This window comes from Ornithorhynchus anatinus, chromosome 20 (genome assembly GCF_004115215.2).
Source record: "Ornithorhynchus anatinus isolate Pmale09 chromosome 20, mOrnAna1.pri.v4, whole genome shotgun sequence".
NCBI lineage: Eukaryota > Metazoa > Chordata > Mammalia > Monotremata > Ornithorhynchidae > Ornithorhynchus > Ornithorhynchus anatinus.
The window spans coordinates 21,806,389-22,959,821 of NC_041747.1; the positions used below are offsets into that span (position 1 = coordinate 21,806,389).

Consider the following 1,153,433-nt stretch of genomic DNA (forward strand, 5'->3'; position numbering starts at 1 on the left):
CTTCTTATGTGCCAGGAACTGTACTAATCACTGGGGTATATACAAGCAAATCAGATTGGACATAGTACTCTTCCAGATGGGGCTCATAGCAGTCTCTCAATCTCCAGTTTACATGTGAGGTAACTGAGGCTCAGAGAAATGAAGTGCCCAAGGTCACACAGCAGCCAAGAGGAGGAGCTGGGATTAGAACCCATGACCTTCTGACTCTCAGGCTCATACTCTACCAACTACACCATGCTGCTTCTCATAACCCCCCGTAGTGGCTTTTTGGAGCCCAGATGGAGATCTTCAAAACTGATGAGAACATATATGAAGCAATGCAGTTTTAAGTAGGCCTCTGTTGTTGGAAATTAGTAACTTTTAAGTGACTACTGGCTACTCTAATTTACCTGAATCCACATAGTAAAAAATCAATTTAGCAGAGGTTCTGATCAGTTTTAGGTAGTATTTATCTTACTTTTATGAGCTCTTTTTAACAAAGATGTTATATAAATCCAAGTTTTTAATAGAACGAATAATTTTTTTGTAGCAACATAATTTTAGGGATAACATAATTCAAAAACGTATGAAGATAATATTGAGAATTAAATGGAAAGTTCATATAAATTGCAAGTTCTACTCATAATGTTTCTGTAGTACAAATAAGCCTGGTACTTGTCCTCATTCAAAATTTTCTAGACTCAGAAGTTGGAATTACTGATTGGCTCCCAAAAAACTCAATCTGTGCATCATAATGTCCTAATACGTACATATTTAGATGCAATAACTAGCTTAAAGTGAAGTATACCTGCCTTTTAGTTGTACAGTTTTCTCAGGTTTATAAAACTCGAGAAACATTTAGCCCAATAGCTGCAAGTTTATATTTAGATCAAGCCGGGTTTACATTATACAGAAAACAACTTTGGAAGAAAGTCATGTGGAATTGTTAGCGACTTGATCAACTGACATCCAAAATCTATTTTATCTTTAGCATATGATTGTATAGAAATTACTTTCCTTGTACATTTTGATATAGATTTCCAACATTGAAGGTGATTGAACAAGTAAAAGTTTACATTCAAGAAGAATTGTCACCTACAGCCCTATGATTAAAAACTGCGATGTATTTCAGTAATGGAGATCATTTAATATGAATTAATATTCCTTCCATTAGATGCTTTATTTTTATTGATGAGAATGATAGTACTCTAATCCTGGCTGCAGGTCATCTAGTTTTCTATAACAGGAACTACTGGATGACAGATTCCATCTTTCACTTTTGTGTATTGCCTCATACTGTGCTCTGCAAACAATAGGGGCTTAATAAATAATGCTGACAATGAACCAGAAATAGAAACCATATGAATAGAAGTTTAAAATATATTCCTTTGTTAGTTATGATGCAACTAAAATGTGTCATACATTACACTCTAAAGATTCTTTTTTATTCCTTATCAAGAATGTGCAGTGTGTTCTTAGACACTTTGGCTGTCCAGAGATACTTGAAAACTAGGAAAAAAGAACTATTTTTTTTTAAATTATAACTACACACACACCCATAAAATGATGAAAGTTAAAGTTCAAATTTTTTCATGTTTATTTTATTACATTGAACATTGCATTCATTTCTGACAACTGACTTGATTTTCTGGTGAGCAAAATACACTCTGGACTTCAAAGCTACTTTGTTGGGAAAGGAACTTAGGGCAGCAAGGTACTATTTAGTTAATTACATCCTGGCCCTGGACTTAAAAAAAAAAAGCTAAATTCACATTCATAGTTGTTTCACATTAAATTTTTACAAGGTAGTTTCTGAGAAGGATCATTTTCATGACATCCCTTTATGACTCTTGAAAGACTCTGTGCAGAAATCTAGGAGATGTGACAATAGCCTGATCTGACTATAATCATCTTGATATACTCTAAACAGTAAGCTCGCTTTGGGCAAGGGGACCTTTCTGTTAATTCTGTTATATTATACTCTTCCAAACGCTTCAGTCCTCTGCATATAGTAAGAGCTCAATAAATACGTTTGGTTGACACCGAAATGGAGAAACGAATAGAGAATAACTGTTATCACTATTTAACTTCTGGGACTAAATCAGGTAGAAGGCCAAAAAAAGTAGATTCGCATATGCATCAATTCCTATGTTTGTGGTGTTCAAAGACCACAAATGAACAAAGCTAAGACTTCCTAGTTTAAAAGCAACTGACTGACTTTCTAATGATTTAAACCTAATAGGAAGATTGTCTATCAATCCATTAGTCAATGTACTGTGTCCAGAGCACTGTGCTAAGCAGTTGGGAGAGTACAATACAAGAGGGAAGCAGTGTGAGAGAGCACAGCCCGGGAGTCAGAAGAACCTGGGATCTAATCCCGGCTCTGCCAATTGCTTCCTGTGTGACCTAGGACAAGTCACTTGATTTTTCTGTGCTTCAGTTTCCGAAACTGTAAAATGGGGGTATTTGTTCTCCATCCTATGGGACAGGGACAGGATCCAACCTAATTAACTTGTAGCTACCCCAGCACTTAGAACAGTGTTTTACACATAAGCACTTAACAATTACCTTAAAAAGGAAATGCCCTTAAGCATTTCAGAGTCATGATCAGAAATCCCCCCTGAATTAAATAGCAAGGATGGTTAGCCCAGAATCTCTGGAAAGAATTTCTAAGAATCCCAATTTTAAAAGTAATTTTGGATTAAAATACACATTAAAATGATTCCGCAGTGAAGAACAGATAGGCAAATACTTGAAACCAAGTTGAATTTGTTTTCAGGAATGTCAGTGACCATGAGCAGTTTTTAAAAAGCTATCAGATCTTGAATCACTGAACTAAAGTTCTTTTTTTTTCAACTCTGGAAACTGTAGGACTCATGGACAAACCATTCAAGGTCTTAAATAGAGCACTATTAATTTCAACAATTATAATCTTACTTGATTTGGATCTCTTTTTCCACATCAATTTACTGCACATTTCATTTCACAACTCTTTTCTGGAGCCTTATAAAAAGCATCAAATCTGAGATCCTTTCTAAAGGTGAACTGTAAATGGAAAGTTCATTTTTTTAATGCTCATCATACATTTCCAAAGCTTGGGAATTATCTCTTTTATCTTTGCTAGAATTAAAACATGGTAGAAGTAAATGAATGCTCACAAACTAGAATCTGATTTCATCTTTTGGTCCAAAGTGTGGGTGCCTTGTTATCACTCAGTGGTGTTTGAGTGCTCACTGTGTGTAGAGCACTGTGCTAAGCAGTTGGCACAGCCAAAGCAGTGTTCCCCTGAGGCAAAAGAAAACAAATTTGGGCAATTACCCAGCAGGTTCACGGCAGTCTGAAATGCTTTTTTGCATAATTACATAAAAGCGATTTGGGGAGTATTAGTAATCAATCATTTGAGGGATAAAAAATTCCTTAGAATATAAGGAACATCTCAATGTATAAGACCATTTAACTATCCAGCTCCTAATTTTCTGTCTGTGGCCAGAAAGCATCTTTATTGAAAAGTGTCTTCATATATACACCCTGTAACAACTCTAACATCATTCATGTAGATAATATTTATCAAGCTACCAAAACTCCTGCATATTCTGTCTGGCATGATTAAATTGTTTTCCTTTATATTACATAACACATGTCCATGAATTTATTTACATCTTTCTTGAACTCGTTAGCCAGGTCATAAATTGGATTGTGGCCTAGTGGATAAAGCCCGGGCTTGGGAGTCAGAGGACCTGGGTTCTAATTCTGCTCTGCCACCTGTCTGCTGTGGGCAAGTCACTTCACTTTGCTGTATTTCAGTAACCTCATTTGTAAAATGGGGATTGAGCCCTATTTGGGGCAGGGACTGTGTCCAACCTAATTAAATTGTATCTATCCCAGAGATTAGAACAGTTCCTGGACCTGGCATATAGTAAGGGTTTTACAAATAACATTAAAAAAAATGGTTCAAGCCATACACCCCTTCCCTTCTTCCTCCCACCCCTCCACCCCCCTTTCTAGGGTAATTTGGAATACTCTGAGAGGGGACTGATTGGCTTTTGGCCAATAGGGTCAGATACTGCACCTGTGGATAGAGCTGATAGAGCTGAGTAGGAGAAGTTTAGCAGTTGGATGAATCTGCAGATCTGACTCCTGTCCCTGAGGCTCAGCTAGAATGATCTGATAAGGTATCACTTTTCTTCTTTTCCAAGGTACATTTGGGATAAAAAAGAAAGTTTGTGTGATTTAACTTGGTCATGAACCTAGTTTGTGGGTTATTTCAGTTTAAACCTGATTTCTCAGAATTCCCCAAATGGCCAAGTTTGGCTCTACTGTGTGGTCTGATAATCAGATTGATTTCTTAGTTGACTGATGGTCTCACTTTTAGAAGCTATAAATAGTTACCTTGAAAACCTCTCCTTCAGTATTCTGGATAGTGGCTTCCTTGTTTGTGTTGTTAATAATGGCCTGATTGCAATCTTGTTTTGCTGTTAGGAACGCTACAGAAACTTCTATTGGGTTGTGGTGGAGGGTCCTAATTACTTAACTTCCTTTGCACTTTTAAATGTAGGATGGCAAATCTTTTGTATACTTTATGGGTAAATAACAAGATGACCCCAAATTCAATCTTAAAAGGTGGAAACTTTCCTGAACTCCAACAGAACCTAATGATATTTTTGGCTTCTGCACCTGAGGTAGTTGATTGCTTATGCTTACCGGCTGCTGTATTCCTTTTCTTGCCTTCTTTTTCTATTGAACCTACTTATCAATGGTATTGAGTGCTTTCTATTTACACAGCACTCTTCTAAACTCTTGGGAAAGGACTACAACAGAATTAGCAGACACATTCCCTACTTCTTCAAGCTATGTTCTCTCTAGTCCTGATAAAATCATAGATAAACCCAATTAGCAGGCAGTTCTCTCCTGGATTCATTAATTAGGTAATCCTTTTATTCCAGTTTTCCAATGCTTATTATAGAGCAACTTCTTTGAGCACTCATTTATATTTTTCTTCACTTTGTTATATGGATATGGTAAGGTTGAATTTTATTTTCAAAATTTTAATTGAATTTCCCAGATACTTAAGCAGCATTCAAATTTTCCCATGTTCCTTTACTACTGAATTTTCTTGAGTTGCTTGTGAACAACTTGCACATTAGAGAATATCATTGCTTGTGAGGCTGTGTTTACTTTTGAGACCTATTCTTAAAATAAAAATTTTGCTCTAAGAAATTCCATTTTGGCAATCTACTCAATGCAAATTTAATCTCAGTTTAAAATAAGCATGGTTGGCATCATGCCTCCAGGACTGCTGACTTTAGCTTGTGACACTGGCATCTAGCACTGTGAAGAGAATGCTGTGATATTAGCCTTACTCCCTGATTGACAGATTACTTCTGGTTACTACCCTCAACCTTTCCGCTGCTGCTCTGAGCAATAAACTGGCCTGGGCTGAGGAAGCCCTAGATTGGTCATTAGTACTTTTTTTTTCCCATCAGCTCTGATCAGGAGAACACCTAGTTTATTAAAGTATCAGCAAGGACACAAAACCGGGGAAAATGCCAGGCATGCAACCTAATGTATTTCAGTCCTTCCGTGCTCAATAGAGACTCTGTATTAGTCGCAGCCCCTCAAACATCACAGCATCCATATCTAGTTCTTCCCCTCAGTTTATAGGTAGGGCTGACATGAAGGATCCCTAGCTGCACAAAGGAGAAGATTCCACACCCTTCTTTTAAGCCATTCTACTTTAGGTGAGAATAATTTAGTAAATGTTTTGCAACTGAAGTCACTCTGGAAAATTTTAACACAGCCTCAACAGGCACATTTTTAACAACCACTTCCCAGAGCTACTTTGTTCTCTCCCCACCCCCCTCCCATGAGATTTCTCTCGTTGCTGATTATAATGACATTCACATGTAACCAGGAGCAGTTGACTATAACCTGACTCAGTCAGTGGAGCTGGCTTGAGGTCACCATTATTTATTAATTGACATGGTACAGACCCTAACTATGAATATTTAAAAAAAAAAATGACAGGAGTGGGTGGCTGACACTTGATTGGAAATTACAATGGTTTGTTTGCACAGAAATATCGGTGACCCACAGGAATGTTTTTATTTGTGATGTGGATGTTTTTGTGTGGTGTTTGTCACCTCTTGCCTCTCACAATTTCTTTAAACACTTGATAATTCACAGAACACTTCTGAAGAAACATCTTGCTTTGTATAAGCAAACTTTCCAGTCTATTTTACTGCAACTAAAATATTATTAAGACAAAGTCTTTGAAAAGCATATTTTTTATTTTTGCATTTTTAATATTTACTTGTTTGTCACATGGAATAAGCAAATGAAGAAAGACATTGTTAGGCCTCTAACATCTGTCACAAACAGCAGTGCTTGCCTGTTTTGGAGGAGTGTTTTAACCCACATTTTTTTTCACAATTTTTCTAAAGCTTCTTGAAAACATTAACTGAGACTTTATTTAAAAAATGCTATTCTGGTAGACAAGTCCCCATGGCATGATATGATAAATTTGCCTGTTACTTTCTGTCTCAATCTTTTTAGCAAGTCTGAAGATAATATTAAGTGATGAGTATAATTTATACTGTCTCCTCTTCTGCAATGTAAGCTCATGGTGGGCAGGGAATGTTTCTGTTATACTGTACACTCTCCCAAGCACTTAGTACAGTGCTGTGCACGCAGTAAGTGCTCAATAAATATGATGACTGACTAATCCTGGTGTGTCATTTTATTGTTTAATTGCACTAATGCACCTTAAGTGGGGAATCGTTGGTTCATGTTGAAACAATTATGCCTAGGTATTGCTTTTTCTCATTTTCCTAGTGAACCTATCTTTAATAACTTATCCTAGCCTGACCTAGACAAACTTATGGTCTTTGCCCTAAAAGTATGATTTTTGTTTTGTTATTTCATGGCCTTTCTAGTTGCAGGGTTTAGTTTAAAAAATGTCTTTGTTAAACTTTAAGTTTTGGGAAAGATTAACACAAATTAAATTAAATTATTTCATGTAATACCTTCCAACTGTGAACATTTTGCATAGACTTATGGAGAAAAATATACTATTCCAAAGTGATGTCTGCTCAGCCAAACAGGTACAAATACATCATTTTAGTTACCCCATATAATTTTGTTCACTATATACTATGAAAATATTAGGCTTGTTTGGAAAGCTGTTTCAACTGTTGCCAACTATTGACTATAAAAACTGCATGCATTCTTATGTTCTTCCTCTTATTACTCTGGTCATTTTAGTCAAATGTGACTTAATATAACATTTGTTTTAATATAACATTTGTTTTAATATAACATTTAATATATTATAAAATATATTATATTAATATAATATATAATTAAATGTTTAATATAAAATTTGGGGCATAATGTACAGAATTGTTTTCCCATTTACCCCTTATATTGTTCTGCAACTCACAGCCAACTCCAAGTTGATGATTGGAGATGGTTGGAGATGATTGGAGATAAGAGGATGATTCTTCTCTGAAGCTTAAATTCAGTCCCCCCTCCACCTGAAATGAACATTTTCCTCTTTCCCTGAAGCCTTTGGAAAAAGGATCCCCCTTATATCCCCACATGCCTTCAGGTTCATAAGAAGGATTATGAAGCCTCTAGACCTTTGCTAGCTGAATTAGTCACCTATTGGGATTCATTCTTGGAACTACTGATTATAGCTGGGAACATAGGAAGGGTTTAGGTTATGTTCTCTTTAAGTTTCCAGGCCATTATAGCTATCTATTTCATTTAGTATTGTTTTCTGCTCCCTCTCATGTCCCTTTATTGGGTTGGGTTTTTCCCCTGTTTTTGTTTTGTTTTTTCTGTCTCCATTTCTTATCTCCCAGTATACCATGCCCTTACCTCTCCTTTTTGGTTTCTCCCCCACTTGATGTTCCTCTCTCTTACCCTGCTTCCTCCACTCCTAGATTCCTAAAAATATGAGAAATCCAATTTCAGTGTAAGACTAGTGGATCATTATTTTGTTACTAACTATGGATTCTCAGAGATCATGTCTATTTAATCTCCTGAGCTTTCCAAGTGCTTCCTACTGTGCTCTGACCCAGAAAGCTCTCACTAAATACCACAGATATACCCTCCTTAACTTCACCTCTATTAAACAATTTTGAACCTCTTCTTCATTAATTTATACCAACCGTTCTTGATTCTTCTGACATTTTCCATCTGCCATAACTTTCCATGGCGATTAACTGGATATGCTCACGGCCTGCAGAGTGAAGGCATATTTTCTTTTGCTATTTTGAACCTATCTTTGACCTTCTATGGACTGCCTCTTGACCTAATATTTAGGATCCAGTGCACCACAGTTCTGTATGCCTTGTCAACATCCTTCATGACTTGCACTTTTTTAATCCCCAATTCTGTCCTTTCCTTTCTAAATTAGAATCCTAAATTCAATATATACTCCTTTGATCCTTGTGGTTTTGCTTGCTCATCTCAGTACTTCAGCTCAGTTACTTCCCAGTTAAGGTGCATTGACCAGAGCTGCATGTTCTTTTCCAGGTGTGGTCATGCTTTGCGGTGTTTTCTTTTTGTTTCATTTTATAAACTTTTGTGAAAGATGCCTGGCATTCTGTTGACCTCTTTGGCTTGCTCCATACATTTATTGGTCCTTTCTGAGTGACTCTCACTTTTCCTTTTGGCCTATCCTCCCCTATTTTATCCCTCTCTCTTTTGCCACCAAACTATTCTACCTCCCCTCCCCTTTTGCCAATTTATTTTCCCCCAGATTTCACCTCTCCCATCACCTCTGTCAGATTTCTCCTTTGTCTATCCCTCTCCCACTGACCTCCTATGTCTTTCATCTCTCACACTTTTCTCTAATCCCTATTCCTCTACATTTTCCTCCCACTTTCTCCTTTCCAACCAAATGAGAGGAGAGGAGTGTCAGGGGCTCAGAGTTATCCATTTCTCACTATAATCAGAGATGACTTTTTGGAAGAGGTGAATTTTGAGCCAGCCAGTCTCCTTTAAACTCAGAATCTCCCTTTCATCTTCCCCTTTACCTCACTCCTTTTCCCTCTCTTTCCCTCAACCCTCCTTGTCTCTACCCATTCTTTCTTCGCCTCTTGGCTTTTGTCCTTGGTTTTTACCTCTCTGCGTGCCATTCTCCTCATCTTGTCCTCCTCCACATCTTCCTTCTCATCTTGGCTTCATACCTCCTAAATGCGCTGATGTCATCATCTCTAGCTGTGTGACCTCTAAATCATGTTTACCAGAGATGACCTCTGGCCTAGAGACAGCCTGGTCCCAAGTTACAGTGATGTAGTCAGGGCCCAGCATACCTCATAAACAGTGGCTTCCACTTCTGTCTTCTCACCAGTGTTTCTTCATAGTTGGCTTCTATGTAGGAAAATGTTGTTCAGCACCACTTTGGGTTTCCAATCAGTCAGTCCAGAAGCCCAGCAGCCTGATAGTACCATTATAATATACAGGGAGCTTCACTGAGTTACCATTGTTTGCACGGTATTGTGTTAAGCACTGGGGAGGTGGGGAGGAAAGCAGATATAGAACAGATGCTCTGACCCTCCTAAAATGAATAATAATAATGGCACTTGTTAAGGGCTTACTATGTCCCAAGCACTGTTCTAACCTCTGGGGTAGATACAAGTTAATCAGGTTGGACACAGTCCTTGTCCCACATTTTATGGTCATGCGTTCTAATCCCGGCCCTGCCACTTGTCTGCTGTGTGGCCTCGGGCAAGTCACTTAACTTCTCTGTGCCTCGGTTACCTCATCTGTCAAATGGATATTGAGACTGGGAGCCCCATGTGGGACAGAGACTGTGTCCAACTTGATTACTTGTATCTACCCCAGTGCTTCAAACAGTGCTTCGCACATAGTAAGCACTTAACAAATACCATTGTTATTTTCAGATGAAGTAACTGAGGCACAGAGAAGTGAAGTGACTTGTCTGAGGTCACAAAGCAGACATGTGGCAGAGCTGGGATTGGAATCCAAGTCCTTCTGACTTCCAGGCCTGTGCTCTATCCACTAAGCCAGGCTGCTTCTGTATGCCAGAAGAACAAATGTGCAGTTGACCGGTGCAGATGTCTGTGTTGGGTAGTTGGAGGCAGAAGCTCAGAGCTACATATTTTTCACTAATTAAGTAGTAATCAGAGATCATTTCCTAGAAAAGCTGAGTTTGGAGCTAATGCATGAGCCAGGCAGGTAAATGTTCTGGTTCGATGCAGAATTGCCTCAAAGTAGCAAGGAACATTTCAGTCTGTTCCAGTAAGGGTTTGCTACTCTGACCCAATTTTCTCTTTTATAGCATAAATTAACAAAAGACCGAAAGGGATTTGCCAAACTAGCAAGGTTAGCAGCAAAGGAGTAGCAATCCAGGAAAATCTCTGTCCCAAGATTGTAACAATTGATGCCATAGATTTGCAGATGCTGTGTATGCCTCAGTTGCAAGGTTTTGAAGAAACAGGTATTTCTGCTCCACTGAATAGTCTACGTGTAAGTAAATGGTGCAGAACGTTTGTTTTCTTATTGTTTAAGATAAAACAAAAGTTGGTGTAAATAATGACTAAAAGTACATTATCAGTTCCGGAACTTGACTTTTATCAGTGATCCCGATCACGCATTTGTAATTGAACCACTGTGATAATTTGAAATGTAAAATGGGGAGATTTTTTTTTCAGTCTTGTAGTAAAAGGAGACTGTAGGACTGTAGAATCGAGTGGTGTATTTCAATTTGAGGTTCACAGAATTACGGATTAGTTTAATATTATGCAAGTAGCCAACTCTAAACAGCAATTGCTTCTAATAAATACCAAGCAAAGCAAATTAACGTTGATACCTGAGAATGCTAAATACAGTAGTCCTGTCACATAATTTGATGTCAGTGAAAATATTTTGAATATTTCCATTGAAAATGCAGAGAAACGTCCTTGCTCAGAAAAAGAAACCAGTGTTATCATGCTTGTGTTCCATTGGGTATTAAATCCTGACAATTCAACCCCTCCAAAAAACCCAGAAAAAAAACCCTCAGCAGTTCAATCTTCAGGTCTTGTGGTACAGCTAATGATGGTGAGATTTTATCCATTATGTGGGTGTGGCTGAAAAGACATGGGTGACTGAAAATCCCTTCTGCCTTCTAAATGTAGAGACTTTCCTTTCTGCTACCTCCATGTAACACTGGATACTAGTGGTTTCAGTTGTTTCAAATCTGGTATTTTTCCCAAATGAATTTTCAGGAGGAAGTTGTTTTAGCCAAGTTTCATGTAGCTGATGCCCAGCAGACATTTTGGCTTTATAATAAGCGCCTATTGTGGGGAGAGCACTGCCCTCAGCATTTGGGAAAATAATAATAATGATAATTGTGGCGATTATGAGACACTCACTGTGTGCCAAAAAAGTACTGTACTGAGTGTTGGAATAGATACAATATAATTAGGTCAAGCAGTCAAAGTAGAAGGGAGAACGACTAATTTAGCCCCATTTTACAGATGAGGAAACTGAGTCACAGAAAAGAGAAATGATTTACATGAGGTTACACGATAGACAAATGGCAGAGCTGGGATTAGAACCCAGGGCCTCTGACCCCTGGGTCCTTATTTTTTCGTGTAGGCTGTGCTGCTTTTCACAGTTTACAATCCCCAAAAAGGCAGTTTGGGGCTATTTAAGTGCAATGGCCCATTGGGGAGCCATGTACCATTAGGACTGGCAGTGTCTGGGAGGTTACTATTCCTGGATTTTCTATTCCTGTGCTGAATTTACAGTGTGGTTGGATTGTGGACTTGTTTGAGAGGGCAGGCTGGGTTGAAGCAGGCTAGAAAGCACCTTGGGAAACCAGCTATCAGTTGTTCATAGTCTTAAATGCATGTCTTAAGATATCTAATTCTTCCAAATGGCAGCCTGAAGAGGAAGTAGAACTTTTTTGCGGGGGTGAGGGGGTATTTCTAAAGCTCTTACTATGTGCCATGCACTATACAGTGGGGATAGGTACAATCTCATCAGTTTGGACATAGGCCGTGTCCCCCTTGAGTCTCACAGCCTTCATACTCATTTTGCAGATGAGATAACTGAGGTACACAGAAGTAAAGTGACTTGCCCAAGGTCACACAGCAGACAAATGGCAGAGATGGGATTAGAACCCAGGTCCTTCTGACTCCCAGGATTGTGTCCTTTCCACTAGGCCACGCTGCTTCTCTCACACATGAGAAGCAGAAGGACAGTGGTGAATAAAACAAAAAACGTAGTTAGAACATGTTCGCCTTCCCGATACCTGATTTCACTAAATTATGGTAAGCCTGGACTGAGGGAGGAAGAGAGGCTTGTGGATTTATATTAATTTTAAAGGGATCAAACAATCCCAGATGGCTTATTCAAAATGATGTTGGGTGGGCATCATAAGATTAAAAATAGGACGGCATATTGGAGTGAAGAGTAATAAGGCACTTGACAGAAATGTTTATAAAAAGCACAATGTTCAAAAGCCTCCCCAAGACACCTATAAATCATTTTTTTTCCTTGAAGTGGTCTGAATCTCTTTGAAATACTGCTGCTGAGTTTGTCTTAGTTTCAAGCTTGTTTTTGATTGAAAATATCAGAGAGTGGCTCAAGGTAAGACATATCTTCCAAGTTGCAGTAATCCTGGTGAAGGCATTTCACCCAGTTGAATATACTGCCGGGACAGCACTTTGGCAACACATTTCTCTTCAAAACAAGATAGGCTACTTGTGCTTCAGTCTCACGCAGGTTGTAACCCAATATACAGACCCATCTGGTTGACTGCCAGTCACACCAATTGAAAGGATGTCACTAATCACTTGGCAATTATGTGGCAGAGATTATACCTCTAATTAGACAAGTACAGTACTTTCAAGATGCCTTTCTGCCCTAGCTGTGAAGGTCCGTGAACAGTCCCAGGAATCGTTGCATGTTTATATTCTAAGGAACACTGTGAACTTAAGCAAAGACACTGACCCTGGGTCAGCTCAGCTCTGGAGGTTGTTACAGTAAAGGCAGTGGGAAAATTAGTGATTTTTACACCATTGCTAAATCATCTTTTAAAAAAAAAGTTTACATGGTAAATAGCAATAGTCACCTCATTTTGGGCAGGGGAAGGGTCTGTTAAACCTTTACTAACTGCTTAGTACAATGCTCTGCATGTAGTAAGTTCTCAATAAATACCATTGATTGATACATGCTAAATATTTCTGTTCCAGGCACTGTTCAAAGTGCTGGGGTAGTTACAAGATACAGTCCTTTTTCCATGTGGAGCTCACTGACTGAGTTAGAGGGAAGAGGTGAGGTCACTGAGGCACAGAGAAGTGAAGCAAATTGCCCAAGATCACTCAGCAGACAAGTGGCAGAGCCAGAATTAGAACTCAGGCCTTCTGACTCCCAGGCCTATGTTCTTTCCACTCTGGGTGGGTGATTATTACAGTGATGACCCACGGCGGCTCTGACTAATGCATGCTGACGGAGACCAGACATCCCTTATTTCACCTCTCGGACGGGTGCCAAGAGATGCAAATATTTTCCAAATGAGGTTCACATTGGTAGTTTTTTGCATAGTTTTGTCCTGAGAATCACAGATGGCTCTGATAACACTGCAATATAAATTTACACTCCTTTCTCGTGAGTCTCTTTTGTAGCTGGAGGAATAAACAGGGCCATAAATGTGTTTCTGAAATGTATTTTTATTGTTGGAAATGTGCAGACATCTTCCAGAAAATAGTGCCCTTGGGAGGAAAAGTGGGGAAGGAACATCTCCATTCTCTCTTCTATCTCAGAACAGAAGAATTCAACTCACACCTACTTTGGGGATATGGAATAATAATAATCATGGTATCTGTTAAGAGCTTATTATGTGTCAAGTGCTGTTCTAAGCACTGGGGTATATACAAGGTAATCGGAGACACAGTCTCTGTCCCTCATGGAGCTCAGTCTTACATGGCATAGTGGATAGAACACAGATCTGGCAGTCAGAAGGTCGTGGGTCCTAATCCCGGCTCCTCCATGTGTCAGCTCTGTGGCCTTGGGCAAGTCACTTAACTTCTCTGTTTCTGTTACCTCATCTATAAAATGGAGAGTAAGACTGTAAACCCCATGGGGGACAGGGACTGTGCCCAATCCAATTTGCTTGTATCCAACCCAGCGCTTAGTACAGTACCTGGCACATAGTAAGTGCTTAACAAATATCCCAACTATTATTAATCCTCATTTTACCGATGAGGTAACTGGCGCAGAGAAGTTAAGTGACTTGCCCAAGGTCACACAGCAGACATGCGGCCTAGTTGGGATTAGAACCCACGTCTTCTGACGCCCAGGTCTTCCCACTAGGCCATGCTGTTGCTATTCCTGCCCCTTTCCACTGTGACTGGTGTGGGTTTCGATAGGGCCGCAGTAGAGAGGCGATGCAAATCACGCTGCTTTTGTAGGGCAGTTAATTCGACCCCCCTGAAGCTTGTGTTTCCTCCTCCCCTACAGTCCTCGGTTCTCACCTGTGTGAGGTACTAGGAGATGTCCTCCCCACTGGATGAATCAGAAAGCAAGCCAGTAACTCATCCTTACCTTCTGCTGTTACCCGCTATTGCCCCAATCTCTTCTCTCAGTTCCACCCAAGCAAACCTTCTAACTCTACCTATCTCTGAACTCTCCCACACCTCTCCTCACTCCTGCTCTTCCCTCAGCTTGGAGCGCCCTCTCTCCCCAAATCCACCGGGCCACGGTTCCTACCACATTCGAAGTCTTCTTAAAATCTCACTGTGTTCTGTGTTATGCCATTGCAAAGCCCTGCTTTTGGCCTAATGGAAAGAGCGCCGTTACATGGCTAGTAGGAGAAGGAGAGTCCGAGTGGCTCTGCATGACCCGCTGTTGACACCACCGGAGTCGGAAGGACATGAATTCTCATCCCGGCTCTGCCACTTGTTTGCTGTGTGGCCTTGGACAAGGCACTTCTCTGGGTCTCAGTTCACTCTCCTATTAAATGGGGATTATGACTGTGAGCCCCATGCGGGACTTGGACTATTTCCAACCTGATTAGCTTGTATCTACCCCAGTGCCTGGCACATAGTAAGCACTTAACAAATACCATTAAAACTACTACTGATATGAATAACGGTAACTACTACCATTATCAATTCCTCTGCGCTGGTTCTCGATCCTGAAGTATCAGGACTGAAGCTTGTCTGGCACCTCCAATGGGATATTTCATCATTAGCATCTGGTGTCTACAGAATCCATCCTGTTTTCATTCTTCCCCTTTGTATCACCATCCTTCTGAAGACTCTGCTCAAAGAGAACCACTCCTCCTTAATAGTTTTGTTCCCAGTACTTTACTTGTATCTGTACTGCGAAGAGATTGTTGTTGACTTGTGGTTTTAAAATCCCAAGCCATCTTCAGCATCCCGTCCAAAAGCGCTTTGGCTAGGGTCTTGCAAGCAACCAGGAGTGTGAGACTGATACTATCCAGTCAGTTATCTTGCCTGTTTCTTAATCACATTTAATACCTTATTTGCATTGACTGTGAGGGTTTGGAGTTCATCAAGTATTGTTAGGCCAGGACTCATTCATTCATTCAATCACATTTACTGAGCACTTACTGGGTGCAGAGCTCTGTACTAAGCGCTTGGGAGAGTACAATAGACACCTTCCTTGCCTACAATGAGCTTACGGTCTAGAGGGAGATTACAGTCTCTGTATCTCGTTTCACTGTTGTAATTTTTGTATCCCTCAGATCATCGTGCCAAGCGATGAAATAATCCATGAGACCTTGAGATGCCACTGTGCAGAATTTATGGCTATTCTTGTCTGTCTTCTTTTGTTGAGCATGTGGAAGATTGCATTGGTAATTACAAGCTGATGTCTGCCCCTCTCACAGCACTGTGATTTTTCCAATCTTGGGCGGTCCCGTGTATTTTCTCCATATTTCAACATCACTGTCAGCTTTATGTTGAAATTCTCTATGGTGAGTAACTTGTCAGACGTTGGATTGACTGCAGTGACTGTCCAGATTCTTGTAGAATCTCTCTCTTCATCTGAATTTGTCACTGGGAAGAAATTGGTGCCAATGATAGGGGTACTTCACATTCATTCATTCATTCGTTCGTTCAGTTGCATTTACTGAGTGCTTACTGTGTGCAAAGCACTGTACTAAGCGCTTGGAAAGTATTAGTCGGCAACGGATAGAGACAATCCTTACCCAACAACGGGCTCACAGTCTAGAAGGGGGAGACAGATGGTACAAGGAGACGGGCATCAATAACATCAAAATAGATAAATAGAATAATAGATATATATATACATCATTAATAAAATAGAGTAATAAATATGTACAAATATACACAAGTGCTGTGGGGCAGCGAAGAGGGTAGAGCAGAGGGAGGGAGTAGGGGCGATGGGAAGGGGAGGAGGAGCAGAGGAAAAGTGGGGCTAAGTCTGGGCTCTCCTGGAGGAGGTGAGCTCTCAGTAGGGCTTTGAAGAGGGAAAGAGGCATAAAATGACTGGAGTGTTATCAATGTCTTTGGAAAGGGGAGGGGAGGAAGTGGGAAAAAGATTAAAAAACTGTGTGCCATTTCTAGAGAAGGAGTTCCTTGTTGGCAGAGTTGTTCTTGGTCTGGACCTAAAAGAGCTGAAATACAGGAGCCCACTGCTTTGTGATGCAATTATTTACAACATTTAGTGAAGCTTTCCTTTGAAGGACAAAACTATGGGTTCAACTCTGTTGATATTTGTGAATATTTGCTGTCAAAATATTCAGCTGTTCAGGTGAGAAACCAATAAAACAGGGAATAGTTTTTGCCAGGAACTATCATTGTATTGGAATATTATTATAAAATTTTAAATTTTGTTTACAGTATTCTTTCAGGCCTGGCTAATTCTTAGTCCAGGGTTCCTGTGTTTACTCTATCTGGCTGGCGGGGAGGTAACCTGAAACTACTCCTAAGGAAAGCTTCACTTCTAGTTCTATTTAACTATTTTCATGAAATTCAACCGGGGGTTTGCCAATTTCAGTGTGAAGCAGGGATATAGAGTCAGCCAGTTTAGCTCCTCAGGTTTGGCTTGCAGGCTAGGGGTGGGGTGGGGAGGAGGGGGAGAGGAAGTGCTGGATAATACAGGGGTTCGGTATTCCTGAGTGATGGGGCACTCTCTATTCGTTCAATTGTATTTATTGAGCGCTTACTGGGTGTAGAGCACTGTATTAAGTGCTTGGGAGAGGACAAAGGAAGGATGGGCAGCCTTTTCATGGTATAGAAGTGTGAAAACACGCAGCTTCATATGTCCCACAAAAAGAAGTAACAACTTACTAAATCTGGGCTTCTATGCCCAGAAAATGCCTCTTGATCTCCTCCCCTGGAAGCTGTATTTAGAGAAACAGCGTAGCCTAATGGAAAGAGCCTGGGCCTGGGAGTCAGAGGACCCGAGTTCTAATCCCGATCAGCTATTTACCTGCTGCATGACCTTGGGCCAGTCACTGCAGTAAGCCTCCATTTCCTCATTTACAAAATGGGGAATAAATGCTCGTCCTTGATCTTCCTTAGCCTGTGAGCCCCATGAGGGCAGTGTCCACGCTGACCTGATCATCGTGCACCTTCCAGAATAAGTGCTTAACACACCACTTAATATTATAATTATTATTTTCATTATTATTATGGCTGACGAAAGAGCTTCAGATTGCACCTGTCGGTGTCCAGGTGCATTCTGTGGGAAGGTGGGGAAGTCATAATGCGTGCTGCTTATGTGTTCCCCACCAGAAATGGAACTCAGTTGTTGTTGCAAATCCCAGACTGCATCAAACTTGTCTGATTCTAGGTGATCCTAGTTCCACAACAGACTCTGCTGAGATGTGAAACTCCCAACGCCCCCCAGGCAGGTCAGACAGGTGAAGGGGAGGTCTCCAGGCTCCTACTGAACACTGTACTGAATGTGTCTGCTTGTTACACTGTACTCTCGTAAGCACTTAGTGAAGTGACCTGCACATAGTCAGTGCTCAATAAATATGATTGAAAGAATGAATGAATGTACCCCAGGCTCCTGGAGTGATCTAGGAGTCCTAACAGTTGGCTGGGAGCATTGTCTAACAAGGCACCCCCCTCCGCTGAGAAGTCTGAGTCAGGTGAGCAGTTCACTGCATGGGTCCGTGTGAGCGTGGGGGTAATCAGTCAGATCAGTCAATCGTCGCTATTTACTGGGTGTTTATTTGTGCTCCTAGCACTCTGCTAGATGCTTTGGGAGAGCTTGGGAGAGAACAATACGGTAAAACTGGTAGACACCTTTCCTGCCCACAAAAAGCTCAGTCAACAGGTTGGAGACAGACTTCAAGATCTAAATCACTTTTTGGGGAATGAGAGTTGAGAGACTGAGTGACTATCAAGTTCTTAAAAGGTTCAGATCCGAATGCACAGGCAACTTAGAAGAGGAGGGAATGGGAGAAATGATGGTCTAGTCAGGGAAGGCCTTTTGGGAGAGGTGTTTTTTTCTGTTTTTTTTTTTTTGAAGAGGAGGGGGACAGTTTGTAGGGTTATGAAGGTGGGGAAAGTGGTGCTGTGTCGGATATGAGGTGGGAGGGAGTTCCAGACCTATTTGAGGATGTGGACAAGGGGTCAGTGGCAAGACAGGCAAGATCCAGGTAACGGCTTCTTGTAGCCAGGGAATGTGTCTGTTGATTGTTATATTGCACTCTCCCAAGTGTTTAGTACAGTGCCTTGCACACGGCGCTCAATAAATATGATTGAATAAATAACAGCGACTAGGTTGACAGAGTAGCAGAGTGTGTGGGTTGTTTTAGTGGGAAAGTAGGAAGGGAAGAGCTGATCGAGTACCTTAAAACCGATGGTAAGGAGTTGGTTGTTTGCAGAGGTGGATGGGCAGCCACTGGGGATTTTTGGAAAACAATCCAGGCAGCAGTGTGAAGTATGGATTAGAGAGGGGAAAGGCAGGAAGGTCAGCAAGGAGGCTGAGGTAGTAATCAAAAAAGGAGAGAAGAGCTTGAATCAGGGCTTCTGGAGATAGCCTAGACTAGGGTGGGCCTTGAGAAGGCAAGGAAGGTTATATTGGTGACTTTGACTCCATGTGGCAGCATCCAGCATCGTTGTTTGAGGCGGCTTCATAGCTTCTGGGCAGAAAATGTCAAACTGTTGTATTCTCCTAAGGGCTGAATACAGTGCTCTGTATGCAGTCAGCTCTCAATAAATACAATTGATTGCTCAGTAGAGTGCTCTTCACAAAGTAAATACTCAATACATGCCACTGATTGACTCAACAAACTTGGTTGTTAACTTTTTATGGAGATCAGAGGCACAGCCAATCTGGAATTTTCTTACGTCAATTCCTGGCCGAGTGTAAATCTCACATTTTAATAAGGCAATTTGGCTTAGAAAACCCCTCTGTTGCTTTGGAAAAGTTTAGCTCTACGACTTGAGCTTCCTTTTGACTTGAGGGGGAGAGTTCAGAGCACAATTCCTTGCTATTTACTTTTTCTTTCCTGACTTGCTCCTATACTAATATGCATTTAGTCTGACATGGAGTAGGTGTATAAATTTGCAAGATTGAGGTCAAATGATCTTTCTGGTCAGCCCCCTGCTCTGTGGCAAAGTTTGTTTTTGCTATTTCTGAGTGGGGTGTGGAAAGTCTAATCTCAGCCTTGACTCTCTCCAAGGCAAAAGAGTAAACAACGTCTCACTCCGGAAACTTATCCATTGCCCAACTTCTTAACCCAATTTTCCACTTTCTAGTTTATGCCACTGTTATTCTTCTCACAGTAACATTATCACGGGTCTGCAGCATTTCTAATCTCACCGGTGATGGTTCTGTCTTCGCTGAAGCGCTAGTCAAGCCTTCCTACCTCATTGGCTGTTTGCCTCACCGTCTGTTCTCCCGGAAAAAGATGAAAGAACCACCCTCTAGTTGAAGCCAAATGAGGCTGAAAGAGAGCAGTATGTAACACTTCAATTGTCCGCTCGTCCCTTCCACTGCCTTTTGCCCCCTCCATGAAAACTTGAACAGAGCAGCTCGTTTTGCAAGGCTCTCAGCAATACACTTGGGAAACGGCTGTCGGCACAAAAATCAATGATTGCTTAATTTTTCTCCGTTGGTAGTAAATCTGGTTTTCTGATGGAATTAGCAAGGTGTGCATGGAAGATCCAGCTAAAGAAATCTTTCTCCAGGGTTGTTTCTCCAATGGTACTCTCTTTAAAAAGGTGTTCAGTACTGATTTGATGCTTCCTTTACCTACCCATTTGTTTAACAAACACCTTGCAAGTTCCTCAAGGGTAGGGATTGCATCTTTCCCTTCTTTAGCATCTTCCACCAGTGCTAAGTATCTTCTTCAAATGCTGTCAAGTCATTTCCGACCTATAGCGACTCCGGGGACATCACCTCTTCAGAATGTCCTATCTTCTGTCATAAAGTCGTTCTGGTACGTGTATCCATATTGCTTAGTATAGTGCTCTGCGTACTGCAGTGTTGTCCCGAGTACTTACTGATACCAACCTGGGAAGCTGCATGGCCTAGTGGAAAGAGCTCGGGCCTGGGAGTCAGAGGACCTGAGTTCAAATCCTGACTCTGCCAATTGCTTGCTGGGTGACCCTGGGCAAGTCACTTAACTTCTCCGTGCCTCACTTGAAAAATGGGGATTCAATAACTATTCTCCCTCCTACTTCAGACTGCGAGCCCCATGTGGTACAGGGACTGTCTGACCTAATTGACTTGTATCTACCCCAGCACTTAGAATGGTGTTTGACACATAGTAAGTGCTTAAGGAATACCATAAACAAACCCATCTTTATTTGAAGATGACTTTTTTTTAAAGTTGATTGCTAAACACTGTAGAGCAGGAGAGCTTCTCCCAGAGCTTTTGTATTCTCCCTTTTCAGTGAGCCATCTTTTACTCCTCGAGAGTTCACCTTTTCACTGACACACTCTATTGTCAGGTGTGCATTCTCCCTCTGTTAACGTTCACGCCACCTAGCATAATCCACCATAGTGTGGGGCTCTACTGACAGCAGCATGGTTCAGTGAGAAGCAGCGTGGCTCAGTGGAAAGAGCATGGGCTTGGGCGTCAGAGGTCGTGGGTTCTAATCCAAGCTCTGCCACCTGTCAGCTGTGTGACTTTGGGTAAGTCGCTTCACTCCTCTGGGCCTCAGTTGCCTCAGCAGTAAAATGGGGATTAAGACTGTGAGCCCCACCTGGGACAACCTGATAATCTCGTATCTACCCCAGTGTTTAGAACAGGGCTGGGCACATAGTAAATGCTTAGCAAATACCATGACTATTATTATACCTTGATTTTTTTTGTTTCTGGAGATAGCATAGCTTCAGTTACAATGAATAAGTGAAAATGTGCATACATACTTTATTTAAAAAATAATTTTAAATTTAGGAAGTACAGTGTAAAAGTACAGCAAAGGTACTGTGAATATTTAGGTAGGTATAACATGCTGATTATTTACAGGTGTGTGTATATCTATATATATACACAAAGTGCAGATAAATATGAAAACATGACAAAATAAACAAAAAACTCAATATGATAATTTAGTGGCGGTAATTTATCTTATATTTTGTATGTTTATCACTAATATGCGGAGAAACGCGTAGGGCTGAAATATAGACTCTAAACATCTCACTTTTATAATAAACTTTAGTACCTCAAAAATAAACTTTATAAATAGGATTCTGCATTGAAAACCCAGTCGTCTTCCCTGCCAAACCATACTCACATTTGCTATGGTCTGTGGATTTCCTCTCAGAATGTAAGAAGCCTTATGAAAGTGTAACAACTGGTATCCAGGGATTACTGTCGATTCCAAGCTAAACACTTGCAGGAAACAGGCTTGGATTTGTCGGAGTTGGTGTGGTGCTCCAAGATTGGGAGAAAGTGTTCTATCGGACACAACCAGCTTCATAACCTATGAAATGCTGCCTCTCACAGGAGAAAATTCACTACCAATCTCTTGACAAGTGGCATGATTAGGATAATACGCATGGACCTGGGCTTTACTCCCAGCTCTGCCTACTTGCCTGCTCGGTGAACTTGGAAAAGTCACATTGACTGTGTGCTTGTTTCATCTGTAAAATGAGGATTAAATGCCTGTCTTCCCTTTCCTCTAAACTTTGAGATAGGGACTGTGTCTGATGCATAGTAAGTGCTTAACAAGAACTGTAATTATGATGATTAAGTACAGAAACAAGTGGAAGCTAACCTGGGTTCTCTTGTAGACTGCAAGCTCTTTGTGGGAAAGGGATCATGTCTACCTACTCTATCGTATTGTACTTTCTCAAGCACTTAATACAGTCCTATACCCTCTGTGAAGGCTCAGGAAAATACTATTGATTTGATTTCCTACCCTGGTGGGGAGATCAGGAGCTGATGCAATTTCAGGATTCTTCAGCTACTGCCCAGAGATTGAAGGGGATTAGGTTTAAGGGCTGAAAGGTAGGAAATAACATGAATTGAAGTCTGGCAGCTTCTTTTGTGCCTCAGTAACTCATCCTAAAAAGAATAAACCAACACAAATCAGTTCTCCCACTTAGGGCTGCTCTGAGAACTCCAGTGAGTGAAAGATTCACCCTGAGAGAAAACTGGCCCATTTCTTTTTAGAGGGTGGAGGAGCCTTAACCCTTGAAATCAGGTTCTGGTGAGGAGGGGAAAGCTGTCTTTACAGATAAACCACAGAGGGAGGACTGTCAACTGCTTGTACTTCTCTGTGCATGGATTGTGTAGAGCAAGCTGGATGAGAAACATTAAGCAGCTTGCTGCCTTTCTGCCCCCTGCTCTGTTGATTCTCCAGTTGATCAGAATCTTTTTTTATGGGGCTTTAATTTGGGTGAAAAATCAAATGGTAGCACTGTGCTCTTTAAATGCTGTAATTAAGAGGTTGGGAAAGGAATCCGGCACTAGTAGAATGAAAATAGTCTTTGAAGGAAAAGAGTATTCCCAGAAAGCTACATTTTGGTTCTTTCTCACTGGATCGCTTGACACAACATTCAAACCACCAACTTTTTCACCAGAGATAGTTTCTGAAAGTGAGATTGTTACTCAGCAATTACAAATCTGTTGTACAGGAAAAGTAAGCAAAATTGCTTCACTGATGGAAGCAGAATTGTGATACTGTGCCTCTAAAGGCTATCACATTTAGGAAAGAATGACCTGAGATATCGTTACAGTTACTTTAGAAAACCATAAGTCTATTGCCATAGTGTGCATTCCTAAATGGGATATATCATGGACATGGTTACAAACACCACTCCACAAAAATCTGAGCACAATTAGAAGCAAATGCTATAGATGCAAACTAAACTGTTGGCTATCTGTTTTAGACCCAGAGCCATTTAAAGATTTAAAAATATTGTCTCAGGAAAAAAAGAACAAAATGAATGGTATGAAATCATGCATTATCATTTTTCTGGGATAGGATATAGCAATGGTTAGAGATTGGGTACTTATTTTTCTGGAAGGCTCCTGAAAGGCAGAAAAAAGAAAACATCATCCAAAAGAAATTTAAGTAAGGTTATGTTCACATCCATTTCATACCTTTAAAATGTGTTCGTCATTTGCTAAACACCAAGTGGCACAAATGACACAGTAACATTCTGACTAAAGTGAGTACAAAGATCAAAGTAAATTTTAGACATTTAGATATCACAGTAAAAAAAAAAAATCCTTCAACCCATTTCTTAGGTTTAGCACATTAAACTTGAAATACATATGAAATAATATAACAGGTATAAACAACACACACGTTCTGTACATGCATGTAGAATTCACAAAACATAAATGACAGTTACCATTGGCTACATAATGGTTATGGTGACAACACTGCAATACAGCTCAAGTGCAGACCATCTTACTATAGTTCCCTTTTGTATGTGCATTGTGAATGTGATTTTTTTTTCCCAAATGATATTAAAATTTAATGTGGAAAGTGGTCCAAAGTAACAGCCATAATTTACCTTGCAATTCCATATTTCCCTAGCACCATGAAACACTCCCTCTCTCCGACACCTGTTTCTAAGAGAAGAAAACTCTCCTCTTTTGTCAAGGGGTGGGGGGAGCCAAGGAACAACGCATAAATCCATGTCATAAAGATAAAACAAGAACAATCAGCAATGCAAAAGAGCTAAAGTTCAAAACTCAGAGGTGAAGCACTTTGTGAAAAAGACTTTTTTAAATTTAGGAATATAGAGAACGCAACAGCTTGTCCATTTGTTTATAATAAAAATAGTATTTGCAACTTCCTTTCCAGTGGTCCTGCCTGATAGCAGAGTCCTTTTCATAAACTACTCCCAAAGCCCAGAGAACCACCACCTCCATGGGACAGTTTGAAATCCTCTTGGATTGAATTTAGATCAAGTGTGAAATTCTATTCCTTCCAAAGTAAAGTGAAAGAGCAAGGTTGCTTGATTCAGCAGTAATGAGACTGCAAATCTGAGTCCTGTTTAGCGAGAGGTTGTTCTGTGAAAGGATTTTAACTTATTCCTAGAAGGCCTACTGGGCTAACCGTGGTGTAGGTTCAGGAGAGAGATTTTTTTTTAATGTTCAATGCAGTATTTTTTAAAAAAGGACTATTACTAACCTTATGATCAGTACATAAGGTGCCAGAAAATGTAGGTGTATCATGCATGGCAAAACCTTTGATTTAGGTATTAGATCTGGTCAGGAGCCCTTAGGGGGAAAAATGTTACCATTGTATTAAAAACATTAACCACATTAAAAGGTGTCAAATTCATATAAGAACTTAGTGTGTTACAGGCAACACTTGCATATGGTGTGCAGATATCACTGTAGTAGGCGACCACGTTTTGTCCGCTTAGTGGCACAAACTCTCACCATTTCTAACTTCATGGCTAATGAGTCTAGAAGAGGACACAGATAATCACAGCTCCAGTGGTTTATCTGGGATAAAGCATTAGCCATCTTTTTCTAAAATATAATGCATCATTTCCAAGATGCTTACTTGTCAGCTCTAAAACTTTGCCCAGTCACTTTTTCTCTTTCTCTAATAGGTTTTTGTCATGGCTGTTCTATTTTTTGGAGCTAATTGGGCTCTGTGGTATAACCCACAGATATATAATATTGAGTTTTCTAGAAAGGTGGTCTTTTATGAAAATAGACTGAAGTTACCAATTTTATCAATTTGAAGTAAGGTATGCCCAGTCTTCCTAAAACACTTTAACAATTTTCAACTTTTTGGAAACTATTGAATTTGGAATGAAATCTACATTCTACTTATAGGAGCCTCTAAGCTGTGATCTAGGTGTGGGCAGGGAACTGTTTTCTACCAACTGTGTTATATTGGACTCTCCCAGTTAGCGCTCAATTAAAGCAACTGATTGAGCCAAGTTAAGAAAAGTTACAACAGGAAATAAAGATAAGAAGGGGGTTTTGTTCTAGTTTAATAAAAATAGAGGGATGTTATAGTTTGATTTAATTAAAAAAGCAACAGAAATTAACTTAATAGTTTTTATATTCATTTTGGGCTAAATTCCTTGCTTTAAGGATTGATTTCTTTAAAGCCCCTTTGTTTTACTTGTAGTAGAAAACCTCAAAAGCAAAAGCTTGACATTCAAAAGGCCTGATAACACTGTAGTATAGGAAATGAACACTATTCTTTTTTTAATTATTATTAACTATTGAACATAAATTTGTCATATTTCAAATAACAAAGGTGCTTGTAATTACACTTTGGATGACTTTTTAAAATTTAGTTACTGGGTAACCTAATTTGGGATCATTTACATACATTACACACATTATTGCATTTGAAATATCGTCACCTGCTTGGACAACAAAAATAAGGAGTAAGGTAACAAAGCTGTGGAAGACAAGTTTTTCTTGAAATGTTATGGACCAATCAACAACATCCTCCTCCCTCAAAATTGTAGGCAAGAATGAAATCTTAGAGAAAATTTTAAGTCCTATGACTTCAATATTCTTAGGGGAGCTCTCTAGAGAGTAATAAATACATTATTCAGTATCCTCCAGAATCACACGAGGAGTGATTCTGTGGCATGTGTTTCTGTGAGGTGATTGAGAGCGTATTAGGGGACATTCTTCCCCATACACACACCTATCTGCATACAACACGATGCGGGGTTGGAAAAAACAGTTCTGAGCAAGTGGCTACTGTGGACACAAAGTGAATTTTCTGTAACGTGAGGTCCTTCTGGAACACAGCCCCTCTCCTCACAGGAGGACCCACAACAGCACTGTTCTGCCCCTACTAATGGCCTAGAATTAATGAAGAATATCATATTTCTGATTTTGTCACTGAAATGTGATGGAGGGAAGGAGCAATTTCTTTAAGCAAGTGATTTGAAATAATTCAGCAACTAAAAAATGAAAACACAACAGTTTTCATTCCTTTTGTTTCAGTTCTATGGCAGCACATCATCCGCTGGTGCAGAACTTGACAAAAGTCTACCGTTTTCATTTAGCTGGCCAATCCCGATATCTGTGTCAGATAAAATCAAGCGCTTATTATTTGTTTCCATGGATACCATGAAGATACTGCCATCCACTAAAATATCATTAGAGGAAGACAACATAATTTTCTGGGACTAGTCCTGTTTTGCCTTCGTAAGTTGCTTTTAACCATCCAGGTTCCACAGATGGGTACACTGCAAAAACCACAAAAACTTGCCATTAGTAAATTAAGTTACCCAGGAACAGGGACAGCTGCAGAGAATGGCCACTTCATTTTCTGGATGAGCGGCAACTGACAAACAGGAATGACATCAGTGCGCTCATATTTCCAAACTTGAATAAATGCAATATGGGAATGAGGCTTACCATTGGAAAAAATTGCTCCCTGGGGAAAGGACAGCTCATGACTGTGTTCAGCTTTGCAGGAGTACATGGCTTTGGCTTGGCTGAAACATCAAAAGGGAAGGTGTCATCAATCAGGGAACAACCAATAAGAGAATAGATTTACATAAGGACTTAAATCTTGACTCATTCAGGGGGTCGGCGGTAGACTGTTGCTTCAGGGCATCGTATGTTTGTGGAGCTCACAACGTTATCATGTTTTGGTATGAATTAAACACTCCTTTTGCTAAACTCTAGCTCTGGGGTCAATACCTAACAAACTAAGAGCTGAATGACCTCTTATTGCAGGATCTGGAGTAAAGGCATCTGCTTGGTTACAAGGCAAGGTCCTCATCTAGATTTTGGCATGAACTCTTGGGGATTAGGCAAGTCTTTTGTTTGGCTGAAGGAGCGGTGGGCGAAGAATGAAGTGTGAGGTGTCCAGAGTGGATGGAGTAAAGGTGCAAATTCTTGGGGAATATTGGGAAAGGATTCTATGGTTAGGCCCAGTTGGCTAGAGAAGAGGAGCAGGAATGGATGGATAAATTGTTCCTAAAGTGAGTTAGGCTACACTAATTTTGACTGTGGGTTTGGAATGGACAGAGAAGTCTTGGGAGAGTTTGACAGAGGAGAGCCTGAAGAGAGGGGTGGAGTCTGAAGGTCTATGAATATTTTGGCCTGGGAGTCAGAAGGACCTGAGTTCTAATCACCGCTCTGCCACTCATCTGCTGTGTGACCTTGGGTAAGTCACGTAACTTGTGTGTCTCAGTTCCCTCATCTGTAAAATGGGGATTAAGACTGTGAGCCCTAATGTAAAGCAGCGACTATGTCCAACCTGATCATCTTGTATCTACCCCAGCTCTTAGAACAGTGCCTGGCACACAGTAAGCACTTAACAAATATCACCATTATTATTATTATTTATTATTGTTTTGGCCATCTTCACTGACCAACACTTTTTTTATGGTACTTGTTAAGCACTTACTGTATGTCAAACACTGTTCTGAGCACTGGGGTAGTTACTAGTTAATTAGAGTGGACACAGTACCTCCACCACATGGGGATCACAGGCTAAGTAGAAGGGCAAATAGAACTGAGGCACAGAGAAGTTGTGACTTGCCTAAGGTCACCCAGCAAGCATTTGGCAAAGCTGGTAACAGAACCCAGGTCCTGACGCCCAGACCCATTCTCTTTCCACTAGGTCATGCTGCTTCTCAAATCCAAAAGATGTTGGACTGTGGCTTCTCCCTGTGATAGAGGGCAAGCTGCAGCTGACGTTGAGTGGAGAAACATCTATTTGTCAGCAAAATCTCCTAGAGAGCTGCTGAGATGTGGATAGTAGGGAAAGGAGACTTGCTGAAGTCTCTGCTTAATATTAGCTTGCAGGTCATGGAATTTCAAGGAATGCAGTCTGAACATGTGAGACTTGGGTAAATACTTAACAATCTCAAGTATCTCTAGGAGTGAGAGAGGCCTAGGCTCACCAATTCCCAGAGTCCAGAATCAAATTGCTTAAGGACATGAAGAGCACGAAAGGGACCTGTATCATTTTTAACAAAAATGTCTCAATTATCCTTAATTTTACCTATTAGATATTTCTAAACATTAGCTTTAACATCAAGTCCATGAGATAAACTCACCTTTAAAATTTACCTTTTTTTCCAATTGTGATACTGTGATTTTTGCTGTAGTTGTGTCTAGACTGTAAGCTCCTTGTGGGCAGGGAACGTGCCTACCAACTCCGTCGTATGTATTCTCCCAAGTGCTCAGTACAGTGCTTTGCGCACAGTAAGTGCTCAACAGATACTACTGATTATCTTAAGCATTAAGTAAAAATCACGGCTGTTACAATGCTTTTGAGTCAATCTGTAAAATAACTTATGAAATTGACCTGGCGAGTTTCCCCCTCCATTTCCCTCCTTGGACTTGTGGATTGTAAATGTCAGGACGGGTTGCGTGGGAGTGTGTACTTTATCTTTGGTCCCACTTTTTTCAGGCTAGGAACAGGCCCAGGATTTGATGTTTATTCCTTTTATTTCCAGAAGAACCCACCACTTTTCCTGCCTTACTTCATTAACCTTTGTGGGTCCTCTGTGAGGGTGATCATCAGCGGTATTTATTGCATGCTACCTGTGTGCAGAGCACTGCGCTAAATGCGTGGGAGAGTACAATATAACAGAGTTAGTAGACATATTTCCTGCCCAGAGTGAGCTTATAGACTAGAGAGCTGCTTCATTCTCTGGGCCTTAGAAGGAATAATCTGGGCCCCTGAAATCCTAGAATAGCTTTGATCTCCCAGGCCATGTTTAACAATGAAAGCAGTATTAAAGGAAGAGGTTCAGAAAATCTTCACTTGGTTCTTGGCATCTGAATATGTTGCAATTAGCTGGAAGGTAGTTTTCCCTTTGGTGGAAATTCTCTAGCCAAATCCTCTCCATTCACTGTTTCATTCCAGTCAAATTGCCAGGGGGGAGGCATTTGCTGAACTGGTAAAGATTTCTTTCTTAACCCTTGCTGCTGTTCAAGTGAAAAACTTGCCAGGCAAGACAAGGGTGAAGTTCCAGAAATGATATAACAGTAACTGAGCTTAGTCGTTTTTTCAGCACAGAATGATGAATTCAATTTTTAAAATCAATTTCCCTCAGCCAAGGCACATATTTTTTTTCCCCCTTCCCTCCCTCCTTCCTCAGGACCTTTCAGTTTTTTCACCTGGGTTATTTACATCTTTTGAGTGCCAGATAAGCAAAAATAGACCCTCCAATTCTCAAATATATACATATAACTCCAAAATATGATCCCAATTTCCTGTGACATTTTCACTTTTTTTTAGTGACTTAGTAAAGCGTAATTTTCTTGTGCTGATATCGTCAGCTTTCAAGTGTTAGCTCTGGAAAAGAGCTTTGATGATTTAATACAGACTTTTATGAAGATGGAAGCTTTTTCTCTCTCCTGGTACTAATGCTTTCTTTCTTTGCTTTCTGTATATTGAAGAGGATGTGAAAATAACACTGTCATGTGGGACTCTTAAGAAGACTTCTAATTTTCTTTTGAGAGAGACAGTGAAAATTCTGCCTCTTACTGCATAGGCAGATAATCACATCCACATCGCCTAAAAATGATTTCTTTACATAACTTATGTGAACGAATTATCTATTGGATAACATACCAGCCTCTCTTTCTAGTCCTAATTTTGAATTTGGTCTAATGAGTAAGTTTGAGCTGATAAGCATCTCAAATTCATCCTAATTTTAACAGGAACTCAATATTCATGGAACCCACCCTCTAAAACACCCCAAGCTTCTGGTTCCTCTTATCATATTGGCATTAATGTGACATCACTGCTCTAGACTGAGTTAAAGTTTTACTAAAGAGCAGTAGTAATGACCCTGTTTTGTTTTGGCTTTGAGATTTAAACCTACCTCAGATGTCACACCCAGCTTCTTGAGCAATTTTCTCAGCATCCTATGATCTAGATTTACCATAAATGGCAACCCAAGATGATTCTTACTGTGGTCAGGGAACATGTCTATCAACTCTGTATTGTACTCTCCCAAGCACTCAGAGTGCTCTCCACACCATAATTGCTCAATAAATACCATCGATGGGTCTCAACAAGGTCTTAAAATCGAATCCACTGACTTAGTGCAACTCCACTAGACTGAACAGGATCTGGGCATGGCATAATACTAATAATAATGATGCTATTTGTTAAGCGCTTACTATGTGCCAAGCACCGTTCTAAGCCCTGGGGTAGATGCAAGTTAAGCAGGTTGTCCCACGTGGGGCTCAATAAATCTGATTGATTGATTGATTGATTAATTGGAGTATGAGGGAGATTGGGGAAATAGTCCTGTTCCCATTGGATGGTAGATGGAACCCTGTAGTAAATGGAATTTGCTTTCCCCACTGCCACCGGTGTTTTGTGGGAATAGAAGTCTCACAGAAAGCTCACTTCTGGATAGATGGTTGGGAAGGTGGCGACAGTGATCACTGAAGGTGCTCACGGCTCCAGTAGAGAGAGAAGTCTGAAGGCCACCTCTCTTCCCCAAAGTAATGTTCACAATTCTCACTGTCATGATTCCTACTACTCTATTTTGGTCCCCCGACACTGTGAACCTCAAGATAAAGTGAAGGGAATCATCCCTTACGACTCTGACCTAAGGAGGAGAAGGGAATATCTGAGTGGTTGACGGCTTCAGTAAGTTCAGACACTATGGGAGTGAAGCCAAGACTGAGATGAGAGTAAGGAAGAAGTTTGGGAGATACGGTGTTTGTTGAGGAGATGGCACGTGGATGAAAGTTTAAGGGTGATGTCTTTCTGTGTGGATCTAGAAAGTGCATTTTTTAAGCCATTTGAAAATAAGCAATACCCTACTGGGTCAGGCCAATATCTTATTCAGCCCAGGGATCCCGTCTCCTACTATGGCAGCACAGAATACCTGGGGAAACATTGAAACAGTTGTTCTCCTCTGGATCCTCATAGTAGTTATGGATGTACTATCCAACAATCCTAACTTCACCTTTTGAAAGCAAACTGTAAATCTGGGGAGTCCACACCTGTTCTACCTCTTCCTTAGATGGTGAGCCCCACTGGGGACAGGGACTGTGTCTAATCTGGTTATCCTCTATCTACCCCAGTGTTTAGTACAGTGTTTGGCACATAGGCACTTAACAAATACTATTTTTATTATTTGGCCAAAGGAGAAACTGTGTCATAATTCAACTAAGTAACTCGTCCGAGGTTGCTCGGCCTGTTCGTTTCCTACATAGATTAAAGAGCCATCAAAAGGAGAGGGAACTTACCGCCCAGAAGTCGTTTGCTTAAGTGAACCGGCACTTTCAAACAGCTGGGCCTTCGCGGCCACCCTAGAAGCAAAAGGAAAGGGCAAATTGAGACCAAGGCTTTGCTGGACAGATACTATGGGGGTCATTACAACGACTTCAGCTTAATGTACCTGATGAGGCTAAGATCACAGGAATTTTAAAAAGGCAATCTGAATTACTGTCATCCGCTTTACAGCTATGACTTTTATTCCTACTAAAGAAAGTTTGGGATCTAGAGGTGGATGTCAAAATTCAGCACGGTTTGCCTTAGTCCTCATGTCCCCTGAATGATACAGGTGTAGGCACAATGGACATTTGATGTCCAGGGGAATAGACAACCTTAGGCAGGGGCTCTGGGGGTATCCTGAAGTGACCTATCTTGGCAGAATGTTTGGGGAACGTGGACCGAAGGGTGGGAATGTCTGAACTGCCCTCTTTCAACACAGTTCCCATGCAGGTCCCAAGGCATGACTAGCAGTTAGTGCTTTCTTCATTTTACTTTATACAGGGCCTCTTTCCTAAGGAACTAAAATCCTTTCAAGTGGATGACTATAAAGCTGCATGGCCCAGTGGATAAAGCATGGGCCTGGGGGTCATGAAGGACCTGGGATCTAATCCTGGCTCTGCCCCTTGTCTGCTGTGTCACCTTGGGCAAGTGACTTAATTTCTTTATGCCTCATTTTCCTCATCTGTAAAATGGGGATTAAGACTATGAGCCCTTTGTGTGACAGGGACTGTGTACCACCTGATTATCTTGCCTACCCCAATGCTTAGAACAGTGCCTGGCACATAGTAAGTACTTAACAAATACTATTCATAATAACAACAATACTATGTGGAGAATAGAAACCTACAGTGGTGAAGTGATTTTTTTTTCCTAAAATCACTCAATAAGCAGTGGACCTGAGACCAGGCCCAATCAACTGTATTTATTAAGCTTACTGTGTGCAGAGCATTGTACTAAGCGTTTGGGAGCGTACAATATAACAGAGTTGGTAGATAAGTTCCCAGCCCAGATTTCCCATTCCCAAATGAGGGCTCTTCTGCCAAACAGCTGCGACTTAGAAAATGCAGAAACCATTAACGAAACAAGAGAAACTGAAATTCTTTATGACTTACACTGACCCAGGTCGTTGATAGCCATTGCTTGATGCTGTGTCTAACCTTAATCGCCTGCACATTTTGGGAGGCAGGTCGGGGTTTGGTGGGGCTTTTGGGGTCTCTTTGGACTCTAGAGAAGACAGGCTTTGAATGGATCCACTGTAACTTCTGTTTCCTAAAAAGAAAATCCCAAGAAGGACTACTCAAGCACTATTTAACTGAAAAAAGCCACTCTCACAGTGTATGGGTATAACAAAAGACGGCATCTTTCTTTGAACCAAAATGGGTAGATACAGAACGTTCTTAGAGAACAGCAGACCATCAGAGATCACAATCTGCTGTAATTTACTGAAGGATATCACCTTTTCAAGATGGAAAGATTTCAGTAAAAAGTAACAGCATAAAGCAGGTTGGAAAAAAAAAAAAGTACACGAACAAAGTCAACAGCTTTACGAGTCCCTTCTCGAGTTAGTCATTTTCCAGCTTAATTACACCAAATAATAGAATATCGCAGTCGGTGAGGTTGTGCTGTAGGATCAGAGTAAGGTGAAAGAACCAGGGCACTTACCGTCTGAGGCCGGGATGGATCGCAGGGAGGAAGCGGCAGATCTCTTCAGACCAGACAGCCCGTAAGGTCCTTTCTTGACCAGGTCTATCGGCGGCGACACATTTCCCGAGCAGGTGACAGATGCTACACTTTGACAGTCCGACTCCACATCTGTCTTTGTGGCGTCTTCCTTGGAGCTGGATTCTGGGCTCGTCGTCCAGAGGCTTGAGCTCTTTTGGCCGTTGGAAGGGGGCGATGAGGCGATCCAGGGAATCCCGGCCGATTTTTCTCTCTGCTGAGACGATGCAGACTTTGTGGTGCTGTTCTGTTCTGAGGAGTGTGAAGATAGAGACTCTATGCTACCCATTGGGGTGCTGTCAGCGCTGCTGCTGTATGAATCACCTGAAGAGAAAAAAATACAGATGATAATGGCTCAGTCAATCGTAGTTATGGAGCGCTTACTGTGTGCAGAGCACTGTACTACGCACTTGGGAGAGTGGTATTTGTTAAACACTTACTGTGTGCCAGGCACTGTACTGAGATTTAGGGTAGTTACAAGGTAATCAGGTTGGGTGCAGTCCCTGTCCCACATGGGGTTTAACAGTCTTAATCCCCATTTGACAGATGAGGTAACTGAAGCACGGAGAAGTGAAGTGACTTTCCCAAGGTCACAGCAGACAGGTGGTGGAGCTGGGATTAGAACCTAGGTCCTTCTGACTCCCGGGCCTGTGCTCTATCCACTAGGCTATGCTGCTTAATACACAACAGACACACTCCTTGCCCGCATCGAGCTTATGGTCTGGAGAGGGGGGTACAGTCTACGGGGGAGACTTTTCTGTTTATTCTAACACCAATCAATGGTATTTATTGTGTACAGAGCACTGTACTGAGCACACGGGAGAGTATGCTACAGTAGAGTTGATAAAATGAGCTCTGCACACAAGGACCTTATAGTCCAGGGAAGAGGCTTACCCTTCCTGATCATATTACACCATCTTTCCAACCACCATCGTGGCCTTCGGCCATTCAGAGTCCCCAAAAGGACAGTCTTTGGTCTGAAAACCAGTCTCACTCAATTCAGGAATAGGAGTTTAAATTATGCATTTTGGTCACATGACCATATTAGTCTATGGAGTGGGCAGATACTTAGTCACATGTTTAATCTTGTCTTGGCAAGGAAAGTTGGGAATGGAAATGGCCCATCTTGACTTGAGGCTACTGGACTAAACTCAGACTAGACTCTGAGGTAGATTCAGCCCCCAGAATAAATGAAACAAAGAGAATTTGAGTTTTGATTTGGTTGGAGCTTAAGAAAGAACCAAAAGATAGATTAAGGACATATACTTGTGTTTGACCATCTGTCCCTTCCTCCCTCCCCATTTTTCTCCCTCCTAATGAAATTCTAGAAGACACTATTGGAAAGCACTGGTCACAATAAGAGTCCTCTTAAATAGAATTCCACATCAATGGCCCTGCTAATAGTTTACAAACTCAAAGCTGCACAACACAGAGACAGGATGGCCATTTTTTATGTTATTGAATGAAAAGTACATAATGGAAGATGAACCAATGACTTTTTAATAACAATGCACTACTGATTTACACAGGATTTCATAGTTAGCATATCCTTCCTTCTACGCAACTTTGCTATAACACTCTTTTTGGGGACATGGATTAAAATGAAGAGCTCTCACTGAAGATTGCTTACCACCTATCATAGGCCAGAGGCTGCCATTTCATATCCCCTTGATACTTGGCTCAGCATCGTAAGTTTGCCACAAGGTATTTCTGAACACTTTACGACCCACAAGAGATACTTTATAGAACATAATGTGAAAAAAGCAAAGGAAAAGACTGCTTCAGTTAGTCTCACTCCTGCTCCAGGACAAAACCTCCTGCAAAGAAGCACCCAGTGTACTTAATCATAGCTGTGGGAGACTAGCTTTGAGAAGGTTTTGCTCCTTGGAAGATATAATGAATTTGGTCTAATTCACCTGTCCAAGCACTTTGATACAACGGACTTAGGGGCTGTAGAAGTGGAGGATGAGAGAGGGGCAAAAGGGAGAGGCACACGAAGAACATTTTCTATTTCTCACTAATTACCATTAGGAGAACTGTGGATGAAAGAATGGGAGGTTAACAGACACACTGAAGTGACTAAAAGTGAAGGTCTACTTACTATCAGGCTCAGCGAGGCATGGGGTATATCTTCCCTTTGGCTTCCGTGAGCCTGTTGAGAGGCAAATTGCTCTAGTGCGTCTGGATCCTGACCGGGACTGAGGCTGAGGAAGAGGAATATTTGGATCTGGGGCAGTGTAGAATATCTACACATGGTGGGGAAAAAAGACGTGGTTTTAATGAAAGTCAAATAACATTGCTGATTTTCTTTTTTAAACAGCAGTTGTGGTCTTACTTTAGCCAAATTTAAGTCAGGCATTTTAACTTAACGTTCATAAGAAAAATATGTATTTGCTATTGTATGCTCCTTGAGGGCCAGGACTATGTTTACTATTTATTGTACTCTTCCAAGTGCTAAATTTAGTGCTCTGCACACTTCATTTATTCATATTCATTGAGCGCTTATCATGTGCAGAGCACTGTGCTAAGCTCTTGGGAGTGTACAGTACAACAGTAAACAGCCACATTCCCTCCCACAACAGCCTTACAGTCTAGAGAAGGCACAAAGTAAATACCACTGATTGATTGTGACCTTTCACGGAAATCTTGAAATGTAAGTGAAGTTGTGGGAGCCAAGATCTCAACCAGTGATTTTTACTGAGAGCTCACCATGTGCAATACACTGTACTAAGAGCTCAGGTGAACAGTTTATTGATGAATCAGAGATAAAGAAAATCAGTGTCCTCTGAAAGCACTGTCTATGAATAACTTCCCCCACTGTAGGGTATTTTGTGGGTAGGGAATGTGTCACTTTAGGCTATAATTTCCCAAGCGCTCTGTATTTTGCACTGCACTGGTCCCTCATTGAATATGACTACCTCTAGTAAGACAATCAGTCACTTGCACTTATTGAGCGCTTACTATGTGCAGAGCTCTGTACTAAAAGCTTGGAAGAGTACAATAGAATGATAAGCAGACACATTCCCCGCCCACAACAAGCTTACAATGTAGAGTCCCTTTCGAGAGCTTGATTACAATAATATAAACTTCAGAGGCAATAAACACATGCACCTTCCTCTTAATAGGACATTTATCAAACCTGGTGCCTTTAGATGTAAACACTGTTACCTTTTCATAGTGCTCTATCAGAATTTCGACGACGATATTCTGAAATTTTATGTTCATCATTGCAGCCACGGTTTCTTCCTGGGCTCTCATCAGAGTTGGACCAAATATCACACCCAGATTGGAGACAGTCATTAGATTTTGTTGGCTGTGCAGTGATACTCTGTAAATAAAGGGTTGGAAAATAAAATAAAATTCTTTCCTCTTTCAACTGATAAGCATTTTATTATTAACAGTAACACTATTTTTATTATTGTATTTTTTAAGCACCTACTATCTACCAAGCACTGTTCTAAGCTCTGAGGTGGATACAAGTTAATCAGGTCACAGTCCCTCAGCACCTCACTGGGCACAGTCTAACTAGAAGGGAGAACAGGAATTGGATCCCCATTTTACTGATGAAGAAACCAAGGCATAGAAAAGTTAGGTGACTTGCTTCAAGATCATACAGCAGGCAAGAGGCTGGGCCAGGATCAGAACCCAGGTCCTTCTTCCCATGACCCGGGCCTCTTCAATTGTCTCAATTGCTTCTAATTATTATTATGGTTGTTGTTAAGGGCTTACTATGTGACAAGCACTGTTCTAAGTGCTGGGGTAGATACAAGCTAATCAGGAGCTAACAGTCTTAATCCCAGTTTTACAGATTAGGTAACTGGGGCACAGAGGAGTTAAGTGGCTTGCCTAAGGTCACACAGCAGACAAGTGATGGAGGCGGGATTAGAACCCATGTCCTCTGACTCCCAAGCCCATACTCTTTCCAGTAAGCCACGATGCTTCTCTAAAAATCAATGACCAGTTTAATTGCCCGGCCTGATCAACCATTTGAAAGGTACTTACTGTACTTGATAAGTTGATAATGAAAGTTTTCCAGGAAACTCTATTTCTGATTGGAATTCCAATTACTAGACAATCTGTTTCCTTTGCATTTCTTTGGGCAATAATGTGTACAAAGAAGGGTTTTGGTAACTAGGGCTGGCTTCTTTCCTTCCTTCTACAGAAGGATAGGGGAAGAAGCCTCTTGGAATAGTTACGTTCTCTGTGCTGATGTTAAGCTAAATGGTAAAATTTCCCCAACTACTGTTTATAACTATATCCCCTCCTGGGTAGTAACTGGGTCTAGGATTCAAACCATCTTGAATTTCTCTCCCCCCCCACTCCAAGACTTGCCCTCCTTTATCTCTTTGGGGATTTTACATATAGTGAACAAGAAGCAGCATGGCCTAGTGGATAGAACCCAGGCCTGGAAGTCTGAAGGACCTGGGTTCTAATCCTGACTCTACCACTTCCTGCTATGTGAACTTGGGTAAATCACTTCACTTCTTTGGGACTCAGTTTCCTCCTCTGTAAAACGGGGATTGAGAATGTGAACCCCATGTAAGACAGGAATGGTGTCCAACCTGATTTGCTCTACCACCCCAGAGCTTAGTACACTGCCTGGAACAAAGTGCTTAAACACCACAATTGTTATTATTATAATAATGTTGGTATTTGTAAGCGCTTACTTTGTGCAAAGTACTGTTCTAAGCGCTGGGGGGATACAAGGTGATCAGGTTGTCCCTCATGGGGCTCACAGTCTTCATCCCCATTTTACAGATGAGGTAACTGAGGCCCAGACAAGTTAAGTGACTTGCCCAAAGTCACACAGCTGACAAGTGGCAGAGCCAGGATTAGAACCCATGACCTCTGACTCCCAAGCCCGTGATCTTTCCACTGAGCCATGCTGCTTCCCTCCTTCTATTATCAAGCCGAGCCCAGCTTTGCCAGTGTAACTGAAGGGAGACATTCCCCAGCACGGGGTTGAGAATCATACCCATTGTGTACCCAAACATATGTGCGGTTTCATAGCTGTTTTTCTGGTATTTTCAAATGGAGTTTTTTTTAACTAATTTAATCATATTCAGCTCTTTTAAACAAAGCATATGTTCCCCAAATAATCCCCCAGCTGGTTGAATGTGTTTTGACAGTAGCTTGAGGTGTTCTTGTTACGAATTCAGCTAATCTAGAGTAAATCAGGTGGAATGAGGAGGCTGATAATTTTACATGAATAAAGGAGCAGAAATTTGGAAATGGGCTCAGAGACTGAGTCTGTTCCCAAGGAAAGAGTTGCTGATCAGACTACTTGTTGCAAAGAACATTTTGATAACCAATTTTCTCTCCACTGAATTCTCCGTCTGCTAGCTTATTGAATAGACACAGACCTCAGCGATCACACATCTAAGGTGGCTGTGGGCCTTATTTATTCATTCGGGTAGTAGACAGTCCCAGAATTGCTTTCCCCTAGAAATCCCTTCCTTTGCTGACCCTTAAAAACAAGACTGTGGTGCTAGGTGACAACCTGCTGGATCGTAAGCTTAGTGGCTCTGAGCACTCGGGAACTCTAGAGTCATGGGTTTCGTTTTAGAGAGGTTTTGATATTCAGTGCAAGCAAGAGAAACTGCAACAGTAGGGCTTTCCTGGTCCTGGATTTGTTTTAGATCTATCTTTTCATGGCATTCGTTAAGCGCTAACTATGTGCCAAGCATTGTACTAAGAGCAGGAGTAAATACAAGATAATCAGTTTGGACACAGTTCATTGACCTACAGGGGCTCACAGTCTTAATCATAAAGACAAGAATCTTAGGCTCTTTAGCGTAGTCAGCATGGACAGTAATTTATTGCAGGGTCTATCTCAGAGTGCTTGTGCTATGGCCTGGGCTGATTTTACAAGGGCAAAAAAAGGAAAAGACTTTTTTTTTTGAAAGCCTGCTCAGACTTCCCTCCACACAATCTAGGAGGTAGAAGAATGTGTCTTTTTTTTTGGCATTTCTTTGTGTCCTTAGTTCTGCCAGAGTACCGGATGCCCTGGCACGGGGTGGCAGTGTGTTCTGACTGATTCTGTTGAGAAAGCTGCAAACATCACAACTTCCCTTCTCAAAAGGTCCCCTTGTCTCCAAAAGGGGCTGGTCATTTATTCATTCAATCATATTGACTGAGCTCATATTGACTGAGTGCTTACTGTGGGAAAGACACTGTACTAGGCGCTTGAGAAGATACAGTATAACAAGAGACCCGAGGCTGCTGGAAACTGCAAGCGGGGGGACCAGAGCAGATTTTGCTTCCAGTAAAAAACAGAGGAAAATAGGACTATGAGTAAGTTGTAGCATCCCAGAGAACTTGGATGGGAAGGAAAAATGTATTGCTTTGCATTGTGAGGAACTGTATTCCTTGCCACTTATTTCTTACATTCAGAACATGCATTCTGTCAAAAGGCACATGAAGCCCAATAGACATTATATTGGTTATTGTTAAAGATTAAGTTCAACTCTTTTAAAAGTGAGCCTGGAAGTAAAATAACAAAATTCTACTTCTTTCACATCTTCAAATTCAGACAAAAAAAGGCTGGTCCAGGTTATATAGCCTACCCCAAACTATTTTCATGAATTTAAGGAGATTTCTTTCTTTTATGGTATTTAAGTGCTTACTATGTGTCAGGCACTGTACTAAGTATTGTGGTAGATACAACCTAATCAGATTGGACACAATCCATGTCCCGCATGGAGCTCAGAGTCCCTTAGACTATAAACTCTTTGTGGGCATGAAATGTGTCTACCAACTGTTATACAGCTCTTAGTATGGTGCTCTGAACACAGTAAGCGCTGACTAAATACCCCCATTTTACAGATGAGGTAACTGAGGCACAGAGAGGTTAAGTGACTTGCCCAAGGTCATACAGCAGTCAAGTGACAGAGTTGTGTTTACCAGGCCAACACTAACATCCAGAAATGACTTTTCACATATACACAACCCCCTAAGCCTTGTGCTGTGATTTTTTAAAAAAGATGTCAGGTTCCTGCTTTGCTTTACACTTTGGCTTTACTCTGCTGTTTTTCTTTGTCACATATGAGGGACAAAAAAGGTAAAGATTATAAATTTTATGCAATAAGGGTTTCATAGCAATCTTGGGCCAGTGTCAAAAATGGTGTGTCATCTGGATTGTGAAAAGTCTAACCATCATGAAAGGATCAGGAAGAGAAAAGACTTACTTGACTAAGTGCTTGATCAGAATGTCCAGCATCTCTCTGTTCTTCTCAGGCAATTTGTGAACCAAAGCATGCACTGCCTCCACCCTGTAGTTTTGGTCATCTGACTCTAAAATATGAAAAATTATTATTAGTAATGATAACTATTGTAACTGTTAAGCCCCTACTATTTGCCAAGCACCCTAAAAAGTGTTGGGGTAGGCACAAGATAACTAAGTTGGATACAGTCCCTATTCCTCCATGGGGCTCACAGTCTAAGTAGGGGGAGAAGGATTTAATCCCCATTTTACTGGGGAGGAAACTGAGGCACCAATGTTAAGTGATTTGCCCTACATCACACAGCAGGACAGTGGTGGAGCTGGGATTAGAATACAGGTCCTCGGTCTCTCAGACCTGTGTTCTTTCCATTAGGTCATACTGATTTCCAAAAGAGAATATGTGGATTGAATGAGACAGATGAGTCGAGGATAATGCCAAGGTCTTGAGACACGGAGGGTAGTGGTGTTTTCTACAGTGATGGGAAAGACATGGGAAAGACAGGGTTTGGGTAGAAGATAAATTCTGTTTTGGACATGTGAAGTTTCAAGTGTCAGTGGGATATCCAAGTAGAGATGTCCTGAAGCCAGGAGGAGATGTGAGACTGCAGAGAAAGAGTGAGGTCAGAGCTGGAGAGGTAGATGTGGAAATCATCTGCACAGAGATGGCAGGTGAAGCCATGGGGGGAAATGAGTTCTATAAGGGAATTGGGTGGAGACAGAGAATAGAAAGGGACCCACAATTAAAGCCTGGGAGAAAGAGGAGGAGCCTGAGAAAGAGATTGAGAGGGAGCGGTCAGAGATAGGAGGAGAAACAGGAGAGGTCAAAAGCCAAGGTGAGATAACATTCAAAGGAAGAGAGGTCCATGGTGTCAAAGACAGCTGAGAGGTTAAGGAGGATTCTTATGGAGTAGAGGCCTTTGGTTTTGGCAAGAAGAAGATCATTTTGTTACAAGACACACACAGGCTGTCAATCAAAGTCCAACAAAGTCCAGCATTTTTCAAGTACATAAAAGATGCACATTTTGAAACGTAGGAAGGAAAATGGTTGCTGCCTTCTTGGCATTTAGACGTGTATGCTGCGTCTGTCAGAGGGATATGGGCTACGGAGAATTCTTAAGCAATAATCATATGAGGCCATTTAGGAAAAAGTTTGTCTAAAATATGTCACAAGAAAGTTTTTCAGCCTTCAAGCTCAGGAAACAGAGTTTTGAAATCGAGGATTATTTTGTTCTTCCTTGGCTTTAACGGTTAACTCTGAAAAAGCCCATCACAGATATTCAACCTGAGTCATCCCAGGGACTCCGTTGTCCCCTGTGGACATAGGTGTTCATGAAAGAACCAGAGGAGGTCGCTAAAATGTCTATGGTATCTATTTTACAATTAAAATGCTCCTACAATGAAATTTGAATTTTCTATTCCCTTCTATAGACCCAAACACTTTGAAATATGACGTTAAGAAGCAGCGTGGCGCAGTGGAAAGAGCACGGGCCTTGGAGTCAGGGCTCATGAGTTCGAATCCCAGCTCTGCCACTTGTCAGCTGTGTGACTGTGGGCAAGTCACTTAACTTCTCTGTGCCTCAGTTCCTTCATCTGTAAAATGGGGATTAAGACTGTGAGCCCCACGTGGGACAACCTGATTCCCCTGTGTCTACCCCAGTGCTTAGAACAGTGCTCTGCACATAGTAAGCACTTAACAAATACCAACATTATTATTTTATTATTATTATCTGATGTTAGTGGAAAGAGCATGGAATTGGGAGTCAGAGGTCGTGGGTTCTAATCCCGGCTCCGCAATTTATCAGCTATGTGACTTTGGGTAAGCCACTTATCAGTGCCTCAGTTATCTCATCTGTAAAATGGGGATTAAGACTGTGAGCCGCACATGGGACCACCTGATTACCTTGCATCCACCCCAGTGCTTAGAACAGTGCTTGGCACATAGTAAGTGCTTAACAAATACCATCATTATTATTACCCCTGTGCTTAGTACAGAGCTTGGCTCAAAAGTATTTAAATACCACAATTATCCTTTATCTTTTAAAAAATATACTTACTGACTGCAACAATGAAATCCTTGTGTAATTTATACGTCATGAGTGGTTCTGTTAGACACCTGTAGGAACAAAGGAAGCATATTTTAGAGTGATTCTTACTTTCCCAAATTTTAATTTGCCATAGTTTTTTCAAAGAACTTTCACCAGGCTATATTGGAGACCAAAGCCAACTCCTCAATGGCGCAATCTCAATGTCCTCAGCGTTTCCAATCCAAATATTTGCAGATAAAGGGGCCAAAAAACCTTTTTAATTTTCCAAAGATGAATAAGATGAAACATGATCTCACCTGAGGTAGTTTTTTAGTCCACTTGTTATAGTCTTATTGTCCCACATTTCTACATCTATATCCATATCAGGAGGAGATTTAGGGGCTGGAAGGGAATGAGACAAGCAACTTAGCTTACTGAATTCAAAATCTCAGACTAGTTTGAAAATACTAGCTTGATAAATCATTTAAAACAACTGGACATTGACTTCTTAGATAAAATTTAGAATAAGCCTTTGAATTAAAAGGGTGTGTTGGCAAAGCAGAGAGTTGAAGGGTGGGAAGATGAATTCCCCCCAAAATAAGAAAACCATCTTATTAATAGGTATAATTCCAGAGAACTAAGGAAAAAAAACCTCCTGCTCTTAAAATGAGTATATTCATTGAGAATAAACAGGGAAAATGGAACAAAACATTATGGAAAGACTTCAAAGAATTTACCAATCATTTTAAATTCAATGCACTGTTTTTTATTAATAATAATATAATAATGGCATTTGTTAAATGCTTACTATGTGCCAAGTACTGTCCTAAGCGCTGGGGTAGATACAAGGTTATTAGGTTTTTCCACATGGGGTTCACAGTCTTAATCCCCATTTTCCAGATGAGGTAACTGAGGCACAGAGAAGTGAAGTGACTTGCCCAAAGTCACACAGCTGACAAGTGGAGGAGCTGGGTTTAGAACCCACGATCTCTGACTCCCAATTCCATGCTCTTTCCACTAAGCCATGCTACTTCTCATATTCTTATAACGATCGTGACCAGAAAAGCACTATGTCATTATGCTTTACAAAAACATACATTTATGGTCCTACCTCATCATACAATTTTAAAGACAAACTGGACTAAAGAATAATTTTATCCCCAAATGGACTTATTTATAAACTTACAAAATGTAGTATTCATGAGCTTCTGAACTTTAGAGTTCACTCCTCCTATCCTGTAGAGGCCCAAGATAGTGATTCCTGATTGGGGAAAGAAAAATCAGAATAAAATGATCTTTTAAAATATTGAATGTGAAAATAACTAAAGCATAGCCCCACACACCAGGTAACAAGAATGTGTCCAATCTTGCTATCTGTCTTCAAGTAAACAGCTCCATAAACTCCACCAGAACTGTCTTTTCAGAAGTGATGTGTTTCTTAAAGACATCCAAAAAACAGAAAATGATTTGCACTTGGTGTCTGCGTACTCATTATTTGTACGCAACAAATACTTTCCCAGTGATTAATACAGTGCTCTGTACACAGTAAGTGCTCAATAAATATGACTGAATGAATGAATTGAATGAATCCTGGTCACTCCTGACATTATCATGCTCTGCTTGAATCCAAGCACAATTTATCATACTAAAAAAGTATCTTCTATTGGTACCCATTTTGAAGAAGAAATACTAATCAAAGTTTTAAATAATGGGGTAAAATAGAGTTATGGTGGATTTTAATCCAAAAAATGACACGATTTTACACAAATCTGGAAGGCAAGCTGTGCCTCAGTTTATACCCAAATAAATGATCTGTTATCACATGCTCACAAATAGTCCTACTGATATTGCTAAGGTAAACTTGAAATAAAGTTCATATAAATTTGGTTTAATCTGGTTCAATAAGAGAAAAGTAATAAAAATGAAAGTACGTTGGAATACCCACCTCTTGTCTCCACGGCATGAATGCATTTCCTCACAAAGTTAAATCCTGCTTCATTTAAATACACTGTAAACAAATGAAAATGAGGTTAAAATTTCATGTGGAATTTGTTTCCTCAGCACACTTGTGAGCTTGCCTCAGTGGCACGGTGATAGGATTTGGCTTATGTCATTTTCATTCATGAGGGTAACTTGTGAAAGAAGACACAGGCATGTATTTAGAGACACAGCCATGACCCAGGATAACCCCACTCCTGCCTGCCCCAGCGATACCACTCACACCAACAGACCAGCATTGGCAATGGCTCTGCGGAAGCCAATTACTTTCGCCCTACGGGTCTTCAGCTGACTACTCCAGCCACAACTTGGGCAGAATAATTTTGGGCTAAATCTGAATTCAGTGGCCTCTCTCCTCCCACCACTTACCCCAGAGTCACTATAGCTAAAGTCAGACTCACACCGACACCCAAATAGAGTCCCTGAAACACACACACAGTGAGAGTGATGCTCTCATCCACTACAGCTAATCAATTACTGAATGGTACTTATCAAGTGCTGCGTGCATGCCACTGAACTAACTGCTTGGGAAAATTCCAGGATGGTAAAGTTGGTAGGCATGCTCTCTGCCCAAAAAGCCAAAGAAAATCACTGGGCGGGGAACTACAGCATGGTGTAGTGGCTAGAGGACCAGCCTGCGAGTCAGAGGTCATAGGTTCTAATCCTAGCTTAACCACTTGTATGCTGTGTGATCTTTTGCAAGTCACTTCACTTCTCTGGGCCTCAGTTACCTCATCTGTTAAAAAAAAATGGGATTAAGAGTGTGAGCCCAATTTGGGACAGGGACTCTGCCCAACCTGAATGACTTGTACCTACCCCAGCGCTTAGAAGATAATAAGCACTTAATAAATACCAGTATTATTATTATTGCCATTCGGCTAGATGGAAAGCCCTTTATTGGCAGGGATTGCATCAACTAAGTTGACTGTACTGTACTTCGCCAAGGGTCTAGTATAGTCCTCCTCACCCAGTAGGTGATCAATAAGTACCATTCATTGATTGACTGAAATAATTTACAAATCTAGTGGGGATGATAGACATTAAAACACATTAAGAGAATGACCAAGACACACCTTCCCACGTACCTGCAAACACACACACAAATTGAGAAGCCCACAACTTGAGAACTGTAGTGGAAACTGCAGGCAGCGTGACTTATCGCTGGCCCTTTATTTCTCCTTACCTTCTTACCTCCTCCCGTCACCCTCTGCTGGTTGCCTAATTCAGGTCAGTTTATCTGGCTGAATCTTAAGACCCACATGGCATCACTGTTTAAACTTTCTAGGGAAAGATAATACCTCCAACATTTAAGAAGTCCCCAAATCCAACACCCCAAAGCCCTCCTGAAAGCTCACCTCCTCCAATAAGCCTTCTCTGATTGATTCCCAGCATTTCAAATCATATAAGCCCATCAGCCGTCTCTGGCACTTACAAAGTTATACTCATCCTTTCATCCATTCGATCATATTTGTTGAGTGCTTCCTGTTTGCTAAGCACTGTACTCAGCTCTTGGGAGAGTACAGTATAACAGACACATTCCCTGCCCAAAACATGCTTACAATATAGTAACTTCAGTAATTGAATGTGCAATTCATAAATGCATAATACATTGACTAATAATGGTGGTGGTTTATTAAGAGATAGATACAAGAAAATAAGATACCCAGATTGGACACAGTCCCTGACCCATAGGGAAGTAACAGTCTACACAGCAGAGAGAATAGTGATAGAATCCCCATTTTACAGATGAGGAAACTAAGGTCCAGATAAATCAAGCGAATAGTGCAAGGTCTCACAGAGGGCAAGTGGTAGAGGGAGGATTGGAACCAAGGTCCTTTTGCTCCCAGGCCCGTGTTCTTTCCACTAGCCCACACTGATTACTCTGAAATACTTTTATGCCTGTCTTCTTCATTAGAGTGTAAGCTCCTTGAAGCAGACTCTTACACCTTCCTCCCCAGGCTTGAGACCCCTCTCTCTTGGTTCTCTGAAGCAGCCAATAGAATGCATGCGCTGCACCTGGTAGGTGTAACCTTCAGGGGCTGAGGAAATGTGCTTGTGGATGTGAACCTGTGGGGTTGGAGGATGAGGCATCAGAGAGACGATGACATATGCCCACTGAGTGTATGGGATGTGGTAGGTGGTATGTCTGCAATATTTGATTAAGATGTCATGATGTGCATAGAGTCTTATGGAGTTTTGTGGGTTTAATAAAACTTTTGCAGGCCTCATTTTTTCCCTCTGATTTGCAATTCTCATAGCGCATCCACATTTATATTATGTTTCTCACTTACCAGGTGCTTTTATAATAACACTCTTCTTTTCCTCCGGCCATGAATGAGGATTATGACAGTTGTATTGACTTTCTACAGTGAGGCTGACCTAGAGAGAGTGGTCTAAGGTGACACACATCTAGTGAGTTGCAGTTCTAGAATGAATTAGAACTCTGTGTGCCTGACATCCAAACCCTCTGTCACAATGCTAGGTCAGGTTGTCTCAGTATTTCAGTAGGAAAACAAATTAGTTGAGAGAGAGAGAGAGAAAGAGAGAGAGAGAGTCAAGAAGAGAGAAAGGGGGTGAAAAAAAGACACCCACCTCCCACAAACTTATTTTTTAGTTTATATCTCAGGAACAACAAAATACCTCTTAAGAGCTGAGCTGTGATCTCCAAAACAAAATATCTTATTTCCTAAAACATACGTTTTTGAGAAAAATAAGCCACTAGCTTTAAGTACCTAAGTGGTTCCTGGAAATAATTTGGACTCTGTCTTCTCAAAGCAAACGCCTCATGTTATTTGAACAAGATGCAATGAAAAGAATGCAAGTACAAATGGGAATTCTGTGGGCATAATTTCCCTATTCTCCAAACTTGGCCTCAACACCCATGCCCCCTGTTTACACTGGACCAGCTCGTGGGTCTCTGGTGACAGAGCCTTTTCAGCGAGTCCCAAGCTCATCACTGGAAGGAGAAAGGCAGCTAGATTCCCCATGGAGGAAGCAGGGTGGCCCAGTGGATGGAGCTCAGGCCCGCGAGTAGGTAGATCTGGGTTCTCATCCCAGCTCTGCTACTTGTCTGCTACGTGACAATGGGCAGATCACTTAACTTCTCTGTGCCTTAGTTATCTCTTCTGTAAAATGAGGATTAAGACTGTGAATCTCAAGTGGGACAAGGGACCGTATATACTTAGCAAATACCATTAAAAACACACACAGTGGAATGTGTGACATATAGTTGCATCTGTCTACCAAAGGTGCCACTACCACGGGGGCAATGGGTCAATTGACCATAGAGCTTTATTGTTGTAGTAGCATCTTGGTAAAGTGCTCTGTACTAGGCATTTGGGAAGTAGAGGATAACCAAGTGAAGCATTCCCTGCCCACAAGAGCTAACACTATACTGGGGGAGGCAAACATTAAAAATATTGACAACAAGAGATGATATATAAATTGGATATATTCTACATTCATCCCAGGTGTCTGCAAGACCTGAGAGTTTCCAGTTAGGGCTAAAAATGATCCAAAACTGTAGCCTTCTGATCCATTAGCTCATTTATATCTGGCTTTCCCTAGTCCCTTGACTTTTTTGGTTCCATCACTCAAAACGAATATTTGACTTGCATGCTGCCTATCTGTCTGAGATTGTGAGTATCTTTTAGAACTGGGACAGGGACTAGGTCTGAACTGTTTAAAGGAGTTAAATAGGGAAGCACCAAGTCCTAGTGGATAGAGCACGAGCCTGGGAGTTAGAAGTACCTGCGTTCTAATCCTAGCTCTGTCACTTGGGCAAGTGACTTCACTTTTATATGCCTCGGTTCTCTAATCTGTAAAATGGGGATTAAGATTGAGAGCCCCATGTGGAACATGAACTGTGTCCAACCTGATTAGCTTGTATTTATCCCAGTGCTTAGTATAGTGTCTGGCACATGATAAGTGCTTAACAAATACATTAAAACAAACAAAAAAGCAAACTCTGGGTACCATAATCTCCTGGTATTTTCTCTCCCTACATTTTAGCTTTTTTCCACCAGATGGAGCTCAGGTTACAGTGAAAGCAGGTAGGTAGTGTTACATACGGCAATTTAGGGGAGTATTTCCTATATTCCTAATTAAATTATAATGGAAACCTTAATTACTACCATAAGTAACATGCTACTTGTTCTGAAGTTTCTTGTGGATAAGTTCCTATTTTCTCTAAACTAAACAGCTTTCAGATTACATTAGTATATATGAATAGGTATCCAATCTCTGTAATTCCGGGTTCTATACAATGCATGAAGGTAGAAATGTAGCTTTATACATTGTAAGCAAACTAGCAAGAGAAATGCATATAAAAATGAGACTCTTATGACTATCCTTTCTCAGCAACAATTTAGGTTAAAATAACATGTCAAAGTTACATTTTAATTATGTCATTAATTCAATTGTTAGCTTCTTTTTCCACCAAGAGTCTAATCAGGGAAACAGAGACAGTAAGAAAGGTGATCTCTGATGGGGGGAAGAGGGCTGCTGGATGGGAAACAGATGGAACTTTGTCTGTGGGAAGGGGAGGTAACCCTCCAGATAGCAAAAATCATGGTTACCAAGGTAACCGAGATTAGATAAGGGGCTTGACCTTGCTGAAAGGCTGAGCTAGCAAACTAGAGGAAGTCTGGGAGGCATTTTCTAAAATAAGGGGGTTGAAATTATTCTGGAGTGGGTTGTTTACTGGGGCAGGAAGTGGACAAGTGGAGAAAGTGGATAATAATAACGGTATTTGTTAAGCACTTACTATGTGCCAGGCACTGTACGAAATGCTGGGGTGGATTGGATTGGACACAGTCCCTGTCCCGTCTGTGGCTCACATTCTCACTCCCCAGTTTACAGATGAGGTAACTGAGGAACAGAGGAGTTGTGAACTCATCTTTTAGACTGTGAACTTGCACGGAGGGAATGTGTCTTTTGTTTTATTGTACTCTCCCAAGTGCTTAGTACAGTGCTTTGCACACAGTAAGCACTCAATAAATACGATTGATTGAATGAAGTGACTTGCTCAAGGACAGAAAGCAGTCAGGTGGTGGAGCCAAGATTAGAACCCATGACCTTCTGACTCTTAGGCCCAAGCTCATTCCACTAATACAAAGGATGGGCCATAGGATGATAAATATAAGGGGAGATGTATGAACGGCTTTGATCTTCCATTCATTCAATCAAAATATAAAGGGAGATGTAATGATTCAACTTAAATTAGTATATTTTGGACACATAATCAGGACCAATTCTCCCTAATGCTAGGAAAAGTTGAGGGAAAACATGGATAAGGCAGACCAACAGCTAGATGGATAGAGACCATTAAAATGATAATGGAAGAACCGTTAGAAAGATTGAGGATTATGGCAGAGGACAGGACGTTCCGGAGAAAGTATATCTATGGAGTTGCTATGAATCAGAAACAGCTCGACGGCACATAATCATCATCATCATCATCATAATAATAATAATAATAATAATAATGATAGATGGCTTTGGTCTTCCATTACTGATGCATGTAGGGATTCAGCTCAGTGGTAAACCTATGTCCCTCAATAATAACCGCAGCTCTGCCACTTTCCTGCTGTACCTTCTCTGTACCTCGGTTTCCTCATTAGTAAAATGCTGATTCTCCCTCCTACTTAAACTGCAAGCCCAATTTGGGACAGGGGCCTGTCTCCATTTGATTAACTTGTACTCTCCCAGGTCCTTACCAACTTATTCGCAGCTTGTCAGTCAGTCAATTGTATTTATTGAGCGTTTACTGTGTGCAAAGCACCGTACTAAGCACTTGGAAGAGTACAATACAACAATAAACAGACTTATTCCCTGACCACAAGGAGCTTACAGTCTAGAAGGGGAAACCAAGTCAACTTTAGAGCTTGAAATATCATCAAATATCTACCACAGTATCCAGAACCCAGGCCGTTATCTTGCTCTGCACACAGTAAGCGCTCAATAAATACAATTGAATGAATGAGTGAAACTAATGATCTCAGTCATCTGTTGTTGTTTTTTTAGAAAGACCTGAGACACTTTTTTGCTGTTCCTTAAGCCAAGAAAGAACCTGTGCAGATATTTAAATCATCCCCTCCTCAGCTAGTAACTAGGTAAGTGAGATGGCATGGAATTTCCCAAAGGATTTTGAAACTGGCTGTTTCAGACTTGGAAAAGGGATTAAAGAGAGATTATGTAATGTGAGAATTAAGATCATAAGCCCTTGGAGAAAGGTTGGCCATGTTGGATATATAAAATGAGTAACATAGTAGGTTCATGTAACATAGTAACATAGTAGTCATACATTCATTAAGGTTTGGAAAAAATGTTAAAACTCAAGTACTTGCCCTAAAATCTTTAAAATCAAAACATTCATAAGGCCTAAACAAAACACGAGTGATAAATTTTGTTCAGCTGTTTATAGAACAGACGTAAACCACTGCATTCTCTATCAACTTGTCTCGATTGGATTATAATCTAAATAATGAAGACTTGCTTATAATTCACAGGATAACTTGGTCTAGGAAGGGGTTTCTTGTAATTTGAAAGAGGAAAAATAATTGATAATAATATCTTAATAATAATAAGAAACATTATTACAGGTAAATGATATGAAACAATACCATTTTGGAAATTTGTATCTATACATTTATACAGGTATTAAAGAGACTTACTTTCTTCTTTCTTGCTAATAATGGCCGGCAGGGTGTAAATCTGAAAGAAGAGTATGTTCATTTAGTATTTTTTCTTAAATAACCAAATGTAGCATATGAAAGAGAAGCCAATACATCCTCTTCTCAATCCTGACATGACACAATTGGGTCTGGTTATAAAATATTCTTACCGGTTCCTTTCCATCCATTGCTTCAAGCCATAGTTTCCTGTTGGCTTCTGAGAAAGCTTGAAGTGTTATGATTCCATGTCTATTAAAACACAGATTGTATTAGAATTTTTTTAAACTTTTCTAAAAATATTTCAATTTTAGCATCTTGAATGACTATGGAAGCATCAACCTCTAGTAATTTCAGGCAAAGGAAACACCCACAGAGTGACAGCATGACCTAGTAGATACAGCACAGGCAGGGAGGCAAAGTATCTATCTCGACTCCACCCCTTGCCTGTGGTGTGTCCTTGGGCAAGTCACTTAACCACTCTATGCCTCAGTTGCCCCATCTGTAAAATGGGAATTAAGAGTAAGAACCCCATGTGGTACACGGACTGGGTCCAACCTGATTAGCTTGCATCTGCCTTAGCGCTTAGAACAGTGCTTGGCACATAGTAAGCGCTTAATAAATACCATTAACTCAAACTATTTTATGGAAAACTGAATTATCCATAAAACAGTTTCTGTGTTAATGGTATCTATTAACTGGATTATCCAACCACTATTGTTGAGGACAAAGTGGGGAAAATACCACTGAGAAGTGTGCAGGTGATAAATCTTCAGATGCTCAGGAAAATTAATCACATGTAACTGACAAGGGGGAGGAGGTCTTTGCTGGACAAGTGAAAGGAATATAATAGCTAGCCAAATGTTTAGGGGGGTTTAGAAATGGTCTTGCCTAAAGGTAGATCATGGAATAATTGATAAAATAACTACCTGTAGGCATATCAGTGTGCTCTGCACAGAGTAAGAGCTCAAAAAATGCCACTGATTGAATATCTATGGGTTAAATTAACTTTAGAGCTCCATCTGGACTCCATTAATCTTTCAGAGTATGTAAGATGAACATATGTAATAAATACAAAGTGTAATGTGGTAAAATATTTAATTTTCTATTGTACCCATTTTCACTTGTAAAAGAGAGATACAGTCAAGTTTCAATCTCACAGTAATGTCTAGATGCTAACTGCTCTCTCTCTATCATTGCTTTTCAGTGACTCCCTCAAAGATTGGGAACGTTAATGGTAAGGAGGTCCATTCTTGTTATTCACTGACAAGATAAAAAATAAAAAAGAGTAAGTGGGAGAGAACATTCAGATTTTAGAACCAAGACTGTAGACTGCAAGCTTGTTTGGGGCAGGAAATGGGTCTGTTATATTGCAATACTGTACTCTCCCAAGCGCTTAGTACTGTTCTCTGCACACAGAGAGTGCTCAATAAATATCATTGACAAGATGAGATTTTTAGAAAATTGGTAGATTTCAATTTTACATTTACTCCCAGTTCCCCATCAGTAGCAAAACCTAAGGAATTATTTCATTCAATTTCTTTCTAAACAAAATGGAATTAAGACCTTGCAAAATATATAAACTCACATGTTTCCTATAACATTACCTTTCGTGGCTCACCAGTTAGGAACAATGTGAAAACATTACTGTACTCCTGCCCCAGGGGAAGCTGAAACCCTTAAAGTGATCATGACCCTTGCCCCGACAAATAATGACGTCACAAGGATGGAACAATGGAAATAAGGTAAAGTTCTTGGATTTGATTGGGTTACCAACTGGGATCAGCAAATAGTGTAGGGGATGGCTTCTACAGATACCCACACCGACTCTTCATCAACACATGGCTTATCATCTTCAAGGAAAATAGGAAAGAGTTAACTGTGCCATTTATGGTAATATTTCATTGGTCTCCAATGCCATCAAGATCTTAACCAGAATTCTCTTCAGCCAGCAAATGAAGAACATAGGAAGTCACAAGCGCCCAGAAGAGCAACATGGATTCAGATTATAATGGGGCAGAACTTCGATCACACCTTGTTTTGTGAAGCCCTTTCATTCTCATTAAGTTCTCTCACAACAATCTCATTTTTATCATCCTGATTTAGTGTGAGTTTCCACTCATTTCTCCTGCCTAGACTAATGCTAATAAATATCCTTGCTTAATCAGAGAAAAACTCATGCATTTAGCAGCATATTACTAGGAAATTGAAGATATTTAGGAAAGTTTATGGATCTCCAAACATAGTCTGTAGTTGGTAGGCTACAATCCTACTAAGTGTATAAAATGTCAATGTATGGTCAACAATTAGGAGAGGAAGTTTTAATGCTATTCACTAAATCTGCCACCTTGAAAAGAACACTGGTGAAGGAAGGCTCATCAAGAGACCCCCTAAGAGAATTGTAGATGAAAGCTTTTTGCCTGGGTTTAGGCAATTACAAAGTGTCTCCCTGCCTTAACCGTTTATCAAGATCTTGAGATGAGTGGAAACAATTGAAGAGGCTCTGTCTGTTTGCCCTCGTTATGGCATGGGGGGGGGGGGGGGGGGGGGCTAGGATTAGGCCCAGTTCTGTTCAACCCATTCTAGGCAGCAAGGAAAACAGAAGGTGGTGGCAAAATAGAATTTCAGTATTTTCAGAAATTCTTCTAATTCAACAGGGGTAAGAGCAGAAAAGATCCTTAAATCAGTCATATTATTCTCCTATTAATGATAATAATAATAATAATGTTGGTATTTGTTAAGCACTTACTACATGCCAAGCACTATTCTAAGCGCTGGGGTAGACACAGGGGAATCAGGTTGTCCCACGGGGGGCTCACAGTCTTAATCCCCATTTTACAGATGAGGTAACTGAGGCACCGAGAAGTGAAATGTCTTGCCCACAATCACACAGCTGACAAGTGGCCGAGCTGGAATTCGAACCCATGACCTCTGGCTCCAAAGCCCATGCTCTTTCCACTGAGCCACGCTGCTTCTCAATCCTTCTCAATTACCCTTCTCAGTCATACCTAGAGGGTTTGATTATTATGAATTGCATTTGTACAATCAAGGCTTAAAAATCAGCTTGAATCAATCCGTAGTATTTTTTGAGCATCTACCGTGAGCACAGCACTGTAATAAATAGCTCCCCCAAATTCTATGTGCCTAGGGGACTCAGAAGTGCTGAACAGACAGTAGGGAAAATACAAGTGGAGGAGATTGGAAATTAATCGGGGAAGGCCTCCTCGAGGAGATGTGACTTCAGGAGGGGTTTGAAAATGGGGAAAGGGGACAATCTCCTCTAGACCATGAGCTCTTTTTGGGCAGGGATTGTCTCTCTTTACTACTGTAACGTACTTTCCCAAGCGCTTAGTACTGTGCTTTGCACACAGTAAGTACTCAATAAATATGACTGGCTGAATGAATGGTGGCATGCCTAATGCGAAAGAGGAGTTCCAGGCAGGAGGGTTGCTGTGATCAAGAGGTCAGTGGGAGGAAAGATGAAAATGAGGCACAATGATTGGCTAAATATTACAGTGAAATGGGAAAGGAAAGACAATAAGTAGGTGGGAGAGAGCTGAACAAGTGCCTTAATGCCAATGGTGAGGCATTTCTAATTGATGCAGAAGCAGATGAGCGGCCACTGGGGACCTTGGAGGAGTGGGGAAATTTGCACAGAATGATGTTTAAGAAGAATGATCCAGGCAGTCTGCGGGGAGACTGGAAGCAAGGAAGGTCAGCAAGGTGATGAAATTTTGTGACAGCCTTCAGGTCTGGGTTGCCCCTGGAAATCTTTTGGATGCTTTACCCAACTGTGATGAGGAATTAGTCCATCCCCGACAAGGCCACACCATCGACCAGGGAGTGATCTCAGAATCTTGATGAGTCCTGTCAAGGCAGGTGCATTTACTTGGAAATTGCCAGTTCCCTGCTCTACTGATATTTTTCAATTTTTGAAAATTAATCCACCTAAGAATGGTTCTTTGCCTAGAAACCGTCTCCAGTGGTAGCATCGCCCCAGCAAGCATTCTTTCTACTTTCAGAGCTAGAACTAGAACCCAGATCACTAATTCCGAGAGCTGTATTATTTCTCCTAGATCAACAACAGGCTTGTGCTCCATACCACAACACTGAGCTGCTTTTAGAAAAACCGTTAAAAAAAAAAATGGTACACCTTAAGCACATACTATGTGCCAGGCACCATACTAAGCACTGGGGTGGAAACATGTTAATCAGGTTGGACACAGCCTCTGTCCCACGTGGGATTCACAGTGTAAGTAGGTAAGGAATACAACTTAATCCCCTTTCTAAAGATGAGGAAAATGAGGAACAGAGAAGTTAATTTACTTGCCCAAGGTCACACAGCAGAGTTGGGATCAGAACCCAGATCCTCTGGCTTCCAGGCCTGTGCTCTTTCCATTAGCCACACTGCTTCCAATTTTGAGCAGATATATCAGCCAAAGAAACACATTTGCACCTTAGAATGTACAGCTCTCTCAAAAGAAGTTGTTTATGAAAACGTATGGTTTAATTAATAATGCAGAATTTTTTTTAAAAAAGATCTCAAACCTCTCAACTACTTCAATGTCAAAGCAGAATCGTTTGTCAATTGAGTCGGTCTTTCTCCGGATACAAGATTTTAACTTAAACATTTCCGGTGAGCTAGTGACAAGGCCATTCTGTAGGAGGGAAAAACAAAACCCACAAAAATATATTAAGGGAAAATATTTTCATTTTCTGTTTGAAGTTACTGCATTAAATTGAGTACAGATATTTTTCTCCTTTCCTCTCGACTGTGAAAATAATGACCTGTTAATACATATTGTCGAAGGTGTACACAGCATTTGCTTCCTTCCAATACCTTCCTATCACAGTACTTTTAACTGAATGAAGAAAATAACATAACAAAATAACTCATGCATTCGTTAAGGATGATTTCTCAAAATAAGTTGTTTGGGCTCCTATCTTTATAATGAAAATTTATAACAGAACCTCAATGTTTAATGGCCAAGTTGTAATCACAAAATGAATTCCTTATTAAAAATAAAATAAGTTTTCTAATGTGGAAGGCACCATAAATCAATTAATCAATTGTATTTTTGAGTGCTTACTATGTGCAGAGCAGACTGGGCAGATTTACTCCCCACCAAAAAGGAGCTTCCAGAATATATGTGAAAGAAACGCTGCCCTCTGGGACACTCTTTCTGCCCTTCATTTCCTCTTATCCTCCCATCTTCTGCATCACCCTGGCACTTGGATTTGCACCTTTCATTCACCTGCCTCTCAGCCCCATAGCACTTACGTACATATCGTAATTTATTATATTAATGTCCATTCCCCCTCTAGACTGTAAGCTTTTGAGGAGGGGATAAGGTGGGAGGGGGTTGCAGGGAGGAAGGGTGTGTGTTTATAAAGAGGAACTCACTGTCCACTCCAGGACATCCACTTCCCCAGAGAGAGTTGGAAACTTTCAATCTCCTTGGAGAGGTTGTTGGGGATTAGAAGCACAGAATTCCTACAATGACTGGTATTTCCACTGATCAAACCCCTTCTCTGATCCTGAAGCCACAGAACGCTGGCTTGTTGCGGTTGCTAAGTGCTCATGCTACCTAGGGTCAGACCGGGGAAAAGGAACTCAATCCTCTCAGGGCAGGGGCCCATTTCCTTCAAATTGGTAGATCTAGGTGACTGCCTCTAGTTCACCAACTCAAAATTGGTCGTTTCCTTGGGTGCTGGATAATGGTGCTTCAAAACGGAAGCACTTCTATGCCTGAGGCAGGACTATATTTCTCTGTGACATCTTTCTTTGCCTTTTTACCCCAGAAAACTGTCTTGATGCCCTACTCATTCCTCACTCTTCCCAGCTTCGTGTGTAGATTCACACCCCCCTACATGTGGGTGCTGAAATTTTTCTGTGTTATCTTCTCCTCCTGCTCTGCTTACCCCTCCCCATTCATCATCCTCTAGCTTTCCTCAAATACAAAAATTTTTTTGTTCATTTAGGCATATATCCACATTCATTTTCACATCTTCACTTGCTCAGTTTTACAGTAACACCAGGAGTATTCCCTACTCGGGGATAATATTTTATATAAATATTCTGCAACGGTTAAGCATATAAATAAGTCTTAGAACTTCGTTGAGGTCACCTCTCCACCTAGAATCCTTTCCTCTGGCAATTCCAGGTCTTTACTCGTAAATTGGAGTCCCTCGCTGTGCCTAATAGTAATTATGGTATTTGTTAAGTGCTTACTATGTGCCAGGCACTATTCTATGCACTGAAATTCTGCCTATGATGTCTGAGTGAATATTTTTTGCTGTTACAGTCAAACAAGGAAAATCCCTTCCTGGGACATTTCTAGAACAATGGGCCAGACTGCGTGAAAGGAGAAGCATACACAGAAATTGTTCTATCTTATTACTTTAACCATCGCAAGTTCATGGCTGAGCCATTAGACCTTAAAAGTCACTCTCCTAACAAACTCCTTCCTCCCAGCCTATATCAGATTCAAGTCTTTAAAACAATCATCAAGTAATTTAATGAAGGAATAAGTTCCAAGCTCAAATATTCAAAGACTTTACTTGATATAGGTATTAAAACCTACAAAAAACTTTTTTTTTTCATTAGTAAGACTGGGGAAAACCCTTTTCCATTTTCCAAAAAAAATCTGGTGCATTTTATTTAAAACAAAAGCCAAACTATTTTAAATGAAGAAAAATATATTTGATTTTTTCCCTCATGTTGAATATATACCCATAAATGATTCATATATTAATGGCCACACAATTTGATTCATAAAGATGACTTTACTCACCACTTTGCCACTGGACTTTGTTTCAGAAACACTCATCGTGAAGGTTTTACTTCCTTTATCGTAAGTACAGTAATGTTTAATCCACGTAAACCCAAGGGGTCCTAAAATCAGGAGACACGTTTCAGAGCCTTCCTTTTTTTGCTTAGACAAAAAGACACCATTAGTGATTTTTTTTCACATGTGAAGACAACAGTGAGATCAGGCCATACATTCTCATGGTCTCTGAAAAAACACCAACATATTGAATTGGAGGCATTTTTGTTTGACTTTTCAGCTCTCCTCTCCCTCCACATCCAGGAAGCGTTTTTGATGTCTTTTTCTCATTCAGAGCCTACTTGTCTAACAGTTTTTCATACTTACTATGGCTCACTATAGATAATAAGAGGATGTTTCCAGAAATGAGTGACTAATTCATTAAAGTTTAAAACTGAAGGAGCTCTACTACTTAATCCTACCCAGTGGCATTTCATTAGCTACAAAGACTTGATAATAGCCAATAATCCCATCTCTAAAAAGTCCGCTCAATCTATCTCTCTACATCTCACTGACGTCATTAACTAAATTTAAAAATGTGCCTTTCCAATTTAAAATGAATACCTGATTCATCCTTTAGTTCAACCTTTTTGTCGGATAGTTAATGAGATTTCACTGGGGATTGTTTTGATAATGTCATTCACTCCCTACAATGGCTTCCAATTGCCTCACATTACTAAATTCACCTCTTAAAATATACATTTAAGGTCTTTGTCTCCTCATTAGCTGACCTCATTTTTCAATTATATCTTAATCCAAGTCTTTACATCAGTCAAGCAAAGTTGCTAACCAGTCCTGATTTATCAGTCTCTTGATTTTGCCTCTGAGGATTTGCACTGGTCACTCTTCCCACAATTAACTCCTTCATCTTTTAATTATGGCATTTCTTGAGTGCCTACTACATGCTAAGTGTTGGGGTAGATATAAGGTTATGAGATAAGAAACAGTTCCCATTCCATATAAGGCTCACAAGCTGATTTATCCTAATTTTACAGATTTGGAAACTGAAGCTCAGAAAGGAGCAGTGTAGCTTAGTTGAAAGGGCCTGGATCCAGAATCACAGGGCCTCAATTCTAATCCAGGTCTACCAGTTACCTGCTTTGGGCCCTTTTTTGTGCCTTAGTTCCCTCAACTGTAAAATAGAGATTGAATACCTGTTCTCCCTCCTCCTTAGACTGTAAGCTCTACATGGGGTAGGGCCTGTGTCTGACCACATATAATCTTGTATCTATCCCAATGCCTTGTACAGTGTTTGGCACATAGTAAGCACATCTCCTCCATGAAGCCATTCCAGAGTATTCTAGGCACACATTCTTTCATTCAACCATATCTATTGAGCGCTTACTGTGTGCAGAGCACTGTACTAAGCATTTGGAAAGTACAATTCAACAATAAATAGAGACAATCCCTGCCCAACAACAGTCTTTTAAGTATTTGTGAATATTACATATTATGCAGGTTGTTATGCAGTGTTTTCATGCTTATGGGGTTTATGCTTGTGTGTGATTTCACTGTTTTTTCCCCTAAAATTTCCAAGCCCCTTAATGATAGGGACTTTCCTCAAACTTCACAGCATCAAGTACAGTTTGGTGATGAAAAAAGCTGCTATTTTCTCTATATCACTTTATAAGTGATTTCTATTAATGTCCAATCCAGATACAGCACACCAGTGTGCATATGAAAATCTTACAAATGAGGAGCAATTATACTGTTTAGCTAGCTAACAATGTTAACACAAAGTGCTTGACACTGTAATAATAATAATTGGGGTATTTGTTAAGCGCTTAGTAGCTCAGACAGTGTACTTAGCAATGGGGTGGATACAAGCAAATAGGGTTGGGCACAGTCTGTACTTTTTTCCAAGACCACAGTTACTCAATTTTTTCATTTTAACCTATTTTGATGTAATGATTGTGGTATGGCCAGTGAAAAGACCATGGGCCTGGGATTGAGAGGACCTGGGCTCTAATCTTAGTTCCATCACTTGGCTGCTGTGTGACCTTGGGCAAGTCACTTAACTTCTCTGGGCCTCAGTTCCCTCATCTGTAAATGGGGATTAAGACTCTGAGCCCTGTGTAGGGCAGGGACTGTGTCCAACCTGATTATCTTCTATCTACCCCAGTGCTTAGTACAGTGCCTGGCACATAGTAAGTGCTTAAATATCATTTAAAAAGCGTAATAATTCATTGTGGGAAGAAAAAGCCAGAATGATGTACAATCTCCCTCATTATCCCTGAGAGGCTGAGGCAAACATTGGGTCAGTTAATTTAAGTCAGTCTCAGTTAAGTCGGTCAACGGTGAGCTTTTTAGCTCCACGAATTTTCTTAAATAGTTAAATATCTTCGGTTTTGAAATTGTGGAGTGTAATGGTCTTGGTAAATGCAAGGAACTTTTACAACATTTTAAACTTAGGCCTTTGTTTTTCATAATTACATACCTCCAAACACTGTTCATAGATAATGATGCTATAAAACAGTCACTTAAATGAAAGATTTTGTTACCTTCAAATAAAAAGCAAGATATGTACTTCCTGTAAATGAAAACACTATTTTAGGATCCAATTTACAGGAGGCCCCTCATCAGTAACTTCTGAATGGAATCGAAAGGTAGTCCGGTTAATACGTGGACTCTATTTATAATGAGATTTATCATTTTATTTCTGTAATAAAACAGGGTCATTCTCCAGTGGAATCCTAAATTCAAGAGACCACCAGGAACATCAAAAATTTATTGAACACTCAGTATTTTCTTTCTGAGTTTTCTGGCAGGGAGGCAAAACTGTAACGTTCCCAGGCCTCTCCAGGCAAACCAAAAAATTATTAATGTCCTAAAAATGGCTGAGATAAAAATGTTATTGTTGCTCCAAAGTTGTAAAATCAAAATGGGAAATTGACTGACTCTGAATATAGATGGTTGTGGAAATGTCTGAGACAATTTCCTGAGAGTACTATTAAATATATTCTCGGAGATATGTGGAATTGGACCATTTCTGCTCAGCTAGTCAGACAGATTCACAGAGGCAAGGTCACTGGGCTGGAGAGGGAGAGCTGAGGTTATTAGGTTCTGGAGATCAGTGACAATATCTGTTTGTCTTCCCCATTAGATTGCAAGCTCCTTGAGGCATAGAACAACTGCCATGCTTCTCAATAGGTTCTCCATAATTGCTTTGAGAAATAGCATAGCCTGGTAGAAAGAGCACAGGCCTAGAAGGAGAACCTGAGTTCTAAATCTGGCTCTGTTGCTTGCATGCTGTATTACCTTGGGTAAGTCACTTCACTTCTCATCTGTAAAATGGGGATTTAATACCTAGTCTCCCTCTTACTTCAACTGAGAACCCCATGTAGGACAGGGACTGTGCCCAACTTGATTTTCTTCTATCTACTCCAGTGCTTGGCACATAGTAAGCACTTAAATACCACAATTACTATTATTATTATTATTGCTTTGGATTAACTTATGATCGTGAGGGATCGAGTTTGGTGGCTAAAAGGGAGAAGTCTGGTAGAGCTATGACTTCATCGGCTACAATCAGCCTGTCAGGCAGTGTTTACTACATGCCCTAGGGATACATATCTCTCTATTCTATTGCTAAATGAATTTTTATTACTTTTTGTATGGAAAAAAAAAACTGTCCACGTGTGAGGCAATTAGAACAATGCTCAATGAGTTCTGATGGCAAAGACTCATTTCCCACCTTCCATTCCAAGTGAAGGTGAAGAGTTCTAACCTGTCATTATATAAATCGCCCATTTTACTCCTAAAAACTAACAGGGCATAGCATTACATTCAATTAAATTGAATGTGTGTAAAACCTGTCAGTTGAACATTTTCTATGCTGGTACAGAATTGGGGATCTCCGCAGTGAATTTTTCACTCCAAAATGAACTTTGAAAATGAAGAATTAACAAACCGTTCCTCATTTCTAATTCCCCCTAAGCCACTGGTACCAATTTCTGTCAATTTCTCACCTACCTATAAGTTCCTTTGGTTTTCTGGAGTAACAATTTACCATTTCACGCTATCTTTATGACACCAACAAAAAGCTCAGTAGGAAAGAGTGATTCTCTCATCCATCCTTTTTGGAACAGGTGTTGTCATCAACTAGGACCAAGATAACTCACTGATAACTCACCAATAGAGAATGTTTTGGGAAAGGTGCTCTGTTTAGCATAGGTCGCAGCATGGCCTAGTGGACAGAGCACAGGCCTGGGAGTCAGAAGGTCATAGGTTCTAATTCTGGTTCCACCACTTATCGGCTGGGTGACCTCGGGCAAGTCACTTCATTTCTGTGTGCCTCAGTTACCTCATCTGTAAAATGGGCATTAAGACTGTGAGCCCCATGTGGGACATGGACTACGGGCAAATGATCGGCTTGAACCTACCCCAGCACTTAGTAGACGGCCTGGCACATGATAGACACTTAACAAATACCATAAAAAAATAGGAAGAGGAAGTGAAGAGCTGAATATCTTCTGAACTCACGTTTTTCTTGGACATAAAGATAACCTTCCATTGTCCACTGGCTTGGAGGTCGGTAGTCCTGGTTGGCAGATTTCATCCTCTGCATCAGTCTCTCCACCTCTTGCCGAGTGCTTTCAAAATTATTCCTCGTCTAAAAACACACAAACAAAAAAACCCCAAGAAATCCATAAACTGTTTAGAATTTAGTCTGATTTATTCAATTCTGTAAAAGTTGTAATATCCAAGTATTTTCCTGAGGATTAAGGAATTGGGCTGGTTTCAATAAGTAATCGCAACAATAACGATGGGTCAGTTAGGAACAGGGCAGTGAATGTTAAAGCAACTTAGGGCAAGGTGATTAGCACTGTGATGCACACTGTGGAATACAATTTGGCAAGTGATGAAAGATAACTCGCCTGCTGATAAGAAAGACGAGGTGTGAAGGCTGAGAATAGAACACAGTAGTATTTTGGCTCCTATGGATTAGGCTAATGGCTACAATAATTTTATGAAAATGGCACATTATTGCTGATTTCTATCACAACAGTAGCTTCTAATATGCTTAACAACTATGCAATATGTAAGAACCCTATCAGAGAAATTAATATGATAGAAGTAATACAAAAATTTTACCAATGCAGAGAATTGAATAATACATGAATGAGCACCTACAAAGCACTGTGCTAGATACTTGTGGAATGTGCAATAAAAGGAAAGCTGTGATCCCCGCCTGCAGTGTGCTTCTAAGGCCATATAAAAAATGTCTCCTGAGATGTGGGGCTCTAGGCCCAGCAGGGTGAATTCCTAGGTCTGTAGTGCTGCCTAGGATACTGAACCTGGAATAGAGACAAAACTTACAGTGGAGCAAAGGAAAGACTGGGGCTTTTTTCAGACCTTCATGGATTTGAGCGAGGAAAACCCTCCCTGCCCACCAGCTTCTATCAGGATCAAGCATGGCATCCTAATTGTAGATCCAGCTTGCTTTCTCTGACAAATTCACAGTGACAACCACCATTTTGATTTCCTTGGAGAAAGCAGGGGCAGGGGCTGCTTCATTCATTCATTTGTATTCATTGAGCACTCACTGTGTACAGAGGACTGTACTAAGTGCTTAGGAAAGTACAATATAACAATAAACGGACACATTCCCTGCCCACAGCAAGCTCAGTCTAGAGATGTGAGTCAATGACTGCCCTTGCTGAATACTCTTCTCATCTTACACTTTGTCTCTTCTCAAATCCTTCTTTCCACATAGGCCCTCTCTCACTGGTAGTCTGTTCTCCAGGGGACTTCTCCAAGATTTTCATCTTTTCTCAAAACCAATTATCTCTCTATAATAATTATTATAATAATTAAGGTATTTGTTAAGCACTTACTATGTGCCAGGCCACTGTTCTAAGCATTGGGATAGGTACTAGATAATCAGGTTGGACATAGTCCCTGCCCCACCTAGGGCTCCCAGTCTTAATCCCCATTTTACAGATGAGGGAACTGAGGCACAGAAGTTAAGTAACTTGCCCAAGGTCATACAGGAGATTTCTTATGCCTTAAACTGGCCCATGGTACAATCAAATTTGGGTGAAAGAAAGATTCTGGGGCAGAGGTCATCCAAAGAGTAAGGCAGTTTGGAAGGAGAGGAACTCTGGAGAAAGAAAGGACCCAGAGAGGAGGAAAAGTCGGGGGGGGGGGGGGGGGTCTAGGAAAAAAAGAAGTCCTGGAAGACAGCAAAGCTAGGTGACGGGTATTTTTGTTGGCCTTTTCTAAATGCTGCCTTTTTTCAAGTAAAGGTCTTTCTAATCAAATAATTGGGAAAGTAATTCTTTCTTAAGAAAAAACTTATCACTGTCAAAAATATATATAAAAGTAAAAAATCCTAAATTAGTAAAAAGCTCAAAAATTCACTCATTTGTGTAAGTTTCACAAAGAGGGAGTAAAAGATCCAGAGGAAATTAAAACAAACAAAAACTGGCAGAAGTAAAAAAAAAAAATATTTCCACAGCCAGAACTCAGGCTTCATGCAGAACTCCAGAGATATATACTCGTGGTATGTTGGGAGAAAATCAAAATGACAGGGATACACAAAGGTGCATTCAATTTTAAGTTTTTAAAACACTTCAATATTTGAATTCATAATAGGAAGCAGCATCCATTATTTCCCCCAGTCTTGATTACCTAAGAAGAAGTCACATATAGATAAACCCAGTCTTACGTTCTGTAGGTTGAACTGCAGCTGCTGCTTGTATGGTGCGAATTCTTGGGCCAGTTCATAGCCCTCATGATAAAAGGTGAACAAGCCCTGGAGAAATGATAGGAGCTGCAAGGACAAAACAAGAGATTATATTAAAATGTCAAAGTCGGTCAAATCCAATGACAAGAAATAAAACACTACATCACTCTTACTCCTTCAGATCAGTACCAAGATGACTGGTCTTACTGATCAACGGCGACTGGGGATGCAGCACTAATAATAATAACAATGTTGGTATTTGTTAAGCGCTTACTATGTGCCGAGCACTGTTCTAAGCGCTGGGGTAGACATAGGGGAATCAGGTTGTCCACGTGGGGTTCACAGTCTTAATCCCCATTTTACAGATGAGGGAACTGAGGCACAGAGAAGTTAAGTGACTTGCCCACACCTGGTACCGACGCGTTGATACGTTCACTAAAATATGTGAAAACTTTCAAACTATATCATAAGATGATCAGATTCCACTGAGTGCTTAGTATCTGTCGATTTGAAAGTAACTATGCACACCTTAAGAACAACTCACCTATTATTTTGAATATATTTTCACCAATATCACCCATGCTAGGTTCAAACCAAGGAGAAGTGGCATTAAAAGCAATTGCCAGAAGATGGCAGCAAAATAAAATATATAAATACATAGCACTAAGGACTGCTTTAAATCCCAGCTAAAATTTAATCTTGCTCTTAAAGCAAGCTATCCGATGCTCCGTTATGGGAATGGTATGGCTCGGATTGGTATTCTGTGGATCCCCACCAACGGCAGAGCCTGCCTCAAAAGATACCCCCAAATCCAAACAAAGAAGGGGTGAAAGGATAATCTTTTGGGCCATGTTGGACTTTGTCCCCATTCATTCCCTTCCCTCATATCCAATTCCAGTTACTCTGAGGATAAGGGGAAGGTACCCACATTAGGTGTCTCAGGATACCTATTTTCGATAAACATAGTGCCCAATGACCATTCAACACGAACAATATCTGTAGTTCCTATCAGAGGAGTATTCTGATCGATAAAGCCCATTGATTCTTTTTAAAAACATTGGATTCAAAATAAAAATCGAGATGAATAGCTGTACAAATTTCTCATTCTTGAAGAAGTCTCACCCATTAACACCTCTAGTCTTTACTCAGAGATGCCACACAAGTTTATGAATTGAGATTTTTGATGCCCCTGGAATCTATTAAAAATAAAAACTCTGGGAACCAAATGGCTGCTTAGAAGCACTATCACTTCAGATTACTTGAAGCAATACTTAAATGATCTAAAACAGATGTTGTTTGTGTGAAAATGTTTAATATTCCACCGTAAAACTGTGTTTTTAATCCAAAATGGCACCTCATATTTAGTTTCATATTTATTTGACAATTTTATGTAGTTGATATATAACCCTCGTTTACCACCATGCTAAGAATATAATAATAATAATAATGTTGGTATTTGTTAAGCGCTTACTATGTGCCGAGCACTGTTCTAAGCACTGGGGGAGATACAGGGTAATCAGGTTGTCCCACGTGAGGCTCACAGTTAATCCCCATTTTACAGATGAAGGAACTGAGGCACAGAGAAGTGAAGTGACTTGCCCACAGTCACACAGCTGACAAGTGGCAGAGCCGGGAATCGAACTCATGACCTCTGACTCCGAAGCCCAGGCTCTTTTCCACTGAGCCACGCTGCTTCCCACACATGCCCCACACACTCCCACACTCCCACAGCATTCTCTTCTGAGTTTGCTTGTGACTTGTTTGGAGCAGATTTTGATCACTTCTAGCAAAACATTTTATTCTGGTGTCAGAATTAGGTCAAGTTGCTCGATTTTTCCAAGAGACTTTAGAACTCTAAATAGGAACTGCATTCTCCTTTGTCAAGTAGAAATATGAATTAGTGAGAAAAAATATGTCTCCTTTTCAGTTTTGAACCTTAAGGACAATTACGAAAAAGCTATTTGTTACTGTCCTCAAATTCACTATCAGAACCTTAATTTGTAGTATTATTAGTACAATTACAGCCCTAATTCTGAGTACCAGTTATACATCTCTCAGTCCTGAATTAGAGATCGCCTAGCCGAGAACAGGGCTAAAGGGGCAGCAGTGGGTTTTTTTGGCGAGACACACTAAAATGAAGGCCCTCAGCCAGGAAAAGATTCTGAACGAAGAAATAATTTATGCAGTAACAATTGCAATGTGAACCATCAGACAGACACTCACTGAAATTCAGGCCTCCCAGTCATAAAACACCCAACAAATTTTCCAACCGCTCCATTCCAAGGGCTTGCCTTGAACACTCCCTCTTCTACCATACTAAATCAGTTCCCAGAGTAGAGGGCCACTGAGAAACAGTAGTGCCTAGGTTTCAATAGTCCACTGGTAGGTAGCCAATAGCCTAGTGGCCCATGGAATTCCAAAAATAAAAAGGTCCACACACACCCCCCCCACCCACCCCGGCCCAACCTATCCCCTAAAATCATGAAAGCATGCATGCCACACTGGCATACAGCTTAATGGGATGACATCATGGGGCACCATTTTGAAGAAGTTCAACTCATTTTGATCCAGAGCAATGTGAATCTAAAGTGCCTCTTTAGGGTATCCTGGCCCTCCTAACTGCTCTGAGGTTTTGGCGTTCCCTTCCTAAGTCTGAATGGCAGGGGACAAACCAGCTGAAATCCAGGCTTTATGACATAACACCGCATTATTATGCCAGACACCCAAGTAAGGAAGATGCCACACAGAGTTGCCATCCAAATCAAACAGACTAGATCAATCCATCAGAATATAGCATTTACGGAGCACTTTATACAGGGTGGTATACTAAGCACTTGGGAGTGTACAATATAATAGAGTTGGTGGACACAATGCCTTCTTTGAAGGTGTTAGAAAGCTAAATGTGGGCTCCTTTTTCTCAAGGGGCTAAATCATTTCCTAGAAGTAATGTTTTGTTGAATGGAGTTTGAAAGAAGTCAGACTCGGGGAGGAGGACAGAGATTCAGAGATCTCATAGCAGATCTTCTGAGGCAAAGAGGTGGGACATCCCGCTAGCAAACTTCCCTAATATGCCCTGAGTTCACAACATTCCAGTGCAAGTTATTGTTCACCCATCCTTTCTGAGTTTATAGTAGTCCAGGGGGTCAATGTTCTGGCTACCACCTCAAAGTCACTCAGATGATTTTCTTGTTGCAGCTGGGTTTAAATCCCTTGAAAAGTATTCCTGTGTGAGGAATAACTGTCTTTCATGTTCAAGGATAATGGCAGGTTCACCTAATTTTCTCGATGAATGCACTGGAGGCTAAAAAAGCCACCTGATCACCAAATTCCTTTCACTGAATCATGTTCATTCATTGCTGTATTTATTGAGCACTTACTCTATGCAAAACACTATATTAAGTGCTTGAGAGAGTACAGTATAACAATAAACAGACAGATCCCTGCCCACAACTGTAAGCTTACAGTCTAGAATGAATTTTACAGTCTAGAAATCTACAGAAATTTATTACATTGAAATACAGTGTCATCTTCAAACATAAAGAACAGCCTCACAAACATCTTATCTCATACACACGACTTCTAATCAGGAGATACAAATTCTATTCTACATTAAGCCACTCATTCATTCTGACACCACAGTCAAATCACTTAACCTTCCTAAATTTTGGTTTCCTCCTTTGTAAGAGGAGGGTATCAATAACTGTCTGTTACCTCACTCATGTGGATACTATAAGAATCAATAAGATAAAATCCATAGAGTGCTCTGAGCAACCTAAGTAGGCATGATATAAATTGTTATATATTTACTTAGACTCTGAGCCTCATGTGGGACTTAGTCCAACATGATTAACTTCTATCTACCTCAGCTCTTAGAAGAGTGCTTGACACATAGTAAGCACTTCAAACATCCAGGCGTATGCAAAAATTGAAATTTGCATTGCTCACACGTGTTCATATAAAGATCTACACACAGAAAATTCCCTACCTCTTTATATGACTTTAAAATACATCTAGCTCAGGCCAGGGGCAATTGTGAAATTGCTCTATGCCAAGTAGTTTGTTTTGTTTTTTTGTCTGAAAAGCTCTGTTGAAGCCAAGAGGGTGAAACCAGATAGAATGTACCAAGATATAATTAACCCAATTACATTTTTAATACTATCTCTAGGCTGAAAGCAAAAAATCTATCTTAATCAACAAGTTCGCTAAACCTAGGGCTTAATTTGAACCAGGACTGGCAGCCCCAGGATTAGCAGTTCATGGCCCCCTCCCTAGTGCTGTCAGTGGTAATAGCGACAACAATATTGCTGCAATAGTGCTGCGCATTCAAAGTCATTACCAATTTAAAGTGAAAAAATGCACACTCCCGTGAGTGTCGGGAACTTTCCACAACAAATTGAGCACTGCTTGCACTTAGGTAGCAGCGGGAGCTAATGGTATTTGGAATCCCCAAAAGCACAGTTCCTTATAGCTAAGCTGGGCAAGTTTCAAAATGAATATTATAATCCAGATCTTTAGACCCCAGTCCCATGCTTTTTCCATTAGACTACGCTGCTTTTCCAAATCTGGTAGGTATCTGGAGACTGGGCTTCCAATGAGAGTAGATTACATAAAAGGCTGCTAGTAAGTAATTTCTAAAAAAAAAAATTGATAAAAATTGAGTGATGGTATTTTTCAAGGGCTTACTGTGTGCCGAGCACTGGGATAAATACAATATAAGCGTCTTGGTTCCATAAGGGGCTCTCACAATTTAAAGGGAAGAAAGTACAGGTACTGAATCCTTGGTGAAGAAACGAAGCCCAGAATAGCTAAGTGACTTTCCAACTTTACAAAGCAGGCAAGTGGCAGAGCCGGAAATAGAACCCAGACCCCTTCCACTTGATCATGCTACTTCCCTTTAATGAGAGTACTTTTTATTGAGAAAGATGTAAGAAATGTGACTGGGGCTGATTTGGAAGGAAGTGAGTCTGTTATACCTTTAAAAATTAAAATGAAATCAAATGCCCTGAAGGCAAGAAATGAGGAAAATGGAAATTGGAGAAAAGTTTCACAGATAGAGGTATACTTTTGAACATCCCTTATTGCCTTTTTACCTATGAATCTAACCTTGCCAATGCAGTGTGATATATTGACATCATAAGGAACGTTTTGCCAAAGATCTTTCCTGCATATAAAGATCTACACACACAAAATTCTCCAACTCTTTATATGACTTTAAAGCACATCTAGCCCAGGCCAGGAGCAATTGGGAAATTGCTCCTGCCACTATGTCACTGCCATCACTTCAACCATCCCTTGACCAAATGATCATGGCCGGCTTGGCTCCAAGACCCCAACTACCATCCTGCTAATAGATTACTTCCTCACTCTTGCCACATTTAGAGAAGGTCAACTGTGTAGCTATTTTGAGAGAGGCTGTGCGATGGCCATTTTAGAGAAGGGCAGGGCACAGCCACCTGTAAGAGAAGACTTGCTGTGCCCATCTTTCAGAAAAAAACAGTAGTCAGTCAATTGTATTTACTGAGCGCTTACTGTGCAGAGCACTGTACTAAACACTTGGGAGAGTATAATACAACAACAGACACATTCCTTGCCCACAACGAGCTTACGGTCTAGAAGGGGAGAAAAATAGGGCCAACCATCCGTGAGAGAAGCCAAGAAGCAGGTATTTTTAAAAAGGACAGGGCATAGCCATCTTTCAGGCAAGCCGCCAAGTGACTATTTTTGAGAAGGGTGAGGCACAGCCCCCTTTGAGAAAGGTCTCTACCTTTAATGCTTGGCTGCCATGGTACATGGTACCCTGAGGCAAATGCTGACTTTGCTTACTCTCTGAAGCCAGTTTAGCATGTTGTCCCCGCGAAAAGATAAATCCCTGATTACAACAGAGTTTTACATTAGGAACTTAGAGGTTGTATTGGCACAAGAGGCAGAAATTGCACTGACACCCGAAGCAAAGTGACTTGATTAAAAAAGTCATACAGATTCCAAACTTGCCTGTTTTTCTCATTGGTAAGACAGATATCTGGCATTCTTCCTAAACCCTGATGAAACTAGCCATTTGGGTGACGTGGCTACCCTTTCAAGATGGAATTTTCTTTAAATGAGACCCACCAGCTATAAACCTTGCAACTTAATGCATATGCTAAACATATTACTTGGGAAAGAAAGAACACTTACAGGTTCAACAAATTCGAACTTCTTTTTTTCCTGCACTTCTTGAATTTTGAAGACATATTCCAGTGATGCTTCATAGAAGTTTTGATGTTCTCGGTCAATCTGGGAATCCGCCTAAAAGAAAAGGGAGTCATAGACAAGCCAAACAATGTACACAGAACAATTACTGGCTATGCAGGAAAGAAATATGGAAATCTATTTTGCATTTGAAACTGCTCACTTGGCAATTATTTTGCCTGGCTAAAATTAGGTTCCCATGATAAGATCATTTTATGAACACTCTTAAAAAGTCACCAGAATTTATTTCCTTGACTCAGATTTTCAAATTCTTATTCAGCTTCTAATATGGCCGTTAGACTTTGTTCAGGTGAGTGACTTTATTTGCCTGGCAGCTTTAAAATTCAGGCACTCTTAGTAGATGTGTTTAAAAAAAAATGAAAGTTGGTCTGTACCCCTAATGTTTGAGCATTCTGCAGCAGCAATTATGAAAAAAAGAATAATTGTGAAACAATTTCAAAATTTTCTTTTGCGGGTGGGCTGATTTTATCAGATAATAATGCTGGTATTTGTTAAGTGCTTACTATGTGCCGAGCACTGTTCTAAGCGCTGGGGTAGACACAGGGGAATCAGGTTGTCCCATGTGGGGCTCACAGTCTTAATCCCCATTTTACATATGAGGGAACTGAGGCACAGAGAAGTTAAGTGACTTGCCCACAGTCACACAGCTGACAGGAGGCAGATCCGGGATTCGAACCCATGATCTCTGACTAGCCCGGGCTCTTTCCACTAAGCCATGTGGACACCTTCATTTCTTTTTAATAGTTAACTTCAAAAGTGACCAATCATAATCATCAGTGGTATTATATTGAGCACTTACTCTGTGCAGAGTACTATACTGATTGGAGAATATAGAGAATTCTACATACATAGAGAATGGGCCCAGAAGTCAGAAGGACATGAGTTCTAATCCTGGCTTCACCACTTGTCTCCTGTGTAATCGTGGAAAAGTCACTTCACTTTTCTGGGTCTCAGTTACCTCATTTGCAAAATGGGGATGGAGACTGTGAGCCCCACGGGGACAAGGGACTGCACCCCACCCAACTTGTTTGTATCCACCCCAGTGCTCAGTACAGTGTCTGGCTCATAGTAAGTAGATAACTATTAGCATTATTATTATTAAGGGGCAGCATAACCTAGTGGATAGAGCACAGACCTTGGAGTTGGAAGGACCTGATTATCTTCTATCCTCTCCAGGCCTTAGTAAAATACCAGTGCTTAAAAAAATACCAGTTATAAATGTCATTATTAATGATAATAAATGTTGCTGATTCATTTCTCTATAGTCCCACTGCTCTCTGCCTTCCCCAAATACTAAAGAACCGTATGACTGAAGATTTTTAGACTGTGAGCCCGTCGTTGAGCAGGGATTGTCTCCATCTGTTGCCGAACTGTACATTCCAAGTGCTTAGTACAGTGCTCTGCACACAGTAAGTGCTCCATAAATACCATTGAATGAATGAATTTAGGAGTCACTTTGAATTGTTACTGCAAGTTGACAAGGGATTGGGTACTACTATGGGACCAGTTGAAAACAAGTAAAAGGAAGTTACCAATTCTGTTCCACTGTACTCTCCCAAGCGCTTAGTACAGTGCTTTGCATACAGTAACCACTCAATAAATATGACTGAATGAATTAATGAGTCAGACATCAGGGCTCAGCACTGTTACAGCATAGTAACATATTATGCCATTTGCAAAATGACTTCTATTTTCTTAATTTCATGAATCGGAGTCCCGTATATTCTTAATAGAAAGAATGGTTCCCTCGCTGGAAGAAATAGCATGCTTAAAAGCATGAAAATTTCATTACAATCTTTCAGGCTCAGTCTTTCTAGTAGGAAATTGGTGGTAAATAGAGTCGGTCACTCTTGATGAGGATTAAATTAAATAAAGAATTTGTTTGGCAAAGTCTCATCATGTGAATTCTAAAACTACCCTTGAAAGTAAAGGCTATAAAGTCTGAACTAAAGTTATACAATTAAAAATACCTTAAGTAGGAACCCAATTAGATAATCCAACTAAAATACATGCTGGCAAGGAGGAAATGTAAATATCACCTTGTTTAAAAGTTTATTTCCCAGGAAGAAATTATTAGCTTCTCCAGCATTATTTATAAAACCAGGAATAGAAACTCCTGCAGAAGCCATTATTTCTTCTGATATAGATGAAAATAACAGTTTCAACAATTCTGTAAAAAAACACCTCTTTCTTGCTCGAGAATAATGCAGAACAGATTTGGATAAGATATGCTCACCTCTTGCAAATGAGACTCCTTTTTCTTTGCTGATAAATTTAAGTGCTTGTCGAGAATAGAATAATATTTCTCACTCTCTTTGTCAAACTTCTTCTTTCCATCCTAGGGAAAATAAATAGAAAGTTTAAAGTAAGCAAAACAGAAATTGCCAAATCCAAGCATAGGCAAAGGTTGTTTTAGCCAACATCCCCCAGAGCTACAAAGCGAAGACAGATTTATCAGTTGGGGTTTGACGGACACAAGGTCACCAGAGGAAGTGGGGTGACCAGAGAAGGGAGGACTGGGGCAAGGAGATGATGGGGAAGAGAAGGTAAAATGTGAGGTTTTCTGGTGATATTTGCCAAAAGGTTTCCTTGCAAGATCGGTACCACTTGCCCCTCTTTGAGACTGTCATTCAAAGGCCAATTACCTTTCTTTCTGTAGCAAAACTGAGAAGAGTTTTGGGGCATTTCATCTTGAAATTTCTAGAATGGAGACTCAACTTTTCAAACTGCCCACACCCCAGGATTCACTGACATATGAATAATAATAATTATGGTATTTGTTAAAGGCTTACTAAGTGCCAAGCACTGAACTAAGTGATGGGGTAGATTACTACGTAGGACTCACAGTCTAAGTAGGAGGGAGAACAGGTATTGAATTGCAACTCTGGGGGGTGAGGGAAGTTAAGTGATTCATCCAAATTGTGGCAGAGCCAGGATTAGAACCCATGTCCTCTGACTCCCAGGCCCATTCTCTTTCCACTAGGCCATGCTGTTTCCCTAATATGAACAGTCGATCTTCCAGATGTCTTTATGTAAACATCACCCAAGCACAACTCAGATTTTACAATAATAATTGTGGCAGTTGTTGAATGCTTACTATGTATCAAGCACAGCGATAAACACTGGGGTAGGACTCGGATGAAGTTAAGGTCACACAGCAGCCAAGTGGTAGAGACAGGATTAGAACCCAAGTCCTCTGACTTCCAGGCCCATGCTCTTTCCACTGAGCAACACTGCTCACTTATAACTAGTAACTCCAAAATTTTTCACCCCAAGTAGAGGAGGGAAATAAGGCCACTGAGAAGGAAGAACACTCAGATGATAATAATGATAGTATTTGTTAAGCGCTTACTGTGTGTCAGGCACTACAGTAAGTGATGGTTGGAGGTATGTTCAATCTGTCTGCAGTTACTGTGGTTAGCAGTTTGGGGAGGGGTTTTTTTGTGTCAAGACATCCAAGAATTTCTGGCACTTCCGGGATAGAATTGAAATCACTGACCTTTCTTTCGCATGACCAGCTCAACAAATATCTTTGTTTTTAAAAGTTCCCAGTGATCTGCCAAAACACACACACACACACACACACACACACACACACACACCTTGAGACAAACTACAAAGCCATTGACTACCAAGGCAGAGAAAAATGAAAAGGTTATAGCACAACAGGTGATTCATTTTCTCTAAGACACCATGGACTTTTGTATATACCAAAGGGATTCCTGTCTCAAACAATATGACTCACAATCTATAAGCAAGGAGGCTTAATCATTCGTATTTATTGAGCACTGGCTATGTGCAGAGCACTCTGCTAAGCGCTGGTGAGAGAACACCACATCAATATAACAGACATTCCCTGCCTACAACAAGCTTACAGTCTAGAGAGACTGTAGCTTTCCTCTTAACTTCACACTTTCCAGTTTCTAAACTACTAGTATATAGTAAGGAAGTCTCTTTCATCATTTGGTTGGGAGAAAGAGGAAACAATCTTTAAATCACCTTTAATCACCAGTGAAGAACACCTCCTTGGCTCCTGCCATTCTTTGACAAAGGTGATATTTGCCCTTAGGAATCAAAAGTTTGGATCACTTTCTGGAGGTTTAACTGAGAAGCTCTAAACCATTCAACTTGGATAGAAGCAGCATGGCCTAGTGGGAAAAAGCCCAGGCCTGGGAGTCAGAGGACCTGGGTTCTAATCCCAGCTCAACCAATTGCTTGCTGTGTGACCTTGGACAAGTGACTTAACTTCTCTGTGTCTGAGTTTCCTCAACTGTAAAATGGGGATTAAATACCTGTTCTCCCTCCTACTTATGCTGGGAGCCCCATGTGAGACTGGAACTCTGTCAGACCTAACTGACTTTCACCTACCCCAGCGTTTAGAACATTGTTTGTTACATAATAAGTGCTTTAAAATTACTACATTATATATTTTTAAAAAAACTTGGCTTGCCAGGAATTTCCCATTTTCCATCAAACATTTTAAACTGCAATGCTTATAAGGGCAGCTTAAATGAAATTATTTTCTATTGCTAACTCTTATAAGGAATGACAGTAAAGATTCAGAAGGAAACTCATTCTGAAAAATTGGGATGGGAATCTCTCCACCACCTGAAATAAGGAAAGCCTAAAAGATTGCCTTTGATAACGTATGTGTTTGTTAAGAAGTAACAGCAGAGAAACAGCGTGCCTAGTAGATAGAGCAGGGGCTTAGGAGAAGGACCTTGTGCCTCAGTTACCTCATCTCTAAAATGGTAATTAAGATTGTGAGTCCCATGAGGGACATGGACTGTGTCCAACCTGATTACCTTGTATCTACCCCAGCGCTTGGTACAGTGTCTGGCACCTAAGCTTCAAAAATACCGCAAAAAAGTAATGATTTTAACTTTTGGAACCCAACAGTCAAAGAAGGTTTGAATTATTCAATAAAACCTACTATTCCACATCTTTTAGGTTGTTGAGCAAAATTTAGGTGGATGTACCATTAAATTTCTATCCACTAGATAATGAGCTCCTTGAGAACAGAGATCACATTTTCTTTCTGTCCTCTCCCAAGCACTTAAATTCAAGTAGGTGCTCAATAAATATTACTGCTTGAGAGCCCCAGCTATTTCCTATTTAGAACTAACTGAAAATCTTAAATACCCTTTTAAACATGAGAAAAGCCACATAAAAATCATCTTTTCAATTCATTCCTCCTGAGATTCAAAACTGTAGACAAAACTAGCCATTGGCCATTAACAAATCTAGTATAAAAATTCTGAATTTCAAATTACATTACTGATTCAGTGGAAAGATACATTTAAGCAAGGGCAGATCTGTCTGAATCTTGATAAGAAAATAATATTCATTCCTAATGCTAATGAAATATTGTAAGACACATCCTGGAGTTAAGTTTCCCCCAATAATAATATAATCTTGAATTTTGAGGCAGAATGATATGAAAATAAATCTCTTCAGCTTTACTTCTCATTCAGGTTTTCCCCAACAGAATAACTCACCCTACAGTTAAAAGTCATTCTAATTTACATTTTTCTCTCTTCCTCAGCTTCAATTAAACTGTACCCTTAGGATTTATTTTAACAGTTTTTAAAATTATGAACCAAGAACATATTTATAACTGTTCTTTAATTTCTGACTTAATTTTCAAGCACCACAAGCTTCCATAGAAAACAATTATTTAAAATGTTGCTTTGGAAACCTACTTAGCTCCTAGGAATGCAAATATCCACCGCACATAATTTAGTTTTGTATAGATGATAATATTAGTGAAATATAGGTACAAACAGGAGAAGTTATTTTCTTCAGAAAGGAACCAATCTATACCCACTAAGTATATCCCAAACGATAACCTAAGGGCCAAAATGAATTGTGAATTAGTCTAAGTTTTTTCTTTCTATAATCTGTGTAACCTCTGTTGGGATATGCATTGGATTGGAATGTTTCTAAAAACAATTTTGCTTTGTGGTAAAGCTGAAAGCAAATTTCTACCTCCCTCACTAATGTTAAAACCACAGTATTATTGGCCTTCTGTGAAGATGCCTCAAACTCTTTTTAACTTGAATCCAGTTAATTCTACCTGAAGAAGTTCGATTTTTGTCCTAAAGCTTTCTATGAGGTGTTTAAACTAAACTTGCCCACTCCACACATTAAAAAATGAGCGAACTTTGCTATCGCCATGCACGTTTAAGCACATTTCTTCAATAAAACAAATCTAAACATTTTGCTTGACGCAAGAGGGCGCCTAAGCCAAGTATCAGACTAAAGATCATTTCCGCCGAAATGTAAATCTGAAGTCAACTACCCCAGCCTCTTTCTTCACGCAGGAACTACATCTATCAGTGCTCAGCGCTTAGAACAGTGCTAAGGCCTAACTCACCTTTAGGCATATGGTTGTTACAGCAGTTGTTTTGGCTCTAACTACATCCGAAACAATGGCTGTAACAACCTCATGCCTAATGGTGAGTTAGGCCTTAAAACAAATAAATAAGAATGTGTGGGGTTTCTTTTGTTTGCTCCTTTAAAAATCCAGTGGCAAGTGACTTATAAATTTAAGTTTTAGAAATGAAAAAGGAGTGATCTGAATCGGCCACCAGAGGAGAGTAACTTCTTGTGGCGGCAGAAATGACAAATGTGATCTCTTACCTGAAATAATGAAGGGGGAGGAAGGGGAGGCGCTCGCTCCCTCCTCATCAAGCAGGAATGAAAAGGGATTCTCCCGCTTCAGCATGCTCTACTGGGGGCAGATACTGGTTACTGTCCTAAATCGCCTCCCTCCTGGACCTGGCCAAACCCGACTGCATATAGGCATGATGGTGTTTAAACAGCCTCTCTCCTCTGTTGCTCGGCCATTGGGCTGGTACGCAAAGAAGAACAGGGCACTAAAGCTATCTGACTTCTGCCCCTGCACAAATACCCCCACAAAGACGGGCTGCTTATGATCAAGGAATACTGAAGAATGTAAGACAATTTAAGGCAGGCCCACAGTTCCTCAAGGCTCAGGAACTGATTAGTGGTTGATCCAGGGTCAGTCTTCCCTGTTTTTGTTCTCTAATAATAATAATAGTAATTATAATAATGATGGAATGTGTTAAGTGCTTATTATGTGCCAGGCACTGTACTAAGTGCTGGGGTGGATACAAGCAAGTCAAGGGGTGAGGGCAACAGGCAAATGTCCAGGAGAAGCAGCATGGCCTGGGGGAATGAAAATGGGCCTGGAAAACAGATGACCCGGCTTCTAGTCCCGGCTCTGCCACTTGTCTGCCGCGTGACCTTGGGCACGTAATCTGACTTATCTGTGCTTCACTTTCTTCATCAGCAAGATGGGGCTTTAATGCCTGTTTTCTCCCCTATTTAGACCGTGAGCCCCATGTGGGACGAGGACTGTGTCAAATCTGATTAACTGGTATCTACCCCAGTACTTAGAACAGTGCTTGGAACACAGTAAGTACGTCACACAATAACAATAATAACAATTACTGTTATAATTATTAGGATGAACCTTCCCAGTCAGACAGGCTAGAATGTCAAGCCAAAAGATTTTGCAAGGGTGAAAGGTGTCAGGGCTTGTTAACTCTCCCCAAGGAAGAGATGAAGCTGGCTCGCTCTCTCTCTCTCTCAGGCATGGGCTAAATGCTGGAACTAGTTCCCATTTTACCGGGGATATCCAAGTTTGCTTTGGGCCAAGAAATGCTTGGCTTCAGCCTGTCCCACACAGCGAATCCTGTTGGGATTCCACAACTGCTGCAGTTCAACCCCTAGGTCTGTATTCCAGGAGGAAGACATTGATATTCTGCTGCTTCCCCTTCCTGTCATATATTTTAACGTCTGTCTCTCCTCCTGGATTGTAAGAACCTTGAGGGCAGGAATAACCTGCTGCGTGATCTTGGGAAAGCTGATTACCTCCTCTGTGCCTCAGTTTCCTCATCTGTAAAATGGAGTCTATTCTCCTTAATAATGACCATTCTGCTATTTGTTTAATGCTTACTATGTGCCAGGCCCTGTACTAAGCAGTGGGTTTGATACAAGCAAATCGGGTTGGATGCAGTCTCAATCCCCATTTTACAAATGAGGTACCTGAGGGACAGAAAAGTCAAGTGACTTGCCCAAGGTCACACAACAGACAAGTGGTGGAGCTCGAATTAGAACCCGTGACCTGCTGACTCCCAGGTCCATGCCTTATCCACTATGCCTTCCTTCCCCCTTAGACTGTGAGTCCTGCATGGGACAGGGACTGTGCCTGACCTGATTACTTTGTATCTACTCCAGGGCTTAGAAGAGTGTTCGACACACAGCAAGCACTTAATACCATAGTTATTATTATTTACAAATATATTTTGGTTTTTAATCCCAATCTATATTTTGGCACTTTCAGAGCTCCCAAAACTGAAATGGTGAGGATGGGCTGGCTATTTCTATTTCAAGTTCATCTGGCCCAGTGCCATGCACTCTCACTAGAAATCTTGGTTTCCATTTACAAATCACCCTCTCTTTTGGTTTGTCTCCACCGGTTTTATGGTGTCATTATTCAAAATCACCTTTCCCTCTGAGTTTGTTAACCCTGGACATTAAGAATGTCTTGTAATCAGGAAGTCCCCAACTATCATATAAACACTGCTCAGTCCACTAGGAGCAAAGGGTGAAATGTGTGGATAACTTGTATAGTCTAGACTCGCTATCTTACCCAGGAAGTTTCCACCCTTCTGGCTCACTCAATTCAATTCTATTTATAAGCACAGTCGACTAAATCAAGTCCCTCAATGTTTAGTAGATACCCTGTGCCAGGATATTTTAGGTCGCCAAAATGTAGTAAGTGAGAATGAACAATTTAGATTCTTAAATCTTACTTTAAAATCCAAGATCAGCACTTTCAAGTAACACTCAATTAATCTTGTAACTATAATTGAAAACTACCAAATATTAGAATTTTTGTTTAAATACTGTGCAAAAGAATAGTTTCCCCCCAAATATTTAAAAATTCTTATCCAGATATAAAAAATCCTAATAAGGAGCAGCATGGCCTAATGGAAAGAGCAAGGGCCTGGGAGTTGTAGGATCTAGCTTCTAATTCTAGTTCCTCCACTTGTCTGTGTGACCTTGGACAAGTCAACTGACTTCTTTGTAACACAGTTCCCTCATCTGCAAAATGGGGACCTAAGCCCTGTTCTCTCACCTAGACAGTGACCCCTTATGGGACCTGATTTTCTTGCATCTGTCCACTGTGAAATACTGTGCTTGACACATTTAAGCTTAACAAATACCCCAATTATTATTATCCCAGCTGAAAATGCAATGAAGGAGATTGAACAGTTATGGAAAGTGCTCATTCCCATATCTTGGAAATATGGTGTACACATTTAATAGACTTTGGATCCTGTTGATACGAGTAATAATTCTGAATTGATGTGAAAATCAGCAACCATCACGGAATTGGAATTGTAGTAGCTGTTCTAATTAGGCTCTGTCCTATAAATCAAAATGGTGCAATTGACCAAATTAGACAATTTCTTTAAATCCTTACTATTTGAACATTTAAATCCCTTTCTAGGAAACATGATTTTTGCCTAGGGTGTTTGGGTAGGGAGAATGAGTTGCCCACAAATGCAGTTTTACACAGGATGATTCTGCCCACCCATTCCTTCGAGAGACACCCAGACAGCATCTACAAGAGGTAAAATAACTCCCCCAAGTTACTTAATGTCACCAAAAGAGAAGTAGAAATCTCATCTTCAATCAGATATTCTTTCGGCCTCTATTTCTTGATTATAATTTTCACGGATCTCTGCCATCTTGTCTGTCTGAAATGCTGAAATCCATTCTTGATGCTTAGAAAAAACAAATTTGTAAATAGAAAAGGAAGGTGCTTAAGTCAGGAATGATGCATGTGGGAGATAGGGAGGGATGAAGAGGAAGGATAGGAGAGTAATGGTAAAGAATGTGTGATTTCAATCTTTCATCAATTCACTCAGGTCAGTCAGAACGTGTGGTTTGACTAAAGGTTGTTGGGGAATTGTCTATCAATGCTAGGTACTGGGCGCTTACTGTGTTCAGGGCCCTGTACTGAGTGCTTGGAAGAGTTCGATAACAACACAGTCGGCTGATTCGCTCATTTCCCTCAAGGAGTTTACGGTCTACTGGAGGAGTTTACTACCAGGGAATGTTCGTCTGACAGTCGGAGCCGGTTTGGATATAGCGTGCTTGAGTTGGAAGGAACAGTTTGTGAGAGTGTGCGGGGCACTGTATAACTGAACTATAACTCGAGCTTTTACATTATATAACAGCTCCGGCATTAGCCAACTGCATTCCTCTCCTACCAAGCTGCCTCCAATTTAACAAGCTCTCACAGTGTACCCATTTTAAGAGCTGTCTAATTTAGAGTACAGCCTGATATGCACCATGTTTTAAACGGAACACTAATAAAAACTACGGGTTTTGTTGGGACTGCGGAAAGTGAAGCACATTAGGTTCATGTGTGTTTGAGGTCTAGCAGTTGTGTTTATCTCCCTCCTGAGGCTTTCGTGAACAGCCGGCATGCAGAGAAGCAGCATGAGAAGTAGTGTTGCTTAGTGGATAGAGCACAGCCTGGGAGTCAGAAGGACCTGGGTTCTAATCCCAGCTCTGCCATTTGTCTGCTTTGTGACGCTGCGCAAGTCGCTTCACTTCTCTGTGCCTCAGTTACCTCAATTGCTTGCTCTGTGACCTTGGCCAAGTCATTCAGCTTCTCTGCACCTTAGTTTCCTCAAATGCAAAATGCAGATTAAGTCCTACTTCTTCCTCCTTAGACTGTGAGCCCCATGCGGGACCCGGACTGTGATCCACCTGACTAGCTTGTATCTACCCCAGCACTTAGTAGAGTGCCTTGTACATAATAAGCACTTAACAAATACCATTTAAAAAAACCTCCACGAGAACCAACCCCATGGTTATCACCATATTATTTCCTCTACGCTGATATTCGGCCCTGAGTGGAGGAAGATACTGGGGCAGATTTTCGGTTGGGGTTTACTCCACTGGCTCACTTCCGGTGTGGTACAGCTATTTAACCTGGAGGTGGTTCGAGGGCAATGACCTGTTGAGTGTGCGCTCTGACTGCAAATGCTGTGTGCCAGCTAAGGAGCTCACATCCCAATGCCTAGCACTGAAAAATGCACACAGGAAGCCCTGTGAAAACAAAATCTGCAAGAACATAACAACAAAAACAAATTCAAACATTCCAAAAAGACCAACCGGGCCAAAGAGTTCACACAATCCAAACAGCCTTTCTAGGCCAAACAGAAACAAGGCCTAGCAACCCCAGGCCTCAGAACATTCAAATTCCCCCAGCATATTCACATGGTAGTGGGAGGCAGGTTTTTTCACTGGACCCGAGATCTGCATCCTCTTCAGGCTGAGGGGGCAGAGAGAGAGGGAGGGAGGAAGATTCGGAATGGTTTAGGGTCACTCTCCGTGGGCTGGAAAGCCTGATATTAGGGAGACTTCAGGACCACACAGTGCAGCTTTTCCTAGCACACCCCTCTCCCAACCCATGGGAATAAGCAGCTTTTCTGGCAGCCCCTCAGGAGACAGTACTTAGAAGGTTAGGCAAGTAAGTATTATTTGTTTGTTTTATGGTTTTCGTTAAGCACCTACTATGTGTTTTAAACATCGGGGTTTCATTAAGCACCTACTATGTGTTTTAAACACCGGGGTAGACACAAGTCCATCAGGTTGAACACAGTCCCTTTCTCACATGGGGCTCACGGTCTAAGAAGGAAGAAGTAGGACTTAATCCTCATTTTGCATTTGAGGAAACTAAGGTGCAGAGAAGCTGAATGACTTGCTCAAGGTCACAGAGCAAGCAATTGATAAAGACAGGGTTAAAACCCACGTCCTGTGACTCCCAGATCTGTGCTCTATCCATTAGGCCATCCCGCTGCTTAAACTGGATTGTTCTGAACCTGTGGAAAAGGTTGCCATTAAGCAGAGACCAAAGACTGGGTTTTGTTTTAGTGGGTTGCTATGACCGAAAAACACTTTGCGCTAACACGCTTGAAAGCTTAAATGTCCCTCCATCAGGGTGATGACCATGGATAACCCTTAAGAGCACCAGACATTGACAAGGGCCTACTCATAAAAACTGTGGCATTTGTTAAGTGTTTACTAGGTACTAGGCTCTGGGGAAGGTATCAGTTAATCAGATCAAGCACAGTCCCTGTCCCACGTGGGGCTCACAGTCTAAGAGGAAAGGAGAACAGGTGTTTTACCCCCATTTTACAGATGAGAAAACACTGGATGTCAAAGGATTTGCCATGGGCACATGCCAGTTTGTGGAAATATGCAGAGTTCGCCCAGAGTTTCTCTGGGGTGATTCTTGACACCCCCCTTTTTGATAGCCTTGGCATCCCCTTCCCAGATAACCAAGAACATGTGCATTGGTTCTGAGTTGCAAAACTCAGAATCCTAGAGCCAAAATGGAGGGAAGCTGGTGCTAAAAATAATATCATCAGACATGAAAGCAACTTCTAGAGGAAAAAGCAGAGGCCTGGTTCTGCCACTTGCCTGGCCCAGTGCCTGGCACATAGTAAGCACTTAAATACCCTAATTATTAACTTATTATTATTGCCTGCTGTGGACCTTGGGTAGGTCACTTTACTTTTCTGGGCCTCCATTACCTCATCTGTAAAATGGGGATAAAATACCTATTCTCCTTCCTTCAACTGTGTCCATCCTGATTATAGTATAACGTTGGGCATAGTAAGGACTTAACAAATACCACAATTATCATTACTACTAACTAGAGAAGCAGCATGGCACAGCGGATAGAGCCCTGGCCTGGGAGTCAGAAAGTCATGGGTTCTAATCCCCGCTCCGCCGCTTGACTGCTGTGTGACCTTGGGCAAATCACTTCATTTCTCTGTGCCTCAATCACTTCATCTGTCAAAATGGGGATTAAGACTGTTAGCCCGAGGTGGGACGGACTGTGTCCAAGCTGATTTGCTTGGATTCCCTCCCAGCGTTTAGTACAGTGCCTGGCAAATATTAAGTATTTAATACCACAATCATCATTATTATTGCAGATGGCAGACAGACCACTGAAAGCCAGATGGTGTGATGGCCACAATAGCCTCCACTAGTGATTCATGGTCCCAGGACCAGGAAAGCAGTCAATCATTTATTGAGCACTTACTGTGTGTAGAGCACTGTATTAAGTGCTCGGGAGAGGACAACAATAAAAAGACATATTCCATGCCCACAATGAGCTTACAGTCTAGATGGGGAAAAAGACATTAATATAAATAAATTATGGATATGTACCTGAGTGCTGTGGGGCTGGATTTAGATTTGCATCCATAGTTCACTCCTTCAGGCCCACAGCACTTTGGTACATATCTGTAATTTATATTAATATCTGTCTCCCGCTCTGGACTGTAAGCTCACTGTGAGCAGGGAACATGTCTACCGACTCTGTTAGATTGTACTCTTCCAAGTGCTTAGTACAGTGCTCTGCACGATCTAAGCATTCAATAAATATGATTGATAGGTGATTGTACACATGAGAAAACAGAAGCACAGAGAAGTTAAATGACTTGAGCAAGGTCACACTGCAGGAAAATAGTGGAGTCAGGATTAGAACACAGGTCCTCTGACTCCCAGGCCCATCCTCTTTCCACTAGGCCATGTTCCTTCTCTTCTGTGAACTTGTTTTCAAAGGAACACAGACCCTTAACCCATAGTAATGTTACAAATTAAAGTGTAAATTCCCCAGAGGCCAAACAAAGGGGAAATAATCCAATTTCCTGGAAAATTCATGAACGGAATTTTAAAAGGGGAAATCCATTTGGCCTTTAAGTTTTCAAACTGCTTCTGTTCTTTCGGATCAACTTGAGTCCATAAGAAAGGTCAATGAAATTCTGAATAAATATTTCTAAATGCTGTAATTTTGAGGGGGAAAACTGCAACACAAAGAGTTTAGCCTCCACAGACAACACATCATACAATGACCTCACCAATGTTACCAGCTGCGGACCAGCAAACCACATTTACCAAATAAGGCAAGTCACCAGATGCCTGAAATCTTTCCTTAGTTAGCTCATCTTACTTTTCATTGGATTTCTCCAATAATTGTAGAGGTCGTCTCTTTAGTTGGAAATCAGTAAATCATCAGGGCTTCTAATGCAAATGTAGGTTCGCATAATCTCTGGAGGGAATTCGATTTTGCTTCATCTTATTACTGAGTGTGCATGGATAGATATGAAATGTACGCAGTAAAAGCAGAAAAGTAAAAAAGACTTTATTAAGAGGGCCGATTAAGTCCTTGAGAACACTGCTGATGTGAATACAAATGATAGGGATTACTGCCTTGTCTATCCTTTTCCATTTCATATCCAAGTGTTATAAAACGAAAAGGAAATTCAAATCTACCCCAGGACTTTGAATAAGCTTTTATAATTTTATAATTTTCAGAGAAAAGGGCGCTTTGAGAAAAAATAATTGGGATTTACTTGGTTGGTTTATGCAGCCTAGGAATGAAGCATAGGATTAGGCACTAAAGTGCTTTCAATTCTATTTTTTCTTCTCTTCCATTATGTTAAGTGGATTTCCCTCTATTCATCAGCTTTTATTTGAGAGAACACATTCATTTCTCATCCTGAACTCATGGTTAGTATTTCTGTCCGCTCATATGATCCGACAGTGTTATACTTTTCAGAAATGAAATGAGGGATTCCCATACAAAACAAGTAAATGCATTGTCAGAAACGGTTACAAAAACTCAGACAGAAAAAATGAGGAGCTAATCAGTCTCAAAACAATTCAAAATGAAGATTTAATATCGTGATTTTCTTAATGGGGTAGACCCAAAGGTAGGCATGGGCGATGTTTGTATACTGACATGCCAATCTAGGAAATGACAACTAGGAGCTATTAAGCATTAATAATTATTAAGCATTTTAAGTCTGTCAAGTTCCCTCTGAAGCTCAGAGGGGTAAAACAAAAGAATGTTGGGTTGAAAGTATCGCTTAGCGGATAGAGCCCGGGCCCGAGAGTCAGAAGGTCATAGCTTCTAATCCCAGCTCCGCCATTTGTCTGCTGTGTGACTTTGGGCAAGTCACTTTTCTTCTCTGTGCCTCACTTACCTCATCTGTAAAATGGGGATTTGAGACCATGAGCCCCATGTGGAACAGGGATTGTGTCCAACCCAATTTGCTTGTATCCACCTCAGGACTTAGTACGGTGCTTGGCACATAGTAAATGCTTAACAAATACCATTATTATCATTACCATTTAAAAAAAGACACACGCTCTCACACACATCTCCTCTTGAACACTTGAATCCTTAAAGAGATTCCTTACAAGCCAGTCAAATCTTTTTGGGATGGGTCTGTTCTAAATTTCACCACCCCAAAGACTATCATGCCAGAAGTGCCGTTCTACGTGCTCCACAAAATGTACCCAAAGCAAAAAAAAAGAGACAGCTTTAATCTCTTGAGAATTTAAGGTTGGGAGGCATCAAATATTTGAAAGTGAAATTTGGATTTAATGGGGCATGACGTCAAATTTACTGCAATAAAAATCATGTTCCCCTGCTCGTTTGATAAAATTAGCAATTCTTTGTTGGCTTTGGCACAAACGATCAGAAATGTCTATTGCTGGTTTTAGATGAAGTTTTCTTTCTCCAGGAGCAAAAATAGTACTTGGATTAAAGTGTGTTGGAACCACAAATAATTCCCTTAATGGACCTAAAGAGAGGTGAGCTTGGCCAGGTTTTACTTTAACTTGGGTTTTTCTCCATTCGTCATTTCTCATCACTTTAACCATGCTGGATGAAAAATGGAGGACAGCTTGACTCTCTAGCAATATAAATGATACCAAAACTCCTTCCTTCTCCTGCTTCTCTTTTTCCTCCTCCAATATTATTCATTTAGTCACCCTTCTCTGTCTGGGGCTCTTCTGGACACTGGACTGTATCAGGGGTGCCAAATTTCATTTCAAGGATAGGGTCAAACTTGGGGTAGACTTCCCTGGGGCCACGGCTGGGAAAACCACAAGAGACGAAAGACTGGGGAGGCTGACCTACATACAGATGTAGAAATGAGGCTGGCGAGAGGGAGGTTGTCACACGAGGCAAAGGAGGGTAGTCTACCGTACATACATGAAGCAGCGTGACCTAGTAGAAAGAGCACAGGTTTGAGGATCAGAGGACCTGGGTTCTAATCCCAGCTCTGCCACATACCTGCTGTGTGATCCTCGGCAAATCACTTAACTTCTCTTTGCCTCAGTTTCCTCATGGGAGAAATGTGGATTCAGTCCTTGATTTCCCTCCTACTTAGCCTAGGAGTCCCATGTGGGACAGGGACTCCATCGGACCGATTATTACACTGTACTCTTCCAAGTGCTTGGTACAGTGCTCTGCACAAAATAAGTGCTCAATAAATTCAATTGAGTGAATGAATGAATGAAATAACTTGTATCTTCCCCAGTGTTTAGAAAGGTGCTTGACACATTGTAAGGGCTTAAAAAATACAGGATTAATGATAATAATAAAAGATCTACATGTATGGTGTTTACCTCAGTGCTTAGTGCTACCCCAGTGCTTAGAACAGTGCTTGACACATAGTAAGGGCTTAATAAATACAATAATAATGATAATAATAATAAAAGATCTACACATATGTTGTTGCTACCAGTTGAGATCTTTGCATTTTGAGTGCAGGGATTTTAGGGGGAAGAGGCTGATCAACTGAACAACTTTGGCTATCTTTTCATCCAGCTTCCACAGGAAATACTATTGAATGAATATCTTTAAGTTGCTGGAGTTGGGCTAGCTTAGCTTCCAGGTGTGTGTGTGTGTGTGTGTGTGTGTGTGTGTGTGAAGAACTAGTTCAGTGTAAATCCCAAATCTACAGGCTCACCACAGGAAGCCTAAAGAAAAAACTAGCAGTCTCAGCCCATGCCCAGGGATTTTCTAGAAGCAACAATGGCAACTGCCTGGACCTTAACAAGGCAGAGTCCTCAGGGAAGATAGCTGCTATAATAATACTACTAATAATGATAATGGCACTTGCTAAGTGCTTACTATGTGCCAAGCACTGTTCTAAGTGCTAGGGTAGATTCAAGTCCCTGTCCCACATAGGGCTCACACTCTTAATCCCCATTTTACAGATGAAAGAACTGAGGCCCAGAGAAGTAAAGCGACTTGCCCAAGGCCACACAGCAGACATGTGGCGGAGCCGGGATTAGACACGGGCATGACCTTCTGACTTTTATCTTCTCCAAGGAGCCTCTTTAAGTGCCAAGTTTGGTATTTCCAAAAATTGAAGGCTAGTAGGTTCACGCCACGTAAAGGGAACACTTCATCACACATTGATTTTCAGTACCGGAAGCAAGTTGGACAATACTTGAACAGTGGGAAGCAGCATTGCCTAGTGGCCAGAGCACATCCTGGGAGGCAGGAGGACCTGGGTTCTAATCCCAGTTCCACCACTTGCCTGCTGTGTGATCTTGGGTAAGTCACTTTACATTTCTGTGCCTCAGTTACCTCGTCTGTAATATGGGGATTAATAGTGTGAGCCCCATGTGGGACAGGACTTTGTCCAACCTGATTACCTTGCATCTACCCCAGCTCTTAGTACAGTGCCTGGCACATAGTAAGTGCTTAACAAATACTACTGATTAATCGATGGGATCAGACACAGTCCCAGTCCCACATAGGGCTCACAGTCTAAGGGGGAGGGAGAACAGGAATTTAATCTCCAGTTTACAGATGAGGAAACTGAGGCATAAAAAAATTACGTGACTTGTCCAAGGTCACCCAGGAGACAAGTGGCAGAACTGAAGAAGAATCTAGGTCTCCTAACATCCAGTCTCGTGCTCTTTCCATAGGTCACACTATTTGACTCGTAAGTGGTTTCAAATAGTAGTGTCTTAATAATACGTTATTGATCAGTTTACAGCTTCCCCTAAGAATTAACAGCATAACAAAATTTCAGTTTTTAAAGTACTTTGTCAACAGCTGGGAACAGCTGCTAAAACGCTGTCCTGGGTGTTGCCATATCTCTAAGAGAACAGCTTTTAAAAACAGTATAAAAGAGCAAAGCACTATTCTCAACTACGACTTCTGTCTTGTAGGTCAACACTTTTGGAAGTGTTTCTTTTCATCGGTCCAACATATGTGGGACTCTTAACTGGATAATGGAAATCAAAGGCATTTTTAGAACTCTAATTACAGCAGCATCCATGGCTCTACTTTCTGACAGTGAAAGTGTAAATAATTAGATTACAAATGCATTGATAAATCAAGGTCAGAAAGCCCCCAAATACTGAGCAGAAAATCAATAAATTAATGGCTTTTATTGAGCACCTTTTGCATGTGGAGTACTGTACTAGCACTGGGAGAGTACAACAGCATTGGTAGACACATTCCTTGCCTACAAGGAGCTTACAGTCTACAATAATCATACAAAGGAAATTAAAAGGCAAAAAAAAGATGTACTGTTTTCCAGTAATCACAGAGGTGGAGTCATAATAAAGGCAGTCAAATTATTTTTATATGCTTAATACCTTACTGTTTACTTTTCTGCTAAAACCAAGAAAAAATGTTCATCTGAATCCTATTATGGTCCTATAATAAATGAAAAACAGGCTTTCTTGTATGAAAATTTTTTTTCCCATGAAAATGAAAAAAATCTTCAATTCCAAGTTCCAAAAGCAAAGCTCTTTCTTCATCTCTCCCTTATCTTTGATGGAACTCTTCTGGAAGTGTTCCTTTTGAAATGACCCTTGGAACCTCTCATCAAGGAGTGAGAGTTAAAAAGGACATAGTTTGGACTCCCCTCTCTCCTCCCACCCCCCAACACACTGCTTAGTGAAATATTTGATTAGCCTAAATGCCACCTGGAAACTTTAACTGAATTTAAAAAAGAAGATCGACATTCTACTACATGCCTTCAGTCTAATTTTGCTTTCATTTGAGAATTTGGATTTAGAAAGCCAGATTTTTTTGAGGGCAAGGGAGTAGTCACCACATCTTCATGGGAAAATTTACATTTGAGTCCTCGTTCTTTAAAAGAAAGAAATGAACCCTGGATCTCAAATTCCATCATGCTCTATTATATATAGGGGAGATAAAGGAAGGGACTGATTAATATTGTACTCTCCACCCACAGATGTAACACTTGGGAGAGAGATAAAGCTTGGTTCAATTCAGATACAAATAACGTATCATAAAATGGTCATTTCCAGGCATCATAAGAATAGTATTTGATGGCATCATTTTATTTTCTGAGGAGAAAGAAGAATGTGTACAGCCTTTTGGGAAATCAAGTTTTGCTTGGAGGTTTTAAGAAATCAATTTGCTGGGTGGTTCAACTAAGCAAGAGAGGGACAGAAGGAACACATACTCTGGTATAGATTGTATTCCTGGACCAAAAAACAATTCCATTCTGTCTTAGGTTTTGCATTATGATGTAGAGTAAAAGTAATTACATTCTTAGCTCAGTGCATTTCTAATCCTTAGACATTTTTCTTCTGGCGACTGCTTCGAGCAATCTCTACCATTTATGTAGCTGTTCATAAGTTTAAATCAAGCTTCCATCCATCTCTCCTCAGGAATCTAATAGACTCATAATCCCTCTTCCCTCCCATCATTGTGACCACATCACTCTACCAAAAGCTGTGCTTGTACATGTGGAAAGTATGGGTATTTCAAAGGCCAAATTCAGGACTGTCATCTCTTTACTGTCTTCTTCCTCTATACTGGAAATTCATCCCTGGCCTGTAAGCTCACTGTGGGCAGGGAATGTGTCTACCAACTCTGTTACCTTGATTCTATTTATCTTGATTCTATTTATTGCTATTGCTTTTGTCTGTCTGTCTCCCCCGTCAAAGGGCAGGGTCTGTCTATCTGTTACTGATTTGTACATTCCAAGCGCTTAGTACAGTGCTCTGCACATAGTAAGTGCTCAATAAATACTATTGAATGAATTAATGAATGAGTATTTCAATATGCTAATTACATGTTTAAAGAAAATAACTGAAATTGATGGAAGCTGATCCTTTCTGCCAGAAATATCTGGGTTGGTTGTCAGGTACTTTAGGAGAGGGGATACGAGGTCATTTTGACTAGGCCTCTTCCACTTTGCTTGACTGGACGTAGCTACCTCATGCTACAGTGAACTAGTATTTTTACCTTTCTATTAATTATCCTGAATATGATTCCATCTAACAAATCTCCATTAAAAAACAAAACAGTAAAACAACGGAGATATGATATCTGAAGAAAAAGAAAAAAAATCGAATGGAAGCCAGAAGGAAAGACCCGTATTTTGAACGCTGGTAGAAACAGTCCCGTTTTACTTAACAGGAACTCATCCTTTCTAGCTTGGTAGTGGAGACAATTCCCTGTGATGGAGTAAAAAATAAACACAATGGAATTACTGGAAAGGGCAGCTCAACTCTGAAAAATATTATCATTTAGTATTGTGCCATATTCCAAGTACTGAAATGCACGAACATCTGGAGAAGGATACATTTTTAGGAAGAAGTTACTTACTTTGGCTGCACCAATTTGTTCTTTACGAAACTTCTCAAGGGGGGCTATTAGCACATCGTTAGCATTTTGAATCTGAAACACAAAATATGCAAATGTTAAAACTTGCAATATTTTCGTGAACACCATTTTGGAAAAATTCTACACTGTACATTTAACCCATTTAAAACGCTCAAGTTAAACATCTTTCTCTCACTTCAGCCAACTAACAATGACGATATAAGGAAAATATTTCCCTGCAGTTGTGTTTTGTGCTTAGTATTCCAAACTTGTATTCTTTGCATTAATAGTTGAAAAAGAGAGAGATGCACACAATTCTCAGTTACCCCAAACAATGAAGGAAATAAATGTAGTGAATTGCAAATACTCCAAAAATACTCCAGTGGTCTTTAATGATGGGTATGTTTGATCAGAAGCAGTACTTATGGAGGGCTTACTCTACGTAGTGCCCTGTATTATACATTTGGGAGAGTACCAGAGAGTTTCAGCCTAAGAGGAAAGGAAAATAAGCAGCCCAAGATACGCAGTGGGTAAAAAAGGATGGAAAATAAACCTGGTGTAAGGATGGAGGGTGGTAGCAGCTAAGCTGAACTATACTAGGCAGGGAGAGGGCTGAGGTTAGGGGCCTGAGGGAAGCAAAGAGCAATCACAGCTTTTTCTTATGGTATTTGTTAAGTGCTTACTATGTGCCAGGAACTGTTCTAAGCACTGGGGTAGTTACAAGCAAGTCGGGTTGGATGTAACCCTTGCCCCACATGGAGCTCACAGTCTTAATCCCCACTTTACTGGTGAGAAGCAGGATGGCCTATTGGATAGAGCATGGGCTCTCATTCTGGCTCTGCCACTTGTCTGCTATGTGACTTTGGGCAAGTCACTTTACTTCTCTGTGCCTCGGTTACCTCCTCTCTAAAATGGGGATTAAAACTGTGAGTCCAGCATGGGACAGGGACTGTGTCCAACCCAATTTGCTTATATTCATTCATTCATTCAATAGTATTTATTGAGCGCTTACTATGTGCAGAGCACTGTACTAAGCGCTTGGGATGAACAGGTCGGCAACAGATAGAGACAGTCCCTGCCGTTTGACGGGCTTACGGTCTAATCGGGGGAGACGGACAGACAAGAACAATGGCACTAAACAGCGTCAAGGGGAAGAACATCTCGTAAAAACAATGGCAACTAAATAGAATCAAGGCGATGTACAATTCATTAACAAAATAAATAGGGTAACGAAAATATATACAGTTGAGCGGACGAGTACAGTGCTGTGGGGATGGGAAGGGAGAGGTGGAGGAGCAGAGGGAAAAGGGGAAAATGAGGCTTTAGCTGCGGAGAGGTAAAGGGGGGATGGCAGAGGGAGTAGAGGGGGAAGAGGAGCTCAGTCTGGGAAGGCCTCTTGGAGGAGGTGATTTTTAAGTAAGGTTTTGAAGAGGGAAAGAGAATCAGTTTGGCGGAGGTGAGGAGGGAGGGCGTTCCAGGACCGCGGGAGGACGTGACCCAGGGGTCGACGGCGGGATAGGCGAGACCGAGGGACGGTGAGGAGGTGGGCGGCAGAGGAGCGGAGCGTGCGGGGTGGGCGGTAGAAAGAGAGAAGGGAGGAGAGGTAGGAAGGGGCAAGGTGATGGAGAGACTTGAAGCCTAGAGTGAGGAGTTTTTGTTTGGAGCGGAGGTCGATAGGCAACCACTGGAGTTGTTTAAGAAGGGGAGTGACATGCCCAGATCGTTTCTGCAGGAAGATGAGCCGGGCAGCGGAGTGAAGAATAGACCGGAGCGGGGCGAGAGAGGAGGAAGGGAGGTCAGAGAGAAGGCTGACACAGTAGTCTAGCCGGGATATAACGAGAGCCCGTAATAGTAAGGTAGCCGTTTGGGTGGAGAGGAAAGGGTGGATCTTGGCGATATTGTAGAGGTGAAACCGGCAGGTCTTGGTAACGGATAGGATGTGTGGGGTGAACGAGAGGGACGAGTCAAGGATGACACCGAGATTGCGGGCCTGCGGGACGGGAAGGATGGTCGTGCCATCCACGGTGATGGAGAAGTCTGGGAGCGGACCGGGCTTGGGAGGGAAGATGAGGAGCTCAATCTTGCTCATGTTGAGTTTTAGGTGGCGGGCCGACATCCAGGTGGAGACGTCCTGGAGGCAGGAGGAGATGCGAGCCTGAAGGGAGGGGGAGAGGACGGGGCGGAGATGTAGATCTGCGTGTCATCTGCGTAGAGATGGTAGTCAAAGCCGTGAGAGCGGATGAGTTCACCGAGGGAGTGAGTGTATTTAGTACAGTGCCTAGTACAGAGTAAGTGCTTAACAAATACCACAGTTATTATTATTATTTGGTAACTCAGGCACAGATAAGTTAAGTGACTTGCCCTAGGTCACACAGTGGACAAGTGATGGAGCCTGGGCCAGGATTTAGAACCCAGGTCCTTCTGACTCCCAGGCCTCTCTCCATTAGACCACACTTCTTATCTAAATTTGGCAACATTAGTGGAGGATTAAATTCACAGGGTGGGAATGTTAATTATTGTTTAATGAGCAATGTAACAGTACATCAGTCCACTTAAATATTAGTTCAATATAAAAGAAATCTCTTAGATTGTGGATCACCTGAAGGAGAGGAAATGTGTCTAATTTCCACCTGAGTATTCTCTCCCAGAATTTAGTACAATGTCTGCAAACAGTAAATACTTAAATACTATTAACTACTCATTAGCTTTTCTTTTTTTAAAGAAGATTCTCCCAACTCTGCAGTTTGGATGGGCGAAGGTAAGAAATGGGGGAGTTGAAAGTTCTCAAGATACATCAGTGTCAGCTGCAAAAACATCATGGAGAATAATTCTGAAGGAATTATTTTCCACCAGGATTTCAGTTTCCATCTTCCATCACCACTGAGAAAAATCTTCTAAAGCCAATAAAAAGTTGAAGAAAAACTTGAGTTGAGAAAATTGCAGGAAGAAGCCAGTATTACTTAATCATGGGAATAATGCGAGAACAGGAAGAAACTTCATATTTTTTCCAGACATTAGGCTACTGGTCTTTTATGTGTCACTGGGTCTTTCATTCTTGATTTAGAACCCTCTGCCATGTTGCTACTTCATTAGGTTTGTTCCTAACATAGATTGTTTGTTCTTGGGATTGTAACTTCATTGCACCTAGGGATGGTTTCTACAGATTATGTTGTATTGTACTCACCCAAGTGCTTAGTACAGTGCTCTGCACACAGTAAATGCTCAATAAATACCACTGATTGATTAATGAGGCTCATCTGGGCTCTCCTAACCACACCTCACTCTCACACCTCCATTACCTTGTTCACACTGTTCTCCTCTGCCTTTCTTTCATAAGCACTCAGGTATTCGTGAGAGTGAAAGAAGATATGGGGGGAAAAGAAAAAGAAAGAAAAGGGGTGAGAAAGAGAGTGAGGCAGTATACATGAGATAGGAAGAGTGTGGGAGGACTGTGAGAAGTGTTTAGAATAGGACAATAGAAAAGAACTCAGAAAAGTTGAAAAAGGTCTACAAAAAGCAGAGAAAAGGAAAAAAGCAAGAGAGGAAAATACCGGGGATAATATGGGGAATAATATTAATAGTAATAATGATGGTATTTGTTAAGTGCTTACTGTGTGCCAGGCACTGTTCTAAGCACTGAGATAGATACAAGTTCATCAGGTTGGACACAGTCCCTGTCCCACATGGGGGTGACAGTCTAATCCCCATTTTACAGATGAAGTAACAGGCACAGAGAAGTTACGTGACTTGCCCAGGGTCACACAGCAGATGCGCTCCCAGGCCCTTGCTTTTATCATTAGGCCATACTGCTTCAAAGAAGGGAAGACCATAATAGGTAGAGTGAAACTAAAGTACCAAAGTGCCTAAAAGGATGGGAATCAATAGGGTCTCCAAAACTCAGCATCCACCAGCAATTCCATGTTCATCTGCTTCTTTGTTGATTGTTAAATTCCTTCCAGAGTCGGGTGGGAAGACCCTGAATATTAAATCATTCACATCTTTTTTCCCAGACTCTGTGACTATCCCGCTACCACCGGCTCTATCCCTTCATGATCTACACCAAGGTTCCCAGTGCCAACTCTTGCTTCGATTATCTAATAACTATATTGGTGCACTAAAATCATGTTGAATCAGACTATAACATAAGTGGCACAGAACTATAGTCTTTCTCGTGATAAGCACTCAATCTGAGTGCGGTCTGAACTCACTTCCTGGGTTCGAGTAAACAGGCCAAAAACTCATGTGGTAGCCGGTCTGACAAACGTAAATCCTGGAATCTCTATCAGGCTGCTGTTTGCAATATGTGAACTCAATTTCAGATCAAAAGGAGGACCACTGCACTCAGGAATCTTGTAAAAATTTATAACTTATGCTCTCTCTGACCCATATTTTAGAATAAAGTCTAACACATGGATTGCTTTCATCCATACACTTATCAGGTCAATACAAATGTTTCCCACTGAAGCAATCCAAATATAAGAAGAGAAATTGCTGATGGGGGGCGGGGGAGGGTGTCATTCTCTCTTCCTCTCTCTCTCTCCAAATCAATCCTCTGGATTGTAAACTTCTTGTGGGAAGACAACAAGTCTACCAATGCTATCGTATTGTACTTTTCCAAGGACTTAGAACAGAGTTCTGCAAGCAGTAAGAGCTCAATAAATAGCATTAAATGAAGCAGATTTGAACACAATGACAGGTGATGCAGAAGGCAAAGGCATAAGTATGACAAACAGTAATAACCACATGCTCGTGGTCTTTTCAGCCACGCCCACCCTCTTTAACAGGACCTAACTCTAAGCAGCATCAACTTCAAATCAGTAAGTCTAACAGAGAAAAGAATGGGAAGACTCCTGCCTTTATGGAACTACTGCTATGTGTGGTTCAAATGCTTCAGTGTCGACTAGACTGTAAGCTCACTGTCGGCAGGGAATGCATCCGTTTACTGTTATACTGTACTTTCCCAAGCACTTAGTACAGTGTTCTTCACACAGTAAGCGCTCAATACAACTGACTGTTGTCTAGTGGAGCAATATGGGATTGGGAGCCAGCTGGACCCTACCCAAATGATCCTGGACAAGTCATGTAACTCCCCTGGACCTCCACTTGCTTATCTGTAAAATGGAGATAAGAGCGATTGTGAGCATCAGGGATCATGTGTGTGTGCATATCTACCCCACCACTCAGCACATAGTAAGTTCTTAATAGATGCCATGTTCATTATTATTTCTGAACCAGTCCATCTTAACTCTGAGCTGCCCACTGGAGGTCTGGCTGTCCAGATAATAATAATAATAATAATGATAATAATAATAATAATAGTATCTGTTAAGCACTTACTATGTGCTGGGCACCATTCTAAGTGCTGGGGTAGATACAAGCAAATCAGGTTGGACACAATTCCTGTCCCACCTGGGGCTCACAGTCTCAATCCCCATTTTACAGATGAGGTAATGGAGGAACAGAGAAGTTAAGTGACTTGCCCAAGGTCACACAGCAGACAAGTGGCAGAGCCAGGATTAGCCCCCATGACCTGATTCCAGGCCTATCCAATACACCATGCCAGCATCTAACCTTTTCCTGATATCTAGGGCATCTTTTTCTGTATTACTTTGGCAAGAAAAATAGCAGTTGTTTTTGCTATCAGTTAAGCTACCTGGTACATAAGACCCCTCCTCAATCATTGTTTGGGATATAGTCAGTTTCCAATCCATATCCAATATTGGAACATAAAGGCAATAAGTTCCCTGGGGGTGGCAGGGGTCCTTTTCTGAATATTAAAACTTGACACCCCCACCACCCCCACCCCATCTAGAGTGTAGGCTCATTGTGGGCAGGGAATGTGTCTAATGTTGCATTGTACTCTCTTAGTACAGTGCTTTGCACACAGCAAACGCACAATAAATACAACTGAATGAATGACAAATATGTTAAGGTAATCCCCTTTATACAGGATAAAGACATATTGGAAACTTATTAGAACATCACTTTAGGATCCATCGTCTGCAAAACAAAATGTAATTATCAATTATAGTAGAAAAATCTTTCTTTTAACCACATGAAAACATTTCCACTATGATTTGAAGGTGATTTATGAACACTCCCTTGTGGCAGTTTATTAGAACCACTTGAAATAGCAAACAAATAGTGACAGGAAACCTAACAGAGTGCCTGGCAAAATGTGTTGGAGTGAAGGGCTAATGCAGAAGTTAGCCCATAGTTAAAAGATTTCTTATCTGCTAAATATTGAATTAAGCTTTATCTCTTTGGTGATACTGCCACCGAGAATAAAAACATAACTAGCTTAGGATGAGTTTTGAATTTAAACAAACCACATGAAAATGCATTACTTGATTCTGGGCTTTAGCAGGTGGTTGGTAGGTATATTTCTAGTACATGAGTTCATTTTAGTCGTTTCTCTACAGGAGAAATATGACCACTTTCACTATGAAGTATTTATATTACCTAAGGAAATCAAATTTGCTTGATCCCAAATGCATTTCTTTTTCCTAGAGTACCTCAGTAAAATCTGAGGGAATGCATTCCTAGACTGGAATGAGACACTGACTCTCCAGGGATTGTTGGCATGAGTCTAAGTACATCATTCAGAAGGAAACAGTAAAAAGTATTTCTAGGTATGGCAGTGGAGAAACCAAAATGACATTCTTATAATATGCTTTTGTCCCCCAACTTGATAATTCTAAGTAGAAGAAAATGCAGGGTTACAGCAAGAGTTGCTGTGATTCAAACATCACACTAATACAATTTTGCTATAATGATCAAATGACAACCATTTTCTTTGAGGCCTAAGTAACCTTGCAAGATTGGGGCCTCTCCCTTGCTCATTACAGAGCATCAGCGCACTGGATCCACTGACAGGAGAGAAGGGATGGCAAAAATGGCTCAAGGATGTGGTACCAAAATAACCTCTCCTGATACACGCTCCCACCATCCTTTTCCTTCCAACCTCTTCCACCTACATAACTGGAGCTAGTGGCATGAAGGAGACTAGTGCTATAAAGTCAAAACAGATATCATAAATCTGTCTCAATTCCAAAGTCTTATGTTGAGGACCATCTCTACTTTAGCTTGATTTACTCTCTCCAAACTGGTGAGTGGGTAGTGTGGATATCCTGACCACCAGCATTTTGGGGGGATTTTATGTATTCTCATTACTCAGTACTGAGGTTTCACTCAGTGTATCTATCTATGTTACTGTGCGGAGTGTGATCCTTCCAAAAGAGGTGAGGACCAAACTCAGTGTTTCTTATGTTAGAGGAAATGTTTCTTTCCATAATAAAAAGAGACCCAACCCTGCTCTTTATTGGCAGAAATAAGGGTGGGTACACAAAAATGAAATGAGATGTCAGCACAAAAGTGTATAGGCACCAAATCAACTCTGACCAACAACTATACAGTGATAGTACTAATAGTATTTATTTAGTACCATCTACATTAAGCACTGGGAAAGAATAAAAAGGTGGGTATTAGACACAGTCCCTGTCCCCAGCAGGGGAGCTCACAAGGTGACATTCTTAAAGTGGAGATTTCTCTCTAGACCTAAGATGATAGCATATTTATCTTAGGCATTTTTTATTCTAGTTTTTGACTTCTAGTTCTTTTTTAAGAACAAATGAAGTACATAATTTTGGGGGAAGAGTTTTAAGTAGATATGATACAGTGGAGTATATCTGGGACTTTGAGCACAACACGCAACATAGCGTTTTGGCTCACATTTGGCTGTCGTGAGCCAATCTTCTATTATGGTTGCTAGGGTTGCATTATTTGGAGAATAAAATGAAGAACCAAAGTAGGTGACTTGATGCATCCAGAGCTTCAAGTCAGGAAAAATACAGACCTAAATTGATTCTGTAAGGGACTCTCTGCTTCAATCCCTAAGTTTGTAGAGTTTCTCAGGAGATTATGGGCAGAATCACAGGATGTGCTGCCCAGAGAGACCTGCTCTGGTTGTTAGAAACTGTTAGACCAAGCCAGTAGTAGCTTCCAATCTGCCCCAGAAAATTGACCCGTGGTCACCCCAACTCTTCAGCACATACTCTGCCTGAGCTGGGAAAATGAGCCTTCAATAGCCAAAGTATTCTCCAGTAGTTAAGGCTGCAGAGAACTGGCTTCAAAGTGAATCATGCATCTGAGCTTTTCCTGGAAAAGTGCTTAATAAGTTCTTACGTGTTAATGAATAAACACCAGAATGAAAAGGAGGAATATGGGAAGAGAGTGACAGAAAGTACTTTTAAACAATTCTGGATAAAGCCTTCAGCTTCATGGTCATTAGTATTCTTCTGAAATACAATTTCTTGACACTGTTGTTCTTTCTCATTGCATTCACTGCTTATGTCGTCTCTGGAGGGGGAAACTAAATATTCATTCCATCTGTTTTAAATTCTGCATTTTTGCATTTGCAGTAAGCTTAACAGTCTTTGTTGGCTTATAAATAAAGAGAAAAAGATCATTAGAGTTAAATTCCCAGGATTGCTATTATTTTACAGTAATTACATTTTAAAGTTTGAATGTTTTAATATTTTTAATCAAAATTGCTGAATACTTCGAAAAAGCCAGGTTGCTAGGGTTGGAAGAATGGTTTTCAATATCACCATGTCCATCTTGCACTTTAAATTATCACAGCTTGCCTCTGGAACAGAGTTCAGCATCTATTAAGATCATTGCCCAAGTACTACAGTATTTGATGAATCAAATGAGCTTTTATGGGAATTTTGATAGGTGGAGTTTAAATTGACCTACTGATATGTAGAATAACTAGGAATACATTACACTAGTCATTAAAGGGCATTGCAAATTAAGGAGATTATGAATTCTGCCTCCATCCAGTGATCAAATTATATCTAACCCCATATATCTTGTGGAATGCTATCGAGGCAATTTATACTCAATCTTAAAAATTTAGTCCATGTAATTCAGTGTACTCTCCTACTCCCATATGGTCAAAGTAGATAGGTCACTGATGCTAAATTACAGCCCCTTTAAGTGTCACAGTGTCATTAAGAAGGGCAAAAGAGAATTCTTATATAAATATTCATGTTCAACAATATGAGATGAAATCAGAGTTAAATTGAAAGCAGCACCGGGTTGGACAAGAATCAAACTGCCTTGAAAGTTCACAGTAATTTTTTTTTATTTTCCAGTATGGGTAAAAAAATAAGGCAGGATTCAGGGCTCCTTTTGTCACTGTTTATGCCACTAGACTTTCAAAAGTTCTTTGATTTGTTTCCAGAAATTTACAGAGAAAAGATGGTTCACAACCCTTTAGTCACTTAAAGGTCAAATGCTATTTTTCCCATGAGTAGAACAGCTGTAGATAAATGCTCCGTTTCTAGTAGTTATAATATTAGCAGCGATAATATGTATTACTGTGCACTGTGTGCAAAGCCCTATATTAAGCACTGGGAATAAATACACATGTGAGAAGGGTCTCTTCTCTAACCCTCAAGGGACTCACCATCTAAAAAGTGTGGACTGGGTAATTTTATCAAGTGTTATCCTGGAAGGACAATATTCAGCTGTTTTGTCTCCCTATACAGAATTCAGTCAGCATCAAAGAGCTTCACGTCTGATAATTTGGCATTAAAAAGTTCAGTCTTCTCTCTCAAATCCTGCACTGCCTGAAATCAGTGTCCCTGTTTATAAAGATCTGGGAGGAGAAATGAAGCACTCAGTACAGTGCTTTGTACTCAGTAAGTGCTCAATAAATATGATCAGTTGAGGGTCTATATGCTGTCATTACATTATACTGGATTCTCTGTGTACTGCACATACCTTAATGTGGGTCTGTTACTTTCAGTGTGGTGAAGCCAAGCCTGGCATTCACACATGCCACCAGTGACCACCCTAGCGACCCTTGCATTTTTAATGCACTTTCATGAGAAAATCTTCAATGTGACTACAAGACCCATCTGTGCCACGCCCATGGTATTTTAGACTTGAGGCAAATGTGAATTTATGTAATTTCAACTGTTTGGCAAAGGAGGATTCTGTTTCCTAGCTATGGTTTCTAATCCTGGCTCCATCCCTTGCCTGCTGTGTGGCCTTAGACAGGTCATTTAACTTCTCTGTGCCTCGGTTTTCTCATCTGAAAAATGGGGGTTAAATACACCTTCTCCCTTCCCTTAGACTGTGAGCCCCATGTGGAAAAGGGGCAGAATTTGAGGGGCAGGTGTTCATCCTGAGTAACTTGTATTTACCCAGCGAGGACAAGCAAAAATGGTACAGACTCTTTGAAGACATAATCTAGTCCAAACCCCCGCAATTTTTAGAGCAGTGGAATCCCAAGAGGTAGCAAGAGGAGGCTGGTCATCAGAAAAAAAAAGTTATTTATCTTGAACTGAAGCTTAAAGAAAAAAGGGATATCAGAAGAGGAGTCAAAGAAAGTGACAGGTGAAGTATGAGCTTGCCCCATATCAATTTGCCTTCCATTTGAACACAGAACCCTCCTGAATGCCAAAACATGCAGTAAGCCGCATACTGTAGAGTACACACTGAAAATATGAAGTATATGTTTACACACCTGCTGCTATGAGCCATTTATAGAGCCTGTGCTCTGAAAGATCCACAATAATTGTGGTATTTGTTAAGCGCTTAGTATGTGCCGAGCTTCCAAAAAATACCACTGCCTGATTGATTGAATTTAACCACCAAATAGGCATTCCAAAACCACAGACAGGGAAATTTGGCAAAGGAATCCCTTCCACTTTGCCTTCAATGGTAACAGCGTGACATTATCAAGTGATTTGATCTCTTTGATTGATTAAATATTCATTCATTCAATAGTATTTATTGAGCGCTTACTATGTGCAGAGCACTGTACTAAGCGCTTGGGATGAACAGGTCGGCAACAGATAGAGACAGTCCCTGCCGTTTGACGGGCTTACGGTCTAATCGGGGGAGACGGACAGACAAGAACAATGGCACTGAACAGCGTCAAGGGGAAGGACATCTCGTAAAAACAATGGCAACTAAATAGAATCAAGGCGATGTACAATTCATTAACAAAATAAATAGGGTAACGAAAATATATACAGTTGAGCGGATGAGTACAGTGCTGTGGCGATGGGAAGGGAGAGGTGGAGGAGCAGAGGGAAAAGGGGAAAATGAGGCTTTAGCTGCGGAGAGGTGAAGGGGGGATGGCAGAGGGAGTAGAGGGGGAAGAGGAGCTCAGTCTGGGAACGCCTCTTGGAGAAGGTGATTTTTAAGTAAGGTTTTGAAGAGGGAAAGAGAATCAGTTTGGCGGAGGTGAGGAGGGAGGGCGTTCCAGGACCGCGGGAGGACGTGACCCAGGGGTCTACGGCGGGATAGGCGAGACCGAGGGACGGTGAGGAAGTGGGCGGCAGAGGAGCGGAGCGTGCGGGGTGGGCGGTAGAAAGAGAGAAGGGAGGAGAGGTAGGAAGGGGCAAGGTGATGGAGAGCCTTGAAGCCTAGAGTGAGGAGTTTTTGTTTGGAGCAGAGGTCGATAGGCAACCACTGGAGTTGTTTAAGAAGGGGAGTGACATGCCCAGATCGTTTCTGCGGGAAGATGAGCCGGGCAGCGGAGTGAAGAATAGACCGGAGCAGGGCGAGAGAGGAGGAAGGGAGGTCAGAGAGAAGGCTGACACAGTAGTCTAGCCGGGATATAACGAGAGCCCGTAATAGTAAGGTAGCCGTTTGGGTGGAGAGGAAAGGGTGGATCTTGGCGATATTGTAGAGGTGAAACCGGCAGGTCTTGGTAACGGATAGGATGTGTGGGGTGAACGAGAGGGACGAGTCAAGGATGACACCGAGATTGCGGGCCTGAGAGACGGGAAGGATGGTCGTGCCATCCACGGTGATAGAGAAGTCTGGGAGAGGACCGGGTTTGGGAGGGAAGATGAGGAGCTCAGTCTCGCTCATGTTGAGTTTTAGGTGGCGGGCCGACATCCAGGTGGAGACGTCCCGGAGGCAGGAGGAGATGCGAGCCTGAAGGGAGGGGGAGAGGACGGGGCGGAGATGTAGATCTGCGTGTCATCTGCGTAGAGATGGTAGTCAAAGCCGTGAGAGCGGATGAGTTCACCGGGGGAGTGAGTGTAAATGGAGAACAGAAGAGGGCCGAGAACTGACCCTTGAGGAACTCCAACAGTTAAAGGATGGGAGGGGGAGGAGGCTCCAGCGTAGGAGACCGAGAATGATCGGCCAGAGAGGTAAGAGGAGAACCAGGAGAGGACAGAGTCCGTGAAGCCAAGGTGAGATAAGGTATGGAGGAGGAGGGGATGGTCGACAGTGTCAAAGGCAGCAGAGAGGTCAAGGAGGATCAGAATGGAGTAGGAGCCATTGGATTTGGCAAGAAGGAGGTCATGGGTCACCTTAGAGAGAGCAGTCTCGGTAGAGTGGAGGGGACGGAAGCCAGATTGGAGGGGGTCTAGGAGAGAATGGGAGTTAAGGAATTCTAGGCATCGATTGTAGACGACTCGTTCTAGGATTTTGGAAAGGAAGGGTAGTAGGGAGATAGGACGATAACTGGAGGGGGAAGTGGGGTCAAGAGCGGGTTTAAATACAGGAACTTGAAATATTCTGAACAAATGAAGAAACTGAAGAAGCAAAATCAGCCCTGAACTAGCATCTTATAGCACCAAGTCTCAAACGGAGGACCCCAAAGTGCCATATTTACATAGCTGTTTATCAATCAAAATTCAAAAGAAAATGAAAGGAATAATTTCAGTGAAGATAGGCCACGGTTTAGAAAATCCTATCCAAGGTTAATATTTCTACTGTTAGTTTTGGAGCCAAAGTAATTTTTCCAGCTCCATTTTGCTTGCCTGTACTGTCAACTGTGAAGATGGGTAATTCAGTCCTAGCTGAAGACAACCTGGTCCAACTGTATGAGACACCTAACCCCTGAATCGGAGAAGCAGCATGGAGAAGCAGCATGGCCTAGTGGATAAAGCACGGGCCTGTGAATCAGAAGGCCCTGCGTTCTAATCCCGGCTCCATCGCTTCTGTGCTGTGTGACCTTGAGTAGTCACTTCAATTCTCTGTGCTTCAGTCCTTCATCTGTAAAATGGGGATTTAAGACTGTGAGCCCCATGTGGAGCAGGGATTGTGTCCAACCCAATTATCTTACATCTACCCCAAAGCTTAGTACAGTGCCAGACATATAGTAAGCACTTAAATACCACAGTCATTATTATTATTATCATCATCAGAGAGGGATCCTGGGGCAGAGGAGAAGGGTGCAAAACATGATCTTGGCAGCCAAATCCACCCTGACATCCTCATGTAAAATTCCCAAGGGAAATGTGGAATTTGGGGAAATTTGGAAAATTCCTCTGCCACCTCAAGGTCACAGGCCCGAGGTTTGTATGCAACATCTCCAATTCCCACCACAGTCTTCCAGCTGAGCTGGAGGGAAAGGAGAGTTTCTCACAGGGGAGAGCCCCACCAGACAGTCATTTCTGCCTGTCTCCGAGATGGCGAATAAATCTCTGGGCTGGAAATCTCTGCTCCCAGAAAGCAGACTGGCAAAAAAAGCTTTCAAGAGACATTTCTGAGGGCTCGGGTTTTACCATTCAGACTTCCTCACCCACACCTGTGCATTCTAGTCTACTTCTGCCCAAGCAAATCTTTCGCCACTGGAGGACGTAGCCTTAATTGCTTAAATAACAAAATGATCAAACTGGGTGGTGATGTACCTTCTCTTTTTCCTTATTAACTGTTGTTGAAATAATGGTGAAGTCATCCTTTTACCCTAAACCTGTGCAAGTTGAATGGCTTAAATCAACATGCTCATTTGTCTCATTGTCATCTTCCCCATCTCCAACCTCTTGCTCATGTCCTACCTTCAGCCTCCAATGCCCTGGCCCTGCCACATCCAGCAGACCACCACTATCCTGTGGGCAGGAAAGGTGTCTGATTATTGTTATACTCTTCCAAGCGCTTAGTACAGGGCTTTGCACACAGTAAGTGCTCAATAAATTTAAGTGCTCAATAAATGCGACTGAATTAATGGATGCATACTCTCCCCATCTTCAAGCCCTTCTGAAATCACACCTTCTCCAGGAGGCCTTCCCAGAATAATCTGTCACCTAACAAAGGCTACTTCAGCAATTCCTTGTCACTTGGACTTGGAGTACTTAGGTATTCATCCTTTTCCCTTCCCACCCCAACAGCAGATTTTAAAACTCTGTGCTTCCCCTACTTAAAAGTTATTTTAGCATCTGTCTTCCCCACTGGAATGTAAACTCCTTAAGGGCAGGGATGATATCTATTGACTCCGTTTTACTTTCCCAAGCCCTCAATACAATGGTCTACATAGAGTAGGTACTCAATAAGTACTACTAGCTGACTTGTATCAGGAAGGGGCAGAATGAAAGTATAGGATACTTTGGCACTAAGCATAACTTACTTTTCCTAGTAAAAATACTCATTTGAGGTGTTTACTTACTATCTTGACAAACTGCCCCATAAACACAGGAAACATCATCTTGGGGGTGAACACAATTCAAATTAAGAAAAATACTATAAGAAGCTAACAAATACATATAATCATTTTTACTATAAATTACTCTCTGGTGTCTTCTTGGACAAGAATTGTTTAAATAAAAAAAAACTCTCTGGGACTAAATAATTCTTAATTGAATAAGTCATCAAATTAGGATGTGGTATAACAGAACATAACATCAGGAAAATGTAATTAACCAGTAGCCTTCAAAGCTTCATTTGGAAAATAAAAACCCATACCAGCATTATCTAAATCCCGTAATTTAGCAAACAAGAGATATGTATTATTTTGCAAAGTATCTCTTTTAAACTTTCCCAGGCGTTTGAGAGTTGGCTTTTTGTCATAACTAAGAATCACCACTAAATAAGTTCCATATGTTCTTGTTCGATCATTCTCTCTTTCTCTTACCCCCCCACCCTCCACCCCATCCCCAAATCCTCCCTTTTCCAAATTCGGATCTGGCCATAAACTTTACAGGCCAGTTTCCACACTAGACAGATGTCAAAAAAAGTTTTACACGATGAAGCAACAGAGCTTTCATAGCTTTCCTGTGGGGTCCTATCAAATGATGGGAAGAATCTGATGTTGACGTCAGAGAAACTGTTTTCTCAATATGTAATGAAATGAAAATTGAAAAAAAAAAACACCATCCACATTCAGTATCGGAGAAAGAATGTCATAAATGATCTTGTAATCACGTTATTTAACATGTAAGCCTACCTAGTACAGTACTTTATACCTTTTGAGTGTTCAGTAAACTTTCATTGTTGTTGATAACATTTAAAGATGCTTCACAATAAACTAAAACATGAGAAGACACTATTTACTGATGTGGTTCTGGCTCCTGTCCAGTAACTACCATGTTTCCTTTGAGGGCAGGAATATGTCCATTTATTATATTGTACTCTCCCAAGAGCTTAGTATAGTGCTTAGCACACAGTAAACAATACATGCAATTGAATGGATGAATGAAATAGGTCTAAAATTTTTCTAACAAATACAGAGCCAAGACATTCTAAGTGATGCCCATCTAAAGCATCCTATTTTTAAGTGAATAATTCAAAGATAAATAGGAGCTGAATTTCAGAAGAGTCAATCAATGGTGTTTATTGAGTGCATACTATGTGCAGAGCACTGAATTAAGCACTTGGGAGAGAACAGTACAACAGAGATGGTAGACAAAATTCTCTGCCCATAGCAGGCTTAAAATCTGGAACAATACGGGCTCTTTCTCCTCTCCAGCTCCTGCTGCAAGTGTCAGAGACATTTGTGATATCTGATTTTCAGATTCAGAGAAGCAGCATTAACTAGTAGAAAGAGCTAGGGCTAAGAGTCGGTGGGCCTGGGTTCTAATCCTGACTGTGCCACTTGTCTTCATAACTTTCATCTATAGAAATACCTGTTTTCCCTTCCCCATAGTCTATGTGACTATGTGGGCCAGAAACTGTGCATGTCCTGATTATTGTTGAAAGATTGTGTGGAACATTCTCGGCTCCAAACCAAGACCTGCTTATTGCCTCAATACATTGCATACAATTACCTGCATTCAGGGCACTGTACACTTGAGAGAAGAAAGAGGCAGGAAGTGCTTAAATAAATTATGTAAATCTATAGGGGTAAAAGGGCAAACTGAGGTTGTGATGTCTAACTACTGAATGGCACCAAAGTCCTGAGAAGATAGTTGGGAGGGTATGATTTTGGAGGGAAAAAAATTAATCTGGGAGAGCCTCCAGGAGGGATGTTGGTCCTGACTGGATATTCCGGGGTTCTGAAAGACGGCTTCTATTTGGCCTGAGCTTTTGTCTTAGCTGCCCTACCTGGGCCTGTGGGAGTAGGAAAACTAGAACTAAACTCACTTCAACCCTGAGCTCAAATCATAGGCACCCCAATCTTTGACCCAGGACAGAGCTCAAGCCATCTGTTAAGGAAATAGCCTGCTACTGTATTTACTTGCGTTAATTTCCCCAGTTATTTACATTATTTTCCAAAGATTAAGAAAGAGAAGGGGCTATTAAGCAGTCCACAAGAATTAAATCGAGGAATGGGAAGGAGAAGAAAAGAAGGAGAAAGAGGGGGTAGGGAGAAGGAGAGGGGACACTTGAATGCCTTATTTTGACTGCACTTTCCCAAGTCTTCTATACAACAGGCCTTGGAAGAATGAACGAACCCACCACCATACCCCTGTGCTATCCTGTTCTCACCCTTCTGCTTCCCATCCTCTCCCACTGCCTTCCCTATTGCTGCTTAAAATGATGTGGTTAAAAAAAATATTTTATTTATGCCTCAAATAATAGTGTGAGGCAATTATGTGGGTAAATTGCAGTATTTACCTCAGTTGTTTTATCTACTGCACCCTTTCCCATAAGACAATCTTTCTGTTTTTTCAGAAAAGATAAGAGACATAGATGGGCAAGATTATTATTACAGTATACTGTAGGAAAAAAAATTCCAGAATAACTGAGGTCACTCACATATCTCCAGCAAGATGGGCCATCACTCACATATCTCCAGCAAGATGGGCCAACAACAATACTCAGGAGTGAGCAATTCCTGAATTGTGAAATTGAATTAGATATTTGCCTTCCATAGTTATTTTTAAATTTATGGCCCTTGGTCTTTTCTGTTAAATTACTTGAAAATATTGATCTAATATGAATGTTACTTGTTAAATACAAAGGAAAGATTCTTTTTAAGTTTCTCAAATGACTAATCTGGCCCTCTTGCCCACTCATTAAAATAAATAAATCACATTGATAAGGCTACCTTTGTAGACACTTAAAACATCAAATATGAATTCAGTTCTCCTAAGGACTTATGCCCATGTCCTTATATTCCTCTCACTTCCTTATCTGTAATTTATTTTAATGCCTCTCTCCTTGGTGCACTGTAAGCTCCTTGAGGGCATTGTACTCACCCAAACATTTATTGTACTGCTCCACACTCAGAATATTCAATAAATACCACTGATTGATTCAAAAAATGGGCAATAGAAGGAATTCAGTTATGGAACCAACTTGACTTATTATTCCCATATATATATACATATATTTCCTATCTGAACCTCTGGCCTAGATGTGCATTGTTTTTCTGATTTCTTCCCCATATTTTATGCCGACATCTTACTTGCTAAAAATAAAATAAAAAATAACGTTTGAGATCTTTATACTGCATTGGAAAATTCAAATACTGAATAACCATGAGGTGAGGAATTAGGTCATCATTATATTTTCCAAACCTGTTCTTTACAGCAAAACCTAATTGTCATATATTTTAGAACAAACTACAAAATAAGCGGAACTTCTATTTTAGAGTGAGGCAGAGAGACAGCGAGAGATGCACTGGGATAATTGTGAAAGATAATGGCTGGGTAGCCCTCCACTTATAAACAGCACTTGCATTATTTAAAGACTGCCATTTACTTCATTTACTTGCCTCTTTGCCTTCTTTTCTACAAGGTAAAATGACCTCAATCCTCTTACAATTTCTGCATTAAAACCCATTTTGAATAACTTTATTCTCCTTTGGGCTTCTTCCGATTTCTCTGTATTCTTCTTATAATGTGGAAACAGAAACTGGACCCAACATTAATAATAATAATGTTGGTATTTGTTAAGCGCTTACTAGGTGCCAAGCACTGTTCTAAGCACTGGGGGAGGTACAGGGTAATCAGGTTGTCCCATGTGGGGCTCACCCACTTTTAATCCCTAATTTACAGATGAGGGAACTGAGGCACAGAGAAGTTAAGTGACTTGCCCACAGTAACACAGCTGACAAGTGGCAGAGCCGGGAGTCAAACTCATGACCTCTGACTCCAAAGCCCGGGCTCTTTCCACTGTATTAAGGCCCTGACCAAAACCAAATGTAGTGGAAAGATTACCTCCTAAGAATTCACATCATCCTCTTCTGAAAATAATCCATGACCACATTAACTTTCTTTAATAATCGCATTACATTGCTGACTCCAAAATCCATTTTTAGTGTATTTCATCCAGCTGGTCTTTTATCTGCTGCTGATTTTTTTTTTTTTTTTTTACCTACCTAGCCCTTGCTCATCTCAACGCATTTAATTTCTTTTTGCTCTCTCTACATGCACCTTGCTCGTTTATACCGAATGTCTTCCAGAATTTTGGGGACTGTTTCTTTAATCTGTCAGAGTCACTTGGAATTTCTATTTCTGCTTTATTAGTTGTTAGGCATCAACTCTGTGAGGTGAAATGTTTTTGCTTTCCCACCCTTTCTTTGACCTTCTTTATGTGTAGTCAAGAGGCAGGTATAAAGAGGAAGGAAAGCAGGATAGAGAAGGGATGGATGATATGAGGAGAGAAAAGGAGAGAAGAAGAATGAAAGAACAAGCTGTGTAAACTCTTTTCCTTTCAATGGGTGAAGATATCCATTATTGGATCACTGGAGTAGAATCTACAAAACCTAAATCACACCCTATTCGTCAACTAGCCACCAGTCAAAGTTAACTCTAGAACCACAGGACTAATAATCCTTAAAATTTTCTTTGTTTCCTGAGAGAACCTGGTTCTTAAGTAATAATAATTATGGTACTTGTTAAGTATTTACTATGTGCCAGGCACTGCACTAAGCACTGGGCTGAGTACAAGCAAATCAGGTTGGGCACAGTCACTGTCCCATGAGGAGCTCACAGTCTCAATCCCCATTTTACAGACGAGTTAACTGAGGCCCAGAGAAGTGAAGTTACTGGCCCAAGGTAACACAGCAGACAAGTGTCAGAGCCAGTATTATAACTCACAGGCCCATGATCTATCCACTACCCCATGCAGCTTAAGTATAACAAGGCAAATATTTTCCTTGTTTCCTTATAAGCACCGGCAACTGACTGAAAACACCATTTTTAAAGGAGCAGAACTGCTGGTGAGAGAAAATGATCGGAGGCAAGGCTATAAATAATAGTAGTATTTAAGGACAGCAACAACAAGAAAACCCACTATCAAGATTTCTCATGAATGAACATGTCCAGGCACAAAGCCAAAGACAGCTTAGCTGTTTGTAATGGTATTAGATCCAGGATCCTTTAGCTCCTGGTTTGGAGGGAAGGGAATATAAGTCTGAGGAGTTCTGGGTGAAGTCGCCATACATATGCCCAAATAGAGTGATAGGTCTTTATGACCTAGGCTCTGGGAGACATCATCAGTAATGCTGCAACAGATTCCAAGAAAAACGCTATGTATTAACTCACCGTGACCTGCTCTTTCACTAAGCTGTACCTTTCAGTTTGACATGATTTATCCAAATTCAGTCATTCACTTGTATTTATTGAGTGCTTACTTTACGGAGAGTACTGACCTAGGCACTTGGGAGAATACAATACAACAATAAACAGACATTCCCTGCCCACAAAGAGCTTAGTCTAGAGGGGGGAGATGGACATTAATATGAATAAAGAAATTACAGATAATGTACCATAAATGTCATGGGGCTGGAGGGGTGCAGGGCAGTAAGAATGAAGTCAGGGAGCAAGTCAGGGCAATGCCCAAGGGAGTGGGAGAAGAGGATATTCACAATAAAACTGATTAAACTGGGCAGAAATATAATGAAAAAAATGAATTGGGTGACACGAAGAACGGGCCTCAAACGTTCAGCTGCTCTAAGGTGGGAAAAAAATGATGGTTCTTGTCTTAGGTTGAGGATATCATATATAGTAGGGCTGATACAATACTGAAAATAATCCAACATTGAGAGAAAGTGTCTACATAGCACCACTCCCTAGGCTTTGTTATCAAGAATTTGATTATTCTCCAAAGAATATCTTTGCAGTACACCCACTGGGCTAATCACTCCTGTCAGCTCGCTGTGGGCAGGGAATGTGTACTGTATCAATCAATTGTATACATTGAGCATTGATTCTGTTCAATCAGTCAATCAATAGTATGAATTGAGTGCTTACCATGTGCAGAACACTCTACTAAGAACTTGGGAGAGTACAACATAGAGTTGGTAGAGACATTGCGTGCCCAAGACAAGCTTCCAGTGTAGACGGGAAGACAGACATTAATATAAATAAATTACAGATATGAATGTCCTCCCTTCTCAACTTTGCCAATCACACTTCCCCCCTTCAAAGCCCCACTGAAGGCTCACCTCCTCCTAGAGGCCTTCCCACACTAAGTCCCTCTCCACGTGGCCGACTCGCTCCCTTTGCTCTACCCCCATCCCTGCCCCACAGCACTTGTGTACATATGTACATATCTATAAATCTATTTATATTAATGCCTGTTAATTGTTTTGAAGTGTATATATCCATAATTCTATTGACTTATATTGATGCCTGTTTACTTGTTTAGATATGTCTCCCTCCCCCTTCTAGACTGTAAGCCCAATGTGGGCAGGGATTGTCTCTGTTTATTGCTGAATTGGACTGTCCAAGCACTTAGTACAGTGTTGTGCGCACAGTAAGCGCTCAATAAATGCAATTGAATGAATGACTGATAGTGCTGTGGGGCTGAGGGAGGGGTGAAAAAAGGGTGCATATTCAAGTGCAAAGCTGTGCAGAGCTTAATTGCCTGACAGTACATTTAAGTAAGCACACATTCCCTGTGTTCAAGGAAGGAGTTTACAATCTCTTACAAGCTAGCTTTAAAATAGCAACAACTCGTGATACACCATGGAATGATCCTCTCCACCCAGTCCATCAAATAAATCCACTTGCTTGCTCCTAAAACATTATTATGACATTTAATTAGCACCAATTATTGTACTATGCTGTAGGACAGATATAAAATCATTAGAACACACACATAGACACACACACACACACACATCCCTGGATGCTTTCATGATAAAAGTACTAAAATGTCTCCTTGTAAAAGTTTCACACCATGAAGACTAAAAATCCTGAAATACATTTAAAATGGCCTTCCTTTTTCTGCAATATGAAATTTAGGATGGAAAATCTCACCAAGAAGAAAATAGTGCTTGTCCAATTGGAAACCCTAGGTATGCAGATCAAAAACTCAGTGAAATATCTGCCAATCCAATGTCCATTATTGTTTCACTTAGCCCACTGTGCAGAGCAGTCTAGCAATGCTAAATATTTCTTTGGAAAGAATTAAGCACAAAAGGCTACGTTTTCAAAAAGAGCTTCCTAAACAGAAGCCACAAAACATATGCACACTGATTTGGAGTTACTTGCCCACACAAGCTGGTGTGCTATAATGAAAGAATGCACAACAGGAGAGGATGAACTGAAATAATCTTTTCCCACCAGCAGCTTTGAGGAGTATGCTAGATCGTAAATGTGCCACAGCCGCATCTGATCCACTGAAGAAATGCTTCTATGGGCAACAAATGTATTATTAGAAAGAGAAAGCTTTAAATTCAAATTTTCATTTCAGCTTTAAGTTAATGTGAACCAGATGCCTAAACTCTCCCCTAAAAAACCCAAGATGTGCTTTAAAAGAACTGGAAAACTGATTTTTCTCTTTCAAACAAAAACTATTTGTTTCTATTGTAAAACAATAGAAGACATTTTTTCCTTTGCTAATAAGGCCTCTTTGCCTGGTATTTCTACTGCTCCCCAATCACCACCTTGGAGGGTGGCATGATTTTGAAATCTTTCAAGATTTCATCATTATTGGAGGGGCAAAGTAAAATTTGCATTCCACTGAGGCTTCAAAAAAGTCATCTCCAGAGTTAAATATCAGAGGCTTCATGCAATTTTCAGTTCTTTGAAAAGTTCTACTTAGGAGGCCAGCACCACTTTTGCAAAGGTGATTTGGGCTCGATGGAGTTGACTGAAAGGAAATGTTTATTATCCTTAGGACTCTCTCTCCTCACCCTTCTTAGGGAATACTGTCTGGCCTTCTCATCTCCCTGTTCTGCACCGATCTCCAAGTTTCCATTAAAACTGACACTTATTATAAAGAAACAGTGGGGGCAGGTGGTTGTTCATGCAGAAAATTCATTCATTCAATCGTATTTATTGAGTACTTACTGTGTGCAGAGCACTGTACTAAGTACTTGGAATGTACAATTAGGCCCCCTTTTCCTCTGCCCTCACCATCGCCCCAACTCGCTCCCTTTGCTCTACCCCCTCCTCATCCCACAGCACTTGTGTACTTATGTACATATTGATAAGTATAATTCTATTTATTTTATTAATGATGTGCATATATCTATAATTCTATTTACTTATAATGATGCTGCTGATGCCGGTTTACTTGTTTTGATGTCTGTCTCCCCCTCTTCTAGACTGTGAACTCGGTGTGGGCAGGGATTATCTGTATTTGTTACATTGATTGGTATTCTGCACATATTTAACACTCAATAAATACTATTGATTTTGTCATCTTTAGATGGCAGCAATGAGAATCCCAGAGAATGCTTAAAAAATCATAGAGAATCATCAATAAAGAAACTGGGGGAAGCTTCAGAGGAGATATATTTTTACCTTGGGAAGTTGACCATTCTTTTGGGGCATAAGCAAATCATTTGCAAATCACTTGAAAATACATGTGTGGTTCTTGCATTTCACCAGTACTCTGAATACCGTTCTCAGGGGGAATTTCTCATAAACTACAGCACTAAGTGCTTGGGAGGGTATTTTAGAGTTGTTAGACATGATTCGTGCTTTCAGTGAGGTTACAGTTCTAGTATGGGGTAGGCAGGGAGGGAAGCTGCCTGGCTTAGAGGGCAGAGCATGGGCCTGGGAGTCAGAAGGTCATGGGTTCTAATTCCGGCTTTGCCACTTGTCTGCTGTGTGACCTTAGGCAAGTCACTTCACTTCTCTGTGCCTCAGTTACCTCATCTGTAAAATGGGAATTGAGGACCCACGTGGGACAGGGTCTGTATCCAACCCAATTTGCTGGTATCTACCCCAGCGCTTAGTACAGTGCCTGGCAAATAGCAAGCGCTTAACGAATTATTATAATTCGAATTATTATCATTTTTATTATCATTACAAAAGTAAACTACAGTTAGGGGGGAGAAAATAAGTTTAAAGATATGTTCTTAAGTGTGTGTAGTTGGGCTTTTAAGTTTTTTTTTTGGTGGTATTTCTTAAGCATTTTACTAAGCACTGTACTAAGCCCTGGGGTAGATGCAAGCTAATCAGGTTGGACATAACCCACATCCCTTGTGGGGTTTACAGTTTTAATCGCCATTTTACAGATGAGGTAACTAAGTCCCAGAGAAGTTAAGTAACTTGCCCAAGGTCACACAGCAGACAAGTGGTAGAGTCTGGATTAGAACCCAGGTCCTTTTGATTCACAGGCCTGTGTTCTATCCACTAGGCCACACGGTTTCTCTGTTGAGGGGGCTGCTTTGTAGTTTGATTATAATCCTTTCTGCTCTAATCCTCAATATTGTGGAAACAATGGAAAACAAATTTTTAATCCCACAGTGGCATTTCTAATAATCAGTATAGCTGCTTGGTTACTAGAAGCCATCAGCCTCTTCAGGAGTAAATTTCTGTGGACTATACTAATTTTGTTAAGATCCAAGATATGCAAAGGAACTACTCCAAGCAACTATTCCCTCCAGCACTGTTTTAATAACAAGGGCGATTGGATAGTTTTAACAATTGTGACACCAGGGCATTTAGAATGCTCAACCAGACACATTGGACTCAATAGCAAAGTTGCTAATGTGCAGCATGCGTTTCCCAGTCCCAGAATATGTAGGAAAGGGAGCCAAGAAAGGCAAAGAAAAATTACCAGGCCACAAAGAAACTTTTTGGACAGGTTTCCAAGGGAGGTTGTGGGATTTTTTTTTCCTGGAGATTCTTAAGAGCAAGATAAGATGGCTATCAATCTTCAATAATTTGGGTGAAATCCAGCCAAGAGAATGGGAGATGGCCTAGATTATGTTGAGGCCTCTTCCAGGACCTGATCTCATGCAAGTTTCACAGAAAAATCAACAAACTCCCAGAAAAAAATCTAGAAGAACTGCATCCCTCCTCACAGAAATAAAAGAACTTGGGCTTAATGCTTACTGTGTGTAGAGCACTGTATTAAGCACTTGATAGATTACATTACAAAAGAGTTGGTAGACAAGTTCCCTGTCCATAACAAATTTTCAGAGAAGTCTTCACAACATTAAAGCACAGGCTACAGAATAGATCAGAGATAAGGCCAGGGTCTTATCTGATTATATTGAATCTAAGGAGTGCTTGGGACACAGTGTTTTACAAATACTACAACTACTTTAATTATTAAAATTCTCGTGCCAAGGAATCAAAAACAGCCAGAACAAAGTGGAACTTTTAAGATGTGATACTTTAAGCCCTCTCTACTCCAGGTTGCTATGTATCCATGAATTTGTAACTAGTTTATTTGCTTTTTTAGGTGTCTTGCTCAATATTAAGAGGCTTTCACACCCATCACAGAAGTCAATCTTATTTTGTTTCTGAGTATTTTCACTTCCTTGGCTGTCAGATTCAAAAATTATGACAGAGACAGAATTCTGGCAAGTAACACAGATTTGGCAGTGAAAAGCAATGACAAAGCATTTCACAACTGAAGGAGTCTCTGGAGGCCTCAAAGTAAAGGAGGCTGATACAGTTTAATCATTTCTTCAGTCACTGAGGGAATTCAAAAGCATGAGTTTCAGGATTAAATCGGGCATATGAATCGATGTCTTTATAAAAAAAAACAATGCAATCCCTTTATAATCATGAAAAACAGGATTTTTCAAATATGCTAGAAAATAGAGAACTAAAATACTGTAAATAAATGACAATAATCTATTAACCTCCCTCCCCCAAAAGATCACCCTCATAATTTGACTGAACGGTTGCCCATTGGTGGGTGGAGCAAACTGTTTCTGAAGAATTAAGGAGCAAAATAATCTCTAAGGAGGTTATCTCAAATTTCTGTGAGGCTATGTCAATTTCTGAGGCTATTGTTTCAAAGACCCTCGAGTTCAAACTCATATTACCTAGAATGATTATAGGTTCGAGTTAACCAGGGTTGTGCAGTTTAAGAAACTCTAAATCTAGTCGAAGGCATAGCTAGCTTAAGATAATTGTGTCCACAACATGATCGAAACTCGCTAGCCAAGGCCCAGTCCTGGTACATAAACTCCACAATTGCATTCCCCATGCATGACTTTATGTCCTGGCTTCACAGGGTTGTTATTCTTCAGAGAACATAGGTGAGTCAGAGACAGAATAACATGCCCTCTGTGATGTGTTCGTGGAGTAATTCCCTGAATCCTTAAAGAGTCATTTTCTTCCAGTGGACAGTAACTGCATCAAAGCAGGTAGTTTACTCACCCTGGATCACTAGAGGATTAAGTCCCTTTGATTAACTAGGTGAACTGGCTTGGATCAAAGAAGAATAAATCTCTCCGTAAAGTCTGAGTACTTTCACAACAATCCATTCTTTTTCTTCCCCTTAAATTCTTGTTTATCTGCTTAACCTTGCAAAGACAATGGGGAAGAGAAGTGAAGGAAGGAAAGAGAGGAAGAATGTAAAGAAGATGTGAGAGGATTATTTTAGACTGTCTCTAAAACAGATTTAAATTCGTCTGTATTTTAGGGAGAGACTTGTTAAACAGACAGCACTCCTACCTCTCCAAACAATGGGATGATTCATTAGCTACTGGAAGCAAACAGGCTGCTTTTTATCTTTTTTTATTGGCTTAATAAACTCTGCAAACTTGATGATCTGGAAAGTCTACTTCATTCTAAAGACAAATAGGGCATTTCAAGATACAGCATAGAAAAGAAATGTTTACAACTTTAACTCTCATTATGCACAAAGGACTGCAATTCAGTAATATTGAATTCATTCGTAGTATTTACTGAGCACTATGTGCCGAGCACTGTACCTAAGGGTTTAATGAATGAAATGAATGTCCTCTCACCCCACCCCCCCAAAAAAAAGACTAACATCAAGCATCAACATGAGCTGTATATGACAGAAGCCCAAGGAGATTACTAAATTCTCAATTTAGAGGTCAGTGAAGTCTCAAAAAGTTTTATATAACCTATCAAGGTAGATATCCAGCCACTCTCCCTTCCCTCATAGAAAATGATTCCTCCAAATGAGGACAGTTATCAGAACAGATGGCTAATTAATCAGTCATATTCACTGATCACCTACTGTGTCCAGACCACTGTACTAAGCACTTAGGAGAAAACAAGAGAGCTAAAAGTTCCTCAAAAGCCTCATGATGAGTTCTGTCAATTCCTGTTAGCAACAAATAATACTGTCTACAAGAGTCTATAAATTGCCCAAAAACCCTCCTTTAAATCCACAGATTTCCTGAACCGTCTAGACATCCAATTGGTTATTTGTTGCAACTGCTCAAGAGCATAGAGAATCATACCCATGGGACTTCCGCTTTGCACATTCAGGTGGTGAATGAAATCACATTTTAGGAATTTGGATCCAGGACTACATACCTGACGTATGTTTCCGATAATGAATTAACAATCGAACAAGGTTGGAAATTCACAATTCACCTTTCACCATTTCTGTTATGCCTGTACTTGTCAATTTATGTACTCTGCTGAGGAAGAGGGTGGCCAGTGGAAAAAGCACAGGCTGGGAGTCAGAGGACATGGGTTCTAATCCCAGCTCCTCCAAGAGCCTGCTGTGAGACCTCAGGCAAGTCACTTAACTTCTCTGCGCCTCAGTTCCTCCAGTGCTTAGAACGGTTTTTGACATATAGTAAGTGCTTAAATACCACAGTTATTTTTACTATTTAAGCACTTATTCACCTACGTTTCCATTCTCTTTCCATTTCTATTTAACCATCTTTTGTCCACCTTCCCAGTTATATTGTAAACTCTTAAAGCTGGGATTATCTTTGATCTTTATTATACTCTCCCAAGCACTTAATGCACTGTGCTGCTGCAATAGATGCTTAATTCATACAACACTCCATTCTGTTCAAACTTAGAGAATAACTGTCCCTCTCTGAGTCATGTTTTATGCTTGCCACAACGGACTAGATTGTGTGTAGGTCAGGGTTTTTTTTATGGTATTTCTTAAGCATATATTATGTCTGCCACTTTTTTGCCTGATCTGATTATCTACATCTAACCCAGTGTTTAGGACAGAGCTCTGACATCAGAAGCAGCTCTACTAGACCGGTGGAAAGAACACCTATTAACCAACCAATAGTTTTCACTGAACACTATACTCTGGGCAAAGCACAATACTAACCATTTGGGAAAGCACATTAGAGTTGGTAAAATTTACAGTCTAGCAGAACGGTTTATAATCCAGAAGGATGCAGGTTCATTCATTCAATCATATATATTGAGCACTTAGTATGTGCAGAGCACTGTACTAAGTGCCTGGGAGAAGACTGTACAACAATAAACAGACACATTCCCTGTCCACAAGGAGCTTACAGTCTAGAGTTGGGGAGACAGACATTAATATAAACAAATCACAGTTATTTAGATAAGTGCTGTGGGGCTGTGAGGGGGGCGATCCAGAAGGGAGTTGGAGAAGAAGAAAAGGGGGGCTTAGTCAAGGAAGGCCTCCTGGAAGAGATGTGCCTTCGATAAGACTTTCCTGGATTTGAGGAGGGAGGTTGTTCCAGGCCAGAGGCAGGATGAGGAGAGGGATTGGCAGATGAGATGGAAGTAGAGTGAGAAGGTTGGCATTAGACGAGTGAAGTATGTGGGCTGGGTTGTAGTAGGAGAGTAGCAAGGTGAGGTAGAAGGGGGCAAGATGATGGAGTGAGTCAGTATGTACAGAAGTACAGGAGAGACTCTGAGTACAATCTAGTCACTTCTCTCTCCAAGTGTGATCCCTTTCTCAAAATGAAAGGCCCCCCACCCCTACTTGGGGGTGCTATGAAAAAAGTGTGTGCTTGCCTGTAATTAAACTTCTTTACAACGGGTTTAAATTTGGTTTTCTCTTTAGTTTCTTACAGTCAATATACAAACACAAAGATAATCATCATCATTAGTGATCTTCATTGAGTGCTAAGTGTGTAGACCACTTCCTAAGCCTTTGGGAGAGTCCATAGTTGTTGCTTGTGCTTTTCTGTAGATGAAATTCAACTCTACAAATATCATGAAGTTACCACAGGACATGACTTTCTTGGAAGACAGCTGTGATGAGCAGGAATGACATTTTATATTTTGTATCTAAAGTTCCATTTCATCTAAGCTTTATGTTTGTAGATGGGTCTTAAAATTTCAGCTTCTAATGCCCTGACCAACATCTAGACTTCCACCCCTGCCTCTCCAAATCACCCCTTATATTCCCAGGACCTGAAAGAAAGCAGTAAAGACTTAAGAGAAATAACATCACCTGAGGGAGGAATTTAACAAACTATCCTTTCCTTTCCATTTCTTTTTTACATAGAGAGCCACGGCAATGATCAGGACAATTCAGGTCAAAATAACCGACAGCCAATGAGAAAAAGAAATGGTCTCCTTAGTTTTCAACTGAAATATTTCCAGTGGCTATTTAAGTGAATAAACGAGTGCTAAGTTTAAGTTTAAGTTTAAGTGCTAAAACGAGGCAGTTGTGTTCTCTGATTCAATAGGAATTAATGGGTTAGGGGATAGATGGTCAGAAAATATTACCATGATTACCATTTCTGGTATAAATTCCTATATTACGTGGCTACTCCGAGGAGCATGATTTGTGTGACTCATTGGTGTTGTACCTTATTAAAAATTCAACCTTCACACTATCGCTCCATCTTTTCCTTGCCATCCAAATTGCTACCACGTTAATCCAAGCACTTATCCTATCCTGGCTTGTTTACTGTATCAGCCTTCTTGCTGACTTCCCTCCCTCCTCTCTCTACTCCAGTCCACACTTCACTCTGTTGCCCAGATCATTTTTCTACAAAAATGCTCAATCCATGTCTCCCCACTCCTCAAGAACCTCCCATGGTTCCCCATTCATCTCCACATCAAACAGAAACTCCTCACCATCAGCTTTAAAGCACTCAATCCTCCCCTACCTACTTCACCTTGCTGCTCTCCAACTACAACCCAGCCTGCACACTTCCCTCCTCTAATGCCAACCTACTCACTGTACAGCGATATATATAGTCTATCTCGCTGCCTCTCGCCCACATCCAGCCTCTGGCCTGGAAAGCCCTCCCTATTCAAATCTGACAGAAAATTACTCTCCTCACCTTCTAAGCCTTATCGAAAGCACAACTCCTCCAAGAGGTCCTCCCTGACTAAGCCCTCATTTCCTCTTCTTCCATTCCCTCCTGCAAGTTGCCCTGATTTACTCCCTTTATTCACCCCTCCCTCAGCCCCAAAGCAGTACATAAATATCGGTAATTCACTTATATTAATGCCAGGCTCCTCTCTAGGCTACAAGCTCACTGTGGGCAGGAAATGTTTACCAACTCTTATTTGTACCCTCCCAAGCATTTAGTACAGTGCTCTGCACACAGTAAGTGCTTAAGAAATATGACTGAATAAATGAATGCTCTGCAAACTGTAAGCACTCAGTAAATACTATCTACCGAATGATCGACAGACATATTCCCTTCCTTAAGAAGTTTACAATCCATTCATTCTTTCAGTCTATTTATTAAGTGCTTACTGTGTGAAGAGCACTGTATTGAGCACTTGGGAAAGTACAATACAGCAGTAAAGAATGACAATCTTTGCCCATAAGGAGCTCACAGTCTTGAGGGCCAGGGACAGACATCAGTACATATAATCAGACATCAATATAAATAAGTAAAATTACAGACAAATACATAAGTGCTGTGGGGTGGGGAGAGAGGAGAAGAGTAAAGGGAGCAAGTCAGGGAGACACAGAAGGGAGTGGGAGATGAGGAAAAGTTTGGCTTAGTCTGGGAAGGCCTCTTGGTGGAGACGGGCCTTCAGTAAGGCTTTGAAGAGGGGGAGAGTCAGTGTCTGGCATGAAGGGCACAACCATTAAAATAAAATACAGACAGGGAAAGAAATGGAATATAAATGTATCGAGCACATCAAATGCTCAATAAACACTATTACTATTACTGCTCTAAGGATATGTGCATGCCTGTTTATTTGTTTTGATGCCTGTCTCCCCCCTCTAGACTGTGAGCCCCTTGTGGGCAGGGACTGACTCTACTTCTTGCTGAACTGTACTTTCCAAGCGCTTAGTACAGGGCTCTGCACACAGAAAGAGCTCAATAAATATGATTGAATGAATTAATATGAGTGCTATGGGGATGGGGTGAGTATCAGAAGTGCCTAGAGGGGTAGCAGTGACCATTTTTCACCAGAATCTGAACGGGAAAAAGCTCATGTTTTCAGAGTAATACCCCACATTCTAGAGGTCTTGGAGTCAGAATAAGGTGTTTCACAGCGAGGGCTCATAAAAACCATTGATTGGCTGACACTGACAACTTTTTCCATTTTCCAGCCTCATTCCCTCACCCTGCTCTTGCTCCTGAGAACTCTGGCAAAAACAAAAAAAAACAAAACAAAGCAAAAAACCCAAAAACAAAAAACCAAAAACCCCCTCACACAACAATAACAAAAACCGCCAAATGCTAACTCTGAAGGGGAGAATTGCAGTTTGTTTACACTTTAATATTATTAAGAGTGCCTGTTGCTTACTTATTAAACCATCTGGAAGGGAGCTGTTTACTAAAGGAAGGGCCTGTTTTCCGAAACTACAGGAGGGCGCCTAAAGACCAGCTTTTTACCAACAGAATTCCCAGGAGATACAAGGTACAATTAGTACATTAGCATAGCAAAAATAGCCGGAGATAAGGGTCTCCCCATCTTTTATCAATGTCACCCTGGCACTCCCAGGTCAATCAACTACCAGGCAATCTCACAGATTCCAAAAACTGGCTTGGAGAACTTTAATTGGATTTCTGTTGATAACCGAAAAAATTGCAACAAAAAAGACTAACTGCACATCTCATTTCATTCGACTGAAAGTGAAGTTATAAACATTTGTGCAGTCAAAAACATGCGGGTTCAGGATCTCTTTCCAATGAATATTGGTTTTGCCCCATGCAGACATGGCCAAAGATGTCAAGATCAACAACAGAAATAAAGCCTCCATCCGAAGCTGATCCTAAAGAAAGCAAACCAATCTTCTGAAATATTTTCAGGTCAACTAAAAGCAACACCCTGTACTCATGCCATCAAGAACACCACCTCCGTCTTTCACACTCAGCATTTCTTTCCTCATCCATCTGAATCCAGTTTGCAAATTATCTTATTTTAGAACTGGAATTCCACTTTAAAGCAAATAAACAAGAACAAAAGAAAGAGATTGCATTTCACATTGTGCTGTTTGGGTGAATTATTCTTATACTTCCCTAAAATACAATTTGCCTTTCTTGACAACAAAAACCTAAATCATTCCAGGATGAGCCATTGTTAGCCCCAAACACACCACCCACAAAACCCCCTAAAAGTGGTGAGAAATCCTGAAAATATAAATTGCAAAAATTAATGCCAAAAGACACGCTCTAAACACTAATGTATTTAATCAGCACAACTGAGCCTGTAAACAAGTTTATTTGAAGTGGATGAAAATATTTATAGCCTTAATGCCTGGGCAAAGCACAATCTCATAAAACATGAAACAAATCTCCTGAGACTGGAAAATGAAAATAATTCCGATTACTATTCTTTACAAGTGATCCACCAAGCTAAACTGTTGCAAATAAAACAATCTGCAACTAGTGACTAGCCACAAAGGATTAAAGGAGACTCATTCTGTCAACTGCTAGACTTTCACCCACCAGCTTCAGTGTCCTTCGGGTAGAGCAGTTTAGAGAGAACACCCAGTTTAACAACAAAATACATCTAGCCTGAAGCAAAGAAGCTGAAAAACTACTTCAGAAAATGAGGAAGTAAGTACCTCCTCCCTCTTCCACAGTGTGATTCAAACACATGATGTGGGCGGGCAAATCACATTTAATGATGCTTGCCTTCGTTTATTATTAGGGCCAAGCCAGAGTACCATCCTTTAGTCAAACAGGCAATAAGAATCAAGAGTATCTTCTACTCTTCAAAGCACTTTTTACTGAAAGACCTCCAAGCATGTTCCTATCCTTGGTGCAGCAGAATGCCCATGACTCGAAATAACACGTGAGAACTGCAGCAAAAATGGAGTGGCCTGTGCCTTTGACTTGGATGAATACTTCGGAGGCTACACTTTTCCAGGAAAGTGGTCAGGCTATTCGGATACCCCAGGTGATGGGCAATCTCCAATGATGTTGTTCTGTTTTCAGTGCAACTCCCAAGGCTTGTCTCTACACAAGTGCAGAGGACAGAGGATAAATTCCACTGCAGTATTTGACCAGGGCTTAATATGGGCCAGCACCTCACCTTACTAAGTGCTGGGGTAGATAAAAAAACAACACAGTCAGATCGGACACATTCAATCATATTTATTGAGCGCTTACTGTATGTACATCACTGTACTAAACGCTTGAGGAAAATAATTCAGCAACAAATACAGACAATCCCTGCCCTACTGGGGGCTCACAGTATTAAGGTGGGAGTCAGTACCTGTTCTTCCTCCCTCTTACAGATGAAGGAACTGAGGCATAGAGGAAGATAATTGTCTTGCCCAAGGTCACTAAACAGGCAAGTGGGAGAGGCAGGATTAGAACCCAGGTCTTCGACTCTCAGTCCTTTGCTCTTTCCACTAGGTGACTCAGAAGGTTGAAGGTAGATCAATTGTATTCACTGAGAGCTTACTTGGGAGATTACAATGCAACAGTATAATTATTGAAACTGGACTCATTTAGGAGCTTCCATAGTCTTAGCCCCTCCCACCCCCCAACCTCTAAAGACAAACATGATGCAGGACCTGCTTCCCTAACAGGTTGAGCATTGGGCAGACCACAACTGCCCTGCCTAGAGGGGAGAAACTTCTAGCCCCCTTAAGATTAGCTACTGTTGCTCTTCATTTTATTTTGCGGATTTTACTTAGTTATTCTTTTCCTCAGTGCCTGACCTAATAATAATATTCTTATTATTATTATACTACTACTAATTATGGTATTTATTGAGCAATAACTACTGGGGTAGATACAATCAGAACAGATTGATTTGATTGGAAGCAGCGTGGCTTTAGTGGAAAGAGCATGGGCTTGGGACTCAGAGGTCGTGGTTCCACAAAGACCTTATGGTCAAACATTTGGGGGTATTTAAGATTACCAAAGAATGAAGGTAAGAAATATTCATATTCACTTGAATTTAGTGTCTTTAAAATGAGGTCACAATTTAGCTGCATACAACAATTCAAATGTCTGCAAATGGATATTATGAAATGACAAGGCAGAGTCAAGTCAAATTATTTGTCTCCAAATGAAAAGAAAATAAACAAAATAATCCAAACTTACCAGTCTTCTCCTTTCTTCCTCCACAGCAATGAGGAGCCTGGCAAATTCTTTCAGGGACTGAGCTTAATAGGAAAAAGAAAATAAAGAGAGAGAGAGTATGAAACCATTTTTGTTTCCTTAAATTCTAGGCTAGATAAAAGCAAAAAGTAATTGCCATTAACAGTATTACAGTTGAGTGTGCTTAAAGATCACAAACACATTGTACACCCACTTCTCCTATAAAGTGGGGGTTGTAATCTTGATGTGGAGGCGGATGGTCAATGGTTAGAGGTTTTGGAGGAGTGGGGAAGATATGGACTGAACAGTTTTTCCAAAAAAAGGATCTCAGCAGCAGAGTGAATTATGGACTGGAGATGGGAGAGACAGGATGCGGGGAGGCAGATGTAGTAGGCAAGACGGGAAATGGTGACTGCTTGGATCACTGGCAAGCTGCCACTTGTCAGCTGTGTGACTGTGGGCAAGTCACTTAACTTCTCTGTGCCTCAGTTACCTCATCTGAAAAATGGGGATTAACTGCGAGCGTCACGTGGGACAACCTGATTACCCTGTATCTACCCCAGCGCTTAGAACAGTGCTCTGCACATAGTAAGCACTTAACAAATACCAACATTATTATTATCACCAGGGTAGCAGTTTAGATGGAGAGGAAAAAGGAGAATTGTGGAGGTGTTATGAAAATAGAACGGTGAATAGTATTTTGTGACTAATTGAATGTGTATGTGGAATGAGAGAGGAGAATTGAGGATGTTTAGGTTAAGTGTTTAGCACAGTGTTCTGCACACAGTAAGCACTGAATAAATATGCTTGAATGAAAGTTTAGGTTGTGAGTTTGAGATGGGTCCTCTCCTTTCTTACTGTCTTGCTTTTCCTTCCTTTCCCCATTCCCCTTCCCGTTTCTTTTCTTCCCTTCTCCATTCTCCTTCCCTTCTCTTCCCTTTCCCACTCACCTTCCCATCTCTTCCCTCCCCTTCTCTTCTAGCTCTACTTCCTGCCCCGCTTCAAGTTCTTAAACTAATGCTCACCTAAGGTGTCGTCATGTGGAAAAACTGAAACACAAGAGTCAGCAGAATTAATCTCACAAGAAAGGAATTTCATATGTTTGCATCCAAGGGATTATCTAGTAATTATCTTCTCTCTTTTGGGAGCAACAGTGCTAACTAAACTCGCTGGAAATGCTATGTCTATATGATCACATCATTTGGGGCTCTGTTCACAATTACCATAGCAGAAATCAAAGGATTAGTTGGAAGAATCAGAGCAATCTGATAAACACATTAATGGTCTAGGAACATGTTATAAATCAGGAGAAATAACATTTCAAAATTTGGGGGCAACTATTTCTCTAGAAAATGATCCAACTCCGGAGATCCCATTTTGGCAAGAGAGGAAAAACATCCATAATGAAGGAACATTTATATCCTGGTCGTGACACCAGCAAGCCTAGAAGCAGACATTTTACACTTTAGAAGGATTGCATGGTGCAAGCAGAGCTTGTAATGTTAATAATAAATTCTCTGTCCTTTTTTTTTTCTTGTTGTGATGGAGAGCCTCTCTTTGCAACTCTCAGCTGATTTATGACCAGAGCTGCTTCAGTAACTGTTAGAGTAATTGTTTACAAGTGCTTGACTAACAGCAGACAACTGTAAAGATAATAAACTTCTGATTCTAAAATATCCCATTTTAGCATTACAAAGCTCAATTTCTATTCTGATAGACAAGGAGTTCAAAATGGACACAGTTTTTAAAAACCCACGCAAATCATCATAGACTTCTTCTAGTTTACAATAGTTTTTGCTCACCCTACCTCACATACCCAACCTTACAAGCCCTTCAAAATATGGAAGGATTGGACCAATGGCTTTAGTTTAGAACATTTTGGAAGGTCCCAAAATTCAGCAAGATATATTTCAAAAATCCATCTGTAAAATGGGAATAAAATACCCATACTCCCTCCCCTTCAAACCGTGAGCCTCATGTGGGACAGGGACTGTGTTTGACCTGATTATCTTGTACCTACCCCAGTGCTTAGAACAGCGTTGGCCCTAAATACTTAAATAGGACAATCGGTATTGTTATTATCATAATAGAAAACTATTTGTGCATGAAAACTGCTTGTCACAAAGATATTGACCATTTACAAGTAGTTCGTGATAATATCTACTTTTCATATTCAGGAAAATGCAAACCATGACTAGGTTTTATTTCCCCTAGACTATAAGCTCATTTTGGGCAGGGAACGTGTCTACTAATTCTCTTGTACTCTCCCAAGTGCTTAGTACAGTGCTCGGCACATAGTAAATACTCAATAAACACTACTGATTGATAGGTCAGGACGTAAAACAACATTAAAACGATTAAGATCATTCAGTACTTCCTGGATTGGGTCTTGTTATCTCATCCAGGACTTTACCACAAATCTTCCTGAGCGATTCGTAAATCTCTTCTCTCTCACACCACCCCACCAGCATGGCTCAGTGGAAAGAGAATGGGCTTGGTAGTCAGAGGTCATGAGTTCGAAACCCAGCTCTGCCACTTGGCAGCTCTGTGACTGTGGGCAAGTCACTTAACTTCTCTGTGCCTCAGTTACCTCATCTGGAAAATGGGGATTAACTGTGAGCCTCACGTGGGACAACCTGATTACCCTGTATCCACCCCAGCACTTAGAACAGTGCTTTGCACATAGTAAGCGCTTAACAAATACCAACATTATTATTATTACCCCACCTCAGCTGGTAGTGTCAGTTTTCAGTTGTGAGTGTCGGGGTTCCGAGGGGGTAGGTTTTTATGGGGTTAGAGGGAAAAGTTCTAGGAAATCAGGAAGCCACCATCTGGGGGCTTGGCAGCCCTGACAGGAAAACCTAAGGTCTTGCATAAAACCTGTGATGAGCAAATCTGGGAGTCCAGCTCACAAAGCTGTGAGGGCCATTATGCCCTAAGATCCCTTGTGGGGGGCGGACCCCCTCTGGAGGCCACCATCTTGTTTACTGCCTGTCCTCACCCTCCATGTTTCCAAAGACATTTGCTCACCTTAACGGACACACACGCACAACTCACAAGATAAGCCGTCCCTTGGGACTCACTTTAATTACAGAACAAATTCATTATGTCATTAGGTTCTTCTAGTGTTCGAACAGCAAACCTGGTTGTAATTGAAAACTTAACCCCGGTGAATTTAATCTAGACTCTAAACTTGTTGTGGGGAGGGAATGTGTCTGTTCATTCTTATATTGTACTTTCCCAAGTTCCTAATACAGAACTCTGCATAGAATAACTGCCCAATAAATACAATTGACTGACTAATGACCTGAAAGACCCCTGGAAGGTATTTGAAAACTTATTTTCAAAGGGTCCTCCTACAGGCTTGGTGTATTGGCATGCTGGGGAAATCTGGCTCAGTGTTATGAAAACACTGGAACATTTTCAGAAATGGCACTAGTGGTCTATTTTAACACTATTTTCGATGATGGGGGGAAAAAATCAGTGCCAACACCAACCAGTGAATAAACTAAATGGCCAAGCAGTTTGATGATAAAAGGCACCATTAACCAAAGCAGCTGAACTGAGTTAGAGATTACCAGAGACCAGTTGAGTCAAGGCATTAATCTGTGGAAGCAGAAGAGATAAGAATGTAGTTTTAACTGAGTACAATAAACAGCTGTAATCATTTAAAAAATACATCATCCTATCATCCTGTTCCATAGGGTTGACACCAACTCTCCCATCCTTTGAAGACAGCCATAAATCCAACAATTCTTACGACAAAGGGAAAGGACTGAAAAGACTGAATTGGAAATTGAGTTTTGGTGGGCTTGGTTTCCATTCTCTCATTAAAACTTCTGTCATGCCCATGTTGCATGTGTAAATTTAAGAGTGAGAGTCCAAACATAGAATTCTGCACTGAAAACAGATATAAAAATTAACTAGAGCAGAAGAATCTATGCTTGAATATTTGAAAACCAAGGGCAAGCAATGTGTCTGTTTATTTTCATATCGTACTCTCCCAGGTGCTTAGTACAGTGCTCTGCACTCAGGAAGTACTCAACATATATGATTGAATGAATGAATGTAAATGACACAAATGACATCATCTTTCAAAACAAAGATTCTTTTCTAACACTTTGAAGGCACAAAAAAGGCAGTTGGGGTGACACAGGACAAGAAAGGACCTGGTCAGCATTCTTTCCTGGTATTCTTCAATAAATAATAACAATAATAATAATAGTCATTTTTATTGGGCACTCCCTATGTCCCTATGCTTGCACATGCTAAGTTCTGGCCTAAATACAAGATCATCAGATTGGACATAGGACCTGTCCCATAATCTAAGAGGGAGGGGGAGGGGGAACAAGTATTTTGTCCCCACCCCATTTTACAGAAAAGGAAACTGAGGGACAGGAAAGTTAAATGACTTGTCCACGGTCAAAAAGCAGGCAAGTGGTAGGGCCAGGATAAGAACTCAGGTTTCCTGACTGCTGGCCTGCGTTTTATCCATGAGGTTATTGATACTGTTTCCAGGGGTCTGAAGGGCAACCTCAAAGTTCCACTGAAGGATCATTATCTTTCAGGACTAGGTTTAGCTCTATGAATCAAGCAAAAACTCCTCACTATTGGCTTCAAAGTTCTCCATTACCTTGCCCCCTCTGACCTCACCTCCCTTCTCTCCTTCTACAGCCCAGCCCGCATACTCCACTCCTCTGGTATTAACCTCCTCACTCTGTCTCATTCTCTCCTGTCCTGCCATCGGACCCCTGGCCCACATCCTACCTCTGACCTGGAATGCCCTCCCACCTCACATCTGCCAAACTAGCTCACTTCCCTCCTCAAAGCCCTACTGAAAGCTTACCTCCTCCAGGAGGCTTTCCCAGACTGAGTCCCCCTTTTCCTCTGCTCCTCCTCCCCTCCCCATCGCCCCGAGTCCCTCCCTCTGCTCTACGACCCTCCCCGCCCCATGGCACTTGTGTATACATGTACATATTTATTATTCTATTTATTTTATTAATGGTGTGTATATATCAATAATTCTATTAATTTATATTGGTGCTGTTGGTGCCCGTTTACTCGGTTTGATGTCTGTCTCCCCCTTCTAGACTGTGAGCTCATTGTTGGGTAGGGACTGTCTCTATTTGTTGCCCAATTGTACTTTCCAAGCACTCAGTACAATGCTTTGCACACAGTAAGCGCTCTATAAATTTGACTGAATGAATGAACTCCCAAAGACCAACTCCCTCTTCACTGTGGGAATGAAACAGCCAGAAGGGAATGCATTTTCAGGCTGGGATGTCGGAGAAAGGTCTTTAACTGAATTGCCCAAGAGTCTCTCTATGGATTAGCTCAACTGGAGTCCTGAAAATAGCTAGTCAACATGGGTGGTGAAGATTGGAGTGGCAGGGAACGTGTCTGCTAATTCTATTGTATTGGACTCTCCCAAGTGCTTAGTACAGTGCTCTGGACTTAGTAAGCACTCAATATACACCATTGATTGACTAATTCAACGGTGGATATCCTGGCAGCCGCCTGCTGATCTCTCCCAAGCACTTAGTACACAGCTCTGCCCACAATAAACGCTCAATAAATACAACTGACTGCTTGATTGATTGATTGGTCTAAGGAGCTAGGCACAGCGGTGACACTTTGATCAATCAACCAAGGTTTCATACAGTGCTCGGCCCATAGTCAGTGCTTAACAAATACCGCAATTATTATTACCTAGAGGACCCCCGAAAAGAAAGAATGGTAAGTAGTGGCAAAACAGTGGATGCCCTTGCATTATCCCTCCTCTCTTGGATACCAGCCCCTACTATTTTTTCCAGATGACACCTCATCACCACTCCAGGGACCTCAACCAATCATCTTTCCAATGCAATAGTAGCATAAAAGCAAACTCCCAGTCACTGACTGGCTTGTGACCACCCCCTTATAATCAATCTGGGGTGATCCTCCTCTAGACTGTAAGTTCCTTGAAGACAGAGAACATGTCTACCCAACTCTGTTATACTGTACTCTCCCAAGCATCTAGTTGTGTTAGTGATCAGTCCTGATGAAATTTATTTAAAAATCCTAGTGGCTTTGAGTTCTTTCCCCCCCCACCCTTTAAGCCAGACTGCCAAGCACAACATGCCTGATCATGATTGAAACCAGGTAATTCTGCTGCAACAATTAATATTGCATAATAAGCCAAGAGCCTTATGATTCTTTGTACTGGCCAAAGCAAGTTTCTCATTTTATTATTTTATTTTCAAATGGGGGGGGGGGAATCCTTGTAGTAAAAATGGCCAGAAGGTATTTCATTAAAAGAAGCATGAGTCCCAATTTATAAGAAATTATTTTATCTGGGCTGTGTAGATTTGGCATTAAAGTAATCCAAGAAGAGAGACTATTCAAAAGGATTAATCTCAGGCACTTACAGCGTCTGGTAAAGGTGATTCACTTAGTAGTTGCTTTGAATCATTCTTAACAAAGCATAGGAAGTTGCACCTTAATCACTCAATCTTGTCTTCCTTCCAAAGTAGTGGTGGGGTGTAGGAGTACTTTCATAGCCTGGTTCTTGTACAAAAGCTATTTTTACCCTTAGTATCTTTCTTATTGTCATGATGGAAATGATGTCTAAGAAGCAAATTTCAACATGCAAACACAATTGTTTTCCTGCTCTATTTGTTTGTGGTCTCCCTCACAATAAAAACAGGTCTCCAGCTGTTCTTCCTGGAACCTACCCAACTCTGGCAACACATTGCTTTTCTTTTTACTCTCTGTCAGTGAAATTACTTGAAAGAAAATATATGGGAAGCTTTGTTAAAATGACCTATTACCCATGGAAATATGCACACTTATGCAAACAGTAAAGAACAAAAAAATCCTACTTTTTAGCCGGCTGAACAAGAAAACTAACACAGACTTTGAGGTGTGTTTTTTTTTTTTACAAAACAGCTGGAGATTTTGAATTGAACTACATCGATAATAATAATTGTGCTATTTGTTAAGCACTTACTGTATTCAACGATGATACAAGCAAATAGGGTTGGACACAGTCCCTGTCCCGGATGGGGCTCATAGTCTTAATGACCATTTTACGGATGAGATAACTGAGGCCAGAGAAGTGAAGTGACTTGCCCAAGGCCACACAGATGACAAGTGGCGGAGCTGGGATTAGAAACCATGAATTGCTGACACCCAGGCCCAGGGTCTATCCACTATGCCATGCTGCTTCCCATGGTTCGATGGTTATTTTATAAAATCAATGGAATAGCTTGTCTTCATTGCATTTTTATATTGGGTGAGTTAGATGCTTTAAAAGTGATATCTACCCAAGCCCTTAGCTTGCACCCTGAACTGATTTATAAAAATGGGGAAAGAAGGCAGGACCCGAAAATACAGTGTTTCGAATTGGGTCTGATCCAGGAAGGCTGGATGAATTCACATCCTTCTCCGGGGCAGACCATGGCCAGGACAATACACTAAAAGGGACACCAAAGATTAAAGTGTAGCAACCATGCAATAACCTAAAGGACTCCACATCCTGCCATCATTTCAAGCCAGAAACTCCCACTAAGATTGCTTTCAATTGACTTGCCATGAAAATGATCCAATCTTTGAAAATTATCTCATAATCCACTCACAAGCAAACTAAAAAAACTGTGATACCTTACAAAAAATTTTTTTTCTAGGATCAGGGTCTTGATTCAGAGTAAATTTGGTATGATTAATAAATATAGACCCTGCATTCCTAAGAGGCCACAAACAATTCACTCACCCAGATATCCCACTTCTATGGCAATGGGTAAGTCAGTCCCCATTGACAAGATATTCTCTATTCTAAAATATTGGTATCAAAGCCCCAAACGCTAGTTCAGGTCATTTTCAGAGAACCACATCATCAAATGAAATACCTCCTCCTCAACCTCACCTCCTCCTCCTCCCTCTTTGTGGCTTCAAACCCCAAAGAAACTTTGTAGAAAAGCCAATAAATTACTTCCTGAACTGACAGAAAAAAATGTCCTGGAACTACTGACATGTGCTGGCAGGTCACTAACTACAGCTGAGCATTGGGAGGCACTCACTAATCTTTCATCTAATATTTCCCAGCCACTAGGAACCTAAAGTCTCACATCAAAAATACGTGGTCATTATTTAACTACCTTTAAAGGTAACACAGCCTGATTCTCCACAAAGCCCTTCTTGTGGTCAGGTTCTTAAAATGTTACAATATAAATCAAAATCAGAGGCTCGCTTAGAAACCAGGTTTGACACACTGGCATTGAGACTCATCTTTCATATCCCGCCAGAACATCACTTTGCAACCTAAATATGCTAGTTTTACCCTGGCATAGCGAAAGAGTATTAAACAGATACAAAATACGGTGTGGAGTGATTTAATCTTACACCATTATTAATAGAGAAGCAGCGTGGCTCAGTGGAAAGAGCACGGGCTTTGGAGTCAGAGGTCATGAGTTCAAAGCCCAGCTCTGCCACTTGTCAGCTGTGTGACTGTGGGCAAGTCACTTCACTTCTCTGTGCCTCAGTTACCTCATCTGTAAAATGGGGATCAAGACTGTGAGCCCCACGTGGGACATCCTGATTCCCCTGTGTCTACTCCAGCGCTTAGAACAGTGCTCGGCACATAGTAAGCACTTAACAAATACCAACATTATTATTATTATAATGCACACAGATTCCTTGGTTTAAGTTTTTTTTCGTGATTTCCTTAATAAGGAAGCGATAAGCAAACAAGCTTGTGGAGTCCAAGAGTTAAAAATGGCCAAATTGGCAGTGCTAGTTTCTCTCTTAGATCCATCACTAATTGGGGATTTGTACAGTAGCTAAATTTTTACAGTCACTTTGTAAAATGGGTACACAGTTTATTTCTGGAATTTTGGAAGGCTGCACAGTTCAACCTCTGAATGCACCAAGGTCCTTGGATAAGAAAAACAGAATATTCCCATATTATGAAATAATGCAAGCCTTTAATTCCGAGTTTTTCTTCTTGGACTATTCTCCCCACAGTGATGAAAGAATTACTTCCTGGAATGCTTATCCTGTCCTAGAGCAGTGTGGTTTTAGATGTGAACAAAAAGACTATACTTATGAACAGCTACAACGGGGCAAAAACAGGGAAGGGCAGTTCCAGAAACAAAGATATACTTTTCATATTCCTTTTACTCAACTTTTACATCCACATTATCCCTGCAGACATTATACTATTTGGGAATTGCATATAGACCATAGAAAGGTATATCTACAATTTAAAATCTATTTTTTCAAATCCACTCAGACATACACACATCAAAAATCAACAACACTGTCTTCAAATTTATAGGACAGTGATAAATTGCATAGCTCTTTTCCACATGATAAGTGACTGGTTTCAAGGGGAACAGAAAATAGTATTGTGATGGCACCAATAGATTCAAAGTCTCAGTTGTACTCTGTTACAGGCTATTTGCTGAGCTTCCACTGAGTTCATGTAATCGTTCATTTAGTCGTATTTATTGAGCGCTTACTGTGCCCTGTAATAAGTGCCTGGGAGAGTACAATAAAATAATAAGCAGACACATTCCCTGCCCATAACGAGTATCAGGGGGATGAGATATATACTCAAGAAAAGATGGCCCCCACTCTTAAACAGCTCTAGAGGAAGAGACCAGGCTTTGAAGGTGGTAGAGTAATTGGACATGAGAGAGAAAGCATTCCAGGCCAGGGCAAGATGTGGGTGAGAAGATGGCCGTGAGATAGATGAGACTGAGGAGCCAAGTGTGTGAGCTGGGTTGTAATAGGAGAGTAGTGAGGTGAAGTGGGAAGGGTCAAAGTAATTGAGTGCTTTAAAGCCAAAGGTAAGGAGCTTCTTTTTGAGGTGCAGGTGGATGAGCAACCACTGAAGGTTCTTAACAAGTGGGGAAACGTGGATTGTTTTTGTAGGAAAAAGATCTGGGCAGCAGAGTGAAGTATGGACTGCAGTGGGGAGAGACAGCAGGCTGAGAATGAGCAGTCAGAGAGATTCGAGGAGAACCAGGAGGACAGCTTCGATGAAGCCCACGTTGGATAATGTTTCCAGGAGAAGGGGATGGTCATCAATATCAAAGGCAGCTGAGGGGTCGAGAAGGATTAGGATGAATTATAGGATTATATGAATAAATATGGTGGTTGTCTATAAACCTCCCAAAATCTATTCAAAAGGTCTAATACTCTAATTCTGTGTTCCACAGCACACGAAGCAGTGTGGTATAGTGGATAGAGCATGGGCCTGGAAGTCAAAAAGACCTGGGTTCTAATCCCTGATTCTGCCATAAACGCCACCGTGGGAGCACCGAGGTCTCTCTTCCTGAGAAGCCTGCTATCGGACTCCACTGACCTGCCTCCGGGGTCACTGTCATCTCCCCCTCCCGGACATCAGCACCTCCTCCTAAGGACACCGAAGCCTGTCCCCAACCCCTACCTCCGCCACAGGCCAAGAAGCCAGTCAGAACCTCGTGTATCTCCCAGATGACCCCCGAGAGTTGCTCTCTCTGCTGACCATCCAACTCCCCTGGACTGGGACCCAGCCCATGATCACTAGAACCACCCCTCGAAGCAACCTTTAATCTGCCCAGGTAGCCAACCAGGGCCCTGGGACACTGTGGGACATCAGCCCCTTTCTGATCTCCCATCCTCCTGTCTCTCCCCACTTCAGTCTATACTTCACTCTGCTTCCCGGCTTATCTTTCTACAGAAACGCTCTGGGCATGTCACTCCCCTCCTCAAAAACCTCCAGTGGTTGCCTATCAACCTTCGCATGAAGCAAAAACTTCTCCCTCTTGGCTTCAAAGCTCTCCATCACCTTGTCCCCTCCTACCTCACCTCCCTTCTCTCCTTCTACAGCCCAGCCCGCACATTCCACTCCGCTGGTGCTAACCCTTTCACTGTCTCGTTCTTGCCTGTCCCGCCGTCGACCCCCGGCCCATGTCCTACTTCTGACCAGGAATGCTCTCCCCGTCGCATCCACCAAACTAACTCTCTTCCCCTCTTCGAAGCCCGACTGAAAGCTCACCTCCTCCAGGAGGCCTTCCCAGACTGAGCCCTGCCTTTCCCTCTGCCCCTCCCCATTGCTCCTGCTCCCTCCCTCTGCTCTACCCCCTTTCACTCCCCACAGCACTTGTGCACATTTGTATATATTATGTATTACTCTATTTTATTAATGATGTGTATATATCTAGGATTCTATTTATCTATTTTGATGGTATTGATGCGTCTACTTGTTTTTGTTTTGCTGTCTGTCTCCCCCTTTTAGACTGTGAGCCCATTGTTGGGCAGGGACTGTCTCTAACTGTTGCCTAATTGCACATTCCAAGTGCTTATTCCAGTGCTCTGCACACAGTCAGCGCTCAAGAAATACAATTGATTGAATGAATCTGCTGTGTGACCTTGGGCAAATCACTTAACTACTCTGTGCTGCAGTTCCCTCATCTGTAAAATGTGAGTCCCACGTAGACCAGGGACTATATCCATCCTGATTAACTTGTGCCTACCACAGACTTAGAACAGTGGTTGCCTAACAACCTCCGCTCCAAACAAAAACTCCTCACTCTAGGCTTCAAGGCTCTCCATCACCTTGCCCCTTCCTACCTCTCCTCCCTTCTCTCTTTCTACCACCCACCCCGCATGCTCTGCTCCTCTGCCGCCCACCTCCTCACCGTCCCTCGGTCTCGCCTATCCCGCCGTCGACCCCTGGGTCACGTCCTCCCGCGGTCCTGGAACGCCCTCCCTCCTCACCTCCGCCAAACTGATTCTCTTTCCCTCTTCAAAACCCTACTTAAAAATCACCTCCTCCAAGAGGCGTTCCCAGACTGAGCTCCTCTTCCCCCTCTACTCCCTCTGCCATCCCCCCTTTACCTCTCCGCAGCTAAACCCTCATTTTCCCTTTTCCCTCTGCTCCTCCACCTCTCCCTTCCCATCCCCACAGCACTGTACTCGTCCGCTCAACTGTATATATTTTCGTTACCCTATTTATTTTGTTAATGAATTGTACATCGCCTTGATTCTATTTAGTTGCCATTGTTTTTACGAGATGTTCTTCCCCTTGACTCTGTTTATTGCCATTGTTCTCGTCTGTCCATCTCCCCCGATTAGACTGCAAGCCCGTCAAATGGCAGGGAATGTCTCTATCTGTTGCCGACTTGTTCATCCCAAGTGCTTAGTACAGTGCTCTGCACATAGTAAGCGCTCAATAAATACTATTGAATGAATGAATGAATGAACAGTGCTTGGCACATAGTAAGCGCTTAACAAGTACCATAATTATTCTTATTACCTAATGTAAAAACATAATGAATGTACTTAACTCCACTATCCGGATATCTGGTGCCCATTACTTGTGAAAGAAACATATTCCATGAAGCCTTGCCCTGTTTTTGACTTCTCCAGGCTTCATTTCCATGGTCTTGTACTGTCTATTTGACCGGATGCAACCCTTTAAAACATCTTCAAAGATACTCAATGACATGGGAAACTGAGCATTTGAACCCACAAATGAAAAACATAGAAGCTTGAAAGTAAAGAGTTAATCAAATCACAATTGTGTTTTTCCAAACCAGCCTTAATATGCTCTGTAAAGGATGAGAAGCACCTGATGGTGTGCCTGAACAACTGAATAATGCTTGAATGGGGGTGGTTTGGGGTGAATTCTTAAATAAAGAGCAGGAAAATAAAATAGTACACATCATTTCAATTGAATGACTGAGGGCTATTAAAAGTAAATATATGCTTCCTGTGCACAGTTCAAAAGAAAATTGGTTTTGAATGAATAACAGAGACTTAAAATTGACTCCCTTTCATACTGTGCTTCTGAATTTGGGAAACGAAAGAGAACTGCAGAATTGTAAACTGGAGTGTAAACTCCTTGAGGTCAGGGAGAATGCAATGCATTGGCAGACAAGATTCCAAGTGTTTAGTATAATGCTCTGTGCAAAGCAAGCACTCAAATACCACTGAAAATCTACTAGACCAAAAGTTCCTTGAGGTCAGTGATCTTGTCTATTAACTCAACTGCAATGTACTTTCCCAACTGTTAAGTACAGTGCTTGGTACAAAGTAAGCCCTCAATCAATAATATTAGCTGACTGACTAACAGAGCTGTGACGCACGCAGGAGTTATGTTGGCATAGGTTTTCTCCTAATTTACTGAGTGAAAATTGAGTTTTGTTTCCTTTAATTCATTCAGATACTTGGCCAAGTCAGATGAACAACTTAAACTTTTTGAACAGCTTCTTGTCTCAGCCTTGGAGTTTAAGGGAGTTAAAACTCCCCTGTGCTGGGCAGCAGTGGCATGGGAGAGACTCGAGGGCAGAGACAAGTTTACTGCACAGAAGGAGGCAATGGTAAACCATTTCCAGATTTTTACCAAGAAAACTCTATGAATACGCTACCAGAACAATTGCAGATGGAGGTGGGGGGGTCTGGGAGAGAGGTGTCCATGGTGACGCTATGGGTCGGAGACGACTCCACAGCTTATGACAAGACAAAAGGGTTCAACCTTGTTTGAGGGCAATGGCTATATCAGCATTCTCTTTCCCTCTAAAAATGCAAATCTTTCCCTCCTGAGAATGGGCCTGAGACTATCTACTCATACCACAAGTTCCTATACTATTAGAAATTGTAAAAACCATTAAATTGCAAGCTCAAGGGTGGATTGCATCTTTCTTACTGCAGGCATCTTACTGCACTGCATTCTTCCAAATGCTTAATGTTGAGCTCAACAAATACCACTGCTTCCTTGATGGAATGTAGGACAATCATGTGGAATCACATGAGTGGTGTATGGGCCTGGGAGTCAGAGGAACTGGGGTCTAATCCCAGCTCCGTCACTTGTCTGCTGTGTGATCTGGGGCAAGTAACTTCACTTCTCTGGGCCTCAGTTCCTTTATCTGAAAAATGGGGATTCAGTACCTGTTCTACCTCCTACTTGGACTGTGAATCCATGTAGGTCTGATTATCTACACTAAATGCAGTACGTGGTACATAATAAGCACTTAACCAATACCACAATTATTATTCTAAGCTAATTTGACCAAGCAGACATGGAGAGCTTCTTTTCCCAACATTAGGTATGAGGGTTTGCAACCACTTTGCAACTAAAAGTGATAGCCGCTAAAACTGTGGAGAAAACAGAAACCATTGAGAACTAATGGAGTGGTTTCAAGCATTCATATCAAAATCTTACTAATTTCATATGACAAAATCAGGTGTGCTGTTTGCTTTGACTTTTGACTATCACTTAAAATTAACTGTCACCATGAAGCTCACTGTACTTCCTAACATTTGCCTTCTTTGACACTGTCACAATAATATTAGTCCTTCTGATGGATAACGATGTCAATTTCATTTGGGACTGGACAACCATGATAATAACAAATATTGTTGCTTTTCCATCAACTAGGACTATGAAATAGAAATCTGCTTTAAGAATTGGAAACATTACTGCTTTTAAAAACTCTTTTCTTCCTCTACCCTCTGTGTTCTTTGCCAGTAATTTAATGGATCACAGTACATTTTGCAATTTTCTACAGTATTTCTGAAAAAAAAAGCCAAGCTCTACAGTAATTTGGCTACTGCCTTTTCGTCTTTCACCCAACAAGACATTGTATAAGAAACATTGTTTCCCAAAACCAGGTTTGAAATGAATAGCCACACTGCAAACACTACTAAGGCGAGGAATATATACCAGCCAGGCCTAATGACTGTTAATCTATACACATGAATAGAGGGAGGGAAGAGTGTGTATGAGAGGAATCGTTTATGGAAATTCATAAACAAATAACTGATGAAATCACCATTAACTGAATTAGGAAAGTTGTGGTGTGATATTTAACTAGCAAAACCAACTCGAATGGCTCTCCCACCAGACATTTTAAAAGGGATTAAGAGACAGGAAAAAACAATTTTATTTTTTTTTAGAAAAATCAATTTATTGGACCCTTGTTGAAAGCTAGAAATAGAAACTAAGGGCTTGATTTCCAAAGGTCAAGAGAGGAGCTCTGAAAACTAGCACCAAAATAAATAGATTTTAAATTACAGTACACACTGTACAATTGGAAGCTGGCAAAAGAAATGTGTTTGGCATATAGGAAGTGATTAACATGGCACAGTTATTAATTATTCTCTATAAAAGTCTTGTACATGCCTACTAAAAGTCTGACGTTACTTGAGATGTGTTGCAAGTCTTTGTACAGAAAGTTAAATTTAGGAAGAGGCTGCATACACATCTACACACGCACACGCCGATAAACAAACCTCTTACCCTGAATCCCTGTTAGACTGGAAGCTGCCAGAGATTAGGAACCAGGTTTTAATATTTCTATTGCATTTTTTTCAGCATAACTTAAGTTGATGTTGAATCCAAACAAAAGCCTTAATTGGCCCTTCTAGGATTGTGAGACAATCATTTTAAATATTTCTTAAAAACTCTCCCCATCATAGTAAATGTTTAAGTTATATTAATGATTTTTTTTTAAAACTGGGAGCATGCAGAAAAAAATATCTACTAGTTCTCAACATTACTTCATTATAATCATTAATTTGCTGCCATCCCAACACACTACGTTTCTTTAAGAATATTCAAAAAAGGTGAAATATGAAAAGATCTATTACAAATTAAATTGTCAAAATAATCTGTTGGATTCCAGTGAACAGTGACTCACTAACAACCTGGTAAATTTTATTCAGATCTTGAGTCGCCACCTGTTAAAAATGTGACTTTATTTTAGTTAGAATAGACATTCCAGCTGATGAATGTAAACACAATCAAGACAGGGGAATCCTGACCATTTCACTCAGTCAGTAAGCACTAGGCCAGTTACAAGATAAGATGACAGGACCCAGTTTTGTCTCACATGAGGCTCACAGTCTAAGATGGAAGAAGAATAGGTATTTAATCATCATTTTATAGTTGGGGAAACTGAGTCACAGAGTAGTTAAATGATTTCCCCAAGGTCACACAGCAGGCAAGAGAGACGTAACCAGGATTAGAATTCAAGTCCCCCTACTCCCAAGCTTGTGTTCCTTCTACTAGGCCTCACTGCTTCCTAATCGATACTACCCAGTCCGAGCTTCCCTAAAATCACTCTCCTCAGCCACTGAGACTTCGTAAACACTACTGGTGTAAGAAAAGAAAGGAGAAGAGAAGAGTGGTGCCTGGGGAATAGAATAAAAAGAGAAAAACAACAACTTCATACTCTAGTTGTTCTTGGCGTTTCTAGTCATTTTGGCCATTGAACTGTCTGTTAGGGCCCTGCCTCCAGTAATACTAACACTGTCTCTCATGGGTGGTCTTCTAAAGCAGCCACATCTTTTATCTAGTTCTCTCCCACAGTCCTTGACCTCTAAATTTGACTTTTTTAGGCATGATATGCAATCGGACATTACCAATTTAGGTAGGGTTGACTCGATCCAGTTAACTGTTTCCTCATTCCTTGTTGTCTCCCCTTTGACCTGTTTGAATATAATCATTTATCTCCATTTCTTACTAAGATTATTCACCCTAAAGACCCAAGGAGACTGCACCTTGGGTAATAAATTATCAGTTCTGAGATATGCCTCAGAGCATAGCCTTTTCAACCATTAACGTGATTAATCTTTTAATGGAGATTGATCTATATTGTTAAGCACTGCTTTCATCCTTTTATTTTTTTAAATAAAAGACTGGCAGAAAATCATATGGAGCTTTTGGAACATTCTCCTTAGCCTTCCAAATAACCAGTGACCCAAAGTGAGCAAAAATTTAGGCGGAATTGGAAGTCAGAAAAAAGTGGATTTTATTTTTTAATTTCATGATTATTACTGTGTTTATTAACACTGTCAAACTGGGATAGATCCAAGTTAATCACACTGGACACAATCCCTGTCCCATAGGGGCCTCACAGTCTGAGTAGGAGGAAGAATAAGAATTTACTCCTCATTTTCCAGATGAGGAGTTAATAGCAGTGTAATGGTGGCTCTCAGAAATCTGCTAACAACTGATATACGGTAGCATGAGTAGTTGAGTTTCTAGGATAATCCAAAAACTCATTTGAGCCAGTAGATGTCATCTTGCACTCTATTAGGAGTTTCATTTCCTGATTAAGTGCAAATGCCTTGTATGATGGTTAAGAGTACATTGGTAGCAGGGGAAGGAGGAGGGAATGAGGAAAGAGAGGGAAAAACAAAGAGTGGCCATTTTATTATTCCCATTTATATCCATTATGGCTCCCCTATGAAACCTGAGACACTGGAAATATGAGTCCTTTCTCCACAGTAACACAAAAAACTACAAAACCTGCTCTAGAGTTAAATTCTTTAAAAATCAGATTCCCTATCTCTTTTTACCCTAGAGGATGTAACCCTTCTCTCCAGCATTTATTTGAAGAATCACCTTTATTACTTTACCAACTGCAAAGAGGACTTTCTTCTGCCAGTTGGACTTAAAATACTTTTTTTGGCTGCTATGACCACTTCAATTTCAATGAAACTAAACCATCTTGAAAAGAGCACCAAGAAAGTCTATTTTTTAATTATTACTACTTCTGAAAATAAAATAGGCACTTACCAATACTAATTTCATCATCAGTTTCAGCATCACCAATGCACTCAAATTGGAAGTCTTGCAGTGACTGTGAAAATTTCTGTACTGCCATGGACAGATCTATGATTAAAAAGAGAACATTCAATTAAGAAAAAAATTATTCAAAATTTTTCTCACTGAACTTTGTATTAGCTTTCAACTTCAAAGTTGTGCTTTTGGACTATATTTTGGAAAAAAGGAAAATATAAAAATATTTTCTCAACACTCAGAAATTCAGAAGTCAGGTCAGCAAGTTACGCAAACTCAAACTTTGGAATAATGGAAGTCTAGAGAATATGAATTATGGTCTTGTACTCTATATTGGCAGGGTACTTATTGACCACTCACTGGGTGCAATGTAATAATAATAATAATAATAATAATAATAATAATAATAATAACAGTGGTATTTGTTTAGCGCTTACTATGTGCCAAGCACTTTTCTAAGCACTGGGGTAGATACAAGGTTATCGGATTGTCCCACGTGTGGCTCACAGTCTTAATCCTTGCCTTGCCCCTTCCTACCTCTCCTCCCTTCTCTCTTTCTACCGCCCACCCCGCACGCTCCGCTCCTCTGCCGCCCACCTCCTCACCGTCCCTCGGTCTCGCCTATCCCGCCGTCGACCCCTGGGTCATGTCCTCCCGCGGTCCTGGAACGCCCTCCCTCCTCACCTCCGCCAAACTGATTCTCTTTCCCTCTTCAAAACCTTACTTAAAAATCACCTCCTCCAAGAGGCCTTCCCAGACTGAGCTCCTCTTCCCCCTCTACTCCCTCTGCCATCCCCCCTTTACCTCTCCGCAGCTAAAGCCTCATTTTCCCCTTTTCCCTCTGCTCCTCCGCCTCTCCCTTCCCATCCCCACAGCACTGTACTCGTCCGCTCAACTGTATATATTTTCGTTACCCTATTTATTTTGTTAATGAATTGTACATCGCCTCGATTCTATTTAGTTGCCATTGTTTTTACGAGATGTTCTTCCCCTTGACGCTGTTTATTGCCATTGTTCTTTTCTGTCCGTCTCCCCCGATTAGACTGTAAGCCCGTCAAACGGCAGGGACTGTCTCTATCTGTTGCCGACTTGTTCATCCCAAGCGCTTAGTACAGTGCTCTGCACATAGTAAGCACTCAATAAATACTATTGAATGAATGAATAATCCCCATTTTACAGATGAGGTCACTGAGAAGTTAAGTGGCTTGCCCGAAGTCACACAGCAGACAAGTGGCAGAACTGGGATTAGGACCCAAAACCTCTGACTCCCAAGATCGTGCTCTTTCCACTCTACGCCACACTGCTTCTCTAGCATGCATATTAACGACCTTGACCTTGGTGCACTATCAATCTCTCTAGTGAGGATGTGGCTGCTGATGGAGTTGCTATCATGGGCATTTTGTCTCTAAGACGGAGTGGATGAAAAAGGCACAGAATGACACACTCCATGTCCTCCTGTACTAAGAGCATTCCCCATATTACTCATAAACAGGTGAAGCCCACAGACCTGAAGGAGAAGGTATGGAGAAATAAAATAACTGGTCATTGGATGTTTTCAAAGTGGCAACAAATTGAAGAAATCTTAAAATTCAACAAAATTCTATTTCTCCCCTTTCTCTTCTGTCATAGAGGAGATGCACTCTCTCCCCTAGACTCACCTCTTCTCCCTCCCCACCCACTTTCTCTCCTATCTCTGTGCCAGAAGAGTGGGTAGAGTCCACCACTGGGAAATAAAATATTTGCAAAAGCACTTCCTCCCTTCCACCTCCCACTCTCCAATGCACACAGTGGCTCCAAAGGGAGGGAGGAGGCCAACGTCGGAAGATCATCAGTAGGGAGGAAAACACGAGGTTTGGGTTAGCTCATTGTCCTCCAGAGTATCTTTGCGTTTTGGATTTTATCTCCCTGCTAAAACTGAGCCTTGACAACCAGGACCAAGGGTCCTGCCACATGTACAGGTGGAACCAAATCGAAAGTGATGTCACCAGCTTGGGGATGCAACTTTTAGTGATGTAGAGAAGCAGCATGGCATAGTGGATAAAGCACGGGCCTGAATGTCAGAAGGCCATGGGTTCTAATCCCCGCTCTGCCTGCTGTGTGACCTCAGGTAAGTCACTTTACTTTTCCGTGCCTCAGTTACCTCATCTGTAAAATAGGGATTGAGACTGTGAGCCCTACAGGGCACAGGGACTGAGTCCAACCCGATTTGCTTGTATCTACCCCAATGCTTAGTACCGTGCCTTACATATAGTAAGCACTTATAAATACCATAGTTATTATTATTGCATTGCTAGTATTTGGGAAATGTTTGTCTGACAACGTAAGACCAGATGGATCTAGTGCAGTACTGTGCCAGAAGAATAATCCATATGCTTGCAGGAAGGTTCTGATATATTGAGTTCCACAGGGAAGGTTCTTCTTAAAGTAACCCTAGTGATGCAAGAGAAGTGGATGTAACTTAAAAAATCACTTTTTAGGAGGTAGAAGCTGCTGTAGAAGCAGCGTGGCCTACTGGAAAGAGCTCAGGTCTGGGAGTCAGAGGACCTGAGTTCTAATTCTGGCTCTGCTGCTTATCTGTTGTATGAAATTGGACAAGTCTAGGCATCTCTGTACCTCAGTTTCCTCATCTGTGAAACGGGGATTAAGACTGTGAGCCCCATGTGGGTCATGGGCTGTATCCAACCTGATTAGCTACATGTACCCCAGTGATTGATACAGTGCCTGGCACATAAAAAGCACAAGTACCATTGAAAAAAACAACAATCAAAAATAAAAACAATGTTGTTGAGGGCTAACCTATGCAGAGCACTGTAACCAAACAGAGTAAGTGGACCTGATTCCTGTTCTCCAGGAACTTACTGTCTAGTGGAATTTATACTCTCGAAGTCGTCCCCACCTATATTATAGGTAAGGTTTATCATCAATGGCATTTATTGAGCACTGACTATATACAGAGCACTGAACTATATTCATCACTAATTGGAAACCTGAATTTATTGCTAATCTTGTCTCCAGCTCTAACTCAATGTGAAATGTTGAACTCTTTCAACATATTTCTCTGACTGCATGTAGTAGTAATAGTATTTACCAAGGGCTTACTACATTATTAAGATATTCTGGCTCCATCTCTTAAGAATAAACAATGGTTCCTAAATCTGGTCTGAGGCTTAGGCAAAACAAGTGGCTCCAAATCAGTTTAAATGTGGATTTTTTTAGACAAATTTATTGAGCACTTAGTATGTGCAGGACACTGTTCTAAGCACGTGGGAGAGTACGATATTACAGGGTTGGTGTTTTACTGCTGTTTGACAATCTTTAACTTTTTTCACTCAATTTTAAAAGCCACAGTGAGTGGTTAGTTCATCATGCAGCACCATTTTTCAAGTTGTCATTTTATTTGAACCAGGAAGACTCATTTCACAGGATAGTGTACAAAGCACTCAATAAATCATCAATCATATTTATTGAGCGCTTACTAGGTACAGAGCACTGTACTCAGTACTTGGGAGTATACACTTTAACAGAGTTGATAGACAAGTTCCCTGTCCACAGGAGCTTACAGTCTAGAGGGAGAGACAGATGTTAGTAAATTATGGATAGGCACTTACATTCTGTGGGGCTGAAGGGGTGAATAAAGGCTACAAACCCAAGTACAAATCATGGAGTTGAAGGATAAAACTGAAGTTGGCAACACGATGTGCTAATTCCACACTTTTCTCCGACAGTCACGTGAGCTTCCAGCGATAACACAATGGTTCCGTGCCGCTCACCACCTCCACGTAATGGAGATCTCGGACATGGCGGAGCAGTCACTGATGAACCCAAGCATGGGAACTCACTCCCTCGCTCTCGGCTGCTCCATTTGGAGGAAAAGCAACCACCAACAAGAAGCTGCCAGCTATAATTACTGATCTCTACATCCACATATTAACTTGTTTCAAACATGCCCAGCTATTCTTTTCTCTTGGCTCCACATTAATACTCTGCCAGGCAGGAAGCGCCACTTTCTAATTTTGTCTAATCTCCAGAAATCCTGAAATGACTCGGGGATTAACACCACTATCACAAAAGGGGAAAGATAACTGAAGATTTATTACCGCTTCAAAATGAAGTCGAACATTAGGAAGAAATTCTTAATGGGGAAATATTTTAGACTACGGAATAGTCACTGAAATGCCTTTCTTCGACTATTTGGACCCAGCTGCAACTCCTTGAGTTCTGATCCAAACATTTTATACTGGAACTTCAACTATGCGACAAAGGAACCTTTAATGACACAAGAAGCTATCTCCTTAACACCCCCTTTTTTCAGCTGTTCTTCACTATCACTGGCCCTGCACTTCGGTTGGACTAGCCTTCCGTCGATGTATGACCTGGTCTATGTAAGAAAATGGTTGCCAGGATCCATTTTGGCCACCATTCAACCAAAGCTGAAGCGGAGCTGCTATTCCTAACTGGTTTGAGGGGGATCCCACCATTCTGAGGCTGGGGTGGGCCCAGGACCTGCAGGAAGAACCCCAGTGCATTCTAAGGGAGGCAGCTACATACGGATGGGGCATCAAAACCAAGATGACTCAGGAAGAGCTGAGAAAGGGAGAGTGAGGCCACAGACACAAAACAGTGAGGAAAGGAAGAAGAGGTTACTAGTGGCCCAAGGCCTATTTAGGGTGGGTGTCCAAGTAAAGGCAGAACAGGGAGCTTTGGAAAGAATGCCTCAGTTTCTTCCGGATTAGAAATCAATCACTCAATAGCATGGATTGAGTGTTACTACGCAGAACACTGAATTTACTGAGTTTCTTACTTCTGGGCAGAGCACTGTAGTAAACACAGGAGACTATAAAACAGTGTGTAGCCATAATCTCTGCCCTCAAGAAATTTACATTCTGGGAGAGGAGACAGACACTAAAATAAATTACTAGTAGGGAATACAACCCAAGCAATGTGGCTATGAATAGATCACGGGCCTGGGATTCAGAAGGACCTGGATTTTAATCCCAACTGCACCACTTGTCTGCTGCGTGACCTTGGGCAAGTCACATGACTTCTCTGTGCCTCATTTACCTCATCTGTAAAATGAGGATTAAGGCTGTGAGCCCCATGTGGGACTTGGACTGTATCCAACTTGATTAAATATCTACCCCAGTGCTCAGTACAGTGCCTGGCACATAGTAAGTGCTTAACAAATGCCATAGAAAAACTATAAAGATATGTATGTGCTGAAGGAGTTGGGGATGGGACAAGTTTCCAAGTGATTGGGGGTGAAGACCAAAGTGCAAGGCTGATGTAGTAGTAATGGAATTAAGATGGAGAAATGAGAGATTTGTCAAAAGTTTCTGAAGGAGAGGTGATATTAGAAAGGGTTTCAACTCTCCATGTTTCCCCCTTAAATGCCACATAAATGTTACATCTTCTTTATCCAAGATGGCTAGAATCATCAGCCTCAGAGACTAGGTGGAGGAAAGGGCCTGGGTTATTTCAAGATGAGTCTGAGGGAAAAGCGAAAATCTTCAGAGAAGCAGGACAGAAGAAACAATATTATGATTTAAAGTGCATCCATTTACTCTGTTGAACTTTCCCAAGTGCTTAGTTCAGTGCTCTGCACCCAATAAGCACTCAACAAATGCCATGATTGATTTCCCCCCGCCTCCCCAAGCCTTAGACAAAGGACATCACTGTTGAAAGCTGGAAGATAATTACCACAAACGGATTAGCCTGGGGACACTGCGATCCAGACGGGAACAGTTCTTTTGGAGCAGAAGCTCTGAGAATATCGTGAGGCCAAAAAAGGAAAGGCAAAAACAGAGGCAGGTGCTCCAAACAGCAAACATAAGAGCCCAAGAAAGGGCAGTTTGTGTATGTGTATAGTGTGGCTGGGATTGTAGGTCCCACACTGGCTTTTTCAACCACATGTGATGCATTAGTAAACCTCTCAGACAGGAGTGTCTTCTCCTTGAATGGAGGACAACTATTTGTATATTTGGCATATCACCTGACCATCTTTGGATACCCACAAATATTAAAAAAAAAAAACCCAAACTGGCCCTCCTGGGCACCTGAGGAAAAGGGTGCCTGCCTAGCTGGAATCAAACAGTGATTCAAAGCAACAGCTAATGATTACAAATCCAAATTTTCTTTAAGTGCCCTTAAAATAATTTTGGGGACATGAATGTCTCCCTTACCCTTTTTTATTTTTAGAAAAGTTTCTCTTTGCTGAATTTTCTGCATAAGATTCTGATGTTTGCCAGCCTGAAAAAGACTGAATTGGAGAGTCTAACAACAAAAAAAGTTACTTGGGGTTTCCCTAACATTCTAAGCAATAGCTACCTCACTGTTTTTATCCAAGGCAACACTATATTACTCATTTTTGAATTCTGTAGGTTTTGCAAGACGTTTTCCCCATGAGTACTGGAGAAGCAGCATGGCCTAGTGGATGGAGCATGGGCTTGAGAATCAGAAGCACCTGAGTTCTAATCTAGCCCCAGCTCTGCTACTTCTCTATTCTCTGTGCCTCATCTGTTACCTCATCTGTAAAACGGGAATTAAGACTGCAAGCACCATGTGGAGGAGAGATTATGTCCAACCTGATTAGTTTGTATCTACATAGTAAAAGCTTAAAAAATACCATCTATTAAAATTTAAAAACAATTTGAAAGCAGGCTCAGCTCATCAGAAAAAGCACTGAAGAAACATGATGATGATGATGGTATTTGTTAAGCGCTTACTATGTGCCAAGCACTATTCTAAGCACTGGGGCAGCTACAAGGTAATCAGGTTGTCCCACTTGGTGCTCACAGTCTTAAACCCCATTTTACAGATGAGGTAACAGGCAGAGAAGTTAAGTGACTTGCCCAAAGTCACACAGCTGACAAGTGGTGGGCCCAGGATTATAACTCATGACCTCTGACTCCCAAGCCCGTGCTCTTTCCACTAAGCCACGCTGCTTCTCTAACATGCATATTAATGACCTTGACCTTGGTGCACTATCAATCTCTCTAGTGAGGATGTGGCTGCTGATGGAGTTGCTATCACAGGTATTTTGTCTCTAAAACGGAGTGGATGAAAAAGGCACAGAATGACACACTCCATGTGCTCCTGTACTCAGAGCATTTCCAATATTATTCATAAGCTCCTTAAAAAAAGGTTCTGACCCATCTTTGAAAACTTCAGAGCTAACAATCCATCAACCATATTCGAGTGCTTCTGTGTGTAGAGTGCTGTATTAAGCATCTGGGAGAGTACAGTATAACAGAGTTGGTAGACACGTTTTCTGCCCACAGGGTGTTTACAGCCCAGAGGGGGACACAGATATTAACATAAATAAATTTTGAGAATGTACAGAGGGGCTAGGAGTGGGGTGAATAAAGGGTGCAAGGGTGATGCAGAAAGGAGTGGGAGAAGAGGAAATGAGGGTTTAGTCAGGGAAGGCCTCTTGGAGATGTGTTTTAATATGGCTTTGAAGATGGGGAGAGAGATGTCTGTCGGACACAATGGGGGAAGGACACAATGGGGGAGGAAGTTCCAGGCCAGAGGCAGGACGTGGGAGAGGGGTCGAAGGTGAGATAGATGATATTGAGGCACAGTGAATACATTGGCATTAGAAGAGTAGAGTAAGCAGGCTGGCTTGTACTAGGAAATAAGACAGTAGTGGGTAACTGGTGATTCAGCGCGGGCGAAAGAAAAACTACCAAGAAAAACTGTGAAATCCCAGTGCCTTAGAATGAGAAAATAGCAACAGTCTAAAACGCTAAATTACTTCCAGATGATAATAATGAGCATGACTATTTCACTGTCTCAATACTTCCTTAAGGACAAAGGGATCTATAATCTATAATCAGTAACCCCCAACCCACAGGTGAGGAAATGAAAAGCCCAAATAATTTAAATTGCTTAAACCCAGTCACCTAGCTTCTAGTACTGTGCCCTCTGTGAGCAGAGATCTGAAGTAATGACAGTAGTAATAATAATCACGATTGTTAAGCACTTACTAGGTGCCAAGTATTATACTTATAAGTGCTAGAGTAGATATGAGATAATAAGGTCTCACTTGGGGCTCACAGTCTTTGTAGGAGGGAGAACAGGTATTTTATCCCCATTGTGCAGAGGAGGGAACTGCGGCACAGAGAAGTTAAGTGACTTACCCTAGGTGACTCAGCAGTTGTGGCAGAGCCAAGAATAGAACCCAGATCCTCTGACAATTAGGTGTCTTAGGAAGCTACAATAGATGTGGAAATTTTGCTTACTGTCACCAAGAATGGGTAAGTCAGAGCCAAGATAATTATCTGCATTATTATTACTTTTTCTGACAAGTAGGTTACTTTGCACTAAGAAGTTGGACAAAAGAGTGGAAATGGGTCTCCTCACTCCTTATTAACCCACACTGAATATTATACTCGATGGCGAGTCAGCAAGTAGGTGTGGACATAGAGGTGATTGCTGCTGAAGTTTCTCTGAGATATTCTGTTCTGTGGCCAAAGGCTGAACTCATTCTCAATGCCCAGGGGAATACAATCCAAGCACCAGGTGGTAGGATATGCCTTTCAATCAATAGTATCTGAGCACCTAAAGGGAGTACAAGAGCTCTCAACTAAGCACTTGGCAGAGTACAGTAGAATTAGCCTAAATTACCAATACCGCAATTATTACATGTATGATCCACAATAATCTTTGTTTAGTTAACTGCAGCCAAGATTCTTCAGTCTTCGTCTTCCCATCTCTCCAAAGACTTAGCTCCATCTAAACCTACAATCAGGGGACTGTAGGTTGGCTGAGTTTCCTTTATAAAGTTGATCACAGCTACAGGAAGAAAGTATTTCACAAAGAAAGCCGAAGGACAAAGTTAGTCTGCTTCGAGGGCATGAAGCCCGTTATAGCCCTCGAAGCAGAGTACATTCTTCAGACAAGGAAAACCACAAAAAAGCAGCAGGATGAATAACCCTTCGAATAAATGCTACTCTTCATTAAGCCTCCCACTTTCTGACCACTTGGGAAAGCTACACAGTTCAGCAGGCTGGCGCAGACACCGAGTTAAAGTCCACTTATGCACAGCAGGAAGGGCTTAGAGATATGTTACATCTGATAAGTGCAGAAAGCACCTTCTATACAGGAAAAACCCCAGATATAATTCTAAACTCGGGTTGATTTTACAAGAACATCCAGAGAAAAACAGTATTGTCTAGCTTTCAGAATCAAACATCAACAGAAAGCTTTCAGAGAATTAAAGGATAGACAAGAAGTTTCAGAGAATCACCCCAAAATAAGTCAAAGGAAACACTTGGTTACTTTTAATAAGTCTTCAAATCATATTGGTTCTTTAATTCGAGGCATTTTCCACCTCACAAGAGAAGTAGAACATGGGATCTTCAAAAAAATCATTATCAACTGTATATTGAACCCTTACCGTGTGCAGAGCACTGTACTAAGCGCTTGGGAGAGCACAATACAATAGAGTTGATAGACATGTTCCCTGCCCAAAAGGAGCTTATTATTTGAGCTATATCACTCCATGGGAGTTGGTTTAGTGGAAAGTGCACAGGACTAAGAGTCAGAAAACCTAGGCTCTAATCCGGCTCCACCACATGCCTGCTTTGTGACCCTGGGCAAATCACTTAACTTCTCTGTCCCTTAATGACGTCATCTGTAAAACAGGGATTCATTACTTATTCTGCCTCCTATTTAGATTGTGAGCCCTCTGTGGGACAGGGGCTATGTCTTTCTTTGTTTTTGTATTTGTTAAACACTTACTATGTGCTAGGCACTATACTAAGTGCTGGGATAGATACAGGCTAATCAGGTTGGACACAGTCCATGTCGCACATGGTGGGGCTCACAGTTTTAATCCCCATTTTACAGATGAAGTAACTGAAGCCCAGAGAAGTGATGTGACTTGCCCAAAATCACACAACAGACAAGAGGAGGAACTCGGATTAGAATCCAGGTCCTACTGATTCCCAGGTCTGTGCTCTATCCACTAGGCCACGCTGCTTCTTATCTCTAAGAGGCCTTCCCTGACAAAGCCCTCCTTTTCTCTTCCCCCACTCGCTTCTGCATGACATCCCGACTTACTCCCTTTACCCAGCCCAGTCCCATGGCACTTATGTCCATTTTTATTTACTTATATTAAGGTCTGTCTCCCCCTCTAGACTATAATTTTGTTGTGGGAAGGCAATGTGTCTATAGCTATATTGTACTTTCCCAAGCACTAGTACAGTGGTCTGCAAACAGTAAGTGCTCAATAAATACAATCGACTGACTGACCACAATTATTGTTATTATCGTTATCATGGGCTCCTTCTAGGCTAATAACCACAGGGAACATCCAAGTTAATCTTGTGTCAGGTACTAGAGACATGGTCAGGATATGGGAACAGTGGTCCCAAATCAGAAGCAGTGCAGTAGTAGCACTGTGGCCACAATTCCTTCAGGGAGCTCAGTTTCCCTCCCTCCCATTTTCTCCAGGATCTTTAACTGCCAATTTCCTATAAATGTCACATTGTTGCAGAAACTGCAGAAAGGGGCTGGAATAGTTCCACCACAAAAGAAGCTGTCTGGATGAGGAAGAGGAACTAATGTTGGCATCTTGCCTAGCTCCTCCATAAAGAGCCAAGGAAAAGGCAAAATAGGGCCACTTTGTGAAATAGGCCACAGCATGCCCTGCCCCCCCACCCCCACGTGAAGAAAAGCCTAAGGATCATTTTTCTATATTTTCTGTGGTTACTTTCAATAAACTCTTTATCCTTCTTAAGATGAAGCTTTCCGTTCTCCTAGACCAGCCTGACAAAGATGGGTGGACCTTGTAGTGTTAGGGTTTATAATCTTTTTTTCCTCTCCATTTCTCTGTTTCTCTTTCATCTCTCATTTTCCTTTTTCTTCCCTTTGGCTTTTTGAATTTTTAATGGCCAATAAGACAGCCTACACATAAAGATATTTTATTTAAGATGCAAGAGGAGGAATACTTATCTCTCTAATTAATGAAACTGTAAGATGATGATCTTTGATGATAAGTATAGTATAATTCCCAGTATTTTTTCATTACTTGAAAAATCACTGGTTTTGCTGGTCACAAGCCACAAGAATCAATCTTTTTATCCCCAAAGTACTACAGCTCATTTACACAAAAGCTCATGTTTGTTTCAAACTGATGCCCCAACCCACAGAGACTCACTCTTCTGATCTGCACAGAATCACTAACAGCCTTCTGCGACATCGTGTATCTGAAGCTTTTGTTTTAGCAACCAGCTCTGAGGAATTCCATCTGTGTTAACTTGTGTAAGTATGTCTGGTTCTGGAGCTTCCCACACTCTCTGGATGGCATTTTGTTTCTAATTATCTTTTTTGCTGCAAATAAAGAGACTTTTCTTTCTAATGATGCAGTTGCATGTCTAGATGAAAGTGTGCCAGAGTTTAATTAGAGTTTACTACAGTGAGTTCAGGGAATAATTAGTGCAGTATGAACCCTCCCCAAATACTTCTCAAAAAATCACCCAGAGTTAAACCATATTCACTTCTATTTGCCCAGTAAGGAACTCTAAGACAAAGCCAAAGGCTAGCACTTCACAGTTTCCTATTTGTCTGGGAATCTGTGTATTGGACACTTTGGTATTACACTTTTTAAAGATCAGAGGTATAAATAACTACATGATGTGGAAATGGAAATTTGATTTGCCAACTGTATTAAAAGTCAACTCCAAATTCCTGATAACAGAGGGAAATCAATTTTTTTTTCTCTTAATGATATTTGTTAAGTGCTTACTATGTGCCAGGCATAATTGGTTTGGACACAGTCCTTGTCCCACATGAGGCTCACAGTCTTAATTCCCCTTTTACAGATGAGATAACAGGCACAGAGAAGTTAAGTGACTTGCCCATTGTCACACAACATCCAAATGGCATAGCTGGGATTAGAATTCAGGTCCTCTGACTCTTGGGTCCATGCTCTTTCTGCTAAAAGAAAGGCGCTTTATTAGGCACTTACTGTGTGCAGGGCACTGTACTAAGCACTTGGGAGAGTGCAATACAACAGAGTTGGTAGACCTGTTCCCTGCCCACAGGGACTTTACAGTCCATAAGATTGTAAGGACCTGGGTTCTAATCCTGACTCAGCCACCTGTCTGTTGTGTGGCCTTGGTCAAGTTGCTTCACTTCTCTGTAGCTCAATTACCTCATCTGTTAAATGGGGATTAAGACTCTGAGCCCTGTGGCGGGCAGGGACTGTGTCCAAACTGATTAAACCAAAGAACTTACAACAGTGCTTGGCACATAGTAAGCACTTAACAAGAACTGTAATTATTATTAATATTAGGAAAAGGAAGTTGGCCATAAACCCTGATGGTAACTTTTAAGCCTTCTCTTTCTGAAGAAATGTACTTGTTTCAAAAGGATTAAGATGTTTGGCTGCAAGAAAGCCAAGTAAACATACTGAAATTATAAATCCTCCCTCCCTCAAGAAGATTTCCCAGATGCAGATCAGTATCTAAACAGCCCCTAATTCTGCAGAGCCCCAGTTATTTGAACTAATTGGGACACAGGCTATTTGAGGCAATTAAAAGTTAGGATAACCAAACAAAATTAAGCTTCACTCTCCTGGGCTGGCACAGATTCAATTTTGTTCAGTTACTCATACTACTTGTGGATTAACAAAACTACCCTTGGTCTGGATGATGGACGAAACAGGGGTCGACGTTTGGATCAATAAATGTCAGGGTCCCCCTCAACATCCGAGAGCTCGAGAGCCGAAGTGTCAAGAAATTCCAAGGGTCGACAATGGAACTGGATGCCTCACTGCCAGATACCCTGACGAATTACAACCAACATCTTGTCAGACAGACTGGCAGAGGATCATCAAAATGCATAAATGATCCGGTAATCCAGTTTCAATGTCAGCCGACCATTTCATTCCCTTCCTTAAGAAAATCGTTTAGCTGCAAGTAAGTGCCAAATTAAACTGGTTTGAGACGCAGCAGGGCCCAGTGGAGAAAGCACAAGGCTGGGAATCCTCTAATCCCAGCTCTTCCACTTGCCTGCTGTGAGATCTTCAGTAAATCACGATCTCACTGTGCTTCAGCTTCTTCATCTGTAAAATGGCGATTCAAGAGCAGTTCTCCCTCTCCCTTATATGGCAGACCCCATATGGGACAGGGATTGTGTCCAACCTAGCACTTTAGAGTTCTTGGTACATAGTAAGTGCTTAACAAATATCACAGTTATTACTATTTCATAGCCTCTGCCCACTCTCCAGCAATAAGACCAGAAAGCAGAGAAATAGCAAAAAACAAAAAAAAAATGGCTGCAGGATGAACGTGAAGTAAAAAATGGCCCGGGCAGCTCACATGGTCAACTCTATGATGGTCAACTCTATGAGAATTTAAAGGGTGGTTAAGTGAAACAAGTTTCTTAAATGTAAACAGGAAATTGAGAGATTAAGCACATTGAATGCAGCCATGAAAGGTCACATAGCAAATTCTACCTGGAGGCTGTTCTAACCAGAAATGATCTATGACAGCAAGAAGTTTGTGGTTCCCCAAAAAACGGGACGGGTGAACAGACTGCTTTGAGTCAGCCTGAAGTTAATCAGTGGTATTCACTGAGCACTTACTGTGTGCAGAGCACTGTACTAACTGCTTGGGAGAGTATATTACAACAGAGTCGGTAGTCACATTCCCTGCCCACGACAAGCTTACAGTCTAGATGGGGAAGGGAGGCAGGAGGAGGACTCGAGCTGGGGAGAACACGGAGGGAGGGATAGTCTTGGAGCGGGATCCCTTCTAGGGACTTTTTCCATCTTTTCAAAATGTCATGGGAGCTCCCAGTTTAAGAAGGAGGAAGAATGGGTATTGAATACCTATGTTACAGATGAGGAAACTGAGGCCCAGAAAACTGAAGTGACTTGCCCAAAGTCTCAGAGCAGACAAGTGGCAGAGGTAGGACATGTTCTTTCCACTAGGACACACTGAAGAATTTCACAGGAGATGATTCCTTTCAGGAAATGTTTCTACCTTACCTTCCTTGTGATGAAGATACAATCATTAAAAGTTGAAAAACTAGGGGACACAATTTGATCCCAGTAAAGGGTGAACACTTTAAGGGAGCTTGGCCTAATAGAAAGAGCATGGGCCTGAGAGTCAGAGGACCTGAGTTCTAATCCCAGTTCCACCACTTGTCTGCTCTATGATTTGGGTATGTCACTTTATCTGTGCCTCAGTTACCTCATCTGTAAAATGGGGATTAAATCCTTCTCCCTCTGACTTAGACTGTGAACTCCATTTGGCATGGAGACTGTGTTGAACTTGATTACTTTGTGCCTACTCAAGCGCTTAGTATGGTGTCTGGCACGTAGTAAGCATTTAGCAAGTACCAAAAAAAAAACCCATCAATAAACAAAAGGTTCATCCCCATGCAAGGGCTTAACATTGTAACTGCTTAACAAATATCAAACATTAATAATAGCTTAATTATAATTAATAAGGTTATTAAGCCTTTACTATGTGCCAGGCATTGTACTGAGCACTGGGGTGGATATAAGCAAATCAGGTTGGACACAGTCCCTGTCCCAAGGGGGGCTCACAGACTTGATCCCCATTTTATAGAGGAGGTAACAGACACAGAGAAGAGAAGTGACTCGCCTAAGGTCACACAGCAGAAAAGTGGCAGAGCTGGAATTAGGACCCAAGACCTTCTGACACCCAGGCCCATGCTCTATCCACTTACACCACGCTGCTTCTCCCTGAGCATCTGACTCCCTTGAAGCAATCACCCTTGCTTCACCAAATTTACTTTACCATGACTACCCAGCTCAGTAGCAACACTAGAACCATTTGTCTATTTACATCGTGATCCCCTCCCACCCCTCATATTTGTCTCTCAGACTGCAATTATCCCACTCAGGTCCTTATTTAGAGTAGGCAATATATTTTAAAATGGAAGGATTTATAGTCCAAGATATTTTTTGCTTCAGATGTTTTCCATCACTGAAAGGATGCAGTGCTGTAAAAAAAATCAGGTTTAGTCATTCAATCCTGTGAAACTCAGATTGATTCTGACCCACATACCAGCAAGGTTGCTGTTTACAGAGATTAGTAAAAGCCTATATTTAAATGCATATTGGGTAAAATACAGTAATTAAAGGCTTTAGGCCTATTAGCTTAAAATTTATGGATATTATTTCAGATTTTTAAATTTTTAAACAAAACTGATTACTCTTGATCTGCTCTGTGGTACACCATAGATGGAAACAAGCAATTTTTAAGTGAATTAGAACAAGGGTTCAGAGGTTGCATACCTGTTAGGGCAATATTCCTAACACGCTTGGCATTTCTTCTTTAATTTAACTAGTACCTTTCTCCCAGCAAGCAAGATAGCCACGCATTATGACCTAACTGAATGTACAATGAAACACAACCTCAAATAATATAGGATGGTTGTACTAGTACTGGAGATGATTGCTATTTATGCAGGTGTGGTGCCAAAAAAAAAAGTTCACAAGACAATAGTCCCTTCTACTCAGTATGCTTGCAAAGGTACTTTTCATGATCTTTAGTAAAAGTTAATACTCCTTTTTACCACTTAACTTTTTTTCTACCACTCCATTTTCCAAAATCTGTTCTTTAAAAAGAGCCTCCTCACTGCTGACCACCAGCAAGATTGGTCTCTTCTCCCTCATTTTCTCCCAGTAGTTTCACAGCTACCTTGTATTGTTTTCACTCAATTCAATCATACCGTCCCCGTGAGGTTTCGCCAAACATTTTGCCAACAACATTGTGAGAACAACTGACAGTGTAAGCTTGTTAGAATTTGGAGCGCTGCAGAGTCAAAGCAAACAATTTGTGCAGACGTGCATAACTGCACGTAGGCAGTGCTGAAACAGGTGAATACTACAGTGCAAGATTTTTTAATGGAGGCCTTAGCAAGAACACAATCCCTATGTCAGAGGAGAACTGAACGTTCACTATTGATAAAATGATGAGCAAACGATCATCATGAAATACAGAAAAATGAAACAAAATTGGTGAAGAGGTCCAAGTTTGTTCTACAAGTACCATTATCAATGGATGGAGCTTCCATGGTTGTTTTCATTAAAGGTATTGGTTAAGCGCTTACTATGTGCCAGGCACTGTTGGGGTAGATACCATTTTACAGATGAGGTAACTGAGGCACAGAGAAGTGAAATGACTTGCTCAAGGTCACACAGCAGACCAGTGGCAGAGTCGGAAAGTACAACAGGTGTGCGGAGGCCTGGGTTCTAATCCTGGCTCCAACACTTAACTGCTGGGAGACCTTGGGCAAGTCACAACTTTTATGGGCCTCTGTGTCCTCATTTGTAAAATGAGGATACCTGTTCTTCCTCCCCTTTAGACTGTGAGTCCTAAGTGGAACATGTATACATCTGAGCGCTTATTATAGTGTTCGGCACAAAGTAAATGCTTAAATACAATGATTAGCACATACCATTATTTGTACCAGAATCTCTGTGATTAGGCCTCAGTTGCCCAATAATTGCAGAGAATTTGCCTTCCAGAATGATTCATAGCACAGCACTCTCATCAACGATTAGTTTGGAACGTCTGTTGGGGTATGATTGGATAATAAGGCATTTTATTGAAGAAAAAACCTGTATCTAAAACCTCTCCCATTATATGGCCTAAAGAAATACTCTCAGAACTTCAGATTTTTGTTTTAATCGTATTGAGTTTTTGTGACATATATGGTAATGGCGAAAACTCTAGCTTATAAAACCTTTTTTTTTTTTAATCATTGACCCTTAGGATTCCAGTAAAAACTCCGAAAGGGTCACCATCGCTCCCAGTTCAAGGCAGTGCAGAGCAACCTGTAACTACTTATGAAGCAGTCTAGTTTAGTTGTTTTTTTCTTAATGGTACTTGTGAAGCGCTTACTGTGTCAATAATTGTTCTAGGCACCGGGGTGGTTAATCAGGCGGGATGGAAGGCGACAGTGGTAAACCTCTTCTGTATTTTTACCGAGAAAACTCCATGGATCCACCACTAGAAAGATTGCAGATGGAGAGTAGGGAGTTCTGGGAGAGATGGGTCCGTGGTGTTGCTATGGGTCGGAAACAACTCAATGGTATAAGATGAGACAAGTCCCTGTTCCACATGGGGCTCACAGTCCAAGTTGGAGAGAGATTAGGTTACACAGTTGAAAGATGACTTGGTCCCTGGACAAAAGCAAGCCCCTTTTTCTTAATGCAAGGCCTACTAAAGAGATCATGGAAGTTACGGAGACAATCTGAAAGCTGAACCAAAATGGAGCTTCTGACCCCCAAAGCCTCTTCTACCTTTTGAAGAAGTCTGCTGAGGACAGTATTTAAAAATGGAGCTACTGAGCCTCAAAAGCCTCACCTCCTCTTCTACCTTTTGAAGAAGTCTGGTGACTTTTCAGTGTTTACTAAGCTCCGCTAAATGCAGAGAGCAAAGATATCCAGGGGTCCTTCACACTGGCTCAGGGGTACTTTGTGAGGAAAAAATAACAGAATCAGTGCAAAGCAAAGATCTTTCTTCATGGCAAAAGGGAAACATAGGCAAATCAGAATGAAGAGGACAAGTATGACTGCAGGTATCCATTATCCCAGCATTTCATTTTTCTTAGGGAAAGCATTCCACAGAGGCTTCCTTTGAAATCTCAGTTGGTTGAAGACAACTATGCTAGGAGCTGGTTAGTCTGGGGGTGAAGATTAAAGGCCCCAGCTGCACTTGGATGCAAAAAAGAAAATCGCAAATATCCTCAATGCTCTTGGATACCAGTCTATGGCATTCCTTCTTTCAGACTCATTTGTCAATGGTCTTGTGTGAAGTAGGGATCTCCAGCAGGAGTGAGAAAGCTCAAGTGAGACTCCGTGTCAGATGGCTGTTGTGTATAGGGGGAGGGGGATGTCAGGAATGAATGTGGTTATCAAGGCATTTCCAAGTAGGGAGCCCTTGGAATGACATTAGAGTGAGGGTCATGGGAAACAGAAGTTTTACTCACCCTTCTTCCTGGCAGCATATTCAGTACACAAGCAGTGAGCAAACTGTGTTTGCAAAAATGGGGAGAGAAATTAAAAATAGCTGAACCAAAAGGAAGAATGTACAGATGCATGTAAACAGAAACTCACACAGCGAATGTGCATTATTTCTTAAAAATTTCCACTCTGGAAACAAACTGGCCGTAAAAGACACACATACAGAGCATAAAATACCTTTCAGTTCTTAGAATGGCCACACATTGGGTTCAGCTAAGTTATTTTGATCACAAATTAGAACACAAAGAAAATATTCACAGGGCCCTCTAGTAAGGACATTAAGTCACTCTTAAAACAGAAAAACACATTTGATTTAATCGTCTGTTTATAGAATCAAGCAGGAAAAACATTTCTGAGGATTAAATCTTATTTTGAGTTCAAACATTCAAATCTAGAACTAACTATTTGTTGTTGAAAATGTTATGTTCCCCCAACTGAACACACAGAGCAGGGTGAACTTACCACATTCCTTTAAGACTTTATTAAATAAAACCTAGCAATACAACAATCCCACATTCACAGAAGTCCTATTACAAAAGACAATTCTTAGGGATTATGAAGATTTGGTAAGGTTCATAATCAAAACCTACTTTTTCCTTAATTTTTCACCACATTTTTCAAATTGATACGAACAACTAAACTCCTCTCACACACACAAAAAAAATTGTATTCTAAAATTTAAATCCCAGAGTATAAACTCAATTTGTAAGTTTATGAATAGGGATTTAAAGGATAGTGCAGAATGAGTTGAAATGGTAGTTCCATATCACATTTCACTACCAACTTCTCTTTCATCACTACCTTATCCTGAGGTCACTGGAAAATTACAAGCACTTCGTAAGAACGGTCATGTTAGGTCTAACTTATGAAACAAAGGTTTCTTAAGATGTTATTTAGTGTACCCTTATTATTTGGTACATCTTACATAAGATACTCAGATTGCCTTGCTTGAGGTTTACTGAATTAAAGAGCTGTACCAAATATCAAGTGCTGACCTTGCTGCATTATTTTCTCTTACGACTTCCATAAAAATGATAGAGTTGAAAGGCAAGACTGTCCATTTGCTGATCCAGTCTCCATCAGCAGACACACTGCAGTGACTCTCTGAACTGTGATAGATGACAGCAGTAGCCCTCTTTAGCCAAATTCACCACTGGTTATCTTTACAATATGTTCGTGTGGTTCGAAGGCATCACCACAGAATCTGTTGAGCCTCTGGTGTATGAGGAACACCGGACTAGTTCTTGAGAACATAAAAGTAAAAGCCTCTGCCCTGCCCCTGAGGATTTTATAATCTACTTGGAGAGATAAATGGACATGGATTGCCAATTATATAATAGGAAAGATATTGTTATTAATAATAATGGTATTTGTTAAGTGCATACTATGTACCAAGCTGTTATAAGCGCTGGGGTAGATACAAGGTAATCAGGTTATCCCACGTGGGACTCTCAGTCTTAATCCCCATTTTACAGATGAGGTAACTGAGGCACCGAGAAGTTAAGGGGCTTGCCCAAGGTCACACAGCAGACAAGCGGCAGAGCCAGGATTAGAACCCATGACCTCTGACTCCTAAGTCTATGCTCTTTGCACTAAGCCACCCTGCTTCTAATGTTTAACAGAATAGATACAAATGATCTTAAAAGGCAATTAACTAGATAACAAATAAACCAGTATATATAAGAGAGCTAAGGAAGCTAATTTTTGGCGGGGGACTCTTACCATGGGGAGGGATTATTATCGGTATTTATCATTATTCTACTTAAGTGCTTACTATGTGTGGAGCACAATTTTAAGCACTGGGGTAGATACAAGTTATCCAGAGCAGAAAAAATCCCTGACCCGCATAACACTCACAGTCTAAATAGGAAGGAGAACAGGTATAGAATCCCCATTTTAAAGGGGAGAAAACTGAGCCAGAGGCATTAAGTGACTTGCCCAGGGTCACAGAGCAGGCGAGTAAGAGAGCTGGATCAGATCCCTATGACTCCCAGGCCCATGTTTTTTCCACTAGGCCATATTGTGGCTTGCAGGTTATTCTGGGGACAAATTTCCAAACCAGGGGAATTGTATAAGCAATGAGTCAGCGAGAGAAGACTCCGGGGGCAAGATTGTTAGATTAGGCCAGCTTTGGAGAAACTATAGAAAGCAGAAGAAGAGAGGGGATAAATGAGGGAGATGCTGGAGAGTCTCAAAACTCCAAAGGATAGAGTTTTTGGTTTATGTGAGGAATCGTTAGAGCCTTGGGGGAGGGGGCAAGGAAGGGAGAACAATGGGCTCCGAATGGAGTTTAAAAAGATGAAACGTGCAGTTGTATGATGGATAGATTGTGGAAGGGAGAGACTTGAGGTGGAGCCAACGGTATGGAGGTTATTACAGTACCCAAGAGTGAGTTTAGCCATGCCTCACCATTCTCCCATAAATCACCAAATGGATGCTATGGTCCATTTAAATATGCTTGTGAATAGCTGTAAACAGCAGCAGCATGAGAAACAGCATGGCTTAGTGGATAGAGCCCGGGCCTGGGAGTCGGGTGGTCATAGGTTCTAATTCTGACTCTGCCACCAGTCTGCTGTGTGACCTCAGGCAAATAACTTTTGTGTTTTTAACACCTGTAAAATGGGGACTAAAACTGTGAGCCCCACGTCGGACAGGGACTGTGTCCAGTGCAAATCTTCTATCTACCCCAGTGCTTAGAACAGTACCTGGCACATAGTAAGTGCTTAACAAATACCATAATTATTATAAACAGCACTACAAACATCGGTTAACATGGAAAAAAAACCCCAGAATTGCCTTTAAATACTCTCCACTATCAAATTGCTACTTCACCACAATCTTTGCTATATTTTTATTATGAGCTCTATTTTTCTTCAAAGGTTTATGACTGAATAGTAGATTGAGCAAAAATGTAAATAGAAATTTGCAAGGGACTATAGGAGTTTGCTTAACCGCTGCAGTTTTGTTTTAGGTTTCCAAATTAGGCACTGATTCAGTGGGTGTTACCTTGTAAACATGAGACAAAATACCACTGTCCTAAAATTAATTCCTGACTACAGAATATTTAGGAATAACTGTTTACCTTAACATGCACAGTTTTGTCTGTTTTAAAGCCAACCACATCTCATGAAATATTGTCATAAATTTGCTCATAAGAACATGTGATAATAATACAGCACAGGGAAAGAATGTGTGGTCTTATATCCTAAACTGGAATTTTAAGTTTCTGCTCATAGTTATGTGTGTAAGATCTAAATGATAAAAACAGCCTCTCTCATTCTACTTCCTAGTATTTGAGGTGAAAATCCAGAAAGCAACTATTTATCCCCAAATCAAACACAGGTCTGGGGGGCAGAGGCTCTGAGTTCTAATTCTGCTCTGCCATTTTTCTGCTGGGTGACTTTGGGCAAGTCACTTAAATTTTCTGTGCCTCAGTTACCTCATCTCTAAAAATGAGGATTAAGACAGTGAGCAATCTATGGGACAGGGACGGTGTCCCATCTGATTATCTTGTAAGCACCCCGGTATAGTAAGCGCTTAACAAATGCCATAAAAAAGTAACAAATTTGCTACCTCCAAATGAAATCCATTCATTCAGTGGTATTTACTGAGCACTTACTTTGAGCCAAGCAATAAACACTAGGGGAAAAATATAATAAATATTCTATGCCTGTCCATCAGAGTGTGTGAGCTAGGGTGAGGGGAGGTGTCCCATGATATTGTATCCTTTATAAACACAGAGCCAAAATGAAATGAAAGAAATGAAAACCTTTAGGTACTAAGTAAATCCTGGCAGTCTTCTTGACTGCTGAGATAACTGGACTTTTTTTTTTAAACACACCTAAGAAGTTCCCTATTGGGATATAAGATTCTCTATGAAAATAATTTCAGTGCACTTGGTCAGCATAGCTTGCAAACTTCTGTCCCTCTGGCAGCAAGGTCATCTCTAGGGTGGGGCAAATGGAAGCAACTTTCCCTGGTTCCTCAACCCAAGGGGACCCCCTCCCCCTCTATCGCCCCTAGATTGGGAACAGATAGCCCATATGCAACATCCAAAATCAATGCTTCCCAGATTCAGACCAGGGGAGTGAGGAAATTCAAAAGGATCATGGAATGGTACATGGCCAAAAATTCCTCACTGGCAAGTAGCTATTAATCTTTCATTCCCCCATCTTATACACCCTCCCTTCTGCATTACCTCCATGTGTTTTGATCTGTACCCCTTAAGCACTTTGATACTCTTCGCCCAATCTGCCATCTCCCCTCTTTGTAATTTATTTTAGTGTCGAGCTTCCCCACTAAACTCAACGCTGCTTCAGGGCAGGACTGTGACTATCAACTCTTTTGTAATGTACTCTCTAAAGGGATCAATACAGTGCTCTGCACACAGAAAACATTCACTCAATGCCTTTAATCAATTGATTAATCAGTTGCTTCAGTCCCTCCTGTCCTAGACAGACTCCATGGCTTAGTGGAAAGAGCACAGACTTGGGAGTCAGCAGGACCTCGGTTCTAACCCTGGCTCCACCACTTATCTGCAGTGTGAACATGGACTTGTCACTTCACTTCTCTATGCCTCAGTTACCACATCTATAGAATGGGGATTAAGACTGTGAGCCCATGTGGGGCGGGGACTGTGCCCAACGTGATAAGCTTGAATCCACCCCAGTGCTCAGTAACAGTGCCTGGCACACAGTAAGCGTTTAAGGAATACCCAAAAAGAAAAAAAAAGAGTATGTATTCAATAAATGCTACTGATTGGTTGAGTGCTTTGGCAAAGCCCATTTTTTTTCTTTAACTGTTAAATGCTTCCTATGTGTAAAACACTGTACTAAGCACTGGGGTAGGAACATATGAATTAATCTTCCAGATGTTAGGAACCCCTACACTTTAGGGAGTCCCAGTTCTCCAATGATTTGTTAACTGCCTATGGGGTTTGCACCAATAAATCTCATTTCTCTAGCTACAGATCACTTATACACGCTCCATTTTGAATCATTATGCATTTCTTAAGTTTTATTGCCATACTGGTGACCAGAGCTTATAGAGTCAAGTTATAGGTCATCTCAACTAATGAAATCAAATTATATTGGGAATTGCAAGTGATTTTTTTACTTTAAGGATTAGGTTTTACTTCCTTGATTTCCTAATGTTTTCTTCCACAATCCAAGCCTTTCAGGAGTGCCTCAGGCAAACTATTGCATGTGCTAATAATTCTCCAGATAATGAATGTAAGTGAAAATGACGCAAAGTAGCTTTGCTATTAGGTTAATTCTTGGCATTTCCTCTGCAAGAATTTGGCAGGCATCTTGAAAAATAAGTCAAGCATAAGAGGGAGATTTCACTTATCTGAGGATAAGATTAAATAGGCAATTAAGATGATCACACCTATTCCTTAATCTTTCTTATAAAGCTCATATAATGGAATTTATATGCAATGTACACAATAAAGTCATCTATAGGGATATTATTTTGGAATGATTGCTCTATGAATCAATAGATATCTCCAACTCAATGACCATATCTTTCCAAAGATCAGCCTCTTGAATTACAAGCATAATGTAACACACATGCAGTTTTTCATCCCATTTCAGGAAACTCTGACCTATTATTCCACAGTTTTCTTTCTCCACATAAATCATTAGAGTGGATAGCACTAGAACGTTTTTCAACTCAAGTTTTTACATTTTTCTTTGCCACATATTTTGTTGTGGAAAAAAAACAACACACGACATGGTCACAGATTCCAATCTCTAGCAAAGCCTCTGCCAAACAGAGCACAAGGTGGTGCCAATTCTCACTTATCTTCAGCAAAAAAATCAATCCGTGATACTTACTGAACACTTAACTGTGTAAAGAATACTGCATTAAGTGTTTGGGTGAGTACAATCCAGCAGAGTTGGTAGACAATTCCTTCCCACCAGGAGCTTAGCGTCAACAGAGGAAGTCAGACATAAAACAGTATTTACAGATATATACATAAGTGCTGTGGTGCGAATATCAAGTGCTTCAAGGGTACTAATCCAAGTGTTAACACAACTTTCCAAGCATGGAAGAAGCTGAAGTGAGCCATATTTGTATGTTCATAAAACTGACTTCTGAAGTAGATTGTAAACACTCTATGGTGTTATCTTATGGAAAAATAAACTGTAAAACTCATTTCCAGAAAACTGAGTAAATAACAACCTAAAATGGCCAGATCATAGTATGAGTGTCCCTGGGCATCATCTGAAAAAAGAATCTCCATTCATTCAGTCATATTTATTGAGAACTTACTGTGTGCAGAGCACTGTACTAAGCGCTTGGGAAATACAATTCAGCAACAAATAGAAACAATCCCTGGCCACAACAGGCTCACAGTCTATGGGGGCGGGTAGAGATCAAAGCAAGGAAACAAGTATCAGTAACATCATAATAAACAGAATTATAGATACATTTAACTCTATATACATACATCCTCTATGTAAATACTAATAATAATAATGGTATTTGTTAGGTAATTACTACATGCCACCTGTTCTCCCTCCCACTTAAAATATGAGCCTCATGTGGGACTGATTATCTTCTATCCCAGCACTTAGAACAATGTGTGGAACACAGTAAGTGCTTAACAAATACCAGTTAGTTAAACACAAGGTCAGACACAGGCTAATCCCATTGGATACAGTCTTAATTCCCATTTTCAGATTAGGTAACCGAGGCCCTGTGAAGTAATGTGACTTGCCCAAGGTCAAGCAGCGGAAACAGAATTAGAACCCAAGTCCTTCTGACTCCCACGCATGTGCTCTGTCAACTAGGCCATGATGGGAAGGGGAGGGGAGTTAATGCATGCACACATACATTAGTTTCCCATAAAAATGTCAGGAAGCTGCTGAAAATTAAAGAAAACTCAATTTCACATTCATGAATATCAGTGTTGGGCTGATAAAATGAACCAAGGTTGGCCTCATTTTAGAACCTAGAAAGGTACACATGACTGATCCTCAGTGACCAGGAAACAAATAAGAAGAATGCTGAAATGCAAAGTTAGAAAATTCTACTTCCTTCTCTCATTTTTCCCTCCCCTCCACCCTCACTCTACACCATCCTGCAGAAGCAGTGTGGCTTAATGGAAAGAGCACAGGCTTCTAATCCTGGCTCTGCCACTGTGTGACTCTGGGCAAGTCACTTCACTTCTCTATGCCTCAGTTCCCTCATCTCTAAAATGGGGATTAAGACTGTGAACCCCACGTGGGACAACCTGATTACCTTGTATCAGTCTCAGAGCAAAGACCAAGGTTCATTCCAACCAGACAGGCGCAACGCAAACACCTCAATCCAACAGTAGCTGCTGTGAACCGACAGACAAAAAAGGCTCTCTTTGAAATACCTTTCCTGTCCAAAGAGATTAACAGAATTAGAGAGTTAAAGTTTTCTGCCCATCATTTTTTGGCATCATTTAGAAGGAAGAACAGCTTCCTTTACCTTTAGTATCACAGCATTCTGGGAATTCCCAAGAGAAGGACAATAAAGACACTTCACCTTCCAACTATATAACCTGTAACTCTTATTGTATTATGAGTCATCAATAGCAATCGGAACCTCATGTGAAAAAAGTATCTAGCCTGGCGAGGTAACTGAGGCACAGAAAAGTAAAGTGATTTGCCCAAGGTCACAAAGCAGACAAGTGGCAGAGCCAGGATTAGAAACCATAATCTACTGACTCCTAGGCCAGGGCTCTATCCACTATGCCATGCGACTGGACCTTGGTCCACCGATGAAGCCTTGGGAATTGATACCGTGCGTGGTATCAGTGCCAGTGGTTTCACAACCTTTTAACCCTGCCAGCCAAGTCCCACCTTTGTGTTGTATGTTCCCAAATGCTTAGTCCAGTGCTCTGAATGCAGCAAGTGCTCAATGAATACCTTTGGACTCTAAGCCCCACTGCACCACTTGTCTGTTGTGTGATCTTGGGCAAATCACTTTGTGTCTTTGTACCTCAGTTTCCTCATCTATAAAATGGGGATGTAGTACTTTTTCTCCCCCCTACTTAGACTATGAGTCCCATGTGGGACAGGGACTGGGTGTGACCTAATTCACTTGAATCTACTCCAGCGCTCAGTACAATGCTTGGCACTTAGTACGCATTTAAATGCCGTAAATATTTTGAGCGTTACTATTAAAGTACGTGAAGCAGAGTGCCGATGCTGAGGGTAGCAACAAAAGCCGGAGGTTGGTTGCCAGGGTCCTTGCTGTCCATATTACGGAGCTATTTTATTTATATAATTTATTTATATTAAGTTCTGCCTCCCCCTCTAGGCTGTAGGCTCCTGTGAGCAGGAAATCTGTCTGTTATATTGTTCTCTCTCAAGCACTCAGTACAGTGCTCTGCACACAGTAAGCGCTCAATAAATACAATTGACTATTTTCCAGCTTCCTGAAGGGCTTGTTCACTACACGACACCCTAGTTTTTCAGTCAGAAATCTTTCCCCCACAACAGCACAGCCCCAACTAGCCTTCCCCTGTCCCTTGCTATTTCATTACCCGCTCCCCACTATAATGAGGGGGGTCACCAATGGGGGGATGGGAAAAGAACAATTTAGAAAGAAGCAGCACATACGAGGTTATAGGATATTTACAGCCCTACCCCTGACTTGCTGGCTAATCAAAATGCTTCAAATCAAGCTAGGAAACTGAAAGGAAAGCTCCTCAGAAAACAAATAATATTTAGCCCATATAAAGTTCTTTTCATCCAAAGCTTTCAAAACACATTAAAGACTTGAATTTGATCCCCCTGCAACCCTGTGACTTCGGGAAGTGTTACAGGGCCTGCTTTACAGACCTAAGAACGGACAACCTGCAGTTAGGAGGTTCCCTCCAGGACCCACGAGTTCAGCAACAGAGCCAGAAAAAGAATTCCACTTGCAGACCCAGGCTGAATAAACATTTAAAATTGATCAGGGCAGAACAAATACCTAAACGAGTCCAGCCCAAGGGTCTGGGAGTCATGGTTCTAATCCCAGCTCCACTGCCTCTGCTGTGGGACCCTGGGCAAGTCATTTCACTGGGCCTCAGTAACCCCATCTGTAAAATGGGGATTGAGACTGATTGCCCACTTGGGATAGGAACTGTGTCCAACTCAATTTGCTTGTATTCACCCTAGCACTTAGTACAGTGTCTGACACATAGTAAACACTTAAATACCACTATTATTAATAAATATGATTGACAAGAGGCTTATCAGGGACCTTCTTTATTTGGTGGAGGTATTGGTTTACATTAAGGCACTATTAAACTCTAATTTTCCTCCACCACTATTCAGATAGACCTCAACTATTGTGTCTTTAAAAACACAAATTCACCAAAACCTGGCTACTGGAAAACCTCCCGATTCCCATGAGGCCTGGTAATTGGCCTTGCCAAGATACAATTTGACAGTCCCCAGCCACTATCAGGCAGGAAATGGAATAATTTTAGTTCAACTTCCACACCATACCGACAGGTGAGTTTTGCATTTCACCTTCAATATCTCATGCTCTAGGGGCCATTCTTGAGTCCCCTCAAAGAAAAAACACCCAGTTCAAATTCAAAACTGAAGGTCCTGCATAGCTGAAGAGCTGATTAATTTTAGTCTCTCACCTACCACATCACACCTGCAGAAGTCCAAGTTTAATATTGGAAAGGCACCCAATCCTTGAATGGATTCGAGCAGACCAACCTGGACCTGTTTAAATTAGCTCTCATTCTCCTGTGGCCCTGAACTCTGATGGGGGAAGACTGGCTCCAATCGAGGAGCTGTGTTGCCTAGTGGATAGAGCACGGGCCTAGGAGTCAAAAGGACCTGGGTTTATTCTTGGAATCGCCACTTGTCTGCTGTGTGACCTTGGACAAGTCACTTCACTTCTCTGTACCTCAGTTACCTCATCTGTAAAATGGGGATTAAGATGGGAGCTCCTTGTGAGACTGTGTCTAACCTGATTATCTTGCATCTACCTAAGCAATTAGTCTAGTGCCTGGCACATAGTAAGCACTTAAATACCATAAAAAAACCAAACAAAAACAAAGAAACCCCCAATCAATCCATGGTAAGAAGGGGAGAGTATAAATCCAACTGCAAGGGTGATGCACAAGGGAATGGGAGAAAAGGAGTTGAGGGTCTAGTCAGGGAAGGTCTCAAACACCATTTGAATACCACTATTATTAGAATCAAGTTAAAATGGGAGGCTTTTTTCCAGTATGAGGATGAGAGGTACGTTCCTCCCTAGTTTAAAAATTCTGTAGCACATCCACGAGGCTGAACGAGGCAACATTTGCTGTGTCCCCTGGGTGCCAGGTGTTCATTCCTGGATCCAGCGCCCAGAATGGAAAATTGAACCAGTTTTCACAGGTTTTCAGTTGCTGCTCCTCAAGAGAAGAGCTGTGCCTCAATCCTGGTGAGAACTGCCACGCAAGAAGCTTCAGAAGCTGAGCTGTCAGCCAAAGGGAACAGGTTTGGGGATGGGAAAGTTTGCTTAGCCAGGAGTTGGGGGGTGTTTCCAAGCAGAAACCATAGAGTCTGGCTGGAAATTCACTATCCTTGCAAGGGAGGGCTGTGTTCTACATACAATAAGCGCTCAATAAACACTACGGATTGACTGCTCTTTTACAGGTACTAGCTCTCTCAGGGAAGTATCCACTCTGACTCCTGACAATGACTCGCCCCACCTTCAAAGCCTTACTGAAGGCACATCTCCTCCAAGAGGCCTTCCTGACTAAACCCTCATTTCCTCTTCTCCCACTCCCTTCTGTTTCACTCTGGTTTGTTTCCTTTATTCATCACCACTCAAGCTCAGCCCCACAGCACTTATGTACATATCCACAATTTATGTTATCACCTGTCTCCTCCTCTAGACTGTAAGCTCATTGTGGACAGGGAATGTGTTACATTTTTGTGTTGTACTCTCCCAAACACTTAGTTCAGTGTCCTGCACTGTCCATTTCCAAACCCTTACTGCAATGATCTATACCTAGTAGGTGCTCAATTAAATACTTTTATTAATGTTCTTCCCTCCCCTCCCCTCCTTCACTTTTCCAGGAGGAAAGGGAAAGCTCCATGTTCAAATGCCCAAAGGAAACTAAATAGGTCCAAAACCTTGAGAGCTTGAGAACATACACATTTTGGAGATATCTGTGTGTCTGGTCACAGAACTTATAGATCTTATGCATCTGAGCACTGATTACACAAAGCTTGGGAAAGGTACTCAAAGTTATTCAAATTGTAAGCTATCTTTTGAAGAATAATCAAGTGGTCAGGTCAAAGTAAATGATGAAAAAGCTGCAGGATGGAACACTTAGAAGTCTCTGCTGGAACCAACCTGGCAGCCTTCACAGAGAAGGATTTCGAGACACTATTGCATCATCCAACCCAATGCTACTGTGCGTGATTTAAATAACAGAGCACATGTGATATCAATACCAGATTACAAAAACATACCTGCTCCGTGATGGCTTCACAGGACTTAAAATGGTCAAAACTCTGCTGTGTATTTCTTTCAGTTGTGAAATTGCAAAAAATTAAATTCACTCAACCCGTAGTAAGTTTGGAGAATGTGATTTATTAAAGCTAACATATAGGTTGCCTCCTCCTTGGCTTGATGGAGCTTATTGATCCTTCCAGTTTTCCCACTATCATTTTCATTTCTAAAATAAGGTAAACCACATATGACAGCTAGAATATCTCCACCAGCACCACTCATGACAGCAAGGTACAAAACCAGATCACTGAAATCCTCCTGCTAGCATCCAATTCTGTTAGCCTGAAAACAGCTCCTGACACACGGGGATAATGGTAGGCAATAGGTTAACAAACAGCTACTGGTTGCAGAGCTGAACCTGGACAACCAAAAACAAGGAGGCCGGATAAATCACACACAATATAGAAAGGAGGGGTTCAAGTAGAGCCTTCAAGAGAGGAGACAAAAGTGAAAGCAGTGCCAAACACTATACAATTAAATCATTATTAAACTGATTTATATTAATGTCTGTCTCCCCCTCTAAATTGTAAGCTCATTGTGGGCAGGAAATGTGTCTCCAAACTCTATTATACTGCACTCCTCCAAGAGCTTAGTACAGGGCTCTGCACATAGTATGAGCTCAATAAATATGATTGATTATATTCATCTGGGCTGAATATTATATTCTCAACGAGAAAGTGAGATGGATGGAATTATTCCATTCTAAACATGAGGAAATTAAGGGCCAGAGAGGAAAAGTAACTTGCCTTAAGTCAAACAGCAATCCACAGCAGTCTCCAGATTGTCAGCCTCATGCTCTTTTATTGCCATTGTTCTTGTCTGTCCATCTCCCCCGATTAGACTGTAAGCCCGTCAAACGACAGGGACTGTCTCTATCTGTTGCCGACTTGTTCATTCCAAGCGCTTAGTACAGTGCTCTGCACATAGTAAGCGCTCAATAAATACTATTGAATGAATGAATGAATGCTCTATCTATAATGCACAGGCATTGGTCTTGATAAGCCTTAATGAAATGATAAGCTTCACCTCTCTTAATACCATACTCCATTTCTAATACTTGAAATATATATATTTTTTTTTGCAAGAGTCCACAAAGTATGCATTCAAAAAACTAATTCACTACAACCATCGTTCCTATTTTCACCTAGTCTCCTTTCACCTTGGTGTTTTTTTTCAATGCCGCCAATTTAACTTATCACCTGTTGAGCAAACCAGGACTAAGGGGCATACAGTAAATGATCAACAGGGATAGGTTTCAACCATGAATTTGGCTTGCATCCTAAAAAAGTAGTCAGTACTGAAGAAAGATCGGCTGATCAATTTAACTGTTATCTGCCATCTTTGCCCCCCCCCCCCCCCACTGTCACTTTAGCACTTACCTGTTACCTAAGCACTTGAGAACTCACAAGTTCGCACCCCTTCCTCTTTCCAGTACATTATATGTATTCTCCATTCCTTCCCCTTTTGTAGTTTTTTTTCAGTGTCTATCTTTCCCCATTTAACTGTAATCCCCTTGAGGGCAGAAATTGTGTCTTCTACCGAACTTTCCTTCATGCTTGATGCAGTGCTTTGCACACATGAAAGAATTAAAATCATTGTATTTATTAAGCCACCTCTCAGGGTTGCACCTGGAGAGTTTCCAGTCCTCTACCAATCTCGACTATGGGAGGGAGTCTCGACTATGGGAGGGAGAGTCAAGCAGAGGCCTACCCATTCCATCCCTAGCTTGGCCGTGGTTAGCGAGTAGAAGACAATCTGCTACAAGTCAAGGTAGCAGCAACATGGGAGAGAGTCGAGGGTGGAGACTCAGGTTTACTGTGTGGAAGGAGGCAGTGGTCAACTACGTCTGTGTTTTTACCAAGAAAACTCTCTGGATACACTACCAGAATGACTGCAGATGGAGGTGCGGTGTTCTGGGAGAGATATGTCCATGGCGTTGCTATGGGTTGGACACATCTCGACAGCATAAGACAACAACAACATCTTATTAGGCACTTATATACGCCACAGCATCGAGCTAAGCACCGGGATGGGTAAAATCAGATTGGACATAAAACCTCTCTCATTATCTAAAGGGGAGGGAGATCAGGAAAAGAATTCCCATTTTACAGATGAGGAAACTGAGGCCCAGAGAGCCCAGGGTCACATAGCCAGCAGGTGGTAGAACTGGAATTAGAACTCGGGTCCTCTGACTCACAGAACCATGCTTTCCACTAGGCTCTGATGCTTTCTACAGCTACGTCAGGAAGCATCAAATATGTACATTACAGACTTCAATCAAAGTAAGGTGGAAGAATGCAGCTCAGCCTGGCAAATGCTTGGAAAGGATGAAAGCCTGTCTGGATCACATGATTGTCTGATGATCATACTTCTACTTGGTGAACCACGGCATTCTGTAAGGGCTTCTTTGCTCCAAATGTGAACACACTGTGGTATGAAAAATATTTTTTGTTATAGACACAGAAACAAACATAAAGAAAAGGATCTGAAATCTAAAACCCAAGGAACATCTTCTCATAAAGTCACTAAAATATTCTTGTGTGTGTATTTTTCTTCAACTTGTATTGCTTTCCCTTCACAGGAAGAGTGATGTCATAATGGCCAATGATTGAGGTTTTTTTCCCAGCTCTCGGCTGTTTCAAATAGTAACCAGACCATAAACTATTACAGATGAAAAAAAGCTACCATATTCACCCTCAGCTATTTGATTTTATAAATTTTTAAAGAATCAGAGATCCTTCTGTCCAAGTATGGTAAATGGGGTCTTCTTTGTCCCCTTTGCACCCGAGTCCTAAAAGGTATCTATGAATGTCTCATTTTTGCTGAAAGAAAATGATTTTTCCACTTAAAAATCTAAGGGAGACAAAACCATTTTGTAGAGAGTAATTACAAAGGGAGTTAGGATTTGTTGATAAAGGAAACTTTATATTGCTAAAACAATTGTTACTGTCTCAAAAAGAAATGCACACAGAGTCAATCCCTATCGTCAAATTTTCCTTTACGATAAAGACTACTTATGACAGAATTGTTTATGGGTAGAGTATATTTATCTTGTATTCATATCAAGTGAAGCACAAATTGGACTAACATACAGCAGACATAATTAAATTCAACCTTTCAAGATGTCATTCTGGCGACAGAGATGTCATTCTAGCGATAGCTTAGGAAGTACTACTTTCAAAATAAAAAATACACTAGGTGGCACAGGATAAAGAAAACTGGCTTTTTTAAGCAGTCTAATTATTTCACGCCTAAATGATCAAACTACATAATCACCAGGTAAGTTGAAACAGATCATGTGTTTAACTTATTTTTGCCATAACATGCGTTTTCCCTAGAACGCTGCTAGAGAATCAGGAAATAGTCTTCCGACAACACAGATTTATCTGGCTACAGCATGACCCAGTGTTGGGTTGCAATAGCTGTTTTGGAACTGTGAGTACTACACTGTGATTTTCTGTAATGCTACGTTTGCATAAACACAACCCTTCCGCTATTCGGCAACTGGATGTACTTGTGGATTTGTATTCATAGTCATTATTTTTGAGCTTTGCAGAGTCACTATATCACTCTCACAACCTAGTGAATGTAAAATATCACGTTGTTTGTATTTAACCAACTGATAGATACGGCCATAAAATAGAATTTTCAGTGTTGCTTACAATAATAACAATTATGCTATTTATTTTCTCTAGGTAGTAAGCACTGTACTGAGCACTGGGATATACAAAAGATAATCTGATCATTTTACCAGCAGTCACAAACTAAGTGGGGAGAAGATACCTACCTGCCATTTTACACACAAGGAAACAGACACTGAGAAATTAAATGACTTGTCCAGGTGTCAGAGCTTGCCAGTAGCGGAACTGGGATTAGAACCTAGGTCTCCCAAATTCATGCTCTTTCAAATAGGCCATACTGTCCACAGTTCTAGACTGTGAGCTCACTTTCTAGAATGTAGGCTCACTCTGGGCAGGGAATGTGTCTATTATTATTATGTTGTACTTTCCTACACACTGAGTACAGTGTTCTGCACACAGTCAAGTGCTCAATACATACAAGTGAATGATTAATTCAGGATTTAATCAAGTTGGACACAGTCCCTGTCTTATAAGGGCCTCAAGTAGTACAGCATTCTGCACACAGTAAGCGCTCAATTAATAGGATTGAATGTATGAAGTGTCTTGCCCGTGGTCACAAGAAGGGTGAGTGGCAGAGTCAGGATTAGAACCTAAGTCCCCTTACTTCCAGACCTGGGTTCTTTCCACCAGGCCCTATTGATTTGAATTTCAATTCTGGATCATGTTAGTGTTTTCACAGAATTCCACTAAGAAGTCAATACCTAATCCTGGATACCCCAAATGTTTTACAGCATCTTCCTCTCTGAAAATGCTTGATATTTATAGTGATACACATAATATGGAGGTCAAGATTTATTGCTACTGCAAGGTCCATGAATTTCACTAGACCATTGCAAACTTCGGCATTCCATTTCTGCAAGCCACACCTCAACATTGAATGTGAGACCTAGTAATGAGTCATTTGATAAAAGTATAACAAGCAGGAAACTATACAAGTGAAAGAGAGCTGAGTCATTATACACATTGGCTCTGTACCTGACTGAACTATCTGAATGATATCTAAATAGCCCTCTTTCCCTTCTGGGGTATTTTCACACTAATTATCCACTTAACTTTACTTTGCCGGGATAAGCAGCCAACCTGACAAATTGATTTTATGCCCATAAGTTGCCACAGTGTGATAGAAAAGCTGCTGTTAAGGATATTTTTATGAAGCCACTGCCTTCAATTTTCCCATCTATTTCAATAAATTCAGTAAGGCAAAGAGGCAGAGGGATTACAAACTAGAGTGCAGGAGTACTATTTACAACAAATGTTCTTGCATACATTAAGTGTCCAATAAATGCCATGAGTTGATTGAAGTGACCAAAATTGAAGGTTACCCGTTATTTTTGATGAGATTCCATCACCTCCCCACAGTTTTATTCATTTTTATTTTTCTAATTTGATTTTACTCTTTTCTAGCTAATAGACTTAGAGTGAATAAAATGAGGAAAGGTAATCTTCTAAGGTAGAAGAAAAGAAAAACAAATCTCACCCAACTGGCCTTTATCAGGCTATTCAAGTGCTCTACAGCCCTGCATATGTACCAGACAAACAAACCCAAGACATATCATGTTGGTGACTCATCAGTCTAACAATGCCAATTGTCACTTTTCAATTATTAAGAAAAAAAAGCCTGTATTACACTTTGGGCTGGGCCTGGCAAATTGGATTTTTGTTTCCTCAGAAAGGAATATGTTATGGTATGTATTTTGCTCACTAATGGATATTATGATTTGCGTGTGAAAATTACCAAAAAAAAAATCCAGTTGGGGAAAAAGTAAGTGTCAGACCCCAAACTGACAAGTGCTGACATTTCTGTGTCAGCCAGTTTTTCCGAAGGTTAGCTGACCGGGCACTCAGGGGAAAACTGAGAGAGACTGATAAAAATCTCTGTAGTCAAAAAAGTGTCAGGCAGTTCCCAAGAACTTTCAGGAATTTACTTTTTTTTTACTCATTCACAAGCAGCTGCAAACATAACAATTGGGTACATCACTTAAAGAACCAACCTGTTATGGTCAGAAATACAGAAGTGACTCCATTGATGTCTGTTGTCAAATGAACTTAAATTCTGCCACAATAAGGATCACTTTACCATTCTCTTATTAATTTCACTTTATCATTTAAATTACATTGTTTCGGTGAGTGACTATTTACGGTAGTTGAATTGTATCTATTTTTGAGTAATCTGGATTTTTACCATGGCTCCCTATATTATCCCCCAATAACTCCACAGTTTTGTGTGTGAATGTGCACGCGCACACACACACTCATTATAAATGTAGTTATACCATAGCACATGCTCACTCTGCACTTTGGCTAGAATGGGATGGCAAAATTAGGAAAATTTCTTCCAACAACATGCATCTATCAGGACACTGAAAGACTCAGTGTCCAAAGCATCGTGTCCTAGTGGAAAGAGCACGGGCCTGGGAGTCAGAGGTTGTGGGTTCTAATCCAAGCTCTGCCACCTGCCTGCTGTGTGACCTTGGGCAAGTCACTTTATTTCTCCGGGCCTCAGTTTCCTTATCTGTAAAATGGGAGTTAGATATCTGGTCTACCTCTTCTTTAGACTGTGACCCCATGAGAGACAGGGACTGTGTCTGATCAGATTATTTTCTATTTACCCCATTGCTAAGTAGAGGCCTCGTCTCACAGTAAGTGCTTAACCAATACCATTACTATTATTACCACCCTTGCTACTAAGAGAAGCAGGGAGGAGTCTAAAAAAAGAGTGAAACGACCTCAGCAATATACAGGCTTTATGAAAAATGGATGAGACATTATGAAGTATGGAGGACCAAAGGTGAGACAATAAGGCCCTTAGCAACAACTTTGCAGTGAGAATGGTAGTCATTCTTCCCACCTCCCCGCCTACTTTTTCATTAAAGAAAAAATGGTATTTTTAAAAATACTTACTATTTCCCAGGGACTGTATTAACCCCTGGGATAGGTACAAGATAATCAGGTTGGACACGGTCTATGAGTCCAAAATGGGGTTTATATCTAATCGCTGGGGGGGATACAAGGAAATCAGGTTGACCCACGTGGGGCTCACTTAATTTTTCACAGTGAGCATCTGAGGCACAGATAAGTTCAGTGATTTGCCTAAGGTCACACAGCAAACAAGTGGCGGAGTCGGCATTAGAACCCACATCCTCTGACTCCCAGGCCCAGGCTCTTTCCACTAAGACACGCTGGTTAGATACAGACATTTCTGTAACACATGAAATGTTACTAAAGGGTCGCAGGAATTGAGCAATTCCACCATCACCAGCCTTAAGAGAAAATCTGAGCTGATTGGCTTCAGAAACTAGCATTGTATCTTTCTGGTTTGCAATCCAATAGAGATGCTGAGCCAAAGTCCTTGTAAATAGACCACTGTGCAAACAGTAAATAACACCACCCACAAAAACTGACTTTATTACAGAAGTTCAGGGAACATTATCAAAACCAGTAGTCATCAAGTTACAGCATGGAATCTGTACAGCATGGAATTCATACAGAGCCAAAGGTTATTCCTCAAGTTGGGTAAAGGTCAGTAGTTACTGGTCTGATCTAGTCTCCAACATCGATAAAATAAAGCAGGGCCTAGTGGAAAAAAAACAACACCAAAAACTAGGTCTGGGACTCAGGAGTCCTGATCTAGATTTATCACTGGCTTCCTCTGTGATCTTGGGTAATTTGTTTCACCCACAAACCTTCGTGTATTCACCTGTAAAATAAAGACACCACCTGCTATTCATTTAAAACTGTGAGCCTCATGTGACTACAGTGTTCATAATGATTACTCTGCAGGCAAGAATGCTTCTTCATGTGGTTATAATGATATTGCCCACTAGCTACACCTAACTTTAAGTAATAACTGTAGTATTTGTTGTGTTGACTATGTCAAGCACTGTGCTAAGCATTGGGGTAGATGATACAATGAAATCAGACAGTTTCTGTTCCACATAAATGCTCACATTCTAAGTCAGAGAGCAAAGAGGAAACTAATGCAGAGAGGATACACAGTAATAATAATAATAATAATAATAATAATAGTGGACTTGTTAAGCACTTACTACTTGCCAAACACTGTTCTAAACGCTGGGGTAGATACTGATTAATCAGGTCAAGCACAGACGCTGTCCCACATTCAGCTCACATTACCTTCATTTTACGGATGAGGTAGTTGAGGCCCAGAGAAGTGAAGTGACTTGCCCACTGTCACCCTGCAGACATGTGGAGGAGCCGGGATTGGAATCCAGGTCCTTCTGACTCCTAGGCCTACGCTCTATCCACTAAACCCCACTGCTTCCAATGTCTTACTCAGGATCACAAAACAGACAAGAGGCAGAGTTGGGATTAGAAACCATGTTTCCTGACTTTCACTCATTTGTTCTCTCCAGTAGGCCACACGGCTTTTCGCAAGTTTTCACAAAGTTATCAAACGGAAGAATTGCTTGTAGCACAACCCCACAATGCAAGTCAGTGATGAATGGAAGCAGGAGGCCCAAGCAGCCACTGCACATGTGGTAAATTGTAGAGATGCAGGCTTTTAAGTGGAGTTACTAGAAGAAATGCTATTAGGGCACCAGACCACAATTTCAGGCTATGAGACACAGTTGTGAAACGCTGGGAAACAGGAGCTGGAGACCAATTGACATGTAGCAGCCAGAGACGGAGTGCTTTCTTTTGATCAAAGTCATCAGGCAGCTTGTGAGGGGAGAGAGGCAATAGGGCAATAGCAACAGGCCCCGCTGATAGCAGCTGCGTCTACAAATCAAAAAGGACAGCCTCGAAGTGTTCAAGTGTGGAAAGTACTTCTTATTCGCACATCTGGCTTTTTAACCACATCCACACCCTCGGATAAAATCACCACCAGCATCTCCGAATAGGAAGGATGACGATACGCGTTAACCCCTTTTTTCTCTTGCACATACAGCCAGTTGGTGGTGCAGGGATTTAAGGATACTGGATTTTTTTTAGGGGCGCCGGTCCAATCTCCTAGCCACCATTATTTCCTATCCCCATTAACCGAGAAATCAAAAAGCAGTGCTGCCCAGCCCAATTCTAATGCACAGTCCCTCCTCCCTTACCCCTCCTCTGCCAAGGGTTTCAAACTGGAATAACTCACATGAGGCCCGCTATTTGTTCGCAAGCACTATTGGGGCACCTCTCCTTTAATCCGGCAAAGATTTTTAATTGTTCCATTTCTCCCCTCTCCCCAGCTGCCAAGAGGCACACCCCCGACCGACCTGCATAAGGCTCAGACGTGCCAAGGGAAATCACTTTTGCGGTCAAAATTATTTTTTTTCTTATTGCTGTCCTTTCTATCCACCCAACCCACTTTAGGCAACACACTTTCTACAAAACAACCCAGCTGCCCACAACTTTCTCCAACTACAAAAGGAGTTGCGTCCCGTCCTGCCCCCCCCCCCCCCCCGCCATGTGTCTTTTCTTATTTGGGGGGTCTCTGCCCCCTTTATTGAAAGTCTCGAGGGGGGTCCACTCAAGACCCCATAACTCAAGACCAGGCCTTTTTGGTTACCAGCAGGGGAGCTCTTCAGCGCCTTCCCCAGCTCCATTCAAACAAAAGAAGTCCCCCTCCCCCCTCCTAATTTGGGGGGGGGTCTCCCCCAGCCCCCCCACGGGACCCTCACTCACTCCTTAGAGCCCCGATGAGCAGGGAGCCGTCCTTGATGAGCTCTTTGATGAACTTGTTGGTGCGTTCCAGCTCAATCTCGTGGCACTGCAGGCGCTCCCTGAAATCCGGGCTGTCCAAATAGGAATCACTGAACTCCAGAGTTGGGAGTCCCATGGTCCCAGGATCCAGCTGGGACCCCCACCCCCTTTCCCTCCCTCCCCCACCCCTACCCCTTTCTCCTCCTCCTCCCTGCAACCGATCGGACGGTAACCGATCCCTTCTCCCCCTTTTTTCAAAAGGCTCGTCCCCGCAAGGAGCTGGAGCCTTGGAGGAGGTCAGGACCGACCAAGCTGCGCTCAGAGGGTTGCATTTTTTTTTTTGGTCGGGGGGCGGGAGGGGGGCTGGAAGAGGGGGCTGGGGCTGCCACAGGAAAGTTGCAGCTGCTGCTCCAACCCTTCCGGCAGCTCCTCTCTCCTGACAACCTCTTTAAAAAAAAAAAAACCTCCCCCTTCCCCCTCCTCTTTTGGCCAGACTGAGCTTTGGAGACCCTCCCCCAGGCGGGCCCAAGCCTCAAGTGTGTGAATGCATGCATGCATGGGTGTGGGGGGGCGGGGAGGGGGAGACGGTGCAGGGACCCTCCCCCCTGTCTCACCAAACCCGCCCCCCTGGCTCCATTTCCTCTCCCCCCTCTCCCGCCCGCGTCTCCAACACACGCCCATTGCCTTAGCTTTCCCTTCCATTCATTCGTTCAGTCGTATTTATGGAGAGCTGACCCTGCGCGAAGCACTGGACTAAGCGCCTGGAAAGAACAAATCACCCAATCGTATTTCATCCATTCATTCAATCGTAGGAATGGGGAAGCAGCGTGGCTCAGTGGAAAGAGCACGGGCTTGGGAGTCAGAGGTCGTGGATTCTAATTCCGCCTCCACCTCTTATCAGGTATGTGATTTAGGGCCAGACACTTCACTTCTCTGGGCCTCAGTGACTTCATCTGTAAAATGGGGATGAAGATTGTGAGCCCCGCGTGGGACAATCTGATGACCTTGTACCTACCCCAGTGCTTAGAACAGTGCTTGACACATAGTAAGCGCTTAACAAATACCATTAGAAGCAGCATGACCTATTGACAAGAACATGGGCTTGGGAGCCAGGGGTCGTGGATTGCAATGTCGACTCCGTCACTTGTTTGCTCAGTGACCTAGAGCAAGTCACTTAACTTCTCTGTGCCTTAGTTATCTCATCTGTAAAATGGGGATTGAGACAGTGAGCCCCACGTGGGCTACCTGATTACCTTGTATTCATTCATTCAGTCGTATTTATTGAGCACTCACTGTGTGCAGAACACTGTACTAAGTGCTTGGAAAGTACAATTCGGCAACAGAGACAATCCCTACCCAACCACGTGCTCACAGTCTACACGGGGGGGGGGGGGAGTCACATTACTGAGTGCTTATTGTGTGTAGAGCACTGAGACAATCCCTGCCCACCATGGGCTTACAGTGTAGAAGGGGGAGAGACAGACATCAGAACAAGAAAACAGGCATCCGTAGCGTCAGTATCAATAAATAGAATTATAGACATATACACATCAAAACAAGTAAACAGACTTTTACTTGTAATAAAGTAATAGTACAAATAATAGAGACGCAGTGTGGCTTAGTGGATAGAGCATGGGCTTGGGAGTCAGAGGTCGTGAGCTTGAATCCAGGCTCCTCCACTTGTCAGCTGTGTGACTTTAGGCAAATTAACTTCTCTGGGCCTCAGTTATCTCATCTGTGAAATGGGGATTAAGACTGTGAGCCCCACATGGGACAACCTGATCACTTTGTGTCTACCCCAGAGCTTACAATAGTGCTTGGCACATAGTAAGCGCTTAACCGACACCATTATTATTATTATAAATAGAACTATAGATATGTACATATATATATATACAGTTGCTGAAGGGTGGGGAGGGGGGTAGAGCAAAGGGAGCGAGTCGGAGCGGTGGGGTGGGGGGGGTATCTGAGGAACAGGGGGCATCCCTTGCAGCTTTAACCCTCTCTCTTTTTTTTAACCAAACTGTAGTCTGCCCAGTTTGAAACCCCACCAGTAGCGCACCCCTTCCCCCCATATCACCTCTAGCCCCTACAGAGACGATCAACACCCCCTATTTCTTTATCTCTCCCTTCCCTCTCCACCCCGTGCAGCTTTAACCCTGTCTTTACCCCAAACTCTAATCGCTGTGGGCAGGGATTGTCACTTTATTGCTGTATTGTACTTTCCCAAGCGCTTAGTACAGTGCTCTGCACACAATAAGCGCTTAATAAATACGAATGAATGAATGCAACTCTAGCCCACCCATTTGGAACCTTCCCCAGCACCGCACCCCCTGCCCCCAAATCACCTCTAGCCCCTAGAGAGAGGGACAATCTGCCCACATCCACTTTATCTCTCATTCATTCAATTCCCCCAACAGAGAGGGACAATCAGCTCACACCCATTTCTTTATCTCTCATTCATTCAATTCAATCACATTTACTGGGAGCTTACTGGGCACAGAGCACCTTACTAAGTGCCTGGGAGAGGACAATACAACAATAAAAGACCCATTCCCTGCCCACCAGGAGCTTACAGCTTACAAGGAGGGGAGACAGACATCAATACAAATAAATAAATGACAGATATATGTATAAATGCTGTGGGGGTGGGAGGGGGGAAGAGCAAAGGGTAAATCAAGGAAATGTAAAGGGAGTGGGAGAAGAGGAAAGGGTGGCTTAGACAGGGAAGGCCTCTGGAGGAGATGGGCCTTCAAGGAGGCCTAGAAGTGGGGAGACAGTGATTGTCGGATTTGAGGAAGGAAGAAATTCCAGGCCAGAGGCAGGACATGGGTGAGGGGTTGGCCCAGTGAAAAGGTGAGCACTAGAGGAGCTAAGCATGAGGGCTGGGTTATAGGAGAGAAGGGAGATGAGGTAGGAGGGGGCAAGGGGATGAATAGCTTTAAAGCCAATGGTGAGGAATTTTTGTTTGATGTGGAGATGGATGGGCAACCACTGGAGTTTTTTGAGGACTGGAAAAACATATCCTGAACCTTTTTGCACCTCTGGCCTGGAATGCCCTGCCTCTTCACATCCACCAAACTAGCTCACTTCTCCCCTTCAAAGCCCTCCTGAAAGCTCACCTTCTCCAGGAGGCTTTCCCAGACTGAGCCCCCCTTGCCTCTGCTCCTCCTCCCCTCCCCATCTCCCCGACTCCCTCTGCTCAACCCCCCTCCCTACCCCACAGCACTTGTGTATATTTGTACATTATTCTATTTATTTTTTCAATGTGTGTATATGTATAATTCTATCTAATTATTTTAATGCTATTGATGCCTGTCTACTTGTTTTGTTTGTTTGTTTTGTTGTCTGTCTCCCCCCTTGTGGACCGTGAGCCTGTTGTTGGGTAGGGATTGTCTCTGTTGCCCAATTGTACTTTCCAAGTACTTAGTATAAACTAGTACAAACTCTAGTGGTTTTGGGCAGGGATTGTCACTCTTTATTGCTGTATTGTACTTTCCCAAGCGCTTAGTTCAGTGCTCCGCACACAGTAAGTCTCAATAAATACGACTGAATGAATGAATGAATGAATGCCAACAGCATAAGTCAAATACAATTCTGCTTTACCTCTCATTATAGGGTTTGTGAAAAAAATACTGCCTTACTTTAAAGGATCTGGTTTCAATTTATATGTTTGCATTGCTTTCTCCATTCAAACCATCTGTTAAGACTGTATTAGTAGTTCATGGGAAAAATTCCATTAAAGTGCTTCAAAATTTTTCCAGTTAAATTAACTTTTGGAACCTTAAAGATTAATTTTGTTGTCAGTGATAAAAATATTAGATAACCTGTGTTCAAATAAGTACACACAAGATAAAATAAATATTAGTTGTTGATCTGACAGATTCACACAGGCATGGCATGAAAATAGACAGTTCACAATCATCTTCCATCCTTGGTTTATCTCATTATTCATAAGCAAATATTACTGTGAGGGAGGCCAGACACCAACAAGAGTCTTGTTAACTTGTGTGTTCTAACTTTTGTGGGGGTTTTTTCAATTAAATTTTTATTATGCTTTCTGTATTTGATTCCTTTGTTCTTTTTTCAGATTTTAGATTATTTCTTTCCCAAATCCAGAGGTGGGATTTTTTTTTTTTTTACCCTAACCAGTGTGAAATCTTATGTGTTCTGTTCCCAGCACTGCCAAACAAGGAAAACTAATCATGTGCCTTTATGCATTATTCAAGTGGCAGCCAAAAAAAGAAATGTGTCAAGTATTCAACCTTTCAGAGATGAAGCAGCATGGAGATATTTAAGGTGTATTCTGTAGTTGAGGATTAGAGATGGGATTTTTTTCCCCCATTTTTTTATGGGAAGAGGGTTAAAAAGGAAAGAATTAATTAAATCACACTTTAGAAACCATTAAAATGTCAAAAGCTCTTCTTGTCTCACAATATTACAATATCACAATATTCAAAAGGCTCCGACCCAAAAGTATTCATTTAATATCCACATCCAGTTTTACGGCAACTTGGCTGGCCTAGAGGAATGAACACAGAACTAGGAAATGAGATGCTGAGGTTCTAGCCCCAGCTCTCCTACTAGCATACTGTGTGATATTGGGCAAATCATTAACCTCTCTGAGCTCACTGCTCATCTGCAAAATGGGGATGAAATAGATTATGAGCCCCTTGCATATGATTCCTGCTCTCATAATCATGTACCTCTCGAGTAAGCTCTTAATAAATTCCATTTTAAAAAGTGCCAATACCCTTATCACTTGCACATATCAAAAAAAAGCATCTGAGGTAAATTTTACCATGTACAAAATAACTGTTTAGGGCTCATATTTTCTGTTTTTATGATTTTTTTTAACAAAAGCCCTGATTTCAGATCGTCCAGTTACTTTCAGGTTAGCAAGAACTAATTTTAATAATTGGTATGTGCAAGGGATCCTTTCTTCAGGATAAGTTGTACATTTAATTTCAAAATATATTTGATTTTCAAATCAGTCAGGGAGATTTCTGATTCCAGCTATTTCAAATAAATGTGATATCTACCCCAATCAGATATGTACCCTACTTAGAAGGTTTTAAAGTGCTATTATATGCTTTAATTTGTAGGTGACTTTTAGGTAAAACGGTTTCAGTAGTTAATTTAATTCATTTACTGGCATCACTGCCCCACTTTTTTGCATAACTTTCAATTCCCAAATGGGAGGGCTATTACACAGGGAATTAAGTCAAACAATAAGGGGTGCAGGAGGGAAAAAGAGGAAGGGTAGGGAATATATCTGTTTATTGTTGTATTGTTCTCTCCAAAGCACTTAGCACAGTGCTCTCCACACAGTAAGCACTCAATAAATACGATCGAATGAATTAATGAAAACTGGAGGCTGTCTGGAAAGAGCCCGGACTTGGGAGTCAGAGAATGCGGGTTCTAATCCCTGCTTTGCCACTTGTCTGCTGTATGACCTTGGGCAAGCCACTCACTTAACTTCTCTGTGCCTCAGTTACCTCACCTGTAAAATGGGGATTACGACCATGAGCCCCGCATGGGACAACCTGATTGCCTTGTATCTTCCCCAGGGCTTAGAACAGTGCTTGGCACATAGTAAGCCCTTAACGGATACCATCATTATTATAGACTGTGAGTGAGCCCTTGGTTGGGCAGGGATTGTCTCCATCTGTTGCCGAATTGTACATTCCAAGCGCCTAGTACAGTGCTCTGCACTTAGTAAGCACTCAAAAAATACGGTTGAGTGAATTATTATTATTCTGTTGCATTCTACCAAATGCTGCATGTATTAAGCCTTCATTTAACTTCCTCCACCCTTACTGTATTGTCTAGTTTTCAACCTCCGCTCCTCCTACCCTAGCCTAGTGGCACTCTTAATGACCTTCACCTGCTGTATGCTTGACCTCGTGGCAACTTTAGTGAATTAATTTCCCCTACCTGCTTTTCCACGTGCTCTTAGGTTCCACCTCCTGCTTTTCCTCTTCCCCCGGGCTACTGCTACCACCATTTACAGTGATCTGCTACAAAAAAGCCAATCTTTTCTTTTCTTCATTCAGAAATTGGGGTGGAATAATTACAAGGTGGAGGTAATTATGCATGTAAATATAATATCCCTGATAGCCTTTCATTTTGGCTTATTCTAGTAATTTTTTAAAAAGCCAACTTGTCTTTAATGTGGATTCTCCATTTCACTTGTTTCCGTGTATAATGTGAAAATATCTACTCGATTTTTTTTTTCAGACAAACCAGAAACTTCTGAACTTTAGTCTTGCAAAGAGCTACTCTGTGGATTGAATAAACGTGGGTGATCGACCAGACCCAAGCAAGCTACAATTTGCACATCTATAGGTAAGAAACAAAAATCAGACAGTACTGCCTCTTGGTTGAATTGGGGATTGGTTTAAAAAAAAAATTGGTATGGTAAGATTGCTTTCTTATTTTAGAGATTGTACTAAACCTTATATTTCACTGTAAGAAAACAAACCATTTTCAGCACGTGAATAAGAGAAACTAGTGTAGTCAGTAGGAAATGCACTTTACTAACCAACAGTGAACTTTTTACTTGTTACTCAAGAACTGAATTAGTTGATAAGGTCTTTTGTTGGAAGCCTCTGACAAATTGCTGCTTTCCACTTCAGAGATTTGCTGAAATTGTTCTGACTTCAAACAGAATCCTTAATTAGCTAATTTAGTGACCTGGGAAAAACAAGGCTAGCTCTGTCAAATAGAGACAATAGTTCTAAGAGAGAGGAAGACCCTTTCCACAGCTTGATGCTTTGGAGGCAAAGCTAATGTCTTTTTTGAGAATAACAGGTAGCTGTATGAATCAATTATTAAGCCTTACTGTGTGCAGAGAGTACAGTATAACAGAGTTGGTAGACAAACACTCTACCCCCAGTAAGTTTACAATTTAACTCTGACCAAAAAGTGTCCCACAGCTATTGGGAACTAACTACCGCAACTCCATTTCTTCAGTTTCCTCACTACAAGCAGCTTAATTTCCTCAACCCAGTTCTGAAACCTGGTTGGAGTTTTGGGAGGGTCTCTGGGACCCCACTGGGTTCTGCAGTTTCTTGTTCTGGTCCAACTTCAGAAGTTCTTTCTACAGCATCTTGTGGGTAGGGGATATGCTTTTTTTGCTTCTGTCATATGCTCCTGTTATAAAGAGATCTTGCAGGCTTCTGTTACATGCCAGTGACATCTCGTAATCTCTCAGCCATCAATAGAAATACCAGCCAGTGCAGTGATTGGCACATAGTAAATGCTTAACAAATACCATAATTTTTATTTTACTACAAAAAAATTACTAATAGAGTGTATGAGGTATGTACAAGTGTTAGGCAGAGAGTGATAAGTACTCAGATGGTTTAGGTGGTGTGGAAGTTGAGGTGTATAAAGTGGGGAGATTAGAAATTAATTCAGTAGGCTATTCCATCTCTATTCAATTTCATTTCACTATCCTGAGGTGATTCCCTTGAAAGCTCTAGCTACATCCACCATTGTTACATATCCAACCCAGTGGAGCCAGGAGCTGACATTTCACTTTAAGATCCTGCACCAGGTGGTCTGCATTATGAGACTATCTCTTTTTTTCCACTATATCCAAATCCCTCTCCTCTCACTACATTTCTATCTATGATCCTTGTTACAGTCCGACAAACCAATTGCCTGCCTCTTAAAATGTGTTTTGCCCTCTTCTCCCTTGAGAATTACAAACGTTCCTCTATTTTTCCATTCTGCTCTATCCAAAATACACTTTAAGGCAAAAGAATATCGATATGTTGTTAAGCACATAAACATTCAATGCATATCATACAGTACATATCATTGATGGCCTTATGGGCTTTGACCCGATTCATCTTTGTTCATTTTAATATTGTCAGTGACATCTGTGGCTGGTAGGTTCTCGGTTTATTTCTATTGCGATTTTACCTATACCCTGCTTTAGACAATTCTATTTGTCTCTTTCTGTATGGCATTTGTGCTCAAATATTACCACTCTCAGATTGCCACTCACTTGCATCATGTAATAATAATAATAATACCTACTAAGCACTTAGGAGCAAAGTGCTAAAGTAGATACAAAGAATTCAGATCAGGTTCTACTGGTTTATTCTAATGCTTCTGCTGGAACCTCATTTCTTCAGGTTGACTTACTGTGTCATTTTTCCTCTTTGGCTGGCTTTTTTATGGTATTTATTAGGCACTTGTTATGTGCCAGGCATGTACTAAGCGCTGGGGTAGATACAAGTTGATCAGGTTGGACACAGTCCCTGTCCCACATGGGGCTCACAGTCTTACCCCCCCATTTTACAGATGAAGGAATCGGGGCACAGAGAAGCTAAGTGGCTTGCCAAAGGTCACATGGCAGATAAGTGGTGGAGTCAGAATTAGAACCCAGCTCCTCTGACTCCCAGTTGCTGACTTGTATGCATTTATTGGGCAGCAGGCATCTGAAAGTGTTTGGGGTAAATAGTCCTGTTTTCTGTACTCTTTTTTCAAAAGTTAAAGCTATCCTCTATAATTTGTTTAACCTAAGAAAACTAGACTGCTGCTTTTTTTTTTCTCTCCGAGATCTGTTTCTGACTGACTAGCTTTATGGGGCTGTTGTCATTAGGCTTCATAAACTAATCAGAGTTTAACAGTTCTTAAGAGTACTCACAAAGGATTCCTTTTAGGATTCTGACCAGATTCCACATTTCTTATTCCTTCTGAATCTTTCATTTGGGGAGGAGTTGCTCCTGAGTCTAGATATTGTAGCAAGACACTTTATATGATAATAGCTGTGGTATTTGTAAAGCATTGTGTGAAGCACTGGAGTAGGTACAACATAATCCAGCCTAAGGGGGAGAACAGAAATTTAATTCCCATTTTACAGAGGAAGAAACTAAAGCAGAGAAGTTAAGTGACTTGCCCAAGGTTACCCAGCCTAAATAAGTGCAGGTTGAGGCAGAAATAGATTAAATAAATAAATAGACTAATCTGTCTATTTATTTAATCTATTTCTGCCTCAACCTGCACTCATTTAAGCTTCAGTAGCCCAGTTCCTTTAGCACTTTCTCACAGAATTTTAAATTATTTCCCAAACTTTAAATTATTTTGGTTGTTGTCTTCTGATCCATCTCCAAGTTTTTCACATTTGCTTCAATTATGGGAACCCACACTAAAGACAGTATTTCCAAAAAGCCCATCAGATTCTGGACTGAGAAATGGGATTATCTTATAGCTTCTAATTGCTATTCTCCTATTTATATATGCTAGCAATATGCTTGGGTTGTTTTTTGTTTTTTTTTTTACTCCATTAGTGACTCATGTAATGTGTCACAGCTATGATCCCCTAAACTTTTTCTGCTGTGCTTGCACAAAGCCCTTTCCTTGCCCAACTCACATCTGTTTTTCTTCCCTACCCCAATCCTGTCTGAAGTTCTTCTGGTTTCTACCTGCCACTTTTCTCTAACTTTTCATGGTCATTTGACAAGCTCCTGGGGGTGACTAGCTGTTCCACCCAATCTGGGGATCTCCAAATGAAATGAGAGTAGTTTCTACCTGATGACCTAAATCAAAAGTTTACACACAGGAGTGAACGTAACAAAGGGAGTGTGGTCAACATGATAGCCATTGCCGAATGACTTTTTGCTGGCATCTTAGGCAAGGCAAGAACTATAGGGAGTCCAGCCAAAAGTGGAGCAGAATCAGGTGGGACAAGCTAAAAGAGAAACTTTTTCAGGCAGCTGTTTTTATTGAGTCCTTACTGTGTGCAGAACACTGTACTAAGCACCTGGGAGAGTTCAATACAACAATATGACACATTCCCTGGCCACAATGAGCTTACAGTCTAGAGGGTGACCTTTCAGTCTAAACTGTAATAATAACAATGTTATTTGCTAAGTGCTTACTACATGCCAGGCACCATACTAAGCGCTGGGGTAGATACAAGGTAATTTGGTTGGACACAGCCTTTGTCCCACACAGGGCTTACATTCTTAATCCCCATTTTACAGATGAGGGAACTGAGGCACAGAGAAGTGAAGTGATTTGCCCAAGGTCACACAGCAGACAAGTGGCAGAACCAGGATTAGAACGTAGGCCCTTGTGACTCCCAGGCCTATGCTTTCTCCACTAGGCCACACTGCTTCTAGAGGCTCCTATAGTCACTGATAACTTCTCAGAGTGGATCCCTCTGACAAGAGAATAGTGAGGAGTGGCTCTCAGTCCCAGAAAAAAGTTCCTCAAGGGCAGGGCTCATGTCTTCCTATTCTTTTGATCTCTTCCAAGTGCTTATTACAATGTTCTACATACAATAGGTTCTCAAAACCTCAGATCTGATTATCTTGTATCTATCCCAGGGCTTAGTACAGTCTTAGTACAGTGCTTGGCCCATTGTTGTTATTATGGTATTTAACTGCTTCCTATGTGACAAACCATTGTTCTAAGCACTGGGATAGGTACAAGAAAATCAGGTAGAACATAATCCCTGACCCATAGGGGGGCTTACAGTCTTGGGAGGGAGAAGAGGCACTGAATACCCATTTTACAGATGTGGAAATTGAGGCATAGAGAAGTTAAATGACTTGTCCAAGATCACACAATAGAGTGCTGGCACAACTGGGATGAGAACCTAGGTCTTCTGACTCCCAGGTACATGCTATTGCCACTATCCCCATGCCACTTATGCTTAACAGATATTATCATTATTGTTATTATCATCATTATGGATTTGTTTGGATAACTCTGAGCAGCAGCAAGAGCTTTGCTCACTTTGTGTGTGTGTGTGTGTGTGTTTGTGTTGGGGCCGGGAGGAGTTGGGGGTGGGGGAGTAAGTATGATAGGGTAGAATTTCAACCAAATTCACATGCTTCAATAAAGATTTCACTGTTAGTATGCATCACCCTGGACTCTGAGCCCCATGTAGGACAGGGACTGTGCTTGATCCAATTGAATTGGATCTAATCCAGTCCTTAGCGCTGTCCTGGGGCCATGATAGTGATTTAACAAATATCAGAGTTATGAATTATTAAGGTAAATTATAGAAACGATCCTCTCTAAGCCTCCAGGTAAATGAAAGTGCCTGATGTTGCTTAATTGAAACAATTTCCCGCAGCCTACCAATGTCAAGGGAGGACATCTCAGCAAAGGTCGTGATACTTCTATACATTTTTCATATTCTCACAGCTCAAACACCGAACTTTTGTCAAATTGAATAGGAAGAGGAAAAAAATAGGGAGAGAGACCCAAATATACAACTCTCTATATAAGCAACCAAAGCAGAACAGAGACTCAGTAGCTTTAGTCATTCCAAATGGGAGAAAATGAGAAGCAGTGTTGCTTAGTGCAAAGAGCCCAGGCTTGGGAGTCAGAGGTTGTGGGTTCTAATCCCGGCTCCACCATTTATGGGCTGTGTGACTTTGGGCAAGTCATTTAACTTATCTGCTCCTCAGTTACCTCATCTGTAAAATGGGGATTAATACTGTAAGTCCCATGTGGGACAACCTCATTACCTTGTATCTACCCCAGTGCTTAGAACAGTGCTTGGCACATAATAAGCGCTTAACAAATATCATCATTATTATTATCCCAGAACATGTCCCAGCAAGTAGGAAGAAGGTAGTCAGCTAAGGTTCCTTCTCTTGAGTTTGAAAGTTTCACCCAACTTTCATTCATTCAATAGTATTTATTGAGTGCTTACTATGTGCAGAGCACTGTACTAAGCACTTGGAATGTACAAATCAGCAACAGATACAGTCCCTGCCCATTGACGGGCAGAGGCTTCTGGGAGACAAAGTTTCCAGGCAAAAGGTGCTACTTTGACCTTGGTTCCACTTCCACTAGAAGCCTGAACATCCTGGCTATAAGAAATGAGTCCTTTTGGCTTCCCACTTACCCAGCCACTGGAAGATTGCCTGATGATAACCTTGGATGGGATCAAAGTTTGTAATGATGCTTCTGAACTAAGAGTTTATTGATGGGAGACCTATTCCTCTCAGAGGGCATGATTTCTTGGCTGGAGACCCTGTGTGCTCTGTTCTTTCTTAAGAAGGAACCCAGGCTTCACAGTCCCCTGCTTGATATCATATGACAGCAGCCTAGGATGGGGCAGGAGCGGGGTTATCGGGAAGGAAACCAAGTCATGTAAACCAACTCCAAATCCAGTGAAAAGAAAACACCACCTCATTATAACTCAACTGGAGTAAAACAAACTAACAGAACTGTTATTCAAATTTGATAAAATAAGCAATTGAAGCAGAACAGAGACTCGACAGCCGTAGTTTAGTCATTCCAAATGGGAGAAAATTAGAAGATGAGATTACAAGCAGCCTTTGCCTATCTTTTACTGTGCATTGAGAAGCACTTACTACGTGCCAGGCTTTGTACTAGACACTGGACTAGATTCAAGTTTGGACACAGTTCCTATCCCACTTGAAGCTCACAGCCTTAACCTCCACTTTACAGATGAGGTAACGAGGCCCAGAGAGGTTAAGTTCCTTGCTCAACGTCACACAGCAGATGATTGGCAGAGCTGAGATTAGAGCCCAGGTCCTCTGTCTCCCAGGCCCATGCTCTTTACATTTGGACACATTGCTTCCCATCTGAAATACAGAACATGCCCAGGAATAGACCCAGTGCTATAGAGAAGAAGGTATTGCAAGGAGTCTTTTGGGTCACTAGCGTAAAATGACTGGTTTTGTACAAGCCACCTGGCACCACTAAGGAATTCTCAGGGACATATTTCTGTCCCTTCCGCAAAAATCAGTCCACACCTGATGAGACAGTGCAGCAGTTGAAATTGGGGGAGGGATTGTTGGGGCAATTATTTCAATGATATAGATCAGTAATTCAATTTATTTGTATTGATGTCAGTCTCCCCCTCCCCCGGCTAGACCGTGAGCTCGCTGTGGGCAAGGAATGTCACTGTTTATTATGTTGTACTTTCCCAAGCGCTTAGTCTAGTGATCTGCACGCAGTAAGAGCTTAATAAATATGGTTGAATGAATGAATGATGATGAAGATTTTTTCCAGCAGAAATGGGACCCTGGGCAAATTACTTAGCTATTCAATGCTTCAGTTTCTTCATCTGTCAATTGGGGACTAAATACCTGTTCTCCCTCTGCCTTAGACTGTGAGCTCCATGTGTGACAAGAACCATGTGTGACCTGATTATCTTTTATCTACCCCAGTGCTTAACACAGTGCTTGGCATACAGTAAGTGTATAACTAGGATTAAAAAAAAAATTGTTTCGCTTGGTAGAAAGACTCAGCAGCAATTCTGAAAAGTAGCTTGCTCACATGGCAATAAAGGTCATAGCGGGAGCCTGCTCGAAGCTGTCTGGCACGGTTTCCTCCTTCTGCTCTGGTGAGGTCGCAAATGTATTTTTTTTTTGTTTTCTGTGTTTTGTTTTCATGGTACTTACTAGGCACTTACTGTGTGCCAGACACTGTTCTAAGCACTGAGGTAGATACAAAGTAATCAGGTTGAACACAATCCATGTCCCATATGGGGGCTCACAGTCTTAATGTCCATTGTACAGATAAGGTAACTGAGGCCCATTGTACAGATAAGGTAACAGGCCCAGAGAAGTCAAGTGACTTGCCCAAGGTCACCCAGAAGACAAAGGGGCGGGGCCAGGATTAGAACCCAGGTCCGTCTGACTCTCAGACCAGTGCTGGAATTTGCAAGTAAAACTCGCATACTCACTTCGTAATGAGGTGTTTTTCTGCACCCCTCCTCACAGCTCACAGTTGGCGGTTCGGGGGGTCCATCCCTATAATCAGGGAGGCCCACTGATTCTCTGTACTGAACTGCACAGGATCTCGATACTTCCTGTCCAAAGCCTTCAGGGAAGGGGGTGGGCAGAAAATATGGCTAGAGGCCTTTAATCATAAACCCAAATGTGAAGGGCGGGATGGGGAGAATGCTGGTGGCATCTGTGTCTTCCTCTACTTTCAGAAGAACTGTTACATAACTCACATATGTTAGGAATAATCACAAACTAGCAAATAGCTATAAGTTTTTAGCTTTCAGTCCCCACATAATAATTTGGATTCCTCAGGGTAGAAGCAGTTATCGTGTTGCATTAATAATGTGGAATTTTTTTTCCGGTGATTTGTCCCTAAAAAGTTTGCTGACAAACCACATAGTCTAACAGTAAATTCATAAACAATTTTTATGGTATTTAAACTCTTTAAGTGATTACTATGTGCCAGGCACTGTTCTAAGCTCTGGGGTAGATAAAATTAATGTACAGGTGCTGTACCATGTGGGACTCACAGTCTAAATAAGGGAGAGAACAGGTATAGATCCCCATTTCACAGCTGAGGAAGCTGAGGTGGAGAGAAATTTAGTGACTTGTTCAAGGTCCCACAACAAACCATTGGCAGATCTGGGATTAGAACCCAGGTCCTCTGACTCCCTACCCCATGAATGCTCTTTCCACCAAGCCATGTTGGTGCCTAATTATTTTGACTCCATGTACCCTAGTCCTTATAGTGATATATGTTTGGTCAAACACAATTAGGACAAAGTTTAGAAAATCTTCAACCTCAGATGAGAGGTGTTTTGTTTGTTTGTTTCCTGTATCGAATGTATCTATGTAGAGGATGTATTCCTTAAAAGAGTTTCAAACTCTTTTTTAAAAAAGACTTTTTTAAAAAAAGTCATGTACCCTATATCAAGGTCAGAAACTGAATCTGGATATCCCCTCTTCAGCCTTGGATTTGGGACAAGAGCCTGACTTAAATCCCACCTTCCCCCACTTCAGTTTGCATTTCTGAGAAGTCAGGGAGCCCCTGGGTCTTCTTTCTAAATCTTGCATGGGCACCCTCAGTCGATCCAAGATTCAGACCCTTCTCTATTCTGAGGCATTTATAGCTTTATTATTTATAGCTTCTCTTTTGCCTGGAACACCTTCTGTTACCCCCTCTAGACTCTAAGCTCCCTGTGGGCAGGGAATGGGTCTACCAACTCTGTTACATTGTACCCTCCCAAGTTCTAAGGCTGTGTTATAATAATGATAATGATGATGGTATTTGTTAAGCACTTACTATGTGCCAAGCACTGTTCTAAGTGCTAGGGTATATTGAAGCTAATCAGGTTGGACACAGTCCCTGTCACACATGGACCTCACAGTCTTCATCCCTATTGTACAGATGAGGGAACTGAGGCCCAGAGAAATTAAGTGACTTGTCCAAGGTCACACAGCAGACAAGTAGCAGAGCTGGGATTAGAACCTAGGTCCTCTTGACTCCCAAGCTTATGTTCTAGCCATTAGGCCACGCTACTTCTCGAACTTGTCTACCAAATTTGATATATTGTACTCTCCCAGGCACATAGTGCAGTTCTCTGCACCGTAAGTGCTCAGTAGATAAAACAGATATATTAGGCATCCAGGGGTATTTCATTTTGGATGTAATCATGTTTCCATGATAAGGATGTCATTAATACGAGGGCTGGGCTAAAAAGATTAATAAGGGACTAAAGTCTTCTACACTACATAAGTAAAGACCATCCTCTGCTATGCTGGCACATCTGCAATTTGCAACGTCTGGTGCCGTTTTCAATTTTGCCTCGTTAATTTCACAATTTTTCCCGATGGCTTCCCTGGAAGAGAACCTCTCCATTCCTGGTTGTTGCAGATCAGAATGGTTGGTCTGCCAGTGGTGTTTCTCAGTGGTCCTCAGCATTCTAATGTTGATGAAGATGGCCCCTGTAAACCAGTCATTAAGGAACTCTGGAAACTGCAAAGATTTTCATAGTAAATTCAAAAATCCAAAGTCAAATTAAAAATTTGTACGTCATAGAATTACTTTTGACTGGACAGATATTTCAAAATCATATTTAACACCCAGAAAATGTCTCCTAATGCAAGCTTTTTTTTGTTTTTTGCTTGAGAAGCCAGATAGTTTATGGAAAACCTGTAAACAAGCCAGAAAGAACTGCAACCATACAGTTTGAGGTAAGAAACTCATGTATCATGTATCTTGAGGTCTAAGGAAAAAATGAGCATAACCTAGAAACATTCCATAGGCAGCAGAAGGATAGTCTAATCATATATTTTAAACTAAGATACTTTAAAAAAAATAGGGTAGAAGCTTAAATAGCATTGTGGCTTTGTACTGTGAAGAAAAAGTTAATGTTTGAGTCATTAAGGGAAATCTAACATGAGAAGAAAATCTGGTGATGAACGTTCTTAAAATAAAGGAACAATTTAATTGTGATTTGGGAAAATTTTACTGACTCTAGGATGTGCAATTTGGACAGTTTCTTACTACGGAATTATTTAAAAACAACTTATCTCCTTATGGGCAGGGATCATGTTTTCCGAATATGTTGTATTCAACTCTCCCAAGTACTTAGTACAGTGCTCTGCACATAGTAAGTGTTCAGTATATACCACTGATTGATATATGGAATTACCAACAGGAGTTCTGGTTACTCTGGAATATTCTGTAATATGTGATTTATTACAACTTATTGCTGTTATAACATGTGACTTTACTATTCCTCTCAACTATTCTCATCTGCCTTTTGCTCTTTCCAAATAAATTTCAGAATTCACATTTAAGAATGTCATGGAAGAGACTGTGTTATCAGTTGAAGTCTTAATTGATTTGTAAATCAAATGTAATTTGAAATAATAGCAGTGATTTTTTAGAAATGGGCACTGTTTTGAGTGTCTCAGTAGGTATTTGGTGCTCTCCTTCATCTGATTTTATACATTTATGGCAATGCACTTTTTATTTACATTATATGTCTTTAAAATGTGGATAGAGATGAGAACTTCCAACTTTACTCCACTCCGTGATTGTGTGACTCTCTTAATTATGTACTTTGTAGACAGGCAGCCATCTAAAAGGCCTAAAAATATGTTACCAAGAATATGCCATCTCCCTCATGTACACATTACATAAAATACATCTCTCCAGAGGTATCCAGTAGTCTTTTTCTTACTTGGTTATTCTCACTTAAACCATGTTCACGTGCTTTGCTATTTAAGAAATAGAAAATTTGAAGTTTAAGATTCAAATTTGGATTCAGTGTTAGGCTTGTTGTCTCTGTATCTGTTCCTCCACTCATGAAAGATGATTGTGTTAACCAAAATACACCCCTTTGTTAGGCTTAGCCACTCAGATGAAAGGTGTTCTAATGCCGCATGACATTATTACTTCTTTATTCATAAGGTCATGGGTTTTAATCCCTACTCCGCCACTTGTCTGCTGTGTGACCTTGGGCAAGTCACTTCACTTCACTTCTCTGGGCCTCAGTTACCTCATCTTTAAAATGGGGATTGCGACTGTGAGCCACATGTGGGACAGGGACTGTGTCCTACCATATTTGCTTGTATCCACCCCCAACACTCAGTACAGAGCGTGGCACATAATAGGCACTTAACAAACACCATGATTATTATTATGTGGATGAGAAGTCGGTGGCGAGAGAAAGGAGATCGAGGTACAGTGAGTAGGTTGGCAATAGAGGAGCGAAATGTGTGGGCTGGGTTGTAGTAGGAGAGCAGTGAAGTGAGGTAGGAGGAGAAAAGGTGATGGAGTGCTTTAAAGCCAAAGGTAAGACATTTCTGTCTGAATAGCAACCACTGGAGGTTCTTGAGGAGTGGGGAAACATGGACTGACTGTTTTCTGTGAAAAATGAACCAGCAACACAGTGAAGTAATAATAATAATAATGATGTTGGTATTTAAGTGCTTACTATGTGCAGAGCACTGTTCTAAGCGCTGGGGTAGATACAGGGTAATGAGGTTGTCCCACGTGAGGCTCACAGTTAATCCCATACGAGATGTTCTTCCCCTTGACTCTATTTATTGCCATTGTTCTTGTCTGTCTCCCCCGATTAGCCTGTAAGCCCGTCAAATGGCAGGGACTGTCTCTATCTGTTGCCGACTTGTTCATTCCAAGCGCTCTGCACATAGTAAGTGCTCAATAAATACTATTGAATGAATGAATTTCTTTGATTAATCAGTAGTTGTGGGAAAATAGGCCATTTATTTTGGGTTCATCTATTTTTTAAAATTATTGTTTTTTCACAATATTGTTTTTAAATCTGCTATTTTTCCGCATTAGACTGTAAAACCCCACTATGGCAAGAACTGTATATTCTCTTTTATTCTCCAAGAACTAAGTATAGTGCTCTGAAGGCACCCTGAAGGGGTTCAGTACTATGAATTCTGGTGCTGTAGTATCAAAGCAGGATCATGTTGTAATATGAAACTCTCCCAAATGTTTAGTAGAATGCTCTGCACACAGTAACTACTCAATAAACTCCATCGATTATTCGTGTTAGCACAAGGTTGATCTAGAAGAGGCTTTTTTCCATGTGGGAACAAATCTTTATTTCTCAAAATTTACTTTCAATTAGTGTTTTGTTAAATGGAAATATATGTTCTTATTAAAGCCTGAAGATATCCTTAAACATCCAGATATGGGGTGATACGTTTCATGACCACTATAGGCAAAGTGGTAGAATAATTCCATGCGATATAAAATAATCAAAAAATATAATTTTAGATCTTCCTGCTGAAAACTACAGTGAAAATAGTCATTTAAGTTGAGAATTTGCTAGTAACAATTGTGGTATTTGTTAAGCAGTTGAGAAGCAGCGTGGCGCAGTGGAAAGAGCACGGGCTTTGGAGTCAGGGCTCATGAGTTCGAATCCCAGCTCTGCCACTTGTCAGCTGTGTGACTGTGGGCAAGTCACTTCACTTCTCTGTGCCTCAGTTCCCTCATCTGTAAAATGGGGATTAAGACTGTGAGCCCCACGTGGGACAACCTGATTCCCCTGTGTTTACCCCAGTGCTTAGAACAGTGCTCTGCACATAGTAAGCGCTTAACAAATACCAATTTTTTTTTTTTTTTTTTTTTTACGTGCCAATCGCTGTACTAAGAACTGGGATAGATACAAGATAATCAAGCCGGACATAGTCCCAGCCTCACATGGGGCTCACAGTCTGTCAGAGGGAGGACAGGTGTTGAATCTCCATTTTACAGATGAGGAAACTGAGGCACAGAGAAGTGAAGTGACTTGCCCAAGGCCACACAGCAGATGAGTGGTGGAGCCGGGATTAGGACCCAGGATAGAATCCATCAGAGTGATTTCCATGTAGCAGAATAATGAAAAGGTTATTGAGAAATCATATAATTGTTGCCAAATCAGAACCTCTACTTCATTGTTATATAGAATTGCTTCATTTAGCTATACTGGAATAGTCACCTCTTTCCACTCTAAATGGGGACTAGATTCCCAGAGACACACTGACCTACGAAACTACAGTTCAAAATTTACAATGTGGGCCTCTCCTCCAACCCAGTTTATGGCTGTCGGAATTTGGGTGGTTGCCGAGAGACTGGCTGTGCTGTGGCTCCAGGGATGTATAAAATGGGAAATCAGTCCACCAATACTCTGCAGTGCACTGTGCTCTTGGGTGAATCATTGCAGTCAATAATAACTAACTCAGTGCTTAGAACAGTAGTAAGTGCTTAACAAATGCTATCATTATTATTATAATAAGAATCCCTACCTTTAAGGAGGTTACAATCTGATCTTATCTAAATGGCACCATCCATTCAGGCCTCAGTAGACTTCAGCCAAGTTCTCTGTGGGACTTTTTGTGTACAAGATGGTGTGGTTATGCACCACACAGCAGTCCTGCCCCAAGCATAAAGGGAGGGGATATTTTCAAGTTTTGCCATTGACCGATGTCCTTTCATTAAAGGCAAGATATTTAAAATCTTACACTGTTGTGGTTACATTCTAGTCTCAGATTTCTGAGACTCAGATCATCTTGCTGAATTACACTGAATGAGAAGCTGGATTAATTGTACTCCTCTTCCCAGAACATTCAGGAGGAATAAAAGAGATAAGAAGTCTGAACAGAACTGAATTGGGATCCCTACAGAGGCCTTAGCGAACATGGCTGAGTAATAGAATTGGATTTATTAAGCGCTCACTGTATGTAGAATACTGAACCGAGTGCTGAGCAATGATTTACAGGAGGGTATTAGCTGAGAGACAGGATGTTTCCCCTAGACAAACTGAAGACTAACAACTAATATTTTAATCAAAGATACAACTGAAAAGAATACAAGAGGAAATGTAGATCAAAACCATGAACCAGATACATGAACCACAAAGCCAGAAAACCAGACCTTTATGCTTGATTAATTTTATCTGCTAGGATTGACCATGTGGTAACCTAGGCTCCAGAGGCAGTTATGCAGTCGTAAAACTTAATCTCAGAGAAGGGATAGAACAGGGAAAATCATAAAACCCCAAAGTAAATCACCAACCATTATTTCTGTGGTCTATTTTCCCACAAGTACAGATTAATCAAAGAAAGAAACTCAACACATTCCCTTAAGCCAAGCTGGGAGCAAAATGCCTGGAGTTACTTTTTCCTCAAGCAAGTCAGAAAAATGGAGCAAACTAGGGGTGAGCTCCTCCCACAAAGTCCCAGTGATTGCTGGGAAATGTAGGCAATCATCTCCTCTGCCTATTTGGAAATGAGAAACAGCATCGCCTAATGGATAGCGCACGGGCCTGGGAGTCAAAAGGACCTAGATTCTAATCTCTGCCACTTATCTGTTGTGTGACCTTGGGCAAGTCACTTAACTTCTCTGTGCCTCAGTTCCTTTATCTGTAAAATGGGGATTAAAGTTATGTCTTATGTGGGACAGGGACTGTGTCCAACCTGATCAACTTGTTTCTAGCCCAGTGCTTAGTAGAGTGCCTGGCACATATTAAGTGCTTAACAAATACCATAAAAAAGTAGTTCCTCTTCCTTCCTTTCAACTCCCTCCCCTACTTTCTTTATTTGGATTTCATGAAATTATGTAGCTCACACCAAAGAATGACTACAGTGTAGATCCTCTAACAAGTGGGCAAACCTGAATATCAGTCTCCCCAATGGCTCTGAATGTAATGGTCGGCAAAGAAAACCATCAGAGTGCCTTCCCATGGAAAAGTAGGTAATGGGGGAAAATGGAGGGAAAACACAAAGAGAAACAAAGGGAAGGAATGGAGATGCTAATATGAGGCTCAAGGCATTGAGCTACAGACTAATTGTCTGGGGGAGCTATTCTTTGAAGTAGAGGATATTATTTTAAGCAGGAGACAGGAAAGAAAGGTCACCCATGACCTCCTTCTTGCCAAATCCAATGGCTCCTACTCCATTCTGATCCTCCTTGACCTCTCTGCTGCCTTTGACACTGTCGACCATCCCCTCCTCCTCCATACCTTATCTCACCTTGGCTTCACGGACTCTGTCCTCTCCTGGTTCTCCTCTTACCTCTCTGGCCGATCATTCTCGGTCTCCTACGCTGGAGCCTCCTCCCCCTCCCATCCTTTAACTGTTGGAGTTCCTCAAGGGTCAGTTCTTGGCCCTCTTCTGTTCTCCATTTACACTCACTCCCTTGGTGAACTCATTTGCTCTCACGGCTTTGACTACCATCCCTACACAGATGACACGCAGATCTACATCTCCGCCCCTGTCCTCTCCCCCTCCCTTCAGGCTCGCATCTCCTCCTGCCTCCGGGACATCTCCACCTGGATGTCGGCCCGCCACCTAAAACTCAACATGAGCAAGACTGAGCTCCTCATCTTCCCTCCCAAGCCCGGTCCTCTCCCAGACTTCCCTATCACCATGGATGACACGACCATCCTTCCCATCTCTCGGGCCCGCAATCTCGGTGTCATCTTTGACTCCTCTCTCTCGTTCACCCCATGCATCCTATCCGTTACCAAGACCTGCCGGTTTCACCTTAACAATATCGCCAAGATCCACCCTTTCCTCTCCACCCAAATGGCTACCTTACTGCTACGGGATCTTGTTATATCCCGGCTAGATTACTGTGTCAGCCTTCTCTCTGATCTCCCTTCCTCCTCTCTCGCCCTGCTCCAGTCTATTCTTCACTCCGCTGCCCGGCTCATCTTCCTGCAGAAACACTCTGGGCATGTCACTCCCCTTCTTAAACACCTCCAATGGTTGCCTATCAACCTCCGCTCCAAACAAAAACTCCTCACTCTAGGCTTCAAGGCTCTCCATCACCTTGCCCCTTCCTACCTCTCCTCCCTTCTCTCTTTGCACTGCCCACCCCGCACGCTCCGCTCCTCCGCCGCCCACCTCCTCACCATACCTCGGTCTCGCCTATCCCGCCGTCGACCCCTGGGCCACATCCTCCCACGGTCATGGAATGCCCTCCCTCCTCACCTCCGCCAAACTAATTCTCTTCCCCTCTTCAAAACCCTACTTAAAACTCACCTCCTCCAAGAGGCGTTCCCAGACTGAGCTCCCCTTCTCCCTTTACTCCCTCTACCGCCCCCTTTTACCTCTCCACAGCTTAACCCTCTTTTCCCCCCATTTCCCTCTGCTCCTCCCCCTCTCCCTTCCCATCCCCTCAGCACTGTACTTGTCCGCTCAGCTGTATATATTTTCATTACCCTATTTATTTTGTTAATGAAATGTACATCGCCTCGATTCTATTTCGTTGCCATTGTTTTTACGAGATGTTCTTCCCCTTGACTCTATTGCCATTGTTCTTGTCTGTCCGTCTCCCCCGATTAGACTGTAAGCCCGTCAAACGGCAGGGACTGTCTCTATCTGTTGCCGACTTGTTCATTCCAAGTGCTTAGTACAGTGCTCTCCACATAGTAAGTGCTCAATAAATACTATTGAATGAATGAAAGAAGGGAATCTAGGTAATGAAGCTGGAGGTGAATGGAAACACATGAAGCTTTCCCAAAAACCTAGGAAAACTGAGGTCCATCTTTGTAGGAAAGAAGTGAAAAAAGAGGGCTAAATTAATCTTGGGGAAAGGGCGATCATGGGGAAAAAAAAAGACAACATAGACAATCAAATGTCTCCAGTAGGCTTTAGAAGAAAACATATCTGTGCACTTCTAGGCCAGCAGTTCTCAAGCAATCTGTGGTTACAAAAAAGTTTAATCAGTCTGCAGTGGGAAAATTGATGATGCACCATAGAATAAACAAACAGCCTTTCAAAGTAGAGGGTCATGTGTCCTGAGAGTTGAACAGCGTAGACAAGACAGCCTCTGGAGAAAAGTCTTGTTGTGAGGAAGGAAGCACACTACCCAAAAGAGAATTAGGTTTTATAGCATTTTAGTAAGTAAATATATTTTTCAAACTCAGCTAATAATAATAACTTGTTGGTTTATGTAGCACCTCTCATCAGAGATTCTTGGAATAGTTTCTATCTACTTGATATGTCTTTGTTTTTCTCCAGGATAGCCTTGCTCAACTATTCCTAACTTCCTGCCTCTTTGACCCTACTCAGTACTTATCCCATCAGCTCCAGAGAGACATCATTCCCCAAGCCCAAATTTTGGAAAGCCATCAGGGATGCCCCCGGAGTCTAAACACTGTCTTCTCATTGATGAGCTCATTGTCCAGAACTGGGACTTGAAAGATGTCAGGATGCCAGCAGCAGTGTGAAGTGTCAAGGTAGAATGACCAAATGGTAATCCTCCTTTAGCTGTAGGTCCAGTGAAGCCTCCAAATCAATTAATAAGCTGGCTTAATGTCAATCACGTGAAAAATAATGGCCCTTGTAAGAAGCTGAATGGCAGTCAGTTGTATTTATTGAGCACTTACCATGTGCAGAGCACTGTTCTAAGAACTTGGGAAAGTACAGTATAATTCAGTTGGTAAACACATTCCCTGGCCACAGGGAGCTAACAAGACAAGCTGCCATCAGACAGTTCCTCCAATGGGCTGGATGGATCACTGCTCTAACAAAGGAATAGTGCTTGGTTATGAGCTCTGACCATCACGGCAGCTCACTTGGATTGTAGCACTCCAGCCAGAAATCCTAACATCATCACTGCCAACGTTGATTTTTGGTTTGGTTATTGTGGTAGAGATTAGCGTTTCTAGACTGTAAGCTCCTTGTGGGCAGGAAACCTGTCACTTCTGTATTTTGTGCCTCCCAAGCCCCTAGTACAGTGCATTGCAAATGGGTGCTCAATAAATACTCACTACTATCTGAAAATATCAGAGAGATAGGGACAAGGGAAGAGGTCCAGAATTTGAGAAGACAGATGTGGGCATAGGGCAGAGTAAAGCTGCAGGAAATCCACCTGGCAGTTGTAAAGCAGAACAAGTCTCTTAGTTCATGTCCTTCTAGACTGTAAGCTCACTGGGGGAAAGGGATGTCTACCAACTCTGTTGCATTGTACTCTCCCAAGTGCTTAGTACAGTGCTCTGAATGCAATAAGCACTCAGTAAATACCACTGATTGATCATGCTTGATTGCACCCAGAGGGAAAGTGTCTAGGGTTAGGGCAGGATTTACAGGGAGGAAGAGGAGAACAAGTGGTATATTCTGTGGCCCAGACTCCTTGGCTGTACCAACCTAACAGTTTCTAAGTCCAATCAATCAGTAATGCTTATTGAGCACTTACTATATGCAGAGCAATGGGCTATGCACTTGAGAGAGTACAATGCAACGGAATTGTTGACTGCCCATAATGAGTTTACAGTCCAGAGGGGGAGATAGACATTAATATCAATAAATGATTTGTAATATATCAATATAGTCTAATGGAAAGGGTACAGATCTGGGAGTCAGGAGACCTGGGCTATAATCCCAGCTCCGCTGCTTGCCTGCAACATAGCTTCTTGTGGGCAGGGTTGGTCTCTATTTGTTGCTGAATTGTACTTTCCAAGCCCTTAGTACAGTGCTCTGCACACAGTAAGCACTCAATAAATACGATTGAGTAAATGAATGAATGAATATTCTTAGGCAAATCACTTAATTTATCCTGGGCCTCATTTTCCTCATCTGTAAAATAAGGATTAAATACCTGTTCTCCCTCTTCAGCCTTTGAGCCCTGAGACCAGCACTATATCTGATCTGATTGTATTATATTTACCCCAGCATTTAGCACAGTGCATGGCACATAGGAAGCACTTATCAGGTAGCACGGATGGGAAACATTGGGGATTTATGAAACAGAATATTTTGAGGGGGAAAATGCAAAAGTCAAGCTTGACTGGGTGTGGAATACAAGGCTTTAAAAAGTGGACTGGGGTGCACTGTTACTTTTTATTGTAGAATAAAATTTACTACGTGCAAGAATAAACTGTAAAATGAGAAATATCTGTACACTGGGCCAGTTTTTACTATATGTGATTGGGTAGAGCACTATTGGGGAATTAAAGGAGTTAAAGGAAAATTCTTTCAAACAACATACATCTGTCTAGGTAGCACATGATGTGATGTTGCATTAGGCAAGGTGTGGGGCTCATGATCCAAATTTCCCCTATCGCGATGTCTGTCAAGAATGTTACAGATGAACTGAAGGCATTTAGAGACTAACAAAACAAGTAACCATATGCTTGGTTTTAAGACTATTTTGTCTACAGACACTTGAATGCTCCTATCTGACTGAATCGCAAGATCAGGAAAGTAGGTGAAGGTAATGCAGTATAATTAAATGGGCACTTGTTCAGAACCAGTACATAATTTACATGGCGCTGATAATGTTTATTGTCATTAAAGGATAAGCCCCTACTTTCCCCCATATAGAAGTAGGGATTTCCAAATGTGATGTCTTTCAGATAATGATTATATACACAGAAGAGCAGTCGGAAATGTGGAGGCTCTGAGATTATATCACCGAGAGGGAAAATTGAAAAAAGTTTCAGGCACTGCAGATAGCAAGTGCACAAGAGAAGCAGGGTACCACCTTTATATGCACATGATATGAAAGGGGTAGCAGAAATGTTTTTTAATTGTGGTGTTTAAGTGCTGGGAGAGAGACATTGTGATCAGATGCAGTCCCTATCCCACATGGGGGGTCACAGTCTCAGAGGGAGGGAGAGCAAGTATTTAATCCATATTTTAAAGAAGTGGGAATTGAAGCATAGAGAGGTAAAGTGACTTCCCCGAGGTCACACAGCAGGCAAGTGGTGGAGCTGGGTCTTCTGACTCCCAGGCTTGTTATCTTTCCACTAGGCCATGCCTCTGCACCCACACTAGCACACACTCTGTGCAGGACATGGTACTAAGTTTTGGGGAGAGAACACTGGAGTTGGTAGACAGGATTCCTGCCCTCAAAATACTTACATGATAAAAGGAGAGATAATCACACTAGTTTCAAGTAGGAGGAAATCATAGAGTTTAAGGACTATAGGTATAAAAGTACATTGAATCGATCCAGGAACTTGAGTAAATGGTAATTAACTGAGCGAAGAGTAGTTTAATGTGATACTACATAGTGATTCTTCAAGTACTTTGGAGAAGTTATTGGTTTCTAGGCAAGAGTTATTGGGTTAATAGACCATGATCACTTCATTCCACTGGATTTTTGTTGGGTTCTGCCCAACCTCAGGGCAAATCCTCAGAGAGAACTAAAAATGCATGGAAAACCCCAGAAAAGTGTGAGCCTGGTAGTAGATATGGGTATGGTTGATTGTGCTTCCCCAGCTCTGTGTCTTGACCTTTGCCCAGCCAGAGCCCAGAGGCTCTTGCACGACTTTTGACTGCAGCCAGCCATCAATTTGGGGGCAAGGAGAGAGAAGGTCATGGATTTCGTATCCTTTTTTTCTTTTATATTTTAAGTTAATTCTCAGATATTTTCCCCAAGGGCTGAGTTTTGTCTTTGGTATTTTCTCTACATGCAAAATTCCAAAGAATGAACTTGGAATTTAGAGGGGAGCAGAAGGAAAATTTCCCCTCCCTCCAAAAAAACTGCAGTTCACCCCATCTGCTACTGCCCAGGGGTGAAGGAGAACAAGTCACTTCTCCCAGACCAACAATTTGTCAGGGTCCTGGTTTGGTTGGTTCAAGCAGGTTATTGTTGTGCTCTAATTCCTGGGACCTCATCCAAAAATGCTTTAAATGCTTTGAAAATATCTAGTACTTCTCTGATAACGGCATGAGAAAACAATATTGCTTGACATAATTTGGCCCTGAGAGCCTTCCAGCAGAAAAATACATGAGAGTTGTGAGGATTCTGGATTATATTAACTATGGGGGGTAGGGTAGATATAGGTAGAGCAGGATTAATTCCACAGATAAGACATCTTAGATGTGGTTTCAACCTGCTCTCAAAGATATCAGTGGTGTGAATTAGTAACTAAAATGACTAATTTGACTTTCACCTCCTCTCCCTTCCCCTCTGGCTAAATGCTAATGGGAGGAGAAGTATGACCATTGAAAGGATTAAGTAAGGAAGAAGTAGGAAGAGAAAAAGGAGGCACAAGGGAAAATATATTTATGCTCTTCATTTATGAAGACTATCTCACTAGACAGTCAGGCTTTGAGTAATCATGAGTTTGCACATATACATTTCTGAGAAGAAAAGAAATACACACAAGACAGCTTTCATTATGTCCTTAAAAAAAATTGACAGCCCATCACAAACAGTTACAAACTTCCAGTCAGTCCCATAGTCGTGGGATGAATATGGCTCTGAAATTTCCAGTGGTATAATGAGCATGCTTTTGGTGATAGATCACTGCAGAAGATGTAATATCTCTGCATTTTAACAGGTCGAATGATTTAGTGTCTAAGGCCAACTAACCGGCAAAATTAATGAGGGCTGTCACGTGAATAGCAGGCTGGCTGGAAGTCTTGAAGATTGCTTACTAATTAGAAGGAGCAATGTATTTGATTGTGGAGGGTTGGTTAACAATGGTGCCTGTGCTGAGCAGTTTTAGCTCTGCCTTCATTTAAAATTTCCACTAATGACCTGAAAGGAAGAATAAACAGGAAGTAATGGAAACTACAGATAATACCAACCCATGGGGGACAATGTTTATTCAAAAGAATCTAGAAAAAATATTGGCACCTAAGAGTGAAGTTTGGCTACTGTGGGATATAGTGCCATTTATTGGTAGTAACTGCAATTGTCTGAGAGTGTAAAAATAACCTCTGCAGTTCACCACTCTGTCACTTTCTCTGAAGTTTTTTCCCCTGGCATCATCTCTGCCTACATAGCTTTCCTTTCTCTGTCTCCCCTCACCACCTTCCTTAGCCACAGACTGTAATGTGTTGGCAGTCAATTTATAAAGATATCTTGGAATCACTAAAAAAGCGGGACTATCGAATTGACGGAATCCAATAACAACAGTCTGAGCCAGTGTGGCCCAGTGGAAAGAGCACAGGTCTGGGACTCGGAGGATCTAGGTTCTAATCCTGGTTCTGCTACTTACTTGCCTGCTCTGTGGTCTTGGGCAAGTCATTTAACTTCTCTGTGCCTCAGTTTCATCATCTATATAATGGAGATTAAATATATATTAATATATTTCCTCTGAGCCCCATGTGAGACGGAAACTGTGTTAAAACTTGATTGCATTGTATCTACCCTGGTGTTCCTTACAGTATTTGGCAAACAGTAAACATTTAACAAATATTATTATCGGTTATAATAGTCCATTAATTCAATAGGCCATTCAGTCCAGGACTTAGGCTCTGATATTGGCAATTGGATAACAATCATAATGATTGTTGTATTTAAGCACAAACTATGTACTAAACTATAAACACAGACGTAGATTCAAGATAATCAGGTTCATTCATTCATTCATTCAATAGTATTTATTGAGCGCTTACTATGTGCAGAGCACTGTACTAAGCGCTTGGGATGAACAAGTCGGCAACAGATAGAGACAGTCCCTGCCGTTTGACGGGCTTACAGTCTAATCGGGGGAGACGGACAGACAAGAACAATGGCACTAAACAGCGTCGAGGGGAAGAACATCTCGTAAAAACAATGGCAACTAAATAGAATCGAGGCGATGTACAATTCATTAACAAAATAAATAGGGTAACGAAAATATATACAGTTGAGCGGACGAGTACAGTGCTGTGGGGATGGGAAGGGAGAGGTGGAGGAGCAGAGGGAAAAGGGGAAAATGAGGCTTTAGCTGCGGAGAGGTAAAGGGGGGATGGCAGAGGGAGTAGAGGGGGAAGAGGAGCTCAGTCTGGGAAGGCCTCTTGGAGGAGGTGATTTTTAAGTAAGGTTTTGAAGAGGGAAAGAGAATCAGTTTGGCGGAGGTGAGGAGGGAGGGCGTTCCGGGACCGCGGGAGGATGTGACCCAGGGGTCGACGGCGGGATAGGCGAGACCGAGGGACGGTGAGGAGGTGGGCGGCAGAGGAGCGGAGCGTGCGGGGTGGGCGGTAGAAAGAGAGAAGGGAGGAGAGGTAGGAAGGGGCAAGGTGATGGAGAGCCTCGAAGCCTAGAGTGAGGAGTTTTTGTTTGGAGCGGAGGTCGATAGGCAACCACTGGAGTTGTTTAAGAAGGGGAGTGACATGCCCAGATCGTTTCTGCGGGAAGATGAGCCGGGCAGCGGAGTGAAGAATAGACCGGAGCGGGGCGAGAGAGGAGGAAGGGAGGTCAGAGAGAAGGCTGACACAGTAGTCTAGCCGGGATATAACGAGAGCCCGTAATAGTAAGGTAGCCGTTTGGGTGGAGAGGAAAGGGCGGATCTTGGCGATATTGTAGAGGTGAAACCGGCAGGTCTTGGTAATGGATAGGATGTGTGGGGTGAACGAGAGGGACGAGTCAAGGATGACACCGAGATTGCGGGCCTGAGAGACAGGAAGGATGGTCGTGCCATCCACGGTGATAGAGAAGTCTGGGAGAGGACCGGGTTTGGGAGGGAAGATGAGGAGCTCAGTCTTGCTCATGTTGAGTTTTAGGTGGCGGGCCGACATCTAGGTGGAGACGTCCCGGAGGCAGGAGGAGATGCGAGCCTGAAGGGAGGGGGAGAGGACAGGGGCGGAGATGTAGATCTGCGTGTCATCTGCGTAGAGATGGTAGTCAAAGCCGCGAGAGCGGATGAGTTCACCGAGGGTTCCACAGAGGGTTCATGGTACTGAATCCCCATTTGGCAGATAAGGAAACTAGGGCACAGAGAAGTTAAGTGAGTTGCCCAAGGTCACACAGCAGACAAATGGAGGAGCAGGGATTAGAATCCAGGTGTTCTGATGCCCAGGCTCTTTCCAGTAGGCTACCCTGCTTCTTGGCTCCATCCATTTTAGTTTTCAGAGATCTTGATATCTACGGGTTTTCCTTTCTAAATCTCTAACTTTTCCTTGTGACAGACAGCTCATTCTTGAATTGGCCAAACTCCTCTTGAACCAACTGATCTGAGATCAAAGACTGATGTACTTCTTAAAAGAAGATTTATATTTGTGAGAAAGATTGACTCTGAAGTGGTCTGGATGAAGATACTAGTTTGCAATATCATTTGGCAAGAAAAGAAAAGGAATGGGCTCATAATATTCATTCATTCATTCACTCATATTTATTGAGCACTTACTGTGTGCAGAGCACTGTCCTAGGCTCCTTGAGGGCATAGGTTTCATCTACAACGACTGCACCTTTGTGCACAGTGTAACAGAGTTGGTAGACACGTTTCCTCTCCACAGCGAGTTTAGGGTCTTTGCTGAATAGTTGGTTCCCCTGCCCACCCTGTTGAGAAACGTTTGCCTGTTGACCGTCCTCATGGCTAACATCCACAGTTTAGACTGATTGAGGGGTGGGTCATTTTCCCTTCCCCATCTCTACACTTCCCAGAGAAGTCAGTCTCTCTGGCACATCTCCAAAAAGGCCTTCCCAGACTAAGCCCCACTTTTTCTCATCTCCCACTCCCTTGAACGTCACCCTGACTTCCTCCCTTTGCTCTTCCCCACCCGTCCTGGAGCCCCACAGCACTTATGTTTATATCTGTCATTTTATTTATTAGTATTGATGTCTGCTTATTTGTACCGATGTCTCTTTCCCCACCCTCTAGACTTTGAGCTCATTATGGGCAGGGATTGTCATGGTTTATTATTGTATTGGACTTTCTCAAGCGCTTAGTACAGTGCTTTGCACAGAGTAGGCACTTATATACGATTGAATGAATGAATGAATTTAGTCAGTGAGGGAAGGGGAAATGATCCTTGGACAAGTTGGATTGTTGGGAAGCATTCGTGGATGCCAATTTTGAGTCGTCTGTGTTCCTTGCGGACAGGGAATGTATCAATGGGCAGGGACTGCCTCTATCTGTTGCCGATTTGTACATTCCAAGAGCTTAGTGCAGTGCTCTGCACATAGTAAGCGCTCAATAAATACTATTGAATCTACCAATTCTCTTACCCAAGCATGTGGTACAGTGCTCAATAAACACTAATTCATCTGTTCTTTAAAGTATCCTTGTTCAGCTTCCTTTCATTGTAGTACATGACATGTACTACAAAGTATATCAGTACTGGTGGTGGTATTTGAATAAGTGCAAGATGCGATGCCTAATGCCTAATAATAATAAAAACACACATAAATGCTGAGGATGATTATAATCACATTAATCAATCAGTGGTATTCACTGACTGCTTAGTGTCTGAGAGCATTGAATGAAGTGATGGGGAGAGTTCAGTACAGTAGAATTGATGTTGGTATTTGTTAAGCGCTTACTATGTGCAGACCACTGTTCTAACTGCTGGGGGAGATACAGGGGAATCAGGTTGCCCCACATGAGGCTCACAGTCTTAATTCCCATTTTACAGATGAGGTAAATGAGCCACAGAGAAGTTAAGTGACTTGCCCACAGTCACACAGCTGACAAGCGGCAGTTCCGGGATTCGAACCCATGACCTCTGACTCCCAAGCCTGGGTTCTTTCCACTGAGCCACGCTGCTGGTAGATGCAATGCAAAGGGATTGCAGTCTAGAGAGGCTTTACAATTTTTTAATAAGTGGCTGTTGCATTAATAGGAATCTGAGGGTTGGAATTGACTGGGAAAGGCCTGCTGGAGAAGTTGGGATTGTAGGGGTGCTTGAAGATAGGCAGAGCAAAGATCTGGTGGATTTGGGGGGGAGATATAAGATTCGGAGAGATCAGATAAGTGCTGAGTACACAGCAAGCCCTCAATAAATAGGATTGAATGAATGAAAATAGATCTCTAGTATCTTGAAAGAGTTAATCTTAATTCCTCAGGGCCGAAATCACTACCGAGAGACTCCACTTCTTATTTATTTTTAGAACTATGGTTCATTAGCACACTAAAGCATGAGTTTAAATTAGTGTAAACAAATTTGCACAAGCCTAGGCAGTTTGTTTACCTTTTGTCCAGCATTGCTTCATAAATGTAATGCATTCTTCATTAGGTAGCTGACAATTGAGCAACCATAAATTTAAGGGTGGTCTCTTTCCCTGGACCACCTATATTTACTCCCTATTCTTGGTTTCCAGTTTCATTTAAATGCATTTTTATTTTTTGGTTTGTTTTTTTCTTGGAGGGTATCAGGATAGAATTTGGAAGATAGATTTTAAGGGGGAAAGAAAACAACACTCTTTCAGCATTTAGGATGCTCATGTTGGGATGACTATGGCTTTAGATTTATTTTGGTAACCCATTCACATGAGAAAAAAAGTTTTCAAAATAGCAACAACAACAACAAAAAAAAGGTGAGGGAGGAAAGGCAAAAATGCACATTGTTTCTGAAGGCAAAAGGTTAGATTTTAATGAGATTATAGGGATACATTTATCTCTTATAAATTAATCCGGCATACCTGTTTGATTATCAGTCAATATCCCTTCTCCCTTCCTTCTAAGGACTGGAAAAAGAGAAATGGCTCTAGGATATTTAAGAAGGAGGGGCCAAGTTGCTCTGGAGTTTGGCTTGAGGTTTCTCACTAGTTCTGCAGCTCGTCTGGGATGATGTTCTCCTTTTCTCTCCCCTCCTCTCCTCTTCCCTTTCCCCCCCTTCCTCCCTCTCCTCTCTCCCCCTCCCCCCCCTTCAATGCCCAATCCATTCTCCATCTTCATCTCATCATCACTTAACTACTTAATTTGGCACTGAGTTAATAAATGTTGTAAAATCTCCAAATGAGATGGAAGTAGCTAATGATTAATTTAACTACCTAAAATCAACTGCTTTCATTTAAACATTTATTGGGATGATCCTTTAAAGAAATATATCCCTCCTTTTGTTATTAATTCAGACTTTATTTCTGTAACTGTATGATCTTATCTTCAAATTTAATCAGTTTGGAGTTTCTTTTTAGACCAAGGATGCAATCACATTTTGATGGTGGCTGTGGAAGCAGTGAGTTTATATTTTATGATGCCTGGTTTATGAATTCCTTTGAACTAATTAAAGAAAAACAACCAAAAAACTGTTTATCCTTTCTTGAAACTGGGGAATGTTTGAAGAAACTTGGAACAAAGTTAGTGTATTTTAGCTTCTGAAGTTATTTATATATGATATGTTTATTGGATAGATAAATAAAATTTGTCATTTTCTTTTTGGTTAGCTAGAGTTTTCCAGATGACCTTTGGGATGCCACAATCACAGCAATTTTTAATGGAGACAAGTTCAACCGTAGAAATAGAGGGTATCATTTTGCTTTCCATCTAAGGAAAAATCTGAGAGACTCCTACTAAAAGATTTCCTTCCACTTGCTGAAGAATCCCTTGGCTTCTCACAATGGCCCAGTCCATTGAGAAACACAATTAACAAGATTTTCCCTGCTCTTCAAAGCAACATAAATATCTCTACATGGCCTTGCTTGAACTACTATAATCCTTTGTTTCTTTCTGCCAAATGGCCCCGTCAGATATTTTCCTGAAGCCTGAATGACAGCCAAAAATGGTATTTCCATAAGCTTCACAGTCTAATAGAGCACAGACCTGGGAGTCAGAAGGACTTGGAGTCATATCCTGGCTCTGCCACTTATCTGTTGTGTGATCTTGGGCAAATCACTTAACCTCTCTGTGCCTCAGTTACCTCATCTGTAAAGTGGGGATTAAGACAGCCCCATGTGGGACAGAGATTGTGTCCAACACAATTTTCAAGTATCCATCCCAGGACTTAGAACAGTGCCTGGCACATAGTAAGTCCTTAACAAATGCGATTATAATTATTATTATTATTATGTGCTCCAAAATGAAGGATGATAACCATTTTACAGATGGGAGAAATGAGGCACAGCAAAGTTAAGTGGCTTCCCGATGGTCACCCAGAAGACAAGAAGCAAAACTGGGTTTAGAACCCAGATCTCCTGACTTCCAGCATCCACACTGCTTCTATTTATCATTTCCTACTTACATATTTCTTGATGGAAAACAATGCTAACTGGGCTGCTAAAGCAGAATTTTCTAGTGGGTCTTCTCTGACTTTTCCATGCATCTAAGACCTATCAGGCACAGTAGAGGCAGTCATTGCTTAGTACTGCATTTGTCTTCTAAGCTTCTTGCCACATGAGTATGAAGTGTGCAGATCCTTAACAAAAGGAAACACTCCTTTTCCTCAGAGAACTTATAACTTTAAGGCAAAACCAGGTGGGCTACCCAGAGTACACACTGCCAGCATTCTTTAACTCTCAGGATGATTCAGGGAGCAGGTGGACTTTCAAAAAGCCATTGAGGGAAGGAAGCTTTTGGCCCATAATGCTTGGGTTGTTGTTTTAGGCACAAGGGCAGCTTGGAAAAGAGCTAGACATTGACAGTGTGCCAGGAGTGAAGGAGAAGGCCCAGGCTGTAAGACGCTGAAGTGTGAGGAGTTAAAGCCATTGCTTGTTCTAAAAAAAAACAAACTTTATACATGCTAGAGACTCTAAACAGAAGCAGATCACCATCATTATCGGGACTTATTGGATGCCGCCTAGGTGCAGAGCATTATATGAAGCCATGGGGAGTGTAAAATAAGTAGAAGACAAGACCCATGCCCTCCAAATACTGCATTTGGGCTAAAAAATTGAACACAGATTCAGCCTAGGATCTGAAACAGCATAGAGACAGAGCAAAATCCTGGTGGTCAGAGCCAATCATAAATTGAATGTAAATCAGCCATTTGAAATATTCCATGATGCTCTGAGAGAGGGGAAGTAAATACCCGAGAACAAAAAAAGTAGTAACCAAATCCAAAGAACTGGAGTCCCACACAGAATCCCAAGGCTCAGGGCAAGGAAACTGCCTCAAGGATCATAAATATAGTGTGAAAGTCAGAAGGGATGCCGAATACCAGGTCCCTGGGCAAGACTCTGGAGCAGGACCCGTGATCGAACAATCACCTGTATTGAGCACTTATTGTGAGCAAAGCACTATACTGAGTGGGAGAGTACATTGTAACAGAGTTGGTGGTAGACATGTTTCCTACCCACAAGGAGCTTACACTATAGAGGAGGAGATTGATATTCATATAAATTACAGATATGAGCATGAGTGCTGTGGGGCTGAAGGCAGGGTGGAAAAAAGGTACAAATCCAAGTTCAAGGGTGACACAGAAGGGAAAGGGAGTAGGGGAAATGAGGGATTAGTTGGGTAAGACCTCTTCCTCATCAGTGATGCTGAGGATAAATCAGAAACCTGGCCCTTTCGTATACTGTGCACCCCACAAGCATTGGATTGGTGCACCAAAAGCCCTGATCTCCAAACCCCTTACCCATAGCATAATAATAATTATGATTATGGTATTTGTTAAGTGTTTACTGTGTGCCGAGCACTGTTCTAAGCGCTGGGGTAGATACAAGGTAATCAGGTTGTCCCACGGGGGGCTCACAGTTTTAATCCCCATTTTACAGATGAAATAACTGAGGTCCAGAGAAATTAAGCAGCTTGCCCAACATCAAACAGCGGACAAGTGTTGGAGCTGGGTTTAGAATCCACATCCTCTGACTCCCAAGCCCATGCTCTTTCCATGTTGTCGATTCCCTGGGTAGCACGTATGCACACCTCTCTCCTGTACGGGACAGCTGGTATGGTAGCAAGATAGCAATTGATTGGTGGTGTCTGATTGGATATGCGGAGGCAGGGTGATTCATCCTTACTCACTTGGTTCATTACTCAAGTTCTTTCAGGCCCTTAGAGTTGAATCCAGCATAGAATTCACATTCACTCCAAGATAAAAAAAATCCCAACTCTCTCCAGGAAAATGAAAATGAAATTTGACTCCTTATAATAAATAATAATAATAATAGTTATGGTATTGGTTAAGCGCTTACTACATACCAGGCAACGTACTAAGCGCTGTGGTGGTTACAAGCAAATCAGGTTGGACGTGATTCCTGTCCTATGCAGGGCTCACAGTCTCAATCCCCATTTAACAGATGGGAACTGAGGCCCAGAGAAGTGAAGTGACTTGCCCAAGCTCACACAGCAGACAAGTGGCAGAGCTGGGATTAGAATCCATGACCTTCTGACTCCCAGACCCGAGGTCTACCCACTATGCCATGCTGCTTAGCATCCTCCATTAATAGTATTTGGCATCTCATTCAGGGAACACATCCTCAGTGGTGAATATTTAGGGGGATTTTCTTTTGGATTTTGCTTTCTGGCATCATTATGAAACTACCTCTCCCTTGGAAAGATTATGTCCTAGGCAATGTCTAGCTATTGGCTCATTATTAAAATAATTGGGAAAACTAGACAAATTTCAAGCGTGGATTTTATTTTTTCAAGGTTTGAACCCAATCTGAATTTGTGGGTTACATATTTAAAACCAAATGTCACTTTAAGACATTCTGTTGAGTTGGAAAAATATAAATCCTTGATTCCAATAAAAAAGCTTTAAAGAATCTGAGTGGAGCAAATTGTACCCCACTGGATAAATACCATTTGTGGGGATACAGATGAATTAGAAATTCAAATTTCTAGAAATTAGAAAACAAATTTCTGGGAAAACACTTGTTGAGCCTCTTGAATTGAAAATAGGAAGTTAAATTTGCAGGATTTTTTTTTATCAGCCCAGAGCACATTTGGATTCCTCATCAAGATTTCCACAATTATGAAATATTTAGTTGATTTTTCACATGAAAACTCCCATTAGTTCAATTTTAAGTCCATGCTTTTTTTCACAAAAGGTATAATGTGGCCTCCAGGGCTATAGAAAAGGTGCATGCTGGGAGATGAAGGGAGAATTGTACTTCCTAAAGTATTTATTCTGTACTGATGAAACATTTGCCATTATAATGATCGTGGTATTTCTAAACATTTACCTTGTGCCAAACACTATATAAAACGCTGGGGTGGGTACAAGATCATTAGCTCTCCCATGGGGTCTCCAGTCTAAGTGGAGGGAGAATGGATATTGAATCTCCATTTTGAAGTTGAGAAAATTGAGGCATAGATAAATGGCTTGCCCAAGGTCACACAGCAGGCAAATGGCAGAGCCGAGATTAAAACCCAGGCCCTCTGACTTCCAGGCTCCTGCTCTTTCCACTAGGCTACACTGTTTCTGGTGCTGCCTTAATCTTCAAAAGAGTTCTGTCCTTAGTTAGAAGCATAGCTTCTGGCCCTCTGCTAGGTAAAAGCTCATCATCTGCAAATTAAAGAGAGCTGGAATTGTTCAAAATCAAGTTCCATTTGAAGGGCAAGAATTCTTCTCAGCACCACCCACATTCCATTCTCTCCTGTCCTTTTTTTTTTTGTCTTCCAAGTTTTTGTTTACTGGTTTAGTCTTGCCCTGACACAGCCCACTGGGGATCCCCATTGGCCACTACTTTGCCAAATATCATTTTGGTTTAAAGATGATTTAAGAGAAAACAGGTTGCTCAGGTTGTTGGAGTTGGGGAAATGCAAATGGCAGTCAGGGGGAAGAGTTCTAAAATGCCAATGTATGTTCTTTTCTAGCTGACGTTTGCTCAGGTTCTCTTTGACCTCTCGTCGATGCAGGCTTTTTTCCCCATCTTGAATTAGGTTCTGCTTGTGTCTTAGAACTCTTCTTTCACTGATTAGACACAAAATGATTTTTTTCAGATCTAATGGAGTAAGGTAGAGACTCAGATTTGGACATGTATGGGCGGGAAAGGTTGGCTCATTATCTGTTTCACCAATGATAGAAGAGGCACATCTTGTTTTGCAGCTCTGAGTGAGGCAAACTCCAAACTAGTTTTCTATGAAGTTGTGGAGAGCCATAAAGGATAACTGACAGATACAACAGTCCTGTATCTCTGGTGATGTGGGTGGGATGAAAGAATAGAGTGGCATTGGGGCTTGGCAAAATATCTCATATTATTTTTCAAATGTTTTAGGCCTGGCAAAAAGCAAAACAGATTTTGACAAATGCTTCCCCCCACCCCACCCCCCTAATTTTGGACCCCATGTGAATTTCAAGGAGAATTTAATCCATATGCTTCTGAGTCACTTAGACTTAAATCATCAAAATATTGTCCTTCTCAAACCACTTGTTGTCCGCGAATGTCTTCTGAACCATTTTTAGAAAGCTTTTTAAAATACTTTTTTTTTCTTTGAACCAGAAAATCATGCTTTGCCAACAATAAAAGGAAGCAGAGCCCAGGAAACCTCATGTTTGTTGTCTCTATTTAGAACCTCTGTGTCTGAGGCTTTTGGCTAATGGGCTTTCATGGGGTTGTTGGCCATTTGATCAGAATGTAGTTGGAGACTAGGAATGGTTACTCAGTTGAAACAGTTCTTGGATAATTCTTAAACTCTTCCTGCTTGGGTCTTAGTTGTGAAACTTAATACAGTGACTGGTTTTGGGGGCCTTATATTTCCATCCCTCCTACCTTGTAAAAAAAATAATCTCCTTTTAGTTATAAAATGACACGAACCATATACAGAGCTAGACAGACTTGAATCAATCCACCTTCTTGAAGGCAGAGCACCTCATTAATAATAAGAATGGTATTTTTAAGCACTATGATGTGCTTAGCACTATTCTAAAATACTGAAGTTGATAAAATAATATCAGATCAAAAAAGTCACCATCCACATGCCCAAAATTCATCAAAGAGTTTAATGTTACTTTACACAACTTGGTTTTTCTCAAGTAGGGAGGGCTGGGACCCCAGAACTTTGTCATGGAAGTAAAGGAATTTCTACTCCTTAACCTTCCAAAACACCCCACTACCTCTCATAAGATAAGTATAGTGCTTATTAAACATCTGTTATACAAAGTGTACTGATCTAGGCTAATAGAATAATAATAAATAATAGAAGTAATAATAATAATGTTGGTATTTGTTAAGTGCCTACTATGTGCAGAGCACTGTTCTAAGCGCTGGGGTAGATACAGGGTAATCAGACTGTTCCCCATGAGGCTCACAGTTTTAATCCCCATTTTACAGATAAGGGAACTGAAGCAGAGAGAAGTTAAGTGACTTGGCCACAGTCACACAGCTGACAAGTGGCAGAGCCGGGATTCGAACCCATGACCCACAAATAAGATAGGTACTGCTATTCAGCATATTAAAATGGTATCTGTTTAGTTCTAACCTTGCGCCAAGTAATGTACTAAGCACTGAGACACAGATACCAGCTAATCAGATCAGACTACAGACCTTGTCCCACACAGGACTCACAGTCTAAATAGGAGGGAGAAGAGGTATTGAACCCCGATTTTACAAATGAGAAAACTGAGAGACAGTGAAGTGACTTGCCCAAGGTCACGCAGCAGGCAAGTGGCAGAGCAGGAATTTGAACCCAAGTCCTCTGATTTCCTAGCCCGGGCTCTTTCTATTAGTCAAGCTTCTTCTCAGTGTCACGGAATCTCTCCTGAGGCAAGTCAAGCACTATGATCAGCTATGCTTTATCATTTGGTACTTAGTGCAAGCATGCTTTGAGTGCATGCATGGTCTTAGTTTGAAGAGGGTTCTAAGGAGATTGCAAATTTCCTTCATCCTCCTGATCCAGCTTCTTCCCTCCCCCTGCTTCCCAAACCACTTTTTACAATTTTACCTTGTTGATGTCTCTTCTCCCTCATATATTATTATTCTAATTATAACAATAATAATAATAATTGAGGAATTCAAGTGCTTACTATGTGCCAAACACTGGGGTGGTCGTTGTTATTGTCTTATGCTGTCGAGTCGTGTCCGACCCATAGCGACACCACAGACACCTCTCTCCCAGAAAGCCCCACTTCCATCTGCAATCATTCTGGTAGTGGATCCACAGAGTTCTTTTGGTAAAAATCCAGAAGTGGTTTACCACTGCCTCCTTCCGTGCAGTAAACCCAAGTCTCCACCCTCGAATCTCTCAGCACAGGGGAGTTTTGACTTGCAACACATCACCTGCCACTTGCTAGCGACTGGCCAAACTAAGAATGGAATGGATATGCCTCTGCTTGACTCTCCCTCCTCTAGTCAAGACTGGTAGAGTACTGGAAACTCTCCAGGTGGAACCCTGCGAGGTGAAGGAAATTTAGGATTATCAGGTGCCACATGGGGCTCACATTTTAAGTAGAAGGAAGAACAGGTATTGAACCCCCATTTTTCAGATGAGGGAACTGAAGCATACAGAACTGAAGTGACTTAACCAAGGTTACACAGTAGACAGGTGGCAGAACTGGAATTCGAACCCAGGCCTTCTGACTCCCAGGCCCATGCTCTTTCCCCTAGGCCACACTCTCACTGTTTGTGTATCACTGGGGGAGTCAGTGGGGGAAATATATAATAATAATAATGATGGTATTTGTTAAGCGCTTACTATATGCCAAGCACTGTTCTAATCGCCGGGGGAGATAAAAGTTTATCAGGTTGTCCCAAGTGGGGCTCACAGTCTTAATCCCCATTTTACAGATGAGGTAACTGAGGCACAGAGAAGTTGTGACTTGCCCAAAGTCACACAGCTGAGAAGTGGCAGAGCCGGGATTAGAGTTTGGTTGCGGCTGGAGGAAGAAGGGGAGAGCAAGCAACCCTCACACCGAGGCGAAAACAAAATTCACAGTGACAGTGTTACGGTCACCCCAGACCAAAGATGCTAAGCTGGTCATGGGACAAGAATGGACCAAATCGAGACACCAGGGCAGCTGCTGAATGGTGAGGCAGGCTAGCTAAAGAATACTTAGAGACCGAGCAGAATGCTGCTGGGGGCAATGGTGTATTTTTAGCCGGGAAATGAAAACAACAGACCGATTGTCCTAGTTAAAGAAATAAGGCATGGTAAGTCTAAATATTATCTTCTCTGAGACAAAGAGGGAAAGAATGAAAGAAAAAGCCAACCCTAAAAACCGTAACCACAGTTATTTTCCCAAGGCATACAAAGCTACCAGTCTTTTGAGGCTGCCTGTACTGAAGAAAATACATTTATAAAGTGTTTACATTTGCAAAACGATTGCAATGAATGAGTTAGGTTAAAATAATTGTGGCCGCACAAGTTTGTGACGGGTTTATAGTCTGGGGAGTGCGATTCAAGGAAAGTTAAGATGGGTGAAGACAGTGATGCCAGAAATTAATTCCTAGTTTAGATTCCCAGAAAGTACAAGTTCCTCTCAGCAGCAGCATCTTCAAACAGCAAAGGTAACTGTGAGCACACTGTCATACTTGATAGTTAATAACACCCTTTTGTTTTAACTTAATCTCACCAGTGTGAGTTTGAAAAGATGCTTGCTTTGAGATGGGGAAAAAAAAAAGCAAGAGACCAGTTAGCAATAACAACGAATAGTGTTTGTACTCTGGGATAAATTATCTTCTGCTTCTTAATGCGGCAGTGAGAAGAGGGTCAGTGCTCTTCTGTCTCTAAACCGCCTTAGATATGGCGACTAGGATCTTGGGTTAAATAAAGATGGTAACTCAACATATTTTTAATGCTCTGCGTAGCATAAATTTAGAGGAAGGTATTTCACAGTTAAGGAGGACTGGATTGAAAGGAACAGCCTCCAGACAGGAAAGATTGCTACCTGCCAATGAAACAATTCAGATTCAGTTGGGGATTGGATCTATTGATTGATTCATTCATTCAATAGTATTTATTGAGCGCTTACTATGTGCAGAGCACTGTACTAAGTGCTTGGAATGTACAAATCAGTAACAGATAGAGACAGTCCCTGCCCTTTGACGGACTTACAGTCTAATCGGGGGAGACAGACACAAAAGAACAATGGCAATAAATACTTGGATCTAGTGGATAGAGCATGGGTCTTGCAGTTAGAGGGACCTGGATTCTAATGCCGGCTCTGCCACTCATCTGCTGTGTGACCTTGAGCAAGTCACTTCACTTCTCTGTGCCTAGTTACCTCATCTGCAAAAAGGGGGTTGAAACTGTGAGCCCCATGAAGGGCAGTTACTGTGTCTAACCCAATTTGCTTGTATAATAATAATAATATAATGATGACCGTAAGCGCTGGGGTAGATACAAGGTATTCAGGTTGTCCCATGTGGGGCTCACAGTCTTAATCCCCATTTTACAGATGAGGTTAAGTGACTGAGAAGTTAAGTGACTTGCCCAGGTCACACAGCTGACAAGTAGCGAAGCCAGGATTAGAATCCACGACCTCTGGCTCCCAAGCCCGTGCTCTTTCCACTAAGCCACGCTTGTATCCACCCCAGGGCTTAGTACAGTTCCTGGCACATAGTAAACACTTAAGAAATACCACAGTTATTTTCTGGACCTCAGTTACCTCATCTGTAAATTGGAGAATAAGGCTGTGAGCTCTATGTGGGACAGGGACTGTGTCCAACCCAATTACCTTGTATCGACCCCAGTATTCAGTACAGCGCCTGGCACATAGTAAGTGCTTAACAAATACCACAATTATTAGTCAAGGCAACATATGTCTCTTTCCATGAGTAATCAACCACCAGAGGCCTCCCACAAAATGCTGAGAATGGGAAGAGGGCACAATCCACATTGCAACTCTACTTTTTTTCTTATTCCCAGCAAAAGGTGCCACCCCCAAGGTGGGCCACAATTCCAAGTAGGACGGGAGGGGAAAGTAAAGAAATCATGTCAGGCTTGGCCAAAAAGCCACGAGGCATTGGTCCAGCTCTGGGTACCATTTGGAGTTATCTCTTAAGCAGCGTGGCCTAATGGATAGAGCATGGACCTAAGAATCAGAAGGACCTGAGTTCTAATCCCAGCTCTGCCACTTATCTGCTTTGTGACCTTGGTAAAGTCACTTCACTTCTCTGTGCCTCAACTATCTCATCTGTAGAATGGGAATTAAGACTCTGAGCCCCATCCGGGACAGGGATTGTGTCCAACCTGATTACCTGAGATGCAGCATGGCTTAGTGGAAAGAGCCCGGGCTTGGGAATCAGAGGTCGTAGGTTCTAATCCCAGCTCTGCCACTTCTCAGCGGTGCGACTTTGTGCAAGTCACTTAATTTCTCTGTGCCTCAGTTCCCTCATGTGTAAAGTGGGGATTAAGACTGTGAGCCCCCTGTGGGACAATCTCCTTACTCTGTATCTACCCCAGGGCTTACAACAGTGCTTGGCACATAGTAAGGGCTTAACAAATACTATTATTGTCAGGCTTGACCAATGCAGGACATCGGCTCTGAAATTTTGGAACGTCCCTTGAGTCTCAATTGAAGCCCCAAAAGAGGCCTCAACAGCCATTGATATTTATTGTGCACTTACTGTGTGCAGAGCACTGTACTAAGTGCTTGGGAGAGAACATTGCAGTAGAGTTGCTAGACAGAATCCCTTCCCAGAAAGAGCTAGTCTCGAACTTGAGGGCTCATCATGGTGAGCACCCAATTTCCCTCATGACTCCATTATGGGGAAAGGAAGTAGTTAGCAGTGCGATAGAGGCCCAGCTAATCCTAAAGATGATAAGATGATTGAATAGACATATGACTTTCCCAGTTCATTCTCCTCGTAATCCAATTCAGACACCACAAAAGTGTCCAGGAAGATGGAGGAAGCTTTGTAGTGGCATGCAGATTATCAGGGTTCATTAGGGCTAGGTCAAAAATAGATGAAATGTAATCTTTAAAACTATTAACAGCATTTGTCTTTTCTTTTTAAAGGAGTTTCTTGCACCTGTTTTTGTGGGGTGATTATCTTTTCTTAACAAAAAGCAAACATATGTAAGAGGAAATTCAAAGAAGAAAACCATTTAGTGGAATTTCAAAATTCAGTTTATTCTCAATAATGCAATTTGGGGGAAATGGAAAACAAAACCATGTAGGTTACTGTTAAAATAATTACAATTACTACATACTATCCTGTTACATTATTAGATGATCAATGAAGCTTAAAATGTGCTTGTTTTATCTCAGTGGGGTCAATAAGACCTATTCTCACACGACCATCCAGATTTCTATTTCTGTTTCTTAGCTGTTCAAGAACTTATTTGCAAATCATGTGAGCTCACTGTGGGCAGGGAATGTGTCTGTTTATTATTATTTTGTGCTCTCCCAAGAGCTTAGTGTACTAAGTGTACTAGTGTACAGCGCACTGCGCACAGTAAGCGCTCAGTAAACACGATTGAATGAATGAATTTGCAGTTGCTATTGCACATATATATTCTATATATTCCGTATATACTTTTGCATGTATATGTGTTGCATGATCTGAATTTTCATTATTTTGCATTTCAGTAGAAAATTTAACATTAATTCCTGCACTGCAGATTGAATTGAACAGACAGCGGGCATATTTTCTAACTTCATTATAAATTATCAAGTAATTTTCAAAGTCTCTTCTCTCAGTAGAGCCCTATGTGGGAAAGGTACTGTGCCCAATCTCATAACCGATATCTACCCCACTGCCTAGCATCTAATAAGCACTTATTAAATGCCACCATTCGTTAAAAAATACTTTTTTGGTGCTAGTACAGCTATGCTCTTTTTTGGTAAAAACCTTGTTTAGCCTGCATAGCTCAATCCCGCATTGCTCTCTGGTGGTTATAGGTGGTACTTGACAAAATAACAGTGGAAATACATTTGTTGCCAAGGTCCTGCTTGCTGTTTACAATGTGGACCAAAATTCTACCCTCTAAATGCAGCCATAACCAAAATCACAAAATACAGACCTACAACTATTAGGGATGGTAAATAAAAGTTTTCCTCTTAAACCTAAGCCTGTTTGCTGAAATTAGCATGTTTTTTTTTTAAATAATATATCTCCCTAGCTGTTTTATTTTTAATCTGTTTGAACAAATGTGTGAGTAGAAAGGCCCACCAAGTACCAGTGAAGATACTGTTTATATATATTTTTCTTCCCATTTATGTGAATTAACTCAATCCAATTATTCTTTATTATTTTAGACAGGGAATGTTTCTGCTAATTTTGTTGGTTTATACTCTCCCAAGTGCATAGCACAGTGCTCTGCACACAGTAAGTGCCCAATAAATACAATTGATTTTCCTGGAACACTGTGATGGAGAGTGACATAAGAAAAATGGTCTAGTGTTCTTAGCATAGGACTGGTAGCCAAAAACTTCCAGTTTACAATGGGATTTTTGATTGTGGTTTCCTCTCTAGCCTAAGGCGTACCTCAGTTTTCCCATCTTTAAGCTAAGCATGATGATCTTTATAGCAAAGGGGCCAGTATAGAAATGCCACTTTTCCACTTTTCAGTGCAGGTAGTAAGCTATATGCAGTTATCAAATAGAATCTTGATTGCTTGAGTTGTCATTTCTGGAACCTTAAATGCTTTTGAGAAAAATACCACAAATACCAAGTGGAAAACTATAATTTCTCAGCGTACCTTGTTTCATATTAATTCCTAGAGGAAATTTTTATGAAAAGGCCGGAAGAAACTTTTGCATTAAACTTCCAGAGTCAACTTATAGAATAATTCTATCAGAAATCCATCGTCTTAACTCTACTGATCTATAATATGGAGGATTCAGAAAGTAGTTGTCTTTCAACAATCTATTGAAAACCTATCCAAAATCCTATGATTTACATATCTGTATATGACATGAATAACCAAATGAGGTATTCTAATTGTACACATGTCAAATCTCAGGGTAGGTGGTATGCACTCAAACTGACTGTAGTTGCTACTTTTTAAAAACAGGATAAGTGGCTTCAGACTAGAATGTGTGGATATATTTAAATTTACGGCAAGGATTTAACTAAATTTTTTCCACAAGATGTCACTATGGTATCAAATTCATATGCTCACAAATGCATCTGTCTGAATTTCTCAAATTGAACTTCTGTATAGGTACCTATTTCCTTAAAAGAAGCCTTCAGACTGTAAATGCTTAGTTTGTTTCGAAAAAGGGACCATTGTCAATTTAGGAGGGTTCATTCATTCAATCGTATTTATTGAGTGCTTACTGTGTGCAGGGTGAGGAGAAACAGCCGGTGCTCTCATTTTGGCTCACCCCACCCACCAGGATAAAACATTCCTTCCTCCCCTAGTTTGAGCTTTTTCCCCAAGCCAGGTTTAATGCTTGAATGAACAGGAGAATCGCTCACTGTTGGCAGGTACTTTTGCATTCTCACAAGTGTGTCCTACACGACTCGTGAAAAACAGTGCCCAGGAGATGGCTACTATTGCATCCTCAAAAAAAGTGATTTACGGCTCCTGCCTAATGCTTGGGGCATCCAAAACCATAGCAACAAGTCAGAAAACAATAACTTTTCTGAAGGCATTATTGTACCTTTGGGTTAAAGATGTCACTATTGACAGTTTTGTTATTTCAAAATGTGTGGTCAGCACTGCTAACTTGCTATGCATATGCCAGTGGAGTTTATTGCCTTAACTGATGGATGAACCTCTGTTCAGGTCCACATAAAGACTAGAACGTGCCTGGAGGAATTGATGATTGCTATAATAGTATATTCATTCATTCACTCAATCATATTTATTAATAATAATAATAATAATGTTGGTATTTGTTAAGCGCTTACTATGTGCAGAGCTGTTGTAAGTGCTGGGGTAGACACAGGGGAATCAGGTTGTCCCACGTGGGGCTCACAGTGTTAATCCCCATTTTACAGATGAGGTAACTGAGGTACAGAGAAGTGAAGTGACTTGCCCATAGTCACACAGCTGACAAGTGGCAGAGCTGGGATTCGAACTCATGACCTCTGACTCCCAAGCCCGGGCTCTTTCCACTGAGCCACACTGCTTCTCTAGCCACACTGCTTCTCTATTAAGCGCTTAATGTGTGCAAAGCACTGTACTAAGCGCATGGGAGAGTACAATATAGCAACAAATAGACACATTCCTCCCACAACGAGCAGTTAGGGCTTGTTCCTACTCGTGCAACAAGTAGGTTGGTGGATAGAGGTTCAGCATACTTCGAAGGGCAAAAATTGTGCATATGAAATCTTGCTGGGTATTCTTGGGCAACTCATTTAACTTCTCTGTGCCTTGGTTACGTCAACTGTGAAATGAGGATAGGGACCGAGTCCTACCCGATCATCTTGTATCTACCCCAGGACTTAGTTCAGTGTGTGACACAAGAAATCTGTTTATTGTTGTATCATCTCTCCCAAGCACTTAATACAGTGCTCTGCACGCGGTAAGTGCTCAATTGAACGAAGGAATTGAATGAATGAACAAGTCAGACAGGGAATATTTCATTGTGAAATAAACAGGAAGTGTAATTTTGGCATGGATCTGGAATAATGAGATATTTTAACACCCACACCACAAACCTGGTGTGGCATGGGAGGAATGAAGGAGTCATGAGGAATCTCAGTAATTAATAATAATAATATTAATGACGGTATTTAAGTGCTTACTATGCATCAAGCACTAATCTAAACTCTGGAGTAGATAGAAGAAAATCAGGTTGGACAGCAGTTCCTGTCCCACATGGGGTTCACAGTCTTAATCTCCATTTTACAGATGAGGTAACTGAGGCACAAAGAAGTGAAGTGACTTGCCCAAGGTAACACAGCATACAAGTGGTGGAGGCAGAATTAGAACCCAGATCCTTCTGACTACCAGGCCAATGCTCTATCCACTAGGCAACACTGTTTCTCCTCTTCTGTGTCCAGTGTACCTTACTGAGTTTCATTTAGTGAAGCCATTTTCCCATTGTGCTATAGGACCTTCTCTAATTTCTCTTTTCCAGCCCATCTCAACCTTGTGATCAGGGAACATGTCTATCTCTGGTGTACTGTCCCAAGTACTCTGTACAGTTCTCTGTGTACAAAAAGTGCTCAGTAAATACCACTGATTGATATAGTTACCCAAAGTGGTCCTGTGGTAACAACTTTGTTACCAGGGAGTTCAAGAAATAGAATGATAGTGAATCATGGCTCTTTGGAGCAATCAAAGCTACTGGAGCAGTAATGGACTATTGGTTTTTGTGTTCACTTAGCGGTGTTTCTCTCTGTCTGTCTCTCTCTCTCTGCACTCCATGACCCAGAAGAAACACTACTGGCAGGAATGAGAGAATGTGAGTGGTGCTACACTTTCCATTTCCTAGTGCTGGGTCTTGATTTCAAAGTCTTCCAATTGGACCAGTGCTTGAATGTCCCTTATTAATGAGGGAGCCCCTTCCTTAATGTTCACAAGACAGGAAAGAAGCAAATAGATTTTATAGCTATGCTACGCATTGGTCTGTAAAAGATTGGATTTATATGGAATTTTAGAATAGTTTTTTTAGGAATTATGAATAATATGGAGCAAAAGTTCTCATCTAAAATTAGAGGAAACTCATTTGAAATGTTCAAATACAGAGAACTCTAGCTGTGTAAGGGAGGAGAACTTATGGCATGAGCCTATTTAAGTCATACTTTTGCCTCAACTTACAACTTGAGGTTGCAGGAAAATAACCCAAAAATAATTTCTGGGGAATATACATTTTTTCATTACTTAGTACCGTTGCACTTTTTATATTATATTTGGAGTTTTCTTTTCTAGTTCTTAGCAGCATCCAGTTTTTATGATTAGAGAGTTTTCTCTGCACATCTTTGGATAATTTGTCATCATAAATATTTCTGAGTTTATTTTTTTTTTCTTCCCCTGATATTTTACCATCGTGATTCTCTAAGGATCAGGTGGGGAAGGAGGATTGGTTTAGCATTTTCAAATGTTGCTGTAATAGAAATAATACAATTCCATTGTCTAGTGATTTTTCCAGAATTTCTAGATTAGGTGTGCGTAATATCAGTAAGTCTTTAACAGGATTGGTTTTCATGAGGAGCATGGTATTTGGTAAGTGCTTACTATGTGACAGGCACTGTAGTAAGCGCTATAGCTGCGTGTAGCTTCCTTGGCACTTTCCATGTTGGTTCTTTGTGGGGGTCATAGTATGATTTTCGTGTGTGTGTGTTTTAATGGTATTTGTTAAGCGCTTACTATGTGCCAGGCACTGTTCTACTGTAGTAGATAGAAGATAATTGGGTTGGACACAATCCCTGTCCCACATGGGGTTCACAGTCAAGTTTTCTCTTTCTTCATTTCTGTGTTAGGTTCTGAAGCCAATCCCCATACTAAAACTCACGTTGCCTTTTGTCCCCTTGGTAATACTTTCTCTCTTGCCCCTGTCTTCATCAATATGCAGCGGAAAAGACTTCTTTAATTGGTATGCCCTGATAGACACAGAGACCATGCCATTTAGCAATCATTCCGATTATCAGAGACTGCCGAGGAAGAATGCATCCTGCTGAGCATTCTTCCCTGTAATTTTACAAACTGATTTTAAAAGGATGCATTGTACTTGGCATTAAATATTTAAGACCATATCAAGGTAAGATGGACTCATTTAGCAGCTATAATGGAGTAGGGAAGCAGCATGAAGTAAACAAAAGGCTTCGCAGTGGGAAGTAGACGCTACCAGGCATCAATCTACACCTGCTAATGACCGTGAATAGGCCTGCAATCTGGCTATTGGAATAAATTGATGTGCAATTAATCTGCCGTTTAAAGTCACTGGAAATACAGTACTGGCTCTGTTCCTTTGCAATTAAGAGAGTGGGCCATGCATCCAGGAGGGGTATTGCTGGAACCCAAGTTGCTCATCAGTATTAACCAGTTGCCAAAAGAGGATCTTGGCCTGTTCTACAAGTCCAGGAATTCATTATGCCTAAAAATGTCTATTTCCTTTATCCCTCAAACTGGGTCAAGGCCAACGGTTTCTTCTGCAGTGTCCATCCTCTCCACGTATAGGAGAAGCAGCTTGGCCTAGTGGACAGAGCACGGGTCTGGGAGTCAGCAGGTCATGGATTCTAATCCTGACTCTGCCACTTGTCTGCTGTGTGACCTCGGGCAAGTCACTTCACATCACTGTGTTTCACTTACCTCATCTGTAAAATGGGGATCAAGACTCTGAGCCCCATGTGGGACATGGACTGTGTCCAACCCATTCATTCAATAGTATTTATTGAGCGCTTACTATGTGCAGAGCGCTTGGAATGAACAAGTCGGCAACAGATAGAGACAGTCCCTGCCGTTTGACGGGCTTACAGTCTAATCGGGGGAGACAGACAGACAAGACCAATGGCAATAAATAGAGTCAAGGGGAAGAACATCTCATAAAAGCAATGGCAACTAAATAGAATTAAGACTAAATAGAATCAAGACTAAATAGAATCAAGAGAACCCAACTATTCTCTATCTACCCCAGCACTTAGAACAGTGTCTGGCACTTAGCAAGTGCTTAACAAATACCATACCAAATACCATAAAAAAAAAGAACGGAAGTGCCAACATTTTAAAAGGCTCACACCTTATGAGATACAGAATTTTCTTTCTTGCTGCTAAAACGTTTGAGCTGGCCTGTTTTTATGAACCCTTTATTGATGGATAAATCAGTCAATAAGGAAGCACTTTAAAAGCACTTAAAAATAGGTAAGATCATGAAGAGTGGTTTGCTGGTTTGAGCTCTTTATTTATCTTACAGTAAAAGTTTTAATGGGTTCACTGGATTTAAGTTACTTTGGAATACATGCCAATCTCCAGGCAGACTCTTTCCCAGTTGACACTTTGGAAGGTTGGAAGTTGTCAGACCCTGTGCTGTTTATTTTAAAGACAACAGAACTTGAAGTAAATCAAGATGGGAAGAAGTGTGGCTTAGTGGGAAGAGAATGGGCCTGGGAGTCAGAGGACCTGAGTTCTAACTCTGTCTGCTGCTTATCCGCTGTGTGATCTTAGGCAAGTCACTTCACTTCTCGGTGCCTCAGTTCCCTCATCTGCAAAATGAAATTCAATACCTGTTCTCTCTTCTACTTAGGTTGTGAGCCCCACATCGGATCTGATTATTGTGTAACTACCCCAGAACTTAGTACCATGCTTGGCACGTAGTAAGTGCTTAACAAATACCACAATTATTATTGTTATTATTGGCAATAATCGAGCTAGGACTGTTCTCTGCATTCAAATGCCGTATAATGAAAAAAAACCCACTCATTTTTCAATAATAAATGATCTTTTCTCAAAGCCTGAGATGCCAAGCAATTAGGTGGACTAGAATTGTTTGGACTTTGTGTCTCGGCTGACTTGATTAAGTGGATTGTATTGAGGCTGTGCTAAAAAGGGCCACTAGAATAGTGTATACATTTTGAACAGTGTTGACTTAGGTTGTTTACCATTATAATCCATTAGTTGTTTGCTCTCCTAATTATCTTGTGTATGGTATTAAACACTGTAATTACCAAGATGGCATACTGTAGCTTGCTGAACATTACTTAATCAATAATGTCTAATGTACTTTAACAGGCTTTATGATTCAGCTGCCTGATGAAAAAAGGCAATTCTGCAGGTAAAAAGCAAATTCCGTCTCTCAAAGTAAGAAATGTGATAGTAATTCTGCTACCTCCAGTTAGAACATGTTCAGTTTCCCCTATGTGGCTGGAATGCAGCTTTCAGAGTTCTCTCGCTTGTCTCTGGCAATTGCAATTCTAAAGCCCATAACTCATCTGTCTGCCCAGCTGTTTCCATTGGATTCTATAAATCTTTCCGTGCTGCCTGTCACTGCTGCAAAAGCTCAACAGGAATTGAGCCTGTGTCATGTTCCTTTGTCTCGTGAAGTGGCGTCTGGAAAAATGAGGCAGCATCCCGGACAAGGTTGGCTGGTGGCAAAAGCTTTGCTGGGCTACTGGATCATAAGCTTTTAGGGACAGATCTGCTCAGTAAATGCCATGGATTGATTGGTTGATTGGAATAATAACTGTGATGTTTGTTAAGTGCTTACTATGTGCCAACTACTGGTGTTGACACAAGATAATCGGGTTGGGGACAGTCCCTGTCTCAGTCTGAGTAGGAGGGAGTAGAGCTATTTGATTCCCATTTTGCAGATGAGGAAGCTGAGGTATAGAGGAGTGAAATGATTTTCCTGGGGACGGAAAGCAGGTGAATGAGGGAGAGGGATTTAGAATCCAGGTCCTCTGGCTCCCAGACCCATGCTCTTTCCACTAGGCCCCACTGTTTCCTAAAGGTTGGGGATTATGAAAAGAATCTCTTCCTTGTGAGGACAAGTCTTTCATCTATGCCCGTGGTAGCTGTAATAAGCAGGGGATTACAGGCCGGGTTTCTTGTAATAACCTCTTATCTTTTTTGATGCTGTGGTTCATGACTTTTTGGTGGAAGGCTTTCTCATCTGGTCCTAATAGGCCATCCAGAATAAGTAAAATAACCCCAGGTAGCCTTATTTTTCAAGGCATTTCTACCGTTTTGAATCCCAAGAGAATAGATTGGGATTCTTGAAATCTGTCAAATCAAGGTATCTCAGTCTGTAATATCTGTTAAATTATAAAATCCTATGTTAGACTGTAAATGCTTTGAGGGCAGGGAATGCGGACTACCCACCCTTTTGTACTCTCCCGAATGCTTAGTACACTGCTCTGGACAGAGTAAACACTCAATAAATACTATTGATTTTGTAGAAAGTTCTTGTTGAATTTCAGAATTGTGATATTGTGACTATTTCACAGTACATTTTAGCTGTGTTAGTGATTTCTTATCTGCTTCTCCTGTCTAGGAAAGCCAAGTAGCTGTCCTAAGGTGAAGTGAGACCGCAACCTCAAATATCTTCCTGGGTTTTTAAACTTCTGTAGATTCAATAAAGCCCAGAGAGCATTTTCTTCTTCTTGGTTTTAAATCTATCTCCATGTTCATAGAAATGAAATCAATAGACATCAGATTAATTTATGCTTAATGAAAATTTTGGTTTAAAGTTGGAGTTCCAGAGAACCATAGGAAGCTTTTTGTAAATCCATTAAAACCTTTATCTTCTTGAGGTGGGGAGTTGTACCCTGCCAACTCAAGGATCTAAAATTTTGACATTGTTTCCCAACTTGAGCCCCAAATATTTTAAGCTTGCTAAATCCATATGGCCAGTCCTATTTTTCTGAATTATAAAATCAGATAGCAGGTGTCTGGCCTAATGGAAAGGACACAGAACTGGGAGTCAGGAGTCCTGGGTTCTAATCCTTGCTCTGCCTCTTGTCTGCTGTGTGTGACCTTGGTAAGGAAGTGACAACTTCTCTGTGCTTGAGTTACTTCCCTTTAAAAATGGAGATTACATTTCATTACATTTCTCTTCTCCCTCCCCCTTAGATTATAAACCCACATGGGATGGGGCTGTTTAATCTGACTGCATTGTTTCTACCTCAGCACCTGTCACCTAATAAGCACTTAAATGCCACTAAGATCAAGTGCTGAAAAATCAGTCACTAAACCTTATCTCTGTATTGCCAGTGAGATTAGATATAACTTTTAATTGGATTATATAGCTCAGTTTAATGTCAAAAGCCCATCATTGGTGTAGCAGAATTGTGATGAGAGGTTTTAGGAATTCAAGTACATTTAGTCCTCCTATGATGCAGAGGTTAGTTCTTGACGAGTCACGGGCTGAGAAAAAGCTGTGTGATAGTGTGATAGTGCCTTAAATGCAGTCAGCATGTGCACAAATGGTTCTTCTGAAAATCTCTGGAGTGCTATTCAGATTGACATGGATTGTCCAGGAACATTCTCTAATTTGCTTAAAGCGGTCTAGCCAAGATGCTTAATGGTAACACGCGTTATAAAAGAACTAAGTGGTTCTAGAAAGATTCTCGGTGTTTAAACGCTCGACTGAATCTCTGAAATCAGTACTTTCTCTGTCACCTCTCATTCACAACATGCCAGGTGAACTCTTACACTATATCATGGAAACCATTTTTGAGTGAAAAGTGATAACTTTGAATGATGCCTTATAGAATGCCCTTTAGAGGAAATGAATCTTCATTCTGCTCACACGGGCTTAATGAAACAGAACTTTTCAAACCTCATATAATTCCGACAAATGAAAAATGTTGGTAGAAATAAGTACTGAAATTCATTACTGAGACTTGCTTCAAAAAAGTAAAAGCGAAGTGAAAGTGACTAGCCATATTCTTCCTTTCATTTCTCAGGCTGTCAGTGGTATTTATTGAGTATGGATTGTGTGCCATCACTCAATGGTATTGAGTACTTACTATAATTATGGTATTTGTTAAGTGCTTACTAAGTGTCAAGCACTAAGTGCTGGGGTAGATACAGGGTTATCAGGTTGTCCTATGTAGGGCTCACAGTCTTAATCCCCATTTTACAGTTGAGGTAACTGAGTCACAGAGAAGAGAAGTGATTGCCCAAGGTCACAAAGCAGACAAGTGGAGGAGCCGGGATTAGAATTTATGTTCTCTGACATAAGTGCCGTTTCTATGTGAGGAGAACTCTACTAGGTGCTTGGAAGAGCACAATACAAGAGAGCTGATAGACACATTCTCTGTCCAGAGGAGCTTACAGTCATTTAAATATACAAATAGTGACTGAGATTGGAATGGTGAGGAAGGGAAGGGAAGAGATTGTACAAGACAGATCCCGCCAAGGTCCGAGATGAGAAACCTGACAGTCATGATAAGCCGAGTGTTATCAGAAACATAGCTGTTGCAAGGAAGGCTCAGTGCACAATTCTTTACATCACGGTGGCATAACCAGTCCTAGAACCTGGGTTTCTGGTCTGCAAACTGTTCTGACTTCCTCTGGCCAGTTCATATGTCATTTCCTCAAATGGAAGCTGCTCCTTTAAATGATAATAAAAGCTACCTTTTTAATTCAAAAATTCAGTAGAGGATAATAATCTGAAAAAATCATCTAGGGTAAAAATAGGAGCGAGGGATATTAAACTGGGCATAGGGTTTCTGAGAAACCCCATGACCTAGTGGAAAGAGGACAGGGAGTTAAGACATGGGTTCTTCCTTCTTTTTGTTTCCTCTGCTGCTGGCTCCCTCTAACTTCCTTTCTTTTTGACTCCCATCACTTCCTTTTCCCTTGTGACCCTCGTCTCTCTTTTCTTTCTTCCCCATCACCCTCCTCATGTCTCTTACTAGGACTGCCCAGGCCAGTGATGAGGCCATTAGAGATGTCCTGCTCTAGTCCATCCATACCCCGACTCTGAGTTGCTGTTGGAATTAGAGGGTCTGTGGAGTATACCACAAAACCACTCTCCCGTTTTATTCTCTCCCGTGGGGCTGGAACACTGAGTTGAGTCCAGGAATACACAACAGGACAAGCAGGGAATGCTCCGAGGCATCTTCCCCGGGATGGAATGGTGTGACACAGAGGCCATGTCTTCCTTCATGAGGCCTGTTTCAGTCCTGTGGTATTTTTTTGGTTGAAAATTCCATGACCCTGACTCCTCCGAATAGTTTGCAGAAAGTTCAAGAGAGGATGTAAGAAAAAGCACCAAAAAGGTTATGGAGGAAGTTCTCTTGTCTGGAGCAGGTATAATCCTGAGCCTTAAAACTCTTAGTTAGGTTTTAACAGTTCATTGATCTCCTACGAGCATTCTGTTGCCATTGTCAGAGTCCAAATCCTGGGCTGGATGGTATGGTCAACTGGCCCAGGATTGGGATGAGAAGCAACATGGCTTAGTGGAAAGAGCCCGGGCTTGGGAGTCAGAAGTTGTGGGTTCTAATCCAGGGTCTGCCACTTAGCAGCTGTGTGACTTTGGGCAAGTCGCTTAACTTCTCTGTGCATCAGTTTCCTCATCTGTAAAATGGGGATTAAGACTGTGAGCCCTCTGTGGGACAACCTGATTACCTTGTATCTACCCCAGTGCTTAGAACAGTGCTTGGCACCTAGTAAGCATCTAACAAATACCATTATTATTTTTATTATGTTCTAACTTCTAGATCAGATAGGGATGGAGTATAGGTTCTAATCCTGGCTGCTGTGTGACCTTGGGCAGGCCACTTAACTTTTTCTGTGTCACAGTTTACCTCATCTGTAAAATGGGGATTAAAACTGTGAGCCCCATGGGGGACAGGTACTGTGTCTGACTTGATGACCCTGAATCTATTCCAGGGCTTAGAATGGTACTTTGCCTATAGTAAGCACTTAACAAACACCACAATTATTATTATTATTGCAGTTATTACCATCAAGGGTGGGATGGGATGTAGCAGTTGACTGGAGTGCCTGGTTGTCTCTGGCTTTAAGGCCTCAGGTTCACCAACACTGGCGAAACCCTCTCTAAGATTTAAATATTGCCTCTTTCTCATTATTATCATTATCATCGTCATCATTTTTATTGTATTTGTTAAGAATTTATTATGTGTCAAGCACCATTCTAAATGCTGGGGTCATATAAGTTAATCAGGTTGGACACAGTCCCTATCCCACATGGGTCTCACAGTCAAAGTAGGAGGGTGAACGGGTATGGAATCCTCATTTTACAGATGAGGTAAACTGAGGAAACTATTGAGGCACAGGAAGTTCAGTGACTCGTCCAAGGTCACATGGCAGGCAAACGGAGGAGCAAGGATTAGAACACGGGTCCCTTGATGCCCAGACCTGTGCTTCTTTGATCTGCTTACTGTAAAAGCCCCTGGGAAAGGCTCTTAGTTCAATGGGTTTAGCAGAATCAGAGTTGAGGCTCTAAAAATGCCAACTCATTGCTTTAAAGGATTGACAGATCAGTTGGCTGTGTCACTGAGAGTAGGAAGAAGGCATTAATAAAAAATGTCAGAAACAAATCGTTCCAGCCCTGAGTTTAGATACAGGTAGAAGATAGGAAAAGCAGTTTTTCAAGAGGGAAAGTCATGGGCTACGAGGGATCTCCTATATGCTCTGAATAGTTTACTCAGTGAACCTGCACGCTCTTGTTCTGCCTTTCTCTCTGTGGAGCCATGACGGACGATCAATCGATTGCATTTATTGAGCACCTCCTATGTGCCGTGCATTGTACTAAGCACTTGAGGGAGTATAAAGCACTCAGTCACCTTGCTCCCTCCTATCTTACATCGCTACTCTCCTACTACAACCCAGCCAGCACATTTCACTCCTTTAATGCCAACCTACTCACTATAACTCTGTCTCCTTTATTTCACCACCGAACTCTCCCCCACATCTTGCCTCTGGCTTGCAAGGTCCTCCCTCTTCATAGCCAACAATGATTCTCCCCACCTACAAAGCTTTCCTCCAACATACGAGACAGTAACCTGTTATGACTGATATATTAAACTTCCATCCAGGCAGCCCCTGGGAGGTATAGAATGACTCTGAAGGGTATGTGATCTTAGAATAAGAACTTCCATCCTCTATCGTGTTCTTTACATCACTGCCCGATTATTAGTCTGTCCCTCTCGGGGCTTGTTTTTCCACAGCTAGACACTGAGGCACTTGTGGAAAAAAGAATGAAAAGGAGAAGCTGGTGCCTTAAAAGAATAAGAACTCCCACTCTCCAATAGCATTGACATGCATTTTCTTTTCCTAGCTCATGTGCACTTTTCTCAAGAATGATATCCATCCTTCTGAAATGGGGAAATGAACCGTATCACTACACCTCACAGTTGTGAGTGAAAAATGACTTAAATGTTCTTTTATTGACTCAACACATAATGCAACATTCAGGAAATTGATGCATGTTGACATTAGTCCAGAACCTCAGCCACAATTCTCTTTGACTCTAGATTCTTGGGTTCCTTTGAATACTTAATTTTCTTTTGCCAAATCTTCATTAAAAAAAACCTCCCAAAACAACAACAAAAACCCTATTCTCTTTGTATGCAGTAGGGTTGAATATTTAGTGTGCTATTTCACAGACTACAAGGAAATTAATCTACAGTACCTTATCAAAAATGATGATGATGATGATTATGGTATTGGTAGAGCACTTACTGTGTGCCAAGCACTGTTCTAAGTGCTGGGGTAGATACGAGGTAATCAGATTGTCCCATGTGGCGCTCACAGTCTTAATCCCCATTTTACAGATGAGATAACTGAGGCACCGAGCAGTTAAGTTGTTTGCCCAAGGTCACACAGCAGACAAGTGGCAGAGCCGGGATTAGAACCCACATCCTCTGACTCCCAAGCCCATGCTCTTGCCACTAGGCCACGCTGCTTCCCCACAAAAAGCTCTTTGTAGACACAATCTGTAGAGAAGACATGGCAGAATCTGCTTGGGTACCATTTTCCATTATTTATAGTTCCATATTTATTTTATGGGGACAATGATTTCTGCTTCCTTTATTCGACCTTAGTGCAGCACTTTTATCTTAATTTACACTACTGAGCTCTGATGCCATTCTCTTGGGGCACTAAGCCAGATAAGCACTATCTTGGCCATCCAGATAAAGTAAACTCAGCAGTATCTTGGATTCTTGTAATCAGAATCCATGAGGTTGCTGAATACTATGGCATCAAACAGGTTGCGGCCGAATGAACTTCAACAGGACTCCTCTCCTAGCAGAGGAAAAGCCTTGCGGCCGAATGAACTTCAACAGGACTCCTCTCCTAGCAGAGGAAAAGCCCTCCTTTGTTTGTTTACTCTGCAAAACTATCACTTATCAAAGTGCCTAGCTACTTCAGGATTTAGCACTAAAACTATAGGTACATAGAAAATTGATCACTATTTTATTTGCTACTTCAAGACATTTTAGGGAAAACATTTTTATTTTGCTTTACCATTGATACTGTTAATTTTTGCCTCCCATTTTTTAATGAACTCGTTTGCAAAAATAACCTGATGCGATTGATAATTTCATCTGCATATTATCTGAAAATGTTATGAAAGCAAACTAGTAATTTAAGTTTAAGCATGTTTAGCTATTGTCAAACTCATTTAAAAAAAACAAAACTCATTTGTTATGCTTATTAGAATGATCCCACATTCCTTTATTACCTAGCAGAAGTCCTTTGCCTGTCAAGCTCTGAGCATAAAATTAAAATTGCATGACACTTTGATCTCATTCTTCATTAATCACTCCAGTTGATTATGCATAGGTGTCAAACCCATGATCTAAAGGCAACTACTTAGTGGTCCACAGTACTCATTCAAGTGCTGAATTCTTGCATGGCTCACTGGGAGACAAAATGGACTTCTTTCCTAAAAACAGAATGTCTACAAAATATGAAGGGTTAGTTCTTCTTGTCTTTTTCTTCCCTTCACTCCCTGCCACCCCGACCCCCCTGCAAAAAATCCTATATGTCCCTGTCAGCTTTAGAACTTTATTACTGAGTATAAAAGCTTACATCCTTTTCTAAAACTCCCTTCCCTTTTTTGTTTTTGATGGTACTTGTTAAATGCATACTATGTGTCAGGCACCATACTAAGTACTAGACTTGATATAAGATAATCAGGGGCTCACAGTCGGTCAGAGGTAGAACAGGTCTTGAATCCCTATTTTGCAGATGAGGGATCTGAGGCACAGAGAAGTTGTGACTTGCCCAAGGTCACACAGCAGGGAAGTGGCAGAACTAGGATTAGAACCCACGTCCTCTGACTCCCAGCTAGTTCTCATTCCACCAAGCCACACTGCTTCCTTCCCTTTAAATGCCCTTCATGTAGTTGGGAGAAGGTATGTTTTGCTCTCTTTGGAGAGTCTCATTTTGGATATTCCTGTTCAGAACACCAACATGAATATTTACTGGGTGTTTGCCATGAGCAGAGCACTGTAGTGGATAATCACAGAGAATACAATTTAAGGGAAGTAACTAAGCAGATCTCAGGATGCAGTTATAGGGGACGTGCCTACCAACTCTATTAGAGTGAACTCTCCCAAGTGCTTAATACAGTTTTCTGCACAGAGTAAACACACTCTAAATATCACTGATTGACTGTTTGATTGATCTGTGTTCACATCTCTCCCCTACTAGGATCTCACGTCTGGTTCAGTTTTCCTTTGGTGGGGCTTCACCAGTGGCCTACAGTGGCAGCAAAGTTTCAGCACCTTCCCAGATCAGTTTTTGAGGGCCTAATTTTTTTCTTTCATTAAATATTCATTTTTCCAGTCCCTTAATATGAAAAAAATAGACCTAATGCTCGTCCATGTGGCACTTATTGCCTCTTTCCATTCTAAAGCATTTCTGCTAACTGGTACTATTCATCTTCATCCTTCACTGTAGTTTGTTATTCACCGAAGCGGTTGAGGATAGAAGGTAGCTGCTGATCTTGCAGGTTTGTTTTTGGACAGTACTGAATCAGAAACGTGTTTGAAGGCTAGGCAAATTAGGACCAAAGCATCTTACAGAGAATCACACATTTATAAATAAACCAGAAAGCATTATGTATTGTTATGTGAAATTAGAACTTTTAAACATATCTTAGCTTCTTTCTGTTGCATTCGATGGATGTGTCTGACAGAGATTTTAGCCACCGCAGCATTATCAATATACAGTTTGTAGTTTTCAAACAGGATCTAAGTTAGGAAAGTGTGTTCTAGTATATTAGCATTTAGGACCACCTTTTGACTTCTGAAGTTTAATGATGCCAACAAGTGTTCCATGACACATCTGGGAGCCTTTGGACTGCCCATAATAATTTGGAATGCTGCCGTATTTGATTTGGCTCTATCCATCTTATTGGCTTTCCTTAATCGCTATTCCCCTAAACACACACTCTGCTTCTTCCAAATCCACCTCCAACCCTTTTCGCCTATTGTCCCCCAGGCCTGGAACCAATCAATCACTGCTATTTATTGAGCACTTGCAGAGCACTGTTCTAAGGGTTGGGAGAGTATAATGCAAGAGAATAAGCAGACACCTTCCCTTGGCCACAAGGAGCTAAAAGTCTAAAGTATTTCCTCTGTCCTCTCCGCCTTCCAAGGCCTCCTAAAATCATACCTCTTCCTACAGACCTTCCTTAATCAGCTCCCTAAGTAACTCAGTCTGTCAACCAGTGGTATTTACTCAACACTTACCGTTTGTAGAGCCTGTCCTAAATGCTTGGGAGAGTACAATAAAACAGAGTTGGTAGACGTGTTCCCAACCCACAAGTAGCTTATGGTTTAGAGGGGAAGAGAGACATTAAAATGAAGAACATAAGTGCTGTAAAGCTGAGGCTTGGAGTGTATATCAGATGCTCTTAAAGTCAAACATCCAAGGGCATAGGGGATGCAAAACGGAGAGTGAGCTGGGGAAAAGAAGACTTAATCAAGGAAGGGCTCTTGAAGGAGATATGACCTTAATGATGCTTTGAAAGGGGAGAGAGTGGGGGTCTGGCACATATGGAGGGGGAGGGAATTCCAGGGTAGGGGGAGGATTTGGAAAAGATGGCGAGATAGACGAGATCAGGGCGCAGTCAGTAAGCTGGTTCTTGAGGAGTGGAGTGTGTGGGTTGTGCAGTAGCAGAAGTCATAGAATTTGAAGGGAAATAGTACAGTAGGAGGGGGAAAGAAGAACTAGCATTACACATCTTGTTTGATAACTGAAGGAGGAAACATTGACGGGTACATATAGCCTTCAGATGCCAACGTGTTTTACTTGAAACACCGGGTGCTTTTTGTTCCATGTCTTGCAGGATAAAGAAATAACTGTTAATGGCACCAATTACAAAATATGAATGTGATATATCTCTCTTTGTTACTTTCCCTGGCACTAATGATGCAACAGGAAAAAACACATACAGCAATCTAAAGACAATTTAGGCTGAAATGCTTCTTTGCAATTTAGGCATTTAATTAAGGGATTTTTAAAGCTTAATTAAAAAGTTAAATCATTTATCTATTTTTGAAAGAAAGTACTATTGTAACCCAGTCAATTATGTAAAATAAAACATAGATGAATTTTCTCATCAAGCAATAGCATCTTCAGCATAGTAGCACCACATAGAAAATTGTTTGCAAGAAGATGGGCTAAAATTGATCAATAGCTCCATGAAATATAGTATGAAAAGCTTTTCTTTTTCACGTCTTTCTCCTTGCAATGATGGAAAGTTTTTCCTTCAAAATGTAAACTCTGGAACTAAAATAACTGCAGAATACCTACAGTCCAATAAAAATACTTCTCAAAATGGAATTGATATATCACATCAGGCCTCTATTCACAATCGGTTTGAGTAACCATGTTTCATAGCAGTTTGAAGAACTTTTAAGTAATTCACCTCTGAGTTTTTACCATATCATCGTTTTCATGGAAAGTTTTAGTGGCTTCTGGAAATAGACTGGACCTGGGAGTCAGGAGTCCCATGTTCTAATCTTGGCTCTGCCCCAGGCTTTTTGAGTGACCTTGAGCAAGTAACTTCTCTAGACCTCAGTTTCCTCATCTGTAAAATGGGAATAAGACACCTGTGTCCCCTACCTCTTGGACTGTGATATTCCCTTTCTCTGATCTGATTATCCTGTTTCTACCCCAGTGCTTAGACCCATAAAAAGTATTCTGTTATTGTTGCTATTTTTAATATTATCACAATCTCTCATTATACTTTACATTGCATAAGCAATGTAGTCAACCAGTCGATGGTATTGAGCACCTGCTATGGGCAGAACACTGTACTGAGCGCATGGGATACAGCACAGCAGAATTAACAGACATTTTCCCTGCCCATAGTGAGTTTACAGTCTAGAAATTTTATTAGGCAAATGTCAGTGTACTAGACAAAATGGACATTACAAGAAAAGTAATAATTCCATAGCTCCTTAAGGGCTCACTAGCAGAGAAAAAGACATCCAGAAGAAATGCCAATTGTTAAACATTTCCTAAACCCTATCTATTACATCTATTATATCTTTTCCACCACATCACACTTCTGCCACCATTCTGTGTGACCTTTGACAAATAATTTAATTTTTCTGAGCCTCAGTTTCTTCCTCTGCAAAATGGGGATCCTATACCCCTTCTCCTTCCTACTTAGATCTGTGAGCCCCATTTGGGACAAGAACTGTATCTGATTGGGCATTTTATCCATTCCAGTTCTTAGTCGCCATCACCAGCTATGTCATCCAGTGATGTTTATAAAGACCCTTTTTCTGAACTTGGTTGTTCTTTGGTAAAGAGGAACAAAATAGATGAAGCATGTGGGGCAAGGGAAGTCCATTTTGGGGAGGAAAAATAGAGTACAACCGGTCAAATCACGAACATCAACCAGCCTTTGGAAATGATGTCCAATAATAATAATAATGTTGGTATTTGTTAAGCGCTTACTATGTGCCGAGCACTGTTCTAAGCACTGGGGTAGACATAGGGGAATCAGGTTGTCCCACGTGGGGCTCACAGTCTTAATCCCCATTTTATAGATGAGGGAACTGAGGCACAGAGAAGTTAAGTGACTTGCCCACAGTCACACAGCCAAGTGGCAGAGCTGGGATTCGAACTCATGAGCCCTGACTCCAAAGCCCATGCTCTTTCCACTGAGCCACGCTGCTTCTCAATGTTAATGTCCAATGTTAAATGAATTTAAACTGAGTCAGTTTAAATTTAAACTCCATTATCGTATTTTGAAGGGTGGCCCCCAGATCACCCCTCCATTTTAATAAAGCGGAAGCTAGCATTTTATAGTGATATGTAGTCATTAGGATATATATTCCTTATTACCTGGAGGATTTGGAGTGCACAAAAAGCTTTGCAGTGCCCTTTTAAACAAAACAAACCGCAACCCCGTCGGCATTCTCCCAGAAGTCGTGTCACTCCGACTGCCAGCTTGAGAAGAGATGATGTTTGGATGGACACTCCAGACTCCCCTCAAGGGCCTCCATGGTGACACACGCACATGGTCTGGGAAAGGACTTCCATTGCTTCTATTTGTGCCAAGATGTATTGTGACTTTCATATGTGCTCCAAAAGGTTCCACAGCATCAAAGCCCAACACTAATTTCCACATGCAACCCAAGTTGGGAGATAAATACAGGTCACTAGGCATAAAAGGCTAATACCACACCATCTGGAGCCCAAATGAGAATTTTTTTTTAATAACTAAAATGGTAATTTGGGCTATGTTACTGATTGATTGTGCTTATGGAAGCTTCCCAACTTTAAATGCCAGAGAAAAATGAGAGTTTCGAGTATTTCTCTGCAGTTATTTTATTTTTTTTAGAGGTTTTTAGTTTTCACTTTTAGAGCCCCAGCTTCTGAAGAGCTGTACTTTGCCCCAAATGTTAAACTGTTTGTAGGCCTTTTATATGCATCTGGCTGCTGACTAAGCTGCACCTGGACATTTTTTCTTTATTTTATATAGCATAAGTTGACTCATCACCTGGATAAACATAACTTTCAACCAGCCCCATTTTGCAAATGAAGCAACAGACGGAGAGAGGTTAAGGTAGTGGAGGAGCCAGCATTATAGTTAATGCCCTTGACTTTCACTTTCTAGTTTGGGGCTGAATCACATTATTTTCTATCGTTGACAACTGTCCTCTCTCTGAAAAAAAAAATGGAAAAACTTTCAAGTAAAAGTATTACTTAAGCGTTTACTACATCCCAAGCATTGTGCTTGAGAGAACAGATACTTAATCTTGATTTACAGATGAGGAAACTGAGGCACAGAGAAGTTAAAGGACTTGGACAAGGTCAGATACAGAAATCAGTGGGATTTATTGTTTACTGTGTGCAGAGCACTGTACTAAGTGCTTGGAAAAGTACAGTACAACAGAGTTTGTAGATATGTTTCCTGCCCACAGCGAGTTTACAGTCTGGAGGGGGCAGTTTATAGTCTAAATGGGGAGACAGACATTAGACTAAATTAGAGATTGGAGAAATGGCAAGTTGATTGAGTTGGGGTTTGCTAAACCAAGTGAACTACCAATGACTTCTAGGGTGATAGTCTTTCTCTCTGTTTTATCCTTCACAACAACCAATGAATGATATTTCAAATCAATTCTGAGAAGTGTCCCCAAATGTGATTTTAGCACTTTTTCCCTAATCCCATATAACAATGTGAAGATTAGCAGTTCGACAGATTCCACTGATAGGATTGTAGTTGGATATTTTCAGGCCAGAAAATATATTTATACAGATTATACTGCAGAAACATAAATCCAAATTTGAAATTTCTAGCACCTTGACATTTTTTTTGAGCTACAGGAAGGTTTCTAGGTTAGTAAAACATTAAATGCTGTAGTACTTTAACATGAGGAAACAACTGAATTCTGACAGCCTTCCTTTAAAATCTCCTAAATTTGGTGTGTGAGTTAATTATAGTTCCTAATACTGACTATTTAAACTTAATTGTGTTAGGTATGCCAAATTAATACAATCAGCAGAAAGAAGTCTAATAGTCTACTTTATTCCGATAATTTCTTCTATTATTAAAGGTTGTCAGACTCTTACTTAACCTACTAGCTTCTCCATTGTTTTATAGCTAATTATTGCTTCAGTGATTCCTGTTGCAGTCAGGACTGTCAGATACACTGAAGAAAGTGTGAATAAGTCTACTTGTTAGAAGAGAATTATTACTTTATATTTCTGAGGGCTGACAACCTTGAATTATTATTAACATCTAAAGGAACAAGTGAGTAATCTAAAGAAAATGGATTTTATTACCGAAGAAATGGAAGCTCTAATTTTCATTCCAATAACTTCACATATGGGTCTCTTAACTGGCACTTTGGATGAGAGTATTTTGTCTTGTGCTTTTTGACTTGGTCAAAAGGATGAGAGAATTTATTGCATATGTGATTCAAGTGAAGACCGGGGTAATTCAGCAGTTCAAAAGTACATGCCCTTTACAGTGTAAAAATAGAAATGTGAGCTAGAAAAAATGGAATCACCTACTTAATTGCATATTGTCAAAATCAAGATTAAAATGTTATTTAAACTATTCTTCTTAACTTTGTGACCTCTTCTAAATGACTGAGGCGATGTTTTTTATACCCCACCCCGCACCCCATTCCTTTCCTTCATTCCAAACAGGTTAATTGTATTCACAGACCCTGATCACATTATTCATTTGGTCGTTCCTGATTATGCATTATACATCAGTATTCATAACTCCCAAGGCCCCTGTTAAGCAAGCTACACATGGGTGAGAAAATATTATTAAAAACTCAAATGCTAAACACAGGCAGGAATCAAATTCTGAAGATATTCTGAATGTGTAATAACCTATGTGAGACCAGGGCAGAGACTGGACTTCCTGTTATACCTGATTAGTTTTGTGGAATTCAAGAACTGGTTTGCCTGGAGTATGTTCCATTTGTTCATTGGATATAACAATTTGGTGGCCTAATGGCATTAATAACAGTATTGAGCAAGGGTAGGTTGTGTGCAGGGTACTATGCTTAGGTAGAGTGTAAGATGATCTCTGCCTCTGAAGAGCTGCCAAACTAATGGTCTAAATATGGTATTTCTTGGATCCACAGGTAGAGGTTAATCTCAATGACATCCAAATGTACTAGTGGGAAATACCAAATGCCATGTAGGAATTTATCCAATTGAAGTGCTGGTTTTCTGGGTGCAAGTGTGTGGAATGGGGAGGCAGGCCAACCCATTTTAAGAGGGCAGATGCGGTCCCTGTCCCATATGGGGCTCCCCGTGTTCATCCCCATGTGACAGAGGAGGTAACGGAGGCACAGAGAAGTTCATTCATTCATTCAATAGTATTTATTGAGCGCTTACTATGTGCAGAGCACTGTACTAAGCGCTTGGGATGAACAAGTCGGCAACAGATAGAGACAGTCCCTGCCGTTTGACGGGCTTACAGTCTAATCGGGGGAGACGGACAGACAAGAACAATGGCACTAAACAGCGTCAAGGGGAAGAACATCTCGTAAAAACAATGGCAACTAAATAGAATCAAGGCGATGTACAATTCATTAACAAAATAAATAGGGTAACGAAAATATATACAGTTGAGCGGACGGGTACGGTGCTGTGGGGATGGGAAGGGAGAGGTGGAGGAGCAGAGGGAAAAGGGGAAAATGAGGCTTTAGCTGCGGAGAGGTAAAGGGGGGATGGCAGAGGGAGTAGAGGGGGAAGAGGAGCTCAGTCTGGGAAGGCCTCTTGGAGGAGGTGATTTTTAAGTAAGGTTTTGAAGAGGGAAAGAGAATCAGTTTGGCGGAGGTGAGGAGGGAGGGCGTTCCAGGACCGCGGGAGGACGTGACCCAGGGGTCGACGGCGGGATAGGCGAGACCGAGGGACGGCGAGGAGGTGGGCGGCAGAGGAGCGGAGCGTGCGGGGTGGGCGGTAGAAAGAGAGAAGGGAGGAGAGGTAGGAAGGGGCAAGGTGATGGAGAGCCTTGAAGCCTAGAGTGAGGAGTTTTTGTTTGGAGCGGAGGTCGATAGGCAACCACTGGAGTTGTTTAAGAAGGGGAGTGACATGCCCAGATCGTTTCTGCAGGAAGATGAGCCGGGCAGCGGAGTGAAGAATAGACCGGAGCGGGGCGAGAGAGGAGGAAGGGAGGTCAGAGAGAAGGCTGACACAGTAGTCTAGCCGGGATATAACGAGAGCCCGTAATAGTAAGGTAGCCGTTTGGGTGGAGAGGAAAGGGCGGATCTTGGCGATATTGTAGAGGTGAAACCGGCAGGTCTTGGTAACGGATAGGATGTGTGGGGTGAACGAGAGGGACGAGTCAAGGATGACACCGAGATTGCGGGCCTGCGGGACGGGAAGGATGGTCGTGCCATCCACGGTGATGGAGACTCACCAGCCCGAGGTCACACAGCAGACAAGTGGCAGAGCCGGGACTGGAATCCATGTCCTTCTGACTTTCAGGCCTGGGCTCTATCTGCTAGGCCACGCTGTCCCAAGGTAGTCGGTTGGACGAGGGGAAATTAGAGACTTCCAGATGGAGTGGATGATTTGGAAGAGCTGATAAGGGCTAAGGGAAGAATGGAGTTTTCACTCAGAAATCCAAGCTGTGAATCTGTAGCGGGAAATGTCGCCCTGAGGTCTGGATTTCTCCCAGCTGCTCACAGTTGCCTGGCCACAGGAGTGGAGGGAGTGGGTTGGAGGTTCAAGAGCTAGGAAGGGATGGGAGGTTAAAGGAGTTGAGTTTAGTGGAGGGGATGGGCCTGCGAGTGTCAACTTTTACATAAGGGAACAAGAGAGGAGTCCCAGGTGAGGTGGCCTTGGGTAGACAGAGTGGGGCTAAACTGTGGACAGTAGGGAGTGGGGCAGACGGTGAGAGGGAAGAGGCAGGGTAGAAGCTAGTGATTAAGAACGTGGTGCCCGAGTTGGTTAATAAATATTCTCTAATGTTGTGGGAGTAGAAATGGTATTTAGAACTGGGGAGCCTGGTAAATTCATTGATATTAATTCAGGAGGCTGCCCTAGAGAGTGTCTCTTCCTTGGTGGGGATGAGAGTTTGGAAGAACAGGAGAAATGGAAACAAGCTAACTTTTACCCAGGTTGGATACATAGGGCTGGTATTCATGTAATAAGTGTAAAGGGTGAATGAGAGGTTTCAGGCTTCTTTAGAAAGGCGGTATATTCATTTTATGTCTATTGCCGTCCCCATTAAACTGGATCAATGACTTGAATCATGTCTTATGCATCTGTCTGCCCTGCTACTGATACCTAGGATCACGCGGTGTACAGGTGTACACAGTCCTCTCTCTAGTGGGAGACCTCTGGGTTACCATAGAGAGGTTCTAGAGACCCCCTGGGATCTCTATGTTCTTCTAGGGCTGGGAAAATCCCCTTGGGTCAACTGGCTCATCAACTTCATTGAATTCTGCTAAATTGCTCCCCTTCCTGGCCTGGAGTGGCTTCTTAGAGTCCTAATCATCTGCTGATCCATACACTTCCCTTGAGTAACAGATCAGGATTCTGAAGGATGAGTTACAGATGCATTTTTATTCACTGAAACCTATTGTAGCCATTTATATCTGTTTCTAAAAATGGAGTATTTTGTCAATATAATAATAATGATGATGGTATTTGTTAAGCGCTTGCTCTGTGAGAAGCACTCTTCTAAAATAATGCACCAGTGCTATTATTTCTGAATCGGGGTTTTGAACGGGGATATATTTTATAAGAATGGGGATCTGTTACATAAGAGTAATTTCTACTAAGACTAACCGAAAACGCAGGATTCACTTGTCTTCATCGTCCATTTGACATTTGCCAAAAGATCTCCAGTAAACACGACTCTCACCCAGTCAGTGCTGTGCTCTCCGAGCTTAGGGCAAGCTCTCAAATGGTTTTTGTTTGCTGTCGGTGATATACTCTGATTAGCCTTTTGTAGGCTCTAAGCTGTAGGGCACACAAGAGGTTAATTTAATTTTAAATTACATTTTCTCTGAGCATTATAACTTTGACTGCCGTGTTAATAAATGCCACTAGTTTAGCCTGCTAAGACTAAGCATTTTTTTCTCACAGCACTTTGCCTCCACATGTAAGAAATCTGTAAGACATTATTTTAATAGACACTTTATATGGCAGGTGGTACAGTATTTTCTTATTTACAAGATGTTGCCTATTATCCCTACCAAGCGCTTAGAGCAGTGTTCCGCAAATGGTCAGCACTCAATAAATCCCATTCGTTGATTATATACAGTTGATTTTAACAAAGCAGAGGTACAAGAGACATAATCAGCCAATCAATCGACAGTATTTATTGAGCACTTGCTATAATAATAATGATGCCATTTGTTAAGTGCTTAATATGTGCAGAGCACTGTTCTAAGCGCTGGGGGGAATACAAGGTGATCAGGTTGTCCCACGTGGGGCTCACAGTCTTAATCCCCATTTTACAGAGAAGGTGACTGTGACACAGAGAAATGAAGTGTCTTGCCCAAAGTCACACAGCTGACAAGCGGCAGAGCCAGGATTAGAACCCATGACTGAGCACTGTACTTGGGAGAGTGCAATACAGAGAATTAGTGGACCCGTTCCCTGCTCACAACAGTCTTACAGTCTAGAGAAATAATAAATGATGTGCCTCGCTGATGGGATGATTCATTTGGGGTTCAGTTTGTTACGAGGCGAACTACGAGGCGAACATCAGTTATTGGAACATTTTAGAATTTTTTCCCCCAATCTTTTTTTCCCCATAGTCATCTATGGAAGACTAATTCTGATCTTCCATAGGTGACTTTATTACCTGGTTCTTGAGCCCAGACAGACATGCTTATCAATCATTTATTGACCTTATTGATTATGATGCCCAATTTAGAGTTGCATAAGTGCTGGGGCTAGGTTCTGGGAAGATGGGTAGGCTTGGTTGTGGACGATCCACCCCAACCCTAATTTCGGGCCTTCTTTGACTTGGGATCATGTCTCCTGGTCAGGTCATTGCTAGGTCATTACCAGGTCAATTTGGAAGTTTGTTGAATTGTACTTCCCAAGTGAGCCCAGTACAGTAAGTGCTCGATAAATATGACTGACAATGAATGAATGAAGTTAGAAGTTCCTGGGTCTTAAATTCCCAGCTTCCTCTGGAAACAGTATTAGGACTTTGCTGAAATACATATTTAGGCTCTTCTGTGGTCTATCTTAAGGTTCTCTCTGTTCTTCTGGAACACACATTTTCACTATGTTTTAACTAAAGTGTTGTTGGAAAATTAGGGAACATTTGGACTACAGCACAAAGCTGTTTGTATACCTTGCAGCATTGAAGCAGTGTATCAAGTGGATAGAGCACAGACCTATGAGTCAAAGGAACTGGGTTGTAATCACAGCCCCACCACTTGTCTGCTGTGTGGCCTTGGGCAAGGCACTTAACTTGTCTGTTTCTCAGTTACCTATCTATAAAGTGAGGATTAAGACTGGGAGCCCCATGCGGCAGAGGGACCGTATCCAATCTGATTAGCTTGTATCTACCCCCAGCGCTCACTAATAATGATAATAATGATGTTGGTATTTGTTAAGCGCTTACTATGTGCCGAGCACTGTTCTAAGTGCTGGGGTAGACACAGGGGAATCAGGTTGTCCCACGTGGGGCTCACAGTCTTAATCCCCATTTTACAGATGAGGTAACTGAGGCACCGAGAAGTTAAGTGACTTGCCCAAAGTCACACAGCTGATAAGTGGCCAAGCCGGGATTCGAACCCATAACCTCTGACTCCAAAGCCCGTGCTCTTTCCACTGAGCCACGCTGCTTCTCTACAGTGGCTGGCACACAGTAAGCTCTTAAAAAATGCCATTTTAAAAAAAAGTCAGTGCATCGAAGAGGGGGAGAGTAATTATCTGTCAGATTTGAGGAGGGAGGGCATTCCAGGCCAGAGGTCTGATGTGGATGAGGGAACGGCGATGAGACGGGTGAGATTGAGGCTCAGTGAGAAGGTTAGCATTAGAGGAGCGAAGTTTGCAGGCTGGGTTGTAATAGGAGGGTATCGAGGTGAGGTAGGAGGGGGCAGGGTGATTGCTTTTCAGTGCACTAAGGACTTTTGCGAGTACAGAGTTGGTAGACCCATTTCTTGCCTATACCAAGCTTACAGTCTAGAAGAGGAGATGGACTGCTAACCAATCAGCCTACTTTTCCGGCCTCCACCTGCTCTTGTTCACTTTAAATTCTTGGGCTCCTCTGTGGGTTGTGCATTGCTCAGTACATGCTCAGTTTTGGTCACTTTAGCATTGTGGAACCAGTGGTGTGGAAAAATAATAATAATACATGTGGTATTTGTTGAGTGCTTTCTATATGCCAGACACTGTACTAAGCCCTAGGGTAGATACAAGGTAATGGGCTTGGATACAGTCCCTGTCCCAGATAGGACTCACAGTCTTAATCCCCATTTTACAGATGAGGGAATTGAGGCACAGAGAAGTGAAATGACTTGTCCAAGGTCACACAGCAGACAAGTGACAGAGCTGAGATTAGAACCCACATCCTTCTACCGGGCCTGTGCTCTGTCCACTAGAGAAGCAGCGTGGCTCAGTGGAAAGAGCATGGGCTTTGGAGTCAGGGCTCATGAGTTCGAATCCCAGCTCTGCCACTTGTCGGCTGTGTGACTGTGGGCAAGTCACTTAACTTCTCTGTGCCTCAGTTCCCTCATCTGTAAAATGGGGATTAAGACTGTGAGCCCCACGTGGGACAACCTGATTCCCCTATGTCTACCCCAGCGCTTAGAACAGTGCTCGGCACATAGTAAGCGCTTAACAAATACCAACATTATTATTATTATTAGGCCACACTGCTTCTCTGGGCATCTCAGAATGCTGAGGGATTTTAACCCCAGTCTTCTCCCCACCCGTCTTTCACAGCTACCAAGAGGGTCACTCTCGTCACCAAGATGGAAGAGAAAGGCATACTAGATTTTCAACAGAATTAATAGAAACAGCCAAAATGTGGGAAAATATCAGGTAGAGTTCTGAAAATGAGAGAGGCAAGATCCTTTGAAACATAGGTAAAAAAAGTATTGGGCTGCTGGTTTGAAAAAAGAGTAATGCCACATTTTAAAATGGGTTAATTAGTATTTTACTGATAGATAAGGATCCACAATGCCACTTTTTTTTTTACCCGAGGAATATCCTGTCAACTGAGAGTTTTAATGTTTTGTTAGTGCAAGGGAAAGCAGACAGTTTAGTCATTCTACAATTATGGAAGTTAGAAAGCTATCAATAAAGACCCCTACTTTCCCCAGCAGTTTTGTAATCCTAATAAGTAAATCTACACATCTGCTAAATAACAGTGAAATCAGTCTAGTAAATTGCATGGAGGAAAACAGATGTCATCTTGGTATAATGTCTTCCCTCTCATGATGAATGCTGTGAGTACTTCACTTCCTGCAGTGATTAATCTATCAAAATACTCTACATCATTTATTCTAGTTTATTCCATTCTGTGTCACAGGAGATCATGCAGATATTTCTGGTTAGAAAGCAGTGAATTAAATTCAAAATAAAGTTTGTTATTTGGTTTAATATATCTGAAGCTTCAAGAATGAGAGAGGTTTTTACAATAGGGAGGTTTTTCAGAATCCTCAATTCTGTCAGTAAGCCTATACTCCAGTAAGAGCATAAGAAATGGGCCTGCTGCAATCCGAGTTCCCTGGAATCTATCCTCCTCTTCCTGGTTGGCGTTCATTCATTCTCCTTAAAGCCAGTCAGTCTCAAAGTCACATCAACATAGTTTCAAACCAGATTCGTTGCTTAATTAATTCCCCAAAGAAGAACCTTAAGCTGAGGATCAATCTCCATTTATGGGCATGGATGTTCAAGAAATAAAAATAAAATCCTCTGCCCACTTATTCTCCTTTTATGTGCCCTTTTTTATACGTGTGTGTGTATCTATCTATCTATCTATCTATCTATCTATCTATCTATCTAGATATATATATGCATTAGGAATTTTGGTCAGTATGTGGGAAAGATAGGGGGCCTGTTATTCTAATAATTAGTGTTTAGAGTGGAATTGTGTAGTGTGTTTAAGAAAGGATGTTTCTAAGTAATCTTACTGTAGATTTAATGAATAATGAATTCTACATTCAATTATTTACTTTACATATATTTTTATATCCATTTCTCATTAAGGGTGTATGCTCCTTGTGGATAGGGCACATTTTTCTTATTGGGGGGTAAGGGAGCCCTCAAGAAATACCATTACTACTACTACCACCTGAAGAGAAAAAATGAGCTAGAAAACTTACCCAGCTTCCAACCTGGTGTTGGGAGAAGTAAAGACAGAAAAACTACTTCAGGGTAGGGATTGTGTTTTCAACTTCTTGAGCCATGAATACAGAAGTGCACAAAAAGGGCATTCAGTGCAGATTGTAAACTCTGACTTTAAGGGCTTCCTTTTTCCTAGGTCATAAAATAGAAAGATGTTCGGGGAGATTTCTCAGTTCCTGACAAGAAAGGTTCTCCGACAGCCTGGCGGAAACCACATCCTATCGAAGTGATTTTTAGCCTGATTTTTAGCCGCTTTCACGCTTGTGGATTCAACAGGAAATAGGCCCACCCTCACCCCCATCCTCTCTTGATCCCAGAGGCTTTCCTGTCACCTCCCCACAACAGCTTTTTTTTCTTTATTTTTAAATAATTTTAAATTTAGCATGGCTGCTGGTCCCTTTGTTCTCCACTCCCCCCACCCCCACCCCTGCAAAACAATGGGAAACATTAACAGATTTTCTTGGATTTTCTCTTCTTTTACTTTTACTTTTCTATCATAGTGGCACTGCTTTTTCTACTCTTGCCATTCCCCTGGGCCAGCTTGCTGGGCCAGACAGTGTCTGACCTAATTACCTTGTATCAACCCCAGTGTTTACTACAGTGTTTGGCACATACATATAGGAAATAATAATATAATAATGTTGGCATTTGTTAAGCGCTTACTGTGTGCAGAGCACTGTTAGAAACACTGGGTGAGATACAGGGTAATCAGGTTGTCCTATGTGAGGCTCACAGTTAATCCCCATTTTACAGATAAGGTAACTGAGGCACTGAGAAGTTAAGTGACTTGCCCGCAGTCACACAGCTGACAAGTGGCAGAGCCGGGATTCAAACCCATGACCTCTGACTCCCAAGCCCGGGCTCTTTCCATTGAGCCACGCTGAAATGGCACTACGGGCTTGGGAGTCAGGGGATCTGGATTCTAATCTTAGTTCTGCCACTTGCCTGCTGGGTGACTTTCGTTAAGTCACTTAGCTTCTCGGGCCTCAGTTTCCTCATCTGTAGAAAATGGGGATAAACCACTCATTCTCCCTTAGACTGGAAATCTCGCGAACCAGGGACTGTGTCCAATCTACTTGAAATGTACCCATCCCAGGGTTTAATACAGTGCTTGGAGCACAGTGAATGCTCAACAAATAACATGGTTATTATGATGATGATGAAACTCATAAAAACTCAATGTTGTGGTGGGGGGTTTTTTTGATTATTGTTATTTTTAAAAAGGGTTCTGCCTGCAACAACTAAACTTTGAGATCTGGGTAAGGCTGGAACTTGAGGGTTTGAATAGACTAAGACAGAGTGAATTTTCTGGAATTATCCTAAAATGACTCCTAGGTTTGCCACATCACTCCAGCCTGTCCCTTTTTCAAGGTTCCTCTTTGGAGAACCGAGAAAATTCTTTAGTTAAAAAAAATACAAACTTGCTGCTGATGACTAAAAAGCAAGAAAAGAAATAGCTTCCTCTTTCCATAGGGACTTGTCTATTGAGATGCTGTGTGGGTTTGTTGTTTTTCAAGCGATTTGTTCAAGTTCACCTTTCCCCCCAACTCTGTAGATTTCAGTCTGTGACTCCTGCAGAGGTTATCTTATGGTAAACGTCAAGCGCTAAAATTAACCTGTTGAGTAGAAGTAGGTCATCGGAGGTGTCTTTTCAAACCCTTTTTTTTTTAGGTGACCAATTTATCTGGTTAACCTCCAGACCACTGACTATGTAGTTCCCCCTTTGACCCCCTTTCTTGTGGGTCTGTCCAATTCTTGTTTGTTAATTAGCTGGGCCATAATGTCCCATCATCATCACTCTTTCATAATACTTAGCCCTGCATAATTGCCAATTATTTCACTCAATTTCAGGAAATTTTTAGCTGTTACAAGCTAATCAAGTGCTTGCATTATCCTGAAAACTCTTTGCAAGTGTGCATTACAGGCCCAGGGGAGGCTGGGCCCTGTCCATTTTCTTTGCATCTTTAGAAATAATAATTTGGCCCCAGACCGACTTTCAAGGAGACCCAGATGGTGGAGAGTGAGTTTTAATAGATCTATTGTTCGTTGTAAAGAACACAAAATCCCGGTTATTAATGAAAGGCAGAAAACTGCTTTGCTGTACTGAAGTACTATCAAAAGACCATTTACTAATTGTGGGAATATTACTTTTTCAATTAAATTTAAATGTAATAGCAAGTGATCCAAAAGGCCCACTGGCTCCTAATCAAAAGGAGTTTGTGTAAACACAAAGGTGAGAGGAAACATGTAAGTGATCAGATTAGTGGTAATTTTTATGAACATGAGACCTCAAGGAGCAATCAGAGAGATCAACTGTGAGTGAATGGTATGACTCTGATTTGGGTGGTTCTTGTAATGTTTCATCTTTGAATTATATTATGGGGGTGGATCATCCAGTGGAGACCCTCATTTTCTAAGAGTAGAGCATCAGAAAGAAGCCATTAGTAATTACCTAGGGGCCCTTCATATGAAGACACAGTGCCTTAAAAAACACTGATTCAAATTAGTTTTTGTTTCTTCCAGTTTCCCCCACTGAAGATGAGCTTCCCTGAAGAATGGAGGATTTGCCGGTAGAAAAAGACCTGACCTTTGTTCCAGCATTTAGAAGAATGATGAAGCTTCCAGACCCGATGGTATGGCTAATGCGACATACAGGTAGGGAGGGGTTTATCTACGTAGCTGCGAAGAGGAGGTTTTCCTCAGCATACAGCATACTGATTCCCAGGATTTTAAAAGTCATTCTCATCATCAGCGTCCCCAAGAACAAAGGCAGAAAGCTGACCGCAGAAACTACTGTGGTATTTTGATGATGTCCAATGTTTTGAAAAAGTCCCTCTGAAACCCATAATTAGCCATACAGTTCAGAACTGCAATGTAGCTGTAGACTTTAACCCAATCTCACCAGGCAGAACAGGTAAGAAAAATGGTGGTAATAATATTTGTTATAGTGATTTATATAAAACAACCGACAAATTGGTGGACGCTCAGAAGCCAGCATTATTGGACAGAACAAGCAGGTATGAAGCAATCAGAAATGGGGTGTCTTACTGAGCGTATAGGATTGCAGGATATCATAATTTAGTAATATCTATGTGGATGACTCCTAAAACAGTTGTTGCTCTGCAATCTTCATAGTATTTAAACTTAAATAATTTAACACTTACATGTATTGTCATCTTAAATCAATTTACATGTGTTTATTCATCTATTTATCCTCCTACACTCTTGGTATTGATAGGCATAGCATGCAAACTCGACCTCTAGACTGTAAGCTCGTGTGGGCAGGGAAAGTGTCTATCAACTCTGTTGTATTGTACTCTCCCAAGCACTTACTGTGTGCCCAGCACTGTACTAAGCATTTGGGAGAGCTCAGTACTTGAAAGAGTTGGTAGACACAATCCCTGCTCGCAAGAAGCTTAGGGTCTAGAAGGGGGGGGGGTGGATATCAAATCAATTATGGATAGGGGAAATGGCAGAAGGTAGGGGGTCTGTATACAAGTGCTGTGAGGCTGAGGGTGGGGTGAATATCAAGTGCTTAAGGGATACAAATCCAAGAGTCTAGGTGACTTAAAAGGGACTGCTTAGATAGGGAAGTGAGGGTAAATAAATCAGTAAATAACATTGATTGCTTAAGTTATGTGCTTTATTCTGGCAGGAAGGGGGAGAGAAGCATATGTGAGGGCATCCTAGGGCCAGAGATCCCTTGGACCCCATGAGACCTATAAGGATAGATATCACCACAGACTGGAATTAACCCCATCTTTTTCCCAACTGCTCTCTCTTGGTGACCCTCCCGGAGCCCAGGAATTGGAGGAAGTGAAAGCAGACAGGTAGGAATGTGGAATTTACATATTTCATTAGGCTTTATTCTGGCAGGAAGGGGGAGAGAAGCATATGTGAGGGCATCCTAGGGCCAGAGATCCCTTGGACCCCATGAGAACTATAAGGATAGATATCACCACAGACTGGAATTAACCCTATCTTTTTCCCAACTGCTCTCTCTTGGTGACCCTCCCGGAGCCCAGGAATTGGAGGAAGTGAAAGCAGACAGGTAGGAATGTGGAATTTACATATTTCATTAGCTTTTTTCCCAGCCTCTGAAATTTTTCTGCTTTTGGAATCCCTGGTCTTCAGTGTTACTGGAAGCTTCCAGAGGTGATTGATGCTTGGGATTTTCGGGAGAAACCATTATTTACTCAGTTGCTTCCAAGATATTTTTTTTTAAGAGTCCATTTGATGAAAGAAGCTCAGACAGACAGTGAGTTTTTCTGGTCTTTCTCTCTTTCTCTTCCCCCCTGCCCCCAACAAAAAAAATAAGACAATAACAGTCGCATTAAGGTGGAAGTAAGGGTACAGATAGTGAATGTATGTTCTGAGAAAAAGTTGGTTACATCTTCTCTCTGGGTTATCTCAGGTTGAAGCACTCCTTTATGGATGGTCCTGCATTTGGAACTGAGTATGTGTTGGGTAGGAACTTGGATTTGGATTTGTTTACACTCTAGCATCTTCAATGTCTTCCATTTTTGCTCTGTAGTTCAAAATCAGTGTTTCTTTTATGTATTATAAGCAGCTCCAGTGTTATTACTGTTTCCGTAGAATATCCTGGGTGGCTCACAGTCTCAATTCCCATTTTACAGATGAAATAACAAGGCTCAGAGAAGTGAACTGACTTGCTCAAGGTCACAAAGCAGACATGTGGTGGAGCTGAGTTTAGAACCCAGGTCCTTCTGACTTCCGGGCCCATGCTGTCTCCACTAAGCCACACTGCTTCTATATGCTGCTTTTTCATCCTGAAAGGGAGCAAAAAAGTTTGTAATTCTTAAACACAGACATGCCCTCCTTCACCCAGCTTCCAAGAGCTAGGGGAAGGCGAAACTGAAATTACCCTCCTTGATATTTACCTGATGAACATAGAACAGAGGCACATTTTTGCCTTGTGACACTCACAGTTGTCAACAGCTCTGTTTATTGTGTCCACGGTAATCATCTGCATTAGTGATCATTAAATTCAGAGGGAATCTCAGTACTGATTTATTTAATGAACCTATAGGTAATTGTGGTTTCATTTACTAATTACATGAGGGAAATGAGACCAGTTAGCATTTAAATGGCTTGTAATGCTCAAGCAAGCCCTTCTAAAGAATTAAATGTCTTAATACCAACCTCTTGCTTCGTGCTACAGATGAAATGTTTTTGTTAGGTTATTTCAGGAGGAAAGATTTTTCCTTTGCCCCTATAAAGCAGTGGACTTTGCCTACCAGGTTTCCAAAACAAAACAAAATATCCTGGACTTGCAAGGAAAATGTTTTTAGAAATGAGAAGCAGCATGATAAAGTGAAAAGAGCATGGGCCTGGGAGTCAGCAGAATGGGGTTTGAATCCCTGCTCTGCCATTTACCTGTTGTATGAACTTATTTTCCCTGTGTCTCAGTTTCCTCATCTAAAGAATAGGGATAAGATACCTGTTCTTTCTCCCTCTTAGACTTTGAGTTCCATGTTTGATAGGCACCATCCCCAGTTTGCTATATTGTATCTACTCAATGTTTAATATGGTGCTTCACACATAGTAAGCACTTAAATACCATATATCTATATATAATGATAATTATAGTAATTGTAGTATTTGTTAAATGCTTACTATGTGCACCATACTAAGCGCTGCGGAGGATACAAGCAAATCAGGTTGGATACAATCTCTGTACCACGAGGGTTTTCAGTCTCAATCCCCATTTTACAGATGAGGTAACAGGCCCAGGGAAGTAAAGTGACTTGCCCAAGGCCACACAGCAGATAAGTGGCAGATATGGGATTAGAACCCATGAACTTCTGACACCCAGGCCCGTGCTCTATCCACTACGTCATGCTGCTTCTCACTATACACTATGCAATATATACATTCGTATGATATTTACAATTCAAAGATATACTGTAGTATATATGATTATATTTTTAAATTAGAAATACATTTTGGAAAAGTGCTAATGTGGTATTTGGGAAATGTCCAAGGAGAAACACTGTGGCCAGTAAGGCCAGTATTGCAATAATAATTATGGTATTTGTAAAGCACTTACTATGTCCCAAACACTGTTCTAAGTGCTGAATGTAGGCCAGTCTTTCTTTTGCCCAGGCTTTGCCGTCCCCCTCCCAGATTTCGGCTCCAAGGATGACCACTGGTAGCACTAAAAAATAATAATGATAGTATCTGTTAAGCACTTACTGTGTGTCAAATCCTAGAGCGGATACAAGCTTATCAGGTTAGACACAGTCCCTGTCCCACTCGAGGCTCATAGTCATAGTCTCCATTTTACAGATGAGGGAACTGAGGCACAAAGAAGTGAAATGACTTGCTTAAAATGACCCAGCAAACAAACGGCAGAGCTGGGATTAGAATCCAGGTCCTTCTGACTCCCAGGCCCGTGCTCTATCCACTACATTACGTTGCTTCTCTAAGGATTTCCTGGATTTCTACTGCCAATCACCCTAGGCTCTGCGGTCTGGTCTTGACTTCTGGGTCTGCCTTCCTTTGAAAAATAAATTTGCCGATGGGAGTGGAGAGGTCCCAGAACACCCCCTTCTCCTGAGGCCCCAGATTGGCAATTTCAGATCAGCCTGCCCAGTGTCTAAACCCGCTTCATTTAATCGGTGATTTTCCAGAGCTGAAATTTATCCTTCCATTTCATTTCACTGGGTCTCTGGAAGACAATTTAATGTTAAAATGGACCCATTATCTAGGCTGGTTTAATTTGAGGCTTTAAGTGACTTCGAAAATAAGTTTTGATTAAAAAGTTGCACCAGTGTAGCATTTTCAGTATCACAAGGCAAAACCTATTTAGAAAAGATATTCCTGCATGCCAGATTGAGCAGAAAGTTTAATTTCTCCCCAATAACTGCATAGGGGAAAATAAATTAAGAGACTAGTGAAAATAAACAGGAATCCATAAAGTTCACAGAAATTTCTTCTCTCTGTCTTGTCTTGTGATCTAATTAGGTAGGAATGAATCAGTGAGTTAAGACTTCCATTCAGATTGGACTTTGAGGAGTTTGGAGATTTAATACACCCCTATTTCTGAACTATTGCCATCCGAGGACTATTTGTTTGAATGATGACTTGAAATTTAGTCATAAAGCAGGTCAAAAACAACTGTGGGTTGAAAGCCAGCTGAGATTGTTAGACAGAAGGCAATCTGATTGAATCCATTTAAATTTTTAGATTGAATTTCCAGACTATTTGTTACCCCCATATGAATGAGTTAATATTTGTGATATTTGTTAAGCACTTACTACTAAGGGCTAGGGCAAGTAAATACATGTTAATCAGGTCAGAGCCAGTCCCTGTCCTTCAGGAGGGTCCCAGTCTAAGTAAGAAGGGGAATAGGAATTGAATCCCCAATCTACAAATGAGGAAACTGAAGACCAGAGAAGTTAAGTGACTTTACAGAGGTCACAGAGCAAATAAGTGGCAGTGCTGAGATTAGAATCCAGGTCCTCTGATTCCCAGGCCTGTGTTCTTTCTACTAAACTATGATGCTTTGTCCTATCACCTCTTCTCTTCATGATGTAACTTCTCCCATAGACAACGGAAAAGAATATTGTTGCTTGCGCTCTCCCTGATGGTCTTTTGGATTCCAGCCATCATCCTAGTAGAGGTAATTAAGTGCTTACCCTAACTAATTGCTTAAATAAGTGCTTACTGAGTGCGGAGCACTATCGTAAGTACTGGAAAAGAGTACCCAGGTGAGATTAGACATGGTTGCTGGCTCTCCAGGGGCTCACAAAGTGAAAATACGGTGGGGAAGAGTTTGGTGACAGACACAGTAGGGAGGATTGAGAAGCAGTGTGGCCTTAAGGCTAGAACACGGGCCTAGCAGTCAGGGGACCTCGTTTGGAATCCCAGTTCCACTACTTCTCTGCTGTGTGACATTGGGCAAATCACTTCTCTGTGCCTCAGTTACCATAATAACACCAGCACCAGTGCACCAGTACCATAATAACCACAGATTCAGCAGGCACTTTTCCTGGCCATAACGAACTAGTGCAAAAGAGCAGTAGGTTTAAGTATACTTCCAGTACTTTATGCATCATTCAATTGTATTTACTGAGTGTTTTCTGTGTGCAGAGCACTGTTCCAAGCACTTGGGAGAGTACAGTACAACAATAATCAGATGCATTCCCTGCCCGCAATGAGCTTACAGTCTAGATATCAATTATTCAACACTAAATAAACAGGTTTTGAGGTGCTTCTGCAGGTTTTTTTTTAAGGGCAATTGAAGACAACTTATTTCTTAGAAATAAAAATGATTTCTTCCAAGTCTTTCAAAAAATTAAAAATTCCTATCAAGGAATCCTAATTGCCACCAGCCTCACTGTACTCACTTTATTTTGATTGAGACTAAGGGCCAAGTTTCTCCAATCAGAAAAAATGCCAGTGGAAAGTAGGAGGCTCAATTACACCAAAAATGTTTTCTTAGAACCGTTTAGATCTTAAAAAGCATGTTCTTACTAATGATGCCGAATGTATATTCTGATCAATCTTGTCACTTCCTACAAGACCATTAAAGCTCTGCAAGGGTTATTCCATTAAACCCAGTGACTACATGGAATGAAAAGGTTATGAAAATGAAATGTCATGCAGCATGATTTTGCCTTAAGTATTCTGGCTTTTGTACGTACAAAGCACCTAAGAAATGTAATATAAAGAGAATTTTTTTTCCTTTAATAGGTTTCATCAAAAAATCAAATTTGCACACTTTATGGGGCCCTTATATATATGGAAATCTCCAAGATTAGGTGATCCAAAGTCTTATGAAATATTTGCAAATTTAGGCACCATTACCACAGACCTGCAGCAAGTCTGGATTGACATTTTATCTGTTACATAAAATAAGCTTGCTTTTAAAAAAAGCCCAATAGGATAATATGAAGAACAGTGAAAATGAATGGCCAATTTTTATTAATAGATACAGATAGTACTTAAGATGCATTGTACATACTGGGTTAAGCTACTTGTGGGCAGAGATTATCTCTCCCAAGGGTTTAGTCCAGTATTATCTAATTTAAAGCACTCAAGTTTGGATATAGTAGTAGTAATTATAATAATAATTATGGTATTTGTTAAGACTGTGAGCCCCACATGGGACAACCTGATTACCTTGTATCTACCTGAGCACTTAGAACAGTGCTTGGCACATAGTAAGTGCTTAACAAATACCATTATTATTATTAATAAGCACTTACTATTTGCCAGGCACTGTACTAAGTGCCGGTGTGGATATAAACAGGTTGGATACAGTCCTTGTCCCCACGTAGGCTTCATGGTCTCAATCCCCATTTTGCAGATGAGGCAACTGAGGCCCAGAGAAGAAAATTGACTTGTCCATGATCACACAGCAAACAAGTGGCACAGCTGGGATTAGAACCCATGACCTTCTGACTCCCAGGCCCGTGCTCTATCCCTTATGCCATTCTGCTTCTCTAATCAAAATGAATAATTGAATATGCACAGATACACAAGTGCAGAGAAGGATGCAAAGTACATATATAAGTGCTAGAGTGACTGTTAAATGAATGTGACTCAAGGTGTTGGATATGAATAAGGAAAGTTTGTGGTAAGTGGTGGATTTTTGGAGCACTTTGAAGATGGGGAGGACCTAAATTTGGTGGATTTAGTCCAGAGAGGGAATTGTCAAGCTGTGGGGCCAGAGTGAGCTAGGGATCAGAGCTGGATGAGATGAGATTGAGCTTGGGAGGGATGAGGAGTGTGAACCAGGGAGTTGGTTGAATCAGCAGATCTAACAGTCCATAGGGAAGAAAAATGGATGAGTCAAATCTGTCAAAATTTACATCATTTATATAAATTAGAATCGGCCAATAGAAGATTGGGGGTTGGGGGGAATGGACAAACTTGAGGTAATGATTGTCTGAGGAAACTGAGTGATTCTATTCATTTTTAGTAAGAAAATCAGGTGGCTCCATGATCAGATTTGATCTGACCTAACCTGCTCCTCAATTCCAGAAAACCAGACGGTGTTGAATAGAGAAGAGCTTCTCTGAAGGCCCATTATGCAAATAGCCACCCCCTCCCTGCAATCACTTGTTTTTCATTCTTGAAGACAGGCACTTCCCATTTAGGCTAAGAGGGTGGTTGATTGGATTTTCTTCATTAAATGGGCAGAGTCAAAACAGGTCTTAGAAACTGCTGTGAGAGATAATTGGTGGAGAATGTAAATTTGCAAGTAGGCTTTCTTCTTAAAATTGATTTTTCATGGTAGTTCGCAGGAAAAATCATGGAGCTAGGGGCGGATTTTTTGGGTGGAAGGATTGTTTTGAGCTTTCGACTGAGATGGGTTAATATGTTCCAGGATCTGGATTGGAGACTAAATTTTGGGGGTGAGGGAGAAGGAAAGCAACAGGCCAGGGAAGAGATGGAGGAAGAGGGAATCTGCTGATCCAGTTTGACAGCTTTCATTGGTTAAATTAACCAACTAATAAGAATTAAGTACTTACTGTGTGTCAAGTACTATATCATACTATGCCAAGCTGTCAGTCACAGCTCCCATCCCACACAGGCCTTATGATGAAACGGGGACTGTGGAGATTAAGTCCTCCCTCCTTAGCCTCTTGTGGGAAAGGAACTGTGTCCAATCTGAATATCCTGTACCTACCCCACTGCTTAGTACAGTGCTTGGTACGTAGCGCATACGCACCATTTACAAATAAGAAAAAAAGAACAGGTTTTGACTCCCCCATTTTATAGATGAGGAATCTGAGGCATAGAGAAAATAACTGAGTTGCTTAAGTGGCTCAGTGGAAAGAGCCTGGGCTTGGGAGTCAGAGGTCATGGGTTCGAATCCCCGCTCTGCCACTTGTCAGCTGTGTGACTGTGGGCAAGTCACTTCACTTCCCTGTGCCTCTATTACCTCTTCTGTAAAATGGGCATTAAGGCTGTGAGCCCCAAGTGGGACAACCTGATTACCCTGTATCTACCCCACTGCGTAGAACAGTGCTCGGCACATAGTAAGCGCTTAATATAAACACCAACATTACTATTTAGGCAACACAGCATGCAAGTGACAGGGCTGGGATTAAAACCCAGGCTCCCTGACTCCCAGGCCCCATCCTCTTTTAAATAGGATGGTCTCTAATGCTTCACTTACTTTCCACTGTGAGCCAATCAATAACTTTGCTTGCTTAAGCGTCTTATTAGTTCTCCTGCCCCTGATGAATAGCAAACTTCTCTGAGAGCAGTGAATTTTTTCCAGTAGAATACTTTAATATGTTAGAGAAACAGGGTGGTTTAGTGGAAAGAGCATAGATCTGGGAGGCAGAGAATCTGGGTTCTACTCTCACTTTCATCACTTGGGACAAGTCACTAAACTTGTCCTTGTCTGCTTCCTCATCTGTAAAATGGGGTTTCAATACCTGTCCTCCATTCTACTTATACTGTGAGTTCCCAGTGAGCTGGGGAGTGTATCCAACCTGATTATCTTGTATCTACCCCAGCGCTTAGCACAGTGCTTGGCTTAGCATTACAAAGTGCAAAAAATACCACTATTAATACTATGAGTACAACTGTTATGATTGAGGATTCCTTCCTCCCAGTAACCCCCTGCCTCTAATGCATCTGCCTTATCACTACAGTCTAAGACAGGTCAGTGGGCACTATCAACAAAACAAAACGTTCTACCTACTTCTCTAGCTGGAAAATTGGGGGAAAAAAAGCACTGCCTTAGTCCTGCTAAATTCACCATGTTGAGTCTGCTGTCTCGATGATGATAATAATAATGATGACACGCATGCCAGAAATGACACACATGCCAGGAAAACCTTTGGTGTGTCAGAAGCGACATGTGTGATGGAAAGGACACATGTGTCGGGGACATGTGCGTATGGAATGGCACACTTGTCAACCATGACACGGGTCAGAACCACGTGCGCTAGAAATGGCATTTGTCAGATAGGACATTTATATTAAATGGCACATTTGTCAGGAACGACGTGTCAGAAGACGCGTGTATCTGTAATGGCGTATTTGTCGGAAACGGCATGTGCCAGATGCACCGTACACACTGCATTAGACCGTCACAAATGGCATGTCAGAAAGCGGCACCTGTGCCAGGAATCGCATTTGTCTCAGAACTTACAAGGGTCCAATATGACACCCATCAGAAATCACAAAAGCATACCCCTGCCCTTTCAGAAATGCAGACCGTCTTCTACGTAACAGCCAGGTGACCTTGATGGTTGAGAAACGCACTGCTTTTTCCACAGAACCGCAAATATAACATTAAGGGCTTTTGTGACACCCCTTCGGGGTCTCGGGGACAATCCTGGAAAAGGAATCGGGCTGGGAGGATGGATGGACGGATGGGGACTTACCTTGAAGGCCTCGTCTGGGAGCCCGGTACAGGGCATCGGTCTGCTGGAAGCGGGGATATCTCTGGGGATCCTCCGCTGGTGCTGCTCCACGCACATGTGAAACCTTGGAAGACACCCCAGGGTTAGTCATCCTGAAAATTGAGTTTTCTCACCCCGCCCTCCTCTACCAACAGCTGAGGATCACATCTCAACATCAAGCCCTGTCTTGAGGACAATCAGTGGTCTCAAAGCTGGAGAGAGAAGAGTAGGGCAGTTGCAGATAAGAGAAGGGTAGGGCAGTTGCAGATAATATTCTCTTTTTTATTTTGCACACTGTTTTTCCCTCCTTCCATACAATAACCCCAACACCAGGAGAGGTGAGGTATACAGACAGACAGTTATACTTAAAGTGAATGCAACATTCTGACCGGTTGACACTTAGCCGCCCCCGCCAATGATTTCCATATCTGTTAGTCCAGTGAGGGGCTTGTGTGCCATGGACTGGAGGTCCAACTTAACTGCCAACTAGACCAAATTCAGTTTTGAGTGCAATGTCTGCCTTCCATGCTCCCTGACTGCATCTGTGACACCTCAATCTCACAATTTCTCCCCCCGCCCACCCCTCTGAAAAGCAGGAAGTAGACCCACTGAGAGTCTTCGTGCCTGACTCCTGACATTAGACTACCTGAAGCCACTACTGGCAGCAGGCCCAGATAGATTCCTTCTCCGCGGGCTGAGTATATGCAGGATGATCCTGCAGACAAGACTGTGGGCACAGGGAGGTTGGATCCGTCTAGAGAATTAAGGGCATTGGGTCTTCTTGGTCCCACAGTCAAGTCAGACAGAGCCATTTCCCCGCACAGAGCCCCAGCCCCCATATTTAAAGAGTGGCGATGTCTGCCTATCCTTCCCCCCAAAGCTAACCCCATTATTTTCTTTCTCTCTCTTTCACATACTAAAGAATATAAAAAAACCCTTCCCTTTGTAATGGCAACATGGTCCTCAGTTCAGTCTCTCAGTGACGGGTAGGTCTGGGATTGACTGTGCCCATAACTGCAACGGGATGGTTCTCAGGCCAGGACAGTGCATTGAGCAGTGTCTATTTGGAGAGAGCCAGTCATATTCCTCCCTTGGTCATCCTACCCTGAACCGTGCATCTCACAAGCTTTCTTTCCACGTCTGAGCCGGCAGAGACTTGGACCCGGCCGGAGAGAGGGAAAAAAACATGGGACTCACCCTCAAGGTCGTCTCCGGGTGCCCGGCAGAGGAGCATCTCTCTGATGCAACAGAGGTGTCACAGGAGGTTCTCCACCGGTTGAGAATCAGTGGTCTCACAGCTGGAGAGTGCAGCATAGGAATTTCAGATAACAATTTTTTTTATTTTTTGGCAAGTACTTAATTCTCCCTCCTCCCACTGATCCCAACACCAGGAGGGGTGAGGTCTGCAGACACAGACAAGCAATCACATTTAACCTGAATGCAACATTATGCCCTACTGATATTCAAACAGCCCTCCAATTTGTTCACCCAGGAGGGGCTTGTACTCCAGGGATTGGAGGACCAACCCAAAATGGACAAAATTCAGTTTTGAATACAATGTCTGCCTTCCACGCTCATTGTCTGCATTGGTGACAACTCAATTTCAGAACGCTGCTTTTCAGAAAGGAATAGAGGAGGCACACTAGGCTACCAGAATCCACTCCTGACAGGGCCAGACTGGTCCCTTTTCCAGGACCTGAGGGTCCATAGGTTTAGCCTGCAGACAGGACTGAAGGTGCAGGGGGATTTAAGCCATCTATAGAATTAAGGGCCCTGAGGGTCTTCTCAGTCCCACAGTAATTTCAGACTTCAATTCAATAGTATTTATTGAGCGTTTACTATGTGCAGAGCACTGTACTAAGCGCTTGGAATTAACAAGTCGGCAACAGATAGAGACAGTCCCTGCCGTTTGACGGGCTTACAGTCTAATCGGGGGAGACAGACAGACAAGAACAATGACAATAAATACAGTCAAGGGGAAGAACAACTCGTAAAAACAATGGCAACTAAATAGAATCAAGGCGATGTACATTTCATTAACAAAATAAATAGGGTAATGAAAATATATACAGTTGAGCAGACGAGTACAGTGCGGATGGGAAGGGAGAGGGGGAGGAGCAGAGGGAAATGGGGGGAAAAGAGGGTTAAGCTGCGGAGAGGTGAAGGGGGGGGTGGTAGAGGGAGAAGAGGAGCTCAGTCTGGGAAGGCCTCTTGGAGGAGGTGAGTTTCAAGTAGGGTTTTGAAGAGGGGAAGAGAATCAATTCCAGATTCAGAATCAGAACCAGACAAAACCAGTTCCCTGCAAAGAGCCCCAGGTCACGCAGACAGTTCAGGGGATTTGTAATATGGACAAGATTTTTGATTCTTGATTCTGCCAGATCTGGTTGATTTTAGTGTGGCCAAAGACCAAAATAAATGTTCCCAAACATTGGCAGTTATCAAAATGGATTTGGGTATGGTGGTTTTATAATTACTTGAAATATGGAATTGATTTGTGGGAAGATTTCCAAGCTTCTATCGTGATGGGAAGTTAGAAAAATCCTGGAGCATGGTTACAACTTTTGGATCCCTGGGCTTTAAAAAAATCATCACTTTTGAGCAGATAAGCAGTGGTGTCATCATAAAACCTGAAAACCATGTTCAGCCAGGCATGTGGTCAAAAGAGCTTAAAGTAAAATAGTGTTTAGTAAAGCACTGACCTAGATAAGCCCTGAAAACTCTCCCTACTTTTTCATTCTTGTTTTTCCTATTGAAGGGAAGCAGATATAATTTCATCCCGGAAACCACAAGGTAGCGAGTTTAGTTAGGGGCAAGTTCTCATTTCAATTTTTATCTTTATAAAAAATTTGTTTGCATCCACTTGGGTATTTTTGCATGAAGAATGCATTATTTTTAAATTATATTTTGGAAAAAACAGACTTCCTCCTGCCCCCACAGCGGCTCCATGATGCATCTCTCCCAGAACCCCCCACTCTCCATCTGCAATTGTTCTGGTAGGGTATCCGTAGAGTTTCCATAGTAAAAATATAGAAGTGGTTTACCATTGCCGCCTTCTGCACAGCCATCTTGAGTCTCCGTCTTCGACTCTCTCCCCTGCCACTGCTGCCCAACACTGGTGAGTTTTGACTTGTAGCAGATCTCCTGCCACTCACTAGCCACTGGCCAAGCTAGGAATGGAAAGGACAGGTTTCTGCTTCACTCTCCCTCTTGTAGTCGAGACTGGTAGAGTACTGGAAACTCTCCAGGTGTGATCCTGAGAGGGCATCAGGAACTAAGGATCCCCTAAGATAATGCATGATTTCTTCTTGGCTGATTTTCAGTCCCAGACAGAGGTTAATATTTAATGTGCCATTCGTGGCCCCAGGGATAAATCATGTACATATTCAGCCTATACCAGCCGTCACCTAGAAAATAGAATCATCTTTGGGAAGTGCCTACATAATACCCTCTACTGCTATTGGACTCTTCTAGTCACCGACACAGTTTGATGCAGCAAGGTGTAGTGGATAGATCACGGGCCTGGGAGTCAGAAGGTCATGGATTCTAATTCTGGTTCCGCCACTTGTCTGCTGTGCGGCCTTGGGTAGGTCACTTCACTTCTCTGTGCCTCAACTACCTCATCTGTAAAGCGGAGATTAAGACTGTTTGAGCCACACATATCCAATCTGATTTGCTTGTATTGGCCTAGTGCTTAGTACAGTGCCTGACACAAAGTAAGCGCTTAACAAATACCACAGTAATTTTATCCAGGTCAGTCAAGACACAACACAACCACTACCCTCATACATTAAGTAGTGCTGATTGACAAAATAAAAACAAAGAAACAGTTAATTTTGTAAACTGATATTGCAATTCAGCTATAAGTTCCCTTAAGCCAAAATGTCTTTAGATCCTGAAATTAAAACCGAGAAACCTTAGGTATACCCCTATCAGCAGGTATTTTAGCAACTCCAAATTCAGTTACAGAAGGATCATGGAAGAATGTTCAAAAGTACCACCTTGTCATATATTCAACCAAAGAAATCTGGGAAGCAGCATGGTCTAGTGAAAGGAGCATGGGCCTGGGAGTCAGATGACCTGAGTTCTAATCCTGGTTTTGCTACTTGTCTGCATTACCTTGGGTATGTCACTTAACTTCTCTATGCCCCAGTTACCTCATCTGTAAAATGGCCATGAAGACTGTGAGCCCCATGTGGACAGGCCCTATGTCCAATCTGATTATTTTGTATATACCCCAAAGTTTGACACATAGCAAGTGCTTAACAAATACTATTTAAAAAACCCAAAAAACAGCTTGTGTCTTTCTTCTTCAGAAAGATGTCATTGAGAAGCTCCCCATTGGCTGATTATTATTTTTTTCTTAGAATGGATTAAGGATAAGGCAAATCAAAGAGGCTCTTCATTTTAACTAGCCAAGAGCCAGAAATCCACCCCTGCATTCAAAATAAAAAACTTCTCTGGATCACATTTTCCTGACCTTATTCCAGTCTGAAGTCCTCAAATAAGTTATAAACACTCATTGCCTCCACTTCACTGCCTCCATCTTCCTCTAGTTTTTTTTTCTCTCTCCCTTCCTTTTAAGTCTGCCCTCTCCGAGGTCACCAGTGATCTCCTCCTCACCAAATCATATGGATTCTGTGCTAATTCCTTATCAACCTCTTAGCCATTTTGACCCTGTTGTCCACTCCCCTCACCTGAAACACTACCTCACCTTTGTTTTACCAGCATAATTCTCTCCTAATTCTCCTTGAATCTCTCTGGCCCATCCTTCTCGGTCCCTTTTTCTGGCTCCTCCTCTGCCTCTTAGTCCCCAACTGTGGTTGTCATTGAGAACTCTGTTCTGTGTCTTCTTCTCATCTCTCTTTATGCTCCCTCTCTTTGATGGTGAGCCCCATTTGGATAATCAGTGTCCACTCTGATTATCTTGTATCTACCACAGGGTTTGGAACCTACTAGGTGCTTAACAAATACTACAGTTATTATTATTATTATTATTATTATCACATTGTTTTAGATTGTGAACCAAGGGGACCAGAAACTGTGTCTAATTCCCCAGTACTGTGCAGGCAGTAGCTTCTTAATAAATAGTATTACTGCTACTATCACCCAGGCTCTCTCCTCTGCAGCATTTATATTTTCTCCTGACTGCAACAGCAGCATTAGTAATAGTGGTCGTGATTTGACGCAGTGCACTTGAATAGGTCCTACAGGCACCTTGAGCTCAGTAGGTCCAAAACTGAGCTCTTCATCTTCCAAATCCTCTCCTCCCCCCAACCTTCTCACCGCAGTTGATCACACCATTCTTCATCTCTTCTCTCAGGCCCACACTGACAACCAACTGACAGGAGAGAAGATAAAAGTCAATAAAAAGAGAATTATTTATTAAAAAGATCTAATAATGTTACAAGAACAGTACACAGAACTATTATTTGACTGTGCCTTCCACATAATCTATACCATTATATATAGTATATTTATATACAGATTGTATACAATATATCTAACAGTTTGCAATGGGCCTGTATAGTACCTTCATTTTGGTCAGCAAACATTCACTTGCACAGAGTTTCAATTTACGATGAGTGAAGTTTCTCAACAACTCATGTGACATCATACAAAAATACAGTCTCTTTAGGGTCTAAGACTGCACTGTTACAATCTCATCTAGGAACAAGTTCTGTACTGCAGCTGAAAAATAATGGACTGTGATAAGGATTAGTCTTGTTTTCTATAAAGGAACAAGTATGTAATACATAAGTACATAAACATTTAAAACATGTTTTATTCATAGGCTTTTAGATGCAAAATACATATCTGTTCATGTTGAATAAAAACACCCCTATTTCTTTTCCCTACAAGAATACAACAAAATCAGAAGCTGCGTGTTCCATATTTGGATAGTATCTATCTGATTCAGATCAGATAGATAGAAATATCACAAAATTTGATATCCATCATGTACTGAATTAGGTTGATTGGGAAGTCTTTTGATTGACCAATGAAAAATAAAGAAAAAGTAATTATGTTCAGCTAATACTAGTGTAGTGCCCTGTGTACAATCATTATAGATTTTTTTTTTGTGATTTCTCTTAAATTTACAATTTGGTCATGCAAGTCCTCTCATAATGGAAAATTTCCTTTTTGCCTGGCAAGCAGAAAGTAGCCTTATGTTGACTTTTCCCATGGGTAATTGGCACTGAAACTAGGTTGCAGTGCACTCTACCCTCCCCTTAGACCACAACAAGTAATCTGGAGTAGTTCAGGAAACTCCTCCAGATATTTTATCCCAAAGAGGCTCCAAGTCAAGGCCGCTATCTGGCTTGACTCCACCTTAACATGTGGAAACATGTTCCTTGAAATTATTGTTTGTTTAAATTTGGGATTGGCTGGAAAATAATCTTTGAGGTCAGCTGGGAGGCAGAGTGGCCTAGTGGGAGAAAAAAAAACTATTAGAAGTAGAAGTGAGGAGAGAGGAGTCTTTCAGCCCTCTTTGTGGCCTGCTGCATAACTGTGGGCAAATCACCTTCAGTGTTGTGACGATTATAACTATTGCCCAGAAAAGGTGGTGTGGCTCGTATCTTAATGAAAAGAACATGGGACTGGGAGGCTTGAGATATGGATAGAAGTCTCAGCTGTGACATCTGGCTAGGGTAAGTCACTTCTTTTCTCTGTGCTTCAGGTTCCTCAGCTATAAAATGGGGATAAGATACCCACTCTCCCCCCTTCTTAGGTGATAAGCACCTTGTGGTACGGGGAGTGTGGCCAAGGTGATCAGCTTGAATCTACCCCAGTGCTTAGCACAGAGTAAAGCACTCATTGAATACCCTGGCTAACTTAGATCAATGATAAGACCTGTCATCGGTAGCTTTTTTGAAACCAATTTTGTGAGACTAAATCCCCGCCAAAAACACTTAGTCTACTCTCAATCCCTTTTCAAATGCTGCCTGTTGGCTCCAGCCCCTTGCATTTTTTTTGATGTTCTTCTAAAGAGGCAAAGACACGGCATTTTTTGAATATGTATAGAAAACAGTGAATACTGATTTCTCTGCTGGACCAGAAAACGTCCCAATGGGTTGTTAAAAATTTAGTCATTGCCAAACCGGCCTGATATATAGACTCAAAATCCCTATCCTGAGGCCAATTGGTCTTTTTTTTTTTTTTTTTTAACAAAGAATGAACCCAGTTCTTCTGGGACCTACAGTTACTCATGCTATTATTAAGGTGCGATTCCATGGCAGCTCGAAAGAGTTATGAAAGGGCCCAGCTTATTCAGAAGGGGAGAATTAGACTCATTACTGGCCTAAAGTCTTTCCTATCTACTCTGGCCCCCGGCCTGGTATAATGCTGTAAAAGCCCCTGTTCTCTTCTACTTGATAAATGTTCATTTTAGTGTGAATTTCTAATGAAGAAAACTCCTTAAGCTCTAAAATGGAGGCAACCCTCTATCCCAGACTGAGAAGGGCAATGTGAATAAGAAGAGATGGGCTTAAGGCTGGAGATGTGCTCTCGCACACTGCAACACAGATTTAACAGAGTGTAGGTTCAGAAGCTCTATTCATTTGCATTTTTGTAAGCACTGGACCAAATGCCCTGTCGAAAACAGCACTGGCCCAAGATATTCCAAATGAAATTGGAGTGCTCACTCTAATATAAAATATATTATATGCATATATATTTGGCAAATTTTATTGCCAGATAAAGGCAAATCTCTGCAAATTATGAGGAAAGAGGGCTAAAAGTCATCATCAGGATTAGCACTGAAATGTGGTAAAACCCCACAAACTTTGCCTTGGTTTTGTTTTGTTTTTGGTTAGCTTCTGGACATTGCAATATCACAAAAGCTATTTTGATAGCAAGTTTTTTTGTGAATATAAACTCTTTTTTTGCTATTAAAATAAACATTTACTTTATTTCCAGCTAAATAGCAATAGTACTTGAAAAAACAATAGCACTTTTTCTTTTGGGTTCATTTTAAAGTCACTTTCAGTTTGCCTTGCACGAACGTAAATGGCTTACTCTTCTCTAATAACTTTTTCTGGGAAGTCTCACAGAATAGTAGATTGACAAATTTTGTTCCTTCAATATGCAATCTTATGTTTTTCCAGAAAATAGTTCTGGAAAACTATTTTGTATTTCTCCTGTAATGGGCAACATAACTGAACAATTTTTCTCCTCTCCCACTGGTTTGTCAATTGGAACAGCCAGCCTTAGGGAAAATAAAATCACTAGATGCAAGTATTTAACAGACTTTTAGCTCTACTACTTTTTTTTTTTCCTGAACAGATGCACTTGACACCACTGCTTTAACAAATTAATGGCACATACTCAGGGTCATCAGTTACAAAACCAAATTTAAACGTACTGTATTAAAAAATTAAAGAGTACAATTTGACAGAAATTACTTTTGCTTAAAAAAGTTCATTACATACAATCTGCATATTTAACTTGGGCCAAGATCTGTCCTCCCCGTGCGTGAACACGCCGTGCGAGAACACTTACAAAAACCGAAGAGAAAACCTGATGAATAATTAACAATTTTCCAACACTCCTAAGTGCACTGTGTGTATTTCTAGGGTTTTTAAGCTTAGCTCAGGGTTCCAGCTCTCTCACTTACATAAAGCTCCATCCACAGATGTTATCAAGCTAAAGCGAAACAACAAAAAAAGACAAAGTTGGCAATCTTCACCAGGAGGTTGAAGGGACTATCAATGCCAAAAGCAGTGTGACAGATGACGAAGAAGGGGAGAAAGTATGAAGGGTGGATTGAGCACTTGTGATTTTCCCACCTGTAAAAACAAAGAGAAAGCCAAAGCTTTTGTTAAGTGAAGGAAACGTTTGTTGCAAGATGCATCCAATTTGCTTTTACCCAGTATGCACTCCTAGGGTCTTGATCACAAATGTTGTATGTAAAAATTTGAGAAGTTTTAGAGTTTGTTCAAGCTGAAAACGGTCCCGGTTGCTGTAGCAGTAAAATCCCTAAACCCTAGAATGACTATACTCTTGCTATTTGAGGGCAATTGATTAGAGAGGGGCAGTGGTTAATCTTTTAGTGTCAAATTGGAGGAGCAAATCAAATTGAGTTCAGTCCCAAATCTGGACTAATTGAATATTTTCATTAATGACTCATGATTTCCAGTACTTTGTGGATGAATTTGCTGATGACACCAAATTGGGAAGTAATTAGAACCTCAGAGAGTTTGCTTAAAATTTGAAATGACCTTGACAAGTCAAAGAAACTGGTAGATTTTAAAAAGGATTACATTCACTAGAGACAAGTGAAGGATCATTTATTTAGGTGGGAAAAACAAATTGCATAAGTACTTGAAGGGGCTGAGACTGGCTTAGTACAAGCGATGGCAGACAATGAGCTGAGTGTCACAGCAGAACCGAGCAAAGTCGTTTGACTGCTGGTCCAGTGGAAAGAGCAGGGCCCTGGGAATCAGGAGAGCTAGAGTCCTGGCTTTATCAATCAATCAGTGGTATTTATTGAACCCTGCCCTCCGCAGAGCACTGTACTAAGTGCTTGGGAGAGTGCAACTGCGATAGAATTAGTAGGCACATCCCCTGTCCACGACAGGTTTATATCAAGGGGTGAAAGTTTTTAACCCAAGAACCACTTTGGGCATTCAGCAAGATGGTTGAGAGATGAAAAAAAGTTGGGTTAATACAGGGGCCAAAGATACAATACTGGCACCAGGCTGCAGTCATTTTGGCAACACAATTGGCAGGGAGGATGCAATCCACTAGCATTATAATCCACTGACGGGCTTTGAAGGTGGCAAAAGTGGTGGTCTGCCCGATATGAAGAGAGAGGGAATTCTACAGCAGAAAGAGAGAGGGAGGGAGGTTGTCCATCTTGAAGACTCGGGACCGAGATTCAGCCAGCATTCTCAATGGGAGATTCCATTGTCGGTGCTGCTGTTTAAGAAGGGAGTACTGTGCAGGAAGGCTGGGGCACTGAGTGTGTGTGTGTGAGGCATGGAGGAGGCAATAAGCAGGAGATCCAGAAGGGCAGGCCTTTGGGATAGATCTAGGTATAGCTGGGAAATCACCAACACTGGGATATAAGGAAAACTTCAAAGTTGGCTAGGGGAGAGTGATAAATGTAAAAAGAATCTGCTTTAAACAAGTATTTTCACGTGCTTGCAAGGGGAGATGCAGGCATATGAAAAGATGGAACATGAGAGGTAATGGAATTGTTGGAATGATAAGTAGCCATTTTCCACTTCCATTTCCTATAGGATACGAAGTTGTTGACTCAATCACAGGTGAAAGGATTGAAGTCAGAGGTGAGCGAGTGAAAGAAACAAATACACAGGGACTCCTTTACTGAGGAAGTTCTGTGCTGTTCATTCATTCAATATTTATTGAGCACTTACTATGTGCAGAGCACTGTACTAAGCTCTTGGCAGAGTACAATACAGCAATAAAAAGACACATTCTGTTTATTAGCTTACAATGAGCTTATGGTATAGCTGTAAGCTATCACTGTCACTATCATTGTCTACCTTGGAAGTTTAGGGTGATAGGTTGAGATAGAGGAATGGACTGGATAATTTAGCTATGTTTCTTCAAACCTTGTAATTTTATGATGCTCTGATGATTTTTCATAATGGTCCTTAGAAAAGAGGTGGGCTCAATACCTGAACCTCTCACTCAAGACTGGGGAGAGCAAGGGGCAGAGACTCCTCTCTTTGTGGGGTCGAGTTTTGCAGCCTCAATCCTTGTGATGTAGTAAAGCAAGGGAGGCAGTGTGGTCTAGTGGAAAGAGCACGGAGCTAATAGTCAGAGGGTGGTGTTCTGGTGCCATCTCTAGCATTGACCTGCCCTGTGGTCTTTGGCAAGTCACTTAACGTCTCCCTCTCTCTCTCTGCTGTGGATCTCCCTCCCAACTTTCTATCTGACAGACCACCACTCTTCCCACCTTCAAAGCCCTAATAAAAACACACCTCTTCCAAAAGGTCTTCCCCGACAAAGGCCTCATTTCCCCTACTCCCTCTCCCTTCTGTGCGCGCGTCTTTCCCCATCTCCTACTACTATTACGGTTAACAAAACAGAGCGAGACAATGAGTGATCATTGGGAGCAAAGCACTGCACTAAATACTAGGGGAAAGGGCGTAGGTAGACTAAGGCCCGGGAGGAGAAATCTGAGGCCCAGAGAGACCAGCCCACATTTGGCACTGATTTGGGGAGCCCTTACTCCAATGGAATGGGAGTGGTGATCAAATCCTGTGACCTGATTTAAAGAGCTACACTATCCCACCAGCCCTAAGCAAACAGGCTTTAATGGAGATTTTAATTACAGAGACAGCGATTTCAATTTCTTTTTGGGTGCAATTCTTCTGCTTAGTCAAGACTGGGAAAATAATTTGTTTTGTAATGTGCTAGAAAGCTGGGAAGTCTAATTGAAATACTTTTTTTTTTTTTTTTTACAGCAGAGGCACTAATAAAGCCTGTTAATCAAAATAATAGAGGTATTGGGCATTAATTTAAACTAGTACAGAGAGTGGAGATACTATAAGAAAGTCAAGGTGACAAAGCTCATTATAGTGATTGCGTGTGGGTGTTTGCAACAAATAAGAATGTGAAAACATCTCTCAGGCTAGGTAGGTCTGGGGCATTATTAGATGAATGTTTAGTTTTAAGAGATTTTTCTTAAGGGATATGTCGACCAGTATATCAATGTAAGTGACCCCTACTTCCCTGATGATTTTTTTCCCTAGTTGTCTCAGCATTTATGCTCCCTCATAGAAGGTGAAATCCACCTTTAAATTTTGTAGCTTTCCTTTACCTGTTATTTGTGTCTATCTCCCCAGCTAAATTGTATGCTTCTTGAGGGCAGGGATCATGTTTATTAATTCTACTGTGCTTAGTACAGTGGTCTGCATTGAGTAAGCATTCAATAAATACTACTGATTGTTTGGAAGGATGGACATTTGGACTGGACTTTGGGAGATCATGGTATAGGTTGGCACTGATATGACTTGACACAGTATAATTGATTGCCCTTAAATTTTGCTGCCCCAGGGCTTCGGCTAGATGGTCTCCAGGGAGTGGTGTCGCTTACCATGGCTAAGGGAGCTACTAATATAAAAGCAGAAAAGGTATCAAATCTTCTCTGAATGCCATCTGAGTACATGCATCCCTCATCCCCTTGCCCTGCCCCTGTGCACAACAAACTCCATCCAAAAAGCTAAATTATTTAAAATCAAACTTTAATTAATCATTGACTGTATCCTGAAAGGGAAAAAAAACACACACACATTCCTCGCTTGCAAGAACTAGTCTGAAGCTATTAATCAAAAAAGATAGTTTTTCCTGGGTCCGAGGACCCAGACCTTACCAGAGTAAGATGGTACTCTGATTTGGGAGCTGGCAGTTCCATCCCCTCCTTCACTGAATGCTCGAACCTCAATGATATAGACTCCAACATCGGGAAGGAGGACCACTGCCTGGTTTTTCTGTGTTTCAATGACTTCGCTGTTGCTTTGGCCTTCATGTCTAAAAGAAACCTATGAAAAAAGAGGGCATACAAAGCTGAGTAATGACTTGAAAGGGCTTATAGTCCTATTTGCTTCTAAACTGGACCCGAAAGTGAATGAGCATTCATTTCCTTTGAAGAAGGCTGCTTCCAATAATAATGTTGGTATTTGTTAAGCGCTTACTATGTGCAGAGCACTGTTCTAAGCACTGGGGTAAACACAGGAGAATCAGGTTGTCCCACGTGGGGCTCACAGTCTTAATCCCCATTTTACAGATGAGGGAACTGAGGCACAGAGAAGTTGTGACTTGCCCACAGTCACACAGCTGACAAGTGGCAGAGCTGGGATTCGAACTCATGAGCCCTGACTCCAAAGCCCATGCTCTTTCCACTGCGCCACGCTGCTTCTCCTATAGACTGCTCTCCAGGGTTTTGGGTTTCAGAGCACTGATTCACTGAAATATAAATCCACCTCCAACAGAAAATGATTGAAATCTTACTCAAGGGAGGATCAAGCCCTTAACAGGACTGATTCCTTGGGTTCTGTTGATGAAATGGTGGCTGTCAACCCCCTGGGCAAATTGCACTTAATAATAATAATAATAATAAAATAATAATAATAATTGTGGTGTTTGTAAAGCACTTACTATGTGCCAGGCACCGGGATGGGTTCTAGGTAATTGGGCTGGACGTAGCCCTGTCCCACATTGGACTCACAGTTATAATCCCCCATTTTACAGATAGGTAATTGAGCCACAGAGAAGTGAAGTGACTTGCCTAAGGTCACACAGCAGAAAAGTAGTGGAGCCAGAATTAGAATCCAGGACCTCCTAACCCCCAGGCCTATGCTTTATTCACGAGGCCATGCTTTAAGCACTTAACCACTGGGGCAGACACAATGTTATGGGATAGGGCACAGTCACTGTCCAAAGGAGGCTCACAGTCCATTCATCCTCATGGTACTTGCCCAAGGTCACACAATTCATGAGTGTCAGGGCTGGAATTAGGGCCTGGGTCTCCCAACTCACAGTCCTGTGCTAGTCTCCACCTTCCCCCTACTCATGGTCTAAGACTGCAACAAAAATGAATCACTTTTCATAAGTGTTCCCCCCCTTAGTAAAGTAGAAACATATCTCTAGTGGATTCAACAGGAGGTGAGGGGAAATAGGATTTCCTCCAAGATTCAGGGGCTGGGAGAGTTTCCAGAGTCCCTCAACATTCAGCCAGGAATCTTTAGAATCAACCTCACAAATATTATTCCTCTTTTTAGCAAAGTTGCTCCAGATACCTGCCATAAGTAATAATAATTAATAATTGTGTTATTTGCTAAGCACTTGCTATGCGCCAAGCACCAAACTAAACTCTGGGGGCATTTTCAAGATAATAGGGTTTCATATGGGGTGCACAATCTAAGTTGGAGGGAGGACAGGTATGGAATCCCCATTTTGCAGGTGAGGGAACTGAGGCACAGAGAAGTTCAGTGACTTGCCAACAGTCACACAGTAGGCAAGTGGTGAAGCGGGGGTAAGGCCCAGGTCCTCTGTGGCACTTTCCACTAGGCTATGCTGCTTCTCTGCACAAATGGTGGGGCGATGGGAGTCCTCACGTCCCTGAGCTCAAGCTACTTGAATGTATTTACTTCCCCACTCCCTGTCTCCTCCCTCCATCACCCTCATCTCTAACCCACAAAAGAAGAAGCAGGGCCCATTTTCAGAAGTGATCCATATACAGAGCTAATAAATGAATGATTTTCAAAATGCCATCGGTAGTCTCATTTCACAATTCTGTCTTAGAAAAGTGAGGTCACGGTAATAATAAGCACTTAGTACAGTGCTCTGCACATAGTAAGCGCTCAATAAATACTATTGAATGAATAATAATAATAATAATAATAACTTTGGCATTTGTTAAGCACTTACTATGTGCCAAGAATGGTGTAAGTGCTGGGTAGATACAAGGGAATTAGGTTGTCCCATGTGGGGCTCAGAGTCTTAATCCCCATTTTACAGATGAGGTAACTGAGGCACAGAGAAGTTAAATGACGCCCAAAGACACACAGCTGATAAGTGGCAGAGCCGGGCGACCTCTGACTCTCAAGCCAGTGCTCTTTCCACTGAGCCACGCTGCTTCTCAAAGTAGACACAAAGACTTGTAATGGAAAGGATAAGAAGAGAGTTGAAGCTGCTGAAAAATAGCCACTGGAAAAAATGCAGGCAGAGGACAATTCTGAAGCAATCTGCATAGTCACATAAGTCATCAATCATCACTACAAGGGACAAATTAGACGGTCTGTGCCCTCAAGGAGCTTACTATAAAAGGAGGCTACAGACTGTGTCTAATTTGGTCCTTGCATTTCTTCCAAACACCTAGATTGGTGTATTATACAAATCAGGTATTCAGGATAAATTATTTATAGTGGTTATGATGGAGTGTATCTGTGTCCAGATCCTTTCAGAATAGTCTCTTGCAAAAACTGCTTTCAGGAAAACTCAAGCTTAGCTTTCCCTGGTTCTGACACTACACACGCGTGCATATTTTATTCTGATAATGTGGAATGATGAGCCTAAATATGCTTATGTTGCCAGAAAAAAATTCCCTAATCCCCGAATAGCATTCCAGTCAAAACACCTAGTGAAAAAACAGGCAATATGGCAGAGTGGAATGCAAAGAAACGATGGGAAAGAATTTATCAGAAAATTCTAAAAGGATTTAGATTCATATTAGATTAGATTAGATTAGATTCAAAAGGTTAATAGATTCATATGAATTATTAGTGACACATTCTTCCAACAGTCACATTCAAGAGGGTTTAAGCATGTATGAATATGTATGAATTTTAGATATAAGATAAGGAAACTTTAGTAATAGTGGATGTACATCACAAATCGTTAGGATGGATGTCCAGAAGCAGCGTGGTCTGGCGGAAAGACCACAGGCCTGGGAGTCAGAGGACCTGGGTTCTAATCCTGGCCCTGCCACTTTCATGTTGTGTGACCACGGGCCAGCCACCTAACCTCTCTGTGCTGCAGTTTCCTCATATGCAAACTGGGGATTCAGTGCCTTTTCTCCCTCCCACTTAGACTGGGAGCTCCATGTGATACAGAAACTGTGAATGACCTGGTTATCCTGTATCTACTCTAGCACTTGGTACAATTCTCGGCACAGAGTAAGCACAAATCAATTATTATTAATAATTATGGTACTGACAATCATCACAATATTCCTCCCAACATCCTTCGATTGAGAAAGACTACTGGGCTGGATGAAAATCCAGAATGAAATTCATGTCCTTAACTTGGATGAGGCATCTCATTTATAAACTCAGTACAGATTGACTGGGATAAATAAGGATGCAGCCACAGATATAGAGTAGGCTGGAAGATCATAAGCAAGATGGAGTTTACAGGTGAAAGGGTATATTTGGTAAAATTCAGATTAACATTTTATTGCATCTTCTGTATCATTAATATGCAATACACTAATAAACTGCAGCTGGTTCTAAATTGGGAGATGTTAAAAACCAGCAAGGACTGAGGCATATTATGAAAAGAATTTAAAGAGGTTGTGAATGTTCATGGTGAATTACCAAATGAAATTGAATATTCAAAAATGTAAGTTATTCATTTAGGGGAAAAAAGGACTTTGAAAAACAGATATTCAATATCTGATTTGGACTCAAATTGGAAGGAAAAGATTGACTCTAAATATTTAAGAATGAAAAAGTTAGGTTTTTCCTATATAAGGAAGCATTAAGTTAATTTTTTCTTTAGAGTTGGTCATCTTCTCCTCTATGTCTGCCTCCATTTTAGGTTGAAAGATGTCACCTATAATTAGAAATCTAAATTCATTACCAAATGAAACCTCTCAGCAATCTCAGTTGTTGAGAGGCTCCTTGAGGATTAGGGTTAGGGACTGAGTTCATTCATTCATTCAATAGCATTTATTGAGCGCTTACTGTGTGCAGAGCACTGTACTAAGCACTTGGAAAGTACAATTCAGCAACAGAGAGAGACAATCCCTACCCAACAACAGGCTCACAGTTCATGCTGGGGTTAAGTTTAGGGTTTTGCTTTAGGGAATGCATTAGGATGAAGGTTAAGGTTAAGAATAGCTTTGATGTCCAATTTTATTTTTGATGAGTGATTTTTAGGCCTTTGTTTTTTGATGCTCTCTTCTTTGCCATTTAAAAATGACTTTATTCCACATGAAAATCAAATGGAAATGAATTGGTATGAAGTCCACAGCTATCCAAGGAGTAATAACCCAATTCTTCTGACTTAATATTCTGCTATTATTCTAGTAAGGATGCCTTGGTGTGGGTAGGAAAGGCAGATGGGGAGAGGATGGAAAAACAAGAAAATAACTGGCCTCATCCACAACTACACTAGCAATATGTGGTCTAAACATGGTTTCCCAACTGCAGAATTATAAAAAGGGCCTATGATCAAATATGAAGATCCTGATTTAACCAATGCTCGAACAAACTTCCCAGATTTGTTCTATCTTCTACAAAAAATTCCATGTGAGTTTAATCTTTGAGATTTTATCCTTTCAAATTTCAACCATTCAAATTGCTGCTATAATATCTAGCACTGAATAAGCCCAAATTGCCAGACTACTTAATTACATTTCAGCTCCATAAAAATATTAATGTCTATAAAGTTTAAGATGATTTATTCTCCAGCATTTTTATAAATTATATTTTAAATGCTATTAAAGTGAAGATACAGTATAGATTTCAATGCCATATGACTTTACTAATGACTAGATGTAATTAATTTAAAATTTCAAATGCTGACCTCTAATAACAAACTTTAGATTTAGCAATATAGGGAGAGTTAGAGAGGTTCAAGAGGACTGTTGGCAATATTTTTCTATCCAGTTGTCTCATCATATTTTGACTCTGAAGAGGAAAACAATTCCTGTGTGGCCAGATGTCACTGAAAGGCCTAGTATATGACCCATGTTTGAGGCTCCAACAGGACGAAATAGGTCTAACAATTAATGGTATTTATGGAGTGTTTCCTGTGTGCAGAGCATTGTACTCAGCACTCGGGACAGAACAATTCAGAAGAGGTAGTAGATAAGTAGATAAAGGATATGTGTGTAAATGCTGTGGGGCTTGGGGTGGGTTGAGAATCAAGTGCCTAGGGGGTACAGATCCAAGTTCAGAGTGGCACAGAAGGGAGCGCTTAGTCAGGGAAGGCTTCTTAGAGGAGGTATAATTTTAGTATTTTAGTATTTAGGTGTGATTTTAGTAAGGCTTTGATAGTGGGACGAAAGGTGGGCTGTCATATGAGTGGGTAGAGAGTTACAGATCAGAGGAATGATATGGGCAAGGGGTAGACGGCAATTATAATAATAACAGTGGTATTTATTAAGCACTTACTATGTGCCAGGCATTGTATTAATCACTGGGGTGGAGACAAGCAAATCGAGTTGGACACAGTCAAGGCAGAAAAGATCAAGCTCAAGTGCGTAGGTTGGCATTAGAGGGTGAAGTGTGGTGGTGGGTGATAGTAGGTAATCAGCAAAATAAGGTAAGAAAGTTTTGTTTGATGCAAAGGATGGTGAGCAGCCACTGGAAATTTTTGAGAAGTGTAAGGAGACACGGACTGAATGACTTTTTTTAGGAAAAAATGATCCAGGTAGCAGAGTGAAGAAGGGAATGGAGAGAGGAGAGACAAAAGGCTGTTGCAGTAGTCAAGGCGAGATATAAAATCTTGGATCAGTGTAGTGGCAGTTTGGATGGAGAGGAAAAGGGCGACTCCAAAGATATAAAGGTAGAACTGACGGGATTGGGTGACACTGAATTATGCAGATTGAATGAGGGAGTTGAGTCAAGGATAACGCCAAGGTGATGGACTTGTGAGAAAGGGAGTACGCTGGTACTTTTTGCAGTGATGAGGAAGTAAGACGGAGGACAGGGCTTGGGTGGGAAGATGAGAAACCTTTTGACAACAAGAGGAACACGACTGGATTATCTCGATATCTTTAAAAGGCAGGGACAGATGGCCATCTCTCCTGGATGATAATTTAGGATCATCTAAATTGTGTGTTAAATTACGAGGTTAGCCCCCTGCAAACAGTAGACATTCAGTAAATGCCTTTGATGATGATATCTAAAGATACAACCCCAACTATTAACTTCTTTTTTTATGGTATTTAAGCACTTATTATGTGCCAGACACCGTATTAAGCGTTGGGATAGATACAAGCTAAGCAGGTTGGACAAATTTCACGTTCTACATGGGACTCACAGTCTTAATCCCCAGGTTACAGATGAAGTAACTGAGGCACAGAGGAATTAAGTGAAGTTGCTCAAGGTCACACAGCAGATAAGTGGTGGAGCCAGGATTAGAACCCAGGTCCTCTGACTCCCAGGCCCTTGCTCTTTCCACTAGGCCAGGCTGCTTCTGTAGTTCTTCCCATACCAAATCTACTTGCTGCAACTTGTGGGTTGTGTTATACCCAGAAGTGAATCTTGAAGCAAGAGTGTTCCCTAATTCTTTCATCACATTAAAAAAGCATGTTCTATACAGCAGAACCAGGAGTAGGCTCAAAAGGAAGTGTAGTCCATTATGCACTTAATACAGTTTACCCTGCACACAGTAAACAGTCACTAAATATCATCGATTGACAGAATGAAAGCAGAGTTCATCTACCAAAATATTACAGGAAAAAGACCAAATATAAGAGAGATGGTTGGAAAAAATGAAAAGCAGGAAAGTAGAGCCATTTACCTTATACCCCATTACTTCCGATTCATTTGCTAACGGTCTGACGGGCTCCCAACCTAGAGAGACCTGAGAACCTTGTTGCTCCCACATGATGTTTTGGGGGGCTTGGCTAGGAGCTGAAAAATTAAAAAAAAATAAATAAAAGTAAAATGACATTGTGAGCTGAACGGTATTTCTTTTTCTTGAAATCTCACTGAGGAATCTAATATTTAATTAGGTTTATGGCGGCTGCCCCCGCAGGCTTCCTTTTGGTTGGAATCCTTAAAGGGGACTTCTGATCTAGGGGTGTCATTTCAAAAGCCACTCCACTGCCTGTATAAACCTGAATTCTTTTACCTCCATCCCATGTCAAAACCACTTGGCCTTGTTTCACAGGAATATAACCTTTGATTGTAGTGAATGTCAATCTTCCTGGGCTAGATTGGGCATTCAGATTTAAGTAATATAGCGACACTTGAAATCAACATTCCAGATGAACCTTATCAAGTAGACTTCAAGCAGTGAAGTCCAGAAATATTAAATACTGTTGCCCTTTCTCCGCAAAAACCTCATAGAATGAAGGTCTCTTACGGGATTTCTTGGTGGCTGCCTGTATTTCAGCGCTGGGGGGTCCATATCCTGCTCCATTGAATGCCCTCACCGTCAGGTGATACAATGTATTTCCTTCTAATCGTGTCAGGAGGACGGATGACTCGTTTCCCCCGGTTTTGACCATTTCTGCTGCTTCTTCTTGATCCATATCTCTCCAGTAACCAACCTGCCAACAAACGATCAAATGATAGATTCATTATCAAGCTTTCCTTTTATTTGTTAAAATCATCTTCGAAGATCACTGAAGTCTCCCTGTGTGGAGAAGTCACTTTTACCCCAAATTAGCAGGCCTCAAGAGACAGGTAAAAATCGTAACCTTAGCTCCTTCTTGGCTGCTATTCTGTCTACGGTGGAGTCAGAATGTCTTCTTATTACTGAGGATGTCATTGAAGTACGTTGCTTTGCAGCCGGCTGGCAAGAGATGCCAGAACCAGTTACAAAGAAGAGCATTGAATAAAAGCTGACAGGAAGTCAAAAGTATTTCGACACCCAAGGATAGCTTACCTTCTACAGGTCATGGGGAACATTTACCATTCAAATCAAAGAAGCTTAAATGAATCATTTGAGGGAAAGCGGCATAAGCAATATTTCCTTGGCGGCTCTTTAAAGTGTGAAGTCAAAAGATCTGGGTCAAAGTAATGAATAAGAACCGACAGAATACCTTAGGACACCTTGTAGTGGGTTAATCTTATAGAAATGGCATAGCTAAGAGAGAGACAGGATGGAAGGCTTTATTTGCAGGCTGGAGCGGTTTTATATCAAACACAATTTGTAGAAACCAACTCACCCTTTGGCTCTTGATATAGATGAAAATGACCTTTCATGATTGTTGGTTCTTGTGCTAAATAAGTTCTCTTTTTGAGACTATATGACTAAATACTGATTAGTGAAGTCTTAGCTTGGTTCAGGCCCTAAAGTTTTACAGCATGAAAGAACGTAAAAAAGAAATTCCCTTTTTCCAGCTGACCTGGCTAGGCATCCAACCCATAATTTGCCAATGAGAATGCCTAATTCATATTTCTTAGTCCTATCCTTTCTCTGAATTGAATTGGCACACAGTTGATTTAACTTAAGCAGTCAGCTCGATCAAGCGTGGACCACCTGAATCTGTTTCACTTTTTGACCCTCAATGCATTTATTTCTGATTTAGTAATTGCAGAAGTAGCTTTCTTTGCTCAACCTGTTAGCAAACGTCTACGGAGAAGCTACGATAGCCACTGATCCACGATTTCAGGATTAACCAAAAAAGCCATTTCACATAAGAGAAACACATTACAGCTTTATGCGATTATTTCCCCTCTCCCCCTCCCACATACCTTCTCCTTTCCCTCTCATTTCATAAGCAGACAGGCTCCCTTTAAAAATGATGAATATCTATTCTAGCTGGATAGAGGATGATTAAATGTAGTAGTCGATGGTTTATGTATTTAGTTGCAAAAAAAGACATTTGCCTTTTAGCTTTTTTAAACACCAAATGTTTAATGTACTGATTAATCAGCACAGATTTAAGCTTCTTAAGTTAAAGAAAAATGTGTTTACTAGTAGCTTGAGAAAAAATAACAACTGCTAAATTAGAAGGCTTTTCTCCCCAAGGGTAAACCCAGGAATGCATACCCCATTTCTTTTAGGTATTTTGTGAAAAGAAAAATGAAGAAGAATAATCACTACCTATTTAAGAATGAATGCTACGGTAAACATTAATAGCAGTATTTATTAAATGCTTACAGTGTGCTGAGTGTTGAACTAAGTGTTGGGAAAGGATACACAGTATTCATAGTTCTGAGGAGGATCTCTTTGAAGACTGTGAGCCCCTTGTGGGACAGGGACTGTTTTTGACTTCGTTGATTTTTATCCATTCTGGCATTCAGAGCAGTGCTTAACACATAGTATGCACTTAACAAATACCAAAATAAAGGCAATTTTAAAAATTGTAGGATGCTAGGTACATTGAACTGCCATGAAATTTGATTTTACTTCAGAGAAAGAGCCAAACATAGTGTTCTTCAGATAAATGCTAATCACTTCTTTACCAGTAAGATAACAGTACAGTGCTCTACGAATAGTAAGCGCTCAATAATATCATTGATTGATTGATTACAAGTGGATTGGGGATACAGGTGTGGAATCATGCAACATATAACCAAGTTAATTGCTGAAGAACTTGTATTCGTCCCAGAAGATGTCACTACAGTCTAAAGGAAAAAAAAACAGCCACAACAAGAACAAAAAACACAAAGCTAGAGATGAATGTGATGGGATGAATTGCTTTTCTTGTAAATTTGTCTTTTTTCTGAATCAAAGTATTTTGGAGGCACCACCCCAGTGTTCATGAGAATATATTTTTTAGGTCTGATGAACTTGAATGTGGGCATGGGGCATTCTATCCTAAAAGATACTTTATACCTGGGAAAAGAGAAAGGCTTTTAACAAGAAACTGGCCACATGTAATATATGCAGAAATGACTCACCCTGAACTTTAAATTAAACTTTCTATTTTAAAGGATGGCTATACAGGAAATGTATCACTATTTATCAGGGTATTACTATCCCCATTATTACATCATAGCATGTTTATTGATAATAAAGTCTTAATAAAAATAATCCAGAATGGAATGCATGTCCTGGGACATGCAATCTTGCTAGGAGTTTCAAATTCATCAGTTAGCATAACCCAGAAAACTTTTTAGAGTCATCAAAGTGTTCAGAGATTTTAATACCCTTTATGGTGGGCATAAGTGTGGAAACGAAGTATTGGTTTATAAAGGACAGAGAATTATACCAGACATTGAAATTAATGGCCCCCAATTTTCCATTAAGGACAGCAAGTTTTTTGGGCTGAAAGCCTCCATTGCCACAGTCTGTCGCTTGCTCAAATGTGCTCTTGCTCTCTTCAGCTCTGGTCATAGACTGGCTGTTGCTGGGAGAGGGTTGTGGAGAGCTAGAAGCCGGAGCCCCTGGGTTCAGTCCTCCTTGACAGTTGATGGGTGAGACACGTTAGTAAAAGTCTTGTTTTATGTATGTCTGTTTGTGCATCTGGAGGCAGGTCGAGGACAAAATCTCATTAATAATCAATGAATAATAAGGGGATTTGGAAATAATGCTTGGCAAGTCAATTTCTGAAAGTCAAGAAAAGATCTTGCTGAGCCTCAGAAATTTTGGAAATATCATACAAGGTAAATCTAAATATATGGAAGAATTAAACAGCTAATAATTTTTATTTCTTTTTCCTAATTTTGATAGAAAACTATATTGCGATTATATGAAACTTTCAGAGTATTAAAGATTATGTAAAATTGGTGTCAGTCATACACCATATAGATAGGAAAATCATGTTTGTTCTAGTGGTAAATGGAGGAGACTACTGTTTTTGTTTTTTCACATGTATGAGATTATCACACACACATATTAAAAGCAAACTGTTTGACAGATTATGGTCATGTAATTGCTGCTCATTTTGTGATTTCTATTGCAGCTAAAGTCAGATAAAATAAAATGAGTACTGTTAGCTTTCCAAGCTGTCCTTCCAAAATCTCCACAACTTTTATATATATATATAAATACATGTATTAATGAATGTATTGATACCAAAAAAACTCACTTGTGTTCTGAGTTTTATATATATATATGTGTATGTATGTGTGTGTACATATATACAATAACGTGTGTGTGTGCATATCTACATCCATATCTCGCTATATACAAATATATATATACGTATGACCTCAGAACACAAATGAGATATTTTGGGTATCAATAAGTGGTCAGGGCTCCAAGTGACAAGGCTAAACCAGAATCAGAACTAACCTGAACTTTGGAGTTATAAATGAGCGGGAGCAAAACTCGTATTAGACTTGCCTTTCATCAGTGAAAATGCTAAATGGAACAAGTTGCTTGGTCTTTCATTAAGCCTCAGTTAAAAAAAAAAACAAAAAATAAAACAACAACAAAAAACCAAAACACAATCATTAATCCACAATTGAAACTGGGACACTGCTGACTTGTCCTTCACTCTGAAAATCCCTTGGCACTTTTTGTTGACATGAGGCTAAAACCATCTAACTAAAAATCTAGTTAATAATAGTGTTACAGAAAGTCCAGAGGATATGAGGACAATATAATTGGTTGTCACTATTCCAGAGGCTGAATACAAATGGTGAAATGAAAAAAGTTAACACCTGGTATTGAATTTTGTTTCCTTCAATTAGATTCATTTTACTGATGTTTCAGCAGAACTGGGGATGTATAGCCTAAGCATTTATAGGGGTAGAACAGCATTTGAGAATAAGAGTGGGTGTAGTCACATAGATTGGTACTATTTTATTTTTACTAGTCTCTAATTCGTTTTAACAGAGAAAAGTAGCAGAAGTTTCTACACACAGACATGCTTAACTGGTTTGGGCAAAGTCCATTAATAAAATTCCTTAGATTTGCCAAGTCAGTATTTTAAATCAGATTCTTCTGGGGTTATCCATGACATCAGTGGGAGTGATGCTTTGAACAGGGTTTTAATCATGTAAAGTTTATTTTATTAGGTATTTCTAAATATTCACAGGTGAATCCAATGGTGCAAAACCTTGCAAAAGGAAACTGCAGCTATGTCATAATGCTTTAGCCAGATCATTTAGTAATGCAATGACCAACATCACCTTCATAGCTGAAGGACAACTCTATTTTATCTGTGTTTGTTTATATAAGTTTGTGTGTGTACATCCCCAAACACTATAAATATCTATAAATATTTCATCTGGGAGGGATAGTTCACCTGGAGGATAGCCCTCCATAAAGATAAAATCTAATGTCAGGCCTTCCACTTGGATCAATAACCAAAATTCCTGAAATCTTGGGAACATGAAGCTTTGAAATTCCAGTGTCATTCCCATAATGCTTTATCTATATGGAAGCTGACAATCTAAGGTGGAAGGTTCCACAATACCTCCAATATCCATTTGGACAATAGCTGAAATTTAAACATGTTTTAAGCAGCTCAGTTTTAATTTGATCTCTCACTATTGGAGTTTAAAATAATAATAATAATAATCATTATGGCATTTGTTAAGCATTTACGATGTGCCAGGAACTGTTCCAGATGCTGGGGTAGATACAAGATAATTGGGTTGGACACAGTCTGTCCCACAGAGGGCTCACAGTCTTCATCCCCATTTTACAGATGTGAGTACTGAGGCCCAGAGAAGTGAAGTGACTTGCCCAAGGTCACATAGCAGACAAGTGGGCAGAGCCGGGATCAGAACCTGTGACCTTCTGACTCCCAGGCCCGTGCTTTATCTGCCATGCCAAAAAATGAGTCCTAATTATGAAGTGGGATATCCAGAGGGAAATGCCAGTGAGCCAAGTTTACTCCTTCTTAACCTCATCTTCCAACTTTCTGCAGAGAACCTTTGGCCAGTGTTTCCAGAGGTGATAATAATGATAAAAATAATGATGATGGCATTTGATAAGTGCTTACTATGTGCCAAGCACTGTTCTAAGCACTGGGGTAGATACAAGGTAATCAGGTTGTCCCATGTGGGGCTCACAGTCTTAATTCCCATTTTACAGATGGAGTAACTGATGCGCAGAGAAGTAAACTGACTGGTCCAAAGTCACACAGCTAATAAATGGCAGAGTGGGATTAGAACCCATGACCTCTGACTCCCAAGCCCATGCTCTTTTCACTAAGCCATGCTGCTTCTCTAATAATATTATATTAATTAGTATTACATTTAATATACTTATATAATTGATAACTTGGATCTAATAAGTTCATAAAACCAAGATTACCATTTGATGTTCTTAAAATAAATCAAGAAATGATAAGTGAGCATTTGGTAGTAAGAGGTGACTCAGATTAATTTTGGAATTTGATTAAAATATATGTGGGCACACCCTCATTAGCAACAAGTAAGATCCTTGTGGGCAGGAATTGTATCTAATAATAATAATAATGTTGGTATTTGTTAAGCGCTTACTATGTGCAGAACACTGTTCTAAGCGCTGCAGTAGACACAGGGGAATCAGGTTGTCCCACGTGGGGCTCACAGTCTTAATCCCCATTTTACAGATGAGGTAACTGAGGCACAGAGAAGTTAAGTGACTTGCCCACAGTCACACAGCTGACAAGTGGCAGAGCCGGGATTCGAACCCACAACCCCTGACTCCAAAGCCCGTGCTCTTTCCACTGAGCCACGCTGCTTCTCATAAATGTTGGTATTTGTTAAGCGCTTACTTCGTGCAGAGCACTGTTCTAAGCGCTGGGGTAGATATGGAGTCACCGGGTTGTCCCACGTGGGGCTCACAGTGTTCATCCCCATTTTATAGATGAGGGAACTGAGGCCCAGAGAAGTGAAGTGACTTGCGCGCAGACACACAGCTGACAAGGGGCAGAGTCGGGTTTCGAACCCCTGACCTCTGACTCCCAAGCCCATGCTCTTTTCACTAAGCCATGCTGCTTCTCTAATAATATTATATTAATTAGTATTACATTTAATATACTTATATAATTGATAACTTGGATCTAATAAGTTCATAAAACCAAGATTACCATTTGATGTTCTTAAATTAAGTCAAGAAATGATAAGTGAGCATTTGGTAGTAAGAGGTGACTCAGATTAACTTTGGAATTTGATTAAAATATATCTGGGCACACCCTCATTAGCAACACGTAAGATCCTTGTGGGCAGGAATTGTATCTACCAACTCTGCTGTGCTGTACTTTCCCAAGCACATATTTCAGTACTCTGCATTCAGTAAGCACTCAGTAAATATCATTAATTGGATTTTTGGCCAGGTTTCCTTACAGCAGAATATGTTTGGTAATGGCATTAGGAATAGGCTCCTTGTGGCAATTTTATAGTTGGGCAAGGTGGAGAAAAGGAAGATAAGTAATGGGGGAAGGGAGAAGGGCAGTGGGAGAGGAATGATTCTATCAAAATGCCCGGAAATTACACAATAATAATGCTGATTATTTTTTGCCTTAAAACAAACACTTCTTAGCTGCTACCACCTTTCCCCCCCCAAGTTACATTTACATCGAATACACTGGAGTTCTACCAGTTACAAACTGTATTTTGTACTTCTGTTAGTTATGCATTCTAGCCCCCAAATTATAATCATTCTTTTTCATTTCCACTCATCGCCATGCCTTTCCTTTGGATACTCTGCCAAAGTGTGATGAATAGACTAAGGAAAGAAACCTGAATTTCAAGCAAGAGTTCTTTACAAGAAAGTCCTATCCAGTGAGAATCTTGATGATAAAGAAACACTAAAGGTTGTGTGCTGAAAAGGAGTGTTAGAATGAAGAAAATATGGTAGAATATTCTTAATCTGGAAACTGGCTGCCTGAGATAGGAATTTTGGAGTATACTATCAGGACAGGATGTATCTTTTCTTATCTTTTTTTTTTTTAATGCTGGGTAGCCCTCTTGCACGTAAACTTCGTGGTTTCCCTTTCCCATTCCTCCTGGCTCACCTGTTTTGCAGTTGTCAGTGTTTACATTGGCTTTATCAGTGGTTCCTAGGAGAAGCCGTCCCTGAACTCAGACCTGAAGAGCAGGTTAGCAATAAGTCAGGCAAGGCAGCATGCTAATCTTTATAGAACTTCTCTGCATCCCAGTTTCCTCATGTGCAAAATGGAGATACTGATACCTGCCTTTCCTACCTACCTTGCAGAACTACTGTGAGGGCAAAAATGAGAAAATTAATGTAGGTACTTTGGGAATTGAAGCTCTCTGAAAAATCAAGGAAGTGTGTATAAATGAGAATAAAATTACAACAAGGGCAGAATCCAATTCCCATCATATTCCTAATCAAGTCTTTCTTTCCTTCTCCATATCCCATTTCAAGAAGAATGAAACTGACAAAAAGTGGTTTGTTGTTAACTTTCACACTTTTGGGGGGTAATGCACAAAAAGAGAAATATTTCAAGCCAAATAATATAGAACAGTTACTAACTGTTTTGTGAAGCCTTGAACAAAGAGTCTAGAGAAACCTTAGAAATTCATTAAGAACATTGCTACCCAGGCACATTCAAGTCTTTTTCTGCCCACCAAACCTCAATACAAAATGCTTTTTACACAGGTACATCTATATTTTTTATATTGGTTCTGCCATAACCATTTGCTGACATTTCTGAATTTTTTTCTTGTCATACTCAAGTAGATATATCCTCAGCAAAATAAGTATCAGTCTGAGAGAGGTCCAACAGAGAAGAATTGCTTTCAAGGAAAATGTCAACATAATACGGAAAAATCCAAGCAGCTGTATTAAACAGATACTGGTTGTAAGTAGACCCAATCAAGAGAGGGGAATTCAATATCGGAAATGAGATTTCCCAGGCAGTCTGAGAAGAAAATTTGCTCTTTCTAAATTTAATTAACCAAAGCGCAGTCCCTACGGCATTTAAACCACTTGCATTAATCAGTATCCTTTTGTATTCACTCATGGTAATGTGGAATAATTTTCAACCCTTCTACTTTTTTAAACAGGGCTTTAGAAACCCTGTTGAGTTTTAAAATAATTTAGAAATAATGAGATATATGGAACAGTATCATTGAAATTTATTGCATTCTTTGTTCTCTTGCAGCTGGTTATATTTTATGAGGAACATAATTTGGTTGATGCTTCACCCACATCACACTTTTACAAAGATGCAGCGCAAGCAAAAATAACAAGCCCTGTTATTATGATAGTCTGTTCATACCTCAAATCCTTGGGGTCTTCCAAGACTCTCTTTAATATGTTTCCATGAAACAAGAATCTCTGAAACAGACACACTTGTAGCCTTGACATCTGTAGGAGCAGTGCTGGGTTCTGTATTAGGAAAAATTGAAATAATAACTTCGACTGTTACAAGTCAAATCTATCAAAAGGCTGTGATGACAACCATCATGTACTTCATTTTATCTTATTACTTGGAATAGAGTGCTTCAGTTGTTATGAAAAACACAAGATAAAGGCGATCTTGAACGTATTTCTAAATTTGGGTCCTGCACTGTCTTATTAAATGACAGAAAAGGAAGCGCCTTCATTTGGCTGTTGGGCCTCTAAACGGTTTTACTTTATCTCTCTATCAGGCCTGCCAAACTATAACCAGCAGAGCTATTGGGCTGTAGGGGAAAGCATTCTTTTGGCTAATTTGGCCTGCAGATATAAACCACTATTTAGCAATTGAAAAGCCACTAGGAGGTGCCTAAATTCCCTAATTGAGGTATACTAATGTCAATATCTGATCCTTTACAACTTCTGTGTCTACCTCTTTACAAATGTGTTGTCATCCATAAAACAAATGAAAAAAGCTCCACTTTTATCTTCCAGTGAACTGGCAAATTAATGTTTGCTAATTTAAACCCTAAGCAATGATTTTTAGGGATTGTATAAAGGGAACAAGAAATCACCCCTGAAGGTTTCAGTGCCATTGCCCAGGGTGAGCACTTCATTTCTTCTAACATTCAGTGACCTTTCTCAATATTTTCACAACAGTAACTGAACTTCTGATTGGCACCTGTCAGTTGGTGCGGCTTGTTCCACATTGTATTAGTGAGTGGGAACACTGCTTTGCTACTTTGGATTCTGCCACCTTGCTTGTAAAATATGTCACAGGCTGGAGCCAACTGAAACATTAGAAACAAAAGGCTGAGTTTTACTCTACAGTTAGGTACACCATCAAATAATGAGAAAGTGGCAATAATCCACCCAGGAAAAATATAGGGGCAAATACAATGTGGTTCCATCAACAAAGATTCAAATTAGACTTGAAACTAAGGTGACCAGAGGGTCCAAACTAATGGAAATCTCCCTTTTTTTTTTTTTTTTTTTCAGGAGGGGTTCTATTCTGCTAGTTGAAAGGACTTTGATGGCCCCCATTAAAGCCCTAATTTTGGGGGAGGGGTAGCAGTGGGCATAGTGATAGTGATGCAGAATAGCAGGGAGGAGGAATGGAGGAGAAGTTGAAAAGAGGAGGCATTAAAAAACATAAACTTGTCATAAAAGACGATGACAAAGTGTGTGTAGAATTGTGTGGACACTTTCGGTGAATTTGATATTCATTTTGTTTTCATTAAGAGCATCGGCTAAGCTAAAGAGAAACATATTTGCTCTCAGACATATGGTGCTTTATGACTGCTTGAAAGTATATGGATGTGAAACTACATTTTTCCCAATTCACATTTCACAAAAAAAACATATATCTTGTGATCCAAAATGCTCCATGTCCCAATAGGGTCATGCATTACATATTATATAGCTAGAGCTGATGATAAATTTGATGGTTCATAAAGTTTTCCCATAATTGTCATCTATTTGAATACCATGTTCCTTCATTAATACTGTAATATTCCTGTATCATTTAGAGGCTGTCTTCCTCTAGTTGAGCCAATGGAAAGAGAAGGGCATTAAAGATTATTACCCAATGAGAGAACTATTCCAACTAAATAATAGGACTGATAAGTGTGTGATTTTAGCAGAATTGCAATTTCATCTCTAATACAACACACATTAATATTATATATTTTGCTAGTTGACCATTCACAGTCTGAGAAGACAGCACTAATTCACCCATGATTACGTCTGTAGTCGAAAAGGACAACACAGTACCCGCAATCTTGGTCCCATTGAGCACACAAAGGACACAATCTCAGGAGGAAAAGAAAATCTAAGCTACTTGCCTTCAAACTCCTTGTTTTGGGCCTTCTGGGATGAAGTTTTACATAAATATTTTTAACTGAACCCCCTCTAATATTACCTGAACTTTTTTTTTTTTTTCATCACTGAGACCTTCACACACTCCCCCATCTTCCACTTTTCCTGCTTGTCTGCAGTCTATTTCCTTCACTCTGATGGTGACTGCACAGCTGGTGTGAATGCCATCTATCTCCAGAGAATTAAAACCTTCTCTGTGGGTCCAGGGGACTATATTAGGGTTACTAATTTCCCTGTTAGTAAAGAATATTTTGAGATTATGTCTCGGCATCCCAGCATTCTCGCTCTTACCTAGTAAACATCAGCATGCATTCAGTTTTGCCACAATATGAGTTAATAATAATAATGTTATTTATTAAGTGCCAAGCACTGTTCTAAGCACTGGAGTAGATACACATTAATCAGGTTGTCCCATATGGGGCTCACAATCCTAATGCCCATTTTAGAGATGAGGTAACTAAGGCACAGAGAAGTTAAGTGGATGGCCAAGGTCACACAGGAGACAAATGGCGGAGCAGGATTAGAACCCACATCCTCTGACTCCCAAGTCCATGCCCTTTTTACTAGGCCATGCTGCTTCTCTATTTTAGCATAAATGTTGCCAGGGAATTAGGATATGCCTGGCCAATGAAGTGATATAGTTTGTAGCCAAAAAACTGTGGGGTTAGAAGAAACAGTTTTGTATGCATCCATGTAGCTTTGGAATTAATGAGTGCAACAGTGAGAATTCCTTAGTGGGGTGTTTTGCAAGAAGGTAACAGCCAGCCACCCTCTAGAACTTGGTGTCTTAGACCAGACCAGTGGATCATTGAGCCACGATTTCCCCCTCTGACAGTGGGCATCAGGATGTTTGGAAGAATGCATGATTGTCCTCCTGGACATCCATTCTTTTCATGATGGACAGGTAACATCCCCATTATAGCCCTTTTCATCTCCATCTTTCTCCTTAGTGAAAATTTTAGTGACCTAGTACACTTTTAGAATTTTTCTTTAAGACTACAATAGAAGGATAGCAAATGAATCACTGAGTACAGAGGAATCTATAGCCTTGCTGGTGAAGATATTGGTGAACTCAGAAATGGCTTCTCTACCCCAGTGGTAGGAATCAAGTGGGAAGGCTGATTGATAGAATTCAGATTCTGTTTGATTAAAAGTTTTGAACAGCATTACCATGTTCATGAATATAAATGATGCATTTGGAACAAGTGACCTAGCAGCTGGAGTTCTCCAAATAATATGGGGGGAGGGGGTGATGTGCTTGCAATATTGATTCCCCATCTGATGTCCCAGAGGGGGGCTAGCAACATTAATCAAAGGAGAGTTTAATAAACTCCTTAGAAGAAGGGTTATGATTTCATTATTTAAAAATGCGGGGAAGACAGCTGTAGTTGAACTTTTATAGGCATTAATCCAGATGGATCATCTGGCGAGGACAGGAAATTATTCCTCGTATTTTACCACTAATACGCCAATTTATTAATTTTCAGGTTCACATAAATCCCACTGAGCTTGCTTTCAACAACGATCTGGTCCAGTGGATGGCACCTCATGAATTTAGCATTTTAATTTGAGCTGTGGAAGCTATATTTACAAGGATGCAATTGCATATCATTTCCCTAAATGAGGAGTGAGGGTTTTAGTTTAAATAAAAGAAAAAAGCAGCACACCCACTGCACAAAGGCAGAAAAGATTAGAGAGAAATAAACACAAGATTTTCCAACCTCTAGCAGCCTTAGTTAATCTAAATCTCTTTGTATTCCACTTCCTTAACAGCTGTGGCCTGATCTTTCATTTCTTGGCTACAGAGAGGACGCTAACACAAGCCTTGAAAGAACTGTACTGTATCACCCATAGTCTGAAAATGAAGAAACGCTTCCCCAGGTAGAAGAAAATATCCCTTTTTTCTTTTTTTTCCTTCTTCCAAAATGGGGAGGAGAAAATGTAGACAACACCAGTCCCAGGACTAAGAAGCATTAGCATACTTTTCCTTCTGGAACTTCAACCCAAAGATCACCTTGCCTCAGAATCCAGGACATTTCCATTCATTCATTCAATCATATATATTGAGCACTTACTGTGTGCAGAGCACTGTACTAAGCACTTGGGAGACTACAATACAACAATAAACAGACACATTCCATACTCACAATGAGCTCACAGGCTGGAGAAGGGGGAGATGATATTAATATAAATAAATAAATTACAGATATCTACATAAGCACTGTGGGGCTGGGAGCAGGGAAGAACAAAGGGAGAAAGGGCAACTCAGAAAGAAGTTGGAGAAGAGGAAAGGGGGCGCTTAGTCAGAGAAGGCTTCCTGGAGGAAATGTGCCTTCAAATGCTTCATGCTCCAGTCTGCCCTCAGCCTCTGTGCCTCTGTGCCACTGAGGGAAGAGCACTCATCTACTTTCTTACACAAATACGAGTATCACCTAGGACATCATTCTATGAGGGCATAAACCAAGTTCATACCTTTCAGAGCTTGTCCTTCGTCTGCTTGTCTACACTTTACCTAACAGTAATATTCTATTAATCAATACTGTGAGACCTAATCTCTCTTTGAATGTTTTTACTCCCATTCACAAGTAGAATTTACTTTGAAATGAGATAAAAGGAGTCTCACAGAGGGATAAGTTTCGAACTCACAGAACTGGGAATCATTTAGAACTGCTGCCTAAGATCACCAGCAGTACTCTGGTTATTGACAACTTTGAAAGTAACACAAATCAGATTATTATTCTACGAGATTGACAAAGTCAATGGGAAAGAAGAATGTAGCATAATCTGATGCTATCATAATATAGAGGTGAACAATATTTTTCACATATTTCACAGTGATGAATAGTTTGATCTAAAGTTTGAAAACATATTGAGCAGGAAGGACACACAATGCAATTTTCATTCCCTCTATAACTGTATCCATGGGAGGTGAGGGAAAGTATTCAATATTTTTAAAAATGTAGCATATTGAGAAATTCAAATGCTTTTGTTACTTCTCACCAGTATAGTACTGAGTTTATAAATACTATGTTGAATGAATGAGATTGAACTTTCGTCCTGAAAAAAATGTCTGCGTTATAATTGATTGGGCAGCACAAGGTTAATTTGCCTAGGACTGTTTTTGCAGTCTACCAAGAACTGATAGAGAAAATCAAGCATGGCAGCAAAATGGGCTGCACAAAGATTCCAGCATCTTCACAGACAGACCTGGAAGATAAATTTCCAAGGCCAAGTCCTTTCAATTTGAAAAGGTGTAGCGTCATAAAATAATACAGCAATGACAAAAAACCTGTTTAAATAATTTCTTTTAAAAGCAAAGATTGTCAAGAGAACTAAGAAAGCTGCACCTCAGAGGCAGCATTGCAGCAATTGAACTATGCTTTTGAAGAGTTCCCCAAATTCATTTAAATGCTCCACTGAGCTATAGAGCAGAGTAAAACCTTGATGAGTAAACAGTATGTACCTTCTAAGGTCTTTGATACTCACCTCACCCCCACAGCACTTAGGTACATAAGCTTCTGCTCTGCTGCTTTTCCCTATCTGTACTGTATTTTCATGTCTATCAATCTATCAATCATATTTATTGAGCTCTTACTATGTCCATCTGTCTCTTCCTTCTTGTGGGAAGGGACTGTATGTATCACCTCTATTGTATTATACTTTCTCAAGTGCTTAGTGCAAGGGTCTGCACACAGTTAAGTGCTCAATAAATAGCACTGAGTGAGTGATTGTTTCAAAGCTACAAAGGGCCCATGTAACTTTGGAAAATATGTATTTTTTAGAAATAATTTTAATTGGGTCTAAATGAAAAATAGTAAATATTTACCTTGTTTTTGTTTGTTTTTGTGATATTTGTTAAGCGCTTACTGTGTTCAAGGGACTGTACTAAGCACTGGGGTAGGTATATGCAAATCAGGTTAGAAACAGTCCCTGTCCCACATAGAGGTCAATTGTTTAAACAATAGTTGGGCAACCAGTATCAATAAACTGGCTTTTGAGTATGGAGGGAATGATATTTCTCATCAGCATTTCTGTCCACAGATAAATGAACGCAGAAGCTAATTTCACAAAGCCATTAAACCTTCAGTCCTTACTCCCAGGATTTGTTATAGAGAGAGAAGAAAGCACCTAGAACCAATCCACTAATATTCATATTTTTACCTTACAGTGAAAATATTGATTCATATTTTCTCTTCCTTCTTCCTGACACTTGTCTTTTTAGCTTCTTTTTTCTAGTGAGGGAACCAACTGGTCACTCACCTCCTTCAGCTGAACAGATGACCACGATATGACTGAATGGTCCATCTCCTTTGTTATTATATACACCAACTTTCACTTCAAAGGGAGTAAGTGGTGGGACACTCTCATCCCTATAGATGAACTTTGAAGCATCTGAAGAAGTGACCATTTTTTCTTTCCAACCACGTGTTCCATTGGGTCTGAATGCCACAATGTAGCCAAATCCTTCTCCATTCTGAAACTCTTCTGATACTGGCTGAAGAATAAAAAGGGGAAATTAATCATCAGAGAAGTTGAATCTGTTTATTTTTTGAAGTTCAATATTGCTCTCAAAACAGAAGAGGCATCTTAGCCTGCTTTGAAGTTCGTTACCAGGAATAATTAGAAGTAACGAGAGTTCAGAATCTTCATAGCTCTCACCTTTTTGGCCATGAGTTTAATTCAGGAGTTCTGTGATGAACACTTCTCTCTAGTGGGGTCTAAAAAATTAAGAGCCTCAAGGAAAATTCTACAAATAAGTTGCTTTCCTCTCTCCTATTTGGAGTACATGTACTTGTTTAAATTGGAAATATGACTTTCCTCCAATTCACTGAGATACAAAATTAACAGTTCCTAGGTACTAATCGCCAAATCAAGATTATTCAAACTCAAATGGCCAGGTGCTATGGTTGATGGAAAACAGTAGTTTCAATGTATCTACCCCAGCATTTAGAACTGTCAGTGCTTGATACACAGTGCTTAACAAATTATAATAATATATAGGTTGAGTCATATTTGTTTTAATTTTAAGAAAAGATGTAATGTCTTTCTCAACTTTATGCCACGTGTTCTCTAGGCTTTGGAAAAAAGTCAACAGGAGAGCTGGAAAAGGATGCAGAGAAAGGGGAAGGATTACTTTGGAAATCCTAATGTAGGCTAAAGACTCAGAACCGTCCCTCACTCATTTCAAGACAAAGCACTTTCCAAGTCTTTAATAGATTTGAAAACTATATTTTGTTGAGGAAAACCTCTGCATAACTACATTAAGAAACTAACATAAAGGCCTAGAAGTGGAAAAAAAAATTCTTACCTCCCAGGCAATCACTAGTTCATGCCGTCTTCCACTTCTACCGCTTACATTAGCGGGAGCTGTCTTAGGAACTGTGAATAAAAAGGGGGGAAATAAATGTCCCAATTATTTATGCCTCGCCACAAAAATAACTGCATGACTCTGTTCTGTCCAAGCTAATCTCAAATGCCACAAATTAAAGTTACTTTAGCAAAACACATTTATTTGAACTTGGGGGAAGGAATTGAAAGAATCCAATAATCACATCCAAAACACAAAACTGCCTGAAATGAACTCCCAGGTCATGATAAATGGGTGTGATTTTTGAAAGATGGAATCTTGGGCCTTATACCTGTTTACAGGAAAACATTTCATCTATATCTAATTTCTTCTGCCTTTAGCCAGTCAGAAAAGCAACCTGCCACTCTCAGATCCCCATAAATGTCAATAAATTACTATGCTGTTGTTTCATATGAACGTCTGTGCTTTTTAAGCAAAGATCATGCCTGTTGTCCCATCCTTAGGTCCAAAGCCACTTTGCAATTCAGGGATTCGCTGAATCCAGCAGAATTCTTGTTAAGATCTTATTAGCAGTACAGAATACAGAGATTCCGTAGTAATTTTCAATCCTTTTTTTTGCATTTTTTTCCTTGAATACACAAGTGATTGGTATCCCTTCATGTTTCTCATGTTGATAAAAACAATTTATGCAGACCCTTGAGCAAAATATGTCCTCACTGCTTGTAGATCTTGGAAATTTTACCATTAGGCTTGACTGTTTTTTTTCTATTTTATTTATAGAACACACAATATATATGTTTCATTCACTTTCTCTTCTGTTTTCTGAGAAAAACATGGACTTTGGCAGAAAAATGATGGAACTTCATTTCTGGGCTCTCTAGTTCATTGTATTATAGACATTTAGTAGAGATTCTGTTGGAAAATACACTGGCTATAAAGCTTTAGTGACTTTTGCTATCGTACTGCTATTTTTCCACATTTTGCCTTTGATGGGGCAAGTAACATACTTAACTAGTGTGCAATCAAGAGTTTCCAAATAAGAACCAGGAGATCCCAGTGGTTGTTCAGTGGTGGCAGGAACAGCAAGGCTAATTTAGAAACACTTCCACCCTTCTTAGGAACTAAGCACAGTGAGCAGGTTAGTTTGAGAAGAATGAAAAGTGTGAGCTGGGGCTTGAGGGGAAAAGAAAATGAGTAAGTAGGAAGGAGAAAGTAGGGGAGTGCCTTAAAGTCGACGGTCAGGATGTTTGCTTGTTACAGAGGGAACTGGATAACCACGTAGTTTTTCATTTATTTTCAAAATTAAAGTAAATACGCCATAAGGAGGTTGCACTGGACCTAATAGCATTCTTTTTCTCCTCTTGTAGGGGCTCACAATTGAGCATGACTGTACTTGCTAGACCCCATAACCAGGCCTAATCATCATCAAATAACTCAATTACACTGCTTCTACCTTCTCCTCATCAAAATCATCACCTGCCAACTTTGCTTTGAGAAAAAATTGGAGAAAAGTATTTTTTATCTGTAATCTGTAGGTTCAATCCTAGTAAATATGATTTTGATGGGCACTTGGCAGTTAGATAACAAGCAATAACAGCATAATCTAAATAAAGGGCATATTTAAGTACCCCTAGTGTGGCTCATGTAAAATTTAATCCGCAAATTTCTCTCCGATGTCATGCTAAATATGATAGAACCCTGTCTGCTCTGCCAGCCGGTGACTGCTTTGAATTCAAGGCCTCCAGGAAGTCTATAAATTAAAACAACTATTCCTGGGTAGCCAGAAAATAATACCAGTGCCTCCATTTTAGAGGAGTCTTAGTAAAAGCCTGACACTAGATGGTAGTCATAGCACTGAGAAGCAGTGAAGCCTAATGAAAAGATCAAGGGCCTGGAAGTCAGAGCACCTGATTACTAATCCTGGTTCTGCCACTTGCCTGCTATGTAACCCTGGGGAAATCACTTAACTTCTCTGCGCCTCAGTTTCCTCAGATGTAAAATGGGGATTCAATATCTCTTCCACCTCCCGCTTAGACTTTGGGCCTCATGTGGGGCAGGGACTGTTTACAACCTGGCCATCTTGTATCTGCCCCAGTGCTTAGTTCAGTGCTTGGCACTTAATAAACACTTAAATCCCACAATTGTTGTTAATCTTTATTAAATGTTTTGTGTTCAGAGCATTCTACTAAGCTTTGGGAAAAATATACAAATAATAATAATGTTGGTATTTAAGTGCTTACTATGTGCACTTGCTTACTGTTATTATATGCTTACTGTTCTAAGTGCTGGGGTAGATACAGGGTAATCAAGTTGTCCTACGTGAGGCTCACAGTCTTAATCCCCATTTTACTGATGAGATAACTGAGGCACAGAGAAGTTAAGTGACTTGCCCACAGTCCCAAGGCTGACCAGTGGCAGAGTTGGAATTTGAACCCATGACCTCTGACTCTGAAGCCCCTGCTTTTTCCACTGAGCTATGCTGCTTCTCTATTGAATGTCAGACATGTTACCTAGTCCTCCAGAGGGGCACAGTCTAAAAATAGGATGCGGTAGAGTTTGACAGCAGCCACAGTAAGAAAAATGAAATGATGTAAATACAAAATAATATAAAAGAGTGGATCATGAACTTAAATAAAATAACCTGTCAAAAAAGTGAATCTCCTCTGCAAATTCTAAAATATAGTCATCTGGTGATTTTTTTTAAATGAATAATCATCAAGAGAATAAATGTGTCAAAGTAATAAATTTCTTTTCCACTGTACCAAACCAAAGAATGTGCAGTTGAGAGAGAACATTTTAAATGGAGAATTATTAAAAGAAGAAAACTATTAAAAACCACTTTCCAGCCTCTGAGTTTCTATTAGTAGTTTTATGGTGCACCATTGCCTTTATGGCAGAGTAAATAATTTTTTAAAAATATTAAAATGCTTAAAAATAGTAGGTTTGCTGTCACATGTAACTCAGTAGGATGAAGAGCAATGAATTATCTGTTCATTCCATACATTTTTCGGTGAATCACAAACAAAGCTGTAGATTTAATTTATGAACTGTTAAAAAGAAGCAATTTTTCCATCATTGGTCTTTATTAAAAGTAGCAGCCCCAATGCCTTTGGTGACAAGAGGCAGATGCAGAAGGATGTAAGACTCCCCAAGTATTGCTTAGGATGTTCTTTCCATCTTGGTGTAACCCAGAGGGAAACTATAATTGACATAATTCTTAGCATTATCCAGCCTGACGACCTGATCTTCTGAATTGGGAACCCCTGAAACTCATCAAAAAGATAAAAATAGTAAATTTTTCAGAAGTCAGTTTGCTTCCTTTGAATTTAAATTGAATTTTTAAAAGTATTGCTTTCTTATTCCTTGGGGATAAATGTAAGTTTTTCTTAAAAAATATTACTTCTGTGTTCCCTTGCCAATTTTATTTTGGGACATATTTTAAGCAGTTTTACACATTTACCTTTTGACCATTTTTGTCTTTTCAGTATCTTGATTAAAAAAACAAAACAAACAACTTTGCAAATAACTTGATGAAAACTTAATGATGCAAACACCAAAGAACTAAAATCATTAGCTTGTTTGGGATATCTCATGCTTCCACATTTTAAAATTACATTTTGCAGCATGACAAAAGTGCAAAAAACCCTTTATATTTGAATGAAAGGTCAACTCATCAGCATTTACCCTTGTGAAGGTGACATTTCACAACTTCACAACTCTCTGCTCCAGAGTAAAATGGGAAAGTGTTTTAATCTGCTGACAGGAGAAAATATACCAGATTCAACTCACCGAAGAGCAATACAGTTAAACCTGAGCCTTGCTTTTTCTTTTTATCAACATATTTCAGTATATTTTAAATGGAACATAAAGAGCATGATGACTCATTCAATCTTACTTATGCATTCATAATTCCCCACCCCTTCAAAAGAACCTATCAGTACATAAAAAATGCAGAACCAAAAATCAGGCAATTGAGAGCTTTTACACAAGTGTGAGAAAAATGTCACACTGAAATCCTTCCTGAATTGTGTTACCTGACTAGAATAGTGGGAGCCTGCAATTTCTAATTCGTAGTTCTCTTAATTTTTCTAAATTAATCCTCTGCACTGTAGCTCTGTTTTTATTGTTGTCCTTGTTTCCATAATTTGTTTTGCTATATTTTCTCATTTTAATCCTTCCTTATGTATCTGTAGCCAGTACCTCACTACCCACTTATTCTCAGATTGTGAGACCCTTGTCTGTCAAGAATTTTGTCTGAATTATCCTGAATGATCTTTGTCTGAATCAGTCCTTTCCTGATTGCTTAGTATAGTGCTTTCCACAAAATAGGAGTTCAAAAAAGGTGAATGACTTAAAAAAAACAAAGTCTGGTGCAATCCATGGGTACTTCAATTATTTCCCACAATATTTAGCACCTACTTTGTTCAGCCTACTATACTGAGTTCAGAGAACACCTACTGGGTGAGACAAGCAAACATAAAGCACTCAAATAGTACAACTGTAAATTCATTGTAGGCAGGGAATGTGTCTGTTTATTATTATTTTGTTCCCTCCCAACTGCTAACTATAGTGCTCTGCTCACAGTAAGCACTTAGTAAATATGACAATGAATGTAAGAGCGTAAATGACAGCTGTGGATGCTTAAGAAATAATGAGGGTATTTATTAAGGGCTTGCTCCTTAATAAGATAGAATTTAGAGCCTTAGGCTGTAGAGCTTGGTGACCTAATCTTTTCTGGACAAAAAACAGCCTTAAGGTCAAAGGGAATGAGGTACTTTTCAACTTTCCTTGAAAGTTTGTCAGAAATTTGTCAGAAGCAAATGGCCTATTGGAATACTCATCTTTTCAAAGCCAGAGCATGTATTTCTAAGTAAGAAGGATTATAGTTTCAAGGAGCAGCTCATCACTGCAGTGGAACTCTGACGATGTCAGGGTCCTCTCTGATTTATGCTGCCTGATGAAACAGAGAAACTGGCAAGAACATTAGAAGCATCAAGCCAATGTGTGGTACCAAAACATGGAAAACATGAGGTTGACAGTAAAAGCTTTTCTCAATTCTCTTTCAAATGAGAGAATTTCATGCATTTTTCATATCATTTCCCCTCTCTCCCATAAGACTGTAATGGAACAAAGTATGCCGAACATAGAACTCAAACTGAAACGGAGAGACAAGCACTATGTGATTGAGGTAAAACCAAGATAGATAACAGGAAGAAGTCTTATAAAATGCAACACTTCTCAGGTATGAATAAAAATCATACAGCCCTAACACAGTTTAATGAGGAACGTAAAAATACTTTTTGCTAAAGTCATAAAAGCGTTCTTTGATATGGGTTGAGATGATAGTATACTAAAACCTAAAAGGATTATCCAACCGAAATGGATTATTTGGTTTATATATGAATATTTATATAGTGAGCCCCCAAATTAAGTAGTAATCTTTGGCTTTTTTGAAATGCAATTAACAATATGCAAAATCAGTCTGTGCTCTTTAGAAAGGATATGAACGTGCTTTAGTAGTATTATTGGCAATCTTTCCAATATCGGCACAGCAAGTAAATAAAATGAGAAATGACTAACCTATTACGCACTTAATTAATGTACACCTGGGCACAATGTGAGCATGGCTGATTTTATGAAAGCATGAAAATCCAACCAGGCAATTAATGTTCAATTTACAATTCATTCAACTGGAAAAAAAAAGTAGGAGAAAAACATGTTGTAGCCAACAAGTCTCAGAAGCCGTGAGGCTGAGTTTACTGTGGATACGAATCTGGAAATATTCAGAATATCTTATCCTTTATTCCTCTTGGAAGCCTGTCGTTTTTAAACACAAATATTTTTGTGTATTTTGTGTTTGCCAAGTCTCCTATTTTTCTACTGCTTGCTTGTTTATCCATCCCTCCTCTACTTACCTAATTTTTTAGGTGGCATTTTGGTTTTTTTTTAATGGTATTTGTTTTATTGTGTGCCAGGCACTGTACTAAATGTTGGGGTGGATACAAGCAAATCGGGTTGGACACAGTCCCCGTCCAAGATGGGACTCACAGTCCTATTCCTCATTTTCCAGATGATGAAACTAGGGCACAGAGAAGCGAAGTGACTTGCCTGTGGTCACACATCAGACCGGGATTAGAAAGGCCCATGCTCTATTCACTACTCCATGCTGCTGCTGGTGCTCCCGAGACCCAAAGAGCAAGAGCCAGGATCATGCGGTAGAGCATGGGTGGTGGCCTGTGGAAAGCAGCAGAGAGTCCCCTTCTATCGGGTTTGAAACCAGCCCGTCCTGTTTTCTCTCTCCCGTTTAGTATACAATTGGCACTGGACCCAATCAGGGAATCAGGGAATTTACTGAGTACTTACCGTGTGCAGAGCACTGTATTAAGCAAAACGAGTACTGATGGTATTTTAATCTTAAGTGTTTGGCTTCCCCCCAGCCTCTGGCCACCGAGTTCTGTCTCTAGAGGCACTCATGGGGGTGGGAGTTGGGGTGGGAAACCTCCTGGAAAACTGTTCTAAGTTTGAGGGGAATGGGTAGTCTACAAAATGTTATGAAGGAGAAGCAGCATAGCCTAGTGGAAAGAGCAAGGGCCTCAGAGGCAGATGACCTAGGTTCTAATCCCGGCTTCACCATTTGTCTGCTGTGTGACCTCGGACAAATCACTTCTCTGTGCCTCGGTTTCCTCATCAGTAAAATGAGGATTAAGACAGTGAACCCCTTGTGGGACACCCTGATTACCCTGTGTCTACTACCTCATGGCTCAGTGGAAAGAGCATGGGCTTTGGAGTCAGGGCTCATGAGTTCGAATCCCAGCTCTGCCACTTGTCGGCTGTGTGACTGTGGGCAAGTCACTTAACTTCTTTGTGCCTCAGTTCCCTCATCTGTAAAATGGGGATTAAGACTGTGAGCCCCACGTGGGACAACCTGATTCCCCTATGTCTACCCCAGCGCTTAGAACAGTGCTTGGCACATAGTAAGCGCTTAACAAATACCAACATTATTATTATTATTACCTCAGTGCTCAGAACAGTGCTTGACACACAGTTAGCGCTTAACAAATGCAATAATTATTTTTATTGTGAAAAGACACAGATGTTTTCATCCTACAGAAAAGCAACAGGAAAGTCTACATATACGTTTTCAAGACCTATAGTAAGGTCGAAGAATGGAGTGAAGTAGGAATTAACTGCTCTAAAATCCATGATGAAATCTGGGATCTGGGGGAAGGGAGGTGATAACATTACAGATTTTGTTGTAATTCCTCAAAATCAAAAGCCATTGGTTCAGGAATATTTGTAGCAAGTTAACCATTCTTTAATGAAATTACACTTTTTGTCCATATTTAGAGATGCAGGTCCTTTTTTTTTTCTTACCTGCTTCATTGGTTCGGATCATTCGGGATGGGGCGCTTGGATCTCCAGTGCCAATTGGATTGGTGGCCACCACCCGAAATTCATACTCCACCCAAGGGTTCAGATCCACTGCCATGGCAGATTCCATATCTCCAGTGATAACATCTGGTACTGCACAGGAGAGGAGAAAAGAAATCAAGTTATCTGGACTTTGTGGAAAATTTACTCATGTGCTTGTATTGAGAGACTATCAAAAGACAAGTGTTCCTTGCAAGTACCAGCAGTCAACTGGTCAACTTCTTGTGGATCTCTTTTTCACGTTTGTGTTCCTCATTAAAGTATAAGTTCCCTGTGGAAAGGGAATATGCTACTTAATTATTCTGTACTTCGCAAGCATCTAGTACAGTACACTGTACTCAGTACTACTCAGTAATAATAATCATAATAACTGTGGTATTTTTTTAAGGGTTTACTATCTTACAAGCACTGTTCTAAGTAAGTACTAGGGTAGACATAAAATAATAAACCAGTGGTATTATCAAGCATTTACTATGTATAGGGCACTGTACTGAGCAATGGGGAGTGTACAATAAAACAGAATTAATCAGGTCACAGACACAGTTCTGCCCACTCTAAGTCAAAGTAGAATGGAGAACAGGCACTCAATCTCCATGTTATGGATGTAAAATATTCTTCCTCTCTCTATGAAACCTGTGTGGGAAAGGGAACGTGTCCTACATGATTATCTTAAACCTACCCTAGCATTTAGTACAACAAAGCAGCAGCATGGCAGAGTGGATAGAGCAAAGGCCTGGGAATCAGAAGGTGATGGGTTCTAATCCTGGCTCTGCTGCTTGTCTGTTGTGCATCAATTTGGCCAAGGCACTTCACTTCTTGGTGCCTCAGCTATCTCTTCTGTAAAATGGGGTTTGAGACTGTGAGCCCCACATGGGATAAGGACTGTGTCCAACCAGATTTGCTTTTATCCACCCCAGCACTTAAATACTTTAATTATCATTATTATTAAAATGCTTGGCCCATGGGAAGTGTTTAGCAAATATCATCATCATCATAATAATAATTGAGGAAATTGAGGCACAAAATAGTGAAGAGACTTGCCCAAGATCACATAGCAGGTAAGTGGCAGTGCCAGCATTAGAACTCAGGTCCCCCGACTTCCAGGCCCATGTTCTTTTCAGCAAGTCATGTTGCATCTTTATTAGTAAAATTACAACATAAACTTCATAAGAGTAATCATTATCTGACCTTTGAATTAATGCTCTAAATATTAAGAAACTATGTTTTGTTCAAATGGCATTTTAAATGAATTGTAAGATACTCATGATTTTTTAAAATGGCTTTAGATATTATTTCTCTAGAATAGAATTAGGTCTGAGATGGCTCCAGGAGTTAAACATTTTTCAGCTTTATCTTCCTACAGGCTGTCAGAAATATTCAAATTGAAAAATACAAAGGGGGGCAGAAATCTCCAGAAACAACATGTGTTTTGTGACAAGTTGTCATTTGCAATTAAAATTAATTGAAATCTGAATCTTGATAGTTTGTCCTCTGAGCTATTCATTTCTTAATGACATTTCAGTCACTCTACTTTTAAAAAATTAAATATTTTAGGTTTTTGCTTCTAATTCTATCCCCTCCTGTTCTATTTATCAATCAATCAAGAGTAAGTATTGAGTTTCAGTTCTGATTTGCAATGACCTGTACTTAAAAACAATATTTGGTCAACTCTGTACTTCATGATTGCTAGTAAATCACTCAAAAGTTGAGCCCCAACCATAACAGAGACTGTGTCAGATCTAATCATTGGGTTCTTACTCCAAAGCTTAGCACTTAAGCATTTGATTTACACCATTATTAAAACAATAAATGGAGAACATTTTAAAAGGGGCGCCTTCCAAATGACAAGATTCGCAAAAATGCATATCCTTGATGTTAATAATCCCTCGTACACCCCTAATTCACACAGGAGGCATGAGAGAAAGATGGGGTGCCAGTGGGGTAGCCTAGGTGGCAAATGCTTTTTCTGCCACCAAGGATGGAAGAGAGGAAGGCCCCCTGTCTTACAGTCTTGGCTGTGCCACTTGTCTGCTGTGTGACCTTGGGCAAGTCACTTCATTTCTCTGTGCCTACCTCATCTGTAAAATGGGGATTAAGACTGAGCCCAGTGTGGTTAGACAAAGTCCATGTCCTACATGGGCTCACAGACATAAAGCCAAAAGATTAGGCAGGCAGTGTCTTCTTGGGAAAGAGGCAGGTTGGGACTCTACCTGAAATCCTCTCCATCTTCAAGTGAGGAGACTGGCCTAAAATGCAAGATTTGGGATGTTTACTCTATTTGCCCGCCCTTAAATATGGCCCTGATTGCTGGATCTTCCTTTGAGACAAGGAATTACATTTGTGAGGAGAAGATTAAAGAGACATAGACTGAGATTACATCCATTTCAACTGGAAAAATAAATCTTGCTCAGATTAGAGAAGCAGAGTGGTCTAAGTGGACATGGCATGGGCTGGGGAGTCAGAAGGACCTGAATTTGAATTCAAGATATGCCACTTGTCTGCTGTTTGACCTTGGGCATGTTATTTAACTGCTCTGTGCCTCAATTCTCTCAGGTATGAAATGGGAATTAAGACTGTGAGCCCTATGGGGGGATATGGACTGTGTCCAGCCCAATTACTTTGCATCTACCCAGTGCTTAGAACAGTGCCTTGTAAATGCCTAATAAATACCATTATCATCATCATTAAAAATAATAATAGTTGTTCTTAATGCTAAGCTCTTACTATGTGCCAAGCACTGTACTAAGTTCTGGGGTATATAATCATGTTGGACATCATCCCTATCCCATATGGGGCTCATAGTTTAAATGAGAGGGAGCTTCTCTGCATAAGCATTATTTTTTTTTTACAGAGACATGCTCTGTGTGGAAAATTCAGGCCTATATGTTAAGGCTATGTTCCCAAGAAAGTATTTTTAATCTATAAGGAACATTTTAATTGTGTGGTTTAGCCCATCCTTAAATAATTGCTAATGCTGGAATCTTTCCGAGCCTTTTGGATTATTACTCTTCTGTGCAGATTTTGGGATCTGCACAGCGGCCTGGCTCAGTGGAAAGAGCACGGGCTTTGGAGTCAGAGGTCATGAGTTCGAATCCCGGCTCTGCCACTCGTCAGCTGTGTGACCGTGGGCAAGTCACTTCACTTCTCTGGGCCTCAGTTACCTCATCTGTAAAATGGGGATTAAGACTGTGAGCCCCACGTGGGACATCCCGATTCCCCTGTGTCTACCCCAGCGCTTAGAACAGTGCTCGGCACATTGTAAGCGCTTAACAAATACCAGCATTATTATTATCTTCAAAGTCAGAGAGGGTCAGGATTTCAATGGAAAGGTGATATAGCACTGACTTATTGGGCAAATCACAGTAAATGATTTAAATGAATGTTGATGAGGATTCCTAATCCCACAGGTACTATGATTGTCAGTAAATACAATTTGTATGATTGGGGTCTGTTGCATGGGTCACTCTGACATTATTCATCTGTTTTTGCGGAAGCATCTCTTACCAGTTTTTACTGTCTGCCAGCCAAGTGAAAAGGGGCTCCGTGCTTGTAAATTGTAAGCTGTAATTGGGCTGTGGTTGTCTGCCCCAGGGCTCCAAGACAAAGTAGCTGTGTTTTCAGTGATCTCCTCAACTATTACTATTCCTGGCGACCCTGGAGGACCTAAAAACAGAAATCAATAGCTGAGCCGATGAAGAACCGATTTTTCACATCATCTTTTAAGAAGTTCTGACAAGAGAAATGGGTTTTCAGTACGGACTACATCAGACTACAAAATAAACTTCTTTAAAAAGCACCATTAATAGCCAGATGGTCAACATGAGGCAAGGGATGCATTTGAGCTTCATGATTTCTGTGATATTAATTACAATTTTGATTGTCTTCATCACTTTGTGCTCCTAGGTAAATATCAATTGATATCACATTTCACAATAAAAGATAAAGACTTGAAAGGAAAATCCACAGACAAATGGCAATGTTACTGAGACCAACTGAGGTAAACTTACAGTTGACAGATTCAGTAATGACTGCTGGAAGACAAAGTCTTTAGAGAAAGAAAATTCCATGCTATTTTAAGAAGCCATCAGTATAGAGAAAAACAAAACAATTACATGTCACTTGAAGAAGCCTTTGCATTAGAGTCTGAATAGACAGAGAACTTTGAAAGATGGATAAAAGTTACTGTCCTGGTAACAAAAATTTTACATATTTTTCTTTAAATATCCTTTAAATATCCTAAAATATAGGAATGTCAGGAGATTTGAAAAAAGCACAAATATTCATTTTTAACATAAAGCAAATATATTTAATCTGACTGATGTCTTTCGGGTAAGTCTAGTCAGGTTACTAATATCCAATGAGGCTGAACACAAAAGCAAAAGGATAAATGCCCAGTGATGAGGATCGATAACATTATTAGTATCTGCTCCACTGAGGAGGAAAATAAGGATAACTTTATGAAAATAACTTCCTTAAAAATTAAGAGTTGAAGTTTTCTTTTGTAACCCCACAGTCCTGTTTATTCTTCCTAGAAAATGTAAACACTGAAAACCTGGACATGTGGATTACTTTATTGATGAAGGGCATAACCAAAGTTTGGGGCAGGATGTTAGGCTGAAATTTAAAGGGATTTCTGGGTCCCAAAAGGTTTTGGGATATATAATATCAGGAAGCAAGCTACATTTCTAGATCCACAAATCCCAGAAGCACTCACAACAGAGGAAGTAATGGTGGTATAAGAGGTGATTTGTAGTCGTGCAGCCTCAGTATAAAATTGGAATCGCACACATTTGTTGATATTCTTATGAGTTTTCCCCTTTCAAGAGGGAGCTGCCTTATCACAGTGGGGAACCTTGTGAAAGTCACCATGAAAAATAAACAAGTCTTAATCACTTGATGTTGGTGGATTAAAACCTGGGCATTTCATTTGTGATTGCCCTGTTTGAATTTGAAGATTTCCCTTATAATTTGTTTTAAGGAAGACAATTTAAAAAATGAATGGTTCGGCCTTCCAACTGAAATAGCCTGAGAGTATTTAGCAGTAGTGATTCAAACTTTAAACAAGACTTGAGCTAATTATGTTCATTATGGTATGTCACTCCAGTGAGATTACACTGATGCTCCAGAAGGCTTTGACGAAGCCAAACTTCTGGTCGCTCATACACATGTGCAGTCATGCGGTCATTCTCTGAAATACTTTTTTACCAGTGGATTTCAAAGTATCTGTGGTATTAGGCTGAACCAATTATCTTCATAATTGAGAATAAAATAAAGTATATTACAGTGTCCTTAGAACCTATAAAAACATAAAGCAGTACCATCAGGGTTGGACCAGTGCTGGACTAATACAATATTTTGCCTTCCAACATGGCAGAAAACAATCTGGGGAGGGACCGAGTGACAACTGTCCTTCCTGACATTCAGCCACATAGTGATAGAGACATCTTCTAACATCCCATCATTTCCTTCAACCAGCATATTATGGTTCCCTCAGCTTAATGCATCATTATTAGAGAAGCAGCATGGCTTAATAGAAAGAGTCTGGGCTTGGGAGTCGGAGGTCATGGGTTCTAATACCCGCTCCTCCACCACTTGTCTGCTGTGTGACTTTGGGCAAGTCACTTAACTTCTCTGTGCCTGAGTTACCTCATCTGTAAAATGGGAATTAAGACTGTGAGCCCCACATGGGACAACCTGATCACCAGGTGCTTAGAACAGTGCTTAACAAATACCATCATTATTATTATTATGCTTTGTTCTCTGTGTAGGTTAAGTATTATGGAACATACACTGTAATAGCGCTTACTGTATGAAATATACAGATATGAATAGAGTGAATTACACACCCACTGGGAGTTGAGACTGATTAAAGAGTATGCATTTAATATTTAATATTTGGGGCATTTATTTGGCTCTATTCTTTTCCAGACAGACTAGATTCAGAAACATACTAAATGGAATTTTAATAACAAACCAGCACCAGTTTAGCATGGCCTATTCAGGAGTTAAAGGACGTACGCGTGTGACTGTGGTAGATATAGGCTAGATTAATAATTGTCATCCTCTTCATCAGTAGTAGTTACTGGAGTGCTATTTTGTGCTGAGCACTTTATTAAGAACCTCAAAGAGGCTAGAGCTGTAATTTTATTCATATATATTAATGTCTATCTCCCCCTCTAGACTGTAAGCTCTTTATGGGCAGGGAATGTGTCTGTTCATATTGTTATAATATACTCTTCCTAGCACTTAATACAGTGCTCTGTACACAGTAAGTGCTCAGTAAAAACAATTAACTGACTGATTATAAACATTAAGACTACTTTATTGCATTATTTTTAGATGCATTATTTCCCATGGTACATTAAATACCTGCTAATAGTTTTTTTTCCTATTATTTTACATGAAACTCTTCCAGAAACAGATTAATCCTAGACAAATGCTTCAGGGATGACAAATGAATGACAGCTAGCCAAGACCTGAGTGCTACGCAGATGTCACTCATTTAGTGGAAATCTCATTAAGTTTTATGCTCAGCTATAGTCATTCATAATTTCAGCTGGGCAGCTAAACTGAGCAGCCACTCTCCCAAGGGTTGCATTATTGTTTAATGTCTCTAAAATGCATTTTTCATTTGACAGTGGACAATTTAGGGAAAAGAGCAGAGTTTGGGCAAATACTCCTCGGTCTGATTCGGACAGCAAATGACCGTCTATAAATGTCCTTCGATACACTTAATCTTGGGGGAGAAGGTTACTTCTGTAGCTTATCCATTACTCGCAATTATTGAATCAGTTACCATCCAGTCAAAGAGCCCCTGGAGAATCGCTTCTGGCAATCTCATCCAGGGGGTTTCATGTTTATTTAGAGATTTTTCTTCTCCCCTTGAAAGCCAATAAACAGCTCTTTGGGAAGCTGTTGCATTTTTATTTATTTGCCAACTTTAAAGATGAATCTACTCATCAACCCATTTTCCTGGTACCACGAAACACTGTTATGAGATATAAAATAGATAAAGTCAAAAAGGTCCCTTGAGTGTACAGTCTGTTGGGTCAAGGACTCCAAGGAAATTAGGTGGGATCTGAGAGAAATGACATTCTGGGAAAAACACCAACAAAATCAGTGGTAGTGCTGAATTTCTTCACGCTACCAATAATGCTCTCTGCCTTAAGACATCCCTTTGTTACGACCCTAGAAAACGTCGTGAATACAGTTTCTGAGAACTGAAGAACTTGTTGGATCTCCTGGATAAGCTTTTATAGGAAGCTATTCGTAGTATTTTAAGAACTGCATGTTTCTAAATAGTTGTAGTAATAGCAGAATTAATGGTAGTATTATTTATTGAGCACCCACTGGGTCTGCGAACCATATTAAAGACTTGTACTTACCCTGGGATTTTAAGGATGAAGCTAGCATGTTAAGCGCTTACATGCACCTGCTTCTCTTAAAGAGATCCAAACATTTAAAAAATCATGTTTGCAAAACATGTGGTATCTGAAAACTAGGAACACATTTATCAATTCCGTATCTGCTTTCCGGGGAACCGATCCAGATTTTTTGGTCTAATATTTCGAGGTCCAAGGTCACCCAGCTTGGTAGAGATGGGACTGGAATCTGGGTTTTCCAATAAACACTGATGATGATGGTGAATTCTATTGTTGCTCCCAAGCCCCAAATTGTCTACTTTCATGTCTCTTGCCCCAGTAGCTGCAGCTATTATGGCTGGAGTCCTTCCAACTTGGCTCCAAAACTGGCAGTTATTGCAGGGAAAGGAAGCGAAATGAAACTCTGGAGCTTTCCAGCAGCTGCAAGAGTAGCAATAGCTCAAAGAAAGGGAAACAGACAGGGATGGAGGAAAAAGAGAGGGGGAGAGAGGGAAAGGAGACAAGGAGGGAGTGAGGAAAGCACAGGGAGGTAAAGGAGAGGAAGAGAAATGAAGAACAGGGGCCGGGGAGGAAGGAAGGAAGAAGCAGGGGAGTCAGGGAGGGAGAAAAAGAAGAGAAGGAAAGAGAGACAACGGAGGGTGTGAGGAAAATCCTGCCTTCCGGGCATACAGCCGTGGCCTAATATTTTTCATATCAGAATAGTGTTTTCTTTTACAGCTGAGTTACAGCCCATGCCAGTTTGCTTCCAGCTAGGATGGGTTGTTTCTTCCTAGTCAAAAATCAAGTATAATTCTCGAATTATCCGGGAAGCTAGCACCTAGGCAGTAACCTTCCAGTGACCTGAAAGCCTATCACTCACCACCCATCCTAGCCATTAGCAGCACTGCTAACTCCTTCGCTCCTGGCAGACACCCTCCTGGCCAAGAGTAGAAGAGTGGGAGGGGAACCCACTTGCATTCCTGCTAAGTACTTACTATGTGCCAATCACTCTATGAAGCACTGTTGTAGATACAAAATAATCAGGACAGACACAGTCCCTTTACCACATGGTACGCACTGTCTGAGTCAGATGGAGAAAAGGTAATTCAATCTCCCTTTTACAGATGAGGAAACTGAGGCACAGAGAAGTTAAGTGATTTATCCAAGGTCACACAACCCTCAAGTGGCGGGATCAGTTAGAGCCCCGGTCTTCTGACTCCGAAGCCCACACTCTTTTCATTCTTTCAGTTGTATTTATTGAGCGCTTACTATGTTCAGAGGACTGTATTAAGCACTTGGGAGACTACAATTTAACAGCAAACAGACACATTTTCACTACGTCACACTACTTGCAAACCCCAACCATTGTCTCCTTCCTCCAGTACAACCTACATTCCAAACCACACCCCTTTCCAGCTTCAAAGTCCTACTCCTCTCCTCCATGCAGTCTTCCCAAGCTAACCCCTACTGCCCTAGTCGTAATATTCACTAATGTTATGTCTCAGGACCTGGGTACCTAGCCATCAATTTACAGAGTGGAAAAGGCATGGGATTACGTATCAGGGGACCCCAGTTATGTTAACCTGATGACCTTGTATCTACCCCAGTGCTTAGAACAGTGTTTGGCACATAGTAAGCACTTAAGTACCATCATTATTAAAATAGTAAAACAATTTTAAAAAATTTAAATGCATCTACCAGAAATAACCCCAGATGCTGCCATGACTCCTGAGATGAATTTCTCAGGTGGATGACGAGAACAGATGTATTAAAAACATCTTCAGAGAAAACACTGTATTGGGGTGTGAAAATATGCCAGGCATGATGCTAATCAAAAGCATCTTGCAGATCTCTTCTAAACACTTTCTTTTGGGTGTGAGAAAATCATTAATTTCTTCAATGCAAATTAGGGTGGAGAGAATAGTATATGGTGACTAAACGAAATGCTAAATTCCTTCAAATACACTTTATGATATAGCAACTGCTCATTCTAAGTTTATTACGTGTTCCTCCAAGCTTCTCTGTGAGGTAGGTTAATACAACTACTATCCCCATTTCATAGATGAAAACAATTAGATACAGAGGAAATATGACACCCTCTGGTCCTAAATGACCCCTTCTGCCTAATCACTTTTGAGTTCTCAAACTGAAGGCCCTATGAAGACCGAATCTGATCTGCTAATATTAAATCTACCCCAATGCTCAGTACAGTGTTTGGCACATAGTAAGCGCTTAACAAATACCACGGTTTCTAGTTGTTTAGCCCCAGCTGCACCAAACTCAAGGCAGGCCCTGCTCCCAAATGCAGGAAAGATAATGCGCCTCCATGAACAACCAAAATCACTACTGCCAAACAGTTGTCCAAGAGAAGAGGGCTATCACTGCGGTTTTCTTTCGGCTGGCTGCCTGTTGCTCTAAAGATTTCTATCACCCAAGAATAGGGTGAAATTTACCATTATGTGCTGGGCCATTAAAACTCAGCACAGACTGAAAGATTACAGCTGTCATTTGGCTGACAGTGGGTTCGGTACAATTCTGAAGACACCATCTAACTCACTTAGAGAAATGGAGACAGTGGTCTACAGTAGCAGCGCTTAAATACAGCAGGCTGAAAGGTTTGGTAATTTGTAACAGATGCACTAGATGATAGATAACAAAGAAGGAGTCTGTGCCTCTCTAGTTCAGTGCTGTGTGATCGATGCCGTTTATTAGTTTGGTTTAACATTCTCTGAGTTAGGTTTGTGAGACGATATATGGGCTTCAATTTCCAGATTAGGCTAAGGTGAAAAGATGCCTTTGGCTGTGGTGATTTTGTATTTCAAGTAAAGTTTACAAATAAGAGTTACATTGCTTGAGTCATACCAGAAATAATGATCTGAACCAATAATGGCTGGTTTTCTAAGATCCTAATGAGTTTTTTTTCGTTGTGACTATCAGGCAACACTCTAGCGGTGGATAACTAAGCAAGTCATCATTCTAAAAAGCAGCTATCTCCTAGCCTTACAGGTATTGCCACTTTTTTACCTGTAGAGAATAAGCAATAGATACAAACATACAATACTTCAACATCCTCAAGAAGCAACTTGTAGATGATAAAAAAAAAATTACACACCAGGATTTTGGTCTCAACAAGAATTGCCATCCTAAATCAGTGATAAGCTGCTGGTAACTTGGTTAGTACAAACTAAGTGTGCCCCCAATTTGACAGTGCGGACCATGAATGGGAAGTTTAAATACCTTCACAACATATAAGAAAGGCAAAGTTAATATTTTGAGACTTTTTTTCTGTCAGTTGTCCCCATTTTAGGCATATAGCTAATATCACCTGGCTAACACAGAATTTAAGGATAAGTGAAAAAGATTCATTTTTCATTAGCTTTGTGGCAAAGCATAATTTACCTGTCTAGAAGGTTTAGTGCATTAATGTTTTAATTTTGAAATTTCAGTTTGACATTTAGCCCCTTAAGGGGCTTAGAAAGGTCCCAGCCCCCAGACTGTTGTTAGTAATTGGGTTTGTTATCATGAAATAATTTCCCATGTAGTCCTTTCAAAGACAAAAAGGTTAAGCAAAAATGACACGTGTATTATGAAACTGGAAGTATAATGCCTAGTACTGATGTCCTCAAAGTCCATGCATTTAATCCCTTTATATGATAATTTATGGTGATCATGTCTTCAGACTGCACTATTAGCATACTCACCCCTAACAAGAAGTTCTGCCTCATCTGACACACTGTCAGCTGTGGTCTGTACCCTGCAGCCATATCTCCCAGCATGCATCAGAAGGATGTTCCTGATCATTAAATCTGCAGAGGATGCTTGCTGAAAGAAGGATAAAGTGCCAGTTTAAAACATTGAAAATCTGCCTGTTCACGGTAGTTTTAGAGGGAACTTTGCACATTTAGTCAAAAGGCCAAGCTTTGACTACAAGCTTTGATTACAACAGTTCAAAATTGAAACACGTCCCAAATACAGAAATACCTGTACATGCAAATTATTTTAAAACAATGATTAACTTGGCATAATCAAAATTTGAAAATTGTTTTTAGAGGACAACTAAAGAAACTCCTTTAAAATACTTAAAAATGCACACACAAATGTAGGTTGTTTTTCAAAATGAGAGGAAAATCTGAGAAAATGAAAACAAAATCCAGTTTGTTTGTTATTACAATTTTTATTCTTGCTAATTAAAATGTTCCATAGGGGATTAACAGTCCTTAGGCAATGACAGATCAACTAGGATAGCCAGAACCATGATATTCCTTGGAACAGTGCTCCCCTTCAATCTCGGCTGAGTTAATACACTAGAACGACTTTAAGCATGGTAAATTCTTATGCAATGGATTTGAACCCATTTCTTCTTGGAATTTGTTTTTTATTAGGAAAAGGTTATTTGAAGTCAGAAAACCAACACATTAAAATAATAACATCGTTAAGCTAAGAATATGGGTGGGGCTCAGTTTTCTTGGAATCACTGGTGAATTTGCAGTTCCAAGGAATGGTCCAAGGCAACTGTTAGTCACTTAATCCTGTCTCTCAGTTGAACCAGGAGGAAAAGAGTAGCCTCTTTATGGTTATGACTAGATAAAAACCTCTCATTTTCAAGAACACTTTGGGCATATTTAAGCAAATAATACAGCAGAATTTTTACATACTGTTAACATTCCATGTTTCAATCCAAAGCAAGTTGTCAAAATGAGAGCAGCAAATACATGCACCATGAACCATACGTCATGGAGTCTCCAGGTGTTCAGTAACCATCAGTAATTTCAACATACAATTTTTTAAAAATAATGTCATAATTTGAAAGCACCATAAATGGATGCGTTGGATGGAAGCTGGATACTTTGGTCACCTCTTTTATCATCTACAGCATGAGGAAGCAGCAAAACTATGGATGGCAAAGCATTTGAACCCAACTGTTGAAATAGGGCTGTGTCCTTCAAACTTAAAAATAATAAGAATTTGTAAACTCAAGACTTCTTTACCCTCCTTTTTGAGATACACTGATTTACACCTTAACGGTGCATTTTTGGGGGAATATTTTTTCATCTTGGCTCTTCAAATGCCTTATTTTTTCTGGGTCAATTCCATGTAAACTTATGCTCTTCTATGCCCCCAAGGAAGAGATTCCTCAGGGAAATACAGAAGAGTTCCATGAATTCAGGAATCCTTCCTTGACTTGTCTCCCCTGATCAATGGTTTGTAACCTTTTGTGATGGGCTGCATCCTTGCCCATCCCGTCTCTGTCAATTCCATGGCCTTGTGCATTACATGTCAAGAATGTTAAGTCTATTTCCATTCTTTATAGCCATCCTACATTTTTGCTTCCTATCTGCTTAATATTGTGAAAATCCTAAATTGAAGGCAGATTAGCAGTGAAAGAGTTGGATCCGGGAAACTAAACCTAAATTACACTCTTAGTAGATTCACTGATGTTTCATGAGAAATAATGAGAAGAATTCCTGTGGGAGCCTATTATATTTAATCTTGGCCCAGAGTGTTCAGTTCCTAAGAGAAAACCTGCACAATTTATGGTACTTTTAATGAAGTGGTTACTTATAACAGATGCGTTCTTTTCTTACTTCTACACCTCATTTTCACTCTCCTCTCCTAGGAGTTATTCTTGGTCATAGTTTTCTGATTTCTTTTGCATTCCCTTTGCCTTCTGCTCTCCTCTGCAGATCTCTCTTGCTCCAAGTTTTTTCTACACCTGGTTTTCACTTTCCCCTATTACAAGTATGACCATCCTGCCACCAGTCATTTAAAGAGAAAAGCAGAGAGTGTGAAACATAGCCCCCCCATCCAGCAACTCTGCAGCTCATGTGTAGCTTGGGCTGCACAATTGCCAGTTCATATAATCCTAATTAGCTGGTGTCACAATCCTTTCTCCTACAGTATATTTCAAGAAGTTCCTTCCAAAAAAAGAAAGGGAGATATTTTCAGCCCTCAGTTCCTGCCATGACCTTGGATCCCTATCTAACTAGAACAATCCCATCATTTCACAGAAACTTAGAGAACAGGTTTCAGTGTCACAAGTTGTGACCCGAAATTAAGGGGGTTTAGGAGCTAAACTCTTTTTGCTCTTCCAATAAGTGATGTTGTTCAGTAAATGAATGATAATAATAATTGTGTTATTGGTTAACTGCTTACTCTGTACCTAGCATTGTACTGTGTGCTGGAGGAGACACAATGCAATCAGCTCAGATGCAGTCCTGATCCATAAGGTTGTGGGAGAACAGGTATTTAAGCTCCATTTTACAGATGCTGAAGCCCTAAGAAGTTGTGACTTCCCCAAGATCCCACAGCAAGCAAGTAGCAAAACTGATATTAGAACCTAGTTATCCTGACTCTCAGTCCTTGATTCTTGAAATGACTCTTTACAGAACCGAAATCTTAAACCGAAATCTTAAAAGCTCCTGTTCATTTTGATGTGTCTTTCACACATAGCAGAAAAATTGTATATATACATATACACATATATTTATATATATACATGCTAAAAATAGGAACAGCATGGCCTAGTGGATAAAGCACTGGCCTGAGAGTCTGAAGGACCTGGGTTCTAATCCTGACTCTGCTGTGTGACCTTGGGCAAGTCATTTAATTTATGTTACCTCATCTGTAAAATGGTCTCTTTGCTTTCTTTTATAATAGGATGATGCAACTTCATTCAGGATGGTTTGGGGGTGGAGAGTGAATGAGATGGTTTACCCAAAGCCATTATAACCTGATGATATTCTTGGTTATTTTAGACAAATCTAAAATAACAAATCAAAATCTCATGATCCCTATTTCCCATTCTTAAAAAGAAACCACTATCATTCCTCTTGTAAAAGAAAGTTGGCTTCACATGGTGATTTTTAGTACTAAACTCTAATGACAGTGAGACATTCCAAAAGACACTGAAAGAAAAAGAAAAAAATAAGCCGTCAGAAAATTAATATTTCAGGGATAACTCATGTCCACTTGCAGCCTTGTGATCAAGTTTAAAAAACTATGGGCCCAGTTATATTTTTGTCAGTCTGCCCTCCCTTCTTCCTAATTTCTTCACGGGGTTTCTAAGTAACCTTCCTTGAACCTGATTCTTCCTTCAATTAATGTGTCTGTCCTAAAGATGAGTAAACTGTGGCACAAAAAAAGGAAGGGAGTTGTCCAAGGTCATGCGGCAGTTATTTCTACCCGCAGGTATGTGACTAAAGTATGACAGATATTGAACAGTGTCTATAACATTGTGTCCATGTGACACTGTCCTTTGCAGCTCTGATTATATTCTGTGCAATGCCTGATGCTTTCCTCGAATTGCTTCTTAAGTGCAAATATGCTTATTATAGACCTCTTAATTTTCATTCATTTATTTTTCAATCCATTCATATAATACTGAAAACAAGTTCACTGGATTTTAGTCCATCTCCTTCTGACTCAAGGCATTGCTAGAGGGAAAGTCATCTATATCTCCTTTGCTCAACAAGATAAACATATCAGTACTACCAGGAAGAAAAATCCAGCAGTCAGGAGGGGTGGTACTCTAGGTTTATTTTCATTTCCTCAAGAAGCGCATGCCATGAAGAACATTTAGAAATGAAAGAATAAGCAGGATGCCCACTCTTTTGGTGCAAAGGAATTATTTTTAATTTTCTAAGGACTATGCTTATTAGCTATGTTAAGTATGACTGATATTATTGACACACAATTCAGATTTTTAATGTGAAGACTGGAATCCTTGAAAGCTTCCTTCTCCCCTTAGAGAACAATTCACATTTAATGTGTGCTCAGATGCCATGAAGAAAAAAAAACCCAAATCTCAGAAAGTGACTTTGCTGGTTCTCATTGTTGCAGAGTTGTTAAAATTCCAGTGTAAATGGATTCATGATTTAACCTGCATAACTAAATAACTGGGTCCATTAGCAGGAAATGAAAGAATTATTGCTAGAAATAGTGGAAACTAGAACCAATTAATAGATCCCTGTGAAACCCTTACGTTTAGTATCACAGAACTAAAGTAAAGCCAGAGTTGTTCACAAGATTAAAAATTAAACTTTTAGTGCTTAATACCAGTTGATGTGTGTTTAGAAATTTAACTTTAATTGCCTCTAATAAAAGAAACTTGAAAATTCAGAGAAATAATAGCCACCGTTCTTACAAAGGTTAGGCCTGTTGATATCAGGGACAGTTCAGGTCAAAGTGAATGCTTTGGTTGGATTTATAACAGGGAAGAACGTTACAAATGTAATTTATGATGAAATTATGCTCCTGCACAAAAAGTGAGCCACTTGTAATGTAGTTGCTAAATAGGCAACAGTTTATTAGTTGATTTTTCCTCTTTTAGTTCCTACACTAATATGCAAATACCAAAAGCAATTCACGTCAGCAAATGAGGAAATTTTTTTAACTTGATTCATTATTATCTTCTAGCATCCACTTGACTAAATGTCTTTGGTTAAAAAACATGGTTCCTCTCCTTAAACTCCTAATTAGACAATATGCTGAAATCCTGTGATAGTCATACATCAGAAAAAAATGTGGATATTAATTAATAAAATCACTTTCTGACAACAAAATTGACCCAATAGGTAATATTTTCATGGGTTTGGATACAAATGAACCAATTGGTGACTAAACACATTTCAGCAAATATTGTTCTGCAGAATATTAAACGAAGGACTTCAAGAGACCCTAACATTGTGGCTACAAGTCAAGTCAGATTAGCTAATTATTGAAAGTCAGCAGAATTATTTTTCCTTCTCTCCCCTTACTGGAGCTCATCCCAGATGTGGGAATTTCCAGAGGGAAGAATTTAGGAACAACTTTTAGAACTTCATCTGAAAATGTTGCTTAAAAGCCCCAACTCGCTCTCGTCAAATCCTGTAGAGCTGTGGCAGGACTGAGTGTATTCATCCACTGATGAAATTACCATGAGCAAATACTAACTCACCAGGTGTTAGTAAGCTTCTTGAAGATAGGGATCAAGTCTAAGAGAAGCAGTGTGGCTTAGTGGAAAGAGCATGAGCTTGGGAGTCAGAGGTCATGGGTTTGAATCCCAGCTCTGCCACTTGTCAACCGTGTGACTTTGGGCAAGTCACTTAACTTCTCTGGGCCTCAGTTACCTCATTTGTAAAATGAGGATTATGACTGTGAGCCCCATATGGGACAACCTGATTACCTTGTACCCACCCCAGTGCTCAGAACAGTGCTTGTCACATATTAAGTGCTTAACAAATACCATCATTATTATTACCAACTCTACTGTACTGTTGGGGTGCCTACTACATGTTCTGCACACAGTAAGCCCTCAGTAAATACCACTGATTGACTGACAAATAGGAAAAGGCAGCTCTGCTTTCTTACTATTGGATTTACTGTATGAGATGGGAAAACTACTGAAAGAATTGGTTACATAATTGGCAAAAAGCCACTTAAGCCTATTATGTCAATAAAAATGTATTCAAGAAGCTGACTGCAGCCAGTAAGATAATGTGCCTACAGCATACCTGAGGCTTTCCCTTTTAGAACCCCCCAAATATTTAGTTTAACTACATTCCTTCACTGCTAATGTCATCTTGTTTACATTAATCTTTACTTGAAAACAGACATCTCCATTTGGTTCTACAGCATTTGCATGAATGAGTGCAAACAGAAAGAATGCTTTCAGGTTATTTTCCAATGCCCTTAGTCAAATGACTATCCCACATTGTACTAGTTTTGGTTGAATAACTTTTATTAATGAGATCCAGCTGGATTCAACTGAAAATTAATTCCAAGAGCATATCCCGCTGCTGATGACATATCTGGTTAGAAATGGATATTTTCATAGCTTCTGTGGTTGGCTGGGGAGGTGGGGGGAAGGTTCTCTTCCAGTGGTCTTGGATACAACTGCAAAAGTTTGCACTAACTGCCTTAGTGTATTTTGCAACCTTGAGGTTTGGTCTTTCTGAATGAAATGCATCAATCTAGGTGGAAAGAAGTACAATTACTGTCCTCAGATATGTGAGGGGAAATCTGAACTGGTATTCATTCATTCATTCAATCATATTTACTGAGTGCTTTCTGTACGCAGAGCACTGTAAACTAAACCCTTGGGAAATTACAACAATAAACCGTGACACTCCCTGTCCCCAACAGGCTTACAGTCTCATTCATTCATTCAATAGTATTTATTGAGCGCTTACTATGTGCAGAGCACTGTACTAAGCGCTGGAATGAACAAGTCGGCAACAGAGACAGTCCCTGCCGTTTGACGGGCTTACAGTCTAATCGGGGGAGACAGACAGACAAGAACAATGGCAATAAATAGAGTCAAGGGGAAGAACACCTCGTAAAAACAATGGCAACTAAATAGAATCAAGGCAATGTACAATTCATTAACAAAATAAATAGGGTAATGGAAATATATACAGTTGAGCGGACAAGTACAGTGCTGTGGGGATGGGAAGGGAGAGGTGGAGGAGCAGAGGGAAAAGGGGAAAAAGAGGGTTTAGCTGCGGAGAGGTAAAAGGGGGGGTGGCAGAGGGAGTAGAGGGAGAAGGGGAGCTCAGTCTGGGAAGGCCTCTTAGAGGAGGTGAGTTGTAAGTAGGGTTTTGAAGAGGGGAAGAGAATTAGTTTGGTGGAGGTGAGGAGGGAGGGCGTTCCAGGACCGCGGGCAGCATGGTCTAATGAAGCATGGTCTAGTGGAGAGAGCATGGGCCTGGGAGTCGGGAGGTCATGGGTTCTAATCCAGCCTCCATCACTTATCTGTTGTGTGGCCTTGGTCAAGTCACTTATCTGTGCCTCATATACCTCATCTGTAAAATGGGGATTAAGACTGTGAGCTCCATGCGAAACAGGGACTGTGTCCCACCCAATTTGATTGTTTCCACCCCGGAGCTTAGTACAGTGTTTGGCACATAGTAAGCACTTAACAAATACCATCATCATCATCACGTAATGCCTTTTTTGAGAAAAAAATATTCAGGACCCAGATGCTTAAGAAACATAAACACATTTCCTTAGGTGAGTCACTACACCTCATTTTACACTGAGTTGATAAAGTCCTCACTTAAATGGGCAAATCCTGATTTGACTACTGCCTAGCACCTCCTCACAGCCCCGCCTTGAGGTCAGGAGGCTTGAGTTCAATCAGGCTTTTGCCACCAATTTCTCCAGAGGAATGAGTTCTGACAGTTTTTCCAGTGAAAGCAGCAAAATCTCTATTGCTCCTCTAATAAAGGTCATTCCATGCATCCCTTTGAGAAACATATGGAAGGTTGCTGTCAATCACTGGGTGCTGATTTTTCATTCAAACCTGGTAGCACCTTGGCCTGAGCAAAGACTCTGGAAGAGGGGCAAAAGAAAGTTGTTTACCCCTCTGCATTTCCTGAGGAGTTACTGCTGCCGGCCCCAAGATTCAATGGGAAAATTAAACTCATTAAATGTGCAAACCATCTTTTTGACCCACAACTAGATCTTGAAACCGAGTAGGTCTGCTTAGTTTTTATGAAGGATTAAGTTGCCCTTTACTTTTTCTTCCTTTTAAAGTAAGCCAAGGGAAGGCTGTAGATTAGAAAGACAAATAGATAATCAAAGGTTGCTATGGAAATGTAAAAATTCACCTTCTTTGAAAAAAAAATAGAGCTGAGGAATATCAGTGGGAAGCAACCTGCTTAGTTATTGTTATTACTAGATTAATAAGATTCAGTGCATTTCTTGATAATATTCCAAGATTATTAGGTGAGAGATACACCACACATATTTTGAAAAGCTAGGTGCATAATAAACTATAGGCGGCTTCCAGCATTCAACATATAATAGTTTCATAGTGATAAGTGACAAAAGAAACTGAAAATAACAAAATGACATTTAGGAGGTCTGCTTGAAAATAACAGCCCTTTTCCCAAAACACTGCCTGAAAAGCACCATGAGGAACAATGGTGATGGTTCACTTCAACACAAAGCTAATATAAAAGTAATTCTCCAAAATATAAAATGGAAGGCGCTCACACAATATTTTTCTTTTTAAAAGTTCAAAAGTGTTAATGTCAAATAAGTTTTTTCTGATTTCAGCATCTCCTATTTGCTGGAGAAACTGGACCTAACCACCATGCTACCACGCCACAACTCTGTTAACATGGACATTTATAAAAGAGTGATTGAATCCCCCAAGCAGATTCTATGGGTCAAGCTGAAGTGAAATTAATTGCATGGATAAAGGTTGGCCAATAAAATTTGGAAGGGCACACTGAATAATGACTCTCTACTGCGGTATGGCTGTTGAATAAGAAAAATTATAATTAATGAGCTGCATATATTGTATATGAGAGAAATATATGGGAGATATATCTGTATATATATATTTGGAGAAATAGAAATAAATATATTTCTTTTTCTCTGTGTATATATAGAGATAAAACACAAAGATAAATTAGAAATGTAGAAAACAAATGGAAAGGTTGCATTCAGTACAGAAAAAGGATGATAAATACATTGAGAAAATTAATTGAAGATACATGTAGCTACCCTGAAGTAGTCAAAACCTGTAAATTGTAATAGTGAAAAAGAAATGACAATAATAACAACTTTCTTACTGCCCCCGCAGCCAGGTTAGACTTTGCGATGGATCTAATGTGAAAAAAAAATAGCATTGCATGATGGGGCAGTCCATCTTTTTAAGGTTCATACTTATACACATCTGGATACTACTTTCATCTTCTGTATTACAGTATCACAAAGAAGATGATACACTGGTGGAATTCCAGAGAGTTTCAAAATGAGGAAATGAATGGATGCATATTCTTAATAGAAGCACATTTTTAGCAAATGGCAAATAGATGATTCATGATTGCAATGCCCATCAATAATCAAAAGGAAGATTTTGCCTAATAGCAAGGATGGCCATGGTAACCAAGTGGCCCTGATGCACCCCTCTGAGCACTTAATTCACTACTAGGGAGTGGTTTAGGCCCCAGTGAACTGGTTTCAGAATTGCACCGAGCCAAAAGAATGGTCAACATTGAAAATGTTTGATGGTAATTATAGCAACTCAGACTCAGGTCATGTCCTGAGATCCATACTGTTCTTTAGTCTGGCTGTCATTCCATGCCAAATTAATGTTCCCGATGGACTAAAGAATTGCTTTTCAAAACCAGCACACTGTTATAATCCATCCTGGAGTACACAGAGGCATAGAATCTTTTAACTCCCCCAAATAAACAGAAAACAGTATTACCAGGCATGTCTATCACAAGCAAAACTGGGAGGGAAACACTTTTGTTCAGAGTTTTGTATTTTGGGTAAATAAAGCACTGCTAATGCAAAGGGTTAGGCTCTATTTCTATTATTTTTCACATACTTAGATGTTTATTTGTTCTGTCCTATATTTCCAAATGAGCCAGATGCTCAGAGACTGAACTTGTATTCTTAGCTCAGATGAAAAAGGCAGTTCAAATTATTTTGCTTTCCCATTGAGTCTTATTAACTTACGAGAAAAGAGAGGAACACTAAGTCTATGCTTCCCTCTAAGACTAAGCCTTGCAAGTGGATGAACAACTTCTTGAATGTCATTTATAATGCTGCTAAGCAATGCCATGAAGATAAAGTGTCTGTCAAAAAAGAATGCCTTTGAAATGATGAAAATAATATCGAACTCTATAAGAGAAAGGAAATGGCACTACCTCAATGAAAAATCTATTTTATAGCATTCTATGTTGGACTAAATTGTCTTTGAAACTTTTCAGTAGACCTGGAAGTGAATAGCTGCCCTGATGAAGTCACAATAGTGACTTTAGTCATATCTAATGAAAGAAAAACAATCAAATTTTTAATCAGCTTCCCTAGTGCCTTTAACAACAGTAAAATAAAACATCCCTTTAAGATGTTTTTAAAACTTCCTGTGTCTCATATAGCCTTATTTTTTTCATATTATTTACATCTCCTGCAAAATCTAAATGAGCATAATAATAATTGGGATATTTGTTAAACGTTTATTACATGGCAAACACTGTCCTAAACACTGGATTAGAGACAGGAAAATCAGGTGGGATGGTGTCCTACATAGGGCCTTCAATCTGTAGGGGAGTGAGAGCAAGCATTTAATCCCCATTTTCCAGATGAGGAAACCAAGGCACAGAGATGTTAGGTGAGGTCACAGGGCAGATGACGGAGTTGCCATGATCCCTCAGGTCCTCTGTTTCCCAGGTCCACACTCCATCCACTAGGAAATGGATGATCTCCCTTTTATGTATTCTGTTCTATTGTAAGCGCCAAATACACAGGGATGAAGGGGACAATGGCCCCGATAGCTTTGGGAACTAGACTCCCATCCTTGCTCACCCCAGGTCTCTGATGAGAACGGACAGTTTCCGGGCATTCCTGAACAGATATCCACAGTGGTCCCACTGAGGAGGAGGAATGGCATGAGAAGTGCAAGGCAGTAGCAGGGACTTGGCTCTGATGTCCGATTGGAGAGGTGCTCTGTATATGGCCTGCCTTCTACATCAGCTGACAAACAAAATTCAATTGCTTCTTGCAGGAATGGATGATTTAGTTTTAAGACAGTGGCTGATCTCCTCAAATCCCTTTGGTATTGCTGAAACTGAAGGGTCCTTGAAGAGTCCTGTAATTCCTAGGGTCAAGTATGATTTGCCAAATCCCGGGTGCTTTTAGAAGTGGCTTAAGTGAAAAGAAACAAGTAATGTGCTGTATTTCCTGGGCCATACAGAAAAATTCACTAGGATTAATTTAGCAGACCTCTGGATCAGACTACTACTTTGGATAGAAATGCACTGTCAATACATTTATCCAACACCAAAATAACTGCCAGAGACCATAGCTTAAACAGGCAATAATAACAGGCATAAGCAGGTGATACTAAATTCAGAGAAAGTCAGGGTATTGAGAGAAGCTCTTGAGACCACCCGCCCAGCCTCTCCTCGAGAAGAGAGAAAAGGAAAACACATTCCCGATCAACTTCTGTTTTTCGGTTTACCTAGAAATTGAGAGCTTTAGGTGTATTAAAGTGGGTGTGATCATTAAATATCATGCCTCGTCTTTTGATAAGTTCCAACACAGTGTATATATTCTTTATAGTTTTGGACTAGAACACAGTTCTAGTCTTCCCAGCTCCACCGCTTGTCAGCTGTGTGACTGTGGGCAAGTCACTTAACTTCTCTGTGCCTCAGTTACCTCATCTGAAAATGGGGATTAAGACTGTGAGCCTCACGTGGGACAACCTGATTACCCTGTATCTACCCCACCTCTGAGAACAGTGCTCTGCTTAACAAATACCACCATTAATTAATTAATTCCCACCACATGAGCTTTCTGGGATTCAGTGGGCAACATTAATGAAAGAAACTGCTGGTTTGTGTGGCACAAGTACACAACCGAGTTTTCTGTAATGTGGGTGTGTTTGGCACATAGTAAGCGCTTAACAAATACCATCATTATTATTACTAATATTGAGGTCTGGAGGCAGCTGGTGAAAGAGCTTCACTCACAGACAACTAACAGCAGGAACAGTCGAGGATTGAAAAGAGGGCTGTTTTGGTTAATCCAGTATTGTTCTAAACATCCCTGGAACTGTTGCTGGCTAGACTTAGGCATCTTGAGGCTTGACAGATCATGAGTAGTTTACCACAGGGTTGCCACTGGGGTCTAACTCTTGGTCACAGGCCAGGAGCAGCCATGCCCTAGAGTACAGAACACAGGCCTGAGAGAAGGAGCTTGGTTCTAATCCCGGCTCTGCCACTTGTCGGCTGGGTGACCTTGGGCAAATCACTTCACTTTCATTCAATAGTATTTATTGAGCGCTTACTATGTGCAGAGCACTGTACTAAGCGCTTGGGATGAACAAGTCGGCAACAGATAGAGACAGTCCCTGCCGTTTGACGGGCTTACAGTCTAATCGGGGGAGACGGACAGACGAGAACAATGGCAATAGAGTCAAGGGGAAGAACATCTCGTAAAAACAATGGCAACTAAATAGGATCAAGGCGATGTACAATTCATTAACAAAATAAATAGGGTAATGGAAATATATACAGTTGAGCGGACAAGTACAGTGCTGTGGGGATGGGAAGAGAGAGGTGGAGGAGCAGAGGGAAAAGGGGAAAAAGAGGGTTTAGCTGCGGAGAGGTAAAAGGGGGGGTGGCAGAGGGAGTAGAGGGAGAAGAGGAGTTCAGTCTGGGAAGGCCTCTTGGAGGAGGTGAGTTTTAAGTAGGGTTTTGAAGAGGGGAAGAGAATCAGTTTGGCGGAGGTGAGGAGGGAAGGCGTTCCAGGACTGCGGGAGGACATGAACCAGGGGTCGACGGCGGGATAGGCATGACCGAGGGACGGTGAGGAGGTGGGCGGCAGAGGAGTGGAGCGTGTGGGGTGGGTGGTAGAAAGAGAGAAGGGAGGAGAGGTAGGAAGGGGCAAGGTGATGTAGAGCCTTGAAGCCTAGAGTGAGGAGTTTTTGTTTGGAGCGGAGGTTGATAGGCAACCACTGGAGTTGTTTAAGAAGGGGAGTGACATGCCCAGATCTCAGTGCCTCAGTTACCTCATCTGTAAAATGGGGATTAAGACTGTGAGCCCTTTGTGGGACAGAGACTGTGTCCAACCCGATAGTTCGTATATACCCTAGTGCTTAGAACAGTGCCTAGTTCATAGTAAGCACTTAACAAATACCATTCAAAAAATATCCATTAAAATGTTATGTGCTTGTGGATGTCAGAGGGTTTCGATCTTTCACAGAGGTCAGGTAGAATTCCCTTTAGGATTCTGGCCAGATTCTACATCTCTTTTATTCTTTTTGACTGCCTTGACTGCCCGAAGGGCTAGTGTTTCTTACTTTAGGAAATTAAGCAAGGTGCCTCCTATCTAGCAGTCTTCTCTGGCTTATGCCAACACCCCTATAGTCTGGATAGCTAAGGAGGGATTTTCTGCCTCTTTCTCAAAGACTCGGACTGCTAAAGCCCCCAGTTCCCTCCTGAGTCCCCCAACTGAAACCTTCACTTCTCCAGCAATTTACTCCTCTGCTAGCCAGCACGCTACAAAGTGTTTGGTGGATAATGATTTTTCATTAACGGATAAACAAACCAGAACCATGCCTTTAGGTGTAATGCTCATTGATCAGTATGTAAGTTAATGCATAAGGTAATTCCTTGAGGCTCTTACCTTAAAGAACATAAATTATCCTTAAATGTATACACAAGGCCCTTGCCTAACCCAACTTTGTTGAGAATGGGCCTGTATCCTTTTTAAGTTTTAAACACATCAACTGTGGCTGAATGGAAAGAGCATGTGCCTGGGAGTCGGAAGTTCTGGGTTCTAATACTGGCTCTGCCACTTGCCTGCAGTATAACCTTGGGTTACTCACTTGACTTCTCTGTGCCTCAGTTCCCTCATATGTAAAATGGGGATTCAATAACTGTTTTTCTTCCTACTTAGTCTGAGAGCCCAGTGTGGGAGAGGGACTGTGTCTAACCTGGTTATCTTGTAATCTACTCAAGTGTTTAGTACAGTGCCTGGCATATACAAAGCATTTCGCAGCCACAATTGTTATTATTATCGTTACTACTGTTAATAACAGGAAACATCTCCTAGACTGTGCTCTTTTAGAGTTCCAGTCTTATCCTCTTCTGCCAGTCTCAACATCTCCTCTCCAGTCCTTTCTCCCAGACCACAGGCACATTGGCATCATAGAATGTCAGGAAGCGGGGCAGGGTCCCTCTTTCATATCTCCCCACCAATGTTGATTACAGAGGTGAGGAGTCCCCTTTCCTGAAAGCCCCCCAAATATCTCTCACTACCCTGTAGGGATGTAGAGGGCTAAACTAGGATGGAGGGGATTGAAACTACTCCTTTAGCCAATTTGCTATGGTGGAGATCAGCACTTCAGTCAATCAGTGGTATTTATTGAGCACTTGCTGTGTGCAGAGCACTGCACTAAGCGCTCGGGAGAGTATGCTGCCATTGAGTTGGTGGACATAATCCCTGCCTTGTGAATTCCTTGTGAAGAAACTAACAGTTTAGAGGAAAAACCATGGTGAGAGGTTACGAAATATGTGGTCATGCCTTGCCTGAATATGTGCTGTAAAAGCTACTGAGAGCTATTCCATCCCTCTCCAGGAGAATGCTGATCTTCTGTACTTTCCTACAGCTAAAGAAGTGGTGTCTGCCTGACGGATGTGGAATCTTTGAATACCCCTTTCAAAGAAGAGGTATCAAAGTCTATTTTAATAACTCCATCCAACTCGCTTCAAGTTTGAGTTTCCTCTGGCCATTTCCCAAGACAATAGGCATTTTGAAAGGGGATACAACAGTATACATGGCAATGGGTGATTGTTTCTCAACCATGAACCTGGTTTAGCAATAGGAAATATTGTGCAAAGCTTTAAATCAAGTAGTTGCATCATATCAAGCGGAGGTTTACTGCTATGTTTGCTTATTGTCATTTAGACAGCTATTATATTAACTGCTCCCAACTACTATAGACTGCAAGAGAACACTTTCTGACACTTGCTATCCAATGGCATCAGTATTTCCATTATGGGAAGCCACTGGGTTTGTGGACTTGCCTAGGATTGGATGCTCCTTGAATAGCGTGCCATAACGGAACTGTGAGTCTACTCACCATTGCCCACTAAGTTTGGTTGCTTGCCATTTAACGGGAAATGAGGAGGAAAATTGCATCTTGGATCTAATATTATAGTATGGTTGAAATTGCCTTACCTCATCTTGACCTCGTCAGGAAAAATTTAAGCATGAGCCAAATGGTAAATTCTTTGCAACTTTTGAGAAATTAGTCAAACTACAAAAATATCCCATTCCTTAAAGAACAGAGATGCAAAGGCCAACCTACAATCATCTCATTTACACATTTTAGCATAACTATCATTATGCACATACAGACCTATCATTAAGCAAGGATAATTGCAATGCAAGACAAATTACTTTGGAAAACGCTCTGAGTTACAGTTCCTGAAAACATGGGTAACCTCAATAAAGCCTCCAATAAAAGATTTGGGCTTGCATTATTATGTATCTCTGCCTTCTCAGTAGGGTCTTAAAATAACTTGGAACAAGTTTTTGTGTTTGAAACAATCCAAATGAACTGAATGTCACACTCCAGTTAACAATGGAATGTTTTCTGAATTTTGTTAATTATTTGAGTTTAATGGATAAGGTAGAGACAAAATCCTCCAAATTCACAATATACGCATATGAAAAAAATTGTGTTCACTTACAGCTCGGATGCTTTCAAAATGTCCACCATCTTTCTCAAAATCAATAGGCTGTCCCTTTAGCGTCCAGTAGAAAGTTACATCCAAACTGGGGTCGTGGATTGCTTTGCAACTGAGGACGATGCTTTCTCCCACTGTTAGCTCAGTTCTCTTAGGAGCAAGTTCTATTCTTGTCGGCTCTTTGGAGAAACAAACACGTCCATTAATCAGTGCAGAACTTCTACGATTCCAAATTCCATTCAGTATTTTTCTGACTTCTACTTCATCTTTAAAGGCGTCATGGGACTGGCATATTGAAAATAGTTTAATGTCTAGGGTTGTAAAGGAGCATTTTTCTCCAGGGCAGCCTGCAGTCCCTATTCTAATGTGAGACCTTAGGTCTCTGTCTCTGTGGGACAAGCACTATGCCTGAAATGATTTTCTTCTTGTACCTGCTCCAGATACAAGTTAGTCTCCTTCTTTATTCACCAATGGAAGCATCTTCCTTTTTCCAGTGGACATTACTGCCTTCACTGACATCTTTTTGGAACTATCTAGGGTATGTTTTTGGAGCATTAGAGAGTTGATGGAGACACAGTGGAGAAGTGGTGACACTCATCAGCCATCCTGAACCCTGCCACCCCTGCAAGTATAGGACAGAGGTGAGTCATCAGGGCCCTATGCTCAAACAGAAGGTAGGTGTCTTCTGTCAACCTCTTGTTTGAGTCTTCCCTCCTGTCTGGAACTCCTTCCCCTCCCTCCCCCACCCGCTGCCACATTCACATTCAGAAACCTACTACTCTCCTCATCTTCAAAGATTTTCTGAAATACCACCTCCTCCAGACAACCTTCCCTGATTAATCTCTCACCTACCCACCCTATTTCACCTCCATTACATCACTTATGCAATGAGTGCTCATGCACTAATCACTTAGGTACTTACCTCCCTGTATCCCCTAAATCACATATGCACATTTCTTTCAACTCTATTACTTACCCTATCTGTAATTTATTTTAGTGCCTGTCTCCTCTGCTAGATTTCAAGCTCCTTGAAGGTAGGGAATGGGTCTACTAACTTTAATCTACTCACCTGAGCACTAGTATAGCATAGTGCTCTACACAGAGTAAGCACCTAATCGGTATTATAGATCAAATTGTGTTGTAAGCCAGTTGCAGGGGGTGGGGGTAGCGGAAACAGACATAACATAGAGTGTTGGCTTCATTATTCTCTTACATGAGTAAAAGGACTTCTGAGAAAGCCAAATGAACATATCGATGCCAGGAAAACACATTGGCGATTAAACATTTTACAAATTTTCTTACCTTTTACAAATACCGAAGCTATGAATTCAGCTGAACCAAAAACATTTTCTCCTTGACAGATATACTTTCCCTCATCATATTTTGAAGCATTTAGGATCCGTAGACTTCCATCGGGAAGAACAGCGGTTCTGAAAATTATGAAAAAAAAAATTCCCCTCTGAATTTCTATGAATAAGTGGTCTAAGTAATAAATAAGGAAACTCAATGAAATCTGAAATCACAGTTATCTGCTTCAGGAAAATGAAAAGATTAAGGTAAAAGTATGAGATGATAGGTAGACTATTTTATCCTTCAAAGACAATCCACAATAAATCCAGCTTATTTCCCTTCTTAGTTCAGAAGAGTTAGACAGTTTTAGATTATCTTTCTTTTGACATTTCCTGACAAGTAATTAGAAAACTTGTGAGGATTAATGTTGGCCTTGGAAATTGTTTAATAAAATTCTTTACTATAATATCACCAAGTGATATTTTAATACTAAGCGTAGCCATTTCACCTCAAACTGAGTGACCTTAGAAATCAAATATGAAGAGAATCAGGGCCAAAAAGGAGAGGAGGACAGGTAGAGAACATAAAATTAATTGTACAAGCCAACAAATGATTTATGGTAGTTGTTCTACAGTGCAAACCATGCTCTAAAGGGATGAAAATGAGATCTGCTGCTTATGTTGCTCACGCTGCAATTTTTCCTTAAAATCTGATGTTCAGAATTTCTGTGTGGTTTTCTTGGGAAGTTTGTTAGCAATGGACCTTGAGTTCTTTATGAAGGTGGATGTTAAAGACTTTTAAAGGTTAGACTAGAGCTTAATATTAGGATCTTTGTGTTCTACTGTGCTAATTTTGCTTTCCAAGAAATAAGAGTAGTATATTTATTCATTGTGGGCCGGGAACATATCTACCACCTCTATTGTATAATGGGGATTGCGACTGTGAGCCCCACATGAGACAGGACTGTATCCAACCCAATTTGTTTTTATCCACTTGAGCGCTTAGTAAGTGCCACAAAGAGACTTGCAAAGAAACAGTAAATAAGAGTTTAACAAACACCACACTTGCTATTATGAATAATGTTCCTTCATGATTGGTATGCCACTAGTGAGAATGAGGTGGTTTCCTATGCACAAAAATTTCACATTCAAAGAGACATATACTTCGAATTCGCCACAAGAACTTTCTACATCTCTATAAAATATATTTCACCAAAGAAGTGTCAAGGTTATTAAATAACTAGTCATAATGCTAAGTAACACTAACTTTGCAGATGAAATTACATGCAATGGACCCCATTCACATAAATTGACCTCCAGTCATGGAATTTGCTTTCTGAAACTTTTCATTAGTTGCAAACTCTGTGAGAATTTTCCCATTCAGTCCATATCTCCCCACTCCTCCAAAATCTCCAGGGGTTGCCCCTCCCTCACCCCCAAAACCTAAGCAGAAACTCCTTACCATCAACTTCACAGCCTTTTACCACCTTGCCACCTCCGACCTTGCCTTGCTGATTTCCCATTATGACCCAGCCCTAAAATTTACTCCTCTAGCATGAATTTATCTCATCTCTATCGTTCCCAACCCCTTGCCCTCTGGCCTGGATATTCTTCCCCTTTGATATCCAGCAGACCACCATCTTCAAAGCCCTACTAAAATCACATCTCCTGTAAAAAAGGCCTTCTTGCATTGAATCCTCATGTCTCCTATTAACCCTCCCTTCTGTGTTGCCTATACATTTGGGTCTGCACGCATTAAACACTTTGATATTCAACCCACCTCCTGCACTACATATCAATCTGCAATTTATTTTAATAACTCTTTTCCCATCTTGTCTGTAAACTCCGCGTGGGCAGGGATTGAGTCTACCCACCCTGGTGCTTCGGACTCTCCCAAGTGCTTAGTAAATTGCTCCGCACAAAGTAAGCACTCTAAAAATATCATCGGTCAACTGATTTTTCAGAATTAATTGATGCAGGATTACTTCTTGCTAATCATCACATAGGCCTCTGGGTGGCCTCTCTCTACACCCAGGGAAAGTTCAAACCTCTTTCTCACTGTGAATTATCTCAACAAATGAACAATACCACTGGCTCCCCTACATTGTTATGAGGGACCCAAGGGCCAACCTCATTCTAACAATCAAAATACTGTTTCTTTGCGGCACTTACTAAGCACCTATTCAGGTGCCATTGTGTACTAAGAGATTAGGAAAGTACACCAGGATTACAAGATTTATATTGTGAGTCCTGTGTGTGATGTGAACTGTTTTATCTAATTATCCTGCACTTACACCAGGGTTAAAGTCAGTGTTCAAGACTTAAGAGTTAAAGACTTATTAAATACTGCATAAAAACTTAATAAAATAACCACTAAATACATACTATACCTTCAACTGGATAATTTTCCAAAATGATATTAGGCTATCATTGCTTTATTTTGAAGGATATGAGGCCTCCTTTTTATAGGTATCAAAGACCCCAATTTTATTCTGCTACAGTCAATTTTCTACATAAAATGAATATCATTTCTCCTATCAAAGTCTTTAAGGGTAGAGTTAACTAAGCCATCCCTTAGCCCCATTCAGAATTGTAGCAGAGAAGAGTCTTTTCTATTTTATTTTTAAAGATCTGTTAGGAAGATCTCTTCAGCTCTCATCAGGAACTGTTTCCACATCTCACAAGTCTTAATTAGGAAGTTTCTCTAGTACCTCTATTATCCAGGTTAGACGTTTGTGAACACGAACCCGTCAGATGTATTGCCCATGGAGGGAAAGAGCTAGCTGGGGCCACCTAAAACAACAGTAAAAAGCCCCTGAAGGCAAAAATTGTGCAGCACAAGCCTCAACTCCTTTTCAGTTCCAGGAAGTGACTACAGATTAATGGATTAAATGAAAGGTCACCGGCTCTCTTATGGCTTTGATCATTAATAAGTAGTTGACCTCTAACTGCAATTCCAGTTTAATTTAAATCCGTATTTCCCAATTTAACTGCCTTTCTGCTTATTCTTTCCTCAGAGGAGATCATCCCTAGGATAAGAATTCAATGTGACCTTCTTCAATTGGAGCAGTGGTCAGAAATCAACAACCTGGAACATGATCGGGCTAAATACAGAGAATAAAGGGTGACTGTGCTCCATCAACACTAAAGGTAAAACAAGAAGAAATGGACTTAACCTGCAGCGTGAAGGATCTGGGTTAGATTTAAGGAGGCCTTTTTGCACCATGACCATTGCTCAGTGTAGGATTAGAGTTTTTTTAAGGTTGACTGAAGGATTTCCTTTTCTAGAGACCTTTAAAAACAAGTTAGAGTCTCAGCAGTTTGGGATGGCTTCGGTAAAGTAATGATAATAACTGTAGCATTTGTTAAGCACTTATTTGGCGCTAGACACTGTACTAATCGCTGGAGTGGATATAAGCAAATTGGGTTGGACACAGTCCCATGGGGGCTCACAGTCTCAATCCCCATTTTACAGGTGAGATAACTGAGGCACAGAGAAGTCAAGTGACTTGCCCAATGTCACACAGCAGATAAGTAGTGGAGCAGCGATTAGAACCCATGTCCTTCTGACTCCCAAGCCTGTGCTCCAGAGAAGTAAAATGACGTGCCCAGGATTACAAAGCAGATAATTGGTGGAGTCAGGACTAGAACCCAGGTCCTTCTGATTTCCTGACACATGCTCTATCTACTAGGCACATTGAGCCCTGTGTGGAACAGGAACTATGCCCGATCTGATTATATCTACTCTGACCTTAGCAAAGTGCTTGGAGCAATGTAAATAATCAGTAAATATCATTACTTAAAGTCTAGGCAAAATCATGTAAGTAGGAACGAAAGACTTGTTGGAATTTTTTTTAATCCGCTTTGGAGTTTTATGGAGTTTTGTTTATAGTAAAAACATTATTTCTTTCCAATAGCTTTGGGGGAATCCTGCAGTTTATTTAATGATGTTTTCTGCCCATTAGTAAAGGTTGGTATCAAATTTATTTTTCATCTCTTCCTACAAAAACTTCACATAGAGCAATTGGGGAATTTACCTTCTGATCTGAGGAAAAAATAAAGCCTTTCTTTTACAATCCAGATAGGTTAGCCATATCTTTGCATGTAAGTCTTTTCCACTCAACTCCTTCCTGAAATCTGAAATATTGGAGTATACCCTGGAGCATAAACTTTTTAGACATAAACTTAGCTTAGGGGAAATTGACTCATTTACCCTGTGGCTTCTCGTGGCTTTTGATACCTGAGCCAGCTGTCATTTCTTATTAGCTTGGATATAAAACCTGTCAGTATTTCTTAATATTAACTCTAAAGGAACAGGGCAATAACTGGTAAAGATCTGAAACCTTACAAGAGTCCTCTTTTTCTCTGTTCTAAACTACCTGCATAAACCTTTAAATCGCCTAAGAAAGTGAGATGAATTATTGCTGGGGTTAAACTTCGAAGGTCACAGCAATAGGCATCAGGGAGAAATGATGAATATTTGATCATCCCTCCATTTGATATTTTTCCACTTAAATAATGCTAACCCAATCAGACACCATGACTAAAGCTGAGGTCTAAAACATTGAATATGTGGATTTTTATTTAGTTTACTTTAAGGAGAATGTCATCTGATGCATATCATTTTTAAGCAAGAGTAGGTAGAGCCTGGTAGGGACAGAATTGAGGTTCCTATTGGAGGAGGAACTGAAGTCAAAGAACTGAAAGGTAAGTAGATATATTGTTGCAGCATTTGCTGCCTGGAAGTTACATTTCTCTCAAGACAGAGGCCTAACCTTTCCCAGAATCCTGAGGGAACGAGAGCCAATCAGCAAACCAGATGAAGCCACAAGTTGGATAAAGTTTTTAATTGAAGAGAGAGAACCCAGTTGACTCACTCTGTTTCTTCATCCCTGCTGGGACACACACTGATAGATTTGCTGTGTTACCTCCTCCATTTCTGCTTGTGAGCATGTATGCTCAGAACATCCTACGTCCGGGGAAGTTTGCTTTACCAGCACTTAGAACAGTGATTGTCATAAGGTAAGTGCTTAACAAATACCATTATTATTATATATTTATAGTAGTTTGTAGTAGTTTGTTAGTCTGTATATCTATGGACGTATAAGCATTGAGTCTGATTTAGGTTGTGTGCTGAATTACACTTCTGTTTGGCAAATGTCTGGAGGGGCCTCCCTCAATATTGTTATATTGTACTCTCCCAAATGCTTAGTACAGTGCTCTGCACACAGTTAGCGCTAGATGAATACAATTGAATGAATGAATGAATGAATATCTGGGGCATGTGTGATGTCAACTAGACAAAGTTAATGGATTCCCCAGATCTCTTAACTGGTGGAAAATGACTGGATGAATGCAGGGGAAGTTTGACAACTAATATGTATTAACCACAATTAAAGATGGAAGAAATGAAGCATGGGCTATGCTCAAGGACGCAGGTGGAATTCACTGTAAAATTTCTTCTCTGTATATGTAAGCCTGGTGTGGGCAGGGATTGTCTCTATTTCTGAATTGTACTTTCCAAGCATTTAATGCAGTGCTCTGCACATAGTAAGCGCTCAATAAGTACAATTGAATGAATGAATATATAACTTTTCTACAGCCAGGGAAACTCTTTTGCCAATGTTCCTACTCTCAAATTACTTTGAGGCCATCCAGAGGTAACAGGATGTCAGATGGAGAAACCTGAACAGCTTAATGTCAATCAAAGTATGTCATCTTTCCCTTCCTTTTAGTTCCCTATTCTTTTCCTTCTCTTCTATCCTCTCCTTGTCTACTTCTCTCACTGTTCATTCTGTCTCTCCCATGCACAACATATCGGCATTTAGACCCTTAGCACCTGGCTTTCCCACTCTAATTATGCCGCTTATCCCCCCTCAAAATTCACTCAAAAGTATTTGAGAACCATGTGCGTGCAGAGCATTGTATTAACCGCTTGAGCGGTTAATGATGAATCATATGAAATTTGTTGATGAATCAAATGAAATTTTGACACTTCTGAGTTTTGTGTTAATTTTTGAACAGATTTCATAAGTTTTTTAGTTATTCAAAATGCGGGGTTTTTTAACCAAAATAAAAAAAAAGGGAAACATTCAACATGTCCTTCGGAAAAAGCCATAGTGAAGGTAAAGTGTTAACCAGGCAGGGAAACATATCTTCTAGGTATCATTATCAAGGCTGTTACATCAGGCACAAAAAACAGCCAGCTACCTTGGAGGACAAACGTTTTGAGGGAGGACCAACAATGACCTCGAGTGACCTCTTTCAAAAACTCGAAAGAGAATAGCAAAATGATTTTCCTGGTTCACAGGGACACTTAATTTTAGTTGAATGAGATCCTTGTAAATTTAGGATGTTTACATGGAAAGCTTTCGAGTGCTTGGGGCAGCAATCATCTAGATATAGAATTATTATTACAAGCGTTGCAATAATGTCCAGTCAGATGGAACCTGCTACTCTTTGTTCCATCCTCTTCAGCAAGCCAGCTAGAATGTTAAATCTGGGTGATGTTTTTACAACAAGTACATAATGTCGAACTATCCTTCCCCCCTATTCGACTGTTTCTTCTTGCTTCTGTTCAAGTCCAGGAATCCATTTTGTAGTTAGACAAGGAAATGAGTAAAAACATTGAATGCAATGTTTCATTCTGTACGAGTGATGAAATGGAACAGGAATCCACTAGCTCCTGGTAACAGGCATTGCCAACTTCCATTAATTTGCAGGGAAATTGGAATAATGTTTGGCCACCTAAAGATCTGGACTGATAGTGATAAAACAGTCAAGGGAATGGCTAGCACTTTTTCTATCTTTCTGGCTCCTGTACCTACTCAAGGAGGAGAACTTCATGGCACTATAGAAGGGAAATTTTTACTGGGTAGCATCAGATGCAGTGATCCTTAATGTGGGTGGATAAATTATTTACTTTGGAAACCTCCTCTAAGACTGTACACACTTTTGCAGTGGTCTAAAAATATTATTGCAACAATACAAGAGGAGAAAAGAGACACTCTAATATGATTCAATTGAAAAGTCTTTAGGAATGGGAAATTGGGCAGAAGAAGAAAAAATGGAGTTAGAGAAACAGCTCTTGTATTCTTTCACAATGACCTGCAAATATAAATGTCAATGGTATGGTTGTTTTGAATTCTAGAGTAGATTGGAAATTTGCAAATGTGGTATCAAGTCACATGAAAGATAGAAAGTACGTTCTCCTCTCGCTGTCCTCTTCAAACAATTTAATACAGTCATCAATCCGGAGCTATTAGTCTACCCTTAATGGTGCTTTTTGTCTATTTTTTGACGTGACTAAAAATTCATACCAGTTGAGGAAAAACAGCTATTGATTCGTTTCACTTCATTATCATTTTACATCAGTGTACCTCCATGGAATATGATTACAAGAGTAACAACAATAAGAAAATTGCCCAGATTACCTGGGGGAGCATAACCTGGGGGTATGTAGAATGCATAAGACAGGATAGAATGCTCTTTTTTTATTTAAGGTTTTTACAGTATAAGAGGACTGGGAACAAGACTGCTCTATTATTGCTCTCCAAACTGTGGGTGCTCAAAAATATCAATTAAAGTATTATTTCCCAAGTCAATTTTTCCATTTTACTGAGTCAACTTTAAATAGAAAGCATCAGAATCCATTATTTGGGCTCAGTGGTAGTGGCAACTAATTTGAAAAAAATATATAACAATCACTGCAGTGCCTTGCCTATATTGTTTAATGCCAGCCAATGATAATTTTTCATTCACCCTTTGAGGGTACTAATCACGCTTTGATTATATATTATAGAGAAGCAGCAATGGAAAGAGCACAGGCCTGGGGGTTAGAGGACCTGAGTTCTAATCCAACTCTGCCAATTCCCTGCTCTGTGACCTTAGATAAGTCACTTAATATCTCTTTGCCTCGTTTCCTCGTTTCCTCATCTGTAAATGGGGATTCAATGCCTGTTCTCCTTCCTTCTTAGACTGTGAGCCCGAAGAGAGGCAGGGACTGTGTCCAACCTAATTAATATGTATCTACCCTGGCACTTAGAACAGTGCTTGACACATAGTAAGCACTTAACAAATGCCATAATATATGTATGCAATGTATGCAATATATTTCTTTTGTGTCATTTTAATAAGGGACGGAATGTTAATTTTAAAATTTCTTCCTTTGTAGGACCAACGGTTTAATTTGAACTAGTGCTTTGGGCTTGGAAAAACAACTTTTCTTTCAAAAAAGCACCTTTTTTGTTATACCCTAGTATAACAAAGGAATGTTCTTAGACCAGAGGAGGTAGTTATGTTATAATGATGATGTATTAATGATACACTCCCATGGCTGACCAGTAAAAATGACCTCATTTAACATTCTAGAAGAGAACTGAGCTGCCTAGTACTATGTCTTGCAAAACAGGATGAGCACCATCTATTTTACAAACCTCATTCAACAAGTAGAAAGAAGCCTAGCAGGAAACATGTGTGATATCCAGAAAACTCATTATTACTAACAGCAAGATTGAAATCAGGCAATTCCTTCCATGGACAGGCAATCTTCTGATGAGCAGAGTTTGAGTCTTAAAAGAGCACACTTATTTGACATACCTTTAAGTCTTCTAATAATTAACAAAACTGTCCCTCTTGAATGTAATTAGTTCAACTAGGGTGAATTACGAGAAGGAATGAAGTCCCCCAGTGAGTTGTACAACTTACAGACAACTATAACATAGGCTTTGTAAGGATGCTATTGGGTACTGGATGGGGTGTTAGGGATTTTAAACATTTGTGAACGTGAGTGCACACACAAACACATATACAGACACACATAAAAAAGTGGGATTATGTACTTTTCTTTCATATATTACAGGACTGTCCATCAGGTATGGTGCCGACCATTAACTAGACCTTCAGGGAAAGAAAATACTACCCAGATGAATTCATCAGTCACACAGTTCGGGGTGCATTTCTCAGAAACATTTTCAGCAATCTGCTTGTTGCCCACATATAAACATAAATGACACTATACTGCAGTGGCCTATCTAAGCCCACCTTTGTCTTTCATTCAGTCATATTTACTGAGTGCTTACTGTGTGCAAAGCACTGTACTAAGTGCTTGGGAGAGTACGATATAAGAACAGACGTTCCTGGTCCATAAGGAACTTGCAGTCTAGAGGGGGAGACAGACATCGATATACATACATAAATAAATTACAGATATATACATATAGGTGCCTCACGGTTAATGCTGGGCCTCCTATATCCTTTACATTTTCCTCTCTAATAATCATCTTGAACCAATTCTTCATGAATCTATAAATCCTTCTTGAATCTTCTAACATCCCTAAAGTTTACCTCTAATGCTCCTAACATGTCCTTCTATTAATAATAATGTTGGTATTTGTTAAGCGCTTACTATGTGCCGAGCACTGTTCTAAGCGCTGGGGTAGACATAGGGGAATCAGGTTGTCCCACGTGGGGCTCACAGTCAATCTCCATTTTACAGATGAGGGAACTGATGCACAGAGAAGTTAAGTGACTTGCCCACAGTCACACAGCCGACAAGTGGAAGAGCTGGGATTCAAACTCATGAGCCCTGACTCCAAAGCCCATGCTCTTTCCACTGAGCCACGCTGCTTCTCCAATTAACCTAGTTCTGCTGCTTCTTCTATTAACCTAGTGAGTATCTAAATCTATTAGTTTATCCAACTGTCCTTGATTCTATTGATATTTTCAGTCGGCGTTAATTTCCATGGTAATGAATCTCATGTGTTTATGACCTCCTTTCTGTGTGATGAAGTGTTTCCTTTCATTTGTCTTTAACATCTCTCATATGAGAGACATGCATACTGCTTACAAACCGATCGAATTGGGAAATACTTAAAAAAACACTGCCCGAAGTGGCTGCTGCCCCCATAACTGCCTCTGTTCCTAGGAGAAGCAGGGATGACTCCTGTCCCCCAAAATCCCTTAGCGGCCAGAGAAGCAGGACCAACACAGTAAGCGCTCAGGAAATATGACTGAACGAGAACAGCCTATCACTTTATACTATGACTACCTGAGAGGCTTCATAAATTTGTTTCTTTATCCTGAAATAGTCAACACTTCACTGTATAAAAAAAACCCAACAGTAACTATTTGGGAAGTTGCAGTAATTCCATTACATTCTCATGGCAGAATACTAATGACTTTTGTCACCACAGTTGCGGCATGATGGAAAAAAAGAAGCGTGGACAGAGGTCAAAAAAAGACATCAATCAATAGGGTGGAATAACCCTAAATTTCCTCTCATATGACTTTAGATGGTAGTGGTGAAGTAGTGGCCTTCAGTTGCAAGTGACGGATATTTAGAGATTCTGAGACTATAATCCGCAAGACTGATTTAGTACAACAACGGTGACAGAAAAGAGTAAGGAACTGTGCAAATGTTCGTCTGTTCATTGCTCTGTCACTGATAACCGGGATTCACATCTAAAAGCTTTTCTCAGTCGAGCTAGAATGAGGTATGTTCATAGCCCGTCTGCCCACATTTTATATTTGTTCAATCAAGAAATCAACTGCTCAAATATGACTTTTGTAAATAAAAAATAGTTTGGTGATATATGATGAACAATTCTAGTCAAAAGGACAATATTTATTATCATCATTATTATGGTGGACTATATTATGTGATTTCTAGGTGTCAAGCACTGGACTAGATACAAGATGCTCAAATCAGATGCAGTTCTTGACCCACAAGAGGCTGACACTCTAAGAGTGTGGGGAGAATTATCTTTCCCCCATTTTACAGATTAGGTAACCAAGGCACAGAGAGCTTAAGTGACATACCTATGTTCACCCAAATACCTGGTCTGGGATTTGAACACAGTTTTCTTGACTACCAACCCCATGCTCTTTCCAACAGGCTGCATGGTATAGACTGAAGCAATGGCATGTGTTTAAATGGTAATAATGATAAGTGTGCGAGGTTTTCTAGGATTGTAAAAATTGTGATTGGATTTGCAACAGAAACTTTATACTGTATTGCACGTTACTGTTCTTATCTGAATGAAAAAAATAAAATAATTTGTTGAAACAAAAAAATCAATATTGCAGTACTGTTTTCATTTTTCAATCACTTATATGCTGCACTATTTTTTTTAAACAAGCCTTTAGAAAATGCAGTCTCTTTTGGTGCCAATTACATATGCATTTTATACCATTGCAGCCTCACAGGCTTATGTAACTGCCAAACATCATTTCCATTATACATGTGAAAAAAAACGATGAAAAGCAAGATTATGTGTATTGCCCAAGGAAATATAGCAAATCAGAAGCAGCACTAAAAGAGTTCATATCTCTTGATTGGCAATCAATGAGTCTACCTGCTTCTGTGATTTTTATAATCTTTGCTTTCCATGTCCGGGCAAACAGTGACTATGAAACCAATTAAAATGTGTTTCACTATTAATCATACAGTCTTGGTGTATCTTTGAAATAAGATCATAAAACTAAAGGTTTTCCATAGACTTGATGGAATCAATATGAAAATTTAAACATGTGACTCCAGTGGAAAAATAGAGGTTTCAAAAAACCTTTGAGAAGATGATAAATATATGTTAAGTGATCTTAAAAGCTGGAGAGAAGGATATTATGACTGAAGCCACAAATATGAAACTCATCATCTGTCAGTGTGAATGAGTAGCTTTTATCACCTTGACTGCAAACTTTCCACCTAATAATATTAAAGCTGGAAGTCTATGAGAATCACCTACATGCACGCACACACACACATATATTCCAAATAATGGCATTATCAATCAATCATATTTATTGAGCGCTTACTGTGTACACAGCACTGTACTAAACACTTGGGCGAGTACAATATAACAGAGTTGATAATAATTATTACCATTATTTTTGAAGCTTTGCTGATCGGAATGTAATTATTCAAAATTCCATTTGGATTGCAGTAGTAGGACACTGGCTTGCTGATTTTGCCCTTTAATATTTTTCATAATTAACTGGGACTTGAAAATTATATTTATTATTTTTAATCTTTTATTTTTTTTTTCAATTTTTACAAAATTCTTTGTGATAGGTCACAAGGATTAATACTGCAGGGTGAACATAGAATGAAGTTGTATTCTCTTTTTCCTGCATGTTTGGTGTAGGAATATTCTCAAGACCAATTCACAGGCACTGAACACGTCAATTAAAAGAAAACCTAGCATTTTGAAAAAATAAAAAGAAAGGTAATGGTAATTATGCTTGTTTCTCTATGGCACAAATGTCACCACCCTGGTTCTGTAGGTAAGGGGAAAATTTTGGGAGGAAATTCAAGTCTACATCGCAGAGTTCAACATTAAGAGCAGGGTACCAAATGGAAAGAGCACAGGACTGAGAGTCATGGGAGTTGGGTTCTAATCCTGGTTCCTCCTCTTGTGTGCTCTGTGACTTTATGAGGCCACTTGACTTCCCCGTGCCCCAGTTTCCTCCTCTGCAAACTGGGAATTAAAAAAAAAAAACCTCCTTCCCCCTTAGACTGTGAGTCTGATGTGGGATAGAGATTGGTTCTGATCTGTGGCTTTGTATGTATCCCAGATTATAGCACAGAGCTTGGCACTTGAGTGAAGGCTGGATGATAAGCTTTCCCATGGGGGGAATAATTACATAATTAATGATAACAACAATAATAATAATGTTGATGGTATTGGTTACACATTTAACAGTGCTAAGTACTGTATAAAGTTCTGGGCTAGATACAGTACTATCAAATCAGACACAGTCCTTATCCCAAATGGGCACAGTATCTAAGGGGGAGGGAGAACAGGTATGTGAGTTAATCATCATTTTATGGATGATGAACTTGAGCCACGTAATTGGTGATTTTGAGCCACTGAATTGTCCAGGGTCAGACTGCAGGCAAGTGGTGGCCAGGATTAGATTCCAGGTCTCCTGACTCCCAAGCCTCTCGGCCATGCTGCTTCTCTTGTTTGAATACAATGAATTACATTCTGAAGACTTGCAAGTCTTCTTTAACTGTAGGTGAAGAAATGATCCTGAAATGTTTTGATGAGAATTGGCAGAAGATATCACTGGTTGAAAGGATGCCAGCGGTCTTAAATAAGGGGGGCTAGGGAAAGAAGTGTTTGCAAATTAGGGACTAATAGTGATTTCTGTAGCCTACTTAACACTGGCACCCCACCTAACACCTAAGATTATGTGTTTTACAAAAGATGATTTGATACCTTCTTTTAATAATAATTATGGTATTTGTTAAGCGCTTACTACACGCCAAGCACTGTTCACTATATGTCTCTACACTATGTGTGTATCTAATGTCATATTTCAGCAGCTATTTTTGTAACAAATATGAGAAAAGGAAAATCCCTCTCCAGTCCTAAAAGCCAATCATATTTAACACAAATGTGGATATCTAAGGGAGACATGTCAACATAAAAGGCACAGGACACTCCATGCCTCCACCCCCATCTTCTGTAGGGACTATATAAATATTAAAAGCATAACATGTTGCTCCCAGTTCAAAAGATGCAGGGCTTAAGAAGAGTCAGTCACTGATTCCCCTGAACTTCACTTTTTAAGAAAGATTACTGAGAACGTGTTTTGGGGACAATTATGGGAGCAACTTGATTGCTCATTCATTCATTCAATCGTACTTATTGAGCATTTACTGTGTGCAAAGCACTGTACTAAACACTTGCGAGAGTACAATAAAATAACAAATGGACACATTCTCAGGCCACAATGAGCTACAGGCTAGTTTTTCAAATCTTAACAACACTCAGCACACTTATTTACCCAAAAGGTGGCACAGTGCTGTGGCATCAAATAATTCTCCCCCAACAGCAGTTGTCTGCAAAACAGTTTTCCTGCCTTTTTATTCATTTGATCAGGTAGTGTCCAGAGAGCTGTGCATATGACCATTAGATGACTGACTCATGTGGGGGACAGGGACTGTGTCTCACCTGTTCATCTCATACCTGCCCAGTGCTTGTGACATAAGAAGTGCTAAACATTATTATTATTATCACTATTATTATTATTTCCAGGTTCTTCTCCATCTGCACAACAATACACTGTGTTGACCAATTAATGGCAGGGGCTCATGTCAAGCTAAATCCATGTGGGCATGGGCTCATCCCACATAGGTTTTCGCCACCCCAGCAGAATTTCACTGACTCTATAAGTAAAAACATGAAGACCACAGTTCTTGAGGACTACCAATCTCCCTGGTGTGTGGGCCGATCATTCAGTCATTCATTCAATTGTATTTGTTGACCGCTTACCGTGTGCCGAGCACTGTACTAAGCGCTTGGAAAGTACAATTGGGCAACAAATAGAGACAATCCCTTCCCAAAGAGCTCACACTCTAGAAGGGGAGAGACAGACAACCAAACAAAACAAGAGGCCTGTGTGCTATTATTTCTATCCTTAATCAATATTGCCAAAACAATGGAAAGACTTGGGTAAGACAGGTGGCATTTAGTGGCTCAGCTTGTTGCTCTAGCAATGTTCCCAAGCTCCATCATCCTAGTTTGTGGAGCACATTGCATGGATTACCACTGGCATTTCAGAGAGCCCTGAAGTGGATTAAAAAGAGGCTCTCAGTTCACCTAGGGCATATTAAATATATTTTAGCCCATTGTCTGACTTCACTAGATTGTAATCTCCCCACTAGGCTGTAAAATCCTTTAGGGCTGGCACCCTGTCTATCAACTAGGGCTGTAACTCTCCCCAACACCGGTAGCAGCAGTAGTTATTGAGCTCCTCAGTGCATCACACTGTAATTATCACTTGGGAAAGTGCAACAGAGAAACAAGTTACATACAGTCCCTGACCACAAGATGCTTCAACTCTAACAGGCCTATCTCTTTCTAAATTCAAAGCCTTTAAGCACGCCAATCTTTCTCCTCAGCATGTTCCAAGACGGTCTCTGCCCCGAGGAATAAACACATTTAACCCGCCAAAGAAAATCCTCTCTTGATTGCAATTAAATTGCTCTTTTCAGTAGATTCGCATGAGCCTAAAATGAAACCAAATTAGAAGAACATAAAGAGAATTGCTGGTAGGCAGTTTATCAAAAAGCAAATAAAAAAAACAAAGAAGATAGAGAACCTCTACCAAAGAAACGCAAAGATAATTATGAAAACTAAATACGAAAGATATAAAGGATAGACATGAATCTCATGTCTAGCAGTTTCCAAGTCAAATACTGACGAATCTATGGAAAGATGGAAAAATGCCACTGTAGAAGCCAGTGATATATGGAGGAATGTTATTTCCATTTATATTGAAAAGGAGGCCCAAAATGACATACCAATTTTGAGGATAAAGAATAGGCCAGTCAAGGGCAAAATTCCTAAAACCAGTGTCATTACTACCCGCATCATTATTATTTTTTTTATTATTGCTTTCCACTTTTACTTCAGCCATCATGGATTTAATCTCATTTTTATTGAGGTTTAGGTGATGCAGCCCATCTGTTTTCAGAATCCAACAAAGCACTACTCTGAAGTTAAGACAGTAGAGAAAGATCTATAGGGAGCACAATGGTGAATTAATATGCCCAGCACATCACAATGAAACTGCAGGCAATGGTGACAAATAATATCACATACCAGAACCATCTGGTATGTTGGTAATATCACATACCATACCATACCATACCATACCATATCACATACCAGAACCAGAACAATCACAAGTAACAACAAACCAAGAACCCACTCTTATAGAACACCACAAGATATGTCTGACAAAGGGGATGGAGTGCCGTTACTTGGAACCAATGAGTTAAGGTATGATGGAAACCAACTGAAAACAGGAGATCACACACCCAGAAGGGAGATGAATATTGTACAATACAGGTGGTACCCCTGAGTTCTGAAATAGGAGAACGACAAATGATTGCACAGTGTGCAGATTGGGTGATCAATAAAAACATGTCGGAATAAAGATGTTTTTCCATGTTGCTACTTCCGTTCATTTTGAAACTCCTTGAACAATCTTTCCCTCTTTGATTTCCCTCCAGTCTACCTCCCGCTCCCACAACCTCATTGAAATTCTCCTCCCGGGATACATGTGGGAGCAGCAACGCTACCGTGCTACTCTGCTAGTGTAGGGGTGATTGTGCCCGGCTCTGACCCGCCACAATCTCAACGCCGAGTCATGCGCACTTCTGCACCCTCGCTATTATGGAATGCGGCCTGGGCATGCGCAGTCCGGGCAGGTAAACACCTTATGTAAGCTGTTTCGCTTCTGTAGTGATGTCACGTGGCTTATAAAGGGGTGGCCCTATCTAGGCGGGATGTGGTGTGCCTCCTGTGACCTTCTGCCATAAGTAACTTCCCCAAATAAACCACTTTTTTTATAGATCTCACTAAATCAGACTGGTGTGGTCTGCTTCCTTTTCCGGAATCTGGGCAAGTCGATGGCACGTGTCCTTACAGCTAGACTCTAGTACAGTGCTCTGACTATAGTAGATGCTCAATAAACGCTATTATCGACTGAGTGAGATAAACAGGGAAATTTCAGATTGGATTTGACAATAAGCCAAAGACAATCAGGTTAGCCAGATAATGTGTTTCTTTATAATAACAATGACATTTGCTGAGTAATAATAAGAATAAGAATGATGGTATTTGTTAAGCATTTACCATGTGCCAAGCACTGTTCTAAGCGCTGGGGTAGATATAAGGTAAGGAGTTGTCCCACGTGGGGCTCACAGTCTTAATCCTCATTTTACAGATGAGGTAACTAAGGCACAGAGAAGTTACTTGGCTTGCCCAAGGTCACACAGCAGACAGGTGGCAGAGCTGGAATTAGAACCCACGTCCTCTGCCTCCCAAGCCTGTGCTCTTTCCACTAAGCCACACTGCTGTCAAAAGGATAAGATGTGCTCTTGGTGTGGTATTTACACACTTTACAGAGCTCCTCACTGATGAAACTCAGACATGGTATTTCATCAAGGGAAGTAAAATTTGCCTCTAAATTGCTAAAATATGCAATTATTTCAAAACTGTGGGAAATGGGACACTTTGCAATAGTTGCTGTTTGGTCACTCTGTCCCAGGAAGGCAGTGTGGCCTATTGGAGGGTTTCCCAGTATTTCATTTATTCCAAGGAGTCACACCCTGAAGACCTGAGGGGTTTGTGAGCATTTTCCTTCTGCAGGGCCTTGGGAAAGAGCATGTCAAGGCAGGGGTCCCTCAAAGACCTCCTCCTCCTGTCTTCCGTGTGTCTTAGAAGGAAAAAGGTTCTGAATTGCATATGCTCCCTGCCCTTGAGCAATAAAAACAAGCCCTATAGGATCCCAAAGTGCTGCAACTGGCCTAGTTTATCAGCAGATGCCATAGGAATAAAGGAGAGAGCACAGTGCTGGGGGTCACCCCCTCCTCCCGCTGTCATGGCAACTTTGTCACTGATGTCATAGTTGTCTTTAATATTTCTGTGCTTGTGTTTCCTTATCTGTAAAATAGGGGTGAAAATACTTGCTCTTTCCTATCTCACAGGGATACTGCAAGGACAAATGCAATTTTAAAAATATAAAAAAGGTCTAGATAAATTCAAAGTAATATGATCATTATCATTTACTCCTTTACTTGGAACAAATGAATCCCAAAAAGGTCATGTATACCCCAAAACCATAGCTAGGATTTAGTGAGAAAAAACTTGGTAGAGAACTACAGTCACTGTAAAAAAAAAAAAAAAAGCAAAAGGAAAGTGATTTATACCCTCATTGTATACACTCATTTTGTTTGTAAGCATTTTTCCTTTACCCCAATTTAATTATATTCCTAAAAATCATCTAAAGATCAACTTTTTAAAATAACTGCTTTTCCTCACTCAAATAAGTATAAATATACAAGGTTTGCTGTTGGGCACACACTTTTTTTAATGTCTTTAAACCAACATCAACTTCAACTAAAATGCTTTCCAAAGCACCATTAAGTTAAAACAATTTCAACATTTTTAGACAAGCTCCTTTCCTCGGGAAATAGTGCCTTAATGGAGTTTTAAAAAGAAAGATGAAGTTGAATTTATGTACATTTTTTTCTTCCCCAATAATTAACAAAATATGTCTTGGTCACAGGGGATTGGTAATATCAAAACCTACACTATCCCCTCAAGGTAAAATATAGAGTATGCACTCAAAGACCCTTCATATGCTCCTTTCCTCAAAAGGAAGTCACTAAAAATGAATCTTTATTACAATCCTCAGCAACTGTGGCCTGGTGGTTACTATCAATTAATGGTAATTATTGAGCATTTACTGTGTGCAGAGTATTGCACTAAAGACTTGGTAGAGTACAATATAACAAAACTGGTAGACACACTCCCTTTCTACAAGGAGCTTACAGCTGATCTCTTTTCAATGCCTCTCTGAGGATGGTACTCTAAGAATGATCACAGGTTTATATATTGAAAAATGGGAATCAAGTTGTAGCCAAAGTAAGGCTACTGCTGAAACTTGAACATGTATTTTAAAATTAATCATGTCATATTTTTCATAATTCCACCTAAAATGGAAAAGCCAGTTAAACTGCACCCTAAGCTCAAAACAGCAGTTTCTTTTTACACTTCAAGAGCTGCCTGGAGCAGGAATGAGTAAGAAGGAGATAAGAAGGAGGAAAGAATAGGTTGATTAGATTCATAATGGGGTTGTTTTGGGGGAATCAGGGTTCTATAGTGCAAATATTAAGAGGGTTGTCAAGGAGGACAACCATTACACTTTTCCTCCTCTAGTTCCTCTGTCACAGACAGACTTTGGGGATAATTAGGCCATTTATCTCAACTGGAATGGCTTTATTTATTTTCCTATTAGGACTTAGGAGATAGATCAGGGCCACCAGTGTGAAAAAGAGTAATAATAATAAATACAATAATAATGGTATTTGTTAAGCGCTTACTATATTCTAAGCACTAGAGTAGATACAAGATAATCGGGTTGGGCACAGTCCCTGTCCCACATAGGGCTCACAGTCTTAATCACCATTTTACAGATGAGGAAACTGAAGCACAGAGAAATTAAGCAACTCACCCAAGTTCACACAGTAGACAAGTGGCAGAGCCGGGATTAGGACCCATGACCGTCTGACTCTCAGGCCCATGCTCTATCCACTAAGCCATGGTAATAATCACTGTGGTATTTGTTAAGCGCTTACTGGGTGCTAGGGTCTGTACTGAGTGCTGGGGTGGATACAAGCAAATTAGGTTGGAAACGGCTCCTGCCCAACACGGGGCTCATGGACTCAATCCCCATTTTACAGATGAGGTAACAGGCACAGAGAAGTGAAGTAACTTGCCCAAGGTCACACAGCAGATAAGATGAGGAGCCAGAATTAGAAGAACAGTAGACTAGCCCCCAGGAACTACAGGCAATAGCCCCTCTACATCCTTCCCTTAAAAAAACAGACATTAAGAATGTCAAAATTATGGTTTCTCTAAATTAGTTTTATCACGTAAATTCTTAGACTAGACTTTAAGTGCTCTGCACACAGTAAGCACTTATAAATATAACTGAATGAATGTACCAGATAATCAGCATCAACTGTTAATTAAGCACCAATCAAATGAGGCACTGAGTACATATTTTTCCGAGATGTCCTCTTTCTTACCCACAAGAAATTTATAGGTAAACCATTTAGAGCCAAAGGATATATGCCTAATGAGATCTTCAATCCATCAACCTGCTTCTTGGAGGATGACATCTGAAGAAGTTCAGACAGTTATTACATCTCAAATATCTCCAACCCTCATCACTCTTTTAAATAGAGGAGCGGTGTGGCTTAATGCAGCAGCCCTATCCTCTGGTGGCTATTCATTCCCAGGTTACTTCTTTTGGAAAAGCCAAAGTGGAACGCATTCTCCTGAGTTACCCTTTGGGACTCATCTGGGAGTAAATGATCTCAATCAATTTATAGCCCCAGAAGGCAAATTGTAGGCTTTGTGGGAAGCAATTTGTGTGTAATCACCCCAAATAGCTCCAATCACGTATGAATAATTAGGAAAGGTCTTCTACTTATTCCACAGTGACTCCCTAATCCCAAGGAGTAACTTGTGTATGTAGAAATCTGTCCAGATAGATACATCTATTTACTTTTCTTGAAATAATCACTCACTTATCAAGATCAGAACTGGAATCAGATCAACACTACTTTTATGTACATTATTGACAGCTCTGAACATATATGAAACAAGACTTTATAATAGCATTTTATAAGAGAAAGTCTTTTTCCTTCTTTCATGCTACATGGGAAGTTAGCATGTGAGCACATTGCTATTACTCGGATGATATAAATACATTGATTACATGGCAAAGTTAGGAGAATATCTGTAGTTCCAAGATGCTTCTTTTGAAGCAGATGTGCTTCTTTCAAAAAGACTGCTAGGAATTTATATTTTCAATATGACTGCTAAAAAGAATCTCTTTCAGGTACACAGTAATTGTGAATGAGAATACTGCATTATCTTTTTGGCCTCACTGTCACCAGCTGATGATTTTTAAATGCTCAAAGTACACACAGTCTTTAATGAAAGCATTACTATATGATTACTACAGGATTTTCCCCCATAACATAACTTGAGGTAAAAGTAGAAATATTTTGGTAAGGCTTGAACATGAGACTCATTTCTTTCCATTCTACACCATCCTTTGTACTCATCGCTAATTAAAAATAACCTGGATCTTTGCATCACACATTAAACAGTCGCTATCAGTGGTCATTTCATCAACCCTTACTATGGTAAGGTACTTTTGAAAAGCATAAACTATGGCAAGTATATCATCAATTTCAAAACTAACAAAAAGAAATTGTAGTAGTAAAAATAGAGAGTTTCTCCAAACAATTACCCAAGCACTGCTGAAGAAAATAGTTTGACTTAAATGCTTCCTGGTATTCTAAATGAGATACAATTTTTGACTGTTTTTGCAGCCAAATATGGTTGAAATCTATGTTATTTAAACCATGTTTATCAATGGCATTTCCGCACTTCAGTTGCAGAATAGAAACAAATGATAACTGAAAGATGCCTTTTGATATACAGGCAAACACTGAAGGTTTTTGAGGAGTGGGGGGATAGGGACTAAACGTTTTGTCAGAAAAATGATTTGGGCAGCAGAGCGAAGTATGAGCTGGAGAGGAGAGAGTCAAGTGGCATGGAGGTTAAGAAGAGATGATGCAGTAACCAAGGCAGGATATGATAAGGGAAGCAGCATGACCTAGTAGAAGGAGCATGGGGCCCGGAGTCAGAGGACCTGGGTCCCAATCTCAACTCTGCCACTTGCCTGCTGTGTGACTTTGGGCAATTCGCTAAGCAATTCTGTGCCTCAGTTTCTTCTTCTTCAAAATAGGAATTCAATACCTGTTCTCCATTCTATTTAGACTGTGAGCCCCATGTGGGACATGATTATCTTATATTTACCCCAGTGCTTACTTCAGTGTTTGGCAATAGTAAGTATTTAAAAAACACCATTACTATTATTATTATAAACACTTGGATGGGTATAATAGCAGTTGGATAGAGATGAAAGGGCAGATTTTTGAGATGTAAAGGTAGAAAGGAAAGGATTTAATGACAGATTGAATATGTGGGCTAAATGAGAGTGATGAGTCCGGGATAAGCCAAGGTTAGGCTTGAGAAACAGAGAGGATGGTGGGGTTATCTACAGTGACTTTCAATGACAGGAAAGTCAGAGGAGAACAGATTTTGGACTAGAGGGAAATGTGCAAATATAACTCCGCAGCCGATCAAGACATTTTTGCCTGGAAGATATTTTATAGGTCTGAAAGAAAGATTTAGTTGAACTTTCCTATGGCAAGCCCAATCTGCACATTAATACACTCCCACTCATAACTGTATGAAATAGATAATAGGTAATTCCTTCTCAGAATAAGTAGTCACTCCTTTGTACAGCCAATCTTCATCAGTTAACAATTTCACTAGCTTTCTAGCTGAATTCCTTTTTTATGGATTTGCACATCATTTAACAGTGTGCTACCAGTAAACAAGAATTCATATGGGGATTTTATTTCTGTATTACCTATAAACTCCCTTGGCTGCAACAGGGTTTCCTACTGCATATAAATATTAGAGTTAACAACTGAATATAATATACTGCATACTGCAAGGTATGCTTTGGGAAGGTCTCTTAAATTAGGTTATATAGAGCAAGCGATACCATTAATAATCACTTAATCAGTACAGTTCAAAATGAGAAAATACACATATCTTCCATAAATTTTCATGGGTTCCAACTCATTAGATTCCCTGTTTTCAATGATTAGAAGAAAATATGTTATAAAACAAAAGCAAAATGGGATCTAACTGAAGAAATCCACTGTAGAGTGGCAGTGGAGGGTGTAGGGGGGTGTGTGTGTGAGAGAGAGAGAGAGAAGAGAAAGTATTTTGGAAATGTAACGTAAGACATAAGCAGTAGGTTAAGTGAACAACTTAACCTTATGGTAGCTAGCATGAATTTACAAAATCTTTAGAGCAATAATCTCAAAAATGTTATGCTTGGTCTGATATTGATTTCTAAAAGAAACCAATGGATATGATCCAAACCATAATTCTGGGCAGGGAAAGCAGCTCTGGGAATGTGTCCAATCATTTATATATCAGTGCCCGAAAAATTACAAATTCCATGTCTACAGTTACATACTGCCCTCAAGAGCACTAAGAATATCAAGAAAGGACTATCAAGAAAGGAATAAATGATGAAGTATTGTATTTTATTTTAAAACAGCTTATAAATACCATTTTAAATGTCATCATGTACATCTCTAATGCAAAGGGTATGCAGATCAAGCAAACTAGGTACCCCAAAGTCTCCAGAAGTATAATAGTATCTTTAAAAATCCAGAGGTTGGCCCTTTACCATTTACCTCTGAAATCGAGGCAGAGGGAGATGGGAAATGTAGGTGAGAATGGTGGTTGAGGGAAAGGCTAGGATCACAAAGGTACCAGAGGAAAGGGAGGGCCAGAGAAACAGGCAACTGATTGAACTTCTCCCCTCCTCCCTTCAGAGATGGGGGTTTGGGAATAGTGAAATTTTTTACCCAGAAACACAAGCCTGGAAATGCAGATGGATAATAATGGTGCTAAGCATCAAGTGTGGGGTTGACAGAAGTTCATCAGGTTGGGCACAGTCGTCCCACATGGGGCTCCTCACAATCTTAATCCCTATTTTGCAGATAACTGAGGCCCAGAGAAGTGAAGTGACTTGCCCAAGGTCACACAGCAGACAATGTGGTGGAGCCAGAATTAGAACCCAGGTCCTTCTGACTCCCAGGCCCTTGCTGAGTTTCTAAGATGAGGCTCTGCTTAATCAAAGCAATTCACGACTTCTTAATTTGAAGTTAAAAGAATTTCATATTAATTACAAACTAAAAGACCCAGTTTTGTTTCCAGGTTTTGGAAGCAATGGTCTCTTGATTTTGCTGTAGTTGGGTTGTGCTTCCCTCTGTCTAAATGAGAAACCACCAGAATTGGATGGGAGACTGAGATGAATAATATCTGCCCTAAACAATGAAACTGAGGCTCTGAGCGGATGGTAGGTAGTGATAGGACTAGATATTTGGTCTACTGCTGTTGCATAGTAGTTCTGGGAGAATTTTTAGAGGCATTTTCATCTGTTTCTTTGGAGGGGGAGAAGTCCTAGTTATGGGAAATGCCCTGAAGTTTACCTATTGCTGTGTCAGCATGAGTAGGGACATTACCTATTCTCTTCTGGGCATAAAATCATTGAATTAAAATACAACGAATGCCTTGTTTAATGCAGAGCAATCGATTTTTCAACTACTCCATCTCGTTTCAGGGTTATAAGATTAAACAGATTTCAAAATATTCAGCTCTCCTTTTATTATTACTATTAATAACAATAACAATAATTGATAATGGTATTAGTTAAGTGCTTACTATGTGCCAAGCACTACGCTAAGAGCTGGCGATGGAATCAGGATAATCTCTACTTGAGTTCTTACTTCACTCTGTTGCCTGGACCAGTTTTCTTAGAAATTGGTCAGTACACATCACCCACTCCTCAAGAACCTCCACTGGTTGCCCATCCACTTCCATATCAAACAGAAACTCCTTTACCATCAGCTTTAAAGCACTTAATCAACTCGGCCCCTCCCAACCTGCACTGTGGATTTCCTACTGCAGCCCAGCCCGTGGTCTTCATTCCTCTAGCAGCCTACTTGCTGTATCTAAATCTTGTCCTTCTTGCCACCAACCTCTTACCCATGTCCTCCCTCTGGCCTTGGACCCCCTCCCCCTTGATATATAGCAGACCACCCTTCTCCCCACCTTCAAAGCCCTATTAAAATGACATCTTTCTCCCTTCTAGATTGTAAACCCCTTGTGGGTAGGGCCTAACCAACTCTGTTGTACTCCTCTAAGAGCTTAGTACAGTGCTCTGCACAGAGTAAATACTTAACAAATACCACTAATTCATTAATTTAACACAGTCCCTGTCTTGCATGGAGCTCATTGTCTAAGGGGATGGAGAATGGTTATCTTAAATCCCATTTTACAAATTAGGAAACTGAGCCAGAGAGAAATTAAGTGACTTGCTCAAGATCACATGGCAGACAACTGGCGGGGGCTGGGCGGGGGGGAGGGGGATTAGACCAGGGTTTCCTATTAGTCCTGTGCTCAATCCACTGCCTTTGAAAATATCTATGAAAGCATAGCCCAGTTCCTAGTGAAAAGAGTTGAATCAAATAGAAAAAAACCAACCCTCATTCTTCCTATTCATGACCAACCAGTCTTAACTGTTCTGGCTATAAGCAATGAAAATTCAAATTCTCATGTTTCATAAAACACAAAAAGTTAATTTTGACAGTCATCCTAAGACATCTCCATCTAGGTTTTGAGAAACTTCAATGCTAGAACATGACTATATTTAAAAAAAAAAAGACCACAATGTTGACCTTGGAAAATAGGACAAAAATGAGTTCCCTGCTTCCCATGTGGAATCAGGTAATAAAGCCATTATAATTGGAGTACCAAAATGTGTTTTTCCTCTCACCACAATCTATAGAGAGAAGATATTTTATAAAGAAGAGGTTTCTATTCAACCACTGATGCTACAAGTATGTTAACTCCAGAAAAACAAGATACTAGAGAAGAGGTCACATAATTCTGAGATAAAAGAAACTAAAGTAAGAGACAATGGGAAAATAGGGTGGGGAGTTGAGGGGGGCAGAATTTGAAATGCTATTATTATCCTTTATAATAGTTAGACTGATAGAATGAGGTCAAAGGAGTTAAATTGGTCCATGCATACCAACAAAACTTTCCAATCTGGGGAGGGAATAGGGCAAAGTGTCAATCTCTTCTTTGCCTCTGGATTACAAGGAAAATTTGCCTCTGATATATACCTGTCACCTTCTATGATGTTATTTCTTTCTGAGAGTTTGCCTTTGTCTTCTCTATATTGCATGAGTTGCCTGTAAAACAACCCCTTTCTACATGAGAAAAGGTTTTTTTTCCATTCTTAGGTGAAGCTGTAGCATATCATCACTCTAACTGCATAGACCAGGCTAAAATTATTCTAAAACTTTGTGCAAGATTTAGAAATCTGGTGGACAGCCACCTCCTTCCTGTTAGATAATTCTTCTTGGAATGCTTTTCTGATAGCAGGATTTTAATGCTCAAGTTTATCGTAGCACTCTTTTACGCAGTTTGAGCCATGGGTTAGTCACATATGTCTTGAGCAGCATGCGTGTGACTAGCATGTTTGTGACCAGCGTATGTGTGATCTATGTGTTGGGCAAACACAAGTCCTTTGTGCATCCAGACTACACAGCTACACAAGCTACGATGTGTTTCACATTGATGCGATTACCTCAAATAACTAGTTGAGCACATCCAAACTTCAAAGTGCTCACCAAAATTACTGTTGCCATTGTTCATTCATTCATTGATTCAATCGTATTTATTGAACACTTACTGTGTGTACAGCACTGCACTAAGCACTTGGGAAAGTACAACACAGCAATAAAGAGAATGTAGAGAACAAAATATCCTAAGAGCTCAAGTCTGGCAATGAAGTTGAAATGCTGAAATCTCTGGTCTCAGGGGAGCATAAAATCCAAGTATGCCAAGCTGTTGGTTTGGTGGAACCAACAGGGAAGATAATTATGTTTTTTAAATAGGTCTATATGTATTAACATTTGAAATTCACAATATTTTTTATTGGTGCATATTTACATTATACACACGTTCTTGGCGTTAGCTATATTTTTTATCACTTATAAATATATTTTGATATTGTTCTGGTCAATTTTTCTGGATCCTCATTATTGTATAATGTCATTAGCATTATTCCCTGGGAAACTATACTACGTTTAGCACTTTTTTTGCTTAATTCTCTATTTTCATTGAACCAATTGAGAGCAAGGAGGGGGATTGTTTTCCCAAGGAAGGTATATTTAGGCTTGTGTTCTACACTGGGTATTTCAGTTCTTGTTATGAGTTACAAACACAAGTATTACAAGGAAGGATTTAGCACAAAATCTCTTTCATTCCCAGCCCAAAATGGATTATTGCTTTTATAGGCACCATATGTGCAAATGTTGAAAGATAATAAAATGGAATTATTGTGGCAACTAGAGTCGAATAATTTTTAACTAAAATATTACATACCAGAAGACATCAATCCCATATTTCACCATCACCATGGTAAATAGCTCTTTTGACCCTTAGGCTGCTTATAAATCACATAATATGAAGATGTACCAGGGCAATCAGATTTGTCACTGGACATTTCATTAAAAACAGAACCCTTCAAGGTGCTATTTATAAATAAATACTAGTCATTTTTCCCCTACTGTAGAAAATTGCAGTCTACATTATGGTTTACAAATTGGATTAAGATGTACTTTTCTAGATTATACAGTCTACAAATTAGATTGTCCTGAGTTTTTCTTAAATGTACTTGATATTATCTAGTGTAAGTGCTCTGATCAAAGCCCACATCCTCATTATGAGCTAGATGGGCATTTAGCTTTTGGAAAATATCTGAAACAGCTTAAGTATTTATCAAATAAAACATTTGGATTGTTTTGCAATGCCATTTTGATTAACCATCCTATCAGTCAACATTATTTTTCTTGTGTATGCTTTGAATCAAGTTATACATCTATACCAAACTGCCACCATCTCACCCTTTATTCATAGTTATAAAGACTCACTCGTCTTTCTTCTTTAGAATCTTCAAATTTGAAGATTCCATCAAGCTTAGTGGCAGCCTTCCTATTTTTGTGGCATTGGAAAGAATTCATTATAACAAAAGTTTAACACCGATAAGAACCTGTGCCTACGACCAATTCTGTATCCACACAGACAGATTGTTATATCTTCCTTATCATTCGGCACTCTAGTTCTGTATTTTACCATGGCTTCTTTTAGTTTGATATCCCTTCAGAGCAGTAAAAATCTTTTTGATGTACATTCAGAAATACAAATATAAATATAAATCAGGTCCTTCCCCTTCTCATTTTTAATGACAAGGTAATTGAATAAATATCACATTACACTACAGTACACTCACTAAATATCACCACAGTAAAAGTAAAGACAGGCACTAGATTCAAATGGTCTAACTCTCTAGAGCTGAAAAGTGATGTCAAACGATAGGTCAAAAGCAGGGAATCCGATATTATGGCAATATTAAATCACATGCTTATGGTGAAATGACCTGAGTTCCAACAAGGCCGGAAGATCTCACTATCACAATCTGTCACGTTTTTCCCATTACCAATGACATCGGCTTGGAAGGCACACTTAAATCCCCAAACAGCAGAATGATTGAAAAACAACTTAGGCAGCTTCCTTTCACCTCTACTCTGTAACTTTACCTGAATGCAGGGTCTTTCCAGGCAACATGAGAGTGGAGTTGTAAAAGGATCCAATAACGCAAACAAAAAAGCCACTGAGAGAAACAATACTAAGAAAAGAATAACTTTGCCCTGATTTATATGGAGAGTACTTCCATTAAATTATACAGTAATATTTCTATTGATTTAACATCATTAATATGAAAAACACTGTACTGTGTTACAAGGGAATGAGATAAGGACTGTGATGTTGAGAGGCTTCCAGACTAATGATGTATAAACCAGCCTAACACACAAAATGAATATGTACCTTAATAAACATTAAACAAATACTGGGGAGGTTGTGGTAAACTATAATTTAGTGTTCAACTCTTTGTTTCCTTTTTCCTATGAAGACATAGTCTTAAAGTTGCTATCAATCATTCAGTTGTATTTATTGAGGGCTTACTGTGTGCAAAGCACTGTACTATGTGCTCGGGCGAGTACAACAATATAATAGGCACATTCCCTGCCCTTTAAAGTTGCTATTACTCTAAAACATACCACAAGTGTTTTTACAAGGCTAGAAATAAACTTGATAGATAATATAGGTCACTGCTCTGCCTTCAGGCTTTATCGGGCATATTAATTCCCTAATGAAGAGAAAATTTGTCCTTATAACTAACCTTATTCCCTCATGCTGCAGTTTAAATTAGTTCCTTTTATTCTCTCCTCAATGGAAAAAGGTAAGAGCTGCTTTTATATAAATCTTTCCAGACTTTTTCGGTTTAAAAAAATCCCTAACTTCTGTCCCTCAAATTCCAAGTGAAGGCAAAACATACAGCAATCAAAATGCTAACGCCTGATGTTTAATTAAAAAATTAAATCACAAAATAAAAAAAAGAGAGTTAAGGGCTTCATGTGAACTGTGTCTACTAAATATAGGGATGAATTTGGGACTGTTCACATAGACAACAATTATCCTGATTGGTTGTCAGGAAAGTTCGCAATTCACCAGACACCTATATGGTCTACTGCTTTGCTTTGGCCAAGCCTTAGAGACTGATACAGGGTTTAGGCAAAATGGAAAGGCTAAATTACAGAGACATCATCTATGGTGCATTTATGCAATTTCATTTTACAATTCAGTATGCTCTGGGGTTTACTGGAAGTGTCTGAATTATTTCATTTTAATAATATGTTTATGCCATGAAAATTTCTTCATTAAGTTTACTGACCCCATGCTAAGAAAGAAATTATTTTCAACAAAAGAATTTATCTACTACTTGTCAGTTTCTCTTGTATTACACACTAGAGGGGCTCCCTCTTCTTCAGAACCTGCATGATACCTGTAATAAAGTAAACAGCATATTTATTGGCTTAAAATCCTGTAAACTCAATGGTGGTGAGAGAAAACTGGCCTGTAAGGAAGCCTTAACCACTCTGAACTGCATGTCTGGTGACCAAAGGGGCATGATGACATTTCATCATCATATGTGATACAATCGGAGAAGTACCATGGCCTAGTGGATAGATCAAGTGCCTGGGAATCAGAAGGTCCTGGGTTCTAATCCCTCCACCACTTCTCTGCTGTGTGACCTTGGGCAAATCACTTCACTTCTCTGGGCATCAGTTTCCTCATCTCTAAAATGGGGATCAAGATGTGGGACAGGGACGGTGTCCAATCTGATTTGATCGTATCCACTCCAGCACTTAGTACAGTGCCTGACACATAGTAAGTGCTTAACAAATACCACAATTAATTTATCTGTGGGAACCCAGGATTTTGTTCGGTTCGGAGCTGGGATTAGAACCCACGACCTCTGACGCCCAAGCCTGTTCTCTTTCCACTAAGCTACAAATTGGCAGTGCGATAAACTATGTGGGCACTCGGCCCAGGGAATGAGTCAATCATTGTTTAGAGGGTCCTTTAAAACCCTCTTCATCATCAAAAGAATGAAAGGGGAAAAGAGCAGATTGAAATGAAGGATGGATTCAACAAATTTTACCTCAGCTACTGGGAGACTGCTAGATACTGAACTGGGCCTAGTATAGTGCCTGGAACACAGTTAGCACTTAACAAATACCAACATTACTATTATTATTATTAATAAACTAAGACTCTTTCCTACTAGAATTAAAAGAAAAAATAATCACTGGATGGGAAGTGGAAGAAGGAGGACAGAGTGATGCAAGGAGGTGGAGGAGAGAGGGAGGAAGGGAGAGAGACAGAGAGAGGCAGAGATAGAGCTAAGGACAGACGTGAGAAGAAAGGGAGAGTGGAGGAAGGAGTTAGGAGAGGAAGATGGAGAAGGAAGAGAACCCAGAGGGGAATTAAGAGCAAGAGGCATGTACCAGAAAACTACTGGTTTGTATTAGGTAAAATAAGTAACTTGTCTTACTAATCACAGAAGACAATATACACCCCTCTTCCTGGTTGTCTGAAAGAGGGTATGGTTTAAAGAACCAAGGAGCTAACTCCAGCTAAGTAGCCGAGGCTGTATAATCTGCTTGGCTAATCACCTGTAGGAATGTTTTAAATGAGCATAATATGACACCTGAGAGGAGAGCATAACAATGAACCAAAAGTAAATGTCAGAGGAAGCTATGAAAAGTGCATTAAATTTTCTAAAAAATGATGCTTACATGCTTACAAACATTTGATTTTAGGACCCGGAATATTAATGGTTTATCGCAGAGGGTGTGACGTTCTGAATGTGAATTCGGAGGATTGTAAAGAGCGACATTTGTTTGATCCTTTCATGTGAAGAGGACCATTATGTAAATTGCAACACCCGGATACTTCCGTAAAAGCAGTCAAAGATCAGTGAGCTATGAAAAGTCTGCTATGTATGAAATTAATAGACTTACATATACACACATATATATGAATATATATACAAAGAAATATAGAGAACCCCTGCAAGAACTATGCACCCTAGTCAAAATATTCCACCAAACTCTTGTTCGTTCATTCATTCATTCATTCGATCGTATTTGTTGAGCGCTTACTATGTGCAGAGCACTTTACTAAGAGCTTGGAAAGTACAATTCAGCAACAGATAGAAATAATCCCTACCCAACAACGGGCTCACAGTCTAGAAGTGGGGAGACAGACAACAAAACAGGTAGACAGGCATCAATAGCGTCAATATAAATAAATAGAATTATAGATATATACACATGAATAGGATAAAATAATAAATGTGTACATAGATACACAAGTGCCTGTGGCTTCACAAAGGCCATAATAGGAAATGTGGCAAAGTTAATAACAACCACAGTAGGAAAGGAAACGAGAGGGAACCAGTCCAGAGGAATGAAAGGGCTAGGCCGCACTGAGAAGCAGTGGCTAGTGGATAGAGCACAGGCCTGGGAGTCAGAAGCACCTGGATTCTAATCCCGGCTCCACCACTTGTCTGCTGGGTGACCTTGAGCAAGTCACTTCACTTCTCTGGGCCTCTGTTACCTCATCTGTAAAATGGGGATGAAATTCCTGTTTACTCTCCCCCTTAGACTGAGAGCATCCTGTGGGAAAGAGACTGTATATGACCTGATTGTTTTCTATCTACCCAGTGTTTACTACAGTGCTTGGCACATATGTGCTTAACAAACACTGCCGTTATATAGTAGATTTTGTTCTTCATGTTCAAAGTCGCTGCTGCTGCAGCTGACAATGCTGATGTTCGGTGTTGATATTCATGTAAGTTTCGGGTGGTAAAAAGACCAGACAGTTAGGTAGCCATTTCCACACTGTATCTATCCATGACTCTTCACTAGACTGTGAGCTTCTGGAGGGTAGAAACTGTGTCGACCAATTCTATTTTTTGGACATTCCCAAGAGTTTAGTACAGTTTTCCCTCCATCTGATCAAAGTATCTGTTAATTGCAGCCTCATCTCCCTTCTCACTTGTCGTTACTGAGGTTGAGAAACTCTCTGCCTGCTTCCAGCATGCTCTGGGCACCAACCACGCTGCCTCCCTGGGAACCAGCATGGGACCCTGCTCCACACCATCAAGGAGACCCCACCATCCCCGGGGGAAAAGAGAACAGCAACCTGCAGCCTGAGACCTCCTCAAAACCTTGGAAAGACGAGTGGTCACAGTAGCCATTGCTTCATTTTGCCTATCAGAAAAAAATACTGTGAACTGCTATCAGGGTAACTGTTAAATCTTTTGAGTCTAGTAGTGTGGTTTAGTGGATAGAGTCTGGGCCTGGGATTCAGAAGGACCTGGAATCTAGTCCTAATTCCATCACATGTCTGCCATGTGACCTTGGAAAAGTCACTTCACTTTTCTATGCCTCAGTTATCTCATCTGTAAAACAAAATGTGGGTCAGGGACTGTTTCCAATCTGATTAACTTGTATCTACCCCAGTGCTAAGAATAGTGCTTGTCACATAACTAAGTGTTTAACAAGTCCCATAATTATTATTATTATTAGTACTTGTTTCCTTGATGTGATGGCAAACATTTATTGAGAGTCTACAGTGTTTTGCACTTTATTAAAGAAAGGTGATACTGATCAAGTGAGTTCTTCAGAAAACTTAGCCACTAGCATGCAGAGGATTCTCAGTGACTGATTTCAAGCTTTGCTAAATTAAATCACGCTTCATATGCAGCAGTGGACTGATTCAAATGATATAGAAATTTCAAAACAGAAAGAGGGGTACACATTCATCTCATGGTGAACAAGTTCGCAGAAGGAAACATACCTTGCTGAGTATGGATTCTTGTTTAGAAAAAAATGTAAAAAGAAAAAAACAGTACATGGAAACAGCTACCCTGTACATTATTACTTTATTGAGACAAGGTTAGGGAGCTGTAAACATGGGCACTGGGTTTTTTTTTCTATTTTTAACAAGAAAAATGTAATAAGTATTCAAATTTCCATTACAAGGTTGTCAGAGCAAAATTAGTACATGATGCGCTCTGAGACATGGATTGTCCAGAATTTACTGATGCATGAAATCAGAATTAGGCAAAAAGCTAGGATCAGGAAGAAGGCTGGAAAAGTCTTATTTGCAACTACAGGGGTGTCAATAATGACATCAGTGTTATCTAGCCTAGTATTCTCTTGAATTTACGGAATACCTCACAGATTAAAGAGACTCTCACTAAACATGTTTTAAATCTTAATTTTAAAAGAATGTTTAACTGATATTATGAAATATTTTACTAGGGGGATGACATTTGACTGAGAAATTTACCCACAAATGTTTGCTCAATGCCAGCTGGTTTCAATTAGTAAGGAATGTTAAAGAGCCATTTCAAAATTTGACTTATTGGCTCCCAATCTCACATTGATACCAACTGCCATAGAGTGATTTAATGTTTAAGTGTGCTATGGTGGAAACAAAACACCAATAACTACTAACATTGTTCAGGAGCAAAATGAACCACATTCCTTTCCCTTTCTGCCCCAAGATGACAACTACAACAATACCCTTTCTTTGACTCATCTACCCCTTTTCCAGAATGGTGGAGTTAAAAGTGAGATTGAAGAAGCACGGCCACATGGAAAGTGTATGGGCCTGGGAGCCAGAGGACCTGGATTCTAAACGCAGCTTTCCTGCTTGCCTGCTGTGTGACCTTGGGTAAGTCATCCCAGAATTCTCTCAGTAATCAACATGTGTAGGCAGAAAGTACTCAGGATATTTACACAGATACAAACACCACCAATGTGTTAATGAGAAACAAAGGAGACAACACCTAACAGTGTAAAATATAAATTAATTGCGGTTCTCTCCCTATTTTGGGATGGGGAGCTTGGTCCTGATTAGAGAAGGAATTAGAGAGGGTTACTCAATCCTCCCAGAGCAGCTTAATAAATAATGATGGTATTTGATAACCCTTTAATATGTGCCAGGCACTGTAGTAAGCGCTGGGGTGGATACAAGCAAATTGAGTTGGCCACAGTCCCTTTCCCAAGGAGGGCTCACAGTCTCAATGCCCATTTTACAGATGAGGCACGGAAAAGTGAAGTGATTTAACCCAGGTCACACAGCCGACAAGTGGCAGAGTCGGAATTAGAACCCATGACTTCCTACCTCCCAGGCCCGTGCTCTATCCACTACACCATGCTGCTGCTTTCCCTACAACAGTCAGGTCTCTACCTGAAAAACTGAGAACTGAGAACTGAAGCAGCGTGGCCTAGTGGACCTAGTGGGCCTGGGAGTCAGAAGATAATGGGTTCTAATCCTGATTCTGCCACTTGTTTGCTGTGTGACCTTGGACAAGTCACTTCACTTCTCTGGGTCTCAGTTCCCTCATCTGTAAAAATGGGGATTGAGATCGAGCCCCATGTGGGAGCGTTTCCAACCCAATTTGCTTGTATCCACCCTAGCAATTGCTACGGTGCCTGACATACATTAGGTGCTTAATAATACCATCATTATCAAGCATTTAGTACAGTGCTCTGCATGGCACGCACTCAATAAATACGATTGAATGAATGACCCACACCTGACCTATGACCCTCTGCTTCTCTGGCCCTCAGACTTTCTTGATAGGCAAAATATCAATTCCTTCCTAGAACAGTCCTATCCTGATCAGAGGAGCAGTTGCTCTCTCTGTTTCCTGTCCGGTTTAACCTCATCACTGAACCTACATCTGGTCAGCAAATCTGACCAGAGCTCATTCTTCTGAGAGTAAACACACCATTTCTGTTCTTGCCCTTGTGAAGGCACAAATAACGTGAAACCTCTAATGCATACTACAACACTCAAGTCTCCTTTTACACGGCAGTTGCTCATTCTGACATCCCACAAATGCACAAAAAACACTTCTCCTAACACCATGGTGCAGTGCATCCGAGGGCTTGTGTTGTTGGATGAATGTGACCTAATTCCTTTGGAAATTTCTAGCAAAAATGTATGAAGATTTGTGTGATGGCAGAACTAAGACAACAGTTAGATCGCACACTACACTGAGCAAGTTCAAGGCTCAGTTTTTTCTTCCAGGATTCATTTCATAATTTTGCTTTATCATTTAGACCTTCTCCTAGCATGCTGATAATGATAATGAATCAAAATGAAATTAGGTTACCTAGTCTATTTGTATAATCATACAGAACAGGGCCGCAGACTAGGGTCAAGTATTCTGATCAAAAGACAACTTCTCAGTTGAGGTTAAATTCTTCATCCCTGAGAGAAACCAGTGAATCTGTACATGAACTGTGATCAAATACCCCGCTGAACCAAAATCTACCCATTAGTTCCCAGTTTCACATAAAAGACAGCAACTAGTAAGAAAAAGACAAAATTAAAAAAAAAACACTGAACAAAAGGTAAAATTTCAATGAGTAGCAATCTTGAGATATCAAAGATGCTTAGAATCAATATTTAAAACATTATTGCAGCTATTCTGCTACAAGTGTCCCATGATGTAAAATTGGCTAGTGTACAAGAAAAGCTGACAAAAGGACCTAGAGATATAAAGAATATGGAAATGGAAAATACAAATTAAATTTAAACCAATGAAAACATTAGCTAACATAACTGGTAAAAGAAGATGAGCACATACATTTAATGGACGATATTTATTTGATATTTAAGTTGTGTTTTTTTCTCCACTTGACACTAATTTGCAGAGACCCAGAATAATGCATGTAAGCTTTGAGAATCCCAGTACCAGATAAAGGTCAAAGAATCGAAGAGAATTCAGAGACGAGTAACAAAAATGATTAAGTAGCTCTAGAAACAGATTCATGAGGCAAGATTAAAACATTAAATATGTATTGCAAGCCAAATTACAATTGTGGAGCAAGGACAGGAGAGAGTAAAAGAAAAATAATTACTGTCTACAGTAATTCAAAAGCTGCACACAGAAAAGAGGGAGTAAAATGACTATATGATCCAAGTGGTTGCAGTGCAGAAAGATGGAATTTAAAATGTCCCAAGTAAATTCTGTATTTTATAGGATTTTGTCTGCACTTTGCAAGAGTCCGAGAAGTCATCCTGGTTCTTGAGGTATTTAAAATCAGAAAGGACAACTTCCAGTTGTTCCCTCTATTTTACCCTATGAGCCCCGTGTGGAACACAGACTGTGTCCAACCCAAAGATCTTTAACTAACACAATGCTTGGCACATATTAAGCACTTAACAAATATCATAATTATTATTACTCTTAAGTGCCTTTACTTGGTGAGCATTTCTGTAGTCATCCAATTTATTTTCTATTTCTGCTCTCCACTGTAGAGGACTAGTGCAGTTTTTATCTACTTTTAAAAGGGGTTGCTTCTAACCTCATCATGTAAAAAAAATAATAATAAAATTACTCCCTGAAAACTTGTCATTCCAAAAGATTTTGCCCAGATCATTCCATGTCAGTGTCATCACAGTGAAATTATCTGACAGTGAAAGGTGAAGCCCAAAGAGACTAAGGAACAGGTTTAATATGATGGGAATGTGTGGTAAGGGAGGCACAGGATGCTTAGTAGTAAGATTTATCCAGGGCCTATTTGGTACAGTATACTGTACTAGGTACTTGAGAAATACAAAATAACCAAGTGACACACTCCCTGCCCACAAATAGCTTATACTACAATAGAGGAGAGAAACATACAAATCTTCCCAACTAGAGTAGTCGCAACAAATAAACCGAGTGCACACAGATACACAAGTATTGAGAAGGCATGGACACTTCCAATCATTATTATGCATCATAATCATCTGTTTGTTGTGAGTCTCCCGAGGGATAGTGATGATGTCCTATTCACAGCACTTGATACCGTGATCTGCACACAGTAATAATAATTAATAATAATTATGGTATTTGTTAAGTGCTTACCATGCCAGGCACTGTACTAAATGCTGGGGTGGTTAGACTCAGTCCCTGTCCCATGTGGGGCTCACAGTCTCGATCCCCATTTTATAGATAAGGTAACTGAGGCCCAGAGAACTGAAGTAACTTGCCCAAGGTCAAACAGCAGACAAGTGGCGGGGGTGAGATTAGAACCCATGACCTTCTGACTCAAAGGCCCATGCTCTATCCACCCTATCCATTACGCCACACTGTTACCTGAAGCACCTAATAAATATTATGACTCCTACTATCGAGCGCTTACTAGGTGCAGAAAACTGTACTTAGAGCTTGGGAGAATACAGTGCAACAGAGTTAGAAAACAGTTCCCTGCCCACAACAAATTTATTACCATGTAGTCTCCTGCTAAATAACATGCAAGCCTTCTCAATTTATCAAATGGGGATCAGACAATAGGCTCCCACAGTAATCTACATAAAAGGGGGAATTTAATAAATAGCCATTAACTTCACTTGTTTAAATGTTTACCATGATTATGGTTTCATTTACCACCAGAACATTTGAGATACTTTATATTCTGATGGCATAAAACCTCCCTCTTTATAGATGGCAGGCCTGGTTTCAAAGATGTCCCCAGGTAGTTGGACACATTTTCTGCTTATTAACGTTTAAACCTTGCAATGGACTTTTTGTACTGAACTGCTTTCATGTAGAACACCAGATAGGGTTTTTGCTTTCAATTTATAAAAAAAATGACATGGAACTCACAGGAATGATGTGCCAGCAATTTTATCTAATACGAAATCTTAGAAATAAAATACATGGGCCAAGAGAAGGATTTCAAGCAATGGTTCTTCTCTTACATTACTCTTGCAAGGACCAATTCTACTCTTGGAAACTTGCACACAATTGACCTGCTGCCAAAGGGAATTACACATATCAATTTCACTGATAACATATATGTGTCCTCTCATCTGAAACAATCTGTGAATAGCAATTTTTAATAAATTACCCCATAAATATATATCAAGAGGTAGGTGAATACATCTCTCAGGTAATATACTAAAAATATAGAAATTTGCTATTTTCCTCGACATCATTTTCAAATGCTTTAGAAAGATAAATTAATCTAGAAATTATTTTGTGACCAAAGGCCTACTCTCAGAACTCAGGAGTCCTAATTTTTTTTCTCTTATTACATTATTCATCTAGCTGCAGCAATATACACCCAAGGTTCCCAGTTGGGGAGGCAGGCTTGTCTTGTGGACTTTGGAAATTTTAGAACATTGTAATCTTTGTTTTCCACCCTCAGGTTGGGCAGACCCCCCAACCAAAAAAGGTTTTTATTATTATTATTATTATGAAACTCGTTAAGCGCTTACTATGTGCCAAGTACTGTTCTAAGCACCAGGGTAGATACAAGGTAATCAGGTTTCCCACTTGGGGCTCACAGTCTTAATCCCCATTTCCCATATGAGGGAACTGAGGCCCAGAGAAGTGAAGCGGCTGGTCCAAGGTCACAAAGCAGACAAGTGGCGGAGCCAGCATTAGAACTCACAGCCCCTGACTCCCAAGCCCTAGCTCTTGCCACTAAGCCATGCTGTTAAAGCACTGCTCGTCACTGCCAGAATCCTTCACCCTCTAATCTACTCTTATACCAATCTTTGCATTTTCTCTATCCCTTTTTCTTCACCAAAAGTTCTTTCCATCCTAATTCTTGTGCCGTACCCTCATCAACTAGCATCCCTCTGTGCAGACTTAGGACAAATTCTGTTTGTAAAAATTGTTCTCAAGAGTTGGAAACCCTGGTCACAAGGCAGTCAAGGTCCTTCCCCCTCATATCAGCATTTCTGAAAGCTCGTTTTGTGCAGGGAACATGACTACCAACTCTGTTATATTACACTCTCCCAACTCTTAGTAGAGCGCTGTGCATATAGTAAGCGCTCAATACAAGTGATCGATCGACTACTTGATTGAAAGATGATATACTGCACATTTGGGAAGGAGAAGGCCCAGAAGGAAAGGTTATCTGTGGGTGAGACCGCAAGGACTTCTTATGCAGATCAACCCTTGCTGTTTCCTTAAGTATTTATAGCCAGTTACACACCAAAAAACAAACATACTTAGCAAAGGAAATCAAGTTTTGATCCCAGCATGGAGCAGGTGTCATCTTCCTGCACTCATATTATTTAAAGGAATGTAACAGTTAAAATGTGGTTTACCTCCTTTTACATTTTAAAAGCAATCTTACAATTACATTTCAACCCAGAAAGAGGCACTGCTCAGACGGATTCTATTTCAAAGTGTTAGTTAAAATGATTTGGTTGTAAGGTTTAAACATCATTAAGAGCTTTTTGAGATGTGTCCCGATTTGTGTTTAGAGTGGATGGTGCTTCAAACACTGGGTATTGCGAAGTTATTTACCTCAAGAGACACATTCCACAGTAGAGGCTGGCCTTAAATACAACTAGGTGTTGTTCCTAAGACTGCATTCTTGAATATTAGCATTTAAATAACCAGCAAAGAATCTGCACACACCTCGCTGGGGTAAATGAGGTGGAACAGGGAGGTGTGAACGTTTGCTGCTGTTACCTTTTTGCCGAAGTCAGTTTATTCTTTTATAAAAGGGATAAGTTGGGGGTAGCAATTTGATGGAAAACCTGGTGCTGATACACTACGAATTCGGGATTCTTTTGGACAGCTGCTCCCGTGCTTCTTCCACAGTGGATGGAATTGACTCCAGCCGCCTCGAGCAACACAAAAACTCTGTGGGACAACTTGCACACACAAAAACCCTGGAATAAAGTTATGGATCAGGAATCTGCCTGCCTTGGCAGCATCACAAGATCCCAAGAAAAGCAGCGCGGCTTAGTGGAAAGGGCACGGGCTTGGGAGTCAGAGATCGTGGGTTCTAATCCCTCCTCCGCCACTTATCAGCTATGTGACTTGGGATAAGTCACTTAACTTCTTTAGGCCTCAGTTACCTCATCTGTAAAATGGGGATTAAGACAGTGAGCCCCACTTGGGACAACCTGATTACTGTATCTATCCCAGCGCTTAGAACAGTGCCCGCCCGGCACATAGTAATAATAATGTTGGTATTTGTTAAGCACTTACTATGTGCCGAGCACTGTTCTAAGCGCTGGGGTAAACACAGGGGAATCAGGTTGTCCCACGTGAGGCTCACAGTCTTAATCCCCATTTTACAGATGAGGGAACTGAGGCACAGAGAAGTTAAGTGACTTGCCCACAGTCACACAGCCGACAAGTGGCAGAGCTGGGATTCGAACTCATGAGTCCTGACTCCAAAGCCCATGCTCTTTCCACTGAGCCACGCTGCTTCTCGTAAGCGCTTAACAAATACCATTATTATTATTATCTCTTCTAGAGAAGGTTTCTGTCCTCAGAGGCTGATGGTGAAAAGTTCCTGCTATAGTTTAGCCTACGAACAATAGGTTCCACCTCTTTCTTGCACAGTCTCCAAATCCTTTTCCAGCTCTAGAGCCTGATCTCCAGTCCACATTCCTGGAATAAGTTCTCAAGTTACTACTCTGACCCTCTCTCTTTGGGGCAGTGTGCTAGTGCTTTGCACATAGTAAGTGCTCAATAAATACTATTAAATGAAAGAATGAAAAATGGGAGAGCACCTCTCTGTCTTGGAAATAGACGGTCCAAGGATAGCTAACAGTACATGCAATATATGCTCCTCCCTTATGCAAGCTGGGTTTTTTTTGTAATAATAATAATAATAGTACTTGTTTAGCACTTACTATGCACCAAGCACTGTTCTAAGCACTGGGCTAGATACAAGTTTATCAGGTAGGACACAGTCCCTCTCCCACATGGGGCTCACATTTTTAATCCCCATTTTACAGATGAGGTAACTGAGGCCCAGGGAAGTTAAGCAATTTACGCAAGGTCACACAGCAGACAGGTAGTGGAGAAACCTCTAACTCCCAGGTCCGTGCTCTATCCACTAAGACACACTGCTTCCATTTGATGACATGCGGAATTTCAAACAGATCTCCTAAGGATGTCAATCAAGTGATCAATAGTATTTACTATGTACTGGGTACTGTATGAAACAGTCGGAAGAGTAGAGTTAAAGAGACACCATCCCAGCCCACATGGAGCTTACAAGCTAGTGGCACTGTGTGAGTCTCAGAAGTAGAAACTTCAGGAGACTGAGTTTGGGGCCAATTTGCTGGATAACTCCAAACTGAAACTGACAGAAATCCAGGGGAAACACCAGAAGAGAAACGTCTTCTAGGATTTAAATGTTAGTTCTGCACAGTCCACAATAATCCTGGCCAAACCAGATTTTCAGGCAAAACAATGGCCAAAGTGATGACATAATTGATTATTTCATCTTTCTTTATAAGTCACTCTCCAACCTGTCCCTTCCTCTGTTCTCTGACAGTGAGCCCCTTGAGGCAGGGATGAGTCACATTCTCATCTGTGTACTTTTTCCCAGTTTTTATAACACAACAGTTGCTTAATCAATGGTATTACTACTAATACAAATTTCAAACAAATACCATCAGAAGAATAGGAAGACTGGGGCTTACAGTATATTTAAAGCCACTGAGGCACAATGTAAAATTTGGCAAATGTAAAGTTTGACTGTCTTATGATCAAAAGCCACTTGGTCACATGGCCACCCTAGGGCTTTTGCCTGGGGAAGTGAATGGAAAAGGTTTTAGACTCAAATAATTCCATATTAAAATAAGTAGTAATAAACTAATAAATAACATTACTTTTTTCTCAGGTGTAGCTTGAGCAGAGAGAAACATCTCATCATGTGAAACTCTTCTATCCAAATTCTAAGTGAGCGGCGGATAAGAACCAGAGTTCAAAGCAGCACACCAAATGGAGACTTTGTTGTTTTTTAAAAGGGTCCCCCTGAGATTACCTCCACCCACCCAGAACTTTTTCACTATTGGCAGACAAGCCCCACTCGGCCCATAATGCCTCAAAAGCTTCTGGGAGGTGTAGTCAAAGCCAGCCCCTTTGTAACTTCACCTGCAACTCTCTTAGCTCTCCCAATCAGATTTTAAATCATACCACTGTGACCTCACCATATAACATGGAGACAGACACAGCTCTTTTTTAAAACTAGCCTAATAGCTCATCTAAAAATATATATTTCAACGACAGCTTTTTCCACTCTCTCACAGTCTCTCCTCCTCAAAAATGCATATACATCAGGTAGCGCTAAATCAGACAATCAATCTATCAATCCATGGTATTTACTGAGTGCTTACGGTGCACAAAACATGGTACTAAGCACTTGGGAGAGGACAACACAACAGAGTTGGTAGATATGTTCCCTGCCCAAAGTTGATCAAATTACCTGAGAACATGAATTACTTGTTTTGAATAGAGTACTGTATTAAGTGTTTGGGAAACTAAAATACAGTAGGGAGACTCGGATCCCTCCCCTCAGGGAACTTGCAGTTTAGAGGAGTTTTAGGGAACAAAGGCTGAGGAGCCAGTAAGGTCACCTCAGATGTGGATTTCCCCTCAGATGTTTCTCCCTAAAACTTCCAGGGGGCCATTCCTCTGTCCGAGACCCTTCTGCAGCTTCTTGGGAGAAATGTCAGATCAGTCACTGATTGCTCAAAGAGTGTACTTCTGTAGCGTCTCTTGAGCACTTAGTATAGTACAGTAGGTGCTCAATAAACACCAATGCTATGGAAAAAAATATTTTCAAACGCTAAAACAAAGTAGTAAATATTATGCTGATGCTCAGGCATTACTCTTAATACAAATATCTTACTGAAGGAATTGATCTTGCCATTTCCCCCCCTCAGAGTCAAGGTTAACATTGTTTTTGTGCTCTAATTTGTAACCAGCCCTCTAATTCCCATTATGAGACCGCCACAGTTAAATTAGATCATGATTTATGCAAATACTGAAAAGAAGTGATGGTGTGACTCTCAGAGGAAGATAAGAATTCTGCCATAAAGTACCTTTTTCTAAATGTCCTCACAATCTCCTCTCTCCACTACTTTATGTTCATTAAGGAGTCACTTGGGGAGGTTGGGGAGATCAGTCAGTAGCATGTACTTAGGTACTTGAATTCCCAAGTATTTTAGATGTAGTTTCTATTAAGGACAAATTAAGCTGAAAGTTGCAGTCTGGGGGGCCTTAGGAAAAGAAAAGCCTTTAAGCAACTAATGACTTGTTCAAGTTGTGCCTATGTGGAGCACATACTAGGGAACTCGGGTAGTAATTTATAGTAACTGCAGTAAATGAACCATAGTTTGAAGTAGAATTTATGACCTGTTAGCTAAACTGATAATTAGCTCGAGATGTAAAGGCACAAACTGGAGGTGTTCATAGCACAACAGAGCAAGGATTTTTGTCATAATTCTTAGATTAAAAACACTGAGGTTTCGGTACTGTCGTCTCTTGGGTGTGGGTGAACTATTTGGTTCTTTGCCTGAAAGTGAAGAAAAAGGAAGCAACTGAAAAGGAGTCACAAAGTAAGAAAAGGAAAGCAAAATAATATTACACTTTTAAAAGGAGGATCTTAGTGTTCAGAGTCTAGGGAAATCTTCAAAGTCCACTGGAAGAGAAACTGATGTCCCCGGCATGGTTTGCCAATGTGTTAAAGTTTGGGAAAATAAAGGAGAAAATCATTTTTGAGAATGGAGGTCATTAATACTAATGGAAGAAAGTACTTTATTATCATTTTAGACGTATTCTCAAATGCTCATTTAAAATAGAGTCCTCTATTTTAAGATTTCAGATTAAATACAGATGTGATATGCCATTTTTTTCCCAACAATTGAGAGATCCTTGTTGTGGACCTTTTGAACTTTTAATAGTAATTATAATAATAATTATAATAATTGTGGTATTTGATAAATGCTATGTGCAAAGCACTTTACTAAGTGCTGCGGTAGATCTGAGGTAATCAGATCAGACACAATTCCACAGTGGGCTACAGTCTAAGGAGGAGGGAGGAAAGGTAATAAATCCCCTTTTTAAAGATGAGGAAACAGAGGCACGGAGAAGTTAAGCGACTTGTCCATGATCACACGGAAGGCATTAAGCTGTAGGCTCTGTCTGCCATTATTTTGATCTACTGTTTTTGGCCTCTGAGTTTCAGGTAGGCCCCAACCATCTTCATTGTTCTGTCTTTGCTGTTTGGTTTAGCTGTTGGCTGGAGGAGATACCATCTGGATGCACAGTGGGTCTGAACAGGTAATGAAATGTCTCGTGACTCTCAGTGATCTATTTGCCAATATCCTTGTGTGTGGTGCTTGAAGAAGATGGTACAGAGGGTGAAATTGACCTATGGGTCCCACTTTAGCTGAAAAGGTCAATTATGACAATCTTGGTGACACTGTATACCCCCAAAGACTGTCCTTTGGTGAGCTCTTCTGTTTCTTGTTTGCATGCTTGATGATGTTTGCACTTTTGCTTCCTTGCATCCTGGCCCTTTTAAAGATTCTGCCCAACAAAACCACACCTTTCTTAAATGCACAGTCCAATACTGGCCTTCCTGCAGCAACTGTCTGCTAGTTTTCAGCTAAGTTGCAGCTCTTTGTTTAACACTTTATCTTTTCAGGTCTTGTTCCTAATCTACATTGATGAAATGTATTTATAATGCTGAGTTAATCCTAGTTAGAAGCAGCATGGCCAAGGGGACAGAGCACCCACCTGAGAGTCAGAAGAAGCTGGTTTCTAATTTGGACTCTGCCATTTGTCTGCCATGTGACCTTGGGCTAAAAGGTAACTTCGAGGTAACTTCTAGGTTACCTCCTTAGTAAAATGGGAATTAAGACTGTAAACCCAATGTAGTACATAGATTGTGTCCAACCTGATTAGGTTGTATCTAATCCAGCATTTTGTACAATACCTGGCACATAGTAAGCCCTTTACAAATACCATTTAAAAAAAAAAATCCTTCCTGCGTATGGACATAAGCCCTGGCTAACAGGCTTTTGGGTCAATGGCATTGCTTGACAACTGACATTTATCCTTGATTGACACCTTGAGATGGCAGCACTGAAAGCCTCTTCAATATGGTTGGAAATATGCCACCATATGAAACAATTAACAGTGAAGGTAAATGACAGAATAAAGGTGGTCCTAAAAGTCATCTGGTCCATCTTCATCTAGTCCAACTTACCCCTCAATAACCCAATTACTGTCCCTCAATTTCCGTTTCCTCTCAGATAGGACTCCCTAATCATATCCAAAACCATTGAAAATCCATTTCTTTTTTTTAAATTTCCAGATTGAATATTTCCTGGTTTTTTCCAACTATCCTCATAGGTCTGAGAAGCTTCAAAAAAAAGGAAATAAGTCAGTTTCTGAATATCTGAATGCTCTTTTTCATTTTGCTGTTTCCTCTGACACCAGGGAAAGACAGTATAGCTAATTTCTACATTACTTTATGAGATCTGCATTGTTTTATGGTCTTAATATTTAAAAGACACTGTCACAGAGGAAGCAACAAACAGCATCTTCATTAGCAAACACAGCATGGAAGTTGAAACAAAGGGGCAAAAAACAAGACCTTAATTATAACTATGAATTCTTTTTCTCCCCAAGAAAAGGTAAGAAGAGACTTTTCTTCAGTAACATTGTTCTCCTGGGCTCCCATAAAGAAAATTTTTTACCATAGATAGTGTTAATTAGTTGGTGTGAGTTGAGCATTGATGCCTGATAAACCACAGCATGAACCTGCATTGAGAATAGACAGATGGGCACCTGAACTGCAATTTTCTGGGGCTGCTCAATGAGCAGGTAGAAAACAATTCCCTTACACAGGTAGACTTTCAGCCTATTAAAGTTGGAGAAAATTTTTGGAGATAGTGAGGGAAGCTATAAAAAAACCTTACTGGTCCCTTTAGTACAGAAATATCCAAGCATGCTGTCCCAATAGAGACAATTTTTATTCATTCACTCATACAATTGTATTTATTGAGTGCTTACTGTGTGCAGAGCACTGTACTCAGTGCTTGGGAGAGTACCATACAACAATAAACAGACATGAACTTCCCAGTTACCCCTTTAAATGGAGGGAGACCTGTTTTTAAACTTCCTTGGAATTTCAAAAAATGTCAGAAATTCACAAATAGCAAGGGCAAAGAGGGAGTTGTATGTAACTCCAGTGTCTTCAGGCTAGCTGCAGTTTTCTTTGTTTATGACAAAGAAAGTTGAACAAGGAATAATTGAGACTTAATATTTTTGCACTGCTGGAGTGTTTTCCAATGATTGTATTTTAATAATAATTAATGGCCATGTAATGGAAACAATGAGCTGGAGTGAAAATCCAATATGAATTTAATGAGCAAGATAGTTTGAACCAGAGGAGGAGAGAGAAAAAAAGCAAATGAATAAAAAGACTTATGAGGCTTTTTACCAACTAGGATTCCTCAAACACATTAGTTGAAGAATCAGGTAAAGTCAGTCATATTAAGGCATGTGTAAATGATGTATCAGGTAGGTGACCTTCAATCAGAGGAGGAATAAAGTGCTTTAACTCATATGTTGTCTTACAGTGGGACATAGTTATTTCGCCTGTAAAGAGCAAAAATGTTTAACAGGGACTAATTGTTTAGGGTCACAGGGAATGTATCTGTTATAGTGCACTCTCAGTAAACAGAGTGAGATATGGTGCTCAGTAAATACAATTGATTGATTGATTAACAACTCCTCTACCTCTAGGCAGGGCTACAGTGAACCCAGGGTGGAGGAGGTGTGACAAGTCACCTCAGAATAAAGTTGGTTCCTTGTCCCTTTTCTCGGATCGTGGGCCCAACTGCCTCTGATTGCAAGGACACTTCCCTGGGACTTCTGCCAGGGAGCCATTTTTAGCTTCTTTATTGGACTGACAGAGAAGCAAGAGGAGGAGCTTCTGGGATGGTGAAAGTTGTGAGTGGAAAGTGGGAGGAATTGAGGGTGTCAAGACTAGGGGCAAAGCTCCTTTTGTCCAGTGACAAAGAGGCCCGATTCTCTATGAATCTATTTTTTTTAAGCTTTAAATGGATAGACATTTTCCATATATTCCTTTTACATGTAGGACAGAATTTAAGTGCTTCAGATAATACAAATCAGAATTTTAATTTTTTTTAAACTATCAGTTTTTACAAAAATTCCCCCAGGGTTTGACATGGAAGAATGAAAGCTTAATTAACCTGACCCCACTGCTTCTACCCAGGAGGGTAGCAGCTGCAGGTGCTCATGGAAACTCTGACTTTCTAGCCTGGCTAGAGGAGAGAATTCCTAAGTCAGTCAGTCAAGCAATGGTATTTATTGCCATGTCAGGATGGGAAAGAATGTACATTCATTCATTCAATCAATCGTATATATTGAATGCTCACTGGGTGCAGAGCACTGTACTAAGCCCTTGGAATGTACAACTTGGCAACAGATAGAGATAATCCCTTCCCAGCAACGGGCTCACAGTCTAAAAGACACAGAGCGTAAATTGATCAAAGTGTTACTTTTAGCAATTCTAAGGGTGGTGCAAGATGGAATAAGCTAAATGGTTTTTTGCCCGCATTCATATTATGTACCTCACAGTTAAAATTCAATTATTCTCTCATTACTGTAAATATTGGAGAATATATTTCCAATGTTGAAAATCTCTATGCAGTTACAAGGATTTACAGTGTGAAGTCATATATTAATGCAGAGCAGTGTGTTGTTTAATAGTTTTTAAGAAAGGCCCTTATAAACAATGCCTAAGCAAGGGATCTCAGTGTACCTGGACATACAGCACATCTATTGACCTTCCTAATTAATGCTGAATTAAAATCAGGATGTGACAATGCTCAGCTCTAAAATGTCATATTCTTTTTAAATCTTAATTATTGTCCCCAAAGCTCCTCTCAGAGTTGCATCTGAGCGTTTCCAGTACTCTACCAGTCTCATCTATGGGAGGGAGAGTCAAACAGAGGCATAGCCATTCCATTCCTATCTTGGCCAGTGGCTAGCGAATGGAAGGCAATCTGAGACAAGTCAAAACTCACCTGTGCTGGGCAGCAGCAGCATGGGAGAGAGTCGAGGGTGGAAACTCAGGTTTACTGGGTGGAAGGAGGCAAAGGTAAACCACTTGCGGATTTTTAACAAGAAAACTCTATGGATCTACTACCAGAATGATTATAGATGGAGAATGGGGCATTCTGGTGGAGATGTGTCCATGGTGTCACTATGAGTCGAAGTCGACACGACGGCATGACAAGACATTTTCTCAAAAAGATTGCAAATCACAGGTAGAATAACCGCCCACATAAAACAACATGCTCTCCATTTCTCAAGACTAGAATGAGGTTTTCTCACTTTTCCTGCCAAGTGCATATGAAGAGAATACAATGGGGGGGGGGGGGGACTATATGAGGGAAAAAATTAGGTCAAACTGTTCAAGCTTTGAAAAAGATTATTTCATATTTACTTCTTTTTTTCAGTGCAAGCTCAGTTCAGTTGTTATTCTGTTCAGGAATAACAGTGACATGTTCACTACTGATACCACCTACATATACAGGAAAAACTGTTTTTGAAGGAGTAACCTGAGCTTGGGAAACTTTCCGCAAACAACTATTTAAAGAAAAGACTGACACATCCAAATGCGGCTGTTGTGGGAGGAGATGGTTTTATATTAGAGTGAAGGAGATGTAGTAATAACACAATGTAATAATTCTATTTAAAAAAAGACAATGAAAAAGACTCCTTAAACTCCCAACCTGGGGTAAAGTGTCTCATTTGCTTTGGCTTAGGGTGGATCTATCTGAATGGGAAAAGTCGATCTTTTCAAATATACAGATTTTAATGGCAAAACAAAAAGCACAGAAGTGACACTCCCAGCTAATCATAACAAAAGTGAATATGCTTCTATTAATGGCATCAGAGTTGCCTCAAGGGGTGCATTGGAGTCTAAGGCAAAAATGGCTGATATGTGGCCATAAATCTTATGGTCAGTTGGCCAGTTGATCATAATTATTGAGCACTGACTATGTGCAGAGCACTATTCTAAGTGCTTGGGAGAGTACAATCCAACAATAGAGACACTTCCTGCCCATGATGAGCTTACAGTCTAGTGGATGGGAGGGATGGGTGGGTGAGGAAAGAGAATTTGAAGATCAGGACAATTTGTAATGTGGTTGTTCCACTTTGTAAACCGCTCCTTCTTTCCACCTCCCAGGCTCAGTCGGCTAGGTTGTCTGTGAGAGCAGGGGTTCCACATTGCTCAATTTAACCCCCGCTGAGTGTCTGCTCCCATTATGGGTAACAACTGACAACCTAAAACACAGGATCCTGGAGGGTTCCACCAGTCGGTTTAATGAAAGGGGTGAGGGGACAGTCCTTTATGGAGTAAATGCATTTCAGTGATAATGTAAAAGTTTCCAACAGCTTTTGGTAATCCCTTCACTAAACCAATCGCTACAATCTATTTTCATTATGCAAAAGGAAAAATAAAGTTATTGTCAATGCAGCTCAAAGGTACATGATTACTTTGATGCATAACCTTAGCACAGTTTGATATTAAGTCGGCAGTGGTTCAAATTAGATTTCCAACACTGATCAGGGAAGATCTTACTGGGAAAAAAAAAGGCCCAGGGAGGTAACATAAGCACTGATTAACCGCATACACCCAATGACCTGATACCCTGACTCTGTTAATGTCTTTGGTGATATTACCAAGTTACTGGAGACAGAACATCACTCTTCACAAGATGCCATCAAGTAGGACTACCTCAAAACCCCTGAAATAAGTTCATGTATTGGTCCCCATGTTCTCACCTAGGTGATGCCATTATCACCTTCAAACTTTTCACCTCAGAAACCACTTAAAATGTCAAACGTTTCCCTTTTCCAAATACAGGGTAGAGCGAATGTGTAGTGAAGAAGGAAAAGTGTTAATATCAGAATGCTTATGAATATTCCTGTTTAAACCTTTAGAAAAATTCCTCTCGGTTCGTGATGACAGTACCATCATCTAGCCAAACTATACCCCTCCTCCAGGATCATTTGCATCTCTTTCCCACACGGAAACCATAAAACCACAATGCAGGAATTAAGTAATTGAACAGGCTTCTAACCTTTTGCTCTCTCGAACCGCTTTGTCTCCTTTCTTCCAAGAGATAGTTGGTTTCGGAGAGGCCTGAGGCTTGCATTCTATGATGACTTCTTGGCCTTTGGTAATAACTATTGTTTGCTTCAGTTGATTTAATGCAAACGTGGGTGCAGAGGCTGTTAGAAAGAGATAGAGAAACACAATCGTGGCTGTCCATTTCAATGAGCTCCGGCAAATGGCTAGAGCTCATTTATTTTCTGTGTTTCTTTCAGAAACAATTCTAATACAAATTATTTGACATTTTTACAACAGAAAGCTTGCCCATCAACTAGCAGAAAAGGAGAAACTACAATTTAATCGACTTAAGTCTTCTAGCCACAATTTCATCTGGCTATATTATTATGTTAGTTATACCAACCATCAACTAATGTCAGGGTTTGTGAAAACAAATTCAAAGGTAGAGAATATTAATCCAATTTCAAAAACAGGATTTAATCTCAAACTGGAAAGTGAACACGCTGGCCCTTATAATAATGTTAGTATTTGTTAAGCGCTTATTATGTGCTGAGCACTGTTCTAAGCGCTGGGGTAGATATAGGGTAATCGGGTTGTCCCACATGAGGCTCACAGTCTTAATCCCCATTTTACAGAAGAGGTCACTGAGGCACCGAGAAGTTAAGTGACTTGCCCAAAGTCACACAGCTGACAAGTGGCGGAGTTGGGATTAGAACCCACGATCTCTGATTCCCAAGCCCGGGCTCTTGCCACTAAGCCACGGGTTCAGAGGACTAGAAAACTAAAGTTGCTTTTGGAAAAGGAAGCTAAAGATAGGTCATGTTTAGATGCTTAAATTTATACATATAAAGAAAACTGTTCATATTCACTCTTGGGATTTCTGAGCAGGCATCAGAAATCTGAAGTTTTTAGAAATATAAATTTGAATAATTGTGTGTTTTTCCTGCTTTGTGGATTACTCTCCCTGCCGTCAAAATCTTATTGAAGGCACATCTCCTCCAAGAGGCCTTCCCAGACTAAATCCCACTTATCCTCATCTCCTACTCCCTTCTGCGTCCCCAGAACCTGTTCCCTTTGCTCTCTCTCCCCTCAGCCCCACTGCACTTATCTGTATATCTGTAATTTTATTTATTTGTATTGATGTCTATCTCTCCTGTCCCACTCTAGACTGTAAACTCCTTGTGGACAGGGAATGTCACTGTTTATTGTTGTACTGTACTTTCTCAAGTGCTTAGTACAGTGCTCTGCACACAGTAAGCACGTAATAAATATGATTTAATGAATGAATAGGAAACACCTGAAAAGTGTTTTGTTTGCCATTTCCTGGGAATTCTTCACTAGTCAAGCAACTCTATTCTTACCCTATTTGACTCTAAATATTTTCCCATTTTTAATAATCAGCCAATTCATGGTATTTGTTGAAGGCTAAGTGTGTGCAGAACACTCTTCTAAGCACTTGGGATATTACGATAAAATTGGTAGACATGATCCGTACCCTTAAGGATTTTACAATCTAGGCGGGAGACTCCTACATGAAATAAATGACAGACAGGGGAACACAGGTGTTGTAGGGGTGAGGTGAGCAATGCGGTAATATGATTCTAGTAGTACACTTGCTCACATAGCCAGAAGTAAATAATTCTAGAGAGTTAGAGAGATGATGGGAATTTCCTGGATTGAGTGTGAAGAGATGAGGGTGGTGCTACTTAATTTCTATTCTTAGAACAATGCCTTAGAGCACATCAATTTAAAAAAGGCCATTTCAACTTTCTCAACAAATGGAGAAAGAACTTCTCCAAAGAAAAGATGATTTGGAAGATATTTTGCTATGCAGGTAAAGTGCTAAAATCAGCTAAGAAAATAATGAATACAATCTTCTCAAAATAATGAATACAAAAAGAGCTTTCAGTTAAAGAAACTCACTATCCTTTAGACAAGGGTTCTAGGGCCCAAGTGAGCAACTGTGTACATATTCACACAAAAAAGCCTGGCTTACCTAAAATCTTGAGTTCAGCATTAGCATAAATGGTTCCATATTTATTTTCTGCCAAGCACTGGTACATTCCAGCATCTGACTGATTCACATTATGGATCATCAAAATACCATTAACCATCTCAATACCACTCTGTAATGGAATAAAAAATGGGTCAACAAAAGTAAACAAATGATGTACCTAAGCAACTGAGGTGTTTTTAAAATCACACATGCAAAAAAATTATGGCATTTGTTAAGTGCTTACTATGTGCCAAACACGGTTCTAAGTGCTGGGGTAGAGACAAGTTTGTCTCACATGGGGCTGACATTCTTAACCCCCATTTTACAGATGAGGTAACTGAGATACAGAGAAGTTAAGTAGCTTGCCCAAGGTCATACAGCAGACAAGTGGCGGAGCTTGGATTAGAAGCCAGGTCCTATGACTCCCTAGCCCGTGCTCTTTCCACTAAACCACACTACTTCCAAATCAATGTAGCTATAAGTCATGCCAACTTACTAGAACACATTTTGTTAAGACCTAGGGTTTCTGGGGATCCCATCTATTTGGGACCATCCTGTGTTTTTGCCTTACTCCTGTTTCTTTCGAGAAAGGTGTGTCAGCAGAGGATTTGGATTTGTCTTGCCCATTTTTACAACAGGGCAAGAATTTGAATGACATTAGTGGTACAATTGGTCTCCAACATTTTCAAAACTAAAACCTGGCACATTCATTTTTGGTTAATCCCTGAGTGGCAGTAGCCTTTAAATATTGTCTTGGTTAGAATTTTCATTAACTATTTGCTATAACTGCCATTTTGAACTTTTTTTTCCCCTTGCACTGTTTTGCTTTATTTAGAGATTTTTGATGACAATTTCCCTCACATGTGCTGTTTATCTTTATAGAGTTTGAATAAAATTGTCAGGGCTATCAAGTGGAAGGAATTATGCTCTAGATGCATAAGATATGTACTGAAATTGGTTTAAGCCAGGAGGAGTGAAACTTTAGGACTCTCAATCTAATTCTGAGTTTTCTTTTTCTTACAGAATAAAACCACCGTATAATTTAGTGGTCAGAAAATGATATTTCCTTGATCAAAAGAAGCTTTCTACTGGAAGCCACAAGTGCTGCAAGCTTCAAGTAGAGTGTATTGTGTATGTATGTATTGACATTTCTGGAGCATTGAATTGCTGTGACTGATTGGAGCTACTATGTTACCATCACTTTCATCAGCACCTTTGATTGCTTTAATGATATATTATTAGACTGCATGTTTACTACATTTGAATAATGCAGGTAGATACTAGTGACAAAACAACCCTCTGTCAAAGCACTAGGGAATAAGTAAGATAGATGCTATGTAAATACACAAAAAAGCAAATTATTATGTTTCCTTTCTGAGTCTAATTTGAATATTATGAATTCTAATGATAATTCTAATTAGAATATTATGAATGTTTGAATATCGAATTTTTAGCAGTGCTACATTCACTTAACTGCTTTCAAGCATGAGATGACACAAGGGGTATAGAAACTTTCCCAAGCAAAGAAAAATAGTCTTTTAATGCCATTATCACTGCCATCACAGGAAAAGAGTGACTTTTTAAAAACTGCATAATTTACGTATTTTTGGAGAGCAAAGACATTCATTCAAGAGAAACTTAAATCCAATACACGCTGTCTAGTGCAGATACCTTGTGAATCCCCCTAAAATATATGGGAACATTTTTATGTCACTCTTGAGGGATGATCAGCTTAGGCTCGCAGATACAGAAAATGTTTCAAGACAACTTTTTTCAACACCTCTACTTCAGTGCTTAGTTCAGTATTTGGTAGACAGTGAATATTTAATAAATAATCAATATCTCTTGGCATCTCAGTTATTAGAGATTAAAAAATGAAGTTACTAGATGAGGAGTGAAAAAGGAACAAAGGGAAATCCCAATCTTAAAAGATCATTCATTTGGCAGTTTTTCATTCTACAGTAAGCAGTGTCAACCATATTCTGCTTTCCAGAAAATAGCTAAAAAATTTCCCAATGAAATAATTTGGGAAAAGAATTAGTTCACATTTGCCTTATTGCAAAAACCTCAGAGTTCTCGTGGGCAGACAATAATCACTACTAAAGTAAATTCAAGTTTAAAATAACGTGTAATGGAACAATCATTTAATCAGTGATACTTGAGTACTTACTTTGTATATTACTGAAGTAAGTGCTTGAGAAATACAATAGAGTTGGTAGACATAATCCCTGACCTCAAGGAGTTTATATTAGAGTGGTTATAGCTAATTTCCTTTTCCAATTATAGCTAATTTCCTTTTCCAATATTTTAGAGTATAAGCTTCAAATTAGTGATCCCAAGAGAAGAAACTATGCCATTCAGATTAAACGAGAAGCAGTGTGGTTTCGTAGACAGAGAATGAATCTGGAGTCAGAAGGACCTGGGTTCTAATCCTGCTCTGCTCCATGTTTGCTGTGTGAACTTGGACAAGTCACTTCACTTCCCTTTGCCTCAGTTACCTCATCTGTAAAATGGGGATTAGGAATGTGAGCTCCATGTGGGACAGGGACTGTGTAAAACCTGATAACTGATCTACCCCATTGCTGAAAACAGTGCTTGGCACATAATAAGCGCTTAACTAGTACCATCATTAATGGCCACGATGGGCATATTTCTAATAATAATAATGTTGGTATTTGTTAAGTGCTTACTATGTGCAGAGCACTGTTCTCAGTGCTGGGGTAGATCCAGGGTAATCAGGTTGTCCCACGTGAGGCTCACAGTTAATCCCCATTTTACAGATGAGGTAACTGAGGCACAGAGAAGTGAAGTGACTTGCCCACAGTCACACAGCTGACAAGTGGCAGAGCCGGGGGTCGAACTCATGACCTCTGACTCCGAAGCCCAGGCTCTTTCCACTGAGCCACGCTGCTTCCCTAATTTCTCAAAGGTAGATCTGCGGGATAGTATACAACAGTACCCGTGGCCAGAGGGGAAGTCCATTTTTCAACCAACGAACTGTGGGTCTCGGCTTTCCAATGGCTTTGCATTCCCACCGCAGAGGGCTGCCGCTGTCTAAATGTGTGTCATTAAGTCTCTCAACCCAGTGGGGATAGGCTGTAAGAAACATAGTAAATTGCTATTAAATACCCTTCATTAATTAAGCCATTCCATCAATCATATTTATTGAGCACTTTCTGTGTGCAAAGCATTATACCAAGCACTTGGAAGAGTACAATATAACAATAAAAAGAAACATTCCCTGCTCACAATGAGCTTAGAGTTGTAAGTGCTTATTATGTGCACAGCACTGTACTAAATGCTTGGAAGAGTATAATATGACCAAATTGACAGACAAGTACACTACCCACAAAAAGCTTCTTTTAATTCATTCTTGTAAAGCTTATTCATAGGCGCACATTTGTGACACAAACACACACACACAATCACACTTGTTACGAATTGAAACAAAACTTAAAGATGGTAGGAGTACAGGAAATCTGATAAATTGGTACCAGAGCTATCCTACCTCTGACAGAAATGTTTATATGATCCTAAAGAATTGAGTTGACTGTGACAAGTTTATGGAATTAAATTGGGTTATCCTATTCTAGAAACACTTGGCTCTATGCTTCTTGGTGCCTTGGCTTAAGGAATAACAACTGTGGTCAGACAAAACAAGTACCTCCTCATAGACATGTTTGTATTTAATTTACATAAAACCTTGCCATATATTCTATGGAGTTTCTAGTCATAGATTCAAGATTTTTAGGAGCTGCAACCAGCAATTGTCATATCAAGAAATTATGTCTATAACCACCCCTATCCCACTGCCACGCTCAAAGTGACAATGATGCTGAAGGAGCCAACATTTAGAACTCAAGCCATTCTCCAAATTCAGGGCTTGCATATTCCCACATCTATATATTTTCTTTTAAAAAGAACTCCAGAAGTGGCAAAGGCGATATTGGGGGCTCCGTGTAATTCTGAACATAACAACAATAATACAGAGTCAAAATATAGAAAAAATCTGATCTGTAAAATAGGGAATCAATAAACAGTCTAAAGAAGTAAGAATCTGCATTGGACCAAATTTATATAAGAAATGCTACCATTGACTTTGTTTTTGACAAATTACCAACTGAGAGATTTTGGACATTGAGACCCATGTTTCTTTAAACTTAGTAACAAAGGCTCAGTAGCTGCACTGTGCCATGGTTACTATTTATATAATGTATACGAACACGAGTTCAGTCTAGGGGTTACATTTTCAAAGCACTAAACAGATGTGGGCAAAGAAACGCTTGCTTATTATCTCTTGTCATTGCCTGTCACAGTTCCCAGTTGATAAGTGCTAAAGACCTTTTTTCCCCACTCTGAGTAATGATAAATCAACATCAACATACTATATGCACATTATGTAGCAGTATTTCAGGGTTGAAAGATAATGAATGTGCTGGTGGAAGGGTTTTATCTCCTCATCTAGAAAATGGGGATTAAGACTGTATTCAAACTGATTAGCATAGCTCAGTGGCAAGAGCCCGGGGTTTAGGAGTCAGAGGTCATGGGTTCGAATCCCCACTCTGCCACTTGTCTGCTGTGTGACCTTGGACAAGTCACTTAACTTCTCTGGGCCTCAGTTACCTCATCTGTAAAATGGGGATTAAAAAATGTGAACCCCGTGGCGGACAGTCTGATTACCCTGTATCTACCCCAGCGCTTAGAACAGTGCTCTGCACATAGTAAGCGCTTAACAAATACCATAATTATTATTCCAGTGCTTAGCAGAGTGCCTGGCACATAGTAAGTACTAACATATACTACAATTATCATTATTATTGTTAGTAATAATATTGTATTCTAAACTCTAAAGAAATCATAATATTTTCAATATTCATGATTTTGATGAAAGTCTAACTAGTCTTATTAGTAATAATAATTGAGGTATTTGTTACGCACTTATTGTGTGCCAGACACTGTACTAAGCACTGGGGTGGATACAATCAAATCGGGTCATACACAGTCTCAGTCCCATATGGGGCTCCGAGTCTCAATCCCCATTTTACAGTGCTCTGCACATGGTAAGTGCTCAATAAATACTATTGAATTTTACAATTGGGGTAAATGAAGCACAGGGAAGTGAAGTGACTTGCCCAAAGTCACACAGCAGACAAGAGGTGGAGCTGGGATTAGAACCCATGACCTTCTGACTCCCAGGCCTGTGCTCTATCCACTATGCCATGCTGTTTTATGTGGGCCCAATTCAATCAGTGTTTTACTATTGAATGTAAGGTGACACAACCATGGTCCAACAAGTCAAGATCAGGCTTTTACATTCATTTCTATGCTTATTTACATCCCAAAACATACTTACTGAATACTTGCAGTTGTCCACGGAAAGAGTTTCTTCCTCGCGAATTTTCAGCTCTACATTCATACATTCCGGCATCATCCAGCTGCACATTTGGTATCTCCAGCACTCCCTGGGACTTTCTCAGTCGTGCTTTGCTAGGAATATAGCCATTAACTTTCACCCATGAGATTGTTGGAACTGGGCTGAAACAATTACCAAAACTATGGTTAAAACTTTTCCTCTATTAGAAACATAGATTCTGTTATCTGGTAATTTAAGTACTCAATAGGCCAAGTGACAATAAAATATAATCCCAATTTAGGTTCGAGAGTTGGTTGGTACACTTCACTTGCTATGCAGAATGTATATTAAGTGGAAATACTGCAAAAGGGAATTCTTTTCCCTCACCTTTTGCAAAAATGGTTACTCATCAGTAGGTGCATTTCCGTACGATTCTGTTTATTTGCCTATTGAGTTGTATGTTGAACGTTTTTACTCATTTTGATTCAAGAAGAGTTCACCGCAGTTCAAGACAAATCATCCATAATATTATGTAAATACTTTCTACCTTTAATGTGGGAGGAGGGGCAAGTGGGCCCAAGAAGTGCGTTATATCCATGTAGAAGTAAGAAAAAGAAAGTGGACTTAGATTGTAGATAGAAACTATTCATCTAACTAGAGAGAACGTCTTGGCTATAAAGATTAAATTTTCAAACTTGCTACCAAGAGAGATTCTGAAATTCTCCTCTCAGAGCGTGGACAGCTTAGGCCTTCTGGGTCCAAAGGTCGATTATTTTTTGGATTCCCTCCAACTCTCTGATTCCATGAAGGGAAGTGAAGCAGCTTGAAGAGTGAAGTGAGCAGCAGTGAAGAGAAGCAGCAATACTTAAGTGGATAGAGCACAGGCCTGAAGTTAGAAGTACCAGGCTGCTAATCCCGGCTCTGCCACTTGTCTGCTCCGAGACCTTAGGCAAGTCACTTAACTTCTCTGTGCCTCAGTTACCTCCTCTGTAAAATGGCGATTAAGACTGGAAGCCCATGTGGGACAGGAACTATCCAACTTTAACTTGTATCTATCCCAATGCTCAGTAGAGTGCCTGGCACATAGTAAGCATTTTACAAATACCATTAAAATTGCTAATTGTGTGGTGCAGATGGTGATGACAACAGAGCAGCACCAAAAAAACCCCAAAAAACACACACATATGATTCATGTGCTCCCATTGACTTGCTTGTACCAAATCCAAGACCTGAACTGGAGAAAATAATCTTTCCCAAGTTCATCCACAAACTAAAAACACCATAAATGTTTCTTTTAATTCCTTAATCATTCGGGTTGGGAATGCTTTTGAATAGAAGAGCCCAAAGTAAGTGTTGAAGAGATTGCAAACTCACCAGAAATGTTCTCATTTGAAAAGAGAAACTCTTTGAAAAGGATCAATTTTTCCTCAGAAGTTGCTAAACCCCTAAGAGTAATCTGGGCCACTTCTGAGACACTGTTTAAAAGTTGAAGAGAGATGGTGATTTCATGTTCATCCAATCCTAGATAATGTTGAATCTATCATTTTATAATTGTACAGTTAACTTATCAAATATCTGAAGGAAAAGAACAGGTGACTTTTTTTTTAGTTAATAGTGGATTTCAAAAAAGTTAGCACTGCTAAAATATCAGTGAAGAATGTATATAACTGTTTGAAAATCTGCCATAGGCATTTTCATTAAATGCTGCATTAATGACAGCATGATAAGTTCCACTGAACAGATTTGTAAAAAGTGCTAGATGAACTTTGGCCATCGTTTCTGTCATTAAAAGATGCCTTTAAAAACCATTTTTGTTAATATGATGAGTTAGCTTGAGGAATCTGTCAAGGTAGAGAGAACACTTAGTTGTAAGATTTAATGATATCAAAGGAAATTGTTCCCCAGTTGCAAATTTCTATTCAGAGACAAATCGTACTCTTGGCTAATGGAGCTTCCTATCTTTCTTGCAAACATCATAAGTGACATAAGAGTTTTACACTGGATGTGAAAATATATATGGATACTCCTTCTTTGTGATTTGGTTTAAAAGAGGGAGAAACATATACCTTTGACAGAAACTCAATGAAGAAAGTTTTGTAATTTTTTTTTAGAGAACTCCTAAAAACCAGTCATCAGAGAGCCACCCCAAAGACATGCACTTTTTAAAAGTAATTTATAGTCCATATTCAAAGAGAAACAAATTCCTACTAATGTGGGTAATAATGATCTACTTAATATGCACTTTTTAGGGAGACAAGATTTTCCACATTAAAGTGAAGATGAATAGATACCACTCCTACTGGTACATTTTAACTTCTAGAAAATATCCAGCTCAAGAGCCATATGGGCTGGAGAAGGAATAAATTATGAAGAAATGGGTATGATGTGCTTCAGAGGTGTTCGGATTCAAATTTCCCAAGAGTGAGTGAGGGCAGACTTATAGCCCAGGAACGTTGGGAGAAAAATAAAGGAAAATGACTGAAGCAGTTACAAGTCACACTCAATAAGATTAGTTAAAATTTAGTTAAGGAAGAAGAGTAGGAGGATAGTTATGAAATATAATAAAAACACAATAATAACATGCATTAATAAGGGTTGAGGGGTAGGTCTACGGATCCCTAAATGGTGTCTTGCCAAACTTCTGGGAAACCTTCTCTGATCAAATTCCACCAGTTAAAAGCAAATCTTAAAGGATTTGGGCAGGTGTTCAATTAGCAAGATATGATGGCCAAATGGCAGCAGATCTTGGAGGAATTTGCCAAACAACAGGATGGCTGTCCATAATGCCACACAGATCCTGAATGGAATAGGTTCAATTAAATAACTAAAAATGACCCTTCTAAAATCTCATTTGATTAAAAAAAAATCAAATAACAGCCTTCTCTATTCCAGTTCTGTTTGCTGGAGTGGAGGGTCCCTCTCTAATGACCCACAACGATATCTGTGCAAATACTTTTTACATAGGAACCACGAATATAACAACTGCCCTTCCTCCACTTGGGCCTTGCTTCTTTATGCATGTGGGTAGGAGACTATATCATTGAAAACTACATGTGTAATTACATAGTACATGCTTAACAAATACCACAATTATGTCATGTCAGCAGAGTGGATAGAATAAGGGTCTGGAAGTTGGAGGATCTGGGATCTGGGTGCTAGATCTGGCATTCTAGCAATAGGAATGCTAGAAAGAAACATGTGCAAAGGACAAATTGGAAATTGGATTTTTTTGGCAATCAATGAAACTCAAGTTACAAAAACCACAAGAAAACTATTAGGCTATTTAGCCTAAAAGTTATTATGTCGAAGAAAGAACGGCCAAAGCATTTTTCCAAACTGGTTAAAGCCCAGTGATATTATTAAATGCATCCACGTGATTGCCAAGTACTCCATAATGATTTAATTTTTTGTTGACTCAGGTTGGAATTCACTTTCTAATATAAAAATTGAATTGCAGAAGGAGATGGTTTCAATACCGCAGAATACTTTAACATTCACAGCATCAACTTAGAGCTCAAAAAATGTATTCAGACTGCAAAGTAATGTGACTGACACACGAAGCTTGTTCTATTCCTTAATGCCTTTTATCCTTTCAACACTAGTAAATAACTTCTAGAATTGTCCAGATGTCTTGCCTAAGGCAGGTCCTGTGTCCTGTTTTCAGTTGAAGAGAGGGGAGAACATTCAGATTGGCATCAGGGAGGGAGGTTGGGGTGGTAGTGTAATAGCCAGAAGGAGGAAGAGGCTTCCCCATATTCTTGCACTCTCTTTCCATCACCCTTCCCCCATGCTTCCTTCCTCTACAATCCCACTGTGTGCCTCTTTGGCTTTTCTCCTTCCAACCTGAGGGCAAGAATCATGTTTACCTACTTTACCATACTCTCCAAAGTGTTAAGTACAATGCTCTGCACAGAGTAAACACTCAAACAATTAATTGGTTTTCACTCATCTCTCCTTTTCCTTTTTTTTTATAGTATTTGTTATGTGTTTACTAAATGCCAGGCACTGTACTAACTGCTGGGGTAGACACAAGTTAATCAGGTTTGGACACAGTCCCTATCCCACATTGGGCTCACAGTCTTAATCTCCATTTTACAGATAAGGCAACTGAGGCACAGAGAAGTTAAGTGGCATGCCTAAGGTCACAGAGCAGACAAGTGGTGAAGCTGGGATAAGAACGCAGGTCCTTCGTCAGTTCTCTAGACAATACTGCTGCTTCCCTCTCCCTTTTCCCCCTTTTTTCTTCTTGCACAAGGAGCAGGTAGAGACAGTTGTAGTGGTGTATAGGAGGCAGAGTATGGAGGCAGGGACTTTACTTGGTACAAAGTTGGGTAAGGAAATTAGAAATAAGTTAAAGTAAGAATCAAAGGCCTAAAACCCCATAGGAAGGGCTATACAAAGCTTCCTGAGAGCAGGAGCCGTTTCTTCTACTTTTATTATATGGTCCCAAGAGCCTAGTGACAGTGCTTTATGCACTAAAGGTGCTCAATAAATACTGATGATGAAGACAAAATATACGAAGGTAGTAGGTCTCACAACTTTCTGATATTAGGACAAATGTAAAGACCAGTGTTCATTTGCCTCACAGTTCTTCATTTTGTTGGGGGAAAAAAGAAAGATGAAAAGGGCAGAAGAGAAAAGAAAGGATTTATTAGGGCAGGGGTTAGTCATTCTTTTGGGTTTAAAAAATGAGTGAAAGGACTGTAGGCTGTCTTCACAACCTTTTTCCATTTAAATCTAGGATTATTGCCCATTACTTTTAGTTAAACCTTAAAGCAAAAAAAATCTAAAGGGCAAAATTAGTCTATTAAGAATTATTATGGCTTCAAATAGTGTCAGAAGCACTTGGAAATACAGCTGGGGAAACTCAAAGGTAAGTTAGGTGTCCTTAACACTGATTGCTCATATTGCCTGCATTTCAAATGCAATTTAGGGGAGGGGAAAAAAGTCAATCCAATATTCCACTTTTGTCATTTAGGGACCACACAGATACTAAAGATTACTTAAGAAGGGCACATCCGAACCTAACAACTCTTTGAATTTTTGAAAATTGTATCCCCACAGGCACCTCCTATTCTGACTGGCAGGTTGTTTTCAATAGTGGGTGTTGGGATCTGACAGATACATACAGTTCCTAAGTGATGGAAAGAAAAATGTAAGAGAAAGTTCAAAAGGTGTGTGTTGGTGTGTTGATGTTTGGGCGTGAATCCTTGTTGCTCAAAATTTCAAATGTTCTTTGCTCCTCACCAGGTTTTTAGTCAATCTTCTGATGGGACCAGGTTCTGGCAACACTGTTCCAGCCCCCTTCACTAAGCATGTCAGTTGGGTTGTAAAATCATATTAAAAAGGTTCACAAATATAGGCAAGAGTTTCAGCAAAATGTCACCTCCTGTTTAATGCATAAAATCAGATGTAGAAAAGAGAGACTTTGTAACTTAGAGACCTGTAACTGTAGTGAAGAATGATAAAGTTGAAAAACACTAATCACTGATGCTTTAAACTCATTCGATTAGTCAATCAATCAACCTGGAAATCCTTCCCCATTCATAACAAACTGACCACTAGTCTCTCCACCTTCAAAGCCCTATTAAAATCACATCTCCTCCAAAAGGCCTTCTCTTACTAAGCCTATTTCCCCTCTCTTCTTCACCACCCACCAATGAGTACTTGATATTAACCCCACCTTCAATCCCACAGCACTTAAGTACTTATCCTTATACTCTGCCATTTTCCCCATATAACTTATGTTAATGTCTCACTCCCTTTTAGACCATAAGCTCCTTGTGTTCAGAGATTATGCCTACAAACTCTATTATATTTTATTCTCCCAAGGGATTATCTGATAAAAAGGTTGAGTTGTAGAAGATGGAGTGAGCATGTTTTGGGGAAGGTTCTGAAAGAAAAGAATACACCTTGGAGATTAGTATTTCAGAAAGAAATGGAGAACAGCATGGTTCAAGGGAAAGAGCACAGGATTTAGGAATGAAGAGACAAGGGTTTAAAAATTCGAACTCTGCCACTGGCTTACTGTGTTGATCTTAGGCCCTCTCTGGACCTCAGATTAGAAAAGCAGAGACACAATAAAATGTGAGCTCTGTGTGGGACATGGACTGTGCCCAATTTCATAATTTTCAATCTACCCGAATGCTTATCATTTGGTAAGTGCTTGATACTATACATTTCTTCAACCAACTTTCACACCATTTAGTTAGTCATGGAAATTATAATTGACCCAGATGCTATGGGTAGCTGAAATATTAACCAGTGGGATAAAAATGGTGTGGGGGGTTTGGGGGGAAGAGAAGGATTGTTTTGGAGGGGGTCCTTGTCACCCGCAGTATTGGTGCCTGCTCTTTCTCTAGAAGGAGAAAAAAAGCATCTGTCTCCCCCTCTAGACTGGAAACTCATTATGGACAGGGAACATGTCTGCTTATTCTCTGGTACTGTACTCTACCAAGTGCTTAGTACTGTGCTCTGCACATAGTAAGCTCTCAATAAATACGATTGATTGATAGCTTTGTTTTCCTCTGGCCACAGACAGGATGGTATGGCTGGTGTGAAAATTAGTTGTGCAGTCCATGGCAGAATTCATGACTAGCACAAGGGCAGAAGATGGGGGACACACAGAAAACCTTGCTACCGATACCAATGAGTGGGTTGACAATTTTTTATCACAGTCAATTGGCAAATTTATTGGTAGAAGAGAATTTCAGTGGCACCCTTGAATCACCAAACTCAGGTGGCTGCCCCGGAAAGCAGATATAAATGGATCCCAAATGATATGACAAGTTCAATCCTTATGCTATTGCCATATGAGAGACAAACTGTTATAAAATAAAATATGGCCAGAGATAATACCGCATGAATTAGCAGGCAACTCAAGGATCATTCCCTTTTATATTACAGATGCAAATGTATTTAATAACATTGCATCAAAAGAATGTAGTATTGGATTTACATCATATTGCTGAAGAGTGGGAGGCTGCAGTGTTTCAACTTGACTGGTAAGATTTGTTGCAGCTGGAATTTTGGTGCAATGATTAGAATTATTTGAATTGCAAGTGCATAAAATGCTAGGGCAAGCAAAAGCTATTAATGTTCCCTGCATGATACATTTATTGAAACTGGTTACTCAAGTTGCAATAAAGAAGACTGTTTCTTTCCAGAGATTCTAAGCATCTTATTCTTTATAAGGTACCTGTCACCAGAGTAGTCAAGTTGCCAGAGAAAGATACTGTATAGAGCACAGAGTGGGAAGTTCATTTATTATCCATGGAATCCAAGTTACCTGAATGGAGAAGATCCAGGATGAGATCAAGACTATGAAATTCTACATTTATTGATTGACTGGTGGAGGAGGTGGATGAAAAGAAGGGTTTCATGCATTTTTGTGGTTCCTGGGATGTTACCCCCTGAGATGGAGGGGGAGATAAGAGAGTTTCTCCTCAAAAATGAAATGGTCTATATTGAATATGCTCTTATGCCATTATTAGCAGCAGCAGCATTTACATTCTTAGCATGAACTCTATTTCCCTTCTGAACTTTACGGTACTCTCCCAAGTGCTTATAGAGTGCTGCAGATATATTACCATTGATTTGGCACTTAATGGACATTGTAGACTAGTTATCTGGACACCATTTACTAGTTCTCAACAGTAACATCAGTGGAGCTGATGGATGATTTATAATGAGTGAAGCTGATGGATGATTTATAATGTGTTTTTATTGTAGCCTAATCGGGCTTTGAAAATCAGATGAGTTATCATTAGAACGATCATTTTATATGAAAGTACCTCGCTACTTGTTATTTCAAAAAGGATCAGTTGGCTGACACTTGATGGGTGTCTTCTACAAGCATGTTTTAATGTTTTGCCTTAGTAAAAATTATCTTTTAACTAGGTACTAAATCATTCAGCCATCCTAGGAGATGCAGAGGTATGTTGGGCTCAATTCAGACCACACTGAGCTTATGGATAACCTATATATAGAATGCAAGATGAGTCTTATGGAACATTTATAAACTTTCTGGATTCCCTCACCTCTCCCCATTCCCTTCCTTTTGGCTCCTACCCATCTCCTAGTCTTTTCCATTCTTCTTCATATTTCTCCAACTTTCCCAACCTCCCTTCCCTCATCCCCGCTTCTCTCCTGCCATTTCTCCCCCTCTGCTTTCTAAGACAACGCTAATGACTGCCACAAACCAACCTCCATTTCCTGCCATGGCTGCACTGATCAAGATGGATGTTTTCACTATGACCACATTGTTCCCAAAACACAATTCTCTATTTTCGGTACCAAAAAATGAAGTCAATTTAGAATTAACATTTTAAAGAAGTGCAAGTGGTAAAATGAAAGTTGTCTCAAAGGAATTATTTTTCTATGGCAATTTGTTATTTTTTTCTTTTTTTAAAGGCCGACCCCTTCAGTACTGGTGAGGAAACAAAAAGTGGGGAGGATGGGGGAAAGAAGAGGTAAGAAGGATGTGAAAAATAGGTACGTGGGTGTGACTGTGAGTCTGGGCTGCTGGGACAGATGGGATAAGGGTAATTTTTTTTTTTTTTTGGTATGTAAGTGCTTACTAAGGGCCAGGCACTGTACTGAGCACTGGGGTAGATGTAACCTAATCAGGTTGAAAACAATCCATGTCCCATATGGGGCTCACAGTCTTAATTCCCATTATACACATGAGGCAAATGAGGCTCAGAGAAGTTAAGCAATATGCCCAAGGACACACAGCAGACATATGGTAAAGCAGGGATTAGAATTCAGGTCTTCTGATTTCCAGGCCTGTGCTCTGTCCACTATACAATACTACTTCTGTTTTCCCTGTTGTTGAGAGAAAAGCAGAGTTCTTCTCCCTTTCTCTTGGGGCCTCTCAGTTTCACAGACCAAGCATTTCAAACAGGCAAAAAACCAAAAAAAAAACCAAATAAAAATCTCCACAAACCTTCCTCTCTCATTCACACCTATTTAAGGTATAAGGTATAAGGATTTTGGTTTCATAACCCCAGACACACACAGGACACCCACAAAGGCAGAGGGAGAGTAAGAGGCAGAGGCTATGTTGGGTTTTGCTAAATTAATTTTACATTCTGAAGCCTTAAGCTTCAGAGGGTTTTCTTATATCTGAAGGTTCCAAATCAATCCTACAGAAATCATTTCCAGTAAAAGTGACTGAGGCTTGATGCCTCCATTTTGGAGAATTCACCTAAGAGTTAACCCTGTCCCCTCCTCTGTAGCTCAGCCTAATCCCCATTCCCTTGGATTTTGCAGCTTTCTGGACACCGTCCCTTCTTGTACCCAATGTCTGAGTAGTTTTCATCATGATCTCTTCTTTCCCACAGCTCTTCTTTTATTTATTTATTTTATTTTATTTATTTGTTCTTTTTGCAACTCCAACTCTGCTGGATCACCCTGAGACCTTGTTGTTGCGACTTTCCTCTCCCCATCCCTTCTTTGCCTGGCAGTCCCCATCTTTCAGGACCCCAAAGTTGGGGTTGCTGGGGTAGGACTGGAGCATGAAGGGAGGAGAGCAGGAAGTGGAGAAGGTAAGAGAGAAGGTTGGGACTCTCCCCATGCCACGATCCTGTCTCTACTCTTCTTCCTTAGCTTGTTGTGGGCAGGGAAATGTCAGGGAAATGCACAGAGTAAGTGCTTAATAAATACACTGAACAAATGAATGAATTTCATCTCTCTTACCTGCCCGCTCTCCCCCTTTCTTCCCCAGTTCAGTCTTGGTCCCTCTCAACTTTGCAAAAGGTGGAGCTGTTCTGATGGGCAACTAATACTGGAATAATTGGGTGTGAAATATGATAGCACATGAAAGCAATGAAATACCTTTAAAATCAATCTATTGAGTGCTCACTGTGTGCAGAGCACTGTACTAAGCACTTGGGAAAGTCCACTACAATAGATTTGGTAAACATGATCATTGCCCACGAGAAGCTTAATTTCTCTCTAACTCTTCTGTACTTTTTTCAATTCCCCTGATCTTCTTTTACCTTCTTCTCAAGCATGGGGAACTTGTTTATTCAGTTATTCATTTATTAATCTGCTCTAATCTTGCCTCTAAAGCGAATAGGAATGAAGCACCAAAAGAGGCTGTCATTACAATACTTAAGTAGAATGTGCCCTTTCTTAGCAGGTTTAAAAGAAATCATGAATTCGGTTTACACATCTAGTGTATCAAAACTATAAAAATGAGGTGACACTATCTGAACAGTCTCACTACAAAAATGAGAGAATTGATGTGTGAATTTGTTTACACTTAACTTTACCCATCGATTACAGGCTGGAATCATTCTTCTTTGGATGAGCCCTAAATCCTTTGAAAATGAAGTTTGCTGAGGAATTACCAGCAAGACTAACTCTAGCTGGATGAAAAATCTCCCTCTGACATTTTCAGCACACCTCAATTTCAGGAAAACCCTCCAAAATTTATTCTGTTTATTAAGTAAAAATAATTCTCATGAATTCTAAAGCTTCATATTCTCTTAAAGATCAGATCACTGTTATTCTGGCAATTAACTCTATTGCTGCTAAACTGCATCAAATATAATGGAAGTCTATGTGGTATTTTTTCCAGATGATGAAATAAAATGGGTAGGGTAAAGCCAAAATATTCCCCACTTACTGAAATCTGATAGGCCAAATATATTCTCTCAAATTATTAGGAGACAAATGTCCTTGGAAAATATTTCAAATATACTAGTTTAGCTTTATTCCATGAGGGCTGTAGCTCATATACTTCCCTCAATCAGTATTTAAATTGAAATATCACTCAGTTTAACTTTTCACAATCGATATGTCAGTAAGCAATCATTAATTAATATTGGTGCATAGTCAGTCACACAGTGATTGTTCTGAGGCTTCAACTTAGTTTTATCCAGAATCTCCGAGATGCTTTGCAGATTATCTCTGAAACAATTGGAGCCAGAGAGCTCACTGCCTAGTTTACAAAGAGATTGAGTCCATAAATTCTAGTTCTCCGTTCTGGACTCCAGCCTTCTCAGCTGCTAATCATCAAAACGTTTTGAAACCTCATCCCTACAACTAGAAAGACGCCCGATACTTAAAGAGGAAATCCTTCAAGTCTGGCCCTCCTGAACTAATGCAGGATGATTCCTCAGTAACAGTGAAAAGGCACTGGGTAAGTGGCAGCAATGACAATTCCCTCCTGGATCTATAATGCATCTTGTCCCCTTGTGGACTGAACAGCTATCGATCCCTTGGCCTAGAGACAGATGCCTTTCCCTAGATCTTCTGTCAATTAAGTAATTTGACTTTAGTTTGATAGACGAATGCTGCACAACTCCAATTTATTTTTAATTCCTATGGTCCTCAGTGACTGGCGGTTCCACATAAACACTATTAATAAATCATTAATCTGTAACTAAAGACTGGGCTCTTACAGGAATCCTTGCCAACTGCATACCACAGGAAGCCTCAGAGGAATATTTGTCATTCTCACAGTTACAAGGGAACAGAACAGCAATGCTATGAGACAGTTCAGCTTAAGCCGGGAAAAACACAACTGTAGCCAAACAGCTTAACCGGTTGATAACTGAGGTCTCGGCATTTGTAAGAAACACAGAAAGAAGAAAAAATACTCAGCGTCCTCCCTCCCTAATAAGCAGTTGTTGAAGGGTAACAAAAGACGATTTGCACAAGCTATCGGAAAGAGAGATAAGAGACGACTCAAAAGGGCAGGAAATTGAATGGGTTCTTCTTTCCTTTTCCTCCAAGTTTCAGATGCAGCTGGAAAGGTCATTTCATAATTATTACAGTAACTGGTCCAAGGCCTTTTCAGTAGAACTGATCTGACTCAGGGTTAATGGCTGCACAAGCAAGATAAGGTTCAAGGATAGTAAATACAATCTTTCTGGACCACTATTAGCAGGCAGGGTGGTCTTACTAGATAACCTTTTGCTGCTTTATGGCACAGGATTTCTTTTTTGCTACAGGGGAATTTGGATTTGACCTGGCACCTGGGGTCATTTAAACCTCCAGGGGACAAATGTATTTCTAAAGTTGATGACTACAAAATGTCACGTAATTACTCAGGATTAGTTCTCTCCTGGCCATTTACTGAATATATTCACACAGCTGTCAGAAAACTGAATTGACTTTAGTTTGACAGAAAAATACTGCCCCATCCCAATTGCTTTTTGAATTTTAGCGCTCACCTTTACTAGAACCTATTATGGAAGACATATTACTAGAGATAGAATCCCTTTTCCTTTTGGCTAGTCAAATGGAATCTTGGTTTCACACAAAGTAAGAGCACCTGAAATGATACACTAGAATCACCAGGAGATAAAAGAGAAATCTAGAAGCATCCAACTACAATGGAAAGGAAGGGCAAATGGTGTTTATAGGAAATAAATTTTGGAGAGTAGCAGTCTTCCTTGACTCATGACTTTAGGGGCTCTAGCCAGTTCTTGAGCCTTGTTCCTTCTGCTCCTTTGTAAATTGCTCATACTCATTTCTGACTACCAAATAAGTTACTCATAGATTTTACTACCTTTGTACCATTCCTATTGATAAATTCCCATTATCTTTCTGAAGGGCACTTAGCCTGGACATCATAAATATATCATTACCTGGTAAAAATAATTACTAGGTAGGTGTCAAGGAAAATAAGAAGGATTTGTCAAGCTTCAGCCTCCTTCTATTTTTACTCATTTATTCATTTGTCTGATCTCACTGATAAATTTTGTAAGATTCTGAGATTAGTAGACCTGTTTCTAAATATTATGAAATAAATGTCCCAGATCAGTACATTAAAACTAGTAAAATAAATTACCTATTTCAAATCAATTTCAGTTTTACCACCTTAGCCCAAGTTCTCTTTGAAACATTGCTCGGTCTTTAGAATGTGATTAATACATAGGAATATAATTCTTATATTCTCAAATTGAAATGGGAAAAGTAAAATTATGGGCTGGAAGGAAGCTAAGAGATGGACAATGGCCTTGAAGTTACTAGTAATCATATTTTGGGATATTAGTTTTGTGGTTGCCTTTCTGGTGTTTCCATCTTTCAGAGGTGATGATTTGCAGGGCATTAGCTACTGATCATTCTTCCTAAATAATTATGCTGTTTCACTGAAGGTGAATGAAATAAATCACTCGGGGTGCCCCCACGGAGATGCTCTCCTCCAGCTTTCTAAGCAAAGGAGGAGAAGACGATACATTGGCTAGAAAATGAAATATGAACAATCGCAATCTCATGATTTGTCAGTCAGCTTCTAGGATGGAAGAAATTTTAAGGATGCATTTCCTAACCATATTTCATGGCTTTCTAAAAGCAAACGCGGCTAACCCAGAAAGCACTCCTGGGAAACACATTTTGTTTCTATATAAATCTAGTTCTCTTTTTTGTTTTACACTATGGCTTTACTTTACTCATGACTTGAGTTTAAAAGCTGTGATTTAAGAGATATTTAAAACATGGGGTGTGTACTGAAATCTATGGCTCCAAGTTAAACCAACCCAAGATAGATTACCTTGGTTTTGATTCAAGCATGCCTACAAGTTTGCCTGTTACATGGACCTGAAAGAAGCAGTGTTTTTTTATCTGTGACACAAAAATACAGTCAGATTGTGGAGTCCGATCCTCCTTTTTTTTTTTTTTTAACTATTCAATCTTGGGTAATAACTGAGGTTTCTTATTTCATAAACTCAGTAAAGCACCTTCATAATATACCATTAGCAGTTTGTTCATGCAAAGCTACTTATGGTCAGGGTTGCCCAGGAATGTATAATACTCAAAGTAATAATTCTGGTACTTTTTAAGTGCTTACTATGTGCCAAGAACTGTACTATGCAGTTTTGGGTAAACAATAGTGAATCAGGTTGGACATAGTCCCTGTCCCACATGAGGCTCACACTCTTACCTCCATTGTATAGATGAGGTAACTGAGGCACAGAGAAGTTAAACGGCTTGCCCATGGTCACACAGAAGACATGTAGCAGAGACGGTATTAGAACCCAGGTCCTTCTGACTCTCAGGCTCGTGCTCTATCCACTAAACCACTGTATAAATACATACAGTGTCTGCTTTGAATCTGAAACCACTTATCAAATGGCAAGAGCAGAATAGCACATTCTTATTACTTCATATACTAAACAGTATTTATTTGGATGATTTTGTGATTTTCTCATTCAAAGAGCTTCTACTTTGTCCAAGCCCACTTGTAAATATTTCCTATTATGAACTTCATAATTTTATAATGAAGTTCCTATTATGAACTTCAAAATTTTAACTTCATGCAGTACATCTTATTAGCAGAATTTCACACCTATATCAGTGAAAATTTTTCACGGCCAGTGAGGTAAAATGATTAGAAAGATGGAGAAACAGGAAATACAGTTGAACCAAATTATAATTATAGGATCTAGAGAGGCCCTCTGGGTCTCAGCCTCCTCCAAGAAAAATGCTATTGAAAAGAGAGAGCACTCTGATCAAATACAATCAAAATTCTCTTCCCAAATCTCTAGGATATAAGCTGCAAACAAACAGCATGGCCAAGTCTCAGTGAGTATATATGGGGCCCTAAGCCTCTGAAACAAAAACCTGAACTAGAGTGGATGTATTGGGATTGCTGTAAATCAGATGACTGATTTTTGCAATGATTAGGTGTTTTACCCAGACAGCTGGTACTATCGTTTTATCATTAACTCAGAAGGTTCTACTGTAATCATGGGCTCAGGATATTACTATCACAATTACGCTGACAATTTTTCAAAAACTGTCTCATAATTTTTCATCAGAATTCACAATTCACCTAGGAGCCAGGTAGTACATGATAATTCCAGTATCTTTAATTCATATTCAATTGTATTTATTGAGCACTTACTGTGTGCAGAGCAATGTACTAAGCTCTTAGAAAGTCTAAGTAGGAGATTATGCACAGAACTGAAGGCAACCCTACAGTGAGATCTGTTTATGCTCCTTAAGCACTGAATCCTGGCAGAACAGTGAACTAAATATGTGACAAAGAGAATGGCTCTGCTTTAAGTTGAAGAAATGTACAGTGGAAGTGCATAGTATAAATTGCATATACTGCTTTCCATAGTGTTGAGTAGGGGAGGGAATTTATATTTGGTTATTGAGTCAATTTCCATGTGCTTGTCTTCTAAAAAGCGACTGTACATGAAGGAGCCTATGTGAAGATGAAATCCAGATGATTATCTGAACCCAGAATTGGATTTATCACATTTTAATAAATGATTGTGTCTAATTATGGAAGAATATGTACTTACTTGCCAAGTGCAAAACACTCCATCTTAACTGTAGTTCCTTTAGCAGCTGTAACCATGAAGGGAAAATGTACCTCAATTTTCGGTTCATACTCTCCCATCACACCTGGGAAATAAAGAATGGTCTTTCAAAATATGAATGTCACTATACGAATGTCACAAATTCAGTCCTGGTACCATATTTTGAAAACACTGTTGTTAGCTTGTTAACAACTGAATAGTAAGTGATCAAGCTTGTGATGGTTTGAAATAAGTTCACTTAAGTATGACTGGCTATAAACACCTCACCTTCCGTTAACCTATGGATGGCATCTTCGGTGTCATGTAAAATAACAGCTATTAGAGACAGTATCAACACTGGAAGTTATGTTCTGCTTTATTCTCTAAAGTTGAAGAAAAGTCCTCTTCTATCAATCGAAGATGCATCACTAGGTAAGCGATAAAAGTGGGTGGGTCCCTTTTCTCTTCTCTAAAGCAAGTGAGCCCACATTTCAGAATGACGGTACTCAATCCAAAGAAGAAAATAAAAAAGAGGAAGGAGTGATATAGCAGACTATCTTGAACGATGACTCCCTGAAAGGGCACCATTACTCTGTGCCTCCAAGTGGAAACAAGAAGGCTGTCAAAGTGCAGGAAAAGTTTGGGGAGACATCTTTGAAAGCCTTAACATTACATTTTTCAAAAATGTGCTCAGTGCATGTGTAATTAAAATAATGCTCAACAATGACAAAATCAGGGCAGCTGTCAGTTCTTCAAAAATGAACTGAAATAGACCCTGATTTACAGACTACTACTTCTTATCGTTCCTTAGGTTTATGCTTTGAGGTAAAGCTTATCCCACAAGTTCTGTGGTTGAGATGCTGAAAAATATGGCTCAAAGGAAAACATACCTTTTTTTAAATTAGATTATCATCAGTGTCCTACATACAGAGCAACACACAGGTTTAAAGACATGTATTAGAGGGTAACAGCAGATTATTTCCATTTTCTCATTCAACAAACCTTTGGTGATGATGGAAAAAAATGAATTTAATAGATCACACACATTCTGCCTCAAAATAGTGATGTATTGCAATCAGTTTATCCTTATTCATATAAGATTCCCATATGGTATCTACGTATGAGACTTAGTGGGAAATAACTGACCAACTTTGGGGATCCAAGTAGTGAAAAAATACAGAATGGCAATAAAAGAGGTCTATTATCCTCTCCACTTCCTGCTCTTTAATTTACTAATTTTACAACTGAACAACCAAAGTCAGCCAACTGCAATTCTTTATCAGATCTTTTGTTTTAAGTATTTTCTCTAAATTAAGCACCATCTCCTCTCCTAATGATTTAATGGATTTTTCCACACTCGTTAATTTCACAAACCTCGTAATAATCTGCGGTTTTTGTCTGAAACTTGAGCTGGGCCACACTGGCATGAGTCAGTGAAAGGGAAGCAGTGTGGCTCAGTGGAAAGAGCCCGGGCTTGGGAGTCAGAGGTCATGGGTTCGAATCCCAGCTCCGCCACTTGTCAGCTGTGTGACTGTGGGCAAGTCACTTTACTTCTCTGTGCCTCAGTAACCTCATCTGTAAAATGGGGATGAAGACTGTAAGCCCCACATGGGACAACCTGATTACCCTGAATCTACCCCAGCGCTTAGAACAGTGCTCTGCACATAGCAAACGCTTAACAAATACCAACATTATGATTATTATTATGCATCACTGCTTCCTTTCTACAGTGAGCTACTCCTAGGCAAATGATGGGTTTGGAAAATCTCTTAGTGGATGCAGTAAACAGGTTTGAGTTATGTTCAAATAACTGCACCATTAAGACGTAACATTATCTTTGTAACGAGGTCAAGAAGTACTAGAGGATTTTAATCACTTTAGAGAAATCTTTTACAATACTATCATTTATACCTTGAAATTCAGGGCGGTCGAAAAACTATTTTTTTTCAGGACATCAAGGGCAAGTTCATCAAGGCAATGCCATTACATGCCCTATTATATCTGTTTCCACTGATCACTGAACCTCAAAACCTATTTTCCTTGCCAAGTCCTAGTTACTGGGATTCAGCCACACACACAGACATCTGCGCAAACATCTCTGGATTCATTCCAGTAGTATCAGAAGCAGAGGAAAAGAGTCTGACTGATTTGAAAACAGGCTACGGAATTGCTTTCAAACTTGAAATGGAAAAACTGTCGATAACATTAGACAGATGGTAGGTGGGGTTGGAACTTTTCTGACAGAGGATAGACTCTTCCATTTCAATTTGGGATTTACATGGTAAACACATTAACTACTTAAGTACGCTTGAACGTCCCAATGCTGTGTTCATGCGAGAGTAAAGCAGAATAATTTTAACGCTGGCATTCGCCTGTGAAATAGTCTACACCAAGAATGGCATGTATGGCATTATGTTAAACTGCTACTTCTTTAAAAACCACCATCCTTCTTAACCCTTAGAAGTGAGCTAGTGAAAGGCTTTAATGGCGGTCTATGACTCCCCGATTTTGTGTGTTTAATTCCTGTTTCTTGTTGGGGATTTTTGTCCTTTCTGTAAGGGAAATTAGAAAAGAAAACCTCTGCTAGAGATGTAAGGAAGCACAGAGCAGATGCCATTAAGATCTGATGTGAATGTATTTAGGAACAGCAGATTATATTTAGAGTGGACTGGGGTTCTCATTTTGACAGCCACAGGGGCCTGTTCTGAAAGCTCTCCTGACCAGTTCCCACAAAGACCGATAGACTAAAAGGAGGAGGGAGGAGTGCTATAATGGGTCCAAAGGAGTTGAAATTAAAATGGAAACATAATGGTTCCCTAAGAATTGTTAATGGCTGAGTCAAAGATTAGAATTTCTCAAGGCCTTGGAACAATCCCATAGGCAACTGCCACCTTTGCTGGAGTTTTTCACTGGATAGTATCCCTCCATCATGATTTGCTGGGAGTTGGTATTTGCTTACACAATGCCTGGAATTATTCAGGTCTGTTCATGCCTTTGTCGATTCCCTTTACAAAAATCACAAGCAGAAAGCTTGATATTTTCTTCTCTCTCCATTTCAAAATGCTCCAATTTCTTTCTCATTTTTTCTCATTTCTCATTCATAGAGAATTTTTTTCCCTCAAGAAATAGCTTCCTCCCACAGCTATCCATCAACCTTTCCCCCAGTAGTCTCTAAAAGGAAAATACAATGAAACCAGCTAAGGAAAAAAAATTGCAAGCTGATTTGCTCATCAGTTCCATTGCTGAACAATAGAAAAAGAAACAGGTCCAGGGTTGTTGTTTTTTAAATAAGCCATTGTTAAAATTGCAATTTTGTCACCTACAACTGGGGAAACTTTCTTCTCACCTACAACTCCTTGCTTCCACTAGACAGCTCAAACTTTCAATTGCCCTCAATACTACTGACCATTTCCTTCTCTCAGAAACCTTATCCAACCTTGGTTTCGCTGATACTGTCCTCTCCTGGATCTCTTCCCATCTCTCCATCTCCTCCTACCTCTTTCATGGACTACTCCTCTGCTCCCCTCACCCTAACTGTAGGAGTGTCTCAGGGCTAAGTTCTGGGTCCCCTTGTATTTTCCATCTACACCCATTCCCCTGGAAATGCATTCGCTTCAATGACTTCAACTACCATCTCTATGCATGTGATTCCAAAATCTACATCTCCACTTGTTCTCTTCCCTTTTCTGCAGTCTTACATTTCCTCCTGCCTTCAGGATACCTCTCTTTGGCTGTCAGTCAACACCTCAAAATTAAACATGTCCAAAACAGAGCTCCTTATCTTCCCACCCAAACCCTGTCCTCCTCTTGACTTTCTCATCACCGTAGGCAGCAATACCAAACCCTGTCCTCCCCCTGACTTTCCCATCACTGTAGACAGCAACACCATCCTCCCCATCTCACAAGCCCAAAACCTTGTGTTATACTCGACATCTCTTTCATTTAACTTCATATTCAATCTGCCACCAAATCCTGTCAGTTCAACCTTTACATTATCGCTAAAATCTGCCTCTTCCTCACCATCCAAACTGCTGCTACACTGGGCAAGTCACTTGACTTCTATAAGCCTCAGTTACCTCATCTGTAAAATGGGGATTAAGACAGTGAGCCTCAAGTGGGACAACCTGATTACCCTGTATCTACCCCAGTGCTTAGAAGAGTGCTCGGCACATAGTAAGTGCTTAATACCAACATTATTATTATTATTGTTATTAACCTATCCTAGCTTGATTACCGCATCAGCCTCCTTGCTGACCTCCCTGCCTCCTACCTCTCCCCATTCCAGTATACTTCACTTTGCTGTCTGGATCATTTTTCTACAAAAATGTTCAGTCCATGTTTTCCCACTCCTCAAGAATTTCCAGTGGTTGCCTATCCACCTTCACATCTAACAGAAACTCCTAATTAGGCTTCAAAGTACTCAATCATTTTGCCCCCTACCTCCCTCTCCTACTTCAACCCAGCCCATACATTTTGCTCCTCTAATGCCAATCTACTAATGGTACCTCGATCTCATATATCCCGCTGCCAATCTCTCACCCACCAGCTACCTCAGGCTTGGAACACCCTCCCTCTTCATATCTGTCAGATGATCACTCTTCCTACCTTCAAAGCCTTAATGAAGGCACATCTCCTCCAAAAGGCCTTTCCCAAATAATCCCTCATTTCCTCTTCTCCCACTCCCTTCTGTATTGCCTTTGCATTTGGATTTGCACCCTTTACTCACCTCTTAATCAATCATCTTAACTGAACATTTACTGTGTGCAAAGCACTGTACTAAGCACTTTGGGAGAGTACACTATAACAGAGTTGGGAGACATGTTCCCTGACCACAGTGAGTTTACAGTTTAATCTCTAGGCTGTTAATGATTTTAAGAACCAGGATTTATTACCCAAGCCAAGATTTTTAGGTGCTAACAACAATGGAAAATATCTTCTATATATTAATAGGAAACATTACTTTTGATATATCCATTACACATCAAGTAATATATTGTACAACTGAAAGATTTCATTTCTAGAATCAGAAATCTTAAAAAGAATCAATCTATATTGGAATTTATGCCTCCTACAGAGGATATGAATCTGAGGCATATGCATTTAACAACTTCATTTTATTATTTTTAAGCACCTATTGAATAAGTCCTCACAATTCCAATACATATTAGGGGAGTTAATGAAATTATGTATGATGTTTTTCTTGATAAAACTTTTTATCAAGATAGAATTTTAAATTGTTTTTATAAACCTTCTTGAGGTTAAATTGAATTGTACGGAATGACTGATTGTCAAGGATATCTGAACAAATGAGATATTCATTTTATTCAGAAACCATTCAAGGATTTCTTGATATTCTTATTTAATTTGCTTCACACCAAGAAGATAAGTTTTCCTTTGAGATAGATTGCAAAAGAAATAAAAAGATTAATAAAAGCCGAGTAAGTTTCTGCATTCCTGCAGAGTTTGACATAAAGCCTTAATATTAGTCAGCTTTCTCTGCAACGATGAATATAGCAGAATGTTATGATAGGAGTGTTCATGTCACAAATTTTCCTAGTCCCTCTCGTCCTGACCAGAAATTGAAAACTGCACAGTGATTAGTATGGCAAGTGGAAAAAAAATCCTTCGGTTCATGGTAGGATATATCTGTAGTAAAGAAAGCAGGAACCAAAGGAAGAAATGAAAAGTTTAAGACCACCTGAAACCACTGCAGAAGAGATATTTTTTCCTGATGGATGGACTGGCCATAAAATAATGTTAACATTGCTGAATCACAATGGTGATTGGCAGGTCAATTCTCAGAGCTCTGAAAGAGGTTTGAAGGAGCCCATATATTTGCTATTATTGGAAGGGTTAAATGAATACAGCTACACTAGAGGAAAATGCAGGGCATTTGTAGTACCTATTTGAAAAATGCCATGTTTAATTTCTAAAGTGAGGTGTTCAAGTAGATGTGGCTAAAGAGTCCCATATTTTAATAACTAGGAACCTCACAGTCAAAAGGAAATCAACGGCTGCTTTAAGCCTTTAAGAACAATTAGTGTGTGCCGAGTGCTGTTTTAGGCACTTGGGAACAAAAGAGATAATAGCAAAAATAACAATAATAACGATAATAACGATCATGATTGTGGTTTTGATTGTGGTTTTTGTTAAGGGCTTACTAAGTTCCAAGCATTGGTACACAATAAGGTGCTGTAGGTAATTACAAAAGAACAATATCCCTGCCATCACAAGCTTAAAATCTAACTGTGAAAGGCAGATAAACATAATAAAAACAGTAGGCAAAAAGTGAAGCAGCCTGGCCTATTGGAAAGAGCATGAGTCTGGGATTCAGAGGACCTGGGTTCTAATCCTGACTTGTTTTCTGTGTGACCTTGGGTGAGTCATTTAACTTCTCTGTGCCTCAGTTACCTCATCTGTACAGTGTGGCTCAGTGAAAAGGGCGTGGGCTTCGGAATCAGAGGTCATGGGTTCGACTCCCAGCTCTGCCACTTGTCAGCTGTGTGACTGTGGGCAAGTCACTAAGCGTGGCTCAGTGGAAAGAGCATGGGCTTTGGAGTCAGGGCTCATGAGTTCGAATCCCAGCTCTGCCACTTGTCGGCTGTGTGACTGTGGGCAAGTCACTTAACTTCTCTGTGCCTCAGTTCCCTCATCTGTAAAATGGGGATTAAGACTGTGAGCCCCATGAGGGACAACCTGATTCCCCTATGTCTACCCCAGCGCTTAGAACAGTGCTCGGCACATAGTAAGCGCTTAACAAATACCAACATTATTATTATTCTCTGTGCCTCAGTTAGCTCATCTGTAAAATGGGGATTAAGACTGTGAGCCCCATGTGGGACAACTTGATTCCCCTATGTCTACCCCAGCGCTTAGAACAGTGCTCTGCACATAGTAAGCGCTTAACAAATACCATTATTATCATTATTATTATCTGTAAAATGAGGATTAAGACTTTGAGCCCTCTGTAGAACAGGGTCTACCAATTATCTTGTGTCAACCACAGAGCTTAGTAAAGTGGCTGGCACATAGTAAGTGCTTAACAAATACCACACACAAAAAATACAAATCCCAGGGATATTATAAGATTTAGGGATAAAAAGCCCTAAGCAGCATGGCTTAGTGGAAAGAGCATGGGCTTGGGAGTTAGAGCGTCATGGGTTCTAATTCCAGCCTGCCACTTAGCTGTGTGACTTTGGGCAAGTCACTTAACTTCTGTGAGCCCCACACGGGACAACCTCATTACCTTGTACCTACCCCAGCGCTTAGAACAGTGTTTGGCACATACTAAGTGCTTAACAAATACCATTATTATTATTATTACTATTATAAAAATAACAATAAAAATAGGAATAAAAATACTGATACACTATGTTTCTATTGTTGTTGGCAATGTTGCCCTGCTATTAGATGTTGAGCTTGGTTTGTAGGGGGTAGGGTGAAACTACTTAAATAGTTGGATATTTCCTCTTTAGTAGGCTGAAGTGTCAAAGCCATATAGAAGGCTGGACATTAAAACAGCGTTTTATCGCTCTTCAAGGTCCTTGGTCTGGAGCTTGCTAAAGCAGAGATACACTACATCCTGCCTGACCATTTCCTAAAACCGATGCTGGCCTTCTTGATTTTGTTTTCTACTTTGGGATCTATCCTTACATTGTTAGATGGTGTATTGCAGAAAGAACTATATATGATGCTTATGATATAAAGGTGTGTACTTAAGGAAAAAAAATGTCAAAAACTATGTCTTACAATATCTGTGGGTCAGTTATTCTTTAATAACTGTAGACTCAAAGCAGAGGAAGTGTAATCTATATGTTCAGATTCCTAAGAGGGTGGGTTTGCAAAGTCTGCAAAAAATCCAATTATAATGCTTGCCTTACCACCAGGATAGTTTTACAGCCCAGTGGGGATTTACACAAGTTTTTAGCTGACCACAGTGCAATAATAGGTTTATCCCGAACACTTTATTTTCCCGAGAAAGGGTCTAGTTTTGGAACATATGCACCAGATATATGTAGGCACTAAAGCTCAGTGAGTATCCTCTGAACAAATATACATTTAGGTAATCAGGATTACGAGGGCACCCACAAAATTTGAAAGTACTCTAATTATTCTTTAGTGCCCACTTGATGTTTATCCTCTGTGAAACACAGCTCTTTGTCTAATCAGTTTGAATATCCTTTGCTCCCAATTTTTCACTTTCTTTACCGATTGTTTTATGCCTTGAACACTGCGAGAGTTTGTTGTACCTTTCCCAGTTCTGATGACTCTGATTTCAAGTACATTTAGTTCTCGAATAATGCATGTTTTGTCTAGAATACAAAGGTAGAATTAAGACCGTAATTATCACAATCCCTTAGAGTGTAAACTGCTGTAGGTAGAACGTATCACTTCTTTTTTCTGTACTTCCCACATGCATACTTCAATGAAGTGCACCAAGGTGGACTTCAATGATAATAATGATAATGATGGCATTTGTAAGCACTTACTATGTTCAATAAATACTAGTGTTTATATTCCTACATCCTATGTCTGTCTAGATATAATGCAAGGCAGAGTCAGAAACACCGGCCAACACATGATGTGATATGTGTTGGACATGGCATGAGCATCGTAACTCAAGTGTTTCTTAACTCAAGGTTTATCAGGGATATGACCCCGGTGTTATAGGAAAATCGACTGTAAAGGCAAATGGAATGAGGACACTTGGGATATTTTGGGCCATCTTTTCCTTAATTATTTTCCATACATATATCCCATAAATATAGCTTCACATTTGAAAAAGATACCACTGATGGTGAAAAGTGAATGCCCGTGAGGCTGAAAAGTTGAGTTTTGGGAACCATCTACAGTCCTGGCCACTCTGTGCACGCAAAAAGGATGTCCCTTATTGTGTAGTCACACAACGTTTTCAGTCCCCGGTTCCGCTTTCTCATTTGCCTCCTCTTCTCCGTTCCCTTTGAAGCTTTTACTTCAAAAGCACCATTCCTTCCTGGACAGCATGATGCCAGGCGGGTCCATTCTCTGCAACTGAACACTTTCAGCTGGGATGCAGCAGTGTTTGAGACTTTGTTTTAGTTCATCATAATTACTGAGTGCTTATTTTATATAAAGCACTGTACTAAGCACATGGGAGAGTTCGAGGCAACAATATAACAGACAGAATTCCTGCCCACAACCAGTTTACAGTCTTTAAAGCAGTCCCTCTGCTATCCTGGGTTTCAGTTTTCCAATTTCAGCTCTCCAATCAGCACCAGCAGTTTGGTTATCCTGGTGGCACTCACTCTCCTCACAAAGAAGCAGCGTGGCTCAGTGGAAAGAGCACAGGCTTTGGAGACATAGGTCATGAGTTCAAATCCCAGCTCTGCCACTTGTCAGCTGTGTGACTGTGGGCAAGTCACTTAACTTCTCTGGGCCTCAGTTACCTCATCTGTAAAATGGGGATTAAGACTGTGAGCCCCATGTGGGACAACTTGATTCCCCTATGTCTACCCCAGCGCTTAGAACAGTGCTCTGCATATAGTAAGCGCTTAACAAATACCAACATTATGTCCCAACAAGTTTAGCTGGGTTAAAGTCAGCAGAGCTTTGATGCTCCTTAAGGATAGGGATCCTATCTACCAATTCTACTGCATTGTGCTCTCCCAAGTGCCTAGTACAGTGCTCTGCACACAGTAAGTGATCAATAAATACCAGTGATTGCCATTTGTTATTGAGGATGAAGACCAAGGGCCTGGGAATCAGAGGACACGTGTTCTAAACCTGGCTCTGCCACTTATCTGCTGTGTGACTTTGGGCAAGTCACTTAACTTCTCTGTGCCTCAGTTAGCTCATCTGTAAAATGGGGATTAAGACATAAGCCTCATGTGGGACAATCTGATTACCTTGTATCTACCCCAATGCTTGGCACATAGTAAGTACTTAAATATCATAATCATTATTATAATTATTATTATTTTCCTCAAATGGAAATGGATTTTTAGGTCTGAGTCTGCTATGGGTCCTGGGACTCTGAACTGTCTTTCCTAGTGACACTAGCAGAGTGACTTGAAAAGAAAATATCCCTCCTCTATTAATTTTGTCCTAGGCTAGGTTTTAGCTCTCCTGTAGTGACTGCTGATATCTTAGCCCCAACTTTGCATTTTTCACTTCTTTTTTCACAGAAGTGGAGAAGCAGTGTGGCCTAATGGATACAGGACAGGCCTGGGAGTCAGAAGGACTCCCAGTGTTCTACACATAAAAGATATTCAAAATAAGTTTTGATTCATTAGGTGAGTGAAATTAATGTTACCAATCAGATGCTTCAAGCTGTTAAAAACCCTGTTTGCTGGTTTTATGCTCAGCGTAATGCTCTGCACACACAATTTTCAGGGTGGAAATCACCAGAAATTCCATGGAAGTTGTCCCAAGATCAGTCATAATACCCGCATCTTTAAAAATTCCCTAAGGAAATAAGCATCCGGGTAGTAAACTGACCAGACTGACACTCGTTATGATGGTTAAGCAAGTGGCCCTTTGGGAGGGGCAACAATACACAGTCCAGCTACGATGTGATATCAAGAACAAACAATGCTAAGAGCAAATGTAGTCTCCAACCTTCTTTATAGCTGGGAGGTCTGGATTTACCACAGCTCCCACATTTGGCTTCCGGGGAATTTACACCCACGCCACCTATGCAAAAAAATTATGAGTGGCAAGATAAAATCATAAACGATGAGGTTCTGGAAGGCTGTGAAACCAACAGGGTCGAAGTAATGATTGTTCCTTCACAGCCCTCCTCAGCAGGGCAGGTGAGGAGAATGGACAAAGGAAACAAATCTAGACAACTTCTTGATGGTGAGTTGAAATAGAAAACAATTAGAAAAGGTAAGCAGAAGGAAAACTTTACAGACACAAAGGAGCAAATCCTCAAACATTGTGGCATAGCAGTGAATGGCTAGGAAAGAGCTACAGAAGAAAGGCTGGCTTGGCAGACAAGGATCAGAAATAGGGCAACTGCCCAGGAGCAGAGGCTTTGGCTAGATTGTGACACCCAGAAAAACAAAAGGCAATGTTCGTAAAAATACAATAGTGGATCGGGGCAATCTTAATGAGCTCTTGATGTTGAAAAATACAGAACATTAAAGTCATAGATACACCTTACATTATATTCATAGACACACCTTATTCATAAATACACCTTTCCAACTTGTGGGACAGGAATGTTGTCTACCAACTCTATTGTACTGGACTTCCCCAAGTGCACAGTACAGTGCTTCACACATGGTAAGCACTCAATATATATATTTCAATAAGAACCAAATTGAACATTACTTGGAAGCATCATTTGTTAACTTAGCCACCTACCCTCTATGAACGCTAATGCTTGATTCCTTTAATTAATGTCATGCTTTACTGTGAGTGTTTACACTTGAAGGCAATGAAGAGTTTCAAGTATAGGATATTGTAGCTAGAAGACAATAACTATGATTATAAGTCATTACTTCTGCTTGAACTGCACCAAAAAGAAGATTCCCACCACTCACATTGTTATTGAAATAATAATTACAAGTACATCCAGAAATACAAGTCAACATTCAAAGCAAAAGCAGTTAAAATATAGTGAGGAAGTGAACCTATAAAATTAATGATAATAATGATAATGTCGGTATTTGTTAAGTGCTTACTATGTGCAGAGCACTGTTCTAAGCGCTGGGGGGGATGCAAGGTAATCAGGTTGTCCACGTGAGGCTCACAGTCTTAATCCCCATTTTTACAGATGAGGTAACTGGGGCACAGAGAGGTTAAGTGACGTGCCCACAGTCACACAGCTGACAAGTGGCAGAGCTGGGATTCAAACCCAGGACCTCTAACTCCCAAGCCCGGGCTCCTTCCATTGAGCCACGCTGCTTCTCTAATGCAACTCACACTTGTACTCTATGCTAAAAAGAACCTCTAAATAGCAGAGAAAATGCCCTTTCCTTAGCCTGTTGCTTGCCAATTCTACTTGGTTACTTTTTATCACAATCGGAGTGGAAATACCAAGATGTAATGATGTAATTTCTAAATAAGAACTTTTCTAGTAATTGAATATGCATAAGATTAATTTTTTGAAGTAAAATTCTTCAAGTGAATGGCACCTATCTCAATCGGCTTTTCTGTCGAGTATTTACTACAAATATCGCTCAGTGAATCTGACTTCTTTGGGGTGTGCTATCTACTTACCATCATTGCGTAGCGTGAGCGGAGTTGGGGGGCTCAAAACGCGGGCATTTGTCACAGTGTTTTTTACAAGGCAAATGTAGCTGCCGACGTCTGCTGCCTGAACCTTGGAGATGTAGAGATTGCCTGTATCCTGGGAGATGAAGCGCCGACTATCTTCGGCCACAAAGGAGGGGAATTCATTAAACACCCAACTATAGGAGATCTCTGCAAATAGGTAAAAGGCAATTGTTAAAAAAAAATACAAAACAATATAGTCACATTATATTCATCATCTTGTCTTATGCAGAAAAGCACAGAGAAGCAGCGTGGCTCAGTGGCAAGAGCCTGGGTTTGGGAGTCATAGGTCATAGGTTCTAATCCCAACTCCTCCACTTGTCAGCTGTGTGACCTTGGGCAAGTCACTTCACTTCTCTGTGCCTCAGTTACCTAATCTGTAAAATGGGGATTAAGACTGTGAGCCCCGCATGGGACAACCTGATCACCTTGTATTCCCCCAGTGCTTAGAACAGTGCTTTGCACATAGTAAATGTTTAACAAATACCATTATTATTATTGTTATTATGCTGCTGAGTCTCTTCCAACCCATAGCGACTCCTTGGACATATCTCTTCCAGAACGGCCCACCTCCACCTGCAATCGTTCTGGTAGTGCGTCTACAGAGTTTTCTTGGTAAAAATCCAGAGGTGATTTACCACTGCCTCCGTCCTCAAAGTAAACCTGAGTCTCTGCCCTCGACTCTCTCCCATGCCGCTGCTGCCCAGTACGGGTGAGTTTTGCCTTGTAGCAGATTTCCTGCCACTCGCTAGCCACTGCCCAAGCTAGGAATAGAATGGGTAGGTCTCCGCTTGACTCTCCCTCGTGTAGCTGAGACTAGTAGAGTACTGGAATCTCTCCAGGTGTGATCCTGAGAGGGTCACTATATTCATAGATACACCTTATTCATAGCTATATCTTATCTCCTTATATACAAGACTTGTGTATACCAACTCTATTATAGTGGATTCTCCCAAGTGTGTAAAACAGTACTTCACACATAGTGAGCACTCAGTATGTACCATTGATTGATTGATAGTATGGAGCATACTGATAATACAGAAATTCAGAAGAAGAAAGTGAGGCAAGTTTCACTCGAACAAAAGAGAATTTTAATTTATTAATGATGTGCTCATTGTAATCATCTTAATAATAATGATAACATTTTGGTATTTGTCAAGTGCTTTCCATGTGCTAAACACTGAACTGATACCTGGGGTAGACTGCAGATAGGTCACAGCTATCATGCTTTAAAGCCAATGGTGAGGAGTTTTTGTTTGCTACTGAGGTGGATGAGCAACCACTGGGGTTTTTTGAGGAGCAGGGTGACAAGTCCTGAACATTTGTGTAGAAAAATGATCCAGGCAGCAGAGTGAAGTGTGGATTGGAGTGGGGAGAGCCAGGAGGCTGGGAGTCAGCAAGGAGGCTGATGCTGATGTGGGATAGGATGAGTGACCGGATTAATGTGGTAGCAGTTTGGATGGAGAGGAAAGGCAGATACAAGTCAGGTTGGAAACGGTCCCTGTCCCACATGGGGCTCACATTCATAATCCCCATTTTACAGATGAGGTAACTGAAGCCCAGAGAAGTTAAGTGACTTACCCAAGGTCACAAAGCATCTACCCCGGCACTTAGATCAATGCTTGGCACATAGCACACTGCCCCAGGAACTTTGATTCAATCCTATATTTTATGGCATCTGTTAAGTGATTACTGTGCATCAAGCAATGTTCTAAGCACTAGGCTAGATTCAAGTTAATCAGCCTGGAAACAGTCCCTGCCCCACAAGTGACTCACAGTCTCAGTAGAAGAGAGGAGAGGCATCGAATTCCCATTCTGCAGTTGAGGAAACTGAGGGATAGAAAATTTAAGTGACTTGACCAAAGTCCCATATCAGGCAAGTGGCAAAGTCAGAATTAGAACCCAGGTCCTCTGGCTCCTAGGCCCCTGCTTTATCTGTCAGGCCATGCTGCTTCCCTGGCCCTTTCCAATATTTTGTACATTTTGCATCCTCCATAAATATTGCTGATAGTGGCAGTGGTGATACACTGAATTGCAACCCATCCTTAACACTTTCCTCCTGCCCTCCTGCTCTACTGGGGAAGGTCAAAAAAAAAAAGTCCTGTTTAAACGATATTGCTACACTAGGGGTAAAAATATTTATGTAGAAAGCTGCTTGCTTCCACCCATAACAGGAGGCCTTTCCAAATATTTACTACCATGTAAGGCACAGGAAAAGAAATTGACCTTAGGAAGAAAAAAACCAATAATGACCTATCTTAATTATTCCCCTTTTGTTATAATATAAACAATGGCAAACTGTAAGAGACAGGAAGGAGGAACATGTTAGCAGATCAGAAATGAAGGCAGCTTAAGATGCAGAGACGGCAATTTCCGTCTGGCAGGCTTCTGGGTCAAAAAGGAGCCATGCCTAAAGGCATAATCTCACAGTAAACAAAAGAACGCAAGAAAAACCCCAAAATAAATGGAAATGGTGTGCTGAATACATAATAGAAAAAAAAGCTGCAAATTCCTGTTTTCATTTTATTGAAAATGGAGTTGCTCCAGATTTTGCCACTGAAGATTTGGGATTAAAAAACCCCCCACAACTTTTGTTTTTGCACAGGGCAGACTAGTCCAGTGTGGTTCTTTATCTTCAAAAATGTCACCACTGTCTTTTCTACATTTAAAGATTCACCCTCTGCTCTCCTTATAAAGGTCTACATTTCAGTTGTGAAATGACGAGCCAAAAATATTTAGAACAGACCTAGGTAATTCAGCACTCATACTCTTGGATATCATTCCTCCCTCACTGCCCTCCTAGCATCTCTGGATATTTCCAGTATACCTGTTGCAAGAGAAAATCTGTCCAGAATGGAGAGGAACTTGTGGAGGTAAAAACAAATCCTTTTCAAGCACTAATAATGATTTTTACAGGGGCTGTTTAATTTTGCTTGTCACTTTCTCTCCTTTCTGACCACTCTTCTGCCCCTTTCCCTATGTTCTCCTCTTGAATCTCTCCATTCCTTTAGATCATAACTGCCTTGGGAGCTGGGGAATGAGCCTGAATCACAGTCCATGCATTCTTCCCACAGCTCAGAACAGTGCTTCACCCACATAAGCATTTAATAAATGCTATCATGGATCAAAATCCTCTACTGCTCAATTAGATGAGGCTAAATTAAACTGAGAGACTTCTATATTAGAAGTTCTTCCTTAAAATGGACTTGTGGTAGCCCAAGTTTAAAATCCTACTAGTGGATTATGTGAATTGACACACAATTTGGTCTCAAAATGTTTCCTTGGTAATTCCTGTTGCTGTAATCCTTGTATATTTTAAGTAAGTAAGCAGCAGAGATGGAATCGATTTTCAAATAAATATTTTTTCACCCCTCTTTCTTTCTCAAACAATATTTCTTCACCCGATGAGTGGTCTGTCAGCTTTCTGAGTCATCACAGTCAGAGCATTTCTCCATTCAGAGCTAATGGATTACCAGTTATTCCATATAAAGACTGACATTGGTATGGAGTTTTATCCTTTATATTTTGATTGAATAGAAAAGGAATTTATCATTTCTGACACATCACTTTTCCACCAATTCAGTATCCTAACTTTTTGATCTGGGATAAGAATTTTCTTACTGTCAACTGTCAACTCCTGCTTTTGAATCTATCAGGAATCTATTAGATTTCTCCACTTTCATCATCTATATCATCAGTGGTATTTACTGAGCACTTACTATGTGCAGAGTACTGTACTAAGCACTTGGGAGAGTAATAATAATAATGTTGGTATTTGTTACGTGCTTACTATGTGCAGAGCACTGTTCTAAGCACTGGGGTAGATACAGGGTATGTGAGGCTCACAGTTAATCCCTATTTTACTGAGGCACAGAGAAGTTAAGTGACTTGCCCACAGTCACACAGCTGACAAGTGGCAGAGCCGGGATTCGAACCTATGACCTCTGACTCCCAAGCCTGGGCTCTTTCCACTGAGAGAACAATTCAACAGAATTGGCAGACATGTTCCCTGCCCACAACGAGTTTACAAACTAGCGTGGGAGATAAACATTTATAAATATAAACTTTCTTAACACCATGACAAAGAAGCAGCAGTTAGTGGAAAGTGCATGGGTGTGGGAGTCAGAAGACCCGGGCTTGAATCCCAGCTTCACCACTTGCCTGCTGTGTGACTTGAGGTGAATCATTTAGCTTCTCTGTGCCTCAGTTTCCTCATCTGTAAAATAGAGATTTAATACCTATTCTCCATCTCATACTGACCCACATGGGACAGGGACTGTATCTGACTTATCTTGTGCCTACACTGGTGCTTAGTACAGTCCTTGGCCCACAGTAAAACCACAATTATTACTATTATTATTATTACATTTAAAACCCTCATTTGCCCAGGGCTAATGGATTTTGTGGACCCTAATTAACCAATCAATCAGTGGTATTATTTCAGTGCTTACTGTGTAGAGCATTGTATTAGGTGCTTGGGAGAGGATACAGATGCTAGACACATTCCCTGTCCATAGGGAGTTCATAGTCTAAAGGGGGAGACAAACATTGCAATGAAATTACTGATTGAAGAAATGGGAAAGTAAAAGCATACCTACTTAAGTGCTGTAGGAAGGGTGATTATCTAGTTCTTATGGGGTACAAGTGCATAGATATTGTGGAAGGGTGGGCAAATGGGACTAATCAGGGCAGAATCAGGAAATACCTCTTGAAGGAGGTGTGATTTTAGTAGGGTTTTGAAGATGAGAGAGGTGATCTGCCAGATAAGAAGGGTGAGAATGTTCCAGGACAGAGGGAGGATGCAGGTAAGGTTTTCCTGGATGGCCACCTTTCTCCCACCCACACACCCAATGCCTGTATCTTGGAGACTTCCCGATGTACCTGGAGGGGAAAATGGAGGGAAGAACAGGGCTAGGAGAAAGACTGGCATAGCCCTAAGTGATCCTACTCAATTTGGTTGACATCAGTCAGTTATTCACATTTACTGAGCACTTACCATGTGCCGAGTACGGTACTAAGAACTGGGGAGAGTACAGTATAACAATATAACAGACATTCCCTGCACACAATGAGCTTAATAATAATAATAATAATTCTAGTACTTGTTAAGCGCTTACTGTGTGCCAGGTACTGTATTAAGCGCTGGGGTGGATACAAGGAAATCAGGTTGGACACAGTCCCTTGTCCCACATAGGGCTCACAGTCTCAATCCCCGTTTTACAGATGAGGTAACAGGCACAGAGAAGTGAATAGACTTGCCCAAGGTCACACAGCAGTCAAGTGGCAGAACCGGGAATAGAACCCATGACCTTCTGACTCTCAGGTCCATGCTCTATCCATTATGCCACGCTGCTGCTCAAAGTTGCATTCAAGAAATCTGGGGTGAATTGAAAGGTAGGTCTAAGGTGGGGTACTAGCAGTAATATTATTTATAAGTGCTTACTGTGTGGCAAGTACTGTACTAAGCACAGGAAAAAATATGCAATTAGGAAGTAAACATGATCCATGGCCTTTAGGGTGAACTCAAGGGCAAACTTTCAGAAGCCAGAAAGCCCCTGTCCCAAGCATGTTTAGACTTTGAGCCTGTTGTTGGACAGGAATTGTCCCTGTTGGCCGAGTTGTACATTCCAAGGGCTTAGTGCCTGCTCTGCACATAGGAAGCGCTTAATAAGTACGATTGAATGAATGAATCAGACCGAGAGCATCTCTCTTGGCCCAAGGAGAGAAATGGCAAAAAGGAATGTACTGAGTGAATGTTTCATCCCTGACAAAGATACTCTGACTGTATTACAATGCTTGTAACTAATACTACACAAGTTGTCATGGCCTCTACTATTAATGGAGGATGTGGGAGATGTCTAATCAGCAAAAATGGTTAGAGATGACTTAAAAAGGAAAAAAAGAATCGGAGTGTTGAACTTCCATGTCCTCCAAATTCATAGCTTAGATCCCCAGGCTACATCCAACTCATTTTGGAATGTAGAGATTTTCACTAATGGCATAAGGCACTTCATTAGAGTTAAGCTGGGCTGCTCCTAGGAAAGTTAGCAGTCTGACAATAGATAGTCCGTCGGCCTTGAAAATAGTTTTCAAATCCCTAAAGTGTTATTTGGCTCTGTCCATAATGCCTCCTCCTGCCTCCTCTCAATACGTCCCTACATTCAAAAGCTACCTAGAGCAAAGAGAATACCAGCATTTGCCTGTAAAAAATTCACTTAGAAATCCCCACAAACACAATTGTCCTGAAAACCAATCAAAAATGGAATACAAGGATGGAATACATTCAATTTTTCATTAAGGTCTCAGCAGGATTCTCATTAGGTACATCCAGTTTCTTTCAGGTTCGAGGGAGATGGATCAAAGCTTATTTTCTGATCTGATTAAATCTACCCCAGCACTTGGACAGTCCTTGATGCCCAGTAAACGTTTAATAAAAAAACCACACAATTATTATTAAAGCTGTGAAAAGATAATTAGGGCAGAGTCTTCCCTTTTAAAAGAGATGGTGTTTCTATCTCGGTAATGTAAAAAATTCCATCAAAGAAGGGATTCCATCAAAGAAAGCACTGAAGTTCTGTTAAATTGTTTAGGATCACCCAATATGCTCTACGGAAAATAATATCTTTTTTTAAAGGGTTTTGCTGTTTGTTTTTTTTTATATTTAGGAAACAACTAACTGGCAGATGATTTAAGAACCTGAAAGGAAACATTTAACTGAAATCAATTAATCAAAATACTGTGGACAGTACTCACAGTTTTAATAGGGTTTGTATTAGTCTGTTATACAAAGTGTTCTCATCCTCTCCCCTGCCTCCAATTGATTTTCCAAAACAATTCTGTATTCTTTTTATCACTGTGCTTTTACACAATAACCAAGAGAGATCTATTTTTTCTGCAACAACATAACCTCCATGCTACAGGTGAATCAGTGTATTAGCAAAGGTAAAGACATCACAGTTTCAAACCCTCTGGGGTTGCCCCTGGGTAAAATATTAATGACCTGGCCAGGGGATATTCCTCCTCTCCACCACCCACTCCACCCCCACAAAAAATGAATAAATAAAATAATTCTAGAAAAAAAGTCCAGTTCCCATGAAACTCTGTTCTACTTTCATTCCTCTCTTGATTGTTCAGGTTAAAATGTTTCAACATTCCAGGCCCATTTCTAGCAATATATTTTGCTACACTTGCTGGCCACCTGGTGAAATCTCACCCCACTGGCTTGCTTCTTTGGCCAAAGTTCCAAAATTCCAGTTGGTGATGAAATCCTTCAAGACATTTATTTTGAAAAAAAAACTTAACACAGGGTTTTAATAAATTTACACAAATCCACCAGGTGGCAGTGGGGACTGATCCCTATGATATCCTGGATTACAGAGGGGGGAAAAAAGTAGATGGTATCAGAGATTTAAGATTTTCAATCTATTTATAAAATCTTGCTTAGACCCCCTAATTGGATTTTCTATGTGAAGCTGGAAAACTTGCCAGTAAGGGTGAAATATAATGCTGCTCAAAAATCTATGATACCCAAAATAAAGGAAAGGAAAACTTTATTTCTGGACAAGCAGCATTACTAAGTAGTTGAAGTCCACATTTGTCAATTGTGCATATGGAAGTTAGAATGTCAGCCACAAATGGATGGACTTCATGGATTCCTTTTTGACAGGGAACATGCCTGCCAATTCTGTTATACTGTACTTTCCCAAATGCTTAGTACAGTGCTCTGCCTACAGTAAGTGCTGAGGAAATACAGTTGATTACTGAGCAGAAGAGATTCTCTGGGTGAGAAGTGATATAACAAGTCTGCCTGATCCCCACCTTCCTATATCACCTATAATTTTTCATAAATGTTCCATTTGCTGCAATGGCTTAACTAATACCCATTAATCCTCCATGCAAATCTTAATGAAGGCAATTTATTTGTCACATTGGGATGCACCACACAGGAACAGCAGATATTGTCTATTTATCAAGTGGCATTAAAATGGTTTCCTTTCTGCTCTAGAGGTTTTGTACCTATAGCTTCCCTGCCTGAGGAGGGGGATAAATATGAAACGAATATTTGTCTTTGTTAATATGTAATCACTGCAATAAATCTTCAAATTTTTGTTCTACGCTAATTTCCATAAGAAGAAGCTTCAGTCAGAAAGGTAAGTGAAATGTTCCACTTGCAGCTGAAAAACAAGTTATCAACTTAGGGTGGAGTATTGCTCTGGGGTTTCTGCTGTACTTTCCCAAGTGCTTAGTACAGTGCATTGTACCTAGGAGGTGCCTCAATAAATATCATTACTGTTATAATTGAGAACACGTAAACCCATAATCCAATGATATAGTTCCAGGGTAGGTGTTTAAATTTTCATGTATGTTTTTCAAATGAAAATATTATCTCTCCGATTGTTAATTCTACAAAACCTCAATTCAGTTTCTCATGGTTCATATAAAAATAGCAATTGCAACTTAAGAGAAACACAATGGGAGACTAGCAAAAGTGAGGCAGACTCTGAAGAAATGTTCAGATGCAGGGTTCAAGAACATCAATGTAATTTTGTCACAGGCCTATTCTACTGGTTTGGGTTCTGTTTTTACAAGGAGATGAAATCAAGCTGAAAGCCCCTGCAGAAATGAAAAAAAAAGCTCTACCAACATGAAGACAGGTTGAGCTGACAAAGGGATTCCTTCAAGATTCCTTGGACGGCACCCCCCAAAAAAACCTTTTAGGGAAAGAGGCATTTTTGTAGATTTTAAGATGGCCTTTCTGAAGGCTTCTTCTGTGTTCCCCCAGACCATACATTCTTACACTAGGAATGTCGAACAAGAACTTAGAAGGAATGCATGACATTTGGGAAAATATCCAAGGGCTGGCCAGCTCACATTGTACAACAAGGCTGAGGCCCGAAGGATGGCAGTACAAAACGTAGAATCTGTAATTATGAATAGTGATGAAAGGGATTTGGAATCCCATTACTTAAATAGCTTCAGTGGGGTAAAAATCTTGAAGGATATGTAGGAAGCATCCGGTCACTAAAAGTAATTCCACAAATGTTTCTCAGAATAGATAAAATCTCATGGCTTTTAATGAAAATGGTGACCTGGAAAAATGGTAGATAGAAAGCTCTGGATAATGCATTTTTTGACTTTAATTTGTACAAGAACACAGAGTCACAGCTAATCCCCCAAAATGGATGTTAGCAAGGGCAGGCCACCATTTCTTATATTTTCACTAGCTTGTTGTTCTCTGAATGACATTTACAGTTATTTCCACTTTTTTCAGTTTTTATATTAGTTTCATCTCAGGCTGATCTTTCATTTTAATTGCAAAAGCAACACCATCAAAATAGATGCCTTAATGTATTTGAGAGAAAAAAAATCCATAATTTCCAGGGGCGGGTATTGGCTATAGGATAACACTACCACAATACAAATTTTATTAGCTTTCTAAACAAAATACTTGGATAGAATTTTAACAATTTTAAAACCCAGCATGATAACTGTGCTTTACAAAGTGGGCAAGTACACTAGTCTACTCTGATATTACCATCAGTGATTACATGTTGCAAAAAAGCTTATTTAAGAAAGGTGACCAAAGAGATTTTAATAACAATGGTGGCCTTGGGATTCCCACAAATGAATATTTCATTATTATCAGAAGTTACCCTAGCTTCTTTATTGAGATCACTGAGCTGCTGTTCTATCTGGGACCATTCAGATTTTAATAAGAACTTGAAAATACAGTATTTTTCTTAGCTACTCTATCTAACTTCTCCAATCTTAAGTTGATTAAATAGCCATTCAACAACTCACATAAATCTTTTTTTGAAAACAGCAATCTTCATTCAGCTCAATATGAATAGAATATAAGAATAAGAAGAGGATGAAAGAGACTGACTGTTAGCTCCTTGGGGACAGGAATCATGTCTACCACTTGTATTCTCTTAAGGGCTTGGTATAGTGCTTTGCACAGAGTAAGTGTTCAGTACGCATTATTGATTGACTAAATGAGGAGGAGGGGACTACAAGAGGAGACAGAAAAGGGTGAGGGGAAGAAGAGGGAGGAGAAGTATGAGGTGGAGAGGTAAAGGGACGAGGGGGACTAGGAAGAATAGCAGAATGGTGTAGTGGATAGAGCATGGGTCTAAGAGTCAACAGGTCATGGGTTCTAATCCCAGCTCTGCCACTTGTCTGCTGTGTGACCTTGGGCAAGTCACTTCACTTCTCTGTGCCTAGGTACCTCATCTGTAAGCTCTAGACTGTAACCTCCTCGTGGACAGGGAATGTCACTGCTTATTGGTGTATTGTACTTTCCCAAGCACTTAGTAAAGTGCTCTGCACACAGTAAACACTCGTTAAATATGATTGAATGAATGAATAAAATGGAGATGGAGACGTGAGCCCCACGTGAGAAAGGGACTTTGTCCAACCCTATTTGCTTGTATACAACTCAGCGTTTAGTACAGTGCCTGGCACATAGTAAGCTCTTAACAAATATCACAATTATTATTATTAAGAGGTCAAATTATTGGCCAAGAATAGATTTAGCTGTGTTGGCATTATCCTAAATGCCTTTAATGCTAACTTACCTGTCACTAAAGTTGGTTGTTGGTAACAATTGGCAAAGAGAGGCTTGTAAAAAATAATTGATGCACTAAGAGATGGGGATATAGATTTTCATTGTATGTTACATGTTCAACTTTACACAGAGATGTTGGAAAATATCCATAAGAAGGTAGGTACTTTTCCTGAGGGGAAAGCAGCTTTCCATTAAAAAGCTTGCCATCATTCTCCTCCATTTGTCAAGTTCTATTGGATAGCCAAATACATGCCTCAAAGGCAAGAAAGTACAGGATGGAAGTCAAAATTCTCAGGTCATTGTAAAACAAATTAGTAGCCCATGCTCTAGTCTTCTCCTTTCCCTATCTATTCCATCCCCTCAAAGCGCTATGAAACAGGAGCCAGTGTAATAGTTGCTGACATGGCCAAGACCGCAGGATATAGCTAACATTCCCTATGGCAAACTGTCAGGATTGTCCATTTTTCCTGCATTGTGTCCTCGCTTAATTGGGTAGAGTCAGCTGGTTTTCTCTCTCCACATTTCTACACCTTCATTTTCCCTGAGGGAGAGAACTGTTCCAATGAGTGATCCACCATATCTAAGGACACACCTATTTGGGTACTTCTAATCTTATATTTTTGTGAGGAAATATTAAGAATACCAGAAGGAGAAATATTTCTATTGCTCATCTTGGGAACTGATTTGCTGGATGCTTCTGAAACAAGAACCAGAAGCATCTCCCTGAATGGCATGCTGCACAGAAAAAGATTCTTTAATCAAAGGTTATCCACTTGTTTAAGATCCAGATGTGTAAGATTCCAATTTGGGAAGGCATGGTGGAAAACTCATGATTTTTGACTCATCTAAGCACCCAAGTGAATTGAGAAACATGCTGGAATCTCACAGATCACTTTCATTCTACCAGAACTACAGAAAAGTAAAGTTATAAGCCATCACTGACTAAGCCCTCTTTTCTTTTTCTTCCACTCCCTTCTGTGTCTCTCTGACTTGCTCCCTTTATTCATCCCCACTCCCAGCCCCACAGCACTTATGTACACAGCTGAAATTTATTGATTTATATTCATGTCTGTCTTTCCCACTGGACTGTAAGCTAGTTGTGGGCAAGGAATGTGTCTGCTCTATTATTATACTGTACTCTCCCCCAAGTGCTTAATACATTGGTCTGCACACAGTAAGTGCTCGCTAAGTACCATTGTTTGAATGATCACTGTACCTGGATCTCATCTATTGTGCTGCCAACCTCTCACCCACAGCCAGCCTCTGGCCTGGAATGCTCTCCCTCTTCATATTCGACAGAGAATGACTCTCCCCAGCTTCCAAGTCTTATTGAGGGCACATCTCCTCCGAGAGGTCTTCCCCGACTAGGCCCTCATTTCCTCTTCTCCCACTCCCTACTGCGTCACCCTTGTTCTTCTATTTGCACCCTTTATTCACCCCTCCCTCAGCCCCACAGTACTTATGTATCTGTAATTTATTTATATTATTGCCTGTCTCCCTTTCTAGACTATAAGCTCATTGTGGGCAGGGAACGTATCTATTAACTCTGTTACACTGTATTCTCCCAAATGATTAGCACAGTGCTCTGCATACTGTAAGTGTTTAATAAATACAATTGAGTATATAGTATTAGCAGGAGCCACATTTATTAAGCATCCACTTAGTGAGATTGGTATTATGATTATTATGGTATTTGTTAAGCATTTACTAAGCACTCTTCTAAGCACTGGGGTAGATGCAAGTTAATAAGATTGGACATAGACCCTGTAACCACATGGGGCTCACAGTCTAAATATGGGGGAATACAGAGATTTTTCACCTCCATTGGGCAGTTGATGAAACCGAGGCACAGGGAAGTGAAGTGACTTGCCCAGGGTTACAGAACAGGTAACAGGCGGAGCTGTGATCAGAAGCCAGGGTGCCTGACTCCCAGGTCCGGGAACTTCCACTACGCCTTGCTATTTCTCAGGCACACAGGAGACTGTGAGCTCCTTGAGGATAGGAATTGTGTCCACCAACTCTACTGGATCAGATTGGGGAGGTCGGAGGGTAGAGAGCAATGTCACACTCCCTAACTACAAGGAGCTTCTCATGATGGAAACAAGCATCAATATACTCTTTATACCTTGAGTGGTCTACACATGAATACTAAGGAGAGTGTAAATTTGAAAATGCTAGAATTGGTTTGAAGGGATGATAAGGCTCAGGGGGCTGGGAAACCAATCAGGGAGAGCTTCCTGAAGGAGGTAGGATGTTAGGAGGGTCTCTCTGATGAGGAGAAGGAGGGAGTTCCAAGCTGGGTGAACAGTGTGAGCAAGGGGATGGAGCCTGGTGAGTCGAGACCAAGGAATAGGTGAAATTATAATAATGATAATAATTGCGGTATTTGTTAGGCACTTTCTACGTCCCAGGCACTATACTAACTGCAGGAGTGGATACAAGCAAATCGGGTCGGACACAGTCTCTGTCCCGCATGGGGCTCACAGCCTTTATCCCCATTTTACAGTTGAGGTAACTGAGGCACAGAGAAGTAAAATGACTTGCCCAAGGTCACACAACAGAGAAGTGGCAGAGCCAGGATTAGAACCCAGGTCCTTCGACTCCAAGGCCTGTGCTCCATCCACTATGTCAATCTCCAGAAAGAATGAAGACAGAGAGTTGGGTGAAGAGAACTGATAGGGAAGGAAGGGGTCAGATGGTGGAGAGACAGACAGCACACGTCTTTGCATACTCTTGGCTTTGTTGGCTTTTTAGATGTTTAAACAGGCATTGGGCTCCCTGGGCATTGGGTATAGCAAGTTCTAGTTTCCTGGTCAAGGCTATCCTGCCCTCTGTAGATTGGAGTGGAGGAGGGTCAGAGAACAGAAGATTGGGCTTGGTAAGATGACTGCATTGGGCACACTTCAGTCTTGGCAAAGTAATTTCAGTAATATTCCCTACATATGGTCAAGGAAGAAGGGAAAAGACAAGGGGAAAACAACGGTAAAAGAGACAAGGCATTAGAAGAGATGGAAATGTGGGGCAAATTAAAGATTTTGGGAAGAGTTCTGACTGCCCTCAGATGAGGAAAAGAGGATAGGTGGGGAAAGTGAGTGGGTAAGTATATAAGAACAATGGAGGATGAAGAGTTTTGATGAGTGGGAGAGAGAAATTTGGAATTTAGAGTCATATTGAAAATTTCAGCACTTTATATCTTATCCCTGTTTTGAAGTCCTATCTCTATGGAAATACAACTTGGGGGACTAGGTTAATGGAAGTTTTGGAAGCTTGTCTGCCTAGAACAAAAACACAGCCTCTATAAAAATACAGGGTTTAAGAACTGCACTAAAGCTGAAATACCGGGAAAATTGGTCTTTGATGCTGAGCTGGATGCTTGTTCTGGCAACAGTCTAATTGTGTTGCAAGTACAACAGCACTCAGTAAGCACGCTGAACTACCACTCCCGCTGATTCCTCTTCGCAGACTGCAGAGTGATTTTACCTCCACTCAGGTCTTCAGCAGGAGGGAGAAATAATGATTACTCCCACTGAACAGGGTAGGGAAGAAGAGAGCTGGGAAACAGCAGCTCCAGGACTTCAGATACACCTTCCATGCCAAAGGTCTGAGGGTAAATCAGGAGAGGAAAAAGGAAGCACCAAAAAGGACTGAAGAGGGAGAAGGCAGAAAGCCTGGGAAATCCAGCTGGAACTCGATAAGTGATGTTTGGGACAGTGGGGTTGGAGAGGGAGTCAGGTGGACAAGGTAATACAAAATGAAGAAAATCGAAGGAAAAAGTGTAGGCACAGATCAGATGTTCTGCACAAGCGTTTTTTTAAAAAGCACAAGAGGTGAATGGGTTTTAACGAACAGAAGGAGCAGGCCTTCAGAGAGATTGCACACTGAACTCAGAAATAAACCTAAGTACAGACCTGAGAATGGAAATGTCACCCCAGTGGAATGCACATAAGAAAAGACAAAAAGAGAACAGTGCAAAGAATCCCATTGTTTGGTTCAGAAAATATTGCCAAAAATCTCACACCTACTCTGGGATGTTGGTTTAGAAAAATGAATTTTTTCCTGTGTCAGTGAGCAATCACCATTCTGATGATCAAAAACTCAAGAGAATAAGGGTGATATCTATATTGATTTCAACAGCACTAGTATTAAACATGATCTATTCCTTTTTGAAGCAAAGACTTTATCAAAAGAAAGGAAAGATTAGGTACAGGAAGAAAAACACTGCATCTATCGAGAAAAAGGTGTCAATTCCACCTTGACTTCCTTATCTGCTTTCTTGCTGACCTCTCTGCTTCCTGTCTCTCCTAACTCCACTCCATACTTCACTCTGCTACATGGATCATTTTTCTAAAAAAAAAAAAAAAAAACCACTTCAGGCCACATCTCCATTCAAGAACTTTCGATGGCTGCCTACCCACCTCCACATCAAACAGAAACCCCTTACCATCGGCTTCATAGCACTCAATCAGCTCACCCCATCTTACCTCACCTCGCTGATCTACTACAGCCCAGTCAGTACATTTTACTTCTCTAGCGCCCGCTGAATCACTGTACCCCATCTCATTTATTTCAAATCCAACCACTTTCCCACATCCTCCCCTAACCTGGAACTTCCTCTGCATATATGCCAGACCACAACTTTCACCCCCTTCAAAGTATTATTAAGGTTGCATCTTCTCCAAAAGACCTTCTGCAATTGAGCCCTCCTTTTTCCCCGGTTCCTTCTCCCTTCTGCGTCATCTATGTAGCTGGAACTGTGACTCTTGGGCATTTGATATTCACCCCACTCTCAATCCCACAGCACACAGAGAAGCAATGTGGCTTACTGGAAAGAGCACAGGCTTGGGAGTCAGAGGCCGTGAGTTCTAATCCCGGCTATGCCACTTGTCAGCTGTGTGACTTTGGGCAAGTCACTTAATATCTCTGTGTCTCAGTTACCTCATCTGTAAATTGGGGATTAAGACTGTGAGCCCCCGTGGGACAACCTGATTACCCTGTATCTATCTGAGTGCTCACAACAGTGCTTGGCACATAGTAAGCATTTAGCAAATACCATTATTATTACTTATGCACATCTTTAAATTACATATTATGAATTATTTATTTAATATTTATTTATATTAGCCTTCCCTTCAAGACTGTAAGCTCACTAGGCAGGGAACAGAAAACTCTGTTGTATTTAACTCTCCCAAGAACTTAGCACAAAGCGGTGCACATAGTAAACTCCCAATAAATGCTATTGATTGACTGGAAAGAAAATATGTCTTTCATATCTCTTTAATATTTAGAATTCGTCTATTTAGAACTATTGCAAGATAGCAAAGCAGTGTTATGACATAGCCCTTACCTCAAGTGTCTCTACACGCAAAATACTTCTTTGAAGAAAGGGCCTGAAATTAGTCTTCTTTAAAGGGGAAACAAATACACACATTTCGAATGATGTAACCCTGTAAATCTCCAACAAAAACTAAAAAAAGCTTTGATTACCATCATTAATTGCTCAAATTAAAACATTAATTCCAAGTAAAACAAAATTTCAGGATGAAATTGTCTATTCATTTCCAATTCCTCTGTGGTGAGTTTGGTGATTAGGGTGATAATGACTGAATGAGCTCCATAATGATCTTCTTCAAATCATCATAATAAAGAATGATGATATTGTCTTAAGACACATGGAGAAAAAACTGCTTAAGATATGCCTAGTGGACAAAGCTGCCTACATTTTTTACAGATGTTGATGAGGACAGTGTTGGTATCTAGGAAGGTATGCCACACTTCTGAAGACTTAAGCACTGGCCTAGGAATCAGAAGGTCATGGATTCTAATCCTCATCTACCACTTATTGGCTGTGTGACCTTGGGCAAGTCACTTAACTTCTCTGTGCCTCAGTTCCCTCATCTATAAAATGGGGATTAAGACTGTGACCCCTGTTTGGGGCAGGGACTGTGTCCAACCCAATTATCTTGTACCTTCCCCAGTGCTTATAAAGATAGTTCTTGGCACACAGTAAGCACTCAATAAATACCATAATAATTATTTTTTAGATTCCACTGAACAATGACTGTTAAATTAAAACTTTGATCCCCAGTAAATTCTGGCTGTCTGCTTATAACCAAGGAAATTCCAGCCTTATCTCTGTGAGGTGACCTGCTAATTTGGGTAGATTTGCTGTTGCAGGGAGGGAAATGGGCTTTGGTATTTCCTCCAACTTGTAGCTCCTGGTCATAATGTCACCGGGCCAGTAGTAAACTGAGGCCAGCGGTCTTCCTAAGCCTTCCACAGGGGCTAAAATCTAAAAGTCATGAGATGGTGATGGCAAGTTGCTAGGTCAATCTGGGAGTGCACTGTCATTAACTTCCAAAGAGAGTCAGCAATACCTATAATAAGCTGTTTGCCAATAGGACCAATCCATCAATGGTATTTATTGAGAGCTTAGTATAGGACAGTTGGATACAAGAAAATAAGTGGACAAGCTCCCCACCCATAATGAGCTTACTGTCTAGATGGGCACCACTGAATAAAAACGGCCAGCCTGGCCTCAAAGAATGACCAACGGGACACATTAAAAAATCAGAGGAGATGAATATATTTTGCAAAGAATTTTAGGAGAAGGGGGTTCTCTAAAATAATAATAGTGACATTTGTTAAGTGTTTACTATGCACCAGGCACTGTACTAAGCTCTGGGGTAAATAAATAAGTAAATAAGGTTGGACCCTATCCTTGTCCCATGTGGGGCTCATTCTCTCAATCCCCATTTAAAAGATGAGGTAACTGAGGCATGGAGAAGTGGAGCGACTTGCCCAAGGCCACACAGCAGGCAAGTGGTAGAGCCGGGATTAGGACCCATGACCTTCTGACTCCCAAGCCTGTGCTCTATCCACTGTGCCACGCTGTTTCTCAATAATAAGAGTACTTATTAAGCGCTTACTATATGCCAAGTACTGATCTAAGTGCTGGGGTGAACACAAGCAAATCGGGTTGGACACAGTCCCTGTCCCACGTGGGGCTTACAATCTCAATCCCTATTTTCCAGATGAGGTAACTGAGGCATAAAGAAGTGAAGTGACTTGCCTAAGGTCACACAGTAGACATGTGGAGGAGCCAAGATTAGAACCCATGATTTTCTGACTCCCAGGTCCATGCTCTATCCACTTTGCCACACTGTTTCTGGTACTTACCAATTCCATCATTCAGGAATCAATCGATAGTACTTATTAAGCACCTTCTGTCTTCTGACCACTGAATTAGCGCTTAGTACAGTGCTCTGCACACAGTAAGCACTCAATAAATACAACTGAAATACGATTGAATGAATGAAAATAGAGTGTAAAGGACAATCCCTGCCCTCGAGGACAAAGTAACTGGTGACAGATTTTGTTACTGAAACCTAGCAGTGAAGCTCACCTTGGAGTTAAAGCCTTGTTAAGTCATGTGAAAGGAAAATACTGAACCTGTACCATTTTACCTCACTAGAAAAACATACGTTTCATGAAATAAATCAGTACTTTTGTGATTATTACAACCTTTAGTTTGTTTATTCATGCAGGACTGTGTGCTCCCTTTTCTTGCCTGCCTTTGAAATACATCCCTGACATACACCCATCAATGCTTTGTGTTTATCCCTTTAGAAAATAATACCCCTTCAACTTGAAAGAATTAGAAAATGTCCACACGTTTTTCCTTTCAATGTCATAACATGGAATATAAAATAGTAAACTTCCGCAGCATCACCAAGGTCACAAGGCCAGAACAGAACTCTATTTTCCTTTGTCAAATACGTTATATACCATATGTTTTACACCGAGAAAGCTTTAAGCAGTGTGGCTTAGTGGAAAGAGCCGGGGCTTGGGAGTCAGAGGTCATGGGTTCTAATCCCAGCTCTGCCACTTATCAGCTGTGTGACTTTGGGCAAATCACTTAACTTCTCTGGGCCTCAGTTACCTCATCTGTAAAATGGGGATTAATACAGTGAGCCTCATGTGGGACAACCTGATTACCTTGTATCAACCCCAGCGCTTAGTCCTTCCCCTCCCCACAGCACTGTGCTCATTTGCTCATTTATATATATTTTTAATACCCTATTTATTTTGTTAATGAGATGTACATCCCCTTGATTCTATTTATTACTACTGTTTTTGTCTGTCTCCCCCGATTAGACTGTAAGCCCGTCAATAGGGATTGTCTCTATCCTTTGCCGAATTGTACATTCCAAGCGCTTAGTACAGTGCTCTGCACACAGTAAGCGTCAATAAATACTATTGAATGAATGAATGAATGCTTTGCACAAAGTAAGCTCTTAACAAACACCATCATTATTATTATCATTATTATTATTTAAGCAACCTTAGAAATGAGGTATGTATATTCTCTGAATGGCCACTGATTAAATGTGAATCACATTTCAGATTTAAGGAAAATAGATATTAGCTTGAAGTTGTTTGCTTCATTTTTCTAGAAACAATGTTCATATGAAAATCTAAAAAGTATACCTTTATCAACTAGACATTTTACAAACATATTTTAAGGTTATTCTAATCAATATTATTTCTTTCTAAAAAAATCAATCCTAAGTAGAAATAGAATGATTTGTTATGCCTAATAATTCTTAGTCTGTCAAAATTTGGATGACCTGCTTTTTCTATTTTTCCTGGTCCAAAAAATAACAACTAACAAGAAATAGCTCAATAATTAGGTTAGAAACCATTCAACTATTACCAATCAATGAATGAAGCATTGGAGGATTACATTGCTCTTGATGGAAAAGTTTGAGTTTGGAAAAGGTAAGGAAATTAGAAAAATTCAAGGACGTTGAAAAAGATTTTTGGAGAAACCAATCATTTTGGAGTTCAACCATTTCAAATGTTTAAGAAATATACAAGGAACAAGGGAGGTAGGATCCTATGAATATAAGCAATGCAATTGCTGGATTGAAAATTGTTGGATTTTGGGTTCACCTAATCCAAAGGAAACAGAATAGCCTAGTGTGTAGAACATGGGACTGGGAATCAGAGGGAAGTGGGTTCATGTCTGCTTTGTGACCCTGGGCAAATCACTTCATTTCTCTGTGCCTCAGTTACCTCATCTGTAAAATGGGGATTGAAACTGTGAGACCTATGTGGGACATGAACTGTGTTCAAGCTGAAATAGCTGTTTCTACCCCAGCACTTAGTACAATGCCTAGCGCATAGTTAGTGCATAATGAATATCATAAAAAATACTGTCACTCCACAGTAGCTAAAGAATATCTGGAGGATCACTGTGATGATTCTCCTGATTGAAACCTGACTTTATGGTTATGGCGGTTCCACCCAACATTACTAACTATGCCTAATACATGCCTACCTTTCTCTCTGGTTGTCCATTATAAACCTCTCATCAATTAATATTTCTACCCCTCTCTTAAGTCAGCTAGTGTTTTTGGTCTGTTTATTTTGTTTGTTCCCTTGAAGTTATGTCCTATAATAAGACAGGCACATTTGGAAGACGTATCAAATCTTTCTGTCACTTCAACAAAAAAAATAGCCAGGTTAAAAAGAAAAAAGCCTCATGTACAATCCAATTGTAGTCAGATTGAGATCTAGTTATTCCACATTATACCCTTGAGGAGAGGCTGAGGACACTGAAAAATTGATTATTGAAGAATGTGATACAATACATACTTGAATACCTATTGAATCTTTTTAGAATGTCATTTGTTACAGAACAAAATTTTACATATTTTAATAATAATAACTATAGAAATCTGTTAGATTTATTTTCAATTACCTTGAACGCAGTTTGTGCCACAGACTATTTTATTCTATATTACTAGGAAAGTTTAGGGTGGATTATTTTGTCACAATTTTAAAATAAAATATTATGCACATATTGCTTTTTTATTTTAGATAACCTGTTAGAGATTTTGAATGCCTGCATTATACATTTCAACACATTTCTTCTCTGTAGAACGGTACAACTCTGATTCCAATTCAAAAGAATTAAAAAGAAAACCTGTTTCTTGGCAACGAGAAACATTTAGGCATATGTGCTTAACGTTTTAGAAAAAAAAATTCTTTTTGTGGCAGGAGAATAAAGGATAGCATCCAACATGTCATTTTCAATTTCCAATGTTACTAACAATGACTGTGATTGCCCTCTAAGGAAATATAGAAAATTATTCATTTATTGAGGTAATAGCCTTCACCCATCTATAACTATCTTACAGAAAGGCGGTGGGGAGAGAGTGAGCGAGCAAGATCAGAAAGAGAGATGGAAAGAGTGAGAGAGTCAAAGAGACAGACCGAGAAAGAGACAGAGACAAAGAAAGAGAAATAGTTGGAAGAGAAGAAAAGAGAAAGAGGGGCACCCAGCAGAGAAAGAGGGTAAAAGGGATAGAGAGGAAGCAGTCATAGGTACACAGAAAAGTAAAGTCCACCCTTTCTCCTTCCCAGGAAGAGCCAAACTGTTTGGGATGTGTGCTGGCAGAGAAAGGACGGTCCATCCTTTCATTCTTAAAATCAGCAAGACTCGTGGAGGTTTAATCCCATCTCCAGGTTTGACAATAGTCAGGAGACCTGGGTTCTAATCCCGGCCCTGCCACCCTCTGAACTTCACTGAACTTCTCTCTACCTCAGGTTCCCTCATCTGAAAATGGAGATTAAATACCTGTTCTACCTCCCTCTTAGACTTGTGAGCCCCCCTGGGGGCAGGGACTGTGTCTCATCTGATTACCTTGTATCTACCCAGCACTTGGCACAGGGCTTGGTACAAAGGAACTCATAAGACCATTTATTATGATTATTACTATGATTATTAACATTATTATTATGTTCATGGTTACTAAGAAATTTTTTCCCATAACCTCAAAATAGTTCAAGGTCGACCTATATCGTTCTCTTCCATTCCAGTCCCTTTTCCCAAATAAAATCTTATAGGAATGAGCTCTTTCCTTCCACTTATCCCTGTCCATCCTCACTAGGATGTACCTGACCCTAAGCTTATAACTCTAAAGGTATTACACATGCCAGTTTTATCCTGTTTCCTAGCCATTCCCATGTAAACGGTTCTGGGGCAAAATAGCTCCTAGGCATTTGAGGTCCAGATAAACTCTTGATTAGTAGAGGATAGCACTGTGCAGTCATTACAATCCAGCAACCATCCTGTGGAACTCAAACACCCAAGACATTTCCTGAGTCTACTTGTCATAAATTTCCAGATTTTTCCTTTCAGGTAGCTGGTTATGATATTTAGTATGACTCAGAAATGCTGGAAATTTAGGATTTCTTTGAAGGAAATGTCAACTACTCAATCAATTGTATTTATTGAGCACTTGCTCTGTTCAGAGCACTGTACTAAGCGCTTGAGAGAATACAACATAACAAGGTTGGTAGATATGTTTTCTGCCCACAGTGAATTTTCAGTCTCATTTAGAAGTTTTTCTAAAACACAATTTATATCTGTCATCTGCCTTTACAAATGCAATTGAACCAGCAAGGTAATTGTTTCTAAGAATGTGAAGGGCAATGTAGTTCAACTCTGCAAGCTTAGAAAGTTAAATGAGATGAAGGCTTTCCACAGGAGACAAATTATTACCTTATAAATGTTTACCCCTTATACTCTCTTACATATCTGGCAAATCCTTGCCCTGATAAGGCCAAGTTTGCCATGCCTAAACTTAAAAATAAACATCTTCAGAGGGCCCCGAGAAGCTGGCACGAGCCCATAGCTGCAGGTGGAATTCTTACTACTGGACTCTCTGCTGTTCATTCCCATGGCTCACAGCTTTCAGAAAGTTTTCCTTTTGAAGTGCAATTTAACAAGGTTGGCTTCAACCCAAAGGTGACTAGGGAGTTGAATTAAGATAAGACTTGGAAAGAAGGGGACACAATATAAGGAAAACTCCCCTAGACACTTCTGAGTTATTTTTGAGAGAAATAGCCACAGAGAAACTGAAAAATTGCACCTGCATTGCCCTGATAATTCAACTTAGAAGCAATTACAGATTTCACACTAATTAAAGAAGGAAAGTTGGCCAGGACACTAGATTACTGAATACTTTTTTCCATTTATTGCCTCAGAAGTCTCTTGTTACTTTCCCAACTGGAAATAGACAGATGGCTCTTTGGTTCAATCTTCTGATTTTGTCAGGGCCCTTCTGAAGTGGAAATGCTATTGGAGGTCTGTAACATGATGATAAGTAGGTAGTCATTTCAAATAATGGATCCTGCTCTTAGAAAAACTAAGTTCAGAGATATGTGGCCTGGTGGACCCATTATATCGTGAAGTGCTTACCAACCATCACAAATTTTACCAGAAAAAGTTATAGTTATCCCAGCTCCACTGCTTGTCAGCTGTGTGACTGTGGGCAAGTCACTTAACTTCTCTGTGCCTCAGTTACCTCATCTGTAAAATGGGGATTAAGACTGTGGGCCTCATGTGGGACAACCTGATTACCCTGTATCTACCCCAGTGCTTAGAACAGTGCTCTGCACATAGTAAGCGCTTAACAAATACCAACATTATTATAGGAGTCAAAAGATAATTATTGATCACTTCTCAGGTTTTGTTTGGAATCTTAGATATTTGCTTTTTAGTGACCTTGGCCCTAGTGAAGTAAATTTTAGACATCTGGAATTCATAACCAAATGTCTAGAATGAAACAATTTGTACATTGACTTTCAGTGTTGGACTCAATACTGTGATTAAAACAGGTTTTGGACAATTTCAATTTACCCTTTCCATTTTATCTTTTTAAGCTTCAAGTAATACAGCATTTACTGACCCATAGCGTTATGTTATTATGACTAGTGAAACAATGTTATCACAGCAATTTTGGTCCATACTCTATGGAATTTAAAAAGGGTAGTTTCAAATTGCTCTTCTAGCAATTAGTTATCCTGAAATATAAGGTTTGTGTTCCTGACAAGCCCCACTTTCAAAAAACCTCTCACTATAGTATGTACACCTTAACCAGTGCTTTACATTTGTGCATAGATGTTTCTTCTAACACTGCATTAACTCCTATACAATGTCCCACTGTCAGTTTCTTCTGTCAGTTGTTAATTCCTCAACAATGTTCTATGAAAAATATGTGGTCAAAACACATGAAGACAAAACCAAGTGTACCTCGAGAGATCCATCAAGAAAACTATACGTATTTCCTCTTGGGATATTTCACAGTCAACTCACTGCCTAATTAAATTAATACATGACAAAGAGCAGAATCAATATAGAACATTACTGTACCTGGAGAATGAGGTGGAGGGGAGCAGATCAGAACAACTCCTTGGCCTTCCCTCACCGAGACTGCACTTCTTGTTCGACCACTAAAATTTCTCAGATCTGTCAACATAATACAGGATTTAGATTAATAAGAAGAAGGATCTTAAGTTTTAATGACTATGTTAAATTGTTCACATCCTCCCCTTTTTCATTTGTTAAACAGGGATAGAAAGCCCTTAAAAAAACCTCTACCATCTTAACAAGAAAGATTTTGTAAAATTTAAGGCATCAACTGTACCAAATTACACCCATAAGATATATATCTGTCAAAATGAATGCTATGGGTATACATCATAAATATATACATATATATATATATTTATATATATATATAGAGAGAGAGATACCAGATATCTCTAATTATAAACACGTATAACAGACACACACACGTGACAATATTTATCACAGACATTTAGTACTTATTTCTTCAAACCATCTCCTGTTTATTGATTTTTTCCCTCCTCCTCTCTCCTCCCAATAAAAGTTGTTCGTGCATAGTGGGAATTGAGAAAAGAAATCAAGGAGGAGAAGTTACCTGATATCTAACCTTCTGCCTGTAGAGACCCAATATAATTCACCCTAGGAATATTGTGCAGTATCTCAGTAGGAATTTTACCAAATGAGAGGTCTATCTGGTATTTCTAAATATGGAGTTCTCTTTCCTTCTAAAAGCTAAAGGAGAGGTCATGGCCATTCTGTAATTCTGTGGAGAAAGAAAAATTAACTGCGAACAAATAGGCCCCATACTGCCTGAATGGATGCTTAGTATTCTGGGAGCGTTCTTGATAGAGGAAAACCCATTTATTTGTAAGAGAGTTCAGGAAAAAGGACAGCTCTCTATTTTTTATATGTTTTGGCTTCACTCAGTTATAGGAGATAGTGGATATGGGCTAAAAAAATAAGCTAATAAAGATATTTATTATACTCAGGGTGTTTTTCGTGGTTTTTTTTGTGAAGGGTGAGGGGGTCCCGGAAGTGTCAACATTCAGGTCTAGGCCTTACTTTGGAAATGAAGACAGGGTGAGGGGATTTTGATATTCTTCCATATGATCGGTCCTAGAAACTGAGGAGTTCTGAAAAGCAATTTCAGAATTCTGAAAAGTAGTGGCTTGGCTGGGCTTCTGTCTCTTTAAAGAGACTCTTCTCCCTACAAATCTATGCTCACTCTATGTTCTCACTCTTCTGTGTAATAAAGCAAAATCTTTTGCCGTTTGCCATTGCTCTCTACTATTTTCTCTATGCCTTTTACCTCCCTCGTGGCAAGAGTCACTTAAGACAGTTTGTAGGTCTGAGATGCTCTCTATTGGGATGGCCCTTTGCCCCTGTATGAGATTAGAGCCTCAGGAGTCCTAACCCCCTCAGTTTTTTATGGTTAGGGTAGAGATTTTGTGAGGGTTCATGCTAATCCACCCTATGAATTACCCTGTAGTACACTGCCACCATCTGATGATGTTTAGCTACTGAACACCTAAACTGCACCAGAAGGATCAAATGATAAGTGTAGCATTTGTTAAGCGATTCCTATGTGTTAAACACTATACTAAATACTGGCCTAGATAGAAGACAATCAGGTCTGACACAGTCCCTGTGTCACATAGGGCTCACAGACTAAGTGGGGAAGGGAGTATAAGAATTCAATCCCTATTTTACAGAAGAGAAAAAGGAGCCATAGAACAGTTAAATGACTTGCTCAGGTTTACAAAGCAGACAAGTGTCAGAGACAAGATTAGAACCCCAGATTCCCGGGCCTATGTTCTCTCCACTCAGCCACACTAGCCGGTCCTGTCGAAAAGAGCTGGTTGTTGAAGCTTAGAGGAATGCAATCCCCACTGCAATTGAAATCTCTTCTTATTCATGAGATCTGCACACATAGAATACACAAGTCTACTCTGATTCAAAAGGGCTCTTGTACTTCTTTAGGCATTGAATGATACAGCAGTATATGTACAACTGATCATGAAGCAAATTCAAGAATGTCTCCTTAACCCTAACTTATAATTACATATTATTGATTTTCACTTAATTCAGGGGTAGCTACTCCCCTGTAGCACTCTCCTTCTTTTAGCAGTTTTGTGGTCATACTGATCACATCGACCCTGGTGGAAAACCTCTGTAGGTTGAACAACATCTCCCCCACTTTGCTCCTAACAAGAGCTTCAGATGGGACCCCATGAGATCCTCTCCCTCAGGATCCAACAATGGAATGTTGTCCAGAGCAAAAGCATTGCCTAGTGGATAGAGCATGGTCATAGAAGAGGAAGGACCTGGGCTCTAATCCCAGCTCTGCCACTTGTCTCTTGTGTGACCTTAGGGAAATCCCTTAACTTCTATGTGCCTCAGTTATCTCAGTTGTAGAATGGTCAGTCAGCAAGCCAATTGTATTTATTGAGTGCTTAAGGTGAGCAGAGCACTGTATTAAGCACTTGGGAGGGTACAATATAACAATAAACCCAAATACTCCCAACCCACAGTGAGTTTACAGTCTAGAGAGGGAAACAGACATTAATAGAAATTTAAAAATTATGGATATGAACATAAGTGTCGGAGGGTGTTAGAAGCAAATCAGGGTGATGCAGAAGGGAGTGGGAGAAAAGGAAAGGACGGCTTAGACAGGAAGCCCTTTTGGAGGAGATGTGCCTTCAATGAGGTTTGGAAGGCGAGAAGATTAACTGTCTGTTGGATATGAGGAGAGAAGGTGTTCCAGACCGGAGGCAGGATGTGGACCAGAAATCAGTAGTGAGATAGAAGAAATGGAGGTACAGTGAGAACGTTAGCATTAGAGGAGCCAAGTGTATGGGCTGGGTTCTAATAGGAGAGTAATGTGGTGATTCTGGGCACCATGTGGGACACGGACTGTGTCCATCCAAATTAATGCTATCTACCTCTGCACTTATCTGCCTGGCACATGGTAAGCACTTAACAAATATCATTAACAACAAGTTCTGTCCCTCTGGCCCCTAACATGTAGACTGTTCTCAGTCACGGCTAATCCCCTCCTCCTAGACTAAATCATTCCCTGTAATTGGCTACAGGCCCCTGATGCTGCCGGGTGGCGACAGTCAAGGCAAAAGTTTGAAAGGGGTGCTAAGGAGCAGAGCTTTCTGCTCTAGAAACCTCTGGACCTTTTCTCTTTATGTGAGAGTGGGCTAGCCTACCATGGACTGCCATATCACGCTCTATCCACAATGTATAATGATAATAATCATATTTAAGTGCTTCACTATTTGTCAGCTGGTGAATTTTAAGGGCTTCACTATTTGTCAAGCACTGTATTAAGTGCTGGGGTAAATGCAAGATAAAATCAAATCGGCAGAAACCCTATCCCACATAGGTTGGGGGAGGAAGAACAGGGATTTGATCTCCATTTCACAGATGAGGAAATTAAGGCACAGACAAGGTATGTGACTTGCCCAAAGTCACACAAAGCAGGCGAGTGATTCCCTGGCTCCCAGGTCTATTGTCTTTCAACTACGCCATACTGCTTCCCAATATGTGAAATGAAAACAGTATTCTAGCAGAAATGAATGGATGCATGTTTTTGCAAATTCCATTTTTCATAATCTAGTCAGCAAATAGCTCTCTGGAGTAACAAATTATAGACCTAGCAGGGCATTTATATCCCTCTGCTAAATTTATGTGCATATCGTCAAACTCTGCAGGTTTCCCTTACCTGTAATTTACTTTGATGGGTGCCTTCCTTACTAGACTGTAAACTCATTTGGGGCAAGGATCATGTCTACTAACTCCACTGTACTTTCCCAAATGCTTAGTACAGCGCTATACACACAGTAAGCACTTAATGAACATTTTTGATAAATTGATTAGATTTGGTGTTATTTAATGCTAAATAGGCAACATTTTTTTCCAATGGTATTTATTAAGAGTTTATTATGTGTCAAACATTGATGTAAGCACTGGGGTAGGTACATGTTAACCAGGCTGGACACAGTCCCTGTTCCACGTGGGGCTCACAGTCCAAGTAGGAGGGAGAACAGATATTGACTCCCATTGTACAGTTGAGGAAACTGTGGCACAGAGAAGTTAAATGACTTGCCCAAGGTCATACAGGAAGTAATTGGCAGAGCTGGGTTTAGAACCCAAGTCTTCTGACTCCTAGGCCCATGTCGTCTCTATTAGGCCTTGCTGCTGCCTCTTTCCCTTTAAGTCAGTCTAGATAATTCAAGTTTAAGGTGGAAGGAAAAGGAGGTGTTTCAGCCAAGCTTAACTTGGCCCATACTGAAAAATCAGAGCATTATCCCAATGTGAGAGAGTGTTGTAAGAAATAACAGCATTCAAAATAGTTCTTTTGTGAAGGATGGGTAGGAGCATTATAATTGGGGGCTTACCATAAAGGTAGATCTTAATCCCACATAGAGAAAGGCAGATCACTTTGTTCATATCCCTTCTCTGGCCTGAAACTCCCTTTCATATCCGACAGACCAGCATTTTCCCCAACTTCAAAGCCCTACTGAAATCATATATCCTTCAAGGAGCCTTTTCTGATTAACCTCTCTTTTTCCCCTCACCTGTTCACTCTCCCCAGTGTTTCACCTCTACATTTGGGTCTGTACCTTTTAGGCCCTATGCTACTCACACTGTCTTGGGCCACATAAATATGAATATATATTCCTCTACTCGTTCCCTTATCTGTACTTTATTGTAATGTCTGTCTCTCTGACAAGATTGTCAACTCCTTGATGGCAGGGGCCATGTCTACTAAACATACTGTAAGTCCTCAATAAATACCAGTGATTATTTGAATTTCTGCTTCAATGGGCCCTCAGCTGAAAACCTCTCATCCAAAATTTTGAGATTGGTGGCAGAATATAATAATTAGTGTCAATTAAAGTATGGTTAATTCAGCTTTCCAGGGACCAAAAAAACCACCAAGAAGAGTAGGCAAAGGGGTTTAAATTACTCCTATTATCTTAACTGCCAGGGAGGAGAATACTTAAGCTTATTTATTAAAATGAAGAACTCTGAATTGTTCTTGACCTTTGTTGGGTAGGTAAAGAAACACTACTCTTTTTAAAATCTCAATTTCTGCCTTCTGTTGTCAAGAATTCAGGGTGGTTAGTGTCTGGTTTAGGGACATTGGTTCTCTTAGATCAGCTTATTATTTCGATTTCTGTATTATCTATGCTTCAGAATAAATGCATAATCTATCCTGGCAAGGCCACTATAGGTGGCTGGACAGAAGCAGTAGTTTCAATACTGTAGTTATTGTTTTGAACTATTACTGAGTTAAAACCATGAGAGATGTACAGACTTGAAACTACTCTAGAGGAGTTATTTACACCTCTATAGATTTTGTCCTGGAGAGTGTCCGGCCCTGTTTACACAAGGAAGATGGAGGGAAAGATGTCATTCATTTAATAATTTTATCCTTGCATATTTGCTTTACTACCTGCCATACACTTATTCTTCCACTGGCTCCCCTCATAGCATATAATTTTTGTTTCATCCTTCCATTAGATTGCAGGATCTTTGAAGGCAAGGAACTGGTGCTTGTTATTATTGAACTTTCCCAAGAATTTAGTACTGTGCTTAAAACTCAAGAGTCACTCAACTACCACTGAGGTGTAGATTGACTGATAAAATAATATTCACATCAAAATGTATGGAAATTACCATCTTACTTTACAAGTTGCATTCATTAAGTTGATAGATTTCATGTATTCTAAGGGTAAACTTTTGCTCCCATGCTTTCACATAAAGACACTGCAAGGTATTAATGTCATTCATCACAACAGGGATCCATTACTATTTAAGGCTGGCAATTTATATTCTTCCGGTGATGTGTGATTTAAATGTATGTTAGATTGACTTATTGACACACAATAATAGTGTGTGTATATATATGCTTTAAAATGTGACAAAAGAGAAAAATTCATAAAGGCACGATATAAAATGAAAGCCCATGAATAGGAGATTCATAGAAGAAAAGGTAGTTTAGAACACGCACAACTCTCAAGATAAAGTAATTAGTTTTGCTCAGAGGGAAAAAAAACATAAAAGAATGCTAATTTCCCTTGCTCCAATATTTACTCTTTCAGCTCTGGGTTGAACTTTTTCTTTTCAAAAAGACATTGCTTTTCTTTCCTTGAAAACCACACATCGAATAAGCACATATCTATGAATGTGATAAAATACCTGCTCTGTTACCAAGGGCCCAGATCAATTCTAAATAGTGGAGGCCAAGATGTAGCCTAGGGATGATTACAATGGCATTCATCAGACATTTGAGGATGATAAAATCCTAAAGGTCATTATTACTCTTTCCAAATCAATCAAGTCTCTGGATGAAAGAGAGGTGTTTCAATGCCTTTATTTGTTTTAGATCCTAGATGAAGATTCAAGTAGTGAGGTCTCTGTTTTGTGGGGGGTGGTGAATGAGATTCTATTTAAGGATTCCTTGGGGAAAATGAAGAAGGGAGGGATTCAAAGAATAAAAATATTGGTATATTACTTAAATTATCTTTCAGGAGATTCTACTCCTAGGCAATATTGTTACCCAGACTTCCTGCCCTTTTCAATTTAGGATGTCATTGTCATTTCTTAGCACCATACTGAAATTCAACAGGCAATCCAATACAGGAAAACTAGAAACTGGGTGCTAATAACTTAAAAATTGAAGAAATATTGATATCCTGGGTGAGGCAGCTGGAAGAAGACACAAATGTCTTAGAGTTGAGGAAGTAAATTTTATTGGTATTTACTGAGTGTAACCTGTGCCTACTGAATATGATAACCTGTATTAGGTACCTGAAAAAGTATACCAGAAGCACAAGACAGGTTCCCTATCTACAAGGATCTTGTACCTTAAAGTGCAAAAAAAAATTTCTAAAAAGCTAAATATTGATTGAAGAACTGCTATCTTGTGGGCGGGGGATGAGTCTGTTTCTTGTTGTGGTGTACTCTCCCAATCTCTTAGTACAGTGCTCAATAAATATGGTAGACTGATTGACAGTGCATAAATAAAAGACCAGCTTTTGCCCTGGGCACGCACACTAACAGTTTTCCTGGCCTCCCTCTTTTTATTAGTGTCACTTACTTTCCAGGTCATTTTTGTTTCCAGCTGAAACAATCTAGAGCACAGTAAAGACAACACTAAAATGCAGTCAAACTACAGCCCACTGTCTTTTGCAATATCTCTTTGATATGAATTTCCTAGCAATAGCAGATTTTAGAAGCAGTGTGGCCTAATGGAAAGAGCACAGGTCTGGGAATCAGAGGATCTGTGTTCTAATTCTGGCTCTGCCACCTGTCTGCTGTACGCCCTCGGGCAAGTCACAATTTCTTGGTGTCTGTTACTACATCTGTAAAATGTTAGCACTATGTGGGGCAGGAATGATCTTGTATCTACCCCAACGCTAAGCAAATAATAAAGACTTAACAAATACCATTGAAAAAAATAAATTAAGATATAGCATAGAAGTGCAAAGGCAAGTTTGCAAGAGACAATGACAGGGTTGAAGGAAACATTCTTCTCTCGGTAGTTTCTTTACCTCGGGATACATTTCATGTAATTCAAATGACTGATCCCTCGCTATTACTTGCAATATTAACCTTACTCATTATTGGCCACGAATACTTCTGTTTTAGTGTTCCAATTAGGAAAGAGAAAACAAAGGTAAATGGAGTTTTATTCATGCTGTCCTCTCAAGGGACAAGTGTAACTACCTTGTAAATTAAGCACTAAAAATTCATTACTCTTTGTGAAAACAAGAATTATTCATGGTTGTATAAGCGCATATGATGTCAGATTAGGCCATTTGCATCTAGATCACTTTACATCAAGATGGATGGATGAATAGTTTGTGGGGTTTTTTGATGAAAAGAACACAATACAAGCATGTGTTCAACTTAAATAAGCCTACCCATTAGGTAATCTGGGAGAGTAGAATTTCTTTCCCAAAGTTGTTTTCTTCTGATTTATGAAATAGTAGTATAGCTTTCATTTTCAGCTTTCCTAAAATCTCCTGAGAACAATTCCATAACTTTCCTAACTAGATTATATTATTTCCCTAAACACAGAGTCAAAAATGATTTCTTAATCTTGACTCTAAGCCATTTTTGTTCCTGTCTGAAGCCATTCTTCTATGTCCTTGACTCGGTGTCCAAGGTGAAAAGTCTCTCCCATCAACAAATGTTTTGTGAATTTGGGAAGTTTCCGTTATGTTTCCTATCAGCTTTCTCAATCCTTAAATCAATTCTGTTGTATTCCAACTCCCCCGAGTGCTTAGCAAAAATAATAATAATAATGATAATGGTATTTGTTAAGTGCTTACTATGTGCCAGAAACTGTAGTAAGCCCTGGGGTGGATACAAGCAAATGGGGTTGGACTCAGTCCCTGTTCCATATGGGACTCACAATTTTAATTCCCAGTTTAGCGATGAGGTAACTGAGAGACAGAGAAGTGAAGTGACTTACCCAAGGTTACATAGCAGACAAGTGGGGTAGCTGGGATTAGCATCTAGGTCCTCTGACTCCCAGGCCCATGGTCTATCCCCTTGGCCATGCTGCTTCTCTAGTACAGTGCTCTGCACATAGTAAGTGCTCAAATACGATTGATTGATTGGGTCCTAATGGAAAAAGGCCCCAGTCCTCACTCACACCTGTGGGCTATCTGCCCATTCATGTCTCCTGGGGGAGAAGACACCCATTTTGTTTATACTCTGGGGCACCCATAAACTGATGCACTAGCCCATTCCTCTTCCAGAGTAATTTATACTTAGACTTCTCTTGGCAGTATAAAATTTACCCCAGGCCTAACTAATTCTGGAGCTTTGGATGCAACTCCCCTTTCTATCTCTCCTCTAGATGTTTCTAACAAATGACTGGGATTTTTTTTTTTTTTGACTCCCATTATCCGAGACACTCTGAATAGCGGCTTGTTCTTTCTATCTCGGCTATGGAAACACTTTCCATAATTAACTGCTACGTATACTTGACTTGTGCTCTGCCAAATTTGTTTTCATCAGCTAGGTGCATTAAAGCAGAGCACTTAGTACAGCCCTGGCAGCTTGATCAAATGCTTTAAGATGTAAATTGCTTGCTTTCTAGGCTCCGCATACCTCATTTATTGTGCCATGGTTGACTTACGTAAAATAGAATTGCATTCCCTTTTTTCCCTATTAGTTTATATCTTCACCAGTTCTATGTGAATAATTCACAAAGGCTTTAATAAAAACTCACCTTAGACTTCAATTTCAAAAACACATTGCTTCTCATAAATTTGCTTTCTCCTTGAACCTGTAACATCTTTGAAAACTTTCAATTACTCCCTCTGATTAACCTAAAATTACCTTGACACAATTCCCACACAGTTTCTTTAGTTCTGCTAGAGAAGAATAATAGCGAGTCAGCTAGTTTTTCAACATTTCTCGTTCTTGACAATTTTCTCTTCTCTGGGATAATCTCAATCCCTTTAAAATTTATTTTAATAATTCAGTTTTGCAATCATTATTTTTCCAGAGGGTGGGGTAGAGGGGAGAGTGTTTTCAAAGGAATCCCTCCGATTAATAATAATAATAGTATTTGTGAAGCGTTTTCTATGATTAAGAGAAGTATGGTATTAATTACTTACTATGTAATAATAATAATTGTGGTATTTGTTAAGCGCTTACTATGTGCCAGGCACTGTTGTAAGTGCTGAGGTGGATATGCTCCAAGCACTGTAAGTGCTGGGGTAGATACAATATAAGCAAATCAGACACCTTGAATCACATGGAAGTCATAGCCTGAGGAGGGAGGACAGTTATTTAATTCCCATTTTACAGATCAGGGAACTGAGGCACAAATAAATTAAACGGTTTGCCTAAGGTCATAAAACAGGGAAGTGGCAGAGCCCGGATTAGAATCCAGGTCTTCTGATTTACAGTCCTGTGCTCTCTCCACTAGGCCACAGTGCTTCACAATATGTATTGCACTGCAAAATTAGTAACCTAGGAGCCTAAGGTAAATGCAGTAGTCTAATAAGGACATGCATCATATGCAACCTGGTCCAAAGGTGTACCTTTTATTCCAACAGGCCTACATTGCTGATTCACGTTTCAAGTCTACTATGACTTCCAGAGCATTATCTTCTGAATTTGTGCCTAGTTCTCTGTCATTACAGTGTTGCTAGTTTGAAAATACTGTTTACTGTAAGTTGAATATATCTGAAAACCCCCAAACTCCAAATATTGTGTCAAAATTTTCCTACCACCGGAGCATTGGTTAGGAACTGGAAAACAAGTGTTGCAGGGAAAAGGGAATTTGGGCTCTTTGAGGAACATACTGGGTAGATGTGGTAAGAGAGAGTAGCAGGAGCAACTGCTGTAGAAGTAAGGGGGGAAGTATTTTGTCCCAGTTTCCCCTAATATCTGTCTCAAGTGCTATTGGAATTAGGACAACACCAGCTTCTTCCTGGAACACATCCTGGCAGGGCAGTTGAAATGGAAACCTAGCAAGTAATCCATCAGTGGTATTAACTGAGTGACTACTGAATGCTAAGCACTTAACTAAGCACCTGGGAGAGTACAAAAAGAAGCAAGACTCAAGTTCCCTTCCTGTAAAGCAATTTTTGCTATAAATCTAAGTTGTCATTCATTATATTAAAAAAAATGGCCAATGACCTTGTCTTAGTCAAATAGAATGAAAACATCCTAAATCCCGTTATTTAAAGACTACTCTTCCTGAGCAGAAAAGATGGTTTCTGACTAAAAAAAAAAATCCATGCTCATTTTGGGCAGCTTTCTTAGGGTGCATATTATAACAGGCCACATTAGTACTCAGCTCATTAAACAACACAAGACTGTCAGTGTATTCAGTATTCTAGTTTTTTTCATCTGAGTCTTCTCTTTACCGATGCCATGCCATGTCTATGGATGCAATGTAATTCCATCCCATTTCCATTAAAAACAAAAAAGACAGCAGCACCCAGATTCAAGCATTTGATTTGACAGCTGCTAACATCTTTGCAGTTGGCTTCTTGCCTTCCTCTTTATTTCAATCAATCAATGAAATTTATTTTTCACTGTGTTTAGAACACTGTCCTAATCCCTTGGGAAAGTACCATAAAGTTGGCAATCACAGTTACTGTCCAGAAGGATCTTCTAATCCTTCCCTAACTTCTTCCCACTAGATTATAAACTTCCCAAGGGCCAGGATTGTGTCTCCTTACTTCACAAGATTCCCCCAAACACTTGGAACAGTATAATCCATCGATTGAGGGATGGTTCCCACAGATTCTTGATTGACTGGCCTCTGAAAAGCAATCAAAGACCAGTCAGTGCAATTAACTAGTGTCATTCAGCTTCCTATGCCTGGACTTTTCAGAAACCAAAGTGAGAATGCTACATTTACCAGTGACATGGGCTGACATTCTTTTCCACAGTGATGGCCTTCACTGTGTCCACAGGTGCGCCGGCTGAATAAGCAGGCTGATGATGCTGGTTTACTGTCACTCATTTTTAACATGAGAGGAGGCATGCTATCTGGAAGTAACAAAGCTTACAGATTGTAAGACTACCACTAGTACTTCAAACCTGTCAAGTAAAGTTAATTGAAGGGAAAAAAATGAAAATGCTGCTTGGAAACACCTGATGTAACTGATTCCAAGTTCTAGTATTCTAGCTATTCACTGAGTTAGAAAAAGAATCATTAGCATCATTATCAATCAATGACATTTATTAAGTGCTTATTCTGTGCAGAGTACTGATCTAAGCATTTGGGAGAGTATAATAAAACAGAGTTGGTAGATAGGATCCTTCCCCACCAGGAACTTACAGTCTAGAGGGGGAGACAGACATTAGAATCAACTATGGATATAAATAAGTGCTGGGGGGTGGAGGATGGGGTAAATATAATAATTAATAATAATAATTATGGTATTTGTTAAGAGCCTTCTATATGTCAAGCACTGCACTAAGCACTAGGGTGGATACAAGCAAATCGGATTGGACTTAGTCCCTTGGCTTCAAATTATGTAGGCTATGTTTAAGCACTGAATATGTGTAGGGTTCGCAATCTCAATCCCCACTTTACAGATGAGGTAACTGAGGCCCAGAGGAGCCAAGTGACTTGCCCAAGATCAAAGAGCAGACAAGTGGCAGAGCTGAGATTAGAACCCATGCCCTTCTCTATCCACTAGGCCATGCTGCTTCCCTGGCAGGATGTAGATCCAAGCGCATAAGCGTTATATAAAGGAGAGGGATTAGGGGAAATTAGGGTTTAGTCAAGGAAGACCGCTAGGAAAAAATGGGATTTTAATAAAGTTTTGAAGGTGGGAAGAGAGGGGAACTATCATTTATGAAGGGAAGTGGGTTTTCAGTCCCGAGGGTGGATGTGGGCCAGGGCTTGGCAGGGAGATAGATGAGGCAGAGGTTCAGCGAGTAGATTGGGGTTAGAGTGAAGCAGGTAAGAGAGGAGGGGGCAAGCTGAATGCTTTAAAGAAGGTAAGGAGGTTATGTTTGTTGCTGAGGTGGATGGGCAAACCCTGGAGGTTCTTGGTGGCAGGGTGGGGAGACATGAGCAGAGAGATTTGGAGGATAATGATCCGTGCAACAGAGTTAAGTAGGACCAGAGTGTAGAGAGATAGGAAGAAGGGAAGTCAATAGGAGGCAGATGCAGTCATCAAGGCAGAAAAGGATAAATGCCTTCATCAGCATAGTGGCAGTGGGGATGGAGAGGAAAAGGTGGATTTTAAGAATGTTGTGAAGGGAGAACTGATAGGATTTGGTGGCAGTGAATATGTGGATTAAATGAGAGAGTTGAGTTAAGAATAATTCCAAGGGTAGAAGCCTTTGAGACAAGGATAGTGGAGTTATCTACAGTGGTGGGAAAGGCAGGAGGAGGAGCGGGTAGTGTGGGAAGATGAGGAGTTCAGTTTGGGAAATGTTACATTTGAGGAACTGGAGAGACATCCAAGTAGAGATGTCCTGGAAGCAGGAGGAAATCCAAGAGTGCAGAGAAGGAGAGAGTTAAGGACTGGAGAGACAGATTTGGGAATCACCTGTGTAGTTGAAGTTATGATAGCAAAAGGATCCTCCAAAGGGTAAATGGATAATAGAAGGAGAGATGAGAGGAGAACCAGGAGAGGACAATATCAGTGAAGTCAAAGATAAATAATGTTTTAAGGAGAAGGGGATGGTCCATATTGTTGAAGGCACCTGACAGGTAGGGGAGAATTAGGATTGACATCTAAAATAACCTTGGTGATTTCCTAAATACCCCTACTAGATTGTCAGCTCCTTGAGGACAGGGATAATGTCTTCCAACCCTTTCGTAGTATACTTTCCCAAGTACTTAGGATAGTGTTTTGCACAAGGTAAGTGCTCAGTAAATACTACTGAGTGATTGTCTACAAACAGGAAGAGAAAATGACAAACAGAAGAATCACAAGAAGGAAGTGATTTTTAGCTTTCATGTAAGCTAAGAAATTTATAAATTATAAACTAGCAAGCAAATTTGGGTTTAAAAATTCAATTAGCAACTATTTACTAATTATCTCAAGGTAAGATTAAGTGATAAACATCCATGTTGTAAAATTCAAGAAATTAAGGAATACTGCTAAGTAGCTTGCTTAAAATAACTTGCCTAGAGTAAAGGATGAATTGAAAAATCCACTAGTAACATTTATTGAGCGCTTACTCAGTACCAGAACACTGTACTAAGTCCATAGGAGAACAGAGTTAATAAACATCATCTCTGCCCTTGAGGAGTTTGCTGTCTAGTCTGGGAGATTAGCAGCTATAAAAAAAAGAAGGGGGGTGGGCAGAGGAAAGCAATAAAGTTTAATGGTACAACACAAGTACTGAGATAAGGTGATTATCTAAGTGTTTGAAAGATGACTACTCAATTGCAAAGATAACACAGTGATGGAAGGGATCAGCATGGTGTAGGGGATAAAGCAAGGGTCTGGAATTCAGAAAGTCGTGGGCCTTAGTACGTGTGGTCTTGGGCAAGTCACTTTACTTCTCTGTGCCTCAGTTACCTCATCTGTAAAATGGGGATTAAGACTATGAGCCTCACGGGACAGTCGGATTACCCTGTACTACCCCAGTGCTTAGAATAGTTCTGTGCACATAGTAAGCGCTTTACAAATACCAACATTATTATTATTATTTACTTCTCTGTGGGTCAGTTATCTTATCTGTAAAATGGGGATTGAGACTGTGAGCCCCCAAGTGGGGCAGGGACTGTGTTCAACTCAATTTGCTGGTATCCACCCCAGCATTTAGTAGAGTGCCTGGCCTGTAGTAAGCACTTAACAAATCCCATCACCCTCATCAACACATCATAGGGTGGGAGATTAGCCATGGAAGCCCTCCTGGGAGAGATGTGATTTAAGCAGGACTTGGAGATTCTATCGAGAAAAAGGGAATAGAAATCTAAGCCTTCAAATTCTAAAGAATTATGACATACAAACATGAGCTGTCATCCAGTTCCCATCTTGTGGGTGAATAAAAAACGATTAGTTCTATTTTCCAAGTGCTGTAGGCTACTTTTTACCTAATTCTCCAGGAGTTTGGAGAATATCATTGCTCCTGCCAACACTGGAATTCAGGAGGGCCCAGCTCCATTTGCTGGGATGAATCTGTTGAATCTTCCCTCTCCAGAGATGCAAAGGAATAAATGCATGCTGATTCTGAATGAAGTGATTGATTTGAAGTCTTTAATACCCCAAACTACACTCAGTGAGGAGAAATGAAAATGGAAGTTGCAGGCGGCTAAGCATACAATTTAGAAAACACTGTGCTATGTTATTCAAAGTACTATGTTGGCAGCATTAGATTTACTAGTATAGAACAGGTACAAGAGATTTCATAATTAAGTACCTTACCCCTTAGCAATGTTTCTTCACTTGAGAAGTGCTATGGATAACTATAGAATAAGATCCATTTCTGGAACATTTGACTTATAATCATAGCCAAGTGTCCCTGTAGTACGGTACTGAATAAACCAGTTATATTGAAAAATATGAGTGATACCTGCATTCTTTTCATTAGAAAGGAGACTTACTGAAAGACTGGTTTAGAAATGGGAATTTTTCTCCTATCCCAGTATATCTCAAATTGCAGTCCCTACAAAACATTACTTCACACCCTCAGTGCTCAATTTGTTTATTCATTAACTTCTGCCTTTCCTATCATTGCAAAATTGTCAGAATCCTATTTCATATTTCTGAGACAGTGTTGTTTGTTTGAAGCATCTCAGAGTTAGAAAGTGTTATCTTGCTTTCTTGCTTTGCAGTAAGATCAGAACAAATACCAATATTTATGGAAGCATAGGATGATGACCACATGAACAATGCGCTGTATGCTCTTTAGGTCTGCTCCTTGTGGGTGGGGCATGATTTGCTTCTCTGTTTTGTGCTTCCCAAGCATTCAGACCAGTTAACTAAACCCCGTTGGTGCTCAATAAGTACTCTTTCTACTTGAGGTTTGGAAAGCTGATTTCTTCCACTTGACCTCCAGAGGGGTGATGCCATAGGAAGGTGCAGGGGAGAAGCCATCTTCCTTTGCCCACTTCAAGGACACTAGCAATAACTGAGCCATAAAAGGTCTCTAGAGGACATGACACTTGATATATCTTGCCTCCACCAGCTGTCGGTGGGGCAAAGAGTCTCCCCTTACCTCTCACCTCTACCAAAGCTTCTATTTGGGGCTAAAATTGGCTATGGAGATTCTGAAGAGGGGACAAGTGTGTAGATAGAAATTCTGCAAAATCCAAAGAGTGTACCATGTAGTATAATCCTGTCATTTAGAATCAGTAGAACCTTGCTTAGTGCAGATTTGGTTTATACACAGCATATGCCATTAGAAACGACTATGTTTCTTTTAGAAAAAAAAAAACCAACAACATTGTAATCCGCAGGCTGTTTCTGGAAAGATAATTTCTTACAGTACTTATATATGTTTTGACTAAGTATACCCTACTAAAAGAAGAATGATGAAGCTATTGTTCTCAAAAAAGGGCTTCAGTGAATTAAGAGATCATGACTTGTGGAGAAACAAAGTGATGTTACCATGAAAACTATACAATAAGCCAGCACAGATATAAACAACACTTTTATTCATAAACTCAACTGCCTAAATACATTCCCACTTCTAAGTATAATTTTAAGAGAGTTGAAGTAGAAATTTCATTTGTTCCATCATTGTAATTCAAACACTGAAACTTGTAAACTGTTTACGGAACTCTTCTTCATACTATCTACTATACGTTTGGATAAACTGCATGAGACAGGCTTAAGTCCAAAGGGAAATTTATTCATGACTTCTCTATCTCACTTCTGTTGTTGTTGTCTTATGCTTTCAAGTCTTGTCTGACCCACAGTGACATCATGGACAAATCTCTCCCAGAATGTCCCACCTCCATATGCAATGCAGAAGCTGCGTGGCTCAGTGGAAAGAGCACGGGCTTTGGAGTCAGAGGTCATGGGTTTGAATCCAGGCTCTGCCACTTGTCAGCTGTGTCACTGTGGGCAAGTCACTTAACTTCTCTGTGCCTCAGTTACCTCATCTGTAAAATGGGGATTAAGACTGTGAGCCCCACGTGGGACAACCTGATTCCCCTGTGTCTACCCCAGTGCTTAGAACAGTGCTCTGCACATAGTAAGCGCTTAACAAATACCAACATTATTATTATTATTATTAATTGTTCTGGTAGTATAGCTATAGAGTTTTCTTGGTAAAAATAAGGAAGCGGTTTACCATTGTCTCCTTCCACATAGTAAACCTGAGTCTCCGCCCTTGACTCTCTCCCATGCCACTGCTGCTCAGCACGGGTGAGTTTTGACTTGTAGCAGATTGCCTTCCCCTCGCTAGTCACTGGCCAAGCTAAGAATGGAATGGATATGCCTCTGCTTGACTCTCCCTCCCATAGTCGAGATTGGTAGCGTAATGGAAACTCTCCAGGTGTAACCCTGAGAGGGCCTCTTCTCTAAACTCACCTCCTCCAAGAGGCCTTCCCAGATTGAGCTCCTCTTCTCCCTCTACTGCCTCTGCCACCCCCCCCCCCTTACCTCTCCGCAGCTAAACCCTCTTTTTCCCCTTTTCCCTCTGCTCCTCCACCTCTCCCTTCCCATCCCCACAGCACTGTACTCGTCCGCTCAACTGTATATATTTCCATTACCCTATTTATTTTGTTAATGAATTGTACATCGCCTTGATTCTATTTAGTCGCCATTGTTTTTACGAGATGTTCTTCCCCTTACCTCTATTTATTGCCATTGTTCTTGTCTGTCCATCTCCCCTGATTAGACCATAAGCCCGTCAAACGGCAGGAACTTGTCTCTATCTGTTGCCGACTTGTTCATACCAAGCGCTTAGTACAGTGCTCTGCACATAGTAAGTGCTCAATAAATACTACTGAATGAATAAACCATCAAAAATCCAAACCTCTTGAATCACTTTATCTGAATTTTGGACATATCTCAGAAATAGACTAAATTTCTAAGGAAACTGATGGCAAACACTGCTAGAATGTAAAATCCTTGAGGGAAGGAATCATGTCTACCAACTCGATTGCGTTCTCCCAAGTGCTGTGCATGAGACTGAGTCAATAATTTTCTGTGAAACTTGCATGAGATCAGGTCCTGGAAGAGGCCTCAACATAATCTAGGCCATCTCCCATTCTCTTGGCTGGATTTCACCGAAATTATTGAAGATTGATAGCCATCTTATCTTGCTCTTAAGAATCTCCAGGAAAAAAAAAATCCCACAACCTCCCTTGGAAACCTGTCCAAAAAGTTTAACTTTGTGGCCTGGTAATTTTTCTTTGCCTTTCTTGGCTCCCTTTCCTACATATTCTGGGATTGGGAAACGCATGTTGAGAAGCAGCGTGGCTCAGTGGAAAGAGCATGGGCTTTGGAGTCAGGGCTCATGAGTTCGAATCCCAGCTCTGCCACTTGTCAGCTGTGTGACTGTGGGCAAGTCACTTAACTTCTCTGTGCCTCAGTTCCCTCATCTGTAAAATGGGGATTAAGACTGTGAGCCCCATGTGGGACAACCTGATTCCCCTATGTCTACCCCAGCGCTTAGAACAGTGCTCGGCACATAGTAAGCGCTTAACAAATACCAACATTATTATTATTATTATAAATAATATTGATTGGTTTACTGAACTCATATCAATCAATGGCATGTATTGAGTGTTTACTTTGTGCAGTGCACTATTAAGTGCCTGGGAGAGTTCAGTACAACAGAGCTCACCCACAGAGAGTTTACAGACTAGAAGATAGACATTCATATCAATTATAGCGGGCTACCAGTTACAATCAAGAATTCCACAAATCACCAGCATGCAGCTCTATGAAAAAGGAGATCACCTTCCTTCCTTAACTTTCTGAAAAGCTCAAACATTACTGAATCTTAGATGAGAGAGAATGTGAGGCCCATCCTAACAGATTCCAGTACCCAGACCACTAGGGTAGACAGCCCATTTTGAATAGTCTTCCATACCCTCCCAATACAAACTGACAAAGGAAATGCCATCGTGTCCATTTTGCAGGCTCTCCTCAGGGAAGGCCGGGCTGGCTCAGTGGCCCCTTACAACAAACTGAGAAATTGAACCTCACAGCAGTTAAGCAATCTGAACATTACAACAAAAAAAAAGGCTGTGCCTTTATGAGGCCAAGTGTACTTTCTAAGGAATTTATTTATAGAAACCTAGCTCTGGACCAAACCTTCAGAGAGCAAACCTCACAGGTTCTTTTTTCATTAAGCCTACTGAACATTAGTCAGAATTTCAGCAGGCAGAAAGGACCTGTGTATTTACAGCCAACTGCCAATTATTCCACTTCAAATCCTACCCTGGAAACCTTGATGTCAGCATGGATGCCTGATTTGAAATTAGTCTTTCCCTCAGGCTGCTTTATCACAACCGCTACCTCCTCTGTTGTAGTCCTACGGCAATTGGACCGGTTTCCAATAGGTCATTTCCGAGAGTTCAGGTAGCTGGGAACCTAAAACTCAACATGAGCAAGACTGAGCTCCTCTTCTTCCCTCCCAAACCCGGTCCGCTCCCAGACTTCTCTATCACCGTGGATGGCACGACCATCCTTCCTGTCCCTCAGGCCCGCAATCTCGGTGTCATCCTTGACTCGTCCCTCTCGTTCACCCCACACATCCTATCCGTTACCAAGACCTGCCGGTTTCACCTCTACAATATCGCCAAGATCCGCCCCTTCCTCTCCACCCAAACGGCTACCTTACTATTACGGGCTCTCGTTATATCCCGGCTAGACTACTGTGTCAGCCTTCTCTCTGACCTCCCTTCCTCCTCTCTCGCCCCACTCCGGTCTATTCTTCACTCCGCTGCCCGGCTCATCTTCCTGCAGAAACGATCTGGGCATGTCACTCCCCTTCTTAAACAACTCCAGTGGTTGCCTATCGACCTCCGCTCCAAACAAAAACTCCTCACTCTAGGCTTCAAGGCTCTCCATCACCTTGCCCCTTCCTACCTCTCCTCCCTTCTCTCTTTCTACCGCCCACCCCGCACGCTCCGCTCCTCTGCCGCCCACCTCCTCGCCGTCCCTCGGTCTCGCCTTTCCCGCCGTCGACCCCTGGGTCACGTCCTCCCGCGGTCCTGGAACGCCCTCCCTCCTCACCTCCGCCAAACTGATTCTCTTTCCCTCCTCAAAACCTTACTTAAAAATCACCTCCTCCAAGAGGCGTTCCCAGACTGAGCTCCTCTTCCCCCTCTACTCCCTCTGCCATCCCCCCTTTACCTCTCCGCAGCTAAAGCCTCATTTTCTCCTTTTCCCTCTGCTCCTCCGCCTCTCCCTTCCCATCCCCACAGCACTGTACTCGTCCGCTCAACTGTATATATTTTCGTTACCCTATTTATTTTGTTAATGAATTGTACATCGCCTTGATTCTATTTAGTTGCCATTGTTTTTACGAGATGTTCTTCCCCTTGACGCTGTTTAGTGCCATTGTTCTTGTCTGTCCGTCTCCCCCGATTAGACTGTAAGCCCGTCAAACGGCAGGGACTGTCTCTATCTGTTGCCGACTTGTTCATCCCAAGCGCTTAGTACAGTGCTCTGCACATAGTAAGCGCTCAATAAATACTATTGAATGAATGAATGAATGAGAGCTGGTGTTCCTTGGCATGATTTGCTACTAACGGTCCAGAACAATAATAATAATAATAGTGATGGTATTTGTTAAGTGCTATGTGCCAGGCACTGTACTAAGCACTGACGTGGATACAAGCACATCAGAGGACGTGATTCCTAATCCCAGCACAACCACTTGTCCGCTGCATGACCTTGGGTGAGTCACTTAACTTCTCTGTGCCTCCATTACCTCATCGAAACTGTAAGCCCCCTGTGGGACAAGGACTGTGTCTAACCTGATTTGCTTGTATCCATCCCAGCACTTAGTTCAGTACCCGACACATACTACGTGCTTAACAAATACCATAATTATTATGATTCCCTTAGGAAATTGTGTAGACCCACAATATATGCTAGTTTAAGTGGAGTTTGGTTACATTCTGAACAAGAGGTCCAGAGTAGAAGGAAAATTAGGATTGTGGAGGGAATAATTAGGGATATTCATTCTTACAATTGTATTTACTCATTCAACTGTATTTATTGAGCACTCACTGTGTGCAGAGCACTGTACTAAGCGCTTGGAAAGTACAAAACAGCAAGGAGGAAAGTAATCCTACTGTTTCTCCAAGAAGCACATAGTCAGGGCAAGACTACTGTACTATATGGGCTATTGATCTGATCCACAGAATAATATATTTTCTTTTTTTTTTATACTTTCATCATTACAATCACCACCAGCAACATAAACTGAGTGGTCACAGGAGCAATGAACTCACTTAGTGCTCTTCATTAAGGTTTTATAGTTTATTTTGATAGAATTCACTTTCAAGAAACTTTAAGTATTATATGACATTGGCTGCATTTGCTATCTCACCACTTCTGAAAAATTATTGGATAATTTAGCTATTAAAAAAAATCCCCCCTAAGAAAAGTTGTCACCATATATCTAGGATCACATTAATAATTTAATATTTGACTCCAAGAATCAGTAGAAAGGGGCTATCTCCAGAAATACATGTTAAGTCTGCCAGGAAGAATAGTGTCTTCCAATTAGGGAGCTTGGTAGGGAGTAGGAGTAAATCAACATTTCCATTTCCGCATAGCGTCCTTAAGCTAACATTGCCATTGAATATATTTCATCAGCCAGGAGGCTGAAAACACATTAAAGTTTCTGGGAAATTTTAATTGTGACATTTTCAAATAGATCCCTAAGGGAGGAGTTGCCCTTTTCTAATCACTTATGCCACATGAATTTGATGTTTAATATCTTAAATACAGCAGTAAATTAAGCTGAAATGAAGTCAGGGAAAAGAAATACAAAATTCTAAAATAAACTTAAACTCCATCCAGACTTATGATTATCATCCTGCCAGGATGTGGCTGTTATTTATTATTTTCAAGTTGGGGATAGGGGGACACATGGATGGTCATTTACTTACAGATCTCTAATGAACATTGCCATCTCATGTTATGATCAAATGCAGAAAGTGAAGGAGATATTCAGCCCCAATTTTAGCACTATCTTGTAGCTTTGGTAGCTACAAATTTCTGTAGTGGTGGTGGTGGGGAGGGGGGAGAGAGTATATGAAGGGTCATTCCTAATTCTGCCTAAAACTTCTAGCACATGACCCAAAGAATCAGGTAGACATTTCTGGATGTTAGCACAAATTGTATCACTCCTCAGAGCTATCAAATTTCAATGACAACAATTTGCAAGAAGATTTGTTAATGGGGTAGGGAGTGAGAAAGCCATCCAGAAAGGCATAAGAGAAGTTAAATACAGTGGATAGTAGACTGTAAGCTCATTGTGGGCAGGTAATGTGTCTGTTATATTGTTACACTGAACTCTCCCAAGCACTTAGCACAGTGCTCTGCATACGTAAGCACTCAACAGACATGATTGGTTGATTGGATGTTTTCAGCCTCAAGGTAGTGAGGCTGAAGGCTTGTAGATTACATAATAATTGTATTTGTTAAGCATTTACTATGCGTCAGGCACTTCTAAACGCTGGAGTAGATTAAAGATAATCAGGTTAGACACAGTCCCTAAAGCACATGGGGCCCACAATCATTCATTCATTCATTCAATAGTATTTATTGAGCGCTTACTATGTGCAGAGCACTGTACTAAGCGCTTGGGATGAACAAGTCGGCAACAGATAGAGACAGTCCCTGCCGTTTGACGGGCTTACGGTCTAATCGGGGGAGACGGACAGACGAGAACAATGGCACTAAACAGCGTCAAGGGGAAGAACATCTCGTAAAAACAATGGCAACTAGATAGAATCGAGGCGATGTACAATTCATTAACAAAATAAATAGGGTAACGAAAATATATACAGTTGAGCGGACGAGTACAGTGCTGTGGGGATGGGAAGGGAGAGGTGGAGGAGCAGAGGGAAAAGGGGAAAATGAGGCTTTAGCTGCGGAGAGGTAAAGGGGGGATGGCAGAGGGAGTAGAGGGGGAAGAGGAGCTCAGTCTGGGAACGCCTCTTGGAGAAGGTGATTTTTAAGTAAGGTTTTGAAGAGGGAAAGAGAATCAGTTTGGCGGAGGTGAGGAGGGAGGGCGTTCCAGGACCGCGGGAGGACGTGACCCAGGGGTCGACGGCGGGATAGGCGAGACCGAGGGACGGTGAGGAGGTGGGCGGCAGAGGAGCAATCCCTATGTTACAGAGGGGGTAACTGAGGTACAGAGAAGTAACGTGACTTGCCCAAGGTCAAGCAGCAGACAAGTGGCAGAGCTGGGATTAGAAACCAGATCCTTCTGACACCTAGGCCCATGCTCTATCCACTAGACCATGCTGCTACTCTCCCAAGCACTTAGAACAGTGCTCTGCACATGGTAAGCTCTCAATAAAGACAGTTTATTGATCAGTCTCACCCCATAGCACATAAGTACTTCTTTACCCCCACTGTACTTATACTTGGCTGTCTGCCTTATCTGTAATTTATTTGAATGTCTGCCTCCTCGTTAAACTATTAACTCATTGAAGGCAGGTATCCTGTCTACTAACTGCATTGTACTTCCTCTCCCCAGTACTTTATTTATTAATAGATTGATAGAAACTGGAGGAAAACAGTACAGGGAGGAGGGCAGTGTCCAGGTACTGATTCCAAGGGCTTTAGAAGCCTTTGGTTCAGAGCTCCTAACTTTATAGTTCAAAACTTTCTCCGGCTGCTGCTTTTCTGTGAGCATCGGAAACTACCCACCAAAAAAAAATTTGCCTGTAAAACCTGTGCAATAAACTAAAACTCCTTCTTTGTGAAGCAATCAAATGTACCCAAGATCAGTTAGAACCCTTTATTTTCCTCTCTCTCTTCAAATTCTGAGCCGTGTATGAGCAGTATCCAGCCCAGCAGAGTGTGCTGCATCAAAAAGATTACTCAAAACCATATGGTTAGTATCTTAAATCATCAAAAAGTAATTAAAACAAGCGAAACAAAAGCAGACTACAACTACATTTAAGCCCAGAGTTTAATGAGATGTGGAAAATGTAATAAACTAAACAAATCACATATTCCTATTAATTAATGGGATGGAAAAGGATTCCAGGTGGCTTAGGCAGGAACGCAGCAGGGTTTTTTGTTGCTTTTTTAAAAAGCAGAAGCAACTTTTTTTGTGATGAAAAGATTAATATAATTTACTTAAAATACTTACCTGATACTTAAGATGCTTGTATTGAGAATAGTTGTCTCATGTACATTCTATTTAAAAGTCTATAGGATTTTGCAGTTCACATCCTCCTCTAGATTAAAACACTAAACTATGATATAATTTGGACTTCTGAAGTCATGCCATTAGTATTACTCTGGGATTGATCCAGTGATGATCCAATTACTTCCTTACACCTACTTATTTTCTTTTTCTTTTTTTAACCCTTCTTATCATGCCAACAACTTAATGGGCCGGAGCTATGCAGGAGATGCAAAACAAATGGAATGCATTTACCACAGGAAGTTGTGCAGGGAGAAAACAGTGCCATATTCAAGAAAAAAGTATGAATGGATTCAGCCACTTGTCTGCTGTATGACCTTGGGAAAGTCACTTAACTTCTCTGTGCCTCAGTTACCTCATCTATAAAAGGGGGATTAAGACTGAGCCCCATGGGTGACAAGAGCTGTGTTCAACCTGATTGGCTCTTATCTACCGCAGTAGGTAGTACAGTGCCTGGCATATAATAAGCGCTTAACAAAACCAATTAAAAAATAAATTAAAAAAACATAAAAAATGAGAAAGCACCATGAGCCTACTTCTGCATCATCTATGCACTTTGATTTGTGAACTTTAGACATCTGATAGTCTCCCTGTCCCCTAACCCTACAGCACCAATGTATATATCTTTAATTTATATATTATAAATTATTTCTTTGCTCATATTCATGTCTGTCTCCTCAACACTGTAAACTCATTAATGGCCATTTCTGCTCATTCTGTCGTATTCTACTCTCCCAAGTGCTTAATACAGTGCTTGGCACATAGTAAGTGCTCAATAAATACAACTGATTGATTGATAGGGACTCTGTCCAACCTGATCAACTTGTATCTGCTTCAGCATACAGAAGAGTGTCCGACTCGTAGTACCATTAACAAATACCATTCAAATATATATTAGATTTTACATGCTCAACCATGGGGATGGATGTAAGAAATAGAAACAGTCTGGCCTGGTGGAAAGAGCTTGAGCCTTGGAGTCTGAGGATTTTGGTTATGATCTCAGATATACTACATACCTGCTGTATGGCCTTGGGCATAATACTTAACTTCTCCATGCTTCAGTTTCCTCATCTGTAAAATGAGGCTTAAATACCCATTCTCCCTCTTATTTATTGTCTGTTTATCGTTGTCCTGTACTCTCCCAAGAACCTAGTACAATACATAATAAGCACTCAATAAATATGATTGAATGAATGAAAGAATGTAGATTGAGCACCCCATGTGATATAAGTACTATGTCCAACCTGGATATCTAGTAAACACGCCAGTGTTTACTATAGTGTTAGGACCATAGTAAGCGCTTAACAAATGTCACAATAAAAGAGGATAGCCATCACAATTTCCTATTAGAGGTTGGGTGGATGGTCTGATTCTGTAAGGACACTGCAAATGTTCTCAGGTGAATTATTCTCATAGCATAAACCAGTCGTTCTGCAAAGTGCATACACTATTCCAACCGCTACTTCCATTCAGAAACTTAATCCACCATAACTTTGATATATTTAATTACACATATTAGATTTAAACTCTAAATTTTCTGGGACTACTGTGCTAAAGCCAAGTCTACTGAAGCTATGCTGATATAAGGGCTCCCACAGTTAATTCTGATAAGGTATTGGGAGAACAAAGCCCTCAAAAGATTAAACTCACTGCCTAGGGGAACTTCTCTAACATATTAGGTGCTGAATTGTTAATATCTGCTCTGGCTAAATTTGGATCAAGAAAGGGACTTTCCAAAAATACAGCAGGCATGTGTGATTTCAGCATACTGGGATTACCATCTATGTAGATTTTGATCAGTCAGATAACTCTGATGTTCATCTTACACGTTATCGATTGTTAATATAGGGGGAGAAACAAACTACTGACCCAACGTACCTATATTCCTGATGCAATAGTGATAACTATGTAAATAAATAAAATGAGGAAGAGAAATGTTAATTGACCTAGCAAAATCACACATATTAAAAGCATGGTTGAGGAGTGAACTTCAGTTCTGCATCTTTGAGTTCACTGCTCCAGTTTTGTTGTTTTTTTAATTTTTGTAATGTTATTGGTTAAATGCTTACTATGTACCAGAAACTGTTCTTAGCCCTGGGTTAGATACAAGCTAATCAGGCTGGACTCATCCAATGGTGCCATGTGGGGCTCACAGTGTTAATCCTCATTTTACAGACGAGGTAACTGGAGCATAGATAAATTAAGTGACTTGCCTAAGGTCACACAATAGACAAGTGGATCAGGATTAGAACCCAGAACCTCAAACTCCCAGGCCTGTGTTCTTCCCACTCAGTTACTCTTCTCTAATTTCTAAGTTTGTTGTGTACTTTTACAAGTTTGCTGTGATGATTTTGTGGGAACTACTTTTGGGCCTTGGTATAATCGAACTATAATATTTTAAAAATTGCTCCTCTAAGCTTGATTGGCAATTCATTTCATCAAAGTGGACTGCAAAAACTAAATTCTTTTCCTCAGAATATAACACTCTGCTAGCTGATTTAAAAATAATAAAGAGAATTAAACATGACATGGCCCTGGATACACCATATACTTCACACAACTTTGCAGCCTGAAAACGGTATTGCAGGATGAAATTCTGCATGTGAATCATCAATAAGAGGATGCATGTCTCATTAAGCCAACTCTGCAAACGACCATATTTATTTAACGAGCTACCAAGGAGTCGCTTGATGAAATCTCTGAGAAAAACAATGTCTCACACAGGAAAATTGATTTCAGAATCATTGTAAGCCTATTTAGATAATTATTGAACTTTGGCTTCAAATAATAAGCCCAAATGATTTTTCTAACAATGCTTTTGAGCAAAAAAATATAAAAGTTGAATTATTTAGTCAAGAGATGAGAAATATAGGTTAAAAGAAAATTGTTATATGCTGAGAAGCTCAAGTGAGCAGTTAATAGCAGAGTTTATTACTTCCTCCATTTGTTCCCCAACTTCCTATTTTGCCATCCCATCAAATCCTTCAATTTCAGGTATTTATCTGTTTGTCTTTTTATTGATTTATTCATTCATTATCCTTTTTATCACCCTTTTTGTTGTTGTGTATCTGTCTACCTTCTCTCCTATTAGATTCTAAGTCTGCTGAGGGCAGTGACAACACATTTTACATTCTCCAGAAATGCCAAACATAGGGTTCTGCTTACAGTAGATCATCAGTGAATATTGTCGACAAGGGTGACAGTTTAAATGGCAAATGCCACCCTTAAAATTCAAATAGACCACGAGAAGCAGTGTGGCAGAGTGGACAGAGCACGGACTTGGGAGTCAGAGGATCTGGGTTCCAATCCCAACTCTGCCACTTGCCTGTTGCATGACCTTGAGCAAGTCACTTCACTTGTCTGGGTCTCAGTTACCTCATCTGTAAAATGGGGATGGAGACTGTGAGCCCAATGAGAGACATGGACCGTGTCCAACCTGATTACCTTGTATCTACCCCAGTGCTTAGAATAGTGCCTGGCAGATAGTAAGCGCTTAACAAATACCACTAAAAAAATTCTAAAATCCATTTATTTTTACAAGATTGTAAACTCCTTGAAAACAGAGAGCTCCTTTTCTCTGCTTCCTTTGCATTTCTCTCTAGCTCTGGTTCTGAAGGGTCAATAATGACAGGTCCACCCACTGTCACATCTACTCTCCGTGGCTTTTACTTCCTTTCCAACTCTTTTCTCAACTCATTGTAATCCAGTTGTACCCCTTCACTGCTTAGTACCACAGTCAGCAGGCCTCAATAAATACCATTACTACTACTAGATACGCACACTATGCTTGTTTTATAAAAGAGAGGAATGGAGTGTGCAGGCCAGTTTGTGGTAGACAATTAACAAAGTAAGATAGGTGGGGGAGATGTGATTGAGAGACTTAATGTTGAGGGTAAGGTGTCTATATTGGCTGTGGAGATGCAGGGGCAATGCGGGGTTTTGAGGAGTGGGGAAATCTTGACTGAGCGTTTTTTTTTTACAAAAATGATCCAGGCATTCGAGTGATGTATGGATTAAGGAGGAGATACGAGGCAGGGAGTTCAATGAAGGAGGCTGAGCTAGTAGTCATGGAGTGATATGGGTGTTACCTCCTCCATGAAGCCTTCGCTGAATAAGCCCTGCTCTCTTCTCCCACTCTTCTGCGTCACCCTGACTTGCTCCCTTCATTCATCCCCCTGCCCCAGCACCACAGTACTTATGTATAAATTTATTTATTCATTCATATTAATGCCTGTCTCCCCCTCTGGACTGTGAGCTCAATGGGGCAGGTTATTGAACTCTCCCAAGCACTTAGTACAGTGCTTTGCACACAGTAAGCACTCAATAAATACGACTGAATGAATATGTGCTTGTAACAGTATGGCACAGATGGAGAGAAAGGGTGGATTCTGGAGATCTTGTGAAGGTAGAACCAAAGGTGTTTGATGACAGAATGAATATGCAGTTTGATGAGTAAAGGATCATGCCAAAGTTTCAGGCTTGTGAGACAAGATGGGTGGTGGTCATAAGAAAGTCTGGACGAGAACAGGGTTTGGGTGGAAAGACAAGGAGTTCTGTTTTCACCAGGTTAAGTTGGAGGTGTCAATGGGGCAACGAAGCTGAGATATCCTGCAGTCAGGAGGACATCTGAGACTGCAGAAGAGAAAGGTCAGGGTGGAGAGGTAGATTTGGGGATCATATGACTACACTTGGTAGTTGAAGCTGTGGAAGAGGGTGCGTTCTCCAAGGAAGTGCGGAAAGATGGAGAGTAGAAGGGGACCAGTACTGAGCCCTGAAGGAGGCCCACAGCTAGAGAATGGAAAGCAGATGAAAAGTCGACAAAAGTCACGGAGAAGGAACAGCCAGTGAGATATGAGGAGACCCAGGAGAGAATATTTTCAGTACGTTGTACTCTCCTAACTGCAAAGAGTGTTCAGTAAATATTATTGATTGACTTGAAGCCAAGTTTAGATAGTGTCTTTCAGTCTATTCAGTCTACAGTGTCGCAAAGGCAGCTGGGAGGATGAGGAGCATAAGGGTGGAGTAGAGGACAATGGATTTCACAAGAAGGTCATTGGTGACCTTAGAAAGGGCAGCCTCATGGGTAGATGATAGAAGAGGCAGAAGCGAAATTTGAAGGGGGTCAAAGTGAGAACTGGAGGCAGTGAAGGCAGTGAATATAAATAACTTTCCACTATTCCATGTTACTATTATGCCAAACCTTTCACAGTCTTCCACTCTGTCCTGCTTATGAACAAGTACCTTTATGGGGGAGGAAGAGAAGTAACAGCTTTAACAGAGTTAAAAAAAAAAAGGAGATGACTCCAGCATATTAAAAAAAAATGAAAAAAAAATCAGAGTTCAACATATAGCAGAGGGCAGTAAGAATGAACATTTGAAAAAAAATGGTCGACTGCTGGCTGAACCTTTTTTTCTTAGCTGTTACCTTCCTAAATTTTTCATTACAATGAATATTTTATAATAATGCAGTGCTGTTTGTGTAGTTTAGATGTTCTGTAATATGGTTTAACATTTACAGTGTGGTAAAGCCAGGAATTAACTCAAGGTTCATTCACACAAACACAAATGTCAAGTGTTTAAAATGAATCATCATTAAGATAAATTGGATCACCAGGTTATACATTTTTATTATTCCGTAGAGAAAAGTTTGCTGGTTTATTAAACCAGGTTTCGGGAGGTGGCAGTTTCTCTTAATGAGCTGTTGCGTGTCTTCCGGGAAAGCTCCCCTCAGAGAAGTACCTTCTCTCTCAATAAACTATTGATTTATCTGTCTCTGTCGATGCATGCAAGAATCCTCTATGTCAGGCTCTAGTCCTGGTGGTTCATCAGTGGAACAGGGATGTATGAATTGTAATGAATCAATATATTCTCCTGTAGGCTAAATTAGAAAATTGATTTTTTTTTAAGGTAACACAAAAAGGCAGTAACAATTGGGAGAATTAAATGTCAATGAAGGGTTGGGTTCCAGTCTTAGGAGGCTCCTCCCTCCCTGGTCCTGCTAGATTTGAATACTTGAGATGAGATGGCCTCGCGGAAACCTGAATAATCTAAGAATGAGATGTAGTAATAAGGTTTCGGGGTTAAAGGAGAAAATATGTTGTGTCTGTGGCAGAGTTTGGAGGGTAAAAAAAGTTATGAGAAAATATAAGGCATCATCCTGAAGTTGAGGGCAGAAGGCTTCTGAACAGAACAAAGCATCCATCAGTTGATTGATCTATCAGTGATATTTACTGAGGCCTTACTCCACGTACAGCACTGTGCTAAGCGTTTGGGAGAGTACAACTGAGCAATTATATATTAACCTGCCCTAAAGTGTCCCATTTGCAAGAGACTAACCCAAAAATGTTCTATTCAAATGATCTCTTTATTAGGTAGTCCATAGCCTCCTGTCATCCTATTTAGTCTTCTAAAACTATCTCCAGGCACTTTGTACAATGTTTGTGTAAAGGAAAATAGGATTATATTGATAGTTAATGTACATTATAGTCTTTATGTAGGTATCATTATTCAGGTGAATTACAACAATTGCCACGAAGGCCATTTGATTTGTATTATACATTCTAAGATATGACAAGATCAAATCATATCCAATGGTTGTCTTCTAAATTAGTCTTTCTAAAACATGGGAAAAAAACCCAACCTCCTTAGTTCATCTAGTCATCCAAATTCATCTTATGCTCCCAACAGTTACCCTGACTACAAATTTCTTTTCATAGAACTAACCCTTCAGGACTCTGAATAGAACAGGTCTCTAAGGAATAGTCCCTTTGTCCACAGTTACAAAACGTTCTTAGAATTATGTCCAGCCCAGGGAACAGACCATGGAAATTGGGCCTTGATCTGGAAGGTCACTGTTGCCCGTGGAAGTTCCAACTGGACCTGTTTCTTCTAGACGCTGTGACAATTATATTTCAATACAGCTGTGGTTTGAATCTGATAAGTTTCGAGAATGACCCAGAAATATAACTTAGACAAATTTATTCAGACATGCAAATATGTATTTCTTGTGTGGAGGGCAATAGTAACCTTAGGACTTGATGCAATGTTTATATGTATGCTATAACAGGAATATCACTAAAATCATAGTAGCAGGATTAACTAAACCAGCAGCCAAAAAAGCTGGCTGTGTTAAAGAGTGGCTTAGAGCCAGGTTTTGGACTTTATCACCCATTCACCATTGTTTGGGGATTCCCGACATTCCCTCTCCTATTGCCTCAATGTTTTCCTAGAACCCAAGCCCCCGCTATTCACTTTGCTATTCTCTCCTGTCCCATCTCCAGATCCTCCTTGACACGGCACGCAGAGTAACTAGTTTTGTATGCATCTAAAGGCAAATTACTCAAATGCCTCAGTTTCTTCATCTGTGCAATGTGATAAATCTCCGTGGCTCACTCAATCTCTCTCTTGGGCCTGGAGCTTTGTCCCCGCTCACAGCTGACAAACCAGCACTATCCCCAACTTCAAAGCACTACTGAAATCATATTTATTCCATGAAACCTTGCAGGACTAAGCTCTCATCTTCTCACCCTATTTTCCCTCCCTATCTCCTCTCCCAGGAATTAGTCCCACTTTCCAATCCCTACAGCACTATACATATGTCTTTACATCTGGTTGCTTCCCTTACCTGTAATATATTTACTGTCTTATCTCCTCCTCTAGACTGCAAACTCAGATTATGCCTACTTACTCAATTGTACTCTCCCAAGGACTCAGAACAGTGCGCGGCACAAAGTGAGTGCTTAATAAATACCAATGACTAACTTATTATTGAAAAGGACATCCAGATAATGAAATGCTATAATGGCACCCTAAAAATACAGCCTGAATTCTTTCCACAGGGTGTTTCCACGACATAATATTAATGTACTTTAAGAGACTTGTCAAGAAAGGGAATATCAGAACACTGGTAAACCTTTCAGTAATTGCTGACAATGAATTTTACTGATATACTCCTAAATTAGGGTTTCTATTGGAGTATAGGAAAAAATGAAATTTTGTTCAATAAAACTCTACAGGATGGACACAGTCAATGTTCCAAATGGGGCCCATAGTTTTAACCACAGACTTTACAGACGGAGGGAACCTTTGAACTCCCTTTCTCCAAGCAACCAAGAGTCAAAGTTTGACAGTTTGACAACATGGTATGACACGTTCTCTCACTATTTTCTGATTCAAGGACTTGTAGCTCAGCTGATGGAATGAATATGAAACCCTTTACATGAAATGATGATTGATGAGGATTTATTCCATAATGCTCAAAATATAGGGCTGAAAAGGCCACCAGAAATAGCTTTCTAAAGAGGCAACTCATTCAGTTCGGGCAGATGGGCAACTTGTCTGCTGTGTAACCTTGGGCAAGTCACTTAACTTCTCTGTGCCTCAGTTCCCTTACCTGTAAAATGGGAATTAAGACCATGAGCCCCATGTGAGACAGGGACTGCATCCCATCCAATTATCTTGTATCTACACCAGCACTTAGAAGAGTACCTGGCACATAGTAAGCACTTAACAAATACCATAATTATCATTATTTCAACACTGAAGATTGCACACCAACTTTAGCAAAACAAAGGTGGGACGAATTTCAAGGGAGAAGAAGTGGGGAGGGAAAAGTGAGTGGTGGTGGGGGGGAGATGAGAGCATAGTTTGGGAAGGCTTCCTGGAAGAGACAGGATTTTGGTAGGGCTTTGATGATGGGGAGAGTGCTGTCAGTAACCTCTATTGTCAGAAACTAACAACCATATTTGAATTTGCTGCCCATATAGTAAAGGGGCTACATGTATCTGCTAAACCACGTACTGATGTTTTTATGTAGGGAGTCAGCAATTCATTTGGATCTTAAAAAAAAATGTGGGGACTTGCCTACAACCATTTCATTCATATGGAGAAAAATATAGAAGGATTACAAGCAAGCCAACTTCATGCCTGAGTAATTAGGCTTTGTATATGGGGATAATTAAATAGCAGCTTTCCAGGGGTTGCCTGAATCAAATGATTTTGAGTTGTTTTATTATCTACAAAACATTTTTGAATATTTTATGTGTGGAAGACACTATGGAAAATCAACTTCTCTCTGGCTTCATAACAGCATATGCTAATTTCACAATTAGCAACCTCATTAATTTGCATGCAAAATATACATCCATACTTCTTATTAACATACATATTACCCATTCAGGTTATGTGAATATTTTAAACTTATGAAAATGTGAACTAAAGTGGTAGATATAGCCCGGTGATTTTCCATGCTGGAAATCGCAGCACTGGACACAAATGACCAGTCAACTTTGCTTTATAATTCAAAACCCATTGTGAATTCTGGTGGGGGGAAAAATAAAGTTGGATAAGGCTATTTTGATAAAAAAAATAAGTTTTCAAGAAGTAAAAAATAATCTGTCAATGCTGACCTTCCCTTACCACTAATACTACAGTATGATGAAATGAAATGTGATAAAAGAATTCAGAGGCAAATTTTCAGAACTGTTCCAATTTAAGCATTTTGGCATGTTCCAATTTAAGATACGAGCTAATCAAATTTAGCCAGGTTGCCATTTAAAGAAGTTTTTGCAGCTAGAAACAGCATGAGGAGATTTGAATTACTGACATGAATTATTTGAGAAAATCTAAACTTTTGGATAAGATTTAGAGTTCAAGCTTGGCAGGACATTTGAAAAGTCCCCAATGCCACATTATCAATTCTAAACTCCCATCAACACGGTAATCAGTTAACACAGTGACTAAGTTTTACATTGTGAAATCGTGCTTGACAGGGAGAACAAAAGGCATGCTATCCCAAGTGAGAAGGCAAATCGCCTGATGAACGTAACAAAATGACAGAACAACAATCCTGAACAAATGAATAAATTGACCCTAATGAATAATACAATGAACAGCGATAGGTTTATGTAGGAGAAGCTTGTGAGAACTTCAGAAACATACTCCAATCATACATTAATATTCACTACACCCCTGAGTAGTAGGAACTTATCGTTTCTAAAGTGATGTCATTAACTAACTGAACTCCAATAATAAATATTCATTTAGCTGAATCTTGAAACTAAAGATTCTCTAGGGGAGGCATTTAGGGTCATTTTCAAGGTGGGGAAATGAACCCGTCTGTGGCTGCAGCTGTTCTGATCCATGAGAACACAAAATCAAATAAAATTCAGAAACAAACCAAAAAAATAGCTTATTGACTGTGGTCTTTTGATGAACAAGCAGTTCGCAACTATGCAATTACACATTTTCTTATTTTCACACCTGTAATTATAGAAGCAATCACAGAGCTGGAAAGGACCTCAAAAAACAACCTGGTCCTGGCCTTTGCCTCCAGGCTGACTGATCTACTCAACGTTGTTTTTTAATCTATTTTTTGCCCCACCAAAATTTCATAGCCTAAGATATGGATTTATTAGGACAGTCAGTGATTTACCAGGATACAGGCAAAGTTTCTTCTGTCCAATTTAAGACCCTTTCCTTAGTCCTCTGTGGAGCTGGAAACAAATTTGACATCCCCTACTTCATGAAAAACAAAAGCAAAGAAAAAACTCTTAATTTTCTTTGTTTTTAGTTGTTCTCTGCTTGAGGCATATCAACCCTCATTTCTTCATCGCATCCTAATAATGTATGATCCATTTTCTATCATTTATGCCTTGTGACTTTTCTCAACTCAGTTTTTCTCCACCTTTCTGCAGTGCCCTCTAAAGGCTTAGTATTCTCTTGAGCAATGGCTAATGCCTAAAAGGTTGCAAGAATGAGCTCTTGACCTCTCATGTTGAACATTTCTTAATATATCCTTGTAAAGATAATCTACACAATCTATGCACACAATAAATATGATTGAATGAATATACGAGAGTCAAGATGAAAGGCAGTTCAATGTTTATGGATTAAAGTTCCAGTTCAACTCTCCCACATCAGTTCAGAATTACACTATCAGCCCCCTTTGTGCTATTAGCTCTGTTTACTGTATCAAAGTAAGTGGCATAACTTGCCAAACTGTACATTCCAAGTGCTTAGTACAGTGTTCTGCACATAGTAAATGTTCAATAATTACAACTGAATAACTCTCTTCCCTTCTGGACTCAGTTTCCCCACAACCCACTCCACACAGCTTCCTTCCTCCAAAATGGCATCTACTTCCTATATTTCCCCTTGCTTCATGAATTTCACCCCTAGGTTCAAAAGTGCATTGCTTGCCTCATCTGGTGGGCTGGCATGATCAGGAGGGATTCTTAATCCAGGTCTCCTTGCTGACAGGGAGTTGCTCCTGGTGGGCTTTTGCGCCAGAAGGAGACTTTCCCTTTTTCAGGGCTATGGATCCTACCACAAGCATGGATGGAAGAAGAGCCTCTCACGACATTTCTTATCCAATTTGAAACTGACTATGGGGAGGTCCAGGGAAATCTCTTTGAGAAGCTACCTAAGAAGAAAGACTTTACTACAGGACTTTTCTCTTTCTCTTGCATCCACTGGGGATTGCCTACCCTTAGATATCCTCATTGGGTTAGGCAGGAACAGACTTATTAGACAGTTTAGAAATTTCTCAACAAATACTTTTACTAAAGGGCTATCACTGTCTTGTACCTCCATTTTTCAATGACATTATTGCTATAAGAATGAAATCCATAAACAAGCAATAAGCATATATGAGACTTTATGGAAATAGCAAAATATACTCACAAGCAAACTGGAGGATGGCCTCCCTGCTCAGAATGCTTCCAAAAGTGTTGGATGCTAAGCACTGATAAGACCCAGAATCCTTTGCTTCGCTTGGACTGCTGATAATGAAGTTTCCTTCTATCAGGCTGTAGCGGTAATCACTTTCCAAATCTATTTCTGTTCCATTTCGGAGCCATCTGGGGAAAAATGAGAAGGAACGTATTAATGTACAATTTACCCTAAATAGCCAAATGGGCCTGATGACTTCTGTTGGTAAATTGCCTTCAATTCAAAGGAATGAATGTTTTAATACACTTAAAAAACTCTACTCATTTTAAGACTATCTCCCTCTCATCCAAAGATTAGGTCTTCTTGGGATTAAGTGTTGCATCAGTCAATGGCATTGGTTGTGGAGCAGCTTGGCCTAGAAGAAAGAGAATGTGCCTGGAAGTCGAAGGATCTGGGTTCTATACTGACTCCGCCATGTCTCTGCTGTCTAACCCCAGTTGTGTGACCTTAGGGAAGTCACTTCACTTCTCGGTGCCTCAGTTACCTTGTCTTTAAAGTGGGGATTCAATACTTGTTCTCCCTCCTACTTGGATTGTGAGCCCCATGTGAGACGGGACTGTGCCGAGCCTAATTATCTTGCATCTTCCCCAGGCCTTAGAGCAGTATTTGACACGGCAAGCCCTTAACAAATACCACAAATATCATTATTATAATTTTTATCTGAGGGTTTCCTGTGTTCAGAACATTTTATTAAGCTCTTAGTCATTTGGAAAAGAGGAATAATTAAAACATTCAAAATCACCTGAAAAGAGAAAATTAAAAGTAATTACCTAGTTGGAATTGTCTGAGGATGGAGGGTGGTAGCATGGAAGTCACCAAAGACCACATAATAATAATGATGATGATGATGATGGTATATGTAACGTGCTTACGATGCGTCAAGTGTAGCTCTAAACACGAGGGTAGATACAGGCTAATCAGGTTGTATACAGTCCCTGTCCCTCATGGGGCTCACAGTCTTAATCCACATTTTACTGAAGAGATAATTGAGGCACAGAGAAGGGAAGTGACTTGCCTAAGGTCACAGAGCAGACAAATGGCAGAGCCGTGATCAGAACCCAGGTCCTTCTGACTCCCAGGCCTGGGCTCTATCCACTAGGCAACGCTTTTTCCCTAGGCCATGAGGTAAGAAAGAACTGAAACGCTCTATACCAAACAGTACAATTCTATACAGAGGGTGAGTGGAGAGGAAGGAGGAAGAAAAGCAGCCAGGAACAGGCAGGGCGAGGAGAGTAGGGAATGGGAGGGAAATTAGTTTATCTGTAGTGATCAGAGGATGCTGGGAGGTGAGTTTTCAAATGTTGTGGCCAGTCAGCCGACATTACAGAATGTATTGTGGGCTGATCACAACCTGGAATTAGCTCAGTGAATTAGCTCAGCATCAGAATGAAAGCTCTTTGAAGGCAGGGCCTGCTATTTTTTTCTCCTGTCCTCTCCCAAGAATTTAATACAGCACCTTGCTGACAAAAAGGGTTCCATAAATATTACTGATTGACTGAATTTATACCTGTAATTTGGAGCAGGGTCGCCTCGAGCTTCACAATCCAGAGCCACTTTCTTCTCGTCTGAATCAGCAGGAAAAACAACATCGTCCGGTTCCTGAACAAACACCGGTCCATAATCAACACTCTCTGTAGAAATAAAAAAGATTTTTTTTTTCCAAAAATCTTCAGACATTTATTTATGCAGACTCCTCCTGCATGTATACATGTATTCATTCGATTATTCATTCTAATCCCAGTTCTGCCACTATCCTCCTGTGTGAACTAAGGCAAGTTAATTGACTTCTCTGTGCCTCAGTTTCCTCATTGAAAAAGGGGATTAGATAGCTATTCTTCCTTCCACTTAAACCGTGGGTTCTAAGTGGGGCAGTCCTGACCTGCCAAATTATATCATGTATCTACCCCAGTGTTTAGTACAGTGTTTGGGACATGGTAAGTGCTTACAAATACCACAGTAATTATTCCTATAGAGTCTGATAATCCTTTATGAATTCCAGATCATTTATCCTCTTAGTGTTTTAATATAACAAGATATTTTCTCACAGATTCTATTTCTCTAACTGAAAAGAAAATCTCAGAAGAGTGTTCTTTATTTGGTGAAATGTGAAATTACTCAAATCCATAAAAAGAAAAATGAATACATCATTTGCGTGATGCTAAATAAAGTAGTCAACATCTCTATGGTTTGTTTCCCATCCTTAGGGAAGGATGATGAGAACAATTCCTACAGGAGTAAACATTAAGAAAATTAATGAAATTTTGTGGAAGCCTGAGAACTTTTCAAATGAAACTCGCTAAAGGAAAAATAAAATAGTACTGCATTATTTTTGGAGACATGCAAATAAACTGTAACATGGGGAATTTATATGCTAGTTTTAAGGCAAATAGTTTCCCTCTAATCCACGCAAAACAAAAATTAGCATTCAGATAAAAGTTATGGAACCAATCACTATTTCTTTGTTTTCCTGGCATCTCACTTTTTTTTGGTTATCCAGAGATACAGAGGAGTATTTACTAACTAGCATTCAGCTATGCTGCCTCAGTCTCAAACTGAAAGCTAGACTTTGTGGTTTTATTTTCTGAATCACAAATGCCTTCTACACATGCACAGGAACAATGTTTACCATCCCATTGATCCATAAACCTTAGTGTTCTCCTTGCAACAGTGATATAATATAGGTCTTACCAAATCTAACAATTAATATTATTCCCATTCTTTTACATATCTAATGGTGCCATCCAATCGAATGGGAGATGATTTCTTTCTGACCTTGATCAATTATTATTATTACTCCTATTTATTGAGCGCTTACTATGTGCAAAGCACTGTAATAAGCGCTTGGGGGAGGACAGTATAATATCAGACACATTCCCTGCCCACAGCAAGCTCACAGTCTAGAGATCCACTGTATTTATTGAATGCTTACTGAATTCAAAGTCCAGTACTCAGTAACTGGGAGAATACAGTATAACAGAGTTGGTAGAAACATTCCCTGCCCAAAACATGACCTCTGCAATTGAGCCATTTCCCTTCTGAAGATGTGAGTGCCTTTTGCACTTTTATCCAGAGGAATGTTGAAAATCAGGTGATAATTCCTTCATTTTTTTTTTTTCAGGTTTCTCCCAAAACCATCATACTGGACTTGTGCAAATCCACTGATGTTCTTATGTGTCTCTAGAGCAGTGCCAAACTCCAAATAGCAATTCCTAAATAATGACTTCCAGGATTTCTCCACACATCCGTAAACGTCTGTAATTTATTTTAACATCTAATTCGCCCTCTAGACTGCAAGCTCCTTGTGGGCAGGGAACACGTCTACCAATTCTGTTATATTGTATTCTCCCAAGTGCATAGTACAGTGTTCTGCACACAGTAAGGTCTCAATAAATAAAAGTGTTTGATCGATTGACTCTCAGTGATGCTCGGGGTTTGTTGAGTTGAAAAAACCTCCTGAAGAAATGGAACTACATTCTCAATTCACATTCATTACCTAAGACCTGGTAAGAAGTCCATCCATTCTAATTATAATTATGCTCACTTCAGCAGCGCTTTTCTGGATGGGTGGGTGAGGAGAATGAATGGGCAAAAGAGAGCTGTTAAATACTGAACTGGATTGGGGGCAACAAAATAGAGAGGGTAGAGGGAATGTTTTAAGGATGCAGAAAGGCACAACCTCAGAGAGGACAATCAAATCTTAAGAGACAACTGTATCAGGCTGCCATCTGGCTGGTGCGATCAAGAATGGATGGCTGGTTTTGAGCTTCAACAACAGCTCCAGGCCCTGCCAACCTCAAAGGCAACAGCCCTACAGATGATATTTTATGTGCACATGGTGGGGTAAGATTGTGGAAAGCAAATCAATCTTTTTTTCAGTCCTACCTGCACCTAGCAATGAATTCAACATCCAGTGAACTACGAAGGATAATTCTACATCTCTATCTCTGTCTCTTTACATATGTGCTCTTTAGATGCCAAAGACCATGTTTTCACCTGCATCAATAATTGTATTTGTTCATTGTTTACATAGTGCCAAATACTGTGATAAGCAATCGGGCAGATACCAAGACAATCAGGTCATACACAGCCCCTGTCCCACACAGGAGAACAGGAATTCCAGCGCTATTTTCCATATGAGAAAATGGAGGCAGAGAAAAGCAAAATGACTTGCCCAGTGTTCCCCAGCAGGTAAATGGCAGAGCCAGATTAGAACCCAAGTTTTCTACTGCCATGGCTGTGCTCTTTCCACTAGGACATGCTGCTGCTTCTCTATGAATGTAGTCAAGAGTCTTGCTCAGCTGTGCTTAATTCAACCACAAATTCAAGGAACAACTTTCTCACATTACTGCTAGATTAGTTATTTGATTCATTCTCCTACAACTCTGAATACATCCAATGGTTCATAATGGTTCATTGAAACTTGGCTTGCTTTATTTTGTAATGTCTCTAGTTGAGCAAAGATATAAAATGAGGGAAAGGGGAGAAATGATATCAAAGGGCTCTTAAGTGTCACAGCAAGGATGATGAAGCACAATAAATCAAAATCTTTATTTAACCGAGTTAAATCTACTGAGATGGGGGTGTAGCCAGAAGGAGCCATCATGAACCATTTTAATTTCCCCAAGGCAACATTTCCCCTCTCCCCCTTCATCAGGTCTTTTATTAGCAGTCTTCTAGGAATGTATAGTTGACTGTACCTGCTGTGTAAAGGACCATATTGAGCACAATGTCATATATAGCTTGGGAGATTTCTGTGGCAAGAGGCCAGAAAGCCACTGTGTGAACTCATTTCAAATCGCACGCTCCTATTGTTAACAGTAACTTGGCTGACTGGTGCGATTAACAGAGAGGTGGCTCACAGGAAATAAGTTACAAACTGGAAAGAAGAATTTTCCCACTTTATAGTATCAACAAGACCTAAGATGTGGACACAAATATTAGAAAAGTAGTTTGAATGCTTCAAGTTTAGGGAGGGGGGAAAGCAGTAGCAAAATGCTTTCTGATAGTAGCTAACACCTAAAATACATTTTATTCTCTTTTTAGCCTCATTGTAAGAATCACTTTAAAACATTTCCCCAAGGCTGTTTCCTTACCTTACCCTACATAATATGCAATGGGCATCCTACCAGGAAATTCCACCAGAATATTCTAAGAAATCTTTATTCATCAAATGCACTATAATATTGTCCCAAGCCGAATCCTGTGAGACTATTCAATTGGTGCCTCTAATGATAAGTACTCTGTATTTTTGAAGAAAACCAGTAGGAAGAAGTAATGAAATAGAAGACCTTTTTTCCTAACAGGTTATAAGTAACACACTGAGAATGCTTTCACCCGCTGACTTCTGAAATGTAGATTAGAATTGTAGCCTAGTTCTTAAATAGTACACTGCTTGTCTAATTCTCTCAAATCTTCCAAAACACTCTACTGGAGGGATGATGACAACAAATCAATTAAAACAGCTCTCTGAGAAAAGCAGACTGTACAGCCTGTGATGTCATCAATCAATAGTCCTCACTGAAAATTTACTTTGTGCAGAACATTGTACTAAACACTTGGGAGAGAGTACGATAGATTTAGTAGTCATGATTCCTGTTCTCAAAGGTTTTGCAATCCAGCAGATTGTAATCTAGTGGATTTAGGATAGTATTGTAAAGAACTATTCACATAAAATATCCAGAAGCCATGAGAGAAAAAAAACAACTTGTGGAGACCTGGAGAATAATAATTATGGTATTTGTTGAGCACTTACTATGTGCCAGACACTATGCTAAGCACTGTGTAGATACCAACAAATAGGGTTGGACACAGTCCCTGTTCCATATGGGGCTCACATTCTCAATCCCCATTTTACAGATGAGGTAACTGAGGCCCAGAGAAGTGAAGAGCCTTGCCCAAAGTCACGTGGCAGACAAGCAGCAGAGCCAGGATTAGAACCCCTGACCTTCTGACTCCCAGGCCCGTGCTCTATCCACTATACCATGCTTCAGCTTCCAAAGGAGGAGAGATTGGAAAGAATACCTCCATCAGTTTACAAAGTTGAAGGTTGAGGGGAAATATGATTTAAGTAGAAAGTATCAAGAAGGAAGTGGAGAAAGAGCATGGATTTGTTACATGACATTTCCTAGGTCTTCATGTTCTTGCTCCGTAATGATTACACAAGGCTGAATATGAACCCTAACTATGCCAACCCAAGAGCCCGTCCTAGCACTTACATATTTGATTCCCACCCCTAACATTCTTAAGGACATTGCTCTTTGCATATTATATCCTTGGTCTTATTCCTGCTCCTTCCATTTAGAAATTAATTCCATCCATCTCCTAGAATGTGTCAGGCTTCTGTTGCATTTTAAGTGTTTAGTCCAAGTGCTTTGCTGGATGACTGAATGACTTAACCACTGATCCTGAAAAGAGATTATCTGCTAAATGAGAAGTTAGCAAGGAGTAGTAATAGTATCTATTAAGCCCATACTGTGTGCAGATCATTCGACTAAACTCTTGGAAAGAATGCACAGGTGAGAATTGGACAATACCATGTTCTACTGCCATATGTGGAAACTGATGACTACAGTGCCTTTAAGATGTTTAATTATAAACTGCACATTCAAATAAGCTTCACGGCTACCAACTGAGAAAAATATTTGATGTTTCACACCTCGTGAGCCTCTAGAATATTGCCTTGAACAGAATGTTCATAACTTTCCTTTTTATGTTGTAACCCATTTCTCACAAAAAAAAATTGCCTTCTATTTTGTAAAAATAAAAAAGCCTAACTTTTCAGTGAATAACTTACAATTCCATCCTAAAACATGGCATTCAAAGAGCAGGGAATAATCCTACTATTCTCAGTATCATTCATCTCTTTATTGGAACACTGTATCCAGTTTTGGTCTCTCCCTTTGACTTCTAAAACTTGGGGCAATTAAATAGTTGGTTCCTCAGACCAGGTGGTGAAATGCATGACTCTGGAAATCATTAAGAATACTATAGCAGGCACTTGGATGGTTTGCTCATCTTTAATCTCATTTAATCTCACGACTATCTCATGTGATCTTGGCTGACTCTGGGAGAGACTGCAATTCCATATTTTAGCAGTCACAAATCCATTTCAAGAGAATGATGATGATGATAGTGTTTGTTACTATGTGCCAAGCACTGTTCTGAGCACCGGGATAGATACAAGGTTATCAGGTTGTCCCACGTGGAGCTCACAGTCTTAATCCCCATTTTACAGATGAGGAAACTGAGGTACAGAGAAGTTAAGTGACTTGCCCAAAATCACTCAGCTGACAAGTGGCAGAGCCAGTATTCGAACCCATGTCCTCTGACTCACAAGCCCATGCTCCTTCCGGAAATGCCCCCAGCCAACCACTAAGTCGATACCACATAGAAATCATGTAAGACTATGTAAGTTCGATTCTACATCAGCTTTCTCCATCCTGTTTATCCAATATTCCAGTACCCCCCAACTTGCATTTTTGTTTGTTTCAAGCTAACCTACTCATTGTGCCTCGTTCTCCTCTCTCCCACCACTAAGCCAGTCAGTACTAGTGGTAGTCATATTTATTGAGGATCCACAAGGAGTTTGCACTCTGATTGTGAAAACAAACATTAGAATAGTTGTGGGACACACCTTGCTATGCCCTTCCTTCAGCCTACATCTTCCTCCCCCTTCAAACCTAACACATTACATTACTTCTCTCTTCCCCCACCCGCTTTCTCCCCGGGGTCCTGGCGTCCATAGAAGTAAGTCCAAGGAGAAGCAGGTCCAATGCACCAGCTGAGGTGAGGTGGTTGTAGGAGGAGAGAAGGAGGAGCAATATTAATAATAATTATGGCATTTGTTAAGCACTTACTATTTGTCAGGCACTGTGCTAAGTGCTGGGGTAGATACAAGCAACTCGGGGTGGACACAGTCCCTGTCCCACATGGGACTCATAGTCTCAGTCCCACATGGGACTCACAGTCTCAATTCCCATTTTCCAGAAGAGGTAAGAGGGGCCCATAGAAGGGAAGTGACTTGCCCAACATCCCACAGCAGACCAGAGGCGGAGCCAGGATTAGAACCCATGACCTTCTGATTCCCAGGCCCGCGCACTAGCCACTATCCCATGTAAGCCCCTTATAAGCAGCGATTGTATCCACCAACTATACTAGATTATATTCTCCAGTTGTTTTGTACAGTGCTCAGAACACAGTGAGCTTTCAATACGTACCATTGACTGATTAAAGCCATCCTCTTCAACAGTCTTTCTGAAACCATATCTCCTCTGGGCAGCCTTTTCCAATCAACAGTTCCTCTTCCCTTCATTATATCTGTCCAACTACCACGTTGGAACATCTACATTAACTATACACTTACACAGAAAAGTCTAACAATAATCAAAGTGTTCAAATTCTAATCACCCTCAAAGTTCTTTATAGCCTAGGCATTTTACCACATTAATGAAAGTTTAATAGATAAAATATTATGATGCTGTTGGATTTGCACATTATAACTGAAATGTTAAATGAAGGCAAATGTATTTTAAAATATAGGAAAATCAATGACGTGCTAGGTTCCTTAACTTTTCTATCACACCTGAGTTAGAACCTTCTGTATAATTTCAACTCAGGCTCAAACCACTACAGATGTAAAAAGCTAAACCATTTTTTTTCCTCAGTGTGTCAAACTAGTGCTTTTTTTAAACTTGCTTATTTAACCTTTTAATTCCCTGATGCTAACTCTAAATTCAATCACAAGCACAAATCCCACCTTTGAGAGAATCTATCAAAATATACTTTGACATGTTTCAACCCTTTGTTTCAATTTCATCTGATCCACTGGGGTCTACCTCTAAGAAGTGTCAAAAATGTTGTGAATTTCATGTATCTTTTATCTGCCTAAAATCCATCAATCAGTGGTATTTATCAAGTGTTTACTGTGTGCAGAGCACTGTATTAAGTGCTTGGGAGAGTAAAATACAAATTCAAGAAACAACAATTTTATTTCATCATATCTTTCATATGTATATATACAATTGATGAGGCATCTTTATTGCTCCTCATCTGTAGAATGGGTATTAAACAACCGTTCTGGACAATAAGAGCATCATGGGCAGGGAATGTGTCTGCTAATTCTGTTGTATTGTACCCTCCCAAGTGCAGTGCTCTGTACATAGTAAGTGCTTAATATACACCACTAATTAACTGATTGTTCTCCCATGTGAGGCAGGGACTGTCTTACCGGACATTTTTTTTTAGGTGTTTTATGGTATTTAGCACTCACTGTTCTAAACACTGGGCGAGATACAGGTTTTTCAGGTTAGACAGTCCCTGCCCCACATGGGGCTCACAGTCTAAGTAGATAGAAGGAATACTGAACCCCTATTTTGCTGTTGAGGAAACCAAGGCATAGGGAAGGGAAGGTCACAGAGCAAGCAATTGGCAGAGCTGGGATTAGTACCCAGTTCTCTGCTTCCCAGGTTCATACCCTTTTCACTGGGCCATATTGCTTCTGGCCCAGTTATCTTGTATCATAACCTGTATCTGCCCTGGTGTTTAATTCAGTGCTTGACAGATAGTCTGAGCATTTAACAAATACCTCAATTATTACTATCTCTTCAAAACCTAAATATTAGTCAAGATAGTTCCACCTGGCATTTCCTGCTATTTTCAGGGCAGATGAGCTATTTCTGACCAGAACCTGCCAGTTACAAATCTGGAGAAGGAAGAGTGTTTATACCACTCAATATATTCCTTCCATGAATGTTTTATTCATCCTATCATGCTTTGAAGCATAGCTTGACATTAACTAAGTGGAATGCTATACACTAATCTGATATTTAGACTAATGTATTGCATAAAGAAGAAGTCCAATGGTGATAGGGAACATAGTTTTAAATTATGCAAACTCCCTTGTGAATAATGATATAAAATATGTATAGTTTTCTTTTTAATTTCCCATATCTCTGGTCTAAGAATTGGAAAAGGTCTCCATGCTTATTCATGCATGTATAATGAAGTCTAACAACAATTCCCACTACTACTTTAGGAGGCTCTATTTAATGGTAGATAATGAGATACCATATCATCATTCTATAATCAATGAGGAAGCACTAAATGGAAGCTTTAAAGAGAACTTCTGCTGCTGTCTTCCTATGGCACAACATTTGTGGTTTTGCTCCTTTGTGTGTTTAAAGCATTATTTTTTCCACGATTACGTATACCTCATTACAACGCAATATACAGGGATCATTTGGTAATGCTTTTGGCCATTCTCCTCTTGCCCTTCCTTGTAAAAGTATGTTACTACGAACACATGTCTTTGCTCCAGAACTTATCTGTAATTCTGCCTTGCCATTTGGTATTAGCAACTGACATAGGTGGAATGGCTCTGGAAGGCCAGGTCTCTAAGGCTACAAAGAAAACAATTACTCTCCAGATCTATTCTATACATCAATGATTTTTTTAGGCTAAGGCTGTTAACCATTTGACCCATCTCAATGAATCTCACTAAAAGCATCCTTGCAAATCACCAGTCTAATTAGCACTTGACAACAAAATGCCAAAGAATCAATGAAGGGTGAATGGACAAGTGCATTTTACTGATAATATCAAATTGCTATTCAATTATCAACAAAATCATCCCTTCCCCCCAAAGTAAAATGATTTTAGGAATAGGTTATATTTGGGATAAGGCTGGCTAGGGCATGGGTAAGCAAAAGGCTCATGCTATGAAAACCTTAAATTTAGGACTAGAGTTACTGTTAAGATTTAATTTTCATTTTGCAGATGAGGTAACTGAAGCACAGTGAAGGTAAATGATTTCCAAGGCCTCGCAGCAGACAAGTGTGGCTGAACCGGATTTAGAACCCTGATTCTCTGACTCCCAGGCCCACACTCACAAGGACACTCTAATTCTCATCTTCACCTCTCCCACCACTAACTTCTTGTTCACACCCTTCCTCTGTCTGAATTCCTTTCTCTTTCTAATCAGACTGACAACTGTCCTCCTAATCTTCAAGGTCTGAAATCACATCTTGCCCAAGAAGCTTTCTCTGAATAATCTCTAATCTTTCTACTTCAGATCTCCTCCAAATGCCATTTAAACATGCCCATGTCACTTACAATAATAATAATAATGTTGGTATTTGTTAAGCTCTTACTACATGCCAGCACTGTTCTAAGCACTGGGGTAGATACATTGGGCGCACAGTCTTCATCCCCATTTTACAGATGAGGTAACTGAGGCACTGAGGAAGTGAAATGACTTGCCCAAGGTCATACAGCTGACAAGCAGTGGAGTCAGGATTAGAACCCATGACCTATGACTCTCAAGCCTGGGCTCTTTCCACTAAGCCATGCTGCTTCTCTATGGACTCAGGTACTCACAAGCAACACTTAGGTACATAGGTTTTACTGTAGTACTTCCTCCATTTCTGAAAATTAGTTTTGTGTCCATCTTTACAACTAGAATGTAAGTTCTTGAGGGCAGGCAACATGACTATTAATTCTATGGTTCTATCCTAGTCGTTTAATACAATGCTCTGCACACAGTGGATGGACAATAGGACAGATTATTAAATGATGTTAGCATCCCTTACAACTCTGAATTATTTTTTTTTTTGGTATCAGATGTACAGATAGCAAAATTTGGAGGTTAAAATTCTGACTAGTATCTCATTATTGCACAGGTATTTGAACAATTATATATCAAACAGTCAAAAAGGACAATTCTATAATGATGTTTTTAATCCTAGAAAACCATATTTCAACTGTTTCCAATGACAGGATAAAATTTTGAGCAGCTTTTAATGAATTGAAATATTACGTTAAACTCAGTGATATATGGGCTTTTGAAACGTTCCAATTTCTTCTTTAGAGGATAGCTCTGCAAAGACTCACAAGGAAGTGTGACCTTTTCACAATGCCTGAAGGTTTTTGAGAAATGATAGATATTTTTCCACTAACGATAATATTGTTCTGCATCTTGCCAGGCTGATGAGTAATTAACTGTTCCTAATTAAGGGTGTGGTCCGTTGTATGAATTTCAAAAGGGTTGAGGATTAACTGCAGGATTTCATTCTCAAAATTGAAAAAAAACCAAAGAGCATATGGAGTGGGGAGGCCAGGAATAGCTGTGGAATATTATGCAAAAGAAGAAAAAAAGTGGTTTCTCTGAATGGGAATTGTTCATTTTTTTCCAGCATTTTCTTCTGTGGAAACTTGAACGAAAGACTCCATGTGGATTAGAAATGCACATTGTCAAGTGCAGCCTGATGCCAACTCAAGAATAGGCAGCTCTTCTGCAAAGGGGGAACAAAATCTTTTTGTGGAAATGCAGAAGGCTACCGAATCTCTGAAAACATGTGACAAAGAATGGATTCAACTCTGTCAGTGCCTTATGATTTTCAAAAAGCAAAGGGAAGTTCATACAAATCCTACAAGATTCCAATACAGAGTTGTTTTTCTTTTGTTTAATTTTTTTTTAATTAAGAAGAGCCTTTTCTTAAGTAGGATCATCTAAGAATGGAGTTCAAATCCTTGTTAACAGAGGAGATGAAAGACTTAATGCTAGAGAGTAGGTGATGAAGAAGTTCTGACTGTCATCAGGAGGAAAGCAAATACCTTGGGCTAAGAAAAGATTAGCAGAGGCGGGGAGACTTCTTAAAAAGACATATTGCCACCATCAGCATCTGTTCAGAATCTCTTATCTCCCACTCCGGTCTCATAGGGAACAGTTTACCTAAAAAAATGAGGTTGGACATCACTTTAAACGCCAGTAGAGAGAACTGGAATTCTTATTAAACACAGTTTCTCAGATAAGTTTTGTGGCCTTTTCCTTCTTTTGTGAAAGCAGTTTTCCTAGTGGATCCAAAATGTTTTAGTCAACAGACTGCTTTTGAGGTAATTCATGAGTTTTATGGTTTGAAAATAAAAGAAGAAAAGCAGGCAGAGAACTGGAATTCTTATTAAACATAGTTTCTCAGATAAGTTTTGTGGCCTTTTCCTTCTTTTGTGAAAGCAGTTTTCCTAGTGGATCCAAAATGTTTTAGTCAACAGATTGCTTTTGAGGTAATTCATGAGTTTTATGGTTTGAAAATAAAAGAAGAAAAGCATGCTAGCTATTAATTGCCATTTCCAGTTTGTAGAAGTAAACATGCTTACCAGAAGGGCTTTTCTGCTGGATCTGTTCCTCAGTTAAAAAGGGAATTGTGAGAACTTTCCCACCTCTAAACTGGAGGGGGGAGGGAGAGAGGGAGGGGATGTGTGTGTGTGGTGGGGGGGATCCTAGTACACAAGAAGTGATTAAGAGGTCTGTCTATGGTTGCTAGATTTTACTGCTCAAGCAAATGCCTGAGTAAGGTGGATCAATTTTATCTGAAAATAGCTACCATCTCCGGGGCAGTCTGTATGAGAACAGATTATACGAATGTATCAATTTGCTTGTGAAACCGAGATTTAAATGCAAGTTTAGGTACCCAGAGGTGTAAGATAATGGAAAACACTCAAAGACTTTTCCCTATGGTAGTGTCTAGTTTGGGTTTCTGAAATCATCCATGTCATGCTGTGCTGTTATCTTCTATAAATCCAGACTGGATAGCCCCTAATATACGACTATCTCACACGCCCATTATAAAATAAAGCACGGGAATACTGCTTATCGGCTTCATGTCATGTAATGGTAATCAGTGGAATACTATTACTACCTTAGGGGAGTCTTGTTAAAGGTCAATATCTTTCTCTGTGAACAGAAGAATTTCACTCATTTGAACAAAAGCTCCCCTGTGCCACAGGTCCATATGCTGGATTGCTCTGTACAGTTAATTGGAAATAGGGACTGGCAAAATGGTAATCCTTCTGAAGCTCACCTCAAGGCTAAACAATCACTCATATCTTCTGGGGATGGAGCTTTCCTTCCACAGAATGTTTGCTTCTGGCCATTAAAGCAAACAAAAAGCTCCTCCTGTCAATCTAGAAGTTTATTATAAATTAACCTACTGAGTTTTGGGGTTTTTTTTTTTGGTAATGATATTTGTTAAGTGCTCACTATGTGCCAGGCACTGTACTAAGCACTGGGTAGATACAAGCTAATCAGGTCAGACACTATCCATGTCCCACATGGGATCAGGTCAGACACTATCCATGTCCCACATGGGATTCACAGTCTTAATTCCCATTTTACGGATGAGGAAACTAAGACGCAGAGAAGTCAGGAGACTTGTCCAAGGTTACACATCAGAAAAGTGAAGTTTTTGGAAGTAACAAACCTTGAAATGACTTATAAGTATGCCAGCATTTATGTATTTCTGATTCTGATGGGAAACCCTCTTTACAAACAACGGGAAAGATATCGGTATAGTTGGTTACCACTGGTCTAAGAATGTTGCATATCTAACTTTTCATATGTTTTCTGTCCTCTCCAGACAACAGGAAAATCATGACTGAACTTCTTTCCTTCATTTTTTCACTTTTTGATCGAAGTCTGATTTTACAGAAAGTCCTCAATTTTGAATATTTTTTCTTCTCCTTTTCAGGCCCATTGCATCCAGTCAGCTTCTCTAGAGGTATTGATTCTTGCCTTGGGACTGGAGGTAAGCTCCTTGTAGAATCAATAGCCAGTTCTTTGTGGGATGGAGGGGAAATTTTACAGAAAAGGAGGCAGGTGAAAAAATATAACGTTTGACCTTGCACCATGTGTTTGTCTTCCAACTATAAACAGTTTTCTCTCTTGTTTCTTTCTGAGCTCAGAAGCATTTCTGGTTTGAGGAATATTGCATCTGCTAAAATGGATGATATGAGAATTGGCTGTTTGGATCTAAGTTGTACTGGTTGTAACTTGGGGGAGATCTTCTAGATAGTAAACTCCTATGGGCAGGGAATGTGTCTACCTATTCTGCTATATTATTCTCTTCCAAGCACTTAGTATGATGCTCTGCACACAGTTAAACATTCAATTAATATGATTGATTGATCAGAAAGCAATAATCTTGGAGAAAATGTTTTAATTCCCATGGTATCGCAGTTATACCCATAAATGCCAGTTAATTTGGTTGAATTCTATCTTCCAAAATATTTTACAAAATTGTTTATCTTTTTCTTTTTCAGAGTTCTCTGCCTGAGTGACTTCTGGAAGCTGATCTAAAGAGTTTGAGGCCAGTATGGCAAATTTAATGGTCACAGGGTAAGCTGCTTTCTCCAGCCCCATATTTTCTCATTCATGTGGCTAGAACTTCCCTCTCCACCCTCCACCCCTTATATATTGGTAACTGAAGTCAGGGTGGGGAAATGCTACATGATTCCTCTTAGATGGAAATTCAAAGCATCTGTTGGTAAGTGACTGAAATACCGATGACCCCACAGATTCCAGTAAAGCACCTGGGATATATACATTTTTGTTTTAATGTAGTCAGGCTTAATTGAGGCCATGTGCCAGTTAGCTGTACCGATATTGCCAAAGTTGCCCTCAGGTTTTGCAGGAACAAACTAAATTAACCAGGGGTGCTTAGACCCCGAAATTTAAGCAGAAGGTGAGAACAACAGGAAATTAAGACGTCTCCACTAAATATTCCCAAACAAATGTCCTTAATACTAATCACATGTATTTCATTAATAATATGGTAGCTTAAGTGGGGATGATTCCACCATTTAATAATAATAATAATGTTGGTATTTGTTAAGCGCTTACTATGTGCCGAGCACTGTTCTAAGCGCTGGGGTAGACATAGGGGAATCAGGTTGTCCCACGTGGGGCTCACAGTCTTAATCCCCATTTTACAGATGAGGGAACTGAGGCACAGAGAAGTTAAGTGACTTGCCCACAGTCACACAGCCGACAAGTGGCAGAGCTGGGATTCGAACTCATGAGCCCTGACTCCAAAGCCCATGCTCTTTCCACTGAGCCACGCTGCTTCTCTCCCATACCTTCTACATTTCTGATCAAACTGGTAATGAAACACCTAATGAGATAGAAAAATGCAGAAAATGAAGGTCCTCACACAAGCATACATGAATACAAAATATATGACAAATTACTTGATGGGGTTAAAAGGTAAATATTTCCACGAGGGATAGATACTGTATGGGACTGTTCCCATAATCAATTTAACCTTTACATTCTGTGCTTGTGTCTAAGTTTGAATAGAACTTTAGTATTTCAGTTTATGCTTTCAGTAACTTTAGCTGAGAAAAGCCACCTTGCCCAGATCACTTAGTAACCAATTTTGAGTGGATAGCTGTAGGTATCAGTTAAAACTGCCAGGTAACAGAGATAGATTCTTAATTGGGTTACACAAGGAAATATTACAAAGCTCCAATTATTTTCATCATTACAAGCCCATCCTAGTCAAATTAATATCCTGTCTTATTTGTCTTATTTCATTACCACATGCATCCTTAGAAATGAAACGACATCCACACACATAAGCACCTCAGTTGTACATATATCTCAGCTCCAAAAGAATTAGGTCCAGAAAATAGTGAAAGACATTTTATATAGATGACAAAACGTGTGAAAAACTGAAAAGTCATGTTCTTCTAGGTCCTGCAGGGTGACTGGATCTGTTACTGAAGTCAGCATAAAGAAATTTGATATCTGACCTTTCATAGGGTAATTGCTAAGGCTGTCCTCTCTTTGATAGGGATTAATGTTAACTACAACTTTAGCCTGCTTCTGTTTTATGAAGCTTGGAAAGATGGATGCTGTATCTCAGGGAAGTTGCCCTTGTGAAGCGTATTTAGAACCGGTTGATAACTTACAAATAACATACAGAATTTCAATTTGGATATCCGTGTCTCTGGCAGGGAAGTGCAAAAACAAGCAAGCTGAGTAAAAGAGTGATCTCAATGCAAACACTTTGGGATATCTATTAAGATCAAAAATCTTGCACATTTATTTAGTGATATTGTTTTCTCTCTCTCTATGTGTGTATATACACACACACACACACACCCCCCCCCCATATTCTACCATGTCTTTTTTTAACATCCAAATCAAGCCTTTCATTTAGATCATGATTAGATTGCTTAATTTTTTATACTGCTGTGCTACATAAATACCTGTTTGTTTTTTTAATTCATTATCTACAAGAATGCTTTAAAACTCTATTTTAACTACCCTGGTACTTTGCTTACATATCTTCAAATTTTTATATCCTTTCCCATATAGCACTAATTAACTACTCTGTACTTAAATCCTCAATGTGCAGATATAGCCCAGAAAAGTTGGTACAGGAACAAAAAATGTATAGTATTAAGATAAATGACCGTCTTTTATGATTAGGGAATATTTATTGTTTTTAAGCCACAAGAAGCAGCTTCTGTTCAACCTGAATTAGACAAATTCTTCACTGATGTTGAAGATCCACTACTGCTATCAGCAGAACAAGCTTTGACTTCAGTAACCGGCTGCAGGGATTCATAATCATACTGCAACTCCTTATTTATTAAATACTTGGGGATATGTTTCAGTTACTTCAATCACCATGAAAATTAAGCAATGGTTTAATGATATCCATCATTACAGTATTCTGCATTTAAAGGAATATCCTATTATTTTTCCAGAGGCTGCAGAACACATTTTACATTGTAACCTGCAAATCCATAGGGATAAACAAGCCCAATGGTACAGTAATAATGATGGTATTTGTTAAGCACTTACTACGTGCCAACCACTGTTCTAAGTGCTGGGGTAGATACAAGGTATTCAGGTTGTCTCACGTGAGGCTCACGGTCTTAATCCCCATTTTATAGACGAGGCAACTGAGGCACAGAGAAATGAAGTGACTTGCTCAAGGTCACACAGCAGACAAGTGGCAGAGCCATGATTAGAAACCATGATTAGAAATTCCTAAGCCCATGCCCTTTAAGCCACGGTGCTCCTCAACCGTTCACATTACAACCCCAATTCCAACCAACATAACCTGGTTATATTGCAGGTTATATTTGAACTCATTTTCTTGATTTGACTTCTGCTTTATGTACCTCTTTCTAAAATGCCTAAATAAACAGAACCTCCTCCAAGGCTGCTTCCCTGTTTAAACCCTCATTTCTCCAAATGTCTGCCCTCCATTCGGTGCTGTACTTCTTAAATTATTTGATTCTCTCCCCATCCCAGCCCCACAGCACTTACATATATACAAATCCTTTATTTCAATATCTGTCCCCTCCATTAGGCTGTAAACAACTCCTTATAGGCTGAATCATGTCTACCAACTCTATTGTCCTGTTCTCCTTCTCCTTCTCCTGTTCTCCTTTGCATTCAATATGTGCTCTCTAGTTAATCCAACCTTGGTCATTTGACACATTATTCAGTGTGTAATATTTGTAAAACAAACAAAAAAGCTTTGGTAGTATATAGGGATTTCCAAGGGTAGGCTGTTTTTCTTCACGTTTAACATTGGTCTATACTGGTTTGTATGCCATCGGCTGTGTCTGCCTTCTGTGCACAGTCATGAAAGGAGAGCAGAACCTGTGTGATTGATTCATTCCAGCACTTTGAATGATGCTCGCATCCCATTAAATGGATGGGTTTCACAAACTACCCAGCTCTACGCTTATCATCAAAATTCTGATCTTAGAAAATCTGAGTGACCCTGAACAAACCACTACCACAGTCTCAGGCAGGTTCTGGGGCCTTGCCCATCGTTAGTGATGGCAGGTTCTACCACCATGTTAATTCCTTTAGAAACACTTGAAATGATTCAAAAATACAACTTGGCTCCCTGTCCATATCTAATAGCTAACTTTGAGGCATCCTAATTGAGATTCTGGGGTGGGTTTCGAAGGGACTTTCATTCCTCCTCAATAACTCCCCAATTTGGCCTGGAACTAGTGTTAGGCTAGTTCTTACCTTGGTTCAACCATTTGCCTGCTGGATGACCTCGGGCAAATCAGTTAACTTCTCCTTGCCTTAGTTTCCCCATCTGTAAAATGGGGATTCAAACCTCTTCTCCCTCCCCCTTAGGCTGTGAGCTCCATGTGGGTCAGGGACTGTGAAGAAAAGCAGCGTGGGGCTCAGTGGATAGAGCACAGGTCTGGGAATCAGAAGGACTTGAGTTCTAATTCCAGCTCCACACATGTCTGCTGTGTGACCTTGGGCAAGTCACTTTAGTTAACTGATCTATAAAAGGGGGATTAAGAGTGTGAGCCTCATGTGGGACAGGGACTGTGTCTAACCTGATCAAATTGTGTTTTAAACAGTGTTTGGCACATAGTAAACACTTAACAAGTACCGTAGTATTATTATTGTAACCTAGCTTCCCCCGCACTTGGGGCCAGCATTTGACCAATACCAAAATGATTATTATTAGTGCTGTGTTTGACTGGGCCTATGAAAAGCATGGTCACAATATTACCCTCGGTGGAAAGTTTCTTTCCCTAAAAAGCTTGGCTCAGGGAGACATGTCACTGTTATTCTCTCTATAGCACTGCCATATCTGCTCCACCTTTAGCTTTCTTGGATAGTTACCAGCAAACCATAGCCTTATTATCGCCCCAACTGGATTTGCAGGTCTCAAGTGCCACCTACAATCTTTTAACTTCAAGAAAATTTAATCCTGAGGATTAAAGTGTAGGTCACTTCACAGGAACTCGGATCTGGTCTCTTAAGGGAGGTCAAAGCTTAGAAGAGGGGGAAAAGTCACCATAAATGGGGAGGTAGAGAGGGATTTGGGGTCCTTTTTCTCTGATAGGATGGTACTTTTCTCATCTTAAGTGAAAACATTTTGAAATGGAATCACATGATTCTGATCATACACTTTTCTAGCCTAATTACAACTACTGATACAGTCCAGCTGGAAGTGAATTGGTTTTGCAATGGACCATTCAAGGCTTTCCCTTTTCAGCACATACTACTCCTGACCCCTTTATGAGTTGGGATTTACGTACAGTAAACCAGAATTGATATGATGGGTAGCACACATTCACCATTTTTCTCCTGGTGGATTTTTTCATCTCTTGAGTTGAAACATACATATTGTTTATGATCATTTATCTATTTCCATTTATCTTGTTAAATTATAAACTTCCCTATGTTCTCAGAGGACAGCTGCATAATGGGTGGGAAAGGGTAATATTTTTTTCCCCAAAAAGACAAACGTGCATTTACCAAAATCCCACAGGGAAGCAGCATTTTTAAATAATACTCAGTAAGAAGGGCCTCTCAGGATCTAGATGACAAAGTGAGAGTTGCGTAGTAAAGCTGAATTTTTTTAAGTGACATGCCACAAACTGTCAAAATATTTTCTACTTTGCTGCAGAGTAGCATCACATCACAGCATCACCAGATTACCTCCTCTAATGCAGCTATAGTTTCAAATTCAGTGGCGATGGGATGGATTCTGCTTTTTAGGTAACGTTTTTCTTTGTTTTCTTAAATGACAGTTGGTCAGTGTCTAAGGCTCAATGATATTTATCAGCAACCTAATTAAAATGTAGGTTCTCTTATAATACTTGCAAATGTGACCTTCATTTGTGTATTTTTGCTAGCTAGCATGTTTAGTCAAATGTCACCAAAACTCTAACCCAATTTTTTTCTTTAACATTTAATTAAATTATCTTGAAAGTGTTCAGTCTTTTGTTTCTTTTAGTTTATAATACTTATGACTTTTCTGGGGATTCCAGGTTTCCTGAAAGTTCCTCAGCTGTGTGACTGTGGGCAAGTCACTTAACTTCTCTGTGCCTCAGTTCCCTCATCTGTAAAATGGGGATTAAGACTGTGAGCCCCACGTGGGACAACCTGATTCCCCTGTCTACCCCAGCGCTTAGAACAGTGCTCTGCACATAGTAAGCGCTTAACAAATACCAACATTACTATTATTATTATTATGTTCCAGAAATGGGAACAATCTAGGAAAACCTAGCAATTGTTTTGTTATTGAATAGTCTAACCATGTTTTGAGGCTTTACTTACTAATTTGCCACTATTTTTCAGACTTGCGAATTTTTTTATCAATACAATTCTACCCACATCTCAGAGATTTATATTTGCTGAGCTCACAAAGTGGAAGAGAACCTCAAATGTGGTATAGTGAATTTCTGTTACAGGATAATGTTGTGATCTTTGAAGAGGGGAAATTTCTAAAATTTCACTTTTTCAGCATATCTACAAGGCAGAAATTTCTATGATGATCCAAAGAATTGCAGCTGACTAAAAATTTTACCCTACTTGATGTCAAATCACTGTAAATATTAAATGAAAATGATCATAAAGAAAGAACTCTAGTTGAATGCCTGTGCTTCTCTGAGATTTATAATTCTCAAGGTTTTAAATGACAAAAAAAATCTTAAACTCAAAATTTTAAAACTGTTTGTAGTAAAATTGTTAGTAAATTTCATTATATTTAATTAAGAGTTGGTAGTGAAGAGTTACAATGGGGAAATACATTGGAAGCACCACAAGGAGTTCAGTATTTGTGAGGAGGAAGAGAGACGGGTTAGATGTTATTTTTGTTCTCTTAAATGCTGTAATGTACAAACTCTACTAAATGACCCACCTTTCTTCCCTGCTTTCCTCTATCTTTCACAATAAATGCATTTCTCTACAAAAATACCCTTCATATTTTAGATTCCCGAAAGTCTGAAAGTAGTACTTAGATCATTCTAGGCATCCAAGCAGAGAAAGGCACAATGAATTAGAATCCCCACCACCTAAATCCCCACTCTGGATTATTTGCTGTTGTACCATTCTCTGGTTCAATAGGCATTGATTTTCAATGTAACCATGACACATTTATTTGCCTTCAAACCCAAAATGGGAGCATGAGCCTTGAAAAACCCCTATGATACTGAGGGCTAAATAATTGAAATGATTATCTCTCATCCTCATTCTATATAATATTAATTGGGTGATGAGAAGTGATATAAAGTATTGAGTTTCATTCTCAGCATGATTCCTTCAGAGGGGACTGACTGGACACCATGGAAGGCCAAAGGTCAGAGAGATAGTAAAAGTCTAACAACTTCAAAGAAACAGAGAATTTGAAGGGAAAGGGATGCGAGGAGGGGTTGTAGCCCACATGACACAAGTCTACAATTAAGTTCTTCAATAGTCAAGTCTGCCTGAGTTAGAAACATCCACTTCTGACCCAAATCTGTGAAGGACTAAACAAATTTTTGGTGTCAGTCAGTGTGCTTCTGTGAAGGCAAAGGAAATTACTATTAAAGAAAGTGACACTAGAGCCCCACTTTTCATTTGCCTCAGGAAATTTGCCATCAACTATGTCATCAAGTAATAAAACCGTGACCAAAACTTCCACTGCAAATCCCTCGGGTCATGGCATTAAATACGGAGACTCAAAACATTGTCATTAAGGACCATGTGGAAGTGGGCACTTTTTTTTTTTTTAGGAAAGGGACGTTGGTTGTATTTTATGAAGATTTTACAAATGAAAGTGTGTTCAGAGGGTACCTAACACTGTTGCTTGACATTTGGAATAGTCAGAAGATGTTCTTATGAGGATATTACTATCATCATAACAATCGTGGTATTTGTTAAATGCTTACTATATGCAAGGCACTGAACTAAGGATGAATTGAAGCAAATCGAGTTGGACACAGTCCCTGACCCGCATGGGGCTCACAGTCTTAATCCCCATTTTACAGATGAGGTAACTGAGGCCCAGAGAAGTGAAGTGACTTGCCCAAGGCCACACAGCAGACAAGTGGCCAGGGAGGCCGGATTAAAACCCATGACTTTCTGATTCCTAAGCCCATGCTCTATCCACTATGCCATGTATCATGGCCACGAAATAATTATATAGAGAATTATAACTGCATCAAGAAAGAGATGGTGATTAAAAATATATATATTTTAAAAAATGATTTCAATAGTTTGGACACTCCAGCTATAAATTTGCAATAATGTCTTATAGGTCCTTCTCTAGACCAATTTCCCATAATTAAATGTATCCTAGGGCATACTGGAAGAAGTTTCTCATGCTGTATCAGTAGCATATCATAACATTGACAGATTCAAACTGATCTCTAGATTCAGCCTAAAATTTCATACACCTGCAGTGAGGATAGAAAAAAAAATGTGTGCACCTGTTTGAAATTACATCTCTACATTCAAACAGGTCCTTCTTAATTAGTGGAAATAGCTTGCTTATATTACAAACTTTATTTAATATAAATAGATTATATGAATATTTGAAAGGTTCCTGAGCTACAGTTCAATGGCCTTTTAGCTTAGTCATGAACTATTCTAGTGTTAACCGATAGTTAAAAGGAGTAAATGTCAATCCACACATTCTAAACATTTATATATGACTTGTTTTCCGTAGAAAAAAGATCACAACATTATCCTGTAACAGAAAGAGCGATATACCCTGGCTTCAGGAGTACTTAACATCTCTGGGAAACTTCAGGAAAGAAACAAAGAATTGAGGGACCCAGAGATTGATGGAAGGGAAAGTTCAGTGCAAAGTACAGTGCCTGGAACATAAGTGCCTAAGCTATACCATAATTATTAAAGCACTGGGAACTTTGCTGTTTCTGGACTGGAAATGAAGGAAGGAAAAGAGGTAACAATAAATAAATATAAACAGTGATGGGATTTGTTAAGTATTTACCATGTGCCAAGTCTTCAAGGCTCTACATCATCTTGCCCCTTCCTACCTCTCCTCCCTTCTCTCTTTCTACTGCCCACCTCGCACGCTCCGCTCCTCTGCCGCCCACCTCCTCACCGTCCCTCGGTCTCGCCTATCCCACCGTTGACTCCTGGGCCACGTCCTCCCACGGTCCTGGAACCGTCCTCCCTCCTCACCTCTGCCAAACTGATTCTCTTCCCCTCTTCAAAACCCTACCTAAAACTCACCTCCTCCAAGAGGCCTTCCCAGATTGAGCTCCTCTTCTCCCTCTACTCCCTCTACCACCCCCCCTTCACCTCTCCGCAGCTTAACCCTCTTTTCCCCCCATTTCCCTCTGCTCCTCCCCCTCTCCCTTCCCATCCCCTCAGCACTGTACTCGTCTGCTCAACTGTATATATTTTCATTACCCCATTTATTTTGTTAATGAAATGTGCATCGCCTTGATTCTATTTAGTTGCCATTGTTTTTACGAGATGTTCTTCCCCTTGACTCTATTTATTGCCATTGTTCTTGTCTGTCTCCCCCAATTAGACTGGAAGCCCATCAAACGGCAGGGACTGTCTCTATCTGTTGCCGACTTGTTCATTCCAAGTGCTTAGTACAGTGCTCTGCACATAGTAAGTGCTCAATAAATACTATTGAATGAATGAATACTGAACTAACTGCTGGGGTAGAAAAAAGACAATCTGGTTGGACGTATTGTCAGATGTTCCTCATGCTGCAACAGTAGGACACCATGATGTTGGGAGATTCAAACTCATTCATTCAGTCTACAATTCCAGACACCTAGTGTAATCAGGTTGGCCACAGTCCCTGTTCCACGTGAGACTCACAGTCTAAGTGGGAGGGATGATGGGTAATGAACCCTCATTTTACAGATGAGGAAGTTGAGGCATAGAGAGGAAAGCTAGAGAAGCAGCATGGCTTAATGGAGAAAGCACAGGCCTGAGAATCAGAAGGACATAGGTTCTAATCCCGGCTTTTGGGGCTCACATGGGGCTTAGATTCTTAATCCCCATTTTAAAATGAGGTTAACGAGGCCCAGATAAGTTAAGTGACTTGCCCAAGGTCACACAGCAGGCCGGTAGCAGAGTGGGGATTAGAACCCAGGTTTTTCTGATTCCATAGGCCTGTCCTCTATCCCAACTCTGTCAATTCCTTGCCATATGACCATGGCAACTCGCTTCACATTTCTGTGCCTCAGTTTCCTCAACTGTAACAGGGGCATACCTATTCTCCCTCCTACTTAGACTGTGAGCCCCATGTGGGATATGGGAGGGGGTGACGTGTAATGGAGGGTAATGGAGAAGCAGCGTGGTGTACTGGATAGAATAATAATAATAATAATGTTTAGCACTTATTATGTGCAGAGCACTGTTCTAAGCGCTGGGGTAGATACAAAGTTATCAGGTTGTCCCAAGTGAGGCTCACAGTTAATCCCCATTTTACAGATGAGGTAACTGAGGCACAGAGAAGTTAAGCGACTTGGCCACAGTCATACAGCTGACAAGTGGCAGAGCAGGAATTTGAACCCATGACCTCTGACTCCCAAGCCCGGGCTCTTTCCACTGAGTCACGCTGCTTCTCTCGTGGACTTGGGAGTCAGAAGGTCATGGGTTTACATCCTGGATCCACCACTTTTCTGCTCTGTGGCCTGGGGAAAGTCAGTTCACTTCTCTGGGCCTCATTTACCTCATCTGTAAAATAGGGATTGAGCCTGTGAGCCCCACATGGGACAGGGAATGTGTCCAACTCGATTTTCTTGTATCCACCACAGTGCTAAGTACGGTGTCTGGCACATGGTAAACACTTAAATACCATTATCATTATTATGATTAATATGACTGAGGAAAGAGAGGCGAGACTGGTACTTTCCAAATGCTTAGTACAGTGCTCTGCACACAGAATGCACTAAATATGACTGACTGACTGAATGAATGAATGCTATTGCACTGTGAGCAGCAACTCACCATAGTCCTCTGGATAGCCCATTTTGTTTCAGCTCGTTATGGGCAGTACTGTACTCTCCCAAGCACTTAGTAGAATGCTCTGCTCATAGTAAGTGCTCAATAAATACCATTGATGATGATGATAGTGTACTAAGCAATGTTTTAAGGCACTTTTTCCAGCCCCTCCTCCATTCAAGGAGAGCAGTGCATTCCTAAATAAGGCTTCTCAGACATTCACAGTGTCACCGAGCAAAATTAAAGCCTCATCAGTGGTCAAATAACCAATATTCCGAGCTGCTTACTTTCACGGGTCTTCTGTTTAAGGTAGCCCACTGTCAGTAAGGGGTATGTAAATTGTTTTATTAATAATAATAATAATGTTGGTATCAGTGGCAGTGATATTTTATAAGGGCATTTGTGCCTGTCCACCTGGAAGGGAGAGTGTGTGGTAATGCCCTGTGCACATTTTAACAAATACTATGACAATTACCTTAGGCTTACAAATAAAAATGAAGATGGGAGGGGACCGAAGAAATTACCAGGTTTTCACCAGGACATGATACTTTACAAGTAACTAGCAGCGTGGCGCAGTGGAAAGAGCAAGGGCTTTGGAGTCAGGGCCCATGAGTTCGAATCCCAGCTCTGCCACTTGTCAGCTGTGTGACTGTGGGCAAGTCACTTCACTTCTCTGTGCCTCAGTTCCCTCATCTGTAAAATGGGGATTAAGACTGTGAGCCCCACGTGGGACGACCTGATTCCCCTGTGTTTACCCCAGCGCTTAGAACAGTGCTCTGCACATAGTAAGTGCTTAACAAGTACCAACATTATTAAGTAACTACCGATATTTTACAAGTAACTGCTTTTAAAGACCTCTAAATAACGAGATTCTTCCAGCTTCCTCGCTAACTCACTCCATTTGTCAGTTCACGGCACTCAGAGAGTGCTCGATACATACTTCTACTGAGTTTCATGTCATATTTGCTTCCTATTCAAACCTTGCTGCTATCAGTCTCCAAGGTCATGCTGTGCTATTAGAAATTACACCAGCTCATCTCAGTTTTCCCACAGACGTCTCCAAAATAGTCAACCAATAGAATCTAGATCATATTGCAGAAACTCCATTGTTGAGGATCTCATGGGAATGAATGTTAGATAAATTTAGACCATTTTAATGATGAAAATGAAGGTTGAAGAAGTTATGGTGACCTTGTTCAGGTTTATCCTGATGTATTTCAAATATTAATGAGAACATTTTTCTAGAGTCAAATGAGTGACTTTAATTATGAACAAAAACTAGTGCCAGAGCTCAGTGGAAAAGAAATTCCTTACTAGATCTGTAGTATGAAAACAAATAGTTGACAATCCCAATAAAATGGTTTACCTATCCAAGATTATATGAACATGACAAGTCACAAAATCGACATTTAAATTCTCCCTAATTCTCACCTGAACTCTTAGTCAAAAATTCTGACTAAAAGTGGTAAAGGTTTTCAAGAATTGATTTTGTACAAGTAATGTTATAATTATGCAATGTTGCTTGTTAATTATTCACTTTTGTCAGATACTTTGTAGACCAAGAATCTTAGTGGGAAAGAGAAGCTTCCATACAGTGTAATCTTGATTTTTTTTTTTTTTTTGCCAATAACTAACTGCTGCCAAGGGGAAACCAATTGACTGATTAAAGTTCTATCTTTTCTCTCTTGCCAAAATCATCAAACATTTCTATCTAGTCCTACGGGAGGAGTAGTGAACACAGTGTTTACGAAATACGCAAAAGAAATATATAGTCTCAGAACTTCTGGAGTTTACAAGCTCAAATAAGATAAATCCATAATTAGTGAGGATTGTAAGCACATGGATTAAAAAAAACAGGTAGTTCCAGTGGCTAAATGAACAGATAGACCAGTAAAAGCCAAAACTTTACAGAGCCATATGAATAAGATGCATTAGACATGGAATACCAGGATTTTAGAAGGATTATTCATGAAATGCCATAGGGAGAAAGTGTTTTTTTTATTAAAACGTTTGAAAGAAAGTGGGGGAATGATTAACAAAGAGGGCAGCATCCTGACATTAGTGGGAGAAGATGGGGAAGAGATATGAAGGAGTCAGGTGGTGGAGAGAGGCAAACATTTTCATTTGATACGAAATATAATAGGGAGTCATTGGAAGCTTTTGGGCAAAAGAGTAATGTGCTCCGATTAGCATTTCAGAAAGACGATTCCTGCAGTGGTATGCGAGACAGAATGAAGAGGAATTAAGTTGGAGGCAGAGAGGAGTAAAGAAATTGTCACGACAGTCTATTTAGTGGTGATTTCAGTTTGTACTAGGGCAGTGATTGTAAAAGTGATATGGGAAGGTAAATTTAGCCACTACTAGATTGCAAACTCCACTTGGACAGTAAGTGTGTGTTCTGCTTTGGTTATGCCTAACAAAAATAACAATAATACTCTTATTTGCTAAGCGCTTATAATGTACCAACAAAGCACTCAGGTAGATAAAATATAATCACATCAGATATTATCCCTGTGTAACATGAGGTTCATAGTCTAAGTAGGAGAGAGAATTGAATCTTCATTTTACAGATGAGGAAAATGAGGCACAGAGAAGTTATGTGACTTGTCCAAGTTAACAAAGCAGGTAAGGGCAGGGTGGGGATAAGAATCCAAGTTCCTGACGTTCAGGCCTATGATACTTTCCCAAGAACTTAGTGCTTTGCACTCAACAACTGGCCTTGAATGACTGACTGGAAGAGCAAAGCCATGAAACATTACCAGGGAAAAATATCAAAGTTTAGAAATAGATTAAAGAAGGAAGGCAAAAAAGAAAAGAAACATATGACCCTGAGATTGCTGGTCAATAAATCCGAGGAGGATAGTCAAGGAGCATAGTGACAGGAAAGCATGAGGTGAAAGTGTGAGGAGTACTACAAAGAGCTGTAAAACCACTAATAAGCAGAACACAATGAGAAGAGAGAGACAACAAGGGAAGAAAATAGACGAGCTGAAAGACACCTCATAATGAATGAACAAATTAATAGGTCCCTGAGAATTGAAGTTGGACTTTCTTTGAACATCTCTAGAAGGTATATGAGTGGACTATTATAGTTCGATCAAGTCAATAACCAATTTACCTTCCTCAATTACCAATATGAGCAAAATCATTTGGTAATTCTATTCACTTTGAGAAAGAGGTTGGTTGGAGAAGCTTTGATATTTTATCAATAGTGTTAAGTGAAAGGTCAAAATCTAATCAATCATATTTACTGAGTATTTACTGTGTGCAGAGAGCTTGGGAGTTTATAATACAACAGAGTTGGTAGACATGTTCCCTGCCCACAAGGAACCTACAGTCAAGAGGCCTGGCTATTCTAGCAAAATATTTGGGCCCTTGAGTCTTCAGCCCATTTATTTTCTGAGTCCAAATTTTAACCCTGGAAAGGATGATGGTATTTTTATTTATTTAAATATTCTTCAGCTGGCTTGGCAAGCCAGAGGTCCTAGTCTAAGCATTGAGGATTTGGCTGGGGGAGAGTGAGGGAATACCAACTGATGAGCTGAATTCAGAATTTGTTAGGAAAACAATCCATGGTCTATGGCACCCCTTTGAAGGGTAGTTCTAAAGATGAGGTATCAATCAATCAATGGTATTTATTGAGCACTTACTATATGCAGAGCACTGTACTGAGTGCTTGGGAGAGTACAATACAACAGCATTAGCAGACACATTCCCTTCCTATATTGAGCTTTCGGTCTAGAGGTATGAGAAGATGATCAAATTATAGATAGAAAATAAACTATTTATGACAGCTCTAGGTAATGATATGGCTTGCAGCCTGCCTCTGTGGAATGGGAGAATGCAGGAACAACATTTTCAGTAAAATAGTGATGATCTTTTGCAATACCGAAATTTCAGAGATGATGAGGCAGGCATATTTTATTGCCATGGTATTCAGTTGCCACTAAATTTTGATATAGTCTAGCAATAATTAATAGGTTATGCAGTTCAGCAGAGGCACTATCATATAAATACAGTTTACTTAACATTTACATGAAAGACGCACATGACAATTGGCAGAGGGTGAAAATAATGAGAAACATATACCTTCAGGGATAAGAGCTGAAAAGCCTGGGGTGTTTGATATCAAGTAGTGATATGCCCACTGGAAATTTTTACCCCAAAATACATCTTGTTCAATAACCTGAAGGACAAACCCTAGTTCTAAAACAGGATGTAGAAGTAACTTCTGAATAAAACAGATTAACCAGTAGGGATGGGCTCTCTGGATTTTCTTAAATCTCAGTCTTGCAATTTTTTTAAAAAATGGTATCTGTAAAGTGCTTACTCTATGCCAAGCACTAGTAAGAGCTGGGGTAGATGTGTGAGTCCCATATGGGGCTCACAGTCTAAGTCAGAGGAAGGATTTGATCCTCATTTCACAGATAAGGTAATGGAGGCCCAGAGAATTTAAGTGACTTGCCCAAAACCACACAATAGACAAGTGACAGAGCTGCTTCTCTGCCTCATTATAGAGTTCTTTTTATCTGTGTATCTTCTTATCTCATCCAATCTAGCTGTGTGTATGTGGCCAAAGAGTTTCTTGAGTGATGAATAAAAATCCCTGGTTTTAGGGTGGTCAGCATATTCCTGGATCTCATCAACTTTTGTGTCCGACCCATGATGGCACATATTTTTTAGCTTGATCTCGATTTACAATTGCAGGATTTATAAGCCTCAATTTTATAGAGACTTTAAACAGAGGCTTTCTTCAGCAGAATAAAAAGTCCTTTTACATAATCCACATTTTACTGCCACTATCTGTTAGGTAGAAAGAGGCTAGGCATTATTATCCCCATTTTTCACAGGGGAAAACTGAGGCCCCACAAAAGTTAATTTATCCTACTTCACACAGTCCTAATTTCCAATCCAGATCAATCTTCACACTCCCCTTCTCCAGCGATCTGGATACTTACTGTTTCATGAGAACAAAATGCAAAAATAGGTGGAATAATTTTGAATGCCTCCACAAACTGGAAACTTAGGATAGCAAATGGACATATCCAACTTTTTTATGATGATGATGGCATTTAAGTGCTTAGTATGTGCCAAGCACTGCCTTTGAAGAGTCATTTGGTGAAATAAAAAATGAATTAAATTACCAATGGAAAAATAAGAATGCATATTAAAAATGCAATGTTTTTACTCCAACCCATGAAGTGAAAGATTTGGAGGGAAAGTAAATGAATAGCAACTTAAATGCTAGTGAATTAATTTTCTTGAAGAAATTTGAAATCCAACTTTTTTTTCAGAAGACTTCTCTAAATGATCATAATATATATATATATATATATATATATATATATATAGCTAAGAGCAATACATTTGAATGATGGGGCTTAATTTAAAAATCACAAAATTTCTTTAAATCTACCAAGTTGTCTGTAAATGCATCCTCTCCTTGCCCCTACTGAAAAGAAATTTTATAAAGCATCCCAGCCTTGATATAAATGAAAACCTTTCCTAACTGCATTTCCTAGTAGCACTCATATGTGTTCCCTCACCAGGGCTCTTAATCAAATCTGCATAAAACATAAACACTGTGTCTGCTGCAGAAACAATCTGAAAAATGAAATTAATATAGTAGGTATGGAAACAATTACATATTTTCAATATCAACTATTACAAAATGTATAGGGATGCCATTACTAGAATTCAAGTCTTCCTTTCCAGCACATTTCAAATCAGGAGTTAACTTTTTATAATTTTATGGTTCCTGTTTTATTGTCATTAATTGCACAGTCTTTTATATACAACACACTGAGAACCTTACTTTCAGAAAACTGGTGTGTAAAGGTACTGATCATTGTTTCTGCTGAAACAAGTATTTTTGTTCTATAACAGAGAACAAATTCAAAATATTTTCTATCAGTCATGCAGTGGCTAGAAACATAGCAAATTGGCAAAAAAACCCCACCCATGTTTTTCTCCAGTTTTCCAGAAATTACAAACTTTTAATTATAGAATACAATTTTTTCACTACATTGGAAGATTCAATCATTCTCCATTTATAGCTCATGGAGAAATTACCTTTGTACAGTTTGTAACTGGAGGTTAAAGTCATGATCTTAAATATGATCTCAGCTAGCAACACATTTTTAAATTTAGTCAATCAATTTAGCATTTATTAAGTCCTTACTGTGTGCAGAGCACTGTACTCAGAGCTTGAGAAAGTACAATACAACAGAGTTTGTATACATGGTCCCTGCTTAAAACAAGCTTTAAAATAATACCTTATAAATGATGTTTGAAAAATGCATCTGAAATTTTTCTTTTTTAAAGTTTTGAATGGAGAACAGATAAGAATATTTTAAGAGGCTTGAGAAAACTTGAGTAGAAAGACTGATTAGACTGTAAGCCCATCAAACGGCAGGGACTGTCTCTATCTGTTGCCGACTTGTTCATTCCAAGCGCTTAGTACAGTGCTCTGCACATAGTAAGCGCTCAATAAATACTATTGAATGAATGAAGATAATGTCTTTTTTATAAATTCATATTCACTGTCTCAGTGAATAAATTAAATAAAGTTGAGTTTCATTATAAAGAAATTACTTCCATCTCATCCTTGGCTTCATTCATTCATTCATTTGTATTTATTGAGCGCTTAATTTGTGCAAGGCACTGTACTAAGCACTTGGGAAAGTACAATGCAACAACAGATACATTCGCTGCCCATTCGCTGGTCTTTAACGAGACAGCCTTTTCTCTGCCTTGTTGCCACACAGGAAAAGGAGGAAGATTCCAGACAGAAAACTGGCCCAATTGATCAATCAATAATATTTATTGAACGCTTACTGGCTCGTGACACAGTGTGTCATTCATTCATTCAATAGTATTTATTGAGCGCTTACTATGTGCAGAGCACTGTACTAAGCGCTTGGGATGAACAAGTCGGCAACAGATAGAGACAGTCCCTGCCGTTTGACGGGCTTACGGTCTAATCGGGGGAGACGGACAGACAAGAACAATGGCACTAAACAGCGTCAAGGGGAAGAACATCTCGTAAAAACAATGGCAACTAAATAGAATCAAGGCGATGTACAATTCATTAACAAAATAAATAGGGTAACGAAAATATATACAGTTGAGCGGACGAGTACAGTGCTGTGGGGATGGGAAGGGAGAGGCGGAGGAGCAGAGGGAAAAGGGGAAAATGAGGCTTTAGCTGCGGAGAGGTAAAGGGGGGATGGCAGAGGGAGTAGAGGGGGAAGAGGAGCTCAGTCTGGGAAGGCCTCCTGGAGGAGGTGATTTTAAGTAAGGTTTTGAAGAGGGAAAGAGAATCAGTTTGGCGGAGGTGAGGCGGGAGGGCGTTCCAGGACCGCGGGAGGACGTGACCCAGGGGTCGACGGCGGGATAGGCAAGACCGAGGGACGGCGAGGAGGTGGGCGGCAGAGGAGCGGAGCGTGCGGGGTGGGCGGTAGAAAGAGAGAAGGGAGGAGAGGTAGGAAGGGGCAAGGTGATGGAGAGCCTCGAAGCCTAGAGTGAGGAGTTTTTGTTTGGAGCGGAGGTCGATAGGCAACCACTGGAGTTGTTTAAGAAGGGGAGTGACATGCCCAGATCGTTTCTGCAGGAAGATGAGCCGGGCAGCGGAGTGAAGAATAGACCGGAGCGGGGCGAGAGAGGAGGAAGGGAGGTCAGAGAGAAGGCTGACACAGTAGTCTAGCCGGGATATAACGAGAGCCCGTAATAGTAAGGTAGCCGTTTGGGTGGAGAGGAAAGGGCGGATCTTGGCGATATTGTAGAGGTGAAACCAGCAGGTCTTGGTAACGGATAGGATGTGTGGGGTGAACGAGAGGGACGAGTCAAGGACAAGTGTGTCCACTTGTGGGCTCTCCGAGAAATTATAGGCCAAACTTCTGTGAGATTTAGACTTATCTCAGAAATCACTTCTAGATGTCTGTTGTAGCTTGACCAATGCCACTTAGCTTCAAGGGGAAAGACAATCAGAAAGAATCAGGTTCTGGGACACAGTCGAACAGCCGGGGTTGGAACAAAGCCGGTCACAGCTTCCCTGAGTAGCACATGCCAGAGCGTGAAATCAGGAGTCAAAAGAGCCAGATTCTAGTCCCAGCTCTGCAAAGGGCTTGCTGCGTGAACTTGGACAAGTCACTTAACTTCTCTGAGACTCAGTGTCTTCATCAATAAAGTGGGGATAAATACATTAAGTCTCATTTGGGACAAGGTACATGACCGACTTGATAAACTCATTTCTATCACAGCATTTAGCCTATAGAAAACACTCTGTAAATGCCACACATTATTATTAGAGAGTTGGTAATAAGTGTGGTAGTTGAGATGATTACTATTTGTCCCAGAGGCATACTTTTTTCTAATCACAATGTGGCACTGCTTTGGCCCTTTTAGGTACAAGACTCAAAAACAGTAGGCGCATTTCACATTTAAGTGGGACAATCCCACGGTACTTATAACTCACAGCTTCTGTGCCCAATTTAATCTATTCTGATCTCCTTTGGGAGAAGAGAAAACCGCATGTTTATCTTCTGGCTTGCTTTCCTTTTCATCTAAAAGCTTATAATCAATATTTCACTTCCTTACAAACATTATAAGTGATTGTTGTACTCTGATGTCATTTACCTTGAAAAATAAGGAGACCCCAGGAAATCTGGGAGACATTTTATGGCATGAACTAAGTAGTCTGAGTCAACTGTTGGTTAAATCTTGGCTTTCCTTTCTGGATGAAAACTAGCCGTGGGTAAGGGAGTGTGCCTGCTAATTCTGTTTTATTATACTCTCCCAAACACTTAGTACAGTGTTCTGCACATAGTTAGTGCTCAATAAATGACATTGATTAATTGACAACATTCTGAACCCCGGGTACTTGGCCTAATCCCTTCTTTTCTTTTAAAAACTCATCTTTAAAAAAGAGAAAGGTCTTGTTGAAGTAGTGACATTTTGTAAGCTTTGCCTGTTATATTTGATTTTAAACCTCAAGGCATCTAAATTTCCAGTATTAACTCGAGTACAATTTCCTTGATAGGATACATGCAAAACAATGTCTTCTGCCTGCATGCTGCACAAACTGCTTTTTTGAGCTGTCTCACTTCATAATTTGCTTAAACATAGTTGCTAGTACTTAACATCAAATAAAATGCACTCTAAGGAATTACAAAAATAAAGATGTGGGAATTAGATTTTTTTAATGCTATTTGTTAAGCATTTATGTGCCAGGCACTATATTAAGCACTGGGATAGATACGAGGTAATCAAGTTAGATGCACTCCCCGTTCTTCATGGGGCTCACACTCTTAAGTGCCTGGCACATATTAAGCATTTAATAATTACCATTATTATTATTATTAATAACCCAAATTTTACAGATGAGGTAACTGAGGCACAGGGAAGTTAAGTGACTTTTAAATCGATGTACTGCTCCTTAGTTCAAATACTTAACGCTTTCAATGCTTTTAAAACTCTACCCTGTTTCTCTTGAGGTCAACTATCCTCAAAAGGAAGAACATTTAAAGGTCTCACTCCACTAGTGCTTAGTTCAGGGCTTAGCACTGGCACATATTCAATCTATCAATAAGTCCTGTTGGGCCAACCTTCACAACATTATTAAAATCCACAATGCTACGCTGTTAGTACTATCCTGCTACTGCTACCACGTTAATACGATCACTCATCCTATCCAGACTGGATTACCCCATCAGCCTCCTTGCTGACCTCCCAACCTCCTGTCTCTCCCCACTCAAGTTCATACTTCATTCTGCTACCCAAAATGTTTTTCTAAAAAAAAATTCAGAGCATATCATCCAAATCCTCAAAACATTCCACCTTCACATCAAACAAAAACTCCTCACCATTGGCTTTCAACCACCTTTTCACCTCCTACCTCACCTCGCTTCTCTCCTTCTACAATCCAGCCCTCAGACTTTGCTCCTCTAGCACTAACCTTCTCATTGTGCCTCCATCTTGCCTGTCTCGCCATTGATCCCTAGCCCACGTCCTGCCTCTGGCCTGGAATGCCCTCCCTCCTCTAATCCCACAGACAATTACTCTTTCCCCCGACCTCCACCCCCTCAAAGCCTTACTAATAATAATAATAATAATGTTGGTATTTGTTAAGCGCTTACTATGTGCCGAGCACTGTTCTAAGCGCTGGGGTAGTCACAGGGGAGTCAGGTTGTCCCACGTGGGGCTCACAGTCTTAATCCCCATTTTACAGATGAGGTAACTGAGGCACAGAGAAGTTAAGTGACTTGCCCAAAGTCACACAGCTGACAAGTGGCCGAGCTGGGATTCGAACCCATGAACTCTGACTCCAAAGCCCGTGCTCTTTCCACTGAGCCACGCTGCTTCTAGCGCATCTCCTCCAAGATGCCTTCCCAGACTAAACCCCGCTTTTCCTCATCTCCCACTCCCTTCTATATCCTGACTTGCTCCCTTTCCTCTTCTCCCCTCCCAACATCACAGCACTTATGCACATATCTGCAATTTTATTTATTTGTATTTATGTCTGTCTCCCCCACTTGTTGTGGGCAGGGAAAGTGACTGTTTATTGTTGTATTGTACTCTCCCAAGTGCTTAGTACAGTGCTCTGCAAACAGTAAATGCTCAGTAAATATGAAGGAATGAAACTGCTTAAACACCATAATTATCTAGGTTGTAAACTCTTATGTGCAGGGAACTTGTCTGCTAATTCTGTTGTACTTTACTCTCACAAGCACTTAGTACAGTGCTCTGCACATAGTATGCTCTCAATAAATATCACTGAATGCTTAGACAATAAGATCCTCACTAGACTAAAAACTACTAGAGGGAAGCAGTGTGGCTTAGTGGAAACAACACAGGTCTGGGAGTCAGAGGTCATGGGTTGTAATCCTGGCTTGCCTCTTGTCTGCTGGGTGACTTTGGGCAAGTCATTTAACTTCTCTGTGCCTCAGTTACCTCATCTGTAAAATGGGGATGAAGATTGTGAGCCCCATGTGGGACAACCTGATTACCTTGTATCTACCCCAGCACTCAGAACAGTGCTTGGCACATACTAAGTGCTTAAACACCGTCTTCATTATTATTATTAATCTCCCAAGAGTTTAACACAGTGTTCGCCATACAGTAAGTACTCAATAAATACCACTGTTTGTTGCATTATCCAAATGGGAGAGAAAGAGTTTAATAAGGTATAAGTCTTTTTATTGAGAATTCCCTATTTGGTCCTCAAGCTGGCTTAATTATTTAAGATGTGCTCCATTCATGTTTCTAGATCTACTAAAAGAAAAAAGGTGACCACTTAAAAAGTCAAACAGGATCGTTGTAATTTTGGATTGAACCCTGAGACATACTTGCTTTGGGTAAACATTCCAAGTTCCAAAGTGGATGTATAAATGGTGATAACTAAAGGATGTAGTGAATTGCCAACCACCACCCTTGACTTCTCGTCAACCTTCCCCTCCCTGAATGTGAACGTGCCAAAAAAGAATCTCACACACTATGGAGAGCAGGATGCAAACGATCAGCCTTAAAGACCAGAGATATAAAAGGTGAGAGATCATTTCATCCTCATCACCGAAATTCAACCACCTCTGAGTTATAACTCAGCAGTCGATCAGAAAAAGAAAAAAATAATAATTCCAGCACAAGACGGATTTGCAAAGAAAAATAACATTCTCCTGTATATTTTCCACATTAGACTGCACTTACCTGGAAAAAAGTGCCCTGATGCTATAGTAATAACTGTTTAAAAGTGTGAACCTTAATGATCAGGAATGTCAGAGTTTCACTGACACTGTTCCCCCAAAACAAGCTGCCAATGTTTTAATGCCTCAGGTCAAGCTCTGATCTTCTGAGATCTTTTAAATCCTGAAAATATATGTAGTTATCAGGATTCCTGAAGGCATTTATTTTCGATCCTAGATCTCAAAATGCTCTTAAAATGGAATTTCAAATCGACATTAATCACTCAAATGTTTATATAATCACTGGTGCTTCTATCCAGAAGAGGGCAGTGCTGCATGTTCATATATGCTCCCAAATTCCAATCAGAAGCTCTGAAGCACATACAAGATATATTATTAATATTGGTCTAATGGAAAAAAAGACAAAATTTTAATAAAAATGTGAGCTTTTATGTATGAAGGCCTAAAAAAAATTGGAGTTAGGAATATTAGGAATCAGGTTAGGAAGAACGTATACAGCAATTCCACTAGTAACAACACTGATCTAGCTTCGATTTGTAAATTCCAATGATCACTAATATATTATAATCTGTAAAATTGAAAAGCACATCTTGGCATTAGATCTTAGAGGTTAACACAAGTTAGGAGAGAAAAATGAAAAAAACACGCAGATGACAAAATTAGGCCTTTTACATATAGCTAAAAAAATTCAAAAACTCTAAGACAGAAACTGAAAATTAAAGAGCCTTTTTTCAGCAATTGACTATATTTTATTTGGACAGTTTTGGTGTGACAAAAAGGAATAAAAATAGATCAGTAATAAAGAAAGTATTCTCCTGTCATGAACCACTGCATCTTTCTTTTTTTTTTTCCTAGAGTGTTTCCACTTTGTGGACAGGAAATGCAAGGGAAGAGGAGCTCAGAATCAATCAAGTTTGTCGCTAAAATGAAAATTCTTCTCCTAAGGGGTGTTGACTTCAGACAACATTTCTCATTATCACAAAATGAAGAGATAGTGGTAGGATTATAAAATATCGGCTACCTGCCTTACTTACACACAACCAAAAAAGAAAGTACTTAATTTGAGATCCTTTAAGATACCTCCAGGTTCATATTCTGTTAAGTATGAACACACAACATCTTTTCTTCCACCAAAAATGAAATATACTTAAAATTTACTTAAAATATACTTAAAATATAGAGTATTTAGTCAGGGGAAGATGAAACATTACTCAAAACATGCTTCCATGTGTATGCAGACTAAATGGTCTCTTCCATTGCAGAAATGACATCAAGAGTATTGCAAGGTCTGATGAGTTGATATTTAATCAACTCACACACTCATTTTAAAGAAATGTCTATTGCTTATTTTTTCTCTCATCCAACAAGGTTTTCCATAACTTTAGGGTAATGAAAATTATAAATGAAAACTGCTACTTAGAGAAAACAATCCTAGCTCACAGCAATGGCCTCTCATATTCTCTGATAAATAAGCTAATTATGTTACTCCATATTGGACACTACAGTTGGTTTTAAGGATATCAGTTTCTTCTGCAACTTGATGCTCCAATAAGGCTGTAGTCCTTTAGTCTACAAGAGGAAATGCTAGCTTTCTTGATTTTTTTTTAACAACACTGTAAATTCTAATTCCAACCTACTCACTGTACCTCAGTCTTTTCTATCTCACCACTGACCCCTTGATCACACCCTCTCTCTGGCCTGGAACTCCCTCCCACTTCAGGTACAATAGACTACCACTCTCCCACCTTCAAAGCCTTATTAAGAATCACATCTCCAAGAGGCCCTTCCCAATTAATCCCTCTTTTACCCCAACTCCCATTACCTTCTGCATTTCCTATATGCACATTTAGCACTTTATATTCAACCCACCTTCTGCCCCACAACACTTATGTACATAACCATAATTTATTTAAATGCCTGTTGCCACCTATATTGTGTGAGCTTCATGTGGTAGGGAATGTCAATCCCACAGCAACCTTTTCAGCCATAATCAGGTGCACAGATAACAGTAATTGATTACTGAAGCAGTAATCAAAAAGCCATCAGATAAGTGCTTGGATTAATGTGACACCACTTTGGGTGGAGAAGAAGATTTTAGCTGTGTTGTGAAGGTGGACCCAAAAGAATTTGGTGACAGATTAAATATGATCCCAATATGGGACTGAAGCTGTATCCTATCCCATCACTTAAATAAGGAAAGTATACTGTAAATTGGGCTCAACTTCACTAGGTCCGTTTTCAGTTGAACCAAGACTTAGCTTTAGAGTTTTATTGAGTCTACGGATCTGAAATATCTGAGAGAAGATTCTAAGTCTTTATAAGTACTGACTTCTTACTGAATAGTCTTTGTAGTCCAGTTCATTTGTAAACTAGCACATTTGTAATCTAGCAGTGAATCATTATACGGGAGCATATTGTATTTTGCTATCTGTTGTGAGGAGTTGCTTTCTGCATGTAAAAAGTACAAGAGATAACATCCAAACCACACAGAAGATTGAAAAACTGCTGAGAAAGAAACAAAAATAGCCTCAGCACGGGTACCCAAGATTGACGTCAAAAGCGTATTAACAATTGCCGTAATGAACTAGCTCAGATGCAGAGTAATCAGGGAAGCCATACAAATTGAGTAAATGGCCTGTCAAAAAAAGAAAGATGATGATAAAGATCCTCTCAAACCTAGAAACAGGGTCCAAATAAACTGTACGGATGCCCTAGTGAGATGGCATTTTGTGGCCTCTGGGGAAAGAGGTGTTTAAAGAGTGCCACCATTTGCTGACTTCTGTTCCTTAAACAGCCCCTTTTCTGGCTGAAACCCAGGAGCCAATGTCTCCTAGGACTCTGCTCAGAGCTCAGTTGAGAGGGGTGGTATAGATACTTTGGGTTAACTGATTTAGGGATGTGATAATATTCACCTAATCACACCACTAATTTTCTCTCGGTATTGTCAAAAGTCGTGTTACAAATCTTGTGTTCTGTCAAAATGTGGGAACTACTTGTGCAACAGCAGATATAAATAAGTGCTACTGAAAGGATGGGAAGAGCAGGAGATGGGTAGATGCTACTGAAAGGATGGGAAGAGCAGGAGATGGGTAGATGGAAGGAATTGATGATGAAAGGAAGGAATACCTGAGGATATGAACCAAGTTGCAAAAGAAATTAATCTGAAAATTTCCTAGTGCTATATCGACCAAAGTAGCTGAGAAATAATCAGTAATCCTTTATGCCTGCTTCAATAAGCACTATTTTATAAAAGCTACAGAGGATGCAGGCAATTTTCATAACTAAACCACTGTTACCTGACAGAGGGAATATTAATATTTTCCCTCAAAATAATTGATGGCAGATGTTTGTCTTTAAACAATTAACCATCAGTATTATGAGTACAATAAAAACATCTAATCTAAGGTAACCACAGTTATTAATTGTGTCAGTATAAAAGAGACAGTATTAATATAAATGGTCCCATTGTTTTAAACTCATCCTCTCTATTCCCATAATACAGAGGCACTTTGGCAAATCTGGCTGAATGCCAGAAGCACTGAGTACTCTCTTACATAGCTCCCGGAAGACCTTCCCAGAGGAGATCCCGGTGACAGAATAGGAGGACAAAAACATCCATAATCTATGGAACTGATCAGGCTCTGGGAAAATGAAATTGGCCTTCCTGGGTCTTCAAACTGGCCACTAAGAGTCGGCCTTTTCAGGATAACATTCCACAAACTGGGGGCTGGAATCGGGAAACCTAAGACATATAATCATAAAGGTATGCCCTGCCCCTGAGTTTAGGAATTGATATTTGCACTACATTATGATTAGTATGCACCACTGGGTAGTTCAGAAGTGTACTAAATAGAAAGGGAGACTGATTATTCCCAATCTTATCAATGGAAAACTCACAGAGTATGGGGCAGTGATCTATGATGGGGAAGGCTCATTGAACCATCTATTCAAAGGTGTATTGTCCATAGGGTGTAGTGAATGAGGTAGGGAAATGGGACTAAAGCTCATCGCCTCTGGGGGAAAAATAGGATCAAAAAGACAAAGCCTGAAAAGACAGGAGAACAACAAAACTTTGGCTGTGAGTCAAATTACGAGGGGCATTCTAAGTACGAAGAATACAAGGAGGAGTAGCGATTTGGTCTCCCTAGATATTGGTCCCCATCCTGTTCTCTCCATGTGAGAAGGTGAGGACAGAGTAGTAATGAGCTCTGTGTAATAAACTGGAAGATCACTGTGAACAGGTATTGCACTGGCTAGCTTCCAGGTGCTTAATAGCACAGTCTGCCACAAATAAATACCAAGCATTAATTAAAAGAGTAACCATTGCAGCTTTCTGAAACTATGAAATGTTTTACTAAACCTCTGAATGAACAGATATTCACATTAAGAATTCTTATAGTTTAAGGAAACCCATGATTCCCTTTTAATAAAACAAAAGTGATCCTTTATTTAAATCATTTTTGTTTTCTTTTACTCCTAAGACCCGTGTTGTATCATTTCATCTTTAAGAGAGTAGTCTCATTTTTGAAGAAATTAATGAAAGCATTCTTAAAAAGTCTGCAAAACTGCCAAGTGTACATTCCCTGAGAATGGGTGACAAGGATGAAATTTACCTAAGCTGCTGTGTAAATGCTAAAAGGTCACATAACAGCAAGTCTTGTCAACAAAACATTCTGTGTGTTTGTTTAAAGGTACCGAGCCAATTTACAACAATCTTAATAGAAGCGAAAGATCATCTCGCTTATTTTGGTCCTTTTTGTGACAAAATTAAATCTACTTTTCCCCCAGCCATTCCTCAGAAACTTCTGGTAAAATGCTTTCAAAAGAACACAATTGTTCTACTGGACTATATTTTGAATGGTCACTGCTGTTATAAACTTGTTTAGGTAATTATTTATTAGATCCTGCCTTTTCAAAGACAGAGAGCAGTCAAGAAATTGCATGAATTTGATTCTATACATAGTTTTTCTCTCTTGGTTTAACAACGTTCTAGAGAACTAACAGGCTGTCAAACCAGAGTTCTTTTTATCCCAGGCTGCTCTTGTTAACCAACCTTCGCCATTACAGTTCATGGCATGCTAGGGAGTAGGAGTATATTCATCACAAATAAAGAAGTGTTTTGTCTTGTTTTTTTCCTCACACAAAATAAGCAACTACAATCTGGATCAGTTTACTGCACTGTTTTTGAGGTTTACAAGTTCAAGTTCCCCTTTATCCAAACTCTACATAGTGAGATAAATTACTGAATCAAAATATTTCCCTGCTGAATTTTGCCAGTGAATTGCTCTGCGACCTTCTGCAAGTTACTGACCTCTTCATTTCTGAGTTGAAAAAGAAAAAAAAATGCTATAGGCAGAATTCGGGATAAATAATACTGCTTTGAATTCTCTAACACAATGTTAGAGGCTCTCTAAGGACTTGGTGAATATTATTGTTGCAGTCTAATATTTACAGGGCATCCCTAATGTGCTAGACCTGAAAAACTGGAGAAGAGCAGTGGTGGATAGAAGAACTGGTACAGGAGCCACAAGAGACATGTTGGGATGGTGATTTTTGAGCAAAGCCACAGGGAATCCAGTGGGAGAAGAGGCAAAGTTCCAAATGGTGACAGAATTTCAATACACAGAATTAGCCAGAATTATAGAATGTCTATTAGAATGCCAAGAGGGGATGTAGCAATGGGGCTGTGAAGATTATTAACCCAGGAATGTTACCTGGAACAGGGAGAATAGAGAAGCAGCGTGACTTAGTGGAAATGGCATGGGCTTGAGAGTCAGAGGTCACGGGTTCTAATCTCTACTCTGCCACTTGTCTGCTGTGTGACTTTGGGCAAGTCACTTAACTCCTCCATGCCTCAGTTACCTCCTCTGTAAAATGGGGATTAAGACTGTAAGCCCCACGTGGGATAACCTGATCATCTACACCAGTGTTTAGGGAGTAGGTAGGCACATAGTAAGCGCTTAACAAATACCATCATTATTATTATTGTAACTACCATAGAGCATAGAACAGTGCTCGACACAGAGTAAGCACTTAAGAAATACCATTATTATTACTGATAAACTCCCAAATCCCCACCCTTTGGCAGTTCTGTTACTCATTTTACATTGTTTGGATTGTTTCCTTTGCAACCCATTGTCCTTTATTTCATTTATCATTCTCAAGTATCCATATTCCCCAATTTAGATTGAGAGTTGTCTGTGGGACAGGCACTATGTCCAGTCTACTAATATGGCATTTACCCCAGCACTAAGCAGAGTCTTAGCTCACAGTAAGTACTCCATATCACTTTTTTCTCAGCCAAATCAGTCAATGGTATTTATTGAGTGCTTACTTTGTACAGAGCACTGTTTTAAGCACTTGGGAGATGACAGTACAACTAAGTTGGTAGACAGCTTCCTTTCCCAAACTATGTCTTCGTAGTTGTGCCTTACAGAAAAGATTCTGGGTTTTGCATCAGGTTTTTCACCCTCATCTGCATCAGTGAATAATCATCACCATTAATCAGGGTCCTCTTCAAATATGTAGAAAATTAAATGTCTGTTTTTGTATATTATGCTTTCTGAATCATAGTATACGCATATATGCTATTTAGAAAATCATAGAAAAATGAAGCTAAAAGGAACTTGGAATGATTTTTTTATACTATTTGATAAACCCTTACTCTGTGCCAGGCACTATACTAAGCACTGGGGGAGATACAAGCTAATCAGGTTGGATTTAATCTATGTCCCACACGAGACTCACACTCTTAATCCCCATTTTATACATGTGGGAACTAGGCACAGAGAAGTTAATTGACTTGCCCAAAGTCACACAGCAGAGATGTGGTGAAGCTGGGATTAGAACTCAGGTCTTTCTGACTCCCAGGACCATATTTTATCCACTAGGCCAAGCTGCTTCTCCTGACATAGTGGGATGAGTGATCATCAATTAAACCTGCCTCCCACCTCCAACCTTACAGGACAGATAGTGTACATTATTTTCTTAATAATATCCTGAAACAGAGCCACACTCTCTCCTAATAATGATTTTCAGTGTTTAAATCACCATAAGGATAAGAAGCTCTTGCTTAAGTCAAAAGGAAATATCACTTGCTTTTACTGAATAACTTTTTTTTCTTTTTCAGATCCTCACAGATGAAAAGTCTTCTTTGCCCACATTGGCAGCTACTAGTCAACAGGCTACTCACCCCAAATTCTTTCCATTTAGAAGGAATGAGAAGGAAATGACATCTAGGTGAACAAATTTGAGGTTAAATGGAATACAGTCACAGCTTTGCCATAACATGTATTTACAGCAAACATTTTGTCCAGTTGTGGCTAGGTAACTATGGAATGTCTGTCTCATCAGGCGGTGGTTTGGATACAATACAACGTGGTTTTGGAAGAGCAGCTTGTCTACATGAATATTCATTCAATCGTATTTATTGAGCGCTTACTATGTGCAGAGCACTGTATTAAGCGCTTATCTGCATGGGCTCTCAGGCATGGTAATACAATGTGAGTTTCATCTTACCCCGAGACTTTGTAAGAACACAACCCCAGCAATATTGGAGAATTGAGTGTGCATAAATTGATGAATGAAAGTAGGCTATGGATGGCTGAGTCCTCAAGTGCTGAGGTGATAGCAATTAATTCACCAATCTTGGTAATTTGATCCCTTTTGTCTGTAATGATAACCAAATTACTACCTCCCTGGAACCATGTTCAGCTAAAGTTAGGAGTCTGGGGGGAAAAAAGGAAAAAAAAAACCCAACAAAAAAGAAAACAAAAAACGCTCCAAAGGACCTCTGGTAAACAAAAATATTCCTCATTTATGAAACAAAAAGCATTAAGTTCAGGGACTAGGGTACTATACCTAACCTTTAGATTTACAGGGACTCAGAGTGATAGACCTCCCCAACGTTTAACATCTCAGGTACAGCCCAGGAACTTTTTTATAACTTTTATGCCTAGCAACCTTAATAAGGGACCTCTATTATTCATGGGATGAGTCTCATTTTACTGAAAACATGAACTGCTCACAAATAAAAATGAACAATTCACATCCAGGGAATTTATGCTCCAGAGAACAGCAGGAAATCATTTTTATGCCTGGGAAACATTGGCAACTCAAGAAACAGCATGAGCTTCTGCTGGTGTCTCAAATACAAACTTTCTTCCTACAAACCCCTCTGTTTCCTACAAAGAAAAAGCCATGGTTTAGTTCTGCTTTTTCATCACTGTGCCCAAACTCAGCCTAATACAAGAAGTAAAACGACCTAATGTAAAGACCACAGCCGTGGCAGTCAGGATACCTGGGCTTTAATCCCAACTTTAACACCTGCGACCTTGGGTAAGTCACTTCACTTCTCTGTGTCTTAGTTTCCTTATCTGCAAAATACAGACTAAATACCTGTTTTCCCTCTCCCTTAGTGTGGGAATCCTATGTGGGGCAGGGATTATGTTCAATTTGCTTATTTTATATCTAGTCTGGGGGCTTAGTATAATGCTTAGTATAATTAGTATAAATACCACAATTATTGTAATGATTGCAATAGCCCTTTTATATTGGTATTTGTAAAGTGCTTACTACGTGCCAGACACTCTTCTAAGTGCTGAGACAGATACAAGATAAACATTTTGGACACAGTCCAGGTCCCAAAAGGGGCTCACAGTCTTAATCCCCATTTTACAGATGAGGTAACTGAGGTCCAGAGAAGTGAAGTGACTTGCTCAAGGTTACACAAATAGTGACAAGTAGTGGAGCCAGGAATAGAACCCAAGTTTTTCTGCTCTATTAGTGAGAGGGAATCCTGTCTATGACCTTTATTGAACTGTACTCCTCCAAGAACTTCATACAATCCTCTGCATGCAGTTAGCTCTAAGGAAATAGCAGGTTGATTAATCAATGACCATACAGAAATTGGCAGCCCCTGTCACATTATGACTCAGGGCTTAAAGAGTAATCTTTGTACTTATCATATTTACCTACTTATTTATTAATACACATTTCTAATGGGTCAGCTAAATCCTGTCATTATTTGAGTGGACCATCCTCAGTTCTTCAACTTTACTTTAACAACACTCTAATTAAGCAATTTATATGGAAAAAAATACAATCTATATTCATCAGGGGACAATTTCCAAGCCCCAATCATACATTTTCAGTCTGCCAATATAAACACTTAATGAAGGAAATTTGCCGAAATGCCGAGTAAAGGCTATATGGGCTCCTCCCTCAACTCCTCTGGCACACAAGATCAATCAGGGCAATCAATTACTTACTTGGAAGGATTGATCTTTGTAATTACCAAAAAGGAGAGGGAGGAAAATAAAGGAAGAGTGGCCAGGAAACGAGACCACCTCTTAAAGTTCTGCAATTCAGTTCAAAAACACAATATTTATATAAGTCCATTTCCACTCAATAGAGTATGTGTATTGAAGTTCATTTATATTTACCAATCGCTACTGTTTCTGAGCAGCAGCCTGTCTTATCAGTTTCTTATTTACAATCAAGTATTATGTCCATGTTCAGTGCTATATAACTATGTAATCCTTTCCTCACATTTTGGCCATTGGGAATCAGTTGGGGGAGAAAAAAGCAAACCTTCAAGTCCTATCTGATTCTCTGGGCACGGAGGAACAATCTGTAATACTAGATTGTAAACTCCTGAAGCTCAGGAATTGTGTCCAATAACTCTACCACACATTCCCAAGAGCTTAGTACAGGTCTCAGAACAGAGTAAGTGCTCAATAAATTATTACTGATTTATGGATTTCTACCTGTGCCTCTGAGCCTCTAGCAGGTGTGTTGAGGGAAATTTTAAAACAGAATTATTGGAGGGGAAGGAGGGGATGTTCACTCTTTTCCTCCATTTTTCACTTGCTCATCCACATATATTCCCCCAATTCACTCTATTTATTTTAGTATCTTTCTCCTCTGATGACCCCTAATAAAATCCTTTCTTTCCTCATCTCCTTTAACTTGGGTCCGATCCTCATTTGCCATCCTGTTCTCCCCCATTTTCTTCCCCATCTTTTTCTGCTGCCTTTCCTCCACTTGTCACGTTTTCTCTTTTTATCTCCATTTTAATTCTCATATTTTAAAAATCTCAAGATTATTGTCTTTCTTCTTCTCCCACTCCCCACTTAAACCGCTCTCCAATTTCTATTTAAGGGAAGAACTTCTGGAGAGATGCTGTTGGACAGAAGGGAAACTCATACCAAAGATGACAAGTAAACTTGGACAAAGTATTAACCAAAACAGCTCAAATGTATCCAATGCTCATCCTGAAAAAGAAGTCTCCAACTTCAACTGAAAGCCTAAGTAACTGCATATAAGTATATAAAATATCAGAAAGTTATCACTTCAAAATTTTCCAGTCCAAGCTTGTACTAACTTATTTGGGCAACAAGAAAATGCTCTGATTCATTTCACCTACTTTGACTTTTAACATTGGAACACTCTGACTACTCTCTTGATTTTTAAGGTCTTCTCATTTTAAGTTCCACCTCTTTCCTCCAGTCACTCATTTGTTTTTCCCCTTCGTGGCTGCTTTGATAGCAATTATAACATGCTTCAATATTTGAATCTTTCATTATACGAGATTAAATCTTTCATTTTTTGATATGGAATCTGCCATGGAATAAAGGGAAGAGTGCAAGAAAAATACTCTCTCACATTCAGGCAATGATCTATTTAACTGTTTCCATTTTCTCATCAACATGCACAAATATGTTTGACTATCAAAGCTGGAAGAATTTCATTTGGGGAATGAGTTGTTGAAGTGCAAGATTTTAATACTTCCCTGGATTTAGACTAGAATCTCAGAAGCTTTCAGTGAGTTATTAAAGTGTCCTGGTTATGCCTCTTGGGAAGTATTAATACTTACAGTTAGGATTTTCCTATAGGTGAAGTACAGGGTTTGAGAGTTTAATGAGTGAAGAAACCAGTTGACTTGTTATCTAGCATGGCAGGAAGAAGCTGGGGAATTAGATGAAGCTTTTTTTTTGGTCATTGCATGCACGGTTTTATAAATAATAGCATGTCTCAAGTGTTTTTATCCCTTTTATTTTCCTTTCTGTTTTTACCCAGGTTTATGGTATTTGCAATAATAATCACCATCACTAGCATTTATTTAGCACTTACTATATGCAGAGCTTTGTACTAAGCACTTGGAAGAGTATGATACAAAAGAGTCAGAGACATTCCCTGCCCACAATGACCTCAAAGTCTAATAAAAATAAATATGACATTTAAGCACTTACTAAGTGTCAAGCAATGTACTAAGTTCTGGGGTGAATATCATAATTCATATATTCATTCATTCAATATTTACTGAGCAATAAATTTGTGCAAAATACTATGCTAAGCACTGGAGAGAGCACAATAAAGCAACAAAACAGACATATTCCAAGACCACAATTAGCTTGAGTCTAGAGGGGGAGACAGACATTAATACAATTAACTTGGACACAGTCACTATCCCAAATCAGGATCATAGTTTAAGAAGGAGAAAAGCCATTGCATTCCCACTCTAAGGATGACATATCTGAAACATAGAGAAGTTAATAGACTTAACTAGGGTCATCCAAATAATAATAATAATAATTGTCATATCTATGTAGCACTTGCTATCTGCCAAATGCTATACTAGGCACTGGGAAAGATACAGATAGTCAAATCAGACACAGTCCCTGCCCCACTAGGGATTCACAATCTAAATAGGAGGGAAACAGGTCTTGAATCCCCATTTTGGAGATGAGAAAACTGAGGCACAGAGAAATGTCTTGCCCAAAGTTACACAGGAGGCAAACAGCAGAAGGGCATTAGAACTCAGGTCCTCTAACTCCCAGGCCCATACTCTTTTCACTTGACCAAAGAGATCACATTCTCCTCTCCTGGTCCTTCCCAAATGGAGAATCATTCAACAAACACAGCAGAAAATTGCATTGGAAAGTCAATAAAAATTAGTTTCCCCAAGCATATGGGGCCTTCCTGCTTCCAACAGAGTTTGGAAATAGCTTAAAAATAACTGTTCATAGCTTAATAGATTGGCCAAAAAAGCACAATAGCACAGGGCCTTAATGGCAAATTAAATTAACAGCCCGTTTCATGCAGAAGAAAACATTGTTTTATGTTTCCAGGTGGATAAAGTTTGAGGACAGCTTTGCCTTTCCATACTAATTTCCCTATGTCTTGGTCATAATTCACAACCCACAAAATTTGAGCTTAGAATTATTTTCCCTCGCCAGATAGGAACATTACATGGTGCCACAAATGGATGCTAATTTCTTCTAAGAATGCTTTGCTATATTGGGAGTGCTGAGTGGCCAGTGGAATAAGAACATAACCCTATTACTAGGTCACACCAAAAGCCCATCCAGTCTGTGGCTCTGAGGGACACCAAGGACAGTATAAGAATGGGGCGTGGCCATTTGGCAATTTGACATCCTACCTCACCTTCAATACCCAACTATGTTCTCCCTCTACTGAGACTGAGAATCCCAATAAGGGAGAGGGGTTGCATCTGACCTGAATGACTTTTATCTACCCCAGGGCTTAAAAGAGTACTTGACACACAGCAAGAATTTAACAAATACCATAACCAGGTATTAAACTAGAAGTATAAAGCCAAACTACACTAGTGGTATCCTTAATGCTCACTTTGCCCTTTTCCCCAAGGTATCCATTGATTCAAGAGTCTTTCTGAAGTCCTCACAACATGCAGGGTATTATATTATGCCCTGTGGAGAATTTCAAAAAACAGGCTCAACTTTTCCAGTGTATTGAGGCTGTAGCCTCTGTTAATAGCCCTGGATATCTGGGTAGTATTAGTAAAAGTCTTGTCTTATGCTGTCGTCTCCAACCCATAGCGATGCCATGGACACATCTCTCCCAGAACGCCCCAGCTCCATCTGCATTTGTTCCGGTAGTGTATTCATACAGTTTTCTTGGTAAAAATCTGGAAGTGGTTTACGATTGCCTCCTTCTGAGCAGTAAATTTGAGTCTCCAACCTCAACTCTCTCCCATGCTGCTGCTGCCCAGTACTTATTTTTATTATTATTATTATACTTCCTACATGCTTACTATGTGCCAAGCACAGTTCTAAGAAATGGGGTAGATACGAGTTAATCAGGTTGGGCACAATCCTTGTCCCACATGGGGCTCAAACTCAATCCCCATTTTACAGATGAGGGAACTGAGAAGCAAAGAAGTTAAGTGACTTAGCCAAAGTCACACAGCAGACATGTGGCGGAGCTGGGATTAAATCCCACTTTCTTCTGAATCCCAGGCCCTTGCTCTATTACGCAACACTGCTTTTTGGGCGTTCTGCACTGAGTCCTGGGAAAAAGTACATAGCTGGGAATTAAACATAGTCCCTGTACCCTACATACTCACCACATTTCCTAAATGTTTGATGAGGTTATGATCACTAGATTGTAAACTCCTGAAGGCAGGGATTGTGTCTACTAACTCTGATTGGACATCATGTGAAACAAAATTCATGCCTTACTTCAATATACTGTCTTATAGCTACCACTTCCCCCTGATCTTATGATTTTTTTCACTTCGGCACAGGAGGAAATTAGATAAATCTCACAGGGTCAGTCCCTAGATAAACCATGTTCATTTTTCCTCAGTGCTCCGTGGATGTCTACGTCCTTCAAACTAGATTTCTTAGGATCTCTCCCTCTGGCTTTCCAGATCTGTCAGGACATTGACTTGCCTAACATCCAGAGTTTTCCTTTTTTCTTAGGATCATCCTGTTGGTATTATTACTTTGCACTTTTTGGAACATTCTTTAGACCATGGAATACTGAAATTAAACATGTATGCTCTCACTGCTTTGTAGGAAATGGGTAAAACTGTATTGATTTTTATCTATTTGTACTTTATATACTTCTACTATATTTGCCTATATTTATAAGCAAAAATATATGCATAAAACCACACACCCTAAAGTGTGTCAAATAGAGTGGTTTAGACATAGTAGGTGCTCCATCAATACTTTCTGATGATGACGATGCATGCCAAAATCTCAAAGTTTCTAGTTAATGCTAAAAACCCAAATCGTTTCTTTTTTTTCTACGGGGGCTTATAGCAACCTTTGAAATAAATGGGGGAGTGGAAACCACTAAAGTCCTAAGAAGACACTTTGAGAAATACCCTTCCGATGTAATAGAAGAAAGCCTAGCCCTGACAGATAGGGAAGGAGGGAAGGTTTGCAAGGGAAAAATGGAAGTCTGGATGGTTCTGCATTGCTAATCACCATTCCCGAATGAAACAGCACACACAGCCTAGAAAAAAAGAGAATGACCTTCTCATAGGATGCTAAGGTACAGTCCTGAGTGAAAGGGCAAATTAACTATTCTACCCTCACCCCTTCCAAAGATTCTGTCATTCTTTAAACTCAGCTTTGCAAACCGGAGCAGCCGCCTGTGGCAAAAGGAAATAGAAAAAATGAGGCATTTAAGGTATAACTATGCGAGAATTGAATTGGTTATGTAAGAAGGTTTGAATAAGAAATATTTGCTTATGTATTGAGGCTTTTGAAAAATGCATTGCCCATCTGCCATATCAACACTTGAAGAATAATTTGGTACTATTTTGGTCAGCTGTGTGTCTCAAAACTTTGAAATAAATCCTTGTTAGGGAGATGTGAATATCCTCAAGAAGTGAGATCCTATTTAAGCAATATTTCATTTCATAACTAATTTTTGAAAAGTGTTTCTTTCTAATATGTACTCATTATCCTTTCAGTTGAAGAGGTTTATAATAATCAATAGTCATGGGAGTTGTTCAGAAAATAACTACTTCAAGTTTATTGGATGATTCATTCTATGCAGAAAACATTTTATGTTATCACTTTTTACTATCTCCACAATTAAAAGAAAAAATGGCTAATAGCGGATTATGTTGCACTCTTAAAAACCCCAAAGTTGGGCAGGATTATTTGATGAACATCTATAGCCTAGGTTGGGATTGAAATCATTGGTTCTTGCCAGGAGTTCAAACAGCAAATATCTGCATTCTGGAGTCTATAGCCATCATCAAGGCTGTGTCCTTATTGACCACTTTCAGCTCTTAATGTCAGCAGAATAAACTAAAGGTTATCTACCTAGGGATGGAAGTAAAACTAACTTGTCCTTAGAACCCCCCCCCCCAAAAAAAAAGAGTGTGGGGGGGGATGAGGGGGGAAGAGTAGGACTAGGGAGAAAGTCTACTGAGGAACTGATTTCACAGATTTTAATTGGAAACATATGATAGGTTTTCATTTCTCATGTTTAGTTCCTGCAGAAGAAACCCAAGCTAAACACATTTGGAAATTGGAAGAGGTGTATGAGAGCATTTTGATTCTTTCTTCAGTGACAGGGATTTATAGCAAAAATTTTGAAATTTTAGACTTTGAAAGGGGTCTTGTTCTGGGACGCTGGTGAACATGGTTCAAGTGCTTCTTTTCAATATTAACTTATGCTAAGACAAAGCATACAGTCAATTAGACTGTAAGTCCATCATCAGGCAGGGTTGTCTCTATCTGTTGCTGAATTGTACATTCCTAGTGCTTATTAGAGTGCTCTGCACATAGTAAGCACTCAATAAATACTACTGAATGAATGAATATAGGGTTTCAATATATCAATTGTTAGCATTTAAGTGCCTACTGAATGTGAAGCATTATACTAAGGAGTGGGAGACTTGAGCTCACTACGGGCAGGGAACGTGTCTGTTTAATGTTGTATTGTAATAATAATAATAATTGTGGTATTTGTGAAACGCTTACTATGTGCCACACACTATTCTAAGTGCTGGGGTAGATACAAAGTAATCAGATTGTCCCACGTGGGGCTCAGAGTCCTAATCCCCATTTTACATATGAGGGAACTGTGCCCCAGAGAAGTGAAGTGACTCACCCAAGGTCTCACAACAGACAAGTGGTGCAGCTGGGATTAAAACCCTGGACCTTCTGACTCCCAGAAGGTCTACCTAGTGCTCTATCCACTACACCAAACGCTTAGTACAATGCTCTGCACACAGTAAGCACTAATTACAACTGAACTGAATGAATGAGAGCATGACAGAAGACACTTTGGATTTCAGATGATAACCCCTTACCCTGAAAATAATATAATAATGTGTATATATATATATAGAGAGAGATCCATATCTATCTATCCATATATAGAGATATCTCTAGAAATATATCTACATCTACATATATATTATTTTCAGGGTGAGGGGTTATCATATATATCACATATCCTATATATCTCACTGTTAATGCATTATATATGTGTGCTTCTATGGTAGTTTGGCTATCTAAATTATCACTCTCATTCCTTGTGACACAAACATCTCGAAGTGTGACTCGTTTTTTTGCTGGTATTGCTTTATTTTTAAAAAGAATACTTGAGGAATTTTTCTAACTATTCTTCCAAATAACCTTTTAAAGATGATGGAAAGGGACTAACCACGTAGTTTAAGAGAATGGTGACACAAGAAGATGTAGAAGGAAAATCTAGACTGGCAGATTCAAATGAAAATTATGAACACCATAAAGTGAGACAATTAAAATAGGGTTGGATAGATTCGAGAAAACTTTAAAATGAAGCACGCTTTCACTGCTAATTAAATCTGATTTTAATTTAACATCATGTGTGAAGTGGAAAGAGAGAGAATGATTACAGGTACTAGGTCTGAGGATCTCAGACCTATTGCTTTTTTACTTTTGATCTGAACTACTCCATATAAACTAGGAATCAATCTATCAGTGGTATTTGAGGGTTTACTGGGTACAGAGCACTGTACTAAGTGCTTGGGAGACTACAGTGAAACAGATTTGGTAGACAAGCTCCCTGATCACCAAAATGATAGGAAAATACTTTCTAATCAGAAGGTAAGACATGATGGAGAATACAATCCTTTGAGTGTTTGATAAATACAATTTCTATTATTAATTCCATTACTATATGTGTGCTTTTTAAAAAAGATATTTGTTAAGCACAGGGGTAGATACAAGCTAATATGGTTGGACACAGTCCATGTCCCACATGGTGCTCACAGTCTTAATCCCCATTTTACAGATTAGGTAAATTAGCCACAAAGCAGGTTAGTGACTTGTCTCAAATTGTTGGGGTGTGTGTGTGTGTGTGTGTGTATGTATGCGCGCGCGTGTCTGGGAGGGAGGAGGGGAGTTGGGATGAAAGGGAAATACAGACGACTGAAAAAGTGCCTGTGAGAGTACAATAGAGGCTTTATTCAAGACCCCATCATGTGGAAATTCTAGAGTTTGGTAGGGTCAGAAAAAACCTTCATCCAGACATTCAGTCGGCTCAAGGTTGCGGAGTGTGTGAGTGCTCATTAATTCCTTGAAATTTCTGCTTTACTTCCCAACTCAAGCACTGGTCATGCAAGAATATGGATATTGGGGAAGAGAGGAGATGAGTGGAACCAAGTAATAACTAAGAGTGTGAGTTGAGTGTATACGGATAATAAAGACGAAGGGATAAGTAACATAAGTACTTAGGAGTGTTGAGGTTTCTGAGGAGATGACTTGTCCAAGATGATGGACATGAACTGTGAAATGCTTCCATGGGGGCAATGTTTTTTTTTTTTTTTAAAAAAAGAAAGGATTTGATTTAGGGGAAAGATGTGGTTTGGAAATCTGAGTGGAGGTGGGGAATTTGGTGGGTGAAATGAGCACTTGGTCAAGAGAATATTAGAGCCATTGTGTTGAGGTAAAATGGTTTCACTCAAATTTAAACACCAATCTGGATTATGACAGAGTTTTTAACCCCACTGTGGCTAGCTTGGCATTACTCTGCTGTAAATGATGAAAGTACATCTTACTTCCTCATGCTTCCTCAAGAGAAAGAAAGTGAAGTGGTGGGTAGAATGGTGATTACATACCATTACATGTGTAGACCCATTACTGATTACTTAATGGACCATGGGCTCCTGAAAGGAAAACCCCGATTAGAGAATCTTGGTTAAAACCCCAGAATGTATCAGCTTTTTCATTAAACTCCTTGTAAAAAAAAAAAAACCAAAACCCTGAAATCTCAGCAGACAACAGCTTGGGCCTTATTATATCCAGAAAAAAAACTACGGTGAAAAAAAAAATTAGAAAAAAGGCCTGCAAGCAGTGAAAGAAAGAAGATGCAAGGATCTTTATCAGGTACAGCAAATTTCATAAGGTACCTCTTAAAAGGAAGCTAAATCAAGTTGTGCAGTAGTGAAGATCTCTTTAGGTTCTTATAATTTAGTCATTTAATGTTAAAATAACTCCCACCTTCTCCTTCTCCAGTATTTACATATCATTTCCTCTTAGTCTCCACAAGGTAAGGTGAAGATAATCAACTGATATCCTCTCTGCCCCATGCTTTGCACATAGTAAGCACTTGAAAATACCATTAAAAATTAAATTAGTGAAAAAGAATTAAAGCCGCTTGGGATAAATGAACATGCTGTTAATAATCTTAGGCTTATGATGGTTTTTGGACTCAAAGTTCCATGATACAAAAGTGAGGTAATATTTCTCATAACTTCGTCTAACTATGAAATCTCTTTTTTTCCACCCATGGATCAGGAATAGGTTGTTTTTGAAATAGCTACCTGGGAAATGATAGCATTACAGCACTATTGAAGGGAACATTAGTTTTCTAAAAAGAGAAATATATAAATTGCAATGCCCTTTTTTGCTTCTTAATCTCTAACTCTAAAGCCACTTCCTATATTTGACAGTTCTCAAAGTTTCCCTGCATTTTGGACAGTCAGGAAATTTTACCCTTCATCCTATTACCCTGTTCACATCCTGTAAACAGTCCTTTGCTCTTCCAGATTACGACTATGCGAAGTATAGATTTTAAGGCACCAGAATCAAAGATGGCAAGAGGATACCAGGTCTACCCTCCCACTTCCAGAAAACGACCTAGACAAGAATGGTGCAAATTTTTGAGGTCAGAAAGCTGCACTTCATTAATGAGCTCCAACAAACAGAGGCTCTGCCTGACTTTCAGAGGGGAATGTCTCCCTTGCGGTCCCAGACCTGGCATTTCCAAAGAGAAAGCCTTTTTTCTCCCCCATTCTGGGCCTCTGGACAATATAATTAAACTGGACTGAATAATGACTGAAAAATCAAGTAAATCATTTTTTCACTAGACATTCCTTGTTAAATTTCAGATTTAGAATCATTCAGTCATACAGATTCCTGTGGAAATCTCCAGATCTAATGCTTTCATTCCCCAAATCAATCAATCAGTGGTATTTATTGAGGGCTTACTGTATGCAGAGCTCTGTTAAACAACATTCCTGAAGACTTACTCTCATGCAAATTAAACCAATAGTTGTGATTTTACCTCTATACAACATATGTGTGCAATTTGAATAAATTTTCTAGCAATAAATTATGTAAATGAAGTGAGAAAATAAGATTGCTTATTTTCTAAAGTGGTTAGCTTTGGCAAGATAAAATTACATCACGTGAATGTCAGAATTATTTTCCTAGGTTAGGAAATGCTCCGTTCATATTTTGACAGTCAGCTCTCTTATGCATTTTCCAATCCTGACTGAATTCATGTACACAAAACTTACACTTCAGAAACAATTTTTGATCTACTTATTTTCAAGGCAATTCAGGCTACAGGTTAAGCGTGCAACGGGAAAATGTTGTGTGGGAAACCATCCTTACATTTCTTTACTAAATGCTACGGAAAAGTCATCTTAAAACATTGGATCTATGCCTGCAAGATACCTTGTTGGTATTCTGTCTATAGTTAATGGCTAGTACTCTAATAACCATCTCTGACACCTTCACCATCATCCACCATGGTTGTAAAGACAAACTGAGGAAACTGAAAAGAGCTAAACCTAGAAAAAAAAAGTCTTACTTGGACTAAGAAGTGGGGAAGCCAAGCAAGAAAAGGGAAATTAGATACTTAAAGGGCATTTGAAAAGACTAGATTAATTTAAACTAGAAAGGTTACATGATACGCATTCTAAAAACCCTAAAGATTTGGCAGGTATCATCCAAGAGGGCACTCAGTATTTGAAAATTCACAAAAGATAGAATAAGCCTAAGGAAACTTGCTTAGGGAAAGTTTAAAGGAGGCAAAAAAAAGGTCTAATAAATTAATGCAAAAAATCATTAACCTGAATTAGGTGGGCACAGACTAAGAGGCAGCCCACTGGCCATGGGAAGAATAAATCATGGCAAATAAATGTGGTCCAGAACTTAGAATGTTAACTAGCAATTAGTACAGTGGTCTACACAGTAAGTACTTAATAAATGCTATCACTTCTATTACTACTAGTCTCTTTCTATGTTAGATTGACACACATCATAAAGAAGGAAGAATAGAGTTAGTTTGTTTCAATTCAGTAAGGCTTTTGATGCCTTCCTTTTCCCTCTGACAAGATGGAACTTGAGGGGCATAACTAGAGAGCAATCATCAATGGCTCAGTGTCAAACTGCAGGGAAGAAATGAGTCGTACCACGGCACTCAAAGCAGTTCCATTCGATATCTTTTATTGATGATCTGTATGAAGGATTCGAGAGCATGCTCTAAAAAATATGTGGTTCATACTAAATTGGGAGGAAGTTGTTAACACTTTGAAAGGCAAAAATAGAATTCAGAGTGACGGACAAATTGGAAAAAAAAAAAACACCTTCAAATACAAAATGAAATTCAACACGGGAAAGTGCACAGTAATAGAGCTGCAGACCAAAAACAGAGGGCAGAAATGCAAGTAGGGAAAAGGCTATTCAGACCTTGAGATACGGCAAGAGCTGGTGGAAAAACGATGGCTATAGGTGTCAGAGGACCTGGTCCTAATGCTGGCCCTGTCTCTTGCATATTGTGTGACCTTGGGTAAGTCACTTTATTTCTTCATGCCTAAATTTCATCTTCCCTTAGAAGGGGGACTAAGTATCTATTCCACCCTCCTACTGAGACTGAGAGTCACATAAAGGACAGGGTTTGAGTCTGATCTGATTATTCTGTCTGTACCACAGCACTTAGTACAGTGCTTGGTACAGAATAAGTGCTTAACAAATACTTCTTTTGTGTTACTGCTATAATCTCAAGACCTTCAAAAAAAAGTGAGAAAGCCTCAATGAATTATCACCTGAGAATCACTCTGTCACCTCAAAAATAACATGTCAAAAACAGAACTCCTTAACTTCTCACACAAACCCTGTCTTTCTCCTGACTTTCCCATCACTTTAGACAGCACTACTATTCTTCCTGCTTCATGAGTGCATTACCTTGGCATTATCCTTGACTCCTCTCTCTCATTCAACCCACACACTTAATCTATCACTAAATCCTGATGGTTCAACCTCACTGAAATTCGTCACTCCTCTCCGTGCCAACTGCTACCATGTTAATCCAAGCACTTATTCTATCTTGCCTTGATTACTGTCAGCCTCTGTGCTGATCTCCCTTCCTCCTGTCTCTCTCCATTCCAGTCCATACTTCACTCTGCTGCCCAGATCATTTTTCTACAAAAATGTCCAGTCCCTGTTTTCCTACTCTTCAAGAACCTCCTGTGGTTTCCCATCCACCTCTGCATCACGCAGAAACTATTGAGCATTGACTTTATAGCACTCAATCATCTTTCCCCCCACCTCCCTGACCTAGCCACTCTACTACAACCCAGGTTACAGACTTCGCTCCTCTAATACTAACCTTCTCACTTCTAATACTAACTTCTCACAATCTACCTTGCTGACTACCTCTCTCCCACGTCCTCTCTCAGGGCTAGAACACCCTCCCTCTTCATATCTGACAGACAATTACTCTCACCCACTTCAAAGCCTTATTGAAGGCACATCTTCTCGGAGACCTTCCCAGACAGACCTCTTTACAAAGTAGTTTGCCTGCAAATGTTGGCACTTAAAAATGCCAGTTACTCCTTTGCCGATTTTCCCTCCACCCATAGCTGGATAAGGATTAAACTAAATCAATCAATCTGATTCATTGAGCGCTTACTGTGCTCGGGGCACTATATTAAACACTTGGGAGAGTACAACACAACAATATAACAGACACATTCACTGTCCACCGCCCGTTATAAAAACAAATGGCCACCGTACCTACAATTTCAATTTTGGAAATAAATTATGCAATTTTTCTAATACAACCTACCCTACGTAGGGATATCCATAAGGCTTTTCATTTTTTTGCTCGGAAGCTTTGCTATGATGATGTTTGACATTACCCCAAATTACCCCTGTCAAAATGTCATCTATTTGAGGGGTTCATTTAATGGAAATTCTGACTGGAATTAAGTAAACAATAAAGGGGAAAACTGTGATGACAGAATATGCCTTGATCTTTTCGACCACCAATTAGCATCTGTTCAGGCAGAAGCAGCATTTAATTGCTACTACATTTCCAGCTTTCCTGAATAATGGGATAGCTTTTTACTAAGAGGTTTAAGCATGTGGAACCGAGTTAGTTCCTTTTCCTTAGTCTTGTGTAGACAGATGGATCATTCAGATGAACTGTTAATGTTGAACAGTGGCCAGCATATTTGCAGAGCCTCTAGAATGCAACATCTGGTTTAATTCCTTATCATTTTAAAGGTGGCAGGCATCTTAATCATGCTCCGCTACAATGAAAGAGGCCCTAAAAGCCTTAGTTTCTCCAGCCTGTATTCTAGTTAGCTTAGGATAATCCTTTTCAGAATCCTTTTAGTTCAAAGTTTAGGTTTCACTAAACAAGATGATAGCATCATTACCATCATAAAATCGTTCAGGAGTTAAGTTAAACTTCTTTTGATGCACTACTCTGTTTCTCGTAGATATCCCAATTAAAGATAGCTTTCTGTCTAATTTTCACCAAATTGACATATACTTCGGTTTCATAGATATATATATGGATAGTCCTTTATTTTTGAAAATGTCATTAAACTGATTGTAAATTCCTATCCAACTGGGGACAGGTGGCTGAAAAGACCAAGAGACCAACATACCCCTGCCACACCATTTGCACGTAAAGATGGGTCCTTGTATGGATTTACCCCAAACAAGACCTGTTTTCAAATCTGTCTCTTGGCATCCTGATCTTTGTGAAGATCCTGCTCAAGGACAGCAACTCATCCCATTAATGCTGCTTGCTGTGGGCAGGGACTGTGTTTATTCGTATAGTGTACTCTCCCCAGTGCTTAGTACAGTGCTTTGCACACAGTAAGCACTCAATAAATGCGACTGACATCTGTAATAAAACTGCATTTAAAAGTGCTCACAGTCTTAGTATTGAGTTAAAACTGAATATGAGACACAGACAGTTTCTAGCCATACTGACCCAATAAAGAACATTTTTGGCATATGGGAATCAATCATTTGGGACAGTACTGGACTATCAACCATCGCTGATTAATTTGCAATTACTGAAATATACCAAGAAATCAACCAATAGGCTTGCTGAAGAGCAAACTGTTTTTCAATCAATCCATCAGGAGTGACTAACAGAATGATCTCACAGACCTGAAGAAGTAGCTCAATTTTCCCTACCTCAGGTTGGCCCAACATCTGAAGGCAAGTCTTGGGCAGAACTAAAGCATTAAAAGAACCGAGGTTGTCCCTACGAATGGTAGCAGTAATGCTGCTATTTAAAAAAACAACATGGTATGGGGATGTATTAATAGGAGAAAGACATGGAGACTCTGAGATGCTATGATCCTTCTTATTGACTGAGACCAGTCTGTTACAAGACCACCGTTTCAAATGTGGAATATTTTGAACCAGAATATGTACTTTTATAATAACTCTGAAAACTATAGATTCCAGAGCACATCAAATCCTCATTTCCCTTCTATCCTCTCATTAATTTCCTTGCCTCTTATATAGCCAAAGGCACCAAATTATCTATACGCAGCTCTTTTTTCAGATTAGAAGGCTATGTCAACTCTGGATACATCCTCCATGACATTCCCAGGATACATCAAGTCTCTCACTCTCAAGAGCTAAATCCAAACCCATTCCCTGATCATTATATTACTGGATTAGTTTTAGCTTTCTCCTCACTGAACTCTCCCACTGCCAAACTTCTCCTACCCTCCAGCTACTCAAAAATGTCATGGATAAATTACCGTCAACCACTCCATTCCTGTCACTCCATTTTCAAAATTCTCCATTTTTCCTGCATTATACAAATAAAGTTATTATTTGTATATGAAGATGCCACCAGTGATGGCAAGGCCTATTAGTGCTTGCTTGACTGAAAATGCCAATGTGAGTCCTGATGTCCAGGTCACACATTTAATGTTTGCAGTACCTGGTTCTACACCTCATTTTTGCTTCTCCAAATCTCATACTGTTTCAGTCTTCATTGAATCAACTTCGAAACCTGCAACTTTTGGGTGGCAAGAATCAAATAAAAAGTAAGTTAACCTTTAAATATTGAGGAAACCATCAACATCCAGAAGGACCTCAATTTTTTTTCAAGCCACTACCACTAAGAATAGGATAGAAAGGTTAAATGCTAAAGGAGTACCTTTTATTAAAACATTTTGCCTAAAAATGAAAATACAGCCACAGGAAGTACAGAAAGCATAGTGTGCATGTCATTACACTTAATTTCATTCATGAAGATCCAGATGGGCAGTGTTTTCATGATCAAAAATCATATTCATTGTATCCATAAGTGTTTAGCAACAGGTGGCACAGTGGAAAGAGCACAGGCTTAGGAATCAGAGGGTGTGGGTTCTAATCCCAGCTCTGCCATTTGTTTGCGGTGTGACCTTGGGCAAGCCACTTAACTTCTCTGTGCCTCAATGACCACATCTGTAAAATGGGGATTAAGACTGTGAGCCCTACGTGGGGCAACCTGATTACCTTGTATCTACTCTAGAGCTTAGAACAGTGCTTGGCATATAGTAAGCACTTAACAAATATAATAATAATAGTAATAAATGCTTTGCTAAAGCTCCTGTTCACAGTTGGTTTCAGAAGAATGACATAGAATTCTGAATTGTTACAGACTTTTCAAAACATGGAAACAGAGAAGGACAAGCAGAAAAGTTACCTGTTCATTAAAAAAGGGGAGGGGAGATGGGGGCATGTAAACCAGTTTTAAATGAGTATCACATTTTTTCATCTTTGACAGCAGTGGTATTTCAGAAGGTAGCAGATATGAGGTATTTATGGCAGGTGCATTACTACTTAGGAACTAATCTCACACACATGGCTGTTAACGTGAAATATGGATTTTAATAATCCCAGCTCTGTGAGATATGTGATCCTGCCTGGTAGGGATGTGATTAGCCACAGTCTACAAGATTAATTTAGATTTATGGCACAAGATTACGTTTAGTGAACTCCAAACTAGTTTGATTAAACAAGAGTCCACTCAGTTAACACAGTTTTCGCTGGGAAACATAAATATATGTATATATAAAGCATACATTCTTCCATGACAGAGAGGAAAACCCATCTTTCTTAAGTCACTGAACAGGTCACTTAGAAAAAATGTCTAAGAATGCCTGAGGCAGAAAAAATATCCACCTAGGTGATAATGGAAGCCCATTAGCAAGATTGAAACCTCCACCAATGAGAATTTGATTTAAAATTGATGTCCTTAAACATGACTTCAGCTTCCCGGAGCAAATTCTAAATTACTGATTTAAGAAATGCTGTTTTGAAAATGATTAGGTGCAAAGATTTTCTTGTTCTTTTGGCTTTGGAGATGAGTCCAGTCCAGCCTTATGATGTTGGTGCAGAACTGGCTTTTAGATGCTGAATGATTGACCAAAAATAAGAAAAAGGAGATACTTCTTCTACCATCACTAGGCATCCCATTATTTTCATGATCCTATTAATTGATAATATAATTCAATTTCAGCAGGTTAAATAGGGTGAATTGTGATACAGATTAAAATTCCAATTTAAACACCATGTAGGATAATTTAGTATCTTACAACTGCTACAATGGTGCTGAGATAGTAATCCAATGGGCTTAGTACAACAATTAGAATTTTTTTTCAAATAAATTCCAAGAAATCCCTAGAAGAAGGTCCTTGCCAAGATGATGCCAATAACTTCTGAATTAAATCCAGACTATTTGTTCTTGGGCTACCTCCATACTTAATTATGCTTTTGAAATGATGTATCATTTTTTAATTGCTGTGTGTGTCCTTACTTGGTAAGTCATAATAACTCTGATTACCACTGCAAACTCAGAATTCACTTCTTTCAATCTTGTTATTTTCCCAAGGAAATTTACTAGTTCAGTATTACTCCACTTGAAGGAACATTGTAGGGGGAAAGCCATGGTTCTTTAACAAATTAGGATGGGCTTTCTCCCCTTTCTGTCCATGTTCAGAGTGGGATGTCTGCATAACCCAGCCTGGATATTGGAAAGCTTTATCAAGGTCTGAGTCAAGCTCCAAAAGTCTGACTAGACTCTCTCAGGCCTCAGGCAAGAATGGGAAAGTGTCAGGGAATTTTTTGATGCCACTGCAGATAAAGTGAGTTTTCTTTTAAAAAAAAAGCCTGCAATTATACTCTACTATTTCCCCTATCCCTAATCCATTTTAATGTCTGTTTCTGCCTGAAGGCCATAAGCTCCTAGGGGGCATGAATGTCTACCAAGTCTGTTGTATTGTACTTTCCAAGTGCTTAGTACAGTGTTCTGCACATAGTAAGCACTTAGTAATTACCAGGGATGGATTCAATCTATTCTATAGTTTGACAAAGGGTGTGCCATGCTGCATCTTCTGGTAATAGGGAAATTATAATCAAGATGAGAGGGAAGAAACAAAAAGGATAAGCTTGGAACTGATTATTGCAGAAAGATGTATAATTCATCCTCATCAAACTTTTAATATTGGGGTAGATATCCATTTGTCTGAGATGGCTTGTGTGAAGCTAATTTAGGGAAAGAGGAAGGAATAAATCTCTGGATTTTTTGCCCAGACGTAGATTTCTGTAAACTACATGAGCAATGTCAGGAACACTGATTTCTTGTGTAGATTGTCTCTGAAGAATAAAACTCGAGAGAGAAAAAGTTGTTCTCAAAACAAAAAGTTACCCAGTGAAGACTAAATGGAAATGATCCTGGTTTCTAGGAGACATACAAAAACATAGATTGTGGAGAAACATTACAGCATTAGAGCATGTGGCTGGATATTGTTGGGTCTCTTCATTGATAATCTGATGAGTCAAATTACTTCATTATTTTATTCAACTGTATCTTATTTATGTGATTCAACTACTTTCAAGTGTACTTATCTCATTTTCAGCTACAGATTGGATTATCTCTCCCAGACTTCATCACTATGCAGCATTCTTTTTCTTGAAGGCACACTATTCCCAAAATGTATTTTACAAGTTCTGTTTGCAAGCATGAGACACAAACATTATGTCAAAAAGAATATCTAGATCAGTCACTGACCAAGAAGCAAAGATAACTAAAATAATTTTTTTTTCCAGGAGGAAAAGAATGATTGAAATTGCATACAAATCAAGCAGTAGGGCCACCTAATATCAGAAGATAGATAATAGCTATATTATTATTGTAGTCACCCCCAAAATACTCACAAACTTCAATCTTGGAAGGGAAGTGCAAAAAAGCTTATCTAGATTCATTCATTCAATCAATCGTATTTAATGAGCACTTACTGGGTGCAGAGCACTGTACTAAATGCTTGGGAGAGTACGATAAAAGAATAAACGGTCACGTGCTCTGCCCACAATGACAGTCTCTCATGGTTGGGTGACTGGGTGATAATTTACAGAAGATATATGTACCCCGAGCTCATCTGTCTCACTGTCAACCTCTCACCTACGTCCTTTTTCTGGCCTGGAATTCCCACCTTCTTCATATCTGACAGCCACCCTCTCTACCTTCAAAACCTTATTAAAGTACACCTCCTCCAAGAGGCCTTCCCTAAGCCCTAATTTTCCCTTCTCCCACTCCCTTCTGTATCAACCTTGCACTTGGATTTGCACCCTTTATTCACCCCTCCCTCAGTTCCCCAGCACTTATGTCCACATCCCTGATTTATCTATTTATATTAATGTCTGTCTCCCCTTCAACACTGTAAGCTCGTTGTGGAGAGGGAACATATCTACCAACTCGGATCTACTGTACTCTCCCAAGCCCTTCGTATAGGACTCTGAACACAGTAAATGCTCTATTAATATAACAAATTGATTAAATGAGAATTGATAAGAAAGTAGAGGCTTCTTGAGATATGAATGAGTCTTGCAAACTGCGAGTGGTCAACTTCCATAATCCCTAAATTTTAATTTACTAGAGGGGCAGGCCAACCAGGGCAGATAAAATATGTCAACACTCCATCCGATCCTCCTTAGTTGAATGCCGTAAAAATTCACTTTCCCAAAGGGAAACCAACTGAGTAAATACATTTTCCAGTGATGTGAGTCTTTTCTTAGACCCAGAAGCACTTGGCTGGAAGGAGAGAAAGAGAGAGCAACTCTCTCTTTGTTCCAGTTGATAAATATCTTTATATCTTCATTTAGAGAAGCAGCATGGCCTAGTACATACAGCATGGGCCTGGGACTCAGAAGGACCTGGGTTCTAATCCCAGATCTGCCACTTGCCTGTTGTGTGGCCTTGGGCAAGTCACTTGACTTCTTTGTCCCTCAGTTACCTCACCAATAAAATTGGGAATTGAGACTATGAGCCCCATATGGGACCTGGACTGTATCCAACCTGATTAGCTTGTATCTACCCCCAGTGCTTAGTACAGTGCTGACACATACTAAGCAATTAACCATTATTATAAAACAAAATATCTCTAGGCATTGGCATCCTGCCATGAAGAAGCACATGTTGGAAGACATAGCATGGTGCAGTGGATACAACACGGGCCTGGGAGTCAGAAGGTCATGGGTTCTAATTCCGGCTCTATCACTTGTCTGCTGTGTGACCTTGGGCAAGTTACTTAGCTTCTCTATGCCTCAGATACCTCATCTGTTTTAAAAAAAAAATGGGATTAAGAGTGTGAGCCCAATATGGGACAAGGACTGTGTTCAACCTAACTGGTATCTAGCCCTATGCTTAGAACACTGCTTGGTAGCATTTAACAAGCATCATAATTATTATTATCATTATTCAAGTCCTGGTGTGTAATAGGGGAACATGACAGACCACATGTTTCACACTTAAGGTTGCATCTGGGAATAACTTGCAACTTCAGGAGCTAAAATGAAGCTTTGACCATTTCAGATTCCCCAAAACATCCATTAATCATTTTCAGACTACTTATGCCTACAGGGTAATGGGTATCGTTTACACTATCCATGATAAGAGCAGGTGGTTGACTGAAGGAAGCTCTGCATCGATAAAAGATTTAAAGGACAACTCACAATAATAATAATAATAATAATAATAATACTGATAAAACTACTACTAATTCTAAAAATTGATAAAGCTTTCTCACTTACCTAGGTAATAGAAGTGACCCATTTAACGAACCAGTAAAATAGGGGGTAATATGTTCAGTCCTTCTGCCTATTAAAAGGATTTGTATAGTGTCCATAAACTAGCATCTCACTCTAAGGGCCAGCTCCCACATAAGGCTCACAGTCTAAGGGGTAGAGAGAACGGGGGCCTTATCCCCATTAGGTCAGAGGAGGAAGCAGACATCAGAAGTTAAGTGATGTACTCTAGGTCACAAAGCCGGCAAGTGGAAGTGGCAGGATTACAACACAGGTCTTCTGACTCCCAAGCCCTGTCTTCTTTCCAATAGGCGACACTGCTTCAGTCAAAGGATAGTGGACAACATCAGATATGAGTAATTGATACATGGAAAATTTCAAGTTTCCTAGTGATTTCCTCCAAGAAACTTGAAGAACTCCATATGTACTGACTCATAAAAGGTACTGGTATTATTCCCATTCTGCATAGAGGAAAATTAAGAGGTAAATTATGGAGCTTGTTAGTGGTTAAACTAGGACTAGAATCTAGGTTAAAGATCCACTCCTGCCTTCCCCTGCCCTACCCAGAATAGTTGTTCCTGAAGTGTGACTTCATTAGCATAAGGGTAAACTGGTTCTTCAATTGTACTTCTGCAATGGGAAAGTGCATCCTAAGTGGATAAAATGTGATTGCCTTGCATTTAAATCACATTTATCCCTGAAAAGCTTCAAGTGTTCCAAAATGCTTTCTAGTTATAATTCATCTCCACTTTGCCCCAGTGGAGTGAGCATATTACAGAAGCCAAACCTGACACAAGGATATTTAAGTGACTGGCCAAAGTTCACATAAAAGTCAATGTAAAATATACGAGTAAAATCTAGGTCTCCTAACTCGATCCTCTTGATTACACCAAAATCTCCCTCATAGTGGAAGCTAGATTCTCAACCAGCTTTATGATTTGGTGAAATCCAACTCTTTTCTGATAGCAAGCCTCATGCACTGCCATTTTCAAATGGCTACAAACCTTACTGCTTAAATATGAATTTTTTTATGTTTGAATAAAATGCCGTAATATATTTGAGTTAATTTTCTATCACAAACTCTAATGAGAAAATTGAAGTTCTAGTCCCAGTATTTTGTATTCTAGATTTAAGACTGTAGATTTTCAATATGAAATGGCATATATGAAATAAAATATTGGTTTACCAACGTCTTTCATTTGTTAGCTCATAGGATATTTACTCAGAATTAAAATGGACAAATCAGGGCAGACAGAGTTCACCAGATGAGACCGCAGAAAGGTGAGAGAAAAAAATTCCATGATTTGGCAATAGGAGAACAGAAGGAATCATCAACAAGGTGTTAATAGGAAAGACTTCCTATCAACAGGTGGCAAAATGATAGAACAGTTGGCTCATTATGAGATGGGATTAGTGAATCTCCTGACAAAAATTAGAGTGGGATAATAGGCCTAACAGACTAATTTTATAATAAATGATTATCTTTTCAGATCAGCTGGGTATTTTCAAAATGTTCCAAGATTCGTTGCCTGATTTTATCAATTCCCTCAGATAGCCAAGGCTTGGAATGTTATTGTCAACAATTGGAAATACTGATATTCCTCATCTTAGGACAATAATAGTCTCTTCTTAAACTAAACCAGAAATACAGCAGCCTTGAATTTTGTATATTTCATAAAGATAACTCTGGTTCGACATAAGGCACCAACAATCAATGAATGGTATTTCTTGAGCACTTACTGTATGTAGAACATGGAACTAAGAGTTTGGGAGAATACAAGGGACTTGGCAAATACATTCCCTGCGCATTACAACCTAGGAGTCTTGATGGGGAGACAGACATTAATATAAATCCATTCATTGTGGGGCTGAGGGTGGTGGAAATACCAACTGCCCAAAGGGTATAGATCCAAGTGCACAGATGATGAATACGGGTGAGGGAGTCAGAGAAAGAGGCCTTAATCGGGGAAGGCTGCCTGGAGGAGGTGTGACCCTAATAAGGCTTTCAAGATGGAGACAGTATTGGTCTGGTCTACATGGAGGGGAAGGGAATTTCACACTAGAGGAAGGATTTGGCAAAGGGATCAATGGAGAGAGACACAAGATGAGGGCAGGATGAAGTAGAGGCTGTCAGAGTTGGTGAGAAGGTCAGTGGTGACCTTAAAGGGGCTGTTTCTTTGATGTGAAGGGTGCAGAAACCAGAGAGTAAACAAACCCATCTCCTGTGAAGGCTCACATTTTCAGAACAGAAAATTGTGCCACTGCTCAGAATCTGGAGTACCAGCTCAAAAATATTACTCTTGGATTGTGAGAAGCAGCATGGTGAAGTGGATAGAGCATGGGATTGGGAGTCAGAGGTCATAGGTTCTACTCCTTGCTAAGCCACCTATCTGCTGTGTCACCTTGGGCAAGTCACTGCACCTCTCTGTGCCTCAGTTACCTCATCAGTAAAATGGGGATTGAGACTGGGAGCCTCATGTGGGACAGGGACTTTGTCCAACCCAATTTGCTAGTAATCTCCCCCAGCGCATAGTACAGTGCCTGGACAGAGTAAAGAGTAAATGCTTAACAAATGCTGTTATGGGATGAACTATCACTCCTAGCTGCAACACAAGAATATATGAACATAGCTGGACAGATAACTTCTCAGGTTTTGGGGACTTGCCTAAAAATAACTGTACCAAACCGCAATCTGCCCAGAATTCAGCCGCTTCAGAAAAACAATTGGCCAAAGGCTCATATATTTCAATAGGTTCTTCTGAGAAATCTATGTGTTTCAAAACATTACAGTGCAGTGCATCCTAATTAGGTTGCTTTAAATATGCTGATAGTGTGGTGACATGACCCAACCTAGAACAAAATTAGAAAAGGACAAGATCCTGTTAGATTAAACAGCCTTTGGCCTAAGAACTCCCTGAAAAAGCTGCCAGAGAGGAAAAAAAGTCATTTTTTTCTTGAAAACCATTGTCAGTTTTAACTGAGGTCACAAGGACTATGAAGGCCATAAAGCCTATGAGAAGGTTTTGGTGTACATGAACAAACAGTGCTCCTGGGACAGAAGAAACCTAGAGCTAGCTTTTTCTAAAGAAAAACACTGATTATCTGTTATGGTCTAGGTCTCTTTCCCAGAATACAGCAGTAATTGGCTATTCATCTAAAAATGAGCCATCTGCCTAGAACTTTCTCCCTCTTCCAGTCTGGAAACCACTTTCCTCCCCTCAATCAAAGTCCTTCTAAAATTACATCCCCTCCAGGAAAACTTCTATGACTTATCTCTCACCTCCCATCGTTTTTCTCTTCCCCGCCACCCAATTCACCTGTGCATTCAAGTCCATACCTGCTAAGCACTTAGGTTCTCACCCAATCCTATTTCCCCATAGCACCTAGGTAACTTTGAACTCATTTGCTTCCTCTTACCTCTGATTCACTTTAGTCCCTTGCTGGAATGTAAACTCCTACTTTATCTTAACATTTTTATCTCCAATAAGCCACAAAACCCTCTAAATTACCTAAGTGACCTTTAGGTTATAGGACTCCACCTAATTCCACTTGTCTGCTGTGTGACCTTGGGTAAGTCACTTCACTGTGCCTCTGTTACCTCATCTGTAAAATGAGGATTTAAGGCTGTGAGCCCTACTTGGGATAGACTGTGTACATCCCTATTTGCTGTTATCCACCCCAGCTCTTAGAGAGTGCCTGGCACATAGTAAGCACTTAACAAATACCACTGCAATTAACAGGGCAGTGACCAGTGGTAAGTTTATCAGCATCCCAGTTGTCTCTGTGACAACTGTGTGGTTTAACTGTCATCATGTCTTTCTGGGCCGAGGGTTGGGTGATCAGATTAACTGAATGCCCGTGCAATGCACCTCCATTCATTGCTCTGGCTGCTACTGCTAAAAAGGCCCTTGGCCTAGTTATGTGCTCCAGGAAGACTTGGGCACCCTCTAAAGTTTTTTTTTCAAGTTGCTAAAAATCTCCTGCGAGAAAGACAAATGCACATCTATATGAAGACAATGGAATCAACCCTGTGTTCCTGGTAATTAGGAACACAGTAAGTGGACTCTTCATTTTCACAAATTCCAGGGAATAGTTTAGCCAGTGTACAGCTGTGAAACTTGAAAATTTGAATCAGCTGCGGCCCGAAGAGTGAAAGCTAGAGAATTCACTGGTTGCCAGCTGGTGATCTATGGTCATAGATCTTAATCAAAGGAGTTACAAAACTTGACTCTGGGTAAGTGGCAACTTAATTTTCTATAAAATTACCCCTACGCCAATTCTATTTCTAAAGAGAGTTTTGACTTATCATGACAAAGGTCTCACCTAATAAATAAACTCTTCTGGGGTTAGGCCCTTTAGACTAGGGCATTTAGTCAATTACGGTTCAGATTACTAAATAATATGATATTGATCCAAAACAATCAGAGTTTACAAACTAGCCAAGCTACAGCTAAGGAATAGCCAATTCAACTATGTAATTTTCTGGCATCATTTTCCAGACTACTCACAAGCATAACATAGTACATTTTCTAAATGTTTGTACTATGTGCCTTACAATGGCACGTTTTCTCTCTACCCTATTTAAAAATTTAAGCCCCCAGATCTTCCCAGTTTTAAAACTTCAGTTTGCCTTTAGTGAAAATAGTGCTGAATTTTCAAACTCATAATTATAGACCACTTTTCTGATTCAATCTACCCGTGAAAGAATCCAGTTATGGGACCTTTTCAATATCTGATTAATATTTTATTGAAGGGAAATGTTCTAAAACCAGCACATTGAATTACCTCTAATAAACTCAGCAATGGATAATTCTGCTCAGCTTTGAGAAAGAGACAGTGAGAGAAATCTGTAAAATGTTTGAAATTATTTCTCACTTGTAAAGCAATATGAAATCAATATTTTAGTATTTGGGGGAACTTAATAAGGAGAATTGAGCCTTCCTTCGGGGGAAACTACAAAAAGGCAATTAAATTGCCAGAAAGAGGAGGGATTAGTTTAGTAGTGATTGTAAAGCAACTGGCAGCTCCGTTAGTGATATGCTCCATCCATCAGAGAGAGGACGGTGTTCACAGGAGATGGGTTGATCAATCATTTAATTAGTGATATTTCTTAGTGCTTACTTTGCACAGAGCATAGTACTCAGGGAGCCTCAAAGACTAGGGAATTTTGGTGGCCTCTTTCACACCTGCAGTGGCCACAATAAGAATGCTCACTAGAATGATTTTAATAATGACAAAAACTACTTCCTGAATGAGGATAAATAGAAATGAGATGGTACAAATTAGCCTGGAGAAGAAATGGGGTGAATTATTAGCTCCCTTCAAGCCTGTCCTATTGGAAAGATCACAGGCCTGGGAGAGAGTTCTGATCCCTGCTCTGCCACTTGCCTGCTGTGTGACCTTGGGCAGGTCACTTAACTTGTCTAAATTTCCTCATCTGTAAAAGGGGGATTTGATACCTGCTCTCCCTCCTACTTAGACTGTGAGACCCATGAAGGAGAGCGACTGTGTCTGACTCGGTTATCTCGTATTTACTTTAGCGCTTAGTGCTTGGCACATAGTAAGGATTTAACAAATATCAAAGCTATAATTATTATTCTCCCACCTGTGGTTCTGCTACCAATATGTCTATCTCTGGTCCTCTCCCCCACCTCTATTCATAGATTTCAAGCCCCGTGAGGGGCCAAGTCCATGTCTAACTTGTATGGGGATACATACGAGCTAAATGCTGGGGTGGATACCAGCAAATCGGGTTGACACAGTCCCTGACCCACATGGGGGTCACCCTTTCGATCCCCATTTTAGAGATGAGGTAACTGAGGCACAGAGAAGGGAGGTGACATGCCCAAGGTTACTCAGCAGATCAGTGGCGGAGAGGGGCTTAGAACCCATGACCTAGTGACTCCTAGGCTGTGCTCTATCCACCATGCCATGCTGCTTCAGTCCCAAGGTATCTCTAGGTTTGGAAACTGAGGGAAACACTTTAAAACCATTGTCATTTCCCTGATCCTCAACCCCGATAAAATGCACATTAAATTTTGGGGAAAGGTTAGAGCCAATATTTTTTGACAGCTGTCTTTCTCTCGTTGATAGGTGATATATCCTGCAACAAAAAAGAGGTAGATGGTGCTAATTGGCATTCTCTAATCCCTTTCTCCTATATAAGTGGTAAATACACTTCTGACACTAATGGTTTTTATTCAAGACACCAACACCCCCCAAGCATTAGAGAACCTGAAAGATAATAAAATGACACCCGATGTTACAATTGCCTCTTACGTACTAATCCCAGGGAAGAAGGTGAGCGGGGGAAACAGGTGAAACTGAAATGAAAGAGAACTCTCCAGAAAGAGGCACCAACCAATGCCTAGGGTACTTGGGGCCAAATTTCAAGATATTAAAGAAAGGCTTAATAGAGTTACTACAGCTCGTGAAGAACCTACTGTCATATCTGCTGGGACAAATGCAATTATAAACAGGGAAGTCAAATGGTATGACGGTCTGGATTAGGGCCATTCCTGGTACAACAGCAATTACGGGAGCAGAAAACAGAATACTCAGATAGTTAAAGCCATTATGTCCTTGTCTTTCTGGCCTGTCAACATGTACTTCTTATATAATGCTTTTAGAGAAATGTGAAAAGTGTGGCCCACTAGCTAAATGAACAAACACCAAAATTAGAAAAAAGAGAACCCTTTGGAAACATTCTCATTCATGGTGGGTAAAAGTGCAAACAACTGAATTATAATTTTAACAGACCCAGGCAAATCCTAAAATGATTAAACTATTTTCACGTATCAAAATCAACATGCTATACTCAGCTGTGAGGAGTGGGAGAAGACATGAGTCTGAACACTTTGGGAGACATGTATGGCACCTCATATATTCTGAGAGATGCAGTTAGCTCTTGAAAAGTCAATGAGTTGATAATATTAAGTTTCAATAGGTTCCAGGTACGCAATCTAAAACTAGTCTGACAAACAACTGAAAATGCATAGGTTAATAAACTGCAATTGACAGCTACAGACAACTATAGAGAATCAATTTGGCCTGAGAACAGAAATACTAGAATTTTCAACATGCACTTCAAAAAAAGAGAGATGTGGGGATAAAATACAATGGGCACCAACAGCTATGATTATGTCTGTAATGCTATATGGACAAAAGCAGTTATGATTGGTCCTAAAGACTCAGAAAATCTTATGAGGACACTATTTGGCAAAGCATTGGTTTACCTATTACTCTTCCCCTTCTGGAATGTAATTTGATTGATCAAGTAGCACCTTTGTTTAGCTGTGGTGTCTGGGGGTCAACAGCAAGGCCAAATAGACGTGGTAGGGGCAAGTCAGTAGCAGAGTGTTCACTCTGAGGCAAGGCTTTGGGTAGACCAAAAGACCACAAGGCCGAATGTAAAACACTGCAAACACAAACATACAACATGAAGCAGCAGAGCCTAATAGAAAGAGCAAGGGCTGGGGAGTCAGGACATCTGGTTCTAATGACAATTTCCCCTTCAAGGGCAACCTTGGGCAAGTCACTTAACTTGTCTTTACCATAACTTCCTCATTTGTAAAATACGGATAAGATACCTAGTCTCCCTTTCTTCTGGGTTGAATGTCCCATGAGGGACAGGGATTGTCTAATCTGCTTATGTTGTATCAACCTCAGTGCTTGGCATGTTCTAAGCACTTATTAGTACACTGCAAGGAGCAACTTCAGAGTAACTTTTGTGTGCATGCAATGTAAAAATGACTAGAGAACTGCATTGATCTTCCCAGTCAGATTTGCATCTAAGGATTTCACGTGGTCTAACTTCTAACAACTATAAAAAATACTGAATCTGCATGGATGTGATATTAGATGGACTTCTTCGGGGACACTGTTTCTTCCTTTATTTAAGTTTCCATATGGGGATGAACCATTTGAATAAACATCAAAATCTCAGTGTTGACGCATGGGTGATATTTTGAAAATTTTAAAACCAATCTCAATGTCACGTATCTTTTGAGTAATAAAAAAGATGACTTTAAGCAATGTGGTGGTGGTCTATATTTCTGTCATTTAAACCTTCAATTAGGCCAACTGTAAATTGAACTAAAATATTTAAACGGTTCACTGAAACCTTTAATGACAGTTGGAATTTGTGGAGGGGGCAATACTGACCTCCAAGTTCAAGGGTCACAGACTGTAGCAGGAGGAAACTAGTTTCTTTAAGACAATTGAGGAGGGAAACGGGGTTTAGCGTTTCCCTTTTCCTGTTCCCAGCAGCTAGATCCACGATAGATTTGAACTGGAGAATTGAGCTCATTATAAACCAATCCCTCTCCATTGATTCCCACTCATAACACCTATAACAGTGGTCTGCTTTCAGAGTTAGAAGTTACATGACTAAATCTTATAATTCAGTTCAAATCTGAAATGAGCTGGGGCACTCAGAGCTTTCATTTTATTTTTCATCTAGCAATCAATTCTTGTAGGATGATAAGTTACGCATAGATAGTAAATTGTTTCAACTCTCTGAGTGAACATGAAAATCAGAATAGTGAAACTAGCTAGGTTCACTGGTCCATGGATTCATTCAGGGCAGCACATTTTCTAATCAAATAACCAAGCACAAATCCCAAACTCAGTGATCACCACACTGCCAAAAACTCTTCCTACTAAGAATTGGACAGGGACTGTGTCTGACCTGATGAACCTGATGCATAGCAAGTGCTTAACAAATACTACTAGAAAAAAAATTCCTTACAATCTGAAAGGGACCAGTACTTTTGAAACCTTTTCTTATACTGGATCTCTCCTTTAAGTGGAGGTCACCCTTGAGCAGATGGAAATTGATTCCAGCTGATTGGAGATAAGCACCAATCACATGGAGTTTCTTGACATCTTGTTAGACACCAATTCCATCTGATTGGAGAGACTCTCTGGTGAGATGATCAATTTTTATACTATCAGTGACTGCCTCTGTTGGGACAAAGAGGGTCGTAAATATAATTTGATGATAATGATGAAGATGATCATGAATACTGATCCCATCTGAGAATTTTCTATTTATACATCTCACACTTATTACAAGGGCTAATTTAAATGGTTCACTATTTATAATGTTCTGAACTGCTCCATTCTAGAATATTTACAGCACAGACTATTAATGCCAATATACTCATCAAAAGTCACTCCTTCCATCTTGTGCCTGCACACAATAGCTTCCAAACAAACACTGTCTCCCTCAGGCGTATGTACTGTATAAAGACAGAACTACTTAATAAAATCACTGAAGGCTGAGAAACTTAGCACTGAAAGTACAGCATATATATTCAAGTGTCTTCTTGACCTTTTCTGTTTTTGCTTCACATTAGATTTCATGCATAATGAATGCAGATCACAAAAATTACAATTAAAGCACTCAGATACATGGAATAACTAGGTCAGCTTAGGGAAAACATGCCACTTCATACTGACAAATGACCAAAATTTGCAGCCTGCATTAAATCAGGCAAAACATGGTAAATTTTCAGAGTTGCTTCCAAACTTAACATTCCCCTGTTTGAGATTGTTTTGAAGTTTGTCATTTTGCTGCTCTTTTAAATCAGAAGGAAGATCATCTGGTTGCTGCCAGTTGCAGTGAATGTGATTTTTAGAAGCATGCTTTACTAAACGCTCACATCAATATGCAAGAACTCTTTCTTTCTGACTTGCCAGAAGCACTTGCATAATGTAAGAGCACCTCAATTGGCACTGAGACCTAGGATTCCAACTCTCTGAGTCAAACTCAAAAGACAGAGTATTTTTAAATAAATACCAACATTTTTTCTAAACAGAGGTCAATAAATCATACGATTTGGTAATCATTGGCATTATTCGGCTGAATGTGTCATATGGTTGAGAATACCCAAATTATCAAATAACAACATATAACAGCACTTTTCCATCCCAACTGAGTTCTGCTGCAGCTCTTTTTAAATGTTTAATGCAAAAAGGAACTTGAGAAACAGTGACACTGAGAAATAACTTTAAGCAAATGTTCAGCTCAAAAAAAAAGAGAAAGTTTGAGCTTTCAAAACCTAGCCAAAAAAGGCATATACGTATTTTAAAGATCTAGCACTGTGCTAGCATATTAGGGTAGAGCTTAAAGCAATACGATTAGCATTCAACTAGATCCCAAGGCCATAAGATTTTATATAGGCAGGTTTCTTTAATTTGCAGCTCTTTTACTCAAGCAACGCATAATTTGTGTTTACAAATTTAGTCTGTGGAGTCATTTTTCTGAGCATCAAGGTCAAGAATTCACTCAAAAAAACCCCCCTCAGTGTAAGCTTTTCCCCCCAACACTAATAAACACCAATTTATTGGGGGATGCAAAAAATATGTATTTTTTTTTGTTGGTACGAAGTGATGAATATTTGAAGCCTGAGGTCTATAAAACGTTACAGGCAGACACCCTCATTATTTGACAGCTGCAAGATTCCAGCATATTTGTTAGCAGCATGTACTGATGGCAGAGGCTTTGCAGATGGTCTAGGGTACTCGGTCTAAGTAATGCTCCTTGCCCAAATCCCTTAGGTTCACAAAAACATTGGAATGCAACAAGGACTGGATCATTCCTCTTCCTAGTATTAGAGAAAATAATAATAATGATAATACTTGTATTTGTTAAGCACTTTCTATGTGCCAGCCACTGTTCTAAGAGTTCACCCAGTTAACACTGCAGCCCAAGGGGACTAGTGCCTCGTGATCTTGCTCTCTAACTTCCTGCTCTTCCTGAGACTTCCTGCTCTTCACTGACTTAATGTCTTCTGATGTGGCAGCAGGACTGAGGCACAGATAACCCCAAATCTCTCTTAATTCCTGTGGAGAATGGGGAGGCATGTAGGCTGGGGGATGACACTAGAGAAGCAGCGTGGCGCAGTGGAAAGAGCATGGGCTTTGGAGTCAGGGCTCATGAGTTCGAATCCCAGCTCTGCCACTTGTCGGCTGTGTGACTGTGGGCAAGTCACTTAACTTCTCTGTGCCTCAGTTCCCTCATCTGTAAAATGGGGATTAAGACTGTGAGCCCCACGTGGGACAACCTGATTCCCCTATGTCTACCCCAGCGCTTAGAACAGTGCTCGGCACATAGTAAGTGCTTAACAAATACCAACATTATTATTATTATTAGTTACATACTTCAAAAATGCTAATCCTGTCTGCAATGGCACACTGTGGGGTAGGGTCTGTGCCTGATCTAATTGTTTTTTATTTTAATGACATTTGCTATCATGTGCCAGGCACTGTACTAAGTGCTGGGGTAGATACAGGGTAATCAGGTTGGACATAGCCCCTGTCCCACAGGTGGCTCACCATCTCAATCCCCATTTTACAGATGAGGTAACTGGGGCACAGAGAAATGAAGTGACTTGTCCAAGGTCACATGGCAGACAAGTGGCAGAGACAGGATGAGAACCCAGGCTCTCTGACTCCCAGGGCCATGCTCTACCCCTTAGTCCATGACCTTAGCCCTTATCACAGTGCTTTTTAAAACTGTATTGGTTAAGCACTTACTATATGTCAGACACTTTCCTGAGCCCTGCAGTAGATACAAGATAATCATATTGTACATCTAGGCCTCATATTCTAAATCCCCATTTTAGAGATGAGGTAACAGGCTGGAGATGTTTCCTTGCCCAAATTTACACAGCAGACAATTGGCAGAACCAGTATTAGAATTTAGATCCTTATACAATGTGTTTGGTATATAGCAAGCATTTAACAAATACCACAATTATTAATCCTTTCCACTAATATATATATAATAAATTGTATATATTATATATAATTATATATATTTTAGTATTTGTTAAGTGCTTTGTGTCAAGGACTGTTCTAAATGCTGGTTTATATACAAGTTAATCAGGTCAGACACAGTCCCTGTCCCACATAGGGCTCACAGTGTAAGCAGGAGGGAGAACAGGTATGGAATCCCGACTCTGCCCTTGTCAGCTGTGTGACTGTGGGCAAGTCACTTCACTTCTCTGTGCCTCAGTTCCCTCATCTGTAAAATGGGGATGAAGACTGTGAGCCTCACGACGGACAGCCTCATTCCCCTATATCTACACCAGCGCTTAGAACAGTGCTCTGCACGTAGTAAGCGTTTAACAAATACCAACATTATTATTATTTTATAAATGAAGAAACTGGTGCACAGAGAAGTCAAGTGATTTGTCCAAGGTCACCCAGTAGGCCACTGCCAGCATGGTGATGAGAACCCAGGTTCTCTGACTCCCAGATCTGTGTTACTTTCACAAAGCCATGCTGCCCCTCCTTTCATTAGGTACCTTGAGTAGGTTCAGGAAAAGGAGAATTTTCTGCTGTGAAATGCATTTCAAATATTCTGCTTGTCCCAGGCAGACAGGTTCATTGTGGAACTAGTGTTATTAAATTCATTTTGGCAAGGTCTACCACAGGTCTATCATATGCTATATAAGATTATCACCAAGTCACTAGATGTTGCCTTCCTAAAACTGCCTGCAGACTTGATGCATCTGAGTTTTAAGTAGAGCCAACGATCAACAAAAGCAAAAATGCCCCTTTTTTCCAAATGTAGCTCTAAGTGATTTTTTTTCTGTGAGGGCTTTCGAGTGCTAGTAATATGAATAAAAATGACAAAGAAAGAAAACGAAGCCTTAGTGAAGGGGCTGCTAATAGACACCCAGGGCTAGTTGATAATGATGACTCCTGGTACATTGAAATAAATCAATCAATTGTATTTATTGAGTGCTTACTGTGTGCAGAGCACTGTACTAAGAGTTTGGGAGAGTGCTAACAAAACTGCAGTTGGTATATATGTCCCCTGCCCACAAGAAGCTTACAATCTAGAAGAAACTGGCAGTAAGTACTCCCATTTCACTGGGTGATCCTGGTTTGAATACAAGATTTAAAAAAAAAATCCTCATTTCTAGGTTTGCTAGTTGCATTAGTGATTTTTCTTCCAACTTCTTTGGTAACTACATCTGATCCATATATGTGGGTTATAAACAATGCATACTTGATTTTCAGAGGCTGAGAAAATAAAGCAGAATAAGTGTGGGATACAGACAGCCAAATAAATGTGACTTCCTTAACCAAAGGGAGTCTTGGTGGTTTCAGAATCTGTGATTCTGGAAGCAGATACCATGAATCTAGAGAACTGCCATCCGAGGTTCGAAGAAAAAGAAATATGACAACCTATGTGCATTTTCTTTCAGATTCCTCTCAAATCATGATTTCTTTACCCTCATGCCCTCATTTATTCATCTAACCAGAGATCAAGCAATCAATAATATCCAAACGCTTACTGTGTGGAGGCCTTTTACTAAGTGCTTACATTGTACTGAACACTTAGAAACCCAGCTCTTTAATGACCATGGAGTAATGAGAACCTTATTTCACTTGCCACTGGACAACCGTGCATTTTGAATAAAACTGTCAAATCCGATAATCTACATTCATTGTCTCTCTACTGCCTCTGCCTCCACTAAATTAGTACAAAAATACAAACATTGCCATTACTAGGTCAGACCACTGGTTCACTAAATCCATCATGCTATTTCTGACATGAAACTGAAGGCTCCTGAGGCAGCAGAATAGTCACTGCCCTCCCTACATTCATCTGCTAGATTGTGGATTGTACTCCACCATCCCTAACTTTTCCATCTAATAAACTAAAAGCTCTGAATCTTGCCTCAAGTTCCGAGTAGCACTTGTGCCCCTTCAAATGGATGAATACTGAATCCTGGCAAAACTAGAGGCTTTGCTAACTGAAAACATGAAAGATTTTGTGAAGAATTCATCCTTTTCCTCAGAGATTCTTTCCCCTTTTTATAATAAAAATGAGTGATGAAGACACCCAAACGTGGTTTTGGAGACAATCTTCATGATGCTAGTTAGAAAATAATGACTTGTCTACATTTTCAAAGCTGCAAGTGGAATTTAACTTAAAGTCCCAAGTCTCCCATTGGAGCTAAGTAACTAAATATTTCTTCACTGCTTACAGTGGATTCATTAAACACTACTAAAAGGAGCCATGGGAGGATGTGGCATTTCCCAAGCTGTAGGTTTTTAGACAAATGTCTTGTTGAGCAGTTTGAATCGTTCTGCACTCGCTCCAGAAGGTGGAATCGGTACCGCAAAGAGGCAATCTGAGTTCTAGTCCCAGCTCTGATCTCCATTTGCTCTGTGACCTTGGACAAGCTATTTAACTTCTCTGTGCAAAACTGTAAATGAAATTCCAGCCTCTCCCTACCTTGCAGTGACTTTGTGAGGGCCAGTGAGGCAATATGTGAGAATGCACTTTGAGTTCTCAAAAGACAACTGCTACCTCTGTTAACCCAAACATATTTATCGATTGCCTAAGCTGATCAAGGCAAATTTTTGCATTTTCATCAATTGTGGGCCTACTTTTTTCCACACTGTGAGTTTCAGCATCCATACCTCTGGGCCTTTTGGGGTTCCACTGATTCATGACCCTTTACCTTCCCCAAGCTGCCAATCAAAGCCTAAGGCTATTTCCACATGTTTTACAAATAGACCCTAAAGTGCAGTTAAATCTCTTACTATGCTTTGCCTAAGCCACCACACATTTAGGAATTTAAGAGAAAACTACAAAGAAGTATAAAGTATTATTATTTAGCATGGGGATGGAATAAATAACCTTAAGGTCACTTTCATCCCATTTGTGGGATGATTCTATGAATGACCATAGAAGATTTTTTCAATGCTTATTTGTTTTGCAGAAACAATCCATTCTTCCTCAGGTACATTGGAAAAGTAGCACTACAGATACAGAAAAGGGAACTGGAAGAGTGAAGGGCTTTAAAGGGAAATTTAAAATGAAAATTTTTAAATACAAGAAAAAAAATCCACATGTAATACAAAGAAATGGGGAACAACACAGGAAGCACAAGCTGCATAAGCTCTAACCAATAGCAAATGCCTCCATGTGACACCTTAAAAGTCAGCATACAAGACTTCACTGGAGACAGGTTTTAACCTTAAAAAGTGTGTTGCAAGTTGGCAAGTGAAATTTACAGTAAAAAAACCCCCAGAATAGTCCAGTGGTTAAGGGCATCACTGTTTCAGTGTTGGAATTTACTCTTGAATCATGGGGCCTCCATTTCTTCTCAGACACAAAAGTGTAATATAAACTTTCCTCTTGCTGTCATTAGTCTGAATAAGCTAATGTTTCAAAAACAGCTACATCTTTATGATACCTGAATGATACCATTTACAGTGATTCACTGAATTAAGAAGGAGGATTTATATGTGTGTGCATGTATATACACATAATCAAAGATGCTGCTTATTAGGGTGTTTGGATGAGGTAAAATAATTAATGAACCTATATCTCAAATCCACTATCTGAAGCTGAAATTACTGAGGAATTCAGGAAGAACACAAATATGCTCCTAATTTTAAAACTCGTAAAATTATTTTGATATTTGAAAACAATCTAGAATTCTGTTTTGTTAGGATTAGAGTTTATATGAAAACTCACTAATGTCAGGTACTCTGACAGAGGGTAGTTCATGACCAAGGTGTTTTTCTTAAGGAAAGTCCAAATATTTCATTTTGCTTCTAATTGGAACACACACACACACACACACACACACACTCAATTTCTGAGGATGTAGGTTTCAATGATTCTTTCCCTAGATGGTAGGCTCACTGTGGGCAGGGAATGTGTCTACCTATTTTGTTATAATGTAGTCTCCCAAGTGCTTAGTATGGTGCTTTGCACATAGGAAGTGCTTTGCACACAGGAAGTGCTCAGTAAATACAATTAAGTGAGAATCTGCAAATTCCAGGAAATAGTTGTCAAAAATTCATCTACCCTGCACAAAAATGACATATGCACACCAAGAAAATTGGCTTTCAATACCCCCATCAGTGTATTCTGTATTTTGGAATAAATCAAGTGAGAAGAAAGGATAGGAAATGAACGTCCAAAGCAAGCTAGAATGGCTGAAGATTCATTTATAAATCCAGCCAAATTAGATCAGTTTCAAAACATCTGACACGTGCTGCGTTCAAGAAACTACATTTGCTTAAAGTTCAATCTGATGAGAGCAATTGACCATGAATAGATTTTGCAAGCAGGTTAGCACTAGATGTGGGTTTCAAAATTTTTCAAAAAGACATTCTGTCAGACTAGTTGAATGACAGAGCAAGTGGTAAATTCCATGGCTCAAATAACAACATGTTTCTTAAGGGCAAGGATATTGTTTTCTTATGCTGTAACATACCTGGACATCAGTGAGCTAAATGTCAATCTCTCTCAAATCACAGCTAATAAAGTCAACAGAAGTGTCTCTCCGACTATGAGTATGTGTGTCTCTCGACTTTGGTGAGTATTCCTATGTGTGTATGTACTCCTATGTGTGTTTCTAGCCCAGGACTATGGGTAGCTCTAAAGATTAATTTCCCTGTTCCAATGTCTGTTTGCATATATGTGCCTTCATGTTTATCTGTTTTCTAGCAGTTTATGTGTTTTTGTGTGGGCTTTAGGTAGTGGTGAGGGTAGCCAAGACTTTTCTGCCCTCAAACTTCCCATTCCCCAATTCATTCAATTATATTCACGGAACACTTACTGTGTGCAGAGCACTGTATTAAGGACTAGGGAGAGTTCTAATTGCTGGGGCCAGCTCACTGCTAGAGTGGCAGTCCCGGTCTCTTGGGTCCTAGGTCACGTATCTGGAAGTCCAAGGTGAGGTAACGAACAAATGGAGGCTCTGAGGCCTTAGATTCCTCGAGCATCATGGGGGCCAACAAGACAGAGCCCCTCTGCTCCTCCTTACTCCTAATTCACGACAAGAAACTCAGATCCTCTCACCTCATGGACCTCTCAATGGCTCATGAAGCTCTATAGTCTGACAGCCTGGGGACCCGGACTGGAGAGTTGTTTAGCTCTACTACTTCTGAATCCTCCTCCTCCTCCTCCATCTGTCCCCCACCATCTCTTCCTCCTCCTCGCCATCCTCTTCTAAGAGGAATCCTGGACCAGAACAATTTTGGCTTGACTTCAAGAAGGTTCAGGTCAATCCAGGCTAGTCTTATGCCTGAAAGGAGAGAAATGGCAATCTGTGCCTTCCAGCTTCAAGATGGGTGTTGGATGTTCCTGTAGACTTTGAGCTCCTTGTGAGTAGGGATCGCACCAGCTTTACTGTATTGTACTTTCCCAATTGCTCAGTACGGTGCTTTGCACACAGTAAGCACTCAATAAAAACCACTGATTCATTGATTGTTTAATATATCACTTTCTGAACCTAGTTATTATTGGCATCTTTGCTCTACTACAACCCCTGAAGCTCTGACAGCCACTTGGTTCATGCCATCAAGGAAAATGACATGATGATGGGGCAGAGGTGACTTCTTTGGGTCCCTCTACCCCCCTTTCTGCCTACTTTCTTCTTTAATGGTATTTGGTAAGCACTTACTATGTGTCAGGCACTGTACTAAGCAATGGGGTAGATGCAAGCTAGTTAGGTTTGAGCGCCTACTCCATCCGAAGCACTGTACTAAGCACTTGGGAGAGGGCAGGATGGTCACTTAGAGAAGCAGCGCGGCTCAGTGGAAAGAGCACGGGCTTGGGAGTCAGAGGTCATGGGTTCGAATCCCAGCTCGGCCACTTGTCAGCTGGGTGACTTTGGGCAAGTCACTTCACTTCTCGGTGCCTCAGTTACCTCATCTGTAAAATGGGGATTAAGATTGTGAGCCCCAAGTGGGACAGCCTGATTCCCCTGTGTCTCCCCCAGCGCTTAGAACAGTGCTCTGCACATAGTAAGCGCTTAACAAATACCAACATTATTATTATTATTATTAGGTTAGACCTCATGCCTGTCCCATGTGGGATGAGGTATATGGATGATGGTGTATGGATAAAGTCCCAGCCTTCATCCTCAATTTGCAGATGAGGAAACTGAGGCACCGAGAAGTTAGCTGACTTGCCCAAGGTCACATCAGATAACTGGTGGAGCCTGAATTAGAACCTATGTCCTTCTGACTCCCAAGCCTGTGTTCTATCCACTATTCATCCAATTCATTTGGTCATATTTATTGAGTGCTTACTGTGTGCAGGACATGCTGCTTCTCACTTTCCACCCATGTGGGGAAAGGGAAACTTCTGAGGTTTGGATCCATTATGATAGATGAGTTTCTATGGAGTGGTTGATCAACACTGACAGTCTGAGATCTCAGGAAATAACTCAGGCCTGTTGTCCAGTGTTTCAATTCCAAGTTTTAGCCACAGGTTAGAAGAGGTTAGCTACTGTACAAGTATGTACCAGTGAAACATTTAAAAACCACACAATTGTCTCAAGTCTGCTCTTTCAATTGCTACCATCTGAATCTTAGCAGCATGCACAACCTTCATTAAACCGGCTTTAAGTACCTGAAACTACAATTAGAATAGCACGTTTAAATCCAACCGAGCAATAGTTTCAAATGCTCAAGCTCTGATATTGCTAAAATCCATAAACTTGATGTAAAAGTCCAGCTTCAAAGCAAACAGGCACCATAATAAATCAAATGCTAAACACCAATGTAATGCCTCCTGGAAAGAAAAGGTATAAAACCATAATACTCCTGATTACTAAAGACCTCTGAAGAGAAATTTCATGCTGGCATATTTTTTGATTGAAGAGTACTGCAGCAAAACCAAGATTGCAAATATGTGACAAACTGCATGGTCAGTGTATTTCAATGATGGGCAGAAGGTACACGGACAGATCCCAAAGCAGAAATAAAAATTAGGGGAAGGAGCATTACCTGGTGGAAGTCAGAAGCCTTGTTTTATAATACTGGCCTTGCTATTTGCCTGCTGTGTGATCTTGGGCAAATCAATTCACTTTTCTGTGCCTAAATTACCTTACCTGGGATTTAAAATCTGTTCTCTCTCCTGTTTAGTCTGTGAACCCCATGTGGGACAGGGACTGTGTCCGATATATCTACGTTCTATCAAACCCAGAGCTTAATACTGTAGAAGCAGTGTGCTGTAATGGATAGAGCACTGGCCTGGGAGTCAGAAGGTCATGAGTTCTAATTCTGGCTCTGCCGCTTGTCTGCAGTGTGACCTTGGGCAAGTCACTAAACTTCTCTGTGCCTCAGTTACCTCATCTGTAAAATGGGGATTGAGATAGTGAGCCCCACGGGGGACGAGGACTGTGTCCAAACTGATTAGCTTCTAACTACCCCAGCACTTAGCACAGTGTCAGGCACATAGTAAGGGCTTAACAAATCCATCATCATTATTACAATTAGTTGGCCCAAGGTGATCTTAAATACCACAATCCTTATTGGAAAGATGAGGCTTTTCCAACCTGGTGAACAGTGCCATCACTGTCACTGGAGAGCTGCTTCCTCCTATAATATTCTGAACACTTGAAAATGCCAGACTTAAAATTTTAAGATAGGATCCTAGAGGAAGAATTCTTAAAGCACATACTCTGGAGCTCATTTTTCAAGCTAGCAACAGAGCTAATCAGATAGTGATTAGGTCTACTGCCTGGTCAGCTCCAGAGGAAGGGCTTGGGTGGTCTTTGCCGCCTGCCCATGATTACATGGGTTAGTTCTGGAAGAAGAGACCTAGGCAAAAGGACTGTAAGCTCATCGTGGGCAGGGAATGGGTCTGTTTATTATTATATTGTCCTCTCCAAAGTATTTAGTACAATGCTCTGCACACAGTAAGCACTCAATAAATATGATTGACTGACTACAGAGGGGTTGGCCCAAACGAGTCTGTTGCCTGCCCCACAGCCCACATATGTTCCTAGTGGAGGAAACTGCGCACTCCAAACTCTCTCCACCTGGCTGCCAATCCACATGCATGATTTCGGTGGAAGAAACCGCATGAGGGGATTTGGGAGAGATACGGAAGACAATCTACAAGAGGGCAGCTTCCTTTTAATTAATTACTAGATAATTGAAATTGGGAGGGCATAATTTAAGTATTCTTAAATTTTCTCCCTCGCTTTACCTTTCTCCGCCCATCACATCTTCAATTCACTGCAGGAGAGACCAGTCTAGGTCATGGAAAAATCCCGCCTCCCTCTTCCCCAGGGCCACCTCTGGTCACAAGATTGGGCGTCTTCATCATTAAAACTGTGAAGGCAATCAACTAGGAGCTGATAGAAACCGCTCATTTAATGGGTCGTCTTGAAGGATTTCACCTGATTAACACATCGGAGCACAAAATGCATAATTCATCATGAAACCATGGCTCTACTTCTTAGATAATTATGATTCTTCCAAACCAATGGGACCTTCAACACATTTACAATTAGGTATGAATTTATAATTCAAAAACAACCAAGATGACCTTGGGGAAACTTTCTTAACTATCTTTAGTTTAGCTTGCTCAGAAATTCATGTTACTTCACTGTGTCCAGTCAGAGAGATACACCTTGAACACTTGTAATGACCAGAACATAGGAAGCACTTTCCAAAGCACTGTGGGAAGGAAAAGAAAGAAAAATAAAACACAATAACAATACATGGAAAACAGATAACCTCCAGTTCTTTGGATCCACTTTCTTTTAAAAATGAGCACCAGAAGAGGGAGATGATAAATTTGCAAATATTGCTTTTCATAAATTCACAGTTTCATTCATTTTTTCTTCACTGTTTCATGTTAGACACTATTGCCCAGTGTCGAGGTAATATCTGTAGTGTTTTCCATTAAAAATGTCTTCAACTGCCCATTTAAATATAGTGTGACACCCTAATCCTGCCTAATGAAATTTAATGAGAGTATAGTAAGTTTATCCTTAGGGAATCCCAGCAGAGTTGTCTCATCTGGAAAAACTAATGCGATGAACTTACAGAGGCTTTAGAGCTTGTCAGAGGTATTCCTTTGTACATGAAATAATGACTATAAAATAATTTAGGAAACTTGCTTTAAAAAAAAAAAGTAGTACTGTTTTCTTCCTTTCAGGGCATGTAATTTATATGGGAGATTGACTGCCACAAGAATCAAGGTTTTCACAACAGATTGGCATATTTTGCGCTACTATTCATTAATCAGGGTAAATCCTTCAAGATGATCTGATAAATGAGTGGTGAAGAGATGCTCTTGATCGATTTTCTTCATAAATTACTAGGTTGCCCGAACTTCCAAGCAGGGGATGGCGATGAAAAAGAGGTAGGCAGGACCTTTGGGGATGCTCTGTAGGAGGAAGGGATGTGGGTCAGTCATGCATGCACTGGTTGGGGAGGAGCTGTGTTGTGTGGACAGTGGACAATCCATGAATGAAGCAGCTCTGACTTGGCTTTCCCTATGTATCTGGATTTCCTAAGCATCCTGACTTTACAGTAAAATTGGTTATATTGGCCTCTAGGTACCTATGGCTCCCCAAGTTGGCAATCACTTAAATAGTTGTCTAGAAACTGAAGAATATGGATGCTTTACGTTTGTCTGTGCTTTGATCTCTTAACCCTTGAGCACTTAAACCTCACCAAGGAAGACACTCACTGGATTCAACAGAGAAGGAGCATGGTGTAGAGAACCAGCATGGCATAGTGGATAGAGCACGGGCCTGGAATCAGAAAGTCTTAGGTTCTAATCCCAGCTTTGTCGCTTGTCTGTTGTGTGACCTTGGGCAAGTCACTTCACTTCGTCTCAGTTACTTCATCTGTAAAAGGGGGATTGAGACTGTGAGCCCTTCATGGGACAGAGAGAGTGTGTCCAACTTGATTTGCTTGTTTCCACCCCAGCGCTTAGTACAGTGCCTGGCACATAGTAAGTACTTAAATACCATCATTATTAAAACTTGGTTTTTGCAATTGCTGCTTTGTAGAACACAAGCTGTGTTTCCTAATTCAAGCCAGTAAGGAAGGATAGTTGGTTTATGATTTAAATATCTTGCAAAGACAATCAATTTCTCTTAATCTATCAAAATGACCTAAGTTGAGGTAGTTCCACTTGATTGGAATTTGACTCATCACCCTTAACAATCTCTAGCTATCGATAACAAATGACATAACAACATTTGCCTCAAATGGATTCATTTTGAGAGATGAACTGTGAACAGAACCACGTAATTGAAACATTTATTTTCAAGACATTAGAAAAGATTCTATACATCTTGTCGCCCTTCAAAACTCATACGTCTAGTAGGCTCATTTAACGTCTCCTTTTAATTTCACATTCTCTGCTTCCGTACACTGAGTGATAGAACAGATGTAGTCAGTGATCGGACAGATGTTTCATTTGTATAACTATTCATTCCACTATGTCACTGCTGACAGCATAACCATGCATCTTGTCAAGTGACCTGAACAATTCAGGTGTTCCTTTTTGATCTTTTGGTTTAAAGTCAAGTGTAATTTAAGACTTCGGATCAAACTTGTAATTAAATAAGTAGCCTCCCCCCCAGCCAAAAAAGATAAACTTAAATGAGTTCATTGATTAATGTTTCTTGAGATTGAGGAAGGGTTGTTAGAAGGGGCTGCAATGATGTGGAAGGGAGCTACAATCCTTTTCCTCCCATGCCAACCAAAGTACCCTGGCCTAGATGTAGCAGTGGTGGTGGGAGTAATAGCAGTAGCAGTCAAAGCAGCGTGACTTAATGGAAAGAGCCTGGGCTTGGGAATCAGAGGTCACGGGTTCTAATCCTGGCATTGCCACTTAGCTGGGTAGAGCAAGTCCCTTAAGTTTTCTGTGCCTCAGCTACCTCATCTGTACAATGGGGACTAAGATTTGGGGCCCCATGGGGACAACCCGACTACCTTGTATCTACCCCAGTGCTGAGAACAGTGCTCGGCACACAGTATGTGCTTAACAGATACCATTATTTTTGCTATTATTAGTAGTAATAGCAGCATCAGTAACAGTAGTAGCATTTACTAAGCCACTCGGGACAGTGAACTGTACTAAGTTCTTGAAAAGTTTAGAATACTCAAGTGGCACATTATAAAGTAAATTGAAGGTTAAAAAGTAATAATAATGACAATCATGGCATTCATTAAGTGATCACTATGTGCCAGGTACTGCACTAAAATGCTGGGGTGAAAAACAAGTAGAATTAGAATTAATAATATTTATCAGTGGACCATGTTGTAATTGAAGTCAAGAGTACATACCTCTTATTTGACAAAGAGATTAGTTTCACTGGTTTAGTTAGTTTATGAGTTAACTAGATTAACTAATATAGTTTTAACAGGGGGTTCAGTAGCAGCATAGTAACAATTACGTAAACTGTTTTCTCTTCTGCAATACTTTTTATGTCGTTTATTATATCTTATCAAGTAACTTGAATTAAATTAAAATTTAAATTAAATCAAATTTAAATTAAAAAAAATATTTTCAAAGTCCAACTTGGCTGTTGCATGCATCTAATTAGAATTGGGTTCTCTCCCACGAGCTTATTTAATTAACTCAAGCAAAGGCTCAAAATACATATTCACAGTTGTTTGTACAACTCATGTATCTTCCATGTAAATTGCAAGAAGTTACCAAAGAGATAAAGACTGGTGACAGGTTGATTTACATTTGGTGGGGGGGGGCTTTGAACACATTGTTGCTCTCACTTATAAAATTTCACATTGGTAGATTCTGATTGTAGGCTTTTGTTTTCTGGGCTACTGTCTTTGAGACATACTTTCAGACCTTTGAAAGTATGCTAATTCCTTTATTCGATATAAATGATAACTGATTTACAGGCTGAGCATATTTTATACATATTAAACGTATAAAAGTTTTATTAAGTGACTCAAAATCCAGAGGATAAATTGGCCTCTTGGGATTTTCAGTGAATGCCAGAAATTTAACTTAAGCTAAATAAAGGGGCCGAGCATATCAAAAAATGGGTCAGAATCTTCAACTATCAGTTTAGGGAGCCGGACTGTGAGAGCTCTAATTCCAGCTGGCCGCTGTGTGATCTTGGGACTTTGTGTCTCAGTTTCCCAATCTGTAAAATGGGGATTAAATGACTTCTTACTTTCCTCCTTAGCCTGTGAGGAAAAGGATATGGTCTGATCAAATTGGACTGCATCAAACCCAGCACTTGGTAAAGTGCTTAAGAAACACCACAATTACGACTGTTATTTTGGAATTACTCATTCAACTTATTCAACTATATGGAGTGCCAGACAATCAGAAATATACAACCCTCGAGGATGACTTCGAATTTTCTAAAATCATCTGACTCCCAATATTTATACACAGTGGAGATTACAAAAACAGAATAAAAGAAGTCTTCTGCCTCTCTGATCCTCAGCTCCTTGAATTCTAAATTTTATCCTGTGCATATCACTTAGCAAGTGGGAAGGCAAACTACATGGCAGTGCATGACAAGATGCTGTCTACAACTTGCTTTTCTACCACTTCTTAAGAATCTGAAGGACAGTTAAATACATGGAAGATAAAATTGACTTGAAACTTCTCATCATCATGAAAGACACCCACAGAAATATGGGAAACATGTTGCAGGTATCCAGCCAAAAAAAATTTGAATCAGTGTTGCCTAGCAGAAGGAGTTTAGACCTATGAGTCAGGAGATCCTGGGTTCGAATCCTGGCTCTGCCACTTGCTTGTGGTGTGATCTTAGGCAAGTCACTTTAACTTCTCTGTGTCTCCATTTCCTCATATAATGTTTAGTATCTCAGATGAGGTACTCAAATGAGGTTTAATATTGATTCTCCCTCCTTAGACTGAGACAGTTGTGCAAAGGGGACCATGTCCAATCCGAAGAGCACTTGGTATGTAATAGGAGCTCAATTACTTTAATCAATTAATCATTTAATGAGGACTTACTGTATGTAGAACCCTGTACTAAGTGCTTGGGAGAGTACAACATTACAGAGTTGGTAAACATGCTCGCTGCCCACAAAGAGCTTACAGTCTAGGGAAAGTGTGCTGTTTATATATTAGTTCTAATAATCCACTCATAAATAATTATTATTATAAGTGAATTAATTATGCTTCTCTTCACATTACTTAGTTCATTATCCATCTAAATCCTCTTCTGTAGTTATGTTAGCAAGTAGAAAGCATCATAACCTAAAATTGGTGAATTTTGAGTTATTAAAATCAAATTTAATTGTAAGGAATTATATGTATTTCCTGAAGAGTAATTGATTTAAAAGAACAGAATGTTGGAGGAAATAGGAGAGAAGGATTATCGGGCCAGAATCATTAAATTAGGGATTTTTTCAGGCTATCAATTATAATTTCTAAAACACTTTATTTTTCTCAAATTGGAGCACCTGTTTTGACTACACCAAAGCACAGGTCTATATTGCTATAGTGCTTTCCAGCCTTTTCTCTGGCTATAAGACTTAAACCCCACTTGCAATATATGACTTATTGAGTAGTTCCAACAGAGTCATTCAGGGGATATACTCTGTTAAATACCCCAACGTGATCACAAACGACACATTCTCAGAGGCAATCAGTCTTCTAATATTAAAGCTATTTTCACCTCAACGTATCTGAGCAGGATGAGACATGAGGAGAATAAATCTCAGCAAGATACCCAAACAACAACTACATGATGAGCTGAAACTGGAAAAAAAGAGTTGAGAACACAAAAGGAATGGTTGAAAGTCACCATAAAGCAAAGCCTCAGGAAATAATGATGTGTCCCATTTGAAAACCTGAAGAGTCAATAATAGACCAGCATAAAGAGAGGAGAAAAAGTTTCACAAGAAGCAAGACAGAGACAAAAAACAAAAACAGTGCCAGACATTGCAAATATTAAACAAAAAGGACAGTCTTTTTGTGGACACAATATAACTGGGATTCTGGGTTTTGCATTGGGCTGTTCTACCCATGCACTCATGTGAAGAGGTAACATTTGAAAATCTACATTTATAAGTTTGTCTCCTCTATTACAGCGTATGCTCCTCGTGTGCAGGGAAGAGGTCACTTCTTTATTCTGTACTTTCCAAGTGTCTGGTATAGGACAAGACACTAAATACGCACTCAGTAAATAGCCCTAATAATAAAATTAATTGTGGTACTTGTCAAGTACCCTTTTAAGTGCTGGGGTAGATATAATCAGGTCCTGCATGGAGCTCACATGAGGAAGAACAGACACTGATTCCCCATTCTGTAGATGAGGGAATTGAGGCAAAGAGAAGTTAAGTGTATTATACAAGATCACATAGCAGGTAAGTGGCAGAGTCAGGCCCAGAACCCAGGTACTCTGACTTCCAGACCTGTGCTTTTTCCACTAGACATTGCTGCTTCTCATAATTTGAAAACTGCTTTTAAAACAAATTCTAGCTCAAGAAGAAGTCTAAAATATTAATAATCAAATAGTGGCATTTGTTAAGGACATACTATGTGCCAAGCACTATACTAAGTGCTGAGGTAGATGTTTAAGATAATCAGGTCAGTCAGACTCCCTGCCCTACATGTAGCTCACAGTATCAGGGGAAGTGATCCCAAGTATTTAATACCCAGTAAGAGAGAGATTTGTATTTTGTGACAGGATTTTATTTTAATTTTTTGCCCTTGTGATGGTGCATTTATCTGGTGCCCTCTTGAATGTTGTTCATAAACCTAACCTTCACTTTAGTAAACTACTTTTCACTTCTAAAAAAAAAAAGTGAATTTCAGTAAAACTTTGATTCACATTTAAACTAATAGGATACATATATGGATATAGGCACATATATCCTATATATGTATATAATAAATATATTGTGTGTGGGGGTATGTGTGTATTCTAGCAATTACTCCCATGAGAACAAAAAAAAAAGTTGTGCAGGTTTTCTGGGAGAAAGGTTCAGTCACACAACAGTTGAAAACTAGAAATATTTTCCTAATCATAGTTTCAGAGCAAAATACAATAAAATATTTGCAATGGTTTGTTCCCACTGTCATTTTTGGTCACTTTCAGTTAAATACTACTGACAATTGTGCCTGCAGCTGACATAAAATCCTCTTTTCTTCTTTCCCATAACACAATATACACTCAGCAAACATTTCCAGGTGCAAAATCTCTCCTTCTAAAAGATACTAAACCCCTTTGCCGATGGAAGCAATAGGGGTGGCTGTAAGATATTTGTTTGCACTGTTTTCTTGCATTTTAAAAATTCAAGTATTAGGTCAAATTAAATTTCCAGATTTTATGAAGATTCTGTAGCAGTAAATATGCAACATGCAATTAATTCCATGTAAGGTAAAATTGCATTGTGGGAATGCTTTTATTTTTAAAACTCCCTAAATTATTAATCTTGCTCCATAGAGCTCCATTCTACTGGCTAACTTCAGGTTTGTTTCTATGCATTTGGTTATGGCTGTTCAATGGTCTCAAAAAAAATCAATGTTCATTTCTAGTCTCATTTGATCGACACATGTAATTCCTCTTCAGAAACAATGACACAATACCAAACTATATTTTAGCAGTCAAATTCTTTTCTATTTAGTATGGCACCTTTTGGTATAGGGGTGGGAATTGCTGTTGTGATCTAGGATACCCTTTACGTGCACATTTACATTTACTAGTCTGATGAAGAACAGCAGAAACATGACAGAAATCACATAGCTTCTCGAGAGTGGAAGCCAGGGAATATGTCTTACTTTAGTATGAATGAATAGGCTGCTTTGGCAATGATGAACAGAAGGGGAATGATAAATTGCTCATTTTCTTATATGTTCACATGAAGGTACATGCAAAACCCCCTTGAGGCAGAAAAATATATTTTAATCCACTTTGCCATCAAGCTCTTTCGGCTTTGACATTCCCTTTTCCCTTCTACATGGTAATCGTACATAGACAGGAGCTGCCTACTGAATTAAACAAAACAGAGCAAATGCTTTCAACTGCAAATAACTCCAGCTCCTGGCAATGTATTGCCCAGATCAAAAATCAATACTGAGAAATGGACTCAGCAAAAACAAATTAACTGCACTACTGACTTAGACTTGTTCTCCAAACTTTTGTCCTGCTCAGATTTAACCCTTTGCCACCAGAAGATTAGGATAGCCACCCAGGGAAGAGGCTAAGGGCTTCATCTCTGACTCCCAATCGCATGGAAGCATTTTGTTTCCTTAAAATCACAGGGTAACTAAACCTCGGCTATTTTTCAGGGTTGAAAAATCTCTCTTGGATGAGTAGGAAGATAATTGCGGGGATCTTTTAAAATGACTTTAAGCAGAATATTATTATCTTTAGCCACCTGGTGAGACTGACTGGTCATTCACTGTTTTAACAATGAAATTAGAACTGCTTGTATGAATGTTTGCTACTTCTCCACTCTTTTTTTCTGATCAAATCCAAAAGACATTAATGAAATAAATGAAAACAATAACTTTGCACATTATTAAACCAGGGCTGCATTACTGATACAAAACACTCATCAACCACTGCATCACAGTTTTCTTCGATTGATAGACTTGAATGGGTTAGTCACTCTGATTGGCATAAAATAGACTTGTTTTAAGCAAAATGATAATGGCCATCTATTCTCTTCCCTTTTGATGTACAACCGCTTAAAATATCCTCAGGAGCTTCCACATTTGTGATGAAAATCTGATAACCCATAATTTATTGTTAGTCTTATAAATTCTAAAGGAAGGTCCTGTCTCAAATCTAGGAATTAAAGCAATTTATCCTATTATTGACTGCTAGTCTACATGTTCCCTCTTGGAACCAAAGCCAGATTTTCTGGGCACTAAGGCATATTTTCCCAGTATAAGAACAGGAAATATATCACATGCAATGGCCAGATATGGTGGTCTAAGATAGAGAGACCCCAATCCAATCCCTCTCAAAATCCTGACCTCTATATTCAACCACCCAGAATAATAATCTCAAAATATAGAGTTTCTAAACAAGATGAAAATTTTGACCATCATAAGATATATTTTAATTCTAAATTCTATTTTTTATTATTATTTTCTGAAGAACTAGTCACCATACCTGCCTTCCGTTACCTACTTTTCTAAAGTTTATTTCAGAAATCCAAACTCCTCCAACATAAATGTTTGTCTGCAGAGCCTGCATTCATTGTTTTTCATTCGGGCTTTATGGTGGAATTGATTTGTGACTCAGTGGCTTATAAGAGACCTGTATTTCTAAATGAAACTTAAATCATCTTCTATAATCCCCTGAACAGTCACTGCCAGCTTTTGGCTTTCAGTCACCACATATTGAAAAGGATGAGAAGAATAGAAGAGCTCAAGAGAAGAGCTTTGAAATGATTCAAAGGATAGAAAACAGGTCCTCTGAAAAAAGGTTAAATGAAGTTGCTCTGTTTGCTATCGCACATCCAAAGACCACACTGCTCATGACTCTGAATAATGAAATAATTTGGGATGCTTAGCCAGGAGGGAAAAAAAAGGATTATGGGAGACAAGACTTATCTGTGACTATGGAAACATTAGATGGAGAAGATGTTGACTGGTTCGCTGAGTGTCAACCAAAAGGAAATGGGCTTAATGTTGGTATTTGTTAAGCGCTTACTATGTGCAGAGCACTGTTCTAAGTGCTGGGGTAGGTACAGGGGAATGAGGTTGTCCCACGTGAGGCTCACAGTCTTTATCCCCATTTTACAGATGAGGGAACTGAGGCACAGAGAAGTGAAGTGACTTGCCCACAGTCACAGAGCTGACAAGGGGCAGAGTCGGCATTCGAACCCATGACCCCTGACTCCCAAGCCCGGGCTCCTTCCACTGAGCCACACTTAAATTATTGTATTAGAAGTAGTAGCCATAATCGATGTATAAGAGGGGAGGTGGCTATTCTGGAAAATCCATTACAGAAATAAAATACTGGATTTGGGTCCTAAGGAAAGGTGCAATATCTCCAACAAACAAGACTTTTGGGAAAAGTTGAAAAAGTCTGGATGTTTTCAATGATCTCCTGGCCAGGAGCATCATCAATCCTTCTCTTTGACCTGAGTTCAATTAAAATAGAAAAAACAAATAGTAATAGGATTGTGGTTGCTTTTCTTATTTTTCTGAGCTATGCAATCCCCAAAATAGCCACCTTATGCAAAATGTAAAAATAGCAAGAGCAGATAATAATAGAATTTTCCCTCTCCTTGTTCATGGATGATTTATGAGGAGCCAGCATATTCCAGTATGCATGCATTTCCCTAGCCCGAGGATTTATAGACAGAAAAAAAAAATGGCTCTCTCTTTTATACAGCTTTTGGACTCATTCATTTACTGAAAAGGGAGCCCATTAAAGAGAGTAAAAATAAATTTTAATTGCATTGCCTCATTTTTTTTTCTGGTGCTTATTCTTTACTCTTTTCCATTTTTGTCTCTGGCCTCCAGTGAAGCACTGCAAAGGGAAACAACACTTTTTTTCTTTAAAAATGATTTTGACTCTCATTTACACCTGAATTTAGTGCTCTCTTACCTATCATGACTGAATTAACGGGAAAGTTATGAACACTTCAGAATCAAACTTAAGCGGTGGCAAAATTGACATACATATAAAGATGTCAGAGTATATTTCAATTCAAAGGACTTCTGTTTCTCACTCTGTTTTCAGCCAATTTACAAAAATTGGATCAAGGAGAAGGATGAAACAAAAACACTGTGTTGCCCTGCCTACAGTTCAGGTTCTCTGCACAGGATATTATTTTACAACAGATCCCCTTCTAAAATCAAGAGCATGGAGAGATGTCAAAGACACTGCCACATTCATTGTCAAACTTTTTTCATAAGTCAGGGGTTAATGTTTCATTTATTCATTCATTCATTCATTCAAGAGCATGTGTTGGGTGCTTGCTGAGTGCCAAGCAGTGTGCTAAGCACTGGGGAAAGGTACAAGGATGGTAATCCAGACATGGTCCCTACCCCACAGGGGCTCACCTTCTCAGGGTAACGGGAGAGGATGAGTTTGGCAATGGATCCAAAAGACCAGACTGAAAAGATGAAGATGGGAAAACAACCTAAGAAAACAAGAACAATATAAGCTACACACATTAGGGCCAAAGAGTCAAGTTTCCAGGTTCCACATCACTCCAAGAGGCTGTTCCCGAGTGCAAATGTCACAACCTTCCCACCTTCCAAATGTACGGCAGGTGCTGCTACCACTTCTGATTCTTACTGCCCTGGTCAAGTAGAATTCCCACATTAAATGCTCTTATCCCCAGCTTCTTCTCCCTCCTGCTTCATCTATGCAATTGGATCTATGATCTTTAGTCACTTGATATTTGCACCTTCCCACCCACCCCCCAACCTCACAGCATTTATATACATATCTTTAAAATATTCATTAAAAATGATTTATTCATATTAATGTCTGTCTCCCTCTCTTAGACTTTAGGCTCACTATGGGCAGGGAATATGTCTGCCAACTCTGTTGGGTAGTACTCTCAAAAGTGCTTAGTAGAGTGTTCTGCACATAATAAGTGCTCAATAAATACCACTGAGTGACAGAACAGAGGGCCTAGCTCAAAAGGCTGGAGATGGGGTGGGGAGAGAGTGAATGTTTGAGCCACATCTTTCCCTCAAGCCTCAGGACCACCAAAGAGGAGCTGCAGTTGGCATGTTGCCACTGCTGCGAAGTGGCAATTGTTAGACAAGGAATCAGTAGAACTTATTGAACCATGTGGAAACGGGAATAATAAATGCTAATAGGTAGGGGACCTTGGCACCTGCAATATGGTAGCCTACCAAGCAGTTTAGCCTAGTACTTGGGGACGACTTCTTTCTTCCCACGTATGATTCCTTCCTTTTACATCAGCGTCTAGGTAAAACTAGACAGGAAACTCCTGAGGACAGGGGACGTTTGTCTTATTACAACTGTATTTTTCCAAGGACTTAGCACAGCAGACAAGTGGTGGAACCGGGATTAGGACCCAGATCTTTCTGACTCCCAGGCCCGTGCTCTATCTACTAGGCCGTGCCGCTTAACATGCTTCAACGGTCCACTCTGTTTGTATCTACCTTAGAACATAGTACAGTGCTTGGCACAAAGTGCTTGATGAAGTTTTCATTATCATTATTGCCAATAATTTAGTAATAATAACAATGATAGAACACTCCATGCCCCCACATATGACAAGCCAAGAGGATAATTCTTACAATACTTGTATTCAATTCTTGTGAAGTTTGCCAGTTATAGAAATGTGTTGCCAAAATTGGCTACGGAAACTCCTTCCTTGGAAGTGGGTTAAATTAGTTTGATGACATTTCATTTCCCTGCATATGGTCGATTGGCAAAAACAGAGGAATTTGACAGGCTGATGATTCCAACTGCAGCCCAAACAAGGCGGTGCAGCCTTTTAAACAGCTCCCCTGCACACACTTCTACAAGAGCATCCTCAAGTGGCATAGTGAAAATCCCTTCAATTCACCATCTCAGGGTCCTATACGGGATTTTATTCTGGTAGTAGGTGTACGAGAACAGTACAACACACATCTAACAGTTTCTTTTCTGCAAGTACAACAGTCATCTTTTAATATGTTGTTACTGTTGCTATTTGTCGTGCCTGCCACTACAAACTCTGCATATCGGTGTACTGAAAGGAAGTATAAAAAACTACATCTCACAAACCGCAAATGTAATTAAGGTAGGAAATCACAGTGAACCAGGGTGAAAATGTTATCCATGCTATTTTAAACAGAGCTATTCCTGGAATATACTAATATTACACGACCACCTGACTCAGTCACTCACTATGGGCTGCATTAGAATCGCATAAAAAGTCAAACAAATTTTAAGGTACTTGGGATGAGGGCACTACATTTATTCTTCTGAGCCTTTCTTATGGAAATCATTGATCTCAGGAGCCCAACTGTCTCTTGCAACTCGGTGTTATTTCCATTTCAAAATACGTATGCTTCACAAACCCAAGTTGGGAGATGATTCACTTTTCCTGAAAGGAGATAGCTTTGCTCATCACCAATATTTTCATTTTCAGCAAAAACAAGCTGGCGTACAGTACAGAGTGAGCAATAAAAATGGAAATATTAATGTAAGAACAGTTCAAAACAAACCTTTTTGTAGTGTGAAAAATGAAGGCTTTGGGATTTGTCAGGGATGCAGATGTCCTGGCAAAGTCAGTACCTCCTATGTATATGAAGGAGGAATACAGCTAATTTATCTCCAAAACTGCAAATTGCTTTTTAGCAAATGGCCCACCAGGGTACAATAAAACAAACACATCATTAAAGAATCTTTGACATGGTAAATAATTAAGAGATTGGTCAAGAGCTTGATATAAAGTCCCTACTGCCTGATCTCCAAATTACTAAGACCCAGGAGTATGCTTTTGGATTGGGAAATATGCTAGGCTACAGTATATGACTGAGGTAAAGTGCCAACTTCAACACAGTAGAATTTAAAATTAAATATTAAATAACAACCATTTTAAATCGTGACTACGATCTAGAAACTTTTTTTACTTTGAGCTAATTGATGCCCTTCGTCTCCTGGGATCAGAAACCTGACCGATGTGAAATACACAAATCATAATCATAGGCTTAGGGCAAAGCAAAAGAGGCCCAGAGAATTCAAAGGTGGAGCTAAGAAAATGAATGTAAACCAAATATGTGTGCTAATACTTTCCTGTGGGTATGAAATCAACAACTAAGTACAACACTTTAGATCATCTATTAAAATTCTACTGCCACTCGGGTATTTTGGAACAAGTATATTCCGATGATGCAAGTGCTATTTTCCAGAGATTGTTTTAGGTAATTGTAGTTTTATTATTGTTAATAATAATAATCATAATAGTAAAGTCAGTGGTATGGATTTCTTATTCTCTCTATTCTGAAAACTCCATTCTTCTCAATTATCACAACAAACTGGGTGTAAAAAAATGAATAAAATAACTGATTTTAAAACCAGAAACCCAGAAAGAATTTCAGAGAGATTTGGAAATAATAATAATAATGATAATAGTAATAATTATGGTATTTGTATCAGGTTGTCCCACGTGGGGCGCTCAGTCTTAATCCCCATTCTACAGATAACTGAGGCACAGAAAAGTTAAGTGGCCTGCCCAAAGTCACAGAGCAGACAAGTGGCTGAGCTGGGATTAGAACCCAGATCTTCTGACTCCCAAGCCCATGCTCTTGCCACTAAGCCACACTGCTTCTCCAACAGCACAGGCCTGAAAGTCAGAGGACCTGAATTCTAGCCCCACCTCTGTCACTTATCTGCTCTGTAACCTTGAGCAATCTACCCCACTTCTCTGTTTCCTCAATGTAAAACAGAGATTCAATACTTGTTCCTCCTACTTAGACGGTGAGCCCCATGTGGGACAGGGACTGTGTCCATTCTGAATAACCTGCATCTCTCCCAGGCCTTAGAAACGTGTTTGACACTTAGTAAGCACTTACCAAATACCATAATAATGAAAGGGGGAATGATCAGACGAAGAAGGAAAAGGAAGATTACAACTGTTTTTGTGTTGAATTTATACAGATGGACTTTACGTTGACCCAACGAACATTTTCCAGTAGAGGTCCAATAAGCAAGTGCCACAATCTTGCTCACCTTATCAGTTGTAAGTTGCAAATTAACTTGCCACTGTTTTCATTATATTCCAAGTTCTACTGACAGTTATCTCTTTATGCTTGAGGAGGAACTTATTTGGTTATATTTTCATTTCACTCACACTTTAGGAAAATGAGGGGTAAAAAAATCATTGTTGCCAACACTTCTTGGCTGGGATTAATCTGTCTAGTGGGATTTCCAAAAACTGCTTTATCTTAAAGAGTGTTTGAAGAATCTGGCTTGATTTGGTCATCTGAATAGTGACAATCTGAGTTTCAGAGAATTCTCTTACTCAAGTTGGAGAAGCTTTGTGTTAATGTTGCAAACACTAAAGGATGTTAGTACTACAATACAATCCACAATACACCTAGGTAGATACTAACCCAATAGAGTTTTTACCTTCCCTGTTTTGATTTAATTAGCAACATTTGTATTTGACACATTTAGACTTATGAAACATCATGTGCCACTTGGAAACAAAAGATCCACATGCAAGAAGAGCATCTATTTTGATTAAGTGACTTGCGATTTCTTAAGAGGAGCAGCTGCATTGTTGTAAAAGGACAGCATAATTTAACAAACAGAAAAAGGGAAGGTAATTTTTCACTAAAGAATTAGAGTTTCAATCAGATTGCCTTTTGTTCTGCCACTTGTTTTTTAGAGAGTTAAAAGGAATGAAATACAATGTACGGATAATGAAATGTGAATTCTCTGCTCTTTCCATTTAAATGAGAATAATGCTTCCTCTAAAAATATTGACACCAAGTTTTCACTAGCTGCGCTATTCCTACTTATGTACTGTAGATGATGATAATAATGTTGACATTTTTCTGAATATATTAGAGCTTAATTTCAATGTCCTGAACACTGCAAGCAGTTCGAACCAACTGGATGTTAACTATAATGCCTTGATTATGCACACTACTCTTTCCATTATTAAAAACAAGTGCAAAGAGTTCCAAAATAATTAAAGACAACAGAAGAACTCAAAGCAAGCAGTTTCTCAATCTATGAATATCTATGGTTGTGTCCATTTTACTCCAAACAATTGGCATATTTTGATCTTGACAGGAGTCGAAATAAACCTCTCTGGGAACCTGGGGCATGTGTGTTGAATAGTACATAAATCCAAGATAAATCAATCTTTCAATGATTTGACTCTTGAACTTAGGCCTTCTTGCCTTCTTTATATCCGAGAAGTAGGCTGGCCTAGTGGACAGAGCCCGGGCCTGGGAGCCAGAATGACCTGGGTTCTAATCCTGGCTATGTAATTTATCTGTTGTGCCACATTGGACAAAAGTCACTCAACTTCTGTGACTCAGCTGTATCATCTGTAAAATGGGGATTAAGACTATGAGCCCCATGTGGAACAGGAACTTTGTCCAACCTGATTATCTTGTATCTACCCCAATGCTTAGAACAGTGCCTAGCACAGAGTTAGTGCTTAAGAAACACCATTACTATTATTATTGTTACTTGATTCTACATTCTTCAAGAAAAAGGGCAACTGAGTGGGAGAGGGTCTGTACATGATCTGCTTATCTTGTATCTATCCCATTGCTTAAGATAGAGTTTGGCACATATTAAGTGTTTAACAAATATCACAATGATTATCATCATCATCCTGTTTTTCCCTCCACTGCTCTGCCCACATTAATGGATCAACAAATATTAATGATACCGATACTGAATGGTCATGCTCCACTTAATCTTGTTTGGTTTTCTGGCAAAAATGAGCCTTCATGATGAATTGGGAACAACAGGTAGGTTGTGATGAGTTAGCTGAGAAATGAAAGTCTTGTTAAAGCAAAGACTGAAGAAAAGGTGAAAGGTAGGAAGGCAGAAGGTGACAAGAATCTCAGGGGAAGTTTTGCTTAATAGGAACAAACTGGGTAGTTGCTAATAAAGGAGAGATTTGGGAGTTGATTTCCTGCTTTGTTCCTTACACAGAACAGTGATATGTCAAGAAAATTACAGGCCTAAAAGAGCAGCTAGCTTTTCTATGAGAAGCTGCCAGCTCTCATTTCTGATCCTCAAGCAGAAGGGGTGGCTCATGCTAGGCTGCAGTACAGATGCTTAGGTCAAAGTTTGCACCAACTCCAAGAATCAACAGGGAGGGCAGGAAATATCTATTATATCTGTAATTTATTTAATGTTTGTCTCCCCCTTTGGACTGTAAGCTCATTGTGGGCAGGGAGTGTGTCTGTTTATTGTTATATTGTACTCTCCCAAGTGCTTAGTACTATGTCCTGCCCACAGTAAGCACTCAATATATATGAATGACTGAATTAACTGAAGGGAACCCAGAGGAACACCCTGAGGCCTTCAACAAAGTATTCCCTTCCCTGGATTCAGGACAGTACCAAGACTCCAGGTCAAATTCATTCATTCAGTTGCACTTATTAAGTGCTTACTGTGTGCAAAGCACAGTGCTAAGCACTTGGGAGAGAATGATTTAACAAGAGACACATTCCCTCCCCTCAGTGTCAGGGTTGGCACCCTGGTTCCAGGAACTCCCTCCCCATTGCTGGTGTATTTCCGTCCATTTCCACTGGGCAAAACCATCTTCCCCTTTGAGGGCTCCTCCTTACCCCTCTCTTTCCTGCACCCTCACAAAAAACAACATGTGCAATGAGATCCGTGCTGGCAGAGGATGATGCAAAAGTGGTTCTAGGTGTGAAGAAATAGAAATAGCTGTTTCTTTAGCTTAAGGTGCAAAATAGTGTCTTTTTTCTTCAAAAATGAGGATGCCACTGATCCCTGATTTAAAAACAAAAAACAAAAAAACTCCCAGCATGTCATTGTCTTGGAGTCAGTACCTTTATCTCTGGTTACTCAGTGGAAGACTGAGAAGCAGTCTGATCTAGTGAAAAGAACATGGGCCTGGGAGCCAGAGCATTAGGGCTCTAATCCCAGCCCCGCCACCTGTCTGTGTGATTTCGTCACTTCATTTCACTTCTCTGAGCCTCAATTACTTCATGTAAAATGGGGATTAAGACTGGGAGCCCTATGTGGGTCAAGGACTGTAACCCAACTGATTATCTTTTATCTACCCCGACACTTAGTATAGTACTTGACACAAAGTAAGCACTTAATGAATACCATAAAAAAAAAAGACTTCTGACTTCTTCAATCTCTCCTAAAATGTGTTTTGTGACCCTCTAATTCTTGTGGAAGGCTAGATAGGAGCAATGAACCTTTCAACAGTGAGCAAACCAAATGAAGATTGGATTTTAGGGGATTCAAAGGTGCATGTCAATATTACGAAACTCTAGATGTGAATTCAGTGTATATTTTGCAAAGTTTTCATGCTCTCATATGTGACAAAATGGCATTATCATAACTAGCCTCAGTAACTCCAAAAGACAATACTGTTCTGATGGACGAGATTCAAGTGAATAAAGGTTATTGAGCACTGGAAAACACAATTTAAAATAAAAGTGTTAGGGAGCCACACATTTTGGCTACAGTCAATATCAGATGAATAATTAATAAGAGCAAATTTACTTTTTTAAGGCTATCTCTTTGCAAATAGCCTAGAATTATCTTGGTATTTGCTTAAATTCATTTTTATCCCTGATTCAAAACTTACTAAACAAGAAGGAATTAAATTGTAATTCCAACGTGATAGGAAAGAAGCTGAACGACTGCAGATGAAGGTGGGGCGTTCTGGAAAAGATTCATTCAATTGTATTTATTGACCGCTTACTGTGTGCAGAGCACTGTACCAAGCGCTTGGAAAGTACAATTCGCAACACATAGAGACAATCCCTACCCAACAACGGGATCACAGTCAAGAAATGTGTCCATGGAGTAGCTATGGGTCAGAAATGACTTGACAGCATAAGACATGAGGAAAGAAGCTAGTGATGTTTCCGGCTTCAATGGGGATGTATGGAACAAGATACCACTGGTATTTCTACTCCAGTGGAATCTGGTGCCAATGAATCCCCAAAGAATTGTGCCGCCCCCCAACTACAAACTGTTGCAAGCCTTAATTAATGTGCTAAGTGTGCTACTAAACTCACAAATGACTCCCTTCTGGTTCTCTAGCCAAATAAGCCACAAAATAAAAAGAAATAGGTCCGCAACACACCAATAAACTAATCAAGCTATTTCCTGTAGAACATCATGTGAACAAGTCAAATGAGGAGGATAATGTAAAATGCCCTATTCTGCACAACAGGAAAATACCCAGAGACTAATAAGGATGGGTTAAAAGAAACAACCGTGACAACTGTTTTTATCAATTCCATTCCATCTCAGTAAACTTCCTGCTCCCTTCCCCCTTCCCACTTAACTTCACATTTTTAAGTCATTCAGGAAGAAAGAACACAAAGTTCTTTAATATGAAGTATATTAAAGCAGCACTCCAACCGAATATTAAGGAAAATAATCTAAAACGAACATTAGAAAGGAGATAAAACGACAGATTTCTCTAATTATTCTGGCACCTTAAAAGCCCCGAATTCCCTTGCAATGGCCTTCCCCAGTTAAACCCCATTCTCTCTGGCTTCTTAACCCTTCTGTGTCATCTATGCAGTTGGATCTGAACACTTGATAGTCTCCTCACTCTCAGCCTCACAGCACTTATGTACATATCGCTAATTTACATATATTGCACTGTCTGCTTCCCCTTCCTTGGAAGTGCTTCAAAGGGTTTTGACATTTGGATAATTCGATACCCATTTTGCCGTAGGAAAGCTCCAGCAGAGGAAAGGAAGTGCTGGGGCAGGGAAAAGGGAATGGAAGCAAAAGTGATTTGCAGAAATTTCACACACTCATCATCAGCTATTGTTTCTGTGCCTGTGGAATTCACCTGTAGTTGCAGTCACACTGTGCTTTGTTTCAAAGATAATAGCGCTGAGAGTAGACTACATCCATAAGTGTGCCTTTCAGCCAGAATCTCTACCACACTTTGTCCATAAAAATGCAATAAGGCAAAAGAAAACTGTCCCATTTCCATCTGTGCTAGTGTTGCTCTTATACCATTAGTTAAAAGCGGAAATGTACATTCGTGGCTCAGTGGAAAGAGGCCGGGCTTGGGAGTCAGAGGACATGGGTTCGAATCCCGGCTCCGTCACTTGGCAGCTGTGTGACCGTGGGCAAGTCACTTCACTTCTCTGTGCCTGTTACCTCATCTGTAAAATGGGGATTGACTGTGCGCCTCACGTGGGACAACCCTGTATCTGCCCCAGCACTTAGAACAGTGCTCTGCACATAGTAAGCGCTTAACAAATACCAACATTATTACATTCCACCACCAAGACATGTGTTTAAGTGGTTTGGGATGTAGTGGTGATGGCTTGCCCTGAGCCATCCCCATTCCCCCCCCCAGTCTCTTTGTGCCCAGTATGTAAACTTGTAAATCGATACCTCCCAAATTGATTACTGAATGACCATTCGATTTTTCCAATTGATTCTCTCTCAACCCAAAATATTCACCTAAAGGGAAAAAGTACCTGGTCTCTGCCATTTGATCAAAACTGTAATTTCTTTTGGCAACGGGAAAATTCTCTCTGGGGTCTAAGCCATATCAAATAATCAATCTTTTAAAATTAATGATAAATTTCTGTTTGCCAGCCCTATGCCATGCTTGTCTAATTCATTCATGGCCCCCTTTACAACTTTCCCTTAGACTTAATGATGCATGCTGCCAGCCACATTGCTTAATGGAAACAGTACAGGCCTGAGAGTCATGTGACATGGGCTCTAATCTCAGCTCCACCATGTACTTGCTATGTGGCCCCAGACAAGTCACTTAACTGCTCTGCACCTCAGTTTCCCCATCTGCAAAATGTAGATTCAATGCCTGCCCACCTTCCTTCTGAGACTGTGAAGGCCGAGTGGGACCTGGTTATCTGGTATCCACTCCAGAGTTTAGTACAGTGCTTGACACAGTAAGGATTTAAAAATTACAAAATTTTCATTCCTCTGAGCACGTACTATTGTGATGTGATCTTTCTTAAGTTTGTTCTGCAGCTGCTGTGTCACTACCCAGACCTTCAATATCTTGATGTTCATTCAATAGTATTTATTGAGCGCTTACTATGTGCAGAGCACTGTACTAAGCGCTTGGGATGAACAAGTCGGCAACAGATAGAGAAAGTCCCTGCCGTTTGACGGGCTTACAGTCTAATCGGGGGAGACGGACAGACAAGAACAATGGCACTAAACAGCGTCAAGGGGAAGAACATCTCGTAAAAACAATGGCAACTAAATAGAATCAAGGCGATGTACAATTCATTAACAAAATAAATAGGGTAACGAAAATATATACAGTTGAGCGGACGGGTACAGTGCTGTGGGGATGGGAAGGGAGAGGTGGAGGAGCAGAGGGAAAAGGGGAAAATGAGGCTTTAGCTGCGGAGAGGTAAAGGGGGGATGGCAGAGGGAGTAGAGGGGGAAGAGGAGCTCAGTCTGGGAAGGCCTCTTGGAGGAGGTGATTTTTAAGTAAGGTTTTGAAGAGGGAAAGAGAATCAGTTTGGCGGAGGTGAGGAGGGAGGGCGTTCCAGGACCGCGGGAGGACGTGACCCAGGGGTCGACGGCGGGATAGGCAAGACCGAGGGACGGCGAGGAGGTGGGCGGCAGAGGAGCGGAGCGTGCGGGGTGGGCGGTAGAAAGAGAGAAGGGAGGAGAGGTAGGAAGGGGCAAGGTGATGGAGAGCCTCGAAGCCTAGAGTGAGGAGTTTTTGTTTGGAGCGGAGGTCGATAGGCAACCACTGGAGTTGTTTAAGAAGGGGAGTGACATGCCCAGATCGTTTCTGCAGGAAGATGAGCCGGGCAGCGGAGTGAAGAATAGACCGGAGCGGGGCGAGAGAGGAGGAAGGGAGGTCAGAGAGAAGGCTGACACAGTAGTCTAGCCGGGATATAACGAGAGCCCGTAATAGTAAGGTAGCCGTCTGGGTGGAGAGGAAAGGGCGGATCTTGGCGATATTGTAGAGGTGAAACCGGCAGGTCTTGGTAACGGATAGGATGTGTGGGGTGAACGAGAGGGACGAGTCAAGGATGACACCGAGATTGCGGGCCTGCGGGACGGGAAGGATGGTCGTGCCATCCACGCTGATGGAGAAGTCTGGGAGCGGACCGGGCTTGGGAGGGAAGATGAGGAGCTCAGTCTTGCTCATGTTGAGTTTTAGGTGGCGGGCCGACATCCAGGTGGAGACGTCCCGGAGGCAGGAGGAGATGCGAGCCTGAAGGGAGGGGGAGAGGACAGGGGCGGAGATGTAGATCTGCGTGTCATCTGCGTAGAGATGGTAGTCAAAGCCGTGAGAGCGGATGAGTTCACCGAGGGAGTGAGTGTAAATGGAGAACAGAAGAGGGCCAAGAACTGACCCTTGAGGAACTCCAACAGTTAAAGGATGGGAGGGGGAGGAGGCTCCAGCGTAGGAGACCGAGAATGATCGGCCAGAGAGGTAAGAGGAGAACCAGGAGAGGACAGAGTCCGTGAAGCCAAGGTGAGATAAGGTATGGAGGAGAAGGGGATGGTCGACAGTGTCAAAGGCAGCAGAGAGGTCAAGGAGGATCAGAATGGAGTAGGAGCCATTGGATTTGGCAAGAAGGAGGTCATGGGTGACCTTAGAGAGAGCAGTCTCGGTAGAGTGGAGGGGACGGAAGCCAGATTGGAGGGGGTCTAGGAGAGAATGGGAGTTAAGGAATTCTAGGCATCGATTGTAGACGACTCGTTCTAAGATTTTGGAAAGGAAGGGTAGTAGGGAGATAGGACGATAACTGGAGGGGGAAGTGGGGTCAAGAGCGGGTTTTTTTAGGATGGGGGAGACGTGGGCGTGTTTGAAGGCAGAGGGGAAGGAGCCCTTGGAGATTGAGTGGTTAAAAATAGAAGTTAAGGAAGGGAGGAGGGCAGGGGCGATGGTTTTAAGAAGGTGAGAGGGAATGGGGTCCGAGGCGCAGGTGGAGGGGGTGGCACTTGCGAGGAGGGAGGAGATCTCCTCTGAGGATACTGCAGGGAAGGATGGGAAAGTAGGGGAGGGGGTTGTTGGGGGGGAGGGGAGAGGCGGAGGGGTGACTTTGGGGAGCTCAGACCTGATCGTGTTGATTTTCGTGAGGAAATAGGTGGCCAGATCATTAGGGGTGAGAGATGGGGGAGGGGGAGGAACAGGGGGCCTAAGGAGAGAGTTAAAGGTCCGGAACAATCGGCGGGGGTGACGGGCATGGGTGTCGATGAGGGAGGAGAAGAAGCTTTGCCTGGCGGAGGAGAGGGCAGAGTTAAGGCAGGAAAGGATAAATTTGAAGTGTGTGAGGTCGGCTTGGTGCTTGGACTTTCGCCAGCAGCGCTCAGCAGCTCGAGCATAGGAGCGTAGGAGGCGGACGGAGGAGGTGATCCAGGGCTGTGGGTTAGTGGCGCGAGAGCGGCGGAGGGAAAGGGGGGCGAGAGAGTCGAGATGAGTAGAGAGGGTGGAGTTGAGAGCGGAGACCTGATCGTCGAGAGTGGGAAGAGAGGACAGGGCGGCAAGGTGAGGCGAGATGCTATTGGAAAGACGGATGGGATCGAGAGAGCGGAGGTCTCTGTGGGGCAGTAGCGAAGATTTGCAGGGGGAGGGAGTGTGAGAGATGAGGCAGGTGAGAAGGTTATGGTCCGAGAGAGGGATTTCAGAGTTGGTGAGTGAGGAGATAGTGCAGCGGTAGGAGATGACAAGATCGAGGGTGTGACCGAGTCGGTGAGTGGGCGCGGTACGGTGGAGGAGGAGGTCGGCAGAGTCGAGGAGGGATAGCAGGCGGGCGGCAGAGGAGTCGTCGGGTACATCCGTATGGATGTTGAAGTCTCCAAGGATCAGAGTGGGCAGAGAGAAGGAGAGAAGGAAGGTGAGAAAGGGGTCAAGGTGGTTGAAGAAGTCGGAGGTGGGACCGGGAGGGCGGTAGATGACGGCGACAAGTAACTGGAGTGGGTGGTAGAGGCGAATGATATGGGCTTCGAAGGAGGGGAAGGAGAGGGAGGGGGGAGGAGGGATAGTGCGGAAGCGGCATCGGGGCGAGAGGAGGAAGCCGACGCCTCCTCCCTTACCGGTGAGTCTGGGGGAGTGGGAGAAGGAGAGGCCTCCGCTGGAGAGAGCGGCGGCGGAGACCGTGTCTTCGGGAGAGAGCCACGTTTCCGAAAGGGCGAGGAGGAGGAGAGAGCGGGAGAGGAAAAGGTCATGGATGAAAGGTAGCTTGCCTGTAACAGAGCGGGGGTTCCAGAGGCCACACTTGAAAGTAGCTGTGGGTGCAACGGGAGGAGGGGGGGAAGGGCGGGGGGAGGGGAGGGTTTGGATGGGAAGGAGGTGGCGGGGCCCTGGACGAGGAGGGGGGGTGAGGGGTGGCGGTGGGACAAGAGGACTGGGATGGGGCATGGGTGGGGAAGAGAGAAGGGGGGAGGGGGTGAAGAGGGGGTTTGGTGGGGGGAAGAGTAGGGGGAGGGGGAAGAGGGGTAGCGCTGGTAAAGTGGGGTTCTAGGGCGGGAGAGAGGAGGGGGGGAGGAGACAGAGGAGAGAGCGGGAAAGAGCTGAGCGAGAGAGGGGAAGGGGAAGGGGAAGGGGAGGATAGGAAGGGGCGGGAGGGGGGAGGGGGGGAGGAGGGACATGGCGAGGCCAGAGAGGTGGGTGGCAGCACTGACAACAATAAACAGTAATAAACGAAATCGGTAATATAGCAACATGATACAATATGATACAATACAGTGGTGCTAATATAGCAACATGATACAGTATGATACAATATAGTCGTGTTAATAAAAGGGGTGATGACCAGGGTCGGGGGTAGACTCGATTAAGGGGCGACCTGATCAAATTCAAAATCTGACGACAATAAACAATAAAAAGCGAGATCGCAAATATAGCAACATGCTACAGTAAGGCACACTACAATAGTGTTAATAAGCAGGCGATGACCAGGGTCGGGGGACGAGCCGACCCTACCCGATCAGACTCAAAGTCAAGCGGCCAGCGGCCGAGAGAGTCCCAGAGCTCATGATCAAATAACCCTGTGGCGGCGGGGGGGCCCTGAGGTTGTCCGGGGTGAGTGGCGGCCGTAGGCGGCGGCTAAGGTAAGGTAACATGGTGAGAACAAGGACGTCGTCGCCCGGGGCGGGGGCGGGAGGGATGAATCACCTCAAGAGGGAAGAGGGAGTGAGGCCTTCCCAAAATGGCCGCCTCAGGCAGAGTGGGGGCTTCCTAAAATGGCCGCCTCAGGCGGAGTGGGGGAGCGGTTGGGGAGCACAATGTCCCCGGGCCCGAGCAGGGGGACACAATGTCCCCCGAGGACACAATGTCCTTGGGGCCGAGAAGGGGAGCACAATGTCCCCAGGATCGAGAAGGGGAGCGCAATGTTCCCGGGCCCGAGCGGCGGGGGGCGGGTGGACTGGAAGCTGATGTCTATCTTCACCATTCCCACAACTTTATAAATTAATCCAAACACTGAATATGTTGGAAATTCTAAAACTCTCCTGCAATTCTCTGACCAGCAGCCTGTGCTAATAATTTATAGTAAGTATGGTGTTTGTTAAGTGCTTACTATTTGCCAGACACTGTACTAAGTGCTGGAGTGGATACAAGAAAATCGGGTTAGACACGGTCCCTGTCCCATGTGGAGCTCACCATCTCAATCCCCATTTTACAGATGAGTAAACTGAGGCACAGAGAAGTGAAGTGACTTGCCTAAGGTCACACAACAGAAAAGCGGCAGAGCCGGGATTAGACCCCATGACCTCTGAAGAAGGTGATACCTTTTAATTAATCTGCCAGCCTGGGTCAACATTTCTTGGCCTCCTACATAGTTTACATCACATTGTAATCTGGTAATCTAGTTTGTACCTGGTTGAAGGACAAGAAAATGTCCTAAGTTGATTTTCTGACTCTTGACTTCCTGGGCAATGGAAGCCAAAACTAGTGACACTTTGCTAAAGATTTCCCATTCTTTAGAGGTGACCCTCAGGTTGAACTTTGGAGACAGCAGTGTGCCTATTTACTGTCAATTTATAGGTCTCTGTAAAGTCTTGAGACATAAGCGCTTGGCCTTGTCAACCTTCATTTGCCCATTTTTTCACCAGCATTTAAAACTGTAAATCCTTTATAAGTAAGTAGAGTTCTGACTTTCAGTGTCCTTAAACAAAAGGATGAGGCAAACCATCAAGGAAAATCAATTTTACCAGCAATAAACACATTTCACTACAGTCACGTGTTTAACCTTTCCGGTGTCCTGGCCCTTTCATTAACTAATCAATGCTAAAACACCTCTATTTCTAAATTTAAAAAGCACAATAGAACTCTGATGCCTATCTGTACTCCCTTCTACCTTAACTGGCACTCTACTAAAAGATAAAGCTTAGGGTGCTGGAATGAACATCTACCTTGAAAGGGCTCTTTATGTTAAAGAATGATTGATATTATTCAGCAGTGCAATTAAATATACAGAGCCCATTATAAAGTATCTGCAAAGGATCCATCGAAAATGAAATCTCTAAATTTTCCCGGATAAGATAATTAGAATTTTCTAGTTTGTTGATTAATTGGGAAAAAAAATGTCCTAAATCTTCCTTTAGTGTTTTGAAACAGCTATGTTTGCCAGTGATCTATTTAGACCATAACAGTTGTCTCCATTATGAATTCAGAAAAGCACCAAAGGACTTCTCCTCTTCAGTCATACTGTACAGCTTTAATTTCATTAAGCCAAATTGATTGTGGGCTAGTTTACATTTGAGACAGCAGGGGGGCTCTAAATTTTATTTTAACTGGTTGAAATATAGGATCCAGGAAAATTAGGAAAAAAGAAACCTCCTGCTGTTGGATTATACACTTATTAACTTGCTTGAAATCCCACTTGCCCCTGAAAGAATCCTTGTTAATGAGCAAGAATTTCCACAGGTCCAAGAACCAGTCAAAGTGTGATTTGCACAATAAGTGACTACATGGAAAGAAAATGACACAACACAGCCTCCCTAAAGATAAAAGCCAGGACTGAATTGGGAGTAAGCAATCCAACTGTGTGTTCTTCAATGTTCCAGATAAAATGGTCCAGGTTTATCCATCGTGTTGGATAAAACAGTCAGTGATTAAGGAAACAGCAGGGGATAATCATTCCCACCCAGTAAGGGAACAATAGAGCGCCGTGGGAAAATTCAGGCAAGGCTGGTCACATTCTGAAACCCGAATCACAGAACCATGCTGTACAATCCTGCATTAAACACATTATCCTACTTAGAACTTCCCCCCATCTCACCAATTCAACACTACCACGGGGTGAATGGACAGTGAACATGTAGTGAAAATACTGTTATGCCATGACTGGAGAGCTGTGTAAAGGATTTGGGGCTCTGAAGGATGAGAAAGTTAAAACAGGATTGGTTGCATTTTTTTTCTATTTTACAGAGAGGGACGTGAGGTACAGAACCGAGAAATGCTTTCCTCAGGCTATAGACAAGCACTTTAATCCTGGCTACCTCGAGATGCAGCTCTCTGCATAAATTGGATGTAAAATTCAGCACAAATAAAATATGCTGAAATAACAAGCACTCCTGTTCTCTCTCCTACTTAGACTGTGAGCCCCATGTGGGTCAGGGACTGTGTCCAACCTAAATTAATTGGTATCTAGACCAGTATTTAGAACAGGACATGACACACAGCAAGTGTTTGACTGATACCATATTCACTATGATTATTAAATACTTACACATAAGACTCAGCCAGCTCAGTCACCATTGTAGAAAAACTGTCACATGCTTAAGTCATCTATCAGGCCAATCATAGTCTCAAGAAGAGGTATTTCAGACATAAGCAACTTTAGTCCAACACACACATGGTAAATTCCTAATATCCGCCGGAGAAAACGTACAAAATGTCATTCCTTGAACATATGCTTGTCTCTGCCACTAGTCTGCTGGGTGACCTTGGGCAAGATACTTAACTTTTCCATGCCTCCATTTCCCTATTTGGAAAATGGGGTTAAATATCTGCTCTCCCTCCTACCTGGACTTTGGGCTCCATGTGTGTCTGCCCCAGTGTTTACTACAGTGCTAGGCATGTAGTAAGCACTTAAATTGTTAAGGCCAATATAACGCAACACTTGTCTGTAACAGGGGGGAAAGATGTTTAATAAAATAAAATTTTGATGACCAATCCCTTTATCAAAACAATCACCTTTGCCTTTCCTCCAAAAATGACCTTTGGCCAAACTTTCCTTTTCTGCTCTCTGCTTTCCCTCACCCAGTTTTGGTTACTAAAACTCTTCCCTTTGAGGAAGGTTAAGAAAACAGAGGGGGAGGGAACAACCAAATCGATAGTTGAAAACTTCACCTCTCAACGAATGATCATACATAATGAGTTCTCTGCAACCACGTGGCAATTTGAGAACTAATCTTAATAATAATAATAATAATGTTATATAATAATAATTACAGTATTTATGAAGTACCTGCCAGGCACTGTTCTAAGCACTGGGGTGGATACGAGTAAACCAGGAGGGACAAAATCCCTGTCCTACGTGAGGCTCACAGTCTCAATCCCCATTTTACGGATGAGGTAACTGAGGCACAGAGCAGTGAAGTGAATTGTCCAAGGACACACAGCAGATGAGTAGCAGAGCTGGGATTAGAATTCATGAACCGTCTGACTCTCAGGCCCATGCTCTATCCACTACACCATGCTGCTTCTCACAGTTTAAAACATACTATGTTCCAAGCACTGTGCTAAGTGCTGGAGTAGATATAAGAATCAGATCATGCAGAGTTTCTGTCCTACATGTGTCTCCCAGTCTAAGAAGGAGGGAGGAAACTGAGGCACAAAGAAGTTGTTACTTTGCCTGAGGTCATATAGCAGCAATGGTGGAGCCAGAATTAGAACTCAGGTCTTCAGAGTTTCAGTACAGTGCTCTATTAGAACAGTGCTCAGCACTTAGAACAGTGCTTGGCACATAGTAAGTGCTTAACAAATACCATATTATTTAACCACTAAGCTACAATGCAATATTGGGATGGCTACTTCTCTGTTCTTTGACTTGTTCCAGTCAGGGCCTTGGCTAGAATGAGTTTCCCATGTGGTCAGGCTCTTTTCTCTCTGCTTAAATTAACACTTCGGTTAAGAAGGCTACAGTTGGCCAAGATGGGGCTATTTCATTCATCCATTTATTCAATCATTTTTATTGAGCTCTTCTGTGTGCAGAGCACTATACTAACAATTGGGAAAGTACAGTGCAAAAATACACAGTGACATTCCCCGCCCACAACGAGTTTACAGTCTAGAGAGTGGAGACAGACATCAATACAAATAAATAAAATTACAGATGTGTATATAAGTGCTTGGGGATGGGAGGGGGGAAAAGCCAAGGAACCAAGTCAGGGTGACACAGAAGGAAGTGGGAGATGAGGACAAGTGGGGCTTAGTCTGGGAAAGCCTCTTGGAGGAGACGGACCTTCAATAAGGCTCTGAAGCAGGGGAGAGTAATTGTTTGTCGAGTTAGAGGAGGGAGGGCACTCCAGGACAGAGGTTGGATGTGGGCCAGGGGTCGGCAGCAAACCAGGCAAGATGGAGGCACAGTGAGAAGGTTAGCACTAGAGGAGCAAAGGGTGTGGGCTGGTTTGTAGGAGAGAAGCGAGGTGAAGTAAGAGGAGGCAGGGAGATGGAGTGCCTTAAAGCCAATTTCAATATTCAGACTTTTCCACCCTCTTCTCCAAGGTCTCCAGCCACGTGGCTTAAAGTCCATGGTAAACAGCTCTGTGTATTTTGATAATTTCTCATCCACAGGGGAAAAACAATAATCTTTATGTAACCCCACATCGATTCTTTCCAACTTTGATTACAAGTTGACTCTGACCAGTAGTCCAAGCTCGGTCATAGTGAGCATGGCTTTTGTAGAGTTAGCAACAAAATCGTGACTGGTATTTCTCACTTCTTTTCCCTGGACTGCTCTAAATAGGAGACAGTCTCTAATTTGAATCCTAGTTCAGTGTAATCAGCTGAGCGGTTCCTAGCAGATTAAGCCTGGGCTTCTGAATCTAGCAGTGACTCGCTAACTGGATGTGCTCTGAAGTCCCTGGCAATCATTCAGTGAATGGTATTGATTATCTACTGTGTGCAGAGCACAGTATTAAGAGCAAGGAGAATACAATAAAATAGAGTTGGTAGATATGATTTCTTCTCTCAAGGTGATTATCACCCAAAGGTATCTACTTTGGTGTCCTAGAGGAAAGAGCACAAACCTGGGAAGCAGGAGAACCAGGTTTTAATCCTAACCCTGTCACATGACTGCTGTGTGACCTTGGGCAAATTATCTTCTCTGTGCCTTATTTTCCTCATCTATAAAATGAAGACTAAATTGACCAGGGAATTAGAGGTTCTGGATTCTCATCCCAGCTCTACCACTTGTCTGCCGTGTGACCTTGTGTATGCCATTTACATTCCCTGAGCCTCAAGTTGCCTCATTTGCAAAATGGGCATTCAATAGCTGTTCTCCCTCCTATTTACAGTGTGAGTCTCATGTGCCACCTGAATATCCTGCATCTACCCCTGAACTTAGTACATCTGTAAAATGGGGATTGAGACTGAGAGCCCTCCATGGGACAAGGACTAGGCCCAACTTAATTTGCTTGCATCCACCTAGTGCTTAATACAGAGCCTGGCACACAGTAAGCGTTTAATGAGTACCATAATTATTATCATTACTGTGCTTGACAAATATTGAGTGCATAATGAATATCACAAGTATTAAATACCTGTTGTCTTCCCATTTAGATGGTGAGTCCCATGTGGGACCGGAACTGTGTCCAATGATTATATTGTATCTATCACACAGAGCTTGACATACATTGATAAATATTGCAATTACTATTATTCACTCTTCCAAATTGCCTGTCTCACCTCACTGATGACACCAGTCTTCAGTCAGGTGTGTTTTCTTTTTAATAGTAATTAAGCATTTATTATGTGCCAGGCACTCTACTAAGTGCTGGGGTAGGTATAAGCTGATCAGGTTGGACACAGTCCCTGTTCTCACACAGGACTCACAGTCTTAATCCCCATTTTACAGATGAGGTAACTGAGGCACAGACAAGTGAAGTGTCTTGTCCAAAATCACACAGCAGAGAAGTGGTGGAGCTGGAATTAGAACCCAGGTCCTTCTGATTCCCAGGCCCATCCTCTATTCCCTAGACCACACTTCTGCTGAAGATGTGTAATGTTCTCTCCTTCCTCCACCTCAAGATCATCATTATTACTACTTAGTACTACTACTAAGAATGATAAAAATAAAAATAGTGGTATATGTTAAACATTTACAATGCACCAAACATTGACCTAAGCATTGGGGTAGGTTGAGTATAAGCAGATCATCTATCCTATCTATAAGCAGATCTCTATTCTAATCTGTTTCAGCTACTGTTATGATACATACATGGTATAATTTGAAGATAAAAATGGGGTTTCACAATTCATTCTCAAGAAAACCATGGAAGAAAATTTATAATTCTGCTCTTCAATTCTTTCTGACGTTCAAGAAAAGTTAAAACATGTTATCTTTAGGGATAAAGTTGAACACAAGGTTAGGAAATATTGTAAAGGACAATCTAGAACCTATTAATCAGAAAATAAAAGATGACCTCAAGAGATGGAAGCTATTAAACCTTAGCCTTGAGGGCAGCGTCAGTGCTTCAACGTGGTAATGGCTCCACAGTTAAATTATTTTTCTCAGCTGTTCCCAATATGTACCCCGTAGATTCACTTTAAGTATTTATAACAATTATGAGAACATTTCTGGGTAATGGAAAAGCACCACCACTAAGTATTTCTGAATCATATGCTAATATACAAAATGAGAGCCCTAAATTGACCTAACCATCACTTTATTCACTAGTCTTTCATCTGTTGGAGGTTTATAAAATTTGGAAGAGTAATTTTCCAATCTACAAAGCTCATTTTAATGAAGCAGCTAATGAATGTGTTAGGGCTCTAAATACTGAATTAATGAGACTTGGGAGCCAGAATCTTTTAGACATTACTAGTAAATTATCTAAGTTCCAGTAAAGAGATGAACACTGTACTAGTAAATGTGTAATTTCTTTAAAATAAATGAGTAAAAGTAAACAACAGTTACTAAATGAGTTAACCTGTAACTTACAACAAATAAGTCTTTTCAGCACATTGAAAATAATGAGTGATGCTTATTCCTTCATTCAATTTGCATTTATTGAGTGCTTACTGTGTGCAAAGCACTGTATCAAGTGTTTGCTTATGTAATGAACTTGAATGAATGCTACTGATAATCATGCCTCTATAGATCTGTTTCTATATTAACATGAGCAAAGTTAAAATCTTAAAGAAATGTTAAAAGGATTGCTTCGTTGGTCAATTTGAAGGCTTATTGATACTCATGTCTTATGATGATTATGGCTGTGTGTAAAATAACCCAGTCATAGTTAAAGTGAGGTTTGATCATTACTTCTTCCACGAACGTTCATTTCCTCTACAATTTTATCATTCCATTTTTAACTGGAAGTGCCGTAGCTTCACAAGGGTGAATGATTTCGTCATGTCTGTGAGAAGAGAGTCCATCTATCCAGTTTTGAGGCAGTCAGTTCACTTTGCACCTATTCAATTATTTGTCTGGCACAGATATAGCAATGGAAGTCTATATGGCCAGTATTTTTAACTGAAACAAGCTGCCTCCTTCCACCTTAGCCACCGCTGCTGAATCCAGTGGTTGCCCCTGTGTTTGAGGGTGCCCCAGGCAGAAAGCACAACAGTTCCAGAGCAAAGGGGAACATTAAGTTCTCTGTATGACAGCAATAAATTATGTTGCTTAACCTATGGAATGCACATAAGGTAGCAAATGTTCTCTTAATTCCATGCCGGCAAAGGCACGGTTGGAATTCACTACTCTTATCTGTCACTGCCCACGTTAGTCAGACTGAGCTAGTATTTGGATGAGAGGCTTTCTGCTCAGGAGGATCAAACCATGAAGAGTCTTGTACTTTCCAAGCGCTTAGTACAGTGCTCTGCATACAGTAAGTACTTAATAAATATGACTAACGAAGGAGTTTATTAAGTGCTTATGCTGTAGAGAGCAGTGTACTAAGCACTTGGGAGAGCACACCTGAGCCAGTTGAAAGTTCTTTTCTGACAGAGAGCTTACAATCTAGGGGGGGAGACAGACTTTACTATAAATTATGGATATGTACATAGATGTTATATCTCTGCCCGAAAGCAGGGGGCTGGACTCGTGAACCTCTTAAGGTTCCACCTAACACTATGATAAAAGGGAATACCGCCCCTCCTAATTTACTGTCACCTGAAAACTTGGTAAACACTCCTTCCCTTCATCAATAAATATGCAGACTTCAACATAACTTGGGACCTATCTTTATGAAACACCCCTCAATGGGATGGATTATTGGACTCAATAATCCAATAATTTTCCTCTTCAGTGTATCCTACAAACAACCATTCAAATCAAATCCTTAAACTCTATTCAGAATCTTTCAGTCCCCTTCTCAAAAACCCACAAAGGATGCCCTATTTCTCAGTGCAATAAACAAAAGCTACTAACAGTTCCCTTTAAGATTCTCCTCCCAACATCTCCACCTGATAAACTAACCTCTTCAGTGAATATTGATTGTGACCCTTCCATATCCAATGCATTGCTCACACCTCTCCCTCCTACCTTCTCTTCAAATTCATCAAACTCTGCCCCACTCCATCTTCTAAGCCATCTTCAAAAGTCACCTCTTCCAAGACATGTTCCCTGACTAATTCCTCGACTTGCTGAATATGTCATCTTGGTAGCCATCTAAGCATGGATGTGCATATACTGTACTCTGCCAAGCACTGAATACAGTGTTCTGCACATAGTATGTAATTAGTGAATAAGACTGACTGATCTATCTGTTAATCTACTTAACTCCTCTTATTTTTTATCACTTTTATCTTTATCCTGACTCTTTTCCTAGTGCAGGTTTGAGATTTGTCATTAGATTTTGTGCTCATTAGCAGGGATTGTGACTTTTATTTATATTAAGTACCTAAACACTTCTGTACAATAGGTACTTGATAAAGAATGCTCTTGCTTCTCCGATAAGTGGAAAAAAATCTAGACTGTAAGCTCATTAGAGCAATTCTGTTATACTGTATGTTCCCAAGGGCTTAGCACATAGTAACTGCTCAAAAAATACCACTTGGTTGATTGAAAGAAGAAAATCATCTCTTTCCAGTTTGTAGACTATTGTTATTAGAGAACACCTGTATTAACTATAGCCATGGTCACTTAAAAGAAATCCTTCATTGAAAAATTATATCATAGATGCTGAAATCAATGAATTATATCCCTTGCAAATTATATTAATTCAACTAGTTCTGTGCGGGTACTTTGATATAAATACCTGTGTAAGATAAGCATCATCTGTTTTCCCAATTGGCATCAATCTGCTTTGACCAACAAGATAAGTTTTGACAGGCAACAAAACACATTAATATTTAATAACATATACTGAGCTTTTGGTCCCTTTAAGTTCAATAAAACACTCAATTTGTTAACCCTAAATATTTCTTCAATATGTTGAGGCTTAAAGATTGATTTTAACAAATTGCTGAGTATGTGCAGAAACTTTATTTCTTTCACACACCAAACTAATTAACAGACATTAACCAAAGTAGCACAAAAAACTATTTTTCAAAATAAATTCATTAATTTAAATTCAAAACATTAAGTTGCCAGTACAAACGATGAACCAATATTATGCATTAACAATGCTCATCAGCCTTTTATGCCCATAAATCTATATCTTCCATTAAAAAGCACATTTATTTGCATTTTGACCTGTTTTATCAATTGGATGCAGCAACTAATCTATTTAAGTTCATCAATATTTAGAAGCATAAGAAATGAGCGAATCTGAGAACCAATTAATATGAACCTTTACTTCTTAGCATAATAATGGCTGGATTATACACATTTTGAAAGATTTTTTTCAGAGTTATTAATAACTAAGCACAGTGTGTTGATCTTTGGTATTTTGTAAAACATAGGTTTTTTTTTAATTAAAAATCAGCATACTAAAGCTAAAATAAAGCCTGCTATTTTACTGCAGATTTGTTGCTGCTTTGGGGACCAGAGTCAAGCCCATCAGTGTTATCAGCTATTTTGCAAACACAAATATCCAACCATGTCCACGAACAACTAAGTAATGCAAAATTTTGCATTTAGCAAAATTACACTTATCTGTAGCCAAAAAAAACATCTGTTGGCTTCTGGGCTTTAAAAATAAAACATGCAATCTGAATGAGGTGGCCAGGGATCTAGGTAGAATAAGAGAGTGAAGCAGAGAAAGGGAGGAAGAAAGGAGAATGGAAGGGGAAGAGACATTGAAGAGAAGGTGAACGCTTGGAAGGAAAGAGTTGGAGAAAGAAAGTAAGAGAAAGAAGGAGTAAAATAGGTAAATTTGATATTTCAGTTGCCTGGTTTTTGAGGGACTTTCTTAGAGAGCTGATTCTTGTATGCCATTTTCTCCCTAATGGACCAATGCATACTAGCAGTAGGCTTGCGATTTCATTTTAATGTTTGGAGTGTTCAGGATTCACCCACCAAAATAAGAATAGTAGTCTGTGTGGCCTGGGTTGAAGATACAGCTTTGGAACAAGAGGCAGCAAGAAGGGGAGCTTATTTAACAGTGTTGTTTGGACTACTCTGTATGACTCTAGATGCCTTCTGAAAATTTGTTGACGCCAGTAGGGAGGTTTACATTTTTTTTAGAGAATTAGTCATAGTAGCAATCAAGGAGAACAACTGTAACACCTTTCCTCCAAACATCTTTTGGTGCCTTTATCGAAGAGAGAACAACCCTTACTTCTTCACTCCTAGCAATCATATTTATCGAGTGCTTGCTGTGGGCAGAGCACTGAACTAGGTACTTGAAAGAGTATGCTATAACAGTTGGTAAGTACATTTCCTGCCTGCAACAAGCTTACAGTCTAGAGGGGAAGACAGACATTAATGAAGATAAATGCTGAGGAGCTGAGGAAGGGGTCAATATGGGAAACAAATCATGGTGACACAAAAGGAAGTGGGAGAAGAAGAAATACAGGCTTAGTCAGGAAGGGTCTCTTGGAGGAGATGTACTTCCAATAAGGTTTTGAAGGTAGGAAGAGTAATTGTCTGTTGTACATGAAGTGGGAGGATAATCCAGACTAGAGGCAGGACCATAGGTGAGACCATAGGTTGGTGGTGAAATAGTTGAGATCAAAATACAGTGAGTAGGTTGGCTTTAGAGGAGTGAAGTGTACAGGCTAGTTGTAGCAGGAGAGCAGTGAAATAAAATAGGAGGGGCCAAGGTGATTGAGTGCTTTCAAGCTGACTGTAAGGCATGTCAGCTTCATGCAGAGGGGGGTGGGCAACTACTGGAGGTTCTTGAGGAGCAGGGAAACATGGACTGAACATTTTTCTAGAAAAATAATCTAACCAGCATTGTGAAGGAAGGACTGGAGTGGGGAAAGTCAGGAGGCAGGGAGGTCAATAAGGAGATTGATACCGTAATTGAGGTGGGATAGGAAAAGTGCATGGATTAACGCAGTAGCAGTTTGGATGGAGAGGAAAGGGCAGATTTTAGCAATGCTGTGAAGGTTGAACTGACAGGATTTAATGAAAGATTGAAAATGTGGGTTGAATGAGGGAGATGACTATTTTTCACACAGTAAGTGCTCAATGAATATGACTGAATGAATGAGTGACAGATTTTGCTAAAATTATGAGCTTGTGAGACAAGAAGGATGGTGATGCTGTCTATGGTGATGAGAAAGCCAGGGGGATGACAGGGTTTGGGTGGAAAGATAAGGAGTTCTGTTTTGGAGAGGGTAAGCTTGAGGTGATGGCAGAACATCCCAAGAGAGATATCTTGAAGGCAGCAGGAAATGTGAGACTGCAGAAAGGGAGAGAGATCAAGGCTGGAGATGTAGATTAGGGAATTAACTGCACAGAGGTGGTAGTTGAAACCATGGTCATGAATGAGTTCTCTGAGGGAATGGGGTTATATGGATAATAGGAGGGTACCCAGAAATGAACCCTGAGATGTTCCCAAAGTTAGCAGGTGGGAAGCAGAGGGGTAGGCCATGAAAGAGACTGATAATGAGCTGCCAGACAGATAAGAGGAGAACCAGAAGAGGTAGTGTCAGTGAAGCAGAGGATGGATAATACTTCCAAGAGCAGGGGGCGGTTGACAGTGTCAAAGGCATCTGAGAGGTCGAGGTGGATTAAGATGGAGTAGAGGCCGTTGGATTTGGCAAGAAGGAGATAATTTATAACCTTTGAGAGGGTGGTTTCTGTGGAGTGAAGGGGATGGATGTCAGTGACATCGTGTAGCACTTCATCCATCCCCAGAAGTTTTATCTACCTGGCCCAGGCTTAACATGGTAATGAGAGCTTTCTTTAATGAGGTTACTAATTAGAACATTAAATTGGGTTATCACCACCTATGTATATTCAAGGCATTTCTAGTTCATATGCCTTCTTCCCTTCCAAGCCAATTATGTACACTCTGTGATGAGAGGAGAGAGAAATTGAGAAATATTCTTGTGATGAGGAATAGACTGATCCTATGGAACCACTTTTGACTGAATGGATTGTATAAAAGACCACGCTGCAAATACATCTCGAAACCCTTGAGTGCTTAGAACGGTGCTCAGCTCTTACAACAGTACTTGGCATATAGTAAGCGGTTAACAAATAGCATCATTGTTATTATTATAAAATGTTAACAAAATATTTTGCTAATAATTGTACCTTTAAAAGCATTTACAAACTAGAAGGATAACCTATTTACACCCCCTTGTTGTGCCCTGCAAAATCTCTATTAAGAGATGATTTAGAAAGCTAGAACTGGCCTACTTATTTTGCAATTTTTTTTCTTTCCTAAAGCATCAGGCAAATACTATGAACACTGTGATTAATTCTATTTCTTTAGTAAGGCCGAGCTCCCTTGAGACTGCCTGGTACATATCAGCTCTCTATATTTTACTCAGATGAATAATATCTCTGGAATCTCTAAATCTTAGTGGGAATGAACAACTCTTAGAATGAATCAGTTACTAACTGCATTTTGAACCACAGTACATTGTATGGAATTCTTCTCTAGAGTTAAGGGTCAAAACACATGGTTGTTAAGAATTTCTGCATGCAGTATGAACTGAAGTTTATCTTGAGGTTTTCTTATTGATACATTTTGCTAAACAGCAAGTTTACAGCTCAAAGTGCCAGTCACCAATACTATCTTCAATCTTGCAAATTAAATAAAAAAATGTTAAATGCTCACAAGATCTGAACAGTGTATCTTCACTTTTATATCAGTGACCAGTGATGGTATGTGAAAGATCAATGAATCCCTGCAGCCTACATAAGGGACCAAGAATCAGGCTAGCTGTCAGCTCATATCCTCTAAACTCAAACTATCGATATAGTCAACTTATCAAAAATGGCATCTTAACACCCAGAAGGCTAAATATCAAGAAGCTGGAGAGCAAAGACATTTTCAAGGTGCTCTGTGACAGCCTTATATCTATAATAAAGTCAAAAAATACCATTTCATGGAAACAAATAACAAAAACCCCTGGGGTATGACATAGAAATAAAGGTAAGAAACATGCATAATCAGTAGAAGGATCCCAAAGCTGAAGAGATTCTGTGATATGCTAACCAAGCTAAATACGTTTACTTCTCACTCTGGGCACCACTGAAGAGCAAAATTGAAATCTCCTTTTCCTTCCTATATGCAAGTAAAGAATCTCACAGAGGTGGCAAACACATTACGGTGACCCCTTCAACACATCTTCCTCCATAAGGATGCAGTCTTTCAAAAGATAAATCTGGCCTAAATGTAGGTATGGCCGTAACTTAGGTTTTGGAGAAACTTACTAATTTGAAGTCATGAGAAACAGTAAAGTGCCTGGATTTAATGATATTCCCGCAAAATTCTCAAGCACAGAAAAATTATTTATCAGACAAGTCCATAAAATCTTTCTCAATAAATGCAGCCGGACATCAAAATTGCCATCATCCTCTCCTTCTACAATTGGGTATTACATTGTATATCTCTCTCTTTCTGCTTTCAAATGGGGACAAGATTCTCACCAGAGCCAACAGGCCAGAATTATTGAATGTACTTAAGCACACACTATCTGAAAGTCAATATGACTTCCAGCCAAAATACAGCCCGGTACATCTTTGCAGCTCAACAGATGAGAAGTAATGGGACAATACCAAGTTCACTATTCTGGTTTTGACAAAGATGCAAGCACACAAGGCAAATGCTAAGCAAAATTTTCTCATTGTTAGAGTTGAAGGTGCTGTCTCTGACCCTTTCTTCATCACCACTGAAGCAGAGTAGTGCTGATGGCTTGCTTATTTTGACATTTAACATGGACTTCCATGGTTCTGGTGTGCTTATAGCTAGAAATGGTGCAGGGATTTTGATATACACATAATACCTTAACCCATCAAGCAACCAGTGGCATTAATGAGAATGCAGACCACTTTACTAAGTAGTCGGGAGAGTAAAATGCAAAAAAATAGGTTTAGATGATTCCAACATAAAGATGGATACAAAGGATTAACTTGTATCTATACCAATCCTTAGAACAGAGCTTGACACATAAGTGCTTAATAAATACCACTTCACAACTGAGAAAATTACAAATAATAATAATAATGATGTTGGTATTTGTTAAGCGCTTACAATGTGCAGAGCACTGTTCTAAGCACTGGGGTAGATTCAGGGTAATCAGGTTGTCCCACATGAGGCTCACAGTTAATCCCCATTTTACAGATGAGGGAACTGAGGCACAGAGAAGTTAAGTGACTTGCCCACAGTCACACAGCTGACAAGTGGCAGAGGCGGAATTCAAACTCATGACCTCTGACTCCCAAGCCCGGGCTCTTTCCACTGAGCCAAATACAATTGATTGATTGGTATTTGGGAGTTTACTGTGGGCAGAGCAATATTCTAAGTGTTAGGGAGAGTACAGTATAACAGAGTTGGTGGATACATTCCTGCCTTCAAATCATCCGGTAGGGCCATTCTCAATGATCAATTTCAGGGAATGTGTCTGTTTATTGTTAGACAATACTTCCCAAGTCCCAGAGTCCAAGTACTTTGCACACAATAAGTACTTTGCAGACAATAAGTACTCTGCACACAATAAGTACTCAATAAATACAACTGAATGAATGATTTTCTTTTACCAATTTTACAGGTGAGGTAACAGACACAGAGAAGTTAAGTGACTTGCCAAAGCTGACAAGTGGCAGAGCCGGGATTAGAACCCTCGACCTCTGACTCTCAAGCCCATGATCTTTCCACTAAGCCACAGTGCTTCAGCTTGGGTTAGGATTTTTCCATCCTATACATCACAGTTTCTTCAACTCTTCCCTCTTTTTCCTATTACAATTACCCAGATGGACCCCAAACTAAGGTTTGATCCTTCTTCCCTCTTCATAGGGCTGAATGGAAGACGACCATTGTTGTCATGACATGTCGAACACTGATGGAGTCCTCTGCCTCTACTGATCCTTGACTTTGGCCCCAAGTCCACCCACAAGGGTGGTGATCAGATTTCCACCAACTCACTTTGGCAAAGACAGAAACATTGAAAGAATAACTGGTCTGGGATCTTCCTGGGCAATAAATTCATTAGAATTTTATGCTAGCCTTATGGATGAAAATGCATTCAGAGTCCCAAGTGATAAAATCCATTGAAAAGTAATTAAGTCCTTTACAAATTATCTTGGTCTGTTATTTTCTATTTGTGAGGAAATAACTTCCTAACCACGGTTCATCTGATTATTTTTCTCCTTCTCTAGAGATAAATGATTTTCTAAATTTTATAAACAACAGGGGAATCTCATTCTAATTCTGAAGGGCATATCAGTTTCTCACATGGGTAATTTTTACTTATCGGCATTTGTAACATTTCACTGAGGGAAAATTATTTTCCTCCCTGCCTGTTCCAAATGACAGTATGTCTTTGCTGGCACCACAAAAACAGCTGTCTTACCTCCTCAGAGATAGCTACCCTTCAACAGTGGTGATCTGTACAAATCCCTAACATGTTTTTGTGTCCTTCTGGACAATGAGAGCATGTTGGGGAGAAAAGTCTAGGACTTCAAAGTCATGCGGAAACGATGCCCTGTAGACTGATATCAGGAGTGTAAGGCAATGTCAGTTTCCATAAGTATAAGTATGCATAAGCAAAGGGCAAGAGGACAAAAATTTGAATTCTAGCAGGATTTTTATACATTGATCCAGAAAACACTTTCCAGACTGTTTTGCATGTTCTCCAATGTCAATTCAAGGAGTGGTGGGGACACTGGGGAATACCCGTGGTAAAATCCATTAGAAAAGGGAAAAGCGGAGCTCAAGAAGAACCAAAAAATGTCTTGAAAGGAAGTGACAGAGTGGCTGTGGCTGGCCAACATATTCATATATACTGTGACATTACAGCCACATACACAGTGACCCAAATTCCAAAACCCCCCTGGGATACCCAAATATACAAATTTAGAAAACCCTCTGGATATGCCCCAGTGCACACATATACAATTCAGAAAACCCTCTAGGAATACCTAAATACATACATACACATCCACACACATAGATTCAGAAAACCCTCTAAGCAAAGACCCCGTTCCTCCTCCCCCCTCCCCGCCCACAAACTCAGAAAACCCTCTCCTCCCCATCTCCACACACACATAAATTACGTCTCTTTAGACTACAGATCTCTTAAAGCCAGGAAAGATTACATCTTTTACTTCTACATTTTCTCCAAAAGCCAAGGAGGTGGAAAGCAGTGTGGTCTAGGAGATAGAACCCAGGCCTGAGAATCAGGAGGACCTGGGTTCTAATCCTGAGTCCGCTGCTTGTCTGCTACGTGACCTTGGGCAAGTCACAACTTCTCTGTGCATCCGTTATCTCATCTGTAAAATGAAGATTAATACTGTAGGCTCCATGTGTCCAACCTGATTAACTTGTTATTTACCCCAGCGCTCAGAACACCCCACCCTCAACCCCACAGCACTTAAGTATATATCCTTAATTTATTTATGTGTATCAGTGTTGGCTTCCCCCTCTAAGCGCCTCGTGGGCAAGGAACCTACCAACTCTGTTGTACTCTCCAAAGCCTTTAGTACAGTGCTCTGCTCATACTAAGCACTCAATAAATATCCCTGATTAATATCTTGACTTCCAAAATTCATCATTCTATTTCCTTCCCATTACTATTAAGGCCCCCTCCATAAGAAACCTGAAAACCAAGAAGGGGCCTGCTTGTTTGTTTCTTTGTTTTTTGTCTAAGTGTTTAGAAAAGCAGCATTTGGTGAATTTTCTTAACCTACAATTCTTTTGGAGGAAAGTGTCCGCTTGTCAGCTGTGTGACTGTGGAGAAGTCACTTAACTTCTCTGTGCCTCAGTTACCTCATCTGTAAAATGGGGATTAAGACTGTGAGCCTCATGTGGGACAACCTGATTACCCTGTATCTATCCCAGAGCTTAGAACAGTGCTCTGCACAGAGTAAGCGCTTAACAAATACCAACATTATTATTATTATCAATAATAAAAGTTACTGAGCTAATTATCAAGCTGTTACAGAGCTGTGAAAACTTTAATAAGAACATTAAGATAATAAAATATACCAATATCTTGATGTTCTCTGTTGTGTATATAGTGTATTGAAGCATTCAGGTCAGGAAGGGAGTTTTTTTTAGAATTTTTTTTGTGGGGGAAAACATGCATGGGGGAGTTATTTTCATACAGTAAGTGCTCAATAAATAATAATGTTGGTATTTGTTAAGCACTTACTATGTGCAGAGCACTGTTCTAAGCGCTGGGGTAAACACAGGGGAATCAGGTTGTCCCACGTTGGGCTCACAGTCTTAATCCCCATTTTACAGATGAGGGAACTGAGGCACAGAGAAGTTAAGTGACTTGCCCACAGTCACACAGCTGACAAGTGGCAGAGCTGGGATTCGAACTCATGAGCCCTGACTCCAAAGCCCGTGCTCTTTCCACTGCGCCACGCTGCTTCTCAATATGCTTCTCAATAAATATGACTGAATGAATGAATTTCTTTATTTTTGTGTGTGTGTTTACGTATAGACAAATGTGGCCTACAATGACAATGTTTATCTGACAATTTATTCTGCTTTATGGGCATGAAAAGACTGTTTGTTGTACCATTGAAATTTTTACCCAAATAGGGAAACCAGTCGTTTCCACATGTATGTCAAACTTTTCCCAGTTGTGATTGTTTTTCATTCATACCTCTCAATTGCCCACTCCTTGTCTACATTATTTGTAGGCAAGGAATGCATTTGCCAATGCTGCTGTATTGTACTCTCCTAAGTACTTAGTACAGTGGACTGCACACTGTAAGCAAGCAATAAATAACATTGATGGGAGATTTTCCTTCTTTGTGTTTTTAAAACATTTCTCCTGTCCACAGCATAAGGCAAGGCAAGACCCTATTTACAGTTAGTTACACCATCTTAAAGTACCACAAGTCTGTTGTATGAACATCCTGCTGTCACCCATTCCCCTCCTATTTCCCACCTCGTGAATGTCTGATGTGATGAGCATTATTTTTACACTGGTAGGCTGGTGATTCTCTTTAATCATTTTATATAAGGAATGGCCCATATGTGGTGTTGGTAGAAATTCCTTATAAGTTGGATAAGGTAAATCCATGAAGAAGACTGGATACTAATTGCTTTCTAGATAGTGAGTTTAATGTGAATTTTGATACCACGTTGGTTTCTACCCTATCAGACTTTCGAAACATCTATTAGCCTCTTTAACTGCTGTATCTGACATATAGCAAAGACCATGTCCATATCACCGTAATTCAGGTGTGAACAGCCCATGTTTTCCTTCAGTGATTGGTCCAGTGAACTGGGACTAACTACATAATTTCCACAATCAACTCTCAATTTTATCCCCAAAGGTGATGATTAAAAGAAGGTATACTGAGGAAATAATGAAAAGCAACATTTCATGAGGATTATTTCATGTAGTGCAAAATAGCTCTTGATTACAATGAAGCAACCCATACATAAACACCAAGGATTATTTCAAACAGTACAAACCACTTTACTTGGAATAAGACAATTTACTTCTCAGTCAGCTACAAATAGCATTACATTTAAGGTCAAAAAGAGTAAATCATTATCCTAAATATCATCTACAAATGATGAAAAATGATTCCCATATCTAAGGAGCACTGTATTTTAATTTTTCTTCCGTCCATTTCTTGAAGAGAATTTCTCAACTGAATAGGTTTGATGCCGCACCGGTGTATAAAATCATCCCTCATTTTCTGTTATAAATGTTTGTTTAAGGCCCATGATTAATGACTTCACTCTAACAACAACTGTGGTTAATAATCTGATTTTATCTCTTCCTGAAATTCTAAGCTTTGGGCTGATGGACATCTTAATTGTACCACATAGTGGGCAATGGAACTTGTATGAACAAAATGGTACTTCACTGACAGAGAAGCAATCTCTGTATCGTAAATTCACAAAAACAGTTTACTTCATGAGTCTCAGAAGACAAAATGTGATGTTAGAATTGTATAGCCATTAAGGGTAAAGGACTGCTTCGAAGCCTGTAATAGACTCTCTTTCCTTTTCCTAGTACTTATTTAATACCTATCACTGAGCAACACAGGCATATTAACCAATATGCTATTTTGACACGGAGCTCAGAGATTCAAGCTGCTGACTATAGTTCTATTCATCTTCAAGAATGAAAATGGCACTAACAGAAAGGAACTCCCTTCTGAGCCAAGAATTGAGAAGCAGTGTTGCCTAGTGGATACAGCCTGGGCCTGGGAGTCAGAAAGTCCGGGGTTCTAATTCCAGTTCTGCCACTTGTCTGCTGTGTGACCTTGGTCAAGTAACTTCACTTCTCTGTGCCTCAGTTACCTCCTCTAAAAAAATGGAGATTAAGACAGAGCTCCAAGTGGGACAAAGGCTGTGTCCATCCTGATTAGCCTGTATCAACGCCAGGGCTTAGAACAGACTCTGGCACATAGTAAGCACTTAACAAATACCATTTTTAAAAAAGGAAACAATTAAAAAAGAATGGGCACTGTCCTAAACTAAACAATTTTCCTGCTCTTTCCATTTACCCTCTCTATGCTACCAAAGGCAGAATTACACCTCAGAGACTTTCTTTCTATATGGTGTTTAGTAAAGCCTAATGACTATAACAATGATAGTATCTGTTAACTGTTTACTGTCAAACACTCTGGGGTAGATAAACAATAAGATGGACACAGTCCCTGTCCTACATGGGGCTTACAGTCTTAGAGGAAAGGAGACAGATATTTTATCCCTATTTGAAAGATACGGAAACTCAGGTAAAGAGAAGTGAAGTGATTTGCCCAGTGTCACATAGCAGACAAGTGTTTGAGATATAGTTAGCTAGAGGTCCCCTGACTCCCAGGCCTATGTTCTTTCCCCTATACTGTATCTCAGTTAACCAGAGACAGAATATGCAGAAGCATTTATAGAATGACACTCAGAGAAAGGAACAGTCTAATATACATACATAACAGGAAGGTAATGCTAAGAAAACACTTCCCTTCTCCTTCTTTCTCATGTCTTCCCATCTTGAACCCACTCATGCACACTTATAAGGACAATCATATGCACACCAAACTGAAATTAAACAGCACTGAAATTACTCTACAATTAGGATGTTTGCTCATAAAAGCTCTCCTTCTTCTCCTTAATTAATTGATTCATTCCATCATATTTACTGAGAGCTTACTGAGTGCACAGCATTGTACTAAGCACTTGAGAGAGTACAATTCAAATTAATAATGCTTTACTAATTGAACCACAGTGTCTAGGTCCTCTTCTTCAAGGAGGATGCAGTTTGCTGTAAAAAAGTGACTCAGTAAATGCTGTGGAATTCATTTTTTTCTTTACCCCCTTAGTCGATGGTTACTATTGAGCACTTACTGTGTGCAGAGTAATACAGTTTTGGAACAAATGATTTGTGGTACCATTAAAACAACAAAAAATCTAGTTTGTTCATCCCATGACATTTGCTTTTCCTTTTTTTATGACATTAGTTAGGCACTGTACTAAGTGCTGGGGAAGTTAACCTAATCAAGTTGAACACAATCCTTGTCCCATATAGGGCTCCCAGGCTCAATCCCCATTTTACAAATGAGGTTACTGAGGCCAGAGATGTTAAGTGACTTGGCCAGGGTCACATGGCAGGTAAGTGGCAGAAGCAGCATTAGAATCCAGGCCTATGCTTTATCCATTAGGCTATGCCGCTTAATCAATCAATGGCTGTTGTTGGGATTGATTGGCACTTCCGAGAAAGATCTTTTTAAGTTTCATTCGAGCAGTCTATAGGGCCTCAGCTACAATGCATCCTAAGAGACATGGGGTAGAGAAATCGAACCAGCCATATTCCTGTTTCCCTAGGTTCATTTGCCTCCCAGAACACAGGCTATTGGTTATCATTAATCCGCCTCTAACCTTTATGCTGTTCACTGCAAGATCAATGGCCAATACAATTACTCATGATTTAGAAATAGAAGGAACTGCTGATCCTGCTTTTGTCATTCAGAATTGGCTGTAAAGGAGTGGTTTGCAAAGCTTAGGGCTCAGAGCAAGATCCAGATTTGTAAATCCCCTGGTGAGGTGAAAGCTCAAGCCTATAGTTTTTCCTACCTATTTGAAATAGTGTTTTCTACTTGCACCTGCACCTTTGAATCAAAGGGCAATTTTCTAAGTAGAGGAGAGCCAGTAAAATAAAGTGAATATATAATACTTCTCTAATGATTCTTAGTTCTCTCCTCTTTCTAAAAGCATAACCTAAATCCAGTTAGAATTTGAAGTGAACTGTGTAGTCACAGCACAGGGCTTCCCTCCCTCAAAATAAAAAAAACACCCAACAAAACAGGTCAGAGAGAAAGGATTTAATTTGGGCTAGGTCACACTGGAATTTATCCCTAAAACCAAGGGTGAGAACACTGATATCTCTACTCTGAATAAGAGAGCCATCTCACAACCAAGATAGAAACATAACTTCTAGGGCCATGAGCCATAGAAGTCCTGTCATTATGCTTATTTGAACGATAGAATTCTTTTAATCGGGCCTTTTCTATATACTCTATGATTGCATGAGGAGAATGATGGAATTGGTTATCATTCACATTTTCTCCTGAGTTGTCTAAAAGTTACATTATAAATCGACACAATTGTGTCAGGTTCTCTTTTGAACAAGATCAAAGAATTATCTTGTGTCACTGCCCTGAATTTAAGTGCAACCACTTAGAGTGCTGAACTGTGCTAAAATGCTACCATTAACCATAGTGTACTGAGCCATCGTTAACCACCTACAGGTCTGTAGTGAGGAAAATTGATATTGCCTACAATATTGTAACTAAAACACTTCTTTTCACAGTTGCTTTCCATCTAAAGAAACTGCAGACCAATAGGCTAAAATACTGTTAAAAGACAAGAGCAATACAACCCCTACAGAGCAGATGTGTGAAACAGTTCAATTATTCAAGAGCATTTATTGAGCACTTACTATATCCCGGGCACTGTACTAAGGGCTTGGGAGAGTACAGTACAATGATATAACAGAAATGTTCCCTTTCCACACTGAGCTTAAAGTCTAGAGGGAGAGACAGACATTAATATAAACTAATTTATATTAGTACTATACTATAATACACTATATTAGTACTATACACCAGCAGTTAGTACACTGCTTGGCACATAACTTTTAACAAACACCATAAAAAAGGGAAAAACAAAATAAAAAATAATGATTTAGAGTGAGTAAACTGGCAATAGAGAAGCAAAGTGTGTGGGCTGGAGTGAAGTAGGAAATCAGGGAGCTAAGGTAGGAGGTAGCAAGGTGATTAAGTGATTTAAAGCTAACAATAAGGAGTTTCTGTTTGATGTGGAGGTGGATGGGCAACCACTAGCGATTTTTGAGGAGTGGGGAGACATGGACTGAACTTTTTCTCAAAAAATGATTCATGTGGCAGAGTAATTATTGCCTGGAGTGGGGAGAGAAAGGAGATAGGGAGGTCAGCGAGGAGGTTGTTGAGGTAGCCAAGGCAGGATCGGAAAATTCTTCGATTAGTGTGGTAGCAGTTTAGAGAGGAATGGGCAGATTTTACCAGTGTTGTGAAGGTACAACTGACAGGATTTGGAGACAGATTGAACATGTGGGTGGAATGAGAGTGATGAATCAAGAACAACGCCAAAGTCACGGGCTTGCGAAGTAGGTAGGATGGTGGAAAAGACAGTGGGAGGACAGGATTTGGGTGCGAATAGCTAAAGAATTCAGTTTTGGACACATCGAGTTTGAAGTGTGAGGAGGACTCGCAACAAGTTTTTCAAAAACCACATCTCAATTACTCAGAGGAAGAACTGCCTACTAGGAAGCAAATGCATACACATAAAAATAATCTATTTTAAGTTCTGTTCAATGCAAAATCACTAGCCACAATACCCCAGAATGGCAAATTCCTAAAGCTTCATTTTTAAGCAATAGCATCAGTAAAGCATCTACCAAAGTAGACCCCTGAGAAAAGCTGACTCAATAACTGCACTGTGCGAAATAAACACTGCCTCCCACAATTCCAAAATATTGGACAACACTAGTTTGTCACACTTTCTGAAAGAAGAGATACTTCATAATGAGGTTTAAAATCAATACTGAATTGAATAAAAAAGGCTAGATACGTAAATTCTGTAAACTATGCACAGTTAAAATGTCCCTTGGGTGGCTGAAATATCCCAGCATTTGCATAGCAATGAATTAAAAGTTAGCAGTAAAAATAAACTTTCAAATGAATTCTGCTACAAAGTTTGCCAAATAAAAATTAGTGATTTTCCCAACATCTTCCAGACTATAGCAGACAAAGATAAAAGACTGAAATACTCATATATATAAAATACTCATTTTTAAGCAATAGCATCAGTAAAGCATCTACCAAAGTAGACCCCTGAGAAAAGCTGACTCAATAACTGCACTGTGCGAAATAAACACTGCCTCCCACAATTCCAAAATATTGGACAACACTAGTTTGTCACACTTTCTGAAAGAAGAGATACTTCATAATGAGGTTTAAAATCAATACTGAATTGAATAAAAAAGGCTAGATACGTAAATTCTGTAAACTATGCACAGTTAAAATGTCCCTTGGGTGGCTGAAATATCCCAGCATTTGCATAGCAATGAATTAAAAGTTAGCAGTAAAAATAAACTTTCAAATGAATTCTGCTACAAAGTTTGCCAAATAAAAATTAGTGATTTTCCCAACATCTTCCAGACTATAGCAGACAAAGATAAAAGACTGAAATACTCATATATATATATATATATATATATATATATATACACACACACACACACACACACACACACACATATACACTTCAAGTTTGGTAGCTTTTTTAATCCAACACATTTTGATTAACCTACAGGTATGCACCAATTTAGGCTTGCACATATGCAACCTAAAAATGTATGCCATTTTTGTGAAACCACAACTCCCATGTAAAGGAAAATTCATGAAATTTCCCTGTTCCAATACTGCGTTGTACACACTTGAGCTCAAGCAATTTTGTTCCAAAACTAAATAAGTAGGCTGGCATTGACAGACGAACATTCTCTAAATTCTCTAATAATATTCTAGGTCAAACTTAAGTTGTGCATTACAGCAGAACTGAGAGTATGCATTCCAAACAAAATATTTCTGTTTCAATATGCCAAAGTTTCCAAAGTTTCTACAGTTAAGCTAGAATTAGATGCTACGAGAACACACTTACTTGAATATGTCTTTTGGAAAAGATTTTCAAATGAAAAAACGTGTTTTTGGTAAAATAACGCAGTGCTAGCCATTCAAAAATACCATCAACATTTGAAATCAAATTGCTAAAGGATGGTAAAGTTTTGGGAAAAAACCTCCTGAAAAGGATTCCCAAATATAAAGAATGCATTTTGAAATAACTTAGGGAACTGGGAAATCTAAGTCCAAGCAAAGATTTCTGAGTCTCGAATGGATATCACAGGCTCACCCTAAAGCTGCTCTCACAGTTGTTTATGACTAGACTGGGTGATACAGGCTTGAGAGCAGGGGTCTCAACCACCAACTTCTCCATCAACTTGCCCGGTGGATAGAGCGTGGGCCTGGGAGTCAGAAGGACCTGGGTTATAATACTGGCTCTTCCACTTGTCTGCTGTGTGACCTTGTGAAGTAAAGTCACTTCACTTCTCTGGACCTTAGTTTCCTTTTCTGTAAAGTGAGGATTAAGACTATGAGCCCTGTGAGGGTCTCTGTCCAACTGGATTACCTTGTTTCTACCCCAGTACTCAGAACAGTGCCTGGCACATAGTAAGTGCTTAACCAATACCATATATTTTATTATATTCCTTTCACAGAGCAGGAGTCAGGAGCTGGAAGTGAGTGGAAAAACATGCCATACCATTCTCATTCCCTTTCTACCCACCCAGTTTGTGTTCTCCTGTTTCTTTTTCATCCATACTAAAAATGAAGTTCTCATCTTCCTTTCCTCTTTAGTTTCCCATCACTTTCTCCCTGCATCTCCCTCCTGTTCCATAGTATCCGCAGTTTGCCTGTTCCACAAACTGATGGCTGTGAACATTTCTTACTATCTCTGGAGCAACTAGGCATTAAAAACTCATTTCCAGCTCACCTGGGCAAAACAAGAGCTAGTTTTTATCTTCTCAAGTAGAAGAGAGACTCTTCTTTGGGCATTAATCAATCAACAGTAGTTAAGGTATGCATTTGTGCAGAGCTTGGTACGAAGTTCTTGGGAGAATACAAAATAATTAGTGGAGATTATCCCTGCCCTCAGGGAGCATCCAAGCCTGTGGGGCTGATGAACACAAAATAATTACAGATAGGAATGAATAGAAATTGGAAAAATGGCTATATCATTTAAGAGTACCTTATTTAAATATATAGGTCCAGAAGTGCCATGGGTGGGCAGGAGTGTGTTAAGTACTGAGATTTAAGTTGGGAAGGTATGACTGTGGAAGGAAAAAATATTAATTGGGGAAGTTCTCTTGGGGTGCGGGGGGAAGGTGGATTTTAGAAGGGTTTTGAAGACAAGAAGTGCTGTCTTCTGGTGACTTTTGAATGGGGAGGGAGTTCCAGACAGAAAGAAGGGCATGAACAGGGAGGTACAAGTAGGAGAATAAAGATTGAGTCGGGGTGAGATGGTGAGTTGGAAAAGAATGGAGTGTGCAAGCTAGGGTTTAGTGGGAATAGAGAGTGGATAAATAAGAGGGAGTGAGTGAACTGAGTACCTTAAACCCCATGGTGAAGGGTCTTTACTTGGGGTTGAGAGGAATGGGCAACCATTGGAGATTAATGAAGAGGGAGGAGTTTGAGGCAGGGCAATATTTATGAAAAAATATATAAACAGTGGACTGAAGGATCAACTGAAAAGGAGATCTGTTGGAGGCAGGGAAACCAGTGAGGAGGCTAATACAGTAGTCAAGCTGGGATATGACAAGTGTCTGCACCAATGAGGGGGCAGTTTGGATGGACAGAAACAGGCAAAATGGGGAAGAAAATAAGAGTAGTTAGCAAGAGAGTGAATGCAAGCATTCAAAGAGAGAAAGGAATCAAGGATAATGCAATGATTGAAAGTTTCAAAGACAAGGAGGATGGTAATACCATCAACTGTGATGGGAAATTTAGGTGAAGCAGGGTATGGTAGGAGAGAAGCGATATTCATATTGCACAGTACTTGATAGGTTTTTGGAGTCAAAAATGCAAAATCTGATTCCTGCAAATTCATTATGTGATTTATTTTCCAATAAAATAGGTGTTCTAAACATCCTGCTTTTTCCCAAAACAACAAGCATGTCCACTACCTTGAAATAAGTAGAAATACTTTTCACTGACCATATACAATTGTGATTTTACACATCAACCCACTATCTCTTCAGTTTCCCAACTCCCCTTTGCATCTTTTTAATCAATGCTGCTCTTTCTTTGCCCAAGCCTAACTCAAAGGAACATGTAACACAGCAAACCACAAATGATGTTTACATTTATTATCTTCATTACTGGAAGAAAAAACCACACACACAAAGGTAAATACAATTTGGAAAACTACAGTCACCTAATTACACTGATGCATTTTCTGCTATAACCACTTAGGAAAAAAAAAATATTCACAGACTATATGAAGAAGACTGAAGTACTATTTTTAATCCTTCCTTTCAAAGCTGAGGGAGAGGTTAAATGAATCTATACTGAGCTAAAGCACTGTTTCCTTGGAATATCCTAAGTTAGAGTACTAGTTGAGTATAGCACACTGAGCTAAAATTCTACCCCTCACTTTGCTGTTTAAGAGAGGTCCTGAGGTGGTAGCAGCTCTAAAATTATGCAAGATAATCAACCTATGAGTTCTGCTAATAATGTCGAAATGCAAGAACTTAACAGCAACCGACCTTAAAACCCTATAGGTCGAAGAGTTTGGATTTTCCCTATTTGCACACTTGATTCTCTTTGGTGCTCTTCTGATCAGTCAATTAATCGAAGGCACTCACTGAGTGTTTACTGTATGCAGAGCACTGTATTAAACACTTGAGAAAATACAACAGAGTAGAAGTGCCATTTTGAGAAGTGCACCATGGGAAAAATTATAGTGTAAGAAACAATCAACTCCTCAACATTCATCATTATACCCAAATAGAGGTTCACAGAATTTCTAAATATCTAGTTACTTGACTGCCTCTCGTATCATAGGGAAAACTAAGCTTTAAGGAATGAAACCATGCTCTTACAGCTAATGTAGTTGAGTAGCAAGAGTGGGTTTTAGTAGTACAATTTCATCATCTCTACCCACTTTGCTTCATATTCGTATACACTTTAAGGTCAGTAATGCTAGGAAACAAAGGATTCAGGGGTTAATAATAATAATAATAATGTTGGTATTTGTTAAGCTCTTACTATGTGCCGAGCACTGTTCTAAGCGCTGGGGTAGACACAGGGGAATCAGGTTGTCCCACGTGGGGCTCACAGTCTTTATCCCCATTTTACAGATGAGGAAACTGAGGCACCGAGAAGTTAAGTGACTTGCCCAAAGTCACACAGCTGACAAGTGGCCAAGCCGGGATTCGAACCCATGACCTCTGACTCCAGAGCCCGTGCTCTTTCCACTGAGCCACGCTGCTTCCTCACAAATCCATAATTCTGTTCAGTGTGAAAACCATCTTCTATGAACTTGATAGACTTTAATGAAAATTTGCATACCAGGTCTTTCAATTAGTTGCTTAGAAAGTGCAAAATTTAAGACTATTCAGGAAACAACTGCATGCCAGATGATTTTTCTGAAAACTTTTCTTAAAGAGATCAGAGAAAATATGTAATATTCACTCAAGATTGAGACTGACCCACGGCAGTTTTAGAATATGGAGAAAACATAGGTAAACTTCCTATAGGCATTTGTACAAAAGCAGGCACTGTCTTAAAAGTTATTTAAAAGAGTTTTCTCATTATAAAATATTAAATGCCAGGACCCTGATATGGAGAAATGAATTTCATGAAAACAGTACACTGATGGGCAGTTAGCTCATAATTCTGTGGATTACTTTCATTCACTCACCTACCTGCCCTTGTTTCTAGTATTATAGTGCATTTCTTAGAACCATTTCCCAAACAAAATATTTCTCCTCCAATAATTGAATACTATGCAAGAACTCTGAAATATGGTGACGCAAGTAATGAAGCAGTACTGGAAACCTCTACACCATTAGTACCTCAATAAAAATGCAGAAGGCCGAATACAAGTTTTATCATAGAGAGAAAAAGGCACCTAGGCAGATGAGTTTGTTGGGGAAAGTTTTTACTCCACCTGCTATAATTGCCAGAGTATTAGGATAAATAATTTGCTCACATTCCCTTAGGATGCTAAACTCTGTATTCTTCTGGTTGATGGCTTAATTTTAAATCACACCAGGAACCACTGACAATTATAGATAACTTTTGACATTTTCTTCCCCTCTTAGATAAAAAACAACAAATAAAACTTGCTCAATTCAGGTGAGTCCCCTGCTGACAAGGGGAAATTAAATTGTCTTCTGATTAATTGCATGTCGAGAACCATCAGTGTCCTGCTGATAACCATCTCCTTGGGCTCACATATGGAGATAGGCTCCCTTATCATGTCTTGCTAAGAGCCTGAATTAGTGTGCAAATGAACAATTTTAAGTATGTTTACGGGGCTGATAATACATTTCACCTTCCCACAAACTCGAGCCAAGTCAGAGTTAATCTTATCTGGCACTCACTTTCTCAAGCACTTCTCTTTGTATTTTCCCTGTTGCCTAAGTTTTCCTGCAACAATAGAAAGCAATGACAAAGTTCCATGCTATTTACCTTCTTGACATCATGAAAAAGAGAGAGTATTTGTATAGGCTTATCAATGACAGACATTCTCTATTCTATAATATAGAATCCTCTTGGCAGAAGTGATGAGCTGTTGTCCGAGTGGATTTAACTCAACAGAGAGAGTTGGAGAGAAAGGGAAAAAAGTGTTTTCACCTGCAGGACATAAACTGGCAGGATCCTCAGGGTTGATATCTCATAATAATAATAATAATATTAATAATGGTGTTTGTTAAGCACTCAGTATATGCCAAGCACTGTATTAAGCAGTGGGGTGGATACAAGCAAATCGAGTTGGGCAAAGTCCCTGTTTCAAATGGGGCACTGTCTCAATCCCCATTTTGCAGATGAGGTAACTGAGGCCCAGAGAAGTGAAGTGACCTGCTCAAGGTCACACACAGACAAGTGGAGGAGTCAGGATTAGAACCCGTGACCTTCTGACTCTCAGGCCCATGCTAAGGTAGTCACACTATAGGAAATTAAGGAACAGTCACTTTAGGATGGGAGGGGCAAGTTGTGACACCTTCTCTCTTTCAACCCTTATATTCAGCTTGTCATCAAATCTTATATCAACTCTTTCTCTATAACATTTCCAGGATTTGTATCTTCCATTGCAACCAGCCACCACGCTGGTGAGGCACATATCATATCCCAGAATGACAACTGCATCAGCCTGCCCATTCGAGTCCTACCCTTCAGTCTGTACCCTTTCCAGGCCATACTTAGCACACCTGCCCAGATCATTTTTCTCACACTCTGCTGCACCCATCTCCCCTCTCTTTAAAAACTTTTAAAATGGTTGCCGATTCCTTACCCCAACGGGCATAACCTCTACACCAGTGGCTTTAAAACAATCTGCTTTCTTCCTCCTCCTTAACCACTCTCGTCCCACTTCATCCCAGCTCACACTCTTTATTCCTCTCAATCGAATCAACTCTATCTCATTCTTGTTAACACCGATCTCTTATACCTGCCCTCCCTTCTACCTGGAACTCCCTCCCTCTACATGTCCAACAGACTACCGCTCTCCCCATCTCCAAATTAATTCTGAAATTGCATCTGCTCCAAGAGTCTTCTCCAATTTATTTCTTATCTCCCCAGTTTATATCACCCAACTGCCACTTGAGGATTCACTAATCATTTCAGCACTTAAACATTCACAGTTCTCTTAGCACTCACTCACTTGCATATCGTATACTTTATTATTTCATCTTGTCTGTACTTTTTTGTTTCTGTTTGACTCCCTAGCTAAATCGTAAGCTGCTTGAGGGCAAATATTATTCAAACTAATTCCATTGTACTCTTTTCCAAGGCCTTATTACCCAGATGTAATATTACTGTCATTGGTAGGTATTTATAGGGAGCACAGTGTTTCAAAGAATTTCTTCTAAGCAAATAGAATGCACAGACACATACAAATAAAATACAAAACACCAACCTTGGTGATGGATTGTGAACACGATAGCAATGTAGTCTTCAGAGCACTAGTTGGAATGATGTTATCAAAGGGGACACTGATGACACACCATTTGCACTAAAACCTACCTTGACATCCTGATTCTATCACATTTAAAAGCACTTCTAGTAAAACTCAAATTGTAAAATATTATAATTAACTTAGCTGAAAATGTGTGGCACTTGAATATCCCAAAGGTAGTCAAGAGACATTTACTTTTACACTTTTCAAATTGCAATTTTAAAAAGAGTCTACAGATGAACACATCCAGTCTAAAGGAGGTGTTAAAATATTTTTAATAGACTGTCAAACAAGCCCTTTCTGGGTGCTTGAGTTCTTTAGACTCTCAATTTCTGATCTTACCTGTTTCCTAGAGTACTTGTGTAAATGTTCAGTACTGCAATTGTAAAGCTGTTATCTGCTGAGCTGCTTCAGTTTTTTTGTTTTTGTGAGTGAAGAAAACTTGGAGTTCACCTGAGTCTCTTCATTAGGCTAGGTAATGTGCACATTAAACTAGACATTCACTCATCTATATCAATCTGCTTTTTAGAATGCAATTTTGTAGCATCTTAAGGTTTTAGCTGTCATAATACCACTGAATGCTTTAGAACTATAGCTGGATAACTTTTCTGTTGGAGCTCAATAGCATTTAGGGGAAAGCTACCATTATGCGATTTATCTTGGGAAATGTTTAGGAGCATTAGCAGCATGTCCTAGTGGATAGAGCACAGGACTCAGAGTCAGAAGGACCAGGGTTCGAAACCAAGCTCTGCCTCTCGTCTGTTGTACAAACTTAGGCAAGTGGCTTCATTTTTCTGAGTCTCAGTTACCTCATCTGTAAAATGGGGATTAAGACTTGTAAGCCCCTTATGGGACAGGGACTCTGTTCAACCTGATTTGCCTGTATTTACCCCAGTACTTTGCCTGGCACACAGTAAGTGCTTAACAAATACCTCAATTATTATTAATATTGATAATTAGAAGAAATACTGAAATATAAATATGTCACCGCTGCTATGTAGAATATTATTTTTACAATATGTGTTATTTATCCAAGTAAGCGGTCAAGAGTATCTAAAACTGATTGCACATAAGAAAAAAATTATTTTAGCAATTTCACTTTTATATTATTCTAACATCTAACTGAATTATAAATATCATTAGAGGGGAGAATATCAATTTGGGAAAGTTTAAAAGCACCTCACATTAATTCCATGTATTAAACTATAGTTTCAGATTATAAAAGTTGCCCATAAGAATATGAAAAAAGTTGTATGTTAGCAAGAATCTAAAATGAAGCTTTGAAGAGATCAGATGAGCTAAGAGAAACTCAGAGAACAAATAAAATCTTGTTTCGTGGAAAACCAACTTATGGTTAACCATTAACAAATAAGTAAAATTCGAGTAACATCAACCTCTTGCATTACCTTTTCAAAAATACAAAATTTTTTTTACAATGATTAACCTTTACAAATGAGAGCTATGAAATTACTGCATCTTCTAAAAACTAGCAGGTTTAGTGTACAAGTAAAAAAATATGCTGGATCCCCAGGTTACTGGAATTTATAGAACATTTTACTTTATGTGCTTTGCAAAAATAATTTAATTTAATATTTAAGTCACCATTTCAATGCACAAGAGAATATTTATATGAATGAAATATTAATCATTTGAGTGTATCTAGATAGTTGGCAAGATGACAATTTTCTGGTTTTGTACTGTAGAAATTCATAGATTATAAGACTTCTTACCTGAAAGACACCCTGTGACTGACAGAAAGAGAATCAGTTTCCATGACGACCCCATCCTTGGCTACTAGCGTCTTCCCAAGTTGTGTTGTGACTGTTAGCAGCTCTGACGATTCTTCATTAAGGTTCAGCCTATTGAGACAGAAGATGGCTCTTGGTTAGAAAAAAAACAATCCAGCTCTAATATGTTAAGAAATGGATAGGGCATACTTGGCCCTAAAGCAATTAAAAATCTTAAAGCCAAAAACTCAAGGTAAAAAAAAATACGCTATTTATTCAGATCACCTCAATAAGTTAATAATTCTTGACGTTTCTATACACTAAGTACTCAATACCCAAAGGGAGAGAAAGTTACTGATTCCACCACAACACCCCATGTTTCTGTGTTTTCTATGGGTCATTTATACAGTTTACTACTCCAAGCTGGCAGACAGCAAAAACCCAGGCCCCAGTTGGCAGTTACTTTATTCAAAAGTAATGCAGACCACATGGAGAATTCACCAACTCCTGGGGTTGAAAAATGACAATGCATAAGCCAGATATACTAATATGTCCTTCTCTGATATAGAACATTGCTAGTGAACGATTAGTCGGCTGCCTTTATGGTCTGTGCGGGTAGCTCATCCCATACTCTGTAGGGGACTTTCCACCATTAATTATTCATGCCAACTGCCTTTGTTTCTTACTCCTGTGATAATCTGTGGTCTGATAGGTTCCCTTGTTTGCTAAGTTATTTCTCTCAGCAACCTTTCCTAAGGGAAATAAGTATTTTCATGAATATTTAACTTTTGGGGGAGAGAGGGTCTACTGACCATTCTTATTAAAACAAACAGGGTCCAAGTATTCATTTCTCTCCAATTCCCTTTTTTCTAGGAGGCTACGTCAGCCAGAGACCCAATAAAAACATCCCCAAGACAAATATAGCAAGGAAATACTAGGGCTTTAGGGATAGAAGTAAGACTAGGAGGCTAAATTGGTTCTGAACTTTCAGATACTTCTGTCTCCAGACCAAAGAAATGAAAGCTGTTAAATTGCAACATGTTTAAATAAACCCCTTGAAATAATATTCTAAATAAGACTCATTCTTACTAGAGTGCAAAAACTCCAAGTTACATGCTACATCTTCCATGAAAAAAATTTTGAAATCCCCCCAAAATATTTTTAACTAGCCCCCAAGATCTTTCCTAATTTTGCATTGATTATAAGAGACTCTTTGCCTGTGGGAAATTCACCACACTTCAATTTTGGTCCTTTCACCAGAGAATTCTAAGTACCAGCTACTCAGTAATACTTGCTTGTCTTTTTTTTTTTTTTTGTCCATGAATACATACAACACCCCTGAACATCCAAAAGCATCTAGGAACATGGACAAACTGGATTCTGAGTGTAAAATAATACACATGGGAAGAAGTACGTAATCCTTGGCCTCAATCCTGGGTTTCTCCATGACCAAGCTTACGAGAGTTTAGATAATTTGCATATATAATCTTTGTTACCCAGCACACCGAGAAATTGCCTTTGAGTAAAGTTAAAGGAAAAAGAAATGAATAAAAGAAAAAAAAACACTTTTTCCCTGCTACTAGGTAGTTAGAAGTCACAGTTCTGGAAGAGCACTCTTGAAATACCCAGATAAGAAATTTAGAAGTAGCAGTAGTGGGAAAATATAGGTTGAAATTTCCACTAAACGAATCTCTGATTTGCCCATCTTTGTAGGAATTTAGAGGAAAGAAAATCCATCAGAGGAATATGAGATTGAGAAGTGCAAGCTAAATTAATTCTGACCCCTAATACAATTAGGTGTGAAGGTCTAGAATACAATGGTAGAATGATTTTAACACAAGATAGTTGATATAATCATCATTTCTGGAGTATCAATTTAAACTGTCAACAATTCCAAGCACTATGAACTGCTTTGGAGTCCAGGACTCAAAAAGCAATATTGCTGCCCAATTCGCTGCTCTATTGATGCATGGGATTTCAAGATTGCAAAGGCAAATGACTTTAGAGAGATAGGCCTTAAGACTCAGAGTCTAATATCCAGGCAGGGTATGAGGAGGTTTAGGTTGGGTGCCAAATTCTGACATTTCCGCACTCCTGTAGGGGGACAGGACTTCAGAAACATGATGGGCAAGGTAAATACAATTTTGGTAATACTTGCTTGAAATAATAATCATGTTTGTTCAGTGCTTACTTTGTGCCAGGAACTGCACTAAGCACTGGGGTAGATATTAATCAGGTCAGACACAGTCCCTGTCCCACATAGAGCTCACAGTCTTATTTTCCATTTTACACATGAGGGACCTGAGGCACAGAGAAGTTAAGTGACTTGCCAAAGGTCACACAGCAGAGAAATGGAGGAGCCGGCATTAGAGCCCAGGTGCTATGACTCCCAAGACCATGCTGCTTCTCTACTTGCCCTTGGAATTTACTTATCCTGCCTAGCCACTTCCATACAGCTCAAGAATCTTTGAATTTGTGAGGTGTGAGCCGGGATGAAAGGTACAGAAAATCGGAATACAGGTGCTGTTTACTATAGGGGATAAGTACAGAACTATGTTTTTTCCCTCTTGGGAGCATTTTATTTTTTTTTAGCTTTTCCCATGCGAGAAACATCTTCTCTTTAACTTTTATCATAAGATAAACTATAATTTAAGACTCTTAGATTATTAAGAAGAAACCATTGGGATGGAATTACTGAGAGGTGTGTTTTAATTAAGCTGAGTAGATCTATTCTTGAAGAGATATAATCCTGAAATTGTTAATCCGATGACAATCACAATCTTTTTTTTTTTAATTAATGCATTTGTTAAGCACTTTACTATTTGCCAGGCACTGTTCTAAGCACTGGGGTAGATACAAGATAATCACATTTGACATAACCCCCGTCCCACATGCGGTTCACATTCTTAATCCACATTATAAAGAGGAGGTAATTTAGGCCTAGAGAAAGGAGATGAGTTGCCCAAGATCATAAAACAGACAAATAGCAGAGATTAAAACCCGGGTCCTCTGACTCCCAAGGCTGAGCTCTTTACACTAGATCACCCTGCTTCTCATAGCTTGACCTTAAACCCCTCTTTTAAAAAAAGTACCTCCGCTTTAATATATTATTTGACCCAATCCCCAAAAGTATTTGGCAAGTGCACAGTGATAATTCCAAAATAGGTATTTAATTAATACAGCTGACTCTGGCTAGAATCTTACCAGGGTAGTTCTGAATCTTTTTGGTCCTTCTGTAGTTTCCAGATGATTTACCCACATTTCTATTGTGGGTGCAACTGAGGAAATTAGAAACCAGGGAGAGCCAGCTCAATCAATCAATCAATGGCATTTATTAAGTGTTACTTATTCTTTACAGAGCGCTGAACTAAGTACTTGGGAAAGTACAATACAATGTACAAAGTACAATACAACATGATTCAGCAAGTGTCCAGATACCCAGGTTTTTCACAGGTGTGGGTCTCATTAGTTTGGTTGTAAATCCAGATCATTTTGGTTCTGCCTTTGGGAATACAGCTCTCAAAGGTGTGACCCCAAGATAGAGAGGTAGCCAGCCAAAGGAGACTGCAAACAAACAAAAAGAAAGAATTTCATACTTCTCCAGTGAATTTCTGCACTGGGTTCAAAACATGTTCAGATAAGTTTATGGACATGTTTTGAACCTAATGCATTCAGTGGAAACAATATCCAGCTGCTGTATAACAGTTTGCTAGAAAAGAGAGGGATGATGAAGAAAAGTTAGGGCATCTGCATATTGCCTGGATTTTTTTTTAAATTTTAAATTGTTAAGGAGAAATGGCCCAGTCTGCTTAGTTTGCATTTAAGAACGATGCCTTGGTGACTGGCTCATGTGAAATCTTAAATATATGCCTTTTAATGATGATGAATTCTATGCTGCACATTTATGTGAATTGTTGAAATTTTCTCATCTCAAGGAAGCTGATTAAAGCTTTTTCTCAAGTCATACATACACTAATCTACTGATCTACTCAGCATGACGTATACAATGACATCATAACCAGAGATGATTTATAAAGCAATTTCCTGTAATAGAGGGTGGTAAAATCAGGTCAATAACATCACATATAAACCCACTGACCAAGTTTGTTCTCGTCCAGTGAAATGAAGTCATATTAACTAAATGGTAGTAGAGCAATAGTGTCAACTCAGTGGGAATTATGAGGGAAAAGCAATTAGCTTTGTCTTCACAGATTTTTCGTAGCTTTCCCGGCCCATTGCTTGGGATTAGATGGAACTAGTGCTTCAAAGTGACTGGATTAGGAGTTGTATAATCCTGCTAGACTGTAAATTCCTTGATGGAAGGGTTCATGTCTGTTACATTCTCTCAAGCACTTAGTACAGTCCTCTTCCCATAATAAGCCCTCAATAAATACGATGTATTGATTGGTTCTCTGGCAGCAAGAAGGCTTATCCCACAAGCATCACAACCTCTTGGAGCCCCAAACTCTCTGAGCTCCATCCCAAGTTTGCTTCCATAATCAATGGGAAAAGGTGGCTCCCCTGAAATAGGGAGAAACCTTGTAGCCTTGATGCTAGCCACCAGAGGCAAGTTATGCATTTGACCTTTCAACTTTACTTCTAAAGTTCATTCAAAATTATCGAAGAACCTGGATTTTCCCCTTTGTTATATACAAAGATCTTCTACAGTCTACATCCATCTTGACAACTCAGAGGGACTTTTCACTACTTTTGAAAATATTCTCAAATACTATCTGGACCACATATGGAAGTGGGACGAGGGTCAAAAAGGGGCCCCAGGTTTCCAACTCTTGGAAACTCATCTCTACTTGAGGATCTTGGCAATGTCTCCTCTCCTCAAACAGATAGCTGGCACCTATGGCAGAGGTGGAGGGATTGCCATGAGCAGAAGAGAGATGGAAACAACTGTCAGAGTGGCTTTCAAAAATTAGTACACGTCCTAAATATGATAAATTTCTTTTCAGATAGATCTAGGCTTATTGATTTTCAATAATTCTTGCAGTTATCCTTACCTAAGAAAAAGCTGTAACTTCATTTAAGATACTTTTCATTTACTTTTCATATAAGACCATTATAAGTCTGAAGAAGAGTTCTATTCAGTGAATAGATTTGCAAATATGGAACTTCAAAGTGCATTTGAAAAGACAAAGCGATTATCCAACAAGACATTTAAAATAGTCAATTGCTATTCTAATACAGTCTATAGTGGTTTAAAGGCTGGTAATTTTTTGCTCTTCGCTATTTTCTACTTGAATTACTGCAGTACATTTTTTAAAATGCCATGCTGAATGATATTAATGGCTCAACAAATTGACTAGTGTTATAGGAATATATCTATTATTTTTATGATCATATTTAATTGCAAGAGTTTCTTGAAATTTCTAATTAAAGCCAGCACTAAAAATTATATCTCTGGGTCTAAGCAAGCATTTTCATATTTGAACATACCTCATCATTATTAGTAGTACACCAATAGTTCAGTAAAATATAAGACGAGCAAATTAAAGTGGACTGAAAGTGTTGGCATTAGCTATCTTACCATTAAAATGGGTACTTCCCTTCAGAGAGGCAAACATAAATAGAAGTAGTCTAATTGGAACCAGAAGAACTTCCTCACAGACCTCAGGGTTTTATAACCTATATGTCAGAGGCAGACTTGTATCATGATCCCTGAAGGGAGATTTTATCTGCTTTACAGTATTTAAAATGACACTGTCAAACTAAATGTTCAAATGGTAATGCTAAGGAACCTATTTCCTGCTCCCAACTAGGAGTTGGAGAGGAGGGAAAGGTAATCTATCCAAAGATGATTTTGAATGAGTTTAACAACCATCAACTACAGAGGTGTGCTATTGAGAGTCGATCAGAATGACCCCTACCTTGCACATTTCCAGGGGCAAATTGAAGTTGAAATTTGATTTCAACCCCAGGATCCCGTAACATAAAATCTCCTAAATTATTAGTGAAAAAGAAACTAGACAGCTCACCACCAACTTTTTGCCCGAAGTCACCGTTACCATTTCTTAGAGGACTATGCCTTTATGACATGTTCATAAAAAGAGGAAGGCACATTCCTAAAGCAAATATGCTGTTGAACCCCTGCAAGATTTCTTATTTAGAAGTCCAAATGTTACTGGGTAAATCATATTTAAAAAAAAATAGTGGTGTGTGAGCCTGTAGAGCAAAGGACAAAATAACTCATCTGAGGATTCAGGCATTAAATCTGGAAAATGAGAAAGAAAAAATACAAAAACACAAACTGAGTAAAATCTTGTCACAGGATTTGTCCCATTTGTTTGCAAAACAGATGTTACATTATGATGTGATCAGTTGGGGTTTGAAAATTAACACTGAGTTTAGTCCCAGACAAAAGATTCTACAAAATTTTTAAAAAAGAGTCATCTGGTCATATCTGATAATATACTTGAAAAGCAGAGGTGGTTGGGAACAAGGAAACTGTTGCTCAGGGAATATGCACGAGCTCCTAATGGGAACACAAGAAAGAGTCAGAAAATGAGTTTTCAAATCCTTTTATGTCATTGTCTGAAGAGTCAGCAATGTGCTTCTATGGATAAAAAAAAAAATCTGCGGAAGTTCTTATAAAGCTGAGTGAGTAAACGGAACGATGGCAGACAAGCATCAATGTGAGCAGGTGCAAGATAAGGCACTGAGGGAAAAATACTCCAAATTACAACTACATGACTAAGGGAAGGTCTCGAAGTCATCATTGACTATTCTAAATAAGCAGTAAACTATGCAGCAGAAGCCATTTTGGCTAATCAAAAATTACTTGGAATCCTGCCTGGTTAGCATCAGCACTACCTGCCTGGAACTTCTTCCCCTTTCTAATTCTCCTGACCATCCACCTAATAAGATGGAAAAGGTTACGTATCCCTCTCAACTTCAAAACAATAAAGCACTGTTCTCCCCACCTGCAAAGCTGTTCTGAAATCACATCTCCTTTGGGAGGCCTCCCCAGATTTATTGCTAATCATCCCAAGTTAACTTCTTTCCAACTAATACTTTAGCACCTCTAGGCACTGACTCGTTCAATCGTATTTATTGAGCACTTACTGTGTGCTGAACACTGTACTAAGTGCTTGGAAAGTACAATTCAGTAATAGAGAGAGACAACCCCTGCCCACAATGGGCTTACAGTATAAGCAGTGTGGCTTAGTGGAAAGAGCATGGGAGCACAGGCTTGGGAGTCAGAGGACATGGTTTCTAATCCCAGCTCTGCCACTTGTCTGCTGTGTGACCTTGGGCATATCACTTAACTTCTCTGTGCCTCAGTTACCTCAACTGGAAAATGGGGATTAAAAGTGTGAGCCCCATGTAGGTCAACCTGATTACCCAGTGCTTAGATCAGTGCTTGGCACTTAGTAAGTGCTTAACAGATACCATTAAAAAAAATTGATGGAATTTGAAGGCTGAGTAATCACATACCACTGAGAGACTCAAATATTGTAAAAAAAAGTTATTTCTCTTTAAACATATAATCTCATTTCCCACAGAACCAGTGTAAAATGGCAATAGGCAATCTATTTAATCCTTTCTCGGCTAAATTCATAATAATTCACTTAGTCCTACATCACTGAGTTCTGTCTAAAAGGTAACTATGACACTGAGGTCACATACAAGATTAGAAGCTATTTCTGGAAGTATGAATCTTTTCTACCTTTTAATTGGAGTGACTAGAATGGGATATCTGATGGATTAAGAGAAGTCTTAAATGGTAACATGCCAATCTATTCTCCATTTTTCCCCCAGGACTTTCAAACCTCCCAAGCAATGAATTCTACCAGTCTCTATCAGTATACAGCATAACAGCTATGCGAAAATCACAGTTCTAAGCACTTAGAGGGAATGCCAGAAAATAATGAGCTTGCAATTTAATGGGGGAGATAGTTGACATAAATTAATGAATAAGCCATAATTAATAGTAAGAAAAATGATGCAAATGATGGAGGCTTCTGCAGTGACATATTTGATCAATTCCACACAGCACTGAGCTGTCAGGATCAAATGTGAATGGCTTTTGGTTATCAAAAAAGTGTAAAAACAAGTCCCAAAGTTGTTAAATAAATAAATGGACGACTTTATTACTAATGCTATCTTACTATATTTTCCACTGTGTTTTATTTCAGAGACAAAAGGTCATTTTTAATCATCCTATCCCTATTCAAATTAATCACTCCATCTTGGAACAAAATCAGGCAGAAAGATGTCATCCGTCATTGATCTGAAGTGCTTCTGATCCAATTATACCAGGTACCGAGCAAAAATATTGACTCCCTCATGATGGAAACAGTGTTCGAAGCCACTGAGGAACAAAGTTCTGTACGTTGTCATTACTTCTCAAATTAGCCCAGAGGGGGCAGGGGTTTACAGGAAATCATATTTCAATATAGCACTATATTTCTAGAAAATTAGCTGAACACTTCCCTCAGAAATGGAAGATGAGTATCCCAAATCATAATTATGATACATCACAAACTACAGGCAGCAGATATTTCACGGCCACCGAAAGGAAACAAAGCAAGTAGAAAGAGAGAGCTACACAGAAGAGAAGGTGTCAAAGCAGGAAACACAGGTTCCACAGTTATTTCCATTCTTCTTCTGTTAACTTATTCCAATATACCTATAAGGCTGGTCACAGAAGGTAACCTTTCATTGAGCTAAGGAAAACTGAAACAACTTTTATTTTCTTTGTTTTAAAAGTGTTTTATCCTTTAACATAAAGGCGCATCTTCCAAATCTCAGTTCTACAAAGCTACCTATAGTAAAATGTATTTCATAAAATCTCTAGTGTCTAGGAAACTACCACCAACACAAAGTTCACAGAAGAGAACATTGGTCTCAGACTTGAAGTTTGTTTAGCATTTAGAATTAGGAAAGGCTACAAGGGACCTGGAATAACTGCCATTGAAAAACAGCACATACCTCTAAAGAAGTGCATTGTGGTGATGGCAGATGAAGCGCTTAGTACAGTGTTCTACACACAGTAAGTGCTCAATAAATGAGACTGAACGAATGATGCCCGAACAAGAAAACACACCATGGGCAGAATGGATAAGATAGAGGTATGGTGAACAGGTTGGAATTAGAGAAGTGATGTATATAGGATGGATTGTAGTAGGAAATCAGTGAGGTAAGGAAGGAGGGGAAAGCTGAATGAGTGCTTTAAAGCAGTGGCTAGAAGTTTTGGTTTGCTAGGGTAGCAGATCGGCAACCCCTGGAGCTTCTTCAGGAGGAGGGAAGACACGGGAGGATAGTTTCAGAAAACTGATCTGGGCAGCAGGGTTAAGAAAGGACAGGGAGTGGGGACAGACAAAAAAAAAAAGTTGGTATTTGTTAAGCGCTTACTATGTGCTGAGCACTCTTCAAAGCGCTGGGGTAGACACAGGGGAATCAGGTTGTCCCACGTGGGGCTCACAGTCTTCATCCCCATTTTACAGATGAGGGAACTGAGGCACAGAGAAGTTAAGTGACTTGCCCACAGTCACACAGCTGACAAGTGGCAGAGCTGGGATTCGAACTCATGACCTCTGACTCCAAAGCCCGTGCTGTTTCCACTGAGCCACGCTGACAAAAAGTAAGGAGGTCAGCGAGGAAGCTGATGCAGTAGTCAAGTTGAGACAAGACAAGTAGAACCAATTTGGATGGAGAGGAATGGGCGGATTTTGTTATGAAGGTAGGGCCAACAGGATGGAGTGACAGAATGGATACATGGATACATGGGTTGAATGAGAGAGATGGGTTGAAGATAATGCCAAGATTATGGGTTTAGGAGATGGTGGGACAGTGGTGTTGTCTACAGCAATGGGAAAAACAGGTGGGGAAAAGGGTTTGGATGGAAAAAAATGTCTGAAAGTTCTGTTTTGGAAACGTTAAGTTTCATGTGTTGGCAGAGCAACCAAGTAGAGATGTCTTGAAGGCAGAAGGAAATGAGAGACTGAAGAGAAGGAGAAAGATCAGGACTGGAGAAGTCGATTTGGGAATCAAAAATAGTTAAAGAATGCCATGGATAGTTCAGATCAAAAGATCAAGAGCCTGCCTAGTTCCAAATAGGTTCCAATTTTCCAAACTATCTCAAATTGATTGAAGCTCCAATGTTTGGCCCCTCCTCCTCTTTGCACTTGGTAGTGGGAAGGTCAAAGGTGAGGGGCAGAGGAGAGCAGGGAAGTGATTAAGCTTCAGCTCTCCCATGCCCTGTGACTTCCAAAGGTACAGTCCCCTTTTCCCCTGGGTAAAGATGCCAGGGAACCTGAGGTCAGCAGGTTTAGCCAGGCCTAGGTCAGCAACATTCTGAGGGGCCCCCAGATGCTATCTGCAAAATAAAATCTTTCTATTATGATGATAATGGTATTTGTTAAGATCTTACTCTGTGCCAGGCATTGTACTAATCGGTGGGGTAGATTCAATTTAGTCAGGTTGGGCACAGTCTGTGCTCCACATGGGGCTCACCTTCAATCCCCATTTTACAGATGAAGTAGCAGGCACAGAGAACTCAAGCGATTTGCCCAAAGGCACACAGGAGAAAAGTGGCAGAGCCAGGTTGAGAACCCAGGTCTTTCTGACTCCCAGGCCAGTGCTCTAACTATTCAGCCATGCTGCTTTTATTCCTGGAATCATTTTTTGTTTCCATTTCAAAAGGCTAATAAATGCACATGAAAAAGGAAAAAGATGATCCAAAGTAGCTAGAATCTTAAAAATCATGTGTGATGTATCTAAAGCCAAAGCTAATTATCGGTGTCCACTGCAGGGGAAGGCATAAACAGTTTTCTCACTAATTGGCCAGACTCATGTGGGTCGTTCCTTCATGTCTGGGAAGGGTTAAGACAAGCCTGAAAAAACGTGCTGTACAGGAGCATTTACACAATTTTGCATCAGTGAACTGGAACACAACATTAGTCACCAGAGAAATGTTAGGTGATCCAGGAAAATTTAGCCATAAGGAGAAAAAAAGACACCCAAAGAAAAGGAGGCAATAGGGGAAATATTTTTCCACATTAACGGTGAATCCTGAAAACAAACCCCTATCATCTTACACTTACAAATAGAAAAACTGCACCCGTAAGGTAGATTTAAACTACCCTTTAATGAATTTACTGTGAAAACTGGTCAAATAAAATTAAACGGAAGCAAAGTTCTTAGTCATTTCCCTGAGTAGCAATTTTGATTAAACTGGGTAGAACTAGAATATTTGGGAAAACAGAACAAAACATGTTGGACCTCTTACTAGGAGTTGAAACTAGATTTATCATAATTACAATACATATAGGTTACAATAATTTTTCACAGAGAAGTGCTTATGAACCAGAAAAATGGCTCAGCATTATATACAACTATAATTATTTCCTTTTCTTGCCTTAAAGATTTATGACAACCACATTAGATAATTGCTTTTAAGTACATCCTTCTGCAGTTTAGCTACAGTCATCCTTTCCCTAATATTTAAAAAGAAAAGACATGACCATCCCAGTAGCCCCCAATAAGTTATTTTGATAACTGGGTCCCTTTCTGCTGTGCCTTAATAAATGACAGTTTAATCTTCGAGTATGTAGTATTTTGAATTTAACTCAAGAAAAGAAGTTACACGTTGTACTGGAGCCACGCCAAGGTATTAACTGTGCAACAAAGGTATGCTTTAAACAATGAATAGATCCCAAAACTAGTAATCTTCAAGAATTTTCCATTCTAGATTAAATCTCTTTAAGGTAAAAAAAAATCTCACCTCCCAAAATCAGAACATCAGGCAACTGAATCAAAGCTGGAACAACATCTTTAAGTCAAGCTGATTCACAAAAGACAAAATGCCAATAATTCTACAGATAACCACATTAGCTGGGAAGAGATTGTGAGCTTCTCCTCTGAATTGAAAACAATTTCCCAATTAATATCAGAGCACTAATGATCTGAATTAGGTTTTGTGTAGAGGACCAAATTTTGGCTTCTTTGCCACTCTCCCAGTGAAAAAGAGCACTGGATAAAGTTCAAAACATTATTTACTAAAAAGAAGTAGGTATCTGCTAGGAATCACTGAAATTCATCATTTAAATATGTACTTCTTCCTTTTATCTGTAAATTATTTCATTGTCTTTCTACCCGACTAGACTGTACGTGGCTCAGTGGAAAGAGCACGGGCTTTGGAGTCAGGGCTCATGAGTTCGAATCCCAGCTCTGCCACTTGTCGGCTGTGTGACTGTGGGCAAGTCACTTCACTTCTCTGCGTCTCAGTTCCCTCATCTGTAAAATGGGGATTAAGACTGTGAGCCCCACGTGGGACAACCTGATTCCCCTATGTCTACCCCAGCGCTTAGAACAGTGCTCGGCACATAGTAAGCGCTTAACAAATACCAACATTATTATTATTATTATTTTTGAGATTAGGGAATTTATTAACTCTATTGCACTTTCCCAAGCACTTAATGCAATTTTCTGCAGACAGGAAGTACTCTATAGTCTTTTTTTGACTTTTTTTGTGGTTAAAATGCAAGCAGGGTAGGTCCAAACAAAGACTTCTCCTCCCCCAATCCCAAAGTCTTTTCCCATGTCCTCTCCTCTCCCTCGAACCTTACAGTAAAAAAGCGTATACACCCTTATTGGGAAACCAAGACTCCTTCAAGTTTCACAAACACTCATCCCACATGTCACTCACCATAATGCAGTGTTCCTATTATTTCTAGTCCCTAGAGGCAAAGGAAGGGTAGAAAGATTTGTGTTGGTCCAGGGCTATGTTGCATATTCAGAAGGGGAAACTTTTGAGCTTGATCCCCAACAGCTGCTCATTCAAAACCAGAAAGAGAAGACTACAAAATGTCAATCCCAGCCTTGTAAAGAATTTCCTATCATCATTCAGATGGAGCTTTGCACTTACCTCCTCTATGCACCACATCTCCCTCCCGCGGCTTCTCATATTACTAGACTAAGAGTGTACACGTCAAACTATAGCCAGTCACCTGACTTTTCCTCCAAATAGATTGCCACTAACAGTCACAAAGGAATCAGGAGGAAAGAAGCAGTTTCTGCTAGTCCACATGAAGGATTGTTCTAGGTACTGGGCTTTAAATTTCACTATGCTTGATGACCGTTAGGGCCATCCTGAGCTCTGTTAGGCTGAGTCCTCATGGACAATCCTGACTTTCCTGCCTGGAAATGGCAAAGACTAATTATCTCCAGGGATGGCAATGGCAACCTCCCTCATTATCTTTTTACAGTGTCTAATGCCCTTTTCAGGCAGTTATTTTTAATGCTTAACTTAAATCTTCCTTGTTACAGTTTAGCCTGACTTCTATAAATACATAGTCCAGTGGAACACATTCTTCCTTAGACTAACCCTTTATATATTTGAAAACGTTTACTAAGATATGTTTTAGTCTTTTCCAGTAAAAATAACTGTGGTATTTCCTTTGTAGGCATATCTTCCATAAACGATGCTATTGTAAGGGCCACAGTTCTTACCATTGGTTCTCAGGGAGTTTTTCTTAGCTATTTTGTTGAGCAAGGAAAGTAAGCAGGAAGACATGTAGCGTCATCTGGGTATTGGGATCAGTGGTAAAACGGCAAATGTTAAAACATATAAATTATCAGAGGCATTTCAAGCAGGAGGCCAGAATGCACCATGCAACGGCGTGGCGGGAGGGATTACTTACAGGTCAACCAAGCTCAGTGTAGGAAGCAAAAGCCAAGAGAGACAGCCTAGATCATAGTCAACAACCCACGCCTGATGCAGGGGGCCCTACTGGCCCTTTCATAAGGATCTGGGTAGGAATGAGGCACTCAGAGTAGTGCCATGAAGCACACTCTCTCACCTCCTGGAAGAGGCGCTTCAAAATAACAGAATTGGATATTAAAAATAATGATGGTATTTGTTAGGTTACGTGTCATGCACTGTTCTAAGCACTGGATCATCTGGGGGCTGTAAATTATATGGGTTTAATGAAACAAATGCACACTCAGCAATAACACCCTGAATTCATACCAAATCACAACTCCCCAGAGGGTTCTGGCTTATTGCTTGGTTACACCCTGAACTGTGAGAAGCTGGATAGCCTAGTGGAAAAAGCCCAGGTGTGGGAGTCAGAGGGATTTGGGTTCATTCATTTATTCAATTGTATTTATTGAATGCTTACTGTGTGCAGAGCACTGTACTAAGAGCTTGGGACGGTACAATATAAACAGCAATAAAGAGTGACAATCCCTGCCCACAGCGAGCTCACGGTCCAGAGTGGGTTCTAATCCCATCTCTGCCACTTGTCTGTTGTGTGGACTTGGGCAAGTCACTTCACTTTTCTGTGCCTCAATTACCTCATCTGCAAAATGGGGATGAAGAGTGTAAGCCCCATGTGGGACAGACACTGTGTCCAAACTGATTACCTGGTATCTACCTCAGAGCTTACTACAGTGCCTGGCACATAGTAACCACTTAGCAAATACCACAGTTATTATTTCTATTATTTTTAATTAGCTAGTATATATGTATGGCACATATTCTGTTCTCCTTACCAAATTTAAAATGGATGTCCCCACCGTTTCTTCCAAATGCTTCCCAGACCACTAGGCTAATAAAACATAACCATCATTCTGCAGGAAATACATTCAAATTTCCCTGTCTTCCATGAAAACCAAGCTAAAAGAGAATAAAACACAGGCCAGGTGTATTCAATTTCTGGTTAGAACGATTTTGCAATTTTTCTGAGTTGGTGTGATAGACCTCATTTCCATGAGGGCACTGGTGATAATCCCTAAAGATTATTATCATTCAACAATTAAAACTGAATGGATGTTGCACATGAATTACAAAAGACATGGTCCCTGCCCTTTAGAGCCTTCAACCCCAAAAATGCAACATTAACATGGACAGATAACTAGTACACAAACTAAGTTAGTATACAATTATATTGTTTTAGGATGTACGTTACATAAGGTACATATAATGTACTGTAATAAAAATAATATACATGCACACTGGAGAAGCACTGCCTGTTTAGGTACTTATAAAAGCATGCTGTTGCAGATGTCACTTAGGAGTAGGGTGTGAGGAATCATAGAGGAAACATAGCCTCCTTTCACAGGTTCTTAAGAAAGGCCTTAAGGAGGTCATATTTCAAGTGAGCTTTGATGTATTAAATAGTAAACAGTCTGGGTTTTGGAGGCTTGTTTGAACTCAATCTCAGTGGCTTTAATTCACGCTTAGCTTTACCCAACTGCACTTGCTTTCATCAAGCAAAAGAAGCACTTGTATAGGGTTTATGGAAACATTTGTCTCTGAGTTGGAGTCTTGCCATAGTTTGCAACAATTCCAAAAAGTGAAATTCAGGCCTAGAAAAAACAAGTTCCAGACACTGAACTTGCATTGGCTTCACGGGATAATAATGAAGGCATGGTTCAATGACATATGGATATGAGGCAGCTATTGAAAGAAGAAAAAAAACCCACCAGAAGCTTTTATTCTAGAGGTCTCTGAATTGAAATCGAAAACAAGTCTTTATGTAATAGTTCTTTTATAGCTGGATGCAGCTGGATGAGAAGTGCCAACTAGAGAAAGTCAATTTTGTTTATCGCTACTTTTGATTTTTTTCCCCCTCAGCAGATGTTCTCTGGGTGCCATAGCGATCTATCTAATTTGTCTCTGTTAAATCAAAGCCAGTAACCTTGACTAACAAACCAATTAGTCTTTTGATTATTTCTTCCATTGTTGTGTTCCTCCTTAGGAGAGCCCAACTGTGAAAACAAGGTATGTATCACTTTTTGCATGCCTGAGAGAGTATTTTGTCCCTTCAGAAAGAGCACAGATCAACAAACCAGTTAAAGCAATACAATTCAGTCTCGGTCTCCAGCTATTGCCAAGCTTTACTACAAAATCTTAAATGTATCCATTTGGTATACCTGTCACCCATCTTGCTCTACTCTTGCACTGTGTTCTAGAATTATGATAGCAGTAGCAATCATCATGACATATTTCAAGAATTTACTAACTACCAAGTACTGTACTAAGCCCCGGGATAGATAAAAGGCAATCAGACACAATCCCTGTCCCACATGGGGCTCGAAACCCAGGAAGGAGGGAAGACACATTTTTTCCCCAATTCACAGAGGGAGGAACTGAGGCACAAAGAGGCTAAGTGACTTGCCCAAAGTCACACAGCAGGCAAGTGGCAGAAGAAACACTGATTTAGAGAGCAGTTTTCTCCACCCTCTTCCAAATTCTTTGCTCAAACCAGTCAACTGGGCCCATATTTTCAGTTTAAACTAGAGAAACATTAGCCAGACACCTGTGTCCTTTGCAAAACTCAGCAACTTAGGTCCACTGCCCATCTGAAAGATACAACAGAAGAGCCAAATTCTAGCCTGACTTTTTTCCATCCTTCCCCACATTAGCTGAGCATCTGTTGTATGAGTGGATGTCTCTAAAACCCTCCCCCATTTTCCTAAAATATGAAGATTGCTGACTCCACATACAAAGCTTTGTCAGCAACAGATGACATATTGGACATTGGAAAGCAGAATGACCTAGTGGATAAAGCACGGGCTGGGAGTCAGAGAGATCTGGGTTCTAATCGCGGCTCCGTCACTTGTCTGTTGTGAAACCTCAGGCAAGTCACTTCACTTCTCTGTGCCTCACTTACCTCATCTGTAAAATGGGAAATAAGACTGTAAGCCCTAATGGGGGACAGACTGGGTCCAACCTTGCTTAATTATGTTATATATATTAATAATTAAAGTATTTGTTAAGAACTTACTATGTGCCAAGCATTGTTCTAAGCGTTGGGGTAGAGACAAGATAGAGTAGGGTGCTCCACCACTGCATGACCTGAAGATAGCCACTTTTCTATTTGGATGCTGCGTAATGCTGTCCTAAACTGTTGGTTTGGCTTGGCCTTCAAGCTGACAGTGATCCCACTGCAGGCAGGAGGTCAAAGAAGGGGAGGATGTTCCCTAAAGAGTCCCTGCTGGAGTTCTAGGATGTGGATTTGGAAAACTAACTCCCACAGGGTACCTGCAGAAAGAAAAAGAACTAGGAACTCACTAAATTTGTGTTTATTGCATTGAACAGCATTCCCACATGGATCTCCAGCTATTTAAGATCAAAATACCAAACCCCCAAATATAGAACAATATTTTGTCAATCAAATCTGGGAATAACAAACTCAATCGATGCCCCCCCATTTTTTTTTACAATAACGTGTTAATGATTAATTTATGTCATTGAATAAATTAAATCTATCTGATAAGTTATGGGTACTTAAATTATAGGCTGCCATGAATTAATCGAAGAATGCTATGACTATTCTTTCATCTGTGAAGTACTGCATTTTAACAAGACAAATCTAAAAAATGAAGACAAAGCACCCCAGCTCTTTCAATGAGCAAGACTAAGGAAAGATTAAAATACATTTCCAAGACTGTGAAACTAAATATGTTAGTAGTAGTGGACTTGTCCAGATCCTTCTTAGCTATTTGATCTATTGCTCTTTGCTCATTCTTGAGATTTTCTTTATCCTTTGATTCACATCTTCTCTCTGGCTATAGGTACTGAGCTGAAATTTCTAGGTAACTTAGATCAAGTTAAATTTGACAACTGGAGCCAGATTTAGCTACTCCTACAGTTTCCCCACATATTGGCAAGTTCAGTGCTTCAGAGTCTATCCTATGTCACATAATTTAAATGAATAGTACCACTACGGGGTCTCTTTGTTAAGGATATTAAGTCATATTATTACTGGAAGGAAACTAAGCCTCTCCTTACAATTTCACAGGGCTATCATGTGAGAAACCCCCACCTTAGGTGATGAATTTTTCATTAATTATAAGTGACAGCCTAAGTAAAAAACGTTATCTTAGCCTCCATAAAGTTGTATTCAAGATCCCACAAGTCATGAACCACTAGAGAAATTGCAACTGCACGAGGTACGTGACCAGACATTCTTTATAGTAAGCATGATGCTTGAAAATATCAAATTCCTTTCCAATGCATTAGAGAGAAAATATTCTATTGTGAAGATCGCTTCACTCTATTATGTTTATATGCTTGCACACTAAAATCCTTATATTTGTATATAAGTTATATTATATATTATATAACACTTGAGGAGCTGATCCTATATCTAGTCACATGGCTCACAGAGACTGTGGAAACACACCTGGAAGACATATAATAATCAAGGGCATAGAAAATGCTACCTCCAACGTGGTCATTTGGGTTTAACTAGAAGGTATTTTATATGAGCTACATGGGCTCAAAAAACAAAAGCTTTTAAAAAAAACAAAAGATAATACCCAAGTATAGCCATATTTTCTCTCTAATGTATTGAAAAGGAATTTAATATTTTCAAGCATTATGCTTATAGGTAAATACCCCAATATAGGCAAATTTGATTCAAATGCTGGGTTGCCACCTCACTTAAAAGTAAAGAACTTACTGGCATACAATGGCATTACATTGTTGGACAACTTCTTTAGTCCTCAATGGATTATAATAATGGTGGTATTTGTGAAATGCACACTATGTGCCCAGCACTGTACTAAGTTCTGGGGGAGATAAGGTAATCAAGACCCATCTGGGGCTTACAGCCTGAACAAGAGGGAGAACTGGTATTGAATCCCCATTTTGCAGAAGAAAGAACTGAGGCATAGACAAGTGGAGTGACTTGCCCAAGGTCACAGTGCAGGCAAGTGGCAGAGCCAGGATTAGAACCCAGGTTCGCTGACTGTCAGGCTTGTGCTCTTTCTACTAGACACTGAGGTTTCATTACTGCTGCTTGCCAAATCACCATGATGATGGTCTTTATCAAACATTTATCAAACAATATCAGAGAGTCTCTTTGGCACCATATGGTTTTCAGGGTTTATGAAAACTACTGCCGACAGCTGCTGACGAAGCGTCACTCCCTAATACTGATAATATCATTAAAACTATAACAGGTACTAAGTAGTTTGGGGGTTATTATAGTAAAGAGCAAACATCACCAGGAAGAAATCACCATTGGTAGTCGAATCTAGTGATGAGTGACCTGAAGGTCAAAGCTCCTGACACACTAAAACAGAATCTTACTATTAATGAGACACTATCTCATTTTTGTCTGTTACTGATAAAGTATCTATAAACTGCTGAGTGGTCAATACAATCACAGTTGTAATAAAATACATATCTTGATCATAATTAGTAAGAATCATCTCACCAACATAGGCATAAGCATATATGATACTAAAAAACACAATCTATTCTCTGGAGTTCTTAATGGCAAAAATCAACTATCACTAACATATTAAGTAAAAAGTTAGAAAACACAATAAAATTAACATATTTTGGCCAATCATCTTGGAACAATTTCAATGATTTCTAACAAAATAATATTGCTTCATTACTCCTGTGTAACGTTCAACAATGCCTATTTGTCTTAGATAAACTAAGTACCTGTTTTATAAAAAGTGGCATTTTGGCTAACTTGCTTAATTAGGTGCATAATAAGACTCATCTTTCATGAAATCTTTTTGCTGAGAATGAGGAAGAAAATGAAACAATTTTGGTCAAAAATATATATGAATGGTGCTATGTGCAATCGTACTTTATACCTAATTCTTAAATACGTGGAGTTAGATTTTTCTCCCCCTGATTTGGTAGTTCACTTATGTTCAATTTTTCCTCCCTCATCCAGTCATTCAGAGTGCATGGTGACCTTGGACATGTGGCCAGTGACTCTGCTTCTGCAGTTCAGTCTCCTCCTCCAATCCGTACATTGGCAAAATAATAATACTTAGACGTCCCCTACCTCCTAGGGACAAATGGGATAATCTATGCAACATTTCTCTTTGTTGTCTAGACCGTGCTGCTTCTCCATCCTCAGTCCAAGGACAAATAGGCCAACATAGGGCTTTTTGCCTCAGTAGCCAGCCAAATTTTGCCATGTTTTGGAGTTTTAGAACAAACATGAGAAAGAGCTAAGATAGAATCCATTTTGGTGGCACTTTCTGCCGGCATGGTAGGTAAGAACATCTCCGTCTCAGTGATGATATTTACGAGGAAGGATGAAGATTGGAAAAAGAGATTGGTTCTCTATCTCCCTCTTCCCAACTCTCTCTGCTACGGTATTATACTCCAGGCCATGTCCCCTTTCTGATCCTGAACTTAGAGGAATCTGGTCCCATACAGATGAGGGGAGGGGAGAGCTGTTTGGAAAGGGGGAATACTTATCGGTACACTAGTTCTGCTCCGTAACCTATATCCATCCCCACATCCCAAGACTGTAAATCATTAGTTCTGAGGTCACTTTTGTCCAGCACTATTGAATTTTCCCAGCCTGTCTGTGGCTACCTCCTCTCTTATCTGCTGAAACTAGGCTTAAAGAATCACTCCCAGTGGTAAGAGCTGCTCTAGGGCAGTAAGTCAGTCCATCTATCAGTGGTATTTATCGAGCTCATTTTGTGTGCAGAATACTGTACGAAGACCCAAGTGCATAGCCGATGACAGAGAAGGAGGGTGTATGGGATAGGAAAATGAGAGGTTAATCGGAAAAGGCTTTTGGAAAGACATGGTAATTTAGTGGGGCCTTGAAGACGGAAAGAGTGGTTGTGTATTGAATATGAATGGGGAAGAAGTTCCAGGCCAGAGGGAGGATTTGAGTAAGGGGTCAGTGGTGAGAGAGATGAGATCAAGATACAAAAACTACACTGACCCTCGTACAACTCCCAGATGCATCTTTACTCAGACCCTTATTAGTAGGGAGCAGAGTAGTTGATGACTTCATTCAGCCTAAATGCCCCTCCCTGCCACTGATCAGCAGGGAAGAAAATAGGACTTTATAAATTTGAATAAAGTTTAAGTGCTTTTTATGTGCCAAGCACCTTCCCACATTTCCTCATCTCGCACTGCCTTCTGCGTTGTGCTGACTTGCTCCCTCAGCTCTTCCCCTACCCAGCCCCAAAGCACTTATGTACATATCTGTAATTTTATTTATTTATATTGATGTCTGTCTCCCCCACTCTAGACTGTTGTGGGCAGAGAATGTCACTGTTTATTGTTGCTTGTACTTTCCCAAGCACTTAGTACAGTGCTCTGCATGAAGTAAACACTCAATAAATACAGTCAAATGAATTAACCCCTGGAGTAGATACAAGGTGCAGAGAAGTTAACCTGCCCATGGTCACAAAGAAAGCAAGTGGTGGAACTGGGATTAGAACCCAGGTCCTCTGACTACCTCTGAGTCTCTTCTGTAAAATGGCAATTAAGACTGCGAGTGATTACAGGGACCTTGTTCAATCAACCCAATTATCTTGTACCTATCCCAGTGCTTAGAAGAGTGACTGGAACATAGCAAGCACATAATACTATGATAATAACAATAATAATAATTATTATTATTATTATTAAGGATGGTCCTGATAGCAGGAGGCTGTTTTGCTCTTCACAACCCACAAGCCTACTATCTCCACCTCTAGGGAGTCAGACCAGAAGAGGATACAGCAAAGGATACTTAGGTATCAGACGTAATTTTTCATTATCAAGTGAATGTTATATTATCCGGTCCTACATATTTCAGAAGAACAAAGGCATTATCATTTTTGAATATTTATTGCAGTAGCCGGCTCTGCAGGGCATTATACATAATAGATAATGATTCTGATTTTCAGAATTTTTCTCCTACACTAAGGGAAAGGGAATAGTAGCATTATAATTTTTGGGAGGTGATAATATGGTTGGCGGGGATCTAAGAGAAAATCTCCTAGTGGCCATGCTTACATTCTTAATGAAAGCATCCAGGGAAGCCTTCTGGTGAAGATCAACCTGAAGATTTAATTTAATTTTTAAAATAACTAGGATTTGTGGCACAGTACCAAGAGCACTGGACTGAAAGTCAAGAGACCTGGGTTCTAATCCAAGATCTGCCACTTGTCTGCTAAATGGTCTTGCATAAGTCACTTAAAATCCCTGTGCCTCAGTTTCCTCATCTGTAAAATGGGGATTAAATAAATATATGTTCTCCCTCTCCCTTAGTTATCAGCCCCATACATGACAGGAACTGTATCTGATCTGATTACCCCAATGTTTGGCACATAGGCACGAGAAGCAGCATGGCCAAGTGGCTACAGCATGGGGTCAGAGTCAGAAGGACCTGGATTCTAATCCCATCTCCACCACTTGTCCACTGTGGGACTTTGGGCAAGTCACTTAACTTCTCTGGGCCTCAATTCCCTCATCTGAAAAATGGGGATTAAGACTGCAAGCCCCATATTATACTGTAATCTTTCAGGTGCTTAGTACAGTACTCTGCACACAGTAAGCACTCAATAAATACAATTGACTGACAAGGACTGTGTACAACCTGATTAGCTTGTATCTTCCCAGGCATCTAGTACAGTGCCTGACCCATAGTAAGGGCTAAACAAATACCATAAAAATAAGTAAAGGCTTAACAAGCATGACAATTATTATTATAGCTCTATGTTGTGAATAAGTCTGCAAGGAAAAAGATAGTTCAGAAAGAGAAAGATATCTACCATGCAACCACACAGAGAACATAATTGGGCTGCTGATTAAAATCCAGGTACATCATCTAGTATTAAGTGTTAATTTAGGCTAGGAATTCTGTCAATTAACGCTGCGGCACCAAACAAAAATAGTTTGAAATAAAATCTTTTTGTGGTCCTATTATTTATGTTCTTGATGATTTTTTTTTTTCAATCAAGCTTTCTCTCAGCTATGGCATGGCTGCTACAGTGAGAAATCATGGGTCATTGTTTACAAAGTCACACTAATACCGTAAATGCCTTTCCATAGACAATTAAACTTCATGTTCCCCCTGACTTCTGTAAACAGGTAAATATGTGCCAACTAATAATCTCTAGGGAATTCACAAATAGCCACGCGATTCATACACTTTCAAAGGTCATGGCTTCTCTCTTCATACAAGGTTAAATTCGTCTCCAACATGATTCAGTGTAGGCAACAGCAGCCTTAAACATTATCTATTATCTGCCTTCTATGCTGTAGGGTGTATTTGTCCTTTTAACTGGAAAGAAAGCAGCATGTCCTCTATTAGAGGTCTTTCTTTTCTTTTGCCTCAGGGAATGAATTCAGTCTAATAGGTCTTTTCCATCTTTTAGCTGGTATGACAAACTGAGCTGGGTAAGAAAAAAAAAAAAAGTTGAAAATTTTGAATGAAGAAAGAAGTCACCAACAGGAAGGATCAACAGGCCACCTACCTATGTCTGGTTTGAGCCTTAGTCTTACAAAGAGTGATCAGTCAAATATTTGTGGTTATTGAGCACGGACTGTGTGCAGAGCACTGTACTTAGCACTTGCAAGAGCACAATATAACAGAGTTGGTAGATATGTCCTGCCGCCGACCCCTGGCCCACGTCCTACCTCTAGCCTGGAATGCCCTCCCTCCTCACATTCGCCAAATTAGCTCTCTTCCCCCATTCAAAGCCCTACTGAGTGCTCACCTCCTCCAGGAGGCCTACCCAGACTGAGTCCCCTTTTCCTCTGCTACTCCTTCCCTCCCCATTGTCCTGACTCCCTCCCTCTGCTCTACCCCCTTCCCCGCCCCCAGCACTTGTATATATTTGAACATATTTATTATTCTATTTATTTCATGAATGATGTGTATATATCTATAATTCTATTTCTCTATTTTAATGCTACTGATGCCTGTCTACTTGTTTTGCTTTGTTGTTTGTAAGCCCTTCTAGACTATGAGTCCGTTGCTGGGTAGGGGTTGTCTCTGTTGCCAAATTGTACTTTCCAAGCACTTAGTACAGTGCTCTGCACACAGTGAGCGCTCAATAAATATGACGGAATGAATATGTTCCTGCTCACAATGATCCTACAGTCTAGAACATATACATATGTTATCAAAGTTTTTTCTGAAAAACTCAATTATCTTGCAAGTGCAAAAAAAGAGTTTTGCAATGAAAGCACAAGGCCCACCACCTAAAGCAAAATATGAGGGAAATTTCATGAAACTACTGTACAATCTATTGACACTAAGCAGCACTCGTGTATGCCTAATAATGATTGTAAGAAACTTGGGAAAGGAATCAATAATGTACAAGCAGCAGCAGGGTCTACTGAATAGACCATGGGCTTGTGTGTCAGAGGACCTGGGTTCAAATCCCATCTCTGCCACTTGTCTGTTGTGTGGAAAGTCCTTTTACTTCTCTGAGCCTCAGTTATCTCATCTGTAAAGTGGGGGTTAAGACTGTGCTCCCCATGTGGGATAAGGACTGTATCAAACCTGTTTAGCTTATACCTACCCCAGTGCTTAGTAAAATGACCAACACACACTAAATGCTTAACAAATGCTATTAAAAAAACAGTGCAAATCAGTGAAAGTAGTAATGATGATAATAATAATAATAATAATAATTGTGTTATTTGTTAAGCACTTATGTGTCAGCGTTGTCCTAAGCACAAAATAATCAGTTCACATATGGTCCCTGTCTCACATGGGGCTCACAGTTTAAGTAGGAGGGAGAAAATATATTTAATCCTTATTTTACAGATGCAGAAACCAAGGTACAAATAAATTAAATAACTTGCCCAAGGTCACCCATTCTTACCCAGTAGCCGTGGCAGGATTAGAATCCAGGTCTCTGAATCCCATACCCATGCTATTTGCACTGCCACCCTGAATAGTTTCCCTCCCTTCCATCTGCTGAAAATGTCTAATGGTATCATCCCTAGATGGAAGCTTGACTATATTACTGTGGTTCTTAAAAGATACACCTGTCAGATTAAATTGTCTGCCAGGGTCACTCACCTGCAAAACCAGTCCTTTTTCTGACTCTTGATGAATTCAAGGGAACCTCTGTTTAATCCTTGGGAGTTGCCCAGTAAAATGTAGTTTAGTCACTCCCCGAGATGATACCAATTGCTGGGAAAAAATAAATAAATAAATGATGAAAAACTAACCTTGGTCCAAAAAATGACTTTTCAAACAAGTTCTGCAAAAATGGAGAGGAAAAAAAGCCACCGGAAACTCTTTAGAACTTCACGGAGAGGATATACTCTATTTCATCCTTTTCCCTATTTAACTTTTAAAAAAATGCTGATTCTGAAAGAGTTAGTTGGAAAGGTGGCATGGAGTTGGGAAGAACAAGGCCAGTTTGTTCATTTGAGGATTAGTTGATGCTTCTCACTCTGATTTCCCTAGGAACTGGGAGAAACAAATAGGTTTTAATCCTCCTAGAGCCCTGCATGTTAAACGCAAGCTATTGGTTTTCCCCATCTGATTTCTGAATAATGAAAATATTTCTATCATGCTTTCAGCTTACTTTTTTTTATTATGTAGGGTCAACCCAAATGGACATTCACTATATATCCCCAACGGAGCTAGTTTTCTGAAAGTAAACCTGATTGGCATCCACTGAAGGCCTTGCTAGAGGATCCTAAATTCTATTATTGAATTACACAACTTGAATTTCTTTTTTCCCTTAAAAGACCGCTTTATGCTCTTTTCACAAAAGGTGATAATGAGTTGGAAGTTCCCAGCTTTCCCACTAGCTCTGCTAAGTGCTGTGGGACTCGGTTTCTTCCTTCCTATTTGTGAGAATCCTGGCAACCAAGAGACTCCCACTATTACAACCGATCCTCTTGTTCTCTTTTGAATTCTTGTCGGTCAGGCTGCAGCTAAAAGCCTACTTCAGCCAGCCCCTGAAGCCAACCCCCTCGCCCAGGTCTTGCTCTGCATATTTCCAGGGGGCACAAAAGCAGAAAGGAGGTTGAAGAAATGGCCCTAGAGAATCACAAGGGTGAACTCTGCCTCAGGCCTCAACACAATCCACCTATATCATCTTTCCATGAGGCACAGCTGAAATTATTCTCTCCTGGTACTAAATAGGGATCAAAAGGGTTGTTTTTTTTTTTTTTAAAAAAAAGTGCTCAAATTCGTATATTGCTGAAATGTGATAAGACTCACATGGGAAAAGAGAGTAGGGCACACTTAGTCATACAGAATCATTCCCCTCTTGGCTTGTGATGCATTTGAAATACTCATTAGGCACCATGGGTCTGATTTCACTCTCCGTCCTCAGGCTCACTTACTCTAAGGAAGAAGAGGGAATTTGGGTCCTGTTAATCATTAAGCTCACGTGTGAATTATGATTTTAAGTGTATGGGATAGGATTCCTTTGCTCTCAACTCTGCCTAATGTATTGCTGGAGTTCAAATATTTATTGGTGAATCAAGCAATCATATTTATAGAGCGCTGACTGTGTACAGAGCACTGTCCTAAGTGTTTAGGAGAGTACAATATAACAGTATTGGTAAACACATTACCTGCCCTCAATTACTGTAAGATCCTTGAAGGCAGGGATCATTTCTCCCATCTCTATTGTATACTACTTTCCCAAGTGCTCAGCACAATGCTCTGCCCATAGCACCAGCCAACAAATAACTTTGATTAAAGTGTGGCCTATTTATAACAAAGATATGACTTGCTTTTGGGGGGACATTCATTAACTTTTTCAGAGTAATGGAATCCCATTTGAGGCACTAAATGTTATAATAATAATAATGATAATGTGTTAAGTACTTATGTCCCAGATACTACAGAATAATCGGGTTGAACACAGTCTCTGTCCCACACAGGGCTTATGTCTTAATTCCCATTTTACTGATGAGGTAACTAAGGTCCAGAGAGGTAAAGCAACTTGCCTGATGCCTGGGAGTCCGAATGACCTGGATTCTAATCTCATCTCTGCCATTTGTCTGTTTTGTGACCTTGGGCAAGTCACTTAACTTCTCTGTGCCTCAGTTATCTCATCTGTAAAATGGGGATTGATTCTAAATCTCATGTGGGACATGGACTGTGTCCAACCTAATTAGCTTTTATCTACCCCAGTGCTCAGTATAGTGCCCTACACAGAGTAAACACTTGACAAAAAATATTAAAATAAAAGAAATCACAGCAAAGTGACAGATCCAGAATTAGAACCCAGGTCCTTCTGACCCCCAGGCCCATGCTCTATTCACAAGGCCATGCTGAACTTAGTCGTGAATAGACTGTCCATTTGAATGAGGTTAGGTTCCTTTAAGGATCCCAACCTTGAAATCTCACCCTTTTTTAAAGTCAAAGCCAATATATAATTGTTATCCTCTAAAAGAGTCAGAAGTTAAGTACCTCCAAAGCAAGAAGGCAAGATAATATTTGTTTTTAATTTGGTCTACTGAGATGCAAAAAATAACTGTTCTGAACTATTTTTAAACCCAGCTGCTGTTGGTGATTGATTACATGACATCCATAGGTCCACATATTTTGGCCGTGGCAAAAATCAAAATTAATCTGCAGACACCAAGAAAAAGAGAAGTGCCATCCCATTAACCTATACCTGAGGCATCAACGGGCTTTTCCATGGATGCAAATTACAAAATAGCAAGGTCAAATACTCAATAGTAGGGAAATTAAATTCCACTTTATATAGAAAAAAAAATGTAGCCAATACCCAGAAGTAACCTCTTCTTTTGGAAATTGATTTTTCTATCAATAAATGATGGGGGACCACTCAGCTGTCCAACCTAATTGGTGCTGCTATTGTTTTCTACACTTGGCAGTAGTAGTGCCTGGATTCCTTTTTAATGCCATTTAAGTGTTTACTATGTGTCAAACACTATTCTAAGCACTGAGATAGGTACAAGTTACTTAGGTTGGACGGAGTCCCTGTCCCACATGGGCCTCACAGTCCAAGTCACAGGTATCCTTATTTCCTCAGTTGAGGAAACTGAGGCACATGATTTGTTCAAAGTCATACAGCAAGCAATTGGCAGAACCAGGATTAGAACCCAGGTCCTTCTGATTCCCAGGCCTACCCTGTCTCCACTAGGCAACACTGCTTCTCCAGGACACAAGAACCTACAGGGAAGGAGGCTGTTGCCAGGCATGTCCTGAGTGAAGAAAGGGTCTCTGCCCAATGCCAGGATGTAATTAGGCCAGGCAAAATGGGGTAATAACAAAAAAGGCATTCATAGGAAGTCTGACAGGACTGACCAAAACTGCTACCAAGACAAAGATTGAGCTCAAATGAGGACACCTGGCCTAGCTTCAGGAACATTCAAATTAGGGAACATTCAAGAAACAGGGAAATAAGGTACAAAAAGGACTAGCCACAGTTTTATAGGGCAGAGAACAATATTTCAGAGGAGGGCTGGAATGAGGTATCCTGAGAAGAGCCCATTAAGACAAGATATTAACATATACCTACAGCAGCTATTTGAAAACTGATTCATTATTTTCCGGAAAATCCTTACTCGTTGGGAATCCTACCTCTCTGTTAGGTATAGGCTGTTCCTCAAGGGGCCATACATCTACACATAAGAGATAGAACAGTATTTATTCTCAATTGCTAGGCCATGTATCAGAAGTAACTCAAATTCTGTGTTATTAAGCATCCTTTAGGGCCAAAGTAGAATCGGACTGCTAGGTGAGTTGGAAACTTGGTCTGAAATACTGGTGAAATTCTTCCTTCACAATATGCTTCCCCTAACCGCCCTCCTGTTTGCATCAACTATGCACTTGGTCTAGGACCCATTAAACAAACACTTTGATATACCAACCCCACAATATGAATTCAAATATTCTTATACTCTATTTCCCCTATCACTAATGTATTTTAATGTCCATCTTGCCTCACAGGCTCTAAGCTCCTTGTGGGACGAGATTGTGACTACTAATTTGGTTGAATTGTATTTTCCCAAGTGGTTAGTTCAGTGTTCTGCATAGTAAGAGCCCAATAAATACCGTTGATTGACTGATGTCAAATGCCTTCCCTGTCAAATGCTTTTGTATATCACTGAAGTAAAATGGCGAGCTGAATAAGGGTTCAAGACTAGATGTCACTCTCACAAAATGTTCCTGAGCTATGCCTCCCTTAGTTTAAAATGGCATCCTTATCATAGAAATATCTATTTTTCCATACTTGGTGAGGTGTGAAAACTCAACTGTGGGACTGAATGGAGCAAAGGTTTGATTAAAAAATAAAAAGCAAATCACATCTAATTCATGGCATTCTAGATCCATACAGTCCCTCCTTATATTTGAGCATAATGTGTTCATCAAAAACGGGAAAACATCATTATCAAGAAAACTTAGATTTATAAAACAGAGAGGAAGTTGTGGGGAAAAAAAAAAATCACAGACCCTAATTAGAATAAGAACAGTCTTTGAAGTGACTAAATTTCTAATTGGGGAAATCTACTTCTGAAATCTCCATATTCATTCAATAGTATTTACTGAGTGCTTACTATGTGCAGAGCACTGTACTAAGCACTTGGAATGAACAAATCGGCAACAGATAGAGACAGTCCCTGCCGTTTGATGGGCTTACAGTCTAATTGGGGGAGACAGACAAGAACAACGGCAATAGAGTCAAGGGGAAGAACATCTCATAAAAACAATGGCAACTAAATAGAATCAAGGCGATGTACATTTCATTAACAAAATAAATAGGGTATTGAAAATATATACAGTTGAGCAGACGAGTACAGTGCTGAGGGGATGGGAAGGGAGAGGGGGAGGAGCAGAGGGAAATGGGGGGAAAAGAGGTTTAAGCTGAGGAGAGGTGAAGCTGAGGCCGGATAGGCGAGACCGAGGGACGGTGAGGAGGTGGGCGGCAGAGGAGCTGAGCGTGCGGGGTGGACAGTGGAAAGAGAGAAGGGAGGAGAGGTAGGAAGGGGCAAGGTGATATAGAGCCTTGAAGCCTAGAGTGAGGGCTTGAGAAGACATGAACCCTACCCTGGAGAAAGACTGGGGGATATTTAGTAGTTTATAAGAGGCCTGTCATTCTAAATTTCTTTTACAGTTTTCCAGAAAATAGTTAAGCTTCAATAAGGGAATTTAAAAAAAAAATTTAGATTCCACAATTATTATATAGAAATGTTTTGGGACGGCCAGTGACATCAGATACAGTGAATACTCTGAATTCATAAAAGCCTCACTGGGGTTTTGATTTTTTTTCTTTCAGAGATACTAATTGAGTATCAGGCCTGCATCAATGCTGATGCATAGAGTCCCCCTTGGTTTCTCATTTTATAATTTTTCCTTGTAAATCCAATTTCCTATAAAATAAGATTCATATTTACACTTTTTTAAATTGTTTGCCGTTCAATTAAAAAAAAACTCTGCTCCATTAAAGAAAAAACCAATTAATGGTGCAACTATATGTAGTTAAGAACACAAAAACATATAAATACTTACAATTGCTCCTCAAATGCTGGAAAGAATGAACATCCTTCTCCCCTCACCCCCCACCCCATCACCACAATTTTCAATCTAGCCTGTTGATAACCATGTTACTTTTCTCAATACATTCTGCCTCTCATTCACTGGTTAAAAAGTGGAAAGCACTAGTTTCCTATAACTAGTTTTCTCCCCTGCACAGTAATACTCCTTCACAAAGCTAATTCCTTCACACAACATTAATTCAAGATAACATCAGTTCTACAGAGCAGGTTAATGGACAAACCTCTATGGATATGGAATCTTAACTCTTCAATTCCCCATGTTTTAAGTTCCATACCTGTGATTTCGCCAATCACGGCAGTTTGCTGGTTTAATTCCAGCAAATGGTGAGGCTTTCCTGAACTTTCCAGTGGTGAGCAATACCAGCAATTCCATCACGCTTAGAGAAGTACCTTAATGTTCATTCCTGGCCAAGCTTTGTCTGAACAGCTGCAAAATTCCAGAGCATCACTTCACTCAAGGCACTAAATAAGGTTCCAACTGTGATGATAGTACATCTGCTTAAAAATTAGCAACAGTGGGAACCCTACAGATAGCAACTTTTGTCCCACACACCGCTCAAGGTCATGTGAAACTAGAACTCCAGAAAATTTTAATCCAGAGAAACACCTGAGAGCCAGAATTCCATTGAGGAAGAAGCAGGATTTTGAAGGAAATACTGAGGGGAAAGCTTCCGTTCTTTACTTGGGGCTGATCTGGCTGAGTTCAGATATTGTGACTTTCCTCCTATCATATGTTTTACAACTTCTTATTACAAACACCGTGATATGAGTTAACCATGATGACCATAAATGAGTTAACCATAAATGAATCATGCTGAATATTTCTGAGTCGCCGAACTCATCATTATATTAGACTATTTCAAGCACTTGGTAGAGGTCATTCATTCATTTGATATTTATTGAGTGCTTACTGTGTGCAGAGCACTGCATTAAGCACTTGGGAGAGTACAATACAATAAAGTCACATTCCCTGCCCACAGCGAGTTTACAGTCTAGACGGTGCTCTGTACCTAGTAAGCGTTTAGTAAATATGACTGATCTCCCCGTAAGCATTTCTCTGTTTGTTGAGACAACCTCAATCTCATATACTTTTCTGCAGCAGGTGAGAGTGAAATGGCCAGGCTGCTATGGTCTAAGTGTGGTTTTGAGAGGATCTTTCCAGTGGAAAAATGCTTCTGACAAATACCTGCCTTGGATATAACAAAACTTTGGCACTACATGAATATCAATAGATACATACAGACAGAACTTACATTTTAAAGGGATTCATCACTTATACCACATCAGAGCTTGCCTCAAAAATTCTGATGTCCACTTGTCCATTCGGCTGATCGATGGAATAGTCATTTCATTCTTCTGCTAAATCCTGCATTGAAGACCTTTTGCAAATCCAAATCCTGCCTACTATATCAATGATGCTAGAGCTAAGGAACCAAAGATAGATAGTACAAAATATTCCCACATGTTCAACTTCTGTCTTCCCTACTCCTCTCTCCAAGTCTTTTGGTCATTTCACTGTTCAGAAGCAAGGAAGATTTCAAATGGGAGAAGACCTCATGGTATAGGCTCAATTAACAGTTCTGTCAGTGACAATGATGAGAAACTTAAATTAGTCCATATTCACAGAATCCATCGCTCGTATTTGAGAGCACTTTACTATAAACAGCACCGTTACACTTGGTAGAGTACAATATAACAGTTGGTAGACATAATCCCTGCATACCAGGGCTATAAAAAACCCCACAAAAACTGGAGTTTTGAAATTTTCCAGGGGATTCAGTTTTGCACGTTCATCCTGTTCCCATTAACATGGGCAATCAAGAGTTGATCTGATATTAAATTAGCTACTTTTGGAAGCAAAATACAGTTTATTTCCATAAATTACTGTCACTTAGGGACACTAGTGCATGAAACTGCTTAAAAAATACATATTTCTGAATTACCTCCTTAAATGTCAACATTGTCCCTTGACTTTTTTCAAATTTATGAGTTCGACCTTTTCCTTTTTTTAAAAAAAGATATGGACCTTGTTTCCCTAAATATTTTATTCATTCAGAATATCAGCATAGCCCAAATATTTTACAGCCAAGAGTGTATTTACCAAATTTACTACTTTAAATATTCATTATTAGGCTTTCCATTGCATAGACAGTTGGAAATTAGTATGGTGTAGATTTAGGGGAGCTGAATCTAATCCACACCCACTTCTGGCCAAACTCCACTTAAGCTGCCCTGCAATGATAGCAATCACTTCCATTTTGGGGTGTGTTTTTTAATACCGTTTGTTCAGTGCCTACTATGTGCCAGGCAAGATCATTAGGTTGGACACAGGCCATGTCCCAAATGGGGCTGACAGTCTTACCCCATTTTACAGATGAGATAACTGAGGCACAGAGAAGTAAAGTGACTTTCCCAAGGTCGTAAAGCAGGCAAGTGATAAAGCCAAGATTAAAACCTAGGTCCTCTGGTTCCCAGGCTTGGGCTCTTTCCACTAAGCCTTGCTGTTTCTGGGGGAAATGAGATTTCCGAAGGGTACTGAAAATGGTGCAAGCTGCGGTCTGACAGATAAAAAGGGGAAAAGAGTTCAGGATAGGGGAGAGAGTGTGAGCAAGAGGTTAGCATCAGGAGAGATGAGACTGAGGCACGGAAAGTAGGTGCACTTATAAGGAACAAAACTGGATAAGATGGGAGAAGAGAATGGATAAATAGGAGGGAGAATGCTGACTGAATACTTTAAAGACCTATGTCAAGAGTTTCCGATTGATGAGAATTTTGAGGAAGTGTAAGTAGAATGATGTTTTAGTCACACTCCTACTCTGCCACTGAGGCCCGTGAACAAGCTGAAAAACATGACACTAGCAGATCAAAGAGTTTCTTTCATAGTGATTTCTCCTGTAGAGTTAAGGTACTCTTAGAAATGTCAGAACTTTACAATCACAGCACCTTGAGAAACATTAACAGGGTCTCCATGCACATTTGTAACATTGTATGTCAGTGGAAATGGAATTACAATAATACAAAGCTTCAGAGTGAAGGGGGGTTGGTGAGGTGGGGGGAGGTGTAGGGGTGGGTGTGTCTGTGTGTGTATAGTTCCTGAGAAAGGGGAAAAAAAAGATATTTGAAGCCAAAGGAGTAAAACTGTAGAATAAATACATTGTCTTACTGTTGAGAAATTAAAGGTCTAACAGTGATATGTTTCACTGGTTCAAATAAACTATGGAATCTAATAAATTTGTTCAAATGCCATGTACGGAGGACAAAACAGAAAAATCAGGTTTTTTTTTTTTAAATGATGTCATGGTTTTTCTTCTTTATAACTTCTGAAACATGAAAATCAGGAAAGAAAAAACATACTCCTTAAAATCAAAGACACACACTTGATTGGATTCATAGGGCTCGTCTGATAGGTACACAATGAGGACTGGTAGCGTGGTTAGGATTGAAAACTAGAAATATCCAGAGTTGCCCAAACGTCTCATTTTTTCCATCTGTAAATTAACTGAACAATTATTTCTTGAGAAAAATGCAAAATTCTAAAGGATTATGCAAAATTCAGTAGACTAAACATCTCAACTGCCTGGGTTTGGCTACATTTTCCAAGTATATAAATATAATTTTGCCTTCCTTCTGTTAGTTCTGTAAACCATAAAGGGGCTTCTTTTTCCCAGTGTTTGGTTTACAATACACTTGTATAGACTGCTTGTCAATAAATTACAAATTGAAACTTATCCAGAAAAGTAGAACACTCTTTGTAGTTCTGATAACAGCACCTTGCATTCTTTTCCACAGGATCATCTTTGGCCCTAGGGTAGATGCCCTAGAAAAATAGGGGGACATTGAAGAGAAACAAGGAGTGACAATGACCACTTTGAAATTCAAACAAAAACGTAGAGGGAACAATATCTTCACCTATGAATTCATACAGATGGAGAAGCAGTGTCGCCTAGTGGATAGAGCACAGGGCTGGGAGTCTGAAGGACCGGGGTTCTAATTCTGGTTCCATCACTTGTCTGCTGTCTACATTTAGCTGAAGATGAATTCTTCTATCACAATGTCATATTAAACCTGTCATTGTCAGTCTCCTACATCCCAAGACAGAAAGATTTCAGTTTAGAACTACAGATTGAGTCATATACCTTGGTGCACAGGAGAGCAATTTGTTCTCATAATAATCCGATACAAGATGTCTGTAGTATTTCAAATATGCCTCTCCTTTGGATAGTTAACATTCATTCATATTCAAGTTGTGAAACTCAGAGATTACTAGGTTAGCAATAGATATTCTCTCTCAATTCCAGTCAGTTTTAATGGACTGACCACCTTATCTCACTTCCAAGATGATTTTCTGGGGCCTATCTTTCTAGGTAAGTGATTCATTTGAAAGAACAGTAGGGTGAGGTACTGTTAATATTTAGTGAATTTCTCATTTTGGATAAACAATAGCACTCTAATATCCTGAGATTAAAGGCACACTTCCAAAAGGTATCTGTATTGAAAAGAGGGTAAGAAGAAAAGACTGTAGTGCTCAAAAGCAGATATAAAATGAACTACCATATTAAACCCTTTCCCTAGGACAAAAAGTCCTCTGTGTTGCCATAGTTCCTGGTTGCCAAGGCAACTATTCTGCCTGTGAGAAGCGGATAGAACTTAAAAAAAATACTGTGGGGGCCAAAGATGATCCTGTGGAAAAGAATGCAAGGTACAAATGCATTTCTTATTCACTAATTTCAGAAAAGGAACTGGAAGAAGCTATACTATCCAAAGTGTAATCGCATGATAGCTAAAATAAGTGGCATCAATTTTTCTTCTAACACTACAATTGACTGTAAATATTATCTCTGGGCAAGGGAAGATTGAAGTTCAGTGATAAAAACTATATGGGTCTGCACAGCTCATGTGAAATGAAGGATTAAACAATTATCCAACTGATTTCCCCATATAGACAACCTAACTGGATAATTCAGACTCCAAAGTGAAATTTTGAACCTGAATTATCTGTCTTTGCAGAGCAAATCAGCCAGATAATTGGGAAATCCTTCCATTCCATTTGAGTGGGGACACAACTTTGATAACTTAAAAAGAGAAGTGCATACCAGCATACTTCCCAAGATCTGTGAGAATAGGATATCAAAGTGATGAAATGTCAGTTCATCTCAGTACTAAATAGCTGAATTTTTCAAGTAATAATAATAATGTTGGTATTTGTTAAGTGTTTACTATGTGCAAAGCACTGTTCTAAGCGCTGGGGTAGATACAGAGTCATCAGGTTGTCCCATGTGAGGCTCACAGTTAATTCCCATTTTACAGATGAGGTAGCTGAGGCACAGAGAAGTGAAGTGACTTGCCCACAGTCACACAGCTGACAACAGGTGGCAGAGCTGGGATTCAAACTCATGACCTCTGACTCCCAAGCCCAGGATCTTTCCACTAAGCTGCTTCTCTAGAATTGCATAATTTCTGGAAGAAAACTGGATATGCAATCAAGCAGAATGACCAAGGGCAAAAATACCTGTAAAAATGTTGGGAATTTCATTCCATCCTTGAATCTAAATCTTCCACTCTTTTAAGACAGTACCACTGACTCATCAATTGCAGGTATGTCTCCTTCTGGATGGAATGCCAACCTGATTCAGGTTCCACCACTTGCTTAGTAAGTTGACTTGGGAAAAGTATTTAACTTCTCTGTGCCTCAGTTACCTCATCTGCAAAATGGAGATCTAGACTGCGAGCCCCATGTGGGACAGAGAATGTGTCCAACCCAATAAACATGCTGTGATCCCAGTGCATAGCACAGTATCTGGCACACAGTAAGCGTTTAACAAATACCAAAATTATCATTACTAATAGAAGGTTCCCTATCCCCAGGGTCATCCACTATGGACATCAGGAGTGCCTATAATAGTCATCAGTTTAGAAAGGGCCCCTAGATTTCTTCCATCTCCAATCCACTAGACATATCTGATGCTTTTATGTACTCTAGGCTCCAGCAAAACAAGTTTCCTTCAACAGTCCAGATTTTCCTTACTTTTCTGATGTGGAAATCATGGAGAAACATGGAGAAAAGTATTGTTCAGGTGACCAATAATGGAAGTGATCAAATGATAGAGAACAGTAAGTAGAATGTTGAAAAAAAATCTAGCAAAAACTAAGATGGCAATATGGCAAATTAAAGATAAAAAAGAGGATATTGGTAAAATTTAGAGTTACTCTGAAGACCTTTAATTCCAAGACATGAAAAATATGCTTTGCGTGAGAAAATGTCTGAGAAAATAACTTTTAAGCCTAACCTCAACTTATATGTATTGCCCTAGGTAGCAAATACACTAGAAATACCGTGAAAGGACAAGGAACATCAGATTTGCCATTTCAGATTATACTCCTGGCCTAACAAACCCAGTGTTCTGCCTCTAGCCGTACTAGATATATTTAAGACACTACAGCAGTAGGTTGAGGTGACAGAGAAATCTGCTAGCGAAAGCCCTCTAAACTCCTCACACTCTGTGCTACTAGTGTAACACTGTACCTAATCTTTGCAGATTTTGCAAGGTTGTATGTAACGCAAAATCCTCGCTCTAATTCTCGTCATGAATTGGAACACTACCACATCATCACAGAAATCAGTATTTTCTTGCCATTTCCAAACTGAAAGAGTCACTCCAAGGAGTCTGAGAAATTCAAGAAGTATAGCAACTGGTAATATTTACTGAGCATGGAGCCATAGACTTTGTGCAGAGCAATGGACTAATCTAAGAGTATAAGAAGCAACTGCCTAGTGGGTAGAGCACGGGCCTTGGAGTCAGAGGTCATGGGTTCTAAACCTGGTTCTGCCACTGTCTGTTGTGTGACCTCGGGGAAGTCACGTCACTTCTCTGGGCCTCAGTTACCTCAACTGTAAAATGGGGATTAAAACTGTGAGCCCAATGCTGGACAGGGACTGTGTCTAACCCAATTTGCCTCTATAACCCCCAGGGCTTAGTACAATGCCTTGCACATACTAAGTGTTTAGCAAACACCACAATTATTATCATTATTATTTTAACAGGAGCAGGACACACATTTCCTGCCCTCAGTGAACTTTCCATCTCATGGTGCGGCTCTACACACAAAAACAATTTCAAGTAGTTGGGAATAGGAGAGAATACGAGAATCTAACAAGTATTAACATATATGCTGAAGTTGGGCAAGACGTACGTAATTTACTATCAGAGCTGGCACTTAGGTCTACACAATTCAGGAACACTAGTGAGTTTGTGCGGTTGTCCAATTGAGTTGCATCACGTAGGCTGCCCACATATATTTGTCAGGTCCTTAAAGTGGATTATTTTGTGGTGTCTAAGTTACCATTTTGGCAGTTCACAGGGAGCGAATCTTCTAAATAATTGTTCAGTCTTCCTCTTCACGTGAGTTGGGAAGGTCTACATGGCAAGTCTGTGTAGAGCAGAAAAAGCTCCAGGTAGACTAGTAGGAGTAGTGTGTGAGGGTGACAATATGGAGGTTGGGAGAAGGGTGAAGTGGGGGAGGGTGTGAGGAGGAACAGGGAGTACAGTAAAGAGCTGGATATGGAGTGAAACTTGGAATTTGCTAAGCAGGCCCATTTATGTGTTGAGTTATTATTAGAACTTTGTTTAAGAAGTTGAATGATCCTTAAAACAGGGAACCAAACTGAGGAGGATGATTATTGCAATCATTCAATAAGTGTCAAGCTGTGGTGGCACAGTCAGGTCCTTCTGTTTTCTCTCAATTTTATATTCTTTCTGAAAGGTTAAAAAAAAACCTAATCCAACAATTTACATATCTCAATTCTCAGAAATGCTTAATTATTCATGTAGAAACAGACAAAAGCAGCGCATTTAATTAGACATCTGATCTGGCATCTCCCACAAACTGGTGTGGGTTAGATAATGGAAACTCCTTTTGTCTCTTTACAAGATACATATAAGGGAGATAGTGTTAGGGGAAGGAAATATTTATTCAGGATTTTCACATTCTGCTTGATCCCACTAATTAATATTTCCACTAAATATTTAACCTCAATAACACAAAAATTTAAACTCAAATATTTCCACAAAAGGTTCAGACTAACTCAGCAATGAAAAATACTTGTTAATTACACAGCCTTTAAATTCAGGAGGCGTAATCCAACTATTTCTCTGTTGGCTGTTTATGATGTTTTCTGACAGTCATGTAACCTCTAATGTTGGTTCCCTTCCTGAACCATTCCAAGAGACATAGGAATAGAGAGGAAAATGTCTCAGCAGTATTACTGAAATAGATAAACAGAAGAGGTTAAGACACATTCTTGTCCTCTATATTTTGAAATGGAGAAAAGTTAATGCCATTATCAGCCCCATCTATTTCAATTCTTGAAAAAAAAAATAAATGATGCATAAACAAGTACACTAAGTACAGTCTTCAGGTCATCTGTAAAAGACCTGCTTCCCAGAAAACCAACCAATTTCCTTCCTTTTCTCTTCGTTTCCATTCATGTAACAGTGTCTCAATGGAAGCTTCACCATTCAAACCACAAGCATAAAAAGACATCCACTCTAATGGGAAGAGGAAGTTTTCATTTGACCCATCTCTATTAAGTATTTATGAATTCATAATTTTCCTGCCTCTTACAAATGAGAAGTGACATCTATTTACATTTCTTTTGGAGTTCTGTTTTTGGCTGTCAGCAAAAACTGACTTGTGACACCTACTGCAAAGTTTCTGTCAAAATGCCATCAGAATGTTCACAGGCTGCCCATTAAAAAAATCAATGTTTAAATATTTACATAACAAAACATCAATAAAAACAACACTTTGGATAAGGCGCATAGTTGTTTTGAATAATTCACCACACTTTCAAGTGTGCAATAATGTTTAAAAAAAAAGAAAATGGCAACATTTTATCATTTCTGAATGCACTGTAATTTGCATCAACCTGGGCTGGGGCTAATGGAGATTTCATGCACCCCAATAAATGTTCAGATTTATCAGTATACATCAATAAATTCAATTAATCAATCAATCAATGGTATTTATTGAGCAATGACTATGTTCACTGTATTAAAGGCTTGGGAGAGTTGAGTACAACATAATTTGCAGACATAGTCCCTGCCCATAACAAGTTTACAGTCTAGAGGGGGAGAAGTGAAGGTGGGGGGTGGGATATGTACATCTATCTTCACATGCAAAATAATCTGGATAACCTTGTACCTATCCCAGCTCTTAAAACAGTGCTTTGCACATAGTAAGCACTTTACAAAAACCATCATTATTATCCACCTCTTCTAGACTTGTGAGACTGTTGTTGGGAAGGAATTGTCTCTGTTGCCAAATTCTACTTTCCAAGCACTTAGTACAGTGCTCTGCACACAGTAAGCACTCAATAAATACAAATGAAGGAATGAATGAAATAACTAGCATAGTTTGCCTCATTACCTGGGAACCTAGGGGGAAAATAACCCATCCATCTGAAATATCTAGGTAACATGCTTGTGTAGACAAAAATACAAAATAGAGTCATACTGCTAAATTGTATTTCTCCTAATAGAGATCCAATCTTAATAATGTGGCCTCCATCACTGGATTAACATTTGGATTGTTCACTGAAAGATTTACAGTCTAGACGTGGACTTGAGTCACCCACAGATTTCCATAACTGGAATTTGCCTGTGGAATCACTGGTCCCCTTTGGGGATCTGATTTAAACACTCAATTCCTTTGGTTTACAGGGCCATAGACCTATCTTTTCAAACTGGTGTTCATTGATTTTAATGGAAGCTAGTAATTGCTACTTGTTTGTACATAATTTAATTATACGCTGTTATTTTTTACTCTGCCCTGAGGAAGATTTTATCAGAAAGGATACCTTTTATTAATCATAGTTCTATTGATCTTCTAAATAAATATGAAATCCACTGAATCTAGATTTTATGTTAAATTCTAATGAGCCCAATTTTCCACATGGAGTTTAAAGAATATTACAAAGACCATGAGACATAAAATCAGCCTCCTTCCACCTTCTTTTTCTTTACTTGAAGGGGAAAAGAAAGTGAGGGGAGAGAAATAAGGACATATAATTTTCCCTTTATTTTTATTATCCTTATTATTAATCCATCAATGGTAGTTATTGAGAGCTTACTGTGTTTAGTGCATTTTACTAAGAGCTTGGGAAAAACAGATAAAACAGAGTGGGTAGAAATGTTCCCTGGACACAGTAAGCTTAGAGTCTAGAGGAGCTATTAGTATGGTACATTATTATTGCTATTAATTATTAATATTAATAATAATGGTATGTGCTAAGTGCTGAGGAACATACAATCAGATTGGGCATAATCCTTGTTCTGTATGGGATTCCCAGCCTAAGAGGGAGAGAGAACAGGTATTTAACCCTCATTTTACAGATGAGGAAACTGAGGATGAGAGAAATTAAGTGACTTGCCCCAAGTCAGGTGACAGGTGGATCCAGAATTAGAATTCAGATCTCCTGACCTTCCAGTCCTGTGTTCTTTCCTACTGGGCTACACTAATTCTCTTAAATCCTGGTATCACCCTTAAACAAATTTAAACCACCATAGAATCAGTCTAGATGCTGTCATGTTTATTAATAGCAGGGCTTCCTTCTAGCTCAGAATAACAATCTATTGTAGTATTTGCATAAACCTGATAAAATCACAAGGCTAGAAGGAACCCTTAAGTCCCTTTGAGGTCACCAAATTGATTATCTAACCAGTCAACCCCCATCTCAGACCAAATATATATATGATTTTTTATAGAACTAGCAAATAAATTTGATCCTCATAATAATAATAATAATAATGTTGGTATTTGTTAAGCGCTTACTATGTGCAGAGCACTGTTCTAAGCGCTGGGGTAGACACAGGGGAATCAGGTTGTCCCACGTGGGGCTCACAGTCTTCATCCCCATTTTACAGATGAGGTAACTGAGGCACAGAGAAGTTAAGTGACTTGCCCACAGTCACACAGCTGACAAGTGGCAGAGGTGGGATTCGAACTCATGACCTCTGACTCCAAAGCCCAGGCTCTTTCCACCGAGCCACGCTGCTCCTCATGTATCTCATATTCCCATATCTGAAGCCAATATTAAGCATATTAAGATTCAGCACCAAAGAAATATCAGAGATGGCAGTATCAGTTTGAAACACATAGATTTTGATGACATCACATTTGTCTTCAAACATATAAAATAATGTCAAAGACACAGTCAAGGTGCATGATGATAAAATACGAATTAGGAAGCAAGGCTCAAAAACTAGGTTAAATTTAAGGAAGATTAACAGTGAGACTCATTATAATATGGATTCAAGAGTTTGCTGAAGAGCTATCTTTAAAGGTGATGAGTTAGAAAGAAAAAGGAACACTACCATTTAAGGGAATCATCAAAATAAAGCCATGCTGGATCAAGCCACAAACGATTCAGAATATATGGATAAGTCTTCTGCTTATTTTAAGCTATACAGAATTTTCATATTTCACAATATCACCTGCTATGAAATAGGACATGAATACTGTTAACCTAGCTAACATTTCAATGGGACTACTGGGTCCTTACTGCTTGTTACTGCTGCTAGCTGTTCTGATCTTACCACTAAGTTATCATCATCATCACATCATCATCACCACCATAAAGCAACATTTACCTCATGTCTGTATAACCACATTTAGCTTTTAAAAATATTTTCATCCCCCTCTTCCTTGAAACCAAGAACTTTTCCTTGCCTTTTTCCCCTCAGAGCAGATATTGTGAATTAATATTGCCAAAATACTTCGAGGGCTCAAAATTCTGTTATCCTCCCATTGATTTTTCATGAGTGTCATTTCATAGCTAAAAATGGGTTTCAATCTCTAGGTTTGGTTAGTGCTGACCACTTTTCTACATTATTCTTTCAGAAAACAGTTTTGACATAGATGGTGTAACTCATCCTGATTCCCTTGTACTACTTGATTGTTTCCTTAAGATGATCCCCTTTCCTAATAGACAGAGAGTGGATTTCTAGGGAAAAGGCTTACATTTAATATTATCCCCAATTATTAATCCTTTTATTATTAACTGCTTTAATAAATGGACCAAGCCAATTGTAATTGTAAAATAGTAACTGAAAACTTACAAACAAGATGCCAAATGCAGACAGGAACTTATTAACTAGGCCCAGGATTTTTGCGGCATCAGTTTGGTCAGAACAATCTTCTAAAAAGGGACAGTGAAACTAAACAACTGTTGTAGCCTATTTGTTCAAATTCTCCTCTAATAGTACATTCTAAGAAATCCATTATATGCGAATAAACACCTCAAAGAAAATGGCATGTTTTGGGCAGGGTTGAGTTCTGAGTACAAAACTGTCTTATATAATTGCATAATGTGTTTCAAACAAGTAGGTGGAGGGTAGCGGGAGGGGAGACTCCAATAGCATCTCACTGGAGAAATATCGCTTACACGCAAAAAGCTTGTAAACAATGTTTCCATATTTACTACCCTAGCTACCTTATCACCAATGACTTTGTTTTATTTGCAATATAAAAATCAAATGTAGTACAACAGGGTCTACAATAAAAACCTCTGAACTTGCCCTGAATAGGCTAAAGTAGATTTACTGTGCTAACTAAGCATGGATTATTGCAGATGACTGTGTGTGATTTTTAGAAACACCAAGAGATTTATTTTCAAGACAGTTGATGCGGTGTACTTCTCTGGAGGAACAGCCACTTGCTGGCAATTACATGATTGGCATGACACTCAAACTTGTTTCTGTATCTTTCTCCTCACACCAAACAGGAAATGAAGATGTGATGCCAGGCACACCGTACACTAATTTGGCTTCATTCATTACCTCCTCTAACGTGGGAAGTGGCATGGCTTAGTGGAAAGAGCACGGGCTTGGGAGTCAGAGGTTGTGGGTTCTCCCAGCTGTGTGACTTTGGGCAAGTCACTTAATTTCTCTGAGCCTCAGTTACCTCATCTGTAAAATGGGGATGAAGACTGTGAGCCCCACATGGTACAACCTGATTACCTTGTACCTACCCCAGTGCTTAGGACAGTACTTGGCACAAAGTAAGTGCTTAACAAATACCATTATTAATATCATTATTAATGAGCTAATTAAGGTGTAAAATAAATTAGTCCACCCTGTCATAGACTGTGAACCCCCAGAGCAGTAAGTGTGTGATCTTTCTATCTTGTTCAGTAAACCACTGTAGATTTCAACTCTTAATAAACAATAGTCACAGTGACGCTTGAGCCCATACAGAAACCACCTTTGCCCCATGTTTCCTTGAAAACCACAACTAGAATGACTTTAGTCCTCTTATCTGGACAAAGCACAGTAAAACAACACCTACTTGTACAAGAATTAGTATATTGGCATGCATTTACCATCCAGGGGGTAGTTTTAATCAACATTCAAACGTGATCCCTCTCCTTTTTCAAATTATGCCCAGAAACCACCTGTTCTACAGAAAATACATCTTTTAAAACCCACCTCCATCGACCTTTCATTTCACGCTCCATACACAACATATACTGTTAGATTAACTTCAGGTCAATGATATATATTAAATATATATGTATCTTGAATATTCTTGGTCATTATTTCTATTGCCTCCATTGGAAATAATTTTCTTGCCCAATGGATGCTTCCAAGAGTAGGTCAAGTACTGCTTCTTTTAGTAATTCTGAAGTCGAATGAAATTAGTCTACATGAGAAACTTATATGAAGATTCACTCTTTTGTGTATATTCATAAATTAGTTAAAAAAAACCTACTTCCAAGCCACATCATAAGAAAATCAATCCTTTCCAAAAGCCCACACAATACTGATTTCTATTTTACCATACTTAGCTACAGTATTGCAGTGAAACTGCTATGAACAGTTAAATGAATTAATGAACCAGCGAAGCATTTGAAATCCTACAGTTTTCTATCAGGAAATATATATATTTCCTGATATATATATACACACACACACATGCTAAGGTGAATCTGAAGAGATGTGATAGAATGCCTTCACTTAAAAATATTATTGCAAATAAGTGAATGCCAACTCTTTCTATTAACCCTACCTTGCCCACTTTTTCTTCATGAATTTTCCCCTTGTCTTTTTACACTAGAAGAAATTCCACCTTTCACTGACTTGATTGCTCTGCTGACCTCAATCAAAAGGCAATTACCCAGTGAGGGTGGAAGGTAATTATTTCTATCAAGAAGAGATTGAATGCACCTGAATAGACAGCTGCAGTTCTTTTAGGAATGATATTATTACTCTAGAAATTGTCTCTGGAAATTTGTGATGCATGTCAAATTTATGATGCATGTCAAATTTATGATAAACAGTTGATTTATTTGCAAGGCATCATTTTTTTCCTCCAATTACTGTAGAATGGTTTAAAAGAGTCAAAAGGCAAATGGTAGCAGCAACGATTATTCAGGGTTTTTTTTTTTTACATTTTACATAGGTTTGCTCTTAACATTTCCATGAAGGCCTTGAACTAAAATATGCCTGCCTCTATTTCACTAAAACTAAACTATAATTATATTTATTAAGGCATGAAGAAGTGACTCTCCCAAAAGGCAAATCCTGGAAAACTACCATCAGGGTAAAGCAACAACATTTAAGATCGGTCATCTATCCAGAAAAAGAGATGACGGAATTTTCAAGTACATAAATATTCTTCACTTCACATTTGATGAGATGCATAAAATAGTTTGTCTTGATAATGTAAAGAAACTCTCCTTGTCTATGTCTAAGTGCTTATGCACCTAGATACTCCAGAAAAACTACTGACTGCACAAAATCCAGGAGGCTCCTTGCTCATTTAAATAATTACAGCATCCAAAGAAAGAATTCTCCTCTCTGAAATGAAATGTAAGGAAAACCACAAAAGGGATTTGAACCTTATGTTTGTTGGGGGAGTCAGCAGGGGAATACACCTCCATCCCTGGAGGGAAGGCGCTGGATTCAACAGAAATTAATCCCCAGTCTGAGAAAATGGTGTTCCAATGGAAGAGGAAATGCCTCCTAGTTTACTGGAAGAATCTGACAGGATAAAAAATTCAGAGGGAAAGACAAATTAAGTGGTCCCCACATGCAGAAGTGATCTGGATATTTGGTGTCCCTGGGAAAAACTGGCCAACATACAAACACATAGGCATCTGAGTGGATCAGAGGGGAAGGAAGAGGAGGGATACAAGATGAAACCTCTTTCTGGGACAGTATTTCCTCCCACATCAAGTCTATCAAGTGCTGGGATGCAGAAATTGCACATCAGTTGCTTTGTCCCTGGCTAATGGCATTTTAAAATTAGTAATTCTGGGTTACTACCAGATCTACAAGTTCTTTTAAAACTAGCTCTGCCCAATTTTTTTTTTCTTTTTAAGAACATCCTTTGGGGATTTGCATGCATATCTGACCTTGCCTTTTGCGGGTACACTCATATAGTCACAGGTAATATCTATATGAAAAGGAAACATTCACGTAATTCAAAACATTTGCAAAGAAGTTCATAGTTAACATTGAAAAGTGCACTAACTTGTAGACTTCTATTATATAAAGCTTTATTCGACTGTAGAGGTCACAGATAGAATCAACTAGCATCTAGATTTTGTTTTAAAATTACCTCATATTAAAGTCCCATGTATAGGACATCATGTCCTGCTTTCCACATCATGATGAATTACTTTTTGTGAAGTAATTCCCTCTTACCAATGGACACTTGCACCCTGATAACATCTCTGGGGTATGAAGAGAATGCGAGTCTATGCAGTTACTGTTAGTCAAGAGCAAGATGAAAAAAATGCAGCTATTACGGCAGAGGCCAAGGATTAAAAATTGTAGTTCATTATCCCTTTTTTTAAAATTGTCCAACATACTAAAAATAAAGGATTCTGTTAAAACTGGGCAAGATATCTGTCATTCATTAGCTACAGTCCATATAACTTTGGCTTAGCATTGTCCCTAATTTCAATTGCTGTCAAGCTCTGTAGTTAACACTTCCATCCCTAATAAGCTAAAACAACCAATTAGACTTTTTCAACCCAGCAGGATTTGATCAACCATTCAGGGTTTGTTAGAGGATGGAGATGGTCCTAGCAGTCCTAACCCAGGAAACAGTGATGAATACTATATTAAATTACTTTTATTTAAACAAAAACAACTTTTTACTAAGAATCTAAATTCTGAAATGAGTATGGTCTTTGCTGTATTGTACTCTCCCAAACACTTAATACACAGTTAGTACACACCTTAAGCACTCAATAAATATCATTAACTGACTGAAGAGGGCAACTATTTTAGGAAAAAAAAAAAGGGAAAGCCCAAGTGGAAAATGGGGGCCACACTATAAGTTGTAAACCCAATAGCACCGTCAAGGATAACCACCCCACGAATAAACTGAGGAAGTTGTTCCTGAATCAGTCTTTACAGTCACCTAGGTACTTGGAGATGTTTCACCTCAGACTTATCGGGGCCAAACCTGAGACAAGTAAGAAAATAATTCATTGTTCCTTTCATTCCACTTGGCTCCTCAATATTTCTCCATGAGACTCTACGTTTCAGGTTTCTTTTCTCCGAAATAGCTGTACTACTGAGGAGTAAATGTCATGTTTCAAAAAGTACATTCAGGTAAAAAGAAATATGAATTCAGATAAAACACCAAATGCCACTGAAGCAAACCATTTTGGAATTTTTTTAATATATAACCTCAAGTGAAAACATGAACATTCTAGCCTAATAATTATATAATGTTTCAGGAAGACCCTGTCGTTTTTTGTTTTTTTTGGGGTTTTTTTTGCTTTTGGGGATAAAAACTAATAAAATAATTACAGCTATTAAAAACTTAAAAATCTGTAGGCCCAGAAGGAGTAACAAATTACAAACTGCAGAGTCATTTTTCTAGGAAAATATTCCACTGTAATTTTAAAGATGATCTTTGCAGAGAGAATACAGCCAATTTAGCTGTATTACTTTAAGTTTCTGTGTGATAATAATTTTTAAAAAACCTGATACCACTGCTACCAGTAATAATATTTTACAAATAATATTGAAAGACACATGACCTTTTCTATTTCTTGGTAAATAGGATTAAACATATTTACCTTTAGTTGATGTTTCTCTCTATCCACTCCATCTTTCCAAAAAAAGACAAGGAAATAGGGTGGATGGTATTTATTAATCGCTTACTATGTGCCAGGCACTGTACTAAGCACTGAGTAACTTTACTTCTAGAAGGTTGGAAACTCCTTGAAGACATTCATTGTGCCTTATCTTGGCTTTGAAACCCTCTCTGCAACCCCCTACACAAGTCTAACAATTGAAAACAAACTTAGTAAGTGTGCTTTTTAAAGAATAGTACAGCATCTAGTGACTGAGGTATAAGAAGCATCTGAGACACCACAGAGAATAGCTCCAAATGTGCAAAAAATTCCAGATTAGTAAAAAAAAAAAAAAAAAGGTTAAATTCCAATATGTTGCTGTCTGACAAATTTGCCACTAATGCTGAATTCCACTTTGAATAGATTCAGCACGTCACAGCTATGAGTTCTCAAGCTGAACTACTCACTGTGCCTGTGCCTCACTTTTGTCTGTCTTGCTGTCCTCAGGCTCACACCCTCTACCCTACTTGGAATTTCCTTTTTCATTCATTCATTCAATAGTATTTATTGAGCGCTTACTATGTGCAGAGCACTGTACTAAGCGCTTGGAATGAACATGTCGGCAACAGATAGAGACGGTCCCTGCCGTTTGACGGGCTTACAGTCTAATCGGGGGAGACAGACAGACAAGAACAATGGCAATAGAATCAAGGGGAAGAACATCTCGTAAAAACAATGGCGACTAAATAGAATCAAGGCGATGTACATTTCATTAACAAAATTAATAGGGTAATGGAAATATATACAGTCGAGAGGACGAGTACAGTGCTGAGGGGATGGGAAGGGAGAGGGGGAGGAGCAGAGGGAAATGGGGGGAAAAGAGGGTTTAGCTGCGGAGAGGTGAAGGGGGGGTGGTAGAGGGAGTAGAGGGAGAAGAGGAGCTCAGTCTGAGAAGGCCTCTTGGAGGAGGTGAGTTTTAAGTAGGGTTTCGAAGAGGGGAAGAGAATCAGTTTCGCGGAGGTGAGGAGGGAGGGCGTTCCAGGACCGTGGGAGGACGTGCCCCAGGGGTCAACGGCGGGATAGGCGAGACCGAGGGACGGTGAGGAGGTGGGCGGCAGAGGAGCGGAACGTGCGGGGTGGGCGGTAGAAAGAGAGAAGGGAGGAGAGGTAGGAAGGGGCAAGGTGATGTAGAGCCTTGAAGCCTGGAGTGAGGAGTTTTTGTTTGGAGCGGAGGTTGATAGGCAACCACTGGAGTTGTTTAAGAAGGGGAGTGACATGCCTCTTCTATCCCTTCTGTCAAATCACCGTTTTCCTTATCTTCAAGGCCCTTGTCAAATCACAACTCCTCCACGAGGCCTGTGAGCTCCAAGTGGGTTGGAAACTAGGTCCAACCTGATTAACTTGTATCTACCACAGAGCTTAGAATACCGATCACTACATATGAAGTGCTTAATACTATAATAATCAGAAGAAAATTCATAAATTTCAATCAATTGAAATGCTTTTTCAGATGGGCTAGCAAATGTAAATACTTGGGCAATACCAGCAGCAGTTGGGCTAGTAGGGCAGGGAATGTGTCTGCTATATTGTTATAGTGTACTCTCCCAAGTGTTTAGTACAGTGCTCTGCACAGCAAGTGCTCAATAAATAAGAATGAGTGACTGACTGGATGGATGTACAACACAGATTAACAAATAATGTAGCTTCTGTAATCCAAGGTAGTGGACAGATTGTAAATCAACGAGGCAGTGTCTCAAAACAACCAGTGACTGGGAAAATTAACAGATTTAACCACAACTGACAATGTTCCCCGTAGAGTGAAAAGGATTATCCCCTTCAAGAAAGATAAAGACATACCCAGATTGTCAGAAAACCGGTACAAACCACCACATCAAAGAACTCAACACACAACAGAGTAAATTTTGCTTCACTTGTTGTGTGGTGGCATGACCAATTGTTTGGGGAGTTATGAAAAAGTAGCAGGTGGTCTCACAAGAGATTATCAGGATTCAATGAGGCGGGTCTTTAAAGATCTGATATCCTGCTGTTTTATTCTTCAGCTTTGCATAGCTATTAAAAGAACCACTTGGTTTCTCAAGTTATTCTAAGCTATTTATACAGTCAATACAATTTGCAGAACCAAGATTGTTGGGTACAACTGGCATATACTGTTCTTGGAATAGTACTGAAATAAAAATCTTGGCGACTGGTTAGAGGTGGTGAGTGGAAGTCAAATTCAGTAGTACCTATGAGAATGGGATCTATTTACTCCGCGAACCTATTTTGGCTATATGACGAAGCCAGGTCAAAGACATGGAACTCCTTCCAAAATACGTCCCCATGCCCAATATTGAAAAAAAAAAATCTAGCCATTATGACTTGACTTCTAAAACGTGAAATTTTATGTAGTCACAGAATTGTATTGTAGCTAATGAAAATCTATATGCTCCCTACTATTCTAATTTACTAGTCAAAATTCTGCTGCTTCTATACAATTCTTTATTATTTGAAATGTAGGCTAAAGTAGCAAGTTGGAGAGTCACATTATAACAACTTTCCATTCGTAACTAGAGGATATTTTTGTTCTAATTCGTATAGCATGGGAATTGCCTTTCTGAGTCAGACAATTGGTCCTTTCAGTCTAGCATTCTCTTTCAGCTCCTTGGAGAAACCCCAGGGTTGATAGTTACCCAATTACTGGCTCTTGATTTTTGTTGTTTCCTCGGATTTAGCACAGTATTTGGTACACACTCAACAGATAATATAAACAGCATTTAATGCTTTTCATTTTCAAAGCACTCTGTGAACCGCAGCTAATTAACATTACCATACAAGGGATTACTAACCTCTTTTTTGTCCCTATCTATTTTCCTTGAAGAAAACAGACCTACTTGGTGTTTTCTTTCTCAGTAGCCTTTTTATCAGCTTTTGAGAGCAAATAGCCCTAGAATTGTTATGTGCATGAGTATCTATGTAAATATACCAAACTAAACAAGTTAAAAATCTAGGAAAATCTGTTCTAGAAACCTGATGAAAAGGCTATTGAGAAAGAAAACACAAGCGTTTTATATATATATATATGTAAAATATATGTGTGTGTACATTTAATGTATATGTGTTTTTATACCCAAAAGCACATACACTATCTATAATCCACAGATTATGAATCTGTGGGATATATTTAAAGAATCTGGGCATTCACAGTGGAATTGAGGGGGATTTAAGACCAGAACTAAAATTTCCCAAACTGATAACCCTAGTTAATGGCCTAAGTACCAGATTTGTAGATGGAAGTAAATAGCTGAAAAAGTCACAGTCTTTCTTGAATTGCATTACACCTGCTCCCTCCCTCTGCTGTAACTCCTTTCCCTCCCCACAGCACTTGTATATATTTGTACAGATTGATTACTCTATTTTATTAATGATGCACATTTATCTATGGATATTTATCTATTTTGATGGTAGTGATGCCTGTCTACTTGTTTTGTTTTGTTGTCTGTTTCCCCCTTCTAGACTGTGAGCTCATTGTTGGGTAGGGATTGTCTCTGTTGCCGAACTGTACTTCCCAAGCGCTCAGTACAGTGCTCTGCACACAGTAAGCACTCAATAAATATGACTGATTGAATGAAAAATTAATTATTCCATCTGAAAAATATATTTTTAATATAGTGGTTCAGGTCATAACTTCAAAGTGGCTGCTTGCTCTTTCTTTATTGACTTTTTACCAACTTGGAATGAACTTGTGGCAACTATGTTTACTGACTGTACTGAGATTTAACAAAATATAATGAAAATTTATGAGGAAAAAACACTTTGAAATGGGATTATTGGCTTTCTATCCTTGCTGAATTCCTTAGTGATACCATGTCATACAGTATGATTTAGCTCTTATCACACCTGAGGCCTAAGAATCTGTGACTAAGATTTCTGTTTACAGCCTGGAGCTTTACTGAAGTGTTTCCTTTTTTAAAATTCCATGAAGTCATGGGTTCCTTGTTATAAACTGTACAATGAACACATTTAACTGTCTTTCTCAGAAATCTCTGGTGTAAGGTCGTTGTGGGCAAGGAACGTGTCTACCACCTCTCTGTTATTGTACTTGCCTAAGTGCTTAGTACAGCACTTACAGCACAGTAAGTACAGTTAGTACAGCACAGTAGAGAAGCAGCGTGGCTCAGTGGAAAGAGCCCCATTTTAGGAGTCAGAGGTCATGGGTTTGAATCCCAGGTGCACCATTTGGCAGCTGTGTGACTGTGGGCAAGTCACTTCACTTCTCTGTGCTTCAGTTACCTCATCTGTAAAATGGGGATTAACTGTGAGCCTCATGTGGGACAGCCTGATTACCCTGTACCTAACCCAGTGCTTAGAACAGTGCTCTGCACATAGTAAGCGCTTAACAAATGCCAACATTATTATTATTACTACAGAGCTCTGCACAAAGTTAGTGCTCAATAAATACCACTAACTGACTAATTTGCAGTCAGAGAGGAAAGAGCAGCAGCCTTGCAATATTTTGGTTTCTCATTTTACCAAGCTGTAGAGTAAAAGACGAACAAGCAACAGACGGGTCAACTTTTTCACTGGCCTTCAAATCAGTTTGTTCCTGAAACTCCCACTAAATCATGCCACTAAATATTCATGTGGGATTGACATTTTCTAGTCCAAGTGATCAAAATAGAGTCATAGTCAACCTACCCTAATGATGTTTGTAGATAGCATAATTTCTGATCTACGTTTATCTAAGGTTTGTGAACTCACCAAGGGAATGGCCCAAGAGTAAGGGTGCAACTCAAGAAAGACTGACTTTTTCAACTATTTTCTTCCACATCATAATAATAATAATGTTGGTATTTGTTAAGAGCTTACTATGTGCAGAGCACTGTTCTAAGCGCTGGGGTAAACACAGGGGAATCAGGCTGTCATTCATTCATTCATTCAATAGTATTTATTGAGCGCTTACTATGCGCAGAGCACTGTACTAAGCACTTGGGATGAACAAGTCGGCAACAGATAGAGACGGTCCCTGCCGTTTGACGGGCTTACAGTCTAATCAGGGGAGACGGACAGACAAGAACAATGGCAATAAACAGAGTCAAGGGGAAGAACATCTCGTAAAAACAATGGCAACTAAATAGAATCAAGGCGATGTACAATTCATTAACAAAATAAATAGGGTAATGAAAATATATACAGTTGAGCGGACGAGTACAGTGCTGTGGGGATGCGAAGGGAGAGGTGGAGGAGCAGAGGGAAAAGGGGAAAATGAGGGTTTAGCTGCGGAGAGGTAAAGGGGGGATGGCAGAGGGAGTAGAGGGAGAAGAGGAGCTCAGTCTGGGAACGCCTCTTGGAGGAGGTGAGTTTTAAGTAGGGTTTTGAAGAGGGAAAGAGAATCAGTTTGGCGGAGGTGAGGAGGGAGGGCGTTCCAGGACCGCGGGAGGACGTGGCCCAGGGGTCAATGGCGGGATAGGCGAGACCGAGGGACGGTGAGGAGGTGGGCGGCAGAGGAGCGGAGCGTGCGGGGTGGGCGGTAGAAAGAGAGAAGGGAGGAGAGGTAGGAAGGGGTAAGGTGATGTAGAGCCTTGAAGCCTGGAGTGAGGAGTTTTTGTTTGGAGCGGAGGTTGATAGGCAACCACTGCAGTTGTTTAAGAAGGGGAGTGACATGCCCAGATCGTTCCTGCAGGAAGATGAGCCGGGCAGCGGAGTGAAGAATAGACCGGAGCGGGGCGAGAGAGGAGGAAGGGAGGTCAGAGAGAAGGCTGACACGGTAGGTAGTCTAGCCGGGATATAACGAGAGCCCGTAATAGTAAGGTAGCCGTTTGGGTGGAGAGGAAAGGGCGGATCTTGGCGATATTGTAGAGGTGAAACCGGCAGGTCTTGGTAACGGATAGGATGTGTGGGGTGAACGAGAGGGACGAGTCAAGGATGACACCGAGATTGCGGGCCTGAGAGACGGGAAGGATGGTCGTGCCATCCACGGTGATAGAGAAGTCTGGGAGAGGACCGGGTTTGGGAGGGAAGATGAGGAGCTCAGTCTTGCTCATGTTGAGTTTTAGGTGGTGGGCCGACATCCAGGTGGAGACATCCTGGAGGCAGGAGGAGATGCGAGCCTGAAGGGAGGGGGAGAGGACAGGGGCGGAGATGTAGATCTGCGTGTCATCTGCGTAGAGATGGTAGTCAAAGCCGTGAGAGCGGATGAGTTCACTGAGGGAGTGAGTGTAAATGGAGAACAGAAGAGGGCCAAGAACTGACCCTTGAGGAACTCCAACAGTTAAAGGATGGGAGGGGGAGGAGGCTCCAGCGACGGAGACCGAGAATGACCGGCCAGAGAGGTAAGAGGAGAACCAGGAGAGGACAGAGTCCGTGAAGCCAAGGTGAGATAAGGTATGGAGGAGGAGGGGATGGTCGACAGTGTCAAAGGCAGCAGAGAGGTCAAGGAGGATTAGAATGGAGTAGGAGCCATTGGATTTGGCAAGAAGGAGGTCATGGGTGACCTTAGAGAGAGCAGTCTCGATAGAGTGGAGGGGATGGAAGCCAGATTGGAGGGGGTCTAGGAGAGAATGGGAGTTAAGGAATTCTAAGCATCGATTGTAGACGACTCGTTCTAGGATTTTGGAAAGGAAGGGTAGTAGGGAGATAGGATGATAACTGTCCTACGTGGGGCTCACAGTCTTAATCCCCATTTTTACAGATGAGGGAACTGAGGCACAGAGAAGTTAAGTGACTTGCCCACAGTCACACAGCTGACAAGTGGCAGAGCTGGGATTCGAACTCATGAGCCCTGACTCCAAAGCCCATGCTCTTTCCACTGCGCCACGCTGCTTCTCTGATCTGATACTCAGACTCAGATACACATACAGATCTGATACTCAGGCCATTAACTAGGGTTATCTGTTTGGAAATTTTAGCTCTGGTCTTAAATCCCCCTCAATTCCACTGAGAATGTCCAGATTTTTTAAATCTATTCCATAGATTCATAATCTGTAAAAGCATGTTATGGACCTGCACCAGACCATAGTTCCCCTCCAATCTTCATACAGGCCTTAGTTGTGAAATAATTTTGAATTTTTTTTTAAAAAAAAAGTATTGTTGTAGAGGCTGACAAAATGACTGACAAAGCTGGCAATCTTAATGCATCATAAAACAGCTCCAGGAAGGAAATCCACGCTGCTTAAGGCAGGATTCTTGAAAACCACTTTGCTTTAGTTATTTAACTTTGTTACAGTTCTAAGTAAATCAGCTACATCATTTTGAGCCTCATGTAAGATCTGTTAATAATTTTAAAGTCCTGTTTCTTACAAGTGAAAGGGTAAAGAATAATTTTAAGTTACATTTCTACTCCCTTCAGAGGAGATGGATTCTGAAGCTTTAAATAATTAAAATATTAATTGTAAAATGAAAGATGGTCACAAATGACCAATAGAAATGGGCCCATCAGAATTCCTAGATTTGAGACAGTTTCTGCATAGAGGTATAATTAAGGGGATTGATAAGGAAAGAAAAGGGTTGGAAAGCTGCAATGGAAATATAATTTTCTATAATAGAAGTTAAAGCTCTGAATATCTAGAAAGAAATGGAGTCTACCGTTTTTTCTTCAATAATGAATATGGTGCTTTGGGAATCTCTTAAAATTAAGCTTAAAAAAAGGACTTAAAACTGCATTTTCATTACTTCTGTAATAATAATCAGTGAAGAGTAACTAAAAATGGCTATCTGGTAAGTGGGTGAACAATAAATAAAATGAACATGGAGGGGATACATTTTCAAAATTGTGTGTGGCATATGTATGCACAAAACCAATTATGCAAGTAATGTACACATCACTCACACCATGTTTTGCAAATCAGCAAACCTTTTCGAGTTCTTTCTAATGAGAAGGTTGCTGATTGTTGTCTAGGGAAAAAGGGAAAGGATTTCAGCAATGCTTTCTGAGAGACATGCTAAAGCTGCTTCATTTTTTTTCCCTGTACAGTGAATTTAATGATAAAGAAAGTTAACAGTGCCGGAAGCTGAAAGATGTAGAAGTCCTGTTTTTAATATAAAGAACAACTATAGAAGGGGGTACTGAAAGTACAGATCTCCAGCAGAATCGGCACAAGAACTACTCCAAAGTTTGTGTGAGCCACCAGCTCTTCACCAATTTTCTCTTGATATGACCTCACAGTAATAGCAGCAGCATTTATTAAGTGCATTCTTGGTGCAGTATATTCTACTAAACACTTGGGAAGTATATGTTCCCTGTCCACAAAGATCTTACACTCTAATGGGGAGACAAACAAAAATATTTATAATTCATACATCCTCCAGTGATGCCTGATTATCTGCAGAATCAATCATATTTATTGAGCACTTACTGTGTGCAGAATACTGAACTAATCACTTGGGAGAGTACAATATAACAACTGATAGACACAATGATAGACAATTCTATACATTATCACAGAATTGATAGACAATTGATATCACACAGAATTGACAGACACAGAATTGAAAGCCATAGGTAGGCTTTCTTTTTTAAGTAGTTAAGATAAGGGGCTGAAACAGATCCACAATGATCAATCATTATTTAACACTTACTGTGTACAGAGCACTGTACTAAGTCCTTGGGAAAGTACAATGTAACAGTGTCAGTAGATACATTTAGGATTAGATTTAAACAACTCAGTACATGACACACAGTAAATATCATTAAAATTATATACCAAAAAGCTTCATCACGTGATATACTAGAATGGAGAAAAGACAGCTTATCGGAGGAAGGCCATTTGGTGGTGGGATTTTAATAAGGCTTTCAAGGTGGGAAGGCTGGTGTTCTGTCACATATTGAGTTGCAGATGTGAGAGAGGATGCAGACAACGGGTCCGCAGCCAGATAGATGAGATGGAGTTACAGTAATTGGGTGTTAAGAGGAGTGAAGCAGGTGGGCTGGGTAGGAAATCCAGTAAGGTGAGGTGGAAGGGGGCAAGTTGATCAGGTGCTTTGAAGCCAGTAATAAGGAGTTTCTGTTTGATGCAGCGGTGGATGGTCAACAACTGGAGGGTCTGAGGAGTGGGGAGACATGGACTGAACAACTTTTTTTAGAAAAATGATCCAAACAGCAGAGTAAAGTCTCCCCCTCTAGACTTTAAGCTCACTATGGGCAGGAAATGTGTTTGTTACACTGTTAGAGTTCTCACCAAAGCGCTTAGTACAGTGCTCTGTACACAGTAAGTGCTCAATAAATACAAGTGACTGACTGACTGGAATGGGGAGAGACAGAAGGAAGGTAAGACAGCAGGAAGGCTGAAGCACTAGTCAAGGCACACCAGAGAAAAACACACCAAGAGATAAACCATCATTCACATATCTGCACATAGGTTCAGGAGGTATATAAGGTACCTTTATAGACACAAAGCCTGATAAAATGACTAAGTTCTGAGTGAGAAAAGCAAATGTTTGGTATCACCTCTGATATCTAATGTTTATAAGCCACATTCAATTATTTCCCTCTCTTCTTGGGATGACAAAGGAATATCTCCTTCTGGGCATGAAAGGTACTAGGGAATTGAAAATATAATATTAGCCTCGTTACATGTTCAGATACCCATACCTATTCCCTTTATAAATGGTTTAATGAAAAAACCTCCAACATTTTAAACCTATGCTTAGCTCTACTGTCCACACCAATTTCAACCTTTCACAACATCGCCTCATACATTAAAAAAAAAAATCATTATCCTCCAGCAGAGAGTTAATTAGATAAGTGCAGAAAGTGTAGGCTCAGTAGGCTTACATATTGACGGAACTTAAATTAGTGACTTTGGAAGGTAGCTAGAGACAGTTTTACACCTGCCAAGAGTAAGAGCTGCCTATTTCTTTTTGGGGGGAGGTGAGATTTATCCTTTCTTACTGATTCACTTTTATATATTAAATGCAAGCATTTCCAAAACGTATTTTGTTACTTGGAACCAAACATCTCTCTCCCTCCAAATTATTTGGTCTCTAGGATGGGTATAAAAGGGGGCTAAATATGTAGAGTATCATAAGACACTGGGCGCTAAACTGTAAGCTCTTTGAAGGTAGTGACCGTGTTGACCCTATCTATTACACTCTGCTCATAGAAATGCTCAATAAATACCAATGATTGATTTTATGGGGGGAAACTTTGCATTTTGAGTAGGATAGCCCAATAGGGATGGTCTTTTTTCAGGGAAATGGTCGCAGGGAAGGGAATTAGGTTAGAGGATAGCGTCAATGTCATTTATTGAATACTGAGTGCTAGGCACTGTCCTAAGCTCTTCCAAGAGTACAACAGTACCATGACACATGTTCCCTGTCCTCGAGGAGTTTATAATCTAATGGGGGCAATAAATAGTAAATCTTCAAAAAAAAGTGAGGGACCCTTTCAGCATTTTGGAAAAAAATGCTCTATAGAAATATTTCACTGAATGGCTCATTTCTACCCTATGAATATAATGATAAAGGCTGGAGGCAGTGTTTTATTCCTTCCTAAATTTACTTTTGTTTTTCAGTTCATCATTCAGGCTTAATTTGTAATCAACCTTTGATTCTCTTGCAACTGGCTGCCAAATTAGGCTCTTTGGGGTGAGGGAGAGATGGAGGCTGAGGGAGACGAAGGCAGGGGAAATAAAATGAATTATATTGTATTTTGGAAATATTATTAGCTAACCAACCACAAGCTATCCATCTAAGAACATAAGGCAGGTGGATCTAGGAAGGGTTTAGGTAATCTAAGTGAGGCTGAAAAATCTATTTGTATGCCTGGATGAATTAAAACAAAATGCGCATTCTCAATATAATGCTATTCTTTTCCCCCAAGGGCTACATACTTTCTTCAATTAGAGTTAACCCGTAAATAAACTAAACTTTCATTTCAGTCATGGAAAAGTGGATCCATTACAAACTGGGTCTCAGAAGCTGAGCCTGCTACAAAAGTTTGACGCTCCATTTTCGCTACCCTAAGAATATATATTGTTTATTACCAATGAAGAGTTGACATTTTAATTAGAAAGTCATTAGGATAAGATAGACTTGTGTCACAAAGTCTTTCCTGGAACCTAACACCGCTGTGGTGATTTATAGTCTTTAGTGCTCTAGGTTCAGTTGATTTAATGTGGTGGGATTAAATTTTCCCAAGAAATCTTCCTACAGGCTGCAGGTATTTCAGGACCAAAGTCATAATAATAATAATGTTGGTATTTGTTAAGTGCTTACTATGTGCAGAGCACTGTGCTAAGCGCTGGGGTAGACATAGGGTAATCAGGCTGTCCCACGTGAGGCTCACAGTTAATCCCCATTTTACAGATGAGGTAACTGAGGCACCGAGAAGTTAAGTGACTTGCCCACAGTCACACAGCTGACAAGTGGCAGAGGCAGGATTCGAACCCATGACCTCTGATTCCCAAGCCGGGGCTCTTTCCACTGAGCCATGCTGCTTCTCTATACAAGTCCCTGACCACACAAGGTGGTAAAACTTACACTTTGCAAACAACACTTGTTTGTTCATTAGGCAAAGAGGGTTCCAGTTTCAATAGACATCAAAAGCACCTCCTACTTCACCTGATTAGAGAAAATGGGTATGGTCATTTGATGTCTAGGGCAAAGCTGTGGCCCTGTACAGATTCTTTCCTGTGACTAAATGGGTATCATTATGGCAAATTTCTTTTAAATTTAGTAGTCGCTGATATTGCTATGTCAACTTTCATTAATGTTCAGGGGCAATTAGGATGTGGATTAAAATTCTATTTAGGCTGGAATATTTTGTTCAGTAAGATTCATTACACAAGATTAATTGCATTAATTATACTGTAATTGACAATTGTATTTAGCATGAACTTTTCAAAATTTGAATTTAAAGTACAAAATTCTCATTTTCTCAAATTCTATTCATACATGCACGTTGTTAGATTCCCATATACTGGACAGAATATACTATCTTTGCTCTTGAGGAAAATGCTTCATTATCCACTTATGCTCATCACTTGTGAGCTAAAGAGGCAATTCCACATTAAACCAATAGATATTCTCTTCATGGTTTTCATTTTCTGTTTCACTGCATTTCACTGATTGCAGAATCTTTTACTGTCACAGAAAAGGACATATATTATTCAAAAATCTGTGGTGCCAAGCATTATTTCATCATTTTTCACTCTTGATGAATGGTATAATACTGCCATATATTTATTTTTTTTCTAGGCTCTTGAAATTTTTCAATTCCTTCCATTTTCACCATATACCCATTTGTTTGTTTTTTTTCCTTCCAGATAGGAACTCAGAAAATCTTTCTAAAGTCAAGAGATAGCAGAATTTTTCTGAAGTCCCTCAAGTCGATGATGATCAAGCTGGCAACAAGTGCTCACTCTGTGCCGAGCACTGTTAATAGGCATTTGGAAGAGTACGATACAGTAGATTTGGTAAACATGTTCTCTGCCAACAAAGAGTGGGGGACACCAACATTAAATTACAGCTGGGGGAAAGGGAGAGTATCAGGATATGGACTTCAGTACCACGGGGCAGGTTTGGGGGTGAATATCAAGAGCATAAGGGACACATACGAGAGCATAAGCTACACAGAAGGAAAGGCAGATAAGAGAAAAAAGTTATAGTGAGGAAAGACCACTGCCTATGAGAGGGTTGAAGAAGAGGTGGCCATATACATTATAAGGAAGGAACTGAAGAAGTAGACTACCAAACTTGAATATGGTAATGCCTGCTGAGGGGGGATGCTTGCAGTTTGAAGCACAGTCACTGTCTAATGGAAACAGATGGTATAATAAAAATTTAGATATAGCACCAAGGAAGGAGTATCCATATTATGCCATTAAGCTGCCATCCCAAATCAATCCGTATAAAAAACAAGGCATTACACTATGCTTTTTGGTGAATACAATGAAAGAAAAAATTCACAGTATTTGCTCCAGAGGATCTTTTAGCTAAAGGTTTCCCCCATTTGCCCAAATGAATATGCCCATCACAGATCATGGGAAATTTGAAGTCATGTGCTCCATCGCCACCCTTTCAAGCCCCTGGTCCCTCCTATTTATAAGGGATGATGAAAAAGTTGAGCTAAATGCTCTGGTCAGCATTGGTCCTGCCAAAAGGAGAATTTGCCAATGCACCTGGAGAGGAAGGAAGTGAGCTGGGAATCCTTTCTTCCATGACCTAGTGGATAGAGCCTGGGCCTGTGAGTCAGAAAGACCTGGGATCTAATCCCAGTTCTGCCACATGTCTGCTGGGTGACCTTGGGAAAGTCACTTCACTTTTCTGGGCCTCAGTTACCTCATATGGAAAATTGGGAATTAAGACTGTGAGTTCCACATGGGTAAAGGACTGTATCCAACCCAATTTGCTTGTATCCACCCCAGAGTTTAGTACAGTGTCAGGCACATAATAAACACTTAAATACCACAATTGTTATCATTATCATCGTTATTTCAGTGCATAAGCAAGTCACATCTCAAACTGCCACATGCTTATGCAACCCACAAGGGGAATGGAGAATTAGATTTACTTCTATACTTAGAGAGTTTAATACCTGTCTCTGAGCCTTGAATTTTGGAAATTCGTCTGTCTTTTCCATGGTCAATCCTCCTCAACACATCTTTTTCAAAGATCACAATGCCGTTTGAATTCACTCATTCTGAAAATAAAATATCAGAACTTTCCACTTTTCACCTATCATCAACTTGTTCTGTTGTACTATATTTAAAAATGAAAGAAACACGGCCAGTCATAATGTACAGCCCAGAACCAAGAGCAATCAAGTACAGAAGGCAAGCTGATAGCAGAAAAGAGGAGAGAGTGACAGCAAGATAAAATTTTCAGTAATTTCAAGATTAACATTCATTTCTTGAGCTGTTTTGGATGGTGACAGTTTAAATGTGATTCAGAGGTAATTTCTGCATTTGTAGTAATGTTACATGGAAACGTTAAACCTTGGTAATGAAACAGGTGTTGCATTTCTGCAAAAAAATGGCTTTGTAAGGAATCGAGGAAAACAAAGCATAAAATAAAATATTTCTAACACAATTTCCCCTTGTTTGCTGTCTACTTTAATTTTACTCAGCCAAAAATATACACAAGTTGGTATTCAATAATACTAAACAGACTACAATTCCTTCCACTCTTGAGGAAAATGTTTCATTATCCACTTATACCCATCATTTGCGATGTAAAGAGGGTATTCCACATGCAAGCAAAGATATAGAAGGTATGATACTTCCCTAATGTAATTTCAGCTAATTAAAGACTCATTAAGAAAGAAATAGAAATGAGAACTTGCCTTAGAACTTGCTCAAGTAATTTTAATTTTTAATCATTTTGTTCTCTCACTAATTAACCAAGTTGACGGGTACGTATAGGCCATTTGCCTCGAGCTCTGAGGTACGCTCCTGTACAATATGTTCTCACCAACTTTTTCCAATAATGAAGGTCTCTGAAGATATTCAGAGTGATTACCAGAATGCCAGACTCTAGTCTCCACTTCAAGCCCATGTTGGAGTTAACTATTGCTCTAAAGAAGAAATAATTCAAGCCTTCTAACCTTGTTCTCCCACTGATAGTTTCATCCTCCACCAAGGATTAACATCCTTTTTCTGATAGTATCTGGTTAGTGCTTACTGCATTCCAGGCACTGTACTAAGCGCTGGGGTAGATAAAAACGAATTGGGTTGTACCCAATCCTTATCCCACAAGGAGCTCACAGCCTTAATTTTTACAGATGGTGTTCCTAGGGAAAGAGAAGTTAAATCACTTGCCTAAGGTCACACGGCAGACACGGGACAGAGACAGGATTAGAATCCAGGTTCTTCTGACTCCCAGGCCCTGGCTCTTTCCATTAGGCCATGCTGCTTCTTCTCCCTTTGGTTTAGGAAATGAGAGTCTGGCAACTAAATACAAACTGCATAACTGCCAGGACAGTCCTTCCTCACTCCCCATTATCTCCCACTGCCTCTCTTATTCCTCACTGCGAAGGACACACGCAGAACGTGACAGAGACGGGTAACTTATTTTTATCCCAAACTGTGTACCCTGGTCAATTATAGAGGAGTAACACGAATGTATTTTTCTACGTTAAACCGGGGGATTCCATGATAAGGTAAACAACTTCTAATTCATCAAAACTAAAATGGACCCATTTGGTTACTCTGACTGGATAGTCCTTTCCCAGCTCCTGCATCTCTTGAGCTCTGCCGGGTGGACCTGGTTAAATCTCTCCTCCTCCTTATGCTTTATAAAAGTGTTTCTTATTTCTTCCCAGTTCCTCTGTGCCCTTAACACCACTACCTGCCCTCTCAGAGCTACTACCATAAAGGAAGCTGATATCAAAGCTGGTGGGTTGGACAGCTGAAATGTTTGAGAGCCATTTTTCTTATCTCAAAATGTCTTATGGCCAGGTCTTCCAATCCAAGTCATCATGGAAGACATGATCTACTTAGTAAGACCACAGCTAAAATTCTAATGAAATTCTCTCTCTCTTTTATCCAAGCATGTATAAATTATTTTGATTCTTGAAGAATTAAATGCCTAAAATGTCTCAGTCAGTAAAGTTTGAAAAACACTTTCGGGATTTTTCATAATGTGCATACTTTATGGAAATTGAAATAGTATTACTTTACACATATTTTATGTCAATGCCTGAATGATCACACAATGCAATCTAAATATTCTGGTGAAAAAAGGATATCACTTTAATCATGTATGCACATACTCCCAGTGTTATCAATTTAACATATTCATTTTAAACATTTTTTCAGGAAATGCTTTAATAACCTAACACTGGAGAAAAGTGAGGCCTATGTAAACCACTAGCTTTGTGTGTTATACAAAACAAAAACAAACAACAAAAAATGGGAAAAGACTCAGCGAAGACATTTCTTGTAATGATGAAGAGCTCCAAAACTTAAAGTTGTAGTTTTTAAGGATGGGCTCACCAAAAATGTTTCTAGAAACTCTTTGAGACTGACTTTTTAAATGGTTCAGGTAAGTGCATGCGTGAATATGGGCATAAGACTGTGCTAAGATGTGCTATTTTTTTTTTTTTTGCTACTCTGATAAAGGTTTCCCTGAAGCTCTGAAGCAACTGGGGCTCCAGTAGTTTATAACTAAACAGGCCCAAAACATCCACAACCCTGAGTGACAGGTCGTATTATAGTTCTAAAGCAATATTCTGTTTCATGACTTGATAGTGAAACCATAATATTATTTTAACACACTTTTCATGTATGATGAAATATTTATGTGTTAAAGGATGCATTCACTCTTACAATGAATTTACATGTCAGTTTCTCATAAATAAGAAAATTGTTTTTATGCTTTTCATCATAACCTCCACAGTTTCTTACCATATTTGGCTCCAGGAGTTTTTCTCTTACTGAATTATTGAAACAACTCATCTTGAAGCTTGGTAAAGCAAACAAAAACAAAACTACCTCGGCTAGCTCTGACAGTACTAGGGTTAATAATCACAGTAATAAACATTTTTCAAATTAAATTCTGGTTTGATTTCAAAAGTAATCAAACTTTCAGATTCAATTAAGGGTAGACACCATTCTTGTTAATATGATTTTTATTAATTAAGAAATCATTAAGGAATAACTAAATGAAATCCTGCACCATCACTTTCAGAAGTAATTTCAATCTCTAATTATATTCTGTTTCTATTGCTTAGGGGCAAATTCTAGCTTCTGATTTACATCTACATGGTGGTACTAGTCATTTTGGCAGCTTCTCTCTGGCCATCCTAATTTCCAAGTTCTTACTCTAAAAGTATGCTCTAGATGCATGATCCTTCCTGAAAAATGCTCACCACAAGACATATAGGATGCCTTTAAAAGTCTCTAACTATGACCAATTCTCTATCTGGGGGAGAAACAGAGCTATAGGGATGGCATCAAACATACCAACTTAAAATACTATGCCTACATCATTATATTACTATATTCTTACAAATAATAATAATAATTCTGGTATTTGTTAGGTTCTTATTATATGCTAAGCACTGTTCTAAGTGCTGGGGTGGATACAAGCAGCGAGAAGCAGCGTGGCTCAGTGGAAAGAGCACGGGTTTTGGAGTCAGAGGTCATGGGTTCAATTCCCAGATCTGCCACTTGTCAGCTGTGTGACTGTGGGCAAGTCACTTAACTTCTCAGTGCCTCAGTTACCTCATCTGTAAAATGGGGATTAAGACTGTGAGCCCCACGTGGGACAACCTGATTCCCCTGTGTCTACCCCAGTGCTTAGAACAGTGTTCTGCACATAGTAAGCGCTTAACAAATACCAACATTAATATTATTATTATTACAAGCAAATCAGGTTGGACACATTTTCCAGATGAGGGAAGTGAGGTCCAGAGAAGTTAAGTGACTTGCCCAAGGACACACAGCTGACAAGTGGCGGAGTGGGAATTCGATACCATGACCGCTGACTCCCAAGCCTGCGCTCTGTCCTCTATGCCATGCTGCTTCCAAATACTAAATAAATATTCAATGTTAAAACACACAATACTGCTATTAAGGAAAAAGCTGCTTGAAGGGGCAAGTTAAGGTTAAAAACACCTAAGACACAGTTACGTGGCCAAATATTCTTTGGAGAAAAACAAAACACTACACTGTTTCAGTTGAAGTTCTCACAAAACACAAATGTACAGGGCTTGGGAAAGATGGCTTTCTTATTGAACTAAGACCTAAGCCCTCATATTATATATATATATATATATATATATATATATATATATATATTTGTGTGTGTGCAGAAAGCAGAATGCGATTCCTTATAACCCACTTTCAAGCATGGCCAGAGAATCATAACCCATTAGATAGTGATCCTTTGGGTAGAGGATGTATCTGTTATATTCTACTCTCTCAAGTGCTTAGTACAGTGATCCGCACACAGTAAGCACTCAAATACGACTGATTCATTGGTGAAGACTAAACTGACATCACATAATATGCGCAAAGTACATGCTCCTATGGAAAGACCATGAGTTTAGGAGTGAGAGGCCCTACGTTTTAGTCCTAAATCCGCCACTTGTCTGCTGTGTGACCTTGGGCAAGTCATTTAAATTCTCTGCCATAATTACCTCATCTGTAAAATGGAGATTAAATCCTCCCTCCAATTTAGATTGTGAGCTGTGACTTTGAGCATTTGGGGCAGCTATTGTGCCCAACTTGATTATCTTGTACCTTAGTGTTTGTACAGTTACTAGAACATGCTAAGCACTCAAGGAGTACCATTAAAAAGAAGCAGATGGTCAAAAACAATGAGGAGATGGAGGAAGAGGGAAAGGAGGTGGATACACAGAAGGATGACAAGGAAAATGAAAAGATGATAAAGGGAAAAGAGGAAGAAAAGGAAAGGTCAAGGGAAAGGGGCAGTGGAGAGGAAAGAGGAGGAGAAGGAAAGGGAGGAAACGGGAGAGGAGAAGAAACAGGAAGCACTTGGGGCCAAGGAGGACCAGTCAAGTCTCAACCCAAAGCTGAATGCAGGTTCCTTCCAAAATTCCAGAGAAATTCTGGGTTGACCATTTCTTCCTTTTTCCCTTTGCCAAAGACATTGTTGTGCAGGGTAAAATGCAGTCAATGTTTTACAATTTGAATTAATTTGGGCTAAATTGTTTAAAAGGTGCTAATATCATCTCAAGATGCATTATTTACAGAGTGGGGTTGAAAGCACTTGGGGAAAACAGGCTTGGAGTGCTGCATTTGCATTAAACCACTGCTTTAGTGCCACACAAATAGTGCCTCTCTTGAAATGGAAACTGTTAATAAATCTAACACTTCATAGCTTTTACAGCATAAAAAGCTTTCTGAGGGAAGGAAGGATCATTTTGTCCTGATTGAACTGTGATCTCAGTGTTCAGACACAACAAATCAAAGGAAGGACTCTAGCCCCCTGTGGAACAGACAAGGCCCTACCCTTCTTTTAATCCAATTTCTTCCAGGGTAAATTTCCAATGTCCTCTTATGTGCAAGAATTTAAAAGAGAAATTAAAATCTGGGTACATCAAAGCAGTACCACTAAAGCTGACATCTGTGTAAGCCTTCTGTATCTCTAGAAGCTTTCCTGCCACTGCTAGAAATGCATCATTATCATCAGAAAGCTTTCCAAGTGGAAAAAGCCAGAATATGGCAACTCTTGCCTTGCGAAGACAAGTATCTCCATACATTGTGTAACAGACGAAACAGCAGCTCCCGCAAACTACAATATTGGAGGTGAATCTCAGAGCGGATACACTGTACCTCTTTGAGCCTCAAAGCCCCAAGCACACTACACTTTCCAGTGCAAAAGAGGAAAGCTCTTGGTGAGCACAAACGGTGAGTTGTTAGTAATTATAACACTTCTTTCAATGTGATTACCACCTGTGGTATTAATGCTGTTATGTCAAGTTTTAGAGAAACGCTATTTCCCCTTCCAATTTTACATGAGCTAATTTGGCTACTTCACTATGAAAAATCACCCATAGTGATGATTTGTACTGGCATTTTTCATGATGCATGCCATCTATAGAAAACAAATTGCAACGTATTTTCACTTTTACTTTCCCCTTCCTCTCCCAAATGCCACTGGATCAGTTGCTCTCCAGGCATATGTACACTCCAGAGACCTTCAAGTGGTGGAAATCAGAAGATTTAAAAATATCTTATTAAGCTGATTTGCTCCATTAAATTTGAAGTTGAAATGGACTAACTTAAAAAGTCAGTTAATCAATTTTTCCAAATACCCTTCTTCCAATGAAATAAAACTTTTTTGCCTCATTCTACGAAAAAAAAATTCTGGGAGGCAGGTGGGTGACTTCTGAACAGCTCTTAAAGTCAAAGCTGTGACAGCCAAAGCCAGAGACTACACAAATGGATAATAGTAGCTTAGGTATTCTAACTAGACCTCCCAATTCTCCTTCTGACCTTTTCACTAATGGATTGTTCCTTCTGTAAATGGTTAGCCTAAGTATCAAAAGGGATGTTCACACAAACTAATCACAATCATAGGGACTTAGATATCAACCAAAGAATGGTATTTACTGAGCACTTTTTATGTGTACTGTACTAAGCAAGCAGTTGTAAGAGAACAATACAATTGAGTTTGTGGGCACAAGCCCTTTCCACCAGGAGCTTACAGGCTACAGGGGAGACAGACATTAAAATAAATTACAGGTAGGGGAAATGGGAGAGTACAGGGGCATTGTACATAAATGTTGCAGGGCTGGGAGTGGGGTGAATACAAGTTCTTTAGGTGTGCAGACTCAAATACATAGGTGGCACATGTAGAGGGCAAACAGGGGAAAAGAGGGCTTAGTCAGAGAAGGCCTCTTGAAGGAGATGGGTTTTAGAAGGATGCTGAATGTGGGGAGAGAGGTTATTCTGTCATAATCCCTCATCTGTAAAATGGGGGTTAAGACTCTGAGCCCTGTATGGGACAGGGACTGTGTCCAACCCAATTATCTTTCATCTACCCCAGTGCTTGGAACAGTGCTTGGCACAGAGTAAGCAGTTAAATAACATAACCATTATTATTATTATATATGAAGCATGAAGGAATTCCAGGTCAGGGAAAAGACATAGGCAAAGAGTTGGCAGTGAGAAAGATGAGATCAAGCTCCAGTGAGAGGTCGATGCTATAGGAGTGAAGTGTGTGGGCTAAATTGAGATATAAATCAGTGAGGTAAGATGGGGGGCAGATCTGATTGAGGGAAATTCACCATTCCTAATAAAAGTTATTTTCTAACTCTTTATACCCTTTACTGCTGCTTTTGGTGATCTATGGATCTAAATGGCTAGTATGGGTATATCATTTCTTTTGGCAGCCAGTTTAATGAAACAAACAAAAAAAAAGACAGCCAAAGGATGTAAATAAAAATCATCCTTAGAAATCAAGCCTTTCAGATTGATGCTGCCCACTTCCTAGCAAGAGAACTGTACAAGGTTCCAATTCTTTAGGTCCCACCCCTAAATACATCATCTAATCTCCTTATGCTTTAGTTTAATCATCTGGAAATTTAACTTCCTTTTCCATGACAAGGAAATGCTATAGCAAGAAAGATGAAATATGTAACATGTTTTCACCTCACTGGAAGTGAGTTCTACACAAATAACAGGAATTAAGACTGTTATGCATTTAATATAAACCTCTAAACAACTCACTTTGTGCCTGTTTATCTGAATAATAAATATGAGTATATAGAGAGAGGGAGAGAGAAAAGATATGCAAACACTTTTTAGGACCAATAACATTATAACATATGTAAATAACATGGGGAACTTTTTTATGGTATTTCTCAAGTATCTACTATATATAAGTCAAGCACTGTTCTAAGTGCCGTGGTAGATACAAGTTGATTAAGTCAGACACAGTTCCTCTCCCACATGAGGCTCTCAATCTAAGTAGGAGGGAGAACAGGTAATGAATCCCTATTTTAAGGCTGGAATAACTGAGGCACAGAGAAGTTAAGTGACTTGCCCAGCTTACACAACAGGCCTGTGAAAAATACAGGATTAGAACCCAAGTCTTCCAATTCCGCAGCCCCTGTTCTTTCCGTTAGGCCACACTGCTTCCCTAGTATATTCAAACAGGGCAGGAAAAGACACTTTCTAAAAATCCTCTAAGAAAGTATAAACTTCTACCTAGGTGGAATGATTTGACGGTGACAGTCATTGATTAACTAAAGCAGGAAACAAATGGAAATATATTGCTTTTGTGATGATGTGCATATCATTTCAAGAAAATAGATGGAAACCATTAACTCACTAGAGATAGCTTGACAAATTGAAAATATCTTGTAACAATTCCTCAAAGTGTCACCTACGTCAGGAGAAGATGAGCTTCACTGTGTTTGGGGGTAGTTATATATTCACAAAATATTTTTATTTTCAATATATTTTAAATGGAGAGTCATATGACATGTAATTTCTAACAATATTTACAAAACTATTCTAGCGAGAGCCTTTTACAATGGCATTCAGCCATCTCTATTTCTTTTCTAAATTTCAGCATACCAGAGTTGCCTTCTAATGATTTTCTCCTGGGCATGTTTACCAAATTCCACTAAACAAACAGTGGCATTTATCGAGTACTTAATATGTACACAGCACTGTACTATGTGCTTGGGAGGGTACAATTCAACAGAATCAATCCTCCTCTCACACACCAATGGAAATTTAAATGAAAGCTTACACAAAAGTTATTGAGCCAAGAGAACAATTATTTATCCATTTACACTTCCTGAAATGTCCACCACTGTTTTCCTCCATCCAGCAATACATTATCTTATCATGACTCTGATTATAACCTAGATTAATAAAACACTGTGGAAAAACAGGACAACATTCCTAAATTCAGTTTTCTTCACTCAAGTCAGTTTAGCAGATAGATTTCAGAATTTTCTAAATCTTAACTAAAGGTTTATGTAGCTACTTGGGAACTTTGGAAATACTTCCTACCAGTTTGTTCTCTGAAATTACTCAAACTCCCCTGACTTTACATTCATTATTATTCCCTCATCACGTTTTCCAGCACTTTATAGTTAACAAAACTGAAGGGTAGCCAGAAGAAAAACACTGGCAACAGAGTGGGTATAGATAATTTTTTCCTCAATACCCATAACTTTTCCTCAAGTAACCCATTTTGGACCACTCATCCATAAATTTATCCAAACTTTTTTGTGCTTACTCTTTTTTTTTTTTAACCTCTTCTACCATCAAGTATTAATGGGTGTTGCTTCATTCTGGTATTTAGGGATTTGAAAAATTCTGTCTTTTCCCTGTCCACACCCTTATATGGTTTCACAGACTGCAGTACCACTTCAACTCACTTTCCATTTCCTAAAGTGTCCTTTTCTTTTAATTATAATAATAATGACGGTATTTGTGAAGTGCTTACTATGTGCCTGTTCTAAGCACTGGGATAGATACAAGAGAATGAGGTTGTCCTACATGGGGCTCACAGTCTTAATCCCCATTTTACAGATGAGGTAACTGAGGTATAGAGAAGCTAAGTGACTTGCCCAAAGTCATACAGCTGACAAGTGGCAGACCCGGGATTATAATCCTCGACCTATGACCTCCAAGCCCGTGCTCTTTCCACTAAACCTCGCTGCTTTCACCTTTTCATACAAGCTTCTAATCTGCCTTATTCTGTATAGGCATACAGGACAATTAGTCAGGGAAGGCCTTGTTGGAGGAGGTGGAATTTAGGGGGGGATTTTAGAAGGGCTTTGGACATGAAGAGAAAGTTGAGGTCTAACCAATACCTACCTGTTTGCCCACCTAAATTAATTGAACTACAGCCATTTTTAAAAATACCCTTTTAAATCAATAAGGCCTTCTGTACACAAGACAGGAAAAAAAAACCACAAATGCATACTTATGTGAATGATGCATTATGCAGGTTTTTTATATATAAAATATGTGCAAATTGCAACCTGTTTCTGTAATCTAAAGCAAAGCTAAAAATAGCAGGGGATGGGGGAAAAATAGCAAGCACTCAAGCTGAAAATGAAATCTGGAAATAATCTGACACCTAATGTCTGGTCCATTTGCTTATCACTGAGAGCAAGGCTGGTTTCTAGTCTTTAATTTTTGGTGTCAAGGCAAAGTTAAATTGCCAGAGGCTAAGAATCCACAGTCCAGGATCCTCAACTAAGAAGGCTTTTCCTTTCTGTGTTCACAATCTAATCCTAAGGTTGGTGAGAGTTCATTTATTTATCTGACAAGGGAGCATGCATACTAATTAATTACCACTCAGAATTAATCCCTGACTGTTGCATTTAACTGAAGGTGTCTAGGTAAAGAATTAGATGAGCAGCTTTGTGTCTAAAAACAATGCTTCTCCCCACTATATCTAAAACAATGATCCCTGCCCTACTTTAGTGCTCACTAAATACACAGGTGGGATTTAGACATGGACCATGTCTCCCGCTCTGGACTCTAAGCTCGTTGTGGACAGAAAATGTATCTGTAATATTATATTCTAACAATTGTTTGGTACAGTGCTCTGCACATAGTTTGTGCTCAATAAATAGGATAGGACTGACTGACATGGTCTTGTTCCTTGGGGAATTTACAAACTAGGAGTATAAAAAAAAAGTTTCTTTCTACTGTGTCTAAAAAGGCATGCAGCTGCTTTTCAGTTGATCACTGACAATGCTGGGACCCCAACAAGCAAAGACATATATTTATTCAATATATATACTGAATATATATATATATATATAGTCAATAAACATATAGACAGGGTTTGTTCTTCCAGTTCTACCTATTCTTCCTCCTACTTAGCCAGTGAGTTCAATTGTGCTCAATCTGATTGAATTGTATCTACTCCAGCATTTAGAACAGTGCTTGATAATAATTATGGAACAGCGCTTGATAATAATAATTGTGGAATTTGTTAAATGCTTACTATATGTCAAGCACCATAATAATCATATTTGTTAAGAGCTTACTGTGTGCCAAGCACTGTTCTAAGCGCTGGTGTAGATACAAGGTTTGTCCGATGAGGAGCTCACAGTCTTAGTCCCCACTTTACAGATGAGGGAACTGAGGCACAGAGAAGTGAAGTGACTTGCCTAAAGTCCCATAGCTGATGAATGGCGGAGCTAGGATTAGAACCCACAGCCCCTGAGTCCCAAGCCCAGGCTCCTTCCACTAAGACACAGATCAGTCAGTACTAAGAACTGGCGTAGATACAAGATCATCACATCCCACAGGGGGCTCCCAGTCTTAGGAAGAGGGAGAGCAGGTACTGAGTCCCTGTTTCACAAAGGAAGGAACTGAGGCACAGAGAGGTCACTCCCAAGAGCTTGGTACTAGGGTTCTCTGCCCAGAGTAAGTGCTCAAAAAATACGACTGATTGATGGATTGTTCTGACCATCACAAGGCCACCCCAACGCTACCTCCTCAAATAAAACACTAGTTGCACACCTTTGCAGGGTTGCAAACCTGCATCTAAGTTGGAGCTATTTTTACATACTTCCCACATTAGCCTGTAGAGAAATATACTTGAACGACTCTTCCCAGCTTTGCTTCATCTCGGTATGCCCATCTTACTCCAGCCGTCTCAGCTCCTATTAGCTGCAACTGGGCAGTGGGTGTGGAATTGGAATAGACAGGGGTAGGGTGTTTTCCAAGCTCTCTTTCATCATTTTCAGTATACCAGCTCATGGTTCAACCCAGACACCCAAGGCCCGGATAAGAAACGGCTCCCAGTGCTAATGATGTTATGACAGGTCCTGGTAGAAGCTACTTAGCATGCCAGAGCATCCTCTGTTACCACCTTATTCACCTGGGCAGCTTGGGAGCTCAGAAAAGGGGCGGAAACCCACACATGTTCACTAATGCTACCTTCTACATTGGGAAAATTGGTGAGGTTTTTTTGGACACCAGATGGGAGGCCTCGGAATCAGGATTGTCCAGGTGTACTGCAAACAGGAGGCAATTTGCATTTTTTGCTGGAATATGGGCATATGGCAGAGGTTAAATCCAATTCTTTTTGATTTCCACTCGTTCCTGCTTGTCTCATCACAGGGAACCTAGGAGTCCATGTCATGAAGCCGATTGCTACACTTTTGTGGCTGGCAAAGGAAATCTCAAAGGGCAATAGGTGGCCTAAGGAAGCAGAGGAAGAAGAGCAGATAAGCAAGGTGGAGGGAAATAGAACAGAGAGAACAGTCACTGGCGCACAGTAAGTGCTGAACAAATACCACTAAGAAAAAAAGAAGAGAAATAGCACTTTATCATCTAGAAGGATCATACAGGAAAAGAAGCACAAAACTAAAGGAAAACAAGAGGAAGAGAAAGGTGAAAAGGAGGAAAAGTCAAAGGAAATGAGTCAAAAGAAAGACAAGAAAAAGGAGAGAATACAGATATAAGAGAGAGCTTTAGGACTGGGTGATCAAAAAGTATAAGTGGGGAAATAAATGGAGAGCATTTTGTAGAGGGTGAGTAGGGTATAGAAAAAAAGTGGTGGGCTGGGAACAGTAAATTGTATTATAACTTTAATTCTTTATAATTTATATTTATATAATACATTATAATTTATATTATAATTTAACTATAACTTTCTTCCCTTTAACTCCAACCTCAATAACAAGTCAGAAAACAGACAGGGAAACAAACAGCCTAAAACTGAGTTATCAACAAAGGATTTACTGCCAGAAATATTTTCTAAGTTTTCATTTCAGGACATTCCGTAAAATCAGACAGCAACTTCAAAGTTCGAAGAGTAGCCGAAATTTGGTCCTATTACAAGGTCCTTTACTCGGAAAGCCTCATCCCTTAGAAACCACCCATTCCTTTCTTCCCTATAACTCCAACCCCAATAACAAAACCAAAAAACAGGAAGGGACACAAACAGCCTCAAACTGAGTCATTAACAAAGGATTTACCAACAGGAATATTCTCTAACTTTTCATTTCAGCACAGTCTATTGAATCAGAGAGCAACTTTGAAGTCTGAAGAGTGACCAAAATTTGGGCCTATTACAAGGTCCTTTTCTTGCTCACTCTAAGGGGATTGGTTCACAATCTCAACGTATCTTACCACAGAGTAACCCGGTCCCAGTCACCAGAACGGTCATAATGGAATAAGAACATAAGGTGGAAGGGGAAGCAGCGTGGCTCAGTGGAAAGAGCCTGGGCTTCGGAGTCAGAGGACATGGGTTATACTCCTAGCTCTGCCATTTGTCTGCTGTGTGACTGTGGGCAAGTCACTTCACTTCTCTGGGCCTCAGTTACCTCACCTGTAAAATGGGGATGAAGTGTGAGCCTCATGTGGGACAACCTGATTACCCTGTATCTACCCCAGTGCTTAGAACAGTGCTCTGCACATAGTAAGCGCTTAACAACATTAAAAATAAAACAGAATATCATTCTTAAGTTCAAAAGAAAGGCAGGTTTAATTATTTTTCTGCATCTGTTTTAGATTGTACATTGCAGTCCTAGATTTGGGGCCCATCAGAGACCTTCTGGAAGAATGGGGTTTGAATGATCAGGAGTGTAACGTCTGTAACTCTGTTGTCAGAGGACATGGCCAGTCTTCACTTAACTGAGGATTTCAGTTAACTTCCAGGTCTGGAATTGGAATGGTACTTTATTGGCAAGCACTATATCTTTTTCTCGATATCACAGCAATAGCCCCCCTGAAACCCTTCACACTGTTGTCATGGGTCTGGAAAGGGTCAGGGATTACGTGACCGATGATATACACAGACAGATGATTCTTGACTAGCTCTATTTTTCCTTTAAACTCTGGCACCCATTAAGTTTCTGCTCCCTTTTGGCTTCAGAATGAATGCACTGCTAGATGTCTCTCTCTCAGACAGCCCGATAATGCCAACTATTGCTTCTTTTAGAAAGTGCTGATACCACATTTTCCTTAATTAGACACCTGAATTACACAAACAGCAGCAGGAGTCAAATCAACAGCACTTGCAAAGGCAATTCTAGTGAGCCGCTCTATTTTTAAGTCTGCCATTATACTCTGCTTTCCTTTGACATCAGTTCTTGTTCGCTCCCCTCCGTCCCCCGACTCCATAACAGGACAGAATAATGGAAGCAAACAGTTTGCCCATGTGGTCATTGCGAAGTTAGAGTTCAAGGGAAATCTTTGTAAAATTTCACTTCCCCAAGAGAGGAAGCAGACCAGTAATGTTAATGTCATGTTTTATAAAAATGCTCTGCCTCCAATAGTTTTAAGTACTATGAATAGTAGATTTTAAACTGCCAAGCTTCGCATAGTCAATGCAACACATTTACTAAGAACATTTTAAATAGTTGGAAAGCGGCATGATGGCTGACAGCCCATTATTGATTGACAATGCACAGGGCTAATGTTCTTTCAAGATTAGGAAAAGTACTGTGCTACTTTTTTTCTCTTAAAGTACTCAGAATTCAGATGATTAAATTCTTTAACTATACTTCAGAACTAGGTGATTAAATTCTGTCAAGTAATTTTAAAGCTTTTAAGGCCAGATGCTTTAAAAGCATTTTAATATCTTTAATTTGCTTTATCAAAACCCAATTAATTTTTCCAAGAGAAATAGATTCCATTTCCCCTGAATGCTATCTACCAATATCACAACACGATAGCATTCAAACATTTGTTATCGGGCAAGGCAGCACATCTGCTATTGTGTAACTAAGCAACGCTCGGCAACAATTTCACATTTTTATCCCATTATTATGCAAAATGTGTTCAGGACAAGACATACACAGAGAGAAAATTGCTCCTGTGGTGAGATATTTTGACACATAAAATATTTCCTCATCAAAAGATGAAAGGCACCATTTCTAATCTAGTCACTCATTTCTAATCACCACCTTATTTCTGTCAGTATTGCAAGATGCCACCCCCTGTTCTGATGTCACGCATGACACTTACAAACCGTATTTGGCCTGTGTGCGGTGTTTTATGAAGCCAGAATCAGAACTGATACCCACTGATGGGAACAATTTACAATTGTATGTGTTCAACTGCTCTAAAGCCACGGAAAGGACACTGTCTTTTCCTCTTAATATCTGCTGTATCATTTGGGGGAACAATAGAAATACGCATTTCCCATCCATCTTTTGAATGACTAAGTCATTAAAGAGCAATGACAACAAAGATTTCACACTCCAAGAATCAATTTAAAAAGATGTAAACTTATTAAAGATTAAAATGAAGCATCCAGTGTTCTGCAATTATAGTTAACATCCATAACCAAAGTGCCGAGGGGGGGTAGGAGAGGGAAACTCATGCAGATTACCTAGCCATGTATACAAAGCAAATCCTCAGAGCAATCACTCTCAGAACTCAACATCAATACGTTTCCTAGGTTGGGCCATCAAATTATGGCCAAAATTAATAATAATAATAATAATGTTGCTATTTGTTAAGTGCTTACTATGTGCAGAGCATTGTTCTAAGCACTGGGGTAGACACAGGATAATCAGGTTGTCCCATGTGAGGCTCACAGTCTTAATCCCCATTTTACAGAGGAGGTAACTGAGGCACAGAGAAGTGAAGTGACTTGCCCACAGTCACACAGCTGACAAGTGGCAGAGCCAGGATTCATATGCATGATCTCTGACTCCCAAGCCCATGCTCTTTCCACTGAGCCACGCTGCTTCTCTAACACGTGCAACTCCCCCAAACCAAGAAGTACTTGGGTACTTCTATTTTGTCCTGAAATCAAGAGGAGATTGGCGTGTGCCATAATGGAATAAGCATGGTCCTGGGAGGCAGAGAACCTGGGTTCTAATCCCAGCTCCACTCTACATACTGTGTAACCTTGGGCACATCACAAATTCTCTGTACCTCAGTTCCCTCATCTGCAAATGGGGATTCAATACTGTTCTCCCTCCTGCTTAGACTATGAGTCCCACATAGGACGTGTTTATCATCTATCTGCCCCAATGCTTAATGCAGTGATTGGCCTATAACAAATGCTTAACAAACACCATTATCCTTCTTATTATTACTGGTAGGGTTTTTAATCCCAGCTCCTCCACATGCTTTATGGACAACCCGCTTAACTTCCCCAAGCTTCAGTTTCCTAATCTGTGAAAGAGGGTGGAATTAAATATCTACTCTCCCCTCCCCATATCACTCTGATCCCTCTGTGGGACAAGAACTGTGTTTGACCTGATTATTTTGCATCTACCTCAGTGCTTAATACAGTGTCTGGCACAAAGTATGTATTCTAACAAATAACACAATTAAGAGAAGTATTATTAGTGAAGTGGGTAACAGAGTGTTTGCAGCCATGCTGAGTTTCATCCTTGGTGCCAGTAGATTGCAAATTTTCTGGGGGCAAAGATGATGTTATTTATTTTTATAGTGTCTAATGCAGTGCTCTCCACAAAGCAGAGGCTTAGTAAATGCTGTAGATGAGAATAATGATGCACGTTTCTGGCTGTGTTGCCAATATGTAGCAGCAACCCCATTTTTAACCTGTTGAGTGTTGTCAGAGGTGCCTGCTGCCTGCCTTGGGCAAGACTGCTGCCAGATATAACCCTGCAGAGAATGTCGGAGCTAGACGCATCTTCTTCTGCCTCACCCCCACAGAACTTTGTACAGGGCAGGTCCTGTGGAATTACCCAAACCTGGCTTCCTGTGACCTGGAGGCAGACATGGCTCATTATTCCTCCAACAACCATGTGCATGATCTCCGAGTTATAAGCAGAGAGCCTGAATGACACAAAAGGTGGCAATTTAACTCGGGGCCGTGGGCTGCCAAAGCAGGAAGTCAAAAATGAGAACGCAAGTTTGAGTCCACTTTGAAGGACTGCAGAGAGGAAAGGAACCTTGGATGCTTATCAAATCTGTAGATGTCTATTTTGTTGTGGAATATGCCAGGGGAAGGTTATTTCCCTCATTAACCTATTCAGTGCTTCATAACCCAATCATTTAACAAATGCCTGGCATATACCCTTCCCGCTGAAATGTCAATTCTTCTTTCCTTGTCTCAGTGAACGTGAAGGAGGGTGGCAACATGACTTGGTCTGCCTCTAGGACTAAAATGACTTAGTATTTTATTATTAAAACCCACCCTTTAGCCTGAGAGCCCCACACAGGACAGGAACTGCTTCTGATCTCATTATGTTGTATCTACCCCAGTACTTAGTCAATCATATTTATTGAGTTTACTGTGTGCAGAACACTATAGTAAGTGCTTGGGAGAGTACAACACAACAATATAATGGACACATTTCCCATTCACAACAAGCTTACAGCCTTAGCTCAGTGCTTGACACCTAGATAGCTCTTAAAAATTACTAATATTACTATTAACACCTGACTTCTTCCCTTAGGCTAGCAAAATGAGTAAAGCCTGTATTAGGTGAGGTAGAGAATAGGAGCACATTGTTTTAAATTCTGTGGTCACTTGAGGATTCTAGAAGAAACCAGGTATTATTGTTAAAGTCTGAAATGCTTAAGAATGTTAACACAACATAGTGATTTTTCAGGGCTTTCCAAACAAGCAATTCAATTTACTTTAAAAGTCATGTAATATAACCCCCCCCCATTATCATGTTAATTAAAATCTTAATTTTTCCAAAACTGTGTTCCAACATCTTTTGCTGACAAATATTTCATCATTTAAAAACTCCATAGTGGAGCTTCAAATATCTAGTTTCATTTTCTCCACTGACTTTTGATTATTTAAAACACACCTCCATGAAATCACAAATGCTTATAGGAAGAGTAATAAATTTGATAATCGTACAGTAACTTAAATCAAGTTTCCCCTTTCACATTGCAAACTAACTCTTCGGAACATCCCTCTGATATGCAGATAAGAAGAATTATTTTCTCTATGTTACAGATAAGGAAGGTGACTCAAAATGTTTAGACATGATCCATGAGACACAACTTTTCGCTTTCATTTGGAAAGCTGAAACTAGTGGCTTGTTTTAAATAAAAACAATTTCCAAAAAAGAGGTCCCAGCCCTAGATTTGTTGATTTTGGCACCTGATTCTTCTGTGCATATTTTTTAACGGTATTTGTTAAGTGCTTACTATTTGACAGGAACTGTACTAAGCATTGGGGTAAGACACAAGTTGGACCCAGTCCATGTCCCACATGCAACTCAGAGTTTTCATCCCCATTTTGCAGATGAGGTAAATGAAGCATGATGAAGTGACTTGCCCAAGGTCACACCGCAGAAAAGTGATAGCACTGGGATTAGAACCCAGGGCTTTCCGACTCCCAGGCCCATGCTGTATCCACTAGATGAAGCTACTCCTCACGCGGCTGTTGCCTACGCACTTACATCTGTACTCTTTAAATGCTAGTTAATCACCCCCACCCTCTGTCCCACAGCACTATGATATAATATATACATAATAACTGTACATTCCAATCACTCAGTAAAGTGCTCTGCATATAGTAAGTGCTTAATAAATACAACTGATTGAATGGAAGAGTGAATGAATAAGAACACAGTGTAGTGGCTACAACATGGGCCTGGGAATCATGAGGTCAGGGGTTCTAATCCCAGTTTCCCCGCTCATCTGCTGGGTGACCTTGAGCAAGTCACTTCATTTCTCTGTGCTTCAGTTCCCTCATCTGTAAAACAGGGATTGAGATTGTGAGCAAAGCGGGTTGGACACACTCCCTGTCCCATTTGGGGCTCCCAGTTTCAATCCCCATTTTACAGATGAGGTAACTGAGGCACAAAGAATTAGAGTGACTCGCCCAAGATTACCCAGCAGGCAAGGAGCAAAGCAGGGATTAGAACTCATGATCTTCTGACTCCCAGGCCCATGGAAAGCTGATGACAGCACTAACAGCGAAATGAAAGCACAGTTTCAGAAAATTTAGATTAAGAGCAAAACTTGTACATATAAAATACTTGGTTAAATTTCACAGCTATGTTAATAGTCTATCACCTACAAACACATCACATCTTCACCCCTCAAAACTGATTTCTCATTAAACAAAAATACATATTCAGCAATTTGAAAATTTATGAATTGCTTATTTCAACATTTGCTTTGCATCCAAAAAATTGGGACACACAGAGAGGTTTTCTAGCCCCTTGTGGAAGGTAGTAGTAATTGTAATTCTTGAGTGCTACTGAGTGAAGCACATAGTACGAAGCACATGGCATGATTCCCTGCACACAAGAAGCTTACTTTCTACCAGGGAAGACAGACCTAAGAATACTTACTAAGAGTGACATTAGAATAAATTGCATGCTCTATCAATACCACAAGGCCTGAGGGTAAATCTAATTATAGAAGCATAAGAGGTTCAGGTGCTCCATAGTAGCTAAGGAAGGCTGCAAGTTAGTGGAGAGCTTTAAAAGGTGTGAGGGCTGAGGGACGGTGGATTTGGAAGAAAAGGAGTTCCAGGGAAGAAGGGGTAGGACTTCCATTTTAGCTCTTAAGGCAACCTGAAATACGGCATCTGTTGCTGGCTCCCCTGGAGCAGATTAGGATCAGAGAGGATGCCCCTTAGAGCAGGGGGAAGGGCTTAGAAAGGTTTTCCCAGGACTTGGAAACCACACTTTTTTTTCCACCTGTGGATAGGTAAATGTCTTTTTTTAAAAATTAATTTAAAAAACTATAAACAAAAAAATCCATATCTTTTTATGTCAAATGTTACCAAATTTTAAGAGCTTATATTGAAATAGTACCTTGACTAAGAGAGCCAAAACTAGATAACGTTATTTTCCTGTGTTCAACTAGTATTTACTTGATGTGATTTTTGTTTTAAAATGTCAAACACAAAATTACATTAGAGGGTTCATAATTACTCATTAGCTTTCAAAAGGCAATTTTAAACCTAAGCGGGTTTGCATTCGCTATGTTTAGACCTCCAAAAGTTAATTGAAGGTTTCAAAAGAGTGCCTGCTTCCCATTTTTGATGGGAAAATTTTAGAAGAGGGATGTGATTTCCAAAGCTCTGCTGCAGAGGATTTAAAGCTGTGAAGAGACAGCCAAACAGGGTTTCCTCTACCACTGCAATAAAAGTAAATAGCAAGATTATTTAAATCCTCAAAAGCACTTATTAAAAACCCAGCTGCACAAAGTGAAACAAGTACTCCCTCTTCAAGGACCTTTCAATCTGAGACGGACTAACACTGAAACAGAGGTGCCACTCAACTGTGAAAGGCTACCTCGATATGAATATATGACAGGCCTCTGCAGTCATGAAAGTTGACGCAACCTGGCCCAATCCCAGCGTGATCTGGTCCCAGCTCCAGCCTCTGGTCAAGAGTGAACCAGAACGGAAGTGGGTTCAAACTCACATTCAGGGCCGCTATCACCTGCTTCCCCTCTCAAGTTCACACCTGGAGTGTTTCCAGTATGCTACCCATCTCAGCTACGGAAGGGAGAGTCAAGGAGAGGCCTATCCATCCCATTCCTTGAGAGTCTAGAGCCCGGGCTTGGGAGTCTGAGGTCATGGGTTCATATTTCAGCTCTGCCACTTGTCAGCTGTGTAACTGTGGACAAGTCACTTAATTTCTCTGTGCCTCAGTTACCTCATCTGTAAAATAGGGATTAGGACTGTGAGCCTCACGTGGGACAACCTGATTACCCTGTATCTCCCCAGTGCTTAGAACAGTGCTCTGCACATAGTAAGCGCTTAACAAATACCAACATTATTCCTAGCTTGGGTGATGGCCAGTGAATGGAAGGTTATCTGATACAAGATAATACTCACCTGTGTTGGGCAGCAGAGGCAAGGGAGAGAGTCGAGGCGGGAAACTCCAGATTACTGCACGGAAGAAGGCAAGGGTAAACTGCTTCTGTATTTTTACCAAGAAAACTCTATGGATACACAATAATAATGATGGTATTTGTTAAGCAATTACTGTGTGCCAAGCACTGTTCTAAGCACTGGGGTAGATCCGACGTAATCAAGTTGTCTCCCTTGGGGTTCACAGTCTTAATCCCCATTTTACAGATGAGGGAACTGAGGCACAGAGGAAGGGAAGTGACTTGCCCAAGGTCACACAACAGACAAGTGTCAGAGCCACTTCACCACAGAGTTCCCAGAGACCCTCCAAATTGTTATGCTTTCCAGGGCTGGAATGTACTTCCCGATGTGGAGCATATCTGAGGTCTAGGGGTGTAGTTTGGAGATACCTCAAGGGCTAGTAAATGCCTAAGTGGCAACATATATCGCAGTACATAGCCCAACATTTATCTGGAGCCCTCTTCACTGGCAAACCTTCATGTACTCCAATCAACTGGAAAGGCTCCGTAATGATATCTCACACCAATACCTTGATTCTGAAAAACTCTGCTATTTTTCTGGAAACAGAAAAGTGTGGCCTTTGAAAGCAGTAGTAAATAGAATGAAAGTTTCAGCTATAATACACACCACAGGGACCATCCTTCACTCTGAAGCACATATGCTTTCACAGGATAACAAGGTCACTTACACCTTCAAGGCAAGGTAGAATCTGTGGGCCACACACAAGCTACTTCAGAGATTAATAATTTTCACTTACATTTCTCAAACTCCATCCCCACACTAAGATACCTTATGTGCATCAAGATGGGCATATTCCATGTACTGTAAATATAAAACATTCTAGATTGTTGTTCACTTTTCAGAATGAACTGCCTCTGCAGTGTAATTGTTAAGTTTCAAGGAATAATCTGAAGAGAACAGAAGAAGGATCTTCTCAGTTATAGGGCATAAACTGCAAAACTCTCATAGCTCTATTTTCCTCCTAAAACCCATTCCATTTTCCAATTGCAGCATCACCACTTATTTCAAGGGTATACATTTTGGGTTTTAACAAAAATTGGTGGCTTTCCAGTCTCCTCTTAATTTCTAATTAGTTCAAATAGATTATCAATCAGAGAAACATGTAGCTCTTGTTTTTCTGGTTGCTTTTGAAAGAAAAGTTTTACATCAAGAAAAGTTTTACATGCTTTAGGAACACACATAACAAGGTTTTGCTATGCAGGCTCTGAAAAGTAATTACAGACAGGTGGAGAATAAATGCTTACTCCTGTTTCATTACAACTTTTGAAAAATCACATAGCCTTCACTATTTCACAATGCTGTCTAGACATTAGCTACATACTGAAGTGGCTAACTATGCACCCATAGGTATCACATGGCACACATCTGAAAAAGGAGGTCACAACAAAGAAGCAATGCTCAACATGGGTTTTATTTCAGAGTTTCCAGAATTGATAGAATATGCATTTTCTCTAAGGTACATCCAAAGGAAAAAGGTTACACTAAAAGGTTGACACCATGACTCTCAAAACTTTTGTGTGTGTGATTTTTTTTTTCATCAGATACCCAATGAATCCACTGAGAACTTTGGTGATAGACTGCCAAATTGATAACCTTTAGCACTTCAATTTTCATCAAATGACAAAGATAGGATTCCCTTGAGAGAGTGAATATCAAATGGCAATCTTCTCTGAGAAGTGAGTAGAAATCCAGGATGCTGGAGAATCCCTCAAACATTACATCAATTATGGGATTGTTTAAAATAAACTTTGGTAACATGAAAATAATGCTGGATTTGTCTAAATTGCTAACTTCGAATAAGACTAACGTGGTAGTGGCAAAGTGTAGTATTTTATAGTCTGTTCATTGTTAACCCCACAAGGACAGTCTCCTTTGACAATTGGCTGATTTTCCTTAGGTTGATGAAAGCTGTGGGTAGGTTGAGACGGGGTAAAATGTGCTTTGGGCCTCTTATATGGCCCAGGCTTCTACTCTTCTGGAATTTATTTAATTGGATTACTGTCTGTCTCCTCACATCTACTAACTCTGTCTTACTGTCTTAAGAGCTTAGCACAGTGCTCTGCACACAGCAAGCACTCAACTACCTTTGACTGATCTTCCAAGACCATAGATTTTTGAAAGACCCAACATGTTCCAAAACTGCTCTGCGTTACATTTTTGGATGGCTTAAAGGACACCCTCTGTTAGTTGTACAGCCTTTAATCAGTGGCAGGTGTCTATGTGAATGCCCTGAGAGATTCTGGAAATGTCACCTGAAAATTTAGAGTTGGGACCACCAGGTTTGCCCTGTTCTGAAAATGATTTATGCAAAAAGGCTCTCTGGAAAAAAAAATCAGCATATGCCATTTGAGATTTGTGTCTTTATTTCTATTCCCCTCTTGAAAACTCTTCCATAAAAATGCAGTTTGAAATTATGAGGTTGCTTTAGAAACTCTTTATTTTAAAGCCATAACATCCCATTTTCAATTATAAAGTTAATGAGATAAACAAAGCAGAAATTCAAATCTAGTTAAGCTGAATTAGTCTGCAATTTCCAATAATTTTATTTGACTATATTTCTCCCAATGTTCAATTTCTCATTAAGATTTTCCTGAAATCAATAATCAATCCATTGGCATTATAAGCACGATGACTAATGTTTTGGGAATCGGCCATAGAAAGCGGGGAAGTTTCATTCTTGACTAAAATACCCTCTAAGTGACAACCTCCCTGTTTACCAAGGTGATAATTTTTACACCAAAAATGTTCATCATAGTAACCATCTAGGCATCAGTGAGGCAGTTGGGAAATATGTATTCCCCATCTCCCCCAACAAAAAAAGCTAATTTTCCCCTAAAGTTATCTATTGGGCAAGACTGCCTTACAGAAGTTGAGTAATTTACCCGAGGTCACACACCAGGCAAGTGGCAGAGTCTGGATTAGAACCCAGCTCCTGTGATTTCCAAGCTGAAGCTCTTTTCAGTAGGCCATGATGTTTCTCAAAAGAATGAAACTCTCTAGGGATGTTTCAAGTAGGTCAGGACTGGAACAGCCTGGCTAAAGCTGATTGGGAAAATAGGTTGGATTATTCCATGGGGGGCGGAAGGTAACCAAATCCCCAGATTCTAGCCTTTTTACTGCATCGTTCAACTATTCCTCCGTCTTCAAATCAATGAACAATTCTACCCCGTATCCCTTAAACAGATTACATTTGCTAAGATATACCTACCTACCCAGGAACTTAATACAGTCTCTGGCACAGAGTAAGCACTTAAATACCTTAAAAGTACCTTATACTCCCCCAACTTTTGGAGAAGAATCAAATATAAATAATTATTCCAAAAAAATGTATTTTACACAAGCATGGCCAATGACCTAAACTCACTTCTTTACTATAGGAAAGAATTATGTTCCTGAAGACATTGATCTATATTTACAGCTTAAAGGAACTTTGGGAAAGGAAAATTAAGATAGGCTGCTAGTAGAGCAAATAGTACTTCAGATCGGCACTTCATTGGGCCAGCTTGCTGTGATTTATTCAATATCGTATTATGGCTTGCACAGGGAAAAACACTGCGATGCAGGGTGAGTTTTTCACTGACATTTTGAAAAAGCTGGTTTCTTTCTCTACTCAGGGGATACTTCACTGACAAAATATAACGCATGTTTACGATGGGGATGTTTGTCACTTTTCTCTCATCAATTATATGTTTGGACACATTGAGGTTAAAATTATTTAAGCAAATAAGTAGATTTCATCGGCAGTTCCATGCATAAAAAGGGGTTAGTAAAGAAATGTTCTGTTCCTTGGAATCTGGAAAGGAGAATTTATCACTGTCTCCTTCTAGTAAGGGAGAGCAGCAGCAGATCAGTCTGTGCCTGGAAGGGATAGTTGCTCCATTCCACCTCTTCTCCTCCCCATCTTTCTACCATTTCTTTACTGAAGCAAAGATGTTTTCTGAAAAGTTCTGTTAGGTCCTGCGTTAAGGTCTGGAGGTGTTTATTTCCAAATGCATTTGCTGATAATGATGCTTCACTGAAGGCGGAGGCACCAATGCAATTCAGACTCTGATTTCACCTTTATAGTGCAAAGTCAAAGATTATGGCAGTTTCAAGCTCCTCAATAGCATTATGTGACAAATCAAATGACATTTTTTTGGGAGGGGAATACTGCAATCTCCTACATTTGCATGACATTTAAATCTCCTGGTGTTTTAAGTTACTACACTAAAGCAGTAAGATATATTATCAAGGAAAACTGGAAGTAAAATGATTTATTAGTAATTATGTTATTGATTTTTTTCAGTGCAAATAGAGTTGACTGAAAAAGTGTATGATGACAAACTGAAAAATCAAGGAAACAGTACCAGCATGTGATTGTCACATTTATTAACATTCACTAAAAAGCCTGCATTAAGCTGTCAAGTATTAACAGCAAAATTGATGTCATTGCAGAAGAAGAAGATGACTTATCATTCAGATGTCATTTTCCATCAATATCAAGAATATACATAATATTAGTTTGGCTACTGAATAACTTTTAACACAGTCACTTCCCTATCCACCACCAGAAATGTTAATAGCAAGGGTTTAGCTTGGGTCAGCGAGGGAGCCAAAAACCAATTTATCATAGCAAGACCCAAGTTCAAGAAATGCATCCAGGTTCTAAACAGTGGCATTTCATCAATTACACAATTGTTCAGCAATTGGACCTGAACTACTTAGAGAATGCACAAGCTCTGAATGGGGCTGAATTGTTCACTACCTAAGATGCTCAAATCTCTCACTCTTGATATAATCAAGATGTCAAAAAATGACATCAGTACCCAGAAGACTCAATGTCATTTGGCATTCCGGGTGTCTTCTCTCTTAGATATGCCAAATAGAATGTTTCAACAAAGAGAGACCTTTTTTTGTTTAATGGCATTTTTTAAGCACTTGCTATGAGTCAAGCAGTCTAGTAAACACTGGAGTAGATACAAGGTTGGGCAGTCCTTTTCTCACATAAGGTCCGTCAGTCCATTTCTCCCTTTCACAGATGTGGTCACTGAGGCACGGAGAAGATAGGTGACTTGTCTGAAAACATACAGCAGACAAGTGGTGTAGCTGGGATTAGAACCCAATTCCTAATTGCTGTTCTCTGACTGACGCTTGTGCTCTTTCCACTAGACCACACTGCTTCCCACTCTTTCATGTAGTCTACTTGAACACACACACACATATACACTCTATCACTCTTGTCTTTACAGATGACACTACTGAGAGTAAGAATTACTTCCCATGGGCTGAAATGATCAATGAACAGTGACAATTTCTTGCACAGTGCGCATACCAAGAAATGTGCCCTTTGATGGGGTTTTACCACTGACCACTTACAATGCCAGTGCTGTTTTTCACCAGAGTTGTGGCCTAAGGAGGCAGATTTGATATTAACAGAACATTGATAATGAAGAAATAATGAGTGAGAGAAATTACATGTGACGAAAAATCCCATGAGTAAGAGCATTTAAAAATCTGAGAATATATCAAATTGAAGAGATTCAGGAATCTTTTCTAAACTAAACTGATATTAACATTTGAAAAGTATGCCTTTTTTCCCTTATTCTTTATTCATATCAAACAATAAGCACTGTAATACAGAGCTCTAATTTCAGCCAAAATGAAAATCAAAGAGGAAATTCATCAAGGAGTTTCTGACTCTTATGAGGGGCTTGGCTGAGAGCAGTTCTTAATTTATCTCAACTAGTTGGCCATAATTTGCACATCAAAAAAAAAGTGACAAAGTCAGCTGATCAAGAAACTTGCTGGGCATTTCATAGTTATTATACATTTATAAATAAAACTTTTGCAAAAGCCAAAAATGAAAATAGACCCTTTCTGAATTTATAGGTAGAAATTGTGTCTATCCAGAGTACTTACAACCTAAATGTCAAACTATTCCTGAGATTTTCTAGTACAGAGGACTAGACCATGAAATATGTCTCTCAATGACACTGCTTTTTCAAACACTCAATTCTTTTAGGAGAGGACTGTGATCGTTTTGTTCATGAATACCCACAGCATATACATAGCACATAGTTGCTAAAGTCACTTTTTTTTCCTCCTTTACCTAGGCCTTTGAGTGAGTAGAGTTTTTGTCTTCTACCCAAACAGGTCACCACGAGCAAGATAATGTGACAATCTGTTGTCATTAACTCTGGCAGAGAGGTTCTGAAGACACTAGTGAGAATTAAATGACCTAGAAAACTCAGTGTATGGAAAAGTCTGTTGTATTCAACTCTGTTATTTCTACTGCTATGCACCACTGAAGCCAAGGAACAACATGATTTGCTATAGTGACATATAAATACAAAGGTCATTTTTCAGCCTCTGTTTTATCCCAGACAAACCCTTAAATGTTTACATAGCAAATGCCTAATTCACTGAACAGTTTTTATGCATTCAAAATGTTGATCTATGAAAAGAACCACATTGGATGTGCTAAGAAGAGTTCAGCTTAAATGTAACCAGCACTTTCCTTTGGCTTTTTAAATGGTGTGTATATTAACATTTTAATACAAAAGTACCCCAGTCGAGATAAATATCAAAGGAAGGTCAAGGGGAGAGCAAAACAGAACAGATGCACACCAATATGATGAAATCCTCCTGGAATGAATTCAAGGCAGTTGGAAAAAAAAGGTCATTTGGGGTGTGCTTTGATCCAAAATTAGTCAAATGGAATTGGGTTTAAAGCTGCCAGACCTTTCACTGCTATTGAAATGTTCTTGCTTTAACTGTGTTAAGAACCTGAGGCAACAAACTCCAATAAGTCCCCAAAGTTCCCAACTTAAGGAACAGGATCTATACTAAGCTTCTTAGGCCAGATTCTCCAAATTTCAAAGGTTCATTTCCAGAAATGGGCAGGTGTCTAGCAGTAGCTAGACTTATGAGAAAGCTCAGCTTGGTTCAATATCACTGTGAGCCGTCATTATTGAATCTTTCTAAATTAGTAACTGTAGACTGGTTTCCTGGGCAGGCCAACCTGAACTTTCTTAGCCCCTCTCCGCTTCTCTCCATGCTTGATCCCAACCTACTGCACGGTGCACAGCTAAGGCAGTGTCATCCTTGCCTGATCCACCTCTTTATTCTCCATTACTATGAAACATCCTTTGGAGGCAGGCCATCTGCTTTACTGTACGAGCCTCCCTGGGGTTCTGATGGAATACAAATTCCATCTCTTCTCTCTCCACATCTGGTTTATGAGAGAGATTGTGTCTACTTCTACAGTATCACTTGAATTCATTCAATGTCAGTTGATGAAATTTATGTTTGACTGCCTCTGGAGTCTTCCCATTGGTGTATTTCTGTCCCGGTCCATTGTTGATCACCTTCCTTCTCTTCCTTTTCTTTCCTACTTTTTTTTTTCATTTGTCTTCCTCTTTATTCCCTCCCCCACAAAATGCAGGAAAAGACAAACTTGTACTCCAACCAAATGTGTCACGTGCCCAGCTTCACATCTGTAGTGAGCACTGCCACTCTTTCCCCTCTTTATATGAAAGAATCTTTCACATCATTTTCACTGCATCTGACTTTAATCCCCAGGAAACAAAAGTGAACCAGAAGCTACATCTGTTATTCAGTTCCATAAATGTTTTGAGAAGGACCCTATTTTAGCATAGAAAGCTTCCAACCACTTCTGTAATTTTTAAGATTCAAAGTTATTTTGAAACTTTAGTAAAACGACAATTCTCACTTTCAAAATCAGTTAAAGAATAAAGATAATGAATTGTCCTTCCATCCTCTCAGGTAAGACTAAGGATTTTATAGCTGTTCCTACCAGGTGGATGGGAAACAATGGTTTTCTTGCCTTTATCATCAATATCAGTAGTATTTATTGAGTTGTACTGTATGCAGAGCACTCCCCACCCACAAGGAACTTATAGTCTGGCAAGAGCAGCTTATAACAGAAAGGAACCGTGCCAAAAAATTTTTCCAGTTGCCTGTGATTTCCTAAAGCTGAACTTCTCTGCGGGGCGGAAGGGGGAGACAAAGCGATTTCAAGATGAAAAAGAAAATGATGCTCATATGGAATTTGGGATTGGCAATCTCTCTGTTACTTCAATGGCAAGCCTATCACCAAGGTATTACCAGATGTACTACTAACAATAGTAACACCTTGCTTTTTGTATAGTACTTTTATTTCTCCAAAATTCCTTCACATTATTTACCTCATCTCTACTTATAGCATTCCCGAGAGTACAGGCAGCTTTTGTTACCCTCATTTTACTGAGGAGAAAACTGAGACTTCCAAGAACTTAAACAACTTGACCAAAGTGGGCCAGAGTCAGACTACAACCCAATCTCCTGAATCCCATCCATACATTCTTCCCATTAGACAAGGGTGGCTTCCCTCACTGCCAATCAATCACTGCTTACATCAATCAATGGTATTTGAGTGCTTACTGTGTGCAGAGCAATATACTAGGCACTTGGGAGAGTACAAGAGAATTAGCAGACACATTCCCTGCCCATTATGAGTTTACAGTTTAGATAAGGAGACATTAATATGACTAAATAAGAAATTTATAATATCTAAAGATATTAACATAAGTGATGTGGGGTTGGGCGTGGGGTGAATATCCAATGTCCACAGGTCATGGATTGCATAGATGCAATTGCAATTGCATAGAAGGGAGAGCGAGCCAGGGAAAAGAGGGTTTAATCAGAGAAGGGCTCCTGAAGAAAATGTGACTTTAATAACGCTTTGAAGGTGGAGAGGGTGATGATCTGGTGCTGATAGACGGGGAGGGAGTTACAGGCTGGGGAAAGGGTGAGGGAAAGGGGTCAGTGGTGAGATAGACAATAATAATAATAATAATGTTGGTATTTGTTAAGCGCTTACTATGTGCAGAGCACTGTTCTAAGCGCTGGGGTAAGCACAGGGGAATCAGGTTGTCCCACGTGGGGCTCACAGTCTTAATCCCCATTTTACAGATTAGGGAACTGAGGCACAGAGAAGTTAAGTGACTTGCCCAAGTCACACAGCTGACAAGTGGCAGAGCTGGGATTCGAACACATGAGCCCTGACTCCAAAGCCCATGTTCTTTCCACTGCGCCACGCTGACAAGACTGGGGCCACAGTGAGTAAGCTGGCACTTGAGGAACAGACTGTGTAGGCTGGGCTGTAGTAGGAGTTCAATGAAGCGAGGTAGGATGGGGTTGGCTGAATGAGGGCTTTAAAGCCAAAGGTAAGGAGTTTTCGTTGGATACAGACGTGGATGTGTAGCCATTGGAGGTTCTTGAGGAGTGGGCCAAATGTTTACACACCACTAGCGCGTCAGCAGTTACTGTAAGAGGCCCAGTCCCATCCCTATCACCTGTCTATAAGTTCCTGTCACTGAAGATGAACTACTAAATAATCAATCTACACACAGTAAGCACTCAATAAATACGACTGAATGAATCAAACGATGGTATTTATTGAGTACTTAGGATGTGCAGGGTCCTGTTCTAAGCCCTTGGTAATGACCAATACAACAGTTGGTAAACATACTCCCTGCCCAAAATGACCTTACACTTTAAAGATAAACTCACTTCCAGTTCATACAGTATAACCAAAAATGAGCAATATTTCAAATTTCAATTTAACGTCTCTTGTTTCTCACTACAACTGCTCATATTAAATGACAAGTTGAAATTGTCAATGAATGAATGAAGATACAAGTAAACCAAAAAAAGCAAACCCAACTGTACCATTAAAATACACAACAAAAATTCCAACCACAGTTGATGGAACGATCTACATAGCATCCATCAAAAAGGCAAAACAATTCTAAAAATAAGTGCCCCCAAAAGCACCATTCTTCTCATTCCAGGCTTGTTTGCTCAGCATACTTCAGCTCTGACCATTAGTGTTATGGTGGGAAACTTTTTTCCACGCTTGTTAAAGGATGGGACTGTACCACTCTTCCAGCCCTCTCAAATTACTTTTCTGGACCAGAGCCAGTGACAGAGGGAGATGGCCATGAGCCACTAGCTGAAATCCCCATTTTCCAAATGCTCCTTTTTGCTTTTTCACTCTGCATACCTCCTGGAATGGCTGGCATTCAATTGGTGGTGTCAGGTTAAAACTGTCAATCTTTCAGCTTGAAGATTTTAGTGGATGCCATGACAGATCAGGTGCCAGGCAATGAATGAAATGGTGCTATATTTAAAGTGACACAGTGAATCCACTCTTGTCAGGTTCATCAGTTCTAATTCTGCAATGTCTGTTTGGAGAGCACAGCCTGTCTCATTTATTTCAATTGCTTTCTATTCCACCAATATGCTTTTCAATTAGTTGGGTAGACCAGTAAAGCATTTGACATAACAAGAGTGAACTATGCACTGCCAAACCTGCTTCCAAAGGCTTGCTGGAGAGTTAAACAAGCTTCTTATTTTCAACTTGGAAATGAATTTATAAATAGGTTGACAGAAAGGCTCTTCTCAAACATTAATTAGAGTTGTTTTGAACTACATGAACATAATTCATTCAGCTGGTAAATGATGGAGTGCACCAGTTCACAGGTAGCAGAGACATTTATGCCTTTATCCTCTTTCCATCTGCTGAACATTCTTCAATAAATTTAAATTGCCTATCCATCATCCATCTGGATAATGAGCATCAGATCCAAAATCCTCTTACCTACAGCTGTTATGTTATGTTGGGTTGCACTGCATTTTCACACAAGCATGGTATATAACCTATTTCAAATATTACTAGAGCAAATTAGATTGCAATTCCCAAATATGCCTCTAATTCATGACTAGAAATGTCTGATTAACATATAGGCATGTTTGTATGGGACTTCCACAGTTAATAATTCAGGATAATGTATGTGGTGCAGCAAATAACATAAAAATTAGTGACACCACATAACATATTACTACACACAGATAAAAATGATGATATTTGTTAAGCACTCACTATGTGCCAACCACTGTTCTAAGCATTGGGGTAGACGGAAGCTAATCAGATGGGGCTCAAGATGTCGTGACCATGTTGTGAGTGCGACTTCTCAACTTCAGAAGGGACTTGTCAAAGTAGTCTTTGCTTTAACCTGACAGCCACAGTCAAGCCAACCAGGTCAACTGGCCAGATAATTCAAACAGATCAATATTTTTGAGTGGTAGAGGTCTAGTGTGGTGACTGTAATATACATAGGCTCCAACCACAACCGCACAACATACTGGAACTACGTGAATTAATTACTTCCAAGACAGCCATCTTGTCCGTCTCCAGCACCCCATCAGAGACAACCGATCTGGCCATCTGAAGGTCTCAGGAGTGCTCTTCTCAGATAATTATAACTATCGATATCTAGGGTAGATTTGAGGGGTTCTTTTATGGCCAGATTGTCTGGAAACCCAGCATGTAGATGTTCAGTGTCTAATAATCAATTTTAGTGTGCTTCAAATTTTAAGCAATAAATTTTAAGCAATAGAATTTTTGGTGCAAAATTCTAGATTGTCATCCATTTAATCCAAATACACAGAGAATTACAGTATTAACTCAAGGCTAAAATTGCAGTATTTTGTGATTGAGAAATCTACCCCTTCACCATTTTGGAGATTTGTTTACCTTCTTCAGTGAAACTTTATTCTTAGATCTCCATGAACTCTTGAAGTACGGTATGTATCAATTCTTAAAAAGAAAAAAAGGGCTCATTTAAACATCCACTATACCTGAATTATCACTTCAGTGTCAGAGACCGTTCCTCAAATCAAATTGGTTTATGTACAGTATTCCTTAAATGGTTTCAGTCAGTAGTTGATAATGAAGAGTTGTGAATAGAGTCAAATATGACACCTGTTTAATGAGAGAAAAAAGTATGATCAGATTTATAGTTCTGGTTTATTTTTCTTGACTTGTGAAATTTCACTTTTACAATGAAATTATTTATGCTGAGTTATGAAAAACTAGGTATGTTGTCTATATTATATTCATTCTAACAAGTATGCTACGATTTAGAGTTGATAATTATTAAAATACAAAGACACACACAAACTCCACTGCCTCCTAATAAATGGAGTCTTTGAAAAGGTGATCACTGGTGACCAGTAACAATTTCTACAGCATTTGGTTACCTTCATCAACTTCACATGCACAGGAAAAGCTCTCTGTTCTGATTAAACTTGACTGGAAACACTGTTTCACTGTAACCGTTTTCCCTGAACTCTTGACAATTTTTTGGAATCAAAGTTATGAGTTGCTGGTGGGTATTACCAGACTCTTCAATGTTTTACCTCACAGGATGAGAGGGAGAATTGTAGGATTTAGGATGGATGTTAATTTCTTAGTGACTTGGGGTCACCAATTTAGTTCATAGAGATTAGAAACCTGAGGCCTAAGGAGCCAATACAGTACATGGAATATTGGTGAGAAAGGAAGTAGTTACTTCTACAGTCTTCATAAGTAAGGAATGATTTATTTGAATAAATGTATACTGAAATTTGTACATGATCTCAAGGAGTCAGAAATGTCATATTTTAATTCACTGAATCATGTTATTGAAGGTAGATTTGCAAAATGCAACCTGATCTGAATCTTTAAAATCCTAGAGCAGTAGACAACAGAGTAAGGAATCAGTTCTATAAGCTTTTCTCCCAAGGCAAAACTCATACACACAAAAAAAATCACCACCCAAAAAAACCTTTGAAGCCAGGATAATTTAGGGGACTCTACTGCTCTTGATTTTTAATTCCCTCTGTTGCAGTCTCTCACTCATGGGAGCACCCTAGCAATTGTATGTCTGATGGATGGGAAAGATTTTATATTAACAACTTGGGAAGAGGGAATAGGATGAGGGAATCTGGAGAATCCAGGGAGAAGCTGCTGGTCATCATGAAGAATGATGCCTCATTGTTTCTCAATAACTACGGGCTTCAGGTTGGGAGGGATTAGTGTTTAATAATAATGACAAAAATAATGGTATTTATTAAGTGCTTACTATGAGTCAGAGACCATACTAAGCTCTGGAGTAAATACAAGCAAACGAGCTCATTGTAGGCAGGGAATGTGTCTGTTTATTATTGTATTGTACTCTCCCAACTGTTTAGTAAAGTGCTCTGCACACAGTAAGTGCTCATTACATGGGATTAAATGAAATACAATTGAATGAATAAGTGTAGAAGCAACCAATTCCTACCCCACCCCCAAATACACACACACAGCCTTGTATTTTCCCCTGCCCAGGGTCATGTCTACTTGAGCTGCAGGCAAAGCAGATATGCCTAGAATGTGTGTGTGTGTGTGTGTGTGTGTGTGTTTGGTAGGGGACGTGGGGGAGGGACTCAGGGCTGTTCCTCAAGACCCAGGGTCTTGCACAGTGCAAGCACTAAGTTTTGTTAGGGAAGGAGGAACGCATTCATTACACTTGTATGGGGAGAAAAGAGAATACACTATCTAATCTCCTAAGGCAGTTACAGACAGACATCGTTGGATACGACAAAGACAAGAAGAGTTCGATTTTTCCCTACCACTCTTCAAACTGGCTTAACTTTTCTGAGGAGACCACTAGCTGAGATGAAGAAATAGGTTCTTTCACCCTTCACACCTTGGACTTTATTTTTAGACTGTCAAAGGAAGCCAACCAAAAAGATGTCTTTTGTCACCCGGATACTTGCCCTCCTGGAAATGAAGAATAACTGTCATCTCATTTGATGGAGGTTACTAACCAGCTGAAATTAATGACAGACTGTATCAAATTTGAGTTGGACTTAAAACAGGGAGAAAGGAGAATACATACTTGAAAATTCCAAATCAATTAATTAAATGGAATACTATTCAAAGCTTGTTGGCTCTGAGAGGAGGCAAAGACCCTGCGTTTCTATTTATTGGCTTATAAATTTACTATTTTACTGGTTTAAGATATTATTTTATCAAATACCCTGAAACAGAGAGATTCAAGAAGTCTAATCTTTAGGGAGCTAGCATGAACAAAAGTCAATTTCCTAGCACTTATAAACCTCCACTATTGATTCTAATTTTTATTGAAATGTCAATAAAGATTTCTTAATAAATACTTAGCAAAATCATAAAAAAATAGCAGCCAAACGGGTGCAGCAAATGTGATCACCTAAATAAAAACACTTAGCACTTCGTTTCTGTGGGGGAAATGAAATGAGATTTAGGAAGCTGATAAACACTACAATAGTTGTGAATGAAAGACAACGTAAGAGCATACCCAGTTCTCTAATGGAAGGATTTTGTTCCTAAAACAAGACTAGATATAAGGAAAACTCATGCTTCAGCTGTTATATCTGTGGGGGTTTTTCCCTCCATACAATGTCCTAGATCTCTCTCTCTCTCTCCACGTAATCAGCCTGCTCCACATACACACACTACTCCATCAGTCTCCTCACTGGTGTCTCTGCCTCACGTCTACCCTTTTCAGTCCATACTTGATGATGATGATACTATGTGCCAAGCACTGATCTAAGCATTTTCATTATATCTAGATTGCTTTTCTAAAATGTAATTTTTTACCTACCTCCCAGTCCTCCAAGACCTTAAATGGTTACCAACTGCTCTCCAGATAAAGCAAATATTCCTGACCATTGACTTTAAGGCACTCGATTAGCTCTCTCCTCATTATTCATTCTCTTTTAATGACAATAATAATAATCATAATGGCATTTATTAAGCACTTGCTATGTGCAGAGCACTGTACTAAGCACTAGGGTAGATATGAGGTAATTGGGTTGGACATAGTCCGTGTCCCATATGGGGGCCACAGTCTTAATCTCCACTGTAAAGATGAGGTAACTGAGGCACAGAGAAGTGAAGTGACTTGCCCAAAGTCACACAGCAGGCAAGTGGCAGAGCCAGGATTAGAACCTATGACCTGCTGATTCTCAGGCCCATGCCCTATCTACTATGCCATTCTCTTCTTTTCCCACAACTCTCTTGCTAACACTTCATTCCTTTCAAGCTAACCTCCCTGTTTCCCTTCTGGCCTTTCTCGCCTCAGTTTCTCTTTTTGCCTGAATCTCCCTCCCTCTGCAAATATGCCAGGTCCCAGCTCTCCCCATTATTAAAACCCTGTGAAATCCCACCTCTTCCAGGAGGCTTTCCCCAATTAATTTTCCCTCTCTCCATGTCATAGCCTACCAACTACCAGCTCAACACATTTGCACCACCACACTGATGAACTTCAAAAACCACCATCAGCAGATATGTACAAATCAATTTACACTGTAATATAGGCACTTAGAAATCCACATATCCATCTTTCCATTTTTGCTTTCCTCCTATCTGTATTTCAGGTATTTCACCTTTACTAATTATTAATGAATTAATTACTAGATTGCAGGCTCTTTGAGGACAGGAATCCTACCTACTGTACTTTCTCAAGTTCTTAAAACAGTGCTCAGCGTAGAGAAAGTACTCAATATGCTTCATTGCTCACTCCTGTGGTCCAATGCCAGGTGTATACCCACAAGGAGTTTCTTCGATATTATGGTATGTCGAGTGAAAACAAACACACTGTCAGAGGAACATTCTCTAATTCCTTAAGTACTGTGTACCTCACTGCAAGTGGAAAACAAACAGCATAAAACAACAGTGAGTCTACTTCCAGTCTGATCTCTTCAAGTCTGTAATGACCAAGTTGGCAGAGTTTGGGAAATAAATTTTGCAAAGACTGCTTCAGATCCAAGTCTGCCTAGGGCAAACAACATTTAGCACCGATCTTCTTTGAAGGCACCTCCCTTCGCAGGCAAGCCTAATTTGGGGCACAACCCTAACCACCTTGAATCCCACCAAGGAACCTTCATGCCTTCCTGCCTCCCTGATTGACAGACTGCAGTTTAAAGCTGTTCCACAACCCCATCCTTGTCCTAATTCCACTGTTACTCTGGGAACCTGAAATAAAAAACAAAACAGTTTGTGACATTGCTAATGCTACAAAAGAAGGAGGGAGACTGTATTACAGGAACAGCTAATTTTTTTTTACAACCTGCTTTTCATGTAATAGAGGGAGCTGAAAGGAAATAAAAAAAGTCCACATCTCAGGATGCAAGTATTTCTTGTGACTATGTGTGCTTGGCCACAACTGAACAAGTTAATGATAAATAGATAACCTAATTACATCTAAATCAAATGGCAATGAAAGCACTGATGCACTTTTGCTGAAACATTCTCCCCACATTAGATTCAAAACTCCTTGAGGGAAAGCACTGTGTCCTCTATCTCTCGTTCTCTCTTCACACAGAAATAATAATTGCGGGTTTTTGTTAAGCGCTTACTATGTGTCAGGCACCATACTGAGCACTGGGATTGATAAGAGTAAAACAGGTTGGGACACCGTCCCTGGCCCACATGGGGCTCACACTCTTAATCCCCATTTTACAGGTGAGGTAACTGAAGGGCACAGAGAAGTGAAGTGACATGCTCCAGGACACACAGCAAACAAGAGGCTGAACCGGGATTAGAAATCAAGACCTTTTTAATCTCAGACCCATGCTCTATCCACTACGCCACGCTGCTTCCCCAGTAGGTACTCAATAAATACCACTTTACTGTTTTAATCAGATTAAAGGATAGGACTATCCGGAGCCATGTCCAAATACAAAAAGCACACAGAAACAAACCTTCTCTAAATCCTCACCTGAATAAATTTCAGTCATTTTACCAATTTACAGCAATTAAAACTAGTTTTTTTTTTTTTTTTTGAGTGGTATTTGTTAAGTACTTACTACATGCCAGGCTTTGTAATTAAGTGCTGGGGTAGATACAAATTTATCAGGTTGGACACAGTCCATGTCCCACTGCCTTAATCCCCATTTGCAAATGAAAAGGTAACTGATGCAGAGGAGTGATTTACCCAAGGTCACACAGCAGACAAGTGGCAGATCCGGGATTAGAATCCAGGTCCTTCTGACTTCCAGGCCCGTTCTCTATCCACTAGGCCACACTGTTTCCAGTTTAGGAACCTTTCTTTCCCTGCATGAAGGAAGGAAAATGATTTTACTTTTGTTTAGATCAAAGTTACAGCATGTTATGGAAATAAATAGAAAACAAAAGGTATGGTTTTGCTAGCATTAAAATCAAGGCCTGTGTTTGCAGTCTTAGTTGGCCATTTAATAAGGACACAGTACAAAGCTTTGCGCACAATAAATTTAATACGAAGAGGAGTAGTGTGGCATAGTGGAAAAAGCATGTGCTTGAGAATCAAAGGAACCTTGGTCCTAATCCTGGCTCAGCGAGTTGTCTGCTGTGTGGCTTGGGGCAAATCACTTAACTTCTCTATGCCTCAGTTTCCTCATACATAAAATGGGGATTCAACTTAGATTGTGAGCCCCACATGGGAAAAAAAAACAAACCTTGCCCAACTTGATTAACTTGTACTTACCCCAGTGATTAGAACAGTTTTGACACACAGTGAGTGCTTAAGTGATATCATACTCATGAATAAGATGCTTAATAAATACTATCACTGCTACCAAGAGTAGTGGAACAGAGTGGATACCATATAAGGATATTTGTAAATATCAACTCAATAATAATCCATCTGTATAGCATAACTACATAGAACAATCCAGAATAGTGCTTCTTATTTTCTCACGCATGGATCAGTTTTTACCTTTTAAAATACACAAATTTTGTCCCTTGCCCACAAACCAAGATGACTAAATACTTACTCCTCCCCACCACCCACATACACACTATATTCAATGTATTCCAAGTGCTAACACACATTATTAGGGGATTTTCTCCTTCCTTTGAAACAACTAATGGCAGGCTTTCACTCTTTCAAGAAGAGAAGGAATCCCATTGGGCCAACTGTCTAATCCAGCTTGTCAAATCTTATTATTTCCAATTATATTGCATTAGACTGAGGCCACCTAAAAAACCAATCTCAGAATGCTACATATAGCCTGAGATCTTACCATCCAACATTAGGTTTATTTTCTTTTTAGCTTTTGGAGGATGATTTCATTTACCAGCCAACTTCCAGGAACCCAGGGGCAGATTAACTGACTTCAAATTAACTATATTCCAGGGATGCATCTTTTCCTTCATCTTGCTATCCTTTGCCACTGCTGTGGGAGCTGTTGGCTAGCTTTTTCAAAGATACTAAAAAGGGTGAGGTGGAGTTATCAGCAGAAAAAAAGGCAGAGATGTGGAATGGAAAAAAAGTGCAAATTATCTTCCTAAAACTACAATTTAATTTGATTCCTTTTCTCCTGTTCTCAAGGAATTTACAGTCTGGAATTTGGCTAAAGTGCAGTGAGGGAATTAGGGAACAACCAACTGATGACATGAGCCTTTGTGCTGCATTAAAGAAGTGGTGTGGCCTAATGGAAAGAACAAGGCCTATGAATCAGAGGACTTGGGTTTTAATCCTGGCTCCATCTTTTGCCTGGCAAGTGACCTTGGGCAAGACAGACCTCAAACAAGTCATTTCCTGTCCCTGTGACTCAATTTCCTCCTCCACACAATCAGGGTTAAACACGTGTTCTCCTTCCTACTTAGACTGTGAGCCCCATGTAGGACAAGGGCTGTATCTTACCCAATTATCTCATATCTACCCCATCACCTAATACAGTGCTTAGCTTATAGCAAGCACTTAACAAATACTGTTATTATCATTATTATTAATATATTAATATAATACTATTGGTAATTCTATTAATAATAACAATAATGATAATAATAACTGCTTTTGCCCACACATCTGTTTTCAGAACAATTAAATGTCATAGGATGAGGCTTTGCTACTGTGAGGTTTTGCAAGAACTAGACCCAACCAAAAAGAGGATCAGAGATGGCGGTTGGAAGGTTTTTTGTTTTGTCTTTTTGTTTTAATTTAAAATGTCATTCATTCATTCATTCAATAGTATTTATTGAGCGCTTACTATGTGCAGAGCACTGTACTAAGCGCTTGGGATGAACAAGTCGGCAACAGATAGAGACAGTCCCTGCCGTTTGACGGGCTTACAGTCTAATCGGGGGAGACGGACAGACAAGAACAATGGCACTAAACAGCGTCAAGGGGAAGAACATCTCGTAAAAACAATGGCAACTAAATAGAATCAAGGCGATGTACAATTCATTAACAAAATAAATAGGGTAACGAAAATATATACAGTTGAGCGGACGGGTACAGTGCTGTGGGGATGGGAAGGGAGAGGTGGAGGAGCAGAGGGAAAAGGGGAAAATGAGGCTTTAGCTGCGGAGAGGTAAAGGGGGGATGGCAGAGGGAGTAGAGGGGGAAGAGGAGCTCAGTCTGGGAAGGCCTCTTGGAGGAGGTGATTTTTAAGTAAGGTTTTGAAGAGGGAAAGAGAATCAGTTTGGCGGAGGTGAGGAGGGAGGGCGTTCCAGGACCGCGGGAGGACGTGACCCACGGGTCGACGGCGGGATAGGCGAGACCGAGGGACGGCGAGGAGGTGGGCGGCAGAGGAGCGGAGCGTGCGGGGTGGGCGGTAGAAAGAGAGAAGGGAGGAGAGGTAGGAAGGGGTCATAAACCCCTATGCTATGATGTGTCACCATTAGCAGCAGCCACTAGAGGACACTCTGTTGTATCTGTCACTTTTTATTAAAGGTAAAAGGTAACTAGAACTCTTGAGGTGGTGTTTGTCTTCCCAGCTGTTGGGTCAGAAGGCCACTCTGTAGTCTATAAGAGAACACTAAATCGTGTGATGTGAGATTTTCTTTCACTAAATCACAAACTCCCAAACCAACCCTGTTACTGCCATTTGTCACACAGTTACAGGAGATGTCTTGAAACTCAACAAACACTAATCTCCCCAAGCCCGATGTCATCGAACACAACTCCTTCTCACATACCAATATATGTGTGTTTATGCATGTGTATAGACACACACACACACACACGTGCACGCAATAAGCGCTCAATAAACATGATTGAATATATGTATACACTACATATGGAGAGAGAGGGAGAGGACATGCACTGTGACCTCTTAGCTGACTTTATTTGACTTTACTCCCTCGGGAAAGTCAAATTCAGTAGCAGTAAAATAAAATAAAAAAGACACTACTACCACTTTCTACCATTGGCACAGCAACTGTTCGTCTTTTCTACTGTTCAGTGTAAATGTCGCTAGAGCCCAGTAAGGAAAGTAACACATTCTGAAACCCAGCAATCCTGTTGCCCAAATTAGTGACCATTTTAGGGGGAACTGCTCTGAACTGAGCTTTATTTAAAGGGGCTCCCTCAGGGTGCTCTTTACTGAGGCAAAAGGTTTCTTAGCCATCAAATTGATTTTTTTTTTAATGCTTCAATTCCACTGTTAGAAAGTGTCATTACCAAATGAAAAATAGACAATTGTATTTAGAATCTTCAGAGATGTGAAAGTCTCAGGCATTTAGGCATAGTAGGGGAAAGGCCATCAGCCTTAAGTATTTTCCCAAACCCAACCATGAACCACAAATCCATCCTTTTTCTCCATCACTCTCCAATTTCCCCTTTCTGCAATTTACTTTCATGTCTGGCTCCTGCTCTAGACTGTAAGTTCCTTGGGCAGGGATTGTGTCTACCAATTTTATTGTATCGTACTCTCCCAAGTGCATAATACAGTGCTCTCCACACAGTAAGCACTCCATGAATACTACTGATTGAGTGATTTAAATTCTCTTTGAACTGTAGACCTGGAAATCTAACATCCTATTTCCCTTTCCCAGGACACGGTTCTAAAGTTTGAAGTGGGGTCTGGGAAAGGATGCATATGTCCTGGGCGGAGACCAGAGGCGTCAATGAAGAGGAATCAACTCAATCAGCTCTCAATCAGAGCACTTGGGAGAGTACAACAGAGTTGGTTGGCACATTCCCTAAGCACGATGAATTTACAGTCTACAGGGGGAGACAGATATTAAATTATGGTTACATAAGTGGCATAGAGCTAACAATAGGGTAACCATCAAGTCCTAAACGGTAGAGCTCCAGTGCATAAGTGAGGCCAAAGGGAGAGGAATTGATGGCTTAGTCGGGGAAGGCCTCTTGTAGAAGATGCAATTTTAATATGGCGTTAAAGGTGGGGAGTGGGGATTTGTCAGATAGGAAATGGGGGTAATTCCAGACCAGAGGGAGGGCGGGAGCAAAGGGTTGGTGGATAGATGAGATTGAGATTCACTGAGTTACCTGCTCAATGAACCATATTCTAAACATTTTTGCCTTCGGCCTTTTGCTCACACACCTCCTTCTGGTTCAAACTCCCTTCTCTTTCACATCCAGAAGGCTACTGCTCTTCCCATCTTCAAAGCGCTTCTGAAATCACAGCGCTTCCACTAGGCCTCCCCTGGTTAATCTCATATCTACCCACTGCCACTTCAACCTTTCAACACCAAGCATTTGGGCATTCACTTGACCACACCTCTCACAAGTACTTCATAATATAGATCTTTAGTAAGGTATTGAAGTGGCATGCCTTAGTGGTAGACAAAAGACGATTGAATGAATGAATGTTTCCTGATTCTATTGCACTCTTCCAATTGCTTAATACAATTCTCTACATTATGTACTGTCCACAGAAGTGTGCAGTAAATACTATTGATTATTCAGTGCTCTGAACACAGCAAGTGCTCAATAAATACGAGTGATTTTTAGCTTGTTCAGTAAAGGATCAAGTGTAATCACTGGGGAGTGGGAGGGCCTTTTTATCACTCCTCTCTTGTCTCAAATCCGAAGAGAATTCCTGGGTCAGCGTAAGACTGTCATGTTTTGCTTACACAATGGGAAGAATCAGCTTCAGTAACTTTGGATTTACGAGGCATCTTTTTTTTTTTTTAAACGGAACAACGTTCAGATTCAGCATTTCATTTATCCTAACAGCTTTTCACCCCTGGGGCAACCCAGAATGAGCTCTTCCTGCCAAGTGGTCTCTCTACATCACAACCTAAAATAGCTCATTCCTTCCTTTTATTTTCCATACTTGCCAAAAGGGACACGAAGAAGGTGTTTGGGGTCAGATAAGGCTTTACCTTTGGAAAATGTTTGTTTCTCAGAGCTGCTGTCTAAAATAATCAAATCCCTTTTTGGTGGGTTTGAGTGGGCTGATACGATCGTACTCTATAAAGGACACACCACAATACAAAGCAGGACCAAATTAAGGTTCTAGTCAGTTCGCGAGCAGTATTTATTGAGTGTTCACTGTGTGCACACCCCTGTACTAAGCACTTGGGAGAGTAAAGTTTAGCAACAGACACATTCCCTACTCACAATGAGCTTACAGACTAGGGGGAAGAGAGACATTAATATGAATAAATCACAAATATGGACATAAGCGCTGTGGGGCAGGGATGGGGAATGAATGAAGGGAACAAGTCAGGGCAAGAGAGAAAGAAGAGGAAGAAGAGGAAAGGAGGGCTTAGTTTAGGGAAGGCCTCTTGGAGGAGATGTGCCTTTCATTAAGGCTTTGAAGGGGGGAGACTAATTTTCTAGTGGACTTGGGGCAGGATGAAGATGACCCTCTCAAAGCACTTTTCCCTCCCCGACACTGGCAGGGTCAAGTCAGCCAGACAAGATATGTCGGAAGTGGGATGAGATGGGATATTCAGATATCCTTGACATGTCCCCAGTGGCCAGTCTTATGGATGAAGAGAAGAAAACATCAGCCCCTGCGCACAAACAGAGGTGGCCACATCAATGGGGAATAATTGACAGCTCCAAGGATGGTGGGCCAATACAGCCCTGACCAAAACAGAATTCCCCTCTTCGTTGCTTTTGTTAGTTACCCCCACCATGGACACCTTTCTATTTCCTCAGCCAATCAACAGTATTTCTGTGCTCTTTTTTTTCTTTCTATGCTATTGAAGAGCTTACTGTGCTAAGCACTTGGGGTAGATACAAGGTAATCAGATGGAACACAGTCCCTGCTCCATATGGGCTCACAGGACAAAAGATGCACCCAACTTAAAGAAAACACAAGTGAGACATTAAGCAACCAATAGCAAACAGATAAATGAGAAAGAGCATGGTATAGTGGATACAGCACAAGCCTGGGTGTCAGAATAATAATAATAATAATAATGTTGGTATTTGTTAAGCACTTACTATGTGCAGAGCACTGGGGTAAATACAGGGTAATCAGGTTATCCCACGCAGGGCTCACAGTCAATCCCCATTTTACAGATGAGGTAACTGAGGCACAGAGAAGTGAAGTGACTTGCCCACAGTCACACAGCTGACACAAGGTTGTGGGTTCTAATTCTGACTCTGCCACTTGTCTGCTATGTGACCTTGGCTGAGTCAGTTCATTTCTCTGCGCCTCAGGTATCTCTAAAAAAAGGGATCGAGACTCTACAGTGTAAGCTCATTGTGGGCAGGAAATTCTTCTGTTTGTTATATTGCACTCTCCCAAGCTCTTAATAAAGTGCTCTCCATAAAGTAAGTGCTCAATAAATACGATTGAATGAATGAGACTGTCCAGCCAGATTTGCTTAATATAGTGCCTGGCACTAAGAGCTTAACAAATACCACAGCTATTATTATAAATTCACAGAGCTGTTTGTGGCTAAAAGAGGTGTCATCAAGATGTCTGCCCTATAACTATAGACAAGACCTATTACTCCTACAGCCTGCCTTACCATATGAATGTTGTTGGGTCTGTGGATCTGGGTGAGAGAAAGTCATTGCTCAATGCAACCCGCTATTATATAACATGATAATATGGGATTTTTTTCAGCTCTGTGCGCCAAGAAATGTACTAAGCCTTGGGGAAGAAAAATGCAATCATGTCAGACACAGTCCCTTTCTCACACGGGGCTCATTATGTAAAGGAGAGGGAGAATAGGAACATTTTTAGATGAGGAAAGTGAGGCAGAGAAAAGTAAAGTGAACTGCTCAAAGTCACACAGCAAACCAGCACAGACCTGGGATTAGAACCCAGGCTCTGACTCTCAAGCATGTGCTCTTTCCACTACTGCTTCTCAATATTATTATACCTCTTTCTTCTGAAGTACTTTACCAGGCACAGTAACCCTATGAAGTACAGAGAAACAGGTAAGAGAATTCCCATTTTACAGATGAGGAGATTGAGGCCCAGAGAGAGTAAACAAATGGTTTGAGAAGTGGTAGTAGTACTGATATTTATGCAGCATCCTCTGGGGGCAATGCAGTGTATTAAGTGGGTTTGAAAATTTAATAAAAACAAGTCAAGGCCACCTGCCCACAACAGATTTACCCCCTAACATGGCTCACTCTTGGCTTCAAAGCTGACCATCCCCTGGCCCCCTCCTACCTCACCTCCCTTCTCTCCTTCTCCAGCCCACCCCCCTACACTCCGCTCATCTGCTGCTCACCTCCTCACAGTGTCTTGTTCTCACCTGTCCCGCTGTCGCCCTGACCTGGAATGCCCTCCCTCCTCACATCTGCCAAACTAACTGTTCCCCTCTTCAAAACCCTACTGAGAGCTCACCTCCTCCAGGAGGCCTTCCCAGACTGAGCCCCCCTTTCCCTCTGCCCCTCCTCTCCTCCTCAATCCACCTACTTTCCTCCCTCTGTTCTTCCCCCTTCACCTCCCCACAGAACTTGTGCATATTTGTATATATTACTCTGTTTTGTTAATGATGTGTATATATCTATGATTCTATTTATCTTTTTGGTATTGATGCCTGACTACTTTTTTTTTGTCTGTCTCCCCCTTTTAATAATATAATAATAATGTTGGTATTCGTTAAGCACTTACTATGTGCAGAGCACTGTTCTAAGCACTGGGGTAGATACAGGGTAATCAGGTTGTCCCACATGAGGCTCACAATCTTCATCCCCATTTTACAGATGAGGTAACTGAGGCCCAGAGAAGTTAAGTGACTTGCCCACAGTCACACAGTTGAGAGGTGGCAGAGTGGGGGTTCGAACCCATGACCTCTGACTACCAAGCCCGTGCTCTTTCCACTGAGCCATGCTGCTTCTCTGTGGGAATCACACTGAAGGGATATAAAATGAAATTATAATAATAATATAATATAATAATAATAATGTTGGTATTTGTTAAGCACTTACTATGTGCAGAGCACTGTGCTAAGCGCTGGGGTAAATACAGGGTAATCAGGTTGTCCCAAGTGAAACTCACAGCTAATCCCCATTTTACAGATGAGGTAACAGACAGAGAGAAGTGAAGTGACTTGCCCACAGTCACACAACTGACAAGTGGCAGAGCCAGGATTCGAACCCATGACCTCTGACTCCCAAGCCCAAGCTCTTTCCATTGAGCCACGCTGTGAGCCCATTGTTGGGCAGGGATTGTCTCTATATGTTGCCAAATTGTACATTCCAAGTGTTTAGTACAGTGCGCTGCACACAATAAGCGCTCAATAAATAACGATTGAATGAATGGATGGATGTAAAGGATTTACCAATTGAGTAATCAGACTATTTTACTGAAGTGGAAATAAATAAAGGGTTTAGACGGGCAGAGAGTTGTGATCTATTGTGTTTGGGGAGAGAGTATCAGGACAAGGGCAGTGAGGGAATTTAGAAGTGAGAGTTAAGAGGGAAGTACAGTTAGATTGTTTTGGGTAGAGACAGGCGGTGGGCTCAGAAGTACTTGAAGAGAGCCAATATCAATCAACAGGTGTTTTTTTTTTTATTGAGCACTGTGTCCTCAACATTACACTAAACCATGTAATCTGTAGAATGGGGTGTGTTGCATAGAGCTTTGAGGTCACACAGCTGCTACTGGTGACAATCACATTTATTGTGCATTTACTGTGTACAGAGCAGTGAACTAAGCTTTTTGGAGAATACAACAGAGTTGGTAGACATGTCCCCTACCCACAAGGTGCTCACAGCCTAGAAGGGGAGACAGATATTAAAATGAATTATGGATATGCATTTAAGTGCTGAGAGTGAATAAAAGGGCACAAATTCAAGTGCAAGGGTGCTGCAATAAGGAATAGGAGAAATGAGGGCTTAATTAGCGAAAGTTGGTAGAACTGGGGGTGAAATTCCCCAGATACAAGTTTTTTTGTTTTTGTTATTTTCCACTAGACACCTCCAATTCGAAGAATTCATATATCTGTACAACCGATAAAACACTGCCCTCCTAATCCTAATTTGAAGTAGTTAAAAAGTGGGCAATCCTATGATAATAGCTTGCTGAAGAGACCCAAGTGTGGTTGAGTAGCATTTCTCGTGTTTTAAGAGCCCTCTCAGAAAAACAATGCTCACCCAGTTGGGATCAGAAGCTAGAAAAAGGTGGGTTTTTAAATTTGGGGGATATATACAGTGTGGAAGAGACAGTTATTCAGTGACACTCAGATGACATGTCACTGTCAGCAGCAGATCTTCTACCAAGGATATCATGGATGACAAATGATGTGCCTTCCAGTCTTCTGTCCTCTGAGGAGTTAACTAGCTCTGCCTCCATCCAGAGTCCTGTATTCTGATGTAAATGTGCTAATCCTCCCATTTATAAAGTGAGACTTTGCTGTTGTGTGAATGTTGACACCATTTTTAGCACTTTCTCCCAGTGTGTGTAGTTTTTATTTATGGAATCACTTCGCCATTATCCACAGGCATGATCTGGGTTTCTGCAAGCCAAATTCTTACTAATATCCAGGAGGCTAACACTGCATGTTGTATCGGTAGGTGTGCGCTGAATATTGTTGTGATGTTTATGACAGAGTTTATTTCATCCCTCGTGTTTGGCAAAATTTTTCACAGCAACTTGCCTCTTTGCTATCCCTAATAATGATAATAATGGAACTTGTTAAGCGTTTACTATTTGCTGTAAACTATTTGCCAATGACTGTTCTAAGTACTGGCATAGATATAAGATAACTGGTTTGGACATTGTTCCTGTTCCCCAGGGGGCTCAGAGTCGTAATCTCCATTTTACTAATGAGACAACTGAGGTACTGAGAAGTGACTTGCTCAAGATCACAAAGTAGGCACGTGGCAGAGTCAGAATTAGAACCCACAACCTCCTGACACCCAGGCCCATGCTTTTTCCACAAGGCAGGGATCTGCCCACTTAATAATAATAATGTTGGTATTTGTTAAGCGCTTACTATGTGCCAAGCACTGTTCTAAGCACTGGGGTAGACACAGGGGAATCAGCTTGTCCCACGTGGGCTCACAGTCTTACTCCCCATTTTACAGATGAGGTAACTGAGGCACAGAGAAGTTAAGTGACTTGCCCAAAGTCACACAGCTGACAAGTGGCCGAGCCGGGATCCTTGCTCATCTCATTTTGGCCAGTTCACAAAGAGCTCACACACCAGTGTTCACTCTGAAGAAACACCTTGGCTGTATCTGAAGCCTTGAGCTCAGCTCTCCCCCTTTGCCTGTTTTAAGAGAGTGTAAAAATAATAATAATGGTATTTGTTAAGTGCTTACTATGTGCTAAAAACTGTTCTAAGTGTTGGGGGAGATACAAGGTAATGAGGTTGTCCCACATGGGGCTCAGTCTTAACTCCCATTTTACAGATGCGGTACCTGAGGCACAGAGAAGCAAAGTGACTTGCCCAAGGTCACACAGCAGACAAGCGGAGGAGCCGGGATTAGAACCCATGACCTCTGAATCCCAAGACCGGGCTCTTGCCACTAAGCCATGCTGCTTATTACAAACATATTCTCCTGAGCTCTCATTGAGGAAGAACCTCCCTGCCCTTTCCTTCTGATTCTCCCTTTTAACTTGGTTTATACTAATTTCCCTGAAGCCATTAACAAAAAGGATCATTTTGCCGATTATCTTCCGAAGATATCAAGCAACAACGAAGTACCCTTCCAGTCAGAGTCCTCTTCCAGGCGATCGACTTAGATTTAATCTATTTCCCTTTAGAGGCTGCTGGGGAGGAATTTGGCTGCTGTATGGGCTATAAAATATCTGTTGGCATGATGTTATCAGTCTCCTCACCCCATACTTCCTAATAATAATAATAATGATACTAATAATAGTGATCGTGGCATTTGTTAAGAGTCTTCTAGGTGCTAAGCTAGATACAGGATATTCAGACTGGAGACAATTCCTATTCCAAATGGGACTCACATTTAGCCTCCGATTATTACAGGTGAGGAAACAGAGACATTACATGACTTCATCGGAGTCGCACAGTAGGCTACTGGCATAGGCTTGAGTAAAACCCAGGCTCCCAGAATCCCAGCCCTCTGCTCTTTCCTCTAGGGCATGCTGCTGCTTCTCCTTGAGGAAGTTCACGGTCAGGTCAGCACACTAGCATAGAGAGACAATATCATACAATGCTAAGGCCTCAGTGTCTGACAGAGTTAGCATTTTCCCACCAACCTCCCTTATTTACACCAGAGCTCCTCACCAGTGAGCATGGAATAGAAACAGGTAGAAACCTTCTGCAAATGGAGACAAGGTAACCTCCAACATTTGAACAAGAGGGATGATGTAGCCTTGTGACACCTATATCTCTTTAACTGTTCCTCTATAGCAGCTGATGTACCACCAAGACAGCCCTGTAGGCTGAGGATCTGCATTGTCACAAGCTTTCTAAACTGCAGCAGGAGACCTCAGGAATACTTCTGAGCAGTATAACCCTTCTCAGTGGTATAACACAGGAGGACCACATTCATCCCAGAAGAAATCCTCTCGGGCAGATGAAATGATCACTGTGTGGTATTACTATCTACGTTCGATGGATAGGATATCAAAGCAATTTCTATTTAATATGGAATTCTTAGTAAGTCAGTTGCCGAGAGATCCACAATGGGCAAGGATCTAGTCTTACTATTGTCTTTTTCCAAGTGCTTAATACAGAGCTCTGCACACAGCTGGTACTCAATATGACTGAATCATGCAAATTCCAAGTTACAGCAAAGAATAACTGAAATTTCCAATATTGTTCATATGGGCTAGGGATTTGTTACAAAGTTTTTAAAAAAACGGTAAGAGTACTAAAATCATATCTTTTAAAAAACAATCTTTTCATCTTGGGAAAAGATCAAATGCAATAATAATAACAATGGTAGTTATGAGCTCACTCTGTACCAAAAACCATACTAGATGCTGGGGTACATTCAAGATAATCATGTCAGAGCCAATCCCTATCCCTCAGTGGGCTCACAATCTAAGTGGGAGGGAGAAAAGGGATTGCATCTCCATTTTACAGATAAGAAAACCTAGACTAATAATAATAATAATAATAATGTTGGTATTTGTTAAGCGCTTACTATGTGTTGAGCACTGTTCTAAGCGCTGGGGTAGACATAGGGGAATCAGGTTGTCCCACGTGGGGCTCACAGTCTTAATCCCCATTTTACAGATGAGGGAACTGAGGCACAGAGAAGTTAAGTGACTTGCCCACAGTCACACAGCCAAGTGGCAGAGCTGGGATTTGAACTCATGAGCCCTGACTCCAAAGCCCGTGCTCTTTCCACTGAGCCACGCTGCTTCTCTAGGAAAGTTAAGTAATTTGCCCAAGGGTACACAACAATGAAATGGTAGAATGGAATCCATTAGCTTAACAGGACTATTTTTTATTTATTTATATTGAAATATCTATCTCCCTTTCTACACTGTAAGCTCACTGGGGGCAGGAAATGCAGCTGTTTGTTATATTGCATTCCCCCAAGTGCTCAATACAGTGCTTTGCACACAGTAAGTGCTGAATAGCAGCGTGGCTCAGTGGAAAGAGCACGGGCTTTGGAGTCAGGGCTCATGAGTTCGAATCCCAGCTCTGCCACTTGTCGGCTGTGTGACTGTGGGCAAGTCACTTAACTTCTCTGTGCCTCAGTTCCCTCATCTGTAAAATGGGGATTAAGACTGTGAGCCCCACGTGGGACGACCTGATTCCCCTATGTCTACCCCAGCGCTTAGAACAGTGCTCGGCACATAGTAAGCGCTTAACAAATACCAACATTATTATTATTATTACAACTGAATGACTGACTGTACGCTCACAGTGGGCAGGGAATGAATCCACCAACTCTACTGTATTGCACTCGAAGCGCTTAGTATGGTGCTCAGCACTGAGTAAGTACTCAATAAATACCACTAACTGATGGATTAGCTCTCCACTTGACCTGATGTGTAGTCAGACAATTCAGCTGATCCATTAGGCAATGGATTCTTCCTTAATATCTATGAAGTAGTATTCAATCATATTTAGTCAATCATTTATTGAGCGCTATGTGCAGAGCACTGTACTAAGCACTTGGAATGTACAATTCAGCAACAGATCAGAGACAATCCCTGCCCAACAACAAGCTCACAGTCTAAACAGTGTGGTCTAGTTTAAAGAACATGGACCTGGGCATCGGAGGGCATGGATTCTAATCCCAGCTCTGCCACTTGTCTGCTAAAGGAAGGTGGGCAAGTCACTTAACTTCTTCACCTATAAAATGGGGAGTAAGACTGTCAGTCCTAATAATAATAATAATAATAATGATAACTGTGATATTTGTTAGGCACTTACTATGTGCCAGGCACTGTACTAGGCCCTGTGTGGGATAGGGACTGTGTCCATCCCAATTGACACAGCAGCGTAGAGAAGCAGCGTGGCTCAGTGGGAAAAGCATGGGCTTTGGAGTCAGAGGTCATGGGTTCAAATCCCGGCTCGGCCACTTGTCAGCTGTGTGACTTTGGGCAAGTCACTTAACTTCTCTGTGCCTCAGTTCCCTCATCTGTAAAATGGGGATTAAGACTGTGAGCCCCACGTGGGACAACCTGATTCCCCGTGTCTACCCCAGCACTTAGAACAGTGCTCGGCACATAGTAAGCGCTTAACAAATACCAACAAATACCAACATTATTAATTGACTTTTACTGACCCAGTGCTCAGTAGAGTGTCTGGCACAGAGTAAATCCTTAACAAATACCATAATAAAAAAGTACATAGGAGTCTTTGTAAAGATTCAAAGACCCTGCAAGAGAGACACTTGTGAAACAGCATGGCATAATGGACAGTGCACAGGCCTCGGAGTCTGTAGGTCATGGGTTCTAATCCCAGTTCTGCCACTTGTCTGTGTGACCTTGAGCAAGTCACTTCACTTCTCCATGCTTCAGTTACCTCCTCCATAAAATGTGGCTTGAGACTGGGAGCACAACACAGGACGGGAACTGTTTCTGATCCACCTTGCTTGTATCCACACCAGTGCTTAGTAAAGTGCCTAGCACAGAGTGAAGCATGTAACAAATACCAGTAGGAAACAAGAACTTAAAACTGAGAATATAGATTCATTTTACAGAAAGCTAAAACCTCTTTATTTTCACGAGTTGAGTAAATCTCAGTCTAGTTCACTCCCTAATAGGTCTGTGGCATCGTTGCCAATTTATAGCTTGGAATTCCCCATCAGTCAGCTTGTGGATAGTGCTGCTGCTTCAATGCCTTTCTCTCTCATTAGTGTTTATTGCTATTTTGTGGTTTGCTCTGATAAACCTAGCAAAGCCCAGGTGTTTTATGGGGAAACCGAGGTGAACAGCACTCAGCCCTTACTCAGTGCCACACACTTACTTAGCATGACAATACTATTCAGCTGAACAACCATTCCAGAGGATTGGTTCACTACAAAAATACAGCAGCATAGCAGTCCTAATCAATCAGTAATAATAATGATAATGACAATGGTATTTATTAAGTGCTTACTATGTACCAAGCACTGTTCTAAGCACTGGGGGAGACCACTCTTAGGGGAATCTTGTAAGTCTCTTAACCCTGTCTAGCACTGTGTACCCATATGCCTGACAGATAGGGGCCAGAGATAGATGCTTTGGGGTGTGGTGGGAATCCCTATTGGCTTCTCATTCCCCACCCCCCCCCCCCCCGAAAAATCAGCTTGAAGAGAAACATCTTCTATGAGCTGGAAGCAGTTAGAAGCACAGCTGCTCTGGAGGCCAGATGACTCTCTGGAGCCAGACAGGCAGAAGCTTGGCTCCTAGGGGAATGGAGAAGGGTACTGAGAGGAGAGTTCTTCCTCTCCCTGTCGGAGAAGAAATACATCTGGGACCCACCACTGAGCTTGAAGAGAATTAGACCCAGGATGATTCAATCCAGGAATCATCAACTATTCCTTTAATCTTCAAGTCCTGGGAAAATAGAGGCCCAAAGAACTGCCAGCCATTTGAACATTGATCAGTTTTATATACCCTGTGCCCACTCTACATGCATTTGGCTCCACCAGGTCTGGGGACTCCGTAATTTGCTTGGAAGTGTGTGAAAAGATTCCCATTGCCAGTCTTGTAAACTATGACAGTCTGACATTTTCTTTAATTACAAGCCCTGATGTGTTTAATAGCACAAAATTGGCCTCCAACTTGACAGTTCTCCTTTTTAAAATCAATGGTGAGACTCTAGGGCACCAGCCTGGTCATCAAAATCAATATTAGGAGAAAAAAACCAACAGTTTGCCAAGACCTCTCGGCCCCTTATTGATTCAAATAGCGAACAGCCAGCAGTTTGAATAATGATATTAAATCTCTGATCCAATGAACAGAAGCCTCTTACATCGATTTCAGCATAGGCATATGAATCTATGATGAATAACACAGACCAGCTACAATTACCCAAGATACGATAGCAAGTGCAGGAGCACAGTTTTCAAAAAAGCAATATTTTATGCTGTTTCATGTTCTGCAGTCACCTCAACATCAGTAACATCAAAAAGCTAGTGTGCGGGTGTGCATTTTAAAGACTCCCCCTTACCTTGTGCCTGATCAAACACTATCAGCCCGGCATTTAGCACAGTTCTGGGAACATTGTAAACACTTAGATACCATTATGACTATTATTCTTGGTGTACTGTTTAAGGAGCTGAATCTGGTCAACAAACCTTTCTGTTGCAATAGGTCATTTTTGGTTAGGTCGAAGGGTGAAATTTGGGTGAAAAATTGAGATCTGTGTTGTGGTTCTATTGCCAATGGTGGTTTTAGATTTCTCTTCACTGCCAGGCTCAGCATAATCATAGACATTCTGCCCCAAGTAGCTTTTAGTCAAGGGGAGACAAACTGGGGGAAGATGTGCAGAGAGGAGAAGTGAGGACTGTAAACACTAAACTTGCCTGAAAATGCCTCACTTCACTGGTTAACTATAGTTGGATTACAGGAATGTCTACTTTGGGTACCAGAAGCAATCAACTCTTCCGAGTTAGTATTTTTGGACTGTTGGAAGCATCAGATAGTCCAGTGAGTTCTAGCTCTACTAAAAATCATAGCTTTCATAATGCAGAAAACCTACAAATGACTGTAACTGCTGATACAAATGCAGCATTTACCCTTTAAGAGCTACCTAAGCTTCCTGCAACAACACTAGAGTCATTTGCAAAAGAAATGATTACTACGACTATATATTCACTTATGCAAAAGGGAATCTATCACTGCAGGACACACATTGTGCAAAATCTTAAGAAAGTCATTTATATTTATATGTACACAAAAGAATCATATCCAGCATTCACAATCAAATCCATTTTTAATGACGTATAAAAGAATGTCATCTTTTTGGCATTTAGCTAGAAACTGAAAAAGTTTGGTTTTGCTCCTCCAATGCTTTAACACTTTCTAAACACCAATATCTGAGGATGGAAAGCTTTGGCAATGAGCTTTTTCTCTGACCTTTTTAGCCTGAGCAACAGAGGGATCCTATTTCTGTCCTCTTTCGAAGTATTTCTAGGGTCTGTCTCCTGGTTGTCATTCCTCCGGCCGTTCATTCCCTCTCAGTCTCAATCATAATGCTATTCTTCACCATACTAATAAAAAGAATGGAATTTATGAAGTGCTTACTCTGTAACAAGCAGTGCACCAAGTGCTGGGGCTCACATTCTAAGTCTTAGGGAGAATGGAGATTTAGTCCCATTTTACGGCTGAAGAAATTGAGGCTCAGAGAAATTAAATGACTTGCTCAAGGTCACACAGCAGGCAAATGGCAGATCTGGAATCAGAACCCCAGCTCTGATTCCCAGGTCCATGCTCTTTCCCCTGGGCCACGCTCATCTCTCATCTCCCAGAGCCTGTTTTCCTGGAGACAAATATAGAGAGTCCGTTTAAGCCTTGCCCTGGTTTGGAATTTTGTCTCCCACAATCAATCAGCTGTATTTATTGAGCACTTACCATTCAATATGCTGTTCTTGGCACTGGGGAGAGTAAACTAGGAAAGAATTGGTAGACATATTCCCTGCCCACAAGGAGAACTTATCGAGAACTCTTATACTGTAAACCCCATGTAGGACAGGGATTGTGTCCAAACTAATAAACTTATATCTATGCCAGTACTTAGAATAGTACCCTCTCAGGGTCGCACCTGGAGAGTTTCCAGTACTCTACCAGTCAGAATGACAAGAAGGAGAGTCAAGCAGAGGCCTACCCATTCCATTCCCAGCTTGGATAGTGGCTAGTGAGTGGAAGGCAATCGGTTACAAGTCAAAACTCACCCGTGCTGGGCAGCAGCGGCATGGGAGAAAGTCAAGGGCAGAGACTCGTTTACTATGTGGAAGAAGGCCAGGGTATACCACTTCCGTATTTTTACCAAGAAAACTCTATGGATCCACTACCAGAACAATTGCAGGTGGAAATGGGATGTTCTGGGAGAGATGTGTCTATGGTGTCGCTATGGGTTGGACATGACTCAGCAGCATAAGACAACAACAACTCAGAACAGTGCCTGACATATTCTAAGTCCTTATGTACCATCATGACGATAATGATGATAATCTCATTCTGCAAGAGATGAACATTTTCAGATTGAGAAGGTGTTCCTTTCTATTCTCAGTTCCTCACTCCAAGAGACCAGGTCTCCGTAAATTATTCTCAGACCATCCCTAAGCTTGTGTTTCTTTCCTCTGCAGATCCTTGTCGACTCTTAACAGGTTAATCTTCCAATCCAAAACACTGGTATATATTGAGCGCTTACTGTGTTTAGTAGACTGAACTCAGCGCTTAGGAGAGTACAGTACAGTAGAGTAGATGAACACAATCCCTGCCCACAAGGAATTTACAGCCTAGAACAAGATTCTACTCCAGATGCTCTTTTTCTCTTCGTGAACCACTTCCATCATGTGCAGGCCTCTTTTCTCTATTCAAGTGCTCTATTCAACAAGTACCTGTGACTATGCATGCGCTATTTCTATATTTCCCCTCTCTATTTACAGCAACACACGGCCTTCCCACTTGATTTATCTGGCTCCAAACGTGATAATTATCACTTTCCTCCTGCCAAACTCAAAGGGCCAGGAGGCAGAATTCAAAACTAGGATTGGTTCCACAGGAAAATTTTATTTCATTAATTTGACATTACCTGAAATCCCTTCTTATCATTCTCGTCGGCAAACCCACAGCACCAGTGAAGAAGTTAACTGGAGGAGTTTGCTGGTTCAAGGATTGTAATCGCTTTTGAAGCAATTGTAAAATTGATCCTGTTTGCAAAAATCACAGCCTGATTCAGAACTTAAGCATTACCACTTATTTGCATTCTCTCTTCTCACCTGCCTTTTTCTTAGTATGAATAAATCATCAGAACAGATGGTGGAAGATTATCAATAAAAGGCGTTGTTAGCCTCAGTGTGAATCTACTATACTCAGTCAACATTTATTGCTTAGCCACCTGCTCTTTTATTACATTCAAAATATCTCTTTTCTTTCTTTGGCGTGTTGCATTAGAATTGTTCATTGTGTTCCTATAAGAATGATTCAAGGGAGAAAAGACCATCCACCGACCCAGGGCAAACTCTATTTCTGTTATATAGGTGATAAATTAGAGAAGCGGCGTGGCCTAGTGGATAGAGCACAGGCCTGGGAGTCAGAAGGACCTAGGTTCTACAGCTAGCTCTACCACTTCATTCCATCGTATTTATTGAGTGCTTACTGTGTGCAGAGCTCTGTACTAAGTGCTTGGGAAGTACAATTCAGCAAGAAATAGACACAATCCCTGCCCATAGCAGGCTCACAGTCGTGTGATCTCGGGCAAGTCACTTCACTTCTCTGTGTCTCAATTACCTCATCTGTATAATGGATTCCTGACTTAGAGCATCACATGGGACAGGAACTGTGTCCAACCTGATTAACTTGTACCTTCTCCAGCACTTAGAATACTGCCTGGCACATGGAAGGAGCTTAAATACCATGACAAACTTAAATCTCAAAAATGACAAATAAAATTCATTTAAAAGCAAATAATAATGATAGGTGTGGAACTTATACAATGTGACAAGTATTGTTCTAGGTACAATATAAGCAGATGAGACAGTCCCTGTCCCACAAAGGGCTCAGTGTCTAAGAGGGAGGAAGAACAGGTATTTCATCCCCATTTTACAAGGGTCGTAACTGAGGTAAAGAAGTTTGCCCAAAACCACAAAGCAGCTAAGTCTGGAGCAGGGAATGATTCTCCCCTCGAACTAAGTTAAGCAGAGTGGCCTAGATAATAGAGCACGGGCCTGAGAGTGAGAAGGACCAGAGTTCTAATCCTGGCTCTGCCACTTGTCTGCTGTGTGACTTCGGGGGAGTCACTTAACTTCTCTGTCTCAGCTCATCTGGAAAATAGGGGATCAATACTATGAGTCCCATGTGAGACACAGACTTTGTTTAATTGATTAGCTTCTAAACTTGGAACCAGACAGGGTTGAAAAGAGAATTTGGGAAGGGAGGAAAAGGAGTATGCTTATGTCCAACTAGACTGTAAACTCTTTAACAACAGGGATCATGTCTACTAACTCTTTCTTTCTTTCACTAGCACTTAACACAGGGCTCTGGACAGAGTAAGATGCTGAACATATACAGTGGACTGAAGAGAACACTACTTAGTCCTGGTACACAAGTTGATGGTACATTAAAGACACTTTCAGACAACTGGAGAAACATACATAAACCTGGAATAGATCACATTTTCCCAGTCACTCCTTTCATTTTAATTAACTGCATTTCCAAATCTGGACTGGGGTGTTCTCTGTAAATATTTTTCATAGGTCATTCAATTCTGCAGCTTGTAAAATGGACATCTTACAACACTGAGCCTCCCCCTTCCCCCCCCCCCCCCGCCCAACAACACACAAATACACAAGCACACCCTTGTCCCCTCTCACATTCACCAAGAGGAAAGGGACAAGGATAATGTCCTGGTGTTATAATTTTCAACAAGAAGAATTTGGCAACCTGACTCGTTCTGGAGAAGTGGTGGGGAGGAGAGGGAGAAAAGAAGGGAGGGGAGAAAGACAGAGAGACAGAGACGATAAGAAATTAATTTCTACATACTGTTGAGCTAAAGTATTGAAGCTGAGGGGGAACGTTAAATGGTACATGGTCTAAAAATACATCTGGTTTCAGGAATAGCTCATATTCATTCACTGGCTTCATTCCAGTCATTTCTATGGGATTTCAGTATATAAAAAATGAATTTCATACTTCATGCACTTGCTTATTAATCTATTGCAAGTGGCCCAGCTACTACAGTTTTTTTGTTTTAATCAATCATTAACAGTGGTCTTTGGGAAAACTTGAAAACAAATTAGCAAACTCTCCTTTGCCCTCTGGCCTCACTGTGGGGAGTAGAGGTAGATAAAAAGTTTTTTGTTCCTTAACCTAGACAAATTCACCATCATTCTTTATCTTGGTGATAATAATAATTATAAGGGTATTTGTTAAGTGCTTACTATGTGCCAAGCACTATTCTAAGCCCTGAGGAAGATACAAAGTAATCAGGTTGTCCCACGAGGGGCTCACAGTCTTAATCCCCATTTTACAGATGAGGTAACTGAGGCACAGAGAAGTTAAGTGGCTTGCCCACAGTCACACAACAGACAAGTGGTGGAGTCAAAATTAGAACCCATGTCTTCTGACTTGCAAGCCCGGGCTCTTGCCATTAAGCCACACTGCTTCTCATCAGGTGGTATTTGTTAAGTGCTAAGCACTGGAGTAGAGTCAGGATAATCAAGTCAGATAGTTTCTATCCTTCATGGGGCTCAGACTAAGGGTTAAGCAGAATGGTCAATCAATCAATAGAATTTGTATACTTACTGTTTGCACCACACTGTAAATCTTTTGGGAGTACAACAGAGTTGGTAGAAATGCACAAGGAGTTGAATAATAACAACAACAACAACAACTGTGGTACTTATTTAGCACTTATTTTGTGACAGACCTTGTACTAGGTGCAGGGGTGGAAGGGTTGGACACAGTCCCTGTCCAATGTGGGGCTCACAGTCTCAATTCCCATTTTACAAATGAGGTAACTGAGGCAGAGAGAGGTGACCTTGTCCAAGGTCGCACAGCAGGCAAATGGCACAGCAGGGATTAGAACCCATGACCTTCCGACTCCCAGGCCCATGCTCTAGCCACTGTGCCGTACTCCTCATCTAGAGGGACTTAATCCCCATTTTACAGATGAAGAACTTGAGCAGTAACTTCAGCAGGTAACTTGTCGAAGGTCACTCAGCAGACCAGGGGTGGAGGTGGAATTAGAACCCGGGTCTTCTGATTCCCAGTTCTGGGTTCTACCCACTAGACGGTGCTGCTTCCATAATCTCAGGAAACATACTCCTTCAACCAAGGGAAATTAAAATGTAAACACAACATGGACTCAATATCCCATTTTTATCACCCTTTTTTTTTTCAGATATTTGATTCCCAAACTATTTAGTAGAACTGTGACCTACAGATGGAGGAAATTTAAAAAATCCAACAGAATGATGATTTCCATCAAGCAATTTCTGAAGAGGTAAATTTGAACAAGCAAATATGCTTTAATGAAACTTGTTTTAATAGACTCTTTGAAGCAAATTTACTGCTTATGAAAAGGGTGAGATTTGACAGCCATGGAGATGGAGATTTTCTATTTATCCAGAGATAATGAAACTTGGAAATGACACATTTTGTTCATCAGAAACTGAACTACATTAAAGCAACAGTCCTATCCAGTGGGGATCTAAAAGTGCGGTAAGTGACAGCCATGTACATTATGTATCTTGAACTGAACTCTCATAATGACATTGAGGCCTATTATCTCCGAGAGTCCACGATGATGACAATTATTATAAGGACCCGATACGGAAAGGTACTCATCTTTAATAGACTGAACTACTATTTTTAAAATTTCTCCTAATGGCAATAGATGAGCCACCTTTCACGAGTAATGTGGTTTGAAAACCACCAAACCGTATGAACAATCCAGGAGACTTGTTCCTAGAGTTGGATTAGCAAGACTGTGATTGGTTGGGCTTGCTCAGAATGTCCTAATAGACTTTAGATATGCTTTAATGATAATATAATCTTTTACAAACTGCTTATAAGCAGCAAACAATTTGCTTGCATATATCCAACTAGCTAATTACACATAATCATTTGGCTCATTTGCTTACGTATCTTTTTTTTGCTAGCGCTAGTGTGTCAGCAAGGAAAAATAACAAAGAAAACAGATTTTTGCCTGTTCATTTTACCATGTAAGCATAGACATCTGCAGCACAATGCTGACAAAATATGCCTGAAACATAAAAGCAGAAAATTAAGGTGGCAAGGTGCAGGAGGAGGCTAACAGTGAAGAATGCGAACAACTATTAAACAATAATGAGGATGATGAGGAGGTAGTGGAGGATTTTGTTTAAAACTTTAGCAACAGATGAGGAAAGAGGAGAGTTCCTAAAAGAGGAAAATACCACTCTGATTAGTGCAATTCTGTGTCAACACATGCCTCTTCAAGTGGCCTCTTTACAGAAAGCTCTACTGCATCTTACTACTCATCTATGAATAAACTGGGGATAAGCTTAAAGTCTGTCAGTTGGCAAGAGAAAAGGAGGCACAGCAGAGAGGAAAGGAAAGTGGGGTCAGAACATACAAATCCAGCTCTATTATCCTCTCCCCAGAGTAGACTGTAGCGAGGCTTAGTGGAAAGAGCCCGGGCTTGGGAGTCAGAGGATGTGGGTTCTAATTCTGGCTCCTCCAATTGCCTGCTGTGTGACCTTAAGCAAGCCAGTGAATTTCTCTGTGCCTCACTTACCTCATCTGTAACACTGGGATTAAGAGTGTGAAACCCATGTGGGACAACCCCAGTGCTTAGAACAGTGCTTGGTATATAGTAAGCGCTTAATAAATACCATAAAATACCATAAATACCACTGATTGATTGATATAACTGAGATTTGCTCTGGATATCCTAGCCCTTCAGGAATCAATCTTTAAAAAAAAAACTAACTGAGCATTTCTGTTTGCTCCCGAGGAAACTGGAAAGGTTCAGAGAAGCAGCAGGCCCTAATGGAAAGTGCTCAACCTGGAAGCTGGGGGCCAGAGTTTGCACTTTGGCTCTGCCACTTGCCTGCTGGTGATGTACTGGACATGTCATTTAACTTCTCTGGGCCTTAATTTCCTCATCTGCAAAATGGGGATCTGTTCTTTTTCCTCCCTTAGACTGAGAGCCCCATGGGGGACAAGGTCTGCTTCTAACCTGATTACACTGTATCTACTCAGTGCTTAGTAGAGTGCTTGGCGCACAGTAAGTGCTTCACAAATACCACTATTTTTATTATAATCATTAGCTTTAATGTGAGGATAAGAAACCAGGCGACTCAGGAAAAGCTTTGAAAGTGAGGGGAACTTGGACTGGGACACAGCTTAACCACAGAGTCATTTGAAAGAAAGATGTCCGTTAACTGAGAAAACCAGAATGTGATTTACAAACTCAGAGCCCACCACGAATCATTCTTGGAATTGCTAATTCTATTTGTGTCTACTAACTTCTGCATCATATTTTAAAATGCTGAATCAAAGGTTGTCTCATCCAAGCTACTTAATGAAAGAATGACAATTTCCTTTAGAAGTTGTAGTGTGTGGTAATAGTGACTGAAGATAATCTGGAATAGTGGTGGAAGATAAATCCCGTTCATCCTCATTCTTTAGAAAGTGACACCAATAAACAGGCATGCAACATCACTAAGTGATGTTGACTTAAAGCTGCAGTCAGAGGCCTGGCACAGATTGGCTTTGGAGGTATAGAAGAAATTATTTGAATAATTTATTTCACTAATGAAAATTAATCTATTTGACAACACTCCTCTCACAGGCTGTTAGGCCACATCCAGGTTTGTGATTTTTTTTGTTTGTTTTGGCCTCACAGTTTGAAAGATCCCTATATCTGCATTTTTCAAAGCAGAGAAAATTGGCTTAGGACCCTCAGAATAAAAACACTGCTGTAATGATAATGGTTGCTAAACCCACAAAATAGTAATTCCATTTGCTCTAAATTGAACAAAAGATTTATGGCTTTAAAGATAAATATTAACAATCACTTTATTGTCCAAATTAGCCAGAGGCTCTTTTTAAATGTATATGCCAGAAAATTGAAAGGGAATTAACATAGATTGCATTTGATTGCGGTGTACTTATTTCCTGAAAAGTGAATTGTAATTTAAATTACTTTTTGTTGTATTTCATAAAATAGGTTCATGCTAATACAATTCAGGAATGGATATTTTTTCAATCAATCAACAGTTTCCATTGGACACCTACTATGCAGACCACTGTACTAAGCCCTTGGGAGAATACAACAGAATTAACTGACATGATTCTTGCCCTCAAGGAGTTTTACAATCTTCTGGGGAAGACATAAGGTAAAATAAATTAAAGTTTTGGAACATAGCAAACTGGGAAAGACAGGAACCTAAAATGCTCTGCCTGGGAGATCCAGAGTCAGGGAGTTTCATTGCAGTACTCTGCCATCTTTCCCTTCACATCACTTTAAACTGATTTTCCATCTTTTCAGGAGCCTCCATTAATCTGGATGAAAAATGGGACTCTCAAGATTTCAACAAATGTTCATCCTTGATTTGATCAACTAAGGCCAGGACACTTGGAACAAAGAGATTCCATGGACTCAGGCATAAGTCACAAGAACTTGAAAGGCAAACAAAATTTTCAAAAACTCGGTATTCCCTTAACCCGATCTTGTCCACTTAAAGATTTAAACACAGACTCTTGAGTACTGCAAATCATTATAATTCTCAAGGGAATGGGATAGTGGGTATTATTCCTGATTTTCCAGATGAAGAAACTGAGGTGTAGTGAAGAAGCAACTTGCCCAAGGTTTTGCAGCAGGCAAGTGGTGGAGTGGGGATTAGAACCCAGGTCTCCAGGCTTCCAGGCTTGTGCTTTTTGAGTTGGGTCATGCCACTTGCCCAACACCAATATCCCTATAGCTCAGGAAGGGATTTTCAAATTAGCTAAGTCCCCCCAGAACTCCATTCCGAGTTGAACAAACAAGTTCAATATTATAGCGCAGCTTTTCAGTCATAAGACAATTTACAGCTTATCTATTTAGCATGATAGTAGCTGTCTTTCACATGCTCAGCTGTGAGGGAAAACATGCTTGCTACAGTGCATGTCAAAGAATCAGATGTTTGTGAATTTGTCAGTGATCACTTTAGTTTGAATACTGCTTAACAGAAACCTGTGTACATCATAGGAAGAAAAATACTTAAACAGTGAGAAAATGAGGTTGGCTCATGAATGAATTTGGCAAGGAAATCCAAGCTCATCAATTTCCCAAGAAGCCAAATCAAAGAATTTAAATGCTTTCACATTCTGGACTCAGATTCAGGTGATTTTGGACACACCCACTTGCAGGAAGAAATGAGTTACATGCAAGTGATTTAACTTAAACTCCAATAGAAAGTAAATTTGCACAAAATCCCTGCCAATCAGATATCCTAAATTCCACCCCATCCTCCTCAAGTACTTGTCATGAAAACTCTCTCATTCACTGACAGAAACATCAAGCTGTACTATTTTGTTTCACAAAATGAACCAAAAGCACTGGGACAAGTGAAGAAGGAAAGTTTCATAATCAATCGTATTTACTGAGTGCTTTCTATGTGCAAAGCATTGTACACTTAGGGCTTGGGAGAGTAAAGAGCAACAGAATAAGCAGACGTACTCTGCCCATAATGAGCTTACAGTCTAGAGGGGAAGAGAGACATTAATATGAATAAATAATTTATAGTATATGATTTAAGGATATGTACATAAGTGCCGTGGGGTTGGAAAGGGAAGAATATCAGGTGTCCGAAGGTCACAGATTGAGTTTAACTCAGGAAGGTCTGTTGGAGAAGATGTGGCAGTGCTCTGAAGGTGGAGAGAGTGGTGGTCTGGCAAATTTGGAGGGGTAGCGGGTTCCAGGCTAGGAGAATGACTTGGAAAAGTGGTTGGCGGCGAGATAGATGAGATCGGGGCATAGTGATTCAGCTGGAGCAGAGTGTGCAGGATGGCCTGGAGTAGATTAGTAAGGGGAGGAACGGTGGGGCGAGCTTATTGAGGGCTTTAAAGTCAATAGTAAGGAGTTTCTCTCTGATGTGGAGGTGGATGGCAGCCATTAGAGGTTCTTGACGAGTGGGGAGACATGAACTGAACTGAAAATATGTATGAAAACTGATCCAGAGTAACTTCCCTTCATGCTGCAGTTTAATAATAAAATGGAAAGACAGGCTTCCCCAAGGGAAGACTGAAATATAACCAGGGAATCAGCATGGAAAAAATATCCATCATGACACATAGCTGCTGAAGAATACACAGGATGGATGTCAGCTGAATAATAACAATAATAATCACTGTAATAATAATCATGATATTCATCAAGCACTTCCTATGTTCCAAGCAGTTACTAAATGCTGGGGTAGATACAAGATAATCGGGTCTCACAAAGCTTTCACACTCTAAGTAGGAGGGATAACGAGTATGGAATTCCCATTTTACAGATGAGAGAACTGAGGCATAGAGAAGTCACTTTAGTTGCCCAAGACCACACAGCAGGTAAGTGTCAGAGTTGGATTAGAACCCACGTCTTCTGATTCCCAGGTCCATTGCTAATACCCAAGCCACTATTATATTTTAAACAATAAGGTAGTGACAGCAAGATAGGTGAACAGAAAAGTGATTTAAAAAGATACAATAAAACAAAAATCAAACAATTTGTGTAAAAGTATACTGCTGGGAGCCAGCAGCTCCAAACAGACCAATCTGGCATTTGGCAACCTGGCTCTTTTTGAGTAGAGGTTTTGAAAATCATAAGTCAAGTAGGAATAATAATAGTCATGTTGGTATTTAAGCACTTACTATGTCCAGAGCACTGTTCTAAACGCTGGGGTAGACGTAGGGGAATCAGGTTGTCCCACATGGGGCTCACAGTCTTAATCCCCATTTTACAGATGAGGTAACTGAGGCCCAGAGAAGTTAAGTGACTTGCCCACAGTCACACAGCTGACAAGTGGCAGAGCTGGGATTAGAACTCATGACCTCTGACTCCAAAGCCTGTGCTCTTTCCACTGAGCCACGCTGCTATTTAAGAAAGAGGAAGAAACCAAAAGACACCAACCATAGCATATAGTAGTTGCAATTGCCCAACAAACGGCAATCTTTGCTTCAAAATGTGTAAAAAAAAAAAAAACCTTTTGCCATTTAGATTACAGGTAATAATACTTATTATTAACAATAATAATAATTGTTGGATTTGTTAAGTACTAAGTGCCAGACACTGCACTATGCTCTGGGGTAGATAAAAGGTAATTGGGTTGGACACAGTTCCTGTCCCACAGTCTTAATTCCCATTTTCCAGATGAGGTAACTCTGGTCCAGAAAAGTAAAGGTCACACAGCAGACACGTGGTAGAGCTAGGATTCCATCCCAGGTCCTTCTGACTCCCAGGCCCTTGCTCTGTCCTCCAAGCCATGCTGTTGAATAATTTAGGTCCAGTGGCTTTTGAGTAATTGCCTCAATTTGCCCTTTTTATATAAATTGTGGCTGGGGAGAGTCAGCATTCTTCATCTGCTCACAAATCCAGTGATTTTATCCATAATGCAACCCATCCCAAAAGCCCTGCCCTGATATTAGGATGTAAAAACAAGTCAGGTTCCAATGGAAATGGACACTAATTCGTTTATTAATGATTAGCATCACAGCCTAGAGCCCTCCTGGAATACTTTATATCTTCAGTACAGTACAGTGCTCTGCTCTGACACAGTAAGCACTCAAATACGATTGAAATATAATTGAATGAATCTTCAGTGGATTGTTGGACTGCAAATTTCTCTCCTCAGCTTATTTAGCTTTTCTCTCTCATGGGTTTCTACAGTGGGAACATAGTGATAGTCCTTTGAACATACTAGCTAGGTAACAGGGAGCTCAAATCTTGGTTAGTCCCAATAAAGATTATTTAGAAGGAAGAGAGGCTAAGCATCCTTTTTAGAAACATATTCACTTTTAAATGCACAATACTTGCTTTTACAAGTGGAGTTATACATAATATATGTTCAATAGAATCTAAATGTTATGGATTTGAAATGAGGAAAAAAATAGAAGCCTGCCCCCTGCTGCCGTGCAATACAAAAAAAAATGCCCCAGAAAGAGAACCACCATGTCAGCTGATTTCAGAAAATAAAACAACAACCTGTCACTGCTCTTTACATAGCAACCCAGTGATATAGTGAGAAAGACTCTTAAGGGAACGTTTCTAGCATAGCAAGTTTACATGAAGGAAAAAAAAAAGCAAAAGCCAGAATCAAGTTGGTAAAGTGACTGCAAAAAGACACTAACTTGAAAAATAATATGAATAATATGGAGAAGGAACAAGTTAACATGTGATCCTATCTTGACTGGTACAACACACTTAAAATAGACATCACTTTAACAACACAGTTCTAGTGTATAATTTCTAGTAATTTCTTGCAAGGAGCAGCATGGAAAGAGCACGGGCCATGGGAGTCAGGGGACCTTGGTTCTAATACCTGCTCTGCCATGTGCCTGAAAGTGACCTTGGGTAAGTCACTTAATTTCTCTGCCTCAATTACCTCATCTATAAATTTGTTCCTCCTACTTGGATTGTGAGCCTTCTGTGAGGCGGGAACTGTGTTTGTTCTGATGATCTTGTATCTTCTCCAGTGCTTGATCCTCAGTAAATACTTATCAAATATCAATATTATTATTATTACTATCATGCTTGAGAAATATGTAGTCATTTTCTAAATGGCTTAAAAACCACGGCAATTTCCACAGGTGGAGTAAACAATTGGAGGCTTTGGATCACAACACCAAATGTTTTCCTTGAAAAATGCCAAATAATTTGCACTGGGGGAAAAGGGTGCCCTGTGATTTTATTACTAATCACTTTTCCAGAAAAAATATTATACCATTGGTATGTTTAGGAGCAGTATTCAAAGGTCATTTTTTGGTCTATAAGATAATTCTGTTTTTAAGAGTGCATATTTGCTTTCAGAGAAATTTATGTATGGCTCGTTAGACACGTATATATCAAAATAAAAATGAGGATGAGGGAAGGAGAAGCTTCTGCCTCAGATTCTGAACTGAAATTAGTAGTGACAACTTCAAAACTTCCATAAATGCCACTGATTGATTGAAAAATAAATCGCCATTAGCAGCAAGTTCCTGTATCAGCGAGTACTTAGAACGGTGCTTGGCACCTGGTAAGTGCTTAACAAATACTATCTTTATTATTATAAGGGCAATATATCAATCAATGGTATTTATTGAGTACTACCTCTGCGCAGAGCAATGTATTAAGAGTTTGGGAGAGTAGGTTTTTCTTTAAAGCCATAAAGCTTTTGTTCAGTTTAGAGCAAATGGAGTTACTATTCTGCTGGTTTAACAGCCATTATCATTACAACACCACTTCTGTTCTCAGGGCCCTAAGCCAATTTTCTCTGCTCTGAAAAATGCAGATATCAGAATCTTATTCTTATTATTCAGAATCTTATTCAGAAGGAGGAACAATATAAAAACATCTCCAAACGTTCTATATGCTCTAAAGAGAAGTGGTGGTGATTAAGTAGACTAAACAGTAGATGAGCCTTGATCCTGGAAGTTTGAGACCAGGAACCCATACGAAGGTACTGGCTATAGAGCCGGTGGTCTACTCTACAGCTTGACATCACTCATGCTCTCTCATGCTGCTGGTTGTATTCGTGCTAGGGCACGAAGGGAAGCAGCGTGGCCTAATGGCGAGAGTACAAACTTGGGAGTCAGAGGACGTGGGTTCTAATCCCAACGCTGCCACTTGTCTGCTGTGTGACCTTGGGCAAGTCACTTCTCTGGACCTCAGTTGTGTCATCTGCAAAATGGAGATAAAGCTGTGGGCCCCATGTGGGACAGGCACCTTGTATCTTCTCCAGAGCTTAGAACAGTACTTGGCATATAGTAAGTCCTTCACAAATACCATCATTATTATTATTATCAGCAATTAGATGGGCAGAAGTGCAGTGCTATTGCACAGTGTATGCATTAAGATTTAACATGAAGGACCCACTTATCATTCAGTAGTATTTAGTGAGTGCTTACTGCATGGGAAAGCATAATTAAAAGAGTGGGCAGATGGGATCTCAGCCCACAAGGGAATTACAGTCTACAGAGGGGAACAGATATCAAAATAGAGTAGGAATAGGAGAAATAGCAGTGTACAAGATTATTTACCTATTTACAGTCCTCTAGACTGTAAGTTCATTGATAAGTCAGGGAGAGGGCAGAGTTTGAGTGGGGATGTCAAGCTTGAAACATCGCTGTGACATGTAGAGATGTCCTGAAGGCAGGAAGAAATGTGAAAATGCAGGGAAGGAGAGAGGTCAGGGTTGGAGAGGTAGATTTTGACTGAAGTGACTGCAGGACAGTTTTGCCACACAGCACCATTACCCAGCAGACAGTTCTTGGCCTGGTATTCTTGTGGAATACCTGGGATGGTTATTTGGACAGAAATAAACACTACTTATGATCAAGCCCCTGCAGGGAATACCCTATTTCCAACTTAAGTCTCCAGAATCCCATAGCTGTGCTCTTTTCAGGTGAATACCTAAAAGTAATTTTGCAGAACATTATGCTAGGTAGATAATATGATCATTTCAATACAGTAGGCTTCTTTTCCATGCTCTAAGCCCCATGAAAAGTATGTGCATGAAGCAATATATTTTATTTCCTAAATTAAACATTGCTTTCAAACATCCTAATCCCCCTTGGAACACTGGTGGAAAATGAAAGTTGGTATTTCAAACCAACTGAGAAGGCCAGAAAGGTTTGGGAGCAATTTATTTTTATGGCTCAGAAGGGTGACATCTTAGCCAGAAAAGGTCGGAATTTCTCTTCTCATTCAGATCTCAGTTCACTTCACTGTGAACCATGAGAGAGACAAACAACAGGGAAGGAAAGAAATCAATAGTTTTCACTTCCTAAGAAAAATGGTTCTGTACAAATAAAACTGACTCCTCCTACTGTGAGAGACAAGAAAACCTAGGCCAGCTCTTAGCAACACCTAACATTCTTGTTTTAAGTGAACTGATGTTTTTGTCTAGAAAACAATCTGCTCACTGGTATGTCAATTTAATTCTGAATCCTCATTTCTGTATGATAGGGCATGATAATGGGTTTGGAGTCCTAAAATGTTGCGATAATTTCATTAGCAGCCATACAAAACCAGTGTACAAATCTGAATAAATTTAAAGTACCAGTTTGATTTGAATGCTTTATCCTAACCCTTATATGAATGATCAGAACCAAATTGTTTCTCAAAGCTGAATTGTATTTTTTTAATGAAAATATTAGCTTGAATCCATTTTTTTTTGTTCTTACATAAGCACCAACTACATTCCTTGAGGTGCTTTGCCATTTCAATTATATTTATTTGAATTAGGATGGTAAAGTAGCAAAGTGATCATTTAAGGAATAAAATTAATAATTTTGGAAACTGGTGAAACATTCTGAAATCTCTTGGCTAAAAGGATTTGGTTTTTACATTATCTGAATTAACTCACCTATCTTTATTAAAAATCAATGGCATAACACAGGTTAATGACTGAGCTATTTCATTAACTATCCCAAGTTAATATATCAGGACATGAACTAATTCTCAGTGTGAAAGGGGTCACCCACCTGAATAAAGATGAAGTGTAATAGGGAGGAATATATATATATATATATATATATATTGCATTTCTGTAATTCAATTCAAAAGCAATGCTTGTAGGTCAAGCTCTCTTTTCAGTGCTTGAAAGTACCATCTCTAAATGATTACTTGAACTGCCTTCAATATTATATTGTGGCACCCAATTCACAATAAATTTAACACATGTAAACTGACCCTTGTAATGCAATGTTACTCAGTTATTAACCTGTTAAACTAACCAGATATTAGTCTATAAACTTCAAATGGATTACATTAAAGATCAGCTCATCTTATAAAACCAAATGCCCTCCATAAGGACAACTGTCTTTACAGGAGACATGTCAATATCATTAACCCTTGGCAAATAAGGCCGACGTGTTTGCATGTTTGCTAAAATGGCAAGATATTGAATTTCTCAATATAATGGGACCAAAAATATCATTTATATGCTGCCTTGGCTTTCTAAAATCCTGTATTTTTAGAAGAAAAACCCATAATATTTAACTTTTGTTAAGTATAAAATTCCTTTTTCCTTTCTGTGACTCATATCTCCATTGAAAAGAAACTATTGCTCACAATGATTAGAATTTTTAAACTGAATAGTGTTAATTTTCTTCCATTCCCAGCTACATATTCCCTTTACTGTAGCATTGACAGTTTTTAACAGTTACAGGATTGGAAAACCTAATTTAAAAATCTATTTCTACATAGGGAGAGTAAAGGGAACATATTTGGAAAATTTGGTTCACTATCTTCTGAAGAACCAAGCAGGACTTTTCAAAAATTTTACAAATTTTTGTCATGTTTCTGTTTCTTGGGAGGCTTCGACTCCATTCAGATAATTCAACAATAAAACCAAAATTCTCCATTGGAGAATGTTACACAAATAATTTGGCAGTATTATGGTAGGGTTTCTCCCTACCGAAACATTTGATTTTGAGGACTTGGTTTTGTAAGGTAGTGACTCATTTTGTCTGGCTTGCTGCCAGTATGGACTAAGGCTGGCTTGGGTAGGTAGCAGTTCTGGCAGTAGGAGTTTCATAAAAAATGAACTCTTATTCTCTGCCTCATCCCCCTTCTTTAAGAGGTCTATTTGCTGAGCTGCAGTGGGTAGATACTGACTGAAAATCTCAAAGGGCATGAAAATGCCAGCATCAAACAATATGTTCATGCCATGAAGACCTGCCTAATCAGATTATAATCCTATTTTATCCTTTAAATTGTCTCTCTCTGGCTTCCAGAAGAAAAATAATTAGGATGGATTAAAAACACTGAGGCAAACAATATAATTAAGAACTTTTTGGCTTAGAAAAACAGGCAATTGAAGCCAAAGTGCATTTTGAAGACCTGATCATTTTCAAGTAAGCGTTAGTCTTTATCATGGCATAGACAGCAACAGAACCAAAGTATCCAAAGCAGCTCGCTGGTGCTTAACACCATATTGCTCTGGTATAATCTCAGGATGATTAGTTTTGGCAGGTTAAATTAACACAAACATAAAACAGAGGAAATCTATTCTTCCTTGTCTCTACTCGAGGAAACTCAAAGACAAGACTGCAGTGATCTAGCTGTTTAGCCTGTCAGCGGGAAAGGGGAGTTTTGCAGACGTTATTCGATACTTCTTGGGAAGTCATACTTTCACAAAATAGTTTCTTGTCCAACTTTTGCCAGTTTAATTTGAAGAATACATCATGGGTATAAAGGTTACGATATAGGTTAAGTATGGGGGAATAGGTTAACAGAGCAAATTAATTAATTGAATCTACAGCCAATGGTATAAAAACAATAAGGTTTTCAGCATGATTGCAATTAGAAAGTGTTACTTGCCAAAGTGATTATTCTGCAATTCTGTTAAAATTTGTTTCATAAGCAAATGAAGCTATAGTAGAGCTTTTTTTTTAAAAAAAAACCATTGAAAATATTAATTTATTTTCTTTGGTCCAAAAATTATGGAGGAAAAGTTCTCTTCAAAGTTTACTAAAACATTTAAATTGTCTAAAATAAATGAATAAATCACAATTAGTTAAGTTTTTTAAACAAGGTATATAGCAATATACAAAATGGTCCCTTGTGAGCTGAGAGAATCAATGGTCATCTTAAATATAACTCACTTACAGAGAGCAAGCTTAGCTACTAGGAAAATTAGGCTCATCATTTATAACATGAAATTTGACAGAGAACTCTTCCCTTTCTACATAGTGCTTTAGAACACAATAATTTCCTTTATAATACTAATTTTTAAAATGACTATAGCAGCAAGTGTTTGCTCTGTGCCAAGCCCTGGGGCACATACAAGAGAATCGTAACAGGTCATATGACTGCTGTTTAACCTTGGGTAAGTCACTTAAATTCAGTGGCTTAATCTCCTCAACTGTAAAATGGGGGTTCAATTCCTGTTCTGCCTCTGCTTAGACTGAAAACATCGTATGGGGCAGGGATTGTGTCCAACCTGATTATTATATCTACTCCAATGAATAGTATAGAACTTTGCATATAGTAGTCACTTGAAAAAAATACCTCAATTACTATGATTAGATCAGACAGTCCTTGCCTACTTGGGACTCACAGTCTATGAGATATGATGAACTCATGCAACTGCACTGCTTTTTTTTTAAAAAAACTAAATTACAGCTTAGTTTAAAAATGTAACAAGTTCAATGGATGAAACTGGATGAATTATAATGAAAAATATGCAATTGAAGTTACATTTTAAAAATACAAACAGGTAATCTCAAATGGCACTGTCCTTGTCTACAGTATTGGACTTCTCTACCAAATTGGTAGGCAAATATTCGTATTAGGATAAATAAAATAAAAAAAGTTTTAAAATTGAAAGGGCAAAATTAAGCCTGTTCAGACTGAGGGAAGCCTTTTTAACCATACTGAGATATTAAAATGAAATTTGATTCCTGAAACTATTACTTGTCTTCAAGGTCTATTAAAAGCTTCATGAAGAAGAAATCGAAAAGGGGATTTTTATTTTTTTTTTTTAAAAAGTCCATCTCTTGCCTCTCTATAAAAGCCGTAGCGTACAGGTTCGTGGTATAGCACTTGCAACTCTACTTGAAATGGTGAAGAACACAGTAAACAAGATGATCAGAGGCATACATGACTCGAAGCATTCGGGGATGGAAAGACTGAACTCGAAGTTACTATGAATTAAATTCCTCCAGAAGACTGGGGGACCAGGCTCAAAATAGGCTGAAGAAAAAACAAATCTTTACGAAATTTGTTGGGTTGGCTGACTAGATGAGGAGGTTTAAGAGAGGTTTATAGAAGTAAAGATATTTTTGGTAGATGCTGTTTGGAGGGAGTGCATGTTTTTTAAGTAACCCAGTTGAGGGAATGAATGGGTCATCAAATTTTTCTCTGCCCATGATGATTTCTGAGTAGAAATCACAAAACACAAACACACACACACACATAGGTGTATCAGGCTTAACTGGGAATTTATCTCTTTAGCTTGAATATACTGGCTAGAAACAGACATTTCATGCAACATATTACCAGAACACACTCATATCCTTTCCAGTGTTCCCCTTCCAAAAATTCATCTGCTGTCCTAGAGACACGGCATCCCATGCCGAAACGTCAGGTATATTTTCCCTCAAGTCGGCTCTGTGCCGATTAATTTAATTTTTCTGTACAAATCAAATCCCCCAAACTGACCTACGGAGGTAAATAGGACAATACCAAAGTTAAATAATTGAATACTGATCTCGATCTGAAAATAGTCTACGGAAAAAGAAATCTAGGAAGATTGAATAAACAATACAGCTTCTATTTTAGATGCCTCTGTCTAATTTTCCTGAATTGCATTATGAGGTCCATGACAATCAAGCAAAGATGATGTGACAATAAAATAGTCAATTGAATCTGTATAATTCAATTCTCAAAGGCTAAAATTTCTAACCTTTTCATCACGAAAACACTGAATGTATATTTTTCTATTATAAAAAATAGAATACTTTTCATATCAAATGTATCTTTTCCCTGACACCTAGCCTTTGCAGCCAATATATCAAAAGCAAAGAATGTTTTAATTTCTTGTTTAAAAGTCTTCATGTTGTCATTTAAATTTACTCTTGTATTTCAAAGGATTTGCAATCATTTACAATCCAATTTTTGTATTTGGTACACCAAACAATATGCTATAATCCAATTGTGAAAATAAAACTTTGCAGACTAATGATATCATCTAATCTTAAAATTAAATGCATCCCAATTTTGGGAACTCTTCTATTTACTAGATGTACATATATATATATATATATATATAGAGAGAGAGAGAGAGAGAGAGAGAGAGAGAGAGAGAACCCAATTAAAACCTGAGAGAAATGTTCATTTTGAAGCAAAAAATAATGTCTTGACCAGAAAAGGATTAGGGCTACAAAATTCCAGAAAATTTGAATATGACAACACTCTCCCTCCTGCCCCCCCGCCCCCCCCCCCCCTGCTGATTTGTGAACTGGTTTTACAGTTTTGAAAACTGAGAGAAGTCAAATATATTTTTTAAAACATCACTCAGGCATCACAGGCCTCCACGTACTACAGTGTGTGAGTAAATCACACTGCATATGACAACACTGCAGCTGTGTGTTCTACTCTGCTATGAACATGTCCTCACCTTGAAAACACTTCCCTGCCCTATGGGCTACTTTCTAAACACGTGTGCACGCAGGCGCGCACATAAAATATGCAGCCAGTGAGGAGGCATCCCTCAACCACCCACTGGCTTCCCCTCCTCACTCTCCCCATCCAGAGGGAATTAATCGGTTCTGAGAATCCTGTGCATGTCTCCTAACTGTGTGTGTGGCAATCAGAAATGAGTTGTCCTGTAGTCCCGAGGCCTTGGGAAGACCGTGATGCCAAGAAGCAGGATTGAAAGCCACTTTGGCACTACAAATAAACAAATGCTGCAAAACAGCAAAGGGTAATCTTTACATGCCTGCAGCAAGAGGAGGATTGATAGTTCTGCTTCAGTCTTCGCAGCCAGACACATGATAAAACTTTATTTAGGTCATCTTCAAACCCAACCTATTGACATTACATACATTCATCACACAAAGCACCTGGTACTTTCATCGGTGCTGAATACCAAATAATGGGGAATTTTCAGGAATCATTTCAGGGGGTTTTGGTCCAACTTGAAAACAAAGAAGGAACATTTAGACTGGGCAAAGATAAGTAGAGGAAGGTTGGTTATTTTAGAGCTACTTTGCCCCAGTCACCAAACAGCTGTTCAGAGCCCTCCAGCATTGCTGTCCATGACCTAATATTTTGAGATTTACCATAATCACCTCCCAGTTCCCAGCCAGGCTTAGACCCAAAACTTGATAGTTCCAGTACTTTTTTTGGTATCCACAAAGTCCTGAACATCAATATAAAAGGCACCAGCTGTGGGTATCTTTTGCATGCTTGTGACTTTTCTCACCACCCAGAACAGGTTCTAAATCATGAAATAAACGTTAATTAAGGTGCTGGTTCTACGTTATCTCCTACTTTTACCTGGGGTTAATGTTGGGGCACCTATTTGGCCATTTAATTTCTACAGTGTTTCCTTCCAGGAGCTAGTTATAAGCTTGCTTTTATCTAACAAAATGAAAACCAAGTTTTTGTCAAACCTAGGATAAGGAGGAAATTTTGGCTTTTGCAGCACCTTAATGTATTGAGATATTAGGATGTAAAAAACCAAGATGGGTTCCAATGCAAATGGACACTGATTCATTTATTAATAATTAGCATTGACCGTCGGGGTAGTTGACAGTGGTTTTATATCCTCTCATCAAAAAACAGAGCCTATTTAAATGTTTTAATTGTTGAGAGTGAAATGGATTTGCTTTTATCAGATCAATATTGCCTTGACCGAGTATCAATTAAATGGACAGTGCTTCTACTTTTGAATGAAGTAAGAGGTTTAATTAAATTCCATTCTGTAGCTTCCACAGAGAGAACAGACAAGTTTTAGGGCCACATACACCCAGAGTAAATGGACTGTAACATTATTACAAGCTCAAAAATCATGTGCTTAGGAACTTGGCATTTTGCTTTTAAATTGCATCATGGAAACCAGTTTGGCTCTTGCTCTTATAGATTTCCCTATCCTTCTTTCCAAACAATCTTGCTACTCATCCTTCAGTAGCACAGGTGCTAAATGAATCACATAGGTTGTTCTAGATGGAAAGCCTCATTTATAGAAGCCAAACTTTCCTCATGAATGTCGCCTAAGTAAAACCCTAAAAAAAGGTTGGCTAAAACACAACCATGCTTTGGGAAGCAGAACCATTCATAATCATTTCTTAGGCAGGCTGTGGAAAATCCTCTAGAATGCTAGATGATATTGGAAGAAATGAACGTTCAAGCTCGAGACAGAGTGAAGTGAGGAGGGAGAGCTCAATTTCACCAAAGCAGTCAGCTACAATTGAATGAAAGAAAACAAGTCACAGTTTCTCAGAATTAAAAAGGAACTGGCCTTTGAGTAAGACACCTAAAATGCAAGCCACAACACCTCTGATCATTTAGCCTGTAGTTTCAGTCGCTCCAATTTCCTGATGTGATGTCTTTTCCAGTTTTATTGTCCTTAAGGCTCTGTTGTGCACCAAGGCAACTAATTAGAGTACCAAATGATAGGGCCACAGTTCCAAATTAACTTTCAATTTTATTATGTTACTGCCAGTAGCTAAAACAATGATAACACTGAAAAATCTATATCACTTCTTGCTAAACATCTACTAAGAGAAATGATTCAGTAAAGATCACAGTTGACAACTCCTCTACAATGTGCCCAGTTCTGAACTTTCTCAATAACTGGAAATGGAGGCTCCTTTGAACTTCTCTCTCTCTTTTTCGGCTCATCTTCCAGACTTTGCACCTACAGCTGCTCTTTTAGCTTCAATTTATTGTCCTCAATTTATTTAGTAATGACAGAATGCCAATGCTATCATTCTTTCACATTCACATTCAGTGAAGAGGTGCCAAAGATTAAATGTTTATTTCTATCTAATAAGGTTCATTAAGAAGAGTAATTCAGAGAAACTACTTCGTGGCTTGCTATTAGAGTGAGAAAGGTTAACATGAAAAGCAACAAAAGTCCCTTACTTATATCTTTATCTCCCTCAAGATCCCACTGAAACATAAAGCTGATTGATTACACATTCCGGAACAGGAAATATTACAGAGACAACATGCTGGAAGCTCAAGTTCAGAGTGAAGGAAGATTAATATGGGTTCATCAAGAACTGGAAAGAAAATGATTTGGTTGCATCTGCACTAAAGCAGTAATCCAAAGCCATTCTTTTTCCCTTTGATAATTTGCCTGTGTCCTTTTTACCTGACCAGAAATGGATCCATTAGCCTCCATAGCGAGTCCAACTCACTGAAAAACTAAAACATGACCTGGGAAAGCTATCTGGGGAATTCTGCTGCATACATTGCCCAAATTGATATGGTTCAAGGCCATATTTGGAGAATATTTTTTATACAACAAAGTTCTTTTTCCCCCCATGTCCTGAATGGAGAGGTTGTAAGCTATGTGAGAGTAGGAACAACATCCTATGGTCATTATTCAATCCCAAGTGCCTGGTAGAGTGCTCCAAACACTTTAGGTGCCCAATAGGAGCTAATGAAAGAACACTTGGTATCAATCAATGATATTTATTGTTTATTACTTGCAGAGCATTATACTAAGTGCTTGGGGGAGTACAACATAACAGAATGGGTTGGAGCTTTCCTGGCCAACAAGAGGCTTACAGTCTAGAGGAGACATCTCCTTGCTTCAGAGGAAAGGAAGGAGTGGGAGGGATAACATTTCTGGAGTTATGCACCGCTAGCTGTTTTAATAGTACTGACATTAACAGCATTAATTTTGGTACTTGTTAAATGCTAAGTACTGGGATAGATACGAAATGATGAGGTTGGCCACAATTCCTGCTCCACATGGGGTTTGCAGCCTAAGTATGAGGGAGAAAAGGGGTACTGAATCCCCTTTTTATTTATGATGGAAACAAGGCTCAAATAAGTGACTTGCTCAAGGACACACAGCAAGAAAGTAGCAGAGGCAGGATTAGAACCTAGGTCTCCTGACTCCATGGCTCACGGTCTTTCCACTAGGCCACGCTGCTTCTCTAGTCCTGCTTCATCTAATAACCTCAGCACATCCACCTCATCAGAAGTTATTTAGAATTTTTTTTAGGCCTAAGTCCTATTACTATCCACTTTTCTTAAATGTCTCAAGGTGACCCCCAGAATACTACTGACAGAGTGAGGTGAGCAATGTAAAATAGAGTGCTTGAAACAGCTGGAAAACAACAATAGGTCAAAAACTGTGCATTAGAGAAGCAATGTAGCTTAATGAAAACAGCACAGGTCTAGGAGTCAGAGGACCTGATTTACAATTCCCATTTGCCACTTAATAATGATTATGGTATCTGTTAAGTGCATACTAAGTGCAAAGCACTGTATTAAAAGCTGTGGTGAATACAAGCAAATGGGGTTGGCAACAGTCCCTGTCCTTCATGGGCTCACAGTTTTAATCTCCCCTTTATAGATGAGGTAACTGAGGCCCAGAGGAGTTAAGTGACTTGCCCAGGTCACACAGCAGACAAGTGGCAGAGAAGAGATTAGAACCCAGGACCTTCTGACACCCAGGCCCATCCTCTATGCACCAAGCCATGTTGCTTCTCTCCCGCTGCTGGTTGGCCATGGGTAAGTCACAACTTCTCTGTGCCTCAGGTCCATCATCTGCAAAATATGGGAACATTTGTTCTCCCTCCTACTTGGAATGGAGTTTCATGTGGAGCCTGATTATCTTGTGCCTATCCAGTGCTTAGTACAGTGCTTGACTGTTGGCAGGAGTGAAACTTAAAAGGCCGAAGGGTTATAAACCCAAGTTCATAGGTGATGCAGAAGAGAGGGCAAACAGGGCAAGTTAAGGCTAAGTCACGGAAGGCCTCGTGGAGTAGATCTGGCTTGAGTAGGGCTATGAAGAGAGAGGGAGTGGTGGTCTGTTGGATACGAATGGGGAGGGAGTTCAAGGTCAGAGGGCAGAAGTGGGAAAGAAAGAGTTCAATGGCAAGAAATTTAGAGATTTCAAGAGATTGAGGCGTGGTGAGTAGGTTGGTGACAGAGAAGTAAAACTTGCAACCAATCATTGTTTGTTCATTGAGTGCTTACTATGCATAGAGTACTGTACTGGAAGAGTACAGTGTAATAGAGTTGGTAGGCATGTTCCCTGCTCACAAGGAGCTTACAGTCTAGAGGGGTGTAGGTTGGATTGTAGCAGATTAGCAAGGTAAAGTAGGAGAAGGCTAGCTGATTTTGTGTCAAAGCTGATGGTAACAAATACCTGACATGACGTTGCATGGGCAACCACTGAAGGTTTCAAAGGAGAAGGGAAACATACTGTTTACCTTTCTGCAAACTAGACCTTTGAGAAATAGCCTCCACCCCAAATCTGAGACTGCCAGCAAGAACATATCCCCAATTCTACTCTCCCTTGATTTGCTTTCTTAGTCAGAGACCTGTGCAAGTCCTCCAAAGCAGTTCAAAAAACACCCCTAGAATCAGTTTTCAGGGATGTGAATAATATTTTCCTCTCTACACTTCAGGCCCTCTAAGAGTTCTACTACCAGATTCAGTAGCCACCATGTACATTGGAAAATTTCTAACTGTGGTATTTAGTTCTTACTAGGTACCAAACACTGTGCTAAGCTCTGGAGTATATCATACCTACTTCCCATCCCACATTGGATTCATAGTCTAAGAGGGAGCTGGAACACATTTAACAGATGAGGAAACTGATACAGAAAAGGTAAGTGACTTGCCCAATGCCACACCAACAAAGTGGTGGAGTCAGAATTAGAACCCAGGTCTCTTGATTCCCAGTCCCGTGCTATTTCTATTAGGTCCCATTCCTTCTCAAGTATAGAGGATTGTGCTTGTTTGACTCTGGCCTCCCTGCTGTTACGGTACTGAAAACTGATCTTTGAGGCATTGTGGCTTAATGCAAAGAACATAGGACTGGGAGTCAGAAGCCCTGAGTTCTAATTCTAATTCTGCCACTTGCCTGCTGTGTGACCTTGGGCAAGTCACTTAATGTCTCTGGGCCTCAGTTACTTCATCTGTAAAATGAGGATTAAGACAGAGTTCCATGTGGGACAGGGTCTATGTCCAACCTGCTTAACTTCTATCTATCCCAGTGGTTGGAACAGTGCTTGGCACATAAAAAGCACTTAAACACCACAGTTATTAAAATTAGTCCTTGACATAGAGCAAGCATTTAAATACCAACATTACTATTATTATGTCCTGCATATCTATTTTCCAAGAATCATACCTTGCAAGAGTTGAAAATGTCTTAAGAAACTAGATGCCTGTATTTGGCTGACTTTTTTTTTCTTTCGGTAATTTTGACATAAATTTCTCCCTGCTAAATTTACAATGGCAGCCCACCTACCAAATGCAGCTTATCAGCCAGGAAAACAATTTACAATGGTAACTTTACCCAGATAAATACTGTAACAATTTTATTCTGCATTTCATTTACCACGTTCTTCTTTACTTATTTGATTCTAATTGTTTCAGAGATAATCTACTCCATGAAGAAAAGACATTCGACTGAGCAGAGGAGTCTATTTAGATAAGGTATTGGAGCTAGTAGGGAGCTGCAGTGTTCAACAATTCCACGTACAATGTCCCTTGCCTCTCAATGGAGTATCTACAGAAAATACGTGTAGCATTTTGCACAGACAATCAGAAAGGGGAAAGAGCAAACAAAGTTCACGTAAGACTACTTTCTCTAGTGACGTTCGAGAGGCATCTTAAAATGATAGACAGGGTTTAAAAACTGAGACATTATATGGAGCTTTAGCTTCAAGGCAGATGAACATTTCTGTTCAATCCAGGACATTAATTACTTCCACTCGACTGATTCTGCACTCTTACTGTACTTTAAAAACAAAAAAACCCCCAGAAAAATTAAAGCCTGAAACTAGGAACATTTGAAAACAATAGATGTGTTAACGTGTTTTCAAGGAAGGACTTCTTGGCACGAGGAGTGATTAAACTTTGGGATGGGCTAGCATATGAGGTTGGGCAATGGCCCTCCCTGGAGGCTCTGGGAAATAGATCGCAAAATCATTTGTCTTGAATGTCTTCTTTGAGATTAAACTCCTTAAGGGTAGGGAGTACATCTCCTTTCTCTCGGGAATGGTTACATCAGGGTGGATATAAGAAATAAAATAAAAAGCAAGGTTTCACCACAGTGTAAAAATCCTATACACCCCCAAAAAATATCTTGGGTGAGAAACTGGTAAAATTTACTAGAGTTTGGAAACATTAGATTTCTCCTACAATAATCCTTGGTAAGTGAGAAACACATAGCACATTTAAGGCATCACATTAACTATATTACTGGCGGGTTGAGAAACATGAAGGTTAACTGCAGCTTTGGTAGGAGTCAAAGTCAGGATTGACTTCTGTTGATCTGCTCGCCAGTTTAGCAACAATCAATAAGTTCCCAAGGGATTATCTGTCAAGACAGCTGGGCTCTTGGAGAATGGAAACATCTGCAAGAAGGTCTGTGACAATAGCACAGCAGCCATTCAGAGGAAGGGCCTCCATCTATAAGAATGTGAACACCAAAAATGCCATATTCCATGACACCCTTCCCCAGGCAAATATCAAGTGAAGGCATGGTGAGTCAGTGTCCCCCAAAGAATAGAGGAGTGTTAGATAATGGATCGATTTGCAGTAAACCAAGCAATACACATTGTCAATACATTAAGTAGCAATAATATTATTAATAATAGTATTTTTAAGCACTTCCTATGTGGCAGGCACTGTTCTAAGCAAATTGGGTCGGACAGAGTCCCTCTCCCTGTGGGACTCACATTCTCAATCCCCACCATCCAGATGAGGGAACTGTGGTCCAGAGAAGTGAAAGGACTTGCCCAAGGTCACAGCGCATTTAAGGGGTGGAGCCAGGATTAGAAGGCATGACCTTCTGACTCTCAGGCCCATGCTTGACCCACTCTGCCATGCTGCTTCCATCCTACTTAAGTGGTCTTTTTTGGGTACTTACTATGTGCAAAGCATCATACTAAATGCTAAGAGTACAATAAAACAGAGCTGGGAGAGATGATCCCTACCCACAAGTTTTTCATAAATCTGGCAAAAGGAGGTATATCTACAGAACCTATGTCATGACATGCAGATTCAGATGACAAGGACTAAATTTGAATATTTATTACTATCCTTTGGTTTCAAAGGTAACCCTGCCAAGAGGGAGTTCCTAACCTATGTTAATATGGCATATTGAATACATCAACAATACCTGACTTAATAGGTTAGCACATGGTTTAATGTCCAACTAGATTTTTTTCATTTGGCCTGGTGTCATTTCCTTCCCAAAGTCCCTGTTCTAAAACAGCCAGCCCCGTCTGCATAGCAACAACTATGGAAGGTTGTTTCACTCCTTATCCTGATGGCTCAGACGCTCTTACTCCCAAGTACTCTGAGGGATTAGAAATTAGAAAGTAGATTGACCCTTTTCTCAGGTCTGAAGAGAATGGAAGTGAGTTATTTTCCCTCTTCTTTAACAACAGTCCTGACCTAATACTGAGTCACAGGGATTCTTTGCTTTCTTTCTTGCATTTCTACTGAACCCAGAATATGGTTGCTTCAGCAGCTCCTTTGGTTTGGAAAGTGCTTCGCAGATAGTAAGCGCTTAAATACCATCATCATTATTATAACAAGTTCCCCATCTGTCTTGTACTACTGAAATGTGAAAAGATGAAGTGCAAGTAAATGCACAACTTTACCATCCCCAGTTGAACTGAATTGATTTTTTTTTTTAATGGTACTGAAATGCTTATGTGAAAGGCACGGTACTGAGGACTGGGGTAGATACAAACTAATCAGGTTGGATACACTCCCACATGGGGCTCACAGTCTTAATCCCCATTTTCCAGATGTGGTAACTGAGGCACAGAGAAGTGAAGTGACTTGTCCAAGGTCACACAGCAGACAAGTGACTGAGATGGATTTCGACTCCAGGTCCTCCTGATTCCCAGGCCCCTGCTCTATTAGGCCATGCTGTTTATAGTCAGACCCTTTTCTCCTTAAGAGCACAGATTGTGTTTACTTTATTGCACTATCCCAAGCACTTAATACAGTGCTCTGCATAGAGAAACAACTCAGTAAGTATCTTTGACTGATTACTTAGTTGATAGTACATTTATTATCCAGATAAAGTGACGAAAAGATAGTTGGTAAAAAATAATCCCTGCGACAGACTTGTCTAATAAATACAATTCCCAAAGCTAACAACAGATATTTTCAAAGAGATTCTTCATGCAATATGCTATGGATACCATACAGCAAGACAACTACTCTCTTTACCTAAACAATCTTACCTTATCATTAGAAGAGTTTTGCATTCACAAATGTATCCCATTGTAAACTCTACTTACTAGGTGCAAAGCATTGAGGTAGACACAAGATTGTCAGATTTGAAACAGTCCCTGTCCCACACAGGGCCAACAGTCTAGAGGTAGGAAGAACCTCAATTTGATCACAAAAAGACGCAAAAGAATAGAATTCCAGAGATCACATTTTAGATCAGTATTTACTAAAGTGTTCTGCGCTAAACCCCACTATAATCTTTTCCTACGAATTACTTTCAAACCTTATTTCGGTCTCCATAAAAATGTTCTCAACTTGTGGCCCTTCTGAATTAAATCTACCTGAGCCAGGTATTCTGATATTAAAATAAATTGAGTTATGTTCACACTTCTCTAATAACAATAATTGTGGTATTTGTTAATCAATCATATTTATTAAGCATTTACTGTGTGCCAGGCACTGCATTAAGCCACGGGGTAGATAAAAGAAGATCGGGTTGGACATATTCCCTATCCCACATGAAGCTCATTGACAATCCCCATTTTACAGACAAGGGCACCGAAGCACAGAGAAGTTAAGTCACTCGTCCAGGTTCGCACAGCAGACAAGCGGCAGAATCAGAATTAGAACTCAGGTCCTTCTGATTCATTCATTCATTCAATAGTATTTATTGAGTGCTTACTATGTGCAGAACACTGTATTAAGCGCTTGGAATGAACAAGTGGGCAACAGATAGAGACAGTCCCTGCCGTTTGACGGGCTTACAGTCTAATCAGGGGAGACGGACAGACAAGAACAATGGCAATAAATAGAGTCAAGGGGAAGAACATCTCGTAAAAACAATGGCAACTAAATAGAATCGAGGCGATGTACAATTCATTAACAAAATAAATAGGGTAATGAAAATATATACAGTCGAGCGGACGAGTACAGTGCTGAGGGGATGGGAAGGGAGAGGCGGAGGAGCAGAGGGAAAATGGGGGAAAAGAGGGTTAAGCTGCGGAGAGGTGAAGGGGGGGTGGCAGAGGGAGTAGAGGGAGAAGAGGAGCTCAGTCTGGGAAGGCCTCTTGGAGGAGGTGAGTTTTAAGTAGGGTTTTGAAGAGGGGAAGAGAATCAGTTTGGCGGAGGTGAGGAGGGAGGGCGTTCCAGGACCGCGGGAGGACGTGGCCCAGGGGTTGACGGCGGGATAGGCGAGACCGAGGGACGGTGAGGAGGTGGGTGGCGGAGGAGCGGAGTGTGCGGGGTGGGCGGTAGAAAGGGAGAAGGGAGGAGAGGTAGGAAGGGGCAAGGTGATGTAGAGCCTTGAAGCCTAGAGTGAGGAGTTTTTGTTTGGAGCAGAGGTTGATAGGCAACCACTGGAGGTGTTTAAGAAGGGGAGTGACATGCCCAGATCGTTTCTGCAGGAAGATGAGCCGGGCAGCAGAGTGAAGAATAGACCGGAGCGGGGCGAGAGAGGAGGAAGGGAGGTCAGAGAGAAGGCTGACACAGTAGTCTAGCCAGGATATAATGAGAGCCCCCAGCCCATGCTCTATCCACCAGATCACACTGCCCTTACAGTGCCTTCTCTGCTCTTAAACCGATCTGATCTTACCACTCTTCCTGGCACTCACTGCTGTCCCTAGGAAAATACTACTTAAAGATTTTTATATGAATGATAGAACCCAAGGATTGAAATCTATTTCGACTGATGCCATATTAATCACAACTGTTGATGGTGTCTTAATCTTTGCTCCCCAGTGTTTTTTCTATATTTCCCCTCTTTTCTGTCCAATCGATATGATTTTTGCTCATATGTATATTTTTTTGCAAACTTAATCTTATCTATTTTGAGATCCTCTAATCCCCCTGTCTCAGATTTAAGATAAAATAGCAGTTGTAAAGTTGCATTCGTTTCTGATGTCCATTTGTGTCACAAGGGGATTTAAGTGCACAATATATCTTTGAATGTATTACTTAATGCCATGGCTAATGCCTCTTCCTTCCCTATCGGTTGATGCACACATTAAATTAAAAAGCAATCCTGCACCACATCCACAAACATACCTCCAGTCTCATTTTCTCCACTTAATGTTTCCAGTCTTTGCCTGCATTGATACTATCTTCCATTAATACCACTTGGGCCTTTTTAATGTGATTTTAAAAAAACACACACAAAAACAAAACCAAAAAAAACCCAAAACGACTCAATCATTTTACAGTCCAGTTATTTGTGGTCGGATGACCCCTAACATTACACATATAACTAGTTTATTCTCCAAAATAACCCCAACCTCAATCTATAATGTCTCCTCATTCTTAATAGTCTCATAGATGGCTTTTGGCAGTTCTATCAGACATAGCTGCAGGGGCCTCTATGTACAAAAACAGTCCTCATTTGTCTGAAAAGTTTTCTGTATGAAAGGCCTGAGGACAGCTGAGGTTATTCAGTTACAAATCCACAGTGCTTTTCTCCATTAGTTAAATTTTCACTATCATAATTGCTCTGGGACATCAGGTCCGGGGAATTTACATCAAATGGAAGTTTCCATTAGTATAGCCAGTACCCAGAATAAATAATAATAATAATAATGGCATTTGTTAAGTGCTTGCTATGTGCCAAGCACTGTTCTAAGCACTGGGGTAGATACAAGGTAATCAGGTTGTTCCATGTGAGGCTCGCAGTTTTAATCCCCATTTTACAGATGAGGTAACTCAGACCCAGGGAAGTTAAGTGACTTGCCCAAAGTCACACAGCTGATAAGTGGTACTGCTGTTCTCAGAAGTCACCCACCTCATTCAGTCCCAATATTCTTGGGTCACCCCTAAGTTATCATTCACCCCAACTTGGTGAGAATCTGGAAAAAAACCCAAGGAACTGTGTATTCAGAGCTATATCTATGGATAGATCTAAGTATATATAGACAGGACATGAGGTAGACACTGAACATGGAGGCCGAGGTAAATTTTGCCACTTTAACAAATGTATCTTTGAATTAATGAAGACATTTTGAATGCACACTGGGAATTATTTCTTCTGAAAAGAGAAGCATCTGGCAAGAAGTGACCCTGAAAGGACAACTCTTCTGACTCTCCCTCTGGACTGTAAACTCATGGTGGGCAAGGAAGATGTCTGCTAACTCTGTTGTATTTATTTATGTACATTAATGTCTGTCTCCCCCTTTAGACCGTGAGCCAGTTGTGGGCAGGGAATATGCTTATTTACTGTTCTATCGTACCCACCCAAGTACTTTGCTCATAGTGAGCGCTCAACAAATATGATTGAATGGATGGTCTTCCCAAGTGCTTAGTACAGTGCCCAGAACATAATAAGCACTCAATAAACCTCATTGATTGTTTTTTTCTCCTGCTTCATCATAATGTTGCATCTTAAATTATTCCAGCTAGACTGCAACACCGCTTTTGTTAAGAGATGCAAAAGGGCATAGGTTGCCACTACAAAGATCTGACAAAGTAAGATATTTCCTGGTATCCGCCTTAACTTGGTTCAAACTGTCGTCATGAAGAAGGCTGCGAGAGCTGCTGAGGTTTGCAACAGGCACGTATTTCTCCGGGAAGGTAGCCCCCAATTCAGTATTTGGCAACACAAAGTTGGTAGGGATTAATCAGCTAGGGACCAATTTTCTGCTAGCATTCACCTTGAAACTACAAGTGACACCCCTCCTTCCTGTTGATTCCTCTTGCTTTCCTTCAATTTCTCAGCTCCTATTCCTCAGATTATAAGTATTAATTTTGTCTCGGGCAGGGAGCGTATTAGCTAATTTTGTTGCATTGTACTCTCCCAAATGCTTAGTACAGTGCTCTGCCTGTAGCAAGAGTTGAATATCATTGATTTCTCTCAAAACCCTATCTTTAAGTGCCTCAAATTCGATTTCATAAAGTGTGTGTTTCTTTTTAATTTATTTCCTATATTATCTCAATGATTAAATTATAAACTAAATGAAGGTCACAAGGAAGGCCATCACTGGATCAGCCCAAACAATGACCAATCTAGGCTGGCATTTCCTCTCCAACAATATGTTTGGAGGAAGTATGGGGTGATTGTCTAAATTTGGAACCATCCTAATGGTTAAGGATGTTGCACCAGTTAATGAGACAGTAAAAACAAGCGAACAAAAAAAGTTTTCATTAAACATATCCTTTTATGTGGTTACCTCTCACTTAACTGTCATTAGGCTCCTTAAAAACAGTAAACAGAGCTTTGATCACGTAAGTAGTACTTCAAATACTATATTAGAGCACATTTTCTTAAGGACCCACACTTTTTTTCATCTTTTTCTTGACAGAATATTTTTATGTAGATACCACTTTTTCCTCATTTATTTCCTCCTCCCATTAGACCCTGAACATCCTTCTTATAATTTCCTTCAAAAATCATTAGCTCCAAGTCATATGTTAATAGCCCTTCCTGGTTCTCCTAATGTACAAAAGTACATATTTGGGTGAGACAATCATGGCTCTTCAGGTAGGTTTCCTGAATAATGCATACAGTACAGAAGTAACTTCCTTATAACTTCTTCTCTGAACCATGTTCATTATGCTTAATGGGTTTTGATTGAACTTCCTCTAATATTAGTTGACTAAAAGAAAGTCAGGTACTCAATGAGTAATCAAAAATTGAAGCACTTCAATCAACAGGGGAACGCTAGTTTATATTACCCAACCATACACATGTAAGCACGTGTATACATATTACTTTTGCATAACAGAATTAAATCTGGAGAGTAGTTCTATTAAATACTATTGACTGGAATTTTTTTTTTAATAGAAGGCTGACATTAGAATTATTTCATCTGTGATTGAAGTCACCACTAGAGGATCAAAGAGATAAATGATGCTGAGAGGGAGGGATGGGAAGAAGTGAGTATGGAAATTAAATGGATAAATGGAGTGGTTCTCTCCACTTCTATTATTTCTCCATATTAATAGAAGACACTTGGTCTCTCATCTGTAGCCTACACAGAATGAACACAAAAGGTCATTATTCCCTCTAGAGGAGAATGTAATGCATTCTTAATAATAGTAATGGTGATAATAATAATAGTAAGGGTATTTATTAAGTGCTTACTGTGTGCCAAGGACTGCTTTAAGCTCCGGGAATGCATGAGATAATTAACGGGCCCTGCCCTATATGGAGCTCACAATCTTTGGGGGATGGAGAAGAGGCATTTAATTCCCATTTTACAGATGAGGAAACTGATGCACAGATAAGTTAAATATCATGCCCAAGGTCACACGAGTCCTGTGGTAGATCTGGGATGCGATCCCAGTTTGCATGAAGCCCAGCCATGTGCTCTTTTCACTCAGCTGCTCTGCTTCACGTGACATTGGCCACTGTGACCGAAAGAGTCTCTATCAATTGTACATCCCCTGGTTCCACAATTACTAGATTGAACCTATGTTTGGGCAGGGAACATGTCTACAACCTCTGCTGTGTTGTACTCTCCTAAGTGCTTAGTACAGTGAATGCACAGAGTGAAACTGCTCAAGAAATATAACTGATTGATGAGAGCTTTCTTGTTTGCTATAAACCCTTATTAGCTACTTTCTGAACGCTGGCTCGTTTACTGTTTATACCTCTTTCATAAGAATGGATGTTTAAGGAAAAAAAAGTGACACCACTTAATTTCTTGATGGTCCTTTAAATTGATTTACTTTAGAAAAAAGAAATCTGAAAAAATATTTTATGGTATTTGTTAAGAGCTTACTATGTGTCTAACAGTGCTCTCAGTGCTGGAGTAGTTACAAGTTAATAACGCCAGATACAGTTCTGTCCCACATTGGGCTCACCATTAAGTAATGGGTACAGCAGGTATCAAATCCCCATTTTTTGCTGAACAAACTGAGGCATAGGTCATACATAGCTATAATAATAATAATAATGGTATTTGTTAAGCACTTACTATGTGCTAGGCACTGTACTAAGCACTGGGATGGATACAAGCAAATCTAGATGGACACAGTCCCTCTTCCTATGTGGGGATCACAGTCTCAATGCCCATTTTACAGAAGAGGTAACTGAGGCACAGACAAGTAAAATGACTTGCCCAAGGTCACACAGCAGGCAAATGGCAGAGCCAGGATTAGAACCCATGACCTTCCAACTCCCAGGAGCATGCTCTATCCACTACATCATGCTGCTTCTTTGCCTAAGGTCACAGTGCAGGCAAGTGGCAGAGCTAGGATTAGAACAGGTCCTCTGGCTCCGAGGCTTTATCCCGTAAACCACACTGCTTTTTCTAGTTTTGTTTCATTTACATTTCCAGCATTCACGCATGGTTTAGCATTCTTCAAGATGTATTATGGGGTAATAACAATAATAGTTGGGTTGTTTTTTTTTAATAAAGCCCTTGCTATATGCCAACAACTATCCTAAGCACTGGGGCAATAATAATGGCATTTGTTAAGCACTCACTATATGCAAAGCACTGTTCTAAGCGCTGGAGAGGATACATGGTGATCAGGTTATCCCGCATGGGGCTCACAGTCTTAATCCCTATTTTGCAGATGGGCTAACAGAGAAGTTAAGTGACTTGCCCAAAGTCACACAGCTGACAGGCGGCCAAGCCGGGATTTTAACCCATGAACTCTGACTCCCAAGCCCGTGCTCATTCCACTGAGTCATGCTGATAATCAGGTAGGACATAGTCCCTTTTTCTCATAGGGCTCCCAGTCCATCTAGGATGCAGAACAAGTATTAATATCCCAGTTTACTGATGAGGAAACAGGCAGAAAGAAGTGAAGTTATTTGCCCTTAGTCACAGAGCAGGGATTAGAACTCAGATCATCTGCTCCAAAGGCCAGGTTCTTTTTGAGCATTTACTCCATGCAGACAACCATATTGAGTAAAATAGGGTTAGGAGACATGATCCCCGCCCTCAAGGTGCTTACCTTTGCCTATTGCTAAATCAAACACTGCATTTAAAAATAATTTAAAAAATACAAAGATCAGACTTTTCCATAGAAACCAATACTCTCAACCACTGATTTAAACACACTTCCCAAATCAACTCTCCTGTGACTTTTGCCAGCTTCTTTTAGTAGCACCATTCTCTCAAGGAGCAGTAGATGAACAGGAGATACCAAAAAAGCAGTTTTGTTCGGACACAGCTGTTCTCCAATTTCCCTTAGACCTTCAAACACATTTCAGGTGCTGAGAGAAGTATCCCCAGGGCAATCATTTTATCTTCTTGTACAGCCTCTACTATCTAGCTTTCTATCCCAAATCTATCAAGGATTAAATTCCCAAACTTAAATTACTGAACGTAAGGAGGACATTCATTCTTAAACAAGGTCAAAAAAAAAAAAAGAAAAAAAACCCATATAACTGACAACTACATATTATTTTCTGCAAGCCCTCAGCTTTCTATTTTCTTCAAACATAGCCTCCTCCATCACTCTCAGTCATATCTATGGAGATGACTGTAGAAAGATACAATATCAATAGGCTGAAAATGATACAGTCTATATGTACTTCAGGAACAGCAGTAATATGGAAATCAGTGGATAAATCATTTCAGTCTAAAGGCTAGAAAATATAAAACTTCTTTTTTCTCACAGCTTTCAGCATTTGCTTTTAAACAACATTTATCTTATTTTTTTTAGATTAATGTTATGACCAAGAAAGCAAGAAATAGAGTATACAAAAAAATGTTTTCTTCCTCTTTTTGAAATTTTGGAAACATTTCCAGTAATTTGTTTAATATTCAAAAGACAGTTTTATAAATTTAGCTTTTCAAAAAGGTGAATTGTAGACTTGAGACTCCTTTGAGATTTAGAGTTGAGCTGTTTTAAACTGAATACTCAAGGTTCTTCTGAGCCCTGGGAGTGCTCTGTTAAACACATTTGGAAAATGTAAATATACAAAAATGGTGATGATTATGAGGGGAAGGTTGAGAGGAAAATCCTTTAAAAGTATTTTGACTGAAACCCTTGAGGAAGAATGACCTTTACAATTTCTTGGAAGCTGTTGCCAAAATATTACCAAGTTCAATGCTCAAAACATTGGTGAGAATGTTGTTTGCAAATCCCAAAGCATAGCTCAAGTGATTAACTGCCCGAAATTCCATTTCTTACTCACAGCATTCAGTCCTCCATTCCACGGGCTACTTCTGCTCACTGCCCAGCACCAACGTGCCGTCTCCCAGCCAGATCGACAAAGGCAAGCACTTTGGCAAAGCTAAGTAGAAGTAAGGGACGCTGAGTGGCCCAGCTGAGAACAATATGAGTATCCAGAGCAACCAAGCCAGGTGTAGCCTAATGAATAATCAGCTTTTCACTCCCACCTGTGAGTTTTGTCCTTTGGCAAGGGGGAACTGCCACTGTTGGAGGAAGCAGAGACGGCTTTCAAGTTGGCCTTACTTGAGTTTGGCTGAACACACAAATGGTGGCTTAAAAGTGTTACTACTTATTTTAAGATTCTGTGAGGCTTATAAAGTATACAATCCAAATAATTCCTCATGAGCTATGTTTTGTACATATATTCTTCTTTCAGTTCTTTGGAGCAGAATTCTGTTTTAACTGTAGTGTATGGACTCCCTAAAACCTGCCTGTTACCATGATTTCCTGATGGGGTGAGAAATATTTACCATCAATAAATGTTTGATGCAGGGTACCATTTCTTTCTAAAGTATCTTTCTAATCCCAAACTCCATCACTTGCCTGCTGTGAGATCTTGGGCAAGTCACTTAACTTCTTTGTGTCTCATTTTTCCCATCTGTAAAATGGGGACTAATACTCGTCGTTGGCAGGGTACATGTCTACCAACTCTGCTACTCGGTACTCTCCCAAGCAATTAATAGAGTGCTCTGCACATAGTAAGTGCTCAGTAAATTTCATTAATTGATAGATGATGAGATAGATAAAGAGACCGCTAGAGGCCTTTGGCACTGTTTTCCTGGGCCAGGTCCACCGGTTACGGCAAGCTCAATCAATCAATCTATGGTATTTATTGAGCATTTACCATGTGTACAGCACCATACTATGCACTTGTGAATATACAGAAGAGTTGCTACGCACATTCCCTGCCCACAATGAGTTTTAAGTGTACAGAGGGAGACAGACATTAATATAAATAATTTATACTGTATAATTTACAGATTGTGTACATAAGCACTACTGAATTGAAAGCTGGGTGACTATCAACTCTCCAGAGGTCACAAATCCAAAATCCAAGGTCACAAAACCTCACTTATTGCTACTCTCCCTAATTCCCATTTCTCTTCCTCTATGTTGACATGACTTTGTGTGTGGCTGGGGCAAAACACTCAGCATGTTCTACTCCTGGCTAACGCACAAATAAATCGGCTTCCTTTGTTCATCCACACCATTCTGAGGAGATAAAGAAAGAGGAAGCCCACGCTGAGGTCTTTCTTTCAAGAGAAGCAGCTTGTCCTACTGGAAAGAGCATAGGCCTGGGAGTCGGAGGACCTGGGGTCTAATTCCAGTTACGCCACTTGCTTACTATGTGATTTTGGGCAAGTCACTTAACTTCTCTGTGCTCCAAGTTCTTCATCTGTAAAATGGGGATTAAAACATCTATTCTCTCTCCACCTCAAACTGTGAGGGCTGGATTGGATAGGGACTGTGTCCAACCTGATTACCTTGACTCAACCCCAGCGTTTAGCAAAATGCTTGGCACACAGTAAGCACTTAATACTATAATTATTATACTTTTTTCCAATTGTATTTATTGAGTTCTTACTGTGTACATAGCACTGTTCTAAGCATTTGGGAAAGTACAATACATCAGAGTTGGCAGGGTAGCTCTCTACCCATTAGGAGCTCACAGTCTAAAGCTCTCCAGTTCAAGAATCGCTTAGCTATGGCTGCCTGCCTCATGCTGGACATTCTTTGGGGTAATCACCAAATAGCAGGACTGCTATCCATAAAGTGGCATTTGCTTTATGGAACTATTTTACATATGGGGAAATCAAGGGCCAGAAAAAGAAGGTAGCCTAACTTTCCCAGTGTTACAGTGGAGTCTGAAAAGTAGCATGGCCTAGTGGAGAGAGCCTAGGTCTGGGAGTCAAGGACCTACTTCTAATCTTGGCTCTGCCACTTGTCTGCTGGTTGACCTTGGGTAACTCATTTTACTTCTCTGTGCCTCAGTTTCCTCACCTATACAATGGGGATTAACACAGAGTCCTATGTGGAAGATGGGCTGTGTCCAACCCAATTTGCTTGTAACCACCCCGGTACTTAGTACAGTGCCTGAACAAAGTTAGCGCTTGACAAATACCACATTAAAAATAAAAAAGATAGGATAAGAGTTTAGTCTCCAGTCCAGTGCTAGGTCTATTAAGTAAGACTGCCTTTCACTGATCCCATCCCTCTGTTTGCACTTATTTTATTCCACCACAAAGGAAATAGCAGGAAATTTATACTTTTACTTCCTAGCTGGGTCTAAAATTGCTACAACAGTGACTTACATAAATACTGTGTCGTGCTCTAGCTCAGCACAGTTTGACTCCTCCAGATAAGGCTATGCTTCTCATCTCTCATTTTTAGAGCCACAAAAAGGCAATGTTACACATCTACTGAATGGCTACACTGAACTCTTCCATATTAGAAACTTGTTGTATGACAGTGACATTTTATGTGTTTTAAATCCAGTTCCACAGAATTTAACACAGAAACAAAGCCACAGAGATTCACATGATCCAAAAGAGACTCATCTCCTAACTCCTGGGCAGGATGTATGACTAAAAACAAATTAGACTCCACACATTCCTTCCACTTTCTACATCTTTGCTTGCTTCCCTCTTTAGAGTGTTTTAATAATAATAGTAATGATAATAATGGTATTTGTGAAGCACTTACTAGTGCCAAGCACTGCTCTAAGGACTGGGGTAGATAAAAGGTAATCAAGTTGTCCCATGTGGGGCTCACTGTTTTAAGCCCCATTTTATAGATGAGGTAACTGAGGCACAGAGAAGTTAAGTGACTTGCCCAAAGTCACACAGTTGATAAGTGATTAGAACCCACGACCTATGACTCCCAGGCCTCTGCTCTTTCCACTAAGCCACACTGCTTCTCTTTTAAATATTTAATACTACCTTTAGCACCTCCATTTGGCCATGCAATTAAATACTGCTGCCCTTCTGGGGCTTCTTTCAAACCATCATTAAACTCGCTAAGTACAGCCCCTGAAGCAACAGAAAAGGGATTTTTATCTTCCCCGCCAAAGATGAATGTAATCTTGCTTTAGTGTCATTTTAAGATGAGGATAGGCAAGACTACTGAGAGCAGTAAATTATCTAAAAATGCACATCTAAGTGAAAACCTTAATTGACAAAAAAAGTTACAGAGCCGCTTTGGTTTGGTTTTCTCTAAAAATGTGCCAGTTGTCTTAGCAATTGAAATATAAAATGTTGCACAGTGAACGTATTTGGATTGATAGTTTAACATGCAAGCCTTGAATAATGCTATTTATTAAGCACTTAAGTGCTGAACATTGTGTTAATCAGATTGGATGCAGTACCTCTTTTCACCCTCTCTGGCTACTTTATCTCTATTTTATACATGAGGAAACTGAGGCACAGAGGAGTTAAGTGACTTGCTTAAGGTCACACAGAGGGCAAGAGCCAGAGGCGGGATTAGATCCCAGGGTTCCTGACACCCTGTGCTCTTTCCACTAAGCCAAGCTGTTATCGATCAGTCACTGTGGGATCCCAGTGAGCCAGTATCAAGGCAATAGCTTAAATGTGAAAGTTGCCTTCCCTTTTGAACCTACCTATTTGTCTGTCTTTTTGGCAGACATAGTCACTGCATCTTACATATGGAGAAATCAAGAAATCAACTTGTGGAAACATTACTCCACTAAGCCCTGTATTACTTCATAAAGATAATGTAAATCTTCCATGAGGAGATACAAAATTGTGAGTAAAGATGGTTCAGACATTCTGGCTTTCTACCTAAATTAGAGCTACTGAAGTAATGACCTGATAGGATAATGGGATATCATCGGGCTCTGGAAGCAGAGGAAGTACAGGATTATATCCCATTCGAACACCTCACCATCACATTCCTGGAATCTGTGCACAAAAACACCCTATCATATGGTCCATAATAATAATAATAGTATTTGTTAAATACATGCTATGTGTGAGGCCCTGTACTAAGCACTGGGGTAGATACAAGCAAAATGGGTTGGACACAATCCCCGTTCTACATAATAATAATAATGTTGGTATTTGTTAAGTGCTTACTATGTGCCGAGCACTGTTCTAAGCGCTGGGGTAGACACAGGGGAATCAGGTTGTCCCACGTGGGGCTCACAGTCTTCATCCCCATTTTACAGATGAGGTCACTGAGGCACAGAGAAGTTAAGTGACTTGCCCACAGTCACACAGCTGACAAGTGGCAGAGCTGGGATTCAAACTCATGAGCCCTGACTCCAAAGCCCGTGCTCTTTCCACTGTGCCACACTGCTTCTCATGGGGCTCACAGTCTCAATCCCCATTTTACTGATGATCTAAACATAATAATCTCCTCCCTGACACTGCTATGGCTAATTTAGGCCCAGAAAAGCACCTGAAGTGGAATTACCAAGGGGAGGGATTACTAAAACAAACTGTGGTATTACTTGAGCATTTACCATATGTCAAGCACTGTGCCAAACACTGGGGTAGATACACAGCCAGATTGGACATAGTTCCTGTCCACATGGGCTCACAGTCTAAATAGGAAGGATAACCAGCATTGAATCCCGATTGTTCAGGTGAGAAAACTGAGGTCCAGAGAAGTTAAGTGATATAACCAAGGCCACACACAGCAGGCAAGAGCAGAGCCAGGATCAGAACCTAGGGCTTCTGACTCCCGAGCCTGTGCTCGTCCCACTAAGCTAGGCTTGTGGGGAGGCAGAAAGCGTAGGAAATGATATTAGAACCGCCACGGTGATTTCTCCTCAACTCTCATGGAGGAGCCCCTTTTGGTGCTAGACTTTGGCAGTTACCTTCTTCCCAATCAAAACATGGCCCTGATCCTAGAACAAGATAGCCATGTAAATCAGAGAATTGACCCAGAGCCATTAAGCAAAAATAATTACCTTTTCTAATAACAAATTAGTCATTACATTATTGAGGTTTCTAAAATACTTGTTGATTTTGATCACAAAAGTGATCACAGAAAAAATCCCGACTGTAGTTTGTGAAAAAAAAACCCAAAACTTTTTAAATGAAGTTATATTTTCTCTAGGAAGAAAGGCAGGTGAAACTGTCTGGAAAAAACTGTGAGAAAATCGAATACCTTACAACATGTGCTTTGGGGTTTAATTTAGCAGTAACTAGTAAAAGGAAAAACAATAAAAAAAAAACCAACTAGAAACACGTTATGATTTTGACCTTAAACTTAAAATGCATTTCCACCAAACTGTTCACTAAGCAGAAATTCAGAACTTGACCCTTGTTGTAATGGTGGTAAATGTTTTTAACCACTGAGTGCAATACACGGCACGAAGTGATTGGGAGATACTCCAGAAGCAGAGGACAAGATCCTAGCCCACGAGAAACTTAACTTCCCATCAAAATACTGTGATTACTTGGTTGGAACAGACTCAGAAAATCCAGGTTAATAGCCCAGAAAGGAATCCAAAATACTCAGAGAAATCCCTGCAATATTTCTGTGTTCCCCCAAAATGCTTCTGGGAATTATAGTCCCAGTGTTAAAGATGGCTACCAAATCTATCGTGGGTCCATGGTTCCAAGAAATGATTGAAAGATCATAATAGCTACCCTACACAGTTCAAGTCTAAATCTTTTAAGGACTTGCTATTCATTCCATTCTCAGCCCCACAGTATGTAAGTACATATCCAAGGTTTATTTTCATGTCTGTCTTTCCCTTATAGACTGCAAGATGTGGGCAAAGAATGAGTCTAGCAATTTTTGTTGTACTGTACTATACCCAAGTGCTTATTAAGGATTCAATAAATACCACTGACTGACTGCAAGTCCAAAAGGGCTATGCTGGAATTAAATTCAGCAAGTAAGTTTCCCAACTATTACTCAAGGTAGAAAAATCATTTTAAAGGTACATATTTACTAATGATGGCTTAGGGTGTACCATAACCTAATTTTGAGGATACTTTCAGGATTTTATATATTCACTTCCATAGCCCAGAGTAGAAAAGATTCTGTTAACTGTAAGTAACCTCCTTTAGCCTTCCCTCCTTTTAATTAATTACTGTTTCTTTTGGTGTTACCTTATATACTCTTTGAAAATATGTTGGAGGCTCATGAACTTCTCCATATTTTTTTCTACATCTTTAATGGCCAACCTCCATTTTCCTAAAATGTTATATGAAATTATCCAACTCATTGTGGCTTGGAACCTAATATATTATAGAGTTGGAAAAATATCAAACATTAACACCTATTTATATTTCCATGTTAGGGCATCATTTGCAAGAAATATTGGCAGCCAAGATTTTCTATCTTTAGAAGAACTGTGATCTTGTCCAGTGAACCAGATCCAAAATTTGGCCCAAAGTGACATATATTCATGTTACAACTCTGCTTTCTCTCAATGTATCTGAATTGCATCTGAAAAATCTGCTTTTCAATAAAAGAAAAATAATAATAGCCACCTTGACTCACCTTAATTTTTAAATTTATAAAAATATAACTTACTAAGCTTCAGTGTTACTCACATACACCAATTGGCTATCTGTCAATGAATATTTTAAATTCATCTATGAATTAAGAATTTATTACACCAAAGTATCCTTATGATTTAATATCCCTTGTGTAGATCCTGGAATTGCCTAGGGTATCAGGGCATTAATCAACATCTAATGAATTTATAATGATCAAATAATAACCTTATCATCCAAGCAAACATCATATGATGTAACTGCCTCCAAAATGATCGGGGCTAAGTGCAATAGGTTCTCAGTGGGGCTGTGTGCAAGGAAGATAATTGGCTATTGGAACATGGGAGACATCACTGCACCTAACTTAATCCACCAAGGTAGAGAGCCTCATGCTAAGTTCATGTCAGTACATCCTATTCAATTAGGTAAGCAAGATTTCCACAAAAATTAAAAACCACAGGAGGTGAGCCCTAAGCCCAAAAGCAACTAGTTACACTCTGGGGGCTTGTTACTCAACCAGTGAAGAGTTAATAGAATAGAGTGAGCATCCTTTTAACCATGAAGTGCCACCTGTCTTGAGATTGGGGTGTATGGAGCTAAACTATTAGCCCGAAAATTGCATTCACTTCAGCTCTTTCTAGCTGAGTTCTTAGAGGTGACCTTTAAACTTTGAATATGATATCAGATGCACAAAGCCAAAATTTGCTTCGTGCCACTCCTATTGACTCTTAGTTCAGGGGTGAAACTACAATTAGAGAGTCAGAAGCAGCTGACCCCTGGCCCTGGGAGGATAGAGGAAACCTGTCTTTGTGGTCAGAGCCCAATCTAGAGTTAAATGATTTTCATGGATAAGAGATCGAAGCCCATTCTCAGATTTTCCATGAAGAACGTAGTCCGGCATGGCTCTCAAAGTGGCTCCCAAGATCATGGTTGTGAACATCGCCATTTTTACATTTGAGGAAATTGAGGCACAGTTAAGTGACTTGCCCAAGGTGACACAGGAGGAAGGGGTGCAGGCAGGATTAGAGCCCTGGTCTCTGACTCCCAGGCTTGTACTCTTTCCATAGGCCACATTGCTCCTTAACAAACAATAGAAAATGCAATAGACAAAAACTACGGGGCTCCTGCCCTCAAGAAGCTTACATTGAATTTATCATGAGTGACAAACATGCACAAATGGACAAGCATACAACAGATAAAAAGGTAAGACCATGGATGAAAGTGATACTAAGTGAACAAATTATATAAATGAAAAACAGACAGATGGGAGATGTTAGGGGGTGTACTTCTTGGATGAGCTGCCTTTTGGGAGGCGTTTTGAAAGTAGAGAGGATGAGATTCAGTTAGCTGAGAGTAAGGAAGCTCCATGGAAGGTGAAAGGCATAAGCATTATGTTGGAGGCTGGAGAGTTATGAGTGCAATACTAGTTAGACGATTAGCAAGTTAATGGGATTTGCTTAGTTCAATACAGTTGGTAGATGTGATTTTTGTGTTTTAATTAGCATTACTTCAATGTGGGCTGTGTTCTATGGCCTAATTTTAGTGATTTTGCCTTGCCATTTATTTTTAAGTTCAGGGATCCCATGTTAAAATGTTCTTCTTTTAGTGCTGTATTCATGATAGAGCTACCGCATTTTAATGGAGTATTTCTTCCAGGGCACTCTCACAGATGCTGCTGCACAGTTCATTTTGGCTTAAACACTTCCATCCCCCTTCCTCTCAACAGTTATCATTTAATGCATTTATATGCTCTTCCACCAGTTATGGATATAATAATAATTGTGATATTTACTGAGTGCTTATTAGGTGCCAAGCAATCGGGTAGATAAAAGATAATCAGGTTCGATAGTCCTTGTCTCAAATGGGGCTCACAGTCTGGAGAAGGGAGAAGAGGTATTGAATCCCCATTTTACAGATGAGGAAAATGAAGCACAGAGAAGCAAGGGCAAACAGCAGGCAAGTGGTAGAGCCAGGATTGGAATCCAGGTCTCATGTCTGTGTACTTTTCCCCTGGGTCATGCTGCTCCTCTCTACCTCAGCTCCTCTAAACATATAAACTCTTCTATTTGATCATTTTTATAGTTCTTCTAACATATTCCTATCACTTCCTATTATATATTTGTACTTTCTGCCATTTCAACTAAATGTCAATAATGTTTGTCTCCTACATTAGACTATAAGTTTCTGGAAGACAGAGCAATGTTTTACTTTTGTGGAAATCTTCCATTTAATAAATTGCTAGGAATCCAAAAGTTCCTAAATAAAATGAATGCTATCAGTTGCATGGGGTAGATCTGATTGTCTCTTACAGAAGATCAAGTATTACCCCTATGCAGAATTACTCTTTGGTCTCCCCTAGGTCACAGAATTCATTTTTAGCTTGTCAGTCTGTTAGTGCTGGATGGTGTGTTTCATGAGTAGCAGAATTCAATAACAGCTTTCAGCTCTAGTATGGCTAATAAAGATCTCTAGCTCATGCTTAAATTATTTATTAAAGTTACATCCAGGGCCTGATCTTTTTTTTTCCATGAATTACGCAGTCTGATTATCTACACAACTTAAATTCTCCATATAAATCACAAGACTCCAGTTTGCTCTGTGCTGCGAGGTGATGATCGGAGAATGCAAGACAGCTCATGTCTTTCTAGATGGCGCATTTCATGGCTAAGCATTTTTAAATATATGTCTGTCTGCCTGTCCAATAGAGGGTATGCTTCTTGTGGACAGGGATGATGGCTCTTCTTTCTGTTGTACCTTCCCAAGCACTAGGTGCAGTGAATGTATTACACTCCAGGGAAGCCCACTAATTACCACTATTAATACTATTACTACTACTTAGCATTGTCAGAACTAACCAAAGTAAAAATAAAATAAATACCATAAGACATTTCCCTTTCAAGGTATTCTATCAGTTCATTCAACTTTCATTTCATAAAACTAAGGTTGCTTGTTTTATAAACTAATATTTTCTTAAAACTACCCCCCCCAAAAAAATCAATTAAGCAATGGTAGAGACCTTGGAGGGAGTTAATGGATGTCAATTTAAAGAGCTACTGTTTTGCTTCAAGAAACATCAAGCATCTCAAGCTGCCTATATGGTTTTTGTTCCACCCACCATTAAAGTAGCTATTAGTAATGATCTTGTCACTGCCTTCTGCTGTGTTTCAGCACAAATCCACCCCCTTTCTGCAGATCTATTGCAAGCATTTTAGTTTGCATTATGTCAGTGCCAAGATAGCATAATTAGTCATCAGTAGACTCTAACCATGCTTTGTTTTTAAACACTTGGAGGTATAAGGTAAACTGATATCAAGCGGTTTCAACTTTTGTGACTGCATTTAAAGCTAGGAAGCCCAAAACTGTTTGAGTGACCCCTATTATGGAGTAAAAAAATAAGTTTTGTAATTATTTATCCTCTTCCCTTTCTCCTCCTTTCCTCCATCCTTTTATCCCGCACCTCCTCCTCTGTCCCCTTCCCATTCCATTCCCCTCCTCCTCAGAGATATATTCCTCAGTGATACATGATTAGAGTCATGGCATTTTGCTTTAAGCCTGTTTTCTGACATTTTTAGGATATACAAGTGAAATTTCAAATTTAAAACCTGTTTATCGGGCCCCAATTTTTCCAAAATGACCATCTATATTCTGCAGCAATAATATAACTCTTTGCCTAGTTATGTGAACCATTTCCCAAAATCCAATTAGTCCATTTGGTCCATATAGTCCATTTGGTTAGAGAAGCAGTGAGGCTCAGTGGAAAGAGCACGGGCTTGGGAGTCAGAGGTCATGGGTTCGAATCCCGGCTCTGCCACTTGGCAGCTGTGTGACTGTAGGCAAGTCACTTCACTCCTCTGTGCCTCTGTTACCTCATCTGTAAAATGGGGATTAAGACTGTGACCCTCACGTGGGACAACCTGATGACCCTGTATCTACCCCAGTGCTTAGAACAGTGCTCTGCACATAGTAAGCGCTTAACAAATACCAACATTATTATATTCTACCCCTAGTCCTAGAAATTACTTCATCTGTTGTATTCTCCCCTTGGAAAATTAATCCATTTTTAATTTGTAATTGATCATTAAAATCATCACATGCCTCACATGTAAGCCCCCTCATTCTGTTACTAACACCTAAGGCATAACTGAGTGGAACATTGCTTGGAAAACAGTTATTCTTGATCACTGCACTGGGTTATGTACATCATCGCTGCAGCATAATGAGATGAGTATTGTGATTCATTCCTCTAATGCAGAAAAGTCAATGAACCTAGGGAAAAAATGGACCTAGAGAAGCAACAGCTTGAATTTCTTGAAGTTGCACAGTAGCACAAGATTGGCTCTAAGTTAAGCAAGGCAAATATACGAATGGGAGGGAGTTATTCCCTCCCAGTTTTGGCAGGGTCACAGCAATTCTAGACCCTGAAGTGGAGAAAAAAGAGCATGGTCTTCAAAAGGGAGTAAAAGTGGATCAAATTAGAGGAAAGTGGAAGCACAACCATAATTTCAAATACATCTTTTTAAATATAGTATTTGTTAAGCACTTACAGCATGCCAGACACTGTCCTAAGCACTGGGGTAGATACAAGCTAATCAGCACAGACACAGTCCATGTCCCACATGAGGCTCACAGCCATAATCCCCATTTTACATATGAGGTAACTGAGGCACAGAGAAGTGAAGTGACTTCGTAAGGTCACACACAGCAGACAAGTGGTAGAGCCAGCATTAGAATCCAGGTCCATCTAACTCCCAGGCCCATGCACTATGCATTACACTATGCTGCTTCTTTATTAGACTCTCTTTGCTAAGTAGTATCAGGAATTAATTTGTTCTTTTTGTGCTTGGACACATCACTGTTTTTCCTGATTGGTTCAATAAGTTAAAGTAAGCAAGCATAGATGAAAATAACAACTGGCTAAATAATTACTTGGGTGACACATAAAGGCATCTGCAAAATTTATATCAGGCGGCCTTACATTCATCTGGCAAACAGCATAATAGTAATAGTAATAATAACAATGATAATAATAATTGTAGTATTTTCTAAGCACTTACTAAGTTCCAAGCATAGTGATGGGTGAAAAACAATCAGCTCACACAATCCCAGTCCCCACCCAGAGCTACAGGATTTGAGAGAACTGCTATTCAATCCCCAATTTACATATGAGGAAACTGAGGCCCCAAAAGGCCAAGAGACCTTCCCAATGTCACCCAGCATGGCCAGGATTAGAACCTAGGACTGCTAGACTGCTAGGCTAAAAAGCACAGATTTTTTTCAGAGGCCCTGGATTCTAATCCCAGCTCTGTCACTTGCTTGCTGTAGGACCTTGGGCAAGCCGCTTATCTTCTCTATGCTTCAATTTCCTCAACTGTGTGATCTGATTGTTTTTCACCTATCACTGTGCTTGGAACTTAGTAAGTGCTTAGAAAATACTACAATTATTATTATCATTATTATTATTACTAGTGTTATTATGCTGGTTGCAAGATGAATGAATGTAAGGCTGCCTGCTATAAATTTTGGATGAATTCAGATATCTAAGAGGAAGCACTGTAAAAATTTTAGAGTTTGGGAGATGTGATATCTGTTTTTATAGACTCACAAGGCCAGAGTGAACCTTGAAAGTCACCAAGTTCATAATGGGAAACTGTGTGGTTTAGTGGTGAGAAGCAGTGTGGCCTAATGAATAGAGTCCAGGCCTGGGAGGCAGAAGGATCTTGGTTCTAATCCTAGTTCTATAACCTGTCTACTGAGTGACCTTGGTCAAGTCATTGAAATTCTCTGGGCCTCCGTTACCTCGTCAATAAATGAGATGATGAGATATTCTAGGAAGTGACTGAACAGCGGAAATCACAACGTCACCCACTGCTTTGTCAATAATATTGCACTGAGTTCCACTTTGAGGTTCCTATCCCATGATTTTTATAGGACTAAAATTTACAAAAGAGCTGATGTCTATTTGAAAGTAAAGTAGTTCTAGAAATGTGAAGATAATTCAAGTAAAAATAAATAAACCTTATACAGTATAAAATGTGAGTGTCCAAAAAGGCAGAGGAAATGTTTAAAGAATTCTAGGTCGGAAATCCCTTGAGAGGCTGAATTTGGTAGTGTCCAGGCTAAATCCTTACTTTGATCTATTAGGATGTGGTAAAGTGTTGATTTTTGAAACATTGGCCAAATTGGCAGAAAAGTATGAGTTGTGAAGAACTGTTGTTGTTACTCAGCATAAAGCCTTTTTGTCATCTTTTTATTTTCTCTTTAGACACCAGGAAAGTTTGCTCCTTTGGTTTCATATTGATATTAATGTCTGTCTCCCCCTCCAGACTGTAGGCTCCTTGTGGGGAGGGGAGCATGTCTACCAACTCTGTCATATTGTATCCTCCCAAGCTCTTAGCCTGTAAACAAAGTGAAGTATCCAATTAAGTCCAGGAACCCCAAAATAAGTATAATAAAAATTCAATGTGTTAAGCACATACTACCGGATAAGCATTTAGATAATACAAGATTATTAATCGATCCTATTAGTTAAGCACTTACCATTTGTAGGGACTGTATTTAGCACTTAGGAGAGTAGAATACAACATTCTAAGAGACTCACATCCCTGCCCACAATGAGCTTAAAGTCTAGAGTATCCATTTTCAAATAGATAATAACCAAATAATTCTTGTGGTGTAAGCCTTACAATGGGCCATTTATGTATTTCCAAAGATAAAAATTTTATTGCAGCATTTTACCTCAAACTAAAATGTTTTCCTTTCACTTCTCACAAATACATCTCTTTGGTATTTATTTGGCTTAGTTTCTTTTTCCCTTCTGAAAGAAATGCCTTGAGGGGAAGTTATTCTGACAGCCACGGTACAGTGGTCATTAGTGTCAGACAAGTTCATTTGCTTTAGCTCTGCTGACACGATGGCATTGATGCCCGCCCCTTGTTCTTGGAGTAACGATAAATGCTTCCCACTTTAGAAACATGAATTCCTCCAAGGTGCCCCTACAAAGAAGCTCTTCAAGCTTTCCTGACTGCCTCTAAATGTTTAAATTTGTACTCTCCTCATGTGTTCTGAGGAACAATTACTTAACTGCAGGAAAAAAAAAGTATTCCTCTCTTATTGGCCTCATGCTATATCCTGACATTTCCGAAGCTAGTTGCAGTAATTTTATCTTTCAAATACTAAATTAATGATTCAAGCACGCTATTCATTTTCCAAGTACTGAACTGTTCACCACAGTACTGATGCAAATCAGTAATAAATAAGCTGAATGTGAAATGACTTCATGCAGTTTTAAAGGTACAGCATACCTGAGAGAGTTACAATGTCCAGTTCTATGGTTTGAACTGGACAGGTGATTAAATTCAAGCTAGAAAATGGTTTAGCAAACAATGCGTTCTAGACATTGGACTCCAAACCGACTTCAGTTTCACATTTCAAGGAGGCAAATTCATTTTTTCTTTCATTCTTCCTATTCCTGTTTCACTCATTCTCCTTGAACTTGATCTTACAACTCCCACTGAATTTTCTAATTCAAAGACACTACATTTCATACTGGCTAATTTCCAAATGTGCTTTAAATAAAATATTCAAAATGAGCTACTGGATAAACCTTTGGAGTCAAAAGTTTAACATTCGATTTTAAAGCTGGTTCATGAATGGGGTAACTACATTTTATCCCACAAAAATTGGCATCATAGGACAGAAACACTCCAAGAGACTTTAAAGTACTATTAAGCATATATCATTTAAACTCTATAGTTGATAACTTTGATAAGTCAGGTTTCATTTCTGTATCAGGTAGAATCTCCTCCCTGGACTTAAGTTTAAGAACAGTAGACATTTATCAGCCTAAGACAGTGTAAGACCAGCCTTATCTGATGGTAACAAATGAGGATTAACATCTGTAGTTCCACCTGGCACTACAATTTTAAGATCTTTCAAATTTGCTACTTGCCAGCAAGCCTGTAGATAGTTTTGTCAGGAGTGGACAAAACAAAGCAAAACCATTATCCTAAAAAAATTAAAGGATCTTGTAGAAATACTTTAAATAAACTAAGCCTTTTTTTTTCCTTCTCCCACTCCCTTCTGTTCCCTTGCACTTGGATTTACACCCTTTCTTCACTCCACCCTCAGCCCTACAGCACTTATGTAATTATCTGTTTTGTATTTATATGAATGCCTGTCTCCTCCTCTATGCTGTACGGTCATTGGGGGCAGGGAATGTATCTACCAACTCAGCTATATTGGAAGCAGCATGGCTCAGTGGAAAGAGCCCGGGTTTGGGAGTCAGAGATCATCGGTTTGAATCCCAGCTCTGCCACTTGGCAGCTGTGTGACTGTGGGCAAGTCACTTAACTTCTCTGTGCCTCAGTTACCTCATTTGTAAAATGGGGATTAAGACTGTGAGCCTCACGTGGGACAACCTGATTACCCTGTATCTACCCCAGCACTTAGAACAGTGCTCTGCATATAGTAAGCGCTTAACAAATACCAACATTATTATTATTACTCCCCCAAGTATTTAGTACAGTGCTCTGCAAATAGCAAGCGCTCAATAAATATGATTATTCTATTGATTTTCCTCTCCATAATTCATTTGGTGCTTGCGATCCTATTAGACTGTGAACTTTCTGTGAGTGGAGATCATGTCAACTATGTCTTCTGTAATCCCATGATCATTTAGTCCAGTGCTCTACAGAGTAAATGCTCGATAAATACCACCGATTGATGGACTGATCTAAAGACAGGGGCAATTTCTAGACATGTTCAAGTTTGTGGTGTGGACAGGTGGCATGGTAGAGATTAGACAGTCAAAACCATTTTTCGGGCTGAGAACCCCATTGGAGCTCCTCAGTATTGACATTTCCCTCAATATGTTGATCACTTTTCACTCACCCCTTGCCAGCAATTTTGGCAGGGGTCTTCAAAAATCAATGAGACTCAGGATCTGAAAATGAAGAAAAAAGTATGGATTCACCAAAAGAAGTGGGTAGAGATGGATGATGCATCTCCTCTGGTCTAGAATTATTCTGAACGTTCCTGGGATTGAAAGAGGAAGGAAACCATAAAATCTCATTTTTCAACTTTAAAAATAGGGGAAGGGATATAAAAGGGAAATATATTTTTTAAAGGCAAAGCATGATCAGAAACAATTATAGCTTCAGTGTCTAATACTATAAAAGTTAATTTCTTTCCCATCATGTCAGCCACATGCTACTTTTCATGAGTTACTGAGGCAAGGACTCATTATTTCTAGATGAGCCCACAAGCACTTTGAAGTTTCCCCATGCTGCCACTTGATAAATACCCGCACTACTCAGTAGTGGGAGTGTCAAAAAGGCTTTAATGTTCATCAGCTTCCAAAGAATGTGCTCCAAACATCTGCATAATGCTGGAATAATACTGAGATGTGTTCAAGGAAGGTGGAATATAAACGTGGATATGGCCCCTACTCCTCTTACATGGACTAAGTGCAAGACTTTGTGTGAAGTACACTGAAGCCTAAAAGATAAAACGATTACAGTTTCACATCACTCTGCTTTGTAGCCTTGTAGCCTCTTGATGCGACATTTGTGGATTCCTTAATAGAAAATGTAAAGCTCTACTCATGTACAAAAGAAATGGGGATAAATGAATGTTAATTCCATTGCAAAAAGTGACCTAATGCCATTCTAAAGCAGGTAACTTCTTTCATGGTCATCTTTCACGTCTCGAGGCATGAAAAAAAGAAGGTGAATCTAAGAAGATTTCTCCCATTGAGGTAACCAGAGGTTTTTGGGAATGGCTGATGGCCAGCACAGGGGGTCACAAAAAAACTGATCTATTTTACAACAGTTCTCTAGGAGTTGGATAATAATCATAATGATAATGATGGTATTTGTTAAGTGCTTACTATGTGCCAAGCACTGTTCTAAGTGTTGGGGTAGATATAAGGTAATCAGGTTGTCCCAAGTGGGGCTCACAGTCTTATCTGTGCATCCGCCTAGATGCATCCTCTAGACTGTAAGCTCATTATGGACAGGGAACATTTCTGTTAATTCCGGTGTACTGTACTCTGCCAAGTGCTTAGTACAGTGCTTTGCAGAGTAAGCTCTCAGTTAATACTAGTGATTGATTAATTCTGCTGATTAGCCATCTTCACCAACTGAGGCAGCTCAAGGGAGAGTGAATGATCACTGAGTGAGGTCAACCTTAAGATCTGAGGGCAGAGCGGGGAGGAAGAGGTGGTCATTCTTTGCCCCTGGGGTCCAACCCCAGATATTTTGATGGGTCACCTGCAGTCATGGGACTTCCTCCATTAATTGGGCTTCCTACTTGGAGCCATGAGACAGCTCTGTTGGTTCTGACCAGCTCCCATCACTTCCAACCTGTTTTCCCAGGTCCAGGGGGATTGGTTTTCATTCTTGGCACTCTCAGCCCTGAGAAAATGCACCCACCATGCTACACAATAGACAAACTGGAAGCCAGAGATCCAAACAGCTACTTCAAGAATGCCCTCAAAGTAAATGCCTGCCGCAACAACACAGCGTGGCCTAGTGGAAACAGCACAGGCCTGGGAGTCAGATGACCTGGGTTCTAATCCCCACTTTGCCACTTATCTGCTGTGTGACCTTGGACAAGTCACTTAACTTCTCTGTGCCTCGGTTATCACTTTGTAAAATGGAGCTTAAGACTGTTATCTCCATGTGGGGCATGGACTGTGTTTAGCTTTTATCTGCCCCAACACTTAGTATACTGCCTTATACATAATAAATACCATTATTATTATTAATAAACTTTTCAAGATGTTACAATATGGTATTCCATACAGCAGTAATGCAGTTCAAAGTTCCCTAATTTCCTGAAAGAGTGATGCACCTCAATATTTAGGACCCTCAGAAAGTCATCTAGTCTGTCTGTTGGCTTCCAAGCATTAAAGGGTACAAACCATCCAAGAAGAAAAAGCAACAAGGATTACTGATCCATACAATATAAAAATGCTGAATGCTTACACACTGGAGAAGTAGGATTATCATACTACTGAAAATCAAAACACTCAGTATTCCCTACTTTTCAGAATAACCAGGTCAGACTCCACAGAGGAATTCAAGGCCCAGGAAAACATATTTGCCTACCTTTAAAGGCTTACATGTTTTGGGTGAATGGGTGAGAATTTATCTGTGAGATTGTATCATCTTAAAATTATACTATGCCTTTTATGATAATTGAATTATATGTAAAGTAATATGTACTTGGGGGATAAAGAATCTAATTAAACTTTGATGTACGATATGAATGCATATATCCTAAGCCAAATTTATGACAATAATCAGATTGTATACTCTTGGCTGAATAAGTTTAGACTTCTAATAACTGCATTTGCATGAAACCAAATGGGGAAGGTTATTTCCAATTTCAATCAAAATCTATTCATATATTTGAGGAATATATAGTCATATATTCAAATATATGACCTCCTCAAGGGGCAGGGTAAGTGTCTAATTCCCACCTGTATACTCTTTCCCAGGATTTGGTACGGTGTTCTGTACATAGTAAGAGCTTGATAAATACTATTTCTACTACTATGCTTAGTATCAATCACTACACACTTTAAGCTAATGTGGATGTGTCTAGATCAAAGGTATATAGAGAGGTTCTTCCACAGTGTGTAGTAATTGATCCTATGACTAAACAAATGAATGGAGAGCAAACATAGGGGGTGGGGGGAAAGTAGTAACTGTTATATTACATTGCTGCTGAACACAACCTTCAGTATTAGAGAAGCAGCGTGGCTCAGTGGAAAGAGCACGGGCTTTGGAGTCAGAGGTCATGAGTTCGAATTCCAGCTCCACCACTTGTCAGCTGTGTGACTGTGGGGAAGTCACTTAACTTCTCTGTGCCTCAGTTACCTCATCTGTAAAATGGAGATTAAGACTGTGAGCCCCACGTGGGACAACCTGATTCCCTTGTGTCTACCCCAGCGCTAAGAACAGTGCTTGGCACATAGTAAGTGCTTAATATATACCAACATTATTATTATTATTATTTTAAATTTGTGTGGATGAGTAACAAAATCAGATTGGAAAAACATAAGGAGAAATGAGTCTTTGTTTTATAGTCACCAAATGTTCTAATTCAGTGCTGGTAGGTAAAATGAAAATATATTATATATCTTTGATAACCTTTAATATGCCTAACCTCTTTTTTTCAGTGAGAAACAGCATGGCCTTGTGGAAAAAGCACAGGCCCGGGAGTCTGAAGCCCTTAACTCTACTCCCAGCTCGGCCACTTGTCTGCTGTGTGACCTTGAGCAAGTCGTTTAACTACTCTCTGCCTCAGTTACCTCATCTGTAAAATGGGGATTAAGAATGTGAGCCCATGTGGGACAGACTCTGTGCCCAATCCAATCTATCTTGAATCTCCTCTAGACTGTAAACTCAATGTGGGCAGAGAATGTGACTGTTTATTGTTGTACTGTACTCTTCCAAGTGCTTAGTACAGTCCTCTGCACAAAGTAAGCACTAGTAAAAATGATTAACTGAATAAATCTACCACAGCACTTAGTACAGTGTCTGGTACATAGTAAGCACTTAACAAAGACCATTGTTTGTATCTGGGAGTACAGTTTGGATATTAGAGATCTGGTTAAATAAAATAGTAACGAAGTGATCATATGATTAAATACAGTTTGAGATAAAAGATGCTATATATAGAAATACTTCTGACAACCTTAAATTTTGTTTATAGTAAACTACTGCACTACATGAATACTTTAACCCTTAATAAAATTATAAAAATCTTCCATAAAGTATAGGCAACATTATATGCACTCACTTTTATTTAATTTTTAAATTTATAAAAGATGCTCAGAGCTTAAGTAATCTTCAGAGAGACTGTATAACATCAAGGCTGTAGACATTAACGTTAATAGGAAAAAACCCCAAAACAACAAAAAGCCATAACTGTAATTTCTTTTTCTTTCAGGGAAGGCTAAGATGTGTTTCTCCCAAATGCACATGACATTTATGTCACCCATGAGGTGCAAAACCTGATTCAGAAGACAGGAGGAAAAACAGCACACAGGCCCAATCTGCCCTCTCTGTACTCTCAGGACAAAAAGGGTTCCTTTTCTCTAGCAGATTAAATGACAGCAACAAGGACTAGTATTTCATGGCTTCACTGCACCTGGGCATGCCTGTACGCCTCTTCAATCAATGATATTGATTGAGCTCTTACCATGTGCAGAGTATTGGAGTAAGCGCTTGGGAAAGTACGATAAAATAGAGTTAACAGACATGCTTCTCACCCACAAGGAGCTTACATTTACTTAAGATTCCTCAGCCAACAGAATAATAATAATTTTAAAAAATCCTATTTCATTGTACAACATGATTGCAAATTGCTTTATAAACAGGAATACTACAGAAATCAGTGTTATTTATTTAGTGCTTACTGTGTGCAGAACACTGTACAAAATGCCTGGGAGAATACAATACAAATACAGTACAATTTATAATCTGTTTTTTCACATTCAACAGTCCTTCTCATTAAAAGCTTTGGTGACGGTAAATCCCTGGTGACTTAAAAAAAAGTCTCTTGTGTCCCATTTATTTGTTTGTGGAAGAACTTGATTTCTACCTTTGCCTGCAGGCAGTTCATTTAAGGGCCGTAGGTTTAGGCATTAGCTTTAGACCTGGAGTTTCATAGGCAAAAACAATCTGCAACCTTTAATATCTTTATCTCCCCAGTTAAGCAGCTTCCGAGAAAACTGGAATGATGAAATCAGAAACCTAGGCTCCTTAAGAATTGCTGAATTAGTTTTCTGCCACTCTTGGTTGAACAAAAAGAAGTCCCAGTTTACATTGTTTACATTACTTTACAGGATTATAACAGAGACATTCCACAATTTCTTTACTGTAACAAAGCAACTATCAGCCTGTGACCCCAGAGCTTCAATCTGCCTAATGTTGGTGGTTCCAACCACTATATTTTTTATGGTATTTGTTGAGTGCTTACTATGTGCTGGGCACTGTACTAAGCACTGGGGTAGACACAAGCTAATCAGGTTGGACACAGTCCAGGTCCCACATCAAGGCTCACAGTTTCACTACCCTTTTAACAGATGAGGGAACTGAGGCATCGAGAAGATAAGTGATTTGCCCAAGAAAACACAGCAGACAAGTGGTGGATATGGGATTAGAAGGCAGGTCCTTCTGACTCCCAGGCTCATGCTCTATCCACTAGGCCACGGTGTTTTTAATAGTAGCATTACAATCACTAGCACGATAATCACTAGCACTGTTATTGATTTCTCTGTGTAGGATCTCTGTCCTGGAAGCACAGGAATGAGGTTCATTCATCATTCCTGAAGTGAGACTCGAACAGCATGCACTGCATCTCCCCACAAATTCCTTTAGCTATATATAGAGTTAAAATTCTCCAAATCAGCTGGACTGCTAGCTCCAATAGTCCGATTGGCTGATAAGAATGTGATTGGCTCTAAAGCGGCTCTAAGCCATCTGCCAATGCTGCCAAAAACACCATTACCAAGTGTCCCAGGACCAGCAATGGAGACTGGTGAGAGAGGGGGCACATCTGTACACAACACACACACCAAAAAAATACTTCTTCTGATGACTGAAAATCTCCTTGAGGGCGGGATCATGTCTACCAATTTTATTGAAATATACTTTCCCAAGTGTTTAGAACAGTGCTTTGCACAAAGTAAGAGCTTAATAAATACCACTGAATTTATCAGGAGTTTATATATGTGTGAGCAAAATGTCTTGCAGAGCCCTGGGACTTCATTTCTATGACATTTCAACAGCCCTTTTGTCTCCAGACTTCTGGAATCCTGGTGTCTAGAAATCTAGTTCTCCTCCTCTTCCCCCTCAATCTTCATGGGTCCTCGAGCCCCAAGTTACTTCAAATACCTGACTCTTGCCTGGAATGTCCCCCCTCTTCATATCTGATAATTACTCTCCCTTGCAACAGAGCCTTATCAAAGGCCTATCTCCTCCAAGGGGCCTTCCCTGACTAAGCCCTGCTTTCCTATTCTCCCACTCCCTTCTGCGTTGCGCTGACTCACTCCCTTTATTCTTCCCCACAGCACTAATGTACATAACTGTAATTTATTTCTATTAATCTCTGTCTCCAGCTCCAGATGTAAGCTCGTTGCGGGCAGGGAATGTGTCTGTTGATATTGTACGCCCCCAAGCGCTTACTACAGTACTTTACATACAGTAAGCATTTGATAAATACAATTGAATGAACTGAATGAAGTTACCTTGCTAGATCCCTGAGTGCTTCCCCAACTTTCCACTACTGATCTCCCTTCTTCATCCTCACACCATTAGATAGGGCCCTGACATAGTAGAGGAAAAGCAACATGACTCAGTGGAAAGAGCCCGGGCTTGGGAGTCAGAGGTCATGGGTTCGAATCCCGGCTCTGCAACTTGTCAGCTGTGTGACTGTGGGCAAGTGACTTAACTTCTCTGTGCCTCAGTTACCTCATCTGTAAAATGAGGATTAACTGTGAGCCTCACATGGGACAACCTGATTCCCCTGCATCTACCCCAACACTTAGAACAGTGCTCTGCACATAGTAAGCGCTTAACAAATACCAACATTAATTAATTAGAGGAGGTAGGGAAGGGGAAGAAGAAGGAAAGTGGGATGTGGTTACATTGCCACTGCTAACATTGACATGGTAGGTAATGAATGTGAATTACAAAAGCCAATGAACACTGATAACAAAGAGGGAGACAGAACAATATTAATAGATGGGAGTGTGAAGGAGTGACAGCCAATCCCATAACAGGCCAAATAAAAAAAGGTCTTCTTTCCCAGAACTGCAATATTCAGGCTTTAACATTAGGAGCATTTTCAGGTCTTATAACTGATCAGCGAAGACCATCTAGGAGCAGATACCCAATACTAATCCTTTTCCATCTTGGAAAGCCCCATTATTTTCAACATACCTTTCCACATTTTAGCTATAAATCCTTTAAGGTAAGGACTGCCTTTTCCTGTTTTCTTGGTAAACTTAATCGTGGCAGCTCTGCCCTGGTTGCAAAGTTTGGCTTTCGTTTGCAGCCCAAATCCTATTTCCCCCCACAGTAACATCTTCTGAGCTCTTCTGGGACACTTAAATGATTTTGGTCAAGGCAAAGGGCAAGGGATGAGCATGCTTAAGAAAACCATCAACACTCAATTGAAATTAAACGAGCTCTTGCTTGTTGAACTCCATAGGTGAACTTCAACTGACAACCTGTTTGTAAAAGCAACAGTGGTAATGTCTATAATAGTATTTATCACCCTCTTTTGAGGTCTACTCCCCTGGGTATTAATTTAGCTTTCCTCTAAGTAGGCACAAGGCCATATTCACAGCTGAAGACTGCTGAAGATTAATCTGTAGTCAAAAATAGATTGTCAACAGCACAGCAGACGTTTCTGTAAATGTAAATTCTGCTTTTTAATTGAAACAGCTTCATCATCTAACTTTCATTAGATTCACCTCACACTAATAATAGTAATAAGGATGATGATGTATTTGTTAAGTGCTTACTATGTGCCAAGCACTGTTCTAAGCACTGGAGTAGATACAAGGTCATCAGGTTGTCCCACGAGGGGCTCACAGTCTTAATCCCCATTTTACAGATGAGGTCACTGAGGCATAGAGAAGCTAACTGACTTGCCCAAAGTTACACAGTTGATTAGTGGCAGAGCTGGGATTACAACCACGACCTCTGACTCCCAAACCCGGGCTCTTCCCACTAAACCAATTATCCTCTGATCCAGGGCAGAAAGTGAATCATTTGATCCAATAGAGATTCTAACCTCTCTGACTACAAGGCCTGTTTACACAAATCATGAATTAGATACGTTTCACTTTGCAGCACATTCAAAGTTCAACTAGGAACCTAACTGTAAACTAGCAATCTGAAGACAAACACCCTTGTCAATAGATTATTCTTTTTACAGCCAGTCAAATTTCCAGAAATGACTGAACTAATTAAGCACAATTGTGAAATTAAGCAGAGATTTAATTAACATTATTCTGTGCTTTGATAAAGTCATTATTAACAGAGTCACAGTTGTTCAAACCAAAGCAACATTTATAAACCTAGACATTTAGCTATGCTCGCTGTATTCTGTCTTTCATTTCCCCTTCCCACAAAATCTAATATTTACATAACCATATGGTCAACTTCTGATACCATAAATCACTAATATTTGAACTGAAGCCACATCAACTCAGCATTTACTAAATGACCGCCTGGTTGTAGAAAAAAAGAGAAGTCCTTTTTTTTAACAAATTTTATCATTAAATGAATCTCATTTCTGAGAATATTTTTCTTTCTTGCAGAGTCCTTGGGAGTAACCAAGGTAACCACAGATTGCCAACAACCAATGACCGACGCAAGGAAAAACCAGGCTAATGCAAGTGATCTTGATACAATAATAGATTACCTATTTGTTGTGGTCATCTTGAACCTCATCGAACATAAAGCAGAGCTGTCCTAGCTTCTTCCTAGCACAACCCAGTTGCAGTTGGCAATTCAGCAAGAAAGGAATACAGTACTGTCCTAGTAAGGATTGGATTCAACTCTTGCGATACAATTATTACACTACCGATCACTTCTGACTTTACTTTAATCCTCCGGGTATTCATTTGCTTGCTCTTGGTCTACGCAATACATTTTCTAGCAGTATACTCCTCTGAGATCTGTCACTATAATTATTCCATATGACAAAGCCAGCATATTCCTTCCTGTATATAATTTCCAGTCAACTTTATTTACAATGTGCCAAAGGGATACAATGTGCATCAACTTCTTTCAGCCCAAATAAATTATCTTGTCCTGGGGTACCTCCACCTGATTCAAAGTTCCACGGTCCCTGCAATTTCCACAATTGGAAATATGCAATAAGATAAAATCATAATTCATCTGTCTTTCAATCATAGTTTATTCTTCATATGAGGAAGAGAACCGGAATGATTTATGAATACTGGTGAATACTGGTTGGACACAGTCCCATGTGCGGCTCACAGTCTCAATCCCCATTTTACAGATGAGGTTACTGAGGCAAAGAAAAATGAAGTGACTTGCCCAAGGTCAGACAACAGACAAGTGGCAGAGCTGGAATTGTAACTCATGACCTTCTGATTCCCAGGCCCGTGCTCTATCCACTATGCCATGCGGCTTCATGCCTCTCAGTTCTAGAAAGCCCATATATTGTAGACTTCTCAAGTTTTCTTCAGTAATTTAGTCCTTATTAACAGAGAATCCTTCCATCACAGAAACTTGTCCCTTCACCATATGTATTGTCTTGCATTTATTCTCAACAAACTGCATTTACAAATCATCACTTAAGTTACTTGTAAGGTTTAGGGATATACACACAGATGCTTTAGAATACTGGAGCTTCAGTTCATCTGTAGAACAAACAGCTAACAGCTTTTTAAATAGACTAGAGAGACTCCTTGAAATATTTGACACTTGTGGTTGTTATTATTATTGAACTTGACCCATGCCCCTATGACTGAGGAGAGAGGATTGGAGGAGCCAGTTTCTGCTGTCTTGAAGGTTTATGTCCAGCTGAGTGGGGAGAGTGAGAAAAGATACAGCTAGTCTGGACTGTAGGGCGGTATTCACTGTGACCACAGTAGCTTTTCAATATGGCTGACTGTTTGGCTGGGAAGAGGTGAAGAGGAGCAGGAGTGCAGAGTCCTGATGCTAATCAAAGAGTCTTCACTTGCAGCTCGTGAAAACCTGCTTAAAATATAGATGACTGGAGTGGAGGGGAGAAACAGGAGAGGAAACTTGATCTTCCTTCTCATAACCCCCAAGGGGATTGATGCTCTCATGGAAGTAATTGCCATGGGAGTCAAGATCAGCATCCCACAATACCAACTCTTATACTGTACTCTCTTAAGTGCATAGTACAGTATTGTACAGTATTCTGCACACTGTAAGCATTCAATAAATACCAATGATTAATTAATTAATCGACGTTGGGAAAGTCACTTATTTCCTCTGTAACTATGCTTCCTCACCTGTAAAACAGAAATTAAACACTTGTTCTGTCTACTTTTAGACTGAGAACAACCTGATTATCTTATATCTACTCCAGTACTTGGTACAGTGGTTGGCATCTAATGAGCAACCTAGCAAATACACGATTATGATGCCGATACTGAGGGTAGGCCCGCCAGCTGAACTGCATCCTCTCCCTGTGAGGTAGTCTTCAATTTAGCTGGGATGAATTATAGGACGATTTAGTTCACAGACAGATGGACAAAGAGACAGATAGGCCTCACTACATAATGCTCTTTTATACTCATTGAATAAAGGACTTCGAGAGATGTAATCTTTCACATGTCCCATTTAAAATATATAAAAATAAATTTGATAGTTTTTTTTTTTTAGTTTCCCCCAACTACCTAGTACTGTAGTCTGCACAGAAAAGGCACTCAAAACCGATACTACTCTCGATGCATGTTCATTTTATAAGTTCACAGACATAAAATGAAACTGTCAATATGCAGGATTTGATATCTATCTATAGAAAGTTTCCACTTAGCTAACATAATTCACAATAACTTACATTACACAAATAGTCAAAAAATAAAAAGATGTCAGTAACATATGGAGCTGGTCATTTGTGTTGGTGTTGGCTTTTTTGGTGTTGCTGATAGAAATGTGCATCTGTGTACAACAGATGCAATTTAATATTACTTTTAACTAAACTCCATGGAACAACAAAATTCACAGTAAGTAAAAAATCTGCCATGTCTGTCTTCAGATTTCATACCACCTGGGGAATTTTCTTTTCAATATATGAACATTACAAATGTGCAGTGTAAAGAATAATGTTACAGCCAATATTAGTTTTACATGTAACCTGCTTACTACAAGACAGCACTGCTGTATACACTAATACTACAAATGCTAACAGCAGATGTTTTCTTCTTAACAGTAAATGAATGAGCACTGGAAATTTTAACACTTAATGGCATCTCTGTGGCTTTACTGTAACAGGACCCTGGTTAAGTGAATTACAGAAAGAATGATAGCAGACACTCTAGAAGATAATGCTGTTTTTTCTTCCAATTTAGTAATTAAGTCTATTTTTATTAACCTAGACCAAAACATGCTAAAAGGGTCAGGAGAAAGGAAAATAAAGCTGAGAAATATTCTGAACATATGGCTTCCAACTTCAATGTTAACGCTATCTTAATAAGGTTTTTCATACTATTAAAGGGCAGTCATGTGCATGGGGATTGTACTTAAACTCAGTGCAGATTTCAACTTGTGTGGTTCAAACTCAAAAACCCCAAGCTTTCCATAATCTATTTGGTAGAATTACAGCAATTAAAATTCTGATGTAAACTTTAGCAAAACACCCTGGTAGAAAAGTAAATTCTAATAATCTGACATTTGGGGTATGAATTTCTGGTCTACTGACAGTGCATACTAGTGGAAAAAGCACAAGTCTAGGAGTCAAGAGATACGGATTTTAATCCTAGTTCTGCCACTGACCTGCTGGGTAACTTAGGGTAAGTCACTTAGCCTACTTGTGCTTCAGCTTCCTGTTCTGTAAAACTTGGGGAAAGGATGAAAATATGAAACGTAACCACAAATCCTAACCCAAAAGAAGCTAACATTCTCTGGGGGCAGACAAGGCTAATGCAATTATCCTAAGAAACATGATGAACAAATGCCAAAGCACTGAAACACCCAAAAACACAATATCGATCTTTAACCAAAAGGGCATTGGAAGCTAAAAGCAAATTTTCATAAAATGGAATTTATCTACTCACTGGACTTGTAGGTATAAGCTTTGTCTCTTGTGTACTATTTTGCCACTGTCCCATGGCATGACCTTGGGCAAACCCTGCAAAGTATATTATGACCACCTCATGCTACACTAAATTTTATTGTATAGGCTTCTAGATGGTACACTAAACTTTATGATGCAGATTTATGGATTTGTATTGCAGGCATATGACGTGGGGACAATTAGGAATGTTCTGAAACTTTTCGAGACTTCACTCCACAACAGGGTACTCCAAGCACAAATCAGAAATAAGGAGGGTACAAATGAACTCGTGAGTACTTCTCTAGTTTCAAAGTTCAAGTTAAAAGATACTTTCAAATCAGTGGAATTTTTAAGAATTTCTGGGCATCTGGCCTGTAATTTTCTAGAGCTGGCCAGCTGCCATCTCTCCTTATTCTTGTTATGCTTTTATTTTATTTACAACTAGCAGAATTATCCATTCTTTGGGTGGGGAAACAGAAGCTTCATCTGTTTCTAAGTGTTAGTGCCACCAATTTTTCTGGATGCTTTTCTACTTATTTTTTGGTGTCATTCAAAACCACCACTAAGCTTAGGATGGGATTGCTGATGGTCAGGAATGTGGTTTGTGGTTCAAACTATACTGACGGAGTTTCCAAAGCCAGAGTGTCAAGGCAAATCCAAGTGTGGAATAAAAAGATATCCAGCTGGTCCTGGACCTTTTAATCATACTGAGAAGATGAAAATTTATGAGATCGAATGAAGGATGGGAAAATAAATGAGATAGTTTATAGTATAAGTTTAAGATAGAAAGGATTATTGCCTTTTCACTATATGCCAACAGGTATTGCTGAGGATCCACATAGCTTGGTTCTAGGTAATATTTTTAATCAATCAATGGTATTCACCCTGTGGGAAAAAATATACTTCAGGGGAATTTCTTGTAACTGGAATGGCCTCATCATTCAAGTCTGCCTTTCATGTAGGAGACGGCAGGGATTGTCTCTATCTATTGCCCAACTGTACATTCCAAGAGCTTAGTACAGTGCTCTGCACATAATAAGCGTTCAATAAATACTATTGAATGAAAAGGTCTGGCTACAGACCTTGGTTTTCAATAGTATGACCCCCTACTCTCTGCTTCAGCTGACAATTTTCACAGTTTGAATGTTTTTGAAATAAGAGCCAGAACAAAACATTCATAGTGGAAGCCAAAGTTTCTAGTCCATAATCAGATGACAATCAGATGGAGAAGCAGCATGGCTCAGTGGAAAGAGCATGGGCTTTGGAGTCAGGGCTCATGAGTTCGAATCCCAGCTCTGCCACTTGTCGGCTGTGTGACTGTGGGCAAGTCACAACTTCTCTGTGCCTCAGGTCCCTCATTTGTAAAAATGGGGATTAAGTCTGTGAGCCCCACATGGGACAACCTGATTCCCCTATGTCTACCCCAGCGCTTAGAACAGTGCTCGGCACATAGTAAGCGCTTAACAAATACCAACATTATTAGATGACCAACCTTGAGGTACTTCAAACTGTAGAAAGTTGCTGCAAAATTGTAGAAAGTTGTACCCCCTGAAGCCATCAACAACCAGACAAATTTCTAGAGGACTATTTTGGACAAGAGACATACATGAACATGTTTATGGTGCAAAACAGACTTAAAACACAAAACATTCTCAAATAAAACTACATTCTCAAGCTAAAACTATGGAGCAGTACCGCCTTAGCAGAAAGAGAGTGGGCCTGGATGTCAGGAGACGTGGGTTTGAATCCTGCCTTTGTCACTAGCCTGCTGTGTGACTTTAGACAAGTCACTTCTATATCCTCTGTTTCCTCACTGGCCTCATCCAGTCAAGATAATCAACCTGATTATCTTGTGTCTACTCCAGTGTTTAGCACAGTACCTGGCACAGAGTAAGTGTTCTACAAATATCACAACCGTAACTCTTGCATTTCATCTATCCATTATGAAAGCCAATGAAAGAGAACACCGGCCTTATCTTAGTTCTTTCTTTAGCATTTTCTTTGGCTTATTCTAACCTTTAATTAAGGAAGGGGAACCAAGGTGGAGGAAGGCTAGGCTAAATAGCTTCAACTGACAGAATACTAAAGTGCAATACCACTCACTCCTAATAATAACTGTGGTATTTTCAATGCACTGGGTGCCAAACATTGTACTAAGAGCTGGGATAGATACACTAATAAGCAGATAGGACACAGTTTCTGTCCTGTACAAGTTCACATTCTAAGGAGAGATAGAATAATTGGTTTGATTTGCTGTTTTACATCTATTGATTTAAATTAGTGCTAAAAATGGTCCTAAAGACCTCATCTTGGCTTCGAAGCAATAATAGATTTATAAACTCTCTTCAGAAACTTATATTACGAAGAACACAGCATGATGTTACTCTATTTCAGCAACAACATTTTCGCCCTATAGTTCATAAGCTTCAGGTTATTGAAAAAGAGAAAAAAAAGAAATTAAAAGAGCATTTACACTGTATTTATTCTATGGAGTTAGTTTGAAAGTTCATTTCCAAAGGAATGTTTCACTCAGTGGTCCTGTTTCAAATAAATGAAGGATTTCTTTAGGGGAAACAAAGTTATGTAGTAGACATTCAGAGCTGTTGGTTAGCAAATAGCTTTGGAGCAAAATAATGTAGATGCCTTTTATTTGAAGGGGGTATTTTACATGCACTTCACCCTACTGACTACACATCTTTAAAGTGATGGACTGAAAATACTGAAAAGAAGTATTCTAACTTTTCACCATATTTGTCATAATCTGCCAAATAATGTTTTCCTTCCGTCGGATTTTGAAAATAATTATACTTAGCAAAGTATTCAATTTGCGAAAAGAACCAGGTAGATTTGAAGCCACAAATGTGACCCTGTGCCCGGTGTGGGCAGGGTTTGTCTCTATTGCTGAATTGTACTTTCCAAGCACTTAGTTCAGTGCTCTGCACCCAGTAAGCACTCAATAAATATGATTGAATGAATGATTGAATGAATAGTTAAGGGCAAATAATGGATTTTGAATTTCATTAATTTCAGAACGTTTGTAAAGTTTGCATAACTGGAAACAGTTTCTGAGACCGTTCTAAAAAATTCCACTATAGGCTAAGTCTTTCTAGGCCAAATTCACTGAGCACATTACCCTACAGGAGACAGGCAGCATGTGGATAGAAGGCAAAATGACTAATCTGTACCTCAAAGGGATGTTGTGAGAATAATGGCTCTAATAAAAGTGACTGCAATAAAACTAACATAACAAAATTTAAGTCCTTTATTTGGATACTCAGCTATTTATATGCCCAGTCCCATACTTTGAGTGAAAATGGATTGCTCCTGTTGGCACAGAAAGAGAGAAAGGTCAAGATAATTGTACGTTAGAGAACTATTCGCTTTTCTAGCAATGTTATTTCATAGATCATTCCCACACATGCATTCACACACAGACTCAAACAAATTTCTCCCGATTCAGCCGTACGGAATGTATGTGTTCTAAAAGGCCCAAGGAGAGACCTCACCACTTCTAATACTGGCTCAGCCACGTGTCTGCTGGCTGACACATGTAACCTTTGGCAAGTAACTATGCCTCAGTTATGTCCTCTGTAAAATGGGGATTAAGACTGTGAGCCCCAAGTGGGATGGGGACTCTGTCCAACCTGGTTAGCTTCTATCTACACCAGTGCTGAGGACAGTGATTGGCACATAGTAAGTGCTTAATGAATACCTTAATCATGATTATTATTAACTGGGTCTCCACTTCTGGATCTTCCCAAGAACACTGGGATTCCTGCTGCCTGAGAAAGGGTCTGAGCATCTGCGAACTGTACAAGGCACGGGTGAGTCGTCCCATGCCTGCAGCCGTCCAAAGGTTTGGGAGATTCCGGTTCCATGTCAATGAATCGGCTTTGTTGGCAAATTATGTCCCTCCAGTTTTCTGGAAGTATTCTCAGGCAAAAATGAGGCCCAGGTAACTCATACTGTATTCTCCAAAACATTCAGTATAGTGCTCTGCACATAGCACTCAATGAATATTATTGAGTGATTTCTGGCACATCAGATTTGACTGTACTGAGGACCCCTTTTCTTTCTCATCTGTGCATTCTCTCCCAGTGCTTAGTGCAGTTCTTTGCACACAATAATCACTTAATAAATTCCATCACTTATACTACCACTGTCAAGATTCAGTCCCAGAAAGCTTCCTCTCTAACCTGATATGTCAGCCTTGAGAGGAGGAGCGGTATTGCCATTGGATAATTGTGCAGACTACGAGAGGAGAAGCCACTTTACTAACAGAGACGAGGCTGATACTTAAGAAGCAGCAGAGAAAAGCGGATCGACTTAGGGAGAGGATTTGGCTTCATAGGGGCAGTCACAGGTGGTGGATTTAAGGACACAAGGGCAGTAGAAATGGGTAGCATTTATGAACTTATTTATGTCCTTCTTAGCATTCATAAATGTCTGCTTGATTCATTTATTTTGACCACCCTAGTTCTAAGTATTTTTATGTTTGTAGCATGTAGCATGAAAGCTCCTTTTGGGCAGGGAATATGTCAATTGGTTATTCTGTACTTCCCATGCACCTGTACTGTGCATTACACCAAGTAGACAGTCAATAAATATTTACCCTTCCACTGCTCGAGGGTGATCAACATGGGGTAAGAGAAGATGATGCTGAAAGAACAGGCATGGACCAACCAAGAAAAGTCAGCACATTTTGTCTTCGCTGTGGCAGATTACAGAAATAGTTTTAAAACAACTCCCAGATTCCTTTCCAGGCAAAACTTGATTGCATTTGGGCTGGTTTCTCTTTTTACCCTCTAATCTCCCTCTGTTTAGATTCATAAGAGTTTCAGTCATACAAGGACTTATGAAATGCTTAAGACCTAAAAACCTATACAGATATCTTAATAATGGGTAAGCATTCTCTTCTGACCCTTTTCCCTTTGACCTGGTAAGTAATCAGTTTATATTCAAAGTGTGGTATCAGATTATCAGTGCTGTGAGAATTACTCAATCAAATACATGGAAGGAAAATCAATTCGGTTTGTTTACTCACTGGCCACGGGTTTGGTATAGAGGGAAATTTGGGCTAGTTTGCTTACACATTATTACCTATTAAAAAGAATGTTCTTTTACTATCAATGACATTTTCCATTTACCTAGTGGCTATTAAGGGATATCAAGTCACTAAATATTCATTATCACTATTTGAAGACAAAGAAACAGAGGTCCAAAGATGTTAATTGAGTTGACCAAGACCAGTGGCTGAGCCAAACACAGAATTCCTTTCTACATGTGCCCTATTAATTTCCATTTAGGAATGAGAACCTTCTAATGTGCTCCAATGTCATGGTAACAGGCTCTCCATACACTCATAGACAGCAGAAAGACCTGCCATGCTGTTAAAAAGTTTTTTGCTTCAAAGTGAAGGATGTTCAAACGAGTACACAATCTGAATAAAAAAATTTCCTAACAAAAAAAATTCATAGCTATTAGTAAAGCGCAAATTATGATGTGAATGAACTCACTAAACAAATGGTATTTCATCAATCTATTGCCTAAGGCAAGGTGGATCTAGTTGGGTTGTGGTTAAGCGCTTACTATGTGCCAAGCACTGTTCTAAGCGCTTGGATAGATACAAGGTAATCGGGTTGTCCCACCTGGGGCTCACAGTCTTAATCCCCATTTTCCAGAAGAGGAAAATCCTTTAGGAGTTTAGGACTCCTTTAGGAGTTCACAGCTAATCGCCTATCTTAGATCTACCATTTCCTAGAAGGTGTCTAAACTTCCAGTGCTTCTTGGCTGTGGGTTTTACACATCTAAAAATTCTGGGTCTTTATATTGTATTCTTTCAGGCACTTAGCACAGTGTTCTGCACAGTAAGTGCTCAATAAATAAGACTGACTTAGAATTCACCTTGGGAAGGGTGCCTAACACATACTGAGGTCTCCAGGCACTGGAGGTCCTATGACCCACCCTAGAAGAAAGGATCAGAACCTCAATCAATCAATCAATCGCATTTATAGAGGGCTAACTGTGTGCAGGACACTGTACTAAGGTGCTAGGGAGAGTACAACATAACAGTGTAACAGACACATTCCCTAACTACAATGAGTTTACAGTGCCTGTGGACTCCTCTGCCAAGTCAAAGTTGACATTCTCCCATCCTGTCTAGTGGGCACAAGTTGCTTTCCTAAGTGTTGCTACTGCAATGGGTCCACCCTAGTCCCTTCTCCCCAACCTGATCGTTTTACAATGAGAGCCCCTTGAGAGTTGGGAATTTTGACTAATTCTCACCTGAATATTTTTTCCCAGCACTTAGCAGGGTGCTTTGTCACCAATAAGCCTTTTAATAAATACTATTACTACTCACGAGAAGGAGCATGGACTAATAGAAAGAGCAAGGGCCTTAGAGACAGAGGACATGGGTTCCAATCCTGGATCGGCCACCACTGCAATCATGTGTCCATCCGTTTCATTCCAGACTTTTGTTTTTAACAAGTATCATTTACCTACTGCCAATTTATGCCTGGCCATCTTATTCATTCCAAGAAAGAGGCTGTTCTTTCATTTATTTCTCTTTTTTTTATTGTATTTGTTTAGCTCTTACTTTGTGCCAGGCACTGTACTAAGCTCTGAATCAGGTTGGACACAGTCCTTGCCCCATAAAGGCACACAGTCTTACTCCCCATTTTACAGACGAGGTAACTGAGGCACAGAGAAATTAAGTGACTTGCCCAAAGTCACACAGCAGGCAAGTGGCAGAGTCTGGATTAGAACCCTTGACTTGACGCCCAGGCCTTGAGCTCTATCCCCAGGCAGGGCGGTTTGTATGTTGGGAAAAAAGAAACTGACTGCATCACTCCTTCCCCTGTTCTGAAGGACTCAGGACAGTTGATTAAGTAGAGGAATATGTTTTTCTTTATATGTTTTTTTAAACAATATTGACTTATTTGAAATGGGCTCATTTTGCGGAGCTCAGCTTATTGTGGGTATTTAATAAATGCTAAGGTATCAATCATTCAGGCTATGTGGCCATAAAAGAAAATTCAAACTACAGAGATTCACATTTATTGTGAAATAGGAAATTCAAGTTCAGTTTGCCTAAGGAATGCCGTCTGAAGTTCAATACGTGAAATTTTGGGTTGGGGGATTGGTGGGAAGAAACAACCTTTAATATAGATGATCTGGATAATGCAGGCATGTTAATGTTGCTAATGAAAACCATAACATGTTCAGGTCCTGACTTTATTTTTAAATCTGCAACCTTAATATTGCATTAGCATATTTTCCCCCATTCAATTTAGAAATTTCTTTCTGAAGGTTGTAAACTGACACGGCATTGTGCCTGGCAGTAACACCGTGACTTTGTGATCTCTATTTAGCACCGCATAAAAAGGATTTTAAAAGAGTTTCAAGCAGTTGTGTGCCTCCAAAATGCAAATACAGCTGCTGCCAAGAGCCTGAAACTATATCTAGGCTAGGTAGTGGAATCAAATTGAATGAGCTACTCTTTTAGCCTCACTAAATAACTTATATATTACCAGATATAGAAAGAAAAAATCCTATTTTATTTTGCAAAATGGAAATATGTAAAATGTTCTTTAAAACTAATTCTCTATCCCATCTCCACCAAATAAATAGATATGACAAGCTGTTTACTCTGTGGACAAATTTTAAGCTATGATCTAAAATGACCTAACCAACTGGTAGTGTTGGAGGTTACAAGGCTGATGGGTGGTTTAATTGTGACCCAAGGAAAAGTTTCCATATTTAGGAAAATAGATTTCAAGAAATGAATACTCTTCAGACAGAGTATTCTTCATAGACCAATGCCTACCTCCAAACCCCCAATTATACTCAACTATCAGTGTGTTTTTTGATGAAGAAAAGGATTTCCATTACTTGATCTACTTGAAAAATAAATATAGATGGGGAGATAAAAGCAAACAGAAATGTTAGCCCCCGGCTTATCAAGAGTTGGAGAGATAGTCTTGATCTAGGAAATAAGATGAAAATAAGATAAAAAAAAAATGAATCATGTGTTGGCATTTGTGTATTGAATGTCAATTTCTTTCAAGCACTTCATTTTTAAGTGATGGTCATTTCTTTCATTCATGAAAAGGATTACAATCTTCTGTAAATATCTGAATCAATATTAAGCAAGTAATTGTTGGCTTTGACAGCAATGAATTACATAGAGATAAAAGGCTAGGCCTACTGGGTTTCATCTTTCATTGTGGTTAACTTTCACAGATCTACCCAATAATTAGAACTCCTACAACTGCAGATTAAATAATGGAGATATGAAGTAATCACAAGTAAAGTTTCTTCCACAAATACAAAATGCTTAGCTGATGTGCATTTTACCATTTAAGAATGCCTTGTAAGCAATTTAACAGGAGTTGTAATAGTAACTTATAGTGATTTATAAGGTCTCTATATCTGTATCATTTATTTCACTGTATTCTACCATCAGTTGGCTACTGATGCTAGATAGGGCCTGACACATTTTTAAAAATCTACTTGTCATTTTCATTTCTTTAATAAAAAATAGCAATGGAACCAAATCATATTTTCAGTCAGTCAGTTGTATTTACTGAGCACTTACTGTGTGCACTGTACTAAGCATTTGACTATCTCAAATGAATTCATTCGAGATTGTAGGCTACTGAACATTGGAAGGGAAAAGAAAGTGCTAGGCTGGTGGGGTCACAAAAAGTATCCTCTGGAATAACAATTTCCAGTCATTTTAATTTTCCCCATTAACTGTACTCCAATCTCTACACAGTCTATATTCTTGACTCTGGCAGGTTTACCTGAGACAGACCTAAGGCAGATTGTAAATAGTTCATAGATTCATCCTGTCTTAATTGTGCCCATGGTAACCACTGAGATTCACAAACAACAGGATTTGCAGCTAATTCTATTTATCACAATTCAGGGTACAAGGGCTGAAAAATACTAGGTTGAATGCCACTGGCAGGGTTTGGACACCAAGATTTGAACCCTATGTGTGTCCTATTACCAGTTCTATCTATCCACCTGACTGCCACTGCTCAGTGATATTTTCAGCTCCTGCCAGGAGATCCATTCGGAGTGGCAGCAAATTGGCTGAACACAGCTGAGGATGGAAAAGCCTGGGATCGGGCTTATCCACTGATTTCAAGGCCCTTTGGCTACCTCAGTGGTGGGATCTGTAAAATGTGCCTCTTTTGATCTTCCTTGCATGGCACAATCACCACTAAAGTCAGATGTGCTTGATGCAGATTTGGGACTAAAGTAAGAATAATAAAAATAATAATAATAAAAAAATGTGGCATTTGTTAAGTACCTACTATGTATTAGGAATTGATCTAAGAGCTGGGGTGGATATGAGCAAATCAGGTTGGATGCAGTCCCTATCGCACATGGGTTCACAATCTCAATTCCCATTTTACAGCTGAGGCAACTGAGGCACAGAGAAGTTAAATGACTTCTTCAAGGTCACGCAACAGACAAGTGGGAGAGCTGGGATTAGAACCCAGGTACTTCTGCTCCCAGGCCAGTGCTCCATCCACTAGGCCCCACTGCTTCGCTTAAGAAAATAAAGCAGACATGCCTATCTGAAATTATCCTCAACAGTATGTGTGATATTTACACCTAGGCTCTGGCTTTCAACTCTTTCTCTTCCAAGCTCTTGTACTTTCCTGTTGGGAAATTTCAAGTTATAATGACCCTTATTCTGATTTAGCCCCATCTGCTCATTTCTGACTCACGTTCTGAAGCAGCTGATCCACTTTATGAAAGTTTTTGGTCTCTGTTGCTCTTGGTAAAATGAGGGTAATAAACCCCACTATTCTTTGCAGTATGATGTGGTAAAGATTGATGCTTACACTACGTTTTGAGGTTCTCAAAACTATAGAAATAATTTGTTCCAACTATGTAAATTGCTTGACAAATCAGACTGAAGTAAAAATACATTTCCTGGAAGGTAAATGATATATTTACTGGAGAAGAAAACCATTAGTGAAATGGTTTAAACTGCTGTATTCACTAAAGTTTGAACAGCATTGCCATTTTCTGTTTCATGTTTCTTTTAAGCTAATTATAGCCTGAAGTATCATTCATTTTTTAAAAAAAGAGTTTGCTTAAAAAACACCTATAATGAATGATTGAACAGTTTTAGTGTCATTTTTCTCCACAAAACAAGATGCAGATTTTTTTTTACATTATTTAACCTACTTTCAAGAGATACCTGAAATATTAATGGCTCCATCAACAAGAATGTTTTGGTTTGCACAATTTAAACCTTTGGGAGTGTATGAGTACTCCAAGGGAGTGGATGACGATGGAAATGAGAAGGGGACCCAGAACTGAGCCTTGAGGAACTCCCACAACTAGAGGGTGGGAGGCAGAAGGAAAGCTGGAAAAAAAACCAACACTGAAAGGAGCAGCCAGAGAGATAGGAGAACCTGGAGAGGACAGTATCAGGGAAGCCAAGGTTAGATAGTTTTTCCAGGAGAATCATTCCCTCCAAACTTTCATGGGAAATAGAATTAAAAGAACACTTTATAAGTGTGAGCATTTTATCCTTTTTGTTCTATGATACAACTACCTAAAGTTAAGTCAACATTAATCATATTAATAAGAATACCAATAATAATTGTGGTTTTCATTAGGTGCTTTTATGTTAAGTGGTTTACCTCAAGCACTGTATTATGTGCAAGGGTAAAAACAAGATAATTGGGTTGGACAGTCCTTGTCTCATATGGTAAACAACAAAAATAATTGTAGTATTGACTAAGTGCTTTCTATGTGCCAAGCACTGAACTAAGTGCTGGAGTAGATACAAAATAATCAGGTCCCACTTTGGGCTCACAGTCTAAGTAGGAGGGGGAAGAGGTACTGACTCCCCATTTTGCAGATGAGGGAACTGAGGCACAGAGAAGTTAATAATAATAATAATGTTGGTATTTGTTAAGCGCTTACTATGTGCCAAGCACTGTTCTAAGCGCTGGGGTAGACACAGGGGAATCAGGTTGTCCCACGTGGGGCTCACAGTCTTAATCCCCATTTTACAGATGAGGGAACTGAGGCACAGAGAAGTTAAGTGACTTGCCCACAGTCACACAGCTGACGAGTGGCAGAGCTGGGATTCGAACTCATGAGCCCTGACTCCAAAGCCTGTGCTCTTTCCACTGAGCCACGCTGCTTCGTTAAGTGACTTTCCAAGGTCACACAGCAGGTAAGTGGCAGAGCTGGGATTAAAACCCAGGCTCTCTGACTCTCAGGCCCGGGTTCTTTCCACTAGCCTATGCTGCTTCTCACAGCTTCTCATGTGGGGCTTACAATCTAAGTAGGAGGGACAACAGATAATCTTGCCTGACTACGTAGACCATGATATTTAGGCAACAACTACTATCTTATTTTAATATGAGAAACTTGTTATTGAAATTCCCCTGAAAGAGGATAAGTTCCTTGGGGGCAGAAACCATGTCTACTAATTCTATTGTACTCCCCTAAATGCTTACTACGTTACTCTGTATGCAGTAGGTACTGGATAACTTCTACTGATTAATTGATGAATTGCCTGACTGGAGAGTAAATAGCCTCTCATGAGAAATACTCCAAAGGAAGCCACAAAAGCCCTGACATTTCAAATCAGGACTTTGTAGGGTCCAGGAAGAATCCCCTCCTGTACTTAGTGAGCAGAATTCTGGAAAGGACACTTCCATCTCCAAGGATGTGAAGAATAATAACTGTCACATCACTGAACAAACAAGAACTACATTACCTTATAGTCTGCAAATGTTCCTAGTACCTGGTTCAGTGAAATAAGCTCAGAGAAAATGAGGGTTAAATTAATGATGATGATATTGATGCTAGACTGTAAACTCTTCCATTAGTTTGTAAATTCCTGGGAGGGAAGATATCTACTAATTCTGTTGTATTGTCTCCCAAGGATTTAGTACGGTGCTCTGCAGAGAGTAGTCAATCAATAAATACTATTGATTGAAATCAGGGAGGATAAGAATTATTTGATGGTGATGACACATGGTTTGCTATATACCACAATATAGCACAATAGTATAGGTTATTATGATAGTTTGTGATATTAATAATAATAATAATAATAATGCTACTTTTAAGCACTTACTGTGTGCCAAGCACTGTTCTAAGCAGTGGGATAATCACGTTGGACACAATCCCTTTACTATAGTGGGGCTCACACTCTTAATCCCCATTTTACAGATGAGGTAACTGAGGCACAGAGAAGTGTCTTGCCCAAAGTCACGCAGCAGATCAAATGATTGATTTTCAAAGGTCCAACTTGTCAAAGTCAAAAGAGTGGCCTCCACTCATCTCGTATAGTCAACTTCCAATATTCCACTAAATGTTGTAACAGAAGGAATCTGTTGAACTTTCCCTTCCAAGTTGGATAAATCAAAGATTTGTATAGATCTGAGTAACTGTGGATGACAGTGCTTCTGAGGTTAAATTGTAACGTTTCTCTTTATTCTAATGTCTCCGTTGGAATACAAAAGGACTTCTACAGAGATGTGAAAGTCTCAAAATGCCATGACATGGAGATAATTCTTTCAGAAATAAAGCAGACATATCTTTTTCTAAAGTCTACATTTTCTTCTATTTGGTGCGTCGCGTGATTTACTTTAGAATTGTAATGCTTTCTGTAAAAACTGAATTAATATATACTTTCTATCTATTCCAACTTTGTAAATAATAGGGAAATAATTCAAATAATGTCTTTATCAACTCATGTTCAATCTGAGTGGTAGATGCATAGTAAATGGAAATAGAATCATTTGTATTTTAGATACTTGTAAAACTGCCTTACACTGCATCCTATGAAAAATTGCATTGCGTTCAAGAGTGAGCTTTCATTAAGATAGGCAGAGGTAGAGAAGCACTGATATTAATAATTGTGGTATTTGTTAAATGCTTACTATGTTCCAGGCACTATACTAAGCACTGGAGTGGATACAAATCGGGTTGACACAGTCCCTGTCCCACATGGGAAAATCTCAATCCCCATTTTATAGATGAGGTAATTGGGGCCCAGAGAAGTGAAGTGACTCTCCAAGGACACATAGCAGGTAAGCGGTGGAGGCCGGATTAGAACCCACGGCCTTCTGACTCCCAGACCCATGCTCTGACAGCTACGTCACGCTCCTTCCTAAGTAACAGTAAATAGTTGGGACGCATCTAATCTCCTCACCCATTTGTGGTGAAAAAAGATACAGGTTAACACCTACAGTATAGAGGACAGAAAGGAAATAGTGAACTTCCAGTTAGAGAAATGTGGAACTGAAGACTCTTCAGTGCACTGCTTCCATCTCCTTAGAACGCAACCACTTTAGGTTGGCTCTGGCTGTGCGGTAGAAATGATCAATTTAACAGAAATATAGGGTTAGATGAGGGATGACTTCTAGCCAAACCCCATATCTTCAGATAGTCCCCAAACTCAAACCACCTTTAATGGAGAAGTCACGGTCTTAATTTTAAATGGCTGCATAGCAGAGATTTCATAACCAGCTAGAGAATCTTCCATTATGTATAAAGAGAAGTAGCATGACCTGGTGGAAAGAACACAGACCTAAGAGTCAGGAGACCTGGGTTCTAATCCCCCCCTCTGCCACTGGCCTGCTGTATGATCTAGGGTAAATCATTTGACTTCTTTTTGCAACAGTTTCTTCATCTAAAACCTGTTCACATAGACTGTGAACCCCACATGGCTACCTTGTAACTACCCTAGTGCTTAGCAAAGCGTTGGACATATTCTAAGTGTTTAACAAATACCTTGAAAAAATAAGTTAGTTCATTCATTCAATCAAACATATTCATGGAGCACTTATTGTGTGTAGAGTACTGTACTAAGCGCCTGGAAAATACAATTCGGGCAACAGATAGGGACAATCCCTACTCAACAATGAGCTCAAAGTCTAGAAGGGGGAGACAGACAACAAAAAACAAATAGAAAGGCATCTATAGCATCAAAATAGATAAATAGAATTACAGATATATACACATCATTAATAAAACAAATAGAATAATAAATATCTACAAATATACACCAGTGCTGCGGGGCGGGGAAGGGGGTAGAGAATCTGGGAAGGCCTCCTGGAGGAGGTGAGCTCTCAGTAGGGCTTTGAAGTGGGGGGGAAGAGAGTTAGTTTGGTGGATGTGAGGCGGGACGACATTCCAGGTCAGAGGTAGGACGTAGGCCAGGGGTCGATGGTGGGACAGGCGAGAATGGCGGACAGTGAGGAGGTGAGTGGCAGAGGAGCGGCGTTTGCAGGCTGGGCTGTAGAAGGAGAGAAGGGAGGTGAGGTAGGAGGGATCAATGTGATGGAGAGCTTTGAAGCCAGTAGTGTGGAGATTGTGCTTCATGCGGAGGTTGATAGGCAACCACTGGAGATTTTTGAGGAGGGGACGTTATCGACAGCTGACATGGATGCTGATGGAAATCCAACTTTTCAAACAACTTTTAATCACTGAGAAACCTATAAACCTATAATTGTGTCATTTCAATTGCTTCCCCTTAGGGTGAAATCATCTGCTAAATGGTCCCAAAATAATATCCAAGAAGGAGTGGAGTGCGGAGGCCAAACGTTGAAAGATAATGACTACATAATGGTATCATTATTTTTCAATTGAGATCATTTCTAGAATGCTGGCTTTTGAATATGAAGGAAATGTGCTAAGAGTTGAAAAGAGCTATTTTGTGGGTATGAAGAAGGCAGTGTTCTTGGGCCCCAAGGACAACCACGAAGACTACAGTCACAAAGAGGAAAGCAAAGTCCAAAGATGAGTGACATTCTAAATATTTAATTTACTGTGCAAAAGATCCAGAGGAGCTAGCAAAGTGATTTTAAAACAAAGTGGCAATGAGGTTGTGGTAAAAATAAATGCAAAATGTGAAGAGACAGTAAAGGAACTTAAGGAGGGAGACAGGTAATGATGAGCAAACAGAATAATATTTGTCAATTCACCAGGAGTAAAGATCTAGGTAAAACTACATACCTAATTACATCTAGTGGTTATTATGCTATTATATGCACATAGTGTATTAAGCCATGGGGTAGATAAGAGTCAATCAGGTTGGACACAGGTCTCTGTCACACAGATCAGACTCAGTAAATAAGTGTGATTAGGATTTAATCCACATTTTACAGGTGAGGAAACTGAGTCAAAGAGAAGGTATGTGATTTAGCCAAGTCACAAGCAGAGAAGTGGTAGAACGGGGATTAGATCCCACATCTTCTGACTCCTAGGCCTCTGCTCTTTCCATTAGACCACACAGCTTCCTATCCAGAGATTTCCTCCAAATAACATAGTAAATAATTCTCTCTCTCTCTCTCTCTTTCACACACACACACACACTTTCTCTTTCTCTCTCTATCCCCCAACCCTTTTTCTCTGAACTATCAAGGTCAAACAGCAAAATAGGGGTGTATTTCTTTTGTTCAATCAATTCAAATTACTTGGGCAGTTTTGAAAGGTACAAATTCATGCCGGATGCAATTGAGCTATCTGAATTTTGGCAAGGTGGTTAATTAGGAGGGCAGATCATTAACCATTCAGCTCATTAGGGAAAATTTGTCCTTGACGTATGGAATGGCTTTTTTAATGTACAAGTGCAGGCTCAGGGGTCTGTCACACCTGCATACGAGGATGGACTTTGTCCATTCATAGTGTCACATTCAACAATGAAAGGCAACTAAGTATAGCCGTTTAACCCTACCTTGCAAAAACACTGACTGAAGGATCTTCTCATAAGATGAGAATAATCTGTTTATCCTTCAAGAGACATCATTTAGGTTTGAGCTTCATTGAGAACTTCAACTAGACCAGTATGAAAGACACGATTTGTGCTATGACTCAGAAGTCCTAATTATCCAGTGATGTTCATGTTTTCTCCCATCCTTTCCTCCTTCCCCCACCCCTGTCACAGGCAGGTCCCTATGGTTTCCAGGGTGTAGGTAAAAATGCTGTTCTTACAAATCGATGGATCACAGAGAATTTACAGACACCACAAACAGAAACAGTGGTCAGGGACCTGAAATGCATCAGAGTTTACCATAGAATATCAATGGTAATTATTAAACACTTACTGTGTGCAGAGCACTGTACTAAACCTTGAGAGACTACTATACAACAGAGTTGGTAGACACTGAGACCAACCAGATTACAAAATGACAAACTAAATTTAAAATCAAATTTTAAAGAGGACTTCACTACCATCAAATAAGAACAAATAATCAATTAATAGTATACTATTAAATGTTAAATTTATGCAGAGCACTGTATTAGATTCTTGGTAGAGTACAAAAGAGTTAGTAAGACATGATCCTTGTCCTCTAGGGGCTAAAGTGAATGGAACAACCAAGTGCCAGAAAAGAAAAGAGGAATTAGAAATATTGATTTTCAGAGAGGTCGATAAAAAGGAAGACTTCACAAATTTTAACCTCCCCCCAGAAGATGATCTATTAAGAGATAGAAGAGGCAGAGATTCCCTAAAGTATTTTGCCATTTTACCTGCAAGTTCCTCGCATTCAGAATACCAATAAGATTTCTTTTATGTAACAGCACTCGTGTGGGTAATTTTTGTTCATGTGAAACTCTTCTCAACAGCATAAACTTGAAAATTCTACTTGAGGTTGCCTCTGGAACAGTGTCTCTATATATGGATATCATTTGTGCACAATATTTAAAATCCAAAATTTTTTATGAAAATGAACATATGAAGCATAGCTAGTGGCTATCTTCAAAAGTATTGTCCTATTACTCTTTGTGCCCAGAAATAAGGGGCATGGAACTTCATGGATAATCCTCTGAATATTCATATAAAGGAACACAAGGCCAAGTAGAGCAATCATAATTATTGCAATGGTGATTTATTTTCAGATGAAACTATATGATAAAAGATCTAATGTTAATTTCTCAGTCTGGGTCATGAATCACCTAAAGAAATTTGGTTAATGAAACGAGTATCAAACCTGACCCAGTAACATAAAATGACTTGGAAATGCAGATCAAAAACTATTCGGGGTCTTTTAAATCACTTTAAATGCATATTCCAACATGCAATTTTCCCAACAGTTTCTGAAGTCTAAATACATTTTCCTATATTTATCCGAATACTGATCAGTTTGCAGATGACTTTGATATAATGTACATTAAGTGCCAAGATTGCTGATTTTCTCTTTTATAAGGCCAACATGTCACAGTCTGCAGCAGGGAAGGTCCATTCAAAAGTCAGACAAGGTGTTATCTGTTTACCTCCAATGTCATCTGGCAGGTTAATCTCAATCCCAGGATCTTAAAATTGGGCAGTCATCCTCCCCAATTTATCCTTCAGCAATCTTTCAACTACCCGTCAAATAATTTCTCCCATTGCATTTAATTCCATCTTCCAGCTCATTTGCTCTGATAGTCTGATTGTGACATTTTGTTGTGAGCAAGCACTTAACGCCACAGAGATCCTCTAACAGACCTGAAATGTTTAGCATATTTTTAGCCACTTTTATAATAATGCTGCTCGTAAAGCAGGCGCTTGGACTCATACTCAAATTTTACGGGTTCTCTCTAGTAATTAAATACAAAGTTCTTGAAGGAACATCAAGTATTTGGGGACATATGAACAGAAAAAGAACACATCCATAAAGGAAAAGGTCTGTTTCAACTTAAAACCCAACTCAGAAACATATTTTCCTTTCCTCATCATTCTGCTCTCACATAAAGAATAAATAGGAAGAAAAACAGCAAGTAAGAAAACATCTATCCCAGCATGGAAGCAACTGAGAAATATTTTGCTCTGTTTTCAAATTCAACAATTTCCCTGGAGATACACTTGTTTTCCAGCTCCACCTAATACCTTTGCCAGTCAATAGAGGGTAATGTGAAAAGGCACTGTCAGAATGTCTTCACATGCACATCACAGGGGAGAGGAAGACATTTAATCTCGAGGTCACACTTCGAGGTGGTTCCACTGTGGCAACTTATTTTACTTAATAAAATCAAGCTCTATTTGGTTTTGTTCTCAGCTGCCACTATTCAATAGCCATGGATGCCTCTGACTGTAATCCATGGGCTCACATTGTCTGGAATGTTGTGCTAAGAAGACTATTGTTTCCAAATACTTTATCAGCTGACTTTTCCCCATGATAAGAAACAATAATGCACTCCCAGAAGTATATGTCCTTTGTAAATATCCACGTGTCATAGCTGGATGGTCAAGACACACCAGATGATACTACCAAATGACAAAACTATATTGTGTAAATTTCAAGAGAGATGAGAAGATGAGAAACAAAAGATAGAAGAGGATTTTACTGCCTGAAAACTGGCTGGAGGATGTGGAGAATAAAGAAAAGGGGATATAAAATCGATCTTGTCAGGTTTGGATGTATGAACGAGCAGAGCACATATAGTGAGGAAATGTGTAAAAACCATTTCAAACACTAAGGTAGATTTAACTTTCATACTGGGAAAGAAGTTGAACTTTTAAAGATGGAAACTTTGTGATTTCTCCATCAACATCCGCTTCCTTTACAAATCCCCACTGAACATTTCTCAGGAGTTTCCTTCCATGAGGAGTAAGGGGAGAAAACAACTATTAGAAGGAAGCAGTTCCATATTTTTACATTCAGTTGCCTGACCCCTTTCTTATCAAGAGCAGCCTTCTCTTACCATTAGCAACACCAGCTGAAAGCGCACCCAAAATTTATTCACCACTGCTATCTCTATAGCAATTCATTGATAGCATGTGCATTTGAGGCAAATTTAGTGTTTTAATTCAAAACATTTCAACGCTGCGAATAAAAGATTTGGATGGCACTCGTCTTAGTAAAGAAAATGCCTTGTCATTTTATCTGACCCTCCGCAAATTAAATATAAGAAGCATGACTTTCCCAATCTTTGTCAAAATGTATTCATAACTTTCCCATTACATTGGCCAGACTAGACTATTCTTATTAGATCTTTATGGTCCTCACATTTCAACTTCATCAAATCCCAGAACCTATTATTACATCCTGACATTTTCCATCATTATATGATGAAATTACTTCATTCATAATGAAGATGTTATGAAAAAATACAAGAATCCTTCTCTTTCTTTCTTGATCCAAATTATTTTTTTAAGGTATATGTGGCTTTCAGACCCAATTCCTTTATACAATCTAAGGAGAGTTTTAATAATGTCTGAATTCCTATCATAATCACAAGGGAAAATTCACCGTTGGATATATTTGAACTATGCTTTTAATAATGCCCAAAATTCAGAATAAATGCTTCCCCTTTGAAAATGTTTTAACAGACAATTCTTCATACGAAAGAAGTTTTCATGCTAATGAAAACATGATCTAGGTCTGTTTTAACTAAGGAAATGGACATGATGAGAAAAAAAACAACCTAATACCATGTAGATCTATGCACATGCGTTTATTTGTACTTTCATGTTAATAGTGAAAATAATAACTGTGTCAAGGACTGTAGTAAGTGCTGGGGTAGATAAAAGATAATCAAGTCAGATAAGTCCCTGTCCATCAGAGATCTCACAGTCAAAGTGAGAGCATGAACAGGCCCTGCCACTTGTCTGCCTTGTGCCTTTGAGCAAGTCACTTCACTTTCTGGTGCCTCACTTACCTCATCTGCAAAATGGGAATGCAGACTGTGAGCCCCATGTGGTCCTGGACTGTCCCCAACCTGATTAGCTTATTTACCCCTGACTAGGTATAGTGCCTGGTGGGCACTTAGTAAGCCTTGAACAAATACCATAAAAAGCAAACAGCTATTTAATCATCATATGAGGAAAATGAGCCTCATATAAATAAGCCTGGTAGTCAGAGAACATGGGTTCTAATCCTGCTTATGCCCCTTGCTTTATGTGCCACTTTTGGGCAAGCCATTCTCTGTGCCTCATTTTCCTAGCAAACAAATTCTATAATTTTGAAAGAGACCAAGGTTGGAGTTTTCAGGAAGCTCATTGATTGTCCCTTTGGTGGTGGTAAAAACATGGCCCAGAGAATTTAAGTGACTTTCCCAAGGTCACACAGAGGACAAGCAGCAGAGGCTAGATTAGAACCCAGATCATTCTGACCCTCAGGCTTGGGCTCTAATTCACTAGGCCAGGATGCTTCTCCACCCCTTTAGATTTATTTTATCTTTCTTTTCTGTTTGTGTCTACCAGTGGTACCCCAGCTTACCCCAGTGCTTAGTACCTAGTAAGCACTTAAAAACCACAATTAGCATTGGTAGTAATAATGATAATAAATATGATTATTTGATTGAGGAGAAGGCAACAGGGAGAGGGAGAGACTGATAATGGACCTCAAACATGTCGATTAATTTGTCAACTAAAGACCAAACCAAAGGATCTAAGTGTACATTAAAACTGGTTGAAAATGTTGAAATGAACACTAGCAGGGTGATAAAGTCATGGAAGGGACTAATAAGAGAAGTTATGGTTTAGTAGTTTATCTGCCTGAAGAGAGCTGGCTTCTGGAGCCCCTTACAGTCCTGTGATTTTTTACAATGTTTGAGAAACAACTTGTGGAAAATAAAGGGATCTCAGAGATTAAGGGACTGGAGTATATTATTACATGTATATAAAGTGAGACAATGAAAGAGCTAGTGTTTTACACAATCCGTACTCTGGGAATGGAAGCCCTGTGAATACCACTGGAAAAATATTGACTCTATATAAGAATTATGAGAAAGATCAGGGAAACAATAACTCCTTCCAGGGAAGGAAGAAATGACTAGATAACTGGGCAGAGGTTGTTTTAACCCATAAGATGTTATTTCTCAGTTCTTCTTTGATGCTGTCATTTGAAAATGTCATAATAGGAGAATAGTAGAAATTTTGATCCAAGATGAAATGTGCTATGATTGGTAATGTACGAAGATGGAAAAAAACGTGTTCACATTTTACATGTCTTAAATCATTTTGCCTTTTGGTAGGCTGCCTCAAAAATATTTTTTCTTTTACAAATTCTAAAGCTATAATATGATATGCTTTGATTTCTTCAGAGGAAAGGTGCTGCATAAATCAAGGGAATGTTCTTAACATTCCAATTTCACATTAACGCTTGAATAAAACCTGAGATAATAAATCCAACAAGTTTTTCTTGAAACATTTTGGAGAAATAATATAATAATCCTTCCATCAATTCTCTTCTGCCTTCAACAAAATTATCAATCAGTGGTTACTGGGCACCAACTGGAGGAAGAGTACCTGTCCTCAGTGCTAGAGAGAGTAGAATAGAGTAATAATGTTGGTATTTGTTAAGCGCTTACTATGTGCCGAGCACTGTTCTAAGCGCTGGGGTAGACACAGGGGAACATAAACATGATTCCTGCCTTTAATATGTTAATAGTCAAATGAATCAGTTAATTTGTTAATCTTACTTCCTGCCATCAAAATTTCCAGTTATTTGTGTGTGTGTGTGTGTGTGTGTGTGTTTGTGTGTGTGTATAAGCATGGCATAGAAGACAGAGCAAGGGCCTGTGAGTCAGAAGGTCATGGGTTCTAATCCTGACTCCGCCACTTGTCTACTGTGTGATCTTGGGCAAATCATTTCACTTCTCTGGGCCTCAGTTACTTCATCTATAAAATGGGGACTTTTAGGACGGTGTGCCAAACACTGTCCTAAGCACTTGGGAAAAAGGCAATACAGTAGGCTTGGTAGCCACGTCCATTGCCCTGGAGGAATTCACAGTCTAGTGATCATGGCCTAGGGGAGGACTGGGCACTTAGGATGACTACCCAATAACTGATTGCTGCCTGCAATGCTACTCATTACATTCACTTCCCCTCAGCTTTTTCAGGGACACAAATCTAGAAAGAAACTAAAGTTAGAGGTGAACATTTTGGGACATTTGGGGACAACTGCTCACCTTGTTCTTCTGTGTTTTCATTTCTGTTATCCTGCCTAGAAGCCACTACTTAGCTCTGAAATAACATTTCAAAAATGCTAAAAGGTTTGAGGTAGTGTTGCCTAGTGGAGAAGAACACATGCCTGGGAGTCAGAAGGACCTAAATTCTAATCCCAGCTCTGCCATTTGCCTGCTGTGTGACCTTGGGCATGTCCCTTCACTTCTCTGTACCTCAGTTATCTCATCTATAAAATGGGGATTAAGATGGTGAGCCCCATGTGGGACATTAACTGTGTCCAACCTTGTAAGCTTGTTTCTACCTCAGAGGTTAATACAGTGCCTAGTATATAGTAAGCACTTAATGAATACTATTTTTTTAAATGCCCTTATTTTAATCAGAAAAAAGGCCAAAAGACAGTTTTCCAATGTTGTATTTCTGTTTTAATGGATTTATAATTCTTATTCATTCATTCATTCAATAGTATTTATTGAGCGCTTACTATGTGTAGAGCACTGTACTAAGTGCTTGGAATGTACAATTTGGCAACATGAGCAGGCTACAGCAATATTTTTGTTTCTCAATCTATTTTTAATTAGGATAGAAAAGATAAACACTTAAAAGGAACAGAAACAAGAGTCAGATAAACTATAAAATAATTGAGAAAAACATTTAAAATGGAAGTCAAATTCAAATAAAATTGTCAACATTTAGGTACATTAGCTATATTGATTTATATGTGATGTTATTGTGAAACTAGTGTGTATTAATTTCGGGGCCTTATAAGAAACTTGGCAGAATATGAGATATAGACGGTGTCATCATTTCTTCTAGGAGAACTCACAATATCAAAAAGACAGATAAGCACATTAAATTGATTTTTACAATGCTACATAATGTGCTACTTGATTATTTATCCTGTTAAAATGAGAATTATGAATATTCTCTTTTATAATATTAAATTTGGAATTTTGTTTCCTCTGACATTAATGGCTGGAAAGCACTGCTTGTAAAATTATTTTGATGTGTTTGCCTTGCATAAATTATTTTGTGAAATTATTTCTGCTGAAAATTAACATATAAGCCTGTAGTCTTTCCAAGAGACTCTCTAGTATATATATAAAACGCAATGTCTCATTCTGATTTTATTCAAGGAGGAAAGCCTGATTTTCTGCTATTAATTCTAATGACATAAAATTCTCGGTGGCTTTCTTCTATATAATTTACAATGTGAGTGGTATTTTTAGGACAAGCATTTCTATTTTGGGAACTTTGTGGGAACTGAAGGATTCATTTAGGGCTCTTGTCAAAATATGAAAGTTAGAAACTTAAAAAAAAATCAACCATTTCATTTAGGAAAGAGAAGGGCTAAAAGAATATGGATTGGTGACTAACTAGGATGAACACCTGAAAAGAGCTGGAGGAATGGACTAGAGCTTCATATCTTTGCCCCAGATGCTTGAGGTTTGGGGAAATGGAGTTACGTCCCCACTCATATTTACAAATTGTGATTTCCTCTAAAAGAAAAAGGGGGAATCTATGTCTAATTTCTACTTCTGTGATCTCTCCTTGTGCTTAGTAGCTTAGTGTTCTGCAAATGGTAAGCACTTAATAAGCATTATTACTACAACTATACAAACACACACAAACACAACATACCTTCAAAAGGTCAGAAAGGATGGGGAAAGGTTATATTAATAATAAGTTGAACACATTTCCCTTTTTCTCTACCCCTTCCCCACATGGTTCAGTTTCTTCATCTGCTTAATATGAATGAGATACGCTTTCTCCCTGCCTCTTTGATTCTTAGTCCCAAGTGGGACAGGTACTTGGACTTGTATAATTATTTTCTATCTACTCTGTTATATTGTACTCTCCCAAATGGTCAGTACAGGGTTCTGTGCAAAGGGAGTGCTCAAGAAATGCAAAAAAACCCCAAAAAACCCAAAGGGGTTCAAAACCAATTTTATGAATGGTGAACTGACCTAGCAGAAGAAGTGATTACGTTTTATTTTGAGCATAGGGATGAAAAGGAGGCAGGGATTTTAGGGTAAATAAGTACTAACTGGGGCCTGTGATGTTTCAATGAGCAACGAGTCCATAAAGCCACCATCTGGGGTCATTTCAGCCTGACTGGAAACTCTCAGATCTTTTAAACGATCAGGTAATGAGCTAGCCTAGAAATCCAGTTCAATAGAAGCAGCGTGGCTCAGTGGAAAGAGCACAGGCTAGGGAGTCAGAGATCATGGGTTCAAATCCCGGCTCTGCCGCTTGTCAACTGTGACCTTGGGCAAGTCACTTAACCTCTCTGTGCCTCAGTTACCTCATCTGCAAAATGGGATGAAGACTGTGAGCCCCATGTGGGATATCCTGATCACCTGTATCCCCCTAGTGCTTAGAACAGTGCTTTGCACATAGTAAGCGCTTAACAAATGCCAACATTATTATTATTAAAAAGCCATCGTGGGGCAGGGGAGGGCAAGTGATGGACCCCATCCCTAATCATGGCAGTGAATTCAAGATTGATAAGATGCAGGGAGGCAGCTGCCATTAAATAATGTGGAATGAAGATGAGGCTACGAGGGAACACAAAATACATTTATGAAAGTCTCATCGCATACAAAACCTAAGACTTGTGTCAAGTTGGAGTGACTGATTGCCATAAAATTGAGAAAAAAAATGTTTATTTTAGAAATGTGATGCTTTCAGACTCTGAAATCTCAATGAGTCATAATTGCAGGATATGAATTCCAGGGGCAATGGCAATCTTAATTATTGAAAAATAAGAAAATAACAGTGCCATCTGTACCTGTCATTGCATTAAACAGTTGGAGTTGGCTTCAGTTTCAGAGGGAAATGTTCAAAAAGGAAATTTCTCCCCGGGTCTTTAATCACATTCCAGTTTCTTTGGGATCTTCAAAGTAGCTTACACAACAAGTTCTAATCAACATCTAGAATTAATTGGCTTGCAGAGTGCCAGCTATGACTATCACTAATTCTCTCTTCACACTTCAAATTGTGGAGATCTTTGTAACCTTCCATATTCCCATTTCTCCTCTAGTTATGCATAAGAATAATTTGAAGCTGAGGAATGTGAGTAGAGTTATCATCAAACACTACAGAGAAAACCGGAAAGAAAATTACCTGGGGAAAAAGTGAGTAAAGTCTTGATGAAAGGCTGCAGAAAGAACAATAACACAACCACAGGTCCATCAATTGCATGTCATCAAGCTTAGTGCATCAATCCTGCCCTGGCACACATTTCTTCCTTGTGGATACAGTACGGGCCTAAGAGAGTCAGAAGGACCTGGGTTCTAATCTTGGCTCCTCCACGTGCCTGCCCTGTGACCTTGGGCAAGTCAATTCACTTCCCTGTGCCTCAGGTACCTCAGCTTTTACATGGGAATTCTCACTGTGACCTCCCCATGTGGGACAGGGACTGTGTCCAACCTAATTGGCTTGTATCTACCCCAGCGCTTAATATAGTGTACATACTAAGCACTTAACAAATACCATAACTATTCTTCAGAAATACCATAATTATTATTTCTTCAGAACAGGCATTTATGCATTCTATAACCTTAACAATGGCCATAATTGTCTACCACAGGGACCATTTATGCTGGTTTTACCTTTGAATCTATGTCAGAGAGTGGTTAGTAATTTTTAAAAAAGTCTTCGTCTGGTTATTTCATATATATTTGAGAGACTGGAATACCTGCAGGTCATATAAAATTTACAAACAGCAGCTCCATATTGTTAATTTCTTTCTACTCTAGTAGTGCATTTCCATCAGTGATTGTCAAAAAGAAGTTGAATACTTAGAAAAACTAGTCATTATTTGAAAAATCATTTCAGCTCCCCTTACTAACCCTGATGTAATAGCATCCCAATTTTGTGGAATTTCATAGGAGTTGATCAGGAAAAAGGAAGAAGCAGGTTAGTCATAATTCACCTATAGGTCCTGCTATGCTTATAGCTCCCAAGACCACAAAGTTCGGAGGAAGAGCCCACGTCTAGTCATCCAAAGGGCATGTTCTTCCTGCCTCCCATATCCTGCTACCTTTTCTGGACTGAAATATAGCCCCTCAGAGCTGGCAGAAATAAGTGTGACCCTGGAAACAGTGATTAGTGTCTCCTCCAAAACAATCAAACTTTGACCTCTGGTTTTCCCCTACTCTGAGTGTACCGATTCCTTCACCTGGATCTATCAGAAGTAGGGAGTAAGGTGTTCGGCTTTAAGTACAATCTTCATTTCTTGATGAGGAAGAAGTCAGATTTTACAAGTACACCCAGTTCTCTTATAATGCAGGAGGTGTGTTATAGGATGCCCCATTATGTGGAAAATTCACTTTTCAGGACTCACCCTCTGTCTGATGCCACAGGTACAACTCTTTCTTCGGACAGCGTGTCAAGCTGTAACGGGTGGAAGCGTGTTGTCGGAGGAACGCCCCCGAGTTCTTCCGCCACTTTCTACCCAAATCACTCTGTGGAAACTCACGTTCTGGCAGAATTAAGTAGGCCTGCTGGTAAAGGCATAAAATAATAGTAAGTCAGGTGATAGTGAAACAAGGCTTTTCAACATAAGCAAAGTCAGAAAAGTGCATGGTTCCCTGCGAGCTTTTAAGTCATTTGCATAGTTCACAGATAACTGTTCTGCTACTTGATGAAGAGCCAGACTGATTCCAGGCCTCACATTAGATCCAAATAGTGAAGGTGAAGGCATTGGTGGACTCCACAAAGTGGCAGCTGGAAGTGGTCCCTGGAATCAGGGCCATGCTGCCTGCCAGACGATGAAAGAATAGCATCTACCTCACCACTTACAGGAAATATTCATTCAACAGTATTTATTGAGTGCTTACTATGTGCAGAGCACTGTACTGAGCGCTTGGAATGTAGAAATCGGTAACAGATAGAGACAGTCCCTGCCCTTTGACGGGCTTACAGTCTAATCGACGGGCTTACAGGATATAAAACCCAGAACCCAATGACAGCTAATGCACCTGAGATCCCAGTCCTGTCAGTTTCCCTTTGTTGAGTCCCAGTTTACTTTTATCTCTGCTCTTCATATACAAAACAGTATCCACAGTAAAAGACAAATTCTGACCACCAAGAACGCAGCCCCCAGAGGCCTTATGCAACGCAGGATGAGGGCAGCTTCCCTCCTCCTTCAGAAAACATTGCTCTTCAATGCATATAACCAAATAGAGATGGATCTCTCCCTCAAACTGCCATGACATTAGAGTCAATCATTAATATTATTCATTCATTCAATCATATTTCCTTACTTTGTGAATAGCACTGTACTAAGTTCTTGGAAGAGTACAATATAACAAACACATCCCCTGCCCATAGCGAGTTTACAGTCTAGAGGGGGAAGCAGACATTAATATAAATTACATATATATATATATATATATATATATATATATATATATATACATATACACACACACACATAAGTGTCGTGGGGCTGGGATGGGGGATGAATAAAGGGAGCAAGTCAGGGTGATGAAGGGAGTGAGAGAAGAGGAAAGGAGGACTGAGTCAGGACAAGCCTCCTGGAGGAGATGTGCCCTCAATAAGGCTCTTAAGGGGATATTTAAAACACAGTTTAGGCATGTTTATTACTGTTATCCTATTTGTCACTTACATACTATGTTTCAAGCACTGTTTTAAGCCTATTAATCAAGGTGGATACAATTGCCAACCCACATGTACTGAATCCTCATTTTACAGACATGGAAATTGAGGCACAGAGAGGTTAAGTTACTTGCCCAAGGTCACACAGCAGAGATGTAGTCTGCTGGAGAAACAGCATGGCCTAGTGGACAGAACACAGGGCTGGAAGTCATAAGGACCTGGGTTCTAATCCCGCTCTGAAACTTGTCTGCTGTATGTATGTATGTATTTATTTACTTATATTAACGTCTGTTTCCCCCTCCGGACTGTGAGCTCATTGTGGGCAGGGAATGTGTCTGTCTGTTGTCATATTGTACTTGCCCAACTGCTTAGTACAGTGCTTTGCTCATAGTTAGCACTTAATAAATACGATTGAATGAAAGTATGACCTTGGAATATCACTGAACTTCTCTGTCTCAGTTACCTCATCTGTAAAATGGGGATAAGACTGTGAGCCCCAAGTGGGACAAGGACTTTGTCCAACCTAATTAGCTTATCTTTACCCTAGTGCTTAGAACAGTGCCTAGCACTTAGTAAGCGCTTAACAAATACCATAAAAAACCTATAAAGTGGTAGAACTGGCATTAGAACACAGGTCCTCTGACTCTCAGGCCCGTGCTCTTTCTACCAGGTCACACTTTTGCATATCTGATGCCAATCAGTCGACTCCAGTCTCTTGCCCAGAGAAGCAGCATGGCTCAGTGGAAAGAGTCCAGGATTGGGAGTCAGAGGTCACGGGTGCTAATCCTGCTCTGCCGCCAGTCAGCTGTGTGACCTTGGGCAAGTCACTTAACTTCTCTGTGCCTCAGTTACTTCATCTGTCAAATGGGGATTAAAACTGTGAGCCCACAGGGGACAATCTGATTACCCCAGTGCTTAGAACAGTGCTTTGCACATAGTAAGCGCTTAACAAATACCACAATTTATTTTATTTAAAATGAATTATAAATGATTAGGGACAAAGGCATCAGGAGAGAAGTCACACCAGAGTTGCAGGACAAGTTGTTGGTCATGTGTCTTCTATTTTCATTGAATGTTCCCAAGTGCTCAGAAGAGTTCTCGATAGCTCAGTAGATGCTCTCTAATAGTGATGATGCTGAAACAGGGTAGGTCCAAAGGCCAATGGGTAGGAGAGGAGAGTGACAGAGTCTACTCAACTTCCTTCAGCTACATGACTCCTGTCTCCCCATTCTCCACCCAAGCTTCAGTCGACTCTCACTTCACACCTCCTACCTCCTGTCACCTACCAGTGGGGAGGAGGGAGGTTCATTCTCATTGGCCAGAAATTCCTCACACATGCACAAGAAGAGGGCAGTTAGTCATTCAATACATTAAGTTAAATACATACATTCCTTTATTCTGCCATGTTTTGATGAAATGAGTTCATTTTATAAATCCCTTTACTATTTTTGCCTTTTTTCACCAAGGAACACTTTTAGAAAACACAAGAACCTGCTTCAGAGTCCTCTTGACATCTTCACATTACTGCTTCCTGGATCCAAAGCAGTACACCCTAATGGACTGGACAAACTCTTCACCAGTATGTATTAATAAAGGTCAAGAGATCAGCCAAAGACTCTGCAACAAAACAGGAATACACCAAGAAATAAAGCCCGATCACAAAAACATAAAGCTTAGTGTTTCCTTTTTTAAATGAATGCTGTGAAAATGCTTTCTGTTTTCCAATACTTGCCCCCCCAACCTAAGAGTATGTCTTCATATGAACTACTTATTGTCCCTTCTTATTGGTAAAACTAAGTTTGCCCTTGAGAACACAAGAATGAGGTAAAGCCTTATCCCTACTGAGGTTTATGTCAAAGATAATTGGCAAGTGAAATATCTCTCCTTATTACCAAGGTTTTATCTTGAGCCATGCCCATATGCTACGTGTGAAACCTTTTTCTCAGCTTAATAAATTAGCCTAAAAGATCGGGGGGAAAAATACCATTTTCCCAAGGAATTGAAATATTGGCGGTTCCTGCTAACAAGACATACTATCACGCTCGCTACCTTTCTAATAATAAATTAGAGGCATTGAAAACATAGAAAACATGGTTGTTTCTTTGGGGAGAAAAAAACAACAACAATCCAGAGTTCACTTTGCAAATGTGAACTGATTACTTTTAAGTTCCTCAGTCAAAGCAGTTCTGCAAGCTCTGGAGAGGACTATAGACTTTAAGAATCCTTTATTTGTGTTCAAATACCTACACGATAATTAGGAATGTTCTAAAGATCTCTAATGACTTTCACACTCAGCCCTAATCCATTTGCTCATGAAACAATGTCAATTAAAATATGTTCTGCGCTACTTAGCAAAATAATTTGGTACACGTGGCTTGGCCTTGTTTGGGATTCCAAAATGACTGAAACTATATCACCATAGGGATGTTATATTTCAGATGGTGGGAGATTACCAGCTTATTGGCTATTGGCAGGACACTCTCATATTTCCAAGTTTTGTCCCAGTGTCCTTATATCTTCTCTAAACGGTAAGCTTGTTATGGGAATGGAACGTGTCTACCAACTCTGTTACACTGTACTCTCCCAAGAGCATAGTACAGTGTTCAGCACACAGTAAGCACTCAATCAATATGATTGATTTTCTCCCTCTGGGTTATGATCTATATTTACTCTCCTGTGCTTAGAAGCAGCGTGGCTCAGTGGAAAGAGCACGGGCTTTGGAGTCAGAGGTCATGGGTTCAAATCCCGGCTCGGCCACTCGTGAGCTGTGTGACTTTGGGCAAGTCACTTAACTTCTTGGTGCCTCAGTTACCTCATCTGTAAAATGGGGATTAAGACTGTGAGCCCCACGTGGGACAACCTGATTCCCCTGTGTCTACCCCAGTGCTTAGAACAGTTCTCAGCACATAGTAAGCGCTTAACAAATACCAACATTATTATTATAGTACATTTTCACCAATCTATTTCATCATATCTTTCCAATCACATTGCAAATTCCTTGAGGTCAGGGAGCACTGTAGTAACCAAGTGCTATAGAGAATTCTTTTCACATAGTAAGCACTCAGTAAACAGCATTGACTGATCTTATGGATGTTACTAAAACACTCTATACAGTGTTCTCTATACAGTAATATTGTTTTTGCTGCTGCTGAGGTCTTGAAAAGCACCACAGCATCACAGGAAGAGGGGTAGGGTAGGCAGAGCTGGAATGGGTGGACAACAAAGTCCCTTATGGCAGTGTCATATCTATGTAGTTTAGGAAAATCTTCCATGCACCTAGTACAGGGCTCAGCTTAAAGTGAATGCTCAATAAATAGCATTGATTGAAGCAAAGGAGGAAGCAGTGACTTGGGCCCCTGGAGGGGGTAAACAATGTGTGTGTGTATGTGTGTCTGAGTGTGTAAACGCATGTGCAGATTGGGAGGGAAGTAGATGATCTGAGCAGATGTTACTGATGAAGTAATAATAATAACTGTGGTATTTATTAATCACTTAGCACTCAATAAATATGACTGAATGAATACGTGCCAGGCACTGTACTAAGCGCTGGGGTAGATACAGGCAAACTGGGTTGGACACAATCATTGTCTCATGTGGGGCTCACAGCCTCAAACCCCATTTTAAAGGTGAAGTGAAATGATTTGCCCAAGGTCATATAGCAGACAAATGTCAGATCTGGGATTAGAACTCATGACCTTCTGACTCCCAGGCCTGTGTGCCATCCACTGCACCTTGCTAAAGTGCCAGGTCCCTTTCTACACACACCTGAGACTTGGGAATCCTATATTCTAGTTTGGAGAAGCAACAGTCTGCCTCCTCTGTTCTCCTGAAAATATCCTCTAGAACGTTAAAAGGCTCAGGCTGAACGTGTCCTTCAGGTCACAGTATAGAGCCATGGATTGAGTTCCTCCGGCAGAGGGTCAGTAAGAGAAGCTGCCCCAATTCCAGGGCCTTAGTTCACTCCTTTGCCCAGGCCTTTCTCATCAGAGTAAGTAGCTCTCCTTGCCCCCCATCACCGTTCACTCTGCACACAAGGAACCCTTAAGGTCAATCACTCTCCGAGTTTTAAAATGGAAAACACCAATGAATAAGAGCCTCTTCGGTTGAAGGATGCTTTGGCATCTCCCGTTCAGCTGTCAAGCACATTAAATTTAGAGGGTGGTTCAAAACGTTTCACAAGATGGAATCTGAGTAAAATTCAATAAAACCAAAAATCAAGGAAAGTCGCAAATATTTATAACTCAATAGGTTGCGATGAGATGACAATTCTGAACCTATTACTTCAGCAAAAAGCTTTCGGGTTTGGCATTTTATCAGCTGGAAAACTCTAAAACTGGCATTTCAGATTTTCTCCCATATGAGGGCAATCTAGGCCCTTTCATCTCTTGTGCAATGTTTAAGTGCTCCCTGGGGGCCGTCGATAAAGGCTAATCTGATTATGAAACCAGTTTCAGTTCCCGCTCCGGCTCACCCCACTGATTTCTGTTCCACGGGCTGTAAACTCGATGTGCTCCTCAGGAATTTTCTGCATAAGCTCTCCTAGAGTTCAAGCAGAGCTGCTGTGGGGAAGCATCATGTTCGCTATTTTATTAAGAGACTGGCACAAAGCATTTTCCCTCTCCAATGGGTTCTGTACAAAGTGAATGTCTAACCTGATTAGCAAACAGACTCACTCTAGTACCCGATGTAAGTGTGCCAGAATCCACTTAGCTGTCCACTCCTTGTGGACAAACCTCGGCTTTCCTGTGGGACTTTTCTAAAGCTCTCTGCACCTCTAATCCCCGAACTACGATAGATGAAAATACTTTTACCCTGCAAAGGTTTTCATCATCTCAAAGCATACTGTGCATCTGCTGTAACAAAGTATAAGTTTTCTTTTCAATCAATCAGTGGAATTTATTGAGTACTTTCCGCAAGCAGAAAACTGTACTAATACTTGGAAGAATACCAATACTCAGTCATTCAACCATATTTTTTGAGCTCTGTGTGAAGAGCACTGTACTAACCACTTGGGCGAGTACAACAGCACTCCGTACAGTGCTCTGCACACAGTAAGTGCTCCATAAACTCAACTGATAATATATTGCAGAGTTGGTAGGCATATTCCCTGCTCAGAAAGAGCTTACAGTCTAGAGAGAAGCTTACAGCCTGCACTTGGTAGATGTTTATCCCTAGCCTCTAAGGCCCTATCATCTAGTGGAATGATTGTGGTATTTATTAGGCACTTACTATGTCCTCAGTCCTCTATTAAGTGTTGGGGCACATAAAATATAATCAGGCTATACTCAGTCCCTGTCCTATTTTGGGGCTCACAATGTAATAGGAAAAAGAAGGGGGTTTTTATCCCCATTTTGCAGATGAGGAAACAGACATAGAAACATTAAGTGTCATGCCCAAGGTCAACAGGTAAGTGTCAGAGCCAGTTAGAACCCAGTTTTATATTCTCTTAATATCTCTGATCCAGCCTATATTCTAAACCTCCTGAAGTTAATGAACCTTACCCACTGAGTCTCACAGTTACCACTCCATTGACCAACAGAATTCATTTAATGCATACACTCTGCAAAACCCTGTACTGTTTGACAGAGTGCAACAGAGCCAGTAGATATAATCCCTGCACTCAAGGATCTTACTTTGTAGCTGGGGGAAAGACATTACAATCAATTACAGGAGGGAAGGGTAACCAAGTATAAAAAAATGTGCAATGGCTGTGGGAGAGAATGGTAGGGTATGTGTAGAAAAGGAAAGAAACAGAGAAGGGAGATGCAAGGTGAACATTATCTTCAGCCTGCTCATCCTCTTCATATCTGTTCATTATTATTTTTCTTACTGTATTTGTTAAGTGGCTTACTATGTGTCAAGCACTGTTCTAAAAGCTTGAGTAGGTAGAAGATAATTAGGTTGGGCACAGTCCCTGACCCACACGGAGTTCACAGTCTAAGCAGAAGAGAGAATAGGCTAGGAGGATATCCTCACTCTAATATCTGACAATTCCATTATCCCTTGCAGGGCTAGCTGGTAGGAAACTTGGCAGGAGATTGGTTTTTATGCAGAACTTTGAGCCTCGGGCTTGTTTATTTTAAATTAATCAGTCAACAAAGGGATACTTTACTTATGTTCAAAAACTAACTTCCTGACATTACTGACATTTTTCCAGGAGCAGTGGCTTAATTTATGGCAATACAATTCCGTATAGGGCCAGTAGTAATCTTTATAAAAGATTAAAGCTTCAGATTATGAAAAAGACCCCTAATATAACACTTAAGACACTTGTTACACCTAAACATTCAATTTTAAACCAAGTGAATCAAGAGCTCATTTTTAAGTGTCAGACAAAAATTATTACTATTTTTCCCAGTATATCGTATCTTTGGAAAGGCCAAATACAGGGATTTAAAAAAAAAATTTAGATATGCAGAAGATGGAGCATGTCCGCAAGATCCATATATTCTAATATTTATATGAAACACCTTAGAATTACCACTACACTTTCCTAACTAAAATTACCGGGAACTTCATGCCAATCAGACTTGTCTGGGTATGGAGTCTCAAAGTTAATCTCATTCTTCCACTGCAGCAAGATTCCCCAATGGGTAGATATCAATTCACCTTCACTAGAGAGCAGGCTTATTGGAAAAAGGCAAGAGCTCAAAATTTTAAAGAAAAAAGAAGATGACATCAACAGCTTAATAAATCATTGAGCTCCCAACATACAGCACTATCAGGTATCATGTATATGGACAATGACTGATCAGTAGGAGTATTTATTGAACAGCCATTTCATTCATTTAATTGTATTTATTGAACGCTTACTGTGTGCAGAGCACTGGTCAAAGCACTTAGCATGTGGTGCAATGCATTGTACTAGGTGCTTAGGGAATACAGAATGATGAAGTCGCCATGTTCCCTATTCACAAAGGAGCTTACCCTCTGCTAAATCTGGTTTTTCAAAGAACAGAGATAGAAAAGAAAATAATTGTTTATATAGTTTAAAATTGTTACCATAATGTTAACATACATAAGTTAATGCCCTCAGAGAAGGGGGCAATTTCAGATCCATTTCAACTGCATTAAAATTATGCTTATGTCATTCCCTCACTCAGTGCAAATGGGAGGCTCATTTGCTCCTAAAAGACATATCAAACTAGCAGTATCTTAGTCTCACATGGGATTGAATTCCTCTCATGGGATTGAAACAACTAACAATGCGATTTTTTAAGAGTTGGGATTTTACAAGAAGTGTCAATAAAGGATTACTGCATCTAAAATGGGTTTTTATAGGCACAGTGCTGCACAGGATCATTCAAGCACATCTTTGTAAATAAAGTGAAATGCCAAGTCAGTTCCCTGCTAACAGAAGGCATTTGGATATAATTGCATAATCACGTAAAATCTCCGCAGACATCAGTTTAAACTTCTTGACAAATACAATCAATTTGGTTTTGAGGGCCTAAAGAACTAGATTTTCATTATCCTCCAATGCCTCACTTTTCCCAAAGCCTAAATGCAGCTTTCAGAAACTTTACAGTGAATACCTTGATGAGATTACATAGAATATCATTTTAAATATTCTAAATATTCTAGATATTCTAAATCGCAGAGCTGCGATTAGAACCTAGGTCCTTCTGACTCCCAGGGCCGTGCTTTAACCATTAGGCCATGCTGCTTCTCATTTGCTGAGTGCTGTGTATGGAGCACTGCAAAAAGTGCTTGAGAAAGTACAGTACAGTAGAGTGGGAGAACGGGTGGGAGATACTGACTGAAATAAATTGTGACTATTCACCCATTATGAAGAATTGTTCTCTTTCTAATGATCACCTCCACACTTCCTAGTGATCTAAATCTAGGTCACGAAACCTGTCTACTGGTCCTGTATGTGTTCTTCCAGTCTTTATATAGTGCTGCAAACATCAAAAGTGCTTAATAAAATAGTATTATTGATTGAGATTCTGCAGTATCAGGCCCAATTTCAAGGGGCCAAATGTTTGCTAGCTATATAACCTTTCTTCTCCACCCCAGTTGCTGTAAGCACCTGGGGTTACAGCATTTTCCTCAGTGAGGCCTTTTTAGGAAGGCAAGAGATAAAGGCAAGGAGAATAACACCACCTTCAAGAATTCTGTTTCATTTTGGTGCCTCGCAAACACCTGAAGACAAAACAAATACTAATGAGATTAATTAGTCGACCATTTAGATTATTCAGTGCTGTGGAAAGTTTCTATTGAAGCTAATAAGATTTCCGGATAAGAGCCTTTAATTAACAAGGTCTTAATCTCTCCACAAAACCTTCTCCAAAAAATTACTTCCATGCCTAAATTACAGCTTTCAGAACAGATTACTGTTCATGAATAAAAAGTATTCAGTTTCTTTCCATCTTCTTCTCCAACCAGAGATACGTTTGATAGAGAGGTAGATTTAAAGGTTTAAATCTGATAAACAAACCAAGTTTTGGAAAAGATCTACAAATGGCATGAAATGATACAAATGGAAGCATCCATTTTATTTTTTTAGAATTCTCTTCCTCATGGTGTATAAATGGCTGTTCCAGGGATTCTTGAGTTTTTTAATTTGTGTGTGTTTGTGTGTGTGGGTGTATGTGTATGTTTTTGTGGGTTTTTTTTTCACTGTGGGACATAAACAAATTCACTCAAATTCCATCTACAGGTCTCTTTATGCCTGCCTTCATTTTAGGTGATTATCAGAAGAGATTAGATTTGCATTTTGTGCGGATGGTGCTTTGATAAAATGCACTTTAGTCACTGATACGTGTACAGGGCCATTTTAAGCCCTCTTGGTTTACCTGGTATAACAGAAATATGCTGCTCCAGGCACTAATCTTAATGAAATATTATACCCGTTTGAAAGCCACCCTCATTTTCTCTCTGACTGCATGCACACCAGTGAGACTTGATATTTAAAAATGAAGAGCTAACCAGAAGAGAAATTTGCCTGAACTGTACTGTCATAGTTGCAAGATTCAAAACCCTTTGAAAAAAGCAGCAAGATGATGTTTTTTCTTTCTATATACTTTCCTCTTCTACTTGTGCAGCAGTGATATTGAACACACTTATGGTCTTATTTCATGATCCGATTAGCGTTTTCAGAGTAAGAAGCAAAAGGAACCAACAGCCCCTGTGCTTGTCAGGGTAGAGACACAGAAATCCTGAGGTACAGGATATAGGAAATATCGATTGGTCACAGGAAGTGTGGGGACAGTTTCTTCTCAAATGCCCCATATGTGGAGCTGCTATAAGTGCAAAACAGGAAGCAAAAAAGACCCCAGTGGCACAGAAATCTAATCTGTTCTGTCCTTCACAGTTCACTGATGTATGAAAATACAGAAACAGGAATTCTAACAGATTTCAAGATGTCTGCTTGAGTCCAATTTCCTAATGAAATAATCATCAATTTCCTTGCTACAATCCCACCTATTTTTGATAGGGGGTAGAGTCCAGTTTGCCAAACTGACTTTTTTGTGATTAATTTTATATAATTAAGGGAGTGAACAGGCAACCTATAAATTATGTAGCATGTTCAGGTCCTGATAAATTATTAAATAAATCAGTGAGGATCTAACCTTGAAATTAATGAGAAAATTGCATAAGCAAACTTTGCATATCTGTGGTCTAAAGATAGAAGGAACCCAGAAGGGGCATAATCTATGCATTAAATTCTCAAGTCACTTAACTTCTCTGTGCCTCAGTTACCTCATCTGTAAAATGGGGATTAACTGTGAGCCTCACGTTGGACAATCTGATTATCCTGTATCTACCCCAGCGCTTAGAACAGTGCTCTGCACATAGTAAGCACTTAACAAATACCAACATTATTATTATTATTATTATTATTAAGCTGGAACTCCCTTGGAGAATCCCAACCAAGGGGTATATTTGAAAAAAATCACTAAAGAATGCTTCTAAACTAACTACCTACAGTTCCTGTATCAAGTTGCATCACGGCCCTTAGTACAGTGCCTGGCATATAGTAAGCACTTAAAAAGTACCATGGTCTACCTTATAGATCCTTTAGAATAATAATAATAACGGTATTTGTTAAGTGCTTACTATGTGCCAGGCACCGTACTAAGCTCTGGGATGGATTCAAGCAAATCGGGATGGACATAGATCATTGAGGGACAGAGAAGTGAAGTGACTTGCCCAAGGTCACACAGCAGACAAGTGATGGAGCTGGCATTAGAACCCAAGACCTTCTGACGCCCAAGCTCAGGCTCCATTCACTACGTCATACTGCTTCTCAAATTTTTCAGAATGTCCTATGCGCTGAATGCAGCAATCAAACTAAAGACTAAATTCAATCAAAGTAGAATTAATAATGAAGAAGGCTGATGTACACAAATGATGGCTCATCTCCCCTCCTTACTTTTTTATGGTATTGATAAGTGCTTACTACATGCCAGGGACTGCACTAAATGCTGGGGCAGATAGGAGCTAATTAGGTTGGACAACAGTACATGTCCTATTTTTTCCCACTAGATGTTTGTAGTCTCCCAAACAGATTCAGCCATGCCGTAAATTGGAAGAGCCAAAGGGAATAAGAAGATCAGGATTGGAAAGTAAGAATTAGAACGGAAACATCAGGGATGGTGTGCCTCTCTGTGTACAGAGCTGTGAAGCAAAGCTTGTCACATGGCACCTTTTCTATGAGGGAATTTTGATGTAAATGAGGGCTAAGTGTTCGCAAACAGCTGTTTAATGATGAGTGAAAATGGCATAACTGTTTAAAAGGGTGGACAGAAGAAACACTTTAAAGACACAGTGAAATCAAACCACAAGCAATGAGGCACAGCAGTGGCATTTAAGAAATAGCCAGAGAAAACAGTTTTCATTACCTAGTACTGGCTCAGCATCAAGAATAAAGATGATCTTCAAATAGTGAACAATTTTCCACCTTGGGTGAAACAGTCTATACCAGTAAGTATCACCCACAAACAAGCTCCTGAATATAGTTTACAGGTGATTTTCTCTAGTTGAAACTCTGCTTAAATAAATGAGATAATTATCCAATTAAACCCCCAAACCCTGCTTCAGGTCAATATGTAAGACTTCTAGACCCTCTTTCTCTAGCTGATTTCCAAGTTTGGGGAAAATTAAGGAATCTAAAGTATTGTTTCCTGGCCTTAATAGTGTTCTGATCTCACTTTCTTTACAGTTTCTCTCAAGTTTTTTTTTCTTTTTAAACAGTAGTAATATGTCTGTGTTCCCAAGAGTTCCACCATTCAACTGAAAGGACATATTTTGGCACTCCCTTGCTTTTTGGGACGTGCAAAATGTATTACCCCATAAGGACAGTTAGAGTTAGAGTAGGGCTGATAAACCAGAGTGAAGAGCTCAGAAAAAGAAGCACACAATTTCTGGCTACAAGAAGAGCAGTAGGCTGCTAAATCCCTTTATAATCCCTCAAAGCACTGTAGCAGCTGGTCAAGCAGCAACACAAATTCTGAGCATTTCCACTCTCTCTCTTCCAGTTATGCATGTATCCTTCTAAGTAATACAGGCTAGAGAGGCTGCTCCACTGGGTGGAAAAGAGAGATAAGGCAAGTGAAAATGCCAATGAGAAGAAAAGCAGCAACTAGGCCCATAAGGGATGAATATTTAGCAGACTTGAAGGTTTCTTTTTTTTAATCAGTTGATAGAACTCTTGAATATGGAGCTCAGTATTTTTAAAAATATTGAATGAAAAATATTTGCTAATGCTTGTATGGTTTCAAATTCACAAAACCTGCTCAAGAGTTCATGTTCTTAAAACTTATAATGTGCTGTGGTCTCCCTTGTACGGGATCTTCAAAAGGCTTGCTGGTATAGCCAGGGCATATGCTTGTTAGGCACTTACTATGTGCCAGGCACTGTGTTTAAATAGTACTTGATGCATATTAAGTGATTAACCAATACCAAAATGATTACCTAAACCATTTATCTTGATACATGATCGACAGTGCTTTATAAACTATCTTCTTTTTTATCGATACTTGCTAACTGCTGATTTTGTGCCAAGCCCTGTGCTAAGTGCTGAAGTAGACACAAGATAATCAGGTTGGACATAATCCCTGGCTCCCAGTCTCCACAGAAGGGAGCAGGATTTAATCCCTATTTTAGAGAGGAGGAAATTGAGCCATAGAGAGGTCAAGTGACCCACTCAAGGTCACCCTGAAGGTGTCTGGCAAAAAGCCAGGATTAGAACCCAGGCCCTCTGACTCCCAGGTCTGTGCCCTTCCCACTTGCTTGCCGTGTGATCCTGGTCATCTAGTAGCTATACATTCAGTGAGTACTTAACTGTTTACTGGTGATGATCATGATGATCTGGTATAATCTGGGATAAAAATGAAATAAATCCAAGGAATTCCAGCCTCAACTGCTTCATCTTAAATGTTTACTACTTTGAAGGCTAATTGGCCATCCAATTTTTAAACTGAAACATTTGAATACCGTATTCAAAATGACATCTTGCCTTCTCTCCTTTTAATAATAGTAATAATTTTCCATTGTAAAACTCATCAACTTCATAAGCAAGGTCAAGTTTTTCCTCCTGGTCACAGACCTGTGTCATCTGACTAGCTGATTCCTCCATAAGAAATACAAGCTATATGCAAAGAGGCTACCATTCAATGAAAAGAACATCTAAGCCTTTCTTGCTGATAAAATCTTGCAAGATTGCTGTCTAATAAAGAGGTCACTCTGATTCAAATGCTGTCAGCTCTAACAACAGACATTGTTACTAATTGTTAAAAACAAGTAATTTAGAAAATTGTGACAAAACATATTAAACTGTGCCATCTCTTCAAAAGTTGGGTGAGCAATTACTCTACCAATTACTACTCTGTTTCTACTGTCTGTTTTTATCTACTTTATCTGTACATCTCATTATGATTTTACAAACTCCAGCACTAAGCCACATGATTAAAGATGCAGAACAGTAGAAATTTGATTTTATAAAAATCCAAAGCAATTTCTTTAGTTTCCAGACTAGACATTGGGCTCATGATCACCAATCAGATTACGTGAATAGCTCCATTGTTATAGAATTTGGCATTTGGCTTCTTTAAAAATATTTAAGATTCTAAAGTTTATATCACATACAAATACCCAAACACACACACACACGCTGGTATTTAGATTTTTGGATCTTATAATAGATGTGGAGGCTTCACATCTTTGAATCCCCTATCCAAGCATTGCTGACTGTATTGGTTCTTACATGTGGAGTGTTGAGTGAATCATATCTCCGTGGTACCTGGTGGAGTCCTTGGAGGTAGTGATAATAACTGTGGTATTTGTTAAGCCTATACCGTGGTAAAGACAAGATAATCAGGTCAGACATAAGCGCTTGACAAATACCATTATTATTATTATTATTACACCCACTTAGCAAGGTAAATGATAACAGCAGTCTGAATATCTTATTTTTAACTTAACGGCAAGTGGATTAACACTGCTACATCTCCATATATGTCCATAGTTGTATAGAATCAACACGGAAATTAAAAAAGATTATAAAATAGTACTCGGGGAAGTCAAATGGTGACCTGATTGAATCAGTCTTTAAAAAGAAAATCCAATCAGCAGTGAGGATGAAAAAGCATGAATACAAAAAAAAAGGGAGAATATTTTCTATCTCTATTATGGACCCAATTAAAAGAAAAATGTTTGCCATATTTTGACATCTCTCCACAGTTTATCCTGGCTTTTCTGCATTGGAAAAGGCTACCTCCTTCGAAGGGCTATTTAAAGCTAGGGTATTTGGAACACCTGGAGTATTGGTTCCATTAGGCTCAGTCACACTGTCAGAGTTACCAAGGTTCGACCCTGAGAAGAGCTAACATATCTCCTGCCTGGCTGTAGCCACTGCCAATTGTCAGCCTTCCTGTGGCTGATTGCTAAAAATAAACCCAAGAAGAGAAGATAACGTGTTGTTGATAATCTTGCAGCATATTTGTTCTAAACTAGGAATGGGAGTCCTAAACTCAAAATGGGGTTTGAAGTATTACTGACATGCAATCGGCCTGTCCATTCATTTGTTCCTACTGACTTTGAAATCTGAATTCGGGGTAAATTTTGGTCACTAAAAAAGAAAGGGTTATATGATTGGAGAACAACTGGACTGTAAGCTCTTTGTGGACAGGGAACATAGATTATACTCTCGCAAGAGCTTAGTACAGTGATCCGCACACAGTAAGTGCTCAATAAATATGACTGATAGAAACAAGGAAGAGTTGTATTGGTCCCTAACGACTGAATTGACTCCTCACTCAGATCAATTATTCCACCTGGCTTAAAGACACACCACTAATGTAGCTTGCCATGCTCTTGTTGAGGCTTCTGGGTGACAGGTCAGGGCAACAGAATGTCATTACGGAGCCAAACAAAATTTTGTGGGTCCTGCCCAGAGAGTGCCTACTCTGATAAAAAGACTAGAATCCACAGAAAAAAATCTCCATCTGCTTCTTCCCAGTGTCTCTGCCATAGCAGTCATTGTGGGCATGGCCTCGAAGCCATCAAGAGCCTAAAATCTTCTCCTCTAGCCACAGTACCAGTTCTGAGAGAGCCATGTCTGTGGCGTCATTATAATAATGATGGTATTTGTTAAGCACTATGTTCCAATCACTGGGGTAGATACAAGGCAATCAGGCTGTCCCTTGTGGGGCTCACAGTCTTAATCCCCATTTTACAGAGAAGGTAACTGAGGTACAGGGAAGTTAAGTGACTTGCCCAAAGTCACACAGTTGATGAGTGGCAGAGCCAGGATTAGTACCCACAATCTCTGACTCCCAAGTCCGTGCTTAATAATGTTAATAATGTTGGTATTTGTTTAGCGCTTACTACGTGCAGAGCACTGTTCTAAGCGCTGGGGTAGATACAGGGTAATCAGGTTGTCCCACGTGAGGCTCACAGTTCATCCCCATTTTACAGATGAGGTAACTGAAGGACAGAGAAGTTAAGTGACTTGCCCAAAGTCACCAGCTGACAAGTGGCAGAGCCGGGAGTCGAACCCATGACCTCTGACTCCGAAGCCCAGGCTCTTTCCACTGAGCCACGCTGCTCTTCCCACTTAGCCACACTGATTCGGAGATGTATCGACAGCAGAAGACAAGACGTGCCATAGTACCCTACTAAGCTTTTAGTCTTAGATTCTGAGCTCCCCGAGGGAAAGGGACCGGGAATAAAGACCCCCGGGTATTCTTTACCGGTGCTTAGCACAGTGCTCTGCACACAAGAACTTAATACAATTACTACTACTACTACTGCATTGAAAAATGGAATTACTTTTTAACACCGAATGAACTGGGATAGTCTAAAAGGGATCTCCAGGAAGATATGAGGCCAGGGCAGACCCCAGCTCTGCCACTTGCCAGCTGTGTGACTTTGGGCAAGTCACTTAACTTCTCGGTGCCTCAGTTCCCTCATCTGTAAAATGGGGATTAAGACTGTGAGCCCCACATGGGACAACCTGATTCCCCTGTGCCTACCCCAGCGCTTAGAACAGTGCTCGGCACATAGTAAGCGCTTAACAAATACCAACATTATTATTCCAGGATCCTGGAATCTGGGAATGCTTTATCATGGTGACCTCTATGAGAAGGAAACATTCAACTTACTGGGGTCATTCTCTCCTGAGGGAAGGGAATGTGTCTATCCAAGTATTCTATGTTTTCTCTCCCAACAGTCTAGTACAGTGCTTGGCTCAGAATAAGTACTCAAATATCATGGAATGATCATGCACTAGAAACCACACCATCCATGGCACTGAATTAACACCACCGGAAGATCCTGTGATCCTGAACCAAAGTCACCCGGAGGAGGAGCAATCTTGAGGCCTAGATTCTAAATTTATGTCATGTAGTGGAAAGGCTGGCATCTACAGTCCCCATAGCAACCACCTAAAGAAGTCCTGATTTCAGTGCAGAGAGGGGAAATTGGCACTACAGCTGATTCTGGGACAGTGAGAAAATTTATGGGACCAACAGGAGCCACGAAGTGGCAGTAGGTCTTTGTTAGAGATCTGGAGAGTTACTGGGGTTGTATTTTCTTTGGGGTGCGGATTTAGGCACCAGAGAGGATGTTTTAGTGCTCCTTCTAAAACCCAATACGCCAGTCTTATTCCATATTTTTTAAAGGTATTCAAGTGGTTTTTTTTAAGTGTTTTCTATGGGCCAGTCACCAAACCAAGTGCTGGGGTAGATAAAAGCTAATCAGGTTGAACACAGTCCCTGTCCCACATGGGGCTCACAGTCTTAATCCCCAGTTCACAGATGAGGTAACTGAGCCACAGAGAAGTGAAAAGACTTGCCCAGGGTCACTCAGCAGACAAGTGAAAGACCTGGGATTGGAACCCAGGTCCTTCTGACTCCCAAGCACATGGTCTATCCACTAGGTCACACTGCTTATCTTATGGCATATGAACCTTCCTTTGAAGATCTCCAAAACAGCCTGAGCCTAGGCAATAGTGGACTGTCAGGAGGAATCTTCAAGGATGGTGGATCTGGACCTATCTGCCAAAGAGACTGAAGGCACTAGGGTTAATCAAGCATTTGTATTTAGTGAGTGTCTATTGTGTGCAGACCACTGTACTAAATACTTGGGAGAATATAATGTAACAGAGTTGGTAGACACATTCCCTGCCCACATGAATTCTGGGAAACATTTCTTCAGACGGATCTCTTTTCCTGGGTATAACAAAATGGCTTTCCTTTTCAGAGAAAAACTGCCACGACAGGAATTAATTTCTATATTGTCAGTCCATTATTCTACTACTTTAACTTGGAGCTCATCATAGCAGTTAATTATTTTTCATTACTTAAGTACTTCATATCAAAATCCTCAAATGAAATCGATATCTGAATGAATCATTCTTCCATTGTTAGAAAGCAGGACAAAAGCACTGCCTGGGTTTGTGTTTGCTTTAGGAAGACAGAGAAAAGAAAAAAAAAGAAAAAAAAATCAAAAAACAAAAATTAAGCTCACATATAGATTCCACACTCTCAGTGCCACCTTGGGGAAAAAAGTCATTGTGCAACATTTTTATTTTTGTAAGTAAAATACCCCTGATCTGAATATCTATGCATAAATTGGGTGCTCTTATATAGGCAGGTCCCTTGTGCACCCAACAAATCATTTCATACCTCCCAGTGGCATTTCTATTAAATAGGGTGTGTGGCACATTGTCCATTGACTATTAGCTGATACGCTGGTCACATAGCCCTTCAGTACCCCCACACATAAAAAATGAAACATTCTATATGGTTTTATGGGGTTTCAGGAGAATAGGAATGAAGGGAAGCATTTAGAGCTATCAGTTGCTTAATAACAGGAAGCAAAGTGCTACACATCTTTGAAAATGACTTTTTGCTCTCTTACAAAGTTTTCTAAATTGTTACTTTTTATCACTTTACCAATCCCAAAGACTTCTGATCTCACTGGAGCTATAAAAGAAATTATGATTTGGCATGATATTGCACTGCATTTCCTACATTCCCTTTTTTCCTACCTTGAGAAATCTCATTTATGTGCAAATTTATGCTTATTTTTATACCATACATTTTATGTCTTGCAAATGTCTAACTGTAAAAGCCCTAAAAAATGTCTCTACAGAGGGCTGGTAACTACCATGGGAATGATTTTCCCATTATTTGTCTTATTGTTTTACTTGATGAACAGCAGTCTGCAGTACTACTCACCATCCCAACTGCAACTTAACTATTTTTTGTCAATTCAGAAACCGCACACAGACATCAAGAATATTGGAGTCAATCACTGCAAAGTATTCATTTAGTGCTTACTTTGTGTAGAGCAGTCTAAGTGCTTGGGAGAGTCCAACAGAGCTGGTACAGTTGTTTTTTCTGCCCTCAAGGAGCTTACAACCTAGTAGGGGGAACAAACACTAAATTACATTACAGGTAAGGGGAAGCAACAGAGTTTAAAAAGATTTACTTAAATTCTTATCAGGATAAATTCCTTACAGAATTTATCCTGGGCTCACTTTAGCAAATGTGTTCATCGGCCGTAATTACTTAATTGAGCACTTACTGGATACTGAGAATTCTATTAAGCGTTTGGGAGAGCACAATGCTAAAACCGAGTTATTAGACACAAAATCCCACCCCACAAGGAGCTTACAGTCTGCAGGGGAAGACTATTCATGATGCAATCACAGGGGCTCATTTTTCTTTTTGAGAACAGCGTTGAAAGGGGATGAGGCATTCACTGAGAGGAGCATGCAAGATGGAGGTTGGAGTGGTCGACAGGCTTTGAAGATCGAAGCCCTAATCACGGGTCCTTTTGGTTCAACTCAGAAGTTTTAAATTGAGCCGACTTTCTCTAAAGCAACTAACAATCATTCAATCAATGAATCAATAGTATTTTTGAGTTCTTACTGTGTATATAGCATTATACTAAGTGCTTGGGAACATCCAATACAACGGAGTTGGAAGACACTTTTCCTGCCCACAAGGAGCTTACAGCCTAGAGAAGGAGCTTAGAGTGTCATGAGAGTTTTCACCTCAAGATACCTGGGCTGGGGTTGGGGGAAATTGGGTATGGGAGAGGATTCAGAGCTAGGGGGAAATTGGGTATGAGAGAGGTGGGAAGTGGCGGGCATGATGAGGAGGGGATTTGGTGATACTGGCACTCTCCTAACCACTCAGTAAACAGTCCAATGAAAAGTAGTATCCCCCACTCTGAGCGTTGAAGCAAAATGCCTTAATGGAAAGAACGTGGACCTGGGGGGTCAAACAACCTGGATTCTAATCCCAGCTCTGCCATTTACCTACGGTGTGACATTGGACAAGTCACAACTTCTGCCTCAGATTCCTCATCTGAAAATGGGGATTAAGACTTTGAGCACCATGTGAGACAGGGGCTGTGATCAATCTGCTCCTACTGTATTAACCTCAGAGTTTAGCAATTAAATACCATCAGTATTATTGATGGGAGAAGTTCCCTGTAGTCATATCCTTGGATGGAGGAGGGAGAAGGATGGATCAGACTGCAAGTAGATCATTACAGAAGTAGTGTGGACTACTGGAAAAAACACAGGCCGGGGTTTCAGAGGAACCAGGTTCTAATTCTGGCTCCACCTCACTTCTGCTGTGGGACCTTGAGCAAGTCACTTCGCTTCGCCTCAATTTTCTCAATTGTAAAATGTGGATTCAATACCCGTTCTCTCTCCTACTTAGACCCTCTCCTATTAGACACATATTTAACTTCTATCTACCCCAGTGATTAGAGCAGAGCTTGACATAGAGTAACTCCTAATACAGTGATAATAAAAGGAAAAGTTGCCAACTACGCTAATCGCTGTTGTTTACCCAGGGGCACTGGGTTTCGACGCATTCATTTGATCGTATTTATTAAGCGCTTAATGTGGGCAGAGCGCTGTACACGGCTCAATCTCCCTGCAAAAGAAGGAAAACTTGTTCAAAAACTGCTGAGGGCCCACCTCCATGATCTCTGGTGGCTCAGCTCCTCTGGGACTTCAGAAATAGAATAATAAACTTATTTTTGCCCCTGTACAATGTTAAATGATTACTACGAGCAGCACTTGCCTCATATTTTTCCTTCAAGTTGATCTGCTTCGCCCTGTCTCTTCTGCTTTCTTTCTGATGTATTTCTCAGCCACTGTATGGTGTGGCATAGCTTTAAAAGTCTGTATGCACTCCCTATCTCTGATCTGTCTGAAATGTTGCGTGTCTTAAATGCACCACTTCCGAGGGGAGACTCTGCTCACACAACAGTAGAATGCCTCTTTGTCCTTAGAAGAGATCTTGATATGGGCTGTCAATGGGTTCTGTCTTAGTATCACCTCTGCAGATCCTTTGCCAGTCAAGACAGGGAAAAATCTGGCTTTTACATGTGGTCCTGTCTAAAAGCAGGGGGATAGGCTACATGGCTTCTCAAGATTCTGCTATCCGATTGCCCGCTATGTTTTATTTCTTTAAATTCTGGATCGAGTTTATACAGCTTACTATAGTTTATGTAGGTCTGAACTGCTTCCTTTCTAAGCTTCTCTGTGGCAATTTTAGGGAAGGGCCTATAGGATATTATCCTGTTCTATTTGCAGTAGAAATGGAGGTTGGCTAGTTTTGCTTGTCTGGAAAAGCCTAGGAACTGCACTGATTAAACCGTGGTTTGTGAAAGGCCTCATGGTATAAGAAGATACTATACTTCTAGCATTTTCTGACTGCCACTGCTCAAACCATGCGATTTAAATGGACAGTGAGAAATATGACCACTGCCTGTGTTTACTGAATTCTGTAATTCCACTTTCCGAGAGCACAAAGCAAACAATTTGCATTTTGATGTTCTCCCACAAGATCTCTGTGCGTAGGAAGGACTTCAGTTTATTTTTTGCTTTTGCAAACGTTTCACCAGCATTTGTTCTTATTGAGCTTTAACAGGCTCAAGTCACATATCACAAGTAGCAACAACACATTTCTAAGAAATATTCATTACTTGACTTGTTCTTTTTTTAAAATCTAATTTAAGGAGTTGCCAAATTTTATTCCGTATTTGATATAGAGGCCTTAAGACATAGTTAATGCTTCACAACAAATATTAATAGAAAAAAATGTCATTCTTGGATTTATTCATCTGCCCCTGCAATTTCATTATTTTTAATTGAATATGCCATTCAATAGTCCAAGGAAAGAAATATGATAGAACAATTAAAAAGTACTTTTATAGAGCACAGATACCTCCCAGGGAAAATCTGAACCATCACTCATTTAAGCAAGACCAAGAAAATGAATCAATAGTATTGACAGAGTACAAATCATCTTACTCTACACTTGGGAGAATACAAAAAAATTAACACAAATTATATCTGCCCTGTAGGATCTTATAATCTTGTTAAAGATATACACAGGCACAAGTTTTCTTCAAATTAAAGACCTAATCAGTTGGGTATTTGAAACAAACTGCATCCAAAAGTTTGCTTTTTGGCTTTTGCTATCATCAAAATGGAGAACTACATATGAGTTTACAGACACACACCCAAAAATTTCTTGAGTGAAAGATTCATTTTGTTGGACAACTCCAGTAGACTCCTTACACCTAATAAAACCACTTTTCCTGAAGGGAGAAACAAAAAAGGTAAGCACCGATCTAAAGATTTAAGATTTTGAAATTCACACAGGGGAAACAAGGACTTACCTTTATACTATCTTCTGAAATGGCACTTATAAACTGACAGGCATTCAGTTTATCCAGCTTGGGAGGAAAATGACCTTCGTTAGGCTGTAGAGATGTGACCCTTTATTAACAATAATCTGTTCTGCATATATTCCTAATTAAGAAAAGAAATTGACCTTGAGTCCAGAGCCTTCTTTTTCCCCCCAAATACCCCATACCATATTTTATTTCACCTAAAATGTTGAATTTGACATAGGTCAGACCTGTATGAATAAGCAGCCTAGGAACCTGAAAACCTTTAATTATTCATTTGCTTAACATGTCAGGGTGTTTATGAGACATTGTTTCTATCAGGACAAGCTTATCCAAAATTAGAAGAACCGCCAGGAACCTGAAGAATCCCGACCACCTGGAGCTGGTCAAAATGGACTCTGCACCAATCTGAGGACTGGGCTGAAGAAATACTTAACTCCAAAGAGGAGCGTTCTGCAGGCTGGCTTCCCATCTGGGACCAGCACTACCTTGCTGAGCTTGTCTTTTCTTTAACTGCTGGTCTCCCACCTGGTTTAATTAGTAAGGAAAAATCCCCACTATACATTGATGAGTAAAATCTTCTTGTGAACCAAATAATAGTATACTTCTTTTGGTTTGCTGGACTATTTGGTAGCAAGTTATTAACCATAGTCCATTTGGGGAAGAAGTAGATGGATCTGGAGCTCAATTTTGATTCAGAGAAGAGGAAGCAAATTAACCACTGCAGGTGCACTTTATGAGTTTACACTGTTCTTCAAGGTGCTGGTTGGAAATATGGGATTATCATAAATATAATAATAATACTCATGGCATTTAAGTGCTTACCATGTGCCAAACACTGTGCTAAAAACTGGGATTAAGACAATATAAACAAATTGGTCACAGTCTCTTGTTCCACATGGAGATTACTGCCTAAGCGGGAGGGAAAACAGGTATTTAAACCCCATTTATATACGGGATATTTGAAGCACAGAGAAGTGACTTGCCACTGTCACACAGCACACAAGTGGTAGAGGCAGGATTAGAACCCAGGTCCTCTGATTCTCAAATGTGTGCCCTACTCACTCGGGAACCCTGCTTCGCAACAGTCATAGGTCTAGTGCTAGCTTTAAGGTAAGTCTAACAGAATTCAAGACATACTGGTTTAATTCACCAGTCAGAAATACAATCCATTAAATGCTCTTAACATTTGCCTTGGAGTGCTGTCCTAATCTTATCTCCTTGCTGATTTAACTGGAGGTGAGTAGTGTGGGTCAGAGGTAGGAGACTAAATTGCTAAGCACTATATTAAAAGTGGAATCAAATCCCAGAAATAAAGAGCATTTGGGAAAATGTCCAGTAGAGAAGCTTCAAACCTATTACCTGGCATTTACAGATCTGTTGCAATTCTTGATGTCATGCCTGTTTAGCCTTTGTGATGCCTACAGTTTTTGCTCACTGCCTGATCCACAGCTGGTCCATACAAAATATGTCACTTTGCCACCCATCTGCTAGAGGCGGGGGAAATCTGAAACAGCACAGTTTGGACTAGAGCTGCTGCCGGATCACTGGAGTTGCAGTTTCTAAATAGAACTCAGAAATAATGATGTTCAGTTTCTACTTTTAGATCCCAGTGAGATAACACCTGTCTAGACAGATGGGTTTCTGGACTGAGAAACCAAGGACAGCTGAGAGGCAGGCAAACCACATTGGTGACTAGTACACAATCATTACTGGATCTTGTTGAAAGCTTTTAAGCCCTTAGAAGCAAAACTGTACTGAATACCTTGGGGAAGTTTGTTAAGAAAGTGAGAATGATACTTGGGTTGATTTTGCTAACATGAGAAAAGCAGATTTGGAAGAGAGAATGAAGAGAAAATGTGCATAAAGATTAAGGGAAAAAAATATTCCCCCTTTGCTTTTAGAATGAGCCTCTGGGTCAGATTACAGATTCAGATTTATCACATGGTATATCTGTGGGCTCTTCTCAGACAGGCAAGCTGGGTCTCATTTTATTAGCATGTCTCCCCTAATGCTATGACCTTGAAAATACTGCCAAGGATTTGGAACTTTAGTTTTTTGCCTTCACAGTTTGGGATAGAAACACCTGTTATCAACTCCTGAGGTGTGATGCTGATTTTCTGACTCGATTGATGCAAAATACTTTAATTACATCAGTCCAAACTACCCACTTAATCCTATAAACTGATGGGCTAGACTCCTTGAGGGCATACCAACTGTACTGCATTCTCCCAAATGCTTAGAATAGTGCTCTACACCAAGCAAGTGCTCAATAAATACCACTGATTGACATGTTTGAACTAATGCCTATATTTAGATACAATATAAGGAAACTTCTTCCTCCAACTCTAGTTTACACATCCAGTCATGGACTTAATTCTTGTTTTACTTTATTACCACAATAGATGCTGCCATCAGGGAGGAAATGTATGATGTATACTCTTGATGTATTTTATTTTCTTCTTACTCTGATTAAATTATCTGTATCATCTTCCTGTGTTTAGACTGAGAGCCCCTTGTGGATGTTGTATCCTGGCTTAATTATATTTCATATAATCACCATTGTGCTTTGGTTAATATCATCATATGGTAATATAACTTCTCATCATTCCCGAATCACACCACCTTCCTCTCTGCATTCAAGTGCCTCTTAAAATTCCCTATCATTCAATTATTTATTGAGTGCTTACAGTGAGCAGAGCACTGTACTGAGTGCTTGGGAGAGTACCTTGCCCACAGTGAGCTTACAGTCTAGAGGGGGAAACAGATTCCAACAGCTTTCCCTGGTTAATTTCCCACCACTTTGGACCGTACCATCGCTTCGGACAATTCTTTCATACCCTACTTAACCCTCCTGCATCTGTCCGTCTCACTCCTTTTTGACTTCTCTGTCGTAAATTATTTCATGTTTAACTTCCTCGCGGTTCCTGAATATCAGCTGTCCCCAAGGGTCACATCTCTACAGACTAATATGTCCAGGTCCCCAAGAGTTTAGCAGTGCTAGAAGGAAGGCCTCTAACTGAAAGTTGAGGCATCCCTTTAGCATCTAAGCTCCTTATGAGCAAGGAACTATACCACTTCATTATTCTGTACATTCCAAGCAACTACTACAGTGCACCAAGTGGGCTACATAGAGAAGCGGGGTGACAGTGGAAAGAGCACCATGGGCTGGGGAGTCAGAAGACGTGGGTTCTAATTCCGGCTCTGCCACTTGTCAGCTGTGTGACTTTGGACAAATCACTTAACTTCACTGGGCCTCAATTACCTCCTCTGAAAAATGGGGAGGAAGACTGTGAGCCCCACTTGGGACAACCCGATTACCATGTATCTACCCCAGCGCTTAGAACAGTGCTCTGCACATAATAAGCGCTTAACAATTTCCATTATTATTACTATTCCTTCTTTGAGAATCCAGTTCCACTTTGAACTGATGAATACAACTGAGGGAAATAGGTTCATTCACTGAAACAGATTTTCCAAGCTCCTCCCTGAGAATGTCATATGAACCCTTCTCACTGAGAAAATACCACCAGTAGATGAAGAATGTTAAAAGATCCCCTACTGGCCACAAAGATTTAATGCAGATTCCAAAAGTACTTTACATTTGGGGATCAATCAATGATTGGTATTTATTCATTCAATTGTATTTTTGGAGCACTTAATGTGTGCAGAACACTGTACTAAGCTCTTGGAGAGTACAATTTGGCAACAGATAGAGACAATCCCTACCCAACAACAGGCTCACAGTCTAGATGGGGGGAGAGAGACAGCAAAACAAAACAAGAAGTCGCGCATCAATAGCATCAATATGAAGTGCTTACTATGTCCAGAGCACTCTTCTAAGCACTTGGGAGAATCTGAGACAGCTTAGAGGAGAATCTAATACATTATGTAATTATATATTTGAGCACTATGCATTTTATATTCATTTTTAACACTCTGATCCCCAAAGTTAGCTGTTCTCTTTAAAATTAACTGCAAAATTCAAGTCAGCCAATTGGATCCAGTTTTTTTTTTTCCCATTATGCAATGGTTGGTATTTAGTCCCTACAAGCAAAATGTTTTAATAAATGTAAAATACAATATTGATTAAGGAAATTATGTTCCTTTGCCTTTTCTGATGAGTGTTTTTAATACAGTCAGATGTTATAGGCTTAGCTATAACACTTAATATGGCCTTCACTCCCACAGGAACCCAAAGTCACCAGAATGCCATTATAAATCCTAAATTAACTGTCTAACGTGAGAAAGGGATCAGTTAACATGTCTCACCTGAGCTGGTTTTCACTACTCCCTGAAAAACAAAAAAAACCACTTTGTTCTTCCGTTTTTTTGTTTTGTTTTTCCCTCAGTGTACTTTGAAACACTTTGTTCTTCCGTTTGTTTTGTTTTTCCCTCAGTGTACTTTGTTGGTTTCGACTCTGTTTCATTTGCAAACAATGTGACACGAAATTTCCTTAATGGCTCCATACTGAATTCCATACATGGTTTAGTGGAGACAGTCCAGGCCTGGGAGTCAGAATTATCATAATAATTATGTACTCGTTAAGCGCTATGTGCCAAGCACTGTTCTAAGTGCTGGAGTAGATACAAGTCAATCAGCTTGGACTTAGTCCCTGTCCCTTGTGGGGTTCTCAGTCTTAATCTCTATTTTACAGATGAGGGAACTGAGGCACAGAGAAATGCAGTGACTTGCCCAAAGTCACACAGAGGACAAGTGTCAGAGCTGGAATTAGAAACTGATCCTTCTGACTCCCAGGCCCGTACTCTATCCACTAAGCCATGGTGCTTCTCAAGGTCATCTATAAAATGGGAATTGAGACTGTGAGCCCCATATGGGACAGGGACTGCGCTCAACCCGATTTGCTTGCATCCACCCCAGCGCTTAGTACAATGTCTGGCACATAGTATGTGCTGAATACCACCATTATTATCAGAGAATTATTATCAGAGAAGCAGCTTGGCTCAGTGGAAAGAGCACGGGCTTTGGAGTCAGAGGTCATGAGTTCAAATCCCGGGCTTGGCCACTTGTCAGCTGTGTGACTGTGGGCAAGTCACTTAACTTCTCTGGGCCTCAGTTACCTCATCTGTAAAATGGGGATTAAGACTGTGAGCCCCCATGTGGGACAACCTGATTCCCCTATGTCTACCCCAGCGCTTAGAGCAGTGCTCGGCACATAGTAAGCGCTTAACAAATACCAACATTATTATTATTATTATTATCAAAATGTCTCACAGATGTCAGTTTCTAAAACCTCTGAAGGCCAGCATTTCCTTTCCTCTCTTTTCCTTTAGAGGTCACAATTATGGCAGTGACATTGGGGGAGAAGTACAGAGTAGCTCACAGCCAACCAGAGACTCAGTTTCTTCATCTGTTAAGAGCCTGGAAGGGGTGGGATTTCAGATTTCATAACCGTGTTTCTATCCCAGTATTTAGTGAGGGTTTAATAAATGCCATTATCATAATCGTTATTATTAATGATTATTATTACATAAGCTCTACTCCCTGAAGCTTTTGTTTTTCAAAAAAAGTAGATGTTGAAAGCTGAAAATGGAATCAGCAGTCAATTCAGGGTGCAGCCCTTTGCCGGAAATCTTCAGTGGGAGAAAGTGCCCCCTCCCCCACATCTTTAAAAAGTGAGGCAAGCATAAGAAAGCTGTTGAGATCTGACCACCTTCCATGCCTGAAAGCAGGCAGTAGGCATGGATAGGGCTACAGAGGCAGCCAAGTGAAAAAGGAGACAGTGGCAATGAGAAGAATATGAAGGCAAGGGGATGCAGCATCCAGTTTCAAGCTAGGTGACAATATGGAGGACACCCAAACTGTGGTCATCCTATGTTCAAGAGGGGTTTTGGGCCCTTAAAATGCACAGCTACCAAGACCCAATATGCAAGGTGTTATTGGTACAAGGCTCCAAGATTTTTAGTGGTTTCCTCAATTGTTTTTCTTTTGTTTTTTGTTTTTGCTTTTTGATGTGCATTTTTAATCAACGATCCAGTAGCTCCACAATGCAGGTCCATCTCCCTTGTCAACAGAACAGATGAAGCAGCATCTAGTCAGTATCAGTAAGTCCAAATCTCGCTTCTGGAACAAGACATTTTAGTACATCCAATGTATTTGCATAGACATGAAAAGATTTTTGTTCTAGTAGGATGTTTTCACTAATTCTGATGGCTTTTATCTAAAACCAATTATTTCACAAAACCAATAACTTTCATTTGTACCAAGATATTTTTGATTACATTCTTCTTTCCACAGTTGGATACATTTAACTAAATTCTGGTATTTTTCAAAGTAACAAATGCACTACTATTAAAGCCACTGCAAGTTGATTCATACTGATATATTTTCTTTTAACCATTCATGTAAATTAAAAATAATTTGAATTTTGATGTGTTGTGTAGTCAAACTAAATTAAAGTGTTATTCTCTCATGCTTAAAACCAATACATGCTCAATGGAATACATGTGTGATGCATAAATACATATTTTGGGGGTAGCTTGGGACAGTTAATTTTTTTTTTCCAGTTTGACCTCTAATCTGAGAACTTTTGTGACTTAGAAAATACTTCACGCTCAAACCACAGCAACCTTGCTTGAGGATTCTTTTGTGCCTTTCGAACACTCTGGCCTCTGTCCAACCTGATTTGAATTACAGACACAGGTGAAATTCCTTAAGGTAAAATGTACTTACAGGAAATACAGTACATAGAAAAATCTAAATATCGTAGGACAGCAGGTCAAACTCGCAGCCCTTAGGGCATGTGGAACCCCTCCCCAATTTAGGTTCTGTGCCTCCCACGTGACAGTCGTCTTTAGCAGGGAAGCTGAGGGAGGAAGATTCATTCAATCGTATTTATTGAGCGCTTATTGTATGAAGAGCCCTGTACTGAAGATGTGGCCCAAACTCCCATCCTCTACCTTCTGCAGCTCAGATAATATTTGGGATATCTTTTAATCATTTATTGGGTGTCAACCACTGCTCTAAGCACTGGGGTAGATATGAGATAAATCAGGTTGGACACCATTCTGTCCCACATGGGGCTTACTGTATAAGTAGCAAGGAGAACAGGTATTAAATCCACATGTTAAAGCTGAGGAAACTGGGCAGAGAGAAATAAAGTGACTTGCCCAGAATCATACAGCAAACAATGGGTGGAGTCAGGATTAGAACTCAGGTCCTCTGATTTCCAGATCCATATTCTATCCAACAGGCACACCACTTCTCACTAGGCCACGTTATTCTGGCATTTGGCCTGAGATGCTGCTGCTTTCAGGGGTTCCCGGGTTCTGGAAATGCTCTGACCGTGGTACCCCAATGCCAAGAACCCAAGAAAGCACTGGCACCAGTAACATGAGCCCCTCTGGGGGCTACAGCTAGAGAGACAGAGACACAGAGCCAGGCTGCTTCCCATATGAAGGGAAGATATGGTTTCCTTCTGTATTCTCCTGCTGCTACTGTCGTTTACTGAAGGGAAAAATTCACATACATTATGTGTTTGAAAAATCACACACACTCTCTTTACCATCAGTGGCATCTTCTTCCAGCATAAGGACAACTCCAGAGGCAAACTATTTCTGCACATTTTCAACCCTTCCTGTTTGTATAGCACTTAAACCTGTTATCCGCTAGTGTTTACTCAACACCTCTGATTTTCTCATCAGTCTCAAGCCTACTAAGATTTCAGAGAGAAAGAAAGAAATTCCAGGCCCATGTCCTTTTTCCTCTCTTGCAAAGGATTAGAGGCAGCTAGTCTCCAGCACTTGGAGATAGGATGCTGTCCTTCCTTCAAAGATAAAGGGATATTTACAAAGCATGAAATGAGTTAAAGAAAATCCAAAGAAAGCATTTTCGCCTTAATGGAACTAACTTGCATATATCGAATCTGACAGGGCTCAATATATTTACAATGTAGTGTATAATCAATCAAAATGAATATAAAAACATCTGAGCTGATCATTCTTATTCTACTCAATTCAAGGCTATCCATCCAATTAGAAAATATAAAATGGGGAAAACAATTTTGTTAAAGTTTGACTGGATTCTGGGGTTTATCATTTGTTCATGACAATTCCAAACTTAGATTCCCTGGCTGACTTGGCTTAAATATTTTTAGTTTCGAACCACAGCTTTCTCTTGCATTAGTTCCCCTCCTCTAGTGCTTTTATAAACTTACTATCACAACTCAATCAAATAGAAAACTCATTCAACATCCTGAATTTCAAGACTCTCCCCATCCTCTGCCTGATTATATATAGTCATACCCCATCTTTCCTTTCCTACCATTTGCTTGGTCTGCTAGTCAGAAACATCTAGACAATCATCTACACTCTACCCTCCTGCTTTTCTTCATTTACTCTGTCCAGCACACACATCAGAGAGAGTTTAAGAGATTCTAGGATCTGGTTCTTTGCCTTGACATCTGAAAGAGCCCAGGCTTGGGAGTTAGAGATCATGGGTTCTAGTTTCAGCTCTGCCACTTGTCAGCTGTGTGACTTTGGGCAAATCACTTAACTTCTCTGGGCCTGAGTTACCTCATCTGTAAAATGGGGATTGAGACTGTGAGCTCCACGTGGGACAACCTGATCACCTTGTATTCGCCGCCCCCCCTCAGAGCTTAGAACAGTGCTTTGCACATAGTAAGTGCTTAACAAATGCCCATCATTATCCTTATTATTATCTACCAACTATTGTGTCGTACTTTCCCAGCACAGAACAGTGTTTCGTGCATAGTAAGTGCTCAATAAATACCACTGATCGATTCAAATGCTAAAAAAGAACTATAAGCTATTTTGGGCACTAATCTATGAGGGGGATTTCGCAAAACAACATGAAAGTCCATGGTACCTGTTACCATGTTGAGATTACATTTTGCTGAAACTTAGTCTTTTAATAATAATAATAATAATGTTGGTATTTGTTAAGTGCTTACTATATGCAGAGCATTGTTCTAAACACTGGGCTAGATACAGGGTAATCAGGTTGTCCCACGTGGGGCTCACAGTCTTGATCCCCATTTTACAGATGAGGTAACTGAGGCGCAGAGAAGTGAAGTGACTTGCCCACAGTCACACAGCTGACAAGTGGCAGAGCTCTGACTCCCAAGCCCGGGCTCTTGCCACTAAGCCACACTGAAAGGTTAACTCTACATTCATAAATAGTCACAAGGAAAATTTTCAGTCTGTTTGGCTATTACTATCTGGAAGGAGGGGAAATGCCGTTACTTGTTAGTGAATACTTAAATAATGACAGAGGAAGCATAGAAGCTAAACATTCCCCCCACTCAAATTGATAGTTTGGTACAACTAATAACAAATACACAATGATTTGTGATATCAATCCTACTTGAGTGTTTACCATGTGCAGAACACTATACTAAATGTTTGGGAGAGTACAATATAACAGAATTCGTAGACCTGTTCCCTGCCCACAGGGAGCTTACAGTCTAGAGGGATAATAACTGTGGTATTTGTAAAGTGCTTACTTTGTGCTAAGCACTGGGTGAGATACAGTTAGAACAGACAGTCCCTGTCCATTATGGCGCTCACAGTCTAAGCGGGTGAATAGGTGTGGAACTGCCATTCTAATGATGAGGAAACTGAGGCGCAGAGAAGTGACTTGCCAAAAGTCAAACAGTTAGCAACTGGCAGAGCTGGGATTAGAACCCATGCTCTCTCACTTCCAGACCCAAGCTCTTTCCACTAGACTACGCTGCTTCTAAGCTTTCTCACTGAATATTGCAGCTACCCACACTAGTGGCTTTCTATAATCCCTCCCTCCTACTTTATACAGCAGCAAAAACACACTTGTGGACAATATGAAACACACAACTGTTGGTAGTTAAATTACTATAAATTGAATAAAGTCGGTTTTATGTTGCTTTTTAAAATATAGAGTCTCCTGTATTAAGTCTCCTGCCTTTGGTAAAAATCTCAGTTTCTTCTCATTTATCCACAGCCAACTTCAAATTTTTAAAGGCTGAAACTAAGAAACCTGGGATAGGTGGAGACACAATTCTAAATCAATCGGGGGATGGGGAACACTTTTGGCTCTGCTCTCTGTCCAAGATATTCTGTCAGGTGACCACGGAGGCTCTCTCCTCGCACAGTGTAGAGTGTCAAGCCTGAGAAATCAGTCTGTCGGGCAACAGTACTAATCAATCAATCAATGGTATTTTATCGAGTGCTTAATATGTGCCAAACACTGTACTGTTTCTTGGGAGAATACAATACTGCAGAGTTAGCAGACACATTCTCTGCCCACAACAAGCTGACCAATCAAAAAGAGGACTAGGTGATCAGAAGAGCAGTGTAGGCTTCACAACAAGAGAAGGTGTCTCTGAGGGTCTAGGAAAACAAGGTGCCCTTAGTCTTGAAGGACAAGGAAAAGGTGTCAAGAGATGCCAGGTGGAGCCACACTGCATCCATCAGAGATCCTAGTAAAACCCAGAGGAGGCAGCCCAGAGACCTAGAGCAAGAGGAAGAAAGTCAGGAGTCTCAAGGAAGCAGGTCCAGCAGAAGCGGGAGGTGATTAGAAAATCAGTAGTTTCCTGACCATGGAAATGCTGTATGAAAGCCAAGGCTACCCCATCAGGATCCAGCCACAGAAGGGACCATCTGTCTAGAAAGGACACAAAAAGAGCTAATTCCAGAGGCCTTATCTGTCCCTCAGAGATGTTACAGACAACAGTTCTGTCTCAGGTTAAAGGAACACTAAACATGGCAAAGGACAATTTGGAAAGAATATGGTTGAGGGTAAACTGGGACCTCGGTATCTCAAATCCAGCAGCTCCATGAAACACACATTTCAATTAGAAGGTATATGAACCTTACTGACGTTCACTTATGGCAACTGCCTACTGAACCAGGCACTGAGTGTCAAGAGCCCAGATGTCAGGAAATCCTGCAACTAGAGAAGGTTTCCTAGGAGGTTGTGGAGAAGGAGAGACAAAGAGAAAAATAAGAGACCCTGTATGTCTCTTCTGGCAGTCCTCCTTGAAACGCAACTACACTGCTTCTCTGACCTCCTTTCACTAATCCTCAGGGGGCCCGCAATCTCGGTGTCATCCTTGACTCGTCTCTCTCGTTCACCCCACACATCCTATCCGTTACCAAGACCTGCCGGTTTCACCTCTACAATATCGCCAAGATCCACCCTTTCCTCTCCACCCAAACAGCTACCTTACTATTACGGGCTCTCGTTATATCCCGGCTAGACTACTGTGTCAGCCTTCTCTCTGACCTCCCTTACTCCTCTCTTGCCCCGCTCCAGTCTATTCTTCACTCCGCTGCCCGGCTCATCTTCCTGCAGAAACCATGTGGGCATGTCACTCCCCTTCTTAAACAACTCCAGTGGTTGCCTATCGACCTCCGCTCCAAACAAAAACTCCTCACTCTAGGCTTCGAGGCTCTCCATCACCTTGCCCCTTCTTACCTTTCCTCCCTTCTCTCTTTCTACTGCCCACCCTGCACGCTCCGCTCCTCTGCCGTCCACCTCCTCACCGTCCCTCGGTCTCGCCTATCCCGCCGTCGACCCCTGGGTCACGTCCTCCCGCGGTCCTGGAACACCCTCCCTCCTCACCTCCGCCAAACTGATTCTCTTCCCCTCTTCAAAACCCTACTTAAAACTCACCTCCTCCAAGAGGTGAGACTGAGCTCCTCTTCTCCCTCTACTCCCTCTGCCATCCCCCCTTTACCTCTCCGCAGCTAAACCCTCTTTTTCCCCTTTTCCCTCTGCTCCTCCACCTCTCCCTTCCCATCCCCACAGCACTGTACTCATCCGCTCAACTGTATATATTTTCATTACCCTATTTATTTTGTTAATGAATTGTACATCGCCTTGATTCTATTTAGTTGCCATTGTTTTTACGAGATGTTCTTCCCCTTGACTCTATTTATTGCCATTGTTCTTGTCTGTCCGTCTCCCCCGATTAGACTGTAAGCCCGTCAGACGGCAGGGACTGTCTCTATCTGTTGCCGACTTGTTCATCCCAAGCGCTTAGTACAGTGCTCTGCACATAGTAAGCGCTCAATAAATACTATTGAATGAAAGAAGCTAAATATGATGGTTGCTGACTGAGTGAAACTCTTGGTGCATATACCTGTTTCTTAGATCAATCACATTTATTGAGTGTATATTAAGTGCAGAGAACCACACTAAGTGCTCGGGGGGGGTACAATATGACAAAATTAGCAGATATGGTCCCTGCCATTTTCATTCATTCATTCAATTGTATTTTTTGAGTGCTTATTGTGTGCAGAGCACTGTACTAAGCCATTGGGAAGTACAATTAGGCAAAAAATAGAGACAATCCCTAACCAAAAAGGGGCTCAAGGTCAAAATGAGGGAGAGACGGTAATTGATAAGATTATTAGTGATTAAAGTTGTTAGGGCCAGGTAGGGCTAGGGCTAGTCAGCATTGGGTAGTGGATAAAGCACGGGCCTGGGAGTCAGAAGGTCATGGGTTCTAATCACAGCTTGGCCACTAGTCTGCTGTGTGACCTTAGGCTTCACTTCTTTGTGCCTCAGTTACCTCATCTGTAAAATGGGGATTGAGACTGTGAGCCCCATGTGGGACAGGGACAGTGTCCAACTCAATTTATTTGTATCCGCCAAGGTGCTTAGTACAGTATCTGACACATAGTAAGTGCTTAACAAGTACCACAATTATTGTTAGAAGTAGTAATAGTCATGTTTTAAAGGAAAGGATCCCGACTTGGGAAGACAAAAAAAAAAAAAAGATTGTTTTCTCATTTGGCGCTCCACTGTTACAGCCATTGCCATAATTTGTTCCAAAATTAATTCTTACCTGGTGGCCCTACTGTCAGTGAATGTAAGATCATTGTGGCAGAGAATGTGTCTGTTCCTTATTATAGTGTCCTCCCCCAGTGCTTAGTACAGTGGTATGCACAGAGTACGCTCTCAATAAATACAATTGAATGAATGGATGAATGCCACAATGCTGATGAGCCTTAGCAGTACCTAGAATTTCTCACAACCCTTACACAGCTGAGTGAAGGGCTTGGGTACTAGCCACCAAAAACAACCCAAGAATCTATTTTCCACACTTGGAAAAACCAGCCTAACATTCATGACTCACTAGTTACTCAGAGTCATTAGAACTGAAATCCTTGATGAGTAGTTGTGATTCTTTTGTACACTTTTCCCACTTTCAAGGATCATTAGGAACATTATTTAGTTAAGGCAGGTGATCTGGACTACCTGATTCTACCTGATTGAGTCAATTAGGGAAAAGATAAAAAAAATGGAATCAGTCAAGCTGCAGGTGTGCAGATTTTACCTTTATCAAGATAATGGGCTACTTCTGCTGAGCCTCCTATTCCTTGGCCTATGGACTAAAGCAAAGTTGATGTCTCTTGGGTGAAGAATGTCTATTTTCAGACACCAGAGCATGAACAGCAATCCATTAGCCTGACTGAGGGCTGTGCCCGTATTTCAAAACTAAAAAAAAATTTGCTAGCTCAGTGTGTCTCCTAATCTCTCATCTTGATCTTTGATTTCATCACAGGCATGTTGAGGTTCAATTTTGACCTACAGGGAAATGGATATGCAACTAATTTAACATCAAATCTTTCCTGGTTGATATGATGTGAAAGAGAGATTAAACTTTTCTGCATAGAAAATCCTTACTCTTGAAACCTTCCCAGCCTTTGCTGCAATGCAATCCACAGTTTGAAATCTTATTCCAGGAAAAAAAAAATGCATCCCAAGAACATCCTCAGGCAAAGCTTACGTCTCAAACTCAACTGAATGATGATATGCATTTGGTAAATGACACAAATTGTTCTGACAATGCATAACAAATTGAAGATTTATAGTCCAATTAATTATAACAGAAATCAGATTTTTCTTCAATCACAATGTACCTTTCTTTTCTTTTCCATGCCTGGAGTAGGTAATTATGAACTATAGAGGTAGGAAGATCCAAATGCCATAATAAAAGATGAACAGAGAAAGACACTTTTTATAAGTAGGGCAGAGAAGGAAGTGAGGCAAAGGAAATAGCAGGAATGATTTAGCAAAAAGCAGGCCCTGGAAAAAAAAGATGAACAAGTAATGGACTTCAGAGAACAGAAATGGGAGATTTTCTACCTACCTTATTTTAAAAGTCAGGGAAGTATGCAAAAGACTTAAAATGAAAAACATGATTTGATTTGCCTCAATGTGGAAAAACAGGGATGATTATTTGGTAAAAGTTCAGAACTCTTGAAGACTTCTAAAGGTGTCTTAGGTAGGCCACACAGCCTAATTTAAAAAGCTTGGGACAGCGATGGTTGTGTGACCTTGGATAAGTCATTTTACTTCTCTAGACCTCAGTTTACTCAGTTGTAATGTGGGAATAATAAAGCCACTTTTCTTCCCATTTAGATTAGAGCCCTATATGTGGGAAGAAGACTGTGTAAAATCTGATTATCTTGCATCAATCCCAGCACTAGGCCCAGAGAAAGTTCTTAATTACTTTTAAAAATGATTAATAATGTACAGAAAGGACTACATTTTAAGGCACTTGACGGGGTGAAACTTCAGGTGACCAAAATGTGGGAAAGGAACACGGGGCAGAGAGGGAAGAACAGAAAGAAGACAGGAAGAAAGAGCACTCAGAGCTGCCTTCAGTTTGAAGATAACACTGTCAGTGGTGAAACTGCACCTACAAGTAAGTCTTTGAGAAATAATTTATTGCACAAATTGACCATGAAAAGAAAATAATAGACCTTTTCTCTCTCCTTGGCATTCGAAGAGAAAATGGGTCACATGCCAATGGCTAAGGGGAATTACGTGTTCTTCTGTAAACAGGACCTCCCCTTGTTGTTTGCGGAGTGGTGACATGATGATTTCCACTGAGACATTCACACTCTATGTCCTCCTGTCCTCAGAGCCATTCACTGTAATCACTACTAATCCTGGCTCTACCACTCATGCTTTGTGACCCTGGGAGGGTGCCTCAGTTACCTCATCTGTAAAATGGGGATTAACACTGTGAGCCCCATGTGGGGCAACCTTCTTAACTGGGATCTACCCTAGTGCTTAGAGCAGTGCTTGGCACACAGTAAGCACTTAACAAACACCATCATTATTATTACAATATAACAGAGTTGGGAGACATGTTCCCTACCCACAGTGAGCTTCTCTGTCTAGAAGGGAACGTTGCAGGCCTACCCTCACAGTGGCATAGCAGGGAGAAGCAAAAAAAACCCAAAACTCTGATAGAGTGCAATACCCTCCGTGGACCATGGAAAATGACTGTGATGGCAAAACTTTAATTGATGAACCATCTTCAGCCTCCAGAAGATGTCTCCAAGGACTGTCTGGGAAAATATAGGCTTAAATGAATTGTCCCAATAACTTCAGAGTTTGCACGTATTTTCAGGAGACATTCACAGCCGAGATCCACTAGAATAGTTTTAATGAGAAATAGCTATCATGTTTTGTTTCTTGCAGGCATGCTGTTGAATGTACTCAACTGGATGCTTTGTGAAATATATTGGCACAGATTGTATCAACACTGCTATTCTACAAATGCCAATACTATTCTTTAAGTTGCAATCCTTATGCTTCCAGAGCAATATATGAAATAACCTTTTCTCAAGTTAAATTATTTATTAAACATTTACTATAGAGCAAGGCACAGGTTCCAAAATTTATCTACTTCTCCCTTAAAATACATTAACTTTACACCCAGGTGTGCTCAGGACTCTATCCAAACTCAATCCGGGTTCTTGGTTTTGTGCAATAGAACATACTGGCAGAGCTCATGTATTGGTCTCTTGAGTGTGAAAGGCAAGTAAATTACAAGTGGCCCCACAACAGCCTCAGCAGAACTCAATTCTAATCCGCAACATCCGTAAAAAAATGTATGACAGGATCAGTGGGAAACTACAAAATAAATAAAATGAACAATCCTGGGAGAGTAGAGAGCAAGCAAGACTACAAAACATTCCAAAGACAGTTTTCAGAGGTACAACTGCACAACAGAGGAAAACCTCCCTATTTTTAAACACAGAACTATCCTCTCCAACTCTCCACAACAATGCACCTGAAAAATAATTGCCCACAAATCACCAAGCTTGATTGATTCTGCCAGCCTGGGAAATATAGGGGCTCAAAACATGTGAAAGATGCAGTGTTTGGGAGAGGGCTGAAGAGTTACCTGTGCTCTGATGGAAGACAATCAAAATCTAGGTGGTTTAACCTAAAGTGCATTTTTGGCATAATCATCGTGACGAGAAAGACCCACCTTTCCTTTTGCCTCTTGGTCTTCTCATTATGACTTTTCCCATTAAAGTCCGCACCACCACCATACACTCCACCCCGCTCCCTGCCCTGAAAGCCCACAACCTTAATATTGTCCTTGACTCTGGTATCTTTCATTTCTCAAATTCAGTCTGTTTTTAAATCCTGCTGCTTTTCCCTCCACAGCAATTTTCAAAACTGCCCCTTCAGGAGGAGCATTAGCTTAGAGAATAGAGCAAGGAAGGACCTGGGAGTCGGAGGACCTGGCTTCTGATCCCAGCTCTGCCATGTACCTGTGGGGCAACCTCAGGGAAGTCACTTAACTACTCTGTACCTCAACTACCTCACCTGTAAAATGGGGATTCAATCCCTGTTCTCCCTCCCACTTGGGCCTTTGAGCCCTGTGTGGGAAAGAGACTGTGTCTGACCTGATTATCTTGAATCTTCCCCAGAGTTAAGAACGGTGCTTGACACACAGTAGGTACTTAACAAATATCACTCTCATTATTTCTTCTACTCATACAGTCACCAGCTTGGTCCAGGGCCACATCATTATCCTTTATCCACCTCCTCACTGGTCTCCTCTCCAGGGTCTCCCTAACCCAGCCCATATACGTTTTTCTAAAAATATCATATTACAAACACCTCTCCACATCTCAAAAATCTCCAGTTGGTTGTCCATTCCTCTGAGTATCAGGAAGAAATTCCCTGAACACTGGATTTAAAGCACTCAATCAGTTCTCTCCCTCCTTCCTAGTTATCCACTCTTTTCTCCCATTACCCCCTAGCTTGTAATCAATGCTGCTCTCAAACTTACTTATTATCCTTGCCTCACTCTCATCTCTCCCACCGTTAACCTCTTGCTCATTTTCTTCCCTTTGCCTAGCACTCCCTCCCATTTTATATCGGGCAGACCACAGCAATCTCCATCTTCAAAGACAGCTTAACTTTGTTGACCTTTTCTGGGAGGACCTGGAGACCAATCACAGTTTTGCTGCTCATCCACCTACCAACAATTTTCATTTAAACACTAGAACATTCATATTTTGGCCATGAAAAAGGTATGGCTTTTTTTTGTTAATTTCTTCTCCCCTTAGGTCACAACATACATAAAAAGTAGGTCCGTTATTCAGATCAGAATGTTTCTTTCCCTAATTTAAACAATCTCAGATCTTATTTGGTTGAAAAAACAAATGATTTCCAAGAATGTGGTTGGGGAACCTTAAAATAAATATTTTCCGTTAATTGATGTGTTACTGGAGATGTTGTTCAGGCAATGAATAATTCATGCTTATGAAAGATCTATAGCTAATTCAAAATACTTTCCTGAACACGAATGGAGGCATTTACCTTGACCATGCAACAGATCTGATCCTTCGGTATTAGATACGTACCCACTGTGTGACACAGTTCAAGAGTGGGACTATAATGTCAATGCTGAACTCACTGAATGCTTTTTTCTGCTTCATCCAAATATTTCAATTTGTAGTATCCTAAGGGTCAATCAGTGGTATGTACTGAGCGCTATATGCAAAGCACTGTACTAAGTTCTTGGGAGAGTACGATATAAGAGATTAGCAGACACCTTCCTGCCCATAACGAGCTTACAGTCTAGAGGGCCATCTGCTAGTCCTGTTACATTGTCAGTACTCTGATCCTGATTTGAGAAGTCATGAAGAGTGGCTCCACACACACAATACAGCATGATTAATCACTCATATCTCTACCCTGTCATTCCCACCTCCTGCTCTTCTGCATCATTTAAACATTAGACACTCACTACCTCCCCGGGACATTTATGGAGCTACCTTCATATTCCACTGTTTTTGCCAAACTGAAATTTATTTTTGTGTCTGCCTCCCCAGGTACCCTATTACTTTCTTGAGGACTGGGATCATGACTTCTAACTGTAGTGTCTTCTTCCAAGCACTTAATATAGACCTCTGCATAGAGGAAGTAGTCAATAAAGGCTGATAGATATAACTGCTCATCATATTTGGAGGAAGGGCAATACAAAAAGGACAATTTATCCCACAGTTCACCTGGGCAAAGTCTAAATGCCTTCTGATGTGGGACCATCCTGCCTTCAAGTTCAATGAAAACAGTCTGGGGGTGGTGAATGGGTTAGATTCAGCTTTGCAGCCGCCTAAAAGGTGTGCCACGACTAACGGTCTTCTGGTCACAGTCACACAGCTGACAAGTGGCAGAGCTTCTCTGTGCCTCAGTGACCTCATCTGTAAAATGGGGATGAAGAATGCGAGCCCTACGGGGGACAACCTGATTACCTCTTATCTACCCCAGTGCTTAGAATGGTGCTTGGCACATAGTAAGCGCTTAACAAATACCAACATTATTATTATTATCTTGTATCTACTTCAGTGCTTAGAACAGTGCTTGGCACAAAGTAAGTGTTTAGCAAATCCCACAATTACTACTACTATTATTTAGTATTCAATAAACAGTATTAATGGGTTGATTGATCTTGGGGCCAGGCACTGGGCTTGGAGTCAGTCAATCATATTTAATGAGCACTTACTGTGTGCACAGCATTGTATGCCTACAATGAGCTTTCAATCTAGAGGGAAGTCAATAGGTCCCATGTGGGTGGAGCTGCAGAACTGAGCTATTGAAGGACATGAGATCACCTTGAAGTGGTTTGGGAAACTGAAGGAGCTGGACAGATGCTTGTCCCAGTGACATCTAATAACAATAATGTTGGTAGTTGTTAAGCGCTTACTATGTGCAGAGCACTGTGCTAAGCACTGGGGTTGATAGGAGCTCATCAGGTTTTTTATTTTAACTTCCTTTTAATGTTATTATAACCTTCCTCTCCCATTATTCCAGTCAGAATGATTATTTGTTATTAATTGTTCTCCTTAAGTTCCAAACCTAGCTGAGGTGGTGCCAATGACAGAACAATATGAACTTCAAATATTCTTTGAACAAGTAAAGAGGGGCCTCTCCTTTCTTCCCAAGCTGCTCTCATTCTGGTCTCCCTTGCTCCTGCTTTTCTGAACCCTATCTCACATAAGCTTTTGCATGTCAATGAAGCAACTCGGTCCTGCTCATCTCTATACTGCTCGACTTCTCCTGAAGATTTCAGCTTTTATTCAGTCACTCATTGACTGTCAGGACTGAACACTTCTCTCCACTGGCAAATCAGCCAATAGATAAGCTTTCCACTCCTAAGAAAACAGAGGCAGGGGTTGGGGGGGAAAAGAAATTTAAAAAAACCCCAAAAACATGGTGGCTGCCCAGAGCTGCTTTAGCATCTGGTCACCATGGTGATGATGTTTCATATGCTGAAGCCCGTGTGCTATTAGTACTCTAAAATCTAAAAAGCAGCTCGTAGAATGAACTGCACACAAAAAACACACACATATAGAGACCCCTAGGAAATGTCCAACACGCTGTTTTAATTAGATGAAATGACACAGATTCAGTGTTGTAAATATCAAATTTAGCTTTTTGTTTCAAGGCTATTAATAGGGCCAACTTTTTAGGTGCAAAATTAGCATACATTTTCCACTCCTATTAAACCTATTAAAACTGCCTTAGCATACGCAACAGAGGAAGGTCTAGGTATCTCTAAAAACAAAACAAAACCAAAAAAAACCCTACAACAGACATGAATGGAAGTTGCTTACATATAAACACTGAATCTGTAACTAGAAATAGTATGATTCTGTAGATCTTTCAGAAGTATTCCTCCCTTGATTTTATGGGATTCCTATTATGACCATTATAGTACATAGCATTTTGATAGTTCTTTGCCACAGAAAGGAGACAAACAAAAGAGGCAACTTTCTAGTAGGAAGTTAATGATCTATATGGAAAACTATGGTCCAAAGATCAAACAGCATCTTCAGCTGTGGGATCTATGTCATTCATTTAATGAATACCATGATATCCAAACATAGCTGATTTCATTTTACTGTGTCTGTGTGGCTAACTAGCTACCTCAAAGATACCACTGTGAGAAAAACCAGGAGGTTATTTACAAGGAGAAAAATACTATATACTTAAAAATGATGTCACACAATGACTTTCAGAATATATTTTTCTACATGCTGGCTTGAAGAAGTCATGCTGCTCTATGGTCTTATAAAATGTAATGTATTTGGAAGCAACATAAACAGAATTTTAAAAGGCATAAAGGATAAGAAAATTCACAGCTGCTGTGCATATATGGGACGTGCGCAGAAGAATGGAGTATCTGTATTCAGGGACAGGATTTGACCATTTTCATTATTTATAATCATTCAGTAGTCTAACCTGTTTCCTTGACTCAATCTGAGTATTCTGAATTTTGTGAGATGAGGTTCAGTGGTAGAGTTAAGCTCTTAAGGGGATGTTTAGAAGTCAAATTTACCAGTATTAAAAGGAGAAAGAATTCTTCAGTCTTATTGCTGTTTTTGTAAAACTGGAATGAATCTGCACAGTGGTCATTTTATGGATAAGGAAATTAAGGCTCAGAGTGGTTAAGTGACTTAACCAAGGTCAAACAGCAGGCCAGGAGCAAACTAGGATTTGAACCCCAGCCTCCTTGTGTTCTTTCATTAGACCACACTGGTAGACACCAATTGCACTCCCAAAGAGTAACAAGGAGATGTATATAACATCACAAACGTTCCTGGCTAAAAACAGAATGAGGGGGCAACCTATTTATGTGTCACTTTCATCTTTATGTCTTCTGACATTGGGTCATGTACATGAATGACTACCTCTAGGACTCTGAAAGGTGTTTGTTGACTTTTGAACACCCCAAGGTCTTTCTCTCCTGTTGCATCTTCCAGCATGTTGCTCAAAATGAAGTGAACTGAACTGAACCTTGTGACCAGTCTGGTTTTCCACAGATAGAATTGTAGCACCTGTATCAGAAAATGTACCCATCTTTGACACGATCTGTCATATCAATCAAGAGCATTTACTGAGCGCTTACTGTGCGCAGAACACTGTACCAATCACTAGGAGAAGTACAGTACAATACTGCCCACAAGAAGTTTACCACAGAGTAATCCTAGGAAATAAATTCACTTCTTACACTGGCAGTGTCCCATGTTTTTTGAAAAGGTTTGTGATTAAGCAATTTTTTGCAGCAACATCAAGACCCTGAGTGGGGTTTATATACCACCACCATAAACCTTGAATTGGAACACTAACATTTTACTAAGACCCCTTTTCATTCCACTTCCTTTCCCCTTGAAAAGGAAGATATTTCTAGCATAGTCTCAGGAATGAAGACCTCATCAACATCAGCCCAACAGATATCAGGCTTCACCTTATAAGGTTTACCTAAGGAAAATACAAAACGTAATACTAATAATAATAAAGTGTTGATAATTACTATTATTACTGTATTTGCCAAGCACATTCTATGCTTCTAGAACCCTTCTAAATGCTGGAGTAAATATGAGCTAATGAGGTCGGAGAGAGCCCCTGTCCCAAGTGAGGTGGGATTCGGTCTAAGTAGGAGGAAGGGCAGGTATTGAATCCCTATTTTACAGATGAAGAAACTGAGGTACAGAGAAGTGACTTGCCCAAGGTCACACAGCAGGCAACTCCCAGTGCTCTTTTCACTAAGCCACAATGAAGGTTGCAGAATGTAACAGCTTATCTCTAAGCAAACTGTGTGGATTGGTGGAAAGAGAATGGGCTTGGGAGTCTGGACTACTGCTCTGCCACCTGTCTGATCTGTGACCATGGGCAAGCCACAACATTCCAGGTGGGCAAGGATGTCACGGTGATATTTGTTAAGCACTTACTATGTGCCAAGAACTAATAATGATGCTACTGATGCCTGTTTCCCTGTTTTGATGTCTGTCTCCCCACTTCTAGATTGTGAGTCCACTGGGGGCAGGGATTGTCTCTCTTTTTTGCTGAACTGTACTTTCCAAGAGCTTAGTACATTGCTCTGCATATAGTAAGTGCTCAATAAATACGGCTGAATGAATGAACATAGTAAGTGCTGGGATAGATACAACATAATCATAATAACATAAGAGAAGCAGTGTGGCTCAGTGGAAGGAGTCCGGGCTTGGGAGTCAGAGGTCATGGGTTCCAATCCCGGATATGCCACTTGTCAGCTGTGTGACCGTGGGCAAGTCACTTAACTTCCCTGGGCCTCAGTTACCTCATCTGTAAAATGGGGATGAAGACGGTGAGCCTCATATAGGACTACCTGATTACCCTGTATACTCCAGTGCTCTGCACACAGTAAGCGCTTAACAAATACCAACATTGTTATTATTATTATAATCAGGTTGGAAACAATCCTTCTCTCAAATGGGGCTCACAGTCTAACAAGAAGGGAGACTTGGTAGTGAACCTCCATTCTGCAGAGGAGGAAACTGAGGCACAGAGCTATGAAATGACTTTCTCAAGGTCACAGAGTGGGTGATTGGCAGAGCTCTGATTAAAATCCAGGTCCTCTGATTCTCTGGCCTGTGCTCTTCTCACTAGGCTATGCTTTTTAACTGAGCACTTCCTGGGTGCAAAGCACTACATTTATTGCCTGAGAGAGTATAGTCTAATAGAGATATGATCCCTACCCTCAAAGAGCTTTGTATGATCTGCTTATATTGTGTCAAATCCAGCACTTTGTGCAGAGCTTGGCACATAGTAAGCACACAACGGATACCATAATTATTATTACATATGTTTCCTCCATAATAAGTGTTTTAATACTGTCAATGCATAAATAAATATTCCTACTTTCAATTTCCACTCTTCCAGGTCTGAAGGCGGGTGCATTTTCTGCAGGAATCTTCTACATTAAGAAAATGATGGTGGACTACACAATGAATGGCATTTGTTTCATCAGGAAGATGTACAGGCTGAAATTATCACTAAGTTCAAGAAGTGTGTGGACCACTTCATGGCAAGTGGCTCATAATAGGTTACAGGAGAGAATGTTAAGAAGTTTAGAGGGAAAGGTGAGGGGTGATATATTTCAAATCACCAGGATGACTGTCAAGGAGGGCAGTCATCACACTTCTAAGCATCTCTCATAGACAATGTTGGAGACAGAATACTGGGCTGGATGAACCACTGGTCTGATTCATTAGTGGCATTATGTTCTGATGTTCTAAGCTTGCTGTCTTCCTTTATGACATCAACTAATTGTATCCTAAATCACCATCTCGTCTTGGCAGCAATCTGGTTTAGGAGGGGATTTATTAATAATGCAAAGTATGTTTTCTGACGTTTCTAAATTTGATTGCTAAAGCCTCAGTTCTAAGGGAGATGAGAACAAGATACAGTGAGTGAGTTGGCTTGAGAGGCAAAGAAGTATGCGAGTTAGGATACACTCGGTGTAGAGTGAGGATAAGTGAAGGCAGGAAGAGAATTGGAACCAAATGTCAGGACTGATCTCTTTTCTGCTTAAAAATTACAATATAATGTTCTTGACCCTCCTGCTTTTATTAGCTCTCCAACTGAAAACTTCTCTTTTCTCTAGTATGTCACACTTTCACCTCCTCAGAGATTTTTTTTGAGTCTTTATCAGTTTCCTCTTCTTCTCTTCCATCTCATCACTGTTTAAAGTACTTTGGAGTTTCCAGAAAGGAAAACTCAAGAAGATGAGGACTTTTTTTTTTTTAAGTTCCTCACCTGCACCAACAGGATTTGGCCCAAATATATGAGTCCAACTTCAGGCAAGAAAACTGACCACATATGCTAATCATCTGAATATCTGACATCAAAGTTCGCATAACAGCCGTTGATGACGACATACAATCCTCAATTTCACCCTGTCCAGGACAGGACAATTCCTGTGGATATTGGAGAGCATGGGAAACGAAAGTCAGAAGGGAGTCAGAAGGACTTGGGTTCTAATTCCGGTTGTTATGCTTGTCTGTTGTGTGACCTAGGGCAAGTCACTTAACTTCTCTGTCTCAATTATCTCATCTATAAAATGGGGATTAGGACTGTGAGCCCCATGTGGGACACATACTTTGTCCAACCTAATTAGCTTGTGTCTACTCCAGTGCATAATATGGTGCCTGGCACATAGTAAGCATTTAATAAATGCCATAAAAAGAAAATGAGCCATTCCTGTTTGGGTCAAAATTGCTTATTTCTGGTGAAATAATTCTCACAAACCCTAAAATGCTTGCTCTATGCAAAGGTGGTTGAGGTATTCAGATGATAGTGTGGATTTTTACATGGGTAGGGCTAAAAAATAGTCCTTGTGAAAGTCAGAAAAGAAATTGAAAGAGATGAATGACTTGAAGAGGAAATCTTTGGGATGAACTGATCACACGCCCAGAAAGCAACATAGGAGACTGCAGTGGTGTGTGGAATTCCCCTCATATTTAAAAGCAGTACAACTATCTGTCTCAAAACACAACATTTTCAGCCTTCTCTGGATAGATTTATGGTGCTTCATGAGGACCACTCCTAACATTTCAGGAATAACCTCAAATACTGGCCAGCAGGGCAGTGTGTGCTGCCTAGTTTCTGACTGAAAAAGCTGAATTGAAAGGTGTCAGACATGCCAGACGTGGATTAGTTCTATTCATGGTAAAGTTAGTCAAAATATGAACCTGCCCCAAGGATTAACAGAATTACCAAATTTCACTTTCCATACACAAGAAAACACTTTGTCTATTCCATAAAACAAAAGGATTGTATGTATTCACAAATCAATTCCTCCAGAACCAAAGATCTATTTTGTGAGGCTGCTATATAAAGCAGCAGGGTCCTACCACACAGAATATATTAAAATACTGAAATGGTGTGTGTTACTGAAAAAAAAAAACACCTGAATATTGAAACGCTTAAGAGGAAGCGACAGATCAATGAAACAACAATCAACCTGCATGATACTGAAGGATGAAACAGGAAAATATGAAAATGGAAGGGGTAAAAGCCAGTGGGCCTTTCAAACCTAATTTGGGAATTGAAAGGGGGAAAACCTAAGGGCAGGAGGCCTGCAAGCCCTGAAATTGAAACTGAAAGGACAACCCAAAGGCAATATTGCTCAGGCCCCAGTGATCAGTCTGAAGGAACAGAGCCTCAGGGTGGAGAAAAGGGCCCTGCCAGTGAGCTTGAAAAGACCCAGCTTCAGGGCAGAAATCATTCAGATCTTAACAATCTTTTAGAATGGACACCACTTAGTGGAATAGAACATTAAGGCACTGAAATTGAAAAAAAAAATAGCGATTACCAGGGTCTGGTGCAATTTTTTCAGACTCTTAATGACCCTGATTGGGTCATTAACAGACCCAATCAGGAATGGTGCATACATTTCAATGAGCACAGTAGAGGATACAGGGAGATTGGAAATTGAAACAGAAAAGGATTAAATAGGAAATGCCACATGGCAAGACTTTTGGATAAGATGGGCCCTATCAAAAGTGCAGGTGTGTGTCACTGTTCACTTCTAACCAATCAGTACATGCTACCGGTGTGATGGTTTGCAGAATCACAGTTAGGTTTAAACAGAAGTTGTGCTTTCCATTAAATGATGGCAACTCTAAGCAGATGCCTCTTTTCTCCTTAGAATAAACTGCTACACCATCCTCTGGGATGGGGGGGGGGGGGGGCGTGGGTGAGAGTGTGAGTGTGTGTGTGTGTGTATTCATGTGAGTGAACTGGTATATTTTTGTGGTACTGAGTGATTGTGAAATTGAAATTCCCTTTTCTCCTATCTCTTAGGCCACTCCTTCTCTGTCTCTTTTGCCGGCTCCTTCTCTGCCTCCAGCTCCTTAACTGGAAAGTCCCTCAAGACTCCCTTCTGGATCCCCTTCTATTCTCCATCTACAGCCACCCCCTTAGAGAACTCATTTGCTGCCATGGCTTCAACTGCCATCTCTATGTGGAAGATTTCCAAATCTATATCTCCAGTCCTGCTTTCTTTCCATCTCTGCAGTCTTGTATTTTATCCTGCCTTTAAGACATCTCTGCCTGGATGTACTGCCAATATCTCAAATATTAATATTTCTGAAAAAGAACTCTTCATATTGTGACCAAAACCCTGTCCTCTGCCTGATTTTCCCATCACTGTAGACAAGACCTCCAGCCTCCATGTTTCACAAACCTGTGACCTTGATGTTATCTACAACTTATCTCTCTCATTCAACCCACATATTCAATTTGTCACCAAATTATGTTGGCTCAACCTTCACTGCATTGCTAAAATCTGCCTTTTCCTCTCCAATTAACAGCTGGCACATTAATCCAAGTACTTACCCTTTCCTGCCTTGATTACGGCATCAGCCTCCTTGCTGATCTCCCTCCCTCCCTTCTCCCTACTCCATACCTCACTTTTCTGCCCAGATCATTTTTCTACAAAATCATTCAATCCATGTTTTCCCATTCCTCAAGAATCTCCAAGTGGTTGCCCATCCAACTCCACCTCAAAAAGAAACTTCTTACCATTGGCCTAAAAGTACTTGATCCCTTTGCCTCCTCATGCTATACTACCCTGATATCTTGCTAAACCTAGCACACATGCTGCATTCCTCTGATGCCACCCTACTCACTGTACCTCGATCTCGTCCATCTCGCTGACAGCTTCTCGCCAACATCCTGATTCTGGCCTGGAATGCCCTCCATCTTCACGTCTGAAAGTCTTTCACTTTCCCCACTTTCAAAGCCTTATTAAAAACCCATCTCCTCCAAGAGACCTTCCTGGACTAAACCCTCATTTCCTCTTCTCCCACTCCCTTCTGTGTCATTCTTGAACTAGGAGCTGTACCCTTTATTCCCTCAGCCCCATATAAATAATTTATATACCCATAATTTTATTTCTAGTAATGTCTGCTCTACCTCTAGGCCGTAAGCTTGTTGTGAGCAGGGAATGCATCTAACAACTCTGTTATATTGTACTCTCCCAAGCTGAGTTCCATGCTTCGGACCCAGTAAGCACTCATTAAATATGACCGATTGACACCGAAGGAAAAAATACTAGATAAACATTGAAGACATTGGTAGAATATAATTCACTTTTGTGTACTTTCAGGAATTTTAGCATTTTAACAATTACATGTGTATTTATATGGTTACAAAAACAAAAGCTGGAAAAGTTAGCCATCCCCCCCAAAATAAAATTACTAATATAACAATAATGGTCTTCAAAGAATATCTCAGTTGACAAGACCATACATCATTTACTTAATGTTAACAAACACAAACACTGCCCTAAATGGATTATGTATTTAATTCAGTGTTTTTTTATCATTATGAAATTCATTTTGATTGGAATATTCACAGCCTGTGTTTACTGGAACTCTGCCATCAAGTACTCCATTTGCTCCAACATAGCCAGGCCACACTATACTGATAAATGAAATGGAAAGTTGAGACAATGTCTCAATTTGTCAACCAAAAATCCAGATATTTCAGCTAAAAACATCTTTTCCTTCCTTGAAGTATCACAATAGTTATATCATCGCTCCACTTTCTTACCAAAGATATAAGGGTTAGAATATGGACATTATTTAGCAAATGAAGTGAAAGATTTGAGAATACTGAATCTTATTTCTGTAGCAGCTATTTCATGAGAAACCAAATTCTGGTTCACATAATTTACCACTGAAGTGATAAACCAGACAAAAATGGTTCAGAGACCAAACATGCTGTTGCAGCTTTGAGAGGGCTCTTGTAGATTCTACACTAACTCACTATAGACGACCATTAATTTCTTTCCTTTTAAGAAACTGTGCAGATAGCCTCTTGCTTACACATCCTGCATCTCCTCCAAGAGGCCTTCCCCAGCTAAGACCTCATTTCCTCTTCCCCCACTCCCTTCTACGTCACCCTTGTACTTGGATCTGCACCTTTTATTCACTCACCCCCCTCAGCCCCACAGCACTTACATGTACAAAATAATGGTACTTGTTGGGTCCTTACTATGTGACAATCAGCTCCCCCCATCCTTCTCTAGACTGTAAGCTAGTTATGGGTAGGATAGGTTGCCCTGTACTCTCCCAAGCACTTAGTACAGCACTCAGTAAGTGCTTAATAAAAACCTATTAGATATCTGACCCAATCGTGTTCAGAAAGTTTCTACATGAAGCATTCTGAGAATAAATATACACTGTTCTTCACCTTCCACACCTGACCCTAAAGCAAGTATTATTATCATTACTTCCAAATTATGGCCTTTGGTATTCATTAAGCACTTACTATGCCACGCACTGTACTAAATCAATCAGGTTGGATAGAGTTCATGTCCCACACGGGGTTCACAATACCAATCCTCATTTCACAGATGAGGAAATTGAGGCACAGAAAATTAAGTAACTTGCCCAAGGTCACACAGCACACAAGTAGCACAGTGGAATCAGAATCCAGGTCCTTGCTCTATTCACTTGGCCACATTGCTTCTTGTTTCTTCACCACCGACTTTTCATTGTGCTCTATGTCTTTCCCCACCAAACTAGTCTTTTAAATATTTTCCAATATTACAAGGATTTCATTTTTGTACTTCTTAAACTTTGTCTTATGTTCATATTTGCACTCACACTATTCTCCATCTTCTCTATGCCTACTTTATATATATATCATTTCTCCTCAAATGAAGCCTGAGGCTGTACAGTTACACCTATCCTTCCTCTCTTCCTTTCCTCAAGTTGAAAAACTAAATAAATAATAATAATAACAATGTTGGTATTTGTTAAGCGCTTACTATGTGCCGAGCACTGTTCTAAGCGCTGGGGTAGACACAGGGGAATCAGGTTGTCCCACGTGGGGCTCACAGTCTTAATCCCCATTTTACAAATGAGGGAACTGAGGCACAGAGAAGTTAAGTGACTTGCCCAAAGTCACACAGCAGACAAGTGGCCGAGCCGGGATTCGAACCCATGAACTCTGACTCCAAAGCCCGTGCTCTTTCCACTGAGCCACGCTGCTTCTCTAAATCAAACTAAAAATCAGGGCCACATCCATCTTTCCCAAATATCCTTCTATTAAGGTTCTGTATGTGAATTGCCTCTTTGTCATATTCACTTTATTTTCTCAAAGTGTAAAGAAGAACATTTTGAACAAGTCAGTCTCACATCTGACCAGAGAGACCTATTCATAACTGCCGTATAGAGAGCCTGGGAGTAAGAATTCCTTAATCAACTGCGCCCTATTCTTGAATGGCAGCTTCCAGAAACAACACACTCCTTTCCTATTCACCTTCTGCCAATTTGGCTTCCTGATTTTCTTTTGCATCCCCTCTGCTTCCAATTAGAAACCCCAGAATTTTAATAGGATCTTCCCCTACTTTTGGCATTTCACAATGTCCTTTTGCTTTCCCCTTCCCACAAGTAGTCTACCACCATGACTGGGTACTTGTCTTTATGCAGACATTTTGGCATAGCCTTTCTGTACCAGAAAATACCTCTTCCTCACTGGCTCTGATTACAATATCAACTGCAAGGTAATGAGAGCTTAAAGCATATGTCATAGCTTCTATTTCATTTCTACTCTGAATTGCTTAATAGCTATTGTAAAAACCAGCAAGAATAGATTTATTGGGTAGGCATGTATGTTAAGCTAAACAACTCCTCTAACCACTTATTTACTGAACGGAAGTATATGATGATACACACTATGCTTTTACATACCCTACTCATTTTCCTGGATATCCTCTGCTTCCAGGACTTTAAATAAGGAATTGTGCCATACTCTTTTAGGGGCCTAACATCGTCCTAGTTTATAAAGAGACCCTTTCACATTCCTCTTTTGGAATGCTTGATGACCTATTTTGTATTGACAAGAGATAAGTGACTTTTTTTCCCTTTAGCTGACCAACTCTGACCCTTCTGGTAATATACTCATTTCCACTTTTTTTTTTCTTAGTGTCACAGCAGAATCTCATGAAGGGCCTGATGTTTGACGTGTAAAGGTGTTAGTAGTGTTCAGGCTTTGACATTTTCCTTCTTCCCTTGTTTCATTTAAGAAAATGAGCAGCTTCTGTATCAATGGCCTTATTTTCCATCTCCCAAGTCTCACTGAATACTCTGACCAAAAGCCTTCAAAGTCTTGCCACAAATACCAGGATAGAGTACTTTGCACACAGTAGGTACACAGTGAATGAATGTCGTACCATGCTTCAAGGCCTAGCCTTGAAAGAGCAATAAAAATGCTTCCTCTAGATCAGGTGCACTTCATCCCCAGGGGGATCTTATTCTTCCACCTGAGAGGATGACCCATTATTTCCACTACCCTTCTCTTGGGCCCTGATGTACAGCAGGACAAGGGTGGGGTTGTTAGGGATTGGGAAAGATGAAGGGGCGAGGAGAGAAGGGATAAAGAGAGAACTGTGCCATTCCAGTACCCCTTGAATCCAGGGCACAGACAATAACAACAACAATAATAATAAGTATGGTATTTGATAAGCAGTACTATGTGTCAGGCACTGTACTAAGTGCTGGTGTGGATATAAGCAAATCAGGTTGGACACAGTCTCTGTCCCACATGGGGCTCACAGTGTTAACCCCCATTTTACAGATGAGGTAACTGAGAATTAGAACCCAGGACCTTCTGATTCCCAGGCTCAAGCTGCATCCATTAGGCCATGCTGCTTCCCACAGATCTTTGGGAAGAGTCAGCATGCCCTATTTGACCCATTTCTCTCCTTGACTCCAAGACCTGGCAGAAGGCAGTGGATCAGAGGGAGGAGCTGGAAGATGTAGCCTCCTCCACAGCTCAGCCTGGCCCCTACAATAAAGATGGTGAGTCTGCAGGACTGGAAACTGATATAACTAGCTTCTCCCTCCTTAGTGTAGACACTTGCAGGCCTAGTGCCAGCCCCTGACATTTCCCCGGGCTTCCACAGATTGAGTTAATGAAGCAGTTAGGTCTGAAGGTGGTAGTAGCATGGACAGAGTAATGGCTGGTAAGAAAGCCAAGCCAGGCCCCCAGAAGAGGAGGATATAAAGGAGAATGAAGAAAAGGAGAATGAAGCAGCATGGCTCAGTGGAAAGAGCACGGGCTTTGGAGTCAGGGCTCATGAGTTCGAATCCCAGCTCTGCCACTTGTCGGCTGTGTGACTGTGGGCAAGTCACTTAACTTCTCTGTGCCTCAGTTCCCTCATCTGTAAAATGGGGGTTAAGACTGTGAGCCCCACGTGGGACAACCTGATTCCCCTATGTCTACCCCAGCGCTTAGAACAGTGCTCGGCACATAGTAAGCACTTAACCAATACCAACATTATTATTATTATTAAAAGGAGAAAGAAAAAGGAAGAAGTGGAATAGGAGAAGTGGGAGAACAAAGGAGGAGGAAGATGAAGAGAAAAAGGAAGATTAGGAGGTTGAGAAAGATGAAAAGTACTTTGCATACAGTAAATGCTCCATAAATATAATTGAATTAATTAAAAGAATGAGGAGGAGAAGGAGAAGCAGCAGGAAGAGGTTAGGTGGTCCTGTGTGGGTGTGGTTGGAAGAGTCAATATCAGTGCTGAGGAAGATGTGGGTGGGATGAGATCAGTTTGGGCAGAGAAAAGGAGGTGGGGCAAGAAAAAATGGAGCAAGGTGAAAAGGGGGTCATCCATGTTAGGGTTCAGCCCAGGACCTATGAACAAAGCCCAGAGACCCATGGTAGAGCCATGGCCATCATCAAACACAGCCCAAAGTGTCAATTTATATTAATAAAGAACAACGGATTGGGCAATTTGTCTTTTTCCTGATAATCACCTAAAGTAGGTGGTCTTCCTCTGTAGCTAACGGTTTAAATATATTAATGGAGGTCAGGTTTTGGGATCCACAGCAGTAGCATTCCCTAGAAGAAGAGCTTTTAAAGACTTTTATTCCCTTTATTTCCCTATTCAACCCATGTGGCTAGGAGACAGTTTATTCAGAAGCAGAGTGGGAAAGGTGTTGGGGTTCTGTTCTCTGGCTCTTCTCCCAGTGCAAATTAAGTACTGATGGGACAGAAAAAGAGAGAGAAAGCGAGAAATAGGGAGAGGGAGAGAAGAGCACACTCCACTCTTCATCATCAATCATCTGCTCTCTGTCTTCTCTCACTGTTTTTCCTCTGGCTCTCCTTCCCCCTTTTCCCTCACTGTCCCCTAAAAGCCTCATTTTCATAATGAAAACTGTGTAAGGGCATATGTCTATGCTAACAATGGATCACCCTTTAAGCTTCTCAATAGCTGGCTGTCTTCCTCTTCTCCTTTGACTTCACCCAGCTTCTCATATCCGGTCCCGAGGTAAGAGACGAACTCCACTAGCATCTAAAACAGTTCAGCACTCTCCCGCCCTGCCTCTCCCTTCATCTGTCTCTATTTCTCCTCTTTTTCCATCTTCTGAGCCTGGCTCTGGCACACACTTCTCTTTTCCCATCAAATACTGGCTTCCAGCCAGCTTCTGCCACTCTCCAGGTTCCTGGTTTTTGCCAGGAGAAAACAATGCCAGGCTTTGTACTCTGTTTTGCCCTTCTTCCTTCTGTGTCCCCACCTGCTCCCCAGCCAGCAGCCAAAAGTTGCCAGGAGAAACAAAGCCAAGCTTTGTACACAGCTCATCTCTTCCTCCCTCTGCGATACTGGCTGAGTCTAGAGCTCTAGCTTTATCTCAAGGTCTTCCAATACCTCTTAGCGCGCATGGTTCTTTACTTAATTTCCTTACAGTTGTTTGCCTCATGATTTTCTTTCAGGAGTTCATGCTGGGTGCCTTCATGTCTACTTGTGGCTTTTGTCAGACTAGCCCTGGAACCTCTGAACTTGTCATTTCAATTGTGAAAATACAAAACAAAATCTTTATTTTTAGGCTTATCAACACCTAAAACTACACCATGCTCTCGGAAATGTACGACCATGTGAAAGTGGCTTCACTGCATCTGAGTGTATGCCTGTGTGTCATTTTTAATTTTCTTCGGTCTTTGAGTAACCTTTTCAGTTACACAGGAACCTGCAGATGAACTCCTTGGTCAGTGGTGTCTTTTTTACATTGGTACCAAAGTCATAGCAAGTTGAACATATAAAATCCCATCACCCCATAAGCCCTGACCATCCTTTCACTGAGAAGCAGTATGGCCTAGAGGAGAGAGCTCGGGCCTGGGAGTCAGAGGATCTGGTTCTAATCCCAACTTCATCACTTGTTTGCTGTGTGACCTGGGGCAACTGACAACTTCTCTGTGCCTCAGTTCCCTCATTTGCAAAATGGAGATCCATGACCTGTTTTCCCTCCCACTTAGACGAGGAGCTCCATGTGGGATCTGATGTACTTACCCCCAGTGCTGAGTACAGTGCTTGGCATATGCACTTATTATTATTGCAAAATGAGGTTTGATCCCAACTTTGAAAGGGTTATTTTGGTCCCTGATGAGACAGGCCTTCTGACCCCCAGGCCCATGCTCTATTCACGAGGCCATGATGCCTCTCGAATGTCCTTTCAGACAGTGCTTGCTTGGCTGCAATCTTTCTACATCAAGCACATTAAAAACAAATGAATTTAGACTTCAGATGGCACAGCATTCTGGATGGCCTTAGTGATGCAGTAAACTGTCTCTCTTTCCCTTGGAAAAAGAAGGTTCTTTCTCTAGAGTGGTGTTAAAGGACATATAAGTGCTACTTACTTTTTCCACATTCAACTATTATAAATGGTCTGCTGGTGATCATTAAAAAATCACATGGCGCTTGATAAGAGTTAAGATGTGTGACTAAGTTTTCTGGCTAAATTTCATTTTTGTTAATGCAACTGCATTCCCCTAAAATTCCCTCTGACTTGTTCAGTTGGAATAAGGAATCCAGTTCTTCCCTTTGACATTTATGTCTGCACATTCCTGAATAACTGTTGGTCTAAGAAATGGTTATTTCAAAGAAAGGAGAAGGGATAAACACAAGTGGCTTCACAAGAATAGGAGCAATAGGTGGGATGTCAATGTAAATAACTGCTTCCCCACCACTAAAAAGCCCCTCTCTCCAAGTACTGGTATGCTATTTTGGTAAAAGTGAATCCTATTACTCTTCATGTTGGTTTCCAGTCTTTGTTCAAGCATGAGAAGACATTAGTTACAAGTCCTTGCCTGTTCATGGAGTCCCAAAAACACCCTGTCCCACCACTAAGAGGTACAAGACAAATTGCCAGTTTCAAGGTGGCAACCTGTACCACCTCATCCCCAGGAAGCAGAGAAACCAGGGATTGGGACCTGGATTTACACATTATAAACTGTAAGCTCCTTTCAGGCAGGGGTGGCATCTACCAACTCTGCTATATTGTACTCTTCCAAGTGCTTAGTACAATCCTCTGCACACAGTAAAAAATAAATGCCATAGATAGATTTATTATTTTAATTCACAATTGCTTTTGTTCCCTACAAGGGAGGGTGGGGAGGGAAGGGAACACTGGTATTAACATTTGAAGGGCCACTGGGCCCAGAGATAATAATGCAGGGTGCTTCCCAAGTTCACTCTTTTTCTAAAGTCAAATATCCTCCAGGAGGCTTTTTGCTGATTAATATCTCCTCTCTCTACCTTAGACCCACCCAAAGCTCCCAGTTCAGCACTCCCAAGTCACCTAAGCACTTGGGTACTTATATCCCCTTAGCATAATTATGGTATTTGTTAAGCACTTACTATATGCCAGGCCCTGTACTAAGCATTGTACAGTGCTTTGCACACAGTAAGCACTCAAACACCACTGACTGCTTCGAGGACATACTTCAGCTCTATTACTTCCTCCTCTCTGTAATTTATTTTCTGTTTCTTTGTCCCCAGCCCATGCTAAATAGTAAGCTCCTTGATGGCCAGGATCATCTCTTGTTACTTACTATACTCTCCCAAGTGCCTAAAAAATGCTCCGTATACAATAAGTGCTCCAAAAATACTGTTACTTGATTCATCTATGGCTCTTTGGACACTGGTTAATTACTTGATGAGTGACCAGACTGAAAAGATCAGCACCTTCTGATGCTCCACTCATTCGCATAGCTAATCCCCCTTGCCTCACATACCTGATTTTTTTCTCCACCTTGTAAAGAAACAGAGGGAGACCAGAAGATTCTTAGGTGTCCTTAGGAAACCTTGCATCTATTAAGTTGGATTTTTCAAGTTTTTAATACAACAGGATTTTCATGGTTTTCCTTTTTAAAATCTGTACTCTTCTAAGTATCTGAGATTCATTCTACACTTAGAGATGGCAATCAAGAAAACTCATACAAAAGTTAATATTCAATAGCTCTCACATTACTGTACTTTCTGAAGATTACAAGTATGCTCACTAGCCATGGAAACAACTATGTTTCCTTGAGAAAGCTTTTACAGCTTTCTTTTTCACTCTCCTCATCATCAAAATAACACTATAAACTGTTTCACTTTGACTTTCAAATCATATGTTCGCTGGAATCCACATTCTTCTCATGTCCTCTTGCTTCTTTCCTCCTTACTGAAGTGTTAGTAAGATGTAACTCATTTGGGATGGTTGACTATTCTGTTTGGCAGTACTTCTCCATACCCAAGAATTATGGAAGTAATCACATGCTGAAAAAATGGGTCCCTACTAGCACTAGTGTTATGGTCTTCAGATTTCCAATTTACAAGTTTTAAATTAATGACTGTTTACTCTGCTATATAATAAAAAAGAGCAGTTATCACAGGAACTAAATTCATTGCATAGTACTTTTACTATCTCTGAGATCCACAATATTTTCCCCTTATAGAGTACAAAATAAGCAATACCACAAGCAAGCATTGTTTTTATTGTGGGGGACATGTGGAGAATATAGATTATCTGAGTCATGTATTAAAAAGACAACTAACATGAAAATTTGCTCTCCTTTTGTAAGAGATTTCCATTTTTCCATTATCAGTGTTTGGAAAAGAGATAATAGCAAGGCTCTTTGGGGAATCATCAGGACTTTGGCTAGGCAAAGAAACAGGTGGATTAGCTTTACGAAAATATTTCATTCTTGTGTCTCATGTTCCCTCAGCTCCTTCTGTTGTCTTTCTGCATTTTTTTCTGGGAGAGTTATATAGCATACAGTTAGCACACTTGTCCTGGATGGAGCAAGAAATGCAAACTGCTTCCTATTTTGGCACTGAGTGCTGAACTCAGATTGTGGCCTATAAAATGAAAACATGCAAATTACAGCAGGATGCTGATGATGAAAAAAAAAGAGTTTCACCATGGGATGACCTATTACACACATAGTTCCTCTACTCTTCCAATCAAACAAACAAACAGCATAGCCTAGTGGAAGGAGCACAGACTAGGACCCTCAGGACCTGGGTTCTAATCCCAGCTCCGCCGCTTACCTGCTGTGTGAATTTGGGCAAGAAATTTCATTTCTCTGGACCTGTTACCTCATCTGTAAAATGGTGATTCAGTATCTGTTCTTCCTCCTACTTAGACTGTGAGCCTCAAGTCAGACAAGATGATCTTGATTCTATCCCAGCATTTAGTACAGTACTTGTCACAGAACAAGCACCTAAATACCACAACCAATAGCATTAGTTGAGCACCTGTGGGCAGAACACTATATTACTTGGGGAAGTACGACATAATTAGGAGACATGAGCCCTGCCCTCAAGGAAGTTATACTCCAGCAGGGGAGACAGACGATAATAAATTACAGATAGGACAAAGTAATAAAATGTATGAGCCAAGTACCTGAGCACCACAGGGGGGCTTCAGTACTTAAGTGCTGAAGTTGCAATTGGAAGGATATAAGGTGGAGAGATTAAAAATTAATTTGGGAAGTATGCTTTGAAGAAATGTGACTTCAGAAGAGCTTTGAGGTAGTCTGTCAAATATCAACAGAGAGGCAGTTCGAGGCAGACTGGCAATGGAAGAGGGGATAACACAAAACACATATTTCACTTCATTTTCATTACTGACCCAGATTCTCTGAGGTCATTTACTACTCCCTAAACTTTTCAAAGCTGAATAATGCTTTCTGGCCACTACGTGTACTACAAATAAGTTCAAGAACCACATTTCAAAAGTCTCATGACACTTTGCTTCCTTAAGTAGCTCATTGGTCCCCTTTAAGTCAAAGAAAAAGATCTTCTCTTAAGGTTTAAAGACCGATTGGCCGCACCATCTCCCAACCGAAGGACAGTCTCTCCATTATTCTAATATTTCCAGATCTGCTAACGGTAACGTGGCCAAACATGGGAGGTTTCTGTCTGAGTATAACTGGATAAACTGTTCCTTATTTCTAAGAATTAAAAAGGAAAAAAAGCCAGGAATTCAAAAGAATATCAGCTTCTATTAATACTTAGGCTTAGGGTTTTTTTTTGTTGTTGAAGAGAATCCATCTCAGAGTAGTGGAGCAGTGACACCAATGCATGTCACAATCTTTGCATTAAGATATCATTGCTCTGCCTATGCTTCCTTAAAATCTCTTCATTGACTTAGTGTGTTGGGCCACCTTCGATTTAATCTGTAAACTGACATCAACAGTTTGATTTACTATCGTTTCAACATTGGTCTGTGCATAGATGGCAAATCCTCTGGGCAAAATGCAAGTGTGCAAGGGAGTTATTTTTATACTGTCTTTACCCAGGTTGCATGATTTTATTATGTTGCTGAATTATAGATACATTAGTGCATTGTGTCTCTTTCAAACCCTCTTTTGAAAAGTGGAAAAGATAGCTACCTGAAATGAAACAATGGAAAAGTATCATTTAGTTTCCAACTGACAGTTTTTTTTAGGGAAAAGACCTGCTGATGAAATAGTTATTTTGAAATCCACACAAGCTTCTATACTTCATAGACTGTCAGTGAAAAAATGGTTAACTGGAGATATAAAGGTGGAAAATTTATTTTTTTTTTTTTAACTATTTAAACCTCCCAAATGTAAAGTGCACTTGACAATTGGAGCACACATTGACCCCAGTAGTTTACAAGATAGTTTAATGCTTACAAGTCAAGTGACATACTGTGATTCATTGATTCATTCAATCATATTTGTTGAGTGCTTACTGTGTGCAGAGCAATGTACTAAGCACTTGGGAGAGTACAATACAATAATAACCTGAAACATTCCCTGTCCACAATGAGCTTTCTGTCCAGAATGTGATATATGGTAATTACATTAAAGCACACTTGGAACTTTGGAAAAAAAAACTGTTGCCTCTAGAAGCTGTGGGACATACTGGCTTAAAAAGGATTGGGTTCAAATCATGGAAGAGTAGAGATTCTGTATGTCAGAGGAGCACCTAGGAGTCCCTCTTTTTGGTAAAAGAAAATGGGACAGAGTTTCTGTTACTACCACCCCTTCTCTGCCCATGTAAAACCAGGAAAGACAGCTTCCTCAATTTCATCCATTCCATTTCCCTCATTTGGAGGAGATGGAGAGGAATTGAGAGACAATTCAGATGTAATTGAGTACTTGCTGGGCTGAGATCAGATGAGAGTTCACAGGACCAAAATATTTTCCAAAATATTGCTAAAAAGGCCTGGGATAATAATACTTTAGCTGGGATCCGAATTTGTAAAAATTGGAGATGTTATTTAGTAGTTTCAGAGTTACTAAGGAAGATACCATTTTATGTAGTAAAGTGGAGATAACACTTTAATCCTAAATTATTCAATTGTATTTACTGCGCGATTACTGTGTGCACAGTACTAAGCCCTTGGAAAGTACAATTCAGCAACTGGAAATATTTTTCAAGAAGGGAGGCCACAGTTATTTGAGGGGAAAAAATGGTACCAGGAAAGGAAATATCTGATAAATAAGATTCTTTTCCACTGCCCGATATTCTTTCAGATTAAACCATTCAGGAAAAAAAAATATTGATTTCTACTCCCACTCATCTTTACCTTGTATGGGTTAATCACCTCTTTTATCTCTGTCAGATATTCATTGCTATGTTTAACTGACCATTATCTTTCTATTTTTAAAATCCAATTCCAGCTCCAGGTACAGAAATGAAGATGTAAGAACAAATCCTGAAGTGGTGTGCTAGTATAATACACTATATCATATGGTAGACCAGACATATAATAATCAACTGAGTAACTGCTTAAGTAGAAATTTCAGAAATATTCCTTTCTATTGAATTGAGGCAATCTCATTAGACATGTTCCTGAGTTAGAAATAGGTACTTTTTGGACCTGTATATTAGTACAGTGCTCTGCACACAGTAAGCGCTTAATAAATAGGACTGAATAAATGACTAGGTCTCAAGAATTTTAAATTCCTATATCCCAGTCTGTCACAGTGACCTTGGGCAAATTGCTTAGTTGTTCTGTACATCCACTGAAAATGGCAAAACCAGTAATAGTTGTATCATGTTATAAATTAAACATGCCTACATTAAATAACTCCCTGGTATTTTACTAAACTTGCCTTATTCTCTTTTTCCTCTGCATGATGATTCCCTTTCTTTGGAAGATCGTGACTCTTATTTTTTCTGCGGTATAAGTGTATAAAAACTATTACTCTTCCCTTCTATGAAAGGGTCCACTTTTTTCATTAAATATAACTGTGCTCATTGCTGGGTTGTAACTGGGACAGAGGCTGAACTCTCCACCATGAAAGTGTGATGAGAATAATAATAATATTCGTTAAACACTGTGTGAAGAGCATTCTAGTAAGTGCTCGAATAGACGGTAGACAATCAGGCACAACAGAGTCCCTGTCCGACACGGGGTTAACAATTTGAGGAGGGAGAAGAGGCGTTCGATCTCCATTTTACAGAAGCAAACTGAAGCACAGTGCAGACAAGTGGCTTCCCAATGGTTAAATATGGCTTCCCATGGCAAGTGTCATGCGGAAGATAAGAACCCAGATCCTCTGATTGGCAGGCCCATGCTCTTTCTACTAAGCCATGCTGCTACTTAAAAGTCAGTGCCAGAAACTATCACCAGTGGTTTGGAATGACTAGCAGTGGCACAACCAGGTAGGTCCAGGGCCACCAACTTCAGTGTACTGCCACCACCCAGCTCTGGGGAGAGTAGTCTTGGCATCAGCAGGAACAGCTGAATTCACCAGAGCCAGAATCCTGGCATATAACAGTGGCAAAGAAGGAGATAAGTTCCACTTTGCCCTTTTCTCTGTCTTCTTCCCTCTGCTCCTCTCCCCATCAGTTTCCCTTTCCTTCTTTCCATTCTTCTTCCTCCCTCCAACTTCCTCTACTTCTCCACAATCCACGTTCTCTTATTCCCCCCTCCTTTTCCTTTCTCCCCATTTCCTTTCATATCTCTCTCTGCACCATTCCCTTTCTTTTTCTCCCCATCTTTTAGCCAGACTGCCTGCCAAAATCCTTTTTTGTCCTGCCTCCTGAAGACTGCATACCCATTCCTCCTTGGATCATTGGGTATCTGATCCACCCACAACCACCTGCCTTGACACTGGGAAGGAACTGGAGAGTGAAAGGTAATGTCAAAGACTATGATGGAAACACAGTAAGCACCTGCTATCCTGTCCCCACGTCCACCCTCAGAGAGCACAAGTAGCAGCATGAGGAACAAGTGCGGCCTGCTCGATAGGACACGGAACTCTACATCTGGGTTCCTATCCCCACTTTGCTGCTTACTTGCTGGGTGACCTTAGGCAAGTCACTTAGCTTTCCTCATCTGTTTCCTCATCCGTAAAACGGAGATGAGATACCAGTTCATTCTCCCTTTTAGAACTGCAAGCCCCATCAGGAGCAGGAACTGTGCCCCATTTCATTGTATTGTACCTACCCTAGCACTTAAAAATCCTTATATTCAAAGATCACTACTACTATTATTAGCATGGAACTAGGCTTTGTTCCATCATTTCACTGGGTATTTATGGCCTTCCTAGAAACTCTATTCCTTCAGAAGACAGGGGATGAAGCATTCGCCACCTCGAAATCCCACGGAAGTGAAATCTTTGTAACCAGACTACAAGCCAGTTGACCCCTCAGGTTTCTTGGGTTTGCTAGTCCTAACCCCTGAAAGAACCCGCTTTATAGCCATGGCAGTGGTTCTTTGCTCAAACCGACCTGCAGTCCAGATCCCCAGAGAGGAAAGTATTTGCTAAGATAATCAGGACCCGGAACCGCTCAGTCCTCCACGCATTAAAGTCACTTGGAAGAAATAGAAGAGTGAAGATGGAGGGCCTCAGCTGTGAGCTCTCTGAGCTGCCCTCTGCCCTCCAGCATATGCGCTGTTGTGTTCATTCTGCCCCAGTGGAAGCCTTATGGACATCTTGGAGAGAAGGTCTTAAGGCCAACTGCACTGAAGTAACCCATCCTCCTCCCTACCATGCATCTAAGATCAGAACTCCCCTTCCTCTCTTTTATCTTTCTATACTCTTTCCCTTCATCAGTCTTCCTTCTCATCTTCAAGAAAAGGTGTTCCTGTTAGTATTCAGTATCTTTTTTCCCTTTATGGCCTCCTTTATTCTCAGTTAAGTCCTTCCCCAACCCCCAAAATCACTACATTAAAAATATTGGCCTACATTCACACATCTGGCAAAATACTAGAACACTGATCTTGTCACACTTTTCTAGGTACTCTTACAGGCACACATTTATTTTATGACTTTTAAGTCAATGATTTCCTTTGATTTTGAGGGTTTTCTACAGACAGTATATTTTCTCATACTTTATTACTCTCTCTTCCATTTGTATGCAACTATTCTTTTCCAGTTGAGTTTTCCTTCGTGTTAAATATAGTTGCTGTTTACTAAATTGTTCCTCTATTATATTCTTTTGAATACACTACTGTACCGTGTGGCAGCTCAAATTGGTCATTTTTGTTCTAATGTCTTTTTGGCCGAAGCTGGAAACCACAGCTTTGTTCCGAGTAATCTCATTGCTAGCCTCTTGCCAGCAAATGCTCTTCATTTTGAGCTGGATGCTATATGAGACATTAGCCAGCTATATAATAGCTTTCTGTTCTACATTGTTCTCAGATGTCAGAAGACCTGTCCAAGAGGTATCATTAAAATGAAGTCCAAATCACTGGCAATTTTTTTATCATTCATTCCTCTTTTACAATACTTTACCAACAAAAGTATATTTTGGAAAGACTTCAGGGACACAAAGACACAACACAGTTGATTTGAACCATCTTATTTGGATAAATGGATTCACTGGACACATTTACTCCCCTTCTAGTCACGGTAAAAACTTCTTGCTGTGAACTATGCTCTCTTCCCTCTCCCTCCCCTTAGAGTAATACTAAGCTTTTAAAAAGCACATCTATTCACTAGCATCCTTCCTAACAGTTGTAAAATTTTGGTGATTCTTCATTAGCGAGAAAGATTAACTCATCTTCGTATGGAGATATTTGGATAGTTAGAAAGAATGGGTTCTTGGGCTGGACACCAAGAGAAATCATTACGGCACTAATAAGCATCGGGGGGCTAAAAGGCTGGTTTAATTTGAATGAGGCAGGGAGGCTAATAGGAATGCTTCAAGTTTGGCTGCTCCATTCTTTTCCTTATGTTTTACTACCCAGGGAATCTGACCATAGTTTCTGCAGGAGATAAACTATTGGTATTTGAGAAATGGAAAAAAATAGGAGAATGAGATTAGATGATGATCTGGCATGAATAAAGAGAGAAGATGCCAATTCAAATTTTGGAGATGAGACCTTGTTTTCAGGTCATATACTTTGTAAATTTCTATTTATAAATGATAGCATCAATTCTTGGCTTGACTTTTAGAAAATAACATTATTTTATCTTTTGCTTTTATTCTTTTCTTTAATCGAGGGTTACTTATATTGAAACCATGGCATTCCTTTTTACTTGGACAAAACTTCCGTCTGATGAATATTAGCACTTGGAAAGCTCAATTATGAGTTTAGACCAATGCTCCATCCAGAAAGATATTCTAGATCTGACAGTGGTAACAGCACTTTTGAAGGAAGTGAGATGGTTCCTCTCTGTAATATCCACATCAACTACAGAGAGGCTTCATCTCTACAAGGAAAACATTGTTGGGCACAGTAACAGGGCCTGTTGCAGGTGAAAACTTGACATATCAATATATAATAATTACAATCTATGTGATACATGGCCATATTGTTCCTCAGTAATATAAGAGGAATTTCTTTTCATGATTCTTTGGGAGATAGAAAACTACCATTATAGTGTAAGTGAGAAACAATGTGCCTGAGAGTCGGGAGATCTGTTCTGATACTGGCTCTGCCACTTGCCTGCTATTTGACTTTGGGAAAATCCCTCAACTTCTCTGGGTCTCAATGTCCTGATCTGTAAAATGAGGATTAAATATCAGTTCTCCTTTCTCCTTTAGGGTGAGACACCCATGTGGGACAGGGACTGTGTATAATCTGACTGAACCACAGTGCTTGGCATATTTTCAGCAAACACCCCATTTATTAATCATTCACCCACACTTTTCTGGTATCATGGGTCTCCCAGGGTGCATTAGTGGTTCATATCATAAGATTATTGGAAAATACAGCATCTTTAAATAATGTTCTGCCAGTTTTTCACACCTGCTCTTCATTCAGCAAAGCTTGGTTTGCTTTCTAGTGAAGGACATCCAAAACCCTTTAAAGAAAAAAATATAACAAAACTATTTTATATTAACATCTATAGCTCCATAATATAGATTGCGAATGCTTCATCAAACCTTAGAATTCCTAGGGTCACTAAACATCCCAGAGAGGGCAAATTACATGAAGCAAGTGGAGTCTCAGAGCTGGAAGGGATAATTCTAATTCCTTCATCTTTGCAGCCTACTTTTGAGCCCTCCTTCCTATTTATTTCAGGCTCTGGGGTATGGCTAATTATTTTTCCTCAGTTTCGGTGCATGATTAGGAATGCAACTCATTCTCAATTAGTCAGAAACGAGTAGTTCACCAAACTCACTCCTTGGAGCCATACTCTCCTCTTTTTAACCACTTCCTACTCAAGGGCACCTCCACTGGAGAGGAAATGGGAAGAGAAAGTAGGTGAAGTCATAACAATCAACCTGGTGACTTACGACGGCTTTGGGGAGGCGGGGGGAATTTACAAAGTTTAAATGAATGATGAGATTGATGCTTTTGAATGAACTATGGACTTCCTTTTCGCTGCTGGCCTTGTCTCCTTATAGTATGGGCAATTGAGTGGACTATATCAAATTATATCGTGAATTTATAAAGTTCCTTTTCTCTGAAGCATCTGGAGCATTTTCACACATTATCTTTATTGTCAGAATACCCTCTAGAATTTAGAAGGGGCAGATGTGGTCAGCCTCAGGTTATAAATGGACAAATTATGATCCACCTGAGGAAAGCAACTTTCCAAAGATTAAACAATGAGTTGTCCTTGAGATTCAAGAAGAGACAGAAAGTACATTCAGATAGTCTGACTTATAGGACTATGTAAACTACTAGTCTGTGGTGTTAAACACTGCTGGGCCTACTCCCAGTTCCACCATTAATTCAGGTCCTAGGAAAGATCCACAAATTCACCGTCTCTATTTTTGGAACAGTAAAAAGGGAAAAATGCTATGTGATATTCACTAATATAATGAGAATATGATTGCACTGAGATATCATGCATACTCAAATGTTTGATATTCTTATGGAAAAGCCACAAAAGGAAAATGCTGGCAGTATTTTAGGTGCATTTATTAAACATGCATCTCTTCTCAGTCTAATTAAAATACTAAATGACCACCCCATAATCATGTCATTAAGTTTTCTTTCTATTTTCCAGCTAAGAATACCCACCTGATCTATGACAATCTGATTTCTAGTTATTCTAATATAGCTACATAATGAAATAAAGGAATTATCAATGAGAAATTCCTAAGGCACTTGCTTTTAATCCCCTTATTCTTTACAATTCATTATGAAATGGAGTACATAAGATCGTGTTTGAATTTTCAAATGTAAGTAGAGTTTGTTTTCTTCTTATTTCACTGTTGAATCTAAGAAGATTGCTAAGAGGATCAGTTACACATCTGTGGACTCCATCAAAGCAGAGTCTGAATTGGGTATTTTGTTTCTGGTTTGTTGTTTTAACGAATCAATAGTATTTATTGAATGGCGGTATGCTGAGCAGTGTTCTATCTGCTTGGAAGAGCACAAAAAATAGACATGGTCACTTTTAATTTACCCACTAGGCCCCCAGGAACCCCTCTAGTTCTTTGTGGGCAGGAAACATGTCTACCAAATCTGTTGTACCAAATCTCTCTCCAGCCCTTATACAGTGTTCTGCACACAGTAGGTGTTCATTAAATACAATTGATTGATTGGTATTCATTGGCAAAATGGAAATATACCCAAGGTCCTCTACTCTTAAAGGGCTCATTGCAGCATAATACTACTGCTAATAATAATACCATAGATAATAACAACAATAGTAAGTGTGGTATTTAAGTGCTTACTATGTGCCAGGCACTGTACTAAGCACTGAGGTAGATACAAGATGATCAGGTTGGACACATTCTCTATCCCCCTTAGCACTCCCATTCCCAATCCTCATTTTAAAGATGATGTAACTGAGGCACAGAGAAGTTAATTTGCCCCAGGTTACACAGCAACAAGCTGTAAAGATGGGATTAGAACCCAGGTCCTTCTGACTCCTAGGCTCTATCCACTAGGCTATGCTGTTTCTCTATGCTTCTCTATTATGAGACTCATTATGTTAATACACCTCCATCTCCATTGCTCCTATCTAAAAATAGCTCTTGTCTGGAGAGTTAGGAGAGGTGGAAGAGCAGTTAGGGGTGCTCTATAAAGATGGTATGGTACAAAACCGTCTTCAGGGAACCCTCGCTTCCTTCCTACGGCCAGGATCCACTTTTTTTAAAATGTTATTTAAGGGCTTACTACGTTCCAGGCAACTATATTAAGCACTTGGGGAGATACAAGCCAATCAGATTGGACAAGGTCCGCATACCACATGGGGATCATGGTCTTAATCCTTTCACTGAGGGAAATGGGGCACTGAGAAATTAGGTGACTTGCCCAAGGTCACACAGTACCTATGTCTTAACAGCCCCTGAATGTACAAAGGAGAAAAGTTCACCCACTTGACTAAAACAGGTCCAATAATATTTAGTCTAGAAATCACTGTGGATTACTAACAGGAAAGTGAGGTAGGTTGCATGGTACCTCCACAAACATTAGGCAAGATGGTTGGAAAGCAATCCCCTCAGTGTTCCATGTTTAAAGCCGCTCTGGCTCTCCTTAAAACCAAAGTAATAATAATAATTTAAGTGCTGATTATATGCCAAGCTCTATGGTGGATACAGTATAATCAGATGAGAGACAGTCCATGTCGCACATGGGGCTTGCAGTCTGAAGGGGAGGGAGAATCAGCATTCAGCCCTAATTTTTTAGATTAGGAAACTGAGGCTCAGAGAAGTTAAATGACTTGCCCAAAGTCACCCAGCAGGGAAGTGGTGGAGCAGGGATGAGCAGCATGGCTAGTGGATAGAGCACAGGCCTGGGAGTCAGAAAGTCATGGGTTCTAATCCCTGCTCTGCCACTTGTCTGCCTTGTGACCCTGGACAAATTGTTTAACTTCTCTGTTCCTCAGTTTCCTCATCTGTAAAACGGGGATTAGGAGAGTGAGCCTCATGTGGGATAGGAATTGTGTCCTACCTGATTATCTCGTATCTACCCCAGTGCTTAGATCAGTGCCTGGCACATAGTAAGCACTAAACAAATATCATTATTAATAATAATGTTGGTATTTGTTAAGCGCTTACTATGCGCAGAGCACTGTTCTAAGCGCTAGGGTAGACACAGGGGAAATCAGGTTGTCCCACATGGGGCTCACAGTCTTAATCCCCATTTTACAGATGAGGGAACTGAGGCACAGAGAAGTTAAGTGACTTGCCCACAGTCACACAATATTATTCTTTAGGTCTCCTGACTCCCACACCTGTGTCCTACCCACGGGGTCATTTCCCTTCTCATAGCAACCCAACAAGGGAGCAGGAGGAGATTCAAGGCTTTCCAAGTGATCTATGAGCTAAAACAGCTTTTTCAGCGTCTCAGCCCAGTAAATGCAACATTCACTCAGCTTGGTTAGCCAAGAAGGTAATGTCAAGGCTGATTTCTTTTCTCCCACACTTAGTGACCATATACTCGTCAACTTACGACAGCTTGCCTTCTCTGTTTGGTCATAACCTTTCAAGACCAGGCTTAGGTCTGTGTCCTGAACATGGTAGGTGCTTAATAAATTCTATTGCTGATGACAATTATTGCATCATTATTCATTCTAATAAACATTTATTATATACAAAAGAGATGAGCTTTTCTGCTGTGAAGTCAAATACTAAGGAAGCAAAACATACATTCAAACGGTTTGGACTAGTTTAGGGTTTGAAGTTATGGGCAACATAAATAAATATGATTGACTGATTTTAAACCCCCATAGGCACTCAAGGGGATGAGGGCATGTGGACATTAGGAGAGTGGAAACAAAATAATCTCCATAGCTTGAGCACCCTGGAACACCTCATAATATTTGCACTGAATATTTGAATTTTTTTGTGATGTTTATATTTATGTTAAAAAGTACAAAGGCTTGAGGTCAAATGTACCTCTTTGCAGGTATACAAATCAATATACTACAGCATTTTCTCTCTCACAGCTGATCATGCAGCCTACCAAAAACTGTTAATTTGACAGATACATGAAAATCACAGCAGTCAGTCAATAATAATGACAATAATAATAGTAACAATAATGATATTTGTTAAGCATTTGTTACGTGTCAAGCATTCCTAATCGCTGGGGTAGATATAAGGTAATCAGGTTGGACACAGTCCCTGTCCCACATGGGGCTCACAATCTTAATCCCCATGTTACAGTTGTGGTAACTGGGGCACAATGGTCAAGTGACTGGCCAAAGGTCACAGAGCAAACAAGTGGCGGAGCCAGGATTAGAACCCAGAACTTTCTAACTCCCAGGCCCGTGCTCTAGCTACTAGGCCATGATGCTTCCCCAGTCATCTGCAAGGGCCATTATTTCATAGTCAACAACGTTCTGGAAACTTGGGTGTCTACGCCACGGTTCTTACCTTCAGAAGCTACCCTTTCCTTCTTCTCTTCGATTCTTTCTCCCAGTATTTCCAATCCCTGTCACTCCCCCTGCCTGTGGTTCTCTTATATGCTTGTGTCTAGGTTCTCGTGAGCATTTCTGTCACGGTTGCTCTTCACTGGCAAAATGAGAATATACCCAGAGTCCTCTACCTTCAAAGGGCTCACTGTGGTATTATGGGACTCACTATGTTGATGCTTGGCCTTGGGTCCTCTTGGCCTCCTCCTTGGCCCTAGTAAACATACCTACCTAGGCAGGCATACCCCAAGATACATACTGAATATCTTCCTCAAAAATGAGGGTTTGACAGAGAAACACCATAGTGTGAGACATGTTTTCCCAGAGACACTTTTTATTATATTTGTTAATCAATCAACCAATAGTATATACTGACCACTGACCACTTTACAATATCGCCAAGATCCACCCTTTCCTCTCCACCCAAACGGCTACCTTACTGCTACGGGCTCTCGTTATATCCCGGCTAGACTACTGTGTCAGCCTTCTCTCTGACCTCCCTTCCTCCTCTCTCGCCCCGCTCCGGTCTATTTTTCACTCCGCTGCCCGGCTCATCTTCCTGCAGAAACAATCTGGGCATGTCACTCCCCTTCTTAAACACCTCCAGTGGTTGCCTATCAACCTCCGCTCCAAACAAAAACTCCTCACTCTAGGCTTCAAGGCTCTACATCACCTCGCCCCTTCCTACCTCTCCTCCCTTCTCTCTTTCTACCGCCCAACCCGCACGCTCCGCTCCTCCGCCGCCCACCTCCTCACTGTCCCTCGGTCTCACCTAACCCGCCGTCGACCCCTGGGCCACGCCCTCCCTCCTCACCTCCGCCAAACTGATTCTCTTCCCCTCTTCAAAACCCTACTTAAAACTCACCTCCTCCAAGAGGCCTTCCCAGGCTGAGCTCCTCTTCTCCCTCTACTCCCTCTACCACCCCCCCTTCACCTCTCGGCAGCTTAACCCTCTTTTCCCCCCATTTCCCTCTGCTCCTCCCCCTCTCCCTTCCCATCCCCTCAGCACTGTACTCGTCCGCTCGACTGTATATATTTTCATTACCCTATTTATTTTGTTAATGAATTGTACGTCGCCTTGATTCTATTTAGTTGCCATTGTTTTTACAAGATGTTCTTCCCCTTGACTCTATTTATTGCCATTGTTCTTGTCTGTCTCTCTCCCCCGATTAGACTGTTAGCCTGTCAAACGGCAGGGACTGTATCTGTTGCCGACTTGTCCATTCCAAGCGTTTAGTACAGTGCTCTGCACATAGTAAGTGCTCAATAAATACTATTGAATGAATGAATGAATATTATATGCCAAGCACTGTACTAAGAACTTGGGAGAGTATAAAACAACAGAATTACCAGATATATTTCCTGCTCATAACGAGTTTACACTATGTGCCAGCAACTGTGCTAAGCACTGGGCTATCTACAAGCTAATCAGGTTGGACACACAGACCACGTTTCATATGGGGCTCACAGTATTAATTCCCACTTTACCAATGAAGTAACTGAGGCTCAGAGAAGTTAAGTAACCTGCCCAAAGACACACAGCAGTCAAGAGGCCAAGCTGGGATTAGAACCCAAATCCTCCTGATTCCCAGGCTCGTGTGATCTATTTTATCTGGTTTCAGTACCTAGACTTTAGAAGTAATCAAATTTTTCCCTCATCAGCTTGAACCATGTTTTGAGCTCAGTGGACTTTTTCCTATGCCCATGGGCGTTTCTTCAGCTTCCTCAGGCCCCTACAATCCTATATCACCTAACTCCTCTGAGAATCAGTCTTCTCATCTTTAAATACAATGATTCAACACTTGTTCTCCTTCTTAATTACACAGTGAGCCCCAAGCGCATACTGAAAGCTCACCTCCTCCAGGTGGCCTTCCCTGACTGATCACCCCTTTTCCTCTCCTCTTCCTCCCCTCCCCATCGCCCTGACCCTCTCTCTGCTCTACCTCCTTCCCCACCCCACAGGACTTGTGTATATGTACATATTTATTATTCTATTTTATTAATGATGTATATATAGTTATAATTATATTTGTTTATATTGATGCTATTGATGCCTGTCTACTTGTTTTATCTCTATCTCTCCATTCTAGACTGTGAGCCCGTTGTTGGGTAGGGATTCTATTTGTTGCTGAATTGTACTTTCCAAGCATGTAGTACAGTGCTCTGCACACAGTAAGTGCTCAATAAATACGACTGAATGAATGAACTTTGCTTGACCTAGTTACCTTTTATTTACTTCAGCACTTATTTCAGTGCTTGGTCCACAGCAACCACTTAATAAATATCCCATTGTTATTATTATTACTATCAATCATCTCAGTTGAAAGCTAGCAGGTATACCAAGTGAAAACCTGATGGGAGGTCCTATACTGCATAGTTTTCTGCCACTGCAGTTATTTGTCTCAGTGGACAAAAACAAAATACCAGGGGTGGGATTTCATTAATTTTGAGCAGTATCATAAAAGTAGAGGGCACAAGGTTACTCACCTCATAGGCTGCTTTGCCTAAGGAGGATCAGAACTGCTTTCTTATAGCCGCCAGGGTTGAGCTGACTTTTGAAAGAGAACGAGGAGTCGTGATGGATGGAAGTGGGAGATTATTTCGGATCTATGAGAAGATCTAGAAGGAAGCACAGGGGTGAGAGTGCAAAAAGAGTAATAAAGTCTACTTGATTTTCTTGAACAGAGTGAAGAAAGAAAACAAAAGTTAGGGGAGGAGAATGAGGAGAAGTTGGATTAGAATGGTGAGATGCCTGAAACCCGATTCGATCAAGTGAGAATCTGTTGAAAAAGACAATGAAGAGCCAGCAAAAGATTGGCAAGGAGTAGGACAAGTCCCTGCTGTTGCACATCTCCAGTAGTTTTTCAAAGTAATTATTTAAGCAACATCAAATTGTATCGAGTGCAGACAGAGAACTTGGCCGTGTGATAGCTCAGTCTATTCTACATAAGGCTGTTTATATTATCTGCTTAAAGTGTCAATCAAAACACCATTGTCCTCCTGAAATACCTCTAATGGCTTCCCATGTCTCCCTCTATTAAAAAAAAAACAACAACTTTTAAATGAATGACTTTCCACTGGATGATTACTGACTTACCTATTCATTGTCTTCTTCCACTATATTCCTCATACACTTTACTCAGGCATATAATCCTCCTTCCTTAAAAACCATCAAACCCTTTCCCTCCCCTCCTTCAAGGTTCTCTTAAAAGAAAACCTCCTCTGTGAGACATTCCCTGATAAATCTTCATCTTTTTGTTGTTGTGTGTTATGGTATTTGTTAAACACTTACTATTTACCAGGCTCAGTACTAAGCTCTAGGGTAGATATATTATAATTAGGTTGGACACAGTCCCTGTCCCACATGGGGCTCATGGTCTTAATTTCACTTTACAGGTGAGGTAATTTAGGCACAGAGAAGTTAAGTGACCTGCCTCGGGTCACACAGCAGAATAATTAGCAGAGCTTTTGGACAATTAGGTATGTTGGATGGTAACTGCAGTCTACCTTAAACTTCTCTCAAAGTTGGTAAGGCTTTTTATCATTTTATTTTAACGGTATTTGTTAACCACTTTCTCAATGTCAAGCACTGTTCTAAGCGGTGAAGAGGATGCAGGATGAGCAAGTCAGACAAACCCTGCCCCACACAGTCTAAGTAGGAGGAAGAACTGATTTTGAACCCCCATTTTATAGATAAGTTAACTGAGGCACAGAGAATTTAGGTGACTTGACCAAGATCATACAGCAGGCACATGGTAGAGCCAAAATTTGAACCCAGGTCCTCTGACTCCTAGGCCAATGCACCTTCCACTAGACCATGCTGCTTCTAAGAGTTACAAAGCCTCTGCCAAATTGTAGTACTTCTAGGCGGTAGACTGCACTGGATTTCGCATATCAGCAAAATAAGACCAGGCTAATCACCCTTGGCTGATGTGAGGACTGCTTTTATTTCTGCCTCTTAGAAATATTGTTTTTATCTTCAAAGATCTCAGTTTTTCATTGCATTTGCCAAGTTCCCCCCACTATGTTCTATTCTGAAATCATGAATAAAGAAATGTAAAGCTAAAAACCTATCTAGTTATACCAATATCCACTTCTCTCCCCAGAGCTGGATGGCAATGCATGATATGATGCAATGCAGAATCTCTCTGTTTGTGTTCGGTAGGCATGAATTATAGGGTTTTATATCATTCCCACTGTGAAATCTAAGAACATGTGGATATAACATTCTGAACAATGCTAAAACACTGCTAACACTGAACTAAGACATTAGCAACATTGAAACTAATAGCTAATAAGGGGATTTTTTTCCTCCGCTTTGCATCATCCCACTTTTCATTCCTTCAATTTTTACCTAGAAGATTTTGGTCATAGTGTGATGTTTTATTCTTGGGTTCACCTTTACTCTTGATTCTCGCAACACAGAAAGGTGTGACTGCATGAGACAAAGTTGTTCTTGACACCCCTAGATAACCTCTATAGAGACAAAGTTCTTCTCGACACCCCTAGATCACCTCTATATTCTACTTCAGGATTCCTTTACTCAAAATATCCCACACATCTAGACAAGTGTCCCTTGGAATATTGATGTTTATTACTACTTATATTTGGTCCATGTATCCTTTTCCTCTGAATTCACAATCACTCATTATTTGAATAAAACTATACGAAAATGTGTTGAGAATGTAAAGGTAAAGCCTTGCATTTTTTTTTATCATCAAAAATGAACTTCTAAAACTGCCCAAAGTGAGAATTATACCAATCGATCTGACTGGCAGCAGTCTCATCTCCTCTCTCTGTGCCAAAAGAGTCCTCATTGTGCATTCCTGCTTTTTATAGAGGCCATTCTCTGCAAAGCCATTTAACTGAATCAAAGAGTACTCGCTTCATTGTAGGGACCCAAACATTTCCAGCCCCCTTTCAAATCCACGTTCCCCCTCATCCTCCCCCCAACTGCCCCATCACCTTTAAACATTTTATCACACACACACTCTCTAGAAGGCATTTCAATAACAATATCCCCAGGTGCCCAAATTCCATCCTTCAGCTGCCAGACAAACCATTTTTTGGAGCACATAAAATGTGCTTTCATTCTTTGGTGCTGTGCCTTACGGCACCAGGAGCTAGAGATGGACCGGCAAAGAGTTGGAACCTAATTAACCACTTCACTGCTGACCTTCCACAGCACTTCTCAATCTCAATATGTACTTTTGACAGTTCAGTGCTGTCGATGGTAGTACAAAGCCAAGACTTCCCCTAAGGAACAGCCAGAGAAGGGCTTTGCAGGAAAACCTGAAATATCAGGCATCTGGATCTGTAGAATCAAATTTTTTAGTGTTTCTCGTGGAAACCTCTGAATACCATGGAGCATGATATTGGAAATTTATATATGTTGATGTTAATATCTCTAAGTAGCATGTTTTTCAGCAATAGTTTCAGAATTTTCAATCAACCAATCAGTATGCAGAGCACTGTACTAAGCACTTGGGAAGTTAAAAAAAAAAGATCATTAGGCATGACCCCTGCCCAAAATGAGCTTAGATTCTAGAGGAGGAGACAGACATTAAAATAAAATTAGAGAAAAGAGGAAGTAATAGAGTATGTAAGAGAAGTATTTAAGTGCTAGGGGAGGTTGTGGGTTCTTAAGTGCTTAGGTGGTGGGGAAATGCTGAAGTAATAATTGGGGGGATATATACTCAGGAGATTGAAAATTAATGGAGGGAGAGATCTTGGAGGAGATGTGATTCCCACGGGGCTTTGAATGTGGTTGAGGGGGGGAAAGGGGGAAGGAGCTCCAGGCTGCAGGAAGGGTGTAAGCAAGAGGTTGATGATGGATGAGATGAAAATTAGGCACAGTGAGTAGGTTAGTTTGAGAGAAATGAAGAGTGCCAGCTTAGGTGAAGCAGGAATGTGGATAAGTAGTTGGAGAAGTTAAGGGTATTTTCTCTCCTTCCTGACCTTATGCTCAGTGGCAGACACACAATCTCACCAGGCTCACCTGACACTATCACACTTCCCATCTTTCAGTAAAACCACAAGAAATATAAAATGATTTTGATGATATGGCTGAGGAATACATCTAAAGTCTTTGTGTGTGACACCTGCAAGTCTTATCTCAAAGGCAAGACTTAATCTTTTCAATTTCATTTTGACTTTCATTCACTTTTATGGCATCCGCTATTGAGGTAAAAAAGAATACAATAAGGAACACTGTGGCTTTTCTCAGTTTATCGGGAGGAGAATGGAAGAGAAGAGCTCCTTTTTTCAGTACAATAGCATTTCCAAAGGCTGGTAACTCTCTGTGTGGCGTACTCCTTTTCAGTTGGTATTTGTTCAACGGATGCTATCTCAGAATCCAGAACAGAGGAAGGAAATACAAAGAGGCTAATAGCATGTCCCTCAGACTTAAATTTAGTCAATGAACCAGAGAGGCTTGAAATACTTTTGAGATATCTGGAATGCATCTTCCAATTTCCATTATTTTTCTTATTTTCAGTCCTGCTCTAAAACTATAGATACTGAAGCTTCCATAAAAGTCTCTGATATTAGGTCAGTATAAAGATTAAAGCATTTAAAGAATGTCATAATTGGCACATAAGAAAATAAGTATTTTGTCAAGGTGTCCATAATGCTCATGTGAAAGAGAACTGGAATATTGCAGACAATATGTAGAGTCTGACAGTTTAGGGTTTGCCTCCCTCATCATACTTTTGTTGCTCTCCGAGGCATAACAAATTATAACTAGTTTGGGGGCATTTGTTAAGCACTTAGTACGTGCCCGGCACCGCCCTAAGTGCTGGGTTAGACATGAGCTAATCATGTTGAACACAATCCATGACCCAAATCGGGCTGACATTCTTAATCCCCATTTTACAGGTGAGGTAACTGAGGCACAGAGAAGTTCAGTGGTTTGGCCAAGGCCACAGAGCAGACATGTGGCAGAGCTAGGGTTAGAACCCAGGTCCTTCTGACCCCCAGGCCTTTGCTCTATCCACTAGACCACACTGCTTCTTAGTTCCTAATTTGCTAACACTTTATAGCACTTTACACCTACCAAAGCAAAGATATTAAGGTAATTCTCTTTAAAAAATTAAAGATATATATAACATTTTAGCAGTGTCGCTTAGTGGAAAGAGCACAGGCTTGGGAGTCAATGATTGTGGGTTCTTAACCTGGCCCCACAACTTGTCAGCTGTATGACTCTGGGGAAGTCACTTCACTTCTCTGTGCCTGTTACCTCATCTATAAAATGGGCATTAAGATTGTGAGCCCCAAGTGGGGCAACCTGATTACCTCATATCTATTCCAGCACTTAAAACAGTGTTTGGCACATAGTAAGTGCTTAACAAATACCACCATCATCATCATTATTTTACTTAGTTATTGCAATCTTATATCAAAGTACATCATCAGGTACTGCAATGAAATCGCAAGCCCAGTGTTCAATACATCATTTCTCCGTATACACTTTATTCCAATATATTACTCTATAATGAGGTGCAATGTAATATATATATATATATATATATATATTTCTCTTGTTTTCTTTGTGTTAAGGAGTCTAAATTTGTGGAATTGCTTCACTAGTTGTAAATGCTGCCAGAAATTATAATTATTACTTTTCCCCCACTGAATAGAAGCAGGACATACATGCACTGTTGTGAAGTCGGGACTTCTTTTTTAGATATCTCATATTCAACTGAAATCTGGAAAGCCGTTTTCTGATTTAACACTCGTTTATCTTTATACCCACAAATACATCCCCTAGGGTTTTTTGTGCTAAAATTAGAGAAAAGCTTGGGCAAAGGGCTGTCAGACTCCTTAAAAATGGCAGCCAAAAGACACAACTGAATCGGTTACCACAATATTAAACCAAATGCTTTTCAGGCAGCCCTCACAGTAACACCTTCTCCAGGAAAATCCTGGTAGCTGTTACAGGATTGGTGCATCAGGGTATTGGAAAAGGAGCACAAAGAGGAAGGCGGGATTGGAGGAAAAAAGACAAAAACGCCAGGGCGACAGGAAAAAGATAAAAGGTAGGAGGGATAAACCAAAAGGAAAAAAAAATAAGATTACAAATGGAAATGAGAAATGGAAATGAGAAGAAGTACAAGAAAAGCACAAGAGGAGGATGAGTAGAGCAATAAGGAGAGAATATTGAGTAATGGAGCAAAAGAGCGGGGGGTAGGGGGAGAGAGACAGAGAGAGAGAGAGAGAGAGAGAGAATATAAATGTAGCTAATGCCAATATTGCTTTCTAGATTTGGGTGAAAACATGATTTTCATTCATAATGTGTTCCTTTTTGTTAGCAAACTCCCTCACTCTCTATAAATTTTTTTTTTCTTAGCACTTCTGCTCGCTCTCTACCCACCATTCTAATCATGTTGCTTGTTCCATACTCAAATCAAAGCTCATGTATTACCCTCTGTGGCTGTCAAATTGATAGACTGTGAAACCCATATGGGGCCAGGGCTGTTTCTGACCAGATTAACTTCTACCTCGGCACTTACTATAGTGCTTGGCATATTAGTGAACACCTAACAAATCATTATTATAATAAACTGGTGGGATCAGTATATGATCAGCAAAGGAGAATAGAACTGATGTGTTCCCAAGGTTCACTAAATTAAGAAAAAACTTTTCATTTGTTTTCTTGCAAGCCTTTTTCCAATCATCTAGCAAAGATATGCCACAAAAGAACGGGAAATATTCAGGTCATTTTGATAACCCAACCTTTCAAAATGCCTTTAAGTGGAGAAACAAGTTTATTAGTGAAGATGCCTTTTCAAACAATATTCTGTATACCTGTTTATTTTCAGAAGATAAGCCCTTTGACAGCAAGGGTATTTAATAAATATTGTTTCACCAAGAGAAAATTTTTAACCAAACCTGTTTTGTCAGAAAATTTGACACAGACTTTTTCATATATTTTCTCTCTGGTTTTTGCCAATAGTGTTTTTGTTCTGTTTTCCTTAGATATTTTATCCACAACTTGGTAGATTTAAATATGTTTTTCCAGTAGTATTTCTGTGAAAATATTTCATTAGCTCTCTATATCTAATTTGATCATTATAAGACAAGGTATATGTCACTATTTTATCAAGAAAGAGTATCTCAAGCTCCATCCCCTTCCCTAATATTTCTCAGTATTGTTGCCTGAGATTAATGGTTTGATAGTAAATTCCATGGACAGTCACTAAAACCGCATTTTTAAAAATGCCCTAAGAAAACAGTCTCACTCAGATTTGAGAAAAGGTTTGGTCTATAAATGTATATGAAAATTTTGTATATTTGTTTTTTTTTAACTTACATTATTTTTTTCTAGGCCTTAAATCAATAGCAAGGAGAAATGAAGACCAAAGAGATCTCAGTAGAAGAAAGGGAAGAGGTTTCAAAGACAATTATATTTTCAGCAAATGTTTTACTTGTAAAAAGTATTCATTTGAGGTACAGCTATTACTCCAGTATCAATTAAAGTCAAATACCCTCTAACAGAGATAAAAGGAACATCTATATAATTCACCTTACCAGTGAATATTTTGGAATGTTTCTTAAAAATGAGAGGCATTTGATGATTCAGAATGTCTATACCAACATAAGTAAAATGGGGAAAAAGAGCTCTTAATGATTCTCATTTTTTATTTTACACAAATGTTCATAGTGTTACTGAGGACACAGAACTTTACTGAAAGATTAACCACTATCATATCTAACCAAGTGCACAAAGAAATGTTGAGAAGCTGTATTTGCTTTTGATTAAAACACCATCTCTTGGTTTATTTTCCTTTACCTGCTCATAATATGAATATTTATTTAATCATTTACTCATTGAACTGAGTGTAACTGCTTTCTATCAGCTCCCTCTCCTGTCTGCTTTGCTATTTTCTTTAGGTGCCTTTTTTTCCTGCCTTCTTTCTAAACCTCCAGTCCAACACAACTTTGAAAAACACCATCCCATATCATATTCTCTTCTTTTGTTTTTGCTCTGCCCTACTGACTCAAATAGCAAATGGCCACATCTCTGGAAATGAATACAGATATTCTAGGCAAATAAAGAAGTAAATCCAAACCTGGTTGCATTTTTACTTCAAAAAAAGAAGATATTAATATTTAAAGAGACTATCCATAAAGTCAATCATAAAATTATCCAGAACAAAATATCATCTTAATTATTAAATATCCAAAAAACAACATGAAATGGAAAGATATTTCCTTATAAGGATTCTGAATTAGAGAACTTTCTTTTCCCTCCATAAATCTTCAGATAATATGGTAAAATCTAATTCACTACTGAAACAGTTATAGATTACACAAATCAAAATAGTGACTGTATCCAGGTTCAAAAACATCTGAAACAGTGACTTTTCTGATCCAGGCATCAATGCTTTATGGAAGGCAGTGATTAATTTTACTGACCATGAATCCTTTTGGGCCATAAGGGAATATTTAGGAGATGCAAAAATTCAGGAGACACCACTTTCCAAATAATATAGCTTCTTTCTTCTCATATTCCTTCTGGATAGCTGAAGTAAAGTACTCTATTAACATCAAACAATCCATACTGAATCTATAAATCTGCCCTAATGCACTGGGTGTCATCTTGAACCTAGAGGAGAATTAGAACCAGTTACTCCCTGCCAGGTATGGAAGGAGGCTTGCAGAAGGCAAGAAAGTATTTCATTCAGTTCCATGCGTTCCTAAAGGATGGAACCCACCTAGAGATTTTGAAGAACCCATTTTTTTCCCACATCTATAAAATGGGTGCCCATGTGCCACAGAGAAATTAACTCACATTTAACCCAGAAGTTTCAGAAAGAACTTTCTTGAACCTAAAGTAGGAACATATGCCTGGTATTAATAATAATACATAATATTAATGTTGGGACTTGTTAGGCCCTTACTATATTCCAAGCGCTGGAGTAGATACAAGTTAATCAGGTTGGACACAGTCCCTGTCCCACATGGGGATCATACGCTTCATCTCCATTTCACAGATGAAGTTACTGATGTCCAGAGAAGTTAAGTGACTTGGCCAAGGTCACACAGCAGACATCTGGCAGAGTCAGGATTAGAACCCAGGTCCTTCTGACTCCCAGGTCCATGCTAAGCAACACTGTTTCTCTGGTATTAATGTCTCCCTTACTTAGGGACATATGGGCTGGAGTAAGCCAGGTGAGACTGCTTGAAGGACTTACATCCAGAGGAGAGATAAGTGCTCTTGGACTGGAGCATACCCATCAAATTCACAGCCCTGGCAGAATGCCCCCCAAACAGGTGTCGGGGGCCGGCTGGTGCTCACAGGCTGGCATAATTCTACTGTGGGTTTGGTAGCTGGGCTGTTCTCCATTTTATGAAAATCTATTAGTGCAGTCATGAGACTTCAAAAACAAGAGGGATTATTTGAAATCAGTGGCCAAGAGAGTATGAGGCTAACGTACCTTCTGACAAAGGACCACTTTTAGATTCACAGAGTAAGGTCTATTCAACCACACCCACATGACTGGATAGGATTTCATTATTGATAACATCACTTTTGACAATGAAGAACATCCACAGATGGACACACAAGCAGTTAGATATGTTCATATATGAGCATTTTGATGTTCCTGCTATAACAAATCTTAGTGATGATGATCAATGATTTTCTTTTTTAAAGTGGCCTAAACATTGAAGGGAAAAATAAATCTCACGACCCACATTTTTTTGCCACAAATATTTAAATACCAATTTTAACTATTTGAGAAAAAGATTGGCAAAGCGAACCAATGACAATCTTGGAAGTGAAACTGTTAGCCAATTAATTGGATATGTTCAATGTTTGAGCTGTGAGACTCTGAAACAGAACATTAAAAGATCACAGTTGTTAATACCACTGCAATTGAAAGGATTTGACATGCTTAGAAGCTCCATCAAGGGTGGAAGAGTGACATAATTTCTATGATAAAGAGAAACTCTTCAAACATTATACTTCCAGAAACACATATGTAGGATTTCACTAGGGATAGCACCTGACTATAAGCTTCTTGAAGGCAAGGATTGTGCCTACTCTTGTACTAACTCAAGCACTTCTGTACAGTGACCTCCACCCGTAAGTCCTCAATCCATAACAACACTGATCATATTTATACATCAGTGTCTACAAATGTACATACATATGAGTGTATGTGCATATGCAATTATATGTATTCATTTATAGAGAGGGAAGGAGAAGAAGGTAAGGGGGGGAATGAACATATACATGTGCAAATATGTATATGCATATATATGTGTATTCATTTAAAGAGTTGAATCTGAAAATGAAGATACTATCATTGAGTTTTGGCCAAAGGGTCGGGCTGGAAATATCATTTGGCAAGTGATAGTGCTTTCCACAGAACCCAGTTATGCTACCAAGTTTGAGCTTGTGCTTCACTGTTTGCTTAAAATGTTTTTCTGCACTCTGCATTTACAGGTCCGCTCCTTACACTGCGGCTCAATATCTAGCAGTTCCTCGTATAGCCTGCCATCATAGGTAACTCCCAGTGAACCAAGGAGTTACTACAGTGTTGGTAGTATGGATTACAGGATCTTTCACTCCTGTCTTGCCATTTCAGGTCAAACTGACATCTGGAATATATTTTCTTAATGGAAAGCATATATTAGGGGAGTCTCTGAAACTACCACACATTTGGTTGAAATCTATTTATTTTAGTATTCTATCTGTGCTACATATGTAGGATGCTTGATTGGAACTTGATGTTTGGCTCCATCACCGCAAGAAAGGCAGTGGACAGACTGAAAAATGTTGAGAAAGCCAGCACTATGGCGATCACTATGGATAAGATTACTAGGCTCTGAGTCATGAGAAACTTATAACTCCGCTGTTCTAGTTGAGTGACCTAAAGCTATTATTTGATTTGGTATCCATCCCTATCCTTGTCAGTTATGTTGACTTTGTATTTTTATTGTTTCATTTTCTTATGCATCTTCCATCTTTACACTTACATTGTGAGCCCTTTGAGGGCCAGGGATCAAGTCTAATTCTCACACATGTATTCTTCCTTAACCCTTAGCACAGTGCTTTGCACAGAGTACATACTTAATAAATAGTATTATTCCTACTACTTTTACTCAGAAATATTATTGGTAATACAATGCATCCACTGTAATACGAACATCAAGAAATTCTTCACTGTACTCCATGAAGAGTCAAAATCACAATAAACCCATCTGCAAGAACCACTGGAAAAATAAAGATAGATTTTATGAGTTCTTTCTGGAAGTAAACTTAATTTCAGGATTTATATTTAGTATTTTCAGAAAACGTCCTCTTTCAATTTGTCTACAAATTGGGCAATGATAAAAAAAAATACTTTCTAATCCCAATAGTACTCAGTCTCAAATGATGAGGAACGGATAAGAAGGTCTGGGAGACAGCAGTGATAAACCAGTTGAACAGGAACACTGTAATCAGAAATGCAGTGAGAAAGAGAAAGCTTAGAGAGAAAACTTCAATTGGAACAGGCTAAACCCTCACTCATAGGTAGCAATTCACTGTTAGTATCATCATCTAAATACAGAATAACTACTGCAAAGACACAAATCAGTTTTAGCTGAACTGTGTACAGAATGAGCCCTATTCTCTTTAAAATAATACTCATGGCTTCAAGTTGAGAGTCTCTGTTTCTAACTCCCCAGAGCTTCCTGTGATTTGTAAAATGGTTTATATAGACTGACATATGGACTTTTTATGGGAGAATAAGAAAGAGAGAAACAGAATCCTGAACCAAAAATGGAAAAATCAAATTTTAGTACATTTCAGGGAAGTAAATTTTCATTTTGAAATACCTCGTGCAAAATTCTGTCCTTTTATTAATATTTTTGTTAAAAACACTAAAGCAAACTTCAGCAGCTCTCAAAAATTTCCATAGAATCTCTTAAATTTTCCTTGCTTCATTCTGTATTATTTGCAATTTAATTCACATTGCCAAATTTAATCCCCAATCTATTCTGAAAAATAATATTATAAAACACTTCATCTATTTTTTCAAGACAAGAATTCTGCTAGAATCTCACGCTTTAAGAAAAACATTGTAATTTTTTACAAGTACAATTACTGTCTCAGGTGTGAATACTGTCATAACTAAATAAGAGTCTAGAATGTTTAAAGAAATAGAATATATTTTGTTTGGCATTATTTCTGGTATGTCTTTAGATTTACAACCATTAAGCCTCCCTCTCAGGTGCAAATTAATCTGTTTCTGTTAAAATGGTAATATAAATTAACAGTTATCAGATTCCCAAACTGACAAATTATTAGATTATTTCAAGGTTAAAACAAAAATACTACCTGCTAGAGGTACATCCTCATTGCCTACTGAATACCAAGATTAAATTTTTGTCCAAAATGTTTGAAAATGTATTCAAAAGATCTTTGAACCTTAGAATATTTGGAGTACCATCAGTTTTCAGATTAAAAAGAAAATATTTATTTCTGTGTGAAAGTGGAATGAAAATTCTAATCAAGTTCTCAATATTTTGCCAAGTTACTACTGAAGAGCATTCCGAGCTCTAAATTGCTTCGAGTCCTTGGAAGCAAAAGCTTTTATCTGAGTATTTGTATAGCTCCTTTCACCATAGTCCCAAAGGGTTCCCAGAAGGGTGTTATTTTAGCATTCAGAAATATAAATCAGGCCAAAATTGCTGAATTTAAACTCGAAACCTCTCCAAGGTCAAACATATAGAAATCCAGAGAGGATAAAGCATTCAGAATTTGAAAAATTTAGGATGAGAGATTCCTACAGTTTGGATACTCTACAGAAAAGATTTCTTGTCCATACGATATTGAAACCTGGAATATGTATTTGCTGAGTTTTAGCTGAGCACAACTTTATAAATTAAGATTTAAAAAAAAATGTTGCATCAAATCTTGGTAACAGTAATAATGATGATGGTATTTGTTAAGTGCTTACTATGTGCCAAGCACTGTTCTAAGCGCTGAGGTTATCAGGTTGTCTCACAGGTTGTCGCACAGTCTTATCCCCCATTTTACAGATGATGTAACTGAGGTACAAGTAAGTTAAGTGACTTGCCCCAAGTCACAAAACAGACAAGTGGCTTTGAGCCGGAATTACAAGGAATCACAATCTCTGACTCCCAAACCCGTGCTCTTTCCACTGAACCACACTGATTACTAGAACACATCGTGGCTGAGTGGAAACATCACAATCCTGAGAGACAGAAGGACGTAGATTCTTAGCTCCTTCACTTGCCTGCATTGTGACCTTGGACAAGTCACTTCACTGGTCCTCACTTACCTCAACTGTAAAATGAGACTTAAGACTGTGAGCCCCAAGTGGGACACAGACTGTGTCCAAACTGATTAACTTGTATCTACTCCATTGCCTGGTACAGTGTATGGCACATAAGCGCTTAATAAATACCATTAAAAAACCCCCCACAACATTATATCAAGGAAGGTGGATTCATTTTGGCCACCTAGAAAGCTGAGCCTGGCTTTAATATGGCATCCAGCTCCAAGCAAAAGTTCTGCCAATCACTATTATACAGACGTGAGAGTTGGACCTATATTCAGCTTCTGGGCAAGTTTCATTAGCATCACGTATGTGCCATGTCTAAGGAACAGCAAGATGCAGTTTGGGATAATGAGAACCTAGAATACAGCTCAGCCCTAGCAACAATGCCAAGCCCTTTTCAACTCAAGTCTGCTTGGACTATAAAGAGATGACAGTAGGACAGTGAATCAACAGGAGTGTGCACGATGGACATTAAAATCTTGAAACAACTCAAAATGATATTCCTGTTTAAAACTTGGCAGAAAGGCTGTCTGGAAATAATGTTTGTAACCTTTGCAATGTTTCTGTCACAGAATTCTTTAAGCAGACATTTCTTTATTCAAAATGGCATGGATTTTTCTATTTTTCTCTAATTAGAATATTAGGCAATTTCCAAAATTCTGGTAACACCTTAGCCCAACTAATTATAAGTCCCTTTAAAACCAAACAAAAATCTGCATTTCAAATTAAAGTCCACTTAAACCTGATGTCCTACAGTAGCATACTAAAGTCGTGTAAATCATATAAAATTAACAACCCCCTCCCCCGAAAAAAAAAACCACAACTTAGTTTTGGGCTCTTCACTGAGGAGTTATTAATAATAATAATAACAATGTCGGTATTTGTTAAGCACTTACTATGTGCCGAGCACTGTTCTAAGCACTGGGGTAGATACAGGGTAATCAGGTTGTCCCATTTGGGGCTCTCAGTCTTCATCCCCATTTTACAGATGAGGTAACAGGCACAGAGAAGTCATGTGACTTGCCCAAAGTCATACAACTGACAGGTGGTGGAGCAGGGATTAGAACCCATAACCTCTGACTCCTAAGCCTGTGCTCTTTCCTCTGAGCCATGATGCTTCTCTAATAATGTTGGCATTTGTTAAGCGCTTACTATGCTCAGAGCACTGTTCTAAGCGCTGGGGTAGATACAGGGTAATCAGGTTGTCCCACGTGGGGATCACACTGAATTTATTAGTAGCAACAGATTTTAAAGCTGAGAAGGCAGTCTTCCCCAGTGCTTAGAGCAGTGTGTGGTGCATAATAAATACTTAACAAATACCATTAAAAAAAGTTGTCCAAGAGCAGAGTCCCACTCTGCAGTATTATTTAATGAAAACATTTTCGATGCTACTATCCTAAGGCCATTTCCAGTGACATGCCATCATTATTCTCTGTGCGCTATTTTATACAACAATCATTTTAGCTAAATTCACCTTACTTTTGAACCAATGTCTAGCATTAAGAACTCCTCCTTACTGTCCCAATAATGTTTTATAATGTTTTATAATGACTACATGATTATTTTGGGCCATGATTAATTTGGGTGGGACTCGAGTTAATATTTTTGAAAATTCTTTATAAATTCCTAATTTAAAATTTTTCCCCCCACAAGAAATATAATTTTAAAAAGTAATAAAAACTGAGCTTTTGAATTACGGCATTTGAGAATGCCTGTCAAAGCCCTCTACAGGTGGTTGGGCAAGAATGACTGGGCAAAGTCCACCCTTCCCAGGATTCAGTAGCCTCATTACATTGGGTCCTGGGATGGTCAGTAGAGATTTCTATGTACCTCTTTTAGATTATTGCTCAGGTAATGAAAATCTCTTATGAAAATCTCTAGAAAAATGTCAAAAGAAAATTCTCCTTCTACTCTATTTTTGCTTACTTGTTTCAAAGTCAGCTATAATTCTGGAAGGAGTCATCATCCATACTATTTATATATTCTTATTAATAAACCAAGACATAATGCCACTTTAACAATGGAATGGACAGAATCTTGAAATCCAAGGTTTAATTTTGCTCCACCCACTACCCCCTTAAAAAAAAAAAAAGGTTTTAAATCTATGTCTCAGTCTTTTGCATAATATTAACATTGAATTTTTTTTTACTTGCATAAAGATTTGCCACAACCAAAATTTCTCATATAGGAGCAAAGAGAAACAAAGGACATTTCTTCTTGGTGTTTTCATATTCACAGAGCAGTGGAAACAAAAGAGGGAAGGCTGCTTTAGATTATCATGAGGACATTCACTACACTGCCTGAGACGATGGATCACAAAGAAACTTCGGTACTTTTGAGGGAAAGAAAAATGAGTCTGTCCAAATAAATGCACACACGTGCTCTCGCTCTCTCCATATATGTATATATGTATAATTTATAGATATCTCCCCAACCTCCTTGGACATGTACACTCCAAAAACAAATTAAATCTGAGTCATTTTCTGTATCTAGAGGACCTAGAAACAGTCTCATGTATTTTAATATCACTGTTTTTCTTTGTTTCTCACCTCTATTTTGGGTGTCCTAAAATCCAATACCATTTGTCATTTAAAATTCTGAATTCTGTAGTCAAAGACTGAGTGTATTTACTATTTATAGTCCTTAGACTCAATAACAAAAGATAAATATATTATAGGAGAGGAAACACTATGAAATAAACAAAAAAAATTAAAACTTTTTCAGAGCTCTTTGGTACCTAAGGTCTGGGAGAAAGCTTAGTTATTCTTCTCAGGCATCCCTTTAAAGGAGTCTCAAGTGTGATGACTATAAGAGGAGAGAAAGAAGTGAGGTTTATAGATTAAAATGAATTGTTTCCTCACACATCTATTTCCACACGCACAAATTCCCTATGGATGCAGCGCTGGCTTGACTGGAAGCATTTTGGAGGCCAGGGGGAATGGAGGCATTAGAGGATTAATTATCGAATGACATACTTTTTTCCCCCCTCCCCACCAGGTTATAAGAGTCCCTTCAATTCTACAGCTGCACAGTTAATTCAGTAGCCTGATCTGCAACTACTATAGGAATGACAGTTGTATTAGACTGAATTTTCATTTGGTCTCCTGCCCAGACTATACTTTGACTCCTGCACAGTTATCAAGGAAGTTTTCTGCCCCTTCACAGATGCCGTATTAAGAAGTTTGTGACGGGGTAAGATACTAAGTAATGCCTGAAATATTTCTTCTCCCTTTTTCATAACATGCTCAGTTGATTGGTACTTTTTCCCTTAATGACAAAGAAGGGGAAGAATCATGAGAAGCAGCTTCTACACAATGGGGTCTCTTTCTGTGCTCATAATTCACAGAAACAGTGTCTCTAAATGCTGATGATGAAGACATCTTTTGATCCATCCTCAAAAAGGAGCATGTTCATCAATCTGAGCTATGGGATTTATTAAGTACACTGGGATAGATACAAGATAATCAGATCCTGTCTTGATAGGTAGCTTTCTTTTTCACTAAGTTACAGATGATCCTTCCTGATCAAAATTAGAGAAAAAATTAGTAAACTATATCATACAAAATAGATCAATTAAAATAAAATATTTTACAAAAATCAACCACCTGTATAAGGTTCTATCATAAAAAAAAACTATCATTCTCTTCATCTCCTTTCAAGAACACTGATTTTAAAATAGGAAGTTTCATGAAATTCAGTTTTTTGACCATTAGACTTCATTTGATTGACATGATGTTTCCAAACCACATCTAGCAGCAAAACTGCATCATTTTAATTCATCCTCCTGCTGAAGCAGGGTGTATATCAGAGAAACAGAAAATAGTCAAAAGGGATGTCAAGAAAGACCTGGGCCAGTCCCGTGCCTCTAAGACAAATGCGTGCCATTCTTTTCTTAAAAGACTTGGGAGACTGTGGGTCACCATTCTAATGGTCTACCATATTTTTCAAACATTTCCTCCTGATAGTCTACCAAAATCTTCCCCACCTTATTTCAACCATTGTTCTTTTGTTCAACTCTCAGTAAGCATGTAACATAAGCAACCTTCATGTACTTGAAGATAGTCACTGTCATCTTTTAGGTTCTCCTTTTTAGTTTTAGGCTAAACAATCCTGTTCCCTCTTAACTCTTCCTCAGATTCTGTTTATTCTCTGTATCATTTTGGCCACCATTCTCTGGGAAAATCTATCCAAAATATGTGTGACCAAGAAGGATAAAATAATTCAGTGCACGGCAAGGATTCGAGAAGTTATCTAGTACCATTTATGCCATCAAAAGCACAAATAAAATATTTTAAGGGTTTATCCTGAAACTTTCCTCTATTGTTGACAGTGGTCAAAAATACCACGAGAATTTGCAGAAGGATTCATCAGACTTCTGAGCCTTGACCAGATTCCTTGTACTAATCTGGGGCGAAATAAATGCAACATTGGATTCTAAGAAGAAAGTTTTGATGTTCCCACCTAAAGACCAGAATGTTGGAAATATATTTTGAGAACTGGTTTTGCAGAGCAGTTCTATTTCCAGGGACCTGGAAAGAAGAGTCATTATGTTTTGGGCAAATTCAAGTCAAGTTTTGATGGTCAGCACTTAGAAAGGCAAAATTAAGGGAATTACAAATCATGAGACTATGAGCGGAAGGAATACAAGGGGACATATACGGGTGTTTAGTTAGGAATGACACATCAAGAAGAAAATGTGTACAATTCCAAATAATTGTCACTAAATACTCAAAGTAGTAAAGAGAGCACATTTCCATATCAATAAATTGATAAAAATACATTCATTTGTAATATTAGCACAACTTTCACGGTCCACTTTAATCTTTCAAGTAAATACTATGTATGATACAACTGTGAGTCTTAAAACAGCCACGCAATTAACTGCACTACTTATATTTTTATTATTATTCTTATGGAAATTTAAACACTAGTTCTTGAGAAAAGTCAAACTTCATCCCTGAAAAGATAAACTTTTATATATGTGTTCTCTGTGTTTTCTTCAAACAAGCCCCCCTCCCCACAAAAAACAAAACAAAAACCACTTAGGACCAGTGTTTCAAAATTAAAGGGGTGAAAAAAGCATAAGATTTTATTTTTATCTTTAAGGAGTCATAAAGCTTAAGTGTTAAGAAATTTTATTTGTTCCATTATTTTTTTAAAATGCACTAGCCTCTAATGTAGAGTTATTGATCACAAATGCTCAGAAAATACAACTCTGCAGGGATTCTATTGCTTTAAGCTTCCGACCAGGTTCTTTCCTGTTGTAAAGTGCTAAGAAGTTCATGCAACATATTAGTGTAACCTAACAGAGACCAGCTCTAACCTGGTACAATATTGAAAAAAAATATTTTTACTCTAGACATATACCAGCAGGGAACTAACAGCCTATAATAAGAAAACCATGTTTGATAAGCCTGAGGGTTGGTAGCTAAAATGTTAAAGAATAAAATTACTCTTAAATGTTCAGGTACATTTAAAAGCAATGATGGAGAACATGAACATGTAAAGCCTAAGCAATCAAACTAGAGGAAGAGAAGAAGAAATTATTCAAGGAATGCAAAGGAATCAACATCTGGATTAAAAAAAAATAATAATGTTTGCTACAAGCCATTTCAGCACTGAAGCAAACAGTCAAAAATTCAGACAGCAATATAGTCTTGATTCACTCTCTGATGAAGATAATTGAAGATCTCCTGCAAAACAATTATTTTTCTTGTCTATATAAACCTGATCCTGCCAGCTAATTTCAATGCTCTTTTTACTTTCCAAAGGGTGTGTGTTTCTTTTTTAATGAGACCACATTTTTGAAATTCTTTCACCAATTCAAGCTAAAAGAACTCAATATTGACTTCTGAAAGCAACACACAATTTCTACCTTACTCCACCTACAGAAAACTCTCTAGCATATTCTGATAGTCTGGTGCCTAGCTCTAAATCAACTTTTAATCCCTTCCAATATTATCAACATTAACTTTGTAGATCACTATTTTGTAGACTGTTGTCTAAAAACAGATATTTTCTGAAATCCACATTCAGCTACACCAGTCCTCCTCTAGCAGTTTGCCATAGTACAGCAGAGTCAGGGAATGGCAACAAATTTTCTATGTGTGAGCCATCTTTTATGTGAGATTTTCATAGAAGTTATAAATATAGAATATATATATATATATACTTCAAATGTTGCCCAGTCTTAGGGTGGCTAGTGACCTCTTAACAGGTGAAACTTGGCTTACCTTAAATATCAGCTACTCAATCCATTCTTTAAAATTCCACAAGTATAGATTTTCAGTTTCCTAGCTTATAACAAATCATAAACTCTCTTGGCCAGAAGCAATCTTATTTGCCATGCAATTTCCTTCCAGTCAATGAAGGCTAGTGGGTTCTCTACTATCAATGGCTCTAACTTTCCATTTATCTCTTGTGTTATAATGGTCAAAGCCAAGTGAGTATGCATCTCTATCTAGTCAAGCTCAGTGGAATGCTCAGATCATCATCTATAGTGATTTAAAACATTTTTTAGGGAGATATTTAAATTTTCAAATTTTTTTCCAAGTAATATTTCTTATGAATCTTCTCATTGACCCTGGGTATCGGATTCAGCTTTTTGAACATAAAAAAAATTCTCCCTCACCCCACATTCATTTCTTCAACTTTTTCATTTTTTTATAATTTAGTCCCCTTTCCCCACCCTTGCACTCGCTTGGCACCTTTACATTTCTTTACAGAAATGTAATCAGAAATGTATACACGCATGCATGCACATACACATCTATACTTTGTGCCTGTCTATCCACACAACTACCCACAAACCCACATTCATGCAATTCACATCGTTACTTCAACTTAGTCTTTGTTTACAATCACTGTTATTCTTTTAATAATTTTGTTCTCATTATTACTCAATAAAACCTTCACAGTAGTTTCTTCTCAAAGTAAACACATTCCTTTCAAGTTTTTGAAAGACACAAGTCCCCCCAGAAGATAAAAGTACAGTTTTATAGAGCAATCACACTGCAGAAGAAACACATGTAAGAATTAAATTTACTACAGATCCTTTCATAACATTTTAAAATCATGACCTAATCATTGTTAATTCCTTTGGTATTCAGGTTAATAATGTTAATCATGATGAACTCATTTAGTATTAATGTGGATGTCATAAGAATTTTTAGAGGATTTCTGCCATAACTCTGTAGTAATTAATTACACCTCCACCAATTTAAAAATGTCACCAAATTTTAAATGTCTACATTTAACTTCAGCTATTGGAACCTTAATGAACATATATTTTCCAAAGCCAAGTGTTTTTTCTTCAATAGAAAAAGGGACTTAGCCTGAAAACAAGGAACTCCGGAAATTGGTTATTTAATAAATACTCACAAAAAGAGTAAACATACTAAGTGTTCCACATAAAATATCTTGGAGTTTATATCAACTGTTGTAACTTCTTTTCAAACAACATTAGAATATTTATATCCTCTGTGTTAAGGGGGTGGAAAATTATTCTAATTTTATCCATGTCTAATGGATCATTCTTTTTGGAGATAAAAATCTATAAATCACACAAATTACAGAATGGCACACAGTAGGAATATTTATCAATCCATTTTAAAGGACGCCCATAGACATTCAGCTGAGGCTACTAACCCATTCTCTTCATCTTCAGAGGAAAAAACAGGTCAGCTCAATATAATTTTATAGGCTTTCATACTCTATCAGCTGCAGATATAAGCTTCAGGGACAGTATTATTAGCATTCAAAATGTTTTTTCTAATTATTCTAAACTTCAGTATAACTCATCTTCTAGTCTCTCTCTGCTGCCTTTTAACAAATAAATATTACTGTCAGACCCCACAGTTAATTCTTCTGTCCTTTAACCTAATCTATAAAATCCCTCAATCGCAAGACAGACATTCAGTTTAGCAAACTGCATTCTCTTTTCAGATGTTTATTTACTGTTAGGGATGGTTCTTGATGTACTGGCATCGTTCTTTTCCCTGGCTCATTTTCTGAAATTATCATTTTTTCCCCCCTTTCCTCAGTGAAATTCGGGAGGAGTACACAGGTTACGTTCACTACTGATTTAACTTTTCTGATCTAAAATTACAGTGGAGGAGGAGAAAAAAAAGAAACATGTACCATTTTGTCTTCATCCTACAATTTTTACATTCTCAAAACATGGTAGTTGAGGAAATCTTTGCAGGCTGATTCTTGAGCTACTGTGGTAAATATTTTCAGATGCAGCCGAGATCTAGAAGTACGACAAAAATCACAAATCGGTCCCAGGGTAAAGGAATGCCAGTCACTTACCGATGATGTGACAGAATCTCTTTCTGTCTTCCTCTGTGACTCTCAGGTTCGGGCTCCCATCCTCCTTACAGCCTTTGATAGTTCAAATGTAGCAGTTCCTTCTGTTGCTCATCTGACTAGGGAAGAGGAGAATTGCGGAGTTTTTAACCATCCAGAGGGAACCCTCCAGATTGCACTGTCTCTCACTGATGAAAGGATGCAGGTATTGCACCCTTCCAACCCGGAGCTTTAATAGCACTTTGGCTGATGGTTTCTCGCAGTTTATGCTTCCCCCACTCTGTATTTCATTATATTTGGAAATAGGTGAGGCATCTCCTCTGGTTGGTGTTTTTTTGTAACAAAAATTTCTCATCCAATACGTTCTCGCTTCCCTATCGCTCTCCGTCTCTGACTGGCTGTGTCCTCCTTCCGAGGTCTGGGTGGAACAGCGTGTATGAATGTGTGTGCGTGTGTGTGTCAATGTGTGTGTCTTGCTCTCCCCAGCTCTCTCTCTCTCTCTCTCACAGAGCGCCTCACTGCCTCTTGGTGAAAAGGTTCATTTAGCATGTCCCCAGGCTTAAAGGACTGCTTGCCTGAAGAAGGGTCTTTGCATGTTTCCCTGTTTGTCTCAATAGTTAACTATTTTTCTCCTCCTCCCCTCCACTAAGAAGGAAGTTTTTGTTATTTGGCTTTTTTTCCCCTTCCCTGCTTTTCCCTCCAGACTCTAAGTTTTCTGAGCAAAATCTTATATGATGGCTGCATGCTAGACCTCCTGCAAACACTTTTCTACCCCTGCTTACCTGCTGCTGTTTCCCTTCTATCTATGAATTCTGCTGCTTAGACCTCAGATCCAAACCTCAGAGGACTTACTGGGTTCTGTCTACTCCTGCCAGAACACTTTTTGCCACTTTTGCATTCTTTATCTTTATTTTAAAACACTTCTCTTTGTATTAAAAAGAATAATCCCAGCGACTCTTATCTGCAGACCACTCGACTGGATGTGTTTTTCCTTCCTCCTTGCTTTTTTCATGTTATTTCTCCTGAAGCCAAAGAAACAGTAGGCTTAGGCTCTTTCTGAATTTTTATATCACGATGGCTGTAATTGGAAAAATAACACAGGTAGTAAATCCAACAGATGGCAGCTTTAGTGCCATTGTTTCTGGCAGGCCTCCCTATACTTTTCCTCTCTTGGTCTTTGATTCATTCTCTAATTCTCTTGATCCATCTGATTTTAATTAAATAATAGTTAAATAAATTACATTGCCTCTCTTTTCACTATATTTCTCATATGGCTAATGTGGTATGGGTAGTTAACTGGAAAGCAATATTATTGAATGCTTTCTATTTATATCTGACTTCTCAAGTCGAGCTTTTTATTTTGCCGCATATGTGTACTACTCAGGTCTGTCTGCAAGAACACAGTCCTTATTTTTCTGGCTCACTTCATATCTGTTTGGGGGTCTGAGTGGCTCTAATTGGCTCAGGAAGAACCAAGTAGAGATGGTAACTCGTAGGCTTCTACCATCAGGACTATATTCTTTCGCTCGCAGCTTTTCTCTTAATTAAAATTAGTCTCTCCTAAGTTATTTTCCTTCTTCTCACTCATCCATATAGGCAGTACAAACTCCCAGTATGTGCATTAATGGCTACCCTCAGGATGTACACTGATTTTAATCCCTCTTACTCCATGACAAAGACAATTTTCTACTTTCTACTTAATGCTTCTCTACCCTTCCATACTTTTTATTTTCTTTTTGCCTCTTTCTAGTAATTGGGTTATTTCCTTTATGTGTTAACTGAGTGATTGTTGACTAGATTCCACTTTCAGCTTTTCCCAGCTTCACTGATTTTACTTAGTGATTTCTGCTCAGGCAGACTCTGGTGCCCATGAGGAAATCCCCAATCTTCTATAGGGTGTTTGAAGTCTTTTGTGATAAATTCAGAAGTATCAGATCATTTAAAAACGTTTTATTCTTATTTCCATGGCATTTTTCTTTTGGCCTTGAATAGCAGTCTAATGAATACTTTTTGCTAGAGATGACTTTCTGGGGTCTGCTGCAGAAGTGCATCTGTTTGTATTTCCATTCTCCATTCTATACATGCTGATGTAATACCCCATAAACTATGAGTTTTGATTATAGGAATTTTCAGTGGACCTCAATGAATGTCTCACTTCTCAAAACAAAAATATTTTATTAAAAAGGACGCCTTTGTTTCTGTCATTTATTTGAAAATTCCTAGGTTTATTTTGCATGTGAAACAACGTTGGCAACTTTATATCTGGATTTGTTAGGTACAGCAAAGAGGTTGACATCTTGGTCTTAGGACAGCTAAACAGTTTGGAGGTGTGAGGGGACAAGGAGGGAGAGAAATAGGAAGAAGAGTGAGAAAGAAGAAAAAGAGAAAAAGGATGAAAAGAGAGGGGGGGGGGAACTTGGTTAATTGACATGTTACAGCCTCTCTATCATCTTAATTCTTAGGCCATCATCCGGTCATCACTTTTGGTGTTACTAGATTACATGCCAGCATTTAATCAAGAGCCAGAAATAGTGACTACATTAATTCTGATCCCATGCATAACTCATGAAGTTCCATTTCTCAATATTTCTAGAGTCACTAGTAAAACCAAAAAAAACCCCTCTTGCCTAATAAAATTGGTCTCTTACACCTTAAGGATAACCTAGAATTGTTAACGAAGCATCTATTTTTAGTGATGTTTATATATAAAGAGATGAGCATGGATGAAATGAAGATAGATTTGATTTTCTGTTCCCCTGAAAAATCCCCAAGTTCCAGGTTACAATAGCTACATCAGGCTACACATAATATTATTCCTTTCATCTTCACAGAACAAATTTATCTTACTAGAATATCCTTGAGAATGTCAGACATCACACAAATGACAGTAAACAGCACATATCTCTTTAAAGATAATCCTTATTCAAAGGTTACTTGCTTGCTGTTTTTCACCCAGTGAGTGACATTCAGGTGCTTCCCAGCTTGTCCCCTACCTTAATTATAGAATGTGTACAGTTAAACCACAAATATGCATTGTATTGAAAAATGGGTCCCGGCCAATGGGGTCAATCTCTCTCCATTATGATTATAGACTTCAACCTAGCTGTCATTTTGCTTATCTGAGCTGGTCCGCTAACCATCTCTGTGCAAATGTTTTCATCTCTTTATCTCTGGGTCCCCAGTGGTAAGCAAACAGATGCAGCACATCTGTAGCATCTGAGTTCCACTCTGTGCTTTTGTCTTCTATAGGCTACTTCCTCGCCCATTTCCTCTCCCTCTCGCATTTGATCTCAATCACACGCAACGCTATATTCTGTAGCCGGAGATAGGACAGATCTTCAGCAGCTCTTCTCACTGGGACCTGTTGTTATTAGTTTCCCTTCACCGAGTCTTCCTGTTATCCATTATACTGTGACTGTAGGCAGGGCTCAATTTGAATTGGGTAGGAGACAGTTCTAGTAATTGAAATAATATCAATCAACATTCCTGGCTCACCTGCCTTTCCGGCAGGGATTACATTCAACAGTTAACTTGCCTTCTCTATTCTGTTAGTTATTCCTAAGAATGGTGAATTTCTAAGTGCTTAAGTGCTGACAAAATGAGAGATAAATGAAATACAGCAGTGTCATTACAGCAAAGTTTCATCAGCATTCTGTTTTAGGGGGATTAGAATATTTGACAAATCAGGATCTATGATCCTGTGGTAACACAAGTTTAGATGTTTAAACTGAATACTGAATCAATAAAATACCCTGCTAAGTACTTTGGGGGAGGTTGGAAAGTCAGTGAGACACATTAACATCAAAATGTTTGTCCTTACATTCTAAACACCAAGTACCTTGTACATACAAAAGAAAAGTAAAGATTTTAAAATAAAGGATATACTTGAATTGAGGACACCATTATTTTCATTTTGGGGTTACGCAGGACATTAATCCTAGTACTTATGGTACAGCTGTCCTAAGAAAGCAGAAATAAATCTGTCTAAAATTAAGGTTGGTAACATACTGACTTCATTAAACAGCTGCAACAGTAACAACCTATTTTGTTAATGTCTTGATAACATCTGTAATGATCAAAACTATTGGAATTTAAAGGGAGGCCACTGAATTCTACCGCTGTGATCACGGTTACCACAGTAAGCTTACATACTCCTACTAAAAGGAATTGATCTCTTGGCGTGGCCGACCAAAGGGGGTGCTTTAGAGGTTGCCCACTTTGACATCAGTTACTGACAAAAGTGAATCCATCAAAGTGACTGTTGGCATAACAGTGACTTAAATCCCCTGACTGCTCTACTAAATTCTTATGCACTGAAGAATGCCTTCAATTCCCATTAACCTGGGAGTAAAAGTAAATAGCAGTTAACTTTCTCCAGGTTTTTTCTTAAGATAAGCACCTGCATTTTTTTCTTATAATGCATTTGATACTGATTTGCAGGTTAATATGTGAATTCATCCTTTCCCAAGCCTCCAGTTTATACTTCTTTATATAACTGGGGGACCATCAAGACTATATAGCCTACAGAGTTGTATCAACACCTCAACAGGTATAGAAACACCATCCCCTTCAGAGATGTGACCTTCCAGTCTCCTGACACAGAGAGTGTGACATCTTGAAGTTTCAGAGATCTATATAGTCAATGCAAATGTCACTGTGATGACAACCATATACAGCACGGTGGTGTAGAGGATAGAGAATGGGCCTGTGAGTCACAAAGTCATAGGTTCTAATCCCAGCTCCTCCACCTGTCTGCTGTGTGACCTTGGGCAAGTGATTTCACTTTTCTAGGCCTCAATTGCCTCATCTATGGAGATTGAAACTGAGATCCCCATGTGGGAGAGGGACTGTGTCCAACTTGGTTTACTTCTATCCACCCCAGTGCTTAGTACAGTGCTTTGCACATAATACGCACTTAAATACCACAATCATTATTATACACATGTGGAGTAGCTGGTTTTTATAGTAGGTGTCTTGAAAATACAGGGATCCTTCCCCACCTTCTGCTCTTTCCTCATTTTCTGGCTACCTCGATTCCCCAAATCCATCAATTTTGAGCACTTACTGTGAGAAGAACACTGTACTAAGCATTTGGAAGACATATTCCCTGCCCACAAGAAACACACAGGTCTAGAAGATCTGTTAGAATCCAGAGGAACTGTTAGAAAGACCATTCAATCAACATGTTATAGGAGAATGTACTGCTTTATGTCTTGCAGAAACACTCGAACTACTTTTAGCATATTATGCCCCTCAGGGTTCTACAGAATGACACGTTTAAAACAGGTTCCTTTTAGCTCCACTATTAATGCTATTTTTGATTTATTTTATTGGGGAAAGAAGAGGATTAGAGATTCCATATGGTAGGTGAGGATGAGGCAGTGTGTGGGAGAAAAAGGAAAAGCACAAACGTTCTTGAAAGTAGCGGCATTGCTCCTTGACCTATTTCTTTTCCCAGTTTGAACTGGGGATTAGACACTCCCAAGTTAAGGAGACTAGATCACAAAGAGCTTAGAGTCAAACAGAATTGTAGCCTCAGAGAATGTGATCAGAAGTAGGTGGTGGAGGGGTGATTAAGTTTGGAGGGAGTGGGGAGGGGAGAGAGAGAGAGAGAGAGAGAGAGAGAGAGAGAGAGAAAGTGAGAGGAAAGAGGAAGGAAAGAGAGAAAGACAGGAGAGGGAGAAATAATAGACATTTAATAAATTCTAGACTGTAAGCTCACTATGAGCAGGGAATGAGTGATATTGTACTCTTCCAAGCACAAAGTACAGTGTACTGCACAAAGTGCTCAATAAATGACTGAGTGTTTGATTAATAAATACTCAAAATGATAATGGGAGAGAATAAATAACACAGAGATGGAGAGCCCGGGCTGTTTCCACTAAGCCACAATGCTTCTCTGTACAGTACTGTGTAGTACAATAGTAGTATTGTGGTACAGTGCCATGCACATGGTAACTCAATAAGTACCCCTCATGGATTGACTGCCCAGCAGGATAAAGAGGAACCCTGGTTAGATAATCAATCAGTGGTGTTTACTGAGTGTTTACTGAGTGTGCAGACCTCAGTTATAAGCAACTGGACGAGTACCAGCAAGTAGACAATTTCTGCAGGGATCTAGAATCTGATGGGAAGGTAAGTGGGGGGCTTAAGTAGAAGAACTATCTGCCATTTGATAGTCTCCTTAAAAAATATGAAATCTACTTCAGGTGGTCTGATATATTTCCCCCAGTTGGAAGTTTCCCAACAAATGGGTGGCCTTGGGCAGGAGAAAGAATGCTTAATAAAAATGGAGGCCCCAGAGAATTACATTTCCTCTTCCAATCATCCCCATGCTGGCCTTGTTTTCCATCATCTTTACCCATGTTTAATTGGTATGTTCATCAGTGTTATTTATTTCATGCTTACTTTGTGCAGAGCACTACACTCACCATTTGTGAGAAAGCATGCAAAACACTTGGTAGACAGGACAATTCCTGCCCTGAAGGAAAATGTACTGAATCGGGGGAGATGAACATTTAAAAAAAAAAAATAGTTAAGTCAGTGAACATTAGGACGCATACATAAGTGCTGAGGGAGTGGAGTGTTTATTGGGTGGCACTAAGTGCATAGGTAAGGTAAGAAAGAGGGAAAATAATGTGAGAGGGGTGGGGGTGGGGTTAGTGTTTTCAGGGAAGACTTTCTGGAGGAGAGATGATTTTAGTAGGAATTTGAAAAAGGGGAAGAGTGGTGGTCTGTTAGATGAGATTGTGGGAGAGTTCCAGGCAGGAGGGAGGTGGAGACAAGGGACATTTGGGTAAGTTTGGGTATTTGTACCAGGCATCGTACTAAGTGCTGGCGCAGATGCAAGCTCATCAGGTTGGAAACAGTCCCTGTTCCACATGGGGCATCTAGAATACCCATTTTCCAGATGAGGTAACTGAGGCACAAATGTGAAGTGACAATAATAATGGTATCTGTTACGTACTTACTATGTACCAAGCTCTATCATAAGCACTGGGGTAGATACAAGTAAAACAGGTTGGACATAGTCCCCTGTCCCATACAGGGCTCACACTCTTAATCCCCATTTTACAGATAAGGTAGCTGAGGCTGAGAAGTTAAGTGACTTGCCCAAAGTCACACAGCTGACAAGTGGAAGAGCCGGCATTAGAACCCAAACCCTTGCTCTTTCCACTAAGTGACGTTGCCCAAATCTACCCTTTCCTTTCCAAATAGCTCCCATTCTGATTCAAGCTTTAATCGTATCACAGGTAGACTCCCTTCCCCAGACTCTCCCCACTCTAATCTATATTTCAGGCTGCTGCAGGGATAACCGCCTTGGAGTTCCACTCAAGACCCTCTGCTGGCTCCCTGGGTCATTTTACAAACAAAAATGCCTCACACTTGGCATAAAGCCTTAGAGTTTGATTTTACATATCAACTCTCTTCACTGGCTAGTCTCCATATTGTTCTCTTCACTCCTCTCAGTTCAACCTTTTTACTGTACTTAGTCTTGCATCTCATCTGTCCACTCACCCACACTGCTGCCCCAGCCCAGAACTTCCTCCCTCCCCAAATCCAACAGATTAGGATACTCATTACATTCAATGCCCTCTTAAAATCCCACTCTCCAACAAGCCTTCCTTGATTACTATCAGCACCCCAACTCAAACCCACCAATCAACTCCAAGACATACACTTATATCATCATTCAAATGATATTTATTAAACAATTACTGTGTACAGAGCACTGTATTAAGCACTTGGGAGAGTACAGAGAACAGAGTTGATAGAAATATTCCCTGCCCACAGCCAGAGTCTGAAGGGGGAGAGAGACCTTTAAATAAAGGCATTTTTCTGTCTCCTGCCCTAATTGTAAACTGGTCAACGTATGCCTTCCTTTGTTGTATTCTACTGAGCAATTGATATGGGACTTTTTACTCACGAGGGGCACGTATAAAGCACCATCAGTAATGATGATACTAGCAATACGGATGAGACCGGTCCCTTCATATTCCCAGGTAAATCTGATTCAGTCACTGGGCTGCAGAGGAGTCATTTCCACCAACGTTACAGCATCCCCAGACAGGAGATCTTCTACCTGTCTTTTGCTTCCTTCAAGTAGGTCCCTTTAAAAGCCAGTTCCTGATAACTTGGAAGAACTTCTTCATCTTCCCAAATAGAGTTCTCTGTCTTATCCCTTTTTCTGGAGTTGCCACCCTGGGATCCACCTCTGACCAATGACCTGCATTTCTGTACCCCTAAAAAATAGGTCGGTGGACCCCGCTCCTTTACTCAGATACCGGTAGGCAAATAAGTGTTTTTGTTTGAGGACCAGAGCAGACGTGCAAGCTAGATGATTCAGTTGAGTCACTAGGTGGCAGCAAGAACTCCTTAACAGCCCACCTGTTAAACTTGGTACAAAATAGTTAAGTAATCTTTACTAATAAAATATTCAACTAGAGACTACAGCCACTTAGCAAACACACATACGAACGAGCATGTTAAATGGTTAAAAAGGTCTGCTTGGAATGCATACCCGAACGAACTTGGCCTAGAATAGTCTACCTGAATTCAACAGTGGATTCTGGAGGCTTCACTTGAACACTGCCTAGAACTGTAGCCCACAATCAGAATGGGTCTTTGTAGTTTAATTAGTTGCATCTACAGGGATTGTTTTACCACAAATGTGTTTCATTTTCTGGTAAAAAATAGTATTCATAATTATTTCAGGCAAGGAACATTAAATAAATTAAACTCCAGGCTATTATTTTAACACTATTGCACAGAACCAAAATATCATGAGATGTCAAAGAAAAAAACTTAACAGCATAGACATACTTAAAAAAAAAAGTCATCCTGGATGAGACTAATGGGGAATCCAATTCAATTTTGTCTCCAGAAGTGACAACAAGGGACAATGAAAGGGAACAAAGTAACGGTCGCCCTCTTTGCCATCCAACTGCCCTGGCAGAGAAGTATCTTCTCACAGCCCCAGTTTTCCCTATATAACAATCCATTATATTTTGTCTTAATCGTCTTTGAACTTATTATTTTTGCCTCCCTGCTTCCTGGGGTAACAAATACCAAATATATATCACCTAACATGCCAAAAAAAAATGTTTGGGGGGTATTTTTCTTTGGTCCCAAATCTAACCATGTTACAGTGGGCAGCCTCAGTCCAGATGTTTAAGGATTTAGGGACAACAATCCTGTATTTGTCCTGTCCCTAGATGTACTGATTCTCAGAACTTTAATGTCTATTGGCCTAGTCTTCTGCTTCACATACTGAATATACCCAGTGACACTTCAACTGAGAAGTGCAATCTTTATGGGACATACCAATGTTAAAATCTGAATTTCCACCTGTGAAAGTAATGCAGACATGTGCACATGCATGCCACACACGTGCGTGGACACATACACGGACACACACACACACACACAATGTCAGTTGCCTTGACTGATGAGCAATCAAGTCTTATTTTCCCCCCAACCCCATCTTCTTTCAATATTTCTTTAGATTTTGGCATTGTCTTTACCCCTTTGGTGTTTTATTTCTCCTTTTTCTGTTTCTTCCTTGTTTGTCTGCTTTGGTTCTAGTTTGAAAACCACTTATTCATTATTTTAAGGTGGCCAGATTTCAATGTGGAACATAAAAAGGCTGCTCTAACCATCTCACCCCTCTTCTGCTTCTGGGGACAAATAGCTTGCTTCTCTCAACTATGGTACATGATGTGTCCCTACCTTCTAAATCACCTGGGGAAAATGGGGCAGGCCATTATTCCCCACTCCTCAAGAAACTCCAGCAGTTGTCCATCCACCTCCACATCCAACAAAAACTCCTCAAAATTGGCACTCAATCACCTTGCTCATTCCTACCACAACTCGCTACTCTCCTTCCCAGCCAGCACACTACTCTATGATGCTAACCTTCTCACTTTACCTCCATCTTGTCTATTTTGCTGCCGACCCCTCGCCCTCATCCTCCTTCTGGCCTGGAACACCCTCCTTCCTCAAATCCAAACAAAGTCTTATTAAAAGCACGTCCTCCAAGAGGCCTTCCGTGACTAAGCCCTCCTTTCCTCTTCTCCCACTCCCTTCCGCCTCACCCTGACTTGCTCCCTTTGTTCATCCCCCCCGCCCCAGTCTCACAGTACTTATGTACATATCTGTAATTTATTAATATTAATGTCTGTCTCCCCCATCTAGACAATAAGGTCATTGTGGGCAGGGAAAGTGTAGAATTGTTATACTGTACTCTCCCTAGCGCTTAGTACAGTGCTCTGCATAGTAGTGTTGCTCAGTGGAAAGAGGCCAGGCCTGGGCAACAGAGGTCATGGGTTCTAATCCCAGCTCTGCCCCTTGTCAGCTGTGACTTTGGGCAAGTCACTTAACTTCACTGTGACTCAGTTAACTCATCTGGAAAATGGGGATTAAGACTGTGAGTCCCATATGGGACAACCTGATCATCTTGTAACGCTCCCCTCAGCACTTAGAACAGTGCTTTGCACATAGTGAGCACTTAATAAATATTATTATTATTAATAAATACAATTGGATGAATGAATAAAAATAAGAGTAGTAATAATGATGCTTATTAAGTGCTTGCTTCATGCTAACCACTGAACTAAGCACTGGGGCAGAGACAATTAGAACATACACACTCTTTGCCTACATAGGGCTCAGGGGGAAGGAGAGCAGGTATTTAACCCCCATTTTACTGATGAGTAAACTGAGGTATAGAGAAGCTAAGTGATGCTTTCAAGGACATAGCCGGTAAATGGTGGAGCCGGAATTAGAACCCAAGGTTCCTGACTTCCTGTCCTGTTCTCTTTCCATTAGGTTGTGATGCTTCTCAAAATAAAGGACAATCCACTGCATTTGGGATGTATGACAATGTTACATTATTTAAACATTCTTGAGCTCTCTAGAGTAAAGTGAATGAATAAACAGAAGGATGAATGAACTACGTTGGTTACAAATTAACCATATGATAAAAAAACTAAATAGCATTTATGAAGAGATTGATAATGTCACTTCTGGCATGATGAACACAGAATGTATAAAAAATGCCTGGTTTTCTTGCACAAGTTGACTAAATTTATTCTTTGCTTAAAATAGTCTGGAGTCACACTGCACAGCAGAGTACATTGTATTCGTCAGTGACTCCAGTGTATTGCTTCCATAATACAGAATTCCAACACACTGAGACTTCGAACTGCTCTTAGGTATACAGTTTTCAGTATATATGTTCCCTAATGATGCATTTTCCTACTGAATTTTAACATTAAATGCTGTTACAGTCAGACAAGATTCCATTTTGTTGTTCCATATGAATCTGCCATCAATCACTCCTTTATCCAGTTTGCTCTGTTTTTAAGTCAAGAAAAGCATTTTCCTAACTGTTCCTACAGTTAGTACAATTAGCATTTTCCTAACCTTTCTACATTATCTCAGTCAGTATCTTAAGGATCTCAACAAACTCTACCAAAAGAACATTAGGAATGACAATATTTGATTCATCTTTGTTTTTCACTTTTTAAATCTCATGATATGACATCTATATGGCTATATAAAATTTATGTCAAATTGAATGCAAAAAAAACCCCTTGGAATACAGATTTGGATTGGCTTTTTCTGTACAAATATTTAATATATTTTCCTTGCTTGAGGAGGACGAATGAAACCTAAACCCATTAAACAGGAGTGTCTTTTTCAATCAGTGGTATTTGAGCCTTTACAGTGTGCAGAGCACTATTCTAAATGCTTGTGAGAGTACAATATAACAATAACAAATCTCAGCACCATGAAATAGGTCTGATTATGCTTACTAATAGTTCTCTGAGAAGGAAGGACATTTCATTCTTTGAGTGAAATTAATAATAATAATGATTATGGTACTTGCAAGTGAATCAAGTTGGACGTAGTCTCTGTCCCTCACAGGGCTCGGAGTTTTAATCCCCATTTTACAGATAGGTAACTGAAGCTGGTAGAAGTGAAGTGACTTGCTCAAGGCCACACAGCAGGCAGGTGGCGGAGCCAAAATTAGAATCAATGACCTTGTGACTCCTCCCAGGTCCATGCTCTACCCACTATGCCATCTTACTTCCCATATAACAGTATTAATAATAATGATGGTCTTTGTTAAGTGCTTACCATATACCAGGCAATGTACTAAGAGCTGAGTTCAATACAAGCAAACCAAGTTGTACACAGTCCCTGTCCTATGTGGGGCTCACAGTCTCAATCCCCATTTTACAGATGAGGAAACAGAGGGACAGAAAAGTGAAATGACTTGTTCAGCGTCACACAGTCGACATATGGCGGAGCCAAATTAGAACCCAAGACCTTCAGACTCCCAGGCCCATGCTCTATCCCCTATTTCATGATCCTGAACCACCATCTCTCAAATTCATTGTTCATGATTATGGGATTTACTAAGCACTTGTTATGTGCCAAAGCACTGGAGCAAATGAGATATAAAATATGGGGAGAATGATTGGAGCAGAATCACTTTATTGGAGTACACGTTCTCAGAGGAAATTCTCTACAGCACACTGAACTCTGGGTAACGAGCAAAACTGAAGCTGATTGAAGAAATGATGGCAACCAAAGGGACTGAAAGATGGGGTTCTCAAAACGTGACAGGCCTACAGGCAATGGATATGGTCATCATCCAAAATAAATCAACATCTAGCTTCAGGGTGAAAGGGATTGATGAATTCTTGTCATTTTCCATCCATCCTCATCAGTAAATACAGAATAAAGGTTGTCAGGAGCAGTAGCAACTGAAGGGCTGCAGATGCAGGAGACAATGTCTCGGAGCTCCCTGATCTCAGCACCCTGGTAGCTGGGTTCTTATCCTGGCTCTGCCACCTGCCTGCTGTGTGACCTTGATCGAGTCACTTCACTTCTCTTTGCTTCAGTTCCCTCATCTATAAATCAGGGATTAAGACTGAGCCCTCTGTGGGACAGGGACTGTGTCCAACCTGATTACCTTCTATCTATCCCAGCATTTAGTACAGAGTCTGGCATACAGTATGCACATAAATACCACTTTTTAAAAAGTGTACTTCACCATATGGGTACACAATAAATACTATTTTTATCAATGGGATTTATTGAGCACTTTGTGTGTGTGTGTGTGCGCACATGTAAGCGCTTGGGTGTGTACAATGTAAATTATTTATATTAACATTTGTCTCCCGCTCTAGTCTGTAAAGCTCATTATGGGCAGGAAATTGTATTGTACTGTACTTTCCCAACTGCTTAGCACAGTGCACTGTATAAAGTGAGTGCTCAATCGATAGAGTACATAAGGTTAGTTATAGGAGTTTACAAACTAGAAGATGTTAGATTTGATCATGCTAGATTCTATTAGCATCCCATGAGATTCCATCTAGGATACAGGCAGAATCCCATAATTATTTTCCACCTGCCATTAGGTCTGACCTATGCAGCTGAAACAGACAATCTATCTTTGGAAGAACACAGAGCTGGTTTTCAACTTGATGCCCAGGGTGCTCCCACAGCTGGTAGCATATTGATTACATACAGCATGTCAATACCATATTCATAATTCATTATGCTCAGTGTATATTTATATTACTACCTTAGATTTATATGATGCAAAGAGAAAAATAATTCATCCTGATTAAATAAATGCCATTTCATTCATTTTTTCTGGAAAGGGAATCCAGCAAATATTAGTCAGTCCTAAATCTAATTTTTTTTCTAATGCCAATCCTGAATCTAGCTAGATTGGCATTTTAAAACAGCAAAGTGTGGCCTGGATTTCGGGCTCTCTCTACAATAGCCTACCCTAGGAGAGTTTTCAATCTAATGACAGAGGTAAGCAAATATGACAGTCATTATATAACAATAAAAAAACCCATACCTAAAAATACAAACATGAGTGAATAGGAAGAGAAAAATAAGATGATCACAAACTTATCTATGCCTCAGTTTCCTCATCTATACAAATGGGGATAAGATAGTGGTTCTCACTCCTCAGACTGTGAACTTCATGTGGGTTGCGAACTCTACCCAATCTTCTCAATAGAGCACATAGTAAGTGGCCAACAATTACCACTATCATTATTATGAGGATGATGCACACAATTGCTAATGTTGCTGGAATGGTATAGGGTGACTGGGTTATCAGGAGATTAATCAGGAAAGTCTCCATGGAAGGGGTGAAATTTTAGTTGCTCTTGAAAGAGGGGAAGGATGTGACATCATAAGCATCCAACACTACCATTCACTAAGCACACTGATGTACCAAGCCTTGAACTAGGTGCTCTTGCAAAGACAACAATGATAACCAGTACACATAAGCCTCACTCACCATCACAAAGCTTACAACCCAAAATGGGAGGAGACAGCAAAGTCCAATATACACCCACAAAAGCCTACAGGTAATTTGAAACGTACATGAAAAATAGTTCTAAAGTCAACAGCCTCTTGCAGGTCAACTGTGTGTCCGGGTGTGATAAAACCTTTACAAGTTTTTTAAATTTTGATCTTCTCTGCACCATTTATAGGTGTGGAAAAGACATTCGCTTCTCCTGTGTGATGGTCACAGGCTAGGAAGAGTAGTGCTAGCTCAAAGTGAGCTCTAACAAGAGACCTTCATTACATGAGGAATCTGAGGGCCTCTATTTTTTTTTTAAGACTTTCATGACCTTGAAAACTGCACAGCTCCCCTACCATGAGACAAATACACTGTCACAGAATCGACCAGAGCAGTTATTGCTATCAATAATGACACTAATACGCATAACAACAACAACAATAATTAAGTGCTTACTCTGTGTCAAGCATGCTCACTATGTGCTGGGGTAGAAACAAGGTAAGTAGGTCAAAGTCTCTGTGCCACACTTTCGTACCATGTGTCTACTCATGAATTTTCCTCCCTTCACTGAGTCTTTCCTGACACAAGCTAGCAATGAAGTCTGGGGGAACACCAAAAGGGAAACAGCAGTTCCTCCTAAATATCTCCCCCAGAGACTCTGATTCATTCATTCAATTGTAATAATAATGATAATAATGTGTGTATTTGTTAAGCGCTTACTATGTGCCGAGCACTGTTCTAAGCACTGGGGTAGACACAGGGGAATCAGGATGTCCCACGAGGGGCTCATAGTCTTAATCCCCATTTTACAGATGAGGTAACTGAGGCACAGAGAAGTGAAGTGACTTGCCCACAGTCACACAGCTGACAAGTGGCAGAGCTGGGATTCGAACTCATGACCTCTGACTCCAAAGCCCGTGCTCTTTCCACTGAGCCACGCTGTATCGCTTGCTGTGTGCAAAGCACTATACTAAGTCCTTGGGAGCCTACAATATAATATCTAGTCTACCCACCCTATATTCCTCCTATCACCCCACCTCCAACTTCCACTTGAGAACTGTGACATTCAAATACTTTGTACTCACAACCCCATAGTACTTTTATGCACATATTTAACTCTACTATTTCTTTCACCTGAAATTTACTTCAGTGGCTGTCTTCCCCACTAGATTTTAAGATCACTGATGGCAGGGTTCCTATATACTCAAGTTATATTCGTTCACTGAACACAGAGCAAATAATAGTTTGGGAAGCATTGAGAAGCAGCATAATCTGTTGGTTAGAGTGGCTTGGGAATCAGAAGGACCTGGGTTCTAATCCCAACTCTGTCATTTGTCTGCTGTGTGATCTTGGGCAAGTCACTTATCTTCTCTGTGCCTCAGTTACCTCATCTTTAAAACAGGGAATAATTCTGTGAGCCCCAAATAGGACATGGACTGTGTCCAACCTAATTAGCCTGTGTCTATCCTAGCACTTAGTACAGTGCCTGGCACATAATACATGCTTAAAAAATATCATTAAAATAAAGCATTGAGTCTGTTTCAAGTGTTCAGCAAGTAGATATTTTCCAGTTACTGCATATAATCAGGTAAAAACACAGTTAATCCTTTTCAGGGGCTAGGCACCATTCTCAGAGCCGGATTAAGCGTACGGTGATCCAAATCAGACATATTTAAAGAGGCAGTATGAGGAGCAGAAATTCCTTTACTTCTATCATGTCTGTGAGTTGCTGAGTCTTGAAGTAGATTAGATATACAGGATTTTTGAGATCCATTAGTGGTCATCCTGTGAAGGCATAACAGTGAAATGCACTCAAAGGAAAAGCACCCATGGAAGAGGAGTTGAGGGAGCAAAGAAAGAACAAGGGAAAGTCACAAATTTTGTGATATCTTTCTCTCAGCCAAAGAAAAATACTGGCTCTTTGGAAAACACTGCAATTATTTTCCAAATTAAAGATTGACTGAGAGGACATTCAGCAATTCTTTTCTGTCATCAAAATATTTTGCACTTCATTTTAGATTGCCACAAATTATGCCTGAACGTATTTCCATTTTAAAATTCCTACATTTTCTGAACCCTATTTCCTAAAAGTTTAAACCTGATGTTCCAAAGAAATATGTATGTAATCCATATATTAAAAGCTGATTAGAATATGTATTTTAACTTGGAATTATACTTGCAGACATGCATTTTAATTAACTTAGCAGCAGCAGCTGATAAGATTATTAGCATGTACAAAGTGTGCCATTAATAGAAGCAGAACTAGAAGCAATTAATGGAATTAGGTGTTTTTTCTACCAAGAACAGTATCCCAAATACTAATTGTTTATACCAGTACAATCACTGCAAATATCACTAATAGCATCATTAAATCAATGTAACACTACTCTATAACCACCAAATAGACTTAGTGATTTAGGACCCAATTGAGACTGTGATGAGTTTTCTAAAATTGGCCATGGCCCTATATATATAGCCAGGCAACTTGAGGATTGCAGTCAATATTTATTTATACATATATATAATTATATGTGTAGTTTTTTAAATTGATTTTATGTCTCAGTGTTTGAATACCTGTACCTCTATAGTGAGATCAGCATAGAATTGACTGGATCAATGCATGGATGATTTTGTTCTATTAACAAGTGGGAAGAGAAGCATTTCTAACCCTCCCTCTATCTTTCTGGGAATAGAGAAACCAGGACAAACAGAAGAAAAGTGGAACAAGTCAGTTTTTAAAATTACGCATAGCAAAAATGTATATGCATTATAATTTTCCAAGAACAAACTGTAGGTGGTAACTAAGTTTTAAGTTTTATATTTAGGTTTTAAGTTTAGTGGGCTTTAGAAATCTCTTATGGCACCACGTTGTACCTTTTAAATAAATCTGATTCTGTGAGAAAAATTGTCAATTAAAATAAACACTTCATATAAAAGTTGTACAGGTTCCTAAACATTTGACTACTTGAGTGCAATATAATCCTAATAAAAACATTTCTAAAAGCCATGAAAATGCCAGCACAGAATAATTCTTGTCTTATGTCATCTAGTCATTTCGGACCCAAAGCGACACCAGGGACACATCTCTCCCAAAATGCTCTGCTCTCCATCTGAATTGGTTCTGGCAGTGGATACACAGGGATTTCTTGGTAAAAATCCAGAAGTGGTTTACCACTGCCTCCTTCCATGCAGTAAACCAGAGACTAGGCTTGACTCTCTCCCATGCTGCTGCTGCCATATGGGTGAGTTTTGACTTGCAGCAGATTGCCTTCCATTCGCTAGCCACTGCCCACGCTAGGAATGGAATGGTTAGGCCTCTGCTTGATTCTCCCTCCCTTAGCTGAAACTGGTAGAGTACTAGAAACTCTCCAGGTGCTACCCTGAGAGGTGACAGAATAGTTATCGAACCCTAAAAGAATAATTGTGTTTAACCAAAACTCTTTTCCATAGGACAAGGAAGAAGACTAGATAAAGTACCCCTTACCTTCTGATTTCCTGAAAGGTAGACTTGGGAATATATTTTGTTAATCAGTGACATTTATTGAACACTTAATGTGTGTCAAATGCTGCACTGCGTACTTGGGAGAGTACAATGGAATTGGTAGACATGTTCCCTGCCTGCGAAGAGCTTAAAGTCAAGAGAAAATTTTGTTAATATTCCAGGAGGAGGAGGGAATAAGACAAGAAAAGTGAACAAGTACCCAAACCCTATAAGGATCAAAAACTGATCTGAAAAGTTAGTCAGCCAATCGTACTTAGTGAGTGCTTACTGTGTGCAGAGCACTGTACTAAGCACAAGGGAGAGTGCAATATAGCTATATAATGGACACATTATCTGCCCACAATGAGCTTAAAGTCTAGAGAGGGAGACAACCATTGATACAAATAAATTACAGATCTGCACATAGGTGCTGTGGGGCTGGGAGTGGGAATGAATAAACTGAGCAAGTCAGGGCATACAGAAGGAAGTTCAAGAAAAGGAAAAGAGGACTGCAGCGATGAGGCTCCAAACACTGGAGCCTCCAACACTAAGCTTGTTGTGGCAGGTAACGTATCTGCTATTTCAGTACTCTTCCAAGTGCTTAGTACAATGATTGATCACATCCAAAGACAGAGAGATATGCATAGAAAAAGAACCCACTGTCATTCCATAAGAGAAAGAACAGTGTTCATAATGTTTTTTGTTTGTTTTTTTTAAAATGGAATTTGTTAAGCACTATGCCCCAGGATAATCAGGTTGATATAGTCCCTGCCTGTCCCACACAGAACTCCCAGTCTTAACTCACAGTTTATAGACAAAGTAACCGAGGCATAAATAACCTAAATGACTTGCCCATGATCACAGAGCAGGTATGTGCTGGAGCCAGGATTAGAACCCAGGTCCTCTGGCTCTCAGGCCCATGCTCTTTCCATTAGCACACACTGTTTCTCTCAAACATTTAAGAATGAGGCCACTGGGGAGAAAGCAAGGCAGCCGAACAAATGTGGTACATCTACAGACATTCTTCATTAGGGTAAAACAGATGAGCATTATTTTTACAGTTGAAATTTTGTTGACCCATGTTTGTAGTGGTCATGTATTCTAGTTGAAAATGGGATGTCAAAACATCCTTAGATTATTCACTGACTGAATTGTATTTACTGAGCACTTACTGTGTGCAAAGCACTGTACTAAGTACTTGGGAAAGCACAGTAATATAATAAACAGACGCATTCCCTGCCAAGGATGAGCTTAGAGTCTAGAGATGCATTTTACCCTTCCTTTCTGATAACTCAAGAGTCCAGGAATAGGAGTGACAGGTATGACACATCTAGCACTCTCAGAAGTCTAGGGTATAGGTCCCAAAATCTATATGACAAACAGCATGGCCCAATTCAGATTTTAAGGCATTTAAAATGAAGAAGGGCTCCTGGGAGACTGATAGAACCTGAAATGATCAGGTTAATACAGCCCCAATTATGGGACATTTTATATATCTTCCTCAAAATAGCAAAAAATAGCCTTCAAAAAGCATCCAAGACAAATATATAAAACCACAACTCCTACATATTTGTATATTGCCTGTCATTTACTGCATTGACATTTTCTGCCTTTAAACCTGAAAAGGGCAAAAACATCTCTTCCAAAATGTTCGAGCTATTCTAAATGTGCAAGAACAACACTATGTTTTAATTTTGATCTTCTCACATTAATGGCTCTTCTATTAATACCAGCTATTGGGATTTTAATAATCTCTCTCCAACTGTTTTATTGAAATTGCCATTGCTCTATTTTATTGGACTTACTAAAACTTCTCTCTTCTAATCTTTAGGGGGTCTCAAGTGATGAACCTAGACTACTCCCCTCTCTCCTTTTTTCCCTTGGATTCTGATTCACTGGTAAATCAATTAAAAGTTGCGGCAGCCCAGCAACTATCTTCTTTAAATTTGCTATTTTCTCTTGGGTCTTTCAACTTACAATATTATGGGCCTGGGTCAGCACCCTTCCATACTAACCTCTCCTCTACGGTGAATGAATAACCTGCTCATTCAGTGCAACCAAGCCTCAATTAGAATCAAACTAACCATACAGCATAAACAATCTTTCTCTGAGTAAAATGGGTCCTTCTGCATCTTCTTTGGGCTTTGGGGAAGAGGCATCACTCCAAACGGTACCAATTCAAAACTATTTGCCTGGTTTTGTCTTCTGGGGAGGTAGACAGCAACTAGCCAGTCTTCTCAGAGCTTAAAACAGAGCTCAGCGCTTAGAACAATGCTTGGCACATAGTGCTTAAATATCATTATTATAATCTTCCACATCCTCAAAAGACAGTTATGTCACCCTTCTGTCTTCTCTTTTCCAGACTAAAATCAACCCAATCCTTTAAACCTTTACTCTTGGATCCCCTTTTTCATCCCTCTAATCAATTTATTGTATGTCTCTGGTTTCTCCACAGACCTCTTAAAATGCCTAAACCAAAGTGATTATTCATCAGCTCTTATAAAGTCATGCTCCAGTTAATATTTCCCCAAATGATGTTATCTTGTATTAGCCTTAGATTGTTGAATCATATTCAATATATGGACTCTTAAAGCTCACTGATCTTTATGTGTTCCTGAGACAAGCCCCTCTGCAGTTTTTTTTTTTTTTGGTTTTTTTTGGGGGGGAATTTCTTAAGCATTTACTATGTGCCAGACACTGTACTAAGTACTGAAGTATACAGAAACTAATCGAGTTGGACACACAGTCCATGTCGCACAGTCTTAATCTCCATTTTACACATGAGGTAAATGAGGCAAAGAGAAATTAAGTGAATTGCCCAAGGTCACACCGGAGACAAGTATCAGACCCAAGATTAGAACCCAGGGCTTTCTGACTTCTAGGCCTGTCTTCTACATAATAGGCCACGCTGCTTCTCTGATAGCTTGTCTCCAAATATCTCACTTAGCATTTAACCCTAAAAAACCATTATTTGATAGGTGTCCCACTATACTGTAATGGTCACACTGAACTTCACTCCTGTATTCAAAGTTGGTCAGAAATAGGTGAGGTGTTAATTACAAAAGTCACAAAGAAACAAGGAGATACAGAAACAGAGAAGCAAAAGACATAAGACAGGACAATGATGGAGACAAAAAGGAAAGAGAGACAGGAACAAAAAAAGACAGATGGAAAGATAAAAAGAGACAGAAAGAGACAAAGACATGCTGAATGAGAGAAAGGGAAAGAGTCGAAGATGGAATATCCCTGCTTCCTCCTCTCTCCACACCCACTGTCAGTTTTGTGGAAGGAGTAACACCAATCAATAATATTTATAGTGAGACTGTGCAGAGCATTCTACAAAGCACTTTTTAATGGTAATTAAGCTCTCACTATGTGCCAGACACTGTATTAAATGCTGAGATAGCTACATGATAATCAGGTTGGACAGTTCATGTCCCACATCAGGCTGAAAACTTTAATCCTCAATTACCAATGAGGTAACTGGGGAACAGAGAAGTCAAGTTACTTGCTCAAGGCCATCCAGCAGATAAATGGCAGAGCTGAGTTTAGAACCCAGGTACTCTGACTCCCAGGCCTGTGCTTTTTCCACCTAGCCATGTTGCTTCCACTTGCACAGTGCAATCCCAAAACAGATAGCCAGAACTCAAAAGATAACAAACCCTACCCTACCATTTACATTTCATAATCCTGATGCTGTGCTTTTCCAGATTCAAGGGAAAACTGCACTTATGGGTAAAAGGCACAGACTTTCATCTGCTATGGCTAGCTATAAAACACACTGGGGGAAAAGCACTCTTGCTTAGTTTTAATAATCATTTCATTTAGGTGTTTGAAATGTAAAATTTGAGGCACATTTTTCTACTGTATTGTGATGAACTACAGCAATTTTTAAATCCCTAGACCTCTCCAAAAGCAACTAAATTTTGTTTTCCTAAATAATTGCTGGCATCTATTTAAATGCCAATATAGTCACAGACAAATAGATTTTTGCTTTCAGCTCAACCTGGGTAGCAAAAAAATGCTTTATCCTTATAAGGATACATGCTTGAGTCATTGTACCAGTCTTTTCAAAAAGTAATGGAAACAATGAACAATTGGCCACCTCAGATGATGAGTGCTCATAAAAATGGACAATTTTGGCATTTTTAAGAGCTTACTATGTGCTAAGCATTGGGCTAGACAGAAGGTTATTAAATTGGGCATAGGCCTTCTCCTCCATGGGACTCAATCTATTTTATCTCTATTCTACTCATGAAGAGACAGAGGGTCAGAGAGGTTAAGTGATTTGTCTGAAGTCACAGAGTATCTCAGAGGCAGAGATAGGACTAGGGAATCTGGGTCTCTGACTGCCCAAAGGTCAAAATTCATGTTTCTGAAGAGCTTCACAGAAATCTGAAGCTTTAAGGCTTGGATGAAAAAAGGCTAGAAGTGCTCAGCTCAGCTTTCCAATTTCCTATTCTTCTCTCTCCTGGCCCTTGGGTTCCATGATAATTTGGTCTGCCCTGCAGCGTCCCTGATTTCCTGCCACAACTGGATTTCTTCTTGACTCTGCTCTTGTTCTAATGGCAGGTATTGCCCCTTTCCCCATTCTAGTCCCTGTTCTTGCTCCTAGAACCATTGTTCTGCTAATTATGCTAATCTTCTCTTCCCCCATTTGCCCAGATGGTCCTGGTTTCCAGGCCCTGGCCTTCCTATCTCTCCACCTCCCTCTTCTTCCCTGTTGCTTTCCTTGCTCCTTTGCTGCTTCCTCTAACTCCTGCCTTACTCTGAACCAGTGCACCATCCCCATCATCCTCCAGAAGCTATCTCCAAACTCATCAGCTCACTGGTCACCCAAATGGAGACAACCTCTAGTTTATTTCTATCAGGTAGACAACAAACAATAAGACTGACTCCCTAGGAAAGTGAGCTCTCCCACTTTATGGGTTCTAATTATAATAACAAGAATAATAAAAATTGGGATATTTGTTAAGTGCTTACTATGTGCCAAATACTATACTAAGTGCTGGAGGTGGATACAAGAAAATCGGGTTGGACACAGTCCTTGCCCCATGTGGGCCTGACTGTCTCAATCCCCACTTTACAGGTGAGGTAACTGAGGCACAAAGAAGTAAAATGACTTGCCCAAGGTCACACAGCAGGCATTTGGTGGGTCCAGGATTGGAACACATGACCTGTCTCCCAGACCTGGGCCACTATGCCATGCTGGTTTAATCTACAATCTTCAAAGCTTCAATTGGGGTCACTCTATCCTGTTTTAGTAGGACTTGGTGAACAATCACTGTGTGCTCACCCTGTTCTACTGCTTCATGGGTTTATAAACTTCTATCAGGTTCCCCTCTTGGCCTTGAACTTTCTAAATAAAAGTAACCCAATCTCTTATCTTCCAGAGGTTCCTCATCTGACCATCTGCTGCTTTCTCTTCTATTCTACTCAGCGTTGCACATTTTAAGTCCTGCTAGCAACAGTAGCTTGGAAGAATAGTATAGCACTGTCCACTAAAGTACTTCGGAAATCAAAAGTCGGCTATGCCTTTGGGCAAGTCACAACTTCTCTGTGCCTCAGCTAACTCAGCTATAGAGATTAACACTGTTGGCCCCATGTGGGACATGGACTGTGTCCAACCTGATTAGCTTATATCTACTCCAGTGCTAAGTACAGTGCCTAGCACAGATTACGTGCTTAATAAATACCATTCAAATATCACTTTTAAAAAACATAAACCTGCCATACGAATGCTTCTGTTCACAATTGGAGCAAGGATTGAAGGTGGAAGGTTTATATGAGAGCATTACAGGAAAGGAGATTAAGAAAAAAATATGGATCAGGGAAGAGTCCAAGTTGACTTTCCTGTCTAATTTCCCAAATACTTAGGTGTGTAATGGAAAAAAGCAAACCCCAGTGATGGATTTGGAAAAAGACCATTATCTCATGGAAAGATAAGGGTTCAATATCAGACACTTTGACAAATTATAACAAAGATGAAATAGCCACACTTTGGAAGGTTTATCAGAACCTCTATGGGTCTATTGTGAAATGGAACATTGTAACAAGAAAAAGAGTTGGAGAATAAATAACACATCTCAGAGGCAACACTTCTTTTATAGCTGGAGACTATTATCCAGAAGGATTATTTGATTTCATTATTCTATTATGTACTTATAACAAGGTCATAAAGTTACCACCTCTGGCATGCTGGAGAGGAATGTGAAATGTCACATCAATATTCTTGCAGTCTGAGTATATGCAGTATACCTATAGAACATCTGTTCCTTAGCACATGTTGGTCACAAAAGAGCAGATGAATCGGTATCCCAATTAATTGTTCATACTAGTCTTCTATGAAGTCCATAATTCACTCAGAAGGTATATGTCAAAATAATTATGCAATTGAAACTCTACACAGTACAAATCGAATTTCTACCTCCTATTTCCAAAGCACTTTCACATTAATTCCCTTGCTTTCTCTTCACCAAATCCTCAAGAAAGGGACACATTGTTTCCCCCTTTTTACAGGTGAGAAAGACATAGAGAAGTTAAGTCATTCGCCTGATAGCACCGAACCATATAGTAAGAACCCAGGTTCATGAATCCCAAATTCATGCTTTTTTCATAGAGCCCAGTGTTTCTCACTTAGGTGGTACTTCCGTTTCCCATGAATGAGTTTGTGCAGATGATTGGCAGATTCCTTCCAGCACAGAAACCCTCATTCTGAAATGTGGAATTTACATTTGCAGAGGGGTTTTCTTTTATCCCTGGACACACCGACTTTTGAAGTTAATTACTAAACACAGCACTTTGCATCCGTGTGTTAACTCCTAGAGATGCTGCAGGTTCTATGCTGCACTTTCTTCTTTGATAAATGCTAGGGTTTCGCATTGATTTTTTTTTTTAAATCTTGAAACCAGAGCAGAACATTTAGTGAGCTACTCTCTGGGATACATGGAATTGGCAACAGTAATAATCAGGATAAATTTATGGCAGTTAAAAAAAAAATACACGCACAAAAAACCAACACTAGAATATTTCTGCATTTTGAAGCACAATACTGCTAAAAAAAAACCACCCAACATTTTTTCTCCCCCTTTCCTTCTGTACTCCTGGGTTGTTGTTTTTCTAAACATGGCTTGATGCTTCACTTGTATTGGAGACGCTCCTCATGAAGAGATACATCTTCAACCTAGTTGTCCCTGCTTTACTTCCAAGGTAAAGTTGGAGGGGAATTAGCCTGATGTTGTTTTAAGGTGAATGTTGGATGTCCTGGACCACTCCCCTTTTCTCAATTTACCTGGCATAAGGACAGGACAACTTCAATGTAACAAGAAAGTAACAGATCAGGAAAGTATATCCTTTTACCTAACGGAGAGTGACACTCATAAAGCATGCTTCTGTTCACAGGGGGGAAAAAAGAAAAAAACACCACAGTTCTCTCATCTCTTCTGGGCTGATTCCACTTGCTGGCACCCAACTCTAGCGAAAGCTTGATTCCATTCCAATGATAAGACCTCTCATTAGAGATATGGGTACTGCAGCCCATCTGTTGAATTACAGCCCATCTGGGTCTGTTTTGACCCAGATCCAGACCAGGCAGCAGGAAGGAACAAGGTAAGGCCTCTTTCTCTTTCACTGTGCTTGAGATCTCATCAGTCTCCATGCCTTTCCACCAGTCTGACTTAAGAAAGGGGGTACTTCAGGGGACTGTGATCCCCTGTCTGTTGCCACTAGGCTAAAGTAGTGAAAATGATCAAGGACACAGTTTTAATTTCAAGTTTCCCACTCTTTCATGATCTACAGCTTTTATTTTGCACACATTCTGAACCCCAACAATGTGGCTGTTAGTGAACAATGCATTCCCTCTGTAGGTTACTCCACTGTAAAAGCTGGACAAGGACACAGCAGCTCATGCAGTGTGTGCCCAGAGATCTAACTGTTCTACAGCTACCACCTACATGTGTTTCCAGGAATAGGGTGTAATGAGAAGCAACATGATGTGGTGGATACAGCATGGGCCAGGGAGTCAGAAGGTCATGGGTTCTGATTTCCACTCCACCACGTGTCTGCTGTGCAACCTTGGGCAAGTCATTTCACTTATCTGTAAAAAGGGGATTGAGACTATGAGCCCCATGGGAAATAAGGACTGTGTTCAACCCCATTTGCTTGTATTCACCCCAGTGCTTAGTACTGTGTGCGGCACATAGTAAGAGATCAAATACCATAATTACAATTATGATTATAATTAGAGCAGATTCTTAGAGCAGATTTGAGCTTCTCATTCAACAAGGGTGTATAAACCAGATGAGGGCATAGTAATGTCAACTGATGAAGACACAATAATGTGAAAAGCAGTACTATTTAATAATGATATTTATTGAGTGTCTTCTCAGTGCTGCTGAAAGCCCAAAACACTTCACCTGACTACAAGGAGCTTTCACACTAATTATTCTACAGCAATCTCACCCAGCCATCTGGCAATAAGAGTGGATGGCTCAGCACAATTTGTCAGCACTACTGAAAAAACAACATGATCACTGTCCTCCTGTAGAAGACCCCCTAATATACACCCCTAAGACTAACCAAAAGTTCTGTGTGAATGGGTCTTAATCTCCATTTTACAGATGAGGTAACTGAGGCACAGAGAAGTGATGTGATTGGACCAAGGTCGCCCAGCAGACAAGTGGCAGAGCTGGGATTAAAACCCAGGCCCTTCTGACTCCCAGGCCTGTGCTCTATCCACTAAGCCATGTTGCCTCCAGATCTGCTAAAATCAAACCTCTATTTGCCAGGCAAATCTCTGCTGGTTCTCTGCAGCCTGTTGGAGCCCGGAATGAATCCTCAGCCGTCCAAAGGGGGAATGGGAAGCGGAACTTGATGGTTAAGAATCAGAGAGAGTCTGGGCCCCATCTTACTATCCAATGTGACAGCTTTAAATCCAAAAGGACACGTAATATATATATCGTGGGAGTGAAGGGAGAGGGAAAGTTGAAGAAATCTCATCTACTGGGGGGAGTTAACATTTGGTTTGATAGTTAACCTCTTTTTTTGCTACACTGCTTGGGTCAGCATATATAACTCAACACTATGTAAGGTAACCTTCCACGTTTAATTGACAGGAGCATCACTTGCCCTTCACCAGTCCTATAGCTAACACATCCCCAACCAGAAACTTCCTGACTAGGGAGTTGTTTGCAAATGCTGAAAAATGGAGAGGAGAACAACTACGATAAAGAAGGAAGTTATGTTGTACAACTTAGATGGTGAGGAGTTTCTCTTTTCTTATATGAGCCCTAAGAAAATCAGGTCCTTTTGTTAAATCTTCCCCCAGGCAGCTTTAACTTGTATGACTGTTACTTGCTGCACAGAATACCAGAGGTCTTTCTGATTATGGCAGCAATACAAGGGGTCAGATTTTGCTACGGATGAACTGTTCTTGAACACAGTCTCCAATTTATTGGGCAGAAGTAAGCTTTCCATCAATAGGAGACAGTCCCCTCTTCCTAGCCTCTATTTCTTTCATGTTTTCAATTTTCCTAATTTTTTTTGAGGCTATACTATTGATCCTTATTTCCTTAAGTCTCAAGTATGTTCAGATGGAATACAGAATATTGCTATACTCCTGTTCTTTTATATAACTAGCAATTGCCCTTTTTTAGAGTCTTAGCCCTGGGGGTGTTTTATCAAACTTTCCTTCTGTAAGTGAACACACTATTTATTCTGATCATTTTGTCTTTGAAAAATCCAGGAGTTCCCTGGCCCTGATCTTGCCTCTTTTATGTTTAAAATTACAGGGCAGCATTTATCTAGAGAGGGATACTGGGTCCCCAGGGAGACAGCCACGATTCACATTGAAGTTTGGTGGGACAGGGAATGGAGGTGGCAAGGAGATGGGTTGAGGGAAGTTGAAGGAAGAAAGAAAAGGTGGGGAATTGGTTGGGGAGGGGAAAGGAGCAAGGTCTGGAAATACTATGAAGTTAAAAAAAAAAAACACCTATGTGGATCAAAGGAGAAGAAACTTAAGTGTAAGATTCAAAGAGGGAAGTCTTTGAAATTTAGTCAGAAGCCAAGGTCGGCCCTCCCTCCAGATTTAGTTCAAGACCAAAGACCATTCATATAGGAAGAGTTTGGGAATAGTCAGAAAAAACGTGTGGTTGAAGTAGCCAACGATCAAGAGCAAGAAATTCCTATTTGGTAAACCTATGTGTTAAGGGGAAGCAGCATTGCTATTGGATAGGGGCCGGGCCTGGGAGTCAGAAGGACCTGGGTTCTAATCCCAGCTCAGGCACCTGTCTGCTGTGTGACCACGGGTAAATCACTTCACTTTTCTGGGTCTCAATTACCTCATCTGTAAAATGGGGAATTGAGAGTGTGAGCCCCATGTGGGACAGGGACTGTGTACAATTTGATTAGCTTATATCTACCCCAGTGCTGTTTGCCAGTTGTTGGGCAATGGCCCCTAATCTTTGCCTGGTAACTAGTCATTGAATAAGACTGCTGTGGGCAGGGACTGTATTTATTGATATATTGTACTCCCTCAAATGCTTAACACAGTGCTCTGAACATAATAAGTGCTCAATAAGCGCTGAATTGAAATGAAAGTGGAAACCTCCATTCTTTCTGACCTGGGATGCTGGACTTGTGCAAGGTCCCAGAGCAGAGAAATGGGGAGCTGGGATTAGAACCCAGGTCCTCTGACTCCCAGGCCCCAGCTCTTTCCACTAGCCACGCTGTTTCTCATTCTGTGTGCAAAACACTGTACTGAGCACTGTGGGCATGCTCTCTGACCACAGGAATTCCTGTCATGGCAAAACACATTCAAGAAGGTAGACAAAGATGGATTCAAGACCGTGTCCTCTAAAGGAAGTCCAAATTAAGAGTCAAAATTGAGTTAAGGTTGGACATTTTCCTTAAACCTATTTCCGTGGTTACTGAAAATCCTAAGCATTTGCTCTTCCAGGGATGCAATTAACATTCCAGAACACAACCCAAAAAAGCTCATTAATATCTTCTCTAAAGAACACCTGTTGCCCCTAGAGTTGAGCAATCTGTATTGCTTGAGCTCACAAGCAGCAGCTCATCTGCACCATTATCACCAGAATGTGTTGAGGATTGTGTTGTTAAAGACAATGGAAAAAAAAGGTTGATGAATGTCAATATTTTCTTTCTACTGTTTTGAACATGAACCTTCTGCCATTACATTCCTCAAGAGTACCAAACATACTGTGGTGCTGTAAAAGTTATTTTCTAACAAAGCTTCAGCCCCAAATTCCTGGCATATATATTCAGAAACAAGCATTGCTGGAGAATAAAAAAATTACTGGAAAATTATTAACCCTTTTCTTTGGACGGATGCTAATCAGATTCTAAGAGAGGTTCACCCATCCAACTGACTTGCTTCTAATAAATGCATGTTTCTAGGTCTTTACAGGGAAGCAGCATGGTATAGTGGCTAGATCATGGGCCTGGGAGTCTGAAAGTCACAAGTTCTTCTCCCAGCTCTGCTGTGTGGTCTTGGGCACTGTGCCTCAGTTACTTCATCTGTAAAATGGGAATTAAGTCTGTGAGTCCTAATGTGGGACAGGGACTGGGTCCATCCTGATTGGCTGTATCCACCCCAGAGCTCAGAGTAGTGTCAGCTCATAGTATGCACTTGAATACCATAATTATTACATATAACTCCTTCCTCTTTAATTCATGATGTTGTTAACCTTGATTTCTAGATTTAGCTTTCAGCACTTATAAAAATTGGAATGTGTCTGTTATATTGTTTCAGTATACTCTCCCAAGCACTTAGTACAGAGCTCTGCATACAGCAAGCATTCAATAGGTTGAATTGGTCAAATTAAATGTGCTTTGCAAAATTAGCTGAATGTTAAATGAACCTCCCTCCCCTCAACACACACCTGGATACTCAAAATACATGGGAACCAAAAATATTTTTATGGAAAAGACTAAGATTAAGACTGTGCAGTAATGGAACACAGGACAGAATCAACCTAAAAACAGTTGAAGTATTTATTTGAACTTTTATTTTCCCCCTTCCATAACATGGACTACTTAGCTATCAAAATATTTAATTAGTGCATAGCCTAGTCATCCAAAGTAGTCTGTCAGCTGGAGAATTCATTTCTGCCTTTCTACATGTCTTGTACAGGGCAAATCTTCCCGATTGGCATCTGTCAGATTTCAACAAGCTACAGGTAATAATGAACCAAATGACAGATTGCAGTTCCCATCAAGCAAAGCCCAATCAAGCCCAAGGGTGAAACAAAGGAGCTCAACCATGAACAAGCCCAGCTACGACATTAGGTGTGGACTGTGCCGGGATACCGAGGGAACTATATTCCATCTTCTAGGAATTTGCAGGGTCCCCCACATCCAATGCCCCAGGATGACCCAGATGGCTTTTCAGTCCAGTACACACGCGACTGTCGCAGTCCTAGGCCAGAGGCAGGGACAGAACCAGGGGCAATGTGGCCTAGTGGAAAGAGCGTGGAGTGGGGATTCAGAAGACCTGGGCTCTAATCTTGCCTTTGACAGTTTTCTGTTGAGAAACCTAGGGCAAGTTGTTTAACTTCTGCTTCAATTAATCTGTAAAATGGGAATCATAATTAATAGTAATTATGATATTTAAGTGCTTCCTGTGCACTGGGTGTAAATTTAGTGTTTGCAGAGCACTTTAGTAAGCACTTGGGGGAGTACAACACAACAGAAATGGTAGACATTCCCTGCCCATAAGGAGCTTACAGTCCAGAGGGATCACTGGTTGGGAGTACATCCCCTAGACCAAACCAGGCACATAATGTAGCCCATTGTGATTTCTTGTGCCCTTTCTGAAGCTGAGCCCTTGGAAAGGCTAAGTCAAATACCCACCTATCAAAAAATCCATGATAGTCGGAATGTGGAAAAGCAAATCTACACAATTTCTAAGTTCATTAAACATAAAAACCAACAGTTGAACACATTACTAGCATATTTTTTTCTAAGTCTACATTTATTCAATCCCCTGATTTTCTATATTTTAAACAAGAAGTAATTGTGGGGTTCAGGTGTCATTTTGATTTCATAAATTCTATTTTCTGAAAAAAAATCCCAGGAAATTTTTTTTCTCCCATTTTAAATCAAACAAAGGACCACATTCTACTGTTGGTAGATCTATGTATCTCATTAATGCTAATAGGAATTACCTGTTCTCCTCAAGAGGAGAATATACCCCATAGCTTTCTTCATTAGCATGGGGAAAAATTACCAGTAATAGACAGGCACTGTGCCTTTTAAAACAGAGCCAGTCTCAAAGGACTCGTTAACAAAAGGGCATGACATATATACTATATATCTGCTAAGCCAAGAACTATTCATTCATTTTCTGCATAATGCATATGTGCCTTTCAAGAGGGTTAAATCAATTAAAGTCACATTAACAGTCAGGGATTCAGAATTCAACATTCGGATCATCCTTTTAAATATACAATATTTATTTTGTTTGCAGTTTCCTAAGAAGCATGATTAGTCCTATGTATCTGTGTGGAAAAATGAAAATACCTGTTTCCTAACCTCTGTGGACATAATTAGTACAATAATCTATCAACTGCAGAAGACTTGGAAAGAAAAATCTGATTTCATCAGATGAATATATCATTAACTCAATTTTCACTAACTAAAAGACAATGAATGTTTAAAACCAACTGTATCTGGACATCGTGGGAACTCTGTCCGCCAGAAAGCCAGTCGAAAGAGTTGGCAGCTGTCTAAATAAGATGCACTCTAAGAGCTGTTGATTTTGGCTTGTTGATCTTTTGCCAAAACTTCTAATTTTTCCACTAGTGTCTAAGACAATAACTCTGTTTCAGATAGAAACATCTAGTATCATGCATCGGGCTATGTTTTTGCTACTTCAATAAAAAGAAAAAAAACACCCCAGAATATTTGTATTTCAAGGACATCACATTATTGTGTTTTCGTTAAAGCAATATCATCTCCAGCCAAAATTTATCAAAGGATTGCATCTACTCTCTGCTACTGAACTCAATTTAAATCTGATGTAGGTAATACGGTGATTTATGGGTAAGACCTAGAACATATCTATTACATGTCATATTGTACTCAAATCATTTAGTACAAGGCTCTGTACTTAGTAAAAGCTCAATAAATATGACTAATAACCTTTAGATTGTGCACCTTATGAGGGACAGGAACTATGTCTGATCTGATCTGCCCCAGCCCTTAGCCCAGTGCCAGGCACATAGTAAGTGCTCAACAAATGCCACAGTTATAACAATTTTTAACATATCACTACTGATGATCTTTGGCCATACTATTGTCTTGCAATCCACTCACCCTCATACTGGATCAATCATGCTAACTTGAGTAATAATACTTTTTGACCCAACTTTTTTTACCCCTTACCAGAACACCCAAAACACAAAGCCATTTGAAATGTTAATTTTTGCAACATTTTCCGATTTCCGTATAGACCAGTGATGTTACTTAAATGTGTACACTTCCCAGTCACACTGAGTTCATAGGGCTATGAGCTCTTTTTCTATGAAATAATCTCCCACCACTCAATTTTGATGATGCTTTGATTAGTATTTAGGTCAAGTGACAAAGAACAGAAACACAGGCTTGTGATACATTATGGCTACATGAGACAAGTGATAAAAAAAGGGATCCTTACTTATAAAGGGGCAGTTTATATAAATGTTTGAGAGAAAAAAAACCCCAAAACAGATTATTCATATTCTCAACACCATCTAATACCTCCTGGAACTCTTTGTGACAAATTTAATCTTCTTCTAGGTTTTAAGCTTTCCCATCCATCTTTAACTAAGACTATGGACTGGTCCAGGTACTCAGGAGTACATCTGAGTAGGCTTACTCCTATAATAGTAATGATAATAATAATAGGGCTTACTATGTGCCAGGCACTGTACTAAGCACTGGGGTGGATGCAAGCAAATTGGGGCCGAAACAGTCCCTGTCCCTCATAGGGCTCTCATCTTCATCCCCATTTTACAGATGAGGTAACTGAGGCACACAGAATTGAAGTGACTTGCCCAAGGTCACAGAGCAGACAAGTGGCAGGGCCAGCACCAGAACCCATGACCTTCTGACTCCCAGGACCGTGCTCTATCCACTCAACCACACCGTTCCTTTAGACTGTAAGCTCTTTATGGACAGGGGACACATCTACCAGCTCTGGTGTATTGATCTCTCCCAAGTGCTTCAGTGATAGTGCTGCACACAGTAAGTGCTCAATAAATACTACTGATTAGAAAATGAACCACTGTGTGTTTCAACGTTCATACTGCAGTTATATCTATGCCCTATGGGGGATTTACAGGGGCTGTGCAGTGGACACAGAGGGGCATCAGTGTCCTTTGTGGCCACACCATGACAGCTGTGAGGACAAATGCCCAAGAAGATCTGTACAAGGAAGGAGGAAAAAACAGGTAGAAAGGAAGGAATGGGCCACCGTATCACTGATCGAGTCTATTTCACCTTTATTTGGCCTGACCTGATCAAAGACAATTGGTTATATTCAGAACAGGACAAGCTCTATCTTCTCAACACCACTTAGACCATTCTACTCTTCTATTTTCCTACCATTCTTGCCAGAACCTGTTGCTTGACTTTGAAGACATTGCAAATTCATAGAAGTGATCACTGCAAACAATTTAGTTTGCACAATCATACCTGTCTGGTTGTTCTGATTCCAAGACAGTCAAGTGGTTATGGGAAAATAGTGGGGAAAAGATGAATAAACATAGGTCTGAAGTTTAACAATGTCTACTCAAGGATAATCTTTGTTTTCTGGGAGAGCTAAAACATGGGTTCAAAGGCTTACTTAAGTTGATTTTCAGGACTGTAAAACCAGAACATCTGGATTGCCAATTGCTAAGAATACTTTCTTTAAAGAGTACGCATACCATTTTCTGACTCCAAACTTTTTTGCTGACAGATCCAAAACAGGAGTAGACATTGAAATATTTTAATGGTAACACATCTACCAAGATGGTAGATGGGAGAGTACAGTCTAAGTGCTAAAGACAGTGCTTTTCACGCAATAAGTGCGCAATAAACATGATTGAAACGTCTAATTTTAGCACAATTTTACAGGCTGCCCATGAATTCATGCATTTGTTTTGCTTTTATGTTGACACTAGGTTTATCTAATGGTTCACATACAGAGGAGCGGTGTGGCCTCGTGGAAAACACACAGGCTCTAAGTCAGAAGACCTGATTTCTAATCCCCATTTGACCATTTACCTACTATGTGACCTTGGATACGTCAACTTCTCGGTGCCTGTTTCCTCATCTGTAAAATGGGGATTCAATACTTTTTCTCCCTCCTACTTAGACTGTGAGTCCCAGGTGGAACAAGGCCCCAGTGTTTTGTACAGTGCTTGGCATATAGTAAGAAGTTACAAATACCATCACTATTACGAAGGTGACCTCTATCTCTCTCTCCCGGTTCCAAGTTTTTTACACAGTAGATGCATGTGTCTCACTCAATAACAGTGTACAAATAGAATAAGGGAACAATCATGATAATGCCCTGACACTGTTTGACAGACTGCAAACTTAGCCCATCCAAGAGTCAAACAATATTTAGTATTGGTCACAGAGGGAAGGTATCTGAGTATCAAGGACAATTGCTGATTTCTGTATGTATTGCTCTGCATAGCAGTACAAAATTGAATACAAAATTTATTCTGAAAAATGTGTGGTATGCAAATCCCCTCTGAAGCACTAGGCTTAATGTAGTGGCTGATTTGGCTTTGGAGAAATACTTTGCTTTGACTTCTTAGAGCTTAGAATCCAGATCTAAGGTGAAGAAATATGTTTACCATGAACTATTTCAAGTACTCAGATGTAAACTTTGAACATATCTGCAATATTGAACTATATTCTTACGTGAGTAGGACAAAAAAATTTAAATTATAGGCAGTTTCACAGCTGTCAGAGGCACAGCCATATTTTTCAACCTTAATAGATTTACCTTAATCTGGGAATTTTGGATCTGGATAATGGGGTCTCTAACTGCTGAGTATAAGTCCAAGATAAGGGGGGGGCCTCAACTCGGCTGAGTATAGGTCCAAGTCATTGCTACATTTCTCACTTCATTTTTAGAAAGCAGCAAGGCCTAGTGGAAAGGAATTCAGGATTAGGAGGCAGACCACCTAGATTTTTTTGATGAGAAGCAGTGTGGCTTACTGGATAGAGTATTAGTTTGGGAGTTAGAAGGACCAAGGTTCTAATCCTGGCTCTGTCACTTGCTTGCTGTGTGGCCTTGGGCAAGTAACAGTTTCTCTGTGCCTCAGTTACCTCATCTGTAAAACAGGAATACTGTGATCCCCATGTCTGACACAGACAGTGACCAACCTGATTAGCTTGTATCTACCCCAGCCACTTAAATACCATTTAATTTTTTTAAAAAAAAGTTATCCCAACTGTGCTATTTGTCTGCTATGTAGCCCTGGGCACATCACTTCACTTGTCTCCCCTCTCCATTTCCCCTCTTACTGCCACTTCAATATCTGTATCACCTAAGCACCTAGGATTGACTTCTGCACCATAAATGAATCAATCATATATAGAGAGTACTTACTGTGTGCAGAGCACTCTTCTAAGTGCTTGGGGAACATGCAATATAATACTGTTGATAGTCACTTCCAATCCATATATTATCTTCCATTCTATTTTTTTTTTTTAATAGTATGTCTTACTGGGGAGATTTTAACCTCTATAAGGGCAGGGATTATTTATGTCTACTAGCCTTACTGTACTCTCAAAAATGCTTAACCCAGTGGTTTCTGCACAGAATAAACATTCAAACACTACTGATTGATAATAAAAATGTTAGGGCAAACATTTTACTGGAAGAAGAGGCAAAGAGCACTTAGTGACATTTCTTGATCACTGACTGTATGCAGAACATTGTACTAAGCACTTGGGAGAGTACAATAAAAAGTTGGAAGATGACTTCCCTGTCAAAAATGAGCTTTCAATTCCTTCTTTGGGGTTTTACTTCCCCTAGCATTTCTACAGCCAAGCTGATCCCTAAATAGCAGGAAGAGAAACAGTCTGAAATGTTCTGCTTCATCAGGCCAACTAGGAGTTTGGTGCACTCCATCAAGAATGGCCAATTCCTAAATTTATTTTGTTAATTTAGGAACTAGCAGCATTCTAGCTATTCTGACAATGCTAGTTCACTTAACTGCCTTTTAACATTTATCTTATCACTCCAAGAAAATCTCTTGGGCATAGGAAAGCTTTAAGTAGAATGTCTCATCACACAATATCATGTGTGATTTTTTTTTTCCCCCTACTGAATCTTTCAGATTTTCAGTGCTGCTGGAAGTTTCTGGAAAAAAATATAGTAAGTTATTATCTAATTTAATTGGGCTCGGCTAATTCCTATTGTTTAAGTAGATATTGTTCCATAGTACAGTAATGTGAAACAGTGTTCTTGGTCTCTGAATTCTATCAGATATTGTTCTCCCTCTCTCTCAGGCTGAGTCTCACATAGCAAACAAACTGAATTTGATCATATTATCTTGCATCTACTCCTGGACAAGGAGAAGCAGCATGGCCTAGTGGAAAGAGCATGGTCCTGGGAGTCAGAGGACTTAGGTTCTAATCCGACTGCCATCTGCCTGCTGTGTGACCTTGGGCAAGTCACTTCACTTCTCTGAATCTCAGTTTTCTCAACTTTAAATTGGGGAATTAAATACCTGTCCTCCCTCCTACTTAGACTTTGAGGCCTATGTAGGACAAGGACAGTGTCCAACCTAATTCACTCATATCTACCCCAGTGCTTAGAAAGTGTTTGGTATATAGTAAATGCTTAACACACACACACACCCCACAAAAAAAACCCCAAACCTTGCTTTTTTTAGCTCAGTATACAGTAGCTCTGTATAAAAAAAATTGGGTCAGAAGTGAGTTAAACTCCAGAGCATTTGGCCCAAAAAAGTGGGTTATAGAATGAAAGGGAGAACTGTCACCAGCTGGGTATGTGGTGGTTATGCGGTGGTGCAGGGTCTGGTAGCAGTTTGGGTTTGTTCTTGGGGAAATAAAACTAATCAAGAGACTACATTCTTGGGGATTTATGAGAGGAAAGGGGAGGGAGGAAAAGAAAGGGAGAGAGAAAGAGAAATCAAAAAAAGGTCAAAAACAGCTGCAACACCAAAGAAGACTTAATCAAACTGGATATTGGACAGTAGGTCGGTTAAGTTAGGAAAGGGATAAATGTGACATTACTTAAAGTTTCATCTGTATTCCGAACAACTATGTGGAAAGTCAGGATAGAGGCTTGCCCTGCCCCAGTTTGATGGCCTGGACAGACATAAATGTCACCTTCCCTAGCAGAACAGGATTGTTAAATTGCTGTTGCTTTTTTTTCCTGGAAAGTAATTTCCCAGGTGGCATTTTCTCAGTAAAGCTCACCACCTTGTATTAAATATCTACAAATGAGTTATCTACAAATTCCAATCACTGATGCTTCCAAAAATTGAAATCAACACATTCTCTACCACCTCAGTCATCAATGGCACAGTCTGCTCTATACCAGCGCAAAATGCTCTGAAACCCCATCTTCTGAAGGGAAAAAGCCCAATCCTCTTAGGCAGGGAGGTTTGAATCAAGCAATTTCTCATGCCACTCTGCAGCTTGATTGGCTATCTGTGGCTGATGACTTATTAATGGAGTTTAGGCTCACTAAAGTGCACACTCTTTGTTGGAAGAGAACGCGGCATGTCTTTGTGTTATTTTCTCAGGGATTTAATACAGTCCACTGCACTCAGCATATACCCCAGTACTATCCTACTAAGTTTATCCATCTATCAATGGTATTTATTAAGTGCTTACTATGTGCAGGGCACTGTACTAAGCACTTATGGTGCCCATCCTTGACCCTCAAATTTCAGAGAGCTGCTTTAACATATAAAATACACACCTACAACCTCCCCACAACTCTGACCACGTATACTTCATGTTGCCTTGGTACATTTCTTTCTGGGATGTGAGTAGCTCTGTATAAACTGTTGAAATTACCTGTATGCTCAATATTTTTAGCTGTAATGTATGGAACCATTTAAGGCATCCTCTTCTATTTATCATCTAAAGACAGTCACTTAGCTTTGTGATAAGAAAAGTGACTATATTTGCTTTACATGTTCTCTCAATAAATAGCTAGCTCTTACAGTTTTCTAAAGAGCAGTTCAATTGTCTCCCCAGCATTGTGCCAACATGATGAAAATAAACTCTTTCATGTATTATTCTCTAAGAGATAAAGCATTCATCACACCAAAGGATTGCATCATAATCAATCCCCACTTAAGTTCCTGAAGAGGAAAGATACAATAGGAGCTGCCATTCTCCATTTTTCCTTGGGTTTCTGCTTTAATATTTAGAGCCTCTCCCTCTCCTAAGCAAGGAAAACTTGTTGGGGTTGGAAGGTCTAGAAATTTGATCACGACAAATTACATATTTATCTGCTTGGGATTTCTATACACACATCAAAAATAGCAACTGAACCAGTCTAGAGTATTTATTGAGGCATAAAGTGGGTCTTTCAGAGGGAGCCTTTGGGAAAAGTGATGCCGCTGGCAAAACTCAGAACAAGGGGGCATGACATGTTAAGTCTCGGAGCTGTATGCCTGGGAAAACCAGGAAAAAGCAATATCATGGGCTAGGGTATAGGGTGGGGAGGCAAAATGGAACTGTAAGATTATTGTGATATTTAAAGGACCTAAGAGGAACTTGGAGGGGGGAAGTAGAAATAACTTGTAAAAGACGGATAAAACCACCTCTGATGATGAAAGAGCACTTAATGAAAATTGACAAAAAGTTGATGGAAAACAGCCTAGCATTTGGTCCTTTCAGACTAGAAAGAAATAATGTACAAATGTGCACAAAAATCCTATTTCTTGAGGACTAAAAATAAATCTGGTATTTGTTCATTCATTAATTCAATCGTATTTGTTAAGCACTTACTATGTGCCAGGCACTGTACTAAGCGCTGGGGTGGATTACAAGCAAATCGGGTTGGACACAGTCCCTGTCATTTAACAAATGAGGTAACAGGCACATATAAGTGAACTGACTTGCCCAAAGTTACATAGCAGACAAGTGGCAGAGGAGGATTAGAACCCATGATTTTCTGACTCCCAGGTCCCTGTTCTGTCCACTAGGCATGCTGCTTCTCTATACCATATGAGGATCTGAGCAAGTGTAGGGATATAAAAATAGAATCAAGGCTGTCCTGCTTTTCCAGAGAGAACCCTTCCAGAAAAGCAGCATCTTCTTTTGCCTAAGGCACTCACTGATAGCAGGGAATGTGTCTTTTTATGGTCATATTGTTACTTTCCCAATTGTTTAGGAATTCACTAAGGCACTCACTGATAGAAGGGAATGTCTCTTTTTATGGTCATATTGTTACTTTCCCAATTGTTTAGTACAATGCCTTGCACACCAGTAAGCTATCAAATACTATTTAATGAATGAGGCCAGACACATATTCCAGTGTGTTCCAATAGTGTTAAGACTTTATAGAATTTGTGCAACTATATTGCTTCACTGTGGGTCATAACATCTGGGATATTTTAGCCATTCATGTCTGCATCACATATTAGTAACAGTGGTATTTAAGTACTTCCTATGTGCCAGGTGCTGAAGTAAGCGCTGGGGTAGATACAAATTAATCAGGTTAGAACAGTCCCTGTCCCACGTGGGGCTCCCAGCCTCAATCCCTATTTTACAGATGAGGTATCTGAGGCCCAGAGTAGTGAAATGAATTGCCCAAGGTCACAAGGAAGACAAGTGACAAGGCCAGGATTAGAACCCATGACCTTCTGACTCACAAGCCCCTGCTCTATCCATTATCCCCAAGCTGCTTCTCTTAAGTTATTTTTATTGTTTTTCTTCTCTGTAAAACACCTGTGATATTTTCCTTATTCTTTCATTATTTGTTCCAAAGCTCTTTTCCATTATTAAAACCTTCATAAAGTCAGTGAGGTAGGTGGATAAACCAATCGCAAAAGATTTTTGAAGTTCAACACTTGGAAAGGAGCTGAGAAAAGTGTGATCCATCACAGTACAAGTGGGTAAAGAGCGAGAAAGATGAGATTAGTTGGATCTTTTCTGTTGTGGAAAGATATGTAATTCAATGTATGCCATTGAAATAATTTGGTCAGACACCTTGTTCCTCTGCGATTACCTATATTCTGCTCATTACTGAGCTAATGAGACAAGAATGGGGCTGACTGTATTTTAACATAACCTCACAATGACACATTATTAAAAAAACCACCCTTCATTCTTTAGTTGAGATGCAACCATTTAATACTCTGACAAGAAATGGGAGCCTGATTAGCACAGATGAAACTTTGCCATGCATCACACTTTCTGCCACAGAATGGGTCATATGGCACCCTTCACATAGTACTAAATCCTGCCAGACAAAACTCACAAAGCATTTTCCTTTAATGGTTGGCTAAACTTGTGCTCATGTCACTTGGCAATTTCTTGTAACCCCCACCTCTCTTTTTCAAAAAGCACCAATTAAAATCACAAACATTTTTTCCATGACATGATAGCTTAAACTGTACAACCCATTTCCATTCCAGATTTTTAAAAATCTTATTTCCTCACCTGAAATAAGATCTATAAAATGCATATCCCCAGTAGCAACTATGATAGATTGGAATTCCAGGCAGGAAGTTTTGCACTGTTTTTAGGTAGGAATATGTACCTTTCATGGTTTGCTGATAGCTCACAATTTGCACTTTAGTTTGTTTAGTCTACCTTTCAAGTGTCACATAGTGCAAAATATAATACAAAAGGTTTTATACATTATTTTGCAGTCTGTCCATAATTTTAATATTTTCCCTCAAAACAACTTTAGAGAAGCAGCATGGCCTAGTTGATAGAGCATTGAATTGGAAGTCAGAAGAACTTGAGTTCTAATTCTGAGTTAGCCACTTATCAGCTGTGTGACCTTGGACAGGTTAACTTCTCTGTGCTTCAGTCAACTCATCTGTTAAATGGGGATTAAGACAGTTAAGACTATTTGGGACATGGACTGTGTCCAATCTGAATGGTTTGCATCTACCCCAGCACTTAGTAAGTGTTTATTTCACCTGTTTTTTTCAATGCTATTAAACAGTATCAGTATTTTCTTTTGCTGCAATCTCATTAAGTTTATAACCAATTCCCGACTAGATTTTTGAAAGAGGTGGGGGGGGGGGCGGCTTCAATACCAAAAACAACACTCCTAACATACTAAATGTAATAAAAGCATACAGGAAAAGCATTTCATTCTGTCATAAAAAATAAGTCATTTAAAAGCAGTCACAACCATACGTTAGTGCAACTAAATTTATCATACCAATACAAACAACAGTCATGGAGAAAAGTTTTGAACTTTTTCAGCATCTACACAAACTCAAAGGAGGTTGCTTCAGAAAGTACAGTAGTAATGTACCTTTACCAGCTGTGTCAGGCAAGGGGAAGAAAAATCAGTTTACAATCTGCAACATTAGGTATGGTTGTTTTTATCACTATTTTAGCTTCCCCATGAACCTTTTCAATAGTTTTCATATTTACATAATTGTGCCCAAACTCCAAAACCGGGGAAGGCCAATTTCCCATAAAATTAAGTCTAGTAATAAAGGAAGCAGGAGAGGGAGGAAAAAAACATTGGAAAAGAGGACATAAGAGGAGGGAATAAGAAGGGAATAAGAGGAAGATTAAAGAACACTTACTTTTAAGGCTGTCTTCCAAATTCTGCATAGAATAGGCACCCCCACCCACTCCTGCTACTATCTGTGTTCACAGTCTTCTGCTCTCACTACGTGGGTCTCAAGCGTTCTTAATGAGTTAATTACCCTCACCTGCTTCACCACCACGTGCTCAAATTCCAACAAGTCACTAAGTCAGTTACGTAATTACTCAGCACTTACTGTGTGCCGAGCACTATACTAAGTGGGAGAGTACAGTTAAACAATATAACAGACATATTCTCTGCACATAAACTAGACATTATGTGCAGATAGACATTAATATAAATGGATAAATGACAGGTGTATACCTAAGTGCTGTGGGGCTGGGAGATGAAGGGGAAAAGTGGGAGAATAAAATACAACTGAATCATGTCAAAGGGGTGTAGTTTGACAAATTGGATTTTTTCAAATAATTCAACAGGTTTAAAGACATTTTCATTTTACATCCTGGAACACTCTATTGCCCTGATTTTAATTAGGCAACCAGGTAGTTTTTCAGAGCTTAAGTGCAAATATTCTCTTGTCTGTATTTACAAGAACAAGCCTTCAATTCCTTTCAGAAGAAAATTCCCCAGCTTAGATTTTTCCCTTCAGAAAACAGATCTTGTTTCAAATAAATTTTGTACATCCTCACCTCAAGCCTTATCCTCTCTTATGGTTTCTATTAAAGGAACTGAAAAATGTATAACGCTATGTCTACCTCCTTTAGCCTTTTTTTCCTCGATACTGGCCCTCTTTATTACCAAATGAATAATTCTGGAGTTGCTATATGACCAGAGTGTAAAATAAAAACGGATACACCGCAAACATCTTGTTCACACCCTTCCTCCTGACAGCAACCTCCTCCTCCTTCACATTCATATCACTGTTGTCCCCAATTTGAAAGCCTTCTTTAAAATCGCACCTCCTCCAGTAGGCTTTCCTTGATTAATCATTCCTCTCTCCTCCTTTTATCCCTCCAACTACTTCTTCAGCACTTCCATGCCACCCAAGCACTAGGTTACTTATCCCCACCCCACCTGTCCTAACCCTGATGCTCATATCTTTAAATTCTACTGTGTCTCCCTATTCTTAATGTGTTTATGTCCACTGCTAGATTGAGGGGAGGGACCTTAAGTACTAATTCTAATGTACTCCCCCATGAGCTTCTTCTGAGCTCTGCCCAGAATAATCAATGGTACTTATTGATATTTGAGTGCCCAATACTGATATTAAGGTGCCCAATACCACACTGTGCACTTGGGAGAATATAATACAACAGAGTCGGTAGACACAAAAGGAACTTACACTTGCTACGGTGGACAGACATTAAAATAAATACATTATGGCTACGTATATAAGGGATGAAGGTGGAGTGACTATCAAGTGCATTAAAGAGGACAAACCTAAGCGCTTAGGTGACACAGAAGGGAAAGGGAGCAGGGGAAATGAGGGCTTGGTCAGGGTGGCCTTTACGAGGAGATGTGATTTTAATAAGGCTTTGAAAGTAGGGAGAATGCTGGTCTGTCATATATGAAGGAGGAGGCAGTTCCGGACCAGAAGGAGGATATGGGCATTGGTTAAGTGGTGAGTGAGATCAAACTTCAGTAACTTGGCATTAGAGGAGCAAAATATGTGGGCTGAGAGGTTGGAGGAAATCAGTGTGGTGAAGTACGAGGGGAAAGCTGAAGGAACGTGTTTCAAAGGAGTTTGATGCAGAGGTAGCTGGGCAACAACTGGAGGTGTTGGGGAGGAGGGGGATGCGAACTGAATTTTTTTTTAATGATCCAGGAAGCAGAGTTGAATAAGGACTGAACTGGGGAGGGCCAGGCAAGCAAGTCAGCAAGGAAGCTGATGCGGTAGACAAGGCAGAATATGATATATGCTGCCCGAATCAGTGTGGTAGCACTAGCAATTTGGATGGGTAGGGAGTTCATCAAACACTTTATTCATTTCATCAACGAGTTAAATAAGGACTGAACTGGGGACCTGATTATCTACTCATCACTTAATACAGTGCTTAGCATATAATAAGTGCTTAACAAATATCACCATAATCACTATTACCTGACGCTAATATCAGAGACCAACCCGGATGCCAAAGCCAATAGAAGAGTCCAGATATCCTACCTATTCTGACACAAGTAAAACCTCATCAGTAAAATGGGGATTAACTGTGAGCCTCACGTGGGTCAACCTGATTACCTTGTATCTCCCCCAGCGCTTAGAACAGTGCTCTGCACATCAGATGAGGGGGAGAAAAAAAAACCTTCAATCCCAAAATCTCTTATACTAAATGTAATAAAAGCATACAGGAAAAGCATTTCATTCTGTCATAAAAAATAACAGTCATATTTAAAAGCAGTCACAACCATTCATGTTAGTGCAACTAAATTTATCATACCAATACAAACAACAGTCATGGAGAAAGGTTTTGAACATTTTCAGCATCTACACAAACTCAAAGGAGGTTGCTTCAGAAAGTACAGTAGTAGATAATGTATCTTTACCAGCTGTGTCAGGCAAGGAGAAGAAAAATCAGTTTACAATCTGCAACATTAGGTATGGTTGTTTTTATCACTATTTTAGCTTCCCCATGAACCTTTTCAATAGTTTTCATATTTATTTACATAATTGTGCCCAAACTCCAAAACCGGGGAAGGCCAATTTCCCATAAAATTAAGTCTAGTAATAAAGGAAGCAGGAGAGGGAGGAAAAAAACATTGGAAGAGAGAGCATAAGAGGAGGGAATAAGAAGGAAATAAGAGGAAGATTAAAGAACACTTACTTTTAAGGCTGTCTTCCAAATTCTGCATAGAATAGGCACCCCCACCCACTCCTGCTACTATCTGTGTTCACAGTCTTCTGCTCTCACTACGTGGGTCTCAAGCGTTCTTAATGAGTTAATTACCCTCACCTGCTTTGCCACCACGTGCTCAAACTCCAACAGTCAGCAAGTCAGTTATGTAATTACTCAGCACTTACTGTGTGCCGAGCACTATACTAAGTGCTTGGGAGAGTACAGTTCAACAATATAACAAACATTCTTTGGTATGTCTGTGTGGTAGCAGTAGCAGTTTGCATGGGGAGGGAGTTCATCAAACACTTTATTCATTCCATCAACGAGTTATATAAGGACTGAACTGGGGAGGGCCAGGCAAGCAAGTCAGCAAGGAAGCTGATGCGGTAGACAAGGCAGGATATGATATGCGCTGCCCCAATCAGTGTGGTAGGAATAGCAGTTTGCATGGGGAGGGAGTTCAAACACTTTATTCATAATAATAATAATAATGTTGGTATTTGTGAAGGGCTTACTATATGCCGAGCACTGTTCTAAGCGCTGGGGTAGATACAGGGTCATCAGGGTGTCCCACGTGAGGCTCACAGTCTTAATCCCCATTTTACAGATGAGGTAACTGAGGCACAGAGAAGTCAAGTGACTTGCCCACAGTCACACAGCTGACTCATTCCATCAACGAGTTAAATAAGGACTGACCTGGGGAGGGCCAGGCAAGCAAGGAAGCTGATGCGGTAGATAAGGCAGGACATGATATGCGCTGCCCGAATCGGTGTGATAGAAGTAGCAGTTTGGATGGGGAGGGAGTTCATCCAACACTTTATTCATTCCATCAACCGTATTTATTGAGCGCTTACCGTGTGCACAGCACTGTACTAAGCTCTTGGAAAGTACAGTACAGCAATACAGAGAGGTAATCGCTGCCCACAAAGGTCTCACGGCCTAGAGGCCGGGGGGAGACAGCAATACAAGTAAACAGGCACAGTATCATGGGGAGTGAAAATTTAGCCACATGGGCAGGTACGGTTTAAAATTCCTACCGATCTTAATCAGGGAAGGTACTTGTTTTTTTATGGAAGTTGTTAAGTGCTTACTATGTGCCAGACACCCCACTAAGCAATGGGGTAGTTGCAAGCCAATCGGATTGGACATGGTCCCTAGTCCACATGGGGCTAACAGCCTTAATCCCCATTTTACAGATGAGATAACTGAGGCAAAGAGAAGCTAAGTGAATTGCCCCAGCTCACACAGCAGACCCACTGCAGAGCCAGAATTAGAACCCAGGTTCTTCTGACTCCCTGGACCATGTTCCCAAGGCTCGTGTCCCAGGCCCCCTCGAGACTGTAAACCCGTTGTGGGCAGGGATTGTCTCTATTGCTGTATTGTACTTTCCAAGGACTTGGTACAGTGCTCTGCACACAATAAGCGCTCAATAAATACGACTGAATGAATGTTCTATCCACCAGGCAATACTGCTTCACGTTTTCCCTTGTCTTACTGTGGCTTCAGCTACCTGCAGGGCCAAGAGCCATTTTTGTTTCTTCTTGAAGTGTCTGCTTTGAGATAACTCTTTTAGAGTTGATGAACACCAGTCTGGTCTTTCTGTCTCTGCGGCTACCTCCCAACCATCTACTGTGATATGCTTTGCCAGAGCTTTGCTTCACTGTTTTTGCTGCTTTTCCTTTTTCAGTAGTAGTGGTTACTAAGAAACCTAATTGGACCGGCAACCTGATGTGATACTCCAATACCACTTACAAACATAACAAAGTATGGCTGTTTTTCATCATCATCCGGTAGACACCCTGAAAGAGATGCAGCACATAAGTGCACCACATATAAATATATATATGCACAAGTCCACAACCCTCTGACCACAGGGGAAATTCACATTACCATTTCCTTCACTGGTAATTAAATAATTGAGCTGGATTCTGAAAACCTGCTTTTTGAGGTTCTGTTGCTTATTATATACTTAAAAAGGCTTTGGTGGTTTCTGCAAAATCCAAACTCTGGCCTCTCAATTGTCACTCAACTTCTCTGGGTCTTAGCTTCCTCATCTGTAAAACAAGCAAGTGAATACCTATTTTCTCTGTCTCCCTTAGACGGTGAGACCCATGTTTGAATAGAGACTTCATGTGACCTTCTATCTACTCATTACTTAATACAGTGCTTGGCATATAGTAAGTGCTTAACAAATATTACAATAATCACTATTACCTGACACCATATCAAAGACCAACCCAGATGCCAAAGCCAACAGAAGAATCCAGATATCCTACCTATTGTGCCACAAGTAAAATCTCAGAAAAACATTCACATTAAAGGCACAAGAAAAATATGTGAAGAGATAAAACTTTTGTTCATTTGAAGTGAACAAAGTTCTAATATCAAGTTTTATTTTGGAGTTAAATCAATTTAAAAGTTTTGACATGAAAGAGACAGATGACAGGATCAGGAACTCTTCTTTTCAAACTCCAAACGGTTAGTCCTTTTTGTCATGGCTATCCATAGAATTTAGATCAATGCAGCTAAGCCATCAGAGTTCTAACCAGAACCATAGATGGCACTCAGCGGGAGAGAAGGAAACTTCATTTCCTCCGTCAAAGAGAATTTCATGGATGTCAATTAGAGTTAGGACTCCTTGGACAAATGATCTAGTCAGACTAATTAGCAAATCTTTAAGCTCTACAAAGGAGAATTAAGGGAAAGATTGCAATTTACTCAACCAAGTTTAAAGGTGGAAGGGCCTTGTAATGTTAGTGGATAAACGGAATCAATAGCACTAAACAAAAACATTTCTTTTGGATCCATTTAGAAATACTGTTGTTTTGAGGGTGTCCTCTTCACGGTATCTGTTTTCCAGAAGCATGTGTTTCAGGAAGAATAACCTATTGGTAATCTGTGTGCAATGTAATAATCATGGAAAATATCAGAAAGAAGATTGTCATTTGACAATTTTCTCCTGCTAATGCTTCGATTTTCGTTCTGTGTCCAGCAATATACCAGAAAAAAAATCAAGTTACAGGATGCCAAGGGGGAAAAAACCCAACAAAAAACATTTTAAAGTGGAGTATGTCTCATCTATACATTATGGAAGTTAAAACATTAATTTTGAAATGGAGTTATTGACTGAAGGATGTTCATGTTTCTTTTTCATTCAATCGAAATGGAGTGCTTACTGTGGGCAAAGCACTGTACTAAGCACTTAGGAGAGTACAATACAATAACAGAAACATTCCCTGCCTACATCAAGCTCACTTTATTTTAGAGCTGTTGAAAACATTAGACCACATCCCAGATCCTAGCTTCAGTATTCTGATGATGATGGTATTTGTTAAGCACTATGTGCCAGACACTGTACTAAGCTCTGGGTTAGATACAGGCAGATCGAGTTGGACACAGTCCCTGTCCCTCATTCTCAATCCCCATTTTACTGATGTGATGCACAGAGAAGTGAAGTGACTTGCCCAAGGTCATACAGCAGATAAGTGGCGGAGTCAGAATTAGAATCCATGACCTTCTGATTCTCAGGCCCATGCTCTATCCTCTATACCATGCTGCTTGAGAGTTCTAAGTTGAAGATCCTTTTAGACCAATTTCATTTGTCTACTCAGATAAAAACAACCTCCAAAGCCCATAAAAAATATATCCATAGAGAAGAAAAGTGTCCTAATTTAATTATGAGTTATCAGGATCTCATTGCAGGGTGGCTTCAAAGCTATCATGATAGGGCAATATCCCATTTCTACCCAGACAACTGACCTTATTGATTCTCAGAGGGCAAATTAGCACTCCATTCTCCAAGTCTTCATTAATATATTACCTTTCTACTTTCCTCGTATTTCACAAATTATTTATTCTATTAGTATTCTGCGCACAGTAAGTGCTCAGTAAATACGATTGAATATACCACTGTTGCCACATTACTAGGGTTTCTGATCCTTGTGGCTCAGTGTCCGTGGAAATGACTCTGGTCCTCTAGAATTTATTTGTCTTCTCTGTCCCATGATATTGGATTCATTTTGAGCTAGAACCAAAAGGGTACTAAAAAAAAAAAAAGGCACATACTTCTTCTGTGTATACCGCTAAGCTTCACCCCATTTGGTGTTTTGCTTTAGTTCCCTGCAAAAGCATGTGGCCGAAAGATCTTGGTTCCACCACTTGTCTGCCGTGAGACCTCGGGCAAGTCACTTTATTTCTCTGTGTCTCAGTTGCCTCATTTGTAAAATGGGGGTTAGGGAATGTGAGCACCAGGTGGGATACGGTCTGTGTCCGAACTGATTTGCTTAAATCCACCCCAGCGCTTAGTAAAGGGCCCGGCACATACCATTATAATTATTATTAAGTACTAATAAAATGTTACTTCAAAGTGGCAAGTTCCCAATTCCTTGGCCTGTTGCCCCTCTATTTCTTTTTCATCAGAGGCTGCTTAAGAAGTCAGCTTCAGTCGTGGGATTCAAATAGGTATACTGAACCCACTGATGAGTTAAAGGAGAGATGGTGTCCTTATGCATTATTAAAGTGCTTGGTACACAGTGGGCATTTAATAAGTGTTAAATAATTCGCAAAAGTGACAATGAATTTTCAAACATCTGCATTCCATCATACCATGCAGAGTCTTCCAATTTAGACTCTGACAAATTCCTAAAAAAGTTCACCATTTATTAAGTCGATGTGCTGCTATGGGTGTCAGAGTCAGCCAGTGTGACATTTCAAGGGCTAATGATTTTCTGTTTTCAATCCTAGTCTCGACAATTTGGTCTCTTAGTCAAAAGTAGGAGACATTACTCTCCCAGTGTTAGTTATGGAACCCAGTGACCCTTTAGTCTCAGTGGTAAAAGAAGGGCTTTTGTCCTATCTTTTATCAGAACTCCACACATTTAGGGGAGACCTTTACTTGCATTATCACATGCAGATATTTAATTCTCATGACATTTCATGAAGATCGATGAATACCGATGCCAAAGAAGCACCTTTCGTGAAAGGTCCATTTCCTTTGGGCAAGTCATTTGGCTTCTAATCCTGGCTCCAACCATTTGTCTGCCGTGTGACCCTGGGCAAGTCACTTTACTTCTCTGTGTTTCCATACCTCATCTGGAAAATGGGGATCGAGACTGTGAGCCCCATGTGGGACAGGGATTGTGTCCAACCTGATTTGCTTGTATCACCCCATTGCTTAGTACAGTGCTTGGCACATGGTAAGCGTTTAACATATACCATAACTATTATTATTATCGTTATTATTCTAAAGCAACATAATACAATGCACAAGGGACTAATAATACATTTGAGTACAACCTGGCTTTCTGTTTCACATTAATCACCATAATCCTAAGATTTGTGTCCTCTGAGTTCTAAATCTGACTCTTTTTCCAGTTGGCTTTGTACTCTATCCCTTGATTACTCTGCTTCTAATTTTTCTTATATGGCTGTAGATCATTCACTTGGTTGAGTGGGGTACTGGGTGGATGAACCTATACAAATCATCAAAGAGCTACTTAAATGTAAAGATATATAGAGCAAGGCATCTCTCCTATTCTCATACTAAGGATCACTCTCATTACATAAGGCAATTATGATAATACATTAAATCAGATTTAAAAACAAACATATGCTCTGTTTGTATACACCCGATATTTGTAAAATTGAGGGTTTTTTCCCTGACTCTTGAAGTTTCCTCTCATTATTTTCCTAAATAATTGTCCTGCAAGCCTATTTCTTCCTGTCACTGAATGCACCTAGCATTTTCCTTAAGCAGCATGTGCATTAGCTTTTGACAAGTGTTGACCTAATGACAAAAAACAAAAAAAATCAAATCAATAAACCTCACCCTGCCATTGTTGACAAAGTCAATGTCTTCTTTTTTAAAGGCAAATTCAATAGGAGTGTTGTGTAATTGGACAAATTAGTATTGGAATGAGCTTTTTACTCTAGAGATGGTGACTAAAATCTGTGTTCTACCACCTTGTGGGAGTTTTAATCATTACAGCTAACTTGACAAGCCAAAAATTGCAGTATACTGTCTAGAAGGTCACTTAGTAATAATACACTTTCTGAGTGAGGTTAAGTGTACTAAGTGCATGGAAAAGTATAGCAGAAATGCAAACATTTCCACTGATGGCCCTCAAGGAACTTAGAATCTGGCTGCATCACCTCTGCACTTAAAAACTGTGGTATTTATTAAGCATTTTCTATGTGGTGTGTGCACTGTTTTAAGCACTGGGTTACCTCCTAAATACTTTACTTCCCCCACTACCATCCCCAACATAACTTACTTAAATATCTTTTAGCTCTGTTCCTTTTATCTACTCCTAATTTGTTTTAGTGTCTGCCTTCCCTACTAGATAGCAAACTCTTTGAGGTTAGAGATTGTATCTACTATCTTTATTACTCTCTCTCAGTAATTACTACTGACTGATTGAAATGGGATCCCACTTCAAAGACCATATTCCATTTCTATGGATTTTAGATTATACCCCTTCCCACATTTATATTCTTGGACAACTTTCTAAAGACTAGTGATCATGGAATATTTTATGCCCAATTTAATGCAGGACTCCTCTAGGTCCAGTGTTAATTTGGACAACACATCCAAGTGAGCTTCAGTTAGAATATAAGCAATGCTGCCCTCCTGTCAAAGACAAGACCAACCCTTTCATCATTACACACACATTTTAATGCACTGATGGTCCAAATACACTAACATGATTTTTTAATTGTTATTTTGAGAAGTAATTGTAAATTCACTCAAATGGAAAGACAAATGGCTTGGCGCTCAGTATTATTCCAAGCAGGGAGACCAAATTTTGTTTAAGGTCAGGAGGCATTTCTTAAATGGTCATTAGGTTGACCGATAACCCCAACAAGTGAACTTGAGATAATTACCAACTGCATCTGGTGAATTTTGGTCTGCTCAGAAAGGTGCAGGATGTTCAGAAAATGCAGGACCTAGTAGTCAGGGCCAGTAAGAAAAAAGCGCCTACTGGCTTCTTTCTTCCACTTCCCCCATGGTTCAGTCCAACTGCAGTATTTCAATCAATCAGTGGAAAATATTCCTATGAAGGTGATAGTGAAGAATCTTTCTTCCATTTCCCCCATGGTGCAGTCCAACTGCAATACTTCAATCAATCAGTGGAAAATATTCCTATGAAGGTGACAGTGAAGAATCTCACTAAATGAGAAGTAATGCAGCTTAGTGGAAAGAGGGCCTGAGTTCTAATTCAGGTTCTCCCACTTGCCTGTTGGGTAACTCTGTGCAAGTTACTTAACATCTCTGTGACTCAGTCTCAGTCAATCAGTGGTAATCAATGGTATTTATTGAGCTCTTTAGATCACTGTACTTCACTGTACTAAGCACTTGGGAAAATACAATACAGTAGATTGGTTGACATGTTCCCTGCCCAGAACAAGCTTACAGTTGAGCAACAAGTTTACAGACTCAGTTTCCCCATTTGTAAAATGGAGTTTCAATGGAGTTTTCTCCCTTCAACTTAGATTGTGTGCCCTATGTGGGACAGGGACAGGGATAGTCAGGGACTAATTATCTAGTATGTATCCAACCGCTTAGAACAGTGCTATTAGTTTGAGAGCATTTCTTCTGCAAACGTGAAGCCTGTTTCCATCAATTTGGCAATTATCCACTATAATACAATTGAGTTTCTACAGATACTAATTGCAAAGGAAGCACTTTTCCATACCAAGCTAACGTTGGCTACGTCATCCATTATTATTGTTTTTAGGAAATTGAACACCTATAAATCAGAATTTATAAGAGTAACTCTGTTGGATAAGAGGTTGCTGCTTTGGTCTGATGCTGAATTGGTGTAGGGAATTATTTTAGGGAAGAGGATGGCTTTCAGATGGTACTCAGATGCAGATTGTGCTGGATGACGACCCCTAGGAAGCCCAGCATTTTTCTAAGGCTTAGTGTCATAGACTGACCTGATGGATGGCACAGAATTGTTTAGAAATGGAAGAAGAAAAATCTCTAAGTCATCCAGGCTCATGAAAGCAAAGAATTCATGTTAACATGCTTGAAACAGCAGGGGTTTCAGCATCTACCCAGAGCCCCAGATTTAGCTGGTGACCACCACTGTTGTTAACAAAAGACCAGCAAGGTCAGTCTCCTTTTGTTCATTTCCATTCTCTATTTTCTCAGTTCAGATTATTGATCCCATAACTTCTTCAAGCATTTTATAGCACAGTGCTGTTCATCACACTTAAACAGCTGCTTGTCACTGCACCCACCATCCATCATGACCTTATTGGAGTTTTGCATCTTTTTTCAGCTGTCTCACTAATATTGGAAGATGTAACCACTAAATTGATATATCAATCATGTAATAACCTTTCAATCAATCAATCCCTCAGATGTCTGTATTGGGTATGTTCTTAGGAGAGTGCAACAGAAAAAAAGATGGAGGTTGTTGCCCTCAAGAGAGCTCACAATCTAATGAAAAAAACAACCCTACTCATAATATTTTGAAATCCACAAAATGAAGGAAGTGGTTTTGCAGTAGGATTTGAGGGACAGAGAGAGAAACATAGGCAGGAAGAAAGAATGAGAATTTAAGAATGATCTTAAAGTATTCTCCTGAATAAGGTTATTTGTAATTTCAGTAAGCCTACTACTACTGATAATAACTGTGGTATTTGTTAAGCAATCACAATTTGCCAAGAACTCTACTAAGTGCTGGGGTAGTTATACGATAATCAGGTCCCACATGGGGCTCACAATCTAACTAGAAGTGAGGAAAGATATTGAATCACCATTTTGCAAATGAGGGAACTGAGGCCAGAGAAGTTAAGTGACTTGACCAAGGTCTCACAGAAGGCAAGTGGCAGAACAAGAAATAGAACCCAGGTCCTCTGACTCCCACGCCTGAGCTCTTTCCACTAGGCAACACTGTTTCTCAGAGAAAGCACATTTTCCTCGTATTTGAAATATGCATTAATACTTCAAATCCACAAGTCTATTCAGAAAATCATCTTCTTCTATATTGAATCAGGCCATCTAACTCATTCTGTTAATGGACTATGTCTCTTTGCAATGCACTGTACTAAGAACGTGAGCTTATGATAGAATCAGTAGCTTGAACAAATGAACTTGCATAACCAAAGTGAATAAACTACTCTGTTATTCAGGCTGTGAATGTCTGAAGTCTAACTTAGTTTCTAGGCTAAGTTGAAAGGTGAAAATACAACTGCTATGTAAAAGGCAAGATTTGAGTACTGAAATTTTGACTCTGCAGATACTCTCACTTTAAGCAGGGATAACATTAAAAGTTAACATAAGACCAACAGCAGTGCCAGGGACTTCGGGTCAGACTGTGTTCAATCTTTGAAAGAATTAATAAAGGAATGAACATGAAACTCTGTGTCCGATTCGGCTGCCACTAATAGATAAGCTCAGATAGAAATCAATGAATGTATTTATCTGACTCAGGTGAAACAAGATGGGACAATCGTAAGACCTAGAAAGAATATATGTTTTGAAAAATCATATTTTACCAAAAGGTATCAGAAGAGAGATTCAAGAAACACAATTAATGCAATTTAAAGCACCTTTAAAACACTAAAGGTGAATTTTAAAATGTCCATAACGAGCATGCTAAATTTTGGACCTGGAGATAGCTTATTTGTGGCTTCTCTCTTTTAAATTGGGAATTTAGTCTTTCAGGCCATAGGAGCTGAAAATCTCTAACTTGCTGAGGGCAGTTGAAGATCTTTTCCGAATGATTCCATCAAAAATAATTACCGACACTTGTAGGTCTATAAAGCGGAAAACCTACTTAGAGGTGGTTTTCATCCTTCCAGGAATTTGGGATTTTTTCCAGTCTAGGTAAAGACTATGATAGACTGAGAAGCTCTTGTGGGATAGGGACTGAGAAGCTCTTGTGGGATAGGGACTGAGAAGCTCTTGTGGGATAGGGACAGGGGCTGACCTGATTAACCTCTATCTACAGCAGTATTTACAGCAATGCTTCTTGACACACTTCTTAGGCTGTGAACCCATGTGGAATAGGGACTGAGTCTTACCTGATTATCTTGTATCTACTCCAGCGCTTAGTACAGAGTGAGAAATTAGCAAATACTCCAAATGATTAGAAACCTAGTAAGCACTTAACAAATACTGTTATTAGTATCATTAGAGGGAAACTCCAAATATTCTAGTTGAAAACTGAGGAAGTAACAGGGATATTTATTGAGCATCCATTGGGTGCAATACACCACACTCAGGATTGAGAAAACATAACAAAAGCACAAGGCACATTCCTTGCCCAAAAGACCTTATTTCTCCTCTTGTATTTTGGCTTAATTAAGCAATCAATGCATCAATTTACTGAGTACTTGCCATGTAAAGAGTACTGTTCTAAGGGCTTTGGAGAGTACAATACAAGAGAGATAGAAGATGCATTCCCATCTGCATTCTCAAAAGGGTCCAATTTTCCATAAGGCTCAAGCTGTCATAGACATCACATTTAATCAGTGTGCAGTTCAGCTGCATTGTGTATACAGATATAAATTCATATATATTTATCATGTATCTGCTGCTAGATGGGATTATAGAAGAGATCCTGGAAAATCATTCTATTAGAGGATGAAAGTGTGGTATTCAAACAAGCACTATTTATTGTAGTAATGGCAGGTCTAAACAAGAAAAGGGAGAAGAAATGTTTTGAAGAACAACCCAACATAGCACAGTTGTAGACTGGTGGCAGATAATCCAGCTCAGTGTCAGACAGTGATAGTTAGCAGGAGAATCAAAAACAAATTGGGCACTGCAAATGTCAAGTGCAACAGTTCAGAAAAGGCCATCTTTATGTAGGTAACCCAGGGAAGCAATAGTTAGAAACATACTGTTCCATTTCAACCACATCTGCACTCAAAGATAACATTTGTCTCGGAGAGGTGTCGTCTTCAAACATAAAAATCACATGAGCCATACACATGTCTAGACTACATAATAGAAACAAACTAAAAAGATCACTTTCAAAGTCTGTCACTGGGTTTCTAACTCTTCACCTAACAGGCTTAAATCCATGTGCTATACAAAAAAAAAAAATGTCAGCTTCTGCAATTGCTATGTTTGTCTATTGCTTCTACTTCCCAGAAACCAGTGTGTTTAAAACAATCGTTTGAGACTTCCTCACTGAGTCCTGTCAATATTTCCGCCGCAAGTCATTATCCCACTTGAATTCACCAGCAGACGTTAGTTGACTATCTTATTATTCATCCTTCACAGGTCTCTATCCCTGGGGGGAGCTGGGAAATAGCCAGTTTAGCCTCAGTGATGGTAACGTATTGGACCTCAGTGCTTGCATTTCTGCTTTGTCATTTCAGATTAAGTACCAGGCTAGATGGCTCCAGTGGTAATACTGCACAATCTCAATGTGATGTTTAAGGGAAGGACAAGTCTTAGAGTCATATAAATAGCTGCACAAGAAAATAACATCATAATCACTTCCAGTGGTGGTACTTATCAAAGTACATTCTACAAAAGAATTCAAAGCACTTAAAGAAACTAGTGAAGGACTGCAGCTTGGCAGCCTTGAAAATGAGTAAAAGAAACGATCTTGTCCTATGGCACCTTATTACTTTAAAAGATTCCTTTAAGAACAGATTAGCATGATGTTGGCTAAAAGAAATAATGATAATTTAAAAAAATAATTATGGTACTTGTTAAGCACTTACTATGTGCCAAGCACTGTTCTAAGCGCTGGGGTAGATACAAGGTAATGGGGTTGGATACAGTCCATGTCCCACATGAGGTTCACACTCTTAATCCCCATTTTACAGATGAGGGAATTGAGGCACAGAGAAGTCACTTGACTTGCCCAAGGTCACACAACAGACATGGGGTGGAGCTAGGATTAGAACCCAGGTCTTTCTGATTCCCAGGCCTGTGCTCTATCCATTAACCATAAGAGAAATTTCAACTTTAATCATTCATATTTACATGAACTAAATTTGCAATTCTAAAACACATTTGAGTAACACTCTCTAAAACTGAATTCTCCATAAACTGAAGGGTAACTATACCTTTGTAACAATCAATCCATCATATTATCATTGGCCTAAGCTTTCCAGATGTGCCCATTTAGAAACAAAAATCAAGAGTTTTTCCTGTCTATGAAGAATTGCTGTCCTTTGTTTAATTCATGGTTTGCTATATCCCACATCAATATTATATGTAAAGAATTAATAATATATCACCTATACTCTACTTCCACTGTATCATTTATCATTTGCTATGTACCTATTAAAATCTTATACTGCTTGGTTTCTTTTTTATTATTTTTAAAGTGGTATAAAGAAGGACTATAAAATGAAGAAAAACATTTTCCAAGACATTTATTTCTGATTTTACTCATCATTTGTTGTGGTTTTGAAGTGAAAAAGGCCAAGTGAATTGTTTGCAAACTTCTGGGCTTGGGTAGAGTGATGGATAAAATGGAGAGATTTTGTGGACTAAATAAGTCAAGGTTCAAAAGATGAAAATATATTTCTCTATAGCCAATTTGGAAAAGTATTTAATTGGGCTTTTTCAGATAAAGGAGTGGAATCAGAGGAAAGGGTGGCAATCATGCACTCTACACTTTGAAAGCAAACAAAAATTTTTGCCTCAAACAAAAATAATTGGCCCCTTGTATTTATTGAGGACTTAGTGCAAGCAGAGCACTGTATTAAGCATTTGGGAGAGTACACTACAACAGAGTTGATCGGCATGTTCCCTGGTCTCACGGAGCTTAGTCTATAGGAGGGGAACAGACACTAAAATAAATCATTTCTTTACATTAGCAATTTTAACTTTGCACCATTGCTTTCTATTAAGAACATGAGCCAAAGAAGGAGGAAGTGATTTTATTTCTAGGTTATACTTGAATACTAAAACAGTTAAAAAAGACATGCATAATTAAAGCTATTTTCTGAGCCAAAAAGGAATTAGTGGCAATGTTCTGCAAGTACAAATATACACACACCCACTTGTTCTAAAGCCTTAAAGATTTTAGTTTCTCCCTTAGACTGTGGAGTTCAAGTGAAGTCTTGTGTTTCATTCATGTTTTCTCTATATGCTAGCCCAAATACCATTACTTCCAAATATAGTTTTATTATTCTTTTAATTTGCATTTTCCCCAAAAGACCTACATGAAAATAAATGCAGATGAATGATCATTCATTCAATATTCAATAGTATTTATTGAGCGCTTACTATGTGCAGAGCACTGTACTAAGCGCTTGGGATGAACAAGTCGGCAACAGATAGAGACAGTCCCTGCCGTTTGACGGGCTTACAGTCTAATCGGGGGAGACGGATAGACAAGAACAATGGCACTAAACAGCGTCAAGGGGAAGAACATCTCGTAAAAACAATGGCAACTAAATAGAATCAAGGCGATGTACAATTCATTAACAAAATAAATAGGGTAACGAAAATATATACAGTTGAGCGGACGGGTACAGTGCTGTGGGGATGGGAAGGGAGAGGTGGAGGAGCAGAGGGAAAAGGGGAAAATGAGGCTTTAGCTGCGGAGAGGTGAAGGGGGGATGGCAGAGGGAGTAGAGGGGGAAGAGGAGCTCAGTCTGGGAAGGCCTCTTGGAGGAGGTGATTTTTAAGTAAGGTTTTGAAGAGGGAAAGAGAATCAGTTTGGCGGAGGTGAGGAGGGAGGGCGTTCCAGGACCGCGGGAGGACGTGACCCAGGGGTCGACGGCGGGATAGGCGAGACCGAGGGACGGCGAGGAGGTGGGCGGCGGAGGAGCGGAGCGTGCGGGGTGGGCGGTAGAAAGAGAGAAGGGAGGAGAGGTAGGAAGGGGCAAGGTGATGGAGAGCCTTGAAGCCTAGAGTGAGGAGTTTTTGTTTGGAGCGGAGGTCGATAGGCAACCACTGGAGTTGTTTAAGAAGGGGAGTGACATGCCCAGATCGTTTCTGCAGGAAGATGAGCCGGGCAGCGGAGTGAAGAATAGACCGGAGCGGGGCGAGAGAGGAGGAAGGGAGGTCAGAGAGAAGGCTGACACAGTAGTCTAGCCGGGATATAACGAGAGCCCGTAATAGTAAGGTAGCCGTCTGGGTGGAGAGGAAAGGGCGGATCTTGGCGATATTGTAGAGGTGAAACCGGCAGGTCTTGGTAACGGATAGGATGTGTGGGGTGAACGAGAGGGACGAGTCAAGGATGACACCGAGATTGCGGGCCTGCGGGACGGGAAGGATGGTCGTGCCATCCACGCTGATGGAGAAGTCTGGGAGCGGACCGGGCTTGGGAGGGAAGATGAGGAGCTCAGTCTTGCTCATGTTGAGTTTTAGGTGGCGGGCCGACATCCAGGTGGAGACGTCCCGGAGGCAGGAGGAGATGCGAGCCTGAAGGGAGGGGGAGAGGACAGGGGCGGAGATGTAGATCTGCGTGTCATCTGCGTAGAGATGGTAGTCAAAGCCGTGAGAGCGGATGAGTTCACCGAGGGAGTGAGTGTAAATGGAGAACAGAAGAGGGCCAAGAACTGACCCTTGAGGAACTCCAACAGTTAAAGGATGGGAGGGGGAGGAGGCTCCAGCGTAGGAGACCGAGAATGATCGGCCAGAGAGGTAAGAGGAGAACCAGGAGAGGACAGAGTCCGTGAAGCCAAGGTGAGATAAGGTACGGAGGAGGAGGGGATGGTCGACAGTGTCAAAGGCAGCAGAGAGGTCAAGGAGGATCAGAATGGAGTAGGAGCCATTGGATTTGGCAAGAAGGAGGTCATGGGTGACCTTAGAGAGAGCAGTCTCGGTAGAGTGGAGGGGACGGAAGCCAGATTGGAGGGGGTCTAGGAGAGAATGGGAGTTAAGGAATTCTAGGCATCGATTGTAGACGACTCGTTCTAAGATTTTGGAAAGGAAGGGTAGTAGGGAGATAGGACGATAACTGGAGGGGGAAGTGGGGTCAAGAGCGGGTTTTTTTAGGATGGGGGAGACGTGGGCGTGTTTGAAGGCAGAGGGGAAGGAGCCCTTGGAGATTGAGTGGTTAAAAATAGAAGTTAAGGAAGGGAGGAGGGCAGGGGCGATGGTTTTAAGAAGGTGAGAGGGAATGGGGTCCGAGGCGCAGGTGGAGGGGGTGGCACTTGCGAGGAGGGAGGAGATCTCCTCTGAGGATACTGCAGGGAAGGATGGGAAAGTAGGGGAGGGGGTTGTTGGGGGGGAGGGGAGAGGCGGAGGGGTGACTTTGGGGAGCTCAGACCTGATCGTGTTGATTTTCGTGAGGAAATAGGTGGCCAGATCATTAGGGGTGAGAGATGGGGGAGGGGGAGGAACAGGGGGCCTAAGGAGAGAGTTAAAGGTCCGGAACAATCGGCGGGGGTGACGGGCATGGGTGTCGATGAGGGAGGAGAAGAAGCTTTGCCTGGCGGAGGAGAGGGCAGAGTTAAGGCAGGAAAGGAAAAATTTGAAGTGTGTGAGGTCGGCTTGGTGCTTGGACTTTCGCCAGCGGCGCTCAGCAGCTCGAGCATAGGAGCGTAGGAGGCGGACGGAGGAGGTGATCCAGGGCTGTGGGTTAGTGGCGCGAGAGCGGCGGAGGGAAAGGGGGGCGAGAGAGTCGAGATGAGTAGTGAGGGTGGAGTTGAGAGCGGAGACCCGATCGTCGAGAGTGGGAAGAGAGGACAGGGCGGCAAGGTGAGGCGAGATGCTATTGGAAAGACGGATGGGATCGAGAGAGCGGAGGTCTCTGTGGGGCAGTAGCGAAGATTTGCAGGGGGAGGGAGTGTGAGAGATGAGGCAGGTGAGAAGGTTATGGTCCGAGAGAGGGATTTCAGAGTTGGTGAGTGAGGAGATAGTGCAGCGGTAGGAGATGACAAGATCGAGGGTGTGACCGAGTCGGTGAGTGGGCGCGGTATGGTGGAGGAGGAGGTCGGCAGAGTCGAGGAGGGATAGCAGGCGGGCGGCAGAGGAGTCGTCGGGTACATCCGTATGGATGTTGAAGTCTCCGAGGATCAGAGTGGGCAGAGAGAAGGAGAGAAGGAAGGTGAGAAAGGGGTCAAGGTGGTTGAAGAAGTCGGAGGTGGGACCGGGAGGGCGGTAGATGACGGCGACAAGTAACTGGAGTGGGTGGTAGAGGCGAATGATGTGGGCTTCGAAGGAGGGGAAGGAGAGGGAGGGGGGAGGAGGGATAGTGCGGAAGCGGCAACGGGGCGAGAGGAGGAAGCCGACGCCTCCTCCCTTACCGGTGAGTCTGGGGGAGTGGGAGAAGGAGAGGCCTCCGCCGGAGAGAGCGGCGGCGGAGACCGTGTCTTCGGGAGAGAGCCACGTTTCCGAAAGGGCGAGGAGGAGGAGAGAGCGGGAGAGGAAAAGGTCATGGATGAAAGGTAGCTTGCCTGTAACAGAGCGGGGGTTCCAGAGGCCACACTTGAAAGTAGCTGTGGGTGCAAGGGGAGGAGGGGGGGAGGGGCGGGGGGAGGGGAGGGTTTGGATGGGAAGGAGGTGGCGGGGCCCTGGACGAGGAGAGGGGGATGAGGGGTGGCGGTGGGACAAGAGGACTGGGATGGGGCATGGGTGGGGAAGAGAGAAGGGGGGAGGGGGTGAAGAGGGGGTTTGGTGGGGGGAAGAGTAGGGGGAGGGGGAAGAGGGGTAGCGCTGGTAAAGTGGGGTTCTAGGGCGGGAGAGAGGAGGGGGGGAGGAGACAGAGGAGAGAGCGGGAAAGAGCTGAGCGAGAGAGGGGAAGGGGAAGGGGAAGGGGAGGATAGGAAGGGGCGGGAGGGGGGAGGGGGGGAGGAGGGACATGGCGAGGCCAGAGAGGTGGGTGGCAGCACTGACAACAATAAACAGTAATAAACGAAATCGGTAATATAGCAACATGATACAATATGATACAATACAGTGGTGCTAATATAGCAACATGATACAGTATGATACAATATCGTCGTGTTAATAAAAGGGGTGATGACCAGGGTCGGGGGTAGACTCGATTAAGGGGCGACCTGATCAAATTCAAAATCTGACGACAATAAACAATAAAAAGCGAGATCGCAAATATAGCAACATGCTACAGTAAGGCACACTACAATAGTGTTAATAAGCAGGCGATGACCAGGGTCGGGGGACGAGCCGACCCTACCCGATCAGACTCAAAGTCAAGCGGCCAGCGGCCGAGAGTGTCCCAGAGCTCAAGACCAAATAACCCTGTGGCGGCGGGGGGGCCCTGAGGTTGTCCGGGGTGGGTGGCGGCCGTAGAAAGACACATACAGGTATATTCCCCTTGATAGAGGAAAAGATTTTCAACATTGAAGAGAAGCATAAGATAATGTAACCCTTGTGCCATCACTCATAGACAGGATGCTCCCCAGAGAAATCTGGGAGGTGCTGGGGAGAATGGCGGTCAAGAAACCCAGGTTCTAATTTGACCCTGTCTCTGCCACTTACTTGCTGTCAGACCTTGGGCAACTCACTTAATCCCCCTATGTTCTGTTTCCTCATGTGTAAAATGAGGGTTGAATCCATGTTTTCCCTCTCCCTCAGACCGTGAGCCCCATACAGGACAGCGACTGAGGTTTAATATGATTACGCTCTGCAAAGCACACTTAGCCCTGTGCTTAGAATTTAGTAATAATAATTGTTGTATTTATTGAGCACTTACAATGTGACAATCACTGTACTAAGCACTGGGGTAGATACAAGATAATCACTTCAGGACACCATCCATGGATGAGGAAACCAAGGTACAGAGAAGTGAAGTGAGTTGCCCAAGGTCACCCAGGGGGCAAGTGGCAGGTCTGGGATTAGAACCCAGATCTCCTAACCCCTAAACTGGAGCTCTTTCCATAAGCCCATGTTGCTTCCCTGAAAGTTACATAACTATGAAAATTAAGAAGCACCATACTGAGATCTCCAAAAATGGGCTTTATACATAAAATGATTCTTGCACTTTTTGATGTACTACACCTCTGCCTGTCTGCTTGTTCGCTCCCACCAGTGGCCCAGGGGAAACACGACTGGTAAAGATGAGGGAGAGCAAGTAATGCTTCCCCAACTCCCAGCAATAAAATCAATTCCTTTGTCCAGTAGCTCTGTATGAAATTCTTCATGACTGGATTGAGTCTGGTCTATCATATCCAATGAGGGACTATCAACTGCAAAAATTTTACCTCGTTCATTTTTCAAAATTAAATTAGTGTTACATTACAAAGTAATTTTTCAGTTTACCACGTAAGAGTAAATGGGAAACATTTTCCTTACAAAGCCGAAGTCAGAAAATGAACGAATGACAATCAAGATATGACCATGATGACCCCAATGCTGGATAAACTAATTCCAATAAGAAGTAAAGGGTTAAAATTTAAAATTTTAATTCTCTTTCTACTCATTAGTATATCATCTCAATCTAACCATTACATAGTGGTATTACCCTGTATAATAGCAAGCATTTGATCATCTCTTGAACTTCCTCTGTGTTGCAGTTTCATGGTAGACATTTTTAAGTCATACAATTTTTCATTTCTGATCTTTTCCTGATCATTCAGCTATAGAAATACCCTTTCCTGTGACTACAGTGTAGAGACTATGACCTTTATGAAAGGGTTAAGCTTCTATAAAGAGTGATTTGCTCTCAAGTTATTATTACTCCCCTTCAGTTCCCTTTGATGTAAAATTGCTTTTAGTATGTTTTACAGGTTAACCATCTTGCCGTTCTAATGCCTGCTGAAGAATTTGGAGGGTGCAGCTTCTCCATTCAGCTAACTCAAATACTTGAATTAACAGCGGGTTTAGATGTCCAGCATTATAGGAGGAGGTTTCATATCTTTTGCCTATTTTCTTTGACTATGTAGCATGTTGAGAATGCTCCCCAAGTTCAAAAGGAAATAATGAGAATGATTCTCCCCTCCCCTTAAGATTACCTTTTAAATAATTACGGTAGCATTTCATTCAGTGAAACAAAACTGAGATAACTAAGACAACATGTACCTTTCTTTGGTGTTTGTTCAGCGTTTACTCTGTGCCAGGCACTGTACTAAGCTCTGGGGTGGATACAAGCAAATCAGTCTGCACACAGTCCCTATCCCACGTGGGGATCACAGTTTCACTCCCCATTTTACACATGAGGAATCTGAGGCACAGAGAAGTAAAGTGACTTGGCCAAGGTCACACAGCAGACAAGTGGCGGAGCCAGGATTAGAACCCATGACTTTCTGATTCCCAGGCCCATACTCTATTCACTATGCCATGCTGCTTCTCTATCTCAGATTGCAGAGGTGGTAGACTCATTCCCTCTCCACAATGAATTTACTGTCCAGAGGAAAAACACAGTACAATAATAATTAATAACATGACATTTCTATTATGAGTCTGTTACTGTTGCTACATGGTTGAGGCCCTGACAGCAAAGCCATTCATTTCCCCTCTACTGTTTTGTGGGTGGGGTTTCCTGCTGATTGAACACTAAGGGATGGAAATCCTGGACATGGTCTCAGGCTTTCTACAAAATCCTGATGGGCCTGGCTTCTCCCTCCTAGAGAGGGTCCTCTTCAGCTCTCAGCAGTGAGACTGTTTGAACAGGAGCAGATATCAGAAGAAAGAACTGGTGAGTGAGTCACTATCTCGGGCCTCTCTGGATCTTTCTGTAGTACTCTGGTGGCTTCCTTAGCTGTAGTTTTTGGCTTTAGGGAAACCCGTGGTTTCTGTGGAAAGAAATCAGGAGCTCTGTGGGACAGTCATGTAAATCTAACGTTTGTGCCTGCAGCCACTTGGAGGATGTTAATTGCTACTTGGCTATATCTCCGGTTGCAGCCTCTGCCTCTGGGTATATCTCTAAGTCCATCCCTGACTACGCTTCTACGTTCCCAGCTAAATCTGTGTCTGTGCTTCCCCAGGTTGACTTTTGATTGCTGGTTGGGGCTTTGGTGTGTGACAGAGTCCCTGGAGACAATCTTTAGGCATCTGGCTCCATCTCTCTTCCTTATTCCCATCTACCCCCTCCTACCTCACCTCAAGCAGCATGGCTTAGAGGAAAGAGCCCGGCTTGGGAGTCAAAGGTCATGGGTTCTAATTCCGACTCCACCACTCATCAGCTGTATCATTTTGGGCAAGGCACTTAACTTCTCTGTGCCTCAGTTACCTCATCTGCCATAAAGGGATTAAGATTGTGAGCCCCATGTGGAACAACCTGATTACCTTGTATCTCCCCCAGTGCTTAGAACAGTGCTTGGCACATAGTAAGCGCATGACAAATACTATCATTATTCCCCCCTTCTAGACTGTGAGTCCGGTGTTGGGGAGGGATTGTCTCTATCTGTTGCTGAATTGTACTTTCCAAGCGCTTGGTACAGTGCTCTGCACAAAGTAAGCACTCAATAAATACGACTGAAAGAATGAATGCTCTCCTACTGCAACCCAGCTCGCACACTTAGCTCCTCCTAATGCCAACCTATTCCCTGTACCTCCATCTCATCTATCTTACCGCTGCTTCCCAGGGCTCAGTACAGTGCCTAGCACATAGGAAGTGCTTAACAAATACCATTATTATATTACCACAGACCTCTTACCGCATGTCCTGCCTCCGGCTTGGAACGCCCTCCCTCTTCATATCTGACAGATGACCACTCTCCCCACCTACAAGGCCTTATTGAAGGCACATCTTCTCCAAGAGGGCTTCCTTAACTAAGCCCTCATTTCTTCTTCTCCTCCTCCTCCTCTCTTTTGCATCATGCTTGCTTTGGATATGCTCCCTTTATTCACCCTCCCTCAGCCCCACTGCACTTATGTACATATCCATGATTTATTTATAGTAAGGTCTGCCTCCTCATCTAGACTGTACACTTGTTGTGGCCCAGGAACATCATATTGTACTCTTGCAAACTCTTAGTGCAGTGTTCTGCACATAGTGAGCACTCAATAAATAAGATTGATTACTTGATCCAGTCTCCTCCCTAGCACATCCATCCCTGGAATCTCTGATCCTGAAATCCTCACCCTCAAATTAATTGTTTGTTGCCTTTGTATCCTGCTGTCATCCTTTATCTGGACATGAAGAGGCTGGATGTATCACTGTGGACAATCTGCCCACTCAGCCCCGTGTCTGACTTGAAACTCCCACCAAACTAGATATTTACGAATTCTGTAGTAACTCAGCAAAGCAATAAAGATCACTTGCTTGTCTTTTCACCACAGGCACTGACATAGAGAAGTTCCTGGATAATAGTCTTAAAGACTTTTGGTGATTAAAGCTTCTTCAATCTGGAGAATATTATACACAAGGCTTCTACCCAATCAGAATCCGAGTATTGTTCCCACCATGCTGTGGTTTGTGCCATCACCAAATCTATGCCAGCAGGCGCGGCATCAAATGTGGCCAAGAAAGGCACAATTAGATACATGACTTCCTTGAAGAACTCAATGATATTTAGTTTGAAACAAGGATGACTAAATTCTAGCTCAATGTATGTTTGGTTCTCATAGCTAATGTGGCCATATGTCTCTTATTTGGTTTCAAGAAGGATAAAAATTGCAATGTTCTCACTTTAATCCTGTGTGCATGTGTTGTTTTTTGTGTGTGTGTATTGTATTTGCGTGTTCTTTTACAAGCCTCTGGGATTATGGGTGAAAGTTTAGGAATAAAAGCTTTATTGGATTACTTAAGGCTTCCACCTGGGAGATATTTGTAATTGCCTTTAAAGCAGGATATTCCTTTTTTAAGGAATAGATGACATACCTGTTTCTACATATATTTATGAGAAAAAGAAAAATAAGTGTCAGGTAAAAATGATGTAGTTTTCCCATGTATGATTTGCTTCTCTTTTCTAGATTTAAAAGCTTTTTACAAAAAAGTTACTCATTCATGACAGTGATATTTTTCCCCCTTTTGGTTGGCAATTATCTTTTGTCTTTTCAAAAAGATTACCTTAAGGGAAATTGAAAAAGTGAACACAATGCACTTCTCTCCTGGAACAAAGCACATTTGTGCATACATATATATATATATATATCCGAATTTATAGATGAATATCAACATCCATAGTATTCGTAAGTTATATAAGACAGTGGAAGAGGCAAATATAATGAAACATATAAAAAGAATGAAAGAGATTGAGACAAAAAGTTTTTCTAAAGTTACAATAAACTTGATACTCCCGTCTTATGAAGGTGAGGGATTTGCAGGGGGAAATTATTTTAAAATTATAATCACCATCATTACACCTTAAGTTATGACAGCTTGAATGTTCTGTTCACTCAAATAGGTTCTAGTTGCTGACACTTAATGCCACGCGACTTCACATACTTGAATTCACATGTCCTTCAAAATAGGAAGAATCAAGTTCAACTTAATGAATTCACTTGTCAAACTCCAGATTTGTTTTTATTTCTTCTATTTTTAGTTTACCAGAAGCTACTAGCTTCTTTATAATTATGAAGCTATCTTGGGGAGCCGAAATAAAAATGAAGAGAGTGATAATTTCATAGAGAAAGTAAACCTCATTGAGAGTTAAATCAGAGAGGAACAGCCCAAATTAGAGAATGATTTCGAAGTGTAAATGTGATGGAGAATAAGAGAGGGACACTACCAAGACAACCAGGTATTAGAATTACTGCAGTTGAAGGTGAAAGGCATAAGTAATTAAAATCAATCTGTTTCATTCAACTGAAAAGTAATTGCTAGAAAGGTCTATCCAGGAATAAGGGCTGCCATTGTCACTGTTTGATTTATTTAAATGGTGCTCATACACACCAACAATGGTATCAAAATAATAATAAAATGTCCCTTTCCAATGCACTTCCACTAACACTTCCCATGTAAACAAATGTGATACATTTCTCCTTAAGGGGATCATCATTTGACAATGAATGGTTGCTTTAGAAGTAATGTTTTTGTATGTTTGAGTAATTACAAGCTTTATTCGACAATGAGACTTCATTCAAAATCATTTAAACAGTAGTTTGTGGACCTAATTTGACATGGCTGATGGTTTGTCTAGCCTATTTTTTTTTCTTTATATTAAGACTAGCCAGATTTTCCACCTTGTCTGTACCTAAAATAATGGAGTGGGGGAATACAGGCCAGGGAAAAGGCATTCTATGATGCCGACAATTCTCTTCCCTGTAAAAACTGTGGTATTTGTCAAGTGCTATGTGTTAAGCACTGTTGTAAACTTTGGGGAAGATGCAAGATAATCAGGTCAAACACATCCCTGTCCCATATAGGGCTCACTATCTAAGTAGGGAGGAGAATAGGTATTGAATTCCCATTTTACTCAGGTCCTCTAGTTCCCAAGCCTGTACTTGTCCACAAGCCCATGCTGATTCTAATTCTGTCTCTGACACATCTGCTTTCTGACCTTGCGCAAGTCACTTAACTTATCTGTGCCTTAGTTAACTCATCTGTAAAATGGGGATTAAGACTGTGAGTCCTATGTGAGGCAAGGTCTGTGTCCAACCTGGCTATCTTGTATCTTCCCACCACTTAGTAGAGTGCCTGGCACATAGTGAGCGCTTAACAAATATCATTGGGGGGAAAAAAGAGAGTGAGCATCAGCAGTCAGCAATAAATCTGACAATTTTAATAGTTGGTCTTCAATTCTACAGTGTCATATCTGAATCACAATTCTTAAGGAAGAAAACATCAAGGACATTGCCCTGGTGAATCTGCATTTAAGAAAAATTAATTTGATGGAATTATGAAATGAATAGAATTAATCAAGTGAGTCATTACTATGATTACAATTTTATAGTTAAAGTAAGTTAAGTTGTTGGGGGTAGGCACCATCACTACCAGATGGTATGAAACTCCAATTTCAATAAGGCAATGATTTAGCCATATATTTTCAATCTGTATCAATCAAGACTTCATTTCTTCTTTCCTAGAGCTGTGTGAACAAAATTGTTCAACACGTCTCTAGAGAGATAAAAGTTGATCTTATTGAACCGATTTTGTGGAAGCAAATTCTCTCCAAGATTCTGGAACTTCAAAGCCTGCATTAAACAAACACCATTAAGAGGGTTATCCAAGTTTTGTATAATTTTGGAGTCTCAAGTGGATCTCAGTGGGTTTAAAACTGCAGAATGACTGAAGAAATCTTATCAATGTTTGTTCCGTATTTATAGAATCCATAATTCAACCAAAATCATTTTATCTAGAGGATGGATAATATTAATATAACATACAAAGTTTCAGAAATAAATAAGTACTACTTGGGAATAAAAGCAACAGATCAATGCAGAGTTTTCTATACCATCACTACTTTAAAAAGTATTACAAAATGATACAAAGTCTGATTGGAGAAGCAGCACAGCATAGTGGAAAGAGCATGGGCCTGGGAGTCAGAAGACCTAGGCTCTAATCCCAGCTCTGCCAACTGCTTGCTGGGTGACCCTGGGCAAGTCACCAGACTTCTTTGTGCCTCAATTCTCCTGTTTTCCTTCCTACTAAGACTGTAAGCCTCATGTGGGACAGGGACTATGTCCGACCTCTTTAACTTGTACCTACCCCAGTGCTTAGAACAGTGTTTGACATATAGTAAGCACTTAATATCTACCACCAAAAATACTTTTCCCACTGGGAATGTTCCTAAAGTGTTAGGAGTGTCCTGATGAGTTTGAAATGATTCTTTGGATAGTCATATGAGATTGTTTTTGCAATAGCATCCTGAAAAATGGGGGAGGCAGATGTTTAGACTGCGAGCTCCTTGAAGGCAAAAGTTTGTGTCTAATTCCCACCTTAGAAATTCCCAGCACATAGCTCTGCTTAGAGCAACTTCTATTCTGGTTAATAAATACTACTACTACTTATGGCTGCCCTGTTATCAAAAGACTGTACTCTAATTATTGTAACATTAATTGCTTTTTTTCTTGATTATCTTTCCTTTTAAAATTTCCGTACCTAATCTCCGTTCATTATATGACAATTTAACTCCAGTACAGTTTAAACAAGACCTTAATCATGTCTTTATTTCTATGATTAATTGATCTCAGTGCCCATGCAATTAAAATAGAAGATACAAGCCTTCGGTCCCCTGAAGTCCCTTATTTTTTACTTTTTCAACATGTTCTCATATCATGATTCACTAGTGACTTGAAGGAAAGTATTGGGAGTTGCCCCTCAAATGTGTAAATGATGCAAAATGCGTCAGAGTTGTCATACTTTGGAAAGCAGGTGCAAAATTTTACATGAATTCAAAAACCTGGTGGGGGTGGGGGGAAATAGGTCTACAAAAGAATGGTGAATTTCAATAGGGATAAAAATCCAAATCAAGAAAGGATGGGGCAAGGTTGATCAAGCATAAGTAAAGCAGAAATAATCCTCTGGAGGTCAGAGAGAGACAACACTTCAAGTTCTGGAATGTATTAACTGGACCATGGTATCAGTAGGGCAAAATACAACCTTCCACTAGTGTGCTTAGTTCTACATCCCGAAGAAAAACTGGAGAGAATCTGAGAATAGTGACCAAAAGGATATGGAAATAATTCTTCTGAGGAAAGATCAAAGGCATTAGGGCAGTCTGAAGAGATGGTTAAGGAGTCGCAAAATAACTTTCTTTAACAGCAAAATCTTTTGGGTTTGTTTACGGAAAGAATAGTGACTTTTCAACAACCACTCTAAAGGGCTTAAATCAAAACTTGAGGGACACGAAGAAATACTTAGTGTTTGGGGTGATAATACAGGGTCCTTAGGAGGTGGTGAAATCTTCATCTTTGTAGAATTTTAAAGGAAATACTAGACAACCATCTGTCCTGGATGGTTTACTCGTTCAACTTGCCTGGAGGCTAGAGCAGATGATTTCTCAAGGGTTCTAGCCAATTGTGTGCATCTAGCTCCCATATTAAGATATGCAAAATTAGTGCTTTTGCCATTTATGCTAGAAATATTCCAGTGTGAATGCAAATTGTCTCAAAGGTGATCCTGGAGGCACCACAAATTAACACATTTCTAACACTTGTCTAATGTACAAATTGATGCTTAATACTGCCTAAAACAATGATGCATTTCATTCACACTGATTTTCAAGTTGAGAAGCCAGGAGGAAATTTCCATTCAAACAGAGTGAAATGATTAATATCAGATGGACAGCAGCCATTGAGTCTGATAAACCAAGTTCACTCTTTTTCTGTCTAGCGACTGAAAGATCCCATTGTGAATGACATTTTACTGGCCTGACCTAGACCTAAATTCTCTTTAAATGCCCTGCCTTTCATCAGATTTCTGTATTCTCCAGCAGAGGTGACTGGTTTCTGGAGCAAATAACGTGACTCATATATACAAATATTCTGTTTATGAGGACAGAACACACTGCATTTTTAATGTCCTTTTTAGTAAGTATTAGATATTAAAATGTAGAATAGTCCTTCTGTACATCTTGATTGTTCTTTGTTCCACCTTTCCCAGTTCTATTCAGAGTGGGGACCACTTTTTTTAATGGGATTTGTTAAACACTTATTGTGTCCCAGGCATGGTATTAAGCCCTGGGTTTGATACATACTAATCAGGATGGGGTTTCCCAGATGCAGGTGACTAATTTTGTATAATGACAGAATTGTGTCTTTCATGTTCTTATTTGTGAAATCCTCAAGGTTGAGGATCATGTATTCAATTCTGGTAACTCCTCATAATACCCTAATGCTGCAGACATAATGGATAGGTGCTCAGTAAATACCATTGACTGACTAAATAACAAAGAACAGGATCTCTTTAGTTTCTCCTCTTCATAGGCAAAAGCAGGCAGTCAACTTCACTAGAAGGAATGGAGTTCTTCTCCTTGGAATAAAAAGCTTTATTGGTGAAAGGCAGCTTTGTTGTGCCATTTCTCCTAGCATTTGAACTAATTCAACTGACTCAGAGGTTTATTTCCTCTAGATGCCTCTATTTTCCTGTTCTGGCAGCACATTCATATAGACTGGTTCTCCACTGCATGCTCTGTTTTCATCTCATCTGCCTCCTCTGTATTCATAGCTTTGATCCAAACAACTTTCTAATATTGTTGTCATTGCCAAACTGCACATGGAAATCCTGCTTCAACAGCCTTTGTACTAAGAAGCAGCAGCTGCCCATCCCTTAACTGACAGCTAATCTCTTTAGTGGAGCAATTCTTTTTTCACTAAGTTCAGTGACGGCCCACTGCAGAGCCAGAAAGTTTGAAAGAGAAACTCCCTCCTGTTTTTAAGTCAAGAAGGCAAGATTTGTGTCCCCCAAGCTCAATCTCTGCTGCTAGGTAGGTGTTTTGATTCATGTGCCTACTCTAATTTATATGACAAGGATGTTCAGTGGGCATCTTCTTACAGTGACTTTGTAAAATTGCATCCTGGCCTTTTAAAATTGAGGGACACTCTAGCCATTCTACATTGAACTGAGGTTGCTCTCCCTCCAGCAGGAGAAGAAGCATTCTACCTTTTCAGTCCAACCAAAGGAATAGCATTATTTTCCAAGAAAAACAATTTAGCAAAAATACTTCAAACTGAAATCCTCAGCTTGATTCAAAGTTCCCAAATCTGAAGGACTACAGTGCTAGTGCATGACAATCAATCACCCCATTACATAGGTTCTAAAAGTGAACATCTTCTATAATGTCCTGTGTGCTACTATTTCTATCCTTAATCAATATTTATCAAGACCTTCAGACTTGGGGTACTAAAGGCTGGGTAACTACTGTGAATAAGCCACTGAAATTAGTAGGTAAAGGGGGGAAAATTATAAGAAGTGGAATGCGGTCTCTTTTTTTTTCCACTGTGAGAAATCTGATTATTCTACAGCACTATAATTTTTAAAAATCATATTTAAGTGCTGATCGTTTAAGAAATCACAGATAGCAACACTTGCAAAAATGTCAACAAGAAATATTCACTACCAGAAAATATAGTGGAACTTTCACTTACATGGCACCTTTCATCCAAAGAGGCAAACACAGGTTGTGCGATTTGCTCAAGGTCAATCAGCAAATCCTTGGCCATTCTCAGCATCCTTATTGCCAGTCTTTTTGCTCTAACAGCTGGATAACACTTCCCTCTCAGGTGACTCACAGGCAGCAACAACTGAAGTGTTATGCTAAAGAGAGATTTTTTTTTTCCCAACTCTATGAAAGTCTCCTTTTTGCTCTTTTCCCATCTCCCCCAACTATTTTAATCTTAAAAGACAGGATGGGAAATTGGGTCACTGCAGTGGATTTTAAATAGATTGACACAGATCTAGCACAGGGAAGAATTATTTGACCAGGAGGGAAGATTAAATACCGGTTGAAATGACAAATATCCTCCTTGCCTGGCTAGCCTGAAAGCCCAGAAAGCCTGTTGATAGGTGGATTTTTATTCTGCATGTGTTTGTTCTGTGCTTCTATGATTATGTCTTCTAATCTTGCCTGTGCTATCTTTAATTAGCTGGGGAGCACATGGAGGGCAGTATTGGTGTTGTAAACCAGCTTCCATTCTGTTCCCAAAATAATGCTTGTGGTTTATTAACTAGTTGTATACAACACAGACATGATTAGAAGACATGACCACGCCATAAATGATAATGTGTTTCACTTGGTGAGTTACTGTGGGACTTTGTAGAAGCTCTGTCTCTGAAATCCTTTCTGAGCTATTCTTATATAAAGGCCACCTTGCCTTTAGACAGGACCCTTCCGGCCTTCTAATTCTCTGATTTTGTTTTCACTAAAATTATATGTAGCAATATGTAATTGATGTAAATCAATTTTTGCCTAACAGAAAAGATAGATAAATAATATCTGAAAATGTTTCCTCAAACTGCCAGAGGGGGAAAAGTGCCCTAATTGTAAATAATAAATTGCAAATATAACATCTGTTACAGAAGCTTATTGTTTATAATTAATCCCCTTTCTGCAGAGGAAAATTGAAGTTTATCTATTTTACACATCCCATTTTAGTCAACCCACTTGCATAACCATGTTTGAGAATACAAGCCAAGGTTTAGAAGCGGGTGAAAATTAGCTTTCATTCTAGAAAAGTGTTTCAATTCAAAAGTTCCCAGATTTCACGAAAAGAGCCTAAGAGCTCTGAATGTGGTTGGTGGTCAAAAGATACTGTTAATAATAATGATGAGGAAAAAAGCACTTGAGCAAATTATCAATTATATCCAGTCCTCCTACTTAAAACACAACTGGTTCCTCAAACTTGTGTCAAGTTGAAATGTGCATTAACTCAATTTTCTCACAAGAACAATGCTAGAATTGGTAGGATACCCTATTTTGACCACAGTTACCCAGAAATGGGTATTCAATCAGTTATAATTAGGTTGTCTGTATTAATCAAAACATACTGATTCCTAGAGGTGACACCATAGTGTAGCCACCATTTACACCATAGGAAATAAAATGGGTTTCTTGAGCCTTTTGGTGACTCCACTTGGAGGTCAGGTAACATTGCTCCCCTTGTTTCTCCCTCTCCATCTCCTCATTTGTCATTTTCCCAAGCCTCCTGTCCCCCTGGAAAGGCCATGTTCTCAGAGCTAATGCCCAAAGGGGGCTGTGGCTGTAAAGTCATAACCAGAAGGGCCTTCCCCAATTAATTTCTTGCCTCTCCACCTTATATTCTCTACCTGAGCATTTAAGTACTCACAACCTCCCATAACCCTTACTCTTTTTCCTGTTTATCTGAAATTTACTTTTCTGTCTGTTTCTTTTGATGTACTGCAGGGCAGTCCTTGAGGACAGGGATCAGGTCTAAGAATTCTACTCTATTCTTCCAAATGCTTATAATTGCGCTCGGCATGCAGTAGGTACTCAATGAATATTACTGATTGACTGATATATTGTACTGCTGAAACAGGGTATAAATTTAGAAACATTTTAACTGCCATTCTCATAACTCAAAATGAGTTAAATCAAGGATTACCTGTAGCTGCTATTTTACTTCGCACACACACGCGCGCGCGCGCACACACACACACACACACACACACACCCCTATATCAATGCTGAAAATTATGAGCCACTTTGCAGTTCTAACAGACTATGCACAATGGTTACAACAAACCTGAAGAACTAGAACCTTTTGGGGAAAGTAAAACAACTGATATGAAGGCATAGCTGGGCTAATTCTCAAGTAGTGTAATGCAGAACTGTTCATAAATGAAGGAGAAATCAATTTGACATGCAACAATCAAGAGCAGGATGGCTCTCTCTTAGTAAAGATCACAGGAAGACAAGAAGACCAAGAGCAGATTTGAAAACAGTATGAATTACTGCAATCTGTAAATCCACAAGTTTTTGATAGGACATTCTTTATGTTTATATGAGGTAGAAGGGGGTATCTGTCACATTCGGAAGCAGAATGGCATAGGGGATAGAACACAGGCCTGGGAGTCAAGTGGTCATGGGTCTGATCCTGGCTCTGCCACTTGTCTGCTGTGCAACCTTGGGTAAGACACTTCACTTTTCTGTACATCAGTTACCTCATCTGTAAAATGGAGATTGCGACTGTGAGCGCCATGTGAGACAGGGACTGTGTCCAATCCAATTTGCTTGTATCCACCCCAGCGCTTACTACAGTGCCTGGCACAGAGTAGGTGCTTAACAAATACCCTAATCATTATTATTACATGTCGATAGAATTCCAGCCTCAATTCTAGTATCATCAAACAGAAGAGAGAGTGACCATACATATACCACCCTGAAATGGGGAAATGGTGCATCCAGCTACCAATTTTCACATTACAGTTCTGCTATCTAAACAGTGCTGATGAATTTCTAGAAAATGAGGTGGAAGACCAAAGAGAGAGTCAGCCAGTTTGCTCTATGCGTAACACCCACCCCCAGAACAAAGTCACTGAATAGCAGTAGTATCATCCAGCTTTTTAAATGGGTCTGACTTGGATCGACAAACATTAGAATGTAAGCTCACTTAGTCAGGTAAATGTGAGTACCAGGTGAGACAGAGACTCTGTCCAAGCAGATTACCTTATATCTACCCCAGCACGTAGAACAGTGCTTGACAATAGCAATCACTTAAGAAATACCATAAGATGTAGATAGGAATGAAGAGTCACTTCTTAATTTTGTGCTTCCCCAAGACAGTACGGCATACCATGCCAAATGAAAGTACAATAGATCCTATTCCAGGGCTCATACACTGCTTGATCATTGTGGCCCATGTGTGGACAGTACTTAATGTTAAATGGCAAAACATAACCATCAATCAATCAATACGAATCATTACCATTTGGTAATTACAGAGAAATGACTTAGATGAATTAGGATGTTCTATGCATTGCGGATTAACCTAAAGTGATTCCCAATATTAGTTATTAAGGTTTTTTTGGAAAAGGATTCTTGAATCCTAAGAGAAACAACAGTAATATGCAGCCAACTTCACATAATAATACAAAGTTAACATGCAGTGACCGTCACATCCCCAACCTAACTGTTGCTTTCTTCGGACGAATGCCCAGTGTAGCTGGACCTGAGCCCAGTCTTAAATGAAGACCTCGAACTGTTTCCGAACATAATCCTTGATTTCTTACGGTGTAGATTTTGTTTCCACTCTGGGTGACCACAGAGACCAGAATACACAGTTATTCTGAAATTTCACTTGTGTTCTAGTCTAAAATGCTCAGGTCTTCACACTGTACTTTTGCACTTATTTACATTCTTTATATACCATCATTTGCCCAACTTGAAACTGATTTTAGTGTCTATCTTCCCTGCTAGCTGTAAGCTCCTTGAGGGAAGGGATCATGTCTACTCTCCTGTACTCTCCCAAGTTCTTATGCAGTACTCTGCACCAAGTAAGCATTCTATAAATCTGACTGATTAAGGCACAGCCAGATGAAATCTCTCCTCAAACCTGTTCTGATTCTATTTTTACTTGCCTGAAACTTTAGTAAAGAACACTTAGCCTCCCAGCACCCCTCCCTGAGGCTTTCTTCTGACACTCTCAGGGGCCATGCACTCAGTTCCCAGGAAACCAAAGAGGCAGAAAGGTACTTATTCCAACCCTAAAAAAGATTTGAAGAGTGAAGATGTTCTAAGCAGAGCAGAGATGTGAGCAATATGATCACTAGGCTTGGTACTGTGGATGGAAGTATTAGGGTTGAAAGAAGCAAAAGGAAATTGATAGACAAATGAGAGGGGGGGAAAAAAGGAAAAAAAGTAATCTAATAATCTGAATGTAGTCAGATCCATTTTATTTACATTTTTTAGTTAACACATTTACCAGCCATGGATCTCTACGATTATCTCCACCATAACAAGCTTCATGAATAACAATCGCAAAGCTATACAAACTGAAAGAGCAATCCCCTAAGGAATAAACCCTATATCCTCAATGTCATGCCTCAGACGATTACACAAATCAAAGAGGTTCAAAGTGCCATTTTGTTGCACATATTAGAAAACTTGGCTGAAAGGTGAGCGATGTCATTTAAAAAATGAAGGAAGTACTCTGTGCAAGTCAAGCCAGTTGAAGACATTTACAGAATTATATTTAAGAAGAATGAATAGGAGAATGAATGAATACCTCAGATGAGGTGAGATAGTCCCAAAGAAACAACCAGATGTCAAATTCACAAAATGAGTCTTGAACAATTAATGGGCCAGGCTCATTGGTAATTGGAAAATTAGTAGCACGGTCATTCTCCATACCCAAGCTAGTTACTGTTTTCTTGAAGAATGATAGCTAAAGAACGAATTGGGAGTGTAAGCAGCGTGGCTCAGTGGAAAGAGCACGGGCTTTGGAGTCAGGGCTCATGAGTTCGAATCCCAGCTCTGCCACTTGTCAGCTGTGTGACTGTGGGCAAGTCACTTAACTTCTCTGTGCCTCAGTTCCCTCATCTGTAAAATGGGGATTAAGACTGTGAGCCCCACGTGGGACAACCTGATTCCCCTGTGTCTACCCCAGCGCTTAGAACAGTGCTCGGCACATCGTAAGCGCTTAACAAATACCAACATTATTATTATTAGATCCAGATAAAGATCTTTACGTTGGCAGGCAATGGTGCTAAGATTAATGCAGGATGGGCACCAATCATTAAGGTTGAACTAGGACTTTAGCTCTCTGTAGGGGCCACGCCAGCCTTTAATGTTCTTTCCTGGGCAGTGACATTTTGATGCTTGAAATTTGAGTATTTTAGCAGATCAGATTTATCATACTACTCAAATTTCAAACATTTTAGCAACTTGCCCCTAAGTGTATTGGTGTTGACCAAGATAGTGTGGCTTTCCCTTTAAGATCATTGTCCCAGAGAGGAAAGTGAGGGGAAGTGATACAGTTGTCAAAGGAGAGAGAAGGTTGCAGAAACGAAAGAGGAGGCTGACTGTGGGGAGTTGGGGCTGTGGACAAGCAACAGAGTTCCCAAGTTTTTAGCAGTGAGTGGAACTGAAAACACCCAGAGCTTCTGGGAGTTGAGAGAATTGTCGAGGATGCGGCTGTATCTCTTTCTACTGTTACTGTGTGACCTATCTGCTAGCTTTTCGCCCTGGAGATGAAGGGTAGCTAGAGAGAGAACAGCTTCCAAAGGAGCTAGCATGGCTTTCAGACTTTACCGCTGGAAGAATGGAGAGGGGTGGCCCTTTTGATAATGAAAACCTAACCACAGAGCTGGGACCACTTCCCCAGAGTCCAAATGGTAAATCCTGTCTCTGACAGCACTCAAGCAAAGCCCACAATATCAATCAGTCATATTAACTGAGCACTTACTGTGTTTAGAGCCCTGAACTAAGCACTTGGGAGAGTACGGTATGTGGGCAGACACGTTCCCTGCCCGTAATAATAATAATACTAACAATTGTTATGTGTTTATTATGTGCCAAGCACTTGGCTAAACATTGGGGTAGATATATGATAATCAGATTGGACACAATGGAGCTCACTGTCTGAGGAGGAGGAAGAACTGCTATTCTATTCCCATTTTAGAGATGAGGAAGCAAATGAGAAATTAATTGATTTGCCTAAGGTCACACAACAGGCTTGTGGTGGAGGTGGGATTATAATTCAGGCCTTCTGAATCCCAGCCCTGTGTTCTATCGATTCATCCACACTGCTTCTCTCTCCCACCCATTCATTCATTCAATCAATCAGATTTACTAAGCGATTCCTGTGTGCAGAGCACTGTACTAAGCACTTGGAAGAGTACAACACAAAAATAAACTGACACATTCCCTGCCCACAATGATCCAAGGGAAACCAAAATGATGGTACCACCCTGATTCAGATGGTCTAAATAACATTTCCTTTTATTTGTGTAATAAACCTGTCCCCTTTGTTTTTCTCTGCACTTCCTCATCCGAGAATAGTCCTCTATAAATTCAGTGGTAATAGCTCTTGAGGATGAGACAAGCTTTGCAAAGAGCCAGGGAAGTTTCTGGAGGCAGGGCAATATCATTTCAGTCAATCTTTTGATTAAAGATTTGACGTTCCCATTTTGGGTATTTACTCATATAAAACAGATATTTGAAAAGGCTGTATTGTATAACTAAATCAATAGTGTGTGTCACCAGCACAAAGTGTTTTGATCATCTTGACTCCATGCAGCTTTCTGTGCAGCTCAGATCCGAGCATAACTTAAATGATAGCCACAACTGAAAGACTAAGACATATGTGCATCTTGGAGACATTTTCTCAGAAAAGACATCTATTCTTAAGAGAAAAATCACACATGGAAATGGGTCTTTAATGCTGGTGATACGTTTAAATTTACAACCAGAAATGCAATGTGAAGTAGATTCAGTGCCCTTGTAGTATGTATGGAAGGGATAGTGATCACATTTTATAATTGTGAAAAATTGGGGAAAAACTCTACCGGGATTTTTATGGTTTGTAAAGTGTTCACTATGCGCCAAGCATTGTTCTAAGCACTGGGCTCAGATGGGTCAGATTGGGCACAATCCTGATCTCACATAGGGTTCACAGTCTAAATCAGAAAGAGGAGGATTTAATTCCCACTTGACAGATGAGGTAACTACAGAACAGAGAAGTGAAGTGATTTGCCAAGGTCACGCATCAGACAAGTGGAAGAGCCGGAAATACAAACCGGCACCTCTGACTCCCAAGTCCATGGTCTTGTCACTTAGCCAAACTTCTTCCTTTCCTTCATTTAAAAATTGGATTTTTTCATTGGTAATTTGAAATAAGAACATTGCCAGATAGCTGGAAGGATAAAGGCCAGAGAGTTTTCCTTTATGTAACAACATCAATGTCATCACCATCATTCATGTGAGGAGGGAATTTGCATCTCACTCATTTCAATGTCCAGTTTTCAGCTATCTCAAGCATTGGTTAGCTCTAAATATCGCCAGTTGCTGTTAGCTCTGGGTGCAAAAACTAAAAACTCAAAACCAAAACGAAACAAAAAGCCCGCAACAACAACAAAAAAGAACGGCAATCTATATGGCATCAATCTTTCAGCTAGTTGTACACTCAGATAGCAACAAGTCAGGAGTGCCACACAATAAGCGCCTGTGTAATCCTCAGGGCTGCAACTACCCATTTTAACAGTGGTGAAAGGCGAGCTTGCTGCCTTTCTCACTGGATGGCATCCTGACAAGCAAGAACTTCAAGGCGGTTGAAGGGGGGGTTCCAGTAGTTTACTTCATTCAATTAATAAATCCTACCGATTGAGTGCTTACTGTATGTGGAACACTGTTAAGCACTTCGGAGAGCACAATACCCTGGAGTTGGAAGAAATGATCCCTGGCCCTTGAAGAGTTTACAGTTCAGTGAGGAGGAGAGAGAGATTAAAATAAATTACCTATAAGGAAAACAGAAGAGTATAAAGATGTGTGGTAACATCCTGAATTGAATCCAGGAGACTTTAGTTCCAGCATCCAACATGACCCCAAGTTTGAACCACAGAGGCAACAGCTAGAGGAGCCGCATGGCCTCATGGATAGACCATTGGCCTGGGAGTCAGAAGGAGCTGGATTCTAATCCCGGCTCTGCCACTTGTCTGCTCTGTGACCTTGGAGAAGTCCTTTCACTTCTCTGTACCACAGTTAACTCATTTATAATGGGGGAATTAAGACTGTGAACCCCATGTGGGACAGGGACTGTGTCCAACTTGATTATCTAGCATCTACCCCGGTGTTTAGCACAGTGCCCGGCATGCAGTAAATGCTTAACAAATAACATAAGAAAAAAAAAATATTTCCTGTCCTCTCAGCTTGCACAGCTACTCTGCTCATTCCACTCGGTTATGGCCCTCATAAAAGCACAGAGATCAAATAGTCTCTCTCAGATTCATCCCTTCACAGATTTTCTACCAGTGTAGAGCCAATGCTATAAAACAGGATGGTTATGTTTATAAAAATGATATGTGGGTCACATGCATATATGACAGATTGTGTAGAAAGAAAAAGGATTATAATTGCTTGCTCTGGGATCTCCAGTGTTCTCATGTCTAATAGTAATCACAACTCATCAGAAAGTTTAGAATCTACAATGTCACAGGTGGACGTAAATTCCCAAACTTCTATCGATTTTTTCATTACAAAAAGGTTTATTATCCTTCCAGAAGAGAGCTGCTCAACACTCCTCTGTCCCAGATAGGGTGGATTTGTTTGGGAATGGAAATCCTCTGAAAACAGGTATTTGCTATCTAAGGTATTGTGGGTACATAAGGACATTATTTCTCCTTATTTTGAGGGTCATATTAAATTCATTTCTGGAGGACTGCATGAGGTAAGACCTGATGAGCACCTTTGGAGATCCACTCTAGATTTTACTCTCACTGTGGGCAGGGGACATGGATACCAACTCTGTTGTACTGAACTCTCCCAAGTGCTTAGTACAGCACTTAGCATGAAATAAGTGCTCATTAAATACCATTTATGATTATGATGATCACTACTGCCAATTAATCTACAACAAGGATTTTTTGACACCTTTGTTCCCAAACCCTTAAGTGTGCTAACTATATGTACTTCACAGTCTCAAAGAGGAATGTCAGGTTCCTGCTGAATTATTTGATGCCCTAAGATGTGCACTCTGAATTCAGGAGTTCAGCTGAGTCAATCAGATACAGGTAGCAATACCTTAGTGGGCAAATTAAATTAGATGTCTGGCCCTTCTGAATGTAAGTACCTTTGAGCAGGGCTCAACTTCTAACTACACAAAATAAATGTCTAATAAATACCTTTGGTTGATTCTGAATGTTAAGCTAGCTCTTCATATTCAAGAAATTCAATTCACATTCAAGAGCAAAGTGAGCCCTCTCGGACTGTGAATCTCCTGAAGGACTAATTCCCATGTTCTGTGTATTCTCTCCCAGTTTAATACAGTGATCTGCAAACAGTGAGGGCTAAAAAAAATACTACTGCAACAAGATCCCCAGCAAGAGCTAGTCCTGCTCTCTGCGATAAAAGATACACATTTTATTGATGCCTTTTCTTTGTGTTTTACCTCTTGCTAAACAGGTGGCAATCCCTCAATCCTATTTATTGAGCACTTAGTCTGTGCTTTTAATAAGGCTTTGTCAGTGGGGAGAGGTATCAACTGTTGGCTATGAAGAGGAAGGACATTCTTTACAATCTAGTAGAGAAGATAGACAATAAAATAAATTACAGCTAGAGAAAGACGGAATAAGACGGACAACATAAGGCCTAGTGTATAGAGTATGGGCCTGGGTGTCAGAAGGATTTGGGTTCTAATCCTGGCTCTGTCCCTTGTCTGCTGTGTGCCCCTGGGCAAGTTACTTCTCTATGTCTCAGTTACCTCATCAGTAAAATAGGGATTAAGACTGTAAGACCTACGTGGGACATGGACTGTGTACAACCTGATTTGCTTGTATCTACCCCAGTGATTTAGTACAATGTCTGGCACATAGTAAGCACTTAATAAATACCAAACTTATTATGATGATTATATGTACATGAGTGGTCTCTGGGTAGAGTGAGAATCAAAGTCCTCGAGGGTATGAACACAAATGCATAGGAAACAAGGAAGTGAGAATAGGGTGGGGAGATCAGAAGTTAGTGAGGAAAGGCTTCCTGGAGGAGACATGAAGGGCTTTAAGGCTCGGGAATGTGGTGGTCTGATGGAGATGTCAATGTCTCAGGCAGGAGAGAGGGTGTGAGGAAGGGGTAGACAGTGAGAGAGAGGAGATCAAGGTACCGCAAGTAAGTTGACACTATAGGAGCTCAGTGGAAGGGCTATTTAGCTTTAGCTGGGAAAACACAAAAAGCAACAACAATAAAGGCAGCATGGAAAAAGAATAAAATGCCATTAAAGTTCATCAGAGCATCTGAATATTTAGAATAGGTAGCCTGCCATATGGCAGAGTCTTAATAAATGTTTACTCGCAGTCAGAATTACAATAGCAAACATAACAATAATAATTATAGCTATTTACAATTGCCTGCTTGATTCTCCTACTCTAAAATTACAATGAATTGGATCTTACTAGAATGAAAGCACTATGATAGAATGCAGAGACATTAGAATAATAGGAAGGGTAAATACAACAAAACCTCATTAATTTGAAACAAGCCACGAGAAGAAACGCATATGGACTTTTGAATCAACTAATTTGGGTTATCCAATCTCTATATCCAAGAATGATAGGTGATCTGGTGTCTAGGAATTCTGAATAAATCAAACTAAGATTCATTTTTATAGCATTTCAAAAAAATCCTTATTTACACATATTAGTTTTTGAGAAATAGGTATTGATTAAAAATAGGATTACTTTGAATTCAACTACGGCACTTGTTTAGGTTAATTTGAATCTTATCCTATATTTCATCAACTTCCGCTGGCAGCTTGTATGACAAGTGTGTGTTGCAGGGCAAACACCAAAACCATTAGAGTTTTGGCCTATTACAGTTAATACCAGTTTCTCACACAGATCTTTTTTTATGTCATTTGTTAATAATGACTGTGTCATTTGTTAAGCACTTATTATGTACCAGACAAGGTTCCAAGCACTGGGGTAGATATGAGGCAATCAGGTTGGACATAATGTCCCACATGGGGTTCACAGGCATAATCCCCATTTTACAGAGGAGGTAACTGAGGCACCGAGAAGTGAAGTGATTTGCCCAAGGTCACCCAGCAGACCAGTGGCAGAGTTGGGACTAGAACCCAGGTCTTTCTGACTCCCAGGCCCGTGCTCTATAAGTTAGGCCACGCTGCTTCTCTTACTGATTTCTTAGTGAGCCAATGGCCAACAGTAAATGTCAGACAATGACCAACCTAGATCAGACGACACCCTTAATAACATTCAATAATAATTTTCAATAGTATTTATTGAGCATTTACTATGTACTAAGCACATATACTGATCTGTGCCACAAATCCATTCATTTGGTAGGATATGGGCAGAGAAAAGATTAGATATCTGAGCAGCTGCAGTGTGGAGAGAAATGATAGAGAGAAGCCAAACACAGTACTGGAAGAAGATAGGCTCTATATATGGACCAAAGGACAAATTTAAGCAAAATGGCATAGCTCTGGGTAAGAATCTAGCCAACTTTAACGATGACCCAATCAAACAATAACATTTAATGGTTGACTAATGGGGGGAGAATAACTGCTTGGGAGAAGAAGAACAACTCCCAAAATGTACTAACTGCTTGAGAGATACTAGAGATGATCTGTGTATTTTCAGGAGAAGTAGGATGGCCTATTGGAAAGAGCCCAGGCCCGGGAGTCAGAGGACCTAGGTTCTACCCCCAGCTCCACCACTTGTCTGCTGTGTGACTTTGGGAAAGTCACTGAACTTTTCTGCGCCTCCATTACCTCCTCTGTATAATGGGGATTAAGATCGTGAGCCGTACGTGGGACATGGACTGTGTCCATATTGATCAGCTTTAATCTACCCCAGTGCTTAGTGCAGTGAATGGCACATAGTAAGCACTTGGTAAATACTATTAAACAAAACAACAACAACACACAAAAAGAACCCAGCTTACAATCCAACAGGGAACAACAGGTGCCAAATCAACCAAAAATTAAAGTGATTAGAAAGCGACTATATGAAGAAATGAGTGCTTTAGCAGTAAAGTATGCACATCTATATGCACGGTTTATTTAAGACCATTTTAAAACATTTCTATTTTGAGTTCATGTAGACTCTGCAATTCCTTTGCTAGGATGACTGGATTCTTGAAAAGTTGAAAAAGTCACCTTAAAATTGATGATATCTAGCTTGCACGTTTTTACTATCAAAGTACAATAAAGGAAAAAGAAATAATGACTATTTAAAACACAGAAGTAGAGAGAAATTTCAGTCAAATGCCTTTGAAATACGACGCAGATTGTTCTTTTCTTCAACGCTATGTGAATTTAAGGCCACTGAAATGTAAAAAGAGTATTTTGGCCACTAGAGGGCTTGTTGTGCCAGTCTCCCAGTTTTTCCCCTCTATTAGTCTATGGAAAATATAGAGCCAATATCTCAAATAATGGATGCGATCTTAAATCTACATTACATGCTCCTAAATACAAATAAAGGCTCTTGATGTCCCCAAATGTATCATAACGCATTTGGTTTGTAGTGCATCTTCTATCTCTGAAAAAGGAAGCCTTCTTTTAATTTTTTACAAAACCCCGCAGTTATTCAAATGGTCAATGCTTCACTGGTTATAACATCGAGAGAGTCTTGAGGAAATTCTCACAGATAATATTTGTAGTCACTGGATAATAGCCCTATCATGAATTCTGGTCCCAACTCTAGTCTTTTTTTCCTGCCTGATGTTGAGTTACTATTAGGCTTGGCCAATAAACAGAACGACAGAAAGAGACCTTGGTTTTACTCTTGATTCCAGCAACGACTCCTTATGGGGCCAAGTCCCAGTTCAGTCACCCACCAGTTCCACCCCAGAACCTTCACTTCTGTGACTGCAGATGCCAGGCCTCTGGGGTTTAAGTGGGCAAGGGAGAAAGACTCAATGCCACTCAATGTCCACATCCATGTCCATGCTCCAGGGAAGCAGCATGGCATAGCAGATAAAACATGGGTCTGGGAGTTAGAAGGACATGGGTAGTAATCCTGATTCCACCACTTGTCTGCTATATGGCCTTAGGCAAGTCACTTCCCTTCTCTCTGTCTCAGTTACCTCATCTATAAAATGGGGATGAAGACTGTAAGCCCCATGCGGGTCAGGGACTGTGCCCAACCCGATTTGCTTGTGTCCACCCTAGCGCTGATACAGTGCCTGCCACATAGTAAGCGCTTAACAAGTACCATAATTATAATTATTAATTATTATGTCTCCAATCTGCCCCATATCCACTGTTCTCTCTGACCTATTGCTTTGGAGCCAGTCCCTATATGTCTGGGCAGAGAGGAATAGAAGGACAAGAGTTCTTCTCAAATGGCATCAGATGTCCAGCCTTCAAGAGGATTCCATGAAGGTTTTTCATCACTTTGATTATGATATCTCTTATGGGTGAAGTCCTTTAAAAGGAGCAGGGAAGAGGATTTGGATCTTTCTACTCTATCTAGTTCACAAGGTACTTTAGTTATCAGACCAAGGGACAAGGGGATGGAACTGGAGATGAGGGAGATGGAATTCCTACCCCTCCAGGACTGACGTCTCTGTCCCCTTCCATTCATTCATTCATTCATTCAATAGTATTTATTGAGCAATTACTGTGTGCAGCACTGTACTAAGCGCTCCACTGACATGAGACCCCCAGAACCCCCATCTGAGGCAGGGTCTGCACTAACATGCACTCCTCCCCACCCCTTTTCTGACTCTGGAGGGGGAAGAGGAGCATGGAAGCCACCTCTTTTGGTGCAAGCAGTGGTTCATTCATTTATCCAATTGCATTTATTGAGCACTTACTGCATGCGGAGCACTGTATTAAGTGCTTGGCAGAGTACAATACAATAGTAAACAGACACATTCCCTGCCCATATCGAGCTTTCAGTCTAGAGTGGTTCTCTACGCCCAGCCAGGAGGAGGCAGACAGGGATGGATAATTTTGATTTTTCAAAAACATTCTCTCTCAGTCTCCATGTCACTATGATGGTTTCACTGCATTAGAAGATTGGCAGATCTTCCAATCAAACATATCCTGTCTCCGGGAACCAATCACTCAGAGGATATAACCCACGAACGTTTTGCAAATCAACCCCTTCAACTGGGTAGAGTACAAACAGATATGGACAAGAGACACACTCACAACCCAACTGCATGTAGTAAAGCCAGTGGGCATTTCACTTCAAGATTCCCATTAACAGGGTCTATGACTGCCAATTCGGAGTGGTTCAGGGAAATAGAGTGACAGCTGGAGGAAATCTGACTCCCAAAAGCTATCTGACCTTGTCCTCTCAATATCTCTATTTCCCCTCTAGGTGGATCAAAGGGCAGTAGGGAAAAGAACTGATTCTCCCCAGCCATTCCAAGGCTCTCTTCCAGGATTGTGACATAGAATGTGGGAGAGAGGACATCCAGGACATGGATAAATGGGTTTTTCTCCTATCAAGTTCCCATCTACTCAGCAGGCATCAAATTTAATATTTTTTCCTGAGGAGCTGATGGTTTAAGAGTGAGAACCCTGGAATGGCCAGTCCATAAAGTTTAGTTTGGAAAGGATGGTTATTTTCTAAGTCATTGGTTGCTTTTGTCCTGGAACACAAATTGTGCCTGTGTGCCTCGGAAATTGGAAGTTTAAAAGAGTGATAAAACTTCACATGCCAATAAAAACAAAATCTACTGAGAAAGCTGACTGCAGCAACAACCCAAATCTCTCTGCTTTCTATTGCTGGAAAGAAGTTAACTCTGATTCTTTAGAATCAGCTGTCACCCAGCTGTGTCAATCACACACTCCTGGACTGCTGATGTGACTTAGGCGGCTGTACTGTATAGCAGCTCTTTTTCTTTTCAGCAAAGAAGAGCATCCATTAATGGCACAAAGCATTAATATCAGTAATAATAATAATAGTGGTATTTGTTAAGTGCTTGCTATGAGCCAAGCATTGTCCTAAGCTCTGGCGTAGATACAAGGTAATCAGGTTGGACACAGTCCCTTTGCCACACGGGGCTTACAATCTTAATCCCCATTTTACAAATGAGGTAAATGAGCCACATAGAAGTTAAGTGACTGCCCAAGGTCACACAGCAGATGTGGCATAGCAGGATTAGAATCCATGTCCTCTGACTCACAGGCCCATGTTTTTTTCCACTGGGCCATGCTGCTTCTCAGGAAATTCCATGTAGGTCTTGATGGTAGGAACTATTCAGTTTGGAGATGCTCACCAAGAACCTAATGTGCCATGGGGATTCAGTGGTTCTGTGGCAATCAGTCATTCATTCAATCACATTTATTGAGCGCTTACTGTGTGCCAAGCACTGTACTAAGCACTTGAGAGAGTACAATGCAGCAACAATCAACTGTATTTACTGAGCACTTACTGGGTGCAGGGCACTGTACGAAGTACTTGAAATGATGGTGGCCCAGAAACACCTACATATTCACATATGGAATTCGCTAACTGCTATGGTTTCACAGTCAATTTGAAGACTGAGGTCATGACCAGCCTATTAGATAGAAAGCCCCTACTCACAACCAGTGATCATCAAAGTTATTGAACTGGATGTTGCTTCTAATGGTCTGTTACTTCAATAATACTTCAGCAAATGATGCAGTGACAAAACATTCTACTAATCTACATCAAGAATGTTGAGGGTGTTCATTTCACTAAACTCATGCATAATCCAGAATCAAGAAATGATTCAGAATTACTAAGAATGAAAACTTGGAATGAAAGTGGTCCTCTCGCTTCAAAACTACTTTTTATGGAATGTGTTAAGTGCTTATTATGTGCCAGGCACTGCTGTAAATGCTGGGGTAGATACAAGCTAATCAGGTTGGACACAGTCCATGTTCCACATGGGGCTCACAGTCTTAATCCTCATTTTACAGATGAGGTAAGTGAGGCACATCTAAGTTAAGTGACTTGCCCAAGATGACACAGAATAGAAGTGGCCGAACCAGGATTAGAACCCAAGTCCTTCTGACACTCAGGTTTGCGAGGTATCCACTAGGCCAATCTGCTTCTAAAGTTTCCTTATGACTTATAACACTGAAATATCCCCAATCATCTCCACCAAGTTGAACAAATACAGATGAAAATCAGCAGAATAGCCAAATAATTATCATATACTAAGATAAAGAAAGGTTAATAATATTATTAATAACAATAATGATAATATTTGTTAAGCACTTACTGTATGTCAAGCACTGTTTTAAGTGGCGGGGAAGATACAAGGTAATCAGGTCAGACACAGTCCTTGTCCCACATGCGGCTTACAACCTATGGAAAAAAAATAATGATTGTACTTGTTAAATACTTACTATTTGCCCAGCAGTATACAAATTGCTAGGGTAAATATAACTGGGTTAGAGACAGTCCTTATCCTACATGGAGATCCCAATCTAAGTAGGAGAGAGAACAGGCCTGCAGATGAGGAAACTGAGGCACAGGGAAGTGAGTGACTTGCCCAAGTTCACCCAGCAGGCAAGAAGTGGAGACTAGATTAGAACTCAGGTCCTCTGACTTCCAGGCCTGTTCTCTTTTCACTATGTCACGCTGCTCCTCATCTGTCCCTCCTGAGTTTAAATATTCTCATCCCCTGAAAGATGATATAAATGGTGGTCGAATTCCTCAATGTCAAAGACTCAAGAACAATATTTTTCTTTTACTGATAAGCAGGGGACAAATTACCCATGTGCCCAGTGGAGGAAATGTGGATATTAAACTGAAGTTTCAGGCATCCTGTAATAATAATAATTATAATAATAATCATAATTGTGGCATTTGTTAAGCAGTTTTCTATGTGTCAAGCACAGGGGCAGATACAAGATAATGAGGCACAACATGGGACTCACAGTTTAAGTAGGAGGGAGAACAAGTATTGAATCCCCAGTTTACATATAAGGGAACTGATGCACAGAGAAGCTATGTGACCTGCCCAAGGTCACACAGAAGTAAAGTGGTGGAGCTTGAGTTAGAATTCAGGTCCTCTGATTCCCAGGCCCGTGCTCTTTCCACTAAGCCAATATCCAGGAATTAAACATATTTATTTCAGCTACAGGAACATCATCCCATAGTAAGGAAAGAAAACTATCTGAAAATCTCCTTGAATGTCACTGTGTTTTTACCGGAAAAAAACACAGCTTGTCAACAGTTTTTAATGTCCTTTTCAACTTAAATACAATCAGGCCATTCCACACTCTTCTATCCTGAGCCTAATCATTTGTGAAAAGCTTGCTGTTCATAATAAACACCTACAAAATGAAAGCCTGTTTTTAAAAGGTGAGTTTGGGTTTCAGCGTATTTGTTTATTGTCTACATCCCCATGATGTAAACTTAACCTTGTTTTAGTTGTTAAAAACCAACAATGATCTTGAGCGCTATATGCATTTAAATATTTAGCTTCCCCAGGTCTTGAGTAATATATTGCTACAAGCCAGAAAATTGTGTGCTGTAGAATTTCATTCGATGTACTCTTTCCCTAGACAAATAGATTTTAGCATTGACATAACCCTAAAATAAATCATGTATTTGATTTAAACATGAGGGTAGTTATGGCCAATAAACTTTTCAAGTAGAGTTGAGCTTTCTTATGATTCAGGTGTTGGTTTTCAATTTCCGACTCCAGAGAGAGTTGTTAATTTCAAAATGAAATTCATAGAGATCATTTGCCTTACTTTATAATAAAATGACACATTTAGAAGTTAATGTTTCCATCTCTCCCCTACTGACTGAAAGGTTCTTGGGGACAGGAAATGTATTCTTTACTTCTAGCCCAGGTTCCCACACACCAATGTTTTGTACCCAGTAAGTCACCAGTGTTATTCGCCTAGTACAGCGCTCTGCATACTGTAAGCACTAAGTATATACGACCGACTGAATAACTCAGCAAATACTGTTGATTATATCGGTCATGAGGGGATTAATAGGGGAAAAAAAACAGAGGAAACAGATTTCTGTCAATTGAAAGTACATTTTCAGTAGACTACTCTCTCACCAGTTGGGATGCTGCCTGTTCAAATACTGTGGCTAGGAGAATTAATCTGATAGCAACGTCCTTCGCACTGGAAAAAAAAATTCCATTTCATCATTCTCTAGAGCTAGTAGCACAAAATAGGCATGATTAAACTTGGCTTCGAGCCATTAACCCTATTTCCAAAAAAGCCTTCATGACACTTTCTGGAGAGTTAACAAGTAGACAAAGAAAAAGTAGGTGATCAGGTAAATAAGCAATTAGATTTATGATGGGGCAGGGGTATCTCTGTACCAGAGGGTATCTTTTCAGGGGGTAATTAGTCAGTGCTCTAGATATACACTGGTAAGGAGATCATGGACACTTGCTAATTGCTCACTTGAAACACAGGGAGTACAACTAAGCCATGACCTTCTACTCAGATAATAAAATTCTGTACCACTTCAGCTGAAAGAGCAGCACTAATGATGGTCCAAATTGGGTTTCTCATTTGGGGGGGGGTCTTTTTTTTTTTTTTTTAAAAAAAAAGGGACATCCCCTGGAGAATTAGACAAATGGAAAATGATAAATCCTTGAGCTCATTAATGGCCCTGAATATGCATAAAATCTAACTCTTGACCTTGTGTTTCAATATTCCACTGTCTATTCTCAAGATCCCAATCTACTATCGCTAAAAAAGTATAGTCGCTGACAAATAAAAACACTACACACATCCTCTACGGTCTTAAACTGAAGAACATTTCATAATGTCGATATTGATATCTCTAATCATAGCTATTTCTTTCATTATTACCTTTAAAGTGGTTTATTCTTTAAAGAATGCTAGTTGTCACCTAAAAACTCTAGGGATAGTGCAGTCCTGTGGACAAAACATGGGGCTGGGAATCAGGAGACCTAAATTGTAGGCTCAACTCTGCCACTGACCTGACCAGTGAACTTGGGCAATCATTTAACTTCTCTTGGCCCCAATTTAATGAGGATTAAAGAGATTAATATATTAGATTCCTGGATGGGAAAGGGATTGTGCATCTCCTAATAATAATAATGTTGGTATTTGTTAAGCACTAACTACGTGCTAAGCATTCATTCATATTTATTGAGCACTTACCATGTGCAGAGCACTGTACTAAGCATTTGGAATGTACAATTTGGCAACAGATAGAGACAATCCCTCCCAACAATGGGCTCACAGTAAAGGGGGAGAAAGACAACAAAACAAGGTAATCAGGTAATCTTAATCCCCATTTTACAGATGTGGGAACTGAGGCACAGAGTATTTAAGTGACTTGCCCAAAGTCACAAAGCTGACAAGTGAGGGAGCCGGAATTAGAACTCATAACATCTGACTCCCAAGCCAGGGCTCACTAAGCCACGCTGCTTCTCTAATCATCAGTGCAATCAATCAGTGGTATTTGTTCAGTGCTTACTGTTTGCAGAGCACTGAACTTAGTACTTGGAAGAGTACAATACAATAGTGTTGTTGGGAGTGTCCTGACCACAGGAGCTTACAGTCTAATCATCTTCCATCTACCTTAATGCTTAGCACATAGTAAACACTTAAGTACCATAATTATTAAATGCAACACCACAAGTAAGGACACTACAAATGGGCTGCATTCAGGGATGAACACAAGAGAATATTATGAACATATACTATTCACAGCATCCTATAAAAGCATGGCTTAGTGGATAGCATGGGCCTGGGAGTCAGAAGGTCATGGGTTCTAATCCTGACTCCGCCACCTATCTTCTGTGTGATCCTGGGGAAGCCACTTCATTTCTCTGTGCCTCAGTTACCTCATCCGTAAAATGGGAATTGAGACTATGAGTCCCACATGGGGCAGGGACTGGATCCAAATTGATTTGTTTGTATCCACAATGTAAGTGCTTAACAAAATAGCATAATTATTTCTGCTTCCTCATGACCTAAAATGTCATACCCAAGTGTGTTGTAGACACGCTCCATGATAAACTAATAAATCAATCTCTTGAAGTGGGAATATCTTAGTGTTAGCGGAATTTAGCTATTCTCCTTCCATTGTGTAGTAGAATGTGAAATCAGAGTTACTGGGCCTCAGTGTTGAAAAAGTAATAAAATAACTCCATTGGAATAGGTACAATGTACATACAAAATATTACAATTGGAGCCTTTTTATTACAGGTTTTATTGAAGGAGATTCAAGGTATACAGCTGGAAAGGTGCATAACACTACGGGAGTGATGCAAAACCCTTCATTTGTCAATAAATAAATACCTAAAGGTGTTTACTAACTGAAGCTATCCTGAAAGGTTAAACATATATCTGATTAGAACACCTCAACAACACATTAATTTGTTCCCAATCTGAAACATTTTTCAAGAACTACTGTATGTGTTCACTCCCAATGATATCTTCTGGGAGTGGAAAGAATTCATAGGCGAAGGCTTGCTTCTTTTGGGCCTATGAATGGGAAAACCTCTTTGAACTCTGTGACAGCTCTTCATGCAGAAGAATTGCAAGGAAATACAGAAAGGTTTGAAATTTCATTCTAAGGAGAGAGGACTCAAATTGGTTGACCAGACATGTCTATCTTCAGGACTAAACTTGAGATCAATAGAAGAGTTGAGGTAATAAAAATTGTTGCATTACCGTCTGTCCTTTTCACTTTCGAACATACCACACATCCTATTTTGATCTGGCAATGTCATTCTCTAAGGTTATTGGAACACATTTCATTTTTAAACTGTATATTTTGGCTGCTTCTTCCTTTAAAAATTGGACCTGTGACCTTAGGGTATTAGAATTGCATATTTCTCCAAATCATCAATCAGAACAATTGGATACAATAGGAAACTTGACAGTAATCAAATCAATCAGTGGCATTTTGGGGACACTTACTTTGTACAGGGTACTGTACTAAGTGCTGGAGGGAGTACAATAAAGTTGTTAAACATGACCCTTGCCACAAGACCTTAAGGTCTAATGGTGGAGACAGATAATAATAAAATAATTTAGAGATAGGGGAAACTTCAACATATCAGGATGTGGACATAACTGCTTTGAGAATGGGGTGAGTATCAAAGTGTTTAGTGACTATGTACCCAAGAACAGACACAATGTAGAAGGACAAAGAACAGAGTGGGAAGATGAGATGACAGTCAGGAAAAGCTTCCTGGAGGAGATAAAGATTTTGGTAGGGCTTTAACGGCAGGGAGAGTATAGAATACAATAAAATGTAGACCTTACATATCACACTCATAATAAATGTCAGTAATATTGCCTTTTATTCCATATATTATTCCCCTAACTCTAATTTAAAAAGTAAAACACAGTTTGCTTTTTTTCCCTAAGAGTTGAACATGTACTACATGCATGAGGTTTAATTAAGAATCCCTACAACTCCACACAGGAAAAGCAACATCAGGCAATAGTAAAATATTATTATGATTTTTATTCATTTTGTAATGGGTCACCTAGGTAATTCCTGAGGAGGTGGTAAACTGGTAAAATATGTATTGATGCTTTGTGGAATTTAGGTAAAATGTTCAAGTTTATTTCAAATGTAGTTGTTGATCCTATAATCCTCACATCTTTATCATATGGATGGAAAATAGTTATACTTTTTAAAATTCAGAAATAAAAGCAGGGATATCCTTCATTAATTTTTTCACTGATAAAGGAAAGGTTTCAAAGTAAGAAATGTGATCAATTGAAAGATATAAAGTGTTACATATAATGTCTGTCCATTAAAATGGAAACTTTCTCTTCCAATACAATGGGATATAACTTAGTAAAATGAAAATCTGGGCTTAATTGGATGTCATAAGGCAAGACAATTTTAAACACAAAAAAGTGCCATGTTCAGGAAAGAAGAGACACCTATCACCAAATTTACATTTTGGAATATTCTCCACTACCCACTGGCTATGATAGTGATTGTGTAGGTTCATGAAGCATTTAGCTAGAGCATTTTTCAACACTTACCAGTATTTACTCTTTTCACAATACTCCTTCAACACCTTATATTTCAGTGGTCCAGAAAAGGTTTCAAGTGAAAATTACCAAATAGAATATCTCTAACCCTTCACATTTTCTTATGCCAGGCTTTACTCTCTTTCCTCAATGTGGCCTGTCCTGCACATTTGACAGTATCACCATCCTCTCTGTCTCTAGGAAAATATGGCTTTGGCATTACCCTTGACTCATCCCTTTCTTTCAATCCCTAGATTTAATCTGTTGCCAAATCCTGTAGATTTTTTCTTCCACATTTCCTAGACCTGCCCTGTCCTGTCCATCCAAAAGAATCACCACAGTGGTCCATGCTCTTATCACATCCAAGCTTAGCTAGTGTGAGCCTCCTCATTGGGAACCCTGCCTCCAGTCTTTCTCTTCTCCAATCAATATTTGATGAGTGCCTACTATGTGCCTCAGTTACCTCATCTGTGGGGAATGGGGATTAAGACTGTGAACCCCATGTGAGACAGGGATGTGTCCAACCTGATTAGCTTGTATCTATCCCTGTACTTAGTACTGTACCTGGCACACAGCACTTATATACAATATATATATACATGTATATATAGATATAAATGCTACCAGCTACTTTCTGAATGTTTCATAGTATGAATCCATATCAGAGAACGTTGATATTTTGTAAGGAACTATCATTATGGGTTCACCAAGTGGGATGAATGGTCAGGTTCACATGTACCATTCTTTTTGGACACAACTGCACCCATCGATAGGATTCAGTATTACTAGCATTATTCTCAAAAATAGAGACCCCTATCCTTTATAGCTGAGTAATATTTGGTAGCACACTGGTAAAAGATGACAATCAAACAACAAAGTGAATATAAAATGCATTAAATGTCTGAAAATTATTACCATATATGGACAATATATGCAATCTGCATTAAATCTGCTAATAATGAAGAGATATGTACCAAATTCTTCCTCTAATACTAGGCAATGAAACATCTCCTCCTCAGAATTGGTGGTAACCTAGGAAACCTACTCCTTATAAAACCTCTGATTCTAAAAGATCTAGAGAAAAACAATCTAAATATACTTGTTGAAGGAATATGCACTTAGCTTTTTCCTCTTTCCATGGATGCCTGGATTAATGGGTGAGATAATAATCTGGACACTTTTCTTAGTGCTATTTTTTCTTAAATGAATCTGTTTAAATAAGACTAATATAGATTTGACATGTATTCAGTTCTTCTATAATATGTGAGCTATGTTTTTGAAAACTCTGCATTAAGGAATGCATTCATTGTAGTTTGCACCTGTGTTCAATGCCACCCAAATGTCCACATGTTCAACCCATGTCTTCTATCACCACATCATTCTGCAGCCAGAGAGGCTGGCACTGTCAGTTGAACTGAGCCTAATTTCATAACAACATTCTTGCCCAAGATGTAGAGTCAAAGCACAGGTTAGGGCAGAAGTGTTATGTTGTTCTTATGTACTTATGTGTATAAGTGTTAGTCTCAGCTATTTTTTGTTGGTATTAACTGTCTCTGGCTGTGCCATCCTTGTAGGGGCTGGATTTTGGGATGACATTTATAAAGTGTTCAATTAGCATTATTAACCCTTAACCCTTCCTAAAACAGTTTTCATTAACTCTGGAGCACCACACTGTATCTAGTCAAGCAGAGTAGACCTGACCCCTGAAATTAGGGGATAGCTCTGCGGCTGAGATCTTTCTGAAAGCAGCGGTGTTGCATTTGATAAACACTTGTTGAATAGTTAGAGACTTGTTCATTGTTCTGGGGAGAACTCTAATGCAAAATCAGCACTGCTTCTCCATTTCTAAAAATCACTCCGATTGGATTTAGGTAACCAAAGCTTTCCAAGTTAGATGGCATTATTTGGATTGATGACTTTTTGAAAATTCAACCTGTTATATTCCTTCAGTAAGGATTTTGGTTTATTACTTACTGAAGTGAAGAGAGTTTATCTGAGGGAATAATGACAATGGTACTAGTTAAGCGCTTACTATGTGCCATGCACTGTTCTAAGTGCTGGGGTAGATACACGCTAATCAGGTTGGACAGAGTAATAATAATAATAATGTTGGTATTTGTTAAGCGCTTACTATGTGCCAAGCACTGTTCTAAGCGCTGGGGTAGACATAGGGGAATAGGTAGAGTCCCTGTCTCACATGGGGCGCACAGTCTAAGTAACAATAATAATAATGTTGGTATCTGTTAAGCGCTTACTATGTGCCGAGCACTGTTCTAAGCGCTGGGGTAGACACAGGGGAATCAGGATGTTCCACGTGGGGCTCACAGTCTTAATCCCCATTTTCCAGATGAGGTAACTGAGGCACAGAGAAGTTAAGTGACTTGCCCACAGTCACACAGCTGACAAGTGGCAGAGCTGGGATTCGAACTCATGACCTCTGACTCCAAAGCCCGGGCTCTTTCCACTGAGCCTGAATCCCCATTATATAGGTGAGGTAACCGAAGCACAGAGAAATGAAGTGACTTGCCCAGGTCGCACAGCAGACACTTGGCAGAGCCAGGATTAGAACCCAAATCGTCTGACTTCCAGACCTGTGTTCTTTTCACTAGGTCATGCTGTTTTTCTATTATGATTACTCTATTGTAAGCCCTTGGTGGGCAAGGAACATGTCTATCAACTCTTGTATTGTATTCTCCTAAGCACTTAGAATAGTGCTCTGCACACAGTAAGTGCTCAATAAATACAACTGATTGATTGATTACTTCTACTAGGAAAGAAAGGACTGCTGGGGGTCAGGAATTATCCTTACCCTTCTTGTTCGTTTTCAAGATGACTGCCACCACTCACTGCAGCTCCTTTCTCAAATTTACTCACATGCCAGCCATTGAGCGAGCAGGCCCACAACCCTATAATGCCCAAGAATGTCACAATCTAAAACGTTTAGGTAGAAAAATACAGGATAGATTTATTGTGCTATTTTGGAAGAGTTGTAGTTGGATGGGAGTTCTTTCCACTAGGCTCAGTGACATGGAGAATTGCTCTTCTCATTTTACCTCCTCCTTATAGAAGTCGAATTTGAGCTGGCCTTTGAAGGGCAGAAAGAGTTTAATGTGGAGAGTTGGAGAGGCTCCAGTGGTTGCAGCAGTGAGGGAGAAAGCTGTGGAATGACAGGGAAGCAGCACGGCTCAGTGGAAAGATCCTGGCTTCGAGTCAGAGGTCATGGGTTCTAATCACGGCTCCGCCGCTTGTCAGCTCTGTGACTTTGGACAATTCACTTAACTTCTCTGTTACCCCATCTGTAAAATGGGGATTAAGATTGTGAACCCCACGTGGGACAACCTGATCACCTTGTATCCTTCCCAGCACTTAGAACAGTGCTTCACACATAGTAAGCACTTAACAAATGCCAGTATTATTATTATTATTATTAATGAAAAAGGAGAAAGGTGGGGATTAAATCCTGCTCCCTCTTGATTTAGATTGTGAGTCCCATGTGGGACAGGGACTGTGTCTAACCTGATTATGTTGCATCTACCCCAGGGCTTAATACAGTACCTAGCACATAGTAAGTGTTTAACAAGTACCAAAAAGAAAAAAAATGTATTAAGAGGCTTGTGGAGTTGTTTTGATTGCTTGGAGACAAAGGAATAGATTGGAGTGAATGACAAATGAAAAAGCTAGGAGACTGAAGCTTGTCTTATTGGCTCTCAAACCAGAAAGATAAGACTCTGGAACTTAAGTGAGGAATTCTAACCTTACTCCACATTTACTGAGTGAGCAAAATTGTCTCAGCTTTTGTATTTTGAAATCCCCATCCAGGGACAGGGAAAAACTTTGGTGTGTTCAGGGAAAGCCTTGCTCTGAGTACCAATGATTGAAGTTAGTGGAAGTCTTCCAAGCTTAGAGCTTTACGATAATTGGAATCTCAAACTAAGCCTGCCTGTCTCAGAAACTGCAGTTATGAAAAGTGCTATCATTATCGCAGAACACACAAAAAATTATCAAGCAAAGTGTCTAAGGGGGTCAAGGTGAACAACTGGAGCAAGGAGGAAGAGGGAAGAATAATCATTTTTTTTGATACCTTGGAAATGTGATAATTACCCTTTTGCTTGGTCCCATTGTCAGATCTAAGTAAGTCTTAATTGTAATGAGTGGCAATTGGCAGATCCTGGATCCTCGGGAGGTGAGAGCCTTTATGCTTTGGCAGAAAACTGAAAAGATGTTAAAGATGACAAGCTTGACACTGTTTCAGTCCAAATTTGAATTATTGATAATTGAATTTGATTGACTTAGTACAAGATCACCTTATGCCAATGAGAGATCCTGAAAATTAGTTCTTTTTTAAACAGTAAAACCAGCTAGAACGTGGTCTCTATTTCCTTTGTGATCCTGATTCTCCTAGGATGTCTCTTAAATATTCAAGGGGGGTATAGAAGATTATTATTCTTATCATTGTATTTGTTAAGTGCTTTCTATGTGTCTAGCACTGTTCTAAGTGCTGGGGTAGATACAAGTTAATCAGGTTGGATATAGTTCCTGTCCCATCTGGGGCTCACAGTCTAATTAGGAGGGAGAACAGGGAGTGAATCCTCATTTTACAGATGATGATGACAGCATTTGTTAAGCGCTTACTATGTGTTAAGCCCTGTTCTAAGTGCTGGGGTAGATACAAGTAAATCCAGGTGGATACAGTTCCTGTCTCATCTGGTGCTCACAGTCTAATCAGGAGGGAGAACAGGCAGTAAATCCCCATTTTACAGATGAAAGAACAGAAGTCCAGAGAAGTTAAGTGACTTGCCCACAGTCACACAAATGTAGAGCTGGAATTAGAACCCAGGTCCTCTGGCTCTCAGGCCCATGTTCTTTCCACTAAGTCTCACTGCTGTTCGGAATCCAAGAAATTCAACCTCCCAGTAGGTTTGAAATTGCAATGACTACTCCCACTTCTTCAGACCCTTGAGCTGCACTCTTAGTTAATCCTCTCCTACTTCACCTCCCCACAAATCCATGCCATTCTGAATAAAATCAGTGGACATATTGCAACGTTTTCCCGTTCTTTGACTCAAATGATCATTTTTGCAATTTAGCCAGTGGGGTGATTTTTTTTCACCGTTTTACACCCGAAGAGGTTCTATTAGTGGGGATTTCCAGTTGGTGTGAGGATATCATATCATATCTGCAAGAAGGTCACTGAGGGCTTAAAGGGATGGAATGAGCAGTAGTGGCACAAAATAAGAACTGAATACCAACATGAGAGAGAAAACATGAAAATTATCTGAAAATCCTTCCCTATGTGTTTGGCATTTACACAGAGGTTAACACAAAGCTACTTCTGACCTGTCCAGTATTGAAGCCCAAAGAGATAATCTTTACACAAGGATGAACTATTTCTCCCATGTAAGAGGCCCAAATAGTCTTATACCAACAGTGGGGATGATTTTCTTCTCTCCTTCTAAAAATGTACCCACAGTTCCAGAGGGACATCTCTCTCTAAAGCTATACTTTATCACTACTTAGCAGATTCATGGTGTTTCCAGTTGGATTCCATATTCCTCTTTTTTTCTAAGGAAGTTCCCTTCCAAAATGGAAAAGATGCTTACAAACAGCTGCACTGGAGCAACAGAAAAGTGTGCATGTAATTGCCTTGAACACCATCTTTCAGAGATTTAACTGATTCAAAATGCCACCAATGTGGAAGGAGGATTGAGCTGTTTGGAATTATCATTTAAAGAATCTAGGAAAAAATGTTAGAGCATCTTCAAAATGGTTAAGATGCTGAGAGGAATATTAAACACAAAACCAGGTTTTTCACATGAATTGAGTTATAAACAAACACACTGCAGATTTGGGGATCAGAACCCACAAACTCTGACTCCCAAGCCCATGTTCTTGCTACCAGGCCATGTTGTTTCCTGTGACTTACTCAGTGCCGTTCACATTTTCCTGGTCCCGCTACTCATGTTTCTTGCTGGCATATGGAGGGTAACAAGCAAAGGCATAGGCAGAAGTGCTGAACATTGCAAAGTACAAGTGTGGTCTCTGCTCGGATTAGCCAACTTTCAAGCCTTGAACTCATGTCTCCTGATTCCCACCAGGAAAGCTGAAGCATTGATAAATACAAGCCACTGAAGGACATCAGTTTTCTACATAGTAAGGGCTTAATAAATACCATCATTATTAATAATAATGTTGGTATTTGTTGGTATTTAAGTGCTTACTATGTGCAGAGCACTGTTCTAAGCGCTGGGGGAGATACAGGGTCATCAGGTTGTCCCACGTGAGGCTCACAGTTAATCCCCATTTTATAGATGAGGTAACTGAGGCACAAAGAAGTGAAGTGACTTGCCCACAGTCACACAGCTGACAAGTGGCAGAGCTGGGACTCAAACTCATGACCTCTGACTCCCAAGCCCAGGCTCTTTCCACTAAGCCACGCTGCTTCTCTATTATTACTATTAGAAGGTTCGGATCCCTAATTAGATAATCATTTCCTGTAAAATTGGCCCTGGATTTAAGCCTGGACAGTATACCTGACTTATTGGTGTTACGATATTTGGGTGAGTGTTCACTTCTCTGGGCCTCAGCTACTTCATCTGTAAAATGGGGACTGAGACTGTGGACCCTACGTGGGAAAGGGACCGTGTCCAACCCGATTTGCTTGTAACCTCCCCAGTGCTTATTACAGTGCCTGGCACATAGCAAGTGCTTAACAAATACCATCATTATTATTATTAGAAAGCAGCAGGGGCTTGTATAAAGGAGGTATGGATTCTCTCGGCAGCCAAACTAAGGCATTTGTGGAAGACCCCTGGTTTAACAGCTGAAATATCCATGTCACAGTCACAGACACCTTTCTAACAGCAGTAGGGGAAAGCCAATAGGGTAAACTCTTGGCTCCATTTTTTTCAAATCTTCTGGAGTCAGGCAGCAAGATCAATGGAGGTGGCGCAGTTGTTGGTGCACCCAAGAGCCAGCAGTCTGGTACGCTAGATGCCTTTAAACGGTCCAGGCTAACGGGGAATCTAGGTCTGTGGGAGCCAGATAATGTATCCAAAAATAGTTCAAGCTTTTTGATTATTCCCAGTGCAGACAGATTACATTTTCATAATGAATTACTATATGATGCAAATGAACTTCCAGAGTACTCTAAAAATGAAGAGATACAGGCCTAAGTAAATTCTGGTTTGAAAAGTTTCAAAGATCCATAATGTGCAATTATCACAAATCATCTTACTCTATCTTTCTGAAGGCAGTTAGAAGAACCTCAATTAATTAAGGTTATTAATCAATTAAGGAGCAGAAGTGTCCAGAAAATGACTTCCCAAACAATTTGGTTGGTGTCTCATGTCCCGAATTTATGGCGACTAGCCTCTTATTTTTTTTTAAATATAAGTAACATTTGATGTTTGCCTCCATTAAGTAATGCTTTACAGATGCCAAATTACTGTTGTATGCACAGGAAATACATGTGCTAGCCTCATAAATGTCAAATGAATTCTTTATGATCGGTGCTATTACAATGAATATCAAACAAGTTCATGATAATTAGTGCTATTACAATGAATACCAAAAGAATTTATGATAATTAGCATTGGAACATTGAATGGTAAATTAGTTCAAATTATGAGATTCCAGAAGATTTTTTTTTAATATTTGAAACTTTGTGTGATTTAACATGACACTAACAGCTCAATATTAAAATAATTGTGCTCCATTTGGGGGGGTCTTAAAATTCCATAATGGCAAATTAAGCCAAATCTTTATAATCCCACAATGCTGATTTGGGTCAAAAAATTTTACAGTGCAGTAAAAATGGGTGGAGCCCAAACTAATATGCATAAATGATGGTATCAATATATTTATGTTTAGTTTTTTAATTACTTGAAATGCATAAAGAAGGTTATTTTCTAGGCTATTTATTCTAGATTAATGGAAACCTAGAACAGACAAGACCTTCAATAGCTCCCCATCCCTATTTCCTAATTTTCGGCATCATGTCTTTGATGACGGGGAACATGGTGTGTGCTTCTAATGAACTTTCTAAGCACTTTCTATATTGTATTTATCTTAATAGGTGTTCAAAAAAAATCATGATAGAGCATGTAGTAGATCAAGAAGTTACTCTGACCTATGCTTGAAAATTTTCCTTCAGGTAGTCTTTTTCCTCTCCAGTTTATTTGATATCTATAAGAGTAATACAAATTTGAATAGTGTCATATCACACCTTTCTTCAAAAACCTGCATGCAGGATGTCCTTTAGTTCAGACATTGCAAGTTAGGGCAAAGAGCTCTTACCGTATTTCTAATTTTACTCCTATATCTGTTTTAAAACACATGGGTTTTCACTTCCCAACATCAAGCACCTTTATGATGCTACGTACCACTGTACTAAGTGCTTAGGGTCATACAATCAAGATAGAAGACATAATTTTTGGCTTCAAAGAGCTTACACTCTAGTGTGGTTAGACTCCAGATCGGAGGAAGTAATAAATGTATAAAAGGTATGTAAATCGATTCTATTAGAGCTCAAGTGACTTGGGTGCTTAAGTGACATGGAGGAAGGGGGATGGAGTAGCAGTTGGAGATTAGAGATTACTCCCCGAAGACCTCCTTTTTTCTTTTTCTTTTATTTTAATGGTATGTGTTAAGCACTTACTAAGTGACAGCACTGAACTAAGCACCAGGGGATACAATCTAATCTCACTGGACATAGTTTATGTCCCACATGAGGGTCACAGGCTAAATCTCCATATTACAAATGAGGCAACTGGGGCACAGAGAAGTTAAGTGACTTGCCTAAGGTCACACAGCAGACAAGTGGAGGAACTGGTATTAGAACTCAGGTCCTTCTGTCTCGCAGGCCTGTGTGCTATCCGCTAAGCCATGCTGCTTTAGAGCACTTAGAACAGTGCTCAGTGCTTAGAACTGTGCTTTGCACATAGTAAACGCTTAACAAATGCCATCATTAATGTTATGAACTTTGTAAATGGGGAGAAATTACACTGGCTATGAAGACAGAGTGAGTTCCAGAGTGGGGAAGTCATGAGTGAAAGGTTTGCAAGGGGAAAATGGGTATGAGGGACGTAGGTTAGTTGGAGAGAAATAAAGATTGTGAGCTGGGGTAAGAGTAGGTAAATAGGAGGAAGAGAGATGGTTGAGCACATTGGAGCCACGGGGCTGGAGTTTCTAGTTGATATCGAACCTTTTTTTTTTTTAACCGTGGGGAGATGTATGCATAAAGACATCCTAAAAAAATGATGTGGGGAGCAAAGTGAAGTATGGACTGAAAAGGCTGCTGGAAGCACAGAAGTTACCAAGGAGCTAAACTCCCCTTTTCCTCAGCTCCCCTTCCCCTCCGCATCACCTCGACTTGCTCCCTTTGCTCTACCCCCTCTCCCCGGCCCACAGCACTTATGTACATATGTATATATGTATTATTCTATTTATTTATATTGATGCCTGCTTACTTGTTTGATATCTGTCTCCCCACTTCTAGACTGTAACAGTGTGGGCAGGGATTGTCTCTATTGCTGAAGTGGACTTTCCAGGTGCTTAGTATAGTGCTCTGCACACAGTAAGCGCTCAATAAATATGATTGAATGAATGAATAAAATGCAGCAGTCAGGTGGGATATGGAAATCAATTAATGGCATTTATTGAGCACTTACTGTGAGCTCAGCTCTGTATTAAGTGCTAGGGAGAGTATAATACAAGTGTTTGGCCCAGCATGCTGATGAATGGATGCAGAGGAATTTATCATGAAATCTAACTCAATGTAAATATATTACTGCAGCTATGCTACTCATCTAATTTCAGTAAATCTGTGGTAAAAAAGTTTGATCATTTCAGTTAAAAGCAGGGTATCCAAACTTGGACCAGGATCTAATCCCCCACATATAATTATTTTTCTGAGAGAAAATTGGTTCTCACTTACAAAATTTCCATTTAAGATCGAATTTCCAGGAGCCAATTTCATTTGAAATTCCTTCCTCACAAGTCATGTCCCTACCCTCTTCTAGGTATGGGAAAAGACATACCTCCATTTTGAAGCCTTCCTTGATTAACTTCTTTCTGGACCCCACGGCTTATGAATATCCCTGTCACAAATGTCAGTACATGTATATTGGCATATGTTTATTGAGCCTGATCAATGGCATATATCATATCTTATGTTCATCTTTCTATAGTTCAGCCTGTCTTCCTATTAGACTCAAAGCTACTTGAGAGCAGGAGCCATAACTTATTTTGCTTGTAAATGTTTTAATAATTCTCTTCAGCACTTTATACAGTGGACATCACAAAATAGACTGAAGTGCCTTTTGCATTCATGGTCACACGTGAAACAAACAAGTCAGATACTTTCTACTCTGTTTTTAAATATTTCTTGGGATGCAGGATCCCACAACTTTCCTTAATAGCTCCTTCTAGTGCTTCATCACCATTACTGTCAATTAAAACTTGCTCATGGTTTCACCTAAGTTGGACTTGCTGCAATTTAAATCCATTTACTCTAGTTGTTTTCTCTAAGGAAATGAAAAAGAGTTGCTCACCATCTTCCTTGCAATAAAACTTCAAATAATTAAAAACTGCTACCCTGTCAGTTCTTTTCTCTAGATTAAATAGCCTCCATTCTTTATATATTTCCCAATAAATACTGTTTTCCCTTTCATCATCTTTGAGTTTCTCTTTCTAGACTAATTACACTTTCTCCGCATATATTTTAAGTCATGGACAACAAAACAGCAAATCATTCCCTCATAATACTCTAAATATCATATTTTTGCAAAGGATTCATCCTCGGCTCTTACTCATTGCATGCATATGAACCATATGCTTTTCATACTATGTTTTTCAATCATTCAAACAAATGTATTTATTTAGCGCTTCCTTTATGTCAAACTCTAGACTAAGTATTTGGGAGAGTATAATTGGCATAATCCTTGCCCTCTTTGAGTGTATATCCAACAACCTTAATTCAGCACTGACTCAGATTCATCGTGTGCTCTATTCAACTTCATAACTTCAAACTGCCATCTCTCTTTAAACATATACCAGAAACTGTTCTTGGTGTATCCATGGAAAATCATCATTTTCCTCCTTGGGACCTACTTTGCCCCTATCCCCATTGAAGGGCATCCAGCTTTTGATAGCTAACTTAGCTAATTTATTAACTACACATGTGCAGAGAATCAAATAGATCAGACTGTTTACCACACTGTCCAAAGTGGTTATTCATAACTTAATGAACATGCAATAGATGAAAACAAAAAAAAAAACAAAAAACAAGTTTGTTTAGTGATTTTCCACTTCTAGGATGGAGTCTTCTTACATGATTGGGGGGAACATATGCATGGAAAGACATCAGTAATGTGGCAAAAGAGATGGAGAAGTGTGAAGCCCTATAACATGACTCCTAAGTGGTGAATGGGGCAATAAAAATACCACAGAAAAAAACTTCTTCCCACCTACCCAACTAACCTAGATGTTTCCACTCCTATGTACTTTGTCTTGCTAATGTGAATTTATCACCTATAGTATGCTCTTTATGTCCTTCTGTGGATACAGCAATAAAATACCATTTCAGTATGCTCCTACATGGAGAAAAAGAGAAATATCTTCCATATATGTAATCCTCCAAGTGTTCTCATTTTCAATCAGTAGTGTTTACTGAGTGTTTACGGTGCATGGGGTATTGTGCTAACTACTTGAAATCAAGTTCCTGATCAATATTTTTTGGAAGTGACTTCTGAGCCAAGTAGGTCTCTATTTACTAGATGGACATTGTACATTAGAGAGAACATAGGATATGACAGTCCACGTCAGAATAATGGTCCATCACTCCAGCCCCATCTGAAGACTAAGATTATTTCCAGCTGCACATTCGGCCATAGATCTTTAATAGTCCCAAACATATCTGTCCCACACCTGTCAACATTTTCTGATTCTTCAGAGGGAGATTCAGATTAGTCCTTTATCGAGGCCAAAACTGGAAGAGAAGGAAAGGAAAGACTGGAGAGAATTCAAGTCTTGAGGAGATGAAGAATATGTAAGAGAATAGAAGTGACGGAGGGAGAGAGAATAATGATGGTATTACTGAAGCACTTACTAAGAGAATTCACTGTGGGAAATTATAAAATAATCGTATCAGAGTCAGAAAAGCAAAGAAAACAGGTATTTTATATCCATTTTGCAGATGAAGAGACTGAGACACAGATAATTTAAAAGACTGGCCCAAAGCCACAGGGAAGAATAGTTGGAAAGCATCAGAGGTAATCGTGTACTCATATTACCACAACTTTACATCTCAATTTTTCCTGTGAAATGAGGACCTTTTTGGGTATTGCAGTTATTCTTATTTCCGATGTGCTGTGCTAAAATGGGGAAATGATGCAAGTAAAGGCCTCTCTGACCTACAAAGGAATTCATTGGCAGAGCCAGGACTAGAATCCAAGACTCCTGACTCCCAGCCCTAGATCTTTTCACTAGAAAATGCTGCTTCAGTTACAGGCTAGATGCTTTGAACACTTTCAAGAATAGATTTAGGAAGACTTCGTAAAGACATTCAACACAGGATTTGAATTTCATTTTGCCTGAAAACTCTGAGACAGTCATAGCATTTTAACCCAGCGTCTTCAGAAGGCAGGAGCCTAATTCAATAAGACTAATGACTTCTATATTACTCATTTGGCAGGTGATGTAATTATTTGGGAGCCAGGCTGTACTTGATATGTTTGATACAGAGAAAACAATTTTTGTCTGGAGCCCACCACAAAGTGAAAGGCAAGGGATGGACTAAAATACTTATCACAACTTAAACAAGCTGTAATAATCTTGGAGAGTCTTTTGCATTTATCATGGAAGACTAGTTAGAAAGTATTGAGGGAGATTGTATTCTCGTATTACTAATGTTTTCTGGTTTGATGCCGTCGAGTCATTTCCGACCCATAGTGACACCAAGGACAAATCTCTCCCAGAACGCCCTGCTCTCCATCGGCAATCATTCTGGTAGTGGATCCAGAGAGTTTTCTTGATAAAAATACAAAAGTGGTATACGACTTCCTCCTTCCATGCAGTAAACTTGAGTCTCCGCCCTTGACTCTCTCCCATGCCGCTGCTGCCCAGCACAGGGGAGTTTTGACTTGTAGCAGATTGCCTGCCACTCGCTAGCCAATGGCCAAACTAGGAATGGAATGGACAGGCCTCGGCTTGACTCTCCCTCCCATAGCCGAGACTGGTAGGGCACTGGAAACTCTCCAGGTGCGACCTTGAGAGGGGACAACTATTTTACTTCTCACATTTTCCTGTTAATATGCAGACCATGAGGTAACTATGGAAGTTTTATTAATATTGCACTTTATTTATTTTTGATGTGAGATATTTGAACCCAAGGATAACTCAAAAAAAATAATAGAAATAATAATAATGATGGTACTTGTTAGGAAGTCACACAGCAGACAAGTGGTGGAGCCAAGATTAGAATCCATGATTTTCTGACTCCCAGGCCCCTGCTCTACCCAGTACACCATGCTGCTTCTCTTACTGCCCTCTGAACAGCAACCAAAGTAATCATAAGCTGATGGTGATTATAATAATGATAATAATAATAATCTATTAAAATGTTTCATTCCATCTTTCATTCTGGAAAGCCTGCCTTTCCAGTGGACTTAGAAAAATCACATTAGATGAGGAAGACAGAAAGATAGATGCTTCCTCAGTGAGAAGGGAAGAGACTATTTTACCTTGATTATCTATTTCATTTAGTGCTTCCTTATCTCATGACTAAATCTGCTATCACCCACTAAAGTAACCTTTAAGTTCCCACTCATCAGAATCTGACCATAAAAATGGGTTGCCATTCAATGCTGGCATGAGCTTGGTAAATTCACAAATCATTTATTCACTTACAGTCAATGAGAGATCAGGTTGGAATCCTACCAGATGTCTTAAAGGCCAATTATTTAAAATAATGACTGTCATTGCTCAAAGGCAGTGTGTGCATTTATATCTGTCTCGGTATAGTAATTACATTCATTAACCCTTTTCAAACACTTGATGCAGTAAACAAATAGGGCAGGGATAATAACAAAACCAATCTGTTGGCAATCAATCCTCAGGACTCTATGTATTTTGGGGTCCAAGAGGCAGTAGTTGAATTGTGACAGATGCGTATATTGGCTAATAGCAGTGGCTGCAGAAGTGCAAATCCTGTTAACACCTAATGGCATGAGTGTACTAACCTGCCGTTCTACCTACAAGATCCACATACACTTTGCCTTTGATCCTGGTTAATGATCGTGGTCACTATTTGTATATCATACCACCAATTCTCTCTCTTTCTCTCTGTCAAGTGCACAGTACTTTGGTGGAAGAACTTAGTAGAGTGAACAGAAAGCACTCAGTAAATACCACTGATTAACTGAAAGGCTCATCTTGTTACTACTTGAACTTTCATTATCAATTCTTCTTGTGGGAATTATTTTATATCAATTTTTCATAACATCAGTAAGGGCTTATGATTTCTTCTAAAATTGGCTTCTACCAATAGCTTTAGGAGGGATATTTTGTTTTGGTTTTATTGTATTTATCCTTCTACATTATAAGCTTATTGTGGGCAGTTAATGTGTCTGTTTATTCTTATACTGTGCTGTATTGTACTCTCCCAAGTGCTTAGTACTCTGCTCTGAACACAATAAGTGCTCAAAAAATACAACTGAATGAATGAATTTAAGCACTTACTACATGCTAAGCACTGCAGTATGTGCTGAAGGAGATACAGGATAATCAGGTTGGACACAGTAAACGTCCCACATACGGCTCACAGCTTTGATCCCATTTTACAGATGAGATAAAGGAGGTGGGTGCAGATAACTTAAGTGACTTGCCCACGGTCATACAGAAGAAAAGTGGTAGAGCTGGAATTAGAAAACATGCTCTCTGACCCCCCAAGCCCAAGCTTTTTTTTCCCATTAGGCCACGCTGTTTCTACAATCTTCCTTTGAACAAAAATGTTTTCAAAACATCAGTATTTACTGGGTCCAGAGCACTGTACTAAGCACTTGGGAGAGTACAACACACAGAGTTGGTAGGTTCCCTGCTCACAGTGAGTCTACAGTCTAGAAAAAAAGCTAACAGTCTAGAAGCACATGCTACAAATTTGGGGTAATGCAATTAAAGAATATTTATTTTCAATTATTCTATGAGTAGCATTCGCTGAGTTCCTACTATGTGCAGAGAACTGCACTAAGCAATTGGGAGAAAACACTAGATTTAAAATACTCCATCCCTACCCTCAGGAAATATATACTCTAGTTTACCATCTTGCAAAGTGTCCATGGATGCTTTCTGGAACAAATAGTGGAAGCAGCATGGCTCAGTGGAAAAGAGCCTGGGCTCCTGAGTCAGAGGTCATTAGTTCGACTCCCGGCTCTGCCACTTGTCAGCTGTGTGACTGTGGGCAAGTCATTTAACTTCTCTGTGCCTCAGTTTCCTCATCTGTAAAATGGGGATTAACTGTGAGCCTCACGTGGGACAACCTGATTACCCTGTATCTCCCCCAGCGCTTAGAGCAATGCTCGGCACATAGTAAGCGCTTAACAAATACCAACATTATTATTATTATTATTAAATACTGCATCCTCTATGTGGTATACTTCTATTTAAACATTTTCAGCTCTATTATGAGAAGGAGCTTTTTGAAGACTGGCAAACCTCACTGCAATCTTACTGGATCCCTGGCCTAAGGCAGACAGTAAGATTTAAATTAGTTTTGTTTTAGAAATGTTTCTTCATAATAATAAAAATAGTATGTGCCAAGCACTGTAGTAAGCACTAGGACATGTACAAGATAATCGGGTCTAACATAGTTCCTGTCTCACATGGGCTTCATAGTCTAATTAGTATTTGGACTAGGTGCTTAATTTCCATTTTACAGATGAGAAAACTGAGGCACATAGAAGTGATTTGCCCATGGTCACAGAGCAGGCAAGTGGCAGGGCCAGGATTAGAACCCAGGTCTTCTGATGCCCAAGCCCAGGATACTCACCAATAAATCAAGCAGCTTTTCAAACTCACAATCCCAAAATCAGCTTTTGAATGCGTCAGAGTTAGATTTAGCAAACCCCCTTGTCTTGAGAAGTGAGAACATAATTTGCCTTCAGTTAATCTATGTGTCATGAAATGCCTATTTCTGCTTAGAATTGTAATGATAATGATAATAATAATAGTGGTACTTGTTCAGTGGTTACTATGTGCTAAGCACTGGCAAAAATACAAGTTAATCAGGTTGGACACAGTTCCTGTCCCACATGGGGCTCACATTCTTAATCCCCATTTTACAGATGATGTAACTGAGACCCCGCAAAGTGAAGTGACTTCCCCAATGTCACACAACAGACAAATGGCAGAGTGGGATTAGAACCCAGGTCCTTCAGACTCCCAGGCATGATCTTTCCACTGAGCCATGCTCCTTCTCAAAATGGGATCTGCACCTCCAGGTACCCAAGATACATCTGTGTAGATCGGCTTTTGTTTGTGAAAAGGTTGCTCACGTATGTCACCTTATGGGAGACACTTGTCTTAAACCCCAAAATTCAAGAACCTCACATGAAACCTGTGTATTCTAGTATTCTCAAAGAGGGCAACAAAAGAGGGTAAGATAACAATAATAATAATGATATTTAAGGGCTTACTATACACCAAGCACTGAAATAAGCGCTGAGATAGAAAGAACTCCAGCTCTGAGTATAGCACTAAAAGTAAGTTTTTGCCAATTACCACAATAATTATTATTATTATGGAAGTTTGAACATAGCTGTTTTTCAGGAGAGAAAGGCTGCTAATGTTGATCTGTTATTGTAAATGGCCAAAGACGTCTAATATCTAAGCTCCACTCTTTCATCAGTCATTCAACTGTAAAGATTCTCTTTTGGTACTCACTAGCATATTCATTCATTCATAGTATTTATTGAGCACTGTGTGCAGAGCACTGTACTAAGCACTTGGAATGTACAAATCGGCAACAGATAGAGACAGTCCCTGCCCATTGACGGGCTTACAGTCTAATAGCATATATTATCCAAAGTTTATTTTCACCTTTCACGATGGAGCCTAGGTGTATCAGATTCCCATTTGCTCTGAGAGTCAGTCATGGTGTCTCTGTTGGGATTACACCAATTACAGCTATGCCACAGTATTTCAACTACTGCTTTAATGTATCTATAAATATTCCTTTTGCCTGCCTTTACTTTGGCCAGTTCATGATAACTACTTGGTTATTCTGTTGTCAACCATTCTCTCACATCTCCTTCCCAGCAAAGATGTGATAAAACCAACATTGTTTCAATTCTGAGTTTCCATCCCTACTTCACTGTAAGTCTATCTGGCTCTTGGTGATGAGTTGCATGTAAGTGACATTGATGGATCTGCATAAGCAGTAGAGTGGGACTTCCCTAGTAGATCCCAGCTTAGCAGCTAATTAAACTAAAGACCTACATCAAAGGAAAGGGGATTTGGATCCAATATGAACCCACACCAAGTTTTGCTCCAAATGGAGAGGTGTATGGGGTGGGATGCCAGCATCGAGCTTTTTGATTATGGCACTTAATTTGATTTTTGTGTGTACTTACAAGGGAAATGCTGAAATTGAATTAGCTATTAACAAATTACATCTCCATAGTGCTCAAATAGCAGCCTTGTCAAAATGCCTTGCTACTATGGGGCCATTATCATATGTTATCCCTAGGCTCATTAGCTTAACAAGATGCCTACAACTACAGTAAGAACCACAGTGGAATTCAGGTAATAAGAATTGCACTAACAGATCACCCTAACAGGGATTGCTTTTTGCTGTCTCACTGTCCTTGCACTGATACAAACATCTGCCCTTGAAGACCTTCATCTGCATAGAGGAGCATCAGCTTGAAGTGTCTCTCTAATTTGTTAACACTCAAGGTTGCATAAATGACCTTGCCCTAGGAGGCTGCCATCATCTATCCTTGTATTATTGGCTTCCTTAATAAATGACCAAAATCAATGGAGAATCAATATTATTTGAAATATATATCCTCTCCAGGTTTATAACCCAGGATTCTGATCAAGTAGTCATTTATCAGTCGTTGATGGAGACCTAAAAGTCATTTTGGATAATGGTTCCTGCAGATACCTCTCATACGAGATTGTGGAATTATAATTTAGACAGAAACATAGCTCTCCAGCCAAGGCATTGTCATAAGCTATTACTGAAACCACCCTCGAACCGATGATTGATGTGGTTGTGAATCAGTTTCGAGTCTCATCCATCACCACTTCCATCTCAGAAGAACCCAAGTGGATGCATTACCTATCTCCCCAAAGGGATAAATGTGTAGAGGAATGCCATACTAATTCACAGGGGGAAAATCTGAAGAAAATGTGGGGTGATTCCTAATTTTTTTTTGAGAGATAAAATAATTTCGAATCTGGCTTAAAAGGAGAAAGTGGATGTCTGACATCACTAAAAGGTTTGACGCAAAACATTGAGTCTAGAAGTGAACCACCTCAAACCGGACCACAGTGTTGCTTCTCCAAGGAAGTGCATCTGACACAATAAGATCAGCAAACATTTACAAGGGAGAAGAGGGCAAGGACAAAATCTCAGGAAACCAATGAAAATGAAGTGAATTGAGAGTATAAGAACAGACCAGATAATTTTTCATCGCCAGTGCCATACGAACAGATGAAATTTGGAGCCTGGAGAATCATCCAGTGATAACTATTGTGGAGATGAATCACATAATAATCATAATAATGATGGTATTTGGTAAGCACTTACTATGTGCCAAGCACTGTTCTAAGCGCTAATGGAGATACAAGCTAATCAGGTTGTCCTAAATGGGGCTCACAGCCTTAATCCCCATTTTCCAAATGAGGGACCTGAGGCTCAGAGAAGTTAAGTGACTTGCCCAAAGTCACACAGCTGATAAGTAGCGGAGCCGGGAATAGAACCCATGACCTCTGACTCCCAAGCCCGTGCTCTTGCCACTAAGTCACGCTGTTTCTCAGGCATAGCTGGTCTATTTACCATCGCTGTCTTTGCCTCTAGACTGAAACATCCTCCTCCTTTATTGTATTGTACGTTCCCCAGTGTTTAATGCAGTGCTCTGCACCCAGTCAGTACTCAATAAATATCACTGACATTGACCAGGGAACAGCTACCCATACTGTTTGACAGCACCAGCATCACCTGGTGGGCAGAGCATGGACCTGGGAATCGGAAGGATGTGGGTTCTAATCCCAGCTCTGCCATATTTGTCTGTTGGGTGACCTTGGCAGGTCATTTCACTTCTGTTTGCCTCAGTGACCTCATCTATAAAATGGGGATAAAGACTGTGAACCCCTTGTGCTACATGAATGGTGTACAACCAGATTAGTTTGTAACTGCCCTAGCGCTTAGTAGAGTGCCTGGCATCCAGTAAGCATTTAACAAATCCCGATTAAAAAAAGCAACAGCTTGATGCTACACTATATCTAAAATCTTTACAAGCTACCACTTGAGTTTAACATTCAATAGCTGCTTTGGTGTCCAGCTGTAGGGGACTCCAGAAGTGTTAGCAGGGAGAAAGAGCATTTGGAGTGACCAGAGTTCAGTGGTGTTAATGGGAGAAGGCTTCAATGTGAAGACCATGTTTTTGGTTTTCACGTTGCTTGTACTCTGTGCAAGACAGAGTACCTAATAGTTTACCTATTCAACTTGGCTGTTTATACAGTTCATGCAAAAATGAGCTTCTTCTCATTGTACTACCTTCCCCCTCAATATTTCCACTTATTTTCCTCCATACTCCTACACATCTTCCCCCATTTTTCTGTTTATCCCTCTTTAAAATGTGAGTGCTGTCACTGATGTGGAGATGATTCAGGTTGGAACACTTCTGCAGTAAGCTGAGTTTACACTTTGACTTTTAGCTCCCACACAACTTTTGTTGTTGGCATCGAGGATAATTTTCCCCAGGTAAAAGAGGAAAAAAAATATCTTCAGTCATAGAAAAATCTGACAATTAATCTAATAAAACATTTTGTCTCGCCTTAAGAAATGCTGACACACAACCAGGCTCTGGATAAACTGGATGTTTTCCTTTACTGCCTCAGTCCTTCCAACCAGTCCCTAATTCAGCGATAAAGTAATTTCTTGTGGTGTGGATTCAATATTGTGATACAATTAGCTTTTAATTGCTGTTTTAGTCCCGCATCATGATGAAGGCTCCCACTATATCGCCATTAATAACACAATCTTCACATTAAGCTGTTTCATGATATTTATTAGGCACTAATTGCCCAGCAATGTATTAACCGCCGGGGTAGATACCTGATAGGTTGGATGAAGTCCTATGCCTGGCATATAGTAAGCATTTAATGAATACCACCAAAAAAAAAGCACATTCATGATGTTTACAGTCTAAGTAGGAGGGATTAGGATTTAATCCCCTTTTTACAGATGAGAAGATTGAGGCATAAGATAAGACTCCTTGCAACACAGATACTTTTTTCTCAAAACTCATCTCTTGTGGGCATGACATCAGTGAGACTGGATCACAGCAGAAGGTCTAAGCCATAGTGTGTAGAGTGATACAAACTAGTACAATTTAACAATCGATTGCTTTAAGCAGAACCCTATACTAAGCACCTGGGGGAATCCGATAGAGTTAGTAGACACAGAAGAGCTGAGAGTCTAGCACAAACCAAGCAGAAAGGGAGGAAAGGGAAGGAAGCAAGCAAAGCTATTGACTGCTAGGAAACAACAGCTGTTGAATAATTTATCCAAGATGAATCAGAGACTGCAGAGAAACCCCTAAGCATAGGTATTTGTTAAGTGCTTATTATGCGCCAGGCACTGTAGTAAGCGCTAGGGAGATACAACCTAATTAGGTTAGTCACAGTCCATGTCCCACATGGGACTCAGTCTTCACCCCCATTTTACAGATGAAGCAACTCAGGCACAGAGAAGGGACTTACCCAAGGTCACACAGCCGACATGCAGTAGAGCTGAGATCAGAACCCAGGTCATTCTGACTCCCAGGCCTGTGCTCTATCCACTAGGCCATGATACCTCTCGTGTCCTAAATCCCTGAGATGCAAAAGGCAGAGCTACCAAGAGTGAGAGTTCTGAAACAGAGCCTTTGGCTGCTGGTCAAAATGCAAACCAGATGCTCTTTGAGGGCAGGGAGAGTGACTTTTGTTTCCGATGTACGTTCCCTGAACAGAGTTTCTCAGAACAGAGTTTCTGCACAAAGATGAAGGGAGGCTGATGGGTGTAGAAGTCAGGAACCTTAAATGCTAACTGTAGTAATGAGAGAAGTAGTAACTGTATTAATGGTACTTACTGGGGTCCTACTGAGTGTCAAAGTGCACATCTAAACCCACAGAGAGTGAAGTCTTTTATGACATCCGGTAACACCACCAAGAGACAAACCTTGAACGTGTAAAGCAACTAAAACTTCTTTGTAGCCGCAGAAGAAAAACATGGCCCTGCAGTTGCTGACTTGCCGGGAATTTGGTCACCATTTATATCATTTTTCGGATGATGAGAATACTTAAGCTCGAGAGGGACAGATGAGGAATAGTATGGCCAGATGAAAAGAGCACCCGCCTGGGAAACAGAGGACCTGAGTTTTAATCTTGGTTCTACTACTTGCTTGCTGGGTAACCTAGGGTAGGTTGCTTAACTTCTCTGGGACTCGGTTCCCTTATCCATAAAATGGGGATTCAATGCCCGTCCTCCTTCCAACTTAGACTATAATAATAATAATAATGTTGGTATTTGTTAAGCGCTTACTATGTGCCGAGCACTGTTCTAAGCGATGGGGTAGACAACAGGGGAATCAGGTTGTCCCACGTGGGGCTCACAGTCTTAATCCCCATTTTACAGATGAGGGAACTGAGGCACCGAGAAGTTAAGTGACTTGCCCAAAGTCACACAGCTGGCAAGTGGCAGAGCCGGGGTTCGAACCCATGACCTCTCACTCCAAAGCCCGTGCTCTTTCCAGTGAGCCACGCTGCTTTTCTATGAGGTCCATGTGGGACTGTGGTCAACTGTGACTGGTTTGCTTAACTTTGATCCACCCCAGTGCTTGACAGATAGTAAGCATTTAAATTCAACAATAACGATCATAATGATATTCAATGTAGAAATGCACAAAATGACCAAACTCCAATTTAACCAGTTGTAAGGTAAACAGACTCTCTCGGGAGCACAAAAACTAGCAAAGTCAGCTGCCGAGACTTAAAAATGGCACACTAGCTTCTGGCTTTCTCTTGCCACATTTGCATTTTCCTAAGGATATTATTTTAATCTACTATAACATAGGGAGATGAGGTGGCTTTGTGGTTGAGGAAGTAGTGGGAATTCAGGGTTTGAGTGAGAAAATTCTTCCCCGTTACAGAAGCCGTGTGAACGTGTCAAAGAGTGACTTAACAGCCTCGTGCTTGTGCTTCCTGTGAAATGGGGATATCAGTGCCAAACTCCCTCACAGAGCTATGAGGTGATAAAATGACAGAGTGCTTTGGAATAGAGGGACCTTTAGAAAGACATTACTAATGGTTAATACAGTTTGCCAATAACCAGCATGGTTATCAAATTAATGGCATCTTGAGAAAAATTCCAGAGAGAGGTTCCTGTTTTCTTTCCCTTAGGCAGGGGTATCATTATTGAAAAGAAGGTAGCTGACCTTGGCCACTTGTTAAATGGGCCTAACAAATACTATCATCATCATCATCATGGGATGCTTATAGACATCTGATTTCCCAGTCCCTTTGCCTCCAAATCTTACCTAATAATAATAAACTATTTGTTAAACTTCCCACTTTGTGCTAAGCACTGGGGTAATAATAATAATAATGATGATGATATTTGTGAAGCACTTACTCTGTGCCAAGCACTATTCTAAGCTCTGGGGTAGATACAAGGTAATCAGGTTGTCCCAGGTGGGGCTCACAGTCTTAATCTCGATTCTACAGATGAGGTAACTGAGGCACAGAGAGGTTAAGTGACTTGCCCAAAGTAACTCAGCTGACAAATGGCAGAGTCAGGATTAGAACCCACAACTTCTGCCCATGTTCTTTCCACTGAGCCACACTGCTTCTCTTGCACAATGAGTTTACAGTCGAGGGGGGCGGGCAGAATCTGTAATCTATTTGAATGCCTCTAAGATCCTTGTGGGAAAGGATCTTGTCTACTGTATTGTGCTTTCCTTAATATACTGCTCTGCACCCATTAAATGCTCAATGAATACCACTGATTGAGTTCGGGGGTGGAATAGTGGCTAGATTTTTACCAGATGGGCCAAGAGGGATGTGATTTGCAAGGGGCAAATGGTCAAACAGACCCAATTTTCAGTCTTTTCAATTCTGCTTGGAAAAGTGTTCATCACAGGCAAGAGATGGGCGAAGCCAGCGCATCCAGCCCACAAAGTTACGGGGGAAAAAAGACAGTAGCTTCACCCACCCACCTGGAAGCAAGGGATTAAGATTCCCCCATCACCCTGGTGGAGTAGGACTCAATAGGAGCAACTGAAGCTTTCCTGAAGTCAATTTTGAAGACGGAGTGAAATTACTTTGGATCCAGAAAAACTGCTCATTAGGCTTTAGCCCTCAGGCTCATGGCAAGGTGTCAATATGGATGCTGGTGTGGAAGGTGCTAGGCTTCTTACGGCATTTGCCAATGGGAAATCCAGCAGTTTAACTGCTGAGTCTCACAAAAGTTACCAAGAGCTTCCACCGGCCTTTGGCGGGCAATTAGCAAAAGAGAACCAGGAGAAATGAGCCATTTTTACACTATGCTAATGATTGAGAACTGCAGGTGCTTTTGTACCAAGGAGATCTCTACAAGTATTTTTTCAAGCTTTGGAAAAACCTCTTAGCAAAATTATGATAGTAGTTATTCAAATAATTGTAGTGCCTGACTTGGAAATGGTGGATAATAGTCTAAACAAAAAGCCAGTTTTAATCTAGGAGGGCTATATTGTATAGACATAATTGGGACAATCTGCCAAAGCTCCCAGTTACCAAATATACTCTAGTATGTCCCCTATAATGGCTCCTCACATTCAGAAAATGGAGAAAGCATCCATAGAAATCCAGAATACATGGCTACTTAACCTCATTCTGTCTTGTTAAGGGAAAGTTGCAGGGACAAATGTTTAATTGCCAGTAGTTTGGAGACCTTGCTAAAACTCCATAAAGTTCCACAGGGCTTCTCCAAACTCTCAGAGAATCATATACTACTGTAGCTATCTCCATCTGGTAGATATTCAAATCTGGTGAGAATCAAACCCTCTGTCTCTGACACGATGTAATACTTTGGTTAACCAGTGGCTCCACCACCTGCCTGCTGTGTGACCTTGGGAAAGTCACACAGTGTGAAGCGCTTAGAACAGTGGTCAGCACATAGTAAGCGCTTAACAAATACCAAAAAAAAAAAACCCCATAACTTCTTTGGGCCTCAGTTTTCTCATCTGTAAATCACGGATTCAATGCCTGTTCTCATCCTCCTTACACTATGAGTCCCACATCTGATTTGATTGTACCCCCCCAAAAAAAAGAATGGTATTTGTTTAAGTGTTTTCTATGTGCCAGGCACTATACTAAGCACTGGGGTGGATTCAAGCAAAATGAGTTGGACACAGTCTCTGTCCCACGTGGGGCTCACAGTCTCAATGCCCATTTTACAAATGAGGTAACCGAGGCTCAGAGAAGTGAAGTGACTTGCCCAAGGTCTCACACAGCAGATATGTGGTGGAGCTGGGATTAGAACCCATGACCTCCTGGCTACCAGGGCCTTGCTCTATCCACTATACCTTGCTGCTTCATGGATGCTACCCTAGTACCTAATACAGTGCTTAACACCAAAATGCTTAACAAATAGCACTATTATTACCATTACCTTCAAATTAGAGATTGCCTTGTAAACATCTAGTATCCTGTCTTCTCCCGAACTGGGGGAATAAAATAGCTTATGTATTTGTAAAGCCCACTATTGTTTAGTGCATCCATGTTAAGGAATCTAAGAGAGTGAACGACAGAGAAATAACCTCCCATAAAATCAATTTTCAGTTGAAGTCGCAGAGCAGACCTTTTTTTTCATTCCAAAGATGCAGTTTGTGGATGCACATTGGAACTACAAATGTCGGATCTAACTCCTTTGGTGAATTCACCGGGGGCTGTAGGCTAGGCATGGAGTTGATAATTTATAGCTATGGCAAATTTTCACCTGTGGATCTCAAATGGCTTGTCACTTAATTCAATGTGTCCATCTGGAAACAGTGAGAAACTTCATGTAATGAATAAACACCAAGTTATGATTAAGGGCAGCCTTCTTTTAGTTATGGACCTCTTTGTTTCCAGAACAAGACAACTCACTTTTGAGTTTGCACCAACAACAGAGGAATTCCTTGATATTCTTTCAAGTTGCGCTCTGACAATAGGCTGTTTCTAGTTCATATGTCCTGTCCTACAAGCACAGTTTACAGGCTTGACTGTATCGGCTGTGTGACTGTGGGCAAGTCACTTAACTTCTCTGTGCCTCAGTTCCCTCATCTGTAAAATGGGGATTAAGACTGTGAGCCCCACGTGGGACAACCTGATTCCCCTATGTCTACCCCAGCGCTTAGAACAGTGCTCGGCACATAGCAAGCGCTTAATACCAACATTATTCTCTCACACTTGACACTATGTTATTCCTCTTTCCCTGTTATACTAACTCTGAAATAAGTGGTATTTAGTTTCTAAATTGGAGTGTTAACCACAGTGTATAATCACTGTCTGTCCAGTTTTCTGTGGGTCCACAACTCCCCGTCAACAGCTCAAATCTGCCTCTGACCATTTTAGGACACACCATCTCACATAAGCTTTTCCAGGCTGCTTATGAGCCAGCTAACTTGAAGTTCTTTTCTATTCCAAAGTGAATACTCAGAACAAGATAAAATCAATACAGTACACAACCAAATCGATGTAACATTAGATAGGAAAGAACTAAGCACCAAATAGATACCAGCAACCTGGAAGCGAGACGCCAGGCAAGGAAATGAATGCAACATTACCCACAACAAGAACGAACTGAGCCATAAGGGACTGGATATAAAGCAAAGGATCTGGGAATCAAAATTGGTGGGATTCAGCACAATAGCAGGGAAGAGATAACAGGCTCCAAGAAGTCTGAAAACATTGGAGCATCATTTTATATATACCCTACTCAAATTTTCAGGCTCTTGGTCTATGTTTTCTCTTCGCCACTATTCAATGTGTGCTGGGAGAAATACCCAGATGAACTGGTTTCCAGGTTTGGATGGGGGAAGCCATGAGCAAGTAGAAGTTTCTCTGCTTCCAGGATTGAGGTTTGAAGTCCCAAAACCTGCACTGCCGTTTCTCTACCCTGGCCCATTTGCCTGATTGTGTAGCCTAGTGCGAAGTATATGGGCCTGGGAGTCAGAGGGGTTGGGTTCTAATCCTGTATTTGCCAATTGTGGGCTGTGTGGCCTTGGGCAAGTCACTTCACTTCTCTGTGCCTCAGTTTCCTCATCTGCAAAATGGGGATTCAAATCCTGTTCCCTCTCTTACTTAGACTGTGAGTCCTATTTAAGACTTGATTATCTTATATCTATTCCAGTGCTTAGTGCTGGACATATAGTAATCACTTTACAAAGACTATTATTGCAATTTGTTATTATTAGTAGTCATAGAATGAGTAGTATGTAAGATAGTAAATCTAAATGATTGCTGGAGAGGACCAATTAAGACAACTTTGCTCCCTTAGCACGCTGATCTACACTTTAAAAGTTTTAGATCACCTCCAAAAGCTGTGGGAGCCACATTCCTAGATCCTGGGGCTCAACACCGGCTTCAATTCTCTTCCGAGTCTAAGGGACCAAGCAGGGAGTTTCCCTATACATCAATCCAAATTTACCACCGTCCTTTCTTTAGTGAAGCTAGCCTGACAGGCTCTGGATGGTGGGAAGCATGTTTCCAAATGCCACAGTTCTATCACAAATGTCTATCAGTAGTGTTCAGTACACAGATAGTCAATAAATACCATGGGTTAAAATATGAGCTCTTGCCGGAGTTTTCAGTGAAACCAACTCTCTCTACTCCACCGTGCAGTCTCTGTGAGAGTCGGAGGTTCTGGGGCCTGATTCACTTATGGGTCTCTTTACCAGCAAATTGCTTCCTGAATGAGAAAGGATGTGGGCTCCTACCAGTGAATCATAAATCCATTATGGTGATAATCTCTCAACCCACATCTTGACTCTTGCCTCTGCCACTAACCTACTGGCTGCTGACAACGCAATTCACCTCTCTGTGCTCTAGCTGCACCAACTCAAACCTCTGTAGAAAGACGGTGCTAATCCTTGGCCTCTTTTTTTCCAAAGAATGTCAGCACAAATGTGTGAATCTACGAATAAAGTCCAGTGGGAGGGAAGGACTCCATTTAACTTACCCTGTCATTTAAGAACATATCATTATTGTTGTTACTATTATAATCACTATTATCTAGATTGTCTTCCCTGCCATTAAAAAAGAATCACTCCTTTTATCACAGAATCGAACTCTGCTTGACTCTCACATGAATCCCAACTAGGACATGCAGTGCTATCTGTGAGAGAAATTGGAAAATGACATTTTAATATGGCTATCCACAACTGCAGACAAACAAAAAAGACAATCATTTGGTTGCATGTTTCTGAATGGTGTAATCATATGAAATAAACAGAAATCCTTAGCTGATTTTACTCAGGCTATATGATTAGTTCACTAGGGTACTAGCTCTGATATGCTGCTTGAATGTAGATTTTGTCCATCCATAAGTGCCTAAAACCAAGCAAGGAGCAATACTGGCCTTTGTTTTTAACCCCCTTCTGTTTTAGAAGTAGAAAGCAATAATAGATTGCATAAGGAGAAACAGTGAAACTAAGTTCAGTGCCCAGGGGAAAATGTGATCCTTAAAACTATGGTGAATTGGGTGGTAAACAAACTTATGAATGTTAAAATTATGAGTCTTCAGACCAAACTAAGCACTGAGAATCTAGAAAAAATAATAATTGGGTGGGTGTGGGCTGGGGGAGGGCAGGCATATGGTGTGGTTGTACTAACTCCCAGGTTCCATTTCTCTTGTGATTATATTCAATTGTTCTTTCCAGAAAAGAAAAAAAAACATAGGTCAAATGAACAGAGAATAATTTTGAAAGCTGAAATTATTTTAAATGCTGGTGTCTCATTGGGTGACTAATCACAGTGCTAAGATCTCAGTGGGTGTTCAGAGAACACTTGGTGATGATGATGTTATTATGCCACTCAAGCAGGGCTGAAGCATTCTGTAATTTTACATCCTCGCAGAATCATCATTTGAATCGGCAATTGTTGCATTCCATCATAGTAGTCACTCAGTCAAAAGCCATGCAGATGGTCAGACTCACTCTTGTTTAGTATGCCCTCGTCCCAAACCTGAGTCATTGAATTCCCATCTATTTTTCCTCTCAGCAACCACAGGGCAAAGGGATAAGATGGAGAACTCGAGGTTAACGTCTCCCAGCGTCCGAGGCTATGAGTGAACAAGTCCCAGAATGGTACGGGACCTAAACTGAATGAGCATGCTCTAAGCCAGATGTGGAAATCAAAACATTTAAAGTGAGCAAGAGCTACTGGGGTTCAATGCAAAATACAGTGTCCAGTGAAAACTGAAGTAGTCTCAATTGCCTGGACCACCTAAGAAAATCTGCAGCTGCCACAGATAAGGATAAATGCTTAGATTAGCATAGTAGCAGTTTGGATGGAGAGGAAAGGTTGGATTTTAGGGACGTTATAAAGGTGAAACCAGCAGGACTTGGTGACAGAGTAAATATGAAAGTTAAATGAGAGAGAGAGAGAGAGAGAGGAGTCAAGCATAAGTCAAGGTGATAGGCTTCAGACACAAAAAGGATAGTGGTGTTGCCTACAGTGATGGTAAACTCAGCAGGAGGACAGGGTTAGGGTGGGAAGATAAGGAGTTCTGTTTTGGACAGGTTAAGTTGGAGGTGACAGCCGGACATCCAAGTAGAGATGTCTTGAAGGCAGGAGGAAAAGTGAGACTTTAGAGAAGGAGAGAGAGATAAGGACTGGAGATGTAGATTTGGGAATAATAATAGTAATATTTGTTAAGCACTTACTATGTGCCAGACGCTGTACTGAGCGCTGGAGTGGATAAAAGCAAATTGGGATGGACATAGAACCTGTCCCACATGGGGCCCACAGTCTGAATCTCCATTTTACAGACAAGGTAACTGAGGCATGGAGAAGTGAAGTGACTTGCCCCAAGTCACAAAGCAGACAAGTGGCAGAGGTGGGAATAGAGCCATGACCTTCTAACTCCCAGGCCTGTGCTGCGTTATCCACTATGCAACACTGCTTCTCAATTATCCACATAGAGGTGGTAGTTGAAGCTGAGGGATAATGATACTTCAGTTCTATTTATTCATTAAGTCATTCAATTGTATTCATTGAGCCTTTACTGTGTGCAGAGTACTGTACTAAGTGCTTGGGAAAGTACAATAGCACAATAAACAGTCTAGAGTTTAGTATTTTGTGTTTTTATTGCCAAAGAACCTTACATCATTTATCTCAATTTAACCCTCACATACTCCGACGAGGGAGGGGCAGGTATTTTCATCTCCATTTTACAAATGGAAAAACTGAGGTGTGGAGAAGTTAAGTGACTTGCCCAAGGACAAGGAGTAGACAAGTGGCAGAGGCCCTGCTGCCCTTTTTTCACTCTACCACCTGCCATGCCGAGACTGACCTAAATCAATCTCAAGGAAAAAGCTTAAAAAAACAACAAAAAATCTCCACTCTACCTGTTGGAATAAACAAGCCAACTCTTTTGCACTGAAAATCTTTCCAAAGCAAAGGGGCTTTTTGATAGGTGATCTTAGAACTGTGGATTGATGCTATGAGTTGAGCCAAAGCTGAAACTAGCTATGCATTTTCTTACACGTGGAGTAATAGACTGTGCATGATCACTAGGGACAAATAGAATTGGTTTGAGTTTCAGAAGCAATTAAACTGGATCCGGAGCAAACTCTACTACCCTTCCCAAGCTCCTTCATGTTCATGATGTAGAACCCCAGTAGTTCCAGGGTTAATAGACTTTCTTCAACAGAACAGCTTAAGAGCTTGGTGGCCTGCAATGTCCACAGATGGGTGCAATTAAGTGGTGTAAATGTGGTTAACACTGCTGAAGTAAAGCAGTAGATTTTCCCCTGTCCTAAGAGGAGAAATGATTAACAATACCTGGTCAAAGTTTCATAATTGGCATGGACAGCACTGAGAAAAACATAAAACTGGCATATGTAACATTTGTCTTTTACAGATGGGCAGGTGGTGTGGCTTGGTTTGTAATGTGTTTGCTAATAATAAAGTTGCGAAGACTAATAAACAATTAAAAAAAATCAAATTTTCTTGAGATTTAAGATGTTTGTTTTCCATTTCTAATTACTTAGCTGTACTTAACCTAATGCCCTGTGTGAAATTGCTAATAATGCCATTTCAATTCTTTTCCTATTGTTTATTTCTTGTGATGAAGTGATCAAATAGTTGAAAGACCTTTGCATTTTTCTTCATTCAGCATTCCTCTCCCAAAAAGAATGATTATTCTCTTTTAATAATTTGAGGATCCAAATCCCAGATTGGAAAGCCATTTTCCAAAGGCTTGGTGAAATCCAGAAAAGATAACAGGACTTGTATCTATTATTAGCTGGCATTTTGCACAGGAAAGGTGCTTTAGTGAAAGGAGCACAGGTCAGGGAATAAGAAGACCTGGGTTCTAATTCCGCCACTGCCAACTATCTGTTGTGGGATCTTGAGCAAGTTACTTAACTTCTCTGTCTCTCAGTTTTCTCATCTGTAAAATGGGGATTAAGACTATAAGCCTCATATGGTACACAGACTCTGTCCAACCCAATTATCTTGTATCTACCCCTGTGCTTAATACAATACCTAGCACATAGTAAATGCTTAATAAATACCATAATTATTATTATTGCCTTATCTTACCTCAATTATGCTCCAGTTATGCACCTGTACCACTTCTGTACCTATGGAGAAGCAGTATGGCATAATAGGTAGGGCCCAGGCCTGGGAGTCAGAAGGTCATGGGCTTTAATACCAGCTCCGCCTAGTGTCTGCTGTGACTTCTCTGGGCCTCAGTTACTTCATCTGGAAAATGGGGATTGAGACTGCAAGCCTCACGTGGGACAGGGACTGTCTCCAAACCAATTTGCTTGTATTCACCCCAGCAATTAGTACAGTGCCTGGCACCTAGAAGGTGCTAAACAAATACCATCATCATTATTGATTTGCATACCCTGTTCCTTAAGTACTTCCTCCTCTACATATCCATTTTTCCTTCCTTCTCTTCTTTCTCTAAATACTTTTATAACTGTCTCACCCGATAAACTGTAAGCTCCTGAAGGCAAGTATCATGTTTGCTAACACTGTTGAACTCAAGCCAGCACTTAGTACAGCATTTTGCTCTCAGTAAGTGTTCAAGACCTTTGCTTGATTTGACTAAAGTTGTCAGAGGGATGTCTCCTTGCTTTTTCTACATTAACCTGTAATGATAATGGGGAATAAGTGACCTATCTGTTTTTGGGGTTTAATCCTTTGGCATATACAGAGTGCCACTATGAAGATATGCCCAAGAGAAGTGCATGCATTGTTTCACTTCTTAGAAATGTCCATTGGAGATTGTCTCAAGGATATAATTTGGGCAAATGACTTTGTTTCAAGTGAATATGCTCACATAATGAAATGGAAATTAGGCACTGAAATTTAAAAAGGGGATCATGGAGGTACTTAAGCCAATAAAATCCAACAACTTTATTTCCAATTCTTAAGACAATTCTTGCAATATACAGTGTTGAGGAGATACCATCTCTGAAGACATTATATATTACTTGTGAATGCACCTCTGAAGATTACAAGCCTAGACGAGTATTCTTTAAAGAGATCTTGATTCTTTTTGGATAGCGCAAGTACAGGCAGACTGTTACCTCTAATTATATGTTTCTCTCTTCAGATGAATCAGCCAGAAACCTGTGGATGCCCAGCTCTCTGCAGATCTACAATGCCCATGGAGTTCACTGCGGTATGTCTAAATCTGTTTCTAGGAAAAACATGTTCAAATCAAAGCACTGACTAGAGAAAGAGGTAATGTCCAAGTCTCTGATCAAAATCTAGAAAATGTGTAGTGCAGGAGACAGATTCATCACCAAAATGTGAGTGGTACTCTGAAGGTAGACTCATATCTCCTTTCTAACAAAGCACATACTAAGTAATAACTACAACTCTGAGAAAATAGACTTTTCTCTCTCAGCCTCCAATCCCCAAACCCAAACATCCCCTACGCAACTTTGAGCATACTTCTATTAGTACCCACACCAACACAAATGGCAACATAGAGACACTGCACACCCTGAACTTTTGGGCCAGTACAACTGAGTTAAGAAGACTTCATCCCTGCCCTCAAGGAGTTTACAATCTAGCAGGAGAGCCCAACGCTAAAATCTCTCCCTTGACCCTAGTGGAGAAGAAGATTCATAAGCCCATTATTTACCTGGTGAAATATGAGCAGTAAAAAAGAGAGAGGTAGTCAGGGATGAAGGGGTTTAAGGAAAGGGGTTAGTTACCTAGGAGAAAGGGGAAAGGGAGAAGACACATTTGGAAATATCTAGGAAATATGGACTTAGTGTGCAAAAGGGTTGAAATCCATTGGTGGGGGCCGGGTCGGGGGGGGCTACTCTGCATTTTGTTTTCATGGAAGAAAGAGATCAGAGTAGTCCTATAATCACCCTAAAACCAATGAACCCTCATCCACAAAATGTGTATTGTTATCTCTATATTTCCCCTGAACAACTAAGCATATATAAGTCCATACACAGAATTTACATATGCTACATTTGAAACAAATGTGTCCTAATTGACATCACTATTATAAAATACTGCATGACCTTGAATGTATTTTGTATTAAAACTACCTTAGTGAAATTCAATTTTGTTCAGTTATATTAAGATCAGGATTATTTTACAACTGCATTTAATTACTCAGTTTCTTTTTCAAAGCTCTAGAGAAGACCTGACTCACTGAGGCAGGTAGCTTCCCTATTCTCGTACTGATCCGATGTGATATTTTGAAAGCTTAGCCAATCACAACACCTTTTGACCTTCATTTCCATAGCTGACATAAGAATGTAAACAATTCTTTATAGGTTCAAACCAGAGACCCATCCATCTCATTACACTGGCTCTCACAGTTCCAACATTAGGTGCTTGGAGGGGGCAGTGTGATTGAAACTGTCCTTGCCACTCAGTAAATTAGCTGTCTTTCAAAGTTGCTATTATGCTATAAGAACACCATACCTATTCTGAACTTCAACTGTTGTGCTTACATTTTAAAAGTCTAGCTCCTATATGCTAATGAAGTTACCATTTTCCAGGCTAGATTGTCATGCAGGTTAAATGTAGTAGATACAGGACAATCAGATCAAACACAGTCCCTGTTCCTCATGAGGCTTTTAAATGTTAACATGTAAGGTTATTATATTTTTAAAATAAATCTGACTGAAAAGTCTTAAATGGTGTGCTGTATTTGAGGGCACAATAATAAAGTTTGCACCTGGAGTGACTTCTATGACTGTATTGATATGCCACAACTCCAAGGTGTGGTAGTATTTTTTAGGGGTGAGAGCGGTTCAGAGACTGAGACACAGTGTTGCAGGGAACAGTAGAATTTCCTAAGACTTCAAAGACAATCAGGACTAATTCTGCCCCTGTCATTGACTCGCTGTATGATACTGTGACCTGCACAAGAAAATACTCTTTCAACCAGTGGGTGGTGAACATGGAATTCATTAACCCAAATGGTCTGCAGGTAGAAAAATATCAATAAGGTCATGGAGGGCTTGGATAAATTCATGAGTGTGAGGGCCATAATGGGTTTCTTAAGGTCAGATGTTATCCTTAACTATGAAGATAAATGTTGAGGAGAACAGTGCTTCAAATATGACTCTTAGGTCTATTACTACTACCTCAGTACAGCAAGAGAAAAGAGTGGATACGTAGAGGGATTAGGCTGATGAAGAACCTTGAACAAAATGAATCAGAGCCTTTTTTTAATTAATCAAGTAAACATAGGTAATTTTTTGGAGGGGTTTGCAGAGGGGACTGTTTGGATTAGCATTTTAAAGGGGTTATAAATTATATGTAAAAGAGGTTGAAGGGGGAGAGTCTTGAGTTCGGGTTACAAATAAGCACTCTGTCAACTAATCCAAATAGAAGGAAAAGAGGACTTGAGCAAGAGTGGTACGTGGCAAGATGAGCAAGAGGAAGAGGTAGATCTGAGAAATAAAATAGACAAAGAACTGGCAGGATTTCTAGCAAGACACTGAATGTGGGAGGTGAGTAACAGAGTCAACAAAGACAGCAAAATTGAAAGGTTCTGGGATAAGGAAATGTCAGTAGTGCCTGGAAACTTAGAAAGAATTGAAGGATGTGAGGGTGAAGAGTCAGCTAAAGAAACAGAGAAGGAAGGCCAGAGAAGTAGGAAGAGAACAAGGAAAGGATTATGTCACCAGTGGAGAAGAGAATTGGTAGAAAGGAAGCGACAGGAGCGGGTGGACACAACTTGCTGAAGATGCAGTGAGGCCTAGAAAAAAAAAAGCCCAGGCCAAGCAGTTGGAGAACCTGGGTTCTAATCCTCCTTTGCCATTTACCTGCTGCATGATTTTGGCATGTCACAACTTCTCTGTGCCCCAGTTTCCTCATCAGTAAAATGGGGATTCCATAACTGTTCTCCCTCAAATTTGGACCGTGACATCCTTATGGGTGAGGAACTGTGTCTATATTGATCACTTTGCATCTACCCCAGTGCTTAGTACAGTACTTGGCTCCAAGCAAGCACTTAAATACCATAGTTATTATTGTTAGTATTATTATCAAGAAGTTTAAACAAGAATGAGCAAAAGGAGAAGAGATAGTAACTAGAATGCTTGATGGGGTGAAAGAATGGCTTTATTTAGCATGGGCAAAATCTTGAACTTGTTTCTAGACAGAAAAAAAAACCAACATGAGGAGAATGAGAGGTTGAAAATAGCTGCAAGAGGGCAAGGATGGTGGGAACCGGTATTTTAAAAAGTCAGTGGAGATGGCCGTGAAGATGCAGGGTAAAGCGGGAGATTTTAGAAGGATGAGACTAGGATGAGATACTGTTAACGCAGGAAACTACAACTGGGGTTTTCATGAATAACATGTAATTATGCTCACATCCATTTAATCCTTGGTCCAGGTTAGACAGAGGTCCCGTTTTAATGGCATGGCCAACCGAGGTGTTATCAACTCTCAGTGTTAATGACTATGACTGATGCCCCCACTGCATGAGTTTCAAGAGAGTGGCCTAGAAAACCAGTTCGTTAGATCCCAACAAAATCCAGTTATTGGATGACCAACTACATTGCTGTTTAGCTATTAATTATTCAAGTCACCTACCCTTTCTTCTTTATTGTCTCACTGTTACCAGTGAAAATTCTTTTCAAAAATCACACACACACACTGAATACAATAAACCAAGCTATTACCTAAACCCATTAAGACTGGGCTTTTCTATTTAGTGATCCCTTTTGATGATGCTCTGCTAAAGTATCCCCTTGGAAAAACATTCTCTATATCAAAATGACAGAGAAAAGCAAGTGCAATTAATTTTTTAAGTTACTCAAACTGTCACTTGAAGGAGTAACTTTATTTCAGCATCAGAAAAGGAAAAATGATATGCTCTACAAAAAGATAAACTGTAAAATAAAAAGAATGATCAAAGTCTATGGATAGCAGAGTTTGTTTTATTTTATTTTCAGATACTCTCCCTGGAGTCTTCTATTACTGGGGATTCTGAGGGTTAACCGTTTCTAGAATCCTTTTCATCACTGACACAGAAACTTTGTTCACTCATTTTGCTAAACTTCAAAGGGGATTTTGTTGTTTATTTGATAAAGCAAAGCCTCATTAATTTGAAATATACAGAGAATCAAAAAAATGATAAATTAGACTATTTGGATTATCCAATATCTTTTATTAAAGAACAATAGAGCATCTAGCCACTTGGGACCTTCGAGTTGTTTTGAATTAAGCACTATTTGGAGTATAGTCAACAAAGCTTTCGTGTATAAAGGTTTTCTATTCTTCTTTGGACTATTTTCCCTCCTCTCAAAGAAGTGTTGTGTGTTTTTTTAAATGTTTAATGATTCCCTCTCCAAATGTGTCAGATCTGCATCAAAACAAATCTATTATTTTGGTTGTTCTCCTGGAGAGCCTCAGATCAATTATTTACTTCCTATGGATTTAGTGTATGAACTGGCATCTCCTCAGAAACATGATTAGAACTTTCCAGTTTTGTGCCTCGGATGGGGAAACTGGTTTGATAAACCTTCCTCTCCTCAAACAAGTCTTCCCTCTGATGCCCAGTGTGTCTCTCTGACAAAGGTGGGTGGAAGAGGAAGCTGGAATCTGCTCAACCCAATGCACTCTTCCCCTGGGGAGGTGAAACAGGCACAGAGTGTAGGTTAGAGGGGAGCCTTCACCTTGAAAACCCATCCTATGGGTTCAGAAACTAACCTGGGAACACATTTCCACGCAAGCGTTGCCCTAGGAACAACACTGCCAGGCTAGCCACTCATCTCCAAACCTCTGCCAAAAGTAGACAATTTGGTAGAACACTTGAGATCGAAATGACTTTTATCTGAGTAATTCTGGAGGTAAAGTAAATGCTCACTTTACAGATAGCATAACACCAGATAAGCCTAGCTAGAGTTGACTCATTTGCCTGGACTCTGCTTTACTACAGACAGGACTGCAAAGCTCAAGTAAAGCAGGGGACTGCATATTTCCTCAGTGAATCCAGTATACCCTGAGTGGACCTTTCAGGTCATTCTGATAAAACAGCTTTTTGTTGCTGCCTGAATAATATCACTCGGCTTTTTTGGCTGGTTCAAAAGCCTTAAAATCACTCAATCAATCTGTGGCATGTATAGTACCTATCAGTGGCACTTAATGTGAGCAGAGCACTCTACAAAGTACAACAGTTAGTAGACATGATCTCCCATCCTCAAGAACCCAAAGGGGAGATGGTCAGTAGAATAATTTGCCAACAGGTGGAGAAGGAGAACTGCATGAGCTAGGGCTGAAATGCTCCTGGAGATTTGAGTGTCCCGGTGTTTTGGGGATGAAGAAATGCTCAAGTGGCAGTAAGGGGATAGAGGGAATTTCATCAGGGAAGGTCAAACATGCCCATAATTAGACTGCAGGAAGAGTCTAATAATTACTCAAGAACCGAAAAAAGTGAGAAGGCATAAAGGTATTTTTGCTTTCCAACTGAAGCTCAGATCTGAAAATTCCCACTTGAGGCTCGGTTTTCTAATTGGATTATTTAGAGGTGATATGACCTGCAATATAGCCCTGGAAATGCTTCCCTTTCTTCTTCTTTGGCTTTCTGTCCCTTTGGTCTGGTCTATAGAGTCACCAGGAAGCAGAGGGTTGGGCCCATTCAGGGAATCAAACAGGCACAGAGATCAAATGCAAACTTTTGAATGATCCAGATGAGAAATTCAGGCTAGTGGCTTTCAAAGACATATATGCTGTGATTCCCCAGGGGGCCAGCATGATATTTTGGAGACCACCTTTCCTTCAAATCAGGCCAATGAAAAAAACTATCAAGAATTTAATTAAGGTAGAAATTATTAGGCTAACGAAAGAACAAAAGAGAGGTATCAGGTATGACCAAGCAGGCAGCTGGAACAACCAGAGGGCTAGGTGGGTTGGCCAAGGCTGAAGGACCCAGGGAATAAAAGGCTGGTGACTGCTGATAAAAGCCATCTTGAGTCCAGATATGGTGTAGATTCTCCTACCTAAGTAACAGAGATGAAACATTGCATCTCTGTAATCCTGGCCATTTCACATATAACAACTGTGGTATTTGTTTAGCACTTATTATGTGATAGACCCTGAAGGAGTTACAATATAATGATATCCTGCACCGCCAAGGGAAAATAGGTATTAAATCCTCATTTTACAGCTGAGGAAACTGAGGGACAAAGATGTGAAGTAAAACACCCATCAGATGGTATAGCCAGGATTAGTGCCTGGGCCTTCTGAATCCCCATTCTATGTGGCCTTTCCTCTAGGCCACACTGCATCCGAAAGGGGAAGTCATCAAGGGTTGTCAGGATCAGTCTGGAGAGGAGCTGGGTAGGGTTGATCGAAGAGGCAGATGTAGGGAATTAAGCATACCGAAGAAGAAATGCAAGAACATTGGGTTAACTCCCTAAGCCAGCTCAAGATGGTTAGGGAGTCCCTTTTCTCTAGGTCTCAGCCTCATCCTCTCTCACCTCAGCCCCCAACAAAACCCTGGACACATTCAGAATATTTTATAACAATCCTGTTTTGTGTCTTTCCCTCTCCTCCTCCTTACTCTCCCTACACCTTCTCTCCTCTCTATTTCTTTCATCTCTCATCTATTTTGCTCTTTTTCCCCTCTGACTCTCTCTCTTTTTAATCTTTTCCCCTGTCTCTCCTCTTGCTCTCTCTCTCTCATCATTTTTTCGTTTTCCCTCTGTCTCTCTCCTTTATTTCTTTCTCTTGTTGTCACTCACATTTTTTTCTTTTTCCCTCTTTCTTTCTTTTGCTGCCTCTCTCATCTCTTTTTGTTTTTCCCTCTGTCTCTATCTCATTCTCTTGCTTTCTCTCTCATCATTTTTTCCCTATCTCTGTCCTCTCTCTCTCTCATATAGCACACACACAATTTTTCCTCTAGTGGACACATGTTGCCATGGTAGCCACATTAAAGAAACACAGTTCTAGGTTAATACACTCTAATTTCTTTAGGGTAGGGAGAATGTCAGGGGAGGCAGGTGTGTGTGCATGTTAAGAGAGAGAGAGAGAAAAAGAGAGAGAGAGAGAGAGAGAGAGAGAGAGATGGGGTTAGGGGGGATATTCATTTGAAGCACAGTATTGTACCATCTTCAGAAGAGATTCATTAAAATTCATAGAAATAACAAAAAAAAAAGCCTGGTATAGGTCACTTAAAAGTAAACATGAATGGGTTAATGCTCTAAATGCTAAATATGAATTAAGTACTTTTACCTTCTCTTTTTGAAGAGAACACAGTCAGTATCTACTGTAGCACTAATTCTTACACACTTAGGGGCCAATGTTCAATGATGGCAACTCACGTACTAAAAGACAGAGGAGCCTCGGTCCATTAATGAAGATTTTGGGCCCAAGAAATTACACGAAGAAATAGATTTTCAAGTGAGTTGCTTGGACGCTATCACTCCCACTCTCTCATCCCAGTTAGGAGTCATTCATTCATTCATATTTATTGTGCACTTACTGTGTGCATCTCTTTGAGGCCCTGGGCAAGTCACTTCACTTCTCTGTGCCTCAGTTACATCATCTGTAAAATGGGGATTAAGACTGTGAACCCACATGGCATGTGGACTGTGTCTAATCTGATTAGCTAGCCTCCAACCCAGCACTTAGTACACTGCCTAGCAAATAGTAAGTGCATAATAAATACCATAATTATTGTTACGGCAGTAGGTATAATAAACCATTAAGTTGGGAGAGGTATAAACTTTGAAAAATAGTTCTATTATTGAGTTGTTTTATTATTATTATTACTATTATATTTGTTAAGCACTTACTGTGTGGCTAGCACTGTTCTAATTGTTAGGATAGATAGATGTTAATCAGGTTGGACACAGTCCCTGACCCATATGGGGCTCGCAGTTTCAGAAATGAAGAACAGGCAATGGATTCCCATTCTGCAGAAAAGGAAACTGAGGTACAGAGAAGGTAAGTGATTTAACCAAGGTCACACAGCGGGTAACAGGCAGAACAAAGATCAGAATCCAGGTCCTCCGACTCCTAGGCCCACGCGCTTTTCAGAGGCCATGCTGCTCTTCATTAGTAATAGCATTCATTGCAATGCATGCCATTAGCACTTGTGAAGTATAAAAGAAGCATGTTAAGACATTACACCTCCACAAGGAGCTTACATGCTAATGGAGGCAGGCAGGCATAGAAGTATTTACAAATAATAATGGTATTTGTTAAGCGTTTACTACGTGCCAGGCACTGAAATACATAAGCTGTCCCCAATTAGCTAGATGATCCTGCAACTCTCCAGCTTGCTTTGGCTTGACTTTGGAGCAGGAGCACATTGAGTCTGCCTCTATCCCGCGGTCCAGGCCTGAAGCATTAACTAACTCCTTCTCTTTTGATTCACCTGAAAGCTTCTCTTGCTCCAAATGATTATTTTCAGCTACTGCTCTTGCCACTACCTTTCCTTAGCTTGGAGGGGCAGATTCTAACTATAATGATTTAAAAACAATAATAATGGTGGTATTTGTTGAGTGATTATCTCCTCAGCACTGTGCAAAACACTTGGCGAGGATACAATGTAAGCACACCAAACACAGACACTGAAAAGTTAAGTCAATAAATATGATTGATTCAGTGATTTATCCAAAGTCACAGAGCCGACAAATGATGGAGCAGGAAACCAGGGCTCCTGAAAGCCAGGCCCACTCTTTTCACTGGACCACGCTAATTATCAGCCACTGCCTTTCAGTTCAGGCTCTTGGAAAGGGCTACGAGTGTCACCATTATCACTCTTAGGGCTTCTGCTGGAAATACTGAAGGCCTCAAGATGCCCCATCTAATGCAAGGAACAGAAGTCAGGGGAAAAGAGTTCTAGCCATAACCCAGTTAGCCTGGTCCTTCAGTCTCCTATCTGCTTGCTATCTCACTCTCCAAAACTGCCGTCTGTACCTACTGCTGCGTCTGGGAATCTAGTACCAGAACTAAACATCCTGATGGGTTTTGGATGAGGTCATCTTCATCAGTTTGGTGTCATATTATCATGTAAATTGGAACAATCCATCATTCCTAGCAATTTAAGTACAGGAGGAGGTAAAGTGTTGGAGTATTTAGTTAAACAATACTAACCCAAGTCTGTTAAGATTCTCCTTAGCCACAGTTTCACAACTTTTATGAGTTTTCACCCAAGGGATGGGATGGTAAATTTGGAAAGCTAATTCAGTGACTCCCCTCAGGTCATTAATTCACGATCTAATCAGAATTAGTTATCTATTTAAGTTTTAGCATTTTAAAAATTCAACTAAAAATGACAGAGCTACCTCTCTTTATCACTTTCAGTATAAAAGGAAGTTGCCTATTTGTCCTAAGCATGAGTTCACACTTATTACCAAGCATGAAGCGTTAATTCCAATCGCAATTAAATCATCTATTTTTATAGGCTTTAAAGCAACGTGGGTAACTACTGTATTAGCATATTAACATTTGAAAGGCTTCCAAATGTTTAAATTTTAAGTAACTCCCTGTACAGAGATCATATGATCATAGGACTGAAACAATCATAGGACTGAAACACACCTGCAGGTTTAACTTAGCCTGTCTCGAGCCTGGAGTCAGAAGGCCAAGGGTCCCGGCTCCACCACTTGCCTGCTGTGTGACATGGGGCAAGTCACAACTTCACTGTGTCTCAGTTACCTCATCTGAAAAAAAAAAATGGGGGCTAAGTGTGAGCCCAATCTGGGATAGGGTCTGTGTGCAACCTGATTTATTTGTACCTTCCTGAGTGCTCAGAACAGTGCTTAGAGCATAGAAAGTGCTTAACAAGTACAATAATTGTTATCACCCTGCCTCCAGATAACCAAGCCAGTTCAGTTACAGGGATAAATCGTCATTTAAAATATCATTTTGGACTTTATTTTGGGGGGAATAAAGGGAGCACGGAAAAATATTTTCATATCCAAGGAAGAAATATTGATCTCCCTTCTTTCCTCCCGTTTAGATTGAGCTTTGTGTGGGAGATGACCTGTGTCTGATCTGATTATTTCATATCTACCCCAGTGCTCAGTACAGTGTCTGGCATATAAAAATGGCATCACTCCCATAGTTTCCACAGTTCCATGACTTTCCTTAGAGTCTGAAAAAATGGTAGTGCCACCTGTCTGCTGTGTGAACTTGAGCAAGTAATTTAGCATCTTTGTGCCTCAGTTTTCCAATCTGTAAAGTGAGATTTAAATTCCTGTTCAGACCGTGAGTCCATGTGGGACTGTAAGCTTTCCAATACTTTGACTCCTTTCTATAATTTTGAGATCTAAGTGATTTTCATAGGAAAGTTAAGGAATCATTGTCCACATACATTTTTACAAATGAGATAAATACCACCTTGTGGGAAGGTTAGGTGCATTCCTGGAAATTACTTAAAAGATCTCTAAAATCCTTCCAAGTCTTAATTTGATTTTTTTTTCCAATGACAAATGAGGATCTCCAAAGGCACAGCCATTATTCTCAGCCCTAAGATATTAGCTCCTTGATTCCCTGGAAAATTTCACTTGACTGGAGTTATATTTTCTTCCATTTCTGTTGCAAAGTGTGTAGAATTCCTGTGCCAGCCAAGAAGTTTTTCTTAATCATACTGTATACACAGTTAACTGGAGATGGAAAAATATGTTGCCATTTGGTATCTAGAGGTAGTCGATTTTTCTAGCCCACCACAATATTAAATGTCAGATGAATAGTTTCTCTTTAACCAACAGATATCTTAATAATGCAAGCTCTTATGTGGGTGAAAGATTGTTGACTATGGTATAGGGGGAAAAGACCAATGTCTCTCCCTCCTGATTTGACAGGCTAAAATATAAAGCCTGATTTAGAAGCAGCAAAGAATAGCTCTGAAATCCCTGAGTTGGGAGAATTTGACTTATTTGTTCAATGAAGTTTGTAATGAAATATAGAGTAGAGTGCAAGTGAGGGTCAGGGAGAAGTTAAATAAAAATTTGATGAGTAGAGGTATTGCCCAAGTCTGACTGAATATCAAACAAACACAGTATCTATTTACTCAGTCCTCTTGGGATTTCTGTTTTAAAAGGGATTTCAGTTATGAATATCCTTATTGTCCTATGTAAAGAATACTCAGAGGGCATCTATATCAGGACATGGAGAGATAGGAAATTTGAATCATTAAACAGGAACCCTATTGATCTTCCTAATCAATGTGCTCTCCTATCTGATAACATTAAGTAGATTTAGGTTTTGCAAGGATACACTTTTCTTGATGCCCTTTTGATTAACATTGACTTGTCCTTACAAATATATTCTACTTTTTCTAATGCAAAAATAATTTATCTTACCCAAAACAAAACCTAATGAAATGCAGGTATTATTCACATCACTGAAACATATAAACCTCAGACGGACCTTCCCCTCCAGAAATAATAACTGTCGGAGAGAAGCCTGCTTATAATATCATATAGAGGATTTATTCACAGCTAAAATAAAAGATGTGGTTACTTGTCTGATTATGAGGGGGCCAGTGTGCACCTCCAGGAGAAGAATTCAAAAATTCCCCTTATTTCACTGTACTTTATTTTATTTTTAGTATATTTGCATTTGTTACAAAGCTGACTTGGAAATTTGATATACAGCGACATGTCCTACTAGTGTAAAGTACACGGGCCTGGGAATAAGATGACCTGGGTCATAAGTCTGGCTTGGCTGCATGCCCGTGATAAGACCATGGACGAGTCATTTAACTTCCATGTGCCTTAATTTCTTCACCTCTAAAATGGAGATTAATAATACCTGTTATCCCTCCCGTTGAGCCTCATTTGGGACAGGGACCATGACTGACCTGATTATCTTGTGTCTATCTCATGTTTAGTACAGTCTGTGGCACCCAATATTTAATACCATTATTATTACTATTATCATCATCTTTAGAGGTAGGTGTGGAAAGCTGTCATGTGGTATTTCTGAACCAAAAGACAGAAGGGAGAAAAAAAAGTCGTCAATTATGATATTATAAGGAATTCTTTGGATTTGAATCTCCCATTTGGACTTGGCAAAATGTATTTCTGATTCATTCATTCAATCACATTTATTGAGTGCTTAGTGTGTGCAGAGCACTGCACTAAGTGCTTGGCAGTACAATTCAGCAATAAAGAGAGGTCATCCCTGCTCATAACAGGCTTAGGGAAGGGCAAGAAAAGCAGTTAAGACTACAACCCAGGTCTCCTGACTTCAAGTTCCAGGTTCTTTCAACTAACATCCTTTTTGCGCAAGAAGGACAGTCCATATCATTACTCTTATTTTGTAGGTGAAGAAATAAATGCAAAGAGAGGTTAAATGAGCCACCTAAATTTATCTGGCCATTTTGATAGCCAAGACAACAGCAACACATAGGGCTTATATCTTGACCACTCCTTTCTTTTTTTACTGCCCTCTTAAATTATCTTCCATTAGTTTTGTCTGTGATGAAGGATCAGTAAGATGAATGCTTTTCACCATAGAAGACTGCCTTTCATTCCAGTAGGACAGTGATAAAAATGTCTAAATACAAAGATTTACATTTTCTGCATTCAGGGAACTGGTAAAATATATTCTATTTTCAGTTCTGTGATGGTGAATGTGGTCGGAAACATTTTCCAGAGCTCTGCTCCCCAATCATGAACACTGTTGTCTGTAGGGAAATCATTTGAAAAGTGGAATGTTACCACTTTCTGAATATTCCTCATTCCATGACTTGGAGCAGTGTGGCTTAGCAGAAAGAGTACAGGCCTGGGAGTCAGAGGTCATGGACTCTAATCCACTCTCTGCTACTTGTTTGCCGTAGGATCTTGGGCAAGTCACTGGATTTATCTGTGCCTTAGTTATTCCATCGGTAAAATGGGAATTGAATGCTCCTCCGCTCCGATTTAAGACTGTGAAACTTATGTGGCCCAGAGAATGTGTCCAACCAAATTATCTTGTAGTTACCCCAACACTTAGTACAGTTGCCTGTCACATAGTAAGCACTTAACCAGTACCATTAAAAAAAAAATTCTAAGCAATCTTTTTTATGTAATCAGGAGTAGAGATCAAATAGGCAAAGTTCAGAACCCAAATGATCACCTCTTAAGCTTTCAAGCGTAACATTCTGCTTTTATACCACTCTATCAGGAGATTTCATAGGCAAAAGATGAATCAATTCCACTCCATGTGGACAAGCTGGATGCAAATTATTCAATCATTATTCAATTTTGCATGGAATTCAGACAAACACGAAAAGTCATTTGGAAAATTATATTCTAAAAATTGGCATTTGGAGGGAAATAATGGATTTTAAATTCAGTAAAATATCTAAATCAACAGAAATAGCATTCATTAAGCACCTACCGTGTGTACAGCACTGAACTAATCTCTGAAGAAAAAAATGCCAAAATAAGAAGACATAATAAAAATAAGACCCCTGGGCCCTAGGGCTTATCATCAAAATTCAATTGTCAGTGTTTAAAACAATGAAATCAAACTCAACACTCTAAAATGCCAATTAACTTGAATGGGGCCAAGGTTAGGAATGGGGTTTGGAAAATGCAAAAAAAAGGGCAAGGGCTAAGTTAGTCAATCAATCAATGGATAATATTTATTGAGCGCTTATCGAATTCAGAACACTGTACAAAGCATCTGGGACAGTTCAATATATTTCGTAAACATGATCCTTGCCTACAAGATGTTTACATTCTAGTGGGAAGAGATTACAATCAATTTGGGGTTAGGGCTAAGCATAAAGTATAAAGATAATGGCTAGAGAAAGGTTTGGTTAATGAAGGGGCTGCCAATGATCGACACTGTTTTCTTTGGGAGATGATTTTTTCATGACTGAATAATTAACAGTATTATTTACTAAGTACTAACGATATGCTAGGCATGTTTCCCAAGTCCCTGTTATCTTGAAGTTTATGTTCTAAAGAATTGCTTTTTTTTTTCTATTACCAGTAAGGTTCAGAATGATTCCATACAATAAAGAGAGCAAGAATGTGCCTTTAGGCACCACTTGATCCTCATTCCAAGTCTGGACCTAAAACATCAGATCCACTGAAATCCACAATAGTGTTAATCTCAAATGAAAACTATAAATATTTCCCCTTCATTCACACTGCCCTCCTTAGAAAGAAATAGGGCACATGCTTCACACAAGAAAGTCTAAGATTTCTTGGTCAATTTTTGATTTGGAAATGAATTGTAACAGAAATGTCATGGCACTTGGCATGAATTTTTGAGAGAATAAAGGACTTCAATGAGGTACTTAATATGATTAATTGATTTAAGGAAGCATTTTCAAACAGCAGCTTAGAAAATCAAAAGTTGTTTTGCATTTGGAATATTATAAATATCAAGGCAAAAAGCAATCTTCTGTATTACTGGTTTCATCTAAAAACTCATCATTAATTAAAATCTTTCAGAAACCTCTTTCAATCCAATTTAACTGTTAGGTGCTTAAATCCCAAGAGTATTTGAGAACTAAAATAGGTACAGAGAATAATTTGCTCTTTTAGAAACATCACCAAGCATATTAACAGGTCACCGTCTAAGAACGGAAATCGATTCGGAGGTTATCATTTCCCCATTTTTAAGGAGGAATGTTCTTAAGTGAAGTTTGACTATAGGGAGAGTTCTAGGGAGTGGAAGATCACCATGAATCCTGGGGGAAAAGAATCCCTGTCAGCTCTGTTCTGCTGTGACTGTAAAAATTTCTAAATTATCTGAACTGTAAGCTCCCTGTGAGCACGGAAGGTATCTACTGACTCTGTTGCAATGTACTCTCCCAAGTGCTTAATACAGAGCTCTGCACACAGTACACACTCAAGATGTACCAAAGATGATGATGAGGATGTTGATCTGAAAGCCTAAGACTCGAAAGCATAGTCATTCATTCATTCATTCATTCATTCATTCAATCTTATTTATTAAGCTCTTAATGTGTGCAAAGCACTGTAGTAAGCATTTGGGAGAGTACAATACAACAATAAACAATGACATTCATGGCCCACAACAAGATCACAGTCTAGAGTGGAGAAGACAGACAACAATACAAAAAATAAAATTATAGATCTGTACATAAGTGCTTTGGGGCTGGGAGGGGGGAGAGCAAATGGATAAATAAAATTACAGATATGAATATAAGTGTGGTGGGGCTTAGAGGTGGGGAGAGCAAAGGGAGTGAGTCAGGACAATGCAGAAGGGAGGGGAAGATGAGGAAAAGTGGGGTTTAGTCTGGGAAGGCCTCTTAGAGGAGATGAGCCTTCAATAAGGCTTTGAAGAGGGTGGCTGGTGGCTGGCTGTAGGATTAGAGGAGGGAAGGGTTCCAGACCAGAGGCAGGATGTGGGCTAGAGGCCAGCAGGAGAGAAAGAGGCACAGTAAGAAAGCTAGCACCAGAGGAGTGAAGTGTGTGGGCTAGGTGTAGAAGGAGACAAGTGAGGTGAGGTAGGAGGGGGCAAGGTGGTAGACTGCTTTAAAGCCAATGGAGGGGAGTTTTCTTTGATATGGAGATGGTTGGGCAACCACTGGAGTTGTTGGAGGAGTGGGGTGACAGGTCCTGAATGCTTTTCTCCTGACAAACCTAATCTCTCTATTCTAATCACCTATATGATCATAGGTGGCTCCTTTCACTCAAGGACTGGAGGTAGTTCAAGGGGCATCATGGCAGGTCAATAAGTAAACTAGTGGGTGGAGTCAAATTCATGATAAGGGTGAAAGACAAAAAGGAGCAATTTCCAGTAATTGAAGTGTGAGATACATGGCCAAGACAAAGATTTTGATGAAGATGGAAATTGTCTAGTCTCAGAAATCGCTTTTTCAGTGAGCAAAAAAAAGAAGAAAATATATCTGAAGTCATGAGACAGATAAAGTACAGTTGATAAAATAATTAAGAAATTGGCAGATGACATATCACCTAGGCTACTAAGAAATTGGCTAGCATTTTCAAAATGATTTACAAATTTTGCTAATTGTGAAGTGGAGCCAACAGAGACAAATTAAAAATTCCACTCTAATTCACAGATTTCACTTTGGGGCTTTGGAACCCTGGCCGATATCTGACTGCATCCAACTACTACTTTGGTGGAACAGTGGGGTTTGAAGCACTCCAATATGGAATCATTATTTGTTCCAATACCCTTCACCCTCACCTTCTTTGCCAGACTTTTCTGGGAAAATGAGAAAAAGCAGATAGATAAAATCCCATGAAAAATGGGAAATCTGACATCCCTAATTGCAGAAACCAATCTTTTGGATAAAATAATTTATCCATTCCACCCTTCTCCCCTAAATTCTCTTTCACTCCTTTCTTCCCTAGGGGACAAGCCCAGGAGTTTATCTCCCTTCCAAGCAGGATTTTAAAGATCCACCAGAGAAGATTTTGCCATCTGGACTCATTGGAGATAGTCCAGGTTTGCTCTGCTCTGCCATATTCTAGGAGCAGATCTGCCCTGCCTCAATCATTGGATCAAACCAATCACTGCTATTTATTGAATACTTACTGTGTGCAGGGCATTATACTGAATGTTTGGAAGATTAAAATCGAGCTGGTAGGTAACATTTCTGCCATCTTGCAGGGAAGGTATTAATAGATGTTTAAACTGAAAACTGAAACTTCAAAATTAAAAATTAAAACTCACAAGGAGTTTACAAACTTCTGTGGTGACAGAGTTTTGCTTCTGGTGTCTCAGCTGGCTACACTGAGCACACCCATCTAAGTAAAATTCTGACAAAGATGGCGAAAACAGGGGCTGCAAGGAGTATGAGGCGGGGGTTCAGGACACAGATACATTATTGCTGAGATAAGGAGCAGAGATAGGGGTTATAAGGAAGGAGCCAACACTGATGACATGATCCTCTGGGTTAGAAAATTTCAAGTAACTTCTTTACGGGGAAAGAGGTCATTAAGTCAAAACTTCATTAACTTTCAACATTGCTGTGGGTTTTTAGGCTTAGATTGCTTTCCCCAAGGCATTTTACATTCCCGTGTGATCTAGGGCCATTTTCTCATCACTCTGCACTTTTAAGAGGAAAAGAAGGAAAAACAGAAACTCTCCATATTCTTTCTCTGGCTTCCCAGAAGACAGTACATTTGGACTGGGAAACCTTTAACAGCAGATTGCACAGGCTACTTTATGAGAACTTATTACTCCAAAAAGACACCTTGTAAGAATGCTTAAGAACCTTCGGCTAAAAATCAAACAACTCAGCAGGTTCGCGTCTCTACCTTGGAGATGGTTGACGTGATTCTACACTATGAGCCCATTTTGGGCAGGGATTGTCTCTCTTTATTGCTGTATTGTACTTTCCAAGCACTTAGTACAGTGCTCTGCACATAGTAAACGTTCAATAAATACAACTGAATGGATCATTCAGTAGGTAGGAAAACATGACGACATCTTGCTGAAGTCAATGCCTTCTATGTGTATGCCAGAAGTATGCCTCACATGCAATTTTTCGGATTTCTTCTGAAGAACTGAATTCCAATCTCCCAAACAGTTCACATCTGCAAAAATTATGAATGATGGGAGAGAAACCAAAGATATTTGATATTTCTTATGTCTTAGCCACCTCCCCCTCCCATGTTCAAATGGATGAATCAGACTTTCAAGTAGTACATGCATAAGAATGATTTATCAGTGCTTGCAGTTTGAAATTAAAGGTTAATTTCATCATTTCAATATTTCTAAAATATCACTACCATTTTGAAGTGGAATTACTATAACTTGAAAATCAAACAAAATAAATCTGATAATAGAAAACTGACAGTAGAATCTCTTCTGAAGAAGTTTTGTGGACTTTATCTTCATCTAATGATCTTTTGCAAAGTTTTCTCAAAGCTAACTTCTCCTCAAATGGATGAGAATAAAAGCCTGTCAGAATTTCAAATGTTTTGACCCCAAAGCTTTTGCCTTGGGTGTTTCAGATGTGTTCAGATGTATTCAAATGTATGTTAACTAGAATAAAATCGACTTGTTCCTATCAACTGAGAGATCTTGACTGTATTTTGAAACAGAATTCTGGCACTAGTGTGAGAAAACTGGACCTTCTAGAAGATGAAGAGTGAAGAGGAGGCTAAATCCTTGGATTACTTTTGAATTATTGTCATTTTATATGAAAAGCTAGTTGCTGGGATAAGTTATGATCTCTAGATCCGTTTCTGACTTGGCAAATGAAACCTGTTTCCTTTTCCATGCTTTGGGAAACTGCATAGCTAGTGAATTGCTCTGCTTGATGGGAAGGACTGAGCCCCCGTTTCCTTGGAAAACTTAAGGGCATGGCATTTAAGAGACTGTGTCAGAAGTCTTTGAATTGCCTTTTTTAGTTCTGTATGCAATCAGCGTTAATCATGGCATTCTTCAGCCCAAATGCAGTCAGGCCCCATGAAGAGTGTGCAAGAACTGAAATGGTAGTGCCATTTAGTAATTTTAGGATTAAAATCATGAAGTTTCTTATGCTTGTATATTAAGCTCACGCATCAACCATAACCTCTTTATTCCCATAAAAAGAGAAAGGGATTTTAATCCTCCTCTCCTCATCATTTCATCAAACATTTATTTACCTCCAAAAGGTACAGGACATTATTAAAGGCATTGGAGGATTTGGTAATAGATTAGATATGGGAAGAATCAAATGATAAATGTTATTCACTGAGTGCTTACTGTGTGCAGAGCACTGTACTGTTTGAGAGAGTACGTTATGACGGAGTTGGAAGACACATCCCCCTTGTCCACAGAAAACTTACATGAATTGATGAATATTTTAGGATCGAGAGTTTGGGTATTTTAAGGAATTTTTTAAGTGCTTACTATGTTCTAGGCACCGTACCAAGCAGTGGGGTAGACACAGGCTAATCAGGTTGGATACAGTCCATGTGCCACATGGATTTCACAAGTATAAATCCCTATTTTACAGATAACTCAAGAGGTAACTGATACCCAGAGAAGTTAAGTGATTTGTCTGAGGTCACACAGCAGACAAGTCGCTGGAATTAGAACCTGGGTTCTCTGACTCCCAAGTGTGTACTATTTCCACTAGACCACACTGCTTTATGATTAAAAGCTGTTTTCCAACCTTAGTAGAGCATATGAATGGGTATTTCTGAGGTTATATGCGAATAAAATGGGACTAAGTCGTTTGACTCAATGGGCATTGTGTGAAGATGATTTGCAAAAAAATCCAGCAACTAGTTTTCCTAATTTGTTAGACAGGGAAGAGTCTGGGATTTTTTTTTCACTGCTGCATTTATGCTTGATTTTCAACTTCCCCAGCTACTAGGTACATCTTGCTTTCCTGATATACACATACACTTCTTAAAAGCCAGCTGTTGGGAAATGGCATTCTACTTTTTGTGAAATGTCACAGGATTAATGGAGATGTAGCGGCAGCAGCAATAATGGTATTTATTAATCAGTCACTGAGTGCAATGTGCTGCATTAAAAGCTTGGCAAAATACAACTCAAGCAAGAGATCCATTCCTGCTCTTAAGGAACCTGCCTTCTAACGTGTGTCCTAGTGGAAAGAGCACAAGCTTTGGAGTCAGATGATCTGGGTTCTAATCTAATCCCATCTCTACCATCTCTTTGCTGTGTGACGTTGGGCAAGTCCCTTAATGTCTCTGTGCCTCACTTTCCTTATCTGTGAAATGGGGATTTAATGCCTGGTCTCTCTCTTACTTAGACTGTGAACCCCATGTGTGACAGGGACTGTGACCGACCTGATAATAATAACTGTGGTATTTGTTAAGCCAGACACTGAAGTGAGCACTGGGGTACTGTACTAAGCACCGATAATCTATCCTGGAGCTTAGTACAGTCAGTCTACTTAACAAATATCACAATTATAACTACCTGTCGGGTGAGAAACAGTATCCCACTGACTCCAGCTCAATTTTATAAGTTGGAGATTTGGTAGAAAATAGAGAATGTGACTTGCTACAATCTGAGCTGAATAAAACAGCCAAGTCGAATGTTGATTGCCGACAGAGAGTTGAGCCCTTTTAACTGTCCTCTGGCCATAGGTCTTCAATGCCTTCTACAGTAACGTGAACCTATGGTGGGAAATAGAACATTGTGAAACATTCACTTCTTTGCCCTTCATTCAACTGGTATCCCTTTACATTTGGAGGAATGCACTAAGAAGCGAATTCTCAATTATAATACCCATCAAATGGACTTTAGCTAATTTATTATGGGAATGAAAAGAAATTAGAAGCTATTACCTGGAAGAATGTCTGTGTGGTTCAGTTTGGGGTTCATTGTTTTTCATACATTATATGTCAGTGATATTAATAAGGTACCTCCAGCCTGGATACCTGATGTCATCTATATGCAGATGATACTGTGTAATAGGTTTGGACCAATATGGCATGAAATTGAATCACCTTTTCAAATAGATTTTGTGGTATTTTAGAAGTATTTGACGAGTAATAAATTAGTACTGAACTTGAGTAACGGTACAACATTCACCTTTAATTCTAAAGTAATGACATTAGCACTTAACTTCAAGTTGGTGCTGCATATATTAATGCCTTTTACTTCGAAGAGTTTTCCCTATGTTGGAAAACACTACGTGTTTCATCATGCTTTTCACCTGTCATTCTGAACAAATATGAGATGTGTTTAAAAATTTCAATTTGAACCTGAAGAACAAGGCCTTGAAGTGAAATTTCAAAATGAATCCATTATTTCTCAGTGTAGCTTTCAAATTTAGCTTTTTCTAGAGGTGTGTTTGGTCATATCAAAGGAGAGAGAGACAATATTAAGTCTAAAGGAAATCCTCTTTCATAGTTTGCTCTGTAATAAGGAATAATACAAAGTTCATTGCAAGGATATGATTGACAAGTGACTCTGTCACTTGCCTGCTGGATGATCTAGGGCAAGCCATAACTTCTCTGTACCTCAGTTTCCTCATCGGGCAAATACCTGTTCTCCTTTCTGCTTACATGTGAGCACTTAGAGGACAGGGTCTAGGTCTGATCTAATTATCTAGAATCTAGGCTAGCACATAGAGCAGTGTTTGTAACATCATAAGCCCTTGCTTATTAGTATAATAAGTACTTTTACCCCCATTTTACAGTTAAGGAGAGTGCGGCACAGAAAAGTTAAGTGACCTGCCCAGGTTTCACAGCAGGCAAAAATGGTGGAGCTGGGTTTAGAACAAGCCTCACTAAATCCCAGGTGCATGCTCTTTCCATGAGGCCATGTTGTTTCTGTTGTACTAGTCTAAAGCCATTTGGGTATTCCTCAACCTTCAACTTTATCTGGAGGATCCTTAGGGTTAGAAATCAATGAGGTCTGGCAAAGGAGGATACCAAATTCCTAGTTTCAGTGTTCTCCAATATTCAAGGTGCAGAGCTCAGCTTCCCATCTAGCAATAGCACAGAAATGCCCTAGGGTAGGGGATTTGATCCCTCCCTTTTCATAATTTCACCAAAGGCAGGGAGACCTTGAAGTTCAAAGGAGAGTAGAGAGAAGAACAGGAAAGAGAGGATGGAGAAGAGGAAGGTGGAGAGAGGAAAATGGAACAGAAGAAGAGGATGGAAGAGAATGACAAGGATAGAGAGTCACAGAAGACAAGGGGGAAAAAGAAAAGAAGACTATATGCTTGCTCTTTCCACTTGATTTTGGAGTAGACTGAGTTAATCATAACTTTTCACTCACTACCAACTCACCTCAGCATTCTTAAAATTTGCCTAAGCAGCTCCTAAGAGATAATATGGCTCTACTCATGGGGATAAAGCTGCCATTGGTATTCTCTTGAAGTTTTTGTCACATTCAGCCTGCCTTGTTAGTACAGATATGGTGGAATGCTGGCACAGTTTATAATTTCAGTGTTTTGGTCTTCGATTGAAGTGGGATGGGGTGGGTGTGGAAGAAGAGTTGTGGTCAGTAGAGAAGGTCCCCCTTCATCCTCTCCCTACTCCAATTTCTCTTCTGTTACCACAGGACAATGGGAAAGATTGGGCTATTTTAAAAAAAAAATTCCTGGCTAAAAGGGAAAAGAAAAAATACTCGAATGTGGGCGAAGGATATAGGGAAGGAAGGGAACCAAGGGGGCAAAAAAAAATCCTAAGAATAATGGAGAGTGGAAAGTGAGTGGGACAAGAGGAGGAAAAGGAAGGGAGTAATTACCTTACTTGCAGCACTTAGATTAAATGTCAGGCACAGGACTCCCAGACTGTGGCGGGAGGGGAAGAGGGCATGTGTGGGTGTGTGTATACGTAGATGCATAAAGATCTTGCTATAGGTACTTAGACATATATATAACCTATACAGATTGAAGACCATCTACATAAATAGATATATTTACCTAACCATTTATCTATATATTTGTAAAGCAGTTACTATGTACTAAGCACTGTACTAAGTGCTTTGGTACATACAAAATAATCAGGTCCCACATAGGGCTCACAGTATAAGCAGGAGGGAGAACGGGCATTGAATCTACATTTTGCAAATGAGGGAACTGAGGCCCAGAGAAGTTAAGTGACTTGCCCATGACGCAGCATGGCCAACTCGGGCCTGGGAGTCAGAAGGACATGGGTTCTAATCCCAGCTCTGCCACTAGTCCGCTGTATAACTTTGAACAAGTCATTTAAAAAGTTATTCAACAAGTCATTAAAAGAAAAGCAAGGCAAAGAGTTATTTTAAAAAGTGCTTGGGAATAAATACTCATCTGGGCTTTGCTTTAGGATACAAGAAAAATTGGTTAATATATAAAACTTTTTATGTTATGACAAATAATTATTGTCCAAAGTGAAGAGGAAAAACCCACTGAGGAAGTTGGTAAGCGCTTAGTACAGTGTCCTGCACACAGTAAGCGCTCAATAAATACAATTAAATGAATAAATGAGTATCAACTGAAGCAACGTGGGACAGTGGAAATTAGGAAACAAAAGAGAACCTTGTCTTTTCTCTTTTCTGTGGTTTCCTTCCCTTCCACTTTCTTTTTTAGTTTTGGTTTGAAATACCAGAATTCCCTGCTCTGTACTATCCCTTTTTACATTAGCTAAATACATCCAGCTGCTATACCACACTGTCATTATTTGAGTTGGATATTGAAGGATTAGGGAAGGTTCCTCCCAAAGCAAGAATCCAGTCCACAAAAAATTGGGTGTAAGAAGAAATATTTCGTCACGTAGCACTGGTTAAAAGGTAGCAAACTTCTTACACTCCCAGCCTGTCCTCTGCCTTACTGTGCTGTTCTGTACAGAACTATGTGTTACACGATATTACAATATGGACTACAGTAAAATAATAATGAAGGCCGGTGGGGGGGATAAAGTATTGGAACTGGTGGATGTTAGAATAATTTTGGAATTTGTATCAAATGTCAGTCAGGGAGGGATCCTCAAATTGTTACCCCCTTTCCCACCAATTCCCACTAAGAAGATGGAGGCCATAACATGATTTCCCAATGGGTGAAGGTCTTCAAGACCATAATGCCCCATATAGAGCTTCCTGAAATAAAAAGATAATCACAGAATTCTTGCCTGAAAAGTTTTAACCTACTTAATTTCAGAAATCTAAGTCAAGATATTTCTGAAGTGGAGACTAATCCAATTACTCTTTAGTTGCTTTTTAAAAAACACTTTAACAATGAAAATTCTACTTTGTCACCAATTCATTGAATATGATTTGCCTACATTGCAAATAGAAAAGCAAGGAACTATTAAAGTGATTTTGGGATAAGACTATTTTCGAAGCCGTATCTAATCATACAAAGTAAATTACAAAAGATTCCTAGATGACATAGACAAATTGATTTCCATAGTTTGGTATCAACTTGGGAATGTAAGTAAATGATAATGTCAAATATCAATTTCCATTTTTAAAAAAACATTTTTCTTTTTATTAAACCCCTTACTACTTTTCATTCTATTAAATCCCTCAAGCAGGAGAATTGTTAAGAAAGAAAGCTGAGAGTAGTGGTTTCTTTATCATCCTTGGGAACTGGGCAAAATTAAGTTCAACTCTATATGTTTAATAGGCTGGAATACTGTTCTGAGTTAGGAAACATCATGACAAACGCATACCAGAGAGGTTCATAAAGTAAGGCATTTCATTTTTGCCCTTATTGTTGCAAGACATTTCTTTCCTTCAAAAATGTCACCTAGGAATTTGTCATGAATTGCAGGATATATAGGTTTGACAAGTAAATCAATCAGTGCTACAAAATGTACTATGTGATACACAATACTGTTCATCACTTCAGTGATTGTGATGTGAAAAACAAGAGACACCATATGTGCTGTGTGTGCCAAAATTAAGTTATACTAACTTTATTGCTTCCATAATGATCCAGGTATACAGAACTACCTTTAACCTCAGGTTTTGTTTTTGTTTTTTTTTTAGAATGATCCATTCGGTATCTGCTTCAAGAAAATCAGAACTACCCTGAGATTAAACAAAGAAGGATCGTTGATGCACACAAGTGAAAAATCAATGATGTATTTTAACAAAAGATGCATAAAATTGAGACTCTCAACATGCTTCTATTTGCAAATGATTATTAGATCTCAAAAACTGAATATAACCTAAGGTCATCAGAATCCCAAATTTGGGTGTTTGTTTATTTTACTAGGACCCAATCATGTTATGGGCTGAGATTGAGGTGATCAGACAAATATATTTATATTCCACAGAAACAAAGGAGTATCTGCCTAATCACAACTTCCCCAATAATGAAAAGACCTTAATATCTTCACAGAGCTCATATGTCTCTGAAGGAGAGAGCCTCTGACTCTGAGACTATCATATGGACTTTCTCAATATCCACTAGCTCAGGTTCAACTGAAAAACCAAATAAAACAACAACAAAAAAAACCACTTCTTATTTGAGGTTTGGGAATAGAACTTCCACCACCTTTTTCACATGGTTTTAGTACCACGTTATACAACAGTCAAACAATCAAGGCAAAAGAAGCTTTATTGGTTGAATTATTCAGATATTCTTTACAATTTGTGTGATGGTCTTCATGTAGAAATTTAAGACAGGAGTATAAGTGATGACACACTGCACTGATACAACTGTCCATTTAGCTTAGAATTGTCTTTGACAGGAAATACAAAAATGTTTTGGAAGGAAAGAGTTGATAAAGTTTCTTCTGCAGACCTACCTACAGGATGCTCGATGTTACATCCCTAACTTTTCACTCTAACTCATCATGGACCAACCTAATATAAAAGTATATTCTTGCAGTAAGCATTTAGTTCACGTTTGTGCAGTTCACACAAGTGTAGATACAAAACAGATTTTTTTTAAATACCAGGTTTTAAATATTCAAACTCCCTTTAGCTTCTCTAGCCATCAACCAAATCCTTTCAGTTAAGATAAATTACATTTGAGTTCTAACTATTTTTAGTCACCATCCCTTATAAACAAACATATTCTGTTATACTAAGGGTGTCTGAGACCTTGTGCACTGGCTAGATCAATAGGTTATTCATGCAGAATGAAGAGTGGGGTATATATTTTAATTTTTTTAGGAGAAAGTGATCCTCTTCTGTGTTTTTTAATATTTACAGCACCTCATGTCAATTTTATGTTTGGTTCCAAATCTTATCAAACTCATTTTCCTAGAGAGTGGAAGAGGGAAAGATACTTTATCCATGTGAAAAAGAGTAGCTGAAAACTCTCTTATACCCAACCCTACACGTATATAAAGGTAATTCTTTGTCACATTGATGCATTTGATAACGGAAGCCACTGATGCTACTTTGAAATGTTCACAAACTTTCTAAAATCTCTGCTTGAGAAATGTCACCCTTATATGGTCTGTTTTAAATCTGGTCAGTCAGTTGCTATTTCTTAACAATTAGCTATTATGCCACATTGCTTGAGTTTGCGTTTCACTACGTTCTTAAAATGTCTTTCCTGCCCTGACTGCTTGCAACTGCTCGGAAATTTCATCGTCATCTTTTTTCTCCCTTACATGCCCCATCCATCAATGTTGTGTTCTGATATGCCTTGTCACAAGTATCCTAAACACTGTGTTTGCAACCCTGTCTTGCCATTTGATAAGTACGCCTGAAAAAAACTGTTTGAGAAAATGGATAGCATACTGTGGTCGGTTCAAGGCTCATGCGGAAGTCAGGACACTTTCACATTTTTGTTGCATTTGAGCTTGCTATTAAGTTTGAAGACATTTATCATAAGCCTCCTTTTATCCATTAATCTCCAACAGGTACTCTGCTCCTTTTGAGTTGGATCCCTCCATTATCTACCCACCAATCAATCATATTTATTGAGTGCTTAATGTGTGCAGAGCATTATACTAAGCGCTTGGGAGAGAACAACACAATGATATAACAGACACATTCCCTGCCCACAGTGAGCTTAGAGTCTAGAAGGTGAGTCAGACATGAATATGACACACAAATTCACTAAGTATTTCATATTTTTCTATTATTTCTTATTAATGCTATTGATGTTTGTTTACTTGTTTTGATGTCTTTCTCCCCCCTTCTAGACTGTGAGCCCATTGTTGGGCAGAGACTATATCTGATGCTGAAATCAACTTTCCAAGCACTTAGTAGTGTGTCCTGCACACAGTAAGTGCTCAAGAAATAAGACTGAATGAATGAACGAATAATATAAATAAATCATGAATATGGACATAAGTGTGGTGCTGTATGTATCTATGGCTTCCTTCGCACATAAAGCCCATATTTACAAGTAGTCAATATCATCCAGCTCTGGTTGGCCAAAAAACCTTTGGTTGTATGTACAAGCTACGTGATATTGGTGGTACTTAACTAAAGTCTTCTTCAGGAATATTGTCAATCAACAATTGTGGGATAACTCCATGAAGTCATTCATAATCACCTCCTTACTGTTTTTTTATTATTATTATGACTGGTGTTTGTCAAGCACTTATTCTGTGTCAAGCACTGTTCTAAGTCCTGAGTAAGAACAAGTTAATCAGGTCAGACTCAGTCCCTGTCCCATAGGGGGCTCACAGTCTAAGTAGGAAGGAGAATAGGCAATGGATCTCCATTTACAGATGAGGAAACTGAGGCACAAAGAAGTTAAGTGACTGGACCAAGGTAACATGGGAGGCAACTGGCAGAGCCAAGATTGGAACCCAGGTCCCTTGACTCTAAAACCTGTGCTCTTTTCACTAGCCATGCTGCTACTCTGGACTTTCTTCCTGTTCAAAGTCATCATCAGCTTTTGTGTCTAAGTCAAAGACATTCAGTAGTGCTATAGGTAGTTGACTGGGAAGACCTCTACAAGGAATTTATTTCGATATCAGGCCATTAAATTACATCATAACTTTTCTGTTCTCAAAGATCACCTAGAAAGGAGATTCTATAGTCTCACTTCATAATAGAAAAGTGGCGTGACCTAATGGATAGAACATGGGTCTGGGAGTCAGATGGACCTAGGTTCTCATTTCAGCTCTGCCACGTCGGCTGTGAAACCTTGGGCAACTCATGTAACTTCTCTGTGTCTCAGTTACCTCATCTGTAAAATGGGGATTAAGACTGTGGGCCCTCTGAGGGATAGGGACTGTTTTCAACCTGATCAACGTGTATCTACCCCAGCACTTGGTACAGTACCTGACAGCACAAGTGCTTAACAAAAAAACAAAAAAAGAAAAAATTCTGCACTGCCTCCACTGTCTTTTCCTGATCTAAGCAGTAACAATGTTTTTCCATTTTCAATGTTAAAATTATTTGTTTTACTCTCTACCTAGTGGATTTCCTCTAAAACTTAGGGGCTATGCTTTCCCATCACAAAATAATGCATCATAACACCAACTCTTATTTCAGGACTTTGGAATGACATTTTCTTTTATTCTTGCTCCCCTTTATCGATATCCTGTCACCTCTTCCAACATGTCCTCCTGTCTTTCTAATGGCTTGGTCAATAATCATCCTGGTCTACATTTTAGTCTGCTAACTCACCCCCTCCCTACTCACTTTAATTGATTATGGTATTTGATAAGCACTTACTAAGTGCAAAGCACTGTTCTATGTGCTGGGATAGATACAAGCTAATCAGGTTGGACACAGTCCCTGTCCCAACTGGGGCTCACAGTCTTAACCCCCATCGTACAGATGAGGAAACTGACACACAGAGAAGCTAAGTGATTTGCCCAAGGTCACACAGCAGACAAGTGGCAGAGCCAGGATTAGAATCCATATCCTCTGACTCCCAAACCCACACTCTTGCCACTGGGCCATACTGCCTTGTTTTTTCATTCTTCATTCTCAGTCACCCATCTGTGGCCTTGTGCAGAGTTAATTTACATATTATTTAGTCCTCTATTTCCTGGAAAGTGTCCTTTCCTACTCAGTTTCCTGCCCCAAGAGCAATAGGGTTTTGGCTAGGCTAAATAGTGTGTTTTAAGTTTTCTAAGATTTAGAACATCACCTACTCCTCTAGACAAACAAGGCTCATCATTTTCCACATGAATTCAAACTTGCCTACAGCTCATCTCACTAGACAAATATTTATTTTCCTTAGCTTTCTTGGAATTCAGAAGAACAGAACAATACTATTAAAATAAAAAATCTATTACTTGGTGGCAATTTAATGAATTGGCATTATAGTCCCAAGGAAGGAGCTCAGTGGCTTATTCATCTAGCCTGACTGTTAAGGTTAACATCAAGTAGCCTTAAACCTATATTATAATTACATTCAAGATACTTAGGTGGTAAACAACTTCTTCTGGAGTCTGTGGGAATCCACTTTGATGGCTTTGCCATGAAAGCTGAGGTTCTTACCTGTGGCCACTGAATGGGCCTTGGAACTAATTTTTTTCTCTGCCACAACAATTCATTGATCTGAGAAAATTACCATATATGTATTACCACTGTCAGTATCGTTAGGCACTAACATTTATAAACCTTGAGGAGTTAGGTTCTATTTTAATGTTTTAGGGCAACACTTGAGAACTGAAGAGCTGCAGGCTAAAAGCGAGGTATGACCAAGATCCATGGATCAATTCCATTATCTGAACCAGAGAGCAGGTGTTACAGGGGTGGAGTTGGGAGTTAATGGAGTAAAGCAGCCCACTCAACTCTGCCCAGAGCTGCTGACTGAGGCGAGAAGGAGAGGGGCAGACTACAGCATGTGTTCCCCAGCTAATGATAATAATGGGGCATTTCTTAAGTGCTTACTATGTGCTATCCAATGTGCTAAGTGTGGCAGTTGTTATGGGATAGAACGGACAAAGTCCCTCTGTCCCACACATTACTCTATATAAGTAAATTTGCATTTCAGACATTTTTCCATAATTCTTTCCTCAGGCTAAATAATTGAATTTGAAATGTTCTGAGCAAGTAACAAAGAAATGAAGCAGTCCAATGCATGACCAGGCATCTGGATTCAAATTGACTAATTCTTGAAAACTATATAAAATGTTCTTTTAAATAAGATCTGTGAATTTTCCATAGTATCTCTCCATAGTACAGAAAGAAAGCCCAGGAAACTTCAACTCTAAGTTAACAGGGATAAAGCCTTTTCCCATTCCAAAGACGACGAATCGTGGTACTTCCAAAATTATTTAAATTGGGTTGATAGCATTTCAATTTCCACAAGGCTTTTAGCCTGCTGTTATCTTTGCTTTTACCAATTTAAATGCATTAACTCCGGGGCTGGTTTTAAATTGAACACTTAAATTAATGCATTGTCAATTTGTTGTTATGGTAGAAAAAAAATTAAGTTGGAAACATGGAGGTGGAGAAATAATGACGCACTCTTTTAGAAGCAGTCTTAATCCAAAAATACACATTGCCATTACCCGTGCCGCCATTATCCACGTGAACCTAATGGCATCCAAAAACGGTATTGGTAAAGCCCATTAACAATATGTTCTGTTTAAAAGCTAGAGTAAATTGTTGTTCAAAAACAAATTATATTATTCAGGATGACTGACTGGGTATATGCACCTAGAACTGCTATAAGCAATTCAGATGAGAAGAAAACAGAAAGACGACATAACAGATAGTGTTAATTAGCAGAATGCCCAGGCTCAACTGCTTTTCTTTCAACAGTGAAGTTCAACTTAAGTCAAATATGGTTGGTGAGGTTTGATGAGGTCTGTAAATATGAATTGCACGATGAATGCATTTGCTCCCTACTGGACTTTATTTAGAATTAAGTGTTGAATCACATTCTCTCCGTTCTGCAAAGGAATTAGAATAGTGGGAAAGCATTGAAGAAAGTGTCATTTAGGGAACTGAAGGTTCCTGTAATTCACACAGGAGTAGAAATAATATTTACTGAGTGCTTAGTGTGTACTAGACTATAAGCTCCTTGTGAGCAGGGAACATGTCTTTCAATTTTGTCTTCCAATTTTGTCTGAGGCATAGTGCTCGGCACACAGTAAGCCCTCAACAAACACGACTGATTAATTGATCAACTGCAGAGCACTGAACCAAGCTCTGGGAGAGTTCACAAATGGGAATCAAATCTGATCCCTGTCCCTTGGGCGAAGTATGATGGAAGACAAACATGTGGATCTTCTCATCAATTACAAAACGTTTAAAACAGACAAAATAAGCCCATTGTCAAATGATGCAGCCTAAGAAAACTACTATTTTTTTGGTTGTTGTTGTTTTAGCAGATGTTCCCTTGATTTATTTTGGTAACATGTCAACTGTAGCATTAGGTCATTTAAACGTACTTCCAGATGATTATTTTATTTGTCTCACTGTGGAGTCTTATGGAGGCTTTTTTTTTTAACAGATTAATGGAAACATTCAGGTAAACTGGGCAAAGTTCTCTTTCTCTCCAAGGTATTAGTCAATTAATAGTATCTACTGAGTGTTTACTCCAATCAGAGAACAACGAAGGAAGCAGACCTACTCACCTCTCTCTCATGCACTCACTCGGATGATCTCTTTGGACAGTAGGCATAGTAGAAGGAAGAAAAGCCAAGCTCAGCACGTATTCTTGATGGACAGTTGAGTCATGGCATGCCTTCTGGGTAGAAGCAACGTGCTTTCAAACTTTCTAATCACGCCTGGAAAAGGTAGTGAAGAGAAGGAAGGAAAGAAAAAAGTCATGACCCAGGAAGAAAAAGTGCTGAATGTCTACAGTTCCCAGAGGCCACTGGGAAATGGCAGCAGAAGCAGCAGTGGAATCTGGCTAGAGTGCACAGGCCATGGCGGTCCTTATGTTGCTGCTGCTTTCCCAGTGGCAGCAAGAAGATTTAGCAGTGACTAATTCAGCTGGGATCTCTGCCATCATGACCATGACTAGGATGGAAAAAATCAATCAATCAATGGTATTTATTGAGCACTATGTGCAACGCACTATACCAAGCACTTGGGTGAGAACAACTCAATAGAGTTATCAGACGCGCTCCCTGTCCATAACAAAAGCGCAGGGATTGGGATATTATCTTGATCACTCAATCAATCTCCGAATGCTTACTGTTTGCAGAGCACTCTACTAAGTGCTTGGGAGAGGGCACTATAACAATATAACAGATACATTCTCTGCCCACAATGAGTTTAACTCTGGAGGGGGAGATAGACAACATGAATTACAGGTATATACATAAATGCTGTGGGGCTGAAAGTGGGGATAAAAAAGGGAGCAAATCAGTGACACAGAGGGGTGTGGGAGAAAAGGAAATGAGGGCTTAGTTATAGTAGGCCTCTTGGAAGAGATGTGTCTTCCATAAGGTTTTGAAAGCGGAAAGAGTATTCGTCTGACAGGAAGACAGAGGGCGTTCCAGGTCAGAGGCAGGACATGGACGAGAGGTTGGCAGCGAGATAAATAAGGTCGGGGACAATCAGTAGGTTGGCATTAGAGGAGCAAAGTGTGCAGGCTGAGTTGTGGTAGGAAAGCAATGAGGTGTGGTAGGACGGGGCAAGATGAATGAATACATTAAAGCCAATGGTAAGGAGTTTATGTTGGATGCAGAGGTGGATGGACAGCCACTTGAGGTTCTTGAGGAGTGGAGAAACTTGGACTGAACGATTCTGTACAGAAATGATCTGGGCAGCACAGTTAAATGTGGACTGGAATGGGGAGAAACACGAAGCAGGGAGGCTGAAACAGTAATCAAGGAGTGGGAGGATAAGTGCTTGGGTTAACATGGTAGCCATTGGGAAATGGAAAAAAGGGAAGACTGTAGCAATGCTATGAAGGTTGAACTGACAGGATTTAGTGATAGATTTAATATGTGCGTTGAATGAGAGAGATAAATTGAGGAAAATGTGAAGGGTATGAGTCTGTGAGACAGGAAGAATGGTGGTACATCATCCTACAGTGATGGAAACATCAAGGGGAGGATGGGGTTTGGGTGGGAAGATAAGTTCTGTTTTGGACATGTTAAGCTTGAGGTGACATGGGGAAATGTGAGATGGCAGAAAGGGAGAGAGAGATCAGGACTGGGTGGTTTAGATCTGGGAAACATCCACATAGACTTGGGCGTTGAAGCCTTGGGCTTTAATGAGTTCTCCAAGAGAGTGGGTGTAGATGGAGACTAGAAGAACAGAATAGATCAGAAAAAGATATGCTCACATTCAGTCACCCATAGTTCTTGATTCTCATTTAAAGCATACAGTTCCTAGAAAATATACCTTGAGAGCTAAATACTGAATAATATAGCAACACTTTCAGCTCCAAAGCCCAGAACAATGGAAGTTAGTTCTATTCAGAATCCATTCACTTTGTCACCACTTCTATTCATGTTTCTCTGTTTGTCTTATCTATACCTGGAGGGTTGGCTTTGTGGAGAGGGAGGACTTCCAGGAGTTCTCTCTTCCCTGACCTTTCCTTTTCCAAGGAGGCAAATCAATGTGAGGAAACACCAGATAGATTTCACACTATTTTAACACCTAGCTCTCACCTCTGCCATTTAAACTGATTTTTTTGATTTTTGAAGGTTCTACCACAGATTTTACAACAGAAGATTAAATGCTTTTCATATTACCGTGGGAAAAACAAGCTGTATTAGATTGGTGTCCTATTACTTGGGCAAAAACTGTGTCTTCTGCACTGAACAATTCATCCATCAAATTCAAATACTAAACTTGGGGGGGGGGCGGAGCTGGTAAACAGGAGGCCCTGTGCAACATTCTAAAAGGTAACTATTCAATTATTTACCGGCTTGCAGATTTGGGTATCAAGGCAGATGTTTTACAAGATACCATCTCCAGTTACTGCCTGCTGGGGGATAAGCAACCTCAGTCAGTAGGGAAAGCCTCAAAGTAAAGATCTGACTATTCAACGGGTTAATTGGATCACTTCAGATGAGTCAGGACCAAGCCATTTTCAAGTCTTAAAATAGACTTAACTTCTCTCTGTGCAAAGCAAATGCAGCCAAAAACCCTTAGATTAACCCCATCTATGTTTTCTTTCCCAGTGCTTAGCTCAGGAAGCAGCATGGTTTAGTGGAAAGAGGATGGGTCTGAGAGTCAGAGGACATGGGTTCTAATCCCAGCTCTGCCACAAGTCTGCTGTGTGACCTTGGGCAAGTCACTTAACCTCTCTATGCTTAAATTACCTCATCTGTAAAATGGGGATTAAGACTGTGAGCTCCTTGTGGGACAGGGGCTGCATCCAATCTGATTACCCTACATCGACCCCAGCACAGTGCTTGGCACACAGTAAGTGCTTAACAAATACCATAATTATTATCAGTATTATTATTATTATCACGGTACTCTACACATAATACACCCTTAATTAATGATTACTACTACTACTGAAGCTTCATCTTCAGCAGCCTTGTTCTATGCTGTCAAGTAGTTTCCGACCATAACGACTCCATTAACACGCCTCTCCCAGAATGCAATCGTTCTGGTAATGTATCCATCGAGTTTTCATGGTAAAAATGTGGAAGTGGTTTACCACTGTCTTCTTCTGTGCAGTGTCTCAACTTTCTCCCATGCCATTGCTGGCCAGCACAAGTGAGTTTTGACTTGCAGCAGATTGCCTTCCACTCGCTAGCCACTGCCCAAGCTAAGATCAGAAAGGATAGGCCTCTGTTAGACTCTCCCTCCCATAGCCAGGACTGGTAGATTACTGGAAACTCTCCAGGTGCGATCCTGAGAGGGAAACTTTAGCAGTAGGTTTATTAACATGAATCTCATGGTTTCCTAAGGGGCAAAGAAATTTGTATTTTATATTTTTTTACAACACTACATTTCTCACAGGCTTTTCCTAAGAACCATAGTTATGACTCAAGTGCAAGTAAAAGTGTCCTCGTTTTCTGTTCCATATATCTCCCCCCAGAGAAGATCTCACCGTTGCAATGGGATTGGTTTTATTTTACTCTTCTGGGACAAGAATTGATATCCCAGGTGGAAAAATCGAAAGAGACATATAATCCTAAAAATTAAATTGGAATAAGTCCATTATAGGATCTAGTATTCTAGTATCAAAGATCGGCAGTACTGCAGCCTGAATTCTTAGTTCTGAATCCAACCCATAATACTTAGCAGCAATCTTTCAGCAGAAGTTAGATTGACGGGTTAATTACGGAAGATTTAAAAATATATGTACAGAAGGAAATCAAATGAGTATTCATTCACTTGGCACACTTCCAGAATGCTAGACAACTTTTATTTGAAACTATTTGAGGATAGAAATCATATAATGTGTGACATTGAAAATTCCAATAACAAATGCATAGTGATGCTTCCAGCAAGATTACTGATTCACATCCAGCATAAATCTATGAAGGAAGCCAAATCATTTCAAAGTAAAGGCATTCAACCATCAGGATGTTCTCCACTATACCACACGTACATTATCCTTTATGCTTAATAGGATCATCATTTTTATTTGCCAGTCCTGCCCTGCTATCTTAACAGCTGAAACATACTATAGATCACCTGCCAATATTGCACAAGGAAGATATGTGGCAAAATAACTTTTATATAATAACTGTGGAATCTGTTGAGTGCTTACGATGAGCTAAGGACTGCTCTAAGCACTGGCTACCCCATGTTTTTGGCCCCACATGACTTGCAAGCCGTTTACCTTGAGTTCTGCAATGAGATGTGTAAATGTCTCATTTTTCACAGTGATAAGACTCCTGTATTACTACACCTGATGAAACCCTTTGGGATCTCTCAGGATATAAATGACTACATCATTTCTAGGTGTTATTAGGAATGCAACTTTTTCTAAAGTCTTTGGGGCTCACAGTCTAAAGGGAGGGAGAGTTGATTAGGGGCAATCAATAATATTTCTTTCCTCATATTCAACCAACTTGAGTTTTTCATAGTATTAATGGAGGTAGTTTTAGGAGAATAAATCTCTGCCCTGGAATAATTCCACTTCCTGGAACCACGGATGATTATTCAAAGAGCTCACTCAGCATGATTGTGGCAGCATACACAACTGACACTATTTGCTTGGGTAATAGTTGACAAAAAAAAGAATGGGGGTGGGAATGGGGAGCACCGAATAAGTTACAAGAAGATGCTTTTCGCATGGAAAAGCATTTGGCTGGCTACTCTTTCTCTAGATCTTCTCACCCATTTTTTGTCCCATGTTACATGCAGGCTGTTCACTTGGGTTCTGCTATGAGACCTGTAAATGGATTGATAGTTCCCAACAGAACATTCACCAATATTTGGCATCTCTCTGTCAGGGAATGAGTTCCATTTCTCAAAGCCATTCCAACTTATATCAGAAGAGCATAGTAGCAGTAGTAATTTATAAGTGCTTACTATGTGCAGAGCATTTTACTAAGCAGGGGGTGAGAATGCACAGGTGGGAAATAGATATAGTTCCTGTCCCCAACTAAGTCAATGTCAGGAAAAAAAAAAGGTTATCTTCAAAGAGAAGTATTCGGGTGACTCCCAAGCCATTTCCATATTAAATTCTTGATTTGGTTCTCTATGGACTCACTGTATTTAAATGTACTCAACATTTAAGTTATTTTTCTTTGGCCTCACCTGATTAATGAGACCACCTTCTAGACAATCACTGGTGAAGACAATGGATTAGAAATATTAACCAGTGTGGCTACTTATTAGCTGCTATTGAATGGGAAAAATGGAAACAGCTGGGGAGTAGAGGTCAAAATGAATTGCAGTATCTTGATTTTATGTCTTCTACTTTCCTTTCCTGTGGTTTGTAACTAAAACTTAATCCACTAAGTAAAGCACTCTACTTTGTACTACTTTCTGCTTTCCCTCTAGACTGGAAGCTCCTTGTGGGCAATGAACTTGACTACCAACTCTGTCGCATTTACTCTTAGTACAGTGCTTGGCAAACAGTCTCGGGACTCTATAAATACCATGGATTGATTGATTGGAGGTGCTGAAGGCCAGCCAAGTTCTAGATGGCTCCCTCAAGTCTCTCCATTTCCCAAGGTGCTTTCCAGTGCTTCCTTTATTACCAAGCCTATCTGGTGTGTATTTTCCAGCTGTGTTTCAGAGACCTTTCCTAGAGATAAAAGCATTAATGCTGGCTACAGTCCAGGCTTAAAGGATCTTTCCTTGTGTCAGAAAGCTTTTAAAAAATGTCAGCTAATGTCAGAAACTTGGCAATTTTGGTCCCAGCAGGACATTAGTTGTTTGGCCTAAATCTTTCAAAAAATATAATAAATCTAAAAGTTCCCAGCCTTAATAACAACATAGCATTGTGTGGAGCCCTTTTATAAAGGGGGAAAGTGAACTTTTTTTTTAGTTCAATAAAAATTTCCAACTTTAAGGGCAGAGACACAGTTAATGCTAACTCTTCACTCTTTCCTTATCTTTCTCCCATAATTCCCTATTTAGGAGAACTAGTCTCTTCTCTCGGCCTTCACAATTATGGTAGTTTAAATGACTGAACTATGTGTGAAGATAATTTCTAATGTTCATCTGGAATAAAATAATTCTTCTAATATTTAATTTACTTTCTAAGCTTTTAAATGACCTAAAGCTAAGGTTCTTTGTTGAATTCTTAGCCCAGGATTTCAAATGCTAACTCCATTTCCAATACTTCCTTTCAAAAAGATTTCTTTTGTATGTCAAATTAATTGAAATGAAGTTGTTTTAGATTTCCCCAGATCTTTTCAAATGCCACAGATAAGTCATATAAGAGTAATAATTGTTTCCTACCTGTTTTTATTTTCGATGATAAGCAAGATTCTTTTGAGTTTGGTGAAATAATCTCAAAAATTCCCTAGCCCCATTCACTAGCAAGGAATCTGTTTGAGGTCTCTTGGGTTTTATGAGTTTTCATTCAGTCTGTTGGTCAAGAGCTTTCTAATCCCCCTCCAGTACCACTCTCATAACAAATTTAAGCTATGAATGTTCATTTTACCATAGAGTAAATGCTAATTAATCAATTCCCTCCAAAACTATAAATGTATCACTTTTGTGAGGAAAAAAAACCTTGAGCTCATATGTAGGACTCCGCTCTCATCCACTGGTATCCCAGTAGGAAGTTACTGTGAGAGAGAATGAGAGAGAGAGAGAGAGAGAGAGAGAGAGAGAGAGAGAGTAGATAATAATAAAAATAACGGTGATATTTGTTAAGATTCCTATAAAAAATGGAGCCAACGGGTTACCTATTCTCTTTCCCCTCCTGCTGTTAGAGAGGTATCTGTGACTGTGACATGGATATTTCAGCTGCTAAACCAGGGGTCTTCCACATATGCCATAGTTTGGCTGCTGAGAGAATCCATACACCCTCCATTCAAGCCCCCGGTGCTTTCTAATAATAATAAGTATGGTATTTGTTAAGGGCTTACTGGGGTCAGGCACTGTACTAACCACTGGGATGGATACAAGCAAATAGAGTTGGACACAGTCCCCGTCCCACATGAGACTCACAGTTTCAATCTCCATTTTACAGATGAAGTAACTTGGGCCCAAAGAACTTGGGTCCAAGGTCAAACAGCAAACAAGTGGCAGAGCCAGGATTAGTCATGACCTTCTGACTTCCGGGTCCGTGCTCTATCCACTATGCGACACTGTCATTCATGTTGCACTGTACTCTCCCAAGTGCTTAGTACAGTGCTCTGCACACAGTAAGCGCTCAATAAATACGAATGAATGAATGAATACTCGAAATAGACACCACTGGTGACTGAGTAGCCAGTGAGAGATCCCCTCCCAGCTACTGGCCACATTGTGCACACAAAAGGCTCGCCCTTGTTGTGTTGCCATGCTTAATGTTTGCAGCACCTAGCAATGTTTCCCCCATGCATGCCTCTTTATCTCTCTTTCATTATACAACTTTTCACTTGGGCAGTCACTCCTTTCCTGATGGCACTGGGCGAGGCTGGCAGATTTTTGGCAACCGGCTCCCAGTTTTAAGCTGGGATGCAACACCTTCTGAGGCTTTGTAGCATGAAGTAGTGGACAGAGCACAGGGCCTGGGAGTCAGATGATCATGGGTTCTAATCCCAGCTCTTCAAGTTGTCTGTTGGGTGACTTTGGGCAAGTCACTTCACTTCCCTGTGCCTCAATTGCCTCATCCGTAAAATGGAGATCAAGACTGTAAACCCCATGTGGGACAGGGACTCTTTCTACCCTGATTTGCTCATATCCACCCCAGTGCTTTAGTACAGTGCCTAGCACATAGTAAGCTCTTAACAAATACCATAACTATTATTATTATAATTATTATTATTACATCCTACAATGTCTGCTCTGCCCTCCTAGATTTCGGGTTTCCCAAAATTTCAGGTCTCCATGCAGCAGTTGTATGCTACAGAACTTCACTGTTCGAGAAAGCATTTATCATACTGCAACCTCCAAACCAGGTTGTCCCCGCTTAAAGTAATCAAGTAAAATAAATAAAACAAACCAGCACAGAAACCATATTTGAAATCAGCTCTTCTGGACTACACAGAGTCTGGCAAGAAATTCCTACCTAGTGACTTTTGTTCCAGCATTACATTCCCACTAGTCTAATGGAAAGAGCATGGGTCTGGCAGTCAGAGAACCTGGGTTCTAATCCTGCCTCTACCACCTGCCAGATATGTCACCTTGGACAAATTGTTGGGTTTTCCTCTGCTTCAATTTTTCCATCTGTAAAATTAGGGATTAAGTACCTGTAATCTCCCTCCCATTTAAACTGCAAGCCCCAAGTGGGATGGAGACTGTGTCCAATCTGATTATTGGGTATTCCCCCTCAGCACTTAGTATAGGGCTTGGCATGCTAATCAATTAACAAATCACCATTATTATTCCTCTGTGCTCCCTACTGTACATGTTCATTTCTACCAGCCTTTTGCAATCTTCTGTTTCCCCAGCAATTTAGTCTGTTGGCTTTTCTTTTGCTTTGCCATCTGCCGTTTTTCTTTTCTCTTTCTTGAAAGGTTTTCATTTTTAAACCAGGTCCTCCATCACAAGCTAGATAAAGCACCACTTGACTCACAGGTGTTTTGAAGTTTTGGGCAACACACCGTTTGCTCTTTCCCTTTGTTCCAAGGAGTGACTTTTCTTCAGTTCTGGTTATTCATATTCCTTCATTTTAAACACTGTGGGTCACTCTGTTGTTCTGCTTTTCATTACTGTCCTTTGTCTGTTTGGAATCACTAGCTACTGCATCGTTTAAGGTTCCTATATATTGTCTCAGGAGGGGAATTGCTCTTCTAGGGTGACTGCATATGATGAGTAGTTAGCACTTAGCTTGAATGAAAGTTAAGGGCCTTGGATACTGAACTTCCCCAATTACAGTGCTCAGCTCAGCAAGTAAAATACACATTCATTTTCTCTCAACTATATGCCTTTATTCTCACATGGAAACAACAGGTTCTGCTAAGCAACACTGTTCTTACCAGAGATGATAGTTGGCAATTTAAGATGTATTTTTGTGAAAGTGAATATTAATGCCCATTAGAAGAAATGCACTTGCAAAGGACTGATAAACTTTTGCAAATCCAAGTTACTTCCAGTGGTGCTGATGGCAGTTGATGAGATAGATCGCTGATGGCAAAGGTAGAAAATTCTTATGAGGAATTTAAAAAAAATCTAGTGTATTGACGAAACAGTGACAGTTCCTTTCTTTGGTTTCAAAGGGCCATTTTGGGAATTATTACTGTCCACCTTTCTGAGAACAGAAAGCAGATGATGAACGCCCAGGGGAGTTTTCCAACTCTCTGCATATCCATCTGTTTCACCTTCTTCAAATTTTGGAGTAACAGCTGTTTCTAAACATTATACTGAATTTCAGTGCCAAATGGATGTATGAACTACTGAAATTTACAAAGTTTCAGAGATGATAAATCATTAAACCATTTCTTAAAGGAAATACTCATTTATTCTGTGGTGATATACATAGAGATTTCATTTAAACTGCATGTTATAGAATGCAAATAGAATCTGTAGGATCCATAGTTATGTGTTTTTTTAGTTATGAGAAGGAAGCATCAACAGTATTTTCACTCCAGAAAAATCATCCTGGCCTCTGTTAAATATAAACAAACAGGCCCTTTGCTTTCCATATCAGTTTCTCTCCTTCCTTCTTTCCTTCCCCCTCCCTTTCTTCCCTCCCTTTTTTATTTCTTTCTTTCTCTGACATTCTCAATCCCCATTTTACAGATGAAGATCAGAGGCACAGTGAAGTTAAGTGACTTGCCCTAGGTCTCACAGCAGGCAAGTAACAAGGCCAGGTCTTTCTGACACCCGGGCCTGTGCTCTACCCACTGGGCCACATTGCTCCTCTACTACCAACCTCCTCACTGCACCTCCATCTCATCCATCTTATCTTTGACTCTTGCTCCCATCCTCTCCACAGGGTTGTAGATTTATTTTAAAAAAATTTAATGTTGTAGAATCCCTGAAATAATCCAGTCTTCATTTTAAACAAGCCCTGGTGTGTTGCTCATTAACTACTGTCATCTAGATCTCTTCCAGAAGCCTACAACAAGGAAATGCTCCTAAAACATTCTTACACTCTATGACAAGACAAACTTTGAGCTGGTGGTGTACTTTTTCTCACATTTAGCTCATTACATTGTATTCTAAAGGTTTTCAATAAATACCATTATGTCTCATTGTTGATAAGAAAATATTACCAGGGCTGCTCAGGCTGCTTACCTATTGCAAAATTTCCTGCCATTTATGTGCCTATTGCTATAGATGTCAAGTAATTGTCCTACACCAGAAAAGTGTCAATTTCTGGCAAATACTTTCATTAAAATCAATTAAAAGCAATATTCTCACACAGTCTTCAATTATACAATACTAGAAGTTATACTAGAATCTATAGAAGAGACAGACTAGAATAGACCAGAGTATCTTAAAAATGGGGCTCTGTAGACGATAAACACCACAGATTTCTATTCGCAAGAAATGAAGATTTTTAGAGTGAGAGCAGCATTATAATGAGCTAATGAGTTGTTAAGGGTGGAGAGTGGTAGGAGTGGTAAGGGCAAACCTGAAAACCAATGAAATGAAAGGACTTCAGGGAAGCCATTGAAGGTCATGACTGAAAAAACCTATAGGAAATACAGAGTCCTTATCAAAATTGTTATATGAAATTGTCTCAAGTGAGGACAAGAAGGAAAGTTTGAGGAGATGTGTGGCCTAGTGGATAGAGTTCGGGTCTTGGAGTCAGACAGACCTAGGTTCTAATCCTGACTCCACTATTTGCCTGTGTGACTTGGGCAACTCACCTATCTTCTCTGTGCCTCAGGTACCTCATCTGTAAAATGGACATTAAGACCAAGGGCAGCATGTGAGACATGAACTGTGTCCAACTTGACTTGTCATATCTACCCCAGCACTTAGTACAGTGTCTCACCCCAAGTAATTGCTTAACAAAAATACCAGAAAAAAGAATAAGAAAAAAAAAGATCTACCACTTTGGCATCAATCCTAAAAGTATTTAACAGAGGGAAATGAGTGAGTGTCTTCACATACAATAGCCCACTAAATCCCTAAATATGTTTATGTTTCCAGTAATCTGAGAGCACTCAGTGACACTTAACTACCTTGAATTCTTACTTTGTTAGGAAAATAAACTGGCACAGCAAATGAAAATATTTTAATACATTATTTGTGGAAAACCTTAAAGTAGCTTTGAATTGGCCATAGTCTCATTTAGAAAACTATTATCATAAGACCCAAATAATATATCCTTTTTTTCCTCTTTTTCTGAATTATTTGTTGATTGCTTTTTCTTGGACTGCTGAGTCTAAGCCACTGCAGCCATTCTCAGGCAAAAACCCAACAGGTTATTAGGTTTAGGGCTTCAACCACCTAATGGAACCAATGCTACACGGGGCCCTCTGTTGATAATTACGAAACTTATTAAATGTTAAAAATCAGGGGAAAACACCCCAGTTTCATAACTCTGAGTACAAAGGCCTGTGATTGTTAGTTCACACTGTTTCCTACATTTGCAGTGAAGGGACTATGTGCTTATCTCTCTGACCAGCACATCACTTCAACAGAGCTGGCAGAAATTAGTCATAGCTGCTACCCACTGAGCAAAAATCCACTCCCCAAAGCCTAGTTTATGTAGGGAAATATGATTTTTTTTGTATTAAGAAAAGGCCCAAACTCTCAATTAACAAGAACACATGAAGAGTTTGGTTTTTTTTCCTACAATGTGGTCTGTTAAAATCTGGAGGTGGTGCTGGAAGGTTGACTTAACCAAAAATTTTTCTAGACAGCAAGGATGTTGTTGGGGAGAGGAAAAAACAAGTGCTAGAACTGAACCAAGTATACCAGAAGCTTCAAGCCAACACATATGATTAATTAAGGGTAGAGTTTCTCCTTTTCGATAGATGACTTTAAGTGAGACTGTAAAGTTTAAAATGTTCAGTATTTAAACCATATGAAGGAGGAGCAAGCTACATTTACAATAATGTTGGTATTTGTTAAGCGTATACTATGTGCAGAGTGCTGTTCTAAGCGCTGGGGTAGATACAGGGTAATCAGGTTGTCCCATGTAAGGCTCACAGTCTTAATCCCCATTGTACAGATGAGGTAAATGAGGCACAGAGAAGTGAAGTGACTTGCCCATAGTCACACAGCTGACAAGTGGAAGAGCCAGGATTCGAACCCATGACCTCTGACTCACAAGCCCGTGCTGTTTCCACTGAGCTCTGCTGAATACAAAATCAATCTAATGTGATGGCTGATTTTTGGCTGCTTCTTGTACAATAACAGGGTCAAATCCACCATCGCAAATTATTATCCAAATCTGACAGCCTTGGAAATGCAGGCACTTAGTCAATGTGAGATTACCCTGGGTATGTTCTTTAGATCATAGATTCCATTTAGTGCCACTCTGTTACCTTTTTTCTGGGACTTGGAATTGCTCTCGCTAAGAGAGATAAAAGGAATCTGTAGAGTCGGATATTATTCCCAACTCTGTCACTCATCGCTCTCTGTTAGCTCTTGGTTTTTTGCCTTTTGTACAATGAGGTTTATTTTGAGCTTTGAGGTGACTGGTGGGTGAAGGAGGAGGAGTAGGGCAGATTTTCTTAGGCCCAGAGCTTCTAAGAGCTTGGGTGAAAAAAATAAAAAACACAAAATGTCCAGAAACACGGCTAAGAGGCCCAGAGGCACACCTAGAGATGCAATTAGGGTCACAGACTTGAATCAGAAAAGGGAAAAGAGTAAAACAGAGATACAGAGAGATTGCAGACTGAGAGAGCCCCATAGGGAGTAGGGATAGAGAGTCTTAAAGACAGTGAGGACAAAGAAGAGAGGGACATAGAAAAGGGGCAGTCCCAGAGGGACAGAGAAAGACAACAGTGCAGAGATAGAGGCAGAGAGACACAGCTAGCTGCACGGAGCAGAGTGGGGAAACTAAGGTACTCAGGAACCTCTACAGGGTGAAATATAGTAAACACTTATGCCTCCATAGGTGCATTCAGGGGGCAGGATATGACCTCATAAGCCTTCCTGAAGTTGGTACCCCTTATAATGGAGACACCTCTATCAGTCACTTGCTTTCCTGGTAGAAATAGTATAAGTAAACATCGTGTCTGAAAAATCTTGAGTCCAGAAGAAAACTTTAGATCCTTACCATAAAAGATGGATTCTCCAGCCCATATTATCTGTCTCCATTCCCTTCTCCCACTTAAACTCTTAGATTGTGAGCCCTTGAGGGGCAAGAACTATGTCTAAGTGACAGGTATGCATTCTCTCCCAGCCCTTAGTTCAGTGCTCCGTAGACTGTAAGTGCACAGTTAATACTACTACTAATACCAATCAATTCTGAAGCTCTATAAATTAGCACTTCGAGATAACACATGCTAGGGAAATCCTGTTGGGAAATCCTGTTTGATTAGTGGAAGTCCTATCATGCTAATTAGTAAATGACCCTCTCTCTCTAATAATTTTTTCTAACGATGATGGAACTTTGACCCTAAGAATTCAGATTCAAGAATCTTTTCAGAGGAACTGATCTTTGTGATAGGGATTGGGCAGTCTCAATAGCACTTTCTCCCCCCTTCCGGATATATTCTCACAGGAACCCACAGTGCAACAAGAGAGTAGGTGAGAAGGAGGGTGGCCTAGTGAAAAGAGATGGGCTTGGAAGTCGGAGGACCTGGGTTCCATTAAAAAAAAAAATTTTTTTTAATGGTATTTGTTGAGTCCTACTATGGCCAGGCTCTGTACTAAACACTGGGATAGATACAATCTAATCAGGTTGGACACAGTCCATGGACCACATGGGGCTCATAGTCTTAATCTCCACTTTTCAGATGATGAAACTGAGGCATAGAGAAGCAAAATGACTTGCCCAAGGTCACCCAGCAGAGAGCAGACAAGTGGCCGAGTCCGGATTAGTACCCTTGTCCTCCTGATTTCCAGGCCCACGCTCTACCCACTAGACATGCTGTTAATCCCAGCTCTGCCAACTGCAGAGATCAAGCAAAGTCACAACTTTAGCAAGTGACTAAACTTGTCTGTGCAAGTGTTTCCTCAACAGTAAAATGGGGATCAAATACTTCTTCCCCTTCCTACTTATACTTTGAGCCACATTTGGGATAGGGGCTGTGTCCAACCTTTCAATTTGTATCTATCTCAGTGCTTAATATAGTGCTTGACACACAGTAACTGCTTAATATAATAATAATAATAAGTGGGCAAGGTTGCACCCATTCAGCAAAACTTGAAACTCCTTGAAGGCTGGAATTACTGTCTACCAAATCTATTGTATTGTTCTTTCCAAGTATTTAGTCAAATGTTCTGCCCACAGTTAACATTCAATAGATAGAATTGAATAATCTGATCAGCAAACGGGACCCGCTTAATCCAAGGCCTTAATTCATGGTCCTTCCTGGGACTTTTGGAGGGATTTAGCATGGCCTAATGGATACAGCACAGGCCTGAGTCATAAGACCTGGCTGCCTGCCACCTATCTGCTGTGTGACCTTGAGCAAATCACTTAACTTCTCTGTGCCTCAATTTTTCATCAGTAAAATGGGGATTAATACCATGAACCTCTGTAGACTGTATGCTCATTGTGGGCAGGGGACATGTCTACCAACTCTGTAATACTGTGCTCTCCCAAGCACTTAGTATAGTGTTCTGCATAGTAAGCACGCGATAAATGCAATTGATAGAATTATCCATAAAATGGGGAGTAAGATTGTTAGCTCTGTGTGTGTGACCGGTACTTTGTCCAACCCGATCAGCTTGAATCGACCCCAGGGCTTAGTAAAGTTTCCAGCACCTAGTAAGCATTTGACAATTGCTATTATTATTTTCATAAGAAAACTATGGTTTTTGATCCTTCAACTTCATCTTGTGCTTGCTTTGGTTTTTAATTATAAAGCAGGGCTCTTTTATAAGGTTTGGAGTTCTTTTCTGACTAGTTCTCACTATAGTTGGAAAATAATAAATTAAACTTGAATGTAATAACTGCCCAGGACCATTACCCTATACATTTCAGCATGGCTTAGTGGATTGAGTGTAGTCCTGGGAGCCATAAGGACCTGGATTCTAATTTTGGCTCCACCGCATGTTTGCTGTGTGACCTTGGACAAGTCACTTAACTTCACTGTGCCTCAGTTACATCATCTATTAAATGGATATAAAAGTTTGAGCCCCACATATGACAGGGACTGTGTCAACCTGATTAATTTATATCTACCCCAGCTCTTAGAATAATGCTTGGCATTTAGTAAGTGCTTAACAAATACCATAACTACTATTTCAACAGTCTTTGCATTAAAATTTATGAGCTTGTTCTGACGTATGGCCTAGGTGTCACTGGGCACCATCAGAAAACTTCCTGGCCACTCAGCTTGGAGGAAACGTGGACTTAATGTCCCATTCCAGATCAGAAGAGGACCGGATGTGGGACAGGAATCGTGACCCCACTGACCTCCCCTACTAACTCACTGTTCTTCTCAAACACTTTACGGAAAACTTGACCCTGGGGTGTTGTCATGCCAGATTACCTATGGTATTCAAGGGTGAGCTCCAGATGATTTTTTAAACGTTTTAAGGTCACTCTACTAGGACCAAAACATTGGGGGAAAAAGTAAACACACTTGTTGCCACTATCATGAGTAACAATCAATGTTCCTTGAGATTTTGCAGCAAGTTTTGCACAACTGGCCTTTTTGGAATAATGGAATACAGTTTCCTGACTAAATTCTCTGTTTATGAGGCATGATTTGAATTTGACAGAACCAGATTATCTTACTGTATGACAAAATATTCATGCATGTAAATACCTGAGATATGAGTTGAAGCCATTCACTTTGATTTTAAATAAGAAGCCAACAACTGTAACTAATAGAGACTGATGGGAAAGTCAAAGATTCTAATTCACCTAATGAGCTCATTGGTGCATTTAAAACTGTTCAACTGGCAAAGCTTTGTTAACTTGCATAGCGGAGTATTTTAGCTAATGTTGCTGCTTATAATTGCAATTAGACTTACTTGGAATAAAGTATGCCAAGCTTCATTTTACAGTAGCTTTTCTTCCTTTTTTTTTCTTCTTTTTATCTAGAATCCATTGTGTGATTGTAAAGGATGAAAACAAAGGGGAAAAAGTCTAGATTCTGATTTAATGAAGTAATCACCATGAGAAATGTCCCTTTGCAACTGATGTAAGGCGATATGAATCTCTAGGGCCCTCCTCCTCAAAAGCAAATGGTGAAAAAAGAGAAATAGAGTGGTAGGAGAATGAGGACAGGCTAGGTAGACAGAGCAGGAAGACTAAGGGAATGGATGGGAGAAGGGTGGTAAAGGCAAAGAAAAAAATATCTGCATAAGGTCTGTCTCTCCCTATAAACTGTAACTTCATTATGGGCATGGAACGAGTCTATTAGCTTCACTGTATTGTACTCTCTCAACTGCTTACTACAGTGCCCTGTACACAGTGAACACTCAATAAATACCACTGATGATGATGAACGATCTGGATGGTGGGGGAGGCAGTTTCTGATGCTGCTGCCATTCCCAAGTCCTACCTTCATTTGCCACTGCCCATCACCATAACAAATGAATAATGAGTTAACGTTTGGTGCGCTCACTGAACAAACAGAAACAATCGATTGAATTTACTGAGCACTTGCTAAGTGCAGGGCACTGTACTAAACACTTGGCGGAGTCCAGTTGCAATAGAGTTGGTAGACACCACCCTTGCCCTCAAGCTTACAATCTAGTGGACGTAATAAATTACAGTCCTCAAGATGGTAAGCTTACTGTGGGCAGGGAATGTGTCTACCAACTCTGTTGTATGGCACTCTTCCGAGTTTCCAGTACAGTTCTCTGCATACCGTAAGCACTCAATACTAGTGATAGACTGATTACCATTCAGTTTTCCAAACTGTAAAGTCTGAAGATTTATTTTTCCATCTTTCAACATTGTTTCCAGTGTGTCTCTCTCTATGAATATATTTGTCCTTCATTCTTGAAGACACTCTTGATGGTAAAATTTGCATGTGGTTGCAAATGTGGCTGGAAAGGCTAGTGGGGGACTTCCAATTCTGACCATACTGTGCACACAAACAAAAACTGCCTTTCGTTGTGCTTTTGTGGTTGTTGGTGGCAGCAGCTGGTTCCGTATTGCTTTTGCCCCCCGTCTCATGATCTTTAAGGAGTTTCTGTTCCCAAAGTGTCGCTTGCCTTCTTGATGATCAGTTTCATTCCCTAGATTCTTTTGAAATCTTTCCTCTCTTCTGACAGGCAGTCCTCAACTTTAGACATTTTGAATTCCAATGAATAGCACTTATGCTTCTAAACTGATAGCAGGTGTCCTGCTAAGTGTCAGAAGCGGGAGGGGAAATCTGGCTTGCAGATTAGTTCGATGGGCAGAGAGGAAACAAGCAACCCTCCTGGGGAATGGGGTTTGGACAACTGGAAGCAGCCTATGAAGCTCCAACTTTCTCTGTTGCTTTTCACAGAAAAATGGGAAGGCAGAGGAATGCTGCTCCTTCAATCAAGGGAACAACAAAATATCTTTAGTACCTCAGCATCTGCTACAAGGGTTCTTTTTTTTTCCCTCTCATTCTTATGCTGTCCTTGAAAGTGAATGGGGCATCCATCTTGAAAATATTTTCTATAGAGCTCTCTTCTCTTCAGGGCAATGACTTTTAAGTTTCCAAATATGAGTGAAGCAAAAACTACCCATCTGATGATTCAACATCTATACCTAAAGCCAAAGAGCCTTGCTACTAAAATGAGTACAAAGGCTCCGACCAGTGTCAAGGACTGTTACAGGCAATCTGTAGATTTCCTGCACAAGAAACCATTAAATAAGCCACTCAAAACCAGAATCCACTGTTCTTAGATCCACATAGCCATATATCAACAAAAAAGCCAAATGTAAATTTTCCGTTTCACATACACTGTTGCAGAAAGTTAAAGAAAACCACCCTTATCTGTTGTTCATTACTCTTCTTTGCTCCAGTTCCAAATAAGCACCACGATTCAAGGTTGCCTCAAGAATTCTCATTTCTCGGGTTCAATTTCTAACCCACAGGGAATTTGGGAACCAAATTTAAAGCCAACTCAAAAGCTACCATATAAAACAAACGGACAGAGTGGAAGATTTTTCCCTATTTTGAAAAAAAAGAGTACTGACTTGCAGTGTAGTTTGAATGTTTATCCCAATAATCCTGTACCTTTTTCAAATAAACATTTGCATATAAATTGCTTTGAAGAATATGTTATCATCTAGGGAGGGAAGAAAGAATATAAATTAATTTTAAACCCTCTTGAGCTTTGTGGTTTTGAAATTTGCTCTTGAAATGGAATCTCTTGAAAATTTCCTATTTGGAGAACACAGCTCCTTTAAATTTCCAAGCTTCTTTAAACTTTTAATGACTAGAGCCCCAGAAAGACGAATTATTCTAAGAGTTATCCTAAGTATCCAAGGCACCTCTAACAGGAAATCTAGTTTGACAGGAAATTGTACCATTGCTGCAATATGAATATTATCATCACAGTATATTCAAATGAAAGTCTAAAGAGCCCATGATTTCAGAGAGGAGGAAGGAAGATGTATTTTCCTCTGCCTCTACTTGCCTCAGGAGAATTCACTGGTGTTCAAACCGACTGGGCCACAGAGATGTTAAGTGACTCGCCCAAGGTCACAACAGCAGACAAGTGGAGATGCCTGGATTAGAAGCCAGGATTAAGTCTGATGTTCAGACCTGAGCTCTTTGCACTAAGCCAGGCTGCTTATCACTACTTGCCATTCATTCATTGTCATTCAATTGTATTTACTGAGTGCTTACTGTGCGCAGAGCACTGTACTGAGTGCTTGGAAAGTACAATTCAACAACAAATAGAAACAATCATTCAATGGTCAGCATAAAAACTATGTCTAGGTGGATTCACTACACTTTTTTTTCCTTTGTATTCTTGCATTTCTCCGCATCTTTTAACAGGATTGCTCCCTCTAAATTGCGGGGAAGAAAATGACATTTTTCTCCCTTTTTAAGACTCGGCAAGGGGGAATCAGGAGCTTGGCTCTCTTAAAATACCTCACGTGGTTTAAAATCAACTATATTCTAAGATTCTGGCAATATCGATAAAATTTAAATGATGCTGCCCAGTACCAATAACAGTATCAATAACAGTAGCAGTTAAGGTGTAACTCCTGTTTCCCCGAATGGTTTGGTTAAGAAATCCCCACCGCCCTCATCATCTACTGTTGAGTTAGGCTATAAGAAGAGTTTCAAATAAAGGAACTGGAAGTAAAATGCAGCAATCTGAAGAACAAAGGGCCCAAGTTACTCCAATAATTGAGACTCACATCAAAAGAAATTCAATATAATTGGGATATAAAAATTCCTCAGCCTATTTTGAAGCATTTTCTCCTAATAGACTTTCTTTTATTAGCACTGTTTGAATCCTAGAACATATCACTAAGTTAATAAGGGCTCCTCTTCAGTCAGAGCAAACTTGACTTTGTTAAGTTTGACAAAAAAACTGCTAGAAATGTCAGGTACCTAAGTCATAGGGCAGAAGTGTCTTTTGTACCTAAAAGTTCCTAGAAAATGTTTGGGTCCTGCATATTTTGTCCTTGTTCTCCCTCCTTCTTAGACTGTGAGCATCAGGGGTTGTAAGACATGGACTGTGTCCAACCTGATTATCTTGTATTTACCCCAGTGGTTAGTTCAGTGCTTGGAACCCAGTAAGTTTGACCGGTACCATAATCAATTATATACTGTTCTTTCAGAGGCCAAACTCTTCATCCGAGGCAATGACATAATGCTCTGCATTAAGCAAGGCTCTGTATTAAGCAACGCTCTGTATTAAGTGTTTGAAAAGTATGAGCCAGTAGTATGAGAATGGAACCTCACAGAAGCTTATAATTTAATGGAGATGGCAGACAGTACTACATTTAGATATAGAGTAATCAAAAGTAATTGAATGTATAACTGAATAGCATGTACAAAAATGCTGAGAATGAGTATAAATAAATAAGAGCAGGAGATTTTGGCTGGGTTTGCATGACTTTGGTGCTGGAAACTAATGCCTCAGAACCTGTAAATAGGGATATATTCCTGGGGAAAAAAAAATAGCCTCAGGCCTCCAGAAACTGTGATTTTGTGAGAAAACCATTCTTCAGCTCTACTCTGTCCTTTAAGCGAGGCTCAATCCTTCCCAGAGGTCTGGCCAAATACCAGTAGAACAGGTTTATAGATCCCCTTCCTTAGAAGCACAGCCATGTTGCAATGGATGAAAGTTGAATCCTGATTGTAACAGAAATGGAGAAGCATGGTGCATGCCTAGCCACTAGACCTGCTCTATGCAGGTTCCACCTAAGCCTGCTTTGTACAGTGCAGAAGCAATATTTGCTTGTCAGCAATGCCCAGTGAGCTGTGTCCCTGAAAATATCTGATCTCCGCAAAAATAGTACAAAAATAGTGCTTACTATGAGCAGAATATGGTATTAAGAACTAGGGAGAGTGCAACATAACAGAGATGATAAGACACGTTCTCTGTCCACAACAAGCTTACAATCTAGAGGGAGAGGCAGGCCTTAATAGAAATAATTTGTAATATTATATATATATACACACACACACATAAGTGCTGTGGGGTTGATCTAAGCGCATAGATGACTGTGTCAAAGGAGGCTCCTATGTACTTTTTTTAAGACTCGGAATAATTCCAACCTCTCAGGAGGAAGAGAACTTTGACAGTGAAAACTGACTACTAAATGTAAATACAAGGCTGAGGGCAAAGGGCTATTGAAAGTAGAGGAAAATTAAGAAGTTAGCAGTCCAAGCTAAATTACAGGTTGTTGGGCTTTTTCGGTTGTTGTTGCTATATACAGCAGGTATTTTACCAAAGATTTGTTATCATGGGGAAAATGAGATAGGAGAGAATATAGTCCCATAATTACAGGCTGACATTTATTTGCCATGATAAACTGAAATGCAACAAACTTTCCTGAGTTTGAAAGATTAAAGTAAAACTGCTGTCAACCCTTTTATGTACTGTTGAGTATTTATTTCAGTTTCACATAGATTCTTGAAGAATTCCATCAACCAAATCCAAAGATTAATCTATTTAGAAATAATGAGCAAGCAGTTGGTGATTTTTCAATTTGCCCAGTTTAAATCTGTTCCTAATGTAAATTTAAGGGAGAGAAAAAAAAAGCAGCACAGATCACTTGTTTACCACAAGGACCACCTATCACCTTTGGCCTGTAGTTTTTTAGATCATACTATTCCTGACTTTATATATGTATATATATATATGTATGTATATATATATGTATATATATATATATATATATATATATAAAACCACAATCTTTCTGCCTCTCAGACCTGTGCTCTTTCTGCTAGGCAACACTGCTTCTGCACAGAGTAAGTGCTGAATAAATGCTATTCGTGGACTGAGTCATTGAAAAGGTGGTTTATAAAGTGGGATCTGAATTACTTCCATTCCCATTTAAAGCTTGTTGTGGGCAGGGAATGTGTATCTTGTATTGTTTTGTTGTACTCTCCCATGAGCTTAGAACAGTGATCTGCACATTGTAAGTGCTAAATAAATTGATTAAAGTCTATGAAATCTGCTGACCTGACTCTTACATCCAAGTGGAAAATTTTCAATAGCAATGGACAATCTATCACAGAGGGCAAATACCTTTCAGAAAGGGTGGGGCGTTGGACATGGATATCTCAGCCTTGAAGTGTTTTGGGCTGTGATAAAAATGATGTCATAAGTGAAATTCACCTTCACAGTGTCTACTTCAATTAGGAAAACACTACACATCGTATATGTAACATCAAGAAATGGTGTCTCTCTCAATCTGTTTTTCTTTGAATTACTAAATCATTCTTTCTTAAAAATAAGCAGGCACCCTCTCTGCTGAGGGTGTCCCTCAGAGCTGTGGCCTTAAGCAAGAAGTCACAACTTTTCTGAGCCTTAGTTTCCTCAACAATAAAAAGGTCATTAAATGTCCTTTTCTTCCTCCTATTTAAACCGTGAGCTCCATATGGGGCAGGGTCTGTGACCTAACTGATTATTGGGTATCTACCTTGGTACTGGGTGCAGTGCTTACCACACAGTAAAGCACTTACTGTGATTATTACTACTATATATATGCTGCCTTACTCAGTTTTGGAGGGGTGTCCATCATGGCCATCTAGGGGCCACGAGCATCTACCCCATTCTGGTCACCCAGGAGTTCGATGGGGGTCCACAAAGCCCATCTAGGGATCCCTTAGACCTTTCCAGTTTTTCTTCATCCCCACTTTCTGTCAGATCTAAAAAGAGTTCCAGAGGTTGGATAAAGGGAAGACCACAGGGGAAAGAGCAAACATTATCTTGTTGGTCCCTAATTTCCATGGTTGGCGATCACCAGAGCATGAAATGCTCCCTGGACCCACACCACTTCTGAATACTTATTTTTTTTTTCCTTGGAGATTATATGAATCTAAAGCATACTCCCACATATTTGATATCTACACTTCAATTTCTGCAGTGGGAATTTTATTAACACACTGTATTTGCTGGGGTAAGACTTATGCTTGCTTGTCAAACTTGATAGCATTCACCCACACTGAGAAGCTTTTAAATCTGTGTAAGAAGAAAGCAACTCAACCAGTAACACTTTATGAATGAAAATAACATTTCATTATCTCACTTATATTTCTGAATGTGTATGAGATGTCACCAAGAGGGACAATGGAATATTTGGTGTTGTGTTATTAATATGCTGATAGAATCAAGCTCTGCATTTCATTTTTATTCAGCCTGACATCACCATGACAAGGACCCTGCTCCTAATACATGGAATGGTAAACAAGCTAGGTCTTAATGGTTTAAAAACAAACAAAAGATGCTGTTCTCTCTCATGACATTGGGGCCTTTCTAAACTCCCTTTGTTCTCCAAATCCTTCCTCCCTCCTTTATACCTATGCTTCCCTACAAATTATGTTTAGTGACACACCAGCCTATATAAACGTGGGGAAATGACTGCCTTGGGGTGGGGGAGGGGGGCGAGAGAGACATAACCCTTTTATCTTTCTGCCAGCACATTGAGCAATTCTCACTTTCATCTTAGCTTCTACGGCATTTAAAAGGTACACAATGATGTTGTTCTCTCAGGCATTTATTTTCTGATCTTTATTCTTTTTATTTTGTCCTGTGTTTATGTATTATTAGTGATCTTAGGGAGAGCTAAATGCATCAACATAGGGTGGTAGCATGACTTTTCCATTTAAGGTACATATAAAATTGTTATTTTTTTGCAAACTAAATATGTTGCCAACATTCCGATGACAGTTAATGCCTACAGAACCAAGTGAAGAGTACTGTTGATCTTTCATAGTTGCAAGGTGGTGCCTTTTAAATTAATCCCTTTTATTACAGCATTTTTACTTAACAAGAAGAAGCTTTCTTTGTTAGATTCCTCTTTTTCTTGTGAGACATGGGGAACAAGTCATCATGTTGGTTTGATGCATCTTCAATATTTCCCTCTAGGGAGAGGATGCTATTTTCACTCCCTAAAGTTAGTAGAATGTGAAATCATGTCTGATTAGCAGTCTCCTGTTTCATCCCATTTCAATTAGTATAGGGTATTGTAGCTGTGAATTACCTGTCATCCAAGCCTTTCTGCTGGGTTTCCAGGAGTAAATGAACTCTATACTAAGAATATTCTATATATGAAAATAAAGTTATTTATTAATACATGTATAATAGCTTTGTGGTGACATTAGCTAGGAAAATGAACCACCTGTCTCAATTTCTTTTGCACTGGCTATTTTATTTTATTTTTTGCATGTGTCATCTTAGCCACTCCAAGTGAAAATGTGAGAGGAATACCGAGTGTTAGCTCCGGAATTTCACACTGAGCCCTTCCCTTAACCACAGATGAGTTGTTGGATTTAAGGCTCAACCAGTAGATTTAAAAACCTAGGTTTAGATTTCTTTCATTTGTTTTTCCCCCTTTGTGGACAATATACATAATGGAATAAAGAAATAGAATTGGATCTGTTCTTGAAAATCACTGATAAATATAATCCTAGCTGGAGAATGGCTCCATTTTAGGACCCTGCTAAAAGACTCTTCAGCTCAGAGGATGTTCTCCAAAAAACGCACAAGGAGCTGTACCCTTAAGCACTTGATAGTCTCCCTACCCTCAGCCCCAAAGCACTGACAAACATAGCCATAATTTATTTTAATGTCTATCACCCTCTCGAGATTATAAACTTCTTGTGGGCAGGGATTCATGTATTATGAATTGGCAGTATTAAAATCCCCTCCCATTCAGTTGCAGTCTGAAGGCAGAATGGAAAGATTTAGCTGTGCATACAGCATGATTCTCAGTGGATTTTGACTGCACTGCCTGTATTTTGGGCATCACAATTAAATCAGCACTCAGGCAATCAATGGTATTTATTGAGTGCTTTCTGTGTGCAGAGCACTGTACTAAGCCCTTGAATATTACCACCTCTTAAATCTTTCTAAATATTTACATTACACTTAAGTAGTGCAGGACAAGATAATACCAAGAGAAAATATGAAGCCTTTTTTTTTAATATGTGAAAAATAAACTGCTCTGAGTATTTCACAGAATCTGATTTGTTGAGAAACTATCAATGTGACATCTTTTAAATCCTTTGCTGGTCTGAGTTTCTGTTTCAGACGGGCTGATGTAAAATCAAGAGAGAGAGATACTGAAACAACCTGGTGGTAAACAGTAGCTATGACTGATTTTGAAAAGATTATGAGTGGTATAAGCCACATTGTATGATTTATAGCAGCAATAATCTGTGTTTTCTAAAGTTATAAAATATAGTACAGTTGAGTGACTTCACTGGGAAAATCAATTGCTCCCTGCTGATTAATGAAAATTTCCGCCAATCAGAGTACAGGTCACTGTCAGTAAGGCAAAGAATCATTTCACTTTGATAGTTCACCAAGCGTATCTAACTCTTGCAATAAGAATGAAACCATTTTTTTTTTTCCTTTTTAAAGCAATTTTCATTCCAAAAAGGACCAAATCCAAGTAATATCTTCTTGAAGAATTTAATGGATATTAAAGGAAGATTTTCCCCCTCTAAACTGAGTGCACATTTCCTTACCCTTTCTCTACTCAAAAGAGACCCCAGAGCTGAATGTCATTATCCTGCCATTAAGTTTTAATCTTTGATGGAAACAGGAGTAGGTAATGTTTGGCAGAGACCTTCCCTGCGAGAACCTCCAGTGCCTGAGGATGTCAGATTTTTTGCCAACCTCTGGGGCAAGATCAAACCAAGCAATTATATTTATTGCAAGCTTACTCTGTGCAAAGCACTGGGCTTAGACCTTTCAAGAGTACAACAGAGTTACAGTAGACAGGATCCCTGCTGCCCTTTAGGTGAAACAGCCTCTAAAATAAATTACAATAAGGGGAACAAGAGTTTTAAAGGTATGTGCACCAAGGAGTTGGGGGGTGGGAAGGGTTAGAGTGGGTTCAAGTCCCCAAGTGTTTGGATGACACTCGAACAGCAGTGGGCAGAGGTGGGGATTTGCAGTAGGGAAATAAGAAATTAATCAGGGAGTCTTGGAAGAGAGGTAATTTTGAAAAGGACTTTGATGTTGGGGTGATTTAAGTCAAGGTACCAGTAAATAATACCCTAGAGCATATCATCCCACTTAAACCACTGTGGAGAGATCAACCTTTTATTCTAATACTGAAAAAATGCCCTGTAATGTTTTGTGAAGGATACTCAACTGTTGTTAGCATGGTATATGTCTGCTGCCTTAGTGTGGAATATGTCTGCTAGGTAATGCTAAAACTGGCGGGTTAGGCCATCAATCTAGGTCACCTCAGGGACTGAATCAACTGCCTATGCAGCCCACTCTCATTGACTTTCTTTGCTACCCAATTCAACTGGCTAATTTATTCACTTTACCTGTTTAAACTCCCTTCACGGATCCTCAATCCAAGACAATGGTGCAATTTCCTTGGATCTCTTTACATATATAACCTAGGATATTCTTCCTGCCCTACCATGGTGTAGGTAGAGAGTAAGCATTACTACATTTCTATAGGCGATGCAGTATGGCCTGGTGGCAAGAGTACAGGCTTGGGAATCAGAGGATGTGGGTTCTAATCCTGGCTCCATCATTTGCCTGCTCTGTGACCTTGGACAAGTCACTTAATTCCCATTTTACAGATGAGGTAACTGAGGCACAGAGAAATTAAGACTGTGAGCCCCACGTGCAAGCTGATTACCTTGTATACCTACCCCAGTGCTTAGAACAGTGCTTGGCATGTAGTAAGGGCTTATCAAATACCATAATTATTATTATCGTTATTACTATTTTTTGATATGGGAAAACTGAGGTCTAAGGCCTGGCTATCCAAGACCAGAAAGTCAGAAAGAATTGTGCTAAAGCTATTCTTTCTGTCTTCACTTGCTTTTAACTGTCACCACTAACAATATACAAGAAGGTGTCATGAAATACAAACACTACAATCAAATAATTTTCAGAAAATGTGAGGTGTTCTTGCTATAATGTAAACTGTCATCTCTGGTTCTAAGATGACAATGTATTTCCCCATTGACTTTTTTCTGTTCATCTAACATCTCGCAGGTTCTTACAATAATTTCCCTGTCCATGGTATACACACACCAATCTTGAACAGGGGAAAAAAAAGCAGTAGTCTGGACATTTGTTTTTTTCATGAAACATTTAAATATGTTCAAGTAATGCTTTCGTATGCAAATTATCTTATTGGGCTCAAAATCTGAGCCTGTTAACCCATATGTTTACCCATATTTAGACAGTCCATTATAGGTTAAGAGCACTTTAGAGGGATTTTATTTAACTTTTAATTTCAAAGACTATCTTCTTTTGTATAAAAATGATGACTGATTTTTGAAGTATGTCTCTCTGTGCAGTAGTTTACCTGTCTCTACTTTGGCAAAGTGAAATGGGGAATTGGACAATTATCTGGTTAAAGTAACTAGTTTGGTTAAGTGACTTAGAAAAATAAAATGAGGAAAACAACTTTTATTCAGTATCAGGATTTTTCATCTGAATTATCTGGATAATTGCCTCTGCACTCTTACTCATTTTATCAGGAAAGACATGTGTTATTGTATTATTCAGGTGAGTGAAACGGCAAATTTGCTTTGCCAAAATACTTGGCCAGTCTGCTTCTATTAAGACATTATAGCAGAGGAAACATCAGCTGTGCTCTCTCTCTCTCTCTCTATATATATATATATGTACACACACAACTCACCTCTTTTTTATATAAAAATAAAATAAACCCCATGTTATTTTAAGGGGGGTTTCAAGTTTTCTCTTCAGGAAAAAAAGTGGGCTTGGGGTCTTTGCTCCTTTTATGTATTTGTTAAGCAAGAACAAGAACAACATACCACAAATACCACACTTACTATGTGTCAAGCACTGTTCTTAAGTGCTGGGATAAATAAAAATCAACTGGGGTAGACACAGCCCCTCCCCTCCTTTTTATGGTATTTGTTAAGTGCTTACTATGTGCCAAGCAATGTTCTATGCCCCTGTCCCACATGACTCTTATAGTCTAATTAGGAGGGAGAACAAATACTGAATCCCCATTTCTTAACTGAGGAAAGTGAGGCACAGAGATGTTAAATGACTTGCTCAAGGTCACCTAGCAGGCAAGTGGCAGAGACAGGCTTGGAATCCATCTCCTCTGACTCCCAGGCCCATGGTCTCTCCACTAGGCTACACTGCTTCCTCCTGTTGAGACTGAGGGAAATTTCAGATGAACTTTCTTCAATATAAGCTGAAAGTCACAGTGAAGAGGTGGATTTTGCAAGTTTCCTGATGTGGCGGGGCAGAGGCTCTAAGCTGCTTCTTGAATTGGGAAAGGTCACCAAATCCGATCCCTAGTTCCACTTAATTCAGTTTTGAATTTATCCAAGGTCACACAGCAGACAAGAGAGCTCATTATTGGCTTGGGATTGTCTCTGTTGCTGAATTGTATCTTCCAAGTACATAGTACAGTGCTCTGCACACAGTAAGCACTCAGTAAATATGATTGAATGAAGTGGTGGACTTCATTCAATCAAGTGGTGGACCAGGGATTAGAACTCATGACCTTCTGACTCACAGGTCTGTGCTCTATCCACTACAGAGTAGCGAAACCTCCTTTGGTTTGACTATCCAACTCTTCTTGCATAGAAATTGGTCCTTATGCATCACAGACCTAGTATAATATACATCTGAATTCCCAAGTGTAGATACAGAATGTAAACCTTGAAAATATTTACAGAGAATTATTCATCCTTTGATTCTTTTTGCTAAGCTGTCCATACTCCTGTAATCAAACTTCTCATTTCCCCTGTGGTTCAGGCCCTCTCCATGTATTCATATCTGTAAATGTAGAACAATAAAATTGTACACATAAGAACATGGCCAATGTTGAGTTGAGGGAAAGGATGTCTTTCTCTATGTCCTATTCACATTAACACTTGACATCAGGATTTTTAAAAATTTTGTACCTCTGACTTTTGCACCACTTCTAAATTTTCCTCTTTAAATAGGCTCTGTGGGAGGCTCTTGGAGAAGTGAAGACTAGTAGCTTGTTTGGGTAAGACAAATAGAAAGAAAAGTACACTTGGCTATTAGCAGGTTGAAGAATCCAGGATTATTTACTCTCCCTTTCCCCATTAAAGGTCTGAAAACAGTCACCATGTAGATTTAAGCGATTAGCATAGTGTTCTGCACTCCTTTAAGTGCTAAGTAAATACCACTGATTAGAGGTTTTTGCAGTCAAAACAGCAGGCTTCAGGTCAGTAAACGTAGGGAAATTAATCTTTCTGGCATTACTTAAAAAGCAAAACATTACTGGTCATAAGAGATTGTGACACTTGTGGTATTTGTTAAGCACTTACTACTGGCCAGACACTGTACTAAGTGCTGTGGTGGATACAAGTAAATCGTGTTGGACACAGTTCCTGTCCGATATGGGGCTCACCATCTTAATCTCCATTTACATCTGAGGTAACTGGTGTAACTGTTAGCCAGGAATATTTCACCCTGGACTTAAACAGTTTGCTTTCCTTCTCTTAGTGACATTCCCTTAAAAGGATTAGTCACTTGTCCCAACCTGTGATTGTCTGTGAATAGATCTTTCATAATAATGATGATAATAACAATGTAACATTATTACTATGATTCAGCACTGACTATAGTACCAAACACTCTAAGGGCAATTACGGATATAAAATGATCAGGTCGGATGGTCCCTCACAGACAGGGCTCACAGTCTCAAAGGGAGAGAAAACATGTCTTGAATCCCCATTTTACAAATGGGAAAACTGATTTTTAGAGAAGTTAAATGCCTTATCCAAGGTGACACAGCAGGGAAGGGATGGAGCCAGGATTAGAACCCAGGTCCCCTGACTCCCAGACACATGCCCTTTCCATTAAGTATCTCAATCTCTACAAGCAGACAGATTTAGTGACTTGCCCAAGGTTACACAGTCAGTGACAGAACTAAAGCTATGAGGCAGGTAATTCTTCATCCACTAGACGGTTATATTAACTTCATTCCAGAGATCAGGTCAGTCAGTCGAGTGCCTACTATGTGCAGAGCTCTCTCCGAAGCACTAAGAAGAGAACATTCATCTGGTGTGTTTCTATCTCAGAATCAGTCATATTTGTTGAGTGCTTACTGTGTGCAGAGCATTGTAACAAACATAATAACTGTGGTATTTGTTAAGCGCTTACTCTGAGCCAGGCACTGTACTAAGCACCGGGGTGGATACAAGCAAATCGGGTTGGACACAGTCTCAGTCCCAAGTGGGGCTCACAGTCTCAATCCCCATTTTACAGATGAAGTGAAATGATAAATCCAAGGTCATACTGCAGATAAGTGGCAGAACCAGGATTAAAACCCCATGACCTTCTGACTCCCAGGCCCCTGCTCTATCCACTACGCCATGCTGCTTCTCTGTACTAAGCTTCATTGTACTAAGCACTGGGGAGAGTACATGACAGTTGGTAGATAGTTCCCTGCCCGCAACAAGCTTACAGTCTAGAGGGTGAGACAGATATTAATATAAATAAATTATGGCTATGTTCACAAGTGCTGGGGTGGGGGGAGGTGAATTCATTCATTCAATCGTATTTATTGAGTGCTTACTTTGAGCAGAGCAGGAAGCAAATCAGGGAAGTGGGAGAAAATTGAGGGCTTAGTCCAGGAAGGCCTCTTGGAAGACATGTGCCTTGGATAAGGATCAGGCATGATTTTGATCCTATATAGGCATAACAAGAAACAGAGGAAACAGGGTAATGAGCCTCAATTACCCGGCTCTCACCTGTTGGCAGACAACAGCATTCTGCCTCAGCTGCAGGCAGGGGGACCTCCTGAGTCCCATCCAGGAAGAAAGTGCTTTCAGTTGGCTGAGATAAATTTCCCCTCTTTAAATAGGCTCTGCAGGAGGCTCTTGGAGGAGTGAAGACTAGTAGCTTGTTTGGGTAAGACAAATAGAAAAAAAAGTACACTTGGCTATTAGCAGGTTGAAGAATCCAGGATTATTTACTCTCCCTTTCCCCATTAAAGGTCTGAAAACAGTCATCATGTAGATTTAAGCGATTAGCATAGTGTTCTGCACTCCTTTAAGTGCTAAGTAAATACCACTGATTAGAGGTTTTTGCAGTCAAAACAGCAGTAAACGTAGGGAAATTAATCTTTCTGGCATTGCTTAAAAAGCAAAACATTATTGGTCACAAGAGATTGTGATACTTGTGGTATTTGTTAAGCACTTACTAATTGCCAGACACTGTACTAAGTGCTGTGGTGGATACAAGTAAATCGTGTTAGACACAGCTCCTGTCCGATATGAGATAACTGAGAAACAGAGAAGTGAAGTGACTTCCCCAAGGTCACAGAGCAAACAAGTGGGGGACCAGGATGAGAACGCGTCTCCTTCTAACTCCCAGGCCTGGGCTCTATCTAATAGGCTGTGCTACTGCTCAATTATTCAAAGTCACATCTTAGGCTAGTGTCTTCAAATAAGCAAGTCCTGGAGCTGGTGTGGCTACTGAACACGAAGCTCTCTGACTAAGCATTTGGGAAAGTACCACAAAAGTGAAAGACCTTTTTCCTGTCCTTGATCATCTTGGAGCTTAATGGGGGAGACAGTCAGAAAAAAATATGGGCCATAACGGGAGCAGAGCAAGAACAAGGACATAAAGGAAGGAACACAAATAGATCTGGATGAAATAACCGGTGGGATGGAAAATAAAAGTACATATTGTTTTCTCTTTAATTTTGAAAGATCTGAGCATCCTTTCCAAGTTTACACCTGCTTGGAACCAAAGGAATATTGATTAACCTGGAGGGTTTTCAAGATTTCCACCATGACAGATTTGCACTTCTATCAGATATGCTCTTTCTACCTTGCATTTTCACCTACCCATGTTATTTTAAGGGGGTTTTCAAGTTTTTCCTTCAGGAAAAAAGTGGGCTTGGGGTCTTTGCTCCTTTTGTGTATTTGTTAAGCAATTACTATATGCCAGCCACTTTACTAAGTGCTGGGTAGATACAAGTTAATCAGGATGGACACAGCCCCTGTCCTACATTGTGTGCACCTGGCCTGGAACACCCTTCCTCCTCATCTCCCACAGACAATTACTCTGTCCCTCTCATAGCCTTATTGAAGGCACATCTCCTCCAAGAGGCCTTCCCTGATTAAGCCTTCATTTTCTTTTCTTCAATTCCCTTTTGTGTCACTCTGACCTGTTCCCTTTATTCATCCCCTCTCCCAGCCCCATAGCACTCATGTACATGTTTGTAATTTATTTCTTGATATTAATGTCTGCCTCCCCCTCTAGATTGTAAGCTTGTTGTGGGCAGGGAATGCAACTGTTATATTGAAAACTCCCAAGTGCTTCCTATAGTGGTCTGTACACAGTAAGCATCAATAAATACAATTGACTGAGTTAGGAAAAATGGTCAAAGGTTTAGATTTGATGGCATACCTGACAAGTTCTACAAGTACAGAGGAGACATAACATTAAAAAAAAACTTATACAAGCTTTTCCTCACTGACAAAATCCTAGAAGGTCAAAAAGATGCCCCCTCATTAATATCTTCAGAATAGAGATGCAGAATAGGAGGAACATCTTTCTCCTCTATTGCCAAGAAAATCCCAGACAACATCATTCTGGCTCAGCAACTAAATATCTCCTGGATTGCACACTTTCAGAATCACAGTGTATTTTTATACCAGAGCCAAGCACAGTAGCATGCAGCGTGGCTCAGTGGAAAGAGCACGGGCTTTGGAGTCAGGGCTCATGAGTTCGAATCCCAGCTCTGCCACTTGTCGGCTGTGTGACTGTGGGCAAGTCACTTAACTTCTCTGTGCCTCAGTTCCCTCATCTGTAAAATGGGGATTAAGACTGTGAGCCCCACGTGGGACAACCTGATTCCCCTATGTCTACCCCAGCGCTTAGAACAGTGCTCGGCACATAGTAAGCGCTTAACAAATACCAACATTATTATTATTATTATTATTACAGCTTGTAAAAAATATGAAATATGCAGGGAGCAACACTGAAACCTCTATGCAATTTCCTTAGACCTTTTAAAATGATTTGACACCATCAGTGATCAGGTCTCTAGCAATTATTTTGTATACTGACTGTCCTGGGAAGTTCATTGGTAACCTGAAATTGGTCCCAAATGGAATGGCTGATGGAATCAGAGACAACAGTGTCCTGTCCGATCTATTTCCTATAGCCAATGGGGGTTAAGTACAACTGTGTAGCCCAATTTCATTCTACTTATTCTATCCAGGCACACTGTAGGATGCCCAAAGGACCTGAAGTCAGAATAGATTTCAGATTCTCCAGGACACTTTTCCAACTCAATAGAAAAGCCAAGAGACTGTTGCCGAAGAGTTTCTATATGTACATTGTAATTCAATTTTATAGGCTACCAAACTTACCATTTTGGACTCTCCCAAATGCTTAGTACAGTGCTCTGTACTCAGTGTTCAAAAATACCAATGACTGATTGATAACCCCAGGCAGAATCCTCTTCCATAATGGAATGATAGACAAGGATGGAGAAACTAAATCACAGAGGCCAACATATCCTCTGGGTAGTTGTAGCACAAACATGGCGACAAGCTTCAAGCTACATTTAAGGTTTACAGAGCTATACTGATGTTTGTGAGTCACAGTTCCACCACAAAAAGCACAGCCAACAATCTGGCAGTTCCATCCAGGCATGCTATCAGTGTCAGAACAGGAACTTAAACAACCAAGTCATGGAAGAAAGTTAGTCCACTGATACTAGAGTTAAGCACATCTCAAAATAGCGTAAGAGGGCTTGCCATGTCAGCAATTAGGTTGAATTAGGATACCCATAGTCATGCTGAATGCTGAAATGAAATGGCGTGACTGATAGCTAAGGGGACAGGAGAAAAACTTCAAGGTTGAAACAAAGTGCAGCCTTAGACAATGCAGAACATGGTAGACAGATCAGCCAAGTGCATTGCAATCAATAATGGAGTGCCACTGTTTTCTTTACAGTAGAAACTTTTGGGAGAATCATGGGGAAAGTAAGTGGAGAAAAAAAAACCCAGTAGCATCAGGTTCTGCTAACAGCCAACAAGAACCATGGTGTGTGAATTATATGGTTGAATGTACTTCTCGATTTCTCTTCAGCTCTTTTCACTGCCTTGACTAAAATCCAATGAGGAGGGGCCCCTGATCTAATAATAATAACTATGGTACTTGTTAATCACTTGCTGCGTGCCAAACACTGTTCAAAGCAGTGGGTTAGATATAAATCAATCAGGTTGGAAACATGTCCCACATGAGGCTTACACTCTTAATCCCCATTTTACAGATGAAGCAACAGAGGTCCAAAGAAGCAAACTGACTTGCCCCATGTCACATAGCATACACGTGGCAGAGGCAGGATTAGAACCGAGGTCCTTCTGACTCCCAGGCCTATGCTCTACCCACTAGTCCAAGCTCGTTCCATTCACATGCTATTTTTTTAAAGTAGTTAAAAGCCATTACTATTTTCTCTTGAACAGGTTCATGATGATTATTCTAGGCAAGTTTCATATGTTTGCGTTGAATCAAAAACTGGCCCAAAAGTCATTCGTAAGAGAATAGATTTAAAATAAAGTCTTCAGTAGATGGATTTTCTTCAACTAGAGTTTGCTGACCAAGTAGGATAACCCCTTCAAAATAGAAAATATATTTCTGGAAATGTTTAAGAAGTGAAAGATGTTTCTAAAGCAAGTCTTGGTTTTAATGAAAAATCAAATCTGATTCATGCGATTATCTGAATAAAGTCCAATGGCTACTCTCTTAATAAAATCAATCATTATCATCATTATCATTATATTTGTTAAGAGCTATTTGGCAAACCCCAGACCAAGCATTGGGATAAGTACAAGATGAAGTAGCCAAGGACAGTCCCTGTCCCATATGGAGCTCATTGTGTAAGAGGGAGAGAGAAAAGGCATTTAATTCCCATTATATAGATGAGGAAACTGAAGTAAAGAGAAGTTAAGTGACTTACTCAAAGTCACAAAGCAAGCAACTGGGGGAGTTAGGATTATCAATCACTCAGAGTACAATATAAAAGAGTTGAAAGGCACAATGGGATTACAGTTTAGAAGGGCAAACACTGAAGTAAATTACAGAGAGAGAAAAGACTGTTTATATAAGTGTGCAAGCAGTGAGGCATAGTGGAAAGAGTATGGACCTGGGAGTCAGAGGATCTTGGTTCTGACACTTGCCCATTGTGTAATCTTGGGCAAATCACTAGCCTGCTCTGTGCCTCAGTTACCTCATCTGCAAAATAATAACAATAATGATGGTATTTATTAAGCATTTAGTATGTCAAGCATTGTTCTAAGTGCTAGGGTAGATACAAGATAATCATGAGGGGCTCACAGTCAATCCCCATTTTACAGATGAGGTAAGTGAGGCACAGAGAAGTTAAGAGACTTGGCCAAGGTCATACAGCTGACAAGTGGAGAGGTGCGATTAGAACCCCTGACCACTGACTTCCAAGCCCGTGCTCTTTCCACTAAGCCAGTTGCTTCTCATAATAGGGAGTAAGACAGTGAGCCTGGTTCTCCTCTTACCTCTCTGGCCGATCATTCTCGGTCTCCTACGCTGGAGCCTCCTCCCCCTCCCATCCTTTAACTGTTGGAGTTCCTCAAGGGTCAGTTCTTGGCCCTCTTCTGTTCTCCATTTACACTCACTCCCTCGGTAAACTCATCCGCTCTCACGGCCTTGACTACCATCTCTACGCAGATGACACGCAGATCTACATCTCCGCCCCGTCCTCTCCCCCTCCCTTCAGGCTCGCATCTCCTCCTGCCTCCGGGACGTCTCCACCTGGATGTCGGCCCGCCACCTAAAACTCAACATGAGCAAGACTGAGCTCCTCATCTTCCCTCCCAAGCCCGGTCCGCTCCCAGACTTCTCCATCACCGTGGATGGCACGACCATCTTTCCCGTCCCGCAGGCCCGCAATCTCGGTGTCATCCTTGACTCGTCCCTCTCGTTCACCCCACACATCCTATCCGTTACCAAGACCTGCCGGTTTCATCTCTACAATATCGCCAAGATCCGCCCTTTCCTCTCCACCCAAACGGCTACCTTACTATTACGGGCTCTCGTTATATCCCGGCTAGACTACTGTGTCAGCCTTCTCTCTGACCTCCCTTCCTCCTCTCTTGCCCCGCTCCGGTCTATTCTTCACTCCGCTGCCCGGCTCATCTTCCTGCAGAAACCATCTGGGCATGTCACTCCCCTTCTTAAACAACTCCAGTGGTTGCCTATCGACCTCCGCTCCAAACAAAAACTCCTCACTCTAGGCTTCAAGGCTCTCCATCACCTTGCCCCTTCCTACCTCTCCTCCCTTCTCTCTTTCTACCGCCCACCCCGCACGCTCCGCTCCTCTGCCGCCCACCTCCTCGCCGTCCCTCGGTCTCGCCTATCCCGCCGTCGACCCCTGGGTCACGTCCTCCCGCGGTCCTGGAACGCCCTCCCTCCTCACCTCCGCCAAACTGATTCTCTTTCCCTCTTCAAAACCTTACTTAAAAATCACCTCCTCCTAGAGGCGTTCCCAGACTGAGCTCCTCTTCCCCCTCTACTCCCTCTGCCATCCCCCCTTTACCTCTCCGCAGCTAAAGCTCATTTTCCCCTTTTCCCTCTGCTCCTCCACCTCTCCCTTCCCATCCCCACAGCACTGTACTCGTCCGCTCAACTGTATATATTTTCGTTACCCTATTTATTTTGTTAATGAATTGTACATCGCCTTCATTCTATTTATTTGCCATTGTTTTTACGAGATGTTCTTCCCCTTGACGCTGTTTAGTGCCATTGTTCTTGTCTGTCCGTCTCCCCCGACTAGACTGTAAGCCCGTCAAACGGCAGGGACTGTCTCTATCTGTTGCCGACTTGTTCATCCCAAGCGCTTAGTACAGTGCTCTGCACATAGTAAGCGCTCAATAAATACTATTGAATGAATGAATGAATGTAGGACATGGAATATGTCCAACCTGATTATCTTATATCTTTCCCAGAGCTTAGGAAAGTGGTTGGTACCTTCAAGAACTTAATACAAATTTTAAGGAAAAAAAGAAAGGAGACATGGATTGAACTTTTTTTCTTAGGAAAATGATCTGGGCAGAAGAAAATTAGCAGCCACATTTCCTGACTCCGAAGCCTGTACTCTTTCCACTCAGGCCATACCGCTTCTCACACAATGATCAGCTAGCTCATGACCAAAATGAATTTCACCTGTATCAGGAAAGCCTAATACTGACACATGGTTTTTGATTTAACTTGATGAAAGGATTCTACAGCTGGAAAGAGGACTTACATGTAGTTACTAAATCTTCTAGGGAGTTGAGCAGATGGTCCTGAAGTGAAAAGAAACAAGTCATCAAAAGTATGAGTTTGTAGCACAGTTTGTAGCTTGGAGTGGAGGTTAGAAAGGTGAAATACACAAAGCAAAGATGACAGGTGATCATGGCAGTGAGCAAGGAGATACAGACTGCTGAGGGAGCAAAAAACCCAAATGACAGCAGCATTTGATTATTTATAAACATACCTCACCCTGTCCAAAAATAAAACCTCATTTCCAGCCTCCATTTAGTTGCTATGGTATATTCAATGTTTCCATGAAAAAAACAATAGCAAATCCTTTCAGTATACCTTGAGCTACTGAGCCTTATTTATTGCTCATTTTTCTGTGAATAGGAACACAGTCAACAAGAGATGAATGACCAGGCAAAGAAAGATGAGTTATTTTTCATTAGGCTAGTGGACTGGACCACCCAATAGTTCAACTATAAAACCTTATAAAATATATTTCAGGCACCCAGGAAAGAAAAATTATGGAATTATGCTATGCAGAGATTCCCCTTCTCCCTTTGTCTTATGCTGAGATCATCCCTTGCCTAAATATGGACTCCTTTCTTCCACTTTCTGTGTTGGGAAAGCTTCATTCCCCAGTCACCATGCTGGGACATTCTGCAGAATAAAGGGTGGGAGGGATGTTGGTAGAAGAGGAAGGTGGCAAGTAATTTCCTCTCAGTCTGCCTAACTCCTTTCCTCCCACTCCTCCTGTACTGGCTCAGTAACGAGAAGTAGTTTTAGAAGCCTGGCATAAGGGTCTGACTAGAGCTTGATGTGTTTTAGAATCATCTAAGAGAGATGGAAGCCCACAAGTGAGAGGCTGTTTATTCCAATTAGAGAGGGGGCAGAAAAGGAAACCCAAAGAGGGAGAAAGAAGGGGGAGAGTAATGGATTAGATTGTAAAATCCTGAAGAATACTGATCACGGTGGTGATAACTGAAAAAGGGAAATCCCTGTGAATTTAGCTTAAACCAAGTGAAAACTACAATGATAATCAAATGGAAGCTTTGCTAGGCGAGGGATTTCTTCATAAACAGATTCTCTTATAACCGATGCTTACAAGAATTCAGACTGAAGTAGTTACTGTTGTCTCCCATGTTGCAATAGGAGGATACATTGCATACCGACTGATAAAACTCTAGCTTCCTTAGTGTTCAGGCCAAGGATTCAGACATAAGCACACTCTTCTCTAAGAAATACTAGTACCCTTTTCGGTAACCTCTTGATTTTTCATACTTTTTGATTATTCCTTTGAGCATTACTTTTTTGACAACTCAGAATCCAGAGTTTTTCTGACAGAGAATACTGCATGTACGCAACCTTTTAAAAAAAACTCACACCCAATCTTTAAATACCAGTTCATTTTAAAACCTGCCACAATAATACCTGAAATTGACAGTGAAGGGGAGTTTCATTCAATGGCACAGGGAATATTAGAAAGGGCACCATCTGATTAAAACTCATTTATTTTGTGTTAATAATCTAATGTTTCTCACTGAAACGTTTGAAATTCCAGATAATGAACATTCTAGCAAAGATTGCAAGAGAACTAACATTCCTTTATAATTTTCCAGAAATACTTCAACCTGTGGCAACCACAAAGTAGGTCAACTAGCTCCAACACACAAGCTGGACTGTAAGCTTGTCCTCTGGACTGTAATCTCATAATGGGCTGGGAAAGTGTCTGCTAATTCTGTTATATTATACTCATCCAAGACCTTAGCAAAATGCTCTGCACACAGTAAACGCTCAATAAATACCATACATTGATTAACTAATCTCTGCAAGTGAATGGATTTTTTTTTTTTTTTGGAACGTGCATGAATTCTTTCAGGCCATTAGCAGATCACTTAAATGACTGTTTCCCTGTGTGAAGTAAAGCAGTAACTAATTGGTAACTAAAAATCACAATCAAGAACTGTCTTGCTGAACAGTACTCTAGTGACCTGCAAGACATAATATGGCTTCTGCTGGTACCTAAGCTACTCCCAGGGAGTAATTTACAGACTAGGGGGATATAGCTAGTTAGGTTTTAAATCCAGAAGGACATTTGACTCAGGCATGGAGGAGGAATCAGCCACTCTCTGTGACTGTCTCGCCTTATTCTGTACTTCACCCCGACTCCATCGCTCGATTTTCATACTGAGTAATTCTGGAGACAAAAATGCAGGGAGGCTCAGCAGGGAACAAATTGGCTCTTCAAAGGAGGTAGCTAATCGTAATCATTCATTCAGTCAGTCAGTCAGTCATATTTATTGAGTACTTACTGTGTGCAGAGCACTGTACTAAACACTTGGAAAATACAATACAGTAATAAAGACAGACAATCCCTGCCCACCACGGGTTTAAAGCCTACAGTCAGAATAACTCTATCACAGTACTTGCTGGACATGTCTTTTGAGGGAAGTGCCCAGCCGAGGATATTCACAGTCAGTGAACTGCCAGAGTGGCCCGGTGAATAATGATAATGATTATTTTTATTATATTTAAGCACTTACTATGTGCTAAGCAGAAAACGGAGTACTGCTGTAGACACAGACCATCAGTCAGACCCAATCCCTGTCAGCCCTACATGAAATTCAGTCTAATTAGGTGGGAGAACAAGAATTGAATCTGTATTTTACAGAGGAGGAAACTGAGGCAGAGAAATATTAAGTGACTTGCTCAAGGTCACACTGCTAATAAGTGGCTGAGCCCAGGTCCTCTGACTTCCAGGTCTGTGCTCTTTCCGCTAAGCATTGCTGCTTTTCAAAAATTGAAAATCAATAGATTAGGATCTACAGGATGCCCCCACTGGTGTCTAATGAGTGGAAGATTCCTGCTCATTTTCTTTTCTCCCCTTGCAGTCAGTGAAAGAAGGCTGCAAAAGTTTTGCTAACTTTCAAACCACTTCTATTGGTTTTTATCAGAAGGTCATATTTTCATATTCTCTTTGAAGTTGCTATCAGGGCTACATTTACAAATATCCTACCCTAGCAATATCTCCTTTACAGAAACTTAATCATTTGTTACCCATTTCTGATTGTTAAATTGCTAGGTTTTCCTCATCTTCCCTATTTCTAATCCTTTCCCCACTCAGGAGGAAATTGGAGGCAGTGCAAAACTAGAACAGCTTCCCCCCTCATTCTCCCCTTTAACCAAGTTTCAGATCCATCTTGCATTTTGCTTGGGATTTACTCACTTTGTGGCAGACCTCAATGTACCTGGTTTCCTTAAAAAGCTCTTGGTAGATGACCTTGTTGCTTTCTCTATTATACAGGATATTAATGAGTTTTGACAGGGTTTTTAAATACGTTTTATTTCGAAGTGCATTGTTGCAGCAATACACTTATTTGATACTAAGAAGTGTCTCATGAACAAACGGGGTATGTTTGGGCATGTTTCCCCCTTTTAGACTGTGAGCCCGTCTTTGGGCAGGGATTGTCTCTATCTGTTGCCAAATTGTACATTCCAAGTGCTTAGTACAGTGCTCTGCATATAGTAAGCACTCAATAAATACTATTGAATGAATAAATGAACTAGAGAAAGCAAGACAGTCTAATGTTTCTGAAGACAGTTATCTATGTACATGATGTAACTTTTTTACAAAATATATTTGAATTTTGCTACCTATGGAACCACACTGAATATATTTTAATTATGACAAATTTGTTCAATCCCCACTTGCTCTAATGGGTGAATTTTCTGTATTTACGAGAAAAGTAAATATATTTCTGAAAGTTTATTAGATTAGGATTAGGACTGTAATTAGATTACAAAATCAGGTGGTAATAACTGAAGATACAGAAGTACAATCCTTATACCATATTACTATGGACTGCTTTTCTATTTCATCCCTTTCTGAAGTGTAAGTGCTTTAATCTACTAGAAGTTTGTTGCAGCTTTTCAAAATGAGTCTTTAGTCTGATCACCCATTTCAGGTATTTTGAGTTGAATCAAGTTTGAGGTCAAGACTTCCTTCACTTCTACTTTTGTTCATTCAGTAATTTTGTCAATGAAACACAAAATGGTTTTAAATAGATTAGGAACAAGCAGTTTATCCTTGAGCCCAGCAATGACATATCTAATGACTAATGACTTGAGTCATGGGTTATAAAAGTCTCTGCCACTCATGACAGGAGTCAAAGCAACAGGAGAATTTTATAAAAGTCCTAGAAGGTATAAATCTAAATTCACAGATGATGCAGAAGGGAGGAAGAATAGGGTGGGGAAATGAGGCTAGTCAGGGAAACCTTCCTGGAGGAGATGTGATTTTAATAGGACTTTGATGATGGGGAGAATGGTGGTCTGTCAGATATCAAGGGGGAGAGTGTTCCAGGCCAGAGGCAGGAGGTAGGTAAGGGATTGATGACAGTTATTGACAGCATTTGTGTTTATATATTGGGATAAAAATCAAAGGGATGTGCTTATTACTAGAAGGAAATGGAGGTAAAGGTATTGAAATGGGAACATCTTCAGGCAGCACTTTGTGCGAATGGGCTTGCAGAGTAGCTCTCATGCATAATGGTTTTTAAAGTTCTAGGGCTTCAGGAGAAGAGAAAACAAGAGAACATAATACAATGCCACTTTTCATGGGGAAAATTCTGACAATTTTAAGGGCCTAAAGTTTTCTTCTATTATTCTATCTTTTCAAGGTTATATACTTGTAAGAAACAATTACCATATCATTACTCCTCTACTATAAAACTAATTTCCTATTTCAACATTGATGTGAACATATTTAGCAGATTGAAAGGGATGGATGAAATCCAGGCATAATTTTTTTTAATGGGTAGAGTCTAGGGAGTCTACCTTTCATAAAAATAATAAAGGCTGAAATAAAGGCTCATAATAGCCTGTACGAATTCACAACTTTGACATACTAGGACAGAAACTGGTGCTGCAGATTGGTGATATAAGCCATTTTTTAAATAAAAAGGTACGGATCTACTGGACAGTTTATATTTGAGGGTTGCATAAAGACCATATAGAAATTCTGAATTCTATGGTTATTTGATTAATTTGATCATCTTGTTTCTTTGATTTTACTCTGTATTTACAATTTTAGTAAATGTAATCCCTCTTTGGTCTCCTTCAAAGGGTTGAGTTTGTACAAATATCGAAGTTGAGGATCCGACGAGAAATATTAAATGATGCCGAAGCACTTTGGAGCATTATTTCTGAAACTGGTGCCAGCTTTGGGGTGTTTGCAAGGCCTATGGTGGTCTGCACAGAGTAAGTGCTTAATAAATATGATCGATTGATAATGCAAAGAGCAGATGCCTGAGAGAAGATCCAGGTCCTTAATGCCTGGACAAGTCAATCAATCAATCTTATTTATTGTGCACTTAGTGAGTTCAGAGTACTAAGAGTACAATACAACTGGGTGGGTAGACTCATTTCCTGATCATAACGAGATTACAGGCTAGTGGGAGGAGCTTAAAGTTTAGTTAAATCACTTAACTTTTCTGTGCCTCAGTTTCCTTATCTATAAAATGGGATAAAGTCCCTATTATCCCTTCCTTAGTCTGTAAACTTGTGTGGAACAGGAATAGTGTCCATCCTGGTTTCCTTTAATCCATCCCAGATTTAGTATAGAGCTTGATATCGAAAAAGCAATTGATTAGAATTATTATTACTGCAATTCACTGTCACTCAAGGTAGGCTAGGGTAGGAAAAAGATCCTAACTATTTGACATATTGAAGAGCTAAGAAAATGACTGAATCCACCCCGTAGAGAAAAATGCAGGGCATGTCCTAGTAATAGAGCACGGGCCTCGGAGTCAGAAGGACCTGGCTTCTAATCTCACCTCTGTTGCATGTCTGCCGTATGACCTTGGGTAAACCATTTATAAAAAAACGACTTGGGTAAGTCACTTCTCTTCTCTGTGCCTCAGTCACCTCATCTGTAAAATGAGGACTAAGACTGCGAGCGCCATGTGGGACACAGACTGCGTCCAACCCGATTCTCTTGAATCCACCCCAGCACTTAGTGTGTGCCTGGCACATAGTAAGTACTTAATACCATAATGATAATAAAAATGCCCCTGTTCATTACATCATAGGCTCAGAAATTTCATTTTTCATTTAAGTCCAAGTGAGTTATTTTGATAGTATGCAAAGGTTTGAAGGCAGTGTTTTATTTTGCTTAAAACAGTGCCAGCCCAAAGGAAAGGCTCATGGCAGCAGAACTTCATAAATCTTGCTTTCAAAATGACATTTACAAAATTCTCTATTAGATTTTAAAAATTTTAGGCAGTAATTCAGTACTCTCCCCAAATGTCTGGAATTGGTCAGTTAGCCTATGATTTTGTGGGTCTCATAAGTTATAATGATTGGGCATGTTTTACAGTTATTATAATGGATAGGAGTAGAAAATAATCTGGTAGGAAACTACAAATAACATTGGAAACTAATATTTTCAACTTCAAACGAATATGGTATTGTTGCAGGTGAAGAGTACCTATTTAAGATCCCAAATGAAATGTGTAGTGTAAAATGACAAAGCTTTTTGTTTTATTTTTAATTTTCATTTTTTAAGTACTATGTGCTAGGCACTGTATTAAGTATTGGGATAGATACAAGCTACTCGGGCTGGACAAACTTTGTCCCACATGGGTTCCTCATCTTTATCCCCATTTTGCAGATGTGGTAAATGAGGCACATAAAAAAGTTAAATAACATGCCCAAAGTCACACAGCTGACAGTGACTGAGCTGGGATTAGAACCCAGATCGTTCTGACTCCCAGGTCCAGGCTGTAGTCACTAGGTCATGCTGCTCCTCATTTTTCTGTCAATAAGTGAACCAATCAGTTATATTTATTGAGTGCTTATTGTGTGCAGAGCACTGTATTAAGCACCTGGGAGAGTGCAACAAACACATCTGCTGCCCACAATAGGCTACATGATTTGTGTTTCAGAAATTCAGAATTTTCAACATCCTAGCTGGTGAAAGTTCCTTGGGTGCCTGGGTTGATAAGATTACACTGTAATTTTTGATGATAATGGAATCAGAGTTTATGCATCGTGGCTCGGCTAGCTCAAATGATCATTGTGTGCCAAATAAATTCAACTTGCCAGGATGTGTTTTGCATCCGGTGAGCAATCAGTGAGAATGAATTGATGCTAAATTAATGGGCAAAGGATTGGGACTTGGACATAACCCTCACCTCCTGCTGCTAAATCACTTTAAGACTTAACATTGTCACCAGGTTTTACACAGGAAGCCAACCATCTTCCCACTATCACACATTTACCCATATTGAGGGTTAGGTCAGTTGAAAAAACTCACCGGTATGGCACTTAAAAATATATGCTAATATTCTGAAAACAAGGGTTCTTTGGGAGGGTGAAAATAAACATTAAGCTAATACTTTTGACTTTGTTCATGAGATACACATATTACTAATAATAATGGTATTTGTTCAGCAATTATTATGTGCCAAACACTATACAAAACACTGCATCTGCATAAAGTCAGATATAGCCTCTGTCTCTCATGGAGCTCGCAAACTAAGACAGAGAACAGGTATTGAATCCCCATTTTAGAGGTAGGTAGGGAAAGCGAGGCACAGAAAAATTAACTAACATGGCCAAGGTCACATAACAGGCAAGCAGCAGAGCAGGGAGCAGAACCCAGGCCCATGACCTGGAAACCCCTGCTCTTTCCACTTGGCCACACTGCTTCCAAACAACCAATCAATCCCAAGACTTGGGCAAGAGGTCGGCAGCCTTAGAGATGAGATCCATGAACATAGAGTAGAGTGGCTCCAGAGTATCAAACAGTGTGGGCTGGGTTGTAGTAGGAGAGCAGTAAGGTGAGGTAGGAGGGGGCAAAGTGATTGAGGGCTTTAAAGCGGTTGGTGAGGAGCTTCTTTATGATGCAGAGGTGGATGGGCAACCACTGGAGGTTTTTGAGGAGTGGGGAAACATGGACTGAATCTCTTTGTACAAAAATGACTAGGACAGCATAGTGAAATATGGACTGGAGTGGGGAAAGACATGAGACAGGGACATCAGCAAGGAGACTGATACACTAATCAGGGTGGACTAAGCATTTAGGAGAGTACAATACCAAAGAGCTAGTAGACACATCCCCTATCTGCAAGGAGCCTGAACAAAAATTAGGGCTCTTCTGACTAAAATGGACAATGAGAATTCTTGAACATAACTTAATCTTGAGCCACCTAAACACTGTACATGTGAAAAGAACCTTGAAAACAAACCCTGACCTCTAGCCCCAAAGACAAGTGAAATCAGTATGGGTCTAAATAAAAATCAAGGGGAGGTGAAATGAAAAACTTGGAAGGAATCTCTCTGGACAGAGAAGGAACAGGGAGATAAGGTGGGAGGTAGAACAAAGGTAAAAGTGGGATGAACAATGCAAGTTTGGCAGGCCTAGTCTATTTTGAAAAGTATTCTCACTTTTTTTTTAAAAAGCCAAATTCTGCAGACAAACTCTGCTGTATTTTCAATAATAAATCTTTTAACAATATTTTTAGGCTACTGAGGTAGAACCATCAATGAAAACAAAGGCAAGCTAATTATAGAAAACATGGATAGCGGAAAAGCAAGCTAATTATGGAAAATGTTTTTATAACGGGTTCTCAATTTTGTTAAACATTATTTCTCCTTTATTTAAAAAGCTGATAACAATTGTTTATCTGGTGATTTATCACATATTTCAGAGAAAATTTATAAAGAAAGAATTTGAGCTTAAGTCTAACTTCACAATCCCTTGACAATTTCAATGTATACATTTTATTATATAATGTACATATAAATATATATTTAGGCTCCAAAGTGGTTTTGCCACCTCAAACATGTTTCCCACATACAACACTGTGATTTGTTTTGTCAAATGCAAAATCTTTGTGAATAACGTAAATACTGTTATAAAGAAGATATGACACTTTCATTAGTGAAGAGCGTATACTTTATGTAACAAGCATGACATGTTCCATTTATGTAGGGAAAGACAGTGATGTAGAAGTTATAATGATTTCTTCAAAAAGATAGAGAGTGGTTTATCATGGACTCTAAGAGGGTTTTTTTGGTAAAAAAAAAAAAAAAAAGAACAACTTGACTCAAGGGACCAGCTGTTTAAAGAAAAGTAATGAAACTGCCCAAAGAGCAGTAGAACCTGTAAACTAAGCGTATGTTACTCAAACTCTGAAGCCTTTGGAAATTCTGTGGAAATGTCTATAGAAATTTTTACTGCCTTTTTTATGTACGTAAAATATCAACAGTATCATTATTAGTCCTCTACAGCTATTTTAAATCTTGAGGTGACCATTATGTGTTTCACAAACACAATTAATAAATCTATGGGACTTATGGAGTGCTTACAGTGCAGAGGGTTGTACTAAGCACTACGGAGAGTACAATACAACAGAGTTGGCAGACACATCACCTGGCCACAAACAAGCTAAAAAACTAATCACTTAACTCTGAACTAATTTACTGGGAAAATAGACAAGTCAGAGTGTTTTACACTTCCTCCACTGATCACCAGACCTAGAACGATAATACATGTGCGTTTTAAAACTACTAGGTGTTCATTTTTCCTAGCAAAGGCTAAGAAAAACAGGCTATCCACTTCAATGGGATCAACAGAAATAAAGTGTCTAGGGAACACAGTGGATCTAAAATTAGTGCAGAGAAGTTCATTTAAACAGAATGATTTAAGTTTCAAAATAACTTTACTGCTTTTTATCACTTTCTGGAAAATGTTAAAATGTAAACATTTTCTAATCATTTGATAATACTGGTCTACTGAATGCTATTTTATATTTTGATTAAATTCAATCAATCTAATCTAGTCCTAGCTCCACACTTATCTGTTGTATGACCTTGGGCAACGGGCTTGACTTCTCTGTGCCTGTTACCTCATCTGTAGTGATTAAGGCTGTGAGCCTCATGCGGGACATGGACTGTGTCCAACCTGATTATCTTCATCAAAGTTTTGTACAGTGCCTGGCACATAGTAAGCTCTTAACAAATACCATTAAAAATGGTATTCATTGAATATTTGTGTGCAAAGCACTGTACTGAGTGCTTGAGAGTTGGCAGACATTCCCTGCCCACAACAATCATACAGTCCTTCTAGTCTTTTTTCTGATATTTCTCCCTACTCCCAACAAAACGGCTAGGTTACTGAGAATTCTCCAATGATCCATTTGGGTTTTCATAAAATGAGATGCTAGTTTCAATGAAACAGACAATTATTTGTGTGGTTCTAGGTAAAGTGGTTCATCTGAGACCAAGGGATTTCTGTAAGATTTCTGCACTTTGAAACTTGGCCCTTAACGGACTGGGATTCTGACATCTTCAATGAAGTAACATTTTACTGATCCCATGATAATTTTATTTACCTTGCAGTTTCCTGTTTTCAATTACATCCACTGAGAAACTGTCTGAAATGTTTCATTTTTCAGACTAAGTAGCACCAGCTGCTGGGAGCAGAGCATTGAAGATGCTTAGATTACAGTTCATTTATATGAAATGGGTAGTCCTTTCTTTTTTTTTCCTTTTGAATGATTGAAACAGGATTGTATATTGGCCTCTACCCATATGTTGTATGCCAATGAAATCAATGGATATCCAAAAAGGTACCATGGATGTATCAAAGGGAAAGCTATTATCCCTCTAGACTGTAAACTTGTTGCAGGTATGCCAACTCTTTTGTACTGCATTCTCCCAAGTGCTTAGTACAGTGCCCTGCACAGAGTAAGCATCATAATCCCAAATATGTTGGGATTCCAATAAATAAAAAGACTGGGAAAATATTTCTTAGGAAGGTAATCTTTTTTTTTTCTTTGAGCGCTACTGTGTGCAAAGTAATGTACTCTGGATTTAATAGCATTTTAGGTAATTTGATTTTATTGTCTACATCCCAGCAGTTAGTCCAGTGCTTGGCAATTAGTAAGTGCTTATCAAGTACCCTGATAATAATAATTATAAGAATAAGAAGTTATTAGAGGTTTCAAGGCAAATTATCAACATAAACACGAAACTCTCACGTGAAGAGAATTTCATTATCAGCACCATTGTGGAATTTGAATGATAGTTAAATATTCGTGCGTGTGGCTGGGGATAAAAAGGGAAGCATATTGTTATTGGTTTTGTTCTTTTTTTTGTTTCATGCTATTTGTTAAGTACTTATTATGTGCTAGGCACTGTACTAAGTGCTGGGTTAGAAGTTAATCAGGTTGGACACAGTCCCTGTTGAACCTGTGAAATAGTTTATAGTGAAATATTACTACCAACCTTGGAATTGAATTTGTACTTCCAATTGGAAATCTGGATTACAATAGTTGTAGTACTTAGGTGTGTGTTATTTGCCAAGCACTGTGAATAGCGCTGATGAAATCAGAAGTTTTCATATCGGACCCAATTACTGTCCCACTTAGACTTCAAAATCCAAGTAAGAGGGAGAAAAATAATTTATTCTCTATTTTACAGCTGGGGAAATTGAGGGACAAAATAATTAAGTGACTTGCCCAAGGTCACACTGCAAACTGCAGTGTTGGAATTAGAATCAGACGGACCTAGATTCTATCATGAACCCTGTCTACTATGCCACGGTGCTTCTAACAATTTCCTAAATTCTTTATAATTGAGTCTGATTCTTGTCACCTTAAACATTTGTAACTTAGGTCAGTAATTTCATTTGTTTTTTAACAGGAAAAATGGTGGTGAGGGATATAAGTTGAACAAATGTTAGCAAATGTCATCGTATATGAGCATTATGAGCTTTTTGAAGGTCCCTGTTTTTGACTTCTTCCAAATCAAACTTTTTTCTATACTTGCATGACTTTCCTTGCCAGTGGCCACTAATAACTTCTTGGAATTAAGCTGTCTTCATTCAATGAACATTTGGGTTGTAAGTGTATTGAATTCGACTATTCTGCCTGTGGTGACAAAGTAGATAAACTGTGGGTTCAACACTAATGTACAATTATGAAATGCATCTTATTTTCACCAATTTTATTCTGAATCCAATGTGAACTCATACACTTTTCTGTTCAAGTAAACCCTATGTATTTAGCCTTCACATTTATTCGACATTTGTAAGAATCAAATTCACATATTTTGGTGAAAAGTTATCCGGTTAGAAGAATGCCTAATAAGTCTCTTTAGCCTAATTGAAAAGCCTTTTGGAACATTAATTGGCTATAAAATAAACTTTCATCAGTCAAGTCAGAGTGGGAAGTTGGCAAGAAAATAGAAAAGTCCCATCTAGCTAAACTGCTCAAAAGAATGCAAAGTCAAAATTACACCCCCTGAAGAAAACACCAGAAAATTGGCTGTGAAAGCTCATTTACTATTATGCCCCACTGGCCTGATTTGGTTTAGGCAGGATGGCTGCATGGCTCTGAATAATTTAAAACACCTTTCAATGTATTTCTTGTGCTTTTTTGTAATTCCCTCTATAGTTAGTTTATAAATGCTCCCTCAACACAGCACCCGTTCTGGCATCATGTTAGCTTCTAGAAAAGAATACCATCATAGTTAAAACATTTTGAAAGGGTCTTGCTTTATTTTCAATAGAAAGTATAACCCCCCAAAAAAAGATTACTAATGGTAACAAAAAGTTTAATTTGTTAAGATAGAGTGAAAATTAAGGAGATTAAAGATAAATTAAATGACATTCCCAAGGTCACACAGCAGACAAGTGACAGAGCTGGTATTGGAATCCAGGTCATTTCGACTCCCAGGTCCATGCTGTAGTCACTAGGTCATGCTGCTCCTCATTTTTCTGCCAATAAGTGAATCCATCAATCATATTTACTGAGTGCTTATTGTGTGCAGAACTGTATTAAGCACCTGGTAGAGTGCAACAAACACATTTGCTGCCCACAATAGCCTACATAAACCATGTGTTTCAGAAATTCAGGATTTTCAACATCCTAGCAATCTCCTGAAAAGATTATCCAACCTTGGCTTGACTGACACAGTCCTCTCATGGTTCTCCTCCTATCTATCTGGCCGCTTATTCTCAGTGTCTTTTGTGGGCTCCTTCTCTGCCTCCTACCCCTCTGACTGTAGGAGTCCCTCGAGTTTCAGCTCTGGGTCTCCTTCTTATCTCCAACTACATTCACTCCCTTGGAGAAATGATTCTCCTCCATGACTTCGACTACCACCTCTACGTGGATGACGACCAAATCGATATTTCTAGCCCTGATCTCTCTCACTCTCTAGACTCACATTTCTCCTGCCCTCAAGTTAACCCTACTTGGATGTCCCACCAACAGCTCAAACTTAACATGTCCAAAACAAATATCCTTATCTTCCCACCGAAGCCCTGCCCCCCAACCCCCACCAATTTTCCTGTCAATAAAGACAGCACCACCATCCTTCCTGTCTCAGAAACCCAGACCCTTAGCATTGTCCTTGACTCATATAATTCAACCCACATATTCAATCTGTCACTAAATCCTGTCAGTTCAGTCTACACAACATTGTTAAAATCTACCCTTTCCTCTCCATCCAAACTGTTACCAGATTAATCAAAATAATTAATCCAAAAATAGTAAGCTGGTAGTGGGCAGGGAACATGTCTACCAAATCTGTTGTAGCCTAACCTCCTGAGAGCTTAGTAATCAATCAATAAATGATTGAGTGCTTACTATGTGGCAAACACTGTACAGTACTTAATGCCTGTGTACACAGCACTGTACTAACAGCTTGGAAGAGTGAAATAGAAATGGAAGATATGATCAAGGAGCAGCATAGCCAACTGGAAAGACTGCGAACCTGGGAGCCAGAGAAACCTGGATCTAATCTTGACTCTGCCAGTTGCCTACTGTGTGACCTACGGAAAGTCTCTTAATTTCTCTGTGCCTCATTTATCTCATCTGAGAAATGGGGATTCAATATCAAATCTCCCTCCTGTTTAGACTGTTAGCCTGTGTGGGACAGGGATTGTAGAATTACACTGTTTACTTGTATCGACCTCAGGGCGTAGAACAGTACTTCAAGCACAGTAAGCACTTAAATACTACAATAATGAGAAGTGATCATTGTTCTTAAGGAGCTTACATTCTAAGGAGAAAGTAACACTAAAAGAAATTACAGATAGGAAGAAGGAAAAGGGTTACTGCTTCGTAATAATAATTAATAATTGTGGTATATGTTAAGTATTTACCATGTGCCAAGCACTGTTCTAAGAGCTGAGATAGATACAAGTTAATCAGGTTGGACACAGTCTCTGTCCCATATGGGGTTCATGCTCTTAATCTCCATTTTACAGATAAGGTACCTGAGGCCCAGAGAAATAATGTGACTTATCCAAGGTCACACAGCAGACATGTGGAGGAGCCATTATCAGAACCCAGGTTCTTCCGAATCCTAAGCCTGTTTTCGGTCCACTAAGCCACACTATTTCAAGTAATAGGGTATGTATGCTGCTTCAGTAATAGGGCATGTAATATGTACGACATAAAATAATAGAGGAGGCAGTGTTTAAGTAGGACAGAAGAGTGAAATGGTAAGTGGGAAATAAACTGAGGAAATTAAAAATTAATCAGGAAAGGCCTCTTGCAGAAGATGTGATTTTATGAGAGCTTTGAAAATAGGGAAAGCTGTGGTCTATTGAATTTGAAGGGGGAAAGGCAGGGGGAAGAGGTCAAGCATGAGGTCAGTGTGGCAGGAGAGTTGGGACTAAGGCAGTGTATTTCTATTATTTCAATTTGAAAATTATTAAAGTATTTTCTGTTCTCAAGGAAATACTACCTTGGTATGCTAAGTGGAAGAGAAACAATGTATGTAAGAGTCATTAATCTCAATTACCTTTAGTTTCCACCAGAAAGTTGTTCAAATGACCTTAGCTATGCAAATTAGACCTAACTGCTTCCAGAAAAGGATCCAAGTTCAATTACCTGATATCTTGGAGTTCAGCCAGTATATTTAGTCCCAAATATTTCAACCCTTCAGGAACTCATTTAAAATCCCTTTCAGCAAAATCCCCCTTAGAGCAACCAATAGGTACACTGGAAGTGACATAATTTACCATGTGCAGTATTTTGCCTTGTCAACATATCTTAATCACAGTTTCTTTTTAAGTTAAATTGGACCAATTAGAGTTTCTGGATAAAGTGGCAACACAGCTTACCTCTGAATTAGAACAGCCACCAGTGATGAGGGAATATTTCCCGAAGTCATAAGGCTAAAACTTGACCTGAATCAACATTAATATATAAGGAGATCCACGTAGTTTGGTTAGCTTTTGTTACTTCCAACTACAGGGAATGCTTCTTGCATTCAAGGAAATGATTGAAAAGATCAATCTGAATGACCAAGAATGACAAAGTCTAGAATCTCAGCACCATCAAAAACTGAGGAAAATAACTAGAAAAAGAATGAAATCACAAATCCCCAGTGTCCATCCTTATGTCCCTGGCCAATTCTACCACAGGAACTGGTTAAACAGAGCAAGAAAATTCTCACCACATGTAATCTTCTATCAAGATGACAGATAGTGAAATATAGCAAGGGGAGGAGAAAGCAGGCAGCAAAGAGAAAAGTTTGGCCTTTGGGTAAATACTTGTTTCAATTTAGCTCTGCCCCAGAGGTGGGTGTGGCTTTCAATTTGAGGCAGAGAAAGGCCAACTCAGATAACCAGTCTCACGGCTCCCTGGTTAACAAAGATTTTTCCTTTACTTCCAATCCATTCCCTTGCAAAACTTGATTAAGGGGATTGGAAGCACACCACTCATACCCAAAAGACAGGCTGAGTACACAAGCCATCTAAGGTAGTGATACAAATAAAGTCATATTAGAAAATATTAATGGGATCGGGGCTGTTTAGCCTAGGGAGGAGAAGGCTGGATTGTGCTGGATTGTAAGCCCTTCGAGAATAGTGATATCTTCTGACTATTCTACTCCTCCAAGCAAATAGTACATACTCTTAACAGAGCAGGTTTTTTTTATAAAGTATTTGTTAAGCACTTACTATGTGCAGAGCACTGTTCTAAGCGCTGGGGTAGATACAGGGTCATCAGGTTGTCCCACGTAGGACTCACAGTCTTCATCCCCCATTTTACAGATGAGGTAACTGAGGCACAGAGAAGTGAAATGACTTGCCCACAGTCACACAGCTGACAAGTGGCAGAGTTGGGATACGAACCCACGACCTCTGACTCCCAAGCCCGGGCTCTTTCCACTGAGCCAAGCTGCTTCTCTTAAGCAGATGTTCAAGAAATACTGTTGACTAACTTTCTCTAATGATTCTAAGGGTTTTCTATGGAGAAGACACTGATTGCTTCTTCTCAAAATTTACTGAGGGCCAAATAAAACTCCTTGAATGTAGGCACTGTGTCTTTTGTTGTTGTTTTTCTGTGCATTCTCCAAGTGCCTATGAGCCCAGGGAAGGCTCTTAATGAATACTGCCCAAACTGATACGGATACGGAAGTAGTGTTACATCACAGCAGGTGGGATTTTTTGTTAGACCTCACGAATAACTTTGTGAGCCTGTTGTGTAACACGGGCAAATCACTTAAACTTACCTGCGCCTCCATTTCCTCATCTGTAAAATGGAAATTTAATACTTGTTCTCCTTCCTATTTCCTATTCCAGAATTAATTTATAGCCTCATTTGGAATTTGGATTATTTCCTCATCTGTAAAATGGAAATTTAATACTTGTTCTCCTTCCTATTTATTCTCCTTCCTATTGATTCATCTGATTCTCTTATATCTACCTTGCCATTTAGTACAGGGCTAGGCACATAGTAAGTGCTTAATAAATACCGTGATATTAATATCTCTAGATGTAAGCTATTTGTGGGCAGGGAACATGTCTACCAACTGTTTTACTGGACTGTCCCAAGCGCTTAGTACAATGCTCAGCACCCAGTTAACGTTCACGAAATATGATTAACTACTTTTGATGATCAGGATAGTAAAACTGCTGGAATCAGCTCTGGAGAGGGCATGTGGAGTCCACCTATTTGGTAGCTTTGGAAGTGACTGGCTCACCACCTCTTCTGAAAGTTAACTATTCACTGCCTGGAGATAAGTGGCTATACCAGAGCATCTCCAAGAATTCCTTGAAGCTCCATGACTTGGCAAGTCTAAACAAAGATTAAACAGGAAGCATGATCCAAATGTCGTGGAAACTCCAGGCATTGAAATTCAGGAGATGGTGATGGTGCCTAAGGATAGAGTAGTGAGCGAAGCAAGTTAGGCTAAGCAATGAACTGAGACTAAGGAATCTTGGCCCAATTTCATAAGCCAGAGAAAAGCAATTGGCAGTAAAAGACTGAAAAGCAACTCATGCATGTGCCCATATGCTCAGCGTCCATAACAAATCAGGCCATGTTTAAAGGAAATCAGATTGCAGACCTCAAATACATTTGATCGCTTCTGCTTCTACTACCTATTGCCGTTTTGTTTTGTTTTTTATAGTTTTCATGAACATATGGTTTTGGGAACAGATTGTATGCCTAAACTTGCCTGTATAGATCTTCATAAGCAGAAAATTAGGCACATAATTGGAGTGGCAAAACTGGGTAATGTAACAATTTAATGGAACCAAAATAAATTTGGTGGGCTATGTTTGAAGATCCTTTAAAAAAACTATTGGAAAACTGTTTAGAACAACTTTATACTTGTAAATTGCCTTGGAATGATTTAATAGCATTAGTTTCTCTATAATTCATTAGAACAAAATCAGTATGATTCTAAAATCTGGATTCCAGATATCCAGAAATGTGGTTAATCTCTTTAAAGTTTCCCCAAACAGTTATTAGATTATCGACTATTCTGAGTTTGGGGGACCCAGATGATTTGTGCTATTACAGAGTTGCATAAACTCAGCTTTGGGGATCTAGTCTGGCTTTAATCCTGGCCCTTTTGGAAATGAGGGTTTTTTTTTCTGAACTTTGAATTCATTATTTCATTTATTCAAAATACCATCACATAAAGCAACTGCATCTTACAAAGATAGAAAATGTCCACATATTCTAATCTGGGAGGGGGAGTCCAAGTACATTGCTATCTGAATATCTCCACCCCAGAAAATAATCCCTAACCTAATAGACATACTGTACAAGATCTGGGTAGATGGAGATAATGTACAGCTCAAAATAACTAGGAAATATATATCTATACATACACACACACAAACACACAATAGACTGTAAGCACCTTAAGAGTAGGCATCATGTCTCCTAATTCGATTGCATCTGCCCAAACATAATAATAATAATAATAATAATTCTGGTATTTGTTAAGCACTCACTGTGTGCCAGGCACTGTACTAAATGCTGGGGTGGATATAAGCAAATCGGGTTGCAGGCAGTCTCTGTCCCACATGGGGCTCACAGCCATATTCCCCATTTTACAGATGAGGAAACTGAGGCCCAGAAAAGTGAAGTGGTTTATCCAAAATCACCCAGCAGACAAGTGGCAGAGGCAGGCCACAACGTTCTGACGCCCAGGCCTGGGTTCTATCCGTTCTATCCCCTACACCCTGCTGCTTCCCAGGGTATAGTGCTCGGCATACAGGCACTCCATAAATTTTGATCGGCTTGCTCAAAATCAGGGCCAATAAATACCATATTGAGCTGTGTACTTGCACTAAGCATTCATAAGACTGTTAGACAGATAGAAGAGAGGGTACAAGGAGGAGATGCCTTCTGCCACTTTGAGAGAGTTGTATTTAGAGTCCCAGGATGCTGTGGGATATAATTGAATATAATTCAGCTTGCATGTGGCATTTCAGGCACTTAATATGACCAAGAGCTCCTAAGCATCAGAACATTTGTATATATTTTCTAATCACCAAGGAAGCAGGAAAGTGAATTTACTACACAAGGACATCACTGGCAGGCTCCCAAATATGATGGCAGCATTTTATTAGACTTCATTCCAAATGAATGGTCTACAGAGTTGAGGTGCTGACCAACCTTCTCTATGACTAAGACGTGGACTCTCCAACAGACAATACATCTAAACCCTTGTACATCAGCCTCACTAACAGGACATGCTCACATCAATCGTATTTATTGAATGCTCACCATGTGCAGAGTACTGTATTAAGCACTAGGGAGAGTGCAATATAACGACATATTCCCACAGTGAGCTTACAGTCATTAATGCAGAATAACACCTGAGTAAATCCCATCTGTCTTGGCTGTTGATGTACTTCTAGCCCCATTCCAAGTTTTGCCCAGATTTGATTTATAGCCTCATTAAATTAACCATTGCAAGTGAGAAAAGAAAACATGAAGAACCCTGTTACCAGGTTAATGCTTCAGCTGGAAAAAATGAAGAGGAAAAACTGGGACAGGCATGGACACTGAACCCCTGTAGGACCGGCTAGGTTTTCTTAACCTTGAATTTGGAATTTTTCTCAGCAACTTTCAGTGTCTCCAGAAGGTAAATGTGGAGATTGCACAAAATGATGCAATGCATCTTTAAGGTCTTCGGTCCATATTTCCTTCTTGATGTGTCACATTTTATTGGTTTGGTGGCAAAATACTATTTTTGAGATTAAAAAAACAATTCCTTGAGGATAGTCTGGTGTTAAATGGACAGAAAACAAAATGGTCTTTTCACAGACACAGCCCAAAGGCAAAGTACCCAATTTTTACTTTGAGAAATATGGCTCTCAGCAGGGATTATTTTCTAACTCTGCTGCTGGGACACTGGGATTTTTTTTTTATGAAGTGGTCACTTGAATTTATCAATACTTTATAAAAATGCATTTAAGAGACCATATTTCTACCATGTGAACTCAGTCTGGCTAGATTTGTGCTTGCTGTGGGACTTCCTTCAGAAGACCTGGGTTCTGTTCTTTGTTTTGCCATTTGCTTGCCGTTTGACCTTGGGCAAGTATATTGACTTGTCTTTGCCTAAATTTCCTCACCTGTAAAGTGAGGATAAATACTTGTTTCCCTTCCCCTTTAGACTAAATGCTCTGTGTGGGATAGAGCTGTGACTGTAGGGACCATCTCCTCAAGGCTGTCAGCTCATTGTGTGTCTTCTTTGTTGTTGCATTGTAGTTTACAAAGCACTTAATATAATGCTCTGCACACAGTAAGCGTTTAATGAATACAACTGAATGAATCTATCTTTTCGACTGCAGAGAGCAGGGTTGAAAAGTCATCTGCTGGGAGCATCTGATTGTCAGCTTGGTCCCTCCTCTGGGGTACAATACATGGGTATCAACTCGCTTGTATGGTACTCGACCAAGTTCTTAGTACAGTGCTCTGCATACAGTAAGTAACTTCTCTGTGCCTCAGTTTCTTCATCTGTAAAATGGAGATTAAACCCTACTCCCTTCTACCTAGACTGTGAGCCCCATATGGGACAGGCATTGTGTCCTACTTGAATTTAACCCAGCAATCAGTACAGTGCCTGGCAGAAAGTAAGTGTTTAACCATTACCATAAAAATCCAAGTATATTATTTAAGAATACAATAATAAAAGTAACTTGATAATTTGTTTTACAAATGGGAAGAATTTTCAATGAATTTCTTCAAACTTCCTTCTAGGAAAAAAACAGATCAGCTTTACTTTTCAGGCTGCTACTGCACCATATTTATAATCTGACATTTCTAGTTACACTACTAACGTTGTAGTCTTCTATGTCAGAAAAGTAATGAAATAGGACTGAAAATAACCAGGCACAGCAGCAAAGTGCTCAGCCACAAAATCTAAAAGCAAATGTGCTTTGAAGGAATCCATCAGATGAAATTCCTGCTTATCTTTATTACACTTGTTTTGGGAAACGTTTTGAAAATAGTAAAAAAATCTTACTAGTTTCGGGTTCATGAACCAAATGATCTCAATTTATCATTTCTTTATCAAGAAAAGCTCAGCTCAGGTTCAGTGTTTGATTTTCACTATAGTTCTGCCTTTTTACTTAATTTTCCAGGGAGGTCGACTGATGTGTTGACGGATGTTTAGAAAAGCAAGGAAGCATTTTCCTATGTCTCAGGTGTAAAAAAAGAACAAACTGATACAGTGGTTGCTAAATCTGTAACTTCTCCCTTTCATCGGTACAAGAAACAAACATTTCAACAGTTATACCAGATCCATATGAACTGTGTGTGTGTGTGTGTATTCCTACAGAGGTCATCAGAAATCAGCGCCCTTTAACATGGACCTATTTCTCCACTAATCTCAATCAACCACGATGATACATTACCCAAAATAAGACTGAAGGCATATCTGAATAAGATTAATGTATAGTGACAATTTGAAAACTATAGGGAGACTATGGGGATGGAGAAGGTTAATTGGAAATGTTGAAATTAATGTTCATTAATTTAATCAAATTGAAGTGCCTTTCAGCTTTAGAAGGAAACCCCTGGGAACCCTCAGGATCCTAGATTATGAGTTCAGGGATCTCATTACTTGTTCCCACATAACAGATCTTTGCTCATATTGGAAGATGCATTGTATATATTAGTGTGAAGATGAGGGGGCCTTATAGCAGGAGAAGTCAAACAGAGTAGCATGGAAATTACTTCAATCTATCGTAATTACCCCTTCTTCAATTGGATAATACAGATGGCATTTTCCTTCCTCTTGCTCTCTATCCATTTTCCCTCCTCTCTTCCTGTATTTACTGTCATCTATTTTTCCCTCTCCGCCCCAAGGCTTGAACCTTTCTCCCTACATCCTTGGCATTCATTTCATTCTGTCCGTTATTCTTCCTATCTACCTCCCTATCCCTCACTTCTCTTCTCCACCTCTATCTTCGTCAATTCATCACACAGTTTTTCTTCTCTTCTCCCTTTTGCCCATGTGGGGTGGAGAGAGAGGGTGACTATTTTTTCCCCCTTTTAGCCCCTCTCTGGGTCTAAAAGAAAGGGGACCCAAGAATTCCCTCTAGACTGTAAGTTCACTGAGGGCAGGAAATGTGCTTACTCTTATACTGTATTCTCCCAAGTGCTTACTACAGTGCTCTGTATGCAGTAAATGTTCAACGATTGACTGACTGAATTCCCTCTGTGAGAGCTGCCCTTTGGAGAGCGAGGCTGAACATGTGGAACCCTTTGAGAGTATGCAAGGAGCACTAGACCTGCCCTTCCAGGATCTGAAAAGAGATCTGATAGAGGATGGGAAGCAGTAATGCCTCATGGAAAGATCCTGGGGCCTGGGAGTCAGAGGAAATGTGTTCTAATCTCAGGCTCTGCCACCTGTCTGCTGGGTGACTTTGGGCAAGCCACTTAAATTTGTTGTGTCTCAGTTTCCTCATCTGTAAAATTGGGATTAAATCCTACTCCCTCCTACTTCGACTGTGAGCCTCATGTGGAACAGGAACTCTGTCCAATTTTATTTTCCATTGCTTAATTCAATGCCTAGCACATAGAAAGCACTTAAATACCATTAAAAACATATATCTCCTCCCTTCCCCAGCACCCACAGACTAGAGCTGCATTAGTCTAGCTGCTTTCAAAGACCAAATGGAGAGCTGGAGCTCCATTCCAAACCAGATGGATGCCCCCTCCCTTTACCTCTCTTAGCTGGTCTGAAATAGGGCCCAGGTTTCCCCTCTGCAGATCAGAACTCTTTTTAATACCTCCTCTCTTTCCTTCCCTACTATAAACTGAAACAGCTGGTAAGTCAGGGGACTCCTGCACCTCACCTCTGAACCTGGCATTTATTCAGGAGTGTTCCTTTAACCTTGGACTTCCAGAAAGCTATCTTTCAGGAATAGTACGAAAGAGGCCGAGTAATTTGTTTTCATGCTTCCAGGGCATAAGTAATTCAGTCAGCATATAGGAAGCAGACAGGCAGCCTCTTAGAGGGCAGATTATTTTTGTAGTGTAGGAAGATGTAAATAACAATCTTTTTATGGTATTAAGTGTTTATGATGTGTCCAAATACTGTTTTAAGTGCTGTGGTAGATACATGTTAATTAGGTTGGTCACAGTCCCTGTCCCACAAGGGGATCAAAGTCTAAGTAGGAAGGATAACAAGAGAAATGAAGGACAGAGAAGTTAAGTGACTTTCCCAGGGTCACAGTGCAAGCAACTGACAGAGTAAGGATGAGTTCCCAGGTCCTCTGACTTCCAGGTCTGTGCTTTCTACTAGGCCACGCTGCTTCTCATCATACTTAGTGCTGGGGTAGATATTAGATAATCATGTTTCTGTCCCTCATGGGCTCCAAGTCTAAGACGGAAAGAGAAAAAATATTTAAGCCCCATTTCACTGATGAACAGACAAGTTTAAATGTCTTGCCCAAGGTTACAAAGCAGACCAGTAACTGACAGCTGGTATTAGAGCCCAGGTCCCATGACTCGCAGGTCCATACTCTTTCCACTAGGCTTTGTTGTGTGGTAAAAGGAAGGGGGAGTATATGCAAGTCGGCAGGACAGAATCACTGAATTATACTACTAATTCTCATAATAATAATCACGATATTTAGTATTCTTTATTCGGTCTGGATCCCCTTAAGGGCTTAACATTCAGACCATTCTTAATCCCTCAACAATTACATACATACCCATACACTCTCCCATTTCCTCTACCAATAATTTATTTTAGTGTCTGCCTCCCCGATTAGACTGTAGGCTCTATGTAAGCAGGGATTATATTTAGCAAATCTATTATATTGTACTCTCTCAAGCACTTAGTACAATGTCTGATCTATCTTGTACCCAGAGCTTGGCATACAGTAAATTACCACTTATTACTACTGTTATTATTATGATGATGATTACTGTTGAGGAAGTGTTAGGATAAGAACTGGGGTTAGGAATAGCAGCTGATTGATTCTATTGCTGCATGGACTGTTAGCATATTAGCAACTATAAATTGGATAGCTTGTTTGTGAATTATTGTCTTTTTTGTATTGGATTTTTAATGATTTATTCTATGGCTTGCTTAACATCCTAAACTAAGTTGTTTCTTTTCCCCTCATGAGTCACCGAAATTTGATCTTCCAGTTAGCTGTCATCATAAATCCATTTTGTAAAGCACAACTCCAGTTCAACATTGTTTTTCTTGCCCTCTAATTTTTACTTAAAATTTTACAATAAAAAGTTGGATGCTGAAATGAAAATATTCCTCTCCTACTGATATTATTCATAAATAATTTTGACCCCTTTCACCCATTGGATTGTGATCTCCTGTAAGGTAGTCAATGTATATATTATATTTCTGTTTACACTCTTGCACAAGCTCACTAAATATCACTGATGGATGGATTGCTATGAATACACACTGGAAGAAAGCTCCTGGTGAAATTCTTCTTATTCATTTTTAAAATATTCATATTTCAAAATGCACTTGAATCTATGCATTGAGTAAAGTTTAGCTCGAACTTCTCACAGAGAAGACCAACAGTGTCCTATGAATTTTAAAGTAAGCTATGAAATAAGATTATAAAGTCCTGTCAGGTACCTTGAAACTGCAACTAACATATAGCCTTCACCGTGGGTTTTCCCATCGTCTTGGAAGTAACCATCAACAGGGAAAGAGAAAGATCATCACACTAACGGGCTAAGCTAAAGATGATGGATGCTACTGTTAATGTTTTATTTTCCTTTCCTACTCATCTTCCCATTTGGTCCTATCCATTCTTTCCTCCCTGCTGCAACGCCATAGCAACAGTGAGAGGAGATGGTACCAGACTTTCCCCTGTGAACAGACATTTAGCCCTGCATCCCCAGACTACCTACACAATCAAGCTTGCCTGGAGCCATATTTCCAAGGTGTGGCTTTGATATCACGGAACAAAACAAGATGGAGTTGGAAGCACCGGAAAAAGCACGCTGGGCTCCCACAGCATGATATGAGCATAATTGATCCACCTCAGCACCCCAAATGGAAGTATAATGAGCATACATATGATTTCTGGTTACATATATACCCTGCATGCCTTCTTAGCCTGACCATACGACTTTTTCTGGGAAAAATGAGAATGTACCATGAAAGTGTCGGGGAGAAGTGGAAACAGCGATTGTCGGATGTATTCAAAGCTACAACCGGAAACTTTCTTTTACAGGATAGTCTTGTGTTATTTTATTAATAAGGCACATTTCTGTTGATTGCCCACACTGCTATATGCCTAATTGGAATTCAATCCGATTACCTGGTACTTACCCTAGTGCTGTGGCACTTAAGAAGCACTTAATAAACACCAACATTATTATTCTGAAAGCTTATGGAAAATAAAACACTGATCAGAATTCAGCACATAGAAAAAATGAGGGGGTATAGGAGATGTGGACACTTGAAAATATGTTGAAAAATAATGGAAACGGAGTAAAAAAAAATCTCTTATTGTTATGCAGGTGATACAGTGCTTTGTAAAAGTTAGGTGTGCAAATAGAGCACGATATTAACTGTTTGTGCAGACCTAGTCAAATCCATTTTCTCTGTGGAAATAATGGAAACACTCCCTAAGGTAGAGTCCTAAAAAATCATTAAGGAATATAGGCTCTTTTTGCAAAAGTGTGAAACAGGCAGTGATCATCAGGAAACCCCATATTTCTCCTTCAGTGACCATTTGCTAGATATTTGGGGACAACAAAGTGGGCAAGTGCCTGTGGTTTTAAAGGGAAGAAATGATTCAGCACCGAGTTCATTGTCAGAGATCAACTCTCTCATACAATTGGACTGTGCCCCATCAACTGAACAAAACCTAGTCCAATCCTTTTCACATCTTTCTTCTGCCTTCACCCTCTCTGGATGGACAATTAAGCAAGGAACTTGCTTTCTGTCTTCCCACTTAGGACAGGGAGATCTGTCGTATATGAAATCCTATCACCAAAGAACTACCACCTCAGAAGAAGTAAATTTACTGAACACTCACACCATGTAGAGCACGACACTGAGCACTTGGGAGACTACAACAGAATTAGGGATATGATCCCCGACCTCAAGGAACTCACACTATCAATGAGGATTCACTTTACAATACTGGAGGAGCATTCTGCCTAATAGGAACAGAAATAATTTGTTTTATCTCTATTCACCTATCATCTATTCATTTTCACTTTTAATCAATAGTATTTGAGTGCCTGCAGTACGCAGAGTCCTGTTCCAAACATTACTGGGGAAAGGCTCTCAAACCTTGTGTCAAAGTAGGTGGTCTAGTCAGACAAACTGATTACTCTGGTTTGGCAATAGAGATTTTCAGTCTTAAATCCCCATGCTCTCTGACTCCCTGCCTCTGAGCTATTGGAAGGAAACTAAACAGGAATTTAATTTGCAAGATAACTGATACCCTCCTGCTGAAACAGCATTCTTCAGCTCCATGCACAGGGAAACCTAGCAAAAGTACACCACAAATCTACAGTGGGAAATATGTGGGGATAAACAGATTACAATATATCCCTTATAATGGAGGTCTGCTGGCATCTATCAGGGGTATGTAATTCCAGTCTTGGAGACATATAGTATGAGGCAGATCGTAAAGTAGTCCTCTTTCCATTTTTCCTTGTCTGTTACTTTATTTGGCAAGTCACTATATCAGGAATTTAGCTTCCCCTAAAACATATTCCTCTATTGTATGATTTATTTTACATTATGCAGGTTGAGTGCCAAGAATGAATACGAGTTCATTTCCCATTGTCAATGATTCTGGGTTCCATTACCTTAGTTTTCCAAAGGCCCGTAGAAGAATGGGTAAGAAATTTCATCCTCCCTGTACTCCCGCTCACTTTTTCGTCACTGTTGATGGCATCACCTCCTTCCTGTCTCACAAGCCCATAACCTCGGCATTATCCTTGACTCTTCTCTCTCGTTCCACCCACATATTCAAGCCATCACTAAATCGTGTCAGTTCTACCTTGATGCTATGGCCAAAATCCACCCCTTCCTCTCTATCCAAACTGCTCCCACAGTAATGCAAGCAATTATTCTATCCCGCCTTGATTACAGTATCAGCTTCCTTGCGGATCTCCCTGCCTCCTGTCTCTCTCCATTCCGGTCCATACTCCATTCTGTTGTCCGAATCATTTTCCTTCAAAAACGTTCAATTCATGTTTCCCCACTTCTCAAGAAACTCCAGTGGTTGCCCATCCAACTCCGCAAACAAACAGAAATCCTCACCATTGGCTTTAAAGCACTCAATCACTTTGGCCCCTCACCTTACCACGCTACTCTCCTACTACAACCCCAGCCCACATACTTCATTCCTCTAATGCTAACCTTCTCACTATACCTCGATCTCGTCTATCTTGCCACTGACCTCTTACCCACATACTAACTCTGGCATGGGATGCTCTCCCCCACTTCAAAGACTTATTGAAGGCACATCTCCTTCAAGAAGCCTTCCCTGACTAAGCCCTCCTATCCTCTTCTCCCACTCCCTTCTGTGCTGCTCTTACTTGCTCCTTCATTCATCCGCTCTCCAATCCTCACAGCACATATGTATATATCTATATCTGTAATTCATCTATTTATTTATATTAATGTCTGTGACACCTTCTAGACTGTGAGCTCAATGTGGGCAGGTATGTGTCTTTTTGTTGTTATATTGTACCCTCCCAAATGCTTAGTAAAGTCCTTTGCGCACAGAAAGTGCTCAATAAATACAATTGATTGAATCAATCAATTAATAACTGTCTCATTAGAGAATAAGTTCTTTGTGGATTTAAAATGTGTGCTTCTTTTGTGCTTTCCCAAGCACTTAGTACAGCACACTGTACTCTGAGTGCTTAAATTAGACTATTATCATTATTATTGCTCTTGTTTTAGAAAGCTTGATTCCTTAGTCATTTTATTCATTTTCTCCCTCCCAAAGTTTTTCAGAAAACATGGGGGCATGAGGAAGCTCTTACAACTTACTAAAGCCCCAGTACTGTAAAACTAGTATTAATGACGGCATTTGTTAAGTGCTTAGCATGTGCAAAGCACTGTTCTAAGCCCTGGGGTAGTACAAGGTAATTAGGGTGTCCCACATAGGGCTCACAGACTTCACCCCCATTTTACAGATGAGGGAACTGAGGCTCAGAGAAGTTAAGTGACTTGCCCAAAGTCACACAGCTGACAAGTGGCAGAAATGGGATTAGAACCCATGAACTCTGACTCCCAACTCCAGGCACTTTCCACGCTGCTTCTCCATAGATAGTGCTATCTGTCATGAATGCTTATGACATTTCCACATTTAAAAAAAGAGGGGCTAATGACTAAGAAGAAGATAAAGGTCAAGAAAGACTCATCTTTGGAGTGAATTTTATAAGATTTCACCAGAAAATATTTTAGATTTCTCTCAGCCAGACCTTAATATTGCTCTAAGTAAAATAATAAATCACAGGGTTCTCAAAGCATCAGTCAAATGGCTCATTTCCATGCATAAGTGCATTTTAAAGGCACGGATATATTTTAGAGATTAAGGTGATTTTCTCTCCAAAGTGTTTTGAATCAAATAATTAATAGCATATAAAGTGAAAAAAAGTACAACTTAGAGGCAGTTTAAAAACCCTCAACTGAATGTCAGACCACAACAATCCCTCTTGCCTCAGGTTGAGTCTGGTACCTTTTTCATTTACAACCTAAAGAAATGGGATGTTTATCCCTAGGTGAGAAGATTGTTTAATTTTGTTACTTCATATGGATGAGGTAGTATTGGGCAGTGAGGAGAAGGAACTGACCATTGGGGCCAAGGTGCTCTTAGCTTTCTCTTGGCTACAGGAAAATTGTGTTGTTCTACCAAATTGAATCTGAATGGGGTCAGATTTAGCATCTACAAAAGCCTACATAGAGGAACCCTAAAAAACGGAAAAGTTAAATTAGAACGATGCACCCTCTTCCCCATTAATTGGGTGTGAAGGAGTTATCTTATTATCAGCTGCCAGATGCCAACGGGCTATGAGTAACTCAAAGTAAGACGGCCAACTAGCAAGAGCTCGAGCAGAGTTGTAGACATTCTGAACTCGAGCTTGAGTCCTTTTCCATCCTAATCAGGCAAGGAACATGAAGGTAACATGTAGAGAAAAATTCCTAAGTGTTGAGCGGTGGCTAAAATTCTGACAGTTTTCACCAATATTAACAGGAGTCTGTTGAAGGGAAGCCAATATCTCCCCACCCAAGCTATAGTGGAGCTGGTAGCATGAAATGGGCTGGAGGGGGCCCTATGTAGGCACTGGAGAGCTACATCCTGGTAAGGTAGTTCTGGATTTTGTGCCCAGAATTAGATTTCAGGCTGAGGCGGTGGGGTGGGTCCAGGAAACCAACCAGCACCCTGGAATTTCCTCCTAGTGTGGGGAGTTTTTTTTACAGTACGTGTTAAGCGCTTACTACGCTCCAAGCACTGTTCTAAATGCTGAGGTAGATGCAAGGTAATCTATTCGGACACAGTCCCTGTCCCACATGGGGCTCACAGTCTTAATCTCCACTTTACAGATGAAGTAACTGAGGCCCAGAGAAGTGAAGTGGCTTGTCCAAGCTCAGTAGGCGAGTAGCAGAGCTGGATTAGAACACAAGTTCTTATGTGCAGTAATCAATCAATTAGCAAAGTTTAATGAGCATCAACTGTATGTAAAACATTGTAGTTTTACAAAACATTGCTTGGGAGAGAATAATATCTATAAGACATGATCTCTGAGCTAAAGGAGTTTACAGTACGGATTAAAACCCAGGTCCTTCTGACTCCCTAGCCTGTGCTCTATCCACTAAACTACACCGCTTCTCTACACCATCAGTTGACATCATTTTGACACCATAAATGCCCTCCCTTTCTTTCTGCTATAAAATCCTGCATTCTGAGGACAGGGAATTGGAACATCTGTTATTAGCAATCAAAAGGCAAGCACCATCGCCTTCCCCGATCCACCCTGAGAAGCTGAAGGGTGCAGCATTACAGATGGCACAGGCCATCTGGGCAGGGGATATTTATGCAAGATGTTTACACATGTTTGGACTTTGTTCCTCAGAATGTGAGATCCTTTTTAGTTGAGTTTCAAATTGAAGAGGAAACTAGGGAGGTGATAATCTCTTGATCCTTATGTCTCTACAGCATATTTGAAAAGGCCCAATTACTTCTTTACAGGAAAAAATCTGTCCCTGTCTAGGAAACTTCTGATGACACAATGACATATCTCAGTTCACAACAAAGCCCTGTGTGAAGATCATGGAAATACTGGTAGGAATCCTTGAGAATTCAGCCCTCTCCAACTCAGACACTTCTGAATTTAAATAACTATGTGCAATAATCAATTTTAAAAAAAATTGGTGAGCACCATCTGTTTGTAAAACATTGTAATGAATATTAGGGGAAAGAATGACATGGCTCAGTGGATTGAGCACCCGACTTGGAGTCAGAAGGACAAGGGTTCTAATCACAGTTCTGCCACATGTCTGCGTGAAAACTTGGGCAAGTAACTTAACTTCTCTGGGCCTCATTTACCTCATCTGTAAAATGGAGATTAAGAGTGTGAGCCCAATATGGGACAGGGACTGTATCCAACTTAATTAACTAGGATCTACCCCAGAGTTTAGAACAGGTGCTTGGTACATAGTATGCGATTAATAAGTACCATAATTATTATTATTATGATCTCTGACCTGAAGGACCTTACAGTCTAAAAGGGAGATACACTCAAAATGATTTACAGGGAGGAGGGAACAGAAAGGTAAAGTGAATAAATACATGCATTAATCAAAAACTTAAAATAATATTTACAAAAATTCTTTGGTGGCTATGGAAACAGAAGCATTGATGAAACAGTTGGAAAGTTATGACCTGGGGAGAAGAAAAATGAATTGAGGAATGCCTTCTGTAGGCGGTGGGACTTTAGAATGGCTTTGAAGACAGCACAGCTAGGCCCAGGGGATTTGAAGGGGATGGTAGAGTTCTAGGCAGGAGGAAGGGCATGAACATAGGGATGGGGGTAGGGTTGTTGAAAATGACGCACACTGAGGTTAGTTTAAACGGAATAATAATTATGGTGTTTATTAAGTGCTTACTTTGTGCCAGGCACTGTACTAAGCACTGAGGTGGACCCAGCAAATCAAGTTGGACATGCTCCCTGTCCCATGTGGGGCAATTCCCATTTTACACATGAGGTAACTGAGGCACAGAGAAGTGAAGTGACTTGCCCATGGTCACACAGCAGACAAGTGGCAGATTCTGGATTAGAACCCATGACCTTCTGACTCCACCCCATCCTCCAACAGGCCTGGAAGTTGGAAAAGAGAGTTGATAAGCAATAGACTGTAAACTCGGCCCCTTCATTAAGTTTGCCTCTTTAGACTGTAAGATCATTATTATAATAATAATAATAATGATATTTGTTAAGCACTTACTATGTGCCAAGCACTGTTCTAAGCACTGGCATGGATATAGGGTAATCAGTTTGTCCCACATGGGGCTCACACTTTTAATCCCCATTTTACAGATGAGGTAACTGAGGCACAGAGAAGTTGTGACTTGCCCAAGGTCACAGAGCAGACAAGTGGCAGGGCCACCATTAGAACTCACGACCTCTGACTCCAAAACCCATGCTCTTTCCAGTAAGCCACGCTGCTTCTATGGGGAGGGAACGTGTTCACTAATTCTGTGGTATTGTACTTTCCCAAGCACTTAGTTCAGTCTGCTTCACATTGTAAGCACTCAATAAATACCACTAAATCATTGATTGTAGAGAGCTGATGAAAATGCCTTGAAACAAGTTGTCAGGGGCTGCTTCTTAATGTTACTTGTATGGTAGTGTGGAAAGTAATGTGCTGGCCATTTGGTGGAAACATAGCCTTAGCTCAAGGAACACCATTTTGAAGAATATGGAAGAGAACTTTTAAAATGTCAAGACAGTTAAATTCCATCTGGTTTAGAGAATCCTTTGTAGTTGCTGAATTTTACTGCTGACCACTGAGAGTGTGCAAACAAGTCTTGGCACCTAAGATGAAAGATGCTGAGGAGTAGGGAGATGTGTGCAGAATGATGTTTTAGTACTTGAGCTTGGCAACACAGTAAAGTAAGGGATGGTGAGGAGAGGGCTCCAGACAGGGAGAGAAGACAAATATAAGTGTTTACCCTTCTTATGCTGTTTGTTAAGTGCTTAGTAGAACACTGCTGGAACAGTCATTATTATTACGTAGAGGCAGAAAGTATTTCATTACAACTATTGAGAACACTGGCCTTTATCATTAAACACTGACTTAAGACAAATATTTCCCATAGATGATATGAAAAATTGTGCAGTCCTGTAAATTGAAAGAAAAAATTCAAATCAATTAATGTATTCTTAGAAGCATGAGATTTGATTACCTCTCCACTTAGCATGTAAAACTGCAAATGTTGTTATTGGTCATAAAAGTATCTGGCCCATTTTGATATTGCTAAGTTGTTCAACTCTGTGCTCCTGAGAGAATGAATTACGTGGGTTGACTTGGCCCTGCTTGAAATGTGTGTATCTTTTTATCGGCTCCAATTTTTCACGCTATTAATTTCATTGAGAAATCCTATTTTAAAAGAGTTTAAGAAAGAGACCCGGCCAATTTTAATTTAACCTTCACACACTTAAATATCTCAATTTAAATATCTTTAACTCATTTCCTTCTCTGACTCTATACTTTTAAGTGTTTCAGTCTCTCACAGCATGTAAAACTTCCTACCAACCTTTTCCCTCTTCTGACTAGACTGTCCTTCAGAACTAGGGCCTAAAACTGGAACCAGAACACCATCAACTCTTACTCAATATACTGAAATATCACTGTGATAGGTAATGCAATGGTCATGCAACACAATCCTTTCCAGGAGGCCATGCCAGAGAATATGCTCTGAGGTACAGTTTCCATGTTTTAACCAATTATCAGGTTATCATTTGCCTCACTGATCTCCCAGCCCTCACCCTCCACTCCTCTAGCTCCATCTTTCTTACTGGGCCCCAATCTCATTTATCTCATCCCCTAGTCCTTCCCCACGTCCTCCACCTAGCCTGGAACTTCCTTCCCCTCCGTAGAGGCCAGACCACCACTTTCTCCACCTTCAAAGCTTTATTTATTAAGGTCACATCACCAATCAAATGTGGCTCACAGAAATAACACTGGATAAATAGAAATAAAGTGAATAAGAAAATCAAGATGAGTGATAATTAGTTCACTCCTTAAAAGGGGATAATAATTTAAGATTGAAACCCATTCCTCACTTTTGTGCAGGGGACCATGTCTACCAATTCTGTTGCATTATCCTCTCCCAAGCACTTAGTAGAGTGCTCTATATTCAGTAAGTACTGAGTCAGTCCTATTAATTGAGCACTTTCTGTATGCACAGCAGAGTACTGAGTGTTTGGGAGAGTACCATATGACAACATAACAGACACAGCCCCTGCCCGCAAGCCCTTAAATACCATAGTCATCATTACAAATTTTATTGTATTTACCCAATATCTAGGGTGAAGTGCCCTGCAAAAAGTAAATGCTCAATACCTAGTATTGGCTAATTCCTACTGCATGGACATGTGTTCATCCTCCTATCAACCAGGCATTGGTCGCAGTGAGTGACTGATTTGGTGCAGGATTATCCAAGAATAAAGTCCCTGGAGTTATAAAAAAAAATCTGGGTGCAAATATGCCTCAGTTAACTGAAACCTTGGTCTTTCCATGTCAAATCCACCTATTTATGGTCTGTGCAAAAACTATATATAGTCTAAATTAATTTATTCATTCAATCATATTTAGTGAGTGCTTACTGTGTGCAAAGCACCGTACTAAGCACTGAAATGAATTAATCCAAATGAATATGGCCACTCCCTCTGGTTTGGAAGCTTGTTGTGGGTGGGGAATGTGCCTATTTATTGTTATAGGGTACTCTCTCCAGTCCTTAGTACAGTACTGTGTACAAGTAAGCACTCAATAAATATGATTGACTCAGTGACTGACTGGTTGAGATGGCTCTGAATTCACCTCTGGATAGATCGAGTCATTGCCTAAGGCCTCACCCACCTTGTCCAAATTTACAATTTAACTCCAATAATCTCAGTAATAGTAAAAAAACCTTGCCAGAAGCTCCCATTTTAAACAATGTGGCCAAGCAAAATGTCAACACACTCGTGGATCACTAACCTTGAAAAGCAATCTAAGCAGGGCAAGGGAGTGTTCCTATGGAAGTGTAAATTATGTTTAAGTTTTCTTTACCAGGAGATAAACAGTGTATGACCGGGCTTCAGTAAAACCATCGTTTCTCTACAGGGTTTTAAGCACAGGTAATGAGGCGTGGGTTAACAACTGATTACCTTAAAAATGCCCAGTAGTCTCTCAAGGGTTTCAAATCAAGATGATAAATTATTGCTTCGTAAAGAAGATTACAAAGGACTACCAGCCATATCTAGTGTCATCCCTAAAAGCAAAACTCC

The 1,153,433-nt window shown here is 40.1% G+C and overlaps 2 protein-coding genes, 4 long non-coding RNA genes and 3 other non-coding genes across 20 annotated transcripts; 3 read left to right on the forward strand and 6 right to left on the reverse strand.

Moving 5' to 3' along the window:
* Positions 1-21,503: 21,503 nt before the first annotated feature.
* On the reverse strand, positions 21,504-181,779 carry ARHGAP42 (Rho GTPase activating protein 42). 2 transcript variants are annotated; one of them, XM_029048349.2, is made up of 24 exons: positions 181,601-181,779; positions 142,823-142,918; positions 125,278-125,339; positions 91,530-91,601; positions 73,242-73,343; positions 70,931-71,041; positions 64,739-64,843; positions 62,551-62,680; positions 58,036-58,136; positions 55,790-55,899; positions 51,415-51,493; positions 51,245-51,284; positions 44,518-44,580; positions 43,759-43,833; positions 42,890-42,974; positions 42,603-42,661; positions 40,514-40,619; positions 36,495-36,654; positions 35,428-35,572; positions 33,270-33,650; positions 32,726-32,876; positions 31,580-31,642; positions 26,762-26,841; positions 21,504-26,589 (listed from the first exon to the last, which is right to left on the reverse strand). In XM_029048349.2, exons 1-24 carry the CDS (start codon positions 181,752-181,754, stop codon positions 26,501-26,503), a joined length of 2,619 nt encoding a protein of 872 aa, XP_028904182.1. In that variant the 5' UTR covers positions 181,755-181,779; the 3' UTR covers positions 21,504-26,500. The 2 variants fall into 2 exon arrangements, with proteins under 2 accessions (XP_028904182.1, XP_028904181.1); XM_029048348.2 differs by having other exon boundaries at positions 32,720-32,876.
* Positions 52,776-53,410, forward strand: LOC114805887. The gene is made up of 2 exons (XR_003753974.2): positions 52,776-52,986; positions 53,190-53,410. It is a non-coding gene; the product is annotated as an uncharacterized LOC114805887 (long non-coding RNA).
* Positions 181,780-187,612: 5,833 nt separating the features above from the next.
* On the forward strand, positions 187,613-257,616 carry LOC114805813. Its single transcript, XR_003753838.1, has 3 exons — positions 187,613-187,704; positions 187,859-187,966; positions 257,421-257,616. It is a non-coding gene; the product is annotated as an uncharacterized LOC114805813 (long non-coding RNA).
* Positions 257,617-258,518: 902 nt separating this feature from the next.
* LOC103170147 lies at positions 258,519-270,555 on the reverse strand. The gene is made up of 5 exons (XR_485993.3): positions 270,331-270,555; positions 268,487-268,587; positions 267,272-267,374; positions 260,968-261,075; positions 258,519-259,687 (listed from the first exon to the last, which is right to left on the reverse strand). It is a non-coding gene; the product is annotated as an uncharacterized LOC103170147 (long non-coding RNA).
* LOC114805972 lies at positions 270,415-270,552 on the reverse strand. Its single transcript, XR_003754103.1, has one exon. It is a non-coding gene; the product is annotated as a small nucleolar RNA SNORA7 (small nucleolar RNA).
* A 2,088-nt stretch (positions 270,556-272,643) lies between the features above and the next one.
* Positions 272,644-925,872, reverse strand: CNTN5 (contactin 5). 11 transcript variants are annotated; one of them, XM_029048194.2, is made up of 28 exons: positions 925,399-925,872; positions 904,280-904,411; positions 831,203-831,359; positions 724,232-724,350; positions 719,091-719,214; positions 650,643-650,756; positions 625,882-626,010; positions 483,704-483,827; positions 482,149-482,324; positions 446,668-446,763; positions 422,825-423,028; positions 410,624-410,726; positions 395,358-395,539; positions 392,964-393,100; positions 390,005-390,134; positions 388,019-388,169; positions 338,392-338,519; positions 337,093-337,268; positions 321,595-321,715; positions 314,037-314,195; positions 310,476-310,625; positions 303,102-303,172; positions 302,054-302,288; positions 295,797-295,906; positions 287,081-287,267; positions 286,514-286,626; positions 279,633-279,801; positions 272,644-276,075 (listed from the first exon to the last, which is right to left on the reverse strand). In XM_029048194.2, exons 7-28 carry the CDS (start codon positions 625,934-625,936, stop codon positions 275,972-275,974), a joined length of 3,081 nt encoding a protein of 1,026 aa, XP_028904027.1. In that variant the 5' UTR covers positions 625,937-626,010; positions 650,643-650,756; positions 719,091-719,214; positions 724,232-724,350; positions 831,203-831,359; positions 904,280-904,411; positions 925,399-925,872; the 3' UTR covers positions 272,644-275,971. The 11 variants fall into 11 exon arrangements, with proteins under 11 accessions (XP_028904027.1, XP_028904025.1, XP_028904031.1 ...); XM_029048192.2 differs by having other exon boundaries at positions 831,203-831,362; XM_029048198.2 differs by lacking the exon at positions 904,280-904,411.
* On the forward strand, positions 335,821-343,413 carry LOC114805863. The gene is made up of 4 exons (XR_003753920.2): positions 335,821-336,066; positions 337,627-337,730; positions 341,396-341,528; positions 342,296-343,413. It is a non-coding gene; the product is annotated as an uncharacterized LOC114805863 (long non-coding RNA).
* On the reverse strand, positions 335,881-336,008 carry LOC114805950. The gene has a single exon (XR_003754082.1). It is a non-coding gene; the product is annotated as a U6atac minor spliceosomal RNA (small nuclear RNA).
* A 17,113-nt stretch (positions 925,873-942,985) lies between the features above and the next one.
* LOC114805961 lies at positions 942,986-943,123 on the reverse strand. The gene has a single exon (XR_003754092.1). It is a non-coding gene; the product is annotated as a small nucleolar RNA SNORA7 (small nucleolar RNA).
* Positions 943,124-1,153,433: the final 210,310 nt, after the last annotated feature.

Bases quoted from the DNA above. Each gene is read 5' to 3' on its own strand.
- CNTN5 (XM_029048199.2), bottom strand. From the start codon at position 625,936: ATGGGGTCGTCATGGAAACTGATTCTCTTTCTGTCAGTCACAGGGTGT. The intron at 483,828-625,881 runs GTAAGAAGTCTT...TTATTTCTACAG, and splicing joins AGTCACAGGGTGTCTTTCAG to AGAGTGTTGATTATGGACCG. The intron at 303,173-310,475 runs GTAAGAAAAAAA...TTTTATTCACAG, and splicing joins GATCCGAACCAATGAAGCAG to TTCCTAAGACAGCTCCCGCT.
- ARHGAP42 (XM_029048348.2), bottom strand. From the start codon at position 181,754: ATGGGACTCCCAACTCTGGAGTTCAGTGATTCCTATTTGGACAGCCCG. The intron at 55,900-58,035 runs GTGAGTAAAGTC...TCCCTCCTACAG, and splicing joins CAAAGTCCAGTGGCAAAGTG to AATGGCCTTGTCACTAGCTC. The intron at 36,655-40,513 runs GTAAGTCTTTTC...CTTTATTTACAG, and splicing joins CTGATCAAGCACTTAGTCAA to AGTATCACTGCACAGCCAAC.